At 37.0% G+C, this 1,153,433-nt stretch overlaps 10 protein-coding genes, 2 long non-coding RNA genes, 1 other non-coding gene and 3 pseudogenes across 42 annotated transcripts; 7 read left to right on the top strand and 9 right to left on the bottom strand.

Annotated features, from left to right (window-relative positions):
• Positions 1-155,370: 155,370 nt before the first annotated feature.
• On the bottom strand, positions 155,371-554,766 carry LOC121493154. Of its 8 annotated transcripts, none has more exons than XR_005988392.1 (9): positions 554,523-554,766; positions 321,470-321,547; positions 317,502-317,617; positions 303,777-303,858; positions 183,474-183,542; positions 174,269-174,349; positions 159,296-159,427; positions 159,045-159,174; positions 155,371-156,995 (listed from the first exon to the last, which is right to left on the bottom strand). It is a non-coding gene; the product is annotated as an uncharacterized LOC121493154 (long non-coding RNA). The 8 variants fall into 8 exon arrangements; XR_005988389.1 differs by having other exon boundaries at positions 554,504-554,766; XR_005988386.1 differs by lacking the exon at positions 554,523-554,766 and adding an exon at positions 460,761-461,138.
• On the bottom strand, positions 204,405-204,898 carry LOC121493151 (annotated as a pseudogene).
• LOC121493155 lies at positions 436,129-440,337 on the top strand. Its single transcript, XR_005988394.1, has 3 exons — positions 436,129-436,417; positions 439,470-439,647; positions 439,829-440,337. It is a non-coding gene; the product is annotated as an uncharacterized LOC121493155 (long non-coding RNA).
• LOC121493975 lies at positions 447,453-447,559 on the top strand. The gene has a single exon (XR_005988624.1). It is a non-coding gene; the product is annotated as a U6 spliceosomal RNA (small nuclear RNA).
• On the top strand, positions 461,237-506,513 carry FAM241A (family with sequence similarity 241 member A). The gene is made up of 2 exons (XM_041758844.1): positions 461,237-461,583; positions 501,282-506,513. Exons 1-2 carry the CDS (start codon positions 461,419-461,421, stop codon positions 501,525-501,527), a joined length of 411 nt encoding a protein of 136 aa, XP_041614778.1. The 5' UTR covers positions 461,237-461,418; the 3' UTR covers positions 501,528-506,513.
• LOC121493152 (prefoldin subunit 6-like) lies at positions 537,179-538,365 on the bottom strand. Its single transcript, XM_041758843.1, has one exon. The coding sequence runs from the start codon at positions 537,647-537,649 to the stop codon at positions 537,260-537,262; it is 390 nt and encodes a 129-aa protein (XP_041614777.1). The 5' UTR covers positions 537,650-538,365; the 3' UTR covers positions 537,179-537,259.
• Positions 554,767-554,905: 139 nt separating the features above from the next.
• On the top strand, positions 554,906-597,648 carry AP1AR (adaptor related protein complex 1 associated regulatory protein). Of its 4 annotated transcripts, XM_041758839.1 has the most exons (11): positions 554,907-555,365; positions 580,701-580,749; positions 582,897-582,923; positions 585,955-585,980; positions 588,861-588,957; positions 590,117-590,215; positions 592,317-592,375; positions 593,272-593,345; positions 593,672-593,782; positions 594,258-594,386; positions 595,739-597,648. In XM_041758839.1, the coding sequence occupies exons 1-11, from the start codon at positions 555,283-555,285 to the stop codon at positions 596,002-596,004; spliced, it is 1,020 nt and encodes a 339-aa protein (XP_041614773.1). In that variant the 5' UTR covers positions 554,907-555,282; the 3' UTR covers positions 596,005-597,648. The 4 variants fall into 4 exon arrangements, with proteins under 4 accessions (XP_041614774.1, XP_041614773.1, XP_041614776.1 ...); XM_041758840.1 differs by lacking the exon at positions 590,117-590,215 and having other exon boundaries at positions 554,906-555,365; XM_041758841.1 differs by lacking the exon at positions 593,672-593,782 and having other exon boundaries at positions 554,909-555,365.
• A 2,265-nt stretch (positions 597,649-599,913) lies between these two features.
• On the bottom strand, positions 599,914-610,121 carry TIFA (TRAF interacting protein with forkhead associated domain). 2 transcript variants are annotated; one of them, XM_041759459.1, is made up of 3 exons: positions 610,038-610,121; positions 608,861-609,027; positions 599,914-601,262 (listed from the first exon to the last, which is right to left on the bottom strand). In XM_041759459.1, exon 3 carries the CDS (start codon positions 601,239-601,241, stop codon positions 600,681-600,683), a length of 561 nt encoding a protein of 186 aa, XP_041615393.1. In that variant the 5' UTR covers positions 601,242-601,262; positions 608,861-609,027; positions 610,038-610,121; the 3' UTR covers positions 599,914-600,680. The 2 variants fall into 2 exon arrangements, with proteins under 2 accessions (XP_041615393.1, XP_041615392.1); XM_041759458.1 differs by lacking the exon at positions 610,038-610,121 and adding an exon at positions 609,550-609,805.
• Positions 610,111-739,696, top strand: ALPK1 (alpha kinase 1). Of its 13 annotated transcripts, none has more exons than XM_041759447.1 (16): positions 610,114-610,244; positions 610,991-611,035; positions 619,939-620,081; positions 681,063-681,294; positions 685,943-686,097; positions 713,787-713,985; positions 719,200-719,259; positions 721,102-721,188; positions 722,624-722,700; positions 723,611-723,706; positions 725,504-725,608; positions 726,554-728,660; positions 731,476-731,629; positions 736,108-736,270; positions 737,663-737,849; positions 739,187-739,696. In XM_041759447.1, exons 4-16 carry the CDS (start codon positions 681,174-681,176, stop codon positions 739,384-739,386), a joined length of 3,711 nt encoding a protein of 1,236 aa, XP_041615381.1. In that variant the 5' UTR covers positions 610,114-610,244; positions 610,991-611,035; positions 619,939-620,081; positions 681,063-681,173; the 3' UTR covers positions 739,387-739,696. The 13 variants fall into 13 exon arrangements, with proteins under 13 accessions (XP_041615385.1, XP_041615381.1, XP_041615384.1 ...); XM_041759445.1 differs by having other exon boundaries at positions 610,120-610,244; positions 610,982-611,035; XM_041759446.1 differs by having other exon boundaries at positions 610,142-610,244; positions 610,959-611,035.
• LOC121493526 (NADH dehydrogenase [ubiquinone] 1 alpha subcomplex subunit 1) lies at positions 631,599-631,995 on the bottom strand. Its single transcript, XM_041759461.1, has one exon. It carries the CDS (start codon positions 631,925-631,927, stop codon positions 631,715-631,717), a length of 213 nt encoding a protein of 70 aa, XP_041615395.1. The 5' UTR covers positions 631,928-631,995; the 3' UTR covers positions 631,599-631,714.
• Positions 635,871-636,998, bottom strand: LOC121492701 (annotated as a pseudogene).
• On the bottom strand, positions 670,376-670,722 carry LOC121493525 (dolichol phosphate-mannose biosynthesis regulatory protein-like). Its single transcript, XM_041759460.1, has one exon. The coding sequence runs from the start codon at positions 670,720-670,722 to the stop codon at positions 670,468-670,470; it is 255 nt and encodes an 84-aa protein (XP_041615394.1). The 3' UTR covers positions 670,376-670,467.
• A 43,951-nt stretch (positions 739,697-783,647) lies between the features above and the next one.
• On the bottom strand, positions 783,648-784,466 carry NEUROG2 (neurogenin 2). Its single transcript, XM_041757711.1, has one exon. It carries the CDS (start codon positions 784,464-784,466, stop codon positions 783,648-783,650), a length of 819 nt encoding a protein of 272 aa, XP_041613645.1.
• A 30,898-nt stretch (positions 784,467-815,364) lies between these two features.
• Positions 815,365-892,401, bottom strand: ZGRF1 (zinc finger GRF-type containing 1). Of its 5 annotated transcripts, none has more exons than XM_041759600.1 (30): positions 892,302-892,401; positions 889,580-889,669; positions 888,374-888,454; positions 880,574-880,633; positions 878,856-879,041; positions 876,260-878,525; positions 872,899-872,972; positions 868,716-868,766; positions 865,938-866,018; positions 864,058-864,243; positions 861,380-861,482; positions 861,186-861,283; positions 856,209-856,332; positions 854,819-855,468; positions 853,527-853,665; positions 852,855-853,039; positions 850,607-850,803; positions 846,865-847,004; positions 841,363-841,506; positions 839,197-839,311; positions 837,508-837,770; positions 835,326-835,485; positions 832,335-832,412; positions 831,794-831,941; positions 828,400-828,527; positions 825,309-825,432; positions 817,629-817,805; positions 817,356-817,490; positions 816,392-816,653; positions 815,365-816,022 (listed from the first exon to the last, which is right to left on the bottom strand). In XM_041759600.1, exons 2-30 carry the CDS (start codon positions 889,598-889,600, stop codon positions 815,865-815,867), a joined length of 6,534 nt encoding a protein of 2,177 aa, XP_041615534.1. In that variant the 5' UTR covers positions 889,601-889,669; positions 892,302-892,401; the 3' UTR covers positions 815,365-815,864. The 5 variants fall into 5 exon arrangements, with proteins under 5 accessions (XP_041615534.1, XP_041615537.1, XP_041615533.1 ...); XM_041759603.1 differs by lacking the exon at positions 892,302-892,401 and adding an exon at positions 892,063-892,253 and having other exon boundaries at positions 855,416-855,468; XM_041759599.1 differs by lacking the exon at positions 892,302-892,401 and adding an exon at positions 892,063-892,253.
• LOC121493299 lies at positions 869,147-870,708 on the top strand (annotated as a pseudogene).
• A 125-nt stretch (positions 892,402-892,526) lies between the features above and the next one.
• Positions 892,527-910,397, top strand: LARP7 (La ribonucleoprotein 7, transcriptional regulator). 3 transcript variants are annotated; one of them, XM_041759605.1, is made up of 13 exons: positions 892,527-892,673; positions 897,910-898,110; positions 898,536-898,636; positions 898,708-898,791; positions 898,914-899,078; positions 899,168-899,261; positions 899,337-899,687; positions 899,773-899,917; positions 901,573-901,721; positions 902,269-902,387; positions 904,989-905,148; positions 905,315-905,406; positions 909,803-910,397. In XM_041759605.1, exons 2-13 carry the CDS (start codon positions 897,912-897,914, stop codon positions 909,881-909,883), a joined length of 1,740 nt encoding a protein of 579 aa, XP_041615539.1. In that variant the 5' UTR covers positions 892,527-892,673; positions 897,910-897,911; the 3' UTR covers positions 909,884-910,397. The 3 variants fall into 3 exon arrangements, with proteins under 3 accessions (XP_041615539.1, XP_041615541.1, XP_041615540.1); XM_041759607.1 differs by having other exon boundaries at positions 899,340-899,687; XM_041759606.1 differs by lacking the exon at positions 892,527-892,673 and adding an exon at positions 892,901-893,060.
• Positions 910,398-1,153,433: the final 243,036 nt, after the last annotated feature.

The following is a 1,153,433-nucleotide window of genomic DNA, read 5'->3' on the forward strand; positions in this document are numbered from 1 at the left end:
ATCCTACCTTTGTAATAAGTGTATCTGGTCAAATATTTTAATATAAAATCGCCCCAAAATCCCTTATGTCTAATTGGAGTGGTCTTTCCTATGGTAATGCTTTATTGGACTGTGCATAAAGACATGAGTTTTCTTATTTCTGAGTATAATGTGATTTTAGTCATAATTTTAAATATTTAGTTTGGCATGGGCTTTGTGCTTCCTCAATATGTCATTGTCAATTGCTTTTGGAGACAAACAATTGTTAAAGTCAGAAGATAGGAATTAAACAAGCCCAGTGAGAAACACTTCCAGTCAATTTTAACAATGAGGGGGAATGTTAAAGGTGAGATAGTGATCTAATTTTCCACAAAGCTTTGGGACTAAACTATAAGTGGAAAGAAAAAAATTATTTTCAATTTTCAAAAATATAATTTTCGAGATAAATACATTCCAAATTGAAAGAAGAAAACCCATCCTTTCAAATATATCATAAGCAAAGATCTGTTATAAAATGTCATTAAGGGGCAGCTGGTGGCTCAGTTGGCTAAGCATTGGATTTTGGCTCAGGTCATGATCTCAGGATCCTAGGATTGAGCCCTACATGAGTCAGCTTCTCCCTCTCCCTCTCCCTCTGCCTCCTCCCCCCACCCCCAACTCATGCTATCTCTCTTTCTGTCTCAAATAAATAAATAAAATCTTTAAAACATTATATCACTAAGTATTTGTCTCTACTATACCTAAAATTGTATCACTTGTTTAGATTTTACCTTCTGCACCCCAACCGGTCCTCCAAACCTGGAGTAATCATGTGACAAAGGACTAACTTAATTAAAATGTTGACTCCTCTAATTGTAAGCTTCATCTCCTGTTACATTATGTTCTCATATGGTTTGTTTGGAAATTTCTCCAACTATGGGGTAATAGACTTACAGGCTTATAAAAATGAAACTAAAATATTTTAATGATAATGGTTTTGCAATTTTCCTCAAACTTTGGTTCCAGAACCACCGCACAAATATAGCGCCAGTGGTGCAAGAAATGCCTATACTCAAGATGACAACTTTATGTAACCAGACAACATTACACATGTTATTCCAAATCCCACAAGAGAACTTTTGCAAAAAATCCATTGGCTTTTTCCCACAAGAACCCCACTGTCGGTAGAGTTTGGAGTAGCCCAACAGACCTGACAGATCTGTTTCTTATTATATTGTATAAGATCATTTCTCTTTCCTGCTTCATCACTTATCTATTTAACTATTATACCATAGAGAATGATTACTTATTGTTAACAATTAGAAAATGCACTTGGCCAATTAAGAGAAAGAGGTCCATTATTACTGTGATATTAAATCATGAATATTGTACTTATTGAGATTTATTTCTAAAAAGGAGCTAATGGATTTTGACATTCCAAGAGTTTCATGATTTTGTTTGAAACTCTGGCTTGTATTTAGCTTGAGGTATAAAAGGCCAACACAGTCATTCATCAATACATAAAACTAAGGCAAATCCAAGTAGGAAAGAAAGAATTAGAATAGTTAATTGGAAATTAAAATCTGTGTTATTTCACTAACTTGCTCATTGCTTTGCTACAATAAGTAAGCAATATTCAGCATGGAGCAAGATATATAGCAAGCTAAGAAAGACTTCTTTGGCAATTACCCCAGTATTTAGTCTTAAAGTTATTTTAGAAATAAACAATTATCAACACAATTATCTCAATATGTATCCTTTCTGGGTGTGCGGAAACACACAGCCTCATTTGTTATTTTCATTGTATTAAGTAAGTGGACAAACCAAAAGTTTGCCAAAACCTATTCTCTGGCTTTGTATAAAATAAAAATACAAATGAAAAACCTATAATTAAAACTAACTTGGAATGAAGGCAGATGGAGAGTCAACTTGGTAGTGTCTCTGTCCTCTCTGCCTCTCTTCTTCACCCAGCACACACAAACACACACACACACATTTTTTCACTCATAGAAACCTTTGCTCAGGTATTTTGATGCTTTAACTCATCACAATTAAGGTTCATTATCCATGTGCCATTCTCCCCTCCGAGTTTATAATATGCAAGTACTTTTGAATTTTGTATTTGCCTACCAAGTCATCTTAGGAAAAACTAACATTTTCAGCATTTATTTACAGAAGTATTTAGCTAAGCCTTACTCGATTTGTTTGCTATCTTTTCTTGTAATCCCATGGATAGTGAAGTTGAATGGATCTGCCACTACAGCATTGTGCAATAATATTTATAATATAATTGCACAGATTTTGTGAGGTTTTGGGTCAATGTATTGACATCTTTCTGTTCTCTGGTCTAAAAGGACAGCAGAGGGAGCCCCTGCATGGTTTAAGGAAACCAAAGGCAGGCAAGAGAAGAGATTTTCAGGGTTGAAAGTTACGTATGGTGCCCTCTGCTGGAATCACTGGGAAAAATTCAGGATTTCAAAAAATTTGCAAGCCCTGAATTTCAAACTCGATCTTAGCGTGCATTACTGGTCATCACAAGGAGTGGAGCCGAATTTTCAAAATACTACTAATTTTAGTTTATTTCAATTAAAAAAGTAAATATATGCTTTACATTTTTTCCGTGAGGTTTGAAGTTGACTGATTGATGTGGTTAAGTTTTCCTTTTAATAGCTTATCAATAAGTGCAGTTACTTAAAACCATTTCAATGTCTGCTTGCTTTTCAATTCCTTTGAAGAACCCTTTTAAAAAAGATATCTTTGAATTCAGATTAATTGGTAATAAAATTATTTTAAATCTTATAGTAAATATGTAAGCTTTAATTTTAAAGAAAAAGTTAGTATAATTTCTACTGAGAAACAACAAAGCTCTAGATATTCCACATAGCATTTTGTTAGAGGTAATCACTTAAAAATAAGATGCCTATGAAGTCGACTTTGCAAGCCATTTGTCATTTAACTCATTGCCCATTATATTTAAATACTGTGTGGAAAAACACTACTGCATTTTGATTTAAAAGTGGAGTAAGGGGACGCCTGGGTGGCTCAGCAGTTAAGCATCTGCCTTTGGCTCAGGGTGTGATCCTAGGGTCCCGGGATCCAGTCCCACATCGGGCTCCCTGCATGGAGCCTGCTTCTTCCTCTGTCTGTGTCTCTGCCTCTCTCTGTGTTTCTCTCATGAATAAATAAATAAAATCTTTTAAAAAAATAAAAATAAAAGTGTAGTAAGGTTGGAAAATATTTCCTTCATTAATATTTTGTCATATTGTTGACAAAATATAGAAAATGAATCAGATATTTGATAGCAAAGAGTTTGATGCTTGACTTCTAGTTTGAATGGACTAGTCATTTTGGTATTGTGCATTTTTAGTTTTTATTTATGACATTACTTTCAAATTACACCTAAAAGATTCTTAGAGTAGTGAACTATAATGAAGATATATAAATGTTGTATATGTACACACAGTACTAACTTGCAAAAATTGTACTTTTTATTTGAGAAAAAGGAAGATATTAATGTTTTCCACAGGAAAAAAAAAGTTTATTATTCAGTGTAAGTGAAAATAAGCTACTTTTCCTTCTTGTCTGCTCTGTAACATGAAATTTAACTCGGCCAAACCCAGCGGGAATGATACAACATAAAAGGAAAGTTTCTTGAGAGTTTTCCTTGTATTTGTGTTTACATAGATTATTAAATATATTGTGCATTAATCTAATTTTGAAAATTAGTCCTATATGTCCATGTTGGAAGCTGTAAGTTGGGGAGAGGAAAAAGTAAACTTGGGCTGAAGATGAACAAGTGTTCATTAGTTATTATTATATGTTTGTTATTGACCTTTTCTTACTGTCCAATTTCATGTATATATTTACTTATTTTTGTTTTTGTTTCTCAGGAAGAGAGTATGCATGTGTGTGGGGTAGAGAAGAGGCACAGACAGAGGAGAAGTGAGAATCTTAAGCAGGCTTCACACATAGTGAGGAGCCCTACTCGGTTACCATCTCATGACCCTGAGATAATGACCTGAGCCAAAATCAAGAGTCCAACACTTAACCAACTGAGCCATCCAGGTACCCCTATATTTACTTATATTGAAGTCAGTAAAATTTTATTTTTTTTAAATATTTATTTATTATTTATGATAGACATAGAGAGAGAGAGAGGCAGAGACACAGGAGGAGGGAGAAGCAGGCTCCATGCCAGGAGCCCGACGCGGGACTCGATCCCGGGACTCCAGGATCGCGTCCTGGGCCAAAGGCAGGCGTCAAACCACTGAGCCACCCAGGGATCCCCGAAGTCAGTAAAATTTTAAAGAATAAAGACAACTAAAGGAATCTCCTTAAATTCTTTAAAATTTCCTGTTTCAAACAGCTACATTACTTGATTTAAAAAATGTTAAAATTATATTTTGTCTCTGCTTTAATATTAAAACTAATCTAGATTCTTATTTTATTAAGATAAAAAAAAACTCACATTTTCACCTTGAAACCTATATCTACATTTTTAAAAAAAATTTTATTGGTGTTCAATTTGCCAACATATAGAATAACACCCAGTGCTCATTCCATCAAGTGCCCCTATATCTACATTTTAAAGAAAGCTTCAAAAATTTAAGAAGAGGGCAGCCTGGGTGGCTCAGTGGTTTAGCACCACCTTCAGCCCAGGGTGTGATCCTGGAGACCCAGGATGGAGTCCCATGTCGGGCTCCCTGCATGGAACCTGCTTCTCCCACCCTCCTCTCTCTCATGAATAAATAAATAAAAATATTTTTAAAAATTTAAGAAGAGTAATACTGAAACTCTATATGTTCAAAAAAGTTTAATTTTATGAGTACCTGTACACATTTCTAGAAGTTAGAATAGGAATTAAACTATATGTACTTTTGATTCAGACTAAACACTCATCTGTTCATCAGATGAATGAATTTTCAATAGCTCTTAGGAATTAGACTCTATCCCAGGTCCTGGTGAGGAAGCAATGCACTGTCCTCATCAAACTTACACTTCCATTTCACAATAGATAACAGTGTTGTGCCATCTATCATATTCTTTTCTAAATTGCTAATGGCTACATAAATATTCATAAAGCAAAAACACAGTTAATCTATCCAAAGCAGAACAAGATTTTATGGAAAGTATGGAAATTGTTTATTGTGAATAATTTACTTGCTGAAGGTTTATGGATTTTTAATCTCATTTTTTTCCCTTACTGTCAAAGATTTCTGAAGCTTTCCCTCATTTTCCTTTCTAGCTTCTCAGTCCAGGGCTGATGTATTGATCACATTTTCAAACAAATAACATTCTTGCTCATCTTTAGAGTTATATAAGGTAGGGCTTACTAACTTCAAATACTAAAGGAACAAAGATTGTAACAAATATTGGATGATATAAGTAAATGCTAGAAAGTTCAAACTCAGTCTGAAGGAGTTCAATATTCTTTCAATTTCTATCTCCATCTCCATCTCCATCTCTCTTCCCTAAAATGGTATGTGGAACGAACACAACCTTTTTCACTGAATTAAGCCTATCATGATTTTGACAATGATTTCAGGCTCTTCTGTTCCCCTCTACCTTCTCATCCCTATTTTCCCATAATCTCCTCTAGGCCCTCTATGTGGGGGACATATTTAACATAGTTTCTTGTATACCACTGATTTTTAACTTTTTTTCCTCTCTGATTTTGTATGTAAATTGTCCTCATTTTTGTCATGAACTTGTACCTTTGAGAACTAATTGAAATGCTATTTCTTTTTAAAGCAGCCTCTGATTTGTTTCACAACTAGAAGCATCTGTATGCTTTCTCTAAATGCACATAGTATTTTTTCTAAACTTCTTTCAGGGCTTAGTATATTTATCATATTTTTTTCAGTGTAAATCTTAGGTGCTGTAACAGTAAACTGAGAATCACTGAGTCTCTGGGTATGATGAACATGAATGCTGAATATAACAGAGTTTTTTGAAAACAGATATTTACACAAATAATCATAATTTATAACCTGATTATTTTTATTCAAAGCACTTCTAAGTAAGATTATCCTCTGAGGTCTACTGTGCCCTTAGGAACATATGCTACTCCATGCTTCAGGCTATTTTGGCTTCCAAGATACTGTACAAAGTTTATCAAATGATAAATTGTGATATTTAGACTTAACATTTGAATTAAAATTGAAAAGTACTTTTATTGCACATCACTTTTTTAAGGAATGACAATTTCCAAGATTATGTTTTGTATTGAGGAAATATATCTTAGGAAATTTGAAGAAAAGTGATTCAGCTTTGTTTAAATTATGTGAAAGAGAAATATATATTTTCACATCCAGTAACTCTTTCTCGACTGAAAAATAATAGATAAGAATGAACATATATATCTTGTGAGTGGTAAAATATAAGGAAATGTTGCTAATAAAAGTTTTTCTGTAAATAATTTTTATGTACTAAAACACTGTTGGCCAGGTGTTTATATCATACATACAGAGAAGAAGGATTTTAGAGAGTGTGTGATGATTTATTTTGTCACACTTTTTAAATTAACATTACACAGATTTTGAGGCCCCTCGGTGGCTCAGCGGTTGAGCGTCTGCCTTCGGCTCAGGGCGTGATCCTGGAGTTCTGTGATCAAGTCCTCCATCGGGCTACCTGTGTACATCTGCCTGTGTCTCTGCCTCTCTCTTTCTGTGTCTCTTATGAATAAATAAATAAACTCTTTTTAAAAAATTACACATAGATGCAATTATGAAATTCATTAAAATATGATATTCATAATTTATTTCTAAATTTCCATAATGAAAAATGGAACAGATAAAAATATTCCTTTTGCTTTTTTGTCTTGAATACAGCTAGACCACATTTCCAAGCCTCCTTTTCATGTTTGGAGGCACAACATTACCAAATTTTAACTAATAGAATATGGATGGAAGTAATCTATGCCACTTCCAGGCTTAGCTACTGAAACTTCTCACCAGCAATCTTTCATATTCTGTTTTTTGGAGATGATTCCAAGGCCTCAGGGGACAGTAGAGCCACACTATGGTAAGGGCCTTGATCCCTGAATCACCAGTTGGAGGACAGCCACTCAAAACAACAATGACAACAACAACACACACACAAACAAAAACAAAAACACAACTTTCTGACTGAGAACAGGCATGTTGGGCCATTACAGGATAGAAAAAAATACATTTTATGTGAAGCCACTAAAACTTTAGTATTGTTTGTTATAACAATTGGCCAGCTCTAACATAGATACATATCTCAGCAAGTCATACTATTTTTCTTGTGACCTGCAGACATGGTCCACATAAAAACATCTGGATTAGGCTAACCAAAAGGCAGCAAACCTTGGAACATGTTGAACAAATTTTTTTGGATGAGATCCAGTTCAGGAAGAATAAAAATGTTCATAAGCTAGATTTTTCTCACAAAAACATTATATTTGCTGAATTATGTCGGGGGGAAATTCTTATCTTTAAAACCTACATTACATTTATTAGAAAAGTATCACTGAGAAAACAGATTTAACACTAAAATCTTAGTCCTGGAATTACTTCAGTAATAACTTCATGGAAATAGTTCTCATCTTTCATTCTAATATCTGGTAGCATCTTCAAGTTTGCAAAGAGAATTCACATATACTATCTCATTTTATCATCAAAGAAAAATTTCTTTTTTTTAAGATTTTATTTATTTATTCATGAGAGACAGAGAGAGAGAGAGAGAGGCAGAGATACAGGCAGAGGGAGAAGCAGGCTCCATGCAGGGAGCCTGATGTGGGACTCGATCCTGGGACTCCAGGATCACACCCTGGGCCGAAGGCAGGCACCAAACCACTGAGCCAACCCAGGGATCCCCCAAAGAAAAATTTCAATGTAGAAACTATTGATAGTTCCATTCTGCCATAAGGAAACTGAGAATAACAATGATACCTCCAGATTGAGACAGCCAGTAGCAACAGAGCTGGGTAAGAATTCATCCACTCCAAACAATGCTAAAATTTCTGACCATTTTGTGTCCTAGTGCCAGGCATTATTGCAAAGATACAAAAATGAATAAGAGGTGGTCCCACCTGAACTACCCAGTCCTAAGATTATGCCATCTCTTCTTTATTTGAGTTAGGCAAGGTAAAGCACATTGCATATCTATGTAGAATATGTTCTATTATTTTCCAGGAAGGACCCTGAGGCTTTTCAGAAACTTTGGAAGAGTCGTAGTAACCAGAAGCTCTAGCTCGTGGCAATTCTCAATACCCTTTTCCTCGCACGTCCTTATCTGCTATAAGAGTAAGTTCTAGAGTAAATTATATCCCATCTGTCTCCCAGTAGCCAGCTTTCCAACAGAAACCCCTGTCCTAACTTACTGCCTTGGCAAGCACTAACTCTGAAAGGCTTTACCTCTGTGCTGAAGTGATTACCTGAGAGGCTGTTCCTCTTGTTCTTTCTACCTTGTTTGGGCTGGAAAAGACCTTGGGGAAACTGGATACTACACTGGCTATCAATGGCCTTAGTTCTTTGAGTGCCTTTCAGTGCCTTACAAAAGCATGCTGCAGACCAGCCAGATCCGACTGGGTGAGCCACACTTTACACAGAATATCCCACTTGTTTTATACACGAGAATGGCTTATTATGCAAAGATTCAAATCATTATAATATTGAAGAACTTTGTAAGCTTGAAGTCATGCTTTTACATGCTTGATCTCATGTAGTCCTCACAATAAGCCAATGAGATGGATACTATGAGTAATCCTGAAAATTTAGGCTTACAGAAGTAGGAATACTGACCAAGGTCACACAGCTGATGAGTGAAAGGACAGATGTTGGAAGCCTCTTCCTTTTTTGATGCCAAAGCCCTTGCTTTTAACTGATCTTGACTTTGTTACATATCTCTTCTTCGAAACAATGGCACTCCATCAAAAGAAATCTTAAGATTTAAATTTAGCAGAAAAAATGAGCAGGAGGATATAAAAGAGTTCCTTACATTTAACATAATCCTTGCGTGACACGCAGTCATCTGTCTGCATATCTTCCTGAGAGCAAGTGCTATGAACTTGCATTTATAGTCCACCATAATCTTATGCTGTTCAATACAAACTATTTATATTCTTCTTATTCAGAAAGGAAAAAATACAGAGAGAGACACATCTGTGCCTGCCTGGGTGCTTATGACTGTGCTTTTTAAATTTTATATGAAAAAGTCAGTATATTTTACAATACCTTTCAAACTTCATGGCTCTTACACTATTATAAATTATAGGGCAGGAATTTAGTCTCACTGCTCTACCATTCTTTTTACTCTTAGCTCTTTCTAATAGTTAAGATACCAATTGATTAAGGATTAATACAAAATCCATGAAATTATATAATTATCACAATCATCTTTAATGAAAGATTTATGTTTGATGTGTATATATGATTATACAGAAAGGGAAATCAGATGCGACAACCATGATTAAATAATTTTCCCAAGAACAAATTAATTGTGAGTAAGCAAAGAGAAAACTCAGTCGTTCCAACACTAGACTTTGCCTTGTAAGCCTCACAAATCCTAAACATTACTATGGAAAGGAGTGGGAAAAGAATTTGTGTTATAGAAATGCCCATTAAAGTTAACCATGTTAGAAAATTCTCATTTTTGTGTATTGAATATATTAATTGTAGAAAAATTTCTATCCCTTGAAAAGAGGCTTGCTTTGTGCAAAAAAAGAATCATCTCATGAATGAATCTGATATTAAGCATAGAGAAGAGGCATAGAGGTCACACGTGTCTAACAAAATATAACAGGTATTAGACAAGTTAATGGAAAAAACTTAAACATAGTCACCATAAATTAAGCAACAAAAAAAAAAAAGGAGGCAGTTGTTGAGTTGAAGTATTTATCTTCATCCAATCTAACATTATCCAAAGGAAATTGAAGTGGACTTTTAAGAGCTAACTTGATTGAATTACTTCCTTTGTGCTGTGCACTGTTTTAAATGCTTTGCTTGTATTAATTCATAATTCTAAACCATACTAGAGGTTATTATCCCCCTTTTCCAAATAAGACAACTGAGATGTGAAACAGTTTTTTTAAAAAAAAAATGTCCAAGTTCCACAGCCTATATAAACCAGGATTAAAGTCCAGGTTTGACTCCAGAGTCCTCATTCTTATCATTATGATTTTGTTATGATAATTACTACTCAGAAGTGTCTATTATTGAAGTTTTCTGTCTTAAGAGTTCTGCTAAATTTTAAAACACAGTAATATATTTTAAAAGTTAAAATATGATGTAGCATTCCACATATATTATGCCTCAGAAAAGCATCTATACTGACTCTACTGAGGCTGTAAGTCAAATGACTTTCTAACTGACATCATAAACTCCATCTGGAATCTGAAAAGAAAGCTGCTTTTTGCCTCTTGCATTGTCATTAGTCATATAGATTTTTTGGTTGGGACTTGGCAATAGGACAGGGTGGAAAGGCCAAAGTCTACTTGGGAGAGACATCCCTTTAGGGGAAAGACCTGGATGACTGCATTCTTGTTAACCCTTCCCAAAATTCTTTTTAATTTTGGGTAATATTTCTGCTTTGAGATCTTGTACCCAGGCTAGTGCCAAGGGGAAGGACCACTAATATCTGTGCAAATGACTTCTCCCATACCATGCATATTCTACTTCCTGCGTATATCTTCAGTTTCCATCTTGTTTCTGACTGCTCAGATTTGAATCCTGACTCTCTCGCTTACTGGCTCTGTGAAGCAAAGTAGTCCTTTTCTCTCAGTAACAAACTCCTCAATTATAAGATAAAGGTTAAAGTAATGCATACCTGACAGGGTTATTATAACAGGCAAGTGAGGTAAGGCATGTAAGAGGCTTAGAAGTTTCCAGAATTTAGCAAGTACTCAATAAATATTCAATGTATACTTTTGATTTTTCAAAAGAGCCAAGATTTGAAGTCTAAGAATAAACCCCTGTAAATTAATCCTACATTTTTCAAAGCATTTTTTCAAATGTGTGGAATATGTTCTTGTTCCATTTTCCTAGTGAAGAAACCGAGATTCAGAGCAATAAATCACCAGGATATATCCTTTAGGACTACAAATATTGAGTCCCATAAAATACAAAGGACCAGAATGGACCAATTGGCTTGTTTCTGAAGTACAATTTTTTTTCTTTCTTCGATGAAAGATAAATGCTGTATCACAAGTTGTCCGTGTTTTGAAGGCAATTTGATATTTCTCCTCACTCAGGTAAAAGTATTTTCTGTAGAGATGGTTCCCCCTCTTTAGTGAAAGAGAGGGAAAATGGGTTTGGAGTGACAAAATAAGTCCTAGAATCATGAGTGTCATCTATGTGTAGAAAAAAATATTTATAGAGGCTTATGCTTCACTCTTAAGGTACTAAAAGAGAAAGAACTCCTAGCTACAGTCAGGGAACAGATTAACGCAGTATCTGAATTTGGCTGACCAAAAAGCATAGTTTTCTCAGATCCTTCAATCTATAAATTGTGTTATAGTCTCAAATAATCTGTGGCAATGTAAAGAACATTGCTATGGAGCCTTATAGATAGAGGTTCACATCTTGAATCCACCACCTACTAGTTAGCTATGCATTTGGGACTTGAACTGTAATTTCTTTTTCAACAACCCATACCAGATAGGAAGATTAAATGTGAGCATGTTTCTAAAGCACTTATTACCCAGCTCAGCAGATGGTATCTATTGGAATTTGAGTTGATTTGAGCATTAAACAGCAGATTGAAGCAGGGGCCTTTAAATATCCCAAATATGAGATTCTTTAAGTCTATGAATCTTCAAATCCTGACATACAGCTTTTTTCCTAAACACAAAATGTATGCCTACCTTGTGTAATTCAAAATCCCTCCCCCAAACATGATAAATAGAATCATCCAGCTGTGGTCAGTAAATTATGAAAAATCACTTAGTATTTTCAGCTGAAAAAGGTAAAGAGGTTATCCTGGATTCCTTATTTGCCAAAAAGTATGCTCATCACCTTATTACATCTATTCCCTCTAATGCATTCATGTAAGTGATACAATGAAACCAATTTCATCACAGAAAGTGAAAATCAGCAGTGTAGCAACAAAAAAGCATTCTTTATATAAATACATTTTCTAACATAAGGAAATTAATCTAAGGACTTTTGGCTATCATGGAAAGTGTACGTACATGAGTTAATACAGTCTCCCTGATTAATAAATTTAATGAATCAGAATAAGGAGGAGAGGAACAGGGAGGTAGAGATAGATGTTAGAGTGAGGAGAAAATTTCCTGGGTTTCTTCTTTTTAACCCCTAATAGCCAATAGTTCTTTGTTTCAAAATACTCTATGAAGTATAATAAGATAGAGAAGGCCACAGAGCATTCTACAGTCTATGAGAATGAAACGTAGGCATTTTCTCTTTACCTTGTTTGCTCTAGAGCTTGAAAAATCATTTCAGCACAGAGAGCAAAACGGAAAGATGTGATTTGCTATCCAGGAAAACCATTTACTACATATCAATTTCTTCTTGAATTGTTTTCTGATAATAGCTAATGCTTAATGGACTTGTTACTGACATCGTGGAACATTAAATATAAAAGGGAAAAGATCACTTTCCTGATGACTTCGTTGACAAGATTAGCATTAACTTAATAACCATCTGATGCTCCTCACTTGAGCTTAAAAATATCGTTAATTCTTAATAGAAATAACAATTTTAAACTTGTTTATAAAAGTACCACCAAACAATATTTTGATATAAACTTCCTTATATTATTTGCTTCTCTTATCTTAAAATATTTATTTTGACTTATTATCACATCCATTTTCCAAAACCATTTTATTCATCCCAAGGCTGAGATATAAGTATGCTTTGTCCCTCTCCTTTCATTTCTTACCTTTATTAATCCTTCCTTTTTCTTTCACACTGTTGTTCCTTAAACTAGTCATGAGAGTAACTATGTATCTACTTACAAAACTTTCATCACTCAAGACATGAATTCTGGTTGTGACTCTGTCATAACCCTTTGTGTGGATGGAGGTAGCCCTCAGAAATACATTTTCCTTCTTTGCAAATAATGGCTGCAAGAAATAGTTATGTCTTGGACCCAAAGAAAGATTCTCATGAGATAATTGATCTAAAATTCCTTTTTAAGAATATAAAGGACTTTGTAATTCAAGAGATGTATTTTAAAAATTCCAGCAAAAAAACAATTCACCAATGATATAAGCAAAGATCTTGACTTCCCAGATTTTTTTTTTCTTTACTTCCCTGATTTTCATTTAGATTCCTAACGTTTGAGTCCATTGAGGCTATATTCAAAGCCTACTCTTCTGGAAGATATCATAGGAGTTTTAAAATATGGCTACAAAGAGCAAAAGAAGATTTGAGTCTCTCGAGAAAAGATCTCCAGATTGAATGCTGCAGAGAAAACAATTTATTCACCTTATGAACATGAAAGGATGAAAAGACTGAAGGGTAATAAAACATCCATTGGGGGGGGGGGCTCAAGAGGCTGTCTTATTGGGCTTGGTAGTTGGAAAAATATCTCTAATCACAAAGAAAACTCTAAATAGCATCCAAGGAAAATGTTTAAATAGATTTTTAAAACTCTACTGTTTTGTATTATCTCTCTACTCCTTTGAGAAAAATCTATTCAGAATTATGATGTCATTATTTTTATAGATTCATTCTGCATTACAATAACCCCCAAATCCTAATAATTAATTAAAATATAATTACAACTACTAAAATCCCTATGCCACTCTAAAAACAAGATGGCTTTCATATTTGGAATATTTGAATCTAATTAACTTTAAAACCATACAGTTTCATTTCAGAAAACCTCTCTCAGTGAGTTATGCTGATAAATTAATAGGCAACTATTTGGCCATTAGATGTATATAACTTGTTAGATCATGACATGGAACTAAATCATAAAGATTTAAATGCAAAAGGGGAAAACAAATCCAAGAAGAATAAAGGAAAGTGATCAAAAGAGAAATGGGGAAATAGTTGGTAAAGACCTGAGGAAAGAAAGAAAGCAGAGACTGACCAAGAAATAACCCAAGTGAGTGATTATGTCTGCCCACAGGTATTTGTCATCATAGAATTGAAGTTCTACTGCCATGAGCAATTTTGACCTCCCTGCACATAACTGAACACTCTCCTGCTGAAATTTACGTCACCTGAGAAGACTGAATGGGACATGGTCTGAGAGCCTATGTATACTTTTGTCCATTCCCAGGTCACAAGGTTGACATCCACAGGATAGATGCAAACGCATTACAGACTTTCTCGATAGAAACCAGTATATGGCAGTATACTGATGGGAAATTTTTGACATCCAAAAAACTTTATTGTAAATGAGAATTATTGACTCCCACTAAAGAGCCAGCGTTGGTCAAATTTTGTGACTTTTGGGGGACTTAACACTAAAAACAAAACAAAACAAAAAAGAACTAAGGTGTACACTCTGTGGCTTTGGAGGGCTAATATAGTCCACTAGGCAAAGACCATTGCCCATTTAGGGCAAGAAAAGGTTGAAAGAGTTACATAAATCTGTATATGGCTATGTTTTATTGATATTCAGAACTATAATCAGAACCAACTTAACTCTTGCTAGTCAGTATCAGAAGCTATGGGATAGGAAAGTGATAGGGAGGGCATTAGGGGGTGGGGCGGTAGACACTAAACAGATATACTCCAAAGTATATATTGTCGAACACAAAACTATACAGACATTCTCTCTCCTTGCAAAACTTTTTTTTAATCAAATAACTTTAGGAAACTTCGTGTGTGTGTGTTGGGGAGGAGGGTAATATACATACACACATATATATATAACCTCCTTGGAGATTAAAATTTTACATTAGCATACAGTAAGTACATACACACCAATACACAGAGTAAAGTCTCTGAAAACTCCCCTAAAGCTAGCATTTCCCAAGCATTTCTGTCTGCTGAGTTCACTGGCATATTTGGAAACACTGCCTTTGAAGAATGCAGTTTGATGTGTGGGAGCCATGTAAGACTTTATGTAAACAAAATGCAGGAAAGGGTACAAACTTTCAGCTATAAGATGAATAAAGTCTGAGACCTAATGTAAAACATACTGAGAGTAGTTGATAAGACTGTAATGTATAATTGAAATTTTCTAAGAGAGTAGAACTGAGATGTTCTCACACACATACAGAAGATAAGTATTGAGGTGATGGATGTGTTAATTAGCTAGATGGGGGACCCATCTTTCACAACGTGTATGTATGACAAATCACCACCGTGTGTACTTTAAATGTCTTATAATTTTATTGTCCAGTTATACCTCAGTAGAGCTAGGGGAAAATTGCAGGACAAAATGGAGTACATACATAAAAAATCATCTTAAGGTAATGGAGCTCTTCATAGATTTCAGCCCTAAAAATGTGATCATAATGCCTGAAAAATTGTGCACGCTGAGAATTTTTGCCTTGCTTTCTGTGTCTCCTCACTGAGCTGTCCTCAATCCTAGCTGCACATTAGAATTGCCTAAGGATCTTTCTATACACAGAGTGTGACTTAATTGATTTGCACCGAAACCTGAGCATCAGCATTTACGGAAATTTCTCATGTGACTCCAGTGCTATCAGGTTGAGAGTCACAAATGTAAAAACAACAGCAACAAAATTGTGGAATCCAATTTGAGACCAATGGAAATATTTAGCTTATAACTAGAGGCTTTGATCAGCCCTGCAGGCTGTGGCATGGCCTTGTGTAAGAGATATTTGTAATTGGTGCTGGCCTGGAAATCCTCTCATTCAATGCTAGCTCAGCATCAGCCTGTTTCTCTTCCCTCCGGTTCTGTTTTGCTTTGCCTTAATAAGTTAGCCCTCTCATTTTGCTCTCTCCTTCAGTTTCCTCTGCCATGACACCCTCTCCTACATACAGAAGGGAATTTTAGTGTTGCCCTCCTCTCCTGGCTGTGAGGAATAACTCACAGATGAAAACAGCTTTGGTGGTCATGCAGCTGACAATAATTGGATTTGGTATCACTAAACATCTAAATGCATACAGACCAATAGAAGCAACTTCCTTCTTAGCTACAGTAGGAGGCCAAGGATAGGAGCAGTTACCATATAGAAAATCTCACTGTTGCACCAGAAGCAAGTAGCCCCTCCCTCTCTCACAGCAGCTACTACCTTTTATGGGTAATTTCCTTTCCTCCTAATTGAACATTCAGGTGGTGCACAAGAGCACAGTCTTTATGTACACAGGTTATTTGTTTTAAATATACATATAAAGTTTGTACCAGCAGCCAGTTTTTTTTTTTTAATTATTGCTGTCAAAGGGTAGCTTACAGTTTTCTCCATGCAATAATTCTATTTCATGAAATTGTGGATTCAGGTGTCAACTCCCAACAATAGGAAATGTGAGACTGGTGTTTATCTCTTTCTTTTTTTCTTGGAGGATGGAGCAGGGCCAGGTACGTGCTGGGCAGGGAGTGTGCTCTACTGGTGTAAGACGGAAGCTTTAGAAGATAGTTTTTTTGTTTCACCCAAATACTTCTACAAACATGAAAACTCAAAAATGAAAATTTTTAAAAAGTTAGTATCTTTTAAATATATATGTGAGGGATCCCTGGGTGGCGCAGCGGTTTGGCGCCTGCCTTTGGCCCAGGGCGTGATCCTGGAGACCCGAGATCGAATCCCACGTCGGGCTCCTGGTGCATGGAGCCTGCTTCTCCCTCTGCCTGTGTCTCTGCCTCTCTCTCTCTCTCTCTCTCTCTCTCTTTGACTATCATAAATAAATAAAAGTTAAAAAAAATAAATAAATATATATGTGAGAAGGAGGAACCAGAAGGAAATGAGGAAGGGGAGAGAGTAGGTTGGTGTGATCTGAAACAGGAAAAGAGAGAGCAAGAACAGTGCTTAGCATAAATGCTGAGAGCCCAGTGTCTTTACCCAAAATTCTGTAAGTAACTTCACAAGTGCTCCTTTCTTATTCTTCAAGCCTAGACACTAACAGTTTTGCTCAAATCCTCATGAAGTGATTTATTTAAAAGTGCTTCTTCCCAGAAAATCCACAAAATGGAGTCAAACGGTCTCATCCCTACTCCCACCATCAATTTTTGTTATCTGTACCAGCAAGGGAGTGATGTTTATGCTTTTCTTTTTTTTTTTTCTGTCTCAACTATGTAAAGAAGAAATCTGTTTTTTATCAAACACTCGTTGACTTTTTGGAAAATATAGTATAAAACATCAAAATATATAAACTGAGATAACTTCTTAAAATGAGAAAATCATCTCTATATAGGAAAATTAATCATATCTCCAGACTGAACTGAACCTCTAAATCTAAAAGGTTGAAAGTTTGTACAGGCATACCTTGGAGATATTGAGAGCTCAGTTCCAAACCACTGCAATAAAATGAATATCTCAATAAAATAGGTCAAGTGAATTTTTTGGTTTCCCGTTGTGTGCATATAAAAGTGATGCTTACATTATACTGTAGTCTATTAAGTGTGCAATAGCATTATGTCTGAAAATAACCCAATGTACATACCTTAATTAAAAAATACTTTATTGCTAAAAAATGCTGACCATTACTAAGCTTTCAGTGGCTTTTAATCACTCATACAGATCACCAGAACAAATATAATAATAATGAAAATTTTGAAATATTGTGAGAATTACCAAAATGTGATACCAAGATACAAAGTGAGCACATGCTGTTATAAAGATGGTGCCAATAGATTGCTTAACCCCAGGCTGCTACAAACCTTCAATTTTTAAGACAAAACAAAACAAAACAAAACACAATATCTTCAAAGTACAACATGCAAAGCAAATAAAATGAGGTTCTTACTTCTAGGAAGAAATAACAGAACTAATATATTTCAGAAAAGGCTCTCTGAGTGTGTTAAATTCCTGAGCCAAGAAGAGTTCATGATGCTGCCTACACCTCTTCCACATATTGAGAGGACATTTTTCCTTTCCACAAATTCACACCATGTGCTGCACACCATGTATTTGATCATTCTTCTGTCATTTGGTACTTTGTTTAATTAGCATGCAAAACAACTTCATATATCTAAGGAAATTCTACAGAACATCCTATTATGATAAATCAAATGAGAAGGTTCTGAAACCAAGCCTCCATGGTTCCCAAAGGACTTGGAGAAGAATGCAGCCCTTAATGAGAGACATCCTAGGAAAAGCTGTGGAAGGTAACAGCCTCTTCAGGCAGCACTACCCACCTCAGCAAAACACAGGAATTTGATGTTTTGCTCCTTCAAAGACTTGGACAATTTTAGTAACTATTTTGCTGAACTGATTAGATGTGGCAAGCTAATGAAAGGGAATGATTATTATGCCATTTGGAACAGAAGTGGCCTTCGAAAGAATACCATGGAGAACACATCCAAATAGACACTCAGCCATGATATTTATTCTCACAATATCCTAACCTAGAACCCCGCTGTGTGTCAAATAGACTATCTTCCTATGCTTCCTCAAAATAAATAACACAACATAACATAATATATTCTCTCTTTATTCTCTTCCCTTCCTTCTAACTGGCCTTCACCAGGCTGTAAGGAATTCTGTAACTCAGTAGCATCTCATCCATCACTTTTGCTGCATTTGAAAAGCATGACTGTGAGGGAAAGGGAATAAACCACATTCCATTTCTCCATTTTTCATTGTTCAGAAACTATGATGACAGCATATCAAATGAAACTCCAATGACACAATCTCCAACTTGAATCAAGTCCAGGTGTCCAAGGTATCACCACATCAGCCCCTCACCAGCCTGGTTCCTGTTGATAGTTCATACTCCATCACAAGGGAGGGCAATGGACCTGCTGACAACATAGCATCCCCGGAAATATGGAGGCTAAAGTCATACCTACTGGCCAGATCACATGAGGCTAGGTTATGGAGGCTCCAAAATAGAAACATCAGGAAATATTAATCCATTAAAGACTCTTGAGCAGGAAAGTAACAAGATGGAACTTAATTTTGAGTGAATAACCTGGGAGCCATACGTAAATTATGCCAAAATAGGGATTGGTATGAGACAAAATTTATGGAATTTGTAGTATTGCAAGTATAAATGAAAATCTAGAATGGAAGAAGGAGAAGAGAGGGTGAAATAGGAGAACCTTTAAGAGAAATATACTTTGAGAAATAAGGATCTGACTGGATCTAAATAAGAAAAGACATAAATACTTCTAAACTGACTGCAAGAATAAAGATCTTCAATACTGGGAGAAGTTTTTGGTTGCCAGAAAGAGAAATTTGAAAGACAGATTGCTAGGAAGATGAATTTGCATTTAGACATACTATCAAAAGTAAAGACAAGAGGGGTGCCTGGATGGTTCAGTGGTTGAGCATCTGTCTTTAGCTTGAGTCTTGATCTCGGGGTCCTAGGGTCAAGTCCCGCATCAGACTGCCTGCAGGGAGCCTGCTTCTCCCTCTACCTATGTCTCTTCTTCTCTCTGCGTGTCTCTCATGAATAAATAAATAAAATCTTAGAAAAAAAAAAGTAGGGATCCCTGGGTGGCGCAGCGGTTTAGCGCCTGCCTTTGGCCCAGGGCGCGATCCTGGAGACCCAGGATCGAATCCCACGTCAGGCTCCCTATATGGAGCCTGCTTCTCCCTCTGCCTGTGTATCTGCCTCTCTCTCTCTCTCTGTGACTATCATGAATAAATAAATAAAATTAAAACATAATAATAATTTAAAAAAGTAAAGGCAAGATATACAAGCAAATAAATCCTATGGGTGTCTGGTGATTCTGAAGTGACAATTTGGTGGCAGGGCAGAACTAGAGCTGGGTGCAGAGGAAATAAAAAATAGAGGTGATACATGAAGCCGTGAGTGGGTGAGATGTCCCAAAAGTAAGTGTGGAAGGAGTTTCAAAGGGTAGAGATGACAGAGGAAGAGGAAAGAAAGAATCTGGAAGCAATGAAAGACGAGTGCAGAATTCGGCAGATCTGAAGAGAGACTGGCATGGAGTGTGGGAAGAGCACCAGCATGGTAGTTATAGAGTCCAGACTTGGGTTTGGGGTCTACTATTATGAATTCTTACAAACCTTTTCTGAGTCGAAGTCTTTGTACATAAAATAAAGGATTAAGATAAGATCAGCATTTCTTATGAGTTATTCCACACAAGATTTTAAGTCATAAACAAAGCAAACAAAGTGTCCAATGTTCAAATACACTTGGGGAATGTTTGTTTAAAACACTGTTAAACAGATTTTGTTTATTGCAGGATTTATCATAATTTTTATAATACTGATGTGCATCAGGAATCTTCAAGATAGGAGATACAGTTCAGAATGTTTCCTAAGTTATTTGACAAAAGAACTTGGTGTGTGTGTGTGTGTGTTTGTAGCATCTCAAAGGACAGTGTCCCACAGAACTATGGAAAATCATATTCTGGAAGTTTTCTAATGATTCTCCCAACTTCAGAATGTTATGAATCTATGAGACATATAGTCTGATTCTTGAAAATCGTACCTATTTTAATAATAATAATGACACAGAAATGCCAATGTCATCATTAAATGTTATCTCTAAGTGCAGAAATGTATATTTATTATTTCAAACTCTATTTCTGATCCATATTTATCATTGGCCCTCTGCACTGTCAAAAATGACGCATTAATATAGTTCTCTGAGTAGATTATGTTCCTATAAATGTATAGTTTATTTCTGTCAAATATAAGATTTTTATTATGTGAGGTAAAAGATGTGTTAACTAACCTTATTGCAGTAGTATTTCACAATTCATCATGTCATATACCTTAAACTTACTTAGTGCTATATATCAATTATATCTCAATAAACCCAGGGGAGAAAAAAAAAGATTTTTGTGCTTTTGCATACAGGATAAAGAATCTACTCAAAAGGTTTCCTCTTGGGATGCCTGAATGACTCAGTGGCTGAGTGTCTGCCACTCAGGTGGTGATCCCCAGGTCCTGGCATCAAGTCCCACATCAGGCTCCCAGCAAGGAGCCTTCTTCTCCCTCTGGCTATATCTCTGCCTCTCTCTGTGTGTGTCTCTAATAAATAAATAAATAAATAAAATCTTTTAAACAAAGGTTTCCCCTCAAAACTGAAGGATCCTAAGAATTATAAGTTATATAGTACTTAAAATTAAGAGGGGAAAAAGCATTTATACAGAATTCATGATGTATTTATCTCTGGCTCTAATACTGAGGAAACCAAATCCACTTGCCAGTCCTATTCCTACTGGTTCCTGACTGATGTTCAATGACACTGTTGCTCATGGATGGAGCTGACAGTCTTCTCGATTTTGCCCTGCCCTCTCTGACAGTCTCACTGAACCAACCTTCATTCAGAGACTTATTCACTTGGTAATTTTTTAAAACAAATTTCATGTGCATTGCAAAATGATAGAAAAATGCTAGATCAAACATTAACCATAAAATTATTGATATTTCCTATTTCCACCATTATTCATATTTCTATTATGAACATGCATTTATTTTATAATAAGAAGTATTTTAATTCTTTGTTACATGTCTTTCCAGCACTCAAAAGATTTTAACAAACAGATGAAGTTTTGAAGGTGGGAACAGAAATTTAGAGGCAGTCACTGGGACAGAAATGAAGTGACAATTGATAAGCTGACATCCAGAAAGGTGAGGAAAAAAGGCACGTATTGGGATCTGTTACTACATGGGGATAAATATCCATTCAAAATGATAAACACGGGGGATCAAGAAAAGGTTACTATAGTGCTATAGCCTGTAGATTAGTTAGCATAGAAATGCACAATATATTTTGTAAAAATGCAATCTAGAATGATAAAAATGGTATGGCATGTCAAGGGATAAGCTTGAGTGACTAGGACAATGTGAGTGCATGAAACATCTCTTCCTTTGCTGGGGGTAAAGGGATGTCAATATAGTTTCACATAAATATGTACTAACCCACATTACACATGGTCAGATATTTTCTACTGTTTAGTTTTTACCAAAGTGTTATTGTTAGTTTGCTAACTTTAATTTGCTTATGTGAAAATCAGCAAAGACACATTTTTAATTATCTGACCGCACAAATTCCAAACAGTGAAAATGGTGCCCTTGGCCATCACGGTACAGAAGGTTATGATAGCGAGGTAGGCTATCTGTCTAAGAGGTAGTCCCTTAATGCAATATTTCCCAAACCTTTCCAACAAAGTAGTAGAAAATAGCAGGCACATTTTTCAGGCAATGTGGGGAAATCTTATTTTTCTTAATTTTAAATATAAAATATTTTAATCACTTTGAACTTCAAGTGAAGTTCTTCAAAAGGTTATACTAATTTGTAGCTTTCCTCACTTGGATTAAAAAATCAGAGCCAATTTTAAGTTTAAAATTAGCTCTCTAAGTTTTATTTCAACCAACAACCCATATACTAGTTTTTCCTGATTGGCATAATATATATTTTTCTTTCCACAATAAGCACCTGACAGAAAACATTGTTAATTTCTGAGTTGGTCCTTTTAAAAGATAGCTTTCTTAAGGGCAATGTATTTTTGAAATTAGATAGAACACCATCATGTTAAAGACACCTGGGTGGCTCAGTGGTTAAGCATCTGCCTTTGGCTCAGGGTGTGATCCTGGAGACCCAGGATGGAGTCCCACATCAGGCTCCCTGCATGGGGCCTGCTTCTCCCTCTGCCTGTGTCTCTGCCTCTCTCTCTCTCTCTCTGCGTCTCTCATGAATAAATAAATAAAATCTTAAAAAAAATAAAATAAAGTGTTTCGATACTCAATTATTCCATATTTGGAAATATGAACCAGAAACATTAAACCTCATCCATACTTTCATTCTGCTAGTGGTCAAAGCATCCGTAGGTATCTTTAGATCTCAATATAGTCTTTGCACCATCCACACAAACAGTAGTGTAGAAGTACCCTCACTTCAACACTTCACAAACTAAAGCAAAATTGGAGGCAAATTTTTAAGCAAAATTCAAACTATATTTCTCTCTAGTTTAATTGATCCTGAAAAAATAAAGGGCTCCTATCAGCTTTCCCCCAAACAGTAGAAAGTTTATGACAGAGAGAGTGATAAATTACAATTGTCATTTATAGATTTCCTAGTAGGTGGTCACACCTCTCCTAATTTCTCTAACATAACATGATTGCCATCCTAAATCTGTTTTCTTATGGCAAAATGCCCACTCAGGCCACATTTGTCTTTTTTGGAGAGGAGGCATATGCCAGACAATGAAAGTTTTCATTTATAAACTGTTTACCTCTGAAAGAAAGCCAAGTAAACATGCCTTACAACAAGAGCATATAATCATTAGCAGTGTTTTTGTTAGAAGAGAAAAAAAAAAAAAACCTTGAAAATTGAAGTAAAGAGGATTTACAATTTGAAGTCACACCTGGCATCCTTAGAGTTACAAAGAAGAGATAGCAAAATGTTATTTAAGAAAAGTACACTAAAAGATCCTAAGGCTCATGTAATGCTTAAAATCCAAAAGTAATTACCTCATAACCAAGCCAAGTAACAGAAACACTATATGTGTAGAAGCCTTTAATGTCACATGATCTTCCCAGTTTTCTGAAATTTTTAGATAAGCTTTGTCCTCTATTTTCTTCCTACAAACATTTCAAAGCTGTAATCATCTTTCTTTTGCCCTATCATCCTCCATGAGCTGTGTTTTTAGTGCTTAAGTAACTATTACACTTTGCTATCTAGAGATGGGCTTTTGAGCATGGATGACCTACTCTATTGGTAGATTACGTTCAACATCTCATTTAGAGGAAAATTACACAGCAATCAAGAAATTAACTCAATGGAAACCGTTTTCAATGCATTCTATTTTTCAAAATGGCACATGTAATCCTCGTAAATAGATTACATAAAAAGAAATACTGTTTCTGAAATCTTTTTCTTTGGCTCAGCAAAGAAATGTTTGCACATTCCCATATTATGTTCAACTTTCTTCTAACTTCTGATATTCTGAAATTTAATTTTTGTTATAGCAAGAATAATATTCTATCACTGGGACACCTGGGTGGCTCAGTGGTTGAGCATCTGCCTTCAGCTCAGGGCATGATCCTGGGTTACCGGAAACAAGTCCCACATCAGGCTCCCCATGGGAAGCTTGTTTCCCCTTCTGCGTTTGTCTCTGTCTCTCTCTGTGTCTTTCATGAATAAACAATAAAACATTGGAAAAAAATAGAATATTCTATCACTAAAATCAAAAGTCAAAAGTCATTTTATATTTATTTAACTACACTTAAATAAAGGGACCTGATATCTGTTTTCCCAAAGCAAAGCACACAGAGCATACATTTCTTATAAAGCCATTATGCCTGTTTGTCTTCCAATGAACCAGAATCAAGTCATACAGCTATACGACGTTAAATGACTTCATTGATTCATATCATCTTCACAAGACACATGAGGAAACTTTCCATTGAAGGGGTTGAGTTGTGCTTATATAGGTTATCGGAAGAGTATTTCTTCTCTTTGACCTACCATTCTACTTGCCCAAGTTTTTCTTGATTATTATACCCTCATCCCATTATTCCTTCAAATCCCACCATCAACCACACATTCCAATATTAAAATATCATCTCTCTTGATATGTATTTTCAGTCCTGCAAAATATACAGTCTCAGTTCTCAAATGTTTTCCTATACAATGTAATCAATTGATACATAGAAAGTGGAAGAACTAAGCCAGAAATAGAGATGAAGCTAATGTGATACAGTGGACAAGAGTTTTAATTCAAGTCAGAATACCTAGTTTTGCATTCCAATTTCATTACTTGCTATCTCTGGGGCCTGTATGTGATAATAGTACCTACTTCATGAGATGAATTTGTGAATAAAATGAAATGATCTATAAAAAGTGCTTTACACTGTGCCTGACAGTGCCCAATAATGCTGTAATTAAAATTAAATGCAAAGTTGTCATGTGATAGTAAGGATGGAGCTAATAAAAATTCCAAAATTCTACTAGGTGGCTAATTTTGATTTCTTAAATCCTGAAGCTTTACTGAAAAAGATATATGAGTTGGTTCTCCTATAGGTTTCCTTTACTTCAGTTAACAATAATATAATAATTGAGTACTGTTTGCACAGTGATAGCTGACAGAGAACAAAAAGAGAGGGAGAAAGGGATAAAAAAAGACAAGAACTAACACATATTAAATGTTAAATAAATAGATGTCAGGCCTTATATTCAATAATTTCTTTTTTCCAAATTTTTATTTAAATTTTAGTCAACAAATAGAATAAAAAAAGAGAATAATATTGGTTTCAGGGGCAGAATTTAGTGATTCATCACTTACATACACTACTCAGTGCTCATCATTACAAGCACCCTCCTTAATATACATCAATCACCCATTTAGCCCATCCCCTGCCTACCTCCCCTCCAGGAACACTCAGTATTTTTTTTATTTTTTAAAAGATTTTATTTATTTATTTGAGAAAGAGAGAGAGCACATAAGCAAGGAGGAGGGGCAAAGAGAAAGGGAAAGTAGATTCCTTGCTGAGCAGGAAGCCTAATGCAGGACTTGATCCCAAGAGCCCAGAATCATACCCTGAGCTCAAGGCAGATGCTTAATTGACTGAGCCACCCAGGTGTCCCAACACTCAGTATTTTAAACATTATGTCTTAAAACCAGGTAGAGTGAAAAGCCACCAGACTCGCAAGTGATAAAGCTAAGATTTGAATTCAAGTTCTTCAGACTTCAGCCTGTGTTATTTAATGAGAAAGGCAAACAAATAAGCAAATTTCCATAAGGTAGTTTAGAGTGCATTAAGTAGTATGGGAGATTCAGGAGAGAGTGATGACTTTCAAATTGGCCTAATCCAATTAGGCAAATATCATAATATCTCCTTTTATGATGTATAATAAGAGGGAGGTACTATACACTTCTATACAAAAATAGATGAAAGTTCAAGGCACAAAAATAAAGGAATCAACATCCCTCGTGGAAACAGAATATGAAGTAACAAGAGAAAGTTAAAGATGAACCTTTGGGAAGTTGGCTCTGCATAAGGGAAGAACACAAGAAAAGGAAATGCTAAAGGAGATAAGCATATTAAAACAGAGAAGTCAAGAATAGGGGCAGAGACACAGCAAGAAAGTCACAGTATCCCCTGAGGAGAGTGACTTCAAGAAAACAGAAACATCCATCAGTGCTGAACACTACAGAAATTAAACGGGATAATGACCGAGAAGAGCTCATTGATTAGGCAATTAGAAAATCTCTGCTGTGTTATTAGTCTTTTGGACACAATGGGGTGAAGATCAATGATAGGTGAAGTAGTACAAGCAAAAGCTTCAAACTTTTATGAAAAAGTCGGCAATGAAGAAGAATATTGGATTTGCTTGACCAAAACAGGATTTTTAATTTTTTTAAAGATGATTATAGATTTTTTTTAATTTCTAAGAGGAAAGAAGCAAAAGGAAGAGAAAATATATTTTAAAATATCCTAGATAGGGAGTGACAGACAAAGATTGGGGAAACAATAAAGGCCTTGATCTAGAGCATAGGAAGAAAGAGCCCAGGAAAGAAATATGAACACGCCTTTTCTCTAGGCAGAAAAGAAAGAATAAGCACAGAGGGGTTTTTTTTGAGCAATAGGAGAGAGAAGTTGAGGCATTTTAACAACATGTGTGTGTATGTGTAGTATAAGTTAAATCATTTTGTTTTTATAGCAAGACTGAGATGAGGTAATTTGCTAAAAGTGAGAGGGGAAAATCAAGTTGGGATAGAGGTTTAAAGGAGGGAATAAGGTTTGAAATTTCTCCTTTGAGAGATAGAGAAATGAACTGACTATAGATAAGCAAGAGGATTGCTGATCAAGTGCTAAGGCTCAATTTTATACTCTGGCATTCTAATCAGCAGAGATGAATATTCTTCTCCATCAACACCCTCAAATGTTGGAGGAAGAGGAGGATTCAATTGTCTCAGAGCTGAGTATTGTCTCATGCCTGGGGTGGAATAAAAAAAGGACAAAAGAATTAAGGATGGCTTTTAAGACAGTTCTTAAAATCTTTGAGCCAGGAATCTAAGTTGAATATAAAGGTCAAAGAGACCAGAAAGAAGGAAGGTGGATAACAATGATGATGGTGGTAGTGATGGCAAATACCGTGTAGCTCTGTGTGCTTGGCACTGGTCTACGCATTTTACATATATTAACCTTTTTAATCTATGCAAGGTCATGTCATGCATGCAAAAAATAGGTTTATTTCCTAACCAGCTGTACACCCCACATCACACTCCCATGTTTATTATGTTTTATTTGTAAAGGCATTTGTATATAACACATTATTTCCAGGACACATGGGCAATTTGTTTCCGCTTTTCTAATTCACATTCTAGGATGGCTTCGGTTCGGCACTGGAATATTTAGCTCATTTTCCAAACATCACATTAATGCATGATTTAGGAAGTAAACAAGAGTTGAAAATAAAATCCTCTTGGATATTCTGTTGTTTTAAAATCTGAAAGGTTCAGTAATCCTTTAAATCTGTAATCACTAAAAAGACAGCCATTGTCACTAAATCACATGTAGCTCTACAGAAACCACATAATGCAAAGTTCTCCAAAGAATAATTATCGTTAACTGTGACTATGAAACAATAATAGTATGTTACAAGGCCACTTACACAGGCATGCTATTTTATTTGACATTATTGAAGTCTTTATTCTCTTGCTTAGAGTTGAGGTTATAGCAAATCCAATCACGGTAATAAAGTTACTAGAGGTGAAAAAGTAGCTCTCTAGCATTAGAAAAAAAATGTGAATATTCAGCAAGATGCATAAACAAGGAGATGTGTTTGAATTAAAGCTGGCCTACTAGTCCACATCTATCATGAAAAATTTTAAACCCTGAAATATCTATAACATACAGATATTTTAATGTATGATTTGTTACAACTACAAAACTACATATATAATCTCTATATGTTTGGTTATATCATTAACGTTAGTAAACATAGTACTTTTTTTAAAAAAACTTTTATATCTCATATCACAAAGAAATTTTACTTAGAATGGTATATTGATGAAAATTCATACTATTCTGAATTCTTTTATAATGATCTTTTCTTCTTTCCTTAAACATTATATTTTTTTATTTAAATTCTAGGAGATGTGCCTGCTTTTATTATTATTTTAAGATGCCCCCCCCATTAGTAGCCTTTCTTATTCCATTTCTACTTTTTTAGACTTTTTTAACCTTAATGGCATCTGCAGCATCTTTAGTTTCTTCTATTTTTGTATATGAAGATATTTAGAAGCCTAATCTTTTGATTTTCAATAACTAATTTTTTGGAGAAGATTAAATTCAGACTTTCCCTTGTGATGACATGTAATCTTTAAGGAATAGCATTATAGTTTCCAATGTATTATGCTAATAACTATTAATAGTGCTTTAATTTTTGTAGAATTTCTCTCTCCTCTTTAAAAACTGAGAAACTCGGGACTCCTAATGGGTGGCTCAGTGGTTGACCGTCTGCCTTAGGCTTAGGGCACGATCCAGGGTCCTGGGATCGAGTTCCGCATCAGGCTCCCTGTAAGGAGCCTGCTTCTCCCTCTGCTTATGTCTCTGCCTTTCTCTCTCTCTGTGTCTCTCATGAATAAATAAATAAAAATCTTAAAAAACTGAGAAACTGGAATAAGAATAGGAGATTAAATGACCTTCAGGGTCATAAAGTAGAAGATTGGGTACCAAGATCTCCTAACTTCAGAATCTTGCACATAGAGACAGGGCTCTACCTGGAACCTCCCATCTCCATTCTCTAAATCTTCAGTCTCCTGAAGGTTAACTTTTTAATCTATTTAGGAAGGCATTTGTAAATTTTCAGGAGCTTGAATAGCCAGCCACTGTACCAAAAAAAAAAAAAAAGAAAAAAAGAAAAAGAAAAAGAAAAAGAAAAAGAAAAAAAAAAGTCTTTGTGTAAACATCTCTGAAACAGGCAAATGATAAATAACACAATGGGCATTTCTTTTTATCTTCCCAGCGTTAGCCTTTTGCTAGCTTATAAATTTTTAGAAGAGAGCTATAACACTACTGAATTGATGACAGTAACAGACAAGAATTTAGAGACAGTAAGATTCCTTCAGACAGACATTCCCCAGACAGACTGATAGCACTTAAGAGTTTAAGTGACACCTCTTTTCTAAAATCCCTGGAACAAAAACCAAAAAGAGCCAACGGATCTCATGGCATCAGGTGTGAATTGAAACACAATTCACCCCATGGATTATACCGTATCACCCCATAAGCCACTATGTTAACAAATCATATAGAATATGGTTCCACTTCTTTTCCTCTGAAAAGTAATTAGGCAAAATCACCTCTTTTCATTTACCCTTGGTTGAGAAACAGATGGCTGCCAAGAGGAATTTCCCATTGGATGTTCAACATAAGAAGAGTCTTTATTTTTATGTCAATTAAAATATTTGCTTTTATTTTGAAAGTAACTTGGACAGCTATATATCTATGTAATTAAAATGTTAATAAATCATGTATCATTACAGGAAAAGTCATACAAAATTGCATGTGTCTTTGTATGTTCTTTACACTAAAGTAGTTTTCTGATCTATAATATACTGGTTTTTAAGGAATGGAGATGGGACTGTGCACTATGTTAAAAAGTATCCATGACCAACAACCATGTGGCCTGAGTTTGAATTCCAGATCTGTCATAAACCATGTTTAAAACCTTGCTCAAGTTGCTTTTGCTATTTCAGCCATGTTTTCCTCTTTTTAAGGAAATGACATTGACAATGACAGAGAGAGGTAGGTGGTGTTTTAGGCTCTTTTGAGTCCTATATTGTATGCAGAGAGATAATATATTTCTACATACTCATATATTTGTGTATTAGCTATGGAAGGGTGAATTGCCTCAGCGCTCAACTGGCCTGGTAGATGGCAGGACTTTCTATTAAGGCACCTCTGGCCAGATGGAAGTTTTATGCAAAACTGATGCAGCCTTCTTCCTCATTCAAAAGACTCACGGGATTTCTGGAACCTCTTCAAAACAAGTCTTACCAAACCCATTTTGATGAGTTATGTCTACACCGATCAGAAACAGATGTATTGAATCTTCCTAAGGTTTAAAATTTGAATGAAAATAATACAACAAAACAAATTTTGAATTTTGCCAAAGCTAAAAAATTAAATTATAGATGGCACTGTGGACAAGAAGCCACTGAGCTCTTCCCACTCTAATGCTGGGTTCCTATTAGTTCAAATGGCTCCTTTGCTACCCATTATATGTTATTCCTTTGGATGATTAGGAGGTTGAGCATTCATCAGTTAAGGTCTTTCTTTCTTTCTTTCTTTCTTTCTTTCTTTCGTTCGTTCTTTCTTTCTTTCTCTCTCTCTTTCTCCCTTTCCTTCCTTCCTTCCTTCCTTCCTTCCTTCCTTCCTTCCTTCCTTCCTTCCGAATATTGGCTGTGTTCAAGGAAAATCAGATTCAGATACCTGAGGTCATTCATCTTTGATAGTGATAGATCTCATTCACCCATACTCTTTGACCTTGTCCTTCTTTAGTTAAGAGTGCATATTTACAAGGCTACTGACAAATGTTAGGGAGGCCATATGACCTAAAGGAGTATTGATTATAACTGTTTTCTTTAGGCATGTGGAGCTTATGAGTTTGAGTCTGATTTTCCTTTAAAACTCAGTCCAACAATTGCAAGAGCCACATCTTAAGTGCTCAATAGCCACATGTGTCAGATGACTGCTGTACTGAGCCACGTAGACATGAAACATTTCCATCATCACAGAAAGCTCCATTGGCCAATTCTGGCCCAAAATAATGTCTACCATGTAATAGGTACCCAATGAAATTAAAGGAAAAAAAATGATAAATAAACTAATAAAGACATTTGAGTAGCTAAGATTAATTCAGTAAAGTCTGCTTTCAAAGGACATACATTTCCTTTTTCTGCTTTTAACATGTTCAAGGTTTTTCCTCTGTCCTCGTTCAACTTTTTGGGATATCTTAATACATACACATACACTATGCCAGAAAGATCATTACACTGATCAGTTAATATAATTGAAGTGGTTTCTGATATTAATGATAAAACATCAATACAGCTATAGTCTTTCTTGATTATAATTAATACTGCATTGTACTTGCATACATTTAATTACATGCAACTATTAGCACACAAAGTTTGCATATTTATTTCAGATTCAGATTCACAGAATTCTGAAAACTGAAGATTATCATCTCTGTTTTATAGGTGAGGAAACATGCCAACAGCATCAAGTGACTTCTTAAGGTCATACAGTTATATTCAAATTTAGAGGAAGTGACTGTTTACAGTAGCACAATGAATAACAACGTATCCAGAGCCAAAACCTCATTCTTCTGGTTTAAAGTTCAGAGTCCTTGACAGTAAACTATGTAACTTCTCAGCAGATCAATCAAAATACAATGTATATACTTAATGAAGAATATCTTCATAGTTTCTATATCATATATCAGCAAAAATAAAGACATGAATGATAAAATCTCTAGAAAAAATATAGATGCCTAGATGCTGAATTTGTAGTTTAGTCTAAAATCCAGTCTGAAGTAATGGTCTGTAAATTTGACACTACCCATTAGTCACCTCGCACAATGCTGGAGGGCATATTCAGATTGTGGTCCATCTAGACAGGGGCACATTTCACATTTCTGGTGGATTTCACTCACAACAACTGCAGTGTGCATTGATTTCTGAAGTAGGGCAATATGATAAGACTTCAACTTGAGCAAACTCAACCTTAACATCTGGTATCACATCCTTTGTATATCACATGTAACTAATAAATCTATCGAGTTACGTTGAAGCATTTTGGGAATAGTGGTAAAAATACTCAGGTATATCACATCATTTTAAAAGTGTTTTCTGACACTTTGTTATTTAGCAGACACATAGAGAGGGAGGTTTGGAATTTTACACTTCTACGAGAGAACAAATATAGTGTTGTACTCATTAGCACAGTCTCTGAAGTAAGACTACTTGGGTTTAAATTACAAGCTGTGTAATCTTGAACAAGTTACTCAGCCTCTCTGGGCCTCAGTTTTCTCATCTGTAAAATTGGGATAATATTGCTTATCTTCTAGATTTAAACAAATTTACACACGTTAAATATTAAGAATAGTGCTTAGCACCTAAAAGCGCCTAATAAATGTGTTTTGTTGTTACTGCTGCAGTTGTCATGTTGATAAGACTAATAATGATTTGAAATCACCTACTGTGATCATTAGTTTCCAAAGACAGCCCCCAACAAGAGGTAAGTCTCCCAGTATTTATGTCTTTGTGTAATCTGCTTCCATGCTGGATACTGGGCTAATCTTGTGACTGGCTTTAACCAACAGAATGTGGAAGAAGTGCCACTATTCTAGTTTTGAACCTAAGCCTTAAAAATATCTCATAGCTTCTTCTAACACACTTTTAGGATCCCTGGAACAAGGACCCTCCCTGGACCATGTGAGAAGTCCAGCTAACCGGATAGAGACCACGTAGGGAAACCATGAGGAAAGGCCACAAGGAGCAAGGCCTCAGAGGCTACATGAAAAAGTAAAGAAATCTAGTCATCTTACATTCCATGTGAACCCAACTTCCCAGCCATCCTTCCCAAGACACTAGTCCTGGCCACCATTTGACCCCAGTTACAGGAGTTACCTCAAGTGAGACCATCAGAAGAATCATGCAGCTGAGCCTTAGTCAATCAACAGGAACATTAGAAAGAAACATCAAGAAAGAATTACATGTTGCTATTTTAAGCCATGTGGGATGAGGTAGATTGTTATGTACCAATGATAACCAAATACCTATTATTAGTTATAAAACTACATATTAATTTTCAAAATTATTATAATCATAGATGTTATTTAAGGCTCTCTATCCATTGCCTTCTACTTGTGATAGTAAGTTTGTGTTTATTAACTCTATCACATTTACCTCATAGTCTAATTTTTCCTAACACAGCTTCCTTACTATGTCTAATCTAGTCTACTTGACCTGTTCCTCATAGAGCCTTCTTCCATTTTTACATATTGTATCTATAGCATTTTCACTACCTCTGATATTCCCCTCTTTCTTAGAAGCCAATCTCTTTTCATTTTCTTCTTCCAGAAAGCCTTCCTTAACTCTACTTCTATTGTTCATAGGCTCACAAATACACATTTTACACCACATAAATGCACTGATATGCATTTATAGTATATGGTTTATTTAGGATAAAGTCTCATGTGTGCCTCAATCTGATTTCCTCTTTGAAGAACAGCAGTCTATTTTTTTCTGTCTCTGCTCAGTGTTTAGTTTATTGCACTGCAGCACACATAGACTGTCTCCCCAAGTCAGATGAGTATTGCCAAGCTTAGAAATAGCTGACTCTAATACTAAGGTTAGTTCATTAATTCATAATAAGAATAGTGATTTCCAAGGTAACCTTACAACACTACACAATGATTTCCTCACATTATGGTATTTTTAAGCTATAGGCAATCAACATGGGCATCAAGACTTTGCATTGGTAAGGATGGAATGTTACTTCTATGATTTGAATATGTAAGGACATCTAAGAAAGTCTCATGCATCCATAAGGTTATACCGATTGCCTAGCTGAGCAAGTCCTCAGACCAGGAATACCTTTTTTTTTTTTTTCTGGACTGTGTTGAACACTCTTCAACTGAATTTTCATTCATTCAAAAAATATTTACTAAGCATCAACTGTATGTCAGACATTAGGGATAAAGCAATGATCTAAAGAGACAAAAACCCTCATCCTATTGGAAACGACATTCTAGGAGAAGTTTCTGGCTTATTGCTAAACCCCCTAAACTAAATTCCTAAAAAATAATCATATGTTCATATGTATATACCTACTGTTTTTCTATATTAGAAAATACACATTTTACCTGGAATTTTGAACCTATAATACCATCAAAATAAGCAAATATCTTGTGGAGGTTGAGACCAAGAACTTCAGTTTGCCAGGTGTATAAACAGTTAAGCCATACCTCCTAGTACATGAGTTGTTAAGCAGTAAGCCCTTTTACTCAAATAAAAATCATTACAGTCCTTTAAAAATTTCAGAATTTTTAAACAAATCCAAAGCAAGCACCTAGTACTGTCTATATTCTCTGATACATGTTTTAAACTAATGATTGTTCCTTAAAAATTTGCCGAAATATCTAGAAAGTGAAAGGAGAATTTTATTTGGTATAATCTAATGTGATCCCATTCCTTGTCAGGAATGAGCTTCATCGGCTCCTAACAGGGAACAAATATGCTTTGCATTTTACTAACCTAATAAAGTATCCAAGAAATCATTTATGTGAGAGGATTGAAAAAATACTTAAGGGGGTTTGATAGAATTCCTTCCCTCTCCAATTTCTAACTCTTAAAGTAAAGTAATTTAGCCTTCAGTAATACAGCTTGAATGACCTAAAAATGTATAAACACATTTTCTTTGCTTATCTAGAATTCTCCTCTGTTCATTGGGATCAATGTTTAGATTATTTCCAGAGAGGGGACAGCACCTTGTCAATGCCTGTAAAATGTCAAGGGGTCATCTGAGCTCGAATCCACCATTGGAGCCTGACAGGAATGCATTTACTTTCAACAGGCTACAGTTTTCGCCTGTGAAAAATTAGTATGTCAAAGGATAGCCATTTAAGGAAAGTTAGTGTAAAGTTACTCCACCATTAGGCCTATTGGAGTGAAACTATCAGCACTTGAAGGAAGTCCAGAGCATTAATGGCAAAAAGAAATGATGACCACAAGGCAAGCAGTAAAAACACAACCTATGGAAATAACTGCTAATAATAAAATAGTGCTTATAGAATTCAAAGGTTGACAATTTTGAATTACTAGATGCGATTCCTAAAAATATTCCTTGTAACTTTATGCTTTCCTCTGTAAGTACCTTTGTAATAGATACTTTATAAGCATGGTTTTTAATCACTATGGTTTTTTTTTTTTTTAAGATTTTGTTTATTCATCAATAAGAGACAGAGAGAGAGTGGAAGAGACACAGGTAGAGGGAGAAGCAGGCTCCTTGCAGGGAGCCCAACTTGGGACTCTATCCCCAGTCTCCAGGATCACGCCCTGGGCCGAAGGTGGCGCTAAACCGCTGAGCCACCTGGGCTGTCCCTATCACTATGTTTTTATAGACATTTCACATTTTCTATTTTGTAAAAGTCCAAGACACATTGTAGCTGTTTTTATTTTTGCCTCATTTTGACTCTTTCGATTTATAAATGCAAATGTGACAAATTTCTTTCATGAAAGTTTTTACTGCAAGTCTTAACTTATGAAAAAATCAGAACATTTATGATCAAATTCACCAAACTAGCCAGAGAAAAGATTGTGTGTGGATCAGTAACACAGTAGAAAGAGCATAAAGTCAGACATTTATTAGCTGTTTCTCATTAGTTAGGTACTTAATTTCTGTTTCCTCATTTACTAAAATAAGTATAATACTAGTTCAAAAGGCTGTTATCAGATGGCATGAGGGAGAAATGCCACTAAAGTTGCCAAATCCATAAAAATTGGTTATATGTTCATTAGAGAACTAAGTGAAAGAACAAGTCATACCAGAAAGAGTAAAACTGAAGGAATTCCTAAGCATCCAAAATACTTCCTATTAATCATTACCATCACACAACCCAACCAAGCTTCCTCAGAGAACTAAAAGGGTCATCATTCCTCACTAAATCTTTTTCATTAAGTGCACTAGCTTCAGGGGGCTAAAAAATAGTTCAATTTAGCAACTCAAAAACAAATGCACAGGATTTCCATAAGATAATATGTAAATATGGACTTAAGCCAGGAGCTGCCTAGGCCCTCAGGGCTGGCTCTTACTCTCTCAAATGATATATCCTTTGGACAGACAGTCCTTGCGGAATATGACAGTACAATTTGAGATTGAGCCTTGTGTGGAAGTTCCTGACCATAAGGTTTGTACAGCCAAAGCAGTGTTGACAGAGGAGTTTGTGAACTGTAAAGAAACTGGAAGACAAGGCTCACACACCCCTTCTGGCTTGGTTTGAGAGCTGTTGAGCTGTTCTTTGCTAAATCAAGGCTCTGGGTTAAATGGTTTTCAAAGGACAGAAAGCTGAATGAATTTTATGTTCCTTTCTTTTCTATTATCTTTCTAATATGTCATCTAAATCCCTACCGTTACAGTCCTTTCCTCATCACTTCAGTGGAAAAAGAACAATTTGGAATTGGGTGAATTATTCCTAAGAAAGTCTGACCTATGCAAAATCTCATAAGAGGATTAGCCCAGACTTCTTGCCTGCTATGCTTTTATTTATGCATGGTTCATAAAGGCACACTGCTGATTCCCATTTAACTTGTTATCCACCTTAATCCCATTATTTTTCTGCTACTGTTGCTTCACTCAGAAGGGTTCAGTCTGTGTCCTCAGGACAGTTTTCCCTTCACAGGTGACTTGTTCTTTATTGTCTCTATCAGACATCGTTCAACTAAGTAGTCAAAGGCATTCTGAAATTCAACACTGTTTTCCAGAATCTTACTTTCTAGTTGCAGTCAAAATGCCGGTGATGATCTGCAGAGTTGACAAGCAAATTTACCATTAATGTATTAACTGAATACATATTATAAAATAGTTACAATATAGGACGGATTACAGTGGATAATATAAGAAACCATTAGCATTGTCCTCGTTCAGAGAGATCTGAACTGCTTGATAAGGCCTGACATCCAGAAAAGAACCAGAAATGCAAAGTAGCACTTGGAATTCAGAAGGAGAGAGCAGAGTGAGAAGGAGAGGCCCAGGTGGTAAACAAACAGCCTTGAAGAAAAATTAGGATCTTGTTGAACGTAAAAAGGGGATTCCAATAACAAGGGCAAGGGACACAGTTTTAGCAAGGGTAGAGGATTTCTGGAATCTATTTGGAGCATGAGGGCACCAGCATGCCTGAAGCCAAAACTTCACCCAGCAGCTTAAAGAGAGAAAATCTAGGCAGATGGGCTTATACCAAATTGTGGAGAACATTCCACACCACGTCAGGCTGTCAAGAATATTCAACAGAATAGTATAGGGTATGGTGGTTATAGTCACAATCTGAAAAGCTAAGGCTTTGCTACTACCTGATTCTAAGTCCTTGGGGAAGTTAATTCAATTTATTTCTCCAGGTGTACAATGAGGATCCTAGTAGTTCCCACCCAGAGAGTACATGTGGGTACATAAGATGATCCTTGTAAGGTGACTGCTAATACAGAAGTGGTGCACCCACTGTGGAGGTACCAAGGATGGGGTGAGCAAAACATATTTGATCCTTGTCATCAGGAGTTTAAGGTAAGGAAAGTAAATTTATTAAATTGGATGAAAGGCAATAATTTTTTGTTGTTCATTTTAAACAGACATATCAATGATGAAAACTTAGACATAAATAGTGCAGTAAATTTGTAGTGGAAGATTTATACACAGTGACAACAGCTAAAGATAGATACCAACTGGATTTTTATAGCAAAAACATTAGAGTAACTTTCTAGTTACAAGTTATGAAGGATCAAAACTGTGGATTAAGGGGTGCCTGGATGGCTCAGTTGGCTAAGCGTCTGACTCTTGATTTCTGTTCAGGTCATGATCTTAGGGGCTTGAGATTGAGCCCTGCTTCCAGCTCTGTGCTGAGCATGGAACCTGCTTAAGATGGTCTTTCTCCCTTTCTGTCTGCCTCTCTCCCACCTTTCTTCCTCTCTCTCTCTCTCTCTCTCTCTCTCTAAAAGACAAAGAATAACAACAAAACCCTGTGGATTAAAAGGTATGTCATTCGTTTGCATGTTTGACTGAACTTTAAAGTGATAAAATAGAAACATCATAGTTATAAGGTCACATATTCCTTCTGCAGGATTTACTTCGACTGCACAATCATTTATGTTCACTAAAGAAACAAAAAATCAGTTACTGACCCATGCCTTAGTCCTGAGATTTAACAGTTGATTATAACAACTGAGCAGCAAACTAGCTCTGTTAAGACCAAGGAAAACCCAGGTAACTCAAGGTCATCTCTATGATGAATTATTAAGAAATAAGAATAAATTAATGGAAAGAACACAGAGCTGAGGCCCAGTAGATGCAGTTTGAGTCTTATTGCTGCCATTGTTATCATGCAAAAAAATTATTCTATCTTTTCTGGGTCTCAGTCTCTTCAACATGAAGATATGAAACAAGAATCCTCCTAGCTCCCAAATTCCAGGATTTTATGACATAGCTCACAGTTGGTCATTCCAAACCATCTAGTCTTGTAGAAAATATTATTATGCAATTAGTATAATTTTTAATTAGGGAAGGATTGCACTTAATAACATAGAAGATATACATGTAACAGTAATTTTTTTCTCAATGGAGTATGGAAGTTGGCCATTGCTAAAGCCAATTGTTAAATTTTTAGGAATATTAAAAGCCAGTTGACAGTAGGCTCTTAAATTAGGATTAATCATACTGGGAGCATTTATACCCTAGAAATCTGCAAATGCAAAGTATGTTTTTTTTTTTCCCCTGGAGAGCCAGTTATTAAACATTTATCAGCACATTGAGCTAAGTAAATCAATATCGTTAAACAACAAATGCCTTCTGTTTTTGCAGTTTTTTAACCAGAATTGGCTTCATGCTAAAAATGGTAGGAATTGTTTCGAAAAGTAATTCAAAACAAATTAAGTACATTAAAAACAAAGTGTAGGGAGATGTCATAAATAATGAGAGAAAACTAGTTTTTCATTTCATCTTTTTCCTATTATCTCAAGATAATTTTTATTTGTGTAAATGAAAGCTACTGAGAAGATGTGTACCCTAATTCTATACCGTACTTGGAAAGCAGAATCAAAACTGCTAACTATTAATAGACTGACTTGTCCTCAGCAGGATGTCCCGGGAAGTGGATTAGTTTTGCATTAAACATCATCAGGGATAAACAAGAAAAACTCACCCTAGAAGCACTGCCAGTGGCTTAACATCAACCCACAGAAAGAGCTCAAGGCAAGCGTTACTCCTAATAAATATCCTGATATTGAATCTAAGGGACTCTAAATTTGGTTTGCAAGATTGCCAACACATGTTACAATGCTTCCTGGGGCCCAGCACCACCACAGAATCATTCTAAAGAGAGCCAACAGTAGTGGGTGAGAGAAAAGCTTTAAATCTGGATTTAATTTCTCAGAAATGAAATAAATGTGTCTTTTTAAGTCTTTCCGCGTGCCTATTGACAAAAAAAGAAACACTGCAGATTTACAGGCCGAGAAGACTAACGTTCCAGGAGTCTTGGTTTGAGAAGAGTGAAATGTTCGAAGTCAATTCATTACCAAGTCCTGTCAGAACACTCCAGATGATAATTAGGTTCTGCATTAAAGAGAGCAACCAAGCATCAAAATCTCAGGAAGCTTTTGCCTCTGGATTCTTTTCTTTTTCTCACCACTTTTTATCAAAATGTGTTGTGTACAACAGTAAGAACAACAAAAAAAACTTCCATGGATGACCACTTGGCACCTCATCTGATGTTAGGCACTGCAAACGACCTCAGATTGTGGGTGTGCACCCAGACATGAGTGTAAGTTTTAAAGAAAATTTTAAAAGAAAAATAACTTATGGGCCCAGAATAGAAATCAAGGCATGGATCCTAAAACTTCATTTCTACTAAGAATGTGAACTCCGTATTTTCCAATTGTGTTCAACACAGGACTCAGTTTTAATTTCCATATCTAGGGGTAAGACCCATAAAATGAACTGATCATTCCTTTATGGACCTATCCAAACAACAACTGTTAGAACTATTAATGAGAGCAAAACGTGTTGAAGTCTAGGGTTTGAAAATCACTAGCATTTACTAATGAGTCCTGTAGGCATTCTTAGGAAATAAAAGGATAAAAAGGGTTATTCCTCAATGAACAGGAATAGAAAAGAATGAGTGAAATCTTTAGCTTGGAAATTAGTGTCAGTGTCATATGCTTTGGCTATAAATCTGCCTTCTTCTTCTAATACCTACGTCTGCTGAATCCATAAGTAAATACTTCCTGAGATAAATTGAAGGACAGAAAATAGTCTTAAGAATCAGGAAGGCACCAGGGCAGTTGGTGGTTGAGTGTCTGCCCTCCGCACAAGTCATAAGCACAGCATCCTGGGTTCAAGTCCTGCATCAGGTACCCCCCCAAAGAGCCTGCTTCTCCCTCTGCCTATGTCTTTGCCTCTCTCTATGTTTCTCATGAATAAATAAAATCTTAAAAAAAAAGAACAAGGAAGACACCATACTAAGTTTTCAAAGTGTAATCTTACCCACTTATTGGTGTTGAATTTATCATTATGAATATTATGAAAACAATGCAGTGAGGACTTTTAACAGAAAAATAAGCAAGGTTTCTCTCATGCTGATGTAAAACTGCCATAAAACATGAAATCCTTTCTAATTCTCATGAAAGAGAGATACTGGTTGTGTGTAGTAATTTTCATTCGTGTTAGAGTAGTTATATCTGTCAGTTTGGGCCACCTCCACCCCCCTCCCCCAGAAAATAGAACCATATTGTAAAGTAAAAACGTTCACTTTGAAATTTCCATGCAAATTCAGCAATGAAAAAAAAAACCTGTAAACAATTTATGTCTAATGTGGAGGATTCCTGCTAAGCTACAAAACAAAAAGTAACCACACCAAATACATTATAGACATCACACTAACCAAGCCTGACAGTGCTAGGATCAGGAATCAGACATAATCTTATTATTTGGCTGTAGTTTGGACAGCTTCTAGGCACGACTTTAAAAACGGAATTCAAAAGATTACTTTCTAAAATGGCATTTCCCCATTCAAGCTTCTGTTTCCAATTTGTATTCTCTCTCACACTCCATTCCTCTCGTTTTCCTTCTTCACTCATCGTCCTCTTCCTCCCTTGGTCACCTCCTTGCCTTCCCTGCTGGCATCCTAGCCAGCTACTTGTGAAGACAGGGCAAGGTGCTTCTGAGGGATTTCCTGTGTGCAGATTATGAACGAAATGCAAACTGTCTCCACATTAGGCTAACTATGAAAGGCTAGGTTAGCAAATGATTCTCACGTGTTAAGTCATTGTGTAGGAAAATGTTGCTCTGAGGCCAGATTTTTCTTAAATGAATTTACCAAAGGCCATTATCAAGGAACTAGATCTTTGGAAACATTTACACAAAACATGGTGATAGTGGGAACCATATGCTTTAGTTTCTATTACAACACTTTTGAGAGGTGGGTCTTTTTTTTTTTTTTTTTTTTTTTTGACTCCTGGTATAAAGAGCAAGTTTCCACGCTTTATCATAGGTATATTGCAGTAAACTGTATCAAAGTTTGCCTCTACTAATCTGTAGTTGTTATTAATATCAATGAGAAAAGCTATAAATTCCACCCTGACATGGCTTCAGTGGTGTGAACCCCCAGATCTTTTCTAATCCCAAGATTAGATATTGAAGTGCTGCTTCAATTGTACAATATTATCACATCCTATTGCTTGGCCCTGTTTCAAACTGGAGCATTTATTGACAATACTTTTCAAGCTGTTGCTAAGTTGTAAGCACTCCACCTTATCTATCGCTCCTTTTACAGCCTTAACAAGCAAGACTCTCTCAGAGGAAGTGTCTTGCTAATAATATCACCAGATACAACCAGCTTGTTTTCACTCCCTTTAATACAAAAGGTCCGCGATAGTCATAAACATTTCTTTACCCTCAGTTACTTTTTAGAGTGAAAGAATTGGTCTCTTTGGATTTTGGTGGTGGGAGAGGGAGTTTGGGGGAACCTATGCTAATTTCCAATTCCTGATTCTCTCATTGGATTTCTTATTGATCTGAAAACCATGTGAGTATATGAGGGGAATACTTGCTATTACTTGTGGGGTTTTTTTTCTTGTAAAGGACTACTTGTGTGCATTCCTTCAGCATGAATGGGGAATTAAGCACATTAGATAATCAAGTAGAAACCAGTGTCCTTACAATAGTTGACAATGAAGGCAGCAAAAATACCTAAATATATCTGATGGGAAACATATCTTGTCAACTGAAAACAGGACTTTCCAAACTTTCCGGATCACTGGAGTTTCATAAATATACAATTACATACATACACAACACTGGGTAATATTTAATCCACTTGGCAACTCTATTTGGATGTCTAAATGGAAAGAAAGCATAAAGAATCTCAAATTCAAAAGGAGCAAAAGGGAACTGCAGGTCCTCCCAGCAAATCCACTCTTTTGGCAATATTCCCCAACCTAGTTTCTAGCAACTTCATCCTTCTGATTGTTTAGGGCACAATCTCAGTATCTTCATTGACTTTTTTGAAACTTGGTATCCAACTTGAACAGATCCTGTGGACTTAACACTCAAACCCAGCCACTCTTCACCTCTATGTCTGTGGTCTAAGCTTCCTATGTATGTTCTTACATGAATTTTTGCAGAAGCATCTTAATTAGTCTTTAGCCTTTTGGTCTTTCCCCAAGACTTTTAATTTTTTTCTTACCAGAGCAGGCAGGGTGATTCTTTTTAAAGCACTTTAGGTTACAGCAATCTTATGCTCAAAACTTTCCAGTGGTGTTTCTTCCTACCAAAAAAAAAAAAAAAAAAAAAGAAATCCATTATAATAGTCAACAAGGCTCTATACAAGCTGCCTATCATCTCCTACTTCTCTCCATATTTCCCACTTCTCTCCAGCGACAGCTCACATTGCTGTTTCTACAACACATGGCCAAGCTCCCCTTCACGATACACTTGATATTTCTTGGTATCTGAATGTCTACATGGGCCACCATTTTGCCTCTCTTAGGATTCTTTGCAAATGTTACCTTCTCTGTGATGGCTTCTCTGTCTGCCTACTGAATTTTTTAAGGCCCACATCCCTCTATACATCCTTTCTCCAGTTTCATTTTTGTTCTTAGAATATTTCACAATTAATTATACATCTTATTATTTACTATTGCCCACTTCCCCCCACTAGAATATAAGTTTCATGAGGGTAGGCAATGTAGGTCTGTTTTATTTGCTGTTTTATTCTTAGTGCTTGAAAAGTGCCTGGGAACATAGAGGCATCTGATACATATTGGTGGAATATTTATATGTTTGTATCTATCACATGACACTAAGTGTGTCATCTGTTCGGTTTGTTGGCATGATAATTTTTGCGGGGGAGGAGAGGTTGACTAGAATTATTAATATTCTAGAATATTAATTATTCAATAATAAAATGTGAGAAAAAGTAAAATCTGATTTCATTGATTTGCTTAACCTCTATTAAAATTAGATCATCTCTTAATTTTATTAAAGAAAAACATCAAAGATTATAGAGTTTGATAAACATAAAATGAATTTTTAAAGATGCTATTTATTTACTATGAGAGACACAGAGAGAGATGCAGAAACATAGGCAGAGGAAGGAGCAGGCTCCCTATGGGGAGCCTGATGCAGAACTGAATCCCAGGACCCTAGGATCATGACCTGAGCCAAAGGCAGAGGCTCAACCACGGAGCCAACAAGGTGCCCCTTGTTATACTTATTTCTAAAGCTCAAATACATCCACACTTGGCCAGAAGCTTACCTAATGTAATTCTACTAAATTCTTTTTCATTTTAAAATTAGTTTGAAGTGATTCCTAACAAATATGTCATCTTTATATATTATCAAGAAGACATTATATATTTTAATAATGCATTAAAATTAATGAATTCCTCTGAACATCAAGCATGAATATTAGATTTAACAATTCATAAAATCAACCTGAATTAATTTCTTTAACTTATATTTTCCCCTTCAAACTATCAAGTTACAATAAACATATCCCCATAGTACTGGTGATTTCAAAGATGCCTTTGGAATTGAGCTTTAAGACTGTCTCTTCAACACTTTACAGAGAGCATTACAGTGTTTCCCAATATTTATGTCATTGAAGATTTTTAATTTCATGCTATTTCAATTACTACTTATAAATTAATTAGTTAATTAGTTAGAATGTGAAATCTTCCTGGGTTCACTGAGTATGGATGGGGAAGTAAAGATCAAATGAGCAAGCATATTTAGCCTCAGTCACTCAACATCTCAATCTGTCAACTGGGTGTCAAAAGCCACTATGATGTTTTGACCATTATACTAGGAAAAATTTTTGTCCTTAGTCATAACATTTATTTCGAATCCATTTTGGATCTTTATTTAAACATAATTATAAAGTAACAAGGAGTTTATATTTGTTTAAATTAGATAAGTTAGCTGTGGCAACAATCCCAAATAAAGTAAGACATTTATACTATAAAATACACAGTAAGAACGTGACTTAAATAAGTTATCAGAGTTGAGATCTTAATATCCGTTTAGGCTAGAAAGGACTATTTAATATAGAGAAAATGAACTGAGAACAAAACAACTTCACTGAAGAATTAATAATAAATTAGAAGCAGAATGACCAAAATATGTGTGATTCAAAAGTTAATTGGCATGAATTAAAGGGTTGAGATAACAAACATAAATGCAGGATGGGCAAGATCTTAAAGGTAACTAAAGAGACAATGATATACATGAAATAAAGATAAAGAGGGGCACCTGGATGGCTCAATGGTTAGGTGTCTGTCTTTGGCTCAGGTTGTGATCCCAGGGTTCTGGCATCTAGTCCTGCATCAGGATCCTCGCAGGGAGTCTGCTTCTCCCTCTGCCTACATCTCTGTCTCTCTCTCTGTGTCTCTCAGGAATAAATAAACAAAATCTTAAAAAGAAATAGAGATAAAGGTGAATAAGATGAAGTAGAAAATGCAAAAATGGACCAGAAGATATGTTTGATATTATATACATTAATCTGAAATACAGAAGAAAAAAATGAATCTATAATTGAAGAGGACAAAGAAAAAAAATGAGACAGAATGTCCAGGCCTACTTTTGCCATAGAACTTCAATGATTGGCAGTCCAGGTGGCTCAGCAGCTTAGCGCTGCCTTGGGCCCAGAGTGTGATCCTGGAGACCCTGGATTGAGTCCCACGTCGGGCTCCCTGCATAGAGCCTGCTTCTCCCTCTGCCTGTGTCTCTGCCTCTCTCTCTCTCTGTGTCTCTCATGAATAAATAAATAAAATCTTAAAAAAAAAAAAGAACTTCAATGATTAAGAAAGAATGATTCAAGCTTCTATACAAAGAAGGTAGTCACCTATATGGATGGAAAAATCAAGCCAGTCTTGGACTTCAGCATAGAAATATGCAGTGCCAGAAAACAGTTGCACAGCGTGAACAAATGTGATTCAAAAGCATAGTAGCCAGCCAAGTAGTCATTCAAGTAAAAAGGCAACAGACAAATATTTTTAAATATGAATGAAAAATTCATGAAAAATTTGAGGAAGTATAGCAGCCATAATGCATTATCGATTAAAAAAAAAAAGACTTAAGTGGCAAAACTCAATCATTTCAGAGATTACGTTTTAAGCAGATTATCCCTGAATTTATCTCTGAATTTAAACTTAGAATTTCAAAACAAAGTTTAATTTTAATTCCAGCTCTTCTTATCCTTCTATTGTTGCTGTTAAAATTGCCTTCTATGTCTATCTGTTTTCTGGTACTGAATGTTACTATAGAAAAATCAAATTAAAGGGCTTCATGATTTTCTTCCAGAAGTCTTGCTAATTCTTTCTCTGGATGCTGAGAGACTGTAAGTGTTCTAGGTGAATTGCCTTTTCTGTTTGGAAACTTGCAAAAACAGTTGGGACACCTGGGTGGCTCAGTGGTTGAGCATCTGCCTTTGGCTCAGGGCATGATCCTGGGGTCCCTAGATCAAGTCCCGCAATAGGCTCCTTGCATGGAGCCTGTTTGTGTCTCTGCCTCTCTCTCTGTGTTTCTCATGAACAAATGAAGAAAATCTTAAAAAAAAAAAAAAAGTTAAAATGGCTGCACAGTGTGCTTAGCAGAGAGCCAGCCTGAGTCACCTTTCCAGTTGCCTTGGCTCTCATATCCCATGGAAGGGATTTAGAAATTTCTGTATGCCCCTTGCTGCAGGACCACCCCCATGCAACCTTCCCTAAGAGTGGCTATACCAGAGAAGCTAAGAGTAAGCTGTTACAATACTTGGTGAACCAGCAAGCCCATTACTAATGGATCATTTTGCTATCTCTGCTCCTGTCAGTAGTTTGATCACTTGTATGCCTTCAGTTCTATGCTAAACACCAAGGAAGAACCTTTCTTCTCTAATTAGTGCTCTCCCAGTTCCTGGATAGGAACAACATCAGCCACTATTCCCTGCTTTTCTTCTTACCACTACAAGAACCATCCTTCCTCTAACCATTCATATATCTCATGGGCCATGCTCTGTCCAAAAGCATCAAGATTCTGGTCTTTTCTCAAGACGTTCTGCTACCTCAAGAAATTAACATTTGATACAGCTTAGAGGGAAGCAAATCCCTGTACATACTCTCACTTCCCAGATTCTGACATAGAACAAAACATTTTATACTCTTTCTCAACCCCTAGCTCACCTTCTGCCCCTCTCAGGAGAGGCAGTGACTTTAGCGATGGGGAAAAAGGGTCACAGGTATGAATTCAGCCTAGGTGACAGTTATGAAAGTACAGCATTCAGATTGCATGCATGTCTCTTGCTGTGTAGGTGGCCTCTGCTACTTCGTCTGCCTCTAGATCCACCACCATCTTTGTATGAAGGCCATGCTTGCCACAGACCACTCCTAGCCAATGACTAAGGATCATGAGGGAACCAAAGCAGGCCTGTCCCTGTGATATTCAGGACTCTTGAGCATCTTTGGCTCAAGGACCCATTGGCCTGGTCAGTTTGAGACCCTTCCTACCCAATCATTCTCCCTTTCCTCTCTCCAATCACAGGTATCACACTTGTATCACCCCCTTATGGTGGGCAGTAGGAAGGATGAGGGTGAAACCCTGAAAAACTGGTTATTTATTAAAATAACAGCACCAGCAACAATAACAATAATGAGAACAACAAATCTTACCTAAAAACTATTTTCTACTGAGTCTTACTACTGGAGCATAACATACCTGGCATGGTTAATGTTTTTCCTCTGCCATCCCATTTTATATGTTTGAATATTTTATGAAAGTATAGGCAAAATGCATGAACTTTTGCCTGTGGCTCAAAGTGAAATAAGAATAAATAACATTAAATATAAATGAGGTATAATTTTAAGCACTTTCTATATACTAATTTATTTAAACTTCAGAAAGCTTTGAGATATTAAAATTGCTTTCCCTATTTTACATGTGAAAAAATGAGGCACAGAGAAGTAAAGGAATTTTTTCAAGGCCACACAGCTAGGAAGCAGCAGAGCTGGGATTTAAACCCAGATACTCTGCCTTCCCAGATGATAAATTGTCATTTTGGCCTGTTGTGTCTTCACTTACTTCATGAACTAAAGAAACCTGCCATTTCCTTATTGATGTACAAATTAGGCACAAGCTATTTTCCCTTGCAATTAAGATTTAACAAGTTGTTTCAGATCTACTATTCCTGCCTCATTTCTTATTACTCTAGTTCATGAGTTTTAATTGTAGTCAAAGGAAATTGGATATTCTCTGTTTCTGATACCTAAATCTATTTTAATATCATCTGTGTTCTGCTTTCCCCAACAAGTACCTTTAGCACATGTATATACATTTTATCACACAATAATTATTTATTGAACACCTATCATATTCCCAGTACTTGGTAGACACTAGATATACTATGATAAACAGAATCAAGTTCTTCATCCTCAATGGAGCTTATATTCTACTGTCAAAGACTAGATGGTTATATAAGATGAATATATAACTCAGACAATGCCAAAAATATAAATATAAGGGTAAGAGAGAGTAACTGCATAAGAGACTACTCTGGTCAGATAGTGTCTTGGCTGAAATATGGAGGATGAGAAGAGACTATCTGTGCAAATAACCCAAGCGAGAGCATTCTAGGAGAAAACGGAAGCCATTAAAATGTCTTAAGCAGGAAAATGATTGGTTGAGCTCTGGAAATAAAATGATGTTGGCATGGATGGGGGGTGGCAGTGATAACACGAACTATAGAAACTTGGACAGGGATTGGATGGGTGATGTTGACACAAGGGGTGGGAGGAAACAAAAAATAAAAGTCCCTAACTTTGGGACTTGAGCAACTAGAAAAATTCCAGTACCATTTATCATGATGTGAAAAGCTGAACACATGGGAGAAAACTCCAAGACTTCCATTTTAGACATAAATTAGAAATTCCTAATCAACATCCAGCTGAAAATATAGGTGAGATAAAGAAGTAGGTAAGATATAGAAGTATGTAGATCATAATCTGGTCCACAAAGTGTTTCTGAGTCCTCCCACCATCAAGATGTGATATTTGGATTCTCTGAGCTCTCACTAACTTTGGCTTTTCTTTTGCCACTTATCACATGAAAGCTTCTGAAAAATATTCTGGCATGCATGGGAATTTCTGTTTGATTATGTTTAAAATATGCAGACAACTAAAAATGCCAAAGCCTTTCCTGTCTAAATCTTACAAGTCAACCTCCATCTTTAAGCACCCAGGAGATGTGAGTTGTCCTTAGCCAGTTATTTGTGATATCCGTCTACTAGATAAAGCTCATTGTTGTTCATATTTATATTTCTTGCAGCCCCAATGACAATTATTTGCACAGAAATGTTGTTTAATAATGTCACTGTTGATGTAAATTAATATCTGCCAAAATATTTAAAAATAGTTTTGCTTATTTTTCTTATAGGGTACTTATCTTTAGATAAACATCAATCACAAATGTTATTCAAGGGAAAGAAATGACTGACTAACAAGTTCTGAAGAGATATTGTACTGTGGGAAGAAAAACTTAATACCATCGCTGCTAAAGATTAAACAGAACAAAAATCCCTTTGTGAAATTATTTGATCAATTATAAGCATTTGTAAAGAACATCAAAAGCAAAAAGCAAAAGTTATCAGAGAATTTTGCAAATTCGTAAGTAGGCTTGAATTACTGTATGATAGAATTCACTTGATATTTTAAAACTTTGTATTTTTTAGACATACCTTAGGAAATTTTCCATATATTAAATCCATGTATTTCACCTTAGCTGAATAGTAACATGCATTGAAATATTTTATCATCCCATAAGTAATTATGTAAATAAATGTCATTCTTTTTCTTTCTTTCTCTCTTGTTCCTTTCCATTTCTTTGCTATTTTTTATTTCCTTCCTTCCATTCTCTCCTTATTTATTTATTTATTTATTTATTTTTCTCTTTCCTTTTTAAAGTGAAAAATTTGGGACACCTGGGTGGCTCAGTGGTTGAGTGTCTGCTTTTGACTCAGGTTGTGATCCCAGGGTCCTGGGATCGAGTCCCCTGTGAGGAGCCTGCTTCTCCCTCTACCTATGTTTCTGCCTCTCTCTCTGTATCTCTCATGAGTAAATAAATAAAATCTTTAAAAAAGAAAAAATAAAGTAAAAAATTTTCAGTCATTCTAGAAGTTGAGCTGCCTTTAGGATTAATTATATAATAATTAATATATATTAATTGTGTCAAAATTAAAATTGCTTTTAAAATATCTGCTAAAATGTTTCTCTGTATCTTAAATTATCACCCAAGCTCTAGACTGAGAGATTGGAAAGGTGACAAAAGTAACCTACTTACCCTTTAAAATTATTACTTTTAAAAATTACTAGTGTGGGATCCCTGGGTGGCGCAGCGGTTTGGCGCCTGCCTTTGGCCCAGGGCGCGATCTTGGAGACCCGGGATCGAATCCCACGTCAGGCTCCTGGTGCATGGAGCCTGCTTCTCCCTCTGCCTGTGTCTCTGCCTCTCTCTCTCTGTGTGACTATCATAAATAAAAAAATTAAAAAAATTAAAAATTACTAGTGTTTGACTCCATGTGATGTTATGTTTTAACACATGACTCATAAGAAAGATTTATAGTTTTGACTAAGAGGGCTGCTTAAGCTCAATGCAATACTAAAGTTAATATGCAATAATATAGTTAGTATATCAGTAACTATCAAGCATATTTATGATCAGTACCTGTGGTGTGCCAAACAGCTGCACTTGGTCTCACTGGAATATTTTGAACAGTTGTTATGGAACTATAAGTACTAATAATAATCTTCAACATGAATTGATAAAATAGAAACAGATTTGTGGTTGCTATGACCTCTCCAAAAGAAATGTCTTTTCTTATCTGAACGCATTTCCCCATATCCAGTTTAATCCCTTAAAACAAAAGTCTAACCTGGAGCATCTAACAGTACTATTTTTTCACCCAGCTGTTTGCACTAATATATGTGAGGTGCTCCTTTGGATATAATAATCTTATCTCCCCACTGCATTCTCAGTCCTGTTAAACAAGGTCCAGCTGGATATTTCCTCACACAATTACTTACATTCACTCTTCTTGGAGACATAAGAAGCCAAAGTTGGGTTATTACCTGGTTATTAACAGTAATAGTGATGATACCTTCAATCTATTACTACATAAAGATCACAGTTTGCATAAAATAGTATATTTTATATATACCTATAGTATATTTTATATATACCTGCAAATAGTATACCTGCATCCTCAATCATCCTTGAATTAGACACTACTATATCTATTTCTGAAGTGAGGAAACTAAAGTTCAGTGAGCCAAGCTGCCTCCCTTAAGTCAAACAACCGAGAAGTAGTAAAGCCAAGGCTCCTACCCAGGCTTTTTTTTTTTTTTTCCTACCCAGGCTTTTAATTGCACGTATTTTTACCATGCAATACCCTAACATTCAGTCCAAGCTAAGTTTATATTAATTACCAAGAAAATCAGAAGGTTTATATTAATTATTTTAAAATTAACAGTTTGAGGGATTCACATGGTCTATTTTTTAAGATTTTATTTATTTATTCATGAGAGACACAAAGAGGGAGTCAGAGAGCAGGCTTCTCCCAGGGAACCCAATGTGGGACTTGATCCTCAGACCTGGGATCACGCCCCAAGACATCCAGGCATCCCAGGATTCACGTGATTAATGGTATTTCAAGTACCTTAACATAAGTAGCAATTTTGTTTGAAAGTTTGCAAAAGGATGAATTGAAATAGAATTTTGAAATACTGGAAGTAATTTAAAGAGGTCTCTGAAATGATATTTCTATTGCTTTAAACTCAAAACACTTTTTCCTCTGTACCTCAAAACAAAAACAAAGTATTTCAGGAATTTGCATTTTGAGAAAGGACTCATGTACTTACAGACATCTTCATGTAAGTACAAATATAGCACATATCATGTGATGAAAATTAATCCCATAGACTAGGGCTAAAGTTTCCAAGGCAATAACGTTTTCATTTATGTAAGAGGACTGATACTCTTCCCAAACATATCACACTACTTTCTCAATACAAATAGTGCCCAAGTTATGTTGTATTCACTCTTACTTACTTTTAATAACATCCCTTGAAAGCCTCAGGGGTATGCAAAAACAAATACCTTATTTAGAAAAGGCATACCATAAACAGAACCAGTGATTGCCCCTCAATAAATGCGGAGGATTTTCCTACCTACTCAGTTCCTTATTCCTAAAGTATGTTTCTTCCCTTTATATATTTTGCATTCATTCTTATTGTATCTCAGTGAGCAAATAAAAATGTGATATTGGAACAGCATAAGCCATATAAACTATTTGCAGAGTTAAAGACATATAATATTAAAGATAAGAGGAAGTTAATTCACAAAAATGCCTTCTCGTTTCAATTAGTACTTTCTACTGTGAGCAGTGCTGTAAGCAATAAAGGAAAAAAAAATGTGTGGCTGAATATGCTTCAGTAAAATCTTTAATGATAACTAAACATCAATCCAGTCTGACCAAGCAGACTGACAGTCTTGAGTTTGTAAATAGAAGATAAAACTTAAAAATATGTCCCTTAGTTGGAACCTTATTCAGGAAGAATCAATGCAGCATGAAGATTTAAAAGATAAGATGCAAGAACAATCTCTTTTTCTTGTAAAAGATGAATTCAGCAATTTCAGGAATGTGCTAGACTTAAAAAGTGTTAAAGTGCTGAAGTTACCTGAGCTGAGTCTTGGTTGGCTAAATATGTTATAGAAGTTTGGCTTTTCCTGATGAAGGAAAAATATTTATAAGTAATATTATCATGCATACATGTACATTTTATATAGCCATACATATATGAATATTGAGAAAATAACAGTGCTTGTTTCAAAGTAAGGTGCCAGTAGTTGCTATATATTTCACATAAAGATATTTAGAGTAATATACTCTATCCTAAATATCTGTATCTATATATTCTATCCTGATATTTATATGTGTGTATATGTATATAAATATTATGTGTACATACATATATATATATACATATATTTGGACATACACAGTGAGAATGATGTATTTACCATAACCTTTATGTAACTCAAGTACTTCTGCATTTGACAACTCCTTGTGACACCCATATTTTGTCCGCACTCCTCATCCTCAGGATGAATGTCATTTGGATGTTCTTCTAACTTTCCTTTTCCCTATGCTGATAAGGTTTATCATATTATTATAAGTTTGGTTTTAAACCTTCATCATAGTCATATAATCCATATCTTTGGGAAAAACATTCTTTCACAGAGTGTTTAACCCATTAATTTTAAGAATATATTTTAAGAATATTCACATAGCAATGACTGAATTGGAAAAAAAAAAGTGGCTCACACAGTTAAGATGCCTGTTGAGTTATCTCTTCTGAATTTTCTTGTATCTCAACCCTTTTTGGTTTTACATGGGCATCAGACTAGCCATTGTGAAGTATGATTTCATTTATAGTCATATCACAGAATAAGATTACTTTCGTTGACTGTGAGATTAGAGCCTTCCCCATAAATGTGTATTTTATAGCTACTGTTAGGTGTAAGCAATCATAGCTTAAAACTGGAAGCAAACACACAGAAATCATCCAGTTGATTCAGGCTAGAGGCTCTTAGGTAAGTCACTCTTCATTTGCCCGAGTCAAGATAAGCAGTATTAACATTCTCATTATTCATCAATAAAACAAGAAGGATGAAAAGAATGGGAGAGCACTAAATGTGATAAATGCCAAATAAAATGTTTAAAAAAAGTGAATGTAGAAGTCAGGTAGAGATTAAAATGCAACATATCTTTGGGTCACTCAGTTAAAAGGGTGAGTACATTCATCAGAAAATTGTATAGTGTTTGGCAAACATGTTAATTATAGACCTAAGGGAATCCTGACACAGGTAATATAAACACCTAGTTCTTATCATATATCATCACTAAGTATTATAAACTATCCCCAGGAAAACCATGGATTATTAGTTCCAGCATAAAAAAAATGTGTGAAATTTGGGGTCATGGTACCAGCCTGATATGGAGAATTTTTAACCTAGTGGTACTCTTGTCAAGCACAATTTATAATAAATATTGAGATGAAAAGTTAAAATATATAGTTTCTTGATATGCTGCACTACCTAAGGAAAAAAATACAACTGGTGTCTAATCAACAGGAAACCAGGATATTATATCAAAAAAACATAATATTAGGGCAGCCCCGGTGGCTCAGCGGTTTAGCACTGCCTTCAGCCCAGGGTGTGATCCCAGAGACCCGGGATTGAGTCCCACGTCAGGCCCCCCACATGGAGCCTGCTTCTCCCTCTGCCTGTGTCTTTGCCTCTTTCTCTCTCTCTGTGTCTGTCATGAATAAATAAATAAAATCTTTAAGAAAAAAAAAGAATATGATATTAGTTCTTTTGGGATATATCTAACAAAATATATTGCATCGTTTTAGCTTAAGGAAAACATGAATATAGTGGAGACATATATGGATGTGTAACATGTGACACATTTAACTTCATGAATACTAATATAAAAATAGGATGGCTTCAATACTACAGATTCATCAACAAAAATCTGTACTATAGGCAGGCCATCCACCATTTTTGCTTACCCACTGCAAAATAATCCAACCTCAAGAACTGAGAAGAGAATTGTAGAAAAACAAATAACTATAGGGTTCTTTATTGGCACACTTAATAAGGCAAGAAGAAAAATGTTGCTGAAACTTTAAGTTAAAGTAGCATAACATGGCCATTAACTATCAGAAAGTATTAGTAACCAACAAATCATTCAGATGCATAGCAAACTGTGGGTGTCGTGTAGACAATGATAAAACAAAACAGAACTCTATGCATAAGTAAGACTCATAAAAAATGACCACCCAGTTGAAAATTACAAATTAAATTTGGATTTAAAAATAATCTTAGTCATAAGTGATTTTACATTGCTATCCAACAATGGAGTCAAGCAACTCAACTTTAGATCTAAAATCTGCATCTTTAAAATGGTAACACTGCAGAGTCAGGTTTGCTGCAAAGTGCTTGAAATTTCAGCATCCCTCACTTTTATAAGACCCTTCCAAGATCCTAAAGATTATATGATTTTGCAAAATATTCTAAAGTTAAATATTTTAGCCAAATTTTGTAAGAAATATGTCTCCTTCTATTCCAACTTTCTTTCCATTTCCAACCTTTCATTTTGGGTGACAACAGGGTAGCCAAGGACATTTATGAGATCCAGCTAAGGGGAAATTATTTGGAAAAAAAAAAAACATTTAATTTAGATTTACTGGAGTATAGTTTTGGGGTTTACAGAATTTCTGTGTTTAATTAAGTTATTGCTAACCATAAATGGCCCCCACAAGTCCTCTACCAACATATAATAGAGCCAGAAATGGCAGTATGATATGAACATGTCTTTGAAGGCCTAGCTGGAAATATGTGTGAAGGAAGGAAGAAATGAAGAAATGAAGAAGGAAGGAAGGAAGGAAGGAAGAAAGGAAGGAAGGAAGGAAAGAAGGAAGGAAGGAAAGAGGGAGAAAGAAATGAATAATGAATGACTGGAGCCAGAAACTCCCCTTTGGATAGTTTTTCAATCACCAAACATGTAAAGGTATAAGTGAAGAATTTGCTTTTCATCAACACCTAGCCAATATGTAAGTTCTCTCTTATCAGGAAAGAAATACACTGAATAATGCAGCATATAAATCATAAAGGCACCAAATATTTTATTTATTTATGGGAATTACATTAGAATTTTGTCAGAAATCCCATGTTTGTAGAACACAAACCCAGCAGAATTGCTTCAACTAATATGTTTATGAGTGAAATCACTCACTTTCTCCATGCCAACATATTGGGTCACATCTAAGTGTACCTGATTTATCATAGTCTATCATAGTCTGAAGATTCAAGATGAAAAGGCATAAGAAATGGCTACAACAAGCCAATGTGAAGAAACAAGTGCTCAGTGACAAAATTCCTCACATAGTCATTGATTAAGCAATGCATGGAGCATCACAATGTTTGGTTATATTACATGTGGCTTGAGACTCCTGATTTTGACACACTTGAAGGGTAGTTTTTATAGTCATCCTAAATTTATTAATGAAAACTATGAAAATTCTGATGAAAATTAGTAGAATATGATGAACCAAAATGATAAAATGAGCAAGGGAAGAATAGAACTTACTCTGGCATTGAGAAGTAAATTATAACAAAAATTAGACCACACTAAAAGCAATAATTCATTGAAAGGAAGACACAAATTTTTAAAAAGAATGATTAGATTCAGATTATTTGAAAATCCAATTAGTGAAGTAAATATAAATACATTGGTAAAGACAATTTTTGCTAATTTGACACAAAATTTTGACATAAACAAAATAACACAAAACTCACAATAATCTTTACAACAAGGATATAGTAGAGAAAAAACTTGTTAATGCAGAGAGTATTTAAGATTACTTACTGTATAAGTAACCTTGAAATACCATGAAATCTTATAGTCCATACATGAAAGAAAGTTGATACTTTTCCCAAATTTGAGAATAAGCCTAAAAATTTACTTGACATTGCTAAAGTGATTTGTGAAGCTGAAAGTTTTCAGATCCATCAATAAAATATCCCAGAAATTTCCATCCACTATTCCAGAAGATAGATTGAATTATTGTTCCATGTAAAGAAATTACAAAATCATTGTCATATGAAGAGGCAACCAAAGAGTATGCAGTGTATTTCCTGCAACAAAATTCAGTATAAAAAGTATTATAGAGCTATATCAGGCAGTTAATTATATGGATTTTCAAATGTGATATTTGCTAGCTTTTTAAAATATTTACTTTTTGCTATTTCTTTTCTTATTCTAAATAATTACATATTAATCTAAGTTTGTATTTTTACTATTGTGTTATTTTTCATTAGTAGGGCCCCAAAATTGCATAATTTAATTTTCACACATCATAAAACCTAGGTTCATACCCAGAGTTCCTAGATTTGCTAAGAGATGAGTTTGGTTTTTAATTCAGTAATTTCCAGGAGAGATGATATTAAGCTATTACTTAGGATAATAATAGTACTGCTGGGCAGCCCGGGCGGCTCAACAGTTTAGCGCCGCCAGAGGCCGGGGCGTGATCCTGGGCACCCAGGATCGAGTCCCATGTCAGGCTCCCTGCATGGAGCCTGTTTCTCCCTCTGCCTGTGTCTCTGCCTCTCTCTCTGTTTTACGAATGGATGAATAAAAATCTTTAAAAAAAAAAAAAAGAGTACTGCTGTTATAGATGTGAAAATTAAATGAAATATATATATATTAACATACTATAATATATAAAGCTAAATGGTTCAAATTCTTCATGCTCTAAGTGAGCCTGAAATTTCCCTTAAAAAGATGAGGACTTATTTTAAGAGAATTTATGTATTTTTTCCTACTACTTTACTTACTATAAAATACATGGCCATTTGGGGGGAAATTATAGAATTATAAAAAACAAAATCACTATCATTTATAAACTGGTGATTTAAACATATATAGGAAGTTACATAATACATATATATAATATTAACATATAAAGACACATACACATAAATAACTCTTGAAATACAAGTCAGAAATCAACTTAGGATCTGACCACACAAAATCTCAGTCCTCCACACTTTCAGTACAGCCAGTGCCCTGTCTCATATCTATATCTCAATTTCTCATGAATCACCCACTTCCTATTTCATTATTCCCTAATTCTATTCCTTTATTCTAGTGTCTTCATTAGCTTTCCATCACCAACATATTTTAATTTTTGTCTTGTATGAAATTCTCACCTTAGGTGTATTTCCTAAGATGTGGAAGATCCCATAGCCTCCACTAATATATGATCATTTAGTTTTATGTTTATACCTGTTGTCACATAATCTGTCAGTTGTTTTATAGCTCCTTAAATATGTATATTCATTTTCCAGCTAGACTGTAAACTTATTTCAGATAAAAGGTATATAAAACAATATTAGCTTCAACTACAATAATACTAAAATCTAAATTCACAATGACCATCACAAGAAGTTTGTTACTCACATATATGAAATCTGGGAAGAAGGGGACTTGTATAATGACTCTATTCCATGAAGCCTTCAGGGATCCAACTTCTAAAGCTGCCACATTACCCAATTCCAAGGCGGTACTATTCATAGGGTACAATTCACAATGAGAATTGGTGCCCACTGGAGTTGGCCAACCTTGCAGCCCTCTAGGGTCTCTCCAGTCACTGCTCTAGTACTCTCCAAGGGGGCCTCATGTTTAGGCTCCAAGATGACCTATACCCACACTGTGGGGCAGCAAAATAAGAAAAGAAGACAAAGACGATGTTCATATCTCCAAAAGATGTCCTAGAATCCACCATAGAATATGTTACCTTGCAGGGCATTGGCTAGAGCATATGACCTCGACATGCCCATAAGCATCTGGAAAGGAAGCTGGGAACTTCATTTTGTGTTCTGGAAAGCCCTGAGTCACTATAAGGAAAGAGAAAAGGGAGCAAATGAGGAAATAAAAATAAAGTGAAGATGCCATTATGAGAAAGAAAACAAAGGAAAAGAGATTCCAAAACTGGGAAAGATTTTTCCTATTTTGTTCAGATTGTACATCATTATAAAGGCTTACTGGAAAATAAACTCTTATGTGAGATATATAAGTACATGGTAAACAGAAAATATATATTTATGTATCTCTTCATAAGGAAAAAAAAACCCTATTTAAAGGCATTCCCAATTTTTAAAGTTGCATTAGCAAAGTAGTAGATGATGATTCTGAGGGAAAATGCATGTTATTTTTAAAGTTTCCACTATGTCAATAATATTCTGTTGTGGCCTAAGTACTCAGTACATGCCAGGTACTATTTGTAAACCAAAGACATCTGAATATGTCATGATTAAAAATGTGTTATTTCTACATTATGTAAACCATGCAAATTTCTCTTGCAAAGTGCTGGTGGGAAAAGAGATGGTAAAGAGTGAAAGGATGAAACTATGAATAGTTTTCATTGAAAGAGATTATACCAAAAAGTGCTAGAGTATTTCAGACTTTATATCTTCCAGCTGGTGTGCAAAACCCTCTCTTCAACTTCTTCACTGGAACCAGCATAAATACTACCTTACTGAAGTGACATACCTAAGAGGACATAAAACAAGGTGTGTCCAGAAATGTTTTGAGGTTAACCTTGAACTAGAGTACAAAATGGTCTATCCAAATTTAAATACTGCAGGGGAAAGAAGGAAGAAAAATATGAATAAAATTTTCTTTGATGTTAAGGAATAAAACATTCTATCCTTTCTATTCTGCTGCTCTCTTTGATTATCTAAAAAGAAGCCTATATCTAAAATTAGAGTTAAAAGGGAATTCCAGTGACCCTTTACCAGCAAGTGGCCCAATGTGCACCTGTGAGACCCCCTTTATTGGGGTTGCAGACACAAGGGGGACATGTTCATTGCAGCTTAGAACAGATGGAGTCAGTACAAGCAAAAAGTAATTTCTTATATAAGCTCAATGAATCTAAACCTGTCTGATGTTTTCCAAGGGTAATTTGGAATAGATTCAGATAGTTCCAAACCACAGTATTTGGGCTTTAGCATGATCTTGTCTGGTAATGATTTAAATTTGATAACAAGCCAGAGTTCCAATTTTTTATCCCCTCTTCCCCCAAATTGATGTAGCGAGCTATGAATTTATCATGCACCAAAATCATTTTTATATTGGTGTCCTACCATTCTACAGATAGATCATATTTTCAATAAAAAGAAAAACTAATTTCATGTTCATATTTTCCATTTGTAGAACCCATAACAAATATTTAACTTTCTGATGGTTAACTTTCTACAAGCTTGTTTCAGTTAGTAGAAAGAAATGTGACTCTATCTGTGGCTCACAAAAGCCCCATGCGTGGCACAACACAATTTTGAGAAGATACAGATGGAAAGAGTTTATTCTCAGTGTGAAAAGCTATAATTTATTTTTTGGTAAATAAATAAATTAAAGACGATTCACATTTGGATTTGACCAGAAACAAATGTGAAGGGCCTTCTCTAGTATACAATGGTAGCTTCAGCATCCTTTTATGTAAACATGACCTGAGCCAGCCATAGGCATTGGTATTTGGTGAATAATAAACAATGGAGGGGCCTGATCCCTACTATTAGGCATTGAGAGTCTGCAACAACCTAGTAAATGTACCAGAGCCATGTGCCTGCTCTGGTAAAATAGCTGATATGCCATTCACCTTGATAGAAATAGAGGATGACAGACTTTTTACTGTGAATGTCATCATCTTATGTGAAAAAGGAAAGAAAGGATTGATGAATACAAGTCTTCCCAACTTCATTATCAACAATTCTATTTCTCTAATCCTTTCACCAAATTTTCACATAACATGGCTTCAAATCTCCTCAACATCCTGTCATTTCTGAATAAATGGCAGTCTATGTCTCCCTTAAAGTATAATGCCCCAAACTGAGCATTATGAACTGAGCATAATCTAATCATTGCAGAATTGTTGTTCTAATACCAGTCTTTATTGAGCTTTTACTTTTTTACGAATGCAGATTCTATGGTAACTGTTTGTAAAATACTAATAACAATATAATAATAACAACAGCAAAGTGATAATAACCAACAAAAGAGAGAAAATCACACAAACTCACCAGACCATGAGCTCCAGCTGAGATAGTACTGCTTACCGATTCCAGGACTTCCCCAGCATCTACATTCTGCCTGGCAGATGGTCAGTGCTCAATAAACATTTACTGGTTAAATTCTACTGCAGGATAAAGGATTTGGACCAAATTCATTATCAGAACTATCCAGATAAAATTGTAAGAAAATCAGAATTAGAAGTGATCTGTGGAGAAACAGGCTTTCCAAGACAGTGACATGCTGAAGCCTGAGAAATTATTCAAAACACCTGTATATAGATTCTTACATCTTCTAAAGGGGGCACATGGCTTTGCTAAGGCTGAGCCTGGTGCAGAAAAAATGCTTATAAAATGTTTGTGAGCATTCCTGAAATAAATATACCTAGTTTGTTAGTTTAAGGTGCTCCAAATGGTGAGTATAAAGAGATGAGAACAAAATAACTCCGATCTGGCATTTATAAGTCCCTGTCATTGCTCTAAAGGAAACTCAGGTGAGATTGATTCCATCAATTTCTGCTCCATGTGAACTTAATACTTCCAATAAGAATTTGCATCTTAATCCAATTAAGTCAAAAATTTCATTTACCCTTATATTCTGTGTGCATGTGTGTGTGTGTGTGTGTGTGTGTGTGTGCACATGGTCATGTCAGTTGTCTCTTCCTAAATACCTGACACTCACCAGAATTCGTGTGAGGGTATAGATTTAAAAACCAATTATGTCAACAAGCATCAACACCTCTGTAAATAAATTGAGGAATCAAAATTCAGAAATGAAAGCTATAATATTTTACCTTCAAAAAAGTATTAAATGAGATATAGATAGAAAAATGCTTAAGTGTAAATAATGAAGAATAAAATGTGTTCATCTGAGGCAAAAATAGGAAATCAGAATTTATAGTTGTGCTAACAAAATGTCATAAAACACCAAAAGGTCTTTTGGCATTTATAAAAACAAAATTCTAACAATTATCAGTATAGATGATGAAGATGATAGATAGATGGAGGCATATATGCATTCCAAACTACATAAACTTAAATACACAGGGTTTCAGGATGATGTATACAAATAGAGATAGGTTTTAATAAGTAAGGGTGATAGCCCACAGTGCAGATCTTGTACAAGAAGCCAGAACTTAGAAATCAGAGTGTATCCACAAACACAAGAACCAAAAAGAGCAGTCTCATCCAAGAAAAGAGAACTAGAGTTAGTGAACTTGAAAAAACAAATCTGCACATTGGTCTGGAAATGTAACACAGGTGAAGACCACATACTCTGAGCCATGAGATGAAAAAGATTTCCAAAAATTGTGAAACTCAGATTCACACTTATTTATAAGGTACAGAAACCTGTGTGAAGAAGCAAACAACGGAATTGATCAAGAATCATTTAATTATGTTGAGATATGACAGAAATAATCTGGCAGGGGCAGGGATGGGGTGGTCACGGTGGTGGGAGGGGATTGCCTTCACAACTTGGTCATGCACCTGACTCTCACAGGTCACCAATTTTCACAAAAGAATATACAATTACATTTTTCAAGTTTGTTCTAAAAATTACTTTAATTTTTTATTTTTAATCTTAATTTTAATTCCAGTAGAGTTAACATTTAAAAAAGAATATATAGGGATGCCTGCGTGGCTCAGCAGTTGAGCACCTGCCTTCCACCCAGGGCATGATCCTGGAGTCCCAGTATCGAGTCCCACATCGGGCTCCCTGCATGGAACCTGCTTCTCTCTCTGCTTATGTCTTTCATGAGTAAATAAATAAAATCTTAAAAAAATACATAATTAAAATTTTTAAATAATAAGGAAAAACATACATGAGCAAGTCAATAGATTCAAAACCAAAAATCTCATACTCAAAATAGTAGGGCAATCTGGAAATGACTTTAAAATAAGTATCATTAAAATGTTTAAGTGAATAAACAAAATAATAAAATAAGAAAGAAGATTGAGATGTTCAGTAATTTTAGACATTTTTCAGTTAAATGTATAAGTAGATACAGAATATATATCTAGATACAGATATAATCTAAGCTTCAAAATCATCAATGAGGAGAACAATTTACAAAAAGGGTAGATAAAAAAAGAAAAGAAAACAGCAATGATCAATGAAAGTCCAGGAAAAACATAGTCCAAGATGATAAAATTATAATCAACCACATTAGCAATTACAATCAATGAAAATAAATTAAACTTACTTATTGACATAGAGATTTGAGATTGGATTACCACACTATATTTACCAAACACAAATTTAAAACACAATAACACAGAAATGTTAGCATAAAATGATGGGGGAAAAGAACAGGCAAATATTTATCAAAATAATGCTTTGATAAGGATATTAATAACAGACAAAAAGATGAATAGGGAGAAAATATGACTATTAATTAATAAAAGAAAAAATGGGGGCGCTTGGGTGGTTCAGTGGTTGAGTATCTCCCTTTAGCTTGGGGCGTGATCCCAGAGTCCCAGGATTGAGTCCCACATCAGGCTCCCTGCATGGAGCCTGCTTCTCCCTCTGCCTGTGTCTCTGCCCCTCTCTCTATGTCTCTCATGAATACATAAATAAAATCTTTAAAAAAAAAGAAAAGAAAGAATTGTCTAAGAAGTTATAACAGCCATCAGTATAAATGTATCTAAAAATATAGCCTCAACCTCTTTAAGGCAAAACTCTGACAAAAGAACAAGGAGAAACTGAAAAATCCATAACACATTAAGAAATTTCCACGTACTTCTCTCTGAAATTCATAGACTGAACACACAGAATATTAGTAAGGATGTAGATGTAGATGGAGTCAACAATTTTGATCTAATATAGATATATAGAACCATGCACAAAACAGGGAATACACATTCTTTTAAGCATATATGAGTTATTTCAGAAATTGATCATGTAGTACTAAAAAAATAAGCTTCAATTAATTCTAAATATCAATACTAAAGTTCTATTGATTAAAATAGGATCTTGCTGACCTTTTACAGGCAGCTATTGGGGGTTTTTAGTATGGGAGTGATATGATCTTAAGTTTTCAGAATCCTTGTGGCTGCTGTGTAGAAAAGAAATTGGATTGAAGGTTTAAGACAAAAGCAAAGAAACCAGATTTCTTGATAAATGGAAGGCTAAAGAAACCAGAAACAAAATTAGTGTAACAAAACAGCTCAAAATTGGGAATAAAATATCTAGTTCATATTTACCTCAATATTTATTTTCATCACATAGAAATACGAGGTCAGTATAGACGAAAATAATAGTCCTGCTATACAGTTAATGTATCCGTCAGAATGCGATATACACAGAATTTCTGAACGTTTTTTTTTGGTTTTAAGAAAAACACATTTAAGAGAGTTGGAATAAAGCCAAGAAACTACACCATTGTGGTAGCCCTGATGGGTCAAACTGCCTGATAGTTTCTCTCACTATCTCTGAAATTGATTGCTATTTGATGTTGGGTTCCTTGGGGTCTTGGATATCACAATGGCTTCAAAAGAAAAAAAATGACTCATTGTTTACTTACCAACTTGAGTTAATTTATCAAAAAGAAGATCACTTAACAAGGTAATTTATCATCTTTTACCACATATAATGCTCATATTTCAAGTTCTCCAAAGAAAACACAAAAATCGACCATCTTCTAGATAAAAAATTAAAGAAAGAAGTGACCAAAGGAGAGGCAGTAAGAGAAAAAAATACCCTTTGTTTAATTATTAGGCTTTAATATAAAAGATTGGCACAAAATTTTCTTAGGTTTGGCTACCTAAAGGACCTGTACTATTTCACATTTTTCTAATTTTTAAACTTCTCATCCTCTTTTTTTCCTTTCCTTATAAGAAGCTGAGTGTTGACTGAGCTCAATATTTAGATTCAATTTGCAGCACATTCTTTTTTAAATTGTAAAGCATTTAAGACCATTTCTTACTCATCTTTTTTACGTGCTTGTCTTTGTCCATCAGGGCATATACACAAGCATTCACAAGCTACAATTTTGTCTTTAATTTTCTGACTTTATTTTTTTTTTAAGATTTGATTTATTTATTTGAGAGAAAAAGATAATAAGCAGGGGGAAGGGCAGAGGGAGAAGACTCCCAGCTCAGCAGGAAGCCCGATGCGGGGCTCCATCCCAGGGCCCTGGGATTATGCCCTGAGCCAAAGGCAGAAACTTTGTCTTTGTGGACTAAGCCGCCCAGGGGCCTTAATATTTTGATCTTAAAAGTACTTTTTCCCCCCACTAACTACATAAAGCTTCCCTGTTAAAGAAGCTTTTATCCTTACTCTTTTGATATTTCACAATTTCCTCCTGGAGCCATTAAGAAGGAAAGCATAGAGCAGCCCGGGGTGACTCAGCGGTCTAGCACAGCTTTTGGCTCAGGGCATGATCTGGAGACCTGGGATCGAGTCCCACCTCAGGCTCCCTGCATGGAGCCTGCTTCTCCCTCTGCCTGTGCCTGTGCCTCTCTCTCTCTCTCTCTCTCTGTCTCTCTCTCTCATGAATGAATACATTTTGAAAATCTTTTTTTTTTTTTTTTAGTTTTGTTTGTTTTTTCAGCTTTAAGTTTTTTTTTTTTTAATTAACTTTTATTGGTGTTCAATTTACCAACATACAGAAAAACACCCAGTGCTCATCCCGTCAAGTGTCCACCTCAGTGCCCGTCACCCATTCCCCTCCAACACCCGCCCTCCTCCCCTTCCACCACCCCTAGTTCGTTTCCCCGAGTTAGGAGTCTTTATGTTCTGTCTCCCTTCCTGATATTTCCCAACATTTCTTTTCCCTTCCTTTAAAAAAAAAAAAAAAAGAAGGAGAAGGAAAACAGCTTCATCCACTATGTAGCCATTTAATGTATTTTAGGATTGTGCTGGTCTTTCCCTCAACTGTCTTAGGTTTATGATGGGAAAACACTATCATCAAGCTAAGAATTGTGTATGCTCTTTAAACTATGTTATATTATTAACTGGGAAATAAACCTAGGAAAAATGTGGTGAGGGCACTGCTGAATAACATGATTATAAAAAGAAAAGGATTAAGATTTAAGTTGATAGTTACACAGAGTGAACGAAATGTTTGAATGTTGTTTGGGATTGTTCATTTCAACAAAGTCTGTCATGCTCAATAAGTTCCAAATGATAGTGTGGGAACATGTGAAATTGAAATTAGACTGTTGGCGAAATCTGAGAGGAGATACAGAAAATCAGAACATGCTACTCCCAGCTCCCAGCTATGCCTTAGGCTAGCATTTTCACTATCAGTCACTTAAAAGTTTCTGCTCAGGTTATCTACTCCTAAATTGTGCTATTTCTCAGAAATTACACTAAACTATCCAATAAACTCATTCAGTTATTTTAAGTCAATGTATTTAGAACTTAAGTATTTATAAAAAGCAATCATTCATGAAAAAGCTTCAAAATACCTTAAATATTGAGTCAGTTTCATATAAACTTTTATGAAAAGAGCATATAAAGAAGAGCTTTTAAAAAGGAATAATGATTAAATGTATTTAATTAAATTTCATCATTGACTTATATGTTTATATACCAAGAGGAATACCCAAATTATATTTAAATAAATGTATTTATAGTCATAAATTCAACAATCATTTATTAAGGTTTTACCAAGCACAAAAACACTAAGGATTGTATAGCAATAGCAAGATAAAAAAAATGGCTATCTCTCTGCAAAAAAACTGTACAACAAATAGAGCTGTATAGACAAGTAAATCTTGTTATACGAAGCCTGCTTCTTCATCCAGTCCTTCAAGAAGAAATAAAGGAATTCCTCCTAAGTATCTGACACTCTTCTGGGGATGGTGGATAGAGAGAATAAGACCAACAATAAGAAAACTAATAACTTCACCCGATTATCTCAAAATTGTGCAATCCATAATTTAAAATGGGATTCTTGTAAGAGATTGGACTAAGAAGTAGTGTAGTGTCCTATGATGGAGATCCATGGAACTGCTGAGGATCCATTGCCTCCTTGGACAAGAAAAATTGTTTTGGTTTACATTTCATAGGGACTAGCTACTCAAAGCCTTATTCCCTCTGTGAAATCACATCTGTTGCATTGTTATCATACAGACTATAATGCTTCTCTTACCATACATCATACAATTATTTTACACCAAGGAATATAGCTATAGCTATATTTTATCCTTTCTACTTTCATCTTTTTCTGATCCCTTATAAAATATTGCTATTTAAATGAGTCCAAAATATCAAGATTCCACAGCTTCTGACATATGGAAAAAAAATCCTTTTTCTCTGACCGGTGTGTGTGTGTGTGTGTGTGTGTGTGTGTGATGGTCACAATTAATTCATTTAAAACAAATAACCTTTAAAAAAATGGAATACTGTTTAGCTGGAACATCCCCAGGTAGATTGTTAAACACTACTACCAGTCTATTTGGCAGTAGTTCTGTCCTGCGGCGAATATACCTATAAGGTTCTGACAAAGGCTCTTGCTTCCCAGGACTCATGAAAAGGCAATGAAAATCATGGTTATTATTTCTGCACAAATAACTCACATAAAGTAAATGCCAGCGCAGTTTCTATTATTAAAATAATTCCACATTTCAGGAAAGTTGCATTTATCACAGTTTGAACTCTCTCAGCGCAATAGATGCCCTGTTATTGCAATTCCAGACACAACCCCTTATCCATATGGCATTTCAGTCTTTGCTCAATTATTCTTCCCCACTAGTTAATAAAGTAAACAGAATGGTAATTATTATTCCTATTTTCTCCAGAAGAGTAAACCAAAACTTGGGAAGGATAACAAATAATTGCAGATGAAGAACTCTAAGCTACTTTTTAAAATTCTTAGTTCACTGTTCTTCCCACAATATCATAAAGCCTTTACAATGATAAACTTGAAATCCTGGAAGAATAATTCCTTGCACCTAAATGCAAACTGATGCATTCAGAAAAATTAGACGATTTTTCCATGTAGAGCAAATGGTAGAATGTATAGCCAAAGATTTTTGAACTGTGATGTTAATGCTAAATCCTCTAATTCATACTCCTAAACACTCTGTGTTCATTGTTCATGTAAAAGGAAAATCAGAATGACATTCAAAACTATTTCCTTCACTGATAAGATTTCACAAACCAAATTCTTCATTTTCTAAGATTTTACTATGACGATTAATAGTCTTAAATTAGAGTTTATACTGTTTTTACATTATATCTCATTTGATCTATACAAATACTTTGGGAACTAGAAAATATTACCCTGTCTTATGGGGGAGTAACTTGGCATAGAAAGATGAAGTGAAGGGCCACTAGTCTAGCATTATTTTAACTACATTTGCATAGGATGAGATTTTTCTGGTAGTGTTGAGACCAGGACTTCAATCACATTTCATGTAGATAATTTGATCTACTTTGAAAACAGTAAAGTCAAAATATTGGCAAAATGAAATAACACCAAGAAATTCTGAAAGTAAAATAAACTTCTCTAATTTTTGAAACTCCTTGATTGAGTTATGCTCTCATATCAAATGCTTCAATAATGTCTAATATACATTTCTGTCACTGAGTTACTGGCCTTGAGGAAGGCATTACTTCCTACTCTCCTATGTATTTCTAGGACCAGCTTAAAGTTTGGCAACTATTGGCATTAAGTAAATTCTTGGTAGATGAATGAATAAACTAACTAGATGATGCTTTTATTTTTAAAACTTTTAAATAATGAAAAATCTTTGATCAGAGATATTAATCAACCTGACCAAAATCATCGTAAGACTTAATTTAGCTGCCTAAGGTACACACACTATATATCTTAGTCATTCTTAACCTTCATGTTCTCAAAATAATCTAAATAAAGATGATTTTTACAGAGTTTGTAATGATTTTTAAGTATGCTTTTTATTAGAAGTCGATAAGATATCCCCAAATTCCTGCACTCCAATGAGACCATACTGATTCCTTAAAGAGAAGAAATCAGGATTTCTGTGATTATATAGAAGACAAGTAAATGAAAAATGGCTGATTTTCAGTTGGAGTTGTAGAGGAAAGTTGCATAAAATGTAAACTGTCATATCCCCTTTCAAATGCCATTTAGATGGCCAGTGAGGAGATCTAGACCTACTCATTTTTCCTCTAAGAATAGCTTCATAAGATGAATGCGGAAGAAAAGAAATTCAATACACAACTGAATCTATTTGGCTTTAAATTAAGATACACTATGTGTGAAAAGTCACTTTTAAAGCTTAAAGAACAAATGAACCTGTGCTTTGCCTCTCATGGCTTTCTTCCTAATTTATTACTGACAATGGAGGCAGTGTAAGAACAGTGTGATAGTGACAATTACCAATGACTGAACTAGGCTTTGAACAATTGCTGAAAGTCTAGGGCAAGATTCTCTCAGAATGACAATCACATTAAAATATCTGCACCAACTTTCCCAATCTTCTGCCCAAACTCCTTCAGTCACTGAGAGAATAACTGTAGGGTTCTTTGAAGGACCTAGGAAGAGATGTTCATCAACTTATGGCTGATCTTGCCAAGCAGCAAGTGCTGGAACCAGGACATTTTTAGCACACCAGCAGAGCTCAGTGCACATCCATCAACACATCTGAGTGGGATTGGCAAGTCCAGCATCATCCTTCTTGGACAGCTGCATAGGTTTATGGAATTTGTATGGTGGGGAGTACAATCTTTAGGGAGAACACACACGTGATTTTCCAAAAACCAGGATAATATTAGGCAAATGAGCCCTTTCATTGGTTTTCTAAAGAATAGAAAGACTTTAAGAAAGGATTTAAAGAATAATGATGCTACCATTGACCTGCAGTTGCTGAATGTTTTATGTACTGTTTCTAATGATAACAATTGAATGCAAAATGTATTTTTATACATTTTTAACAGAAAACTATCTTCCAAGTTAAAGGTTGAAAGAAAAAATGTAAATCTCTGTGAGAGGTATGAATTCCATCCATGATTAGGTGAAGAAAGAAGGCAGATTAGAGCAAATGTTTTAAATGATTTAACGTACAAAATCAAATAATCTAAATTATCTAATTCTGGAACCATTTCCTTCAGTATATGTGAGAGTACTATTCAAGAAGATTATAAACATGAGTTAGGTAAAACAACAGTTTTTGAAGTTTGAGACAACAATCCTAATTATGTCAGTTATCTTGAGGTGATGACATGTAAACTTAGAGGTGAGTTAGTAGGACACAGTGGATATCATAAGTGAAATTTTTTAGCTAGCTACTGTGATTTATATCATGTTAAGAGTCTAACATTTCAATTAAACCACAGCCAAAAAACAGAGATACTAGGAAATATCTAGGCACTCATACGTAGCCAATACCCTCTAATAGAATCACCCAGCTATCATCCATCATTGCATTTGTCTAACTGTCTGCTTCTCCCTTCAAATACTAATCTACTTTCTGAGAACCACCCTTTCCCTCAGATGCTGGAAAGTCAGTTAATGTATGGCTATAATTTAGCATTTCCACATGTTCCCAATGTCTCGTGTTTCCTCTTTTGAATAGGAACATAGATAGACTAGCAGACTGGCAGTCACACCCGTTCCATAGTTCTGGAAAGAAATTTAGAACGGTGGTTACCAAATGAAACTCAGTAAGTTTTCTTCAGTGTGCAGTGAAATGAGAAAAAAAGAAAAAAGGAAAAAAAGATAAATAGTGAATTTTAAATAAAATAAAATGGACTCCTTTTTTTTTGTAACTTGTGCTTTTTCATTGAATAAAATGCCCTTTAAATAAACAAAAGATGTTATAAAGGATGAGAGCTACTTAATTTTGTTCCTTATCTTAATAAAATAAAAACATCAAAACTGTACTGCCTGATTCCTCCAGTTTTACCTTATTCTTAGTAATAGTCTCTACAAGCAAAAGATATTCAACTAGTTCAGAGTTTCACATGGAAATAAATGTGTTACTCATTAAAAAATAGTTAATTCGTATCACTATTCTAGTAAATATAGTTTTTTTTTTCTGTCACTAATCTGTATAGCCTTCTAGTAGTGTGAAAGCCGAAACTGTTTTTGTGAAATGGCTTCTGTATATCCATGTGTGTTTTTGCCTGTCTCTAGTTCCTTTTCCCCTCTATGTCCTCTCTCCTATATCTGACTTCTCCAAGAATCTGCCATGGTTTCATAGACTATTATTAAACATCTGTTCAAACTTCTGAATCTGAGCTTTTCTTGCTTAGAACAGCTAAATGTACTGGGGCGCCTGGGTGGCTCAGCCAGTTAAGTGTCCAACTCTTGGTTTTGGCTCAGGTCAGGTCAGGGTCCTGGGATCAAGGCCTCAGGCTCCATACTCAGCAGGAAGTCTGCTCATTTCCCTCTCTCTGCCCATTCCTTTGCTTGTGCTGTCTCTAAAATAAAAATGTAAATTAAAAAAAAAAAAAGAACAGCTAAATGTACTGATGACAAAAGAAGGCATCATTTTAAATCAAATGCACTCTAAATAAAGTTCTAGATTACTTACTAATAATTAGAGCTGGGGTCTGAGTTTGTACTGAGACAATGGACTATTTTGCAGCAAAAGTGAAAGTGAATTACCACCTCCATAAAATCAGGGCTTCCAAGCACTTGGGACCACCATTCACAGTGAGAAATTCATTTCAAATGAGGACTCAAAGAACACATTGACAGAGACAGAACCAAATATCTACAATTGAAGCTAAAGTGAAACAATACTTATCTTTATTTAGAACAATGCACTCTGTTTTTTATTGTACCATTTTTTAAAGCTGACCACATTGCCATATTGATCTCATGATCCACTAATGTGTCATGACTCGCAGTTTGAAAATTGTTGCCATAAAGCATATGTCGTAAGGCTCCTACCAAATTGCACAGCAATATAAAGTTCAAAACAAGTAATTTCCCTTAAATCAATATAAAATTAATAAATTAGCCTTATCAAATGCTTTTCAAGTGTGTGGCCTTTGAATTCCTAGAGGAAAGAAACATATTTTTATCTCATAGGTCTCAGCTTCCCTTTCATCTGCTCTGATTGGCTCTATCTCAACAATCAAATCCTTGATTTTTCTCCAGATAAGTTTGTTCTAAACTATAGAAGAACAGCAGAGGAAAGATAAATAAACTCTGAGGATACTGCTTTTAGCATTATGATGATTCAAATATTGGCTTAAAATTCTGAATTATATGTATAAACTTCTGAACACATGTTCTTAAAAAATCACTAAAGAAATGATGGTTATCTTAGGTTGTCTATTTTAAGTTTATATAATAAATTATCTGCAGTGTTTTCTAATTTATTTCAAATAAATAAAGGGTAGGTGAAATTTTAGGCTGGCATGTATCATGGATGTATGTGTGTGTGTGTGTGTGTGTGTGTGTGTGTATGGGTATGTGTGTGTACAAGGACACTCATACTCTTACTAAGGCAAGGAGACAAGGCTTTCAAGTCTAAAGATAGATGAGTAGTACTTCAAGTTCTGCTTCCAGGGATCCCTGGGTGGCGCAGCGGTTTAGCGCTTGCCTTTGGCTGCCTTTGGCCGCCTTTGGCCCAGGGCAAGATCCTGGAGACCTGGGATCGAATCCCATGTTGGGCTCCTGGTGCATGGGGCCTGCTTCTCCCTCTGCCTGTGTCTCTGCCTCTCTCTCTCTCTGTGACTATCATAAATAAGAAAAAAAAAAAAAAGTTCTACTTCCAATTTCTTCACCATTATGTAATTTTTAGAATTTCTTCTAAAAGTTCCTCTTCTGCAAAATGAAGCCATAATCACACCTGCCTCACAAGCCATTGTCAGGGACAAATTAAATAATGTAAGCAAAATTCAAAGTGCATCTAATACTGTATATTAACTATACTGGAATTAATTTTTTTTAATTAGCTTCTCTTGTCTTCTTTAAATTAATAACCACACAGAAATTCCAATCTGTGGGCTATGTTCCAATTGCTATATCAGACATCAGCAAGCTATGGTTCACAGATCAAATCCAACCTACCACTTATTCATTTATGGCTTGTGAACCAGGAATGGTTTTTATATTTCTAAATGATTGATGGGGGTTAAAAGAAGAAAAATATTTTGTGACAATTAAAATTAAATGAAATTCAAATTTCAGTGTCCATAAATAGTTTAATTTGAACACAGTATAGGTCATTCATTAATGTATTGTCCATAGGCTAATTTCATGCTACAAAAGCAGAGTTTCATAGTTGTAACAGATACCATATGGCCTGCAAAGCCCCAAATAAATATTTATTATTTGATTCTTTATGGTTCACCAAATCTGGACTACAAAGTGAAAAGAAACACAGGGCAAAATGTGAATGATAGTTATTAGCTCTGTAATTAATTCAATATAGTTATTTTAAAATATGGCAAAGATCATTCTTAACCATAGTATTTTATATGAGTATATATCTTTCAACATGAATTACATAACCTATTTCTGAACAGTGACATGGTATTTTGCTTCAAAAACTAGTAAAAAATATAGAGAGACTTTTTATTAACCCAATAGTTTATAGCACACACCCAGGCATTGATATTAAATTGTATTACCATAATTAAATAGATGCCCATTTATAATAAAACCCTAAACATTGTCTTCCACAAGCCTTACATCTATCATCATAAAAGAAAATTCAGCATTCCCCCAAATCAAACTAACTCTATTTAAGGAACATTTTACTAAATTTCCAGAACCAAAAAAACTACTGATTTCAACAGAAGCTAAGCACTAGTATTTGAAAAGGTAAGAGGATTTTATTTATACATTCAACAGTGCCAATGAAATGGAAATGAATAAACTTCATGGAAATGACTTTTTTATTATTTGCTGACAAGTACCTAAGCAAAAAAGTACCTACCTTGGCCAGCTAAGCCAAGGAATTCTAATGGGTCTATGAGTCAAAAAATAATGTTGAACAGAAACAGAATTTACTTCTTCTAAATCTCAACACTTTATAATTTTTATCAAAGAATGAATCATCACTAAATCTTGATTTAATTTTCAAAACTTACAAGAGGAAATGGTCAAGTAAAAGTATAAAGTATTATATAAATTATAACAAGCAATATTCGATCTTCATAGTATAGAACAGTACTTTCTGGAATGGAGGGTAACCCCACCTCTCCCACCCCTGCAATACAATACATTAAAGTGTGAAAAGAAAATATAATAAAAACCCTATTTCCATTTTTGGCTAATTTTTATAATACATATTGTATTACAATATTACTTATATATAGTTTATAAATGAATAGATATACCTATAATGAGACTGTATCATGAGAATGTTCTTCTTACAGGTAACCAAAATTAACTGAGAACTATTGAACTAAATTACTCTCCCAATATCTCTGATGAACATAGATACAAAAATCTTCAACAAAATATTAGCAAACAAAATACATTTTAAAAATCATACATGATCAAGTGGAATCCGTTGCAAGGATGCAAGCCTGCCTCAACATATGCAAATCAGTCAGTATGATATGTCACGTTAACAAAGGGAAGGATAATTATTTGACATTTTCAATAGATTCATAAAAAGCATTTGACAAAATTCAACATCCATTTATAATAATAATAATAATTTTTTAAAAACTCTCCACAGAATGGGAAGGGAAAGAATGTACCTCAACATATGAAAAGCCATATATGAAAAGCCCACAGCTAATACCATATTCAATGGTAAAAAGCTGAAAGCTTTTCTTCAAAGATCAGGAATAAGACAAGGACACTCTTACCACTTTTATTGTACATAATGAAAAGTTGGAGGATACAAAATCAATACACAAAAATTTGCTGTATTTCAATACACTAATAACAAACTATCAGAGAAATTAAGAAAAAAATCCCATTTATAATTGCTTTAAAAAAAAAAAAAGAACTAAGAATGAACTTAACCAAGGAGGTAAAAGACATGTATATAGAAACTGTAAGAGACTAAGGACAAAATGGAATGGAATAGAATAGAAAGTCTCGAAGTAAACCCACAGAAATTTACAGTCAATTAATTTATAATAAAAGAGTCAAGAATATACAATAGGGAAAGAACTGTCTCTTCAATAAAGTGATGGAAAAACTGGACAGCCATATGCAAAAGAGTGAAACTAGACCACTATCTGACAGTATTCACAAAAATTAAAGGATTAAAGAACAGGGATTAAAGGCTTTAACACAAAACCTGAAACCATACAACTCCTAAAAGAAAACATTGGAGGTAAGCAACTTAACGTAGGTCTTGGTGGTGACTTTTTAAATCTGATACCAAAAGTAAAGGCAACTAAAGCACAAATAAAAAAGAGGAACTACATTAAACTAAAAAGCTGCACAGAAAAGGAAGCTATTAATTAAAAAAACATGTTGCATATGAAAAGATCTTCAACATCTTTAATTATCAGGAAAATGTAAGTTAAAACCATAATGAGATGGTTACACCTGTTAGAATGGTTATTTTCAAAAAGACGAAAAATAACAAGTGTTAGCAAGTATGTAAAGAAAAGGGAACATTTGTGCATGGTTAATGGAGATGTAAACTGGTACAGCCACTGTAAAAAACAGTAAAGACACTTCTCAAAAAATTCAAAGTAGAACTTACCACATGATCCATCAATTCCACTTCTGGGTATTTATAAGAAAGAAATGAAAATGCTAACTCAAAAAGTTGTATGTAACCCCATGTTTATGGCAGCATTATTTACAAGAGCCAAAATATGGAAACAGCCTAAATGCCTATCAATGAATGGATAAAGAAACTGTGCTACACTCTCTCTCTCTCTCTCTCTCTCACACACACACACACACACACAGAGGAATATTATTCAGCAACAGAAAAAAATGAAATCTTGCCATTTGCAACAACATGAATGGACCTGGATGGTATTATGCTAAGTGAAATAAATCAGACAGAGAAAGACAAATACTGTATGATCTCTCTGATAAGCAGAATCTGAGGCAGAGGGGGAAAAAAAACCAAGAACATAGATATAGAGAACAGATTGGTGGTGCCACAAGTGGGAGTTGAGAGTGGGGGAAATAGGTGAAGGAGGTCAAAAGGTGTAAAAAAAAAATTAAAGATAAAAAAATAAAATGAATTACTCTGGTTGGGTACTGAAATGCAATTATAATAATTTAAAGATTTTGATTAACAAGCTATGCTAAAATAACTCACAGAAAATTTTGGTTTCTCCCACATTCAACTGTGGTCTCTGAAATATGTTGCCCACTAAAAGAAGCCGGGCTCCTTAAGAAATGGCTGAGTCCAGTCTTGGAGTACAAAGTATACAGGATGAGCTTTGTAAACGAGTGAGAAAGCTGTCAGAACCACTAAGTTTGTGTCCAAAAGACTCGATGCTAAAAGATGCTTCCAGTGACCAAAATTAAGACAATACGAACATCCACAAGGATAATAATTGCAATAGAGTGCCTGTTTAAATTCACAAACATTGATCGGTTTTTGAGGATACTGGGGAACTGACTCATTTTGAAAACTGCTAAATAAATAAAAATTAAATATTTATCCTTTCATTTAAGAAAATACTCAAGGCAGATATAGGAGAAATAAATTGTGCACTTGAAGTTAAAAACAGCATTTTTTTCTAACCAATGGAGTAACTTCTAATCATGTTCTCAGTATAGAAACAATCAATTGAAAGCAATATAACATTATTTTTTCCAAGGAGTTTAGATTTTGATGCCCTGACTGGTTGATTTTGTAAAGATGAATGATTCTGCTACCTAATTTACAACCTCTTGGAATCTGTAGTTCAAATCAATCCTTTAGAGATGGTTAAAGTAAAGAAGTTTTAATAAAATTCTTTCTTTTCAATGTTAATCCTTAAGACCTGAAAAATCCTTTTGAGCTGATAATGTTTCTCTCTCTCTCTCTCTCTCTCTCTCTCTTTTTTTCCCTGCCAGTAGAAATGAAGCCAAATAAAATACTGTATTCCACAGTTCCCTTCAAGGATATAAATGAGGCTGAAAGTGTCCTGGCTTTGCCTTCTAAGCTGGCTAAAATCCCTATAGCCATTTGCTTATCTCAGAGGGACTGGATAGCTCTTCTAAATTATATTTTATATGGTATGCCCCATGTTTTAAGAACCCTTTGGGCAACTGTAAAAAGTCTCATTCTTTAAAGTGGTACATTGAAGATACTTGATCATTTCCCCTTTTCTGTGCTTTTCCACACACTCAACATGTATTTCTCCTGCCACTGTTTGTTTGCCCTTTGAGGTGAGGACAAGACGTCTTAGCCACAGTACAATAGAATCAGGGAAATGAGCTATAAAAGATAACATCATATTGATTAAAAAAAATTCACTCTTCCCTGTTTTTCCGTACTTATCACTCTATACACCACTTAAGAGAGAAATTATCTCAATTACTTAAAACCAGATGTCCTAATTTCATATTTCAATTCTTCTATTTAGCAGTTACAAATTACAATCTCTGGAGCTCAGTTTTCTTGTCTGCTCACAAGGAGGCATCATCATCGTCATCATCACCTTTACCAAACTGCAAAACTGAAAATGAGAAAGTAAATATAAATTTGCTTGTACAATAAATACGTAGTATGAGCTGTCAACAGAATCATCATAAAAGCTCATTTGATGAATAAAAAAGGACTGTCTTTCACGTATTCCACAATATTTATGTTCCATATACTTATGCACCATATGTATTTTACCACAGTGGATTGTCACCAGAACAATGATGTATGAGTTGGAATCCTCAATTTATTAATCAGGAAACTGAGACAGAGAAGCTAAGTAACTTGAAAGGCATAATAAGGAATAAATAGCCCAGGGTTAAATGTGAATCTCAATCTACCTCACGCCACAATCAAACTCTTAACTCTTACTCTATTCTGCATTTCTATACCACCAGAGGAGGGGAAATGCGAGAGAGAGAGAGAGAGAGAGAGAGAGAGAGAGAGAGAGAGAAAGACAGAGAGAGAGAGAGAGAGAGAGCAAAAAGTAAATTAAAAACGGCAATGACATTTTTTAAAATTGTAAGCAACGGACATGCTGAGACAAGGGGTACATCAGTACCTGAAAATAATACATAAATCAGGCTGCTTTCATAAAGTATTGCTTAATTTTTCTAAGCAAATACTTTTTGTATAAATGTAATAAACTGAACTGTATCTATCATATGTGATTCCTTAATAATATCTTTTACTCGATTAAAGTAAAGATACTATTTTCTTGCCTGCTCTGCAGGGATTATTTCAAGTGCCTTAAAATCCCCATATCCCTGAAAGCCTTTTTGATAGAGACACAGTTAATCCTCTTACAGTCAACCTAACCTGAACTTAGAAAAAAACGATTTTTAGAGTTTCTCCAAAAATACCACAGGAAGCTTATAATCCCCCATCATCATCATCAAAGCACAGAGCTGTTGGCAGCAGGTGCATGCAGTGGAAGGGGCAGGCTTGCTTTTCCAGCTCTCTGCTTCCCCCTTCGGCTTTGCTCTTCGATTGCCATTTCTCCTGTCTTCTTCACTTGGACCCTGCCCCCCAAAACAATCCTTGAGCTTTGTGAAGGTCCTTTCATATTTGGACTTTTAGCTCAACTTCTCTATTTCAGCTCCTTGCAAAACAGAAACTGTGAATGGGGCAGAGTCATCTAAATATCACTTCACTGCTAAACACATGATCCATTTCAAGTGTACTCTGACAAAGCAGAGAATTGAGACATCATCCTGTGAGTTAATAATCCTAAGGCCTGTTTGACATACCTGAAACATAAGTTAATGTTTCTTGTGCTAGTTCCTTTTTTTGCTTGTCCAGGACATCAGAGCACTGCCCTGTAACAGGGAACGAGAGGAAAACATTGCTTTCTTTGGAGTGGTAGTTTGATGCCAGAGATATGAACCTAAAGTACTTTATCCAAATCCTCAAAACAGGCCAGCTTGTGCTGGGTGTTGTTATGAAACCCTCCCAGCCTACATTTCTCTGGCATGATAGGCTCATCCCCAGGTGGCTGTTGGGGAGCATTCACCTGAAACTGACTGAGCCCATAGTGTAAATGGATTCGCTTCATCTGAGGATTAGTAAAAACAAGTCCATTTTTCCAGATCCAGCTGAAATCCCATCTATGAAGCCTTCTTTAATCACTAAAATCCACAGCAATCCCAGGGAACTTATTGTCTGTATAATTCATAAAGAACCCAGAAATGTTTTTAGAATTGGTATTTAACACTTTCTCGGTTATAGAGCAGCGTCTTGTTCAGGTTTAGTAAAGAACTGAATAAAGTAAAACACTTTAATATCTATTAGCAGTATCATGAGTCAGTAAAAATTAATGTCTATTAAAATGTGCCTGGTCACCAAGACAAGGTAGTCTTTATCTTAAAAACACAGAAAAGAAGTAGATGCAGTTTAGAATTATTTCTATTTTAAAATTAGAGTTCTTGGCAAATCATAGGTAATTGACATTCTCTGAGGATGACAGAGATGCTGTAGCAAATAATAATAGCAGGGAACATACAGCAGGTGTTTTGCCCTTGCCAGGCGCTGGGCTAAGTGTTTACACTCAGCCCTTCCCAAAACACAACGATGACTACCCTAGTCTAATTTACATATTATGGATGGGAACCTGAGGCACTAATACATTTCTAAAAATTTCAAGTAAGTGGTGGAGTCAGAATTTGGAACCCAGGTAGTTGGACTATAGACCAACTACCTTGAATAACTCCAACTAAAATGAATAACTTTGGCTTCATAGCAATCATATCATGTATCCACTTCACTTGGACAATAGAAATATGGAATTTCATAAGAAATGCAGCAATCTATCCTACTGGCAGATTAGCATATTCCAAAGCAACCCTACATTGAAAACAATGCCTTATAAAGACACATAACAATATGAAGGTAAAATGTGTATTTGAGGGTTTCAGATTAGTAGTAACATGTCATTTTTCCCCAAAGAAATATAATAATGAAGACACAAAAACAGTTTCTAGTGAATTATATTATTACAACTCAAAAATAATGACTGTATTAATGGAAGTTTAGAAAACAAGCCTGAACACCATTGATTACATTCTCTGAGACCTATAAGTTCCAAGGACTGAAAGGGTGAATAGAAGGAGCAGTTATGGGAACCTGGAGACAGAGATGGGTCTGGCAAGGTCTACTGGAAAAAGACAAGCAGTCAGTCCACAGTGACCCAATGGGGAGGAAGTAAAGAGAATAAATAACCTCACTCACTCTCCTCTTGCTATCTGGTCTCTTACTATGACTGCCTTGGTCTAATCCAACCAAAAGTCAGAGGCAAGGGAACCCATTAATACTATCCATTCTGGGTCAGCCAAGTAGGTGAAGAATGGTGAAAGTGCACCTGCAAAGTCAGCAGAAGAAAGGTAGCCAGCAGAAGCATCATCTATGCTCATCTTCCCTTTTTCTAGAGCCTCCTTCTTCTGAGAGTTAAAAATATGTAGTTATGTTTGTGCCATTCTAGAATATCCTCCTCCATATTAAAAATCTAAAGCAAAGCCATTAAACCACATAAGAAAAGCCTTTTGCCTTCAGAAACAATTTTATCTTGCTTCTTTTACCATTATTTTTTCATACTTTTATTTAGTGATTTCTGTCTGTCAGGTATGGTGCTAAGCATCACAGATGACAAGATAAGTAAGTAGTAATACATGGTCTTTGGAGAAAATAGCTAAATAGTGAAATTACTCTGATGACTTGATAAATGACCTCAGTAGTGTTGGAGGCCCAGTGCCAGACTTAATGCATGACTGAAAAATAGTTTTCTCCTTATCTTTGTTAGTTTTGAATCTTATAAACAATGAACACAACCCTTAGTGGTGTTTGTGGTAAGCAATAATGTGTACTTGTATGTAGCCATATTATTAAAACTTGGTGTTTGGGATTCTGAAGCCCTAGCCTGTGATATTCTCACTGCTTTACACTTTTCTTTATCAAGATGATCTTGCAGCAAGGTTTCACTGTCCTTCCCTCCAATTTGTATTTCTAGAGCTCCCAATAGGGTTTCCTGATCTTTGTAAAATTTTTGATTGAATGCAGGATCGGAAATGTAGAATAGTTATATAATAGGACCTTGGTTGTTTTATAATAAAAAAAATGATGATTCGTCTTGGGATTTGAGCTTCTGAGGTGTACTGGCTTAATGCATCTCTGTTTTTCTGGATCAGAAATAAATGTACAAACTTACAAAAGAATGGGTTTAATGAAGTGCAGTAAACAAATCCTCACCCACCTGCCTCAGGGGAGAAGGAATACAGAGAGGCTGAGTCTCTTTAGGTTGTCTGAGATCATCTTAGGCATTATTAAGGGTTTTTAGAAAAGAATCTCCTATTCATGGGACCAGTGATATTTTATAATTCAGCGGTGCCCTATATGTAACGAAGCTAAATCAAGCCAAGGTCAGAGTCGCTGGGTAAAACGACTGGGAGGCACTCAGAAGAAATACAGAAAGGGTTTTTCTCTCCCCCGGATTGAAATGGAAAGAGCAGTTATCTTGAATCAGACAAATCTGTGTTCTAATCCAAGCTCTTCTACTTGGGTAGAAGAGAGCAAATTTGTTAACTTCTTTCAGATTCAGATCCCTTCTTTGTAAAAGAGAGATAGGTTCTAATGAGACTTAAGTGAAATTATGTTTGTGAAGAATGCATTGTGCTTTATGCGAGGCAGCTTCTCTATATTGCTATGATTGCTGTTTATACTATGGTGTCCTAAAGAAAAAAAGAGGCTGCATTTGCTATAAAGGCATCTACAATAAGATCAGTGCAACACAGCCCACTGTGCTGAGAGGGAGCGAAGCAAACGGTACATGTAATTTTCGTACAATTCATAAGAAGTCAGGTCATGACTTATTTTCATTCCTCTCGGGTATAAAATGTAAATGCTCATCAGAATAGAGCCTGAGAAATGATGAATGATCAGTGGCCTACTGAGCTCTGAGGGGTAACCTAGAATCTCATTGCAGCAGCTTCGCATTTACAGATGGAGAAGCGAGGCAAAGGGAAACAGACCCTCCTCCCCACTATTAGTGTTCCAGCCCTATCTCATCCTACAAACATACATGATCACACACTCACTTCACATGGGGCCAGAGTGCTCTCTCCGGAGTAGGCTCCAGACTTTTCAGTTTTATTCCTAGTCAGTAAACAACATATGGGAGGGCACTACTGATACATTTGTTTATTTCTACGGTATACTCATTGAAAATGGAGCCTTCATATATTGTTGGTGAGAATGCAAAATGATTTCACTACTACGGAAAAGAATTGGACCATTCTACAAAAAGTTCAACATAGAGTTACCATGTTATCCCACAATTCTACTCCTAGATATATGCCGCCAAAGAATTAAAAACAGAGCAGTGTTATTCATGATAGCCAAATGGTGGAATCTGCCCAAATATCTATCATGGATGAATGGATAAATAAATTGTAATAATACATGCAGTGGTATATTATTCATCTATAAAAAGGAAGAGGATACCGACACATGCTGCAAACCTCTAAAACATTATATGAAATAAAGGAGCCAGACACAAAGTTCACATATTACATGACTTTATTTATTTGTTTCTTTATATTCATGAGAGATACAGGGAGAGAGAGAGGCAGAGACATAGGCAGAGGGAGAAGCAGGCTCCCTGTGGGGAACCCGATGTGGGGTCCCAGGACTTCGGGATCACCACCTGAGTCAAAGGCAGATGCTCAACCACCGGGCCACCGGGCGTCCCTATGATTTCATTTATATGTAATATCCAGAATAAATAAATTTATAGAGACAGAATGCAGGTTGTCAAGGGCTAGAGGGAGGAAGGAATGATGAGAAACTATTTAATGGGTAAGGAGCTTTACTTTGCAGTGACAGAAATGCTTTGGACTAGATAGAGGTGGTGTTTGCACAATATTGAAAATGTATTTAATGTCACTGTATTGTTCACTTTACAATGGTTAACTTTATGTTATGTGACTGTAATTCAATAAATTATTAAAAATTTTGAGTGTACTCATTTAAACTAAACAAACACAATATGCATGTTTAAATATAAACAAAACAGCAATTAAAATAATAATCTGTAACTGAAAGAAACAGTATTTTATATAATTATCAACATTATTCAAGGTTTTTGCTTTCACTAAAATCTTAATTAAAGACAATATTTTTAAGTAGAAACATCATTAAATGTTTCTTTACAATTAACAGATATTTTATTTTAATGCAAGTCATTGCTAAAAGGGATACCTCACATGGGACGCATGGGTGGCCTTGGGCTCAGGTCGTGATTCTAGGGTCCTGGGATTCAGTTCCACATCAGGCTCCCCATAGGGAGCCTGTTTCTCCCTCTGTCTATGTCTCTAGCTCTCTCTGTGTGTCCCTCGTGAATAAAAAAATAAAATCTTAAAAAAAAGGGGGGGATACCTCACAGAGGTAAATAGATCTAAATGGAGGGCCATGCACCAATGTACATTGTCTGCCTTTGCCAAATTGTGAAGCTATTTCTAGAATTCCTTAATATAATGTCTGGCACAACAAAATATGTAATATTATACATCATATAATAGACAATAATCTATTATTACTGTATCATTAGATCTTGTATGGCATTGTTCTATAATATACATAATGTTATATATAATTATATATCAGTTAAAATAGTATTTAAATGTTGCCAGAAAATTTATGTTGCTCCAGTTATTCTTATAACTATATGAAAAACGTTGCTTTTTAAATATTTTCTAATGCATCATTCAAAACCTATTGAAACTCTTCATTTGGAAGACTTTTAAAGAAGTTTGAAATTTCTACTTCCAAACTTAAGAAATTAAAACATGTCTAATTCTGAAGGTTTTTATAGGTGATAAGCACATTTTTGACAATAAAATTACAAAGGGCTTAAAATTTTCCAAAATCAAATTTTCAAAACATTTTCTCCAAAATCGTAAGTTTATTTTAAACATACTTAATCTCTTAAGCACTGTTTAAACCGTTCATTTCATCTTGTACATTATTTTGATACATGATAGCATCATCTACTTGGTATCACAAAAAATATCAAGAACACTGGAACACTTCTACTTCAATTTTAAAGCGGAATGTGTGTAACTCATCTTTGACAATTCATGAGATAAGCAATGAATTTCCGTGTGGTAAAAAGATTTTCATGGTCATTCCACAATATTAAAGATACTGGCATTTAAAAGTCTTGCTTTTGTCATAACAAAATCCGTGGCACCTTGTAACACTACAGTACCTCACAACAAGCCAAAAGTGAACAAACACGCCGGCATGTTACTGACAAAACACCCGCCCTTCCTTAACACTTCTGGAAGCATATCTGGAGATCAAATGCAGGGGAGCAGGAATGCCAGAAAACATACTATTATCAATTTTCATTCTTTTCCCATTTAGAGAAAACCACATAAGTGGAATTTATAATCTTGCTTGTCCCCACACCAGTGGATCATAGTTCACACTCACAGGGGAGGCACACCCACTTCAGAGACCACCATTCCACTGGGCTACTCAGGTGAGGAAGAGTATGAGCAATTACCTACCACACAGTTGTAAGAGGAAACTGGCTCAACCAAGCAACTGATTTTGATAAAAATAATTATATTCTCAATAAAATGTGTACCCTATAGCTGTTGACCAGAAGACAAAAATACTTGACAAAAATATTGTTTCAATTAAGTGGTTTTGGAAATCGTTATTATGTTAAACAATTTTCCTTTCATTTGTAATAGAAATGTTTCTTATTTTAAAGAATACAGTGATGACAGGTATCATGAAATAAGATTTTCTTTTGCAGGCAAATAGCTTACAAAACCAAATAATAAAAGACAAAACCATTCAGTTTTCCAAGAATCTTTACAGAATATTCTAAAAGTGCATTATTATCATCTGATATTTTGTGATTTCTGAAATTGTATTCAAAGAGAGTAAGATGTTAATAATGAAATAAAACTCATGTGCGGTTACAGATATTGTGTTCTATGAAAAAAAAATCTAACATTTAAAAAAATTCAACCAAAAAAAAAAAAAAAACCCTCAACCTGCAATAGTCTTTTCCCTGCACTGGCTCATGTATGTGTAGGTTGCTCACCAATCATCTAAGAGCTCTTGGGTGGAACAACCAGTGAGGAGAGAACCCAGACCTCTGTGGGACTTTACATCACTAAGAATGTCATAGATCATGCCAATTAGATGCCCAACATCTGGTCAAGAATTTATTACAAGGCGCTGCCCTTTCATAATTCTATCTTTTCCCCTTAATTAACCTATATATTCTGTTATGTGGAATGAGGGTGAGGTCTGAAATTGTATATTCTATTCCTCAAATAAGTACTAACTTCTAAAATATTCCTGCCATCGAATTTTTTAAACATTTAAAACATTTTCTCCAGAGTCTCCACTTGACTCTATACCTACCCTCAAATAAGAATCCTGTCTTATCTTTAAAATCTAGTCTTTCTCCCTTGTTCATTTTTACCTGCAATATCTCCAGTAGATAAAATATTGCCAATAATGTATGCCTATGATGATATGATGATATGATATGATGATGATATATTCAAATTCTATAGATTTCAGTGATGCTAGTTTGTGATATTTCCCAAAAGGAAATAATAATTAAATCTCGTCAAATTGACAATGACCACAGGAAATCTTTTGTCACCAGAAGTATGAAGTTAGTCCTAAGTAGATACAAATATTAACTAAATTATTTAATGATAACTCTTTGCTTACTTTTTCCCCAAGTTTTTCCCTGACTGATGACCCTACATATTAATCTCACTCCCCCCTGCTGTTACTTAAAATAAAGTGCTTTCTCTGGTTAGTAACGTTTTAGTCCTTCACCTAAGAACTAATGGAGTAGTAAATTTATAAATATCTCCTGTATGAGAAAATGAATGGTTTTAATGCAGTGTATGTAGCTTAGGTGATTTAGACACAATCATATCTGACAGTGTTAGTGACATAATAACTGTGAAATCACACAATCCCATGCCCCAAAAGCAAATGGCTCTTCATGTCCTCTGATCCTGATGGTTTCTTAGTCACATATCTTATCATGGAATGTGTGAAGACATAGAAGCAAAAAATAGCATGATCACGTGGAAGCCTAGAATTTCAAGATTCCCCCCTCACCACCTCCCTATATTTGAAAAAGTCGTTCTTCATGTCACTTATCTCTACTTTAGTATTCTCCATAGCACTTATCACCACCTGGCATGGTTGTTATTTATTATTTATATTCATTAATATTTATTTATTCATATAAACTTCAAGAGGGTGGAGACTATTGTTTGCTATTCTACCTCCAATGCCTAAAATAATTCCTGGCATATAGACAATACTCAATTAATAATCATTGTATGAATTTATTAACAGTTTAATACTGGAAATTAATTATTTTTCTTCCCTCTATTTAAAGTCTAGGGAAGTTTTTGATATTAATGACTTTTTTCTTCCTCTAGCAGTATTTCTCTCTATTTCCCTTTCATTTTATTGAAAGTCAACTCACACAAAATATTTGATGAATTGCTACATTTGTACTTCTTTCACATAAGTTGGTTCTATATTATTTGTAACCATAATATAATTTATAATGCTTTTAGAGAGGAGACTAATAACTACCTCGTTTCCTCCTTACAATTTCATACATATGGCACTTATCAATAACACCTTTACTGAGACATATAAAGTACTGCACTTTAGTGTCCAGCTCAATCTCATAAAAATGACTTTCATTCATCCTCTTAGATTTCTAGAGATTTAGCTTAATAGAGATAGTGCTAGGAAATTATATTTTTACTCTTTAAAACTTGTTTCTGATACAAAAATAAACAAATAAATAAAGATTTCATTTTTTAATATGCTTTATCTTTTCCAGATGGTTTGTATAAGAGATAGACCTGGTATTTGAAGAGTCTTAGTATGTATAGAATCATAGACCCTGACTTTTCTACATGATAGTCTCTCCTTCAAGGTAAGAGAATAAACTGGTAAGCAGTTTTGGCTTTGAAATCATATTATCAAATTTTGAATTTTGACTTCTCTGCTTACTATACTGGCAACCTTAGGGAAGTTATTTATTTCTCCAATAGTCAGTTTCCTCGTTTATAAAGTCGCAATATGGTTGTACCCATCACATGAAAATAGTCAAAAGTATATGAAATAATCCCTGTGAAGTACTAAACAAGTATTGACTTGGCCAAAATAATTGCTCAAAACATGTTAGATGTTGTTTGCATCATCTCTCCAAATGTATAGGAGTTTTTTTAACCCCTAATGTATTTTTTGAATGTGGTTCTCAATATATTTTCATCTCTATCTACTACTGAAGTTCTTTGTGTTTTTCTGTTTTTCCCGTATAATCCTCACATAAGAAATGTTCATCCTTATCTTCTCTGAAGTGCCTAGAATTGTGTCTTAAACATGGCAAGAGTTTAATATATTTTAATTGAGTTAAACTAAAACAATACATGCTAAATCATATCTACATTAGAGTCTCTCAAAATGAAAAGTAATTTCACTTGTCTCTTACAAATAAATAAAATTACATTTAAAGCTTTTTAAATGTAGTTTTCATAAAACATGACTGACAAGAGAATTCAACAATTATGCATTGCTCTTATATTTATCGCTTCAAAAGTAGATCTAATGGGTTTATAGTTTTCAAATGCGTTGCATTTGAGCTCCATGGAAGAGTGACATATAATCAGAGATTCTGTGCTCACTCATGGAAATGCAAATTTAATATACAGTATTTCAGAACACAAAAATTTCCCAATGGATTGGAACAGTAGAACTGATACCTTATTGAATCATACAACTTCTTACTATTTTCTATTGTTCAAGTTCTAATTTCTGCATTGGTCTAACAGATAATAACCATTTGTATTTCATAGGAAAAACTGGGACTCAAAGACAATAAAGAATATATTTAGGATTACTCAAAAAAGCAGCAGAAAGTGGTGCCTGGCTGGTTCAGTCAGTTGAGCATCTAACTCTTGGTTTTAGCTCAGGTCACTATCTCGAGATTGTGAGATCAAGCAAGCTCCATGCTCAGGGAGGAGTCTGCGTCAGATTCTCTCTCTTCCTCCCTCCTCTGCCCTCTCCACTCTCTCTCTCAAATAAATAAATAAATAAATAAATAAATAAATAAATAAATAAATAAAATTTTTTTGAAAGGCAGGGAAAATATTGGGTTTTTAGTCCACCACTTTGGAGTATCTCCTGAAAATTTTAATAACTGACCTAGCAGCAAATAATGTAACTAATTGGATTTTTAAATATGTATTTATTATAATATGTGATTATTATAATCCTTTTGATACAGATTTTTTTCTAAAATTTCCTACCCGGTAGAGAAAAGGACATCATAGCTAGTACAAAAATTTTAAGTATCATCATGACTAATAATAATAATGATGTCATAGGCATAGCTGACTGGATAGAAGACATTTTTATAATATTTAAAATATAAATATTTTCCTATTTGCAATTGCAAAGTCAACACATAAGCATAATATATTTATGACTGATTGAAAATACCAACCTCTGCCTGTCACCTGAAAGTCTTATTCTGCTAATAGCAGAGCATCTGATAAACCCCTGCCTGATATTCCCTTGTTTTGATTTGTTGATAATTTCATTTTGGCAAAGCTAAGGAGACAAGAGGGGAGGTATGGTATATTGAACTTAATTTACTAAATCCTACTACCAAAGGTGATATTTACACTATTTCATAAGCAGCATGAAAAGGCACCAACCAATCAGGTCCTAGTGACCCTCCATGCTCCTGCAGTTTCTCTGTGAGCTGGATTGTGGGTGCTCTGGATCTGAAGAGAGCTTTAAGCATCCAGTAAACTGGAGGGACACTTGGGTGTCTCAGGGAAGTGGCATTTATCAACATTATACCCATATTATTATATCTGTGCTGCCTATCAGCTGCATTGATAATTCTCTCCCTCTTATCCCTTGAAGCTCTTGAATCCATCCACTACTCTACAAACTATGAGCATATCTTTGCTTCTGAGCCTCATTGTTACCTAATCTAAACCAGAAGTGTCACCATTTCTATCCCCTCAAAAAGCATTCCAACTCTTTCCTGGGCTCTAGAATCCCTATTTTCTAATCTATCTTGGCTTCTGCTGGCAGATTAAATTTTTTATTGTGATACTCTCCAGGTCAAAATCTTCAATGTTTCTCCAGTAGCAACACAAAATCCTCAGCAAGAGAAAAACCAAGAACCATATGATCCTCTCATTAGGTGCAGAGAAAGCATTTGACAAAATACAGCATCCATTCCTGATCAAAACACTTCAGAGTGTTGGGATAGAGGGAACTTTCCTCGACATCTTAAAAGCCATCTATGAAAAGCCCACAGCAAATATCATTCTCAATGGGGAAGCACTGGGAGCCTTTCCCCTAAGATCAGGAACAAGACAGGGATGTCCACTCTCACCACTGCTATTCAACATAGTACTGGAAGTCCTCGCCTCAGCAATCAGACAACAAAAAGACATTAAAGGCATTCAAATTGGCAAAGAAGAAGTCAAACTCTCCCTCTTCACCGATGACATGATACTCTACATAGAAAACCCAAAAGCCTCCACCCCAAGATTGATAGAACTCATACAGCAATTTGGTAGCATGGCAGGATACAAAATCAATGCCCAGAAATCAATGACATTTCTATACACTAACAATGAGACTGAAGAAAGAGAAATTAAGGAGTCAATCCCATTTACAATTGCACCCAAAAGCATAAGATACCTAGGAATAAACCTAACCAAAGAGGTAAAGGATATATACCCTAAAAACTATGTTTTTTTTTAAGCCTTATGGCTTCCTTGACAATTCTCTACTTGATTATATATGAGTCAACTAAGAAATGAATACCCAAAAAAGGTAATGTACATTTCAGAGTTCATTAGATACAGTTTTTACTGCAAGAGTAACAAACTACTTTATTCTCTATATACTACATATTGACTCAGAATATTGTATTTTAAATGGGATATTAAAAAAACAATGCATGATCTTAAAGAAATAATTTGTCCAAATACCATTTCATTTGAGAAATGGTTGAAGAAAATAGGAATTTTCCACAAGTAGAAGACATGCCTAAGAGAAATTGGGATAGGTTTTGAAGAATTGCCCTATCAAAGAAGAACTATACCTTTTTTTGGACAGTGCCATGACACCAATCTAGAACAATGAAGCCAAAGTCATAACCACTGAAGTCAAATCAAAACTACTTAGAACTAGGTAATAATAAAGCTATTTAGAAAATCAAAGAGCTTCCTCAAATGATGATCACAGTGTAATGAAGAAAAATGTCAAGGATGTCATGATGAAAATGTAGTGGGTCAGATCATGAGATCTTTCAATTTCTCCCAACTTCAGAAATCTCCAGTTCTGAGAAGATATAGATGTGGTTATTTACGATGCAAATATAAGCAGATGAGTTTGCCTTATGTGGATGTTAATGTGCTGTGAGTTTTCATCTCTTGCTCCTTCTCATATTTGCCCCAAATCAATTCCCAAATATCAATTTGATTAGACTACCTCATTGTTGCCCTTGGCAATAATTTGAGGTAAAATCACTTTACTATAATCCTGCACCCACTCCAAGGACCAACAGCATATGACATCCAACTATATTTAAGAAAACAAATGCTAGGGATCCCTGGGTGGCGCAGCGGTTTGGCGCCTGCCTTTGGCCCAGGGCGCGATCCTGGAGACCCGGAATCGAATCCCACATCGGGCTCCCGGTACATGGAGCCTGCTTCTCCCTCTGCCTGTGTCTCTGCCTCTCTCTCTCTGTGACTATCATAAATAAATAAAAAAAATAAAATAAAATAAAAAAGAAAAGAAAACAAATGCTATTAAATCTTGGTTTGTTTCAGTGATTTGGGGACCCCTGGCCTACCTCCTGTAAGTCTTGATGTGGGAATTTGACAGTAATGATTTGTAAATCTTCTGAAGAAAGGTGAAAATCAGAGAAGCAAGAATTCCTAAAGTTCTGATGGTTCACAGATTAGTAGCCTGCCATTAAGAAAGTGTGAGGCATTGGGTGAGTGAGCTGGAGCCATAAACATTATCAGGTAAAAGTGAGGTTTCCTGGGGTTGCAGAAAGAAATGAGCTTGTTACTACTTCTGGTATTAATCATAATAAGTGTTTTATCTAAGCCTGTCATGTTTAGTTTCTCCATGCAATTTACCTCTCAGGCACACTGTTCACAGTATCAGTTGCTCTTATCTTTTAACTTATAGTCTTCAAGTACCTAAATGTATTTCCCCCAAAGTTCCCACAGTTAAAATGACAAAAGTCAACAAAAGTGCTATTTTAGGACAATGTTGCTCTGGCATTATAAAAGACAGTTGCTTATGCCTGGCTACTCCTATCATCTGTTGAAAACTATAACAGGCAGCACTGATTCTTTGCCTAATTGTAGTTTTACTGTGGGATTTGCAAGAGTTTAAACAGGGATCCCAAGTGCTTTAAAAAATTTATTTATTTGTTAAAAATTTTACCAAAGAAATAAAATTGAGATGGGCTTATCCAATATCATCCTCATTTTTTATGAACCAGCACTGGTTAGCTGATACACCAAGTCAACAAGCAGCTTTCAAGAGATCATATTATGAAGCTCAACTAAGGATCATAGAACACTGCGGGGAGCAATCCAACCAACCAAATAATCAGACCAACAAAAAATTCAAACCAACAGCAATGCAAAGACAGACTTTTTGCTAAAAATGTCGGGGGGAAAACCTAGTAGAACTTATAAACCCAGTCCACAGTTCGCACTAAAGAAAGATGTCAACCTCAGAGAAAGATATGACTTGAAGATTAGACAGCTAATAATATTCCACTCTGCGCGACCCTATTTCATTGTAGTCCTCTTATGATCTGCTAATAATCCTTTATAATTAAGCTTCCAGCATAATATTAAAATGTAATCCACATGAACACCAATCGCAATGTATTTCAAAGGCTGAAGTGGTTACGGCTTCCAGCCATGCATGACAATTACTGTGCAGCTTTAATTTCATAATTTTTAAATGGTTTGCCCCAAGATTTAAAAAAAAATTATGATTCATTTCTATCCATAAGTGCAGTGAAATAGCTCTCATTTAAACTCAAGCTGTTAAAAGGATGTCCAAGGCACAGGCCTTATGAATTTGCATTCTTCCCTTTAGAACTAAAACCCCTGTTACAACCCCACAGAAGCAAGGTCATCCTCTGAGGAGTATCTTATGAAATGTTTACAGTAAATGAAGCTGGTAGTACCAGAAACTGCAAATGGATGTCATGGTGCAACACACACATTCCACATTATATGTAATAAGATTTGGTTAAACACTACTGCCCACATTCAACTGCATCTCATAATATTTTCTATTTCTTCTATTTTAGTGCATTCTCTTCTTCTCATCTTAAAAAAATCAGTTTTTGTCCAATAACTACATAATAATTTGAACCAAGTAATAATTATTAGAAGTAACACATCTGAAACATATTTAGTTTAACTGAAGCAGTTTTATATTCCAGTACGGGTGTTTATAGACATAATCTACTTAGTAAATCTACTTCAGAACACAATTATTCTTAGGATGTTGTAAATATTGATCCTAGGGTTAATAAGTTTTCTTCCAAAGAATGATTAAAAATTCTTTTAAATCTAAAAGTTTCAAAAAATCTTTTCTGATTCCAACTCTCATTTAAAAATGAGGGGGTTACTTCACTCAGCTATGTTCTCATTCATTTGGGGAATATAAATAATAGTGAAAGGGAATATAAGGGAAGGGAGAAGAAATGTATGGGAAATATCAGAAAGGGAGACAGAACATAAAGACTCCTAACTCTGGGAAACGAACTAGAGGTGGTGGAAGGGGAGGAGGGCGGGGGGTAGGGGTGAATGGGTGACGGGCACTGAGGGGGGCACTTGACGGGATGAGCACTGGGTGTTATTCTGTATGTTGGTAAATTGAACACCAATAAAAAATAAATTTATTTAAAAAAATAAAATAAAATAAAAATGAGGGGGTTAGAATGATGTTAACAACTTTCAAACTTAAAATGTTGGTTTTGACTCTAATAAAGAAATAAATGTGAAAATTACTGCATGATATTTTAAAAGATTTGGCTGGATTTTTAATTTATAGTTAACAAAATGGTATTAGTGTAGGTTTGTTCTGAGTTGAGTGTTACTGCAGATTAGGAAAATAATATGCTGTCAGATAGGAAAATAATGACTTGCGATCATTATGAGCATATCTAGACTCCTAAGTAATTTGAAAAAAAAATCCTTCTCCTCAAATAGCTATTTGGTGAGATTACTATTAGACATTTGGCTAAGTTTATTTTTATTCATGTTTTTGCATTTTGATTCACTTATGTAATATTATATCATAAACCTTATCCATAATGTTCATAATGATGGTTTTAATAACATTAAAAATTCCATCAATTTTAAAATGATTACTGAGCACCTATCAACATTTCAAAAAATTCATTGAAATAACAATGAAAATATACCAATCCCGAGAAGTATAAGACATGAACTTGAAGCCCCATAGTATTAATACAAGACAATGCAAAGAGAAGGTACCTGTGCATCCTACCTCCTTAGTAGTGGGTGAAGTAAATGAAAATGCTATGTAAAAAGACATTTGACTGAATTTAAACATTTCTCCTGAGGGGAAATATTTTCCTTAATTTGTTTATGTGGTTTTAAACAAAAGCAAGTTCTAATGGAATGATTTACAAGTGTCATTTAAGCCATTTTAAACTACTTTATGTCAACGTTAATGATAATAATGTCCTTTCAAAAATTTCTTGGAAACATTTCATTAGAGCATTCCTATTTTTAGAGAAGTTTTATATAACCCTAAGCATTGCGAAAAATATAAGCCGAGATTTCAAAAGACATATTTTATTTAACACTAGCTATGTGACAGACGCTGCGGCATATGATGATGGAAGTAAAACAGATGAATAAAACATAGGGTCTGACTTCAGAAAGCTTTTAATCTAGTAGTAAGGTTTGGGGAGGGGAGTAGGAGGAGGAACGGAAGGCACACCAGACAGAGTGAATGAAAATACACAAGCCCCGGGACTCTGCTACAAAAGCCATTGAGAGGACAGGCAGGAAATACAAAATTCAGAGCTAGTTAAGTATAAGACCTGAGGGAGTGGTAAGAACTCTAAATAATTAGAGTGCATGCCCCATGCAGAGGCACATGAAGTAAATTATTTCTAAAACATTGTGACGGTAAATCAAAATAGTCTCTGGGTGGAATTCCATGTGCAATTTACAATCTTTGTTTTAAAACTGTAAGACAAACCAAAATGCAGTGTGAATGACATATATTATAGTACATGTACCAGTGAATGAGAGCCTAAAGAGCATTGTGAGTAAATTCAGGTTAGGGATTGGAGATGTCCTTGGAAAGAAGATAAGATTTAACCAAATCTTGACAAATAAGAGAAATTCAACATATGGTGGATGGTGCATGCAGGATGATGCAGTCAATAAGGGCTCGGAATTTGGAGCTACATGGCCCGTGTTCAAATGCTCACTCTGCCACTCACCTGTTTTGTGACCCTGGCAAATTATGTAACCGCCATCAGTCTCATTTTCCTCATATATAACATGGGTACCTAGCTCAGTGCATTGTGTTAAAGATTAAATCAAACACATGTAAATTATTGGTTTACCTATTACATTTGCACATACATATTAGCCATTTTAATTAATCATTTCTCGAATTTAGCAAATCTTCCTGGGAAAATTGATCCCTGATTTCACCATTTCTCATCATTTTGTTGTGGTGGAGCTGTCATAAGCAAGCTCAGTTACTAGAACTAGAGCCAGAATAACCAATGAAAAGGCAAAGGAGACGAAATTGAGCATTGTAAACAACCAAATAGTAAACGTCAAGAAGTTTTGCCTCACATTTTATTAGTCTTGAGAATGGCTCACTATTTTAGAAATTGCAAGCTGAAGCAAGACAAACTTTATCTTGTTCAATGCTGGCATCATTGGTTTAAAATGCACTCAATCAGAATTAAATAGTGCTGACTGGCACAAAACAATTATGCCAAGTACTTACTTACTTCCTGTCATTTGGCTTTATTTTTTTTTAAATATTTTTTTATTTATTTGTTCATGAGAGGCACAGATAAAGGCAGAAACACAGCCAGGGGGAGAAGCAGGCTCCATGCTGGAACCTGATGCGGGACTTGATCCCAGGTCTCCAGGATCACACTCCAAGCCCAAGGCAGTGCTAAACTGCTGAGCCACCCGGGCTGCCCTGTCATTTGGCTTTAATGTTGATTTAACTGTTGTCAGTATATTCCACCTTGCAAACTCAAAAACAAAGAGCACAAATACATTTTCATGGAAAGATCATTTCAGCTTTTCCTCTCTGAAGATTTATATTGAAAAGGCAAAATACTGGGTAAGCAAATGGAAAATCATTAAAGATGAAAATAAAGCATGTTTCTCTCCATGTTTATTTCATGCCTAATTTCCCACAACATCCTCTAGAAGGTTTCATACACTCCTCAGTTAAACATTTTATTTATTTATTTGAGAGAGAGAGAGAGTGAGAGCTCAAGCAGGAAGTGGGGCAGAGAGATAAGCAGACGTCCCACTGCCCAGCGACCCTGATGACTGCCAGGCTGCATCCCAGGATCCTGAGATCATGATCTTGCCTAAGGCAGACACCTAACTGACTGAGCCACCCAGGCGAGGCCTTTCTCAAGGCCTTTCTTAATCTGATCTCTCAGTAATTTCCAATAGCACACTTTGCTCCCAGCTGGCAAGTGCAATTTGTTCTGCCTTGCAAATGTCTTCAGTAACTCCAGGCCACTTCACACTTACCCTCCTGCCACTTACCCTATTTAAACAGATCCTTTCTTTCTCTTAAGGGCCAATTCTGGTCCTGATGTGATTTTAACTGCTGTAATCCAAAATGGACTCTGTAGGGGTAGGGTGGGTAGAGTCTACTTTAAAAAAGAAAAAAATTCAAAACTTAAGAATGGACTCTCTTTCTGTCAAACTTGCATCTAATTATAGCCTATCTCTTTATAACCTATTTGTTTATATCAATCCCATTTATATCAACTATAGTCATTCAAATCTATGATGATTGCAGTTACTTCTAAAATTTGCCTGTCCTATGCTTACTCTTTCTCCCCAAAATAAAAGCTTCATAGTTATTACTTTGCACTTATTTCTAGGTGGTTTCCTATTTGATTTGACACAACTTTTTTATGTAAAATGTGAAATGTTAGCACTTAGATGATCTTTTTATTTTTTCCCTATACGGCCAGCTAACACTATTTATCAAATAGGCCTTCCCTTCACAATTCAACTCTACTGTCTTCTTGAACCCAAGCAATCTATGTCAATGAATCCTAGTGCATCGATTTGCATATTCTCAATACCACTACAGAAATGTTTAAATTATTGATCTGCATTTTGTCATTGCAATTTTTTCTTAATATACATTCATATGATTATTGTAAATTTTATAACTCTTGTTTCATAAAACAAATCATAGGTTTTCATAAAAATTACTTTTAATATACCTATTGATTTGATCAGGAGCATATTTACTTACTCTATTTGGTGTGTAACATAACATTCAGAAACATGTTAATCTTTTCATTTATATTCAACATTATTTTCTAAACTCCCTTATATTGTCTTTACAGTCTGAACAAACTGAATCACTGCATTCTCTGAACACACATGATACATGTCTAACTTTCTAAATCTATCCACTTTCTTCTTCCCACTATAAATGTCTTCAATATATCTCTTATGCTTACAATGCACTTTCCAAAGAATCCATTTCAAATGCCACCCTCTCCATGGATCTTCTAATTACACAGCGAGAAATAATCTTTTGTTTTTCTAAAATCCTTTGGAGGGGGGCGGGGCAATTTTGTTGATAACTTTTGTCACATCAAAAATTTTGATCTGCTGTTACCCAAACGTCAGCTTTCCCCCTTTTCCTTTGGTTTCCAATATGTATGTAACCATTTCTGTTTTCACTTGGTACCAGCTTTTATGCAAGACTCTATACTTTTTAGCGTTTCCCAAAAAGGCCATTTGACAAATTAATTGATGAGAAAGGAAGATGTCTTTACAGGAAATTTTACAACTTGTAAGACAGGTGCTATACATTACAAATCCTCAACCAACAATGTAAAGTCATTTAAAATCCCTACTAACTATATTCTGTCTTCCCCAAATCCCTGTCTCCACTGTTAGCCCCAGGCATTCTTATCTTCTCACACTTAGCCAACCAGAGTGGTCACTCTCAAATTCCCATAGAGTATCAAAAAAAGACAAAGAGAAAAAATAAAATTTGTAGTACCACCTAAATTTAATGCAATAGGATATTAAGTAAAGTTCTTTTGATTGTCCTAGAATTTGCATATGGGACAAAAAGATGAAAATAAAATTAAGCACCCTGTTCTAAAGAGAGGAAGTCCAAACAAAATTTGTCAAAAATGCAACCAGGAGTGCCCGGGTAGCTCAGTTGATTAAGTGTTAGACTCTTGATTTCAGCTCAAGCCATGATTTCAGGGTTGTGAGATTGAGTCCCACCACAGTTTATGTGCTGGATGTGGACCCTGCTTGATTCTCTCTCTCCTTCTCCCTCTGGCTGCCCCCTCTAAAAAAAAAGTGCAACCAATTTCTTTAACTAAAAGATATACCTTTTAAAATCCTAACTTAAAATTAATTTTACCTTAACATGAAGCAAACCTTAACATGAAGCAAACTTACTGTTCTGAGATAAAGTAAGAAAAGTGTTGCAAATAAAATGAGAAATGTCATAAATAATTATTGTGGGAAACTTATTATTTCTTTTTCCTCTTTTAAGATTTTTTAAAGATTTTTATTTATTTATATATTTGACAAAGAGAGAGAGAGAGCACAAGCAGAAAGAGCATCAGGCAGAGAGAAGCAGGCCACCCGCTGAGCACGGATGCAGGGTTAGATCTCAGGACCCTGACATCATGACCCGAGCCAAAAGCAGACCCTTAACTGATTGAGCCATGCAGGCACCCCAGATTTATTTATTTTACAGAGTGTGAGCATGTGCAAGCAGGGGGAGGGGCAGAGGGAGAGAGAGAGAGAGAATCTCAAGCAGATTCCTCACTAAGCACAGAGCCCAACTCTGAGATCATGACTTGAGCCAAAATCAAAAGTTGGATGCTCAACAAACAGGGCCACACAGGGGGCCTCTATTATATCTTTTTAAATATGTGACAAAGTGAATACGTAAATAATATATAAGAACAAAGAAAATTAAGATACTATTATAAGGTTATATTATAACTGTGTACCCTATAGAGCCTAAAATTAATTTCTCTTCAAGTATTCATTGTATATTTCCAAAATATTATAATACACATGCACATATATATATGCATACATATATGTATACACAAATCTATATACTAAGACATAAGAAAATCTCAGTAAATCCCCAATTTCAAAATTTGTATAAGCTCTATTCATATCTGTATCTGACAATACAACAAAAATGGAAAATTAATAACAAATTCTAAGTGAAAAAGTACCCTCTTAGAGTTTCAAAAAGCTTATCTAAATCTTTATTCTACTAAATAATAAATTTTAAAAGCCATAGTAAACAACTCAGGAAATGATAAAATTGAGAACACTGCATTTCAACTCTTGTAAGACATAACCAAAGCATAATGAAGACAAATGTATATAGCTTTTAGGGTAATCATTTTGAAATTAAAATAAATGAAGAAAGAATTTTAACTTAAAACATAATTATTATATAAGCATTAACAGTATCAAAAGAAGCTTCTGTTTTTGTTTTGGTTTGGTTTTTAAGGAAAGAGGGGCAAAGAAAGAGGACAAGAGAGAATCTTTAAGCAAGCTCCCCTCATTAGGGCTCAATCTCACAACCCTGAGATTATGACCTGAACCGAAACTAAGAGATGAACAAAGAAGCTTCTGTTCTAAGCAAGCACCCTGCTACTACAGTCTATTAAACATTTTAGAACAGCTTTTATATTTAACTCTGACTTTCTGAGGTAGATGCCATTGTTTGGGTTTTGCATGTGGGATCCTGAGACTCAGGGAGTTTAAGTAACTTGTGCAAAATCACACAGCTAACAAATGCCAAATTCAGATTCAGAGTAGACTGTGTGGAATCCTAATCAAGAGGAATTAAATATTGAAAACAACAGATTAGTGAATTTTAAACCAAAAAGGTATTAACAATAGACTTACTAAGACATATATCAACATTAAAAGAAATGGACTTTTGGTAAATAAAATAAGGAAAAAGACTATATAAAAACAACTACATAACAGAATAAGAAAGATGCATAACAACAAAGAAATGGGATTTAAAAGATTCTTAGCAATATTCTGTACATTCCAATACTGAAAAATTTGGAAATTTTATATAACTCTAAAATATATGTACACTTCAAAAGTATACTCATAAAATAAAGAACCTGAAGAGGGAACTAAAATGGAAGAAATTGAAAGTATATTGGAGATTATGTCCTCAAACAGTTTCATACCAAAATAACTTTATCGATGTCACTTTAATCTCTTAAGAAAGAGATAATGGCAATGTTACATAATATTTTCTAACACAGGAAAAAAAAGTTTCAAATGCGCTTTTTGATGTTACTCTAATCCTCACACCAAAACCTGACCAAGGGAGCTATCTGCAAATCACTAAAACTCTGACTTACTTAAAGAGATATATACAGAAATATCAAGCAAATAAAAAAATATCCTAGATAAATGGCATGAGAGAGTGTAAGTAAAAAGGATTTTTCAAAGATCTAACAAACAATATTAATAAGAAAATAATTTAAGGAATAATAATATGTCTTCCTTAAAAGGGTTATTTTAAGATAAAAGCAGTATAATCCTTCCTAAATAAAGCATGTCATAAACTTTCAATAATTAATAACAATTTCAAAATATAGAATGCAAATATTGTAAGTCTTTGGAAAATTTTTTATATATAATTGCAGTGGAAGAATTTAATTTACTACTCAATCTTTGCCAGATTAAGTAAATGAAAAGGGAACAAAATATAGACTAGTTGAATAATGTAAGATTAATATATTTGTGTTCAATCTACAACAGAGATTATAGTTTCTTTTCTAAGTATTCATAAAATGTTTATTTAAAAACAATTATGTATTAGGTCACAAAGAAAACCACAGGAAAATCCACAGAAGCAAAATTTTGACAGGCCATAGTCTCTGATCATAATGCAATAAAACTGGGAATCAAAAACATCTAACAATTGAAACATAAATAAAGAAACACTTGACTACATAGTGAAACTATATTTACTATCAATATACATCATATATTTATTTTATATATAAATGAAATGGAAAATATTTACTGTATAAAAAATTATCACAGATAAATAAGAAAAATTCACAACTGAATGTAAAAGTACACAATAGTAAATAGTCAAAAAAGGAATGAAATGACCAATAAACCTGAAAAGTTGTTCACTCTGTTAGTCAAACAAGTAAAAATTAAAATAATAAGATATATCATTTTTGTCTATCAGATAAAAAAATAGTTTAAAAATGAAAGCAATTAGTGTAATGTATGATGGATGCTAATAATTATATGCAAAGGATGTCCAAGCATAAATCAATACATTCTTTTAGATCATATGTCCAATATATATTGAAATTTTAAAAATAAATACAATCTCTTCATTTCATCTCTAAGAATTTATCCTAGGAAATAATAAGTGTGAAACAATGTAAACATACTACACATCTGAATGATAAAAATAGTGAAAACTTGAAAATAATCTCATCTCTCCAAAGAGTGATAGCTAAATATTTATTGGAACATTATACAAAAGAATAACTCTTAGGTAATAAAAGTAATAATGTTAGGATAAATTTTGAAAGCATGTTACATATAAGCACCAGCACAATATTATCTCTTTTTAAAAAGTCAAACTAAAGGTGCCTGGGTGGCTCAGTTGGTTAAGCATCTGCCTTCAGCTCAGGTCATATTCCAGGAGTCCTAAGATTGAGCCCCACATGGGAGTCCCTGCTCAGCAGGGAGTCTGCCCCTCCTTCCCCCTCCATTCCTCCCCCGCCTTCTGCCCCTCCCCTTCTCTTATGTTCTTTCTCTTGTGCTCTCTCTCATATAAATAAGTAAAGTATTTTTCTTTAAAAAATAAAAATAAAAGTCAAACTGAATATGTATCAAACTTTTGGGGGTTGGTGAAGGATATAGAAATCTATTCTTTAAAATTTCCCGTTAAGCATCTGCCTTTGGCCCAGGGCGTGATTCTGGAGTTCCAGGATCCAGTCCCACATGGGGCTCCCTCCATGGAGCCTGCTTCTCCCTCTGCCTATGTCTCTGCCTCTTTCTCTCTCTCTCTCCATGTCTCTCATGAATAAATAAATAAAGTCTTTAAAAATAAATAAATAAATAAATAAATAAATAAATAAATAAATAAATAAATATTCCCTCCCATTAGTTCCATTGGCTCTACTTAATTTAGGTTTTTCTTTCTCCTGTTTTTAATTTGTGATTATTTTTTATACTTTTGAAAATAAACTTAGAATTCATTCAGTAAAAAGATTTATGTGTGGTCACTGAAAAATGTGTGTTCCAAGTATTAGACAAATTTTCATTCTAAAAGCCCCAAACCACAAAAACATTAAGTTTTTTGAAATATTTCATCCTAAATTAAAATCAGCCACATGTTATTCAGACCATTCTAGGGTCATCCTATTATCCCTTGGTCAAAATTCTGGCCAAATTAGTTGTTGCAAATGAATATAGTTCCTCTTTTCTGAAAACAAAACAAAACAAAAACAGAAAACTACTGACTTAAAAATTCAAAGTTCGAATTTTGTTTTCATCCACAGATTTGAATATTTTTTTTTCTTTAGGTAAACTGTACTATCTAATTTACTTTCTGGGCTGTGCTCATTTCAAATTTTACCATACAGACTGAGTTAAAGACTTGTTTAAGTGTGATAAGTCTTCTTGTCTTACTGCCATTCAGACCCAGATTTCAAAGGTCAATGAATTAGGCCAGTATTGTTTAGTTTATGTACCAACTATAAACATACCATAATGGGCATAGCTGATAAGAAACATGATCAATAACCAGATAGCACCTTACAACTGGTACTTTAGAAAGGAAAGATGATCAAAAATGACATAGCATTTTTAGCATTTGTTTACAATGTATTGATCAATCGTATAGCAGTCAATGTATTCTAAACAGCATGACTGCTCAAGCCTTATAGCATATATACCAGACAGAAACCCATGAAGCTGCTGTGTTTCTCAGTGTGTCTACTGATTTTTTTGTATTTCTATTTAATATACATATTAAATATTATAAAAATATATAATAAATATGTAATATATATGTATATATATATATATATATATATATATATATATATAGCTTTAATGACATATCCTGGCACCTTTCTTACTATTCTGAAAATAGTGTGTTCTCCTCTGAGTAAATAAGTCAAATGCAAACAAAAAGTAGGTCAACTTAAGCCCCCAAAAATCTCAGGTCAAAGTAGTATATGAGGGTTTTTAGATCAATTTACTCAGTATCCCAAAGGATCAGAGCTCTTTTCTAAAGCTCTAAAGCTCTGGAAAAAAACCTGATATAGAGATTCTAAATATTCCATCCAGTATGAACCTTAAACTACTCAACATTTCATTAACGAATTACCAACCTATGATTCCTAACCATAGAATTCTTATATTGGAGGTTTATTTTTTATTTATTTGACGGAGAGAGAGAGCAAGCGGGGGAGAGGGGGAAGCAGACACCCCACTAAGCAGGGAGCACAATGTGGGGCTTGATCACAGTACCCCTGGATCATGATCTGAGGTGAAGTCAGATGCTTAACCTACTGAGCCACCCAGACACCTCCTACACTGGAAGTTTAAATGAATTTTGAGTGCATTTGTACTCAGGAATCATTGCTAATCTACATCAAGTTCATTTTCTATGCTAGGCTCCATAGTAAGCACTACACATATTTTATTTCAAATAATCTTAACAGAAAAATTACAGAATAGATACTCCCCATTTAGAGAAGAGAATGAAGCATGGGAGTAGAAGTACCCTCCTGCTGACCTAGCTAGTGGGTGGTGGAGCTGAGTCTCAAACCGTAGCCAGTCCAGCTCTGCAGTTTATGATCTTAACCTCTGTGCGTCGGTCTACCTACTCAGGGATTCTTCTTGCATTTTGCACACAAAATGCTTATGTCTTTAAAATTCCTAATGAGGGCAGCCTAGGTGGCTCAGCGGTTTAGCGCCGCCTTCAGCCCAGGGCCTGATCCTGGAGACCTGGGATCAAGTCCCACATCGGGCTCCCTGCATGGAGCCTGCTTCTCCCTCTGCGTCTGTCTCTGTTCTCTGTTCCTCTCTCTCTCATGAATAAACAAAATCTTTATAAATAAATAAATAAATAAATAAATAAATAAATAAATAAATAAATAAAAATTCCTAATGACCTATATTGTTAAATGTTGTAAATGTGTCACAAAGATTGCATTATTGAGTAACACTATTTTCCAAAAGCTCTGTGATTATTTCAGTGGTATGTCTACATGTAAACTAACTGGCACAGATTTTTCTTTTTTTTTTTTTCTTTTTATTCTCCACATCCCTCCTCTTCTCAACTCAAAAAGTTCACTCCATCCTCTCTTATACCTCTTTTTCTTCCCTTCAAACCTGCATCCCAGATCAACTGGCTTTCCTTTAATCCCACCTTGTTCATCCAACTCCCTTTACCCAAGTCCTTATTTCTGGCCTTTGGCTCCGAGTGACTCAGTTATCATCCATTGATAATCCTCACATTATTACCCTAATGTGTCTTATCACAGAATTTAGAGTCAGTGCTGTAATATAGTCGTTTAAACACATTTTTTAATAGTAATCAATATAATCTTACAGAAGGCTTTGAAGATTTTAACTACAGTGGCCAATTTTTTTTCAATTTCATCTTGTGTTTCTGATTTCAAACTTCATTTCCAAATTTCAGTTGAATAACTGCCTAATATGAAAAAATAAATAAATAAAATAATTGGTCTGCTTTAAAACAAGCTTTGTCTTATAGGATTTGTTTAACAATTAATCTCTGTTCTCACCTTAACTAAGAAAGCCAGCTACTTTTTGATAAATTACTGTGTGACATCCTAGTAAACTTTACCACCAATAAAACAAATAGGAATTTAAAGGTGTAAAATAAAAGTAAGGATATGGACTAAAGAAAAAAGAGAGGCTAAAAACCAAAATGTTTGAAAAGATTAAAATTCCATTTTTAAATAAATACAAGAATTTATTATTGAACAGAAAAAAATAAAAATAAAAGATTTGCTTTTAAAAGACGATTGCTCAAAAAAATAAAAAATAAAAAAATAAAAGACGATTGCTCATTCAAAAAACAAAATGCTTGTTTTCTTTTCTACTGCACAGTTTTAACATGTAATTGTTTATAGAAAAATACTTCCATCATCACAAGGATTAAATAGGAATACAATTTTTAATTTCAAAACTGTTGAGGTCAGAAACCAACCAAGAGTCGTGTGTGTTTATGTGATTATGTGTACAAGTGCACTCAATTCATTGAACCATATCTGGGTGTTTGTTTTGCATAACGAACCTTCCTCATCCGTCATCTGCTCAGTGGGAGGGAATTAGTGGGAAGAGGTCAAACCCTGTCCTTCTTGCTCTTAAAGAAAAGACTGCAATTAACGAAAACTAAAGATTCTCATTAGAATCACAGTGATTCCCACCCACCCCTTTGTGGTAGAGTTCTGCTTCTCTCCCCAGGATCTGGTCTATGCTTTCCTCCTCCCTGTTAACCTGGATATTTTACACTCCCAACACTGAAAGAGCTGAACGAAGTTTTATTACATTCCTCAGAAGGCTAAACTTAGTGAAACTTGAAAGTGTGCCTTGGAATGCCATGTTCATGGAAGTTTGTTTTTTGGTTTTTGTTTTTTGGGGTTTTTGTTTTTGTTTTTGTTTTTTTCTGTTTTCTGCTGTGGATTGTGTTGATACTGCAGGAGCAGATAGACTCGTGTGCCTTGAATTCAAACAAGGAGAAGGTGGTGTGTTGTTCTTTTTGAATAAAGAGTGAGTATTTTTAAAAGGCTTTTTACTTCAATGTGCTCCATTTTTATTCTTGATCAATTCTATGTGAGTCATTTAAATGCCATGCAACATTAATTTATATTTACTCATTTGAAAATTTTGTCTGGTTATTTGCTCATATTGGAATCATTTGAGACCGATCTGTAAACAATATTCAAATTCACTGTCATGCGATAAGAATTAACGTGTGTGCATATACATGTATTGGGGGAGTCAGGGGATAAAGAGAAAGTAAATTAGGGCAAACATTTTAGAAATTAGCAAAACATGAGTCTTTATGATTACTGAATTAGGTGGGTTTTTTTCCTTTTCTTTTTTACCCCTCAATCAGTTTGGATCTTATCCTGACAATTAGGAAGTATTTATAAGCAAGGATGTGGTCTCGGGGAGTGATGTATATATTTTCACAGACTACTCTAGAAGATTAAGACCTTTCTGAATATCTGATATATCTGCTTCAGGGCCCACATTTTGGAGGCACTGCCATGTGATTTCATGTAGGGATGTTCATAACCTGAGTTCTTAAAGCTGTATATGAAACAGATTTTAAAGGATCCAGGACTGATTAAAACGGTTAGCCTGTTCGCATCCTCCCTATTTACTGTGGATTACAGGAAGGGAAGTTGAGGTTAAATCAGCAGGTCTTCCTGCTTCCCCAGAGGTTAACCTGGCAGCCGGTTTGGCACCCACAGGAGAGCTGACAGGTAGCAGGATTTGTCTAAGCAGGCTGCCTGAGAGCCAACAAGGAAAACTGAATGCTCTGGATTAGTTCTGGATTATGTTGTCAGAGTGAAGGCTGATGGACAAACTGCAGAGGAATAAAATGCAATCTGTTTGGGGAAAGAGGCAGCGTGCATAGCTTTCATTTTTCAAGAAATGACAAGAAAAATCATTAATAATTTGTAAATCCATGTCCATTAACTTTTCTCTTTGTTATCCCAAGACAGCCTTTTTAACATGAGTTTGCCACTGTCCTATATCTCTTCTGTCTAGTGACAGATGGCAAGATAGATATGAGATTGGATTCATAAAATAATACCCCCACCTCCAAGAAAGACAGAGCCTTCCTTCTCCTAACACTATTTTGTCTCCTCCCCATATCCTCCTCCTACCAGGCCCCCAGGATGAAAGGAAACCTTGACATTGATAGCCACACGACATGTGTTTGCTTTCTTCCTTCCGTAATAAATTTTTAAGACAATGGTATTACCTAATGAAATTTAAAGCCAAAAGGAAGTAAATAGTCATGATAGTATTATTACATTTATTATGATGATAAATGCAGTATAAGTTTTTTTTTTTCACAAAAGGACTTGAACATCAGTTCCAGAACCATCTGAGAGAGTTAATAGGTGTAAATACTTATACACATCTAATAAAAACAAATTTAAGTCTCAATAAAAGAGGTTTACATTTTTCCAAGATAGGAGTTACCACAATTCTGAAGGAATACTTGTAAAATAGTTGTAGTGATACAATTTTCACTTATGAACAAACCTAACATTCTAAAGTAACTTAGGGTTGGCTTTTTTCTTACAAGTTTCATTATCTACTTCAACACTTCTTACAGCAAAAATTAACCTTATCAGAAAAAAAGCTTTCTGCTTAGACTCATTTGAAACTAAGAAATATTTTTAACTGTTTCCAAAATATCAAAAAACAGGAAGTTCAGCTATTTGGGCTTTTATCTGAATTATCATCATGACTTCATTATCATTTCAAAAATAGAGTTTTGTGGTTCACATGAGCTAACAGTCCGGGACCTAACAGTAACACTGCAGGACTCTCATTGATCTCTCCTCTATGATTTCAAGAACAAATTCTCTCTTTCCCTAAGTAGAAGAGCTTGTTTTCTTCTCTACAGGAAACAGTATAAATTAAATCCCAACTCCTCGGGATAAGCTCAGCTGTGTACTTTTGCATATCTTATTATAGAAAAAGGGAATCCACAGTCCCAAATTAACATTGTGAGCTTGATGAGAATTCCATCTTGAGTTCTGACATCTCACAGTATCTGGCCAATAATAAGTAGTCAATAAATATTTTTTAATTATTTATTTAAATTCGATTTAGTTAACACATACTGTATTATTAGTTAGCAGGGTAGAATATAGTGATTCATCAGTTGCATATAACACCCAGTGCTCATTATATCACCTGCCCTCCTTAATGCCCATCATCCAATTATGCCATCCCCCCGTCCACCTCCCTCCAGCAACCCCCAGTTTGATTTCTATAATCAGGAGTCTGTCTCTCTCTATTTTCATCGTATTTTATTTTTTCCTTCCCTTCCTCTATGTTCATCTGTTGTTTCTTAAATTCCAAGTAGTCAATAAATATTTGATGAATAGGCAAATAAGTCAAAAGCATTTAATGCAAAAATTATTGAATTCACTTTGATCCACAAAAAGTGAAAAGTATCTGTTAGAAATTTTATTTTGCATGGTATTGCTCTAGTGGCTGTTAATGCATGAAGCCTAAAAGAATAATAACTAAAAAACATAGATTCAAACAACTTCACATTATAAAAACTGAAAAAAGCTCTTTGCTGACCTGAAACTATATGATTTTTTTAAATTAGAATCAATTAAGTCAGTCTTTGTGTATAAACACTTGCAAAGTTGTGTTTGAAACTTATCAGTCAGTTCAACCATAGACCTTCATTATGAAATGTATTGTTCAAAAAAGGAATAGCTGAGAAAATTATTCTCACTTTATTTTTTTTTTAATTTTATTTTTTTTTATTATTTTTTTTATATTTTTTTTTATTTTTTTTTTATTCTCACTTTAAAAATGAACATCAAACTACTTGCACATTTAGATACACAACTTTTTTTTTTAATTTTTATTTATTTATGATAGCCACACAAACACACACACACACACACAGAGAGAGAGAGGAGCAGAGACACAGGCAGAGGGAGAAGCAGGCTCCATGCGGGGAGCCCAAACGTGGGACTCGATCCCAGGTCTCCAGGATCGCGCCCTGGGCCAAAGGCAGGCGCCAAACCACTGCGCCACCCAGGGATCCCGATACACAGCTTTTTATTACTAATCAATAACCTCCAAAACCATTTCAATTGCTTGATTTTTAATAAAAAATAATCTTTATTCATTATTCTGTTATAATATGAACAGCTGCATAAATAAATATCAGGGTTTCATTTTTCCCCATAACTTTCCTCAAGATAAGTTTGGTTTTACTGTAAAGTACTGCTTCCTGATTATTTTCATATTGTAGTATACAGAGGAAGTGATAGTATTTCTTTGGGCACTGATTTAACAGAGAAAGGTGCCTTTGGCTGAAAGTCCACTCTGCTTCCTCAGGGCTGACGACATCAATCTTTCTTCACACCTTTAAACATGGGATGATAGGCCTCTGTGCTACAGTACCCTGGGTAGAAAGCTCCACAGTACTGGATTTTTTTTTTTTTTTTAAATCTCAAGACAAGTATGTCATGAATTTATCTATGAAAGTAGAGACTCTAGCCCATCCTGTTTATGAAGAAATATAAACAATAAACAATAATAGAAGTTAAAATATATTTCTTTATTTCAAATAGCAAAATAGTAAGAAAAACAACTCCATGAATAATATAACTGCTTGGAAAACATTTTGAAATATAAAAGAAGCTGATGAAAAACATCATCCTCAAAGGATGTTTATAGAATAAGAGAACTTTATTTAGCTGCCATTCATATTATGTACATAGACGAGTCAGTATAAAAACAAACAAATGGGCTATGATTTGGAGTTATATAAAAACTCCAAATATTTACAATTTTAAACCCGTTAAAAGATTGGCAGTAGAAGGAAAAATTTTACGGGCATTATGTGGGTGGCAATTATTAAGTCATTCCTATGAAACCACCTACAGCATAGATTATGGCCCCACTCTCTAGGCTTTTCTATTTTGTCAAAGGGGAGAAGACCACCAAATATTTCAAGCCAATGAATAGTTGTCCATGATTATAACTTACATGGTATAGCCTTGCATGAATTATAAGCGTACAATGAAAAAAGATAGGAAGGGGATGGGAGGAGGAACTGAAGCCCTACACAAAGCATCTGAACTTCCTAAGGCAGATCACTATTTCCCAGTGGAGTAAAGATACTGCATTACTTCATTACTCTCCTTTTTAAAAATGACAATCATTTCCCTAAAATCCTATAAAATTCATGTTACAGTATTTTTCCTGGACTGAGCAGTTTTACACTTCTTGTAGATGATCTCACTGTTTTGTATCTTTGCAAACCTTGTTGTTTTGTATCCTTGAAAACCTAAATAAGAATATTGAAGCAATATTTAAGTTGTGAATTTTCTAGCATAAAATAAAATCTCACTGAAAGTCAAAATAGTTTAGTATTTATATAATATATGTCTTTTTATGTCCAGTGTCCACCCCAGTAATATAACAATGAAAAACAATTATTCAAAAAAAACAATTATTCATTTTGGAAAATTTAAGTATACAGATGTTACCTTAATAAAAAAAAAAAAGTTTCAGTGTGTGGTTAAAAATAAAATCACATTGCATAGAACTGAAAAATTAAAGGAAAAGTGAAAAACATCTGTTTATAGAGTTTAGATGAGAAAAGGAGAAGAAAAAATGAATAATAACTGTAGGGACTAAGGATTAAAATATTTTATTAGAATGGGAGAGATTTGAGCATTCCTATAGGCTTATGAAGAGGATCCTTCAGAGACGGTGAGTTTGAACATGGGTTGGACCCTCAAAAATGGAGTAATGTCCAGCAAAATGGGGATATAATGGAATCAAAGGAATATATCTTTGAGTTTAGGAAAAAGACTTTACATTTGGTCTAGATAGAAGTAGCTTATAGGTAGAAGACCAAGTTACAATGAAAGTTTGCAACACAGTTGTAAGAAGCACAATTTTCTCAATAAATCAAGAGGTCATTCACTGACAGGAGGACGAGGTCAAACGCATCATATGAGAAATATAGCAAATGTTTAAATCATCAAAGTGAGTGGATAAAATGCTAAAATGGGGCATGTTACAACGACTGGTCAAATTGAGGACCAATGTTTTATCTTGGTTGATATTCAAGTTCACAAGATTAGTCTTTAGTGGATTCAGCTGCCTGGCCATGGGAACAGAGAAAGTGGATTGTGTCAATAAACCAGGATTAGAAGTTTGTAGTTACAAGGTGAATTTAAGGATGTTGATGTGAGAGTAATCTGGGAAGCCAGTCAGAATCCAGCCTGGAGGAAAGAAAGGGAGAAGAAGAGGAACCTAGGGACTGGTTAGAAACCAGACAGATCAAGAAAATGTCACCACTAGTGCAAATAGTAAATACTTTTAAAATTTAGGTAGTATGTGAGATGGCCATTGGACCCCAAGGCTAAGGAAGGCTAATGACAAAATACTGAGGAATGCTGGCATTAAAAGAAGAATACATGCTTTTTGTTCTAATTGGCGGTATTAGAGAAAAAACTTACAAAATAGTTTTAAAAAAATGAAGTCTGATGAATCTATCCAAAATGTTTGCAATAGAGATCTTAAAACAAAGATAGAAGGATCTGAGTGACCTCGAAATCATTTTCTGTCCAATTCTATAAGTAAAACTGTTCAGTCCCCGAATAAACTTTTTTTTTTTTTTTTTTTATTCAATGAGAGAGAGAGAGAGAGGCAGAGACACAGGCAGAGGGAGAAGCAGGCATCATACAGAGAGCCTGACGTGGGACTCGATCCAGAGTCTCCAGAATCATGCCCTGGGCTGCAGGCGGCGCTAAACCGCTGCGCCACCAGGGCTGCCCCCGAATAAACTTTTAAGGGAACATGACTGCACGAAAAAGTTGCCATCAAAACATATTTTTTGATTTATTCTTTGATCAGAAGTATTTTCAGAGCTTCAATAGGAACTTCACCCAAAATACAAAAAATAAAATCACAATACCCAACATCTAAATCTACCCTTACGTTCACCTTTGGAAAAAGCCTCATGATTCTTTCAAGGCAAAAAACTGAAAACTCCAGAAAGCAGGCGTCCCTGGGCATGCTCAAGTGTAGGTGACAGCTCTGTTCATTACTAATAATAAGTGAGCAGGAAGTCAACAGATTTTCCATAAGACATTTCTTTTAGCTTCTCAAACTCTGTATGCTGGCACCCTCCAAAAGTACTATCTTGTATAGTTATGTAACAATTCCAAAGGAAGAAAAATGTTAAGATCTCTTAACAATAATAACACAACCATGAAATTCTGACCATCTCTAATGTGTAAAGACTAAACCTTCAAATCATAGATTCAGTTCAATTTGAGAAATATTTACTGAGAAAACACTCTGCTATAGACACTGAAGAAAGTGTTGAAAGGTGTACAAAGTTAAAAAAAAAAAAAGGAATATATAGTCTAACCACAATAAACTCAGGTGCTAATGGACAACAAAAGGCAATAATAAATATCTCAGGGATTGAATCATAAAACAAGGGGACCTACTTAGAAAGCAAAACATACACATACACTGTGAGGAAATACTATTTTCCCTCTTGTCAATATTGCTAAGAGAGGCTTGGCAAAGCAACACAGAAAGAAGTGCAGGAAGTTGAAGTAATGCAATGCTTATACATGAATTGATAGGTGAATTTTACCACCCCTGAAAAGGCATATAATCAAAGCCATGTTTCTAAAGAATCAAGGAAAGAACTGTATGTGTCAGGTTGAGAAAAAGAGAGAGAGAGAGAGAGAGAGAGAGAGAAGAAACCTTAGTAATGTAGTCTCCATTGGACTTTAGGATAAGCACCATCATCATCAGAAACTATTGCAGCAATACATAGTATAGAGACATGTTAAACAATCTTGATTTTTTTTCCCACCTCTCTTTCTCATCACTATCTCATCTTAACAACTCAAGTATGCGCACACACACCCATGTGCACATGCACACAAACACTCCATCACCTTATCCTGTCTTATCTTTCTTCATAGCACTTGTTAGTATCTGAAACTATTCCTTAGGTTAGGGATCTTATCTGTCCCATTTACTGCTGGACCCTCAGAACCCAAAACATGAGTGACACATTGAATTGAATGGATGAATGAATAAAAACACATAGGCCAGTTCTCCACAGACACCATACACAAATATTTTGAACTTTAATTTCTGCACTGCTGTACTTGATTTTTTGTTGTTCATAACTCTGTTTTCCTTTTGTTCCTACTTCTTCCTGTAAGCAGATTTTAGAACTTACATTTCTAAAAGATAGAGCAGAAGGAAAGGATTGGCAAATGATAATTCAGACCTGGAAATGTAAGTTGACAGTCATATGTAGACACATGACAAGTAGCTCCTTGTACAATTTTTATCATACTTTAAGAATATATATTTAGAGTATTTTTATTATGATGCTTTATATATATAAAAAATATATATTTATATATATAAAACACATATATAAAAACATTAACTTTGCCATTTTATCCATTTTTAAGTGTACAATTCAGTAGTACTGAGTCCATTCACACTGTGAAACTATCACCATTACCCACCTCCAGAAATTTTTCATCATCCCAAATTGAAAGTCTGCACCCATTAAATAACTCCCCATCACCCTCTTCTCGTAGACCTTAGTAATCACTCTTTCTGTCACCGTGAATTTGACTGTTCTAGGCATCTTCATATAAATGGAATTATACAATATGTGTCATTTATGTAGTTTATTTCATTTACAATAATGTTTTCAAGGTTCATTCATGAGTAGCATGGATCAGAATTTCATTTCTTTTTAAGGCTGAATAATGTTCCATTGTTATACATACTTACTGTATTTTGTCTATGTACTGATGGGCATTTGGCTTGATTCCAACCTTTGACTATTGTGAATAATGCTGCTGTGAACATCAATACTCAAGTATATATTTGAGTTCCTGGTTTCATTTCTTTTTGGCTACAACTTAGAAGTAGACTAAGATAATAAACTGGAAAAAGTCTTGTATTTTACTCAAATGAACTGATGAAACACTGAAGGTGTTTGAGCAGAGAGAAACAATCTGGCTTATATTTACCATTATTATCCTCACTACAGTTTGCAGACTTTGTGAATGAAATGAAAAAATATTTAATGGTGAAGTGACTTGTAAATTTTAAAGGAACACATCGTCTACTGGGACATCATAAAGCATCAGGGACATCTAGAAATGCAGAAATAATGCAGAGATTGATGAGATCTTTGTAGATGGTGGTAAATTGAAGAGAATACCCTGTAACCCAGACTGAAGGCTCCTGGAGGTCTGGTAATGAGCAGCTGTTTGAACTATACTTTGACTTAGAGGGAGGAAAAAAATAAAAAAGAAGTGAAACTGACAAATTCTGCTGAAAAAGATCTAATACCTGACCTACCAGTGTAAAAGCTGACATAGAAATGTCATCACTATTATTTGAAAATAACTCAAATTAAAGGTTAAATTCAATTAGAGATTAGAAAAGGCCCCCCTAATCCCATTCCTCAGAAATAACCAAGGTTAATTATGATCCTATTGACCTAAAATTGATAGTTGAAGTCAAGAGAATAAATAAGCTCACCAAAAGAGAAATGAAAATAAACTTAAAACAGAATAAGCAGGGAAATATTAAAAAAAAAAGAGGATCCAGAAAAAGAAAGTAGAAAGAATCATCCAAATATGAGAATTGGGATAATGACGTACCAGAAAACTGAAGAAAAATAGTTTTGAGGAGATGCAAGTCTAGAATCTCAAATTCACAAGCAAGCCTAGGAATTATGGACAGAAAAAGTCAATTTGCATTAGCCCAGTTCTTTGTCTTTATGGTATATAAGCAGTACAAATGTCATGGGACACTTATTCAATAACCTCTGCTAAATTAAATAATATTAATAGTATATAGAAACAAGTTCTGCCAGAAAAATAGACATTTTCTGTTCTTTTCTTTGGCACACACTAACTCCATGCTTTTGTACAAGTACAAATTACAGCTTTGTGTTTGTCTACTCTTTTTTCTACCATACGCACTAATCATTTTGTGGAAACAATTACACACAACTGACAAAGAGATTACAATCTCTTTCACCCATTAATTTTTTTTGACCTGTTGAAAATCAAGAATAGCTAAAAGTCTTTTATCTCTAAAAACATCTGAAGTATAAGCTGCCATAAATGTCACATTCAATGGGTTGAACTTTGACAAAATAGCAATTTCTTCTGTTATTTTTTCTTTTCATTTTGAGCTCCTATATAGGAAATACAATGAGGACATGTTCAACGTGCTACATACTTACAGAGATAAAATGGCAGAGACTCCAAAAAGGTTTTGAGTCATTCCTGAATAAAAACACTACTGAACAAGGGAAGGAAATGAGTAATGTAATGATGCAGAAAGAATAACAGGCAAGAAATTGTTGAAAGAGTGGTCTCTGCAGTCTTCCATTCACAGGAAATCAGAACCCCTGGTAATTAATATTTTTGAAGTATTTTTAGGTGTATTTAGACACATATGTTGAACCAATATAAGCCATTAAAGATTGACTGATATAGATAGACTTAATTGATGATAGGAATTTTCTACTTTTAGGAAAAAGCAGTAACAAATGAGTACTCATTTGGCTCATATATCTTCTTGCTTCTCATATCCCAAATTAACATACAGCTTTCCATGGAAAACTTACCGAATGCATTAGCATATTTATTTCTTCTGAAAATTTACTTCTTCTAGGAAATATTGACAATGGATTTTTTAGCCTGGTCATAACATGAGCCAAAATTCTCTTCTGGAAGTCACTTCTGTGTATAGAGAAGCCAGAAGGTGTTACAGAACTTGGGAAAAATAATAGTGTATGTGTGATCCTCATGAAGATTTTTGATTGCTGAAACCCAGAAGGAACCTCTAATGGTAGAAAGATTAGGAACTGGTTCACATTTTATTTCATAAAGACTTGAATTAAATAAAACCCTACAAAGTCCCTGGTGAACATCATGATTATAATGCCTCCCCATAAGGCTGGCCTAGCCTGAGATGGTCGTTCATATAGTTACATGCATGGAGTTTTTACCAATTTGTAAGTGGAAAAATGGACCTATCTTTAATCCATGCAAATATTTGGTGTACTTATACAGATAAGGAAAATTAGAATCAGAGATAGTTAGAAACTCTGTTAAGGGAAAATATGATCCATTCAAGAATATAAGTCTCATTAGCCAGTTCTTATTTGATTCTACTTGCTAATTACAGGTTACACTAACACCACTTTTCTTTCTCTTACAATTGTTTAAAAAAAACATTTTAAAAAAAAACATTTAAAAAAAAAACATTTTTAATCATCTATATATTTTATCTGTTGTGCAACTTCATCCCTTACTGCCAAAAGTAACTGAGCATTAACTATAGATTGGAATTTTATGTATCATGCAGTAAGCCCAGTGAGAAAAAGGAATCTGGCACTATTATCTTTAGCCACACTGAACCATCAGTAAGAAGTCTTTATTAATTATCAGAAAACTATAACCAAAATCACAAAAAAAAAAGAATCAAACAACAGAGAAATTTTTTTCTGCCTTCAAGTCTTTACATTTAAAAGCAAAATGTCTGACACTTATAAGCAATTATACAATGTTTATAAGTGCCATCTTCGTGCTTAAAATAAAAATGTTTTGAATAATTCCAGACAACTTGTTTTACTAGTAAATTAAAACATTTATTTGACAAGCAGAAGCTGGACACTTCTAGAATGTCTCTTAAATATGTTTTCCCTTCACACAGTTGTGAGCCAGGGAAACAGCTCAGCTGGCTGAGAAAACAGCATCATGGGGCCTTTTGTGCACCAGCCATTGTAGGTCATCTAAACACTGCTCAAGTAGCAACTCAGAAATGCCCCAATTGAAGAGGCCTTGGGAGGTTAATTCTGTCATTACTGCGTTGACATGAGGCATGTTGCAGCCTTCAGCGCAAAATGTTACTCGTAATCTTTTAATCCCAAATTAGGTCAATATTTTATCAAGTTAATCTAGCATGAAGATTAATTGCATTAGTTACACACACATATACGCACGCAGGTTATTTGTTTTAGAGATACTTTTAATCAAAGAGCAAACCTTTGGTTACAATAGGCGATTTTTTAAAATCATCCTTTCTCCAACAGTATTTATCTTTATAAAAGAGACATTTATTCCTTTCATTGATCTTTAGTCAAGACTGATATAAGAGAAAAGATAATGGTCTTATAATTACTAAAACAATGACCACTTAGAAACGCTTTATGAAGAAATGACTTCTGATTGAAATGTTTTTAATAAAGTATCTCATTAGCCTTTTATTTCAATTTAATTTTAGTTGTTTTCTTAAAATGTGTGATTAATCCTGCAAGGAAAGTCAATAATTTTCTGTGTATTTGCATCTTTGCATCTCTAGGCATGTTAAAAAATATTGTAACAGACTATGAACTAGAGTGGTTTTCCATAAAATTATTATCATACATTAGGGGTTTTAGTTATGAAAATTGGGATAAAGCATATGTTTTCTTTTAATCTAAGAAGTAAGTTTAGCAGGTAGGTAGAAAGGTAGAAACACATTGATTTAAGTGGTATAAATCTGCTAAAAGAAGTCAGTAGAGTGGACAAATGCCTTTCTCCCTGAGTTTCTTAGATAAGAACTATCTTGTAGTTTGAAATTCCCAGGCTTCATTCTGGATAGTATTACAGGTCCCCTGGATGGCAGGGGAAGAGTTCACACCCTGTTTCATAAAATATCCAATATCATTATCCAAGGGTCATTCCAATTATAGAAATTTTATAGCCAATGTTTCAGAATATTGCATCTCAAAAATTTTGGCTCTCATCTTCAAATATTGATTTCTTAGCATTCTTTGTTAGTGAAGCATGATAGGTAAAAAGATCCAGGAATATTTTCACATGACTAAACTTTTGAATTAATTAAAAGATTAATGTCAGATTTTTCATGTGAAGAATAGGTCAACAGCAATCTCAGTGTCAGACACTTTCTAAGAAGAGATTGAATTGGAAAGTAAATTCACAATCCTAAATGTCAACCTTATAGTTATGAAGTTCAGACAAGCTATGCTGAATAAACATGCCAAATAATTCTCTGTTTTTCTACTTACAACAATATAATATTCTTTTCATAATAAATATTAAGTAAAATCTACCTTCAACTTGCTCAAAATCAATCAAGTGCATGATAAAATAAAATAAAAATATTTTCAGGAAAGGATACTATTAAAAAAAATCCCAAATGAAACCATAAAAAAAAAAAATTAAGGTCCAACATTCAATCTTTATTTTTTTTTTGTTTAAAGAAAAATTAAGCCCTTTTTTCCTTCCCTCCAATCTCACCCAACAGAAACATTCAATATTAGAAATTTAGTGTATAGCCTTTTCACTTCTTTTTATGTTAATGTAAAAATAATTTCTAAGTATATATACATTCATTTATAGTCTTTTTAAAAGATTTTTTAAATTTTTATTTATTCATGAGAGACACAGAGAGAGGCAGAGACATAGGCAGAGGGAGAAGCAGGCTCCATGTGTGGAGACCCCAGGACCCCAGAACCCCAGGATCATGACCTGAGTCAAAGGCAGACACTTAAACACTGAGCTACCCAGGCATCCCCATTTATAGTCTTCTAGTTTCTAATTTAAAAAATGTACAAATGTAGGGATGCCTGGGTGGTTCAGTCGGTTAAGCGTCTGCCTTCAGTTCAAGTCAGAATATCAGGGTCTTTGATTCAAGCCCCACATCCCACTTCCTGCTCAGCAGGGAGTCTTCTTCTTCCTCTCCCTCTGTCCCTCCGCTCCCCCCTCTTGTATTCGCTCTGTTTGTCTCTTTTTCAAATAAATAAAGTCTTTTTAAAAATGTATAAATGTAAATACAGATGGTCAATTTTGAAAATATATAATTATACACATTATTTTTATCATAATTTCTACACTTCTCAAGTTAAAAACTTTCATGCACTACTATCTTCATCAAGACATTTAGATGAACACATTTTGAACAACTAAATTAGAAAGTGTCCAGCCCTGAGAAAATGCTACTTAATCTCTATTAAATTAATCACTATTTTCCACTAAGAATTTATGTTATGTGTACCTGTCACAGATCAGGTTTGCATGGTATTCAACATAAAATATAAGATAGAGTTTTTAGTAATATAATTTACCAGATGGAAAAAAAAAAACAAAAGAGAAACAACATCATTAATGTGCTATCTAGTGGTTGAGAACATAGATTTAGGAGTTGGGCAGACATGGTTAGGAACAAGAACTCCACCGTCTAACAACAGGTTAACTTCTGGAAAATTTATTATCCTGTCTCTGCCTCAGTTTCCTTATCTATAAAGCAAAAATAATAACAGGACTTGTTCAATGAATAAATGAGATAAGGAAAAGAAAACAATGTAATGCCTAATACTTGATAAGTGTTTGATACATTTTAGCTAATATTATTGTGCCCATTATTTAGATGATCAGGATCAGGGTGAGGGTTTCCAAGGTGTGAACTGCAGTATATAAACTGCAGACATCTGGGAAAGTTTCATCTGATGAGCCATGAGGTCAATCCAACTGGGCACAAGTGAGTAATATTTCAGAGGATTCACTTCTTATTGCCAACAGGTTTTTCCATCACTGTAGAGAGATGGGGCTTAAAATGTGTGGGTCACTCAGATGAGTAGGGGCTGCAGGGGATGGAGGTAGAGACAGGTCAGATTTTGTATAGACTCATTTATAAGACTAGATTTTTGATAACAAGTGTGTGGGATTTTAGAATTGGAGGGAACTGTATGACTCCATTGGTCTTATTTTGCCTTGAAGGAAATAAGAACCAGGAGAAAGACACATCCAAAGGCATCCAGCCAGTAGCAGTCAAGCCAGGACTAGAGTGTAGGCCTCCTGTCTCCCGGCTTATCTGCCTCTACTCTGTTCTGCCTGTCATATCAAGGGACTAATGTGATGACAGCAACGTTTTAGGAAGATTGATTTAGCAGTTGAGTGTAGGCTGAATTAAAGGAGGAAAGCCTGAGAAGAGAGGGGTGAGGAAAAACACTGTAGTGGTACCAATCATGAGGTAATCAGCCTCAGTGAGGGACACGAGAATAAGATGGAAAAGGAAAGAATAAATTCAAAACGATGCCAAAATAATGAGATGGAAAATTGGCCACTCTTCAAAATGGTCCAACCTTATATACCTAAACATCACCTTCTATAACGTCTTAACACAAAGTAAGCAATAGCATCCAGAAGTTAAACAAAGCTTTCTATGACACTACTACTTTTCCATACGTATACATACCCCCAAAACTCATCGTGACCCCTCACATCACACATGTAGACTTGTTCATCTCCACTCCATCCAACATCTCTATCTCTACCTGGCATCTGAATCAATGTGATGCTGAAAAGTGTGTGATAACTGGAGAACTTCTATTTCTACAGAATTTTATTTCAATTTCTCCCCTTCTGAATAGGCATGTCAGTTATATGTCGCATTGGTAAGTAGGAAGATGTCCTAGAGCAAATTATTATTATTATTATTCCCCACAGAAAGAGAAGTGAATTTTAACAACTGAGTCAAAATCATGGAATGAGGTTGCAAAGCCCAGCTCTTGATGCCAGATTAATTAATGTATTAAAAGGAATTTGCAGGAAGTTGACATGATTCATAATCAAGACAGTTTAAGAATCAAATTCTGTGGTAGGCAAGATATTAGGAAAAATGCTCCCCTAAGATCCTGCTCTCCCTGGTATATATACACCTTCTTCTAATTATTGAAACACTAATCTAGGCACTACCATGAGGAGATTTTACAAATATAATTAAGGACCCACATCAACTGATCTTAAAATGGGGAAATTATGTAGATGGGCCTATCCTAATCACATGAGCCTTTTAAAAGCAGAAAGTTTTCTTCATCTGTTTGTAAAAGAGAATATTGGAGATTCACAACATAAGAAGGATCCAATGTACCATTGCTGGCTGAAGATGAAGAGAGAATCTGGTGGGGAATGAGGGCAGCCTCTTGTTGCTGAGAGGGGGCCTTAGTGGACAGACAACAGGGAAATGGGGACCTCAGACCTACAAATGTGAGAAACCGAATTCTTCCAACATTCCGTGAGCCCAGATGAGAACCATAGCCCTGGCCAACATTTGATTTTGGCCTGGTGAGACCCTGAGCAAAGAATGCAACTAGCCCATGCCCAGATATCCAACGTACATAACTGTGAGCCAGTAACTAGGTGTGGTTTTGTGTTTCCTAAGTTATTGATAATGCATTACACAGCAATAGAATTCTAATATGGGTTCCAATCATTTACTTCTAAGCTTTCCAGGGCACTGGCATCACATTAAATAGGTAAATAGCACCAAGAATACCTACTTCCTATTTTGAATGACAAAATTTAAAAAACTACACTTGATAAATTCATTTCACCCAGAAGCATGCAACCCTATTCTTAGTGTTTTGTAGAATTAAACTCATCAAGAGACTAGGGAAAATTGGCAGAATCAAATTTTAGAATCTCAATGATAAATGAGGCAAAGACCTTTGTTAAAGAGAATCTATTGTTAAAGAGAATATTAGAGACAGAAGGCAGAAAAATAAAATGAAGAACATACTGAAAGAAATTCGTAGTTCCTATGTATGAGGAATATCATAGAATGTTCTCCTGAACATGCACACATATAGGTACATAAAGGTATGTACCTTAATTATTTGACCTACTTGCACTTAAAGGGACCCCTCCAAATATAGCTACTCTGGTGTTGAGAGGCTACTGACTATCTGACACTTGGAGAGACTTGCTACTTTGTCTGAATACTGCATATGCTGTTCACATGTGGCCAGTGATTTTGCTGCTAAAATAAGCCCTGACAATTTCCCCATCTCCTACTATCTAACATTTCCTGGGCTGCCTCGGAAGATGCCGAGCAACTGACGGTCAGTGGTGCTCAGGTAGGAAAACAGCCTCCAGTGATATTGTTGAGGGGGATGATACCTCGTGGCGAGCTATCACAAAATGTTCATTGATAAATTAGCACAAGGAAAGGGTTTCTCATAAAGATAGACTAGTTCAAATTAAAGATATATTCCAGGTATTAATCTTATCTAGAAGAACTTTAGAGATTGTATATACTTACAAATACCGGAATTTTGTTATTTTTGTTTTGTTTTGTTTACTTAAGACTGATAGATACCTATCAGACTTGGCTATTGCCAAAAATATCTTACAGATTAAAGCTTAAGTTATTCTCATGACTAATATAGTCTGTAGAAATTTGACATGCTTTTTTGGTGATCCTGTTAGAGAAACAAAATATTATAATAATAGAGTGTTCTTACTACAACTTTTGGCTTATAATAGCAAAAAATATGTTGCTTAAATTATTTTGGGATGAAAATTTGGGGGTTTTTTGTGACCTAGATAGTTTTTGTTTCATTTTGTTCCTTTACCTTCTGTTTATTACATTTGCTTTGATTTTTTTTTCAATAAAACTGAAATACTGCCAAATTGCTAAATGAGTTCTAGCAATCTTGGGGTGGAGTCTTTTGGGTTTTCTATGTAGAGTATCATGTCATCGGCGAAGAGGGAGAGTTTGACTTCTTCTTTGCCAATTTGAATGCCTTTAATGTCTTTTTGTTGTCTGATTGCTGAGGCTAGGACTTCCAGTACTATGTTGAATAGCAGTGGTGAGAGTGGACATCCCTGTCTTGTTCCTGATCTTAGGGAAAAGGCTCCCAGTGCTTCCCCATTGAGAATGATATTTGCTGTGGGCTTTTCGTAGATGGCTTTTAAGATGCTGAGAAATGTTCCCTCTTTCCCTACACTCTGAAGGGTTTTGATCAGGAATGGATGCTGTATTTTGTCAAATGCTTTCTCTGCATCTAATGAGAGGATCATATGGTTCTTGGTTTTTCTCTTGCTGATATGATGAATCACATTGATTGTTTTACTAGTGTTGAACCAGCCTTGTGTCCCGGGGATAAATCCTACTTGGTCATGGTGAATAATTTTCTTAATGTACTATTGGATCCTATTGGCTAGTATCTTGTTGAGAATTTTTGCATCCATGTTCATCAGAGATATTGGTCTATAATTCTCCTTTTTGGTGGGGTCTTTGCCTGGTTTTGTAATTAAGGTGATACTGGCCTCATAGAACGAGTTTGGAAGTACTCCATCTCTTTCTATCTTTCCAAACAGCTTTAGTAGAATAGGTATGGTTTCTTCTTTAAACGTTTGATAGAATTCCCCTGGGAAGCCATCTGGCCCTGGACTCTTGTGTCTTGGGAGGTTTTTGATGACTGCTTCAATTTCCTCCCTGGTTATTGGCTTGTTCAGGTTTTCTATTTCTTCCTGTTCCAGTTTTGGTAGTTTGTGGCTTTCCAGGAATGCGTCCATTTCTTCTAGATTGCCTAATTTATTGGCGTACAGCTGTTCATAATATGTTTTTAAAATCGTTTGTATTTCCTTGGTGTTGGTAGTGATCTCTCCTTTCTCATTCATGATTTTATTAATTTGAGTCTTCTCTCTCTTCTTTTTAATAAGGCTGGCTAATGGTTTATCTATCTGTGTGGAGGTTCCTCAAAGAGTTAAAAATAGACCCAGCAATTGCACTGTTGGGGATTTACCCCAAAGATACAGATGCAATGAAACGCCGGGACACCTGCACCCCGATGTTTCTAGCAGCAATGTCCACAATAGCCAAACTGTGGAAGGAACCTCGGTGTCCATCGAAAGATGAATGGATAAAGAAGGTGTGGTCTATGTATACAATGGAATATTACTCAGCCATTAGAAATGACAAATACCCACCATTTGCTTCAACGTGGATGGAACTGGAGGGTATTATGCTGAGTGAAATGAGTCAATCGGAGCAGGACAAACATTATATGTTCTCATTCATTTGGGGAATATAAATAATAGTGAAAGGGAATAGAAGGGAAGGGAGAAGAAATGGGTAGGAAATATCAGAAAGGGAGACAGAACATAAAGACTCCTAACTCTGGGAAACGAACTAGGGGTGGTGGAAGGGGAGGAGGGCGGGGGTGGAGATGAATGGGTGACAGGCACTGGGGGGGGCACTTGATGGGATGAGCACTGGGTGTTATTCTGTATGTTGGCAAATTGAACACCAATAAAAAATAAATTTTTTATTTAAAAAAAGGCTGAAAAAAAACCTGAAATAACTATTTTATTTTAAATATTTTATTTATTGATGAGAGACACAGAGAGAGAGAGGCAGACACATAGGCAGAGGGAAAAGCAGGCTCCGCCGGGGAGCCTGATGTAGGACGCAAGCCCAGGACCCCGGGATTACGCCCTGAGCCAAAGGCAGATGCTCAACCACTGAGCCACCTAGGTGCCCCTGAAATAACAATTTTAAAAAATGCTTCAACACTGTATTTGAAAGACAAAGACAAGAATAGATAGAATTATGATAGAACTAGTGGTAGCACACCACTAACAATTTTCATGCATCAAACTTCTAAAGCACTACTGTCCACATTGATTGTTTAGTTGGCTCTGTGTTTCTGGGATAATGCATCTTATCTGAGATGTGTATAGAATCACTTCTCTAGGCAGTGCATATATCAAACAAGTGAGTCATTTCTGTGCAGGGCCACAATATACCTGTCAATTTAAATTTACCTATTTCCCCTTAGCAAGTTTTCTGAAGTGCTTAATTTTTTTTAGCAAGTAAATGAGGGTTTTTTTGCAAGTGTTTATGAGCATTAAATTACAGAGTAATCAACTAGGAGAGGCCAGAGCCCCCCAGCATCCATAATTTGATTTAACCATATAGTGTTTAGCTTAGTTTAATTAGTGTATAAACACCCAAGTGAGAGACTCAAGGCTATAATCCTATTTCTTTTTTATTTTTACTGTGGTATACTTATGTGTTTAGTAAAAAATCAATTTTGAATGAATACACAATTCCAATGTATTTTTCCTCTAACATTTTATTTTGAAACATTTCAGGCCTACAGAAAAGTTGCAAGAGTAGTAAATAAGCACACATATACCTTTACCTGGATTTATCAGTTACTAACATTTTGTCACATTTGCATGCTCACTTCCATGGTGCACACATTTGTGTAACTATACACACATTGACATAGATTATACACACACACATACACACAGACTCTGCAACTATACATGAGTGTTTATATGTATAATATATATACATAATACATGTATATGGTATATATACATATATCCACCCATATATACACTTATGTTATATATATACATATATACACTTATGCGTGTGTGTGTGTGTGTGTGTGTGTAGCTGAATCATCTCAGTGAATTAAATATACATTCACAATCTTATTCCTAAGGCTAGGTCTTATCAAGTAGCATGAGAAAAATAACATTTTTTACTTCTACCTTACTACTTAAAAAATTTGTCTTTCTCATGAGAATTTAACAAAATTAATTCAACATATTTATAAATGAAAGGAAATTTTAGGTCATCTTTTCCCCAATTACCACCAAGTTAAATCACATTTTATTATTTCACTTAAACTAACATCAATGATTGGCCTCCTGGCTTCCACTCTTGTTTCCCTTCTACCCACACCCCTGTCTAGAGTCTATTCTCTACTCAGGAGCCAAGGATCCTGTAAAACTGGAATCAGATCATGCTATGATCTCCTTAGAGCCCTCTGTGGTTTCCCATCTTTACTCAGAGTTATGCCTGATCTGAAATAGCCTACAGGAACCTGTATCCACTCCCAACACCACTTTAACCTTATCTCCTGATGTTCCTGAAGGACTAGGAAAGCCCCAGCCTCAGGGTCTCAGCTCCTTCTATTGCCTCTGTCTGGAACATTCTTTCCTCAAAGTCCTCTAGTCCTGTTACTTCTTTTTCTTTTTTTTTTGAAGATTTTATTTATTTATTCATAAGAGAAACAAAGAGAGAGGCAGAGACATAGGCAAAGGGGGAAACAGGATCCATGCAAGGAGCCCAATGTGGGACCCGATCCTGGGACTCCAGGATCATACTCTGAGCCAAAGGCAGACGCTCAATGGCTGAGCCACTTAGGCATCCCTTGTCTTGTTACTTTTTAGATTGTGACTTAAATATTACCTTTGCATGGAGTCTCTTCCTATCCAACCTTTTTAAAACTGTAAAACAAAAACCAAAACACACACTCCCTATCCCCTTCCTTGCTGAAGTTTTAGCTTAAGTACTCACTGACATCTAATATACCCTAGCTTTTATTTATTTATGCAATTTATTTATGCATAAATTTATTTATTTATGTTGGCTTCAAAAGGGCAGGTATGTTTGGGGATCTTTTGCTGCCACAATGGTGTGTGGCGCAAGGAGGCACAGTCATCTCCCTAGATTCTTGCTGTTTTTGTTAATGAATGATATAAACAGATATGGGGCAAACAATAAAATAATGTAATTCAATAGCCTTTTGCATATATCACTTAGTTTCTTTAAGCAGCTCTTAACAATATTAATACTGTAATTTATAAGCATGTTGTGCATTTTCAGCACCTTCTACATATGTTAGCTTATTGACTATTAGTTATCAATTGCTACATAATAAGTTACCTTAAAACTTGGTAGCTAAAAACAAATGTTTATCATCTCAGTCTCTGTAATGAGGAGTGTGAGTGCCGCTTAGCTTGTGCTCTAGTTCTGCATCTCTCCTGAGGTCACAGTCAAGCAAGTTATCAGCTCAGTCTCTCTCCAATTATATCAGACTTGTCAGGGGTGGGCATCTACTTTTGGGTTCATTCGCAGTGTTGTTCACCACATGTGCCAATCTATCAGCTGCCTGAATGTGTCCTTATGACATGATAGCCAGTACTCTAAGAAAGACAGCCAGAAAGGGAGTCTGAGACAGAAGCCGCCACCTATTTTGACCTAATTTCAAAAGGAACACCTCAGTCCAGCCCACTTGCAAGGTAAGGGGATTATCTACAGTGTAAACACCAGAGACGGAGATCCCTGGGGCCATTTTAGAGGCTGCCTAAATTTTTGATCATTGTATAGATACAGAAGTTGAAATCTAGAGATGTCCACTTTTCCCAATTTACACAAAGTAAGGTAGAGTAATTCTGATTCTCTACTAAAATAGCCTTTGAGGATCACTGATAAATTAAACATAATAATCATTTTCAAAAAGTCAAGAAATACATTTTTGCCTTGCTATGTTACAACAGCTTAAATTGCTTTGCATGTGTCACAATATTTAATCTATAAAACAACCCTATAAGGTAGGTACACTTATTACATACATTTTACAGATGTGATAAACAAGGAATAGAGAATTAAAATAATCTTCTCAGGGTCATACGGCCAAAAAGTATCAAGGTTGGTACTCAACCCCAGCATTCTGCATTGAGAGGATGGCTTCACACCTGGTACTTTATATCACATGCCTCTTAGACATAAAAACTAAAGTATTTGTCTTCATCAAAACTCATTTTTTAACTCTTGTCTTTTTGAACTTAAAACAAGAGAGGCATAAAAAAAAAGAGAGGCATAGTGTTATGTAAATTTGTCTGATGAGGAAACTTTTATATGTATATATATAAAACTGACAAAAATACCTCAAATACCTATACATTGCATGTTCTGACCCACAGTGAGAAGACTATCAGACAAGCATGTGTCCATGGTTGGATCTGGTCTAGATAGAATGTCTCATTGCTATCTAGAACAATCACCTGATGTTCTCAGGTGAATATTGTTTCCCTCTTTCAAAGGAATAAGAAAACTACACACAGGAAATGCCATGCAATGCATGGGAACCACTTCTCCTCCTCTCTTTTTTCTTTATAGGTTATAAAAGTTCCCCTTCCAAATGGCAATAAGTCACTTTAGAGAATGCATTTTCTAAAGGATGATTGCTTTCTTGAGTAGTGACGCACTTAAGGCAGGCATGCAGTAATCCTTAGAAATGTCCTGCCTGGAGTGTCTTATTGCTTAATTAGAGCTGGCACCAGGCCATTTCCTCTTCGTCTTGAACCAATGCAAGAGCCTTGGAAGGAGGCACGGGTGTTAGAAGTGTTATTTCGGGGGGATATAAAGTAATGGCACTGTGCCAGTCTGTAAAAAAACAAAGCAAAATACTCCTACCACAGTTAAATGTCAAAATGCCGGGTTTCACTGTAGTCAGAGATCAAATCCATCATGGTGTCCATGGTCAGGGTTTAAATATGATCTCTGTTGTTCTAAAAGACTTTACAATCCTTACTTACAATGAAAATATGACAACAAACATAACTTCCCCAAAAGTGTCTATTGAACAAAGGGAAGAAGCCATTATTATAATTATGTAAATATATTATCTTACCTCCTTGAATAGCTGATGATCTTTTTTGGGTTTTTTGGTGGTACTACATTTTATCAAAGAACAAATGGCTGGTCCATACTAACTGAATGATAAAATTCTGTGGCGTCAGCTGATGCCCCCACCAGCTTCCACATCTACTCAAAAGGCTTCCGAAAAAGTTATACAAGCATCAGCAATACTTGACAACATACAGCTCATGAAGCTGGCCTTGCTGAAAGTCTAAAACACAGTATGTGAAATACAATTGAATGTACATGCTCAACAGCATTATTACATAGGTAGTTTTTATGTATCCAGGTAGCCTGTTAATTCAGTCCTTCCTAGCCAATTTGGCACAACAAACAAAAATATCTTCACTTCCACTGCACTGACCAAAAAACCAGTGTCTTACAAAAGGAAAATTCATCCTCAGATAATATGCTCATGCCCCATTGGTAAGGTTGCTGAATGTTTTCAAACTAAAATGGAAAAAAATAGTTATGATTATGCATATGTTTTAGTCTGTTAAATAGGAAGAGTTATTAGTGTGCAAAACCTTTTAAAAAGGAAGACATGGTGAGTAAAGGGAAAAACAGGTATATGAGAGGAGTCCATTTAGGTATTAACAGAAGAAATCTAAGAGAGACTTGGCATACAGGCTGCAGGTGAGTCTTCTATGGCATCATGCCTTGGAATTTAACTTGGAGCTAATTCAGTGTTCACAATGCTGATATTCAGAAATACTATAAACCTCCAGAGTCATTTCTGGTTTTTTTTAAACAGTGTATAGTTCTCCACCATACTGATCTGGGAAAACAATTGACATCAGTCTTGACAGTATTAAAGTGGCAGGTTACAAAAAGTCTCCTGGTGGAGGAAGTAGAGAGCAGATGATGCCATGGGCTGAGTTACCTCATTACTAATATATGCCCAACAAGGATTGCAGCTAGATTTATGTGCTGAGAAATCAAGTAATCATTGATGTTCCAGGCAAGCGTCTCCAAAGCTTGGATTTTACTGGATCATATCAAATGAGGGAGAAGAAACAGATGTATCTTCCCAACTGGGGGGTGGGGGGGAACTCAGGGTTATAGCTCAGAAAGAAACTATGTGTGATGCATATGCGCCTGATTACACTATGCTGTCCTTCCTTTATATATATATATAGAGAGAGAGAGAGAGAGAATATGCCATTTATTTCAATGTTTATGTATTTCTTGATATTCTATCAGCTTGGGAAAAATGACTCTTCCTATAAATGTCATCATGGAATAGAATTATAACTTGTTTGTTTAGATAACTTTTGTTTATCTCTTTGAGTTATTCCGATAATGACAGAGACTCATTCCAGTCTTTAACCTCTATCCAAACATGTAGTCAGGAAAGATTCCTAGGAAAGTATCTTTTTCTTGTTTAATTAGCACAAAATTCTATTTTCTCTTTTGTTTTTGTTTTGTTTTTTAGATTTGATTTATTTATTCATGAGAGACACAGAGAGAGAGGCAGAGACATAGGTAGAGGGAGAAGCAGGCTCCATGCAGGGAACCTGATATGGGACTCGATCCTGGGACTCAGGCAGACGCTCAGCCACCAAGCCACCCAGGTTCCCCTATTTTTGCCTTTCGGCACCTTTTTTTACAACCTCCTAATTTTGTAGTCATTTCATATTTTGAGGGTATTTAAAAGCCTTGGGACATAGTATTTTTTCACTGTATAAGGCATGTATGTGTATCATGTGAGGATCACTATTATTGCTCCTTATTTTAGGTATAAGTTCAGGGTTTATCACTCACTTGCTCAGTGAAAAATTTTACCTTTAAAAACAGAGCCAGAGGCACTCCATATAAAATTGGAATACTATACCCTGGTCCTGGACACAGAGGCTGTTTCTTCAGGTTTCAAACCAGAGGAGTACTATGTGAATGTTCTTTCCCCCCACTCAGCAACCTTTGCATGGAACTTTTCTCTATATATTCATTTCACAGTCTACAGGTTTGGAGGAAACTGTATGTAGTTTTAGGAATTCTGAGTAAAATTTGTCTTAACTTTTTTTTAAAGATTTTATTTATTTATTCATGAGAGACACAGAGAGAGGCAGAGACATGGGCAGAGGGAGCAGTCTTCTCACAGGGAGCCTGATGCAGGACTCGATCCCAGGACCCTGAGATCACACCCTGAGCTGAACGCAGATGCTCAACCACTGAGCCACCCAGGTGGCCCCAGAGTAAAATTTTAAAATCCCTTTCTATAATACTATAAATCTAATCTGCCTTTACTCCTACTAAACCCATATCCTTTCACCTTTCTTTGCTTCCTTCTCTTTCTTTTCTTCTAATTATCATTAAGTTCTTGTCCTTATAAGTATCTCTAGAGCTTGCATGCCTTTCTAGGACCTTCTGGTTTATGCCCTAGTATCTAGGAACTTACTGATGAGATAAACAGGAGACAGGACATTATTTGCACTCTTTCTTGATTAATGGAGGTTATTGGGCTGCTAACATGCCCTTCACTTATTTAACATCCAAAAAGTCAACCACTATTAAATGACATATTTCAGTAGATGTCAATGAAGTAAGCTGAATTCACACAGCCATAAATTTAAATTGGCAACTCCTGCAGTGGTGCCTTCCACCTTGATTTTTTAAATGGTTTCTAAACAACTCTTTTGCTCAGGCCATATATATCTCAGCGCATGTTCTGTGTTACATTACTACTTTGAGATGAAAATGAGTATGGGATTTTTCTCTAGAGTAGCCATAAATTAATGGGTTTTTTTTTTTAAGTTTACAAAAAATAAAAAAGTCTCAATGTCCTGATTTGTTGTTCACACTCAGTTAAAAAAAATGGTTGCCTATAGGCTTTGTTTTGGTACCAGTACCATATCCTCGCTGTGTTTCTCCAGCCATAATAATAGTTCATGAGATACTTTATCCAAAAGGACATAAATGAAGTGCGTCTAACTCTTTCTGTCTTCCTTCTTTTATATGTGCTACTGGGTTTCTGGATCCCAATTGGAACCACAGAAACAAATGTGTTGAAATACATTCAGTTTTTTTAAAAGGAAAGAAAGAACACCATTTCTATCAGTCTTTATTATTCCTCTATTGACATGAATTTAGAAAATCTTGCTATTTGCAAAATTGTGACTTTAAACATTCAAGAAACTTAAGTGAGTGCTTCCTAATTATACCTAGAGGTCTCAGTTAACGTATAACATTTTGTATACTTCACACTTTGTGACATAATAAGAATTAGCATTAGCAATTATGTAGGTTTTGTCAGTCTGAGACATTGACCCTTAGTAAAAACACAGCAAGAATGACTAGATTACTAAGAATCTCTAGATGGGTATAGTAGGCCATTAAAAGGCCCAGGTTCAGAGCTCTTCTAAGTAGAAAACCATACGCAGAGGCACAGTTCAGATGTCCAAGGAGACAGCCATAAATGGTGGCATATTTCAGCTACTTTTAAATCCTATGCTCTATCCTCACATTTCCTTCAATAATCTGCATGGAAGATTGCAACCCTCAAAAAGTTTGAAGATTTTATTTCTATTTCCATGTATCCAGTGGATATATGTTTTCATAGATTACTTTACCTAGAAAACAGATTTTTTACATTCACGAGCTCTTGAGTTTCATCCAAATTGGTAAAAATCTTAATATATTCTAAGATGGAAGAATTACAGTATCCCATGTGAACGTACTAGGAATGGGAAAAAGGAAAGCCTTCAGGTTTAGTATTTACTCATCTCATTAGGAATGCTTTCCCCAGGGATTCCTGGGTGGCTCAGTGGTTTAGCACCTGCCTTCAGTCCAGGGTGTGATCCTGGAGTCCTGGGATCAAGTCCCACGTCAGGTTCCCTACATGGAGCCTGCTTCTCTCTCTCTCTCTCTCCCTCTCTCCCATCTCTCATGAATAAATAAATAAAATATAAAAAAATAAATAAAAAGGAATGCTTTCCCCTGAATTTGTATGAATTGATTTTCGTGAAATACGAATTTTTTGTTGAGAAGACACAAATAAGATTTGCAAAATAATAACCCCAGCTTTCACTAATAAGCCAGGCAGTCATGCATTTAGTCACCTAGTCTGTTAGTCATAATTTTTATTCCCCAGGTGTCACACCTTCATTTAAAAAAAAAAAAAAAGAAAGAAAGAAAGATGGTCCAAAAAAGAAAGGGGAGATAGTCTGCAAGGCAAATGCTGCCATCTAGAGAGAGAGAGGAAAGAACATTGACAGTGGTAATTTTCCAAATATAATTCAAGCAAAATCAAAAAGCCTCAGATAGAGAATGTGGACATTTTCCAAGAAGAGATCATCCCTTAGAAGAAATCAGCATTTTATAAAAAGGAGCCATTGAGAATCCATTTAACTTGAGATGAGAGGCTATTCAGCTAATAATTGTGTATAACAGAATCTATCAAGAGTTGTTTTTGTCTTTAATTATAAGCATCAACCTTTAAAGATGATTTTCCTAAGCTATTTAAAACAACTGCGTGAGAGCTAATTGTTTAGAGCTAATTGTTTAGAGCTGATTGTCTACAAAGTAAATGAGAATATAGCTTTATCTCTATTTTATCTTGTTTAAACAAATGAAAAAAATCACAAGAAGATTGAATTGTCTGCAGTCTACTGGTCAGTTCACCTTGTTTTCATGATGCGTACAAAGACCTGTTTACTCTGTGAGTAGCTTTAAAGAAACACAAATTGTAAAACTGAAACAGATAAACACAAAGGGATAGCTAAAAAATACCTGAAAAACCAAAAGAAAAGGCAGAGGTTTGCTTGTCTTTATGTGTTATAGGTACAGACATTTAAACAATCCACATTCTAAGAAAGAATAGTGCATACTGAGATGGTAATTCTCAAATCAATTCACTTAGACACACTCTAAAGTTTTTCTAGTAACTCTTACTTGAGTGTACATTATCTAGATTACAAGAAAACAATCAAATTCTCATTTAAGAAATTCCCTAGATCCTATTAAAAACTAAGCAGTAGGAACTAAGATAGGTTCTATAGTTCTTCAATTGCTCAGTATTTGGCTCTATGAGAAGTTTTAACATTTAATATTGGACTGTAGGGATCCCTGGGTGGCGCAGCGGTTTGGCGCCTACCTTTGGCCCAGGGCGCGATCCTGGCCACCCGGGATCGAATCCCACATCGGGCTCCCGGTGCATGGATCCTGCTTCTCCCTCTGCCTGTGTCTCTGCCTCTCTCTCTCTCTCTGTGACTATCATAAATAAATAAATTTAAAAAAAAATATTGGACTGTAAATTTCACAATTTTCTGAGCTATATATTTACCTAATACATATTTTGATAAGTTATCCAATGATATCTATGATACTTATATATTTAAGTACTTACATATACATACATAAGTTATATACAATTTATACATATAATAAGTATATGTATCCTTACATATGCTAGATATATTTAAAGTTATAAAAATGAACAGAGATCTGCCATTTAAATTTGTTTAAATAGAAGGTACATGCTTCTGCTTATCAAATAACAATACTTACAATCAATTGAGCAATGTTATAAGCATTGAATGAATGAATATTCATTCAGCAAATACATATTAAGTACCTATGCTATCCCAGGCACTGTTATAAGTGCTAGAGTTACTATGGAAAGCAAATAAATGGGGATCCCTGGGTGGCGTAGCGGTTTGGCGCCTGCCTTTGGCCCAGGTCACGATCCTGGAGACCCAGGATCAAATCCCACGTCGGGCTCCCGGTGCATGGAGCCTGCTTCTCCCTCTGCCTGTGTCTGTGACTATCATAAATAAATTTAAAAAAAAAAAATTAAAAAAGAAAAAGAAAACAAATAAATGTGCACAGCTCCATGAAAGCCTCATAGTATTCCATAAGCAGGAACGGTTTCCTAGTTTACAGAATCTTGGACAAGATCTTACTGTTTGCAAGTGAAGGAGTGGGTTTGAATTCAGAATTCAGTCTCTGCTTACTTGTGGATCATATTTTTATTGTGTTACTTCCCATATTGTTGCCCCTTCTTGTTCTGATAGAAGTTTTAAGAAGAAAAGTTTTGATTTTCAATAATTTAAGAAGCTATGATGGGTGAATATCAATGTGGCTCTTGCAACATTTGTCATAATTTGGTCAAAACACTTAAATCCTTCACAAGCAACATTTCTAGTCATCAGGGAAATGCAAATAAGAACTACAATGAGAAATTACTTCACACCCACTTGGATAGTTGGTATAAAATGAAACAAAACAATACCAAGAAACAAGTGTTAAGGAGAATGTGGAAAAATTGGAACTCTCATGCATTGCTGGTAGAAATGTAAAATGGTTCAGCTTGTACGGAAAACAGGGATTTCTCAAAAAGTTATGCATAGAAATACTTTATGATCCAGCAATTCAACTCCTAGGTATATACCCAAAAGGAATGAAAGCAAGGACTCAAATAGATACTTTTACACCAAAGTTTGTAGCAGCATTATTCACAATAGCCAAATGTGGAAACAACCCAAGTATCCATCAAAAGATGAATACATAAAGAAAATTCTAGTGTATGTATATAATAGAATATTACTCACCTAGCATGTACATACAACAGAATATTATTCCTCCTTAAAAAGAAATGAAATTTTAATATATGCTACAACATGGATGAATCTTGAAAACATTATGCTAAGTGAAATAAGCTAGGCACAAAGGAAAAAAAAATATTATATGATTCCACTTATATGAGATACTTAAATTAGTAAATACAGAGACAAAAGGTAGAGTATAGGTTACTGGGATCTAAGGAAAAGGAAGAGTTGGGGAAGTTTATTGTTTATACAGCTTCTGTTTGGACTGATGAAAAAGTTCTGGAAGTAGTGGTGATGTTTACATAACAATGTAAAAGCATTCACTGGCACTTATGGGTACACCTAAAAACAGCTAGAAATGAGGGGCGCCGGGATGGCTCAGTAGGTTAAGCACCTGCCTCTGGCTCAGGTCATGAACCCAGGGTCCTGGGATGGAACCCCATGTTGGGCTCCCTGCTGGGTGATAGTGCAGGAGCCTGCTTCTCCCTCTCCCTCTGCTGCTCCCCCTGCTTGTGCTTTCTCTCTCTCAAGTAAATAAATAAAATCTTTTAAAAATAGCTAGAGGTGGGATCCCTGGGTGGCGCAGCGGTTTAGCGCCTGCCTTTGGCCCAGGGCGCGATCCTGGAGACCAGGGATCGCATCCCACATCGGGCTCCCGGTGCATGGAGCCTGCTTCTGTCTCTGCCTCTCTCTCTCTCTCTCTCTGTGATGACTTTCTGTGATGACTATCATAAATAAATAAAAATTTAAAAAATTTTTAAAAAAAATAGCTAGAGGTGATCAATTTTATGTTACATATATTTATCACAATTAAAAAAAGAAATCCTTCACAGGTAGTTATGGAATTCTAGGCATCCCAAAACAATGGGAACCAGACAGGGCAGGCAAACAATGAAAATACAGCATAGTGTCTCAAAACTATTTTTTAAATAAAGAAGCAAATAAATGTTTGTCTACTTCAAAATTTAAATAAGGTATTCCCCTAAATACATAGTTTAAAATAAACCTCTTCTTACTATAATTAATCATTCATAGATGTTGGAAAAAATATATCCACATTGGCAGCAAAGACAAGATCAAACAGAATGCATTTGGTGTGATGATTTATATTAGGATATTATTCTTTCGAGTTATTTATTTGAAGAATGTAACAATAGTTAACTTTCTTAAAAGATCACCATGTGGGAAATGGGGTTTCACTAAAAAGGAAGTAGTCAGGGCTTTTTTTATCTTCTTTATTTTCTCAATCTCACATTGTGATACGGATTCTCTCTTACTCATGTGTGTGTTTGTGCATGCATATTCAAAAACAACAGAACAAATTAATAAGAATTTTTGTATTTTCAATCTCATCTGAGGGAATTAACACTGAGATCCATGTGTACCAAGCAATTTCTTACAAAAATAATTTTATATCAGAGGAAGTTTAATAATTTGAGATGAAATGCATTGGTATTCCCTATAAAAATAATTATGAAAAGGCAAAATATTATGAAGGGTCCATGTCTGAGACTTCAAAAATTGTATATGGTGCTCAATAAAAATCTGTTAAATCAACATCTTTATATCTGGCACTTAATTAGCCAACAAACATGCCTACTGTTAACATCTTCCTGGTTATATATGAACCCAAGGAAGATTGATACTGATTAATTGCTAATATCCTTCTATACAATTCACCACTAAATTTATATTTTCTTTTTAAACATTTTTTTCATTTAATTATTTCTACACATATTAATGCAGGTCCAGAATCTGGAAGCCTAAAATAAATTATGACAAAGTGACATAAACTTAAATTTCAGCTTAACTGGGAAGGATCTCAATTGTTACACATTTTTAAAGTTCACTAGGATCATTATCACATGTTATTATTTTAATATATGTCTAAAGGGCTAAAGAAAATTATGGAAGCAGGTAGATTTTTTTTTGAAACTGTATATAAATATGAAGCATCCACTGCTTATGGGAGCATCAATCCTTACCCTTAGTTTATGCTCAGAATACCTCTAACACAGAGGGGTGAAATGATTAAAAATACAGGTACTAAAGTAGCTTTCCTAGATGCAAATCCTGACTCTGCTCTTTATCAATTTATTAATTGGACAAGCTACTTTCTTTTTCTTGCCTCAGTTTCCTCATCTGTAAAATGGGAATAATAATATACTGACTTCATAATATTATTGTGAAAAGTCAATAAGGGACTCAAAACAGCATTTGGCACAGAAGAAGCAGTTACTATACATTACATATTATTATTAGACCTCTGTTCAAAATTAAGGAAATCGAGGCTAAAAACTAGGTACTTTACTCACCAAAATTGTGGTATGACGTGAGGTCAGATCCTACTTCCCTATTAAATCATGATATTTTGGAGGAAAAAAAGGAAACCAGCTATAGAACATTTCATCATTAGAAAGTTATGATTATTAAAATCACATCAATGGCATTTGGCAGGAAACTTAAAAACTATGACACTCATTGCTTCTATTTAAAATTATAATATCAAAATAAAATAAATAAAATAAAATTATAATATCAAAATTTTGTGGAGGAAAAAGATTAATAAAATTTCAAAGTTAAGCATCCTTTTTCATGCAGACAGCTGAACCACACCAGAACAATTTTTGGCAATTGTTCATATATTATAAAAGTGCTTTTTTTGCAGCATTCCTTGTAATAATTCAGATGTCTTAACCAAAAGTCAGTTTTGAATGGTAACAATCAACAGATGAAGTTCTAATTTGGCCTGTAAAATATTTGTAGGGAAGTATGAGAGTAAAATTGTAGGAGCAGTCACCTCAGTCATAAGGCATTCAGGGTTTGATGGCAGTAAATGTTCAATGCTCTCCCGTGTGTTTTAAGAAGTTTAGCATAAATCAAATACATTTTAAACTTTAAATAGTTATTCTATCTAAAAAATATGTTTCACTTAAATATTACTGATTAAAATGAAAAGTGCTAGGAAACTTTTAGGGTGATAGTTTAAATAAAGGTAAGAAGGACCTACTACCATAGACCAGGGTGGCCAATCTTTTCCAAAACAAAGCAAAGATTTCCTTGCTCAGGGCAATTTCATGAAGTTATTTTCTTATGTGATTGGCCAAAGTCTTGTGTTGCTTGTTTTCGTGCTATGTGAGTTTAATGTTTGTTTCCTATCTGTCATGATTTTGCCCTCCTCCCAAATGATAAACTCTGCATTCTACAAATAGTATCAGCTACAAAAAATTAACCAAGCTGACTTTTATTAGCTTGTTTTCTTCAACTACAAACATGATGAGATGAGATGTACCCGTGACCCCCATGACCATGAAGCCAGGTCATTTGACTGGAGTAACTGCCATCTATGGAAAGATCTGTTATCAAAGCATTGTTTAAAAGCTAAGTGTGGAAATGTCACTCACTATGGTAGAATGGGGAGTTGTTCTGTTGTTTAACATCTAGGCTAATATTTAGTATTTAACTTTTTGTAGAGCTTTATTAAGGTGAATTTTATAATTATCTAAAATTTAAAACTATTTTATGTTTTAATAAGGTTTTATTTACTTTTTTCTTGTACTTTACATGTTTATCAAAGCTCTTTTTAAAGAAAAAGTAATGAACTTCTCTGTATTCAAATAAAAAAAAATTTTGACATCTGGGCTGGAGGTTTGAGAGGAGGGAAGGAAGAAAGCAGATACACTATCCCAACTCCAAAAAAATGTCTAAGCTGAGATAGAAAGTAGCAGCAGGAAATCAGTACCAGGTTTTGATAAAAAATGCTAATATAATGAAGCAAATGTTGGGCCAGATGCTACATATGAATAAGCCTCTCTCCTAAGAAGTGCTGGACACAGTTATCCAAGTGGCCCAATCAGAAAGTTGCCCTTCGTAAAGTTCAACAGTGAAACTCGTAGTAACTGACTTAGTCTGTGGACCTGGCTTAAGAAAATTTTAGATTTGAGAAAACTACCATATTACTATTTCATATCTGTCACAAGTGATGAAATTTCTTCTAATCAATACCTTTCGCTTGGAAAGCCAAGTTTGTCATTCTCCTATTATTACCATTTGCTCATATACAAAAACTCGTGTTATTCTCAAGTCCACAACAAGATTTTATTTTGATCTTCTTTTGACTCAAAAACTTAGTTGTAACATTTGGAAATATGAATAGCATATCTTCCCAGGCATGCAGACACAGACTAAATCAATTCTGGGATCCAGTCATTCAGACTGAAGGAGAAAGTCAAAACCCACCTTACATACCTATTAATCAACTTCTTTTCTGTAGCCATAACTGGCTCCTGAGAATATCTGACAAAAGTACTATAACTTTGGAGGATACCAAAGCTGACCAATATTATGGGAACCCCATCACTGGAATTGAGCATGATAATATCGATTAAAATGCTTCATAGAAAGTTTGCCAGCCTAACTAGAAAGTAACCCAGCAATTTCAACTACATTGTTAAATCATTAGCAAATTCCTTTAGTGAACTTTGTGACATGAACCATAAGAGCAGCCTCTGAAGAATTCCCAGGCATGCAAAACACGTGTATCCTTGTATGCCTTCAACCAAGCTTATTAAGATCTATAATCGTATGTTTTCAAATATACTATATAAACCCCTAGAGGGCCAAGGCTAACGCCAGATGTGGTATTTTATCTATATTCTATCTTTGTCTGCCCCTTTGCTAACATTTCACTGAGTGCAGTACACAGTTCAGCACTCAGTGTCAAATACTAGTTGACTAACAGAGCGCACACATCCTTCTACCCATCATATACAGCATCACAAAATGTGGACACTTCAAATATTAAAAATGTAGATCAACATTCAACAAAAGAGAACAAGGCAGGAGAAAGTAAAATAAATCTTAGGTTCTTTCACTTAATTTTTCTGGTTTTGAATGTGCAAAATCAACTATTTCAAGAAGAATCTACTAGAACACAAACTTTTCTAACCATGGAAAAGGAGGGAAACTTTCAGTTCATAGACATGACCACCAAAGACAACCAATCTCCTTTTTTTCCACCACTTCATCAAACACAACACTTCGAATTACTTAGGAAAGCATTGTGGTAGTTTGTAGCTCTAAAATGTTGCCAGTTAGAAAACATGTTTCATCATCTGACAGGCCTTGACTCTCCCAGCCCTCTTTCATCATTAAAAAAATACTTCTATAGTTGGATGCATTTTTCCAGAGTGCAATGAATAGGTTAGATCAGCAGCTGACTTGATCCACGACACACAGACTGACTGATGGAAACTTCTAACAGCCTTAAGACTTTAAGCCTTGGTACAAGGGTTTACATCAGACCCTTCACAGAAGAGGAAAGCCATTTAATCCTTGAAACCTGCTAAACTTCCTACAAGACAAACCAGAGATTTTTGTGTATTTCATTAATTCCCAAAAAGCAGCAAAATAACACTCTTATATCTCTGTGTGTTCATATTTCTTTTTTTTTCCTGTGTATTTGTGCATTAGAAAAGACAAGTGCTTAAGACTGAGCTCCAGGTGGCAACCCCAATTTCACTCTGTACCATGCGTCTTGCTTCCTATTGAGTGCTACTGGTTGCCTGGGTCCCTAAAAATAATTGCTACCACTTCATTCTGAAATGACATGCAGGTTTTAAAAAAAATGAAGAAAAAAGAGAAAGAGAATGCCAAGGGACACTGTGCTTTTCCTGCTCAAAGCAAATTCAAAGGTTTCATAATTTAAATGGAAAATGACTAGAAGGCACATTTGCCCACGTGCTTTTTATTAAATTATTGAAAGCTTTTTTTATTTCTCTGCATTTTTAAATTCTCAGCTCTAATGTATATTTTCTATGTATTTGTATTGAATGAGAAAAAACTCCCAAAAGATTGCATACCAAGGAGCAGAGCCTCCTGTTCCTTGAAATTGATGTATGTTTATGAGGAAATCCAGCATGTGATTTTCAAAACCTGCAGGTTCACTGTAAGTTAAACCATGTGGCTTCCACTCAAACCATTCCTTCCTTTCAAAATCACTCATAAGAATTCCCAATTGCCCTCTCCCCTTGAATCTTTCTGCACTAATCTACTCCCACCAAGCCCCGCTCTGTGCCAGTGGAGCCACTAGGGGTGGTGGTCCAGCAGCCATCTGGGGGACTCCTTTCATCACTGAAGCACCACTGTAATGTCCTCTCAAACTCTGAGCTGTATTTGTCTTTTACTCTCTATTTCAGATAAGAAGTTTTTAAATAAAAAAGGAAACTTTCATCAGTAAGACATACAGAGAATGTTTTCAGTGTGCATCAAAATGATCTGAAGTGCTTGATAAAGCACTAGCTTCCTTCTAGAAATTTTGGATCAGAACATTGATGGGTATATAGGAATTTGCCTTTTGAAAATGTAGAACTTGGGAAGCCCTGATGGCTCAGCGGTTTAGCGCCGCCTTCAGCCCAGGGCTTGATCCTGGAGATGCAGGATGGAGTCCCACGTCGGGCTCCCTGCGTGGAGCCTGTGACTCTGCCTCTCTCTGTGTGTCACTCATTAATAAATAAAGAAAATCTTTAAAATATATATAGAGAACTTCCTCTGGGGCACTAATAATATGTTTAGTCATGACAAAAGTGAGAAAAATACACTTGAAAAAACAAGATTCTTTTCATAACAAAACAAATATTTTGAAAATGTGTATTGCTGAATGGAAAAATCAGAAACAAGAATAATCAACCTCAAGCAGAAGTTAAAATCTTACCCACTGTACTGTGTGAGGTTAGAAAATCAAAAAAGGGGCGGGAGGGGAGGGGAGAAAATTAAGTAAAAAATGCCGCTTTTGTTTCATCACCTGATTTTTACATTTCGCCACAGAAACTTGTATAAAGTCTGCAAGTCATAGATCATCCTTGAAGATGACCTACGACCTTAATTCTCAGACAAAAGAAGTAAAATGCAATGTAGGTGAACTGAACATTTTAAAATCCTTTGTTGGTTCATTTTCGCATCGCCTCTGCCTCGCTCCCCTGGGACCTGGACGGCCCCCTCCTCTGAGCCGAGAGCATCTAGAAGCCCACTGAGGATTAGCCAGGTCACCCCGCGAGCAGACAGTGTCACTTTGATTAGGAAAGAGAGGCCGGCAGCGGGCAGGCAGGGGAGCGCGAGGCCAGGGCGCCTCTCTCCTGGTGGAGCGCGGTCCCCGGGGCTCCCGCTGTGCGGCCTGGGGGCGGCTCACCCAGCCGGGGCCGCTGCTGCCCCCACGCTGCTGCCCGCGATGCTGCCCCCGATGCTGCCCCCGCGCTGCTGCTGCACCCCGTTACCCCCCGCTGCTGCCCCCACTGCTGCTGCCCCCGCGCTGCTGCACCCCCCGCTATACCCCACGCTGCTGCCCCCCCCCGCTGCTAGCCCCCTGCTGCCCCGCGTGCTGCTGCACCCCGTTACCCCTCTGCTGCCCCTGTGCCCCCTGCGCTGCTGCCCCCCGATGCTGCCCCCGCGCTGCTGCTGCACCCCCCGTTACCCCCCGCTGCTGCCCCCGCGCTGCTGCCCCCCACTGCTGCACCACCCTCAATACCCCACGCTGCTGCCCACCCCCCACTGCTAGCCCCGCTGCTGTTGCCTGCTGCCTGCCTGCCCCCACTGCTGCCCCCCCACGCTGCTCCCCCGCTGCTGCCCCCCCTGCTGGCCCACTCTGCTCCCCCGCTGTGCCTGCGCGCTGCTGCACCACCCGCTATACCCCACGCTGCTGCCCACCCCCCACTGCTAGCCCCGCTGCTGTTGCTGCTGCTGCCGCCCCCACTACTGCCCCCCACTGCTGACCCCCATGCCCCCCCGCTGCTGCCCCCACTGCTGCTGCTGCTGCCGCCCTGCAGCCCAGCCGCCCGGAGCCAGCGCCCCGCAAGCACAAACACTCATGACTTCCGTGGCCTAATTAGCACTTTCTAAGGGAGCTTGCTACCGAGTCCTAAGGCAGCCGCTCCAAAATAATGTTGGAGAAGGGCACACGACCATTAGAGTCAGAGCAGAAATCAGGGTGACTTCTCATTGGCAGAACCAGCCAGGATGTGTTATTTCTTATACCCTAGAATTATTAATTTGTTCATCCAGAGACTGCAGTGTTTTCCTAAGTAGAAAAAGAGAAGTGTTCTTTCTCTTAGCCAAAGACAGTATTTTCCATCTGCACCCATGCCTTCAGTGATTTTTTTTTTTTTTAAGATTTCATTTATTTATCCATGAGAGACATAGAGAGAGGCAGAGACACAGGCAGAGGGAAAAGCAGGCTCCATGCAAGGAGCCCCATGTGGGACTCGATCCTTGGTCTCCAGGATCACGTCCTGGGCCAAAGGTGGCGCTAAACCACTGAGCCACCCGGGCTGCCCCGGGGTGAATGTTGCATGACCGCATCCAAATGGTCTTTCCAAGTCCTTGGAATTCTTGACGGTGCAAGAGATGTGTTTACTCAGGAAACTGGAGAACAAGGGATTTCCCTTCAAGGGCACTGAGATGTGGTGTTTGAAAGGACATGCTGTACCTCTGAGAAATGATCATGTTTATTTCCATTTCTGTAGGTGATACAAAACTCAGAAAAAAAAGAGGTGGAGGGAAAATGCGTGGACAAATTCAAGTTGGGTAGGAAAGGCAAAGACTGAAAAGGTGTAATGAGCAAAACAGATGGCTGTGGGCTAATGTAAGAATGCTCTAGAACCTAGATTCTCCCCTACTCCACAGTGTGGGTCAGGGCTCGGCATCATCAATGTTGCTTGTGAGCCTGCCAGAGCTGCAGGATATCAGACCTACCGCATCAGACTCTGTATTTTAACTAGATCTCCAGATGGTTCGTCTGCATATTAAGGTTTGAGGTGCACTGTTCTAGAAAACCACAAGAGAGCATGACAAGTAGAGATATAAGCCTTGAGCTTCAGAAACACATTCCAGATTTCACTTGTTGACGAAAGAAGGTAAAAGAAGAGGAGTTACTTTAGAAAGAGCAACATACTATTGTGTATCAGAATTTGGAAATATACACACATGTATCTTCATCTTATATCTCTACTTATAGAGAGATATATAACATAGACACAGTGAGAATCCTAATGAGTAGCCACTTGACAGCCATGTAGGATAGATGATTTAAGAAATATTTAAATGTATTATACTTTAGCCTATATTTACTTACTTACTAATTCCTACCAAGATTCTTTGCTTCTGGGTTCCATGAAGCTAAATGGTCTCAGAGTGTCATCCTCAGGTAACAGTTTATCAAAAGGAATCAACGGACCCTAACTCCACCAATGATAAGGTCACAAAACACATGTCAACTCAGTCACCACCTTTGCAAAGGAACTAATGCAGAACTATGATGGCACCATGAAAAGTAAGAGGGAAAGTAGAAAGATGAAAGGGTTGGAGAGAAATTTGTGTGAGAGAGAGGGAGAGAAGACCAAGAAACATCCAGATGTGCCCTGCTATCCGAATTCAAGAACCTGATTAATTCTGTCAGCAGGGAATGTGTGTACTGTCAGAGAACATCGGGTAAGAGAGAGTAGTAGAAGCAACATAACCAGTACCATTTACTGATAGAGAATTGATAGAATGTCAAGAAAAGATTGACCCAGTCAGACTTCTATTAATGAATCATCATGATTAACTATTATAGCAGTGACCATGGTCCACGACTCAAGAGTATAAAGGTGTGAGCTTCTTATCTGTAGTTTCTTTTCCTCTGTGCCATAAATGCTTTTCCCACGAATAAATCCTCTCTTCTTTAGAGGGTGAGCATAGCAGAGCCTTCTGCAGTTGTGGATAGAATTTGCATTGAAAGCCATCTATGGAGGACTGTCATCTATGGTAATTACACCTCTCCTCAGACACCGAATAGAACAGTCTTCCTTCCTCAACCAACCTGCCACACTAATTCCTTCAGCCTGACTTACTCACATGCGAGGCTGGTACTGCCTGTAGACAATAACAGAAGTAAATATCTGTCAGGGAACAGCCATCTCCCTAGATCTGCTCTCACAGTTCCATCAGCTTCCTTTTAACAGTCAATACTGTAGAGCTTCTTGAAGACCCATTTCTTTGGTGATGGTGGACTACAAGAAGCAGTTTAGGAAGCCACTTAAGCTGGGTTATCTGGGCAAGCTACCTAACACCTCTTTGGGCCCCTGTCCCCTCATGTGTAATACAGGGAAAATATCAATTCCTACTTCATAGTGTTATTGTGAGGATTAAATGATAATGTGTACGTGTGTGTATATACACAGCACTTGGCACATAGTAAATGCTATATAAATAGTCATTATTCTCAAATGCCAGCTCTCCAAATATTACTAACACAACATATTGTTTAATATATCACCTCACTAAGGGAAAAACGAAAACTTTGGCAGAAATCTTGACAGTATTGTGAAGAAGGGAAGGAAGCAAGGTCAAAATTTGTTGGGAATTGAAAGCTTGGTATATGGTGAATCTTTTATTTAGGGGGCTTGCTTATAGCCTCTATAAGGTGAAGGTTAGGATACAACTGCCTGTCCCTAACCATGTTATGATGCTTTCTACTGATGATTTGGTAGGCCTTTAGGGAAGTTCCTATAATGAACAGTAAAGCCATCTCCCTGGGCAACAGTCTCCTGAAATAGTGGCCACATTAATATAGAGAGTAAATTGGTTGGCTTTTGCTGTTGTTACTACTTGGGACTTGTTTTTGTGTTGGGGAGGAGGTAAGGTAGGAGGGCATAATAGGGGCGGTAAGTAGTTTCATTCCTCAGTGTATGTGGGTAGACAGATCATGTGGTTGTTATTATTATTTCTTCTTCTTGCTTTTATTATTGTTATGTTTCTCCGAATAAGTGCAAGTTAGCTAAATACCATATTAACTAGAGTAGTAAGATAATCTGTTTTTCCCATAATCACACAGGAACCATCAGGACTTTGAGAAATTAGATAAAACAGAGAGAAGCTCCTGGGAAGTCAGATTTGAGTAAAGCAAAAAAGAGGAGGACTCTACAGGGAGTTGGGAAGGAGTGGAATAAACAGAATGACCAGTGAGATGATATCAGAAACACTTTGCCTGTAGCACTTTTTTTTTTTTTTCTGATGTCAGTCTGCTCCCTTCCAACATTTAATCATTTACATTGGGCTTGATTCTTAGGGGGCAACGAGAATCAACCACTGTATTTGTTTTTCTTTTTAAAGCCATTATAGTATCTGAAAGATCTTTTGAGGAAGGCATTGTACACAATATTATTAGAAATAAGAATGCTATTTATAGATAGATGCATGTAGCTATATTAAAGGGAGGCAACGTGACTAAGAGTAAATGGCTAGGGCTTTGAACTGGGTGGATGTGCCTTCAAATCCTGTTTCTGCCACATACTAGCTGAACCTGGACATGTTATTTAACCTCTCTGAACTTCACTTTTCTTATTTATAAACTAAGACTACAATATCTACTTGCAAGAAATGCAATAAATAAATAATTTTTAGCACATAATTCTCAATAAATTATATTTACGTTAGACAGTGCAGATAGGCTTTGAATTTTATAGGTTGTATCTATAGAACTGGATATGAATAGATCACCATGTAGTAGTGAATTATATACTATATAAGTACAAATTAGTTATTGAAATATATGTCATTTCTGCTTTAGATAAAACAAATCTTATTAGATACATACACCCAAAAATCAGAATTTAGTTTTAATTGACAATCATAACTGATTAAGTATGGTTCCTAAAATTTCACCTCACAAGTAATCCTATTCTTATTTACACTCAAGGCCCTCAGTGTTTATGTGAGTTATTGTCATTAATTTCCACAGACAGTAATATTTGCTTTCGAGCTTTTTCCCATTTTCATAACACTATAAATTCTAAACTATCAAAAAAAATCTGAAGTTCTCCCAAAACATTTTTTTTCCCATCACGATTGAAACTACAGCATTTTTTAAAAGAAAACTTATTTGGGCTTATAATCTATTTATTATAGCAAGCGAATACCAAATCCACATGCTTGATGAAAATAATTGATTGATAAAATAGGTTTCAAAGGATCTAATATAAAATAATTAAAAGGTAAACTGTAATTCTTCCCCAAAGACGTTTATAACAAAAAAAGATGAAATTGGCATTGTAACAAATAACATTTTTTAACATGTATAATACATTTCATTTTAATACTGTGTTGCAACTGAATAGCAATCATGTCTGTTCTCTTCCTTTTCCTTTTCCTGGTGCCAAAAGAGCCCATACATCCAGGTAGCCTTCAGATATAGTGTCAGAGAGCCCCCATTTCTATCACTCCCTGATGATGAATGAGGTTCTTCTTCTAAACAAATAAGCACTCCAGAGGGTTACCCTTGACAGGGTTGTTAATCCAGAGAGCTTGCCTTATCACTGCAGAACTCAAGGGCTGAAGTTTTACAGGATCCCTGCACTGCCTGGCTCTCAGGCAGTTGTCAGGAAGCTGCGCGGCACATGGCCACCCTTTTTAAAGAACAGCCAGGCTCTGTCCTTTTCTTCAATGTTCTATTTCCAGATCTGGTCTTCAGCTAACCTGGGATGTTTTCTCCTAGCAAATTGAAATCATTTATATTATACATACAGCAATCGGTTAATATGCTACATTAACGTAGCTTTCATTTTTATCTCCAGAAAAGCAATTTGCCAACATAAATCCTCTTGCGTGCAAAGCAAATAAAAGACAGGCAGGTGAAATGATTGGTCCTGGTCTCACGAAAGCAGAAGTAGAAACACTACCTTGGATGCCAGTGTATGAAACACAGAAACGATCTTCATCTCTTATCAGCAATGTATAAATTTCTTACCAAAACTCTCTGGCCCTTGACTTTGCTTCCATTGACATCTAGACTAAAGGTCAGTGTTTCTTTTACATTCCAGAAGTTATTAGGAATCAACTTCAATTTATACTCCTGTTAAGAATTGATGAGTTGGCTTTAACTCAATGAGGTTCAACAAATCTCTTAGTAGCATCCCTAAAAATATGTGTCCAGATAATGATTAGGCAGTCAGGAAAAGGACTTCTCTAGCTAACAGACACTCCCTTGATATTTTTAAAAAGATCAACATATAGTTGTTTTTTTTTCTATGAAAGTAAAAAGTTAAAAATCAGTTTTGCCTCTGTAAATGATTAGCAGGCACTTCAGACCTCCTTCTAACCTCCTCCATTCTTCCAATCCCACAATGTAGCACTGCAGGAGATATGTAGAAATAAAGAATGCATATTTTTTATCCCAGTCACAAGCCTTATGTCTTAAAAGGTTTAAGAAAGGCATGTGACATGGCCTGTTTGAAAAGCAGAGCATAATGTGTTTTCAGTTTATAAATTATAAAATATTCAAAAGCACAGACTAACACCAAGGAATTGGTTACTGCTAGATATCTGGAACTGTTTTTTTCTTTCTTTCTCTTATCTCCTTGCTTTTTCTTTTTTCTCCATTAAGAACAAAAGGCAAATAAAATGCAAATGAATGCCTTAGGCCTAAGAAGATAAGAAGGGAAACATCTGTGCTAAAAAGAGAAAGAATATGGGGGGTCTCTTTGAATGCTTATCAAACAAATTATTTAATCATGGGATTTTTTTTTGATTGACCAGTTCCTAAGATATTATTTTCTAATTTGCATGTTGCTTGAATATTAAGTTTTACAACCCCATAGGTAAGCAAAATAAGCATACTATTTTGTATTTTGTTTTCAACTTCCTGTACAAAAAGCCTAAAAATTATAGTTTATGAATATCACTATTGAGCACAGAAAGTTTGCTATTTTATTTCAACTCAGAATTGCTGCCTAGCAGATATTACACAAAATGAGGACTCAACTCTCAACATCCTATTAGATTATGTCATTGCATTTGTTAAGAAGGAAGGACTGGAATATGCTCTATCCCAGTGATAATACTGAGCTTTCTAAATACTCAGAATCTGTGTGGATAGCAATTTAAGCCTTAAATTGGGATCTACAGGCCTTTCTGAAGATTCAATATAAATGAAAGATTAAGTGGGCCATATTAAAATGGCTCAAGAAGATTCCACACTGGGATAGCCCAGTGTTTTCACGTTTCATGTAAATCTATATACATATGTATCAGACCTAATTAAAGAGGCCAAAATCTCAGGAAGGATAAATTCTTGTGTAATGCTCACAGATAGGGTTTTTAGATTCACATAAAACCCTTTCATTCAAATTCCATGACTGGTTTTTAAATTCTCTGTATTTATTATGAACTAGTAAAAGGAAAACATTTCAAGTCTCAACATAACTAAACCTTAGTAAAATATTACAAGCAGAAAGTTAAGTGTAAGCCTCAACCTCTCCCAACTCCTACCCCCTCGATACTTTATTTTGTGGCTATGTCATATTCTTCTTAGGCCATCTTCAATCTTATGGCAAGAAAAAATGTTTCCCTTAAGTTGTAAGACTATAGAAATATGTAGTTATGATAGTTGCATTTATCAAAAAAATCTGTTAAATATCTTTTTGACCTAACTTGAGACTCAATTCAAAACATCACCATGATTTATTTATCATTGTAGTACTTTATATATATTTCATGGAGATTTCAACAAATAGATGAAAATACATTATTTCTAATCTCAAGTATGTAGAAACTATATTATAATACGGTAACTATTAAAAGGAGAAAGTACTTAATTTCTAGGTAGACTTTAATCAATGCCCCCTGTATCAAGATGGATAGTATTGCTGAAAGATAAATGTGAGTGTAACTAAACTAAATATACAATGGAGACTCTTAAAAGAGATTAGGTAAGTGAGAAACAATTCAAAAAAAAAAAAAAAGTAAAAACTGAATTAGAAGATTTATTTTTCCAGCTTCAAATGTCGCGACTTCAGAAGATTATGACAAGAAGTTGACGATTGTTTTAAAAAAAGAAAGTAAAACGAGGAAAAATTTATTTGCAGAAATAGATGATGTTAAAAATTAAAGAGGGAAGATGAAAATTAGATGAACAAGGCCTTCATAAGTAATGGAAAAGGTTTTGCCTGAAACAAACCTGAGTCCCCTTAAAGTTACAGGTTTAGAGCCTTCAAGTTTAGAATGCAGATAAAAGGATATCTCATAAGAAGATTATCTTTGCTTTTAAATATCTTTGTATTGTCTTAGCTCGATTCTGTTGGATAAATTAAATCTTATGAGAAAATCTTGCTTGTTTCTTAGAAGAATTGCTATGTCTCTCTTAAGTGAGTTTATAGTCCCTTATCTTAAAATAAATAAGTGATTGGATAGCTGTATTCCAATCAATGACATTTTCCAGAGGCATTAACTAAAGAGAAAGAGTTGCGTTTGGGATGTTTGAGTAGAGGAGAATCTTTCAGGCCTTTCATAGGATATATTCCTCTCCAATAATCAGGCAGATGTACATCTCAATTGCTCTTTATTCTTACGTATCTATTGACTAGGACATTCTGCTAAGGAACAAACACAATAGCATCCACGAGAGAGCTATCAAGTGTGATGTAACCGCCAATAGAGAGATGTGTCCTTGTTTTCCCCCCCTGTTATCTCACTAGACAAATCTCTCCAGCCTTTAATTGCACCCTTGACTGTGCAATAATTAACAGTTTGGGTTGGGGGAAGGGAAGGGTCTTTAAAAAAAAAAAAAAACCCTATATAATAGATTAGCCATTTTTACCATATACCCCAATTTAGCATCGAATTGATTTGTAAAATAGAAATTGCTTGGCAACTGTCATTTAATGTTCTGCTTGGACACAACCGGAAAGCATTTAAATTGATTGAGTGTTCTTTAAGATGAATATATAAAGTTGATTTAATTGATATCAGAGCTCTCTTCCCATTTATCGTTAGATACAATCTGTGTTGTGCATTGTGTGTTATCTTCTTTTTGAAAAAGATCAACAAAAGGGAAAGAGATTCTCCCTTTGTAGTTCCCCCCAAAATAAACATTAACTCCTGAGTCAGAGACGGGAGGATGAGGCATGGCTCCCCGTCTCCCAGTACAGTTTGTAATGTATGTGAGGTAGATGGAGGTTGCTCTCCAGAAGCTCAGATTAAAGAACCCCCTTGAATAATGAAGTCCAATAAACCTCAGGCAAGATCATTCCCTGGGCTTTCATCAGTTACATTCTCATCTCGTTTTATGGCAGGACCAAGTCAAGTAAATGAATTGAACAAAAAAGTTCTCCAGAATGAAATGAGAAACTGACTTCATGCTACAGTAATGGGACTCATGGTTAGGCCTAACACACATGCGTGATCAGAAAACAGAAACTGGCTCGATATTACCAAGTATTTTGGCAAGAGTAAAGTAAAACCTAATACTATTCTCAATGAACACTTTCTAATGGTGAGATGATAATATTATAGAACATTTATTTCAAATGAAGACTTTAAATGGTGGAGACATTTCCATAAGGAGATGTTATGAAGTTGTGGTCCTTTGTATGGATGAAAACATTAGGCTTGGTCGTTTGTTTTTATATTGTGAAATAAAATTGTAGTTTTTGGGATCCCTGGGTGGCGCAGTGGTTTGGCGCCTGCCTTTGGCCCGGGGCGCGATCCTGGAGACCCGGGATCGAATCCCACGTCAGGCTCCCAGTGCATGGAGCCTGCTTCTTCCTCTGCCTGTGTCTCTGCCTCTCTGTCTCTCTGTGACTATCATAAATAAATTTAAAAAAATTTTTTTTAAAATTAAAAAAAAATAAAATTGTAGTTTTTAAAATAATATGTAGTTTTGATCACTAAACATCCCTAGCTATGTATATACAAATGTATAGGGCATATGTGTGTTCAAGTGTAGAGACTATAACACGGAGTTTCACCTCAGGAACAGAATCTAAGAATTATTTTTTTTAAAATTCTATCATAAACATGAGTTGCAATGTGAAAGTCTTCCAGATATAACATCAGCTTTTCATCAAATATGACTTTGTTTAAATAAAGCCCCTAAGCCTAGAGGAAGTAAAGGTAAGTCAGATGTTGAGTAGGAAAATTGGCTAAGAGATCACTTCTTGCTGACCACTGTGATGACCACTTAAACCATCTTGGTTTCAAGACTGTGTGGACCTATGGTTTCAGAATTGAGAAGTCAAAAATCATGTACTAAAACACAATGGAAATACAGTCCAAAACTTATTAGGCAGGCTAAGAAATTACTCTGTCACTTTTGGGACCCAGTGCAAAATGGAAATGTGGGAAAACACCAGACCATCAAAGGAGAGGCAAGTCCTGTATGGCTCCACAGATGACACCATACATCCATGAAGCCAGCCCTGGGTGTCCTGTGAATTGTAAGGAATGAATAGCTTAATTTGCTTTGAGTAACTTCTCCCTGTTTCATATTATTCTCCATCAAATAGTCTCAAAGCACAAATCTACATGTGCATTGATTGGATATGCATTCAAAGACCTTTTACCTGGCCTCTGTTTGTGTGGCTTCATATCTTTATGACATGGAATGAACAGCTTGGCGCCACGTTGCTGTTATCCATTAACCATTCCTGTTTTCCTAATCATCTTCGACTCCATCTTTCTCTGTCCTATCTGTTATTGTCTTCGGAAAAGAGATGTGAGGTTTCCTTAGCCTGTTCTGGTTTACATGACATGATTTGTGTATCTGCCTACAAGAGTTTCTCAAATGAACCCTGTGCATTATCTTCTTCCTCCAGCCCCTCCTCCTCTGAAGAAAGAAGAAAAAGGTCGTACATCTGTAAAATGACAGCACTTATGAAAAATGAGAGTTTGGCCCACATGGCTCTCATCAGACACAGACTCATCTGCTGTGCCACAGACACTGCTCATTTCCTTCAGAATCAGACTACAGTTAAAAACAGGAAACACCTAATAAATTGCTGGGTCTATCAAATTAACAAAGCATAAAGAAACCTTCTAGGTAATCAATGAGTATTGCTTGCTTAGAGAAATGCAAGTGTCAAACATAAGGAACCTAGACATATAACAATTCTTTCGTCTATAAAACGACTTTCAGATGTCAACTTTAATTTAAATTTAGAAATAGGGAAACCTACTCAGAGAAAGTGTGGAAAAACTAGGCTTTTCGTCTAATTTTTGGTCACAAATAGACCTAAAGTATTTCAAAATCAAGAACTTTTATCATATATTCATTGTGCTAGGATTTTTAGGCACACATATTTTATTTTTAAAAACTCAGAATACATTAAATATACAACAATCATACATGTGACAGAACTCTCAAGGTAATCTCCCTTTGTGTGAAATTAATCAACCCTAATTTTTTAATGGGAAAAATATCAGTATTATTTATTACGGCAATATCTAATTGCTAGAAGCTGCTTGTTTTCATATATTTTAGTCTAGAAGTGAAATCAGTAATAAACCATGAAAGAAGGGGATGCTTTCTTGAGCTGTATTTTGGGTAATAAAAATACAAGTAAATTTAATTTTGAAAAGAAGATATGCTATGAAATTGCAACCTTTCTCAACCCTGCTCCTAAAAAATCCTTTCTTCTTGAGAAAATAGAGAGTAAAAGTCTGAAAAAACTTTGTCCTCATTTCCTTCAAAGCCTTTGAAAGTCTAATCTCTCTAATACTTATGTGCCCTGGGTTTCATTTCCATTCTTAAAACAAGTTTCTAGGAAAATGTCAAGGAAATAAGAACTTTTCAAAATTGATAAGATGAATATCCCTTATGTTCCTAAGTTTGAATATACTCCTTAGGAAAACAACCTTTATTTCCAGAAAGAATTCAACTGCTCTGTCCTAAGAAGTCAGTCAAATGCTTCCACGACCACTCAAAGGCATTGTACTATTCGAGTCTATGCCACGGAGAATATTATTTGTCCTGTGTATGAGTGACCCCTTCAGGTGCTGTACTGAAAAGACTGTTCTATGTGCAGAGTGGAAGAGGTTCCCCAACACAAGTTATGCATGTTAAGAATTTTCAGTAGAGAAACTTATTCAAAAGTTCCCTGAGAATAATTACAATTTTAAATAATCTAAGGAAAATGCTTCTTTCAACAATACATTTTATGTAGTACTCATACAGATTAACCAAGAAGCAAACTTTGAATACTATATATAAGAAACTATGCTAGAAATAACCATAGTAGTCAGAATACAATGTCAGGTCCTAAATCAAATAATCCATGCTCTGATTTTATAAGATACCAGATTTTATCAAATCATGTATCTGGATCTTTTTCAAAAATATATGGCTGCAACAACAAGAGATATAATAACACCTAATTCCTGCCCTTGAAAAGTTTGGAATTGAATTGCAAACTGCATGAAAAAAATAATTAATCTAGAGATGTCCAGGAAGATATGATAATTTCATTGTCTTCATTGTCTCATATAAAATGTCTGAGGCTACCTAAGCAGTAGGCTGGCATGAAAAAGCAAGTATTCAGAACTGCAATAATTCTGAGTCTGTGAAAAGTGAAATAACTTTGGAATTGGGCCCAAGCAGAAATACTAACACTAAACCAAATGCCTAATGGGGTTTCATGACCTGGAGTTCCACTCAAATTGACAATACACAATGTAAGCAAGTAGTATCTTGATGTGAGATAGTAGAAGATAGAATGAACCAATGCCTCAGATACCTCAGTCAGCAAGGCTGGGTGTTAAGTATAGAAATCAAGTTCTCAGAAATAGAGGGTTAGTGAGGGTAGGGCACAAATCAGCCTGATATTCCGGACAAGATTTCATTTTTGGTTGTACTTAAATTATAAACTAGTAATCATGGGATCTACATTTGGATAATAAAAATATGAGTGAATTTAAATTTGGGGAAAAATATGCTATGCAATTGCAATTGATATTTTTCTTATAAATTTTGAAAAGTTTTTATTTCCTTGACATTTTCCTAGAAAGTTGTTTTAAGGATGTGAATGAAACCCGGAAGTTAGTTAGAAAAAAGCCAAGCTAGTACAGTCAGGGCTCATCTGAACATCAGATTCAAAGTTGAGAGCAACAGATAGATTGCTTATCTCTTCCCTGGCAAGATTTATGGATTCTTAATAAGTAGGCAAAACTGACTTGCATTACCTCAGCAACTGTGCTAAATACTGGGCAAACTGGACAAGTAGGAACAGACTCAATAGAAGAGATCTGCTGAGAGCCATTGAGCAAGGGTGAGATTTTGAAAAGGGAGCAGAAGAATGTGGAGTTTTGTAGGGCAGGAGTGATATTTACTACTGTATTTAGGAAATGAAACCTGTTTATTGGGCATTCTACCAAACATTAGCATCAGTTATCAATACTTTATATATGAATGGTACCCCATATAAAATGACATGGAGACAATAAAGCCCCTCAAAGACTTCCTGAATGATTTTTAAATATTATTTTTAAATTAAATTCTATGTCAAAAATATAGTTTTTATGTTAAACAGAGTTAGAGATTGGTTAAGCCTCTTAAATAGATCACAAATCTATGCCATTTAATTCAGTGAATTTTATTGGCTTCGTGTACATGGCTTTGTCCCATTAACAGTTTTAACACTGACTTTGCTGAACATATAAAAATATCCTCACCAAAACTTTTGAAGCTAAGTTATACATCTAATGTGTATTACACAGGTGACAAAAACAAGATTAAAAATTACCTTGACAAGCATAAAAATGAGTCCAATCACAAATATAAAATTGGATAATGCTAGATATAATGTACTTCCTCAATGTTAAAAAAATTCAATATTCTTAGATGAAAAACTCAAAACTGTACAGATTTAATTCTACTATATTTATTTGCAGAGTTAATATAATTTACATTAAAATATACCTAATGGCAAAGGTGATGGAATATGACAGATATACAGATTACTTTTTAAGATTTTATTTATTTATTCATAAGAGACACACAGAGAGGCAGAGATACAGGCAAAGGGAGAAGCAGACTCCTGCAGGGAGCCTGATGCAGGACTCAATCCCAGGACCCCAGGATCAGGACTTGAGACAAAGGCAGACGCTCAACCGCTGAACCACTCAGATGCCCCTGAGATTTTCTGAATGAATACATGATCAGCATTTTTTGAAAAGAATTATACTGGGAAATTTGTTCTCTCAGCTAAAAAAACATACTATAAAGCTACAGTGAACAAGTTGATATAGTCAAGTCTGTCCATATACTCTTGTTTGGGAATAAACTCTTAGAAGTTACAAAAATCTATTATTTGGCTCTGCTCAATAGCTAAACTCTCTTTTTTAAGCAGGGCTTATCAATGAATCATTCTTTGCAATCCAATATTCCCAATAATAGGATAATGTTTTACCTAGATTAGTAAAACTCTGTAAAAAGTCAACTGGATATTGACCTCTTGGAGTCATTCATTCTGCTGCCACAAATAATTCTCTCTGAGCCTTAAGAAAATATTCAAGGTAATGTTTGCAACTGAAACAATTTACTTTGTAATTTCACATGCCCCTCCTTTTTTTTTTTCCCTCCATGACTTTTTCAAGAAAAAATGAAAACCTTTTTCAGTAAAACCCTGACCTAGGACATTCTGAGTCCCTCCCACCTCTGACATGAACTCCAGGAGACAGGAAACAAACTGTAGTTTTAAAAGAGTATTTCCAGAGTAAAACAATGTGTAACACAGCATGTGCCATCAGAGCAAACCCTTCCACAGTCTGCTCTGCCTAGATCTAGAAGATAACAGGAAGCACAGAGAACCTTAAAGACAGAATTCTGAATGTTTGCAAGAGGAGAAACAACTCCACAATCCGTATTCAAGCCTTATGTAAGAAAACAAAACTTCCAATGCAGTCAATGAGGAAACCATATTGCCAATTCCATCTGACAAAGGTTTCCACCCCTTTTTGGTAAGGAAGGACAATCTTACCACCCTATGGGTTTTTGGTATTTTTGAACTAAATAATCACCACATATTGTTACTTAACAGTGTGTATTTTTCACTCCATTGTACGTGTTTGGTTATTCTAATTATTTTTATGAGCAATAATAAATTCCCAAGTAAAAATAACTTTCTAATAAATATCTTGAATGAGGTAGAAGTTACATTATTCAAATAAAGATCACATTTTTTTCCTTAAAAAACTGCTGAACAACAACAACAAAAACTGCTGAATAAGCAAGTATCACCCCCTGTAGGATCCCTCTTAAAAATGATTTATATCAGCATATGTCATGTATTGTACAAATATGCTCTAAAAATGCATTATCTAGTCCTGCCACGGATTCTCAGTAGTCTGAATTAGTTTGTAAATTGGTGCGCAGGGCGTGCCTGGGTGGGTCAGTCAACTCAGCATCCCCACTCATGATCTCTGGGTCCTGGGATCAGGCCCCACATCAAGCTCTGCACTCAGTGTGGAGTCAACTTGTTCCTCTCCCTCTGCTCCTCCTCCTGCTCACTCACTGTCTCCCAAATAATAGATAGATAGATGATAGATAGATAGATGATAGATAGATGATAGATAGATAGATAGATAGATAGATAGATAGATAGATAGATAGATGATAGATAGATGATAGATAGATGATAGATAGATGATAGATAGATAGATAGATAGATAGATAGATAGATAGATAGATAGATAGATAGATAGATAGATGATAGATAAAAATTGGTGCACAGCATTTATTGGGCCAATGTGATAACATCAACACCTATTAAGGTACTGAACTTAATTAACTTTACATTCTTTAGGGACATGAATGTAGGCATATCTGCACATGCACACAGGCAAGCATACACATACACAGAGAGACAGACAAATATGTAGAAGTAACAGGTAAAAGTGGGAAAACTATGCTAATAATTTAGTGTAATCCATTACTACTTTTGGAAAAAGCAAGCCAACACAGGTATTGTCATTGAATAAAGACATCTCATTTTTCATTGTAAGTCTAGGGAAGTATCAGTTTGAAGTAGTAAATCATTTGACTTATAAGACATCCCAAAGAAATATAGATTTATTTCTCTGGGTACACATAGTAGCAATGCTAAAATGTGTTTTTGGGGATTCTTAGGAGTCTAACTTAAATAAACCAAGGATTATGACTTGCTTTGAACAAATGGATTGCTTGCCTCACATGGGTACATCCTAAGTTCTTGATAGCAGGACTCTTTAGTAGGAAGAACTAACTAGCATTATTACACATTAAACATGAAGTCTGTGCAGGCACTGCTCAAGTGCTTTATCCCACATTTACAGTCAATCCTCACAATGATCCTATACAACTAAGGAGAAAATAACTTGCCCAATATTACAAAGATAGCATTAAGAAACCTGGAATTGAATCTCAGGTATGTCTGGCCTTAGAGGTTAAATTCATTAGCTGCTACATGATGTGGGCTCATGAAAATACCAACTCTCTAACCCATAGAATTTTGTAAATTCTTAATTTTTAAATAAACCATGTATCTTAAACAATGAGTAAATTTAGATTTAGCTCTAGTCTCAAGTCAATTGGTACCACAATATTTTTTAGCTATATTTTATTGTCAATGTGGAAGAGAGATTTTTATCACTGAATTGATAATTTCCCCAAACAAAGCAATTATGTTGTCTAAAATCATTTGCGGGAAAAGGTAGGGTGAAAATAACTACATTTATACATATATATCTAAACCTATATGCATACCTATCTCTAAGGACAAAGATAAAAATACTGTAAATATTTTTCTCTGCTACAAATAAAACAAGAAATGGGTATGATGTACTTGGGAGTTATTAAAAAGGAAATTCCAAGCCCACACACCAAATGCAGCAGAGAGAAATGTGAAACTTCTCACCCTAATCTGAACCCTCATCCCATTGGAACACAGAGAATTTTTCCTCAATTAATGGGAAGATTTCCTTCCTCCACACAAGTATCACAATAGTCCAGAGGTCCCACACCATGTCAGTACGTCAAGGATGTTTCCTCTGCTTTTTTCTCTGAACAGGTTGGTGCAGAGATGTCCGTAAACCAAGTTTAGATGGGGCTGCTTTTATGTCATATGTAACACAAGAGAGTCCTTGCCTAAGGACCCAGCTCTAGGGCCCATCTTGTCAGCATGGCCTTCTGAGGACTTTCCACCTCCCATTTAGGGACCAAATGTCTTCCAGGCCCACTCCAGCATCTAAGAACGTCCTTGTTCTCATCTCTTCCTCTTCAAAAAGCTCAAGATTCTAGAAAACAAATCCAAAAACACAGGTTGTTTGTGAATAACTTCCACCTTAGCCCTCTAAACAAACTGTCCAAGGGCACCAGAGTCTGGCTATGGGCTTGAGGCCAGGAAATAATAATAGAGAAAAACTGATTAATATCTTATTAACTTATCTTGATACAAATAATATGCAAAAGTAAAGAAAACAATATTTTTGCCTCTTTTCTCTGTACCATATCCTACTTCTCATTTACTCTTGTTTTATTTATTTATTTATCTATCTATTTATTTATTTATCTATTTATCATCATAGACATAGAGAGAGAGAGGCACAGAGACACAGGCAGAGGGAGAAGCAGGCTCCATGCCAGAACCCGATGTGGGACTCGATCCTGGGACTCCAGGATCTCGCCCTGGGCCAAAGGCAGGTGCTAAACCGCTGAGCCACCCAGGGATCCCCCTCATGTTTACTCTTGTTTTATATATTACTCTTTCTTTTTTCCATTTCTTTCATGCTTTCATCTCCTCTCTTTCCAGGACTCATATACCTCAATGGAAATAGTGATGCTCTCTAGACCACCTCCATGTTGAATATGGCACTAGCTTAGATTAAACTGGCAGGAAAATCTTTAAAAGTATTTGCCCATGACTAATTCTAAGTCTCAAAAGTTAGAGTCTGTGTATGTTCGTGCGTAATGATTTTTATTTTTTATTCTCAACAAAGCTTGGCAATAGATATCTTGATGTTCTGGAGGATATTCTGTTCCAAGTACCCTACTCCCACCCACCAAGTGGTGGCTGCAATTTAAATAATAAAATAACCACTTTAGGGCAGCCCTGGTGGCGCAGCGGTTTAGCCCGCCTGCAGCCCAGGGTGTGATCCTGGAGACCCTGGATCGAGTCCTGCATCGGGCTCTCTGCATGGAGCCTGCTTCTCTCTCTGCCTCTCTCTCTCTGTGTGTCTCTATGATTAATAAATAAAATCTTTAAAAAATAATAAAATAAAATAACCACTTTAACTTGCAAAAGCTAGTTCCCTGGCTTTTTTAAATTTTCTTCAGACACAGGCACTTTACCTTTTTCAGTTTCCAAGCCCCTTAACTGTTTGACTCACTGACGTTTCAGAATGTTACAAAGCGAAGTTGCATTTAACAGATGTTCATTTCAAGGAGCTTCAGAACCTTATAAATTATTGTAAATTAATTGCTCATTTTGGAGTTTGACAAAGCAGCTCTCAGAGCCTTTCCTGATCTGTGCCAGAGCAAAGGAAGAGTGAAAAAAAAAAAAGCACTAGGTTGGAGTCCCAGGAAAAAGAATATCTCCTGTGCTTTTAGTAAGTGGCTATGTCATATAAAACTTATGTTGGCTGTTAAGTGGCCAAGCCAGCTGCATCCCATGTGCCACAAATGATCTGGCCTCTTATTTCTCCTGTTTAGTTATTGTGTCTATAAATTCAATGGGCCACCTGTGCAATGTGCTCATCCAGAAGAGTCCCAGAGGAAGCATTAACATATCAAGGCTCATAAAGCACAAATCCTTAAATGTAAAAACCGACACTTTCATCCTCTTTAGGCTACATCTATATAGATTTCTTTTTAATGAAAAAGAAAAAATGGCTTATTTTTCTGCTTACAGTAAGATGCCTATGAACAGTGTTATATAATTAATGACTATATATATGTTTTAAATTTCTACCATTCTAAAGCTACCTAATTTTATTCTCCTCTAAAACTATATGTCAGACCATGGTTAAAACACTCATCACTACCAGTAACTCACCATTCTATCTAATCAAGAAAATAATCCATGCCAAGCATTTAACAAGCATCAATTAATAGGATCTAAACAAAATATAATGCAAACTTTAAAAGTACCTGGACACATCTTTTTCTCCTTTCAATTATTTTCTATTTTTCATGAAAATTTGGGAAATCTAATAGAGAATCCATTCCTCTAACTTGCCTTTCCACTTTGACAGTGTTAGCCAAACACTTTAAAGTATTTAGCAACATTTTGAACATACCTCTCTTAGTGTTTCACCTGGAGGGTTGTAATTATTTATTCATCTCACCTGTCCCCTTCAGACTGGAAACTTCTAACAGCAATTCTTGATAGTGGTTGGAGAGGAGGTGTGTGGTCATTTAAAGACCTTTTGTTTATATACATCCGCCTTCCCAGCACTTTCTACTCCATCCTAAAGACTAACAAAACACAGGAAGGTAGGGAGTAAAGAAGAGAGAAGAGAGGTCATGTATATTTTGACAAAGTTACCCACTATAGGGAGAAGATATATTGCATTTATATTTGTGTGCATATCAGTACCTGACACATCACAGGAGATTAATAGACTCTGAATGAATGAGTGAAACAAAATAAAACAAAAACTTCCAGTTTGAATAATTCAGCACTCAATCCAATGATTTGAATTGAGTCAAATCATTCAGCAAACTCATTCTGAAAAAAACAAAAGATTTTGATTATTATTTATATTTATATTTGAATGTTATCTTCTAATTAACATTTGTACAATGATGGGGAGAGGAGATAGGGAGGTGATGATGTTTAGGGGAAGAAGAGAGTCAGTATCAATTCATAAGGGTAAGGCTAGGGTAATACAGAAAAGACAAAGAGAAGCTCTATGGTTTAATGACTGTGTTAGGCCTCAGGTTACTGCATTAGAACCAGAACATTTACCTTTGAATGTGTACTGAAAAGCTGAACCAAACCCATCACACATTCCCATTGTTTCCCTACTGATAAAAAGTTGGGGGGATCCCAGGGTGGCTCAGCGGTTTAGCGCCTGCCTTTGGCCCAGGGCGTGATCTTGGAGTCCAGGGATGGAGTCCCATGTCTGGCTCCCTGCATGGAGCCTGCTTCTCCCTCTGCCTGTGTCTCTGCCTCTCTCTTTCTCTCTCTCTCTCTCTCTCTCTCTCTCTCTCTGTCTCTGTCTCTCATGAATAAATAAATAAAATCTTAAAAAAAAAAGTTGGAAATTATCACCAAAACATAATAACTACTTAAGAAGAGGCAATAAAACATATTCTATGACACCTCTTGAATAATCAGGACCAACTCCATTCCTTAGCAGGAAGTGAAAGAGACAGATCAGCTATTTAGTCACTTAAGTTAGTTCAACTTCAGAATAGGTTGAAAAAAAATCAATCTTGCCAGAAAAGAGGTCTGGATTTTACCCTTGTCTCCTGGAAGATGATCTCTAGAAAGAGTATCTTTTTTAAATTGGGAGCTTTGGGACACATAAGAAATTCTAACAATGTGACTTATGATGGAAGTTTGGGGCCACGCAGCATCCGCTCTACCTCATTTGGGGCTGGAGAGTAAAAGTTTCAACCCTGCCTCCCAGTCAGACATTTAGGCAATCAACTCTATCATGGAAGCCTAGGTGAGTTTCTCTGGTTGGCAGTACTCCATGTGTATCATCACACGTCATCACCAGAAAAGTAACACTGTCCATGACTCCCTGAGGAAAGGAAAACTGGAAACTCCTTGTTTGGAACTTTCTTGGATTCTGCTTCATGAATCTCTTCCACTGGCTGATTTTTTTAAAGATCTTTATCCTTTCCCTACAATAAACTGTGACTGTGAGTATAACAGCCCACAGTAAGTATGATGTATCCTTCTAGTGAACTAGCAAAACTGAGGGTGATCTTTGGAACCCCCAAATTCTGTAGTTGGTGTCAGAAATGTGTGGTCTTGGGGTGGTCTCGATGGTTCAGTCAGTTGACTGCCTTGGGAAGTGAAAGTAGCAATAATCTTTAAAATGCTGTCAAGAATTGTGTAAAGCAGAAAAGGGATGTTCAGAGATGGCAATTTTTCCTTATCTTGTCTAATTTTCTGATGAATTTTAATTCTTATGAGGTCTGCCTTTCAGAAGCATTTCATGTATGTGCAACAAATTCTTTTCTCTTATTGTAATTATATGAAATGCTGTTATAATTTTTTTTTTTTTTTTGGTCTGGAGCATGCGCTCTTTTAGTTATCTGTTGTTATAAACCAAACCACCTCAAATACTCATTGTCTCATGAATCTGCAATGGAGGCAGGGCCCAGTGAGGACAGTGCATCTTTAATCCACTTAGCATCAAATGGAGTGGCTTGAAGGCTGGGGGCCAGAAATTATCTAAAGACTCATTTACATGTTTAGTTGTTGTTGTTGGCTGGGAATTCAGTTGGAGCTATGGCCCGAACACCTAGATGTGACTTTTATATGTGGATGTTTGGCTTCCTCTCAACATGGTGTTTAGGTTCCAAGGACAAAAGTCCCAAAGGAGAGAGAGCCAGGAGGAAGCTTTACCAATCTTATGACCTCACTTCAGAAGCCATGCACTCTGAAGTCTATCATTCAGCTGCATTTTGTTTGTGGAGGGTCTCACAAAAGCCCATCTAATTTCAAAACAAGGGGAAATCTAACTTCTTGATGAGGGCTGGCTGGCAAAGTTCTGGAAAAGCACAAGGGACCAACAATAATGCTTGTCCCATTTTTGGACAAAATTATTTACTATAGCAATTCCCTATGAGAAAGGAAAATGAATGACCTGAGTTCATTTTTCCATAAGGAAAATAAAAAAACACTAGCACTATACTTTCATTCTATCTCATAAATAATATGGCATGTGTGCACATTAAGAACTTCAAATTAAAGCTGACAAGCTTTTATGTTCTTCATACTAAGTGTCATACTTTTCTCTATTCTCTTATTAACCCGTTGGTAGTCAACTGATCTGGGTAATTCTCAGGGCCTGAATAAGAATAAAACTCTTATAAGTGTCTCAGTCTTGAAAGAAAACAAGGAATGGCTAGTTCCCTCATGCTAACCTTTTGTGAAATAACATTTCAAGGAATAACTATTTATGTTTAAATGCCTTAGGAAAAAAGATACTCCATGTGATATTTTGCTAAAAATGGTTTTTTTGGGGGGTTATGGAAAGAAGTCTTTAAGAAGTAATCAAAAAAGATTTCTGATAGATACTAGACATCAGACTAAATGGATTACTGGCAATATTTAATTTGCCAATTTCAATATTGCTAACCCATTTTCCTTAGTTGGTTGTGCCAGGAGCAGTAGCCACCAAAACCACAGCCTACTTAAATAGCAGCTTAATTCAACTGATAACACATTCTTTTCCCTGAAGATAATTGTTTAAAATTGTTTTAATAGCTGACTCTGGCTTCAGATCAAGTATTCACTGCTGTCAATAAAATGCAACATTATCTTATATGGCTTTTCCAGTTTTTCTCCATAAGTCAGGCTTTCTAGACTTTCATGAATATATTTTTTAAAGCTCAGTAATTGAAGATTCTACAAATATGGAGTGGGGCTTACAGTCTTGGATACCAATAAATCTCTCCAGTCAAACAGTGATATTTTTTTCCTCTTTGCCAGTTATGTGAGAAACACAAATCAGGATCAAAAATACTAAAGATGAAACAAGTCAGAGTTTCCAACGTTTTTACAATTGTTCCCACAATTCAGGATCCTAAAATATGGGATATAGAAGGAAGGTAGGAACATAGGAAGAAAAAGATAGAAGGAAACATTAAGAAAGAAAGAAATTTTGATTTAGTGTATTGCAATATTTTGTAAAGTTACATTAGAAGCAATTTACTGGGCAGCCCGGGTGGCTCAGCAGTTTAGCGCTGCCTTCAGCCCAGGGTCTGATCCTGGAGACTCAGGATCGAGTCCCACATCGGGCTCCCTGCATGGAGCCTGCTTCTCCCTCTGTCTCTGCCTCTCTCTCTCTCTCTGTGTGTGTCTCTCATGAATAAATAAATAAAATCTTAAAAAAAAGAAGAAACAATTTACTTTGAGTAAATGATCATAATTTTCAAAGTGCAAGTATTTTGAATGTTAGAAATATTAGCTACAAAAAGTCTCTCTACTTCAAGGACAAACATGGATCAAGATAATATAGGTTTTTATTTTTATTTTATTTTATTTTTTTAGGTTTTTAAACTGAGATTATTTTACAATATTTTGAAAAAGTAAAATGTTATCATATATATATATGAAAATACATATATGTACATATGAAATCCCTTATAGATTTATCAATAACATTTTCACATCAGTTAGGGCCCAGAAGCATAGCTCATCATGTCCTTTGTGGTAGGCTCAGTATGGTGGAAAGAAAGTGAGTGAATGGTAGTTCAAGACAGAGGGCCCAATTTGCTATCGTTTTGAAAATTCATGTCACTTCCCTAAAGCCTAAAGTTACACGATTTCTTTTCCTTTAGTGCCCACGGTTCTGGGTCATGCTGCTTTGAAAAATGAAGACGTAGAACAAGATGAAGAGTGGTGGGCAGCAAAGCAAAGTTTATTGAGTGATAGTTAAGCAAAGTTTATTGAGAGTACAAAGTTCCCAAAGTGGCAGGGGACCCAAGAGGTTGCCACTGGAGTTCCCAAGTCTAGCGGGGTTTATGGGCTTCTGGCGGAGCTGTTTTAATCTGATTAACCATCCATAAACCCGTCATCCAATCAGGTTTTTGTCATCTACCTAGCACATGAAAAAGCATGGAGGGCTCCTTCCTGGGTAGTGTAAAATCCTTCTAAAGGGTGGTTTCCTCTTAGGGTGGGGGTTCCTTGTCCCTGCCTGACTTTCTTCCAACTATCCTTCATTACTAGCTTCTTCACCTATCAAGTAAGATGCGATAAAAATTAAATCACATTTTTATTTATTTTAAAGATTTTATTTATTCATGAGAGACACAGAGAGGCAGAAATGTACGCAGAGGGAAAAACAGGATCCCTCGGGAGAGCCCAATGCAGGACTCAATCCCAGGACCCCAGGGTCACTCCCTGAGCCCAAGGCAGATGCTCAACCACTGAGCCACCCACGTGTCCCAAATCACACTTTTATTTTATGAATTAAACAAAAATATGTAGATGGAATTTATTTAAAAATTAAAAAGTACTACATAGATTATATCAGAATCACTATATTTACCATTTTGAATATCACACTGCTAAATATGAGCAAATAAGAAATTGTTCTTTTCCAGATTTATTATGCATTTTTTAAAATTAGATTTGAAGTTACAAATCGGAAGATGGGAGAAAACTACATGTTGAAATGCTAACCAAAACCCAGTTTTGAAGTATTTTATAACTTATCCTTAAAATTTAGTATAATTAGTCCTCTGCTTCCATTCCAAAACAACATTCTTCAGAAACTCATGTATTTCACATTCCAATATTTATATATTATGGAGGCAAAATAGTAAGGGAATAGTGTGTCAGTATCATATAAGTTTTTTTTTTAAAGATTTTATTTGTTTGTTTGAGAGAGAGAGAATGAGAGGAGGGAGAGAGAGAGAAACAGACTGCCTGCTGAGCAGGGAGCCCAGGCTCAATCCCAGGACCAGATGATCATAACCTGAACCAAAGGCAGATGCTTAACCAACTGAACCAACACGCAGGTAGCCCAGTATGATGTAGGTTTTTTTGAACCACTTTTAGATTAACTGATGTTTTACAGAGAGAGGAACTTGATTATCTTTCTCTTTAGTATGTAAGGTTTTCTTTCCTTAAAAAAAAAAAATCAAACAGGAAGAAGAGTTAGGAAAAGTTAGCAATAAATAGGATTTCTCAGGATTGTTTTTGAAGTGGCATCAGCATGGAAAGTAAAGCTTGATCAGTATTTCCAAATAAATGTTGTAGATCATAAATTAAATCAGCTCATTTAACAATCCTTCAGTGTCTTACTGCCCAGTTTGGGTTCATACTTTGAGTAGAGAGACATAAATGTCCCTCATCATCACTGCAATGAGAAAATCATGGATGCGGTAATAAATCACATGGCCAGTGTGGTGGGCATCTCACCAGAGAAATAACATCCTCTGTTCGGAGTCTCCAAATCCATGACATGATTCTCTGGACTTAACGAGAATTACAGCTATGTTAAGATTCACTTTCCTGCCTGCCCATTGAAGAGAAGTAAAACAATCTTGCCCCTTTAAGCCAGTTACTCCTAGAGTCCAGACAGCACTCATCATCATGAAGTTGTTTGGCAAGAGCCTGAGTCTGTTCCCCAACTTCCAGTCACCACAGTTTGAGTCACTTTGACAAGTCCCGGTGGCAACCATAGGATGGAAAGAATGATAAGGCTTGGACCAAAAAGAATATGATTGAAATCTAAATTATGTCACTTGGATTTGAGTGAGTTTGAGCACATCAATCAACTTCCTTAAACTTTAGATTGCTCTATAAAACAAAATTAGTGCCTTAACACCTATACCAAAGTGAAAACACTGTGAAATCTCCAAGTCCATCTGTGTCAAGTTTTAGGGTGCTTCAGCACAAGCTGAGGGACTTGTTGACACACGGATAGCCCCACCCTAATAGGTCCTGACTCGGTAGATCATGTGCGGGGCCTGGGAATTTGCATTTTGATAAGTTCCCAGGCAATGGTCCTGTTCCTGGACCAGGTGCCACACTTGGAGCACAACTGCTCTAAAATATTATACAAATATAAGTGAATAACATTAGTATAGTAGTAGGTGCCAAAGTAGCTGTTAAACAGTCTGTAGGCAAAACAAATCTGAAATAAAATGCAATCCATTGCATAAGGCTGCAGGAAGGCTGAACACAGCATGCCACCACAGTGAGCAGAAACTTCTCAGATCACTGTGAGGATTACCACACAAGCCATGTACGTGTTGTGGTGAGATTTTTTCCAGCCAGATATGCTGTGCTCAACAGTCTGAGAGAGGAGAGTGCCTACGCACCCAATTCTTTTTAAAGTCTCAGAAGGCTGTCTTTCTAGGAGAGATCACTTCCTCCATTTGGAAATTTGACTTTATTCTTGTTTTTGCTTCTTCAAGCCTACTCATCAACTTATTTCTTCAGTCAAGTTTTGACCAAAAACAATCTGGACTCAATATTTAATAGACATATTTGGTAAATAGTGGTAAACTTTACACCAAACAAACGAAAGCGCATCAAGCTTTGGTGGTGGTGGCAAATGATAATCCCATTCCTTCTCATCTGGTTTACTGCTAGTACACATAAAAATACAAAAATTATAGTCTCTAGACTGCTCTTTGGACAAAATTCAAAAATTTAATTTAAAACTTTCAAAGACTCTGTGGAAACATAATTCTCTGTGAAACTAACTTCTTTTAAGGAAAACCAGAAAATATGATGCTTTAAAAAACAGAATTATTAGTTGTAAAATTTATACACACACAATTTTCCAAGGTAATGTTGAAGTTACCACTTTCTTCAAGTGCCCCTCAAAATAATACATGCCATTTTTCTAAATGGATTCTGGACAAAGAAAGTCTGTGAAAGTGATCTACTTGCGACTGTGTCTTACGTCTTTTTAAAGTACCTCAGGGCTCAAGTCTGCATCGAGAAGAATTGCTTTACTCTGCTCAATTTTACCCCAAATTATTACCCTGCAACATGAAAGTGTAAGGCATTTTATTAACAGAACAAAATTACTCTTTTCTCCCATTAAGGCTCAGTACTAGATCCATGTATTTTTACTATAGACTTATAAAAACCAAGGAGTTAAAACTTGCCCTGGTCCAGAACCTGGTATTAGCTCCTGAGTCTGCTTTCTTACTAATTTCTGGCTTACTAGAATAATGCTATCAGAGATTTGTACACAGTCAAGTATAAATCACACAATATTGAGAACTAAACATTCTTTCTGACATCACCAGATAATATGAGGGAAAATGAAAGTGATAGTATATTATTGTGCTGACAGTATGGATGCATATAAGCTTGCTGAAACACATGTTTCTTAAATTATAGGCTAAATTCATTGAGGCTTTTCCCAACAAACTTTCTAATAGCTCTCTTGAATGGTTTCTGGTAAACAGACTTGGAGAAGAGACCTCATTCACCTTTCTTTAATATCTAACTGCAAAATTGATATTGACCAGTGACATAATTAAGGATAATAAATGGACTTGAGAACTAGTGCTTCCATTGGGAAGGGAACAGAGGCCCTATGAATAGCTCTGAATTGCAGAATTGAATTCTCATATCCAAAAGCTACACAATAGTCCCTTCTATACGACATGACTACAGTTTTTGTTAAATGTAGTACTTAATACGTCAAGACTTTACATTGCTAGCTGGTATTATATTGAATTCCAGACCTGAACACATGCCCATGCTTATTGCTCAAATGCAGAACTAATGCACAATTCCAGTGAAAAGTACATGTTGTGGTTCTAACTGTATGCATTCTGGACATTCCACTGAACTTACCCCAAACCCAGGTAAAATAAGCAACTTGTCACTCTGATGAACTCTCAAATAAACTATTTGATAATTTAAAATGACCTAATGTGATGTGATAAGAAAAATGTATCTTATGAAATATGTAACAAGTTTGCTCAAAACAAAGACAAAGGGATCAAAGCAACTGAAATAGATTTAGTGCAGTAAAAAATAGACAGTTCTATGCCCTCAAGGTCCATGGCTAGTGAGAAAAGGCAAGTTCCCTTTTTCCATTCCATTTTCTCAGCTTCTGAAAGAAACATGCTTAAAAATGCTTAACTCTTTTTTTTTTTTTAATTTTTTTTTTAGGAACAGACAGCCTATTAAGAAGCATGTGTATCCTAGTCAAATCATCTATGCACTCTTATTGTGCCCTAAGCTTTGAGTTATTTTTGCATGGGAGGGCACTCATACAGTGATGCCATGTACTATTAGCCTCCACTAACAACAAAATGTAAGATGCTCTGAGCTTTCTCCTCATAGTACAGTATATAAATGGTTTTAAGTCTCATTCCTCCTTCATCAACATTGAAGTCATTCTACATGATATTTGTATTTTTTTCAAATTTTTTAACATGTGGGAGCAATATAAGTCCATAAAGAATAAGCATTCCGAGAATCACAAAACTAAGATCATTGGGATACAAACCTTTTGGCACATTGCAATATATCAGTGTTGAGAACTCTCAAGATCCTGGACAGTTGATCTTGAATTTATCTTCATTTAATTTTTCAACTACCTTATTGCACTGAAAGTTATTTTACTATAAACAAAAGCCCAAAACAAAACTTTTACACCAACATCATTATATGGATACTATACTAAAAATAATATATATTCCACACATGCACACACACACATTCAAATTTAGTTTTCCAATACTCACTATAAGATTCTGTTTACTTTCACTTGTTTTATTGTTTTAATTGCTAATTATTGAGGATATATTAAGGTCAGGCACTAATAGTGGATAAAGATAAATTAGGTATGTTAGGTGACATTGCAAACCTCACACACTATTAAGAGAGATTTGAAGAAAAAATAGAAAATAAACCTCATTCATAAACAGATAATCACAATGTAGTGTGAAAAATGCCAAGTTAGTTTATTTTTTATTTTTTATTTTATTACAGACCCTAAGCAAGAGATAGCTCAATTGAGTTTCCCTAAGTTCTTGGTCTAGGTCTTTTTCTTCTGCATCCAGGAGTTTCCTCATAACTCATTAACTTGTAATATCATCCCTGCCTACCACACCAAGATATACACTCCAAGTGTTAAATATAAAAGTTCATTAAAACTTAACTCAGCTGCTCTGCATACTCCCATTCCTAGCAGCAGTTCCTTATTATTATCAAATGATTTCAAAATGTACCCTGCCACAACACATCCACCTATCAGCAAGCAAAATCAGTACTGCTGCTTCTCCAGGCACATCAAAGCAAACATAAACATTTTAAGTGCACCACAAAGTGAAAATCGCTTTAGGTGTTCAGGATTCAAAAGAACAAATGCAGTGGCACAAGTGCCCAAGAAGTTTCCTTTTAAACACAGATTTAATACGCACTCACTAAGCATCTATGAGACAGGTTCCAGACTGGGTACTAAGGATTCAGAAAGAAATGAGACCTGGTGGATGCCTGACAGGATCAGGTAATCTAGCAACTGATAATTAAAATAAAGAAATTAGGATTAGGATACCTCGGTGGCTCAGTGGTTGAGCATCTGCCTTTGGCTCAGGTCGTGATCCCGGGGTCCTAGGATTGAGTCCCACATCAGGCTCCTCGCAGGGCGCCTGCTTCTCCCTTTGCCTGTGTCTGCCTCTCTCTGTGTCTCTCATGAATAAATAAATAAATTTGTTTAAAAAAAAAAAAAGAAACTAGGATTAAGACATTTGGTATCTGTAACAGAATAGTTACCAGCAAATTTGACTACACAATTGTTTCGAACAATTTGTTCCCTAATTAGCTACCAATTTAAAGTATTGAAGGTATTTTTAACTTCCAAAGATTAGCTATCAACTTAGTTACCAAATTACCAACTCTAAATATTGAAGATATGTTTAAATAGTGGGTGGGGGGTAAAGATGCTCCCTAATTAATTGGGTCAAATTATTCTTTTTTTCAGAAAGTAAATAGTGTATAGAGCATCTTAGAATGTTAACGCATACTGGGGTGCTCGGGTGGTTTACTCAGTGAAGTGTTTGACTTGATTTTGATCTTTAGGTCATGATTTCAGGGTCATGAGATAGAGCCCCAAGTCTGGCTCCACACTGAGCATAGAGCCTACTTAAGATTCTCTCTCTCCCCCTGCCCCTCCCCCTGCTGGCTTGCACATGCTCTCTCTCTCTCTCCCTCTCTCTGTGTCTCTCTCTCTCTCTCTCTCTCTCTCTCTCTCACACACACACACACACAAAGTGTTAACACAGACTGAAAGAAGTGCTTTCCAACACTGTTTGGGGAGAATTCTCTTTGCACTGGCACGTTAGCTCCAATTTCGGCCTATGCACACTTACACACAATCCTCTGTCCGTAAAATACTTTGAATCTATAATTCCACTTACTGAAATAGTCCTTTTTCTGTCTGAACTAGATGCATTTACCATTTATATTACATTCAGGTAGCATTACTGCACTTCAGTAGTAGGTCTCTAGCAATTACCTAGGATAGTTTTTAGACTGATGTTTAATTCATTATGAACTAAGTTCAAAATTCTGCACAGTCTGCTACTTACAGGAGACATCATATCCATGCCCTAACTGCCATTAATTTACATCAAATGTCTTTTAACAGGGGGAGGGGGAAGATTAGTTTAATTTGGGGGCATTTGTGACTTTTTTCTACACTATAGAACTTGCCTAAGGAAGAATCATTTCCCCATTTCTAAAGCCCCATGCTTGGCTTTTGGTTTGGTCATTTGGAAATGTCTCCTAGCCAAGAAATGTGGAGTTCTTTGCTATAGGAATAAGAGAAAAATAACTTTTTTTTTTTTCACCACAAATCCTGACTGTAAACACAGGCATGCCCCTCCATGACCCTGGATGCGCCAGTTACACATATACACGGAGCATGGGAATCCTCTTCTTTGCGGCCCTCACCTGCCACTCCCATCACACTGCAGCCGCAGCTCCAAGCAGGCAGTAAATCTGTCAGTGGGGCCTAGCACCAAATGGCACTGGGTTCCTATCTAGCCTTTTAAGACAAGCCTCCGAACACTTTCTTCCCCTTAGATTGACATAAATGCTTCACTCAGAAAAAGACTGATATCAAAATCTTTACTCAAGTTGCTTTTTCTCTTAAAAAGTTTTATCAATACAAACCGATAAGAACAAATTTCAAAGAATCATCTAAATGTATCCATACTTGAAAAATCAAGGACACTCATTTTGTTTTGATTTGCCCATAAATACTGCCTAGTGCCTGAAGAGCTGAAGATAAACCGAGGGATATGTTGAGAGTGGATCACTTGGCAGTCAGGTTTGAAGACTGTACTTCCAAAGCTCCATCAACTACTTCAAGTGAAAGGGCTGTGTTTACCCACCTCTAACTTCGAACACCACACTTTCAGCTTCTCTGTCTCCCATTAGCTCCAATTCAGTGCAATTATCAATGATGTATTGAAATAGAGGGTCACAAAGTAATCTGAGAAGGGGAAAAAAAAGACCCTGCATTCTAAATATTACAGCCATTTTGGAAAGGATGACTAGCACAGAAATTCTCAAGCCTCATAATCAACTGTATAGCTACTTTCTGCAAAATTAATTAATTTCTGCTATTTTAGATATACACTTCATTTTCAAAATATGTTTAATGGTTTGTTATACATACACACATACACACACACATATATATTTAAAATGACTCCAACACTATATGAGACAAACAAAAGTCTGGAGTTACACCTGGGTTCAAATTCTATTTTGGCCACTTATATATAGGTTTATGAAGATTAAAGGAAATAGCATATATAAGTATCTAGAATGTGATGTGATAAAAAAAAAATATGTATCAGTCTTTACTTCTTCCTCATTTGCCATAAAATATTAGGGGTAAAAAAACATTTAAATCATGTTTACATGATCAACATAAACTTGTTGCTTTTAAATCTCCTAATAACTATGACTTGATTTTTTTTATTATTTTAGTACTGTTCCTTTTAAATTTTTTTCCCCTGTATGGACTAACGTCATTTTATTTCATGAAAGGATAGACTTTTCAACAAATGGTTTTGGGAAAATAGGATAACCACATGCAAAAGAATGAAGTCTGACCTTTACCTTACACCATATTCAAAGATAAACTCAAAAGAGATCAAAGATCTAAATGTAGAACCTCAATCATAAAACCCTCAGAACAAAACAGTGGGAAAAACTTCATGACATTGGATCTGGCAAATATTTCTCAGATATGACACCAAGCATAGGCAACAAAAGAAAACTAATAAATAAACTGGGCTTTACCAAACCTAAAAACTATCAGCATCAAAGGACATTTTCAACAGAGTAAAAAGGCAGAACACTGCATGGAAAAAAATATTTGCAAATCATGTATCTGACAAAGTGTTAATACCCAGATTTATCATTAACTCCTACAACTCAATAACAACAAAAACCAAACAATTCAATTAAAAAACAGGCAAAGTTCTTGAACTGACATTTCTCCAAGAAAGATATAAAAATGACCAAGAGGCATATGAAAAGATGCTCAGCATCACTACACATTAGGAAAATGTGAATCGAAACCACAATGATACCATTTTACTCATTAGGATGGCCATTATCCAAAAAGTAAACAAACAAACAAAAAACAGGTGTTGGCAAGGAAGTAAAGGAATGTACACTGCCAGTGGAAATGTAAAATGGTGCAGCTGCTATAGAAAACAGTATGGTGATTCCTCAAAAATTAAAAGTAGAATAACTACATGATCCAGCAATTCTACTTCTGGGCATATACCCAAAAGAACTGAAAGCAGCTATTTGATATACTTCTTGAGGCAAGGGAAACAAAAGCAAAAATAAATTATTGAAACTACAGATAAATAAAAAGCTTCTGCACAGCAAAAGAAACAATGAACAAAACTAAAAGGCAGCCTACAGAATGGGAGAAGATTTTTGCCAATGATATATCTGATAAAGAGTTACAATCCAAAATCTATAAAGAACTTATACAAGTCAACACCCCAAAACCAAATAATCCAATTAAAAAATGGGCAGAAGACATGAACAGACACGAAGAAGACATACAGATGGCCAACAGACACATGAAAAGACATTTGTCATTAGGGCGGCTGGGTGGCTCAGTCATTTGAGTGTCCAACTCTTGATTTTGGCTCAGGTCATGATCTCAGGGTCATGAGATTGGGCCCAGCATCGAGCCCTGTATTGGGTTCCATGCTCACTAGAGAGTCTGTTTGTCTCTATTTCTCTGTGCTCTTCCCCATCCCCCCCTCTTTCTCTCTCTCAAATAAATAAATAAAATCTTTTTAAAATGAAGGATGTTTATCATGACTTACCATCAGGGAAATGCAAGTCAAAACTACAATGAGGTATCACCTCATACCTGTCAGAATGGCCAAAATCAACAACACAAGAAACAATAAGGGTTAGTGAGGATGTGGAGGAAAAGGAGTCCCATGCACTCTTGATGGGAATGCAAATTAGTACAGCCATTATGGGAGACAGTATGGAGTTTCCTCAAAAAGTTAAAAATAAAACTACCTTACTACTGGGAATTCACTGAAAGAACACAAAAACACTAACTCAAAGGGATACATGCCCCCTATATTTATACCTGCATTATTTACAATAGCTAAGTTATTGGAAGCAGCCCAAGTGTCTATGAATTGATGAATGGATAAAGATGTGGCATATATACAATGGAATATCATTCAGCCATAAAAAAGAATGAAATCTTCCCATTTTAAGTAACATAGATGGAGTTAGAGAGTATAATGCTTAAGTGAAGTAAGTCAGTCAGAGAAAGACAAATACCATATGATTTCACGCCAGTGTGGAATTTAAGAAACCAAACAAACAAGTAAAGGGGGACAAAAGAGAGAAACAAATCAAGAAACAGACTCTTAATTATAAAGAACAAATTGATGGTTACCAGAGGTGTGGAGGATGGAAGAATGGGTGAATTAGGTGATGGGGGATTAAAGAGTACACTTGCTGTGATGAGCACTGGGTATTGTATGGAAGTGTTGAACACTGTATTGTACACCTGAACCCAATAGAACACTGTATGTTAACAAAGTGGAATGAAAGTTTTTAAAAAAGAAAGCAGCTACTTGAACAGGTATTTGTACTACCCATGTTGATAACAGCATTTTTTACAATAGCCAAAAGGTAGAAGCAACCCAAGTGCTAATTGATGGGTGAATGGAGAAACAAAATGTGGTATATACATACGATGGAATATTATGCAAATTTAAAAAGGAAAGAAATTCTGACACATGCCACAAAATGGATAGACCTTGAAGACAACACTTTAAGCCACTCACAAAAGGATATGTCCTATATGATATACCACATTGATGAAGTACCTAGAGCAGTCAAAATTTATACACAGAAATTAGAATCGTGGCTTCCAGGAGTTTGGAGAAGTGAGTAAGGAGTTTAATTTTGGGTAGATGAAAAAAGTTCTGGAGATGGATGGTGTGATGTTTGCACAATGATTTGAATGTACTTAATGCCACTGAATGATACACTGAAAAATGGTTAAAATGGTAACTTTTATGCTATATATATATATATTTTAAGATTTTATTTATTTATTCATGAGAGACAGAGAGAAAGAGAGAGAGAGGCAGAGACACAGAGGGATAAGCAGGCTCCATGCAGGGAGCCTGACGTGGGACTCGATCCCGGATCTCCAGGATCAGGCCCTGGGCTGAAGGCGGCACTAAACCGCTGAGCCACCAGGACTGCCCATGCTATATATGTTTTATCGCAATAAACAAAATCAATTACCAAGGTCTAGCTTATTCTACCCAGAAGACAGTTTTAATCGAAATATGAGATTTTGATAAGAAAATCCATTCACACCTGTAGGATAGCACTCCACTTTTAAAAGCTGGTCCTGGACAGCCTGGGCAACTTCTTCCTTTTAGGACTGATATAAAGATGCTGTAAGACAAAACTAAATAAATTAATTAACTTAAAAATGTTTAAAAAGAAAGATTTCTATAAGGTAATACAAATATATATGTATATGTGCATATACATATATACATACTTACATATGTATGTATATCATTATTAAACATTAGCATAATCTGAATATCACACACTAGGTATCATTATACCCAAACTGCCTTCCCACATGTTCCACAGAAGTATATCCAGAATTATTTCAGCTAAAAACAGTTATCACCCAAATACTATTTCGGCAATGTCATCTACCTGTTAAGAGCAGTTCTCTCTTGCAAGTACTTAAAGACAGACAGGCAGGTAGAGAACTATTGTAAGACAAAGTAAAGGTAAGTCAAGAAACTAGTTCAAATTTGTGTGTCAACATTTCAGAAGAGGCAGCTTCTTGTCTGTTTCCAGACGGCAGACATTTGTTTATTTGTATCATAGAGAGTTTTATTTTTTTCATTTCACATTTTATTATTTTGTCTTAGAAAAGAAATTTATGAATGAAACAAGCTAAACTGAATGAAAAAAGAGTTAATGACTTCCTTGTCTCTTTTTCCACCTCCTACCCTGGGTAATCAATGTTAGCATTTTTCTCCTTGACCATACAAATATATAGAAGCAGATATGTACATACAATTCTTTTTTTTTTTGTACACACAATTCTAAAGAGGATTTATTTTTACAAAAATGGAATTGTATCAAATACATTGCATCACTCATGTAACATAAACATTCATCTAGTTCATAAATATGAATCTAACTCATTTTAAATTATAGAATTATATCCCCTAGGATGATACACCACAACTGATTCAGCTTGAACATTCATGGGTTTGTTTTGCTAGTTTACGTGTTTGTAAATCATTACAAAAAAGTTCTATGGTAAATAGCCTTATATAAATATCTTTCCAAAATAGAGCTTTTATTTCTTATTTTAAGCTAGATTTTCAAAGAGCCAATGAATATATATATTTTTAAATTTGAAATTGACTATTTAATATGCATGGATCTTTCCTCTATTCTACTTGCCTGATCTAGTTGTCTTTTTCTAGGGTGGTAACATATTGTTTTGATTATAGGTTGTGGTAGAGAGAACAATTGCTCATCAGTATCTGTGTTTTCCTCATCTTCCTGGATATACCACTAGAATACATTTCTCATTCTTCTTGCATTTATTTTTTTAAAAAAAATTTATTTATTTATTTGAGAGAAATAGAGAGAAAGCAGGAGCAGGCGGGGGAGGGGCAGAGGAGGAAGCAAACTCCCCACTGAGTAGGGAGCCAGATATGGAGCTCAATCTCAGGACCCTGGGATCATGACCTGAGCTGAAGGCAGACACTTAACCTACTGAATTACCAGGTGCCCCTCATTCTTCTTGCATTTAGGTGAAGCCATATGATTAGTAATTACTCATCAAGCAAGTTTAAAAAAAGTGAGACTTCTCCATCTTTTTGCCAATCACTGGATGGATGAAGACTTTCAGGAGAAAAGGAAAAGCCATAAGACAAAGAATACAGGTTTGCTGGTCTATCAATGTTTTGCCTCTCCGCGCCAAATCTACCCCTCTTTGCCCTGCTTTGTTACACTAAAGTTTAGATCCAATAAACAAACACTTCTCCTTTGCTAGGTGGCACAAGGCTAAGTTTGTCAGCAGAAGGTGTTAGAGGGACCCTTTAAGAGGAATGGGATTCTCATCCTGATTCTGAGGTAGTTTGTCCTATTGATTCTTGCAGGACACTGCAACGGTGTGCCGGACACCTAGTGGCTCTCACTTGCCCACAAGTTTCCCTGGCACACAAGCAGGCAGCTTCTTACTGAGTCTAACATAGTGGGTAGCTTTCTGCTTGCCAGCGCCAGACTGTGGCAGCTCAGCAAACCTGCCCACCTTCCAATGGGCCACAAGCACATGCTCTCTAAAGAGCTCTGACTCTCAGCTTTCAGAGACTGAAGGGGAGGCTCTTCCAAGTCTGTTCCTTGAGTACTCTGCCTCAGCCCTAGAGGTAGAAACTGCTTCTATATTTGCTAGTCCTCTATTCTTTAGAGTTCTCTCTATAACTTAATGGTTCATTCCCCCTAGTTCATAAACCTTCAATTTACCATTTCCCTGTTCAAATTACTGGTAGAGTTTCTGTCTCCTGACTAATACAGCATATTCTTGTCTGACTGTTGGAAAAGAGCCTCCCACCCCACACCACCCATTACAAGGATATGAAATAATTGTGTTTGGCCACTAAATTTCAAGGGTTGCTGTTTATAGCAATTAGACTACCTTGAACAAGCAATTGAATTAAATAATTATTGTAGCGGTTATTATCTGGTAAAGGGAGTACTCTAGGCCCTTTTTCAAACTGGCATAGCTACTCTCAGCCAATAATACTCTGATATGAAATTTGACTTCATTTATCTTATTCTAGTAAATGAAAATTTCACTCCACTGAAATTCCAACTGAAATAATATTTTTATGAAATGTTATGTTTTTATAATATTAACTCTTTCCCCTGGGAAACATATTATGACTCTGCAGTTGTTTCAACTTTATATAAAGTTCTCCAATAATGTAATTTTTTTCCATATAGGAATACCTTGCTTATTAAATTTCTTTTATTGTTACTTCAAATAAGATATCTTTGTTATAATTTTTAAATTGTTCTTTCTAATTCAAAGCATTTCTATAGATTTTTGAATATTGATTTTTTTAATCTAGCTAAATTATAGACTATAAATTTTATCTATACTTATAAGAGACTACTTTGCCTTTGGATCATTACAAGTAATGCTTCTTTGAATAGTCTTGTACATCTCTTTTGGGTTGGTGTACACATTCAACTTAAAGTGAACACATGTCTGAGAAGTGGAATAGAGATTTATTGAGCCAAGATCTAGTCGTTGCAGTTTCATGACCAAGACTTTGGTATACTTTGAAAAAGTTAAATGATTTCTTTTACATTGACAAGTATATATTTCAGAGAAATAGAACTTATCTGGTAAAATCAAATGTTATGGAAACAAGTGGTATGATTATTGCTGAACGGTTCCTAATAATTAGGCAGAAATGTCACTAGAATTAAAAAGGCTATTAACCAGATGTCACAGTGTGATAGGCCCAAATTATAGAAGGTCCTGACAGGGCATTATGTTTGCATTAGACACTAGGTAATGGACACTGAACAGCAGAGTGACCTGGTCTAAATAATACTTAAGGGAAACACTCCGGCAGATGAATGGCATAGAATGAAGTGTGAATTTAAGGTAGCGAGATCCTTACAAGCTGCTTGGAAGTGATCTCTTTTTGGAAACTTCAGAAAATGGGGAGACACAGGGAAAACTTCAGACATTTGTACCAAAATGAATCCAAAAACTTATCTTCCTTTGTAGTAGTTTCATCATATTTAAATGCAGCAAGAATGTAAACATCAAACTTTTCATATATTAATTTTTTAAAAAAGATTTTATTTATTTATTTATTCACAAGAGAGAGAGATAGAGAGAGAGGCAGAGACACAGACAGAGGTAGAAGCAGGCTCCATGCAGGGAGCCTGATGTGGGACTCGATCCCGGGTCCCCAGGATCATGCCCTGGGCGGAAGGTGGCTCTAAAGCACTGACCCACACAGGCTGCCCCAGATATTAAATTTATCTCACAATTTCCAGCCCAAATTTCAAGTTTGGTTCCAATTTTGTGTGAATATCTAAGAAAAAATTGATTGAGTTATAAAAGAAAAAAATGTTTTATAATGATGACAGTTACCAGAAGGCTTAGGAGAAAAAGAGTTTACCCTTCAAAAGCACAGCAGACATGCACAGAATTGTAATGATTTTAGTCATGTAATGATTTTAGTCATGCTAATAAAGTTGCTGGATTTCTACTTTTTGAAGGAGTTTCTCAAATTACTCAGAACCTTGCTTTGGGTATTTTTGCTTTTAGAGGCACAGGAGGTACAAGTGGAGGATAATTAATACCTTCCTGCAGAGACAAGAACAGAATCCTCAAGAGAATCAAATGAAAGCAGGAACAGGGAGCATTCAGTCCAATGTGCACTGGAAAATCTGCCTGTCAATATGATGCCAGTTCATCCATGACATATCCACACCCTCTTTGAAACAGAAACTTTTTTTTAAAAATCACTTTTTGTCACAGCCAGGAAATGGCATATTTGAAACTACTGTCATCAGAGATGGTGGTACCCCATTAGCACAATTTCTCCTACTGCTTTTGTCACTTTCCACATGCAGAGACATCATGCAGAAATGCACACTTACAAGCCTCTGTGTGTGGTATTATAGTAAGGATTTGTGTTTCTATATGTCATTTTTCACCTACACCCAGATAGCCTTAGGGACCCCTGAAACTGTACCAGAATTTCAAGGTGTCAAGTAGTGCCCAAAAAAAAGGTTATCTCACAGGTTTTTGGACATGCTAAATTCAGGGTCCAGAGGTCCTACTTGGAGCTATGTCATTCCTGTCAGGTAGATGAAGAGACAAACATATAACAAGACAGAAGACTCCTTGGAGTTCTTTATGTCAAAAATCACTCAGACATGATGTTTATTTGTAGTAGCATTTTTGCCTGGACTAAGAGAAGATGGATGAACCAAAACCTAGTTGGACTTGTCATTAATGGCCTAAATCAATCATTACAAAAGGCCACTCAATTACCTCAAAAAGAGGACTAAAGCCAAAAGTATTATGAAAAAATAAGAGATGATAACTTTAGTTTGCTGATGCTCATTTTAATGATAAATAATTTGTTAATGCATTCCATTACCGATAGGCAGATTATCGATTTATTTGAATTGGTGTAATGACATTAAATCAATTAACTTTACAGGAAAATTAGAGAAATTTAACTCTATAAAAAGGGCAGCATACAAACATATGTATTATGTTCCATGTGGTAATACAAGAGATCAACAAACAGGAACTTTGCACCAAATTTTCCATAACACTACTTTCAAAGGAGAGGATTAATACATTTGTGAATTATATTTAACACACAGAAACTCAATTAGACCATGAATTTAAGGTAAGGTGGAACTATGAGACATCTTCAAGAGACCACATTTACCGTTCAGAACAGCCTCAACTCAGAATTGCCCTTCATTTATACTAGGAAATAAACAAAAGAAGCTTCATGAATGTACAATTAGTGGTTATCATCTCTGTATCACTTGGTTTCCTGGCCTTTGGGGCCCATTGGTAATTGGTATTAGCCAAAACCACAGCCTAAGCAATGGATAAAACATTGTTGTGTACACACTCTGCTCTCGTGCTAAATAAAACAGTTATTCACAATTATATTGAATGTACGTAAAGAATGCAGGCCAAAGAGAATGATGGATTATTTACCTTTGGGAAAACTCCAATATTCAGAAGATAAATATCACTCTCTCCCCTAGACTATGCCTACTTTCAACAATACAGGTAAGCGAACAACAGATCCTAATTATTTCTATGCTTTTGACTCTAATACGTTACAACCCGAGATATTGAAATAACTTACAAATAAAATTGTAATATATCTATCACTGAATACTAGAGATTGAGAAATGTCTCAATTTACAAAAGCAAACAAACAAACAAAAAACAGAAGTAAATAAGAAACATGAATTGAAACTGGAAAGCTTTGTATTGATCCTAGTTAATTATGTAAAACAGGCCATCAGTTGGTGGTTTCTGAACATTGTAAAGGAAGTGGCCACAAGAAGCCAAGCTAATTCAATAAAAGGAATTCTTCTTAGCATTTGTGATTTTCTAAAATTATACTATTTGTACATTTATTTATTATCTATCTTCCCATTTGAATAAACTTTGTCTGGTTTGTTCACATATTTAACATCTATGCATTCTGAAATATAGTAAGATTTCAATAAGTATTTGCTAAAAGAATCAATTAATTTAAAATATCAGAATAAAAAATATATTAAAACATGCACATATGTGATTCACATATTTATTAGATGAGCTGCATTATGTTAACACAAGTGCAATCTTGCTGAAATCCTAACTAAATATCTCTTTAGTATTTCTATTTTCTCTAAGAATAATAAGTCAACACTTCTCTGATTTGCAAGTTCTCTCAGTTTTCTAGAACACCAATAGAGAACTTTAAACCTCAAAGTGATAAAAAATGATGGTCTAGGTATTGTCTGAATATATCAGCATTTCTCAAGATAATCTTAGAAAAAGCATGTATTTTGTTAATAAGTAAACTTGGGAGCAGATAATTATTTAAACATATATCCTGATCATCTTACTGAGGTCCATATATTAAATTTTGGGACAGTGGGGCTAATTTAGAAATAATAGGGACCTTAGCTTTCTAATGTGGCTAGACCTATAAAATAAAGTATGCTTTGGTGAGAAAATAGCGGGCAAATGTAGGGATTTTTCTGGAAAGAAAACAAATGCAAGTACAAAGACTAATTGAAATTCAATAGATTATTTATACAAGGGTAGAATTAACTAAAAAATAAAATAAAACCTTTAGAAACTTCTTCAGATGCCTTCACAAAAGCAAAATGCTCACCTTAGTGTTTGTCTAGTCACTATATACATCATTATCATTTTTCAATTGGATCCACATTAAATATCGAGTCAAATTCATTTTCTGAAAACTAGTTCCAGATTATGGCAGATGTTTGGGGTTGCATATTTTAAAAATAAACTACAAAATACAATAGTAGCCATCTGTTTCAGAATTTTCTGTTTATTGTTTTCAGGGAGTAACAGGCAAAAATAGAAACAAATGAAAGAAAACAGCTGTCATGGAAAACTTTGAAAGGCCAAAAAATTATGCTCTTAAACTGGTATTGAAATTAACAGATTGGTCAACTTGAATAACCAGATTTGTCCTAAAAGAAATGGTTTTGAATTTTTTATTAAGTTGTTCAGTTGTATTGGCATCACTTTGGCTTAAGCCATTGATAGGTGAAGAACATTATAAACCCTTAACATTTATATAAACTAAATATAGCTTTCCACTGACATATATATAATGTACTGACATATATAATGATTTTATTTAAACTTCCATTTAAAATGGCAGTGGGTTGGCAGCTCCATGAATTGGCTTCTCACAACTTTACATTTGAAATGTGTTCATATTGACAGAAATGATATTGCTGAAATTTTGAAGTTATTTCTACAAACAACAAGACTCATCTGACTGGATGAAGAAAAAAAATATTTTCCTATCCAAAAGAACACAGGAAGAAAATATTTTCTCTTCCACTATATTTCTGTGGATTCAGAACTCAAAGGAATGTACCTTTGTTTCCAGACTCCTGGAATAGAAAACCTGCTCTTTAAGATTCAGGAAATTTTATTACATTCTTCATTCCTTCTTCTTACTATCATCAGATGAACTAAAGGTCTTTGTTGTCTGGCCCAGTTTTCTCTCCATGTTAAATCCTATAATCTTCTGGAAGGATTTTGCTGTTCTAACAAACCCAGCCCTTTCACTTTCCAGGCCTACTGGTTCCATGTAACCTTCTCTTTCACTTCCAAGTCAGATATTCAGATTGGTATCCAGTCCTTGTCACAATTCCTAATTGCTTCATCTTCAAAAATATTCAATCAAATATCTTGTTTTCTTCCCACAACTGCTTCTCGTTCCACCTCACTTGTTCAACCTCTCACTTCAAGCAGTGGTTTGGCTTCATTGGACTACCAATCCTTTAATATATCTATCAGCTCTTCTGATACATAAGTCATCTCCTTTCTTCACTTTCCTATCATCCAAGTGTAGTACTCCTTGCAAATTCCAATCATCATAAACACCTGACTCCAAAACCTAATACCTAGATTCCAGTAGGAAAACCAAATAACACTTCTAGCAAAAAAAGTTTGATGGAAAGAGAAGAAAAAAATGAAAGACAAAGCTATACTCAGCTCTATACTCTGTCCCTCCTAGATGAGCATCTTCAAGATCCATCCTCACACATGATTTTTGTTTGTTTTTGTTCTGATTCCTGCTGATAAATATGAGCCACAGCTCTCAGTAAATGTCTCCTGAAGAGGTAATAGTCCCCTAGAAAGACCATGCTGAGGTCTGGCTCTATTGGTTTAGAAACAAACAAACAAACAAATACAAAAAAAAAAAAAACTAAAAAAAAACTAGTGAAAGATCTTGAGGAGATTAAACATCTTTTTCAAGAAATCTATTTCAGATAAGGTCTTTGCCTCCATGCAGTGGGACACTCCTATCCTTTAACAAGAGGGAGGTGAGTTAGCTTCCCTTCTGGAGGACTCACGGGAATCTGTGGGTTTGTAGTTCTCCAGAGCATCTACTCAAATATCTCCATTCCATGTCTTTGTCCTTACCACAGAGAACTAGTTGGAACTATGAATTCAATCTCTTATAACTCTGCCAGTCTCATAATCAAATTTCAGGCCTAATTTTCAGTACAGGTGGCTCTCTATAAATGCTGCTCTGTAAGCTTTTTAGTCTTCATGATGTGCCTTGGTAGTTAGCTGTCATGAGCCTGTCATTCTTGTCCTATGAAACTACTGTGGCAGTTAACAAATGAAAATCATCTCCACTATTGTTATAAGAAACATTGCCCCCTGCCACAATAGGTTTTAAATGCTAACGTTATCACATAAGCTCATGCCTCCTCTTTTTTCTGTATTCCATCCTTGTTCCCTAATTGCTACAAACAATGTGAAAATTCAGTCACATAGTAAGGTCTAAGGTGAATGTATCAATACATTTTGTATGTAAAAAAATGACCAATCAGAAGATCTAATGGGAAAAATATTGCATTTACAATAACAATAAAGATTTTTTTAATGCTTAGTAAATAAATGACCATTAGGTCCAGCTGCATGCAACACAGAGCTCAAATAAACAGTGGCTTAGATACACAATTGGTTATTGTTTCATGTGAAACGTCCGCTGGTCAGGGATCCAAGACTGGAATAACTGTTTCACAGGCTTCTAAAAGTCCTGGGCTCCTTTCTGGTTTCTGCTCTAGCCATATTGTCTCATTCTCACCACAAGAAACAGAAGAGAGAACACACCTTCTCCCTTAAAGAACACTTTTCAAAACTTATATATACCACTTCCACATATATTACTTTGTCCAAAATTTAGTCAATAGCTAGGCTTACCTGCAATGGAAGCTGAAATGAAGGCTCCATTCTGGGCAGACATGTTCCAGCTGAAATTCAGGGCCTTCACTACAGAGAAAGAAGGGGAGAAGTAATATTAGGGGACACCTTGGAATGTTTAAAAGAAAATTGTAAGATCTGCAAAGAAAGATTTTCCAAATTGCCTGAGAGATACAACAGATCTGAACAAATGAAAAAGCACACCATATTTTTGGGTAAACAACAAGAAAATTTACCTTGATAATCCACAAATAAGTTGTAATTGCCATGAATTTTAATGCCTAAAACAAATACTGTAACAAAATCATATATAAAAAAGACTATTAAATATATGAATAAATCATAGAAACACAGAGTAACAACTTTTGGCAGATCAGATAAATAAAAATAAGGTCATAATTATTTTTAACAGTAGAATAAATAATATCCAGATGTCAGTTAAGGTAAACTTTCTGTCTGAAATAAAATTGGTAAACACCCTCATTACACATCAGGCAAAGGTTCAATGGCCTCCCCAACATTTCTGAGAATTCCTATGTCTTTCCTTCTCAAAAATCCCTCTAGCCTTATTCTTGTCCTCTGAGACTCTTTAGATTCTTCCCTTCTGTTTCATTCTACTTCATCCCCTATGCATTGGCCCAGACGTGGGACACAGACCCTTTTCTTCATTTATCTAACACCAGCTCATAAAGGCCATTTTTGTTTGTAGTCAACCTAAGTGAATGTTTGGGACAGTAAAGTAGGTAGAACTATAGCCCTGATAAGCAACCTACTTATACATACTAGGCAGACTGTTCTTAAATGTCATTAGTGTTTAGCTATACCACCACTGTGAATTTCTCCCATCTTTCTAGTAAATCTAGCTTCTTGCCTTGTTACATATCTCTGCTCCCCCCAGGAAAACTGCCCAAACATTTCCCTGTTGCTCTGTTTTCAGGCCTACTTCATTTTGCCTCATCTCAGAAAAGAATTATTTCTCTCTCTCCCTCTCTCTCTCTCTCAGATAACTCCAACAAATAGCTGGGTAGAACATATCAGAAGAGTTACCACCATAATTTCCATCAGACTCCTAGAGTCATACCTAATAAAGATGCACTGCAGCCAGCTTGTACTGGCTCACAAGAGACAATTATATGGACTTCCTTCCTACTCTCCATTCAGTTACTTCACATAAGTAGGTTAAATAGGTTGAAATCCACATAGTGAAATTATTTACACCTTGTAAATTGGCAAATGATACAAATATCAATATTTTTGTTTTGGTTTGGGGGGAGATTTGAGGGTTTTTCTGTGTGGTTTTTAGTTTAGTTTTGTTTTGCTTATTTAGAGGACAAGTTTATTAGCACCACATAGCATACACTCTAGAAAGCTCTGTGTTTAATCTGCAAAAAAAGATTCAAATTTTTTGACTCCTCCCACAAGAACCAGCTTAACCCTCCAGGGCAGAAATAAAAGCAGGGCAAGGACACTGAGCAACAAGATGATTCTCTTGCTTGGATCCTACACAGACCACAGGAATATGATATTCCACCTTATTCTAGTCCATGATTTTCTCTATGCAACAATACTGAGTAGAACTGTTCAGGCAACATAGGTATGCAGCTGTATAATTGATTAATTTAATTTGTTAAGTACACTAACCTCACTAGATTTCAAACTTGAGGACAAAAATAAGCTATTATATCATATTCTAAAGAGACTCTGGGCATCAATATCTCTCACAAAATCTAATGAAAAGTTAAAGAATCAGCCTTCTACCTTCAGCCAGGCCCCATTCCCACCATACTCCACCCCAACTACCTATATAAAAAGTTAACTGGAAGCAGAGAAGGAAAGGTTGTTGAAGTCATTGGGCTTTAGTGAATGTAGTATTCATAGGAAAATGTACTTCCTCAGCCCTCAAGCCAAGATGGCAGGAGGGCGTTCTTTTAGAGATTGTTGAATAGAACTTTTTTAGCTCCTCCAAAATGAGTCAAGTGGCCTTGCATTGGGGGAATGGTTATCTGCTAAGACTTGATGACTTGTCCCTATGAATAAAAGAGAGATGATGGCAGTAGAGCAGCCTTAACAGCATTTGCTGTTCCAAGGATCTATGAATTTCTTCTAGGTCCTGGCGATACCAGAAAAGGAACTAATCTTGAGATCTTTCTGCCAATACTTCATCCAAGAAGGCAGACTAGATTAGACTAAGGGACTCCATATGGAGAGGCTATGGTATATATCACTGTGGATGGGAACTGAGTAGGAAAAATTAAAAATGTTTGTTCCAGAGAAGATGCAACGTGCCAGAGAAATGAGCCACAGGAAAATCTCACAGGATGGTGCGAAGAACTCATACATGCCCCTCCATGAGAAATTAATACTTTCAATGACTTTCACACAGAAAGGCCACCATCAGCAGCCTGTCAGAAATAGCCAGAGGAGCAGCATAAACCAGTACAAGCCAACAAAAAAAGGATAACATGCTCAGTTAAAAAACTTAACTCTTCAGTCCATTTTCCTCTTGTCTAGAGGTAAGGGGGTACAAGAAATGTCCATGTTAATCTCTCACTTAAAAACCCTTGAATCATTATTTTAAGAAGTAATTTGATGAAGCAAAACTTTAGATCAAGTATGAAGATAATTTTAAACTTAATTAGGTTGAGTTTTTAAATCTGAGAATGTCTAAAGATTATGGACTCTGTCTATAACCCTTTTAGAGAATGAAGTGGAGGATTTGATAAATGTTGAAAGCACTGATTAGAGAAAAATAAAATTTTAGGCTTATACTCCACCCAGTTGAGATCCACCCTTTAATAAACAGTGCTTATTTGGGATTTACACAAAACAAGAACAGACCAAAATCCTCTTCTTTGTCTTTTTTCTCTCCACCCAAAAATCCCCTTCAGTGTTCCCTCACTGTGACAGACTCCCTCTTGGTTTATTCCAGTTTGTGCCATTCTTCTGGCTGCAGATAGTGGCCTCTTTGCATGAAAGGCATTGAAAAGTTGATTTTTCATGGACCTCCCTCATGTGTGAGTTCTCCACTTATCCTGTGGCTATTCTCTGGCATGGGAGATCAAGCCAGCACTTCCAGGTCCTTCCCCTGGCATGTCTTTATATTATGGTAAGTGGTTCGTGTACTTCGTGTACCTAGGTTATCTCATCTGGCACCAGTGGAATTTTTTCCCCTTTAGATAGCAGTCTATTTATTTGTAAAGTATTATTTAAACCTAAATACATATTGGCACAACCTCTCATCATTTTACTTCTCAATAAAGGCAAGGTGTCTAATTTCTCCCTCCACACCCCTAAGAGCTAGCCCCAGGCCTCACCACTATTTATTCACACAGTAATTTAGCTTTCCAAAAGTCCAAAGATTAGATCATATGCTCTGATAAGCAAATGACCTCACAGTTTGTTAAATATAGAAGAACTAATAGAAGCCTTGATAGTTCAATCTTTCCCTTCTCCTCTCCTTACTCCTTATCTCTTTCCCAATAAAATATATACATCATTCTTTCCTCCTCTCAGAAAGTAAAGACTGTTACAATTGTCTTGTTTTATTTTTTTTTAAGATTTTATCTATTTATTCATGAGAGACACAGAGAGAGAGGCAGAGACATAGGCAGAGGGAGAGAAGCAGGTTCCCCATGGGGATCCCAATGAGGAACTCTATCTGAGGACCCTGGGAATCAAGATCTGAGCTGAAGGCAGATACTCAACCACTGAGACACCCAGGTGTCCCAATTGTTTTGTTTTAAAAAAAAATTCCTTCTCCCAGTAATTAGTCATACTGGATTATGTAGAGAAAAGAAGCCAAATTAACCCTATAAACATACCTGGGGTTGAGGAATTGTATCTATATCTATCTATCTATCTATTATCTATCTATCTATCTATCTATCTATCTATCTATCTATCTATAATATTTGACTTTGTATCTCTAGGCCAGGTATGTGCTCTCCCGACCAAGCTCACTGGCATCACTTCCTAATGAATTGCTTTTGGCTGTTCAGCACATTCATATCACTTACCTTATTTCTAAAGGTATTTGATGAAGGATGGTTGGAAGGCAGGTAGGCAGGGACAACCCCCCATCCCAAGAGGAAACCATCCATAAAAGGATTTTATACCAACTTGGAAGGAGCCCTCCACCCTTTCCCATGTGATAGATGACAAAAACCTGATTGGATGACAAGCACAGGGAGGGTTAATCAGATTAAAACAGCCCAGCCAACAAGCCTATAAAAACCCCCAGATTTAGAAACTCCAGGGACTACCCTTTCAGGTCCCCTCCCTCTTCAGTCGCTTTGTAGCAGTACTTTACTGTCACTCAATAGAACTTGCTTTGCTGCCCACCACTCTGTCTGGTCCACTTCTTTCTTTCTTTTCTTTCTTTCTTTCTTTCTTTCTTTCTTTCTTTCTTTCTTTCTTTCTTCTTCTTTCTTTCTTTCCTTTTTCTTCTTTCTTTTTTAAATAGAGGGTTGTAGAAGGGGAGGTGGGTGGGAGGATAGGGTAATTGGGTGATGGTCTATCTCTTCATTCTTTGAAGGGGCGTGACCAAAGAACCATGGTCACTGTCTGAGAAAAAATCCTGTAACATTTGAATGACCTGAAACAAATGGTTAATACATGGATACATGTGTGCCTCTTTCCCACTAACAGTGAATATGCCTTCTTTTCAAGCATCCATAAAACATTTGTAAATATTGTTTTAAGAATGGGCAAACAAATCAGCAATATTATAGACTACCTTAAAACCACTAAAATAAAAAAGATCATAATAGATGGAAAAGAAGCATTGTAAACTAATGTATATAGATTAATTGCCCAAAAGTTTTGGGGAAATTATACTTCTGAGGAACACAGTAAGTTGGATCACAATTTTAAACTATCATCCATTAAAATTAAGTTTTATTTTTTAAAAAGAAAATCAGAAAATGGATGGGATTAATGACTGATCTCAGGATGGAAAAACACTTTCTAAATTTAGAAACAAATTGATCATTAGGGTATGTTGGTTAAATTTATCTACATAAAATATGAAGCTTGCTAAAGAGCAAAAGCCCATAAGATTGTAAGACAATTCAAACTGAGAAAAATGCTTATATCAACAATGACCCATTTATTACTATATTAAAATAATTATATATTAAAAACTCACTCAAACTCATAAAAAGGACACCTAAGCTTTTATTGAAAATGGACAAATAATATGAATATAAAAATTATAAGTGGCATATAAATGAATAATAAAATATGAAATAAATATTCAAGCTACTAAAAGAAATACCAATTAAAACAGAACTATTTTTTATGTTGTCTAAGTTGTCCTGTTTTAAAGAGAATTCTGCTAAGAGTATGGCAAGAAGGATCTCACACACAAAGCTACAAAAAAGGATAAACTGGTATAAACTCTTTGGAAGATAATTCAAAACATGAAAAACGACTACTAAATGTATAGCTGTTTAACCTGAAGGAAATAGTCACAGATGAGAATAAAGACATATTGAAGGAAGTTCATGACAAGTTATACATAAAAGCAAATATTGGAAACAACCTAATTTCCAATAATAGAATAATTAAATAATTTTTAATAATATTGAATAACATGGTAAATGCTTTAAATATAATATTAAATATAAAAGTACATATGTCAACTTATAAAAATTCTAAATAAAAAAACAAAGGAAATGAAATATTAAGTATATTTAGATTATATAATTATCAAGGTTTATTTCCTTCTAAAAAGTATTCAGTATTTCCTGAATTTGGCAATATGTATATATTATAAACATTTTATAAAGTATTAAGCACTGAGTATGTTTTTTCAATAATCATTTGGAAATCACTAATGAAAATACAGCTTTATATCACAGTGGGTTTGGCACACTACAGAGTTCAAATCCAAAAAATCTATTACAAATTTAAGAGTTAAGAAACAGAGGGACAAGGAATTTTCTTGCCCGTAAAAAGCATCCAGTCTAATGAAAAAACAGACAAGAAAGTCAACTATTAGAACAATATGCTAAGACCTGTAACTGAGGCATTCACAGCAGCCAGTCCAAGGTCAGTTGAAAAACAGTGAAGTCAGCCTAGAGGAAGGCTGACCTCCATGAAGAAGGTGACCTTTCATCTGAATCATTCTTCTTCCTCTCTCCTTTCTTCTTACAGTGTACTAAAGATCAAGGAGACAGAGTAAAGACACAGAGCCTTCAAATTTTCTAACAAGGTTACATTATGAGGGGTTCTTAAAAATCAGCTGGAGAAAGGGTTATTATTACTATTTTTTTTACTATCTTAAATCTGAAGATCTAAGACTTCTTCCTAATAGAGGAGGAAATACCCCTTGATGGAAACAGAAACAGGACACCTGGGTGGCTCAGTGTTTAGCATCTGCCTTCAGCCCAGGGCCTGAACCTGGAAACCCAGGATCGAGTCCCGTGTCGGGCTCCCTGCATGGAGCCTGCTTCTCCCTCTGCCTGTGTCTCTGCCTCTCTCTGTGTGTGTCTCTCATGAATAAATAAATAAAATCTTAAAAAAGAAACAGAAACTGGGGATGTTGGGGACTTTGCTGCATCTCAGAAGTGGGACTGGGATCCTGGGAGCAGGGTGTGAGAAATATTCCCCTTCAAGAAAGGACGGGCTGGCTGCTCAACTGCAAACTATGAAGTGTATTACTGACAGCCTCCAGCCATTAACTATATCAGGGTCTGTCCCCACCTTGTAGCTGAGGTCAATCTTATCTGAGGACAGTAGAAGACAGTCTAGCCAATGATTGAACAAGACAGTGATATAGGGGGCACCTGGATAGCTCAGTGGTTGAGCGCCTACCTTTGGTTCAGGGCATGATTCCGGGGTCTTGGGATCCCCACAGGGATTCTGCTTCTCCCTATGACTATATCTCTGCCTCTCTCTGTGTCCCTCATGAATAAATAAATAAAAATCTTAAAAAAAAAAAAAAGATACTGGTATAAGAAGCTGGCTATTTTCATCCAACGTGGGACCCTCTGAGGGGCAATCGTTCTCCAGACTTCTCTGTTGAGCTTCACCAGGTCAGCATCATAGTCTCATGGCTTTGCCATTGACCATTTCTGCCCCCTTCCTCTTTTCCTTCCCCCTTTTGCACTTCTACTCAGTCTCCATATCTGCTCCCCAGAGAATCCAATGGTCACAAGGAAGGTGAGTCAAAAAGGCTCAGGGAAGTGTGGGCAAAGAAGAGAAAAGAAATAGGACCAGAAGGAAAAAGAAATTTGGCCTCCATGAGACTAAATAGACCAATAGAAATATAATTTTATTTCTGGTAATAACCTCTAGGCTGTTGCAGATATGAAAAAGTATACAAGGAGCATAGTGAGATGACAACATGTATACCAATTAGGAGGAATTTGAACGTTAGGAAAATGTTGCCAATGGGTTGGCTTGGATGCATAAAAAAGAAAAAACGTACACTGAGACATGGCAAGAATTAAAACTGGAAAGTTAGGAGCTATCATATGGAGAATGCTGCATTTTATGTCAAATAAGTGAACATCTTTCCTTTCAACTTTCTTAAATACACTCTTCTTGGATTTCCATTATTTTTGTAGTCATTTGAGAAAACAATGGAATTATAACATGAAAATCCATTGTAAAATGTATTGATATTACCATGCTTAGAGTGAATATTGGAAGTAAAATCAAATATCAGATGGGTGCTTGGGTGGCTCAGTCGATAAAGTGTCTGATTCTTGATTTCATGTCAGGTCATGATCTTAATGTCATGGGATTGAGCCCCATGTTGGGCTGGGTTCTCAGCAGGAGTCTGCTGGAGATTCTCTCTCTCCCTCTACCCCTCCTCCCACTTTCATGTGCACTCTCTCTCTCTCTCTCAAATTAAAACAAATAAACAAAAAATCCTGGGTGGATTCAGTCACTTAAGGTTCTGCCTTTGGCTCAAGTCATGATCCCAGGTGTCTGGGATAAAGTTCACATGGGGCTCCTTGCTCAGCAGGGAGCCTGCTTCTCCCTCTCCCCTGTTTGTGCTCTCTTGTGCTCTCTCTCTCAAATAAATAAATAAAATATTTTTCTAAAAAATAAAAGATCAAAGAAGTATAAACCTTGCCAGGACTTCTAAATATCTATTTACCCTTATGGGTACTCGTAATATTTCATAGGCAGACAATTAGACTATTAACTCCAGTGATCACAAAAAGAGGTGGCAATTTGAGCACATATAAAATTTAGCTAAGATATGTTTTGAAAGGTTTTTATCACCAGTGTGCTTTCAGATAACAATAGTTTCTCTGTAATGTGGTCTTTTCCAGATCAAATTTTTCAAATATCTTTACAAAACTATACTTACCACCTATCCAGAGGGCTCTTCTTTTCTGTGACATAGTTTGCCTTTCAAACATATCACAATCACTTAACCATGACTCACAACCACTTTGTATGTACAACTACATCAAATTGATTATGGTTTACAAGGCCTAGGAATTAGGCTAGCTCCTCATGGTATTCATTTCACTGTTATCTATCACACAGTGACAGGATAGTAAGTATATAAATTCATTTTGTTTCAGGTGTTACAAAGAACAGAAGAGCCAACACGGTCCACAAGGTATTCTCCTAAGTGAGTATTTTCCAGTGATATTCCAAGGCCCTCATTGGTTCACACTGCTCAATAAAACATTCCTAATACAAATGTCTGTGTCCATGGTAATGACTCAAATGTACTTAAGCTGAGAGTTGGAAAGCAGGGGTTTTATTTTATCTTATCCTCTGTATTTATAATGCCTAGGGCAACCGTAGCAATTTCTTACTTTTTTCTTAGCTTTGAAAATCAGAAATAACTTCTCTGAAAAAAGAATAACATTCATTGTTCCGATGACTATGCTCATGAAAATGGAACCAGAAAGGAAAAAAAAGAGAAAAGAAAAAAAGAAATGGAACTGAAAAAGAAAAAAAAAATCCAGTAGCTGAGTAAATTATAATTTTTAGTAAAGTTCATTATGATTAAAGGGGCCCAGAGAATCCATCTTCAGTGGCTTTCTCTCATCCAGTCATAGGCCATTGGTTTAGCATGAACCTCATAAAGTGTAGATGGCCATCATTTGTAAATACACTGCACTTTCCTAGAATTAATTTCTCTGATACTAATGAAATTTTGCAGTTGCATGTATTTAGCAACAAATAGGTTTAAAATGTCAGCCTTGATTTATTTCCTACTAAAGTCATTTTTATAGCATGTTTTCTGCCTCTAACAGGATTATCATCAGTTTGATCAATATAAATGACAAAATAAGTAAAAGAAAAGCAACATAGATAAGCTTAAACAAAATTACCAAAGACAACAAAAAATAAGAATGTAAATGCGACTTGAGTTGCCTTCCTTTTCTGTTTTTCCACCCACTCTTCTTCTTTCTCCAAGGATTTCTATGAATTATACTGAACAGATCATTGCATTAATGCCCTGACTCTTGCTCCTTGGGAGCATGAGCATGAATTACAGTTGTACAGATTTCTTAAAGGTTTTATCTGAGAGCTTAGCTAGAGATGCAAAATTTAAAATAACAATAACATATTTTTAGAAAGAAATATAGAATTTAATCACCTTAGTAATTGTTCAATATTTGTTTTTATACTTTTTAATTAACCACATGACAGTTGATTATAAATATGCATGCTACTATTGACCAAAATGCAGAATAAAAATCTATATACAGTCTCCAACTTACAATGGTTTGACTTATAATTTTCTGACTTTGGGATAGTACAAAAGCTATATATACATACAGTAGAAACCATACTTTGAATTTTGAATTTTGATCTTTTCCCAAGCTAGTGATACACATACAATACTTTTAAGTGATGCTGAGCAGAAACAGCAAGCCAGAGCTCCCAATCAGCCATGTTATCATGAGGGTAAACAACTGATATACTTAAAATGATTCTGTGTCCATACAGTCATTCTGCTTTTCACTTTCAGCATAATATTCAATAAATTACATGAGATATTCAACACTTTATTATAAGGTAGTCTTTGTGTTAGATGATATTATCCAACTGTAGGCAAATGTTAAGTATTCTGACCATGTTTAAGGTAGTCTAGGCTCAATTGTAATATTTAGTAGGTTGGTGTTATGATATTTTATGATATCAAGTTATGATATTTTCAGCTTCAATGGGTTTATCAGGACATAACTACATTGTATGTGAGGAAGATCTGTAGTTATATTTGAAGTAGGGAGGTTAACAAGCAAAACTGAAATCCTCTTGATAAACTCATCAAAGCTTAATGAAAATTGTGAAATTAACTAGTTTTGCCTTTGACATTTTTCCTATTTAAGGAAGAATTATCTCCCTTTGATCTATCCTTTACTTCATTTATTTTTTTAATTTTTTATTTATTTATTTTTTAGATTTTATTTATTTGTTCATAAGAGACACAGAGAGAAGCAGAGACACAGGCATAGGGAGAAGCAGGCTCCCTGTGGGAGCTTAATGTGGACTTGATTCCAGGACCTCAGGATCACGACCTGAGCCAAAGGCAGATGCTCAACCACTGAGCCACCCAGGTACCCTTATCCTTTACTCCCTTTAAAACAAAGTATTATGTTTTACTATTAAAATAATATATGTTCTTTAGACAACATTTAACATGGGAAAGTGTTATGTAATTTTATGTAATCTCTTAATTATATTAACTATATTGATACATTTATATGATTCCCTTACCAGAATATAAATTTTAACCAGAAATAGAAATTTTGAGACTCTTGTGTCTTAAACAGTGAACAGCATGTATTAGAGGTACAACATGCTTTCTATGAAAGTAAACAAATAATAATTTAAAAAAAAAAACAAAAACACAAGTTCATCACAATATGAACTTACTTATATTTTTAGATATTTCTGATCAATTTTTAAATTCTATTCTTTCTGGATCATATTTCTAAATTGGAAAATAATTCTAAAAAATTTTGATAAGGAAACCCAACACTCAGAAAGCTCTCAAAAATCAAACAAATAAATCTTAAGTGGTAGAAATGGAGAAATTATAAAAAGGAAGATATTCCAGAAAGCCAGAGAACTTACTGTCATTGCTAAAATTGTGACACTCTACTCCACTTCCTTGTAATACTAACCCTCTACTGTTAAGAAAGGGGGATCTTCACCATAAGAGGAAAGAGATAAAATATGTAATTAAAGAAGGTAAAGAAGGTAAATATGCACTATTAAATGAGAATTGGTAATATTAGTATGAGCTCAAGATGTTTTATATGTGTTTTCTAGCTCTATCCACTGAATGGATGTAGAAACAAAGACATTTCTATAACAATGAGACATTTTATGACCAGATCTTGTATTCTAAACACCATTCTCCACTGAAAGAAAATAGAGAAATTTGGAGAAATACTCATTACAGTAATAAGTTGGGAAAAACACAAAGTTAATCTAAGAAAGCGTGTTGCACTAGAAAGAAATAAAAGTGCTCAAAGACTAGTGAAGTTGTATACTAACATATCTACTGCTACAAAATAAATTACTCTTAATCTTAGGGCCTAAAAACAATAAATATTTATTATCTCACAGTTCTGTGATTCTAAAATAGGAAAACAGCTTAGCTAGGTCTTCTGGCTCAGGGTCTCTCAAAACGCTGCAATGAAGTTGTCAACCAGGCTGCAGTCCTCCCAGGCTCATATGAGAGAAGATATACTTTTAAACTCATTCATGTGTCTATTAACAATTGACAATATGTGTTTTCTCATTGCCTATTATACCGAAAGCTTAAGTTCTTTGCTGGCTGTTGATCAGAAGGCATTCTCAATTTCTAGCCATGTGGGCTTTCTCATAGGGAAGCTGACAACATTGTGTCTGGCTTCTATTAGCATGAGCAAACAAGAAAGTAAGAAATGAATAGCAAGACAGAAGCCATAGGCTTTTCATAACCTAATCTCAGACATGACATACTATCACTTTTGCCCTCTGCTGTCTTTTAGAAGTGAATCACTAGGTATAATCCAAATTCAAGGGGAAAGGTTATATAAGGGAATTAATATTTAGGAAGCACAGATCACTGGGAGACATTCTAGGAGCTACTGATTACACAGATCATATGTGCAAAGGAACAATTTTGAATGAGCTCCAATTAAATTGGCTATTTAGGCCAATTTGATCATCAATAAAAATAACTATGATAATTGATTAAGATACAATTAATTTAAAAAACAGTCTATAGCTGTTAGAAAAAATAAAGGAAAAAAAACTATTTTTCAGATTTTATTTTACTTATTTATTTTAGAGAGAGAAGAAAAAGCAGGGGAGGAGCAGAGGGAGAGAAAATGTGAAGCAGACTACTCACTGAGCATGGAGACTGATGAGGGACTTGATCCCACAGTCTTGAGATCATGACCAGGAAATCATGACCCAAGCCAAAACCGAGAGTCAGACGTTTAACCAATTGAGTCACCCAGGTGTCCCCCCTAGAAAATTTTAAAGTGAGGGAAATGTATTATTTGAACTCAAATTGTCACCATAAATAGGAAATCTAGACTTATTTTTTTTAAACTCACACATTATCTTCAACAATTCTATATTTCATCCAGTTTTTGTAAAAAGTTTACACAAATATTTGATCTAATTAAAATTTTGGTCTATCTCTTTAAAAAAAGGAAAGGAAAGGAAAGGAAAGGAAAGGAAAGGAAAGGAAAGGAAAGGAAAGGAAAGGAAAGGAAAGGAAAGGAAAGGAAAGGAAAGGAAAGGAAAGGAAAGGGAAGGGAAGGGAAGGGAAGGGAAGGGAAGGGAAGGGAAGGGAAGGGAAGGGAAGGGAAGGCAAGGCAAGGCAAGGCAAGTCAAGGCAAGGCAAGGCAAGGCAAGGCAAGGCAAGGAGGGAAGTGGAGAGGAAGAATAGTCTTATTTATAAAATAATGCCAGCTAATAGAGGAAAAATTACAGATTAGAAAATAATCATCTTGTACCCCCTCAATGTAATAAATGATTCAGGTAAGGATCAGTAAACAGAGTTAAAGGCATTGTGTGAAATGTAGTTGTACTACAGTATAGTTACATAGTGACAAAATATCATCTAACATATTAAATATTAATAAAAATATCAAAAACATGTTTTTTTTCTATACTAATTCTGGTAGTCTGCACTTTAGCCAATCACTAATAGTGAGGCAACTTTATTATATGCCTTCTGATAAAATGTAATACAAAGAATGGCTCATCACCTATGAAATATTCTTGCCATAAAGTTTTGACCTTAATCTAGTGAAGCTTTTAGATCATAAATTCAAATTATAGTAAATACAGAAGATAGAGGAACAAATTAAATGATGCCATGAGGAAGCAATCAGACAAATCTAAAATATGACATTTTAGGTAAGAGAAAACTACTCTGAGTTCAAAAGTCACTGTCATGGGGTAAAAATAGAAGACACGAGTCTTGTTTCAGGTAAGACTAAAGAGAGATAAAAACCAAATGGAATGTATGAACTCTGACTAGGTTGTGCATAGGAAAAATATATCGCTTAAGTCTCTGGGGGATGCCATCCATAGAGGTCACAGACACATTGTACTAGGTTATATAGTAGGGTTTATTGAGTGAAAGGGTTAAAGCAGAAACATGGTAGAGTGCATGGAGTCCCCGTAATTCTCACAATTTCACAATTTAGGTTGGGCATAGATAACTTTTAAGTTCCTGGCCAATGTGAAGTAGAGAGAGGGCCTTCTCTACTGATGAAGCTCTACATATTTATAGAGTGTAGTTTGGGCAGAAATGATCCATGCAACACTGGAAGCTCCTGGGTTAAAGAAATGGTCTCAGGAATATGGAGCCTTCAGAGACCAGTGTCTGGTATCTGCCTCACCTTCCATGAAATTAACCTAGATTTAGACTTGCTGTGAAGTTTTCTGCTAGGCTAATGAAAAGAATCTCCAAGAGCATTAGGGGATCTCATTGGGAGATAATTGGAAAATTCTTAAAATAAACTTGATATAAAATAAAATTGTTGAAGTACTATAAAATCTCTTAAGTATGATAACGGTTTTGTAGCTATATATGAGAAAGTTCTTTATTCTTAAAAAGTGCATGCTGGGGCTTCCGGTGTGGGTGACGAGTGGTGGCCGAAGCAGGGGGACATCAGGGACATTCAGGAGGGACCATGGCGGAGAGGGCTTGGAGCAGGCTGATGAGCGCATCGTCAAGATGGAAGTGGACTACAGCGCCACAGTGGATCAGCGAGAAGCTGGCCAAGGTCGTATTTGTTCGTGAGAGACACAAAGAGAGGTGGAGACACAGGCAGAGGGAGAAGTAGGCTCCATGCAGGGAGCCCGACGTGGGACTCAATCCTGCACCCCAGGATCACCCCCTGAGCCAAAGACAGACGCTGAGCCACCCAGGCGTCCCATTTAATGGGGCTTTACAAAAAACAGGGATAGGGAAAGATGATGAAGTTGGTATACCTGAATTTCTTGGCTTCAGTACGCTTGATGGAGGGGAACCATAAATTCATCTACGTAACTACCAGAAGCTAGTGTAAAGAAACATCGTCATGTACATAGGAGTTGGAAAACACCTATCGGGCTGGGCAGGTAACAATAGCTGGCATTTATTGAGTATTTTCTACTGTGCCAGACACTCTTCTAAGTGCTTACATGCATTAGCTCATACGGTCCTCACCTTAGCCCTGTGTGATAGGTATTTTTTCTTCTTATTATTTTACAGACAAGAAAACAGTCTAAGAGAAGTTGAGTCACATGCTCCAAGGTCATACAGCTAGTAAAGTGGTGGAGCCAGGATGCAAACCAAGCAGACTGATTCTGGAGCTGGTGCTCTCAACATGCTGTCCTGCCTAGTGAGCCAAGTGTAGTGAAAACCTGAACTTCTGAGCAACTGTCCAGGGAAAGGGGGCAGTAACTCTTCACCCCCAATTAATCTTTGCCAATTGGGGATGAAGGCCAAGCCTTGTCAACTTCTTGAGGGAGAAGCCAGGAATTTGGATTTTTTTAAATTTTTTTTTAAATTTTATTTATTTATGATAGTCAGAGAGAGAGAGAGAGAGAGGCAAAGACACAGGCAGAGGGAGAAGCAGGCTCCATGCAGGGAGCCTGATGTGGGACTCAATCCCCTGTCTCCAGGATCATGCCCTGGGCCAAAGGCAGGCACTAAACCGCTGTGCCACCCAGGGATCCCTGAATTTGGATTTTTTTATATGAATTGCCTCAACATTTAGAAACTGGACACTAATCTGGTTTAAAGCACTATTTGAACCAACACCACATAGATCAAACATAATATACATACGGGCCAAAGTCAGCCCCTGAACTACCACTTGGGACGTAATAGATTGCTAGTGTCCAAAGGAAGAAACCATTTGCTTTAAAGAAGTACAACTATTCCTAGAACTGAGACCTGGGAGAAAAAAATCTTTCCTTTACTGATTTCTTCTGATAGCCTCCTACCATTAGTCAGTGCTAGACATTGCAGGGACTGTAAAGATCATTATTAGATAAAGCTCTTGTCCTCAGGTAGCTTATAGGCCAGTAAGGAAAAACAAAAATAGCTGCTACAGTTGTAGTAATCACGTGTATGGTATTTATTTAGGACATTGTGGTTATGTTCAAGACAGCTGAAAAGACTTGCAAACTTAAATGCCTTTTTAGGCATCAAATGGGTGGCTAATGGAAATGTTTAAAACAAGGAGAGTTGGGGCTTGTTAAACTAGGTAAAATTAAAGCCATTTTGATTTTTTTTTAAAGCCAGTGTGCAGAGGAACAAAACAAGGTAGAATGTGAATTGCTTTTGTGAAGGAGTCAGGGAGAGGCCTGGGGGATGGCAGAGTATGTTTTTGGTTTTGTTTTTTATTGCAAACCCACAATTTTCAACTTTTGGATTAGACAGTTGTCTTACCATCCTAGTTAATTTTAATTTCTTTTAAAGTTTGATTCCTTGTTTTGCCTTTTATTTATCATTTTATATTTTCTAACCATTCTGCCAAACAAAGAAAATACCTATTTAAAGCATTGTATTTCTACATTGGAATGTATAGAACACTTTAGCATACATTCTTTTGTTGTTTTACTTTGAGCCCATCAATAAAAGTGCAGAAAGTTCAAAAGAAAAAAAAGAAAAGAAAGTGCATGCTGAAGTATCCAGAGGTAAAATGTCATGATATCTGCAATTAATTTTCAATAGTAGGTATGTGGAAAAACAGAGACAAACAGAGACAGAGAAAAAGAAAAGAAAATGTGGCAAAATATTAGCAATTGCAGAACCCAGGTGAAGGATATGTGAGTGTTCATTATGCTGATGTTTAGACTACTCTGAAGTTTTGAAATTTTCAAGATAAAAAGTTGAGGGGAAATGCAGATTATTTTCTTTTTTAAAAGTTTTTATTTAACTATAGTTGGCACATGATGCTACACTAGTTTTAGGTGTACAACCTAGTGATTCAACTTCTCTGTACATTATGCTATGCTCACAAGTGTATTTATCATCTGTCACCATACATTGCTATTATAATATCACTGACTATATTCCCTATTCTGGGCCTTTTATACCCATGACTTACTCATTTCATAACTGGAAGCCTGTGGCTGCCTCTCCCCTTCACCCATTTTTCCTAACTCCCCACCCCCCCTTCCCCATGGCAACCCTCAGTTTGTTCTCTGTATTTATAAGTCTGATTCTGATTTTGTTTATTCACTTATTTTGTTTTTTAAGATTCCACATTTGAGTAAAAACTTATGGTATTTGTCTTTCTCAGTCTGACTTATTTTACTTAGCATAATACCTTCTAGGTCCATCATGCTGTTACAAATGGCAAGAGCTCATCCTTTTTTATGACTATGTAAAGTTTCATTGTGTGTATGTAGGTACCACTTCTTCCTTATCCATTTGTCTATTGATGGACATTTAGGTTGTTTTCATACCTTGGCTATTGTAAATAATGCTGCAATAAACACAGGGGTGCATATATCTATTTGAATTAGTGTTTTTGTTTTTGTTTTCCTTTGGGTAAATACACAGTAGCAGAATTATTGGATCATATGGTAATTCTATTTTTAATTTTTTGAAAAACCTAAATGAGAATTGTCTTAATTCTTAAGTAAATTAGAAGTAAGTTTACAAACAATATAAAAATATGCTTTCTAGTTCTTCTTCTGCAATTTGAAAAATCTGTAATCTAGACTCAGGCTAGACTGTTGGATACAAATAACTGATCTCTGGAAACCAGATTAAATTGTTCAAGACAAGTTTGTACCTAGAACACTGAAATAAGAACATGCCAAATAATATGTTCATGGGAAAATTTTATCTAGGTCATTTTGAATCCTTTCTTGTTATTTTTAATTTAAAATTTATTTATTGTACATAGTTTGCATACTGGCTATTTGACTGCCTAGACTTTGACATACAGCAAAATTTGAAACAAAATCCACTAACATTTAAAAATATTTCTCTTAACGATAATAATGATTATTCCTCTAATAATTGTACTTACTGCTAAGACATCACTTGCTAAACTAAGGCTTTTCGTTAAATAACAAAAGATACTGGTCAAAGAAACAAATTAAGGGAATAAAAGGATAATATTTCACTTCCTGCTACTTTGTGGCTCTCTATAAAATTTCTTCAGTACCTGTGGTTAAAGTAGATGTTATTATCCTACTTAACTTCTCCACAATGACCTTCTCCCAATATCCAATAAACTCTTGCTTCAATTAAATATTTGAGTTACTTACAAAGTAGAAATCACATTTTCCCCTCCATTCTTTTTCTAATACTCATAATCATATCATCTACCTTTAAATGATAAAATAGTACTTAAAGCCAAAATTGGAAGAATAGGCTCATTAGAATCAAATCTAATTATACATTTGAAGCGTGATCACATACTATTAATTAGATACTAGAGTAAGACACCTACATTTATTTCTTCACTGTGGCAATTTTAATAAATCTAAAAGTCTGATTTCTAGGAAAATAGAATTAGTTAAATTGTTTGCTTGCAACAACCAAAAATTGATCTTGACAGACAAAGTTCATACCTCCAGTGCCCACATAGTAATACCAATTAGCAGCTTTGTTCATCTGCAAAACCAAGTTGAGGGTACTCTGACCATGAAACTCATTGGGGTACAGGTCTTTCTGAACAGATACTCTAATGGATTTGCCATCCCTAGAATTCAGTTAGTCTGCACTCAGGCAAAGTGCTGAGTCACAGCCTCACATATTGAGGAGAGTGCTCGGTAGCCTCATCTGACTAGAAGGGCTAGTGACAACTCCTAAAAGCTATGCATACCAGTGATACTCAAGCTGAGAGGCAAATGAGCAGAGCTGATTATCCTCAAACCAAAGCCAGTACTGGGCAAGGAGGCTTCCCATACTATGCATAGGCAGGGGAATTAATTCATAGCCAAAGCTAAGGGTAGCTCCTGGCCCCTTCCAATCAGAGAGCATGTTTGGGAAATTGACAGTAGCCTGAAGAGGTCCTCCAGCTCCTCCACAGAAAAGGGAATTGAGATATTGTCCCATCCCCTGTGGAACATGACTTTTAGCCCCATCTAACTAGAAAGGATAGTGAAAATGCCTGAGAGCTTATGCAGGTCAGCAGTTCTCAAGCCAAAGCTTGAGCAGTTCTTAAGCCAAGCTATACAGGTCAGAGCAGTTCTCTGTCTCTCCATACATAGAGCCAATAATCTGCAAAGCAAACTAGTGGCTTCACATGATCAGAGAATTCAGTGCATAATCAGACCTTATTTGGGTCCCCCATGAACTGCACAGGCCCTGGGCCCTGTCCTACTGCTCTGTCAGGGGAGGGAAGATAATTCATAGCCCATCTATTTCTGATATGGGGTCTGGTCTCAACCATCTACTAAGCCTGACCAAAGAATTCAGGTAATCACAGAGCTCATCTTATAGCCTCACTTGGTAGGTAACAGAGAGAAATTCCAACCAGCAGCCAGTGACACACATTCCATCCCTGGCCTCAGAGCTTGAACAGTTGCCTCAGCCAAAAATAGAGCATAATAGAAGTCCCTATTTGCCCAAGGACATTACCAACAGAAACTCAAAAACTCCAACTGAGCAGACTTATGAAGAACTGTCTCTGCCAAGCAACCTGTAGAGTCTAGGGGGAAAAAAAGACACCACTTATTCAAATGTGCTGATACCTATGTAAGGAATCAAGGAAATTAGGTAAACATGAAGCCACCAAAGGAAACTGACAAAGTTCAATGACTAACCCTAAATAATGAACATTTAATAAACTTTCTGAGAATTCAAAATAATCATCTTAAGAAAGTATAACAAATGATAAGAAAACATGGATACCTGAACAAAATTTTTAAAAATGCATAAACAACTGAAAAGTGTGACAATAGCAACCATCAAAAAAAAAAAAATCTTACAGTTGAAAAATGCAAAACTGAACTGAAGAATTCAAAAGTTTCAAAAGACCATTCAGAAGAAACAATCAGTGACCCAGAGGATAGACTATTGAAAATTAACCAGTATGAGGGGCAAAAAGAAAAAAAAGAATGAAAACATATGAAGAATGCCTATGGGAATTATAAGACAAAATGAAAAGAAACATTTGCATTTGAAAATTCTAAAGAAAAAAAAAAAGAAAGAGAAGGGACAGAAAATATCTTTAAAACAATAATGGCTGAAAACTTCCCCAACCTGAAGAGAGATGAGCACCCAGATCCAGAAAGCACAAATGATCCCAAATAACTTGAACCCAAATAGGGCTACACTGAGACACATTATAATTAAATTGTCAAAAGTCAAAGACAAAAAATTTTAAGAGCAGTAAGATAAAAGAAAGAAGTTACATACAAGGGATCCCCACAGGACTACAGATAGATTTCTCAACAGAAACTTTTCAGGTCAGGAGAGAAAGGAAAGACATATTAAAAACATTGAAAGAAAATAGCTGTCAGCCAAAAATTTTATACCAAAGTAGTCCTTCAGAAACAAAGGAGGAATTAATAAAGACTTTCTCAAACAAACAAAAACTGAGAAAATTCATTATCACTAGACCTGCCTTATAAGAAATGCTAAAGGGGTTCTTTAAGTTGAAGTAAAATACTGCAAATTAACATCATCAAAACAGGGGTGCCTGGGTGGCTCAGTCAGTTAAGCATCTAACTCTTGATTTCAGCTCAGTTCATGATCTCAGGGTTGTGAGATGGAGTCCCACGATGGACTCCAGGCTGGGCATATAGCCTGCTTAAGATTCTCTCTCTTCCTGGGACACCTGGGTGGCTCAGCAGTTGAATGTCTGCCTTTGGCTCAGGGCATGATCCTGGGTCCCCAGGATTGAGTCCCACATCGAACTTCCTACATGGAGCCTGCTTCTCCCTCTGCCTGTGTCTCTCTGCCTCTCTCTGTGTGTCTCTCATGAATAAATAAATAAAATCTTAAAAAAAAAAAAAGATTCTCTCTCTTCCACTCTCTCTGCCCCTCCCCCCAAAGAGTCTCTAAAAAAAAATCATCAAAACACAAAAAAGTAGTAAAAATCTCACTGGTAATGGTAAATATGTTGTCATAGTTAGATTGTGCAATATGGTAATAGGGGTGCATAACTCTTAACTCTAGTTTAAAAGTTTTTTTTTAATGAACATAGCAAAAATAACCATAAATACAATAATTGGTTATTAGATACACAATACATTTTAAAAAATGTAAATTGTAATAGCAGTAACCTGAATTGTGAGAGAGAGAAGTAAAAGTGTAAAATATGATAATTCTATTGAAGTTGTTATCATTTTAAAACAGAGTGTTACAAGTGTTGAAGTTTTGTGGGTTTTTTTTGTTTTTGTTTTTGTTTTTTTGTTTAAAGATCACAATTTATCTTTCTATAATTAGATTAGGAGAAAAAAAAATGAAGAACCCGCTGGAAGCAGGAAGCAAGAGTCTTCTAGTGTCTGGTATTTGATGAGATAGATAGTGACTTACTGTGCATTTCCATGGTTTTTCCATGGCAGAACATACAGCAGAGATTCAGGGATGCACATGACTGAAGCCAGGTTACTCTTACGTTCCATAACTATGTTGTTTTCAGGGCTGTTGTTGCCACAGTAGTTAGCTATGCCCCAGATCAATGGTGTGCTGGTCTAGTCCCAGAGATCTTTATCTCAGTCTTCATTACAAAGAAGGCACTGCCTTGTGCTCTTGGCCAGAATCTCTTGTCCAAGGTTCATGGTTTGGTTGACGACATTCTGCTCAATACAACTTTTATCATCACAGCTTGAGATATGAGACAGGTTTTGGCCCAAGGAAACTGATGGCAAACATTAAAGGGACAAGTAGCCAATCTGCGACATCAAGATGAATCTTTCTGCACTTGATATGATAAGAAAACCTGCAGACCTTGATCTGGTGGTTTTATTATACAGACATTGTAATAGCCTCTAGGGTCCAGGGAATTCATGTAAGTTTCTTCCATGTTGGAAATGAAAGAGCTGAATCCAAGTGCTCAGTGGAGACATACTCTGCCCACTGTCACCTCCTCCCCACATCTGCACCCCAGCAATGTTCACATCTGGGCTAAGATATGTTATATAAGTTTCATGATAACCACACACAAAAAAATCTTATAGTACTTACAAAAAAGACCATTATAAAGAAGTCAAAGCACACTGATACAAAAAGATATCATAACACAGGAAAAAACAGTGTAAGAAGCAAGGAATAATAGAGCTACAAAATAAGCAGAAAACAAGGGGAAAAAGGGAATAGTAAATCTTACCTATCAATAATGACTTTAAATCTAAATAGATCAAATTATGGATTCAAAAGACATAGAATGGCTGAATGAATTTTAAAAAGCACGATCTAACAATATTCTGCCTAAAAGAGACTCACTTTAGCCTTAAAGGCACATAGACTGAAAGTGAAGGAATAGAAAAAAACATTTCAAGCAAAGGGTGATCAATAAAAAAGTAGGAGCAACCCTATGTATGACAGAATAGACTTTAAGCTAAAAATGTATAAACAGAAAAAGAAGTTGATATAGTGGTAAAGGGGTCAATATATCAAGAAGATATAACATTTACAAATGCTTATGTGCCCAACATCAGAGAACCTAAATATATAAAGCAAAAACTAATAGAGCCAAAAGGAGAAATAAACAATGATATAATAATAGTTGGGGACTTTAATACCCCACTCTCAACAATTATCAAGAAATAATCAATAAGTAAACAATAGATTTGAACAATACCTTAGACCAAATAGACCTAACAGACACATATAGAACATTCCACTCAACAACAGTAGAATACATTTTTTTTCAAGCATATGTGAAAAGTTTTCTAGGATAGACCATATGTTAGGCTACTAAGCAAATCTTAGAAAATTGAAGAAGATTGAAATCATGCCAAGTATCTTCTCTGACAATATGGCATGAAACTAAAAATCAATAAGAGGAAGAAAACTAAAATTAACAAACACATGAAAATTAAAAAACATTCTCCTTTACAACCAATGGATCAAAGAAGAAAAAAGTTTCTGGAAACAAATATGGAAACACAACTTGCCAGCATTTGTGGAATACAGTAAAAGCAGTTCAAGGAGGATGTTTATAATAATAAACTAAGAAAACTAAGAAGTAAGAAAGATTCCAAATAAACAATCTCATGTTGCCTTAAGGAACTAGGAAAAGAACAAAGTGAATCCAAACTTTAACAGAAGAAAAGAGATAATAAATATTAGAAAAGGAATAAGTGAAATAGAGAACAGAAAACCAATAGAAATGATTAACCAAATAAAGAATTAGTTCATTGAGAAGATAAAATTGACAAACCCTTAGCTGGACTAACCAAGCAAAACAAAGCAAAACAAAACAAAAACAAAGAAAGACCCAAATCAACAAAATTATAAATAAAGAAAAGACTTTCAACTGATACTATGGAAATTCAAAAGATCAAAATATGCCAATAATCTGGATAGCCTAGAAGAAATGGAAAGATTCTTAGAAACATACAACTTACCATGACTAAATCAGAAAGAAATTGAAAATCTTAATATACCAATTACTAGTAGGGAGGTTGAATCAATAATCAAAAATCTCCTAAGGAAGAAAAACCAGGACCAAATGGTTTCCCTGGTGAATTTTACCACTTAAAGAATAATAAACAAACAAACAAACAAAAAGAATAATAAACATCAAGGCTCCTCAAACTCCTCCAAAATAAGAGAAAGAACACTTCCAAACTCATTTTACAAGAACAGCATTACTCTGACACTGAAACCAGAAAAGGACGCTACTAAAGAAAACAAAAAACCCCAAACAACAACAAAAAACAAACCTGCAGGCCATTCATTATTCCTTATAAATAAAGATGAAAAAATTCTTAATGAACTATGAGCAAGTCAAATTCAGTAGCAGATTAAAAGGATCTCTTACCATGATCAAGTGGGATTTATCCCTGTGATGCAAAGATGGTTCAATATATGCAAATCTATCAATGTGATATTAATAGAATGAAAAAAAAAACATATGATTATCTCAAAAGACTCAGAAAAAAGCATTCAATGAAATTCAACATCCGTTCATGATAAAAACTCCTAAAACATTGGGCTTAGAAGGAACATATCTCAACATAATAAAGGCCATATATGACAAGCTGATAGCTAACAACATAGTGGTGGAAGAATGAAAGTTTTTCTTTTATGATCAGGGACAAAAGTTCCCGCACTCTTACTACTCCCTTTCAACATAGCACTGGAAGTCCTAGCTCAAGCAGTCAGGAAAGTAAAAGAAATAAGAGATATCAGAATTGGAAAGGAAGAAGTAAAATTGCCTGCATTTGAAGACAACATGATTTTATATGTAGAAAACCCTAAAGTCTCAACTTTTAGATCTAATCAATGAATTCAGTAAATTTGCAAGATACAAAACTAACATACAAAAATCACTGGCATTTCTATACACTAACACTGAAATTTCTAAAAGAGAAATAAAGAAACCAATCCCATTTACAACAGCATCAAAAAGGATAAAATACTTGGGAATAAATTTAAGTAAGGAGGTAAAAGATCTCTATGCTGAAAACTCTAAGACACTGATGTGAGCAACTGAAGAAGATGCAAATAAATGAAAAGATGTCCCATGTTCATGAATTGAAAGAATTAATGTTGTTAAAATGTGAATACTTCCAAAAGCTATCTATAGATTCTATTCACATGTAAAAGAATTAAGCAGGGCTCATACATTACACCATTCACAAAAATTAACTTGAAATAGATAAAAGACTTAAATATAAGATCTGAAATAATTAAACTCCTAGAAGAAAAAAGGAACAAAGCTCCCTGGCATGGGTCATGGTAATAATTTTTTGTCTAAAATACCAAAAGCACAAGCAACAAAAAATAACAAATAAACAAATGGGACTGCATCAAAATAAAAAGCTTCTGCACAGCAATAGATATTATTAACAAAGTAAAAAGACAATCTACAAAATCAGAAAAATTATTTGCAAACCATGTATCTAGTAAGGGTTAATATCCAAAAAATACAATGGACTCATAACAACTCAACATCAAAGAAAAAAAAAAAGAGAAAGAAAGAAAGAAAAGAAAAGAAACAATGTAAAATATGGGCAAAGGACTCAAAGAAACATTATCCAAATAAAATACATGTAAGGCCAACAGTTAGGAAAAGATGCTGTACATCACTAGTTGTTAGAGAAATGCAAATTAAAACCACAATGGCTATTAGAATGATCATCATCAAAAAGATGAGAGATAACAAATGCTGATGTGGGTGTGGAGAAGAACGAACTCTAATGCACTACTGGTGAGACTGTAAGTTGGTACAGCCACTATGGATAACAGTATGGAGGATCCTCAAAAAGATTAAAAATTAGAACTGCCATATGATCCAGCAATTTCATTTTGGGAATATATCCAAAGGTATCAAAAACACTAACTTGAAAAGGTATCTGTACTTCCATGTTCATAGAGTATTATTCACAATAGCCAAGATGTGGAAACAACCCACCTAATTGTTTATCAGTGAATGAATGGGTAAAATGTTGTGGTATATATATTCAGTGGGATATTATTCAGCCATAAGAAATGAGGAAATCCTACCATTTGTGACAACATGAAAGGACCTTGAAGATATTATGGAAGTGAAATAAGTCAGACAGAGAAAGACAAGTAACTGTAAGATCTCACTTCTACACAGAATCTAAATAACAAAAACAAAAAACCCAAATTCATATAATCTACCAAAGGCAGGGAGTAGAAGGAGGGAGAATCAGAGGAAGGTGATCAAAAGGCACAAGCTTGCAGTTACAAGATAAATATGTATTGGGCTGTAATACACAACATATTGACTATAGTTAATAACAGTGTGTAATATACAGGAAAGTTGTTCACAGAGTAAATCATCAGAAGGAGATGAGTTATCATCTAAGAATTATCATCATAAGGAGAATTCTTTTCCTTTATTCTTTCTTCTTTCTTTTTTATTGTATCTATATAAGAAAATGGATGTTAGCTGAACCTACTGTGATAATCATTTCACGGTATATGTGAATCAGCCATCATGCTGTATATGTGAAACTGATACAGTGATGTACGTCAATTATTTCTCAAGAAAGCTGGGGCAAAAGGGCAAATTTTTTCTTAAGGGAATAGCTGTTGGTATGACAGAGACCTGTTTTGACTATGATTTGACATTAGCTGCTCAAAGTTGTATATGTTATTTAACATCTGCCCTTGAGTTTCCTAATCTGTAAAATGTATAGCATTTTTATTGGAAAGAGTAAATGAACAAATGTATATAAAATGTTTGGTACAGAGCAAATCTTCAACAAATCTTCATTTTCTACAAGACAAATCCCCCAAAATAATCTGCTAATACTGCATGTTTCTTTACAAAAACAGTATCTTAATTGGTAGTGAACAACCAATCTTCCAATCACATCTATAACTAAATTTTCTCCAAAATTAAGTCTGGCCACAAACATGGGTATGACTCTTCTTTTTAATCATGAAAAACAAAGGGTTTGATTGATATGATCTTTTAGGTCATAGAATTCTAATACTCTTTAATTTTTTTTGGAAGAAGAGTGTCTTTTCAAATATAATGAGCATTAATATATAGTTCACGTAAATCTGGCACAGCATTAATCTGCTTAAAATTTTAGAATTTTTTTATTATTCTTCAAAGAGATAGCTGATTACATTGCTGTTAAGTGGAAGTGGGAGCAAGATTGTGAAACTCAGTAAAATGCATGATGAGAAAATAAAGAGACTACTAACACAGTATAACCAAATGAGGGGTCCTCCTCACAGAAAAGCCTAGCAAACGGGGTGTCAGAGGCACTGGCCCTTCTCTTTGCAACACACTAATTAAGGTTTCGAGTCACTGGGTTTACTATCTTCTTAAATCCTACATCCAGTATTTCTCAATATACGTTTGACCCCATCCCTCCAAAAAAGATTTAAAATAAATCCCAGTTCCTGAGGTGAAATGCCATTCTTCCTTTTAACTTCATTACTTTTTCTCAGTTTTTTGTTGTTGTTGTTGTTGTTGTTGTTGTTTTGTTTTGTTTTGTTTTGCTGTGTTCAAACAGTACACAAAACAGCCACTGGTATAAACTGATAAAGAAGTAGTAGCCCCTATATCTCTACTACTTATCTTTCTATTTCCCATAGTTTGCCAAATCTCTTGATGTTACAATTTAAGATTGTTTGTAGATACTGTTAAAAAATAGATTCAATTTAGAGACCCTTGAGAGATGCAAAACAAAAAGAATGAAATAAAAATATGCTGTTCATCTGATCTTTCTAGACAATCTAGAAGCTATAATACTCAACATGGGCTTATAACCTATATAACAAGACAAGTATAAATGAAGTTTTAACAATCTCACAACTACCAACCTGAGAAGTGCATGCAAAAGGAAGATAGGAAAGCAGTGCTTTGCAAGTCTGCATTTCTCCTTCAAAATACATTCCCTTTTTCATTAGCTTTCACAACCTCTAGAGAAAAGACGGGAGAAAGTCAAATACAATATTTGATTCAAATTAAAACCCATAAATTTGTCAGTTTGAATTGCTGCTTTCTTTCAAAGGCATTTAAAAACAATTTACTTTTCATACTGGCCACAAGGTAAATATGATCTCAACTTCCTTAAAGAAGGACTAGGTTAAGGCTGAGAGAACATGGGTATGTGGCTCCCCCCAGCGGCCACTGGGAATGTCAGCACAGTTCAGAGAGAAGGGGAGAAAGTGATGCTTTGGTCTCCAGCTAAGGCCCATTGTCCAACCTTCTTCACCACCTGGTAACAGCTGGTGTGTATGTAAAAATGAGATGAAACAGATAGAGGTCAAATCCAGGAGGACTTCCCTTGTATAGAAAATCGATTTAAAGTAACAAAAGTACCAAGATAAAATTTCTAAGAACTTCTGAATCTTAAATAATACGGCTAAACTTTAGGGAAAAGAGATGGCCAGGGAGAAGATAGGAGCCAGGCTTTACTCCACATAGCATTTCATTTAATAATACAATAGCTTCAGATTCATAAAAGGGGAAGAAAAACCATAACACCGGGGGACAAGCTAATACCAACATATTCCCAAGCTGACAAGCAATTTGGAATGAAAACTGACACAATAAAAAATTTTAATGTACTGAATATATTCCAGCTGAGAGCCCACAATATCAGCAACTCCCAGAGGTTCCAGGCAGACACTCAGAGATTCACAGCATCAGAACTTCTGGGCCTTGGCTCAGGTTTCAACCATATCCCACATACAGCATTGCCTTGACTCTCTTGAGGGTTCAACCTTCATGGCAGCCTCTAAATTCAAAGCACAGCTTCTGAGAAGGGAAAACGCTTTGGAATGAATATGGGAAGATATATATGCCTTTCAAATTTATAAGCCTCTATAGTCAGCAGCGCCAGTGAGCTCACAAGCACTGTGCACAGCCAATTCACAACCAGGGTGACTGCTCAGGTAAGAACTCGGAGGGGGGCTAGGCTGACCCCTCCTACCAACAAGACTGACTCACCGATTCTGGTAGCTCATCCCACCTCTTAAATGGGTCTCCCCTCTTGACCTTTGTCCCTTTCCTGGTTTCCTTTCTTCTATTTTTTACCTCTACCTTGCCTCTGCTCCCTAACAGAGCTACTTCTCCCACGTAGGTCACTTTCCTCTACCTCCAACTACTGTTCATTTCTACTTTCAGAGCCTGACTTCTCTCTTTTGACTTTTATTTCCCTTAATCTTCATCTAATGAACTTTCCTCAGCCTCCTGTTATTACTAACATGTGAAGCAGTCTGTTAAGGGATAAATTACTGAAGAGGTTCTGCTACAAAGCATTACAGAGTCATAGAGCTTAGAGCCCCAAAGGGTCTCAAAGTATAATGTGCCAGAGCCTTCAGCTTACAGGCTGCTAAGGGGCCTCTTTGAATTTTTCAGATACTGAAATTGAGGCTTAAAGCAAGTGTCTTGCCCACTGATAATTACCTGGAATTTGCAGCTTCGTAAGACATAATATTTCCCATTATAAATACCACCTCTTACACATAACAACATGGAAAAAGTTTTGAGAAAAGGGTTAGGTTTTTTTGTACTCTTTGAGCATTGTCACTTAAATAAAAAGCCACCTGACAACACTTATACTTGAATCCCAGTATTAGAAACAATCTACTTTTTAATTATAACTATTTTGTCTTTTACATTCTTCCTTTTTTTCTTCACTTCAATATGAATAATTAGCCTTTTTTTAAGATAAATGTTTCTTCTCTCGTTATTATGTATGAACACAAATATGTTCTTATTTTAAGGTATATTGTCTTCACCTGCCAGCTGTCATTAAAAATTGCATCTGCAAAAAGTGAGCCTACCTCACGGTTTTTTATGTTTTGTTTTGCCCATGAAGGTTAATTGCAGTTCTGCTACCATAGCTTCCTCACTGCTGTAGAGTTAACCATGGGTTTGCTGTGCTGGGAAAGGTTTATCAAAGGTCTGGAATGCAAAACAATGGCAACAATAAATACCAATTAGACTCAAGAACTCTGCTCCCACCGCCTACACAGGTTGAAGAGGCAGACCCAGCTTTTGACTTCAGTAAAACTGGACTCTCCTAAAGCCACTGAAGAGGCTGGAGACCTGTTTCCAAGACAACTTTTAGATCACAAGTTTTCCTTCCGGATTAATATGATAATGTAGGGTCACAAGTGAGCAGTATCTCCACCCTCCACCTAACAGCTTCTCTTGAGGGCTTGCAATTAAATCTGGCATTAGTTAACCAATTAGGAGCCTAAGTGACTTGCATCTGTCACCTGAAGTTTATTTTGTCACAGGCTAATAACATGAGAAATTGAAATTGGGACTTGATTGTAGGACAAAGAACATCTAAAGCAAAGCAAAAACATATACTTTCCAATTTTGACAGACATACGCATTTCTCATCTGTCTTGTATATTTCCCTTTTTAAAAATTGTTTTCTAAAATAGAATTAAAAATATAGGTAGAGTTATCTAAGAACATAAATATGTAGAGATATATAAACTATTCTATCACATCAGGAAGATGGGATTCCCTCTAAAACCCTCAATTATTTAAATTAAATAAAAAATTGCTAGTAATTTAACAAAATCATTGAAATAGTGACACAAATACTAGCTGCAGTGACCTCTAGTGTTCTAGTGGCTAAATAATAGTTATAAAATCAGCTGTTTGCCCCGTTCATTGTGATTAACAGCTATCAAATCAAATTATAATTTCTGAAAATGAAAGAGTTCTCACCATTAAGTCTTATTTTACTGGTTACCATCTCCATGAAAACAATATAATAATAAAATTAAATAATTTTTAATTAACATCTCACCATCCTAATATCTTTCCCATTGTTTAACTTTCTAAGCATTGTTCACATGAGTACATATCAATATATTTAACATTATATATTTTGTCCCATTTAGAAATGTTATCAATTTTTTGTAATTTTAGAAAATAGTTTCTTGGAAATCAGAAGTTATAAACACAGATATCAAAGGATTTAGCACTGGAAAAGTGTCAAGTGCTGGCATTATACTTAAGTGCCTTCAGTGGCTTGAGTTTAGCTCCATCTCTCAAAACACAAGTCCTATTAGCCAACAAAGGAGATCACTAAACATCAAAATTAGGTAATAGAATTTAGAGAACAAATAAAGCTACAGGATGCCTGGAATTCTGTTGTTCAGACTTGGGGTACCTGCAAAAGTGACAAATCTATCAATCTATTGCAGTTTGTCCTAAGATAAACCTGGTATACAAAACGGGAATTGTTTATGAGATATACAATTACGTTAGTTCTGATAATCTGGTAAAAATCTTGCACTTACAATTTTTCAGAAAATACAAGTTCTATCCACTCAGGTCCTACAAATTGATAAGCAAGTGTTTAAAATACGGAAATAAGCAATTACATTTCTCTTCTAATGAATTCTATCCTCCACAAAGAAACAGTGACTGAAAACAAGCATTTCTATAATGTTCTCATTTGCGTCTTTCATTTAGTCTGATGGTAGTGTGGTCCTCTCATTTCATCTATCTGCTAAAGGAGGAGGCCTACTGATCTCAGAATAAAATGGGCTGAGTTCTTGGAAACTATGGAAAAGCAATACCTCATCTTTTTAAGAAGACACTGAAATTATTAGCTTGTATTTCATGAAACTTTTCATTTTTCATCCTTTCATCCTTTTCATTTCTGCTACTGTTATGAATGGAGACATATAGACCAGAGAAATGGAAGATTAGAAGTAATTAACCTTAAACTATACATAGTATTTACAACTGTGTTCCTCATTTAGCTGTTAAGTCACTGAAGCAAGTTCAATTTTTATTATTTAAGTATATTGGGATTTTTAAAAAGAGGGGAGAAATATGTATGTGGATAGATAAAGGAGCTTTTACAAGGTACATAAACTGAAGATGTGTTCAACACTTTCTAAGAAAGAAAACAGAAATTGAGACATTAAATCACAAAGAAAACTAAAGTCAAAAGTTGAATATTAGCTTTCCTGTTTTCCTCTTTAAGGTTGACAAATAATAATCAGAATGATGCAAGAACTAAGCAAAAAAAAAAAAAAGAGGGTTATATGGGGACAGTATAGTTACCAGTGATTCCCTCAAAAAGCTAACCATAACCTATACAGCCCACAGAAGTAGATTATTGAACTCATGATATCAGAGACTCCAGAAACTGGATCAAAGACATTTTCTATGTTACAAAATATACCCTGAAAATAACAAAGCATTGATGAAAGAAATTAAACACACAAATGGAAACACATCCCATGTTCATGATTTGGAACACTTAATATTGTTAAAGTATCCATACTACTCAAAGCAATCTATAGACTCAATGCAGTCCCTATCAAAATTCCACAATTTATATAGAACCACAAAAGACAACAAATAGTTAAATCAATCCTGAGCAAGAACAAAATTGGAGGCATCACACTTGTGATTTCAAAATATATTATACAGCCACAGTAATCAAAACTGTGCTAGTACTGGCATAAAGAAAGACCAATGGACAGAGCCCAGAAATAAATTCATACATATACTATTGACTGATCTTGGAAAGAGTGCCAAGAATCAGCAATGGGGAAAGAATAGTTGTTTTCAATAGATGGTAAAGGGAAACTGGATATCCATATGCAAAAGAATGAAATTGGACCCTTACGTAACATCAAATACACATACTCATGCACAAAACTCAAAATGGATTAAAAAAATGGATAAAAGAATTCAATATAAGACTCAAACACTTCAATATAAGACTAGCAGAAAACACAAAAGAATAGCTTCATGACATTGGTCTTGGCAATGATTTCATGGATACAACACCAAAAATGCAAAATGGTGCAGCTGCTTTGGAATAAATAAATTTTTAAAAATTAAAAACAAAACTACCTTATGATCTGGCAATTCCAGTTGTGGGTATTTACCCAAATGAACTGAAATCAGGATGTTAAAGAGATATTAGTACTCCCATGTTCATTGTAGCACTATTCACAATAGCCAAGATGTAGAAACAACCTAAATGACTATCAGAAGGTAAATGGATAAAGAAAATGTAGTACATATGTACAATAGACTACTATTCCATCTTTTAAATAAGGAAATTTTGTAATATGCAACAATTTGGATGAACCTTAAGGACACTGTGCTAAGTAAAATAAACCATCTACAGAAAGACATATGATTGATCATATGATTGATCATATGCAATCATATGATTGCATGATTCCACTTACTTTATCGTAAAGTATCTACGATAGTCAAATTCATTGAATCAAAGAATGGAATGGTGGTTGCCAGGGCTGATGGGAGTGAAAATGGAGAGTTACTAATCAATAGGCATAAAGTTTCAGTTAAGCAAAGTAAATACAGATCTGCTACACAGCATTGTACTAACAGTCAACAATATTGTATTAAGTGCTTTAAGATTTGTTAAGAACACTCATAATTATTTACCATAATAAAATCATTTTAAAAAAATGACTCTTGACAACATAAAATATGAAGAATGTGCTAAATCCTCATCTATAAAAATATTAGTCAAATTATATTAATAAAAACACTAAATATTTTACAATAGCATTACTCTTATAATCAGATGTGAATGATATTACTGAAGAATATAAATTATTTGTTCAAGGTGTTTCAGTCACTTTTCTATTTACATAGAAAATAGGAGAATGCACTAGTTTTTATTATGGACATATATCAGGCCTACTGTCCTCCAGTTATATCCTGTTTCTAAACAAATCCTCTCAAAATATCTTTTACTCCTGAAATGTACTCTTTTAAATGAGGCCACTCCACTTCACTGGGATATTTTGATCATTAAACATGACAACAGTCACAAAGTACTTGAATAGTTTCTAACACAAAATAGGAATATAAGGAATGATATTGATTCCACTTTTCCAAGGCAACATGCTTTGACTATAATACTGCCTAGTTTATTGTACATCTTTTGTAAACTCCCCCAAATTCCTACAACTTCTAATTAAGATTTTTCTCTGGGGGGATTTCTCTTTTGCCATTTATTTTTATTTATTTTTAATCAACTTTGTTGAAAAATGACTTATATACAATAAAATGTCCCCATTTTAAGTGTATACTTTGATGAGTTTTGGCAAACATGCACACCCATGTAGCCACCATCACAGTCAAGATATGAACATTAACTGTGGGTTAATTGTGGGTCCCACGGTAACTATGTATTTAACTTTATATGGGTAGTCAAGGTACTTGGGTGGTTCAGACTGTTAAGCATCTGCCTTTGGCTCAGTCATGATCTCCAGGTCCTGGGATGGAGCCCCACATTGGGCTCTCAGCTTAGCAGGGAGTCTGCTTCTCCCACTTCCTCTGCCCCTTCTCCTGCTTGTGCTCTCTCTGTCTCTCTGTCTCTCTGTCTCTCTCTCTCAAATGAATAATAATTTTTAAAAAACTTTAAAAAATTGTCAAACTGATTTCCAAATGATTATATCATGTTATTTACCAGCAATGTAGAGAGTTCTATATGCTTTTCACCCTTGTTAACACTTAGTATTGTCATCTTTTTTTAGCCATTCTAATAGGTATGCAGTGGTATCTCATTGTGGTTTTATTTTTGTATTTTCCTGTTGACTATCCATGTTCAGCATCTTTTCATGTGTTTATCAGTCATTCATATGTCTTCTTTTTTGAAGTATCTGTTAAAATATTTTGTTAACCTTTTAAAACCTTAATTAAGGCTTTTAAGTGATCTTATTTCTTCTGAATATATAGGCCAAGACTCATGAAAGCATCTTTCTTTATAGTAGTTTCAGTGTAAAAAGCTTCTGAGTCAAATGCAACTAAGATTACATATCTGAGGTGACTGATGGAATAATGGGGTAAGGAACAAAAGCACAAATAAAATATTGAGAATTGAATCCAAAGAAAAGCTGTAGGCAGAAAGCAAGAGAAAACACAACATATTTGGTGGTCAGGAGCATCATGAAAGAATCAGACTTTAAAAATTCGATAAGAAATCTCAGAACAAAGACTGAACAGTGAGTATAAGGTAAAGTTATTTTATGTGAAACTGAATGTTTTTGAGGAGTCAAGAATGGAAATTTAAAGAAGTCAAAGAAGATGAACAAATATGAAATTGTCACCTTCATAACCTTCCACTTTGTTGTTTTAGGTCTAGTACTTTTAATGTGCCAAGTTGACATTGACTCTTTGTCCTGAGAAAGCAGCCTCTACCTAATAGAGCAAGAGATGGAGTTCAGTAGATACGGCGTTTTCCTCTGTGATATGTTTGTAATTAACACCTGTAATCCTGCCAAAAACGTTTCATCTTTCTACACCTCAATTTCTCCCAACAATTATATATAGACAACTTGAGTTATAGAAGCTATATCCTTAATCTTTTGTATAAGTAAGAGCAAACAAACAACAAAACAATTTGTGCTAATACCAACGAGCCCCAGAAGTCTTCACAGAAACTTGAATGCAAAAGATTATTCGTAATCATGTTGGATGCATGGCCTAGCCACAAAGACCGTGCAAAACAGTTTCTTTACAAAAATTTAATAATACGTATGAAGCAAAAATCCCATCTGAACATGCCTGCCTTTGGCACTGCCACTCAGGAAAAGAGAGGTGTGATCATAATGTGCTGGCTTCCTGATTCATTTTCTTTCTTCTGCAACTTTGGATCCCATTCCTGTTAGCCTTCCTTAGTTAATAAAAAAAGAAAAGAAAAAGGAGAAGAAAAAGAAAAAAGAAAAGAATCATAATGACTTAGGGAAGGTGGGGGAGATATCCTTAGAGACTATTTGCACATATCTCTCAGCTGCCTTGAAGAAATATATCAACATTCATCTCTGAAGAAAAGATATTCATAGGGTGTCTTTTTCAACAAGTGTGTGTGGAATGCCTACTCTGGACACTGCAGCAGCAAGCAAGGCTTGTCTTGGTTTACTATAACATTATTTTCCTTTCAGCAAAAATATGCTAGTACTATTGGCTGGCAGAAGAGTAAAGAGAGACCAAGAGCTCTACAATGTATCTCTCTGGTAATCTTCACTTACATTGTGTCTGCAGTGAATTTTTGTACCATAGATATTTCATTACAGATTAGAGAAAACAGAAAGACCTAAATTACTATCATTTCTACATGAAGTAGACAACAAAAATATGTATCTTAAAACTTAAGGTTAAAAAAATTCACTTGCGCAACAAGAAATAAATAAAAGTGAATAAGAGGTAATGATGACATTAAACATTTTTAAAAATAAAGGAATTTTTGCTACAGCTGTCTTTAAATCTAATCAACTTCCCCCTATAGAAAAAGGAAAAAGAGCTATCATAGATAATTTAGGAAAGAGGAAATACAAAAAGTTTATATGAAAATGAAGAGGCTCAAGTTCATTATTAATCAGAGAAATACAAATTAAAACCACAGTGAAATTTCAGTCTATACCCTATAGACTAGCAAAAATTATAAAGCAATAGAAAGCCACATGTTGATGAGAATGTGGACACCATTGATGGAAGCTGTCAACCCCCTAAAGAAGAATTCACTGGCAGTATTCAATCGAGTTAAGTATTTACCTGGGTATGTAGCCCATTGAAATTTCAAAAGATCTATAAATGGAAAAAATATGACAATTGTTTACTGTAGTGTTGTTAGTGGTGACAGGAAATGAAGGCTACTTGGATATCCTTCCTTGTGGAAGTATTGAAAAGATACAATATGGGGAACATTACAAAGTACTACACAATAGATAAAAGGAACACACCAGATAGAGTGCTGGTGAAGGTAGGGGGACAGAGAGAGGTGGGGTAGGGAATGTGCAAAGAAGAGTGATAGCAATAGCACAATACCATGTATGTGAAATTTTTAGAAGCTGTACATGTTAACAATATGCATTTAAAAGAATCCATATGTTCAAAAGGATAGATACTAAATATATTAAAATAATTGCTCATAAGGAACAGGTATGTAAAAGGGAAATGAAAATATAAATCAATTAATCAACCAATCAAGAGAGAGAGAAGGGATTGATAGGAACAACACTGGTAGATAACTTAAGACCCAAATAATAATAATAATAATAATCAAAAAAGAGAGAGACAGAGACAGAGACAAAGGGCCCTTATTAGGAAAGTACCAAAATAATTAAGTACTGCCTTGTTTTTGCCTCTGTACTCTTTTCTGTGAAAGTAATAATCTTCTAGAACATAGATAAACTAGAAATCTATTGTAGGGAGGGAAACAAGCTTTCTTTGAGGTATGAACATAGAGAATGGAAGAGTTTGGAACACATTACTCCTAGGACTCTTCTTACCACACTTGCGATGATCAACAGATAAGAATAGAAGACATGGTGATAGCTCAATTCAGAGCCCCTTTTAAAATAGGCCCATATGTGAAAATTTACAAGGACTAGCCTAGAGCACGTAGTAAACACAATACATTTATGTTAATCCTAGTAAAGGATAGCACCAATATCTAAACAACATGCCAATTCTCTGGATCTATCATTAAAATATATTTTGAGAACTTACTATTACCTGTTTCTTTTAAAAAGTAGAAACAATCTTTGGACAACCTCAAGAAAAAATGATACTAATTAAACCTTACCTTAGAGGTAGATGAACTTGGATTTGGGGGGAGGAATTGAAATGTTTTAAAATTTCTGTCCTCTGTAAAGAATAACCTCTCCTTTTATTTAAGAACAGTCTGATGAATTTCAGTTGTCTAACAAAGAAAGTTTGAAAGCAGCATGCCAGCTCCTACATTTTAAGGGGTGTTAACACCTAGTATGAGGGAAATTGGGATTTCATGATTAAGTAGTTTGATAAACTATGGGTTAAACAAAGTTTCATGTTTCATAAACAACAGGACATGTTGAGGCCCATGCTTGCCAATGTGCACTATGAATATTCCAGATGTATAGTGCCCAGCATTTCCCAATCTGGGCTAACTGCGGACACTGCTCATTACAAAGAAATTTGGGAGATTAATGTTCTTCGATATCTACTTCAAGGAATGCTATTGTGGGTCAGATGTGATCATATCTAGTTGATCATTAAAATCACCTAGATTAGATAGATGATAGATAGATAGATAGATAGATAGATAGATAGATAGATAGACAAAAATATTAACTATAGATACTACCCAAATTGACAGGCTCAGAATTTCTGATGGAAATGGGGAAAATGGCATAGGGATCTTAGAAATTTGTGTTTTTTATAAACTCCACGTAGCTTTGTTAATTAACTTAAGTACCATGCACAGATAAAGACTCAGGTACACAGGGTATTCCAAAAGTCTTTGTAAAGTTTAGGCTTTAATAAGCTCAGAAAATATAACACCTCATTAGAAAGAAATGTTCAAGAAGTTATTTAAATTTGTTACATGTTGATATGTTTCTTACTAAAATTTAATGTAACCACTGTGTTGTATTATACACTTTCAAACTTTGTACACACACGCATTACAGGGACTGTATTTGTAATTCTAGCCTTAATATCATTCAAAGAATCAGGTATTAAAACCTACACAACAGTTTTGATGTGACCCCACAGGAGTCTAAGGTAGAAAAATCAGGTTACTGAAGTGGACAGGGAAAAATACTTTCTCTACTGGAACCTATGGTGTGAAGAAAGTCAAAATTAAAAATTTACTTTTTATTAATATTTACTTACACCATTACTTCAACAGCCTGTTATTGTATCTGAATATAGTAATATTAGATGTTTATTATAAATATTGAGAGGAATAAGAGCACCCAGTTGCTTTTTAAATCATCAAGGTAAACTTACCCTCAATATAATTGTGATGCAACATTATACTTTTAACAAAAGCAGTAATCTGTGAACTAATTGGTTATAATTTCTATGTTAACAAGATATTCAATTAAGAAAAATATCTAATCCCCATTCATTGTAGATAAGTGGGAAATTAGAATTTTAATATAAATAAACTTCCAGGAAGAAATATGTATAGAGAGTTATTTGAAGAAAACTCTTTAAATATGGTAATAAAATAATTTTAAATAATTAAACTTTAAAATTATGCTTTTTATAAGTTTGTAGCATTTATATTTCTCATGTTATAAAATTGCATTTTAATTTTAACTTTAACCTTGGGACCCTGTATAAGTCATATATATAAAATTCATATAAATGGCAGTGTGGGTACACAGTTTAAAGTCACTTACTAATAAGTCATGTAGTGAGATATCATTATTCAAACAAATGTTTATTGAGTGCCAGCTCTATGGCTGGTACCATTTGAAACAGAGTTTATTAAGTAAAGAAATAGATAAAGTCTGTGTCTTTTATATTCTACTTAGGGAAGCCAGATAAATAATGAACAGATAAATAGTTAAAACATACTGTATGCTAGATACTGATGAGTGACATGGAGAACACTAAAGAAGGAAAATAGAAAATTTTAAAGGGAGGAGGAGGGAAAAGCTCCTGTCTCATTTAAAGTCATCAAGGAAGGCTTTCTTGTTAAGTGATATTGGAACAGAGGTATGCAGGAAGAGAGGAAGCATATTACATTATTACCAGGGAAGGACAGTTCAAAACAGAGGAAATAGTAAGTGCAAAGGTCCATAGGAAGTGTGCTTGGTAGAAGGAAGGAACTCCAAGGAGCCAGTATTGCTGGAACACAGTAGTAAGGGATGGAGAGAAGTGCTGGAATCCCACAAGAGGGTTTTGATCATAGTGGCATGACCTGATTTACAGTTTAAAGGGAAAGACTACAGCAATAATCTCAGCACAAGATGGCAATCACATGGACTAATATGGTAATAATGGTCATGGTCAGAAGTGGTGGAACAAGATATGTAGCAGACTGGATTTGGGCTATGGGAAAAAAAAGGACTAGAAGATGATTTGGGGACTAAGCAACTGAAGAGACAGAGTTGTCATTTACAGAAACAGGAAAAAACATTACAAGATTAGATGTAGGGGAGTGGAGGTGAGAAATCAAGAGTTCGTTTTTTTAAGAAAAAGAGTTCAGTTTAAATTTGAAATACTTAAGGAACTTTGACATTGATTTGTAGTATACACAGCTGAATATCAAGTTTTCAGTTTAGAGTAGAGGGCACAGATAAAGATATGAGATTCAGCATCATCAGCAAAACTGGAATTGTAAGAGATTACCTAGGAAGTTAGTATATATATATTAAAAAAAAGGAAGACCATCAGAGGCACCCCAATGTCAGGGGTTGAGGAGAGAGCTGAAACCCTTCAAGATGTAGAGAAGGAGTGGCCAATGTGATAGATGGGATCTAAGAGGTGGAGACACTCATATTCTCCATGTATATGGGTTTCTCAATGCCTTCTTCCAATACCTGGCTGAGATATCAAGATTAATTATAAAATAATGATGTGATTCAATATCTCTAAACTCCAAATAGTATATAAAATACAATTATATTGTTCTCTCTATCTGATAGACAAGGAGGTAAATGAAAAATAAACAAGTTAACATGAATGACTTTTAAAAACAAATCCAGATTAGTTCACAAACTCAGTCTTGGTTTCTGTCAGCTTTATCTCCTATACCTTCCGTATCTGAAGAACAATAGTATTTGATGTTTATCATGAGTATTCTGTGGCTCAAGAGAACCCAAGAGGTGTTGTAAATTATCAAAGCAAATTTACATTCACCACAATTGCAACATGCATTATACTTAAAAGTAGCAATCCATGAACTGTATAATTGTAACTTTACATTAATAAGATCTTCATTTAACAAAAACACCCATTCTTCAATCATCATAGGTAAGTCAAAAATGAATATTATCATTTAAATAAACTTACAGACAGTTATATATGCAGAAAGGTATTTGAGTAAAATCATTTAGTAACAAAAATTGTAGAGATGATTTTTTAAAAAGACCTTATTATACCTTTACAATATACATGCATGATCATCCTCTTATGTTATCTTTGACCAGTAATGAATGGAATGTATCAAACAGAGATGCTTAATGATTAAAAAACATTTCAATCTGATATATATGGATTAAGTATCTACCTACAAGGAGTGAGTTGAAGAGCATCAAAATCTGTAAAGGATGCAAGTATCAAGAGATTTGATGGATACTTATAAGCTTATAAGTATACTTATAGACAGGTGGGTTTACTTCCCAGAGGCCTTACTTATAAATGTAAGGTCAGCCTCTCTATCTGAGCTGTTGTAGGATCATTCATTTATTCATTAATAACTATGTTTAGATACTGTTAGATTCTGGTGGCAATAAGATGAGATGGAGTCATGTGAGAATGATTTTCTGCATCTTTGTAAATATTGTTGAGTAGACAACGAAGCCCAAGATATGTGAATTGAAATAATACATGAGAAAGTAGTTGACACAAATCAGGTACTCAAAGCATTTGTATTTTATCTTCACAAACGTCCCAATTTTTTCGCCAAAAAAAGTCCCAATTTTTTCACTATCCTTCACAAATAGCTAGACATGATGATATAAAATCTCATCCAATTTTAGCATGCAGATCTGGTTTCAAAAACACATCATTAAAATTCAGATTAGAAAATATAGTGAAGGGGAAAGTAAAGGGAGGAACCAACAGTTTCAAGAGCGCACTAGTACTTTTAATGCTCAAAACCATCTACCGAGGTTGATATTATTAATATTCTCATTTTAGAACTGAAGAAGATAAAGCCCAAAGAAGTAAAATGATTTCCCTAAAGTCATATGGCTAAAATGGAATGAAGGTGAAGTCTGAGTGTGGGTCTACCTCCAAAGTCTTTTCTTTGCCAACAATATCACCAGACATGGTGATAGAAATTGATACTACAGTATTGCTGAAGTATATGAGGAAGCAATAAAAAAATATGCTGCTGAATTTGTAGGGAAAAGATACTCTTGTGTGATGGTCAATTAAAATAATTATTTTTCTAGCTTTTGTGGTTTTCCTTATTTGTCACCTTTTTAAACCTTAAAATTTGTTAAGACTTTTGCTCATTTTAAATAGACGTTTCCCTTTGTACTGAATTTTGTATTACTTTTGCAAAAGTAGTCCCCTTAGAGTGTATAAACTTCTAGCCCTACCAGACCTAGACCTATCACATCCACAGATTCTTGATAAAGAATAGGTCTACAGTAATGCAGCCCAGGGAATGGCCAGGTATGAAGCAAAGGGAAAGATGCCCTCACTCTCAGAGATTGCAAGCCTGAGAGGAGCTAGGAAAGGAACAATTTCCACAAGCCCAAGAAGAGCAGGGGGAAAAAAGCCATCTTGGGAGGAAACACCTGCTAGAGGAAAACAGGTCAGTGACCAAGTGCAAAACACTATTGCACAGTCTTTTTCTATGGTACAGTGTCTATTTCGTGGTATTCACCATTTTGGCCATGTTCCAGAAACCTTAAGTACCTCATGTTTAGCCAGGAAAATACTTCATTTATATACTTTTCAAGAAACTGCTTTAGACTAACTTGTATATTTTATTTGGGGCTGATCACAGAGACTCTAAGAATATGAAAGAATCTTAGGAATGCTATATACCTGGCTTCATTTGACAAAGAAAAAACTACTTTCTCAAGACCATAGAGATCATTGGAAAGGAAGTTTCAATCAATCAATCAATCAAGTTATCACATATAACCGAGTATCTCTTCTCTCTTTGATAGAATGAAAGAAAATAGGAAGAACTAGTCTCATATGCTTAACATTTATGGTTAAAATATATGTATAGGGCCATTAATAATATACACAAACAGTAGATATATAAGTGTATTTTATGTTGTATATATAGGATGTATAGTGTATAGTCAGATATTTCAGTGCAATGAAATGAAAATGCTATAAAATCATAAGTGAGAAACTTTTATTAAATATTAATACAAGCATATTTTGTCACACATGGGAGAATTCTAGGGTACTGACGTACTCGGTAATTGTTAACATTAGTATTAACAGGAAAGGTGAAAAATACTTTTATTATTGCTTATAAAAAAAGCATGAAAAAAAGTGCATGAAATTCAAAAATGATAGAAATGAGTAATCTACTTGTTCATATTTTCTAGTTTTATAATTTAAAATGTTATACTTATTTTTAAAATAAAACTATTTTGAAGTATATGTCAACTAGATTATATATATCTGAGTCCTCAGAAGTACAAGATATATGAAATATGGATCTTAGCAGTGAGGAAGTCAAAGGCAACAAGATTACTTTGTAAATTGCCTCTGTCCTTAAAACAACCAAAATTAGTTTTGTCTTTAGCTGAACTCATGAGAGCAATGTTCCATCAAGTTAATCCCTCAAAAACCAAACTTCAAAACTCTAAAGAGATTTGTTCTTCCCTAATCTAAATTAAAACACTGAAAGGAACAGATTAAAACACAAAAGAAGTCATGGAAATTTCAAAATTATTCCATTCCCCACCACCTTCTGTCCCTAGCCCCATCCCACTCCACTCCCCGAAAAAAGCTTAAAAACGAGTCCAGAGTACGTTAGCCTTCTAGTAATATCACAGCTGTCTAAAAGCTGGGGGGAACCTCAGAGCAGGATTACGGTTTCTTCCCTTTTTGTTGTTGTTGTGTTTCATGCTGTTCATTTGGGGGTTTTTGAAAACCGACGAAAGAATAGGCAGCTGGATGGACAGACAGACAATTGCTTGAAGCCAGATTATTAGTAGCTTAAGTAGTAATCTTTTAAGTGTATTGCCAAACATACCGCAAAGAGGTCTGAACTAGCTCTTGACTGAAAAAAGCTGAGGAGATGTGGTAACGGCACACCTCAAACTGTTTTTCTGACTGCCTGAGACTTTAAAATGTTACTTTCATCTTGCTAAAAGGTGCATAATGTATAGGAAGGTTTGGAGCTCTCCTTTATTGAATGTGTCCCCATTGTTTTGTTTAACAGTCACTTGAATTACTTGAATTTTTTGGTAATAATGGAAAAATATTACCGCCACAATTCAAGTTGTGTCAACATAAAAAATAGAAAAGTCCCCTGGAATTAGAAAAAAAAATGATTTCAGCTCTATTTTACTTTGCTTTACAAACCATACGACAAACAAACTTGTGACTGTGTAAACTATTCCAATGAAGCATATTAGCCTATGCCACGAAGATTTCAGGGCAAGAAACCTTCAACAAAATAAATTTCAGCTCAAGACTGGACTAATAAAAATATCCATATGAACATCAAAACATTAGCAGAGCAAAACGAAAACCTCTCATTCAGGACATAGCGTAATTATTTGTATTGGTATAAAAATAGAAACAGCAACTGAAAATAGATGACTTAGATGTTTGAAAGCATTAAAAATGCTCATGTATGTTTCCTTTGACAGATAAAGGTGAAATACACAAATTTATTTAAATAATGCATGCTCTTATCTTTATTCCTTTCATTGCATTTTTTTATCTGCATTTAGGGGGCTGAGTGAGAAGAGCATTGCAAAAATGAAACCTGAAAGTATTTAATTAAAATACATTTATTGTAAAAAATTCAAACACAAATGTATGCATTAAAAAATAAGTCCCCCAAAACAAAAAAAAAAACAGTCACACTCTCCCCCTACCCTATTCCCCAAATGTTTAACATATATCCATTTTATTTTCTGTGCTTATGCAATATATATGCAATTAGATAATGCATATGTAATTAAACATATATATATACCCTTTCAAGTATTTTTAAACTAACTCAAAAATTTTTAAGAAAGCCACAATGCCAGAGAGACTAAATATTTTTGGCTCTAAATAAATACATTTTTGTTAGCTCCAATGCAAACTATACAACTATATATACAAATGTACAATCCTACATTCTTCTAGGCAATTTTTGTGGAAATGAGATTAGAATACCTTGCCAAGTAAAAACAATCATAGTAAAAACCATGGAAACCACTAAACCAGAAAATCCTAAAATAAGAGAATCAAGGAAGATAAAGTACATATCTTTAACCATTAAAAACTCAAACAAGCTAATATTGTAAATTTTCAGAAACAATGCCAGAAATACCCCTACTTGTAGGTTGTCATGTAAGCACATTATCAATTCCGGCATACATTTTCCCGATTTCTTTCTTTGATTTATTGTTAAATAAATATCTCTCCTTTGAGATCTTAGCAATACTTAATGTGAAGCAGATTCCTTGAATATTGATGCTTTGTGAACAATAAAGTGTTTTGTCTAATCTTACAAGTCCTAAGCTATTTGTGGTTTTGTCTTTCTTTTTATCCAAAACCTAAGTGTGACACAAATTAACAAGTGTCATATTTTTTGTTATGTATCATCGATGAGGCAACTGCAGAAGCTGGGTTTCCCAGTGTCTTTGAGTGATTTAGATTGGATTTATATTGTATCGGTAGCTAAGTGCTAATTGCTGGAACTTGTCATCACCGTGTGGTTGTATGTGGTTGAATGATTCCCTGAAATCCTACATCTCTTACAGCCAGTAGTGTGTTTGTAAATGGTTAATGACCAGTTTTCTGGGGGGGGGGGGGGGACCCCAGGCCTGATTTATAGCATTTGCCAATTTCCATGGAGTAAATACTCCTACCATGGCCAATTTCAAGATAACTAAAGAGGTCCCTGACTTCAGAGTTAGGAAGAGCTACATACAACCAGCCCTTGAGAGCCTCCTCCAACATACCACACAACTTCATAGCAATCTTGAGAATAAAACTTTGAAATTCAGTGACATCCCAACTGTCATTCCAAATAGCCACCCTCATGATTACCTGGGAAATTAAAGGCATCCCATTCATTACTCTTCCTTACCCTTTTCCCATAACATCTCTCTCTTCTTTAGAAAAGAGTCTAATTCTCTGGTAAGCTTTTGATAATAAACCTCTTCCCTTTAAAAAAAAGATTTTATTTATTCATGAGAGACACAGAGAAAAAGGCAGAGACACAGGCAGAGGGAGAAGCAGGCTCCCCACGGGGAGCCCAATGCAGGACTCAATCCCAGGACCACAGAGATCCCTGAGCCAAGGCAGACCTCAACCACGGAGCCACCCAGGTATCCCTAAACCTCTTCCCTTGAACCCATGAGAGTAAAGACTCAAATCCTCCCTCTCCACTTTGCACATCTTAACAATACCATGAAAAAAAAAAAAAAACCAATACCATGGTCTGAAAAAAATTAAAAGGAAAGGAAAAGCCAACTTCCATAGTTATTCTTTAAGTACAGAGAAGTAACTGCTTTTATTTCCTAGCACCTTAAATAAAGTCAAGAGGAAAGTGAATAACTATAATTCTTCCTTAAGTTACATTTCAACATTCAAGGTTGTGTTGATTTCAGTCTCCTACCAAAACTCTTTTCCCACTTCTTACCTCTAGGGTCACTGGAATGGTTCCACACAGGAAGTGCATACCCAAGTGCCTGGCACAGGAGGGGTTGTACATGTGTTTGCTGAATAACTAAATAAATATTTATCTCTTCTCTCAATTTTGTGATACTATTTTGTACAGTGTCTTAGAAGATATCCATAATATAGTTGCACCTTGCACCCCCATAATGTATCTTCAGTTATTTTACAATATTTGTCATACAAAGGTTTTGATGGAAGGGAATACTATAGAAGCATTTCTGAATATGGCAGTGGAAGAATTAAGTTGCTAAACTGCACGTATGAGAAAATATTATATTCCTAAAATTGTCCAAAATCATTACCACCTGTACTGTTCCAATTACTCCAAAACTCCTCACCCAGATTTACTGAGGATAACCTGCCTATACTACAGGAGGCCAGGTGAGCATCCGAAAAATGGTAACAAATGAAAGCACCTGGCTCAGAATCGTACCTTACAAACACTTTTTTTTTTTAAATAGCTTTCTACCCTACCAATACTTCCCTTTCTTTTTTCCCTTCACTGACACTATAATCACATGTTACCACTGAAATAATCTCTATCAGGAACCTTGCTCCAAGTGGGAAGCTAGGCAACAACCAGCTTCATATTTTCATGTGTTTTGATGAACATAGATCTGTTCTTCCTTGAGCTGATGTGGAAAGTAAGTATTTCTGAGGAGAGGGAAAATTTGTAATTTTGTGTGTTTTATTAAAAATGGACAGAAAAATGAGATGTCTGGGTGGCTCATTCAGTTAAGTGTCTGTCTTCAGCTCAGGTCATGATCCCAAGTCCTGGATGGATCTCAGTATCAGGCTCCCTGCTCAGTGGGGAGTCTACCTCTCCCTCTTCAGTGGCCTCTCCCCAGGTCATTCTCTCTCTTGCTCTCTCTCTCAAATAAATAAATAAACTCTTTTAAAAATGCACAAAAGGATTCAAAATTGTACTCTTTTATCTTGTAAGTAGATTTTAATTATTATTGTCTACCACTTTCTTTGGAAATATTACAATTTCATCTACCAATTAATGGTGTCTGATTAGCAAATCTTACCTTCAGCTCAGAGATTTATATGATAAATACATTCTAAAAAGTACACATTAAGAAATTTTGCTGAATTAATGAATAAATAAGCAAATGAATGAATGGATGTTGTAAGATCAAATCACTATTCTGGAATCTAAATGCATTTGATGTCCAATCTATTTGAAAAATGCTCACTTAGAACACATCTCATTCATCTTGGAAACTGACTGCCTTTGATACAATTTCATTCAACTCTGAATCTTACTAAGGACTAAAAAATATAATGCTGTTTCTCCACTGCCAGACCAAATCTTCATAAACTCTGTGGTTATAGCTGTTATTACAGTAGAACCAAATTTTAACTTCCCGCAAGAGTTTTTCCAAGTAAATTTTAAAAGCCGTGGTTAAATCTGTTATGATTGTGCCTTATTTTAATTCAGTAATTTCCTTCAAAATTAAAAGTTTCAAACATATTAGAGAAGGCAGCAGCTCCTCTGCTGCTACTACTATTGTAAGTTTGCCAAAACCCCAAATACCCTGTCAAGGTCTGTCCAGTCCTATAACTGCAAACAAAAATATTATCCTTAACAATTTACAAGGATAAAGAAAACTACAACCCTCAGATAATAGCTGTATTTCAAAAATCTTCTTTTCTATTGGTTCTAGGAATTCATTTCTCAATTTAAAAAGACAAATACGGCTAAAGTCAATTTACTTTTTTTTAAAGATCTTATTTATTTATTCATGAGAGACACAGAGAGGCAGAAACATAGGCAGAGGGAGAAGCAGGCTCCCCATAGGAAGCTGGATGCAGGACTCAATCCGCAAACCTGGGGATCACGACCTGAGCCAAAAACCAGACACTCAACCACTGAACCACCCAGCTGCCCCAAGTCAATCTACTTTTCAACTTGGTCATATATGAATCTATAACTAGTAGTACCTTCTAAATTCATTCCTTCTTTCTTTCCTTCCTTCCTTCCTTTCTTCACTAGACACTGACCAGATGTCATACCCAGCAATTGAAAATTAATATCTAGAATAGATAAATTCTATTTATTAATTTCAAATAACATTGTGTTGTGTTAAAAAATAATACTAACCACAAAAACCTGGATTCTTCAGTAGCAAACACTTATTCAATATCCACTATTGAGCTTTTTTGGTTTTGTCTTCAATTTTAGATATACTTTAATAGTATCGGTGCTCACAGAAAACTGGTTTGTTCGCAATTCAACCTGTCTGCAAATCCTCAGTGGAGCAATAGTAGAGCTTAAGTCACTTTACTCAACTAGTGTCAGCTATTCCTGATGACAAGAGTCCCAGTAAGGTGGGGCAAGCTTACAGTAAGATTAATAAGAAATTTAATCCTCTACTTCCCCCATATTAATATAATGCAGCAGTTTCTCTTTCCACAGGGTACAATTAATAATCATTTCTCATTCAAGCAGTTGAGACACAACACTACCATTAGGCAGTGTTTCTGCAACAGCTGAGTCATCCCTTTCAATTTGGTGTCAATCAGGCTAATTAGCGGTTAGCAGCTCAGACTGCCCTTCAATCATTTGGAAATAGCTTTCCACACAAGTGTCAGGCACTCGCTGTAAGATTTTCTCACATACTGATGATATATGTCTTAGCTGCTAAGACAGAAGCTACAGGCTAAAAAGACAGTATTTGATTGCACACAATGCTTGTCTGCCCACTGTCACAAAATAGAGCTTTTGTTGGCTACCCACTAGCTCTATGGTTTCTTGTCAGCCACAGCAGTTGGGGCACAATTTATTGTCCAATGATACAAACCGAATCCTGGCATCTTTTCATCTCACCAGCTAGGTGGTCGGGGTGTGCTTCCCCTGGAGGGCATATGTACCTGTTAAAACACTATTTCTTTTGGCTCTGGTTCTAAACCCAGGCAAAGGGGATTAGAAACCTGGCTTTTAATTGTGCTTGCCTTTTTCTTTTGCAAATGGCAATCATTCTGTAGCACCTTTTGTGATATGAAAATGAACACTGGATTAAAGCATATTTTTGATTCCTCACCAACCATTCTAGTCAGTCAGGCACCTTGCTTAAGCCAGTGGGTGTGCTTATCGGGCAGCTCAGCTTTGGCAGCAGGCAAGCATTGAGCAATTTCAAAGCAAACCTGGTTTCCACTCCAAAAGAAGACACTGGGAACAAGTTTACAGAGATAATTCAAAGAATTATTTAGCACTGTTCATTTAGTTATCAAATAAAATCTTGAACGTTTTGACAGATTGATTTTTTTCATGAGATTTTAATAGTCACAATACATAAACAAAGAGCCTACATAAATTGTACAAAAATACAAATTAGGCTGCTCTACAAATTAAATCCCCATTTGAAAAATACTTTTCAAAATTAAGGTTGTGTTACAACTTTTTAAAAATGTTATGTATGCTGACATATCTTCTGGCATGTCTCATAATATTAATTTTTTTAATTTAAGTAACCACATATATATATAATGCATATATAAAACCTATCCTAATAGTTTAGATGTTTAAAAAAGTTATCTTATTCTATTAAATTACTTATGTTACCTACCTTCTGATTCTAAGAAATTGAATTCTAGTAATAAGATTACACATGAATATACTTTTGCATAAGGTAACTCAAAATAGATCTCCAAAAGTCAATATAAAATTAGAGAATATTAGTCATTATAAATATTTAGCTAATATTATAATATATAATAATATAATATTATAATGTTATGTCATTACAAATATTACCTAAATATTTATAATAACATAACAAAATATTTAAGTAATTAAACATGTCAGATTTATGAAAAAGAAAAGCTTCCCTTTCTATACTTTCACTTTATAAATGAATGATACATTTTTACTTACATGCTTTAAGTCTATATAAAATGTAAAATATATTTATATATCATATACTGTCCATTTACATATAGAGTTTTAAAGTATACAATAAATTTATACTACATGAACAAATTTTTTAAAAAAGAACTTAAAGCACTCGGTTATTTAAAAATGTGGCATCAATTATAGCCATAGGGAAATGCAATAAGCAAACCTAACCAATGAAAAGATCCATTTGGCTAAACATTTTGACAAGCAAACCTAACCAATGAAAAGATCCATTTTGGCTCAGCAAATTAAAAAAAAATTTTTGAATCATTATACAATTTTGAAATTTTTTTATGTATTTAGATTAATTTTCATTTTAAATTAATCATCCGAAGGCATAAATATTGCGTGATTTTTTTACATTAGCACCATAAATACTTTAAAATATTGAAATATTAGTGCTCTGTAAGTTGAACTCCTATAAAATAGGCATAGAAAGAATAGATATAGAATTGAATAGGTAGTGCCAGATGGAAGTATCTTTGTAATATATAACAAATTACAGATCAGAAACTTACAAGTTTTCTTTTCATTTGCCTACTAATTGACTACTGGTAAGACTCACTTCTAGATTTTTTTTACCTTAAATATAAAATGATGTTTTGATGACATTTTTCTTAAACAGTAAGAATTATATAAAAACTATAGAGCCTGCAGTATCTGGAACAAATTTTTAAGATATGTTCTATATAGAAAGTAAATTTACTTATAAAACATGAAAATTAAGGAGAAAAACTAATTTCTAGTACTCTGCTATTTACTAACAAATTTTAAAGCTCTAACATTTTCTTTTTCATGGTGTTTTAACAGCAGGCAATGAGTGCTCCCAAACTGAATACTTCACCAACAAAAACAGTCCAAAAGCAGTATAATTGTTGAAATATATAGTTTCTTTTTGATACCTGAAAGATAATAATCTTTTCCACATAACTCTTTTAATTATTTGTTAAGAAAATAAGTTTTATACCAATAATATCACAATGTGCCATCATAGACATTAATGTCAAAAAGGGACAGTCTTAAATGCATATTATCCAAAAAGTTTTCAAAATATAAACCAATGAGAGCAAACAATGAAATAACATCAGATTCTGAGAGAAGAGATAGAATAAAATAGGAAAGTTACAATTTACAAATAAGACCAGGAATTTCAGTCACAGAAAGAGTAATGCTTAAGTAAATATATATGTAAGTAAGAATTTTTGTGAATTAAAAACAAAATCAACCTAGTTCTTTTTTTCAACCATTCATTTATTTCCTCTGTATGAAAAGGTGTAACCTGGACTGTCCAATACAGTAGCCCCCTGGCTATATGTGGCTATTAAGCACTTCAAAATGTAGCTAGCCCAAAATGAGATGTGCTTTAAGTGCAAAGTACACACTGGATTTCAGAGACATTTTATACTGATTACATGCTGCAATGATAATATGTTAGATATATTGTGTTAAATAATTTATAAGTAGGGGATCCTGGGTGGCTCAGTCGGTTAAGTGTCTGACTCCTGATTTTCCCTCAGATCACAATCTCAGGATCATGAGTTTGAACCCCATGTTGGGCCCCACTCTGGGCATGGAGCCTGCTCAATACTCTCTCTCTTTTCCCTTCCCTCCCTCTGCTCCTCCCCTGTGTTCTCTCTCTCTTTCACTAAAAAAAAATATATATATATATATATATATACATTCTAACTACATATATTTATAGTTATATAATTTATATCACCTGTTTCTTTTTACTTTTTTAAATATAGCCACCAGAAAATGCAAAAGTATATTTTGTATTTTTTGTATTATATATCTAATGGGCAGCACTTGTGCAGACTGCATATACATGGCACTACATCATCAGTGACTTCAATCAAAATTTTGATATAATTTCTTTTTTCTGAAGTGCCTATAGATACTTTAAGCAAACTGTTTGCCTATTTTGACCAAAATGACCAGAATTAACCAAAAGAAAAAGAGAAGTGAAATAAACCCAAATGCCGGAAAAAAACATAAAGCTTGGAAAGTTTTATAAAAATATATATGATGCTAAGTGAAATAAGTCAGTCAGAAAGAGGCAAATACCACATTTCACTCATATTATCCTATTTTCTACTGATCAAATCACTCAAGTAGCCAGGTCAATCAGATTTATCCAACCAGGGAATACTTCTCATTCTTGTTACCCTCCCATATATATTGATCATGTATTATTCTAAGCAGTTGCTAGAATATGAAATTCAAAAGTATAAGTGATAATGTATAGGCTTATATATACAAAATATCTCTACAAAACTTAGAATTTTAATTACAAATTAATTATTTTAAGATGTAATACATGCATTCCATCAACAGTAGAATAGCTATTTTATTGGCAAGTATATTTGAGTATAATTACATCAAAATAGATATTTGAAAGCTGAGGATTTTAATCAATCAACCAGCTATCTTGTATCATCGTCAACAAAGTGGCCATATCCAAAGAATAGATTGAAACTGACTTTGATATTAAATAACATGGGAAAAGTAATGGAAACTGGAACTGAAAAATCTCACAGCTACATCAGAAATAAAACAAAGTTATTTTAAAAAGGTTGTACTGCCTGTACTAGGTTTTCATTTTACAGCATGCCTCCTTCTCTCATACTCTGTTTCCAGTAGATTTGTCACTTAGTTCTGTTCACATGGAATTTGATGAAATCCCCAGCAGACCACAAGATTGGTAAACCTGTTCTAACTGCTCTTACAATATCATGGAACAGAGCTTGAATTACCAATCCACCAGAGAATGCTAATGCAATTATGAGTGTTTACTTACACCATGTGTTTCTCACTGAGCCTCCCCCGCTGTGTCAGGATAAACCAAAGGGAGCTAATGTTTTATAGATGGTAAGACTCTGTTTGTTTTCAGTAGGGCTAAGTCTCCCAAAGCACTCAGACACACTAATTAAAGTAAACTGCAGAGGCCCATAATAAAATATATGTGTTTGGAGACTGTGAGATGAACCCTACTGGCTTATTAAAAGTCAAAAGAAAAATATACATTATTTATGACTTCAAAGGGACACATTGTGAGCTCCAGTTTATTTAAAGGATTAACAAAGCAGTGGTTATTGGTGACCATCTGAACAGTTCTTCTTTCACAGTTCATTAGTTCTGTCATATATGTGAGAAGTCATCATTTGGGTTCAAATCAAATATTATTAATCAAATAAATTACAGAGGGTACACCAACATTATTAAATGGAATCTTTGTGAAAATAGCTGCTAATAAATCTGGTACTTACTTTTCAACAGTTGCCTAGTTGCAACAATGTGATTTAGGTTTTCAAAATGTGTTATAAGTACTAAATAATCTATTCTTCATAAATTTGGCCATCCCAGAAATAGGAAGCGGTGGAATAGAATTACAAAACAAGTTGCTTTGCAATTATCTATTTCCACAAAAGTTATTCTATAGTCCCTTAATCTGGAAACCTGAAAAATTCACAAGGAAGTCCATTTTCACATTATCAACACAGATTACAATAGAAGAAAAAGTAATGGCATATGAAAATCAAAGCCTTTTACATTCTACATTTCTTTGGATTATTATTAATTATCTTAAATCAAGCTACCTTACTGAATTAAAGGATATCTTGGCTTAAGTAAGTCTGAGCTAAGGAGGATCAAAACAAATCAGTACTATTGCATTTGTTCCCCAGCATATGAGTAATTGCAAACTTAGCCATTATTATAATTTCTATCAACGAAAATTGTATATTATTTAACTGAATGTTAACATGCATTTGAAGAATCCATTTAAATAAAATCTAACAAGCATTTCAAGGCATAATACTAAAAGAATTTATTTCTCATATTGTTCTAGGTCATCTTGAGATTTACCTAAGAAAAAGAAATAAATTAAAAAGAACTTTAAATAAACTTTAAAAAGAAATAATGTCTCCCTATAAGTGCAAATGAAAACCACAAAGAGATATCATTTTATACCTGTCAGAATGACTAAAATAAAAAAAATAGCAATAAGTATTGGGAGGATATGAAGGAGAGGAACACTTATGCACTGTTGGTGGGAATTCAAAAACTTAAAAATAGAATTATCATATGATTCAGTAATTCCACTGCTGGATATTTATTGAAAGAAAACAAACACACTAATTTGGTAAGATATTTGCATCCCTATTTTTATCACAGCATTATTTCCAATAGCCAAGATATGGAAGCAATCCAAATGCCCATCAATAGATGAATGGATAAGGAAAATGTGGTGTGTGTGTGTGTGTGTGTGTGTGTGCGTGTGTGTGTGTACATAAACACAATGCATGCATACACAATGGAATATTACTCAGCCATAAAAAAGAATGAAATATTGCCATTTGCAACAGCACGGATAGACCTAGAAGATATGATGCTAAGTGAAATTAGAAGCAAATGCCATGTCTCATCTGTATGTGAAATTTAAGAAACAAAACAAATTTAAAAAGAGAAATATAAAACAAAACAAAAACCAGATTCGAATGAAAAGAAAAACTGATGGTTGCCAGAGGGGAGGTGGGTGGAAGGATGGGTAAAATAGGTAAAGAGGATTAAAAGTATTCTTATCTTGATGAGAACTGAGAAATATGGAATTGTTGAATCATTATATTGTACACCTGAAACTAAAATAACACTGTATGTTAATAAAACCTAAATAAAAAAAAGAAAGAAAGAAAGAAAGAAAGAAAGAAAGAAAGAAAGAAAGAAAGTCCCCTGAAATAAGAAACTGATCCTAAGAAATCTCCTCTGAACTACATAGGAGAGAGAGGTCCCCTAGGTTTTCTCACAATGGCAGATATGCTACTGTAGATCTGATATTGCCTCCTGATTAGTTTATTAGGGTCTCCAATCTCATTTTTTCTTTATTCTCCCTTTCTCTCTTCCCTCCCTTCCCATTTCTCTCTCCACCTTGGATTTATTTCCAACTCAAATTTGCCCAAAGTTATGTATCATCACAAGCTTTGGTAAAATATACCATAAAACTTAGGAGTATAAGATGACATTTTGAACATTACAGGTTACATTTCGAGGTAATGAGTAAAAAATTGCTGAAAGTTAAGAACTAGTGAAAGAATATTTATTTTTATAGTTCTTTATAAATTCACTTTAATAACCTTTATAATATGCCCTTCATTAAGCAGAAAAAGACAAAAATCCTAAATGGACTAAATTCAGCTTTACCATAATAGTACTTATTCAAAATTTATTTTATTTCTATAATTTGTGTAGCTTCACCACAACAAGAAGATTTATATATCCTTAATTTGCATATTTCTGAGACTGTTCGCAGCAAAATTTATAATGTTAGTGTTAATATTCTAGAAAATATTAAAAAGAACATGTTATTCACTTGGTCGTGAGATACTTTTCTTTTTTTGTGACATACTTTTCTAAATGCATAGTATAAATGAAAAACAATAAACAAAACGTATTATAATAAGGGCTGCTTCTCCTGTTTTTCTCTTATCTATTTTTTCTTCCCCAATATGAATCCTAAGTCTATTTTCTTTGTAATGCTAAATTTGAAAGCTTCTCTGTGCCTTCATAATTCTGGAACTATGGTGCTTTCATCCTTTTTTTTTTTTTTTTTAAGATGCTCTATAGACCTATCCTATGCCATTTCAGAAACTGTCACATGATAAGTCTGTAAACAAAATTAAACAAAAAGGCTATCCTTAAAAGAACCTACATCTTCTTTAAAATTTATGCTCTTGGGGATCCCTGAGTGGCTCAGCAGTTTAGCGCCTGCCCTTGGCCCGGGGTGTGATCCTGGGGTCTCCGGATGGAGTCCCACGTTGGGCATCCGGCATGGAGCTTGCATCTCTCTCTGCCTCTCTCTCTCTCTGTGTCTATCATGAATAAATAAATAAAATATTTAAAAAATAAAATAAAATTTATGCTCTTTTGAGCCTTGGCAAGCAATGTGAGTGTAATTTGACCATGTATGCGTAAACTCTTATAGGTGCCTTTAGTTTTATTTTTTTGGCCAATACTATACTCTGCTCTTTGGCCCATCTTAACTATCTCTGCTTTACCGAATCAACGTGTGCTATTTCAGCATTGGATTGAAAGTATTTACAAGTACAATAAAGATCTTCGATTTTCAAATTAAATTCTAGTTGAAAATAGAAAGAATAGTTACATTTCTTTAGCACTTACTGTGAGATAGTTTTCTTATTACTGCCATTTTATAGATAAGAACGTTGAGACTTAAAGAGACATGGGTTTTTTGGCATCATATTACTAGTCAGCAGGAAAGCCTTGATTTTTTTAAAAGATTTTATTTATTTATTTGAGAGACAGAGAGTGAGTGAGTGAGAGAAGGAGTGGTAGGAGGGGCAGAATGAGAAGGAGAAATAGACTCCTCACTGAGCAAAGAGCCTGATGTGGGGCTTGATCCCTGGAAGCCCATGACTTGAGCCAAAGGCAGATGCTTAACCAACTCAGCGACTCAGGACACCCTGTAAAGCCAGGATTTTAATACTAGCACAGATCTATTTGAATCTAGAGTTTAGAGTTTAGAGCTTAACCAATCTGATAAATTTCCTCTCTAGTAATGGGAAACCAGTTATCAGTCTAAAGGTGAGATTTTTAGGCCTGTGATTAGTGTGATCAATGGATTATTCTACTCAAAAATATCAAGTTGAAAATATTCATAGTAGCTCAAAGTATTTCCTTGAAGTATTTCTATTCCTCCTAATAACAACAACAGCAACAACAACAATAATAATACATTATCTTAGAAACCAGAGACCGGGCAGCCCTGGTGGCTCAGAGGTTTAGCACCGCCTTCAGCCCAGGGTGTGATCCTGGAGTCCCGGGATCAAGTCCCACATCAGGCTCCCTGCATGGGATGGGGCCTGCTTCTCCCTCTGCCTGTGTCTCTGCCTCTCTCTCTCTTTCTGTGTCTCTCATGAATAAATAAATAAAATCTTAAAAAAAGAAAGAAAGGAAGAGAGAAAGAAAGAGAGAGAGAGAGAGAAAGAAAGAAAGAAAGAAAGAAAGAAAGAAAGAAAGAAAGAAAGAAAGAAAGAAAGAAACCAGAGACCTGACACAATGAGATGAATCTCTGGTCATAGCATCCTTAGAATTTTCATTATTTTCACATTGTGTGGCCCTTAACTCTATCTTCTTAGGAACATTGTTGTTGGAAGTTATGCAAACTTAAGTCCATTAAACAAAATATCCATGTTCAGATCCAAAATTTTGCCATTATTGATACTTGCTTCTACTCACCCCTGCCAACTGCAGCTTTCAGATGGCATAAATTGTGCCTGATACATGCTCAAAGCCTAGTGCACGATAAGATTATGATGTGCATTCAACAGAAGTTTATTGAACTAATTCAGACTATTTTGTAGCATCCATAACTAGTTTCACAGGTCATATTTGTACACAGATGGTATTCAATGAGTATATTTTAGAAAAATGATGACCTCTTTATGAAATGAAAATGGACATCTTACTCAAAAATATAATAATAAAAACAATTCCTTTAAGTTGAAACACTTAAAACAGAGGGCACCCAAAATAAATCTCTTAGACTCCAAATTAAATGCATGATTTTTGTTAATGCACTTAATCCAATATAACTTCCTTTTAACTTTGAAAACAGTGGGGTAGTGGAAAATGTAAAATTATTCTCTGGTCTAGGACAATCTCAGAGACCATTTTTATTTTATAACCCCAAATCTAAAAGTCTAAGCATTTCTTTTAATCTATAAATATTCAGTCATAAATGAATTTATACTGCCACAGAATTATAAAAATGACGTCTTTTTCAAATTTACAATATCAAAATTACAAATTTAGTTTATCTGACACTCAAACAGTGAAAAGGTAAATGAAAGTGAAATAAGACTTTTTCCTGGGGTGCCTGAGTGGATCAGTGGTTGAGCATGTGCCTTTGGCTCAGGTCATATTCCCAGGGTTCTGGTATCAAGTCCCGGATCAATCTCCCCACGGGGAGCCTGCTTCTCTCTCTGCCTATATCTCTGCCTCTCTTTTCCATGTCTCTCATGAATAAATAAATAAATAAATAATTTTAAAAAAAAGACTTTTGGGACGCCTGGGTGGCTCAGCAGTTGAGCATCTGTGTGACTGGGATTGAGTCCCACATCAGGCTCCATGCATGGAGCCTGCTTCTCACTCTGCCTGTGTCTCTGCCTCTCTCTCACTCTCTCTCTCTCTCTGTGTCTCTCATGAATAAATAAATAAAGTCTTTAAAAATAAATAAATAAATAAATAAATAAATAAATAAATAAATAAATTTTAAAAGACCTTTTCTTTCATGTAATTTATTCCACTTTATATAATTATGATTAATATCCATCTTGCCCATGAGACAGTAAGGTTCATTAGGATAGTGGTCATGTCCATTTTTCTCTTATCCCCAGTACTAAAGACAGTGACGTGAACACATGCGCGTTTTTAAAAATGTACTAAATGTTTATTATTGAGTTGCAAATAAACTCTTACAGGATTTCAGAGGGGAAATGATTGCTTCCAGTTGGTGTAATTATAGAAGACTATCTAAAGGAAATAGCTTTCCAGTTGACCTTAGAGAATAAGTTAGAATTTCAGGAGATGGGGTTAAAAACATGTGCTTGAGCGCTGGGGAGAAGGGGCTAGAGTTGGAGAAGAAACCATATCAGGCAGATAGGATAGCATAAGTAAAGATGTGGAGGATAAAATACAAACATATTCAATTATAGCAAACCAACTGGCTGAAATGTGGGGATGGGAAAAGGAATTTTTCAGAGAATAAGAAAAAAGGAAGTTAATATCAAATCAAAATTCAGAAAGCCTTGAAATTGACACTTAACATAGAGAGTTTTTGAACAAGGAATGAAGTAGCATTTTATGAACTTAAATCTGGCAATGCACTATAGAATAGTTACTGCAATAAAATAGTGTTAGCAGGAAAAGCTGGTTAAAAGACAATTGCAAAAATCTAAGTAAGATGTAAATAACATCATGAAAATGTATCTTCTCATGAATTCCTGCAAGATGTTTCCTTTAAATCAGCAAATTGTCTAATTTGGGAACTAACGGGACTTTATAGATCATATTGTCCAATTATTTTATAATTTGGGAAACAGAAGGCCAAAGAGATTCAATGACCTGCCTAAAAATTGCAAAGCCAAGAATGGATACGCATCTCCTCGCTTCCAGTCCAATTGTTCTTTCCATTATAAATGTGTATCTCCCTCAAGGTGACTCTAAATTAAAAGGAATTAACAAAGCAACAAATGCAGAATTAGAACCTTTATTGCTATTTCACTAACTGAATAGTAACCTTATTTAATAGATCTTCCTTGACACACAGACATCCTGCTGAAGCATTGTAATAAATGTAATAAAAGGGGAGATTAGGGCAAACATCAGTGGGAAGACATTAATTAGAGGAGGACCTCACCAATTCTCAGTTGACTAATCCTCAAACCCTGTAATTCTCATAAGAAAACTGGCAATCTTGCTTTACTTCTTATCAAAGAGAGTTTCCAGCCAAAGAGAGTGGCAGGCTCAAGTAATCAGAATCTCATTAATTTTATTAAATATACTATAAAGTCCCATAATAAATAATTAAGCCCTATTAAACAGATATTTGATAGTACGTTTTATCCCTTCTTATTTATAGACATAAATAAAATGACAGTGCTTACAATAAAAATCATAAAACATAATTGTTGTTATTGATGATAATAATACCTTATGTTTGTTTTAGAGATTTTAAAGCTTTTCAAGTATGACTGTTGCATCATAATTGGCATACATGCATTTATTTATCCTAATCTATATAAATAAAGTTTTCATCTGCTAGCTATTACAACATCACTTGAAAATGGTTAGTTAGATCTTCACCAAATTTGGCAGGTATGTTTGTGATGACCTGACTTAGGAAAGTAATAATTATTTAATATGTCCAATGGGGAGGGTCCTGGCAGGGTGCTCTCAAAAGGAGAAGCCATCATTACCCAGAAACTGCCAACAGTATTTGAAGCTACACTAGATAGGCAATGTCAACGGTAATACATAAATGTAGTATCTTACTAGAATACAAGCTAAGGTATTTTTTCTCTGTATTATTGTAAATGTTAAAGGCTTTTAAGATTCTTTTTTCTTCTTGTATCATTCAATTCTGCTCATATGGATAAATATTTCTCACTACTAGTAAAAATGAGTCAATCAGAGAAGGACAAACATTATATGTTCTCATTCATTTGAGGAATATAAATAATAGCAAAAGGGAATAGAAGGGAAGGGAGAAGAAATGGGTAGGAAATATCAGAAAGGGAGACAGAACATAAAGACTCCTAACTCTGGGAAACGAACTAGGGGTGGTGGAAGGGGAGGAGGGCAGGGGGGGGGGGTGAATGGGTGATGGGCACTGAGAGGGGCACTTGACAGGATGAGCACTGGGTATTATTCTGTATGTTGGCAAATTGAACACCAACAAAAAATAAATTTATTATTAAATAAATAAATAAATGAAATTTACTGTACTATAATATTTTTTTGTTTTGACTATTCATAGGTTACAAATGCAACCTAGAATTCATCATTTTCAGCTGAATCACAGTACTTTGCATATATCCATTAAATCATTGACATGGTAGGCAGAATAGTCCCCCAAAGATGTCTATGTCCCAATTCCTGAAACCTGTGCATACGCTAACTTGCATGGCAAGAGGAAATTTGCAAATGTAATTAAAAATATGGACCTTAAAATAGAGAGATCATCATGGGTTTTCCAACTGGACCCAATCTAATCACATGAGCTGTTAAAAGCAGGTAACTTTCTCTGACTGTGTCAAGGAGATGCTGCAGAAGAAATAAGAGAGACTTGAGGTACGAAGTTAAGTAGATTTGAAACATAACAGGTAATCAGCTCCTCATTGTTAAAGGGGGCTTCATGGAAGACAGAAGAAAGAATACAGGCAATCCCTAAGATCAAAGACTAATACCAATTGACAACTAACTAAGGAAACGGGGACCTCAGTTCTACAATCACAAGGAACTAAATTTAGCCAATAGAATAAGCCCGGAGGTAGATTCTTCCCCAGAGCCTCCAGTAAGTTATGCAGCCTAGCCAAAACCTGGACTTCACCTTTCTGAGACCCTAAGCAAAGAGCCCAGTCAAGTCCATGAAGACTTCTAACTTACAGAAATTGAGAAATAATACATTTGTGTTGTTTAAAGCTGCTGAGTATGGGGTGCTTTGTTATAGAATCCATGAAAAAATATACCTATGCATTCTGGTTGATTTAATTAATTAAGAACATGCCATATGTAAAGTACTATGAGAGTAAATGCTTCCTTATCTTGCATGACATACAGGCTGGTTAAAAAGGTAAGATATGTAGATGAAACAAATAGAAAATGATGTGATAATAATAATGTTATAAATAATAAATGCATTCAAGTATTAGAAAAAAGAAGCCTATCTAGATCATTTAATGAAGACTTGAAAAATTGATTTCTTCACATGGGAGAATGTTTCTCAAATTATTGCATAGATCAGGGTAACCTGGAATCTGATGTAAATCTTATTAAAATAGATCTCACTCAGAAGTTCTCACTCTCAGAAGTTCTGATTTAATAAGTCTGGGACAGCACTTGAGAAGTTTCCAGTTAATGGCAAGTTTCGTGATAATGCTGATATAGCTGATGTAAGAACCAAAAATTGAGAACCACTATGTAGAAGAAAAGGAAAACGGTTTAAGCAAATATTTAAGGGTTAAAGGTTTAAGAATTTTTTAGGAATCATAAGTAGTCTAATATGAAAATAGTGCTTTCAGAAGATTAATGAGGCCATAAACATTCAGAAAATATTTGAGTCAAGAGAAGATATAAAGCAGAAAAAAAATTAAGAAAGCCATTGCATAATCTGATCATGAGAAGCCTAAATCAATGAAGAATGAGCAGAAATAGATAAGAAAAAGGATTGAGGATTAGCAAAAGCCTATGAGATAAGAAACTAATAGTTAATAATAAACATAGTAACCTTGCATGTTATCCTAAAAGCAATGACTCTTCAAGCTTTCAAGCATTTTTATTTTATTTTTTTGTTCTGTCAATTTTATTTGTGTTTTTAGAGGAATTTATCCGTTTCATCCAATCATCAAAGTTATTCGTGTAAAAGTGTTTAATGTCTGTAATAATATTGCCTATTTAATCACTGATATATTTTTTTAAGATTTTATTTATTTATTCATGAGAGACACAGAGAGAGAGAGGCAGAGGCACAGGCAGAGGGAGAAGGGAGCCTGATGTGGGACTCGATCCCGGGTCTCTAGGATCAGGCCCTGGGCTGAAAGAGCGCTAAACCGCCAAGCCACCCAAGCTGCCCATTATCACTGATATTGATCATTGTTTTCTCTCTTTTTTTTCATCAGTCTTACAAAGGGATTTTCAATTGCATTCATTTTTTCAAAAAAAAATGTTGACTTTCTTGAAGTTTACTTTCTCTTTTATGTATTTTGGTTTCTCATCTTTATTATTTCCATTTTATATTTCTGTTGAGTTGATTTGTTGTACTTTTTTCTAACTTATTGAGATGGAAGCATTAGAATATTGATTTTCAGCTTTTTCTCTTTTCTATAATATACATTTAATGCTATAAATTTCCATCTAAATTCTGCTTTCGCTGCATTCCATGAAGTTTGATATGCCATATTTTCATCATTTCATTTGGAATTCTTTTTTAAAAGCCTGTTATGATTTCTTCCTTGACCTACAGGCCTTTATAAGTATTTTGTTTAATTTAAAGACAATTGTGGGGTTTTTTGTTATCTTTACCTTATTGATTTTATTTACTTTAGAAAAACATATTCTGAATTATTTCAATCCTTTGAAATGTATTGAGACTTCCTATGGACCAAATTTTATTAAATTTGATAAATAATTCACATCCATTTAACATGAATGTGACTTCTCTCATTTTTGGATACAGTGTTCTATACATACTAATTAGGTCAAATCTGTTAATTGTACTATTATATCTTCTATGTTCCCACTAAGATTTTTATCTTTGTTTACCTCAGCTACTGGAGTAGGTCTATTTAAGTCACCTACTCTGATTAAGGATTTGTGTATTTCCCTTTTTCTTTCAGCTAATTTGTGCTTTATGTTTTCTAATGTCATAAAATTATGTTATGTACATAAATCTAAGATTGTGATATTGTCCTAGTGGGTTTACCAATTATCATTTAAAATGTCCTGTTTGGGGAAGCCTGGGGTGGTTCAGCGGTTAAGCATCTGCCTTCAGCCCAGTGCGTGATCCTGGAGACACGGGATCCAGTCCCACATCGGGCTCCCTGCATGGAGCCTGCTTCTCCCTCTGCCTGTGTCTCTGCCTATCTATCTATCTATCTATCTATCTATCTATCTATCTATCTATCATCTATCTTGTGTCTCTCATGAGTAAATAAATAAAATCTTTAAAGAAAAAAAATAAAATGTCCTGTTTATCTCCAATAATACTTCTTCACTTGAAGTGCAATTTCTCTGGAATTATTTCAGTATACACTATACATCTTTCATCCTTTTACTTTCAATCTTTGTCTTATATTTGAGATATATCTCTTTTAAACATCACATGTTTGTTTCTCCCCATGTCTATTAGCATTTTTCTTGGTAAATTAGGCCAGTAACATTAATGTAAGCACTGATAAAGTAAAGTTTGTATCTTTCTTCTTTTTTTCTATTTGATCTGTTTTACATTTGCTTTTATCATTGCTTGCCTTCTTATGGACAAAACAAACTTCTTTAATACTATTCCATTTTCTAAGTTGTAAACTTGTCATGTATGCATTCTTTTAGCCATTATTGTAGATGTTAAAACGTGCCTCCTTTATTTGATATTCTCATGGAAATTATCAGTACTTCCTTGAAAAATGCTAAACTCTCAGAGCATCTTAAATCTAACATTACTTCTTCCCATCTTTCAAGTTATATTTTAAATTTTTATTTTACAAATGTTCTACAAATACTTTGAACTCGGTAAGACATCGTTTTGTGTAGTTGATATTTATCCACACAATTATCTTTTCCAACTACCTTTCTTCCTACATCTGTTGTCTTGTCTCAGATCATTTCCCTGTTCTTTAAGAACTCTCTTTAGTATTTATTTCGATTCAGGTCTTTTATGACAAATTCTGTTTTTATTTGCTTAAAAATATTTTAAAACCACACTTCATTCTTGAGGCTATTTTCTCTGGGCAAATGTTCTAGACTCACAGTCATTTTCTTTTAAGTTTTTCAATATTGTCTTCCAACTTTCATCATTTCTGCCACAAAGTTAACTGTAAGCCTTAAAGTTCTCTCTTTAAAATTTTTCTCTTTGTCCTTGGTTTGCAGCAGTTTGAGTATGGCATGTGTGTGCTGGTTTTGTTTGATATATATCCTTTTTCGGGTTTGCTGAGATTTTCAAATCTGTGGGTTTGTGTCTTTTATTAGTTTGGGGACATACATAGCCATTATTCCTTCAAATATACTTCTTCCCAATTTTTTGTCTTCTCTGTTACCCCAATTACACATAGATTAGCTTCTTCACTATATGTCACATTTCTTACACTTTATTCTATATTTTTGTATATTTTCTTTTTTATTCTAATTTTAATATTTTCTGTCAACCTATATTATATATAGTTCATTAATCCTATCTTCTGGTATGACCAATCTACTGCTAAACCCATACACTGTATTCTTAATTTCAGAATTATTTTTCAGTTTTATTGTTTCCAATTTGTTTCCTTTTCACAAATTATATTTTTTGAAGTAGACTCCACACTCCTCATGGAGCCCAACAAGGGGTTTGAACTTACAACCCTGAGATCAAGCCCTGAGCTGAGATCAAGAGTCAGACACTTAATTGACTGAGCCACCCAGGCATCCCTCACAAATTATATTTTTATTTTTTTTTTATTTTTTTAATTATATTTTTATTTTTTCATCTTAGTTGCCTACCTTTTCTTTCCTTTTCTTTCCTTTTTTTTTAAGTATTTTTTTCTTTATTTATTTATGATAGTCACACAGAGAGAGAGAGAGGCAGAGACACAGGCAGAGGGAGAAGCAGGCTCCATGCACTGGGAGCCCGACGTGGGATTCGATCCCGGGTCTCCAGGATCGCGCCCTGGGCCAAAGGCAGGCGCCAAACCACTGCGCCACCCAGGGATCCCCCCTTTTCTTTTCTTTACCTGAACATATGTATAGTAAATTCTTCTCTACTAACTTGAATATCTGGATCTACCTATGGTCTCCTTTTAGTATCAACTTATTTTCTTTAAGTTTTTGGTCATATGATATGTCTTTTCACATGCCTAATAATTTTTAAGTTACTTCTGGGAATTACATACTAAAAAATGAAGATGTATGTCATGATGCTATTTTCCATCTTTTAAGGTTCAGTCTTTCCTTAGTCAGGCAAATACAGTGGGAGGCAGAGTAGAAAGCTAATCATCTAATCCAGTCAGGGGCTGAGATAGGTGACTCTGGTCTTCACCATTTGGTGATTTTCAGCAATAGTCAATGCTAGAAGATCTGCTGGCAGTCAGAACTTATTAGGCAGAAGCAGCTACCAAATAAACAAAGAGGATTGTTAGTAAAAAAAATGACCTCATTTTAGACCCCAGTCAAGGATACTGGAGAAATCCTAATTTACTACACGCTACTCCTGGTTTATTAACCAGCCTGTTGCACCAGGAAGATCTATCTTGTGTCATCCTCAGGACCTGACATTATCTTGCACATAACAGATTATCAGTGTTTTTGGAAAGATATCCATGTAGAAGCAAAAAGCATTAGATTGGGAATGGGAAGATAAAATATCTATTCCCATGTTCACCAAATACATCCTTAGGACTCTGGCCAAGTGACATAATTTCTGTTATGTCTCCATTTTCAGTAATATCTACTGTGAGTAGTTGGGCTACAGGAAAGATCAAATGAAAATGAGCATGACAAAGTACTCTCTCCTCTCTCTGTAACTGTAAAATGATTTACAAATATGAGGAGTTTTGGTATTATTAATGCTGATAATGCTCACACCTGCAAATTTATGTTGTGTAATTTGTAATTTAAAAAGTCAAAAATTTGGGATCCCTGGGTGGCGCAGCGGTTTGGCGCCTGCCTTTGGCCCAGGGCACGATCCTGGAGACCCGGGATCGAATCCCACGTCGGGCTCCCGGTGCATGGAGCCTGCTTCTCCCTCTGCCTATGTCTCTGCCTCTCTCTCTCTCTCTGTGACTATCATAAATAAATAAAAATAAAAAAATAAAAATAAAAATAAAAAATAAAAAGTCAAAAATTTGATTAAAGCTGCAGGTGCATTCAAAGATTAAAAACCTTATACATGATCCTTAAGAACCCATAAGGTATGAATGAATAGGACCTATTTGGTCATATTTTCCTTTATGGATTTTACTATGAACTTACCACTTCCCCTATAAATTTACCAATTCTCGCTATTTTCTCAATTTTTGCCTACCTTTTTCTTCTCCTTATCTTCCTACCACATGAATGTAATCAATAACTCAGAAGCTCCCCAAAGCTCACCATTTAGAGATTTTTGTGGAAATTTCATTATATAGGCATGATTGATTAAATCTTGAGCATTGGTGATTGAACTCAATCTCCAGCTCCTCCAGAGGTTGGACAGTTGAGCTGAAAACACTTTCATCACCTGATTGGCCTTCTTGTGACAAGACTCCATCCCAAAGATATCCAGTCCCCCCAATGAGTCATCTCACTAGCAAATGACAGTAAATTCCAAGGGTTTTAGGAGCTATGTGCCAAGAACCTAGGAAAAAGACCACATTATTTATTTTTTTTATTATATCACACTAAGAAATGCAATCACTTCTGATATGTGCACTCTGCAACTATCCCTTATTTAACCATAATTCACTTAGCAGATAAATTGTCCTAAAAAGAAAATCTCAAAACACTATATCACCTTGCCTTTACTAATACTCTAGCTAAAATTTTAGCACCTGTACCCATGGCTAAACTGCATTTATCAGCTACTATCTGAAGCATATTAGTATTGACAGACTTAATGAAATAATCTATAAGATTATTTTTAAAGTGCATTAATTAGAAAACCAGATTAAGGACAATATAATCAACATAGGTACAGATGTGTTTGTTTGCTGATCATTTCTCAATGTTACCAAATATTCAACAACTAAACAGTATGGATATATAATTTTTATCCATCACATTGATAAAAGTTAAATTCAATGTTAGTAAAGCTATGGGGAAATAAATATTCTCATATACTTTAATGTAGGAGGGCAAAATAGTAAAGAATTTTGGGATTCAATTCCACAGTATTCATCAAAATTTAAATATACTTTAATCCACTAATTCCTTCTAGGTATACATTCTAGAGAAATATTTACACATGTGCAAAAAAGGCTCCTACGATAATATTGTTTTATTAATAGCAGTGGTGTAATGTGATAACACCCTAAAGCATCCACCAATAAAATAATTGTTTAAATAAATTCTGGTACCCATTTAGTATATACTTATCAGTTAAAAAGAACAAAACAGATATTTCATTGTCAATATCTAAGATATACAGCCAAATGAAAACTCAGTTTGCAAATATTGTATTATGATCCTAATAAATTTTAACAAGAAAAGTGATATACCCACGTAAATATGTGCAGAAATAGATTTTACAAATGTGTGTGTACATATTATATATATAATATACATTTATAATCATTAAAAACTATTATCTCCTGGAAGAGTATTACTCTGAGAGGCAAATAAGAAAGACTCATTTTTGTGTGGAAGTCTTTCTTGCTAAATTTGTATAATGAAACACTTCATACATTGCTTATGTGAGACATACATATCTCTGACAAAGTAATCCTCAGATCCATTCAGCCTAATTACGTTTAGGCAGTGCCCCCTAAGTCCTATGAACATCACTTTTCAGTGTGGCAGTATGACCTGTCTAGACACTGCTATGTAAATGCATCAACAAATCCTGGGGTACTAACAAATTTAAGGCATCTAATATCCTGCCCATAGCCTCTGAGACCACCCTAACACCCTCAACCTGCACAGCTAAATTGTTTATTTGGATTTGTCACTCACAACCACAGTATCTCTTCTCCTACCGCTTCTCTGTCCATTTTCAACCTATCTATACATTCATTCATCTCTGCTTGTCCTGTGAAGTTAAATTTTCATTTGAATCTTAGCTCTGCCACTATTTGTGTAGCATTAGGCAAGTTACTTAAATTCTATGAAGTCTAGTTTTTTCAACTGTGAAATTATGAAGATAATATCTGCCTTTCAAGATTATTTTAGAGTACTGCATATGAAGCATAGTGCTGGGCTCATATTTACAGCATAATAAATAATATCTGCTATTATTATCTTTGTTTTTCTGATAAGGCAATTTCTTTCCTGGTTCAGGAACCCTGTGATCTGTCATTCCAAAGTTCTTAAGCACTTCATACCTACTTCATGCCTACTCTTAAGGAACTCTTCTGTGGGGAATAATGACAGATATTTTATACAGAGACTTCATTATTCAGTCATAACTGATCAAATTCTGTAGCAGCAGTATCGTTATATACAGTGTGTTCAAGAATCTAAAAGACAGAAAAATATTCCCTTATAATCAAAATAACATTGGGTCATGAGCATGTCTTGTTTTCATTCTGAATACCAGGAGAGAGGCATGCAGAAAAGTAACCAAAAAGGTAAACAAAGTCTTTCTTACAAGATAAAAGAAGAAATGATAGTAGGATTAAAAGTTAATAAGTATTAAGAGCTAAGATGAATCGAATTTTTGCTCAATTCATATGAAGGCATAAAAAATTCTTTTTGAAAGACTATTTATGAAAAACCACATTACATGTAGTATGGGTACTGTGGTCCATGACATTTTTGGTGACATACAGAAATACTTTTGAATTTGATTCCATAGAGCATGTAATTTAAACATTGGCACAATGCTCTAAGTGGGTCCATAAAATCCATGCTGCAGGGCCTAATATCATGCAGGTAAAATCATATCATAATTCAACTCAACTAACCAGGTAATTTTACCCCCAAACCATGCTATTCTACTATAATATTAAAGTTCTACTATGCAGCGAAGTGCTATTTCTCACAGCTTTTTGTTATTTTCATTGTTAATAGATTCAAGAGCACAACCACATATAAATCAGAACATTTTAATGCTTTATTTAAAAATCCATGCTTAAATAATGTTGACTTTGTTACTGCCACTGTAAAAAATTTTTATAACTACATAAGTGGCCACATATTTAACAAGAGAGGCATGGTTCATAAATACTGTAAAGCCTTACCAACAACATGGAACCAAACCTGAATTCTGTGGGCTAAGTATAGGCATCCCCAGTCAAAACAGATACCATCCTTCATAATGCCTGCTCTCTGTGCTGGTGTTCTTTATGCTACTATAAGAGCCCTTATTAGTCAAAGATATCTTCATCTAAAGCTTTCTTTTAGAAACCATATCCTATATAATAAATTAAATATAAATCTCTTTAAACTGCTTTGGATTTTATTCATCTTAAATAAATTTTACATAAAAATCTAAATCAGAAGTAATTTACCCAGGTAAAGACATAGAAGTAAAATAGTCCTTGTCTCATTTTATGCCTTCATATTTCCCCATACCCCTCCTAGGTATAATAACCTATTTCTGAGGTAATACGTATAATTCTGTGACAAATCCACTTCAGCCTTGGTAATGCCCTTCGTTTTGACTTCAAAACATTCACTGGCTCTCATGGATTTGTACTATTTAACACCCAGATAAAGGTAAGCTGCCTTTTTTAATAACGATGGATTACATTTTCTCGTTACATGCTCTTATTCAATTGGATTTTTTCAATTTAAGCATATCTATTCTAGGGGAAAAATGTAATGTCAGTCTGAGAATAATTGTAGTTATTAGAAAAGTAAACATGATGAAACACAAAGTAACATAAACTGAAATTATCTGATTAAATTGCTATGAAAAAGTAGTATTTCCCTGGAAAAATGAAGCATTTATGTGTTCTACATGTTACCTCTCTTTTTTTGTTATAGAATTGTTATAACTTTGCACCTTCTCATAATCAAATACATACAGAGGATGTGGGGATATTTCAAATAAAAATGGAAGTTTAGGGCATATGCAATTAGAGATGTATGTATGGCATTGTATGTTTAGATCCTGATCTGACAGTTCCTAGGCTGACAAACATCTTACTTCTATAGATGCTCTTCCTGAATGCCAATTCCAAATTAAGCCTTAAGATTTTCAATGTACTAGTCCTTATATTCTGATAATATGGCTAAGTTCATTAAACTTATTTGATCGTATAGAGCTCATGTAAATGTAAATAAAAACTACTTTATTACGACCTTTGAATTTGGAACCCTTAAAAATGTGTTCCTATATCAATGATAAATGAATATTTTAAGTTGCTTACTTAATTAATTTTATTAAATCTGGAATAAATCTGTACCAATCGCAATAATAAAATTATCTATGTTTTCAGCATCTATATGACATACGTAATACTAATCATTTTATCTAAGTTTTATATAAACCTCACAAGTATTCTGTACAATAGATATGCTGACCCCTTTTCCAGGGGGACACTAAAGAAACTAAGACTCGCATATGTGAAGGATTTTATCTTAAACTGCTCAACCAGCCAGATGTCTAGGTAGTATTTAAGCTGTGGTCAACCCAATTCTAAAGTATATCATTAGTTTAATACACCACTTAGGGCAGCCCGGGTGGCTCAGCGGTTTGGCGCCGCCTTCAGCCCAGGGCCTGATCCTGGGGACCCGGAATCGAGTTCCACATCGGGTTCCCTGCATGGTGCCTGCTTCTCCCTCTGCTGTCTCTGCCCCCCTCTCTCTCTCTCTCTCTCTCTCTCTCTCTCTCTCTCTCTCTGTGTGTGTGTGTGTGTGTCTCATGAATAAATAAACAAAATCTTTAATAATAATAGACCACTTAGCTTCCCATATTCCTGGTATCCAATTCTGAGACATAAACCCTAGTATTATCCTTGCTTACCACCTAGCACAGTGTCTGACATCTAGTAGGTGCTTAGTAAATGTTCAATAAACGAATGAATGAATGAATACATAATCAAATTTTAGGCTTGGTTAGTCTAGAACATGACTCACAAGTTTGAAATGTACCTATTTTTTGTTTCTTAAAACTAACATGCAAAATCATGAAAGTATTTATCATTGATATAAATTTCATTAAAATCTCATTTACAGCAGCATCTTTCTATTGGAAGAACTGATACATTGCCCACACTTTAAAATACCAGAATATATGCTTTTTCATATTTATTGTAATCTGAGGAATTGGGAATATCAATGTCTTCCACTATTTTCGCTCAAATTCAAATTAGTCATGACTTATTAATGGAACATTGTCTTTTTTGTTGTGTCAAAACTAAATTGAATTAAAACAACATTTTTATCTTCATTCTTTTTTTTTCATTTTTTAAATTTAAATTCAATTTGCCAACATATAGTATAACACCCTGTGCTCATCTCATCAAGTGCCCATTACCCAGCTGCCCCATCTCCCTACTGATCTCCCCTTCTGCAACTCTGTTTGTTTCCCAGAGTTAGGAGTCTCTCATGGTTTGTCTCCCTCTCTAATTTTTTCCACTCAGTTCCCCTCCTTTTCCTTATAATCCCTTTCACTATTTCTCATATCCCACATATGAGTGAAACCATATGATGATTGTCCTTCTCCGATTGACTTATTTCATTCATTCTTTTTTCAGAAATACCAATGTTTAAATCTGATATTTGGGTTTTAAATCATGTTTTTCTGGCCAAAACTCCTTTAAAGAAGAGACTGCAATATTTGTTATTTCCTGTTTGGGGGCAGATCCTACAGCAATGAACCTGAAAGCCCAGCAGGATGCAAGAGTAAGATAAACCAAGTTAAAAAAAGGAGAAGTTCAGGGATAAGGATTTGGGAGTTGGGGGGGGGGGGGGCTGGTAAGAGAGAGAGAGAAACTTGTGTTTGTCTTACTGCCCATGACAGCCATATAGGACATAATCCTGTTTTTGTAGAACTATTTTGTTAAAATAATAAGAATATTGTGTTTGTCTCCTTTAAAACATTTCATAACAGTACACCAAAAGAAAGATATGGAGACCCTCCTGTTTCATTTCCTGTCTTCATAGAATGTTGTGTTACTAAAATATTTTTATTAGAGCAGAACCTGAAGCAATATAAAATGTTTGCTTGAGGATTTATTTTAGTCCCTTTAAGCTGAACTTCTGTAATGAAATCTATTTACAGACATTCCACAGTGCCCTTTGGTTACTAGCTTATGCAAATGAAGTGTGACCCTGGGAATAAACCTCTTGCCCCCACATCATCCTCCCTGGCTTCAAAGGTCTCTAGGCAATCAGTTTTTTAAGTGAAGAGATTTTTTAAGCAGAATTGAAATAGAAAGAGAAGGAACATAACTTGATGTCCAATACTCATACAACCCAATCATTTACTATCTACTATTTTCACATAAATATTTAGACACTAATTTATAAATCCATTTGGAATAAATGTGTTAGTGTGTAATGATTTTTTTTCAGTCTCTTCTTTTACTTTGAATCCTAGAAACTAGAGACCAATATTAATCAATAGTCATTTAGTCTAACTTCATTTCTTACTTGTTACTTGAGCTAAAGGTCACTAGATTAGGACAGAATGGTTTAGTGATAATAAAACCTTCTGTGATGATTATACTTTCACTGAAAATACATTTGTCCTGAGCATCAGAATAATCAAAGTAATCAAGAAGATTTATATGATTCTGTGAGGACAATAACTACATATATGTTTAATATATTACTTGAATATTATTAAAATTAGAATATATTGAATTAGAAGCAATTTTAGGAAGTAAAATAATGGATCTAATTTTTTAGAGAATAGTAATGAAATTAGATAATTGATTGTATCTTCAGATGTATTAATGGTAAAACCTGCCCCAAATTTTTTAATGACAATCATCATAACAAACTATAATTTTAGGGAGTTCCTTCCTACTGGACAATATCATGAAAAAGAAAAGTAATGTTAATTTGAGATAAGTTGTTTAAAGGCATGATGACCAGTGGATTCAAATCAGCCAGCTCTTGGAAGGCTCCAGGAATCTCAAGGTCAAAGTGTTACCTCAAGATATTGTCAGAACTTTGAAATAATCCAAGAGGACTTTGAGATTTGTAGGCTAAAGATCTTTTCTGTAACAAATCAAGAGATAGCAAACCACAAATGGACTAACTATATAATCTGGCCAAATTGCATGGAAAAGACATTTGAAATTCCCTGAATATATATATATATATATATATACTTTATATAAAGTATATATATATATATACTTTCATTACTACTTTTTTACTTATACTTTTTATAAAGTATATATATATACTTTAATTCCTTATTTAAGTCTGTCAAATCTTTATCATTTTAAATGAAATATAGAGCTTCATTAAAATGAAATGTTACCATTTAAACTGGTTTTTTTTATAGTCTGCTTTTTGTAAAAGGTCATCAAATTTATGTCATGGAATATTACTTTAGGTCTTTTATAGTCAGTATTTTGGAAAGGTGACTGTTGTATAGTCAGTATTTTGGAAAGGTGACTACTGACATCTTGCAATATATAAGTTTCTGTAAAACCCTTACTTTCAAAGGATGTCAACACCACAGCCATCTGCCTGGAAGGAATCAGAATGGGATCCAGAATGGGATTAACAGTCCTGAATACCTTGCCCGCAACAAATGACTGAAAGGCAGGGACTAATAAATGACATCCCAAAATAGGTGCCAGAAGTAGATACTAAAACCCAGAAGGTCACAGTGAGTGATGAGTCAAAATAAGTTTTTTGCACCTGTGAATACTATTGATTTTGAAGAAGAAACATACATGGAGACTAGAAAAAGGGAGAATGGTGTAACAAAACTAAGAATCAATAATTCAGAAGAAAGCATAGCAGAGCAAACCAAAATCACGCCTAAACTTCACTAACAATTTGTAATGCTAGAGAAACTAAAAATCCAATAGAAAAACAACAACAACAACAAAATGTGCCACAACCTGTGAAAAGTAGGAAAACCAGTGGAAACATGCAATAATTTTAAAAATTCTTGAAAAAATGTTTAAAAATATATAATTCCAATTTAATATTTGAACAGATCATATTCCCTTCAGAAGCATTTCCCCAAACAGACACTTAACTGTTAAGCTTTTAAACCTCAAGGGCAAAGAAAGATTTGAGAATAATTTCAATTGTGAACATTGGTCGCCAGACTAAGAAGGGGTTGGGAAGATGCTCAAAGATAATGATCTACTCCTACAGGTGCAGCAAGGAAGATAGAGAACAGAATAAGAAATGACAATATCCTTTGGAAAGATGATAGAAATCCCGAATTCCATAAAATAGTCACGGCGTCTAACTTTTTAAGGTTCTGACCACCATCACAAAAAACACATCTTGTTTCTCACATGGTTTCAGAAGTGCCTGCTCTGAACCACACTTAGAAGTCAAGTAGCAAAACAGGATCCCCAGCAGCAAAGCCCTGGAATATGTCACCTTTACCAACTGTATACACCGCTCATCACATTATTCACCAGAAAATAATAATCTGGGCTAGTTTTCCTCAGTGGGTTAAAAATGTCAAAGAACAAAGTCAGAGGAAACACTAAAAATTCACAGAAATGTATCATCAATGCAGATGTCTGGGAAATATAATGTCAGTTAACAGAGGAGGGTATTTGAAAAAAGAGTTTACCTCTTTTGACCAAACTATGACTATGTATAGAGAGGTCATTATGCTGGGATATTTCAGCCGAACTTCTTTAGCAAGTCAAGTGCATTCTGATAATTTAGGTCAGTAGGTGTCACTTCAAAGACTACAAGAAACCGAGTGTTTTCTTCTCTACAAATACATAGATCGAAAATATGGCTGCCCTCTAGATAGCTGAATCCTGGATAATTTGGGTATGTTATAGGATGCAAATATAAAATAAGGAGGCACCTGAGGTCTAAGGAGATTGATATAAAAAATAGCTTGTACCTTTTTTTACTACATTTATGAAATATGCCCCACGCTTTTATAAGTACAGCTATTACTAAGGAGATGGTAGATCATTTTCAAAGGAAGTCCAAGACCATAGTGGTTCTAATCAGAGTCTGATAGGAGTAAAGAGCAATGTCCTGCAAGTCAGAGGAAGTCTAGGCTGTTAACTCAAGTTTCAACAAAAACTGAAGGCTTTCCTGAAAGTAATTATGTTGGACACTATGTGTGATTGACATAGGAAGACCTTTTTCACTCACCCTGGCCCAGTGGTTGTGCTATAGTGACAATGACTGGTATATAAGCATATATACATAAAGACTTACTTTTGCAAAGTGGAGTAGCATCTAGCAGAAAGTATAAAGCATGATATGGCAACTATTTGCCCAAGGGAATCAAAGGCATTAGTGAACTGAAAGAACTTTCAATGTTCCCTATATGCCTAGTACTGAAAGTAAAACTAGCCTCCCTCTTAGCCTTAATGATTTTCAAGGCTTTGGGGGCAGTTAAGAAGAAGGTGTACTAAAAAGTACTAAATCAAGTACTAAAAAGAAAGTACTTGATTGATTAAAATATATCTTGGGTTTGTGGAAAAGGACATATTACTTAAAAAAGAATATCAGTCTCAGGCACCTGGGTGACTCAGTTGGTTAAGGGTCTGACTTTTGATTTCAGCCCAGGTGATGATTTCATGGTTGTGAAATCAAACTTGGCATTGGGCTCCACACTGGGTGTGGATCCTGCCTAAGATCTCTTTCTCCTTCTCCCTCTGCCCCGCCCCCATGGTGCGTGTTCTCTCTCTCTCTCTCTCTCTCTCTCACAAAAAAAATAATAATAATAGTAATGATAACAATAATAATAATAATATCAGGCTCTTACATGGCTTTTATCATATTCATCAGAAAGTTGTATCCTCATTCTCACATCTTTTTGTTTTCAAGGTTGCGTTATATTCTATTATCTGAAGATCTTTACTGAATTGTACTCCTTTTTTATTATCTCACACAGACTCAAATATCTACTTTCTAAAAAGAAGCTACTGGTACAAACTTCCATTAACAGGCATCTTATCTGTATATTACAGTATCTAATTCCAGTTGATAAATTATTTTCATTTGGTTACATTTAATTCCAGTTTCCAACTAATAACATCTTTCAAAATCTTGTTTAACCTTCCCACAGAATAAAATTACTTTTATTTTAGCTTGAAACGAATTTCATTTTCAGGGGATATTGAAGCACAACAAAAATCATATTTGGTTAAGTTATCTCCTTTTTGGAACAAACTTGTCTTAAAAATCAACTTTAGAAGATATATTTATTTTTTATATTAAGACCTTGAGTTGTACTTTGATGTCATTGGAAAAAAAAAAGAATTTTCATGTACTTTTATTTACATCTATTGTCATTTCATTATTAAAATTTTCATCTGTTTTAGCCCCCTTAGGCTAAGGAATGGCTACAGTAACAAATAATCCCAGATAATTTCTATCTTTGAAAAGTAAGTAAGTAAATAAATATATATATATAATCTGCACTAGTTTTCATCTTTTTTAGATTCTACTATTTTTATCTGTTTTTTTTTTATCTTTATTTCTTCCCACTCATTTGACTTTGTCACACTAAAATGTATAACAAGCATGAAGTTTATATATGAGGGGGGAGAGAAAAAGAAAAAATATCTAATTTATAAGTGGTGGGCAGCCCGGGTGGCTCAGCGGTTTAGCGCCGCCTTCAGCCCAGGGTGCGATCCTGGAGACTCAGGATTGAGTCCCACGTTAGGCTCCCTGCATGGAGCCTGCTTCTCCCTCTGCCTGTGTTTCTGCCTCTCTCTCTCTCTCTCTCTGTGTGTCTCATATGAATAATAAATAAAATCTTTAAAAACAATAATAATAATAATAATTTATAAGTGGTATCCAGGAAAGTCTATCTAAAATGTTCCTACAGATCCTGGAGAAAGAAACTCCAAGACTTTATTTGACATAGCACTGTGTGTCTCTATAACATGATTAGAAAATCATCTTATAATCCATCCATCCATGAAAAAGATAATTTTTCAAAGACTATGGATCATGTATAACAAAAATTTATCATGCTTATACAGGTCTAAATATCCATTTTTCTAAAAATAAATATGTGATTATTAGGTATTACAACTAAATATTGCATATATTAGATTTATGCCAAACATACCACTACACACAATTCTTTAACATAAAGTAATTTGAGCAAGAAAAAAAGGAATATAGAAAAGGAAGACAATCACAATTCAAGAAACATAATTTACTTAAAGCAGTCTCCTCAAAAATAAAATAAAGAATAGTAACCATATTATTTTCAGAAAGTCCATAACATTTTAAGTATATTTTATGTATCTTTTATGTATCCAGTTTTTTGCTAATGGTCATCCTCAAGGCAATTATTTTTCATTACTATGTATGTTGATGAACATATACATACAGCATCCATTCTTGATAAAAATTCTCAACAAAGAAGGGTAGAGGGACCACACCTCCACATCATAAAGGCCATATACAAAAAAACTCATGTCTAATATCATCCTCAATGGGGAAAAACTGAGAGAGTTTTTCCTCTAAGATCAGGGACAAAACAGGGATGTCCACTCTTATACTTGTTATTTATTTATCATAGTACTGGAAGTCCCTAAGTAATCAGACAACAAAAGAAAAGGAATCCAAATCAGCAAAAAAAGTCAAACTTTCACTCTTTGCAGATGATGTGATACTTTATGCAGAAAACCTGAAAAACTCCACAAAAAAATTGTTAGAACTGATACGCAAAATCAGCAGAGTTGTAGGAAAAAAATCAATATACAGAAATCTGTTGCATTTCTAGACAGTCATAATGAAGCAGCAGAAAGAGAAATCAAGGAATCAATCCCATTTACACTGCACCACAATCTATAAGATATCTAGGAATAAACCTAACCAAAGAGGTAAAAGATCTGTACTCTGAAAACTATAGAATACTTATGAAAGAAATTGAAGATGATACAAAGAAATGGAAAAACATTCCATGCTCATGGATTCAAGTACAATATTGTTAAAATGTCTTCACTACCCTAAGCAATCTACACATTTAATGCAGTCTCTATCAAAATACCACCAGCATTTTTCACAGAACTAGAACAAACATTCCTAGAATTTGTATGGAAAAACAAATGACCCTGAATAGCAGAAGCAATCTTGAAAAAGAAAACCAAAGGTGAAGGCATCATAATTCTAGACTTCAAGTCATATTACAAAGCTGTAGTCATCAAGACAGTATGATACTGGCACAAATATAGACACATAGATCAATAGAATAGAAAAGAAAATCCAGAAATGAGCCAACAACTTATGGTTAACTAATCATTGACAAGGCAGGAAAGAATATCCAATGGAAAAAAAGTGTTTTCAAGAAATGGTGCTAGGAAAACTGGACAGCAGCATACAGAAGAATGAAACTGGGCCACTTACACCATACACAAAAATAAATTCAAAGTGGATGAAAGATCTAAATGTGAGACAGGAAACCATCAAAATCCTATAGAACAACCTCTTTGAACTTGGCTGAAACAACTTCTTACTAGATGTGTCTCCAGAGGCAAGGGCAACAACAGCAAAAAATGAACTACTGGGACTTCATCAAGATAAAAAGGTTCTGCAGAGCAAAGGAAAGAATCAACAAAACTAAAGACAGCCTATGTGATGGGGGAAGGTACTTGCAAATGACATATATGATAAAGGGTTAGTGTACCCAAAATCTATAAAGAATTTATCAAACTCAACACCCAAAAAAATAATAATCTAGTTAAGAAATGGGCAGAAGACACAGATAGACATTTTTCCAAAGAAGACATCCAGATGTCCAACAGATACATGAAAAGATGCTCAACATCACTCATCACCAGGAAAATACAAATCAAAACCATGATGAGATATCACCCCACACCTGTCAGAATGGCTGAAAATAACAACATAGAAAACAACGGGTGTTGGTGAGGATGTGAAGTAAGGGGAACCCTCTTACACTCTTAGTAGGAATGCAAACTGGTACAGCTAATTTGGAAAACAGTATGTGGTTTCTTCAAAAAGTTAAAAATAGAAGTACCCTATCATCCAGCAATTGTACTACTTAATATTTACCCAAAGTATACAAAATATTTATTTAAAGGGACACATGCACCCCAATGTTTATAGCAGCATTATCAACAATAGCCAATTATAGAAAAAGCCCAAATGTCCATTGACCTATGAATGGATAAAGAAGAGGTGGTGTATATATATATATATATATATATATATATATATATATATATATTATTCAGCCATCAAAAAGAATGGAATCACCATTAGCAACGATGTGGTTGGAGCTAGAGTGTATTATGCTAAGTGAACTAAGTCAGTCAAAGATAAATATCATATTATTTCACTCATAGGCAGAATTTAAGAAACAAAAAATATGAACATAGGGGAAAAGGGATGGAAAAAAAGCAAACCAGAAAACAGACTCTTAACTATAGAGAAAAAACTGAGCTTCACTGGAGAGGAACTGGGCAGGGGATGGCCTAAAGGAGGGATGAGTATTAGGGAGAGCACTTGGGCAGCCCGGGTGGCTCAGGGGTTTAGCGCTGCCTTCAGCCCAGGGTGTGGTCCTGGAGACCTGGTATCAAGTTCCAAGTCAGGCTCCCTGCATGGAATGGAGCCTGCTTCTCTCTTTGCCTGTGTCTGTCTGTCTGTCTGTCTCTCTCTCTCTCTCTCTCTCTCTCTGTGTCTCTCATGAATAAATAAAGTCTTTAAAAAAAAACATAAGGAGAGCACTTGTGTTGAGCACTGGGTGTTATAGGTAAGTGATGAATCATGAAATTCTACTTCTGCAACCAATATTTCACTATATGTTAACTAGAATTTAAATAAAAATTTGAAATAAAAAATTCCACATACATTACAATTAATCTACAAAAATTTACTATTTCTAATAGTGGCGTGTTTTAGGGGCTTAAATAATATTTGAAAGTAATATCTCAAATCCTCCTGCATCTCTCAGTATACTCCAATATATCAATCAATCAATAAAAGAACTTCAAGGGTCAAAGTTTCCCCATATCCAAACCCTAGGATTACTGCAGGATTTAGCACTAGGTTGAGTTAAATGTGAGTTACATAGATTACTTCTGTCTTTAGATATTACCAAATGGGAATCTTTTAATTTTGATAAAAGAGCAACAAGCAAGAATAAAACAATCCCTACCTCCTTCTCAATCAACAGACAAATCAACCACCAGAGGTGAAAGAATGATGTGTGACCTAATAGTGTGTATTCCATGACTTTCCCATCATCATTACCCAACAATTATTGAACATTATCATGTGCCAGGTGCTGATGATATAATGACAAGCAGAGGAGAAGTTCAAGGGAAACTTCGCAAAGAAGTTTAAATTTCAAAGAATGAATTTTAAAGAATGGATGTGATTTTGCCAGATAAGCAATGGAGACTAACAAGAATAGAAAAAGATGGAAAAGAGAGAGAAGGTATTCTAGGCAGAAGGACCATCATAGGCAAAAGCATGGAGGTACAAAACAACATAGTAAATTATTGATGTTCCAATTAGTAGGATGCGTATTGCTAGGGAACAGGTTGTAGATGAGATCATCAAAGGGCATGGGTAGAACCACTTCATGGAGGGCTTCACATATCTTGCTAAGGTTTTTAGATTATCCTCTGGTCAATGGAGCATGAGTGAAGGGTCTTAATGATAAAAGCTACATAATACATATACATTTTGGAAGAAGAATTCTGGCCGGGATATGAAGGATGCACTGGAGAAGATTAAGCTGGAAGAATAATATCAGGAGATATTTTTAAAATCCAGAAGAGAGAGGTTTTTTTGAAAGGTCCCACCAAAAGCAAGAGTAGTGAGTATAAAGAGAGAGTCTAAAATATTACCTAGAGTTAGAACTAACAGGGCTCATGTATTTATCAGATTTGGGTTTGGATGGAAAAGTCAAGCCTGATTAGGAGAGACACAAGCCTAGGAAGATGAAGGCAAAAGCCAATGAATCCAATTTGGGATCTGTTACTCATGAGGAACCCACGGTACATCCAAGCATCTATTAGAAAGAAGATGGCATTTTTAAGGATCTGAAACATCTCTGTTTAAGTTTCTTTTTCCAGGGTCCCTGAGTGGCTCAGTTGGTTAAGTGTCTGACTCTTGGTTTTGGTTCAGGTCATGATCTTGTGGGTTGTAGGATCAAGCCCTATGGCAGGCTTCCCACTCAATGGGGAGTCTGCTTGAAGATTCTCTCCCTCTACCCCTCCCCCAATTTAAGTGCCCTCTCTCTCTCTTTTTCTTCATCTCCCTCAAATAAATAAATAAATCTCTAAAAAAAAGAGTTTCTTTTCCCTTAACAGATACTTTGAAAGGGTAAGATAAATATCTTATAAATATCACCTTGAAGCTGTTTGAATGCCTGCATATAGAATTTATTTGCTTCCTTAGGAAAATTGTACAAACCTCTTATTCTTTGAACTAGATAGGGCTCACATGCCAAGTTATGATTTCTATTCTTTTAAGTGACAAATAACTGTACTTGCCCCTTGATTTGGCAACTGATTCTTTGTTTCACTGATAGCATTTGTCTCCATACTTTTGCTTCCCACCAAGATTAGACTTGCCCATGGCCTATGAAGTAATCTAAACTGTTTTGTATTTTTAAAGACTAGTAGAGGAGACACCAATGATTGGACGTCCTCAAAATTTTACTCAGTGGTTTGAATCATCATAAATATTCTCTGGACCCATCTCAACATTTGACCAATTCTTCCCATTAAGTCATACTAAAACAAAATACATTGTCTCAATAATTACTATATTCAACAACCTAAAATTAAGCATATTACCACAATACTGTGGTACAATTAGAAAGAAATCATCTCCTTTAACAAAGTTGAGGAGATACTGGTAATAGAGACGTAGAAGAAATTTTTAGAAAATATTTTTTGCAATTGCAGGAAAAAGGTCTATCATGCCTCATGAAACAACTAAGCCCTCTTTTATTTCATTTCATTCCAAAAAAAAAAAAGCCCAAAACTAAGCATAGTTCTAAATACTGCCATTAAAATTGTATTTAGATTTTAATTTCTGCTTAGTTAATACTGCATTCATTCTTAAAATACACAAATTGTCACTACTAAAAGTACAACATCTCCCTAGAATGTGATTTTTAACAATGAATAGCTTGTTATAACTAGCTAATGTTGCTTTGCAAACCCAAAACCTTTTAGTAAGTTTATATAAAAACACTGATAAGGTCTTCAAAACATTTGTGATTAAGAACCCGCGATGCAATAATACTGTAGGAGAACTGCCGACAGTAGCTTCTCACTGCCTGCCAAAGTCTATGACTCTGTTTTAAGATTATGAAAGGCCATTCATTTTGTTTTCATGAACTTAAAGATGACTTAACCAAATCCCGTAACAGTAGTTAATGGTTCTTAATTATATGATGTGATTAAAAAAAAAGAAGAAGAAGAAGAAGAAAGCCTTATTCACTGAAAGGCAGTATTATTACTAAAATTGTCTAATTTTATATGATAGTAAAATTAAAAGATGACACAGCAAAGATGGAAAAATACCCCATGAGGTGGTTAAACAGCATCCAAAGTTTTCACTTCCCTATGCCAAGTTTTAATTCAGGGAATCAGTCTTAGTTGCACACAATTTTAGGGAAACATGAAATTAAGTTTTGGAAGCAGAATTCATAGCTAAATAATTTCATCCAAAATCAGTTCTTTAGGGATGCCTGGGTGGCTCAGTTGGTTAAGCATCTGCTTTGGGCTCAAGTCATGATCCTGGGGTCCTGGTATTGAGCCCCAATTGGGCTCCCTGCTCAGCAGGAGGTCTGCTTCTCCCTCTGCCTCTCCCCTCTGCTCATGCTTGCGCTCGCTCTCTCTCTCTCTCTCTCTCTCTCTCTCCCCCTATCAAATAAATAAAATCTTTTTTAAAAATCAGTTCTTCATTTATTTATGAAGAAGTTTGTTTTGCATCATTCCTTGAATTTGCTAGCATTTCCATGATTAAAATTTTGTCTTCAAAGTTGAATGGCAGCATACTCATATCTTGAGTAATCTTCATTGTTATAACTATATATCCAATAATAGTTTCAATAAAAATCAAAGTAATCCTTGGCTTTCAAGGATTGGATAGGATTTAAAACATGAACATGATAAGCATACTTTAGATTGCCTACAACATTTCCTTTGATGTATCTGATGTATTCCTCTATTTTTTTCAAACCTATGTAAAGACACTGGCTATTCAAGAGTTTCTAGTCCTTGTCTGTCTTTTGAATTTATATAATAATAACTACTATTCATTGAATGTCAAGTATGTGCTCACCTAAGTTCTTCATTTGATGCTCTAGAAACCCTATGAGACTGATATTTTACCCTTCATACTAACAAACAATGAAGAGCTTGAAGCTCATAGAAGTTAAACTATATCCTCAAAACACAGTCTAAGAACAGAAACAGGATTCAAATGTAGTTCCAAGTGACTCTGAAATTTGGGCTCTTCTACCACATAATGCTTCTTGTCATATATCCAACTCTCCGTAACTGTTCCACCTTAAACTGCAGCATAGTTTTAATATGACTTAAACATTATTAGTAGTTATATGGCTTAAATATTATATTCATTTACAGGAGTGTCCGAGTTGGACAATAGTTTATATGGTCACCCTACCTTTAGGTCAATATACATCTATAACTAAATGCATATCTTTCCAACCATCTCCCAAAATGTGCCCTTATTGTGATATCCTTTACTCCTGTGGATGTCACCATAACATCCATTCACCTGCAAAAATCTGAACACAGGAATAACTTAACTCTTTCTTTTTCTCTTTTTTCATATCCAATCACCATGCCTTTCCTTTCTTCTACTTACTATCTTTCAAATCTAGGTTTTCTCCAGTTATGCTTCCAATATCTTAGTTCTGACACTCACAATGTCTTTCCTGGACTATTATAAAAGTTCTCAACTGATATTTGTACTTACAGTGTAACCTATCTCTAAACCAATCTCTATATCACAATTAGTATGAGCTTTTAAGAGGACATATCTTATCATACACCCATCCTCTGTTTATCCCCTGAATAAACTCTTGTTTGGTACAACACTTGGCCCAAAACTCTCAAGGAACCTATTGTAGTTATCAAGTTGAGCTTTGAGGTTCCCTCTAATTTTGCCAATTTCTCATCTCGTGTCATCTCCATGTGTAAGAGATGATGGAGTGATGATCTACCTCTTCTCTTTTACAATGTTCTTTTGTCCTTTTTCCCTTTTCCTTTAATGTCTCCCCAATTGAAATTAAACTCTTAAAAAAAAACTTCTTTGATTACTTCCCAACTCTTACTCTGTTTGGGCTAAATGTTTTTCCTTTTAGCTCCATAATATCCAATGCATAACCACATGATCGTATAATGTTCTGGTTACTTGTCTGCCTTGCTGAGTAGACTAAAGGCTCTTTGAGGTGGACCTTTCATCTTTTAATTCCAATATCCATGACTAGATCTGGCACATAATAAGTATACATCAGATTTTTATTGCTGATAATAACAAAATATTTATTTATTGAATAGGATTAAATGAAAGATGATGATGGTGCTAAAGAAAGGCAATCTATAAGGTTTAATGTACCTATGATTTTTATAATACATACTGGGAAATCTGAGAACAAAAGATATCTATATAATGACATTTAAGGTTTTCTTTCTTTTTAAAGCCATGATACGTAGCCTTGGTTTATAATAATATCTATTCAAGGGGTAAGTGGGTAACTCAGCTGGTTAAGCATCTGACTTTGTCTCAAATCATGATCTCAGGGTCCTGGGATCAAGCCTCGCATTGAGTTCCTTACTTAGTGGGGACTCTACTTGTGCCTCTTCTTCCCCTATAGTCCCTTACCCTGTTTGCACTCTCTCTGTCTCACTCTCACATTAAATAAAATCTTTAAAAATAAAAATTAAAAAAATAAAACATTTTAAAAATAATAATCTATTCAAATGATAGTGACATAGAATTTCAGAACATGAAGGAAACATGGAAGCTAGTCTAGTGATTTTCAATACATCATTTAGCATTAGATCAAAATCATACTCAGATCCCCGGTACCTGAACAATTTACAATCTACAGCTATTGCTTGAAAGTTAAAAGGATAGTAACTGCCAGAATATGAAATGTCTTGCTTCTTCTACTTCTGTGCTCCTTTCACTAGACCTCTGGAGGTTATAAGGCTCCAAAGAGCACAACTGTATAAACTTAAACCTAGTTCAAAATCTTTTCTGACAAAAAAGGAAGTTCAAACCTTGAGAAGGTTGTGATATTCCCAAGAGCATCAAGTGATGTGAGGCTAGACATGAATCTCTGGTCCCTAGGCCTATATTCTAAACCTGGTTTCACACTGCTTCTAGAAGAGAGACAGCTCAACTCTGGGAGCACCAGAAAAATATTCCTATCACCTAGGTAAAACAGTAGTACTAGAAAATGTGGACATTAAATAAGTGTTAGTGTGAATTTGTCTTACACATCACATTGCCTGCAATGCTAATATCTGACCAAACACTGTGTATTGCAGGCTGCCAGGTACACTATTTCCTTCTGCCAAGCATTCAGCATAGCTTCTTACAGATTTATTCACCATAAGAGTCAATAAAACATAATTACAATATTAATTTGATGGAATCCCATAAATGTAGGCTCTCTCTGAATCAGTGGCATTTTAGAGGGAAAAAAAATACAGTATGAGCAACAATGGGAGGTATCTCTTTTAAAATTGGCCATAAATTGTATTGGCTTTTGATATGGGTTGAATTGTGTGCCTCCAAAATTCATATGTTGAAGTCCTAACTACTAATATCTCAGAATAAGGCCTTATTTGGAAATAGGGTCACTGCAGATATTAGTTAAGATGAGGTCATACTGGAATAGAGTGAACCTAAACTGATACGACTAGTGTTTTTGTAAAAAGGGGAAACTTGGAGATACACATAAGAAGAATGCTATGTGAACGCTATGTGAAAATTGGAATTATGCTTCCACACACCAAGGAATTGACAGATCCTAGAAAAAAAATCCCAAAAATAATTCTTCCCTAGTGGAAGAGGCAGCATAGCTCTGCTGACACCTCAATCTCAGACTTGCCTCCAGAACTAAGGCAATACATTTCTGTTATTTAAACCACTCAGTTTTGGGCACTTTGTTACAGCAGTTCTTACAAAATAATATAATTCTAGATCTTTAATTGCTCTCAAGGGGAATCTTTCTCAATCATCTAGTTAGTAAGTCACATGCCAAAAATTAGATCTCTTTACTTCAATGTTCCAGTTGCTTTGCTAGAACTTGATCCAGAAGAATAAGTAAAAAAGCATTACAATTTTATAATTTCCATATACAGAGGATGACCTGAATATAGAATACAAAATCACAAAAATACAGACAGTCCAGTGTGTTACAAAAATTAATTATATCTGGAGCCTGGTCATACTGCTCTATTGATTAAGCTTCACATAACTGGACACAAAACTTTATGGCCTTCACATATATTTTTACCCCATTTTATCATGATCTAATTGCCACATTTAAAAACCTTATTTCTACCTACAGACTATAACATTTGAACAAGCTTTAAAATATTCCAGCATAAGATATCTTTATCTCTACTCCCTACTTTATACTATCCCTTGGTCTCTCTTCTTATGTATGATTTTACCTTTGCAAAAATTATGTTAAATATTTTTAAAAGTTTGTTTCAGATCAAGCAGTGATCTAAAAGTAAACACCTGTCTACTTTCTTTCAAAATTAGTAAACACTATTTTATAAACTTCATATATACTCTAGAGAAGATATTTTTTAATCAGACAATGAAATTAAGTCCCTTATAAACAGACATGATATTTAAGTATTCATTTTTCCTTCTCACACAAACATATGAACCAGGAAAGAGGACTATTATATTTCTAAATATCATCTCTTTGTATTTTTTCAAGAGGCATACCTGTTCTCCTTGAAATTTTTATTTCTGTCCTATGTTAGAATTATGTCAGTGTCACTGCCTTCATACCAAGAGAAGATGACCAGCACTGTGGTACAGGTAATGATCTTTCCAACTTTTCAAGAGTTGAGTTTGTCATTGCTTTTCTACAAGACCACCTAAGCAGCACAGGGATTCAGAATCTCCCAATTATTATATAATCAGCTCACAAAGGGAAATGCATAAGTTTAGGCAAATCATTTGATTTAGTTCAGCAAATGTAATTACTGAGAGCATACTATGTGTCATCATTGTGTTTGGCATGGGGTAAACAAATATAGAAGAAAATTCTTGAGGAACTTATAATCTAGAGATACATAAATAAACAGATATTGGCATAAGGTGGTAAGAAAAAAAATAATAATGTGCCCAAGGTTCTGTGAAACCTAGAGATGAGTGTTATGAAACCATTTGGCCCATCTGAGAGTTGTTCACAAATTTCCTGGAAAAGATGATGTACCTGTGCTAACTTTGGATAAGAGCCTGGTCAACAGGGAAGTTGGGATAGTTCTCTCAGGTAATGGAGCAAGATGAAGTACAGTACAGAAGTGCAGTCAAATCTGGTTTCTCTGAAGTAGACACTAAGTCCAAGATATTATTAGGATCAATACTTGTGGAAGAGAACAGGAAGAAGCAGGTTTAGGAAGAGGGGAAAACTAACTGTGATACAGGATGTTCAAGCCTCTGTCAACACCTTGGGGAGCTCTGGAGCCATACTTTATATCCTTCCCTGGCTCTGTCAAAAGATACCAAATGCCCAGAGGGGTGTGACCTTTGGTATGACCTTAGCACTCTGAAGCTAAGGTAGTCAGAAAAAGACTAAGTGCTGGAGGCACCTGGGCAACAGATCCTTCCTAGCAGGAATCTGGGCAGACCATGTTCCTCATTCACCGTAAACGTAAATCTAGCAGATGTCCAGTATTATTAGATAGTAAATTTTCATGTGGAGGATTGGAGGAAATGAAGCTGAAAAAAGTCAATTTTCACAATTTTCAAAGACATGTTCTCACAATAATGTGCTGTCGCTAAAGAAAGCTGATTGTACATCTCTTTCCAACTTTACATTTGGTGACATCACTTTGGTATCTTGAAATCATCCTTGGTGAAAGTATTTGCACCACAGAAATTGACAAAAGTTACAAATCAGAGCTACATTTTTCTGAGAACCTGTTTTCCATAAACACGGGTTTAAATTATAATGAATAAAAGCCCTGGATAAGACAGCATTCTACAACTTGCCCAAAATAAGAGAGGTCATAAACAATAAGTCCCATCTCTTTATACTGAGAGAAGTTAAAACTTCTAAACTTCTAAAACTTTTGCCTTTTCCTTTTCTTCTGCTACTAACCTCATTTATGCCTTGGTAAAATTGCAGTAGTCTCAGAGGATAATTCATTCATTACAAGTATTTTGTTTTCATGCTATTCAAGAGTATGTACTGAAGGTATACTATGTGTTAAAAACTAAGTGTGAGTATTCGATGGTAAGCAAACAATAGTGCCTGTTCTTAGAGTTATAGTTGAGAGACATGTATTAGTTTAAAAACATCATGAAATAAATGTATATGGTGATAACTTTATGAAGACTAGACAATAAAAGATATTTAAATAATATCTTTGACGTCTTACCCTTTTAGATCACTAAATAGTATAAAATAAAACATCAGTGTCAGACACTAAGAATTAAAGTAATGATAGTTTCATCAAAAGCCAATTATAAATATTATTAAGAAATTTTATCTTATATATTCTTATGAAAAACCCAGCTAAATAGAAATTGATTCTTTTTTCCTAAAAATGTCCATACATGTCCCTTGGCAATCACAGTATCTCTTTTTTTTTCGTGTACTGTATCATTACATTCATCTGCTGTACCATTACAAAGATATAGACATAGAGAAATTTGAATATTATTGAAAATCAGAAATTTTTTTCCTCAGGCCACTGTTACTGACATTAGAAATAATATCTCATATTAGAAGCATAAAATTACATTAAAATAAACTCTCAGGTATAGCATTCAGTTTTTCTAAATAATTCTCTTGTTGAATATTAGTAAAATTCTTTGGTTAGAACAAAAGTTTAGCAAAGAAAATGCTGCATTTCACCTTCAAGTTTGTATCCATGTACACATGGATTACATGAAAAAAAATATCTGAATCCTATTTGCTGGCATTATTTTAGGGGAAAGGTAATATTTTGTACTTGGGATTCCTGATCTATACTTAACTATACCTGAAAGAGAAATTTAACATCTGTTCATGATATCACATTTCCTATGCGTAGTCCTATCCATAATGTGCATCCAGTTACAAGCATATATCAAAATCCTGTTTTAGAGGATTTGGAAAGTAACACTTTCTATTTGGGACACTTCAATTATGTGCTTGTGAATTCTGAGCAGATAAAAAAATAATTAATCCATGACAATCTGATTCTACTTCCTATGGTCAAGATTTAGATTGAACAAGATTTTGTCATTTTTAATATCTATTATCTTCACCCCAAAGTCATTACAAAATACATCTCCAGAATCAGATAAAAATTTATAAGTGTTACCACTGTGGATTGCACCAAAGAGTTAAAGCACCCCAACACATTATACATATATTCATACATATGGCCAAAGGGATACCATTCTCATTTTTCATCATCAAGGCATTTATAAGACTCCTATCTTCTTTTGCTTTTGTGACCTCTAGTCAGAAAGGCCAAAGTAAATAAAGGTCAAGATAGATGTCAAATCAAGCAATTACTACACAGGGAACTTGGCGGTGACCTTCAGATTAGAAATGGTGACCTGTCACAGCAACAGGGGAAAACCTTCCTGCAACACCTTCTCCTGTTTTATGAAATACAATATAGATTCACAGCCTAGACTGAAAAAAAATTGATATCCTTCATTTGCGTTTTAATCTTTTCCACCCTTCATATTGGGGTTGTCCTTCCATTTTCTCCTTGGTTATATGCTCTGAATTGTAGACATGTAAGAGGAAAAATTAGTAGGAACCTGGAGTGAGAAGAGACGACATATCTATCATAAAAAATGAGAATGAACCAACACAACATGAAGACATTCTAATATCACATTTATTCATTTAACTTTACTTAAGACTGCATAGAATTTAGACAATTTGTGTAATAGTAGTGATCTCAATCAATGATGCTCATATTCTTTTTCTGCAGTGGGTCTCTTGTAGAAATGAATTTTTGAAACATTCTATGGGAGGTCACTAAAATTTGCAAATTCATTTATATAATTGAATTGATTCATCTAATCTCTAGATTCTCACTTTCCTCTCTACACTTAAGAAACTTTCACTCTTCACTCCAGAGGCTATGCTGAAAAATACTGTCTTTATTACCGTCATGCTAACCCTACAACCTAGTTTACTCCTGAATCACTGCATTCCTTAAATTTCCCATCCTTAAAAAGGTCTATATTAGTCTCTTTTTTTTTTGTCAAAAGAGAAGAAGAAAATATTTACCCATGAATTTTGAGTTGAGGCAGGAAAAAAAGGAAGGGAACTGTAAGTTACAGAAATAGTTTTGATAATGGAATCTTACAGAGTTTTTTGCTTTTCCTTTTACTGCTTGGTTTATCAAAATTCACAAGGAAATATGGCCATTTAAAAAAATCGCAGCCATACTTCCTAACAAATTATTATATTTCGTTGTATTAATGGATTTGGGCTGTTAAATATAATTATTTTCAGTAAAATTCATTAAGTCAAAGAACCTGTTTTGAAAATCTGACTTTGAAACAAGCTGACAGAAATAATATGAAAACTAAACACTAATTTGCAAACAGAGAAACCAGAAAAATGACACAGACATCATCCTCTTATTGGAAAACAAGGAAGAATTACCCAGGAAAGGAGAAAAAAAAAAGAAAAACTGTTGAAAAGGAAAGGCTTACTTTTCAAAGATCCCATTAGCAAATTTTATATGTTGACCCTAAAGGAAGAATGTAAGTATATCACTTTACAGAAATTTTCATTTCAAATTCCACTCAAATCTAAATCTTCAGTGAAAAGAGGAAAGAAGAAAGAAAGAAAGAGAGAAAGAAAGAGAGAAAGAAAGAAGAAAGAAAGAAAGAAAGAAAGAAAGAAAGAAAGAAAGAAAGAAAGAAGAAAGAAAGAAATTAAAAGATTTTCTTATCAGCATACTTAAGAAAACCAAAACAAAAGGAAATCTTTCCATAAAAAGGTGACAGCCAGAGTGTTTTAAATTCTATGTAAAGGACATCTTTTAAGTCTAATTATTTTCTGCCCGTATGCTGTTTTGCTTTGTTGTTCAAGGACTCTAATCAGAGATCCTAGTGGAAAGTTTGGCCGATTAATATTGTTATTACACTGGTTCTTCTAAGTCACCAAAGAAGCTAACTTAGCATATATGCTTTGCATGGTCAGTTTGGAAAGCTTTATAGACCCAAAGCATTCCTTCATAGATTACATTAATTTTGCAATATTATTTCTTCCAAAAGTATCAACACATGGGGAGGGGTAGGTGTCAGCAGGGGCAAGAAGGAACTTCTAGAAATTCCAAATTGTCTCTTTGAAAAAATAATCTTCACCTCTACTGCATATATTTTTATTTACAGAATTCCCAGAGGCACACCTGGGTGGTTCAGTAGATTAAGCATTCAACTCTTGATTTCAGCTCAGATCATGATCTCAAGGCTGAGATTGAGCCCTGCCTCAGTCCTTGCTGGTTGTGGCGCCTGCTTAAGATTCTCTCTCTCCCTCTCCTTCTGCCCTTGCTCCCCTAAAATAATTCCCAGAGCTGAAGGCAAACAAAAACAACTCAGCTCACGCTACTTTGAATTGTACATCTTATTTCTTATTTCATTGTGCTTGCAGTTAAAAAAAAAAACTGTGAATGAATAAGACTGAAGAAGCAACCTGTGAAGGCTTGAGGTGTTTTCTGTTTTCCCAAGAGGTGTGGCCAGATTTGGAAGAAAAAAAAAAAAGTTGTGTACTAAAAAATAATGTCTAGGAATAAGAACCTGGCATTTAAATAGGAGTGGATTCCCTCTAAATTTTACCTCAGTGGCTCCAAGATATGAATCATAGAAAATGGGCACCTCCCTGTGGCTAGCATTCCTTCTACCCACCTTCAATAATGCCAATTAGCCTGGGTGGGGCCAACATGGAGGTAATCTTACATACTGGACCATTTTAGCAATAATTTTCGCCTTTGGACAGAAGTCTATGGGCTTTAGGCAAACTAAAAATAAAACTAAACAGTTTAAGAATATGGAAAAGTTAGAAAAAAATTAAATTTTACTAATTAGTGTTTATTTTTAATGTCTTTATTCCTATGAAAACTTTAAAATAAGCCAATACAGCATAATAATCATCTAGAATTATCACTAAGCACTGAGAATGCCAAAAGTTTGTTAAAATGTTTGCTTTAAACCCCAACCTTTCTAGAAGTGCAGTTCTCACGGTCCTAGACAAAATAATAGTGATAATAATAATAATGAATACAAAATAAATTTAGAAGACTGAATTTCTTCATAATGAGTTATTTTAGTGTTGTATTAAATATATTTGTTAAATAGCACTTATAATAAGTATATTTTTTATGCAGCTATATTCCCAAAGTTCTATAAATGCTATAGAAATCAATGCCTAACCTTTACCAAAATATCCTGACAATGGACTATCATTCAGCCATAAGAAAGAAGAAAATCCTATCATTTGCAACAACATGGATGGACCTTGAAGACATGATCCTAAGAGAAATAAGCTAGACAGAGGGAAAAAAAATACCACATGGTATCACTTACATGCAGAATCTTTAAAAAAAGAAAAAAGAAAAAAAAAGTCAAACTCATAGAAGCTGAGAGTAGAAAAGTGGTTGTCAGGGGCTGGGGGTGGGAGAAATAGGAGCAGGGTGGTAAAAAGGTTCAAACATCCAGCTATGAGATAAATAAGTTTTGAGGATATAATGTATAACATGATGACTGTAGTTGATACTGTATAATTGAAATTTGCTAAGAGTAGAATTTAAATGTCCTCACACACACACAAAATGATAAATACCTGAAGTGATATATATGTTAATTAACTAGATGGTGGAGATCTTTCCACAATACATACATGTATCAAACCATCATGATGTACATTTTAAATATTTTACAATTTTATTTGTCCTCAATAAAACTAAAAAAAAAACCATAATAATCAATAAATAGTAAAAGCAAGAACATGTAATAATCCAGGACAATTTCTGAGGTAAACGCATTTGATCCTCTAACAATCTTATAAAATGGAAAAAAATAGTAATCTTCTCATTGTTAAGATGAAGAAACTGAGATTCAGAATTATTATGCCTATGGTCTTAATTAAGCTAACTATTGGAAGAAGAGGTAAGTTAGATTCTAGGCCTCTTGGATCCCTTATGCCAGTTCATATTCACCCTCTCCATATATAATTTGGCCTCCAAATTTTTATGTAATCTATCTGTTCTTTAGAAATTCAGAGAAAGCATAAGTAAGTTGGTTAAGGCTTCATATTGATGAAGGCTTTGAGCAGAATCTTACAAGTGGACCAGTTAGGGTAGGTGGAGGGAGAGGAGAAATAAATGTATGCCAGGACGGAGAAAACAATAGCTAAGAAAAATGTACTATACTGGGCATTTAATCTGTATTATCTCATTTACTCCTCATAATAATACATAATGAATTAAGTACTTCCAATAAGGAAACTGAGGCTTAGGAAACTAAGGGATTCACCTGGGTTACAGAGATGGGAAAGGACAGAAGCAGGAACTGGATTCCAGCCCTGATCTGCTTGATTCCCAAGGCCAAGCTCTTAACCTTTATTCTCTACTACTTCTGGAACAAAGCATGAAAAGGAGCAGAGCATGAGTGAAAATAGCTTGACTAGAAAAGAGTCATATTGAGAGTGGAAGAAAATAAAGCTGAAAAAACAGATCAAGACAGAGTTATAGAGCCCGAAAATTAAAGAAAAACTGCACTTGATGTAACAAGCAATGGGATTTCTTTATAGAATTTTAAACAGGAAGAATGATAATAAAGGGAAATATTCAAAGAATGTCCTATGGCAGGAGACTGGAAGGAGTAAAAGATGACAGTAAAGGGCAAGTTAAAAAATTAATCTAATGGTTCAAGTATGAAATGATGATGAAGATCTAATCTGGAGTGGTCAGCATGATCATGAATCAGAAAAAAAAGGATATAGAAAACAATTAGAAGGAAGAATCAACATAATTTCATGACTAATTAGATGCAAGGACTGGAGCAGAGAAATGATGAGTCAAAGATGACTGGATGGTTTCAAGCATAGGGGACTGAGGAGATGGCGCCACATGAATAAGACTGAAGGAGGAAATGGTGGTGGGAGAACATGAGTTTGTGTTTAGGCATGTCAGATCTTAATGACTGATGAGTAGGACTTGGACTTGAAGACTCGTTTTCAGATGTTGAAAAAAGTGATTAGAAACAAGGGCACAGCATAGTAATGAAAGTTGTAGTTTCTGAATTGCTGCTGAAAAACATGGAAAGAGAGATAACAGGGCTGAGGATTTAGGTGAAGGAGTTTCCATAATAAGGATGCCTAAGATGAATGAGGAGGCATTCAAGAAATAAGGAAGACCAACCAGTTTCTTCCTTGTAAGGTGTTTGCAATTTACCTAGCTAAGCATCATTAACATGCATGAAGAAACATCAATGGAATTACTTATCTCAACTGGAATATAAGCTCCATGACGGCAGGAACTAGTACCTAAAATAGGACTTGGCATATTTAGAGAATTCTATATTTATTGAATTAATGAATAAATCATTGTACCCCATATGTCAGCAACTAGCACAATGCCTGGCAAATAGCTGGTGCTCAATAAAAGTTGTTGAACTGAATTGAATTAATAATTGTATCTTTACTCTGAAGAGATCTCATCTTAAAGTTGTTAATTACAAGATTCCAAACAAGTTCATTAAGAATTCAAAGAAAAGTGGGGTGCCTGGTTGGCTCAGTCAGTTAAGTGGCCCACTCTGTTTCCACTCAGGTCATGATCTCAGGGTTGTGAGATCGAGCCCAAAGTAGGGCTCCAAGCTCAGATAGGAGTCTGCTTGAGGTTCTTTCCCCCTCCCTTCCCTCACTCACCATTCCTCCCCTCACTCTCATGCACTCTCTCTCTCTAAAATAAACAAATAAATAAAATCTGGAAAAAAAGAATTCAAAGAAAGGATACATTATTGAGGCAAAAACATAAAATAGCATTGAAAATCTAAGTAAAAAAAAAGAAGGATGGGGAAAAAATAATCACTAAGTCACAGAAGCAGAAATGCATTTGAGATATCTGTACATCAGCTAAGAATTTTGATGTTAATGAAGGATATGAATTTAAAAATCAAGAGAAATATCACCACTTAGGTTGTGGTGCTAGAACCAACCACACACCTTCAGGACTGACTATAGGCAATAAGAGAAAAATGAGTTAAAGACCATACCAGGTCTGTGACCTGAGTGACTGTAAGAATGTTGGCAACAGAGAAGCTCAAGTGGAGAAAAAGATGTGTGTTTTAATTCCAATATAATTAACATACAGTGCTATATTAGTTTCAAGTGCACAATATAATTATTCAGCAACTCTACACATTACCATGTGCTCATCATGACAAGTGCACTCCTTATTCCCCATCACCTATTTCATTCATCTCCCCAGCTCACTTCCCCTCTGGTAACCATCAGTTTGTTGTCTATAGTTAAGAGTATGTTTCTCAGTTTATCTCTCTCTCTCTTTTTTCCTTTGCTTATTTGGTTTCTTAAATTCCATAAATGAGTAAAATCATATGGTATTTGTCTTTCTCTGACTGATTTATTTCACCTAGCATTATACTCTTGAGCTCCATCTATGTCATTGTAAATGCCAAAATTTTATTGTTTTTACGGCTGAATAATATTTCATTATATATATTCTACATGAGGAAGATGTGCTTGATTTGAAACATAGATGCTCCAAAATTTCCATTAGAGATAATTCGAATGAAATTCTTTCAAATGAGCTCAAGTGAAAATGAAACTCATAAAAATAAAATACAAAATTTTGTAGACATCAGGAAAATGAAAAATTGTACAGCTTGGTCACATGAAGGCATGCCACCTGAAAAATCAGAAATAAAGTTGACAATCCTTTTCTCAGCCATTACATTGCATGGCCTCACATGATACTGTATCTCTGGTCCATTTTCCAGCTAGTCTCTATAGACAAGCTTCCCCTGTTTTTACAAGGCATTTCTGTCCCTCCAAAACTTTTAGCTGAGACATCACTTTGGCTTTTCATGATGCCAACTCTACATGAACATCTGTACATTGTGTTTTCATTCTGAAAATAATGTAAAAATTTCTCACATTCTTTCACAAGAAAAGTCTTATCACTGCTCTACTTTTTTTTATAAAACCACATGAAGTCAATAATAAATTGTCTAAGCGAATTTATGTTTACTGCCACTTCAAGTATACATACTGATTAATTCTCCCTTTGATTTTATGCTCATTAATTTATTGCCTAAAAAAACTACTTTCTACATCCCATGTAATCTAATACAAAAATCAACAGATATTACTAACTGCCTTATTGACTACAATGGCCTAAATTTATTAGAGGAATGGATAGTCAGTGAAATGCCACCCCAAAGAGACAAGAAATATAAAGAAAGTGACAAACCTGGCTGGTTCACAAACAGGAATTTCTGACACTAAATAAGGACATGTTGAGAAGACAATTTTAATTTATTAAGCTACAAACTGTTTGCACAAATATTTTTTGGAACAAAAAGTACTTCTGTATTATTCTATAATTTGTGGTATGTGATAACATGAGGCCCAAAATTTAAACTAAGAGAAAAAAATCCTCCTCTAAAATATATATTAAAACTAGAGTGCCTGGGTTGCTCAATCAGTTAAGCATCCAACTTTTTTTTTTTTAGCATCCAACTCTTGATTTCAACTCAGATCATGATCTCAGGGTTGTGAGATCGAGCCTCACATTGGGCTCCACACTCAGTACAGAATGTGCTTGTCCCTCTCCCTCTACTCCTCTCCCCCTCCCTCCATGTTCTTTCTCTCTGAAATAAATAAATAAATAAAATATTTAAAATACATATACTATCAAACTATATTTTTTTTTTTATTATTTATTTATGATAGTCATACAGAGAGAGAGGCAGAGACATAGGCAGAGGGAGAAGCAGGCTCCATGCACCGGGAGCCTGACATGGGATTCGATCCCGGGTCTCCAGGATCGCGCCCTGGGCCAAAGGCAGGCGCCAAACCGCTGCGCCACCCAGGGATCCCTATCAAAACTTTATGTAAAGGTAGTAGTCACTACTAATGTTTAGTCCCTCTTCAAATAACCTTTTTTTCATTCTGCAAATACATATTTAATAACTAATACAGGAAAGAAAGCAAAAGACCACATTGATGTTTCCTAAATATGAAGAAAATAACAATTAATTAAAATAAGTTAAGCCCTTTGTCAACCATGGATCAAAATATACATATATAATATATATCCCCAAATAAGACCTGATTGTTGCTTTATAGTATTCCACAAATATAAAAACCCTCAACATTTCATTTGATTCATTGGTTCATTTATTCTATTTACCTCTTGAAAATTTCTAATATAATAGCCCATCTTTAAGGTGCTAAAATTTTTCTTAAGGTAAAACTTTATTTGGTTTAATAAAATCTTTCAAAGTATAGACAATTCTGTTTATGTCTTTTTTTCTAATTGCAACAGTAAGGAACACAGCTATGCGTTCCTATTTTTATATAGATAAGTGTTCAAATATGGGCTATGATATAAGATTTTTTATGTAAGATAGTCATCAAGTTGAAAATAGAGATTACCTCTCCATTTCCCACTAATATTCAGATATTGCTGGTAATTTTAATGCAACTACTCAATGTGAAAATTTCAATTATACTGTGTGAAAATATTTGAATTATGAACCATTCTGTGAAGTAACTCCGTAAGGCAAGTGTTTATTAGTTTGATAGATTCATTGTTTTAAGTAAGCATTTGATCAAGTTATAATATTTATATTACAATCTATTCTATGTCTTCAATTCCATAAATGTAGCTATGAAAAATCTTATTAAATTCTTTCATGTAGTTGCAATACCTGAAAAAGTCTGGTAATAACTCTGACCCTCTCTTTTCTAATCTGTTTGTTGGAGACAGTAAATCACAGCATTTTTCTGTAGGTTAAACTAAACAAGATATTAAAGTGCCTAGTACATAATAGATTTTCAGTAAATGTTTGCCTTTATTATCATAAAGTATTTCAGGGGAAGAATAAAAGCAGCATAATAACACCACTTTTAAATCCAGGCATTGAAATCACATGTATTCTTGGGCTGTCTTCTTACCTTACCACTACCTAGTAGCCTAGGTAAATCCATTGGATTCCAGTCATCTTAATTATGTATTTGACTCTACAGGCAGATACCAAACCAGGAATTTCAGGATTATGCACAAAAGCCATATTGATGACCTTAATTAATTTAAACTCAGAGAATGCAACTTCTGAATGAATTAACTGAGCCAAGATATTAACTCTTACAGGGTGATTACTTGCTTTTGACCTGGGACTGCTAGGAATATGATTTGGTCCTATTCCCAGACAGTCCCCAGCTTGTCTCTCATTTATATGAAGTAATAAATACATTTTTTCTTTCCAGTCCCCTTCTCCCTCCACTCTAATTTTATTCTCTAATATAATGGTAGACGGATCCTACCTCTCTAATTCTGCTAGCTATCCACTCCCTCTCCTTCCATACTTTACAATAAGTGATCCTCAAGCATTTACTATGCAACTTGGTCATCTGTTTCTATATTTCAGTAAACTGAAGATCTGGCTTTGAAGGATCCTTCTCTTAAAATCACCTCCCCTGGATCTTCCCATTGACATGTCCTACAGTCCAAGCCAGGACCTGGATGATATCCAGAATAGTGAGGCTGACCACTATAATTCTAGTATTTATGGTCAGAGAAGTGAAAATAATACAGGTCAGGATAAACCTTAAGAATCCAAAAACAAACAAAACTATCTGTAAGTATAATGCAAATGTTCTTAATAATGAGGCTCAGACAAATTGAAAATGAAAACAATTTTTATCCCCTGTAATTTAACACTAGTTCTAGGCTTCAACTGAAAATGTTTTCTTATTTTATAGCTTGGTAGAATTTTGATGAAATAAAGGGAAATGTTAAATACAATGTCCCCTCAAGAGCTAATTATCCTCAATGGTTTTTTAATAGGCCAGAGTATTAACCTAATTAACTCATCTTTCATGAACATGTTGCAGAAATGGGGCCTGTCCAACCACTCCTGCATATGTTCAGTTGCCTGAACATGCTTGTTTCTGTGGTTGAAACTCAAATTCTTCCTCCCACACAACATAACAAAAACTTTCAAAAGGTTAAGTATCTGCAAAGATCCATATTTATTTGATACGTGTTTTTCCTTTTATAAGACTTATATTTACTTATTTAATAGATTTCTTGTCTATCCTGGCACAGTCAGAAGTTTATATTTATGTAATCAGTTTCTCTAAGTTTGCAGAGTATCTATTACATGTCATTCAAAGCTACTTATTCGCTCAAGTTCTCTGTTTTTTGCCTAAATTCTGTAAATATTTTATGAAAATAAGCAAAATAGACTAAACAAAATCTATATTATATTTTGTGATTGTAGACTTAGTACAACATATATTTTGAGAAAGAGTTAAATTTGGTGAGAGCATAAGTTTATAGTTTCATGCTACATACACAGAAAGAGGCAACATTTTAACATTTATTTAAGTCTCAGTATTAAAAAGATTTGAGTAGATTCATTGATATTGAGCAATGTAATGGCAAAATAACACACACACTATATTATATGTCAGATCATGTTAGAATTCCACATGCATTATCTTTATTTCTCATAACAACCTTATGAAGTCAATCTACTGTTAAAATGCTCATTTGTTATAGATGAGAAACTGAGACTATGAGAGGCTAATGAATTTGCCCAAAGTTCCAAAATTGAGGATGAACCCAGGTGGTCTGATTCTAGATCCATGTTCTTTCCAGTAACGATAGAGAAAGAAAAGGAAACCAGAGTTAAAGTTGGCCCAAGAAATGTGCATTGAAAATTCTGTTTGATACAAAAAGTGAATCATAAGTTTGGCTCTGATTTTCTGGGAACCAAAGAAAGAAAATAACATAATCCGAAACAAAATCCACATTGCCCATAAACTAAAAGGCATATCAACAACTCAAAAAAAGATGGCTTTTCCTCTGGTGGACTTTATGAGAAAGAACAAAAAGTAGTCTAAAAAACAAAAACAAACAAACAGCAAAAAAATATGGCACCTTCTCATTTTCCCTTAAAGGTAAACCCAGGGAATAATACAGAACCTCACTCAAAGAAAGCATATTCATAATGCACCAAAGCAATACTATCCATATATGTATGTCCAATGATGTGGCTTGAATCCAGAATAAAATTTAAAAAACTCAAGGAATGCAGAGACTACATCTTCTGTCGGCAATATTCCCTGTATAACAACGTAATATCTCAGAAGTAATTAAACATTTAATGAGAGTCAGGAAGCAAATATTAATATTATATTCACCAATAAGAAGCTGAGATGTACCTTTTTTATCTTGCTGATTTAGAACTTGTCTATTTACTTAATTCTTCAGTAAACTAGAAGATAGAAATGACACAAAACAATTACAATCTAAGCTTCATCCTCCTCAGCTGTAAAATAGGGATAATAATAATACTCCCTCGTCTTCTTGCTTTGAAGATCAAATAAAGTAACATAAAAAGTTCTTAGTGCTTGCTCATGCTATACATTGATTAAAATGTTGACTATTAATAATATTTTAAAAATATTTATCATCCATATTTAGAAGCTCTGAGATGGGCCTTTCAAAGCTTCATGGAGCATAGCAAATTGAAAGAAGTATTTTGATTTAAGAAATTAAAAGTGGAATATTCATATTGTCCTAGGAATCAATTACTAGTTGAGTCAGAATATAACTGAAGAACTACAGGTTGATTTTGTGATCTCTGCCACTTTTTCAAAATATTATACATTAGCTTAAATTTTTGTGGAAAAAAATGATTGTTTTTTCTTTAGTTGTCTAGACAAAATTAAGCCCTTGGATCTAATAATAAAGTGAAGATATATTTCTATCCAAACAAAGACACCATTGAATCAAAGGGGGTCCTGAAATACTTAACAGGCACTAACCTACAACAGGTATAAACCAGTATATTCCAGCAAATCTAGGATATAGGTTCACCCTACCTACGCTTTATTTTCTATTTCAATAATAGAGAAAAGAATTAATGACTATGCACTATCCTATATGCAATTTTAGAGGCCAACTACGCCAGTATTTTTTGCAAAATCAAAGTTGCATTTCATTCAATGTATGAATCTCCAAAACAAATCAAGTATTACTAATTGTACTCAGATTCAAACATATTTTAACACTTTCTGCAAAAGTTGAGAACCTATAAAAAATTCTGATGGATTATGGTGCTCATTAGTTTGATATCATAATTGGTCATTTAGAAAATAATAATTGGTCACTTAATATTATTCACATCTATAATATCTGAATAATATTAAATTATTATTATAAATTATTAGTTAATATTATTTAAATCATATTAAATTTTGACGTATCTTTTTTTATTTGTAGAATTTATGGACAAATAAATACCCAACAAATTCAGTGACAATGTAAGCACATTTAATAGCTCAAACTTGTTCCATACCTTCTTTTTTTTGTTTCGTTTTGTTTTAGAAAGATATGTTAATGCAAGAAGTAAAAAAAGTGTTTCCAGATTCTTTAAAATTTTTTTTTAATTTTTTTTTTATTTATTTATGATAGTCACAGAGAGAGAGAGAGAGGGGCAGAGACATAGGCAGAGGGAGAAGCAGGCTCCATGCACCGGGAGCCTGATGTGGGATTTGATCCCGGGTCTCCAGGATCACGCCCTGAGCCAAAGGCAAGCGCCAAACCACTGCGCCACCCAGGGATCCCTGTTTCCAGATTCTTTAAATCAAATACTTTCCTTTCACAAAGGATATTTTTTTTGTCTTGACATCCCTCTAGTTTATTCTTTCTAGAGTCTTCAAATTCTCATTATCTCCTAAAAAAAAAAAAAAAAGAAAAAAAAAGACAAATATTTATCTATCTAACTTTTCAGATTAGTTTTTTTCTTTAAAAAATCATTATAAAATGAAAATAAATGAAGGGTTAGAGAAGAGGAAAGTTAAGTACTGGGCATTCTGAAATGTTCCTATGCAGAGTATGAAACTGTAATTAATATTTAAATAGAAGAGTGTGCCTGGTGGCTCAAAAAGTTAAGCCACTGCCTTCAGCTCAGGTCATGATCCCAAGGTCCTGGGATCAGGTCCTGCATAGAGCTCCCTGATCTTTGGAGAGCCTGCTTCTTCCTCTACCCCTCCCCCTGCTTGTGCAGGCTGTCTGTCTCCCTTTCCCTGTCATTCAAATATACAAAATCCGTAAAAAACAAAGACAAATAAATAAATAAATGGAGGAGGATCTTGTATGAGTATCAATAATAAAAATAATAATGGAATAAAAAAAATGTTCCAATTGAATGAAATTTTACTATGTGACAATATAAATTAATTGATAAGGAATTTCTAGAAGAAATTGATATTTCAAAGAGAAAAAAATGTAGCAAAAAAAGAGTTAACATGGAATTCTTCTTGTAAACTATGGATGCCTTTTTCCACTTTACTTCTAATCTTTGAACCAAGTAGCATTGATTCCATGCTCATTTCTTATAGTGTTGTTCTTCTCTGAGAATCTAAGTTCTGTAAGAGCAATAATTGTTTCTATACCATTATGTATCCTCAGGATATTATGCAGAATCTACCATTTAGTAGGTGCTCAATAAACATTTATTGGTTGATGAATTATTTGGGTTCCACACTTCAGCATTTAAAGTCCAAGATTAGAACAACCAATTTAAAAACCATTCTAATAACTTGAATTAATAATAGGTTTACTATGATCCATAAGTGTGAGGTAGTTTCAAAGCCTAATGCAATCTTTGGCTATGTTGGTATAGATAAAGTGCAGATCAGGGACTAGTAATCCTGTTTTATTCTGTACTCATCAGATCATAAATCCTAAAAAATTTTGACAAAATGGACTCAATTAGAAGAGTAAAAGAGGGTACTGAAACCCATAAATTAATCATTCATGCATCATTAAAGAAATTAGGGTAAGACAAGGTGGGACATATTCATCCTTTATTTTTAATCACCTTTATTTTTTTAATCACCTTTAAATACTGACTCAACTCTACGGAAGAGGAATAAGATACAGCAAGGCAAATTTTAACTCAATGTTAGAATAATTGTTTCAATAATTAGAGATGACAAAGAATGGAATTGGTTATCTTCCTTTGAGATGCTATGTTCTCTATCTGGATTGGTAAAGAGTTCTAGAAAGATAGATTCAACTCCATAGTATTTCTAAATTGCTATCATTTTATCACATATCTATATATGTAAAATATAAAATAGCTAAATTCCACTGTTTTATATAGAGCCTGCTTTATATAGAGCCTGCTCTATAAAGAGCCAAATATATATAATATTTGAATATAAAGTGAAATGTTTTTCATTATTCTACTATAATTTCAGAGATATACATCAACTAAAACAAAAAGAATTCTGTGACTGACTTCAGAAAGATGTCTGTACTTCTACAATGTTTATCACATGTACTTAGTTGTTAAAATCTGTTAAGATGGTGAATAAATAATAATTGGCATAAAGTCACTCTTTCTGAAGTACTTCTTAGGGTTTATTTCTATTTCACTGGAGCAATTAAGAATTTGTGATAAGCATACAAAACGATTCTCCACAACTTATGTCATCAGAGAAATGCAAATTAAAACAATGAGATACCACTACACATCTATTTGAATAGTTAAGATCCAGAACACTGACACCACCAAATGCTGGCAAGGATGTGGAGCAACAGGAACTCTCATTCATTACTAAATTACCAATAAAAAACATATATGTATATATTTTTTAGCATACATATTATATACATGCATATATATCCTTTAAAGGTATGTATATTTTAACCTCCATTTCACTTCTCTTTCCCTATTCTTGTTCATTTACCCTAGGAAAATCAATTTCCTATTTTATTTTAGATTTTCTTTGATTTATAAATTATAGGGAATACTCAAACTCCTGTTGAAAAGTGTTGGTGAATTAATGGAAAATTGCCACAAGGAAAAATGTCTTTAGTATAGAATTTAGATTTTTTTAATGCTATCAGTATCTAAAATGCTCAAAATTGCCTCAAGTTGCCAACATCACCACATTCTTCTTATCAAGCTGCCTCTCCTCATACCCTAATATCCAAAATAAAGAACCAAAGAGATGCATGATATCATTGTTTTTCTGTTTTAATTAGTTGTGCTGTTTTTCCTTGCCTGACCACAATCCACTATGAGTTAACTCTGATTTAGATTATTTTTAAAACCCAACCTTGTTTTCCTGTAAAAATGCGTATAGCTCATTTTAGTAACAAGAGTGTTCACTTAAATTCTAATTATAGCCACTGTTCCCTGCAAACCTTTTTTTTCTGCATAACAAACCATAAGTCGATCTTTTTCAGTTTGTGTCTTTGTAGTTTATGCTTTGCTAATGATTTTTTTCTCCTATGTTTCCTTAAATCCTACCAAAATAAAGTAAATTTTGTTTTTAACTTTTTTAAAAAAGAAAATATAGTGTTCAAAGACATCATAGCTTTCTGGTGGTATGTGTATGTTATATATTTATATATATATCATATATAATTTTTTATTCAAAAAAATTAAGTACAAAAATTAATTAAGTATTATACTAGTCAGTCTAATTTTTTAGCACTGGAAATACCCAGAGAGACTCTTAATCTGCTGGGTTAGTGAGAGATCTATGAATAGTTCTTATTCATCAGTCTCAAACAGACCGCAAAACTCAAGACAAAAAAGGTTTGAAAGAGGATGTGGCAAGGTGGTAAAGGAAGTAATTTAACATGTTCATAGGGCTCTTAAATAGTAGATTTTGAGAGGAAGGGAAAAACACCTTTCTAAGTTCCTTAGATAATCTCTTAAACATGCAAATAAGTGACTAAGAAAAATCAATGTAGCAATGGATGGGACATTTTTCCATGGTATTTGGGATCATGTTAAAGCCATTGGGAATTAAACCGAAATCTCAAGGGTCTCATCTACAAAGGTAGGAGTAAACGAAGAAGAGACCAAATGGCTGAAAAGACTACTGAGCTGGGATTTTAATCACTAGTACCATGTAAGATTTTCATTTCTTCCATTATGCCATAAGGGAATTAAATGATTTCTCTGTCTTCTGAATTTCATGGGCTCCAAGTGGATTTTAATGGATTTCAGATGATTTTATTACAGTGTCAAGAAAACAATTCACATTACTTTAAAGCATTAAATCAAATGGACAGTTTTACAGTCTATTTCATTCATAGACTACTATGACGATGCCACTCTTTGTATCCCTCCAAATCTCATCTAGAAATAACTATTCAGGACAATATTATGTTGACAAATTAATACAACAAGAAATTTACCTTTTTAAAACATTAATAATTTTTAATATCATATTCTAAACGTAATATCAAAAGAATGTAAAAGTATACCACCATGAAAGAAAATAACTATTCATTTTAAGTTGCTGAAAGTCAAGTTACAGATAAAAGACTCTCAAACTGATACTATTGCTAATTTCAGGGAAAAAAAGATTCAAGTTTCTAAATTCACAATATAAATGGAAGTGTATAGAAATGGTAGTTGCAAGAATAATGGTCTCATTATTAGTGGGCTTGTTGTTTTGAAGGAGACCATGTGTATTCAGCCAGATGCTATAAAATCCTGATGTATTCATTAATAATTATCACATGCCAAAATATCTATTCACTGAGTTAATCTTTGTGATAATATAAGCCATATTCTTGTTCTTAATCTATTAAGGAGAAAGGGAAGAGAGCAAGGTGATGATAATATAGCATTATAAATGTAATGGAAAAGTTAAGGAGCAATTGAAGGGTGCTTAGTCAAGAGTTGCTAGGGATGGGGAGATACTGGAAGTTCAGCAAAGTTTCTTGAAGAGTTTCTGCTAGGAGAAAGAGAGAGATTACTTACAAAGGTCTACATTTCCTGCTGGTCAACATCCAAACTAAAGCAAATAGATTCAATCTCAGTTTAAAATGATAATGCCAGATTAACACATTATGTGAAAGTACTAATATAACCAAGGCCATCAGACTTTGGTACATCCACAAACTTCTCAAGAAAAGGTAGTGGGGCACCTGGTGGTTCAGTAGTTGAGCATCTGCCTTCAGCTCAGGGCATGATCCCCGGGTCCTAAGATCTAGTCCCCACACCAGGCTCTCCACAGGGAGCCTATTTCTTCCTCTGCCTTTGTTTTTGTCTCTCATGAATAAGTAAAAATTAAAAAAAAAAGAAAAGGTGGTAAGTTGATGTTCCCTGAAGATCTAGCTCATACAAAGCAAACTATTAATATAGTGAAGTTTCTATATAATAAAAGACCAATAATTATTATGATATTTTAAAAGGATATTCAAAACTCTGTATTAGGCTATAAAAATTCCATATTTCAAAAGACCCATTGTATAACTGCAACCATTTTTTTTACATTTTTTTAAAGAAAGAAAAAACAAATTTGTTACTACCATTCATGGGTATTTTTAACATTTTTTCACTAAACTGTAATCAGACATTCATTGTTCTTTTTTTAAAAAAGATTTTATTTATTTATTCATGAGAGACACAGAGAGAGGCAGAGATATAGTCAGAGGGAGAAGCAGGCTCCTCACAGGGATCCTGATGTAGGACTCGATCCCTGAACTGGATCCTTTGCCCTGAGCCAAAGGTAGACGTTCAACCACTGAGCCACCCAGGTGTCCTATACATTCATTGTTCTTTCATTTTTTTTAAGTCATCCCAATATTCTGGCCAAACTTCATCCTTAACATATGTATACATATGTGTGTGTAGTTAAAAACATATAAACAAATACAGTAATGTTTATTAGCTACACCAAAATATGCCACCTGAGATTTGCATACATTTTAATTTTTGTTTTGAGACAGTAAAACTTTAGGATTTCAGTTTACAATTAAATGGAGTAAAGATGATATTTTCCAGTTATTTATGCAGTGCTCTTTATAACTCAATTTTTTAAAAAGTGGGCAAGAAAGTGGACGAGATTCTTACCATTCATCTCTGAAGCTTGATTAAACATCTTAATTAAACCATCACATAACAATGAATTAAGGAATAGATATGACAAAATATGTTTTATTCACATTGGAGACTATCTCACCTGTGGTTTAGAATGACTTCAAACTTTGTGACCTAAAATTTTAGAATGAAATATAATCAGACATGATTATGATTAACTGAGTTATCTCAGACAATGTTCAGTAGGCAGCTTGACTAAAACACAAAGAAATAGAGAAAATACTGAAAACTTTTTCTCACAGACTTCACACTGAATCCTAAGTTAGCAAGATTTTAAAAAGTGAATGTGTCCCTATCCATACTAAAATATTACAGAAAAACAAAGCTCCATTTCTAAAATAATTCTAGGGCTATAAAACATCTATGTATAAATGTGAAAAATGAAGAAATATAAGACATCAAAAAGATTAGCAAGTGTATACTAAGAGCGACAATAAATTCCTTTCAATAAATATGTTAAAGGAGGGGATATAGATATTCATTTAAAAATAAAACTAGATAACAGATTGCTACAGAAAATATTTCCTTTGGATCACAAAACAGCTCTAAAGCATTGCTAACATACATCTGAAAGATATGTGGGGTTTTTTTTCTGCATGTGGCATCTCATATCTGAAAGGAAAATAAATAGGAAAGATAAACATGATAGCCATGGAAAAAGAGGTATTAAGTGCAATTAACGTAAGATGTCCACCATGAACATCATACAATGAACTATGATCACTATGACCAAAAATGAGTCCATGGAAGAGTCACAGGAAAACAAAATAACGACAACTGCTAAGGGTTCTTTTAAGATATAAATTAGGCTACCATCTGCAGTAATATGATCCCCAAATCAAAACTTTTATATAATTTTCCTTAATTCTTTGGAATTTTAAAAACACAGTGTCTAAGCTTATATTTCAAACAAATTATAAAACAGAGTTTAAGGGAAAAGGTAAGTTTTAAAAGGCTGCAAACAAGCACATATATCCAGATGCTGGCTTCATACTCTACTTAAAAACTTTGCAAAGAGCTCCATCTACAGGCCATTCGTGATATGCCATTCTCCGTTAAAAAGATGTCTATTCCCATTTTCCCTAAACAGTTCCTTATGATTTGTTCTGTTTTAGCACAGAAAATGTTACATTGAGTAAATACATTGAATAAAACATAAAATTTTACAATTTTTCCTGTCACATTGTAATATTTCTTGACAGATGAGAGTATTACTCGAATATATCTATGTATGAAGATCCACCAGTGGGAGACCATTAGCTCCAGAGTTATTCCCTAAAGGGGTTAATTCTAAAGGAAGGCTAAAGGAGAAAAGAGTCTTTACACTTTCTTTCTATTTTTTTTTAATTTTATTTATTTATGATAGGCACACAGTGAGAGAGAGAGAAGCAGAGACATAGGCAGAGGGAGAAGCAGGCTCCATGCACCGGGAGCCCGACGTGGGATTCGATCCCGGGTCTCCAGGATCGCGCCCCGGGCCAAAGGCAGGCGCCAAACCGCTGCGCCACCCAGGGATCCCATACACTTTCTTTCTAATTTTCTAATTTTAGAAGCAACTTTATTTTTTTCTCCTTCCAATTTCTCAAATTCCTTAATAATTTAAGTTCTTAAAAATTTTTTACAACCTTGCATTGAAGCAAATTAGAGATACCTTAAGCCAGAAGCTCTTCTTTCTTTCTCCTCTCCCCCCCCCACCCCATTATTAAAGTCAGAGATAGTGAGAATACAAAAGAATCTGGAAGGAATTATGTGGAGCAAACAAATCCAATATATCACTAAATCCTGATTTTTTAATCTCTAAAGGCCTATCTAAGTCATTTGACCTCTTATGTCAAGGAGTGAGACACATCTCCAGATAGACCTGAATTCAAATCTCACGTCTTAAAATTACCATATTTATTCATTAGGCCGAGCAACTCGTGGAATCAGGGTGTAAGAGAAAAGACAGCCCTTCAAAGCATTACCTTTCATACCAAAGAGAGTAACATAGAGTGATTCAGACAACCAATATTAAATATTTACATACTTAAACAAGCATACAAGTCCACCACTGGCCACAAATTTTGACCATTAAAATCTCAAATGAAATTTTATGAACACAATGCAATGGCTTCTGTGAAGATATTTCCATATAAAGATTGCATAAGTAAAACAAGATGAATTTGATTCTTAACAACAGGAATCATACCTGGCATGAAATATTAAATATCCCTCTCATGTAGACAATTATGGGATTGCTGTATTGATGTATGATAAACGTACAAATCTCTTTTTTCAAAAAAAGTAAAGACAGCAGCTGTTCCAGCTCTCAGCTCTTTAGAACAAATCTGACACAAGGTTAAAACAAATTATAGAATCTCAGGTTTGAAAAGACTATTGAAGGTAATTTAATCCAACCACACCCCTTACGAAAGAGCCACCCCTTGTCAAGGGGTTATCCAGGCTATGCTCACTCACTACATCTCAAGTTGTCAATCTTTTTCTTTGAGCAGATACGACCATAGGGAAGTTCATCTTTATTTTGTTTTTAAATATTTTATTTGCTTATTCATGAGAGACACAGAGAGAGAGAGAGAAAGGCAGAGACACAGGCAGAGGGAGAAGCAGGCTCCACACAGGGAACCTGATGCAGGACTCTATCCCGGTCTCCAGTATCACACCCTGGGATGAAGGCGGCACTAAGCCACTGAGCCACCCAAGCTGTCCCAGAAATTCATCTTTATATCTAGACTAAATCCTTCCATTACAGTGTCAGCCAGGAGCTCTGTGATCATTTTTAGGTTTATGCAGAACAAATTCAACTCTTTTCCAGGAAAGAGCCCTGTGATAGTTGAAGAGAGCTCCAACCATTCCCCTGAGCCTTTTCTTTTCCTCTTAAGTAGTTAAGTAGTTTTGTTCACTCTTCCTATATGGAATGGTTTTAAATCTCTTGTCTTCGTGGACTTTTCCCCCAGAAGAAGTATAATTTGATATATTGTTGAAAGTATGATACCCAGGACTGAGTACAATCCTCTAGAAGGATACCTTTACAGAGTTGGTTGGAGTCATCTAACACCTTGTGCATAGTAGGGGATGTATTTTTTTTAATATAAGTTAGTTTAGTGAAATTCATTTTAATCAGTGTTGGGGGAAGTGAAAAGAGTAGGACACCAAAATCTTATTGCTTACTAACTAAATGTGCAAGTTTTCTATTCTTTTCTCCATCACTATTGTGCCCATAAAGAAAACTGCAATCATAAATAGACTCTCTAGAAAACTGAGTGTATTGAGGTATAAATGTTAATCAGAAAGACAAATATATTTTTATGCTGAGCTCTTAATTTCTATGAGAAGTTTTTATAGGGTTTTTATGTAATTTATATAAAATATATAATAAAATTTTCTCATTTCCTTTGTACAAAAAAAGGTAATACTTGCTAAAAAAATGTTTTAAGATTTTATTTATTTATTCATGAAAGACACACACACACAGAGGCAGAGACACAAGCAAAGGGAGAAGCAGGTTATCTCAAGGAGCCCGATGAGGGACTCCATCCCGGATCCTGGGATCATGCCCTGAGCCAAAGAAACACTCAACTGCTGAGCCACCCAGACATCCCCTTGCTAAAGACCTATATGTAAAATGTAATTCCTGAAATGAAAGAAGTTGGTCTACCTTTTCACCATATCAAAACTATAAAACTAAACTGGAAGAAATAACTTAGGATACCTCAGCTTTATTACTGAAAAAGAATAATACAACCAAACTGGTCATTTTTTTTCATTTATCAGTAATAACATAAATTCAACCCAAGTGTAGTCTTATATTCAACTTACAAAGTTAATAAAATCTTATATACAAATATACATATGCATAAACATAGATATGGATTATATAGTTATGGAGAGAGGGAGATATGTAAATATAATACATGTATATACACACATACAATATTTCCTTGTAATATTTTAGAAATAGATTATAATGCAAGCAACTAAAACTCAAAATATGAAAGTGAAAAATTTGGTCCACTTTTATCTTTACTTTTCCTTTTATACTTTATATTCTAGAACCCCAGACTATTTTCCCTTACTGCATTTAGATGAGTTTTGCTAGCATCAAAACCAATCTCTATATTATATTCACATCTATATCTGTATCTAGTCTTTTCAAGTAGATGATAATTATTTGGGTCCTGAGTTAAAAAGCAGAAAGAACCCCATTATACTCTGTTATTTGTGAAATAAACAGATTTCTGAGCCCTCACCTCCAGGAATGCAGGGACTACATGGAGCATACTTCATAAAAAAGGAAAAAGTTAAGGAGTGAAGTGAGCAGCCTAACAGCACACTATCTGTTGAATCAGAGTTCCCTGAATAACTAGTTCTGCAATGTGAATGGGGGCTGTGCTACTAATGATGCTGTTAAGGACTAAAACAGAAAAAACAAATATCATCTTTTATGTATTCCAACAATGCTGTGTAAATATATTTTTTTGAAATGAGTAGAATCAAGTTGCTATGATTTCGGCATTGGTCATCAGAACCACTTAAATCAACAATGAGAATTCTTCCCCAATTTATGGGATCTGCTTGAGCCAAAGCTGTAAGTCTACGACCTACTTGATCATATTCAATACTATAGACATTTCAATAAGCTGAGACCTTTTAAAAATCATAAGACAATAAAAAGAGGGAGAAAATAACGCTTCTCAATGGAAATGATGATACAATTTGTAATTTTAGTTACCTAAGAAAACCTTTCTCAGTGGAGACTTAGGGTCAAATGTGGTTCACTAAATTTAATTTAATCACTCAAATTTTAAACTGGGAGATGAAAATCATTTTTCATAAATTTATGATTAAACAATAAATGATGTGTATACCACTTAGGCTAATAATGTAACCAAGTATAATATTTTCAACTACTTAATTAGGCATTAATGTTTAACTGAGAATATCAATAGTTAACTGGAGAATATTAATTGAATTTAGTCCATACATATCATAGATATTTCTTTATTCCTATTAAGAAGATTCAAATTTCTGATAAAATCTAAAGAAGCAGGAAAAGAAAAATATAAAATAAACCAGAAAAAACACTAGTTTTTTTGTCTACAAAAATGTAACTACATGGGTATGGCTGCATAGTTACATTTTTATAGACAAAAAAAGAGAAATATTAATATTAATATAATTCTAAGTAAGTTGATAAAAACATGAAAAGATTATTGCACTGTCACATACTACATGTTTTTCTTGGTATAAAACTAAGACAGAATTATTGGTTAGCTGAGAAGTAAATATTAAGAGAAAACAATACTATTATTATGTATCATCATAATAATAAAGGTCTTTTTGAGACTTATGTTCTCAGCATTGTACTAGGCGCTTAAAAACATTAGATAAGTTTATCACCACAACAAACGTTATGTGTATTTTATCATGTGCATTTTTCAGATGATAAAACTGCAGCTAAGATGCTGCATTCTGTGCCCAAGGCCAGTCCATCTAACCTAAAACTAATGATGTGAGATCTTCCCTCCCTGCCTTTAAAACATCACATTTAAAAAGCCACACTCTATGCTTTAATAATCATATTGATACATGTGTCCAAAGAATTTGAATTTAATTTTTACAATTCTATATTCTTGTATATAGCAAACATTTAAAACTAGGAATACATCATATTTTTACTTTTATAGAATGTTTTATTGATTTAACATTAACAAAGGAATTTCATAGATACAAAATTTAATCAAATATTTATAGTTTTACTGTATTTTAAAATTATACTGGATCTTTATATTCAGAATCAAATCAGAGTATTAAATTGCATAATAGAAGCCAAATTTTGAGGACATTAAATTGATTGCAAAGTATTGAGCAAAAGATGGAATAAAGGTTTGATTTTTCTTTTTAAAGGCTTGGGAATTTTTTTTTTTAAGATTTCATTTATTTATTCGTGACAGACACAAAGAGAGGGAGAGAGAGAGGCGGAGACACAGGCAGAGGGAAAAGCAGGTGCCATGGAGGGAGCCCGATGTGGGACTCGATCCCAGGTCTCCAGGATCTGGCCCTGGGCTGAAGGCAGTGCTAAACCGCTGAGCCACCCGGGCTGCCCAAGTTTGATTTTTCTAAGTTAAAAAAAAAAAAATCGAAACAATTTCCAAGAAGTAAAAGTATCTTAAATTGTCATTAATCATTGACAAAGAGTATATTTTACATATAAATCTTTAGGAAAAAATATAATGAGAGATAAGGAAGAGGTTCCATAAATCAGTATTCTAATTTTCTTAGTTTTCCAAAGTGAAGTAACATTAGTACATGAATGCAAGTGATTTAAAATGATAAATAATATAAATTAATCTAGAATGTTGCATTATTATTCTCTGTGTCAAATAAAACAGTAATTTTGAGAACAGAGAGGAATTTAATCATATATTTGCTTTCTCATAATTATTGGAAAACATGCAGTTTTGACTTTTAATAATAAACTAACTTTACTATTAAAAGTTAAGTTTTCATTTTCCCTTTGATGAGAACATCCCTTTGATACTTGCTGTGAAATTAAGTTTCTCTCTGAAGGTGCACCCAACAAGGTTATATTTTTTGTTAGCACTCAGAATAGGCCTGCCCTTATAGGAAGCAGTTAGGAAGTCCCCAAGTCCCATGCTTGGAAAGGCTGTTAGTCTGAAATGTCCCTCAACAGGAAAGAATGATTGACCCATTTGCAATTGCCACTAGGTGGAAGTCAAGATATTTCCTCAATGCAAGCCCACGGAATACCGAGGCTGGCCTTGCCAATACTTCACCCAGAGCCCCAGTGTAGAGAGGAAGACCCGTGCCAGACTCACTGCCATGTGCAGGCCCCATGCCCACTCAGATGCCCACAAAGATGCTGACAGCTGTGTGAAGCCTTAACTGCCACCTCTCAGAATTTTGAATGTCAGCCAGGAATGTAAAAGAAGAGAGAGAACATCTTATAACCACAGCCAAGCTTGTGATGGCCTGATCACTCCAAAGCCTCTAAATCATTCTGAAGACTATCCACATAATCAGTTTTACAGATAAGTTTTCTTTTTTTATCTTTTCTGCCAATGTATTCAAACAGCTCAACAGCTCTTGCTGTTACTTCTTGTTCTAATCAGCCTTCCTCATACTTCAGACATCAGTAGCTTGTTCAAGAGCATATAAATTTTATTTCCACCCCGAGTTAAGACACAATGTCCAGGAGCTAGGCGCTGTGGAGGGCCACTTAACTGCATTCAACTGAGAGAAGCCAATCACTATGAATTTCCAGAACACAGACCTAAGACAGCATACCCAGGTGGTATCATGAAAGGGGACAAGACTGACCCCAAGACTGGCAGATTAACCATGATCACCAGAATCTTGACCATGATAGTCAAAGTAGGGTCCGGTCTCCCAGTCCAGAAGAGCAACTCAAGGCACAATAGCTCAAAGTACCCTTCAACTCAGATTTCGTGAAGAAAATGAAGAGAATTATTGAATAATCACTAAACCTACAGTATTGAATGAAGTATAATTATAATTAACCTAATTATAATTTGGGGAGTCAAAACTTACACATGGATTTTTAACTGTGCAATGAGGGTTTGGGGTGCTTGGAGCCTTAATACCCTCATTGTTCAAAGGTCCATTGTGTAAAACTACAACTCATATGCAATAAGGCTCCAATACAAATTTCCAAATATTTCCTCTCTAATAATTGGTGAAATTTCTTATAGACACTGTCCTGTTCTGGTGTACATCAGTCTCCTTCTGTCTTTGCACTGACCATTTATTTGACTTCTTCTGTGTACTTCAGTCCTTTCATGTCATTTGAAAGAACCAAAGTGCTTATATATTAAAGCCATCACCTAAGACTCTGCTAATGAAGTTAGTCAGTGTATATTTCTAGTACAATCACTATCTATCAGTAGAGCCCTATTTGGGTTTACCCTCCATTCGGTGCTGAAAAAAAAAATGCTGCCAATATTCACTCTCTGTTAATGTGGCTCCAAGACCTGGGACCACCCTGTTTGAGGGCTTTGCTGGGTACTCTGCAGCTTGCTTCTTTCATTTAGCACCCAGGATGATTACAATTAGGAACAGACGCTAAAGCCAGGCTCTTTCAATCTTAATCCTGGTTCTGTCACTATCTATGTGGCCTTAAGAGATCTATTGAGCCTTGGGACACCTGGGTGGCTTAGCAGTTGAGCACCTCTCTTTGGCCCAGGGCGCGATCCTGGAGTCCCAGGCTCCCTGCATGGAGCCTACTTCTCCCTCTACCTGTGTCTCTGCCTCTCTGTGTGTCTCTCATGAATAAATAAATAAAATCTTGAAAAAGAGAGAGAGAGAGAGAGATCAAGTGAGCCTTTTTCTGCTTCAAATTCTCCATCTGTACAATGGGGATAATTAGACTCACTCCTACAGTTCTGTGAGTATTAAATTACTTCACTGATATAAGGTACTGGAAACTGAAATTGGCATGTGGTATTTTATAAATGTTACCTAGTTTATTCTGCCCAGCTGACATCTGCCCAATTTAAGAGTAAAGGTCTGAATGCAATACCCAAGTAGTGGTCCTGATTCCTGTAACTAGAAAAGGGGATGTGTCTCACTTAACTAGCTAAGTGTTTTGATCAGTAAGAAGGCATAACAAAATTCCAAATTTATGCACAAGCTCACCTTAGGGAAGAGATGTGAGAAAAGTAAAACCCTCCTTTTTCTTCCGGAACTATGAGATCTAGGTGTTCATATTTAAGAGAAAGCTGCTGACGTTTGGATTAAACCTGGGCTTTCTCCATGTCCCTAAAACTGAACCTATCCTAGTGTAATGGTTAATTTTCTATGTCAACCTAGCTAGGCCACAGCACCAATATATTTGATGAAATATGTCTGTATGGTGCCATGAAAAGTATTTCTTAGATAACCTAAAACATTTCAATCAGTAGATTTTGAGTAAAATGGAATATCCTCTATAATGTGGGTGGACCTTATCCAAACAGTGGAAGGCCTTTAAAAAATCAGCTCTTCTATGGGCATCCAACCTCTTGGCCTACTCTGTCCATTTTGGACTTGTGAGCCTTCACAATCACATCAGTCAATTTCTTAGAATAAATCTCTTGACAGATAATATAGAGATAGAAATAGAGACAATACATCCTATTGATTCTGTTTCTCTGGAGAAACACTGAGCTTCTGAAAGTAGATTCTTAAATGCTAACAACCTATACTAGGTCCAGAGGGATAGTCCTCATGTCTTCTTCAATTTCCCTTGAGTAGATATTAGATGACACATATTTTGTAATTGTTTTTATGAAAGGTCAGGGACTGCCCAGCTGATGGGCCTCCATATAGTGAGAACTTAACCAGCCTGAAGGGTAGTTCGGTGACTTGACAAAAACAACATTGGATTTACAAAAAACAATGCAAAGATATACTTTCATTCTGCCTCTTTTCAAAAAGCATGAGCTCTTAATATACTGCAAATCTATGAAATTTTGGAAGAACTTGCTGTACCCTATTTTTACCTTGTAAAAATACAAATATTCATTCAATTACAAAATACCAAAAAGGTAGCTTCTTAAATTTCAACTGCATAGCACAACACTTTTTAATTCTCCTCCTGTATCAGTAAACAATGCATTTGGTGGCAAGTACCCATGCAATGTGCTACAAATGAATCACAGGTGTGTTGTGACTATTGCTCTTACCAGCTCTTAGATAAGCTGGGGAGAGTCTGGGTGGTCAGAGTTCCTGGGCCAACCACCTCTAGCCAAGAATATCTTTTCCTAAAGTTCCTCAAAGGACTGCTACTATAGAATGAAGATTAAATGTGTGCCTCCTGGTCATCATGGGCAGCAAAAACCAAGAGTGACAAGACCCAGCTCTAGTCACTGTTATACCATGACATGCTAAATATAAGCCAAATATATTATATTACCTGAATATCTGCTTCAATAGCTAGCCCACCACTGCCCACCATGGATGGATACAGAGCCCAAGGAGCTACTGAAGGAGTTCATGATCCAAACACCAATGAAGCAGAGCAAACAGCCTAAGGTTATAGTTATAAAGGGCTGGCTGATAAGCTGAAAGTGAGGCTGGCCCCAATCTTCACTTATGTTGGATACTTCTCTTTGATGTTACTTATATGCTGTCATAGCAGTACACAAGTAAGTTACAGGATAACTCTTTTACCTATGTATTTCTACTGATTATATTATTTAAAATAAATATTTTTATTTAAATAATATTTAATTAATAATTAATAAAATATTTTATTTAAAATAAATTTGATATGAAAAATGATTACATTCTATATCTCCTTAATTATACTTTAACATTACATCTATCACTCATACACAGACTCAGATAATAATTTCAACTGGTATAAATTTTTAAATAGTAAAAATGTGTTTTAAAAGTATTTTCTGTTATTGGGGTACCTAGGTAACTCAGTCAGTTAAGCATCTGACTCTTGATTTTGGCTCAGGTCATGAACATAGGGTCACGAGATTGAGCCCTGCCTCTGGATCCACAGTGGACATGGAGCGCAGAAATTCTCTCTCCCTCTGCCCCTCCCTGCTCACACACACACTCTCTCTCTCAATAAAAAAGTATTCTCTGTTGTTTAACCAAATAATTTCTCATCAGTGATTACTACCAAGAATTTGAAGAGATCATAATTTAAAAATCTTATAAAAGTTTTTCATATTATTTTACCTAGATGTTTATGCAATTAAATACTGAATTTTTAGTAAATTAAATATTGATTTTCTCTCACACTACCCTATATTTTATTATTATCATCATAAATTCCCTGCAGATTATTCCAGTGTACATTGCAAACACTATCATTGTCTATGCATACTGTTATTAGATACAAATGAGAAACACTGGCTTAAATACTCTATTTTGCAGCATTCCTAAAAATAAGTGTATGCCTACTTCATTACTGTATCTTCAATTTCTTGTCTGGTGACTAGCCCAACAAATACATGGTAAAGGAAAGAATAACTGATAAGTATGGAAAAAATCACTTTCTTTCTAAATAAAATTTCATAACTTTAGCTATTTAGTTATGGATAAGAGAAACTTCCAGAATTCCTTAGGGGAAATTCTGTTTTTCTTCAAAGAAACACTTTAAACTTTGAATAATAATCCATACTACTTAGTAAGGAAGAAAGAATTCTAAGTCAGCATTTCCAAAAATAGTAGTATGAGCAATATCAGCTCTGACCCTCCAGATTCCCTCTGATCTTCCCACTATAAAATTCCCCCACAAAATTCTTCCTCTTACCCAGTCTGACTCCTAAAAGTGACTATCATAAAAAAAAACTTAACTTTTTCTTCTTAAAATAAAAAATAATAATAATAATTAGGAATTTTTTTTTAGTTTTGTTTCATTTGTTCTTTAACATGTGAGTCCTTAACAATAGTTTTTCTGTAAGTCAGTGACCAGCTAAAAAGAAAGATTTTCCTACTGTTGTTACAATGTTTTTCATAAAGTCTTCTACTCTTCAATGACATTGCCACAGTCAAATTTGCTAAATTCTCACTTTAAGTCAAATTTGTCCATATGTTTATAAATTACCAGGAGGTAAAATAAAAGGAAACAGAGAAGAGGAATTATGTACAGAGTTCTTATTGCAAGAGTAATTGTAAAGCATTCAGTTAATAAAGTAACACTAGATAAATTTACCAAGCTTCCTGGTATGCCTACCACCTTCACCACAATCAGAGTCAAATGGAAACACCCTTCTTAGATATTTTCCCTTCTAAGAGTACTATCTACCAGAAGTGAAAGCTACAGTGGAGGAAAATTTGATTTTAACCTCAGATAAAAGTTTCTGCAGGAATATAGGAAAAACAGGCAAACACACAAAGGAACGACAGATGTTTGGCTATGAGGCCAAAGTAATTTACCATTTTAATCCCCACCACCACAGGTACCATATTTGAACAATTGGAATATGGTTCATTTAATATGTGACTATCACTTTTCCTAAAGTCTTTTTTTTTAAGATTTTTATTTATTTATTTTTCATGAGAGACACAGAGAAAGAGGCAGAGACATAGGTGGAGGAAGAAGCAGGCTCCCTGAGAGGAACCTGATGTGAGACTCGATCCCAGCAGCCTGATCATGACCTAAGCCCAAGGCATATAGTTAATCCCTGAGCCACCCAGGTATCCCTACTTTTCCTAAAACCTATGGCCCACTATATCTCACAACAATAGAAGCCAAAATGGTATGCCACCTCCAGAAAAATGTAGGTGGGTTTAGCAAACCTGGATTTACTGAGGTCATCAATTATGTAATTTGATTGTAATTTCTTTGGTACCTGTGTGGTTAATCTGTTTTTAACTGAGCTCCACTGTTGTCATATATTTAGTAAACATGGGCATAAGTATAAACATCATGATAGTTTATAGCACAAATATCCTGTAATTTGCAGTTTTAGAAGATCCTGCTGGCAAACCTTAAAACTAAAAGTTTTTAATGTCCAGAAGTATTCTTTTCATTACACTTTTGCTCATGATATCCTTGTTTTCTGAACCTCACAAACCCAGCTATTAGCTTATGTGACATGGCAGCTGAATGGACATACCAAAAAAGCTCTTATTAAACAGAGATTCTTTCTGGTTCCAATTTATTTCTCCACTAAACAAAAGGTAATTTCTCACCTGCCTGAAGAAAAAAAAAACACTTTGATTACTTTGTGAGGAGGAATTCTTGATTATTTGATCAACAAACAGTAGATTACAACTCTCTCTCATGCACAAATCTATCCTCCCATATAAAATGTATATCATAAGCAAAACAAAAATTAACTTGCTTTCGAGGCATTACTAGTGGTGAAATTTTTTTTAAATAATGATTCTAAATAGCTGGATGCCTACTGTTCCCTCCAATTCTATATCTGAGTTTGATGTCCTTAAGAAAAAAATATTATGTCTAACATGTTCCCCCAAATCTTAGATCCCCTAGAAAAAGAAGAAAATGATAGTATATACAAAAGATATTCTTTTATCTGTTGTTCTCAAATAGCTGGGAAATATGACCCAAATCAAGAAAGGTCAGTACTACTTGCATTATTAAGCCTAATAAATTAAATATTGAAGGTAAAGAAAGCCTAAGACTTAAAAGTGTAGACAAACATACTACTCATTTGAATTTCTCATTCCAGAATAATGTGCAGTTACCTGATGACTCCAGCCCAGCAAAATGTTTGTTAGTTTTCAAAATTCCCCAAGTTCCTCTTCCTTTTGCTAAATTTTACTGGCTATCTATTCATGTACCATACAACATGATACAACAAAACTAGAGGCTTTTAGAGCCAGAAGCCTTTTAGAACTGACTGTTGAACGTATGTCACAGGCAAAGCAATGTCTCCAATACTTAATATGCTAGAGGTCTTAAGGGACTTGCTCAAGGTCACACACCTGGTTAGTGAATAAAGCAAAACTAGATTCAGCCTCTGGAGTTCTGGTTCCGTGGCAAGTGTTTCTCAGTAGCATGGAAGACCTGGAGAAAAGAGGTGTTGATCGTCAGTGCTCCACTACTGAGAACAAATGTAGCTTCACTTAATCAGAATTCAGTCCTTCATTGAGCAAAATCTCAAAGTGACATCTACTGGAATACCCAGTCTCTATGGAGAAATTTAATTAAACTTCAGTCCCTTTATTCCAGCACAAATATTGTGAGGGAAAACAACTCAACTCCTCTGACATTTTTGCAAATAGGTTTAGTGGAATCTATTCTGTTTACACTTACTGACATTTGTTTTTCACTCAATTATCCCACATGGTTATTTTTTTTCTTTTCATAATTTATTGCTAGCAACTTAGCCATAAGAATAAATACAAATAATTCCTTTCTTTGGTACAAGCAACAGAGCTTAGATTCATAATAACTGAAGAGAATAAACACTCATTTTTACCCCTCCCCTTTCCTTTTCCTAATAGTTCTGGTTTACTTATTAATCAGACTAGTGACATAATCGGATTCCAACCAGGAAGAATTTAACCTCAAATGCATCAGAGGTTTCTCCTCACATGGCCCTAAAACTTTGGAAAATAATACAGTATATCCAATTACTCATCTGCCAGATAACTAAATATGACAAGGATTTTTTAATCATGTACCCATTTCCAATTTTTGCACACCTTTATTTTGAAACTGTGCAGTCTAAAAATTTCAGAAAGCTTTCATTGCAAAAATTCCTATTCCTTTTTTTAATCCATGAAGTATCATTGACTAGACATGAAACAACTAATTGTTAAAAGGATGAAAAATATGCAGTGTAGAGCAGTACTGCTGAAACTCTACCATGAGCATGAAAGCACCTGGAAATCATCATAAAATGCAGATTCAAATTCAACAGATGTGGAGTGAGGCCTCAGAGTCCACATTCCTAACAACTTCTCAGGCTAGACCTTAGTCTGCACTTTAAATGGAGTGTAGAGAAAAAGGACATTTATTTTGGAGCTGAGGAGAGCGGGATGGAAATCCAACTTCATTGGTTCCTGGCCATGAGAACTTGAGAGAGCCCACCCCTCCCCCAGAGCTTTCCTTTCTTCCTCTATAACACTCACAGCCATACCACTATCATCAGCCTTGACCCACTGCGACAGACCTCATCATGCCCTTTATCCTACTCCATGTCAGGCCACCCCTACACTCCCAGGCTGCCTGTAACGCCCGCAATTGAATCCCTGTGAGCCTCTGTGAACCTATTCTGTCCCCTTTTCCCATTTCTCCCCAAGTTCTGAAATTCTTCCATTCTATCCTCCAAAACTCAGTCAGCCATCAGCAAAATCCCCTATGTCAATCCTCCAACTACCTTCTGAATGCATTTTTTCCCCTTCACGCATTAAGAGAAACCTGGCTCTCCATTGAGGAAACTGCCACTACTGCAGTTGCCTTAATGATGTTTAGTTTCCTCTGGTTCTCACAGTACTAGGTCTAGAAGTAGAGAACATGTCCTTGGTGCTCCTTATTGCTGCTTTCAGACAATTTTCCAATTCTTCCTCATTCCTAAAAACTGCCCATTTAGGATTTCTGTCATCAGATTATATCATCACGGGATCCCTGGGTGGCGCAGCGGTTTGGCGCCTGCCTTTGGCCCAGGGCGCGATCCTGGAGACCCGGGATCGAATCCCACATCAGGCTCCCGGTGCATGGAGCCTGCTTCTCCCTCCCCCTGTGTCTCTGCCTCTCTCTCTCTCTGTGTGACTATCATAAATAAATAAAAAAAAATTATTTAAAAAAAAAAAAAAAGATTATATCATCACCCATGACTCCTCGTTGTTGTCACAACAACCTAGCCATCCCATGGTTATTACCCTAGACTTCGTTTCTATCAATAACTGCATCTTCTCTTTAGTGTCAATTGCATGCATCCTACTCTCTGACATCACATCCTATCATTTCATCCTATTTTGTCTCTATTCTGTACCCCATACTTTCATACCATTGATGTTACTAAGCCATTGATCCTACCATCTTTTCAGTGGTTTTCATCCCTTCAACATCCTTATTTCCCTTCTTTTCCAACTTAAATTTCATTGTCAATGATTATTGACTCCCTTGCCTCTCTACAGTTTTACTGCTCTTGCTTTCCAAAACTATAATCTTATCTAAATCAAATTTCTGCCTGCTCCAAACATTCCTCTATGCTAAACATGGTGGAGAAAAACACAAACCAGGACAACTGGTCTTGCTTTAAATATTTGACTCTCTACCATTCATACCAAATATCTCTAGTCTATACACTTTTTTAATCATGGAGGCTGACATTTTACACTATCTCAAGTTCTCAATACCTCTCCTCACACTGTTATCATCAGCTGATAGACTTGTTTCCTATTTTACTGAGCAAAAAACTGGATGCAATAAAAAAAAAAACAATATCTACATCCTTCAACAACAGATCTCCCACATGCCTATATCAGCAAACATCATTGCTTTCCTGCCTGTTACCATTGTTGAATTGTCCAATGGTCCAATAAAAAAAATCAATCTTTATACTTATGCACTAGGTATTTCCTCTCACTAATTCAGCCCAGCCAAGCCTGCAGATAGCTAGAGCCTTGGCCAATACCTGAATGTAACCTAAGAGACCCTGATCCAGATTCCAAATTTCTGACCCATAGAAACTATGAGTTAAAAAATGCTTATTGTTTTAAGCCACTAGATTATGGGGTGATTTGTTCCACAGCAATAAACATAATAAATGAATTAATGAAATGACAGATCATAAGATCAACATAATATCTACTAGCTAATTAGGAAGGATTTACAAACCAGTCAACTGAAGAGCTAATTTTCACATACCAGGAAGGGGAGTTACAGTATGTAGTTCTTCTAGATAATAGGGGCTTATAAGGGAAGTCAATAAGGAGTGAAGCTTCATATAAAACTGTAGAGTGTGAGTAAAACATCTTCCATTCTTCTGAGCCCTAGTGGGAAAGCAAAAAAAAACTCTCTAGCCAAAAAGAATATTTGACAATTATGAATGCCCACTCTCCAGGCAGAGTTAACATCCATTTTCAGTGCAGTAAGGTGGAAAGAGAGGTCCTAATATCTGGCGGGGGGGGGGGGGGGGGGGGGGGGGGGGGGGGTCAGGAATGCTGAGTCATTTCTTGCCTCTCCTGAAAATGAACAGCATTTACATTTGTTAGTCCTAAAGAATACAATAGCAGCAATTTGGGCAGATTTCTGTCAGTGCTGCCCCTTTCTCATGGGGCCAACCAACTTGCACGATTTTTTTTTTAAGATTTTATTTAATTATTTATTTATTCATGAGAAACAGAGAGGTGGAGATACAGGCAGAGGGAGAAGCAGGCTCCACGCAGGGAGCCCGATGGGGACTCGACCTGGGGTCTCCAGGATCAGGCTCTGGGCCCAAGGCGGTGCTAAACCACTGAGCCACTTGGGCTGCCCAACTTGCACAAATTCTTATTGGAGTGGCATGCAAACCAGAAGCAGACAGCATCACATTGAAAGCAACCAAGTGTTTAGAGGTCAGGTTGCCCACTCATCATTAATGGCCAGATATTCAGGGCCTGGAGCTCCCAGGTTAAAAATGACCCACCATGCCCTTTAAATCACAATTAAAATATCAATGATACTTTCACATTTGTAGCTAATATGGAGTCTAAATTCAAGCTCCTATTTGATGAAGAATTCCTCAGCTAGTCTTATATCTAAGCCCATAGGTTTTAAATTTAGGAAAAAGTTTAATGACCATCAGAGAAAGAAGTCTCATTCCAAAGTAGTTTTTTGTTTGCAGAAATTCCTACCAAAACACTTAAGAGTATCTATCTATTGATAAATTGATTAGTAGATGCATAGATAGACACAAACACATTTAGTTAAATTCATGTAAGTATAAATTTTTTTAATTTAGCAATAAAAGGTATTTTGCAAAACATAAGTAGAAAAGTATCAACTAATTAAAGAATGTTTTCATTTTTAAAAAAACTTTTTCCTCTACCGGCAACTTCAAACCAAGACACAGTTCTCCTAGGTTTTACAAAGCATCCAACACTGAAGGTAATCAAATCTTACACCTATAGTTTAGGTGTTCCAATAGAAAAGTATGAAAATTTTAAACACTTTGTTTACGGAAAAGATGCATTTGAATATCCAGTATTCTAAGTGAAAGATCTTTACTACCATAAAGCAGTTGATGTTTTCATATAATTTGAATGTACCCATTATTAATTATATTTGTGGCCATGATTAATACAGAAGCTATCAAGCCATTTGTACTAACTCATATAAAACGTGCTCTTTGAACTTCATCTTTCCTCTAGCTACACTCACTCCCATGATGATCTCATCGAGTTACTTGGCTTTAAACATCATCTATACACTGATGATTCCCAAATTTATATCTAGAGCCAGACAGCTCCTCTGAACTCCAGACTCATATATCCAGCTGCTTGTTTGACATCTCTATTTAGAGACCTTACATGCATTTTACACTTATCTTGTCCTAAACCAAACTTCTGATCTTTTCTCCCAAACCTTCTCCTCCCACTGTCTTCTCCATCTCAGTAAATAGGAACCCTATCCTCCCAGTTACTTGGGTGAAAATCTGGGAGTTATCCTTGACTCCTCTCTTTCTTTAACGCCTGACATCCAATCTATCAGCAAATCCTGTCAATTCTACCCTCCATATCACTCAGAATATGACTACACTATCTCCACTGCCACTGTATTGATCCAAGGCACCATCATCTCTCACTTAGATTACTCAAGAGCCTCCTTACTAGCCTCCTACCCCTATCCTGCTCCCTATAATCTATTAGATACACAACATTCAGCAATTAACACACAAGTAATTAAGAAAAGCATGTCATCACTTTGTCTGCAACCCTAAAATTGCATCTCATTTCAGGAAACTAAAAGCCAATTCTATAGGGTCCTACATAATCTCCACATCTCACTCTCTACCTCCTCTACCCTGTTACCTCTCTAACTCATATCCTGGTATTTTCCCCATTGTTCACCCTATTTGAGTTGTTCTGGCCTCTTTATTGTTCCTGGAAGACTCAGGGCCTTGGCAGTAGCCCATCCATTGTCTGGGATGCTTTTGATCCAGTTAACACATGGCTCATTCCCTTACTTCCTTCAAATCGTTGCTGTACTATAACCTCCTCAGGGACTCCCCTATTGAAAGTATAATCCCTACCCTCCTCAACAATACTATTCTCCTTTGCTTTATTCATCTCCGTAGCCCTTCTCATCTAACAGTGTAAATATTTTATTTGTTTGTTTTCTGTTTCCCTTCACAAGAATGTAAACTTCCTGAGGGAAAAAGCTTCAGTCCATTTCATTAATACTATATAGCCAGTTCTTAGATTATGCTTAGTAAAAGGTAGGCACTCGATAAATATTCACTGGGGCACCTGAGTGGCTCAGTCCATTAAATGTCTGCCTTTTGCTCAGGTCATGATCTCCAAATCCTGGGATTGAGCTCCTCTTCCAGATCCCTGTTCAGCAGGGAATCTGCCTACCTCTCTCCCTCTGTGCCTCCCCCCTCCCTACCCTTCCTCCACTCCTGCTTCCATGCCCGCACTCCCTCTCTCTCAAATAAATATATAAAATCTTTATTAGAAAATTAAATATATAAATACTCATTGAAAATATGAATATTAATGAACTGGAAAACTACTAGCACAAATATTTTATTATTAATAGTTCAATAGTCACTATCCTAACTAGTACAATGAAAGCCCAATACAGTAGTATTCATTCCTCCTTGCAACAAACATTCTTTATCATAGCATTAAATACCTAAGATCTTTTTCACCTTGACTTTATGAATTTTTGCAGCAAACCTAAGCTCCAAAGTCATGACTTTTTCTGAAAACATTGGTTTCTGAATATATCAATATCTTCTCACATCTGAAAATCTCGTTAGAACTGATGATCATATCACTATTTAAAACCAAAAGGACACAGTATGTGTGAGTTTGAACCCCCTCACTCCTCCACCAAATGAAGCCAGAGAAATATTTTGCAAGAACTGAATGGTTATAGAATAGAGGTCTACAAACTGTGGCCTGGAGACTAAAGCCAGCCAGGATTGCCAGATAAAAACAGAATAGTTAGTAAAATTTGAATTTCAGATAAGCAACAACTTTTTTTTTGTATAAATGTATCCCAAATATATACTAAATGCTAAATCTGGAAACTTTAAATCTGGCCCACCACCTGTTTTTGTAGAGCCTACAAGCAAAGAATGGTTTTTCCATCTTTAAATGGTTGGAGAAAAATTAAAAGAAGAATAATATTTCATGGCAAGTGAAAATTATATGAAATTCAAATTTCATTGTCTATAAATAGTATTTGTTATTGGAACACAGACACTTGTTTTCTTACTCTCTGTGGCCGCTTTCACATTATGTCAGCAAGGTTGATTATTTGCAACAGAGAACATATAGCTGCAAAGCCTAAATATCTAATGTCTGGCCCTTTACAGAGAGTTTACCAACCCCTGTTGTAGAATATTTACTTTTATACTTCTCCTTACCAAAAGCAAACCAAAGTAACTTCTTTCCCTTTAGAACTCTCTCCGCACAGGAGTACTTCTGTTACTTTATCATTATACTAGAAAGAAAAGTATGAAGCAAGCTGAGAAGAGGCAGTGTGATGAAGGTTGTGGGCTGTAGATCCCCACAGAGTTGAATATGAATCCTTTCTTCACCCATCAGAGCCTGAGTGAGTTGCTTACATGGGGGCCATATGAATGCCATCACACAGGGTGGCTATAGGGTTAGGAGATAAGGATTAAAAGCTTAATTTTAAAGGACAAAAAAGGATCAATTTCTAGACTATACCAGAAGGTATGATTGTCAGAAGAACAAAAAACAGAGAGAGAAGAAAAGTGAAAAGACAAAAATTGAGATGAGGAGGACAGACTTCTTAATCACTCACAAAGAGGTAAGCTAAAGTGAAAAATATAGACTTTACATGGATTCAAGCAAAAATATCATGACCAAAATTAGAGAAGTATGGTTAGATTTATTTGGGCTAAGGCAGTAGTAAAACTCTTTTCAAGGTAAGTAAATCTTGGATTGCATCTGCTCAATATACATAAATGATATAAACCCCACCTGCAGAGTCATATGTTTGGAAGGAAAAGCCTTTCATGTTGCTTTTAGTATGAGGGGAAGGAGAAAAGACATAGCGACATTTACATGGCTGTGGAATCCCCCCCCAGGTTCTCAAAAGCACCACCAACATAGAAAATAGCATCCACAATTTCTTCAGCCATTCTCTCCAGGAAATATTTTCTATTTTGGTCCCTGGGTTAAAGTATCAAATCCCTGTTTTTAAGGTCTAGAAATATAGGAAGTATATAGGTCCCTGTTTTTAAGGTCTAGAAAAATATGAAGTACATAAAATAAAGGGACAGCATATAAGATTTATCAAATAATTGTATCTGTGACCCATGACCCGAGGCAGTGGTTCTCAACATGTGAGCCTCACATGTAAGACATTCTCCCAAACACAACTTCTGACACTAGATATAGTGCACTTCACTCCTCCTAAAAGGCGTATCAGCATGGGAGAGAGTGAGAGTGATGTTATCACAGAGATAACCTTGAGGTTGTTCTAAATATATTTTCAAATGTAAATTATTTGCAAGCTTCAGTACTTCAACTGTATTTGGCAACAAATACAATGACAGCCTCACTTCTGACCTAGGTCATAACACTGTAATTGAGTAATACTGTTTTATGCCATTTCCCAAGAATAAAATTATTCTGACATATAGAAGTCCATACTAATATTGATCATGGTAATGCCTGTAATCAATCCCCAAGGTTACTTCGAGAATTTATTTTTGAAATTGATTTTTGTTCACAATATAAGTTGATGTGCTTCACAGCTGATGGGAAATTGATTTTTGTTCACAATATAAGTTGATGTGCTTCACAGCTTCACAGCTTCACAGCTCCACTCAGAGCTGGAGAAGACACTCATTAATTCATTCATTAGTTCATTTGTTCTCAGCATAAAGCTTGCATGTTGAGAACCACTGACCAAATGTGATAGACTACAAATAGAGACATTTAAAATATTTCAATCAACCAATATGTAAGGAGATCCTACTCTTTGCCAGTTACAGTTCTGGGAATGAAGATGAACAGTGAAAGCCCTGGCCCTCCAGGATCTCAAAGTCTAGTGGAGGCAACAGACAAAACAATTTCAATGTAGTATGATTAAATAAAATGGTAAACATAAACACAGTACATTATGAGTTGAGGGAAAATGAACTGAATCAGTAAGGGAATGATTAGAGAAAGCATTGTAAGAGAGATAATACATTGAGCAGCTGCCCACCATCAGTAATACTGGGTTCTGCAAGCCATAGATAGTTGTTAAAAAAGTAGTATGGTGCCTGACATAAGTGAGCTCACAGTCTAAGATGAAGGCCAAATCCATTAACTAATCTCAAAAGCAAATGGAAAGTCAGTGAACTATGTTGGTGCCCTTGTCTCTAACCAGGCCTCTCACCTTCACAAACCTGTATTCTCTTGCTCCTCTGTGGCTGGTACTTTAAGAAATAACTTCTTAGCAAAAAATTCTCTCCCTGATGGGAATGGCCACAAACATAAGTATAGGATATGAGAGGCCACTTCTTTATATGACATCGGTCCCCTAGAAATAGCTGATTGTTCCAGAAGTAGATATCTGACCCAAACTGGACTATTCAATGATCTCTTATTAAAAGTTGAAATTCTAAACTGAGATGCACTAGAACTTGGAGGCCAATCACATTAATGGCAATAGCTATAAAGAACAATGACAAATCCCTGACGCATAGAAGACCCATCCTGCTTTACTCTTTCCACATGTTGCTTATTGGGCTCCTTTCAATTCTGTAAGACTTCTAATTTCCTTCCAACTGCAGAGGTCAACTAGAGTCAATTCTTATGCATATAGATCAAGAAACCTTGACACATGTCCCTTGATACATGTCCACATAGTTTCCCAACTCCTGTACCCAGTCTACCTATATTTCCCTGTGATCAAACAATTTGCTGAGAGATTAGTTGCTCATAAAGTTTAGTATCTTATCTACCCTGCAGAGAGGTAATAGTTTGGGGGGACTTGTGGAGATACAATGTTGGAATCCAGAGAATTTATGGCAGGGGTATTTAAGGACCTACTGAACCATGATAATCCTGTAATGGAGATATTTGGGCATACAGAGAATTATCATTAATGCCCCTCAAATTCCACCAAATATGGTTCCAAATCTTAGTTCTGTCATTCACATAACCAAATATACACAGCTAGTATATGACAAAGCCAAAATTTGAAATCAAATCTGGCTATTTTCAAATTTCATATATTTTTGATACCATACATGTATCTGTTAATGCCTATTTTCATTTTTCCTTTAAATCAGTGCTTCTCACTGGGTGTTGTGCTATATGTTGGCAAACTGAACTTCAATCAATCAATCAATCAATGATTCTCAACTGGGGGCAATTTTCCACACACATGCCCAGAAGACTTTGAACAATGTCTCAAGTCATTTTTGGTTGTAAAACTGTGAGGTGCAACTAGTATCCAGTGGGTAGAAGCTAGAGATGCTGCTAAATATCTTATAATGCACAGAACACACCAACAACGTTAACTATATGTCCCAAAATTCCAAGGGTGCTGAGGTTGAAAAACTCTGCCTTAAATCAAACAAATTTTCTGACGAATGTTTGATTCAAATGTACAAAAAGAATTAAACAAAAATTCCATTCTATGCAAGATATTAGAGTTGTATGCAGTCACTTATTAAAAATTTATTGATGTAAAAACTATTTCTATTTTTAAATAGGAAAGGCATGCTTCATAACAGTTATGTATAATATGATCTCATTTTGTAAAAAAAAAACAGTCTATATAGGCATGAACATGGGTTCATTTACATGTAGGAAGAGAACTGAAAAACTATAATACCTCTAAATCAGTAGTGTCTAGCACTAAAGAGAAGAGAGATTATTAAATGATTTGTTTTTTCTCTTTTTTCCTTGAGATGCATTTCTAAATTAAAAGTTATTAGTTTTCATTTTAAGATATAACTCTACTTCTCAGCCTCATGCCTGACATCAGCTGGTTCAGATTGGTTCATACTACCACATATCTTGCTTCACCCACCTACATACTCAAGAAAAGAAGTACTGTTACATTAAAAGAGGCTCAGAAATGGCACCTTTGTTTATGAGGCTCTGGTGCGTGTGTGAAAACGTCCATTACATTCATTCAAGGCCTCATATTTCCCCAAACTTCTTTGCTTTGTACTTAGGTGAATTAGTCCTAATTCATGCTGTGACACCCCCACATCACTCTTCTTTCTGCTACTGAGTCAGTTCTTGTTAAGATCGACTTATTTCTGAATAAGCCTTAGATGAATGAAACATCTTTTACAGCTCCAACTCCTCCACTTGTAGCACTTAACTGAGGGAATGGAAGAATTTTAGAACCTAAAACTAAAAAAAAAAAAAAAAATCATTAATGGAAACACATTTTTTCCCAAATAGTCCTAAGCACTCTTAAAACTGACCCTCATATTCCTTCTAGATTTGTTTCTTTCATCAAGCACAATAGCCATAATATATGTCTTCTTTCTATTCCTATCAAAGCCACAAGAAAGACGGATTTGATCTTCATTTGGGAAGTTAACTGACTAGGATGGGTCAGTCCAGAACTACTCTCTTTCAGGTGCTAGAGACAAACTCCTTTGCTATAGTTACATGCATTTTTAAAAATATAGACAACTGACTAGGGAAAACTCTCTTTTGGGGGCAAAGGAGCAACTTTTCAGTAACTGAAAAGCATTTTCTATAATTTTCCTTCTTTGTTCTGTGTTTGTTACTACTGCAAAGACATTTTAATAAAACTCAGAATAAAATAGAATGGCACATCAAATTAAATTATATTCCAGGGATCCCTGGGTGGCACAGTGGTTTGCCGCCTGCCTTTGGCCCAGGGCGCGATCCTGGAGACCCAGGATCGAATCCCACGTCGGGCTCCCGGTGCATGGAGCCTGCTTCTCCCTCTGCCTGTGTCTCTGCCTCTCTCTCTCTCTGTGTGTGACTATCATAAATAAATAAAAATTTAAATAAATAAATAAATAAATTATATTCCAAATAGTTCCTTCTCTTTCCCACAATACTCCCTCTGATCATTTGAATGCACTGTACATTCTCAAGACCTTGCCTCTAAACAAGGTCTTTCTTCCAGTTCCTGCACACCTCAGTAGAACATGTGTATGAGTGTGTGTGTAAAAATGTATGTATGAATATGTTTGTGTGTGGGTATGAGTTTGTGTGTGTGTGTGTGTGTGTGTGTGTGTGTGTGTGTTTATTCCGGATGAATGGAATAAGACATTTACTGAACATCTCAAAACTGAGGCTGGAAAATAATAGTAGATACTTTAAAAATATGTGTTGAATGAATGATCAATGAATAAACAAAGTCCATAGCATTTTAAATAAAACTTAAAAGTGATATATTGTCCTTCTCTTGATAAGTTCATACCTTTGTAAGAGAGAGTACTTGCATCACCAACAACTGTTCCTGAAAATTTGCACTATCTTCATCATTTCAATAAACACATTAATTGCTTGAATTGGAATCTTGTTTTTCCATGAAGGTATCAACACATTTGATGTGTTTTTGCTCCTGACAGAATGAATTAAGTTTTTTAAAAAACTCTATCTCACTGAGAAATTAGTCTGCTAATACTTCTTTTTGATTATAAGTAATTAAGTATTCTATATAATCATGGGAAGGTATTACTTTTAGCTGAACTGAAAATAGAATTATAATGAAACAGAGAAAAAAAAGAAACAGAGATGATAGATTTCATTTTTAAATGATAAGAATGACTTATTGTTGAGTTAAACCCAAGTTACTTTTACATGTAGTAAAATGCAAACTGTTTTAGCTCCCATACATGGCAATTTCTATGATTAAGTGTAATTAATTTATCTGGCAATTGTAATTAGTAACCTCTGTCCTACTGTTTCGGGAAATTTCATCCACAAAAGGCATTGGTCAACTATTCATCATAAGTAATAAAAGCTTTCTTTCATGGAAAGATCTTTTAAAACAATTAGCAATTAATGAAAAGTATGCAAGTACCCAGAAATTCCAAATGCTCAATTTCAAATGACATGTTCCTTAGCTATCCCATCAGCAAAAGAAGCAGTTTAAAAAATAAATTAATTAATTAATAATAAATAAAAATAAAATAAAATAAAATAGTAGTTTATTTTTTTTAAAGATTGTATTTATTTATTCATGAGAGACACACACAAAGAGAGAGGCAGAGACACAGGCAGAGGGAGAAGCAGGCTCCATGCAGGGAGCCCGACGTGGGACTCGATCCCGGGTCTCCCGGATCAGGCCCTGGGCTGAAGGCGGCGCTAAACTGCTGAGCCATCCGGGGCTGTCCCAAAAAGTAGTTTAAATCTAAAAACTATTGGTAAGAAAAATTACAAGAAAGAAATTAATTAATCATGTGTAAAATTCAATATAAATGTTAGAAATGTAAATTAAAATAATAACATCACAAAACAAGTAGAGAAAGAATACATTAAGAGCATGTAATAGTTTTATATTGACTATATTCAGTTTTGTCTCTAAACTCAAAGTGAATAGTTTATATATCTCATAATTTATATAATCTCATGCTCATATTTTATGTTTATCAGGAAAAAAGTTGATCTATAGAAAATTTGCCTATATAAACTGCTCCATGTACTAAAATTATATTTTTAATTTGATGAAATAATCATTTCTCAAGTACTGGAAATACTTCCCTATTATCAAAGTAATTTTCACCTCTATTAAAGGACCTTCTTAGGTTTGGATTACAAACATATGTTTGTATTATACCAGAAAATTTAACTGGATAATTTTTTAAAACTGAGTCACTATCTGAAAAGATAGTGATAGCATTGTGATAGATCTACATAGAAAACAATTTCTACTGTTCTCTCTGACTCTTTCTGCAGTATCCTGAGTCAAGACCTCCTGTTGACCAATTCTCACACCAGCTCTATTAGCTCTAAAGGGTTCCCTTCCGGTTCAAATCCATTAGCAATCCCTAAATTTCAACAAAAATAAAAATTAGGTGATGTTATTTGCCAGAAAATTACTCAACAAACCAGACATTTGTTCAATGATGAATTATTTTCTGTGATGGATAATAGTTTGTCTAATATGCTACTCATTAAGATATACCTTGTATCATAAATATTCTTGTATCTTGAATTTTATCTTATTCAGCTCATTTTGTCCATTCATCTTCACAGATCTGAGTTTAAAGCTGTTTCCTGGGATCCCTGGGTGCCGCAGCGGTTTAGCACCTGCCTGCCTTTGGCCCAGGGCGCAATCCTGGAGACCCGGGATCAAATCCCACGTCGGGCTCCCGGTGCATCCCAGGGCTCCCGGTGCTTCTCCCTCTGCCTATGTCTCTGCCTCTCTCTCTCTCTCTCTCTCTGTGTGACTATCATAAATAAATAAAAATAAAAAATAAAAAATAAATAAAGCTGTTTTCCCCCCTATATGGATAAGCATGTCATCTGTAATGAAGACTCTGTAGGGCATTGTCACAGACATTTTTGTCTACCACATACCTCATCTTAGATGTCTGCTCTGTAATAGGTCTTCCTGACACTCCTCTGATGACAGAACATCAACCCACGGAGGAAAATAAGATTATCATTCCGTGGACAAGCATCACTAACGGAAACTGTAGAAACCAAAACATGGAACACCAAGAATAAAAACAGTAAGAATAGTTTCACATGTTGTATATGACATGTAAAATATAGCATTTGTTCTTACTCTTATTAAAATGGAATATTTTCTTTCACTTGATCAATGCTAATGAGCTATAGTTAAGCCACAATCTTTTGTGACATGTGACATGTCTCTCAATAAAAGGAAAAGTATATCATAAGCCTACTTCTTAGCTGTGACATGCTGTCTAGGCTCTGGTATGCCTCAAGTTGGAAAATATGCCTTTCCCTTCACAAAGAGAAATACCACATGCCACAAAGACTGTGAACCCTGTAGGGGTACTAACTCATGGTTTTCTGAAACTGTAAACTACCTGTTTTTAAATTATATGTTATTAATATATTTTTATTCAATTTTCTTTATTTAATTTTTTAAAAGGCATCCTTCTAATAGCAATTTATTTAGTGTTGGGATAATTCCAAATAACTGCTATTTCTTTGACTACTATATTTTATTTTTAAATCTCAGGTAACATGTCCTTGAGGTGAATTGCTACAGCTCTCTAGCTATCTTCAGACTTTAGACTGAATATCTAAAGCAGTGATTCTCAAACTTGTCTTCACATTACAATCATGTACGAGATTCAAAAACATACCAATGCCTATCTTCCACCCCAGAGATTGCAGATTAACTGGTCCCAATGCGACCAGAGCTTAGAAATTTTTAATATATGCTAAGACTATTCTAACATCCAACCAACTTCAGAAATCACTGGTCTTTAGGAATATTGATTAACATACCATCATGTGGATATTAGATAATATTTACTATCATCATTGTCTGAAAAAGTCAGAGAATGATATTCAGACTAATTAACCTTACCAGTAATTGTTACCACATATTAAAATACCAAGCATTTTACCAACATTTTATCTAATCTTCACAACATTCTAGCAAGATAGATATTATTATTCTTACTTCACACATGGGGGAAAGGTCAGAAAGTTTAGGTTGTTTGCCCAATGCCATCAACTAATAAATGGTAGGGCTAGTATTTGAATCCATGTCTGTTTGACACTAAAAGACTTATTCTTTCCATTATGCTGTAATTTTCAGTAGAGGTGATATCACCTCCAAGGAAGTAAAAATCAAAGGAAGTGAAGATCAAACGATTCTTAGATACTATAATGGGTTTTGGCTCTCCAAATTTCAACTTCGCTGATGAAATTTTATTCTTTAATATTTAATTTCTCTTACTGAAAAAAATTTAAATTTAATTTTATTTTTCTACTTAGGATGTTAAGAATGAAAAAAAAAATTGAGAAACACTATACTATACCATACTCTGCCTCCAACTATTTTGGTTAACAATTAGTTAACATGTATATTACTCACATACCACATACATATTATCTATTTATCTACATTATATAGAATACCTGTAGAGAAAATGGCTCTCCCCTCAATTTTATAATTCCCAAGTTGTACTTATAATTGAAAAGAACCACAGTATAAACAAAAATATATATGTTATAGGTCCCCAAGATGCTAATGATAGGAGAGGAAGTAGTAAGTCCAAAGAATATTATCAATCAGTCTTCATGAATGTCTATTATATATTATATACAGCATTATAACAGTAGGTTGTTGGTTCAAAAACTTAAGAATTTCCTGGGTGAAATCTGAAACTGGCCTAGCGCGTGAAAGGTAAGCAGAGACAAAAGAAAAAGTCAGACCACTCCAGATTGGTAGGTGGCAGGTTTAGCAAGGGAACTTATAAGGCTTATCTTGGGTGGCCACAAGATGAGTACATCTCTACACCCACCCACTAGAATCTTAAAAGTTTATATAGAGGCCTTAACTAGATTCAGTCACATAGTCCATCCTGATGGTCTCAACAACACATTACTTTCTCAAGGCTGTTTCCTTGAGGCAGCCTCTGATTCAGGGAAGGCAGGCAGAACACATATTTCAAGTATATGGGAAAGGGTGAGAAGTCCCCAAGAGCCTTGGTCCAACTTGAGGGTCAACTGGTGGTCATGTCCTCTTGATGACCTCCTTCAACATAGGTATATAATAGGGGCACCTGGGGGGCTCAGTTGGCTAAGCTTCTGCCTTCAGCTCAGGTCATGATCCCAGGATCCTGGGATCCAGCCAGCATTGGGTATATAATAGGTATATAATAGAGTAAGCTTTCTCTGATATGACATGGTTATATGTTAAATTATTTCAAAGTTTAAACATCTAGAGTCAAGAATCAAATCATTCAACTTTGTATCTCCTATAGCACTGGGTGTCATATAAACTAGTCAATCAACAAATATGTGTGAAATTAAAAAGAAAATGCGATTTCCATCACCATACCATCACACAATCTGATACACACAATAATAAAACAATTTTAAGCAAATTTTAATTAGTCTTTATTGGTTCAGAAGATTTTTTTACTTTCTTTAGAATAATTAATTTTAAAACATTTATATTCTATAACAGAAGAAAGTGTAGCACAGAAAGATTATCAAACTTTAATATCTTCTCTTAAAAACTATTAATTTGATTTACTAAGCTGTCACCACACCCCTAAGGATAACACATAAAGAGGCATTTGAGGATAGTGGCAAGTACTCAAATACTGAACTCACTTTGGCTGAAGTCAATGATAAAGGCTACCATACAGCCACTTGAAAGGGCGCCTTTGGGAAAATATATCCTAATTTAAGCCAAAGAGTCAATAACATATATATGCTCATATTAAGGAAACATAGAAAGAAATTGAAATTAATCAGAAATATGGTGTCATAATGCTTATTTGCTCAAGGGAAAAAGGGCTTTGAATGATTTCCTCAAAGGAGTTATTGTTTTGAGAACTAACAATCTAATAATCAAGGAGGACTCCCTTGTGAGGAGCATTCTAGAAAAATACTCTGAGGCTCCCAGCTAGTGCAACAAAAAATATTTGAGAATGTTCCTGGGGGGCAATGACACCAAGAGGAGTCATTGTAAGCTATTAGCTGGGAGTTGCTACCCACACCCATGGCCAGTCAACTGTACAGAAGAACAGAATTGAGATAGAAGAGAAAATCCAAGAGGAGCTATCTCTAACCCTTCATGCAGCTAGAGCATCTTTTGTTATTCTTCTCACTGAGAAGAAAATTAAGTCTACCAGAAAACAAAAGAAAACAAACAAAAACTAGTTAAATTTGCATTACAGAACTCAAGCCAGTTATTTAGACTCAGAAGGATAAATTAGAATTCCTATCCCCGGCCTCAAGGGACTCTGCCCCATCAAAGGAGCTATATGAAGTGGTATCCATGATAATAATAATAATAATAACAACAACAACAACAACAATAATAACAATGATAGTATATAACATTTATTGAACATTTGCTGTACGTAAGTCACCATGTTTGGTGTTTATATTCATTTTTTCACTTAAAACTTTCAAAAATCTAGTAAGAATTTTTTCTTCTTATATATAAAGAAAGAAGTCTAGAGAGTTTAGATCTATAAAATGCTAGAAAACAGAATTTGCTTTGAGTTTTCTTGAGTTATAAGCCAGTACTTAAACTTGCAAACAATTCTCTCACAACAACCCTCCTTTTCTAACAGCTATTGGTGTTATAGAGAACTTTTGCTTCTTTTGTTAGGGGCAGAAACCTAACTCAAACAGGTAAAGCATAGATCCTATTGAAATGCAGATTCTGATTCAGAAGGCCTGAGGCAAGGCCTGAGGTCCTACATATCTAGCAAATTCCTAGGTGATGTCAAAGACCACACTTTAAGTAGCAAAGCACTAACCTTTCCATGCATTACCCACATATATTTAATGTGGTAGATGCTCTAAAGCTTAGGACTCACCAACAGGAATGAATGCAATCTTGCAGGCTTGTCTGAGTATGATGCCTTCTCAGGACCAGCTGTGTCCCCGCCGCAACACTGAAATAGCAGAGGTGTTGCACGTCAAGATCGAGACATATTGGCAGAACTCTGTGATAAAAACACTTTACAATTTCATAGCACCTTTCATTCCAAAGTGTTTCAGAAGCTATATACATTCAGCACCACAGAAAGATGATAGAGGCAGCAGTCTCCATGGGGTGAAGGAGGTGTCAAGGGATGGAGTGGGAGTGGAGGAATAAGTAAACCAAGGACAGTGGGACATTTCTCTATTAAAGGCAACACAACACCAAAATATTTCCAATGGGAAAAAAATCTTAAGGTTCATGTTCAAAGAATGATAATGTATAGGTTAATGTTCAGAATCATTTTCATAGGATCATCTTCTCTCAATAAATTGCCTATCATATGGGTATTCTGTGAGCACAGAGAAAAAGAAAAGAAAATCAGAAATGAGCTAAACAAGAGTATTAAAGATATCAGGAAATCTGTAAGGTCTGAATCCAATAACTCCAACTTGTATAGACTATCTCAGAATTCTTAATTAAACAATCAAGTCCTAAAATCTTAGAGGACAGTTTTCCATAATATATTCTCTGGTATGGGAAGTAGCTTTTTGTTTGCAGAGCATTTAGTAAAGAAATGAGTTTTCTAAGTATTACAAAATGCAAACATCTAACTTAACCTTAATGTACCTGGATGACAATGTGGATAGTTTGTATATATTCTGGAAAGGAGGGGAAAAAAAGGTCATTTTATGACAGAAGTTGGAAATGGAACTTTTTAATGACTCCTAGAGTGTTTGCCTTTAAAAGAAATCCATTTTCTAGCGCTGCTGTTTCCTATTTGTTACCAGGGACTCTTGGGGGGCTTCCAGTGTTGGAAAGAGTTCTATTTTCACTTCTGCTGGCTCCTGTGACTACATCCAGATGATAAATGAGGACCCACAAGCTCCCAAAAGAGTTTCAAAGAGTCTGTTCTCCAGGCAGTCTGTGGCTACCTGCCAGAGAAGCACATACCAAATTAAAAGGGCGAGGAGAGAAATTCCTTGGTATTTCATATTTCCTGGGGTTTCCAATGAACTCATTGCATTGGTCTTCTCTGTGAAATATTTTAGTAAATGTGCTTATTTATGAACATTCACAAAAACCTCAAGATAACAAGGAAAAAGAGAACAGGGATTCTTAGACCAGAAATCCATCTTACCACTCTTTTTTATTTGCTATCCTCCTGTCTTTTCTCCTCCCACTTTCACTTGAAACAAGGTGGTGAAAACTTTCCTCACCAGCAGATAACAGTGGTCACTCCATCAGGAGAATGTAATCTTGAATCACTGTTACTGTTTTGTCAGAGAAAAAATCATGCTACTCATATCCCACAAACATATGTTTCCTTTAGGAAAAATCATTAAAATAGCCTGTTACTCTTGTGCCCTCACACTGTAATTCTAGGCCACAGGCAAAGTTCTGCTCAAAAGCCTATTTTTATAAATGATGAAAAGTAATGGATGCTTCTGGTTATCTCTCAGAATTTTGTCAGTTTCACAACTAGAAATGATGCTGCCAGGCTCACTCCAAAGGAAGCTGGTGGTGAAGTGTAGGCTTCAGATAAGGATTTACACTGAGACTCTAACTCCAGAAACTGCACAAAAGATTACAGATATGAAACAGGCAAAAAGAAAGGTACAGTCATAAAATTAGGTATTGCAATCATGCAGATAAATGAGTATGTTCCATTTTGATTTGCTGTGTATTCGACAGTAGTGCAGGAACAAAACTGATTATACACCTTATGAACACCTTCTAAGGCCAGCTTGGAATAACAAGATAAAAAGAAAGGAAAGTTAAATGGCATATTTTAAGCAATGAAGTCTTTGGAATTATATCCTTTTTTGACTTACTGATAGTCCATTTATTTTTCAAAGATTTAAGTTGGCTCAACATTTAATTAATGTCAACTACATAAATATGAATTGAGGGCTTACTTCATCCAGGCACAGTTCTAGGAATTGGGGATTCTTAGCAATCAAGACAAATATGCTTTTGCCTCTCAAAGTTTACTGTCAAACACTTCAGTCTGATTGAGTATGAAGAATATAACTGTCCCAGTATGAGCTACTGCAACTATAACAATACTATTGAGACCTTTATGATCCTTTCATCTCATCTACTACTTTTTAAACACATATTTATTGAGTGGAAATATTTATCTTTAACACAAAATTTGCCATATCAGTCTGTACAATCTGTAAAATCTAACAAGTTTTCTTCTGCTGTCTGAGTCCATACTCATTAAAGACATCTTAACATGGATAATAAACATATTCAGAGCTCAGATGAACAGTTTAGTATAACTGAAATTAACTCCAAAAACACCTACTGACTGTCTCTGAAGTTTAAAGCATATTATATGCCCCCTCCTAAAAGGAACACAAAACCAGTCAAGACATGGTGCCCACTCTTAGGCTATTTCGATGACATTCAGGAAATATTTACATGAAGAACAGGAATAGAAAGTAGAATGAGGTGGACACTATAACATAGATTTAAACCTATGCTCTAGGTATATGTGATATCAAAGGTTATCTTTAGCTAAGACAGCTGGAGATCTCTACAGAAGCTGTAATTGCAAGAATGCCATAAAGAATGAATTAATCTCCTCAGGCACACTGGGTGAGGGCAGAAGAGTACAATGGTTAAAAATTGGCAACACACAGTGATGGTCAGAATTCTGGCACTCTTTGTTACTAGTTATATGACTTGGTCTAGTCTCTCATCTATGAATAAGGATAATGTAAGAGTATATCATAAAGGAATGCCTGAGTGGCTCAGTGGTTGAGACTTCCGGTCGGGGCATGATCCTGAAGTTCCAGGATCGAGTCCCACATCAGGCTCCTTGCATGGAGCCTACTTCTCTCTCTGTCTGCCTATGTCCTGTCTCTCTCTGTCACTCATGAATAAATAAATAAATAAATAAATAATCTTTTTTTAAAAAAAGTATATCATAAGGATGCTATAAATATTAAATACAATGATTCATGTAAAGTGCTTTACACAGTACCTGTTACATTAATGCTCAATAAATATTAGTTTCTATTATTATTATAGAGTAAGAGTAAAGGAAGAGAAGCAGGAAGGTATAGATTATGCTTAAGGAATAGCTGAAGAGGTACATGCAGGGCTGATTGAAAAACAGACCTTGAGAGATAGATAATTGAGGGCCTCAAAATACAAGAAAAGTAACATGGCATTTATTATGTAAGCAATAAAAAAAAACCCAAGAATTGGGCATAAAGGAGTAAGTGACATAACCAAACAATAATTAAATTGCATTTCACTCTTACAAATTTTAATTTATTTCTAAAGCCTTTTTAAGATGAATAGCTGTACAAGATCAGGATTTTGAGTAGTGCTAATAATAACTACTATTCACAGAGCACTTAACATACAAAACATTTTGCTTAGTACTCTGCAAATTTTTTATTTAATCTTTACCCCAAAAAAATCAAAATATAAGAGAAGAAAAACTAAGGCTCAAAGAGGTTTTTAAAAAGCCCAGAGTCACACAACTAAAAGAAAAGTGAATATTATGAAATAATAAGTCCTTCAACAAACTTAATAGCATGGCCCTGGTTTGTTCTATCCTAATACACATCACACATCATTTTATTTGTCTGCTTAATTGTCTGCTACCTCCACTAGACTGAAAGTTCCTTGAATTGAGGATTGTACATCAGTCACTATTATGATTTAGGCAATTAACAACCATGTTGTGAATAAATAAGTAAATGGATAAATGTAATTTTATGACAAGGAAGGCAAGGAAGGTAGCGCCAAGGGCTCGTTGCTAACTTGTAGAAGGCCCTGGACTCTGCGTCTGCGCCGAGACCACCTCCTCCACCTCCTCCTCCTCCAGCAAGGAGATGCACATAGCCCTCTCCACTATACTAGTTTGGCCGGCTCCCAACAGTGTCAGCCACTATTTGAGAGAAGAGGAATGTTTATATTTTTGAGTCCATATATTTAAAATCCAAGATCGAGAAGGAAATTCTATATTCCTGTGATTACCAAATTAGAGTCAGTTAAACATAAAAAGATGAAACCGTCATATTTTTTCCCATTGTTTTACTCATACAGATGTTCTTTTTTTTTTTTTTTTTTATGATAGTCACACAGAGAGAGAGAGAGAGAGAGAGAGAGAGAGGGAGGGAGAAGCAAGCTCCATGCACCAGGAGCCCGATGTGGGACTCGATCCAGGGTCTCCAGGATCGTGCCCTGGACCAAAGGCAGGCGCCAAACCGCTGCACCACCCAGGGATCCCCATACAGATGTTCTTAAGGCTGACATTCCTGGTATCGTATAATGATTGAATGTATCTAAATCGTAATAATTTAAAATTGACAAACGTAATCTTCGTAGATTTACAAAACTGTTATTAAAAGCTTCTTGAAGAATCTAGATTTCTATTATTTATTTCTTTTCAACTAGTAAGGATTTCTATGTAAATGTAATGGAAAATCTTTAATCTTAATAAAGTATCTTCCAATTGCATGTAAAAAAAATGACAGAATTTTCCTTAAATGGCATATTTATAAGCTTCATCTGACTTATTGCAACCCTGCTAGAGCTGTTTCTAGAATATATGTACAGTTTATATTTTCAATTTTTAAACTTCATAATACAGAATAGTTTTAGGAATTTTTCTGGTCTCATTAATGTAGTAGACCCTTTAAAATATAACAAAACAAGACTTTCAGAGTCTTTGTATTTGTATTTGTTAGTGCGTCTTGATTTGTGCCATCAACAAGTTCATGTTTTTTGGTTAAATAATTTACATTATTCTAGACAAGGGAAGTTTCAAATTTCTATTCTTTGAGTAATCTTTTCCATGAAAAGGAAAAAAGTTATTTCTTAAAACTAGACTACATGTAGAGTCTTCTAGAGTCAATTTGACCCATATTCAGCCCAAAGAAGAAAAAATACAAAACAAAAATAGAAACATGAAACACAATAACTCTAAAAATGGGCAATCAATAAAGTTAAAAAGAATACAAACACTTCAAATCATTTAAGTATGGGTTTTGTCTGGCTGACTGATGTTAATTCTCTGGCTCTAAACTAACATGACATAAACAGAAGTTTTACTGTCATTTCTTCAATACATTGAAACTGATACTATCTGTTAAACATTACTATGGATAATCTTAAATGGTTTGCAATTTAAAGGAGGAAAGCCCGTAAGATATTTGATTTTTCCAGAAGATTTGCAACCCAAATAGCTTTTTCTCTTTGGTTCAGCATACAAAATGTGAGGCTTATGATGATTCATAAAGGCTAATGGGTAGCTAGAAAAATCAAGTTCTAGGATTTTTAAATTACCAAGAATAATCCAGACAGAAAATATGCATGTAAATGTATCTGGATTGGGTGATTACCAAAGATTTTAATTTCTATATTAGGATTTCATTATCTTCCATGTTTTCTACAGTTGTAATAAAGAGTCTGATTCCATTAATGATGTTTGACTGTTGACAGCTTTTAAGGTCAATTTCTGCCCCTCAGATAGGCAAGCTTTTAAGAAATCCCAGATGCTGATTTCTTTGGTGCCAGTGGGAAGTTCAAACCACACAATCCCTGGGCCATCCACAGGAACCCACACCCTAAACCCATCCCCTAACTACAGTAAAAGCTAAGCCAGTCTCCCTTCCCTGCTCTTTCAAACTATCTCTGGGTCTCCTTGGGAGCCAACTCTGCACTTCCCAGAAAGTTTATTTGCAAATAACAAACCTTTTCATACCCACTTGGTTCATGTGTGGTATCATCAGTCTCAACAACAGAATCAAATTTTGGGTTAGAGTTCGTTCACTTCTACAAAGTGGGCAACAACTATCAATGTATATTATTTTCATAATTTAAAAGGTACATAAAAAATGAATAAAGTTTAGGGGCCCCTGGCTGGCTCAGTTGGAAGAGCATGTGACTCTTGACTCTTGACCTTGGGGTTCTTATTCGAGCCCCATGTGGGGTGTAGAGATTACTTAAATAAATACAACTTTTAAAAAATGAACAAGGTTTAAGGGTGTTGATAAACTTTATCAGTCTATGCCATGTCTTTCATGCACACACACACACACACACATACACATAAAGCAAAATAAAATATATGACACTTTTCAGTGTATATTTCCCAGATATTTTGCAAAAATATTTTACATCAGATCATGGAAGAAATTAAACTACTACTTTCAAATACTCTGTGGAAACATTATATGGTGTGAATGAATAACTGACAAATGGACAGTGAGGAAACTTTAATAAGTATATTATGAAAATAAAGGTATTTAAAGTAAACTTTTATCAAGTGCTATTGTGAACTAGGCTCAGTTATAAAAGCTTTATATGTATTTATTTCTATAGCACTCACAATAACCATATGCAGTAGATATTTCAGGATTCCATTTTACAGATGGAGAAACTAAAGCCCAAGGAGATAAGTAACTTGCTTAAGATCACAAAGCTAGTAAGTGGAAGAGGTGAGATTTGAAAAATCAGAAAACATGCTTCCACAATTACATACCATAAAATATCTCCTAAACCACCTCTTCCCTAAAATTGAATAAAACTGATTATTACGGGGTGCTTCAAGATGATACTGTAGGAAGATCTTGAACTCACCTTCTCCCACACACTCAACCTACAGTTACATATAGAATAAATTCCCTTTGAAAAACATATGAAAACTAGATGAACACCTTCTTCACAACAAAAAGTAAAATCAAGATGGTTAGGAAAGAAAGAGATGTAGTCTTGCCAAACCCTCCCTCCACCCCACACACAGCATCCCTCAATCAGGAGGGATCTCACAAACTGAAGCTTCTCTCTAAGGAGTGAGGGGTTTTTGCCCCCTAGGCACTCCAACCCAGGACCTACAATGGAGAAATGAGACTCCAAAACATCTTGTTTTGAAACCAATAGGGCTCACATCCAGGAGACCCAAAGGGCAGTAGGGAACTGAGAAACTTCTCCTAAAGGGCTTGTGTACAGACTCACTCACACCAGGGACCAGAGCAAAATCAGCAGTTTGCAAAGCACCTAGACTGTATGTGAAGATGATTCATCTGGTAATCTTATCGCATCTGCCAGAGGGGCAGGGGTCTGTTGGGACACTCTCCAGAATTGGAGACACTGGCAGGCACCATTTTTGTGCTCTCCCTCTACCATGATAATTTTGATGGATGTGCCCAGACCCTGTGCTCTTCCACTGCCTCACTAAAAAAATAGGTGCATCCTAGCCCTGTATTTTCCTAACTCCCTATTAAAGCAGGCAGCCATGCCCCAGCCCTGCACTCTCCAACTGCCTTGTTAAAGTCAGAGAGCATGTGCAGTCCACAGTAAGAGATGCCCCTTTATCACCTGGCTCTGGTGGCCAGGAAGAGACTTGCATACCTGAGTACCATAGGACTATAACAATCAGAAAGACCATTTTTGGCAGACTACCATCCCAGGGCACCATAAAGACAACAAACTGAAACACACCTCCAGACTTTTTGTTAAAAAAAGGCATATTTACTTTTTTGGACCTTCAACCTGAGAGGCAGACTTCAGATTTGCCACATATCCATAGGTTACAAAAGTGCTCTTATGGAATGTAGAGGGAGGGACACCATCTTTGTGCTCCTCCTTGGCCTCATTACAACTCACCAGTGTCTCCCAGAAAGGAGCTTATACATTTGTCTGAAGCTCAAATTTTTGCCACTATCGCCCAGGAGACATCTCTAGATTGGTCTGATCTGGAGACTGGCAGAGTATGATTGTGGTACCAAGGAACTATATGTATTTGTTTATTTTAAAAGCTCCTGCCCAAGGTTCTGGATTCCAATTAGCCTAAAAGTAGGTGCTGACTGAGAGTCCTCTTTTTGGAACACTGACAGATTTTGGAACACCCTCAACAACTGGGAACTGTTAAGAATAAGTCAGACTGCTTAGACAATTTACAAAGATTTGAGAGACAACCAAGAGCCAGGGCAATGTTAAAAGATAAGGTCCACCTCCTACAGAAAGCCAATTCTTAAAGACTGGAAGAGATAGCTGTTTCCTAGTACATAGAAACAAACACAGAACCAAGTGAAATAAGGAAATGGAAGAATATGTTCTAAACAAAGCAACAAGATAAAACTATAAGGGAAGGCCTTAATGAAATAGAGATAAATAATTTATCTGATAAAAAGTTCAATGGTCATAAAGATGTTCATGGAATTTGGGAGAAGAATGGATAAACACAATGAGAACTTCAACAAAGAGATAGAAAATATAAGAAAACACCAAACAGAAGTTATAGATCTGCCTTCAGTTCTTAATACTGAACTGAAAAATACATTAGAGGGGTTCAACGTCAGACTAGATGAAGCAGAAGAAAGAATTGGTGATCTATAAGACAGAGGAAGGCAGCTCACACAAACAGAACAGAAAAAAAAATTTTTTTTAATGTGAAGATACCTTAAGTGACTATAGAACAATATCAAGCAATATAACATTTTCATTATAGGAGTCCCAGAAGGAGAAGAGAGAGAGAAAACAGAAGAAAATTTATTTGAAGACATAATGGCTGACAGCTCCCCTAACCTGAGAAAGGAAAAGACATCCAGATCCAGGAAACCCAGAGAATTCCAAATAAAATGAGGCCCAAAAAATCCACACCAAGACACATTATAATTAAAATATCAAAAGTTGAAGGTAGAGAAAAAAATCTTAAAAGTAGCAAGAGAAAAGCAAGTTGTTACCTACAAAGTAACCTCCACTAGACTGAGCAAATTTTTCATCAGAAAGTTTGCAGGCCAGACAGGAATGAAATGATATATTCAAAGTTTTGAAAGGGAAAAACTTCCAACCAAGAATATTTTACCCAAAAAGGTTATCATTCAGAATTGAAGGATATGGTTTCCCAAACAAATGAAAGCTACAGGAGCTCATCACCACTAATCTAGCCTTAAAAAATGCTAAAGGTACATCTTCAGCTGAAAAGAACATTAATTAATAGCAAGAAAATATATTAAAGTATAAATCTCACTGGTAAAGGTAAATATATAGTAAAGGTAGTGAATTAATCAGTTATGAAGCTAGTGTAAAGGTTGGAAAGCAAAAGTAGTAAAATAGCTATAATTACTATAATCAGTTAAGGGATACACAAAATTTTAGAATGTAAAATGTGAAATCAAAATATAAAACATAGGTAGGGAGACTCAAAGAGTACAGTTTTAGAATGTATTCAAACTTAAGTGTCTAGTAACTTAAAATAGAGTAATTAAGCTATTATATGTAAGTTCAAGATAACCAAGAAAAACTTATAAAAGAAGAAGAAGAAGAAGAAGAAGAAGAAGAAGAAGAAGAAGAAGAAGAAGAAGAAGAAGAAGAAGAAGAAGAAGAAGAAGAAGAAGAAGAAGAAGAAGAAGAAAGAAGAAGAAGAAGAAGAAGAAGAAGAAGGGAGGAGGATGTGGGAGGAGGGGAGAGAGGGGGAAGAGGAGGAGGAGGGAGTAGAGGAAGAGAAGAAGAAATGTATAAATTCCTAGAAACATGCAAAAATCTCCTAAGATTTAATCATGAATAAATAGAAATTCTGAATAGGCCATTTAGTTCTAAGGAGATTAAATCAGTAATCAAAAACCTCCCAAAAAACTAAAGTCCAGGACCAGATGGCTTCACTGGCTAATTCTAGCAAACATTTAAAGAAGATTTAATATTTATTTTTCTCAAACTCTTTCAGCAAATTGAAGAGAGTGTTCTTCCAAATTCATTTTATGAGGCCAGCATTACCCTGATAACAAAATCAGACAAGGACACTACAAAAGAGAAAAATGCAGACCAATATTCTTGGTGAGCTCAAATGAAAAAATCCTCATCAAAATATTTGCAAACTGAATTCAACAATACAGTAAAGGAATCATTTAGTATGATCAAGTGAGATTTATTCCAGGGAAGCAAGGATGGTTCTACATCCATAAATCATCAGTATGATACACCACATTAACAAAATTAAAAAGAAAAACCATATGACCATCTCAATAGATACAGGAAGAGTATTTGACAAAATTCAACATCCATTTATATAAAATCTCTGAACAAAGTGGATATAGATGGAATGTACCTCAATATAATAGAGGCCATATACAACAAGCCCACAGTTAACAACATACTCAGGAGTATGAAGCTGAAAGCTTTTCTTCTAAGATTGGGAACAAGACAAAGATGCTCACTCAACATTTTTATTCAACAGGGTATTGGAAGTCTTAGACAGAGCTATTAGGCAAGAAAAAGAAATAAAAGGCTACAAACTGGGAAAGAAGTAGTAAAATTGTCACTATTTTTGTGGACATGATTTTACTTATAGAAAACCATAAGAGACTCCTAACTATAGGGAACAAACTCAGGGTTGTTGGAGGGGAGTTGGGTAGGGGATGGGGTAATTGGGTGATAGGCATTAATGGGGGCACTTGATGTAATGAGCACTAGGTATTATATGTAACTGATGAATCACTAAATTCTACCCCTGAAACTAATAATCCACTATATGTTAACTAACTTGAATTTAAATAAACTTTTAAAAAAAGAAGATAAAACCTTAAAGACTCTATAAAAAAAAAGTTTAAATAAATTAATTGAGTAAAATTACAGGGTATAAAATCAACATACAAAAATATGTTGCATTTCTATACACTAAGAATGAACTATCAGAAAAAAAAATAAGAACACAATTCCATTTAAAATTGCATCAGGGGAGGAGGGCGGGTGTTGGAGGGGAATGGGTGACGGGCACTGAGGTGGACACTTGACGGGATGAGCACTGGGTGTTTTTCTGTATGTTGGTAAATTGAACACCAATAAAAGTTAATTAAAAAAAAATAAAAAAAAATAAAATTGCATCAAAAAAATAAAATACCTAGGAATAAATTTAACCAAAAAGATGAAAGATCTGTCCACCAAAAACTCTAAAACACTGATAATAGGTATCAAAGAAGACACAATTAAAAAGAAAAGAAGAAGAAGACACAATTAAATGGAAAGATATTCTGTGCTCACAAATTGGAAGAGCTAATGCTATCAAAATATCCATGTTACCCAAAGCAACCTACACATTCGAAGCAATCTCTACCAAAATACCAATGGGATTTTTCACAGAACCAGAACAAATAATTCTAATATTTGTGTGGAACTTCAAAAGACCCCGCATAGTTAAATCAATCTTGAGAAAGAACAATACAAGAGGGCATCATTTTCCCTGATTTCAAACTATACGACAAAGTTAAAGTAATCGAAACATGATTTGGCATAAAAGCAGACACACAGATCAACAGAACAGAATAGCAAAACCAGAAATATACAGTCAATTAATCTGAGACAAAAGGGAAATATTTATAATGAAAAAAAGACAGTCTCTTTAATAAATGTCATTGGAAAAGCTGGATAGCCCCACACAAAAGAAAGAAACTAAACTATTGTCTTACACCATCACAAAAATTAACTCAAAATAGGTTAAAGACTTAGACTTCAGGCAGCCCAAGTGGCTCAGTGGTTTAGCACCGCCTTCGGCCCAGGGTGTGATCCTAGAGACCGTGGATTGAATCCCACATGGGGCTCCCTGCAGGGAGCCAGCTTCTCCCTCTGCCTGTGACTCTGCCTCTCTCTCTTTCTCTCTCTCTGTCTGTCATGAATAAATAAACAAAATCTTAAAAAAAAAAAAAAAAAGACAAGACTTCACCATAAAATCTAAATCATAAAGTTTCTAGAAGAAAATATAGTTGATAATCTCCTAGACATTGGTCTTGGTGATATATTTTGGGATTTAACTCTAAGAGCAAAGGCAACAAAAGTCAAAATAAATAAGTGGGACTGCATAAAATTAAAAGCATCTGCACAGCATGAAGAGGCAACCTGTTTAAAGGGAGAAGATATTTGCAAATCATATATCTAAAAAGGGTTAATATCCAATATATATAAATAACTCATATAACTGAATAGCAAAAAGATAAGATTTTATGTATTTATTTTTAAGATTTTATTTATTCATGAGAGACACACAGAGAGAGGCAGAGACATAGGCAGAGGTAGAAGCAGGCTCTCTGGGGAGACCCTGATGGGAGACTCAATCCCAGGACCCCAGGATCACAACCTGAGCCAAAGGCAGATGCTCAACCACTGAAACAAAAAAGATAAGATTTTAAAAATGGGCAGAGGTATTTTAATTTTTTTAAATGGAAAATAGAGGACTTGGACAGCCATTTTTTCTAAACAAGACATACAGATGGCAAACAGGCACATGAAAAGATCTTTAGCATCATTAATCTTCTGGGAAATACAAATCAAGACCACACTGAGATATTACTTCAGACCTATTGGGATGGCTATCATCAAAAAGACAAGAAACAACAAATGTGGAGGAAAGGGATCCATCATGCACTGTTGGTGGGAATATAAATTGATTTAGCCACTATGGAAGACAATATATAGGATCCTCAAAAAATTAAAAACAGAACAATCATATGCTCTAGCAATTGCACTTCTGGCTATTTATTTGGAGAAAATGAAAACATACATCAAAAAAATATATGCATCTCTATGTTCACTGCAGTACTATTCACAATAGTGAAGATACGGAAACAACCCAAATGGCCATCAATGAATGAATGGATAAAGAAGATGTAATATGTATATATACAATGGAATACAACTCAACCATAAAAAAGAATGAAATCTTGCCATTTGCAACAATATAGATGGACCTAGAGGTTATTACACTAAGTGAAATAAGTCAGACAGCAAAAGGCAAATACCCTATGATATCACTCATATGTGTAATCTAAAAAACAAAGCAAAGCAAACTCATGGATATAGACAATTGGATGGTAGTTACCAGAGGGAGTGGATTTGGGGAGTGGGTAAAATGGGTGAAGGGAGTGGAGAGGTACAGACTTCCAGTTGTGAGATGAATAGGTCATGAGAATGGTGTGCAACACGGTTACTATAATCAACGGTATTATGGTGCATATTTGAAGGTTGCTGGGAGAGTGAATCTTAAAAGCTCTCACCATGGGATACACCTGGCTGGCTCAGTCGGTGGAGCATGTGACACTTGATCTCGGGGTTGTAAGTTCAAGCCACACATTGGGTGTAGAGATTACTTAAAAATAAAATCCTTAAAAAAAATGTTTTTTAAGTTTTCATCATAAAAAAATTTTACAACTTTTTATGGTGACAAATGATAACTAGACTTATTGTACTGATCATTTTGCAGTGTATACAAGTGCTAAATCATTACATTTTCCACCTATAACTAATATATGTCAATTATGCCTCAATAAAAGATTAATAACTCTATTTTTATCATAATTATATTTTACACATGATTTATCTATTCCCTTTATGTGAACATTTAAGTTTTCAGCATTTTTCCAGGGATCAAGCCCTAAACTAAACACAAGCTCCAGAATGGCAGTTATCATGGGTTAAATTTGTAGAGTATCCATTCACATTTTTCCTTTTCCAAATAATGGCCCAAGTTTCCTTCATGCATTCATCTTCTCCCCCATAAAACCCATATGTATAAAGAGGCAATTACCATATTGTGAGCTCCAGAGTAAACCTGATTGGTTTAAATCACCTCTGCCAAGATGAAATCAGAGAGGGAAACAAACCATAAGAGACTCTTAATCATAGGAAACAAACTGAGGGTTGCTAGAGGGGAGGGGATGGGGGGAAGGTAACTGGGTGATAGACATTAAGGGGGACACATTATGTTATGAGCACATTATGTTATAAAACTGATGAATCACTGAACTCTACTTCTGAAACTAATAATACATTATATGTTAATTAATTGAATTTAAACTAAAAAATAAAAGCTTAGGATGACATACATAAAATAATAAAAATAATAATCACTTCTACCACAGTGATTAGGTCAAGAATACAGACATAAACCTATTAGCATGATCACTGACCTAGCCACAGGATTAGTTCAGGAATGGATATGTTATCCAATTTATTTATTTTTAAAAGATTTTATTTATTTATTCATGAGAGACACAGAGAGAGAAAGAGAGGCAGAGACACAGGCAGAGAGAAGCAGGCTCCATGCAAGGAGCCTGATGTGGGACTCAATCCCGAGACTCCAGGACCATGCCTCAGGCCGAAGGCAGACACTAAACCATTGAGCCATCCAGGGATCCCCTGTTATCCAAATTATTTTTTTAAAGATTTTATTTATTTATTCAGGAGAGACACAGAGAGAGAGAGAGAGAGAGAGAGAGAGAGAGAAGCAGAGACACAGGCAGAGAGAGGGAGAAGCAGGCTTCATGCAGGAAGCCTGACAAGGGACTCGATCCAGGGTCTCCAGGATGACCACCTGGACTGAAGGCGGCACTAAACCGCTGAGCCACCCGGACTGCCCTGTTAACCAATTTAGACCAATGAAATGCAAAGAATGATTTACATAGAACTCCTGGGAAATAGTTTTTCTCACTCTTAAAAAAAGGAACAGAAAAAAGTTCTCGCTTCCTCTGAAAATCATGAAGCAGCATTGTGAGCTTAAAATTACTGCAGTCATTTTACCTCCATGAAAGAAGCCAGGCTGAAGATGAAGCCAATACACAGAGGAGTGTGCAGCTGAGCAAACTGGAGAAACAGCCAGAGCTACTGGATTATGCCAGCCTGAAGCTCATCTCCTCTGAATTTTTGAGCATGAGCACTAATGATACTTATGTTTGTTTAAGCTAGTTTAATTTTGTATTCTGTTACTTGCAGCCCTAACTCACATATATAAACTCAGACTCCCTCGAGTAATTTTATACTACTATATCCTTTCAACAAACATCTATACAAAACACCCTCTTGATACCAGTATAACATTCCTTATTCATGTGGAGTGGGACATTAATAACTTTTCTCTAAGATTTGAGGTTGTAGGTCTGTATTTTTCATTTCCAGAAATATTGTTAACTTCTTTACTTCACTATTTCTCATCATTGCTACTCCCAGGCTTTTTTACAGTTTGTTCCTGGCTACTACATCATATCAGAGATCAGTAGAAGGAAGCTAAAAAGAACCTCAAGATTGTTTTCAGTATTTTATTCCTCATACTGCCTGAGTCATCCTTCACATAGGACTCTGATGTAATGACTGAGGGTCACATGGAAAGTCACTGAAATAACATTGGTCAAATTGAACACTTACTGCAGTGAAATCTCACAGGTTAAAAAGTAGGGAGTGGCGGGGGGGGGGGGTGCCTGAGTAGCTCTGGTGGTTAAGCATCCAATTCTTGAATTTGGTTCAGGTCATGATCTCAAGGTCATGAGATCAAGCCTCACATCCAGCTGGCGCTGAGTGTGGAGCCTGCTTAAGATTTTCTCTCTCCACCTCTCTGCCCCTCCCCTGTCCTCTCCTTCCTCCTCTCTTTTTCTCTCTAAAAAACAATTAAAGAAAACAATGGAACAATTGGTAAATAGTTGAGGTCTAGGCACTTCAAGAAATATTATATAGTTATGCAGGGGTTTTTTAAATTCTGATTCTAGAGACTGTGGTAAGACATGAAAGAAAAACTTAGTTATAATACCAAGTGTAGAAAAAAGTTATATATACAATAGTTATTGTTATGTAAGAGTCACAAACCAAAAAGACAAAATAAAACATAATTTTTAAAACCCTGAAGCACATAAAAAGTAAAACAAACACCAAAATTACACTAACAGTAGTTGCCCTAGAGACTATAGAAATTTTTCCTATTTTTTCTTTCATGTTTTTTAACGAACATAGGTGACTCAATAAAGGAAATTTTTAATGTTTTAACATAGGAATGCTAGCATCATTTTCACTGACCTCATTTTTTAATTGGCAGACTTGAGGTGGACAAAGATAAGAAAGTTAAGGAGGAAACATTTAGCATCACAGAGCTTGAAGATCTCAATGTCCACTTTCCCAAAGAAGTTTTCTAGGTCAAAGGAGATATACAGGATCCAAAATAAGACCGCACCCTCCATAAATTTAAATACTGTCCCCCAGGTGTTAAGAAACAAAAGACCACCAGTCAGGTCTTCTGGGTCACTTGGCAATCTCTCAGTGTCCTCCAAGAGTAGTATCATGTAAGAAATAAAATAGCTGACAAAGGGACAAAGAGGAAAGGACAGAGTTGTGAATCAGTCCAACTTAGACTATGCAAAGCGAAGTAGAAAGAGGCAAGGAATTAGATGAACACCGGATGCCTGGGTGGCTCCAAGGTTGGGAGCCTGCCTTCGGCCCAGGGCGTGATCCTGAAGTCCTGAGATCAAGTCCCACATTGGGCTCCCTACATGGAGCCTGCTTCTCCCTCTGCCTGTGTCTCTGCCTCTCTCTGTGTATCTCTCATGAATAAATAAATAAAATCTTGGGAAAAAAAACCCCACCAGGCTATAAATCTGTATGTACCATTATCTTCCAAAAGTGAAGCACAGAATGAAAGGTGGAAAAGAAAGGGAGACAAGATGAAAATAAAGTGGAAGGAGATGGAATTGGGAAGATAGATGACAGAGATATGTATATAAAAGAACAAATGATAAACCAGAATTATGGAGAGAGAGAAAAGAGTTAATAGAAAGGGTAGAAAGAAAGTGAACAGGCAACCAAATGAGAAAGGATATTCCCAGTAGTGTCAGAATTGATGATGGAAACCTTAGTGAGACCCTGGGAAGGGAAGGTGGAGGTGAATGACAAATGTGCAGCATCAAAATAAATCATCTTTTCTAGATGTTCTGCAGGAATAAATTTTCCAGAGATTTAGATTTGGTAAACAGACCAACCTGGATCACAGTGAGGAACTTATAGGGGATTTGAGATGTCAAACACACAGAAGGCAAGGTTTGCCTGTAATGTGGAAAATAACACCATGCATGGCCTTTTAGTATCAGGATCATTTCAAATAACTGCAGTTAAGAGAGATTTCTGTAAAAACCTAAGACAATATATTAGTTTTTCTTTAGCTGTAAGGTATCATTCATATTCAATTTATATACCCTTGTTAGTTTTCCTCACACTTGAAAACCATGTACTGTATCCATATATGTTTTGTATTTTTTAACATATTTACATTTAGTATTTGAAATCAATTCATTATTTATTTATTATTACATGAGAGAATTATCTGACTGAAAGAAAACACATTTGAAAATAATCTATATTTCCTGACTTTTAAAATTAAAATTCTTAAAGCACAAACTGTTAACTAGAAGCAAATTTTGTGCTTGAAGTTGCATTGTCAATTTATTAATCCAGAAAGATAAGCACAGCGATTAAGAGAATGGGCTCAGTGAGAGAGCCCTGTAAACAGGCTACAGTTTATTGGCAGGTTAGGCCTGTTCTTAAGCTCTCTGACCAAGAATCTCTCCATCTATGAGATGACAGTCTCAGTAACTGCCTCGTGTGGCTATTATGAGGATTCAACAAAATAATACATATGAAATACTTAACATAGTACCTGGCACATAATACTTAGTAAATGCTGTCACTAGTTCTAAAAGTCACCATACTTACTGTCAATGTCTTTGCTAATGTTATTGCCAATATTATTGTCAGTGAGAGTGATAATTTTATTAAGACAGAAAAAATCATTTCTTACTTACTTTGCTGTGTACTGTATCTCAGACATGCTGTAGTCTGTGATCTTTCATGTATGATTTCCTCTGCCTAGATCTCAGACGCTACCTCCTCCATGCTCTCTTTACCTAGCTAATTCCCACTCATCTCCCACTCTCAGCTAAAACATGGTCTCCTTCTAGAAGTCAGCCTTCTCTCACTCTGAAGGATAGAGTTGTTACCTAACAATCTGCTCTTCCCCTCTGCTGTTGTGATCCCATTACATGGTAATGCCATGTTTATTTTATTGATCTGTATTCCCTCTTATATCACACAGACACACAGACACACACACACACACACAATTTCAAGTTCCTTGAGAACATGAATCTCTTCTAGGCCTTCATTTCTAACCCAAACATGTACTTAAAGTGTGCCTGGCAGCCTAAGTTCCTAATAACTATTCTTTTAAATAAATAGAGGACACTTAGCAAATGGATGTTAAGTTTTACAAACCCTATGTGCCAGGCTGAATCATAAAATATTTACTAATCAGAAGCATTCCATAATTTCTGAACTATTAAGTTCAATGACTACTTGCAAAGAGTATCCTAAATAATTTGACAATAAATAAATAAAATACCTTGACATATTTATGCAGATCTTTGAAGTAGTAAGCTGAAAAATATGCCCTTCTATTTTTTTTTATTTTTTTAAAAAATTTAAATAATATGCCCTCAAACAATTTTTACAAAATTTGGTCCTTTCCTGAGCCCAGCTATTTTAGTAGATCTTTGAATAGAAGTTACTTTTATTGGAAGAGTCATAGAAAATAACCATCAGAACTGAATGAAAAAAATCATCTAATAAACTTCTGTACCTGCTATGCATTAAGCGCACAGGCAGATCAAAGAAAGATGAAACACAGCCCTTCTTCTCAATAAGTTGACAGCTTAGGTGACATAAATAATAGAGAATTTTTTCCATCCATTGACCTCTCCCCACTGAATTCTTCAATTAATGACACTTATTTGCACTTTATATGCACTTACTTAGTTTTGAATCTAAGAAATGTCTAGTTTGAATCTAGAAATCTAATACGTCATTATTAGACATATATATGACATATTACTTATTTCCTTTGCAACTGATATGTACTGATGTATTTGAGATAAATTAAGGATGCCAGTTTGTATCACAACTTTATGATTAATTTTGTCTTTTGAAAATAAACCAATTTCTCCAAGAGCACATGCTTATAACATCCATCATATAGACAAGATGATTTGTATTTAGCCTCTAAAATTTTACCCCACAGCATCTAATTATTTTTCCTTTTGGCAAAAGCTTCTGGACACCTGTTGAAGTCATTACTGGTCAGTCCTCTGGGGGCAATAGGAGAGCTCAGCTCCCTCACACACTGCATATTTCTCAAGATTCACCAGGAACCTCATAGACTTGCTGCTGCACAACGTGAGCCATTTAACAGGTGGCTGGTCCTGCTTCTACTCCCTACCTTCTCCAAAAATGATATACTAGATTTCTTTTTTTTTCCATTTCATTTCTTTTCCCTTACGCAAATATCCAAAGTAGTGGAAACTTTCTCAGAAGAAGATAGAATTTAACCCAGAAGATTAACTTCATGAACCTACATGGAACAAGACTTTTGCTTGTGAAACAGGAGATGGATGGATTTTTTCCTTTTCTCAAAGCTGAGAAAAATGGGTGAGGAGTATAAAGGTATCAGTTTTTCCATAATATGAAAGGTCGATAGAGAAAAAAAATCATCTCAACAAAATGATGGATACTAAATGGGTTACTGAGCACTGTGACCATTTCCTTTTGAGAGTTAAGAAAATGTTAATTTGTAATTATATATTTTGCCTTTTTCTCACCAGGGCAATGCTTGAAGCTGCACTTAGGCTGTATATGTGTATAAAGAAAGCTTTTGTTTGAATATGCTAAGGGACTAGGATGCTGTAGTTCCCAGCATCTGGTTGTTGAGTATTACCATCATCCTTCCTGCAATGCAGTTCAGCCTCAATTGGTGACAGTCTTATTTCAAATTCTGAGACTATGGTTCTATTGTCCATAATACTAAGATCTCCTACGGTGTCCATCAGGATCGTTGTAGGAAACAGATTCAATCCAAACCATTCACATGAAAGGACTCCAAAGAAGCAAGAATTTACATAAGTTTTAGGCAGGGTTATGGTAATAAGCAAGAACAGTAAGGCACCTGGAGACTTCAGTATTGGGAAGCCATTACCACCAATAGTGCTGAAAAGAGAAGGGGAATAAATAGTGTTGTAAGAAACCAGGGAGCCCTAATAATGAAGAGGAGGGACCACTGTGGCAGGAGCTGTAACCACAGGAGACATTACAGGAGAAAGAAGTAAATATTCTGACCTTTCTCTCCTCTCATTCTTTCATTGATTTCCTATTGGCCAAACCCAACTGGATGTTGCAAATCAGCTACATCTGGGTCTAGGGAACAGCCTGCTGAAAGTATAGCACAGGATAAAGAAGGGCAACAAATAGACTTGGATTGAAACAAATATAAAGAAAAAAATGTATAGGCATATCCAAACAGAACTTAGCAAGTTAGCAAGCTGGTCCAGCAATGTTTATCCCCAGTAGTCTAAATAAGAGAATCATTGAGAGTTCTCCAGATGAAAACTTTACAATTATTTGTATGTAAAAGGATGAAATAAGGGTCCCCAAGAGAACTTCTTTAAAAGATTGAAAAGTCTGCTACGGAAGAACAGACTGCCTAGCAGTAACCTTGCTGAGGTACAGAAGTGGTATCTTTCTTTCCCCACCTTGAAGGAACCAGAAGGGAGAAAAGAGGCAAAAGCCAAAAACCTGAAACAACAGCTTACCAGATCCCCCCAGCCCGCTGCTCACCACTGAATCACTCAGCAACAAAAAGAAAGAAACTTCGATTTAAAAATCCGATAACCATCTAATGATCAGCTAATCATAACAACCACAATATTTGCTTCTCTTGATTAAGTGGTACAAGTGGACCTTGTACACACTTGTACAAACCCAGATACTGTGGTCCTCACTGAATTCAGGAAGCCCATTTTCATCTCCAGCCTAGATACTAGTGCTACAACTACTATAGTACTTCAGGATGCTGGTATACCCTTTAACAATGCATTTCTCAATTTGAGGGTGAAAAGAGTAAATTCTAAACCTGCTTGGATCCCAGGACTGAAATAGATAAGCAACTCAATAACATCTATAATACAAGGAGGAAAAAAATCTCTAAATCTGACAGAGAATTGACTTATATGACCACACTGGAAAATCTTGGCTCTTCACCCAATTATCACTCGAATTCAGTTTCCAAACCCAGAGCCTCTTGAATGAGAGAGATGTGTATGATAGGCAGAAGGAAGGAAAGAGGAAGCCTATGATAGCATCATAGTTAGCACATGGAGACTGGGGTGAAGGCAGGTGGGAGAACTGTGGGTGGCAAGGAAGAAGAGTATGTTACTGGTTTAAAAAACTAAACATTCATCTTTCACAATAGTTAATCTAAAATTGAAAAATCAAGGAATAGGAGAGTAATGATGTTTTTTCAAGATATAGAGGTAAATAGCAGAAAAATTAGCTAGAAGAATTAGAAGGGGTGCCTCTGAAGAGTTGGAATTAGGGAAGAGTAGGATAGGAACTGGCCCAAAATTTTTGCTATTATGAGCTCGAATGTATTATTTAAAATCTTAAATATATTATATACATATTAAAATGTATACTCTGTGTGTGTATATATATGTGTATATATATACACATATATATACATATATATAAAAAACTTTCATACAGATTGAAGTTTATGCTAAAAATAAAGAATCAGCAATAAAGTACATTACACTTTACAAGAGTGAAGAAACCAGTTGAATAATTAGAATTCCACATATGGGTCTAATAGGAGATCATTTAATCCACAAAGAAAAGGAAAGCCCCAAAGGTCACCACCTAGAAATCATGTAAAGCAAAGAACAATGTAACACCAATAAGATAGTTTCCATCTCTGGCTAGAGTGACTTAATTGTGTCTCAAATTGGACACACTCTGTAATATTTAATTTTAACATAATATATGACAGACTTTGGCCCTTCCTTATACATGGAAAGGGTTAAATATCTATTGACTTTAACAATTGTACAGAAAACTGAATGCAAAAATCAGTGAAGTCCCCACATTCTTTTGCAAAATATAACTTGGTGGTAAAGGGCTTCTAATGTGCTTCCAAATGTGGAAGCCAACTGGGAAGAGCCAATGTCAAAATAATCAGAGGCAGAGAAGCAGCTAGTCACAATTAGAGGTGTGAAACAAAGTCAGTCTATCCAATGTCTAATTGGAGGGACTAGAAAAACAACATAAGGGGTCCCTGGGTGGCTCAGTTGGTTAAGCATCTATCTGCCTTCAGCTTGGGTCATAATCCCAGGGTCCTCATTTTGAGCCCTTCATCAGACTCCCTGCTCAATGGAGTGCCTGCTTCTCCCTCTCCCTGTCACTCCCCTTGCTTGTGGTCACTCACTCTCTCTCTTTGTCAAAAAATAAATAAAATATTTTTAAAAAGAAAAGAAATAGAAAAACAACATAAAGATTCCTACTTATCAGAAATGCCCTAAATCCACCCACATATGGTCAATTAATTTATGAAAAAGGAGCCAAAAATATTCAATGGGGAAAGAAGATTCTCTTTAATAAATGGTATTGGAAAAAACAGGCAGCCACAAGTACAAGAATTAAATTGGACCACTCTGTTCTGAGATACACAAAAATTAACTCAAAATGGATTAAAGACTTGAATATAAGCTCTGAAACCATAAAATAAAACTATACAATGGGATCCCTGGGTGGCGCAGCGGTTTGGCGCCTGCCTTTGGCCCAGGGCGCGATCCTGGAGACCCGGGATCGAATCCCACGTCGGGCTCCCGGTGCATGGAGCCTGCTTCTCCCTCTGCCTGTGTCTCTGCCTCTCTCTCTCTCTCTCTGTGACTATCATAAATAAAAAAAATAATAATAAAAATAAAACTATACAAGAAAACATAGATGATAAGGTCCTTGACATCAATCTGTGGCAATATTTTTTTTAAAGTTTGACACCAAAAAAAAAAAAAAAAAAAAAATTTAAAAAAAAAATAAATAAATAAAAATAAAAAAAATTAAAAAAAATAGTGTTTGACACCAAAAGCAAAGGCAACAAAAGCAAAAATAAACAAGTGGGACTATATCAAACTAAAAAGCTTCTGCATAGCAAAGGAAACAGTCAACAAAATGAATGGCCACCTATCAAATGGGAGAAAATATTTGCAAATTATATATCTGATAAAGCATTAATATCCAAGACATATAAAGAACACATACAAATGAATAGCAAAAAAAATCAATTAAAAAATGGGCATAGGATCTGAATAGATATTTTTCTAAAAACATACAAAGGGGCAACAGAAATATGAAAAGATGCTAAACATCACTAATTATCAGAGAAATGTAAATCCAAACTACAGTAAGATATCACCTCACACCTGTTAGAAAGGCTAATATCAAAAAGACAAAAAATAACAAGTGTTGGTGAGGCTGTGGAGAAAAGGGCACTCACACATTGTTGATGAGAATGTAAATTGGTACAGCCACTATGGAAAACAGTATGGAGGTTCCTCAACAAATTAAAAATAGAACTACCATATCATCTAGCAATTTCACTTAAGGGCATTTATCAGTAAAAAACCAAAAACACTCTCTCAAAAAGATAAATACAGCCCCATGTTCACTGCAGCATTATTTACAATAGCCAATATATGGAAGCAACTTAAGTGTCCACTGAAGCATGAATGGATAAAAAAAATATGGTATATGCATATACAATGTAATATTATTCAGTTGTAAAAAAAAAAAAAAAAAGAGTGAGATTTTTGCCATTTGCAACAATATAGACGCACCTAAAGGACATTACGCTAAGTGCAACAGAGAAAGACAAATACTATATGATCTCATTTATATGTAGAATCTAAAACCAAAACAAAATCTGAGCTCATAGATACATAGAACAGATCAATGGTTACTAAAAGTCAAGATGGGGAATAGGTAAAATGGGTGAAGAGATTCAAAAGGTACAAACTCCCAGTTATGAAATAAAGAAGTCATGGGGATGCAATGTACAGCATGTTGACTATAATTAACACTGTATATTTGAAAGTTATTGAGAGTAAATCTTAAAAGTTCTTATCACAAGAAAAAAATATTTTGTAATTATGTATGGTGACAGGGGAGAAATTACATTTCCTTGCTCCAGAGGCAAACAGTTCAGCCAAATAGTGCAGTTGCCAAAGGCAAACTCAACAAGCTCACAATAAGCCTCATTGAGGATGGTATATCATAAGGAATATTCATATCCTGTTTGATGAAATAGGAAAGAACCCATTCATCCTCTGAATTAAACAAACACTTATATTCTAAAATGTCTACATAAAAATATGTCATCAGTGAAAAATGTTTACATGCAGAGATTTTTACCCAAAGAGAATGTACATTAGGCCCAAGCATAGTTCATCTGGTATGTACAAGTGCTGCAGGGAAAACTAGAACACCTGCATGAACATTTGATTACTTAACCAGGCCTTTTGTCTAGTCTGTCAAATCCCTCTGTTAGAAATCTCTCTTTCTGACCCAATAACAAGAGAACCAGTTTTTCAAATGAATGTTCTTTTACTCCAAAGAGCAAGCCAGGACTCGTACTCTCCGTGTGTGTCACCATCTCCTTTCAGGAGACAGTTGGTAATTACTGCAAGGCTTCACTCTGCAGAGGGTTTGCCCCTGCAACTTTCACTGATTTGTTTAACTAGCAGTGAAATGTGATTTACATGCCTTTCTCCCAAGGTGGTCTTCTCTAAAAACCACAGCAAAATGATCATCTGCAAGCTGAGCTCATGGTAAATAAAACCAAGGCTCTTCTTTTCTAAAGTGGAAGGTCTAATCCTGTAGTCTTGATTGCTTTCCTAATTACAGACTCCAATCATTGCCACAGTACCCAGTGGTGGCAAGAACCTGTAACTGGTTATATATCCCATCTTCATCATGAATCTTCTCATTTAACTGCAATACAGAACCAACTTAAACCCACAGGTTTCAGGTACTGAAAACTTCACTTAGGTGAGGGCTTCATTCCCCTTTTCATTCATTCTTCTTTCTCCCCACCACATTTTTATCTTCTTACTATTATGTCATCAGAAAAATATGCTTTTTTCTTCCAATTAAAAAAAAAAAAACTAGTCCAAAAGACTAGTAGCATCTCCTATGAATAAACTACTGAGGAATAACAAAGCAACTCATATTCTAAAATCAAAAGGGACTTTGTTTTCTTGGCTCATTTCTCAAATATAGGATGAGTGGAGACAAGGAAATATACCCCACCACCAACACCAAGTTTGGCTGGATAGAGGACAGATACAAGTTTACTAAGAATGCAAAAGTCTTATAATAAAATAAGAGATCCAGGCAACTCATTTCAGGACTAAAATTCACAGAGACACATAAGTACATCCCAGAAGACCTCATCTGAAGGAAACACTGGCCTCCATCTGCCCACTCTTTTTCACCTGACCATATAAAAAAACCATATTCCCCTGAAGATATGCCTTTGTCCTGGGCACTACTCCAACTCAAATCTGGAAGGAGGAACAGGAAAAAAAATTAACTGAAACTTAGATATAAAGTTTAGTACTTTGCAATTCAGTAGCACCACTTCATAAGTCTAAAGTACTTTTCTAGTATAAGGTTTTATTAAGCTCCTTTTCAGAAAACAAGAAAGCAAATTGAGATAAAGGACTTAAGTCTAAACTCAGCCTACAAAGCAGTAGGAAACAGAGGGAGGAGTCCAGAAGCCCTTACTGTGAACTGGGCCTCTGATGTCTTCAGATGCTGCCAGTCACCCCAGTTCTGAACTCCCAACCTTAAGAAACAAGGCAATACAGCTATTTCTGAAGAGGATTAAAAAGGTGACAAGAAAAATCTCATCAGTGAAGAGGTCACTCTGAGGTCACCATCTACCACCCAACCTTGGAGATTAAGGAAGCAGGGAAGAAGAAACCACATCAGCTCTCCCACGCCCAGCTGAAGGTCTATTGCTTCACTGAATAGCAATATTATGATGCCAACTCAGCTGGTCCGGACAAAAAAGTGTGCGAGGCTGAGTAGTGAGTTTTAATTTCTATAATTACTAACTCCAGTAAGAAATTATCTACCTAACCAGTTTTTTTCCACAAAAAGGGAGTGCAAATAAGGTAAACAGAGTCACATCTTTAGTTTCATTTTCCCCAACTAACTCTACAGTGAGTTTCATACATTTGAGGTGTTTTGTGACCATTAAAAATATGTAAGCAAGGACACTTTATATGTTTAAGGTAGAGAAATTATAAAATTGCTAACATTAATAATTAAGGTATTTCTCTCTTCCTTCCAGTAAGCTTCTTCTCACCCTCCTCCCTGGCAATTTGTAAACCGGGCAGATTATGATGTCTTAATGAAGGCCACACAGAAATAGGAATTCACTAGCATCCACTTTCAGAGAATATATTCACTTATCCCACATCTTTGCCTTGTAGGCAGTAATTCCTTTAGCCAATTTTCTAGAAAAAAAAACTTTCTTTTTGACCACCAATAATTGGTTAACCTGCCCAGTATCAATCAAGACAAAATCAATCAATCAAATTTCATCTGATGGGATGTATCAGAAAGATTAGATCTATCAGACTAGTTTATGTTTAAGGTCTTTATTGTCCAAATCATGGCCCACTTTCATGCAAAAATATATACAGCTTGAACAAGAGACTATAAAGGAGTATATGATTTAATCTCACTCTAAAGATTCTAAAACATTTATATTTTACCACTTTATATTCTTTTTTATCACTTTATATTCTTAAACACTTATATTTCTGGGTATCACTGACATTCTTTTGAGCTGAGCTATTCGTAATATGATTTCTAGTTTACAGATAAGGAAACTGAGGTACCAAAAAAGATGTTAGATCTATCATTGTTCTTCACAGTTAGGAGGCTACGTTGACAGTATTAAGAGAGACAACAGAGCAAGTCAAATACTGAGCTGGATTAAACATTCAAGGTTTCCTAGGTTTATGCTTGATCAAGGAACCACCTTGTCATTCCCACATAATCATGGAGGTCAGTAAACATTTTATAATGTCACCAACTTTAAAGGAGTTCTATCTTTTGACCCTTTATCTTGGACCTTCCTATTTCAGATCAGCTGTCTGCATATTTCCATGTTTTGAGTATACTCAAGAGCAAGATTGTAAAGAACACAAAAATAAATCAGTCCACAAAGATTATCAGCCTGAATGTCACTAGGAGACAAAAGAAGCTGCCACAAGGAACAAGGGAAATTAACATTCTTTCCTATTCACCTGGCAAGAACTGAAATCAAACTGAACTTGTTGGCAAGCTCTGTTAAAAGTTTGTCTAAAATATTCTGGAGCTACTAGTAATGAGGTTTTCAAGGACCTTTTTATCATTTATCATTCTTCCCCACTAACACCATGTTTTGTGAGATTCTCCTTATCAAAGTGCCTTGAATTCTTTCTGAAAAATCATAAAAAATGAATTAATAGTTGAATGAATAGTAGAATATGTGCAGGCTTTATAATTAGAACTTGGCACTGAATACCACCTTTTGCACTGACCATAGGTGACACTGAACAATTTGCTGAGCCTCTCTGAACGCCAGTGTTCTCATCGGTTAAAAAAAATAAGTAATAATGCTTTCTCTTACGATGATTGAAAGAGAATGTACATAAAGCACCTGGCACATAGTAGACATTCAGTAATTTTTGGCTATTAATTTTAAGCTTCTAATCATCCTGAACTACCAGTAAACCATTTCTGTATCAATGTAGCTGCAAAAAAGAGAGAGGTGTTATTTGAATTAGATGGTCTACTTTATCACATGCAAATAAAGCATTCTATCTAGACATTTTGGAAATAGTTTGCAGGGGCCCATTCATGATTTTCAAGATTCAATAGACATAAAGGGATTATAAATAGATCAAATACAATGTTAACATTCGCTACCTCTCTGTGCAAAAAAATAATGCATGTTATCAATGTCTTTGGAAAGAAATAAGAAGTTCAAAATTCCTTAATCTAATTCTCTGAGTCTGTTAAATGATTTAATGTAATATTCAATCTTAAATTCCAATTACTGTAAAGTCTTTTTTAAGAAATTAAAAATTCCTCTATTACAATGTGGGTTCCTAGACTTAGTTAATTGAAGTCACATGATGTTAAATATGCCATTTAAAGGAAGGGAAAAGTAATGTGTGGGAAATATCAGGAAGGGAGACAGAACATAAAGACTCCTAACTCTGGGAAACGAACTAGGGGTGGTGGAAGGGGAGGAGGGCGGGGGGTGGGGGGAAATGGGTGACAGGCACTGAGGGGGACACTGGACGGGATGAGCACTGGGTGTTTTTCTGCATGTTGGTAAATTGAACACCAATAAAAATTAATTTATAAAAAAATAAAAAATAAAAGTTAAAAAAAAAACAAAAACAAAAAATAAAAAAATAAATAAATAAATAAATAAAACCTTTTAGCTGGGCAGCCCAGGTGGCTCAGCAGTTTAGCGCCACCTTCAGCCCAGGGCATGATCCTGGAGACCGGAATCCAGTCCCACGTGAGGCTCCCTGCATGAAGCCTGCTTCTCCTTTTGCCTGTGTCTCTACCTCTCTCTCTCCTCTCTGTGTTTCTCATGAATAAATAGATAAAATCTTTTAAAAAATAAAAATAAAACCTTTTATCTGATTTCTCATATGTTTAATGAAAGAGCTAAAGTAGGTTTCTATTTGAAGTGTTTTCCTTTTACCACATCATGCATATTGTGCTTTAAATATGGACAGTGGTGGATAAGGAATACTAGTGTAGTGAGAGAGGGAAACAGATAAAAAATAATAAGTTATTGTCCTGCAAAATTGAAATATGTAATCCAGGTCACTCATTCAAGTTCTAATATTTTATGGTTCTCAGAAGACAAGGGTAGTATCATATATATCTCTTTTTTTAATATTTTATTTATTTATTCACGAGAGACACAAAGAGAGAGGCAGAGACACAGGCAGAGGGAGAAGCAGGGTCCATGCAGGGAGCCCGATGTGGAACTTGATCCCGGGTCTCCAGGATCATGCCCTGGGCTGAAGGCAGGCACCAAACCGCTGAGCCACCCAGGGATCCCTCATACATATCTTTTGATCTCTTCCCCACCACACGTCAATATAGTACTTTCCGTACAGTAAATATTTAATAATATTTGTCAGTGAAGAAACAAATGAACACATAACTTTGTTTTACATCTAAACATTATAGTCTAATAGCCAAAGAATTATCTAGAATTGTGCTCTTCTTATATACTTTGATTTCAACGCATGAATACACAACAATCACGATTTGTCTCTGGAAACATTTCCAGAGTAATCTCATAAGAATGGAGGACTCTATGGAAAATAGCTGCTATGGTGATTGATCACAAAATGGAAGAATTGCTAAAATTTTCTAAAAAGGGAAGCAAATGACATTTTCTGAGTTTCTATTTCAAATGAAAAGGCAGTGGAACAATCAGCAAAATGCCAAGAAAATTAATTCAATATGCATGGAAGATAGAACACCAAACAATCAGCTTCAGAAATCTATATAGCCATGTGGTAGGGACTCAGTAAGAGACCAAGGACTTCTGTTTTAGTTTTACACTTACTTTGACTGAAGCCACAAACTTTGCAAACCATGTGATGGATACTTTCTGCTGGATATTTTTAATTTGATCAAATTGTTCTCGACAGTTCCTTTTACCACATCATGCATTATGCACATTAAAGATGAGCAGTGTGTAGGGAAAACTATTCAAGTGGGAAAGGGAAACAAAAAAATACATATTATTTTCCTTTAAAATTTAAATAAGCTATCCAGATCATGCTAAGCTGTATGATTTTACATGCAAAAAAAAAAGGAAATGAAGTTGGCAAAAATCACATTAGATTCAGTGTTGAAAGTGTTAGCTTAATTACCTTTTGAATAATTCAATAGATTATCACACCTACAGTGAATTTTATCTTTTAAATTATGTTAAATCAGTAGTCAAATTTTACTTAGGAATTAAGGTACTGCTTTATTGAAGCCTTCATTTAAGTAAGCTGCCATTTCACTGTGGGATTGGAATGAGATTTATTAACATGTTTATACTCCCAGACTTTGTCACTTTTCTCATCTCCTCATTCGACACCTCTAGCAAAGCATTGGCTTGGTCACTCAACTTCATCTTCTTTCCAATCCTCTAAGGAGAGTTCCATCTTGCCAGTCTAATGACCCTGCTCATATTTTACTGGAGATCTTCACAGATACTCTCAGAGTAACTTGAATATCTCCTGGGCACCATTAGTTATAGGCCCTGAATAATATTGATTTCTCACCAGTTGACCCTAGAACAATAGAGACCAGTGAGTCACATAATAATCAGACCAGCTGCTTGCAGTTCTGAATACATCTACTAACTTATCTAATATTCTGTTTTGGATAGGCCAGCATGTGTTGTTAAGTGACCTATCCAAGTTTTGACTCTGACTTTTAAATATTCCCTGCTAAAATAGCTAGGATATCCAGGCAGGCTAGATTTCCAAACCCAAAAGAGGTTATTGAATTTAACCAGTAAATAATAACAATATAAGAAATAATTAATAATACCATTAAGAAAAGTTTCAGTGGTGATGATATTAGGAATTAAAATTTTAAACATAAAAAGGAGAGCAGAGAGTGAATAACTAGAGGATGTGGGTATATTATTCAAACAAATTTGTGAAAAGACATGGGGTAATAGTTGCTAGATGATAGAACATAAAGCATGAGCTTAGATCAGCAAACTATGACCTACTGTCTGCTTTTGTAAATAATGTTTTATTAAAACACTTCCACATCAATTCATATGCATATTATCTATGGACGTTTTTGTACTCCAAGCATAAGTTTAGTACTCACAATAGAAACCATATGACGTATAAAGCCTAAAATATTTATTACCTGGGCCTTTATTTTAAAAAAAAAAAGTTCAGCAAATTCTATTTTAAGCTTTAAAAATTTAATGGCTACATTGTGAGGCAAAAGACTATGATTCAGTTCATATTGTATGTTCACACCTCAAATTATTTCGCACTTTAGGCTATTTGAGTGATCTTAATTTCACCGTTTGGTCGAAGTGATAAATTTAGATAAATCTTTTCTAGATTACTTATATAATTTTTCATATGTAAAGCTTCTTAGATAAAGTATACCCTTGTCTACTCCTGCAAAATATTGAAGAGCAGTATTTCTTTGCATATATGAATTGTAACATTTTTCAAACAAAAACTGGAGTACTGTAAAAGTATTTGAGAAGGATGAAGAAAAATAAGAGGCCTTTAGTAATGTTTTAGATAAGGGAGATATTCTGAACGAAACTAGAAAAGGAGCAGGTATTATCAAAAATCTTCATAGTAAAAAATTTCTGGTAACCCCATGTTAATTGCAGTATTATTTACAATAGTCAACATATGGAAACAACCTAAGTGTCCCTCAATGGATGAATGGGTAAAGAAATTGTGATTTAGATATAGTGGAATATTATTCAACCATAAAGAAGAATGAAATCTTGCTGTTTGTGAAAATATGGATGAACTTTGAGGGAATTATGCTAAGTAAAATAAGTCAGCAGAGAAGACAAATACTGTATAATCTTTCCTAAATGTGGAATATTAAAAAAGGAAAAAAAAAAGCTCATAGGGATGCCAGGGTGGCTCAGCAGTTAAGCGTCTGCCTTCAGCTCAGGGTGTGATCTCGGTGTCTGGGATGGAGTCCCTCATCGAGTTCCCTGCATGGAGCCTGCTTCTCCCTCTGCCTATGTCTCTGCCCCTCTCTCTCTCTCTCTCTCTCTCTTTATCTCTCTCTGTGTGTGTCTCCAATAAATAAATAAATAAAATATTTTTAAAAACCTCACGGATATAAAGAACAGGTTGGTAGTTGCAAGAGGCAGGAATTGGGGGTAGAAGAAATGGAACTACTGTTTTTGTTTTTGTTTTTAATTTAAATAAATTAAATTCTAAAATTTTTAAAAATCTGGTAACCATCTAATGATCAGCTAATCATAACAACCACAATATTTGCTTCTCTTGATTAAGTGGTACAAGTGGGCCTTGTACACACTTGTACAAACCCAGATACTGTGGTCCTCACTGAATTCAGGAAGCCCATTTTCATCCCCAGCCTAGATACTAATGCTACAACTACTATAGTACTTCAGGATGCTGGTATACCCTTTAACAATGCATTTCTCAATTTGAGGGTGAAAAGAGTAAATTCTAAACCTGCTTGGATCCCAGGACTGAAATAGGTAAGCAACTCAATAACATCTATAATACAAGGAGGAAAAAAATCTCTAAATCTGACAGAGAATTGACTTATATGACCACACTGGAAAATCTTGGCTCTTCATCAAATTATCACTCAAATTCAGTTTTCAAACCCAGAGCCTCTTGAATGGGAGAGATGTGTATGATAGGCAGAAGGAAAGAAGGAAGAAGCCTATGATAGCATCACAGCACTGTAAATCTCCCCTCTACCCTCTCCTAAAGGGAATTGGAACCACTTACACATCCCCATCCATCCCAGGACTTGTTTAGTAGCTTAGTGCTACAACAGGACATATTTCAAAACTTGTTTTCAGCCTCCATTGTGAGGAAATACCTCACAAGATATGGGATGTTTCAGGATGTGATATGCATTCTGAACCAGCACCCAATATACAATACTGTTTTCAATTAGAAATAATACGTGGGTTTAGGGAGCAAAAGATAAAAAGAAATGGCAGACTTCATTCTAAATCCCAATGATTCACTATCAAAATTTTTGCCTCTCAGTACTAGAGGTCCCTGAGACATGTCCAGCAGGTGCACGAGGTCAAACTATTTTCATAATTATGCTAAGATATCATTTGACTTTTTTACTGTTAATATTTGCCCTGATGGTGGGTAAACCAAAGCCATAGCACCAACTGTACTAGTAGCCATTGTGTTTTTCACCTCCTTGCACTCACTATATTTTACATATATAGTATATGTATTCCACATCTTCCATCTTCTTTATCCATCTGCCTATACATGGATGCTGAGGTTGCTTCCATTTATTGATATTTTGTTTTCTTCAGATAAATGCCCAGAATGGAATTACTGGATCATATAATATTTCTATTTTTAATTTTTGAGGAATCCTCATACTGTTTTCCACAGTGGCTGCACTCATTTACATTTCCATCCAACATTACATGAGGGTTCCCTTTTCTCCACATCCTCACCAACACTATTTTTTGTCTTTTTGATAGCAGCTAATCTGATAGGCATGAAATTATACTTCTTGCAGTTTTAATTTGCATTTCACTGATGATTAGTGATGTTGAGAATTTTTTCATGTGCTTGTTGGCCATATGTATAACTTCTCTGGAAAATGTCATTTCAAGCCCTCTATCCATTTTTAATTGTTTTTTTATATTAAGTTGTGTAAATTCTTTATATATTTTGAATGGTAACTACTTATTGGATGTATGATTTGCAAACATCTTCTCCCATTCAGTAGGTTGCCTTTTTGTTTTTTTAATGGAAAACAAATGGATTTTAAAGTAAGAGAGTACTAAAAGTTTACTATTTTAGTATCATATTTCACATTGCAACTAAACTGCAAAAAAACAAAATTTGCCAAGTTTTAGTGGATACCAAAAAGGATATTCAAAATTATATGAAAAGACTATTGAAATCCTCTCTTTTTCCCAACTACATATCTGTGTGAACCTGGACTTTTTATATATTTCAACTAAAACGGTTCATGCAATATTAAATCTAGAAATTCAGCCCATTAAGCCAGACATTAAAGAGACTTGCAAAAATAGAAAATGATGCCACTTTTCTCCTCTATAGTTAAGAAGATGCTTAACCATCCGAACTACCCAGGTACCCCTATAGTTATTTTTCATTAAAATATATTCTATGTGTTAACATATATTGAGCTCATTATCATTGTTTTTAAAGAAGTGATAGAATAGGGGAACCCTGGGTGGCTCAGCGGTTTAGCGCCTGCCTTTGGTCCAGTGCGCGATCCTGGAGTCCCGGAATCGAGTCCCACATCAGGCTCCCAGCATGGAGCCTGCTTCTCCCTCTGCTTGTGTCTCTGCCTCTCTCTCTCTCTCTTTCTCTCTCTCTCTCTATCATAAATAAATAAATAATCAGTGGCATTTCTATACACTAACAATGAGACTGAAGAAAGAGAAATTAAGGAGTCAATCCCATTTACAATTGCACCCAAAAGCATAAGATACCTAGGAATACACCTAACCAAAGAGGTAAAGGATCTATACCCTAAAAACTATAGAACACTTCTGAAAGAAATTGAGGAAGACACAAAGAGATGGAAAAATATTCCATGCTCGTGGATTGGCAGAATTAATATTGTGAAAATGTCAATGTTACCCAGGGCAATGTACACGTTTAATGCAATCCCTATCAAAATACCATGGACTTTCTTCAGAGAGTTAGAACAAATTATTTTAAGATTTGTGTGGAATCAGAAAAGACCCCAGGGGAATTTTAAAAAAGAAAACCATAGCTGGGGGCATCACAATGCCAGATTTCAGGTTGTACTACAAAGCTGTGGTCATCAAGACAGTGTGGTGCTGGCACAAAAACAGACACATAGATCAATGGAACAGAATAGAGAACCCAGAAGTGGACCCTGAACTTTATGGCCAACTAATATTCGATAAAGGAGGAAAGACTATCCACTGGAAGAAAGACAGTCTCTTCAATAAATGGTGCTGGGAAAATTGGACATCCACATGCAGAAGAATGAAACTAGACCACTCCCTTTCACCATACACAAAGATAAACTCAAAATGGATGAAAGATCTAAATGTAAGAGAAGATTCCATCAAAATCCTAGAGGAGAACACAGGCAACACCCTTTTTGAACTTGGCCACAGTAACTTCTTGCAAGATACATCCACGAAGGCAAAAGAAACAAAAGCAAAAATGAACTATTGGGACTTCATCAAGATAAGAAGCTTTTGCACAGCAAAGGATACAGTCAACAAAACTAAAAGACAACCTACAGAATGGGAGAAGATATTTGCAAACGACGTTTCAGATAAAGGGCTAGTTTCCAAGATCTATAAAGAACTTATTAAACTCAACACCAAAGAAACAAACAATCCAATCATGAAATGGGCAAAAGACATGAAGAGAAATCTCACAGAGGAAGACATGGACATGGCCAACATGCACATGAGAAAATGCTCTGCATCACTTGCTATCAGGGAAATACAAATCAAAACCACAATGAGGTACCACCTCACACCAATGAGAATGGGGAAAATTAACAAGGCAGGAAACAACAAATGTTGGAGAGGATGCGGAGAAAAGGGAACCCTCTTACACTGTTGGTGGGAATGTGAACTGGTGCAGCCACTCTGGAAAACTGTGTGGAGTTTCCTCAAAGAGTTAAAAATAGACCTGCCCTATGACCCAGCAATTGCACTGTTGGGGATTTACCCCAAAGATTCAGATGCAATGAAACGCTGGGACACCTGCACCCCAATGTTTCTAGCAGCAATGTCCACAATAGCCAAACTGTGGAAGGAGCCTCGGTGTCCATCGAAAGATGAATGGATAAAGAAAATGTGATTTATGTATACAATGGAATATTACTCAGCCATTAGAAACGACAAATACCCACCATTTGCTTCAACGTGGAGGGAACTGGAGGGTATTATGCTGAGTGAAGTAAGTCAATCGGAGAAGGACAAACAGTGTATGTTCTCATTCATTTGGGGAATATAAATAACAGTGAAAGGGAATATAAGGGAAGGGAGAAGAAAAAGACTCCTAACTCGGGGAAACGAACTATGGGTGGTGGAAGGGGAGGAGGGCAGCGGGTGGCGGTGAATGGGTGATGGGCACTTACGTGGGCACTTGATGGGATGAGCACTGGGTTTATTCTGTATGTTGGTAAATTGAACACCAATAAACAATTTATTTTAAAAAAATAAAAAATAAAGGATTTGGACCTAACTTCAAAAATAAATAAATAAATAATAAATAATAAATAATAAATAAATAAATAAATCTTTAAAAAAAAGAAGTGATAAAATAAATATGTCAAAATTATCTTCAATTTAATTTCTAATATAATGAATATCAATCACTATAACCCATGTAAACAAATGCCCTTTGGGAACTTAAATACTTTTTAAAAGTATAAAGGGAATGGAATAACAAGGCAATGGGCATTAAGGAGGGTATGTGATGTAATGAGCACTGGGTGTTATACGCAACAGATGAATAACAAGTCTGCATCTGAAACTAATGGTACATTAGTTGAATTTAAATAAAATAAGCTTAAAAATAAATAAAATTTTCAGCCTCTTTGGAAAAGCACTATTAAATAGAAATAAGCTTGGGTGGGGTCATCCAAATTCAAAGCAACTGCATAATTAATTGGAAAAGTTTATAGACATTTTCTTATGACACCATAAAAGAAAGTAATACAGGAGAAAATAAAATGCAAATATAACTGATATTCCTCTGATTATTTGTGAAATGCATAATGCATTTTATAAAATGCTTACTTGAGAAATAAGACAGGAGAGATAACAATGAAGCATTGTATTAGATGTTGATATTCTCTCAAGAGAAATTACTCCAACTATAACTGACATCTATTTCTGTTTTCCACCATCGGTCAGTCAAATGCACTGAACTCTCATGATCTTCCCACTATTCCATGAAAAACAGTTTTCAAGAAGCTGATATCTATAGATTTACTTTATAAAGTTAATATTGTTAGAAGCTAAAGAAAATAAGTTATAATTATGTGTATTCTAAATTCCTTTGGGAAAAAAAACCTAGGATAATTAAGAAGATTAATATCCCGATTTAAAATATTCATTATTAAAAGGACTACCTTTTAAAGGTTGTAAAAATCTAGAAAGAAAGAAGAAAGAAAGAAAGAAAGAAAGAAAGAAAGAAAGAAAGAAAGAAAGAAAGAAAGAAGAAAGAAAGAAAGAAGAAAGAAAGAAAGAAGAAAGAAAGAAAGAAAGAAAGAAAGAAAGAAAGAAAGAAAGAAGAAAGAAAGAAAGAAAGAAAGAAAGAAAGAAAGAAAGAAAGAATCATTTAGAAAAATTATTGATTCTGCAATTTTTGTGTTTCTAGAAAAAATAAATCATTCTAACCTTGGTTTTTGAGAAAAGTATCATGTATGGAGAAAATTCTCAAATAAACATAATTCAGTTCCTTTTAACTTTCAAAATAACAATCCAACCTACAGAGCTTTGCAGATTTTATGGTGCATTGTAAGAATCCTATTTAGAAAATTAATATAGCAAAATAATTTGTTCCTTCTCAAGAGTTGGTGCTATAATGTCAAACTTCTAATAATCTTTTTCAACATAATGAACAAGAACTCTCTTATTATCTTTATAAAATATAGCCATCCAACTCCCCCCCATAAGTATTTTTTAACGTAGTTAATCCATAAATTTTTCTCTAACAATTTTTTGTTTTGTCTGGATCTGAGTCTGAGTCTTACCGTTAAATCCCTACAATTCAAGATATATTTATTGAGATTCTCAAGTATGCAAAGCTTTGGGTTAAGCACTATTAAATCCCTGAATCCTACTGCAAAATCCTGTTTTGCCTACATCAATGAATCCATTTCACAGGGTAAATAACTAAAATAACCTTTTAACTGGTCCCTATAACTTCAAATTATTCCTCTCTAACTCCACCTGAAAACTACAGCCAGAGAAATTGTAGACTAGAAATTTAATGACTTTATTTTTTAAAAAGCACAAAGCCTCACTTCTCTAAAGAAAGTTCACATATGTTTTTAGCTATGGAGACCTCTGTTTAAAGAAAATATTTGAAAAAGTGCAATACACAAAACAAATGAAGGTAGTTATTTGGGTTAAGGCAGGGAAGAGAGAGCAAAGGATTCTTGGGTTCAATGGATAATGTTTAGACTTCTTGCCTTGCATCAAAGATACTCCTCAAAATAACCGTTGTACTCTTTAGCCACTATCTTCCTCATACTATCTCCATTCCTGAAACTTCTGGATCATCCAGACATAGTCATTTTCTCTCAAATAAACTCTAAATAATGCTACCTGTCCTTTTTTATGCTATTATTTATGCTATTTATCCTACCTTTTTTATGCTATTTATCCTACCTGTAATAACTTTCCTCCCACCACTTTGACCACTTCCATAATTTCTAACCATTATTTGAGGCCTAGTAAAATTCTGTCTGTTTGCATACCTGCCCTACTGCCACAAGAAATAGTGAACATCCTCTCTTATGCTTATCACATGGACTGCCATTCAGCATCATGAGGTAATTATGTTAAGGAAGCTTTTATATATTTTAAGATAGTTTTCCTAAGATTTCTGCATTGATTTATAAATATTCTCCTGGTTAAATAACTTCTAGGCAAACAGTCTAAAAGAATCTGCTTCTAAGCTCACTTACATGGATGTTGTCAGTTTTCAGTTCCTTGCAGGTTGTTGGACTACGAACCCCTATTTCCTACTGGCTTTCAGCCAAAGGCCACCCTGGTTTCCTGCTGTATGACCTTCTTACATAAGCAGCTAACAACATGGCAGCTTGCTTCATCAAAGCTAACAAAGGAGAGAGTGTCTCCTTGCCAGACAGACATTATAATCTTATGTCACATAATCACATACACATAAATCATGTACATACCATTACCTTTGCCATAGTCTACATATCTAGAAGCAAGTCACAGGTCCTGCCCACACTCAAGGGAAGAGCACTATACGAAGGCATAACTACCAGGAAACAAGGGTCATGGGAGCTGCAAGTCTGTCTGCCAATCTGCTAAAATTACTATATCAGTGAAAGGATGCTTAGATTATATGAAGTCAAGAAAACTTTCAAGTTGGTTCCAGACATCTGAAAATCGGCACACACATTAATAAAAGGTGCACACATGTTGCAATACAGTTAAGTAATTTTATCAATAAGTACTGTTAGGACATGGAAGGAAATTTTTTCAGAACATATATCAAATATCTGGTGAAAATTAGAAAGACTAATCTAACTTTGCTCTTCCAGAATACTTGTTAAGGAAAGAACCTAAAGCCTTGGAAATTGTGAATTCCATGAATGCTACTTACCAAATACAACCAGGTTTGGAAAAGACTAATTGATTTAGGACAGAGTGTAGTATATCATCAGTGCCTTACAGAGGCATAATTTTTTCTTCCAGAAAATTTGGCCAAAAGCAGAGGACCATGATTCTCCATAACTTTAGAGAACAGGGTTCAGTGAAAGTCTGGGTCAAACTCAAAGGCTAAAAATCTTCTGAGAGAAGATTTGAGGGGAATTAAGAGGAAAAACAAAGTGGAGAACTGTCCTTAAAGTGTCATCAAGTCAAGCTCCACACATAATTCAAAATTCTCAATCAGGAAATCTGCCAAGTAAATTAAGCAGGAAGACAGAGATGGTTTTAACTAAAATATTATCCAAAAGTGGAACTAGGTATAGAGTCAAGTCCCAATGATTGTTTTCTTTGGCATGTCTCAAGCCCGGGCACTAAAGTCATCTATCCATTCATCCCTAGAAAGACACACATGAAATATATATCTCAGTGAGGCACCTTAATCTAGTAAGCTTTTCTTAACTTCCTTGATAAGAGAAGAGATTTGGAAATTTTCACACTATAACACTTTGGAAAGGCTACATTAAGGTCAACATATTTAGGCAACTATTTTTCTAAAAATGAATTCTAATGGCTTAATTAAATATTTTATATAGTTTCTCTCTACAGATTCCTTGTAGGAATAGGTTTGCGTCAAAGTTTTAGAGCTACCTAATCATTTTCTAGAATTAAATCTATGCAAAGATTATATCGAGAAGACTCAGATATTCTGTGCTTGCTTGCTTGCTTGCTTTGTTGTTGTTGTTGTTGTTGTTGTTGTTGTTGTTGTTGTTACAGATGTATCTCAAGTGCCTAAAGCAATACTTGGAATAGTAGATGCTCAACAAATATTAGTTTAGTGAATGAACAAAAAATTAGAACTTGGAGTGATTTCAAAGTTCATGTAATTCAGTTCATGTTTTACTCAGTTTAATGGTCCCACAGCTTCCAAATTTTGAGTCTCTAATATTTGTAGAGTACTTTAGAGTTGACAAAGTTTATTTTTATATATCCATATTTTATTTTATTCTTTTAAAAAAAGATTTTATTTATTTGAAAGAAAGAAAGAGAGCACAAGCAGGGGGAGTGGCAGACAGAGGGAAAGGGAGAATGCTCTGTGTTCAGTATTAGTACCTTTAACTTAGCAGAAGGAAAAACAGACTCCAAAAAGTGAAGTGACATGCCCAAGATAACACAGAAGTGGAGTCACTATTTTGTCCCATTAATTGCAATTTCATGCACTTGGCATTGCTTGAGGTACCCATATAATAAAAACCACTTATACTGTTTCAGGCCAGCCTGAACCTTCTCTTGAACTATAAAATCACCCCTTTGCAGGTAAGGGCAGGGTGAGCCAAGCACCTTGAGCAACACCAAGGCCACCAATTTCCTGGAAAGGCTGTCAGCACCCAGGCTGCTCTATGCCAAGCCATTCTGTGTTAGGAAGGATGTCTGCCCTCTGTTCTAAAGATTCTGACAAAGACCTCACTATGGTAGTTCATACTATACCCCAGCACCTCATCAGCACGTCAGTATAAAAAAGACTATAGTTGTTTGTCAATACCTTAAATCTAAGGCAAGAATGAAGAGAAAAAAAAGAGCTAAAATATTCTCACAATCACTGCAATCTAGTAGGCATTCAGTGAATATTATGCTAATTAGTTAAATAATTGTCAACTCTGTCAAATACAGGTTTTTCAAAAGCTGCTTTTACTAACACTATTCTTCTTTCCCCCTTAAAAATCTAGGTGGGGTTCTTGGGAATACAGATCAAAAGCAAAAAATAGAGGGGAAAAAAACCCTGTGTTTAATTGTGGCAACAATATGAAACTAAAAATAACTAAAAGTTCATTCAAATGTAATCCAGATGCCAGCTCCCAGGATATCCACCTGTCTTCCAACCTATTAGGTCAGCCTTCCCTTTGAATCTTTTTTCCATTTATGGTAGGACATCCAGAGTTCAGCCCCCTGTTTCTTCAGAAATTCAAGATAATGGGGTAGTTTAGGTAGATTCTTTTTTTTTTAAAGATTTTATTTATTTATTCATGAGAGACACAGAAAGAGGGGCAGAGACATAGGCAGAAGGAAAAGCAGGCTTCCCACAGGAAGTCTGATGTGGGACTCCATCCCGGTACCCAGGGATCACGGCCTGAGCTGAAGGCAGACACTCAACCACTAAGCCACCCAGACGTCCCAGATTAGGTAGATTCTAAATACTTCTGGCTCCCAGTTACTGCTCCACCATAATTCTCTAACTTTTAAAGCACATTGCAACTTTTCCCTATTCTGTTGCTCTTTTGAGACTAATCCTAGGGTACCAACAGAAGTCAAAATTTTATTAAAGGTTTAGGGCAAAAGATTACAATATAGAAACTTAAAACTTTACATGGATGCATCCCTAAATATTATTTGGGGGGGTTCTTTTTGAGCTTTATTTTTAAATGTTATAATTTAGTACATAATCTTCTGACACTTGCTTTGCATCCTATTTCTAAAATTTATCCATACAGTTGCTGCTTCAACAGTAATGATAATGTTCTCATTCTTAGGTGGTAAGTTCACAAGTGTTTGCTTTATTATTATGTTTAAAAATTAAATATCATTATAATTTCATATGTATCAAATATCCTAAAAACATTTTAATTAAATATTAGCCACCTTGATTCTTAAAATTCCAACAGCTGTTAACACCTCCAGGAACTCCTCCATTCTCCATCCAACTTCTCCATCTGTTCCATGGGGCTCAGTAGAAGACCAGGTTACTTGGCTCTAATCTCCCTTCCTTCGTCTTCTCAATTGCTTTCCTCTAATTGCAGCTCTTAATTCATGGACTCCTGTTACTAATTCTTCTAAATGTATTATTCAATATTAACCTGCAATGAACAACTCCAAATTCCAATATCACAGTGGCTTCATTCAAAAGTCTTGCTCATATAAAATCCAAAGCTAAAGTTCCTGGCCAGGAGATGTCCTGGAAATCTCCTCCAAGTGGTCAGGTTTCAGGTTCAGGCTCTTTCCATTGTGTGTTCCACCATATCAAAATCTTTCCCTTCAGGTTGTGTGATTGGGAAGGAAGAGCAAAAAAAGATTGCATGGCAAATTTTATGACCAGGCTTGGAGGTGGCATGCATCATTTCTATTTGCTGTCCATTCAGAGTTCATTGACACAGTACCCCCAGACTCTAAGGGCTGCTGGAAAATATATGTCTTCCTGTGTGTCCAGGAGAAAAACTAAACACTTTGATAAAATCTTTGTATAGTTTCTGATGTTTTGCTTTACCTTGCTCAAGATACTGTGGGAGATGGGGAGGCAGAAGGTAGGAAGTATATATATATATATATATATATATATATATATATATATATCCTTAAGATTGCATATATAAGTAGAATAATATCAGGCTATTTTCTATACAAAACAAAACTCTTTATATGAGTGAATCTCTTACAACCATATTATGGAAATAGGGTGCATAATAATAATAAAAATTTTCCCTAATAAGCCTTGTTTTGGTACCGACATTCCTTAACATAGGAAAAGAGACCAGAATGTCAAAGTCAACTGAGGTACTGAACCTATTTATTTTTTTCAATTTTTGTTTTCAGATTCACTTGCCTTGAAAATCAAGAGAGGACTTTAAGAGTGAAAAAGGTATACTTTAGTACAAAAGCTTGGTTTTGCATATAAAGAGTCACAGCCTGGAGGACTAATATAGAGTTTGTGCCATAACCCTAGAGTATGAGAAATTTAATCATGAAGAAAGAAAAGTGATCTTAACTCAAAAGGAGGTTATATCATCCAGTAGATAGGAAAGGAAGAAATTACGGTAACTTACTAGAGCCTAAATATTGGTAGCTATTTGAGAAAAGATCTATTCTCCATCTTCTTGGGTAAATAACAGTTGGTAAAAGTGACAGGAGTGAAGGAGGCATCTTTGGGTATATGGACAGAAATCTAAGATAAGTGTGAAGAGATCCCAGAACAGAAGGATCATTGCCTGGCTATCAAGAGTGTAATCCAGGAGCTGGGTAAAGAAGTCATCCATCCAATACTGCACTTGAAATAGTGTGGCTGAAGGGGGTGCCTAGATGATAGGCTTGTGAGCTTCCTCCTACAATTCTCAGCACTCCAGAAATGTGTGGATGCAGCAGCCAAGAGTTATCTAGCAACCTTAGCAGAATGCAGACTAGACTGAGTGAGAGTCAAAAGCCCAAAAAAGGCCTGCAGTGGGAATAATAACTGGAGGCCATGATGAGGTGTGAATTTAGTATCAGAGACAGAGGCCAACATCCAAGACCAGGAGAAATGAATGACACCTCCATGGAAGCCAAAATACAGAAGGTCCAGCAGGTCAGCTGGCCAGCTCCTAATGCCAGAAGGAAACACAAGATAACCACCATTACCACCTCCCAAGAGGGCCAGAATGACATAATCATAATTACTAAGTTGTTACCCAAAACAGGCTAAAAGTTTAACTAAAAGTGCTAATTATCTTAAATTGGCAACATTGAGTTGTCCCTCATTATTAAAAAATGGGGACTCGAGTCCCCATTTATAGGAAAACAAAGAATATTGATTCTTTTTTGGTTCATATCTAAGTTGTAACCATTTACAACTTTATCTCTTCTTTAAACTACCTTTTCTTTTTGATGTTGCATTATGTTTTAGGCCCTGTACTAGGTGTTAAGTATACAAAGATTAATAAATCTAAGTTCCTTAACTCCTTTTATAGTCCTAGAGTGGAGTGAGTATATTAGCTAGGCTACGGGACCTGTTGTATCTGAATATTTGTATTTGAATACAAATATTCTTAAACAGGGGCTTAAGCAATAAAGTTTATCTTGCTCACATCATGGTCAAACTGTAAGCAGTTCAGAATAGACATGGTAGCTCCCCAGTATCAGGGACAATGGTCTTTTCTGACTTGTTGCTCCACCAACCTGGGGTGTTGCCCATATCTGTATAGTCAACAGGGACTCATCATACCCAGATTCCAGTAAGTGAGGAAGAAAAAAAGAGTAAGGGAAGGCCTTTACTTTAAAGGTGAAGAACTCAGTTACATAGCCACACATGCTGAAAGGAAGGCTAGGAAATGTTCTCACTTGTGCAGCCATATGCCTAATTAAATCCCAGTACTGCATGTGAACAGACCAGACATCGGGAGACAATTGTAGCATTTTCTTTAGTCTGCTTCTCTAACTTCTCAAATATGCCTGATACGTGATCCAACAAGGGAAAGACACTAACTTCTAAAGATACAATAGAGAAAGTACAGAGGGAGCAAATAGCATGCCTATCAGGGAGGCCTTCAGAGAACTAATGCTTGAACGGAGTCTCATAAGGTAGTAGAAGTTCACTAAAAGGACTGAGCAGAATTAGAGCATTTAGAGTAAAGGAAAATAAGAACATATGCAACATCACAGAAGTATGAACTTTGCAGTTACATTTAGGGAATTGCAAATAATTCTTTGAGGTCAAACCATATGGAAGAATCAATGCAGATGAAATTGGCTAGATATAAAGAAGTCAAATAATAAACAGTCTTCTGTGGCTAAGAAGGATTTTGACCTTTGTTCTGCAGGTAAAAGGGAAATGCTAATGAATTTTAAGTAAGGAAGTGACAAAATCATGTTTATATATTTAAAAGGTTGTGCTTGAGACAATGCTGAGAATAAATGAACCTGAAGAATGGGAATAAGATTTAGGAGGTAGCTCCAATTATACAAAAACAAGATTTTAAGGGTATAACTTATGGCAATACGTACAACAAATAAAACCTTTAGGTGATGGATTCTGTACAACTTGGCAATTAACTGGAAGTAGAAGTGAAGAGGCAGCAAGATTACTGGATGCCTAGGTGGATGCAGCTTAAGATAGAGAATTCAAAACAAGTTTATGATATATTGAGTTTGAAGGTACTATGGATGCTAGGAAACATCTAACTTAAAGTGACAAATATTCAGTTTTTAAAATGAAGATTTGGAACTCAAAGGGGAGGTCTGAACTGAAAATGCATATTTGGGAGTCATCAGAAGTCCGAGAAGCACCATGCCTCAAATAAATAGTCATCATGTGTATTTGGTAGTTGAAGCATTTGTTATCAATCAATGAAAATACATAACGAGAAAAGAAGATATCTGAGAGTGGAAGTTTACTTAGTATGCAGTGTCAACTAGTATTAGAGACACTATAAGGCATTTCTGGAAGTCAGATTTCAAGGTTCTGGTCTACACAGGTAGTTATTGTATTCAAATACATCAAAAGTCAGTGTAATTGGGAGTTGACAGTGAATCAGTAAGGAGAACAGATTCTGTTGTGTTGTATCATGTTAAAGGAGAAACAAAAGTTTAAATAATTGTTATAATAAAGTGTAAATTAGGAGATCTGGATGCAAATTCCATATTCCTTGCTGGGAGACTGACCATGAACACAGAGAAAACAGATCTTCACAGAGAAAGGAGAATCATGTGCATAAAGAAACGATGACAGGAAGTTGAAAGAAAACACTGTATTTCCAACATGTTCCCCATTACTGACTTTCTTTAGAATTCCTTCATTCGTATCTTTGAGTTCCATGAAATACCACTGTAATTTCTAATAGATTTCCCTTTTCCTCTTAGTTCAAAGTAAAACGATTCATTCCTTGCAACGATAAGACCCTAATACACAAGTACAAAATCTTTTCAGGGAGAGAAATTTTATTTTCTCCGACATGGATATGTGGTTTGTCTTAGTCCAAGGCTGCGCTTTTGGATTCTAGGTAAGGGAAAAGGAAATGTGAGGGGGGCACAGGGATAGGAAAAACTAACCCTAGCTGTAGCATAGATGGTTAGTTATCACCTCGTATGCATTACTACTCCTGCCTCAGTAAGAAAACATACATTTTAATTGATAATTGGTTGAAAATACTTTTGCAGCCTCCCTTATAGTGAGGCACAACATGTGACAAAGTCCTAGATGATGAGATAGGAGTGGAAGATGATATGGAACTTTCTAGAAGACTACTGAAAGAAGACTAACTCATTTAGGAAATACCTGTTTGTCCTTTCTTCCTTCCTCCTTCCTGCATTCTGGGTAGCTGCCATGAGGGCAGGAATTCCAGCAGCCATCTTGGACCAAGACATGATTTTGAGAACTAAAGTCATCCACAGGGTGGTGGAATAGGATAGCAGAAAGAGTCCAGGTCTCTAATGACCACAGAGCCATCATAAAAGCCTTGCACACTTTTCTCTGTTTTATTTTTATATGGAAAACAAATAAATGTCTATCCTATTTAAGAAATTTGGGGTTTGCTGTCATGTGCAATTAGACCTAATTATAGCAGATACTTTAAAAAAATCAATATACTTTTCTATAATTTATGCAACTCCAGTTCTTAATATTATTACTGCATTTACTTCAGTAAGTATTTCTTAAACTAAAACATTATTTAAGAACTCTTCTTCCTTAAATTTCTTTGTAGGAGAAATCAAAGTGATGAGGTGGGGGAAATCAGCCAGAAAATTAAGAATCTTATATTTAGATGCTAGTTATATTACTTTATTAAATAATAAAACTTTAGGCACTTTTAAAAGAACTTTAAAATGAGGGATTTGAACTACAAGATCTCTAAGATCCTTTTCAACTACAAAAATTTCCCTTTATGTTTTGCTTTCATCACAGGATTATTGAAAAAATCAAATGTATAATTATTTAGCAAAATACATAGCACTGTGCCAGGCACTTTGCAAATATTAATTTAATCAACAAAAAAAACTTATTAAGTAAGTGCTACCCATTTTACAGGTAAGGAAATGGAGGCATAGAGAGGTTAAATAACTTGCCCAAAGTCACACAGCTTATATTTGGCAGAAACTGAATTCAGACCCAGGAATCCTGACTAGATCTCTGCCTAGAGATACCCTGCCCATCATACCCTGCCTCAAATAAGCAGAGCAGTAAATAAGTTCTACTTAACCAAGAGACTACAGTTACTCAAGTGCAAATGACTCAAAGAATCTAACAGGACTTGTCCATTTTGTTTATAAATGTTTTTTAAGATTTTATTTATTTTCTTGACAGACAGAGAGTACACAGGGAGAGGGAGAAGCAGTCTCCCCACTGGGCAGAGTCTGATGTGGGGAGGGGTGATCCCAGGACTCTGGGATGATGAACTGAGCCACCCAGGTGCCCTTATAAAATGTTTCTAAACATGATTTCTTCTAACACTTTATACTCATTATTGGCAGAAAGCTCTTAGTACAACATTGACTTTAGAAGGGTGCCTGCACCATGTTCTGAACTAGTTAGAATATACTCTTTCCCTGTGAAGCAATTCCCCTGAAGAAATTTTCTCACAAGAGCCTGGGGAGCAAAGGTGCTCATTCTTTGTAATATACCAAATTTTTTATTTTAAATGACTAGATAAATGAATAAATAAACCATTGTCTATCATTTTTTCAATGGTGCACACCATTGATCTTGCCACTGCCATGCAGCAGATGGGCTGCACTCTGGCGTGCCTGATGCTGAACTTCCATCTATCAGTGGCCCCTGCCACTATTCCTCCTCACATCCTTGGCATGTGAATATTGGGTTTCACATAGAAATGCAAAAAATGCCTTTAAGCTCATTTCTACATGAAATACAATATATTTGCCAGATAAGCCGGACCTTCATATTATTCATAAATCAATTATGTTTACCCTTAGCCAAGAAAGTACTAAAATCTTTCCTCATTTTGAAATCCAATCTGATATTCACAGTAATTATGCTGCCTTTCATATGAATCATTGTCTCATACTGTAATTGTTAGTACTATGGCTGATTCATTTTCTGCCTTATAGTATTTGAAATGATCATTTCACTTGTGGTAGGATTTGGAGAGTTATTGAAGTAAATCCTTTTATTCACTAGACTTTCCTTTTTTTATCTCATCTTCAGTCTCTTTGTTCAGATTTTACACCAAAGTTTACTGAAAGCTGTAGCAAGTAGAAGAAGAACAAACCATTAAATCCTACTGAAGCCAGCAAAGCCATACAAATGGATAGTGAAGCCTCTCTCTCCACCACTTTTTCTTGATCTTGCCTTTCCTACCAGAGTCACACCATACCAGTTCTATTTTCCCCTTTCATCTCTCTGAAATAGTGCCATGTCAATATTATGTGCTGAAATGCTTTTAAAATATTGAAGTCTTTATTTCTGATCATTATCCAAATATGCACAAATAAAGCATTATTTTCTAGGTGTCATATACATCAGCATTTTGGAAAAGCCCCATTCAAAGACAGATGTCTGTTGCCCTGGCACCCACAATAACACACTATTCCATGCATATTAAAAAGGTGTCATGGGATCATCTCTGGTTCAGATCCCCTGGAATGTTAGGCTTGGTCTTGGGATTATGCCCTGCTACCCTTTCCACATTAAATGCTCCACTGTCAGGATGAGTGGAAACAGGTGGAACCAGCACAAACAAGAGCATCTGACTCGGATGACCAACTCCCAGGTGGAATGTAAGGAGACAGAAAAGCAAGAGCCTTTGTCATCGCTATAAAAAATGTAATTTTAAAAAGGGGAATTGTGGCTGCAGATATTAGTGAGGATCACTCCAATGAGAAACTCCTTTCCATGGCCACAGTTACAAGTAGGTTCTATTTCATATCCATGATAGAACAAGTTGTTTATATTATACTGCATTTAAGAGCTATCCTTTGCCTAGAAAACTGACTGAAGCTTATCCTCTCTTTGCATTTGAAGTACCGAGCTTTTCATTTTAAAATATTAGGTATGAAATTCCATCTTCATAATGAGAGTAGCCGTTTATTGAATGTGTACAATGTGTAGGACACTGTGCTAAGAACTTTATAGTCACAAGCCCACTTGAAACAAAACAACGTTTTGAGGTAACTATTATCAACCCTTCTTTGTAGATGAGGACATAAAACATCACACAATATTAAAGGGAAGATCTGTTTCAAAACCTAGACTTTGGGGACTCCAAAACCCATGTTTTTAACTAACATCTCACAGTGTATTTGCTTTTGCAATCACACGTGTATTGCCTAAGAGCTACACCCAGTTTTTCCCCATGTTATAGCCAGCATGTCTTGCTGTAGCCAGTTAGTTTTTAGAAACTTCCTTTTTGCTTTCCAGTTTCAATTTTCACAGTGTTGTTTCTTTTTTAATAGAATCAGATTAAGTACAGAATAATGACAACATTATCCAAAAGCTGAATTTGTTTTAAATGGTTGAATTTCAATTATTTTCTTTATCAACACGCACATAAAAATATACAAAATTAGCTGGATTTTTTGACTGAAGATGATCCTGCATTTTGTAAAATGACTGGTTTTGTAAGAGACAGAATGACAACAGAGCAACAGAGCAGCTGGCCTTAAAACGTTAAGTCAGTAGTCAACCCCTCCCCCGCCCTTACCTTCTAATACGGAGCTGCCATGACATCTAGTGGCCAAATATTAGAAGAGATATTCTTAATTCATAAAACCTGTAGGAGTTCTAATTTAGAAACACATTTACAATCTTACATACCTAGTAAAATTTCAAATTAATACAGTACTTCGCAATATTCAATTCACTGTTATATCAATTACTGATCTGTGGAGTTTAATGCAATGTCTTACCTACATTTAAATTTTTAAAATATTTATTATAATTATTATACTAAAGCCATTGTTTAATGAATAATAGGATTTGATTCTTTGTGTTTTCACTTCCACAAAATCAATAATTCTTTAGGTTAAATATCAATGGTTAAATCAAACTGAAAGTTTAAATGAGGGTCTAAGTAAACAAGTAATGCATTTCTATTATCTCAAATAAATTAAATGACAATTCTGTGTCTTTTGCTGAGTTAATTGAAGGGAGATTTTTTTTTTAATTGAAATATATTTAATGCCACTATAGGAAGAAATCGAATACTAGGTATTGTTTTTAAAAGAAAACAACTAGGGGATCCCTGGGTGGCTCAGCGGTTTCGCGTCTGCCTTTGGCCCAGGGCGCAATCCTGGAGTCCCACGTCAGGCTCCTGGCATGGGCCTGCTTATCCCTCCTCCTGTGTCTCTGCCTCTCTCTCTCTCTCTCTCTCTCTCTCTCTCTCTCTATGTCTATCATGAATAAATAAGTCTTAAAAAAAAGTAAAAATAAATAAAAGAAAACAACTAAAAATGAACTTGTGGCCATTTTCATTAGATTTTTACATTTCAAAGTCATATTCTGTAGTAATTAAGTTTTCTGTAGTTGAAGCTAAAATAAAATAATTCATGGAAACCATAAGATGCAAATGATCAGAAATAATTTTTTAAATATTATTTCTAATGTTGTTTCTCATCCTAAGAAATGCCAAAAGCAGAGCCTGAGAGAATATGATGCATTAGTGGTTTATTAAAGATTACAATCCCAGGAGCAGACGTGAGGGACAAGAAGGGCAAGAAGAGACAAACGTGCATAGAAAATTAGAGACAGTCAATACAAAGTTGCAACATGGAGTCAAACACTCCTGGGTACAATAAGGTGCTAAATCTCTGGCACCTTCTGAAAAGATTTATTGAATGTACTGTATTTCCAAAGCATCTGCTGGAAGGATGAAAGAGTAAAGCATTTTTCTGTCAATATACATCCCACATTGGTCAAGATTTGCCTCATAAGTCACAAACTCCCACACCTGCAAGTTGTTCATGTGTGTTCAAGCATCTCAGGATGTGTCAGAGAGGTTCATGTGGGTTGAGGCAAAGCAATACTGATTACAAATACATAAAGCAGATCAAAGTCTATGCAGAACTGTTCCCTGGAACCATGACGAATGAAAGATGAGGCTAAGTGGACCTAGAATGGCACACAAGGGATGTCCAGTGAATATATATATATGTGTGTGTGTGATATCTGTGTTATGTTCATAATAAATAGGTCATTCACATTTATTGGTAGGGATACTTTTATAATTATGGACATTATTAAATATGTTGATTAATCGATGTAATCATCAGCCTGGCCAATGCACAGCAGGAGTCAAATTACAAAGAGATCTTGAATTAGCAGTAAAATCCATTCATCTTCATTGGCAATTATTTTTTTTCCATTGGTAATTATTTTAGCAGTTTTAGTTCAAATAATGTTCATAGCAGGAATTGTTACATGAAAATATTTTAATCTTATAAAAAGCCTATATTTAGGGGCACCTGGATGGCTCTGTTGGTTAAGCATCTGCCTTTTGCTCAGGTCCTCAGAGTGGTGGGATGGAGTTGCACAATGGGCTCCCTGCTCAGCGGGGAGTCTGCTTCTCTCTTTCCCCTGCCCCTCTATCCCCGCCCCTCTGCTTGCGCTCTCTGCTCTCTCTCGTGTTCTCTCTCTCAAATAAATAAATAAAATATATATTTTTTTAAAAGCCCACATTTGAAATCAATTTTCTCAATGTGAAATCCTGTTATGGTGGGAATAACTGACTCCTGGGAAAAAAGTCTGTTAAGTTTTCATAGAAATCCCAAGAGTAGATGTTTTCCAGAAAGAAGAGAAACATAAAATGAGAGTGAGAATAGAAGAAAATTCAAATCCTCAAATAATGAAAAAGATTTCCCAAAAGATAAATTTAAATTTTGCCTGACAAAGGAAGATTGGTATTTTGTGTGTCCTTGCAGTGCTCAAACTGTTCACTTTATCATCCTCAAAAAGTTAAGCTTTTCTTGGATACTTTTCCCCATTACTGCTATCAAATTCAATTCAAGCTAAGTCAGAGACTTAAATATAAAAATATATAAAATCATTAAATTCCATCAAAACAATAGAGATGAATTTTTAAAATAATTTTTAGGATGAGGAAGGCTTCTTCAGCCAGAAATCTAAAAGACAAGTAAATTTTCTTACATTCAGTGGTAAGGCTTATATGGTACAAACAAATGTCAAACAAAAAAACAAAATACTTGTAGCATGTATGACACACAGGTAGTTAATATCTATAATACTAAAAGAGCTCTATCAAATCAATAAATAAAATATGAATTTCATAATACAGTATACTAAATAGCTTGAATATACAATTAAAGAATGGAAAAGTAAAATATTAGATAATATGAAAAATAAACCAATAACTAACATTTATTGAGAGTAAGTTTACCAAGAAATGTTATAAGAGCTTTATGTATATTAATGTATATTAATTCATTTAATCCTCAAAACAATCCTACAAAGGTTAGTACTATTATTATCACCATTTTGCAAATGAATCACCTACGAAATTAAAAAATTAAATAATCAGGGATCCCTGGGTGGCGCAGCGGTTTGGCGCCTGCCTTTGGCCCAGGGCACGATCCTGGAGACCCGGGATCGAATCCCACGTCGGGCTCCCAGTGCATGGAGCCTGCTTCTCCCTCTGCCTATGTCTCTGCATCTCTCTCTCTCTCTCTGTGACTATCATAAATAAATAAAAATTTTAAAAAAAATAATAAAATAAAATAAAATTAAAAATTAAATAATCAGCACAAAGTCAAAAAACAGTTAAATTATTAGGTTGGATTTGAACTCACATAGTCACACTCCAGAGTCTGGGATCCTAACTAATTGCACACCTCCATTATTAATCCAAAATGCAAAAGCAAATAATGCTTCAGTACTTTCCACCTAATCAACAAATAATGATCTTAAAGATTTTCAGCTCTATATGGACACTCATAAATTGGTGATGGGAGTGTCAATTGATGCAATCTTTCTGAGACACTCTAGCAATATACATCTATGTTAAATATCATCTGTATCTCTGATACCCTTCCTCTATTAGAATACCCCAAGAAAATAAAGAATCAAATAGATGTATAAACAAAAATGTTAATAATAGGAGGAAAAAGGAAATGGAAATAAACACAATGTTCATCAGTGGAATAGTAGTTAAATAGCTTAAAGGATAACCATACAATGAACAAATAAACATACAGCCTTAAAAGGGTGATCTATTCACTAACATGGAGAGTTCTGAAGAACACTGAGTACAAATTCTAATAATAAAGCAGTACATAGGTAATGCTTTTCAATATTTTGCTGTCACATATCATGAGAGATTTTAAACAGGCCACAAATAAAAGTGGCTCACTGAGTCAATAATTCACAGTTGGTTAAATAAGGAGAGCATAGTCCCCAGTTTTGAACCATTAGTATATAGTATGAGCATATACATAATGATTTATTTATTTATTTATTTATACATATAATTATATCACTCTGTATGTGCATGTTTGCCAAAAAAAAAATAATGGGTTGTTTGAATTTTCTATATAATTGAATATTCTCTATCAAATCAGAAAATAAACTTATTTTTCATCTGGAAAAAGAATTAATGGTTTTGACATGTTATTCTTAAGCTGAGGAAGACAAACAATCTTTGTTTCCCTATAGATCATCAAAGTTTATAGACACCTTATGACCAGATTCCTCTTCCTTCATCTGCTGGGTTACTTGTGGGCCTTCAAATAAGGGCCAATATATGTAAAATGAATGCTTCCTTTATCAGTGACACCATAAATATTAAGGCTAAATACTGAAAACACAGAAGGAAGAAATGTTGACCTGCTTTGTGACTTTCAAAGAGCCAACCTCCTCCTCCCACAAGAGGTAACTCCTTACATTCCTTAAGGCTTTAGCATATCCTTGTTCCCTGGAGGAGGAGAGTGCACCAAATTTCAAGAACCAAGGACTCCCCTATACATTAAGAAGTCAATAACTCACTTCTACCAGGATTAGATCATTGATTCCAATGTGATCTTCACAGAAATGTTTAATGCCAGCTCCCTCCCTGCTAAACCTCTTAGTATAGTATGCTCTTAGGCCATATCCTCCCAAGAGAAAAGCAGAGTAGATTCAAGTTAAGAAAACTAAATCAACTCATCTTGGTCAGTAGCTCAGCTACATTGCTTCTAAAAATAGTCTATGCTGCAAAATGGGAAACCCTATACCTTGAACCAGCCCCCCGTTTCTAATGAACCTAATAGAAACTGAAAAGCTCTTGATGTAGGATTAGGAATCAAAAATCATGTACCATATAAAAACAGAACACACTACAATAAACCAAATGAAAAACCAGAGCAGAATATTCTCAAAAGCCAATAATTTTTTTTCTGTGAAAATATGCATCACACACACACACACACACACACACAGACACAGGATGTGGGGAGAGACAGAAATTAAAATGGCAAGGGCACCAGGTAGCTCAGTCGATTAAAGGTCAGACTCCTGATTTCAGCTTAGATCATGATCTCAGGGTTGTAAGATGGAGCCCCTGTCAGCTCTACACTGGGTGTGGAGTGGGCCCAGTGTGAAGCCTGTTGAGGATTCTCTCCTCCCTCTACCCTCCTTTTGCCCCTCCTTCTCCCTCTACCTTTGCCTCTTCCCACCCCTCACAGACTCTCTCCCTCTCAAAAAATAAATAAATAAACTTTAAAAATGTAAAATGGCAAATAAATGTGGAAGTAAAACAATCCTTTTCAGTAAACTATACATAATTCATCAGGGTTTGGTAAGTCATTTAGTAATGACCTTTAGTAAAAAGTCATTTATCCTCATTTAGACAAAAGTTATATTGCAATACAATAACTATTTATTAAACAATTTTATTCTACATGTAAAAAATCACTTAGTCTTTAAAACAAATGATCTAGAAATAGATGTTTGGGGGCACCTGGCTGTCTTCAGTGGAGTATGCAACTCTTGATCCTGGGCTGTAAGTTTGAGCCCCACATTGGGTATAAAGATTATTTTTAAAAATTAAATCTGTTTTAGAAAAGCAAAAGAAAGAAATAGATGTATGGCTGAAGAGATCTAATTCTAAATTCAGGTCAGAATTTAGGTTGTAATTTCATGCTGTACACCTATTCTGAGTAACAGGTATTATTATTATTATTTAAAGATTTTATTTATTTATTCATGAGAGACACAGAGAGAGGCAGAGACATAGGACATAGGCAGAGGGAGAAGCAGGTTTCCTGTGGGGAGCCTGATGCGGGACTCGATCCCAGGACCTCGGGATCACGACCTGAGCTAAAGGCAGACACTCAACCACTGAGCCATCCAGGCACCCCTGTAAAGTCAAACAGTAAGTAAATAGAAGGACCGGAAGTAGTGCCTAGCTCTTGACTGTGAAGTCCGATTTTCTTTTTGCTGCTCATGATTCCTCCAGGACATTATAAAGAGAAGTTTATTATTCAGGGTGGCTAAGAAAGAGTTTTTTATTTGTTTAATTTTAAAATATATAAGAACACAATATATAATTTCTTCAAGAGAAAAATAATGGTAGATTGGAAATATTATTCATTACATAGAAAGTTTTGATGCCTTTGAGTGAGTTTAATTACTAAAGTAGTAAAAACAAAACAAACCCCATCACTATGGGTTTATTCATCTACATGAATCCTGAGGATAGTAGAGAAGCTACTCTGCTGAGGTTTCACATTGGGGCATTAGTTGATGGTAGGGTGGGACATGGGGCTATCAGTTTTCCCCAGGCAACAGGTTCCAATTTAACCACAAAATAGAATGTGTGAGTCAAATACAAGTTTTATAACAAGTCTTCCCTTTGAGGGAGAGATGAGTGTGGGGATGTCTATCAAAATCATTGGAACAAGGTTGGGAAAGGAGCCTACTTAGCAAACACAGAAAGAATGATGCTTGGAAAAGAAATGAGGACTACTCTGGCTTGCAGGAGATATATCATTGCAATATTCACAGGTCTCAAGGCTGTATGAAGGTCCTATAAATGGGAAACGTGGTAGGACATCAGAACTAAAGCCAGAGTTAAAAGGTTGGCTGAGGAAGTTGTAGAGGAATAATTACAACAGTTACTGAGAAGAGTTTGTGAGCCATCCCAAGAAGGAAAGAGAAAGACTGGAACAAACAGAGATTCTAACAATCAAGCTGCTGGTACCCAGAGCCAAAGGTTAGAGTGAAGCTTATGCTAATATAACAACCAGGTCTACAATTATAGTATTTCAGGTTGACACATTTCTAATTCACATGGTCCATCAACCATGTTTCTTCCACCTTGCTACCCCACTATCCCTTAGGACATTTTCCCCTTTTGCTTGGATGAAGCTGGGCTGCAGACACATCTGTTTTTCAGCTCATTAGATATGCCTTAAGACCCAAGCCCAGAAATGTCATACCTAACCTCTTATATACCTGTGGTAAGAATTTAAATGCATAGACATGTCTAGCTCTGAGAAAAAAAGGATATAGTATTTAATTTAGCTAGTATTATGTAGTTCTTAGTTTACCTTAGCTACAATTTCATTATTAGAGAAGGAGAGAACAAATTTTGGTGGACAATCAATAATCTCTATCAACTAGTAGTCTTTTATTTTCAATTTTATATTTTTATTCACATGCCCATTGTTGTACCATGCCCCCACCCCAGAAAGCTAGAAGTTTGGAAAAGAGTACTGGAAAAGAGTACACTTAATATATGTACATGACTCCTACAACCTTTATGTGTGTAGTATATAATCCGCAGTGCAAGTTCAGTTTTCCCTCTGTAAAATGCTTTGTTGTATCCATAAACTTCTAGGTTAGAAGAAACTCACTCATAGTAGATTCCTTTGGGTGAAATATGTGAACCAATGCCCAGGACGTCAACAAGTACCCTTCACATAAGAGAATCTATACTTGCACATAAAATACATTGCTACAGTGTATCTTTTTTTTTTTTTTTATGATAGTCACACAGATGGAGAGAGACAGAGAGAGAGGGAGGCAGAAACATAGACAGTGGGAGAAGCAGGCTCCATGCACCGGGAGCCCGACGTGGGACTCGATCCGGGGTCTCCAGGATCGCGCCCTGGGCCAAAGGCAGGCGCTAAACCGCTGCGCCACCCAGGGATCCCTGCTACAGAGTATCTTTATAAGTTTCTCATCTATAGTCATTAGCTTTTACACATCAATGAAAATTTGTGGAAAACATTTATTAAAAGAACAGATTTCACCTATAACAACATTTTTTCTATAAAAAAGAAGATCCAACACAGAGATCAAACTTTGTTTTTGTACATAATTTATTTGAGGAAACTTAATAAAAATCAACACTCCAATGGTTCAACTTTTAAAACAACTATATGCTAAATATAACTGGAACTTTTTCAGCCAGATACTCTGTGTACAAAAACAAAGTATATATAGAACTTTTAAACAGCATCCTTTCAGGGTACTGTGTTACAATTCCAGACCAAGAAATTGGAATTTTAATACTTAAAAGCTTCAAAATGTGGCTGAGTCCATAAAAATTCATATTGGCTTGGCCATTTTCAATGCCTTGACATAATTTTCTTAAAACAACACTAATTACATTTAGTGAAACAATTATAAATTGTTACTTAACATTAAAAAGTGTTTCCTTTTTCAAAAAGTTAATTTGGTGTCACAGAGATGTAATTTTAAAATTACCTCCATTTAACAGAGTCTACTGTACAGTCCTATTGTGTTTTAAATCACATTTTAATGATATTATTCTAATCAACGTGATTAAATAATTTTGAGACTGTATTAGGAATGAAAGAGCTTTGAACAAATAAGGATTCTAATAATTAAGCTGCAGGTCCTCACTGCCAAAGATGGGTTAGAGTGAAGATTTCTCAGTCTATGTTTTCTCAAGAAAAGCAAAAGTATGATAGTAAAAGAATGTTCCTTTCAACCCATGAGCAAAATATAAAGTATGCAAAATGGAAATATCCTTAGAAGAGAAATCAGAGAAATATCTGAATTTAATACTGAGATTCTGTTCCAGTTAGCATTGAATGTAAGGGTCTAAAAAAAATTTTTTTTAGAGTTTTGTATTTCTGAAATTTTGTGTTTCAACACAAAAATATGGACCAGTTTGGTGAATTACATGTACCTCTATTTTTACATGGAAAAATCTTCAGGCCAGCAGCAAAGCGTGCTCAAAACACACTGTGCCATTAAATTCTTGATCTTAAATTTAAAGAGAGAAGAAACAGACAGGAGGACAGTTGTTAAGGAATTCTGGAGGAATCTCTGCAGAGAAAGAAGTTAATAGGTGTAATAAATGACCCAGGGCACCGGGAGGAACAAATTATATAAATAAACTTAAGAAGTTATACAAAAACCTGGACCCAAACAAATGTGAACCTGTAAGCTACAAATGCAAACTCAGGATGGCACAGCCCAAGTGCCGTTTGGCTTGACGCTCTTCTATTCCTTTGTCAGTTATAGGAGTATCCTCTTAAGTTGTCACTTTTACAAATGTAAGCAAAATAATTTTATAAAGAGATATTTTGTTTTATTAAACACTCTCCCTAGTATATAGGGAGAATATGTAATAGTTCTTATTTCTCTCTTAGTTTGAAGGAAAAGTGAATGAATATTGGAGCAGAAGGTTTACATTAAAGTTTTTATTTAAATCATCATTACCATGGGGTCTTAAATCATCTAATGATTCGTTTGCTTTGCAAACCTAAAACAGAACTTTTAAGATAAACTTTAAGTTGCTGCAAATCATAAAATTATTTCCATATAAAGTCTGTTTATTAAATGTGTTAAGCTGTTATATGGTCCCTTTAAATTTATGGAAAGCCAAAGAATTGCCTGGCTGGAATACCTGCAAAAGCAATATACATCATAAAAAAAAAAAAAAAAAGAAAGGGAAAAAAAACCTTTTATACTATAAAAATAGAGAATACACACAGAATATCTGAAATATCCAAGGCTGGGAATTGAATTACTGTCTAACATGAGCCAAGATGATCTCATTTTATGTGGAGCCATCCTCAAGGCAAAGATTACAGCACTGAACTTTATCTATTAGACTTTCATTATTTTGGCGAATTCTAAGAAGAGGCATTTCAGACTTCTTCATCTCCTGATTACAAGGAATTTAATGACTGATTGGGGTTCAACAACACATAGCCTTTTCCTCATTTCTGAATGTAAACAAATTTCTAAAAAAGATAATTTTACAAATTACCATAGCTCCCAGCAAACAATGATAAGGTTAATATTTTAGCCTCTCTGGGATATACCTGTTTCTTGCAGAGATTTTAGCCGTAGACAAAATCATAGCTCTCCTGCAAGGGAACTATCTATGGCCCGTTTAGTTTTTTAACACCTTGCAATTGGCATGTTAAGCCATTACAAAAATTATTAGTGACAAATGCCCTGTTTCTGTCAAACAACAAAGATTCCCTGAAGTAAAGTTGTACTGCCGCATCAACAACCAGACGTTATTTTTTTTCATGGCAACCTCATGAATTAACAACAGCAGAAGCTCTGCAAAGTGTCAGAGCTCCAAAGAAACTATATGGCAGATTTTATAAAGGCTCCTTTCTGAATGAGTAGCTATAATTTCTATTTACTTTTTGGATATTATACAGAAAAACAAGAGAGAGAAAGAGAGAGCTCCATGACTTAACTTCGTTAGTGCATGTCAGAATTAGCAGTTGTGAGAATATTACTTTAGAATATTTTTTATGTCAAGTCTTTAGCCCATAAATCTATGGTCATTAGACATTGATTTTCTTTCCATATTTTCACAACCACAGTTCAAAATGAAATCATTCCTAACCTCCTACTACTCACTAAGCCAAATACCCATGCACAACATGCACAACAGAGAACAAGTAGTATAGTTCTCTAGAATGTTTTCTTATAGATTTGCCACTTTAATTTATTAATTTAATTGCCAGCAATTAAATGCTGCACAACAGAGAACAAGTAGTATAGTTCTCTAGAATGTTTTCTTATAGATTTGCCACTTTAATTTATTAATTTAATTGCCAGCAAAGAATATTACATTTTCTGATTAAGCACTTAAGTCTGTCAAGATAAAGACAACATTACATATGACTGTCTTGAAGTAGTGACTGGTTTCTTCATTGTCAATGAGAAATATAGGGAAAAATACGTGTAACAGGCTTCCATCTAGATATTATAGAGCATGAGGTCTAAGTATTGTTCTGAACAAAACTCATCTTGGAGGCGGTTAGGTTTTTATTATTGCTATCATTTTTTAAAATTTAATGTTATTATCATTTTTTGACAGGTGTGGCATGAACCTGCCAAATATATATTTAAATAAAGTAGTGCAAGAAAAATGAGAGTTATGTAGTTTGTAATTTGCAAACACAAATTCATTTGATATGTATGTAATCTCTTCATCAAGATCTGAAAAGCAGAATACAGTGCAGTTTAAAGTTTAATTAATATTAAATTAATTAATAATATCTAGGACACACTTGACTTGCCATCTCATTTAATTCTCAGAAAGAATCACATAATACAGATGTTATTATCCTCATTTTCCAGTACATTGACTGAAACTTAGATGTTGAATAATTTTCCCAAAGTTATAAAGCTAGTAATTGATGGAATCTGATTTTGAACCCAGGTTTTGAGATGTCAAATTCAATGTTCTTTCAACTACACCATGTAACATCCTTACACAACACTCAATATTCTTTTCAGCTGAAGGACAATACTGAAAAAGTTCACCAGATGACTCAACAGATGACTCTGGGGTACCTGTGTGCATTTCCAACTTAAGACATTCGTTGAGAGATAAGCAAGCAGCCAGGAGAACAGCCGTAAATCCCTAAGTGTCATTCAACAGAAAACACCCCAGAGCCATTCATCTTAACCCTGGCAAAGGTGTACTGACTTTTGGTTTAGCTTCCCTTTTCTGGATTTCATTAAAAGATGGTGCATGCATAAATCAAAAAAATATATATATATATATACACACATATATACACAAGAAGAATGAAAATTGTTTTTAAAAAAACTGATGGGTAAAGGAGAGCAGTTTTTATTTCACAAATGCAATTTCTTTATAAACAAATTATGTCTGACACATTTTATGTAATTAATATAAATTAAATTTTATTTTAATTTTTTGGAGGAACTAAAGGAATATTCAAAGGAATATGTTGATTTAATTTTTTAGTAAATAGTAATTTTGAACATACCTGTCTATAGACAATACGACACAGTGCCTAACAGCAGGGATTTCGGAGTCAGACTTCTTAGGATTTAATTCTGACTCCTCCACTTAGCCATGTAGTCTAAAGCAAGTTACTTAACTTCTCTGCATCTCCGTTTCCTCATTTGTAAAATAAGAGGCTGATCAAAGCAGTGTTGATCTCAAGGGTTATTGGGAGAGTTAAAATGATAGGTATATATATAAAAGTACCTGAAAAAATAAGTACTGGCAAATAGTAAGTACTAAACCTGTTAACTAAATGATTATTATATTGCTTAAAACAATGTACACCTCTGTTACAAATTACTGCTTATTTGGGATCTGAATAAACACTGTGTAAACATGTAAACATAATGCAAAGTTATCAAAACCATATTAATACATTATTGACCATTATACTTTGCCTTTGGCTATAAGCTAAATCTCTATAACCAAAGACATAGTTAGACAAGTTTTCAAACACATGGAAATAAGTATTAAGGAACACATAAGTAAGCCTATGAACTGAAATGAAGAGATAGGTAGATAGGAACTATATCCTTACAGAGATAGAAATATATACACCTTAGGTGTGCACACACACACACAATATGGCAACGATATAGAAATACACCTGAGGGATCCCTGGGTGGCGCAGCGGTTTGGCGCCTGCCTTTGGCCCAGGGCGCGATCCTGGAGACCCGGAATCGAATCCCACATCGGGCTCCCGGTGCATGGAGCCCGCTTCTCCCTCTGCCTGTGTCTCTGCCTCTCTCTCTCTCTCTCTCTGCGACTATCATAAATAAATAAAAATTAAAAAAAAAAAAAAGAAATACACCTGACTACTAAAGGGAAATGATAGTTTGCCTACCTGAGTGTACCAAGAAAATCTTAAGGTCTTAAAAATTGCTCCTTCTCAGATGCCAAGAGTCCAAAGCTCTGCTACTAAAAGATTCATCTTATTGAATAAATTTCCCTCAATTTGTTTTTTTAAAAACAAAGTTGCTCCTAGGAGTAGCTAATCACACAGCAACTAATTCATAGTAAGGTATTAGTGACTGATCAGATTCTTTTTTCTAGGAAAATGGAGGAGCACAGGACAGAAGTTTCCATTCTTGTTTAATACTTCTGCTTGGGAGAAGAAAAAGAAAGGGCAGACACAGGCAGGGACAAATTAGTAGGGGATCCACTAAAAGAGTATAGAACCAGCCCTACCTTTATTTTCTTCAGTTCTTGTCCTCTAAACCAGGACTGACAATATTTTTCTGTAAAGGGTCAGATAGTAAATATTTTAAACTCTGCAGGCCATATAGTCTGTAATAAGTACTCAACTCTGTCACCATAGCACAAAAGCAGCCCTAGATAATAATTGAACAAGTGGGAGTGGTTGGTTTCAATAAAACTTTACTACAAATACAGGCTGAGGGCTAAAACTGGTCCCTAAGATATAATCTGCTGACCTCCACTGTAAACTAGTTGCTATTTGAGATTTTCTGATTAACTCCCCCATCATACTGCCTCATTTAAAATCAAGTTAGTGAGAAAACTTTGAGAAAAGTATTTCTGTAAATATGTATATACATATGTATATACACTCTATACTATATTATATACTATATACTATATATGTATATAGTAATATGTGTAAGCCTTTAATCCAAGTAAAATGCAGGGTAAACCCAAAGCCCTTTTGCACATATCTGTTATTTCAACTCCACAACAGAGAGAGCGCATAACCTCAGGTTATCTCAAGCTGATATTCTGGAATGCGATATTCTGGAATTTGTGAAGGTTGTTCTGACTCACTGTTTTCTTTTCCTGGACCCATCTCACAGAAATCTCACAAAGATTTCTCCATTTTAACCAATAAGGAAACACATTTTGCTAAGGAACCCAAAATCAAGCTGGCAAATGGCAGCATCTGAATTAAAAGCTAGATTGGTCTAACTCCAAAGTCCATGCTAACAAAAGAACTTTGACTTATCCCACCAATGGACAAGTTATCTTCACTAGAGCCCATAAGATAATACTAGTAACATAAGCACCCATCAGGGGTAAAGCAGGATTATTGCAAAAGGGTTTTCACTCTGAAGGTTTTGATAAAGGTATCTGTAATAGTATCAGGACTCTAACAGTTACTATTGAGTATTTTAAGAAAATGTAGAATATATACACTCAGCTTACATTTTTGTTACTCTAAATATTTGGAATAATTCTTTTATTTTGGAAGTACTCAAACGTAAGTCAATCATCATTTCTCAGAGGAAGATATGTTAGTATTTCATTTAAAGCTATATCTTTTAAAAGATGTGTCCTGGAAGGGGGGGAACATCTTTTTTTTATTTAATTTTAAGTAATCTCTGTACTCAACATAGGGCTTGAACTCACAATCCCAAGATCAAAATTTGCATGCTGCATCAACTGAGCCAGCCAGGAGCTCCCAAAAAGATCTATTTAAAATTTTGCTAAACATTGGGGTAAAAGACAATTGGTAAATCCAATTTTAAATGTTTATTGGTCTCTTACTCAAATAACCTTAAACATGTATACAAATTAAATACTTGAAGAGATTTCATAATGTAAATTTTAAAAGAATAATCATGAAAGGTAGATGGGGCTTCAAATTAAAGAAATCCTTCTCACAAGAGGTCCACTTGTAATTATTCACACAGTAAAACATATGATGTCAGTGTACATTTTATTTACAAGAGATTAGCTGGTTATATCCTGAGAATAAATACAACGCACTTTGGATTTTTACTAGGCTGCTGAGATTATATCATGACATTGATTTCTGTATCTGTCATCATATTGTAAACTTAAAATGTATAGCTGACCCAGTATAGACTATTTCAGATCTTTGAGTAAATCTAAAATTTCAAAAGAATCATGACAAAAAATATTGCAATTTATTATTACTGAAAATCCAAAAAAGAATTCCAATTTTATATCATTTTACCTCTGATATTCAGATAGTTTCTAATGACTAAATCAAGTACATTCTGTATAAGACTTTCTAAAACATGGTTGTAGCAATCCAGGAATGACAAAGTAGGTAATTCAGACAAGTACTTAGTAGAAAACCTGAGCAAACTATTTAAAACACACACACACACACACACACACACACACACACACTTTCCAAGGCATCAGACCATGACAGTGAAGAATCACCAGGCCAGGATCTGGGGATAAGCCTGGCATTGGAAATTACTTATTTTGGGGGGGGGAATTCAGAAGGGGCAATTCAGTGGCTAAGACTCTGAAAAGTGCTTCCAACAGTTTTGTAGAACTAGAAGGAAAGGGGATACTAAGCTTTCTTTGAATTAATGCTTGCATGGCATATCTGGATTTAAACTCAAATAGGTTAGTATTTAAATGAAAAATAAACTCAATTTCAATTAAAAGAAAAAGTTTTTCAGATTGAATTTTTTTAACTATGTGTTATAATAGACACACCTAAAGAAGAAGATACAGAAAGTTTAGAGTAAAAGAATAATGTGCCATGCAACTCTAAACAAAAAACACAGCATAACTGTATTAATACAAAACACAGTAGATTTGAAGGTAAAAACCATTACTGGAGATAAAGCAGCATACTTTATAATAATAAATTATGAAACCTATGTCAAATTGTGCTTTCCCGATGCTTTTCAAAATGTAAATATGCTGGGAAAAGAAAATAATTCTACATTTGTATAGACAGTACAGTATAGCCTCATGATATATAAAACCAAAACTGACAGAATTACAAGGAGACCTAGACAAAGGTACAATCATAAATGAAGACTCTAACATAGCTCTTAGTAAATATTAGAATAAATAGACAAAATATCAGTAAGAACTTAGAAAATTAATAAGCTTGATCTCATTAACAGACACAGAACACTTAACTCAGTAAGCGCAAAGTAGGCATCCTTTCTAAGCATATATAATTAGTTTATAAAAATTGACCTTCTTGTGAGCCATGAAGCAAATTTCAAAAAATTTTAACAGGCTGAAATCTACACTGTAGTTTCTAACTAATTAAGGTAAAATACATTTTAAATTTTTTTAGAAAAAAACTCCTTATGTTGTACATTAATCAGTACACCCTAAACTGTTCATAGGTTCACCGCAACCCCAATTAAAATCTAAAAGCAGGATTTTGCTTTATTTGGTTTTATTTGGTTTCATAGCATTTGACAAGCTGATACTAAAGGTTTATAAAAATAACGGAGGCAAAAATTATCCTGATATCAAAATTTGTATAGAACTACACTAATTAAAATGGTATTGGCACAAGGATAGATAAAAAGACTCAAGAACCAGAACAGAGAGCCAAGAAACACTAACTCATTTATGTACAGTTGGTTTATAACAAAGATGGCACTGCAAAGCAACAAGGAAAGAATGATCTTTTCAACAATTTCTGCTGAGACAGTTGGATGCTCATATGGAGAAAAAAATAAAAATTGACCTTGACCTCATACCATATGCAAAAATATGAAAGGCAAATTTTACTAGGTTCTGGAAGGTAATATGAGAGAATATATTTATGACCTTGGGGTAGGGAAATACTTCTAAGATGGAACAGAAAAGTCATGAAAAAAAAAAGTTGATAAATTAGACTACATTAAATCTAGTCTAATTATAAAATATTATGAAAGAAAGGGTTTATAAATTGGAATGCATTAAAGTTCAAAACTTCTGTTTTTCAAAAGACACCATAATGAGAGTGAAAAAGCAAGGCACAAACTGGGGAAGATACTTAAAATACATATGATCAGCAACAGATGCAGATCCACCAAAGATCAATGAAAAAAAGTCAACACAATAGTAATATAAGCAGGAGAGTTAAATAAATACAAAAGAGGATATCTAAATAGCCCATAAACATGAAAGGTGCTCAACTTCATAAGAAATGAGAGAAATGAGAGAAATGGAAATTAAAGCCACCATGAGACACCACATGACCCAACCAGAATGAAAATGTCCAAATATATCAGTATTTGAAAGTATGTGGAATAGTGGAAATTCTAACACTGATGGCAGTAGCATTAGTAGAAGTAACATGGAAGACAATTTAGAACTATCTTTTAAATCTGAAGATACGTAGATCCTGGGACCCACCATTTCCACTCCTGGCTATATAGCCAACAATATATGCATATGTGCTTCAAGAGATGTGTTCAAGAATGTTCGCAGCAACACTGTTCACCATATCAAAAAAATGGAAACAGCACAAATGCCAAATAAAGGGAAATTACAAAGCATAGTATATCATGCAATGGAATTCTATGCAACAATAAAAATAAACAAACTACACCCAGACACTAACATGAGTGATTCTTACAAATAAATCTATCAAGATGATATCAGAAACAAAAGAACTTATGTCAATTTAATTTACATAAAGTTTTTCAAATAGACAAAACTAAACTATAGGGATTATAGACATGTACTTGAATTCATCTATAAAGAAAAGCAAATGATTATAATATTATTCAGAATATTAATTTTAGGAAAGATAGAAGGAGTATGGATGGAGAGGGGAGGAGATGTAGCAGGTGGTTTCTGTGGAGGTGACAATATACTATTTCTTGATCTGAATGGGTTACATGGGTGTTCACTTTGCAATAAGTTTCTAAGCTATATTTTTATTTTGTACACTATTTTATACATGTGTTACATTTCACAACTTAATGGTATTTTTAAAAATTACCTTCTGTATTAGGACTAAAATTAAAATTCAAAATATTCTTTTGATGGCTATTTGGTACTGCAATGATGTGCTTGAAAATGAGTAAAAAATATTGACATTGCACGGAATACGTACCAACAATTAAGCCAAGCAAATAGTAGTGACAATAACAATATAATATTAATAATGGGTAAGACATATAGCACTTAAGCCCAAGCACTTCATGTATATGAACTAATTTAAACTTACAACTCCTATAAAACATACAGAACAGAAATACCAGAATGTATATCCTCTCTTCTAATCTGAATCATAGGGATAGTATTTGTGGAGAAATATATGGCACAAGAAAAACAGCTCAGAATATAATAGCTACCATTCTTCCCAGGGGTGCACTCTTCTGCAAGTCACAGGTCACAACAAACAAAAACACTTGTCAAGGAGTTGATGCCAATAAATCAAGAAGAGATTAGATATTTTAAAGAGATCATATCTGTCCATCAGCTAAGGGTGGGAAGCACTATAAATAAATGAGTTTAGCAAAATATTTTTAACCCAGATTATCTAATTAATACACCCATTTTTGGACATCTCTTGCCTTAGACTCTACCTCAATATTTGCATGTAGTATATATTTCTTTTTTATATTTAAGATCCCAATATAATGCTGAAATAACATTTTCTTAAATCAGCTAATATCCCAAATGAAATTAAACTGATATTGTAAGGTCAAAATAAGAAATAGCCATCAATGTTTCATGGTTGAAATGATGTGCTCCACTAAGAAAGTAACCATTAACTATGTAAACATTGAAGAGTCTTTGAGTTGCTAGGAAGATATTTTGATCTATTTTAAATTCTGATTGAAAGCTTACTGAGAATTGTGTTTTAGTTTGTGACAACTTAAATATCCAGTCCACTATTTGGTAAAATCAGTTCCCTTAGACACACAGAATGGCATAATCAACTAATTCAAAATTGGTTGAATATTTCATTTTCAATTCTACATGTGTGTTTGGTATAAACACACTGCTTGTTTGAACTCCTTGGCTCTCTCAATATATAAAATAACTACAGATGTAGAAAACTATTTCTCCTATAACTTTGATCAAAAAAAAAAAAGATCAGTGTGGGCCTTCTGCATAGTAACATCACTTGAAAGGAATGATAGTAGATATCAACATATAAATGTTTTTCTGCTAACTTTGACTAAAACTTCATTAGAGAACAGTTCTGTTGCATCTGGATTTATTGAAAACTTGAAAATAATATTATTAAACCATGGTGTTGAAAACATACACAAGATAAAATTATTTTACCAAAATCTATCTTCTTAGTGAATTAAATTATTTACATTAAGGAAAACTAATTTCTTATTTTTCTCCTTACAAATAGTAATATAGCCATTTTCACAATAGAAATATTATAATGATATTGTAAAAAAATAATTCTATTAAGTCATTAAATTGTATCTTTCTTCTTTTTAATTGCATCTTTTTCACAAGCAGGATGCTATGAAGTATGATCCAAATTTTTAATAAGTTAACAGACTTAATTTAAATAGGAACATTAGGATACAATCCTGTGTACATTCATCAATTCAGTTCTGAGTTATATTTTCCAAACCCTACTATATGTTTTCAATTAAGCTATTATTTTGAGATCATTCTAGATCATATGCAGTTGTAAGAATAATATAGAGAACTCTCATTTACTGCTTACATCCTGTTTCCCAATGGTAACTTCTTGCAAATCTACAGTAAATATCACAACCAGGATAGTGATATTAACATAGTCAAGATACAGGCCATTTCTCTTACCATAAGGAATCATCATATTTCTTTTTTATAACCACACCCGCTTCTCTGTCATTCCTTCATGCTAAGTCCCTGGCAACTACTAGTCTGTTTATTTCTATAATTTTGTCATTTCAATAATGTATATAAATGTAATCATACTGTATATAGCTTTTGGGAATTGGTGTATCTCACTCAGCATAATTCTCTAAAGACTCAGCCAGCTGTTACATGTAGTTTGTTATTTTTATTGTTGAGTAATATTCCATAGAATGGATATACCACAGTTTATTTAACCATTTACCTGATGAAGGACATCTGGATGTTTGCTAGTTTTTAACTATTACACATAGAGCTGCTATAAGCATTCATGTACATAAGTTTTTGTATTAACATAAGTTTTTAACTCTCTGGAATAAATGCCCAGGTATACAGTCACCAAGTCATATTATAGTTGGATGTTTAGTCTTTTTGGGAACTACCAAGCTCTTCCCCCAAAATGGCTGTACCATTTTACATCCCCACCTACCATGTCTGAATGATCTAGTTTCTGCACATCTCAACTAGAATTTTGTGAACCCCACTATATTTTTTAATGTCAGCATCTTACCAGGACACAAATATTCAGACAATGCATCTATGTAAGGAATTCCATTTCCTTATAAAATTATTTGTTCAAATATAAATAAATAAAAGATGACCAGGTACAAAAAATTAAGAATAAAATTGAAACCAATAAATTAGGTGACCACTACATGTCCAGTATTACTACACACAGTTCTGTAATATAATTTTTATGAGTCAATGATTTATCCTCTGTAAAAAATCATTTGGACAAGCTCATCTTCACCAATCACATTTTAAGTTCACAGTTTTTTATAAATATGCAAAATCTGTGTATACATATGTATACACATTTATCTATCTATATGCCAAAATCCAGTCAGAAGAAATCAACCTATCAGCCTGAATAGATGACTAAAATCAGAGTATCATTACATGCATTCACTTTATTTTATTTTTTCTTTCTTTCTTTTCTTGGAAGGGATATTTATTTTCTCTTCAGATTATTCATCTCAGCCAGTTGTTACCTCTCAAATACATTGTCAACAGAAGTGCTGCTAATCATTTGAAAAGACACAGAAAAAAAAGTTATAATCCATCTAGACTCAACTCACTACCTTAAGAAATCCATGGGATTATATGCCTATTCAGTTATTTAGGGAGTTAAACCCAGGCTTAGATATAATAAAAGCTTGCTAAAATGTCTTTTGTCCTTTTACTGGAATACACAGTCTCACATGCAAAACAGAGAAGCAGGAAGCAACCACAGGAAGAGGAAAGATAGCACTACAAACTGAGAATAACCAGAACTTGTTCTCTTGTGTTTTGAGTTAGCCTCTGCTTTCTATACCTTGAGAAGCATCAAATTAAAAGAATGTGACTGGAGACCACAAAAAAAAGTAACCACATAGATTTACAGGCATGCTCATAAGTCCATGTAGTTGCACAGCTCCAGGCAGAAGGTTTATGTTCATTTAAGAGTGGAAAATTTTCAAGTTCTTCCAGAAGCACCATCTGTTTCTCCTGGCTGGTCTCGGTTTGAATTATTTATTACAATAATCTCAGATTTATCAGGTTAACCTTTGGATTGCCTCCGAAAAATAACCATGGAATATTTAGAATTTTTGAGTAATACAGTAGACAACAAGAATAAAATTCACTATTTTACTGGAAGAACTTTAAGGTCTTTATCATAACAAAAAAGATAGAAATACATGTATCATTTATCACATTTAATAGGTTTGATCCCTACAGATAGATAATTGGTCCACAAGATGGCGCTAAGGTAATTAAAATTTTTACAAAGTTATTGGTGCAATTTCAAATAACTAAAAAAAAGAAAGAAAGAAAGAAAAGAAAAGAAAAAGAAAAGAAAGAAAGAAAATTTCCCACCACAGTTATCACAAAATATCTGCCTTATCAGTCTGTTAATGAGAAATAGAAAAAAAACAGAGTTTCCAAAATCAAAGACAGGACTTTAAAAGCTGACAAACAGCTTTCTATGAATCTTTATGATCTGGTAAGTCTCAGTATCTTAAGAAAAATATAAGTGACTTCTTACAAGCAAAGTTAAAGATAAACTGCATACTATGAAGGGATTAAATATAGAAACATTGGGGGGGACCATTTCCAAAAGGCAGCAAAGCCTAATTCCCTAATGCAGAGTTATGTGAAAAAAAAAATTATATGAATCTGCATGAGAGCTATTTTTAAGAAATGGAGGGAGATAATATAATTTTCACATATTTAACAACTCCACTTACACCTTCTTGGGTTTTATAGATTGGGACAACAAACTTTCAGTTAAAAATAGACACATTTGGAACAATTAGTTAAAAACTTAATTACCATATCAAATTGATTAGTCAATATCCACCTTTTTAAACTAAGTCACAAAGTTTAATGCCTGCAGGCATTAACACAGACAGTCTCATTCAACTACATTTTCTCAAGACCCAATACAGGATGACTTCTACCTGGCTGAGGGCATTAAAGAGCAGTGGAGGTACAGGACTGCAGTTCCTCCTAAATGAAGATATCAACTTTTCTTTTTCTATTTCTTCTGGTTTTGTTGAGGCCATATTTTTTTACTTAAGTCCTTCCCAGACCCATCCCTAATCCTTTTTTTACTATTTGGGACCAGCAGTTATTTCTCATTTTTCTTCATTTGAAAGTGTCACTTTAGTGAATATTAGCCATTTATAAAGGTATGGATAAATTTTTAAGTTCATTAGCACAAAGTTACACATGAAAAAATAAAATAAAGTCCTATTGGTTTTTGAAAGTATAAAAAGCCACCTAGAAGAGAAGTTCAAATCCTATAAGATCAATTTTTCCCTTCTGGGGAACATTTCAGAGTATGAGTCATGTGTAACGTAGCTAAGAATTTTAAATCTTTAAATCTTAATTCTTTGAATCTTTATGGAGGAGCATCCTTAAATGGAAAGCATTCCATACCTAATTCTTAAATGGCCTCAAGTATAGAATCAAATTTACAATGCCATATTGTAATTATATATTACTGAGCAAAATTTTCAGAATTCATTTCTTGATTATCATATTAATGGTCAATGGAAGGAAAAACATATCCCTTTCTGGGTTCATCTTCAGTTTAATGGCTATTCAATAATATTTATAGCCAAATGGAAGAGAAAACAATTTCACGGTAGCCTCTCCATCTTTATTTCTCTGCTCAGTAAACAGTATTGAGTCCCTAGGATATATTAGGCACAGATAAACTCGGACAGGAAACAGGAGCCCAGAGTCCATGTCCCAACATCGAATGCTGAAGAACCCTGCCAGGAGCATTGGTTCAGGAAGATAGAGCTTAAGATGGACAAGCACATGTAAATGCAGTTAAGTATGACTCTGAATCTGAAGCATTAGATTAAAAACTTACCATATCAAATTGATTAGTCAATTTGATGTTCAAGATGAGTAAGATATTCATATATATCCAAGATGAATAAGATATCATCCATGTCCTCAAAGACTTCATAAATTAGTTGGGAAATAGACACTTATACAAATAATTACAATGGCCATTACAATTGTACAGTTAATCACACCACAAGTAGGTCTGAGATGCTGTGCATATAAGACCCTAACTGCAATATCTACTACACTCAAAAGAGAACTATTTAGAAGTATTCGTCAAACTTACCTAAATACAATGAATGATGTCAAAGAAGCATTAGCTCTTTACAATGTCCTTATATTCAAAATGCGATCTTTCTAGCTTAAACAAGAAAGCTAATATACAAAGAACATTGGACAGAGTCCCAGCAAATATGTAAATCCAACTGATATTGTACTCCAGCAACTATAAAATCTCTCTGTATTTCATTTTTAATATCCTCAACCATGTAGAGCTAACACACAATAGAAGTGCTTTCTTCACAATCACACACACAAAAAAAATAAAAAGACAACAGTGAGTGTCAACTTGACACTGACTCTAAATTATAGATGCTCCAAAAAGTTTAAGCAGCAGTAATAGAAGAAAGATGAAAAGAGAGGACTTTTAGCTTCTATCCTCTCTACCCCATTGAAGCTACACTTTTCAAGGTCAACAGTTTTCTGGAGGGACAGCATACTTCTGTTATGTTATTCTTTCTGCATCTCCCTCACCACACCCAGCCAGATGCCAAACCCTGTAGCTACTTCCACAATGTCTCTCACATCTACCCCTTCCTTTCCATTCCTGCTATCTCTATCAGTTAGAGTTTCCTCCCAAAATTACCTGCACACACTAAAGGATTAACTGAAGGGGGTTAAAGGAAGGAATTATTCACAGAGACCTAAGGTATGGTGAAGCATCAGGGACTTAGAAGAGCTGGAAGCGGCATCCCTGGGTGGCGCAGCGGTTTGGCGCCTGCCTTTGGCCCAGGGCGCGATCCTGGAGACCCGGGATCGAATCCCACATCGGGCTCCCGGTGCATGGAGCCTGCTTCTCCCTCTGCCTGTGTCTCTGCCTCTCTCTCTCTCTCTCTCTCTCTCTCTGTGACTATCATAAAAAAATTAATTAATTAATTAATAAAAAAAAAAAGAAGAGCTGGAAGCCACTATCTCCTCAAGACCTGAAAGAGTAAGAGCAGGAGCTTTGTTACCAGATGTCTGTGTACTTCTGAGAGAGGGGCACCTGACAAGAAATGTGGTTGCAAGGGGAAAGAAGGCAGCAATTGCCAACACCATAACCCAGAGGTATAGATGTGCAGTAAGAATATGCCATAAGGAATAAATATTCAGGCTTTTTTTTCTCCTTTTACTTTTCAGTCTCCTGCTCTTATCTCTAGTTGGCCACACTCAATTGGAAGCAAAAGAGGCCAGGTGATGTAGTCCACAGGACTCAGGAGGGCAGAGAATAGACTACCAGAGGCAAACAGAGAGACAGCACACTACACCCAGAAGCCCCAGAATGCCTAATCTAGATTATTGCAATTCCCTGACCATCCTCTATATTCAATCCTCCAGCCCATGTATTGTTTTCTTAGTTGAAGTCACACATCAGAAAGGCATTCTTTGACTTCCTCCCTATCTCTCTGTCTCTACCTCTTCCATTGTTCTTTTAGCACTTCTCTCTCTAAAATTATTATATTTACATATTATGTTTATCTGCTCATCATAGATTTCCTTAAATCTACATGCAATTAAGCTCCCTAAGAGCATTGTCCTAGCCCTGTACAGAGAGGGCATTCAGTTATTGATGGATGAATAAATGCACATGAATGATCAGTGTATGCTGAAAAAAAGTGATCAGTGTATGCTGAAAAAAGTGATAGGTAAAAAAGGAGTCAGTCACAGAAACTGAATCCAAAGATGTAGAAACTAATTCATCATTTTAGTGCCCAGCATCCAAATATACTTCATCTTTGGGTAGAATTCCCAAAATTGGGAATTCTGTATTATTGACAGGATGCAGGGTCTTCACCTTTTATTACAAGAGCAAAAGGGGAAAAATTACCTGTTTCTCCACCCAATGGCAGTGAAGACCTGGGCACATAGTTTATGCCCAGCCATTCAAATGCTTTCACTTTGAACCTTGAAGGAGTAAGAAACAAAAGTATTTCAATCACATGACTTCTCTCAAGGATTCATCAGTAATGCCTATTAAGGTATTTTGTATTAAGGATAAATTTCTTGGGATGATAACCCGGATTTTCCAGATCCTTCTTGTCTATCATTAGGTTAATAAAGTAAAAGTTGAAATCAGAGTTCAATTTTGCCAGGTCTTTCCAACAACAACAACAAAAAATGTTCTGCTCATATATACCTGTCTATTTGACAAATGTTACCTGTGACATCTAATGAGTGAATCAGTCAAAAAAGAATTAGTGAGTTGGGCATATATGCCTTTTTTACTCAATAGAGCCAGGCAACTGATTTTATAATCACAAGATGTATCTTTAAAAGTTTCTAAACATGCAAAAAAAATTTTCTGAACATGCTTTTCGAGTGAGAATTTACTCTTATTCATTGTGAACATGCCTTTTAACATTAAATGCCATTTTTTTCATCTCCTATAAATTAAGCAAGTGACTAAAAAAACAACAGCAAAGTAGTGTACTTCTCTAGCCTGTTCAAGACATTGATTTTGGTATTTTAAGTCTTTAAATCATGAAGCAATAAGCAGTATGTATAAATATTTGAGTGTTTTAATTTAACTGGTTTTTTTTATTTATTTATTCATGAGAGACAGAGAGAAAGAGACACAGGCACAGGCAGAGGGAGAAGCAGGCTTCATGCAGGGAACCCAACATGAGACTCGATCCCAGGTCTCCAGGTTCACACCCTGGGCTCAAGACGGCGATAAACTGCTGAGCCACCAGGGCTGCCCTAATTTAACTGCTTTATTGAAAATTCACCACTAATTATTTAAAGGAGAAGGGGAAAAAAACCTAAAAACAACATTTAAAAAGGTTCTTTAGAGACTAATCATGCCTATGCTAAAACCACAGAATTTCCAGTTCAATTCAATCAGGTGACTATAAAAATATGAATTACTATTGCTGGTCAATCCTTAAGTGTACATCTAATCTGAGACACCATTCTTATAATTATAGCACAATGAAGCTACAGAGGAAAAGAATTCAGGGAAGGTAAGGGTTATATTTAGGTTACATTTAGGGTCATGTTTTGTATCACTAATGATATAAATAAAATAAAATTGTAATTCACCATCCATGGGTCCTGATGTTCTTTTTTTAAGATTTTATTTAAATAAATATTCATGAGAGACACAGAGAGAGAGAGAGAGAGGGGGCAGAGACATAGGCAGAGGGAGAAGCAGGCTCCCTGTAAAGGAGCCTGATGCAGAACTTGATCCCAAGACCCCAGGATCACGACCCGAACCAAAGAAGATGCTCAACCACTGTGCCACCCGGGTGCCTCCAGTTAGTCTTATATTAGTCTTTGATTAAGAACCTGAATCTAGGTCCAACATTAGTAATTAATGAATTCATAATGAATTAATAATTAAGGTGATTTTAGGGATAACAATTTTCATGAAAAAATTCTTCCATTGGTGGAGAGCAATTACAGAATACTAGAAGTTAGATAAATAAATTATAGATAGAAAGAGATAGAAAATGATAGATATTGATATAAACTGAAAGCTTTATGATATGTTACTGAAAATAATACTAATTTTCCTGGACATAATTTCCAGTATATAAACACTGGTGAAAGTTGAGAAATACTTCAATATATAATCTCTGCAATTTATCCCAAGGCAACAGGAAACCACTGAATGGTCCCTGGTGTAAGGAGAGTTTAAGTCATGTCATTACTTATTAAGGTTGTATAAAGCACATGTCAGCAGCAATAATACACCTACAAAAGTAATTACTGGTCTTGGTTTGCAGCACTTTAGGATTTCGCTACTTATCTTGAAGAGTGTCATAAAATTATCAAAACAAAATTATCATCCTTGATTTTTAAAAATATGTCTTAAGACTCTGCAAAAGAAGAGAGGGAATATGAAAAGTAAACAATGAGATACTGCAGCTCCAAAATTGCAGGAAATCAACAATCTTTGCCTATAATAGCTAAACATATTGATGGCTAAAAGTCGGGGAAATTACTCCAAAAAAACCTATGGAGAGATTATTTGTCTGATGCTATAGCTCCATCCAGTGGCAGTTAATGCTAAGCTAGACACTGAGGACTACAGCCAAATAAGAGAGCAAAGGAAGATGCTCACAGTGGAAAGGGGGCTTCTGTAAATAATCAGGTCTCAGTCACACTAGGACTGCCTTGTACCAACATGTACTGTTTCTGAGTATTCAAAGAGTCTCAAAGCTGCAAGATCACTTAGAGAAAAATAAATCATTCAATACACCACAATTATGTCTACAGTGTGTAAAGAATCCAGTGGAAAGTGAAAAATTAGGTTAAATGTCTAAATATTTGACTGCATAAATAAGAACCCTGGGATTGATTTTTCCACTATATATTCTTGAGTAACATGTATTTCTGAGATTAGAATCTAAGCATTTTTCCTTTATTCTTTTCTCTTATTTCCATGATATTTCTTGTGAAAGGTTTCTTTCTTTGGTATGTAAATTCAATGAAAAAGAATCCATCTGTCTGGTTATAGCTGTATTCTAGTCTCAAAACAGTGCCTATATCTCATATTTTCAACACATATTTATTGAGTTAATGAAGAAATGTGATTCTTCTAAAGGTACTTTAGAGATGTGGTTATTTACTTTTTATGTTCACAAAAATCTTTGAGAGCCTGATAAAAGTAATAAACTCTTCCTCCCAAAATATGCATATATGATTATTTATACGATTTCAAGGGTTTCTTGGACTCTGTCATTCATGTTTATGGGCCATAGGGTTAAGAAGTTCTGCTCTAAATAGAACATTAAGATCAACTTCATAATTGGGAAATTGAGATGATCTATTAAATGCATTATTTTTGTCTGCATTGTTTCAACCGCTAATTGTCTCAGATCCTGGTCTGAAAAGAGCCGGACTTACTGATGGTGAGATTAAAAGTAATGGGGAAATTGGGGCACCTGGGTGACATAGTAAGTTAAGCAATTGACTCTTGTTTTCGGCTCAGGTAGTGATCTCAGGGTCTTGAGATGGAGTCCAGCATCCAGCTCTGCACAGAGCTCGAAGTCTGCTAAAGTTTCCCTCTCCTTTGCCCCTCCTGCCTCTCTTTCTCTTTCTCTCTCTCTCTCTCTCTCTCTCTTTCATAAATAAATAAATCTTGTAAAAAATTAATGGGGAACAATAAGTTCTATGTGAAAGTCATACTAAACATCAAAAAACATGCAGAACACAGAAAAAGAGATTAATCTGATAGATTAACAGAGCATTCATTCTATGGTCATCCCCCACTGTTCTTCACTGGGATGTGTCCAAAGGGATGTAAATAATCTACAGCCTGAGAAGAATGAGATTCACCAGGTTCAAGACCCTAAAAAGAAAGCACTCCTAGGATTTTATTCCTATTTGCCAGAAGGGCCAAGTCAGTGCCCAGACACTTCCCCACAAGGCAATGATTCTGCTTCTCAAAATGACTTGACACCAAGACAGTATGACACCAGATCCAGCTCTGGGCCCTGAAATCTTTACTGCACCAGTAGTTGTACAATCTCCCTTTCATGTGCCCTAGGTTTTGCAACCCTTCCATACCTGCACCTTTGTTGTAGAATATAAGAATTGTCCAACTATTCTCTCCTAGAGTGTGTCTATGAGCAGAGCTGGCATTGGTTCTCAACCTTGGGAATTGCCTAGGTGAAATCTGAAACTGGCCTCCAGTATATAAAAGGCAGGGAGAGACTAAAGAAAGACACAGGCCACTCCAGATTGGTGGGTGGCAAGTTGCAGCAAGGGAACTTACATATAAGGTATGTTTTGGGTGGCCATAGGCAGCCCTCTGCATCAGTGTGTCAGAATCGTAAAAGTTTATATTAGAAGCCTTAACAGAGTTCAGTCATAAATATAGCCCAGGTGGCTTCAACAATACGTTACTCTCTCAAGGATGCATTCTTGGAGCTAGTATGGGAATAGTAGACAGAATATACATTCCAAGAACAAGGGAGGGAGTAAGGAGCCTCCGATTGCCTGGGTCCAGCTTATGGGTCAACTGGCAGTCACAGCCTCTTGATGACCTCCCTCAACAGCTACCCATAGCTCATGACGGCCATCTACTTTAATTCCGTTGAACCATTATTTTATTGATTGATAAGGCCTATGTCCCAGACTCTACTAAACATAGTGGAGATGGTGGGGGAGGGGGAATACCCAGCAATTCCACTCCTATAAATGTGTCTGAGAGAATTAAAAACATATGCTTACATAAAAATTTGGTCATAGCGTTATTGTTTATAACAGCCAAAAAGTGGAAATAACTGAAGTGTCCACCAACTGAAGAATGGCCAAACAAAATGTGATTAATAGCTAAACAAATTGTATTTCATTCAATGGAATACTTATTCAGCCATAAAAAGGAATAGTGTTGACACACGCTACAACATAGATGAATCTAAAAACATCATGCTAGATGAAAGAAGCCAAACATAGAAGACCAAGTATTGTTTGATAATGTTTGTATGAAATGTATAGGATATGCAAATCTATAGAGACAGATCATAGATTAGCAGCTACCAGGAAAAGTTTAAAAGATGGATTGGAACTAACTGCTAATAAACAGTATTCGAGGGAGGAAGACGGAGAAATTCTGGAAATTAGATTATGGTGATGCTGCAAGGCAGAGTAAACATGCTAAAGACAACTAAAGTGTACACTTTAAAGTGGTGAATTCTATGTTGTGTGAAATATATTTCAATTTTTAAAATCCTATTTAAAAACTGTTAAGCCAGTCAGTATCTTTGGTGAGGACAACAATTGAAAAGGGGCACACAGGGAGTTTGAGGGAGCTAGCTGTATTTTCTTTCTTGATTTGGGTGGTAGTTACACAGATGTTTGTTTTAAAATAGTTTATTAAGCCATGTCTCTTCTTTTGCATAATTCTGAGTGTATGCTTATTTCACAATAGAATTTTTTAAAAGAAAGAAAGTAGGAGATAGTAAACTAATATCTATATGGTATTATTTCCAAAAAGAAATTTAAGTAACAAAATTAACATGGAATTTTATTTATTTAGAAGTTAGATAAATTAATATATATTTAAAACAGTAAATTTTTACATATGCTATATGAATCAGTATCATTACATATTCATATATTTCAAATAGGCTTCCTAGTAGATGTGCATTGTTGAGGAACCTCCTTTCTGGTCTCAACGCTGACCATTCTGTGCCCTTTGATCACTGAGCCTTGACTCCCAAACCTGCCATCAGTTCTTTGTATTCAACCATCAATAGGCTGTTTCCCCTTTCTGAAGTATTTTTCACCTTGCCCCTTTCTATCCTCTATTCTTTCTTTCATTCCTCTTACTCATCCTTCAATCTAAGTGGAAGTGTCTCCTCCTCAGGAACCAAGCTACATGCTCACATTCTTGTCTCACAGCACTCTATGTTTCTCCTTCATACCACTTAGCAAAATTGAACTTGACTACTTGTGCAAGTGACTACTTAATATTTCTCACATCTACTAGATTGTAAGCACCATGAAAACAACAAGCTTCTATGTCTGAGTTGCTGTTGTATCCCAGCATCTAACCTGGTACATGATACATAATAAATAAAGGAAGGAATGAGTGGAACTTTATATATTTATTCCCTTGCATTTCCTTAAGTTAAAACTTAAGAAATTTTATGATGAATGTAGATGCTAAATATACATACTTAGCCTAGGACAGTGTCAGGCTCCATAAATATTTATTGCTTAATAAATATTGAACAATATTGTTATGAGTCAATACCTGGCCATAAAGTCATAAAACAATTACTGTAAGTTGAGACTATTCTTAATCACTCCTGAAATATTGAATTTCCAAAAATAAGAAGAAAATTTAAATGTAAATTCTCTGTTTTAATATCTGTAGCATTTAATCAAAATTCTGTAGCAATGAAACCAGTATGGCCCATATCACTGGCTTGGAATGTTATGTTTAGTCACATCCTGTATTTTCCACTGAATTGCTCTCTCCGCCACCTGCCTTCATTAAGTGAAGGTCCATTATCTCTCTTTGAGACCTACCCTTCCCACTTTAAGCCTAGAGGCTTACTCATTCTAAATGCCTGGAGAAAACAAGAAAGCCTCCAGCCCAACACAGCTGTTGTTTCTGTCACTGCCAGAAGATGTCACTGTTGAGAACCAGGTCTTCATCTGAGGGATACAAATCTCTAACCTGCAACAAAACCCTTTACAATCCTAGTCCTTGCACAGTTCCACACCTGAATGTAAATTCATACCACTTTAATATCCTACTCATATGCTCAATTTTTTCCCTAAGGTATGACAATTAAGCATCAATGGCTGAGTCCAAGAGGGATTTACAGCCTCAGCTACATACAACGCCACAACCAACCTGTTTGTGACTTGCAAATCAGAGCCACTGGATTGGATTCATCTCTTTGATATGTTTTGCTAATCCACATTCTTTGAAAATTCACATAAAGTTTTTCACACAAAAGAACAAAATTCCAGTGCCTCTGGAATAATATTGCAATACTGAGCTCTTACCTAACACAGGGACAACCTCCTGAGGTAACTTGTAAGGATTTCCTTCAGACTCGTACATGCCAGATGACACGAGGCAAGTACTTCACTACAGTCTTAACCACTCGACATTCATTCTTTGATGTTGGCTGTTACCTGCCACTGAATTTATGATGCCTGCCTGTTCTGGACCTTGATGGCTATCCAAGATCAACAATCCAATTACTCTCTTTTCTCACAAGTTTCCCTATGTGAACCTGTGGGTCATTACCTGCCATCAGATGTCAGTCAATGCCATGTTTGTCCATGAGAGAGGTCTCCAAGGTCTTTCCTCCCACAAAACTCATTAAACCCCCAAAAATCCAGCAACAAGCTCTGCAGACAAGGCCAGTTACATAATTTATAAAGCCCAGTGCAAAAGGAAAATGCGAGACCTCTTGTTCAAAAGGCAGGAAAAAAAGGTGTCAATAAAAATACTACACTATAAAACACTTTCCTTTCTCCTTCTGTCCCTCTCTCAGAGGGTCATGGTGGTTTTTAGTTTTTTATTTGCTCTTTCATGGTATGCTCCCTCAGATATAGGAATACATGTAGGACAAGTGCAGACCTTCATAGGTAACCAAGGACCCCACTGCAATTCTATGTGTCTGGATCATCAATGCTGGGATTCATCTCCCTGTAGTTTCTAGGTCCCTGCCACTGCCAGGGTAAGAAAGTCATCTCCCCTTCCCATGGCCCCACTGTCTTAATCCATGGTGGATGGGCAACCACCCGGGACCATAACATCCATGCCAGGATGCATTTGGCACCTAGACAGAAGGTGGGCAAAAGTCTCTCCCCCATCAGTCCACCTACCAAATATACCATGGAGTTGCCAACCCAAAGAAAGGACGGCCACCACTCTGCCTTACTCCCAGATGCTATGAAGTACATGCTGACCATGAACCTCACATGCCACTTCTAGGGCCAAAGAGGGATATTAGAATTCTTCCCACAGCAACCTCCCAACCTCCTCCTTGCCAACCCAAACTGGTTGCCACTCAAGCAGAGGGCTATAGCAGTCAGAAAATGCAGACAGAGTAGGGGAGGTTGAGTATGGCCAAGGTATAAGGGACTGGAGAGCAGACAGCCAAGAACCCAGGCTGGGGAAGTGATCAGAGGTACAGGAATGAGCTGAGGCTTCAGTCCTCCAACATATGCTCCACTGTGCCATCATACTTCACTTACAAAATACAAATTATAAGAAAAAATAATTAATAATTTCATAATAGCTACAGAGCATCAAGCCCCAAATGTGGGCCCTTCTGAGAAGGAGATGTGTGATTGCACTAGTCCCACCCCGTTGTGAGCCAGACCTGCCAGCAGACCATGGAATCTGAAGAAAGGTATCTTTGTCAAGCCACAAAAACTTTTTTTACACTTTTCCTCTAGGGCCGTGGGTCCCTACTCATTTTGTTTCATAACCTACTAGTGTACCCAGGTGACTCATGTCTCAAGGAAAGTCTGTTTCAAGGAAGGTGATTTTCTCTATGCACCTAGGCATAGAGGTGGCTGGCAGCCTCTTATCAAAAACATAATCAGCAGCAGCAGCAGCAGCAGCAGCAGCATCATCACCATCAATTCTTTATCACCAAGCACTGTAGTTAGGAAAAGCATATGCTCTAATAAATTCAAACTTTTCGAGAAAAGTAATTAAATCATTAGCAAGATAAAATAATAACAATGATGATAAAAACATAAACAACTTCTACATCAGTGGTATCTCAATAAAAGAATTTCACAAGCACACTTGTGTTCATTCAGATCTGATTCCTGCTCTTCACTTTTAATTGAATTTGGTAGAAAAGAGACCTAATATATATGCATACTTTTTCAAGTGTCAGAAAGAAAGAGTAAACATAGTGTGTTTGATCTTTATCCACATTCCCGCACATATCTTTTGGAATATCCTACCATTCTATCCTATCATTTTATCATTATAAGAATGATAAAATTGTCTTGATATTCAGAACAAACCCCTTTCAATCAGACCTAAGTACATATTAATGAAGTGACTTTGGAAAGCACCTAAGGATGGGGACTGATCACAAGGAGAACTAACCACGTGATTAGAGTATTGAAACTTTCAGTCTCTTTCCTGGGAAAGGAAGAAAGGCTGGAAATTGAGTTTAATATCAATGGTCAATGATTTAATCAATCATGCCTATGTAAAGAAGCATCCATAAAAACCCAAAAGGACAAGGTTCAAAGAGCTTCCAGGTTGATGAACCAGACGCTTCCACATGCCACCTTGCTGGGTCCCAAACTCTATGAGGACAGGAGCTCCTTTGTTCAGGACCTCACCCTACTTAACTCTTTACCTGGCTACTAATTTGTATCCTTTGATATCCTATGTAATAAACCAGTAATCTAGCAAATAAACTGGTTTCCTGAGTTCTGTGAGCCACTCTAGCAAGTTAATTGAACCCCAGAAGAGGTCAGGAGAATCTCTGATTTACAGCTGGCAGGTCAGAAGCATAGGTATCAACCTGGGTTTGCAATTGGCATCTGAAGTGGAGGACAGTCTTATAGAACTGAGTCACTAACCTGTGGGATCGGATGCAATCTCTGTATAGAAGTGTCAGAATCAAGTTGAATTGTCAGACATCCAGCTGCTTCATGGTGTGGGAAATCTCATACCCATCCCACCATCACACACTGTAACTGGTGACCAGAATCATTATATAATATGTTTTATTATGAGAAGTTACCAAATCCTATTGGCCAAAGTTTTCTGAGGATCACCAAGAAACAAATATGAAAACAAACTGGTTATAGCTTAATGAGAAGGTTCAGCTTTCCTTCTTAAACAAGATCGGTAAGAAGCAGAAAGAATTTTTTCTTCCTTCACTTCATCTCCTTTCTCTTTCCATCTACATACATTAAATTTCGAGTACCTCTGAACTTCACCACCTTTTCCTTTTTTTTCACATTATTTTAGCATGTTCGATATGAAGCATATCAGACTATGACCTTGATTCATAATTATATTAATTGAGTGATAATTTTTTTAGTGATAATTTATAATTATATTAATTGAATTTGATGCTCTGTTAATGTAATTTCAACATTGAGGTTATCGTGGTTTCATTACAAATACATCACACTATAGTAGTGCTGATCACTGGCTCAGGCTATAGCAATAAAGATACTGGAGAAACAAAAAAGTATATTAGCTTTATAAGGGATAAACACTGTAAAAACATTCAGTTTTATTTTATGGTCTGGTTTATTATTTCAAAATTCCCTTCCATAATGTCAATGGTTTTCATTTTAATATATGAATGCATACAATACACAAACGGTTTTGTGACTGTTCCTATAATAAGAAAACTGAAAAAAAAATAAAAATAAATTTTAAAAAACTGAAATTAAATTAACATAAAAGGGAAAATTTTGCTATCTACTACTTTGGAGGATCACCCTATCATTATTCTTAATCTATTTAGTACATGATTATGTGATTTTCTGCCTCTATGTTACCTCATTATCTTTGGGGGAGAAAAATTCCTTTAAAAATCCTAGCTTCAAAGAGATTTGAAGTGTCTTCAATCCAGGACTTCAGTATACTCTACCAACTCTATCTGCCCTCCTCAATTCCAGCAGCTTCCATACACTTGAGTAAATCTCTCCACAGCCCTACTTTGAAATTTGTCTTCAACTAACTTTCATTTTTTTAAAACAACACAACCAAAAACATCTCCCAATCCCATAGTTCCTGACCCTTTTTCCTACCTAATGGTTTACATTTCACATCTTATTTTTCTCATCTTACCTTCATTCTATTTGTATGCACCTTGTTAAATCCCATTCATCTTTAAATTACAGTGCATGTATAATTTTCTTAGGAGAAATCATTTTTGCTGCCCAAGCTTGATCACTTCCTTTGTCAAACACTTTCAATAAACTATGTTCCCTTCCTTTAGAGGATTATCCCAATTTGTAATTATATATAATTTAGCATGATTCATTTATAAATTTTCCTCCTCACTACTCTTAAAACTTTGGGAGAACAGGCATATGTCTGTTTTGGCAAACATTGTCCTCCAATGTATTACACAGAACCTAGAATGTATTTGGTATTCAATAAATGTTCATAAAAGAATAGATATGCCCACTGATTATTTCTCATAGATCCCTCTTTTAAAAGCACATTGTAGCTCTTTAAACCAGAAAATCTAATACTTGTCTTTCAGGTAAAACAAAATACCTAGTTTTTCCCTCATATTGGCAATGCTAAAAAAAAAGAAAGAGCATGTGTAGAGAGAAAAAAAAAGGCATTGGCTTGGAAAATGGGAAACCAATTCTCTGCCACCGTGGAGACCCTGTTCACTGTGGGAAATAGACGTTTCTTGAAGTTTCTTTCCTCCTCTGAAACACTTAATTTTCAGATTATTGCCCATTAAACCAAGTTATAGGCTATTCCTAAAAGGAAACTTTAGAAGTTTTGTTTTATATATCTACAAATATTTTGAAATCTCTTCCATTTATTGAGTACCTATATGACAAACGTTAATTTGGTCTATTGACTTGTTTCAAAGCAATATACTGTGTAGTAGATCAAACATCTACAGTGATCTTCATTCCTGAATATAACTACTTTAACATGCCACGGAAAAAGTTTTCTTTACCAGAAGGAAGCTTAGCCAGACCAACTTCAACTTCACATCCAAACTAGGACTTTGATACCATTTAAATTCCCTGATGAAAAGATGATGAATGTGATGTAAAAATATGATAATGGAATGTCCATTTTTAGTGAGAAATTTTAATAATATATTAAAATTAATTTTTCATTGATTTTACATGTGCCTTTTTTTCCAGAAAATATGATTTTGGTTCTTTACCACAGAGTTTTAAAGGTTTGTCTTTTTCAATACTCTTCTATTCCTATAATGCATTGTCCACCAAAGTGTCTGCCTTGGATGTCTAAATAAAATAAATTAAATAAAAATAAAATAAAATAAAATAAGAAAAGAAATAAAAGAAAAGAAAAAATAACATTTTTAAAATGTTGTATTATGAATTTACCAATTGAAACTCCCATCAAAGAAAATGAACCCCTCTTCCTCTCTTTATTTATTTACTTTTTCTTTCATGAATACTAAGTAGTAGGCTTGACTGGTCATCCAATAGTTCTACCATAGAATACATTTAAGTTAAATTCCTGAGGTAAGTTTCAGCTGGTATTTCTATTTCTACAGACATCATCATGTGGAAAGATGCTCTAAACTAATAACAATGTAAATCTTAAGGAAAAAATTTAGCTAAACAAATGTAGCTGGACTTCAAATAAAGTGTTCAATTATGTGTTATTGTATTGGAAGTAATGCTATTAAGCCCGAAAGAGTCCTCTTTTTAAGTCCTCCTAAATAAGTCTTCATTGTGTTAAGTTCTCATTATGTTAAGTATTATGTCCAGAGGACTGATACTTACTAAGGCTTCCTAATGATATTTAGCAACAATGCTAACGTAAGAAAGGAGACATATTTCAGCCAAATAATTAGGTTAGAAACATTTAGGGGATTAAAAGAGTTGTAAAGGTTATTAACACAAAGAGCTGCATAGCTAAGGAAAGGAAAATGAATCAGGGACTGTTAATGTTTCTCATAGACAGCATATAAGCCAAAAATGTGGATTGTAATTATGGTGTACGCATAGATGTGCTTTTAAAGACACATTGTGGTGAAGCCAACATCAAAATAAGCTCAAAGCATTGGATCAGACCCTTTCTAGTAATAGCTATACACCACTAATTTACTAACAAAGGTATCACCTCAGTTTGCCTTGAAACTCCTTGCCTATGCCAAATAGGTGTCTTCTTTGAAGAGTAAAACCAGGCAGCATATCCTGATGCTCAAAACTGACATTGTATGGTGATTCCTCAAAAGATTAAACATAAAATTACCAATAGTTCAGTAATTCCACTTCTAATATTGGGTATATAGAAAAGAATTGAAAACAAAAGCTCAAAGAGATATTTGTGCACCAATGTACAGCATTACACAAATGACAGCATTATTTACAATAGCCAAAAGATAGAAAGAACCCAAATATCCATCAACAAATGGAAAAACAAAAATGGGGTATATTCATTCAATGGAATATTATTCAGCCTTAAAAAGGGATAAAATTCTGACACATGCTACAATATGAACTTTAAAGAAATGCTAAATGAAATAAGCTGGTCACAAAAGGACAAAGATTACATGATTCCATATATATGAGTACCTACAGTAGACAAATCCATAGAAGCAGAAAATAGAATGGTAGATATCAGCGACTGGGAATGGGGAGTTGTTTAATGTATATGAAGTTTCAAGTTGGGAATATAAGAAAATTCTGGAGATGGATGGTGGTGATGGTTGCACAACAATATGAGTATACTTAATGTCGCTGAACAGTACACTGAAAAATGATTAAATGGTAAATAGTATGTTATATATATATATTTTGCCAATTTTTTAAATCATAAAATAAATAGATGTTAACCATATATGATTTAGAAAATTCAGATAAGCAAAAAGTGCTGATAATTTTACAAATTTCATAAAATTACTATTAACATTATGGGAGGAACCCTAATATAAATGATTATACTGAATGTGACATGACTATTCACATTTCTTAAGGAAAAAGTAGAACAGTTTAAGCAAAACCAAGTTGAAAGGGATCTTAAAATTCATCTTTTACATATAAAAAACAGAAACAGAGTTCCAGAATACCTAAGAACTTCCAACTTCATAGAATTTAAAATACAAGGTGACTGTTATCTAGTGTTTATTAACACAAAATAGTTTGCATAAATATTTTATTCTACATACAAAAAAAGCTAATTGAGGGGCACCTGGGTAGCTCAGTCAGTTCAGCATCAGACTCTTGATTCCTGCTCAGGTCAATCAGGGACATGAGACAGAGTCCCTCACAGCTCTGCACTCAGCAGAGTCTTCTTGAGATTCTCTTCCTCTGACCCTCCCGCTCTCACACATGCCTGAGTGCACTCTCTCTAAAATAAATAAATATAAAAAAAAGTAAAAACAAGGCTAAGTGAGTCATAAACAAATTAAATCTATCCATGGTAATGTGTTTCACATTTAAAATCTTGCTGAATAGGGATCCCTGGGTGGCGCACCGGTTTAGCACCTGCCTTTGGCCCAGGGCATGATCCTGGAGACACGGGATTGAATCCCACGTTGGGCTCCCGGTGCATGGAGCCTGCTTCTCCCTCTGCCTATGTCTCTGCTCTGTGTGTGTGTGTGTGTGTGTGACTATGATAAATAAATAAAAATTTTAAAAAAATTTGCTGAATAGATATATATAGCACAAGGCTATAGCACTTTAATAATTAGCAGATAGAAAGGCTGTGGGAAAGGATAATTAAGATGACAGCAGAGTTTCTATTAGGTAGATGAGTACCAGAAATGTTGTCTATTTGAGTCCAACGTGATTGTTACTGCTTTGTGTTTTCATCTTTTTTCCCCATACATATTGCTTACTCACTATCACATGGCTTCTCAAAAGCCTAAAAGGTAAGCTTTGGTGTGGAAAGGGAAATTGATTAACACACTGAGCATGTGCCACGGCTCTTACTCAATACTTCATGTGGGCTCACTGCAGTAAGAAGGAAAAATCCACTTAATCTAGAACATAGTCCTGGAAATTCAACATGGCTTGAATTTTAAATAAATATGTATATGAACACTCCATGAGTGCACCATTCAAAGTTGAGGTTTATTAACAGTATATTTCTTTTTTTTTTTAAATCTTTATTTATTTATTTATTTTAATCTAAGATAGTCACACACACACAGAGAGAGAGGCAGAGACATAGGCAGAGGGAGAAGCAGGCTCCATGCACCGGGAGCCCGACGTGGGATTCGATCCCGGGTCTCCAGGATCGCGCCCTGGGCCAAAGGCAGGCGCCAAACCGCTGCGCCACCCAGGGATCCCTAACAGTATATTTCTATTACGCACATGCTCGAAAGAAGAGTTTGTGGGTTTTTTTAAGTACACACACCTGCATTACTTACCTCACAAACTCACCTAACCTGTTTCTTGTTGTGTGGCTAGTCCCATTCACATGTCTTTTTTTTTTTTTTTTAAGATTTTATTTATTTAGAGGCAGAGGGAGAAGGAGGCTCCCTGCAGGGAGCCAGATGTGGCACTTAATCCCAGAACCCTGGGATCACGACCTGAGCCAAAGGCAGATGCTCAAGCACTGAGCCACCCAGGTCCCCCCCCTCCTTTTTAAGAATTTTATTTATTTGAAAGAGAGGGGTTGAGTAGAGGGAGAGGAAGAAGCAGACTCCTCACTGAGCAGGGAGCCTAACATGGGACTTGATCTGGGACCCTAGGATCATGACCTAAGCAGACACTTAACCAACTGAGCTACCCAGGCACACCATTGATATTTCATATTCCAGAGAAAGGCAAGGTAATTTGTTACTTAAAATAAACCCTACTTCTCGGGACACCTGGGTGGCTCAGTGGTTGAGTGTCTGCCTTTGGCATGATTCCGGAATGCCTGGATCGAGTCCCGCATCGGGCTCCCAGTGAGGAGCCTGCTTCTCCCTCTGCTTATGTCCCTGCCTCTCTCTGTGTGTGTCTCTCATGAATAAATAAATAAAATATTTTTAAAAATATATAAACCCTACTTCTCTCAAAAAAAAAAATCATGGTGAAATTTCTTGGTAAGGTCCCAGCATTATTAAGGTATAAGAGAATACCATAGCAACTTATCCAGAAAGAGAATGTGTTCTCTTTCCAGTGATCCCTGACCTCATTTGTAACTGCGTTTCCTCCTCCTGAATGCTTATTATCCCCATAACCCCAAAGGAGAAATGATTCATCTCCTCAAAGATGAACTTTTCAGGATATTTATTATTTGAGATTTGGCTGACTCACACATACAATGGAATTTTTATTGTTCTTCTTTGATTTCTTTTGTTCAGAGGTTCCTGATCATGATCTTTTTCACCTCCCATGACTTGTACATGCTTTTCCTTAAGAAGAAATGCTCTTCCTCAAACACCGCTTTCCTGATGAGCACCCATTAGTCTTTCAGGTCCAAATTAATAAGAAACCCCCTCTGAGAAGCTTTTCAAGCTCCTCATTCCCATCTCTCATTGGACTGGTCACACATACACCCCTATGCTACCAGAGAGTCTTGACACAGACGTCTATTGTCCACTCACTCCACTATATTGCAATGTTCTCACATTCATAGAGGAGAGAAATGTGTGCTCTTCTACTTACTATAATATTGCTCTCCTTTCAGGGAGAGAATTTTTTTTCATCTCTGTATTAACTGCAGCTAAAATTGTGGGTGTCAAGTACTAACAGTTCCTCAATTAGTTTTTCTTCAGTGTTGATTATTTAACTCTAAATTCTAAAAAATAGTCTATTTTTTAAAGATTGTATTTATTCATTCATGAGAGAGAGAAAGAGAGAGAGAGGCTGAGACATAGGCAGAGGGAGAAGCAGGGTCCCCACAAGGAGCCTGACATGGGACTCGATCCCAGACCCCAGGATCACACCCTGAGCCAAAGGCAGATGCTCAACCACCGAGCCACTCAGGTGTCCCCCCAAAAATAAATAAACAAAAAATAAAAAGCAATCTATTACCTCACTTGAGGAGCTGAGACTCATACCTGTTTTTGCCTCCTGACCATACAGCTAGACTTCATTTCTCAACAATATGTAAGTAGAAATGAAATATGTCACTTTAGGGCCTGGTCCCTAAAAATAACTTCCTGTCAGTCTTCTACCACTTATTTCTTCTGTTTGCTAGATTTAGAAGATTCAGTAGAGGAATCCAAGACCCTAGAAAGTGGTAGAGCCACCAGATAGGTCCCTAAGTCACCATGTGATGGATACCAGATATACCCAAGTAAAACTATTGTGAGAGCAAGAAATTATTTTATATGGCTTTAAGCTCCTAAAATATTTGAAGCTTTTATTCAGCAGTTTGCCTCCTTAATACATTTCCAGAATTCTAATTTTCATACCTTTTTTCCTGATTTTTAAAGATTTTATATATGTATAATACACACACACACACACACACACTGTGGAAATTTAGAGATAGAAAAAGAATAAAGAAGAGAAATAATCCTCACCATTCAGAGATAAACACTATTTTGTTTTTGTTTACATCTTTGCAGTCTCCTTTGTAGGGAGTTGGGGGCTGGTGATAGGAGGTGTAGATATAATAGAACAAAGAGATATTACTTGAAAAATGAAAGCAGAGGTTTTCTTAGAGAAGACAACTATTTTTCTCCTTAATGGAGTATTTCACTGTGAAGTAATAAGCTCCGGGACATAGTAGGTAAAGCAGAAAAATGAAAAATTCTATTGCCGTGCACAATAAGTAAAAGAATTTTGAGATTCCCTGGGCAACGTAGCAGCTTAAGAGAGGAGTAAAGGAGCCAGGGGCAGGAGAAGGGAAAAAGGAGGCTGGTGAGAAAGAGAAAGTTTCTATCAAGATAGGAGAAGGCTAGACCCTAGAATGGCAATGCCTTTGAGAGGTTCCAAGCATTAAGAATTCCCGAGACACATTTAAGAAGAAGAATGTCTAATACTCACTCTTACATTGTTGCCACGTGTCATGCTAGCCTATTGTGCAAACCCCCCTTCTATCCTTGAATATAACCTCATTAGACTTCAGAAAGATTAATAAAGTCTTACCTACGTGAATGCATGTATGAGTTGTGTTTTAAGAAAATTAAGGGAAATGGCAAGAAGTGAAACATAATAGAAATTGCAATCTCAGAGGAAGCAGGACATCAGAGGAAGAGAACCATGAAAAACATAGGGCCTTTCCCTCCTAAATAACATGTCATGTACTTTTGCCCAATCTTTAATGTCTCTGAAAATATGCTCTTTAGTGGCTGGATGCCATTCCAGTGTATGACCGCACTATTTACTCAACTTCACCCCATTTGGTGTATTTAGATTGTTTCCAATTCTCCATTGTTAAACATAGTTCCTTAGCAAACTTCCTCTTCATAAAATTTGGGTTCAGATCCATTATTTCCTGGCTTAGCCAAGGCTCCTCTTGTTGTAATGAACAAAAATCCACTAAAATCTGCTTAGGTAAGGAAGTGCGACTTAAGGATCCAGAACTACTGCACAAAACCCACAACCTTTGTAATTAGCTCGGTGAGAAACAGGGGAGCTATAAAATCACCAGCAATTGCATCTCAGTTGCTTCTTTCAAAGGACACTCATGCTCACTTATCTCTGCCTCTACGTGTGCACATGAGAGAGTTTACTATTAATATTCATATTAGATAAACTATAAAAGAGCTTCTAGTTTATTCTTGTAAGAAACTGCTAGATGGGGGGATCCCTGGGTGGCTCAGAGGTTTGGCGCCTGCCTTTGGCCCAGGGCGCGATCCTGGAGTCCCGGGATTGAGTCCTGCATCGGGCTCCTGGCACAGAGCCTGCTTCTCCCTCTGCCTGTGTCTCTGCCTCTCTCTCTCTCTCTGTCTATCATGAATAAATAAATAAAATCTTTAAAAAAAAGAAAAAGAAACTGCTAGATGTCTTATAACTAATGACTAGACTATTTTCCTTACAAATCCTATGTCCCACATTTTTTAGTTTTCTTTTTCTCACATACATTCTTATTCCACGCGTTTGCAATGGGAAACCCAGTTCAGAGCTACATTCAATCCCATTCATTCATTCCTTATCAACTCCAAAAATGTCTAGTTAGTACTTCTACTCCATCTCTCTCACTTGAGTACTCTGTCCTTAGAGAATGCTTACTACATTCTGTCTGCAAAAGGAGGCTTCTTCAGTATAATGGGTTGGGTGGTGACAAGGATCTACGTCTTTTCCAATAATCCCTCACCTTCACCTGCCCTTGTGGCCACATTGGGATCTCATGTCTGGCAAGCCTTTGACTTCATCCTTGTTCATGACTTTGGTTCTTCTGTCCTCATGGAGGTGTTTGTCTTGTTTTTGGATCAGTCATGTTCTTTCATATATCTCCTCACAATCTATCAGTGCTCTTTGACACAGAGAAAGATGTATCATAGCCTGGAAGTCCTCTCTACTTAACTCTTCTCTTCCTTGTACCTACTGACTTTCTCTCCACCTCAAACATTCTGACATGGGGGTCTCCCCCGCTCAAGGGTCTAGAGAAGGAGAGCACGGGCTAGGCAGTACCACAAAATATGTGTCGACACATCCTTAGAATAAATTTCTAGAAGTGGATTTTATGTCTCAAACGTGTGATAGTTACAGCTTTTGATATATATTATAAAATCGTCCTCCAGAAGACTTAAGTTATGCTTCTACTAGCAGTATGAGAGAATAGCCAACACAAAGTATCCTCAGGAGTTGTGATTAATAATTGGCATTTATTCAACATTACCTCTGGTGAGGTCAAAGTCCTGAATTATCTTTCCCTTTCATCATAGTCATACTTCAGGGAAAGCAATGTTGAGATAATAGCCTGGCACTTCCTGGATGCCCATCACAGAGTTCTCTTCCCAGACTGCATCTTTAGACTTACCTTCACATTCTTGCATGAATGCATCTGAGCATATGGCATGTGTAATATTGTGATTTATGATAATTATAAATATAAATATTATATATATATATGAACTTCATCCCTATTTCTGGCACAGAGCCCCTAAAATCCTTGAAATTTCCAGAATGATAAGAGCCATACAGAGGTGTTGATATTAATAACAAATCCCTTCTAACCACACCTGTGTTTATATTAAGTCACCTGAGATGCTTTTGGAAGGTACATAAGGATGAAGGCTGCTTGCCAGTGGAACCAACCATGATTAGAGGATTGGAAGTTTTAGTCCTCCCTGCAGATCGCTGGGGGCAGCAGAGGGAGGAAGAGGGCTGGAAGATGAATCACTTGTCAAAGGCTGATGATATAATCAATCATGTCTGTGTAATAAAGCCTCCATAAAACTCAAAATAATGGGTTCAGAGAGCTTCTGGGTTGGTGAACATGCAGAGATTCTGGCAGAGTTGCACACCAAGACAGCATGGGCTCTCCATACTCCTTTTCACATACTTTTCCCCATGCATCTCTTCTATCCAGCTATTCCTGAGTTATATTATAACAAACTGGCTGCAGTAAGTAAAATGTTTCTTTTAGTTTGATAACCTCTCTATCAAATTAATTGAACCCAAGGAAATTTGGGTAACCTCTGAAATATAACTCGTGAGTCAGAAGCATAGGTGACATCCTGGACTTGCAACTGGCATCTAAAGGGGCAGAGGAGGGGAGGGAGACTTGTGGAATTGAGCCCTTAACCTGTGGGACCTGATACTATTTCCAAGTAAATAGAATCAGAATTGAGTTAATTACTTGATGGTGTTGGAAAAAACATATACCGTAGGATGTCTAGTTATCATTACATAGAATCTATGGACTAAGCATTAGTATTTTAGTACAAATTTTACCAGGATATCTGATACTAAATGCAGGTCATGAGACTTCTTAAAGGCATATAGGCATGTGCTTATACATTTTTATTATTTATTACTTCTAGACTAAGCACTAAGGGCTTGAAAGAAACTTTATTAGGAAAAAAATGTTATTACAATACACAATGTCAAATTCAGGTGAAATGGCTCTCTGTTTACAACCGTCCAAAACAATCATGCTAGGGTTTGAGAAGATTATATTCAGGGTATAAAAGACTCAACAGATTCCACTGTCATTTCCCCTAACCTGACTGGGCCACCTCCTGGATGCACATGGCCAAAGACTCACACATGAGAAAATTAAACTTATAAAAATAACCAATATAAACTGTGCAGTAGAAGTTTGTTGTTTCTGCCCTCAGGCTCAGTTTCCCCTGCTTGTGATATTTGCATCTAGATTTTGTTAAATCTATGAAATTAAGGCAGTGTGGACTCTACATTACTTTTGGGGGTGTCTGTATGACTCAACATGGGCCATTCTGCTATCTTCTGATCATAAAGAATGCTCCAGGGATAGACACTAGTAGAAAGGAATAACTTCTTCTTCACTCTTGATATTTCCTTTGTGTTTTCAGGACATTCAAATACTGTAACCAGCCCTCTTTTTCCCCTTCTCTCACTCCACCCAAGAAGAGATGGAGAGATTTACCTGATTGTTACAGGTGAGAAAAAAAACACAGGGCATGTTCACCTCAACATCATCAGGTATTCTCTGAAGAGCTAGTTCTATGAGAACATAGGGTCTGCTTTGCTCCCACAGTGACAAGTTGAATGAGCCCTTACAGTGGAAAAAAACAGCTGCTGGAAAAACGTGGGCAAATCTACCATTGCCACCACCTGTTAACTACTCTGCAATATTCTCAGGTTCAGTCATCAAACCCATTTTGCTCTTATACTAAAATAATCTTCTAAATTATCTATCAGTAGCAAATACTATCAAATGCAATCCAACAATAATTGGCTTAAAAGTAGATATGAAGAAATTTTTCATCTCCACTTGTATGATGGCTATATATGAACATGTTTTTCACCATATAGTTTGCAAATTCTCAAAGACAGGGACTATGACTGGTTCTTTGTGATTCTCTTGGCACATAGTAGGTACTTAAAAAAATATTAGAGGCTTTAATTGAATTGTCAAATCGGGTTTTTTCTGGTTTTATTATTTTTTTATCGTCTAAAATGTGTGTCTGTTTAATTGACGGGTTTCTATTGTTTGCATTGTTATAAGAGTAAATGGGAAAATGAGTTCAGTAGGGCACTGGTCCAAGAAAGAGAATACAAAGTGTTCCCAGTATTGTTCACAAAAGAACCTTAAGAAGATATTTAATCCTATTTACCTAATAAAGTCCCCCAAGATAAAAAAATGAGAATGTTCTTTTACAAGATACATGGAAACTTGACATTAAAAAGACTGAGGAAAAAAAAAAAAGACTGAGGAGGAATAAGAAGCAGTCCCTGTTCTCAAAAAAAAAAAAAAGCATAAGGAAAAAATGAAGATAGCAATAACTATTACTCAGATCATTTTCTTAAATTTAGGATTCAGACATACTATAAACCCAGGGAGTTTTAAGGTTTTTGGAAGAGATCTACAGTTTAATAAATAATTAAGTTGCTGCTCTCAAGATTATTTTCTTTTACCTCATTTTTTTAAATTGGGAAGCCTAATTAAAAGAAAATCAACTTTAAAAAAAAGTAAGTTCTGGGGGCACCTGGATGGCTCAGTCAGTTTAGTGTCTGACTCTTGATTTCAGCTCAGGTATGATCTCAGTGTCCTGGGATCAAGCCCCATGTCAGGGTCCACACTCAGCATGGAAACTGCTTAAGGATTTTCCGTCCCTCTCCCTCTGCCCCCCCCCCCACTTTCTCTCTCAAATAAATAGATAAATCTTTAAAAATTAAACTAAATTAAGTTCTGGTACCACTACCATTAACTACAACACTGATAACAGAAGCAAACTCCTTAGCCTTGTTGCGATAAAGCTATGAGTGCTCTGACCTTCTGGCAAATGTCTTGTTGATTAATGCAGTTCATGGAGAAATTGCCATTTCAGTAATGTCTTGATTTTCTGCAACTGATAAAGCAATAGTTCCCAAATTCTAAAGGACAGAAGAGATTGATATGCAATATTTGTTTTACTGGTTGCAGACTGTACCCCCACCCCGAGATTTTGATTCGATAGACTTGGTGTGGGAATGTTTCAGTGATCATAAACCGTAGATGACTCTGAGGCAAGAGCTCTATGGGATGTGTTTTGAAAAATCACATAGGTGATTTTTCCATGAATATCTGGATTTGGGTATGAATCTATGTACTATGGGCTCTAATAAAATATAGTGGCACAGATAAGGAACAGACTAATTTTGCTCCATGAACAGGGAAAAAAGGAAGAGGGTAAGAGAAATACCCCCAAAAAAGTAGGTGATATTTGAGATTTAAAAGATGGGAAGAAATTTTACAGCTGGAAAGGGACAAGAAAAGAAACAATGATGAAGAAGGAAAATGTATGCATAAGAATGATAGGTAGATATGGCAAAATATAAGACCACAGGTGTAACTTGGGCTTCTTATATGGAGCCTTGAGTCCTCAGAAGAGAGGTTTACCCTGCGGGTTTGTGGATCCCAAGTACAAAAGCTGCACCAGAAACCTCCTAATGTTTTTATCAAAATGTAGATTCCCAGGACCTCCAGCAGACTCACTGAATCAAATCCCTTGGGGAAAGATCTGGACATCTGGACTTCAAGAAGGGGCCCAGGCACTCTGATTAGCAGCCAGTATGGGAACTACTGGTAAACCAAGGACTTATCCAAACTGAGACTCTAGGTCCCTAAGAGAACACAGCATTTGACTATTAAGTCAGGAAATACCCAGCCAGCAAAGCAAAATATAGTCAAGAAGAAGTTCTGAAGCCAGAAAAAGCCAGTCAGAAAATTTCCATAGAGTAAAGGATAGATTACAAAGATGAGAATTAGATAAATGAGTTGGACTAAAAAAAAAAAAGAAGATGTGGACACAGAAGGCAGTTTCTAGAATATAGACAATGTGAGATGGAGAAGTGTCCCATGAGAGATGAAGCAGAGGTAGACTTCCTGAACTGTACAAGGTATTGTCCAAGGAGATGGTTTAACAGCATCCGTAATCAAGCTATTGATGAAAAGATACATAGTTCAATCATAAATTGAAAAGACAAATTTAAGGGAAAAAATATGGATTGCGATTTGGAGATTATGATTCAATAGAAACCTGACTTTTAATCAACAGAATAGAGAAAACAAGGCACCGAATCATCAAAAGAAAAGAGGGTAGTGTGTGCTGGCACTGTTAGTTCTGTAAATTACATAGGTTTAAGATTCAACTCAGTTTCCCTTCCTCTAAGCATATAAAACTGTTCTTAGAACTACCAGCAGATGGCGCCAGGGTTTTGGTTAAAAAAAAAATAAGGGTAACATCAATGACAGTAAAGTCAGTATCTTGTTTTAAGAAAAGAAAAACTCTGTTAAAGAAAGACTAAAACCAAATCAGGAAACTAGATCAATATCTGAAGTCTATTTCTTGTCCGAGACTTATATAACTCCGATTTTTACACTCTACTAGTTTTAATTTACGACCAGTAAATTGCATAACCTAGCCAGAAATGAAACAGATCATGAAAGCCACCAAACATTAAAAACTCTGAAGAATGTCAAAAACGGTTGCAAATGTTTATTTGCTCTACAGCAGCCAGCTATTTTCAGTGTGTGTTATGACTCATGGGCTTTGGGCACTTTTACTTTCATGGGTCTCTTCCTCCATTATATTTATATCATATATAAAATAAAGACAAATCTATTCTAAACTGGATTAATTTTCTTCAAGAAGGCTCCACACCCAATATGGGGCTTGAACTCCTGAACCTGAGATCAAGAGTAGAATGTTCCACCAACTAATCCAGCCAGGCACCCCTAAACTGGATTAATTATTAAATATTATTATTTTACTCACATTTTCCTCTGAGTTTAAAACATCTTTGTGGATCACTGAAAGTGTCAGGGCTCCTATATACTGTGTCTATTATACCTAATGGATAAGTCCATCCCGGCTACTTTAAGTTATCCTAAGAAATGAGACTTAGAGACTAAAACTTGGGGGAAAGAATAAAAGTGAGAAAGAAAATAGCCCAAGCTGTCCGTTGCAAAAGTAAAATTCCTTTTAAGTTTCATGAATTTTCTTAAAGCTATATTCAAATATGTCAAGAAACGTTTTAAATTACTTCCCAAATATCAGAAAGAGAGACAGAGGGATCCCTGGGTGGCGCAGCGGTTTGGCGCCTGCCTTTGGCCCAGGGCGCGATCCTGGAGACCCGGGATCGAATCCCACATCGGGCTCCCGGTGCATGGAGCCTGCTTCTCCCTCTGCCTGTGTCTCTGCCTCTCTCTCTCTCTCTGTGACTATCATAAATAAAAATTAAAAAAAATAAAAATAAAATAAAATAAAAAAAGAAAGAGAGACAGAACATGAGAGACTCCTAACTCTGGGAAATGAACAAGGGGTGGTAGAAAGGGAGGTGGGCGGGGGGGTAGGGGTGACTGGGTGACAGGCACTGAGGGGGGCATTTGATGGGATGAGCACTGGGTGTTATTCTATATGTTGGCAAACTGAACACCAATAAAAAATAAATAAATAAATAAATAAATAAATAAATAAATAAATAAATAACTTCCCATCAGGGAATAATAGGGAAAACAATTTCTTTTTTTTTTTTTAAAGATTTTTATTTATTCATTCATGAGAGACACAGAGAAAGAGAGAGAGAGAGAGGCAGAGACACAGACGGAGGGAGAAGCAGGCTCCATGCAGGGAGCCCGACGTGGGACTCGATCCTGGGAACTCCAGGATCACGCCCTGGGCCGAAGGCAGGCGCCAAACTGCTGAGCCACCCAGGGATCCCGGGAAAACAATTTCTTAACTGATTCATTAGTCAAAGCATAAGGTGCAACCGCTGTGAATCTAAAACTCTCAGAAATTAACTGCTGAGGGAAGCAGAATTCAGTGTGCACACATGACACTGATCGTGTGCAGTTGCAACAGGAAGTAGAACCAATCTATAACAAATCTAGGTTTCTATTTTGTCGAGAGGAGAAGGATGTAAAAGCAGAAGAGCACTGCTGTTATTTTTCTCAGGATCTAATTGTGAAAAAGGAAGTTTATGACTGCACCATTTGAGAGTCTACAGTTTTCAGTAAGGTCCTCCATTGTATGGTAGTAGCAACTTTAAATATAACTCAAAATCTTAAGTGTCAGAGAGCTGGAGAGAAGGGCCTGGTAACCGAATTCCTTGGAGAAACAAGGAGAGACATTCTCAGACATTCTGAGACAACACAGCAGGGTGACATGATATGGGGTGTCCAGCAGCAGGGACCACAGTCAGGAGTATAGGGCCACTCTCCTACTGGACTGATGTCTTTGAACCTTGCTATGGAAATTGCTTTATTTGAGCCAATCTCCCATGATTTTTTGCTATTTTGCTTCAAGTACAGCTATTTTATGGGGAATGTTTTAGTTTTTGATTTGTCCTTTTACATTTTACACATTAAAATAATAAACCATCAAAAATAATAAATAATGTCCTTTTACATTTTACACATTAAAATAATAAAACCATCAAAAAACTTTCTATATTGGCAAACAAAAACCTCTTTCATTCAAATTAGAATGACATGATTTACTTTTTTTAACTCTAATTTTATTTTAATGTTCACAATTCATAAAGACTATGGGGGGAAAAGCTATTCATCTATATATTTTTTTAAGATTTTATTTATTTATTCCTGAGACACAGAGAGAGAAAGAGGCAGAGACACAGGCAGAGGGAGAAGCAGGCTCCATGCAGGGAGCCCGACATGGGACTCAATCCCAGGTCTCCAGGATCACTCCCTGGGCTGAAGGCAGGTGCTCAACCACTGAGCCACCCAGGGATCCCCCTATTCATCTATATAATTAACTAATTCTCCCTATAACCTTTTTCAAAAAGTTAGAGGTACCAAAAAAAAAAAAAAGAAAAGAAAAGAAAAATCTTAAAAAGTGGAAATAGTAGGTTTTTGGATGTCCTGCTGTAATAAAAACAAGCTAACATCAAATTGAAATTTATTCAAATTTCAAAACAAATAATTACTTATATTCAACTTAAAAACTTTTGGCACAGAAGTACCTGTGTAGGCAAGGACGATTTCCCAGAACCTGCTGCATTAATGATTCAGAAAAAAAAAAAAAAAAAAACTGTTGAACGAGTATAGCCTTTTATTGAGGGGTGATTCTCAGGGGATTTGAGTTCAGTACAAGGTCCCAAAAATGTTGGCGAAAGAGTAGCCCACCGTACCCACAATCTTTCTCAGACAGCTTGTTACCTGCTCTCCCCTGCCACTTTACCCCCGGAGAGGTAGAGAAGGAGGGACTAATAGTCTGTCCACCAGCTCCTGTTCTTTCAGAGGTCAGAGGAACAACACCACAAAATGACTTTAGTGGCAGTCCTCTAGTTCCAACCCACAAGTCTGATCATGAGATCTGGAGAAACTGGGTGGGTGTAGGATTCCTAGGGAGTAAGGTATACATGGAGAATAAACAATATGGATTGTTTATGTATCTCCAAACAATCCTGACCTGTGGCAGCTCCACTCTACTCATGTCAATCTAATGCAGGTCACGTGGCATTTGGCACTCATCTTCCAATCTGTCCATTAAGCTTGTACTACATCCATCGTGGAGAGTGAATTCCCTGATGACCAGCCATTAAGAGAAGAAAATAGGGTTTAGAATCAAATTGCCTAGGTTCAGATCTGGCCTCTGCTACTTATTAGTTGTTATCCATAACATGGAGATGATGATAATAATACGTACATCAGAAATATCTAATACGATAATTCATATAAAAGCTCCTAGTTCATAGCACATGGTACAGAATGAAGAGTTCAAATTTAGGTATTAGTCATATTATTTGTTATTCTGGGAAATGACACTTCAGGACATGTCTGTTAAAGATGGCTGAGGTCCCTTATATCACGTAGAAAAAGCTGGGTCAGGGAAGTGTCCCCCAGTGCCCCAGCCAAAGGCAACTTAAAAGTTAGACTTTTGTTTTTGAATTGCAGAGGTTCAACAGCAGCAAACAAGAAATAAAGGTCACCAGCCGTTTCCTCTGGAATCTTGGCTAGCGATTTGTCATCTGGGAATTGGCTCAACTTGTGGGTATAAATAAGTAAATCTTCCTCCCTGTAACCTTATATAAGTATGTAGGGTTATTATAACTCTCTTCTTTACCTAATCCTGACTTCCCAAAAATGTATAAAATAACTTCCTTTGTAAGCCCATTTGGCACTTTTGAGGTATGATCCTAAATGGCAAAGACGCATATTATTCTGTGAATTCTGAAATTGTTTTTATTACGGATTTAATAATAATGATGTAGACATGCTCTGTATTGAAATAGTACGTAACCCCTTAATGCCAAAATTTGGCCTTTATTTCCTTTCACATGCCACTCTTACTTTACAGTATATTACTATACTATTATTTATAAAGCATAGTTAGTCAATACTTGATTCAAAATCATTGTGAAGAGTTATCTCCCATAATTTCAGTTCTACACATTTTCCACCATACACAATTTGTTTCCAGCAAAATAGGAAAAAAGTCCCTTTCTGCACAAAATCATTGCTCTTTCTTATAGAGAATAGGTCATTTCATCAACATCCTTCAAGGTCTCTCAGAGATGAAGAATCAAGTAGCATAAGAAATGAAGTCTGTACCACAATTAATATCTAGCTTGTATTCATTGAAACTAGTTGGAGAATTTTTTTAAATCCCTTGCCTCAAGTCTGTGCTTCTATCCTTTAATTTGTGCTATATACCACCTAAAGTGAAGTTGTCTAGATATCCATTTTCTAAATTATTCATCCTCTCTCTGTTAATAGACTACTCACAGAAATACTGTGAAAGTTTTAACATAATCAAGCAAACATCTTGATTTCTTCATTGATTCAAAAACATTCATTGAATACCCTCTATCTCAGGCCTTGTGCTAGGTGTTGCTTATATAGTGACAAAACAATTATCACCTCATCCTCATAAGACTCACCATTAAGTGGAGGAAGCATATATGAGACAAATAAACAAAAAATATATAATTACAAATTATAATGAGAAAAAAAAAGAAGAAAGGAAAGCATATGTTATTATAACAAGGAGGTGCTCAACTGATGCTGATGGATTTTAGATCTATCTCTAAAATATAATATGTAATTTCAGACCTACAGCATTCCTCTGTGGTTAGCTATGTGAAGATTTGGGCGGGGGGTGATTGTTCTAAGCAGAGCACATATAAAGTCCCTAGGACAAGAGAGACCTTGTCACATTAAGAAACAGAGAAAGTCCAGCACTGGATGTTATACTATAATGTTGGCAAAATGAATTTAAATTTTTTAAAAATGTTAAAAAAAAAAAAAAGAAACTGAGAAAGTCCAATATGCTGGAACTTTGTGAACAATGGGGAAAATCCTATCCTAAGAACTTAAGCTCATATAACTTCTTTGAATTCAAATTTTTTTCCAGAAAGTCAATTCAAAAAAAAAACATCTTGCTAGGTAATTTATAGTGTGAATTTAAATTTCAAGTTCCTAGCAAAATTATGTAAATAAGCCTGTTTTCCAACTTATCATATTCTACACTCTCCCATACGACTCCCGTAAGCCCTGCCTCTGCTTAACGATGCCTACATCTTTTAAATTATTTATCAAATAGTATAGTACAAATATGAAATATTAGTGCAGTACAAACATGAAATGATTTTTGTTTTTCTCTTTTTAACTATATTCTATAAAATCTCCTATTTTAACATCTTAAGTAGATTCCAGTCACATCCAGTTTTAATGTCTAATAACCTAGTCTAATTCAAATATTAACATTTCCATTTCAGTCCAGTTCTGTGTTTTCTTTCCCTCCTGGCACCTGCCATATTTGGCCTAAGTGATTTGGGAAGGAGAAAGGCAAGTTCTGCTCATCTACTCCTCCTGTCCCATGCCTGGGTTCCTTTTTCCTCAAGGGTGTTGGTGAGAAAGAGGTAGGGACTAAAAGGTAGGCAAGGACTAGACCTAAAGAATCTTCTATGTCAAACTAAAGAATGTGGGCTTTTTTTTTTTTAAGAGGTATAGAAAACATTAAAAGGGAATTACACAAATAGGATTTCATTTCATAATGGTCCATTTGCTATACTTTAAAGGGGAGACAAGGCAAGGATTTGGATTACAGAAAGAACGCTGGCCTCTTGAAATCTCACTGACGGCTCCCTTCACAAGCTTCTTCACACAAACTCCCCTCAAAACACCATGCAACCTCTGTTGGCTTTGAAATATCCCTAAAAATTCTTTCCCTAGACTTGGCAAGCCTGACCATCATTTTTAAAATTTATTAAACCCCGGTATGGAAGAAGTGGCATTTCTGCTTGATCCATCCTGGCTGTAAAGTAGTCAGATATTAAAATGGGGCTCTTTTGTCTTTAAGTTTCACCAGTGGCCCAAAGCCTAAGAATTATGTTTGATTGAGGTGCTAGACCACTAAGCAATACATCCTAAGGACTATGAAATTGATTCTGCCAACATTGTTCAATCTTCATTGTTCAAGAAGACTACAGAGAATGCCTTTGAAAGAGTTGTGGATGCTATTGTTGCACTGACTATTGTCTTGTAACAAATTACATCCAAATCAGTAGCTTAAAGAAGCATTTTATTATGCTCACAGATTCTGTGGATCAGGAATTTGGACAAGGCATAATTCAAATACCTTGTTTGTGCTCATGGTCTAGGGCCTCAGTTGGGAAGACATAATGGCTAGGGGTGACTCAAGGGCTGGGAGCTGGCATCATCTGGAGATGTCTTCTCTCATTTGTCTGGTGGCTGATGCTGTTTGTCAGTTGTGATGTCAACAGGGGTATCAATTGGAACACTTTCACGGGGTCTCTCCTTCTTGCCTGGACTTCCTCTAAGTGTGGCGACCTCGGGGTAATCCTTACCGATTGAAGAAATCAGAAACCTGTTAGACCTGCCAAGCATTTCATTCAGATCAGGAAAGAATAAGTCCAAAAGTAAGTTTGAAAGAAAATGATAGAAAATAATTCACACACTACAGAGTTTAATTTGTTTGATAAATGACTACACAATTTATAATGTCTTTTGAAGCAGATATAAAATAAGAGCTATGGAGTCAACAGAAAACAGGAATTACATAGAAAGCAAAAGCCAGGAGCACCTGGATGGTTCAGTTGATTAAGCGTCTACCTGCCTTTGGCTCAGGTCATGATTCCAGGGTCCTGGGATGGAACCCATATCGGGCTCCCTGCTCAGCAGGGAGTCTGCTTCTCCCTCTCCCTCTGCCACTCCCCCCCACTTATGCTTTCTTTCTCTCATTCTCTCTCTCTCTCTTTCTCTCTGTCAAATAAATAAATAAAACCTTAAAAAAATAAAAAGGAGAGCAAAAGCCATCTGGTGGCTATATTGAGGCAAGCTAAAATCCCTGGACTGCTCAGGGTTAGAATTTTATATTATGAATGAAAAGATTAGATAGTACGATCATTCGGACAAGTCACACACACACACACACACACAAAAAAAAAAAAAAACAGAAGAAAGAAAAACTGGGTTACACTGATACACTGACTCCTCGTTATTTTATTCTTTTCTGTTAAAAATGTATTGGATTCTTTTAAAATTTTTTGGTAATTCCTGGAAGCCCAGGGAGTGTTAAGCAACATGGGATTAACTTAAGAAGCATAAATTATTCTGTTGTAAGAAGACATACATGATCAGTAGCTGAAGTGGCACTAATAAGCCAGAGTAAGCTCTATATGAATCTCTCTTTTCTGCATGCAGTCTGTTTTCTATTTCTTCCCAAAAGCAAGACAAGAAGCTTATATTTTTTTCTTAGGGAAAATTATGTCTTTTATAATATGTCCTATAATTTAAATTTCCTAAAATAGATACATGTTTTGTTTTGTTTTAATGATCAGAAATTCTTCTGTCAGTAGATATATAGGACTTCTAACTCCTCTTCAAAACTCTGGTGAGTATGTGACCCACTTTTAACCAATATAGTAAGGTGGAAGTGACACAGCATGACTTCCAAGGCTACGTCAGAAGAGGCATTACAAGTCCTACTTTGTTTGCTTAAATACTAATTTTGGGACCCCTGAGTGTCACACAGAGAGGATTGCCTTGAGGTCACCACACTTAGAGGAAGTCCAGGCAAGAAGGAGAGACCCCGTGAAAGTGTTCCAATTGATACCCCTGTTGACATCACAACTGACAAATAGCATCAGCCAGCAGACAAATGAGAGAAGACATCTCCAGATGATGCCAGCTCCCAGCCCTTGAGTCACCCCTAGCCATTTTGTCTTCCCAACTGAGGCCCTAGACCATGAGCACAAACAAGGTATTTGAATTATGCCTTGTCCAAATTCCTGATCCACAGAATCTGTGAGCATAATAAAATGCTTCTTTAAGCTACTGATTTGGAAGTAATTTGTTACATGACAATAGTCAGTACAACAATAGATTTTTTGCAAAATATTGACCGATCTGGCTAATTTCTAGAATTTACAAACTCCACCAGTCTCTTTAGCCTATCAGCCCAATTTTCCCTTATACACCTGTTGAGTTGTGTCCCCCAAAACTTCAAATGAAGTCCTAGCTCCAGTACCTCAAAATAGTACCTCAGTATCTTACTTGGTGATAAAGTTTATTACAGAGGTAATCAAGTTAAAATAAGGTTATTAGAATGGGCCCTAATCAAATATGACTGGTATTCTTATAAAAGGGATATTTGGAGACAAGTATATATACAAGGAGAAAGCCATGTGAACATAAAGATGCCCATCTATCAGCCAAGGAGGGAATCCTAGAACAGATTCTTCCCTCACAGCCCTCAGAAGGAACAACTCTGTCAAAGCCTTATTTCTGACTTCTACCCTCCAGCAAATAAAGTTTTTTCTGAAGAATTATAAAGAATAATTTATGCTTTTTAAATTTCTAGCCTCCAATAAATTTCTGTTGTGTAAGCCATCCAGTTTGCAGTGCTTTGTTATGGTATTCCTAGAAAACAAATATAACATCAAAACTAGGGTTAATAGGGAGAATTCCCTAGGTCCAGGATAAGTGCAAGATTTCATAGCATCACATAATCTATTGTTGGAACTGTCCTGATATAGTAGTATCATCTAGAGTAGTCCAGTCATATATGGTCTGCTAGTTGATGTCATTTGTCAGTTGTGATATCAACAGGGGTATCAATTGGAACACATTCAGGAGGCTTCTCCTTATTGCCTGAGCTTCCTCAAAGTATGGTGACCTCAGAGCAACCCTCTGTAGTGACAAGGATATTACTATGCCCCTAAAGCAGCCATTACATCCTTAACCAACTCTGTTAACTATTTGCTGCCAAAATCATCTTGGGATCCTACAGATCGAATTTAATCCACCTTATAGAATAGTCCTTATAGAAAGTCCTTTACATGTTCTCAGACAGCTGCCTATCTCATCTGATATATTCTTTAACAAAAAACACATCCCCAGTCTCTTACAGATATTTCTCATGTGATATGATCCCATGTCTCTTCACCATCATGATTATTCCCTTCTGAATTTATGTCCATTTATGACAGAACAAGAAAGAAATATTTTACAATAAAAACCATCTGGTAATACCATGGACTACCTTAAATGGCAGTGAGTTAACTATCACTGACAGAAGAGCTTTGAAGATTTACTCAGAGATATTGTAGAAAGATAACTAAATCAGAGAAGATATTAGACTGGCTGTCTTCAAGGATATTTTTCAATTTTATGATTTTATAACATATTGTTATAATGTCTGTTGACACCTAAGATTCTGTTATATTCCCTCAGAAACCATAAAATATCCAGAAAAATGAGGAATTCTTTTCTAATCTTGAAAGGGGAGTGGCCTTTATAAACATAGCCCCAAATATCAAAGCCATAAAAGAAAACTGTTAAGTTTAACTTCATAAAATTGTAAAACCCTGAATGGCAGTAAATAAATAAAACAAAAGCAATGGCAACAGAAAATGGGTCCTGGGATCAAGCCCCACCTCAAGCTCCATGCTTCAGGATTCTCTTTCCTTCTCCCTCTGCCCCAGCCCTTGCTCGCATGCTCAGTCACATGACCCTGGGTTCACAACCTAAGCTGAAACCCAGAGTGGGATGCTCAACTGACTCCACCACCCAGGTGCCCCTAGCATTCCTTTTTAAAAATAAGACCCAGTGTTGTCATGAGTTGAGGGAAATAGAGCTTCCAGATAAGTTCCTAGTCCTGCCAACACCTTGTTAGATACTAAGCAGGGGACCCAGTAGAGCCACACCATACAGCAGTGTTGAGCTTGTGAGAATTTCATGGAGTTTTACCACTTATAATATGATTACTTTTAGGTATGCTTTTAGATATCCATAAAATATTTAAACAATAATGTAGCTATAGTTGTAAGCTAATGTTTACAGTCCAGTTAGACATTGTCAGTAAATTTGTTATATACATTTATTTATACATTCAAAAAGGTAGTAGAATTGAGTAATTTAGATTTTTTTAATTAAAATGGTTTAAAGTATTACACAAAAATAGGCACAATACTTTTTCTTAAAATAGTCTTTTTGCATAATGCTTCACATTTGTTTTTGTAGTTTGCTCTCATTTCTTTGAGAAACTTGTAGAGTACTTTTAGAGCACTTGATAAACCATCACCATGGTTTTATAAGGACATCAGAAAACTAGAGATGACTTGAGAAATGAATCGTATATATATCCTTGAAAACCTGCCAACACTTTCGATCTTGGTTCCTATCTTCCCTTTCAGTGTATATGCCCTAATACCTACTAAAAATCTATAACTGCTTTTTATCTTCTTTAGTTATGGCTATTTTGTGGGTATTTAAAAAGATTTTATTTATTTATTTATTCATGAGAAACACAGAGAGGCACAGACACAGGCAGAGGGAGAAGCAGGCTCCCTGAAAGGAGCCTGATATGGGACTCGATCCCAGATTCCAGGATCATGCCCTGAGCCGAAGGCAGACGCTCAACCACTGAGCCACCCAAGTGACCCAAGTTATAGCTATTTTTATACCATGATCTGATTTTAGGCCAGACTTACTCCTAGCATTCCCTAAAGGGTCATCCCTTCAATATCTTCTCCATCTCCATTTCCAAGTCCTGATTCTTCCTGGTCTTCCAGGTCCTTCCCTCTCATAAGAAATATCTAAAAATGTGATTTTCACAAACTAAACACACCTGTAAAATGAGAGCCAGGTAAAGACACAGAACACTACCAGTATGCCTCATGGGGTAGTTTACTCAAAGTCTAGATGAAAATCTATTAAAATCACTTATTTATTCTATCAATATTATAGTGCATCCATAATGCTGGTCCCACTTCCAGATGCTAGTGCTACCCTGGAAATCCATGAAGCAAATTTTTACTTCTGGCTCTGCTATGTTCTTGCCATTTTGATCTTAACTGGATTAATTAATATTTCTAAGCCTCAATTTATTTGTATGTATATGGTATTAAAACATTCCTAAGGTTTTCTAATTACCTAAGGGTAAGCTTTTATTGGGAAAATATGAGTTAAGAGGGGAAAAGACATAGATTTCCAGTAAAGCATAATTAATTAGGCATATTTCTATTCTCTTTCCTAAATCCCACAAAAAATGAATAAAAAAGAAGAATGAAAAAGAGATGTAAGAAAGGAAATTGGAGTATAAGAAAAAACAAAAATAGGCAAGAGCAAATGAGAACTATTTCAACAAATTTATTAAAAAAGAAGATGGAGAAGGGATAACTAATTTAGCAATGTAACCTGTAACCTAACTGCAGAGACATATGCAAGTAAACAGCCAATTTGTTCTCTGGAGGCTCAGGTTTAGGATATTTGAGTTCCCATGGAACATTGTGCAGGGGAAAGTATAGCTCAAGCTAAAACCAAACAAGGGCCTAGTCCAGAGTCTGTGTGTGTGTATACAAAGCAGATAGAATTCTAGGTCCCCATCCCATCTCACTCATAAAGGACTAGAAAATAACTCAAAGAAGCACTGGACTCATGAAACCAAAGAACCATGTGGGGAATAGAATTAATTTAATAGGATTAAGTGAAAATCTGAATACTGAAAGCTGAGACTTTCAGCCACTTTTTTCTACCCTACTTTCAGGATAGCAGCTACACATACACACCCACTCCCTCACATTTACCCCCACTTCCCAATTCATGTTGCATTTAAATATATTCAAAATGTTGCTGACAAGCATATGACAGAGATGTAATATTTGGAAAAATTAACAAAAGGATCTTAGCAACTTTAGTAGATGAAAAGATGAGAGAATTATTATTAACTTCAGGAAAAAGTATTCCATGAGAAAGAGGTGTGGTGTATAACATGGCTTAAGAGTGCATAACATTTGCACAGTCATAATAATGTTAACAGCGAGTATTGATTTAGCTCTAAATTATCATGTACTACATTGGAGGTAAGGGAAGGAGAGTGGTTGGACGTGGGAGTGTGCTAAGTATGATTGGTCTTCAATATACATGCTCACCTTTTCAATATACCTCCTTAATTACAGGGGCCTGGGAAGCTAAAAATGGCCATATTTTCCAAATAGCCTTGAAGCTACAGCTCTGGATACAACTAAGTTCTGTCATAAGATGCACTTGCTTGAGATTTGGAAGGCCACAGTGTGCCAAAGGCCATTTCCTTGTGGCTGTGACTACTGGTAAACAAGGTTGAGCAGATAAGAGTGTTTGCAGGGGACAGACTTCACATTCCACTGTCTATTTAGGACTTTATGGGTGTGCCATGCACTGTACTCTATCTGGTATGCCATTGAATCCAATAGTCCTGGGCTGGCCTTTGCCTCGCATTCAATTATTGCCTGCCCCATCCCCCAACAGTTTGGTAATCACCTAGTTCCCTGCTTGAATGCCTACAAGAGTCACAGTTTCCAGAACTGAACATTGGTACCGGGAGAAAACCTATATCCCAAATGACAAATTGAGAAACAGCAGTATGAGCACATTATTTAGAAATCTAGAATTTCTTACCAGGGAAATCAGCTAACAGCATGGGACTGAGTAGCCTTGGGGATACATAGAAGTGAATATAATTTATATATCATACTGCAGGTATCCTAAAAGCATAAACTGGATTTGGCCTCATTCATCTAAGATTATTGTCATAAAATTAAAGGTAACATTACCATAGGACAGTTTTACAGTTTTAAACATACACATATGCCAATTCTCTTCTCTCAAAGTTTTTCCTATATCGGGTTTGTAGTATTCATATAGCCAAGGGAAGAAATATATTCAAGAATGTCACTATATGTCTCACCAGACATCCCTTCACTGACCTCTGAAAATAGAAGAATTGCTATGTATTAATACAGTGTTTTGATGCTTTCTTTTAAACCTCCGTATACAAAGAGTCTTACACCTCCCTTCCCCCAGATCTCCAGGAATTTTCAGGAAGCTTGTCTCTGATCATTTTTTGGTTCTGTTTCTAACTGAATTACCATTTTGCATTTGCTAATTCTTGCAGCTTGGATGGGTTCACATAAGGAGCTTAGCTCCTTTTCTTGCTTTTCTTCATCCCATTCCTTCAATCATACACACACACACACATACACACACACCACACACACACAACCACTCATTCATATACTTTGACGGGTGCTTTCGAGAGAAGCTGATGGTCAAAGTTTGGGGAAAAAAGAGGAAATTTACTTTGGAGAAAATATAAGCATCTAAAAAAATAAAGTTTTACATTCTTTTTCCTAAAAGACCTGTGATCTTTTCTACATTTGCTTCCTGCCATGCTGTTCAGGCTTCTAGGTCTTCTCTCTCAGGCTCCATCCCTCACAGGAAGAAAAAAGTCATATATTCTTATACGGAAAAATTAAAGTCACGCCAACTTTCTCCTTCAAACTCATCTCAGGGCTTCCCATTAACAGTGTAGGAGTCAGCAGAAACTTTAAAATTACAGCTGTCAGGTCAGCCATGGAACATTTTCAGAACAAAGTCAAAACTTTCCCCAGGGCAGGTTTCTAGGAAGGGAGGTTTTAATTCACATTGCATGAAGAATGATTTTCTGACTATCAGAAAAATAAAATAATGAAATGAATGCCAAAAAGAAATGATAATGCATCATGTTTGAAAATATTATGAAAAGATAAATAATAATCTCTCTTGAATGATTTAAGGAACATTTTGATTATCATTTTGCCACTGTGTAATAAATCTTTATTCATTGCCTCCCTTAGGAGCACGTAGAATAAGATTAGGTAAAGAAATTCAAAGTTATCCTTGAAAATAAATTCCTTACTCTGTGTGTGTGTGTGATGTGTTTTTATTTAATAATGTCTTCATATCATTAAAATTTTTTCTGCTTTGGCAAACATGTCATTGGCAATATTTTCCAATCATCTTTGTAATATTTTGATTTCTATAAGAGCAGTTATTGGATTATTAGCATAACTAAAAAACATTTTCATTCAGGAAACTAGTTTTTAAAATTGCAGAGAGCTATCTTTTTCTTCCAAAAACTATACTTATTTCGTTTTGTGGACCCACTTTCCTCATTAAAGACTGAAGCCAGCAGATGAAAGAAGCTGAAAACTGAAAGGTCAAATCCCCGGAATATGTATTTATTGCTTCCATTTAGTAATAAGAAATATATAAGTGAATTTGTGATTTTTTTTAGGCTTTTTAAATCAACTTAATGGGTTAATTTACATGTCAGAGGATTCATCTGTTGTAAGTATACAATTATTTTTAGCAAATTTATAGGGCTGTGCAGCCACCATCACAATCCAATTTTTAAGCATTTCCATCACCCACAAAAGCTTCCTGATACCCATTCTCAGCCATTCCTATTCCTACTCTCAGTCCCAGGCAACAACGGATTTATTTTTTGTCTCTAGAAGTTTGTCATTTGTTAATATTTCTTATAAATACTATATGTAGTTTTCTGTGTTTGACTTCTTTCACTTAACATAAGTTTAAGGTTCATCCATATTGTAGTATGTATCAATAGCTAAGCGTTTTTGTTCCTAAATATCTCATTGTGTGGATGGATATACCATATTTTGTCTAACCATTCAGCAGTTCATGGACTTCTGGATTGTTACCACTTTTTTGGCTATTATAAAGCTGTATAAACATTCATGTGAAATTTTTGTATGGATACAAGATTCTAATTCTCTAGTTGCTGGGTCATATAGCAATTCTATGTTTAATTTTTTTTTATTACTTCCAAAGCAGCTGCATCATTTTTGTATTCACACCAGCAATGCATAAGAGTTCCAACTTCTACATATCCTGACAAAACTTGTTATTGTTACTGTATCATTATTATTATTATAGCTATTTTGGTAGGTATGTAGTAGTATCTCGTGGTTTTACGTTGCACTTCCCTATTGACAAATAATGTTGAGCATCTCTTCATGAGCTTATTAGCCATTTCTTTTTTTTTTAAGATTTTATTTATTTACTCATGAGAGACATAGAGAGAGAGAGGCAGGCAGAGACATAGGCAGAGAAAGAAGCAGGCTCCATTGCAGGGAGCCCAATGTTGCACCGATCTGGGACCTCAGGATCACGCCCTGGGCCAAAGGCAGACATTAAACCGCTGAGCCCCTCAGGCGTCCCTTATTAGCCATTTCTATATTTTCTTCATGGAATGTTTATTCACATCTTTTTGCCCATTTTTAATTGAGTAATTTGTCTTACAATTATTGGGTTATAAGTGTTCTTTATACAGTCTGGATGCAACTACTTTACCAGATATATTATTTGCAAATATGTTCTTCCAACCTGTGACTTGTCTTTTAATTTTCTTAAGACTTTCAGGGTTTAGGGCAGCCCAAGTGGCTCAGCGGTTTAGCACTGCCTTCGGCCCTGGCCTGATCCTGGAGACCTGGGATCAAGTCCCACATTGAGCTCCCTGCATGGAGCCTGCTTCTCCCTCTGCCTGTGTCTCTGCTTTTCTCTCTCCCTCTCTCTCTCTCTCTCCATGTCTCTCATGAATAAATAAAATCTTAAAAAAAAAAAAGACTTTCAGGTTTTAAAATGGGGGAAAAAAAACATTAACTCAATATTATGTAAGAAAGATACTTAATCTCCTAATAACTTTATTTTTTAAATCCTCAAACACAAACTTTAGACCTTCTGGGTAATAATGCAGAGTGAATTTAACTGGAATTAAAGTCTACCTCCTAAAGGATAAACTATAATGCAAGAAACATCTTTTATAATAATATGCTTTGATGTAAGACCAGTGGTTTACAGCCAACTGGCTTGCATGAGGTGAGGGTGGGAGGTGATATGTGTGGAGATCCTGATTTATAAGCATTTCCAATTTCCATGGTGTAAATACTTCCCCTGTACTATTCTAAGGTACTAATGTTGTAACAAACAGCTCACAAAATACTTGAACATTTAGCTATTGTATCCAGAGAGCCAGAATAAGCTGCCTCTAGTGCACTACTGAATATCTATGATTGGACTGGTAATAAGAAGTCTGGAAGAGAAATTCCTTTTTTTTAAAAAAAGAAAAAAAAAAGCAACTGCTTTGGAGGCATTTATTTGCAGATTACTAAGAAGTGACTGACACTTCACATAAGAATGAAAGGAAGAGGAGTTTTTAGGAATCCAAGTCTACAGATTATAAAAAAATATAAGTAAATTTCACACAGGATAAAAACGAAAATAGAAGTATTTTCTGGAACAGAAAATGGAGAATATTTTCTAACAGTGGTATCACTACTATTAATCAGGCTAATCTACTGGTGTGAACTATGATAGCTGTATGGAACTCATTCCATGTGGTTTGAGTGGCACTGACCTTTCCCATCTCCCTATAGCTGCAAATACACAACCCTTGTCATCCAGAGCTCTCCTTGAACTTTTGCTGGAAGGAGCAAGAAAAAGGTCTACTCTTCTTGCTGCAGTCACAGGGCATGAGGACAATAAAATCCTGGAGTTGTGGTTTCTCAAATGGTAGACCACTCTTCTCCCACTAGTGATGGGATTTGAGAGGATTAAAAAACATCAACTCTCCCATCTCTCTACAGTGCAAAACTGTATTCCCCCTGGCTAGGGTGCTGATATAGAAGTAATCCAATTAAAACCAAATTTAGGACTTTCAATTCTCTCTTTCCCAGGAAGGGACCTAGTGGCCTCTAGCAGTCTGAGAAAAGTCAGCCTAAAGATAAACCTAACACAAAGAGGATGGCAAAGCCTACAGATTCTCAGAAAAGGGCCCAAATTCCTGATAAAGCTATTCTTGAAAATGGTGTGTGAATAAATAAGTCTTTCTCTCTCTCTTTCTGGTCAGTTTAAAATCAATGATATTTTACTTACAACAAAAGCTTTCCTATCTGGTTCAACATCTTTCCACCCTGAGTTGTTCTGTTTTTTTCAACTCTTGGTACCATTGCTAAGGATACCACTGCCAATCCCTTTTTGGAATTTTGTCCTCCTGAGCTTCAACCTTTCACTCCTCTTCTGCTCTTTAAAGTATGCAGCATATCCACAGAAACAAGCATGGAGAGACATAAACAGCACAGAACATTGCTATCGATCCAGAACCATTTCTCCTTTTTTCACCAGCAACCTCTTTTCATGCAGATTTATGTAACCCAATTTTGGACTGTATGCTGACTCTAACCTTGCACACCATCAGTACAGGGCATCTGCTAATTATTCACTAACTCACTTTGGAGAACTCTGATCCCATGGGTAAGAAACATCCTGCTTTGGAGCCCAGCTCAGGCTCCTGAGACTTGTCCAGGCTGAGCCCACAGAACACCCTTGGCAAAGAGGGAATCACCTATTGAAGAAACCTCGCCCCTTGTAAGTAGGGCCAGCCCTAATCCAGAGGCAGCCCATCCAGGCGCCTTCCTGAAATTTTAGCAACTAAAAGCATTCTGTTTACAATAAGAAAACCATTTCCCCCCCCACACCCTGATTGGAATGTCCCTGAATAGGTTCATGTTGACCCTCTGTGAAATCAATAACCTGAATGCTATGCGACTCCCGAGGTTCTTTTGTATTTAAGCGGTTTTTTGTTGTTGTTGTTGTTCCTTTTGCCTTTAAAAGATACCTGTAATTGCTAATCGGGGCTCTCTTCCTCTTCGGAGGCGGAGAGCCCGTTTGCGCAAACGTCCAATAAACCCTCTTGCTAATTGCATCTGCCTGTCTGGGGTCTGAGTCTCTGGGGCGTCCCCCGGGACACGTTGGCACCCGTGAGCCAGGGTCCAACACTATGTGTGTCAGCACCTTCTACCAGTTCCCTTACTGCCTTTTCAACAACTCTTATTTTTTTTTTTTAAAGATTTATTCATTTATGATAGACATAGAGAGAGAGAGAGAGGCAGAGACACAGGAGGAGGGAGAAGCAAGCTCCATGCCAGGAGCCCGATGCGGGACTCGATCCCAGGACTCCAGGATCGCGCCCTGGGCCAAAGGCAGGTGCCAAACCGCTAAGCCATCCAGGGATCCCCCCAACAACTCTATTTCAATTCTTTTCAATAGCTCTACCTGTCATGCCTACTTCCTAAACATTAGCACTTCCCCAGGTTTCGTGCCATATAGTAATCCCAATTTTTAGTCAAATAAAACTAAACCCACAGAAATTGAGTGACCTGTTTGAGTCCAAAGGGACAAAGTCAGACTTGGAATTCAAATTTCTATAGCCCAGGGAAGTGTATTGTTTACTTCTACAGCAGGTGGAACAGCCTTTGTTGAGCAAACTCCATGGAGTACTTTATATTTGATCCCGGGAATGATATTTTAAGCAGAATATTGATATTATATGTCACTCTAAGAAGGAAAGATCCAAAAGCCATTTTCAGGTGAGGATATTAAAGGGACTAAGAATTATCTCTTAGGAAGAAAACTCATAGGAGAGAGCAGACAGCTGTCTTAAACATCTGGGTTATGTAAGGAAAACCAGATTTATTTCATGTTTCTCATGAGAAAGATTAGCAACAATGAGCAAAAGGTACAATCAAGTCAATCTGGGTGACATACATAATAAGAGAAATTTCCAATAAGAATTGTTCCCAAATGTTACCTTGTGATGTGGTGAGCTCCCATCAGTAAAAGATTTTAAGCAGAAAGTAGATGTCAAGAAGTTACAGATATAGGAGACACACACTCCTGATTTGAATGATCAGAAGGCTTCTAAGACTCCAGATCCTTTTTAAATTCTAGAATGTGTCTCAGATGAAATGCAAGGAGTAAAATTTTAATTGGTGCTCCTCAAATTTCAGTGTGCATAACAATCACCTGGAGAGCTAGTTAAACTGCATACTCAGGGCCCCACCCCACAGAGATTCAGATTTAGTCAGTCTGAGGTAGAGTCCAAGAATTTGCTTTTCTAATAAACTCTCAAATGATGCTAATTCCGCTGGTCCAGGGACCACGCTTTGAATAGATCTATAAATCCTAAGTATTTATTAGATATTTGTGAAGAGATGAAAGAAAATGAAAAGGCTTTGGCAAGCGAAAAGGGAAATAAAAAGTAATGTGCACTTGGCATTCATATAGGAAATAAAACAGTGTAATGACTACTTCAAAGGAAAAAATCCTTCCAAAACATAGGCCACATCTACCCGACAGTATAAAAACATTTGGAGAGGAAATTAATTGGTACATATGGTTGTGGGTGTTCATTTCTAACCATACTAAACATTCCATCAAAGCGTTTCTTTTACTCATTCGGTTAAGAAATTCCAATGAAATGATGCCATGTAAAAACTTTCTATTTGGAGTCAGATATCAACTCAGACCCACGGTCTCTTCTGCTTATCTCTAACACCTTCTTTAGCAATTCCATTTGGACCATAAAAAAACTGAGGGTGAGTTTGTCAGAAGTAATAGAGTGCTATTTGGGATAAATAGTATAATTCAACTTCTAAGTGCCTTTACCATTGAAATGGAAATCTGAGGCAATGACTTTAAAAACATAAGCTCTCCAATGGCAAAAGGAAATCCTTATCCATCCTTCAAAGTTCATCAAATTGCACTCCCCTATTAATTCTTTACTGATCCTATCAACAGACTGTGAGCTCCAAATCCTTATCTCATGTTCAGATGTTTTTCTTTAAAAAAAAAAAAAAGTTATTTATTTGACAGAGAGAGAGCACAAGCAGGGGGTGCTATAGGAGAGAAGGAGAAGCAGGCTCCCCGCTGAGCAGGGAGCTTGGCTCAGGGCTGATTTCAGGGTCCCGGGATCTTGACCTGAGCTGAAGGCAGACGCTTAACCAACTGAGCCACCCAGGTGCCTCTCTTAAACACTATATGCTGAGTTGCAAATGTTATGTGTTGCATCAGTATAGGCCCAGTAACACAGTGGGTTAAACAGAGTGTATAACATAAATAATTATTAAATTCTGATACATGACTATTTAGGAACAAGTATAAGGAAGCTAAGTGGTAGCTTAGGGTGGAGGGAGAGTAGCCATGGAAGAACAAAGTTGAAAAGGATTCCTCTCCCTAAGGCTGAGGTTCAGATCTCACTGGAGAAGATACAGTTTAGCCCACTGGATAAAAAAGGAGTTCACTAGTTTGCCCTAGCCAGGGCTAATTGGGGTGATGGGGAACAGGAAGTATTCCTCTGAGGATAGCTGATCAGCAGCCAGAGGTGTGGGTGTGTACAACGGAAGGGGGCCTTGGGAACAGGCAGTCCACAGGGGCTGGAAGAGGGAGTGATGGCTCCTGGAATGAAAATCCTCCAGGCTCCTGACAATCCACATGCAGGCCTGCACAGGGAATTAGAGCACTGATGTGGGCAGGAAGCCTTCAGGACACCAGTCTCTACGTCAAGGAGGGGGGTGCTATGGGAATCTTATTACCAGGCTAGACTGAAGCTGCAAGATCACCTACTGATCACACATTCCAGGCATATGGCTAAAGCAGAGCTCCACCAGATGTCCTCATGCACTCCACCAGCTGGAAATAGCAGGAGACACCCTCCTAAAAGCCTCTACTGAGAAAGCTTGGCATCATGCTTACTGTAAAAAAGAGGTACTTAAAAGAATTCTGTCCATTTCAGCATATACTGAAGAACAAATTTCAAGGTAAGAGGTAATAAGTTGATAATTGACACATTTGTGTAATTCCTAGATTGTTGGTTCTTTTAAGACTAAGAACTATGTTTCATCTTAGTAGTCTCTGTGGTGCCTAATTTTTACAATAAACTATGCCTTAGTAAATATTGAGAATTTCCAGCTGTCTTTTTTTCTTCTCTTTTTTTTGCAGAAAGTGACAAGATGATCCTAAAATTTATATGGAAATGTGAAAGACCCAGAATAGCCAAAACACTCTTGGGGTAAAAAAGAAGTTGAAGGACTTATATTTCCTGATTCCAAAACTTATGTCAAAGCTACAGTGATCAATAAAAATTAATAAAATTACAATAAAATACAATAAAAATACAAACCAATGGAAATTCATTGAGACTCTAAAAATACATCATGAAGTTTGTGGAAAAATTGGTTTTTGACATAGGTACCAAACTATTCAAAGGGAAAGAATATCTTTTCAACACATACTACTGCAACAACTGAATATCCATATGCAAAGATTCAAAAGAATGAATTTGGAGACCTACCTCACATCATATAGAAAAATTCACTTTAAATTGGTCTAAATGTTTAGAACCAAAACAATAAAAGTCTTAGAAGAAAAGATAGGAGTAAATCTTCTGACTTTGGATGAAGCAATAGTTTCTTAGCTATGAAAACAAAAACAGAAGTGTCAAAATAAAAAAAAAAAATACATTGGGGCACCTAGGTGGCTCAGTGGTTGAGCGTCAGCCTTCAGCTCAGGGCATGATTCCAGGGACATCAGATCAAGACCTGAATCAGGCTCCCCATAGGGAGCCTGCTTTTCCCTTTGCCTGTGCCTCTGCCTCTCTCTCTGTGTCTTTCATGAGTAAATAAATAAAATACTTTAAAAAATAAAATTAAAATAAAAAGTACATTGGATTTCATCAAAGTTGAAAACCTATGTGTTTCAAGAACATCAAGAAAGTTAAAGACATTCCACAAAATGGGAAAAAGTATTTGCAAATCATGTATCTGATAAGGGACTTGTATCCAGAATACATGAAGAACTTGTACGAAGCAACAACATAAAACAAATGATCTAATATTAAAACTAGTCATAGACTTAAACATTTTTCCAAAGATACACAAATTGCAAGGAGAACATGAAAAGAGGCTCAATATCATCGTCATTAGGGAAATGCACATCAAACCCACAATGATCTACTCTCTCATACCTACCAGAATGGCAATAATCAAAAAGACACTAATAAGTATTGGGAAATATGTGGAGAAATTGGAACTTTCATATATTGTTGGGACTGTAAAATGGTGAAAAATGATCTCATAGTTTTTCAAATGTTTAACATAGAGTTACCATATGACCATGAATTCCATTTTTAGGCATATAAAAGAAAAATGAAAACATACATCCACATAAAAACTTGTACGTGAATGTTTATGGCAGCATTATTTACAATAGCCAAAAAGTGAAAACAACTCAAATGTCCATTACTTAATGAATGACAACAAAATATGCTATAACTGTAGAGTGAAATGCTTATGCTGTAATTAAAAGGAATAAAGAATTGATACATGCTAAACATGGATGAGTCTTAAATACATTATCCTAAGTGAAAGCAGTCACACACAAAAGACTACATATAATTCTATTTATATTAAATGTTCAGAATAGAAAAATTCAGAGAGAAAAAAAGTAAATTAGTCATTGTCAGGGGCTGGAGGGGAAAGGAGAATGGGGAATGCCTGATAATGGATATGGTGGGGAGAGATTAAAATGCTCTAGAATTAGGTAGTAGTGATAAACACACAACATAGTGCACATGCTAAAAACCATTGGATCACACACTTCAGAGTGAACTTTGATATGTGAATTATCTCAATAAAGCTGATATTTATTTTGAGAGCTAAGATTTCAATATTTACTTCCATTTTCTTCTTTCCTTTCCAAGTACAGTTACAGTCAAAGAACCTGTATTGAAAACATAAAATTTCTCTTTCTTTTCTTGGAACAATGAGGATATATAGAAAACTGGAATGTAACAATCATTGACTTCAAGTTTCAGACATCCTTTTTTTTTTTTTTATTCATGAGAGACACACAGAGAGAGAGAGAGAGAGAGAGGCAGAGACACAGGCAGAGGGAGAAGCAGGCCCCATGCAGGGAGCCTGATGTGGGACTTGATCCCGTGTCTCCAGGATCACGCCCTGGGCTGAAGTCAGTGCTAAACCGCTGAGCCACTTGGGCTGCCCCCAGACATTCTTATTAAGATTTCTAATTACAGTTATGGTTGTCAAGAACTTTGAAAACTCATGAAAACAACTGAGACAGGAGAGACTATGGGGCTAGATAACCAATGGAAGAGAAAACTTAAGCAAGCCACTTCATCTCTTTCGGGGTTTCCAATTGCTCACCTGTGAAAGAGGGAAATTGGGATAGATGACCTCCAGCATCTACATGTCTCCCTGGAAAGTTAGCTTTAGAATCAAATTTTCAAAGGCCTTTAATGTTCATGAATTAAATAAATAGTAATAAGGATTATTTCTAACAAAAAATTTTATTAAATGTGGAATTATATATTACACTTTTCTTTTTCTCCTGTAAACCTGTGTCTTTTTATCACTAGGCTAAAATATATAATTCTAACCCTGTGTGCATGTGTATTATATCACATTTTTTTAAAGTTACTTTTGTTTATTTGTTTATATTTATTTACTTATTCTTGAGAGAGAGAGAGAGGCAGAGACACAGGCAGAGGGAGAAGCAGGCTCCCTGTAGGGAGCCCGACGTGGGACTGGATCCCCGGTCTCCAGGATCACACTCTGGGCCGAAGGCGGCGCTAAACCGCTGAGCTACCTGGGCTGCCCTATTATATCATATTTGAATTTTTATGTATTCTTTGAAGGAATCTTTACCCACTTGACAACTTGGCCTTCTGATTTCTATATATATACTTATGCATACTTTGATTACATAGATTTCATTTTTCTCTGTGTAAAGTTAAAATACAGGCAGCTAAAAAAAGCATGAGCTATTTCCGCCAGCCCTCTCCTGGGACTTTGTTCCCAAGTTAGGCAGTTATTTAAAATTGAGCAATTGTACTGCCTTTTCTTCTAATGGTTATCATTTCAAAAACTCATAGCACTTAAAAGACAACAACAACAAAGAATAAAGCAAGCGTCCCTCAGCTGGTCAGTGTACTCCCTTGAAACACAGCAGATACTCTTCTATCTATCTATGTTTGGATTTAGGTATATATTTAGACTCTTTATCCTAGGGAGCTGAGTGCTTTGCACTCTGAAAGCACGTGTTCTCCTATTAATCATCTTAAGAAACCATTTTTTCCCTTCCCCCTTCAAGAAAAAGTATAAAGGCTAAGAAAAAATAATTTGATCAGACCAGATAGGGAGTATAAACCAGTAAGAAAAAAAAACATGGTAAATCAAGTTCCTTGAGTCTTTATGTCCATCTGCTCTCCATAAAAGATCACTGCCTACTCACAAAGCTCTCCTTGATCATTGCAGTCAAAATTAACCCTGCCTTTCCTCTGTGTACTCACAGTGTTACTTGAGACTCTGTTTAATGCTTATTTTATTCTGCTATGCATTATATTACTTAAATGTCTGTCTCCCCTATCAGAATTGTATTTCCTTGACTAATGTGTCAGAATACCACTAAGTCACATCGAATAGAAACTGTCTCATTTCCCAATTTAAATCTCTCCAAATTCTCCTAAAATGGGAAAGGATATCTACTCTATATTTATATTCCTTGAATAGCTCTTGATCATAGTAAAATGATTTCATGAAGGAGGTTTCAATACAGGTGATTGAATTAAATTCACCCGTGAGGTCATCAGTTAAACCATATGAAATGGCAATTTCCTCAGGTCAAAATTTAGTAAGAATTCTATTACCCTGGCCCAAATGCATATCAGAAACCCACTGTTCGAGTGTCAGCTTTTTGTCTTCCTGTAGATGGGCTCTCCTATCAGGCACCTCACATTCAAGTAAATTTGTCAACATTTTATGTGGGTCAATTTAATAATATTTCACCAGAATATAGAACTATATTCATTATAAAAGCACTATATGACATTAATTTCCTCCTATTTCTTACAGACTTGATATTTAAAAAGTGTAACAAGGTAGGGTACTTGGATGATGTTCAGCATGGAGTCTGCTTGGGATTCTCCCTCTCCCTCTGCCTCTCCTGCTCATTCTCTCTCTATCTCAAATAAATAAATAAATCTTTTAAAAAAAAGTGTAACAGGGCAACAAGGCCAGTTACTTGTGAATGGAATAAAAGGTAAAACAATGCTCCTTAGTCTTCTGGAGCAATATAGTACCTTTGAAAATACGAACATATTTCCCAGAAACACACACACACACACCATTTTGCACATAGTTTCAGCAGGTTAATAGATCTTTTCGTCCCCCCAAAGCCATCAATTAATAACTCCTCTTCAAGAGAACTGCACTCAGAAGATTAAGAAAGTGTTGAGTAATTGCCAGATTCCAGTCATTTCCAAATTTTAGAACCAGAGAAAAAACATAATCTGTTTTGGCATCTACCCGGTCCACAAACTACTAGATGGTTGCTACTCTTTGCCTGTATAAATACAATTAGAGTGGAAGATTGTGTAATGTATTGTACAAACTGAGACATTTTTGAGGGTGAAAAGAGCATTAATAATTACAGTAAGACAAATATTTCTGTTAAGAAAATATTATCATTAAATATTTAATATATCAGACTTCTATTGTCCAGATAACCATCTCATTTTTCACAAAGAACTAATGTCCATCACCATAAAAAAATGACCAAATTTATGGATTTTTTCCTTTCATATTTCAAGTGGATTAAGTCAGTTAAATATATAGGACTTAGTCTCCTTACCAGTAAATCCATAGGTAGAATAGATAGATGTTCTCTTAAGGTTTTTTTTAAAGATTTTCCAGCTCTACCATCCTATTAATCCAATATGGAAGTGCTTTTTATCAGAAATGTTTCTATGTAAAGTTTTCTAATCTTCCTGATTAGAAAAAAAAAAGATTTTTAAAATCACAGTATATTTGTAAAAGGCAAATAAGCTTAATTGATTAAAAGTCACTAATGGTTTACAATCTACCAAAACCTAATTTTGAAACATAAATTGTTAAAATGTATTATTACTGACAACCATATAACTAACATGCATATATACTATATGCCAAGCACTGTGTTAATAAGCACATAATGTATTTTCTTATGTAATTATCACAAAGAGGTACATATCTTAGTCCCACTCTATAGACAAGGAAAACAGAACTTAAATACTTGACTGAGGTTATACTGCTAGTAAACAACAGAATCAAGGTGAAAACTCAGTCTGACTACACAGCTTTGGCTCCTCATTGCTGCTAAATTAAAGCTAATGTATTTACTAAGTAATGTCCCTGGCTTTGAACTTAGCTGTCATTTCACCAGTACCCCTGAGGTTAAAAAAATTACATTTCCTAGGTGTCATAAAAGATCCCTCTTTCACAATCACTTCATTGCTTATTATCATGGTAAATGATAAAAGCCACTCTCTTGGTTTAGATGGGGAGAATATAGTATATTCAACTACTGTTAGTACATATTAAATATATCAAGTCTGTTGAGACCAATCATCGAAGGAGTAATTCATAATGAACTATATTCTTGAATATGAAATAGCTGCAATCGCGAGGGATGTGACTCCATCTGAAAGGATTTTTAAAATGACAACCTAGAAATTATTCTATATTTTTATAAGTAGTACTTAAAATCAAGTCCTATTTAAGTTTTTTTAAATCTTAAAATATAATTTAAATGTGAAATTGTCAATTGCTTTTATTTTTATTTTTTTAATAATAAATTTATTTTTTATTGGTGTTCAATTGTCAATTGCTTTTAGTATTGAGAAATTACATTAGCCCAACATACAGTTCCTACTAATACCATTCTTTTTTTTTTTTTTTTTTAATCCATGTGAGACACAGAGAGAGGCAGAGGGGAAGCAGGCTCCAGCAGGAAGCCTGATGTAGGACTTGATCTGGGAACTCCAGGATCACGCCCTGAGCCCTGAGCCAAAGGCAGGCACTCAACCACCGCTGAGCCACCCAGATTCTCCTTACTAATGCCATTTTAAAGACCCCACCTTATATTACCTAAATACCACCAGAGAGAAAGTCATAGACTATAGTGAATTTTTAAAACTAACAATTTTGAGGGGCACCTAGGTGGCTCAGTGGTTGAGCGTCTGCCTTTAGCTTAGGTTGTGATCCCAGGGTCCTGGGATCAAGACCCGCATCCAGCTCCCTAAAGGAGCCTGCTTCTCCCTCTGCCTATGTCTCTGCTTCCCTGTGTCTTTCATGAATAAATAAATAAAATCTTTAAAAAATTAAAAATAAAACTAACAATTTTGAAACCTAGCATTGTAAGTTAACATGAAAGATTATAATGCAGATTTTCCTGGAGATATATGGATACAACAAGCCAAATTTGGGCATCTCATTAAATAACGAAAGTGAATCACTTCACCAACACTTAAATAAAATTGTTGAGGACTATGCCATTTTATATGCTCAGAACTATACAGTAAGTATATAGTTAACAAACATAAACAACCATAGGGTATCTGCCTGTAATTGCCCTCCTTTCCTTACATGAATCGGCCAATTTAGGTCTGGGACAAGGAATTTTTTTTTTTTTTTCAGAATAGAAGTCTTTGAAGACCCTGGGGATGTCCCACTAACTCATTCTGACATTTTCTCAGCTCCAAAACATTTCTTAGTTGTATAAATGCTTTGTATTCCCTGCGAGATTTTTTTTCCCTGTGAGATTTTAAGCACTCAACAACATGGAAGATCTTTTAAGCAAATGCGTGATGCTAGCAAAATAACAAAAATAATAATATCAGAGGATGTAAATACTAAATTAGTCTAGAGTCTTGGTGATCTAAAAGCTATAAACTTTAGGAAATATCTTAGAAAAGACTTAAGTGTTTTTGTGCCTTTCATCTAGCACTTAAGTTCACGTAAATCTTAACACTAACAAATTATAACTAATTTATTTTCCTCCTACAATTATGCTGAGAGTAGTATAAACTTCCATCGGGAGGTCATATCAAATCGGGATGTATACAAAATTACACAAAACTAAAAGTAAACATTTGTGCAAAATGTATCTAATAAAAAGCCAAAGCTGGAGATAAACTGACTTGTAAATTGTATAAAAAAATACGTCCAAAATCAAAGGCATCTTTAAACACAGTCCAGAAATTGTATTAAATCAAAGGCAAAACTTGAAGGTTGTTATAGCACTACTATCCAAAAACTTAAAACCAGCTGGGTACAGGAAAAATAGAGGGAGGTTTCTTCAAAACCACCCACACAGTGGCTGTCTTCCTCCTACCAGGGCTGCCCATAGAGACCAGCTTCCTGCTCAAGCATGAGGAGCACACAGTGCATATGGAAAACTATGGAGTCAGCCAAATTCCCACCCACTTCAGTTCCTATCCTCAGCAGCTCCCTGACAACCCACAGAAACCAATCAGTTCAATGTGATGGCAAGATGAAAGCCGAGACCCACTTCTCCTGTAAATGGAAATGTTTAGGTACATTGCAGAGACTCAACAAAGCCCCCAGAGTAGATTAATGAAACATCAAGAGTTTTAAAAAGCTAAAGTTGAAAAGGAGCATTTTATTAGAAAAGGAGATTTGAGGCATGAAGGAATGGAGTTTTCTTAATTATAAATGGAGAAAGGAGCAAAAGATATTAAGTATAGTTGATCTTTGAATAACATGGGTTTGTGCTCACTTCGGCAGCACATGTACTAAAATTGGAACAAAACAGAGAAGATTAGCATGGCCCCTGTGCAAGGATGACACATAAATTCATGAATAACATGGACTTAGCTATAGAAGCCCACTTAAACACAGATTATTTATAGTGTGATAAGTGTATTTTTTCTTATAATTTTCTTTTCTCTAGGTGACATTATTGTAAGAACACAGTATATAATACGTGTAACATACAAGATATGTGTTAATTGACTATTCATAGTTAAGCCTCCAGTCAACAGTAGGCTATTAGTTGTTAAGTTTTGGGGGAGTCGAAAGTTACATGCAGATTTTTGGCTCCACAAGGGTTGGCACTCATAACCCCTGCATTGTCTTTGTGTGTCAACTGTGGTCACACAAAGAAAACTACTATGAGGAAAGAAATCCCTTTCAAAGGCACTAGGTTATAAGAAAATAAATTGAGTGATGTAAAAAAAATTAAAAGTTTGTCTCTCCAGAATCATTAGTGATTGAATTAAGGTATGCAGAGTTTTCAGAGAGCTGCAAGTATATCCTTTAACACAGATTTAAAACAAATTTAACCATCTAGGGGCCTGAGTGGCTCAGTTAATTGAGTGCCCAACTCTTAATTTCAGCTCAGGTCATAACCTCAGGGTCATGAGATCATGCCCTGAGTTGGGACCCCAGCATGGAGCCTGCTTAAGATTCTCTCTCCCTCTCCCCGCACCTGTGTGTGTCCACTCTCTAAAAAAAAAATTAACCATCTTGAATGCAAATATTTCTAAAATCTACTGTATATCATTTTGACTTCTTAAATGTGCTTATTCTTAAAAGTTTATGATAAGAAACATTGTGCAATGATTTACAAACTTCAACGTGAGATCAGGTGGTAGGTTGACTGATAAGAATCATTTGGGATGCCTAATAAAAAATATAGAGGGTTGCCTGGGTGGCTCAGTGGTTAAGCATCTGCCTTTGCTCAGGGTGTGATCCTGGAGTCCTGGGATCGAGTCCCACATCAGGCTCTCCTTGAGGAGCCTGCTTCTTCCTCTGCCTGTGTTTCTGCCTCTTTCTCTGTATCTCTCATGAATAAATAAAAATCTTAAATATATATATAGAGAGAGGGGTGAAGATTCTGATTTTCTAGGGCAGGAGTAAAGCACAGAAACCTGTGCTTTTTAAAAACTTTCTCAGGTGATTCTGATTCAGAGCCAGTTTCATCAACCATCTATGATTACAGTTTGTGGCACGGAAGATAGGACTGATGAGCTTCGTGCCTCTGATTGTTCTAGTGTAGCTCTGGGTGCCCGGCTCTGTTGAGGGACAGGCCTATTAGGACCTCACATGGCTAAGGCAGAGCTGGCCCTGGCAGGGAGTGCACAGCTCTGTTCCTGGCTCCCTCTGCCCCTGCATCTGTTCTCCTTGTTGGCCAACTCCCTTCTAGAAGGCCTTGTGGCCTGTTTAACAAGTGGAGCTCGCATACCGTCACTTCTTGGGCTCTATTCTTTCTTCCTCAGCCTTCTTCCCTGTTAGGCTGGGCTTCCTATCTCCAGGAGAAGCCCTGCCTTTTGCTTAGAAAGTGGAGGTGGCCCGGCCTCTGTCCACCAAGCCTGGCATCCAGGCAGGAAACCCATTCACACCAGCAGTCTCAGGGCAGCTCCCCTGCTGTAGATGCAGCCATCACCCGGAGATCCCCTTTTTGTCTTTGCCTCTGATTTTTACACAGTATGGAGTAGCCACAGCGAGCAGAGTTAGAGGATGTGCAGACCCTTTGGGGTCCAATAAAGTGTTCGTGTTCATGTTTAAAAAAAAAAAAAAAAACTTGCTTTTTTTTGCAGTTTTTTTTTTTTTTTACAAAATGATTCAGCTTTTATTAATTAGCATCTTAGAAGAAACAAAAGATAAGAGAGCCAGCAAAGCTCTGAACAAACACAATGAAACAGGTGCAGACAGGCCTCAAGAAGCCATTTGAACAGATGGAGGCAACACCCTCCTCGAGTGGGCCCTGACCCAGGGGTGCTCCATGATCTGGGCCAAGGGTAGCCTTTCCAAAGGCTGGTATCTGAGAAGCTTGGAGACTAAGTCCTGGGCCCCCAAAGGTAATGATGGGGGAAATCGTAGGTCTACCTTGAGGATGCGTCTGTAGGTCTCATTATGGGAAGGGCTCTCAAAGGGTGGATATCCTACCAACAGCTCATAGCAAAGTACTCCAATGCACCACAGGTCAACCTTCTCATTGTATGTTCTCCTCTCAATCATTTCCGGGGGCAAGTAGTCCAGAGTCCCACACATTGTCTTTCTCCTCAGATATGGTGTGTGCACAGACCAGCCAAAGTCTGCACTTGCTTAACTATTAGTATTCAGGTAGCTTTATTTGTAATAGTTGCCCATGTCTCAATACACATTGATTTGGCATCTAATATGTCCTAATATTCAAAATGGGCTTTGGTATATAAAGATAAATAAAACATGGTCTGTCAAAGAGTTCATATTCAAATAGGGGAGCCAAATACATAATTATGGTACAGAGAATCAATCCAATAACAGGATGCCATGAAAAACAATCACTGGACAGTGAAAGACATCTTATTCTAGCCAGAGCTTCCTGGAGGACGGCATCTGAGGTGAATCCTAAAGATTGAGATATTAGCCAAGTGAATTTGGAGTGAGAATGAGAAGGGAGAAGTGGGCAATGTACTAAGTCTCCCCCTAATTATACATATAGTATCAGGAGTTGATAGAAAGCAGGGAAGGAGCCGACAGCAGTTCCAAGTTCATCTTGCAGGAAGCAGAAAGCTGCTGTAACATAAAGTCACAGAGTGTCACTATCAGACTTGCATTTCAGTCAGATGTTCTTGGCTGGATAAGTGGTATATAATTTTAAGAAGGTTAAGAAATGGAAGGAGAAAGAGGATTTAGGTATCTATGGAAGAATTCCATGTATGATATATCAGAGCTCTGATAAAGGCAGTGAAAATTGACATGGAAAAGGGAATGCAAATTTGAGAAAAATGGAGGCAAAAAGACAAGATGATTGATTAGATGGGTATGGCAGGTGGGGAGGATAGAAAAGGATTGGGAAGGAAAACAGATCCAAGGATGACTCCACCCATTTGCAAGACTACGGCAAGTAACTTATTCTAAGTGTCATTAATAAAACGTGGAGCCTAGGCGCGCCTGGTGGCTCAGTTGGTTAGGTGGTCAGCTCTTGATTTCTGCTCAGGTCATGATCTCAGGGTCTGGGGATCAAGCCACACGTTGGGCTCCCCTCTGAGCAGGGAGTCTGCTTGAGATTCTATCTTTTTGTCCCTCTGCCCCTCCCCCTGCTCTCTCTCTCTCTCTCAAATAAATAAATCTTTAAAAAAATAAAATAAAAATATGGAATCTAGATGGCCTTTAAGAGAACTTCTATTCTAAAAGCCTATGAATCACTATAATACAGATTACTGTATGATTAAATGATATCCTCAAAGCTTCTTAAAGTTGACCTTACATTAAGTGACTCCTGGACATTTTAAATTCACATACCTATTTGCTAAGTTCTCTCTTGGTTATTTTATCAGCTGTAATAGTAGCTGCTGACAACATGCCTGCTTCCAACAGTTCTTCTCTCTTCTAAGTTTTCTATTTCATATGTATACTGTAGGTATGGAGTCTAGGTAACTAATCTCCCTCTCTTCTGAACTACATAGCACTTCATTTGTAATTCCCTATGACATTTCTTCATTCCACAGTGCTTTTTCTCTTGGTTGTATAAATGTTTTATGTGCCTTGTAAAGGAAAAAGCAACTAAGAATAAAAATGGGTCTCAAAAAAAAAAAAAAAACGGGTCTCCATATTCTTTGTGCACTTATCCCATAAGTGACCCCATACACAATCACACTGCATACAGAACTTAAATAAATCCATTAAGTATCTTTTTGCACCAAAATTGTTAAAATTGTGAATACATTATAAATAAACAGGCTGAGGACCCAAGCAGCATTTTTTTTCCTCAGTAGAGGTACTATAATGTTCAAAAGATTTAATAGTTTTTCAGAAGGTTTTTGCTTAGTTCCTTATTCCTGTGTTCTGCATAGATAATATTAAGAGTCAGAGATACAAAATAGAAAAACATCATTAGCACAGAAAAAACTGAAGATAAGTACGATTTAAGAAAAGAAGCAACTATCAAAAAAATAAATTAACAGGCAGCCCCTGGTTTTGCACATAATGAATTGCTATAATTCTATGTGAGGGTTAAATATTTACATTTTTGTTACAAAAATCCTTTAGATCCGCACATCTCATTAGTGTAATTTGAAAATACATATCTACCAGTCTGTGTCAACTTTGTACTCTTGTCTTCCCTGATAATTGTACCTCACAGATGAACTGAACAAATTAAAGCTAAATAGTGTGTTGTCGATGCCAAAACTCTGCCATGAGGGACATGCCTGATGATTTTGACCTTTGTCAATTACAATTAACTTTATGAGGCCCATACATACTTATAAATGTCTCAACAGAACTTTTATTTTTCTAGCACAGTGCCTGTTTTATCTATTAAAATGTTATATCAAAATTCAATTGAATAGATAAATTGTCACTTGTTCCAAAAAAGAATGCAGTGGGGCCAAACTAATCTATTGACCCTCTTCCTCTAATGCCTCGAAAGAATCATTCTCCAGCTGCTGAACACCAGAGTACACATTTTATTTATATGTCAATTCATATGTAGAAAGTGCAAGTTGGAAAAAGTCTCAGAAATTGTGAGCTAACAACTGCCTACAATTTGAATATTTAAGAAGGTAAGGAATCACTGAATTTTTATTTTTAATTTTTTTTAGATTTTGCTTACTCATTCATGAGAGACATAGAGAGGCAGAGACATAGGCAGAGGGAGAAGTAGGCTCTTTGTGGGGAGCCTGATGAGCGACTTGATCCCAGGACCAGAGGATCATGACCTGAGCCAAAGGCAGACATTCAACCACTGAGCCACCCAGGTGCCCCAATTTTTCTTCCTTTTTTTAATCAATAATATGTCCAATGTGCTGCAGAAGCAGAAAGGAACTGGTTAGTAGTCACAGAAGGCCTAAAATGTACTTGTCTAGAGTCTCTCAAGTCTACTCCCTACTTAAATTCTGTTCTACATGAACTCCAAAAAAGAATTTAACCATTAGGGGCTTACTGCTCCTGCTCTATAATGATTAAACTTTGGCAAACACCTTTTTTGGTCTTACCTTGGTTAATACAAGATGGCAATTTCCCAAAAATAGTTTTAATAGGAAACAAAGCAGAGCAGGAGGCCTAAAAATGGACAAAGACATGGGATGAGTTTTATAGAGTAGGCCTTTTAACCCAAACCTAATCAAAATTTAGAAATGGCTGAATTAGCTCAAACATTGATTATACACCTACTACATGCCTGGCACTTGGTAAAGCACAAAGGAAAACAGTGGATATTCCCTCTAGAAACATATAGTTCAATTAGAGAGAGGAACACATAGTTCCATAGTAAAGGAGTTACTATAATGAGGCAAATGCTAGAACAGACATATATACATATTGGTTTACTAACAGGCTTAATGGAATATTTCATTTAAATCTACTAATTTTTACTCTCAACTCAGTCTTAATAGTATATATTAGCCAATTGTCAAGGTCACTCCCTATTCCTAAAACACGCCTCCTTTTCTATCTAAATCCAAGATGGCAAATACAAGCACTTGTGTCATCTCTCATATTTCCCTTGCCATGGCAGTCATTCTTTTCCCAAAATGTTCTCACAAGCCATCTTATACAGTATACCAGGCAGTCACTAAGAGTAATTGGCACGAGATGAAACCTATCTTCTTCTTTTATCTGGATTTACTTCCACTAGTACCACATTGGCAGATGCTGTTTGAAACTTTCAGCATGGGGTGTGATTTCTTGCCCAGCCAAAAACACATGTTCTTTAATTTCTGTTTAAGCGCTTCACATTCCCTTTTGGGCCAACCACTAATTTATTTCCTATGTTAGGAAGCTTAAGGTCCAAGCTCATCTGTAGAGCAGAAATAACTATATGCTTTCCATATGCAATGAAAAATCACACACATCTCATATTGTTAGTTCTACTCATATAACATTAATACTAATTAATATGTTTTGAGTATGAACTTGAGTGCCAATAATACCCGTATGATGCAAATACAAAAACTGAGGATTATGGGGCACCTGGGTGGCTCAGTTGGTTGGATGTCTGCCTTTGGCTCAGGTCATGATTTTAGGATCTTGAGATCAAGCTCCATGTCAGGCTCCCTGCTCAGTTGGGAGCCTGCTTCTCCCTCTCCCTCTTCCCCTGTTTGTGCTCTCTCTCCCTTTCTCTGTCTCAAATAGGTAGGTAAATAAAATCTTTTAAAATAAATAAATAAAATTATTAGGAAAAAAAAAGAAAAATGAGGATCAGAGAGAGTCAGGATTAGAATTCAGGCAAAGTCAAGACTCTTGAATTGTTAACTTGTACCCTCCACCACCTCCACTCCTCCACTTCTCCAAATCCTTCTAAATGCTCCCAGGTAAGGGTAGCACCCCTCTCAGAAGTCCTTAGTTTTTTTTTTAAAGTCCTTAGTTTTCTTTACACATTATTTTAAACATACATTGAGAATAATAGACTTTCTCAGGAAAACACACACAGGAAAGCAAATATGACAAAACATTAACATCTGGCCAATGTAGAAGAAAACTCTTGGTATTCATTGTACTTTTCCTGCAACTTTTCTGAAGGCTTAAAATCTTTCAAAATAACAAGTTGGAGACAAAAGAGTTATAGACCTAATTTTTGCTGAAGTAAAGGGTTTTAAATTATAGATGCCTTAGAATATTAATAGGACAATTTACATGTTCATTAAAACATTTTTAAAAATTTAAGGAGGAAAAAAAAAAAATTTAAGGAGGGTACAGAAAATAACTGCATGTAATTTAAATATGAGTGATAAAGGAATATGCATCATAGAAAAACTGTTTATATCCTTTTGCTTTTGAGAATAATTGAGAATAATTGTTTCTGTCCTTTTGTTTCTGAGAATAATTGAGAATAGTTGTTCTCTAATAGGAACAATTTGACCAACTGGAATAAATGCAAAGGACAGCAGCCAAGACACACAGGCTAGATCTAGAGGCAAAGTCATATGGAAATCATAGAATTTTAAAGCAGTTAAGAAGTTTTTAAAATTGTCTACTTCAATCTGCTCATTTTACTGATGATGGAATTCAATACCAGACTTTAAATGAACTGTCTAAATTTCTACAATCTGATAACAGCAAAACTACTCATTTCTTCTATATCTCAGTAGAGCCTGTATCATTCTAATTCCTTTATAAAGTGACAAAGTCATCCCAAGATTGCTTATGAGAAAAGCGGTGTGGGGCACAGTGAACATTATGGTGATAGATTCATTGGCCAACATGACTGAAAAAGGCATACAGAGGTAACTTAACTTTTAGAGGAACTGGCTAAAAATGTTCATCTCTCAGTCATATATTCCACTAGGTCAACTTCATTATTAGACTGTAAGATGGTTCTCCTGTAGTTCCAAGTTCATAGCATCACACACCAATCCTGTAGATAAGATTTTGCTTTTCTTAAAATACGAACAAAAGTCCCAGAATTAAATTTTATTGACCCTGATCAGCCTGACTTGGGTCATGTGCCCATCCTTTAACCAATCCCTATGGGAGGTAAAGAAGATCAAATGCATTTGATTTACTTAGTAAAGGTCATATTCCCTGGTCCTGGACTCAGGAATAAAATCATATTCCCTGAAATCACAGACTGAGAGTAGAAGAGAATTGGATCAATTAAAAAAAAAAAAAAGCTGGCATACTGTTAACACAAGAAGTAGGTACAGATAACAAATGGCAAAATCCAAAAATTGTACAACATCTATCCATAAGTAACAGTTGAAAAAATAAAAGTTAAGAGAAGACAAAAATTGCCTTTTAAAAAAACACCCAAAAAGTATCTTGAGAAAAGAAAGACTAATCTGTTTTCTTATACTTCAGGAAAAAATAAGGACCAATAGGCAGAGGAGAAAAGGATACAGATTCAATTCAGTAGACACGAAGAACTTTCTAACAATTAAAGATATCCAGTAACTGAGCAGGTGGCATCATGAAGTAATGAGTTTCCCATAGTTGGAAGCCTTCAAGCAGAAGGAGGGTGACCATCTGTCAGGGATGTTATAGAAGGGATCCCTATACTGGGTGGGAGGTTGCTCTAAACTGCCTGTTAGATTCCTTCCAACTCTAATTCTAAATTATTGAGAACAGCATGAATAAAAGATCCAAACCCATTCAAAAACTAAATTATTCAACAAAAGGTAATAGAACTTTCAGCTATGAAGTTGAATCAAGCAGACTTTGGGTGTCATCCATCCCACTTTATAAGGAAAATAGAAACAAATCTTTAAAAATGATTATTTTTAAATTACAACATTAAAGTTAATTTTACAAGGGAATTTTACCCTCCCCCCCAAATTTTAGAATTTTCTCTTTCAAATTTGATCAGTAGGTTTACATAATTTCACTTCTACCAGACTTACTCCCTAACTGAACAGAGCTAACTTTTGCATTACTCTTTTTATATTCCCAGCTCCTGGGATATAGGATAGCTGGGTGGCTCTGCTACTACCAAGCTGTACTTTTTCACTTAGCATTATATTAAATATGTTTACTACATGTTTAAACATATGTAGTAAACCGATTTGATACAAAATCTCCACTATTAACATTTTAACACCTTATACATTCAGTTGTGTTGGTGTATCATATTTACTCAGCCATTTACCTGTTGAATAGCATTCAGGCTTCTTTGAACTCTTCACTATAGTTCTACCATGAACATCTTTATACAAACAGCCTTTTCCCCTTTTGAATTATTTCCTAGGTCTGGGGTTAGTGGGCCCAAGGCTATGGATATTTTTATGGTTCTAAACATGTACTACCAAAAAGAATGTTAGCAGTTTGCAGTGCTACTAGCAATAACTGAGTTTAACATTTCCTTAAGGCACTGTCCATATTAGCTTCAACATTTTAAAAATTGCTAATATATATTAATTGGTACTTTATAATTATTTACTTTTTTCCCCTCTACTAACGAGTTGGAATAGAATTCCCATATATTTTTTTTTAAGCTAAACACAACTCTTAATCTGCATTCCTACTGTAGGGAGTGACTCAGCAGTGCACATGTTGTAAAGTCACATCAAAGGAAGAAAATAAAACAGTGTTAAAGTAACCAAATTAGGCCCTAGTCGGAGTCCACTCAAGCTAGGCCCACATGAGCAAGCCAAAACTTAGCTAAACTTCTATGCTCAGCTCTCCGAGGAACCAAATGCCTAGATTAACCAGTCAACACAAGTTACCTAACCCTGCTCCAAACTTCCCTTTGCTCCAATCAGCAAATGCCATGTTTCTGTCCTGCTCCTGCTCACTTTGGTCTATAAAACTTTCTCAAATTGAACAATTCTTTGGAACTCCTTTCTATCTGCTATACTGGATGCTGCTCAATTCATGAATCGCTGAGTAACGCCAATATGATCCTTAAAATCTACTCAGTTGAATTTTGTTCTTTAACAGAGAGTATAAAAATTAATTCCAAGAAGGAGAACTTCTCCTCCGAATCAGAGTGGACTTTCTGGAAAGGCTAGAGAATATTGAGCAAGCATTGGTTCAACATGTCTCTGATATAGCTTCCTGAAACTGAAGGAATGCTAAAGAAAGTGAGAGTTCTCCAATAAGCTCCTTTTCCTTTAAATTCACATATATCAATTCAGAAGCCATACTTTTTCCTGGGATTTTGGTTCAGATTCCAAACATTTCAAAAATAATTCCCCATACTGAAGGCTCTACTATGCAGGAAAGAAGCAGATACAAAAAAATCACATATGAAGCAAATATTAAAGCACACGAAACATAATAAATTAACATCATAGTAATGTGAAAAAATCAAACCGAAAATGAAGTTTTCACAAATAACCACACTTGTTTTTCTAAGGTTATATTACTAAATGAGTACAGATTGCTCCAACTTGTTCATTTTCCTCTGCAAAGACATCCAAATAAGAGTGGAAAAACATTAAAAATAAGATATTAGAAGTGTGAAAGTGAAAGATTAAAAGTTCTTGTTCCCATAGCAATTGCACAAGACAGATTTATACTACATAGGCCACTCCTTGGACAGGCATCAGTTTCTTGCCACTTACTAATTACTGTGAAAACACAAGGTAAATGCACTAATAAAATCACAACTAAACTACACACAATTTGAGACCAATATGTCATAGTTGCCTGGGCAATAGCAAATATATTTGCCACATAAACCAGCAAGAATAGTTTTATACATATAATACCCATATTATGCAGACCAGTGAAAACAGCCTTCCCCTCCCATAAGAAAGTATGTTATCAGGGATGTAACTTGAATAATGTCTTTTTCACAAAATACTATTAGATTTTTTTTTAAAGAAGTGATTCCCTAAATCTCCAAAGTCTTTATGAACAAAAGAATCACAGTTCAAAGAGAAACTCATTCACTAAATTAAAGGTAGACAAAACCAAGAAAAGGAAAAAGTTGGGACATCAATCCTGGACTAGGATCAGAGGATTCTGGCCACCCTTTGGTGGAAGTTCTTGGATTTTGTCAGATAGTAGACTAGAATTTGAAAAAGAATGGAAGTTTTTTAAGAGTAGGAACCTGGGTCTAATGTCTACTAGTGTTCAATAAATATGTGTTAAATGACTGAATACAACTCTTGAAGAAGAAGCCTGAATCTCTGAAAGGCCAGATAATATATTCTAGACTAAAGGACTTCTGTTAAGACCTGACCCTCAAGTTTAACAAAACTAAGCTCTGTATTACTCTTTTTACCTGCCCTGCTATATATATTCTGTGCCTTCTGAGTCCTCATATATATAAGGAACTTCTGTTCACTCTGTACCCAGACTGAAGAGTGCATAGCCGCTTGACTTACCAAGTTGTCAGACATAAGCCCAAAGAGGGGGGACCTCAAAATGTGCCTTAAGCTCCACAGAGTTGGCAGTAAAAGGCTGATGTTCTCTGTGCCACTATATATAATCATAAAGCTTTTAGTAAAAAATTTATAAGGCCACTTTTCATAAGAAACACTACTGACAGCCAAAGCAAAACTTCAAAAATGAAAATGTTGTCATTAGAGTAAAGCAAAGAGGCCCATCAGGGAATGTTTTTGGTTTCCCATGGTGACATTTGTTTCTGATTATATATATAATATTAAATACTTTCCCCTGGGTTTTAAAAGGCTTTTTTTAAAAAAAATTTTTTTATTTATTTATGATAGTCATACAGAGAGAGAGAAACAGGCAGAGACACAGGCAGAGGGAGAAGCAGGCTCCATGCACCGGGAGCCTGATGTGGGATTCGATCCCGGGTCTCCAGGATCGCGCCCTGGGCCAAAGGCAGGCGCCAAACCGCTGTGCCACCCAGGGATCCCCTAAAAGGCTTTTAAGAAAGGAAATAAACCAGATTCATTTTCTTTCTAATTTGTGATATTCAAAGGCATATTTTCTAGTTTCTATAGTCCTGCTTACTAAATACAGGAAATAGGTCTTTAAAATAAGTCTTTAAATTTCTGCCTATTTTAATTCCCTCTCTGGGCCTGAAAACATTTTAATAGAAGATCGCAAATAACTTATTCTCCATACATAGGCATATTTATTTTCCACTGATAAATAGCCTCATATTTTATCTATACAAGTCTATAATTTTCTCAAAGAACAGATGAAAGATATAAAAAGCTCGTTTGTTTGCTTTTAAAACACCCTCCAACTTCCCTTCCACAGAATAGGTAGGGTAGTTAGATGTGTGTTTCCTAACACCACCAAGCAGTTAACTCAGTTCTGACACTGTCTACCCGGAGATAAGGTCACAGATCTCACACCTTAAGAGCTCAGTGCCACAGACTGCCCTCCTTTTGATGCCAATTGCAGGTCCAGGTTGTCACCTGTGCTTCTGACCAATTGGCTCTAAATTGGAGGTTTCCGTGACATGGTCCTTGGTTCAACAGCTCGCAGAACTGAGAGAAACTTTTACTAGTTTATTGTGAAGGATAATATAAAGGATACAGATGAACAGCCAGATGTAGAGGTACACAGTACAAGATGTGTTGGAAGGCGTCCTGAGCTTCTGTGTTCTCTGTGTGAACCACTCTGCTTGCCCATTCACATGTTCCCTTATCAAGAAGCTCCCGGAACCTCTGTCCTTTTGGGCTTCCATGAAGGTTTCATTACATAGACATGATTAATTAAATCATTGACCACCATTGATTGATTCAACTCAGACACCTCTCTACCCTCCTGGAGTTCAGGGGTTGGGACTAAAATTTCTAACCCTCTAATCAACATTTTTATTCTCCAGGCAACTAGCCCCCATCCTTAGTTAACTACGGGCATTCCAAGGCATTCCAAAAGTGTCCTCGTTAGCAAAACAAGAGATGTTTACAGCTCTCCTCAAGTAGGAAATTCCAAGGTTTTAGGAGCTCTGTTCCCAAAATGGAATGAAAACCAAATATATGGTTGACCCTTTTTTTTTTTTTTAAGATTTTATTTATTTATTCATGAGAGACACAGAGAGAGGCAGAGGGAGAAGCAGGCTCCATGCAGGGAGCCTTACATGGGACTCAATCCCAGGTCTCCAGGATCACACTCTAGACTGAAGGTGGCGCTAAACCGCTGAGCCACCAGAGCTGACCCTTGAACAGAGGTTTGAAATGTGCAGGTCAACTTATACTTGGATTTTTTTACAGCACTATTAGCATTTTCTCTTCCCTATGATTTTCTTAGGAGCATATCTTTTTCAAATACAGTATATAATACATGTAACATACAAAATATGCTAATCAACTATATATGTCAGGAGTATGGCTTCCAGTCAACACAAGACTATTAGTAATTAGGTTCTGGAGGAGTCAAAAGTTATACAGGGGTTTTTGATTGTGCAGTTCAGTGTCCCTAATCCCTGCATCCTTCATGGGCCAACTGTATATATTTCTTATAAGTCACAATATCACGGGTAGTGAGGAAAAGATTTATGAGTTAGTATCCCCTTTATCAACCACTGAGAGAGACAGACATATCCTGGCCCATTTGTAGAAATACACACCAAGGCCTTGGGAGCATTTGGTAGTGCATACATGCTCCAAGGCTCTAACAATCAGCACACACCGGAGAAACACTTAACAGAGACAAAGACACACACCTTCGGAGAGACACTACACAGAAGACAAAAGGATCAAAAGAGACAGAGAAGTGTGTATTACTTGCAAAGGATGGACGGCACTCAGGACAGGCCTCCAGCAGCACACTCAGGCACAGCCTCCGTGCCAAGGAAGAACAGGGCCAGCCCGCTGGAGTGTAACTGTGCATCACACACACACACACACACACACACACACACACACACACACGCTCTCCTCTCTCCCTCACACTCACCCTCTCTTACATACACTGTCTCTCACAGACTCCTAACAGTTTCACACATACACAATTTCTTAAAATCTGTTACGTACATACTCACACATTCCGTCTCACACACACAACCTCACACACAGACAATCTCTCTCACACACGTACATACGGTCTCTCGGTGTACACAGTCTCACACACGCGGCCTCACGGACGCGCGCGAACACGCACAGTCGCTCTCAGGGCTCCCCCACACGCCCCCGTTGGCTCCGCCCCCGCCGTGGCCCTGCCCCCGGGTGGGCCCCGCCCCGGGGGCCGGGGCGGGGCGAGCCAGTGACAGGAGAGGCCGGGCCGGGCTGGCACTTCTGGCACGCTGGCCGGCGGGGCGCTCCGGAGGCTCCTGTCTGTGGGCAGCGCGGCCGGTCTCCGGGCGGCCCGCGGCTGGCGGCGCTGCCTCACGTTTCACGCTCGGCTCCTCCGGCGGCCGTCGCGGCCGCGGGAGTTGGCGACGGGATGTGCTCGGCCGGGGACCTGCTCGGTGGCGGCGGCGGCGGCAGCGGCGGGGAGCGCGACGAGGACCGGGACGCGCTGGCGGAGCGGCCGGTGGCGGGGACAGAGCCGGAGCCCGGGGCGAGCCCGCGGCGACGCGGGCAGCGGCCGCTGGAGGAGCGCGAGCAGGTGAGCGGGGAGGGGTGGCGCGGCCCGGCGGGTTTGCCGAGCCCCACCCGGCGGCGGAGGGAAGTAGGCGGGCGGGCGGCGCCTGGGCTCTGCTCCGCGTGGGGCGCTGGTCGCTGCGGCGAGGAGCGGTTGGACGGCGCGCCCCGGGCCGGGCTGCGGGGTCGTGCGTGCGCGGCGGCGAGTGCCCCGGGGTCGCGTGCCTGGCGGGGTCAACACGGCCCTTCCCCTGCTGTCGGGCAGGCGGGCGCAGGCCGGCGCCCCGGGCTCTGTGGAAGTACCCTCCATAACGGTCACTTATCTAAAAGCCTTACATGTAAACACTTTTTTTTTTTTTTTTTTTTGCAACCTCCAGTCCAAACCCCTGTGCTGTGGTTTAGGGGACAGCTGCTCCCTTCCTGCCCTCCATCTTGGCAGTTCCGATCGCACACCTAGCGCCTCTAGAAGGTGTGGGTGTCTGTCTCTAGATGTGCAATCAGTGTCTGAAAGCATGTGTAGGAGCGGGTATTACAATAGATACCTTGCCTGGGACTCTCCAAGAGAGCAGGTTCCTCACATGAACGCAAATGAAATCAAAACTTCATTTTAAAAGTGAAAAAGCAAGAAAATTGCTTTCAGTTAGCACCGAAGGGAAAGAAGTATTCAGAGGACAGCGGTAGGAAAAGGAGAAGTTGGGTAATTTTTGAAACTCTCAGAATCTGTTCTCACTCAATGAAGTATGGTAATAGGCATTACGACATATCAGATGTCCTCAAGATTAGGCAAGAGATTTAATAAAAAGAAATTGGATTATATGTAGGGTAGATTTTCACCAGCAAAAACAGTAATTAAACTCTCAGAAATACCTGAAATAAGCCTACCTTCAGAATCACATTAAGGAGTAGTCACATGATTATTTGCCTTTGCTATGGCCTATACTGTTGGGACAATCGATTAATGTCGTCTCCTTTCATCATTGTCCGTCTGTCATTTTGTCACATTTCACAAACTCCAATAGCATCACTAAATGCATTAGTAGATAAAGTGTAACTTCTGGTATTTCAACATTTTATTTAGAAAACAGAAATACCATTGTGTGGCACATACAAAATATGCCTTAGCATCAGGCTCATTACCATGTGGAGGTGTAATTTGTCATCCTTTTTAAAAAATATTTTATTTATTGTAAGTTTTCATCCTTATGACAATATAAGAGATGGCATGGTGACTGAAGCAAATAATTAGTCACTAGGAGATCTTCCCTATTCCCTTCCTAGTGTACCATCCAACTGGACCATGACTCAGTAGCTAAAGGGCTTAGTTTCCTCTTGCTTTAGTTGTTCAACTGGAAAAGTGAAGAAAACAGCAAGCTACAAGGAACTCCCTTGGTGGTGGTGGTGGTGAGGGGGGTACAGTAGAATTGAGGTTCTCAAAGTAAATTTTCAAATGTTTGTAAGGGAGCATGTAAAATATTGCTTCATTTATACTTCTGTAGATTTCACATCATTAGTATCTCTGGTCTTACCAAAATTATTTGGTACAAAGACAAAGGATGAAAACAAACAGAAATAAATGATATGTATATCCTAGAAAACATATCCCCGCACACCTGCTTCTTTCAGTGCCTGTCATGGAAATTTATTTCCTTTGAAATGTTGAAACTGTTATTTTTTTTTATCAGATAATGTATTTATGTACCCTAAGCCTACATACATAGTAATGGAAAATTACACCTGAGATAAGCACTTACCCCAAATCAGCACCAAAGAAGAACTTCTTATCAAGAAACCAAAAATGAACAAAAAATTGGGACAACACAACCCTTTGGTCTAAGAAGTAAGCTTTTGAGATAAATCATTTGTTGATAATATTATCACCAAGGCTTGTTTTCTTCTTTTCTTTGCAAGTCCTGCAACTGAAATTTAAAAATTTTATGCACTCCCTTGCAATGATGGTAACTACAGATATAAAAATACCTGAGGGAGAAGTGAATGAATTCATTGACTATGAAATATAACCTAAAGAGTTGTTTCATTTAGTTTTTCCTTAGGGGATGGTATGTGTTTGTTTATTTTAAGGGCACACAGATTCCAGATTACAGAATAGAATATTTTTGAAAACTTGGTTTGTAGACTAGTTATTTAGAATTTAGAGTGAATTTTTCCACAGAAACAATGATATAAACAGGAATGAAACTAAAACTAATTAGCTGGAAATGAGGCAGAGGCCATATTCCTGGTGTCCTTTCTGCCTGGCACACTCACTTGATGTTCCACAGTCTCAGCCTTATGGATGTTGAAAGAGAACTGGTGGCATCAGTGGTAGCGGTGGCGATGGTAGCCGCCTCCACAGAGGCTCCCCTACGTCTGGATCCAAGCTGTGGTGGTGTGCTCTTGAACGCAATAGTTCCAGAAGACATCTGACTTTTGCTCCTCCAGCTGTCAGTGATTTTTTTTTTCAGCCCCTAATTTTTTGTATTAAATTCCTTCCTATTTCTGTTTGCTTCATTACCTGATAATTTGATGAAGCATGTTTCTTCCATTAGCTATTCTCCAGGCTAAAGGCTCCTCCACAGGCATCCTTTCCTTCACTGATTTTTCTTTCCATTCCTGTCAGAAAGGTTTATGCCCTTCCCTCATCTTGGGAAGTCTCTTGTATCAGCTTTGACTGTACAAAACCTACCTTTGGCTCATTGATATGATACCAGCTCAGAATGGTCTATATCTTGGTATTTATTTCAAGTAACACAGAAATAGTAATATAGGTATTTTCTTAATAACTAAGATTGTCAGCATCATTTTTTTCCCTTCTACTTGTTCTTTTTTTTTAATATTTTATTTATTTATCATGAGAGACACACACAGAGAGAGAAGTAGAGACACAGGCAGAGGGAGAAGCAGGCTCTATGCAGGGAGCCGGATGTGGGACTCGATCCCAGGACTCCAGGATCATGGCCTGAGCTGAAGGTAGACGCTCAACTGCTGAGCCACCCAGGCGTTCCCCCTTACTACTTGTTCTTAAATGCCACGCCATTTGAGAAAACTAAGGTTCTTTTGTCTCTCTAGGTAGGATGATTGACAAAGGAGGCCTAGTTAAAATCAAATATCTTAAGAAAGGAGGACTTAAAAGAATAGAACAACTCTTTTAGATGAAGGAACTGTGTCAAGTTTGAAGTACATGTCAGGCATCTAAGAGAGATAAGCAAGGGAGAATGGCAAAATGCCCAAGGGAACAAAGGGAGAGAGCATAACTATCCCACATATGTGTTGTTCATTGTGTACATGAGACATGATTCAAGTATGTTCATGCCTGTGAACATTAGGTGGCTTTATATAAAAGAGTCTGAACTACTGCGTAACTGAAAGGCCAAACATCTCTAGTTCTTTTATAATATGCCTACAATGTGAATAGCATCTGCTTAGATGTGGCAGTTCACAACCTGAATAACCTAAGATGGCCCTTCTTACCTCCTAGAGCATAGAGGTCCCATTATCCTCAGATTGACATTAGAATCATTATCTTTAGCTCTAAGGCCTTTCTTTATGATTACTGAAGTAATGTACTTTGGAAAATGTAGAAATAAAGAAAAATCTAAGGAAGAAAACAAAAGCATTTGAAATTCCAATCCAAGCAATATTTTGTTTAAAAATATCAAATATTTAAAAAAATATATCTCATACATTTGGTATTATTAGTCTCTCCCTCTCTCTCATATATTACTATACTTATATGTATATACACATATATTTTTAACCTGTTTTAGTATAATATGAAATTTGCTTTCTTGTTTTGACTACTTAGCATGTTGTGTCATTTTCCTGTATTATGAAAAATTATTTGTAAAAATTATTTTTAAGGCTGCCTAACAGTCCATTTTCCTACTAATATACATCTAAGGTGCTTCAAAATTTCTTTTTAAATAATGCTGTAATGAAAACCTTTGCATGTAAATCTTCAGAGTTCTACCTTGCAATAGATTCCTAGAAATGAAAGAACTAGGTCAATGAGTCAAATTCATTGAAGCCTCTTGGAACATTCTAAAGGATTGCATTCAAGAAAGGTCACACCAATGTACACTTCCAGCATTGGTGTATGAGTGCCATCCATGCCTGTAAGGAATGGTGTAATTTATAGATTATTAATCTTTGCCAATTTAGTAGGTCAAAATTATCTTATGTTGTAAAATATTGCTGGAGAGGTTTACTAAACCTTGCATGTGCATGTATTTATTGATCATTTGCATTTTTTAAAATCATGTTCTTTGACCTTTTTTGACACTATTATAAGATGTTAATTTCTTATTTCACATTGATTATAAATATTTTCCCTGCTTGCTCTTGACTTTATCATTTTGTTTATGATGTTTTTGATTTAGAAATGCTTTAAGTTTTTATTAGCTAAAGGAATTTATTTTGATAACTTTGTCCATGTCTATCAAACATACACACATACACGCATAATATATACACATATCTATCTATATCTTTAGAACGTTCTTTTTAATCCTACCAATATTAAATATAATACCCACCAATATTTTAAATATTAAATATTTAAATATCACTTGGGTGCTTATCCCAAGTTAAATATCCACCAATATTTTCTTGTGTGTGTGTATTCTATGTTTTATTATTTTTTAAAAAACTCTGTATATTTAGTCTCTTTAGAATAACTAAGTATTGTGTGAGGTATGGAGCTAATCTGTTTTTTTTCCCCAATCATTGAATAATCCATTTTTTCCCTAGTTTTACAATCCTTTATAGTAATTACAAATACTAAAATCTATATTAAGCTTTTATGTTTTTGTTGGTTTTGTGAAAGGGATGTTCTTCCCCACAAATCATCCTTTTGCTGCTGGTTTCTAGCTACTGGTTTTTATATATTTAGTTTTTAACTAGTTATCTTTCTGAATTCTTTTGTTAATTCTTATGTTAATAAATACCAGTATCTTTTAGACTTGATTCTTTTGCATCTTCTAGATACATAATCATCCAGTCTATAGGTAAGATTGATTTTGCTTCCTTTCAAGTGGTAATGCTTCATTTTTATTTCTGGCCTTTGTGAAACCTAGAACTTTCAGATCAATGCTAATTCATAGATATGTAGGTGAATAAATGAAGAAAACTTTATAAAGGTACTTGCCAGTGGCACTTGGGTGGCTCAGCCAGTCGAGTGTCTTGACTCTTGGTTTCAGCTCAGGCCTTGATCTTAGAGTCCCCCCTGGCTCCACGCTCAGCCGGGAATCTACTGGAGAAATTCTTTCTCTTTCCCTCTCCCTCTGCTCCTCCCTGTCACGCATATGCTTGTATGCTCTCTCTTTAAATAAATTAATTAAAAATAAATAAAATAAAAGCACTTTCCAGAGTATGTTCCATAGAAATCTCACTTACTAACTATAACTTTGGGCAAGTAAATTAACCTCTCCAGACTTCAGTTTCTTTTCTGTATAAAGGGAATAATAATTGTATCAACCTTATACGATTGTTGGGAGGATTATATAAGTTAATAAGTGCTTACAGCAATCCCTAGCACTTAATAATCATATATATGATTGCTTTGGGGCATAATTTTCAAACAGAATCCACACTAAAAAGAAATCTAAGAAATGTGGTTTTCAAGTTTTCTAGCCTCTACATTTAGGTCACTGTAAAGGGAAGGGGTTCTGTAGTTCTAATGTGCATTAAAATCATCTCTTGTTAAATGCAAATTGTGATTTCCTTGGTTGGAATGAGGCCTAAGATTTTGCATCTCTGTTAAGCACCCAAGTGATACTGATGCTATGTCCACATTCTGCACTTTTGAGTGGCAAGAGAATACAGGAGTCAGTCCGTAGTATTCACCATATTTGCCCTTCAACATAGTAGATATATATATAAGGAAGTCATTTAACTATTCCCTAGAAGGGTACATTTGAGCTCTTGGTGAGGTATAAGAAATCAACAGTTGTTCCTCAAGCCAGTGATTTGTTCTAGATCCTACAACTAACTAGTTCTGGAGAAGACCAGAACCCAGGTCTCCAAATTCTAAAGCTAGTGTGTTTGCATATATGCAGAGAGGACTCCAGCATAATGGGAGAACAATCTCTACAAAGCTCCTGCTCTCCCTTAGACTGCGTAGTTCAAAACTAGATTATCTGGTTATATCTACTTCTTTTCACACTTTTATTTTTTTACATGTGTATTATTTCTCTTATAGAGGAATTTGGTCTTAAGCAATTGTGGGAACTGTTTAAGCAGTCAGTAAGTCTGATATTGGAGCTTGAGGTCCACTGGGCAGGCAGTTAGGAAGGAAAGATGAATGTAGATAATGGAGAGAATCAGGAGCAGCTTGGAACCCATAAGCATGCGCTGAAACTCCATGAGAACTAACTGGAACTTTGATTTTCACTGCTTCCCCTCTTGCCAGTGTGGATGACCTGCAGCAGCCAGGGCCTTTTCTCAAATAGCTAAACACACACATCTGGATGAGGAGTTGGAGAAGCTTGAGGAGAACCCTGGGAAAGGGAAAGCAACTGCGGGCCCAGATGCTGCTGCTTTGTGCTGACCAGGTGAGGCAGCTGATCAGCAACAACACATGAGCTGCAGACTGATGGCTGCCTCCGTTCTACCCTCCAATCTTCCAAGAACCCCATAGCCCACCCTAACTTTGTGTTGTGCAAGAGTCCCTCAGTCATGAAGATTTAAAGACAGGCTCCACTACCATATCTTGCCGAATGGTATGTCCTAGATAGTGTTTCAGTCAATCAGGTGGGTGTGATGCTGGGGAAAAGGAGGTCCCAAGGTCTGGATTAAAGAAACTGGATGATGTTTTCCTAAGATTGCTAGGGACATAAGTCCAAAATCGTCATCGAAAAAAGCCAAGAGCATAACCGTGCCTCTTGTTAAAATGCAGTTTCTGATTCAGTAGATCTGGGGTGAGGCTGAGTTTTTTTGTTTTTTTTTTCACATCTAAGGATTTCTTTATCGTTGATGATCATTACAGTATTTCACATTCAAAACAAAGCTTCTCATAAGGACCTCACAGATCGGTCTACATGTAAAATATGATTTATACAAACAAAACCCACAAAGAAAAAAAAAACTGGCTGGCTGTCCCAGGTTGGTGCAGAGATAGGACAGGGGCTGCAGGCTGCACTCAGGGGCCAGGTCTTCCGAGGAGAAGCGCCAGGAGAGCCCAGGTAGTGACCACACCGCAGACCTGTAACAAGCAGTTGATGTTCGGGGAGTGTCTCCAGTATCGGTACAGGGAGACCTGCAGGGTGGGGTGGCCCCTGTACTCCTTCAGGATGCTCCGAGCATCCTTAAACTTATTGGTCAAGAGCAGGAACTGGCTCCGTGAGAGGCACCGCACATCAAACTTGCAGGCCTCTCCCCCATCTCAATCTGTTTTTCTTACTTTTTTCTGAGAAAGCCTATATATTGATGAGTACACACTTGCACACACACACCCACATGCATCTTGCTGTTAGAGAATTGTTTGCTTTCCTAAATCTGCTTGACCATTCATTCATATACAAAAGCCTAAATATGAACACACACACACACACACACACACACACACACACACACACACACGGGTTTCTTTACTATTAAAGAATTCTGTTTGCTTTTCTAATCTGTTTAACTGTTCCTTCATGAAGACTGTGAGGCCACGACTTGGGGAAGGAGGTGATAGTGCATTGGCCAGCAAAATACCAGTGACCAGGGTTGAGTGGGGACTACATTTACATTTAGAAAACTGAGATGGCAAAGACAATTACAATTTTAGGATGGGTCCCTAGGAAAATGACGAGTCTAGGCATTTGTGCTTCCTTTATACTAAAGTTGGAAAAGTAAAAAAAAAAAAAAAAAAAAAAAGAGGCTGCTCTCTTTCATACTTTTCAAGTTTTCAAGCAATAACTGTAACAAGTATTATGAGCTTAGTGAATTCAGCTTTAACTTAACCTCATCTTGTTCCCAAGGGCGTCCAGTCTTTAGAGTAACTCAGGGAATATTTTTGCATATGGTAGGCATCTTTTATTTGTTTTTATCATTATACAGAGTGGAACCTCTAAATCAGTGGTTCTTAACTGGGGCAATTTTGCTCACAAGAGACACTGGCAATGTCTAGACATATTTTTCATTGTTAAGACTAGGGGGATACCACTGGCATCTAATAGAAAGAGTCCAGGGGTATGGCCAAACATCCTCTACTACACAGAACAGTCCCTTACAACAAAACATTATCTGGCCCAGATGTCAATAGTGCCAAATTTGAGAAACCCATCTCAAGATGTATTAGGTTACAGTGGTTTGAGTTGTTGAAAATAATTACTCTGCTAATAGATATTTCAATGGTTAATAAAAATTATTTATTTATTTTCTGAAATCTACATGCCAAACATGTAGTCCCTCAACTGATCATTTCTCTCCTCTCTTCTTCCAACAACTTCTTTTAAACAACTTTCTATATTTTGCTTTCTCTCTCACATCCTTTTCCATCCCTCCTTCCTACTATTCATCTCCTTTCTCTCTCTTCCCATTGAATGTCTCATTCTCCCACAGTTTTTTATTCTTCCCTAACCATCTCAGCTACTTTCTCTTTTTCTCCATACATCTCCTGTCTCCTACCTTCTCTCCTCTGCAGAAGCTAATCATTATGGAACAATGAAAAGGGTTTTGGAGTATAACAGTTCTAAGTTTAAATTCTGGCTTTACTATTTCACCAGCCTTGTCATTCTAATCACTTAATCCTTCAGAGATCCTATTTCCTCATTGTAATGAGTATATTGCGACCTACTTCTTAAAATTCATATAAGAATTCAGTGACATTTTGTGTACAAAATACCTAGCATAGTAGACCTTCAATGAATATTAGCTCCTTATTATATCCTCACTTTTCCTCTCCTTTTTTCCTCTGGTTCCCTTCTTATCCCTCTCAACTAACCACATCATAAAACTTAGTATATATAATGTTCAGATTTATAGAATAAGTATTACTTATGTATTGAATAAACTATTAAGATTTGCTAATCTAAAAATGAAATAAATTAGCTATTTAATATTTATCTTTAAAAAATTAACTTGCCAACCTAAATTATGATAGTGGGTATCTTCAGTTGATTTTTTTTTCTATTGTGAGTCATTGATTCTTCCTAGGAAAAAGAATATCCACCTTCCTCTGTACAAATTATTCTCAATTTCCTATTCAACAGAAGTGATAAAGCAAAGTTAAAGGAAAAAAATAAAAGTACCATGACATTAGCTTGTCCAAAGAGGCCTAAGTATATGTAAAGAAACTCTTTATCTTTATTCCCACCTTCTTCAAGCCTTAGGACACTATCTTCATTTTTTGCCTTCTTCTCTAGAGTTGCAATCTTATCTTGCTGTAGCAGCCTTCAAAAAACTTTGGAGTCCCTACTAGTCATGTTTTGGTTCGTTAAGTATGCTGTGTGTTTGTGTGACATGAGTGTGTATATGTGTGTGTGTTTAAGGGAAATGATAGGACAAGCAAAGAGTAGTTTCATTTCAGCAGAGAAACTGAATTTCTAGTTAACTTGATGCAAAAGATGTTTTATGTCTTCTGTTTCCCCATACGCAGTGTTTTGTTTTTGTTTTTGTTTTTCCCATTTAACCTCATTGGCAGCTATCTTGGCAAAGGAGGAGGAAATGATTGGCTTTATTTGTTGTTGCTGTTTTCTTTTTTTTTTTTTTTAATTTTTTTTTTTTTTATTTATGATAGTCAGAGAGAGAGAGAGAGAGAGAGGCAGAGGGAGAAGCAGGCTCCATGCACCAGGAGCCCGACGTGGGATTTGATCCCGGGTCTCCAGGATCGCGCCCTGGGCCAAAGGCAGGTGCCAAACCACTGCGCCACCCAGGGATCCCTTGTTGCTATTTTCTTACAGCATCAACTATAGCTTATCAGTGTTCTGATCAAAGAGAAAGCAGAGTGCAAATGTTTTGAACTTTATGGAAAATGTAGGATAAATCATTAATACTTAATATCTAAACACAGTGTTAAGAAAATTAAATTTTGGGAGATCTGGGTGGCTCAGGGAATGAGCGTCTGTCTTTGGCTCAGGGCGTGATCCTGGGATCAGGGATCAAGTCCCGCATCAGGCTCCTTGCGAGGAGCCTGCTTCTCCCTCTGCCTGTGTCTCTGCCTCTCTCTGTGTGTCTCTCATGAATGAATAAATAAAAAAATTTTAAAAATTAAATTTCTATTTGTGGTTTTTACTATTCTCTTTGATATTATGTTTTTAACATCTCTGAGATTTTTAAATTCTTTTTTCAGTTCATCTGAAAAAAATTGATTTTTTAATCTTCTGGATCAAAATTTCACTTGAACTTACACAGACCATCTACAGAGGCAGGGAACTTATATTTGATTTCCCATGACCAGCAAATTTCATCAATCTGATTGAATTCAGAATTCCTTATTCATGGTGCTCAGAAGTAATAACATATAATAGAAATATTATTATTTCTCCCCAAGTTGAGAGTTAAAAAGGAAAGTCAGGGTGCCTGGGTGGCTCAGTCGTTTAAGCATCGGACTCTTGGTCATGATCTCATGGGTTGTGGCATCAGGCCCCTTGTCAGCCTCCGTGCTCAGTGAGGAGTCTGCTTGAGGGAGAGAATCCTCCCTCTGCCCCTCGCCATTGCTCATGCATGTACATGTGCACTCCCTCTCAAATAAATAAATCTTAAAAAGGGGGGGGAATCATTTTTAAGGACACATATTTGACTTTGACTATTTTCAGTAGACAAGCTGTTCCATCTTGTGGTAACATGTAGTGTACCGCCCTGCACATACGAGGTATTTAATGTCACCAGATACTTCATATCTTAAAAAATATGTAGATTTTAGGAAAAGTACAAAATGTAGAAATTTTTAACCTGTAGTTTGAATTAATCATATTCTTCACTTTATGGCCTAATTATAATTAGTTCATGCATAGCCCTTTTCTTCTTATTTAATTATATTTTTTATTATGTAACAATTCTCCTCCTCTATAATAGGTAGCTTTTTTTAAAGTAATCTCTACCCCCAACGAGGGGCTCGAACTCACAATCCTGAGATGAAGAGTAACATGCGCTACTGACTGAGTCAGTAGGCACCCCATAGACAACTTTTTAAATATGTTTAATAGCTTTGGCTGAAATTGTGTGTTATTTTTTTGAATACTTGATGGTTTCATTTGGGTATGTTTGCAATTGTGATTTAACAACTTGGATCCTAACTCTTAACTATAGAGAACAAACTGCTGGCCACCAGAGGGGTGGTGGGTAGGAGATGGGTAAAATAGGTGATGGGGATTAAAGAGTACATTTATCATGATGAGCAGTGAGTAATGTATAGAACTGTCATATCACTATACTGTACACCTGAACTAATATAATACTGTATGTTAACTACACTGGAATTAAAAATTTAAAACTTAGTAAAATAAAATAAAATATTGGATCCTATTGGTTGAAATGGAAATGAATACAAATTTTAGTATTTTTCAGTTTATAGTAATTTAACAGACTAATTCAAGAACTAGTCAATAGTACACTTGAAACTAATGTGTGTGTCAATTATGCTTCAATAATTTTTTAAAAACAACCTACAGTACTGTATATTAAAAAGGGTGACTCAAACTATATTTAAATTATACCTTAATAAACCAAACTAACTTAAAACAAACAAAAAAGAACTAGCTGATATTCTCATTGATTTTCTTCTCAAAAAGTTTTTTTTTCCTTTACTGGTTCCATGTAATTTAGTGGGAGTTAAGTGGAAATTAATAATAAGTGCTATAACTTTAGCATTTAGTTAGAAATGGCAAACAAGGAGCACTTGGGTGGCTCAGTCAGTAGAGCATCTGACTCTTGATTTAAGTTCAGGTCATGATACCAGAGTCGTGAGACTGAGCCCCACATTGTGCTCTGCATTCAGTGGGGAGTCTGCTTCTCTTCTCTCTCTTCCTCTCCCTCTGCCACTTCCCCCCACCTGTTAAATAAATAAATAAACCTTTAAAAAGAAAGAGAAATGGCAAACAAGTATAAACCTAATAATAAACATGTTATAAAGTATAATATATAATGCTGCAGTTAGGTGAAGCTTTAGATAGTAAATATGTTTAACATAGTATTTTTGTACACTTTGTATGAAATGAAAATGCAATTATATTTAATATCCAATGAGCAGGAAAACATGTCCAGCCTCACTCAAAATAAGAGAAATGCAAACTAAAACTATTAGGAATTATTTTTCATCTAATAAATTGTTAAAGATTAAAAAGATAAGTGGTGTGGGTTTAGAGAAATTATATGACCTAAAGAATACACTACAATTAAATATAAACTGGTTCAGTGTTTCTGGAGGGAAATCTGGTGTCAGATATCATGATATATACTATTATTACTCCCACTTTAAAGATGTAAAAACTGTAGCACAGGGGGGTTAAGTAATTAATTAAAAGTGTCACAGCTAGTAAATTGTGCAGTTGAGATTCAAACCCATGCTTAAAGCCTAAGTTCTTAACTATCAAGCCAGTGTTGGGCCATGAAATTTAATGGATTGTGAACAGGATAGTATAGTCAAAAAGTGTTAGAATCTATCATACATGGTATGAGTATCATCTTGTAGAATTTTAGTTTATATGTACTGGTATGTGCTGGGTTAAGGCATAAAACATATTTCTGATATGGATCATAGTCAAGGGATCCCTGGGTGGCGCAGCGTTTTGGCGCCTGCCTTTGGCCCAGGGCTCGATCCTGGAGACCCGGGATCGAATCCCACATTGGGCTCCCGGTGCATGGAGCCTGCTTCTCTCTCTGCCTGTGTCTCTGCCTCTCTCTCTCTCTCTCTCTGCGTGCCTATCATAAATAAAAAAGTAAATGGATCATAGTCAAGATCAAGATCATAGCCAGCTCCATTCTGTCTCAGGGCTTTTGGCTGGCCTCTTTTCCCCAGAACTTCCCTGACAGATCCATCATCAACCTGTTACTTCTCTGAGATCCCAGCTTGGTTTACAGTGCAGAAAGAACCTCCAACCCACTCACCTTTGTCTATTCCACTACTATATCTTCCTCATAGCTCTTGTAACTATTTGAAATTATCTTAAAATTTGTTTGTTAAATTGTTTATTCTCTGCCATCCTCCACTCCCCACTCACAGGCTCACAGAAGAACATGAGAGCAGAGATCACATTATGTGGCAAATGCTTCAATTATTGTGGCATCTCTGAGGTGTAGTACAGAGTATGTAAAAACTTCTATCCAAAACAACACTACTGGTAAAAACCCAATTGATGTTTTGGCTGAAGTAATGTGGCTCCCCAGGGGCAATTATGACAAAAATTAGTTTTGAAAGAGAAAGGACTTTGTGTGTAACAGGAACATACTCCGTTGTCAGAATCAACAGGAAAGAAGCCAGTAGTGTTGTGCATTGAGCTAAGGATCCTGGTAAGATACTTGTAAGAATTTAGGCAAGGATTGTGTTCCTTGATATGCCATATTTTATAATTTTTTTAATGGTGGATTTTTTTAAATTTATTCATGAGAGACACAGAGAGAGGCAGAGACGTAGGCAGAGAGAGAAGCAGGCTCCCTCTGGGGAGCCCAATGCAGGACTTGATCCCAAGACCCAGGGGTCATGCCCTGAGCCAAAGGCAGACACTCAACCACTGAGCCACCCAGGGGTCCGATATGCTATATTTTAAAACTACCACATTATTGAGGAGGTGAAAGGCTAATGAACATAGGATCTTGGAATATTAACTGGTATTAAGTTATGTAAATGGTCTAAATTTGCAGTTTTATTTTTAATTTTTCTTGAGTTCAACATAGAAGATAGTAGAAAAAACCCAGAGACAACATAAAATTTTAAATTCAGATCATTTTAATAAAGGTATTGTTAAAGGATGATTTTCTTCTTTTTTTTTAAGATTTATTTATTTATGATAGACATAGAGAGAGAGAGGCAGAGACACAGGAGGAGGGAGAAGCCGGCTCCATGCCGGGAGCCCGATGTGGGACTGGATCCCAGGACTCCAGGATCGCACCCTGGGCCAAAGGTGGCGCTAAACCGCTGAGCCACCCAGGGATCCCCTAAAAGATGATTTTCAAAAAAGCTTAGTGGTCATTAAATAGAAAATGATCACATGTTAAGGATTTTACTTAACTCATCACTAATGAGGGAACCAAGCAAATGTTACAACTGGTTCACAGGTAAAATTTTTAAAAAAACAAAAACAAAAATGTATATGGGAAAAGATATGTTGAAATAAACTTACAAATGGATTAGAAGCTGGCTTTTTCCCATAGGCAGGAGAGGGAAAACAATTGAACTCCACTGGAACAAAATTTATTTGTGTGTCTATGGATAAGGATTATTTTTCATTGCTATTGGTTATCTGTAATTATAGATATAAAATACCTCAAAAGCTATGAAGGCTAAACAATATTCTAAACAATGCAGAGTTTTCATATTTTTTTTACTTATTCTTAGTTGTACTAATAAAGAAACATCTCTAAAATTTGCTACATGGACAGATTAATTTTGGGATAGTAAGAATACTTGATCTCTCCTCTTACACTGTCTCATGCTGCTAGAAAATATTAATTCTATTCTAATCTTTTCCCATGGTAATACTGTTTATAAACATCCAGTGTGCATATGAAAAAACATGTTTTATATATATATGTGAAAAGCAAGAATTGATTTAAACTTGAAGTTCTTTCTGTTGCGTTATATAGCTAAACTTCACCTGATGCTAACATAACTACTGAAAAATTTTGATGAGAACAAGACTGCTGCTTCATATCTATGTCGAGTTTTTATTTAGCACATAAATCCCAACTGCTTGTTCGTTTCATCATAGCATGTTTTGAATGGTTATTGGCTTCAAAGCCAACTTTGTCAACTCAAGAGTTTCACAGGAGTATAGAACTACGTTAGTTTAAGCTTTTAAATTTACAAAAGGGTAAGAACAAAATGATTTCTTCATAGAGAGTTAACCACTTAATATGACCATCTTTGGTATCAATAAAGTTATGCAGTATAAAACACTGGAGAATAAATATATGAAGAGGAAATTAGATCCCAAACTTCTCCATTATTCAATATGTATGCATATTTAACAGAAATGTAATTAAAAGGATATAACAATTCTGCCACTTCTGAATAATAATATTTTACCTTTGGAGTTTTAAATGATTAACTATTTAGAAATCTGTCTTTCACACTTTATACTTAGCTACTGTTTTAAGACTTCAGTTGCTTTCACAATCTGTCCATATACTGAAGATATTGTCTTTCTCCATTTGTATCATAGTAAACATCAGATGCTTTAATAACTGATTATAGTTATTGTATTATAGGTAGTTTTCTATATTGTTTTTTCCTTATTTTTCTGTTTAGCATATGTTTTCTCCATAGCTTTTTTTTTCATTCATTCAAAAAATTTACTGAGCATCTGCTATTTTCCAGGCACTGTTCTAGGTACCCAGGATACAAAGAAACAAACAGAAACAAGCCCAAATTGCTCTCCTCATTAAACTTGCATTGTCGGGCAGCCCCTGTGGCACAGCGGTTTAGTGCCGCCTGCATCCCGGGGTGTGATCCGGGAGACCCGGGATCAAGTCCCACGTCGGGCTCCCTGCGTGGAGCCTGCTTCTCTCTCTGCCTGTGTCTCTGACTCTCTTTCGCTCTCTCTGAATAAGTAAATAAATAAATCTTTAAAAAAAAAAAACTTGCATTGTAGTAGGGGGAAAGACAATGAATAAATGAGCAAGTAACAGGGTTATAAGTGCTATGGAAAAAAATAAAAGGAGGGAAGGTGGTAGGGAGTGTGGTTATGGGGTAGGGTTGCTGTTTTAAATAAGGTGATCATGGAAGGCCTCACTGAGGTGATATTTGAGCAGAGAACTAAAGGAAGTGAGAATTACTTGGCTGTGCCCCTTCTTTTGCTTTGACTTCTTAGGAGGGTAGAACCAAATTTGAAGTTTGGTTTTAGTAATTGTGGTAAGTTATCTTTCCCCAATCTAGATTCTCAATTATTTCCCACCCATCCTACTTTCCAGTTCTCTGTTTTTTATTATTTTATTTGTTCCTACTGTAAGTAAATTCAAATCCTTTGTGGAAAGAAGAGGAAAAAGTAAATTAATTATGGACTTATAAACTTCGTCTCTTAAAAAATATATTTCTTAAGGAGTATCATATATATAATCACACCTTATAATGAATTTAAGTATTTCCTTTTTTTTTTTTTTATGTCTGCTTCAATTCTTTTACATGAAGGTTTGCATCACAGTTTATTGGAAAGAGCTCAGCTTTATAGTCAGAAGCCTCCTGCCTCAAATCCTGACTAGTTGTCTAATTCTGGGGAAGTCACTTGGCTTCTGAAGTCTAACAACACTCACCTAATGGCGTATTGGGAGGACCAAACACTTGGAATGTGTGTGTTTAATAAGTTTATTGAACAGATGACTAATAAGCAAATAAAAATGGGGGAGGGATTCCATTTAAAAATGGAGGAAAGGGCAGCCCTGGTGGCTCAGCAGTTTAACGCTGCCTTCAGCCCAGGGCCTGATCCTGGAGTCCTGGGATCGAGACCCATGTCAGGCTCCCTGCATGAAGCCTCCTTCTCCCTCTGCCTCTCTCTCTCTGCCTCTCTCTCTGCCTCTCTCTCTCTCTGTGTGTCTCTCATGAATAAATAAATAAAATCTTTTTTTAAAAATGGGGGAAAAATAAAAATTAAACTACAGGGTTTTTTGTTTTATTTTATTTTTTTACTGAAGAGCTTAAAAATATTTTGCTAATACTTTTCTCTTGGCCAGGGTGTGATTTTAAAAGTGAGAGTCTTCAGCATATAAACCATATAACCAGTAATAAAATCATTAGAGTACATGGAATCTTCAACAGGAAAGACTATAGAGCAAGAAGAGAAGATGGCCTACAGATAAGTCTCTGAAGAGTTCTAACATAAACTCAAAGGAAAATGAGCCAACAAAAGTAGACCAAAAAGGACAAAGGAGGTAAAGACATCTAGAATGACTAACAGGCTTCTTGCTTGTACTTCTGGGTTGTTCCATTCTCTGAGATAGGAGACCCTGAAGGAAGACCAATTTTAGGGAAATGATTATGAATCTGGTACAGAGCATGTTGAGTTCGAGATTCCTATAAGAGACATCTACATGGAAATGTTGAATACAGAGTTGAGCATAAAAGTCTAGAAATCTGAAGAGTTGCCTGAGCTGAAGAGTAATGCTCAGAAAAATAAAAGGAAACTATGAATCTTTTATAAAAGTGAAGGTCATTTTAATTAGTAAGGGAGAGTGCAGTGGTATTTTAATATGGTAAGTTGAGTACATATCCTTCCTTAAATATTAAACAGCTTAATGGGAGGGAATATAGATAATTTAATTTGTGTACTCCACAGCACTTACCTTGCTCATGGTAGGCATTCAATTATTATTTATTGAGTTAAACTAATTTGACTAAAGGGGTTATTTTACAAGCCAGGCTGTTCTGTGAGTCAAGGATTGTGAATTATTGGAGTTGGAGTTAAGTAATCAAAGGTTAGAGGTACTCAAGGAGGACGTGACACACACCAAGAACCAGAGTGTGGTTTCCTGAAAGTAAGTAGCTGTCGGTCTGGCAAATCAGTCAGGTCTGTGCAGGTTTGCCACAAGTAGGGCATAACACATCTTGCATAAAATGCAGGTGCAAAACATGCTGAGAGGAGAGGATCATGACTTTAGAATGTAACTACAGACTTTATTATAGTGGCCAGAAAACTTGTAGTCATTTTCACTCTATCACCATTTACCTAAAATTAAAACAGCTATTATATATACTTCATTATAAAATAAGGTAGCTTTATGTAGATACACTGTTTTCAAACTATTTCTTCCAGGAGAAATGTAATAACCCAAATACTTTTCCTTATTTATAACACCAGATTCCTACAGATTCTTTAGTGCCATAAACAATGAAGAGCAAACTTTCCCCCCACTTCATCTAGATGGTTGATTAATAATTTAATAGGCATTTCCTTTTAAAAGAATTGCTCCACGATGGATAAATCAGAACTGCAAAGAAAAATATCATCCAAATCATTGGATTTGACAAAAAGTGCAGTGTAAAAACAAGAAGCTATTATTGTACAACACAATAAACAAGTTCCAAGCATTGTTTTATGAGTGGCATTTTCATAGCTTTTTGAAAAATTGTCATATTCATTCGTACTGTTAACTTTGCTATGAGACTGAGACAAAAATCTCATTATAGACCTTAGTAAGAAATTAATGATAAAGAGATAACTTTAAAGGCAACTTAATTCCAACAAGAATGGTTCATATATTTGCACAGTTCTGTTAGACATAACAATCATGTTTACCTTTAACTCTTCAAATGTAATATGGAGAAGATATTTATTTATTTATTTATTTATTTATTTATTTATTTATTTATTTTTGGAGAAGATATTTAATAACATAAGTAGAATTTTCAAATTTTCATAAAGCTATACTTTTGTGGCCTAGATACAAACTTAACAACTCCTGTCCTAAAATCTGATTTTTTTCCTAATGTTTAAGTTACTCAAATTCCAGTTACTTAACATATAGTGTAGTATTAGTTTTAAAAGTAGTGTTTAGTGATGCATCACTTCTATATAACACCCAGTGCTCATCACAACAATTGCCCTCCTTTATACACATCACTCACCTACTTCCCCTCCAGCAACCCTCAGTTTGTTCTCTGAGGCTAAGAGTGGAGCGCCTAGGTGGCTCAGTCAGTTAAGTTTTTGTTTTGTTTTGTTTTTTTCAGTTAAGCTTTTGACTCTTCATTTCAGCTCATGTCATGATCTGGGATTGTGGGATTGCTTCACATTGGCCTTTGTGCTCAGCACCAAGTTGGCTTGAGATTCTCCCTCTCCCTCTCCCCCCTCCCCACCCCCATGTGCAAGCACTCCGTCTCTCTCTCTCAAATAAATAAGTAAACACAAATAATAAGAAAAAAAGTCTCTTACGGTTTGCCTCCCTCTTTTTTTCTTTCCCCCGTGTTCATGTTTTATTTTTTAAATTCCACATATGAATGAAATTATATGGTATTTGCCCTTCCCTGACTGACTTATTTCACTTAGCGTAATACCCTCTAGCTCCATCCACATTGTAGCAATGGCAAAATTTCATTCTTTTAGAATCTGATTTAAAAGAGGTATTTATGAAGTCATAATGTTGATGATTCTTTTAGTGGATTCCAGCAACCAGAACAACAGCCTTCAGTAATAGATCTTTTAAGAACAGTACTTTTAAGAATCCATCTTCATCTAGATGGTGCTTTAGATTCTGACTAGTGCTTCTAATTTTGTAACATCCTTGCCTTTCTTGGTTTTGTTTTTTAAAGGAAGTATGACTTGCCTAATCTACAAGTGTTATAATTCCAATCAGGATCTCTATTTTGTTTCTTTTGTTTTAGGAATAAGAAGGTGTTCTGTTACAGTATAAAATCCATTTTTGTACTTAGATGTATGAGTGAGAGCAATTGGAATTATGAATATAGATTAACCTGAAAAAGAAATAATGATACCTCTTAGGAAGGAGAAGATAAAAGAGTAGGAAAGGTTTGGAACGATAAATAGGAAGAATTGGATTAACAGCAAGAAGCAGCTGAAAGGACTTGAGAGTATGGAAAGAGTAACAGGAACCCTGAACCAACAGTGTTTTATAACGAGGCATCTGAGCACAATTTTTACCTTAACAGACTAGAAAAAGGAGCAGTTGGAGGCTACTAAAAGGGAGTGGGAGAGAACATGGGACTATGAATTTATAGTTGAAATGGTAAGCAGTTCTAAATTGCAAGGAGAAAATAAAACCCAAAAAGGATTAATCTGTAACTGACCCAGAAGGTTTTGCTTGTTTGTTTTTGTAATTTATAATTACTAATTTCTTATTTGTTTTCATGTATTTGTTTATCTCTATATGATAACTGTGTCTTGTTGGTGTTTCGGGAATGTGAGATTCCTGCCCTTTTGAAAGAAAGTAACAAGATCTTTTTCAAAAAAATGTCTTTCTTTTGAGAGGCTGAGTGGGATACTGGTGGAGTGGATTGAACGAAAAAGAATTCCAGGGTTTGGAAGTGAGGGAAACTCCTCAGTCTAAAAATGCCTCTGAAACAGACTCCCAGCTTGGTCCTATCATTTTTCCTCCTTCACTTTTGTCTCTCCATAGTTCATTTGAAATTATGTTATTTATAAAGGCAGTCTTCCTGTGATAATTGGAGCACATTCTACTATGTTAGTACTATTTTTCATACTACTAAGGCAAGACAATTGCAGGAGGGAATAAAAGGGGATTATTTTCTGTCCAAATAAGATACATTTTTCTTTTTTAACTTAATATAGTTAGAAAAATGAAACCCCAAAAATCTGCCCATTAAGTATTCTATGTGCTTAGTTTTTATGTTAGTTTATGTTGCTTTTCTTTTATTGGAGGTAGGGGGCAGTGGTGGGATTAAGAATTGGAGATTGGGGGGATCCCTGGGTGGCTCAACGGTTTGGCGCCTGCCTTTTCTCCAGGGCGTGATCCTGGAGTCCCGTGATCGAGTCCCGCGTCAGGCTCCTGGCATGGAGCCTGCTTCTCCCTCTGCCTCTGTCTCTGCCTCTCTCTCTCTCTCTCTCTATCATGAATGAATAAATAAAATATTAAAAAAAAGAATTGGAGATTGGTTTGACATTTATTTTTTTTTTAAAGACAGATTTTAAATCATAGTCAAATAGTATTACACTTGAGACCAGGGGTTCTACTGTAGAGTAAAGCAAAGGTAAACACCACAAAACCATTTTTAATAATTTAACGTTAATTTTTGCTGAACATGAGTGAATCCAGACAAGTTTAACTGTTTGAACTGCTGATAAAAATTAATATATTAAAACAAATAGAATGTGAATAATTACAAGATTGATTTTATATTTATAAGAAAGCATATAGTGTAGGGCTTTAGAACATGGACTTTAGAGCGGAATGCCTGAATGTATGTCTTCACTCCACCAGTTACCAGGTGATCTTGACAAAATTACATAATCCCTCTTCCTCAGTTTCCTTTATGTTTTGAAGATCGAAGTAATATTCAGTAAATGTTAAGATTTTTTAAATTAATAAATATGTTGTGAAATTCATTAAAAACTTCACTTAAACATTATTTAGTTGTTTATAAGGGGATCTCTACATAGGGCCAGCCTTTAAGATGAAGAGAAATAAAAAGCAGAAATTAGTTTTTGCAGGTGATTAAATGCTGAAGTAAAGATATTTTTGATAACCACAGAATCAGTTTATAGTACATTAGTGCTATACACAACTGTTCTATTATATAACAAGGCAAAAGCAATTAAATGCACCATATAATTTTCTTTAACATCATTTAAATACTTGAAAGCATTTGTTAATGATTGTTTTTGCTGCTGGTGGTGGTGGTTTTTTGCCAACTCTCCTGATTTAATTTTTTTAACCAAATTGACCTTTTTTGAATTAAAGGTCAAAAGTACTTTGCAACTCTTAAACACATATCTTGCCTTAAAATATACTTATTTTTATATAAATGTTAATCTCCTTACTAAATTTTTAGCTTCTTAGAGTTTCATTTATCTAATACATTAGAGGCACCAGAAAAATGTTTGGTTTGGGAATTTTTTTTAAGATTTATTTATTTAAAAAAAAAGATTTATTTATTTGAGAGAGAGTATGCATATACAAGGGGCGGGGAGGGGCAGAGGGAGAGGCAGAGAATCTCAGGCAGGCTACATGCTGAACTCAGAGTCCAATGTGGAACTCTATCCCACTACCCTGAGATCATGACCTGAGCTGAAACCAAAAGTCAGATGCTCAACTGGCTCAGCCACCCAGGTACACGCCAGAAAAATGGTTTTTTTCATTGAATTGGTTCTATAAATAAAGGTATTTTTACAGCAATATAATTATAAATGTTACATTGAATATGTATGATAACTTAAGGTAGTTTTATTCGTATATATATTTGGTATATTTTCTTCTTTGCTTATTATTTTCTACCAGGGATTTATTGTCGGGAATAGGAAGAGGGCAATGATTTTAATGCTCAGAGCATTTTTTTTTCTTAGAGAGGGAGTGGGAGAGGTAGAAGAAGAGAGAATCTTAAGCAGGGTCCATGCTGGAGCCTGATGTGAGGCTCAGTCTCACAATCCTTAGATCATGACCCTAGCCAAAATCAGTAGTCAGATGCTTAACTGATTGAGTCACCCAGGCATCACAATGCTCAGAGCATTCTTGATTTACTTCTGACATTTCTGCATCTTTTAAAAACATTTCCAAGGATTTATAAATACTAATTAAAAAGTGTTTTAATTATGCTAAAAATTATTTCAAAAAACAGATTTAGGTGTGACATTTAATGTATGATAGCAACTAGAGAAAAACAGGAGTATTCTGAGATTTTAATTTCTGGTTAATTTTCCTTTAAAAATTTAATTAAATCAGCTAAAATACTTGCTAGACTCTGCTAAACAAAGAAGGAACATTGCCTCTTTAATGTTGGGTGTGAGAGGAACTGAGAAAGGAAGAAACCTATTGATTTTTATTTGTTAAACTTTAAATATAAGTAAATAAAGACTTTTTTTTTTAAGTGTTAGTAGAAGAACCATTTGATTCAATGGATCCTCAGAAGTTGAGCTTTTGTACTCAGAATTTGACCATTACAGGACATATGAAAAATAATAAACACTCTTCAAAGGCTTAAGATCCCAGGACTGAATCAAAAAAGACTAGTCGTCAGGTCATGATCTCAGGGATGTGAGAATCGAGCCCTGTGTCAGGCTTCACGCAGGGCATGAAGCCTGCTTAGGATTCTCTCTCTGCCCCCATCTCCTTCACCCACTCATCCTGCTCTCTTGCTCTCTTTCTTAAAAAAAGAGCAACAACAACAAAACCCTGCCATCCACCATTCAGGATCATCCAATTTACTCTTACAGGAATTGTACCTCACTTCATCATCAAAAACAATTAATGTCCAGAAACAACCAAAGCAGGATTTCCAAAACAATGAAGTAAGGAACTCAGTGGGCTTTTCCCCCAGCAAAACAACAATTTAACTGGTGAAAATTATTTAAAAACAGCAATTATTCAGTCTTTGGGAATTATCCTAAGGGCATACAGCATATCAAGAAACACTCATTAGAGAAAATCTACTAAATATCAGAACAGTGAGTTTTTGTGGCATTTGAGCCACCACCCATTATCTCTCCCTCATTATGTCCCCCTCACAGTGCTGTGTTACAGAAGCTCTAACCCTAGCATGTTAGCCAAGAAGCCAAAAAGAAGATGAAGTTTCCTCACTCCCTACCCCCTAGCTGCTTAGAGCTGTAGTTTGACTATGGAGGAGAAACCATTGTTTCTCATCGCCCCCCTTGCCCCCATCAGCAGCACATAGCATGACTGAGAGGACCAACTTTCTCTTTCTTCAGCCAGTCCCTACTCTCTCAGCAGAGCAAGCTGAGAACACTGTGGCCTAATTATCCTGTCCTAACTCACCATAGGGTAGGGGTTCCACACCGAATGAGGCAACCTAAGACCAGAGCTGCTCCCCCATTTTCAGGGTATACTTGTAGAGCAGGGCTATCACTGGAAAGAGAGTCTCTATCCCCATCTCCAGTGCATTGATGGAGAGGTTCTGCCCAGGAGTAAAGACAGACCATCTGAGTAAAGAATGACTTTATTTGTAAGGAGTGTAGAATTTCATGCCTAAGGGTGTATAAAACATTGAGAGGAGCAATGAAGAGCAATTGAGAGGAGCCTGCGTAGCTCCATAATGCATCAAACCAACAGAGCAGTCAAAAGTTTTAAAGAAAGAACCAGGGTAAGAGTCAGTCCAGAAGAACCCTCCTGGCATCAAAATCAACTGTGATGATCAGGAAGGTAATGTGCATGTGCAAAGCTGCGTCTACTGAGGAGCAATCAGAGCAGGATGTGGGGCAGACTTGAAAGCATTCTCCAAGCTGCACACAGACCCAATCTACACAGGGCAGAAGCCTCACAGGAACAAGGGGCTTCAGCACAGCCTGTGATCAGACACTTCTAGAACAATAGTAAGTTACTCAGACCCAGAGATAACTCCTAGGAAGTAAGGCCCCAAAATAATATTACAATCATCCCTGGCATTCTGGAAAACTGTGCACATGTCCAAGGCTGTGCCCTCTCGTAGCAACCAGAATGGGAACCTCCAAGCCACTAGTCCTGTGCTGCATGCAGGGCAAACAACTAAAATCCCTGAACTAGGATAGCAACGTCTAACCCACAGATACAGCCGATAGCCCAGAGTAAAATTGACTGGCAAAAGAGGCTTAGGCACAACCATGAACCAGAGGCTGTGCGAACTCAGGAGCAACCCCTAAATGATGAGGCTAAAAGATAAAAATAGCAGGGCAAAATATGAGTAGGAATATTAGAAGCTGCACACTGCAGGGAAACAGACTTTGCAGAATTAGTTCAGGCAAGTCACTAAGCAAATAGACAATCAAGCAAATAACAACAGCTATTCACCTCTTGGGGGGTGGGCGGAGAAGGGGACCTGAGATCAGCATCTGGTATTGCTAAAATATATTCTCTAAAATGCCCAATTATCAACACAAAATTATGAGACATGGAAAGAAATGACCCAAAAACGGGGGAAAAAAGGAGATAGAAAATGCCATTGATGGGCCCCAGATGATGTACTTAGCAGACAAAGACTTCAAAGCAGTAGTATAATACGTTTAAAGAACTAAGGGAAACCATGCTTAAAGAATGAAAGTATAATGATGGTGTCGCAGCAAATAGTGAATATTAAGAGAAATTTTTTAATTAAATGGAAATTATGGAAATGAAAAATATAATAAACCAAGTAAAAATTATTTGAGCTGGTAGAAGATAAAAATCAGTGAATTTGAAGATAGATCAAGAGAGATTATACATTCTAAAGAACAGAGAGAAAAACAATGGGAAAAAATGAGTAGAGCTTCAGAGACTTGTGGGACATGAATAAGCACACCATGTACAAATAATGGGAATAACAAGGAGAGGAGAGAAAAGGAGAGAAAAAGTATTCTAAGATATAATGGCTGAATTTTTTCCCAAATTTAGTGAAAAGCATTAAGTTACACATCCAAGAAATTCAGTGAAGTCCAAATAGAATAAACACAAAGCAGTCCACTTCAGCAGACATGCCATACTCAACATGTTGAAAGGACAGAGAGAAAAAGACAATCTCGAAAGCAGCATAGGAAAACAACTCATCACATACAAGGGAACCCTTGTAAGAATTAATACTTGACTTCTCATCAGAAATACTGGAAAATAGAAGGCCATAGGGCAACACATGCCAAGTGCTAAAAGTAAAAACCTGTCAATGAACAGTCTTATTTCCAGTGAAATTATCTCTTAGAAATGAAGGTAAAACATATTCTCAGATAAACAAAAACTGAGAATGTTTTGCCAGCAGATCTGGCTTACAAGTATCAAACAAAGTTATGAGGATGAAAGCGTGTAACCCCAGTGAGTACTTTTGAACTCCCCACGCAAAAACAAAGAACATTTGTAAAAGGTAATTATGTAGATAATTCCAAAAGATAGTATAAGTACATACATCTTCTCAACTGATTTAAAAAGCAATTGCATAAAACAATATATATAATTGCATTGTTGAGTCTAAGACGTATTGAAATGTAGTTCACTTGATAATATCAGCACAGGAGAGGCAGTGGTATTGTGAGAGCTTGTATCAGAGTGAGGAAATGATACCAAATCGTAACTCAAATCCACAGGAAGAAATAGAAAGAACCAGAGAGGGAGAGATGTTGAGAAGACAGATTTTATACCAGCCAAAGATCAAAAGATACTTAAAAATCTATAAATGCTTGTTCTTTTATCTTCTTCTGAGGACACTTCCTTGCAATTGCTTATGACTAGGAACTGGTACCTTTTCCCTACTTAGGAAAGTTCACTTACAAAGACAGAGGACAAGATTTAGAATAGAAGACAAGGGTTGTGCACGTGTGTGCGTGCGCACGCATGTGTGTGTGTGTTGTGAGGAGGGAGCATACAAACTAAAATAAGCCCCTTGAACCATTAAAGTACATAATCTTGCCAGGTGCTATGGTTAGTGCAGTAAGGAAAACATTATTCTGGGATTCAATCTTTTAATTAATTGATAAAGTACAATTTATTAGTGTTCCTCACATATTGATTTTCCTTGACATGCAGTAATTGGGATCTTGACTATTATTCAATTACATCTTACCGATCTTCAGTATTCATACATTAGTCTTCATGGAGAGGAAATCTCCTCCATTTAAGAGGCTATCCTTGTCCCAGTCCCCAAATTTCCTGTTTTATCTAAAAATTTAGGTTTTGGCTTTATAAATGCTCAATGCATACTTTGTGGCTAAGCTATAGTGAAACTTCTACATACGGAGTTTTAAAATGGGAATAGTGTTACCTAACCAGTAGAGTGCCATAGTTTTGGAATCAGTCCAGAATTCAATCCCGGTTCTTCCATGTACCATATACATATTATTACAGATCTCTGTTTGAGTAGTCTCAGACACATCTTAACACACCTACCTCATGAGGTTATTTTGGATTTTAAATAGAATAACATAGGAAACAGAGATAGCAGGTGTTTAATACAATGTTTGTTACCTTAAGCCTTAAATGTGAGTGGGGAGGATGCAGAGAACAGAGGGATGTGACCAGAATAGGATTTACTGGGACGCCTGGGTGGCTCAACAGTTACGCGCCTGCCTTTGGTTCCAGTTATGATCCTGGGATCCGGGATTGAATCCCACATTGGGCTCCTTGCGAAGAGACTGCTTCTCCTTCTGCCTATGTCTCTGCCTGTGTGTGTGTGTGTGTGTGTGTGTGTGTGTGTGTGTGTGTCTGTGTCTGTCTGTCTCTCTCATTAATAAATAAATCTTTAAAAAAAACAGAATAGGATTTATTTTATGGGACAGTTAGAAAGTAAGATGAATTAGTAGAATAGTTACAGAGATACTTCATAAGATCTTGTAATCTAGATGGAAGTGCCTAATATATGGCAGACACTGAGAATTAGAAAGTTAATGGGGAAAAACATGATTTTTCTGTTTTGCTACATATAAGCCATTGAGAAAGATAAACATAAATTAGATAATCACACAAACAAAACACAAAATTCATCTGATGTGAGGATAGCTATGTGGTATGATAAGAGCACTTAATAAGGAGATTTTTCTAGCAGAAGTCAGGACAGACTTTCTTGAGATCTGAAGAATAAATAGGAGTTAATAGATGGAAAAAAAGGTAGAACATACTGAGCTGAGGAAATAACTTTAAAAAGCTTTGGTTCAAGAAAAGCAAGTGAGTATGAGAGATGCAAATTAGGACAGGGAGGAGAAAGTAAAAGTGAAGGAGGGAACAAAGTATAAGATGAGGCTGAGTGAGAAAAGCAAGTAGAATCATGTAGGAAAAATTAGGTAGATTAAGGAAATATTTAGGATTTAGATGTTAGAATCAACAGGACCTATTGATAAATTGGATGTAGGAAATGAGGGGAAAAGCTTCTGCAGATCATTCCTAGGATTCTGGCTTGTAGAAATTAAAGATGTATTTCATCCCTGACAATCTGTTCATTGAATGAAGGCCAGTTTTGAAGAGGGAAATGATGGGTCTGGCCTTGAATGTGTTGAATATTGAAGTATATTCAAGATATTCAAGTGTAAATGTCAAGAAGGCAGTTGAATATATGCGTCTAATGTGCAAAAGAAAGGTCTGAGCTGGACATAATATTTACATAATTGATTTATTGGTAGTAAATATAACTAATTTTTAGGGGAAAAATGTGGAGTGAAAATAGATGAGGGCTTAGGACCAGAGATTGAGGGCCAATATTTAATAGCTAGGTTGAGGATGATGAATACACAAAAGAGACTAATAAGGCATAGCCAGATGGATTAAAGTAGAACCAGGAGAATGTAATGTCATAAAATGTAAAAGAAAAGGGAAAAAATGGTCATCACGAATGCAACTTAAGAGTGCAATAAATGAGACCTGAAAAAAATATCTATTTAATTTATTGATATGACAGTTTGTTGGCAACCTTTTCAAGAGCTGTTTTGGTGGTGTAATGGGGACAGAGACAGACTGGACTAGGGTAAGTTGTGAATGGATGGAGCAATTCTCCCTGGATCTCTTGAACTAAGAGCTTTTGTTCAGGACTGTTTTTTCAAGGGCACTTGTTAAATGAACAGACTTGGAAGATAGGGACACTGTCTCCCTCTGGAACAGAGAGCAAATCTGTTTGCTGTCCAGTATAATAAAGATAATGTCTCCCTCTGGGACAAAGGTCAGGTAGGTTTGGCCTGTGGCGCATAATAAAAGATTAGAGTTCTCGAAGTTCAGACTTCCTCGGCTGTGATGCATACCTACTGCCTGCAGCATCTACCTGTGCCACTCTATGTCACCTTGTGGGACTTAGGAGGAAAGGGGAACCAATCTCAACATGAAACTCATGCCGCTTTATGTGGCCTGAGGAATAAAGTCCTTTGCCTCCAACCCAGGCGTCTTATGTTGTCTGCAAGCATCCATGGAACGATAATAGGCTAATTTGTTGGCTTGCATGTAGAATAAAATCAGTCTCTTACAGTTCTTGATACCATGAAAAAATGGAAACTAGCCAAGTGAATTGTTTCAAACGGTTGGGCTACGAAAGAGAAGAAAATATAAGGCTGAACTAATAGAGGATATACCATGGAGGGAGTTTCGTATAGAAGAGTAAGAGCTAAGCATGTATAAGTATTGATGAGGGGCCAGTTAAGGGGAAGAGATCGAATATATTTAAGACAGAGGATAATGGAAGATGGATAATCTAAGGTAGGAGAAGATCCTACAGATAGGTAAGAGGAATTGGACAGAGAAGAAGGAACACTTCCTCATTTCTTTATGTGTAATAGAGAATTCAGGGAAGAGAGACATAAACTGAAGTGGTTGTTACATTTAGTATCACAGTTAAGGAAGCTCTTTCTGACTGTTTCTCTTTTCCCTGGAAAGTAGAAGGTCAGGTAATTTGCTGGAGGAGGGGAATAGAGAAAGAGGAGCAGAGGTTTGAAAGAAAGAAGTTTGAAATAGTCTGTGGAGAGAGCAGAAAAAATAAGCTGAGCAGAGAAATGGAGTAGGAATGCAGGGTCTTTGGAGATCTGTTGGGGGTTAATGGTAAGAAACTAGTGGTACCAATATACCCAATGGTATGACTTTCTCTAGCACCACTCAGGTTCAGGCAGAGAAAATAGTTAAGTTCCCCTAAAATTAAGGTTTTGCCCAATATGACAATGGAATTTAAAATTTTATTGAAATTCTGGGCCATAGAACTCAAGCTGAATGGGGATAGAGAAGAAAGGAATGGACTGGTGGGTTGAGAGGAGTTAGAGATCAGTGGACCACAAGCCCAATGAGGTTGAAAAACATTCAGTGGGATTGTTGAATAAACAAGGTAAAAGGAGGGATTCCTGAGTGGTTTAGCGCCTACCTTTGGCCCAGGTCATGATCCTGGAGTCCCGGGATCAAGTCCCACATCGGGCTCCCTGCATGGAGCCTGCTTCTCCCTCTGCCTGTGTGTCTGCCTCTCTCTCTCTTCTCTCTCTCTCTCTCTCTCTGTCTCTCATGAATAAATAAATAAAATCTTTAAAAAAAAAAAAAAAAACAAGGTGAAAGGAGAAAAGGTTGCAGTGAGAAGATTTAGGAGTTGTTCATTCATTCATTAGTTCATTCATTCATTCAATAAAAATCCCAATTCACAGACTAGTATGTGCCATCTAAAAATTATTGTCCTCTTGCTTGGTATGCATCTTGAGATGTATCCTTAAAATATATAAATTTACCTACCCAGTAACAGTTTCCTTGGTCTACTTTATTGTGGCTGGTTCTCCTTGATAGCTAGAGAAGGCCAACCAAAAGTAGCAAGGAGAAATCAGCATTTTAGTTTTTACCCTATATTTTCTTGTGTTGTCTGAATATGTACAATAACCATTTATCCATGTGTTTCTAATTCAGTTTTTTAAAACAACTTTTAGAAAGTTATATCTAAAAAATTCCACTTGGATAACCCTCATTAATTGATGTTTTTAATATTATTAATACATTTGTTATATTAGTTATTGCTAGTAACAATAAATCCAAACTAGTGAGGAAGTAGTTGAGCACTATAGTGAAGAACAAAAAACACAGGCTTTGAAATTAACAATACTTTCTGTAAAAAATGGAGACTAAATGTCATAATGAATATAAAGTACTTAACATAATCTCCAGCATATAGTAAAATCCAGTTAATAATAGCTATTATTTTTATCATCATTGTCATCATCATCATTATCTGTAGTCAGAACTCTTGGTTCCAAGGGACCAAAATTCAACTCCTGCTACAGTTTGCAAAATAGGAATTTATTGGCTCATATAATTAAAAAGACCAGAGGTAGATGCAGTATCTAGACACAGGTATTGAAACTATATCGACTATATCATTTCTTGGTTTCATTAATAGCAAGCTTTCCCCCTCATGGTAATAATATGCCGTACATCTTACCAGCTAACCAGTAGCAGTGAAAGAAAAATGTCTCTTTTTTAATAGTTGCAGCGAAAGTCTTAGGTAGAGGTGCTTCATTGGCCTGTCTTGTGTTACATGCTAATTCCTTAACTAATCATATGTCCAAGGAAATGGAATATTCCAATTGGCCAGGAATCGAACTGGGGAATGGGAACATCTTCAACCAAAACACAGGGACTGAGAGTGGAGGGGGGGTGGTTTCTCCAAAGTTAAATAAAATTTCTGCTAAGTAGGAAAAGGTGGAATAAATGCCAGACAGGCAAAAACAGCAGATTTCCAATACTGCACATATAGTTCTGTGCAGTAATACAAATGTAATACTGCAAACAGGAGAACAGTTGAAAGTACATTTTAAATTGTCACCCACTTAGCAAAAGCCTGTTTATATAATACAGCCTGTACTTTTCGTAAAGTGAGAAAACAGAGGTCTTCCCATACTAATATGCACAGATTGTGTCATAGGTAAGGATGTTCCACAGAAAACATCCCGCCTCAATTTCTATATAATTAAATGTCATAACACTTGAAGAAAAATGCAATTGAATTTAATTATCATAAGAAAGATGATCACTAAGGTATTAGTTATCTCAAGCAACATGGCACAATAGAAAAAGAAGTGAAAATCACAAATATAAATCTATCAAAAATATAGTAATAATAATATTTACCATATATTGAATGATTAGTATGTGTATTCTAAAAGCTTTTTTTTTTTTTAGATCTTATTTATTCATTCATGAGCGATACAGAGAGAGAGACATAGGCAGAGGGAGAAGCAGACTTCCTGTGGTGAGCCTGATGTGGGACTCGATCCCAGGACTCTGGGATCACGACCTGAGCCAAAGGCAGATGCTCAACCACTGAGTCACCTAGGCATCCCTCTAAAAGCTTTTTATCCATTTGTTTTATTATCACAACTCTGTGACTTAGGTGATCATTATGTTCCTTTTATTTGTGAGGAGACTGAGGGTGAGTGGTTAAGTAATTTGCCTTGTATGTGTGCAGAGCAACATTTGACTCTGTTCTCAGTGCTTCCAAAGCCTGTGTTATCAATAATCGGGCAGAGTGACTTAACCTCTTATTCCTTGCTTCTAAAGTAGGAGATTTTGTTTTAATTACCTTTAAGGATACTTGTCTCTTAAAAATCCTGATTATGTAAGGGCTCACCTTTAATTTCTCATTAATTTTTGTATCTTTTAAGAAGATTTTGAATCAATTATAACACTTTTATTTTTATGTATGTCTTTAACCATGGATGAAAAAATAATAATATCACTATCTTTATAAGAACACTTGAGTGTGCAGGTCATAGCATTATTCTATGATCATGAAGGAAACTGCGCTTTTGACAAATGTTCTTTCATCAGGACCTCACATACAAAGAATAAAATTTGGCAAATACACAAAGTGGTTAATGTTAAAGTAGAGGGAAAAGCACCATCTGAATTTCTGCATCCCTTTACGTATGAAGTGTTCTGTTAGGTTGTTTTTTTAGTTTTTATTGTATGTTGCCTTATTGCAACTCTGCCAAGTATATCTCTGCATTCTTGCTTGGAATCTTTTTTTCCACATTTGAATCTGAAATCTAGTCAATACTGAAAGGACTATGAAAAATCCACTGAAATGTTGCAAATAGCTTTGCCTTGTTTACATTCTTATAAGATTAAAATTTTTTGAGTAATTTTTTGCTTAATAAACTCACTTTCAGGGATCCCTGGGTGGCGCAGTGGTTTGGCGCCTGCCTTTGGCCCAGGGCGCGATCCTGGAGACCCGGGATCAAATCCCACGTCGGGCTCCCGGTGCATGGAGCCTGCTTCTCCCTCTGCCTGTGTCTCTGCCTCTCTCTCTCTCTCTCTATCATAAATAAATAAAAATTTAAAAAAATAAAAATAAAAATAAATAAATAAACTCACTTCCAACATGCTGTAAATTGTGAGAAAAGATGTAAAGCAAAAAACATGCCAATGTTCATTTCACTTTGTTAAATGTATTCATTCTGTAAGAAATGAAAACGTGCTTACATAGTTTTTCTTTTTGCAGAGCTCAGATATGTAAAAATTCTTTGAAAACTAAGCAACATTAGACAGCTACTAGCTATTAATACTATAATAATAACTGGCAGGAGAATAGTATACATATAAATGAATAGTGTGGTCTTTGGAGTAAGAGCTCCTTCATTTACTAAGAATGGGTCAATGGCAGACATTTAATACCTATGAAATTTAGTTTCCTTATCTGCAAATGAGGGAAAATAATAATGCCTCCACAGCCTGTGAAAAGATCAAACAAGATGATGCTTGTAAAGCACAGTGCCTGGCACATAAGAGGCATTCATTGATAATACTACCACTATTACTATTACTCTGAAAACTACAAACATGTGAGAGAGTCAAGTACTCAAGAACAACTCTGTATTACTCTCTACTCTTAAAAAGTACCAATAGTTTAGGAATTGAGCTGAGCATGTAAATTTTTTTTAAAAAATTTTATAGAGAGTATGTGGATGAGTGGTGGGGGAAGGGCAGAGGGAGAGACAATCCAAGCCAGCTCCATACCTCACGTGGATCTGAGGGGTGGGCTTCATCTCACAATCCCGAAATCATGACCTGATCCAAAACCAAGAGCCTCAACCAACTGAGCCACCCAGGCACCCCAAGCATCTAAATTTTAGCTAGCAGCTACCATATTTTGTAATCTAGTATAGAATTTATTTATAAATATTTGGACAAATTCACATCTTACTCATGGAGGAATAAAATATTTGATGTTACATGTAAGTTTTGTGGGCTTTTCTGTGGGTTTTTTTGTTTTGTTTTGTTTTGCTTGCCTAACATACTGTTATTGTAAAATACTTCTATTGTTCATTCAACAAATACTTATTCTGAGCCTACAATAGGCCAAGGACAGTGCAATAGACTGAGTACTCATGTTAAAATTTATGACATGGTTCTTGCCCTTAATGTCAATGCCCTTCTTATCAAGGCTAGTGACAGGAAATAGATATATAAAGAAATAATTTTTATAATAAAATATTGTGGTAGGTAGAATAATGCCTCCCCAGAAGTGTCCATATTTTAATCTTTAGAATTTGTGAGATTTTGAAGATGTGATTAAATTTAAGGATTTTGAGATGGGGAAACTATCCTGGATTATCCCCCTAGGCTAGATCTAATCACATGGGTCCTTAAAAGCAGGTAACTTTTCCCTGCTGTGGTCAGAGAGAAAAGTTAACTACAGAAGAATGGTCAGAAGAGCTGCAACATTGCTGGCTTTGAAGATGGAGGAGGGGGGCCAGGAGCCAAAGCATGTGGACAGCCATTAGGAGCTAGTAAAGATAGGCAAATAGATTGTCTTCTAGGGCCTCTAGAAAGAAATGTTATCCTGCTCACATGACGTCTAATCTACAGAACTATAAAATGATAATATTTTGTTGTTTTAAGCCACTAAATTTATAGTATTTCTTACAGCAGCAATAGAAAACTAATACAAATACAATAAATTGGAGAAATAGAAGAAGAGAAGAATCATTTTCCAAAGTTGTGTCAGAAGAGCTAGGAAAACTTTTCCAGGAAGACTCACAAAAGTTATTGTTCCAACGTGGATCATGTGCTTTTTCCAAAGTCAGCTTCTGGAAAGAAGTTTATTACTCTTAAGACTTGTCATCTCTAGAGCTGTAGGTGGGGTCTGCCTCACCTGAGGAATGTGGGCTGGAAGAGGTTCTAATAAGAAAGAGGAAAGCAGAGGACGCTTGGGTGGCTCAGTGGTTGAGCATCTGCTCAGGGGATAATGTTGGGGTCCCCAGAGTCCCACATTGGGCTCCCTGCATGGAGCCTGCTTCTCCCTCTGCCTGTGTCTCTGCCCCACTCTCTCTGTGCCTCTCATGAATAAATAAATAAAATCTTTAAGGAAAAGGAAGAAAGAGGGAATACATGCTTCATTTTCAAAACTGCTAACTCCATTAAAACCTATACATTGTTTTGAAATTACTATAATAAAAATGCTTTGAAAATAAAGAACATCTTTTGTTTGGCAAGAAGTAAGCAAGGTAGAAAATTTATCAAGGTATTAACTTCAGTGCTTGCAGACACATGATAAATTTTCTCCGTTTTTTCAACAAATATTTATTGAGCTCCTTCTATGTGCTGCTATTCCCAAGACAGGCCCTGCTGTATACTGATATTAGAGGATTAATGGTCAGCAAAAATAGATACTGTCCATATCCTCAGGTAGAGGGATAGAAAGAGTAATCAAATAATCACACACACATTTACACCGATTTAGAACATTGACAGGGCATTATATGGTGCTCTGAGATTGAGTTGAGACTTAAACTGAGACTAAATGAGAAGCAGGCATTAACTGAGCAAGGGAGGGAGGAGAGCGTGCTCGGCAGAGAAAATAGCATGTGCAAATCTGTGGCAGGCAAAAGCATGGCCTGTTCAAGAAGTGTGGCTGAAACAGAAAAAGACAGAGGGAGGCTGACGATGGGGTGAGGCCAGAGATCCAGAGAGAAGGCAGACTAAGCAGGGCCTCATAGATAATGTTAAAAATTTTGGCCTTTATCCTAAAAGCAGGGTGTAGGTGGAGTAATTGGATTAGCAATTTAAGATCACTTCAGCTGCAATGTGTTAAATAGGTAGGGGAGCCAAGGAATATACGCCAGACCGTTAGCAAACTACTGGAATAGTCAAGGTAAGAGATGTTAAAAGATTGTTTGGGGATTGCAGCAGCAGATGGAATAGCAATATACACAATAAGAAAATATTTAGAAGGTAAAATAAAGAAGATATGTTGATGAGCTAGATGTGGAGGGGAGGGGAAGTGGGAGGAGTCATGAATGCCTCAGGTTTCTGATCTTTGAATCTGGTGGTGTCATTTCTTTTTTAATACAATTTTCCTAATTTCAATATGTTGTATTGCAGTAATCCTTTATTTTATTTTATTTATTTATTTGAGAGAGAGAGAGAAAGAGAGAGAACAGAAATAGTGAGAAGAACACAAGCTGGGAGGAGAAGGAGAAGCAATCTCCCCGCTGAGCAGGGAGCCCAATGAGGGGCTCGATCCCAAAACCCTGGGATCATGACCCCAGCCAAAGGCAGACACTAACTGAGATGCCTCAGGCAACCCTGTATTGCAGTAATTCTATTTAACTATCCCAACTTACTAACTTTGCAAACTTAAAAAAGCCCTCAGTAAATGCACTGATTGATCAAACTAATCAATTATAACCATGCAGGTCTTTATCTCAACTACTGTTCCTACAGTGAAGTACTGATGGCAGCTCTTACCAGACCTCAAGAGCCAATTGTTAAATTTTCAAGAACCTTGCAAGTTACTTGTAAGTAGCTTGAAAATGACCACAGCGAGAGGACCAGCTGAGGAAACTGGAAAAAATTACGGAACCAGCAAACAACTTAAATCAGAGATCCATCCACTGCAACTCCCACCCCCTACTTTCCCGCCTCAACACATCCTACTGTTAAACATTTACCAGCACACCAATGTTTGTACCTTTTAGAAGTTATGATACTTGGGGTGGATATGCTGCATATAGAAAATACAGTCATGAGACTAATCTCACTGATTTAAAAATGCTGTCTGTTTTTTTTCCATGTTCTTAAATGTCTTTAGGATTGTTTGAAACCCATCTAATTCATTGCTAGATATTTTGGATATTTCCACAGAATTTCATTTGTGAAGATATGCCACTCTTAGGCGTTATTCTAATGATTTTTACTTTTTCCTCTCCTTTAGATTGCCCAGATTAAGAAGTGCTGTGGTAAAGCGGCAAAACTTTAGTAATTATTGAATCTAGTTATAGGTGTATAGACGATTATCGTACTATTTTTCTTTAATTTTGTGTGCACTTGAAGTTTTTCCTATTACAAAAAGAAGGAGGCTGTAGCAGCCACATCTTGCCCAGACTAGTCTTCCTGGGTCTTCCACTTACAGTCTCAATCCGAGCAGGTATTCTAGGATCTGAGATGATGTGATCCATTGCTGCCTCCCCACCTGGCCTCTAGGAGTTAACCAATTCCTTGTTTTCATTAAGTCTTGCAACACCTACTTCCCTGAAAAACCGACAAGCAATCTGTAGAAAAACTTAAAGCAAATCTTCAGAAAGAACCATATCAGATTAGGGTACTTTCTTTGTACTACAACCACAAAAATACTGAAAAAAAAAATCCTAAGTAACAATAGAAAACCCCAAGTACATTGAGTACATAGATTAAAAGAGATTGGAAGAAGTAAAAAAGAAAACAAACTTTAACAAAAAGTGAAAAAGGAGGCCAGAAATGGTATCAACAATGCAAGACACTGGAGGCATAGAAAGAAATGAGGCACTAGAAGAAATACAAACTAAATCAAATAGTCTTCAGGTTCTGTCTAAAGAGAGAAGGGTTCGATCTCAGCCAAAAACAAGATTTTTTTCTTTTATAATGTAAAATATTATCATGGAACACATAAAATTATGATAAGCTGAAAAACATAAAATTCACCCAATCATAGCACATCAGTGAAGAATAAAATAATTTAGAAATGAAACACAAAAACTAAGGAAAGGGGTTAACAAATACATTATAATTCAAGACAAAATTATCAGTATCAAAAGGAATCATGTAAATCCATTTTATGAATTAGAAAACTGAAGCTCACGAAAGTGAGTTGGTCAGGGTCATTCAGTTTAAGTGACGAAGCCTGGATTTGAACTCCCTGGATTTGACTTCTCTCTACACTTCTCTTTGTTTTTTCCCACTCTTTTTGATAGAAATGCAAGTCTAAAACTAATTTTAAAATTATATTTAAATATAATTCAATAATAATTCTGGCTTAAACTTAAAATATAGACTTAAAAATGATGTCTTATTTTTCTACTACTTCATCAACGATCCCCTGTTCTACATTAATTTGCTGTACTATGGGGAATGATCACCTTAAAGTCCTCCTGAAATCATTTTATCTGCTATTACAAACAAAAATTAGATTTTTTTCACTCTTTCCTTCAATAAATACTTTAAGTTGTATGTATGTAGAGTAGATAATAGGCATTTTTAAAGGAAAAAATATTTTTATATATTGATGACTGAAATGATCAAGCTTTGGTTTCTACTAAAGGAATCTCAGTTTGATTCATATATTTGAAGAATGCCTCAAAACTTGCTCAAATTCATTGGCTCTTTTGGCAGGTGACTTTTGTCTTCTAAGTTTACTTTCTTCTGGCATAGATAGCATACTTAATGATATTTAGGACTTTTTTTATTATGTCAAACCCTATACCTAAAGATTTTTGTTATATGAATAATTCTCCATCTTGTACCTACAGTGAGCTAATAGGTCTTCAGTAAACAATTACTGATTTGATTCATGACTCTAAATACAATTAAGTTTAATAAATTATGATGACAACTATGTCACCTACATGACATAGTTTTTCTTTTGTGGCTGTATTAGGGTCTAGTGAGGAGAAATTATACCAATGATTTCAACAAAGATAATTTATTTTAAAGAGTTGTTAATTAGGCATTGAAGAATGGAAAAGGCAGAAAGAGAACAGTAAGGCAGTGATTTTTCAAATGATAGTCACCAGACCAGCAACATAAACATCCACTGGAAACTTGTTAGAAATGTGAATTCTGACTCCAAGCCCTAGCTTGGTTTATGAATCAGAAACCCTGATGATAGGTCCAACAATCTGTGCTGTGACAAGCCCTCTAGGGGATTATAAAGTATGCTAAAATTTAAAAATCATGTAGGTAACAACAGCTGGAAGCAGCCACCACTCCTAGGCCGGGGCAACAAAGAAAAGAGCTGGAATTACTAAAACTGAGAAGATTGGGGAAAGGCCCTGTGGAGTTGAAACTCAGATTTTCAAGAATCCATCATTTCTCACCCAGTAGTAGTGTCTCTGTGCTCAGAGGGGGGACCCCATAGAACTAAGAACAAGATATCTGAGGAATAGTTGCCCACAAATTGGATCTAGTGTCTCAAGATGGCACATTGATATTGATTTTGCAAGTGTTGGGAAACCCAACTTGAAACCAGTGGCTGCTGGTGGAAGAAATTTCTACTACCAGAGTGAAGAAGAACTGTTGCTAGAACAAAACTGACAGCACCGACAAACCCACCAGAAGTACACAAGAGCAAATCCCTTCTTTTTTCTCCAGCTTTGCAATGTCTCATTGATCCCTCTATTGGCAGAGATGAACAGGAGCCAGAAATATTTGTAGAATTTTAAGGATTGGTTTCAAGCTGAGAGACAATAGCTCAGTAACTGGCATGAAGGCCTTACTTGTAGTAAGATTGAGAGGTAATAGAAATAGTAAACTTTTTTGGAAATAGTAAACATTTTTTGGTGTGTATATTAGGTACATATGGATTTGTTTGGACATTTTCTTAGGAGCAGATCCTAGATTGACTTTGGACTTATTGTACAAAATTATTCCTATTTGAAAACTATGTTTCTCTTGATGAGATTAATAAGCTGCACTTAGGACATTTCTAGAATTTGGACAAGAAACTATGCAAGGGCCTACATTGAGGTCTCCCTAGCTAGGGCTAAGACTGAACAATCACAGCAGTGATGGCTTAAGGATTGCTCAATACTTAGCAACAGGACTCTCTCAAGTCAGCTGAGGCTATATTCCTTAAAATCTCGGTGTCAAGGGAATGGACTAAAAAGCTTACTTACACAAGACGGAGCACTCTGGGTCCCTGGCTTAGAGGTTGGTAGGAAGGCTATTTTGAAATCATGGTAAAGGATAAGGGCAGTATGAACACAATTCCTCTTTTGTAATCTCAGGAAACTAGAAAATGAATGGAAATAAATCAGCTCCTTTCCAAATCTCCAAATCAGTGTTCTGGGAGTTGAGGGTCCAGTGTTGATTCTACAGAGATCAATAAATCAGTGCTTTCCATATTCCTGAAAGGTAGGCACAGACATGGTTGTTCTATAGGTCAATCAAAAGGAACATTCCCAAATATTTACTGAATGATTATCAGCCCAGAGAACTATGAGATAGTCATTATTCTTACAGACCTTCACTTATTTCTCATTTTATGTTTATGTTTGTTTTGTGGTTTTTGTTTTGTTTTGTTTTGTTTTTGTTTTAAAGGATATTGAAGAATCACAAAACCACACTGGCGAGCCTGTTGGAGATGACTACAAAAAGATGGGAACACTTTTTGGTGAATTGAACAAAAGCCTCATCGACATGGGCTTCACAAGGATGTATTTTGGAGAAAGAATTGTGGAACCAGTAATAGTCATTTTCTTTTGGATTATGCTGTGGTTTCTTGGCCTACAAGCTCTTGGATTAGTTGCTGTTCTTTGCCTTGTCATTATTTATGTGCAACAGTAAAATATGGCCGAATAAGCTGCTGTTTGACATCTGGTAGCCATATATGTGATTAGTGAAGTTATATATTTCACTACATGGAAGCCGAGAAGTTTGCCTTGTTTCAAATTGTGTGCTGTTTTGTAATTTGTAAGTGGATGTTGTTTAAAGTTAAACTCAACTCTTGATTATAACAGGGTTGAAAATATATTTTGTAGCTTATTCAAGTCTTTACTACTGTGATCTGTGCCCACTTTTAAACACCCCTCCCTTATTCCCATGCCAAATCTTAACACCACCAAAAAGTGAGCAGGGAAAATAGCGGGATATGGAATTCAAACTGGGCAATATAGGTCTTGAAAGAATTCCAAAAAACATTTTAGAAGAAAAAGGATGAAACAAGGAGCTAAAAAATAAGTTTTAATGGGAGAATTGCCCCTAACCACACCCACCAAATAACCCCTTATTATTTGAGAAATAATTTGGATGTCCATTGTTCCTGCTCAGCCAAACCAATATAAATGGTAATTATGATACACTACCTTAATATTGTGATGAAAATCAGTAAAGCTAGCACATTTTGTGAAGATTGAAAAGGATATATTATCACCGATGAAAAGTATATGTAACTTTTTTATAATGCAATATTTGGGCCTCAAATCACTTCAGTACATCATTTGATATTTTAGACAATTTTGGTGCTAATTACCTTTTGTGAATTTTTTAAGTCTCATAAGCCATGTCTACTGCTGGCTGCACCCCATGGTAATGCTAGATTTTCTTGTATCTAACAAGTTATGTATTTTTTTTCTAGAGAAACATTTTCCATGTATTTTTTTCCAGAAATATACATTTTATAGTTCTTTTATAACAATTATCCTAAGATTTAAAAAAAATCTCTTTCCTATCTTCGCATGGATATTTCCCCCAAAAAAATTGATTTGTATTATGGCTGAAATATTTTACTATGCCATTAAGGAAAAAAAATCAGCTCATTTTCTTTCGTATCTGTATTGGAAAGTACAGTACTACGGTATAAAACCAAATGCTTAATGAAATTTAACAGCCGATGTAATAGTATTCCTCTAAGGCTAAAGCCAAATCATTAATTGACCAGTCATGTTATTAATTTGTCTTAATTCAGCACTTTGGGGTTTTATATTTCTTTGAATACACTTTAAAAATAGAAAATGGCTTAGTGATATTTTGGATTTTGTTAAAGAGCCTAAAATCTGTACACTTGTGTCTCAGAGTCCTTCTATATAGACAAAGGAGGAGTATTAAAGATAATTATCTAGAAATTCAAGTTATAAGAGGGAAATGGGACAATTCGGTATTTTTATCTTTGGTGGCACAGTTACTAAAGTATATGAAGTGTTTAATATTCTGCTTTGAAAAGTTTTTACCCAATCCTGTTTTAAAAATTTATAAGTTCTCAGTGTCTTCCATGCTGAAGCAGAAAACTGATGAAAAATGTTCAACTTAAATTTCTAAAATCAGATAACCCCTGAACAAAAATACCAATTGAAGGGCACTAAAAAGTATTGTGGATTTGTATAAATACAGACCTTTTAAAGTTTGACAAAAGAGAAAGACTTTGTACTATATCATTGTGTTTTTATTGGGTTTGAAATATTTTTATAGAAACCTTTATGAATTTGGCATAAGGGCAAGCTATTTGAAAAGGTGTCTTCATTCATGCACAGTAGAATTGAGAGGTTTTTAATAGAAGTAATGAGATTTTATATATCTGCATTAAATATTAAAAAGTGCACTCTTTTCTAATGCTACCAAGAATTTTAATTTTTCCTTTGGAATATAAAAAAGATACAGTATGCATAATAATAGCTCTAATTCCACCAGTGCTAATATTGAAAAAAAATGTTTAAGTTTGAATAGTAATGATTTAAAGTATACTGTCAATACTATGTATCTGCACACTGCTGTTAATAGGGTATATATTAAATCACATAAAGAAATGAGATATTTTGCTGCTATTCTTTCTAAAATTATTAGAGCAGTATACCATCAAATTGTTTGCTTTGGTAGGGAAAAAAAACAAACTTTGCTTGTTTTATAGAAATAATCTATTTTCTTTTATGAAATATATTAGAATGTAGATTATACTTGTGCCCTGAAATGAAAAGAAACTGGTCATTTCTTTGGTTCATGGTATAAGAAATTAGATGGAAAATGGTTCTCAGTCATTTCAATCTCAGATCCAAGCCAGTTTTAGAAACTGTTACTCCTTATGAATAAGGACATAGAAGTTACAATGCTAAGATTATTAGATTATTAATGTATGCATCATTCATATCACAGTTCTCAATTAAAATGGAAAAGGTTAAAATCTACAAATAAACTGGCTAGAAATGAATAAGTCAATTTTCCTTGAAGTAGAAACTCAGTGCTTTATAGAATTCAGTCCTCTCATATCTTAAGCTGTGATATGCAAGGTATTTTCCCATTCCTGGCCACCAGTCAAATCATACTTGGTCCAGTAGTGTACTGGAGCCAGCTTGCACTTACTTGCAAATAACAATTGCACATTCCCCCTAGTCCTTTCCCCCTAGTCCTCCTTCAGTGGCATCAGTTGGTAGCTTGAAATTGTCTATGAGGGGAGAATTTATGCTACCAAAATTGGCAAACACAATAAATCAGGGCCCTTTTCTCCTAGCAAGCCAGTTGTTAAACATATGTCTGCATGCCACCTATTAGCCACTCTAGAGGTCACATCCGTATTTTGACTTCCACTGATATAAAAGGAAGCATATTGAAGCAAATTCCCATCAATCCATCCAAAACTGTATTTGGATCTTTTCCATGTGGTAATTATGAATTATGGTTGTCTTCTGACCAACACAAACCCATCTCTATAATCACATGTTTTGATCAGAGAAAATCTCTCTGGGCTGTCACTGAGCTGCACATCCATTAAAGGCTATCCAGATGATCAGGAAATAAACAGTTACAGAACTGATGGAAGGTAAATTACAGCATAAAGGTTTGTTGTAAAGTAGAAAGCTCAAAATAGTCAAAGCTAGGTATTGAGCAATCAAGGGCTGTTTATATGGTTTGTAGAGTATATTAACAGTTATTTTATAAATGTTTGCTGATTTCAGGTTATTTTAAATGTTTTTATTGGCAATTCATGGCTTCAGAAGGTCATAAAAGAGAAAACAATAAGACTTTCATACCTGTTAATATTTCCAGTAATAGACTTAGCCAAGGAGAATATAAGGAAAACATAGTCTATTCTCTCATCACCCTACACATTGCCTTGGACAATGTCACCACCCCAATGGCTTCAGCTACCATTGCAATCTGTATCTCCAGTTGAGAATATAAAATCCACACATTCAATGCTTGCCCAACATTTGTAACTGCCTATCCCTTAGTACCTCAGATCTGGTATACATAAAATAAAAAGGAACTCCGCATCCTTCTCCCAAACCTTCTTTTTCTTCCTATTTTTCCAATCTCAGCAAATAACAATTGTCTCCTACACTGCCCACTTATAACCAGTTGACAAGTCCTGTCTATTTTACTTCCTAAAAAACGTCTTTAATCTTTATGCCTCTCCCAGTGATTCCCAGTATCACTAACTTAGTTCATACCACCATCATCTCCCTAGATCGCTATCACAGGATCTTAATTGGTCTCCCCTGCCTTCATTTTTCACTCTATAATCAGAATACTCTTTCTAAATCATGATTCTGATACCTTGGCCTAAATCTTTCCAATGGCTTCCTGTTTCCATTATGATAAAGACCTTACTCCTTAATATATTTTACAAGGCCCCTCTGGTTCTTGCATGCTTCATCTCTCTGTACTACTACTGTCCCTTTCCAACACAGCTTTACTGAATTTTTTTTTCAGTTCCTTGTGAGAGATGTGCTTACTCACTTCCAGAACTCTGTACCTGCTTTAGCTTCTCTCTTTAACCCCACCCCCAAACTGACTAACATATCCACAACTTTAAGACCTTTAGACATAATGTCCCCCAGGAAAATTTCTCTGATTGTTAAGTCCAGTTTGATATTTCGTGTGTTTTCAGAGAACCCAGCACTTCCCCTATCAGCACTTATCATGCTATATTGTAATAGCTCATTTGTCAGTTTCTTCCTTTTTTAAAAAAGATTTATTCATTTATTTGAGAGAGAGGGCACCTGCACACACATGCACAGGAGTGAGGAGGGGCAAATGGAGAGGGAGAAAAGAATCCCAAGCAGGCTTAGCACTGAGCATGAGCCCAAGGCAGGGCTCTATCCTTCCAACCCAAGATCACTACCCTAGCGGAAACCAAGGGTCCACCACCCAACCTACCAAAGCCAACCAGGCACCCCTGGCAGCTTCTTCCTTTAGACAATAGCCTCCACAAGGGCAGGGAACATTTCTATCTGGTTCATAAATTACATTGTCTAACACAATGCCTGGCACATAATACATGCTCAAAATATTTGGCAAATTAATAAATCAACTTCATTTATTCATGTACTTCTTGTGGTGCATTAACAAAAATTTAGCATTGGTTGTATTTTAGAATTCTCACTCCAAAAGTATGCTTATAGTGCATAAAGAAAGTGAATTGATGTATATATTATCATTTATGAGGTTTATTCACTTTTGATGGAAGAATATTGCTATTATTTGCATATGCAGTATTACTACTATACACTTGCATATTTTTAGGAGACTATGTATTTTCAGTGTTGTACTTAGTGGAATCACTATTTCTTCAGAAGGAATATTTTAGAATGCATATGGTCACTGATGCTACCTAAATTTCATATTTTTCCAGTATTTTTCAATATGGACTTTTATCTAAATTTTAATTTAAAAAAAAAACTCAGAAGTTGTGATCAGGAACTCTCAAGTATCTAAGCTTGGGTATTTCAGGCTGCAGAATAAATCCACTCTAAAATGTTTTAGTCGCCCAGATCATATATGTTAAATAACATGTATATAAAGTACTTTGTTATTTTTCCAATAAATAATACTCTTTCACAACCCTGCATCCTGAGTCTCTCTTCTGACTCCCGATATCATGTTCTATGTATCAGCTAATTACTGCCACATCCAGTTCGGAAATTGCTAAAGCAACAACATACCTGAGCGTGAATCATCCCTAATGCTGCAGCAGAAAGCTAAGGCCTGATGTGTGTATGGCTTCCCAGGTGGTAGGAAAACCTAGCTCGAGATCAACCTCTGCATTCAAACTGTATTTCTCCTTTGTTGCCTTGACTCTTGTGTAAGTTAGAATTAGTGAATGAGCTCTGCAGGGACCTGCTAAGATCCAGAACTTAGTCATACACATGCTTATTAAATTTGAGTTATCTTTTCAGCAGCTTAAGTTTGATCATTTAGCCTTCTGCAACTTAATTAGTTGGAAATTTCCTTGATAGCTTTCCAATGTATCACAGAATACAATGAATTTTATCATAAGACCATGGTCCTTTTTTGTTATTGATTTACTCCTTTACTGCTTTATTACAAGAAACTACTTGATGGTATGTTTTTTAATGTGAATTGTTTTTTACAGAAGAATGAAAATTCTATTTACAATATCCTTATTTATACCCTGTTTTAAGACAAACTCTTAGTTATTTTTTGAGGATAGGGGATGGGATATGTAAAAACTTCTATCAATGTTTGAGTATATATGCCATCTACTGAATGCCCTTCTCTGGTCTGCTACAATTGCTTCTGTTGTATAGTTTCTTGGTTTTACATATGTAATACCAAAAATACCTACGATTTCATTATTTAGTGTATTTTCAGCTTTATCAGGCACATAAGTATATATGTAAATGCAATATACAAATAAAGGCTAAGAAGAAACAGTTACAAAAGGAAAATACAGGGCTTAGCTGTTGGTTTGGAAGGATTAACTTCCATTGATTGATCTTGCATAAAACTATAATAATGATTTTTCATATAAGGTGAAGCATTTACTTAAACCTTAGATCAGTGGCTTTCAAAGGCTTTTATTTTGGTTTGCCCTAAGTGAAATCTTACATGAATAGCCAATATTTATAAATGATAAAAGCAGAGCTGCTATAATTGATTTTGCTGTAGGTCCAGTTCCCTGGGAAACAGACTCAGAAGAAATTAACATGCAGGAAGTTTATTAGGGAGTGCTCTGGGATCAGCAACTGTGAAGGAAATAAAAGAAACAGGGTTAAACAAAGGGAGGTACAGTCACAGCAAGGCCTCAGTGACGCTATGGGGTGCCCTCAAACAGAGACAGCCCTTAATCACTGACCTATGTTGGGACAGGAGAGCTCTTCAGCCAAAAGCAGTTCCCAAACAGAGCTAACAGCTGGGGCTTGTCATCTGGCAGCACTCCTAGCAGTTAACAGAGTAAATCCTTTGGCTCTAAAGAGAGGATCTGAGCTGCCCAATACAGCATCCACTATCCATTCTTGTTCTCACCTTGCCCTCCATGATACCTGAGTCACTTTCAAAAAACCCCACTCTTCAGAGTACAATATGAAGATGACTAATTTAAATCATAAACGCATCAATCAAGATGGATTTTTTTTTTAAAAAAAATACAGGTTGAGGCTTTAGTCTGTTGTGTTGCCTGCTTCTACTGTAAGATTCAGGTCTTCAATTACAATAAAGTTTTAGTTGACTAAACATTATGCCCAGGATTCAGCAAAGGCTTGAAGCTACTAGGAACAGGTGAACAAATGATTGACAGAAAAGCCCATTACTTAAAATTAGGAGTAGGAAATCCATTAGATATTGTATATATAAACTGTTAAGATGATCTATAAGCTAATAAGTCCCTCAGATAGGGCCTCACAAGACAACAGGACAAATCCTAATTAGGGTGTGTCTTGGAAGCTGGGTATGTTCAAGCCTAGATATAGGTAAGTTGACTTTGTGCTTTCTGGCCTCTTAACCAAGTTCCAAAGCAATTTTAATTCTCAAATTTTTGGAGCATGTTTAAAATAAGATTTTCAACAGCAGAGCAGAACTCACTTGTAAAGAAGCTGTATCTTACCCAACCCCCAACACACTATTGTGACTGATTTATGACTTGGAGATTTGGCCCTAATCATGACTTTCCTATTTAATTTTAGCACAAAAGTTCTCAGAGACCGGAATTGGTAATTAAGTTGGCACTTAAAAACAGCTTTCTCCAGTCTTGGCACAGAATATTTGGGGGGCCCCTAAGTATAATTTTAGCTGCTATTTTTATTCTGGAATCTTAGGTGGTGGCAAGATCAAGCAAGACAGTGGCTGCAAGCCAGTTACATACTGAAACTATAGCAGTGTTTAGGCATGATTTACCCCTTTGGTTATATGAAAATATTCAAACAATATGCAAACCAACTTCCAGATAAAACTATCTGAATTTAAGACTTGGCTCTGCTATTGACGAATGGAATGGTTTGTATAAGTCATACCTTCATTTCTTTAAAATCCAAGATCCTCATCATAAAATGGGGTAACTTATAATTAAAAAAATAATTGCCTATCTTTCTGTTGTGCTTTACACATAGCAAGCTTTCAATAAATACTGGTCGTTATTATTAAGTATAAAGTCATATTTAAGAGAGGACATTCTTCACTATCCATGGAAGAAAGCTCATACATTGAGAGCCATAAAAGTCCTGATCTATTTTATTGTTGACAAAATATTGATAAATGCAAGGAAATTCTATGCTGTAATCCCAAATCCTCATGATTGAAATCTTTCTGAATTCTCTTATTAGTGTCAACTATTTAGTGATTCATGAATCAAAATGATCATAAAAAGCAGGAATGAAGAACCTAAAGAGTTGATGAACAAATGAAATAAATGTGCTCTGTGCAACCACACCTTCTTTAATGAGATACTATGTTTTCTTTAAACATCTACTTACTACCATCCCATGCATTTTCTGTTGCTCCTTTGCCTTAGTAAAAACTTATGTGCAGAATTACACTCACCAGTGCATGGGTAATTCTGCTGTGGGTTTGAAAAATTCACAAAATGAAATCAATTCCAAGAATATTTTTCTGTCTTACTCCAATTGCATTAGGCCAAGAGTATTATGCTATGTTTATAGAATCACAAACATTAGCTTGCTTTGATTTCAAACAAAAATTTCAGACTAATCTGTTGATCTGTTATGTCATGTTTTCTTTTTTTTATGTCATGTTTTCAATACACACTAGATATGTATTACCAAGATAATTATAATTGTATGTTACTCTCACTTAAAAAATCCTGTACCTACCAATACACATGGATACATTTTGTGTATAGCTACATAGTATAAGCCAGTAAACACTATTAATATGAAGTGTTTACAAGAATATTAATAGTTTATAGTCTTGTCTTTTTAGTCTGTGAAAACATGTTAAAAGCATAGCATGATCTTAGCTAATCTTTGTTTTAGCAAATCTTCAATTACTGGGTTCCTCTTTCTTATTTCCTTTTCTTTCAAACAATTCTCCCTACCTGGAAAGTGGCAGTTTCTCAAATCAGATGTTTACAGACATGAATGTTTTATAAAAAGCTATGGCATATCTTTAGTGCCATCTCCTAATGCATTTCAAAACAGGTTCTCCCACATTTTCCTTAACTGTCAATTTATGCTTTCAGATATTTTTATAAGATGCTCAGATAGAGCTGATGTTGGCCAAATACAGTTCTCCTCAGGCGTTTCTCTCTTTTTCAACTTGTAAGAAACATTTCATAAGAGCTCCATGCCTGGCTACCTGCTCATCAAAATCACCTCCCTCTGTAATGGAAATCTACTGTGCTTTTTTCCTTCTCTCACCATATCATTGACACCCAAGTTAATGGTATGGGCTTTTTTCCCACTAACATGGCTTGGAGAGGCCCTAAACTAACAAAGAAGACATTATTTTTGCAATGCAGAAAGATTCAGACACAAAAAGACCTGAACTTTAATACTTGTCTTAAATTACAAGCACCTTACTGATACCATTTACTAGTGCTAGGTGCTCCTGCTTCATCTCTGCCAAGTCAAGTAAAATAAACTGCTATTAAAACTACCTCTACCAGGTGAGTCGCTTCTCTTCATCAGTTACTGTCAGAAATGTTCATACCAGGAAAAATAATAATGCTGTATCCTCAAAGTATATCTGTATTTGATATTTCATATCTCCATTGGCACCTACTCAAAGAACAAGATTGTTGCACCACCTGCCTGGCTCTTCTATACCCCTAATGTCTACTGCACTTCTAGTTCAATGCAGCACTTTCTTCCCAGCAGAACTATGCTTTTCAAAGCAATCTAATCTTCAGAGGAGGCCCAGAGGATGAACAATGATTTTTTGAGTCGATTTGGCACATACAATCAGAGCAAGACTGAAATAAAACTTGCTGTGAGACACCATCTGTTGCCAACTTTTTCTTTTAAATACAGAACAAGGGATATCAGTATGAACTCTCATGTTCAGTTTAATATAGATACAGATTAAAAATATGGAAATAAGTATAGATACGTGTGCATATTATACATTATATTATAGATAGATGATAGAAAGAAAGATAGATAGATAGATAGATAGATAGATAGATAGATAGATAGAGCATTTGTACTGAAGGAGTTCATGACATGCCACCCCAAAATATGCCACTTTGGTACCTTGATTATTTTGAGCTAAAGGCACTTGAAACACAGCAAATGCAGGGAAATGAATTTTCTGAACTCCCTTTATCTACCTAAAGACAGATTCTCCAAAGGGAACTCAATTGTCAACCTGCCTGGCTGTTTCACCAACCAAGGAACGTTAACTCTTATCATAAGAGAGGAGATTAGAAGTCGACACCACACCCAGATAAACTTTGTCATAACGACCATATCACCTATCTATTCTTTCAAGAGCCCATTATCTCCCCTAAAGATCATGTACTGTCCCCAAATCCCTACATCTCCACTCCCTTTTCTCTGTTAAGATAGTGTATAAATTCTCAACTCTCACTGATTTGGGGGGTATTCACTTTTTTTTCCTGTGATACCTCTGTGCATGTAATAACAATTAATAAATGTATACCTTTTCTCCTGTCAATCTGTCTATTGTCAGTTTATTTCATAGACCCAGCTAATAAAACCTGGGGGTGGGAGGTGGGTAGATAGTCTTTCTCCCTATAATATACACTCCATGTATATCCAAGTTGAGATCACTTAAAAATAACAACGTCCCAGTAGTAACCAGCACACCAGCACCCAGATTTTCATGTCTAATACTATTGTTCCATAAAAGGAACCCAGGATCACTGGAGAAATGGCCAATTCTAGGACCGGGCAGGGAATATACAAGATGAACCTGGGATAACTTGTAGTGCCAGTTTGTAAGGAAGTGCTAAAATCACACAGACACAGAATATAAGAGGCAATTGAAAGGGTTCCCATGACCAAAGCTGGAACAATTTGAGCAAGAAAACACATAAAGTAGTTTTGGATTATAACCCAAAGCATGAAATACATATCCACAAGTTCATCCTGATTAAACAATAATTACATAAATAAATCAATGGGAAAGAATAAACAAATCTCCTGTAGAAGAATAATTCCAAATAATTTATGGAGATAATGCCCCTTCAGAAAAGTGGAGCATTACTTCCCACCCCTTAAATGTGAGCTTTTACTTTCCAAAGAGTACAGTATGGAAAGAGTAGGGGGAGCAACTTTATATTGAAGAAGCCTGGCTCATAATACTTCAGCCATGTCATCAAGCTTAATGCTATCAGTGATAAGTCATGTTGACAGCATATGCCCTTGATAGGATATGATGAGAATGTCACTTTACATTTCTGGTCTTCCTCTCAAGGAACCATAACTCTAGGTTGATCATGAGAAAAACATCTGACAAACTCAAAATATCTGACTGATACTCCTCAAAACTGTCAAGGTCATGAAAAGCAAGTCAAGTCTGAAACACTGTCCTAGACAAGTGGAGACTAATGACACATGATGATCAAATGTAATGTGGTATCCTGGAAAGGACTCTAGAACAGAAAAAAGACACTAGGGAAAACTAAGGAATTTGAATAAAATATAGACTTTAATTAATAATAGTGTATCAATATTGGTTCAATAGTTACACCAAATGTAATGTACTGTGTAAATGTGTAAATATTATGTTAACAATTGGAGAAACTGCATGCTAGATATACAAGATCCCTATGTGTAATCTTTGCAACTTTTCCATAAATCTAAAACTATTCTAAAATTTATTTATTCTAAAGTTTATTTTTTTAAAAAGTAATTTAATAAATTCTACCTGAACTCTTAGTCATGTCAGTGACTACCTATTATCCCCTTTACAATAAATATAATTTATGTTATAAATCATGAGTTTCTAATGACTTCTGCTGTTTTACTTCCTTTTTATATATTATTTTATAGCAGCAATGTAAAATTCACATCAACTCACTCTCCTTTGTAAAACATCGATCTGTAATTTTCCATGTGAGCATCCGATCAACATTTAATAATTTTCCCGGGGGGTGGCAAGAAATAATAGGAATCTACTTGTTGCAATACAAAAGCGATTAGTTCACACTCAAGAGGGTCTTTGTGTTCGACATATCCCCATACTTGTAGAGGTTCCTACTAAGTATGGGGTGTGCCTCTAGAACACCCTGGAAGTGATCAGGCTGTGTCAGTAAGAGTCTATTGGCTTAGAGGACCTGAAGAGCCTCACCACGGTTGAAAATTATCTGCTTTGGTAAACACTGTACAGGAACACCATCTCCTTCCCTCACCAACTCTCAAGGAACAGCCTTAATCTCAGAGACAGTCTACCAATAAGAGAGTTCAGAGGCCCCAAAACATTTTAAAAAGTCTTTTAGGTCAGCTTGCCAGGGTTGATATCAATGTGGCCCTGTGGCTTTAGAGGACCCTGGAGAGGAAGCATGCAGGGAGAAGTCCTGCAACCTGGCAACCCCATTTGTACTCCTGCCTAGCCATGGAACATCCTCAATATGTCTTCATATCAATGAGAGGCCCCCTCCCAGGAGGAAATAACAGGTACTGGTTACTCTCTGGAGTGTAAGGCTTTAAGAAAATTTGATAACTGCTTCTGACAGCAGCACCTGTTTTTTTCTTAGTAAGAGACCTCCGGCTTATGAGAATTTGAAAAGATTTCTGCCTAAATATCTCCAGGATACTCTATATCATACTTTGAAGGTCAGTCACTCTGAATATCCAGTGGTTATTATGAAGACTATCTGTACATTGAACAGATGACATAATAGAGAAAAGAATTGCACTTACTATGTATTCTTAACTCCTGCCCTCTAGGAATCAGGTTGGGTCTTGGCTTTCCTATTTGTAAATTGTCAATTTGATCTAACTCTCAAAGAGGCAAAATATTATCAGACAAGGTTTTAAAAAAATCTTAAGTTGGGTTAAATATTAAATTTAAATTAATTTGGTTATATTTATATATTAAATATATTTTTATTATAAATGTGTACTACATTTAATTTTCTATAAACATATTCCAGGAGTATAGTAAGGTGCTAATAGTGGTGACCTTCAAGTGGTGGACATATTTTTATTTAATATTTTTTGTTTAATTTACCTTCTATATTACCTGTACACTAATAATACAAGGTTATTGTTTTTAATATATGCTATTTTGTGCATTCAAGTGCACTAAATTTCTCTACTTTCTACCTGTTCCCTGCCTGGCAGAAAAGTAGTTTTTAAAAGGATAATCTATTTAATGAAATAGAAAAGCTACAAAAATACATACTAAGAATGTTAATATACTGAGTTTCTATTAATAAATAAAATGCGTTTCAAAGTTTTCCATGAGGTGTTGGACTTCAAGATGGAAATTTCCAAACTATTTTCACTCGCTACTATAAAAATTGCATGAGTGGTCAGGCCTAAACACAGATGGGAAAACCTGGTGATGCCTGGATGACAAAAAGGATAATAAGGGCCAGATGCTGAGCTGTTTTCTTTACACTGCACCTTGTCTATGAGGGCCCAAAGTGCCCCAAAGGTGATGGCATAATTGGTTGTTGAGAAAATGAACTTAATGTCATGGAAAGGTCAGTTGTAACATTGAAAACTATTTGAACCGAGAACTTATTGCCAAATTACTTTGAACCTAATTTTTATACAGTTTTTTCTTCAACTGTTTTCATGCCTGGCATCAGTTTAAATTCTGGAACCCCTGAGAACAGTGTTTGATAAAGTTCTCTACCTCTGCTGCTTATTAAATCCTACCATAACAGAATGCCAGACAGGAAAGGAATAATTCCAAACCAGGGCTGAAAGAAGTTCCTTCTGAAGCCCTCTTGGGTCATCTGCGGAAGCAGTCTGTTTTTACCCTCAAGTCGACAATAATGCCTATTTTAATCTAACTGATCAAATAAATAACAAGCCCCAAATTCTTATTTCTTAAATCTTATTTCCTCTGTGATACTCAAAGCGCCTTGCATACCTGTTCGACCCGGCTTTCCCACATTCTGGATAGCCTGGGAGTTAGGGATAGCAGCTGAAACCAAAAAATTTGGTCCAGCTCACAAGTGATTTGCTTATCTATGGACAATTAATTGTCTATCTACCAAGCCCTACCTCCGCTTTCTTTATTTCCTTTCATGTCAATTTATATAGAACTTATTACTTAAACACTGCAAAAGTAAAAATCAAGTTTAAATACAGATTTTTAAAAGGTTTATTACTTCTTTCAGTATTCTCTCAAAACAATGGTCAAAGTAAAAATTTCTTACCTGTATGTTATCCAGACATTTGATAGAGAAGAGAACTCTTTGGAAGCGGTTTGTGACTTTACTTGGCATATGCTTTCTGCACTGAGATTTTGGTTTTGTTTTGTTTTTCCGCTAAGATTTTGGAGGTGTGCTTTTTCTTTCGAATCACTCAATCCACAAATACTAAACACCTACAATCTGCAAAGCAACACAGACATTGCATGCTCTAAGAAATATAAATTACAAGGCCTAGTACTTACTATTAGAGTTTATAATCTAGCTGAAGAAATCAGAAATAAATGTAAAAGTTTTAATAGCAACAGCAAGAGGTAGAAATAAGTTATAAATCCGATTCTGTGGCTGAATATGATAAAGTTAGACTATCCTTAGATGAGGGAGGACATCAGCAAAATGGTGGCATAAGAATTTCTAGTGCTTTTACAGAGCATATTGTAGAAGTAAACTTTCTTAGGAATACCATTTATAAAAATTCAGAACTTAAAGTGAATTTGAAACATGCACAAAGTGATAATCCCACAAAATAATAGACAAAGAATAGGACCAATAGAAGTGGAATAAGTAAAAAGTAAAAGAAACTATATCGGACCAGAAAAGAAACCATTGTCTTAAATCATCCGATTTATAACTTTCACCAATACCTGAAAGAGGGGGAATTTAAAACACTTATGTGTGTATGTATTATGTATATGTGTGTAATATCTCTGGAAGATTACACCAGAGATTGATAAAAGAGGTTGTTTCTGGGTAGAGAAACTGGGACACAGAGAAGAAAGAGAGACTTAATATTTCACTGTGCACCCTTTTTATTTTGTTTCATGAGTATGCATTAACTAGTTTGGTTTTTTTTTTTTTTTGCATTAACTAGTTTTAAAAAAACAAAGCAAACAATTTTTAAATGAATGCATGTAACATCTAAAAGGATTCATACTAATGTTAATATTGGTTTTTTTTCTCTTTTGTATTTTATATTTTTCAAATTTTCTACAGTAAATATGTTTCTAATTTATAATCACAAAAATATGTATTTTTAAATTTCTCTGAAAACAAAAAATAATGAATAACCAATAAATCAAAATAAATAAAATTAGTAATATCAATATTCCCACTATATATTACTAGTTGTTGAATATAATTTCACCTAAGTCAATAATATAGAAAACTAAATACAGTTCTCATTAAACAGTATTCATTTTCAACTAATCTCTTTTGTTTTCTTCATTAATGCCACATCTAAAGGACCCTTATTATCAGGCATTATTACAGATTCTTGAATTAAATGGTCCCTGCCCCTGGATACTGAGATGTCTGGGAAGTACAAAATTGGATAAGTAGAACCCCAAAGATGCTTTAACATGGTTAATTTCTATATATTATCTACTCAAGGCTGGTCCTAGAGAAGGAGATGCAGCTAACAAAGAGTAGTTTACAAATTAATATTTCATAAATAAAATGTCTTTAAAACATTTGTACCTATACCTACTGATGTCTTGGATTAGTAGGTGACATGAGGAAATTTCAAAACTTTTCATTATGACATTTCTCCAAAGAAAATATACAAATGGACAGGCAATAAGTTCCTAACATGATACTCAACGTCATTAATCATTAGGAAATAAAAATGAAAATCACAAGATACTAGTTCTTCCATGAGAATGACTATAATTAGTAACAGACACTAACACTAGTTGGCAAGGATGCAGAGAAATTGGAACCCTCATGCATTGTCGATGGGAATATAAAATCATGCAGCTGTTTTGGAAAACAGTTTAGTAGTTCCTCAAAAAGTTAAACCTAGAATTCCCATATAACCCAGTAGTTCTACTTCTACATATATACCCAAGAGAAATGAAACACATATCCACAAAAAAAACTTGTACATGTTCATAGCAGGATTATTATAAACAAAAAGCAAAAATAGCACATTTGGCCATCAGCTGATGAATGGCTAAATAAAATGTATATCCATAAAATGGAGTATTATTTACCATAAGAAGGAGTGAAATACTAATAAATGCTACGACATAAGTGAACCTCGAAAACATTACATTTAAATGAAAGAAGCCGGGGTGCCTGGGTGGCTCAGTTAGTTAAGCCTCTGCCTTTGATTCAGGTCATGATTTCAGGGTCCTGAGATCCAGCCCCGCATCAGGCTCCCTGCTCAGCGGCGAGTCTGCTTCTGCCTCTTCCTCTCCTTTTGTGATCTCTCTTGTTCTCACTCTCTCTCTAATAAATAAATACAATCTTAAAAAAAAAATGAAAGAAGCCAAACACTGAAGACCACATGTTATTGCATGATAACATTTATATGAAATGCCCAGAGATAGAAAGTGGATTAGTGTTTGCCAGGAGCTGAGGGGAGGAGGAATTGGAAGTGACCACTATTAGATACAGAGTTTCTTTTAGAGGTGATGAAAATGTTCTGGAATTATAACAACCTAGTGGTGATGGCACTAAAAACTGAATTGTATATTTTCATGCAGTGAGTTTTGTGGTATGTGAGTTATATCTCAATGAATTTTTTAAATTTCATTATGAGCTTGCCTAAATTTATTGACCCAATGGCATAAGAATCATGAGGGCTGATTCTTTAGGAGACCATGATGATATTATTACTTATTAAATAGCATGTTTAACCCAATGTAATACAGACCATATTTAAAATCTCTTCAGGGGTAAACTAATTCTTAAAGTTTACTTTGGAACTTATTACTAAAAGAAAAGTAATATGACACACAAATAACAGCAAATTTGCCTTTTTTCACAAACTTTTACTGTAACAGTATAGTGGTTCTGGCTGTTTTTAGAATTCTTTTTTTTTTTTTTTTTTTTAGAATTCTTATCACCAAGCTTGAACTACCACACAGAGAAAACTGGCAACAATATGGCCTCAAATATCAAATTGGACTTATTACAGCAAGTATGTGACAGCATATAGAAATATGACCCAAGTCTTGACTTCTAATATCCATCAATATATTTCCTTCTATATTATACACAAGGATTGTGCAATCTGTGTTTTTATTAACATAAACTAAACATTATCATACTGATTTAAAATTATAATCCTTTTTCAATATTGAAAGTACACTGTAGTTTATTCAATTTCTATGTATTTTGACTATTTCAACTAAAACATCTAAATTTTCTTGGTTTGTCTCCTGAGTTATTTGTTAATATAACATTGTAAAAGGAAAATAAAATTGCTGAATAACAGTTCTCAACCCCTCATGTCCCTCTCTTCCCCCATACACATCAAGTACTCAAATTTTACTTAGAAGTGTTAAAGTGCTAATTAAAACATTTTTATTTAGCACTTTATTAGGACTATTTTACAAGCCAATAAAGAAGATGTTATTTTATAAGGCTGAATTAACTATTTACTGCTGCATAACAAATTACCCCCAAATTATAGTGCCTTACAACAGAAGCATTTATTATCTCACAGTTTTTCTGAGTTTGGAATTTCATAGCAGCTTAGCTGGATGACTTAGGTTCAGAAACTTCCATAAGATTGTCGGAGCTACATTCATCCAAAGGCTTAACTGAGACTACAAGATCCATTTCTATAATAGCTCACCTACATGGCTTTTGGCAGGAGGCCTCAATTCATCACTGAACATACATAGAGCTTTTTAATGTATCCTCAAAACCTGTCAACTGGCTTCCCCCAGAAATCAGTGACCCAAAAGAGAGAGCAAGAAAGAAGCCATGATAAGTGATCTAGTCCTGAAAGTCACATATCACCATTTCCACCATATTTTATTAATATAAAGTGATTCCAGCCCACACTTAGAGGGGTGAATTAGGCCCTATCTTCATAAGAGAGGAATGGCAAAGAATTTGTGGACATAATTTTAAACCTCCACAAGCCCTTTAAAATCAATTAATTAGCATAATTATAGTTAAAGCATTGAAAATAAACCTTGTATATATATATATATATTAATTTGGCTCCAAATTTTACTTGACTAAGTGAACTTTGGAAGTTCTATAATAGGACTCTAATTCTCTTGTTTGGAAAAATTTCCTCTATTTCATATATCACTATTTTCTGAAAGAAAAAGTCAAGGATTAACAATAAAAGCAATGTGACAGAGACTATTAATTCTCATCAAAATGCCAGGGCTTCTGTAAATTTCATAGCCTTCCTTACAGTTTGTTTGAGGTCATATAATAGGTTCTGAACAATAAAATGTAAGTGGAAGTGATGAATGTCACATTCATGCTGAGACAGATAAGGCTGGGTTGCCTTATTGGAGCCTTCTTTCCTCCCTTGGCAACCATGAATAGCACATGTTCTAGTTGGTGGATCTACAAGAAGGAAGATGTCCCAACTGCTATTGGACTGTGTTGTAAATGAAAAGTAATCATATACTGTGTTAAGCAACTAAAACGTTAGGATTGATTTTTTTTTATCCAGCAGAGCATAGGTGACTCTGACTCATAAGGTGACTAATTCATACTGCTAATGCTTTAGTTAAATATTTAAAAGTATAATTCTCTTATGTCCTAAACAAATGTTTTTATCTTTACTGAAAATTAAGGTGTTCCCTTTCAAGAATAAATGAAAGCAACTGATACCAGAATATTCAAATCCAGTCAATGGAGCTTCATACTGAATCTCAGTTAACTATAGTCTAATTGTAGACATAAAGAAAAATAACCTCAAGAACAAAGAAACTTTGAGAAAGAAATAAGGATGGCAACTCAATCTAAGCAAAACACAGAGATTAAGAGAAACAATGAAAGTTCATGATTTTATGTTGGATTTACTCCAGTATTTCTTAAAGCTGAATCTAAGACTTAAAAATAATTCATGGATGAGTGAAGCAAAAAACAAATAAGCATATTCGTAATCTTTGGAGACTACAGCCTGAGATAAATTATTGTTTTACATGTCACAAAACCTAGGGCTATTTACATATCAAATAATCTAAAATTAAATTCTTAAATCCAATCACTATTGTTTAGAAATCTTGTCACAGGTGTCTTTTGGTGTACCAGAAAATAGATTAAGGGAGGTGAAGAGGATGATGTTGCTCAAAACAACAAATGAGAATTGGGAATTTTAAAAAAACTAGCAACAAAGGAAAAGCAGGAAATATCAGTAAATCAGTGAAATAAAGAGAGAGCCAGATTATTTTAAATTAAGAAAAATAGGTATTGATAATGAATTCAACTTCATTTGAAAAGAAAAAAGGAAAAAAAAGAAAATAGAAAAAGAAAAAAGGACCAGTGATTTGTTATTTTATTTTTTGCCTGCAGGTGGCAGCTTCTGCTAGATATATAATGGGAATGTGTCCGAATAATTTCTACACTATCATGATGTCAGGCTCTCACTTTAAAAAGGTGTGGGGGTAGGAGTAGAGCAAAATTGTATTTCAGTTATTTCTCATTTAATACCAAAGTATATAATTTTTCAAAATACCGTTAATTCTCAAAAAATATAAAACATAAAAACATAAAAAATATAAAACATAAAAACATAAAAAATATAAAACATAAAAACATAAAAAATATAAAACATAAAAAATATAAAACTTCCTGGGGCATATTAGAAACAAAATAACAAATGTATGTACATGTCTTCCAATCTAGCAATTCTCAGTTACTTCTTAAACCTTTGAGGATTGTGTCTTGTTTTATTGTTTTGTAAGTTTTGAATTGTTAGAACCCATTGGTGTACTGTAGCTCAGATAATGAAATGCCAGGATTGGGTGGATGAAACAAGCACTATACTCATTACATTAAAATATGAGGGGCACCTGGGTGGCGCAGTCGGGTTAAACATCTGTCTTTGTCTCAGCTCATGATCCTAGGGTCCTGAGATTGAGCCTCACATCTGGCTCCCTCCTACGCAGGAAGTTGGCTTCTCCCTCTACCTGCTGATCCCCTTGCTTATGCTCACGTGCTCTCTCTCACGCGCGCTGTCAAATAAATTTTAAAAATCTTTTTTAAAAATGATAAATATATGCAAAGACCACTGTTTATTTTGTCAAGGATACGTATATTTCTTAATAGGTATCAGAACAGTGTATTGGAAGAGCATGTATTGCATGTACTAATTCTAGAGTCTGTGGAGGAGAGGGAATGGGATTAGGGACAGAAAATGAAAGGAAAAAAATTAAGTACATTTAGATTTATACCTAAATAGTTTATGGTTTTGTTGCTTTGGTAAATAGTATGTTTTTAATGTCAATTTCCAATCACTTGTTTTTAGTATAATAGAAATATATTTCATTTTTATATATTGATCTTATATCCTAAAATTTTGCTAAATTCACTTATTGGCATTACTATATTTTTTGTAAATTCACTGAGATTTTCTATGTAAGATTATGTCATTAGTGAATAAAGACAAAGAATGCCTATTACCAATCTGCATTGCCATTATTTCTTTTCCTTGCCTTATTTCACTGTCTAGAACTTCCATGTTAATAGAAATGGTGAGAGCTGATATCCTTGCCTAACTCCTGGTTTTAGCAAGAAAATATTCACTCTTTCATCATTCAGTATGATAGTAGTTGTAGGTATTTAATAGACTCCATTTATCAGACTGAGAAAGTTTCCTTGCATTCCTCGTTTGCTAAAAAATCTTATCACACATGGATATTAAATGCTGCCAAATACTCTTCCTGCATCTAGTGAGAAGATCAAATGTATTTTTCTTTTTAGTCTGCTAATATGTGGAATTATGCTGATTAATTATTGAACTGGAACCAACCTTACATTCCTAGGGTAATCCAGTTAGGTTATAATGTGTTATCTTTTGTTTATATTATTAAATTTGATTAGCTAATATTTCGCTGAAGACATTTACATCTATACTTATATTTCTTCTTGACATGTTTGGTTGAAATCACTAGTGGAGCCATCTAAGCCTGGAATTTTCCTTGTGGGGAGTTTTTAACTACTAATTCAACTTCTTTAATAGATCTATTCCTTGATCTACTAAAAATAGATCTATCTAAATTAAATAGATCTATCTACTTGATCTATCCCTTGTTGAACTTTAGTATTTTGCATATTTCAAGGAATATTTCCATTTCTTTGAAATTATCAAATTTATTGGCATAAAGTTTACACATTAGCTTATTTCCTTTTCATGTTTGTGAGATCTGTAGTAATTGTGTTTATTTCACTTCAAATATTGGTAATATGTCTTCTCTTTTATTAGTCTAGCTGGCAGTTAAACAATTTTGTCCATGTTTTCAAGGAAACAGCTTTTTATTTTATTGACTTTCTTTATATTCCTGTTTCCTATCTCACTAATTTCTGTTCTTATCATTATTTCCTTCCTTCTGCTTATTTTGCCCTTCTAGTTTCTTAAGGTAAAATTTGAGGTCATTATTTGTGAATTTTCTTCCTTTGATACAGACATTTAATATGATATATACATTTAATGCTATACATCTCTCTCTTAACTGCTTCAGATGTCCCACAGTTTTGATATGTTTTCACTTTTATTCAACTCAAAATATTCTCTAATTTTCTTTATAATTTCCTCTTTTTTCCAAGGAACCCATTTAGAATTGTGTTCTTTCATTTTCTGATATTGCAGGATTTTCCAGATAACTGGAAACTGATGTCTAGTTTAATTCTTTTGTGGTTGAAGAATATCTTTTTTATGACTGCAGTCATTTTAAATTGGTAGAGATTTCTATATACAGTCTACTTTGGTGAATATTCTATCTGTACTTAAAAATATTTTTGATGTTATTGAATGGAATACTCTATACATAACAATTAGATCAAGTTGATTGTTTAGGTTTTCTAGATACTTAATGATTTTTGGTCTACTTTTTCTATCAATTACTGGGATAGGAATATTGACATTCCAATTATATTTATGGATTTTTCCACTTTCATTTCTATCAGTTTATGGTTCGGTTTTTTAAAATTATGTTATTAGGTGTGTAGATATTTAGGATTACTATATTTTCTGATATGTTGATCTCTATCATTATATAATACTTCTCTTTATCTTGGGTAAAATTTCTTGCTCTAAAGTCTACTTTCTCTCATATGAATACAGCCACTCAAGCTTACTTTTAATTAGCTAATGCAAGGCTAATTTTTGTGAGACATTTTTTCTTTTTGCTGGTATATGTTCTCAAATTTAAATTGCACTTATTCTAGGCAAAATATAATTGGGTCTTGTTTTTATATTCAGTCTAACCAAGTCTGCCATCTGACTGGGGTGGTAGAAACATTTATATTTGATGTAAATACTTATATAATTGAATTTAAATCTACCACCTTGCTATTTGTTTCCTTTTCCCTGGCACTAGACTGTCATTGCTTATTACTTGATGGGCAGCTCATAGTGGGATAGAGAGGGTTCTCATTTCTCCTGTCTATCTTTGGCCTTAGGCAGGCTATGAGTTTTCAGGACCTTGGCTATGGGCTTTTTCAGTATTTCTGCCTCACCCTGGCCCAGGAATCAAACACTTGGTAGTCGGGTTGGAGAGAGTTTTCTATTACTCCTCCAGAACCCCTTTCCTATTTCCTTAGTGCAGGGCTCATGGTAGTGGCGAAGGGCTTCCTGTTCTAAGTTCTGTGACAAATGGCTTTTGCTTCTACCCCTCCTTCAGCAGAACTGTATCTCTGCCTAGGTCCAACACGACCCACTCCCCCACCATCACCCCGACACACACGCACACGCACACACACACACTGAGGCAATAGGAACTGGGTCCTAGGAACAGAATGGTTTCATGGCCCTCCCCTGGAGGTTTACAGTTTTTGTTTTGCATTTGAGAAAAGTCTAGAAGGCAGACAGATTTTCATGTATGTGTGGCTCTACCTGGTCTTTACAAAAAAGACTCGATGTGAGTAGGGAGATCTGAGAGCATGGCAATGGAAAAGCACTGACAAATGAATGAAGACTCTAGAACTCCCAAAGATGCTAGCCTGTCATACAATTGTTTCATCTTTGGCACAGCACAAAAGGAAGAGGTTGCAGCTATAAAAGAAAACAGTTAACATACAGGATTAGTTTCAGGTGTACAATATAGTAATTTAACCATTTCATCCATCACTTTGTGCTCATCACAAGTGTGTTCCCTAATCCCGATCACCTACTTAACCCATCTACCCACCGACCTCCCCTCTGGTAACCATCAGATTGTTCTCTATACTTAAAAGTCTGTTTCTTGCTTTCTATTTTTTCCCACTTGCTCGTTTGTTTCTTAAATTTCACATAGGAGTGAAATCATATGGCATTTGTCTTTCTCTGACTGACTGATTTTGCTTACCATTACACTTTCTAGCTCCATTCATGTCATTGCAAATGGGAAGGTTTCATTCTTTTTATGGCTGAATAATATTCCATTGTGTATAAATATCACATCTTCTCTCCGTTATTCCACCAATGGATGCTGGGCTGCTTCTGTATCTTGGCTATTGTGATTAATGCTGCTTTAAACATAGGGGTGCACGTATCCCTTTGAATTAGTGTTCTTGTATTTTTTGGGTAGACCTAGTAGTGCTGGATTTTAGGGTAGTTCTATTTTTAACTTTTGAGAAACTTCCATACTATTTTCCTCCGTGGCTGCAACAGTTTGCATTCCCACCAAAAGTGCACGAGTGTTCCTTTTTCTCCACATCCTCACCAACACATATTGTTTCTTGTGTTATTGATTTTAGCTATTCTGACAACTGTGAGGGGATTTCTCACTGCAGTTTTGATTTGCATTTCCCTGATAATGAGTGATAATGAGCAACTTTTCATGTGTCTATTAGTCATATGTATGCCTACTTTGGAGAAATGTCTGTTCATGTCTTCTGCCCACTTTTTAATTGGATTATTTATTTTTTGGCTGTTGAGTTTTACAAGTTCCTTATATATTTTGAATACCACCCAATATCAGATATGTCATTTGCAAATATCTTCTCCCATTCTGTATGTTGCCTTTCAGTCCTGCTGATTATTTCCTTTGCTGTGCACAAGCTTTTTAAAAAAAATTTATTCATGAGAGACAGAGACAGACAGACAGAGAGAGAGAGAGAGAGAGGCAGAGACATAGGCAGAGAGAAAAGCAGGCTCCATGCAGGGAGCCCAATGCAGGACTTGATCCTGGCACTCCAGGATCATGACCTGAGCCAAAGGCGGATGCTCAACCACAGAATCACCCAGGCGTCCCTATGCACAAGCTTTTTATTTGGATGTAGTCCCAGTGTTTTATTTTTTGCTTTTATTTCCCCTGCCTCAGAAGACATATCTAGAAAGAAGTTGCTATGGCTGATGTCAGAGAAGTTACTGCCTGTGCTCTCTCCTACCATTTTTATGGTTTCAGGTCTCACATTTAGGTCTTCCATCCATTTGGAATTTACTTTTGTGTATGGTGTAAGAAAGTGGTCCAGTTTCATTCTTTTGCATGTTGCTGTCCAGTTTTCCCAATGCTATTTGCTGATGACATTGTCTTTTTTTTTTTTCACCATTGGATATTCTTTCCTGTTTTGTTGAAGATTAATTGACCATATAGTTATGGGTTTATTTCTAGATTTTCTATTCTGTTTCATTGATCTATGTGTCTACTTTTGGGCCAGTACCATGCTGTTTTGATCACTACAGCTTTGTAATATAACATGAGGTCTGGAATTGTGATGCCTCCAGCTTTGCTTTTCTTTTTCCAGGTTGCTTTGGCTATTTGGGTCTTTTGTGGCTCCACACAAATTTTAGATTTGCTCCAGTTCTGTAAGCTGCTGGTATTTTGATAGCGATTGAGTTAGATGTATAAAATGTTTTGGTTGGGCAGCCCTGGTGGTGCAGCGGTTTGGCACCGCCTGCAGCCTGGGGTGTGATCCTGGGAACCCAGGATCGAGTCCCGCATTGGGCTCCCTGCATAGAGCCTGCTTCTCCCTCTGCTTGTCTCTGCCTCTCTCTGTATGTGTGTCTCTATGAATAAATAAATAAGTAAAATCTTTTAAAAATAAATAAATAAATAAATAAATAAATAAATAAATAAATAAATAGTTTTGGTTAGTTATAGACATTTTAACGATATTTGTTTTTCCAAACCATGAGCATAGAATGTCTTTCCACTTTCTTGGATCTTGTTGAGTTTCTTTTGATCAATGTTTTATAGTTTTCAGAGTACAGGTCTTTCACCTCTTTGATTAGGTTTATTCCTAGATATCTTATTATTTTTGGCACTATTGTAAATAGGATTGTTTTAATTTCTCTTTCTGCTGCTTCATTATTAGTATATAGAAATGCAACAGATCTGTACATTGATTTTGTATCCTAAGACTTCTGAATTCAATTATCAGTTCTAGCAGTTTTTTGGTAGAGTCTATATATAGTGTCATGCCATCTGCAAACAGTGAAAGTTTTACTTCTTTTTTATTCATCTGGAGTCTTTTTATTTCTTTTTGTTCTCTGATTTCTGTGACTATGACTTCCAGGACTGTGTTGAATAAAAGTGGTGAGAGTGGACATCCTTAGCTTCTTCCTGACCTTAGGGGAAAAGCTCTCAGTTTTCCCCATTAAGGATGATGTTAGCTATGGGTAATTTTCATAGATAGCCTTTATTCTATTGAGTTATGTTCCCTCTAACCCTATTTTTTGAGGGTTTTTATCATGCATGAATGTTGTGCTTTGTCAAATGCTTTTTCTGCATCTATTGAAGTGATCATATGGTTTTTATCCTTTCTCTTATTGATGTGATGTAACACGGTTACTGATTTGCAAATGTTGGAACACCGTTGCAGCCTGGGAATAAATCTCACTTGATCATGGTGAATGATTCTTTTTTAATGTACTGTTGAATTAAGTTTGCTAGTATTTTATTGAGAATTTTTGTATCTGTGTTCATCAGGGAAATTCTCCTGTATCACTTTTTTTTAGTGGTGTCATTATCCAGTTTTGGTATTAGAGTAATGATAGCCCCATAGGATGAATTTGGAAGTTTCCCTTCTTTTCCTATTTTTTGAAATAGTTTGAGAAGAATAGGTATAAACTCTTCTTTAAATGTTTGGTAGAATTCACCTGTGAATGTGTCTAATCCGGAAATTTTTATCTTTGGCAGTTTTTTGAATGCTGATTCAATTTCTTTGTTGATTATGGGTCTGTTCAAATTTTCTATTTCCTCCTGTATCAGTTTTGGTAGTTTTTATGTTTCTAAGGATTTATCCATTTCTTCTAGGTAGTCCAATTTGTTGGCTTATAGTTTTTCATAATATTCTCCTATAATTGTATTTCTGTGGTGTTGTTATTTATCCTCTCTCATTTGGGATTTCATTTGTAATCTTTCTGTTTATCAATTTTATTTTTTTCAAAGAACCAGCTCTTGATTTCATTGATCTATTATTTTTAGTTTCCATATCATTTATTTCTGCTCTAATCTTTATTATTTCCTTCCTTGTGCTAGCTTTGGGTTTTGTTTGTTGTTCCTTTTCTAGCTCTTTAAGTTGAGAATTTTCTTGCTTCTTGAGGTAAACCTGTATTGCTATTAACTTCCCTCTCAGAACTGTTTTTGATGCACCCCACAGGTTTTGGACCATAGTGTTTTCATTTTCATTTGTTTCCATGTACTTTTTAAAATTTCTTCTTTGATTTCCTCTTTGATTCATTCATTATTTAGTAGCATAATTTTTAACCTCTAAGTATTTGTGGTCTTCCCAGATTTTTTCTTGTGGTTGATGTCTAGTTTCATAGCATTGTGGTCAGAAAATATGCATGGTATAATTTCAATCTTCTTACATTTGTTAAGGTTTGTTTTGTGGTAATATGTGATCTATTCTGGAGAATATTCTGCGTGCACTTGCAGAGAACACGTATTCTGCTGTTTTAGGATGGAATGTTCTGAATATATCTGTTAAATCCATCTATCTGGGGCACCTGGGTGGCTCAGTGGTTGAGCATCTGCCTTTGGCTCAGGTCCTAATCCCAGGGTCCCAAGATTGAGTCCCACATAAGTCTCTCTGGGGGGAGCATGCTTCTCCATCTCCCTATGTCTCTGCCTTTCTCTATGTCTCTCATGAATAAATAAATAAAATATTTTTTAAAAATCCATCTATTTCCACCTGTCATTAAAGCCATTGTTTCCTTGTTGATGTTGTGTTTAGATATCCTATCCATTGATGCAAGTAGGGTGTTAAAGTCCCCTACTATTGTTGTATTTTGATCAATTAGTCTCTTCATGTTTGTTATTAACTTTTCTGTATATTTCAGTGCTCCCATCTCGGGAGCACAAATATTTATAATTATAATTATTTATAATTGTTTTTTTTTTATTTTTATTTATTTATGATAGTCACAGAGAGATAGAGAGAGGCAGAGACACAGGCAGAGGGAGAAGCAGGCTCCATGCACCGGGAGCCCGACGTGGGACTCGATCCCGGGTCTCCAGGATCGCGCCCTGGGCCAAAGGCAGGCGCCAAACCGCTGTGCCACCCAGGGATCCCCTATAATTATTTATAATTGTTATATCTCCTGGTTGGATTGTTCTATTATTATATAGTGCTCTTCTTTGTCTCTTGTTACAGTTTTTGAGTTAAAGTCCATTTTGTCCAACATAAGTTTTGCTACTCTGGCATTTTTTTTTTAAGATTGATTGATTGATTGATTGATTGATTTATGATAGACATAGAGAGAGAGAGAGGCAGAGACACAGGAGGAGGGAGAAGCAGGCTCCATGCCGGGAGGTGATGTGGGGCTCAATCCCAGGACTCCAGGATTACGCCCTGGGCTAAAGTCAGGCGCTAAACTGCTGAGCCACCTAGGGATCCCCGCTACTCTGGCTTTTTTAAAAATCCATTTGAATGATAGATGTTTATCCATCCTCTCACTTTTAATCTGCAAGTGTCTTTAGGTCTAAAATGGTTCTCTTGAAGGCAGCATAATGATGGGTCTTGTTTTTTATCCATTCTGCCATCCTATGTCTTTTGATTGGAGTATTTAGTCCATTTACATTCAAAGTAATTATTAATAGATATATATTTGCCATTTTATTACTTGTTCTGTGGTTGTTTCTGAAGATTTTCTCTGATCCTTTCTTATCTTTCATGTTTTGCTGATTTTCTTTAGTGATATTTGGATTTCTTTCTCTTTATTCTTTACATATTAGCCGAGTTTTTTTTTTAAGGTTTTATTTATTTATTCATGAGAGACACAGAGAGAGAGGCAGAGACATAGGCAGAGGGAGAAGCAGGCTCACTGTGAGGAGCCTGATGCAGGAAACAATTTCAGGACCCCAAAGGTTGAGTTGAAGGCTGACGCTCAGCCTCTGAGCCACCCAGGCATCCCTTATTAGTGGTTTTGATATATGGTTACCATTAGGCTTGTGTATAACCACTCCATGACCTCTGCATTTAGCAGTCTTCTTATTTGCTGCTGTTGTTAACTTCACTCAGTGTAGAGAAGCGAATTTTCTTGCCAAATGAATCGAGTGTGTTCTTTTCTTCTTTCTATATTTCTTTTTACCAGCTATTGGAAATACTTGTATAGTATTAAATCTTGGAAGGAAGGACTCCAATTATGAAGAAATTTTATGAAAAATTCCAGTCCTTAATAAAAGATTCCACTATTTCTTAAATCACTTTTTAAAATAAATTTTTTATTGGTGTTCAATTTGTCAACATATAGAATAACACCCATTGCTCATCCCGTCAAGTGCCCCCCTCAGTGCCCACCACCCAGTCACCCCCCACCCCTCGCCCTCCTCCCCTTCCACCACACCTAGCTCATTTCCCAGAGTTAGGAGTCTTTCATGTTCTGTCTTCTTTTCTGATATTTCCCAGTTTTTTTTTCTCCTTTCCCCTTTATTCCCTTTCACTATTTTTTATATCCCCCAAATGAATGAGACCATATAATGTTTGCCCTTCTCCGATTGCCTTATTTCACTCAGCATAATACCCTCCAGTTCCATCCACGTCGAAGCAAATGGTGGGTATTTGTCGTTTCTAATGGCTGAGTAATATTCCATTGTATACATAAACCACATCTTCTTTATCCATTCATCTTTTGATGGACACCGAGGTTCCTTCCAGTTTGGCTATTGTGGACATTGCTGCTAGAAACATTGGGATGCAGGTGTCCTGGCGTTTCATTGCATCTGTATCTTTGGGGTAAATCCCCAGCAGTGCGATTGCTGGGTCTTAGAACAGATCTATTTTTAACTCTTTGAGGAACCTCCACACAGTTCTTAAATCACTCTTGATGGCTTCTTTTTCTTCACATAATTCTAATGTTCCTCAACTACCCATTCATTCTTAATATAGTTAATCATGTATAAGTTGCACAGTATGTGCCAGGCACTATGGTAGAAACTTTTATATACGTTACCTTCACAGCACATAGCCTCTCTTTCTATTTCTTGTTGCCTTCATCTTCTGCTCTGTCTTGATTTTCAATTCTATTATCTCTAGGCCTGATCTTTGTCCACATATTGAGGTACACATTTCCAACAGATTACTGGGTTGTTGTTTTTTTTTATATATTGTCCTCACTTGCCCTTCAAACTTGATATGCCTGACATAGGAAGCATACATTTATACTTTTACACATTCATTTATGCCATTCCAGCTGCCATTTTATATCACACTAGAAAATATGTCCTAAAAAATTACCACAGAAAGTACTATAGCATATTTCAATATTGACATAATTCTATATACCTCAAACCCTATACAATTATATTTTTAATTTGATATTCTTTACTATATTATTGATCATGATAAAAGGAAAATAAAAGGCAGCTGAAAAAAATCACAAAATATATTAAGCACCTGCTTTAAGTTAAACATATGAAAATATAATTCCTAAAAAGGATGAATTTCACAAAATTTGTAAGAGAGTAATAAAAATCATTCTCTGAATTTTTTACAGTGTTAGAGTGTTCCCCCAAATTCCATCAGAAAGATTATAACTCTTTCCTTAATTTTATCAAAGAGAATAAATATAAAAATAAACTTCTGGTATTTTTTATTGTTGTCTACAATGGTATAATGGTAAGTAACTGAAGGATAATGATCATTATAGAGTCTAAAATAAGACAAAGAACAATGATTTCCCAATATTTGTCCACTTTATCCATAGCAGAAGGTATTGTGATTGATCAATTGAAGCATCTGGGTCAGACATACCATGTCTTTATAGTAAGAAGTTATTCTACTTTGATAACTACTTTACACAGGCTCATCTATCTACTTTTTCTTTTTAGTGTACCAAGTTGTTTTTCTTATTGGGAGGAAATACACTCAAAAAAACCAACTCCCAGATAATTGAAAAATTGAATTCCTGTGTCTTGAAGCTAAGACCTGGGCCTTTAACCAGAGATGACTGACCCATTTATGACAGAGCTCCTCCTTGTGGCTAAGCAAGAAGAATCTATTTTCTCATTCCTCCACCACATCTTATAATAAGCTTCATTTATGTAAAATTCTGCTTGGTATGACTTAACAAAGTGTTCCAGTTTTTATTATTGACCTACAATTTTGTTCTTCATTCAAATAGCAAATCCATTTGCTTTTGCCTGAAATTCTTGAATGAATTTTTATAAAATTTGTTTTAAGAAAAATTATCAGTGTCTTACCTAAATACTTGAAAAAAATTGTAAAAGGAGAGAAAATTCCATAATTTTGTTATTTTAACACAGCTTTTTCATTTTTTGGTCTTTTGTTCTGGTCATATTGCTTTATAGAGGAGTGACAACAGTTGACAAATCAGTAATGTATGTATACTGTGGCAAGTTTTATTTCTTTCTTCAAAGGGCCAGATGGTAAATATTTTAGGCTTTACAGTGCATATAGTCTCTGGTGCAACTATTTGACTTTGCTTTGGTAGCACAAAAGCAGCCATAGACTTTATGGAAATGAATGAGTATGGCTCTGCTCCCAAAAAAAAATTTTTGAATTTTATGTAACTTTCATGTATCACTAAATATTCCCCTTTTGATTTTTTTCAGCATCTAAAAAGGTAAAATACAGTCTTGGCATATATGCCATACAAAAGTAGGCAGTAGGCTGGATATCCATGGGTCATAGTTGGCCTGTCCTGTTTAAAACCATAGCTCTAGTTTTGATCTATATGCTCAGCTCCTCAGCCATATTTTCAGGTTTTTCCTGTCCATCTTGATATGAATATCCCAAGAGCACCTCAAATCGAAATCATTTAAATCCCAACTCAGAACATAAGCCTCATCTAAACTATCTGCTTCTCTGAGATCTCCTACTTCTTTCCATGGAATATTGGATACAATATTCCATGGAATATTGTATCTCAGTCATCCAGATCTGAAATTTAAAAATCACCCTTGTCAAGTCCTGTCCTGTCTCAAATATATCTTCAGTTTGTAATTCCCACATCCAGCATCTGAGTTCAGCCCTTCATTACTTAGCCTACATTGTGGCTATGGCATTATAATTGGTTTCCATGACTCTAGTTTCCCATCCTCCAATCTATCTAATATACTGCTGTCAGAATAAGCTTCCTAAAGTGCTGCTCTAATTATGTCACTATACTACAATATTTTAAAACCTTGTACAACTCTATTGTTTACCAAATCATATTAAAACTCTTTAACTAGCATTCAGAGCCATCCAAAACATTATCCCAAATATATTTCTAAACTTGCCTCATCCTAAGCCTTTGTTCATTCATTCAACATATATGAATGAACATCTATTAGTGCCAAGGCAGTGTGATGGATACACAAGGAGATAAAATGATAAGAACAAACCAATCAAGACCTGCGGTCTTAGAGATTATAGCCTCCCTGTGGAAAAAGACATCAAATAATCACATAAAAGCTACAAGAATAAAACTGGCATGCAAGAAGAGCATGAAAAAATATTTTCAAAATAGTGAAAGAAAAGAACTTTGAATCTAGGATTTTACATAAAACTAAACTATGTATCTAATTATGTAGCTGAAATAAAGATATATTCAGGCAGACAAGGAATCAGAACAGTCATCACATTCCACCCTCCGTGGAAACATTGGGAGTAAGGTCACTTAAAAGTTTGATATGGCCGGGACACCTGGGTGGCTCAGTGGTTGAGCATCTGCCTTTGGCTCAGGGCGTGTCCCGGGTTCAAGTCCCACATTGGGCTTCCTGCATGGAGCCTGCTTCTCCCTCTGCCTATGTCTCTGTGTCTCTCATGAATAAATATATAAAATCTTTTAAAAAAAAACTTTGATATGGCCTGGTTGTGGTGATACTTTGTGCACATATGTCAAAGCTATATGAAATCATATGCTTTAAATATATGCAGATTATCCTATGTTAATTATACACCAATAAAACTACTAAATATTCAATAGCAAAATTTTATAGGAGTATATAAACCTAAAAATAAAAGAATAAAAGAAACACCTGTGTAGCCAATATCTCAGTTTTTAAAAAAATCACATAAATAAGTACAAAACTATGACTATGACTGGTGCTATGAAGAAAGGCACAGTGAGCCTAGAATAATGTTGTTGGACTTGGAAGCCTTCCCTGTAAAAGTCATGCCTAATCTGAGATTAATCAACTAACAGCCAACAGTTACATAGCTATGCTATATGCCAGGTACTATTTTATGTGTTTCACATGTGTTATTAACCCATTTAACCCTTACAACATTGCTTTAGGCGGTTCTTTTGTTCTATTTTTACAGCTGAAAAAATTAAGGTACATAATAGTTAAGTGTCTTGCCCTGAGATCGCACAGCATTTAGTAGTAAAATTGAGATTATAAACCAAAGTCTGGTTCTAGGGTACACACTCTAGACTTAACTAGAGTTTTAACTATATAATTAGTAAATTAAGAGAGAGGAGAAAAATCACAGGCAGATGAAACAATACACGAAAAGATCCTATGGACTTGGCAAGTGTGAGGCACTTAGAATAGGCCAGTGTGCCTAGGGCTGTGAGGAGAGAGAAACATAAAAATGCCTCTGGAGAGATGTAGAGACCCATCATGCAGAACCCTCTAAACCAGGTTGTAGAATGTTATCCTTATTTGTAGGGTGATGGAATGCCATTTAAGTATCTTAAGTAGGGGATAATAGAAGACATCACTGTTGCCACTACTACTGGATAATGCCAGCACTACTGTAAATGACTTCTCACCATCCTTTAATCTTTGCCTTTAAATCTTGTTCCAGATGTAAAGCCCTGGCAGGAATGTCCTGATGGTGAAGTCTAGGTCATATGCCCATGTTTTTTATTAGAAGACATAAAAAAAGGAGGAGTCAGCCTCTATGGCTTCTAAGCTTACAAATAGTGGGGGGCGGGAACCTTGCTGCCAAAAGAAAAGATGAGGAGGAAGAGCATGTGTTCAGCTGTGGATGTGTTGAGATTGAAACATCCAAAGTAAGATGTCAAGTAGGCAGATGTAGTACAGGTCTGGAGAGTATAATCTCTTCAACAGCCTCCTGTGTGAAGGCTCCTCCAGCTCAGGGACAACTGGGTCACCCATCACCTATACAATGCCTCTTACATAGTTGACAGTTGCTAAGTATTTGTTGAAAGAAATGAATAACCCTGCCTTATTAGTTCTATTCTGAGCTTCCCTATATTTTACATGATATTTCTTCAACCTGAAATAGCCTTCTTTCACTCTCTCTGCCCAATTATAACTATTAAATTTTATCCAACCTATATTGAGGAATGCAGTCTCCTTACCTTAAACCTCTTCATGAAAGTTTAATGATTCCCCATGCAGGTTGTGATTGTCTCTCCTTTGAAACTTCCTAGTGGTTATTTATACATAGAGTACTTAACACATTCTCTCTTTTCATTTTACCCACCATTCTTGAACAAGTATCATTATGTATTGAAATATACCTTGTTTTGCTTTAAAGTACTTATGAATATTAAAAAAACTAATGAGAACTTACAGTTGGAAATAAAATCTACTCAGGATATTGATACTTATATATTTACCATTAAAACCCTGCATAAAGAAGGTGGTTCATCATGAGACATCAAAAATTTCAGAAAACTGCTGAGTATAATGTATCACAAGCACCTTCAGGCAAATAATCCAATGATATTGTGAAAAAATTTTTAAAGGTTTTTTAATTTATTTATTCACGAGAGACACAGAGAGAGAGAGAGAGAGAGAGAGAGAGAGAGAGAGGCAGAGACACAGGCAGAAGGAGAAGGAGGCTCCATGCAGGGAGCCCGACGTGGGACTCGATCCCGGGTCTCCAGGATCAAGCCCTGGGCTGAAGGCAGGCACTAAACCGCTGAGCCACCCGGGCTGCCCGTGAAATTTTATTTGAAGCAACTTTATTATTATTGATAAGAAAATTAGCAACTAGAGCACCTAGGTGAGCCCATACTACAATAACATCAGTCTATTATATTAAAGCTATGATAAAAGTCAGCTTGCATAATAAATGCGATAAAGGAATGATGAAAGTAAGATAAATTGGAAATAGATTTTAATTGAACAATAATAATTCAATATATCTTTTTTCAGTGAGTTCTATGTGCCAGATGTTTGTCTTGGTTTGGGATACAAAAATGACTAAAAAATGGAACGCCTGGGTGTCTCAGCAGTTGAGCATCTGCCTTCAGCTCAGGGGTGATCCTGGGGTCGGAGGATCCAGTCCTGCATCAGGCTCCTCACAGGGAGCCTGCCTCTCCCTCTGCCTATGTTTTTGCCTCTCTCTCTGTGTTTCTCACGAATAGATACATAAAATATTTTTTTTTTAAATGACTAAAACACAATCCTTGTTTTGACCTTGAGGTGTTCACATCCTACTGGATGATTAAATTCAGTAAGTAAAAGGATAAATTGCAACATGGGGGATAATTGCAACGTGTGTAATTATTGTAAAGCTTTATTAATATAGTTTTGTGGGAACCCAGGCCTTGTTATTCACAGCCCTTCTGCTCTTAGATCCAGTCAATCATTTTGTCTATTCATATGGCCCAACACACACAATCACAGTCAAACTAAAAAAAGAAACATCTATATTCCAAATTAGAGAAGCACTAAACTGAAAGTGAAATAAGTCTTGTCACAGGTATTTTTCACAGCATGCATACTGTGAAAATCAGCATTTGAAGCCTAAAACTTTCGTGGTTCAAAATTCAACAAAATGACATGTTCCTCATAGATTTTTCCATTTACTTTAAGAACATTCTAGCTATCAAAGAGGAAATGTAACCTAATAATAATAATAATAATAATAATAATAAAATAGAAATTCTATTTGCAGCTTTATGATTGTGGGAATCCACTTATAAAGATCATTTTTATTAGATTAAGATCTCAACATCTTCACATTAAGCAAAGTGTTAAATGCATTAAACTAGAAAAGTTCCTGATAAATGTGGTAGAGGACATTTCTTCTCTACTCAGCATCCTTTCCTTTGGAGGACCCTCACCCATTTCATATTAATATTTTCAGTTCATGTAAAGCAGGTAGGACTACTGTGACATAAGCAAAACCAATCAAAATATCTCTGAATCATCAGAGATTTCATATGTGGTCACTACGAGAAAGTAGGATATTCTCTTTTTCTGGAAAAAATAATTTGTAAAATGAAGCATATCTGAAGCTAACAATAGGCGTCTTTCCATTATGATATTTTCTTTCTGAGATTAAGGTCAGGCAGAGCTGGGCAATCTGAAAAACAGACAGATACAGAGTCCTAATGATATCATTTCAACCCTTGTATTTAGATGTGTCTTAAAACTCTAGCTCCTCCTACAGATGAAAGAAATTTCCACAGATGTGAGCTAAACCAATACATTTTCTGCTTAAGCTTGTATAAACTGAGTTTCTATAGTCTACAACCAAAAGGTCCTGACCACTTCATGCAAGAAGTACATTAACATTTATTGCTATTATTTAACAATTATTTAGCACCAGCAAAATGCTGTTGAGGTATTTTACAATATAAAACATATGCTTATTGCAATTCCTATCATCTAGGAACTTACCATGTAAGTTAGGTCATGAGAAAGACCTAACTTTTTTTTTTTTTTTTTTGGCTGGTCAGAAAACAGCCAGGGGTTTTCACATTTTATTAGCTACAGCATAGACCCTTGAGCTGCCTCATTCCCTTCCCGCCCCTCCCCCCATGGGGTCAGGCCTTCCCAGAACCCCCTGCCTTGGCTGCCTGGGCCCTCTGGAACTCCTGCTGCAGCTGAGCCAGGGTCTCCCTCTGTTGCTCTGACTGCCGCTCAAGGTCCCGGAGCTGGGATTCGTATCGCTTAATTTCAGCTGTGATATAGTCCAGCCTCTTCCCCACTGTGGCACGAGCCTCTCCCAGCTCCTGTTTGACCAGCACAGGGCCCAGAAGTTTAAAGACCACGTTGGATCCATCTAGCAGGGCCAGCTCCTCCTTCACGATATTATTTTCTATTAGCTGCGCCTCAAGCTTCTGTCTCCCCGACATGGATTTACTCAAGTCCTTCTGTAGCTGCTGATATTTCTCCACTTCTCCCTGTAGCTTCTTCTGGATTAGCTCAGCCATGGCGGGGACGGGGAGTGGGAGCGGGCGCTGGGTCTCTCTGGGAGGTACCTAAACTCCCCTTTCTGGCCCGGCCTGCGGAAAGGACAGCACTCTTGCGAGGCAGCCTCCCAGGGCACCACAGCCTCTCCTCGTCCCAGAGAGCCCTCCACGCAGGCCCCAGGAGGTGGCGGGCGCAGCAAGACCCCATTTTTTTTTTTTTTTTTTAAATGGGTCTCCAATATCTTTATTATTTTGCAAACACACCCATATGCACACAGACACATATATACACACATACATACCCACACACAAGCAAGATGCAAAAGGCCCAAGGGACCCATGATTATGGGTGAAGAGGGAAGGTTTGGGAGAGGGGAAGGTGGGAAATGTTGGGAAATTATTCCTTTGCCAGGAAAGAAACCAAGGTCGATAAAAAGGGAAAGACTGTGATACTACACTGATCTCCCCAAAGTGCTTTTCCTCAGACTTCTCCCTTGCTAGTTTGGAAAGCAGAAATTTGCTGATTAAATCAAGTGTGAAAAGGTAGATTAATGTCTAACAGGAGGATAGTTAAATTACCATATACTCAAAGAACTAGAATATTAACAGCAGTAAAAAAATGAACCACACCTTCACACATTCATATCCCTGAACCTCAAAAACTATGTTGAGTGATAGAGCAATATCAGAATACTATAAAAACATAAACACTTAATAATATACCATTAGAAACATTTATTAATATATAATGCATTTTATATATTAATAATACTTGTTAATATGATATATAAGTATTAATGGTATATAATATATATGTAGTAAAACTATGATGAAAAGTGAGGGAATGATAAGATTAATAGAATAGTTGTCACCTTTGGTAGAAAAGGAGAGAAATGTGACTGGAGAAAGGTATACAGGTGTTCTTAGAGGCATGGTTAATGTTCTATTGATCAATGTGGGGATCTGATACTTAGGTATATTAGTTCTCATTGTCACTGTAACAGAGTACCATAAATTTAGTAGTTTAAAACAACACAAATTTACTACCTTTCAGAGTTCTAATTCAGACATCTAAAATGGGTCTTATGGGCAGCCAGGGTGGCTCAGTGGTTTAGCGCCGCCTTCAGCCCAGGGTGTGATCCTGGAGACCCGGGATGGAGTCCCACGTCGGGCTTCCTGCATGGAGCCTGCTTCTCCCTCTGCCTCTCTCCCTGTGTCTCGAATGAATGAATGAATAAATAAATAAACAAACAAATGGGTCTGATGGGGCAAAAATCAAAATGTTGGCAAAGCTAAGATCTTTCTAGGATCTAGAGGAGAGAACATTTTTTGGCTTTTCTATCATCTAGAGTCTGCTACATTCCTTCATTGCTGCTACATTGCTCCCATCCCTGCTTTCATCATCAGATCTCCTCCGATTCTGGCCTTCCCTTATGATTACATTAGGCTCACACATATTATCCAGGATAATAGCCCCATCTCAAATTATTTAAGTTAATCATACATGCAAAGTCTCTTTTGCCATGTAAGATACGATATTCACATATTCCAGGGATTAGGACATAACAGTTGCATTATTCTTTCCAACATACTGGTTGTATGTTTTATTCTGTATGTCCCATTTACATGTTATATTCATATGTATAATATGTTATATATGATGTATATATTATATACATTACATTATATATGTTATACAGTCATATATATATAAAAGATCCTGTGGTGGGGCAGCCCCAATGGCACAGTGGTTTAGTCGCCGCCTGCAACCCCAGGTTTGATCCTGGAGACCCGGGATTGAGTCCTATATCAGGCTCCCTGCGTGGAGCCTGCTTCTCCCTCTGCCTGTGTCTCTGCCTCTCTCTCTGTGTTGCTTATGAATAAATAAATAAAATCTTAAAAAAAAAAAAGATCCTGTTGTGTACCACCCAGATCTCTGTTCAAACCTAGGGCATTCTTTCCCCTGGCTTCTGGGAGATTTGGGGAGTTGACAGCCCCGTTGAGTTCTCTCTAGGAATTGCCCTTAGCCAAAGAAAGTCACCTCACCCAAGGCCTTGCCCTTTCCCCAGGATAAGCCTGCATCCCATGACTGGTAGATATAGGAGTACAAAGCCTGGTCTCCAGAGATACTCAACTCTTCCCTCTCTTAAATCTTTTCTTTTATTGGTAAAGTCTCTAAGATTTTTTAAAATTAATTTTTAAAAAATTTTAGTGTCAGTGACACACAACATTACATTACTTTCAGGTGTACAACACAGTAATTCAATAAGTTTAAACATTATGCCATGTTCACCATAAGAGAAGCTACCATATGTCCCAGACAATGTTATTATAATATCACAGACTTATGCTGTACCTTTTATTCCTGTAACTTAGTCACTCCATGTCTGGAAACCTGTATCTCCCACACCCCTTCACCCATTTTGTCCATCTCCCAACCCCCCCCTTTACTGCCACCCATTAGTTTGTTCTTTATGTTTACAGGTGTGCTCTTTGTTTTTTGGTGTTTTTTGTTTTTTGGTTTTTTTTTTTTTAGATTCCACATATAAGTGAAATTATATAGTATTTGTCTTTCTCAGTATGACTTACTTCACTTAGCATAATACCCTCTAGGTCCATCCACATGGTCACAAGTGGCATGAGCTCATCCTTTTTTAAGGCTGCTTAATATTCCTGTGTGTGTGTGTGTAACACATATTATATCTTCTTTATCCACTCAAAGCCGTATAATCAAAACAGTATGGTACTGAAATAAAGACACATAAATCAATGGAACAGAAAAATCAGAAATAAACCAAAATTATACTGTCAATTAATCTATGATAAAGGAAGCAATAATATACAGCAGGGCAAAAGTCTCTTCAACAAATGGCGTTGGGAAAACTAGGCAGCTACATGCAAAAATGTGAAACTGAACCACTTTATTATACCATACACAAAAATAAACTCAAAATGGATCAAAGACTTAAGTGTAGGCCTGAAACTATAAAAATCCTAGAAAGGGACACAAACAGTGATTTTTCCAACATCAGCCACAGCAACATTTTTCTACATAGGTCTCCTAAGGCAAGGGAAACAAAAGCAAATATAAACTATTGGGACTATATCAAACTAAAAAGCTTTTCCAAGTAGAGGAAACCATCAATTTAAAAAAAGGCAGCCCTGAATAGGAGAACATACTTGCAAATAATTTATCTGGTAAGGGGTTAACATCCAAAACATGTAAAAAACATATTCAACTCAACATACACACAAAACAAACAACTTAAAAATGCTCAGAGGATCTGAACAGATGCTCCAAAGAAGAAATCCAGATGGCCAACAGACACATGAAAAGATACTCAACATCACTCATCATCAGAAAAGGGCAAAAATAAAACATAATAAGATATCACCTTGCACCTCAAAATAGCTAAAATCAAGAAGACAAAAAATAACAAGTGTTGGTGAGAATGTAGAGAAAAGTGAATTTTGGTGCACTGTTGGTGGGAATGTAAATTGGTGCAACCACAGAAAAAAAGTATCGAGCTTCCTCCAAAAAACTGAAAACAAAAATACCAGATGATCCAGTAATCCCACCACTGGGTATTTACCCAAAGAAAATGAAAACACTAATTTGAAAAGATATATGCACCCCTATGTTTATTGTGCCATTATTTACAATAGCCAAGCTATAGAAGCAACCTAAGAAACACTCTCAAGACTTTCTTTACTCCCCTTAAAGGTACTGACTCCAAGAGCATGTCCCAGTAAACTGCTTAAGCATAAATCTCCCTTCCAAAGTGTATTTCTTGATCTAAGACTACATTATAAAGATTAAATATTTCATAACCATTTAAAACATTGTTAAAAACTACCTGGGGTACTTAGTAAGGAATAAATTCAGAAACAAAAACAAGATGAACTGGTGTAAAAAGAAACTAGATGCACAAAGTCCAATTTAAAATACTGGAGATATCAGGATACCTGGGTGGCTCAGTCAGTTAGTGGCTAACTCTTGATTTTGGCTCAGGTCATGATCTCAGAGTCATGATTTCAAGCCCTGCATTAAGTTCCATGCTCAGTAAGGAGTCTGGTTGTGGTACTCTCCCTTTCCCTCTGCCCCTCCACCATACTCTCTCTCAAATAAATAAATAAATTTTTAAATAAATCTATAAATAAATAAATAAATACCATAGATACCTAGGAGTATTAAATGCTTAGATTGAGGGATTAACGGTGGCCTTGGAAAGAGTTAGATCAATCCAGTATTTCAAAATAATTTTCAACAAGATTTAACAACTGAATTATTTAGGGAAGGTAGGGTTAGCATTTTTAATTTAGACTTCTGAATTCAGTTCTAACTCTACTTCCTAACTTTTTTGGGTTGTGGTTTCCTTGCTATGAAATGAGGTGACTGGCTGCTAATTTTTAGTCTAAATAGTTCTAGAATCTTGTTTTGTTTTTTTAAAAGATTTTATTTATTTATTCATGAGAGACACAGAGAGAGGGGCAGAGACACAGCCAGAGGGAGAAGTAGACTTCTCACAGGGAGCCCAAAATGGGACTATGTGTCTCGATCCCTGAACCTGGGATCATGTCCTGAGCCGAAGCCATATGCTCAACCACTGAGCCACCCAGGTGTCCCAGTACTAGAGTCTTAATCTAGTCATAAGAAATAGAATTTATGCCAATTAGAAGACCTGCAAAAAGAGGGAAGAAGTAAACCAAACAATTTGACTTTGGAATAAATACTGTATCTTTTGGTCTGATAGCCATCATATACTCAATGGTTCCTAAGTCCTGAAAGAAAAAGCATGGAAAAATCCGGTCTTCCATAGAGAGTCAGTGATAGTTTAAAATCTGCATTTAAAAATATTTTCCTCCCTACTGACAAAAATCTGAACAAATTCTGATTTTCATATTTTACCTTGCATAAATTTCAAATATAATTAAAGATTAACTCAAAATTTCTATTACTCCTCTTAGAATATTAAAATTGTTTTGTAGATCCATGAATGAATGTATTTATTATTTTAGAATAGTACTTTTCATGTCTATCATGTCATTACAAAAGTAAGTTAAATATTGTATATAGCTACTATCCACAACAGTGAAAATTTATTTGGCTAAGGAAAATACATTATATGAACTGACAAACATGGGCTGATGTTCCCTGTAATCACTGAGTCACTGGTTTCGAGCCAGCCCTAGAAGCATAGCTCTAACCATCATGAGCTCACAGATTGGAAAGTAGTCCATTGTGGAGTAAAAACTTGTTCATTATCAAGTACAGGCTTTATGACAGTGTGTATCTAGAACTCTGACCCTGGCCTACAGCCCAACACAATTTTAGAATTCACAAAGTACTCTGAATTAAAAATAATAAGTGATTTTGAAATCCTATTTAGTGAAGTTCTAATACTTTATTTTTGCTTTTGTTTCCTTTGCCTCAGGAGACATATCTAGTAAGTAGTTGCTACAATCGATGTCAAAGGGGTTAGTCTGTGTTCTCTAGGATTTTGATGATTTCCTGTCTCACATTTAGGTCTTCTATCAATTTTGAATGTATTTTTCTGTTTGGTGTAAGACAGTGATCCTGTTTCCTTATTTTGCATGCTGCTGTCCAGTTTTCCCAACACCACTTGTTTAAGAGACTGACTTTTTCCCATTGGATAGTCCTTCTTGTTTTGTTGAAGATGAATTGGCCATATAATTGTGGGTTCATTTCTGAGTTTTCTTTTCTCTCCCATTGATCTATGTGTCTGTTTACGTGCCAGTACCATACTGTTTTGATCACTATAGCTTTGTAATAAAACTTGAAGCCTAGAATTGTGATGCCTCCAGGTTTGCTTTTCTTTCTCAAGATTGCTTTGGCTATTTGGGGTCTTTTGTGGTTCCACACAAATTTTAGGATTCTTTATTCCAACTCTGAAAAATGTTGGTGGTACTTTGATAAGGATTGCATGAGATGTGTAGATTGCATTGGGTAATATAGACATTTTAACAATATTTGTTTTTCTAATCCATGAGCATGGGATGTTGGAACTTCATCAAAATAAAAAGCTTCTGCAAAGTGAAGAAAACAACTAACAAAAAACGGCAACCTATGGAATAGGAGGAGATATTTGCAAATGGCGTACCTGATAAAAGGCTAGTATTCAAGATATATAAATAATTTATAAGGCTTACTATCCAAAAAAACAAATATTCCAGTTAAAACATGGGCAGGAGACATGAATAGACATTTTTTCAAAAAAGACATACAAATGGCTTACAGATACATGAAAAGATGCTCAGTATTACCTATCATCAGGGAAATACAATTCAAAACTACAGTGAGATACCACCTCACACCAGTCAGAACAGCTAAAATTAAAACGGGAAAAAAAAGGTGTTGGTGAGGATGCAGAGAAAGGGAAACCCTCTTACACTGTTGGTAGGAATGATAACTGGTGCAGCCACTCTGGAAAACAGTATGGAGGTTCCTCAAAAAGTTAAAAACAGAACCATCCTATGATCTAGCAATTGTACTACTAGGTATTTACCCAAAGGATACAAAAATACCTATTCAAAGGGATACATGCACCCCAATGATGGAAAAAGCCCAAATCCATTCATTGAGGAATGGATAAAGAAGATGTGGTATGTGTGTGTGTATGTATATATAGAGAGAGTATATATAATGAAATATTATTCAGCCATAAAAAGAATGAAATCTTGCCATTTGCAATGATGTGGATGGAGCTAGAGAATATTACACTAAGTGAAATAGGTTAGAGAAAGGCAAATACCATGATTTCACTCATGTGCAACTTAAGAAACAAAGCAAATGAACATAGCGGAGAAAGAGAGAGAGGCCAATCATAAGACAGACTCTAAACTATAGAGAACAAACAGGGTTGATTGAGGGGAGGTAGGAGGGGATGAATTAAATGGATGATGGGGATTAAGGAGTGTACTTGTGATGAGCACTGGGTATTGTACATAAGTGATGAATCACTAAATTCTTTACCTAAAACTAATATTACACTGTTAACTACCTGGAATTTAAATAAAAATTTGGAGGAAAAAAAGAAATCCTATTCAGACCCAAGTCATGATTTTGTCCCGTGTTGGCTTTGTGAACCTGGATGCACCATCTAATTCTTTCAACTTTAGCCTTCTCATCTGGAAATCTAACCTACCTCATTGAGGAAAAATTTTTTTAAAAAGTAACTGAAACTATTTTAGGATTCTCAAGGGCTCTGCAACTGTGCTTTGTTTATGGTGGGGTTAGTATTGATGTGATGGTAAGAGTGATAGTGTTACTACCTTTTCCATAATCATTAGAATCAAGATGTTAGAAAAAAAAAAAAAAAGAAATGACTACAACAGCAGCATTCAAGAGGCTAGATGGGGCATGTTTTCTTGCCATTCAATAAATGACTAGCAAATGCAATTACTAATATTAATATTGGACTTATATACTAAATCCATTCACCTTCTAGGCAGCCATCCTATTTAACCAGTGAATCTTGCTAGCCCTTCTTTCCAGATTTGTAATTCACAAAACATGCCTACCTCATAGAAAACAGTTAACTGAGCTATATGCTCATTCTCATATATACTAAACAAGAAGAGAAACCACAAAAATCATTAAATGGATGTTCTCAAGATAGTGTATCTGATAATTGCAGGAAAATGCTAAACATGAGTTCAATCCTCTTTTCTTGCTAATGGTTCTAATTAAGGCTGGTGGTTCAAAGGCCTAACAGATTATAGAAAAGGAGAGAAGAAACTAATTTAGAATATTAAAAAAAGACACTAGTCTAGCTGTCAGCAAACTGAATTCAAATGCTAGCCTTTCCGTGAAGGAATAGTTATACTTGTATAAGCCACTTTGGCTGGCTGGGCTTCTACAATTACAAATGCATTCATTATTCATTAGCTTATTTATTCAACAAATATTTCCTGATCATATGCTACGCGCTAGTCATTGCATTATTTGGTAGGGATTCAGTAGTGAGCAAATATGGGTATAGTCCTCACCATTGCAAAGTTAACACTAAAACAGGTTTCACTGGATTATTTTGAGAATGAAACATGTTAATATACCAAAAAATATTGTTATAATGAACTACATTAAATCCAAAAAAAAAATCTCACTGTCCACCACTCTTGAATTATTTAATTTTTGAAGCATTTAGAAAAGTATAGAAGATAACATAAACCTACATGTACCTATCCCCTAGTACTGGTTGATCTTACCATATTGCCTCTTTGGGTTTTTCTTTCTTTTTTAAAGCTCTCCTCTCCTCTCCTCTCCCTCTGTTTTTCACCATCTTATTTCCCTTCCTTCTTCCCTAGATAAGGATACTGTCCTAAATGTTGTGCTTATTATTCGTATGTGACTTTTTAAAAAACATGTACTGCATTTATCAGTACCTGTATGGTAGTAGCATGTTTTGGAATTCCACATAAATTGTATTACACTGTAATATCATTCTGTGGCTTGCTTTTTTTCATTAAAGTTTTTATTGATGATTTAAAAAATATTGTAGTTCATTCATTTTCAGTGCTATACAGAAAGAACTGGCAAAATTTTTTTCTGTAAAGAGACAGATACAAAGTATCAGGGTTTATAAGCCATATGGTCTTTGTAGCACCTACTCTACTGTTGTCGCACAAATGTAGATATAGATGACATATAATACACAAGGATGGCTATGTTCTAATAAAACTTCATTTACAAAAATAGGCAACTGTAGGCTTCATTTGCCAATGTGCTGTTGAACAGTGGTTCTCTTCCTTGGTGGCACACTAGTGTTACTGGGAAGCTTTTTAAAAATACTCATGCTGAGTACTGAGACTAGAAGGATTAAATCAAATCTTAGAAGGTGCACCCTGGCACTGGTAGGCTCCCCCTCCTTTTCTCAAGAAATTCCAAGATACTAGTAAAAATATTTTACAATTTGAAATCATCTAAATTAATATAGAAATCAATATGTGGATTCACAGATTTAAAATGTACTTTATCCCCTAAATATATTATAAAATTATATAAAACTGCTTGTTAGTAATATAAGTTGTAATGTGCATCATTCATTAAATCATTCTACTAATTTCCAAATCACTTACTGAATTTCATAAGTTGCTGGTGCAATCTTTTATTTTACATAGGTGTCCCTAGTTAAATGACACTTGTCTCTTAGTCATAACTTGATATTGGAAACTATGTCAAACTGTTTTAATAAATTCCTCACTAAATTGAAAATCAGTAAGTAACTTGTTATCCCAATACCTAGAGAGGTTCTCTTAATAATTTTAAGAGAATTAAAACCAATAACCAACTAAAATATTGTTCAGCAGTGAGAGCAAAGTAAAGGTAAGAAAGCCATACAACTATGGCATTTACTGTTAAGATAACCGGAATGCTTTCATACTGGTTGGTAAATAGCTTTTGCCCCAAGTCCTTTGGATGTCCCATAGGATATTCCCTCCCCTCTCTCTAAAATCCAGCCATTAGAAGGTTAATGCCTGGCATATAAAGGGGCTTCCAGGACCTTGTTCCAGCCCTGTGATTGGTGTCTATCCTGATTAGTTGGGCCCTGCCTCTGCCAAATTCTACATCCGAGGCACTACCATTGGATGTCCAGGGAACCCCCAAAGAACTGGCCTATTCCTTGCCTGAGTCTATCACTTGACCCAAGTGGTGGTGGGAAGTCCTTGTGGGTTACTGAAAATATATGCAGGTGCCTGTCAGCCTAGAGGCCTACAAGTCAGGTTGCTGGGACTGCCATGTGCTAGCTCCCATAATGCAAAGTTCACCAGCTAAAGTGGGCCTCTATTCCATTGTAGCAGCACTTGTACTCTGAGGGGCAAATGCCCAGTACCATTCTGGCTCCCTTCCCAATGCTGTGGCCACCTTCTGCAAGCTGGTACTCCTTTGGAGTCACCTTTGAATGGCCACTTAAGGGAACTGTAATCTCCTTAGGACTTTGACTCTGAGAAGCCATGGAGGAACAGAGAAATCAGTTAATAGCCAGTAACGAATGCCACCTTTGTCCTTGGCCAAATATTACAAGTTCTTCCAGCACAGAAGACATTCTGTGATAAGAGTGAAGCCATGGAAAATGGGCAGACCCATATGGGTAGTTTGGAGCCAAGGGATGCCCTTTTTTAGTACCATACTGATTTTCAGTTTTATTTAATGGGATGATTTTGCTAAAAACCTATTTTATATACCCTCCCTCACAGGCGCACATTTGTTTTTATAATAAAAAATCAGGACTAAATTATATACTGCTTGCTCTGTGCAGGCATCACTGTAAAATATATTAGTGCATTTGGATGGATAATAATCATTATCACTCTCATTTTACAAATGGCAATACTAAAACATAGTAAAAACTTTGGTTGAAGAGGTGGGATTTGAAAGCCTACCTAGATGCAGAGCTAGTTGCAATCATTGCAATGTTATGCTCTTTTTTTTGGATTGTAGGAGGAGGTTCAATCTAATTATGATATTTCAGTAAGAGATAATAGAGATAGCAACTGTGTAAAGATCTTAGTAATATAAGAATTAGGAAAAAATCTAATGGAGGCCAGTATTTCTGTCATCTATGGTTGCATAAAAAATACCCCCAAAATTATTGCCTTAAAACAACTTATTATTTCTCACTATACTGTGAGGCAATAGGATGGTTCTTCTGCTTCATAAAATATCAGCTAAGATGCTGGACAACTAGAGGGGCTAAATGATCTCACTCCCATAGCCGGCAGTTTGTCTTGGCTGCCAGCTGGAAGCTCCGCAGGAGCTGTCAGCTAGAGCATTTCAGTTCTCCTCCACATGGTCTCTTTATGGCAGCTGGATTCTCAATTACTAGATATATATACAAAAGTTAGGATTCCTATGCTTTCTTAATTAATTCACCTTCTTCTCACAATGAAACAACCCTCTGAAGAGGCTCAGAAAGTCTCCCCAAAATATGCCACTTGGGCATGGGGATTATTTTGAATTAAAGGCAATCAAGACCCATTGGCTTCAGGAAAATCTTTACTTCCCTCTTACCTGTATAAAAGAAATAAAAATTTCCCCATTTATGGTGAAATTATGCAATTACAAAGGAAATTTATACCAGAAAGTGGGCCTGTACCAGAAAGAGAACTATTATCAGAGATAACTTTTTACCTAAGAAACTGGTGCATAACAGCACAAGATTGGTTTCCCAGACATCTTTTCTCCCCTTCCTATGAATGGGCTTCCCCTTGATAACCCCAGACCTCTGTACTTTTCCTTAACTCAGGATGTTACAGAAACCTCAGTTGTCTGGATGCCTTTTAAGTTTCATACCTTTTGGGGACTCCCATACATATGTTATTAAGTTTGTTTTTCTGTTAAAATCTGTCTTTTGTCATATTAACTTTTAGACCAGTCACAGAACCTAGAAGGGTAGAATGAAAATTTTTCCTCCTTAAACCTGTTTATCACTAGTAATGTTCTTTATAATGATGTGTAATTTGTCTGATATTAATATCACACCAACTCCATGATTAGTGTTTATATGGTTATATTTTTCTTCATCCCTATTTTTAATCTATGTTTTCACATTAAAAGTACATCACTGTGAACAACATGTGGTGAAGTCTTTTTTTTTTTTTTACGGGGGGGGGGGGGGAATCCCTAGCTTTTAATTGGTGTGCTTAGCCCAATTACATTTAAAGTAATTATTTATAAGGGGGCACTTGAGTGGCTCAGTCAGTTAAGCATCTGACTGACTTGGGTCAGGATCCCAGGGGATCAAGCCGCACTTCAGGCTTTCTACTCGGTGGAGGAGAGCCTACTTCTCCCTCTCCTTCTGCCTGCCACTCCCTCTGCTTGTGCTCTCTCTGTCCAATAAATAAATAAAATCTTTTTTAAAAATAAAAAAAGTACCCATAGAATTGGTTTAAGTCTACCATCTAATTTGCTTTTCATTCGTCCTATCAATACTTCCTTCTTTTTCTCTCTTTTACTGCACTCTTTTGGATTGAGTTCTTTATCATATTTCCTTGCTTTTAATATTCCCCTTTACCTCTTCTATTGGCTGTATAGCTATAACTAGTTGGGGTATGTTTGTGTATGTGTGTAATGTAAATTAAAAGACCATTGCAGAGGGATCCCTGGGTGGCGCAGCGGTTTGGCGCCTGCCTTTGGCCCAGGGCGCGATCCTGGAGACCCGGGATCGAATCCCACATCAGGCTCCCGGTGCATGGAGCCTGCTTCTCCCTCCGCCTGTGTCTCTGCCTCTCTCTCTCTCTCTCTGTGACTATCATAAATAAAAAAAAAAAAAAAAAAAAAAAAAAAAAAAAAAAAAGACCATTGCAGAAATAAAGGCATTTGAGAGCAGAGATTTTTAAAGAGCTAAACCACTCTGCATAACAATGCAAAGGTTTGCATTGTTGGCAGGGTTGGTTCACTTGGACTTTTTCTGGAGAAATATTGGGCTTTTAGGTATTAAGCTATGATGTGCCTGCAAAATGTTACTCATTCTGATGGAAATATGTTTTCCCTTGAACCACTGTTGAGCACTACATTGCTGCAGCTGGGCTTAGCGAACCTAAATTTTCACTTTATAATGTACATAAATATGTACAAAAGAACTAGGTAATGCTGGATCAAGTTAACCTAGGCTGGACTATTGTTCTTTTTTTTTTTTTTTTGGACTACTGTTATTTCAGGTATTATTAAGACTAAATATATAAGACTTTAGGAACCATGATGATACTGGATTATTGTATTATGAAGAGAATGTTCTATTTGTGTTTCCAAGACAAATATTCCTAGTTGGTAGGGAGTGAGGTCTCCCCATAAATCAGTGAATAATCTTACTTTCAATCATCCTAAAAAGAAGCAGATCATGGGACAGACAACCTGAGAGGTGAATATTTTCCTCCCTGTAGCCACACTTTCTTAGACCCTGACTTCAAGCAGTGGTATGGAGCATGCCTGAGTGCATGTCTAAGAGGTAGAATTTTGAAAAAGTTAGCATTTTTAACAGAATGCTAGACACATAACTACAAAGGAAAAAATAACTTGATTAACATCTCCTTCAAAAAAAAAAAAAATCTTCAATCTGAGGATAATAAAAACAATAGCTAATATTTAAATTATATTTAGGGTATTATAAGTAATTATAGTTATGGTATATATAGTACATTATAGAAATTATAGTATAATCATATTATACTAATATAATAGTATATTATACTTGATATTATACCAAGCCCTTGCTTTTAATATTATACTAAGCACTCAGTTAAATGCTTAATCATTTATTTTTAACAACAAACTCATAAGGTAAATTTTATTATCTTATTATCTGTATCTTATTATCTGTAAGTTACAGCCATTGTATCTAGTATCCTGCTCCAATGAATTAAAAGAATGTATTTATGTCCATGTTTGGACCACTGTGGTAATGGAGCACAAAATTCTACCCCTTGAAGGGACCTCCTAATCCTCAGAAAAACATGATTGTAGCAACTGATCTCAAAACAACAAAAAGTGATTAGTAGCCAATACAGGAATTCTGAGCAAAAAAGGATTCATATTTGGAACCATATAATCCAGAAGACAACTAAAGGTATAGATTGCATGCTGACTCCAGAGTATCCATGAGATAAACTCTTCTTCAGCTTCAGAATAAAGCACTAGAGAGAAAGGAACTTTGCAAGGCATGGGGAAGGAAAAGTTCCTGCTATTTGGAAGGTGGGTAGATGAGGTCTCTAGCAAGCTGATAATAAGTGGCCATCACCGTTAATAATCTGTGTCTCTTACTGGTAAATTGAATAATCTGCCGGGCAAACCACCATGAAAATCAATGTTCTAGGTGTGATAATTAACAGAATATACTTGACTATTGTTTTTACTGATTTCATAGCCATGCCCAAATGTAGGATTAGAGACACAATACTGTGCCCTGGCAGAAGCACAACAAGCCTTGTTGTCCAGAGACCTGGAGTTTCTTCATCTCTTGCCTTTAATTCAGTGACTCTGTGCAAATCATTTTAATTGCTCTAGGAGTCTTCTTTCTCATCTATAAAATGAAGTTCACCTGCTTTACAAAACAGCCCTTCCAGTTACAGGGTTTCTCCCTGCTAATTCTGCTTAACTAATAGCAGATCATTCAACTGATTGTTTACAAACTTTTAAAGCTACATTACAATGAAGATAAGATTCTTGATGTCAAATTTGGTGAAAAATTGCATGATAAAGTCCAGTAACCACTTATGCTTCATAACTTAATATATTTCTGGAAAAACATTAAGTAGCTCAACTCATTAGAATCCATCAACATTTAAATCCTCATCACTTTCTAAATGTCTGCATTTACCATCAAATTTAATTAAGCTCACTATCAATTAATCCTTCCTGCTGATAGGCCAGATTTAAAAAATTTTCTGATTATTTTAAAAATTTGAGAAAACACAAAGAAAAAAATTCCCCCAAATCCACATTCTTTTTTTTTTTTTCACATTCTTGATATAACTATTATTGTTATTTACCAAATAGCTCTTATTTTCCCCTAGGAATATATGTACGAAAGAATGTCTATGTATTTAAGAATGTATATGCTTTGTTTTAAACATGATTTGGAACACACATTATATATAATTTTCTATCCTAATTTTTTCATACATTATTCTGCAGCATTTTGCCATGCTATTAGTTTTTTTCAAAATAGATTTCAAATGGTTATATAATATTATAAGACCAAACCAGCAAACTTAACCATCCTTCAATTATTGAACATTAAGTTTGTTTCTGGCTCTTGATATATTTCCAAACGATTTTTCAGAATGAGTTTCACTATCCCCAGTTCAGGAGAATACTATTTCACTGTCTACTTGCAAAAACTGAAAATTTCATTTGTAAATTTTTGTCAACCTGACAAGTAAACAATAACTTTTCTTTGTGTTTGATTTGCATTGTTTTGATTAGTGAGGTCAAGTTTTAAATGTTTTAATCATTTGTACTGATTCTGAGGATCGTTCATATCCTCAACAGAGTTCAGATCTACTTTTTTTTTTTTTTTAAGATTTATTTATTCATGAGAGAGAGAGAGAGAGAGAGAGGCAGGCAGAGACACAGGCAGAGGGAGAAGCAGGCTCCATGCCCGGAGCCCGACGCGGAACTCCATCCCGGGACTCCAGGACCACGCCCTGGGCCAAGGGCAGGCACTAAACCACTGAGCCACCCAAGGATCCCCCCTCAGATCTACTTTTTTTTTTTTTTAATTTTTATTTATTTATGATAGTGAGAGAGAGAGAGAGGGAGAAGGAGGCTCCATGCACCGGGAGCCCGACGTGGGATTCGATCCTGGGTCTCCAGGATCGCGCCCTGGGCCAAAGGCAGGCGCCAAACTGCTGCGCCACCCAGGGATCCCCCAGATCTACTTTTAATAGAGGCTTATACTAATGCCTAAAGCAATAAGTATCCATCAAGTGTCCATAGTTGCATTAATTGTGGTGTCACAAATGCAATTGTGAAAAATAATAGAGAAATCACCACATATATCCTTTACCCAGTTTTCCTCAATGGTAGTATCTTGCAAAACTGTAACGTAATATCACAAATAGAAAACTGACATTGACACAGCCAGGACACAGGTTTTCCATCACCACAGGATCCATTCCCTCCTCCTAACCCCTGGCAACCACATAAGCTGTTCTCTGTTCCTATCTTTTTGTCATTTTTAGAATGTTATATAAATGGAATTATACAATATGCAAGCTTTTGAGACTGGCTTTTCAATTCCATATACTCTGTAGATTCATTTAATTTGCGTGTTCCATTTAATACAGCATGTTCCTTTTTCTTGCTGAGTAGTATTCCACAGCTTTCTGTAGAGCTTTATAGTTGAAGTTTTAAAGATTATTTCACAAATATATTTGCTTGATTTTAGGGGCTGAAAGAGGGATAGAGAAAATGGGTGGGCAATATCAGACAGGAAGATAAACCATGAGAGACTCCTAACTCTGGGAAACGAACAAAGGGCAGTGGAAAGGGAGGCGGGTGGGGGGATGGGGTGACTGGGTGACGGGCACTGAGGGGGGCACTTGATGGGATGAGCACTGGGTGATATGCTATATTTTGGCAAATCGAACTCCAATAAAAAAAATACGAAAAGAAAGAAAAGAAAAGAAAGAAAAGAAAAGAAAAGAAAAGAAAAGAAAAGAAAAGAAAAGAAAAGAAAATATAGTTGCTATTTAGGGAGTCATTTAGTCATTCCACTAACAATCACTGGCTGCAGCCTACTGGGCCAAATATATACTTACGCACTTAATTACAAAAACGACTAAGACCCGAATAAGGTCAAAATGATTTAGGTAGCAGTTCTAAAATCGAAACCCAGGTCGGCCTAGATTTCAGGAAACAAGTAAATGAATAGCTCAAAGAACATTTTTTTTTCATCAATAACAATTTTCTAAAATGTAACACTTTTCCTAGGGTAAATGAATGCAGGCTTAAAAATAGTTTTGTTTTTTTTTTTAAAGGCATTTTTATCCAAAGGACGAGGTTTTTATTAAACCACGCCTTATACCCGATTTCCGCCCCCCTAAATTCGATTGTAAGGCCAAGCACCACGTCTCTCTCCACCTACTAGAGTTCCCGGCCGCAGGCTTGGATCCTCAACGCTGGTGCCCCTGAGAAACCCGGGCCCTCTTACTGCTTCTGGACAACACCCCCCCCCCCCAAAATCATTTGAAGATTTGATTTTAAACAAAACAAAAAGAGGCCAGTAGGTCGCCATTAAAAAGTCTCTCTAAAATACTCAACAGTACGGAGGGAGAAAAGCAAACTAGAGACCAGACGAGAGAAAAATTCTTGGTGGGTTCAAAACTCCAATCAGCCCCCTGACTGCCACTCACGGTGCCGTGTTAACAAGACCTGAGCACACGCCCCACGGAGAAGCGCCCGTCCTCACACCCGACGACTCCTGGCCTTGGGCTCCAGGCAAGCTGCTCACAAGGCTTTGGTACAAAGTTCGAAGGCTGAGCCCTAACCGTCGCGACACAAAACGTTCAGGACCTAGAGGCGGGAAAAGCGAGGAGAAAGAGATTTCTAGTCAGGTCAAGGTCCAACGAAACAAAACACCCCCCCAACTCGGGAATTGAACCCGCCGCAAGGCCGAAGCCGCGGACACTGGAGCTTGTGGAAGTGACGTAAGAACCGGTGGCCGGAGGAGGCGGGGCCGCAGAGGGCGGGCGCCCTATGAGGGCCCGGGAGCGGCCGGGGGTGTGGCAGCGTCGGCCGCGAGGCGCCGGCCCGGGCGCGCGGGAGGGCGGGGCCTGAGCGCGCCGGTCGCGCGGACTGGCTTCCTCCAGCGGCGGGAGGCGGTCACTTGTGCTAGGCTGGGGTCCCGAGGCGGGCAAGGGGCCATGCGGACGGCCGGGGAGTCCCAAGCCCTGAGCCTGACACTCCTCCCTCGAGCGGCGGCGGCTTGGTGGCCGCTGGAGTAGCCGCTGCCTTTGTTCCGAGCGCCCAGCCCTCCCGTCACCCCGGCCCCTCACGCCGCCGCGCTCCGGCTGGCCCGCCCTTGGTCCCCGAAGCCTCATTCGGCTGGTGCCGCGCGGATGCGGCTGCCGGGCCTGAGTGTGGGCTTTGAGCGGGAGGAGGAGCAGCGGCGGCGGCGCCTGGGCGGCATGCGATGGGGAACTGCTGCTGGACGCAGTGCTTCGGGCTCCTCCGCAAGGAAGCGGGGCGGCTGCAACGTGTAGGAGGCGGTGGAGGGTAAGCCCGCTGGGGGAAGGGCCGGGCTCCTGCTGGCTCCTCCCGTTCGGCCCCTCGCGGGGAACCCCGTTCACTGCCTTGGCTGCAACCGCTTGGCGTAGGCCGGGAGCCCCTCTGCGCTCGCGACCTGCCGGGCGTCGAGCAGGTGGTCGGGGGGAGGCCCTGAGCCAGAGGGGCCTCCCAGGGCGAGAGCGGAGAAGGGGGCGGGTGTCGCTCTAGCCGGCTCCAGCAAGGCTCCCTCCGGTCGCGCGGTCACACGGGGTAGGAGCCCTGAAGGGCATCATCTCCGGGAAGCCTGAGGCCCCTTCTCTGAAAGGGCAGTGGGACAGGCAACACAGCGACCCGGACACACCCTGCGTCGGGCTGGGGCTTGATGCCCGAGGTGGCAGCTCCGTATTCGATCCTCCCTTGGCTCTGATAGAGCCGCTGGGAACCTGGCCCCAGAAAGTTAGGTACCACAGAGGGAATTTGAGCAAAAGTCATCTGGATGCTGTAGTACAATAAGGTTCCGGACATTGAGTTAACTCTTTGACGTGGACGAAGACTTGACGAATTGCAGGGTTTCCAGTGGGCAATCGCATTCTTGGTACTGATAACCAGAGAAGCAGTGCGTAGCTTTTCCGTATTCGTTTTTTTGGTTATTTCCAGAGAAATGCTGTGCTGTGATGGCTACCCATAAGCTCTGTAATAATAGAGAAGTAAAATAATAATAATAACTAATAATAATAATAATAATAGAGGAGTAAGTCTTTCTGAACCTTACTTCGCTTGATTAAAACTGGCATATGTAAAACTGACCTGCATAGGTTTTTCTACCCACAGCATCCACAGGATAATAGAATTTCATGATATTCCGGTTTTTTTTTTTGGGGGGGGGGTTGTTTGTTTGTTTGTTTCTTAGGGTACTGAAAAAAATTAGAACAGATTCCTTTGAAGCTGGCTTTGTTGTTGTGAAATCTTTCCCAGAAATTCAGACTTTGAATCAAAAACCGGAAGCAAACCGCTTTATGTAAGGAATAAGACTTTTTTGCACTTCATGGAACAGATTGCCGAGTTTTCAGGATCTGTCTCATTCTAAACGACGTTAATAGGCAATAAGGCGTTCTGAATACACAAACTGAAGCTACACGATTTATAATTTGGATCTTACATGTGATTCACTGATTTTAGTTCATTAATTGCATTCATGGAGTCACCTCTCTGATACAAAGTAGCCAAGGTTATAGACTAAGTATCCCTGAATGGAAAAATAAGGAGTTAAAAATTTTGTGCCTGGTTTAATATTTTGATTTCCCTGACTTAAGAGTTATTATTGTCAAAGGGGAACATGACAGCTGTTTTTATCATGTCAGAGAGAATCGTCTAATTTATTTCTGATTTTTGTGTGCAGGTGTACCTGTGTAGTCAAGCGTGCATAAATTTGTTTGCCTAAGGACTAAATACCACAAAGTCTCTGGCTTTGTTAATATTTTATTTGTAGTTCTGTTGTAGCGTGTTAAATCCCAATTGTAGAAATGGAGTCTTATACTCTAATTGGGTAAGCAAAAATCGTTTGTATTTGATTTTGAACTACAGTGTGGTATCTGGGATTTTGGTTTTGTTCTTTCATTGTGATTTTTACAAACTAATTATGTTTTCCTTAGAGGGTAGTGTTAAAATTGTGGATTTTACTCCCTGAGCAGGTGAGCTTGGAAGCATAGGGAAGGGGCTGAGAGAAATCAGTGGATTAGTGTGTTAATTGTCTGTAGATATGTCAAAAACATAATAGATGGATCTCTGTTCTTTTGTTATGGACAAAATGTAAACAAACAAACCTTGTTGAAACAATGAACATCTGGGGGTGTGGACACTGTCATCTAAAACCGTATTTTGGTGATATTGATACTGTTTGTTTCAGTTCATAAACAGAAGTTTAGGCAGTTCACTTACTTGAATATTCTGAATAACTTACTGTTTTACATTAATTTTCACATTATTTTAAGAGCCTCCAGTAAGCATGCAAGGACAGGTAGATATAGTTAATTTTTATTTACAGAATAAAGTTAAACTTTGCCTCTCATTTTAGTTGCTTTTCTGTTTTCTTAATCACCTGGTAATTCGGATTTTCTTTTAGGTTTAGGTCTAAACAGTTAAGTAATCGTTCGTCTAAGGGCAGAAAATTTAGGGATGATCACAAAGACTTCATCTGATTTATATTTGTCACTGTAATGGCCACAGGTAGAATAATCCTGGGCTTTCTTAGACTGTTTTAAGCCGGACATCACAAGAATGCTTTATGATCTAGAGCCTTAGCCTGATAGATTTCTCAAGGGCATATCAAAAGTCAGATCACTCAGTTTTCACTATCCAGTTTCAAAACCAGAATTACTAATGTTTTAGTTTATAAGATATTAGAGAATTCTGGGTTTTACATTCTAGAATATCTGTCACTAGTCATATTAATATGAGAATAGAGGTATGTCAGGAACCTTGCTATTAATAAAATTATTTGGTGATTAAAGCAAAGAGAGTTAAATATCTTTAAGGAATAAAATTTAGAAGTCCTAATGAGTCATCCTTTTTCACTATAGGGAGTTTTGTTTACCAACACATTTTTAGAGGGCTCCACCTGCTGGTCGGTTCTTAGGTAGTATAGAAATCTTTTGTATAGATATTTTTGGTGTTAGTTTTTTCTCAAACTGAAGACTCATTTATGTTTTGCTGTGTTGTATTTTAATTATCATTTTTATCTTGCCGTATAATTCCACACAGTGGTTCCAGTTAAGATGTGCTATAGTTTTATATAAAAGTATGGTCATGTGTTTTATCCTTGATATATAACATTTGTTGTTGGCTTTTAGGCTCCTGCGGCAACTTGCCTTCAGACAAAGTTTACAGTGATTTTTCATTTTCTTTCCTGCCAGCATTCAGTTACTTCCTATACAGGCTCTGTTATAGGTACTTTACATTATCTCCTTTATTCCTCACCACAATCCTGTGAGGAAGATAAGTACTATTATATACATTACAGATTATATATACATTACAGATTGAAACTGAAGCGTGGAAAGTTTAACTTCCTCAGGATAGCTGAACTGGGATTGAGCTCTGAATTCAGAGCCTTTATCCTTAAACACTAATAGCTCATGGCTTTATCCTTAAACACTAATAGCTCATGGCTTTTTATTTTGTAGGTAATATATGCATACATCTGAAAAACTTGACAATTCTGTGGGATAAAACTATTCTTTTCTTGAAACTATGGACTTGACCTCTGCCACATCATTTTTATTATTTTCCTGTGTCTGTCCTGACCTTACTCCGTTTGCCTATTGAATACAAAATTATTCTCTGTCTCTTCTTTGCTTTAGTTAGTTCCCTTCACACATATACCCACCCCGGAAGAAATCTCATCCATTCCTATGATTTCAACCACCATAACTTCCAAATATGACGTTCTCTGAGTAGATCTCTTTTCAAAGGTTCAATACCATATATTCAGTTGCCTACTGAAGGGATACACTAGGATATATGAAGCCTCCTCAGATTGGCCTATCTCAAATATCTGATATCTGTGTTCCAACAAATATCTGGAATAGATAGTTCTTTCCCTCAAAATTTCTTTTTCCTATGTTCTGTGTATTCTCTCATTCCCTTAACAGTTACATTTATGGTTTTCCAAGCTACAAACTCAACTTCATAGTCCTCTACCTCTTTCTCATCAACTAAGTTAGGCTCTCCTTAATACATATTGAAGCCATCCATTTCCTTTGTTGGTACTTGTGTCTTTCAAGTCAAATCTCCCCTTCTCGACTGTGCTTCCCTCTTGTATCTCTCATACTTCAGGCCCATCTTCCCTTTCTGTTATTGAAGCTAGACTTTCTAAAACCCATACTAGATCATGCCATGCCCTTGATTAACCACATTCTCTGTGTCCTATTTCCTACAGCTAACTTGCTCAGGCTTTTTCCCTTCTATGACAGATGATGAGTTGCATGGCATTCAGATGTGTGACATAATATCCATTTGTATGCTCAGGATTTTATGCAGTTTCCTTGTTTGGGGATAAAGAGTGTAAGCTCACTCTTTGTTCTCCAATTCAGAAAATAATGTCAGAATACAAATCAGTGAGAATAACATTAAAAGGAAAACAATCTATTCTAATTTCAAAAAACTTAAACTCATTCATAAACCTTCATATCTTAACTTTTTTGATAAATGATAACCTTCCATTCATTGAGAGTAATATTAAATTTAAACTCCTGACAAGGGTGCGTGTGTTGCTCAGGCCATATGTGTTTGAGACTTGATTTTGGCTCAGGTCATGTTCTCAGGGTTGTGGGATCAAGCCCCATCAGATTATCTCTCCCTCTCAATTTATCCCTCCTATCCACAGCATGTGTGCTCTCTCACTCTCAATAAATAAACAAACCAACTCCCAACGAGATAACCTAATCTTAGTCTATTATACCAGCCTAATTGTGTTTTCTAATGATGTTTTTCCTAGAATATACCGTTAAAATTGTAGATTTTACTTCTACTCACATGAGCTTGGCAGCATAGGCAGGGAAAATCAGTGAAAGTATTCTCTGCCATTCTTTCACTTGCCACATCCCCAGTATACTATATACTAGGTAGACCATATGCATTCTTGTTTTCCTGAAATACAGTGTTTTCTCATCCTTGCCTTTGTGTGCAATATTTCTTCCTTTCCTGTTGTTGGTGAGCTTTTTACTTATCCTTAAGTATTGCTTTTTCTGTGAAACCTGCTCCAGCCCCCTGAGACAATATAATCTCCCTGAGGAAATAGTATTTTCTATGGGCTTAAATCTGCTTTATGACAGGGATTGGCAAGCTTTTCCTGTAAAGTGACAGATAATATATATTTTAGGCTTTGCAGGCTTTCTTGAAACTATTCAACTTTGCTGTATTAGCACAGAAACATAGACAATATGTAAACAAATACATGTGACTGTGTTACAATAAAACTTCACCTTTCAGAAACAGGCATTGGACCAGATTTGGCCCAATGGACCACAGTTTGCTGATTTTTAGCATCTCCCATGGTATGGGTTGAGAGCTCCTCAAGGTCAGGGACTCTGCTTTATCTTTATCTCTCTCTATTCTCAGTGTCTTGTGTTTGTTGAATGAATAGCCAGAGTATTATTTTTGAACTTTTGAGATATAGAAAACAGTATTCTCTTATCCTTCTTTTTCTTTTAGGCAATTGACTTTGGCAACAACATCATTCATTCACAGAGTTAAAAATATATCCTACCAGTTTTATGTTGATTTAGTTAAAAAAAAAAACGACTGTATACAGTACCAATGAGAATTTAATATTTTATCATTATATGTGTTGCTAAAATGATAATCAATAGTGTCATTATTGAGAGATTTAGTTTGGTTTTCTGCATGTTTGCCAGCTTTGAAAATACATATAAGATATTTCTCTTGAAATTTCAGAAATTAGGAAGGAAAACAGTAGATTTAAATGGATATGAATTTCTGAATATTCTGTATTTTATCTTAAAGACTCCCCCAGAGCTCTGTTCTGAGCCTCACTCTATTCTTCCTTAATGTATTTTTTCTTCTTTAATGTACTTTTTCTGGGTGATGGCATGAAAACACATGGCTTTACCTATTATGTGCATACTAATGAGCCTGGTCAACTCAGTGTTAGCTCTGAAATATCTTATTGCCCACTCAGTATTTCCATTTGGGTATCAAACATAACTTCAAATTCAGTTCCTAAAGCTGAGCTCATCTTTCTTTCCTTCCTAGCCATTTCCTCATTTTTTTCTTTTTTAAAGCCCCAACCATTTCTGCTACTTTGTGTGCTACCTTGTGAGTGGCAAACAATGTATAGTCACCTAAGCCATGAGAATCATGTTAAACTCCTCCCTTTCAATTATGCTATAAATCCAGGTTGCCAAATCCTGTAGATTATACCTTCTGAATGGCCCCTACCTACATCTTTCCAACTTCTACATCATCGTTGCCTTTGTACAGATGTTTCCGTCTTCTAAATTTGTAGTTCTTTCTCTGGCTGATACCTTTTTGAGTTTATGTCTCTCTAATTTGAAAACCTAAAAGAAAGAAACATAAACTTAGACTCTTGCATCTTCTCTAGCTACTACCCCATTTCCTGTCCTTTCCCTTTAACAACCTAAAAAATTCTTGATATCTCCATTTCCTCACTTCTCACTCAATTTGCGAGACAGCTAAAATTCATTCTCCCAGCCACTGCTGCCTTTGTTGTGCTCCACCTGCATAACATCAAAACAGCCATCGCAATCCAGTAGGTATTAGTAATCCTTACTGTACTTGATCTTTTAGCTGCATTTGATGTTGTTGGCTCCTCCCTTAGCTCCTGTAATTTCCCACTCACCATATTTTATATCTGCCTCCCTGGGTAGTGCAATTTAAATTGATCTATCTTCCCTATCTCTTATGAATGTCCATTTTCCTCGCTTCAGTCATTAAATGTTGGAGTCCTTCAGAACTGAACTAGAAACAAAGCAAAACAAAACTGAACTAGATTCTTCTCCTACTGTACTTTTCTTAAAGCATTGGATGCATGTAGTCACTAATCTAGGAGCATCTTTGTGTTCTCCATCATCCCACATTTCTTAGTCAATCCTCATAACCAGATTTTTTTTTATACCTCATAGTTTTTCAGCCTACCCATTTCTCTCACTACTGCCCCCTTGTCCCAAGCTGTCCTCATTTCTTGCCTAGATTTCCAATACTCTGTGTTAAAGTAATACTATTCCTCATTCACCAATTTCTGACACTGCTTTAAGCTCTCATAGCACTTACCACTCCATGAGTTTGTAAAATCTGAATATTTGTTTGTTTGTTGTCTGTTCCCCTTTAATGAAGTATAAATTTTATGAGGTCGGAGACTTATATTTATTTATTTCTATATATCCAGTATAGCAACAGTGGTTGCCTCATATTAGGCACTCAATAAATATTTCTTGACTGAGTGGGTAGATTACCTTTGGATCCATCCATCCACATCTATTTCTGACCTTTATCAGTTGAGCATATATTTAAGTGCAAATCTGTAATACAAACACAGTTTAAAATTCTTCAGTGGCTTCTTGTACTTGTGGGATAAACACTAAAATCTTTAATGTAGGTTTCAAGGCTTTACATTATCTATACTTTGCCTTCCTTTTTTTGGGGTGGGGGGTGGGGACCTCACCTGTGTTATACTCTACCTTGAATCCATTTCTTTCCTTTTTACTTATGTAACTCCTGCTCATCTTATAGATGCCAGGTGAAGGATTATTTCCCACAGAGGGCTTCCTAAACCACCTTCTACTCTCAGGGGATAAGTCATCATACCATCATTGAATCATCTTCCTTTTCTTCTGAGCACTTCTTCAGGTTTTTATTATACCTGACATAGTGTAATTATTTGGTTAATATCTGTTTTCTGCTTTCAACGTAAAGGAAGAAGTCCATGACTTTTTTGTTTTGTTTTGTTTTTTTGTTTTTTTGTTTTTGTTTTTGTTTTTTTTTTTTTGCTGACCATTGAATACTCAGCTCCAAGTTATATGCGTAGTATGTCCTATGTAGGCAATAAATACTTGATCACAGAATGAGTATGCTTCTTAAATGTATCTTACTCTTTTCATTCCCCCTTGCCTTTGGTACCTGCTACTCCCTGAAGCATTCTTTTTTTACTACTTGGCCTGCCTAATTCCCCTTCCAGCTGATTTTTGATGCCCTTCATCTGAACATGTGCCATTCAAAGCACAGTGGTTGTTAATTTACCTCTGCATCCATCCCATTAGATCCTAAGCCTCTTGGATACATGGCTCTATTTTTATTCAGTTTTGTATTTTAACAAAAAGCTATGCCTGTCATTCAGTAATCCAGGGAACTTCAGTCAGAATTAGAAAGTTCAATATCATAGATATATAAGTAGCAACAATTTCTAAAAGAAGGTAGTCAACAATTTCAGATGCTGCACACAGATTACAAAGGATGAATGAGAAAGAAGCAAAAGACCTCTAAAGTCCTTTCTAGTTACTAGTTTCCTCTAAATCAAGCCCCTAATAAACAGCAGTGACCTTCATACCATGCATCCTTTTTGACCATAATACTATGAACCTAGAACTCAACCACAAGGAAAAGTTTGGAAAGACCACAAATACATGAAGGTTAAATAGCATGCTACTACACAATGAATGAGTGAAGCAAACAATCAAAGAATAAATAAAAAATTTCATGGAAACAAATGAAAATGAAAACATGATAGTTCAAAACCTCTGAGATGGAGCAAAAGCAGTTCTAGAAGGAAGTTTATAGCAATGCAGGCCTACCTCAAGAAGCAAGAAAAATCTCAAACAATGTAACCTTGTACCTAAAGGAGCTAGCAAAAGAACAACAAACAAAACCCAAAACCAGCACAAGGAAGGATTAACAAAGATTAAAGCAGAAATAAATGATATATAAACTTCAACAATAGAACAGATTACTGAAACCAGGAGGTGGTTCTTTGAAAAAAAATCAACAAAATCGATAAACTTTTAGCTAGACTTATCAAGAAAAAACAGGATTCAAGCAAAATTGCAAATGAGAGAGGAGAATTAATAGAAATACAACTGTAAGAGAATATTATGAAAAATTATATGCCAACAAATTGGACAACCCAGAAGAAATGGATAAATTTCCAGAAACATATAACCTACCAAAGCTGAAGCAGGAAGAAATAGAGAATTTAAATGGACTGATTATCAGCAAAGAAATCACTCTGTAATAAAACTCCAAACAAACAAAAGTCCAGGACCAGATGGTTTCACAGGGGAATTCTACCAAACATTTAAAGAAGAGGTAATACCTCTTCTCAAACTCGTCCAAAAAAATAGGAAGGAAAACTTCCAAATTTATTCTATGAGGCCAGCATTAACCTGATATCAAAACCAGATAAAGACATGACCAAAGGGGCACCTGGGTGGCTGTGATTGAGCATCTGCCTTTGGCTAACATTATGATTCCCAAGTCCTAGGAGCCTGCTTCTCCCTCTGCCTATGTCTCTGCCTCTCTCTCTCTCTCTCTCTCTCTCTCTCTCTCATGAATAAATAAAATCTTAAAAAGAGAGAGAGAGAACTACAGGCCAGTATCTCTGATGAACACAGCTGCAAAAACCCTCAACACAATATTAGCAAACCAAATTCAACAATTCATTAAAAAAATCATTCACCACAATCAAGTGGCATTTATACGTGCATTGCAAGAGTGGTTCAGTATTCACAAGTCAATCAGTGTGATACATCACCTCAAGAAAAGAAAGTATAAAAACAATATGGTAATTTCAATAGATGCAGAAAAGGCATTTCACAAAGTACAACATCCATTCATGATTTAAAAAAAAAACTTTAACAAAGTAGATTTAGAAGAAACATACCTCAACATAGTAAAGATCATATATGAAAAACCCACACCAAACGACATACCTGTTGGAGGGAGACTGACTTTTCCCCTAAGGTCAGGAAGAAGCTAAGGATATCCACTCTCATCACTTTTATTCAACATAGTCCTGGAAGTCATAGCCACAGAAATCAGACAACAAAAAGAAATAAAAAGACTTCAGATCAGTAAAGAAGTAAAACTTTCACTATTTGCAGATGGCATGGTATTATATATAGACTCTACCAAAAAACTGCTAGAACTAAAAACCGAATCCAATAGAAAGTCTTAGGATACAAAATCAATGTACAGAAATCTGTTGCATTTCTTTTTTTAAAAAAATTTATTTATTTATTCATGAGAGATAGAGAGAGAGAGAGGCAGAGACACAGGCAGAGGGAGAAGCAGGCTCTTTGCAGGAGCCCAATGCAGGACTCAATCACGGGTCCTGGGATCACGACCTGAGCCAAAAGCAGCTGCCCAACCGCTGAGCCACCCAGGCGTCCCTGTTACATTTCTATATACTAATAATGAAGCAGCAGAAAGAGAAATTAAGAAAACAATCCCATTTACAGTTACACCAAAAAGAATAAGATAATCTAGGAATAAACCTAATCAAAGAGATGAAAGACCTGTACTCTGAAAACTATAAAACATTGATCAAAAGAAATTAACGAAAATCCAAGAAAGTGGAAAGACATTCTGTGCTCATGGATTGGAAAAATATTGTTAAAATGTCTATACTACCCAAAGCAATGTACACATCTGATGCAATTGCTATCAAAATACCAACAGCATATTTCACAGAACTGGAGCAAATAATTCTAAAATTTGTATGGAACCACAAAAGACCCAAATAACCAAAGCAACCTGGAAAAAGAAAAGCAAAGCTGGAGGCATAATTCCAGACCTCATGTTATATTACAAAGCTGTAGTAATCAAAACAGCATGGTACTGGCCCAAAAATAGACACATAGATCAATGAAACAGAATAGAAAATCTAGAAATAAACCCATAACTATATGGTCAATTAATCTTCAACAAAACAGGAAAGAATATCCAATGGTAAAAAAGACAATGTCATCAACAAATAGCATTGGGAAAACTGGACCACTTTCTTACACCATACACAAAAGTAAATTCCAAATGGATGGAAGACCTAAATGTGAGACCTGAAACCATAAAAATGGTAGGAGAGAGCACAGGCAGTAACTTCTCTGACATCAGCCATAGCAACTTCTTTCTAGATATGTCTTCTGAGGCAGGGGAAACAAAAGTGAAAAATAAAACACTGGGACTACATCCAAATAAAAAGCTTGTGCACAGGGACGCCTGGGTGATTCTGTGGTTGAGCATCGGCCTTTGGCTCGGGTCATGATCCCGGAGTGCCAGGATCAAGTCCTTCATTGGGCTCCCTGCATGGAGCCTGCTTCTCTCTCTGCCTGTGTGTGTGTGTTTGTCTCTCTCTCTCTCCCTGCATGGAGCCTGCTTCTCTCTCTGCCTGTGTGTGTGTGTTTGTCTCTCTCTCTCCCTGCATGGAGCCTGCTTCTCTCTCTGCCTATGTCTGTCTGTCTGTCTGTCTCTCTCTCTCTGTCTCTCATGAATAAATAAATTAAAAAAAAAAAAAAGCTTGTGCACAGCAAAGGAAATAATCAACAGGTCTTAAAGTCAACCTACAGAATGGGAGAATATATTTGCAAATGACATATCTGATATTGGTGGTATTCAAAATATTAAAGAACTTCTAAAACTCAAGAACTCTAAAACATTCCAATTTCAACATGGTCAGAAGATATGGACATTTCTCCAAAGAAGACATACATATGGCCAAAAGACATATGAAAATATGCTCATCATTACTCATCATCAGGGAAATGCAAATCAAAGCTACAATGAGATATCACCTCACAGCTGTCAGAGTAGCTAAAATCAACAACACAAGAAACAACATGTGTTGGTGGGGATGTAGAGAAAAAGGAATGCTCATCTACTTTTGGTGGGAATGCAAACTGTTGCAGCCACAGAGGAAAATAGTATGGAAGTTTCTCAAAAGTTAAAAATAGAGCTACCCTAAAATCCAGCACTATTAGGTCTACCCAAAAAATACAAGAACACTATCAAAGGGATACGTGCACCCCTATGTTTACAGCAGCATTATTTACAGTAGCCAAAATATGGAAGCAGCCTAAGTGCCCATCTGTAGTTGAATGGATAAAGAAGATGTGGGGTATACAATAGAATATCATTCAGCTGTATTAAAGAATGAGATTTCTCTGGGCAGCCCCAGTGGCCCAGCAGTTTAACACCGCCTTCAGCCCAGGGTGTGATCCTGGAGACCCGGGATCAAGTCCCACGTCAGGCTTCCTGCATGGAGCCTGCTTCTTCCTCTGCCTGTGTCTCTGCCTCTTTCTCTCTGTGTGTCACTCATGAATAAATAAATAAAATCTTTAAAAAATGAAATTTTTCTATTTGCAACATATATGGGGTTAGAGAGTATAATGCTAAGTGAAATAGAGCACTCAGAGAAAGACAAATACCATAACATTTCAGTCATATGTGGAATTTAAGAAACAAAACAAGCAAAGGGAAAAAAAGACAAAGCAAGAAACAGACTTTTTTTTAAAAAAGATTTTATCTTAAAGTCTTTTTTTTAATAAATTAATTTTTTATTGGTGTTCAATTTACCAACATACAGAATAACACCCAGTGCTCATCCCGTCAAATGTCCCCCTCAGTGCCTGTCACCCATTCACCCCCACCCCTCGCCCTCCTCCCCTTCCACCACCCCTAGTTTGTTTCCCAGAGTTAGGAGTCTTTATGTTCTGTCTCCCTTTCTGATATTTCCCACACATTTCTTCTCCCTTCCCTTATATTCCCTTTCACTATTATTTATTTTCCCCAAATGAATGAGAACATACACTGTCCTTCTCTGATTGACTTACTTCACTCAGCATAATACCCTCTAGTTCCATCCACGTTGAAGCAAATGGTGGGTATTTGTTGTTTCTAATGGCTGAGTAATATGCCATTGTATACAGAAACCACATCTTCTTTATCCATTCATCTTTCGATGGACACCGAGGCTCCTTCCACAGTTTGGCTATTGTGGACATTGCTGCTAGAAACATCGGGGTGCAGGTGTCCCGGCGTTTCATTGCATCTGAATCTTTGGGGTAAATCCCCAACAGTGCAATTGCTGGGTCATAGGGCAGGTCTATTTTTAACTCTTTGAGGAACCTCCACACAGTTTTCCAGAGTGGCTGCACCAGTTCACATTCCCACCAACAGTGTAAGAGGGTTCCCTTTTCTCCGCATCCTCTCCAACATTTGTGGTTTCCTGCCTTGTTAATTTTCCCCATTCTCACTGGTGTGAGGTGGTATCTCATTGTGGTTTTGATTTGTATTTCCCTGATGGCAAGTGATGCAGAGCATTTTCTCATGTGCATGTTGGCCATGTCCATGTCTTCCTCTGTGAGATTTCTCTTCATGTCTTTTGCCCATTTCATAATTGGATTGTTTGTTTCTTTGGTGTTGAGTTTAATAAGTTCTTTATAGATTTTGGAAACTAGCCCTTTATCTGATATGTCATTTGCAAATATCTTCTCCCATTCTGTAGGTTGTCTTTTAGTTTTGTTGACTGTATCCTTTGCTGTGCAAAAGCTTCTTATCTTGATGAAGTCCCAATAGTTCATTTTTGCTTTTGTTTCTTTTGCCTTCGTGGATGTATCTTGCAAGAAGTTACTGTGGCCAAGTTCAAAAAGGGTGTTGCCTGTGTTCTCCTCTAGGATTTTGATGGAATCTTGCCTCACATTTAGATCTTTCATCCATTTTGAGTTTATCTTTGTGTATGGTGCAAGAGAGTGGTCCAGTTTCATTCTTCTGCATGTGGATGTCCAATTTTCCCAGCACCATTTATTGAAGAGACTGTCTTTCTTCCAATGGATAGTCTTTCCTCCTTTATCGAATATTAGTTGGCCATAAAGGTCAGGGTCCACTTCTGGGTTCTCTATTCTGTTCCATTGATCTATGTGTCTGTTTTTGTACCAGTACCACACTGTCTTGATGACCACAGCTTTGTAGTACAACCTGAAATCTGGCATTGTGATGCCCCCAGATATGGTTTTCTTTTTTAAAATTCTCCTGGCTATTCGGGGTCTTTTCTGATTCCACACAAATCTTAAAATAATTTGCTCTAACTCTCTGAAGAAAGTCCATAATATTTTGATAGAGATTGCATTAAACGTGTAAATTGCCCTGGGTAACATTGACATTTTCACAATATTAATTCTGCCAATCCATGAGCGTGGAATATTTTTCCATCTCTTTGTGTCTTCCTCAATTTCTTTCAGAAGTGTTCTATAGTTTTTAGGGTATAGATCCTTTACCTCTTTGGTTAGGTTTATTCCTAGGTATCTTATGCTTTTGGGTGCAATTGTAAATGGGATTGACTCCTTAATTTCTCTTTCTTCAGTCTCATTATTAGTGTATAGAAATGCCATTGATTTCTGGGCATTGATTTTGTATCCTGCCACGCTACCAAATTGCTATATGAGTTCTAGCAATCTTGGGGTGTAGTCTTTTGGGTTTTCTATGTAGAGTATCATGTCATCAGCGAAGAGGGAGAGTTTGACTTCTTCTTTGCCAATTTGAATGCCTTTAATGTCTTTTTCTTGTCTGATTGCTGAGGCTAGGACTTCCAATACTATGTTGAATAGCAGTGGTGAGAGTGGACATCCCTGTCTTGTTCCTGATCTTAGGGGAAAGGCTCCCAGTGCCTCCCCATTGAGAATGATATTTGCTGTGGGCTTTTCGTAGATGGCTTTTAAGATGTCGAGGAAAGTTCCCTCTATCCCTACACTCTGAAGAGTTTTGATCAGGAATGGATGCTGTATTTTGTCAAATGTTTTCTCTGCACCTAATGAGAGGATCATATGGTTCTTGGTTTTTCTCTTGCTGATATGATAAATCACATTGATTGTTTTACGAGTGTTGAACCAGCCTTGTGTCCCGGGGATAAATCCTACTTGGTCATGATGAATAATTTTCTTAATGTATTGTTGGATCCTATTGGCTAGTATCTTGTTGAGAATTTTTGCATCCATGTTCATCAGGGATATTGGTCTGTAATTCTTTTTGGTGGGGTCTTTGTCTGGTTTTGGAATTAAGGTGATGCTGGCCTCATAGAACGAATTTGGAAGTACTCCATCTCTTTCTATCTTTCCAAACAGCTTTAGTAGAATAGGTATGATTTCTTCTTTAAACGTTTGATAGAATTCCCCTGGGAAGCCATCTGGCCCTGGACTCTTGTGTCTTGGGAGGTTTTTGATGACTGCTTCAATTTCCTCCCTGGTTATTGGCCTGCTCATGCTTTCTATTTCTTCCTGTTCCAGTTTTGGTAGTTTGTGGCTTTCCAGGAATGCGTCCATTTCTTCTAGATTGCCTAATTTATTGGCATATAGCTGTTCATAATATGTTTTTAAAATCATTTGTATTTCCTTGGTGTTGGTAGTGATCTCTCCTATCTTAAAATCTTTAAAAAAAGATTTTAAGTCCCCGACGTGGGACTCAATCCTGGGTCTCCAGGATCACGCCCTGAGCCAAAGGCAGACAACCGCTGAGCCACCCAGGCGTCCCAAGAAACAGACTTTTAAAGAGAACAAACTGATGGTTACCAGAGTAGAGGTGGGTGGGAGGATGGGTGACATAGGTGATGGGAATTAATAAGGGTGCTTGTCCTGATGAGCACTGGGCAATGTGCTATGTGTTGAATTACTATATTGTACATCTGAAACTACTATAACACTGTATGTTAACTATACTGGAATTTAACATTTATTTAAAAGCGCAACGACCTTTTTTTAACCCATGTTTTCTGTCTTAAACATACTTAGCAGAAAGAGTTGTCTTTCTCTTCCAAGGCATAAAATAAATTTTCTGAACATCTATTCTTCCTAAATTTATCTTAATTAATGAGGGACTTAATAAACAGTAAATATTATTACTTTATTAAAATTACCTATTTTGATTCTATCCCTATTTGGAAAATCTATTGATGGATTATCCCTTGGGATTTGAATTTTTACAAAAAAACCCATTGAAGAATTTGATAATAATTGAAAAATGATGTGTCTGTCACCTTTATTGCAATAGTTTTTGTAGGGCATCTGATTTGTAACCTTTTCCAATCTTGTTGAGAAAAAAAAGTCTTGAGAAGCTTTTAATTTTTAATATGCTTTGGAACAATTTACCATGGTTCTTCATTATTTATTTATATCAAACAGAAGATGTAAGGAAAGACTTTCTTATTTATTTTAACATATATAGGACAGTATGAAAAAAGGAGCAATATCAATGTAGGATTTCTGAAAATTTTTCAGTTATCTTTTACTTAAGTCACTTTGGTGTAAAAGAGTACCTGCTATGCAAATAACATGTAGAAGCATAAAAACCTGCATTTTCAGTCTATTCTTTGAGACTGATTTTATTCTTTTTGAACAGTCATCATGATATCTGCCTTGATAACAGTGATATGCAAGAATCTTCAACATAACACATTTACTTTTAAACTCTTCCAAATTTTTTAAAAAGATTTATTTATTTTAGAGAGACAACGTGCAGTGGGGAGGGGAGAGGGACATGGAGAGAATCTCAAGCAGACTCCCTGCTGAGTGTGGAGCCTGCCACAGAACTTGATCCTACAACCCTGAGATGATGACCTGAGCCAAATCAAGAGTCAGAAGCTTAGCCGACTCAGCCACCCAGGTGCCCCACCCTTCCAATTTTTTTTTTATGTGCCACCACCATTCAGAACATGATAACCTGTCTTTTTTACCTCTTTAATACCCTTTACATGTTTTGAGTTAACTCTCACATTTTCAGCAGTAATAGAATGAATAAACAGAAACTTTATTTTGTTTAGAGACATAAGGGATATAAGGATTATGTATTAAATGAATGTCCATAGATGCCTTTAGGGAGCTCTAGACTGTTATGGAAGAGGAAAAATAACCTACTACTTTCTCCAAATCATTGTTTTTGGAGACACTTTATTTCAGCAGCTCAGTTTTCACAATTAATATACCTGAATATATATGCTCTTAAATAGAATAATGGATTGTTGTCCATATTCTTTCTAACCTCCCCTTTCCCTCCAGGGCATATGGCTGAATTCATGAAAGTTAAATGCACACATGATGTGACTTGAACCATTTTCTTTATAGCTTAGCTTTATTTTTTGTGATACTGGATTCCTAAGGACTCTGCCAGCTTCTCATACCACTTTATTTGTTTATCACTTTATCATATCATTTATTTATCACTTTATCGTATCATATTTCTTTATTCTTTTCACCTCTAGCATTTAAGTCTTATGCCTTGGATTTGCCACATTTATTTTTTCTCTTGTACCTCCATTCTTGGCTCCTGCTTCTTTCATATTATATCCCCATTAGGATTCTGACTCTCCCCATCATGTCATTTTCCAGTCCATCCTCCACCCAGATGATTTTTATTTTGTAAATGTTTTTTTCATCTATCCATTTCTCTCACTGACTCCACTATAGTACATCCTATCATCATTTGTAAACATTATTTATGCATTCACTTTTTATGCATTTATCTCTCCTCATTTGTCTAGGAGTTACATGGTTCCTGGCACTTGCAGGAGCAAATTTTATGTGGGCCTAAATTTACTCCTAATTTGAAAGGAAGAGTGGTATTTTTATTCCCCTATAGTCTGAATACAGTAAACATTGATTAATTTTTTGAGGATATTGATTCTTTCTTGGAGTATTCAGAATTTCCACTTTCATGCATGCAGTTCTGGTTCATTCATTCATTTATGCTCCTGTTTAGTATGTCATTGTATAAATAGGCTATAATTAATTTATCCATTCTCTTATTGATGAACATTTAGATTATTTTAAGGTTTTCTTGCTATTGCAAACTACTTCAGTTAATATTCTTATAAATGACTCTTTGTAGGGACTCCTGGGTGGCTCAGTGGTTGAACATCTGCCTTTGGCTCAAGGCATGATCCTGGGTTCCTGGATCAAGTCCCACATCAGGCTCTCTGCAGGAGAGCCTGCTTCTCCCTCTGCCTATGTCTCTGCCTCTTTGTATCTCTCATGAATAAATAAATAAAATCTTTTTAAAAAGTTTTTTTAAAAATATCCCTTTGTATATGTATATAAGAGATATTTTAGATACCTGTATACATAGGAATGAAATTGCATAGCTGACATGCATCTTCAAATTTATTAGGAAATTTCAAACTTTTCAAAGTACTGTTACCAGTTTATACTTTTACCAGCAGTGGGTTTTCATTGTTCCAGTTCCTAACACTTGGTATTGTCAAATATTTTTCCCTATCAATTTGAAATGCTATCTAAAATTATACTAAAACTTTATTCCTGTATTCCAGCAACAAACAGATAGTGTATATTTTAAAAATCATTTTCCATGCTAGCAATGAAAACCATAAGAAACAAGGAATATATCAATGTTGGACATATAAGACCAAAATATTTAAAAACAAAAACCTGAAATAAATGGAGGAAAGCGCCATGTTTATGGATGGAAGGATAAGAATTGAGTGCAGTTCCAACAGTTGCACTGAACATCACAGGCTGATTCCAATGAATTTTATGAAAACAAGAAACCAAAGATAGTCTCTAAATTTTGAGGAAGGCAACTTGTCTTATCAGATAGGTTCTAATAATCAAAACCCTGTTATATTGGCACAAGGCTAGATGAATAGATAAGTAGAACAGGATATACTCCCCAGACTCTGGGTATCAACCTAAGAGGGAGCTCAGTAATCTTCATTAAAAAAAAAAAAATTATTTATTTATTTGAGAAAGAGAGAAGGCATAAGCAGGGGGCGGGGCAGAGGGAGAGGGCAAAAGCAGCAGACTCCCACTGAAAAGGGAGCCCTGGAACATGACCTGAGCCAAAGACAGATGCTTAACCAACTGAGCCACCCAGGCTTCCGCAGTAATAATTTTTTAACAAAGTGATTGTTACATGCCGAAGTATAAGAATGGCTGATTTACTAAAACAGCTATTAGAACTAAGTACATATATTATTGGAGGTATTTTTACATATTGTGTCCAGTTCAGGGACTCACTTTTTTTCTTCCTTATCTCAACTATCAGAGGTGTACAACAGTCTCCTGTCAGTAATAATAACTTATTAATTGATTTTTGCCCCAGGATGGGGAATGGATGCCTTCCTAGATTTACTGTTGCTATTTTCTCATGTTTTCTCTCATACTTAACAATATTCACTCCTCCGAAAATCTCTGGTCTGTACAAGCTTGAGAATTTTCTCTTGGAGAAAATTATTGTTATTATAAATTAAGTGCATTTGAGATTCAATAGTGTTAGTCAAGAGTAACAAATATGAAAACAGAGAGTATGGTTTTTAGCTGCCTATTTTTATTTTTAAGCAGTTATGTTTGCTTAATGAAAAATCTTAAATTGTTCTGTACTGATATACTTCAAAAAATTTTTTAGTGAAATTTAGGGAGCTTTGTACAACATGACCCACTTATATGCTAACAATAGGTCTACAAAAGTAGGATGGCTATTCTTTATTTTTAGATTCTTAAGGAGTTAATGAAAGTATTAGACCAAATTTTCTTATAATTTTAAATGTCATCAGATTTATTTACCCCTAATATTTAGTGAAGAACTCTATTAATAATAAAACAAATACTTTATGGATAATAGTAAAAGCATATATTGTAAGCAGAGTTACATGTAAAATCAACACACTTTTAGATTCTAAGCTACACACATTGGAACATGCACATCAGTGTTTTCAACTGAAGAACTATGACCAACTGAACTTAGAGGAAGGAGGAATTAAGGAAGATCTAAAAGATATTTATCTATGTTTGATCATGGATATTTGTTGAAAAGAGCTCAGTTATTGGAGTTAGATCATTTTACTTTTTTTTCCAGTTTGTACGAAGTCTTCAAATCCAGTGTCTGTTTGAAATATTCAGACTGAATTCTTTATTCAGACCAGCCATATTTCAAGTGCTCAATAGCCACACATGGTTAGTGGCTATTATATTGAACAGTGCAGATCAAGAAGATTACAGTACCTCATAGTATTACTGTGGAAAGGCAAGTATATACATATACATATAAAAACTCAAGTTCATTAAAAAAAACTCTATTCATACGTATATAATAATACCTGGCCTATTGTAGGTACTCAGTAAATGTAAATCTCTTTGCCTACCATTACAGTAATAAGGTTGTTATATACTTTGGTTTTGTAACATTATATATACTAGGAAGCTTCAAGTCAATAAAACATTTTTTTCAAATTGAAGAAAGCAAGATGTTATTTCTCTAAACCAAGTAATAGTAATCCAGAGTTAGGCCTTTGCAATAGACATTGCTGATTATAATCATTTTGTTTTTTATCTTTCCTTCTAAGATTTAATTTTGATCAAAAGTTTTTGGAAATGTAGTTTAGTTGTTACTGAATTTCTTTTAGACTGATCCAGTTTCTTTTTATCTCATTTTCCTCTTCTTTTTTAATGGTGACACTTATATACAACTAAAACTTCATTCTTGAAGAAAATATTCTCAACTAGGACCTATGTACTCTAATGAAATATTACTGCATAGGACTTGGGAGACCTGAATAAGACCAGTTCTAGCATTTTTCCTATGGCTAGTTTTGTTGTTTCATTAACACATAGTAATTTTGTCTCAACAATCACATTAATGATTTTCCCTTGCCCCAGGCTCTTACTCGCAGCTTCACTGGGTCAAGCAGAGAAAACTAGAAAGCATATTTGGTAATTAAAAATGTGAAATATAACTGTCCAGGAACTGCATAGTACTTGTATCTTCAGTTAAGGACATTCTTTCACTATGAGTAAAGAATAATGGGTTGGAAGTTCTTAGTGACTATAGATTCAGAAAAAGTTAGGCAATTCAAATAACCCATCACCTTGGAGCACTGTCAGTATACCACTAGGGCCAGACAGCTCAGTTCCTTGAACCAGGGACTCTTCTACAGATAGGTTTTGGATTAACTCTGCTAACATTTGCTTTTCTGTTTTCTGTCTTCCATTTCCTCTACTTTAACATATTTTTCTTTTAGATATTAACTATTTCTCTGTACTTTAAGTCTCAAAATCCAGGAGCCATTCTGTTTCTTTAAGGTAATTTAGCTTGTAAAGATAATAGCTACATTAATGAGATATTGCTTTTATAATTTTAATTTTTGTTTCTTATATTTCCATCTTTTTGGGAAATAACTCATTCTTCCTCTCTTTCCCAAGAATAAGCTATATTTCTATTTCTCCATAGCAGTTAGAACTAAAATCCTTAAAAAAACAATAGGCATGTATATATATTTGTGATAACATGAAGCAGACGTATGGGAGAAGAAAAATTGCTGGCATTGCATCTTTGTTAATAGGAAATCTTCCTTTAGACAGGAGAAGAAAAAAAGATAAATTTCCTGGGTTTGAAACCAAAAAGAAAAGAATGGTGTTCCTAAGGATCTGGAATTGAGAAGTATCCCCAGGGTTAATTATAGACAGTATAAGAGGTTTTTGGACTGGTTTTTATCTTAATGTGCTAGACTGAGAATTTGAATAGAGGACTCTCATCCAGACTCTTAACTCTGTGTGTATGTCAAGCTTAAGGCATCTAAAAATACCAGTCCACTTCTTTCCTAGCCTTTTTCCTCTCAGTAAATGGCAATTTCTCATTCTTCTAGTTGTTCGGGATAAAAACTTAGGAGACATCCTTGATTCTTCCTTTTTATGTACGCTCCTACGACTAATTCATTAGCAAATTCTGTCAGTCTTTTCTTCAGAACTGCTTCTTATAACTTCAACTTGATGATCCAAGCTACCATCATTTCTGTGCTGTACTATTGTAAAAGATTTCTAATGGGCCTCTTAAAACTTAGATCTATTCAGGATCTTCCAATGAAGTTCTTATACAGCTAATAGATTCTTAAGGAATGATAGAATTAGAAAATCATAATTTTGTACTCATGAAATAATGGAGCTAAGCAGTGATTAGCAGTGGATGCTGAAATCATTTGATAAAAGGTTGATGGGAAGCTTTATAATGGATAAATTAGGCTGATAATAGCTGAAGCTACAGATCATTCTTAGAATCAGTAAAAGTAAGGCAGACAAAAATAAAATTCCTTATAATTTGGTTCAATAGCAAGTACCACATATGAAGTGTTCTTGCCTTAAAAAACTGCACTCGGGGGCAGCCACGGTGGTGCAGCGGTTTAGCGCCACCTGCAGCCCAGGGCGTGATCCTGGAGACCCGGGATAGAGTCCCACGTCAGGCTCCCTTCATGGAGCCTGCTTCTCCCTCTGCCTGTGACTTTTCCTCTCTCTCTCTCTATGAATAAATAAATAAAATCTTTAAAAAAAAAAAACAAACTGCACTCAATTTAAATTAATTATAGTACATAGGAAACAGAATAGAGGAAGCAAACAATACCAAGAGGAAAAAAGTCAGTCAAATCTAGGAAGTGAGAAATTCTCCAGGACAAATGACACAATTTCTCCAACAAATCAGTGGCATGAGAAAAGGTAATGGTGTAGCAAGGAGGGCTGTTATAGACTAAAAGAGGCCTAAGGGGCCTAACAAGCAAATGCAGTGTGTAGCGTAGACCTTGTTGGAAATCTGACCAAATCATGTATAAAAAAGATAGGGAGATTAAAATATAGACTGGCTGTTAGAGAAAGAAATGATTTTTAATTTTGTTAGGTGATTATGTGGTTAGGTTTTGTTTTTGTTTTTGTTTTGTTTTGTTTTTTTAAAGGTTCTTAACCAATAGAGATGTTAACTGAGGTAAGGGTGAAAAAACATGTCTAGGATTTGCTTTAAGTTACTCTACCAAAACACAAAGGGAGTTGTAGGAATAAGATTGGGAAAAAGGTAACTTTATAAGTAAGATGATGGGTATAAGATGCTTCCTATCTCTACTTTGGTGTATATTTGAAAATTCTCATAATAAAAACTAAAAACAAAAAATGATAAATGCCAAAGACTGAAATATCTTTTGTGAATTCTCAGCTATTAAGAATAAACTCCAAAACCCTTTCCTGGCCTACAAAGGTCCAAGGACCCTGGGTGTTTCTCAGACCTTACTTCTTTCTCCTGAACTCCAGCCATTCAGGTCCCCCACTTACTTAGAATATACCAGGCACGATTTTGCCTTAGAGCTTTTGTGTTTGTCTTTCTTCTGCTTAGAATTCTTTTCCTCCAGTTGTCTCGCTGGTTGGCCTTATCATAGACTTGGAACAAAATTGTTCCAATTTTGCTTTAGCAGAAAGACCCTGACCACCCTATATAAAATAACCTCCCTCTCCTAGTTACTATCTTTGCTTACTCTGAGGTATTTATTTTTTCATAGCATTTCCCCTCACCTGATCATTTATGTACTTGCTTATTGTCATTCATTCCCAGGAATGTTAGCTGCAAGGCGACAGATTCTTTATCTGTTTACTGACAGTTGTATTGTCAGCACTTTAGAGCTGTGCCAGGGAGTTAGGTACTCAATAAATATTTATGAAATAAAAATATAAACATTTGAGGCCACATTTGATAAGTACTTTTTCCCTCTTCTCCTCTGCTCTACTTAAACCTTTCACTTGTATTCTCATCTATATCTAGAAATGAGTAGTAAAGGATTGCCAAAGAGCCTCACTCCTTATTGTAGAACAAAACTGTGAGGTAGAAAATACAAAACATCAGGGCAGTTAATTACAGGAAACACTGAAAATGTTATATTCCAAATGTGTTAGCAGCCAATAATATGGAAAGCAGCCAATAATATGGAAAGATTTTAGTTTTAATTTCTTTCACTTACTGATTAAGTAATGGAGAGTTCTCTGAAATCTGAAATGCTACTTTCAAACAGTTGCCTTTCTAATTACTTTGAAAATGTATATCACATTTCTTGACTTTTCAGAAAAATCCCAAGATAACGCTATTCTAATAAAAAAATTTGCCCCTGAGTTTGCCAAGTTGAGTAGTTGCCTTAATCTATTAATGTAATCTTGGCATTTATGATAGTAGGAGATAATATATGCTCTTTGTCAATAATAAAGTCTCAGTCTATCTTAAGGAAAGCTGAAATGTTTTTTCACTTATTTTGCTTTTCTGTTTACCTTCCATTTTAATTGTTTTGGTTTGTTTTTTTGTTTTGGTTTGGTTTGTTTTTCCTATTAATTTGTTCTTTTGCCATTCTATTACATAGACTCATGTTTATTTATTAGGGAGGACTTTTGTTGTGGGGACGGAAATCCAGATCAAACTATCTTAAGCAAAAGGTAGAATTTCTTAAAAGAATACTAGGTTTCTCAACTACTAACCAAACCATGGGCAGAGTAGGAATGTAGCTGGTCCTTAGGGATGACTCAACACTATCAGAACATTCTTTTGATTGATTTCATTCTTCTCTTTACAGATTTTTAGGTGCTTAACTCCTAGCACCTCCCTAGAGCTCTCAGGAAGATATTGTCTCTCTGCTCAGTTTCTGTATAACTGAATCAATCAAATGAGGTCTGGGGGTGGGCTATGGTCTAGTTTGGTCAGATAATCAGAGAGTCAGAGTCATGCAAGAGCATGAGCATCCTCACTATAATTAAATGTGGATAAAAGGGACAGAAAACAGACATTTACCACAGCCAACACCTTGGACTTCAACTAAAGTTAGGCATGGATCTGTGTATAATTGGAATAGAGCACAGTGCTGTGCCATCTAATAAGTATAATAGGATGTAGAGTATTACTTCCCTTGGTTTGGACAGCGTACCACCTGGCTTTAGGCTCTGCTTCAGCAATGAAGTCACACTGATGGTTTATTTGTTCAGTTACATCACTCAGTAAGTCTGGAAGGAGAAACAGATAAATCAGAGACAGATTCTTCATCCTGGGAAGAGAATGATAGTTACAAGGAGAGAGCATACAGTACTTTAAGCATGAATCATAATGCCAGAACACAGTGCTATTCGAAGGCTTAACTCATTTTTGTTTTTGTCTGAAAAATAGGGAAAATAGAAGAATGGGGACAACTAAATGATTAGAGAATTAAGATTATTTTGTTTGTACTGGATATGTTTCATAAATTAATAGATCTGTGAAATGACAACCCCAGGATTCTTCTCATCTCTTAAGGGATATTTTCTTTTGGATCCTGTCACATAAGGAAACCTCAGTGTGACTTTTGATCTCTGTGGGGGCATGGAAGTCTTCTCTTCCAGTAATTTGAGCAGCTATAGTAGGAACCACATTATAAGTTAGTCTTAAAATCTCCTGGCACTTCTAGTAGTAAAGGAGTTTGGGTACTTCTGCCCTATAACCAACTTTCATACTATAATAGAGGACATAGAGTTAATAGAATATGGACAGGTCTTTGGAGATTCTTATTTGATTACATGTAAATTTCACTAATAAGCACAGAAGAGAATGATTAAAATTTGTATGGACATGGAAGAATAAAAAGCGTCTAGCTTTGTATAAACACAAGACTACCATCTGGAGGTAACCCCTCTTAGCATTTTGGCATATATCTTTTCAGATTTTTATTGTTTTGCATATATTTAAGAAAATTGAAGACATACTCTTACACATTTAACACATCGGTATTTTAACATGATACTTTCCTTGATATAGAAAAAATAATAAGGTAAATTTTTAAAATTGTATTCTGTTCTATGTAGTAAATACAATAAATTAATTTGTTATTACAGGTTTAGTAAATATTAGTATCAGTAGAAAAGTACTGGCTGAACACTTTTAAACTTGTAACTTAGTTTGAAACTCTGGAAAATGTTTTTGTGGAAATGTTTTTATTCTATTATATTGGCTTGCTTTTAGTATTAATCGTGATTTTTAAAGTTTTTCTGTTTATCTTCCCAGATCCAAGTATTTTAGAACATGCTCAAGAGGGGAGCACTTAACTATAGAGGTGAGTAGAGTCATGAATCTGATTGGATGAAAGTACCTTCAGGAAGGCAGGAGGGACATTTTCCTTTTGTTAAATTTAGTATGGATTTTTTCTATTTCAATATTATTGATGCTAGTGAAGAGGGAAAAAATGGAGGTGGTGAGGGGAGCGGTGAACAGGGAGAAGTTTGCAGAAGATTAAGGTCCTGTTCTTCTAATAGAATTGCTATTTCTTCTTAAGAAGTGGTGTTTTTGTTTTTTGTCTTTTTTTTACCCCACCTAATTCAGAGAGGGTATACTCTTCTAGCAGTTACAATGGCTCAGTAGGCATTGATTCTAGAGATAGATGTTTGACCTGCCCCAATAGAGAGGTGTAGCAAGATCAAAGCAGAAGGCTGATTCTAAGCAACTCTACAGTATGAATCACTGAGCTGCTTATTCTTTGTATGTAAAATATAATAGAATCTCCTCAGCCTCTGCTGTGTACCACCTACTTCAACATACAGTTTATAAATATCATCACACATAATTTTTAATACAATTGTGTTGAATGGGTGGCAGTAATTCCATTGTATGGATGAGAATCAGAGGCTTGGACAAGTTGAAGAAGTTGGGCTTTATTACACAGCCTGTAAGTGACAAACCTAATTCCAGTCCCAAACTGCCTGGCTTCAGAGCTTGAACACTGTATTTCACTTCTTTCTATATTAAATAAGGAAACAGTTTTGTTTTTAAATCATAAATAAAAAAAAAAGTTCAAGATAACAATTTTAAATAATTTTAAGTCATCTCTATAAATTTTTGTCTTTCTTTTTTTTATATAATAAATTTATTTTTTATTGGTGTTCAATTTGCCAACATACAGAATAACACTCAGTGCTCATCCCGTCAAGTGCCCCCCTCAGTTCCCGTCACCCATTCACCCCCACCCCCGGCCCTCCTCCCCTTCCACCACCCCTATTTCGTTTCCCAGAGTTAGGAGTCTTTATGTTCTGTCTCCCTTTCTGATATTTCCCACACATTTCTTCTCCCTTCCCTTATATTCCCTTTCACTCTTATTTATATTCCCCAAATGAATGAGAACATATAATGTTTGTCCTTCTCCGATTGACTCATTTCACTCAGCATAATACCCTCCAGTTCCATCCACGTTGAAGCAAATGGTGGGTATTTGTCATTTCTAATGGCTGAGTAATATTCCATTGTATACATAAACCACATCTTTTTTATCCATTCATCTTTCGATGGACACCGAGGCTCCTTCCACAGTTTGACTATTGTAATTTTTGTCTTTCTAAACCTTTTGAATTCATTGTTTTCTTGATCTTTAAGTAATAAGACAATGTTAACAATAAAACTGTTTTCCCTAGTGTATTTAAAATACAAATATTTTTGTTATACAATTTAGTAGTAATGACTTCATCTGGTCATTTGACACAATAGTGTTTATCATATCATCATCAAATTGTTTACATCCCTAAGCTGTAAAAAGTTAAACTGTATTTGGGAGTAGTGACTACCATCTGGCAGATTTTAATAAATAGTTAAATGAATGAGTAGATGAATAAACATTATAAGATAAATTTTTTAAAGATTTTATTTATTTACTTATGAGACACAGAGAAAGAGGCAGAAACAGGCAGAGGGAGAAGCAGGCTCCCTGTGGGGAGCCTGATGTGGGAGTCAATTCCAGGATTCCAGTATCATGCCCTGAGCCGAAGGCAGATGCTTAGCCACAGAGCCAATCAGGCACCCAGATAAATTCTTATTTGGTTATCTTTGAAGTCCCTGTTTCTTGAGTAAATTCTCCTTCTTACGACATTAAATTTGTTCTGAACTCAAATGGAAAATTCTGGTTGTGGATTTAAAACACCCATATAAAATAATTCGGTAAAAGTTTTAGTTTATAAGTTTTAAAGTTTCTGATTTATGAAAAAATTGCTATAATTCTCCTTTTTATTTTTCATAAAAATCATAAATAACAGTATATGCTTATCTTGGCTATCTTATAGGCTTGTTGGATATATCAACTAGTGTATGAAGGGACACATGACTCAAATATCTTAAAAGTATAAAGGTATATTATTTTTTAAGAAAAAAGGGACAATTTTTTGTGAGATGTACCTTAAACAAATATCCTTTCTAACATTTACTTTCTTGTTCTTTCAGTTTGAGAATCTAGTAGAAAGTGATGAAGTAAGTATTTCCATAGTAATACAAAACCTATATTTATTCTCTTGAGGCATCTCATTAATTCTAGCAATTATTTTTTAAATTTTTATTTTATTGTCTTTTATTTCAGAATTTTTACCTTTTGGTTTTTATTTTTACTCTTTAGTCACTTATTATGTCCTCTTACTAATTTATATTAGCATATAATTCAGAATTTTCTCATATATAACATATATAATAATAGATATATGGTATACATAGGTTTATTAGTTTATTCCATGTATTATATATATATAACTATATGTATGTATATCATATTTTATTTATTTTTTTGTATATCATATTTTAAAGCATACTATAGAACTCAAGGAACTTTAAAGAGGGATATTTCTAACCTCTTGCCATTAGGCAGGTTAAATTCCTCAACAATCCAGGATAGATCCATTCTTTAACCATAGTTTTCATAGATTTTTTCAGGGTAGAAGTTATACATGTCCATTCTACAATCACTTTCTGACTGTGGCCATTATCCTTTTAAACAGTTATTCTTTTTATTGATTTTTTTTTGCATTTCATCTCATCTAAAACTTAAATGTAAGATCACTTCCAAGTACAGATATGTGAAAATTTGAAAAAAAAAAAAAAGTATGGTTTAGAATTAGTGAAATGTGGTATATATTTCTTATGCACTGATTGTAGTTAGAACTGAATTTTAGTTTGTGAGCTAAGTTTTTTTTTTTTAATTTAATTTTATTTATTTATTCATGAGAGACACAGAGACAGAGGCAGAGACACAGGCAGAGGGAGAAGCAGGCGCCATGCAGGGAGCCCAACGTGGGACTCAATCCCAGGTCCCCAGGATCACACCCTGGGCTGAAGGCGGCGCCAAACCGCTGAGCCACCGGGCTGCCCGTGAGCTAATTTTCAACTTCACTAGACTAACTATATGAGTGTACAAGTTACTTAACCTTCCTTGGGCCTACTTTTTTTTTTTTTTTTTTCCTTGGGCCTACTTTATACAACCCTAAAATGAGTTCTACTATAAGCTCTGACCTTTTGTCACTTTTTGTTTTCTAAGGAAAGAGGAAAATGTATCAACCTAAATTTAAATTATTATTTAGCCCAACATTTCCCACAGTGTGAACAGAATACTAGTCTCAGAATGAAAAATTAGCACATTAAAGCTAAGAAGAACTATTAAACTGTTGAGAAAATAATTTAAATCTATTCAACTTAGCATTTCTCAAATTAATTGGGTATAAGTCCTTTTTTAAAACGATAATACATGTTTATTATCAAGTAAAATATATTTGAGAAACTAGCTTAGCCTTTTGTGTCCCAGTAAAATTTCTCCCAAATGTTTCTTTTTTTTTTTTTTTTTAAGATTTTATTTGTTTATTTGTGAGAGAGAGAGAGAGAATGAGCAAGGGAAGAGTGAGAAGCAGGCTCCCTGTTGAACCAGGAGCCTGATGTAGGGCTCATTCCCAGGACCCTGGGATCATGATCTGAGCAGAAGGCAGACGCCCAACTGGCTAAGCCACCCATGGCCCCTCTCCTAAATATTTCAATGTAAAGAACCTAATTTCTTCCCCATTTCAAAAGTCACTTTAATTCCATGTATTTTTTAAACAAGTATAAGCAAATACTTAACATAATATTTTTAAAGTTTCTAAACTTTAGAAGTGCTAAATGTAAGAGTTATTTCAACTTTTATTATGTTTCATCTCAGCATCACACTGCATTTTAAAAGAATGTGGTTTCATGTATTTTCCTTAAGATACTTTTTGTTTGGTTGAATTTTTGTTTGCTTTCATTTTTACTAACCAGTCTTTTCCTCTTTCTTCTCATATTTTGTGTTTGGTTTAGTTGAACATCATCTTGTTTTATAGTGCTATTTCATATCATTTAGAGTTTTATTCCTGCTGTTACTTGACCATGTATTTTAACTACCACATATGAATAGCTTACATGTATAAGAAAGATATATAAGTCCAAATCAGTCTTGAAAGTAGTTATGGTTTACTTTGGAGGAAAAAAAAACTGTAGGTAATTTCATAACCATATGAAAAAAAAACAATTGATTCTCATTATTTGTAGTAGTTATGTCCTATAAAGTTGTCATAAATGCTGAATTAGTAAATACCAACTAGAACATTACTCTCAGGGGGAATAGAGAGTTAGATTCCTGTAAGCTTCTAGTCATAACAGTTTCATCAGCCAATCAGTAAAATACCTTAAGTGTCTTCTTGACAACTTATTTTCATATATATTACTGATTCATTAACTTTGAACTCCTGGCCAGCAGCACTATAAGTCGTGCCTGAACAGAAGCCTGTCCAACACCAACATTTTCTCCCTTAGCCTTGCTCCAGGCTTCTTGGTACTAGGAACATTAGATAGCACTTCAACACCACACAGGGGAGTCATTTTAAACAGTGAAAACGCCAAGAAAAAGGACAAACATGCAAAAAAAAACCATGGTACTCAATAGACTGTAAAGACGACAGTGTGAGAACTGAAACGAGAAGGCAGAGCATCACCATCTCCTCCCTCCACAGGGAATATGCATATTGGACAACTTGAAGTTTTTGCTGTTCTGTGAAAGTCTTTTCATGATCTCAAAAGCACAGAGATTATTAGAGATGTTACAAATATGTTTTAACTCATAGGTGATTTTGCAAATATGGAATCTATAAATAATGAGGATCAACTGTGAATGATGAGAGCATAGAAAATATGTTGTCTAGTACCATCCTGACTCTAGGAATTTATTTGGTATAGAGTATATATTTATTTTAAAAAATTAAGAAATGTCCAATAATTAGTTGTTATATAATTAAGTTAGATATTAAATTTTGCTTTTGAGAAATAGTAAAATTTTAAAGTTTTTAAAAACATTTTAATAGTAAAATTTGTTTACTATGATAAATAAAATTTGCTTACTATGATAAAAGCAGATAAGCAGAAAGTATTTTGATTAAATAAAAATTTTATTGACTTGCCTTACATAGAATTCAGCTAGAGAAATTTCTTTAATTGTTTAATTTTTGTACAGGGGGAAAGCCCAGGAAGCAGTCATAGGTAAGGCTTTTTAATTTTTTTTTTTAAACAATGTCTGTGTGAACCAGGAGAAGCTCTCTAAGAATCGAGGCTCTATCATTTGCTTGCTGGAAGCATTGAATAATTTACATCTCAGAACTTTAATTTTCTCTTTCTGTAAGTTTGAAGCAAATAATAACATCTTAAAGTATTGTTTTGACCATTAAAGAATTTAATGTACTTAAGTCCCTAGTGCTCTCCTGTTAAACCTAAGTCACGTATTTTTTAGTTTAAAAAAACCCATTTAATATCAATAAATACATTTCCTTGAATTTTTAAAAGATTATCCCCTTTTCCTTCCTCATAACATTCTAAAACTTGTTTTACTAACTAGGTTAACTAGAACCTTGATACTCTAATTTATTTAAGCTGCCTTTTCAGATTCTTTTAAAATTATATGAACTACTTGAAAAAGAACCATCTGTCTTTAACACGAGAATTCTTAATATCAAGAGAATATTTTCATACACTGTTTTGTATTTTGAATGCATATTCTTTACCTTATTTAGTTTAGCAAACATTTATTAGGCGGTTATGTGGCACTGTGCTAGGCACTAAAATGAAAAAATCAAACATGTTTCTCTACATTAGATGGAAGAATATTCTGGTCTGGGAGGTAGTTTGTATAAATGACTAATGTCAACATAAGATGGAAGAAGAGATTAAATAGCAGTTCTAAAACATGAAAAGAAAACCTAAAGGAGAGACCATTTGCCCAAAATGTGTGAGAAGATGTATGTCCAGGCAGACTGCTTTAAGGAGATAACACTTAGGTTGATCCTGGAAGTGTTGGCTAGTGATAACCAACCTTTCAGACAGAGGAATAGAGCCTTTCTGACAGAGGAAATTGCATGAAAAATATGGGTTGACTGAAAAGAGGCACAAGAGAATTTTGTGGAGGAATGGATATGTTTGGGTCTTGGAGTGTATGCAATTGCCAAAACTTAATGAACTGAGCACTTAAAATTTGTATTTTATTTTATGTAAGTTATACCTCAAAAAAAAAAAATACAAAAACCTTGGCAGAAGTTAGGGGCTAGAGGAACAGAAGTAAGAGATATTACTTATACTGATGGTTAAAACCATGATAATGGTGATATCAAGATTACCTACCTGAGATTGGGAACAGGAGGAAGTGGGATGGTTGGAGCATGGAGAGAGAGAGAGAGCAGCAGTCTGAGGATTGAATAGGCAAATATCATAAGAGGATTCTGAAGACGACCAAGACTCAGTGAGCAAAAAGAAGTAATCATGGAAAGCCAAGGGAGGACATAAAGACAAACTGGCAGATGGATGGAATGGAGGGAATGGCCAACGCTGTTGCATCAAACTAAAGAAGATAAGAACTTAAAAGTATCTACTGTATTTGGCAACGTAGAAGTCACCTTTGCTAGAGTTATTAGAGTTGAAAGCAAAGAAAGACTGCCATGAGGTAATGAGCAAATGGGAGATAAGGTCATAGAAAGTAAGATAAGCACAGAAGAGCAAGGAGCCAGACTACTTGGATTCACATCATAGCTTTGTCACATATTATGTGACTTATTGGACACAATCTGTCTTCACCTCATTTCCCTCATATATATCATCTCTATATCTACCTGATAGTGTTGGTGTGAGGATTAAAATTAGTTAATATGTGTAATGCACACAGAAGAGAACCTGACACAGTAAGTTCTAGATGCACTATCAGTGTACATTTAGTTTCACTAAATGTGAAGGAGAGATGGAGCAGTAGCTAAAGATAAATATAGGTCAAAGGAAGGTTTTTTCTTTCTCCTTTTTTTCTTTCTTTCCTCCTCTCTTCACATGAAAGAGAGGTAAAGACAGATAAGAAAAAGTAGGCTAACATGAAAGAGAAGTGCTAAATGACAGAGCAATGTCCCAGAGAGTTCCCTAGAGTAGGGGAGGGAGGGTGGCATCAGTGGTGAATGAATTAAGAGTGTAAGTGTAGCAGATGACCTTGAACAAGTTGAAGAATGCCACCTCCTCAGAGGATGGAGGGAAGAATAGAGAGAATACTTAAGTAAGAAGAGGAGTGGCAAGAAGTTGAAGGAGTTGGTGGTTGATGCTCCCCATGTCTCAAAGTGGGGTGAAATTGACTTCTAAGAGAAGAGTTTGAATGAGAAGCTTAGCATACTTGAAGATTTGAAATAGCTACCTTAGGATGTGAGAGAGAGTTGAGTATGTCTAAGAAATGGGTTATTGCTAGGGAACAAATAGATGTTAGATTTTCTCTAGCAGCTCTCAGGAGAAAGAGCAAATCATGGAACTGATCCAAGGTCAGAATGTAAGCTGGGTGAAGAAGGTATCATGATAGGAGTACAAAAAGGTGAGTATGCTGGTAAGAAAGTACTTCAAATTTGCCATGGTGTCCATGTTGGCTGTATGTGAAGTGTGGCATGGTAGACTAGGAGAAAAGGGAAAGACCAAGGGCCTGGACTGGCCAGTGATTGAGCAGGATAAATAGAGGGTAATGGCTTTGAGAGTTAAGAGTCCCAGGATGGTAAGAGGGTTATCAGAGCATAGCGTACTGAAGTTTATACTACATGGTGAACATTTTGGGATATGGTCAGATGGCTGAAGCAGAGCCAAAGTAAAGGTAAATGGAGTCCACATTTCCTAAAAGTGGTTGTAGTGCTAAAAAATGCTCTGATAATATATCATTCTATTCAATGTATATGCTAAATTATGGCAAGTGTTAGAATGTATGTCTTTTTACTCTTAACCATTGAAATTATAGCATTTAATACATTTTTGACAATAAAATTTTAGTATTTTTCTGGTTGATGATTTTTTTTTGGACTTGTACTCATCAGAATTTTTTTTTCTTTCTTTCTTTTTTCTCCCTCATTTTTTCTGTAGGCCTCTTACTGAGGAAGAAATTGTTAATCTAAGAGAGAGGCATTATGATTCTATTGCTGAAAAACAGAAAGATCTTGATATGAAAATTCAAAAAGAGGTAAATAGTCTTTTATGTTGCTTATGTTGTTATAAAGCCTCTGTTTATACCATGGAGAAAGTTGTCATTAATATAATGTATATGGACAATCACTGGACCTGCATTTAGATATTATACAGACAAAAATTATTTAAAAGTAAAAAAAAAATCCTAGTCTATTATAGTTTGTTTTATTTTAATTTATCAGAAATCATGCTGCTAAAAATGGAGATAATACATTCTTCTAAAACCTAATTTCTTAATTCACAAGTAGAATCTCTGGCAAGATACATGTATTTTTGTGTTTAAAACCAACTTCTAAAAAGTCTGTTTCACAATAAATATTTTTTGTCTTTTGTCTTTTTGTTTATCTTGGGCTTATTTATTCTTAGTGAACCATAACTATAATCACAAATGTTATATTTATTTTAATGTGTTTATGGGAATGACCTATAATTTAGTTTTGCTATTCACTAAATGGAATTAGTCATATTCTGTTATACATTTAAGAATAGCCTGTTAAGTACCAATTAGTGATTTCAACAGCATTAACTTAAGCTATGCAGTAGATTTAGCCTAATAGATATTAGGCTAAAGAAAATGTTGAAATTTTATTTTTAAATTTAATTTGATGTGCAATAGATTATCACTAAAACAGGTTATATGCCATTATGAGTGGCAAGAGTTTAAATTTGAAAGTGATTTTTTAATAGCTTGATAGTAATAAAATTCAGGATACGTACATCAGTGAGACATCAACTTTGTGAAAGCTTACTTCACTTCGATAGATGGTGATATAATTGGCCTTAGTTTAAAGACCTTGGACTTATAAGAGCCAACACCATTAAACTAGTCAGGGGGATAGGCATTGGAACATTTTTGAGAATGAAGATCACTGCATATTCTAAAGGAAGAAACAATTTTGTATTTCTGCAAATGAAATGCTACTACTTCATCATTAATCTTCTAAAGAGTTCTATAATATGTCTGGTATCATTTGAATTATTTTGTAAAAGGAGAAATTGAAATAAGTCACAAAAATTTCAATTTTATTATGCTTTGTAGAGATCATTTATTTTTTTAATAATTTATTTTTAATTTTACAAACAAACATTTTATTTTTAGAGCAGTTAGACAGGTTCTGGTTTTTGTTAATCCTTATTGTTTTGTTCATGTACAGTTAGCCTTACAAGAAGAGAAGTTAAGACTAGAAGAAGAAGCTTTATACGCTGCACAGCGTGAAGCAGCCAGGGCAGCAAAGCAGCGAAAGCTCTTGGAGGTGAGGGGAAAAGACCCCAACATATATTAAGGCTGCTTTTCTCCTGATTTTCTCTGACAAATCTTAGTTGAGACTTTTCCCCCTCTAGAATCAAGGGCTTCTTGTTTAACAACAAATGCATTTATGTATATATTCTTAGGAATTTTAAAGGCAAATTAGCTTGTCTTTAACAACTAAAAATAACATCAAAGTATATGCTTGATATGGAATGCTGTTTAGCTTTAAATTAGCAGAAGCTAATTTTTGTTTATCCCAAAGATGAAATGTAGCTTTCTAAAATCCAGTATTTGGGGAAAATAAATACACTCTTAGGTGGAAACATTGCAAAACTAGTCTTTAAATATAATTTCTACAGCATTTTTTTAGTTTACTTTTGTGAGTATTTTTTTAAACAATTCCTTGAACTGCTGGAATTTCTTATACTTCTTTGAATCCGGTAAGGTGGGCAAAATGCCTCATTTTTGAATATTGTGTATTTCTCATCTTTATTCTTGTGTCTTTGAGAGACTTGGAATTTGAGTTTTTATTTTATCTCACCATACTATCTGCTAGTATGGTATTACTATAATACCAGATCACAATTAAAAATATGCATTTATAGTATTACTGTTTTAATTAGTTTACGTTTTACTTTAAGCCTCACAACAATCCTAGGAGATAGGTATCATTTTCAGTCCTCATTTTATAGATGAGGAAGCCAAGGGACAGAGATGTTAAGTAACTTGCTTAATAAGATCCTATAGTTAATAAGTGGTAGAGCCAGCATTCAAGTACTGTGGTGCTTAGCCAGTTCTCCTACTCATCGTTCTCTATATTTTGCCTATGTGAACTCTCTGCTGTAATATTCACTGAAGTAGTACAAAGATCATGTCACTTAATAATTACTGTAACTTAGAAAATAAAAATCATGTGTCATATTGCTATGAGTTTATATGTCACCTGTGCCCTTTCTCTCTCTTCTTCTCCCTCTCCCTGCATTTTGATTAATCTATTTCAGCAGATTAATTAGATTACATGGGAGATGGGGTCTTTGTTTTGGGTTTTATTTTATTTTTTTTTTTTTGTTTTTTTTTTTAGTTCTATCTAGTGGAAAAATTTAAAAATTAATTCAACTTCTAAAAAAATAAAAATATTTTTCTGGCTCTTATTTAGATAACTCTTTTTACTATTATAAAGTCTCTACTGCTCACCTTTGAAAGACAAAAGCAGTCCTGGCAGCCTTCTCGGGTTCTCACTCTCTTTGGGAGTTTTGTACTGTCATTCAATAAACTTTACCATCACTCAATAAACTTTGTTTTGCTGCTCTTCCCCACAAAGAGACAAAAGCATTCCATATGCAGCATCTATTTGGGTTCTCTGAGTTTTTCCAGAGTGTTTTTCTGAGTGTTTTCTTCCCTGACTAAATACTAATGCAAGAACACCTAACAGTCTGTACAACATACATTGGCACACAAAGGTATACAGATATATATAAGTTCATTTGATTTTCACAATAGCCCCATGAGCTTGCTAGGGCAGTATTATAGCTTATCTATATTATCTCTATAATTTACAGATGAAGAAACAGAAAGTAAAGGATGTGCCACCAATACACAAATGATAACTGTCAGAGCCCAAACTATCTGACAGGTCTTTTAAATCCTTTTCTTTTATTATTTCTAAGTCAGCTCAGCCAGGTCTTCTGGATCTTTTGTTTTATTGCTATTTATTTGAGCCAAAATAGAGTTTCATATGCTGTTTTAACAAGTTTTTTCTTACCCCTCATCCTTCCAGTTATTAGATGTTCTTAGGTATAATAAGAATGTTGAGTACACCAATATATATCTGTTTTAAAAGTTATTTTTTAATAACACTGCGAATATTCTGACCCGTCAAGGATTATACACTGAAAGATTGAGAGAAATTCCACCCATAGATAAGAGGATATAGAAATGAACAATGATATATTTAAGGAAAAAGACTTCAATAGAATAATTTAAAGTTTGGTGGTTTTTTTAGGAACTAGAAAAAAATACCTTTGGGTGTTGCATGAATGATGAATGATTTTTTTAAAGTATAACTTTACAACAGAGTGATTTTGTATTGCATTATGTTTCCAAAGCAAGAAAGGCAGAGAGTTGTGCAGAGATACCATCCTTCAAACAATGGAGAATATCAGAGGTAAATAGTGAAACATATTACTTCACTTTGTGGTAGAAAATGTTATTTCCAAAGAGAGCACAGTTCAGCTCTGGGTGTTTATATACATACTATGTTTGTGTGTTCCCTAAAAAAAGAGACACTAACTTGTAAGAATGCTGAGACCATTTGCTCTCTTTATATAGGAAAGTGATCATTATTTATTTGAATTGATTTCATTGCATCTTTTAGAGTGGTCATATCTTCTATACAGAAAATGATGCAAAAAAGAAAGAAAGAAAATGATGCAGTAACACATTGAATGCCTTTGGATAAATTGCTTATGCCTTGCCTTGTTTGTGTTTTCCTTAACATGTCTCATTTTCTTATAATAAAGTTTATATGTGACATTTTTAATTTTATTTATTTTTGTAAATGTTTCAACACTGTTTTTTCTTAAGATTTTATTTATTTATTCATGAGACATACAGAGAGAGGCAGAGATATAGGAAGAGGGAGAAGCAGGTTCTATGCAGGGAGCCCGATGTGGGATCCGATCCCGGGACCCCAGGATCACGCCCTGAGCCAAAGGCAGATGTTCAACCGCTGAGCCACCCAGGCATCTCTGTGATCGTTTTTTTAAAGACACATTCCAGAGTCACATTTTACACTCATTCAAAGAAACTTGTTCATGATTCATTATTGTAAATTATGAAGATGGACTTATTACTAAGCTTTGATGTCAAGATTAACCAAAATGTTATCATTTTGAGTTTACTGCTAGCATTAAGAAAATTAAGATCTATTTTCAGTAGGTTACTGTAATTGTAATTATAAACTTGTATGGAATAGACCTTCAAACTAAAATGCCATAAATTAACTTAAGCATGCATTATGTTGTGTCTACTATGAATATATTTCTTTTACTTTAATTACAGTTCAGGACCAGAAGATGACTTTGAATCTTGTTTGAGAAATATAAAGTCACAGTATGAAGTTTTTCGAAGTAGTAGTAAGTTTCTTAAAATATATGCATTTTTTTTTTACTTTATGCCATAGTAAACAGATAATTGGAGATTCTGGTTCTGTTCCTATAGAAGAACTTCCTTGCCCTTTAAATTTGTCTTTTCTAGATAGGTCAGTTAACTCATCCTTAGTTATACAACTTTATCTTAACTTTTTAAAACATTTTTATTTTTTAAGTAGGCTCCACCCAAAGCGTGGAGCACAACACGGGGCCTGAATTCATGACCCCGAGATCACGCCCTAAGCTGAGATCAAGAGTTGAACTCTATGCAACCATGCCACCCAATCACCCCTTTCTTTCTTTTTTAAAAGGGAGTTGGAGCAAAGAAAAACCTCAGGCTATTGCTGTAGATCTGGATGGAGAGTCAGGCACTCATTTTTCCCATTTCTACTCTACGTCTCCCCCTCCCAGAAAAAGAGAAGGTGGGAAGTAGTACAAAAGTGTACTTATTTTACTTATTACAAATTGATTACAAATCAATTTATAAGATTAAAGTATTTTTCTCTAAGTTTCAAAAGTCAGAACTCCTGTGCTTCCAATAATGGAAGCATAGTTGTGGTTTCTCTTGAAAACAGACTATTTTCATTTTTATTTTTTCATTTATTTTTTTGTCCCTTTTTATAATTGACTATTAAAAATATTACCTATAGTTCATTATATTGGAAAAGTTTATAATTCATTTAAATTTGCAATTTATCATGCTGCGTGGCAAAAAAAAAAAAGGGGAAAAAAGCCTTTAAATTGTTCCTAACAGAAACTTACCAGTGTGATGATTTCAATGATTGTTTCTTATGATGTTAAAAGGAATAATAATATTTGTAGAAAGATAATATTATAAAATAAATGGTTGTGGTAAAAGAGTACAAATGACCACATTATATTTGGTGTATGTCCTAGGATTGTCATCAGATGCCACAGTTTTGACACCAAATACAGAAAGTAGTTGTGATTTAATGACCAAAACTAAATCAACAAGTGGAAATGATGACAGCACATCCCTAGATCTAGAGTGGGAAGATGAAGAAGGTATTTTATATTCACAATTTTACCTGAAAATTTTAATCCATGTTAATCTATAGAAATCTACTTGATGTTTTAAATTGAAATGAGTTCAGGCCTTAAAAATATCAGTATCAAAGTTTCTTATTAGTTTCTGTATTAGTGATTATCATTTGTTAGTAAATGGTTTAGAAAGTTGCTTAATTCTTAATGTTTCTTGAGCTTTAGAAAATAAATGTTAATTTTTCACTTTAAAGTTTCTGTAATCCAGCCCAGATTATTCTATTACTCAGTAAGAAGAATTACTGCCCCCTTGTGGTCAAACCTAAAGCCAAAATTTTATTATCTTTTGGTTCATTATGAATTAGCTGTTAGGGGTTTTCTTGTGTAGTTCAAAAGCTATACACGGACATGGATTTGAATTTTAGCTGGTATGTCTTCCTAGCTGTAGTACTTCAGTAGATTTCTTATTCTCTTTAAGCTACAGTTTGTCCAGCATAAAAAGTTAATAATAAACCTACTTTAAAGGATGATTATTCACCGTTGTATACCCAGAGTCTAAAATTGCTGACACATAATAAGTAGTAAATAGTTGAACAAATAAACATCTGAATGTTGTGAGAATGAAATAAAACTTATATAAAACACCAGGTACAAGGTGTGCCACATAGCAAGAACTCAAGAATTGAGTAGCTAAAATGTGAAGAATTGTAGCTAAAATGTGGATTTTTTCACAAGTTTTCATTTTTACTTTAAGAACTAGGTAATCCATGAAAATGAAGAACGAATTACAGAATGTAGGACTTCAGGAAAAATACTAAGCATTAAATAGTTCATAGAATTTTGAGATTGAATGAACTTTGACTAGTCCTCTAGTCAAGCCATTTCTTTTATCAATAAAGAAGCAAAGATACAGGGCCTTGAATAACTTTACCAAAGCTTGCATTAACTTATTTACTTACTTAAGTCTTCTTCTCAGTTAAGCACTGTTTCCAGAATCCTGTACTTAAGTTATTTCATATCTGGATCCCAATCAGCAGACTTTAATAAAATTTATTTATTGTAGCATCTTGTTCAGTTTGATCTTTTAGATCTTTTAATTCCTGATTCTGTCATCTACACTCTATGCTAATTAGATTTGTAGATATTATGACTTTTGAGGTTCTTATTCAGGTTGTTAACACAGTTACTAAACTAGAATAGGTAGAGGACAGAGCCTACTAGAAACCTTCCCTTAACAAGGCCTCCATAGGACTGACTCTTCAAGTAAATTTGCAAATCAAGTCTGATTGTTAAATAAATATTATTAAACTGTAGAGTCTCTTAACGTAGCTTTTAAAATTTTCACTGAGATTCTAATAACTCTTTCCAAATAATAGGAATGAATCGCATGCTTCCAATGAGAGAACGTTCCAAAACAGAGGAAGACATTCTTCGAGCAGCACTTAAGTATAGCAGCAAGAAGACTGGAAGTAATCCTACATCAGCCTCTGATGATTCCAACGGGCTGGAATGGGAGAATGATTTTGTTAGTGCCGAAATGGATGATAATGGCAATTCGGAGTATTCTGGATTTGTAAATCCTGTATTAGAACTGTCTGATTCTGGCATAAAGCAATCTGATACAGATCAACAGAAACGATAGGGTAAAATCATATGACCCTGTTTATTAGTTGTGACCAAATGTTAAAAACCAACTAGAATGTATAAACGATTGTGCTGAGCCTTTTTGTAAGAGGGAGATAAACCATGTTGTAAGTGCTTATTAGAAAGGAATAGAAATGATAGGTTATATCTGAGTTGCTTCAGAATTAAGTGCAATTTCATCATCTGCCTTCTGCTTTTCAAAAACAATTTAATGATTCTGTCATGTCATCAATTAAATTAATTTCGAATCTTTGTAGCATTCCTGTTTACTATTTGTAGATTTTCACTTTTAAAAATAGTTTTATTAATTTTACTTTGAATGCTTTCTTAAGCCTATTTCAGTAGTTGACTGTGAAAATATTAAGGCATTTTATGTTTATTCTCAGCAGACGTGAAGGGAGCATGAAGACCATCTGCCAGATCAGATTTATAGTGGTGTTCCCTTTTCCACCTATTCCAGCATTATCTATTCCTATGACTTATTTAAATTTCATTATCTAATAGTAAGCACAATTGAGTAGATGACCCTAAAGAAATGCTGAAATATCCGTTTTTTTTTTCTATACTTACTGCATATCCTAATACAATAATGATGATTTAGTCTGAACAAAGGATGTATGTGAAAATAAGCTTTCAGAGTTCAGACGCTTGAAGCTAGTAATCAAAAGTAATATTTAAGAAAATATATATATTTAGGTTTTTCACTTCCTTTTACATGCTGCCACTATAAATGAATATTTACTTTAAGTTAATTGATATATTAAATTTCTAGGTGTTTTTTTAAATTCTATATTTCCGATGAATGGTCTTAGAAAGATTTTACACAGAACATTCTCTGTGCATGACTTATTAAGAAAGGAAACCTAAAAATGCAATACGGGTATTTCAAAATAAAATCCTTTCTGGTGTGAAAGGATTCATTGATTTTATTAAGCTTTCCTTTGCCTTGTAATACAAGGTGATTTAATGGGATGGAACTAAGTCTATCAATAAATATAACTGGTATTCATGATGTACAATGAACTCTTCTTTTCCCTAAAGTTTATGTATCACTTTGAAAGGCCAAGGCTATTAAAGCACTCCCTGATTGCTTGTCTTAATTTTGCTGAGGATTGCATATGATCTTAGTAATAAGTAAACTGTTTTCTGATTTTTCCTTGGTGTTTTTTTTTTTCTTTTTTTCTTGCAGCAATGACAGTGCATGTTCTCAAAAATATAGGAAGGTCCAGATATAAATAGTAACTTAAAGTTCCTGCTGTACTTAAAAAAAAAAAAAAAAATCATGTGGCCCTTTCAATATTTGAACTGCTAGGCAATGACATCTATAGTTTCATCTTTTTTTAATCTCATAGAAATAAATATGACACTTTAAATATGTAAATATATTAGGTAATGCTATTATTTATGACTCTCTTAACATGATTTAAGTTGTAGCTTTGTCACTAGAAATATTTTAAAGGTAATCTATATTCACATTGCCTGTGTTATGCTTTTTAAAGTTTGTATACATCAGATGTATATTTTTGGTTTGGCATAAGCTACTATTGTAATTTTTCTTGGCATTTTGTTCATAAAAAATTTTTTGAAGGAATGGTAATTTCTCAAGGATTGTGAATAAACACATTTTTACATTTAAAAATAATAAATTATTTGATTATTACTAGTTTTGCTCTATAAACATGTAATAATTCTGACTGATATAGGAGATATAATTATTTTATTAAATCTGCTATGAAGGGGATCCCTGGGTGGCGCAGCGGTTTGGCGCCTGCCTTTGGCCCAGGGCGCGATCCTGGAGACCCGGGATCGAATCCCACATCGGGCTCCCGGAGCATGGAGCCTGCTTCTTCCTCCGCCTGTGTCTCTGCCTCTCTCTCTCTCTCTCTCTGTGACTATCATAAATAAATAAAAAAAAAAATTAAAAAAAAAAAATCTGCTATGAAGACAAAAGGAGTGAATTAGGAAAGCAGGATAGAACTAAATTTGAAAATGTTTGTGCTTTAACTGCTAAGGAAAGATACTAATTTTCTTGTTTTATATATTTATAAAAAACACTGGATATAACATTTTTTATTCAGCAGATATTAGAGAATCTACTGTGTCTGATAGGGTTTTAGGGACATAGTAGTAAAAAGACATACGATGTACAACCTCTTTTGCCTACAGTCTAATAAGAGAGACAAGACAGCATAATAACAAACAAACATATAAATAAGAAAACCACAGAATACAACTAGGAAATATACAAGATGATAAGAAGCAGGATAGCTGGGGACCAAGTGCCTACTTTGGTAGGTCAAGAGAGTCTTCTCTGAGATAACATTTGAGCTGAGACCTAACTGTTGAGCAGGAACCAACCTTAACTTTAAAAGTTTGGTGAAGCATGTTTATAAAGCTCCTGAGGTATAGAGAATATTTACTATGTTCTGAGAATGAAAAGACCACTGGGACTGAAGCATCGTGAGGTAGAGTAATATGAAATTATTTTGGAAGGGTATTTAGGGGCCAGATCATGTAAGGTTTTGTAGACCATAGTTAAGAGCTAATTTTATTTGATGTGTAAAGCCACTGACTTTTTTTGTAAGCCAGAGTGTACAGTGATAAGATTTGCATTTTTTAAAAATTCCTCTAGCTGCTCTGTAGAGAACGGTTATACAAGAGGACAAGAGTGTATGTATAATACTTACAATGGGACGTGGTGTGACTTGAGTTGATAATGATGATAGGAATGCAGAGCTAATAAACCTCAGAGGTAGAATTAACAAAATTTTCTGATGGGTTAGATATGGAGGCAAAAGAAGGGGTGAAATCTAAGATAACTAGGGGTAATGCATCCAGCATGGTACCCTGGCGACCTTGCTCACTGCATACCTATATAGCTACTCTCAACCATACTCCAACCCAAATCTTGACAAAGCCCTGTAATCCTCCCTGGACCATGGCAAGATAGGCAGTCTTTGAGATGTGACAATGCCATTTATCATCAGCTCCTCTGTCTTGCAAGAAGGCTGCTATGGGGCAATTTCTTATCCAACTCCCTGGTTCTAGAGAAGCAGGGATTTCCACCTCACTCCCATTCACTACAGATATAATCTAATAAAACTGCTTGGCTGGAGTTTAGAGTTGGCTCTTCAATAAGAGAGCTACCTTCCATTTATGTGTCATTTGGCCTCCCTGGTCCAATGTCTTAGGGACATCTCTAGTGACCAGGGATGTGGGACACTGACTCCATGCTGATTTAGCTTTTGCTATCTGTGTAAGTAATAAAACTAAGTCTATTCGAGCTCATTGGTCTCCTTGCTGGTTAAACCTATGGAAATGTGACAGCCAACCTAGCAGCTACAACTATGCTTGACAATAACTTAGTTTCTAACTTAATAAATATAGTGGAAAGAACAGATTTAGGAAGGTAAAGGAAATTAAGAGTTCTGTTTTGGAAGTCAAATTTGAGGTTTATGAGAAATTTGAATGAAAACATCAAGACAGTGATAGGATATATGTCTGTAGTTCAGAAAAGGTAGAGATACAAGTTCAGAAGTCATTAGTAGGTAAATGGTATTTTAAGTCATTATACTAGGTAAGATCACCCTGGGGAAGAATATAGGCAGAGAAGCCCAACTAAGTGTTGATAGTTAGAGGTCAGGGGTAGAGAAACAACCAGAAGAAACAGATTCAGGAGGGATGCAGAAACCAAAGAATGTGCTATTACAGGAACTACTTGTGACCATGTGCCACCATATGGAGTGAGGAACATGGAAAATGAGCCAATATGCATTGAGGGGCAGAGCTGAAGGCATCTTAATCCCCAGCCACAGCCTCTGCCTGGGGTTTCTGGCACTCCTCCCTTAGAGTAAGCAGCCAAAGAATAGTTCTTTCCTTTCTTCAGAAAGAGTTTCAAAGAACATGGTTACAGAATTAAACTTTGACTTTATTATATGTAAGGGCGCTGTTAAAATTTCAAATTCATGGAATTTAAAAAATGTGTGGTACATAAAAATCAATTTAATATTTGGTGAGAAAACTGAAAAAGAATTCTAAACATAGCAATGGTTCATTAAAATGTCCAAAATATTGGTTTTAGATGCTGAATATACATAAGGAGAACTGTATTTTTGGAAATAAACACTATTATTCTACAGAAAGGAAATCATAGCAAAGGTGTTATTGTTCAAATAAAGCTTCCATATTAAAACCACAATGATTCATAGACATTGCTCCAAAACACATTACAGTAGCACTCCAGTACTGCAGGTACCAACAGGCTACACTGCCAGTAACAACCTGCCCATAGCCTTGACCTTGAAAACAAATGGCTGCTTGTGAAATAATATGACCAAACCAAGAGATGGTTCCTTACAAAACAAAACATAGAACTAAAAGCAAGCATAAAAAGAAAATAATATAACCTTGAGAACACTATTCCTTCATCACCAAAGATACTTTTCGTACATTAGTCCTCACAGATATATACTCAAATACACTTAAACATTCTTCATACATCTAGGAATGCAACAGATGACTAAATCAATGACTAATACAATTTAAAGACTTCAAAATGATAATAAGAGATCCCAAATTTGACAACAGATGACAGTAATATACTAATAAACTATGAAGTCTCTATAAAACATTTACAGATTTCTTCATCCTTCATGATTCTCCTCTTAGCTGTGTTCACAATTCATTTTCATCCATTTCTGTAGGAGAAGTGTTTTGGGTGAAGCAGGATGAGTAACTGCCATACTCAGGAATGGGCTTCTGTATTGGCCAGTTGTTTTCTTGTAAGAGTGATCTTGGAGACAAAATAAATTGAGTTTCAAAAAATTCTAATGACTCTCCATCTTCCTTCTCTATCAGGAACTGATACTCACCAAATCTGACCATGCACTTGTAAGGCAGGTCTATTTTATTTAGGTAACACAGCTCCTTGTTGTCCACAAGCAGGCTGGTCTTCTTACTCATATTTTTAATTTCAAAAGAGAGAACTGAACTATCAAACTTTTTAAACAGCTGCAGAGAAAACTGAACTCGGGAAACCTGTTTGTCCTGAAAGGTATAACGACAGACGTTGGAATTTCGGCCAAATTTCACTACTTCACTGGAGGGAAGTTTTTCTCGGTTATAAAACCTTATTGATTGGAATATTCCATTTTGCAGCTGGCCAGGATGGTAAACAGTTATCTGGAGACAAGTTACTGTCTCTTCTGTGTCAGCATCTTCAAAATTGGACATCATGTGTTTCAGAATCTGATCTGCCTGCAATAATCAAAACAGCATGTTAGTTTACTCCCATATTTCAGGCATCAAAGTCTTTAATTTTAATTCTTTGATGAAAATCTTCTGATAGGTGATTTATTTAGACTTTAAGAAGACAATACACAGAATACTTTCAATTAACAATTAACACAAATGTGAAATTTTACACCAACTCCCATGAGATCTGGTGTATTAACTTTTTCTATCTCTATTTCTCACTTCTAGTTTGACAATAAGACCATACATAAAATCTGGACAATAATAAGGAATGCTAGTCAATAACAAAGTGATTTGGCAGGGGTATAAAGAAACGTCAGTTCCTTTCTCATTTAAATAGAGTGACTTGGCCCAGAGAAAACATGACAGTTATATTTTTTAAATCAGGAATAAATATCTTTGGTTTGAATGCCCTCAGAGGATATACACATAAAGAAAACCTACAGTTTATTAACTAGATTATAATTAGATATATTACGAATTTTAAATCCTGATTAAAGAAATTCAAAAATTATAAATAATTGCAACATTTAAATATGCTTTACATCCTCACTTAGATTTCTAGTAGGTAAAGGATTAAATATAATAAATGCTTAGCTAAGATAGAGAAGCAAGCTAAGTGTCCATCAATAGATGAAAGGGTAAAGAAGATGTGGTGTACACACACACACACACACACACAGGAATATTATGCAGCCATAAAAAAGGATGAGATTGCACCATCTGCAACAACTAGGATGAACCTAGAAGGTATTATGCTAAATGAAATAAGTCAGACTGAGAAAGACAAATACCATGTGATGATACTCATATATAGAATCTAAAAACAAATAAATAAACAAATAAAAAGCAGAATATGACCTACAAATACAGAGAATAAATTGATAGTTGCCAGAAGGGAGAGCAGTGGGTTGGGCAAAATGAGTGAAGGGGAGTGGGAGATAAAGGCTTCCAGTTACAAAATGAGTAAGTCACAGGAATAAAAGGCACAGCATAGGGAATACAGTCAATAATACTGTAACAGAAAGGGAGACAGAACATAAAGACTCCTAACTCTAGGAAATGAACTAGGGGTGGGGTGAATGTGTGACGGGCACTGAGGGGGACACTTGACGGGATGAGCACTGGGTGTTTTTCTGTATGTTGGTAAATTGAACACCAATAAAAATTAATTTATTAAAAAAAAAGATTTTATATATTCATTCATGAGAGACACACAGAGAGGCAGAGACACAGGCAGAGGGAGAAAGAAGCAAGCTCCCTGCAGGGAGCCGGGACTTGGGGCTTGATCCCAGGATTGAGGATCACGACCTGAGCCAAGGCAGATGCTCAACCACTGAGCCACCCAGATGCCCTAGTAATTGCTTTAAAAGTTGATTTTATAATTTTAAATTAGATATTACATAAGTTAGTTCTATAGTTTGCACTCCTACTGGAATTATTTACTTTTATCAATTGTTCCTAATGACTGGACAAACTTTCATTAACCACATTCTAACTGCTGTTAAGAGTTAACAGCATCAAAAAAAAAAAAAGAGTTAACAGCATCCCTCTCGAGCTCTTGGCCCTGTGGTGCCTTCCACCTACACTTGCTTACATGTATCTTTAAAAATCAGGGGAGTAGGGATCCCTGGGTGGCGCAGCGGTTTGGCGCCTGCCTTTGGCCCAGGGCGTGATACTGGAGACCCCGGATCGAATCCCACGTCGGGCTCCCGGTGCATGGAGCCTACCTATGTCTCTGCCTCTCTCTCTGTGACTATCATAAATTAAATTTTTAAAAAAAGAGCCATTTACATAAAAAAAAATAAAAATCAGTGGAGTAAAGTAGTATTACAGGATAATTAACAAAATCTTTGAGAGATTATTCTGATACAGAACTGCCATTCAAAACTAATTTATTTCAAAAGAATTAAATGCACACAATTCAAAAATTGATACAGTAAAAAAAGGATTTTTAAAAAGAGTATCTTCTGAGGATGCCTGAGTGGCTCAGTTGGTTGGACTGCTGCCTTCAACTCAGGTCATGATCTCTGGCTCCTGGGCTGGGCTTCCTTCCCTGCTCACTGGAGAGACTGATTCTCTCTCTCTCTCTCTCTCTCTCTCTCTCTCCCTTGGCCCCTCCCCAATGCTCATTCTCTCTCAAATAAATAAAATCTTAAAAAAAATAAAAAGACTGCCTTCCCTCCACCCCAATCCTTCTAGAGTCAACCACTGTAAAAGTTGCTTTTATTCTTAAACAAATTTTCTTTATACAAGCATAACTATGGGTGTGCTCATAGACGCAAACACCTGTTTCTACACATAGAGAAAAATTTTTCTTACACAAATAGGAATATACTATATTTAGTTCTAGACCTTGCATTCTTAAATTAATAATACAAATAGGTGATTTGTTACCATATCCACACATACAGACATGCCTTATATTTAAACAGCTACACAGCAGTTGAGCATCTACCTTCAGCTCAGGATGTGATCCTGGAGTCCTGAGATCGAGTCCTGCATCAGGCTCCCTGCAAGGAGCCTGCTTCTCCCTCTGCCTGTGTCTCTGCCTCTGTGTCTCTCTCATGAATAAATAAATAAAATCTTAAAAAAATAAATAGCTACACAGAATTCCTTTAATCTAGCATGGTGATAAATTACACCAATAGAGTGAGCTGAGTATTCCCTGCATTACTTAAAAACTGTTTAGGGTCTGGAAATCAATAATCTTAAGTGAAGCTGATTTGTGGTTTTGTCTGCCATCTATATTAGATGTTAGTATCAGAACTATTATGCCAGTTTAAAAAAAACAGAATGCTTTCCTTTTCTTTCTATGCTTGCTATTTACTTTTAGTATATGATCTTTTCTCCTGTTTTGCAAAATTATGGTGCTATTTTTTCTTTTTAAAAATTCTTTAGTGAAATTCAATTTAGTTAACTTATACTGTATTATTTATTAGTTTTAGAGATAGAATTTAGTGATTCATCATTTGCATATAACACCCAGTGCTCATTTACATCAAGTGTCCTCCTTAATGTTCATCACCCAATTATTCCTTCCCCTACCTACCTCCGCTCTAGTAATTGTCAGTTTGTTTCCTAGAGTTCAGCATTTCTCTCTTTTTATTTTAAAGATTTTAATTATTTATTTTTACAGAGAGAAAGTGTGTGCACAAGCGGGGGATAGGTAGAAAAAGAGACACTACAGGGCTCCCTGGGGGTTCCCTCCCACAACCCTGGGATCATGACCTTAACCGAGTGAGCCACCCAGGTGCTGGAGTTCAGCATCTCTAATGCTTTGCCTATTTTCATCTTATTTTATTTTTCCTTCCCTTCCCCTATGTTCATCTGTTCTGTTTCTTAAATTCCACACGAGTGAATGCTAAAAATCAAACTCAATTTATTCAATTTTTCAACAAATGTTATAGCTAAGCAAAATTCCTTTTTTACTGATTGGGAAATATATCTTTAATTTTAAATTTACTTTTGTCATATACTCTTTTTTGGACATTATTACTTCATATCACATTACCCAAGCAGATAAGACATGCCCAACTAGAAGCAGAAAATATGAGAGGAACCCTCAAAATCGCCAACAATGGTAAAAATTACTATGAAACCAAGGCAGAAAGAAAAATCACACAATAGGTAGAATTGTGATTTGAAGATACTTTTTTAAAAAGAATTTATTTACTTATTTATTTATTTATTTATTTATGAGCACAAGCAGGGGGGAGTGGCAGGCAGAGGGAGAGGGAAAAGCATGCTCCCCACTGAGAAGGGATCCCAATGTAGGTCTTGATCCCAGGACCCTGGGATCATGACCTGAGCAGAAGGCAGACGCTTAACTGACTGAGCCACGCAGACACCCCTGAAAATAGTCTAATTATAATAATGAAGTCTCATTATTCAAGAAGCTGACAACATTAAAGAGAATACTTATAACAAATCATCAGATGATACAATTAATGGCTGACAAGAAAAGAATGAGCTGTTAACAAGTAAAGAACCTAAAAAGGAAAGGCAAGAATCTGTCAGTGATCTCAGGTTTATCTAGGAAACACTGTCATCAGTCTAGTTCATTCTTGGACTTTGGATAATGACAGTTCCAAAAGGACAACTGGATTAAAAACCATGGTGTAGAGCAGCCCAGGTGGCTCAGTGGTTTAGCGCCGCCTTCAGCCCAGGGTGTGATCCTGGAGACCCAGGATTGAGTCCTGTGTTGGGCTCTCTGCATGGAGCCTGCTTCTCGCTCTGCCTGTGTCTCTGCCTCTTCTCTCTCTCTGTGTGTGTGTCTCTCTCATGAATAAATAAATTAAAATCTTTAAAAAATATATAAAAATAAAAACCATGGTGTATTCTGGACACAGTTTTTTGGTAACACCCAAATTTTGTTTTCTATACTTCATATAACCAATTAGCTTAGAATTCATTCTTTTTGAACAAATCTACCACCAAGAAAAGTTTCTCTCATACAAGTTCTTATGCTGAGTTCTCAGGGTAGATATATTACTCACGTAAGGAAAAAAAAAAACTGGCATTCTGGTTTATCAAATCAGTGACTACAAATATCTTGGTGTGAATCAACTCTCAGGGTTTGATAAACTTTTGGGATCACAACTGTGGCCCTCCAAAATACTGAGGTAGATGGTAAAACTGTCAAATATTTGCTGCCCTTCCCTACCAGGCCTACACCTACTGGTTCTACTCCTTTAGAGAGATAATACTTCCCACCCCATTGACAACCATGTCAATGAAACATGAATAGAAGTGACACAGAAGCTTATTTCCAAGCAGAAGCTTTGAAAGCCACTGTGAGGTTCCACCAATCTTCTCTGCCTCTACCACATCGGCAGTCCCCCAAAGCAGCTCAGTCTCCATTCCAGAGGGAAGAGCCAAAGACAGAACCAAAAAGAACATGTAATATGAGCAAGAAATCAAATCTGCTCTTTTTAAGTCACTAGTTCCTGAAACCTAACGTAGTCTGGGCTGACATGCGTTCACCTAGCCAATGAAGGTATGAAATGATTGATAATCCTGACAGTTAACGGGGTTACTACTTACTGTATGCCCTTCACATGCCAGGTACACATATTGTCTCATCTTCAAAATAACCCTATGAATCACCACTTCACAGATGAGGGAGCTAAGTTTTAGAGGGTTAACCTGGGCTACTTAGCCAGGTTACAAACCCAGGTTCAAAGTCAAGATTCAAATAGAACAGAAAAACACCCTCTCTTACCCACAACAAATAAGGCTCCCTGTTACCAGTTATTCCACAAGCTCTAGCAGTTAATCTGTAGAGAGGAAGGCCATGCAAGCTTACTAAAACCAGCAAGACACCAACCTAGAATCTAGTGTTCGGGAGGGAAATATGTTGTTACTGCTGCCTCATAAGAGAAAGAGGCTCTGCAGCAGCATGTTACTATATTAGTTATCACTCAGTCTTTACCTATGGATGTTAGCATGGACCCAGTACTCACTAGTAATTGTTTGCAGGTTGTTTGGGGAGCTCCAAAATTGAATAAATCATGGTCACGGTCTCTAAACACAAGGAACTGAGAATTTGTTAATTTCCAGAGCTGCAAGTTCCCTTTACAAAGTGGCCTGAATCTCTGCCATTTCTGAGTGGTCAATAGAAAGACAGGAAAGACTGAAACGAACGACAAAAAAAACCTAAAATAGGGGATGCCTGGGTGGCTTAGCGGTTGAGCCCGTCTCCCTTTGGCTCAAGTCGCAATCCTGGAGTACTGGGATGGAGTCCCACATCAGGCTCCCTGAATGGAGCCTGCTTCTCCTCTCCCTATGTCTCTGCACCTCTCTTTCTCTCTCTCTCTCTCATGAGTAAATAAAATCTTAAAAAAAAAAAAAAACTTAAAACTAAGATTGGTAGATCTTTTTTATAGATGTTTTTAAAAAAGAAATCACTAGTGTACAAATGCTAAAAGGCAGCTTTTTGAAATCTGTTTGACATAAATTATCAAAGACAGAAGAACAATGAGGTTAAATACCAGTAACAGTGGTTACCTTGGGAGAGGGAAACGGGTCAGGGGTAGAAAGAAGACTGTTCATTGTATACCCTGTATCTGTGAAATTGTATACCATGTGTACTTAATATCTAACCAAACATAAAACAAATATTTTCTTTACAAAATTACAAACCATGTGATTCTTATGGAATTACATGGAGGTGGAGATTAGCTAAGTATTGAAATGGGAAACTGTGATATCTGACATCAAAAAGTTGTAAAACAGGGTTCACCTGGCTGGCTCAGTTAGTAGAGCATGCAACTCCTGATCTCAGAGTCCTGAGGTCTAGCTCCACGTTGGGTATAGAGTTTACTTAAAGAAAAAGTTGTAGGGATCCCTGGGTGGCACAGCGGTTTGGCGCTTGCCTTTGGCCCAGGGCGCGATCCTGGAGACGGGGGATTGAATCCCACGTCGGGCTCCTGGTGCATGGAGCCTGCTTCTCCCTCTGCCTGTGTCTCTGCCTCTCTCTCTCTCTCTCTCTCTTTCTGTGACTATCATAAATAAATAAGAAAGAAAGAAAGAAAGAAAGAAAGAAAGAAAGAAAGAAAGAAAGAAAGAAAGAAAGAAAGAAAGAAAGAAAGAGTTGTAAAACGTTGCGATGATATCTGATACACAGTAGCATCTACATTCAGAAATGAACTACAACAAATAGATAAATATATAGAAATAAAAATGAGCCCCGCTATCAAGAACTTTATCACAGAAAGCATAATACAGAAGGTGAGTGCTCCATCCTTGAGTGTCAGAAGAAGAGTAAACCTCTCCTTTGCTGGTTCCTCCTCTCCAAGGAAATAAAGGATATATATGTATAGAGGTGTTATGTGCAAAAACATGCTCTCTATGCCTGCTCACACTCCCACACCCCCCATGCTTACTACTCTCCCTCCACCTCTCTATCTCTTACACACACACACACACACACACACACACACACACCACCCACCCCTCCCAAAGTTGGGCAAAGCCAATAAAGAGATGTGATACCCTAACATTGCAAAAAACTGTTTGAACCTCAACTGTCATGAACAAAAAGATATTTTTGCTCAAAGGAGGAACCAGGTGTCCAAGCAGTTTAACAGAAAGTCTGGTGCCCCTGGGTGGTCATGCATGCCAAGAGGACTCTCATGCTTTAAGTTTGTTTTTTAAGATAAGATCTACTGCAATATTGGAGTGTGTTCTGAGCAATGTGTTAAGGAAGGTATTCTAAAAGTTTTACTTTCATCCCTCCTCAGCTCCCACTATCAATAATCTCAAGAGAAAGTATGACTTTTGTCTTGTTGCAAGTAGCCTTTTTTCAAAGGCTCTCCCCGCCACCAACACTCAACACTGAGCTCATAGGAGAGAAGAGAAACTCTGAAGCACAGCAAAAGACAGGGCACTCCTCCTGACCAACCTCCCTCCTGACCACCTTCCTCCTGACCAACTCCCCCACACTGGGGTCATCACCCCAGTGTGGATTCGAAGACATCTGTGAACTCTACTACTGTTCAGCAGAATCAACTCTTAAATAATAGGTTTTTGGGGAAAAAAAAAAAAAAAAAGGTCGTGAAAACCAAAAAGAGCAAGATAAAAACCATGAGAGAGCTCACTTTTCCCCAAAGACAGTGTCTTCTTTGTCCCGCTCTGTCTGAGGAGCCTGTACGCAATCAGATTTGCAGAGTCCAGCTTCTTCGGTGGCTGGGGACATCCGCTATGAGGTACAGCGTGGGTTCTGGCTTCCGGAGGATTTGGGAAATTCCTCATTTCAATCTGAAAGCTGGGAAGTCCCAGAAAACAGCCGATTACCCTATTTTTCTAGGGAACAGCTAAGGTTAGGAGGCCAGGGCCGGAAGACCCCGCAGCAGAGAGCTCCAGGGAGCCCGCGGCCCCGTAGCCAAGTCCCTGCAGGTGGGAAGGGGCCTGGGGGACGCCCGGGGTTCACGCCCATTGCTGTGAGCTACACTTGATAAACGGAATTCTTCTTTGTTTTCTGATTGGGGGGGGGGGGGTGGAAACACCTTGCAAAGCACAGAAAAGCACAAAGAAAACACACCCCATCTTCTGGTATTTCCTTTCAGTATTCCCCCCATCGCATTTATAAATATTCCTAAATTTTATAAAGCTGGGGCCGTGCTGTAATTGCTCAAGCGCCCCCGCGCGCTGGGCCGGCGGGAGCAGGGGGTGTGACTTTCTATAGCGCACCCCGAAAGGCCCCTACACAAAGAAAGCTTCCCCCTCGGGGCGAAACAGACCAGACACCGTCCGCACTTCACCCCCAGACCGCAGCCCGCCCGGATACCTCGCGGCCGGGGAGTCGGCGAACTGGCTTCCCCAGCCCGGCTTCGCTTTTCCAGGCCCCGCGCGAGACTACAGGGGGCCTGCGCCGAGGCTGGAGTCCGCCGACCGTCGGGGCCCCCCGCGCGCCCCCCGCCGCAGCTCCAGGGGGCGCCAGACCGCGCTGGGAGCCCAGGGGAGGGGGCGGGGCCGAGGCGGGGGCGCGGAGGCGGCCGGGGGCGCGGAGGCGGCCGCGTCCGCACCGCTCCTCCAGCTCCCGGCGAAGCGCTCCCGCTAGACGCCCCGAAGCCTTTATAAAGGCCGGAGCGTGGCGCGGCGGTTCTCAGGCCCCGCCCCCCCCCGCCCCCCGCGCGCCCCCCTCCGCGCCCCCTCCCCTCTCCGCCGGGCGTGCGAGGCTGCTGACGCGGGGTGCGCGAGAAGCCCCGCCCCCTGACGGTCTTTCTGAGGTTCCAGGCCAGGTTTGAAGCGCAGTGAAACTGGCGAGTACCTTACCTCCCCAAACAGGTGGCCCCTCAGAAGGATGTGGCTAGTGAGCTAGAGCTTGGAAAGGGAGCGGAATCGCTTCAACGCCCTGTCCCCGCCCTGTGCCGCCCTACCTCGAGTGTTGGCCCGGGACGGGGCGGGGGAGGGCGGAGAGTTGAACTGACTTCCTAAACAGGCGAGGTGCACGGCCTGTAGGAGTTCATTTAGTCCCTACGGGTGAGTGACCTGCAGCCCTCAGGGTGGCTAAGTGTCCCGTTGAGCCAGGGCAGAGACCGGGTTTGGGGTGCCGCAGAGCTCCTAGTCAGCACTCACCCTACACCAGAGCAGCCCAGGGCTTCCCCCGCCGCCCCACCCACCTGGAGGGATCTCTCACTCAGCATCCAGAGTCTGGGGTTCCGCACGCATAGGCTGGTGCAAGGTGCATTGAGAAACACTTAACCCGCCCAGGAGTCCTTTATGGCCTCCAGTGGAAAAAGTAATAGTATTTTTCTGCCTCAGGGAGAAGGTTCGGAATAAACTACAGGTGGAGGAACTTAAAGACAATCAGTGTCTAGAGCGGGGTACGAGTAAGACTCTATATCGAGAGTGAAAGACTGAGGAGAGAGGACAAAGCTAGCAGTGACCAAGGTTAAACTGGCCCACTTACCTCAGAGCTTCGGAATCTACCCACCAATTCTGGAAACTACTCATCTGTCTGGATTTTGACCCTGATTTGCAGGAGAGTTGCTCCTTTGCAGGTCAGTTTCACTGGCCGTAAACCGACATTGATACTTGCTACTTCCCCATCTGATAGATTCTTTGAGGGGGTTAAATTTTGACCTCTCAGAGTTGGTTAGGTATAATTAGGAACCATAAACCTGAGGAAGGAAGAGTATGACTACAGAGGAAGCAGATTCCTGTAAGGCTGCAATTTTGTTTGTTAATCATCAGCATTTATTATTTCTTCTCTGGAGTGGAGATAGCTGGAGTATCTTCTTTCAGCTGAAGAACATTAGAGCATGTAGAAGGTAAGATACACAACTTAACTATACCAGTAAACCTAAACAATAAAATAACATTATCAGAATTGTAGTTTCTGATCTCCAGCCTTTGATATTAAGATTTGAAAATGCTTTATAAGTGGCAAAGGACTAGTATAGTAGATGCTATTAATAGCACGAATAAAGAAAATGCAACAATTGCCAAAATTTATGATGCTGAATATTATTCCATGTTGCTGTTCCCTTATATTATTCCTAGGCTACCGATTTAGGAAGAGATTAAAAGGAACCTTCAGGGAAATGGATATCTCATAAGTCAGGCTAGAATTGTTTATCAAGTCAAAATAGAAGAAAATAATAGGCAGATATGTTGTTGATTCTGAAAAGAGTGATTTACTGTTTGAACTATCCGTGATGAATCATTTAATGTAAAAATAACATAAAATGCCCACAATCTAGTATATTTTTACAAGGAAAGAATCTTAAAATTAGTTTTAGATACTTTCAGTAGCCCATTTTTAGCAGATATACCTGAAAGCCTATTGCATTTCACTAAGATCAAAAAATAATTTGTGGTAATACAGTCACACCTTAGAGAAGGAAAAAAAGAAGCATTGCTTGTTTTTGTTGCTTGCTGGTAATTGGGTTATATGAAACCCACCTTCTATTCAATACACTCTAACCCGCCTGGATGCGCTCTAACTCTCCACTGCCCAGCTCAGATGCTCAGATTTGGGGTAACTCAGCTCAAGAGTGCCTCACTCCACTGCTGAAGCTCTCTACCAACCTATGAAAATACTTCGAATTACTTGAAACAACTCACTTAACTTTTTCCATTATTCTCCAAAGGAGGGAGACAAGTGGATACCCAAAGTGTTGAGATTGAGACAAAGGAAAGCTAGTGTGGACTTCTCTTCCTTCTCCCTATTCCTGGAGTCAAGTGACTATGATTAAAACAAACAACTTAGATTTATGCGGAAAGATCTGCGAGATGCACTACTAAAGAAAAAAATCAAAGTGCTGAACAAAGATGCTGCCATTTGTGAGGGAAAAAAAAACAACCTGTCTATAAATGAATGAACTATCTGCAAAGAAAGCTAAAAACAGAATGATTAGGGATCCCTGGGTGGCGCAGCGGTTTAGCGCCTGCCTTTGGCCCAGGGCGCGATCCTGGAGACCCGGGATCGAATCCCACGTCGGGCTTCCGGTGTATGGAGCCTGCTTCTCCCTCTGCCTATGTCTCTGCCTCTCTCTCTCTCTCCCTCCGTGACTATCATAAATAAATTAAAAAAATAAAAAATAAAAATAAATAAAAACAGAATGATTAATCTGAGAAAAATAATTTGGAGGGAGAAGGCAGCCAATCCATGTGGGGAGGTATTTTTCACTGTGTGCTTTTTCATACTATTTTGTCTCATTTGCATGCATTATGGTTACACACACACACAAAAAACCCAGCTTTTAAAAGAAGAGCCAAGTAAGAGAAGCCTCCCAAGAGATAGGTTTCAATGTTCTAATGCCTCAGTATTTCTCAAAAGGTGGAAGGCTGCAGTAGAACTCAGGTTCCCAAGAGTGTGGTCAGAAGGTAAGGTTGAAATTAGAGCCTGTGCTCTCTGAATGGAGCCTGTTTCTCCCTCTGCCTCTCTCCCTCTGTGTCTCTCATGAATAAATAAATAAATAATCTTTAAAAGAAAAAAAAAAAAGAAAGAAATTAGAGCCTGTGAAGGCAGGGCACCGGATGGTGGAGGAGGAAGAGTCAGCCTGTTCGGGGCCATCTGTTCTGCGCCTCCCTGGAGGCAGTTGTGGGAAAGTTCCGGTGGTAAGCAGGGTTCTAAGATAGCCCCTAAAATACCAACCCACTGGTAAAAGCAATTTATATAACCTCCTCCCCTTGAGTGTGGGCAGACCCTGTGAATATGATGGGATATCACTCCTATGAGTGGGTTTCTAATCATTTGTTTTTGAGAGATAATTCAAAGGGAAATTATCTAGCTGGGCTGGCCCTAATCACGTGAATCCTCAAAAGGGACTGAGCCCTTCAGAGAGGGAGAGACACACGCCCAGACTGACCAGGAACTGCCTATGGAAACCACATGGCAAGGAACAACAACTAAAATTCTGCCAACAATCTGAATGAGGCTTGAAGGAAACCCCAACCCTCTGATTAGAACTCTAGCATGCCCTACTATAATGGGCCCAGACTTCTGACCGACAGAAACATAGAAATAATAAACGGGTGCTGGGTGTTTTTGTTTTTGTGTATCATAGAGCCTTTATTATTTTTTCCTCTAAATTTTTAAATATTATATAACATCCATGTTTGAGTTACCATTTACAGATATTTAAAATACATCTTCATGGGGCACCTGGGTGGCTCAGTTGGTTGAGCACCCATTTTTTATTTTGGCTCAGGCCTCGGTCTCAAGGTCATGAGATTGAGCAGTGGGTCAGGCTCAGCGCTAAACAGGGAATTTGCTTGTCCCTCTCCTTCCCCCTGCTGGTGCACACGTGTGCTGTCTCAAAAAATAAATAGAATCTTTTTAAAAAATAAATAAAATGCATCTTCATTTAGAAATATTTTACATTTTGTCTATAGAACAGATAATTGAATGAGTGCTGCTTTAAGCTGCTAAATTTGTGGTTATTTTTTATGCAACAACAGAACACTAGTATAGTTTTTTTTTTTTGTTAGAAGAGCTCAGTGGTGGGATCCCTGGGTGGCTCAGCGGTTTAGCGCCTGCCTTTGGCCCAGGGTGTGATCCTGGAGACCCGGGATCGAGTCCCACATTGGGCTCCCTGCATAGAGCCTGCTCCTCCCTCTGCCTGTGTCTCTGCCTCTCTCTCTCTCTCTCTCTCTCTCTCTCTCTCTCTCTCTCTGTCTCTCATGAATAAATAAATAAATAATCTTTAAAAAAAAAAAGATATCAGTGGATTATAAGAGTTCCCAGTAGATCCTGGTACTAATACCCCATTATGAGATCTTGTGGCTTTGTAAACAGGAAAAGGGCCAGTTTGGGAGGGTTACATTATTTCTGTCAGATATCCTCTAAACCAAGTAACTTAATCTTTCTTGTTCAGTCTAAATTTTGTCATATAGTACTCCTTACTGGTGTAATTTTTAGTAAAAAAGTAAAAATCCAAAAACCTCCCCCCTCCTTTAGTATTACTGAAGTCCTTACTAATACTTACTAATACTTAATAATACTTAATATTTACAATGCATTTGTTAGTGCTTCTTGATTAATTTTTAAGATTTAAGGAATCGCTAGCATCCTAACAAATAACATTTTATACTACTAAGGAGGGATCAGAAGCTATACATTATTTAATTTATAATTCAGTGATTTTATTTTCTCATAAAAAAAATGTTGCCTTGGAGAAATGCCATACTTGGAATAAGTTCTCCATCTATCCTCTATTTCTAGTTTTCTTTTGATGTTTACCATAATTGCGGTTCCAACTAAGTACAGAATTCTGGGAAGAAAGTTCCAGAATGACATTCTGGCCATGTCCCCATAGAAATGTCTCTATTACTTGCTCTTTGTGGCCTTTAAGTTTATTATATAATTAATTATATAATATAATTAAAGGGTAAAGTTAGTTTTGAGATCATCTTGCTTCAACCCTGAAATAACTTCAGAAGTGTAACCCCCTCTGAAAGTAGGCTCCATGTGCATATTTTATTTAACCTAGGCTTAGATGGAAAGGTTCTCTTTCTACTCTACTTATTTCTTACTTTTTTGTATTTAAAAATATTCCACCTGCCTTCTGCCACCACTTCACTGATTTTGTTCCTGTTAAAGCTATCTTTGACTTACTATACTAGCCAAGCCAGTGGACACTTTTCTGTCGTCACCTTTTTTCACTTCTCTGTTCCATTTAGTGCTGTTGACCACTCCCATTTTGAAATGGAGCCCTAACATGAGTTTGTCTGTTGATAATAGATCAAAAACAATGCCATGTTCATTGCTTCTTACTGACATTTCTCTTTCCTTGGCCCTCAGAGGACTGTCTCTCCATTCTGACTTAATTCAAATAAGGAGGTTCCTTGGACTTTGTTTAAAAGAAGAATCTTCTCCGTAGTAATACAACTCCCAGAATACATCTCACCAAAGCCATCCCTAAAGGGGTGTGTCCTATGGTGCAAAACTGCTGAAAGTCCCAGAGTTGAATTACACAATCGGATTCTGAGACAATGACAGACTATTTTCTTTCAAATTTCTACTTCCTGAAACCGAGGCTGTTTATGAGAAACAGTGTATTTCAGGGAGATTGTGCTAAAATTAACCGTTTTCAGAGTTAGATTTGCTGGCAGTATAAGTGCTTACTTATCCTTTTCTTCGAGACAAAGGTGAGTATCAGCCTTTAAATGACAAACCACAGATGTGGGTACAAAAGATGGTATAATGTATAGACAGTATTTTTTTGAACTGTGACCTTGTTTCTAATTCCTGATCTTGTTTACATTTAAATAACTTTAAAGCTCTAAGAATACTTGCACTTCTAAAAATGCCACAGAAAGGGGTTGAGGGTTGGGAAGAGGAAGGACCAGTAAATGTAGATTTCTAGGGAAAGGAGAAAAAGACCTGTTTTTTTTAAGAAGATGTGGGGATTTTTAAAGAAAGCTTTAATAAGAAAGTCCTATGTCAAGGAGCTTGCTACTGGACACCTGATTTTGTCACTGAATCAAGATGTTTGATTAAACCATTAAGAGAGGTAGGCTCACTTATGTGAAAAAGTAACCTGGGACTTTTGCCTCAAGTACATATGTAATCATAAGACAAGCCTTCACTTGTATGATGACCTCACTGATTTTTCCAGGAAACAGATAAGAGTGGAGAATTACTCTTTTCATATGGGAAGAACTGACAGGAATTCTGGGCATGATGAAGCATTATGTACACAGAAGGGATCTAGAAAAATTAAATTCTTTCACGCTTTATGCAAAAGAGTCCCTTCATTAACACATTTTTTTATTTGAAATCAGGGCTCTAAATCACTTTGGAAAGCCACAAATTATGACCTTTAAGATAGTTTGGGACTTTCAGGTGGGTGAGAGTGCAGAGGCAGTAGTGTCAGGAAGGAGGGAATTTATGTCACAACATAATGGCCCCTCTAGAATATTTATTTCTATCTCCCTCTGTCTTTTCTTTCTACTTAGTGCAGCTACTGTTCTTATGAGAAGCAATATCTGCTTTTGGTTAGCTGATACCTCATTGTTAAAAACATTTTAAATTCCTTAACACATAATCACTGTTGCTGTTCGAGTCTCTGCTGTTGTCTCTATGTGATGCTTCAGCATAGTCTCCACCCTCTTTAGTTTTTCCTCTTTCCTTCTTGGCCTCAAACACAATTGAATTATATAGAGCATTAGTAATTGTACCATAGAAGCTGTGCACCTCTTTCTAGACGGGGTGTCATCATATTACATGTCTGTATGGTGAGCACGATTTTGGGTCGGGGTGGATATAGATCAACTTACCACCTGAGAGACACACCAACCAGACCTCAACAAATGCCAAGTCAAGCCGTTATATCCACTGATCAAAATAATTTACTTCTCTCTTTCCACCTCCTCCTTCCAAACTCTGTCAACCTGCAGCGTCAAGAGAAACAAAATATTTAAAATTATTCTAGCAATAATTTACTCGCCATCTCAAATATCTTTTGAATCCAAGATGAATAAATTCCCCAAGTTCTCTCCCAACAAGACACCAGAATTTTATAGTACCCTTCACTAGCATGAAGGATGGCTAGTCATGTTAGGGTGGCTGGTGTTGGGAGCAACAAAGAATTTTACAAAGAGTGGGGCAATAAGCAAGGGAGAGTTTATTCACTCTCCAAGGGAGGATAAGGGCCAGACATCAAGAGAGATGTTAGCCTGAGTTTCTTTTAGGCTGGACCTTTTAAGGTTGTTTTTTTTTTTTTTTTAAAGATTTTATTTATTGATTCATGAGAGACACAGAGAGGCATAGACACAGGCAGAGGGAGAAGCAGGCTCCATGCAGATGTGGGACTCGATCCCAGGTCTCCAGGATCTTGCCCTGGACCGAAGGTGGCGCTAAACCGAGCCACCTGGGCTGCCCCTTTTAAGGGGTTTTGAAGGATTGTGAGAGGGTTGAAAATGTGCCTCTGAGGAGGAAGGCGGAGAGTTGAGGAAAGGGGCCAACTGTTGGCCAGGTAGAGCAGGAGGTGACAGGTTTCTTGAGGAGCTCTGTCCAGGGCTTGTCCAGAATGTGTGTTGTGGTCAAGCTAGAGAAGAATATGTTTTGTAGATGGGGTCTATTTTCTGAGAAAAAAAGAGTACCATGACCTAGAAAACAAAGAGTTATGGCCAGGTATAAACACCTGTGAGTTTTGTCTATACAATTGGCTGGGGAGGGGGCTTTGATTAGATTCCTTTCAAGTAAGGAGCCAATAATTGCTTTAAACTTTAAATATATGTGTATTTTAAAGCCATATGTAAATCGTGATGGATGTTATAAAATCTCACATAGAATAATACTGTGTAATGAACACACTTGACATATTAAGCATAATAATCTCCACTTAAGTCCTATATGATCTAAGTTTGGGTTTAGAACCTGGAATTTTCTTTAAGAATAAATGTATTTACTTCAAAATATTTCTGAAACTCCATGGTTCCTTCCATGCCAAAATAATTTCACTAACCCCTTTACCCCAAAGACAATACACATACTGCTTTTTCATCTCTTTCAGAAAATGTTTTCCTGAAATGTTAAGTACCCGTGTTTTGAAGAATTTTAATAGGGATGTACATTCAAACTTTTGTTGTAAACTCATTCCATATTTTTGTTATTGTATCTATTGCTTCTCTATATGGGGGAGTCTTTGTTTCTTGTTGACAGTGACATTGATTTTTGTAGGATGTTGAGATTTCCTGTGTTCATAGAATTCTGTCAGATAGACAAATTTAAAAGTAAGAGTATTAAAAAAATAATAAAAAAATAAAAGTAAGAGTATTATCTGGTGCTATTACCCTTCTATGTCTAAAGAACAAAGCTGATTATAGCTTTAATATCAGTTATATATTAATACAGTTTTTTCAAAGTATAATGTACAAACTATTGATTTTAGGTGGCACATGTCCAAACTTTGAAAATTTGAATTACATCCTTAATTTAATGTGAATTAAAAATATAATTAATCAGGGGAGACTGGATGGCTTAGTTGGTTAAGCAAACTCTTGATTTCAGCTCAGGTCATGATCTCAGGGTCCTGGGATCAAGCCCCATGTCAAGCTCCAAGCTCAGGGTGGAGTCTGCTTGAGATATTCTCTCTCTCTCTCTCTCTCTCTCTCTCTCTCTCTCTCTTCCTCTGCGGCCCCACCACTCCTGGCCGCTTATACATATGCTTGCTTTCTAAATAGGTAAATAAATAAGTAAAATCTTTCTAAAAACCATATAATTAGCTCATAACATTTATGATTTCATGGATATTATTGCTCAGGAGGATGTTAGGTAAAAAGAAAGTGAGGTGTTTACTACTGATTTTAAGAAAATGAGTAAATTGTGCTTGCTTCGGCAGCACGTACACTAAAAAAAAAAATGAGTAAATAAATACTCTCATAGATAATATGCAGATATAGTAAAAGTTGTGAAGGTGGCATGTAAATAGCTGAAGTTTTGGAAATATCGAACTGATGTATTTGATAAGTGGATATTTTCTGAACCAGTGCAGAAATTTGAACCTCACTGGTCCTTAGTTATACAGCTCAATTAATAATATGATCTGGGGCAGCCCAGGTGGCCCAGCAGTTTAGCGCTGCCTTCGGCCCAGGGTGTGATCCTGGAGACCCAGGATCGAGTCCCATGTTGGGCTCCCTGCATGGAGCCTGCTTCTCCCTCTGCCTTGGTCTGTTCCTCTCTCTCTCTCTCTCTCTCTCTCTCTCTCTCTGTCTCCCATGAATAAATAAATAAAATCTTTAAAAATAATAATATGATCTGTTAAAATTCTTAATTATAGCTGTACAAAATAGTTGGTAAAAAATGCTTCATCATTTTAGCATATCTGCAGTCCTCATGAATTGTCAAAAAATTGAAGGGAGTTAGAAAGTAGCCAACCTGGTTGAGCAAGCCACTGAGATGCATTGGCAGATGCTCAACCATTGAGCCACCCAGGTGCCCCTGTTATTTAACATAGTATTTTGGCTTGCATTGTGATCCCAGGGTCCTGGGATCGAGTCCCGCATCAGGCTTCCCACAGGGAGCCTGCTTCTCCTTCTGCCTATGTCTCTACCTCTCTCTGTGTGTCTCTCATGGATAAATGAATAAAATATTTAAAAAAAAAAAAAAGAATCATGGAGAGAATGGAGGCACCTGGGTGGCTCAGTCAGTTGGGTGACCAACCTGATTTTGGCTCAGGTCATGATCTCAGGGTCACAGGATCTGCCCATTATGGTCTCTGCACTCAGTGTGGAACCTGCTTGGGATTCTCTGCCTCTGCCCCTTCCCTGGCTTGCTCTCTCTCTCTAAAAGAAACAAATAAATCTTAAAAAAAAAAAAAAAAGAAGAAGAATCATAAAGATGATGAATCATCCCAGAGTAAGCACTATATAGTTCTACTCAACCTGCTTCACCCAGACACTGATATCTTTGAAAGGTGGGGAGGGGTGGTATGAGGAAAGGGTGAAGAAGAGAACGGGACCATAAACATCATCTAGATCAAGGGTCATTAATGTATCATGAAGTGTGTCAATGGCCGTTTAAAAATGACCATACTGGCAATTTCTTTTGAGGAATCCATTCTTGGAAGGATACAATTCTTATTATGGAGAAAATTCACAAAGGTGTTTATCATAAAGGTATTTATGATAAGAATTGCAAGCATTCTAACAAAAGGGAAAGGTTAAGCAAATTATAGTATAGTACTCCCTCCCTTATCCGTGGTTTTGCTTTCTGTGGTTTCAGTTATCTGCCATCAACCATCACCAGAAGCAGATGATCTTCCTTCTGACACTTCGTCATATGCCTGCATCATTCACCTCTCTTACTCTCCTCACATAGGCTTTTTACTGGCTCACATCACCACAAGAAGAAAAACAGTGAGTATGGTACGGGCATATCTCATTTTATTGTCATCACTTTATTGCACTTTACAGATACTGATGTTTTTGCTCTCTGAAGGTTTAAGGCACTCTGAGTCAAGCAAGTCTGTTGGCACAATTTTTCCAATAGCATTTGCTCACTTTGTGTCTCTGTGTCACATTTTGGTAATTCTCTCAATGTTTCAAACTTTGTCATTATCATTGTGTTTGCTATGGTGATCTGTGATGAGTGATTACAACTTACTGAAAGCTCAGATGATGATTAGAATTTTCCAGTAATAAAGTATTTTTTTCAGCAAGGTATGTACATTTTTTTAGGCATAATGCTATTGCACACTTAATAGACTATAGTGTAAAAATAACTTTTATATGCACTGGGAAACCAAAAAGTTTATTTGACTCGCTTTATTGCAATATTTGCTTTAATATGGTAGTGTAAAACTGAACCCAAGATATCTTCAAGTTATACCTGTACAGTAAGATATTTTGAGAGAGACCGCATTCACGTTTTATTAACAGTATGTTGTTGTAACTGTTTTATTTTATTATTGTTGTTGTTAATCTCTTCCTGTGCTTAATTTATAAATTAAACTTTATGTATGTATGTATGTATAGGAAAAAATATGGTATATGTAGGTTTCAATATGGCTTCAGGCATCCATGGTCTTGAATGTATCCCCTAAGGATGGGGGGGGGGGGAACTACTGTATATCTGTAAGACAAGATGAATAATAATACCAGTATAGAAAATGCTAAGTGAGGGGCATCTGGATGACTCAGTCAATTAAGCATCTGCCTTCAGCTCAGGTCATGATCTGAGGGTGCTGGGATCAAGCCCTGCATTAGGCTCCCTGCTCTGGAGACCTACTTCTCCCTCTTCTCCCTGCTTGTACTCTCTCTTGCTATCTTTGTTTGTGTCTCTCAAATAAATAAATAAAATAATTTTTTAAATTCTGAGTCAAAAACAGATTCAGGGTCAATGAACTATTATACTTACAATTATGTAATACATATAAAATATAGATATAGATAGATATAAATTCACAAATATTCTAAAAGTGGTTATTGTCTTACAGTGATTAATTTTTCATTTTCTTTTTTCTATGTCTGTATATATATTTTTACCCTAACTTTTTATAACATACTTATATATTACTTTTTTGACAAAACTAATAGAATGTGTTAAATAAAACTATACTGCTATATAGTAACTACAACTGTGCAGTCTTTGGAAGATAAATCTTGCCTTTATTTACTTGGCATACAAATAACTAGCTATTTGAAAAAGAGGATTGAGTTTCAGTGCTAGAGTGAATGAACATAGGAGAGTCAGAAAACATAGAAACACCAATTGAAATACTATCAGTTGATTTTTCTTGCATAAATTGCTTCTGTCTAAGCCATAGTTTTTACTGCAGTCAACGTATACTTCTATTTTGAAGAAAGGAAGAAAGAAGGGAAAGAGGAATGGGAACTTTACTTGATATGTATGCTAATAGTTTCCTAATTTGTTTCTCATTCTCTTGAATTCCTATAACCTGGATTCATACATTTATACATATACGTGTTGTATTTACATTCATTTTTGCCGTATCTTTGCACATATTATTGTACCTCAAAGTATATCATGTCATTGGCTTGGCCAGAAAATAGGGCTTAGAATCTAAACCCTAGCGCATCTAGTTGCTATGGTACATTCTCCACTAGTGCATTATAAGCACTAGAAAATATGCAAAGTCTTCAATAAAAGTCTTGTCTGTTCATAGTTTTTTTTCTTTTCTATAAAAAAAATTCTTAGAGGGAATCCCTGGGTGGCTCAGCGGTTTAGCGCTGCCTTCAGCCCAGGGCATGATCCTGGAGATCCGGGATTGAGACCCGCATGGGCCTCCCTGCACAGAGCCTGCTTCTCCCTCTGCCTGTGTCTCTGCCTCTCTCTCTCTCTCTCTCTCTCTCTCTCTCTCTCTCTCTCTTTCTCTCTCTCTCTCTCTCTCTGTGTGTCTTTCATGAATAAATAAATAAAATCTTTAAGAAAAATACTTAGAGCCTCATCATATGTCCTTTTATTTGACCATTTCTTTGAAATAACTTAATCTCTGGTTGAAGCTTGGCTGCTATCAGTCATCATTTTCCAAGATAACTATATTCCTACCCAGGAATTTGCTTCCCTAAATCATGTGCCAAGTTAGTGTGAGGGATAATAAAATGTGAGTGAATAGCACCTCTTCTGAGATATTAATCAGGTCTGATTCACATCTCCAAAAGTTGCAGATTATTTAATAAGAAACATCTGAAGCCTTTTGGGCCCAGATTCCCTGCCACCCCACCTCCCCTATTCCCCAGTGGGCAAGAGAGACTGGGAGGACACCAGGAATTAGGTGGAGCTTCTTTTTTTTTAAGGTTTTATTTATTTATTAATGACAGAGTGAAAGAGAGACAGAGGGAGAAGCAGGTTCCACGCAAGGAGCCCGATGTGGGACTTCCTTCAGCTCAGGGTGTGGTCCCCACTCCGGGATCACACCCTGAGCCAAAGGCAAACGCTCAAGCTCAACCACTGAGCCACCCAGGCGTCCCTAGGTGGAGCTTCTAAAGGCCCAGCTTGTCAGCAGCTGAGAAGCAGACAGAAACACCCCTCCCCAATTAATTCCGGGCTGCAGGCTCCAGTCTTTTAAGGTAGATGTAGCAAAGTACTTCATCTTTGTAGCTCTCCTTAGGTATTTGAGACATATTCTTTAAATATATTTTCACTCAATAAAATGACCTCTCATTACTTAATTCAAATCCAGAGGTCACTTTTTAGACTTCATCTTTCTCTCTTTTTACAATTTTGACACTGTTGACTTCTGCAAATTTTCTTTTTTGGTTTCCATATCCCCTTGCATTTCTGACTTTTCTCCTACTTCTCTGGCTACAGTTCCCTTTTATATTTTCTTTCTCTGCCCACTTCATTTACTACATTCTGCTCTCTGCATATTCACATTGGATGAGTGCCCGTTGCTGCACTTATGCCAGGTTGCACTAAGGGCCCTGTGTTTCTTCTTCCAGAGTTCTGGACTCTTACATCCAAGTGTAAACATCTATTACTAAATCTCTCTATTCTGCATCCCACAGGCATCTCACATATAACATTTTCAACAGTAGACCCATTTACCACCTCCATCAGTATTTTTTTACATTGATATCTGGCACTAAAAGCCATGTACTTGCTCAAGCTCAACACGTGGTGCTCTCTACACCCCTTATTTCTTTACCAACAATGTCTAATCAATTTTAAAGTTACATTGATTTCATAAATATCTTTGAGAACTACCCATATCTATTAATTCTTGGTTTAGGCCCTCAACATCTCAAGGCATATCCTGATCTCCTCAGCCTCTAGCCTTTGTCCTGTTGGATTAGACATTTCCTAGGACCCAGAGCATTCTTCTACCCCAGAACATTTTGCAGTAACCATTTGGAAAAGTAAGATATGTCTTCTATCTGAATTCCCATTTCCTAGCCCAGTGCACGACACATTGTAGATAACTAATATGAATTTGCTAAATAAAAATTTTTTGGATTCCTACTTTTCTGCCCTATTTCTTTTGTTTAAATGAGACTTAGCACTACCTAAAGCTCCCTAGCTCACAAAGGACATAATTTTTCCCCAGAATAAATAAAAAAAATAAATCCATCAACTCAACACTTGAAGAATTGCTTCCACTTCTCCACACATGTATAATGATATCTACTCCACTAGAGACAGTAGGAGGTTGAGACATTTAAGAGGCTCTGGGCCTTGGCAAATGCCTCTTCTAATTTGATATTGTTTTTTTAAAAAAAATCCAGAATTTTTGCTCCATTTAGATATATATATAAGGATTCCCAAAAGGAATACTATATATTCTGTATTAACAGGCTCACATTTTAAAGCAGCTTGTCCATAGCATGGCCTAGTTTTTGCTTTTGTGCTATTATGTTATTTTTTTTAAGTTTTTACTGTCTAGTCAAAAAAGAAAAAAAGATCTATTCTAGGCTACTTTTATCAAGTATAAGTGCTATCCTATAATACAGGATGCTTTTGCTCTGATAAATTGATTACCCCTGTTAGAGTCAGTTTTGTCCTTTCTTTTTTTTTGCTACAAGACTTATATACATGTTTTAATTTAATAGTCATTACAGTGAGTCAGGTACTATTATCAGCAGTATTTGCTCAATAAATAGTAATAATTATTTCCATTTCTTTGCTACGTTGTCATTAGCATGGCTTCATTATTTTACCTCATTTCTATATACTTCCTCCATCTCTAATTCTAGCTGTTTACTACAACTATGCCATTTGTCCAGTAATAGCTCTTTTGAGTGAGATGACATACTTGCCAGACAAGATTTTCCTTATCTGTGTCTACAGTAGCTGCAGATGTGTCTGCTCTTCAATGTACCTTCCTGATGTAAATGAATAGCTTCAGAGGAGGTTCTGGCCCTACTCCAGTCTCTTCCATCCTGCTACATTTACATCATGCTTGTCCTAGACACAGTATGAGAAACCTTTTCCTAGGATAAGTTTTGATAAACATTAATACTCACTGATGAGGGATGGCTACTAGGATTATTAGTCACTTGTATTAGATGGAATGTAAAGGGGGCAGCAGAGTGGTGAGAATGTCTAGTTCCAAAGCAAGGCTGAAAGAAAAATGGAAGATGATACATGCAGAAAGCATGCTTAAGTTAACCATAAGACATGAGTGAAAGGAAGTGTCACTAAAATATGTTCAATGTCACAGTGTTTTGTTAAATCACTCTGACTACACTTAAGCACCTCAATTAAGAGGCAAAAATCAGAGTGCTCAATTGTTGTCAAAGAATAATTAGTTAAGTTTTGAAAACTTACACTTTTAAAAAGTTTATTATAAATATGAAGATATATGTGTATATATAATAAAACATATATAAACATATCTATGCAGAGAAACAATGATATCAAAATTTTATAGTGCTTATTTCTTTTTATTTAATTTTATTTAAATTCAATTTTTCAACTATATGTTGGCAAACCCAGTGCTCATCTCATCAAGTGCCCTCCTTAGTGCTACTCATGCAGTTACCCTATACCCCCCACTCTCCTCCCCTTCTGCAACCCTTTGTTTCCCAGAGTGAGGAGTCTCTTATGGTTTGTCTTCCTCTTTAATTCTTCCCCACTCAGTTCCCCCCCTTCCCTTATGAACGCTTTCACTATTTCTTATATTCCACATGTGAGTAAAACCGTATGATAATTGTCTTTCTCCTGTTGACTTACTTCACCCAGCATAATGCCCTCCAGTTCCATCCACATCAGTGTAAATGGTAGGTATGCATCCTTTCTGATGGCTGAGTAGTATTCCATTGTATATGTATGTATGTGTATATATATATATTTTTTTTTTGGTAGGGGGTGCTTATGAGAGATACACACACAGAGAGGCAGACATAGGCAGAGGGAGAAGCAGGCTCCCTGCAGTGAGCCTGATGCTGGACTCGATCCCAGGACTCTGGGATCATGACCTGAGCCAAAAGCAGATGCTCAACCACAAAGCCACCCAGGCGTCCCTGTATCACATATTTTATATCCGTTCATCTGTCAAAGGACATCGTGGCTCCTTCCACAGTTTGGCTATTGTGGACATTGTTGCTATGAACACTGGGGTGCAGGCATCCCATTGTTTCACTGCATCTGTATATTTGGTGTAAATATGCAATAGTGCATTCCTGGGTCATAGGTTAGCTCTATTTTTAACTATTTGAGGAACCTCCTCACTGTTTTCCAGAGTGGCTGTATAGTGCTTATTTCTTAGTGGGACTATGGGTAATTCTTATTTTCTTTTTTACTGTATTTTTTCTCCAAATTTTTAAATAATACCATTTTGCACTCATTATAATGAAATGTTTCAAAATCTAGATCTTTAAAAATACATCGGAGACCACTATGGTACAATCTTCAGGATTTTCATGACCCAAATACTTGATGGAGCCTATTGGAAGACCTCCAGTAGACTGGTAATACCTCTCACTTGTGAGCCAGAAGCCACTGTGTATGAAAAAGCAAGTTACAGTGAAAGAAAAGAAAAGCGCTACTTATTATGCAACATAGATTTCAGAAGTCCTACAGTATCTCAACACACTCATTCCCCAAATCACAGTTGTCAAGGAAAAGCTTTTTAGACCACAGCTGCACATGCACAGAGTGTGAAAGGCTGAGTGAACATGAGGGAGCCAGGGAGTTGCCCCTTGCCAAGTTTTCTCCAAAAGATGTATTCCTTCAGGGAAAAAAAGAGAAGGGTAGGAAACAAACCGTAAAAGACTCTTAACGATAGAGAACACACTGAGGGTTGCAGAAAGGAGCTGGGTGGGGGATGGGCTGGATGGGGAGATGGATATTAAGGAGGGCTCTTGTTATGGTGAGCACTGGGTGTTGTATATAAGTGATGAATCACTGAATTCTACTCCTGAAACCGATATTGCACTGTATGTTAACTAACTAGAATTCAAATAAAAATTTGGGGAAAAAAAAAGATGTGTCCCTTTAGATTCTGTGTCCCTATCTGTTCCCATTCAGCATCTTATGAATGCACAGCTCATCTAAGAGCTGGCCTTTCATTTCACTTTCCTGAAAAGGTAGAGTCATTAGCTGAGACTGATTTGGCGTTCAAAGTGAACATGTTGAGAATGTGATGTTTACTGGATATCCAAGCACAGGTATCCAATAAACAGTTGAAAATATGCATCTGAAAATTTCAAGAGTTTTTGACAGTTTAAGTTTGGACTGGAGATACAAAGTTGGTGATTGTCAGCCAATACATGATATTTACAACTATGAACTGAATGAGATTACCAAGGAGTAGATTTAGATAGGAAAGAGAACAGGGTCAGAGACTGAGCCTTTGCACATTTCAACATTAAGGAGTCTAGGAGAAGAGGATGAACCAGCCAAAATAGCAGAGAAGGAGAGATCAGTGAGGTAGAGGAATAAACATCAAGAGAGTGTGGTATCCCTTTTTTAAAGAAAGATTTTATTTATTCATTTGACAGAGCACAAGCAGGCAGAGCAGCAGGCAGAGGGAAAGGGAGAAGCAGGCTCCCTGCTGAGCAAGGAGCCTGATGATGGGCTCATCCCAGGACTCCGGGATCATGACTGGAGCCAAATGCAGATGCATAACTGACTCAGGCACCCAGGTACCCCTGAGAGTGTAGTGTCCTGATGGACAATAGAGGAGGAAGGGTCTGTGTCACATGCTGTTGGTAGGTTACCAAGGAAGAGGAGTGAGAATTGACCATTGGGTGTTGCAATTGAAGTTTACCGGTGACTTTGACAAGGGCAGTTTCAGTGGAGTAATGGAGCAGAAGTCTGATTGAAGTACATTTAAGAGAAAATGGGAAGAGACAGGTTGAAAGCTCAAGTAGGAGCAATTCTCTCAAGGAACTATGCTGCAAAGGGCAATAGCTATGGATGGAAGCGAAGTCAAGAGACTTCTAAGACGGGAGAAATAATGGCATGTCTGTAAACATCAGAATGAACCAAAGGAGAGCAAAAACTCAGAAGAGAAAATTCAGCAATGAGATTGAATAGGAAGAAAGGTGGAATTATTGTTTGAATGGAGTGACTGGTTCTGGATAAGAGAATGGATGACTCATCCCTGAAAGCAAATAGAAGGTCAGAATATGGGGTGCAGCTGTTGTTAGATTGGTAGAGGTGAGTGGGAGTCTGTGGAAGTCCTCTTCTGATTGCTGAGAATGAGAGTAGAGGACAAAGGGAGAGAAAGTATGAAATAGGCCACTAAGAGTGGAAGGTAGATGGACCTGAAAATCACAGTATGATTGCCGGGCACTATTATTGGCATCACTGAGTTTTAGAGTCAGAAATTTAAAATGAGATCAGGGGGCATGGTTATTTTTTTCTCCAGCATTGTTCAGCTGTGTAAAAGTTGTATTTAACTGGAGTTATGATTTTGACATGCACATATTAAAAACAAGGGAATCAAAGGTGTATGCATGTGGTGATTATCATGATTGACCACGGAAATTAAACTGGGTAAAAGGAGGAGAGAGGACCTCAAGTTGGTGTGGACCCATAGAAAGGGTAGGATCAATGGATTATATAGGTCCAATGGGATTTTAGGATTGTTGGATTTGGGAGAATAAAAGAAGACAAGATGGATGGTATTGGACAGAAAGTTGGATACATGAATTTGAGAGTATGAAAGAGTTGTTATTTTTGCTAACAATAAAGTCTAGGCAGATGACCTTGAAAGTGAATGCCTGAGGTTAGGTGAAGGACAAGATCTTCAGAAGGAAGGATTTCAAGAAACCAAGAGTCCCTAATCACTAAATAATTGTTGAAATATCCAAAAATAGAGGTGTTTAGAGAGAGTAACAGTGATGCGGAATCTAAAATGTCCTAGGAGCTGGTAGTTGGCATTAACAGTGAGAGGCAGAGGGTGATGACATAAGATTCAAAGATTAGGGAGAGGTATGCAGATTAAACAAGGAAGGTAAAAGCAAAGTCCAAAACTGGCAATGGTCATGAGGCTGCTCACTTAGAACCAGTCGTTCAGGGGCTTACGAGCATAAGCTGCACCTTGAGAGATTTTTCAAGGTAGTTGAAAATGTAAAGCACTTTATGATATGTAATATATTGCTATTTCTAGCATATGAAAAAATAGTAATTATTATTGCAAACTCATTTAGCAAAATATTTATAAAAAAAATAACCAGGAGGATTTTCTTTTTCTGGTAATCCTCAAAAAGTAATAAATAGATTTCTTTTCAAGTTACTGAGTAGAAGTTCAGAACTTCAAGATAAAATATTCAGAAAGGTTTTTCAGCAAAATCTCTTTATTTCATAATCTCTTCATTACAAAATTGTCAGTACCACCCCTGATTATTTAGACCTCTGATAGTGAGGTTTCTAAAATGTCAAAGGAGAGATTTGAAACCCTACCTCTATTTAAGGGAATGAGGGGAGAGATTTGTTCCATTATGCACTTTGGACGGGATTTGGTCTTCCTTGATTGACATTTTTCCTCTATGTGTTTCTAAAGTGGTGAACAGGAATGACCAATTATAACTTCTCCACTCTCATTTGGTACTCAGGAAGGTGAGTTCCTCTGTTTCTTACCTGGATATTTCAAGTAACAATCATGCAACAATGCCGATGACATAATGCAAGAAATAAAGAGTAGAGATTATTCCTTATGCTGTCCATTCTTTTATTATAATAAAATCCTCTGTGTTTAATATTTTTTAAACTAGAAAGTTCTAAATTAGGAATGGATCAAAATTATGAACACCAGTTTTGGATGTTTCCACATGAAACTTTTGAATTAATTATTTTTCCTAAATTATATAGCTACACACAGTCATTGTAGAAATTATTAAAAGAAGGGGGAAATAATTGAAAAGTATTACTGAGAGCCGGACTCTTAATATTTTGACAATTTTTTCTGATTATTTTATGTTTAAAAAATTGTGGTAAAATACACATAAAATTTGCCACCATAATCATTTAAAGTGTACAGTATAGTGGTACTAATTTACATTCAGTGGTTATGTTACCATCACTCCTATCTATCCACAGAATTCTGTTCATCTTGCAAGATTGAAACTCTGTCCTATCAAATGATAACTTATCATTCTCCATCTTCCCTCATCCCTTGCAACCACTATTCTACTTTCTATCTCTATGAATTTAACTACTAGAGGTACCTCATGTAAGTAGAATCATGCAATATTGTCTTTTTGAGACTGGCTTATTTCACTTTGTATAATGTCCTCAAATTTATCCATGTTATAGCATTTGTCAAAATTTCCTTTTTGAATAATACTTAATTTAATATAAATAATATTCCCAAATGCTATAACATGGCAATAATATTCCTAAATAATATTCCATTTTGTTTATTCATCTGTTGAAGGAAGCATAAGTTACTTCTACCTTTTGGCCACTGTAAGTGAGTGTTGTTATGAACATGGTATACAAATGTCCCTGCAAATCCCTGCTTACAGTTATGTTGAATATGTTCTCAGAAGTGGAATTCCTAGATTATATGATAGTTCTATTTTTAATTTTTTGAGGAAACACCGTAATGTCTTCCATAGCAGAAATACCATTTTATATTCCCACCAACAGTGTGCTAAGATTCCGATTTCTCCACATCCTGGCCAATACTTTTTTATTTTCTGTCCCCCCCCCCCCACCACACACACAGGAGCCATCCTAATAGATATGAAGTGGTTTCTCATTGTGATTTTTATTTGCATTCCCTAATTATTAGTGATGTTGAGCATCTTTTCATGTACTTATTGACCATTTGCATATCTTCTTTGGAGAAATGTCTATTCAAGTCCTTTGCTATTTTTTAAATTAGGTTGTTTGTATTCTTATTGTTGAGTGGTAGGAATTCTTTATATATTCTGTTTATTAACTCCTTGTCAGCTATATGTTTGACAAATATTTTTCCCTTTCCATGGGTTTCCTTTTCACTCTGTTTATTTTTTTTTTTTTTTTTTTTAAGCTTTTTTTTTTTTTTTTTTTTTTTTTTTTTTTTAAATTTATGATAGTCACACACACACAGAGAGAGAGAGTGAGAGAGAGGCAGAGACATAGGCAGAGGGAGAAGCAGGCTCCATGCACTGGGAGCCCGATGTGGGATTCGATCCCAGGTCTCCAGGATCGTGCCCTGGGCCAAAGGCAGGCGCTAAACCGCTGCGCCACCCAGGGATCCCCCTTTTCACTCTGTTTAATATGAACTTTGATGCACAGAGGTTTTTAAATTTCTTGTACTCCAACATATTTGGGGTTTTGTTTGTTATCTGTACTTTTGATATCACACCCAAGAAATCACTGCAAAATTCAGTATCATAAAGATTTTCTTCTGTTTTCTTCTAAGACTTTTATAGTTTAAGGCTTGATGTTTTTGAGTTAGTTTTTGTTTCTGGTGTAAGGTAAGGGTCCAACTTTATTCTTTTGCATGTGGATATCCAGTTTTTCCAATACCATTTATTGAAAAGATTGTTCTTTCCCCCACTGAATGGTCTTGACATCCTTGTTAGAAATCATATGACCATATATGTGAAGGTTTATTTCTGAGTTCTCTGTGCTATTTCATTGGTCTGGATGTCTGTCTTTATGCCAGTGCCTCACTGTTTTGTTTTAAGATTTTATTTACTTATTCATGAGAGACACAGAGAGAGAGAGAGGCAGAGACGTAGGCAGAGGGAGAAGCAGGCTCCCTGTGGGGAGCCGGATCCATGTGAGACTTCATCCTGGGACTCCAGGATCATAACCTGAGCCAAAGGTAGATGTTCAACCGCTGAGCCACCTAGGTGTCCCCACACTGTTTCGATAACTGTAGCTTTGTAGAAAGTTTTAGAATTAGGAAATGTGAAATCTCCAACTTTGTTCTTCTCTTTCAAGATTGCTTTGGCTATTTGGGCTTTCTGAGATTTTACATGAATTTTAGGATGGATTTTTTTTTCTATTTCTGGAAAAAAATGGCATTGATCTTCATTGACTTTTTTTTTTTACTTTTTGTTTTTATTATGTACTACATTAATACATTGCATAACCTTCTAGAAGGGGTAGATGAACCATAACTGAGGTATTTTCCATCAATCAGGAAAATGCTTCCTTAATCGATATTCTCCAAACCCTTTGACACATAGTAACGATTAACTCCAGAGACTCGCCTATCTCTTTGCATCAAACTCCACTGATATGGATAATAGGCAACCCTTTTTTCCTTGCCCCCGTTAGTGAACCTGTGGATGTGCGCCGTGGCTATGCCGGGGATGACCAAGCACACGGCCATGACACCGATCCCGGGCAGAATCTCGAACCACATCGCACCGCGGTTGGCAGGGCCAAACCCTTAATTCCCCACCCCCGGCAAAGGTGACCGCGCCTCGGCTCCTTCCCAGTAGGCTCCCGACTTTTTTTTTTAAAACATAGCTGTTACACTGAGTGAACAATGATATGTTCTGCTTTTCTTCCTTAATATTATACTTATCTTATTAAAAATAAACATTACTTCTTGGGGTACCTGGGTGACTTAGTTAAGTGACCAACTCTTGATTTCAGCTCAGATCATGATCTCAAGGTTGTGAAATCGATCCCCACACCTGGCCCTGCACTGGGCATGGAGTCTGCTTAAGATTTTATCTCTCCTTCTCCCTCTGCCCCCCCTTTATAAAAAAATAATAAATATAAAATAAACATTACTTCTTTTAATTTAAATTTTTCATAAACATACTTTACAATAACGACATAAAGGAAAATGTACAAATGGAAGTGTAATTGAAAGATTAGAAAAGTTTCTACCTCAAATTATGTGATTTGGGTATACTTTAGATACTATAAACATAAAAATGAGAAAAATTTGATACAAGACTGTAATCCTTATGTTATTTTTTACCAACTACAATTCTGATTCTGGAATTCATTTATTTACTTAGCACATTACTGAGTATTTTTGAAGCCCTGGAAACCTAGATATAAATTAGGTATGATGTTCATCCTCAGGGAAAGGGAACAAATACTAAAATTTAGCAAAAGTCTAGTATGTGTCATGAGTTTTCACTTTCTGTTTTAATGTTTGCATTAATCTTATGAGGAAGTGGTGTTAACTCCATTTAGAGATGGGGAATATAAGGTTCATTTCAGAAAGGCTGAAGTCAGCTGTCAGACGTGACACAGAGAGTGAATGGCAGGGCTGAGATACAGCTCAGGGTTAACCGCTTCTAAAACTTATGCCTTTTCACTCTCACTAGTTGCCTTTTAGCACTTACGAACAAGAGACGATACAGATAGCTAGGTGTAATGTGAACAAAAACTATTATAGTTATGAATTCTGCTAGAAAAGAGTCAACAAAGGATTTAGAGAAATAGCATTATAATTTAAGACTTGCAAACTGAGAGTTTCATTAGATATAATGAAGAGAGCAACATTCACTCATTCATCCATTCACAAATCTGCATTGAGCTTCTACTGTATGTTTGGTCACACAGCTAGCTCCAGCGGTGCAGTGAAGATTTGAAAAAGAATGAGTGTGACACTGACCACCACCCTCAGGAATCAGTCTCTTGGAAGACAGTTAAGTAACTGATGTACAACAGAGCCTGGTGCCAAGCTCTGCCAGAGTCAAAAACAGACTGCTGGGGGACACTCTTCCGGGGTACTTAGCGCAAGTGCACAGTGGCAGAGGCCATGCTGAGCACAGCAGCCTGGATTCTCCATACCAAGTTCAGACGTTTGGACTTCATCCGACAGGCAGCAGACATTTTTAAGTAGGGAAGTGACAAGGTTAATTCTGCTTTTAAGAAGCTATCTGGCAGTATGTGAAATACAGAGTGTGGGAACATGGGAAGAGATAGGTGGTAGGAAAACTGGTCTGGAAGCTAACAGTCCCAAGTAGAGATGGAGGGAACCCAGTACAGGCAAAAACAGCAGTGACAGAGAGTAGAGACTATGTTTACAAGAAGATAGCAGAATTCATTGACTGTAAGATGTATAATGAGAATAAGTTAGGAGTCAAGAGAACAGCATAAACAAAAGCTTCAGGTTATATATATATATATATACATATATATATATATATATATATATATATATATATATATATATATATATTCAGAACCACTACATTGCTTATAAGTGAAGGACTCATTTAGCATTTTATTAATAAGTGATGAATGTTATTTGAACTATCAGTATTCCTTTTATTTATTTAGCCATTCTAAAATCCTCTAATAGTTTATTGGATTTTTTTTTCTCCCAAGCAATGGCCTGCAATGCTATTTACACTATTGATTCTGTTAGCAAACTCTTTCTACATATATAGTATAAGTGAAATTTTTATCATTGTTGTGTTGAAACATCATAGATTTTGAAACAATGGATTAGTGAATTTTTTTTCTAGAATGAAATTCAAAAGATTGACTTTTTTCTGAAAATGGGGTTCAGGAAAATAATAAGCAAAACTATTTTAATGTTTCACAAAAGTTTTCCACTTTCTTAGGTTATTAATAAGTCTTGAAATTGACTTGGTTCTTTTTTGTCCTGTAGAGCCGCATTCATTTTCTTTTTTTTTTTTTTAATTTTTTTAAAAATTTATTTATGATAGTCACAGAGAGAGAGAGGCACAGAGACACAGGCAGAGGGAGAAGCCCACTCCACGCACCGAGAGCCCAACGTGCGATTTGATCCCGGGTCTCCAGGATCGTGCCCTGGGCCAAAGGCAGGCGCGAAACCGCTGCACCACCCAGGGATCCCTTCATTTTCTTTATTAAGCAAAGTTATACATCTGATTAAGTGGAATCTCTCATGCCTGTATTGTTATGTGTGACCAGAAGAGGGTGGCAGTGAGGCACTAGAAAGAACCAGCAGGCAGTTAAGACCATCCTGTAAATGACATAAACATTTGTTGGGGCTGACATCTTAATTAACTGACTCATTTTCTGAGCCAGAGACTATGATGTAAACATTGTCACAATTTCAGAAACATCAGATAATGTTCTCATAATGCAATAGGGTAATAAATGTGTGGGAATTCCTGTTAAGAGTGATGACCATTGGGGCAGCCTGGGTGGCTCAGTGGTTTAGCACCGCCTTCAGCCCATGGTGTGATCCTGAACTCCTGGGATCGAGTCACACGTTGGGCTCCCTGCATGGAGCCTGCTTCTCCCCCTGCCTGTGTCTCTGCCTCTCTCTCTCTCTCTCTCTCTCTCTCTCTCTCTCTCTCTGTGTGTGTCTCTCATGAATAAATAAATAAAATCTTTAGGGAAAAAAAAAAGAGTGATGACCATGAACACTGAGAAATATTCTGAAAATTTTACATCAGTCTGAAGGGAAAAGATTAGAAAATAGATTAAAAGTTAGAATTTTTTCTTGTTTAAGAGTGTAGGCAGAGAATTTAATAGTTTACAAAGACAATAGGAGGAATCTTATTTTCTTTGAACATTGCAGATATCCCTGAAATAAAAAGAAATATTTCCAATTTGTCAAATATATAGTAAGCAAAGCATAGGATTAAGCAACTAAGAGAGGTTGCCTAGATTCAGTAAATATCTCCTTTTATAAATAACGAAAACAAATGCTTTTTGAGTACCTCATATGTGCTAGGAATTATTCCAGGTACTAAATATTCCAGACTGTGGAAGGGAACAAAACAGACACATGCCCTGCCCTATTGGAGTATTTATTATAGTGGGGAAGATCAACATTAAACAAAACCACAAATTAAAGCATAGTTACAACTGAGAAAAAAATGGAAAGCAGTCTACCACAGGGCCCCAAGTAAACTTATTTAGGTTCATTTTCAAAACTGGAAATTAAATAAAATTGAAGATAGGACTTAAGAACAACTCAAAGTTCTTGATACCTATTTATATTATGTATTTCCTTTAACAATAAATAAAATGAGTAAGGGGAAATTTACATATTAATGAAAATAACATTGCAAAAGAGTATTTGGGTAGTTGATATACAGCAATAAAACACAGTCAGTTGAAGTGTCGTAAAATGCCCCAGGGTTTCTCTGACTGCCTGAACTTGATTAAACACCGTGTCAGTCATCAGGCTGGCCCCAGCTGCAACCGAGGATCTGTCCTTACTTGGTCCACTCTAAATCCCAGGTCCCAAACCTAGAGAACACTTGTGTAAATATAATCTGCTACCTCCTCTTTTTCATTCATCTTTTTTTTTTTTTTTTTTTGGCTGAGTACAGTATACTTTATTGATGGTACATGACAAGGTAGGGCTCCCCAAGCACCTCCCCTTCCTGGGGTCTAGGATGTAAATTGGAGGTCAGGAGATTCTCAGTGTGCTGGGGGATTAAGTTGGGGCAGGGACTCCCCAGCAACTGAGGGCCTCTCTCTTCCTCTTGTTCTTGCTGGGGCTGGTGGTCCAGGAGGCTCTTACTCCTTGGAGGCCATGTGGACCTTGAGGTCCACCACCCGGTTGCTGTAGCCGAATTCATTGTCATACCAGGAAATGAACTTGACAAAGTGGTCATTGAGGGCAATGCCAGCCCCAACGCTGAAGGTGGAAGAGTGGGTGTCACTGTTGAAGTCATGGAAGACAACCTGGTCCTCAGTGTAGCCCAGAACACCCTTGAGGGGGCCCTCCGATGCCTGCTTCACTACCTTCTTGATGTCGTCATATTTGGCAGCTTTCTCCAGCCGGCAGGTCAGATCCACAACTGACACATTGGGGGTGGGGACACGGAAGGCCATGCAGTGAGCTTCCCGTTCAGTTCAGGGATGACCTTGCCCACAGCCTTGGCAGCGCCAGTGGAAGCAGGGATGATGTTCTGGGCAGCCCCTCGGCCGTCACGCCACAGCTTCCCAGAGGGGCCGTCCACGGTCTTCTGGGTGGCAGGGATGGCATGGACGGTGGTCATGAGGCCCTCCACGATGCTGAAGTGGTCATGGATGACTTTGGCTAGAGGAGCCAAGCAGTTGGTGGTGCAGAAGGCATTGCTAACAATCTTGAGGGAGTTGTCATACTTCTCGTGGTTCACACCCATCACAAACATGGGGGCATCAGCAGAAGGAGCAGAGATGATGACCCTCTTGGCCCCGCCCTTCAAGTGAGCCCCAGCCTTCTCCATGGTGGTGAAGACCCCATTGGACTCCACAACATACTCAGCACCAGCATCACCCCATTTGATGTTGGCGGGATCTCACTCCTGGAAGATGGAGATGGACTTCCCGTTGATGACAAGTTTCCCGTTCTCAGCCTTGACTGTGCCGTGGAATTTGCCGTGGGTAGAATCATACTGGAACATGTACACCATGTAGTTGAGATCAATGAAGGGGTCATTGATGGCGACAATATCCACTTTGCCAGAGTTAAAAGCAGCCCTGGTGACCAGGCGCCCAATATGGCCAAATCTGTTAACTCTGACCTTCACCATCGTGTCTCGGGGATGTGGCTGGCATTGCACCAGAAGATGCACTGTCTGTCGAACAGGGAGGAGCAGAGAGCCTTTTCATTCATTATCATTGGCATCTCTGACATTCCAGTTTGCTCAGACTAGGAGCCCACTTCTAGGCCCTCCAGCCTCTCTCCCAGCCTGGACCCCTTGGCTCAAAAGGTTATCTCTAATTTGTTTGTTTGTTTGCTTGGTTTTTGTTTTTATTGAAGTTTGACTTGCCAACATATAGTTTAACACCCAGTGCTCATCCCATCAAGTGCCCTCCTCAGTGCCTATCGCCCAGTTACTCCTTCCCCTCACCCACCTCCCCTTCTGCAACCCTTTGTTCATTTCCCAGAGTTAGGAGTTTCTCATGGTTTGTCTGGTTATCTCTACTTTTAAAGGCACTTTTGACATGAATTATGTTCCTTCCTTCTACCATATACACTTTCCAGATGTGGATTGACTGAGACAGCCCCTGGCTGACTCTGATAGCATCCATTGCTGATGAACCACAGCTGGACCATCACTGATTCTTTTATTCATCCTTAACTGACTGTCTTTCCAATTCTCTACAGCGCCTGTTTCAATCCAGGATCCCCCTTTTCAAGCTGAACTCACTCCTGCCACCTTACCTCCCAGATCTTGATCTGTTTGACTTGGGATACTGGGTTATCCATGATGAACTCTCAAGTTTTCTCTTTCCCTTCTGCCTCAGAGAGACAATATTCTACCTTGTACCTAGGTCTGTTCCTTCTGACTTCTTAAACCAACTCCTTTTAAACTTCTTTTGTTATTTTTTTTTCATTCATATTCCCTCTCTTTCACCTTTTTTCTTTTCTTTTCTTTTTTTTTTTTTGCCTTCTGACACCTCCTTGGCCTACACACATGTTCACATCCAATGATTCTTAAGAAATGTTCATTTCTCCGGGATCCCTGGGTGGTGCAGTGGTTTGGCGCCTGCCTTTGGCCCAGGGTGTGATCCTGGAGACCCGGGATCGAATCCCACGTCGGGCTCCCGGTGCGTGGAGCCTGCTTCTCCCTCTGGCTGTGTCTCTGCTTATCTTTCTCTCTCTCTCTGTGTGTGTGACTATCATAAATAAAGAAAAAAATATTTAAAAAAAAAAAGAAATGTTCATTTCTCCTGAGACTGTATTCCGTCTTTCTCCTTCCCTTAACACAGTGCTTCTCAAAGTAGTCTATATTTATCCCTTTCACTTGTGTAGCACTTGCCCATCCATTTTTTCCGGTCTGCCTTATTCTGAAATATCTATCCAGGTGATCAACAAAAACTTTCCAAACACCTGATCTAATCTCCTCTTCCTAGTGGTTACTCTGGGGCTTCCTGTAGAAATTGTTGCCTAGTGTCATGTCTCCACCATTCTCACATTTCTAGCTATTTCTTTGGAGGCCATTATTTTGCTATTTGGTTCCCAACAGGAGGCATTCTCTAGAAGTCCATGTCTTCTTCATATCCTACCTTTGCTTCCTTTGATCTAATGCTTCTATTATTCCTTTGCTTCCTTTGATCTAGTGGCTTCTATTATTACCCCCATGTGAATTATCCCCAAATTCTTCTCCAGTCTTAATCTCTCTCTCTCCTGAGTTTGACTCACATTTCCCACCTCTTACAGAGAGCTTCATTTCTCTACAAGATTTATGGGTACTTAGAACTGGGGGAAAAAAAAAACAGAACTGAGCTGGACTCAGCATCTCTCAATGGTGCTCCATGCACCCCGGACCACCTGCTAACTCTAATCATGATCTGCAATGTCCTGTTGTGCCTTTGCTCTTGCTGTGTTCTCATCCCAGCCCATCTTCTGGAATGCATCTCTTTGTACCACTTTTCTTGTTCCCCAGACCTTGCCTCTCTCATTTTCTCCATTTGTTGGAGTCCTACCTATTCTTCAGTGTTTAGCTCATATTTGGCCTTCTTAACAAACAAGAACTTAACTAAATCTCACCTTCCCCATTCTTCATCCATTCTTTGCTTGGAATTCAAACATACCTGATCCCCCTCAATCTTGTATTTGAGATACACATTTATGTTTGTCATCTGTATTAAACCCTGAGGACTAAAAGTCCTGGGACTGTGTTTTATTCATCTTTATCTCCTGCAGGACCTGACACATAGGAGAAACCCTAGAAATTTTGGTTAATTTGCATTGTTGGAAGAAAAGTGTCACAGACCTTAATTTTTAAGAATTATAAAGAGTGTGAAATTTATAATGTGCAGGCTTCAAATTTGAGAGACTATAGGAAGTAAGAAAACAAATTTACATCAAATATGGTTAACATTTTTCCTTTGTTCTATTTTAGGTAAGGCAGATTTTTAGAGGATTGCATAAAATTTTGCTTTGTAAGGGCCTTTTTTAGGGGTGATGAAATTCTTGGGAATGAAGATCAAGTTTCAGGGTCTGGGAATTTATTTTACTCTCTTTAAAGTTAATATATAGCCTGCTATTGTTCCATGGGTGCTGGCAAAAAACATGGGACGCTTGGACCAAAGATAGAGGACTTTATTTTTGAAAGCACAGCAAGCATCATGAGCATCATGTAGACATCAGTTTCTCATGTTCTCCAAGTCACAAAGGAGTGATACAGAGCAGTCCAGGTAGATGTGGGTGGGTTTGTGCTGAAGCCAAGGAACATTGATCTTGAGGAAGCCACTGCTTTTATAGCAAACCTGCTTTTGTCCCAGAGTGAGACATTACTTCATTCCTCAAGGTTGCTACAAATACAAACCTGATTAATAGCCCAGGAGAAGGGAAATCAGGTTGGTATTCTTGACACATTCAGCAAGAACTTGCAGAGATGCCCACAGTCCTTGGTGGATTGCCTTTCCCAAAATCATTCTGTGAGAGTAAGACTTTTGGTTAGTTATCCTGGTGCATCGGAGGGACTCAATAAATATCTGTTGAATCAAATTAATTAATTAGTGAGAAAAAGGGGAACCATTGAGGAATTTAAAAAGTCAAATAGAGTGAATCCCTGAGAGAAGAGTTCTAGATTTCAGATCTGATTAGGAGGAAAAATCAGAAGGGTAATGAGAGCTAAGACTTTGTAGACCACCTGGCTTAATAATAAATAAGATTTCTAAAAATTTCACCTCGTGGGAAGTGAGAAGGACTCATATACAAAGCAATCAGATTAAATCCAAAAAACCTAAGACAATGCCATTAGCTTGCTAAATTAGTATTACACTAACTACAGTTCTTTACATCTTCAGAGTTTTGCCATACAATAAGTTTCGTTGAAAGTTTAGACACTGTGCTCATTTGGGATCTATTAGCACACATTTCTTAAAATAGTGAATTGAACTACAAAGTAGATTATGCTAATGAGTTTGATCAGAATTAAATACTTGCCTTAAAAGTTGCAAACAAATGAAATATCTTAACCTCTCAAGATTCCTTTTAAAATTGAAGTATAATTAAGTATTAAATTAGTTTCAGTTGTACAACATATTCAATAATTCCATGCATTACTTTGTGCTCCCCACAATAGGTGTATCCACCATCTGTCACCATATAAAGTTATTACAATATTATTAACTAAATTCTCTATACTGTACTTTTCATCTCTATGACTCATTTATTTAATAACTGGAAGTTTGTACCTCTTGATTCCATTCATCTATTTTGCCTATCCCCCCACCCACCTCCCCTCTAGCAACCACCAGTTTTTTTCTCTGTATTTAGGAATTTATTTTTTTGTTTATTTGTCTTTTTTGGGGATCCCTGGGTGGCGCAGCGGTTTGGCGCCTGCCTTTGGCCCAGGGCGTGATCCTGGAGACCCAGGATCGAATCCCACATCAGGCTCCCGGCACATGGAGCCTGCTTCTCCCTCTGCCTGTGTCTCTGCCTCTCTCTCTTTCTCTCTGTATGACTATCATAAATAAATAAAATAAAAAAAATTATATATTTGTCTTTTTTGTAGATTGCACATATAAGTGAAATCATTAGGTGTCTTTTCTGACTTTTTCACTTAGCATAATACCTTCTAAGTCCATCTATATTGCTGCAAATGGCAAGATCTCATTCTTTTTTATGGCTGAGTAATATTCTCTCATATATACCACAATTTCTTTATTCATCTATCAATGGACACTTGGGTTGCTTCCATATCTTGGCTATTATAAATATTGCTGCCAATAGAAATAGGGGTGCATATATCTTTATGCATAGTGTTTTCGTCTTCTTTGGTTAAATACCCAGTAGTGAATTATTAGATCACATGGTATTTCTATTTTTAATTTTTTGAAAAACCTGCATACTGTTTTCCATGGTAATTACATCAATTTACATTTCCAACAGCAGTGCCTGAAGGTTCCCTTTTCTACACATCCTCATCAACGCTTGTTATTTTTTGTCTTTCTGACACTAGCCATTCTTTTTTTATGATTTTATTTATTTATTCATGAGAGACACAAAGAGAGAGGCAGAAGAATGTGAAAGAATGTGAAATTTATAATGTGGGGAGGAAGAGGGAGAAGCAGGCTCCCCAGGGAGCCTGATGCGGGACTCGATCCCAGGTCCCCAGTATCATGACCCTCAACTACTAAGCCACCCAGGTGCTTATCACTTAGCCATTCTGAGTGATATCATATCACTTAGCCATTCTGAGTGATATGAAGTGGTATTTCATTGTGGTTTGATTTGCATTTTCCTGGTGATTAGTGATGTTGAGCATCTTTTCATGTGTCTGTTAGCCATCTGTATGTCTTCTTTGGAAAAATATCTATTTAGGATCTGTTCCCATTTTTTAATTGAATTTTTGTTTTTTTTTTTTTTTTGGTGCTTAGTTGTATAAGTTCTTTATATATTTTGGATATTAACCCCTTACCAGATATATCATTTGCAAATATATTCTCCCATTCAGTAGGTTGCCTTAGAAAACCATCAATAACAAAAAGGCAACCTAGTGGATCAAGATTCTTTTGAAGAAAGAATTAACCTAAAGTATCTTGTCAGGGGACCCCTGGGTGGCTCAGCGGTTGAGCGCCTGCCTTCTGCCCAGGGTGTGATCCTGGAGTCCCAGGACTGAGTCCCACATTGGGCTCCCTGCATGGAGCCTGCTTCTCCCTCTGCCTGTGTCTCTGCTTCTCTCTCTTTCTCTCTCTCTATCTCTATCTATCTCTATCTCTCTATCTCTCATGAATAAATAAATAAAATCTTTTAAAAAAATAATAAAGTATCTTGTCAGAGTGTAGAAATGTGATATTTGAGGCATGCAGGTTGGAAGTCCAGATTTGTAAGGGAAGTTTATAATTGATTATTATAACTCTTGTTTCTCAAGCCCAAGTGACTAAAAAACTTTCAGCTACAGTCACAAAATTTTGTTACTGTTTATCTCAACTTTTAGCATCTCTTCTTTCCTTTCTTTTCTAGATGTTTTCCAGTCCTTACAAACTACTGTTGCAGTACTCTGTTCTCCATCTGCTATTCTCAAAATTGGAGATTGATTGCCTCCAGGGTTCACAAATGTTTCTGGCAAACTCAGATTCTTTGAACTTTTAAGCAGCTACTACAGGAAGGCTTTGTGTCTAAGATCTATAGTCTCTCTACTCTCCCAAGGAAGGTCACCCAGGTTCCCCTGAGGCAGCGGAGTTAGGAGACTTTTTGAGTAACCCATGCCTCACTCAGAGATTTACACTCAGACTCAAAACTGGTGTCCCTAGATGGGCCATACATCTGGGAACACTTCTCTACTCCACGGTGAGTTCTCAGCTTTCCTGAGACACTTTCCTTTTCTTTCCTCAAGTTTATAGAAACTTTCATCATCCATTTGTCTTTAAAAATCTTTATAATAGGGCAGCCCCGGTGGTACAGTGGTTTAGCGCCCCCTGCAGCCTGGGACGTGGTCCTGGAGACCCAGGATTGAGTCCCACATCAGGCTCCCTGCATGGAGCCTGCTTCTCCCTCTGCCTGTGTCTCTGTCTCTGTCTCTCTCCCTCTCCGTGTATGTCTCACATTAATAAATAAATAAAATCTAAAAATTTTTTTTTCTTAACAATAGAGATTGTCATCATTTCCTTCACCAATTACATCCTCTTTACCAACATTCCTTTTTCACACCATTTGCTCTATTCTCCTCTAATTGCTGAGATTGTCCCATGAAAAACCTCTTCCCTGAACTATCAGAGTCATTGTTGCTATACCTGAGTGGACCAGTGGACAGTTGATGCCAGAGGTAACAAGCCATGTGTTTGTGCTAAGATTTTGTCTTTGAACTAAGGATGCTGAGACTGAGTTAGTTTCTGTTGAGGGTTTGAATCAGGAGGTCATATAAAACCATGGCAAGTGGATCAAATAAGAATGGTCTATAGAGAAGAATAAAGCTCGTCTCTTTTGTTTGCCTCTATACTCTTACAACCTGGCATGGTACCTGATATATAGTAGGCTCTCCATAAGTCTTGGTGGAATGAATAAAACAGACTCTGCAGGGAGAAAAAGAGAAAGAGAGTTAGAGAGAGAGAGAAGGAGATTACTTTTGCTTCTAACAGCTTTCCATTCCTGACTGTAATCCCTCATGAGAACTATCTGCATTTCCTGTTCTTATGTCCATAAGAGATCCCTGTATCTATCCAATAAATCCTCCTTTAAACTAAAGCTAGTTTGGGTGTGTTATGTTCCTTACAGCTAAATTAAACCTAAATATAAGGTTCCTAATCATTAGACTTTAAAACCTACCCGTCCCCAGGGAGTTATGGTTCCTCATGCAAACCAGAAATCGTTGAGTTCCAGAAGTAGGCATACCTCCACTTTGCCTAATTGAACCTCACATTTTTGGGACAAGGAAAAGAGTAGAAATGCAAATTGACCTGAAAATAAAGGAATTACCTCCAAAAATAAAGCTTGATGGTCTTCTTTAAAAAACAACCTCTCAGGGCACCTGGCTGGCTCAGCTGGAGGACCATGTGACTCTTGATCTTAAAGTCTTGGGTTTGAACCCCATGTTGGGTGTAGAGATTACAAAAATAAATAAATAAACGTTTTTAAAGCAGCCTCTGAAGAAGAGCTCTAGAAACTTCAACCTGAAGATCTTTTTGCAGAAAGGGCCAGGCCCTAGGCATTGTTGATTGAATGTGACTTTATTAAAGATCAGGCATAATCTGGAGACACTTGCCAACCTAAGCTCCAGGTGGTGGAGGAGCAGGTCACAGTTTCACCTCGACTTCTGGAATGCTGTTGGACTAAACTTGGTGACGCAGGAGACTTCTTTGTAGTTTCTAGTTGTAGTCTTCATTATTATACAGCACATGGAGAAGAAAGGTTATTCTTTTCTGTTCACTAAAGTAGCAGGAAGACAATGCCTGTTTGAGAAGGCAGTATAACCTCTAAAAGGGGAAGGAGGTAGTTGAAAAAAGCCATAGGCAATCATTCTAGAGTTGAAAAACAGAAAATAAAATACTCGGAGGCAGTATGGTGGGTTTGCCAAGAACATAGAAAGTGAGACAGGTCTCCAAAACCACTTATCCAACTTACTAACTTATCTCTATGCCCTGGATTAAGCTGCCTAAACTCTTATAACTTCAGATTTCTCATGTAGAAGATGAAAATAATAATTAGTAAATTAGCTATAAATATTAAATTAGATAATGTCTGTAAGCTTCTTGGCCAGGGTACCAAGCTAAGTGCTCAGTAAATAGTAGGGATGATTAGGATTGTTAGTACTTAGTAATCCAAGCATTAGTGAAGAGTGTGTCATTTTATGTTGACCAAAGGGAGACTGATATTTTTTTAAGTTAAAGAAATATGTCACTAAAACATATAAATAATAGCTCTTCTTTATTTTTTTAACATAAATCTCTACATGATAGAATATGTAAAAAAGACCAGTAAAGGGGATCCCTGGGTGGCTCAGCGGTTTAGCACCTGCCTTCAGCCAGAGCGTGATCCTGGAGACCTGGGATCGAGTCCCACGTTGGACTCCCTGCATGGAGCCTGCTTCTCCCCCTGCCTGTTTCTCTGCCTCTCTCTCTCTCTCTCTCTCTCTCTCTCTCTCTCTCTCAGATTAAATAAAATCTTTAAAAAAAAAAAAAGACCAGTAAATATCTAACAAGATGATAGTTGTACAGTAAACAGCCTTTGATTGTGGTATCAACCAACAGTTAGAAGTATAAACTTCCTTTTAAAAAAGGAGAAGAAGAAGGTCCCTAAATAGGAGGCACATCTGAATTCTCACAGGCAATCTTCTGACCTTAAAAGTAGTTGCAAACTGTATGACCTGTAGATGGCGAACTTGGATAGGGTGAATACCTAAGCAATGCCTACCTAGAGAAGAAAGCAATGGTTTTTGTTTTGTTAAAGGAAGGACTAAGTAAAATTGACTCGTTAATAAAGGCTATACGCTACAAGAAGACAAGAGAATTCTTTGCTGACACACTCTTGTTCCTTCCTCTAAAGGGACCATCCATCTGCCTGTCGAAGTGAGTCTACCACTAGTCATATATGCTGTCAAAGGACAAGACTTTACATTAGTTTCTTGGTTCAGCATTCATGCTGGCTATTAGTCACTGATACAAGAGAACTGGTTGCTAGTCCTGATACAAAAGAACAGAGTATCAAGTAGGGAACATAACTATATTTCTTATAAGTCTTTTGAAGAAAACAGAAATGTTACCCTCTCAGAATAACCATATGTAACACTTTAATTATCTGAGCCCCTGTACATGTCCAAAGTATCCATATCTTTTCAACTATATAAATAATTATATCCTCCCTTGCCCGCTTATTGACACTCTTGAGTATTTGTTCTATACACTTCCCAAGGCAATCCTTTAGGGACCAATTACCGCCCTTTATTGACATCATCTCCCTGGCTGATGGAGATTTCTAGAGTACCACAAAGGGCATTCAGGATTCCTAAGGGAGCTTTGTGTTACTTTACATATAACCTATGTGCCTGCTTAAGAAACATTTTCTTCCTTAAAATTCTACTTTGGGGTATTAGTTTTACCATATTTACTAGTTTGACCAGATCATAACTATATATAATATATGAATTAGTAGGAAAATTCATGTGACTTTCGAAAACTGTCTACTCATGCAGTGGCTTGAGATGTTTTGTTCATTCTTCCAGTTGTGAAAAAGCCTAGTAACTCACCCAACATGATAGACTGATGACCTTTTGCTGCATTATAAAAGGGTCACTGTTCCCAAAGCGCCTCTCAGTTTGTGGGACAGGTGAAGGGACATCTGTAGACTTCTATAATGCCTCTGTCCTGTCATTTATCACAAGGAGTAATTATTGCCTACACATTGGCCTCCCCACAACTATGTACTTCTGGAGTCCAGAAACTGTACCATATTCATCTGTTTATCCTCAAGCACATGGTGTCTGGCACATAGTAAATACTTATGAAAATGTTGAATGGATTAAAAAATAAGTATATGCACTTTGGAAGAATAAGAGAAGGCAGATGGAAGAGAGAGCAGAACAATTTAGGAAAAAAAGAGGAAGATAAGCTAACCATCCATGAGGAATTGTATCTATGTTAGACAAATATTATTCCAAAAAGTATAGAAAAAAAGAAAACAGCAGTAGATTGTGTTCAGCCCAGTACATTTGTGTCCAGCTTACAGCATTGCCCTTACCCAATCCCATCTATTTCACATCTTCATTCATTTCAAAATGAAGAAAGGCCTTAACTTTCAGGATGAGACAGTTCTGGTTTTCTAGTAACTTCTAAAAGTTTCTAAAGAGTTGCAATTACTCTAATATATGGTAGATAGAGAAGTTATCAGAAACTTCAGAAATTGTAAGATCTTATCTAAGAGTAGATTTGGATTTAAAGATCCCACTGGTGAAAAGCCATATCCTAGAAGGTAAGAGTGAGCAACAAACAGAAAGAGGCTCTGAAAGACAGTCCAAATAAGAGGAGCCCCACATTACCCCAAAATGTTATCTATGGAGTTTGCCATAGGGCCTCTGACATGAAATAATAGGGATGGCAGAGGGCATAAGGACCATACACAGGGATGGAGAGTGTAGGACAGTCATGTCTGCACATAGTAAGCACTCAGTAATGCTGACTGAATGAGCAGGCCATTGTGTGCCTGAGCTTCTGCTAAGGGAAGTCATGAATTGCTTTGCTAACAGCAGGGTTTATTTATTTCCTTATGTATTTACTTAGCTACATCTAAGAAGGAACTGAAGTGATGTGCACTATTAAAATGTACATAAATCGGAGTAGGAAAAGTTAAAGCAGAAAGTACTTAGAAGAAAGGAAAAAAAGCAACGTCCTGGAAACCTGAGTCAAGAGGATCATTACAGTAGAGCTTATTGGAAGCTCAGAGCTTCCTGAAACCAGTTCAAAAGAGAAACATGCTAGATTGTACATTCTCATCAGCCAGTAAAGGGAAATTTGTAAATTCACCTGGAAATGGAGACTTATTCTTGGAACTTAATTCTAGAAAGAATTTATTGCATGGACACTTAAATGAGAGGAAGAAGACATTTAATGCATTTTGCAAAAGCTACATACATGTTATTCATATACCAAACAATAAAGGTAACCAACAACAACACACCCTATATAAAATAATAGGTGACAAGGACAGAGAGGAGAAGGGGTTAATATATGAAAATACACACTACCACTCAAGAGAGAAAATATAAATATTGACTACAGTCCCCATGTATGCAACTAATTATGAGAAACATTTATGACTTATTTACTGCCTGCACTGTCAGTAAAGAGGCAGGTAGTATGGGAGGTTCTTTTTCTACTTGTTCCCTACAGTTTCTGGACCCATGTAATCTGTCCTTGGGTGAAACAACACCATATATTGGTTATTGATTTGGAGCTACACCGTTTCCTCTGGACCAGTAAGTACCCTCACCTCATAAGATGTCCTCCAGCTGGCTCTGTAACTGAGTCTTCAGTAGACTATTGCTTTGCTCTAAAGGCCAGCTGCTCCTGGGTTATGGTAAGACTAGTGAATCCTGTGGGAGATGGCCTATAGCATCTTCACCACAAGCAATGTTATATGGATTACTGTTGGTGAATTAAGCCTTTCATAAGTACACAGAAGATATTGCTAATAGAAGCATAGCAGGAAAGTCAAATTTATATCCAAAATCTCTAGTGAGAAAAATGGCTACCACATCCACAATGAAAGGGGTTCAATATAATCAGTCAATAGGAAGCTGGTCATGCCACCTGCATTGTTCACATTTGGAACTGTACGCAGGGCTCAGCATGAGTCTCTGCTGCTGGCAATTTAAGCATTCAATAGTGGTAGTAGCCAGATCTGCCTTGGGAGGGGAAGTTCATGAGGTTGAACCCATGAATAACTTCTCTCTGTCACCATGGCCACTCTGTTTCTGAACCCACTGAGTAATACTAGTGATGCCCGGAAAGAGGACAGATGACAATTGCAATCCAGGTCTTCTTGCCCATCTGATTCTGGAGTCTTCTCTGCCCATTGGTGAGCTTTCAGACGCAAGCATTCCTACACCATCAACGCATTTTGAGAGGTCCATGAGTGTACCTCTATGCTAAACCTTCTTGTAATCCAATATTGTTCCTTTCAGCTTCCTCCTCATCAAACCAAACCTTTAGGTTCTATGTATGAATCTTCACTATAAGAATCTTCCCTTCTAGGTAAAGTGTGGAGTTTGATCTACTTCTCAAAGTTCTGCTTATTGTGAAGATTTATCTCCCTACTTGTCCTTTGTAGCCAACAATGAGAAGAGCTCTAATGCTATATCAATTTATTTATGGCTGGTGCCGGTATATTGTATTCATAATCATTACTAACTCAATCTTGAATCTTTTTTTCTCTGCCTACAGGGAAATTCCATAAGGATACATTAATGAGTGAGGGAGAGGTGGTATTGCAGCAGGATTAGGTGCCATAAGAGTTGAAGCAATTCTCTCAGGAAACTTTCTTGTGCATTTAAAACTTGCTCAGGCTGCTCTTGTATATGCCACTGCAAGTTGAGGATGGAGAGCTGCAGTGCACAAATTTGAGAACAGGTCAATCAAATACCATTTAATTTGGAAGGCAACTCAGGTCTCATAACCAGTTCATTTCCCGTGGCCAGATATTTAGTCTCTACCAGAACCCAACAGTAAACATCAGGAGATGTTTCTCAAGGAAAATAGTTATTTGTCAGAGAAGTATGGCTTTGCTCTCAATTATGGGGCTGCACTATGGTTCTCTTATTGGGGAGTTTCATAGGCTCAATGAACTATTACAGACACTTTGTACACATTAGACTTCTGAGTCATGAGATCTAAGTAGCAAGAGTGGCTTATTCTTTGAACTGGCTAAAGAATATTCTTTTGCTTTGGGTTTCCCTTAAATTAAGAGCCTTATGGTTTATTTGATAAGTAGGAAGAAACAACACCATTGTAACAACATTATTTTGCCTCTGTAATACTTAAAGCCCACCAAATGTGTGTGGCTCTGCCACTTTCTTCATGGAGCTGGGTACAAGGTGTAGCAAATTGTCTTTCACTTTGGAGAGGATACCTCTAAATATTCCAGATGTCTAGACTCCCAGAAACATCAGTGAATTAGTAGATCTCTCATGGAATTGGTCTCTTATCCTCAAATATGTTTCTTATCAAGGCATCTTATGTATTTGTTATTTCCTGACCAAATTGTGATAGCCAAACCCACCTAGTGGAACTAGCACAAGGAACCCAGAACCTCTGGTAAAAGTACCCATGTTAATAATTTTGACCCAGGGATGCCTGGGTGGCTCAGTGGTTGAGCGTCTGCCATTGGCTCAGGACATGATCCTAGGGTCCGGGGCTTGAGTCCCACATGGGGCTTCCTGGATGGACCCTGCTTATCTCTCTGTGTGTCTCTCATGAATAAATAAAAAAAAATCTTTAAAAATTTAATTTTGACCCAAAGGAGCTATGTTGCTTTTTTCCTCCTTAGTCTAGCATTTTAGAATTCATTTTCACACATATTCCCTGGCTTCTGCTATAGAGAAAAGTCTTACAAGTCTTTTGATATACAAGCTGTCTCCTCTAGGTATAACCTGGTCAGACTCTCCTTGTATTTAGATACCTCCACCCTGCAGTTCCAAGAAATAAGACACTGAAGCTCCTTAATTCTTTTCTTTCTTCTTTTCTGTTTCTTTTATATTCCCTTCATTCCTCCCCCCCTCCCTCCCTCCTTCCCTCCCTCTCTCCCTTCCTTCCTTCCTTCTCTCCTTCTTCCTTTTCCTGGGTAAGCAGCATATATTGGCTTTATTTTTATTTTTTTAACTTGATATACAGTAAAAATGACCTTTTATTTGGCCTTTATTTTATAATTTTAACACATATATAGATCTGTGTAATAACCAACATCACAATTAGGATATGGAACAGATTTCCCTCTAAGCACTGCTTTAGCAGCATATCATAGTCCCAAAGGGAAATAGTGTTCCTAGTCCAGACTGCCAACAATTGAAACTTTGTCAAGACCATTGTTAAAACTGGCATGTATTTAAACAGTGATTCAAATAGTGTAAACTTTGGGAATATTAAGTTTTAGAAAGTGATCAGCATGGTTCTGGATATATAGGAATTTTAGTATATTAGCAGGGGATATATATCTCAGAGTGGAAAGTCAGGATAAGGATGAATATTTCATATTATTTTAAACCAGGTAACTCAGAGACTTTACTAAGTTAACCCAAATCCTTGTGCTTATAGGGTCCCTTTGGATCTGATTACGCTACTAGAAGCTGGATAAGAAAAAATCTTGGGATAATTTGTTTTATAAATCTTTATTTCTTATATACTGTTTCTGCTAGAACCAGGGAGGCAGACTGGATGATGAAAATCTGTGCATTTGCTTTTGTCAGTCCTGTCACATTCCACAGGGAGGCAAGGGAGTCTTCATGGTAGTTATAGTAAGAATTAGAAGAAAACAGCCATTTGTTTTGGGGGGTTTATTATTGTCATTCTAATCATTGAGATATAGTCTTATCTGAAAGGAAAAAATAATCCAGATGGTTAAGTTTCTTTTCATTCTTCAAAAGATGGGCATTAATATTTTTGAGGTGTATGGGATGGTTGGGATACTGGTCTCCTGGAATATTGGATGCTTTTAGCTGGAGTAGAAGCTGGTGGCATCTTGGGTAGAAAGGAGTGAACTCGTTGGGATTCTATTTGAGGCAGGACAGAAACTAATATCAGTATGAAGGTGAGTCTCAGAATCTCAGCTTTGGGAGAACTGCATTATAGATATATTAAAGCCACATAAACAAGAAGCAAAAATCTAGCTTCTTATATTTTTCAATGACTTAATATAATCTCAATATTAATATGCCATTTCATCTGGATATGGGAAAGGTTGACCTAATTAAGTCCAAGCAGATTCTAATAACAAACAGTTTTTTCCAATAATTCCAGGTTTTCTTGGATTTCTGAGGATGATAGGTACAAGGCTTTCACAGAAGGTCAGTTCAACATCTTTGATTCATTGCATGAGTTCTTGGGATCTTTATCCAGCCTGAATGGATGGAGAAAATGTTTATTGTTTATAGTCCTTCGCTATGAATTTTTCATGAATTTTTCATGGCTTTGCATTTTGGAAAAAATAGATAAAAACAAACAAACAATAAACCCAGGCCCTTGACTTGAGTCTCTCTTTCAAAACTATTAAGGCTTCTTTTGTTTACTGCTGTATCCCTAGGGCCTAGAATAGGGTCTGGCACATAGTAGATGCTCAGTAAATATTTGTTGAATATCTAGATGAAAGTGAGTAGATGAATGAATAAAAAGTCTAGACTTTTAGGGCACCTGGGTGGCTTAGTCAGTTAAGTTCTGGATTCTTGGTTTCAGCTCAGGTCTCATGGGTCTTGAGATCAAGTCCCCTCCTGGGGCTCTGCACTCAGAGAGGAATCTGCTTGAAGAGTCTCTCCCTCTGCCCCTCCCTCACTTGAGTGCTCTCTCTCTCTCTCTCTCTCTCTCTCAAATAAATAAATAAATAAATTTTTTTTTTAAGTCTAGGCTTTCACTAAGTTTTAGGCATCGTTTCCCCAGCAGAAAAATAATCAAATGAACAACCATATACACTGGGGATAGAAAAGGAATTAGTAGATTCACTAATAGAGCAGGTAATATGAGATTCAGTTAAATGTCTTTCAGTATTGAATCAGAGACAGGATTCAGACAGAAACTATATTTGGAGGTATAAATTCTAATGTAAAAAAAAAAAGCTTTAACTGTAAGCAAGTTACTTAATTATCTCCTTGAGTGAGTCTCCTTTGCCTATTCTCTACATAAGGATGACCAAAAATAAATGAATGAAATTTAGCTAAATTTATAACATCTTTACTGAGATATAATTTATAAACCATAAAATATATTTAGGTAAGTGTACCATTAAATTTTTAAGATAAATTTACCAAGTTGTGCAAATATCAGAATCCAGTTTTAGAACATTTTAGTCACCCAAATACAATCCCTTATGCTCATTTACGTTTAACCATTGTTCCCATTCCCAACCTTCATTCCCACTATATTAATTCTACTTTCTATCTCTCTTGATTTGCCTTTTCTTAAAATTTCTAATAAATGAAATCACAAAATACTTGGTCTTTTGTGTCTTGGCTTCTTTCATTTAGCATGGTTTTGAATTTCATCCATGTGGTAGCAAGTTCCTTTTCACTGCCAAATATTTCATTTAATGGATTTTGTTTATCCATTCATCAGCTGATTCCGTTGTTTCTACTTTAGGGCCATTATAAGTAATGCTGCTATGAACATTTGTGGGCAAGTCTTTAGGAAGACTTATGTTTTCATTTCTTTTGAGTAAATTTGATAAATATATGTTTAATTTTTAAAGAAACCATCAAATTATTTTTCCACAGTGGCTATACATTTTATATTTCCACGAGCATAGTATGCAGGCTCCTGTTTCTCCATATCCTTGCCAACTTCTGTTATTTTCTGCCTTTTTTTGACAATAGGTAATATAATTTTATGAAGAAAAAGCAATCACCTGTGTTTATTTATGCCAGCTTTATTGCTAGTGATATAATGAGAGCTATGATTGGGATTGGGCGGCCCCGGTGGCGCAGCGGTTTAGCGCCACCTACAGCCTAGGGTATGATCCTGGAGACCCAGGATCAAGTCCCACATCAGGCTCCTTGCATGGAGCCTGCTTCTCCCTCTGCCTGTGTCTCTGCCTCTCTCTCTCTCTCTCTCTCTCTCTCTGTGTGTGTGTGTGTGTGTGTTTCTCATGAATAAATAAATAAGTCTTTAAAAAAAAGATATGATTGGGATCATTTAAAATATTTGGAATGGGTGTTATAAAACTTGAAGAGTAACTCTCTGCCATCCTGTTAATTTTCTTAAAGCTCTGTCTTTTTCTAGTCCCTCTTCTATTAGAAACTCTTTGGGACCCCTCTTGGTAGTCTGCTGGGGTTGTCTCATACAGGGGTTTATGAGAACAATTATTACATTTTCAGGAATTTTATGGGCAACTTGTTAAACATAACCCCAAAATTAAATATATAAACTTAAAATCAGTAAGCTATTTAAAGACAAAGACAAAACTTATTTCTTAATTATTTTATGGCATTTTACTATAATCTATGTTTTGAAGTTTCCTATGTCTATTATACTTGCATAGTAGACACACTACATAGTGGTGTGCTACTGGACATCTCTTCCCAAAGCTATTTTCAGTGATCCCACTTCATTAGCTTGAAGTCACCTATGGAAGGAATATTTACACCACAGAAATTGGCATGTGCTACAAACCAGGGCTTTTTTTTTTTCCCTCCCAGAAAAGTGGCTGTTAAATATGTACTAAGTCTAAATTTATCCTGTTGGTATTTTTTATTAAATTTATTAAAGGTGTAGATGATTTTGGAGAGAATTACATCATTAAAATATTGAGGCAATTATTTGGTTGGTTGTTCTTCTACTCACTTCAGTAAAAGTTTCTTTCCACTTATAGCTTGAATCCACTTCTTAGTAATTTTATACTTGGCAATTTATATTTTGGAGATAGAAGTAGGCAACAACTGTGTCTACTATTGTTATGTATTTTTCTCATTGTCTTGGTCAGGTATTAATTATAGTATTATCTCAGCCTTATAAAATGAATGGGAATGTCTTTCATATTTTTCTATCCTCTGTAATAATATAAATTTTCTAGGAATTACATATTTCTAAAAGATTTGGTCAAAATTAACTATGACATCATCTGAAACTGGCACCTTTCTTGGAAATAATAGATAAATTTTTTTACTCATTATTAATCTTAAATAGATTTTAGATTTTTTTCTTCAATTTTAATGGTATATTATCCTAGAAAATAATACATTATAGACAAATGTTCACATTTTTAGAAGGATTTGTACATGATAGCTCTCTCTCTCTCTCTCTGTCTCTCTCTCCCTGTCTCTCTCTCCCTGTCTCTCTCTTTGAAGATTTTATTTTTAAGTAATCTCTGCACCCAACATGGAACTGGAACTCACAAGCTTGAGATCAAGAGCTGCATGCTCCACCAAATGAGCCAGCCAGGCACCCCATGATAGTCTCTTATACTTCTAAAATCTTTTTTTTTAAGATTTTATTTATTTATTCATGAGAGACACAGAGAGAGAGAGAGAGAGAGAGGCAGAGACACAGGCAGAGGAGAAGCAGGCTCCCCACAAGGAGCCCAATATGGGACTTGATCCTGGATCCTGGGACCACACCTGAAAGGAAGGCAGATGCTCAACCGGTGAGCCACCCAGGCATCCCATACTTCTAAAATCTTAATCATAATGGTGTTTATACCGCTTTTCCCATTCTGAAATGATTCTTTCTTCTTTTTTCCTATTAGGTTTTCCTGAAAGCCAATTAATTGGCCTTTTCAATTAGCTACCATTTTGATTTATGTGCTATTTCATAAATCGTTATTTTTAAAATTTTTATGTTTATTCTTTCTACTTCCCTATGACTTAGTTCGTTAGTCCCTTTCCACTTCCTTAATATGAAAGCATAGTTTATACCTCTTCATTTTTATTATAAAAAGTTATCAAGCCATGGATTTTTTTTTTCTGGGTATAGTTTCGTTTGCATTCTTTAAGTTTGGAAATATACTGGAAAAAGACAATAAGGTGAGTTGAAAATGCTATTGAAATGTGCAAGCAGGCCAATTATAAAATCTAATTTTTTGTTAATAATTTAGAGCTTTTATGCATTATGGCCAAATAATTTTTTTCTTTTGGGGGTTTGTGATGTTTTCTAAGACTACTGTATTATTAATTTTTTAAATGCTCAATGGTAGCACACATTTAAATATATATTTTGGATAAAAGCTGAAGGGTTTGCATTTTTAAGTCATTCTGATTAATAAACTATTTTATGTCATTTTAATTCTTAAGTATAATTATACTGAATGGAGATTTTTTTTTTGAAGATACTTTTTGAGTAAAATATCATTAACTTTAAATATACCTCTACTTATTTTCCTACCTTGTTTGAATTAGAAGTATGGAAAGAAGGTGATAATAAACAGTCAATCAGGAAGATATGTGAGAACATAACAATCACACAAAAGAGATGCTTTAATAAGTTTTAAAGTGGCACAGACACAGAAAAGGCACACTATCTAGGAAGGGTATTTTCTAATACCTAGGTGATTAACGTAAAATCTTTCAGAGTATGTTTAACCTTAGAAATGACCAGGATATAAAAATAAGCAGAGAATTATACTAATTATAAATGAGACTTCAGTTCGATTTTAATTGACACCGGGATTAAAGGGCATACAGCATGACAACTCATAGCAAAGTTTTTTCCTACCATCTGAAAGTGCCCAAGTGGCTCACAGCAAGAGAAATAATTGGTCACCTGTCTCAAAGCCTAGTCATCTCAGAAGAGCAGGCAAATAATGCCTGCCACATAGTAGATGTGTGACAAATATAGGCCTACTTAACTCTAAACCCTGAATTCTTTCCATTTGCCATAAAGCCTTTCTACCATATGCTTATAAAGAATATGGCCAAATTAAATATGGAACACTATTGTGAAATATATTTTAACTTGCACACATGTTCAAAATTATTTGAAATTACCTGTAATGAGAACACAGATGTGTCTAGAGCTACTAAACTAAGAGTAAATAATGTAGGCCAAATAATGAAGGGCCTGAGTTAGATGATTTGTACAAGATTATCTAAGTGAAGGACACCCGTGGAATTGTTTACAGAACCTGGTTCTGAGTTTCCTGGGAGTAAAGGCAAAAAGGGACAATGTGATGGGGTTTAAATCCTCATAATCTAATAAAAAGAAATGCATCCATTTGGTATGAAAATCAGAATGTCTCCTGCTTTAATCATACGAGAATTTATTATTTGGGACTTTAAGTAAAGAAAACACTAAGCAGTATAATAAACATCTCGTAAAATTTTCAATGTTTGTTATATTTTACTGAAATTGGATACTGGGGCAGCCTGGGTGGCTCAGCGGTTTGATGCCTGCCTTCAGCCCAGGGCGTGATCCTGGAGTCCCAGGATCCGGTCCAGGGTTGGGCTCCCTGCATGGAGCCTGCTTCTCCTTCTGCCTCTCTCTCTCTCTCTCTCTCTCTCTCTCTCTCTGTGTGTGTGTGTGTGTGTGTCTCATGAATAAATAAATAGAATCTTAAAAAAAAAAAGAAAGAAAGAAAAGAAACTGGATACTGGATTATCTACTTGCTCTTTAGTTGGGAACCATCATCTGAATCATCTTCGTCTATAGGAGCTACCTACAAATTACTACATCTAAATGTTATCCTATAACATCTAAATGTTATTCTGTAAAAATAACGTAAAGGAAAAAAGACCTGTGACATCACTGAGACTCCTTCTCCTGATTATCCAGTATCAGATTCCCTAGACAGAAGATGTGGTTAGCATTTGATCCTAATCAAAGGACCCCAAATACTTGGATATAGTTCATTTTAATCTTAGTTGAAAAGATTGTGGATAGACACTTAGGAAAAAAGTGAAATCAGCATAATATCTCCTCTTCAAGTGCAGTCCAGCTTTCAGAGTGGTAATGTGGATTTCAGCCTCCTCATAATTGTCCTTGATGAAAATAGAAGGATTTCACAGCACAGAAAGCAGTGGTTTATGAGGCTGGGTACAAGACAGACGTACAAGAGAACTCTGTTCATCGTCTTCAAAGTGATGCAGCGATGGCACGGCCGCTGCTGTGGCCACATGTAATATAGCCTGTAGCTCTTTAAAGAGGATTAGCTTTAGCGGCTGGGAGCATTCAATGCTGGATTTCATGTAGAGTAGAATATGCTAATGAAATGTAAATGTCCAAGGCAAACATTGCGTAATATCAAAAACCCTCAAAACTGAGCTTTGTCTCTTGCACAGTGAGAAAACAAACTTTATCATCATCAGAAGTAGAAACGGAACGACCTTCCACTTTTCTGCTTTATGTATCTGCTTCTATAAAAAGTGTATTTAAATATATATACATATATTTATATTTAAATTAAATTTTAATGTCAATGGAAAAACCAAAGTTCAGTCATTGAAAAACATCTTGATAGATCTATGCCCAGAGATGGATGTGTAATAGTTTATATTTGTAGAAAAGGATATATACATAATATATATATGCAATAAAAAATGTAATATTTTAACACTATTTTTAAATGCTATTTTAGGTTTACAAAGGGCTTTGCAGAGCAGGTCCCCACTCCATTTCACCTTAAAATTTTTTCTGCATAATGCCCTGTTGCTCAATGTTGAACTATTTTGTGTCTTTATCATAATTTTCCATTCAGTGTTTTTACTACCTTATAGGAAGCCAGTATGAGACTTAGTCTCTCAAAGCTGCATATGCACTCAATTAATATTAAAGTTATTTTCACATATTTAGAATTTCAGAACATATCTGACATTGAGAAGGTGAATTCACTATAAGATGTGTGATTTGCAATCCATGTAACTTGGAAGTGTGAAGCAACCTGAAATCCATACACAGGGTTCCCAAAGACTGAAAGTCCCCTAAACAATTTCATTCGAATTGCTGGGAAATAAAGATCCTAAGAAACACATGGAACCAGGTGCTATGTGCCCTTTTGTTAGTTATTAGCATTTCACTACACTCAACTGAGTAGCTTAGGTTCTCTTAGTTTTGTTGGTCAGTGGTGTGTGTGTGTGTGTGTGTGTGTGTGTGTGTGTGTTATACTTCAGTTTTGAAGGTTTGTCTCTGCAGACCCAGAGGAGGAATGGTGATACATATTCATGAAAGAGTGCTCTTTCCAGGCCCTGCTACCACTGACAAAGCCTTAGCTGTTTCACACAGCAAGCTGACTGGGATTGTGTGGGGGGGCTGCATGGCCAGATGAGTGCAAACAGCAAGCCCACTCCTCTGCTTGTTAGGCCTTGCCTTCCTGACAATTTCCCCAATTGTCACTTGTGACAAGGCTGTCATTAGGTGATGGCTTCTTTTGGCCATTTTCAGATAAAGATAATTTCCTTAACTTCCATTTTATTTGACAACAAGCAGTTTGGGAGAGAAAGGAAGTGCTTCAGTAGTTTATGGATTAGGGTTTTGTCACTTCAAAGGCATCTTTGATCTAAAAATATGTGCTGTACCAAATTCATTATGTCTTTCCTTAAAGAGCCTTTAAATTTATTGATCTTCTCCTCAATTATTCTCCTTTTACGTCCAGTAATGATGTGTGAGATGGTAGTGTTGGGAAAAGCCTAAGGAGGAGTGTGGGGAAAATGCAGCCAACTGGTCACTTCTAAGGCCATTACAAGAACGAAACAACAGGTGCTTTTGTTTAGTGTCGATTCTCTTCTGAATCCCTATGCAGACAAAGGCCCTTCTGCTGTTTATCACCCAACACAAAGATATCAATACCAATAGGATAAGACAAAATTATATTTGGTATTAGAACCTAATAAAGATAAAAACTTCACAATTTGTATAAAAATTGTGCCTGTAATTGTTTTCATTCTCATCACTGACTACATGAATTTCAAAAGCCTGGGTACGAGTGATAGAGACAGAGTGGGTGACTTCTTTATGGACCAATCATTTGGCTTCCCTTAGAAGCAATCTTACATTGTGCTGAGGCTCAGGTTGCTAAAATTCTTAAAACGGAATCGTTAGTCATAGAGAGCAGAAAATAAGAAGGTAGGAATTCATATGTGAAAATTTAGTTTAAAAACCTAGCAAGATGAGCATTTACAGCTTCCATAGTAGCTTTTCTTGTTTAGAACGTCTACTGTCTCTTTGCCCTCCTTTTGTTGTTGCTATTGTTGTTGTTCAAAACAATTGCTATGTGGAATTATTGTGTTTTAAACAACACCTGGGACAAAGAAGTAAAGAGTTTACATCTGAACTATCATGATTAACCATTGTCTTCTAACACTTCACATATAATAACTTCAATTTAGGACAGAACAAGGTACTTACTCCGTTTCTGCAACTAGAAAAAGGGAATTAAAACAAACAGCTTAATTTCTTTTTTTGTCTAAATGTATTATATTATTAGCCTCTTGGCAGAGTATTTTATAATTTAGAGATATCCAGATGCTTTTGATAGTTAGAAAGTTCATTTTAGCAAAGCATGATTTTAAAATCTTACATATTAGGGATGCCTGGGTGGCTCAGTGGTTGAGCATCTGCCTTCAACTCAGGGTGTGATCCCGGGATCCGGGATCAAGTCCCACATCGAGTTCCTTGCAGGGAGCCTGCTTCTCTCTCTGCCTGTGTCTTTCATGAATAAATAAATAAAATCTTTTCAAATAAATAAATAAAATCTTACATATTAAAAGAAATATGTAATTTAAAAGCATGACCTTAGGATCCTAAAAGCAATAAAAATTGTTTGAAAAGTCCATTTTCTGAATTTCCAAAGACTAGTAGAACATTTTTCATTTTGAAAAATTAGTTTATATGTTTGGGACTCTACCCTTAGGCCATAATACTCCTCTCTATAAAGTCAGGATAAAAAATAGCCCTCAATGCAAATGTCAGAAACATTTTTCATGTGTTAGGTTATTTTATCCTTATTGAGACAGATACTATTGTTAATTCGATTTCACAGAAAGAAACTGAGGCACAGAGAGGTTAAGTACCTTACCCATTTTCTCATATCTAATAAATGGTAGACCCAGACTAGGGTACCTTGGTTACAAAGCCTTTGTTCTTAATGCTAGGGCCTAGAGGACATAGGATCTGGACTATCTCCCGATCCTGAACAAGTAAGTGTTCTCTTCTCCTTCCCATCCTTCAGCTACCCAATCCTGGTCCCATGCTCCACACAATCCAAGAAAATGGGAAGAGAAAGAAGGAAAGAAGAACATGAGGAGAGTCGATCCAGGTTTCCTTCCACCTGCATGTCAAACACAGGGGGGCTGACATGCCAAAAATCTGATAAATTCAGACAGTGGGGTTCATGGTTCATCATGCTCTTTTCAAGGAACCCTCCACCAATTCATTACAGACCTCTGATGTAATTTCTCTTGACTTCATTTTAACCAGGAAATCTTAATTTTGACTTCCTTGTGAAATCAGGAAGGAGGAGGAAAGGAGTACTTTTTGAGCAAGAATGATTTGGGGAAAGATCTGTGTTTTGTCTTAGAGTTCACCTGCTTTGTGACACATGAATACACCACACATAAACTGGCAGGCAGCAACACCATCAGCCTGCCTCAGAAGAGACAAAAGTAAACACTCATTTCAAAGAGATTGCACTGAAATATGATATCAGCTGCAAGAGAGGGCCATCTCCTCTGGTCAAATGAGAAAAATCATATTATCCTCACTGTGGTATACAAATAGCTTGTAAGCCACATTCTCCATTTGAATGATAACAATAAAGTGCTAACCTCACTGCTGCAGGCCAGGGCCAGCCTGATCCCATCTCCAAACACAAACACTTCTGCCTCGGTTTTGGCTGGGGGCTGTGCAGTGGCCTCCCAACCCCCACCTTTTCTCCCCCCCGCCCCCCTGTTAATTGGCTGAGACCACCAGAATTTGGAGGACACAGATGTCACTGATAGTTTTCCTAGGGAGCACATTCATGCCCATCTGTTGCAGCCTAGAAGGCTGTTCATATATCCACAAGGCCTTCATTTAATTCTTGTCAGAAAGTAATGTAAATCCAGTTTACCTCAGAGGTCGCAGCCGAGATTTATGCCAATGAGCCCCCTGCAATTTACACACACTGTAGTTGTATAGGATGAAAAGAAAGCCTTTCATGTTGGTGCATATTAACAAGAAAGCCTGCCTTCCGAGAGGGGCTTTTTGATTGAGGTTTCTCCTGATTTTAATACAGCCGATGCCAGTTGGTATACCCAGCTTTAGAAAAAGGGAAAAAAAATCTAATCTTTAAACTAAAGTTTCTTCTTTTATAAGATGTAAAAGAGAGAGAAATCCTAGCAAGTGGCACTGCTATGTCTTTAATTATCTGTTAGGAGACAAAACTCCCCTGAACGTGCAGAAGATAGAGTGTGATAGGAAAGCATGTTCTGGCCCAGAGTCTAGGGAGAATTCAGTTGTACGCAATTGTCTTTCTGACATGAAAATAGTAGGAGTGACCAGTTGAATTAGTCTCTGACTTTTCAGTTGTCTCTTTGTAGTATGTTTAGAGGAAATTATGGAATTTGATTAAGTTACTTTGGACCAGGCTGGTAGAAATTGATTCATCAGAAAAGTATATATCACATATGTGATATATACATATATATTTATAGAATTCTTTTATTTGGGAATCTAAGAGTACTTAAAAGGACTTCCATTAATCCTATTTTTCTATATATTTTGAAATACTCAGGACTGTGCCAATTAAGCTGGAAGGCAAAATGTTTTAAAAACACCCATCCTGTCAAAATCTTCTGGAAAGTCTGAATATGCTTTTTATGAAGTATGAGACCTTGGGCAAGTTACTTAGCCTCCAAAACCTCAACTTTCTCAATTCTAAAGTGGAAATAATAAAGCCTATCCTTTAAGATTTTGTGTCTGAGGTATCTCCCATAGTACCTAAAATACAGAAAGGATTCAACCAATGATAATTTCCCTCTCCACCCTGCCTTTTGGCAGTGTCTATGAGAGCGAACTATATATTAAAAGTATTGGTTAACTTAGTTTAAAAACTCCAAGCATTCAAATCATCAGATTACTTTTCCACATTAAAAAAAAAAAATTAAAGAGAGGTGAAGTTGGAGATTTTCTTTCTACAGTTTGGAATTTTTGTTTTGAGTTGTTTAAATTTTTAATTCTGTAGAAAGTAGAATAACAGAAGTGTGTGACATAGTTTTGTTAAAATCAGGCTTGGCTTCTCTACTCATCCAGGAGTAGCCTGTGATTTCCCAAGACAGTGTTAATAGGGGGCGTGCTTCTCTTGTTTTTGTAGACAGTGCTCATTTACCCGTGCTAATGGCTTTGAAGTATTGGGTATGATTATTTTTGCACACGTTTAACTTTTTGTTTATATTTTACTTCAGATAATATTCAAATTGGGTTGTGATTTCTAAGCACACACTACTAACTGGGAAGTGCAGCAGAAAAGCCTAAATTATATGATGAGGATGTAGGTGGAATGGGCTGAGATTAAAAACACATGTTGTTGATAACTCATTAAGCAAACACTTGAAATATACGTAATCATAGTCTGGACTTAATTACAGAATCAGATGAAGCAGTGGCTTCACTTTACAGAGTAGGGTTCATATCAGGAAGGCTAAGCCCAGTTTTGTTGGCTATCTAAACCCGGGACTAGGCAGATATAAAATAATTTCAGAATGGCCTTTTTCTGTTTCTCAGAGTTTATTAAGACCATTTCTTTTTGCTTACAGTCCTTGAAACAATATTTAAACTTTTTTTATTAGAAATTACAAGCGTATTAAAGTGGAGGGGGTGGTATAAGAAATCATATATTTTATTCAGCTTCAACATGTAACAATCTGTAGCCAATCTTGTCTAATTTGTACCGTCACTTTCTCCCCACCTCTATACCCCAAATTATTTTGAACCAAATCTCAAACTACTTGCAATTTCATCTGTAAATATTTAATATTTAATAATATTTAATTTTAAATATTGGATATTTTCCCTAAAATATATGAACCCCTTTCTTTTCTTTTTTAAAACAAACTCCTTTTTTTAACATAACCACAGTACTGTTATCTCACCTTAAAAATTAACACTAATTCCTTAATATCATTTATTGTGACTTAATATAATCAGTGAGAAAATGGAGGGCCCCCCCTTTTTGAGGAAATGGATTATTTGGCTTTCATGTTACAAATTTGCTCCCATGACACAAGAGTTTTCATGGATACTCTTTTGTAACAACTTTTATTGTTGATTTATGTGGTTGCAATGTTTTGTGATATATGGTAGTATCTTCCTAGAATGAAAAGTTGTCATTTTATTGGAAAATAAAAATTGCATCATTATTCTAGTCCTACTCCACCTTCATTGATTCATTTGGATAAGTGTTTTCCTAACTTAGTCTCAAATGAAATTATACATGGAAAGCCACTATGTAAAACGGATGGAAATGAAATTGCTCTGGGGCCATGCTGCCCACTACTCGTTTGGCCCAGTCTTTCCCCATGTGGGGTCTTGCAGGTTTTGGTAAGTAAAATGCCTTTTTATAAATGTATACCATTTTCCCATTTTGCTTTTAGAGCAAGACAAATTACTGTATGAAACAGTGTAAAGAATAAGAGAGGTTTGCATACACAGTTGAAATGACCAAAAATGACAGTACAGTATGTAATTTTTAAGCTTACTACCACTAAAAAGAATGTTTCACTTAAAGTAATTAAAATGTTTATTGTAATGGGAAAAATCCACTGTGCTCATAAATAATGGCCCCACTTCTTAGTTGACTATACTGGGGCCTCCTGGGAGGAGATGTATTTGCTCCCTGTCAGGATTAATCTATAAATGCAATCACCACTTAGACCTCATCAGTTCTTTCCTTCCCCTTCATTGGTCCCTCTGGAATTATATTGTAGCTTGAATAAGGTCAAAATTAGGATACTTTTTCCCCAGGAAAAACACAGCCGTTGTTATTCCAGCACTTTAAAATTTGAGAATCAACCCGCAAGATGTTTCTTTAAACAGCCTAGCATACACATTTCTGTCATAGAATCAATATTCTACCAAAGTAATGCATTCTGTTTTTCAGTGTATTTATTGGTTCCTTCCCCACAAAAGCCAGGGATTCAGAATGGTCTCACATAAAACCACAGTGGATTGGATGTTTAAAAGCTTGTATTAACACCTATGAACTTGGACAAACCACTGAACTTCTGACTTTATCCTCAAATGGGGGCCATATTACTAGCTATCTTCCTCATTGTAATCTTGTAAAAGCAAGATAATTCTATTTCCTTTTGTCAAGATTTAATATGAATGCCTTTGCTTCTATAATAGTGGAAAGGATAGAATGAATTCTCCAACTTGTCTAAATGTAAGTAAACTCATCCTGATGAGTCAGAATATTGCTTTGGAATTTTTTATAAGCTAAATCATAAACTTATTTTACTTCCCCGATAAGGCTGTCTTTGAGGGGTGTCTATTCTGTTTCAACACTCAGAAGTATCAAGTACAATATATAATGAATGGGTACTCAACATATATGCTTAACTATCATTCAGGAGTTTGCAAAGGCAGTACCTATTATTTTATAATTTAAACCTGTAAGTTAGCTATTAAAGCCAAACATTAAGGAAACACATCATTAATTTTTGCCAGTAAAAGATTGTATAAAGGGATGCCTGGGTGGCTGAGCGGTTGAGTGTCTACCTTTGGCTCAGGGTGTGATCCTGGGATCTAGGATCGAGTCCCAAATCGGGCTCCTTGCAGGGAGCCTGTTTCTACCCCTGCCTGTATCTCTGCCTCTCTCTGTGTGTCTCTCATGAATAAATAAATAAAATCTTAAAAAAAAAAAAGATTGTATAAAAACTAATGTGTTTCTCTTGCTTACTTTGATTTATTTATTTTTAATTTTTTTCTGTTAGTTCTACAGTGGCAAATATTCCTTCATTAGCTAAAAGCAAAGAATAGAATTAACACTAAATCTCAGATCTTCATCCTCCTCATTAAAGAAAAAAGAAAATGTGAGTTCTTCTGCTTGAGGAACTACCAAAGAAAGTGAGTGGAGTAGTTCAAAAACAATCAAGTTATCCCCCAAATCAGGTGATTGATGCCCTGAGCACATTCACTCTGTGACTGAGCAACATTTTACCCAGTAACAGAACTCTTATAGAAAAAGTGGAGAATCCTGACATTCTAAAACTATACTCATTTTCCAAACCAGCCTGATGAAAGGAGGGCCTCAAAGCTCTCTGCAGGTTAAAGGGAGAGCAGAATTAAGTCTGGTTTTCTAATAGAATCTTTCTGGCTCCTAAAGTGACCCATGTTAATTAAGGACTCTGTAATTTGTATATACCGTAGGATGCATAGGAGCTGTCAAGAGGTAAGTAAAAAATAAATAAATAAATGTGCCGCCTTTTCTCTATAGACACCTTTTTCCCCCTTACAAATCACACAGGAATAGTAAAATCCTACTGTGAACTGTCCTACAGATCTTCTTGCCTCTGGGCTCTATTGGTTATCACTGTGTTGAAGTAGTTCAGTGTGTGGATGTTTGCCTCACTGAATGTTACTTTTGCCTCTGTGCCCTCAAAGTATGTGGATATCCCGGTGGTTCTGCCTCAACAGACTCTTGCCACTCGAGAAAATGCAGTATTTGTTCCCAGGCCAGTAGGAGGCTCCCTGCCAAGACCCATCCGTTGCTGGTGACATGCACACGCTGTGTGAATCACAGGGCCACATGGTGGACTTTTATTATGTCAGCCCAGGAGTGTGGTCTGCCAATCCCCAATCCAGAAGCCCACCCCCAGGCGCCTTTGACATTTTAAGTAAAAAATAAATAAAGAGCTTTGTGTGTATCTCAGGGTGAAGAAGATGATGTGGGCCTGGGGGTGTTTCAGTCTGATCTGTAATCCCATGGACGCTCTTTCCCTTAGCCACTTCAGGGCTCACTTTCCTGCCACCTCAGACAGAGGGAAGAATGGCTGAGTGCTGGACACAAACAGCTGATTAAACCAAGTTGGCTGGGTTTTAAGGGCTTTTTTTTTTTTTTTTAAGCAGATAAAACTCACATCTTCCTGAAAATATCTAACTGGCCGTAATATTTCAATTCTCTAACAGATTTTTATTCATTAATTGAATGTGGATCTAGGGAATTACTTAAGGAATAATACAATTATTATAGGACTTTACACTGGGAAAAATATTGAGACTCCAAAAACTGTGTAGCCAAGCAATTTTCTGTCTTAAGAACATAAATGCTAATTTAGTCAACAAGCAGATCAAACCCAAATAAGATAATGAAAAATTAGGTTAACTTTAAAAAGTTAAATTTCATTTCCTGAAAATTTTATTGATAACAATAACTGATAACTATGGAGCATATATTACATGCTAGGCCATATCCCTTGTGTTTTACATATATATTTACATTTTTATATTTATACAATATTACAATATAATTCAATTGATCCTTATAAAACTCTGTGAGATTGGTCCTATTACTACCCTTTTTTAACAGATGAGAAAGCTGAGACATGACTTGTGTAAGCCTGCTCAGCTAACAAGCAACAGAACTGAAATTTAAACCCAAGAACCCTAATTGCAAAATGCATGTGCCTTCCTTGGCTACCTGCTGATGGCTCAGAGAGCAAAAGTACAATTCTTCATTTTATAATTTTTTTTGATTTTTATTTATTTATGATAGTCACAGAGAGAGAGAGAGAGAGAGAGAGGCAGAGACACAGGCAGAGGGAGAAGCAGGCTCCATGCACCGGGAGCCCGACGTGGGATTCAATCCCGGGTCTCCAGGATCGCGCCCTGGGCCAAAGGCAGGCGCCAAACCACTGTGCCACCCAGGGATCCCCCAATTCTTCATTTTAAAATCATCATTTTGCTGCTTCTGTCATTTCAGAGCTTACACATGCCTTTTCTCCGAGATAGACTGTTTCTTTTGTAAGCTACCTCTGACTCAAAATCTATGTTGACTTTGCAAAATATCTTTCCTGGCTATGAGAATTATGAATAGAAATTTGAAAATGTTTTGTTGCACAAGTAACCATAATCCCCACATTTGCTGGCTTCATCAAAAGTATGTAATGCTTCATAGCCTTGGGAATTTTATATCATAGTATACTACATGCCATTTCCATATACATACCACACCATCATCTGGACTTTCCTCCTACTCCACCCCTGGAAACATCCAGTAGGTTTGCCTTTCCGACTGTTAAACAGAGCATTTCAGTTGCCTCAACCACCAAAGCAGAGGCTATAATAACAGTTGAGTCTGCACCATTTCTCCTTTTAAAGATTTCTCTTCCAGTGAATTTATTCTTGCTGTGTTTTTCTCTAGAACTCTGATATCTATTTAATGAGAAGGTAAGCGTGTTTTGAGGACAAGTCAGAACCCCTGAATTCTTAATCTTGATCTTTGCTTGGGACTTTGGGCAAGTTACTCAACCTCCTCCTGACTCAGATTCTCAGAGTTTGGGTGGACAACATCTGCCTCCTAGAGTATACTCCTCAGTTTGAAGGCCCATCAAAATTTGTAAGGTAATTTTTTCCTGCTTTATGAAGGCCCCCTAGTGTCATAGCAGCTCTGGATTTGAGGACATATGGTGTTAGTATATGTGGCAACTCTTCTCTCATTTAAGGTGCAAAAATACAAAGAAAGCTCTTACTGAAAATACCCTTTGGAAGTATAGGATTCTTGAACAGAACCAGATGGCAGGTTTGGCTCACCTTGACCTGAGATGTTGCTCTTCTAGCGATGGGGGCCAGGCTCATGATTCTTCAGATGTCACCATAGCTGATGGAGTGGGTAACCGTAGCTGGAGAGTGTGAGCAACAGCCCCTGTGATGATGACCTTTTTTTCCCCTCCTCTTTCTTCCTGAGGCCAGCAAGTAACCCATTCGTGACCCGGAACATTCTGATTGCACTTTTCTGTGCAGTCACATTTGATAAACACCTTGAGCAGCCGGGAACTGGAGAGGGTGGGGCACACAGGCAGGAGGGACAGACAACTTGAAGAGAAGTTCTCCCACTCTGACAAGGTGTGGTGCTTAGGCTGGAATTTTTGAGATAAATAGAGCCATTGGAAAGAACTTCTCTTTCACTTATAGAAATCCCTACCTTTTTTTTTTTTTTTTTAAATCACAGCACACTTCTTAATTTTCTTTGTAAGTGGAAGGAAAAGGTGAATTGAATTTCTTGGCAATCTAGTGTTTGTTAAACTATCTCATCTTTATTTCATCTTTATTTCAGTAGGCCCTGCTAACTCATGGATCCTTAATACAAGATGAGGATCTCCTCCTCAAGGTCTCTTGTCACATCACTCTCCAGCTAGGTTTCTTTTCCTCATTTCTTTTCCCAGCTATTCCAAGTCCTAGTCCCATGAGAAGTCCTAAGAGAAGTGCTCCTCCATGCTCTGAAAGGCTCCTTTACTATCTCTCAGTGGAATCACTGAGTCCAACCCTAAGGACAGGAACTGATATTTATTACCTATACAATATTCCTAGACTGGAATTTCTATTTCCCTCTTTTTAATTTTTTCATTAAATATCAATATCAAAAAATTATAAAGTAGGTGTAATATACCCAGAACATGATGGATGCTCATATATTAATCTAAGTAAAAAACATACCACTTTCTTTGAGTCTCATAGATTAATCTAAGCAAAAAACATACCACTTTCTTTGAAGTCTTCTGTGTTCATACATTTCCCTCACATCTTCTTCACTCTTTCCTCAGTAAATCCACTGTTTTGAATTTTTAGTTTATCATTCACGTCCTTTTCTTTGTAACTTTACCATATAAGTCTGTATCCTATAATGTTATATTGTTTAGCTAAAAGTGTTTTAAATTTTATGCATGTATCATCTGTGACTTGCTTTTTTTATATTCCTAAGATTCATCCATATTGCTATATGTAACTGTAATTCTTTCATTTATTTGCTTATTCTATTCCAGTGTATGAATACACTTCAGTTTTTTAATCTATTCTGTTGAGGGACATATGGATTGATTCCTTTTGCTTATTTGCTATTACAAACTGTGTCACTGTAAACATGCTTATATTCCCTAGACACAGGTCCAAGATATTCTCTAAACTAGAGTATATGTCTAAGAGTAGACACCGGATGGAGCACCTGGGTGCCTAAGTCAGTTAAGCATCTGCCTTTGGCTCAGGTCATGATCCCAAGTCTGAGATAGAGCCCTGTATCAGGCAATAAGGAGTCTGCTTCTCCCTCTCCTTCTGCCCCTCCCTTCCTTCTGCTCATGCATTTTCTCTCTCTCAAATAAGTAGATAAAATCTTCTTTGTTTTTTAAAAAGAGTGGACACTGGGTTACAGTGTACCCACTATGCGCATTTTTCATTTTACTGAATAATGTCAAACTATAGTTTCCAACAGTGGTGAATGGAAGTAACATAGACTGTTCTTGACATCTGTTAGCCAACATAAATTTTTTCCCAATTAAGAAGTTGTGGGGATCCCTGGGTGGCGCAGTGGTTTGGCGCTTGCCTTTGGCCCAGGGCGCGATCCTGGAGACCCGGGATCGAATCCCACATCAGGCTCCCGGTGCATGGAGCCTGCTTCTCCCTCTGCCTATGTCTCTGCCTCTCTCTCTCTCTCTCTGTGACTATCATAAATAAATAAAAATTAAAAAAAAAAAAGTTGTGAATAGTTATGGTTTGAATTTGTATTTCCTGATTACTAATGAGGTTGGACACATTTCATGTGTTCATTGGCCATTAATGTTTTCTCTTGTGTGAAGTGTCTGTTCAAGTCTTTTGCTTATTCTTTTTTTTTTTTTTTAACACATCATCAACATTTATTGTTCAGTTCTCCCCCAACTGGCCAGTGCTGGGCCCAGGGGGCTGGGCCTCTATGAGAAGCAGTTGGTCTGGGGGCCCACTATGGCCCCCCTAATGTGCCCTGAGGCCTGGTGGTAACCCCTGGGCCTGTCAGTCCTCCCCTTAGGCTTTCCAGGTCCTGAAGTCCTGGTGGGGTCTGAGGCTATGTCAGACCCAAGAAAGCTGCCTCAGAGGAGGAGCAGGCCACGTGGGGGAAGGTTGCATGGTGCCTCAGAACCTACCAAGTCCAACATCAGCAGGTGACAGGAGGGAAACTGAAACAAAATAGAACTCAGAGGAAAAGGTGACAGGGAGTCTGAAGGTGAGAGGGAGACAACCAGCATCTTTCAGGCCCTGAACCAGAAAGGGGTAGGAGGGAGGCTTCCCAGTAATCCTCCTTCCTGGCTTCTGGAAAGTTGAACAGGAAGGAGCAGGCCTATGTGGTAGGTCCTGAACAGCTCCATCCCCGGGATGTCCAAAGGGAGCCCTGGCTTGAGGGAGCCATGGTGCCTGGATGGGTCCTGAGCACCCCCACACTTGGAATGGTGGCAGAGGGGTGCCACCAGCCTCAGCCCCACTGGGCCTTCACTGAGCTTTTTTGGTCCCCTTCTGGTTCTTCAGCATCACGTAGGTGATGAACACTCCCACAAACAGGAGCAGCAGGAGGCCGGCAGCCAGTGGGATGGCGACAGCATAGGCTCTGGGCAGGAAGTACTTGTGGATGACACGCTGACTGTCGATGGAAGACAAGAGAATCACCCAGGCGATGTAGTATATGAAGATGATTAGGCTAATGGCAACGAGGCCGAGTCCCACCACCTGGTCTGTCCCCGTGGCCATCTCCCCCACGATCTCACACCCCAGCTGGAAGCCTGCTTATTCTTTTTCTACTATGTGATTGGTCCTTTTCTCATTGACTTATAGGAATTCTTTATATATTCTAAAGAGAAATTATTTGTCAGTTACATACATTACAGATACTTTCTCCCAGTTTAGGACTTGTCTTTTCACTTTCTTTATGGTGTCATTTTACTAATCAGAAGTTTATCCCTCCAATTAAATATCAATCTTTGGTCATTTGCTTTTTTTTTTTTTTTTTTACAAATGTTTGAGAAATTCTTCCCTAACTAAGGGATCAAAAGGATGTTCTCCCTTAGATATTCCCCTTTAGAAGTTAGATATTTTTGTCTTTTACATATAAGTCTTTAACTAGCATTGATTTAAAAAAATAACCAATTAGCAGGGTACCTGGGTGGCTCAGTCAGTTAAACATCTGCCTTCAGCTCATGTCATGATCCCAGGGTCCTGGGATGGAGGCATTGGGATCCCTGCTCAGTGGGGAGCCTGCTTCTCCCTCTCCCTCTGCCTGCCGCTCTCCATGCTTGTGCTTTCTCTCTCTCTGTCAAATAAATAAATAAAATCTAAAAAAATAAATAAATTAGCTCAATATCATATGCTGAGGTAGTGTAATAAACTGAATTTCCATATATACATATGTCTCTTGCTGGACTCTATTTTATTTAGAAGGTCAATTTGCCTAGCCTAGTGCCAATAACTTTTGCATCATTTAATATGATTTTATGTTGATTATTGACAAAAATTATGACATTCCCCCTCCTTCTTTGTTATTTTTCATTAAAAGTATTTTGAATATTCTTGAATGTTATCCTCCCACATAAGTTTTAGGATCATTTTTTCAGGTTGACCACAAATATACATAAAGCTGTAGTGATTTTGATTGGAATTGCATAAAGATAGATAAATTTGGGAAAAATTGATATTTTAACAATACTGAGTTTTCCAGGACCCTACCACAGAATATCTCCTAATGTATTTAGATTTTCATTAATGTCTTTCAATGAAGTAGGTTTTATAGTTTCTCTCTGGAAGTCTTACATATTTATTATTAGAATTATTCTTAGGTTACCTCATATATTTATATATATATGTATATATATACACACATATATATATACACATATATATTTTTATTATACCTTACATATTTTTGCCATGGTAAAAGACATATTTTTATTAAATTACATTTTCTAGCCACTTGTTGCTGATTTAAAGGATATTTTGCAGAAGATTGGATTTATTGGCCTATTGAATGTTTGGTAAGATTTTGCTGGTAAAACTGTATATTCCTGGTGTTTTCCTTGTAGGAAGATTTTTCAACTACTAGTTACATTTCTGTAAGATTATAGGAGCATACAAGGTGCCTGGGTAGCTCAGTTGTTTAAGTATCTGTCTTTGGCACAGGTCATGATCCTAGAGTCCCTGGATCAAGCTCCCCGATGGAGCCCCATGATGGAGCACCAGCAAGGGCTCTCTGCTCAGCAGGGAATCTGCTTCTTCCTCTCCTTCTGCCCCTCCCCCTGCTCGTGTTCTCTTTCTGGCTTGCTCACTCTCTCTCAAATAAATATATAAAAACTTAAAAAAAAAAAAGATTATAGGACCATAAAGTTTGTCTGTTTCTTCTTGGTTTCTTTTAAGTAAGTTATGCTTTTATAGAAATTGCCCATTTTATAGTTTTCAAATTTGTTGGTAAAAAAATGTTTCTAATATTCCCTTATTTGCTTTTTAAAAATCTCTGTAGCATCTGTAATGCCCTCTCCTAAAATGATTTGTTCTCTCTTGATCAAGTTTACCAACAATTTGTCAATTTCAGTGGTCCTTTGAAAGAACTTTATTTTGTGAAACTTCCTTTTGAATATTTGTTTTTTATTACATTAATCTCTGTTCTTATTTGTATTTCCTTTTACTTTTTTCATTTATTTTTTCTATTTATTTCCTTTTGGTTATTTCAGCTCAACTCATTAATTTTCGAACATTCTTTATTTCTAAGTATTTTGCTTATAAATATCCTTTCATAAAGGGACACCTGAGTGGCTCAGTGGTTGAACATCTGCCTTTGGCTCAGGGCATGATCCTGGGGTCCTGGGATCGAGTCCTGCATCAGACTTCCCGTGGGGACCCTGCATCTCATTCTGCCTATGTCTCTGCCTCTCTCTGTGTGTCTCTCATGAATAGAGAAATAAAAATATTTTTTAAAAATAGTAATAAAAAATTTTCCTTCTATGTTCCACTTTGAATTCTACATTTTATCTCTATGATTATATATTTGCATATTTTTCTTTATGGTTCTTTCACTTTTTGTTTCATATATATTTAAAGCTATGCTTCTAGATGCTACAAGTTTAAAACTACTATAACTTCCTGGTGAACTGAACCATGTATCATTAAGTGGCTTTTTAATCTTCATTAACATTTTTTTTGCCTTAATGTCTATTTTGTCTGATATTAATATACGTATACTTTCTTTTAGTTAGTATTTTTTAAAACAGCTTTTTCTATATTATTACCTTTGAGCTTTCTTTATTCTTATGCTTTAAGTAAATCCATGTAACTATTTTTAAAAATCAAATCTATCTTTATCTTTTTACTGTAGCATTTAGTTCATTTATATTTATTGGAAGTACTGATATATTCAAATTTATTTCTACCATCATATTTTGTATTTTAAATTTATTCTGGTGTGTCTGAGTGGCTCAGTCATTAAGCAAATGACTCTTGGTTTCAGCTCAAGTCATGATCTTGGAGTTGTGAGATCAAGCCCTGCGTCAGGCTCTATGCTCAGGATGGCATCTGCTTCAGATTCTCTCTCCCTCCCACTCTCTTTCTCTCTCACAAATAAGTAAATTAATAAAATCTTTAAAAAAAATTTATCCTGACTCTTCATTAGTTTTTTCCCCTTTCTTTTCTTGTCTTCTTCTTAAAGATTGATTTTATTTATTTATTTATTTATTTATTTATTTATTTATTTATTTATGAGAGAGAGAGAGAGAGAGAGAGAGAGAGAAATTGAGAGTGTATGAGCAGGGCTCTTTGCTCAGTGGGGAGGGACAAGCAGACTCTGCACTGAGCATGGAGCCCAATGTGGGACCTGATCCCAAGATCCTAAGATCATGACCTGAGCTGAAATCAAAAGTGAGTCACTCAACCAACTGAGCCATCCAGGTGCCTCTCTTGCCTCTTTTGGATTGTTTTGTTTCTTTTCAAAAAGTTTTTACCTTCTACTAGTTTAAAAGTTATAGTTTTTTATTTAAGTTTTTTAAGGATCACCTTAGAAAGTTTTATCAGTCTAAAGTTAATATCTCCCTTCATCCTACCAAATCCAAGATCTTAAAACACTTTAACATCACTCTCTTCCTGATATATATGCTGTTTTTATGTGTATTTTTTCTATTTTTCATCTCATAATATGTTGTTATTGTTGTAGCTTTATACAGTCAATATTTATATTTAGCCAACAAGTCACCTTTTATTGCATAGTATTTTTTCTTGAATCTCAGGCCCTTCATCTGTGATCACTTTCCTTTTACCTAAAGTAGATACTTTAGAGATTTGTTTAGTAACAACCTGTTGATGTTTATTTTTAAATATTTTTATTTTTCAAGGTTTTTCCCCCAGCATATGAAGATATCCTTTCATTGTCTTCTAGTTTCCATTGTTGCTTTCAGTAGGTAGCTATAAATTCATTGTTGCTTCTTTGAAGTTACTTTGTCTTTTCTCTCTGGCTACTTTTAAGATGTTCTGTATGCCTTTGGTGTTCCCTAGTTTTGCTAAGATATTTCTAAGTATAGATTTTTATTTATTTCTTTAACCTGCTTGAAGATTATAGATATTTTAATTACTTTCTCCTGTTCTAAAAGTTCTTAGTCATTATCTCTCCAAACATTTCTCTTGCTTCCTCCCCTTCTTTCCATCTAGGATTCTCATGAGACACATGTTAGAGTTTTTCCATGAATGCTCTCTGTTTCTTAACTTCTCTTTTGAATTTTCCATCTCTCGGTCTTCTTTTGTTGCATTTTAGATGAGATGTTTTGATTTATCAAGGAGTTTAAAAATCCTAACTTCAACCAGAACTAGTATTTTACCAAACCTAATTCATGGAATTTTAAATTTTAAATTATTATTTTTTCATTTATAGAAATTCTATTTGATTCTTTTTCAACCTTCCTATGCCTTTTTATACTTTCTTACTCATAACTCATACATTCAACGTAATCTTTCAGATCTTTAAACATGTATATTTTATAGTCTATATATGATAATTCCACTACCTAAATTCTTTGAAGTTCTGATCTATCTGTTGTTTCTTCTTTCACCCATTATTTCCTCTTACCTTATGCATTTTGTGAGCATTGATCAAGAACTCATATTTCTTGGTATTTTAAAGATGGAAATTCTTTCAAGCTTATTTTGAAGCCGGATTCCTTTTGAGAAGATTATGTTTCATTCCACCAATTGCCTGGAAAACTACAAACCTAGAACCTTTCTTTTTTTTCCATGGACTTCACATATGTAAAATCACCTCTTATTTGCTGTAGCTATTTTAAATAGAAAACACAGGGTTAGAATATTATTTATCTCTGGAGATCTTGAGAAACATTGTATAAAAGCTAAAGAATAAATGAAAAAGACGTCTAGGTATTTGACATGTTTTCAATAAACATAGTTAATTTAAGAATTTACATGAAATCTGCATGATCTAAGGTGGGGATGTCATTATGTTATAAATTGGAGTTTACAAGGTGTGTCCTCCTGAAGCTTTAGGATCATTTTTAAATAACATATTTTAAAGTAATTATCAGGTAGAGGTTTTGTGGATCTCATGACTTCAAATTCTCAAGGGGAAAACATTTCACTTTCCTCTAAGAAGGAGTATGTTTTGCCACAGGCAAATTTCTTGGGAGGTGGCAGGAGAGGATAGGGACTTATTTTTAGCTCACCCTTACACTGAAGATTCAACCTTTTAGGACATGAGTTTTATGCAAGGGAGAGTTTCCTCTTATATGTCCCACCTTGGGGAGGCCTTTGGTTTTATTTCCTCTCTTTCCACACTCCAAGATAGTGAAAACCAAAGTTTTGTCTTACAGTGTTTGCAAATACACTCAAGGCAAAGTCTAGTTTCTGTGTTCGTTAACTTTCTGGGTTCCACTTGTACTTGGTTGGTGTTTTCTGAGTAGTCTCTCCTTTCTTACCATGTTATTGATACATTTTAGAGGTGTTAAAGTGTTTTTCCAGCATTTTTACTTGTTTTCAGTGGGAATATTGGTCAGGATGTTTAGACTTCCATACTGCTAGAAATAGAAGTCTACTCTTTCAGGTTTTGGTGACTTAGAGTTGCCCTCTCTTCTCCCTTTCTATTCAATTTTAAAATGCTAACAATGGCCATTACCCAGAAATATCTATCCAAGGCACACAGTTGTCTTACACTCCAATCAGACTTCTCTTTCTCCTTTTGTTTCCCTACTTGCACCAACCAGTAGCAGAGTCAGTATGGTCAGAGTTTGTATGTAGGGTTACTCAGGGGAGGGTGAAAGGTTGGAAAAAAGCTGGATTGTCATTGCTAGTGACTGATTGGAGAAATGCATTTTGTTGTTCTATGTTGGAGACCAGAATACATTTTCTCATAGAAGCAATATGATAGGTGATTTTGAATGTAGATCAAAAAGTATGTTTAGTGTAATTATTTATGTACATATGAATTAAATGAGCTCTGTGGGTTTGCTTATGAATTATGAAATTGTGAAATTATGAAATTATGAATTATGAAACTGGTCATTAATTGAATTCCAACAAAGATATTTTAGACTGAGCTTTTGGACTATAATCATGTTAAATATGCCTTGTGTGGTTCATTTCAAAGTATTTATGTCTTATTCTTGTAATTTATAAACTCCTTGACAGTATAGACCATCTTTCCTACTTCTTTATCTTCCCCACATCTTCTAGTTTAAGAATTATGAGTAGATGGCCAGTGGATTATTTCAGAATGTCAGCCGGTAGACCTTTAGAATTCTTTTATTTTCCCTAATTTATCCCCCATCTGGGTACTAATTGTCCAAGGAAAAAAAACCTCACGAATTCCAAAAGAAATGGGGCTTTGAATAAAACTTTTAATGATTGCTGATTTGTCAATTGTAACTCAGCCACTCAGTTAAATTCTAGGTCACCAATAGAAATGAAGTACACAAGTATCAAAATCAAACATGGAATGTATGAACACGTGATCATTTGGGTATGGGAATGCCTGTGTGCCTTAGATTCTAAACTTTGTTGGGTATCTAGTGTTATTCTAAAGGTATCTACTTGTATGTCCTATTGCTTTTGCTGACCTCTTTCTGTTTAATTTTTAGAAAAAAATATATAGGGGGATGTCAAAATAGAAAAACTAATCCATACATTACAAAAATATAGGGAAACTAACGTTCTTCAATTTAGAAATAAGTACAGCTCGCAGAATTCCACAGTTCAGGGAGCAAAAATTGTTACGTTTTGAAATTGAAAATGATTCTTTTATAAAGGAAGCTGACCACAATTTCCAGCAGGACTGTTGCCTGAAGGAAAATTTCCTAGGCTTCAGCCTCTGTTATGCTTAACAATGAACCATACAAGTCTGGACAGATGGTTGGATTCCAAAGTGTTTCTCATGTTACAGTATTTTTTTCCTATTGTCTTTCCTGAATTCTGCAGGGAAAAGAGAAAATGCTATAACTTTCAAAAAGTATAAAGAATATCCTCAGTACATTTTGGGAAGTCACAAGTACTAAATATTAATTATCTCAGAAATCTCTTTTTGTTTTTTTAGAAATACTTTCTTGGTTAAAATCCAATTGCTAAAAAAAATAAATAAAAATAAAATAAAATAAAATCCAATTGCTTATTCTGGACAGTATGACCTATCTTCCTTACTATCTTTATTGCTAGAAATACAAAATGTAAGATGTATTTATATCTTTTCCTAGAAGATCTCTTCTATGTTCCTTGTCTCAAAGTATGGTAAAATTATCCATTCCACTTTGAGCTATGGTAAAGTAAAAAAAAAACCCTCAGGATTCCTTTCAAGGACATTCATATCCATCCAACAGCAATACTGCATTTATTCTTTAAACAGCCCTCAAATTTGTCCAATTTTCTGTATCTCTATTACTCTGGTCTGGTGATCTGATATTTCTCACCTGGATTGTTGCAATAAATGCCCAACTGATCTACCTGCAATCACCTTTTTCCTCTCTTCCCCTAATATACGCTACAATCCAAACAGAATGAATGTTTCCAGATGCAAATCTGCTCATGTTCCTCCTGCTACCAGTAGTGTCCTATGACACTTAGGGTAAACACAAAATTCCTTACCTGGCACACAGGTGCCAGCTAAACAACCTGAACAACCCCTACTTAACTGTCCAAACTCACCCCATATCAACTTTCTCCTTTTATCTCTAGGTCAACTAATTTGGCCTTCTTTCATTTCCTCTATATTTCTTTCTACATCAGAGCTGTTCTTCACCATTTTAACTTCATTAAGCCCTGTTCTTCTTACAGAGTTTAATTCCAACATCACATCCTTAGGGAATCCCCCATTCACCTTCTCTTGTTTTACCCAAATTATTAGGTCAAGTCCTGTTGTTTTCCCTCACAGAACCACATAGCTTATCTCTCTTTCACAGCACTTAGACAAAAGGAGGAGATTTATGATCCTGTGCATTAAGCATCCGGGTTTCAAGTGAGGGAACAAAAGCGGAGTTATATTTATTTAGTAATCCACCTCTAAGATTCAAGCCAACATTTCTAAACCACAGAAAAAAGTGTACATAAAAATATTATACTTAAGTGTTCTCAAAAGAGCCAGGAATTATTCAGTAAATAAGTATCAGATGTTCTTCAGCAATAGATAGGCTGCTGAGTATGTAATTTAAGACCTAGAAATATATTAGCAATTATTCCCACTTAACCCCCATAAAATACAGAGAAGAAAAATGAGTCTCAAAGTGAATCTCAAAGGTATCACAAATACTTAAAGATGAGAATGAAATAGAATTAGTCACAAATATCTATTGAACACTATTATGTGTAACAGTTTTCCTATAACCAAGTCTGCTTTTTATTACTACATGCTATTTCTGTTTAAACATTTACAGAAACAGAGCAATTAAGATTTATTTTAATTTTTCAGTATAACAAAAGACAGCTTTCTACCTTAAAAGGATAATATGGCACCAATAAAACATTACTATATGCCTTTTAGACAAAGGGATGATGTAAAAGTATATTACAGTACAGTATTATTTCTTTGTGCATGAACTCTTCATATTTTCTTATTATACCCCTCTTTCTACACGAAGTCCTAAAAAGGATCCTAGAAAAAAAAAAGAACCTCCTTCTTGGTTTTATTTGAAGAAAAGGGAATGCGTCCTATTCACCCATAGCTAATATCAAGCAAGGTTTGTTAACTTTCCGAATCACCAACTGCATTTCTCAATCACCATACTAACCTCCCATTCTAGCCACATCTCCCTTTTTCAAGAATGGTGGGAATGGAATGCCATAGCTACATAGCCTCTTACGCACACTAGTCCACTAATTAGCTCTCTGACCAGCCCTTACTTCTTGATTCCTTTCGTAGAAAGACAAGCTAATGGTCAGCTCTTACTACACAACATTGACTTAAAAACACTTGAGCTAAAAGGGACATTGAAAACCAGTTAGTCCAACAACCCAAACCATACAGGAGTAATTTCTCATTCGTCTTACACAGAAGAGAAATTTAATTTATAGTTATGCTTAAATATTTCTAGTAACTAATTCCTCACGATCTCAACTTTTTTTGGGGGGGGTTTATGATCTCAACTTTTGTGAATATTCTTTCAAGTCATAAGAATTTTGTATTCAAATACTCTACTTATATTCTTCACCAACAATACACAATTATTTTAATGAAACAAGCCTGTAACATCCTAAAATTCTGTTTTGGCAGTTTATCTGTATAAAGAATGTGTGTGTGTGTGTGTGTGTGTGTGTGTGTGTGTGTGTGTTTAAATCCAAAGCATATAGAGTATACCAGTCACGTTAGAATGAAAAATGAAAAGTGTAGATTATACAATTAGTTCATCCTTCATTTTGTGTTCCTGTTAAGTCTTAGAAAAAAAAAAGTTAGAAAAAAATGTTATCTTGCTTTTTGAAATTCAAAACTAGCTTCTTAAAGTGAGGCCTTTTTATCCAACACTTACACAATAATTCACAGCTTTAAGATTTTCAATGATTACTTCATTGCATGTATTAAGTTAGAAGACAAAGGGACTGGAGCCATCCATTTATCTGTTACTCTCTTCCCTTTCAGACTCTCTTGCTTTGGTAATAAAATTCTATGTGCCCTCTAAGGGTGTCTAAACCAGACAGCAGCTCCACATTCTATTCTGACAAACTCAGAAAGAGTTTCTTTGTTTCATTTGTTCATTATAAACAAAACAAAAGGAAGTTTGTTTTGTTTACAATGTACATTCTTTAATAAAGGGAAGGCAGACAAAAAGATTTGTTAATCTAGTGACTTTCTGGTATTTATTTGCCAGGCATTTTTGTACTGTCAGTAATTTATTTTGTTCTTTAAATTACCTTGACTGCCATAGATTATTACAGCATATTCACATTTACATATGAAATCTCTCAACTGTACATATGTTAAATAGCAATATAAGTAGATTCACCCATCCATATAATAAACTCATCCATATGATAGATCTAGGAAATTGAGTTATCTAAGATACCATTTCTCTATTTTATTTGGCAACCTGCCTGGCTGTGAAGAGCTTAAATTTGGCATCTGTCATTGCCTATCTTGGTCCAAATTATATGATGCTAAGTACCATGAAGAATACTTCACAGGGGAACTCAGTAGTGGGTTATGAGAATGGTAAACTTCATATCACCATGGGCCTGTATCTGAATATTAGAACTGTTAGCCAGATGCTTCCTGTAGACTTACAGACAGACAGAAAGTGTGGTGCCACTGGGATCCAGAGACACTGATGTAAAGTATGCAGGAGATACATAAATCATAGGGTATATTCATTTCATTTGGCTTCGTGGGATTCCACTGACATCACTGCGGGTAACCAAGGTCTGCACGAGGAGCCTCTCCCTTCTGCTCTCTGACGCCTTCGAGGTGCTGCCCATCTAGACCAGGCCCTGCAGTAATTTCACACACTCCCCTAATAAAGTCTTCAGGGGCTGTCATGTATTTTCATGTGTTTGCCCTATTATCCCTCCCTGCTTGAGTCTTACAGATAATTGATGATGCTTCAGTTAATCATCTTTCTCCCGCCTTTGTTCACCAGGTACCTCCGCCTTGAAGGGACTCTTTTATTGAGAATCGATGTCTTCTTCTGAGTAATTGATCACCATAGACCCGGGGACACTTGACTCATCATTGAGGAAGAGTAATTATCATGAATAATCAAAAAGCTATAGCTACACTACTGCAAGAGTGCAAGCAAGTGCTGGACCAACTCTTGTTGGAGGCGTCAGATGTGTCGCAGGAGGACAAGGGCGAGGACCAGCAGTACAGAGGTGAGGTCCTGATGGGGGGCACTGGGGGAAGGGGGAAGCCAGCAGGTTTGCTCTCAACTCCCCTGCCTGAACGACATGTTTTCATCTCTGCCCTATTTTTCTTCTCTTGGCAGATGACCACCGAGAGATGAGTGGATTTCTAGGGCATGAATGGGACATGGGCTGCAGGCGGACGGGCAGGGGAGGAAGCCCACTTTGTTGCAGTGAATTGCTGTCAGTTCTAATTTTAGGCTTCAGTAAACATGAGGCTACAAGAAAACAGTTTAGTTCAAGAAGAACAAAGCGTGCAAGTGGGCTGGTGCACGTAAATTTCAATTATTAAAAAATTGAAGCAACTTCTGAATGGTGGCGCATACTTTTTTTTCAAACTAGGCTTTTGTGCCTCATCAGTTTTCATAGACTTCTATGGTTTCCATAAATATGTCATCTCATTGGTTCAATTGACACATTTCTCATGCTGCATTCACATGCCGTTTGTAAAATAAATCCTCTCCTACTGATAAATACTGATTGCATCATTATTGGGGTATAAGAATTTGGCCTTTTGCTCATTTCATAGTTTATGCCATTCATAGTTTTAGATAGGTCATTGTTTGGGAAGTTTTGATCACAAAGTCTAGAGAGTTAAAGTATTTCTTATTTCTTCCATAGCCAGTTTTGGAGAGAAAATCTTTTTTCCTTAGATTTCTTTTTAGCATTTGAATAAATTTTCCTCTATTTCTATAAGTGTGTCCCTTTTATGGGCTTTTAATATTTTTCTTTGTATTTTTAGTGATTTTCTATTTGTTGCAGAAATAAGATTACTACACAAAATACATACTTCCCATTTCTTTTGTTGTTGAGGATTATGTGATGGGAAAACATTCTGGAGGAGCCTTTGCCTTACATTCTTGTATATAGGCACACACATTTTTTACAGTCACTTTTAGGTACCTATAGATGTCTTAAATTTTTTGTAATCTGTCATTTATGCTTCTTTCAAGATTAAGTGCCCTATGTTCCATTGTTTCTCAATACCTTAGTTTATGCATTTTCCTTATTTACTGGCCAGAAACACAACAGTGTGATTTTGCTTGCTAGTTATTTGTACCCATCAGCCTGAGCACACACTGGCAGGTGTTAGCCCCTTGTCAGGGAACAGCAGGTACCTCCAGAACATGCTTCACTGCTGCTTGTTCTAGTTCTCCCCAGGGGCAGTATGTTGTGTTCTATCTACTGAAGTTTTTCTCTTGTCTTTTTGTTACATGGCATCCTTTGTCTCTTCAGCCCAAATTCCTTTAAGTTCTGTGTTCTCCCTAGTGAAAACTCAGAGCCCCCAATTGGGTAGCATTTTCTTCTTTTTCTTCCCAAGTGCCACAGAATAATCAGTTTAGAAATAATCAGAAATAATCAGTTAAAGGAGAAATAATCAGTTTAGTTCCAGGTATGGCAAATTAGGGCCACAAAATCACTCAATTAGCAATGGCCCTTCAGGTAAGCTTCTTGGAGTGATTAGAGTAGCAGAAGAGGGTACTGCTCTTTCAGGGGCTGACTGCTGGGCTTGGCTGAATCTGATAAGCCAGTGGGAGAGGAAATCTATGCTGAGCCATTGACAATCTCAGCATTAATTGATCCCCATGGGGGCAAGCTGCATGATCCACTCCAAGCACCATCAGTACAACTGAATGTGGTCTGAGCATTCAGTACTTCCCTTAGCAGGTGGTTTCTGATTAATACAGGTGGGCAGACTGTGGGCAGACTGTGCTGCCACCAAAGTTGTCATTCGCATGTACTCCAAGAGAAAGGCATTATTACAAGGTCACCTATGGTGACAGGACAAGTCAGAGGACTTGAACATGATTACTGTGATTTTATTCTTCCCTCTCCTCCTCTCAACCCTATACTCTTCCCTCAGAAATTGTCCCTGTCAACATGGGAGACTACCCCTAGCAACTTCCTCAAAAATAGAGAAGGGACTAAACTCTAAATGTAGACACATTTTTAAAATGTATTTCAAAGGCACCATTTACTTCAATACGCCACAGTGGACTATCCAGGGTCTGGCATGATCTTCAGGGAAAGGTGTGGTATGAGGAAGGCAAAAATGAGTTGTATGGAATAGATTTTTCTCTGTCATCATGAAAAAAAAAAAGAAAATATTTATATAGTGCCAGTGTATGGTGAAATTCTTTGAATCCAAAAATCAGATTCCAGTTGTCATTTGACTACCCTTTTGACTCTTGAGCTTGATCCTTATGGACAGAATATCCAAACAATTTATCAGTCAAATGGGACACTTGAGAGTGAGAAGGAGCACTATTACTAAGTGCACTGGGACCCCACTGGAATGACCTAAGTGAATAGGACTAGTGATCCTAATCCTTACTATTTAGAAATATCATTTAAGAGACTTTTTCTAGGGGCACCAAGGTGGCTCAGTTAGTTAAATGGCCAACTCTTGGGTCATGGGTTCACTGTCGTCGGTTTCAGCCCTGCATTGGCCTCTCTACTCAGTGTGGAATCTTCTTCAGATTCTTTCTCCCTCCCCCTCTGCCCCTTTCTCTCTCTCTCTCTCTCTCTCTCTCTCTCTCTCTCTCTCTCTCTCCTCTCTCTCATAAATAAATAAAATATTTAATTTTTTTTCTCTACATATATATTGGAACACTTTTGGCCATCAGAGGGCCAGGCTTTCTAAAGATTATGACCACATAGGCTCCTAATATGGCTCTGCTTTCTTTGAAGGAGTGCTATCACATAGCTGGTGCTCAGTAGTTTTGGATTGCTGAATCAGAGAGCAATGGTTTCAGTGTGATATTTGTAAATCATCCTCAGAAGTCCATACAGATTACTCATTGGTGTGGCCCATTTGATATCTCCTCAATACCAAGCAATGTTTTCCCATCAGCAATATTCCTTACATTTGCCCAGTTGGTGGCAAGGACACAGATGGGCATCATAGACTAAGGCAGAGTTAGGTTTTCTTCCTTCTCTTCTTTTTGTTTTTCACTCTATCATATCTCTTTTTTCCTATTTAGCATGTCTCATGTAGATATAAGACTAATCCTTCTTTTAACCATCATGGTGTGATTTACAGCAATGATAAGACATGATGCCTGTCTTCAGGGAGCTCAAAGTCCAATGAGAGGACAGTGTGATTACAGAGCAATGGAATGAACACTGAAAAGCCATGCATTTTGGAGTCTGGGAGCACTCAGGAGAGACATTTTAATTCCACAGAGGGTAATCATGGCAGGCTGATAAGAAGTAGCCATGTTTGCCCTGAAGCCAGTGGGCCTGAGCTTGATCATGAAAGAACTGGGAGAGAGCAATGAAAAAATGAAGACAAGATATACAAAACCATTAAAGAATTTTATACAGGGCAATGGCCTGGTCTATCTTGTGTTTTAGCAAAATGAGGACCAACAGTGTGGAAGTTGGAGTGGATGGAGCAAGACAGGAAGTGGTGATTCAGACAAGAGTTACTGATAATGAAAAGGAGGAAATGGATTTTAGGATCTATAGAACCCAATAACCAGTTAGATTGAGGGAGGAAGAAAGCAAAAAGCCTTGACTGACTTCTAGATTTCGGCTTGGGTGACTCAGTGAATGGTGGTAGCATTCATCAAAATAAAGAATAGAGAAACAGATTTAGAAAAAAGATGGTGAGTTCAACTTTGGATACTTTTAAGTATGAAATGTCTGCAAGACAAGCACCTAAGGATTTATAATTGGCAGTCATATAATCAGGTCCATAACGCCATATCCAAAACACTGGGAGTTTACATGTGCTTGGGAATTCAGAATTCTTTCAAATGTTAGGAAGATAGTCTGGTGCAGGGGCCATCTGTTACATTCACACTCCAGCAGAAGTTGGGGCAGCATCTACAGTCAAACATTAAAATCTTTGCAGCAAAACTTTTGGCTAATCTCACTAAGTAAGTTAAACAAGACCATAAAGAGCCTTTAGTCAATTCAAGTCTGGTTTGGATGCTAAACTTAAGAAAAAACATTCTCGTTTCCAGAGCTTTTTGCGTTTTCCAAGTTTGGAAAGGAGATTGTAGACCTCTATAATTAGGTTTGGCACCCAGGAAGAGATCAAATGTATCTACTAATGTAAAACAGGGACATTTCACAATACATTGATACCATTTCAAATTGCATTTGGGTTTTTTGTATTAATTGTCTATATTCAAATGTAGTCCATAGTGAAAGTATGAGATGAAGTGAGGTGAGGTCTTGGAGAAGTAAAAAGAGTTTGTACAAATTGACTCTGCATTACCCAGCTGCCACAAGTCCCAGGTGTCATTCCATCACAGGCCCATTCTCATTTTACAAGGAAAATAATATTTCCTTCATTCCTTTCTCTGATTCTTCATGCAGAGATAGTCACTGAAGTGTTTTACTTCCTGCTAAAAACCTTTCTTAATGCCTGACTACCCCAATTTACCTGAAGGGCAAAGTAGACCAGGGCCACCCCTGACAGATAGCTTTGCGCTATTATTCTTTGAGTCAGAACCACCAGCTTTAGACTAACCAGCAAGAGGTAGGAAATTTTTTTTTTTTTTTTTTTTTTTTTTTTTTTGCCACTGAGGTGCTTCATCATAACATTGGTAACTCAACAGCCTTTTCTTTGACTGCCATTTCCTTACCTGAACTCTGACCTTTTCAGCTTCACTCCCCAGCGAGCTAAGGACCCTGATCCAGGAGGCAAAGGAAATGAAGTGGCCCTTCGTGCCTGAAAAGTGGCAGTACAAACAAGCCGTGGGCCCAGAGGACAAAACAAACCTGCAGGATGTGATTGGCGCCGGGTTGCAGCAGTTACTGGTAGGAAAAGCCACACCACCTGTTCCTCTGACACCCCAAAGTGAGGCATTTAGTCTCTAAGTGGTCTAATAGATTAAATTTCTTTGAAGCATAAGACAGCCCCTACCCTTATGGTCAGCTCTGCCAGATTGACTAATGTGGGGGAAATACCTTTTAGAAACATTGCTTGCCTTCTGTTGGAAAGCCAAATCAAGTAAAAGTGAAGAAGGGTGGTCAGTGGGTCTATCAAGAAACCTGTCATCCAGAAATGTGTATTATATCCTTGGTAGGCTGGAAGCGGTAGTTTTGATCCTGCCATATGTCATAACATTTTTATTTTGAAATGCTTTTTTTTTTAAGTTGACTAGCTTAAAAAAATAAATTCACCATTATTTCATCAATATGACTTGCTGTCTGCCCCCTGCCCAAACCCAGGATCCTCCTCACTCCCTTATCTCCTCACGACACAGGCTATTCAGGAAGCATGGAATCAGAGTCACTGACCTGCTTATTCCTCAGCTCTTTTACTGGAAATTAATCAAACTGATATCTCTACCTTGGATAGAAGAAGGCCTCAGGAATAGCACATGAACTCAGACTTGAGCTCAGATTTCAGCCTTAGGTTCTGGGGATGCTACAGGGAGTGCCACTATTCTTTTTGGTAGCATTGTTTGTTACCTACAGTCTCTCTGACAATTGCCAAGGAAGAGAGTCTATTAGCTTTTATATATATTTTTTCTCATATAAAAATATTAATTATCTGGAGATCAGGCATTACAAGCACTGATAATATCCTAAAATCTTTGTTTCAGTTTATATGGGAATGTGTTTTTGGATCATCTCAAAATGAATGTATAGACTTTGTCTTTGCCTATCAAAACAGAAATCTGAGAAAGATTCCCTGATCTACATACATAAAATGGCATTTTTGGAGGCTTAATAAAAATAGTAAAACCCTACTTTTCCCACACCCTTCCCCCCAAAAATAAACAAATAGACTGGGGCTAAGTAGACTGGGAACTGCAGGCAAAAGAGAATGAATATCTGGAAAGAAGGCAGTGATGAGCCAGGGATTTTAAATTTGCAGTCTTGGTATAGGTGGAAAAGCAGAATGGACTAATAACTATAATTTGTATGTCACTGTAGATTTTACAAAGTGCTTGCACATGAATCACCTCATTTAATTCTCAAAACGGCCCTCCGGTGATTATTACCATCATCATCCCCATTTTGCAGATGAGGAAATTAAGGTGCAGGAAAATTAACGTGTCCAGGGGAACAGACCAGTGAGTGGTGGCACTACTCCTTCCTCCATCTCACTGCCAATTCTCTGTCAGGTGGAATCCTTGAGACTTGTTTACTCTAAAGCAAGATGTAAGGCTGTCCAGTAGAATTTGCTGCAATCGTGAAAATGTTCCATATCTCTGCTGCCCAATACATTAGACCCTGGCCACCTATGGCTCTCCAGCACTTGAAAAGTGGCAAGTATGACTGAAGAACTGAATTTTTTTAGTATTACTTAATTTTTAAAATCATTTTCTATATAAATAGCCACTTGTGACTAGGGCTACTATTTTATTGAACGGGGACCTCTTCAGCAGTGATGCTTAAAATAAGACCTCACATCAGGAGCACTTGATTACCTGGAAATGTGTGGGATATTCAGATTCTTACCCTCCGCCCCCAGTCTTACCAAATCAAGAACTCTGGGGCTGGGAGTCTAACAATGAGCATTAGACAAGCCCTCTGGATGATTCTTGTGCATGCCTGAGTTTGAGAACCAGCCTTCTAAATAAAAGAATAGAATGAAGAGCGAAGGGGAAAATCAGAGAGCCTGACCAGGGATATGAGGGGAGAAGGGGCAAGGTAAGGTGTAAAGGAGACTCCAATGTGAAGGTTGCAGGAGACCAACAATAAAAGCAAACTCTCCTTCCCATCAATTCCAGGAACTTGTTTAGACTGAGACCAGCTCCTGAAAAGCCAATAGTTGCTTTACTTGCTTGGAGAGCCTTGGGTGATTTGGCCATTGGTGGCATAGAACTCTCAAGGCTTCCAAAGAAGGTGAGAACAGGATCGCTTCAGAGAAGGAGGGAACCCTGCTTTTGACCTCTGGGGCTTAGAAAGTTCCTCTGAAATTCAAACATAGGCTGAGTGGGGGAGACAGAGCACACCACCATAACCAGTCCATCCCACAACCATTAGATCCCCCTCAGTGCATGAAGCTGATAGTGACTTTTGCAGAAAAACTTTTGAAAATTTGGTCTTGGTGCATTTGGGGGTTAATGTGAGTTGGGAGACAAGCTGCTTAGTTAGACTGTTTTAAGGATCCATTTATTATTTCTTCTACCTTCCCTCTGTATACTGCACGGATGTCATGGTTGGGGGAAATGGAGACATAGGGAATTTAAGATGTTTGTGTCCAGCTCACAAGATTACTAGTGGCAGCTCTAAGAATCAGTCCATTAGGCTTCTTTGGCCCCTGATGTATTTAACCTGGGAGCTTTTTGAACTCTCAGCATCATTTTCTTTAGCTTCCCCAGCAAGCTATAAATTAAGTAACCACACCTCCTAAAGACTCTTAGGATGCTTTCCTATTGTGTCAGCCCCCAAGTGCACAATTACCAAACCACTCTGTTTTGTAAATAAGAGAACTATAGCACTCTGTGAACTCGTGCGACTTTTGATATCTTAGCTTGTCAAAAGTATCTCAAGTGAATTCCGTGATTTGTTTTTATACCATTCTCCATTGATTTCAATATTATACTTTACTGAAGCTGGATGGCCATGATTTAATAATCAATTAATTACGAGACTCTGTTCTGAAATAAAAAATTAGTCAAAGGCTGCTGACCTTGTCTTTTCAGCCAAGTTATCTCTTCTTACGGTTTTTTCACAAATCTAAACTTGCCCTGGTTTTCTTTGCCTTGAAATGAATCCTTCCCATAAAAAGTTTCCCCTCTACTTTTAAAATTCGCATTACACTTAGAGTGTAAACACTGCTAAGTTTAATTTATTAAACTTAATTCCGTGAATAACAGATCAAAGTTAAGCATAGACTTATGCTGAGTGCCTGAGTTTTGGTGAAATTAAGAGTCATTTATAATGTTATTCTCCTTAGACTGAACATAATCAAGAAAATTATATATGTTGTACGCTTCTCTTTCTGTTCTCCACAGCCTCCCTCATTTCCTACCTCCCTATATGCACCCCCCTCCTTTCCTACCCCCAATCTTTTTTCCTTTGGTGTGTGGCCACAGACAGAAATTTATGGCAGGGGCCAACCTCCTTTACATTCCACACAAAGCTTGCTGACTTGAGAGAGTTTGTTCGCTCTCTCCCAGAAAAAACACCTGCAGTACGCTCCCCAAGAAACCTGGAGAGATGGGAGATGAATGTGGCTGTAATAGCTGGGCAGTGTTTTTGGTATTATGCCCTCTCCCCAGGTAGATGGGTCTTTTCTGAGATGATACCAATTATTTATTGCTGAAACATCTGTTGATAACTGCAGCTGCCCTGTGAAACAAAGCATATCATGGGGTCACGGGCTATAGGGACCTAAAATCCTACCTCATGCTAGTTTGAGACTATTCAGTAACACTCTCAAGCCCATGGGTTACCATCATCTTTAATGTCTCATCATGCCATAGAAAATACTTTGTAAACACTGCACTGCCCTGCCCTACAGGCTTTGAAGTATTATTTCATCTTCATCGGTAATTTATATTCCAGTGCCATTGTGCTGTGGGAAAAAGAGGGGGAACCTTTTTTGTTTTCCATTTAATTGTATATTGCCTGACACTTTGACCTGTATTATTAGTATTAGTCAGAAAAAGGATTTTCTCCCTCTCTTATTTAAAAATAAAATTTCAAGGGAAAGTAAGCGCTCCTTCAGCTCTTTTCACTCAAAACAATGTTTACACTCTAAGACGGGAAGATGAAAAGCACAAGTGATTTTTTTCGAGTGTCGGAGAAGGGCATTTCAGTTTTTGAAAGAGAACAGTAAGGCCCTTATAAATATCATTCAGCAAAACCTTTGATGGATTTTTTCAAAAAGTATTGAAGGCATTTACCATTGGCTTCTGTTTAGCTTGCTCTTAGGCAGGCACAGTAGAGTTCTTAGTAGTAAATCTATCCTTGCTTCTGAGATGCCAAGGAATGATGGCACCAGCCTCAGTGTAGATGCCAACTTTTGTAATTTTTCAGTAATTTTTACACTTCTAAAAAAGATGATTTCTGCACAATTCTTTAATTGAATTGAATATGAAAATAAAACTTCTAAAGAGGAGATAAAGAACATGCTTGGATTTGCATATCTGTGGCAGTTGAGAGCAAGCTGGATTGCCAGGCTAAGAAAAAGTGTTGGGTAGGCCCTGGTTTTGAGCGTTCCCTGCAGCTTTGGGGGCCCTGATCTTGGTGAGGAACTGGCCTCTCCTCAGCCCTGTTTCTAAAGGAATGGAATCTAAATTTCGTGTGGTGCCTCTGCAGAGATACACAGTAATTTTTAGAGGTTGACTAAAGTAAGGTCCAAGGAGGTAAGACAGTCTCAGAAGAAAGATATTTTTTCCATTTTCTTTTCAATTGTACAACCATAAAAATAGGTAATCTTATAAACTTTTATTTCACAAGTATTTTTAGAAATATCTGTGCTACCTTGCAGTAATTTGAAGAGTGACCCCCTCCCCGCCAAAATGATTAGTTGTTTTCCTGTCCTTTTTTTTTTTTTTTAAGATTTTATTTATTCATGAGAGACACAGAGAGAGGCAGAGACATAGGCATAGGGGGAAGCAGGCTTCATGCAGGGGCCCGATGTGGGACTTGATCCTGGGACTCCAGGATCACGCCCTGAGCCAAAGGCAGACACTCAACCACTGAGACACCCAGGCGTCCCTTGTTTTCCTATCCTATCTTGGGTGAAAAACCTTTGTGGATGAATACAGTTTGATATCTTTATTTTCCAGAATATTTTTCTAATATATCTCTTCAGTTAATCTTGGTGCCTTTAACTTATTGCTATTTTTATTTTTAAACTATTTAAAATACTAAGGAGTCAAAAATTAAAACATAAATAAACATGAGTAAATATAAGAGTTGATCATTACAATATTGCGGGGAACTGGTTTAAAAATGTCTAGTGTAATTAACCTAGGAACAGAGAGGGGCAAGATTGTTTAGCAAAAATAAGCATAAATTTATTAGATAATGAAAAATCAAGTTGAAGAAAGATACATGGTGTGAGGATTAGGAAAGGTGAGATGCTATCCCTGGGAGCAATAAAATTCCCTTCCACGAATAAGCTCTGGGTTAATAAAGTTCTTAAAACTCATTTAAAAAATGTTTTCAGGTAGCAGTTTTCATATTAATAATAGAAGATTCAAAAGCAGTAATAGGTGATTTTTGGATTTTGATTTTTTACCAAGTGATTTTTTCAAGTGAAATGTTCATCTTTATGTGCTTTGGGGTTTTAGTAGCTGAGATCTTTTTCATCAGGATGTAAAAAGCAAGATGAATGCAAGCTTCATATTCATTCATTTATTCACAGAAACTTTATTGGGTATTAACATGTGCCAGACATTTGATATATAGAACATGGAGAGAAACACAAAAGAAAAAGAAGATGTAGTTCATGTCCTGGAAAAACTACCAGAATGAAAAGATGGGGCAACCAACCTTTTGTCAAAAGACCCACTTGTTGAAATGGTTCCTCCCATTTATTGACCACCTAATATGTGGCAGGTGCTCAATACATATTCTTCTAATTCTTACAGTCTTGGCCACATGACCTGTCTTAGCCAATGAAGGGTGATTTGAAGTGACATAAGCAGAAGCTTTATAAGCCATTGTGTAGTTCAGCCATTGGAAGTTTTCCTTTGCCACATGAACAAGATAGTGACTACTCCTTCAGCCTGGATCCTGAAAAGGGCAAGATACATGGAGCAGAGTCTCAGAGTTAGAGCCAAACTGCAGCCAATGCCAAATATGAACATCAACCAAAATAACTTTGTTGTTAAAGGCATTGAAATTTTTGGATTATCACAGTCTTACCAAGTGATATAGGTTAATTTATCCCCACCAAAATACATTGAAGTCTTAACCCTTAGTGTCTCAGTATATGACTTTATTTGAAAATAGGGTAATTGCAGATGTAATTAGTTATGGTAAGCCTTTATTCCAATCTGGCTGGTGTCCTTATAAGAAGATGGCCATGTGAAGAAGACACAGAGACAGAGAAAGAATGCCATGTGATGACAGGAGCAGAGAGTGGGTTGGACAGCTATAGGCCAAGGAATGCCAAGGATTTCTGGCAACACCAGAAGCTGAGAGAAAAGCATGCAACCTTAGAGAGAGGATGGTCCTGCTCCCAACCTGATTTTGGACTTCAAGCCTCCAGAACTTGGAAGTAATAGATCTCTATTGCTTTAAGCCACCCAATTGGTGATACTTTGTTATGGCTGTGGCAGGAAACTAATACACTAAGGGAAAGCTGGATGATGTACATGTGGAAGATAAGGCAAGAAAGCTCTCAAACAACTTCAAGATTCTTAGTATGTGGCCCTATGCCTCTATAGAGAAGAAGGCAAAATACACCACAGTCCACAATCAAGAACAAAATTTGTTCAAAAGAACATTTCAACAAAAATAGTGTCTAAAGCAAACAAACACAAAAAGGTAGGGTATAGTATTCACTATATTATTTCATCCTTACACATGAGTGAAGAAAATAGTTTGGAAAAAAACATACTATTCTTTCTACTTCATTCAGTTTTGGGCTGCAGTACAGTCAACCACCCATTAACCATCTCCATTCATATGTCCCAGATATCTCAAGTCTACTAGGGCCCAAACTGGCTCATCATCTTCCAACTTTTTTTCATATCCTCAACCACATTTTGTTCTCCTTCAGTGATCACAATATCAATGATACCATGAACCTCCCAGTTACCCAAATCAAGACCTAGGAATCATCTTTAGTTCTATCTTCCCCTTCAATCCTCATATCTTTTTGATTATCAAGCCCCACTGTTACCTCTTAAATGTCTGTCAAATACATCTTCCCATCTGCAAGCCTACTGCAAATATCACATCTCCTTCCTAGGTTATATCCAACCCCTCTTCCTACCTCTAGTCATGTCCTCTGTAAATAACCATGGTAAGGTTATGCTGCAGAAAAAACAATGCCAAAGTTGTAAGGACTTAAAGCAATAAAGGTTTGTTTCTTCATCTTTCTGTATGTCTGTCCGAGGGGAGGGGGCAGAGAAGAGACCTCTGCTTCATGTCACTCTCCCTCAGGGACCCAGCTTGATGGAATACCTACCACTTAAAATATTGCAGGTTGCCAGGGCAGGAGGAAGGGTAAATGATAAATTGCACTATGGCTTTTGAATACGTACATACAGAAATGACCATAGGTCACTTTAAGGTGGTTTTGGTGGTGACCATGGGTCAAATTAAGCCATGCAGTCACACCTCACTTCGAGAAGTCAGGGAAACACAATTCTACCAAGTGCTCAGGAGGAGACACAGAAAGAGATTGGCAGATAGCACCCATTATCACCATGGCTTGACAGCTTTACTCCACACTGCAACCAAAATCATCTTTCTAAAATAGCAGTCTGACCCTTTTTCTTGCTTAAATCACTGGGAGGAATTTCAATTAACTTAAAAAATTTTTTTAGCATAATCTTACAAAAGTAGTTAATACTAATCCTGAACAACAAAATCTAAATAACTGTGGATGAAACGTTTTCATTAAAGTCATAGGATTACTAGTTACTTTTATTCTTTATATATTTTTCTATTCTTCCCATTAAACATCTCTTACCATTACAAAAAAGGAAGGGGAGAGAGAGAGAGAAGCGTATCTTTATCAGTCACCTTTAAATCTAGGTAGGGCCCAATGTTCAGAAAAACCTAAGGAAGGATACTAAGACTATGCTGCACTACTTCTCTCAGAGCAAAAACAAATACTCAATTGCTTGTATCGTAACAATGAACAAGCTAACGTCATTAATTAAGTGATTTGGACAAGGCATCTTTCATTGATAAAGTAAGGAATATTCTTATTTCTGAATCTTCTATTCCCATTTGATGGCCTGCTGTAAGGTATCATTCTGCTCCTGCTTTGTCTCTGGAGATCATTTTAAATGCACACAGCTGTGTACCCACACATACACATATGGAATATATATGTGTATATATCTATATAATTGGTATTCACCAATACAAGTTATTTCTTTATCAAATGATAGAATATCAAAGCTGGAAGGAAATTTAGAGATCATCGATTTTGAGCCCATTATTTGATAGAAGGGGAACTGAAACCCAGAGAGAAAGAAGCGGCTCACCATAAATCACAGAGCCAGTCCGTAGGAGCAACAGGAGGAAAAGAGGTTGCCAAAAACATGGCAACCAGGTTTCCTGATCCTGACCCTGATGTTTCCTCTCTGAGTCTGCACAGTCCCATCCTTCACACAGGCCAGTTGTAGGACTGGGCCAGCCTTTCCCTGCTACCTTGCTATGCTTCCTGCTTCCCTGTAATCTGCCCTCGGCATTCCCTCTGTTAACATGATTGGACTTTTTTACTCAGAGCAGAATCAGTTAAGACAAATTTTAATTTCCAGTTATCAACATTTAAAACTTTAGTTTCTTCTACTGAAGAAAGAAGAACTTCTAGTTCTTCTCTTGAAAAGCAGCCAGACAAAATGTTCAGGTTCATCAAAAGTTTCATTTAATAAGTGAAAATTAGGTGCCCTTGGAAGACAAATATTAGCCCCAAGGCCTATGAAGTTTCAGACTTTAAGATAGAGTATGATTAAAATCACCAAGGACTTAAGCCCTGCTCTAAAACTGTGCCAAAAACTGCCCCTTTTAATACGGTACTTTCAAGTTTCAATGGAAGATAAATTAAAACGATGACTTGTTTTTAAAATTCTACCAACGAAACTTTGGTTGCCACAGAATCAGGCATGCGAGTTATCCCTTTGATGAGGGCTAACCCTGTGGCATGAGTTTCATGTCTCCCCATAATGAGACCCAAAGGCTGAGCCAAGCCTTGGAGGAGTTGATCCGACTAAGATGAATGGGCAGAGCAGCCCAGTTCAAAATGCGGGAAATGAACAGGTTGCAAAACTGGGCAGACATAAAAAAGCAATGACTCTCAGAAAATGGTAAGTCCTAGGGGTGTGTTTGTTCATTCCTGTCAGAAAGTAAGAATAACATCACCTAAATCTTATATGTGAAATAAATAAGGAGCTTAAACAATAATATTATCTCTGAAAATACATCTCCATATGCTGACGCTGTTTGTATTAAACGATATGAAAATATTGTCTTTGTATGTCAACAAATGTCAAATAGTGGCAATTTAATATGATTCAATCTGATGTGTTTTTCACAACATACACTCTTGAGGAAAACCCTGGAAAGTAAATTTGATTATGCCCATTTTGCAAATGAAATGATTGGCTCAGGGAGCTTGAGAGATTCTCCTAAGCCACACTACAATGTGGCTAGGCTGAGATATAACCCAGACCTCTCCCTTGTGCCACCTCCCTTTGCCTGCCATCATCCTGTTATCATGTGGAATCACCTACCAGGCTTATTAAACCAGCTTGCCTCACTCTCAAGGGCAGACATCCAAAATTTTTAAGCTCAACAAATTTCACAGGTATTTGGAATTAGCCCTTTTTTTTTTTAAGGATGTATTTGTATAGCACAAAAAAGAGACTTGCATTATCCCACTGATAAATTTATTCTGAATCAGTTGCCTTTAATCTTTTTTTTATTGCTCATCCCATCAGTAAAAACTTATTAGCAGGCACCCTGATATACATTTAATTTTTCATATAACAAACATGTTAAATGCATGTACTATGCATTCTTATGTTATATATTTCTATAGAATGAAAATTTAAAAACAACACAAAGATTAAATGACTATTTTAGAATATTTTTAATTGCATTATTGGGGGCACCTGGGTGGCTCAGTAGATTAAGGGTCTGCCTTTGGTTCAGGTTATGATCCCAGGTTGGGGATCTCTGCTCACCATGGATCTGCTTTCCCTCTCCCTGCTTGTGTATGAGCTCTCTATTTGTCTATATGTCTCTCTCTCTCTTTCCTTCTCAAATAAATAAATAAATAAATAAAATCTTTTTAAAAATAAATAAATTGTAGGGGATCCCTGGGTGGCGCAGCGTTTTGGTGCCTGCCTTTGGCCCAGGGTGCGATCCTGGAGACCTGGGATCGAGTCCCACGTCGGGCTCCCGGTGCATGGAGCCTGCTTCTCCCTCTGCCTGTGTCTCTGCCTCTCTCTCTCTCTCTATGTCTATCATAAATAAATAAATAAATCTTTAAAAAAAAAACATTAAAAAAATAAATAAATAAATTGCATTATTGGCATGAGAATCTTTTTGTTCATGTTAAAATTATAATTGAGTATGTTTAATTAGTTTTTGAAATCTTAGCACTGTACTTTGAAGATGTGGCTAGGACAGGTTTTTTTCAATACTAAGTTTTAATGGCAGTCATAGTTGAAAAAAATTATGCTTCCAAGCTTGGTAGATCCAAATAAAAAGAGGTCAGTTAATTCGTGCCACTCATATTTCAATTCATCCATCAATCCTGAAGAATCATTTGTTGAAATTCAGCTACTAAATTTCCACCTTCCTTAGTGTCAGTTGTGTCTTTTTGCAGGTTAATTGGGAGATATCTTTTTTTTTTTTTTAACAAAGAATGTAAAACTCTTTGTGTGGAAGATTTTTAAACAGGTTAAAAGTTTCCCATTTGTGTGAGTTATTTTTATGTGGTACTTTATTTTGGTATGAAGATCACAATGATGAAAAACATTTCCAGCCCTTATTATCTGAAAAATATTTTTTCAAAATACTGCTTGGATAGAACACTATTGTCAGCCACCTATCACAGGAAAAGGGGGAAATTTTGGAGAACTTATCTTTTTATAAAAGAAAATGTCTAAACTCTTCAAATTTGACAATTCTTTAAAGAACTTTGCCTTCAGATGTCTGTAGTCTTTCCCTCTCCCCTTATGAATTATTCCAAAGTGTCTATGACTTGTGATAATGTAATCTGCCAATCTACTTAAGTAGGTATGTATAAACTGCAATACAAGCAACTAAAAACTGAGTTCAGTACTCTCATTGTTGGCCCCTCCAAGATGAGGAATTCCCCAAGGACCATCTGTGACAAATGGCCATCTGACATCCAGGCAAAGTAAGGAGCTGGTGTCCATCCATTTTTTTAAATGTCAGTAAAGTTTAATTTCCTTCTTACTGGTAAATTTCACTGGAATTTTTTGTAAATTTTCTTTCTATTTTGAGATCTGAAAGACTGATTCCATAGACCTCCTCCCAATCCACTCTCAAAATTATGAGTTATTATTTTTTAAGCAGCTACTAGTGAGCATTTTACATACATTTTCTTTAATTTTCTCAGTAATCTACATAGTATTATTATCCTTATTTATATATAAGAAAGTTGAAATTAAAAAGTCAAAAAATTACCCCAAATCAGGTAGTGCCTCAGTAGACTCAAAGCACCCACTTTTGCACTTGCTTGCAGTATCAACTGTAGCAACTGAGGTGACTAGTTTCCTCATGAGAATACCCTCAACAAGTTGGCTTCTTTTCTAGATATATGCATAATCTGTCCCATTTTGAAAGTATTACCAACTCATTCTGTAACTAGTTATATTTACTCAACATTAAAGACTGGAAGAAAAATATGCTTCTTTATGGTTACTGAAAATTTATCGTACTAGGCATGAATTATTCCCACTGACACTATATATGAAATTGAAATCTCTGGGCTTTCTTGAGTCAGTGTCAGGTGGAACCATAAAAGGGCTTGCTTCGAAGTCAGATTCATAACCTTCTCTCTCAGCAGGTTTCTCATTTTATTATTTTGAGCACAAGAGTGTGACAGCTTCCCTTCATATACTTGAAATGTGCATTACTTATACCCGTTTATGACTTTAGTGGCTTATGCCAGAGATTCCAAATACTGTTCAATGAGCTGACTGAATCAAGATGATCTAGGATATGTGTGTGAGTTGGGTGAGAGGATAGGGGAAAGGACAGCTTCTTTAAGATATTCCCTGGAGATTGTGATTTTAGATCTCTATTGAGATCTAAGAATCTGTATTAATAAACCATCACTAGTGACTCTAATGCACAACCCAATGGAAATCTCACTATTGTACTCCCTTTTTAAAGTATCTTATTTGTCATTAGTAGTACATTTATAATTGAATCATATTTAAAATACATTATAGAAGCTCTGATTCAAGAATATTATAGCGAATCATGAAGACTACTTTGTGACATGAATAATCATTCCTTAAGTTGACATTTTCTAGTATAGGAATCTGAGATTTTTTTCTTAATAAGGGTTTTATTAAAATAAGGCTAACCCTTACTGATTGATTGAACATTTATTTCTGCCCTGTTTATGTGAATATGATTCCCTTGGACTATAAGATTCTAATGTGACAAATCAGTCCATTTGTTTCTCTAAGTATGCATAGCTGTTAAAATTGCAACAGGCACAAGTAAGCTTTTAATCCTTTCAGTGATAACTAATACTTTAAGAACCAGTAAAAAGCCCTATGGACGATGAGGTCCAAACAGTTTTCTTTGTACTTATACTGCCACTATTCTAGTATATATTTTTTAACAATGACAATGACAATCTTGGTAAAATTAAGACAGTATAGGTAGGGGCTAAGGAAGCTGACTTGGTAGCTATACTGCTTGGGTTTGAATCCAGGTGCTGCCCCCTTATTAGCTTGTCATCATGGGCAACCCATGTAAACGGCATCAATAATAATAATAACAGGGATCCCTGGGTGGCGCAGCGGTTTGGCGCCTGCCTTTGGCCCAGGGCGCGATCCTGGAGACCCGGGATCAAATCCCACATCAGGCTCCCGGTGCATGGAGCCTGCTTCTCCCTCCGCCTGTGTCTCTGCCTCTCTCTCTCTCTGTGACTATCATAAATAAATAAAAAATTAAAAAAAAAAATAATAACAACAACAACAACAGTACCTACATAGACTAGAGTATTGAGTGAGTGGATAACATGGAGTGCTTAGAATGACTGGCATTCAATAAATGGTAGCTATGATAATGGAATAAGCTAATTGACAATAGGACATGGCCTAGGAATAGATGAGATTTTTATACTTATGAGGCAAGACAGAAGCTCAAGGGAAACAAAAGCAAACATAAACTATTGGCAGTACATCAAAATAAAAAAACTTTGCACAGCAAAGTAAACTGTCAACAACATAAAAAGGCAACCTACTGAATGAGAAAAGATATTTGCAAATGATATATATGATAAGGGGTTAATATCCAAAATATACAAAGAACTTCTACAACTCAACACCAGAAAAGCAAACAATCTGATTAAAAATGGGCAGAGGACCTGAATAGATATTTTTTCCAAAGAAAATATACTGATGTCAACAGACACATGAAGAGATTCTCAACATCACTAATCATCAGGGAAATGCAACTCAAACCCACAATAAGATACTGTCTTATACCTGTCAGAATGACAAAATCAAAAGGACAAAAAATAAAAACTGTTAACAAGGATGTGGAGAAAAAGGAACCATCATACACTGTTGGTGGGAATGTAAATTGGTACGATTACAGTATATAAGTTTCTCAAAAAGTTAAAAATAGAAATGTCATATGATGCAGTAGTTCCACTACTGGATGTTTATCCAGAGAAACAAAAATACTGATTCAAAAAGATATATGCAACCTTATGTTTACTGCAGCATTATTTACAATAGCCAAGATATGGAAGCAACCTAAATGTCCATCAATAGACTAATGGATAAAGAAGATCCGGGGTGTGTCTGTGTTCTGTGTATTTATATGTAATGGAATATTATGCGACCATAAAAAAGATCATACTATTTACAACAACATAGATGGACCTAGAGGGCATTATGCTAAGTAAAAAAAGTCAAACTGAGAAAGACAAATAGCATATGATTTCACTTATATGTAGAATCATTTTAAAAACGAATAAACAAGTAAAAAGCAGAATCAGACCTGTATATACAGAGAGAAAACTGATGGTTTCCAGAAAAGGGGAGTGAGGGGACAGGAAAAATGGGTTAAGAGGAGTGGGAGATACAAGCTTCCAGTTACAGAATGAATAAGTCATAAGAATAAAAGTCATAACATTAAAAAAGAAAGCAAATATAAGATATTTTGTGAATTTTCAAATATTTTGATATTCCAATGTTACCTTTACTATTCATTTATATTTTTAAAACATACTATTTAGTTGTTAACAGACTGAATTATTATTCCTAAAAATCCTCTCAGGGCACCTGGGTGGCTCTGTCAGTTAAGCACCTGTCTTTGACTCACATCATGATCCCAGTGTCCTGGGATTCAACCCCACGTCGGGCTCCCTCCTCAATGGAGAGCCTGCTTCTCGCTCTTCCTCTGCCCCTATTCCCATTGTTGTGCTAAATTACTCTCTCTCTCTCTCTCTCTCTCACACACACACACACACACATGCTCTCTCAAGTAAATAAATAAAATCTTAAAAAAACAAAAACAAAAACAAAAAAAAAACCTCTCTGGAAAGACACATAAGAAATTGACAAGGTCAATCACCTTCTTGGAGGGGAGGTAGGAGCCTGGGCCCAGGGTGGCACACTTTTCAGTGTATTCCTAAGTACATTTTGAACTATATGACTATACTATCTACACAAAAAATGAATGAAATGTAAATTTTTTAAAAAGACTGAAGGTAAAATCAAATAATTAAGCCTCTAGCCAAATTTTGCTATCAAGACATCAAAAATGACTGAAATATTTTCAGACTTATCTATTAATGTACATAAGCAACCTGTTAATGCAAAAAATTTAACATTCCAAATAGTATGTTAATGAGTCTGACAGGAACTTCTTCATAAATTCCTCCCTCACTACCAGCAGACACACACCACCACTATTTAAAGAAAAGAGACAGAGAGAGAGAAAAGTTCTCACTATTGTAGCCATGAGAGAACCCCAGACTTCAGAACTGATTGTCAAGCTGGACTCTTTCTCTGCAACCATTGATAACAGCCATTGAGATTTAAAAAAACAAAAACAAAAACAAAAAACTGTAAGTGGTGGTAACCCAGTACTTTGGATTCCTCCCTGAAATGCCTTAAGAGCAAAGCCTAAGACTTCTTAGCTATAACCCTTCTCACAGAATCTGTTGGTTGTTAAGAGGAGTAATACTGGGGCCTGGGTGGCTCAGTCCGTTAAGTGTCTGCCTTTAGCTCAGTCATAATCTCAGGGTGTTGAGATCAAGCCCTGCATCAGCCTCCCTGCTCAGTGGGGAGCCTTCTCCCTCCCCCTCTGCTGCTCACCGTGCGCGCGCTTGCACTCTCATGCTCTCCCTGTCTCTGTCAAATAAATAAAATCTCTTAAAAAAAAAAAAGAGGAGTAATATCCACATGAAGTAGACTTAGTTCCCACGAAACAAAAGAACACCTTGTAACATTAGTTACAAGAGTCTTCCAACTCACTGTTAGATAAGAAGGACTTTTGCCTTTGACCTTAGTACTCTTTGGGAAGGGAGGGCATCTTCCCAGGAGCCAAGGTGGCTAGGACATGGGAGAAGAATATATGTTGTTCATCAAATAATCCTTCCTCTAGGGACCCATTTTTGGACTTGCGTTCAATGTGTTGACTGAGATTGTAATGCTAAACTTATGGTCTAAATATTAAATTTTTGTTTTTAACCCTGACATTCATATGTTTTATATTTTCTAAAAGCCACCCAATCCATTTTTCTGGGAATCTGCATCTTCAGAATGTTTACGATCAGATAACACCATGTCTGTCTTTGTTATTACTGTATACCCAAAGCCTATAAGATGCATCTAGGAGATGCTCAGTAAATATTTTGTTTGGTGAATGAATGCATTCTCAGTAAACCATATGCCAACAATTATTTGCTACATTGTAAGGCTTCATGTTCAAAGTTTTCCTCTATTAATAGAGTGTATATTGCAATGATGAGATCCCCCACATTTTTGAGATTAAGCTCGTGGACCCCAAATCAGTTAAGTTGTGTCCACAGTCAAGTGTTACATCAACTAATATAGACTTTTGATTTTGCTTTTCGTTTTACGTTTATTTCCATTGAAAAAGCCCTCTAAGAAAATAGTTTTGCTATAAGCTTAGAGACATTTTAATATTTAAAAAAGAAAGAATAACGATTACAATTTCTCAGGCTTCACTAATATTTCTTTGTCACCACATATAACCATGACATTAGCATCAATAATATTGTAGACATATGTACATAGTTTAAAGGCATAGCCGACAGGATTTGCTAATGGATGGGATGAGAGAAGAGTCATAAACTTGGAGTCAAAACCCTAAAGTTTTGTCCTAAGCAAATGAATGGATGGGTTGTATTTACTGAGCTGGAAGACACAGAGGGAGAAGCAAGTACAGAAGAGAAAATAAAGATCTGTTTTAAATATGCTGAGTTTGAGATACCTAATTGACAAGTTGGCAATTGTCTAGGCAATTTCATATACAAGGCTGCATTTCAGGGAAGAGACTTAGGATGATATTCAAATTTGGAGTTCACCAACAGAAATTATATTTGAGGCTATGGGACAGTGTAAGTGAATGTAGCTAGAGAAGAGAAGCAGTTTCAGGACTGAATCTTAGAGCATTCAACATTCAGAGGCTGGAAAAGAAGGAAATTCCAACAAAGTAGAATGAAGAAGAGAAGCCAGTGAAGTAGAAAGAAAACCAGGAGAGTGTGAAATGCCAGAAATCACATCAATAAAAAGGAGGGATTAATTGGCTCAACCAAATACTTCTAGGAGTTACAATGAGGATTAATAAATGGTCATTAATAAATGGTCATTGAAAGTTGTTGGCAACCTTGAAAAGGATGGGTTCAGTGGAATGTTGAGAATGAAAGATAGAGATTTAAGAAAGAATGGGAAATGAGGATGTAAAGACAGTGAATTTAGACAACTCTTGAGATTGGCTGTAAAAGTAGGCAGAGACAATGGGATAGGAGCTGGGGAGAGGTTATCATGGACCAAGTATTTACATCCCCTTACCCCCCCAAATTCCTATGTTGCAGTCCTAACCCTCAAGGAAAAGGTATTAGAAGGTGAGGGCTATCGGAAGTGACTAAGCTGTGAAGACAGAGTTCTTATAAATGGGATCCATGCCTTTATGAAAGACGACCCAGGGAGACCCAGAGAGAAGATAAACTCCGAAGTGGGCTCTTACCAGACACTAAATCTGCCAGTGCCTTGCTCTTTGACTTCCCAGCCTCCAGAACTGTGAGAAATAAATTTGTGTCGTTTATAACAGAGTTTATACCACCCAGTTTATGGCATCTTATGTTATAGAGTGTGAATAGACAAAGACAAAGATGTATGGGTGGGGGAAAACTTTAAAGATGGAAGATAACTAGATTTGGATGCTGAATGAGAATGACCCAGCAGATATGAGGAAATTAATGATGCAGAAAAAGAAAGAGGGTGTTTACAGGCAGTGTCCTAGAGCAAAGAGGAAGGGATAGAAATGAGTATATAAGGGGGAGGCTGGCCTTAAACCTGCCAATGGGAGGGTAGATGGGAACATGGGCTCCACAGCAAAAGGGTTGATAAATCTGGGTAAGATAATGCCGAAAGTCACTTCTCATTGAGGGCTTTCTCAGTGAAATAAGAAGCCGGGTTGTCCATGGGGAGTGTGGCAGCTTGAGAAGAGAGCAGAAATTATGAGCATAGCTAGACTGTCAGGTGCCGAGGACCAACATAAGGCTATGGTCATAGATTTAAAGTGTCATGGTTAAAATAAAAAATAAATAAATAAATAAATAAATAAATAAATAAATAAATAAAGTGTCATGGTTGTGTGTTTTTCTCCAGCCACATTCAATTGCTTGAGTAGAAGCTCGGGTTGGGCAGAGAAGTAGGTATAATTTGGGGATTGTAAGTGGCAATAAATAACATTCATCTCCACCTCCTGTGTTCAAAACCAACTGAAAGATAGATGCAAAAGAGCAACCTTCATTATTCTAAAATGGATAGGAGAATGTAGCTTTAGGTATTCAGACAAGTGGGTTGGTAAATTCTCTACCCCAGACTTATCTTATGGCTAGCAGGCTCCTTCTCTTGTTAGAACAGGGAGGTAATTTTGAAAAGATGGGAATGGAGGGTCTGAGGCAGGTGTGCCACTCTCATTAGATAATTCATTCCATCTTTAGCAAGAAGGAGGAAATGAGGGATGGGGAAAGGCTGACAGGCTAGTTCGGGGGTTTGCAGCTGTACCTGCACTTTGGAATCACCTTGGGGATATTAAAAGAAATCGATGGGTAGGTACACTTCCAGAGAGTCTGATTTAACTGCTCTGGTGTGCCATCTGGACATCTGAACTTTTTATTTTATTTATTTATTTATTTATTAAATTTTACTTATTTATTCATGAGAGACACAAAGAGAGACAGAGGCATAGGCAGAGGGAGAAGCAGGCTCCCCACAGGAAGCCCAATGTGGAGCTCCATCCCAAGACCCTGGGTTCACGACCTGAGCTGAAGGCAGAAGCTCAACCACTGAGCCACTCAGGTGCCCCTCATCTGAACTTTTTTAAGTCCCCCGAGGTGATTTTAATATGAGGCCGGCATTTTCCCCTAACAATAAATATGATTGGAGTCCTGACAAACGACAGAAGCAGAAAGTGACAAAGGAATCAAGAATACTTTTTTTTAAAAAGTCACTATATTAATGCACCGTGGGAATTTTAAGAGTCAAGTGAGAACATGAGGGGATTGGTAGCACAGCAAGAGATAGGGTCAGTGAATTATGTCATTGTCCCTAAAGAGTTGCAGAATTGTTGGAGTTGAGTTATTGAGAAAGGCAGCTAGAATACAAGATAAAGATCAGAGAATCAAGTAGTCAAGTTGAGGTTCAGACTGTGCCACCGATGAAATGGCAAGTTCTAGGGTATGAATGACCATGGTAGTCGTACATACCGTAGTCTTAGGGACCAAGGCTGGGTGTAGAACAAAATCATTGGAGATTCAGAGACTGTAGCAAGAAAGACCAGTGTGCTGAGTGAATCATGGTTGTGGATTTTGAAATGACCAATGATGACTGGCGTCATGGTGGCCATAGCAACCTGGAAGAGACTAAGGCATGGAGGTCCCCGGCTCCCAGGGGCCATGAGATTCACTGTGATCCTGGGTAGGTTGTTCTCTGTTTTGAAACTTTCTTTTTCTTTTAAAAGACAGTCAATTACATCTACGGTAGATTTGACAGAGAGAGAATGAAAAGAGATGATTGAAATGTTATCTTTAGGTATATGGAGAAATATATAACTATTTTCCAAAAGGACTTGAATCTGCATGTCCCACAGGTAAAACAAAGGAAGGTTGATTAAATGTTAACGGGCCTTGGGCATAAACCTTAGGAAAGGTCAGGATTTTTTTTCCCTTCCTCCTTCCTCACGTTTCAGTGGGTGGACAAATACGGAGCACGACATGCTTGGTCTTCCACTGACCTTGCATAATCCAGTTCGATGGCTTCTACTCTTACTCTTCTTCCATTGTTGATGTATAACTATGCAGGCATCATCACTTTTTATTTGTTTATTCTGCTAATTCCTCACCTCAGGACATCTTCCCTGCACTTTCCCCTGCCTTTTTCCAATCTCCCAATTTGCTATGCAGCAATAATTTCCCTTTACACTATTCCTGCCAATTGCAATGCCAGATGGCTTCAGTTCTGAGTCCTCTCACCCAGCCCCCCTAGAGAACAGCTGCCATTGTCATTGCTGTGAACACATCCCAGCTTTGAACCCATAGCTGGGATCCAAACTTGATGCTTGGCGTTGGGAGGGGCTAGCACTAATGCAAGGAACCATGAAAACGGCACACACTTTTCCTTGCTGCTGTTCAGCCAAAGCCCTTAGAAAAGGCTCTTTAGCATTTTTTCAATCATCTGTGTATTGAAATCTCATTGTGGAGTTTAATTCCTTTACCACCTGACTCAGCTTTCTAGCCATGAAGTTCCCTTTGTGCCATAAACTCAATTAGAACCCTGTCTTTCCATTCTGAAAACAGATGTGAAAAAACAACTGCTGAGTTGTTGCACACACATGCACAAGTACATTTGTAAGCCTGTCTCTAGAAATCCAGCACACTCTCTTATCTATATCTACATATTTGTATCCGAACATGATCAGTCAGCAAGAGAAACAATCTGGTGGCTTTGTGGACATGGACAATCTGACATCCCTTCCATCAGGCTGAAAGAAGACAAAGGGATAGAATTTCTGGTTTTTTTTTTTCTTGAGTTATCCTACATCGATTCCAACACTAAAATTCTGTTACTGTGAGAGTGTCTAAAAAAGATCATATTTTTGAGTCCTCTGTGATGGCAGGTCAGTCATAGGCCTACAAACCCAAACAAAAGAATCCTGAATCAAATTCCATGTAGACCAATATGCATTTCAAAGGCACTGCCCATGTAGGCAGTGGGTGAGGGTTTTTGTGTTGTTTTCTTTTTCTTTCTTTTTTGGGAAGTGGGGGTGGGGGAGGGACTCTCTTTCATGTTAATCTAATTGTGCATAACCCAGGCACATTTGACCATGTAGGGAAACCTTCTCTTTTAGTGTCCTCCCCTGCCACACTCTCTGGCCTCCTTTCATTCCCCTCCCTCTGAAGTCACAGTGCTCCCCCGGCGTACATTTGGGGGAGATTCCCAGGATGGTGATGTATTCTGCATTGCTGCCGAGGAATTTACTATCCCCTTACTTGGCAGCAAATGAAAGTGGGTATTAATTTCTCAGAGTGCTGGTAGAAACGCGAGAGAGGGGCTACAAGAATGATACCCACCTAAATCTGTATGTAGTGCACAGCATGCTGCTGTTTCAAAAGAGGGAGAGTAAACACAATGGCAAGAAAGAAAAGATTCTCCTGAGTTGACTTCTCTGCATTTTGCATCGTTAGGTTTTGGAGAGAGATGCGAGAGGTTCGGCCCTGAACGGAGTTAAATTATGCAGCTGTGGGGATGCCAGGTCCTCCAGAATAGGATGCTTCGTTTAGATTTTTCACAATGCTATTGAAGTGCTTATTTTCCTCCTGAAGAGACACAAACAGATGCAAACTTCTGTAAACACTTTAGAAATGAATTCAGTGAGTTTGGCCTCTCAGCAGTGCTCAATAGCTGACAGAAAAATGTCTAATTAGTGCAAGTGGAAATAATAGGGCCACTTGGATTCCTTCCATCCTCCTCCAAGTCTACTTTTCCAAGGAACTCAAAGGGCCTTTGTCTGGCAGGTCACCCTCTCTCAGGCTTTTGTGCTCCAATCTATTAAGAGTAGAAGGGGGAAAAATAGATTAGGCAATGTTCTCTGCTCAAATATATGGCGTGTTCATGCGGGATGCAGAATAGGGTGTTTGCAGCATCAGTTTACAGGTGCTTGGGGAGGGATTCCTCCATTGGCCACAGGCAAAAGCAACTCACACGTGCTGAGAAGGCCCCCTTTCAGGAACCAGCTTTCCCTCACCAACTCCATAAAGCCTGCTCATTTTCCTTTCTCTTTCTCAGTTTCTAGTAACATCGCTCCTCAGAGTTGGTGAAGAGAAGAAAGAGATTAAAAGAAATTAGAGGCTTAGCCATTTTCTGAAATAAGCCTTATAGATGCTATATACATGATCTATTATTTCCTTTTTGCTCTATTGAAAATTCCACTGACACTGATTTCCAGAGCCTGTCTCTTCTTGTTATTTCATCATGCAGGAGAGTAGGAATGCATAAACTGACTTTTTTTCCTTATTTTTTTCCCACAGTGTTTCCTGTCATTTATTACCCCACCATGTGCCAGGCTCTGTGCTGAGCACTTGACTCACTTTTCCTCTAATCCTGAAATAGCACTGCAAATAAATATTATCCACATTTCACAGGTGAAGCCAATGAGACTCAGAGAATTTAAATAACTTGCCATGGCGAATAAATGGCAGCTAGGAGACAAACTCAGATATCTGTGGTTTCATTTCAGGCATTGTATATTTTTTAATCTCTAGAAGTTTGATTTGGATCATTTTTACATCCTCCCCCCCTCCCATGTTTTTAATTCCATTTAATTTTTACTCTACCTTCTGGAACTGATTAAATAAATACAGGTATAAAATAACCATCATTTTGAGATCAGTTTCTATTATTTTTCTCTGCAATATGTGCTTTTTTTCACGCCTGGTAATTTTTTACTTGATGCCAGACATTGTAGATTTCACCACATAGGGTGATGGGCATTTTATGAGCCTATAAATATTCTTGAGCTTTGTTTTGGGACTCAATAAAGTTAGGAAATTGATCTTTTTCAAACTTGCTTCTAAACTTTTGGAGTGGGCCAAGAGCCATCTTATTCTGATTTGTTCTCACTATTGAAGTGATGCACTTCTGAATACTCTATCCAATGCCATGTGAACAACAAGATTTTCCTTTTCAGTTGGTGGGAGACACAAGGCCTACATGAAGCCTGGGGACTGTTTCCTCTAGTCCTTTCAGGTAGTTCTTTCTCCAGCTTTGGGTAGTGTCTTTCCATACATGAGCCCTCTTCATATTTCTGGACTTCTTGCTTTATGCAGCTCTCTCTGTGAACTCCCAGGCTCCTAGAAGCTCCAGTGTCTCAAGTCAGGAAGATCACCTCATGAAAGTTTCCACTGGACTCGTAAAGTGTCTTTACAACTTAGTATGAAGAATGTCCACTGGAATAATTTCCAGATAATCACCAAATCATCATTTGCTCTCAGGGTACCAACTTTTACTAGAGAATTTCAAAACACTGAAATTAAAGGCCATCTCCTATAAAGTTTTCTTTTCTTTCTTTTACTTTAAAGACACAATGAAAACATTCTTTTAAATTGGTACCTTTTTTTGTCCCTTTTAGAATTTGCTCCTCACAATAAATGATATGGTTTTCTTAGAAACTGTTTGGATGCAGTGAGTGACAAGTTTAGCCCTTCCTCCAAAGACTGGCTTCCTCTGCCCAGATTAGGGACTGAGCAAAATCATCTCGATTAAACCATAGGGAGAAAACAGAAGAAAAACTGACCCTTGAGTCATTTGTGTTCCTCAAGTGTTGGCCAAGAATATGGAGAAATTGGAACTCCTTTCATTATTCGTGGGATTGTAAAATGGTGCAACCTCTAAGGAAGACAGTCTGGAGCTTCCTCAAAAAATTAAAAATAGAATTATACCACGATTCATATATTCCACTCCTGGATATCTAGCCACTAAGAAGCAGGATTTAGAAGAGATATTTTCATGTGCATGTTCTTGGCAGCACTATTCACAATAGCCAACAGTTTGAAGCAACCCAAATGTCCATTAACAGACGAATGGATAAACAAAGTTTGGTATATACATACAATAGAATAATTCAGCCTTACAAAGGAAGGAAATTCTGTCACATGCTATAGATGGTTGAACCTTGAGAACATTATGCTAAATGATATGTCAGTCACAAAAAGACAAATACCATATGATTCCACTTATTTGAAGACCTAGAGTATTCAAAGTCATAGACATAGATGGGCAGCCCCGGTGGCACAGCGGTTTAGCGCCGCCTGTAGCCCAGGGTGTGATCCTGGAGACCCTGGATCGAGTCCCATGTCCGGTTCTCTGTATGATGCCTGCTTCCTGCTTCTTCCTCTGCCTGTGTCTCTGCCTCTCTCTCTCTCTCTGTCCCTGTGAATAAATAAATAAAATCTTTTAAAAAAATAAAAATAAATTAAAAAAACAAAGTCATAGACCTAGAAAGTAAAATGGTGACTACCAGCGGCTGGAATATAATGGGGAAAGGGAGTTATTGTTTGATCAGTATAGACTTCCATATTCACAAGATAGAAAAGTTCTAGAGATCTATTCCACAACAATATGCTTAACACTGCTGAACTGTACACTTAAAAATGGTAAAGATGGTAAATTTTATGTGATGTGTTATTTACCACAATAAGATAATTTTTTAAAGAAAGATATAGACTTGGATTCCTGCCTGACCCTTTGGACTTTGTAAATTTGGAAAGTTATTTAACCTCTCAACTTGTTTCCTTACCTTACTTAGATTTTATAGTTACTATAAATTTAAGTAGGATAATGTATGTGAATGTTTTTCATAAACCAGATGGTGCTACAATGATGGAAAGCATTTTTATCAGAGAGGTAAAGATTGAGAATCACCTCTAGAAAATAGCTTGTCACTAAGCATTGCATCCCAAGTAGGTATACAGTTATCCTAAAACTGAAGTGGGGCAGCTGTGAGAAGGGAGAGCAGAACTGACCATCAGGCATACACCAAAGTGCAACCTCCAAGAGAGGGAATTCACTATGGCTTGCTGAATCATGAGCAGCGTGATAGCAATAGCATTGCTCTTTCCAAGAAGTTTCAGGAAACCTAGCAGTGGAAGAGGCTGCCAGCCAGTTCTGCAGATAACAGCTGAGACTGCAAACTAAAGAACTGTGTCATGGGTACCTAGCATAGGAAAGACTCTTGACTAGAGACCAGCCTTAGTGAACAGAGCTGGGGCATACATAAAACCATAAATTTCCCTTTCCATTTGAATGTAGAGTTTATGAATGTCAGTTGGCTGACTTGTTCATGTTTTAAAATTTGACAATTCTCAATAGAAGCTTTGAACATTTCAGTTTTAGATTTTTCTGGGGGGGGGTTGGAAGAAACAGGTTTACTCGAGCAAATTCACAAAATGAGGTGTACATTTTTACAAAAACATAATGGAAAAATAAAGGAGGCCTGTAACTCTAAGAATAGCAGTCATGAAAAAGTACATTTGGATTCAGAGCTGTCATTTGTCCATCTTCAGTCAGCTGTTGCCCATAAATGTAACTTAGCTACATTCTGTTTTCTGCTTCTTTCTAACCTGACTACCATTTTTTCTATGTTTCTTAGTTCAGATTTGAAAGTTCATTTTTTCAAGCCAGGCCACAGTCATGGGGCCAGGGATCAGATGAGTATCTTAGGTTAGCTTTGACTGGTGGGCAGGGAGAGGGTGATTGGAAATGGGGTCAAGGTCGAGTAGCAAAATGCATGCCAATTTCAAAGGCAGGAACTGTGAGCAGAGCAGTTTTCCTTAGAAAGGATTATGGTATATTAGGCAATGATTAACGTTGGAACCTTTAAAGGATCCAGGAATCTTTCCTGCCTGGATTCTGAGCAGACAGAGAAATAAAACAAGAGTTAGGCAAACGAGAGGTTAAACATTACCTTTATTTCTGATAAAGGCTAAACTGAGAGATGTAGCTTCATATTAAAACACAGGAGGTCTGCTAGCTAAACCCCAGAATTATGTAGACAATCCTCATTCAGTCACAGAGATTACTAGGGCAAGCAGCACACCACATATAGGGTGGCTTTCTAGGTAAGACTCATGATACATAATAGCAGAGTATCCTGCTTCCCTTAGACAGCTGTTCCCAAGGGGAAAAAGAGAAGAGCTAAGTCTGGCATGCCCAGTTTCTTCTTCCCAAATTTCCCAATCATATTAGTCAGTCATTCCACCTTCCCTGGGGCAGAGTGGGTAAAGGACTAGAGAGGCCAGGAGTGCTTCAATAAGTAAGCTCCCTTCACAAGGAAGGTAACACCAAGGGGAAGGGAGATATCCTACCCCTACCCCCTATAATTGGCCTCTCTATCACAATGAGAACAGTGATCAGTTTGAACAAAAGAATAAATACAAGTGCAAATTATCACTTTCTAGACTTAATAAACACAGTGATAGTTTAAAAGACTTAATGAGTTAAGAATGCATCAGTATGAAAATAGGGAGGTTATTGTGCTGGTTGTTGGTAGGCATTACCTGATTGATGAATACCTATAAATATAAATGTTATGTTCTATATGCAGTGCTATAGATCAGCACACCAAAACGTAAGTCAAATCACGTGAATAAGCACCATTGATAGAACTCTAGAATGGACCAGATATAAAAGTTTAGGCCTGTTTTACTTAGAGATACATAATACACAAGTATCAAATTAAAACTCTAAAAGAACAGTTCTAGGCAGAAATTGAAAAGCAGAGGTTACTCCCTCGCAATTTGAATGCATCTTCTCTTAGTTTCAGTTTGTTAAAGTAAGTTATGCTCAGACCAGCAAATGTAACAACACTGATTACATATTTGGTATTTATTTACTGGTATCACTGCGAGTATCAGATAATTGATATCCAACTCCTGTTTTCCTAAAATAAAGTCGGTACAACATGGGACTTGAACATGTGAGACTGGGACCTAAACATCCTGTGTTCAAATTTCCCCAGCTAGTCACAGGTCATGTGACCTTGGGCATGTTACTTAACCTCTATGAGTCTCAGGGTTCCCATCTGTAAAATGGGGGTATTGATTGAATCTACCCATTGGGATTGTTGGAAAGAGTAAGTGAATTAGTACACGGAAAGCACTTAGCACTGTGCCCCACATCTCGTTTTACCCAGTATTAGTACTTAGGACTATGTGGTGAGGAAAGCAGTGCTTTGTGTAATAACATTGCACTAGGAAAATGAACAGTGCTTTCTTGGACTTCCTATGTGAGCTAACATGCTCAGAAAACACTGCTTGATTTAGTTTAGCAAATGAAGAAAGTACTACTGAGTGGGAAACTCATTGATGCTGTTGGCTACATGACTTTGCAGGTCTTTAGTATAACACCTTGGAGACCAAAAGATGATGTGTTTCCATAGAAGTTTGCCTCATTTATCTCTACTTCTCACTCTTTGTTACCCCTTCAGTTCATGCCCGTTTCCTTCTTTTTCTTGTTTCGTTCATTTAACTAAATATAAGATAAACTAAATTTAAAACGTTACCTAATATCCTACATTTCTTCTTAGTTAAAATGTAGGCAATACGTGAAGCCTATAAATGTTATGAACTGATGTGGAAGCTCTTCTAAATTGTTACGATGACTGAAAGAACCAACCAGCATAACAATAGATCTGGTGTAATCTCATGTAATAAGAGAGAAAAAGAGGGAGAGGAGACAGGGGAAAGAGTAAGGCAAGACAAGGAATCAATGTCTAAATATACCTAAAAGAGTATAAATTTCTAGAAGGATCGCTCTGAAACCATCATGAGCTTGGATGAGAATGAGATTGGGGGAGGAGGAGGAAACATCAGGCAGAGTAGGGAAACTAAGGGGCGCTTCTCATTTTTACCTTGTGTGGTCCGAATTTTCTAGTAACGGGAAATATGCATTTATCACTTGCATAATTCTAGAAATGTGGTGGGGAAAATGAAATGAAAGAAAGGTTCTCTCTCACAAGTGAATTGGATTTTTCCTCATCCATTTTTTTCTTTCGGTTCAGCCGCCCACACATATATTTTTCTTGCCCTAGGTCTAGGTTTTGTTGCTCTTGTTTGGATTAAAAAATAAGATAAAAACCGGGCAGCCCGGGTGGCTCGGCGGTTTAGCGCCACCTTCGGCCCAGGGCGCGACCCTGGAGACCCGGGATCGAGTCCCACGTCAGGCTCCCCGCATGGAGCCTGCTTCTCCCTCTGCCTGTCTCTCTCTCTCTCTCTCTCTCATGAATAAATACATAAAATCTTAAGAAAAAAAAAAAAGATAAAACCCGCCTAGAAGGCTAAGCTCGGCGCCTTCCCTGCTCCCCGGCTGCTGCTCCAGGCGTCCCTGAAAGCCTCCATCCTCGCCGGCGACTGCGCGACGGCGGCGGCCATTGTGTTCCTGAGCGACCGCTTCCTGTACGGGCTCGACGTCTCGGGCGCGCTCCTGCGGGTCGCCCAGGCGCTGCACCGGCTGCAGCCCGCAACGCCCCTGGCCCCGCAGCTGGTCATTCGCCAAGCGCGGATCTCCGTAAACTCAGGTAGGCGCCCTCCCGCCGGCCCTCGCCGCCGGGCGCCGTCGGGCCCGCGGCTCGCCTTCCCTCCGCCCGCCCTCGGGGCTGCCTGACTTCCGCGCGAGGCCGGCGGGCGCCCGAGGCCTGCGGGGCCATCTTTTCAGGCGGCGGGCTCTCCCCGCCCCCGGCCCTCAGAGGTGCCCTTGCACCCGCCTCCTGCCAGCACAAAGGCCCTGGCATAAAGGGTTTCAGAGCCAAAAGCGGTAGAGAAAATTGTGAAAGGGTGTGGAAAATACTAATTGGAGCTTTTGTCTTCTAACAAATCTGTCCTGCTGCTTTCAAACAGGGGTATCTGAATTGCTATACTTCTGACCAAGAGCCTTTAAAAAGCAGATTAAAATTCTACTATTTTCTCTTAGTTCTCCTGTCTCCTTTCTGTAGGGCCACTTGACTATGCTCACAATAGAGCTGACAAATCCACTGAAGTAATTTGAGGGTTTTTTTCCATCACTGGGAACACCGGTACAGTACCTGATTAGGCCTTAAAGTATCTTTTTTTTTTTTTTCCTTCTGTCACTTTGAATGAAATGAAAAATGAGGCTGACATTCTAACTTAGGATGTAATGTGGAGGGGCGTTGGAGGGAGAAAAAGGCCTGCTAATGTATTACAGTGAAGTGTCCTTCTATAGAATTTTTGAATTCTTTAAATTACTGATAACCTCGAGGTTTAGAAATGTGTAGCCTGCTATTCTCATTTCTAAGAGTGAAAGAATAAAGGACAAAAGTAGAAGGCAGATTTGCCTTTCCCAGGAACAGGACTGGCTCATTCTTTAAATGGATTTTAGCTATTGTTATTGTTTTAGTAAGTCTGGCCCTTCAAAGGGTTAAAATATCTTTACTTCATTTCCTTTGAAAAGGAACTGTACAGACATACTAAATGGGACAATTGTTAGATGCAGAGAGCCGCAGAGATAAAAAAAAAAAAAAAAGACATGAGAGAAATGGGCTTGTGAAAGTTAACTTTTCAAAAGCCCAACTTCATTCACTTTCAAGTTCTTGCAGCTGTGCATAAATTGTGTCCGTGTTTATTGCTTTTCTAGAGTAACTGCAGGGACGGAGTTGAACTTAGGAACACTTCTCACTTCCAATATCCCTAATTTGGGACATTTTACAATGTTTGGGGTTTCTATTGTCTGGGGTATGAGTGAAACCGAACTTGTGTTCCTTCGGATGGCATCAGATGGCAATGATGTGTGTGCATGGCATTCTGTGGGGAGAACAGAATGATGAGGGCTGGGTGTGCCCAGGCAGAGTTCTAACTTTGGTTTCTCCTCAGGTAGAACTTGGAACAGGGATGCCTGGGTGGCTCAGTGGTTGGGCATTTGCCTTCAGCCCAGGGTGTGATCCTGGAGACCCAGGATCGAGTCCCACATCGGGCTCCCTGCATAGAGCCTGCTTCTCCCTCTGCTTCTGCCTGTGTCTCTCTCTCTCTGTGTGTCTCTCATGAATAAATAAATAAAATCTTTAAAATCCCTATCAAAATACCATGGACTTTCTTCAGAGAGTTGGAACAAATTATCTTAAGATTTGTGTGGAATTGGAAAAGACCCCAAATAGCCAGGGGAATATTAAAAAAGAAAACCATAGCTGGGGGCATCACAATGCCAGATTTCAGGTTGTACTTCAAAGCTGTGGTCAAGACAGTGCAGTACTGGCACAAAACAGACACATAGATCAATGGAACAGAATAGAGAATCCAGAAGTGGACCCTCAACCTTAGGGTCAACTAATATTCAACAAAGGAGGAAAGACTATCCACTGGAAAAAGGACAGTCTCTTCAATAAATGGTGCTGGGAAAATTGGACATCCACATGCAGAAGAATGAAACTGGACCATTCTCTTGCACCATACACAAAGATAAACTCAAAATGGATGAAAGATCTAAATGTGAGACAAGATTCCATCAAAATCCTAGAGGAGAACACAGGCAACACCCTTTTTGAACTTGGCCACAGCAACTTCTTGCAAGATACATCCACAAAGGCAAGAGAAACAAAAGCAAAAATGAACTATTGGGACTTCATCAAGATAAGAAGCTTTTGCACAGCAAAAGAAACAGTCAACAAAACTAAAAGACAACCTACAGAATGGGAGAAGATATTTGCAAATTACGTATCAGATAAAGGACTAGTATCCAAGATCTATAAAGAACTTATTAAACTCAATAATAAAGAAACAAACAATCCAATCATGAAATGGGCAAAAGACATGAAGAGAAATCTCACGGAGGAAGACATAGACATGGCCAACAAGCACATAAGAAAATGCTCCGCATCATTTGCCATCAGGGAAATACAAATCAAAACCACAATGAGATACCACCTCATACCAGTGAGAATGGGGAAAATTAACAAGGCAGGAAACAACAAATGTTGGAGAGGATGTGGAGAAAGGGGAACCCTCTTGCACTGTTGGTGGGAATGTGAACCACATGTGCAGCTACTCTGGAAAACTGTGTGGAGGTTCCTCAAAGAGTTAAAATAGATCTGCCCTACGACCCAGCAATTGCACTGTTGGGGATTGACCCCAAAGATACAGATGCAGTGAAACGCCGGGACACCTGCACCCTGATGTTTATAGCAGCAATGTCCACAATAGCCAAACTGTGGAAGGAGCCTCGGTGTCCATTGAATGATGAATGGATAAAGAAGATGTGGTCTATGTATACAATGGAATATTACTCAGCCATTAGAAACGACAAATACTCACCATTTGCTTTGAGGTGGATGGAACTGGAGGGTATTACTCTGAGAAAGTTTAATATGAAGAGATGTTAACTATATCAGGAGGTTAATGAGGGATTACTAGTAAGTAGTAAAAAGAACTATAAGGAATACAAGATAAGCAGTTATAAGGAATAGCCACTATCCCTTGTACTGAGATAGAGCATGCAAGAAAAAGTTCACAACCCTACAGCCAGGCACATCAGGAGTATGATCCAGACCTTGTTGGAAAAGGCACAGCCATAACTTACTGGATGGCAGAGAAGTCAAGGAGGTTCCATGCCAGCAAAACTCACTGGAAATCCACCTTTTTGGGTGCTGGGGGACTCTGTCGACAAAAAGATGCCTTGGAACTCACCACAAAGCTGCCTTTATGGAATGGCAGGAGGAAACATTCATGGGGAAGTCCCTCACTGGCAGCACTGTACTGTGAATCACCTGAGAGGATGCTGTGGGAAGCTGCTGGCCGGGGGTGCTGCTGACCTCTGCACACTGAGGAGCCAAGTGCTGGAGAAGCCACCTATGTTGTAGGAGGAAGGCACAGGAGAAGCCAGGAATGCTGCAGGAGGCAGGCATTTGAGAAGCTATATGCACTGCAGGTGCCTGGCAGGAATTCCACACTAAATCAGAAAGAGAAGCAGCCTCCCCTTGCAGTGTCTCTCCACACCCTCCGATGACAAAGCTGGTAAAGGAGAATTATTTACAAGATCTATTCCCATTATTGCAAAGCAGGCAATGAAGGGTGAATTTGGAACTCAACAGCAATAATCTGATAGCTGCATAAGAAGAAACTTTTTTTTAAGATTGTATTTATTTATATTTAACAGAGAGAAAGAGAGAGAAAACACAAGCAAGGGGAGCTGCAGAGGAAAAGGAAGAAGCAGACTCCCCATTGAGCAGGGAGCCTGACATAGAGCTCCATCCCAGGACCCTGGGATCATGACCTGAGCCAAAGGCAGATGCTTAACCCGACTGAGCCACCCAGGAGCCCCAAGAGGGAACTTCCTAACCTGATAAAAGGAAGCAACTGAAAACCTTGGCAAAACTACTGATAAAAAATTAGAAATATTCCCCTTAAAATCAAGTAAAGAATAAAATGTTACTTATGATCACTTCTATGTAATACTGACCTGAAGTCCTCCCAATGCAATGAAAAAAGAAAAAGAAATAAGAGATATAAAGATTAGAAATGAGTAAACACAACTATCAGGATCTATAGACAGTATGATTGCTCACATAGAAAACTTCAAGAAATACACTGATTATTAGAATTAAGGCATTCAGCAAGTTTGGTGATTACAAATCAATATATGTTTAAAATAGCCATCCTGGGGCAGCCCCAGTGGCTCAGCGGTTTAGCGCCACCTTCAGCCTAGGGCATGATCCTGGAGACCTGGGATCAAGTCCCACGTCGGGCTCCCTGCATGGAGCCTGCTTCTCCCTCTGCCTGTGTCTCTGCCTCTCTCTCTCTGTGTCTCTCATGAATAAATAAATAAAATTTATTTTTAAAAAATAAAATAAAATAGCCATCCTTAGCAGCAAAACCTAATTAGAAGGGTACCTGATGGCTTAGTTGGTTAAGCGTCCAACTCTTGATTTTGGCTCTGATTATGATCTCAGGGTCCTGGAATCAAGCCCCACATAGGACTCCCCACTCAGTGGGGAGTCCACTAGAGATTTTCTCTCTCTCTCTCTCTCTCTCTGCCTCTATACTTTCCTCTGTTCGTGTGCTCTAAAATAAATAAATACATACATACATACATACATACATACATACATACATACCTAAGTAGAAAATATAACTTTTAAGAAGAAAGATACCTTTGGTAAAATTCATTTACACAGGTATTTCATGCTGTCTTTTCTAAACACATTCTTTCCTTCTTTCCTTCCTTCCTTCCACTTTCAAAGTTTCATTCATTGAAAGAAGACATAACGTTTTACAAGGGTTTGCCTTTACTTCTTAAGCCTTATTCTATATGAATGCATGTATATGTGTGTGTATATGTGTATAGATCTAATTGCCATTTCAGATATAGTACAACTTTCCACCTTATCAATTCCTGGAAATGTCATCTTTTCTGTTCACTTTTGTGCATAATGTAGTTATTGATTTTAAATTTTATTTTTTTAAGATGTGTTTATTTTAGAGAGAGAGTACATGAGAGCACACATGCGTGGGGGGGCAGAAGGAGAGGAAGAGAGAGAATCTCAAGCAGACTCCCTGCTGAGTGTGCAGCCAAAGGTGGAGCTTGATCTCACCACTGGAAATCAAGAGTCCATCACTTAGCCAGCCAAGCCACCCAGGCACTTCTGATTTTAAATTTTAAAATAGAACGTTTCCAAGACAAGTTATGTTCCCTATTATAATGTGTTAATCTTAAAACATAAACTACTAGTAATATTAAAGGCACCTGTTCAGAACTAATTGTGTGATGTTTGGTTGCTTCTTTTCAGGGAAACTTTTAAAAGCAGAATATATCCTGAGCAGTCTAATAAGCAATAATGGAGCAACAGGTAAAGTGCTTTCCTAACTTCACAACGACCTTCACATGTGGCTTTGGTCAAGAAACTTAATTCTCTGTTACTCCGTTTTCTCCAATTAAAAATGAAAACAAAACAACCAAAGTCCTAATATTTCCCTGTTTTATTGTAGAGTGTGTTGTCTAATGAACAATATGCTGTTAAAGCATGTAACTCTATGGGCCTCAGAAGAGACTTTAGAGGAACTATAAATGGAAATAAAGCCTATAAATTGAGAAAAATACATATATGGGTTTATGTATTTAAATGGCTTGGAAAATAAATTTGATTTTACTCTATATGTATTTTAATAAGAGCTTATTTTGAAGTGGATTTCTTTCAATATTTAATCATACACAAAAGGAAGCGCATCCTACTATTTGAGTAAGATATCATTTATACCTCCAGATATCTTGTCTGAATTTCTGGGCATTAAAGTCAACAAGTTTCCCAGTAAGTTGAAGACAACTTCCAGTAGACTTTTAATCCCAATGTGTTTGGATACAAGGCCCCAAGTTTCTTGACACTTGTAGCCACTTCCAGTGGGGAGGCAGTTTGAAATACAGACTTTAACTACATACCCCTCATTTGTGGCCATCACTAACCTAGGATGTGCACACTTCCCATCTTCTACACCACACAACACACACACACACACACACACACACACACACGCAGGGATTAAAAGCTGGGGAGAAAATAGAGAAGGTGATGTGACACAAAATCAGGAGGGGTGTAATAATGAATTTGACTCTATTTTTGGTGTTTGACCACCGACAATTTTCAGTCCCACAACTGGGCAGGCAGGCATGGGGGGGGGCTGTTTTTTGGGTTGTTTTATTTTTTTTTTAAGATTTTATTTATTCATTCATGAGAGACACACAGAGAGAGGCAGAGACACAGGCAGAGGGAGAAGCAGGCTCCATGCAGGGAACCCAATGTGGGACTTGATCCCAGGACTCCAGGATCATGCCCTGAGCCTAAGGCAGGCGCTCAACCTGCTGAGCCACCCAGGTGTCCCTTTTGGGTTGTTTTATTTATTTATTTTTAAAGATTTTATTTATTTATTTATTCATGAGAAACACAGAGAGGAGAGAGAGAGAGAGAGAGAGAGAGAGGCAGAGACACAGGCAGAGAGAGAAGCAGACTCCATGCAGGGAGCCTGACGTGGGACTTGATCCCTGGTCTCCGGGATCATGCCCTGGTCTGAAGGTGGCACTAGAGCGCTGAGACCTTGGGGCTGCCCTTTTGGGTTGTTTTAAACATACTTATCAGTAAACTGAGCATAGCTTGTGGGAGACCGTACCCCAGCCCCACACCCTAATCACAATTAAAACCAAAGCCACTCACCATTCTTCATTCAAGTCAAATGGACCAGCTTGGGTGTCTGCCTGCCAGAAAGGCTCATTATATGAGTACTTAGTCTTTTCATACCTTCTTGACGTGTGTGTGCATCAAGTCCCAACCTCCCAACCAATTTGGGGTGGATTGGAAAGAATCGCTGGTCTCCTCAGGAACCAGAGGGAAGAGGATCCCAGGCCTCTTAGTGCAGATGCCATAAAGCAAGAGATAGCTCTGATGATAAGGAACACAAATGAAGTCAGTGTGACAGAACACAGTCCATTGGGAGACCAGACAGGAGTTCATTTCTGTGAAGCCTTGGAGGTTACAGCAAGGAGTTTGGACCTTTCCCTATATGTAGAGAAAAGATGGTCTCTGGAATCTGTATTACTTGTGTTCATGAAGACTTGTGAGAAAGCGGTGTCATTTCACCAGGCTATTTCCTTGATAATTCAAAGCTAAAACTGCTTTACTTTTATCCCTCTTTTGTTGTAGGTACCTGGCTGTACAGAAATGAAAGCGACAAGGTCCTGGTACAGTCAGTCTGCATACAGATCAGAGGGCAAATTCTGCAAAAGTTAGGTACGGTCATCAAACATTTGCTCCTCTCAGGGCTCATTTACAAAGTCCGGCCGTGAGAGTTTACTGTGGAATTTTTGTATCTGGTTAAAATTACTAATCCCCACATCGTTTAGTTTCCTCATCAAAAAGAAAATGACATTTAAGATCCCAGAAGTGTTATAAACACTAATAAAATATTTTCTGGGCAGCCCGGGTGGCTCAGCGGTTTAGCGCTGCCTTCGGGCGTTGGGCAAATTGGGTGGAGCCTGTTTCTCCCTGTGCCTGTGTCTCTGCCTCTCTCTCTCTGTGTCTCTCATAAATAAATAAATAAGACCTAAAAAATAATAATAATAAAATAAAATATTTTCTGTTGAGTTTTGTTACAGAAACACACAGCTGTGTGATATTAACCCTAGGGTTCTCAAGATTATTTCTGGCGTCTGGCTTTCAGTTCTACAGGACCCCATGTGTTAGAGTGACACCTTATTGTAAACCACCCTGACACCATACCCATTCATTCCCCAGAGGGCATTCCTGACTTTGTCAAACAAAAGTTGTAGAATGCTAATTGGGCTTTAAAATGCATGGCCCCGCCCCCGCTGGTTATAGCCGGGCAAAGCTGAGTGTGGTGCCAACAGTCCACAAGAGGGCTTCTAGCACTGCCCCCACAGACAGGGCAACTGAACTTGGGGGGGGGGGGGCGGTGATGGTGAGTGAGCCGCACTAGGGGAGGGGGTCCTGAGGAGGGAGGGACACAGGGCTGAGGCTCTGCTGTAGGCTGGAGAGCGGAGGGAGATGCGCTGGGAGGGAGGAGGGAGCTTCTGGGGCCCCTGTGGGCTTCCTAGCCTATCCCCGCCTAAACACAGAAGACTTTCAAAAACATCAAAAAGGAAGAATAAAAAGGAGCTGCAGGTGCTCAAATAAATAAATAAGTATGCAAACACATCTGAAAAAAAAATTTTTAAAGATCTTATTTATTTTTTCATGAGAGACACACAGAGAGAGAGGCAGAGACACAGGCAAAGGGAGAAACAGGCTCCATGCGACGTGGTGGGACTCGAGCCCAGGTCTCCAGGATCACGCCCTGGGCTGAAGGCGGTGCCAAACCACTGAGCCACCCAGGCTGCGCACATCTGAAAATTTTTAACACAGAAAATTAGTATTCTTGTTAATTATGGGGCTAATTATTTTTTATTTATATATATTGTATATGGTATATAATAATTCTTTCTGTTTCTCTGTGAAAGGGAAGAATTATCTGTATTGAACCAACTGGAAAAATAGGTTGCTGTTTTTCCAGCAGATTGCTATCGATTGATTGCCGTCAGTGTAATTCAGCCTTAAATTTTCCTAACAGGAAACAATGAATCTTCTTTCCGTATTAGTTTTCAAAGATATTTTCTAACACAATAGACAGATACTAGCAGTTTGTCCCATCTCCCCTTTTTCTTTTCAGGGATGTGGTATGAAGCAGCAGAGCTAATATGGACCTCCATCATAGGATATTTGACACTTCCTCAGCCAGATAGAAAGGTGATATATCTAGTGGGTTTTTTTTTTCCTCCTTTCTTACATTTGTCTTTGGATGATTATCTCCTTAAAGCACAATTCACTGTATCATTTATTAATTTTATTGGTTCTATTTTTCTTTTTATTGGTTCTATTTTTATTGATTCTTCATGGGCATAGGACCAGAAACATTTGGTAACTTCCTCTTGTATCTTGCCTTGTCCCCACTCACAGCTAGACTCCTGGCATGTATTTAGTGTTTCTGCATTCATTTCTATCTATTTCTATATTTATTTCTATGATCCATTCATCTATTTATTTTATTATGGATTTAGTCTTTACCTGATTCCATAGCAAAGTTGAAATAGCCAAGTTCCTTATTTATAAAATCATTTTTCCTGAGTTGAGTGGACAGGCTTCAATTAATTGTTTATGTGGCATCTTTATCCAAGAAGTTGAGAAGCAACATTTGTTTTCCTACTTGATGTTTTCATTCTCTGTACCTCTGTAGGAATATTCTCCTTGTTAACTGGAACACTGGGTCATCTTGTTTCCCTGAGCTATATAGCAGTGCGACTGCCTATAATCCTTTTATGACCCAAACAGAATGGGACAAAAGGCCTCTTGCTTGAACCAATTCTTTAGGCCTAGCAGTATGGAGAAGTTAGTGTTGACAGTCCAGTAAAGCCCAACTAAGAAATAGTTGTGTTTACATTGATTGGGTCTGTGTCCTCAGGATGTGATGATTTTGCAAACCCTGTGGCATCCAGTTTAGAAGTATTTTCGGTCAGAATAACAATAACAATAAGACTAAGGAGAATCAGCAGCAGCAGTAGGTAATCTGGAGAACTAATTGTTGACTTTAGGGCTTGAGATGAGAGCAGTAATTGACCATTAATTCCTAATCTGTGTTTTGTTTGTATTTTTCTTACAGGGTATTTCCACGTCACTAGGTATACTGGCAGACATCTTTGTTTCCATGAGCAAAAAAGATTATGAAAAGTTTAAAAACAATCCACAGATTAACTTGGTAATTATCAAGTGTCAAAATCATGGTGCAGAGTGGCATCACCTACAAAACTGCCAATGTTTTTGGTGACTGGTGTATCAATCTCATTCCTTCTCCAGGAGTCAGGGAGCACGGTGTCTCCCCTCTTCAAGTCACATGAACAATCCTGGGGACAATTCTATTGGTGTCCTACCTAGCACCTAGCACAGTACCAGACATATGAGGGTCTACTAAAAAATGACTAATACTAAAAAAATGACTTGTGAATGAATGAATATCATTGAGGTGATAAATGCTTTGAATCCCACTTACTTCCTTTCAAATCATCACAAAATTCAGTTTCCACACTTGGGGCACCTCAGTGATAAGGTAAAGGGGTAACAATTTTAAAGATTTCATTTTTTAAAGTAAGCTCTACATCCAACATGGGGCTTGAAATTACAACTCTGAGATCAAGAGTTGCATGCTCTACTGACTGAGCCAGGCAGGTGCCCCAAAGGGATAACAGTTTTAAAACTTTAATTACCCTCTGCTCAAATCAGACCATGAGTTACTTGTCTAGGTTCTTATCCTTAGTAATAATGATTACTAGTATTTATCTATTCTTTTACAATTTAATATATAGGAGCACATAAAACCCTATGAGGTAGGTAGAGCAAAATGTATCATTCTCATTTTAGAGAAAAACTGACGTCCTGAGAAACTAAGTGAGTTCTATAGTTTGCACCCTGTAAGAAAGAATACTAGGAGCAGAACCCAGGTCTCTGACCAGTCTAGAGCTTTAGCATAGACATTGACCTGTTCTCCTGCACTGAACTGGTATTGAGATTTTTAATATTATCATGAAGATTGCCATCTTTATTAAATACTAAAGTGACATAGTAATCATATTTAATAGTAATTAGTGTAGCATAAGAATACATGCAGCTTGCTGCTAGCAATCTGAGTCTTAGCAAAATGTTGCTTTTGCTGTCAGACCAACACACAAGAAAAGGGTTATATCCCTTGTTCAGTGAAGTTGTCTTTGATGATTGCTTAAAATTATAAACTGCCAGGCTGCCTGGCTGAGCATGTGACTCTTGTCCTCAGGGTTGTGAGTTCAAGCCCCACATTGGGTTTAGAGCTTACTTTAAAAAAAAAAAAAAGATTAAATTAAATTTTTAAAAATTGTAAACTGCCTCCCTATCCTGAACCTCTTTGTGGCCCCTTCCTGCTTTTTCTCTAGAACAGTTATCACCATGTCAGATACCATGCATTTTACTCATTTTGTGTATTGACTGATCTCTTCCCCTCAACAGGAAGTAAGTTTATTGTAGGCTCACTGCTATCTCCTTCATGTCTAGAACAGTGCCTGGCACATGGAGGTACACACATTTCTAGGATGAATGAATGAATCTTAATTGCCGTGAAATCATACATTAAAAGGTTCTTTGCTAAGAACAGTGTAGAAATCATCAGCTCATCTGGCTGCAAAATATGCAGAGTTCCTGTGAACAAAGAGTTGCATGATCCTCCAGAGAAACTTGTGTAAACTATTTTGTATAGGCAGGCATTTGTGAATTTTTGCACACACTAGGCCCTCTCTGAGGAGGGAGGGGGGATGGGTTGTGTATGGGTGCTGGGGGAAAGGACACTCACTCAACAATCTAGGGGTTTGGGGCCACTTAACTCTTTCTTGGCACTGTTCTGAAATGGTTGTGATGAGGGGCAGAGTGTTTTTCAGAATACTGAAAGAAAAGCAAAGGAATTTCATAGCCTGACTTTTGCTAATGGACAAATAATTGTCAATACAACACTTGGCTTCCTATTTTTTCACAGGGTTTTTTGAAGGAGTTTGACCACCATTTGCTCTCAGCTGCAGAAGCCTGCAAACTGGCAGCTGCCTTCAGTCCCTACACACCTCTGTTTGTGCTCACAGCTGTGGTAAGGAGGGTGCAGCCCCTTGCTGAACTGCTCCCCAGTGAGAGGAGTAACCAGTGAGAGGGAAGGTCTAACCTAAAGTGGGCTTTGTGCACATCATTAGATCATTGTGATCAGGCCTTAAGTGTAGAAAAGTTTTATCAGAGTAGTGACATCCTGTTGGAAGCTAAATTAATTCAGCCTAGGGGTATGATATTGTCTGCCTTATACCAATGGCCAAGCACATCAGAATTGCCCAAAGAGTCCTTTAGAAATGCACATTCCTAGTCCACCCTAGATCCACTAAATGCAAATCTCTGGATCCACTAAATCCAAAATCTCTCGTTTTGAAATACTGCCCAGGTGCAGAGGGGTTTGGAAGCTGCTACTCTGTTGTTTTGAGTACTATTAAATAAATGATGTTTTTGTATGTAGCAGCCTCCTTTTCACAGAGAAAATTACTATGTCCAATTCCCATATATAGACTCTCTTTGTTGAAACTAACAACAGCAGTAACAGCAACAACAAATTTATCATCTTTGATCAAAAAGTATCAGGCCTGGGGCCACCCAGCTGGTTCAGTTAGAGGAGCATGCAGCTCTTGATCTCAGCGTCATGAGCTCGAGCCCCACATTGGGTGTAGACATTACTAAAAAGAATAAAAAAAAAAAAAAAAGAATAAATAAAAAAATCTTTAAAAGTATGAGGCAAACAGCAAGATTGTAGTTAAAACTAATTTCTTCCCCCTCATGCCAACCAATCACATGTATCCCAGGCCCTGCTCCTGATTCACCAAAAAGATATTAGGTCCTTGACTCAATACTTGATTGTATATATTTTTTAGAATATCTGGCAAGTGTTTATTTTCCTAAAATATTTCTAATTGCTGCCCCCCAGGAATGAAGTTTTTCCTGATTCACTTCCAGTTTCTAATTCAATTTCTGATTTTGTATTTGCTATTTTGCTCAGAATATCCGTGGCACATGCTTGTTGTCATACAGCAGTTCTAATGACTGTCCTCCAGAAATGAAAAATTCATATCTGCATGAGGCCAAAGAAGCGTTTGAAATTGGCCTCCTCACCAAGAGATATGATGAGCCAGTTACTGGAAAACAAGAGCTTCATAGTCTTCTCAAAGCTGCTTTCGGCCTTACCACAGTGCACCAAAGACTCTATGGGGAAACAGAGATGGTCCATGTAGCAAGTCAGCTCTGTAATAAAGCTATGGGAAAGCTGTACAGTTTCAGTACTTCCTCTGGAAGTCAGGAGAGAGAAGTTCTCTCTCAGGAGATCTTGTCAATTATTGCCCATGTAAAAGATCATTTACAAATTCAAAGCTTCTCAAATTTAGATGACAAGTCTTATGTTCCAGAGAATTTCAAGCATGGGTTGGATAAACCCATCTTGCATGGGCAAGTGGATTTCCAAAAAATCCTTGAAGCCTATTCACAGCACCATACTTCAGTGTGTCAAGTATTTGAAAGCTCTTGTGGAAACAACAATAAACAGAAAGATACAAAAACGGAAGTCTGTATCACTACTCTAAAAACCAAGACAAGAAACATAGATACTGTATGTACTACTGAAGACAAACCACATTTTCAAAAAAGCATGGTAATATCTTCCTCCCAAATGGTTAAGAATAATCAGGAGAAACTCAGGAGGAAAGGAAGGAAAAACTGGACTCATTCTGATACATTTCGAGTCTCCTTGGATCAAGATGTAGAGACTGAGATTGAGCCACCAGACTACAGCCATGGTGAAGGAGATGTTTTGAACAAGTCTCTGAGTGGCAGTCATTGCTCTAGTTCTTGGAGCAAGTTATCAAGGGTTAGTTCTTCTACAAGCTGGGAAGAAGTAAATTATATTGATGACAGGCCAACCAGAAAGGAGCCTTGCAAAGAAGAACATTTTGTGGATACTCAGTGTTCCACTGCCTTGTCTGAAGAGGTAGAGCTCAATGAGGAAAACAGAGCTTCACATCCACTGTCTTCAAAGCTTTATGGTCTCTCTCTCCAAGTGTCCAAGGATGACAGTTTAGAGTCTTCTCAAAATCAGCTACAAAAACATGTGCCCTTGACAACCTTTTGTCCTCATAATACAACAGGCATGTTCTTGGCCTCTGGTGCAGAGCTGCTAGGAGCTCCAGAAGGTGTACAGAAAGTCAGAAACACGGGATCCAGAAATACTTCTCATTCCAGACGCTTGTTTGATTCTGCTTCTTTGTCCTCTTCTGATTCTGTTTGGCCCAAGAACATAGCCACATATCCTTTGGTCCAAGAAGAAACCTTTGAACTAATTGAATCTCCAGAAATCAACTGTGATGCCAGAGACAGGCATGGAGAAGAAATCAAGAGAGGCACGGACCTTACATTTAAAGATATTTCCTCCTGGGTTGACCCGGAAGGAGAAACAGTGGAAAAAGAAGAGGCTATGCCCTTAGACTCTCACATAGTCATGGGGGATTCTCTGGACAAAAGTTCTATGATGGCATGTAGCTCTTTCACTTTTCCTTGGCCTGTTCAAAATCCTGACTCAGGAAAGAGTAGTGGCTCAGTGAAAGAGCAGGACATCGACCCTGATGCCTCCACAGTAGATGAGGAGGGCCAACTGCTCGACAGCACAGACATTCACCCCACAAGTGGATGTGGCTCTTCTAGCCTATGTGCTCTGAGGCAGCCGCATGGTCAGGGGGCTGAGACACCCAACCCGTCTGTAAGTAGTAATGTTGCCTTCCTTGATCTTAGCAAGGACTGCACTACCACGGAGGAAGGAAACAAGCCAGGAAGCATTCTAAACTGCAGCCAGAACTCCAGCTCATCTTCAGCGTGGTGGTTGAAATCACCCGCATTTTCTAGCGGTTCTTCTGAGGGGGAAAACCCATGGTCCTTTCTGAATTCCAGTGGAAGTTCTTTTGTTTCATTGCCAGGAATGACAAGGCAAGAGATCCTAGAGGCTCGAACCCTGTACCCTGATGACTTTGAAAAACTCTTGGCAGGGGTGAGACATGATTGGCTGTTAAAGAGACTGGAGAATACTGGAGTTTTTAAGCCTAATCAACTCCACCAAGCACACAGTGAGTACAACCTTTTCAGTAGGTACAGCCTCAGGAAGCCTCTATGTACATTTGGGGTCCTCTGAAGAACTTGATATGTAGATCACTTAAAATTCATGAAAGACACAGACCCCTGTTGCTTTGTGAATATACAGAAAATATGTACTTCAGGGATTTCCCTCACTCTTGGTGTGGTGGACTGTAATGGTCACAAAGACTAGAGGCTTACTCAGGCCACCTCATATATTGGGGGCTTGCCATATCCATATATTGGGGGGTGTGTGCCATATCTACTCAGCATCTGTCTTTTCCATGGATTCTCATTACCAATCAGCTTATTTCTGTTTTTCCCCATTCAGATTCTAGAGGGCAGTTTGACCTAGTTAAACATCACTCTTCTGCTAGGCAGAGATTTTCACACCTGTCCACAAGGTTTCTTTCCAGCCAGTGGATTGAGCAGGTGCCCCCTACTATTGCAATCAGCAACTACTTCTTGCTTATGGAACAACTCAAGGTCACTTACCATAGCAGGGAGCCTGGTTTGGGGCCACCCAGTAGTCAATGTGTCTGTTACAGTTTAGAAGTAGTGGAGAGTCTGGGAAGAAGACAAAAGAAGATTCTTCTCTTAGCCCAGAGGATCACATCATAGCACCCTCCAAGATACTGAAGAATTATTTGAAAAGAAAGAAACAACTCTTTGGGTTGCTAAGCACTAGATACTAAAGCAGTAGTTCTCTGGGTATCTGGGTGGCTCCGTCAGTTAAGTATCCAACTCTTGATTTCAGCTCAGGTCATGATCTCAGGGTCCTAGGATCCAGCACCCTGTGGAGCATAGCATCAGGCTCTATGCTCAGTGGGAAGTCTGCTGGAAGATTCTCTCTCATTCTCTCCTTCTGTCCCTCCCTCCACTCATGCATGTGCTCTCTCTCTCTCAATCTCTCTCAAGTAAATAAATCTATAAATAAATAATTAAATAAAATAAAGTTGTGATTCTCAATCTTGGGACCATATAAGAATCCCCTGGGGGGAGGGAGCTTTTTAAATTTCCAGTACCTCACCCCTGAGATTCCAATCTAATGGGTGTCTGAGGTTTGGATTCAGGCATCAGTATTTTTTAGTAGCTCTTCAGTGAGTTTTTAGAAAGACAATGTCAGTAACTTTGCTTCAAAGTATTCCAGTGTTTGGCCTGCTGCCTTGAGAAGACTAAAATACAGATCAGGTTGTTAAAAAAGAAGCAAAATGTTCTTCTATAATAGGTTTTCCCTATTCACTATTCCCTTTTTAGGGATTTTGTAGGTTCAGAATCACATTTCTTAGAGTTAGGTAACTGCTTTATTGTTATGCCTATGTGCCAGTTTATGGGTAAAAAGCCACATGTACATGATCTCAAACCCATTATGGGAACATTACCATCCCTAGTGTTCAGATAAGAAAAACAGAGAAAACCCAAAGAAACAAAACAGGTTATACATCCTCCTTCTTTCTTCCCTCAGCTCATTATCCTTCCTATGAATGTGTGCAAGCAGCTTACCTTGTTTCCACCCTCAGCTTCTCTGATTGAGAGGCCCAAATGTGGTCACTCTTCTCAGCCGCCAGTCTTCTCCCTCCCCAGCCCCAGACCTGAGAGTTTATCTTACTTTGCATACTTTCTCTCCTGAGTCTCCTATAACTTCACTCATTATCACAACCTTTTTCACTTCATTTTAACTTGGATCCCAAAATGTTGCACTTCTTCCTCAGAATTCATGTCTTTCCTCTCAAATAAATGCTTTCTTGCTAGCACTGTTCTGCCTTTCCTTAAGGTAGAGACACTTTTTGTTTTTCCTTCTTTTTTTTTTTTTAAGATTTTATGTATTTCTTCATGACACACACACACACACACACACACACAGAGGCAGAGACACAGGCAGAGGGAGAAGCAGGCCCCACGCAGAGAGCCCGATGTGGGACTCGATCCTGGGACCCCAGAATCATGCTTGGGCCAAAGGCAGACGCTAAACCGCTTTGCCACCCAAGGATTTCCCCCTTTGCTTTTCCTTCTTATCTTTTCCTTTTTTGGTTGAGTAGCATCTTTGTACAGTTAGCTGTGTTTTGTCAAGTAATTCCTGGACTTTCCCAACTTAAAACAAGTAAGAGAAAATTAAGGTGCACTCTTCTGGGTAACCATGATTTCTGGAGTTGCCAGGAATCTCTGAGATATATTTCATTTATTTCAATCTATATCGTCTGGCACAGGTAGTAGGCTGCATTATCTGGCGCCCCCAGATAATTAGAAGGTGCAAGCATATATCACTCTTCCAAGGTGGTCTCTGGGGTTTTGCTATTTAAAAAGCCCATTGTTGGGGCCCCTGGGTGGCTCAGTCGGTTAAGCATCTGCCTTCGGTTCAGGTATGATCCTGGGGTCCTGGGATTGAGCCTTGCATTGGGATCCTTGCTCAGCAAGGAGCCTCCTCCCTCTCCTCCCTGCTCATGCTCTCTCCATTATCTCTCTCTCTTTCTCTCAAAGAAGTAAATAAATGACCTTTACAAAATAAAAATAAAATAAATAAAAAGCCATTTGTTTTCCACCATTTTCATATAGAAACTCTGGTCTTACCCTAATCTCTCGCCATCATAAGCAAGGGATTTTGCGAATCTTTGTTATATTTACTTTTTTATTGTACTACACTAGCTTTGTAGTAGTAGTCAGAGAGGAGGCTGAAATATGAGAAAATGACTAAAGAAGCTGAAGATTTCAGACAAGCTGGATTCAAATTTGTGTCACATTGATTTTATTCATGAATTGTAACATCTCTTTGAAAATAACATCCATTTTTATTTTATCTTTTTTTCCCAGATGCTCTTTTATTAAAATACTCTAAAAAATCAGAATTATGGACAGCCCAAGAAACTATTGTATATTTGGGGGACTACCTGAATGTGAAGAAGAAAGGCAGACAAAGAAATGCTTTTTGGGTTCATCATCTTCATCAAGAAGAAACTCTGGGGAGGTATTTCTTTAAAACATCTATACCACTAATGTAAAAGGGGCTACTTATGCCTTTTTGCTAATTAATCAATTATGAGATTTTGAAAGGGCTGGAAAAGTTGTCCACATTGTATATTTTCAGATTCCTACTTCCTCCTCCTCCTCATTAATTAATAGCAAGTTACCACACACTGACCAACATTATTCAGCCATTTTACATAGACGTACATGATGTCAAACCTCTCAGGGAGACATTGTTACTCTCATTGTAAAGATAAGAAAAATGGAGTTTCTGACCATATGGCAGAACAGAGAGCCTCAAACACTCCCACTAAAAATGCTGGCAAGAAGTCTAGTTCAACTATGGAAACCATTTATACGTAAATAAATGAGCCTGCAAAAAAGGTAGGAAAATCCTTTGAGGCTAGGGATGAAGACTATCCAGGGATATGGGTGCATAAGCCCTTATGACATCACTATAGAAGTTTTGAGTGGGGTGGGATGAGATGGCATTGACATCTGTAATATGAAGTTACACATGTAAGGGAGTGAGTTTAGAGACCATCCAGATAAAGCAGGGATGCAGGAATGGCTACATACTGAAGGAAAAAGCTATCTTAAAACAAACAAACAAACAAACAAACAGGGATTCCTGGGTGGCTCAGCGGTTTAGCACTGCTTTCAGCCCAGGGCGTAATCCTGGAGTCCTGGGATGGAGTCCCATATGTTTCTGCCTCTCTCTGTCTCTCATGAATATATAAAGAAAATCTTAAAAAAAAAAAAAAAAAAAGAAAGCAAGCAAAAAAAAAAAAGAAAGCAAGCACAACACCTCTGGGTGCCTGGGTGGCTCAGTTGATTAAGTGTCTGACTCTTGATTTCGGCTCAGGTCATGCTCTCAGAGTTGTGAGATCAAGCCCTGCATCAGTCTCCCCATTCAAGAGGGAGTCTGCTTGAGATTTTTCTCTCCCTCTGCCCCTCCACCTGCCTGCACTCTCTCTCACTATCAAATAAATAAATAAATCTTTTTAAAAATTCTAAAAACACCCCACTGAGGTAAACACTCGAAAATTTTTTTGTTTGGCCTTAGTTCTTGATGACAACTTCAAGCAAAAGCTCACATGAAAAGGTTAGTCACCTCAGGTGGTCCCCATTGTGTTTGAGGCCTAATTTTACATCATCTGTGTATTTAAAAAGATCTGTAAAGCCAGAATTTTAAGGTGGACCCTGTTATTTATCCAAATCTAAATTATGTAAGAAATAAATAGGAAGAGAGGGAATGAGAGACAGTAAGAAATTGGGTGATTTTTAAATAGTGGAAGTTTATTTCTTGAAAAGGTTGTTGATGATGATAATAATGATAGAAACATGTAAATATAGTTACCAAGTATTTAAGTGCCAAGCCTTATTTTATTTATTTTTATTTTTATTTTTTAAAATATTTTATTTATTTATTCATGAGAGACACACTGAGAGAGAGAGAGGCACAGAGACACCGGCATAGAGAGAAGCAGGCTCCATGCAGGGAGCCTGATGTGGGACTCGATCCCGGGTCTCCAGGATCATGCCCTGGGCCAAAGGCAGCGCTAAACTATGCTGAGCCGCCCGGGCTGCCCATAATTTATATACTAGTTTAATTAATCATCACAAAACACTATGAGATAAATATTATTATCCCCACTGTACAGAAGAGGGAACTGAGGCACAAAAATGTTAAGTTACTTGCCCCATATCACACATACAGGTGATGAAGCCATGTGTTATGGATTGAATGATTTTTCTAAGATTTTATTTATTAGAGAGAGAGAACACGAGCAGAGGTAGAGGCAGAGAGAGAAGCAGGCTCCCCACTGAGCAGGGAGCCCAATGTGGGGCTCAATCCTAGGACTCTGAGATCATGACTTAAGCTGAAGGCAGACATCTAACCAACTGAGCCACCCAGGGACCCGAAATGATTTTTTAACAGTTCTGTACTGTAGTCTCAAATTCATATGTTGAAGTCCTACCCCCTAGTACTCAGAGTGTGATCTTATTGAAATAGAGTCATTGCAGATATCATTAGTTAAGATGAGGTCATGCTTGAGTTAGGTGGGCCCCTCATCCACTATGACTGGTGTTCTTATAAAAGGAGATTTGGAGATAGACATGCACAAGGAGAATGCATGTAACATTGTAGTTGTGTTGCCACAAGGCAGGAACCAACAAAAGCCAGGAGAGAGGATTGGAAAACATCCTTCCCTAATGGCTTCAGATGGAACATGACCCTGCTGACATTTTGACCTTGAATTTCTATGCTCCAGAACTGTGAGGGAATCAGTTTCTTTTGTTTAATCACTCAATTTATGGCACTTGGTTATAGCAGCCCTAAGAAACTAATACAGCAGGATACATCATAGGAGGAGCTGAGTTGGAAAATTAAAGAGAGCATAAGAAATGTGGAAGATGGATTGAGAGGGTCCAACGTATGTCTGATCAGAAAGAAATAACAGAGCAAATAGAGAAGAATTACTATTTGAATAGATAATATGTGATAATTTCCCAAAATTGTCAAAACACATTAATCTTCGAGTACAGGAATCATAGTGAATCCTAAATAGGATAGAGAAGGAAGGAAGAAACTAGGAAGGAAGGAGGAAAGAAAAGAAAAGAGGGCAGGCGATCGAAAATCCACTTCTAGCTACATAGTAATAAAACTTCAGAACACCAAGGATAAAGAAATAATCTTAAAAACTGTCAAAGAAAAAAGAGTTTACAAGTAACAAATCCTTACTAAAGAAAATGATCCCCACAAAATGGCATAAGATGCCAGAAAGAATGAGCCTCTGTTCCCAGATTAATGATCCTGTACCTAGCCCTGGAGGTCCTCTGATAGAATATTTGGGAAGTGCTCCAGTACCAGGGTTTGCTCAGAGTTCTGAACTGATTCAAAGCTATTGCAGGCCCAGGGTCTGCCCGTAGTAGAAATGCTTGCAGCACAGGACCCCCGTTGTGACAACTGCTCCTCTACTGGCTGCTTTCGGATGCCATAGAGGTTCCTCCTCTGTCAGATTTCCTTTTTTTATTTTTTTTAAAGATTTTATTTTTATTTATTTATTGTTTGTTTGTTGGTTTGTTTGTTTATTTTCTAGAGAGATAGCTCAAGCAGGGAGAGGGGTAGAGAGGGGGAGAGAGAGAGAGAGAGAGAATCTCAGACAGACTCTGCCCTGAGTGCAGAGCCCATCACTGGCCTCAATCTCATGACCCTGAGATCAAGACCTGAGCCAAAACCAAGAGCTGGACATTCTGGAGAGAGTTTTCTCTAGTTGAAGTCTATAACTAACAATTCTCTTTGATTTTTGGAGGTCGGTCTAGACACATGCAAATTCCTTGTAAATTGACACTAGTTTACAGCAAAATATAAACTATGGTAAGGTGGGACAGTTACTGTTTTGCTCCTTTCAGCACCTAATCATTGACTGCCTCATATCTTGTTTCCAGCTATGCATAAGTCCTTGAAATATACAAATATTTCACACTTCCTTTAAAACACTCAGGACTGGCACAGTGCTACACACATACTAGGTGATGATGGAAACAAGTATTTGTAACGATGAAGTAATCACATAAGGAAAGGATAAAGGAAGGCTTCAGATTGATTAATTGACCTGTGTATGGCCACATTGCAGGTAGTAAAAGACCTGGTTGCAGAGTCTGCACTTTCCAGGGTCCATCTTGGCTCTCTTGGCTTACCAAGGAAGTCTGGCAAACTGCTACAGTACGTGGACCCTCTCTCTATAATCAGTATCATCCTTAGTCAGTGTATCAGACAGTACTCTTCAGAAAAAAGAACCAAGAAGATGTATATACATATAGACAGAGAGGTATTGTCAGGAATTGGTTTGCATGGATAGAGGCCAGAAAATCTCAAGATCTACAGCTGGCAAGCTGGAGACCCAGGAGAGCTATTGGTATAGTTTCAGGACAAAGGCCAGCAGGCTCAAGATGCAGGAAGAACTGATGTTTCAGTTCAAGTCCAAAAGTAGGAAAAGACCAGTGTCCCAGCTCAAAGGCAGTTTAGCAAGAGGAATTCTCTCTAACTTGGGAGAAGGTCAGTCTTTTTGTTCTACTTTTGTCCTTCAACTGATTGGATTAAGCCCACTCAAATTAGGGAGGGCGACCTGCTTTACTCAGTCTATTGATTGAAATGTGAAATTCATCCAAAAACAACCTCACAAAAACATGCAGAATAATGGTTGATCAAATATTTGGGCACGCTGTAGTCAAGATGGCACATACAATTAACCATCACAGTCAGCCAACATGAATTATGTTCTGTTGTTCAGGGCCTTACGAAATTATTTGAGTCATGAGATAAGTCAAGATAACGAATATTGACTGTCTAAGGTAGAGAAAGAGTAACATCTTTCAAGCATTTTTGCATATCTCCTCTGGTCTCCACTCTCATTACTCTGTGATAAGATCACTTTTGCATTTCTTTTGTGTGTTTTTTTTCTCTGGTCATAGATATGTTGGAAAAGAATATAAGGAGCAGAAGGGACTCTGGCACCACTTCACTGATGTGGAACGGCAAATGACCGCCCAGCACTATGTGACAGAATTTAACAAGAGACTTTATGAACAAAATATTCCAACACAGATATTCTATATCCCATCCACAGTATTGCTGGTAAGATTGAAGAGAGCTAGGGTTTGGTTAAGTGGGCCTCTAAGTATATATTAGGTTAGATTTTTGGTAAAATCCAATAAACTTGGGATGCCTGGGTGGCTCAACCATTGAGCCAACCTGCCTATGGCTCAGGGCGTGATGGGTCCTGGAATTGAGTCCCGCATCAAACTCCCCGCAGGGAGCCTGCTTCTCCTGCTGCCTATGTTCTGCCTCTCTTTCTGTGTCTCTCATGCATAAATAAATAAAATCTTTTTTAAAAATCCAATAAACTCAGTTACCAAAATCCTTCACCTACTTCATCTGCTTCATCTACTTCGAGAAATATGTAAGAACCATGACCTTCTACACCCTGAATACATCATTTGGATCTTCCAAGTCACTCTTTTAATTCTGGTATCTGGTCCCACATGGTCAAGTTAGCGATTTTAGCATCCTTTCTCTGTGTACTGTCTGTACTTTCAAAGAGAGAAGAAGGACCCTAAAGATTTTATGAAGTGCAAATTATCCCAACATGATGCATGAATTCCCTGTTTTACATCTGTTAGTCCCTATCCCTGGCAACCAAGTAATTACTAAGTAATTACTTTAGCTTAAACAATTTTATGTAGAAAAAATAATTATTCCCTTTTCCCTTTCAATTAATTCCAGTTGTTAGGAAGTTCTTAGATTTAGCCCAAATCTCTCTTCCTCTGATTTCTACCTATGAATTACAGCTCCGCCTTCTGGGGTCATTGAGACCAATCTGTTTTTAACTATATAAAAGCAACCATCCATCTCCACAGACTTTTCTCTTTTTTGGATTAAGAATACCCTGCCTCCCAAATAGATTGGATCCTTAGTTCATTCACACATAAAAGATACATATTACTTTACTTTGGACAAAGACATTTTTTAGACTCATATTTTATTACTTCCAATAATAGCTATCATTCACTTTCTTTGTGTCAAGCACTATACCAGGCATTTAGCACATTAACTCTAACCTTTGAAACAACTCTGCAAAATAGATCATACACACAAATGCTTGAGATGATATTCCAGCCCAGCATTCCAATGCATGATCTATCTACATGTCCTGACGAGCTAGCTCCCTAGGGTAGGTCACTTCATGGCCTCATTTTTAAGTGAGCATTTTAATAAAAGAATAATAATAATTTTAGGTTCTATTATACGCCACATAAAGTGTTAAGCACTTTACATGGATTTTTCTAATTTAATTCTTTTAACAATGGTATAAAGTAGCTGTTATTTTAATACCTGCTTTACAAATGAGCAAACCAAAATCTCCAGAAGTAGTCGAGCTCCCAAGTGGCAAAGTGAGGTCTACCCAACCCCAAAGCCAGAGGCTTTTGTAGCCATAATGGTACATTGTCTTCCGTTTCTATTTTTCAGATTTTGGAAGGCAAGACAATAAAGGGATGTATCAGTGTGGAACCTTACATACTGGGGGAATTTGTAAAATTATCGAATAACACAAAAGTGGTTAAAACAGAATACAAAGCCACAGAATATGGCTTGGCTTATGGCCATTTTTCCTACGAGTTTTCTAATCATAGAGATGTTGTAGTCGATTTACAAGGTATGTGAAATTAAGATTTATTTTTTTATGTTAATGCTATTCATATTAAATGTGAGGTCTTATAACTAGCTCTTTCCAGTCATTATATAATAGACTGTTCAATGCCTAGATTACTATTTGTAATTAAATTAATTGATTTTATTGTATGTAGCAAATGATGTCTGGAAAAAAAAGCTTCTGCAAGTGTCTACAGGGTCACATAATCAGTAAGAAAACCTGGCTCATATTCTACTGAGCTTAATTCTAGAGCAAATCATGGGGGACCCTTGGTGGCTCAGTGGTTTAACGTCTGTCTTCGGCCCAAGGCGTGATCAGGAGTCCTGGGATCAAGTCCCACATCAGGCTTCCTCCATGGAACCTGCTTCTCCCTCTGCCTGTGTGTGTGTCCCTCTGTCTCTTATGAATAAATAAATAAAATCTTTAAAAATAAATTCTAGTGCAAATCCACAGTGACTTTTTAAAATTTCACCTGTGTGTTTGAGTAATGTAGGTTTTTTAATATTGCATGTTTTGATATGTGAAAATCTTTCCACCCTTTCTTTTCTTCAATGGTTTACCTTTATTACAACTATGATATTCATTATAGAATAGAAAATTGTGTGTACTTAAATCTGACTTTTAAAATTTTTTTGCATTTATATTTTAATTTTATTTCAGTTCATCTAGTGTTTTATTTCTCAGAATTATTAGCCGATACTCTTCACTTCATTTAAATGATAAATGAGGTTTATTATCATTATTTTTAGTAATGATACTATGACCATCCCCCAAGATCTTCTCTATCCCCTTCCATAGCATTTATCATCACCCTCTGTTGTATTATATAGTTTGCTTACCTATATTGCTTATTAATCTGTCCCACTTTACTAGAATGTTAGCTCAGTAAGTATAGTGATTTTTTACTCACTTGTTCATTGTTAAATCCTCAGTACTCAAAACAGTGTCTTGTAGTATGTATGCTCAGTAAATATTTGTTAAACAGATGAACTAATGAGTTAGGCACTAAAGCAACTTATGAATCATGAAAGAAATATTTGATATATTGTGACTTTAGTAATTAAACCAAGTGCATTTTATTGCTGTCTAATTCCTTGAAAATTGGTGGTCTAGGTATGTCATATTTGACAAAATTAATTACCTAATATTCAGTTTCCCTTCTTAAACCAAAAATTGGAATACGCAAGACAAATCCCTTAACAGAAACTTATCAAACATTAACCTCAATATGACTGAGTTATTAAAGTACCTCTTTAAGTATATACATTTTCATTTTTCTGAACTACTTCACTGACATTTATAGAGGATTTAATTCTCAGACATGTTTATTTCTCTTTTAGGCTGGGTGACTGGTAATGGAAAAGGGGTCATCTATCTGACAGATCCCCAGATTCACTCTGTCGATCAGAATGATGTCTCTACCAATTTTGGAAAGAAAGGAATTTTTTACTTTTTTAAGCACCAGCACGTGGAATGTAATGAAATATGCCATCGTCTTTCTCTGACAAGACCTTCAGTTGAGAAACCAAATAAATCATAGATGATGTGGCATGGTAATGGGATGAGCTTGGCACTCCTCACCAGTGTCAAGTCTTCCTCTCCTTGCAGGCACACACGGTATGGCATAGCCTGGTCTCCTTGGGCATAGTCAGGGCCTTGGACTACTTCTGGCTAATAATTTGTGAGATGAATGTGTATCAACTTCAGGCCCATTTAATTGCCAGTGCATGGACTCCTGGATAGCTCAGCGGTTGAGCATCTGCCTTTGGCTCAGGGCATGATCCTGGAGTTCCGGGATCGAGTCCCACATCAGGCTTCCTGCATGGAGCCTGCTTCTCCCTCTGCCTATGTCTCTGCCTCTCTCTCTGTGTGTGTGTCACTCATGAATAAATAAATAAAATCTCTAAAGAAAAAAATAATTGTGAGTGCAAGATGCTGTGGAGTTGCTTTCATCCTGCCACAATTGCCAAGAATATATGAGGATATAGCTGCTTATCAGTGTAAGTCCTGCAGTGAGGGCAACATGGTAGAGGCCTCCACTGACCCATCATGGACACAAAACAGATAAGAAATAAACTCTTATGGCTTAAGCCATTGAGATGTGGAGGTTTTCTTCACTATCAGCACTGATACTATGACTATTTTCTTACTCATTCAGGAGTTCTCTGTATGTATAAAAGAATTCAGGATATTGTGATAAGAATTTCAGTTTTCTTCTGTTTGTCTTCTGACATGTGACTTCATATGAAACTTTTTTTCCATGCAGTATTTATTTTATACAGTTGAATTCATTAGTCTTTTATTTTATGGCTTCTAGGTTATATGTTGTATGTAAATCCTCCCTGCCATGGGTTTTCTTTATTCTTAATCCTACCATATTTTCTTCTAGCACATTTGCATTTAGAAAAGGTACAAGGAAAGAATGGTATGCTCTCAGCCAGTGACTCAGCAAGGCCAGAAAACTAGGCTAAGAATATTCTGAACAGGCGACCATCCACACAGTCTTCCCGGTGGCCTGATCACAGCCTTCTTAATGCTGTGCTGTCGTCTGAGACTTTTCCTGCCCAGTCCTCCTTTGCCCTCTCCTTTCACAGGTACCACACCTGCATACCCCTGTTCCCACCACGTAGCCTTTAGAATCATTTCTCCCAATAAATATCTTATTTGTCTAATATCTTTTTGGTATCTGCTTCTGGAACAACCCAAACCAACACAAGTTTATTAAAGAAATGGAAAAAACCTTCATCCTGATAACAAATTAAAAAGGGAAAATCATACCATCTCAAAAGATGCAAGAAAGGTCATTTAATAAAATGAAAATCAATTCTTGGTGAAAAGCTCTTTGCAAACCAAGCATAAAGGAAAGCTTTCTAAATCTGATCATGGGACTTTTTTAGTTCTTTTAAAGCAATGATATAATTAACAGTGGAACATTTAACTTTTTACATTTGAGAAAAGGAACAAAACACATTTGCTCACTATCCAAACTCTAGTCAACATTTGTGAAAAAATTAAAAGTATGTATATTGGTGTCTGACCCTGGTTTCTGGCACAGAGCTCCTAAAAGCCTTGTAATTCCCTAAGTGATAGGAGCACTAGGAGCATTTCTTGTTCTAATATTTGGTCTCTGACTCCAGTCCTGACAGAGAGCTCCTAAACCCCTTGAAATTCCCTGAGTAATAAAAGTATCTTTTGTTTTCACAAGGCAACTCTTGATGAGCTCCTAGATAACTTCTGGATAAGGACTGGTCACCAGAAAGACCAAGCGATGATTAGAAACTTAAAACTTCCAACTTCAACCCCCATTCTCCTAGAAGTGGAGAGGGACTAGCAATTGAGTTAATAATTAACCATGCTTACATGCTGAAGCCCCCATAAAAAATCCCTGAAGTACCAGTTTGGGAGAGCTGCCAGGGTGCTGACCTACCTGGAGGTCCTGGGAAGGCGATGCTGCTGCAGAGGGAAGGGAAGCCCTATGGCATTACCAACCCCTACATCCTGCCCGACACATCTCTTCCACCTGAGGTTCGTCTATATCTTTCCTCATATCCTCTTATAATAATCCAGTGAATAACTATTTCCCTGAGTTCTGCGAGTCAGTCTAGCATAGTATCAAACCTAAGGAGGGGATCATTAGAATCCCAATTGGGAGCCATTCAGTAAGAAATACAGGAAACACCCAGGACCTACAATTAGTGCCTGAAGTGGGGGAGTCTTGTGAGACTGAGCCCTTAGCCTCTGGGATCTGATACTAATTCCAGGTAGAGAGTCTTAGACACAAATTAAATTAGAGAACATCCAGCTGGTATCAGAGAATTAATTGGTGTGGGAAGAAAACCCCACACATCTGGTTTCAGAAGTATTGTGAATGTGGTGTTATTGTATGTGAGCAAAGGAGAAATACAAAGGGGTTCCCCCCCGCTAAAACATATTAGAGGTATTCCAGCTAATAAACACAGAAAAAATGATAGAATTATGAAATTACCAAACATCCCTTAATGAAATAATGGACCTGGGCAAAAATCATTGATAACTGCTAATACTATTAGGAGAATAGTTGATGAGGCACTTTACAATGGAAGAATCAGGCTGATGCTACTCACACCTCAGTCAATTGTATCACCAAAAGTGGGATAATAAATCAACGATAAAATAACACTTTGGGCATAGTTCGGGATTTTTAGTGTTTACTGAGTGTTAGATAAAATTAGTGAAGTGGTATCTTAACACTAAAGCCAAAAAAAAAAAAAAAGTGAAAGTAGAAGTAAGAAAAACTTGATTCTTTCTTGATAATGTTGAACCAGGGATACGGGTACATGGAGATACATTATATTAGTCTTTCTCCTTTTGTATTTATTTTTAAATGTCCACAATTTTTTCAAATTAGAAGGTCAGAGAAAGGAAGAAATACCAAGGATAATCCAAAGAATGGATAGAAAATAGAGATGATGAATACTATGATGTGTATCAAATAAGCTAATCAGAAAAGAATATAAGAAGTGTCAACGATGTAAAGTCCAACAAAAAATCAAGAAGAAATAGAGTATGTACTGGGTGAGGTCTTGAGGATAATGAAGAGAGATGGCTGACAGCAAAAACAAGCCCTTGATTGACAGAGTGCCCTTTTGGATATTGTAGAATAGAGATCAGCAAACTATGGCCCCTGAGACAAATTCCATCACCACCATTCCAGGTTCTATTGCAACAGGGCCACACTCACTCAGTTACATATTATCTGTGGCTGATTTTGTGTTACAGTGGCAGAGTTGAGCAGTTGTGTCAGATACTGTGTCCTTCAAAGTCAAAAATATTCACTACCTGGGCCTTTACAGGAAAGGTTTGTTAACTCTTGTTGTAGAAGATGAAATCAGGAATGAAGGTCAGGATGTCTAAATTTGCAAAGAAATATGGGTGTCTCTAGCAACAGAAAAGAAAAGGAGGTAACAACAATGGATGAAGAAATTGGAAATTGGAGGCGATAAAGAAGGTTGATGAAAAGCATGTGTCAGAGCACCCTTTTCTTTGTAAAGTTGAAAGCCCAGCTACCTGTTGAATGAAATGAGGCTAGCAACGTCAAGGCTTTGAGAGGAGGGAAGGTTATGAAACAATACATATCTCTGTATCATGAAGAGCAGAAATAGCATCACTGAGGGGAATTTACAGAACATTACCTTTTAAAAATCTCTTTCAATTGTTATCTATTTACATCAACACCAATATACCCAATGACTGGCTTTAGAAATTAAATGTAATATTAATGTTGAAGCCTCCAATGACCTTTCCCTAATCTTCATCTCCTCCTCTATCCTAGAGGCAATTACTAACCAGAAAGTGTTGGTTATCATTCCCTTTAATATTGTTATACATTAATTTTATTTAATGTTGTTATACATTTGTATTTTGTGTAAAAGCAACAATAAATATCCAGTGTTAGAATTTTTTTTTTTTTAGAATTTTTTTAAAAAATACTTTTAAGGTTTGTATAAATACAAAAAAGACCAGAAGCATTTAAAATGAGTCAGATTGGCTTTATAGAAAATGAAAATTACAGTAATTGGTATTTATAATTTGATAGAAATGTTAAACCACAAACTAGACATCATTCAGGAAAGAATTCCTGCAATGCAAGTTAAATGTGAAGAAATTAACCAAAATGCAGCAGAAAAATAGAGGGATGGAAAATAAAAAGAAAGAACATGAGACTTGGAGGAAAGAAGAAGGTCTACCATCATCTAGTGGGAGTTTTAGAAGGAGAAAAAGACCATGAGGGAGAAGGAATCCTCTTATGAAGAAAACGAATCAAGAAGGGCATGATCAGTTGTGTCAAATGCTGCTTAGATAAGAGTACTGTGAATACTAGTGTTTACTAGTGTTTACTAGTAACCTTGGTGTGAGCAGATATAGTTGGGTATTGGGGGTGAAAGCCCCAATAGAAAGATGCATTTATTTTTTATTGCTGCATAACTACCACACACTTAGCAGCTTAAAACAACACATATTTATTATCTCACAGTTTCCATGGGTCAGAAGTCTGGGCACAGCTTAGCAAGTCATCTGCTCAGTGTCTCCCAAGGCTGCAATCAAGGGGTTGGCCAGGCTATGTTTTTATTGGGAGGCTTGATAAGGGAAGAATGCACTTCCAAGTTTACCGGGTTGTTCCAAAACTCATCAGGAGATGAGTAGTGGGACTGACAACCCCACTTCTTTGCAAGCTTTTGGCTGAGGTCAATCTCAGCTCCTTGGGGCCAACATAGCTTGTGACCATGTGACTCTGCCACAGGCTCTCATCAGCTGAACTTCTTCAAGACCAGTGGAGGAGCATCCCCTCCTTCCCAGGACGCAGAGTGAGTTTTATCCACATAACTTAATCAAGAAGCAACTCACAACTTCTACCCACCATCAAGGGGAGGGAATTATACAAGGGTGTGATTCATTGGGGGTTCCCGTAGGGTGCATCCACACAAAAGAGTTCAAAAGAGGACGCCTGGGTGGTTCAGTGGTTGAGCGGCTGCCTTTGCTTTGGCTCAGGTCGTGATCCTGGGGTCCTGGGATCAAGTCCCGCATCGGGCTCCTTGCTTCTCCCTCTGCCTATGTCTCTGCCTCTCTGTGTGTGTCTCTCTTGAATAAATAAATAAAATCTTAAAAAAAAAAAGAGTTTAAAGGAGAAGAGAGAAAAAGAAATGGAGCAAGAGGATATGGAATACTGTGTGAGTTTTTCTTCAATAGAGAACAAAGAAATGGGGTGCTGGGTAGTGGGTGAAGTGGAATCAAGAGAGATAGAGGATATTTTTTATATAGATAGAAGTCACAGCATGCCAATGGGAAAGTTACAGAAAATGAAGAAATGATGATACAGGGGAAAGAGAAGGGAGAATTGTGGGTGCAAAGCCCTTGAGGAGGCAAGAGGGATGGAATCCAGTACACAAGTGGAAGGGATAGTATTAGATTAAAGCATGCATCGTTTATCCGTGGTAACAGGTGGCATGGCATGGTACTAGAGTGCAACATCTGTGGGCATGAATAGGTATAGTAGGTAGTACTGTGTGGGAATTCTGTACTGCATCCCTTGGTCTAGCTCTTTCTGAATACAGTTCTTTCTCTGTCCCCATGACCAGAACCTTAATTGAGGCCTGCATGATCTCTGACTCCAGTGTTGCCCTACATCCTCCTCTGAGACACCAGTGATCTCTCTCAAATACAAATCTTACTATATCATTTACTTGCTTTAACTCCTCCCAGGAAACACAAATAAGGGGTTAAAAAAATAGAGAAAGGATATGAACAGAAAATTCGCTATTTTCACTCATCAAATTGTGAATATGTTAAAAGGTAATACTCAATTCTGGAAAGGTTGGAAGAAATCCTGTTTTAACTGATGATAGGAATGTGTTTTATAGTAGGCTTAATGGAAAGTCTACTATATGCCTTGACAATATATGGTGTCTACTCTTGGACCTAGTAATTCTTCTATGAATATCTAATGAAGAAATAATCAGAAATATGAATAAATACAAGTGCATCTATCATAAGCTGACTCATGATAGCTAAAAATAATGAAATGATTTAAAAATTCGAGAGTAGGGGAGTAGTATTACATATTATAAAGCATCTGCAAATGTTAATCATCCATTGAAATTGAATGTTTTCAAAAATATTTAATTTATATACAAATTTTAGAGTAAAAAAGCAATTTATAATTATATATGAATTTTAAAGTTAAAAAAAGCATTTACAGTATTGATATCTGTATGTAGGTATCTATATGTATGTATATGTAAGTAGAAAACATAATGTATAATATATGGAAATGGTTATTATATTTTTTCCCTAGCTAGTGAATTTATGGTAGTGGACATTATTTTCTTCTTTGTCATTTATATTTTCTAAATGTTTTAGAATAAGCATGCACCACTTATCAAATATGTATTTATTTGCACATGATGTAATGAGCATGGATAGTATTTAAGACTGATGAGGTACACCTGGGTAGCTCAGTGGTTGAGTATCTGCCTTCAGATCAGATCATGATCCTGTGGTCCTGGGACTGGGTCCCACACTGGGCTTCCCACAGGTAGCCTGCTTCTCCCTCTGCCTGTGTCCTTGCCTCTCCCTCTGTGTCTCTCATGAATAAATAAATAAAACCTTTTTTATTTATTTTAAAAAATAAATTTTATTTTTTAATTTATTTATTAAAAAAACTGATGAATCAGTGACCCCTACCTCTGAAACCAGTAATACATTATATGTTAACTAATTTAATTTAAATTTAAAAAAAAAATTAATATAAATAAATATATAAAATACTTTTTTAAAAGATGTATTTAAATTTTTTTTTTTTTTTTTATGATAGTCACAGAGAGAGAGAGAGAGAGGCAGAGACACAGGCGGAGGGAGAAGCAGGCTCCATGCACCGGGAGCCTGATGTGGGATTCGATCCCGGGTCTCCAGGATCGCGCCCTGGGCCAAAGGCAGGCGCCAAACCACTGCGCCACCCAGGGATCCCTAAAAGATGTATTTAATGTGAAATTTAAATGGTTCTCTTTTTTTAATAAAAGTCTACATTATCAGATGACTGTATAGGGCCCATCATTCTCCTTAGCCCACCATGCCTCCTAGTCTTGTAATCTACTCTCTAGAAACACCAAACTGCTAATGGTTTCAGTATGAGGTCACCTGTCTCCTCCCACCCCACTATAAGCTGCTTTGTCGCTTGATGACTATTTTCGTGCTTTTCTTACATCTGCAGGGACAGTCACTCCCTATGTCTTCTCATCTTTGAAGATTCACCTCAACCAACACTTCCTGAAAAAATCCTCCTTGATATCCTTTATCCCCATTCTCTTTTTCTCCACAACCTAAGTAAAGGACTCCTCCTTTGATGTCTCAAAATAATTGTGCAACTATCACTGTACAGTTATCATGGAAGCTAATACACACTTGTGTCATATTATCTACACTATAATTGAATTTTAATTATCTATTATATTATTTCTCTATTGCTGCTTGGAAAATTCACCCAAAACTTAGAAGCTTTGAATAACAAAGGATTATTATATACAGAGGATTATAAAAGTCTGTTAGCTTGAAATTTCTACAGATTAGAAATTGGAGAGTGGCTTTGCCAAATAATGCTAACTCGGAGTCTCCTTAAGTTTCCATCACAATATCCGCTGGGGCCGCAGTCATCTGAAGGCTTGACTGGGACTGACGCATCTGCCTCCAAGCTCTCTCACATGACTGGTAGCGGAAGGTGTCTTCCTTGTTGGCTGTTGGCCAGAGGCCTCGGTGCCTCACCACATGGGCCTGTCCCTAGCACAACATGGCAGCTGGCTTCAGAGTGAAAAATCTGAGGGAAAGAGAGAAACAGAAGTCACAGTGTCTTTTATGATGTAACCTCAGAAGTGACACACCATCATTTCTATATACTGTTGGCTGCACAGATCAGCTGTGATATGATGTGGGAGGAGACCCAAAGGGCATGAATATCAGGGATCTTTGGCTGGCTTGGAGATCATTCTATCTCACCAGCCTAAATGGAGCCCTCTGTACCCGCAGCACTTGTTTATATTACTGTCTGCTTAACAATTGGGGCTTAGCTCATTTTTGTTTAAATAATTGAATGAATAAGTAGATGTTAAGTCTATACATTTTAAATGCTCAGTAACTGCTTATTAGCTAACTACCTCTTGCTACATAAGGCAAGAGGCAATAAGGTTTTATGTCTTAATTACAGAAGAATGTCTGAGCTCTCCAGACTTCAGGAAACCATTCTAGGACGAGGTAGGATATGGGTAGATATAGTGGATGGACAGAAGGATGGAAAGTTGGAAGGAAAGGATTTCTTCAGTTCTACTTCTAATTTATGAAGAAAGTTGTTTTGCTTCCTTATGTTTAAAATTTTCTAATTTCCTCCCCCGCTCTTATTCTTTTTTTAAGATGTTATTTACTTATTCATGAGAGACACACACAGAGAGAGGCAGAGACACAGGCAGAGGGAGAAGCAGGCCCCATGCAGGGAGCCTGACGTGGGTTGATCCCGGGTCTCCGGGATCAGGCCCTGGGCTGAAGGCAGCACCAAACCACTGAGCCACCTGGGCTGCCCCCCACTCCTATTCTTTAATGCTTGTTTCTTACAGCAAAGTGGCCGCTGGGATATTTTCAAGTAACCTTTAGAAAAACTCCATCGTCTTGTCTCTAAATTGAATAAATAATTAATTTTTAGTTTAAACTTTTGTGTGTAGTGTCAAATGGCAATATGTTAAAAGCTAAGTTTCAAGAGTTGGATTCAACTTAAAGAGACTTAATTAATTTTTGTCCCTTCAGACATCAGAAATGGCAGGCTTTTGTTACTGTCTTTTTGCACTGTTATTGTTTTGGAGATGATGTTTGGTCCGTGTAGTTTGGTTATACAGATGTCCTCTGCCCTCACAGTTCAGTAGAAACTAGGTGTAAAGTGTAAGAAGCAAGAGTGAGAGAAAAAAAATAAATCTCTTTATTATGGTGCATAAACCTTCAGTGAGAGGGAGCTTTGCAGCTGCACAAGGAGAAAAATGCATTCAAAACTATAATGCCAGTGTGAATAATCCTTTCTCGAATGCTGCTTGCAGACTGCTCCAGCTTTGTCAGGTGAACTTGAACCGGGCCATCAGATTTGCCCCCATTCCCATTGCACACTCTGTCTATCACCCCGGGGCATTCACCATCTTGACTGTTGTTTAAAGAGAACAAGCAATCCATCATTGAACCAGGGAGTCACTTTCTCATAGAAAAGTAAAATCAGCATGTGACACTACTCAGCCCTAGTGTTTTGCAGATTAAAATGATACATGGCGACTCACGTGTTACTAGGAAGATTAAGTCGGTTATCTTGTTCCGCTGCTCAGACAAAAGAATTCCCCTCGAGCAGTAAGTGGGAGCTTTCCACAAGCCGAAAAAGTTGGACCCCCACTATACGGTGGTAAAACAGAATTTAACAAGAAGACGGAAAGAGAACGTTATTTACATCTCCACACCTTCCCTGTGGAAGATGGTACAAAGCAAAGTCCGTCCCAAAAGGGGGAGCTGTTAAATCTTTGTGGAAGCCTTTACAGTTTGAGATGCCAATTGTATGACCAGAGACACACACACACAATTTATTGTCTGACTGCCTCTTCAATTGATTTAAATATAGTGAAATAAATGAGCAGCCGCTGGCCCTGGGGCAGTTTGCTTCATAAGAGTAGGTTGCAAATCCTGCAGCTACAGTATCAAGTTATTAACACCGTTATTCCATTGTGTGATCTACACAGTAATAAAATTTTAAATGAATCTCATACAGAAATGAGCTCACAATGGACAGCCTTTAATTTGCCAAGCCCAGGCAAATATTTATCAAATAACAGAAAATAGTATTTTCTTTTCATAATTGAATCTGTAACTGTTATATTTGCTTTTACAAAGTAATTTTCCAAAGGAGAAAGACAAAAATAAGTATCCAAGTGTTTGATTTTGGAATAAGTGCATTAATTGAAATTAATGTAGGAAAAATACATTTCTTTTTAATTAAATATTTTTGAAAACTTAAAATAATTTTAAGGCTTATTATGTGTTTTGCCACTTAGATCTTAACCCTGTAAATGATGCAGGTTAAAGAGAAAGAGTATTGTGTTTTCTTTCAGGTTCTGAAGAATTTTAGGAAACAACTGTTGTTGCCAAATGCTTTCTTAAAATACAGACCATTTTTCTAGTTGAAAGGGTTTAGAATCAAAGAATGCCCTCTTCTGCTACTTCTAAGTAAATTTTCAAACATTGCTCATCTATAACCATCTATATGTTATAGAAGTGTTCTGTAAGGGTGAATGCCAGCACCGGAATATGTAGGCTTTCACTGCCAAGGACAGACACCAGATTCAACCTTCTTTTCCTACACAAATCACCAGAAAGGAGAAGGACTGTTTAAACACTTTTGTTAGACATTTGACATGGTCTTTTCCAAATAACAGAAGGACCCACAGCGACTGGCTTTGAGGGGCCGTGTTCCCAATGTGCTTTCAATAGGGAACATTCTCTCTGGGCTGAGCACCTGGATCATGTGCAACGTTCCCTTGGGCTGGACAGCAGTCACTGAGCCACCTGCATCAGAGAGGATGGTAGATGAGGGACGGGAGCCTCTGGCCAGCTGTAGCTTTCCCCAGCCTGCAGGGCATATTGGAGCAGGAGCCAGGCCAGGCCAGAGCAGCACATGGGCATCCATCTGAGTGGCTGTCCTCTTTGCCCCACCATAGACGAGTTAGCAAGAACCTTCAATGGGTATAAATAAAGGTTAAGAGCATTGGAGCCCGGGAGCCTTTGAAACATGCCTGTGCAAAGACTCGAAGGCATACATTATTCTGACAAAGGCAGTTTAAAATATCAGAGTCCTAGGACTTTCAGACAAGCACCAAGGAATATGACCTGAGACAGAGCTGGATACTAGAGCAAGCTTTACAATTCAGCATGGCCTCAACAACCTACTGCAAAACAGACCTAAGCTCATCCCCTTTCCCCCATTCCCTCTTGCCCCTCCACCTTAGCAGCACAGCCTCAGCACTGTCTGAGCCGAGCAAGGACAGACACTCAACAAACAAAGATTACTCCTAAGTATCTGGAGACAGTGTGATCACATACTTGACATCTCTAAAACTCTGCAAAGTTAAATACTAGGGGTTTTTTTTTGTTTTTGTTTTTGTTTTTTTTTTACACTCAAGTCTTGGTTACCAGAAAGAAGACTATTGCTGCTTTATATTCGTCTATAGGCCGATAACAGTTTTGTTGTTGCTGTTCAGTGGCTACACAGCAACTGATGACTGGGAGGTAGACAGCCTCAGAATGCCCTGAATGTCAGGAGAATGCCAGACTTTGTCATCTGTAACCTAAAAATTAAGCTCAAATGCAGATCAAGATGAATTAAGTGCTTGGTCATTTGATGTATATCAACTATTTCACTGCCTTGATGGTTTTGAAACTGTGCCCCAAATGCCATGCTCAGAACATCTACCAACCAGAATGTATCTCAAATGATTTTTAAAAATAAACTGAAAAAGATAAGGAAAGGAAAGTTATGTTTTATAAATTTTGAAGGTCAAGTTATCAAGAAAATATTGTTTTCAGGAAGCATTTTATAGTTTGGTATAGCTGATTCATTGGTATAGTAATTGCTAAAAGACAGAAGGGACCATACTAAGAGGTTTGCATATTTACTGTAGTGTTTTCCATTGGAAGGATTAATTATCTATTCCACTCTGCTGAAAGTGGCTTCCCTTCTGCCCCTGCAAAATAACCTTACAGTGATTTTCTCTTTCAAACTCTAACAAAGTCATGTTTCTTATGGGAGAGGTAAGCCTCAGAGAGGCACCTAAATCTAAATTCAAACATGTGATCTTTAAGGAAATACACTCACCTTTTTTTATTGTTGTTTTGGAGAAAGCTGTTTAAAAATCCAGACTATGAATGGCTGCCTCTCAATTGGAAAGGTCACTTTGAGTGCACTGTCCACAACATTAACTAGAAATGACCCTTGTCATCACTCTCAGCATGTGGGACAGAAGAAACAAATGAAAAGACACACCCAAAAGATGGTTTCTAGAATAGGCCACTTGGATAATAGATGAGATGCTATACTCATGAGTTGCATGGGCCTCCTGAGGCATTGTTCCCACTGCGCATTGTAGTGTGCTGGGTGGCTTCAAGATTACAAGGCCACAGGGGACCACAGGGTCTCAACTGGGCCGCCATCCCAAAGCGATGGAAATGCCATCTAACTTTCAAATTTCTCAAGCTGAGAACACTCCTTTAGTTACATGCTTCAAGTTGTCCTGACAACGTTTGGCAAAACACATATTAAATTCTATGTGCATTTTTTCAGGCAATAAATCAAGAGAAATGTTTTCGTCAAATGATGTCCACACTGTTTTCTCCCCCTGCTATGTGACTGTTGTTAGGAAGGACTTCACTAAGCAGACTGTGCTCTGTTCTTGCCACAGTAAACAAAGAGTTAAGTTACAGAGCCAGCTGGTTGCTTGCCCTGGAGGTTAGAGAGGAAAGAGCAGCCTGCCTGTGCTTTTCTTCCCATATCACCAAAGTAAGCCTTACACACTCCCAACCCCATCTCCTGCCTCCTCCCGTCTGCCCCTTTCTACCTCCCTAAGACCAAAACAATTCAAATTAAAAAGCAAGGACTTCTGACACTGAAGTTATTCATGAGGCTACACCCATCATCTGGTCTTTCCTTTTCTGGGCAATACTTAAACATCAGTTCATGCTCAGTCCCTTCAGGTTCCACCAGCAGTCACTCTCATCAGGCCTCCTGGAAGGAGGGTGAAGGTGGTGAAATCACGTGAATGCGCCCTAGCAGAAGAGTGGCACCTAGCCTTAGAGTTCCAGGATGTCAAATAGGTATAAAAAGACACACCTAGTGGGTGCCTGGGTGGCTCAGTTGGTTAAGCGTCTGCCTTCGGCTCAAGTTTTGATCCCAGGTGTCCTGGGCTCGAGCCCCACATAGGGCTCCTTGCTCAGTGGAGAGTGCTTCATCTTCTGCCCCTCCCCCTACCCACTGACATTCTCTTTCTCTCAAAAAAAAAAAAAAAAAAAAAAACACCACACACACCTAGGGACGCTGTTGTGAGGACTAGAGATAATGCACGAGAAGGACTTAGCACAGTAACCAGCACATTTTGGTGTTCAGTAAAGGAAAGAGTTTTATTATCATTATATCCACGCTCTTTCCGCAGCGCTGTCCTGCAGAATCCATTTTTCCCAGTCCCACTCACGCTGACTTTGGCGGCCAAGCCCATTTACCTGTGTGTAACTTCAGAATCACCCCAGACACAAAAACAGTCCTGGTCCTAGGGATAAGTCATTTCTGATGGGGGTGGGAAGTGGAAAATGCAAATTACAGCACCAATAACAATAGAATTAGAGTCTATTCATGTATTTACTGATGCTCAGTCATCATGATCACGTCATCTTGGAATATAATTTAAACCATATCAAATTGCTGTTTTTAAGTCAGATTATTTGTCAATAATCTAATATTGGCAAATTCATATGATTTCAACCTAAATAATACCTGGATATGATCCTCTCATTTTCTCTCTCTCCAACCTCATTCCCAGATAATCCTTCGTCCTCCAGCCTCTCCTGACTGTGGTTCCCTAAATGTGACAAGCCATCCCAGGGCTCCTCCCTGTGCCTGCAGTATCTTCTCCTACCTCCCCCCTTGAAAATTCTTGTCAATCAAGACACTGCGCTTGTCACTTTTTCAGGGAGCCCTTCTCTGGCCGTTCTCCTCACACTCAAGCACACACACACACACACACAGAGGCTCCATTACACCATCACAAACCTTTATGGTGGGACCTCAGTTGCACTGTAAATTCTTGTTTATGAATATGCCTCCCCCATCAGATTATGAGCACATGAAAGCAGAGATGATGAGCTCATTTTATCAGCCTCAAGGCCTAGCCCAGCACTCGCTTGTTAATCAGGCCTTGTTGAATGAAAGAAGGAAATCATTAAAAATCTTCAAGATTAATGAAGAGTGTAGTTTTATGATTGGCCCATTGTGGGATAACTCTTAGTATAATACAGTGTTTAACATCATGCCATGCAGATAGCACGTGTTCCATAAATGTTTGTGAACTGAATGAATGAATGATGGCAGGTGAAAAATCTCTTAATTAGATCCAGAGGGTCCTCTTTATTTGTACAATCCAAATAAGAAAGGCGTTCTCAGACACTGAAAAAGCTATGCCGACATCTTTGTCTTACAAAAGACTCATCTGAATGATAATGAGCATGGAAAATGGATTAGCTCTTGGGTGGACAGGGGTTTTTTTTTGTTTGTTTGTTTATTTGTTATTTGTTTTGGAGGGTCTTTTTGGTCTGTGTGCAAAAGTAAAAATGCTTGAGTGCTTCATCATTTAAGGAGATTCAGTTCCCTCTTATTTTCCATGATTTTGATTTTAATACTTATTTAATTAAGAAAATTAAATTATCTGTGAGAAGCAAATTAAAACTGGCAAAAACTAATGGTTCACTGTATTGTATTAATGTTGATTTTTATTATATTTTATATATCTGCTAATTAGATAACTCTGGAGAATTGATTATCATCTCTTCTTGGACCCTAGTGATAAGGCATAATTATCCCTAGGTGTACTTTACTGCTGTGTGATCAAGAAGTGTTGGTAATCTAATTTTTTAAGATGATCAGCTGGGAAATCTGACTGGCTCAGTCAGAAAAGCATGTGACTCTTGATCTCAGGGTCATGAGTTCAAGCCCGATGTTGGAAATAGAGATTACTTAAAAAAAAGATGATCAATATATATTGTTAACTCACAATATATATATTATATGTTATGCTCTAGATAAAACATAGGATTATTTTAGAAATACAGAATGTCTAATTTATTGATCCTGGCTCAGAAACCATCTGTTTAAGTCTGTCTTAAGTGCATTAAGTACATATTTTTCAAATCACATGAATTAAAGATTTTACTTCCGTTTTACCCTGAGCAGATAAGCATTATTGAGATTAAGGGCACATTGCAAAACTATAACAGGCACTTAAACTTGCTGTACCAAAATGCTACGATTGTTTCCCGGATTTTTCCTGATTAATTTCAGGATCATTCTTCATCACCCCCACCCAAGGGTTAAAAGTAGACTAATAGCATCAAGCTCAAAGATTTTAAGATTAGAAAAAGCACATGTGAAGTTACAACAATTGTGTCTGGTGCAGAGTATTCTGTAAATGGCTATTGTTGCTGCTGTTTTATACCACTATTATTATTTATCCACCACATTTTCATTCTCTAAACCAAAGCAGAGCCACACTTAAGTATCTCAGTTTTGCTTTCCTCTTGACCTAAGGCTATTCCTATATGATTGCCAGTTGCTCTAATTCTTCTTTACTGATAGAATCTGCTTTCTGTATAGTTACCTCCCCATCATCCCACTGTTGTTTCATGGCATCTCCTCCATATTTTCTTTGATCCAATCTCTGCTAAAAGTCCATTCAACATCATGAATCTTACATCCTGATTATGAAAACATGTCTTTCCAAAAGCCTCTTATTCTGGTAACAAAGGATCACAAAATCATTTATGATCAGGGCTGCAGCATTGCCCAGCCTCAGAGGGTTCCATTCACCTGAAATCAACATGTATTAGTTTTCTATTGCTATTGACAAATTGCTACAAATGTAGCATCTTAATACAACACAATTTGTTATCTCCCAATTCTATAGGTCAGAAATCCAGAATGGTGTAGCTAGGATCTCTGTCCAGTAACTCACAAGGCTAAAATCAATGTGTCAGCTAGCTATGTTCTCATGTGGAGCCTAAGTCCCTCTTCCAGTCTCATTCCTGTTACTGGCAGGATTCAGCTCCTTGCAGCTATAGAACTGAGGTCCCCATTTCCTTGTTGGCTGTTAGCTAGGGATTGCTCCAGGCCACGTGTGGCTGCTCTCCAGTCCTTGCGCAGAGCTCCCTCCACCTTCAAAGCCAATGGTACAGTGAAATTCTTCTCATGCTTCAAATCTCTCCGACTTCTGCTACCAGCTGGCGAAAACTTTCTGCTTAGAAAGGAGTCACCTGATTGAGTCAAGTTCACTATAATAATCTTCAGATCTTAAGGTCAGATTTTACATCTGCAAAATCTCTTTAGAGCAGTACCTAGATAAGTGTTTGAATAACCAAGGTATGAGAATCTTGGGAGGCCGTTTCTAAAACCCTGCCTACCACACAATGTGAGTTTAGTTCTTCTGATTTTGAGATGCTGAGTTTCATGCATGTTTTAAGGTTTTTAATTGGAAGGAACAGACACTCTTTGAAGATAATTAAGTTGAGTCCGTATGAGATGATGAGGGAAGTAGTTGCATGTGAAAATCCAAGACCTGGAGCAGACAAAGGATCCAAGGATCCACAGCAGGTGTTGAGTAGATTTTTGCTCTGGTGATTTTTCCCATAACATAACTTAGCCACTTCCCCTGATTGGCTCCCATCTGTCCTTCAAGTTTAAATGTCTAGAGTTTGCTTCTATTTAGGATGTAGAATACCAGAAGAAAGACATGGTTCCCACCTTAGCAGCCAAGAAAAGCTAGAAAATCTACAAATTGTTCTTGAGCCCATATAAGAGCTGAGGTTACAAGGCCATTAAATGAATTAAATCCCAAATAATTGCAAGCCCCTCCAAGGTAAGATAAAAAACACAAACTCTCTAACCTTTGGCAACACGTAAAAAGAAAGAGATGGCCACGATATAAGTCACTAAGAAAAAATTAACTAAAAATTTAATGAAGTCTTTAAAAAAATGATTTTATTTATTTATTCATAAAAGAGGCGAGGTGGCGGGCAGAGACCTAGGCAGAGGGAGAAGCATGCTCCATGTGGGAAACCGCAATGTAGGACTTGATCCAGGATCCTAGGATCATGCTCAACCACTGAGGCATCCAGGCGTCCCAACTTAATGAAGTCTTAAAGGACAAGTATGGACTAAAGTATGAGTTTGGAATAGCTGGGAGTCAAAGACACAAGGGGACTTTGCCGTAATTCACAAGTTCTTTTCCTCTGGAGTCTCATGAGAAAAACTAGGGACAGAGTAGGCATGTAGGAGGTGATCAGTGGTACAGGCATATAGAAAATTTGGGGCTGTCACTGTGGCGAAAGTGTGAAAGCCTCCCCAGCCACATGGGTCATTCTCTCATAAAAAGCAAAAAAGCCTGAACCTGCTGAAGGAAGGGGGCACACCTATTGCTTCTGGGAGCTGAATAAAAGCAAAAGCCCTATGCCCCTTAGCAAAAGCAGGAAAACTCTAGGACTCAGGATCCTGCACTGGTGTAAGGATAGGTATACTATTTCTGGGAATAAATAAGAAACTCTTTTCTATCCATGATTACAAATCAGAATTCAGCAGGCAAATACTGATAAAGCCCTGTCCTTGAGAATCAGGCCAAGGGTCTGCTGAAGACTGAAGCTATTCCAGAAAAATAATCCCGTTTCCCACCATGAGCCTACCAGACAGTAATAAGAAATGGTAGCTAATAGCTGAAGGAAGATAAAGCACATGTAAGAGAAACGGGCATACAGGAAGTATAGAAAGCTGAAGATAGAGCAGGAGCAATAAGGAAAAAACAAAAAACAAAAAACCAACAACCGTCCACTGGCCCAGGCCCACCCAACTCCAGGCACGAAGAACAGTAGCCACCACTGCAGGAATTTAAAACTTACACTGCAGGGCACCTGGGCAGCTCAGCCAGTTAAGCGACTGTCTTTGGCTGAGGTCATGATTTCAAGGTCCTGGGATGCAGCCCCGATGTCAGGCTCCCTGCTCAGCAAGGGTGTCTGCTCCTCCATCCTGTTCATGCTTTCTCTCTCTCAAATAAATTAATTAATTAAATCTTTAAAAAACAATAAAAATAAAGCAAGCTTACACTGCAATGAAGAAAATGAGAGTAACAACAAAACCCAAACCCAGATGAGCTTCTGGCTAAACTAACTCAACCTCTGACATGAGAGCCTGATAAAAGAAACATGCCCATTTTCAGATTTAAATATTCTTTAGGGCAGCCTGGGTGGCTCAGTGGTTTGAGCACCTGCCTTCCACCCAGGGCGTGATCCTGGAGTCCCAGGATCGAGTCCCACATCAGACTCCCTGCATGGAGCCTGCTTCTCCCTCTGCCTGTGTCTCTGCTTCTCTCTCTCTCTCTCTTTCTCTCTCTCTGTATCTATCATGAATAAATTTTTTAAAATCTTGAAATATGTATATATTCTTTAACTCAGCTTGTACTACTCTTCTACAAATGATGTCAAGACTGCTGAAATGATAAAAAGTTTTTAAAAAGCGGGATTCCTGGGTGGCACAGCGGTTTAGCGCCTGCCTTTGGCCCAGGGCGCGATCCTGGAGACCCAGGATCGAATCCCACGTCGGGCTCCCGGTGCATGGAGCCTGCTTCTCCCTCTGCCTATGTCTCTGCCTCTCTCCCTCTCCCTCTTTCTCTCTGTCTCTCTGTGTGACTATCATAAGTAAATAAATAGAAATTTAAAAAACAATTTTAAAAAGCATAAAAAAAATTTTTAACAAATAAAGCAATCAACAGAACTAGTTATCAGAGATGACCCAGATGTTGGAAGTATCAGAGATTTTTAAATCACTATGATTGATATTTAAAAGAATTAATAACAAAGGCTGATAGCATGTATGAGAACAGATAGGGAATTTCTGCAGAGACATAGAAACTTTTTTTTCAAGTCGAATGGAAATTTTACATAAAGAAAAAAAATACATTATCAGAGATGAAGAATTCCCTAGATGGGCTAATCAGCAGAGTGAGCACAACTGAAAAAAAAAAAAAGAACCAGTAAATTTGAAGATAGATCTGTATATATTATACAAACTTAAATGAAAAGAGTTAAATAGAAAAAAAAAGAGCTGTGTAGCAGTATCAAAAGAACAAATATATATGTAATTGGATTTCCAGAAAAAGAAGTAGTAGAGAATAAAGCAGATGAAATATTGAAGAGGCAATTTCTGAGAAATTTCCAAAATTAAAATCCAAAAACCCAGAGAATTCCCCAAAATAGAAATACCAAAAGAAGCCATACCTAGACACTTTACAATCAAACTCCTGAAACCAACGATAAAGATAAAATCTTGAAAGCGACCAGCGGTGTGAGTAGGGTAGGATGGAGGGGATACAACATACAGAAGAACAGAGATAAGAATTATAGAAGATTTCTTGTCAGAAACTATACAAGTCAGAAGCCAATGGAGAAATATATTTGAAGTAGTGATGGGAAAAACAGTTAAATAGAATTCTATATCCAATGAAAATCTGTCTTAAAAATGAAGACAGAGGGGCAGCCTGGGTAGCTCAGCAGTTTAGTGCCACCTTTGGCCCAGGGCCTGATCCTGGAGACCCGGGATCGAGTCCCACATCAGGCTCCCTGCATGGAACCTGCTTCTCCCTCTGCCTGTGTCTCTGCCTCTGTGTGTGTGTGTGTGTCTCTCATGAATAAATAAATAAAATTGTTAAAAAAAAGACAAATATTTTAAAATAAACAATAGCTGAAGGCTTTCATCACAAGAAAAACTGTGCTACAGGAAATGTTAAAGGAGTTTCCTCATGCAGAAGTATGATACCAGACAGAAAGCTGAATCTACAAAAACCAGAGTGGCAGAAATGTTTACACTCAACTAAGTAATTAAGGAGAAATAAATAAATATAAATGTATATGTAAAGGATGATTTTCTTATTTGTAATCACTTAAGATAATTGTGTAGAGCAAAAATTATAGCAATGTATTTTAATAGCACAAAGGGTAGGTAAGAGTAAATATAAAAAATAATTATTGTAAGTTTCTTATATTATACATGAAGTGAAATGATATTATTTGAAGATAGACTTGATACGTTCATGGTAGATATTGTAAGCTCTAGAGTAAACATTATGAAAAAGTCCAAATGGGAGTATAGTTACTAGTCCATAGCAAAGATGAAATGGAATCATAAAAAATAATCAAAAACAAGACAGAAAAAGAGGAAAAAGGAGAACAAATAGAAAACAACTAAAAAGATGGTAGATTTAAACCCAATCATACCAGTAATAGTGAAAACATGGATGTGGGGGGAATTTACCACCAAACACTAATCAAAAGAAAGCTGTAGTAGCTATAGTAATAACAAAGTAGACTTAAAAGAAAAGAAACAGTATTAGAGATAAAGAAGGATTTTGATTGGAATAGCATTGAGTCTATAGATCAAATTGGAAATCTAATAAAGTGTCTGACTCCATTTTTTTTTATTTTTTTAAAGATTATTTATTTTAAAGACAGAGAGCAGGGGAAGGGGCAAAGTGTGAAGAAGAGAGAGAGAGAAAGAGAAAATCTCCAGCAGACTCCCCACTGAGCGCCAAGCCTGATACACAAGGCTTTATCCCATGACCCTGAGATCATGACCTGAGCCAAAAATCAAGAATTGGCCACTTAACTGACTGAGCCACCCAGGTAGTGCCCTTCCATTTTTGATGTTTGATTGTTAACAGCTTTGAAGCCCCACCACTCTTTCTTACTTTTCTGCCCCCCATCTGGACAAGGTGACCAGAAAGCCCAGGTGCTTTTTCCTTTGGCACCAGCAGGAAGCAAATTCCAACTTATAGAAAGGGTTCTCAACCAGCACCACCCTCTAAACACCATAAAAAAAAAACCTAAGCTCATTCTTTCAAGCCATTTTAGATGTGTTTGGAAGCCCAGAAAGTTTTATTACATGAGAGATGCATGTGCGGCACCATCAGTCTCAACATCCAAATTTTGCATCTCCAGGCTGATCACAATAGGGAAAAACTGACTATTGTGGCAACAAAGCAACTTCTGATCCATGAGTACCATACATCTCTCCATATATTTAAGTCTTCTTTAATGTTCCCATAAATATTTTCTAGTTTACATCATGCCTATCTTTCCCATATTTTGCTATATTTATCTTTGAGTAGTTGTATTTTTATGCTATTGCACAAAGTATTATTTTATTTATTGTTTTCTATTTCAATTTCCAATTGTTCTTCAATAGGTCATAGAAGTATAACTGAAGTGCCATCAGCAAGATGGCAGAGTAAATGTTCTCCACCTTTATCTCTCCATGGTACGTCAATTTTGGCAGTAACTCACAGACAAGAGTCCATTTATGGGAGTCCAGGAGTCCAGCAGAAAGGAGGCATACCATTATAGCAGAAGAATCCAAGAACAGTTTTATTGAAGAGGGTAAAAGGAACAGTATCACATTGCCTCACTCTACCCCCAAGGTAGGATGGGTCAGAGTCAGAGCCACATGACACCTCTGCAGGCATGATTTCTCCCATAGGGGAAACTGAGAACATGTGACTCAGAGCCCAGCTTCCCTAGCCATGCTGGATGCTACCCAAGAGACCTACTTCTTTCTCACCTTGCCCAGATTACAGAGGTGATCTGCAAGTCTAAGGGGTTGGAAGAAGTTAAGAGTATAGCAGCCAGGGCTCTGAACTCATCAGAGGTCCTACTGCTTCATGGTTCTTCTACTAACCAATTCACAAACTCTGTTAGGAAGCCCACTCACAAAAGACTGTGGAGGCCTCAAATGTGCACAACTGCCCCATATCCATCCCGAAGGTTCCCCATGCATAGCCCTACACTCCTCTCTCCCTGCAGGGCCAGATACCATAGGCAGTGAGGAGACTTTGCAAGTGACTGCAAGCAAACTCAGAAAGCCAGATTAACTCTATGAGATTAAAGAAGACTCCCAAGCATTTCAGGGCACCGCCCACAGCACCCAGCCTGGTTTTGCAGGATTGAGAGAAGGCATTCAATTTTAGTTATTTCCCCTAAGAGCAAAAAGTGTAGAGTAGCCACCCCCACAGAGGAGGTCTGAAACAGCTCCAGAATCCCTAGCTGGACTAACATGTGAAGGTATCACTCTCCAAAAACCAGTCAGTAAAGCCTGGAGGAGATAATCACTTCTTCAAAAGTGAAAACAGCAATGTAAGACTTCAAGGAACATGAAAATCTAGGGAAACACAACACACCAAAGGAACACAATAATCTTCCAGCAACTGACCCCAAAGAAATGGAGATCTATCAATTGCCTGACAAAGAATTCAAAATGATTGTTTTAGGAAGCTCAATGAGGGCAATTCAATGAGTACATAGTTCAGCTATGAACTCAGTAAAAAATATATATAAAAATAAAACGAGAATTTCAACAGAGATATAAACTATCTGAAAGAGAAATTAAGAAAGGAATCTCATTTACAATAACATCAAAAAATAGGGACGCCTGGGTGGCTCAGTGGTTTAGCGCCTGTCTTTGACCCAGGGTCTTATCCTGAAGTCCCGGGATAGAGTCCTGGGATCAAGTCCCACATTCGGCTCCCTGTATGGAGCCTGCTTCTCCCTCTGCCTATGTCTCTACCTCTGTGTGTGTGTGTGTCTCTCATGAATAAATAAATAAAATCTTTAAAAAAAACACACAAAAAATAAAATTCTTAGGAATAAATCTAAGGAGGGAAAAAAATCTGTACTTTGAAAGCCATAAAACACTGATGAAGAAATTGAAGCCTCAAGTAAATGGGAAGATATCCTGTGTTCTTGGATTGGAAGAATTAGTATTGTTAAAATGTCTATACTATCCAAAATAATCCATAGATTCAATGCAATCCCTGTGAGAATTCCAATGGCATTTTTCATAGAATTAAAAAAAAAAAGCCGGGGATCCCTGGGTGGCTCAGTGGTTTAGCGCCTGCCTTCGGCCCAGAGCATGATCCTGGGGCCCTGGGATCGAGTCTCACATCAGACTCCCTTCATGGAGCCTGCTTCTCCCTCTGCCTGTCTCTGCCTCTCTCTCTCTCTCTCTCTCTCTCTCTCTCTCTCTCTTTGTGTCTCTCATGAATAAATAAATAAAATCTTTTTAAAAAAAATAATTTAAAAAAAATCCTAAAATTTTTCTGGAACCACAAAAACCCCAAATACCCAAAGCAATCTTGAAAAGAAGAACAAAGTTGCAGGCATCGCATTTCCGGATTTCAAGCAATATTACATAACCATAGTAATCAAGGATACGGTATCATTTTATGATTTTATGTCAGTACCATACAAACAAACACACAGACCATAGAACAGAATAGAGAGTCCAGAAATAAAATACAGGCAACTAATCTTCAGCAGTGGTACAAAGCATGCACAATGGAGGAAGGATAGTCTATTCAATAAGTGGTTTTGGAAAAACTGAACATCCACATGCAAAAGAATGAAACTGGACCCCTATCTTATTCTACTCCCCAAAATTAACTTGAAATAGATTTAAAAAGCCTTATGTATAGATCTGAAAGTATAAAACTCCTAGAAAAAATATATGGGAAAAGTTCCTTGAAATTGGTCTTGGCAGTTTTTGTTTTTGTTTTTGTTTTTTTAATAAGAGCAACGAAAGCAAAAATAAACAAGTGGGCTACATCAAACTAAAAAGGAAAGGAAAAAAATCAACAAAATTAAAAAACAACCTAGTGAGTGGGAGAAAATATTTGCAAACCATATATCCAATGAAGGGATAATATCCAAAATATATAAGGGACTCCTACAACTCAATAGCAAAAAACAAGTAAGTAAAGAAGAATACTATTTTAAAATGAGCAGAAGAACTGACTAGACATTTTTCCAAAGAGGATATACAAATGGGCAACAGGTATATGAAAAGATGCTCAACATTACTAACCATCAGAGAATTGCAAACCAACCAAAATATCATTTCACACCAGTTAGGATGCCTAGGACCAAAAAGATAAGAACTACCAAGTGTTGGTGGGGACGTGAAGAAAAGGAAACCCTTGTACACTGTTGGTAGGATTGTAAATTGGTATAGCCATTAGAGAAAAAGTATGGAAGTTCCTCAAAAAAAATTAAAATAGGATTGCTATATTATTGAGCAATCCACTTCTGTGTATATATCCAAAGGAAATGAAACCAGTAACTTGAAGAGATATCAGCATTCCCATGTCCATTGCAGCATTATTCACAATAGTTAGGATATGGAATTAACCTAAATGTACATCTACTGATGATGTGAGACAGAAAATACAATATTACTCAAGGAAATCCTGCCATTTGGGACAACATAAGTGAAACTGGAGGGCATCACACTAAGTAAAATAAACCGGACAAAGACAAATGTTAGATGATGATCACTTATATGTGGAATCTTAAAAAAAAAGTTAATTTAGTAAAAACAGAGTGTAGAATGGTGGATCCCAGGAGCTAAAGGTAGGATAAGTGGGGAAATGTTGATAAAAGAGTACAAGTTATAAGATGAGTAAGTTCTGAGGGTCGAAGTATGGCATAGTGACTCTAGTTAATACGGTATGCATATTTGAAATTGGCTAAGAGTAAATCTTAAGTGTTCTCACCACAAAAAGAGAAAAAGAGGGGCACCTGGTTGGCTCAGTCTGTGGAGCACACAACTCTTGATCTTGGGACTGTGAGCTCAAGCCCCACGTTGAGTGTACAGATTATATATATATAATATACATGTATATATTTATATATATATGTTTTAAAAGAAGTATACTTGACTTCTGCAGTATGTGTTTATATCCTCTGATCCTTTTCAATTATCTTAGTTCTAGTAGCTTTTTTATAAGTAATCATGTCACCACTGAAAACTGGTATTTTACTTCTTCCCTTCTAATCTTTATGCCTTGAATTTCTATTTCTGGCCATTATCACTGATTAGGAAATCCAGTATAATACTGAATATAAGTGGTGAGAGTAAACATCCCTGCTTTGTTCCCAGTCTTAAAAGGAAAACATACAGCCTTTTATTGCTAACTATAATAATGGTAGGTTTTTTTGTTGGGGTCTGTCATTGGGTTACCAACATAATTTCTTTCTATTCCTAGTTTCCTGGGAGCATTTCTGATGAATTAATGTTGAATGTTGTCAAATGCTTTTTCTGCATCTATTAATAATTATGTGTATTTTCTTTTTTAGTTTTTTTAATATGGTGAATTACACTGGTAAATACTCAAATGCTGAGCCAACTTTGCACTCCTGGGATAAGCCCTATTTGATCCTGATGTATTTTATATATATATATTGTTAGATTTAACCTACTAAAATTTTGTTAAGCTGTCTTGTGTCAATATCCATCAAGAATATTTATTTATTAACTAAACAAAATAAATATTTAATAAAATGAACTATAAAACTAATTAATAAAATAAGTTTCTTTTATGATAATATCTTTGTCTGATTTTATTATCAGGGCAATCCTTGCCTCATAGAATGAGCTGAGAAGTATTCCAATCTCTTTTATCTTCTGGATATGTTTGTGTAGATTTGGTGTTATTTCCTCCTTAAATGTTTGGAAGATCTTGTGAGTAAAAACCAACTGTGCCTGGACTTTTGTTTTATTTTTTGTTTTACCTTTTGTGGGAAATTTGTAAGATAACACATTCAATTTCTCTAACAGATATAGACCTGACACAAAGAGAAAAGAAGCCATGTTCTGGTATGATTCATCTGGTACAAAGTACCTCTTTAAGGAAATAGAGATTGTCTTTCTGGTTCTATCTTAAAGATTTAAAAGAGTGAGAATCTGTTGTTTAGTAGATACTGACTTTCTGTTTGAGTTGATGAACAAATTCTAGAAATGGATAATGCTGATGGTTGCACAATATTGTAACTGTATTCAATGCTGCTAATTGTACTTCAAAGTGGTAAAAATGGTAGATTTTATGTTATGTATATTTTACCAAAATAAAAAAGTAATATGTGTTCAATGTCAAAAATTAGAAAATACCAAATAAACAAAAGTTATAAATTTTTAAACATTCATAACCCTAACAGATTACTGTTAATATTTCAAGTTTGAATGTGGGACACCTGGATGGCTCAGTGGTTGAGCATTTGCCTTTGCCTGTGATCCCAGGGTCCCAGGATCAAGTCCCACCTCAGGCTTCCTGCAGGGAGCTTGCTTCTCCCTCTGCCTATGTCTCTGCCTCTCTCTGTGTGTCTGTCATGAATAAACAGTCTAAAAAATAAATACATACACATACCTAAAGTTTGAATATCTTCATCTATAAAGCAGAAATAATAGTGCCTACATCATTACAAGGGTTATTGTGAGGCTCTTACACAATAATCCATGTAAAAGACTTAGCAATGGCCTTCACATATAGTAAACCCATGATGAAATTTAGCTGTTACTATGCCTATTATGTGATAATTTTACACACATTATTATAATCTGCTCCTTTTAATCTAATGATATATTGGGAAGATGTTTCAATGTGAATAAAAAGACACATAATGTCTTATTCCTGTGCCTTCCCTCAGTGTAAGAAAATTAATTCTGGTGCATAGTTTAGCTACAAGGCTATTATTTACTACAGCAATGTGTAAACCAGAGAAATACTTTGAATATCCTATGATAGGAAATATAGCTACACTCTAGGGGTTGAACCAAGAGTTCAAAAAGGCTAAAGAACGTACTCAGAATTACACAGAGAGCTCAAACCCAAACCAAACTCTTTCATTACAAATGATGTGCTTTTCTCTCAATATACTCCTTTTGATTATCAAACTATTAACCATTAGTATAGTATAGGCAAGAAGGTCTTTTGTTAGACGTTGAATTTTTTGAGAGACTTTTTTTCAGCTTGCAGGAATTCTCATTCTCTCTTCTATCTGTTGTGGCAGCAAAAGGCCACTGTTAGAACCTTCTTCCAACACATGCACCTGCTTTATTCTCAGGTCAGCAACTGATCGGGACACCCGGGTGGCTCAGTGGTTGAGCGTCTGCCTTTGGCTCAGGGAGTGATCCTGGAGTTCTGGGATTAAGTCTCACATCGAGCTTCCTGCATGGAGCCTGCTTCTCCTTCTGCCTGTGTCTCTGCCTCTCTGTGTCTCTCATGAATAAATAAATAAAATCTTTAAAAAATTTTTTTTTAAAAATTAGCAACTGATCAGGAGCCTTATGCACACCAGATGTTTTGAATATGTGGTCACCTTATCCTGGGAGACCTTTTGTCAAATTGCCCTTCGTAGTTCTAAAGTCCCCTTAATACTCAAAATATATTTAATGACTTTATCCCCTTTTCATAAAAAAATAAAATAACAGGGGTGCCTGGGTGGTTCAGTCTATTAAGCAAGTGACTCTTGTTTTGGCTCAGGTCATGATCTCAGGGTCATGCTATAGAGCACTGAGTGGGGCTCTGTGCTCAGCAGGGAGTCTACTGAGATTCTCCTTTTCCTTCTGCCCACACCCTACCCCTGCTCATACACAATCCCCCCTCCTCTCAAATAAATATTTTTTAAAAAGTGAAATAAGGGTGCCTGGGTGGCTCAGTAAGTTAAGCGTCTGCCTTCAACTCAGGTAACCATCTCGGGGTCCTGGGATCAAGGCCCCTGGTGGCTCCCTGCTCAGCAAGAGGTCTGCTTCTCCCTCTGCCCTCCCTCCCTGCTCCTGTGCTCTCTCTTTCTCAAATAAATAAATAAAATCTTTTTAAAAAATGAAATAGCACATCGTAAATTATTTTCAGGTAAGTCCCACCATTATCACTGTGTATCTTCCTTAGAAAGAAAAAAGCTTTGCAACACAGCAACACATGGAATGGAATGTTTGTCAAGTTCCTTTGGGTAATTTTTTTCTCCAAAAATTATACCAGCTTACTATTTAATGTTTATTGAAAAACCAAGAGTCACTTTGACTAAAATGAAGAAATGAAGTTAGGATTGGATGATTCCATTGCCAATCTTATTTGCCTGAGCAGAAGCATCAAGATGACTTGAAGGTGACTTTGAAGAAGATGCCAGGTTAAGGGAAAACTCTACTGGAAAGTCTAGATTTGCTTAAATAGACGTGAAAAAAAAGAAATTTCCCAAGGAAGGGGCTGAAACTGATTGGATTAATCTGAATGTTCAGAAGCGGAAAATAAAAGGGCAGTAAGATTACCCCATGACAGGTCACCAGGTCTCTTGGTGTCCTGAAATCGCTGCCCCCTTTTTATCTGTTGTTGAAGCAAAGTAAGGCATGATTTTAAAAAAGGGATAAGGGGCACCTGGGTGGCTCAGTTGGTTGTCTCCCTTTGGCTCAGGTCATGATCTCGGGGTCCTGGGATGAAGTCCCACATCCGGATCCTTGCTCAGTGGGGAGCCTGCTTCTCCAACTACCTCTGCCTGCTGCTCCCCCTTGCTTGTTCTCTCTCTCTCTCTCTCTCTCTCTGTGTGTGTGTGTGTGTGTCAAATAAATAAAATCTTAAAAATATAATAAAAATAAAATAAAGGAGTCATTCCCCAATTTGGCAAGTGCCAAATATACACCCTGACAGAAATTTAGGAGACTCATCTTGACCGTATTTCATGTGTTTATTGGCTATTTTTAATTACCTAGGTGATATAAACTTCAATATTTTATACCCTATTGTATATAGTACAAAAAAAAGGGCCCTTCACACTCCACCAATCTATCCCATTCCCCAATGGGAATTCCCCTACTATTATTATTTGGTGTATATTCTTTCATATGCTTTTCTATGCTCATAAGAACAAATGGGTATAGATAAAAAATACGTTGATATTTTTATTTAGGTTGGATGATTTTTAATGCCTGCATTAAGCTTTGCACTGGCAAAATCCTGCATTACAATGGCAAAATCCACAAAGTTAATTCAGCAGCAGCTTGAGAAAGAACTCGACACTTGAGTCACCTGTTCTGCTGTCCCTGCACACTGGACAGTTCCAGTACTGCCTGCCTCCCCCATGCCTCACCTCCACCCCACTCAGCTGGGAAGGAAAGGCAAAGGATATGAGTTCTCACAGGTGCCCCTCAAAGCGGAGTACCTGGAATGTGGTGCCAAGGGGGGAAGAGCACTGGCTTCGCTGACATCCAGGCCCTGGAGACGTGGCAAGCTAAAATCTCCTAAGGAACAAATCCAAAGCGCAGGACATGAATGTGTGTGTGTGTGTGTGTGTGTGTGTGTGTGTGGCTGACAGTTTGGCAAAGGGTGTGGTAGCCTGGAGCTGATAAGGAAGGGGTGCAGAATGTAATTAATTAGAAACATTTTCTTGTCCTGAAAACACATTACTGTTGAAAGTAACTTGGAATATTTTTTTTTTTTTTTTTTTTTTTTTTTTTAACTTGGAATATTTTTAAGTTTAGTTCTCCCTCATTGCTTTTTAGTCACTTACTCAACGTGTGTGTCTTCCCTTTGCTAAGGTGTTTGTCACATTCCTTTAGCGTATGCTTGATGTAGGGTCAAGGTCTTTGTGACCATAACAAGTAGATCCACATGGAGAGGATATTATCATGAGAGTATTGTTATCGTCTGAAAAGTTTATCCTCCGCTTATGTGTTTTGGTCCCTTTGCCTGAAAACAAACTTGTCTGTGTATGGAGCCAGTTGGTTTCCAGTTTCCCTTGACATTCATGGGCAGCACATCATCTAGTCCTTTGTGAGTTCTCTGATATGTGGTTATAGTTACAATGTGATCTTTGGACATGTGAAGACAGGTAGAAAATAACAAGGCTATGTTGACAGTGGATCTGTTCATCAGCTTGGTGACTTGTCACACTCCAGGCTCATAGCACTTAGGTTTCAAAAACATGTCTTGAACCCTGGAACTCATTCCCAAATGACAGAATTGTAAATGCTAAATCCCCAAATGCCGAGGGTCTAGTGTGTTCTAGTGGTTTCTTAACTGGGGAGTAGTATATGGAGATTTGGAAACTCTTCTATTTTTCTAGATGGCTGAGGGCTCCTGGGCTATGTTCATGTGCTGTTTGACCAGCCCCTATTTTGTACTCTTAACTAGAATGCTATGGAACACGTCTGAATAAAAAAAGTTCTCTATCAAAAAGAAAAGGTTGAGGGGCACCTGGGTTGCTCAGTAGTTGAGTGTCTGCCTTCGGCTCAGGGCATGATCCTGGAGTTCCAGGATCGAGTCCCACATCGGGTTCCCTGCATGGAGCCTGCTTCTCCCTCTGCCTATGTCTCTGCCTCTTTGTGTCTCTCATGAATAAATAAATAAAATCTTTTTTAAAAATTAAAAAATCAAAAAAATTTAAAAATTAAAAAATGTAAAAAGTTGGATAATTCCATATATAATATTCTACAACTTGATGTTTTAATCTACTAAAATATTGTTGACAATTTGCCTCTTGCCTGTTTTGCCCAAGGCAGACTTTTCCAGGAATAATGTAAATGGGAAGCGTGACTATAGCTAATTCAACCCTCTGGCAAAGAGGCCTCCCAAATTATATACACGTAGTTTAACCAAGGTCATCTGGAAATAATCCTTCATATTTGTTTTTATTGTCTTATTCCACAGTTCCTGAATGCTCATCCCAGACTGGTGCCAAATTGGTTGCATCAGAATCATTTTAGTTCTTTAAAAAAACATAGATTCTGGGCTCTAGCTTCAAAAAGTATCATCCATAAGTCCTGGGAAAGGGCTGAGAATCTATAAATTATAACACCAGTGATTCTGGTGATCAGCCAATTTTGCAGACAATGAAACCATCGGTGTTCCTGGAGACCACATTGCTGATATAAGTAATGGAAGATGAGCTTGTGATCATCCCAGCAAGTCAGTTCACTTAGCAATACTCCATTATTTTTTGATGGTGTATAGTGTTCCAGCACATGAATGCACCATGCCTCATTTAACTTATTCCCTTCTAATAAACATTTAAATTGACTCCAAGCTTTTTATTTTATAAGCAACACTATAATATACATCCATGTGTGTGTGTAAAGACAGAGAGATAATGAGAGAGTTTCTGTAGGATAACTTCCTAAAAATGGAATTTCTGGTTCTAGGAGTACATGCTTTCTGATTCTTGAAACAATCCCTTCAAAACCACATTACATAGACTCCTATCTTTTTTCATGATATATTATCAAAGGATGAAGTATTTTATTTCATCTCTCAAAAAATTATATTAATTACAGTTATTAACTATAAATAACTCTACTCTATAAATAACTCACTCTAAAGTCAATGGTAGTGGGACACCTGGATGGTTAAGCATGGGACTCTTGATCTCTGCTCAGGTCTCTATCTCAGGGTCATGAACTCAAGGCCCATGCTGGGCATGGAGAATACTTTAAAAAAAGAAATTAAGTCAATGGTAGTTATGATTATTCTACATTTTTACTAATATGGATTTTCCTTGATATTTCAATAGAACTCATGTTATTTCTGAAATAACTAAAATTCTAAAGCCTGTAAAATTTTTATACTTAAAATATCATGTATATTTGGTACTCAACTATTTCAAGAAAATAATAGCGACCATTTATTAGGACTTACTGTGTGCCAAACACATGAATGATATGTATTAGCTCATTTTACTCTGTTAGAAAAAGGGAACTAAGGGACACCTGGGTGACGCAGGTGGTTAAGTGTCAGATTCTTGATTTTGGCTCAGGTCATGACCTCAGGGTCCTGGGACTGAACCCCATGTTGAGCCATGTTGACCCATGTTTAGTGGGGCGCCTACTTGAGGATTCTTTCTCTCCTTCTTCCCCCCCTACTCACTCTCTCTCTTTTTAAGATTCTATTTATTTATTCATGAGAGACAGAGACACAGGCAGAGGGAGAAGCAGGTTCCATGCAGGGAGCCTGATGTGGGACTCAATCTCAGTACTCCGGGATCATGCCCTGAGCTGAAGGCAGATGCTCAATCACTGAGCCACCCAGGCATCCTACTCTTATCTCTCTCTCAAATAAATAAATAAATCTTTTAAAAGACATAGGGAACTAAGGTCAAATTAAGGTGCTTAAGACCACACAGATAATATATATTAGAAGTGGGGTTGGTGGTTCAATGGTTTGGTGCCTGCTGTTGGCCCAGGGCATGCGTGCTCCTGGGGTCCCAGGATCGAGACTTTTGTCGGGCTTCCTACATAGATCCTGCTTGTGCCTCTGCCCCCCCCTCTCTCTCTCTCTGTCTCTCCTGAGTGAATAAATAAAATTTTTAAACAAAAAAAGAAGTGGGATTGGAAATCAAGCAGATTGATTCCCAAACCAAGCATATAATACTCAGAGTATTCGAATTTAACTTTATTCTATTGTGATAGCAACATGAATGGAGGCTCAGTTATATTACAATGCATGTAGAAAGGCAATACAATTTCCTTATAACCTATTCAAATAATCGTGTTTATGTAGAATATATTATGAACAGGGTGCCTGGGTGCCTCAGTCCGTTGAGAGCCCAAGACTTGGTTTCAGGTGATGATCTCAGGATGGTGAGTTTTAGCCCAAGTTGGGCTCCAGGCTCAGCAGGGAGTCTACCTGAAGATTTTCTCCCTCTGCCCCTCCCCAACCCCCTACGTGTATCTCTTTCTCTAAAATAAATAAATAAATCTTTAAAAAAGGAATATATTCTGAACCCCTAACTCATACCTCATCCACTACTTCACAGTATTCATGCAAATATGCTTTTCTCAGCTCTGGAAGATTCTAGGTGCAGCTGGAAAAGATGAATTGCTGTATAAAGAAGAAAAATGATTGTTTAGACAGACCCATTTATGACCACATCTATGACAGAAGTTGGGGGAAAGGTTAACACTTGAGAAAAACTACTTTCTTCTTGAAGAAAAAAGGGGATATTGGATGTCTTAATTGAGTATGCATATAAATAGGAATTTCAAACTGACTGTTCTTTGTCTATAAAAAATTACTTAGTCTACATTAACACAACAAATATTTATTGAACTCCTACTGTGTGGGAGAAAGTGTTATAGGTGATGGAGATAGCACTGGACAAAGCACAAACTCATGCACATGCACACACATGCGTGCGCGCACACACACACACACACACACACACACACACACACCTGTCCTCCTGGAGCTTGCATTCTAATGAGGATGACAATGTAAGCAAAATACAAAATATGTTACTTTTGGTTACAAGTGTAAGAAAAGTAATGATGGTTGGACATTTCCAAAGTAACTGTACCTCATAACTGGAACAAAAGTTTAAAAAAATCATATATGTATTTAATACATTGTCTCTTACTGAATCAGTACCTTAAAAAAGCCGCAAGTTTATAAAAGAAAAAGGTCACTTATTGATTTGGATCTCTTAAAGTCTCCGCATCATGAAGGAAAATAAAACCTTCTGACTAAAAGATCAATACTTTTATTACAAAAAAAATACTTTTATTACTTTTCATGAAATTCAGTGACAGAATAGTATACTTCATCATCCAGCCTTCAGGAAAAAAAGGATTATTCTAAGTTGATACTAGGGGAACCCTAGTTCATAGGAGTGAAGAAAAAATTCCCAACTGCAGTGCTTGGAGCTGTTTAGTTCAGATTTCTCTACCTCTCCCCTGTTCTACAACTCTCTTTTCTGAGGCCCCCCCTCTCCCACACTTCAGCAAACCAGACCATCATGTTAATAAGAGTTGATTTGTAAATAGCGTCTCCCTCACCCCATCTCTACCCCCCCTTTGGCCAGGCTCCTACTTTCTGCTCAATGGCACAGATGCGGCTTTGAGCTGACTGGGACCAGGCAGCTATTAGCAGCAAATCCAGTGAGGGAAATTAATGAAGGGGACAACTAATAAAAGACAGCTCAGGACAGCCAGACTAACTTGCTCGGAGCAGTAATTAACTTTTTTTTCTTTTTTTCTTTCTTTCTTTCTTTTTTTTTTCTTTTTTTTTTTTTTTTTTTTTTTTTTAGCTCATGAAGGTAAATATGCCATCAGCACTGGTCCAACTCTTCTTTATTAAAATGGCGAGAGCGGAGCTTTTCATGGGACCTGAGACTTAATCTGTTCCCCCCCCCCCAAGAAGAACAATTTTAAATTACTTGTGTGATGTGTTTATAGATCCATGATGTCCAAATCAAGAGACGCCTTTAAAGTTGAGAAATAAAGGAGACAGATGAAGGAATATGAGTCTGAATAAAAGAAATAGTCGTCCTCTGCCTGGAAGCAGCTTACAAGACAGAACTCTTTTTCAAAGGTTTGCTTTTCTTCCTCACCTAAAATGATTGGCTTCTGTTCAGTGCAAGTGCTAAATGGAAAATAAGATGGGATTTAAGGTGCATGGCAAGTCTTATATGTCAGTGTTAAATACCAGCCTAGCTTGAGGGACTTCCCGGTTGTCTTCTTCAAGCCTTCAGTTTCCATTTTTAAAGACACATTTATTAAAGGTGACTTAAAATTTGGTTCCTCCACCTATTTTTGGAAGTCAATGTCTCTTTCAAAAGTAAATCTTTCTAAAACTATATCAAGATAAAACTGTTAGGGGGGCACCTGGGTAGCTCAGTGGTTGAGCGTCCGGCTAGGGTCATGATCCCGAGTTCTAGGATCAAGTCCCGCATCAGGCTCCACACAGGGAGCCTGCTTCTCCCTCTGCCTATGTCTCTGCCTCTCTGTGTGTCTCTCATGAATAAATAAATAAAATCTTAAAAAAAAAAAAGAAAAGAAAATCTATTATATTTTATAAGACCTTTGATCATCAGAACTAGAAAAGATTTTGGACATACTTAGTCCCACTGTACACAAATCAGGCTAAGGAACTTCCTCATGGTCACTCAGCTAACTCAGTAACAAAAAGAACTCTCACCAGGAATTCATCCTCTTGACTTAATCAACTGCTCTGGCTTCTCCAAAATGAAAAAGCCTCATCATATACCCTAAATTAATAAGGTATGTAGTACTGCACTTAAACATGTAGTTTAACCACGTGTCCTCCTTAGGCTTGGGTAAAAAACAGGATCAAATGATATTATCACAGTGAGTCTCATCCACAATGTCCCAGGAATCAATCTACTATTCAAGTGAACCTCCAGAACCTATCAAACCACCTCAGTCACATTCTGGACAGAATAAGGCAAAAACAATTACCTTCAGCACTCTCTTGAGGTTAGGTGGCTTCATTCAAGAGGGACAGATACCCAGATAATGGTGCCCTCCTGCAAAATTGCCCTCAATCAGCCATCTCTATACAAAGGAGAGTACAGCTCCCTATCATGAATTATTTCCCACAACATAGCAGAAAGCGCAGGTGTGGCAAGTGATAGAACTTTATACAATGTTCACTTTTACATCAGCAATATGGAGAAATAAAATTAGATTTTATTAAAATGAGATAGAGAAAAGTGGAGTCAGGGACAACAAGTGCTTTAAAAATGAAAACAGCTTTTGTTATATAAGGTATGTAAAGGAGTCAAATTCATAGACACAAAAAATAGTGGTTGCCAGGGTAGGAAAAATGAGAAGTTGTTATTTGATGGGTATGGAGTTTCAGTTTTGCAAAACGAAAAGTTCTGGAGACTACTTGTACACCAATGTGAATATACTGAAAGCCATTACACTGTACACTTACAAAATGGTTAAGATGATTTTAAAAATCACTTTCAGGCTGGCTATAGATTCCAAGAAATGAAACTTCTTTGCATGGCCAAAGAAAAAAATTAAAATGGCTTTTATAAGAGAATCTTCAAAGTTTTTCAGAGATGAGCCACCAAGTTTCAGATAATTATAAAGCGTGCTTTTTTTTGCTACAAATACATAAACATACACCTGTATCAATCAGAATAGGCTGTTATAATGCAGTAACGGTTTTATTTATTTATTTATTTATTTATTTATTTATATTTATTTATTTATTTATTTATTTATTTGATAGAGAGGGCACCAGCATGTGGCATGGGGCTGGAGGCAGTGGGCACAGAGGGAGAGAGATTCTCAAGCAGGTTCCCTGCCCAGCATGGAATCCAAGATGTGTCTCCATCTGAGAGCTGGGAGAGCCCTGAGTTGAAATCAAGAGTTGGACACCCCCCCCCACAAAAAAAAGAGTTGGACACCCAATTGAGCCACCCAGGTGCCCACCTAGTGGCTTTTAACTCACAAGTTTTTCTTTTTTAAGGTTTTATTTATTTATTCATAAGAGGCACAGAGAGAGAGAGAGAGAGAGAGGCAGAAGGAGAAGCAGGCTCCATGCAGGGAGCCTGATGTGGGACTTGATCCCGGATCTCCAGGATCACGCCCTGGGCTGAAGGCAGGCGCCAAACCGCTGAGCCACCCAGGCTCATACTCGCAAGTTTTCTTTCCCTCATTCAACATCCATTGTGAGTTTAGGTGACTGATGAGAACCACTGCTCTTTATATGGTCACTCAAAAGCTCAACCAGCTTTAATATTTTGTCCTCACCATCTCAAAAGAAGGCAAAGATGGAGGTGGGAGATGGGGTTTCACCCAATTGGAAAGGGCCTGAGCATGTCCAGTAGAGTTGGAATCTCAGATACTTGGTGGAGACTAGGCAGGTCCTCCATAATACCCAGCAGCAGCGTTTTGTCAGCTGGAATGAAATGAAGTAACAAGCTTTAAATAAGAGTTGCAGGGCAGCCCAGGTGGCTCAGCGGTTTAGCGCCGCCTGCAGCCCAGGACGTGATCCTGGAGACCCGAGATCGAGTCCCACGTCAGGCTTCCCTGCATGGAGCCTGCTTCTCCCTCTGCCTGTGTCTCTGCCTCCCTATCTCTCTCTCTGTGTCTCTTGTGGATAAATAAATAAAATCTTTAAAAATAAATAAATAAGAGTTGCAGAGTCGTGTAAAGATAGTACCAATGAAATTATGTTTCCTGGAACATGCAGGAATATTGGCTAGTGTATTTGGGAGGCACTGTCAGGACAAGAAATAGGGGGATCCCTGGGTGGCTCAGCGGTTTAGCTCCTGCCTTCAGCCCAGGGCGCGATCCTGGAGACCCGGGATCGAGTCCCACGTCAGGCTCCCGGCATGGAGCCTGCTTCTCCCTACTCCTGGCCTCTCTCTCTCTCTCTCTGTGACTATCATAAATAAATTTTAAAAAAATTAAAAAAAAAAAACAAAAGAAAAAAAAAGGACAAGAAAATAGTTCTACTCAATGACACAAGCTGAAGGGCAACGGCTGTGAATATTACACGTTCTGTGAGAGCAGTGAGGATACTCTGGTATCATTCATAGTTGCCTTGTTAAATGTTGCTTTAAGACTCCTAGTCCCTTCAAACATACCATCAAAATTTCTAAAATTAAAAAAAATCTAAAATTCAAAACTATCACGAATACCAAAAAGTTGAGAAGCCTAATGTTTATGAAAACTTTCCTTCTAGCCCCTCACCAAAGATCTTATGATATCACTTACTTTGCTTGGGTAGAAAAAGGGAACCATTGAATTTTGGTCTCTTTTAGGTGGAAAAATACATAAGTAGCACTTACCTGGAGAGCAATAACCAGTAGCTGCCACCACAGAGATTTGCTCCAGCCTGCTTTGTAATGTCTTATCATCATTATCATCTTATACATGTTGTTATGGAAGACATGAGTGTTCAAGAGATTCAGAGCAATGTGAAGGTGGGAAGGTACCACTGGCGGGTGCATTCATCGGGTCAGCTTTTTCTGCTGTAGTTCGGTACCCTTTTGATTTGAAAAAACTCTAGGAAGTCTAGAAATCTCTCCCCTGTTATAGGAGAGCAGAGTAGTCTAAGATTCTAGAACAGTTTTACTCAAGTGGAACTGAAGTCCTTTTTAAATTATTTGATCACAAAAAATAAAACTCATTTTTCACTGCACTCTTTCTGAACTTCCCAGACTGAAGATGTTGTCAGATGAACTCTTTGGGTCTCCTGAAAAGGATAGGAGCTTCTTTTGCAAATGCCAAGCAGAACTAGGAGGGGCTTTCCTGCACACATACCCACTGTCACGTGGATGTGGTGAAACATTTTCTTCCAATTAAGAGAAACTGGATTTGAACTCAGGACTTCAAGATCCTTTACTGCTCCCCCAAGAAAATCATGTTTTCTATTCCACATTTCTGCCATGGCAATTTGAGAGTTAAGGAAAATAAGTTTAGATGGGTTTGACTTTAAAACCTTTTTGATCATGTTCTAGGCATTGTGATATGAAAGATGCATTCATGCATTAATACCATACTTATCTAAAGTTATGGTTAGACTTTCCTCCACATAGTTTTAAAGGTATGTTCAAGGTTTTAACCCCATTTGATTTCTTTTCCAAAATTATCTGGAAAATAAGGCAAGACAAAAATTAATCATATCCTTACATTTGATTGGTTTTCTTGTATTTGTTTGCATATGGTATTTCAGTAGATAAAAGAGGTTGAAAAACACGAAATAAAATTAGAGTTATACCCAGAATCCTTCATTTTTAATTATTCAATGCATACGAAGATTTATGAATTACAGAAAGAAAACAAGGGCAAGCCTGTGGGGTTACTCTTTTGTTACACTGGCACTAGTTTGGCTTCTTTCTGCTATTCTTATACCAAGGAGGCAATAAACCCCCTTGAGAGTCATAGAGCTGCCCGTGGAGCCCTGACAGTGCTGAGAAGCTTTTATGCCAAAATACAATGCACAAAAGGATCATAAACACGTTTGAAAAGGAAGATGACCTCTTTGTCACAAGGAATTAAGCTTTATTGCAAGCTGCTGCCATGGAAACCAGCCCTGCGTTCTCTCTGCTTATTTTGAAGGTTCCAGTTTCCATTTTACATGGACTTCAGCACTTTTACTTAATTGTTTCTAGATCAAATAAAATAGGTGAAAGGTTTTGGTTCTTTGCTCCATTGTTTAACATCTCTAGGTATGCCTCCAGGCACTGGAGTGAAGACAAAGGAGAGAAGGTGAGGATGGAATCATTAAAAAGAAAGGAGAGATGAAGAAAAACTACAGTGGCTACCGGGTAACATGAATCTCAAGCACTGTCCCAACGTCCAACCAAAATGCTTCTTTGGGGAGGAATCTTAAATCCCGAAGTCCTTTTATTTCCTAATATGATTTTGGTCTTGTGAGAAACTGGACACGAAAACCTAATGCTTCCACAGTTACAGTCTTGAAAAGTAATGGGAAAAAATAAGTGAAAAGAGAATTGATAATGAGCTAACCACCGTTGAAGTTCTGCGATGCAAAAGCTGGGCAAACACCTGAAGAGTGGCCGAGAGTCCGCTGGGAGAGAGGCGGGGGCCGGAGAGCGCGAGGAAAGCCCAGCGGACCCCCCTTCTCCGCCTGCACCCCCTCCCCGCGGGATTCCGGCGCTCAGATCCCGGGGGCCTGAACGTCCCTCCCGCAGGTGGGACCTACCCCGGCTGCAGCGCAGAGCTGGCGCCTGTCCGCGCGCTCCGGGGCCCCCCGGCCTTGCACGGGGTGTTCCTTCCTACCCAATAATCCAAGTTGACTTTCCCTCGTTGCGCTTCGAGGGGCTGGAGAAGCAGCCGGGGGCGAGCGAAGGCGGACTGGAGCGCTCCCATCTTCCTCCCCCTCCTCCAACCCTGGCACTTAGAGGGGGGGAAAAAGTCATCTGTTGTAGTGCGCGCACCATCAGGATCCTTTCCCACTCCATCCTCCCGACTCACGCCACCTCGCAGGAAAATAATAGCTTCGGCCACACTGGCTTTCCAGTTCTGCTTTCCGGATGACTGCATTTCTTTGCTCCTCTCTCCCGTCGGAGACCATCTGAAACTGCCCCCAAGTTGCGTTCCCAGGATCCCCCCACCCCCCGGATTCGACTCGGGGACTAAAGAGCAAACTCACTTCGGCGTCCCTCGGTAAGAGGAGCTCATCCAGGCTGGATAAACCCAACTGGGAAAAGAGAACCGGGGCGGCGTGGGGGAGGGGTGCGGAGAGACCCGCTCCTGCCGTTCTCGCTCCTCCCCGCCGGGCGGACCTGGCCGGTGCCCACTGCGCGCCACGTGGGGCGGCCCCCGGGAAGGCGCATCCCCCCCACACACACCCCCAAAGGCTTTGGGGGAAAAACTGCCAAGAGTAATGAACCCTAAAGGACAGAGAGAAGTAGAGGGGGGTGCAAAACTTCGTTTTTCACACACCCCCCATTTTTGGACATTCCTTAAGTGTAATCATTAAAATGGATCCTCAAAAAAAAGGGGAGCTTAACGCTGCCGTTTCTGACAATCTGCCCCACACACTGTTAGCGAAGTGAAAGATCTGGATCGAGCTTTGTTACTTCGCTACCAATAGCAGACTTGGGGAGACCAAGCCTCCGATTTCTGGCCACATCAAAGCAGTGATTATGCAAATACCCCCCCCTTTTTTTTAAAGAATAAAATGGAAGGGGAATTATTTATCACACAATGAACCCCCTGCCAGGGATGGAAACAATAGATCAGACCAGATAGCCCTTCTAGCCCCAGGCTGGGGGAGCCAGGAGGGGGGTGCTGGAGCCCTCACGTTTTATTGGTCTAACCTAATTTCACTAATTCTCTTTTCACACATTTTCTTTTGCGGATTCGGAGGCCGGGACTTTTCACGCTCCCGGGAGCGCCCTGCATCGGTTCGATTCAAGGGCTGCCTGCTTTATTTAATTAATACATTCAAAGCTCGCCCGGGAGCCCTAGAGCCGAGGGGACAGCGGGGGTGGGGACACCGGGGGCGGGGGCTGGGAGCCGGGCTCAAGGAGGAGGCGCTTTTAACGCCTTCCAGGTGTCGGTGCCCAGAAGTCACAACCTGCCCAAGGCTGTGCAATGCAGGGGGTGCGGAGGGCGAGGCGGGTGGGGGCGCGCAGGCCTGGGCTGCCGCAGCCCGGAGCCCCTGCACCCGGACTGGCGGGCGGGCGCGGCTACAGCGGGCCTGGGGCCCACATGTCCTTCTGCGTAATCGGGCTCAGGGAAGGATGCACTGGACCCTCGCTCTCTCCCGGACGAGACCGCCCGGGGCCTTCGGGTGCATGGGCCTCAGCCCGGCCTGCAGGGCTCCCCGGCGAGGGCGCCCACCCGCCCCCTGCTCAGCCCTGCTCTCGCCTCCCGCCTCGGCTGAGCCCGGCCCGGGGCCGGCGTGGGCCGAGCCCCGGCAGCCCGTCTCTGCCGCTTGTTTCCTCCTTGCTTGGCCCTCAGCTGGATTCATTAAACATCTGGTGAAGGAAAAATAAGTCAGTTAACAAGGCCTGGGGAGTTCAGAGCAAATAAATACCAGCGGTCCTGGAAGCCTGATGGCGAAGCGGAGCTTCCAACGAGGACAGGACCAACCTTCGCACCTCTCAGCCCCTAAGTCAACACGCGCAGCGCAGCCGCTGGCGCTGGAAAGATCTAGCAACCCCGGCCGCGTGGGACTGAGGCTGCAAGAGCATCGTGGCCCCGTCCGAGACGTTTGCCATCAGAGAGCTGCAGGAGAAAGACTGAAGAATGGCTGCTGGCCGCCCACCTGCCTGCTCCACGCAGACAGACCCAGCTCATCAGGTTGCGGTCATAACAACGTGGGGAGGAAATGAATGAAAGAGAAGAGCGACTATGTTCCCTCCTGCAGACGCTGTGGCCTCGTGGCTGGTTCTCCTGCTCACCCCGGAGGGGCCAGGACACCCGCTGCGGAGGTGGCTGCGCGACTTCCAGCGCCCGGGGAGGCAGAGGGAACCTCATCCTCAACCGCGGAGAGAGATTGGACGCTATAAATAACCATTGCACCAATGTAGTGTAAAATAAGGTCTGCTGTAGGTGAGGAAGGGAAAGCCTGAGTATAGGTTACAAATGGTAGGCGGGATTCCTGCCATTTATGACGTGCTGCTGCTGTGTGTGCGGAGCTCCACGCTCCAGCTCCACGCGTCTCTCTGGTCCTGTGTAGGGGTGGCTGCTCCATTCCGCTAAGTAGCGGTTTCAGTTTTTCCGTTCAAGGCTGCGATTGTTAGACCATCTCCCCGTCCGTGCCTCTCCAACTAAACACTAAGGGTCACCTGGTTACGGGATCGCCTCACCAGTTGAGGAGGTTTCCCATAGTCTTGGGAGACTAGCTGCCCCTGAGGGTTTGTCTCCAGTGCTGTGCCTTGAAATGTGTCTTTGGCAAACTTCCAAAAGAAGCACCCTGTATCATCATACGCATCATCACTAGAACAGTTATTTGGCATTAAAACTGTGATGTTTTAAGACTCGCCTACTAAGATTGTTTTACTTGCTGGCTTAGCTTTTTAAACCCTAGAAACATAAAAGTGAATATAAAAGATATAGCACTTTCTCCTCATATCAGTTCATCAAGAGTGGCTAAGGAACAACACAGGCTTTACATTGGAAGGGTTTTCCAACAGGTCTCTTTTATGGTCAGCTATGAAAACAAAACAAAGCAAACCCCTGGCTGGGTTCTTCCTTTGATTAAAAAAAAAATGCTATTAAGATATTAAACACTTAATATTTTCCATACAGATAGAGAGGAGGAGTTTCAGATAGATATCTCAGGAGAAATTACTGTTACTTAATGCAGAGGAGTGGAAGAAATGAAATTCACAGTGGGTGGGGGAGGGGAGCATGAACAACCAACTTTTCTTTGCTTAGGTGACTTTTTTTTTTTTTTTTTTTTTTTTTTTAGTTTGTGTTGTCCAGTGGACACCCTGGGCCAAGGAAAGGGGTTAAACCTAGAATGTGGTCAACTTTCACTTGGTCATCTTTAATCTATAGTGCTATTCATTTCTGCTTTGGAGGCTGAAGTGCAAGTTATAGAATTATGTGTTTGGGAGATTAGGAAACCATTTTTGCTTTCTCTTTGAGGCAGTTTTGACTATGTAATTATTTTAACAATAATGCAAAGCTTAGCTATTTCCCTCAGATACAATTTTATCCCAGTTCATTCTGGATAGTTTTTTCTCCAGTTTACTTTTCAAACCAAAAAGTTTGTCGAAATGGCTAATACAAAACCAGCTTCCAGTAATGAATTACAAATACATCACAGATGTTAGAGCTGGAAGGGACTCTTGGAAATCACCGTCCAAACCCTACAATTTACAGGTGATAACTGAAACTCAGAGTATAAGATCAATACATTCTTTTTTTTTTTAGATCTATACATTCTAACAAGAAACTTCAACTTCACTATTTTTTTTTACATCAAGATTTCTGAACTGTGGAATTTATTATGATTTATCTTTTAACCCTCTCTCCCCTTTTCCTGATCTCGTTCGCTCAGAAATTGATTTCTTAAAAACCAAGTTTTGTTTTTTGTACGCAGCTATACTCTGATGTCAGTGTCAGTGTCTCAAATACGATTCTGCTTCTTGTGATTTCTTAGATTTTACATGTCAGTGAAGTTCTACACACAAAACCCACAAAAGTGGACAAAGGTTAGAATACAACACACAAAAATTATGAAAATTATATATTTATTTATAGTTTAATCACAAGAACAATTTTTTGTTCCAGATGTAAATACATACTAGAATAAACTCTGTAAAATATACAAAAAAATACATACTTTTCCCATGAAAAATTTCTTTATAATAAATAGAAGGGAACACGTGTGTGGCTGATCCTGATAATGCTCCGTGTCTGCTTAGGTTTTCAGTCTGTTGATTTATTTTTAATCTCTTGAAAGAATGGGGGAGTTCCTTCTCCCCTAAAAGGTCGAGATAAATAATGCATGAAGCAATCCTCCCTCCTGATTTTTCCCTTTTCCTCCACATTTTTCCTTTTGATAGAGAGTTCAGCCTAAATTTCCACGCTTGCATTCAATCATTACAAAGCCTACAAATTATACAATGACTTCTAACCTGGCCCTCTAACAAAACAACTTTTTTCCCCTTATAAATCATAAGAGACAGATGGCAAAATGGAGAAGAAAAAGGAAAGAGAAGGACGGAACAATGGGCATTGTGACGAATCTGGGAAACAGAACAAAGTGCACATCAGAGAGGGAAAGTTTGGTTTGACAGGTGAAATTCCCACAGCCCGCAGACAGCAATGGGAATAAAGCAGATGCCAGCCATTGCAAATCTGTGGATAATATTATTACCGGTAAAATCATTCAGATGCTAAGATACATTTCTTTCTACTCGACATTAACATCTCTATGTAGAAGCAAAGGTGAAGAGATCAGAGGAACCAGTTGCATTCCCCCAGGGAGATTCACACGAACCGCTCCGAGTCCCTCGGGCCTTACAGAGAGGGGGAGGAGCGTCAGTCCGCTCTGCAAACTCCTTAGCCGTGCCACCTTCAGCGCTTCCCAGCATCTTTTTTTGTTTGTTTGTTTGTTTGTTTTTTGCCTTAAGAAACGCCCCCACAATTGTACCATCCTCTTAGACAACAAGCTCCATCACACCGTCAATAAATTAGAGACCGTCCTAAAGAAGGAAACCCTTAGTCAAGGAATGCAGCAAACAACCCAGGATTCAGAACGGCTAAAACTGCCTGCCCGGTGAAGTGAGATGGTCTCCAGGGCATAGACAGAAGAGGGGACAGGAGAAGGGTGGCAGGAGGGCCAGATCGGGGACGGCAACGGGGACCCGCTAGGCCTGGCGCCGGCGGCGGGGATGGCAGTTCTAGATACAGTCCCTGACCATGGGGAGGTGAGGTGCGTAGCGGTGCTTGTCGGGAGGCGGGGGCTGCCAATAGTCCATGTCGGAACCGGCCGGGCTGGCGGGAGATAAAGTGCAGCTGTAGGGGGAGGTGGAGTTGGAGGACGCCGAGGAGGACGGCGCCGGGCTGTTGCTGCAGCTCCAGGTGGAGGCCGGCGACGGGCTGTCTCCGCTGCTGCTCAGGGTGGCGCTAGCGCCTCCCGGGCTCAGCAGCACCGTCTCGGGGAAGAGCGCCCCCGGCAGGCCTCCGCCACCACCCCCGCAGTGGTCCGCCAGGCGCAGGGTCTCGGTGAGCGCCCAGATATAGTTGTGGGCGAAGCGCAGGGTCTCGATCTTGGTGAGCTTGGCGTCCTCGGGGAACGTGGGGAGCACCTCGCGCAGCGCGTCCAGCGCCGCATTGAGGTTGTGCATGCGGTTGCGCTCGCGGTTGTTGGCCTTCAGTCTGCGGGTCTTCTTGATGCGCTGCACCGTCTCGGCCGTCTTGGCGCCGCGGGAGACAGCCCGCGCCCTGGAGGGGCGCCGCTTGCACTCGTGCACCAGCCCCAGCAGCCGCGCCGGCCGGCAGCCCTCGGCCCCCGGCGACGAGCCGCCCAGCGGCCCCGGCCCGGCCTCCGCCGCACGCGGCCGGCGCGCCCCGCCCGACGCGCCCAGCTCCTCCTCTTCCTCCTCGTCGGCGCTGGACGACAGCGGGGTGAGGGCCGCGGAGGCGGGGGAGGCCGAGCCCAGCAGCACCAGCACGTCCTCTTCCTCCTTCAACTCCAAGGTCTCGGATTTGACAAACATCCTACCGAGGAGAGCGGGGAGAGAGAAAGAACGGAAGGGACGTGAACACGGAGGCGGGGGCACAGCCTCGGCGCCCGCGGAAGCACTCGGGCGCGCGCCCGCGAGGAGGGCTCGGGAGGGCTCGGGAGGGCTCGGGAGGGCGCCGAGGCCGAGGAGTGCTCGCCCGGGGCCCCGCGCCCGGCGGGCCGGCTTCACGGCTGCGGCCCCGGGCCGGAGACCCGCTCGAGCCCAGGGTGTTCGGGCGAGGTGGAGCAGGGCGCCGGCGACAGCCCGCCGAGCTGGGAGCCGCGCGGCGGATACTCACGTCGCTCGCCCTTCGGCGTGTGCCGCGCCTCTCCGCGCCGCGGGCGGAGCGCAGCGCTGCGTCCTTCTGCCCTGAGGCCGGCGGGGCTGGCGCGGCTCCGCGGGGGACCAGACCCGCGGACCAGGTTGCCAAGAGCCCCGGCGGCCGCGGCGATCCGCCCGGGTCTCGTGTGTTGTGGTGGTGGTGCGTGTCTGTCTGTCAGTCAGTCCTCGGCCGTGCGGCTCCCGGCACGCGCCTCCCGGGCACTCCAGTTAAAGCGAAGCTGCTTGTGGTTCAGTGGCTGCGTGTCTGGCACACGACTCTCCTTAAAACCCCTTATATACCACCAGGAAAACAATCAGATCTGCCCTCGGGGCCCCCACCTTCCCCCACCCCGGCCGCCGCCTCCTCTCCCCCCCGTGCCGACCCCCCCCCCCCGCTTTTCCCTCCCCCGGTTTATTCTTTTCATTGCATTATCATCATTCATTTCTTTCTCTTTCTTCACCCACTTCCCCCTCCCGCCCTCCCCGGGCCTGCCATCCATCCTCCTCCTCCCACCGCCCCCGCCTCTTTTCCCCCCTTTATCTAATCAGCATAAAATGGTTCTAAAGCTCCTGTCGGAGCTCGGGGCTGCGGCCGCGGCGCCTGAAGCCGCGGTGGCGGCTTCAGCTCAAGCTGCGGCTGTTGTCGCCGCCGCTGCCCATTGTGATTGGTGGCTCGCGCTCGGCTGGAGCGTGCCGCTAATTTATTAATGAATGGAGGTCGCGAGGCGCAGCTGGCCAATCAGGGCGCCCCGGACTCCGGGAGGCCTGCGAGCCACGCGCACCGGAGCCCGCTCCCTTTCAGCCGCTCATTAGGGGCCGGGGCGCCGGGGGCCGTGGGGGAGACCGAGGCTACCGCCCCCGCCCCCGCCCCCGTCGCGGCGGCCGCAGCCCAGCCCCCGGCCCCGGCGCGCGCGCTCGCGCCCTCCCCGGCGCCGCCCGGCCTCTCCGCTGCGGACCGGGGGATCCGGGGAATTAGTTAATGGGGGTCAGAACGCCGGGGCGGGCTGGGGGGGCGCGAAGCCACCCTCTGGTGCTGCCGGGCGTCCCCTGGCAGAGCCTCGTAGGAGCTGTCTCAAACAGTGAATGATTTTAAAGCGCATTCGTCTGGGTGAGGGCGGAACGGGGCACCCGGTGGGCAAGCGGCTTAGGTTCCCGAGAGGCTGGCGGGCGGCGGGGGCGGCAGGGCTCGTTGGCGGGTGCACCGCGGCGCCTCCGGGACGGATCGGGTGGGGCAGCGCTGACGCGCTGGGAGGACGTGAGCAGAAGGCCCCCGGGGTAGAGCCAGAGGAGCTCTCCTCATTTAGCCTGTGACAGACGGAGCCTCCGGAGCACACACGGGTTTCGCCCCGTTCTGTTCGGTTTCTGGGTTCGCCCCACTGTACCGCAGGGCCAGACCGCAAGGTGGCTTCCGGCGGCGCGGGCAGCGAGCGGAGTGGGAGGGGCGGCCGACCTGCGCCCAGCGCGCGCCCGGGCTGCGCTGACACTTCCGTGACCCCTGCTCCGCGCTGGGGGGCGTTGTAGGGACAAGGGCCCGTCCTCCCGGGACTCCTGGCTTTTCAACGCGAAATTAGGGCTGAGGCTTACTGGACTTTGAGGAGGAAACTTGTCCTGAATTGCTCGCCAGCGCCCCCCCCCCTTGTCCCCTCCTCCCCACGCTCAAGCCCACCCTCCTGTCGACGCGGCTGTCGGAGAGACCGAAGCAGAGGCCCCCGAAGTGTGTGCTGGGCTGTGCAAGAATAGCGCCGATGCATCTGGACTCCGGTACTTGGGACAGGACGCCCTTGAGACCCCCCCCCCCCCGTGCAAATTAAGTCTAAGCAAGGCGCATTTGGAATGTTGGGAGTTGAAAAGTGTCAAGAGGAAAAGATAATTGTCTGCAGGTCTGTCTCACTCAGTTTGTAGGAATTGGAAATTTCGGAGAAGGGCATGATGAAAATGGTTGTTAGTGTTTGGGCATGTTTTTCATTTGTTTAGTATTTTCTGCAGGGAGTAATGAGCAGGGTTGGAAGGCATAAAGTAAAGAAAATGAAAACTAGAATCCCACAAAGGAGACTTTCACCCGCTTCGGCTCTCCAGGCTCCAGACCTCCTTCGGTCTTGAAATGATTGTAAAACTGCTACGATTTTCATTTTGCTTGCTGATATTTGTGTTTTGCCTATTCTCCCTTTTGAAAAACAAGTTCCCTACATTTAGAAGCTTTGTTTCCCCAGGTGGCCTCCTACATCTTTTCAGGGCTTCATTTTGAGGAGTGCAAAAATTTATAAAGAAGGGAGAGACACTTTCAGTCTCCAAAATACAGCATCTGTCTCTCTCACACTTCTTTGGGTCTCTGGTTCTCTATCATGAACCTGCAGAATCAGAACCTCATAAAAGAGTTGCATCAAGCGGAAGACGTGTCCGTAGTAAAAGTTACCAGAAGCGCTTACCGCGGTTGCATGTACACCTTAGCATTATTTTCCAGGTGATGATCACTGATAGCAAACAAACAAGCAAATATTCTTCACAGTCTCCCTACAGGAAAGCCTTCAAAGTCTTGGCTAGCAAGGTTCAGATCGAAAGAACACAGGAACATTGAGTAGATGTAGGATTTGGGGGTTAATTTGAATGCAGCAGGAGATGAGAAAGCTGAGTTCTGAGGAAATGATCAAAAACTGCTAAAAACCAATCCTGGGAGGATGGGAGGAACCTGTGATGTCAGTCTGTAGGTAGCTACATCTCGTGCTGGAGTTGCCTGCAAAGAAAGACAAGCTAATAGGCTAACAAAGCAAAGAAAGTTTTATTTTAGTATCAGTAGAAAGGTACCTCTTTGGGCAGGTTGTTTTAAATTTTTAGTTTGGCTAGAAGTGATGGTTTGATCTGATGATAAAATATATTGGGGGGGAGGGGAACAGAATCAGAAACCAGTTAAGAAGAGGCTTAAAGGAAAGCCTGACCAGTTCTGTATGACTCTAAACAGAGGCAGAGATCAAGCTGGCTCTAATGCTTGTGCTAGTGAAACACACAATGGATTTCTTTAGTTGATTGTTAACAGCATTTGGGTGTCTGACTCCCCAGTTTTTATGTTCCTCCAGGATTTTATGTTTTTATGATGCACGGAAAGGGTACATGCTTTCTCTTGTCAAAATCCAAACTTTTTATACTGTCTGTAAGAAGTTAATAATGCATATTGAGGTGTGCCCTCTACAGATATTTAGTAAAAGTATAATATTATTAGGGTAAATTGCACACTTTTGATTCCAGAAGTTTCTTTCAAAAGGAAAAATTATGACAAGAAAGTTAAAGTTCTGTATATTTTCAAACATTGACATCAATCAACCTCTAATCCATGTAAATATAAAGGTATCATGGACTTTACAGAATTTTGTCTTTGAAATAAGGGCTTCTTTGGGTGTATGCGGTAGTGTATGCTAGATTACTGTGTCAAGTACAAGAGTTTTAACAAATCACCCCTAGATCATCTTAGAATTCTAAGAATTTTGGTTGTATGTTTATATTGTAGCTTTCAAGAGAAGCGTCACTCAGTAATAGAACACTTCTGGAACTATTTCCCACCTATGAAGAATATTATTTTAAAAAAGAAAAGAAACCACCTCAAGAACCGTTTAACAACGCTAGTGAAATTCAGAAGCCAACTATTCACACCCAGTCGCAGGATTCTATTTGTTCAGCATTTTGCCCAGTTTTGCTGAAAGAAAGAAATTTCGATTTCTTTACTCTGCTTTGCGAAGACGTGACCAGCCCCAAATATCCTTAGCTGGACTCTTCTAGCACTCTTTTAACTTAAATAAATTCAAGAGGCACTTGTGTGGTCTAAAAGATTGTCCAGATGAAACGAGGCTGAAATGTTATGCGAAGGGGGAGGGGAGCGCGTGAATAGCATCAGGGAGGATGGTGACCGAGGGCCGCTCCTGTCCACTGCGTGAACTGTCCTAAAGGGTCAAACTGTTCATCTTCAGCCCCTCTTTCAGTGTGCAATCCTACTTTAAGAGAACAAAAGCTCAAAGCAGGCAGTTATCAAGAAATGGGAGCACAATGATTTAAACTCATCCCTAAGCCTTCGAAAGAAAGGGGGTCGAATGCGTGCAGCCAGAGAAGAGTGAAGTAAGGGGAGGGTGGAGATCTTTAGAAAGTCTTTGTTGCTTCTAAGAAGCTTGAACTTTGAGGCGACCCAAAAGCCCTAAAGTTTAGGGTAGGTGTTGCTGTGGGGCCATAGGCTACATCCCATCCACACTTCGACCTCACAAGTGGCCTAAAGAGGACAAACGGTCTCCTCCCCAAACTCCCGCTGCGGCAGGTGAATGGGGGGGGGGGAGGGTGCTTTTCCCAGGGTGCGCGGCAGGGAAAGTTCGCCTGCGCCGCGAGCCTATCCCCCCAATTCCCAGGAAACCACCCTGCTTGCAAGAAGAGGGTGCGTCTACGCTCTGCTAAAAGGACAGAGTGACGTGCCTGCCGGGGGGGGGGGGGTTGCACCCCAAGTCCTGATCCTCCGAGTGAGCTCTCAGGCGGAAAAAAAAAAAAAGCGAGGACACGTTAGCCAATCGCTAGCACCGGGAGTGCTGGGGGGGGGGGGGGGGCGGACGACAAACGCAGCCTGCAGAGGAGCCGGGGCAGCCGGGCTGGGAGGGATTAGCTTGCCCCCCGGGGACTCCTCGCCCCGCCAGGGTTCCTTGTGTGTGATGACAAGTGCTGGGAGCCAGTGTGAGCTCGGATCTTTCGGTGGTCCCCTTCCGGGGAGCCAAGGAAACCCAGAGGAAATAGCCGTGTAAACTCACGCCCCAGCTTCGTCTCGAACCCCTGCACAGAAATCTCAGTCTCCCCTGCTCGCCCCCCCCCCGCCCCCCGCATCCTGTCTGTCCGGGGAGGCGCGAGCTTCACCGCACCAGCCCTTGCCCGACGAGCCGCGAGGCAGGGAAGGCCATCCCCCGGCCCCGGAGCCCCCTTCCCGACACCCTTGCCCCAAGCCCGCGCGAAGGGCTTCGGTGTCTCAAACCAAATACTCAGGAAACCGACCTGGACGCCCAAGGCCGGCTTGCTGGCGGCGAGATCTGCCCAGCAAGTGCTGGGAGGCCCCGAGCCTACCAGCTCCCCTCCCGCTCTGGAGAGGCAGCGCCTTGCAGGCTCCTCTTGGCCCCCGACGCGACCCAAGTGCCTCTCTTCTTTCCCAGGAAGGAAAGAAATCGCTGTTGGAAGACTTTGCCAATCCCCGCCAGCTTTCTGATTGTTTTCCTCAGGTAAGGGGAAAAAGAACAGCCGGCTCGTGAATGGGGGCCCCCGGGGGCCCAGTAGTGAAAGGAGGCTCCCCCACCCCAGCCCCTCTGTGCCTGCAAAAAGGGACATTGGCTATCCAGGGGAAAGTGCAAGAAAGAGAGCACTAATCGCTGAACCAGGAGACAAACACGATTACCAGCTCCGAGCCTTGAGTCAGAAAGTCTCATAGACTTTAAGATGTTAATCCCCAGCATAATCCTTCCTTTGGCGTGTAGGAATAGTGCAGCCACAAGAGTTGTTTTGTTATTTATATTGGCGTTTAATAAAACTCAGCCAGTGGTGAATGGGCTGCCCACTCTCCAATGGTAATTAATTCCCTATTTCAGTGACCCAATTGTCCTGGGACAGAGCGTTGGGCCCGTCCCGGTGCCCCGGTCCCCCTTTGTGCGGATACACGGCCCTCGTGCTTCAACAGCTATGGAAACTCATTCTTTTGATGTCATTCAAGGAGTTTTCCTTGGGCATCTTCTAAACTTCAAGGACCCTTTTCTTTCTCCGTTTCATGAAAAGCAGTGCGAGCTTGACCACCTCTGTAGAATTTAATGATTTGGTGAAAGGGCCCTTTGGGGTTTGTATAAGGAGTTAGACGGAGAGAAAGGAAATTTGGCAGCCTGCTCCCCAGCCCGGACAGTACCGAACCTGGAAAACACAAAACTTATTCAGAGCAATGGATAAAGATCTGAAAGCTGATTTTTTCCCCCTCTCCTTCCCCTTCCCCCCCCCCCAGGCTAAAGAAAAAACAACACCCCCCTCCCCAAACACCGAATTCTCTTCTGGGGGAAAAAAAAATGCATTCTTTATTGTTGCTGATAAAGATTAAAAGGGTGAGATTGCGGTATAGAAATTCGAATCTTCAGGAGAGAAGTTTCTTTGACCGTTATCTTTGGAGAATAGGCCATCAGCTTAGCACTTTGACCCATTCACTCCGTCATCCCTCCTTCCTACGTTCAGAATGGACTTAATGAGCGCCCAGTGTGTGCCAAGCACTGCCTCGACCTCCGGGCACCGTGCAACGCACAACACAGACACGACTCCTACACCATCAAGCTTGCATTCAAATTAGCGGGTAAAAGATAATAATAAAAAAAAAATCACCTAAGTCGTAAGCGTCATAGGGTCGGTAGCCGCGTCTGCTGGGAGAGAGCGCCCGAGGCCCAAAGTCTATTCTAGAACCCCCAACATCCGGGCTCCAGCCTGGTAGCCGGGGTTACCGATGCTTTCATCGCCCCCCAACATTTCTGGGGCGCCTCCTGTGTGCCAGGCGCCGTGCGAGACGCACGGCGAGCGGAGGCGACAGCTGCGGCGGGCTCGGCGGTCGGGGCCGTCCGGGCGGGAACGCGGCCGCTGACACCGCGCTCGGCCCCGCGCGCCGCCGCCCGGGGTCTCCGGGCCGGGAGGGGGCGGCCGCGGCGCGCCGGGCCCGCGCTCCCTGCACAAGTAGCTCTTCTATGTCTTTATACGCACTTCCAAAAAAACTTCGCAAGTCACAGAAACAATACAGAATTCAACTAAGAAAATACAGAGTGAACCATATGGCCTGGGTGGCTCGAGTCGGCTGCATTTTCCTCCAGACAAAGAAGGGATTGAGGGTTGAAGGAAAGGAGAAAAAAACCCAACTTTCCGGCTGATGAAGCTGTTGTCTGGAGGCAATGATCCCAAATCTGAAGGCTTTATTCCGGCTCCGACGGAGACGTGATATGTCATATGATTAGCATCTTTCATATTTACAAGAGTGGTATGGGCTGCCAGTCTTGAGAGAAAGGCCAGAGAAAGAAGGGGGCATATGCTGAAATGGATTTTGCATTTGAAAGAGAGAAAGGAGATCGGATAAATACACTTAAACGAGGATTTCGTTTTACTCCTGTTGAGTTCTAATGGATTGTTGATTGAGATTTTAGGGGCCTGGAACCGAGGTGTCAGCAGTAATTTAAAGAAGGCATTCAGTCCCCCAGCGCCTCTTTTCTCCACTTCCCCCTCCCGCCCCTCCCACCGTCTCTCATTTACGCCTTCAAGCAGTACCGGGACGGGGAAGGCTTTTAAAACAAAACACAAAACAAGATCTCACGCGAGGGCGATGTCCGAGGGAGCCCGAACGCTGATGGGCTTGGAGGAGGCGCCCCCTACCGCCGGGCGCGCCCCGGGGTCACGCTCCCCTCCACTCGCTCCTAGAGCTTACGGGCCGCGCAGCTGCTCCGGGGAGCGGGGTGCGCGGCGAGGCCCTGGCGCCCCCTGGCGGGATCCCGCGGCACTACGGCCGGGCCCGGGGCCGCCGGCCGCCAACGAGCCTGCGCTGGCCTTCCTCGCGGGGAGAGGGCGCGCTCCAGGGCCTCGCCCCGACTCGGGGTACGAACGCGTGGCGCCGGCTGCCTCTAGCCCTCAGACGCCAAAGCGTCCGCGGGGTGGGCCTCGCAGCCGAAGTAAACGTACAAGACGCCACCCCCAGCAGGCCTCATAGCAGCCAAGTTGGGGAACAAGAGGGCCTAGGCCCCGAAACTTTTGTTTTGAGGATTTCTCTATCCAACAGCTAGAAGTGAGGCCAAGACGCGATCCGCTAAGGAAGAGCTTCGGTTCCAGACTGTGAAAAGGCCTTCACGTGCACTGCCCGGGCGCACATTATGTCTGTATATTATAGAACGTGTCGAGGTGGATGGGAGAATAGACTTTGGTTCTAGACTTGACTTTGGACCTCTGAAAAACAAAACGTAGTCTCGCTCTCTCTCCCATACCCGGAGCTACTTTTCAGATTCCTTCTCAGATTGCTGGTTGTCCCCCTGGTATATGTTTTTCTCTTCCAAATTGATAGACGATACACATTTTCACTCACCTTAGGGGAAGGGCCTATGAGGCACATAGCCTCATACTGTATATTGAGATGCCCAAATTCCTATTCCTGCTCCCCATTTTTATTTCGTTCCCACCAAGATTTACTTGTCCTTAACTCTGTCAGGCAAACTGTGCATGCCCAAGTGTCAAAGATGGCAAGGACTTAGGCTTTTAGCACTTCACCTGTGAATCTTTTAAGCTTGCCCATATTTACCAATAGTAGAGTCTGACTAATAATAAATTATATATATTACTGTCACAATAATGAAATGTCATACAGAATTTATATTTTTGGCAGATATTTAATCTTTAAAATCATGCTGTAATGCTTAGTGTGACTCCTATTTGTAAACAATAAGTATATCTGGATAATTACAGGGGAATATAAACACACCCTGAAGAGAAAAATATTTATAGCGCTTTTTTTTTTAACCATTGGGTAGCATAATTTCTATTTTCTTCTTTGTGTTTTCCAGGTAAATTTGAGAACACTTAGAATTTAAAAGCCACTGGCCTTCTGGAGACCACCTTTGTCTTTTGTAGTTTTTGTCAAAGATTGGAAATAAGTTTCAGATTACAGATGTCTGAGATGAGGTGAGTGATTCCATAGAAGTCCTCCACAGTTAAAATTAAGGACAAGTAGCTGGACCATTTGGTTTGATACGGGCTTCTGTGACTTGAAAAAAAAAACAACATCTAAAACTTGTTCTTGAACTACAATGTAAACATTATATAGAAGAGAAACATTTAGTGCTAATTTCAATATTTTTGTAAATCACAACTCTTGGGGTTAGACAGAGAAAGGAAATCTCCTTGATGCTGTAATTTTCTGTATTCTGGGTAAATCACATCTAATTTTCCCAAAGAGATGAGATCTCTTCCTAGATAAGGTTTTGATGGATATCTAAAGAAAAATATTTTACCCATGTCTCAAAGTAAGATATCCCTTTTATATTGAGACAGAGAGAGAGAGAGAGGCAGAGACACCGGCAGAGGGAGAAGCAGGCATCATACAGAGAGCCTGAGGTGGGACTTGATCCAGCGTCTCCAGGGTCTCCAGGATCAAGCCCTGGGCTGCAGGCGGCGCCAAACCACTGCGCCACCAGGGCTGCCCAGATCTTGATTGTTTTTAAAATAGAAGCACTAAATGCTGTATTTTCAAACATAGAATGGGAGAGGAGAAAACTTTTTAACCACTACCGAGAACAGGTCAAGAAGAAATATATTTAAGAAAGATTAGACACAAAGAAATTTCTGTTAACAAGTGTTATTTAAAAGGGCGGATATTGGAGCAGCCGCGGTGGCACAGCGGTTTGGGGCCGCCTGCAGCCCAGGGCGCGATCCTGGAGACCCTGGATGGAGTCCCACGTCGGGCTCTGCATGGTGCCTGCTTCTCCCTCTGCCTGTGTCTCTGCCTCTCTCTCTCTGTGTCTCTATGAATAAAAAATAAAATAAAAACAATCTAGATCCAGAAATTGTTCAATTCTGAATGTTGCTTCCCATTGCTTTTAGGGTTGTGGATTTCTCTGTTGACAGAACCCATCTTTACCCTGAAGGAGGCTACTGTGGGTTTCTTTCTTTCTTTTCTTTCTTTCTTTTTTTTTTTTTTTTTTTTGTGGGTTTCTATTTAACTTTGCATTTTTATGGCACCAACCACTACGCTGGAACTATGTTGTGTTATTGTCCAGGAGTAGGACTGAGAATAAGAGAAAGGAAAGGATTTGCAAGAGGTTAATGGCATTCCTCTCAGCAAGTTCTCTTTTTCTCCAAGGTTTTTTATTTTTAAGGCTTTGAGAGTTCATTTTTTCTTGAAGGAAGAAAAAGAATAATCTCACAATTCAATATTGAGCAGGAAAATCAAGAGATACTTTCTGAAGTTTTTTTTAAAAAAGAGTTTATTTATTCATGAGACAGAGAGAGAGAGAAAGGGAGAGGCAGAGACATAGGCAGAGGGAGAAGCAGGCTCCTCACAGGGAGCCTGATGTGGGTCTCAATCCCTGGACTCGAGATCACACCCTGAGCTAAAGGCAGACACTCAACCACTGAGCTACCCAGGTATCCCTAAAGTTGTTTAATGATAAACGGGTGCTGAGAAATTTCTGAAAAAGAAAATATAGCTTGTTTTTAAGGTTCCCAGCATCATAGACTCTAATATACCCCTAAAAATTAGAGGAAATTATGGTTTATTATTTGTATGAATCTGACGACCTCTATCCTTATACTTCAAATTACTTGAGTTACACTGGATTTGAGGTCAACACTTTCTCAGAAAATGAGTCATTGGAAGGCTTAAAAGAATATGTTTTAGGGTTAACTGCATTGTTCCTTAGATAAATTGCTGGCTGCTTCCAAAGAATCACATAATGCTTGGTTTCTTCTCTGAATGAATATTTTTTTGGCCCCAGGTCTCATGAAATAGGTATCAACAGTGCTTATCTTCCCCCATAGTGACGCTTAGAAACAATTCTTTTGTTCAAGATAAACTAATTAAGGAGCAGTATCTTTTTTTTTTTTTTAAAGATTTTATTTATTTTTTCATGAGAGACACGGAGAGAGGCAGAGACATAGGCAGAGGAAGAAGCAAGCTCCCTGCAGGGAGCTTGATGTGGGACTCGATCCCAGGACCCCAGGATCACAACTTGAGCCAAAGGCAGATGCGCAACCACTCAGCCATCCAGGCACCCCAGGAGCAGTGTCTCATTAAAATAAAAGCTTTTTCCTTCCCTCTTATACCAAAAGCTCAAAGTGCTTTTTCTTCATCTCATAAAATAGCGATGAAATCAAATAAGACATACAGACTTTTTTGAGCCTGGGAGGCTCAGTCAGTTAAACCTTCTACTCTGGACTTCAGCTCAGGTCATGATCTCAGGGTTGTATGATCAAATCCCATGTCAGACTTCACGCTGGGTATGGAGCCTGCTTTAGAATCTCTCTCTGCCCCTCCCTCTGCCCTTCACACCCCCCCCAAATTAAAATAAAATAACAAAAAATATTAAATAAAATATATGAATAGAGTCTAACAAGAAGTCAGTAATACATGTCTTGGTTCCAAGCATTTGGCCAAGAAAGAATACTTAGTGATTTCAATCACAATTTGGCAATTGGAAATGTATGGAGAAATCTAACTAGAAAGCACAGAGTAAATTTAGTCATTGTAGAGAATCAGGTCAAAATTTAGGTTAACATAGTAATCACAGAGGTGAAGACCATCACTTTTTCCTCCTCTTTCTTTTCATCAATCAAAATTGATTATGTAGTACATAGTTCATAGCTGTGCCAAGGCTGTGTCAGATCAAAATCAGTGATCTTAACAAAATTGTCTTCTAAAGTAATGAATTTCTTTTGCCATTTTTTTCTCCATTTAGTCTTTCCCAAATTTTTAGGTTGCAGTGAACAGTCAAAAGACATAGTGTTAAAAAGAGAGAGAGAGAGTGTTTTCTGACTGATACCTGATGGAAACTTAGAAAATAGAAAATATTTCTTGTAGAGGGGAGGCAGACTTACAATGAGTCAGACACTGTACCAGATAGCAACTTGCAATATATTATTATTTCATTTAGCCCTCACACGAATCCTAAGGATGACATTATTGTTGTGACCATTTTCACAAATGAGGAAACTATGGCTGAAGGGTGCATTTTAATTAAAGGTCAGGATCCCAGTCACAGGCTAGATCTATCACACTGTGTACCCATACTTGAGGATTCCAAGCCTATGCCCTTGAGAAATGAACAGAAGAGATATTTGAAACAATAATTCCCCCCCCCCAAATTAATATTAGACACCAAACCATAGATCCAGAAACCTCAGAGAATACCAAGCAGGATAAATGCTCCCCCAACACACATACACACACAAAAAAGAAACCCACCTAGGCCTATCATTTTCAAATTACAGAAAATTAAAGATAAAGAAAAATCCTAAAAGAAGCTAGGGTTGGGGGGACACTTTACCTGTGGAGGAACAAAGATAAGATTACAGCTGACTACTCCTCAGAAACTATGTAAGCAAGAAGAGACTGGAGTGAAATATTCAAAGTATTGAAATAATTGAGGTGCCTGACTGACTGGCTCAGTTGGCTGAGCTCCCAACTCTTATTTCAGGTCATGTCATGATCTCAGGGATGTGAGATTGAGTTCAGCATCAGGCTCCATGATGGATGTGTAGCCTGCTTAAAATTCTTTGTCTCCCTCTGCCCTGTCCACCTGCTCATGCTCTTTCTCTAAAGAAAAAAAAAGTGTTGACACATAAAAAAAAAAACAACCCCACACACCTAATATTCTGTACCCTGAAAAGTTATCCTTCAAGAGTGAAGGCAAAATATGGACTTTCTCATAAAAACAAAAACTGGAGGGGTTTTTTGCTAGTAAACTTACCTTAGTGGAAATGTTAAAAGAAATTCTTTAGAGAGAAGGAAAATAATGTAGTTCAGAAACTCAGATCTACATAAAGGAGATGAGCATCAACTAAGGAATAAATGAAGATAAATTGAAAACCTTTATTGTTCTTATTTTTGATTGATCTAACAGACAATTGTTCAAACTAATAATAGAACAATGTATTGTTATGTATACTTATATGTGTGTGTGTGTGTGTGTGTGTATGTATGCCTATTTCTTCTCATTTATAGGTGAAATGAATAAAAGCTAAGACACAAGGCATGAAAAAAAGGAATTAGGATTATATTGTTATTATAAGATATTTGTATTACCTGAGAGGTGGTATATTGTTATTTGAAAATGGATTTGGATTGAGGCAGCCCAGGTGGCTCAGCGGTTTAGTGCAGCCTTCAGCCCAGAGCCTGATCCTGGAGACCCAGGATCGAGTCCCACGTCAGGCTCCCTGCATGGAGCCTGCTTCTCCCTCTGCCTGTGTCTCTGCCTCTCTCTCTCTCTCTCTCTGTATGTCTCTCATGAATAAATAAATAAAACCTTTTTAAAAAATGGATTTGGATTAGTTATAAATATGTATTGCAAACTCTAGGGCAATCACTAAAAATAGTAAAACAAAACTAAGAAACAACAACAAAAAATAAATATAGTTGATATAATAAGAAGAAGGAGAAATGGAGTCATATAAAATGTTCAATTAAAACCAAGAAAGATATAAAAAGACAAGAAGACAAAAGCAGGAATAAAGATCAATGGCAACAACAATACTGAATATGGTAGATATTAATCCAACTATATCAACAATCACATTTTGAGTGCCAATGGTCTAAATGCACCAATTAAAAAACAGAATTTGTCAGAGTGGATCAGAAAACATAACGAAACTATATGTTGTCTGCTGGAAAACCACTTTGAGTATAGACAAACATAGTTTAAAAGTAAGTGGAGGGAGAAAAATACACCACACTAACACTAATCCAAAAAAAGCAGGAGAAGCTATATTAATTTCAGACAAAACAGACTTCAAAGCAATGAAAGTTGTCGGGCATACGGAAGAGCATTATATAATGATAAAGGGGTCAAGTCTCCAAAAGATGTAACAGTCCTTAATGTGTATGCACCTAACACAGAGCATCAACTTAAGGGAGGCAAAAACTGATAGAACTGAATGGAGAAATAGATGAATCTACTATTATAATTAGAGACTTCAATATACTCCCAACTCAGGAATGGGCAGATTCAGCAGGCAGAAAATCAGTGAGGACATAGTTGAATTCAACAGCACCATCAATAAACTGGATATAATGGACATCTCTAGACTACTTCACCCAACAATAGCAGAATATACATTTGTCAAGCTAAAACAGATTCAGGGCCATAGAGCATCATAACACATTTAAAAGTATAGAAATCATACAATATTTGTTCTCAGACCACAATGGAATTAAACTAGAAATTATAATAGATAACTGAGACTAATATATTTTTTAAAGATTTTATTTATTTGAGAGAGAGTGCACTTGTGCAGAGAGAGGGGCAGAGGGAGAAGGAGAGAGAAAGAATCTCAAGTGGATTCTGGCTAAGCAAGAAGCCTGACTTAGGGCTCAGTCTCACAACTCTGAGATCATGACCCCAGCCAAAATCAAGAGTGGGATGCTCCACTGACTAAGCTACCCAGGCGCCCCTAAACAACACACTTCTAAATAACACATGGGTCAAAGAAGAAATCTCAAGAGAAATATTTTAAACTAAATGAAAATGAAAACACAACTTATTAAAATATGTGGAATGCAGCAAAAACAGCGCTTTAGGGAAGTGTATAGCACTGAGTGCACATATTCAACAAAAAAAAAGATCTAAAACCAATAATCTAAGTTTCCACGCTAGGAAACTAGAAAAAGAATTAAACCCAAAGTAAGCAGGAAAAATATAAGAGGAATTAAAACAGAAATCAATGAAATTCAAGAGGAAATAAGTAAATAAATTAAACCAAAAGGTGGTTCTTTGAAAATATCATTAAAGTGGATAAGCTTCTAGGCAGACTAAGAAAAGAAGGAAGAGGACACAAATTACTATCATAGCAGAAATAAAAGGGAAAACATCACAGATCCCATGGAAATGGACCAACTCCTTGAAAGATAGAATCTGCCAAAACTCATAGAAGAAAAGCAATCGGAAAAGGCCTATCTTTATTAAAGAAATTTAATCAGTAATGGATAGCCTTCCAAAACAGACAGCACCAGACCCAGACATTCACCAGACTGGTGAATTCTACCAAATACTTAAGGAAGAAATTATCAATTATAACAATTCCCTGCACTCTCTTTCAGAGGATATAAGCAGAAGGAATTCTTCCTAACTCATTTTTTTTTGATGCCAGCATTACCCTAATACCCAAATCAGTCAGATATAACAAGGAATGAAAACTACAATCTCTCTCATGAACATAGATGCAAAGAATCCTCAACAAAGTTTGAGCAAATCAAATCCAAAAAAGCACAAAAAGAATTATATACAACAATAACATGGAATTTATCCCAGATATGCAAAGTCTGATTCAATATTCAGCAATCAATTAATGTAGCAGTGCCTGGGTGGCTCAGTCAGTTAAGCGTCAATTCTTGATTTTGGATCAGGTCATGATCTCAGGGTCTACAGATTGAGCCCCTTGATGAGTGCCATGCTCAGGGCGGAGTCTGCGTGAGATTCTCTCTCCTTCTCCCTTCTGCCCCTGCCCTACTCATATACTTTCTCTCTCTCTCTTTCTTTCTTTCTTTCTCTCTCTCTCAAATAAATAATATCACTTAAATAAATCGATTAATATAATCCACCACATCAAGAACTGAGAGGAAAAGTCAGATGATTATCTTAATAGATGCAGAAAAGGCACTTGGCAAAATCCAATACCCATTCATGATAAAAACTCTCAGTAAATGAGGAATAAGAAAGGAACTTTCTCAACTTGATACAGGCTATCTACAAAAAAACCTACAGCTAATAGCATGTGTAATGGTGAGGAACACCAAGCTTTCCCAGTAAGATAAGGTACAAGGCAGGATATCCCCTCTCACCACTCCTTTTCAGCATCATACTGGAAGTCCTTAGTAATGCAATAAGGCAGGACTAGGAAATAAAAGGGACAGAGGTTAGGAAAGATGTAAAACTGTCTTTGTTCCTAAATGATATGATTGATCTATGCAGAAAATCCAAAAGATTCCCTAAAACTAATATACAATTACAGCAAAGTTGCCAGTTACAAGGTTAATAAACAATTGTTTTCCTATGTAGCGACGATGAACAAGTGGAATCTGGAACACAATACTATTTACATTTGCACTTGATTGAATGAAATACTTAGGTATAAATCTATCAAAATAAACAATATATGAGGAAAATACAAAGCTCTGAAGAACAAAATCAAAGAACTAAATAAATAGGTATTCCATCTTCATTCTTAGGAAGACTCAAGATGTCAGGTCCTCCCACCTTGACCTACCAATACAATGTAATCCCAGTCAAAATCCCACAAATTATTTTACAGATACTAACAAACTGATTCCAAAGCTTGTGTGCAAGTTATAAGACCCAGAATAGCCAACATATTAATGAAGGAGAAGAACAAAATTGAAAGACTGATGCTACCAACTTCAAGACTTACTATAAAGCTTTAGTAATCAAGACAGTGATACTGAAAAAAGACTATACAAATAGATCAATGGAACAGAATAGAGAGTCTAGAAATAGATCCCTATAAATATAGTCTATGGATCTTTGACAAAGGAGCAAAAGCAATATAATGGAGCAAAGGATAGTCTCTTCAACAAATGATGCTGGAACAACTAGACATGCATATGCAAAAAAAAAAAAAAATCAAGACACAGACCTTACATTCTACACAAAAAAATAAGCAAAGTGGATCACAGACCTAAATGTGAAATGCAAAACTACAAAACTTCAAGGAAATAACATAGGAGGAAACCCGGAGAACCTTAGGTATGGCAATGCCTTTTTTGATACAATGTCAAGGGTATGATTCATAAAATAAATAAATGAGGGACGCCTGGGTGGCTCAGCGGTTGAGTGTCTGCCTTCAGTGCAGGGCGTGATCCTGGAGACACAGGATCGAGTTCCACATCCGGCTCCCTGCATGGAGTCTGCTTCTCCCTCTGCCTGTGTCTGCCTCTCTCTGTGTCTCTCATGAATAAATAAATAATCTTTAGAAAAAAAAAGAAATGATAAGTTGTGCTCCATTAAAATTAAAAACTTCTGCACACACACACACACACACACACACACACAAAAAAAAAGATCGAAAGAATGAGAAGACAAGCCACAGGCTGGGAGAAAACATTTGCAAAAAACACATCTGATAAAGAACTATTGTCTCAAAATGTACAAAGATCTTAACATCTCACTAAAGAAAATATACAGATGGCAAATAAGCATATGAAAAGATGCTCCACACCATGCCACCAGGGAAATGTGAATTAAAACAACAATAAGATATCACTACCCATTTATAAGATGGCCCAAATCCAAAGCACCAACAACACCAAATGCTGGTGGGACTATGGAGCAACAGGAACTTTTATTCATTGCTGATGGGAATGCAAACTGGAACAGCCACTTTGGAAGACAGTTGGGTAGTTTCTTACAAAACTAAATATAGGGGAGCCTGGGTGGCTCAGTCAGTTAAGTGTCTGCCTTGGGCTCAGATCAAGCTCTCAGGATCTTGGCATTGAGCCCTGCCTCAGGGTCCCTGCTCAGTGGGAAGTCTGCTTCTTCTTCTTCCTCTGCCTCTCCGCCTCCCCCTGCTCTTTCTCTCTCTCTCTCTCTCTCTCTCTCAAATAAATAAATAAAATCTTAAAAACAAAACAAAACAAAAAAAGCTAAACTAGGGCAGCCTGGGTGGCTCAGTGGTTTAGCGAAGCCTTCAGCCCAGGGTGTGATCCTGAAGACCCGGGATCAAGTCCCACATCGAGCTCCCTGCATGGAGCCTGCTTTTCCCTCTGCCTGTGTCTCTGCCTCTCTCTCTCATGAATAAATAAAAATAAAATCTTAAAAAAAAAACTGAACTAAATATACTCTTCTCATATGATCCAGCAGTCACATTTCTCGGTATTTACCCAAAGGAGAGAATGTCCAAACAAAAAACTCAACATGGATATTTATAGAGACTTTATTCATAATTTTCAAAATTTGGAAGGAACCAAGATGTTCTTCAGTAGGTGAATAGATAAATGACTTGTGGTCCATCCAGACAATGGAATATTATTCAATACTAAAAAGAAATGAGCTATCAAGCCATGAAAAGACATGGAGGAACCTTAAATGCATATTACTAAGTTAAAGAATCCAATATGAAAAGTATATAATTATATGGCTCTAACCCTATGACATTTTGGAAAAGACAAAACTATAAAAAGATCAGTGGTTTCCAGGGGTGAGGAGATGAATAGACAGAGCACAGAGGATTTTCAGGACAGTGAAAATATTCCGTATGATAATAATGGATATATGTCATTATTTGTTCAAATCCATAGAATGTACAATACCAAGAAGAAACCCTATGGTAAACTATAAACTTTGGTGATTATGGTACGTCCATGTAGGTTCATCTTGGTAAAAAAATGGATCATTGTGGTGAGTGATGTTGAAAAAGGGGAAGGTTAGGCATGTGTGGGTCAGGAGTATCTGTGTTTTTCCTTCTCAATTTTGTTGTAAGCCTAACTGCTCTAAAGTTTCTTAAAACAACAAAAGAGGGCACCTGACTGGCTCAGTCAGAAGAGCATGCGACTTTTGACCTTGGGGTGGTGGGTTTGAACCTCATGTTGGGGGTAGATATAAATAAACAAAATTTAAAATTAAAATAATAAAACCACAAAAGATAAATTCTAAAGAATCTCCTTGAGTGTAGGGGCGGGAGAGTCAAAGATATTAGACAACATTAAGAATAAAATGCTTAGATCAGTCCAGAAGTTCATCATCTAACCAAGTTTCAGAGAAAATAGAGATGGTGAAATTACCTCAGACGTGAAGGACTGGTGAACAGATTTAAAACAACTACTGTATGTTCATAGAATATTACTCAGAATTAAGAGGGATGAAATGCTGATACACCTAATAACATGGATACACCTCAAAAACACATTGAGTAAAAAGACTTGAAAGAGTAGACACTGGGGCACCTGGGTGGCTCAGTGCTTAAGCATCTGCCTTCGGCTCAGGTCATGATCCCAGGTTCCTGGGATGGAGCCTTGCATTGGGTGCCCTGGTCAGCGGGCCATCCACGTGTCCTTCTGCCCTTCTCCTCCACTTGTGCTCTCTTTCTTTCAAATAAATAAATAAAATATTTTTTAAAAAATAGATACTGTATGAGTCCATTTATATGAAGTTTTAAGGCAGGTAAAACTAATCTATAGTGACAGAGTAGATTAGTGGTAACCTTGGGTGGAGGGGGATTGAATTCATGGGATTTTTGTATGTTAGGATAATCATTCTGGTGGAAGAGTGACTGGAGACAATGAGCTGAAGAGCTTATTAGGGACATGATCTTCTGGGCACATGAGATCTGTGAGATCAGTTATCATAAATGTGTTGTGGCACCCATCTGCACATTAGCATAATTTTCTCCAGAGCACCCAGTAGCTCAGGTGTGAGAAATGGAAAAGGAATGTTTGGACTAATCAATCCATAGTTAAAGTTTTATCAGCTAGAAAAAAAACTGTAGTGGAGTCAATGTACTTGTGGAGTCAAGGCAGTTGAGCATGATTAGACACAATGCTGTCTAGCCAGACAGGAAAAGATCAAAGGAGGCCTATATATTGGCAGAACAGTAAGGAGTCAGGAGATGAGAGATCATGATGATGAAGCCAGGAGTTACATGTTGGGGAAGTGAGGGAAAGGCTGTGGTCAGTGGCATATTGGAGTAATTTATGGTGATGACAAATCGCAAGTGATTTTTTAAAAAAGTATAGACAACATGGAATGAACTCTGATAATATTGTTCAGTGAAAAAGGCAAGGTACATACAAGAAAGTGTGTATAGTAGACTACCATGTAAAAGGGCAACACCACTGATGTTTATTTACTTGTATGTTAGTAAAATATTTCTGGAAAGAAATATAAGAATCTTATAATATTGGTTGACTGAAAAAAACTGGGTAGCTAGGGGACACTAGACTTTTCACTCTACTCCCTTTTGTTCCTCTTGAATATCAAATCATGTGCATGTTATTACCTATTCAAAAATATATTTAAAAAGTAAACAAAAAAAGAAAAAGAAAACATGGCATAATGAATAAAAACAATACAAAATGAGATATTTATTCTTCAAGTATATATATTAGGCATACATATTAACAAATACTACAAAGTAAGATAAATAAGCTCGGTTTGTTTAAAAATATAGGAGAAAATGTTTAAAAAGAAGAAAGAAAAACACAACACCTGGACATTCCAGATTTTATATTATTCAATGGTTAAACACTGAGCACCTATTGTTCATGCTGATCTCAAATTAGAAATGCAAAATATGGTTCTGAAGAGTGCCATTGGCACTAAAGTTTCAGTTCTGAAGAGCCATTGGCACTAAATTCCTTTGAAATATGTTCTTTATTTTGTTCTTAGTCCCTTATATTCAGTCAGCTTGCTTATACAGTATGCCTGGCACATTAAAGCAAGTCTCATATAATAATAGATTCAGCAATTACCCTGAAATGCTGTTCGTTACACTTTGTCTGATACCCTGAGATTCTGTACTCATGTGATGTCTTCTTGCAGGCCTGAAAGGTCATCATTATCCACTCAAAACACTAGATAGGGCCTGTGATACCTAAATAGAGTCACAGAACAGTTGGAGATGTCATCTGGTTATACACACATGCACACAAACACACACACACCGCATCTTTTCTGAAAGACCTGGTATCTTTTCATGCCTCAGAATTTGCCAACCATGTGTCTTCTCTACTAGTTACCTCCCTCCATGCACAACAAGCCGTCTTTTCTTTTCTTTTTTTTTTTTTTTTAAGATTTTATTCATTTATTCATGAGATACACAGAGAGAGAGAGGCAGAGACACAGGCAGAGGGAGAAGCAGGCTCCATGCAGGGAGCCGGATGTGGGACTCGATCCTCAGTCTCAAGGATCACGCCCTGGGCTGAAGGCGGCGCTAAACCGCTGGGCCACCCAGGCTGCCCAAAGCCGTCTTTTCCTTCTCAGTGCCTTACCTAGTCTTCAAAGATCTGGCCTCTACCTCACACCTCAAAGCCTGACACTGACTCTAGGGTAAAGGAACCTGAGAATGTAAGAAATCCTGTGTTTGAGCTCCCAACATCATTATGGCTCTGGTAGTTCTTGGTTTATTTAGAACTATACATTCCAAAAGAAGGGTCAAAAAAGCTTGATTTTCTTATCTCAAGAATTCCGCCAAATTTCTCTATCAGGAAGAGCTTTAGCTTGTTCCACGTAGGGGCAAGGTACATAACTAATTCACCTATACTCCATGCCTGGGCTGACAAATAAAACAAGCCACACATACGCGTTCCAGAATATCTAACCAGTCTGCTCTCCATTGAATACAGGGCCAGCCACAGAGTAGATGCTTAATGAATGCATGGACTTCAACTGAACCAAAGAATCCTTTCTATTTCCCAAAGCCACAAATCCATCATAATTCAGCCAATAAAGTATATGTACTAAAAGTTTTTGTTTTAAAAGAGGTGCCCTAAGATTCTCACTTAGGAAGTCTTTGCTCTACGGGATTTTTAACCTGAAAGTTGACTGCTTCCTGATTTTTCCACACACACACACACACACACACACACACACACACACCCTCATTTACTCTAGTGTCAGGACCAGATTTGCCTGATTAGAAAGGACTAACAGAAAAGTTAAAAATATCAATTTAACTAGTATTTCAGGATGAAAAGAACTCAGAGGCTTTCAGAGATATTTGGATTGTATTTTTCCTTTACTTTATAATCAAGTCATGCTAATATAAACCAAAAACATAACTTGAGCTAAATGCACATTTCACTCATGACTAATTACAAAGCAGGCATTTCAAATCCGCATTGAGCTAATGTTTTTAGAACAATTATTTAATTTTCAAGGTCCAATATCTGTCGAGCAAATCACCAATTTCCATTTCATTCTTATTTAATATAAAAAAATCAAATTAGTATAAAGCTATTTCACAGCTGTCTTTAAATTAAACCATAGCAAGAGCATGCAGCATTTGGGATTTGCATGGTATTGACAAATCAAACATTCTTTTTGTTCAAATATTAAAGGACACTACAAAAAGTTACATTTTACTGTTAAGTTTAAAGCTGGGCTTCATAATCTCAGATTTTAACTTGTGATTTTTCACAAGTGACTCAAATACTGAAATGTATATTTCTATAAGAACGGGTTGGCAGCAGAGCATTATATGAAACATATACATTCTTTTTAAATCAACTTTTGCAAATAAGATTTTTTAGAATCACTAGCTTAGTTATTAAAATTTTTTGTTGATAATCAGTTTTTCTTGCATTAAGTAGCAAACTGAATCCTCTAGTAGCAATGTAGACCTTCAAAGATCTTCAAAGAGAAATCAACAATCTCATTTCTTCACAGTTTGGATAAATGCTTAAAAGTGCAATTGTTGTCACAATCAGTAACATATTTGGGACAAGGCTTGGAGAATTATGTAACATTTTACTTGTATACTGGCTCTATTTTTCTCCCAAATATAATAGTTTATAGAAGTAGATTGGTCTTTTTTATTGTAAAATAATTCAAGTAAGCAATTTTCTTCATCTTTAAAATAACTATTTAATGACCTGGGTCACTGACATATTTTTTATTTTGTTATTTATTTTTTTTAAAGATTTTATTTATTTATTCATGAGAGACACACAGAGAGAGAGGTAGAGACACAGGCAGAGGGAGAAGCAGGCCCCACGCAGGGAGCCCAATGTAGGACTCTGAAGGGTCTCCAGGACCACAGCCAGAGCTGAAGGCAGCGCTAAACCGCTGAGTCACCCCAGCTGCCTGACATATTTTTTTAATTGGTAAAGACAAACACTTCATGAGGTAAAGGAGGGAAACTGAGTGGGGAAAAAATTAGAGAGGAAGACAAACCATGAGACTCCTGACTCTGGGAAACAAACAAAGGGTTGCAGAAGGGGAGGCAGGTAGGGGGATATAACTGGGTGATGGGCATTAAGGAGGGCATGTGATGAGCACTGAGTGTTATGCTGTATGCTGGCAAATTGAATTTAAGTATAGTTTTTTTTTTATAAGACATACAGTTCATGGTTATTAATTATAATCAAGCTCTTGCCATTTTTCCATATAGAATGAATAAATGTTCCTTTGTTAATGTCTAAAAATCATACAACAAACAGATTAACTTAATATATATACATGTTAGCAATGATTATCTGTGGGTAGTGGATCCCTACGTGCTTTTGGTTTTCTATTGTATACTCTTTTATGTTTTCCAAACTTTCTGCAAAGAGAATGTATTCTTTCCATAATAAAAAAAATTTAGGAGTGACATTAACAAGATGGTGACACAGGCTCTTCCTGATTTTGCTCCCCCTCACAAAAAGAACAACTGTTCAAGAACAAGACATTACTGAGAGAATCTTAGAACACAAAGGTGAGACTAAAAGCATCCCCTGCCACACAGAGACTAAGACAGACTGCATTAGAAGAGAAAGAAATGGCTATGTGTTGACCACATTGCCCGTCCCCCAGGCCAGCATACCAGCACATGGAGAGGTCTGCCCTGAGCCTCTGGATCTTCCAGTCTCTCTAAAAGAGACCCAGGAGGGACAACTAGTCATCCCTAGCACTGTGGGTCACTTTAAGGGAGCCCTACGCTGGTCTCACACCATGGGTACTATAGGGGAATCTGCAGGACCCAGCCACTGGGAATCTGAAAGAAACAAAGGCGAGAGGGTCTTATGATAATTAGCACAGGCAGACTGAGTTCACACCTGCAGTGGCCAACTAGTAATCTCAACCAGGGGGTTTGCTTATCTGTAGAACCAAGACCAGGCCACACTCTGGCCGGGGAATTCAGCAGTACAGACCTGCCTAATTTGGTTCCTCAAATGAGTTCTGCCACCCCTAAAGCTGGGCTAACCCCAAGCCCAGATCAAGGAGCTAACCACAGCTCCACCTGCTGTGGAGTGTCTTATCCATCTGATCAGAAGCACCGGCAACAGCTCCTGGAATCTGTGCAGTCCAGCAGCAATAATGCGGAGAAGTGGGCCAGCAGAGCTGATTGCCCCCAGAACAAAGCCAGTACTTGGAGTGGAGTGTTCCTATGCTACACACAAGCAGAGGAGTTAATTTCCAAACTTTCTGCAAAGAGAATGTATTCTTTCCATAAGGAGCCCATCCCCTTCCGACTCAGACAAAGGAGCTTCAACATAGCCCCATCCCTGGAACAGTGTGTTATGACCCCACTGACCAGCAGGGATGTGACAACCCCTGGAAACTGTGTGGCCCAGCAGCATTCAAACCACGCGGTATGCTGGAGAGCCAATAGTTTGACAAGCAAAGCCAGTGGCCCTGTTCAGTTGGGAAACTCGGGATACTGGTTGGCTTGAGTTAAGACAACAAAGAGCTTTAGCAGCTTTAAAGCTCCTTCTCCCACTGCATCTGAAAATCTAATTCTTAGCCCTGTTCACGGCTAAATACAGCCTTCAGCTGACCAGACAACCTAACTCCATTAACAGGACTGCTTACTCTGGCACTAGAGCAGAGCACAGCCCAGGCTTCCGCCATCTGCAGAGAAAAATCAGTGGCTTCACCTGACCAGGGAATTCAGTGAACACTCTGGCCCGATTTGGGTTCCTAAACAATGAGCAGTATAGGCCCTGGATCCTGTCCTGCTGCCCTGCCAGGGCAGGGAAGCTCACTCATAGCCCCACCCAGCAATGAATGTACACCTAGCCTCAACCATGTAATACGCCTTACCTAAAGATCAGGCAACTTCAGAGACCATCCTACAGCCTCACTTGGGTCAGCAGTTCTAACCAACCGTTCTCCACCCGGGGCACGATCCCTTTTTTTGTCCGCAGGGGGGATCATGGCAACCGGGTTCGAGTCCCGCAGCCGCCCCTCCAGCTTGCGCCTTGTTTGCCGTCACCATGGAAACCTTCTCCCCTGCCCCCGCCCGCCTCATGGCCTGGGTGGGGCTTCGGGTGGGGCGGGGCCAGCAGCGCCGAGTTTCCCCTCAGCCTCCGCGAAGAATTCTCCTCGGGCTTCATTGATCAGGGTTAGCGGGTCCCCTTGATGCTGCTGGAAGCACCGCAAACAGGAACTGAGTCCCCGCGCTGCAGCTCGCTGGCAGTTCCAATGAGTGCATGGTCACCTTCACTGGCCGCCAGTTTTGTCACCATTATTGATCCCGCTCCTTTCCTTGAACGAGTCAGGGATTCCTCTGCCTGTCACGGGGCTTGTAAATAGCATCACGAATGGCGACCGACCACCCATCAGTCGGTCAGTTTCCTACTGCTGGAAAATCCTCAGCACCAAATCCTCAGCACTCACCCAAAAGTAAACAATAGCATGCCCCACCTGCCCAAGGACAATATCAAGAAATCCAAACTGAGCTGACTGGTGAAGAACTGTCTCTGCCAAAGCAAATATGTAAAGACTGGAAGAGGAGCCTGATTTCTCAAATGTATAGATACCAACATAGGGAATCAAGGATTTTGAAAAAAAAAAAAAAAACAACTTGAAAAATCAAGTAAATATGACACCATCAAAGAAAGTTAATAAAGCTACAATAATTGACCCTAAAGAAACAGAAATCTATAAATTTCAAAGAATTCAGAATAATTCTCTTAAAGTTTAGTGAACTACAAGAAAACATAGACAACTAAACAGAATTAGGAAAACAATGCATTAAAGAAAAAACAACCCAAGAAGTTTGACAAGAAAATAGCAACCATCAAACAGGAAACCAGACTCCCCCCCCCTGCCATTTTTAAGACTTTTAAACTAGGATTGTAATTGTTGGTGAGATTTACACTGTTTTTATAGTATTAATTAGCATTCTTTTAGTTATGTTCAAAGAACTTCCTCTAGCATTTCTTTTTCTTTTTAGATTTATTTATTTATTAATGATAGACATAGAGAGGCAGAGACACAGGAGGAGGAGAAGCAGGCTCCATGCCAGGAGCCCGACGCGGACTCGATCCCTGGTCTCCAGGATCGCACTCTGGGCCAAAGGCAGGCGCCAAACCGCTGAGCCACCCAGGGATCCCCCCTTTAGCATTTCTTATAAGGCAGATCTGGTGCTAATAAAGCCCCTAGGGCTTTTGTTTGTTCGGGAACTCTAATCTTTCTTTTTTTTTTCTTTTTTTAAAGATTTTATTTATTTATTCATGAGAGAGAGAGCGAGGCAGAGACACAGGCAGAGGGAAAAGTAGGCTCCATGCGGGAGCCCGACGAGGGACTCGATCCCGGGTCTCCAGGATCATGCCCTGGGCTGAAGGCGGCACTCAACTGCTGAGCTACCGGGTCTGCCCTCTTTTCTTTTCTTTTAATACTTATCTATCGGAGAGAGAAAGAAAGCAAGGGAGGGAGAGGGGCAGAGAGAGAGGGGGAGAGAATACGAAGCAGATTCCATGCTGAGCATGGAGCCCAATGTGGAGCTCCACCATGGCCTGAGCCAAAATCAAGGGTTGGATTCTTAGCCAACTGTTTCTGAAGAACTTCACTAGGTATAAAATTATTGGTTGTCAGTTCTTTTCTTTTGATATTTTGAATATGCCATCTCATTCTCTCTTGGCCTGAAAAGTTTCTGTTGAGAAATTTGTCAATAGTCTAATGGAAGTTCCCTGGTATGTAACTTCTTTTTTTTCTCTTGCTGCATTTAAAATTGTCTTTGACTTTTGACAACTTAATTACAATATGTCTCAGTGTAGCCATTCGGGTTCAACCTTCTTGGGGTCCTTTGGGTCTCATGGATCTGAATGTCCATTTCTCTCCCACAGGGTCTCTGATTGCTTTAACTATATAGTTTCTGTCCTTTTCTCTTTCTCTTCTCCTACTGGAATTCCCATAATGTGAATATTGTTTCTTTTCATCGTGTGTCATAATTCCCATAGGGTTTCTGCACTTTTTTTCATTCTTCTTCGTTTTTGCTCCTCTGACTGGATAATTTTCAATATCTGTTTCAATGTCCTCTATGTCACAAATTCTTCCTTCTGCATGGCTAAGTCTACTTTTGAAACTATTGAATTCTTCAGTTTAGTTATATTTTTTAACTATAGACTGCTGCTTTGTTTTTTTGTTTCAGATGGTGCCTACTTCCTTGTTGAACTTGTTTTATTTATGCATTGTTTTCCAAATTTACATGTGCACTAAAAGGATCAGTCACCATAATCAAGTGAGATTTATTCCTGGAATGCAAGGATAGTTCAACATATAAAAATCAGTGTGATACACTGCAAAAATAGAATGAAAGGAAAGGATTTTATAATTTTAACAGATGCAGAAAAACCATATGACAAAATTCAGTATCCATTCACAACAAATTCTTAACAAATTAGGCATATAGGAACAGAGCTCAACATAATAAAGGCTTTATATGACAAACCCACAGCTAATATCATACTCTATAATGAAAGGCTGAAAGCTTTTCCTCTAAGATCAGGAACAAGACAAGGGTACCTCCTCTCACCACTCCTATTGAAGTGGTACTGAAGTTAAGCTAGGAGAATAAGGCAATAAAATTTTTTTAAAAAATTAAAAAAGGAAAAGGTATTGGAGTTGGGAACAAAGAAGGAAAAATGTCTCTGTTGCATATGACATGACATATATAGAAATCCTAAAGACTGAACAAAAACCTGTTTGATCTAATCAATAAATTCAGGAAAGCTGCAGAATACAAAATTAACACACAAAAATCAGTGGTGTTTCTATAACTAAATTTTCTGAAAAAGAAATAAAGATTGATCTCAACTATAATTGCATTAAAATCAATGAAATACTTAGGAATAAATTTAAGGAGGTAAATGATCTTTACTCTGAAAAGTACAGGACATTGATGAAAGTAATCAAAGAACAAATATATGGAAAGGCTTCTCTTGTTCATAGGTTGGAAGAATTAATATTGTCAAAATGTCAAAACTTACCTAAAGCCATCTATAGATTTAATATAATCTCTATCAAGATTCTAATGGCTTTTTTTAAAAAATCAAAGTAGATAAAACACTCCTACAATTTATATGGAACCATACAAAATTAGGAAGTGTGATGCCTCCTGCTTTTTTCTTTCTCCACAAAAGACCCCAAATAGCCAGAATTCCTGAGAAAGAACCAAGCTGGAGGCATTACACTTCCTAATTTCAAGCTATCCTATTAAAGCTGTGGTCATCAAAACAGCATGGTACTGGCACAAAAACAGACAAGTAGACTAATGGAACAGAATCAAGAGCTCAAAAATAAACCCAAGCTATACAGTCAATAGTTGACAAGGGAGCAAAGAATACCAATAGAGAAGAGACAATCATTTCAATAAATGGTGCTGGAATAACTGGATAGTCACATATAATGAAAGAAAACTGGACCCATATATTACAATACCCACAAAAATTAATTCAAAATGGATTAAAGATTTAAATGTAAGACCTGAAACCATAAAATCCTAGAAGAAAATATAGGAATAAATTTCCTTCCTTGACATGGACTTTGGTAATGATTTTTTGTTGCATAAGCAACAAAATAAAAAACAAGTGGGACTACATCAAACTAAAAGTCTTCTGCACAGCAAAAGGAACCCTCAACAAAGTGAAAAGAACATCTACAGAATGGGAAAAAATATTTGCAAGTCATATCTGATAAAGAGTTAATATCCAAAATGTATAAACAACCTATACAACTCAGTAGCCACAAAACAAATAACCCAGTTTTAAAAATGGGCAAAAGACCTAAAAAATATTTCTTCAAAGACTTATGAAAGGCCAAAGGTACATGAAAAGATGCTCAACATCACTAGTCATTAAGGAAATACAAATTAAGACCACATTGAGATGTCTCCTCAGGTCTGTTCGAATGGCCAGGATTAAAAAGACAACATATGCCAGTGTGAATGTGGAGAAAAGAGAACCTTTGTGCACTGTTGCTTGTAGGATTATAAATTGATACAGCCACTATGGAAAACAGTATGGAGTTTCCTCAAAAATTTAAAAAATAGAAGTACCATATGATCCAGCAACTATGCTTCTGGAAATATATACAAAGGAAATGGAAACTCTAACTCAGAAAGGTATCTGCACCCCTATCTTCATAGCAGTGTTATTTATAATAGCTTAGACATGGAAACAACCTAAGTGTCCACTGATGGATGAATGGATAAGGAAGTTATGATATAGGGGCATCTGACTGGCTCAATCAGTGGAGGGTGTGAGTTTAAGCCCCACATTGGATATGGAGCTTACTTTAAAAAAAAATAGGAGTTGTAATCTATCTATCTATATGAGTATTATTCAGCCATAAAAAATTAGAAAACCCTACCATTTGTGACAGCATGCATAATGCTAAGTAAAAAAAGTCAGACAAAGACAAATACTGTATGAGCTCACTTACATGTGGCATATTTTAAAAATTTTTTGGTAAGATTTTTTTTTAAAAATTGAAAGAGAGCAAGATATGAGCAGGGGGAGGGACAGAGGGAGAAGGAGAAACAGACTCCCTGCTGAGCAAGGAGCCCATTGTAGGCTTTGATCCCAGGACCCTGGGGTTATGACCCGAGCTAAAGACAGACACTTTAAGCCACTGAGTCACCCAGGCACCCCTATACATGGAATATTAAAAACCAAAAAACCAAACTCCTAGAAAAAAACATTGGACTTGTGATTACTAGAAGTGGAGTGTAGAGGGAGGAGGAATTAGAGGAAGGTGGTCAAAAGGTACAGAGTTCCAGTCATAAATAAGTACTAGGATGTAATACACAACACAATGACTACTGCTAACACTGCTGTATGATAGACAAGAAAGTTGATGAGCTAATATATCCCAACAGTTCTCATTACAAGGAAAATATTTTCCTTTTTTCCTTTCTTTTTATTGTATCTATATGAGGAGATTGATGTTAGCTGAATCCACTGTGGTAATCATTTCACAATATATGTGAATCAAACCAACATATTGTGTGTCTTAAACTTATGCAGTGATGTATGTCAATTATTTCTCAAAACTGGGGGAAAAAAGAGTAGTCTAAATAAGTGAATTATTATTTTTACAGTAGAATATTAAACAGGAATGAGAATATTAAAAGCAATCAATATTCAAAACATGTGAATCAATCTTATGAGAATATTTAATAAATCAGATGTAAAAGCATAATGTGATTCCATTTATAAAAAGTCTGCACGTGATAACACACATTACAAATATGTTTTTAGAAATTATGATATCCTGAGAATAACAGTATAGTATCACTGAGGTGACATGAAGAGGCTTCCTTGATGTTGATTATGTTCCATGAAGAGAGTGCTTGTTATAAAGATATATTCACTTTGTGAAAATTCACTTAGCTATATACTTGTAATTTATGTACTTTTCTATATATGTGTATTAAAAAATACTTCAAAAAAATCTATTATATAGTCCATATGCCAATAACTCCTGTGTGAATAAATGCACAGGAAAAAGACTAGAAGGACATGACCCAGAGGTAGTCTTTCACTCATTCATTTGTTCATTCATCCAGCAGATACTTAATGAGCATTTGCTATACCAGGTATTTGCTGGGTATTGGCTATGGCCAGGTACTGGGCACGGGCACTGCTATCTCCAGGAGTGAATTTCTAGTGTTTTTCTTTTTATACTTCTAAAAAGTTTTATTGTGAATGTGTTCATTTATAAAGTAACAGGACATTATATATATATATATATATATAAAATATATAAATGTCTATTTATACATAATATATTTTATATTTACTATATATATAAATATATATTTAATATATTTGTTACAATATATTAAATAAATATAATATATATTTAAGATTTTATCTACTTACTCATGAGAGACACAGAGAAGCAGAGGGAGAAGCAGGCTTCCTGCAAGGAGCCTGATGTGGGACTTGATCCCAGATCCTGGGATTATGCCCTGAGCCAAAGGCAAGATGCTCAACTGCTGAGCCACCCAGGCATCCCTATATATATTTATTTTTAAAAGATTCTAATAGAGCTATATACTTTAGAAAGTAGTATATTAATACAACTCTGTAGCCATGTTCTAATAGATGAATTTTTAGATATTTATTTTTGAAGTAACACTGGTATTCTCCAGGAAGGCTTTTCCATGCCCTTTGTAAAATTTATTCCTTTAGCAAACAGAAACCATAATTTTTAGAAAAAAATGTATTTTTATTAGTAGGATTTTATATTACCTTCAACATCTGCCTATCTATAAAGTAAGTGCATTTTTTTGAAGAGCAAATTTTTTATATGTGGCTATTTAATTATATTTAAATATTATAAAGTTTTTTAATAACAACGTTTTAGGCTAATAAAAAATATAGAGTATAAAATGAATTTGAATTTATATAAATACAAATTATCTATACCATATCTTTTGTGAATGTGATTTATCTTTAGATTTATCTTTTTCACTTTTTTTCTGCTTTTCTTCTGCTCGTTTTTCAAAATACTCTTTAATAAGATGGTTCAGCTGTGGTTCACACTGGCTTGCATGTTGTAATCCATCTCCCCTTCCTTAAAAAGATATAAAACATAAGACAATATTTCATAGTGGTCCCCTACTATTTCAGTCATTTCCCACAGTGGCAAATACAGGGCTGCTCCCACCTGAACCACTTCAAGTGCTAACTCAAGGTCAGTTGTTTTGTTTTGTTTTTTAAAGATTAATTTATTTGAGAAAGAACATGGGTGGGGGTGAGGGGCAGAGGGAGAGGAACAAGCGGACTTCCCACTGGGCAGAGAGCTCAATATGAGGCTCAATCCCAGGATCCTGAGATCATGACCTGAACTGAAGTCATATGCATAACTGACTCAGCCACCCAGGTGCCCATCAAAAGTCAGTTTTAATTCAAAATGCTTGTATTAAACATATTTTTATTTTACCTTCACAGTGTTGGATTACACGTCCCCAGAGTCGATTTTTCCGCAAACAGGCTAAATTTCCCACGATCAATAAATGCCTCCTTCCTCTGGTCAGTGCAACATTCATTCTTTTTTCTGAATCAATAAATCCTACTTGTCTTGTCCTTACACAGGACAGAATAATGATCTCCTTTTCAGCTCCCTGAAAAGCATCTACTGTGGATACCTGCACAGCTTTAATATCAGGATTGTCAAAGTCCATGGCACTGAGTAAATGACAAAGCTATGGAGGAAAGAAGGAAGAGATCATACAGGGGAGGGAACATGAAGAACTTCAGCCCTGAACCTATTCACAGCAACCATTTTTATTTAACTGGTAATGGGAAATTTTCATTTTCTTTTTTTATGATTCGCACAGATTTGGTAGAAAGTTTCTAAAGTGATACACAAATAACTAGGGGAAAATATAAATTAGGAAACAAAATCAAATTGATGATTTATCTATTGCTGGGGAATTTATCTGGATATGCTAATTCAGAGCTGACAAACTAATAAGATGAAAAATATTTTTTTAAAAAGCAAAAAGTAGCTAGGAGTAATTGGCTTATGTGTACATTAATATCTGGTATCTATCTTTGATTAGTAAAATGAAATCATAATGAAAGAACATTTTGGAAAACAAAAATTGAATCCCATCTGTCCCAAAACACAAAGCACACACTGTATCTTCTTCCCTCTAATTTGTTTATTTGCATTTTCGCCCCAACAGCTGTAAACTGAATTTAATTAAACCTTGTTAGGTTTACATTTAATTATACAGAAAAAAAGCCAGAACAGACAAAAATCAGAATTTTAAAAAATATGTTAACTATACTCCCAAAAGTTTTTAAGCACCAAACCAAACCACTACAAATGCAATATCAAAAATTATTTAACATAAAATTATAGTATTTAATATATAAGTACCATACTATGTAATACAAACCTTGTACATCTGGGATTTGTATAATGTTATCACCCCAATCATAGAGCCCGCTATCCCACTCGCAATCAGTGATTGAATCAGCTTGAGTGTAAAAGCAGCTTCTGCCACATTATGAAAGCTGTTATCTCTTTCAATCTGGAATAAGAAACAGATCCTAAATTGTATTTCCCAGAAAGGCTATGGAAAGACCACAAAAACCATATAAACAGCAATAGTAAAATTAAAGCAGGAAACTCAACCATGTTGACTCTCATTAACATTAATGTCATTTACCTGTTCCAGTCCTTTAATGTTATAGAAACATAGTGTTGGGAGCCATTCCAATAAAGGGCCCCTCTCTGTTTCGGAAATGCCATCCACAAGGTTTCCTTCATAAAACAGATCATTAGAGATAGCACTGATTGCAGGGTGACAACGGTACTGGGTTCTCAACAGAACTGGCTTATGGCCCTAAGAAATTTAAATGCAGAAAAATAAAAAATTGAAGCATTTTTTTCTGCAGGGAAAAAAAAAATAACATTTTAAAATTTAAAAGTATCACCACATTGCACTCGTAGAGAATGAATTACAACCATGATGAAATAGACTATAAATTTTTTAATTACTTAAAATAGTTTTATGGTAAACTATTATTATACCACAAAATTATAAAATATAAAACATGTCAAATCTTCAATTTATTATCTAATAAGTTTGGCACCTAACATAACCTAGGTTTCATAACCTATGCAGAGTTGGACTGACACTAATTGAAAAGGAATCTTAAAAAAAAAAAAAAAAAAAGAAAGTGTTGTTGATAACTCATTTCTTAATTTTGCTCCATGGGCACAAGCCATCTCTCATTTTGAATCTTCAAAGAAGTTTCCAATTTTGTTAGTGCACCATAAAATCCATATTCCATCTATTTTAGGATTCTTCTAGAGCATGCTCTTTCTTTGAAAAATCTTCCATAGCCCTGTTTGAACATTTCGAATAACAGCAAGGTACTCTAATAATAATAACACATAGTAAAAGGCAGGATTAATGATCACATAGATGAGGTATTTTTTATAGGAGAAAAACAGTAAAAAAAAATCTTTTTAATATAACAGCATGCATAGTATGCTAGCATTTGTTAAAAGAGGGAAAATAAAAAAGAGGGAAATATTTTATGTATTTGCTTACATTGGCATAAATTATCACTAGAAGGATACAAGAAAAAGGTGACAGTTGCTTTGGAGGAGAGAAACTGAGTTGTTGGGGGATAGCAGTGAAAGTCTTCACTCTACTTTTTGGGTTCTCTTCATAAATTCTGAATCACGTGACTATGTTAACCTATTCAAAAACGTTCTGGGATGGCTGGGTGGCTCAGTGGCTGAGCATCTGTCTTGGGCTCAGGGCATGATCCTGGGATCCAAGATCAAGTCCCGCATCAGGCTCCCTATAGAGAGAGCCTGCTTCTCCCTTTGCCTGTATCTCTGCCTCTCTCTCTGTGTGTCTCTCATGAATAAATAAATAAATCTTTTAAAAAGAAGTTTTAAGAATCTAAATAATTTTTTAAATTAAGGTTTTTTAAAAGCCACTGGAAAGATCTGGCTCAAAAGAATCTTAACACTGACATGGAAGGGGTAGAAAGCTGTGCAATTCAGTTACAATTAAAATCTCAAGACAATTGAAAGCTTGAGTCTTCACAAAATTGAGTACCACTCAACTCAAAACTCAAATCAACTTGAAACTCAGTGTAAGGGGAAACTTCTGAAGAAGGTAGAATAAAACTGCCTTGCAGAATCCATTCTCTAATATCTAAAGGAACGAAGATAACAAAGTACTAAAAACAACAAAGAAAAAAATTAGTAGCCAAGCAACAGATAAAGGTTTATAGCCAACCCAATGCCATAAACTTTAAAAAGTACTTGTCATCAAGAAAGAAAATTTTAAGTGGAAGGGAGGAATGCAGTACAGATCTTCCTTGACTTATGATGGGATAACAACCTGAAAAACCCATAAACTGAAATTATCAAAAGTCGAAATGTATTTAATACATTTACCCCATGGAACACCATAGCTTAGCCTAGCCCACCTTAAACACGCTCAGGATACTTACATTAGCATACAATTGGGCTAAATCATCTAACACAATGCCTAATTTATAATAAAGTGTTGGAATATTTCAAGCGACTTACTTAATACTGTACTGAAAGTGAAAAACAGAATGGTTATATGGGTGCAGAATGGTTATAAGAGTATGAGTTGTTTATTCTAATGATCATGTGACTGACTGGGAGCTGTAGCCCAGCATCATGAGAGAGGATCCTACCACATATTGTTAGCCTGGGAAAAGATCAAAATTCAAAATTCAAAGTAAACATCAAACTGAGAGGACACCTGAAATCCAGGAATATTCCTCATCTGGGAAAGGGACAATATCTCCAACCGTGTGGAGTTAATCCTGGTACAGGATATACAACAAAACCTTAGAAATGAGAGAGTGCATGTAAGCTAAAAAAGACAGCACATATTCTTAATTTAGTTCTGTTCCAATCCCATCCCTACAATACTCCACTACCACCATATTTTCAGGATACTAAGAAAATAGAGAATATAGAATACAAATCTGAGGGAGCTACCCAAGCATGAACATCAAGAAATCAAATAGTAATGGCAACTATACAAACATACTATAGCTTCTCTCCCCAAATTAATGAAATAAAGGAAGACAATGAAAACGATATGTATATAATCCAGCCTAGACAAACTATAACCAAGAAGCAAGAAAATTTTCAAGTATTCAAGCTTTAGAATATAATCAGAATATAACTGAATGAAATAAAATCTCAGAGGTCAGATGATGAAAAAGATAAGAAGATTAAAAAGGAAATTTTAATCCTAAAGAAACAAAGTAATTTTCTAAATAGTATTATTAAAAAATGAACAAACTAAGAGCAGCAAAGAACAAATAGGATTTCTTCATAAAACTCACTATAACCAAATTAAAAACTCAATGCAACTTCAAACTCAATGTAAGGGGAACAGACATAGTAGAACGGCTTCACAGATAATAAAGATGAAACCAAAGTAACATAAATGGAAGACAAATAAAGACACCCAATATAAGAATAACTTGGAGACTTCTTTGTTTTAGAATGAATGTGTCCCCCACTTCAGTTCCTATGTTGCAGCCCTAAACCTCAAAGTGATGGTATTTGGAGGTGAGACCTTTGGAAGGTAATTAAGTTTAGATGAGATCATGAGGATGGGGTCCTCATGAAAGATTAGTCTCATTATAAGAAAAGGAAGAGGCCAGAGTTTTCTCTCCACCATGTGACGATACAGCCAAGAGAGTTCTTATCAGGAAGCAAATCTGAAGGTACCTTGACATTGGCCTTCCCAGCCTCCAGAACTGTGAGAAATGTCTGTTGGTTAAGCCACCCAGTATATGGCATTTTGTTATAGCATGCTGCACAGACTAAGCTACTGATAGAGAATTCAACAGGTGGAACGAAAACCTTTCATGAAACAAAGAAAGAAAAGAATCTCCATTTTGAGAGAACTTACATGATAGAATGATTAGTTACAGAAAGCTCCACACTGAGATATACAGTAGTGAATTTTACCAACTTCAAGGTTATAAAAAGTTCTTGCATCCAGGTAGAAAAAATTGTAACAAGGGGAAAATAATCAGGCTGGTCCTAAAATTCACAGTAATAGCAACAATTCAACAAGTCAAAGGACCATTTACATTTAAAGGCAATAGACATTTTGAAACAAAAAGAACTCAGGAAAGTAGGCATCTATGAGCCATTATTAAAAACAAACAAAAAACTGATGAAGTCCAAGGCACCCAGGTGAAAAGATGTAGTGAATTTTTTAAAAATAGAACTGATTCTAAATAATTGTACAAATTATGATTGTAAAACGAAAAGACTAATGATTTAACTAAAACATAGAAACATGGAAGGGATAAGAAAGGAAGGGAAAGCACAAGAACGCTAATATCTCTACCTTTTAGAGCAAAGAAATCAATCTGTCTAAAATCTCTTGTGAGAGGATCTTTTAGGAAAAAATATCTCTTATGGGTAACGAAATATTTATTTGACATTTAATCATTTCTAGTTTCATTTCAGCTTTTCTACCTCTGCTAAGAAAGTACAGATTACTGAAAGTTGAAACAGGGACGCCTGGATGGCTCAGTAGTTGAGCATCTGCCTTTGGCTCAGGGCGTGATCCTGGAGTCCCAGGATGGAGTCCCACATTGGGCTTCCTGCATGGAGCCTGCTTCTCCCTCTGCCTATGTCTCTGCCTCTCTCTGTGTGTCTCTCATGAATAAATAAATAAAATCTTTAAAAAAAACAAAACAAAACAAAACAAAAAACTTCCCAAACTGAATTGCAAAGAGTAAAAAAAAAAAAAAAAAGAAAGAAAGTTGAAACAGCAAAATAACCCCTTAAGTGCAACTTAAACTATCAACAATGAAAAATAAATAAATAAATAATTAATAATAAATAAACTAGCAACAATGATAACAATGATTTCTTTTGGCAACAGATATTCTATAATCCTTTTGGTTCTAATATTTTAATCTTCTGCTTATCAAAATAGCTTGATTTAGATTATTGCATCAAAACAATAGTAATATTACATAGCTAAGAAAATTGAGGTATATACATACAATGAAGTATTATTCAGCCATAAAACTTAATCATATAGACCAATGGAATAGAATAGAGGGCCCAGAAATAAACTCACACATAGTCAACTGATTTTTGACAAGCATGCCAAAACCATTCAATGGGTAAGGATAGTTTTTCAACAAATGGTGCTGGGAAAAACAGCACCATTTCTACATGGAAAATAAAAAAGTTGGACTGTACCTTATACCATATACAAAAACTAACTCAAAATGGATCAAAGAATTAACTGTAAGAGCCAAAACTATAAAACTCCTAAAAGAAAACATTGGGGGAAATCTGTATGACACTGGACTGGGCAACAATTTCATCTCTATGACACCAAAATCACAAGCAACACAAGAAAAAAAAAATAGATATATTGGACTTCATCAAAATTACAAACTTTTGTGTGTCTAATGATACTGTCAAGGGGTGCCTGGGTGGCTCACTTGGTTAAGTGTCCAACCCTTGATTTTGGCTCAGGTCATGATCTCAGTGTGGTGACTATACCCCATGTAAGGCTCTGTACTGGCCTAGAGCATACCTAAGAGTCTGTCTCTCTGGACACCTGGGTGGCTCAGGGAGTGATCCTGGAGTCCCAGGATCGAGTCCTTCATCAGGCTTCCTACATGGAGCCTGCTTTTCCCTCTGCCTGTGTCTTTGCCTCCCTCTCTGTGTGCCTCTCATGAATAAATAAGTAAAATCTTAAAAAAAAAAAAAAAAAAAGAGTCTCTCTCTCCCTCTGCCAACCCCCCTAACTTGCTCATGTGTTCTCTCTCTCTCTCAAAAAAAAAAAAAAGAAAAAAAAAAGATATTGTCAAAAGAACAAAAAACTACCTAAGAATGGAAGAAAATATTTGCAAACAATGTATCTGATAAGGATTTAATATCCAGGATATATAAAGAATACATAAAACTCAACATCGAAAAAACAAACATCCCAATTCAAAACTGGGTAAAACACTTGAATAAGCATTTTTCCGAAGATAGGTGCATGAAAAAATGCTGTGTCATTAGGGAAACCACAATGAGATACCTACTTTCACACCCAATGAGAATTATTATTTAAAAAACCCAAGAAACATAAAACAAAAAAACAAACACTGGTGAAGATGTGGAGAAATTGGAACATTTTGTCGGGAAATTGCTGTTGGGAACGTAAATCGTGCAGCTGATATGGAAAACAGTTTGGTGGTTAAACATAAAATTAAGGATTTGGAGAAAGGAGAACACTCGTGCACTGTTAGTGGGAATGCAAACTAGTGCAGCCACCCTGAAAAATCATATGGAGGTTCCTCAAAAAGTTAAAAAATAGAAATACCCTATGATCCAGGGTATTTGCACTTGTGAATATTTACCCCCAAAATACAAAAACATTAATTCAAAGGCATACATGCACCCCAATGTTACCAAATTATGGAAACAGCCCAAGTATCCACTGACTAATGAACGGATCAAGAAGTGGTATATATAATACAGCAGAATATTACTCAGCCATAAAAAAAAATGAAATCTTGCCATTTGCAATGACATGAATAGAGCTAGAGAATATAATGGTAAGTAAAATAAGTCAGTCCGAAGAGACAAATAACATATGATTTCACTCCTATGTGAAATTTAAGAAACAAAACAAATGAGCAAAGGGAAAATAGAGAGAGAGGCAAACCAAGAAACACTCTCAACTACAGAGAACAAACTGATGGCTACTAGAGGGGAGGTGTGTAGGGGGATGGGTTAAACAGGTGATAGAGATTAAGGAGGGCACTTGTGAGAAGCACCCAGTGTTATATGGAAGAAATGAATTACTAAATTGTACACCTGAATTTTAACCAAGTGAATTTGAATAAAAACTTAAAAACTAAACTGAGAATGGAAAAAAAAAAACCAAACTGAGAATGGATTAAAAAAAAAACCATTAAATTATTATATGATCTAGTTGTAGCACAAACAGGTATTTGTATACCAGTGTTTATAGCACCATTATTCACAATACCTGAAAGATAGAAACAACCTAAACATCCATCCATAGATGACTGGATAAATAAAATGTGGTATTATACACAATGGAGTATTATTTGGCCTTAACAAGGAATGAAATTCTGACACATACTACAACATGGATGAACCTTGAATGTACTTATGCCAAGTAAATAAGCCAAACACAAAAGGACAAATATTGTAGGATTCTATTTATATTAAATACCTATAGCAGGCAAATGCATAGAGGCAGAAAGTAAAATAGAGGTTATCAGTTCAAGAAACAAGGGCATTAAACAATGGATACAAAGTTTCTGTTGGAATAATGGAAAATGTTCTAGAAACGAATAGGGTGATGATTGCACTACATTGTGAATGTACTTTTAAAAAAATGTAATATATTACTGACATATGCTACATTATGGATAAACCTCAGAAACACTGTACTAAGTGACAGAAGCCAGGCACAAAAGGTCACATATTGTATAGATTCCAAGTTGTATGATATGAAAGTTGTGAGACTATATGATATAAAATCTCCTGAATAGATAAATCTATACAGACTGAAAACAGACTGGTGGTTCCAGGGGCTAGAGGAAGGAGTGAATGAAGAGTAACTGCTAAATGGGTATGGGGTTTTATTTTAGGGTAATAAAATGTTTTGAAACTAGAGAGAGATCATTGTTACATAGTACTGTGAATGTACTAAATGCCACTGACTTATTCACTTTAGAGTAGTTAATTTTATGTTATGTGAATGTGACTTCAATTTAAAAATATATTAATAATTAATTTAAAAGATTCTTTTAAATATGTAGCAGCACTCTACAACAGCTCTACAATAGGGGACATGGATAATAGAGACATTATAGAATTTTTTAAAATTTTAGAGCAAAAGCAATGTATTTATTACCCACTGCTAAAGTACATAGGGAAAAGATTCATTTTATTAAAAGGGCACTTAACTTAAAGAGTTCTACTAATCTTTAAGAGGGGTACTTTCTGGGGCAGCCCTGGTAGCTTAGCAGTTTAGTGCTGCCGTCAGCCCGGGGTGTGATCCTAGAGACCCAGGATCGAGTCCCATATCAGGCTCCCTGCATGGAGCCTGCTTCTCCCTCTGCCTGTGTCTCTGCCTCTCTCTGTGTGTCTCTCATGAATAAATAAATAAAATCTTTAAAAAAAAAAAAAAAAAAGAGGAGTACTTTCTAAACAATTCCAGTTAAAATTATTTTAGGGCATAGAGTAGTTCTAATATTTTAATTTTCTATCAATCTATACAGTGTATAATCAATAAATGATGATTATGTATTGAATTAAGCAGTAGTACCATTAAGCAAAGCCGATCAAAAAGAGTTTGTTCCAATCCATTTTCATGGGCTGCATCAGAACCCTGAATAGTAGGAGAAAGCTGTTTAGGATCTCCAACAAGAATCAGCTTTTCACACTCAAACCTAAAAACAGAATTCCAAGAGTTAATCTAAGCAACAACAACAAAAAGCATGCATCAACATCATTTGTTGCACTATTTTCTTTTTTTAAAGATTTATTTATTTGGGGTGCCTGGATGGCTCAGTCAGTTAAGCGTCTGCCTTCAGCTCGGATCATGATCCCAGGATCCTGAGATGGAGCCCGGAGTTGGGCTCCCTGCTCAGCGGAGTCTGCTTATTCCTCTGCCTCTCTCTCTCTCCTTGCTTGTGCTCTTTCTCACTCTTTCTCTGTCAAATAAATAAAATCTTTTTAAAAAATAAAGATTTAAATTATTTATTGAGAGAGAGAGAGAGAGAGAGAGAGAGAGAGAGAGAAAGCAGGGGTGGGGTGGTGGGACAGAGGGAGAGGGTGAGAGAAACATAAGCAGACTCTTTACTGAGCCCAGAGCCCAACCAGGCTTGATGGGGCTGAGATCACAACTCTGAGCCTAAACCAAGAGTCAGAGGCTTAACCAACTCTGCCACCAGGTGCCCCTTGTTGCACTATTTTCTAACCTATATTTCAAAGAACTTGCATACCACAAAGAGTTCTGGGAAATGGGGTGCCTGGCTGGCTCAGTCAGCAGAGCATGCCAATTCTTAATTTCAGGGTTATGAATTTGAGCCCCACACTGGGTGTAAAGCTTACTTGAAAATTAAAAATCTTAAAAAAAAAAAAAAGAGTTCTGGACACTAACAAGGCTTAATAATGTTAACAAATGTATTAAAGGGATTTGAAGTTATTCAGTAAAAAGTCCTTTACAACTGTTTTTCCACATAAAACTTGCTAAATGTCCCCCTGCCTCTGCATGGAATTAGCATTTTGCAGAACACATTTTGAGAAACAATAACTCTTAAATTCTATAAACTCAGAGGTTTTCTTAGAAGTTATTTGGCTTAAGCTCTTGTCTTAGAGATGAAGTAAATTAGTCTCCTGGGGTTAAATGTCTTTCTAAATAGAGGTAGGATATTGTGGGAAAATGTTTGTAGAAAAACCTATATCCAAATCTCAGCTTTATTATATTCTATGGACAACACAAGTTATTCTACTTTTCCAAGCTTCAGTATTCTTATTGGTAACCTGGATGTGTTAATACCTTGCAAAACTGTTTTAGGGACTTAGTGAAATATATAATGTGTTTAGTATACAGTAGGTGCTCCACAAGTAATACTCCACTATCCTCCGTGCAAAGCCTTACTGTTCCTCTATTCCTGGCTCCTGAGAAGGGTGACCAACTCATCCTGGTTTGCCCAGGGCTGTCCCAGTTTACACTAAAATTCCCATGATGCTGGACCTCCCAAGTCCCAGGCAAATCATGAGAGTTGGTACCCTGTACCCTCATTAATTGGGGACAGAGCAAGGACTAAAACTCAGGCCTACTGAGTCCTGATCTAGCACTCTTTCTGCCACCTTTAGGATCCCTCAATTAGAGATGCTTTACAAGCATAATGTTTCAATTAGCTGATACAGCTTAGATGTCATAGTCTTCTAAATTTTAGTAGATACATTTTCAACTTATTTTTCTTTATATATTTTACATCTTTTCATAATATAAATATTATTTTCAGAACCTAAACACTGGAATTTTATCAAAGTAAGCAACTGAAGAATCCTCTTCAGTTGGCTTATATTCTCAAAGTAGGACTAAAGTAGAACCTTTAATCAAGTAGAGAAATCTGCAAGGTCCTAGTAGAATCCTAGAGCACTAGACATATCAAGGCTTTAAAAATTAGGTGAACTGGGGCACCTGGGTGGCTCAGTCAGTTAAGCTTCCAACTCTTGATTTCAGCTCAGGTTACGATATCAGGGTCCTGGGATAGAGCCCTGCATTGGGCTCCATCCTCAATGGGAGTATGCATGAGGATTCTCTCTTTCTCTCCCTCCCCTCCCCCAACTCATGTTTTCTGTCTCTCTCAATTAAATAAATAAATCTTTTTTAGAAATCATGTGATCTATCATCAGGGAAATACAAATCAAAACTACAACAAGATGCTACTTTATAGCTGTTAGAATGGCTTAAATCAACAACATAAGAAACAATGGGTATTGGTGAGGATGTGGAAAAAAAGGAGCTCATGCACTGTTGATGGGAGTGCAAACTAGTACAGCCATTGCGGAAAACAGTATGAAGGTTCCTCAAAAAATTAAAGGTAGATCTACCAATTACACTACTGGTATTTACCCAAAGAATACAAAAACAATAATTCAAACGGACAATGCACCCTTATGTTTATAGCAGCATTATTTATAATAGCCAAGATATGGAAGCTGCCCAAGTGTCCATCGACTGATGAACGGGTAAATAAATGGTGTATGTGTGTGTGTGTGTGTGTGCAATGAAATATCATTCAGCCATAAAAAAGAATGATATCTTGCGATTTGCAATGATATACATGGAGTGAGAGGGTATAATGCTAAGCAATCAGTCAGAGAAAGACAATTATATGATTTCAGTTGTATGTGGAATTTAAGAAATAAAATAAACAAGTAAAGGGAAAAAACAAGAGAGACAGAGACAAATCAAGAAACAGACTTTTAATTATAGAGAACTGATTGTTACCAGAGGGGAGGTTGGTGGGGGGGGAGGGTTAAATAAGTGATGGGGATTAAAGAAGGCACTTGTTATAAACACTGGGGAATGAATGGAAATGTTGAATCACTATACTGTACGCTTGAAACTAATGTAACAATGTATGTTAATTCATTGAAATTAAAATTAAAACTTAAAAAAAAAGAATTATGGGATCCAAGTATCTCAACTGTGATCTAACAAAATTTTGACACATTAACCACCCCCCCTAAATTTTCCTCTGCATTCTTTTAAAAAAATCAGCTTAGTACCTAAATTGCTAAGAATTTTCATAAAAGTTTGGTAAGAGTTTGAAGCACAAATTTATTTGAAATAATTATGACAGCTAAGTGTTTTCTAGAAAAGAAATTTTTTAAGTTACCTTGCAATAGGAAGGAGAGAGGCCGGTTCAGTTATTTGACTACACTCATCCAGCACAACTACAGGAAATTTAAGATCATTCATACATGGGAATGGGCAAGCTGCACAGGTAACTCCAACTACTCGTACCTTTATTACAACAAGAATATTATTAATTAACAACTTTCTTAGAAAATAAGATAATGTATTTATCAAAGAACTTTTAAGGCTAAAATAAGAAATGAGCTGTCCTATTTACTTATCGGCAATCAAAAATCACAGGTCACTTTATCTCCACATTTTCATTATTTCCACATAGGAAATGGGTATCACAGAACATAGGCTACTTAAGCCACAACCCCCTTAATAAGAACAAATAGAAGGCACGTTTTGATATTACAAGGAAGGTATTACAATACCAAAGATTTTTTTAAATATTAAGGATGACATACATATTTTATCCTTCTAGAGGAAGCTGAATAAATACAACATGCATTAGTATCAACACAGGCCAAAGTTCTCCACAAGGAGCTCCGAACATGCTCATGAACTATACTCTGCTTAACCTTCAGCACACTAGGATTTTTGACTTATCTAAGAAAATAAAGGTGGCTAACTATTTCTAAACTACAGTAAATTAGGGGATCCCTGGGTGGCGCAGCGGTTTGGCGCCTGCCTTTGGCCCAGGGTGCGATCCTGGAGACCCCGGATCGAATCCCACATCAGGCTCCCGGTGCATGGAGCCTGCTTCTTCCTCCGCCTGTGTCTCTGCCTCTCTTTCTCTCTCTCTGTGACTATCATAAATAAATAAAAATTTAAAAAAAAAATAAATAAATAAACTACAGTAAATTAAAGTGTACTTGTGGCCTATAAGTATGAATTTAGTTAATTCTCAAATATTAAAACAGAATACCATTATTCTCAAGACAAAAAGCCTGATAAAAAAGCTAATATTTAACCTCTTGAACTAAATATAAACAAGAGGAAAATCACTGAACTTTCTAATTAGATGTAGTCATTTGCCCTAATAGTCTAATAGCTACACACACACACACACACACACACACACACACACACGCATACATAATTTTCTCTCCTAACAATCTGAAATATAGTTCCACTTCCTGGTAGCAAGGGCAGTCCACACAAACTGATCATATTTTTTGTCAGTAAATGTGATTGACACAAATATGCTTTATGAATTAATACTGCCTCCACATATCCTGTGAAATAATAAATATTATACCATACTTTAATAATAAATAACATTCGTAAAAAAAAAAATAACATTCGTCATATACAATAGCCCTCTGTCAGGTTTTCTTTTTGTTAAAAACAAACAAAAAAAATCCCAAAGCCTCATTTATATAGAAATTCCACAGTTTTAAAATATTCAGTTCTTTTAAAATGATCCAGCAGAAGACACCATCGTAGCAATGTGTACACTGCTCATAGTGCCACTCTCAAACATCATTCATTATTTAATTGCCAGGAACTGTATCTGATAAAGACAACCTAAGAATGAGACCCTGAAAGTTGTGAACCAGGAAGCAATTTTTTTTAGTTAAATTTCTAATACAAAAGCCTAAAGAACTAAGTTTTCTTTAAAATGTTATGATTTTTTTCTTTTGTCATTATATTACTAAGATTCTAACCACTGAAGAGATTTTATTATTGATCTAGGAAATAGTAATTAACTATGAGGCATTTTTAAAATTTAATTTTATTGTAAAGACATATCACTTTAGAAAAGTGTTAGCTCTGAATGCCTAATTGGACCTTAGAAATTTGTTAGACAAAACCTTTTTTTTTTCTTTTTTTTTTTGATTTTTATTTATTTATGATAGTCACAGAGAGAGAGAGAGAGGCAGAGACACAGGCAGAAGGAGAAGCAGGCTCCATGCACTAGGAGCCCGACGTGGGATTCGATCCCGGGTCTCCAGGATCGCGCCCTGGGCCAAAGGCAGGTGCTAAACCGCTGCGCCACCCAGGGATCCCCGACAAAACCTTTTTTAATACGTTCCCTTTAAAAGAGTTTCATGGGCAGCCCGGGTGGCTCAGCGGTTTAGCACCGCCTTCAGCCCAAGGCCTGATCCTGGAGACTAGGGATCGAGTCCCACCTCAGGCTCCCTGCATGGAACCTGCTTCTCCCTCTGCCTGTGTCTCTGCCTCTCGCCTTTCTCTCTCTCTCTCTCTCTCTCTGTGTCTCTCTCATGATTAAATAAATAAAGTCTTTTTAAAAAAATAAAAGAGTTTCATGTGGGGCTCCTGGGTGGCTCAGCTGAACACCTGACTATTGGTTTCAGCTCAGGTTATGATCTCATGGGTCATGATCTCATAGGTTGTGAGATGGAGCCCTGCATCCAGCTCAGAGCTCTGCAGGGAGCCTGCTTGAAGATTCCCTCCCTCCATCCCTACCCTCATGCGCACATGTGTTCATGAGCATGAACTCTCTCTCTCTCTTTAAAATAAATAAATAAATCTTTAAAAATAAATAAAAATGTATTTTGTGATCCATCCTGCCTTTTTGCACTTCTGCCATGTATCAAGAGAAAGCCATCATGCCATAGGCAACTGTTGTTCTCAGAATAAGAGACCTGAACTATAGCCTCCAGTGGGGCCATGTCAAGTGACCTCTAGAGTCATAAGTTTGTTGTCTTATTGAGATTTTGTTAAGCAGCATTATTTCTGAAATAGCCAAGCAATATGGGGACCCAAGTATGTTGATTTTTCCAAATCTTTTGCATAAAGTAACTAATGTCCACATGGTCCAAGAAGTCAATAATCTTCTTTTCCTCCCTTCCTCTTTCTTTTCCTTATGCTCTCCTTTCATTGGAGGAAGCTACTCATTAACCTCTTTTTCATCAGCTACCATCTGAAGGGAGCTGCCCTGAATCAGAAGCTGATAAAAGGGATGATGCTACTTGTTATAGCTTGGGATCCTGTGTGTTCAGTCTTGGGCCATACTTAGAAGCAAGTATCTCAGCCTCCTAGATTCTCAGATATAGACAGACCCTGGAAGGCTTGGCTTGCTAGGAAAGCATTAAAGACAAATTTCACTTGGGTATTTTGCCCAGGGTCAGACCTTCTTTTCCCTCCCCATTTCACCTAAAAAAAAAAAAACCAGGTTTCTTTTAACTTGCCAGGAAATCTATTCCTACCTCTTCTCTTTCCTCTTTAAGTGTTTAAAAAGATACAAATATGGAAAAGGAGAAAGGTAATTCAGACCTGGTGAGTTAGATCTGTTGACAAATTTGAAGAATGTTCTTTGATAAGATAAAACATGCACTGGATAGACATACACCTTATTTTAATCTAAGCTATCACAGTCATTTGTTTTATTTAAAGGAAATATTTTCCATCAGCAGGAATAAAGGAATTCTGAATAGCATATATAAATTAAGAAACAAACCTACCTGCTTCAGCAGGGTTTTATTGGTCCCCAGTTTATGCTGCTCAATACTTTTTCTGACATAGACCCTTTCCAGAGGAGTCAAGTCTTCTTTCATTAGTGCATGTAGTTCTTTTAGTTGTTCATTTTCATTTTCTGAGCCAGCATGCAAACTAAAAAAATAATTACATAAAAGAATACCCCTCTTGATCCCATTTTCACAACATTGTAAAAAAGTAAAATAAAGATTTTCTCAGTTAACTGAAAAAAAAAAAAGATAAAACCTTCTCCACTCTTCTTCAAAGACTAAGTTTAAGTGACACCTGAGTGGCTCAGTGGTTGAATGTCTGCCTTTAGCTCAGGGAGTGATCCTGGAATCTGGGATCGAGTCCCACACTGGGCTCCCTGCGAGGAGCCTGCTTCTCTCTCTGCCTACGTCTCTGACTCTGTCTCCATGTCTCTCATGAATAAATAAATAAAATCTTTTTAAAAATACTAAATTTAAAATTATATAAAATTATTATACTTCTTTGAGCACTGTGACTTTTGGAATTCAGTGTTCTTACCTATAAGGTAAAATTGGCTTGGCAATCTTCCTGACACTCCCAACTCTGACGAACTTTTCAAAACCAAGACTGAGAAGCCTTTAAAGAAAACAAGGTAAAATAGATTCTGATCATTTCAAAGAATATAAAGCAAAGTTTCAACTAACATTTATGTTAGTAAAATTAATTTTGTATAACGGTATATTTTATAGTTATAGAATTCAATCTGATATGCTTAAACTCAGTAGATGCAATGTAAGTAAAAAACCTCTTTATATATAATGTATTTTATAGGGAATTTTTAATTGTATTGAAGGTTCATTAAATGTTTAAGATATCAATGTTAGCATTTATGACAAATAAAATTGTCTCTAATGATATAATAATATGGAAAACAATAGCTATCATACACTTAGCATCAGGATTTATTAGGAATGCATACCTCATCTTTACATACATTATCTCATTTAATACTCATTAAAGCTCTGCATGGTAGTATTTTATCTTAGAGATGAGGACTCCAAAAGTGAAGTATTTTGCTGAGGACAAAACTAATAAGTAGGGTCAGCCATGATTCAACCTAGGCAAGTCTGTCTACCTCCAAAGGCTCCCATATGATCATTTTTCTACATACATCACCCTCAATTAGGACTTTGTGAAGAAGCAACTTTCACCTACCTTCTCTCTCCTGTATCTTACAGCTCTGGCTCTATGCTAGGAACAGAATAGGGAGCTCAATGAACATCCAGTCCTCTACAACACCTTCTGTCACCTCAAATGGGAAATTAAAGACTAGAAAACTAAATAAACTATCCACACATAGTTTTCCAAAATTATTTTAAAGTAGTTTACTTAAGGTCAATACATGGATAGATTTTAACTTCTGCATATTTCATAGTCCTCATCTTGGAGAACACTCAGCTACTTTTTTAGTCTGAAAACATAGATTACATTTTTTTCAATGCAATTTTATGTTAATTCTATGGTAATAGAGGATGCAATATCCTTATCATACCACTAAAATAGGGTAAAAAGCATGTCTGGGGGAACCTGGGTGGTTCAGTTAGGTGTCTTCTTGATTTTGGTTCAGGTCATGATCTCAGGGTCTTGAGATCCAGCCCCACCTCAGGCTCTGCACTTAGTGTGAAGTTTGCTTGTCCCTCTCCCTCTGTTCCTCCCTCACCCTCTCGTGCGCTCTAATATAAATAAAATCTTAAAGAAAAAAAAAAGTACATTTCATTTCTTCTCAAGAAACTCTTTGTTCCATTCTGTCCATTACAGTCAGAATATATTGTCCAAATACACAGCTAAGTGTTATTTTAATGTGAAGAAATGCGTGAGTCTAGCCTATATGCAGACTAAATATGGATTATAGATCCATATTTCTCAGGTCCTTATCAGAAACTTAAACACTGAAGAATCTTTCCCAAATGTTTAAGTATTCAATACTTACCTTCCTTCTTTGTTCTAACTTTATGATTTCTCTTTTCTAACAGGATACAGTTAAAATTTCATCTCAAGCTAAGCAATCTAAAGCTTTTTCCTGTTTAGCCCCCAAGTAACTCCTCATTGTCTTAAATTAATAAATATCTTCAGCTTCTGTTTTAGATTACTTAGAAGAGTGTACACTGGCAGATCCTTTCTGAAGGATGATTTTGCAAAATATATTTTATTTTAGAGGAAGGGTGTGGGAGAGGGAGAAGAACAAGCTGACTGCATTGAAGGTAGAGCCTAAAGCAGGGCTTGATCTCATGACCCTGAGATCCTGACCTGTGCAGAAACTAAGAGTCAGGGCAGCCCTGGTGGCGCAGCGGTTTAGCACCACCTGCAGCCCAGGGCATGATCTGGAGACCCCGGATCAGGTCCCATGTCGGGCTCTCTGCATGGAGCCTGCTTCTCCCTCTGCCTGTGTCTCTGCCTCTCTCTCTCTCTCTCTGCATCTCTCTGAATAAATAAATAAAACCTTTAAAAAAAAAAAAGAAACTAAGAGTCAGACACTTAACTGCTTAACTGACTGAGCCACACAGGTGCCCCTTTCTTTGTATTTTAATAAAATTTTACACAATCACAAAAATTTTACACCTGCAGGACAGACTGTAATTGCCTTCCTTAGATCCTTCTTATTGAAAGAAAAAACTTAATCTGACTAAACTGACCAGCTATTTTACTGTTATATGTTCCTACAGACAGGTATATAAGAGAATAACCCATAATTTGGCTCTGTATTTTTAGCCTACTTCCAAGGTTCTTGAGTCAAAGGATTTTTATTCATGGCACAGGAAGCAGTATAAGCATCCACAAATATGCATCCCAATTCCCTTGGTCCCCAAGTCCAATGGAAAGACCAGAGAGTCCAGATAGAGATCCCTGCACATGCAAGATGTTGAGCCGTAGAAAAGGAATACCGAACTTGGAGAGCCAGTACTTTTATAAATCAGTAAGCAAGCTGTTCTTTGTCCTGGACCTTGTCAATCAAGGTGCTTGCTGCAAACACTGAGAAATGTCCTGGCTAATAGTGGTCTGGGCCTTGGATCCTACTGAAACCCTACTGGGATGCTCAGTATCCCAAAGCAGATTGAGTCCCTCAACAATATACTTTTAGCCCTATGTGTTCTTCACTGAACTTAATTTTTAAGTGAGCATCCTATCCTTGGGCCAAAATTGTCAGGTTTGGTATTTGATTTTATCCTATTACAACTTAATGAGTTAGTTTACTACGATTTCATGGATGCTGGCTCTTAATTCAGAAACAAAGGTCTTGCATTTTTGAGACACCCACAAAAATGTGCATGGACACTCAGGGACCAAGATGGATTGCCTCTCTCACAAATAACTTAAAATATTAGCTACTCAGGGGCACTGGTTGGCTCAGTCAGAGGAGCATGTGACTCTTGATCTGGGGGTCCTGAGTTCAAGCTCCATGTGGCAGGTAGAGATTATTAAATAAAAATTTTTAAAAATTAAAATAAAATAATAAAATATTAACTACTTAAACACACTAGCCATACCTACCCAAGAAGTACTCTGTCCACAGCTACATTAGTGGAAGAAGAAATGAGAAGTTTCCAAGGTCTTACATTTCCAACTGTGAGAACTTCACTCTTTTCAAATAGCTGTACAAAAAACAAAATCACCACTGCCAACAAATAACTCTTTCCTGCTCCAAAAACACCTAATTATTTTGAAGGAAGGGGGGAAAAATAAAGGCAATATAAATTTATGAAAGCACAAGAAACATTTCATCCATCTGCCTTCCTCTCTCCATTTAAATAAATTTATTCAAAAACATTCACTGAGTGACCACTACATGCTTAGCACAGGAGATAAGTAGATAGATAACCAACGACCTCCAAATTTAATGAGATCCTAGTCTACTTAGGAAAATAGACAAAGTAAAGGAACAATGATAAAATAATATGTAAGTAACACCGTTATGATATCAAAAAAAAAGAATGTTTCTTTCTGCTTTGATGGAGATGGGAATGTTTCCTAAAAATAAGTAGTAGCAGAATTAAGTCTTCCAGCATAACATATCCAGACTGCTTAAAGAAAGGATCATTCTAGACAAAGGCATGATAAAGCATGTAGAAGTTAACTATTTCTATACAGCATATAGCAAATAGGCAAGAGACAAGGCTGACAAGATAAGCAAGAGGATAAATCATAAGAGTTCTCCACGGTACGGCTAAAAAGTTTAACTTTTGTCTTGCAGGCCAGGGAAAGTCACTGAAGGATTTTAAACAATAGAATTTACTTAGACTGTATTTTATAAAAACTACTTGAGTGAAAACATTAGGAAAGGTAATACTAAAGGTAGGTCACCTAGGAAGAAATATGAGATAACCATAATAATAATATATGCTAACTTTCCTGAGTGCCTCCTACGTGCCAGGCACCATTCTAAGCCTTTACCAGCTAGTTAACTCATTTAATCCCCCCAGTCCTAAGACATAGATATTATCAATTCCATGTTTTAAAGCAGGAAATTAAAGAGGTAAGTAATCTGTCCAAGATCATACAGCTAGTAAATGAAAGAGGCAGGATATAAATCCAGGATTCTAGCTGTAGAGCCCACCCTCTCCTCAGTAGGTTATATGAAGGTATGATGAAGGCTTGGATTGAGGGGATGCTATTGATCTGGAGAGGAGAAATCTGGTATGAAAGAAAAGTAGAAACTAAAAGGAAAATATCTCAGTGACTGACCTGATGAAAAAAGATAAACAGAGAGTAGGAGGAGGATTAAGGTCATTCATCTAGGAAAAAAGAATAATCAAAGATGACTCCCAGATATCTAACTTGGTCAACAGGGTATATGTGATGTAAATCCTCAAAGCAGCACAAAACAGCTCTGGAGTGGAGGTCTGTGAGAGGACATGAGTTGAGAAGGTGAGAGAATCCACACAGAATTATCAGCTCCAAGAGGGGAAAGTAAAGCTCCTTTACTGGAACAGAACCAAAAGATGTTAAAAATAGGTTCAAACTTAGGTAAATTGGAGGAGGACAGGATATTTTATTTACTTATTTATTTTAGATTTTATTTATTCATGATAGACATGAGAGAGAGAGAGAGAGAGAGAGAGAGAGAGAGGCAGAGACACAGGCAGGGGTAGGAGCAGGCTCCATGCCGGAATCCCGACGCGGGACTCAATCCCGGGACTCCAGGATCATGCCCTAGGCCAAAGGCAGGTGCTGAACCGCTGAGCCACCCAGGGATCCCCTGGAGGGCAGGATATTGAGAGGAGTTTCTGTTATAAACTCCATTTCCTATTTTAGAGCAAGATGAATTTCAGAGAGAGTGGGGCAGGGGCCAGGAGAGGTTATGAGAATGAAGGTTTGGAAAAGCTGCTGTGGGAGGATGAAAGAGTGAGCGGACTAGAAAGTAATAAAACGCTTTGCTGCTTAGAGGTGAAGTTTACTCTGATAATGCAACACATAGATATCTAAATCCCAGATACAATGTGAATAATGAGTGTATAATGTTACTCATTCATCAGGCATGTGCAGCCTATTCTCCCCTTGAGAATCGTCAGTTCGGCTCTCATCTAACAGTTAATTAAAGCATGTTCAGATTCAAAATAATCTATGTAGAGTTATTCTGGAATACTGTCTGACTAGGAAAATTACAAGCAAAGTAAATTACAAAAGCTTATATAACAATATAGTTGCTAAAACTATTATTTTTCTTACTTCTTACCATGTATGATTGTGATAGGGAGGGTATGGGTTTGTACTTCCTTCACTTCTTCAGCATTTTCATGTGATGCCATCATTTGAGCTATCTGAATTAAAGCTGTAGCTTGATCCTTATTTAAGTTGTATGCCTGAATTAATTCACTAGCTAACTGTAGTGTGGCTTCTAGGCTGAGAAGTTCAAATTTTGTGTTGATATTTGAGAAGGCTGGTGGGATAAATTTTCTCTTATTGACTCTCTTGTTGCTAACTATAGTTGATGAAGACCTAGTAAAAAGGCAGCAAAAAAAAAAAAAAAAAAAAAGGAAGAAAGAAAGAAAGAAAGAAAGAAAAGAAAAACGGTTTTTGAAGTAGGTAAGTAAACTTATTCATAATTTAACTTTCATTTCACACACATCACAGAGAACACTTTTTTAAAGGCACAAATGGATATATGCTCCAATTTGAAGGATGGGGAAAGAGAACTAACATTTGTTGACTACCAACCATGTGCAGGCACTATGCTAGCATTTTATGTATTATTTGATGTAATTTTAAAAACAACACTAGGAAATAACCACCCCAAATAGAGATACAGAAATAAATTTTTCCCTAAAAGCACACAGATAATAAGTGGTGTACTGACTTTAAAGCCCATGTTCTACTATAAAACCTGACTCAGGTCATTAATATAGCCTTTATTTCAGGTAATACTGCAATAAACAAAGTGGTTTTATTTCTATAAAGAATGAATTCATTTCAAAGATTAAGTAACAAAGATAATAATGGAATCACAAGGATTTTTATTTTTACCTGGAACTTCATTATGATGAGAAAAATGAAACACCACAAGATAGATCATAAAATTTCAAATTAGAAACTAGAGTTTTTCTACCATTTTAGTGAATTTAATACAATATCATTTGCAGGGAGATCCCTCGGTGGCGCAGTGGTTTGGCGCCTGCCTTTGGCTCAGGGCGCGATCCTGGAGACCCGGGATCGAATCCCACATCGGGCTCCTGGTGCATGGAGCCTGCTTCTCCCTCTGCCTATGTCTCTGCCTCTCTCTCTCTCTCTTTGACTATCATAAATAAATAAAAATTAAAAAAAAAAAAAAAAAAACAGTATCATTTGCAGGGATGCCTGGGTGGCTCAGTGGTTGAGCGTCTGCCTTCGGCTCAGGGCAAGATCCTGGAGTCCCAGGATAGAGTCTCACATCGGCCTCCCTGCATGGAGCCTGCTTCTCCCTCTGCCTATGTCTCTGCTTCTCTCTCTGAGTCTCTCATGAATAAATAAATAAAAAATCTTAAAAGAAAAAAAAAGAATATCATTTGCAATATTTTAAAAAGCGGTATGGTACTTGAAAAATCAAAAGTAAAGTTACAGGTTATGTCAAGAATAAAGTTACCATCAATATACATACTGAATTCAACCTATAAAAGGATTCTTTTAGATATTAAATAATATGTGGCATAAAAATACAAATGAATAAAAAAATCAATACTCAAAAGATCCTGAAAATATTATTCCTTGACAAATAGAAAAAAATTTGCAGTAACATCCTTTTATTTTTAACTACTGACAAACATTAATCTCATGGTCAATAATAATAATAATATTGGCAAAATTATGTAATGTACTTCAATTACATTTTCATATTTACATTTAGTCACATATTGGAATACCAATGACCCAAAGGTAAATAATGACTTACATTGTTAACAAGTACTGTGTTAGAGGTAGAGTAGCTGGATTAAAGTAGTCCTGAATGTTTTTCAAAGTCGTCAGCTCAGTGCTAGCATTACAAACCAACAATGCATGTACCATTACTGTAGAGAGAACGCAGAAAATGAACATTTAATGAGAAAAAAATGTATTAAAAAAAACTATTAAAAATGTTCAGTTGGCTAGCATAGTTGGTTAAGCATCTGACTCTTGATTTCAGCTCAGATTGTTATGGGATCGAGCCCCTGTCAGGCGCTATGATGAGCATGGAGCTAGCTTAGGATTCTCTCTTCCTCTACCTCAACCCCTCCACTCCAAAAATGTTCATGTAACTCAGAGCTCAGCTACTGAATTAATCACATGACATAAAATAAACCCTTAAGTACATGTGGAGGTCCTTTTATCCATTAAACTACTATAATACCTAGTTATTCATACTTTTTATATGGGTATCCATAAACTGCACAACTTAAATCAAATTTGGACTTCTATACAACTAATGAGCAAGAACAACTGTTCTGAGTTAGTATATGGGGACACTGCTTGACAGTTCCAACTAATTACCATACCATCTTGTGTTGTACAGTAGTCTTTGTGTAATTTTTGAACATTTTCTTTGATTTCTTCAGTTATTTTATAAGGAATATGCGGGAAGTGTAAAGTTAGAATGCTGACATGGCGAAACAACTGCAACAAATGTGAAAATATGAATTCAAAAGTGACAAATTAACTAACAAATGTTTAAGTAATTAGACTTGACTGGACTCAAGCTAGTTGACTAATTTTTTCAGTTCTTGAAAAAAATCAAAAGCTAAAAATGTATATGAAATACTTGAAATGAATCATTAAATGTTGTGTCTCCAATTCGCTATAGACCAAATTCAACCATCAGGAATTATTCCAGAGATCAGGATGTATATAGAAAGCTATAGATTCTTAGAACTGGATAGAGATTCAACCTACTAAAAGCTCCTTTATTAAAAAATAATAATAAGGCTGGTAGCCTACTATCTTACTAAAAATTTCTGAAAATAAAAATCATATCCTCCTGTTCCACTGCTGGCAAAATCCCTGCAAAATCTATAAGACTTTCTCTGTGTGAAAATAAATGATGTGTTTACTAAATGGACTTTATTAGATTAACAAACCAAAAGAAGTTAAAAACCAAGAGAATCAGAACTTGATGTAAGATATTATTTGAGAAAATTCTTATTTATACTTTTGATGTTTATATTTTTAAAAATCAGGTATATAAAAATCAACTTTAGGGACCATCTGAGTGGCACAATAGGTTAAGTGCCGACTCTTAGTTTTAGCTCAGGTCTGTGGTCTATGAGATTGAGCCCCATATCCAGCTCTATGCTCAGCGGGGAGTCGGCTTGAGAATCTCTCTCCCTTTTCCTATACCTCTCCCCTGCCTCTCTCTCTATCTCTCAAATAATAAGTGGATGGATCTTTAAAAAAGAATCAACTTTAACAAACTATTTAAGTGTGGGTTCAAGATTTTATTATATTGTTAGCCCTCTGAGACTTGAACTGCAGAAATATTTATATCTTCAACTTTTATCTTTTTTATTTTTTTTAAAGATTTTATTTATTTATTCATGAGAGACACAGAGCAGGAGGCAGAGACACAGGCAGAGGGAGAAGCAGGCTCCATGCAGGGAGCCCAACGTGGTACTCGATCCCGGGACTCTAGGATCACGCCCTGAGCCAAAGGCAGACGCTCAACCACTGAGCCACCCAGGTGTCCCATCTTCAACTTTTATATATATTTTCAGGAACTCATTGTATACAACAGTAGGAAGAAGTAGAGATGGATTTTTTTTTTTTTTTTTTTTTTTGAGAGAGAGAGTGCATGAGCCAGGGAGGAGGGCAGGGGGAGAAACAAAGGGAGAAGGAGAGAGAGAATCTTAAGCAGGCAGGCTTCAGGCCCAGCATGGAGCCTTGCTGGATCTCACAATACTGAGATCATGGCCTGAGTCAAGATCAAAAGTCAGACACTTAACCGAATGAGCCACGCAGGTGCCTGGAGGTGGTTGTCTTTTTATTGGTTTTCATCAAATAATCCCACACAAAGTTAGCATTCTTGCTCACAATGTATCTTATATCTAACATTCTTCAATATATTTAATATGGGCATGGTAATACTTACTGTTAGTGGGCCAGTTAGAGGGGAAATAACCTTTCAAAGGTAGTAGCTCCACCTCATTGATAGATGATGGTCCAAAGAAAGCACTACACGCAATAAAAGTATCCAATTCAAAGTCCAATGTTTTTGAAACCACCCAAAGGTCATCTGAAAAGACAAACATTTTTTAAAGAACTCAGAACTATGCTCAATTCAAAACTACTTTGGATTTCTTACATGCTCAGTCCTATATTTTCTCAAAACACAAAATTATTTATCATCTACCAGATTCCACCCAAACTAAGACATGAATACATAACATTTTATTTCCATGTTTTAATGCAATTACTTTCATGTTTTTAAAGTCATTTGACAATTATACTAAAAACAATGTAAATAAAGCAACACAACATCTAACTTTCTGTGGCTAAATAAATTTGGAAAGTGCTGTGTTAAGCAAATAACCTTAATCTAAGATTTTTCAGAACCTTAAACATGCTGATATGCATTGGACTTTCAAACATGGGAATGTAGTCCAGTAAATCATCTTTTCTGATGCAGCTAAGATTCGTGATTTGTCAATTAATTTTCAAAGTTGGTTTAGGTCAGGGATTTTAATAAATAAACTCCTAATCCTTTACAGATGATTGAAAGAAATTCTGGGAATGGAGGAGAAAGGGTTTTCCCAGCAGATTCCCAGGATAACCCCAAACTCACCAACCAAGGGAACAAGGAGGAATTGTGGGTGTAAAAAGGTCAGCTGGGACATTAATTAATGGATGATGGAATAATCCAATCATTCTTGGAGCAGTTGACTCTAGGATTTGTCTTGAAGGTAAGTTAGGCTTTGGCTAAAACAAAGACTACCAGGAGGACTTTGAGCTAGAGAAATGGGGCGGCAACACACATAACTACTGCCACTAGGGATAGGTAAATTGATCAGAATCTATTAGCAGGCAAGTCATGTATCTGTGGGAATATTGTTTTGTTTTGTTTTTTAATAAAACACAATAACCCAGGGGCACTTGGCTGGCCCAGTAGAGCATATGACTCTTTCTTATTTTTATTTATTTATTTTTTTAAGATTTTACTTATTCATGAGAGACAGAGGGAGAGAGAGGCAGAGACACAGGCAGAGGGAGAAGCAGGCTCCCTGGAGGAGCCCAACGTGGGACTCGATCCTGGATCCAGGGATCACGCCCTGAGTCAAAGGCAGATGTTCAACCGCTGAGCCACTCAGGCATCCCGAAGCATATGACTCTTTGATCTCAGGGTTGTAAGATCACCCATGCTGGGTGCTGAGATGACTCAAAAAGATCTGGGACTGAACTCAACTCTCTGACTTCATTGGAACTGACCAGACTGGGGTCAGCCTTCACCTACATGCATTGCCAGAAAGAACAGCTGATATCACCAGGGGGAAATTAGTTTACGGGCCAAAATAATGAGACATTTAAGGAGAACAAAGGCTCCAAAGAAAAACATACTGGATTACAGAGTCCTACAGAAAAGAAAATGCCAGAACAGATGGGCAAATAATTTAAATTTAGCCTGGAAAGAGATTTTCTTACTAGGGGTAAGAGATGATAGCAGCAATGCAAAATAAGAACAAGAAAATAATGAAAAGAAATGAACAAAAATACCAGATTGAAAAAATATAGTAGTTGAAATAAAGTTATAATTGATGGGATAAATAGCAGAATGGATACTTTTGAAGAATAAGTAAGCAATTTAGAAGACCATATTGAGGCTATTTTGAAGAAGAAGAAGGACAAAAACCCAGACAATATAAAAGAAATGCTAAGAGAGTCAGAGATGCTAATATTGGAATAATAAAAGTCCTAGAGAGGGGAAAAATAAAGCGAGTATTATTTGAAGAAATAATGGCAATCAATTTCCCAGAATTAAAAAAAAGAGAAACCATAAAAGACTTCAGTCATTTTTTTAAAAAACCACTTTATGGAGGTACAACTGACATACAAAAATCTATACGTATTTATTGCATGTACTGGATGAGTTTGGAGAGAGAGGACTTTAGATTTAAAAGGCCTATAATGTGCCCAAGAGGAGAAAAAACTTTTTAAAACCCATATTTAGACACATTATAGGGAAATATAAAAGAGAGAAAATTAAAATTCTAAAGCTGCCAGCCAGAAAGAGCAAATAACAATATAAAGGAGTAAGGATCATAATGCCATCAGATTTTTCAACAGTAAGAGCATTACCAAGCATATTAATATGTGGTTAAAACATATAAATTGCTGCTTCTGTAGATCAAAGGTATTAAATGAAAAGAGCTTAAAATCCATACTAACCTAAAATTTATGAGTTTAGATTAGTGCTATTCAAAGTAGTCTGTTTTACATAGTTTTGTTATTGGTCTGCAACATGAAGTTTGTGCTAGAATGCAATTAACAAATCAACAACATGTTTCCTTCATTCAGATAGTCTTACTACAAACAAAACAAAGAGAAACACAACTAAACTAGTCTGTTTATTAACATAATGGATTTATACTCTGGGGCAGCTCCTCACCTCTCTTTGGGAACCAGTAACAATTTGTGGACTAGAATACCAAAGCCAGTGTGCTGATAATAATACTTTGAGTAGCACTATTCTATTTTTTTAAATTTTTAAAAATTTAAATTCAATTTGCCAACATATAGTATAACATCCAGTAGCACTATTCTAGACAATATCAACAAGATGTAGGGGAGGGAAAAGTGAAAGAAAACGTAAAGATAAGAACACCTGGGTGATTCAGTGGTTGAGCATCTGCCTTTGGGTCAACCCTGGGCATGTTAGAATCCCAGGATGGGATGGAGTCCCACATTGGGCTCCCTGCAGGGAGCCTGCGTCTCCCTTGACCTTTCTCTGCCTTTCTCTGGGTCTCTAATGAATAAACAAATAAAATCTTAAAAAAAAAAAAAACAAGAAAGAAAAAGTAAAGATGAAGAATCAAGCTCTTTTTTAAAAAAAAAAAAAGAGGAAGAAACAAGTGAAGACAGTGCTTTAAAGTTCTTACTGAACTGTAAGATTTTTTTTTTAAGATTTTATTTATTTATTCATGAGAGACACAGAGAGAGAGAGAGAGACACAGGCAGAGGGAGAAGCAGGTTCCATTCAGGGAGCCCAATGTAGGGCTTGATCCTGGGACTCCGGGATTAAGGCAGACATTCAACCACTGAGCCACCCAGGCATCCCTGAACTGTATGATTTTAAGCATCGATTTTTTTTTTAAAACAAGAAAGGATTAAAAAGAGCAGATAAAGTGGGATAAACATATAACTTAAGATTGTGGAAATACACCCAAACATATCAATTATTATAATTAATTTAACCATTGGACTTATTCCATTTACAAGTCAAATTTTAAAAATTCAGACATATGCTAATGATAAGGGACACAACTATAATGTAGGAACATACAAAGATGGAACAAAAAGATGAGAAGATGTATTGAACAAATATTTTGCAAAATAAAGCTCACATAGCTACATTAATAACTCGATTTCAAGAAAAAAGTATTATTAAAAATGAAGAGATCTTTACATAATAAAAGTTTCAATTTACTAAGAAGATAATAGCAATTTAAAATATAAATTTAAAATGCACCTAATAAAATAACCTCAGGGGCACCTGAGTGGCTCAGCGGATGAGCATCTGCCTTCAGCTCAGGGCATGATCCTGGGGTCCTGGGATCGAGTCCCGCATCGGTCTCCCTGCAGGGAGCCTGCTGCTCCCTCTGTCTGTATCTCTGCCTGTGTGGCTCTCATGAATAAATAAATAAAATTTTAAAAATAAATAAATAAAATAACCTCAATGTATACGATCCAAAAATAATAAGGGTGCCTGCATGGTTCAGTGGGTTAAGCGTTTGCTTTCAGCTCAAGTCATGATCCCAGGGTCCTGGAATGGAGCCCTGCATCAGGCTCCCTGCTTAGCAGGGAGTTTGCCTCCCCTTTCCATATGCCTCTCTCCCAACTCATGCTCTCCCTCCATCTCTCTCTCTCTCTCTTTCTTAAATAAATAAACAAATAAAATCTTTTAAAAAATAAAAGTGCCAAATCTGCACTCTTTAAAAAAAAAAAAAGAAAAAAACCCCTCCAAATGGACTGAATATTTCCTTATGTACTATGTCATTAAGAAAACCTTAATAAACTTTGAAGAATTTAAAAAAAAAAAAGGTCAAATTCATTTACATAAACCTATAAACAAAGAAAAGAAAGATGCTGATGAACACAGGGATGCAAATGATAATTACTTTAGGTTAGGAGAGACAGCCAGATGAGTTAGTGCGGTTACTTTATATTAAATCTAGGTAGTGGGATCCCTGGGTGGCGCAGCGGTTTAGTGCCTGCCTTTGGCCCAGGGCGCGGTCCTGGAGACCCAGGATCGAATCCCACGTCAGGCTCCCGGTGCATGGAGCCTGCTTCTCCCTCTGCCTATGTCTCTGCCTCTCTCTCTCTCTCTTTCTCTCTGTGACTATCATAAATAAATTTTTAAAATAATTAAAAAAAAATATAAAAATAAACCTAGGTAGTTATAAAGGTACTGGATTTTGCTTTGGTTCGTAGATTCAGATTTAAAATAATTAAATAATTAAAGCAATTAAAGCAAGCAATATGAGGACCAATGATAAGAACCAAAGACAATGATGAGTCCCATTTAGTGCATCTAAGCTCCTTAGAAAAAATTATTTTAAGGATTTTACTTCCAAATATACAAATCTTATGGTCCAGTGTTGTCTAATTGTGCAGACAGTAACAGAAGTACCAATAAAAATCACTACATTTTCAGTTTATTTTTCATATTAAGTTACATACAACTGAATTAGCATAGTAATTTATGTTTTTTTAAACAAAATTAAATAGATTTGGGAGCCTTTAGTAAAGTCTTTAAAAAACTAAAATTTTAAAACATGCTTTTTGGAAATGATCCAATTTATTATACAATAATTCACAATATATGCTACTATTAAGCAGTACTTTATAAAACCTCTATTTTTTTTTTTATTTTTTTTTTTTTAATTTTTATTTATTTATGATAGTCACAGAGAGAGAAAGAGAGGCAGAGACACAGGCAGAGGAGAGAAGCAGGACTCCATGCACGGTAGCCCGACGTGGGATTCGATCCGGTCTCCAGGATCGCGCCCTGGGCCAAAGGCAGGCGCCAAACCGCTGCGCCACCCAGGGATCCTATAAAAAACCTCTTTAAAGAATTTACAGAGCTGTTAAAAAAACATGAGATACGGGATCCCTGGGTGGCGCAGCGGTTTGGCGCCTGCCTTTGGCCCAGGGCGCGATCCTGGAGACCCGGGATCGAATCCCACGTCGGGCTCCCGGTGCATGGAGCCTGCTTCTCCCTCTGCCTGTGTCTCTGCCTCTCTCTCTCTCTCTCTGTGACTATCATAAATAAATAAAAATAAAAAAAAAATTATAAAAAAAAAAAAAAAAAAAAAAAAAAAAAAACTGAGATACAAGGCTAGACTCAAGTCAACTCAAGTCGCCAACATGATCAACTTACTCTTGCTGTAAGTTGAAGAACTTTCCTTCCGACTCAGCTTAAGATAAAGTTTGCTTTTAGGTTCACTATAAAATTCAGGATTTACAGTATTAAACTTCTTCAGTTTGCCATACTGTTTTCTTTGAAAATCAAATCCTTTCCTGAAAAATGAGTAAAAAATAAAAATGAATTTAAATATTAAGGTACAAATTTTTTGCTGAGATGTAACTGTCATACAATACTATATAGTAGTTTCAGGTGTACAATAAAATGGTTCAATATATACATATATTATAAAATGATCACCACAGTAAGTCTAGTTAATATCCATCACCACACAGAATTACAAACCGCCATCCTTGTGATGAGTACTTTTTTGTTTTAAAGATTTATTTATGTATTTGAGTAGGGGGAGGGATAGACAGAGAGGGAGAGAGGAGCTCAAGCAGACTCCCCGCCAAATGTGGGCCTCAATCCCATGATCCTGAGATCAGGACATGATCCAAAATCAAGAGCTGAATGCTTAACCAACTGAGCCACCCAGGGGCCCAAGATGAGCACTTTTAAGATTTACTCTTTTAGCAACTTTTATATGTATTATATAGTATTATTAACTACCGTTACCATACTGTATATTACAATCCCAGGACTTTGAAAGTGGAAGTTTGAAGGTACAAATCTTTTTTTTTTTTTTTTTTTTAAGATTTTATTTATTTATTCATGAGAGACACAGGCAGAGGGAGAAGCAGGCTCCATGCAGGAAGCCTGATGTGGGACTCAATCCCAGGACTTCAGGATCACACCCTAGGCCGAAGGCAGGTGCCAAACTACTGAGCTACCAAGGGATCCCCAAATCTTTTTTTTAATTTTTAAAACATAATATTGAAAGAACCATGGTGAGTGTATGTTCATATACTTTATACATGTAAACAAATTTAAAAAAATACTGTGCCAAAGATAATGGTAACCATCACAGAATTATCATTAGTTTTAAGAGACTGAGATAGGAAAAGTACCTAAAAAGTATATAATAGAGTACCTCAGTTTCAAAGACTCTAAAATAAATTATCGCCATTAGTTCCATATTTTATAGATTATTATGATTAAATGAAATTATACATGTAAAGTGCTTAGAAGAGTGTAGCGTGTATAAACTCCCCATAGATATTACTAAAATGCAAATGTTTATTATAGCTACATTTTGGATAATTCCACCTTTATAAAACATGCTACCTAAATGTAGCATTCTATTACCCTATAAAATTACCTAGTTCAGGCTTGTGAATGACCACTATTATCCTACACTGATAAAAATTATTCTTGTGGTTTGTTCAACAGGGTTTCCCTTAGGATTGTGATCATACATAAAGTATTAGAAAAATTCCATGTCTGAGAGTCATCTTGATATTGCTGACACTGCTTGATGTTTAGAGGGGAACAAAATAGCTTTAGAAAATTATTCTCAGGATGCTTGGGTGGCTCAGTGGTTGAGCATCTGCCTTTGGCTCAGGTCGGGACCCTGGGGAGCCTGCTTCTCCCTCTGCCTATGTCTCTGCCTCTCTCAGTGTCTCTCATGAATAAGTAAATAAAATCTTTAAAAAAAATTATTCCTATCTTATAGTTAGAAAAATTGAGGTTTTAGGTACTTTTATATATTTTTCCTATCTCAATCTCTTTTTTAAAACTGATGATGGGATATCTGGGTGGCTCAGTGGTTGAGTGTTTGCCTTTGGCTCAGGGCGTGATCCTGGCTACCGAGATTGAGTTCCCCATCAGGCTTTCCTCAAGGAGTCTGCTTCTCTCTCTGCCTATGTCTCTGCCTCTCTCTCTCTCTGTGTCTTTCAGGAATAAATAAAATCTTAAAAAATATATAGATATATATAAATAAATAAAATAAATAAACTGATGACAACTGGGGTACTTGGTGGCTCAGTTAAGCATCTGACTCTTGATTTTAGCTCAGGTCCTGATCTCAGGGTCATGGGGTCTAGCCCCACATTTGGTTCCACACTCAGCAGGGAGTATGCTTAAGATTCTGTCTTCTGCTTTTCTGCCCCTGGACACCGCCGAGTAAGCATCGTTAAAGTCTCCCCTCCCACCGCTGTCATGTCTAAGTCAGAGTCTCCCAAAGAGCCCTAGCAGCTGTGGAAGCTCTTCATCGGAGGTTTGAGCTTCGAAACAACCGATGAGAGTCTGAGGAGCCATTTTGAGCAATGGGGGACGCTTACGGACTGTGTGGTAATGAGAGACCCCAACACCAAGCGCTCCAGAGGCTTTGGGTTCGTCACGTATGCCTCCGTGGAGGAGGTGGATGCGGCCATGAACTCTCGGCCGCACAAGGTGGATGGAAGAGTCGTGGAACCAAAGAGGGCTGTCTCCCGAGAAGATTCTCAAAGACCCGGTGCCCACTTAACTGTGAAAAAGATTTTTGTTGGTGGCATTAAAGAAGACACTGAAGAACATCATCTAAGAGATTATTTTGAACAGTATGGGAAAATTGAAGTGATTGAGATCATGACTGACCGAGGCAATGGCAAAAAGAGAGGTTTTGCTTTTGTGACCTTTGACGACCACGACTCTGTAGACAAGACTGTCATTCAAAAATACCATACTGTGAATGGCCACAACTGTGAAGTAAGGAAAGCCCTATCAAAGCAAGAGATGGCTAGTGCTTCGTCCAGCCAAGAGGCCGAAGTGGTTCTGGAAACTTTGGTGGTGCTCGTGGAGGTGGTTTTGGTGGGAATGACAATTTTGGTCATGGAGGGAACTTCAGTGGTCGAGGTGGCTTCGGTGGCAGTCGAAGTGGTGGTGGATACGGTGGCAGTGGGGATGGCTATAACGGATTTGGTAATGATGGAAGCAACTTTGGAGGTGGCGGAAGCTATAATGATTTTGGGAATTACAACAATCAATCCTTAAATTTTGGACCCATGAAAGGAGGAAATTTTGGAGGCAGAAGCTCTGGCCCCTATGGTGGTGGAGGCCAATACTTTGCCAAACCACGAAACCAAGGTGGCTATGGCGGTTCCAGCAGCAGCAGCAGCTATGGCAGTGGCAGAAGGTTTTAATTACTGCCAGGAAACAAAGCTTAGCAGGAGAGGAGAGCCAGAGAAGTGACAGGGAAGCTACAGGTTACAACAGATTTGTGAACTCAGCCAAGCACAGTGGTGGCAGGGCCTAACTGCTACAAAGAAGACATGTTTTAAATTTTTTTTTTTTTTATATATTTATGATAGTCACACAGAGAGAGAGAGAGGCAGAGACACAGGCAGAGGGAGAAGCAGGCTCCATGCACCAGGAGCCCGACGTGGGATTCGATCCCGGGTCTCCAGGATAGCGCCCTGGGCCAAAGGCAGGCGCCAAACCGCTGCGCCACCCAGGGATCCCTAGAAGACATGTTTTAGACAATACTCATGTGTATGGGCAAAAAACTCGAGGACTGTATTTGTGACTAATTGTATAACAGGTTATTTTAGTTTCTGTACTGTGGAAAATGTAAAGCATGCCAACAAAGGGTTTTAACGTAGATTTTTTTTGCACCCATGCTGTTGATTGCTAAATGTAATAGTCTGATCATGACGCTGAATAAATGTGTCTTTTAAAAAACAAACAAAAAAAGATTCTTTCTTCCTCTCCCTCTGCCTCACCCTACACTCACTCTCTCCCTCCTAAATAAATAAACCTTTAAACAAAACCTGATGACAATCATATGAGGTTATTTTCTGACATAACTACACTCATTATTTGGTACCAAGAAACATACCTCACCAAAAGCTGACATTCCTCAAAGAGGGGTATCTTTTGACTTCTTAAGTATAAGCCAATACTCTTTATATCACTTAAAACTATGCTAGGTAGAGACTCTTCTTGTGTCAAATATCCCGGGGTCATTTCTTCAAGCCACTTGAAAAATTTACATCGGTCAGCTTTGGGTCCATCACAGGTATAAAAAAGACGACCCTAAAAGGAAAAACATATACAATTTCGTAAGAAAAATTTTGTATTTTATTGTTTTTTTATTATGTCTGTCAAGACTTACATAAAAAGTTGTTAGGCATTAATGTATTCCAATAAATTATTCATTATACAAGTTAATCTTTCTATTAACTTTAAACAACACATTAAAGTTTAAAACCATTAACACATTAAAGTTTAAAACCATTAAACCATTTACTTTCTCTTTATCAAAAAATTATTTTGAGAATACAAGTTTATTTGAAAAACAAAATTTGTTGTTTCTAATTTAAAACATTCACTATAGAAAACCAGAAAGCTACCCAGAAACAACAACAAGAAATATCTTGTGCATTTCTTTTCGGCTTGTCACTCACATGTGTGTGCATATGCACATGAGGATACATACACTTCTACTGTTTTTTCTTTTTAAGATTTTATTTTTATTTATTCATGAGAGACACAGGGAGAGAGAGGCAGAGACATAGGCAGAGGGAGAAGCAGGCTCCATGCAGGGAGCTTGATGTGGGACTCGATCCTGGGACTCCAGGATCATGCACTGGGCTGAAGGCAAACGCTTAACCACTGAGCCACTCAGGCATCCCTGTTTTTTGGTTTTTGTTTTTTGTTTTAAATGAAACTCAGGTTATGATGTGTTTTCTACTCCGTAACCTAACCTTTATATACAACATACTGTACACTGACAACAATGTCATCAAATTATCTTCACTTGATCTTAGTCAAAAGGCCGAGAAGTGATCATCATCAAATTATCTTAAAAAGGTAAAAAGACTTTTGATGGTTCTGTATTTCATTCTATGGTTATATTATTTATAAATTCTTGCTTTAGACAACTAAATTTACATCTAAATTCACATACACCAGTATCCCTGGGTGGCTCAGCAGTTTAGTGTCTGCCTTCAGCCCAGGGCGTGATCTTGGAGTCCCAGGATCAGGTCCCTCATCGGGCTCCCTCCATGGAGCCTTCTTCTCCCTCTGCCTGTGTCTCTGCCTATCTCTCTCTCTCTCTCTCTCTGTGTCTCTCCTGAATAAATAAAAACTCTCTTAAAAAAATTAAAATAAATTCACATATACAATACATAAACATTTTACTAACTTGACTTCTTCATAATAATACATTGTCAGCAATGTAAATTAAATCACTACACTCTTATATTCCTCAGGCCTTATCTGTTATTCATACTGGGTATCACATAGCAGACTACTTCAACTTTCACTTCTTTCAGGCTCCCTCTGCATTCTCTAAAACTTCAGGTTGGGACATATTCCCTTCTCAGTGCTCTAACTATAACTTGGGCATATCCCTCCTACTACATCAATTACAGTACTATATAAAATTACCGGGATCCCTGGGTGGCGCAGCGGTTTAGCGCCTGTCTTTGGCCCAGGGCCACGATCCTGGAGACCCAGGATCGAATCCCACATCGGGCTCCCGGTGCATGGAGCCTGCTTCTCCCTCTGCCTGTGTCTCTGCCTCTCTCTCTCTCTCTCTCTCTCTCTGTGTGACTATCATAAATAAATAAAAAATTTAAAAAAATAAAATAAAATAAATAAAATAAAATAAAATTACCTTTTATGTCTTTTTCTCCATCCACCACTATGCAATGAGTTCCTAAGCAATTTGAAGGATGATCTTAACTCACACTTATGTATCCTAGAACACAGATTTCCTGGGAGTTTACTGTATGTTAGTCACAACACCCCAGGTAGAAGACTCCTAATCAAGACTTGCTCTTGGGATCCCTGGGTGGCGCAGCGGTTTGGCGCCTGCCTTTGGCCCAGGGCGCGATCCTGGAGACCCGGGATCGAATCCCACGTCAGGCTCCCAGTGCATGGAGCCTGCTTCTCCCTCTGCCTGTGTCTCTGCCTCTCTCTATCTCTCTGTGACTATCATAAATGAATAAAAACTAAAAAAAAAATATTAAAAAAAAAAAAAAAAGACTTGCTCTTTAACTAAGCTTGTCATAAAGTAATAGGTACCTAAACTTTTTGCAAGTATTGGTGGGGCAAAGAGAGCAAGGAAGAGAGAACAATACCTTATTTGGACCTTCCTTTTTAACCATGACAAGTTTTGCAGGTTGATGATGATGGCAGGATGGTACATTACTTTCTACATTTTTTAGTTTCTCTTCCTTTAATGATGTGTAAAATGATATGTCAACTTTTGAAAGAGCTTTGTGCAACCTCTGTGCCAACCCAAACAACAATATATTTAAGTGTTCTACGAAAAAAGAAAAAAAAATAAGTACAGATGAAAATTAAATACAAAATAATTGTGTTTGTATCATGTGTCCTATTTGTTAGCTAAATTTGAAAATTGCCTTTTAAGAGAGTAATCCATAACCTAAAGCTAGTATCTATTTTTTAAAGGCAAAAAGATCAAAATTAATTATGCATCATGCTTAAAATTTCTTAACAAAACCATTTGTAACACTTTTAGTTTTAAAAACATGAAAACTTATAACTTGAAAAAGATAATACTGTCATTTTCCACTTACAAAATTCAATTTGATCTGAAATTAGAATACAAGTTACAGTTGAAAACTGGAGAAACATATAGAAAATAACAAATCTCAAGTAGAGAATTTAATATGAAAATTCACAATATAAAAAAAAAAGAAAATTCACAATATAAGATATGCTTTCTCAAGGTTATACTACTTATATTAAGCAGCAATCAATCATAATAAAATAGATAACAATCATACCTATGAGACAAGATGTAAAAATCTGCTTATAATGAGCAGGAGACTGAAAAACAGCTGGTATATGAATTTGCCTTTGGGGAAGATAAGCAGACTTTATTTTCTGCCCACTTGGGAAGCAAAGCTCAGAGGCATTTATCTCCTGAAATGGAGTAATTCAAGTTATTATAACAACTCCAGAAAAATACTGTTTTCTGTTTTTTTATTTTTTGAGTTTCTTTTTTAAAGATTTTATATATTTATTAGACAGAGAGAGAGCACAAGAAGGGTGAGCAGTAGGCAGAGGGAGAGGAAGAAGCAGACTTCCCACTGGGCAGGAAGCCCACCACAGGGCTCAATCCCAGGACCCTGGGATCATGACCTGATCCAAAGGCAGATGCTTAACCAACTGACACATCTAGGCACACCCAGAAAAGTACTGTTTACTAATGAGTAAATTATTTTCTATAGATATGTTTAACACATTTGTCTTTTAATTTTCAGAATTCTTAAAAATCATTTGCTAACTTTATATGAATCATTGAGAGGCACCTGGGTAACTCAGGTGGTTAAGTGTCTGCCTTTCAGCTCAGGTCATGGTCTCAGGTCCTGGGATTGAGCCCCACATTAGGCTCCCTGCTCATTGGGGAGTCTGCTTCTCCCTCTCCCTCTGCTGCTCCTCCTGCTTGTGCTCTCTTGATCACTCTCTCTCTCTCTCTCTCTCCCAAATAAAAAAAATTTTTCAAAAAAAAAATAAAAGAGACATTGAATATAACAAGAATGGCTATGGTTGGCACTTTAAATCATATAAACAAGATTAAATGTTTTTAATCTGTCCCTTAATAAATTTTTAGTTTTTGCTAGGAAAATCTCAGCTGATAAGAACAACATTATATATTTCAATTTCTGGTTACAATTACAGCTGCACAACCAACGCATAATAAGATGTAACTTTACCTTAACAATGATCTGATTGGCAAAACTGAGCTGATAGTGAAAAATGAGAACAATCACAGTTAATAGTAGTAGTAAAGTGGAAACAATTGGAGCTATAACTTATTAAGTACTTACTATGTGCCAGATACTGCACCAGATACTTTCAAATACATAATTTCATTTAATGGTCACAACTACCAGGAAAGATTTTAAGTCAAAGAAGATATGACTGTCCCTAGAGTTTTGGAAAACTCAAAAAAGGGGAAAAAAAGCCATCAGCTCCAAGAGTAAAATCATTGCTCCTGTATGATTTTGGTAATTCTTTTGTTGAAATAACTACTGGGAAAAATGTACCAAAATACACTGGTACATTTCCTCACCTGTAAATCTCCTGTTACACTGTAGATGTAGCAGGCAGCAGACTCTCTTAACGTGTTTTGAATTTTTTCAGTCTGGGAAGTCAGCTTTAAATTCAATGAGAGTGCTTTCTTTCTGAAAACCAAATCCTGACAGCTAAAATCCTGCTGCTGTTGATAGAGCATGCCTTTTATCATTTGCAAATATATAGAGTCTAAAGAGCTTTCATTCACAGCACCACTCTGTCTTTCACATATATCACTTAAATGTGTCCCAGAAATAACTTTACCAGAGAAACCATCTGTTACTTTCTTATCAACTCTGTCTGGAGTAGTCAAGTTGCACTGGGGTATGTTCTGATATTTCAGCCACTTGCTTTGAGTAGATATATTATTGAGAAGCAAAACGTCCCGTGGAGTCACTTCTCTAGATTCTTTACAGAAGGAAGTTTCACATTGGTCCTCAAGCCCCAAGCTAAATGAAAGAACTCCTGATTCTTCACATAAGTTGAATATGGGGGAGGAACCAGAAAATTCTTGCCTGTCACAGTTGATCACGTATGAACAAGAATCTGAATCAGCAGGTGGCAAAGTAGTTAGTGGAACTCGGGTTCTACTTACTAATGGAAGCCTTTGAAAGTTCTTATTCTCCAAAGAACTGGATTTTTTGATAACTGAAAAAAGAAAAAAGAGCTGATTAAATTAAAAATGTATTACAGTCATCACCTAGACTCTAAAAACCAGTAGCTATGTATATGAAAAAGTACCAACTTGCCTTAAAAAAAAATCAGATTTTATTTCCTTTTTCAAAATAATCAGGGGAAGATCCATAGGTGAAATTTTAAGAAAGGAGAAAGGAAAAGAAAAGTTAGTGGAAAGAATCCTACAGAATGTATTGTACTTATTAAAAAGCAGGAAATTACTCATAGGGAAGAGTCAAAATGTTTCAAAACACAGAGACCTGAGAATGCAACTGTGGAAACAGGAGTTGAAGATCCCCCTGATACTGCCACAATCCCAGAGCAAAAACAGGGGAAACATTAGACCACAGTCAACCAATGGTGTAAATGAGACATTCACAATGAACCACTCCCCTGGGAGGGAAGACGGCAATAGAAGGGCCTGGCTCTGGAGTTAGAGCTGTGAAAAGAACTGTAATGACAGAAGACACTTTCAGAGGTCCATGATGAGATGTTGACAAAAGAAAGAAGGAATCTGCGACTTAGAAGGGAATGTATTTGGAAGTAAGAGCCATCTGAAATAGAAAAAGGGTGTGGGAAGGCTTGAGGGGTATGACATTAAATCTGATTCTAAGATATTTTTAGTTTAGTAACAATTTCTCATTTAAAAAACTTAATTTTACACAGATATTACAGCACTATGACAGTAGCTAAGTTGAAGAAGTAAAGGTCACCAGGTAAAGTTCTTTCTTTCAGGGACTCCTCAGAGAATTCTAGCACAAAGTCTTCATCTCTTGAGTTCAAAGAAAAAGTAGAATCAGGGTTTAATGTAGAGATCTTCTGTTCTGGTGATGTTACCTATTCAGAAAGAAAAAACAAAACTATTGACCAAAATGTTATTACTTTTTTTTCCTATTGTTTGAATTAATTCTAGTAATCTACATTATAAAAATAATGCTTTCAAGCACATTATGTAAAGCTATACTAGGGCAAAGATTCTTCCCAAAGAGGCAGGATAAAATAAACTCACTAAAATCAATAAAAATAATAAAAAGTAAAATACAGAACATAAAAACTATTGGATTTATTTGAAATGGGTCAAATTCTGATTTAGATAGATCTGGGTTAAGGGGATTCAGTTCTGAGGATGAATTTCCAGTCTATGGGGCTTAAGACTAACTTAGACCTCATGTTTGGAGCTGTGAAGGTAAAACTTCCTGCAGACTCAAGAAATGAACAGCTTTTTCTTATGTCCACAGCTCTAGGGTTTATCTATAGTTGACTTAAATTGCAAAACATTGCTCCCAAATGTAGTGAACTTTTTTGATATATTTTAGACCTGAATAATCATGTTACTCATTGTGCTATTCTTATAAAAGTATTTAATTTTTTCGCTGCTTGCAGAAATTAATCAGCTTAATATGATGATCACATTTAATATATTTGCATAACAATAGAATGAAAATAATGAAAGTTTGGAAGAATGCATACCAAACTGTTAAGAATGGTTGGTTTCTAATGAAGATGGAATTAGGAGGAAAGAGTTCTTGTAACCTTACATACTTCTGAATGATTTAAACTTGTTAAAATGTATCTGGGTTTTTTTGTTTTGTTTTGTTTTTTAGTAAATTACAATAAGTATAAAATTTATATACAGGGGTGCCTGGGTGGCTTGGTGGGTTAAGTGCCTTTGGCTCAGGTCATAATCCAGGATCAGGCCCTGCTCAGTGGGGAGCCTGCCCCTCTGCCACTCCCCCTGCTTGTTCTCTCTTTCTCTCTGTCAAATAAATAAATAAAATCTTTTAAAAGATTTATATATAAGTTTTAAAACACTTTCTTGATTAGCTACTTGGTTCTAGGTGCTGTGCTAGGAAATAAGGATGTGAAGATGAATACTCATGATTCCCACACTCAAGGAATTCAGTCTAGTAGAAGAAACAGACAAACCAATGAGAAATTACATTGAATCACCACCATAGTAATAGTCTTATTGTATTAACAAACTCCTACTATGTACCAGGAACTAACCTAAGCACCTTATATTTTTAACTTATTTGATCCTTACCACAACCATATGAGTACCAACCAATTGGTACTCCCATTTTCCTTATTTTACCACTGAGAAAATTGAGAAGAGTAGGTAAGCAATTAAACTTGTTTAAATTCGCCCAGCTTATTAGCAGCAGAGTTGGCATTCAAAACCGAGGCAGTCTCGATTGTATTGCACTTTTTTTTTTTTTAAGATTTTATTTATTTATTCATGAGAGACACACAGATAAAGAGAGAAAGAGAGAGAGAGAGAGGCAGAGACACAGGCAGAGGAAAAGCAGGCTCCATGCAAGGAGCCCGATGTGGGACTTGATTCCAGGTCTCCAGGATCAGGCCCTGGGCTGAAGGCGGCGCTAAACCGCTGAGCCACCCGGGCTGCCCTGTATTGCACTTTCAACAAAAGTAGCCAGTACTTACTACCACACCTTGCTCATGCGGTGCATGCTCTACAAACTAGCCAGAGTTCTTTTTAAACATAAGTTCAATCATTTCACTCCTTTCATTAAAACTCTAATGGTTCCCAAACTCTCTCAAAGTATGAGAAGGCTGTCGGAGGCAGCTGCCTTATAACATCAGGCCCCTCACTTCCTCTTTGATCTCACTTCTTACTACTCTCTCTCTCTCTCTCTCTCTCATTCATTCATTCATTCATTTCAGAGAGCTATCCCCTTTCTGTTATACAAATTGGCCAGCATTCCTCTGCCTCAAAATCTTTATACTTGCCATCCCTTGTGCCTGGAATGCTCTTCCTCCAGATATCTGTGTGACATGTACATGCTTTCCCTCCTTTTCTCTCTTCTTCCAGATCTTTACTCCAGTGTCATTTGATTAGAAGCCCTATTGTACCTATAAAATAGAACTTTGTCCCCTTTATACAGCTTTACTGTTCTCCATAGCACTTAAAACCCTCTGAGGTACTACATACTTGCTTATTATCTGTTTCCTTTCAGCAGAATGCAAGTTCTAGGAGAGCAGATCTTTGCCTGTTTTATTCACAGGCCTACCTCTAGCATGTACAACAGGGTAACACATAGAGTAGTTGCTCAAAAAAAAATACTTGAGGAATGAGTGACTGATATGCTAATCTTTTTAAGTTTTCCATATTTACAGTCACTATTTTTCACCTCTCATTTACTGTTTAATCCACTCTAAACAGGTTTCTACCCTCACTATTTCATTGGAACTGCTCTTGCCAAAGTCACCAATGACCTCCAAGTTGCCAAATGAACACGTTTCTTTCATTTTACAACAATTGACATAACTAACCCTCTTCACCTCCCAATTACTGAGAATGGAATATAACACATTCTCACTTCTGTACACACTCTTGAAATGAACCCCTCCATTCTCAGTGCTTTAAACTTGGCTGTGTGCAAGTGACCACCCAAACTTCTCTGATCCAGACCCATGTACCCGACTTCTAACTTTACATCTCTACTTGCCTGGCTCACAGGCATTCCTTATCTGTGTCTGTATATTCACCAAATGTGCTCCTCCCTGCTGTGGACTGAACTGTGCTCCCCCCGCCCCCCAAATTCATATGTTGAAGTCCTAACCCCCAATATAACTTTATTTGGAGATAGGGCCTCTAAGAGGTAACAAAGTATAAATGATAAATGAGATCATCATAAGAGTGGGGCCCTAATCCAACAGAATTAGTGTCCTTATAAAAAGAGAGCTTACATTCACTTACTCTCTTTCTCTCCATGTGTACACACCAAGGAAAAGCCTTGTCAGGACACAATGAGAAGTTAGTCAACATGAAGAGAGTCCTCATCAGAAACCAAATTAACCAAAGCCTTGATCTTGGACTTCTAGCGTCCAGAACTATGACAAAATAAATTTCTGTTGTTTAAGAGACTCATCCCATGATATTTTGTTATGGCAATCCCAGCAGACTAATACACTCCTCCATCTTATTCCACCCAGCGAAAACCACCTGAGTCCACACAACTGTTAAGTCAGACAGCCAAGAATCTTTCTTCTCCCTTTTCCTTAACCACTCTCTACATTCAATCCAGAAACATCCATGTTTCTAACTCCTTTCACTGCCACAATCCCCACCTTCAAGTCTTTATCATTCAAGACTCCTCTTAACTGGTTTCCACCAGCAGTGCCCACCAAATCCATCTTCCACAGAGCCAGCAAACCTTTTAAAAGTGTATACTAAGTCAGATGATTTTCTGCTGAAAACCCTTCATGGATTTCCCAGTGGAACACAGAATATTATCAAAATTCTTAACCTCACCTGCAAGACCTGCTCACTTTTTCAATCTCTAATTACCACTTCTTTTCACTCACTATAATCCCACTATTTTGGCTTTCTTCCACTTTCTCAAGCCTCTCAACTTTTTCCAGTCTCGTGGTATTTACACTTGCCATTTCATTGCAAGGTATGTTCTTCCCCTCATTGCTGCCACAGCTGGAGAAGCCTTCCTAATTATGCATAAAGTAGATTTCCCTATAATTTTAGAGTACTTTGACAGCTTTCTTAAAAAGCAATTATCTCCATTAATTTGTTTGCTTGTTCTCTCTCTCTCTCTCTCTCTCTTTTTTTTTTTTTTTGTTTGCTTGTTCTCTTGATTAACATGTCTCCCACTCAACCTCTTTTTCCTTGGCCTGTAAAGACAGAGATCACGGCACCTGGATGGCTCGGTCTGTTGATCATTCAACTCTTAATTTCAGCTCAGGTCATGATCTCAGGGTCATGAGTTCGAGTCCCACATCTGTCTTTGTACTCAGCAAGGCTTGAGATTCTCTCCCTCCGCTCTGTTCCTTCCCCTACTTGCTTGCTCTAAATAAATAGATAGTAAAATCTCTAAAAAAAAAGACTGGATCATACCTGTTTTGTCCATCACTCTATACTCAAGTCTTATGGTTCTGATCTATACAGGGCATTCAGTATTGTTGAACTGCTATTTATTCACGAATTTTATATTTCACAGGAAAATTTCATAGTCTATTTCACACATGTTCCACACATTTCCAGTTAAGTCTATCTAGGCATTGTGTTACTATTGTTGGGACCCGTTTTCTATTATGTTTTCTAACTGGTTTAGGAAGGCATTTAATATTCCAAGTTTACCTTGTCTTTAGCTCCCTTACAAAATTCTTCTTAAACTTCTCGTTTTTTCCTGATTCTTTTAATGCTATTTCTTCCTCTCTAATTGTGTATGTTTCTCATAGCATGTCATATTAGAAAATTCAAAACATCTTTGAATAATAAAATAGCAGCCGTCCACATTTTGTTATTTATTCTAATAGAAATTATGCTGTTTAATCACTAAAATAATATTGGTTGGTTATTGATAAACTTTCTTGATCATGTTAAAAAAATCATCTGAAGATTTTTATCTTTTTAGTTTTTGCTGGATTCATTTCTTCTAAGATTACCAAGATTTGTTTTTAAAGATTGATTTATTTGAGGGAGAGAAAGAGGAAGCATGCACGAGCAGGGGGAGGGGCAGAGGGAGAGAAGAGAGAGAACCTTTAGCAGACTCCCTGCTAATGAGGAGCCTGATGCGGGGTGCAATCCCAGGACCCTGAGATCATGACCTGAGCCAAAATCAAGAGTTGGCTGCTTAACTGACTGAGCCACCCAGGCATCCCAAGATTACCAAGATTTTTTACTCTCAACTATTAAAACTCTCTTTACATCATACCTTATTTGCTTCCCATGAAGTCTTCTCTGCGGATTTAAAACTAGAATCCAAATAATGATAGAAATGTTCTGAATTTTTAGAAGAGAAATCCAAAATCACTGTGAAGAAAAAAAAAAAAAGCACAGATTTTTACACAACAGTTTGTACAATGTCAAGTAACCTTTTAAGTTATATTTTACTTAGAAATTACTTACAGTCATTTTCAATTGAGTCCTTATTTGACTCAGCTCTCACTTGAAAATTGTCTTCAATATTAAAGCTAACATCTTCTTGTGGAAAGTTTCCTTCATCTGGGAACTAGAAAAACAGAGATCCATTTCTCAGTTTATTAAGTAAAAAGAAAAAGTGTATGTGTACATATCTGTATCTTTATCCACCTCCTATAAATACACACACACACACACACACACACACAGTTCATGATTATAACTTGAGACACAGAAGAACAGAAGCAATATGTTATGAAGCCAACTCTATTCAGGGAAAGCAGAGTACATTATATTTCATCAATTCTTATAATTCACATTTTTTATATCTTAACATCACTGAAACAACGGATGCACCCTAACACTGATGACATTTTTTACATCTCTGTAACACAGGCCATAGTCATAACATAGCTGGTACTGCTATGCAAGTGAAACAAACTATATGCAAGTTAGTCATTCTGTTCATATAATCACTTGTTTAAATTAGCAGAAGATATTTACAAAGTATACAAATAACAATGAGTATATATTCACTATATAAAGAATTCCAAAAATTTTAAAAAGATAAACACATCAAGGAAAAACTGGGGAAGAGGGGCACTGAGTGGCTCAGTTGATTAAGCGTGTGACTCTTGGGATCCCTGGGTGGCGCAGCGGTTTGGCGCCTGCCTTTGGCCCAGGGCACGATCCTGGAGACCCGGGATCGAATCCCACATCGGGCTCCCGGTGCATGGAGCCTGCTTCTCCCTCTGCCTGTTTCTCTGCCTCTCTCTCTCTCTCTCTCTCTCTGTGACTATCATAAATAAATAAAAAATTTAAAAAAAAATAAAAAGCGTGTGACTCTTTTTCTTTTTTTAAGATTTTATTTATTTATTCATGAGAGACACAGAGAGAGAGAGAAAGAGAGAGAAAAAGAGAGAGGCAGAGACACAGGCAGAGGGAGAAGCAGGCTCCATGCAGGGAGCCCGACATGGGACTCGATCACGGGGCTCCAGGATCACGCCCCAGGCTGAAGGCAGCACTAAACCACTAAGCCACTGGGGCTGCCTAAGTGTGTGACTCTTGATTTTGGCTCAGGTCATGATCTTAGCAGCCTAAAATCAAGACCTGCATTGGGTTCCTCCACGCTCAGCAGGAGTCTGCTTCTCTCCTTCTCCCTAGCCCTCCCCCCATGCTCACTCTCTTGATCTCTCTAAAATAAATAAATAAATCTTAAAAAAAAAAAACTGAAGGAGAAATAAACATTTCATCAAAGAAAATACAAAAAAGGCCAATAAGCATACAAAAAGGTCCCAATCTCATTTAGTTTGTGGCAAACTAAAGCCACAAGGAAATACACTATATATCTACCAGAATAACTAAAATTCAAATCAAAAACTGTCAGCACCAAGTGTTAATGAAGATATAGTGATGGGGACTCTTACATACTTCTGATAGAAATATAAACTATAATAACCAGTTTTGGGAAGCAGTTTGGCATTATATACTAAAAGAAAGATATGCACATCTGGTGACTCAACAATCCCACCCCAATGTAGTATAACTGACAGAAAAATGTCATGTGTGTACATATTTATGACAGCACATGAAAATCTGTATCAGCATTATCAGTAATAGGCCCCAAATGCAAACTGAAGAATGGATAAACTGTGGAGTGCATTCATACAATGGAATAGTATACCAGCAATGAGTATGAATAAACTACAACCACAAGCAACAACATGGATGAATTTCAAAAGTGCTATGTTGAACAAAAAGAACCAGACATAACAAATACATTGTTATATTACTCTATTCACATCAAGTTTTAAGAGCTAAACTAAGGGGTGCCTGGTGGCTCAGTTGGTTGTCTACTTTCAGCTCAGGTCATGATCCCAAAGTCCTGGTATCAAACCCTGCACTGGGCTCCTGCTCAGGAGGGAGTCTGCTTCTCCCTTGCCCACTGCTCATGTGCCTGCTTGTGCTCTCTCTCTGCCTCTCTCCCACTTGCTCACTCTCAAATAAAATCTTAAAAGAAAAGCAAAACTAACATGGTCAAGATAATAGTTATCTTCAGAGGGAACAGAAAAGCGTAGCAGTTCAAAGGGTGCCAGGTGACTTCTGGAATGCTGGTAATGTTCTATTTCTTTCTTTTTTTTTTTATGTTCTATTTCTTAAGAGTGGAGGTTATATGGGTGTGTTCATTTTGTGGTAATTATTGAATTGTGCACTTATTTTGTACATGTATTATGTGTTAATAAAAAAGAAAAAAAATCAGGACGCCTGGGTGGCTCAGCAGTTTAGTGAATGCCTTCAGCCCAGGACATGATCCTGGAGTCCCCAGATCGAGTCCCACGTCAGGCTCCCTGCATGGAGCCTGCTTCTCCCTCTCTGCCTCTGTCTCTGCCTCTCTCTCTCTCTCTCTGTGTGTGTCTCTCATGAATAAATAAATAAAATCTTAAAAAAAAAAAGAAAAAAAATTTAATCTCTTTAACAGACAGTTTTGAATATATGCATATCATTCTCTTAATGATCTCTATTTGGTAGCAAAGAGAGATGCTTCGTTCATACTTAAAGAAGTGGGGGAAGGGATAACTTACATTTGTTCAAATATTTAAATATAATCTCTTCATAAAATTTAGTATCGACATAAAGAAAATGACAACTATAAAAGATATTTTTACCTGTAGGAAATCAATCTGCATACAAGCACTGGTCAATTTTGGTGTCAATAAACAAGTGTCTGTTGTGCAGTTTTCATACTCAATACTATCTGGAAACTGACCGCATTCTAGCTGTGAGCTGTGTCCTCTTATCATTACAGCACTAGTAGCGGATCCTTTCACTTGGTGCCCTTGAAACTCAACAGGCTACAAGTAAATTATTAAAAATTAGTATTATAATAAATACATATTAATATATAGTCACTATACATGAAATAAATCACAATTCAGCTTTCTATTAAGTATTACTTACTGTAAATAATCTAAGTGACTAATACTGAAAACCAGAAAAACTCCTATTATCCTAACACATGTGAATTATAAAACATAGTTCAGTTATTGCTTTAATTGAATTCAAGTTCAACATTAATAAATATGAACTTTTTTATTATGAGCATAAGAAGTATAGTTATAATGGACTAATTAAACCAGGAAGATATAGTTGTTCTTTTCTCTATGCTTGCTCTGTATGTTATACAACTTTCCATTACAGACTTGTCACACACATTATACTACAATGAAGTTTCTTCTCATCTATATCATAACTATACTGTAAGATCCTTAAGAGACTTTTTTGTTTCATCAGGGTATCATGTGCCTTTAACACCATGCATAGCATATAAGAAGCAGTCAATAAACATGATAATAGGAAGTAAGGGAAGAAATAGAGGAAGCATTTTCCTTTGTTCAGGCATTTTTTAAACTATCAGGCTTCACAGAAGAGGGATGATGGGCTCTCTGCTTCCCAGAATATCTGATCCTATTGCTCTGAGAACAAAGGCCTAAGAATATGATGCCAATACAGGCACGTACCTTAGAGCAGTACTATTATCCCCTTTGAGACCTGATCAGCTTTCAGGCTTCAAATGGCTTTCTCTGCTGCCCCCTTGAGGGTTCTAAAATTTTTGTTCCTCACAGGGTGACAAACTCTACCCAGAAAGTGGAAATTAAGATTGCTAATAGAGCCAAAGGAATGTACATAAAGGACAAATTTATTTCTAACTAATAAATTAACAAAATTACAATAATAAATAATCTGAATATTCTCTTATTTAAAAATGACGATTCTGTAGCACCTGGGTTAAGCCTCTGGCTTCGGTTCAGGTCATGATCCCAGGACCCTGGGATCGAGCCCTGCATGAGGCTCCCTGCTCAGCAAAGAGTCTGCTTCTCCCTCTCCCTCTGCTGTTCTGTCTGTAGGCGTTCTCTCTCTCTAATAAATAAATCTTTTTAAACAACAATAATAATAATAATGAAGATTCTAAATCACATATTTGAAAGGAAAATCAAATCTAAAATGTCCCTTATACAAGACTTTGGTTGAAAATATTCTAAATTTTAAAAGCATACACATTTCAATTTACAAAGTCTCAACTGTTAGACTCTGTATATTTCTGATTTGTTTTATGCGGAATACACATTCTCCACAAGCAGATGCCTTGTTTTCCATGCTTCTCTGTAGATCTCTTCTAGAAGTCTGTTGGGTTTTAAATAGAATCAGTATTTATGAAACCCAACTATTTACAGCTATTTTCTCTATAAATTTTTTATTTGGAGTAGGTGGCACTATTAGAGCTTAGGTTATATGTACTTCTACAGAAATAGAAGTAATAGAGTAGACTATAATATGTTCTAGACTGTAACGATCTTCATTTTGTTCTTTGGTTCATTAGCAAAGAGAAAGGGCTCAAGATCAAACAAGGAGTAGCAGTCATCAGTTAGTTTTTCTTGTTCCTACAACCAGATTAATTGATTATGCTCATTAACCTTCTGCCTATGAAAAGTGATAGTGGTATGAAAAGACAGTTGATTAGAAAATCAAAGTTGTTCACAAATTTTACCTTAGGGTCACAGGTTTTTCTCTCTGATTGTTTAGGCATAACATCTAGAAAAGCAGTCTCTTTATCTCCAAAGGAAAAGAACTAGAATAAAATATCAATAGGTGTGTTAGCTAGAATAGTTTTATAGGCAGAACATCAGTTTGATGGGAAAATATTCCCAAAACTTAAAGTTTGCCATTTGAAAATATACTTGCCATTTCAATCTTGCTTCTGTATATATACATACATATATACATACACACATGCATACAGCTACCTCTGGTAAAGGAGTTCTCCAGCAGATAAGGTACTATGCTAATTAATTTTAAAACTCAGCAATAAAAAATTCTAATTCTAAAATTTTTTAAAAATTTATTTTTAGAGAGAGGGAGGAAACAACATGCACACACCATAGGGAGGGGCAGAGGGAAAGGGAGAGAAAGAATCTTTTTTTGAGATTTTATTGAGAGTACATGTGCACATGTACACAAATGTGCACATGAGTGAGAGGGAGGAGCAGAAGACGAGGGACAAGCAGACTCCCTGTTGAGCAAGGAGATCAACATGGGACTCCATCCCAGGACCCCAAGATAATGACCTGAGCCAAAAGCAGGCGTATAACTGACTAAGCTATACCAGGCACCCCTAATTCTAAAATTTTAGAATGTGAGTTAAAATTGAGTATTTTAACACTAGAAAAAATTGTTGCATATCCAATAATTACCCATCTAACCTAATACTTAATGCAGATTATTTCATTCAAAAATTAGTAAGAAACCAAAGAAGAAAAAATTTTAAACAGTGTTGTTTATTTAAAGAATGAATCAGGGGGATCCCCTGGGTGGCGCAGCGGTTTGGCGCCTGCCTTTGGCCCAGGGCGCGATCCTGGAGACCCGGGATCAAATTCCACATCGGGCTCCCAGTGCATGGAACCTGCTTCTCCCTCCGCCTGTGTTTCTGCCTCTCTCTCTCTCTCTCTCTGTGACTATCATAAATGAAAAAATAAAAAAAAAAAAGAATGAATCAGACAACCTCGCTGGCTCAGTCAGTAGAGCATATGACTTTTTTTTTTTAAGATTTATTTCTTTTAGGGATGCCTGATTGGCTCACTGGTTGAGCATCTGCCTTCGGGTCAGGGCATGATCCCAGAGTTCCAGAATGGAGTCCTACATCAGGCTACATTAAAAATAATAAAAGAAAAAAAAGAAAAGAAAAGAAAAGAATAATTTTCTAGCAACTATAAAAACAAGATATAGACAACAGCAACTAGTAATTTTTAGTTCCCCAAGTAACTATATAAAACAACCATAATTTCTACTATGAATTAGTCAAACGGAATTTAACTGAGAAACTTTTATGTTTAAAAAATACAGAGAAAAAAATTCCCTAAATAGACAGAAGAGGTAATGTAGTGTATTTCTTCAAATAATGGTTACTTTCCACTAATAACATAATACATTAGGGATGCTTGGGTGGCTCAGCAGTTGAGCGTCTGCCTTCAGCTCAGGATGTGATCCTGGGATCTGGGATCGGGTTCCATACCAGGCTCCCTGCGAGGAGCATGCTTCTCCCTCTGCCTATGTCTCTGCCTCTCTCTCTGTGTCTTTCATGAATAAATAAATAAATCTTTAAAAAAGAAAAATACATTAGCACATCTGCCAACCAAGTAGTTCTTGAAAACATTCAACTCATATTTTAGAATTAGTATTTTCTAATACGATGAGTTTATTTTTTTTAATACAATGAGTTTAAAAATCAATTAGCACAGCATTTTTTCTTCTGCTTTACTATGTATAATTATAGAAATAAAACTAGCAGAAATAAAATAGCAGTGCCATTAAATATATCCTCAAAGAGCACCCTAACTTTAAATTTTCAGTTTTTTCTATACTAATGTACATGAAGAGATTTTTAGAAAGTTGTAGTATGAAAGGTATTACAAAAATGCAAATATGCTCCTATATTAATGCTAAAGATTTAAATAAAAATTTTTTTTTGCAAAAGATCGTAAAACATTTTTCTGTACTGTGAGATTACAACAGCTTTTTAAAAATATATGATATTTGGGGCAGCCTGGGTGGCTCAGCAGTTTAGCATCGCCTTCAACCCAGGGCCTGATCCTGGAGACCTGGGATCGAGTCCCACGTCGGGCTCCCTGCATGGAGCCTGCTTCTCCCTCTGCTTGTGTCTCTGTCTCTCTCCCTCTATCTCTGTGTCTCTCAGGAATAAATAAATAAAATCTTTAAAAAAAAAAATATATATATATATATATATATAATACACACATGATATTTGTTTTAAATGGCAACTCCTTCTGGAAAGTGATAGTATTTATTTGCAGTTTTACTTTGTGATAATTGTCCTTGAAAGACTTTAAGCCCTATTTTTTCAAGTGAAAAAAAGAATTAAGAATGTGATCATTTGTAATAAGGCAGTTGCTAATTATGATTTTATATATTTGATCTTATTATATAAGGATGAAAAATAATTGAGCCACAACTATATGAATATTGTTTTGTTCTCTTGTAGGCAACAGAGTTGCAAGTACAGCTATAAAATTCCAGGATTAAGTAATGCTTGCAAGTTTACAAGCTTATTGGTGACAAAAGATTTGTTATTTAACCAAATCCTATTAACCATTTATATAAGACAGCAGGCCCATTTAAATAGTATGAAGGGGTAACTAATTACAAATGAGATTGAAAGCTGACAATATAAAACATAAACATAAAATTATATGCCACATCTATACATACAACTATAATTTCTGGCTACTTTATATTTTAAAAATTAACTTACCTGCAAAGACTGAAGTGGTTCATTTGGTTCAACTTCATTTTCTTTTATAATCTTAGGAACAGAATATTAATATAAGAATAACTAAAAGGTACTAGTAAGTTACAAAATAAAATATAAATTCTATTGGACATAAATAAAAGAACACTATCACTAATAATCAAATGAGTAAAAACAAAATGTTAATTTAACACTATTCTGACAGCAAGAATTGAAAATACTTTTAAAAGATTGATTTATTTGAGAGACAGCACAAGAATGAGGGAAAGGGGAGAGGAAAAGAGAATCTCAAACAGACCTCACAGTGAGCACTGAGCCTGATGCTGATCTTGGTCTCAAGATCCCGAGATCACAACCTGAGCCAAAATCAAGAGTTGGATGCCAAACCAACCAAACCACCCAGGTGCCCCAGAATTGAAAATATCTTAGTACTGATGAATGTGAAGTAAAATAAATATTCATATTGTAAGATTTTTAGCTTTGACAATATAAATCAAGAAAATTGTTCTTAGCCTTTCAAGTCATCAGTTCCACTTGTGGGACTCAAATCTAAGGAAAAAACTTAAAATGTGAACAATAATTTATGTGCAAAAACATTTACTAAACTTCTATTTATCCTAGAAAAATGCTGGAAATAACTTAAATGTTCAAAATAGGGCACTGCTTATCCAAAGCATAGGATATCCATAAGATGGGATGGTAAGTAACCTTTAAAAGATATATTTAATTGCTGGTCTGTGGTGAGCTGCCCACTTGGTCTCTGTTCTGCAGGATAGGGTTTGTTACAGTTGTCAAGAATAAGGCTTACTTTAAGAGGTACCAAGTGAAATTCAGAAGATGATGAGAGGGCAAAGCTGTTTACTATACTTGGAAACACTTGATAACTCAGGAAAAAATAGGTACAACACATCTTAATACAGGATGTGTATTAAGATCTCTGTTGTGTAACCAACAGAGATATGATTTGACAGATTACTTATGCCCATATAGGAGATATGATAGTTTGTTTAACTTACATCATGAGCTCCCAGTGTATGGAGTGAAGGTTGCCCTGACAAATCACGCTGCAGCATATTGTACCTGCAGGCTACTGGCCCACAGGTTCTCAATAGGTTTGACATTGCTGAGTTCTATGAAGGCCAAGTGGAGGTGACTGGAAAACTGATGGTCAACTGGTATGTTCAACTGCTATTTGGATGCAGGGCTTGCCAGAACTACTCTTGGAAATAAAGCTTTTTGGGTCCTCCAGGGAGCTGTGAATGGAGGCTTATCTGTCCCTCACAGTACCAAATGATTCGCTAGTTATGATTTATTTTTTTTTAAAGATTTTATTTATTTATTCATAGAAACAGAGAGAGAGAGGCAGAGACACAGGCAGAGGGAGAAGCAGGCATCATACAGAGAGCCTGATGTGGGACTCGATCCAGGGTCTCCAGGATCATGCGCTGCGCTGCAGGCGGTACCAAACCGCTGTGCCACTGGGGCTGCGCCGCTAGTTATGATTTAGAAAACGAGGAATTCAATGCAGAAGTGCATCAAAAGCACATCATGAGTCAGAATGTTGCAGATTATATGTGCTACTAATGGGAGAATATGAACATGCTTATAAGAAACAACTCTTTCAATACATAAAGAGCATAACTCCAGACAAAATGGAGATGTATAAGAAAGCTCATGCTGCTATATGAGAGAATCTAGGCTATGAGAAGCAGCCTAGGGACCCCTGGGTGGCTCAGAGGTTGAGCATCTGCCTTCAGCTCAGGGTGTGATCCCAGGTCCAGGGATCAAGTCCTGCATTGGGCTCCCTGTGGGCAGCCTGCTTCTCCCTCTATATCTCTGCTTGTCTGTGTCTCTCATGAATAAATAAATAAACAAATCTTAAAAAGAAAAGAAGCAGCAGCCTAAGAAAGAAGTTAGAAAGAGGTGGAGCCATTACAAAATGCCCCTTGCTCAAGAAGAAAGACTGGGTAGCTAAAAGGAAGGCAAGCTTCCTTAGAGCTCAGCAGCAGACTGCTAAGAGCTAATAACCCAAAACACAATTTTCTATGAAGATTTTTCAGACAAAGACAATAATAAACTTACAAACCAAGCAGCTAAAAAATTAACTAAACAAATAAATAAATAAATAGAAGATAGGGGGATCCCTGGGTTGCTCAGTGGCTTAGCGCCTGCCTTCAGCACAGGGCATGATCCTGGAGTTCCGGGATCAAGTCCCATGTCAGGTTCCCTGCATGGAGCCTGCGTCTCCCTCTGCCTGTGTCTCTGCCTCTGTGTCTCTCATGAATAATAAATAAATAAAATCTTTAAAAATAAATAAATAGATAAATAAATGATACTTAAGAAGTCTTTTAATAATGTGAGAAACATTATATATATAGTTTTAATACTTTATTTTATTTATTTGAGTGTGTGAAAAGATTTTATTTATTTGAGAGAGAGAGTGTGTGTGAGAACAAGTAGGGGGAGTGGCTGGCAGAGGGAAAGGGAGAGGGAGAAGCAGGCTCTCCGCAGAGAAGGGAACCTGATGTGGGGCTCGATCCCAGGACCTCAAGATCATGACCTGAGCCCAAGGCAGACGCTTAACTGACTGAGCCACCCAGGCAACCCAAGAAAAACATAATATAGTAAGAGGAAAAGATACAAAACTATCTGTACACATCAATCTAACCATATTTTTAAAAATAGGCCAAAAAATGCTGGAAACAGTAATAGTTATCAGTGGTAAGGTTTTATTTTTCTTCACTTTTTTCTGTATTTAAAAAAGAAAACACCCCTCAGGATTATTTAAAAAAAAAAAAAAAACAGTAACATGGAAAACAGAGTAAGATAAAAAATAAGGGTAAATGAAACATTTCACTTTCTTTTCTTTCAAACATGTCTTCTAGAAAGAGCAGTGCCATATAATGAATATCCCTCCAAATATGATAATAGCATCCCCAAGAAGAAAAACTAATTTAAATGATTTATTCTAGAATTTCAGTGTATTCTAATCAGTGCTACAATTTTAATAGTATTACCATGGTTCCTAAACTGCTCAACAAGGTACTTTGGGGTGCCAGAGTAAACTCATCAGGGTCTCCACAAAATGTTTTAAATTTAAGGGAAGAGGTACCTGGGTGGCTCAGCTGGTTGAGCATTTGACTCTTGGTTTTGGCTCAAGTTGTGATCTCATGGTTGTGAGACTGAGGCCTATGCTGGACTCCACACTCTCCCTTTGCTCCTCCCTCCACTTGTGTAGTTTCTCTCTCTCTCAAATAAATAAAATCTTTAAAAATTATAAAAATAAAAAAATAAAAAATAATTTAAGGGAAATAAAGTGTCACTTGACATCTATTGATCATTGAATGAACTAACTCAAGCTAGTTCAGTTTCAACATCAGATCTTATGTCATTTCAATGGCATATCTTTTGAAAGCTGTTTTCAGAAATTGCTATGATAAAAATCAATTACCATGTGAAAATCAATGTGAACAAGAAAACTAATCTATTCTAAAGCTAGGGAAGCTGTGCAATACCCAACAAGTGCATACATTCCATTAGTTATTGCATGTATTTAAAAATAAAATGCTTACACGGGGCTCTGCACTGGGGGTAGAGCATACTTATAAAAAAAAAAAAAAAAAAGGCAGGGTCAGGGATTGTGCCTGGGTGGCTCAGTTGGTTAAATGCCGACTCTTGATCTCAGCTCAGGTCTTAACCTCAGTGTTTTGAGTTCAAGCCCCATAGTAGGTTCTGCCCTGGGCAAGGAGACCATTTAAAAAGTAAAGTAAAGTAAAAAATAAAGTAAAAAGTAAAGTAAAATAAAATAAAATAAAATGCTTACAGTAATCCATATACATATATCAAATCATTATGTTGTACATCTTTTTTTTTTTTTTTTTTTTTTTGTACATCTTAAACTGGTACAATGTTGTATGTCAACTTTATCAATAAAATTGGAAAAAATAAAAAGCTTACAAAATTATGAAGACATAATACTTAGTAAGTTGTTCAACTACTATCTAATAAATGGAATTGCTAGGCTTTTTTTTTTCTTTTTCCCCCAAAGGATGTAATGAAAACAATTACTGAGATACAGTGGGGAGGTCATGAAACAAAATATCTCAGGACTCACTATATTACTGTAATCTCATTACATGAACAGAACATTCTATATCAAAATAAAACAATATAGGAAAAAATGTACCTGTTGAGAATCCTGGTTCAGAGGAGGCAACTTTGGTAAAGCTCGCAAAACTTCTGCAGTCGATCGTTTCCTAGCTAGAATAAATAAAATATGATTTTATTCCTCAGACGTATAGTTTTTAAAAATTTTTAAAAACATCTCTAGGGGCACCTGGCTAGCTCAGTCAGTGAAGCATTTTTGACTTTTTTTTTTTTTTAAAGATTTTTATTTATTTATTCATGAGAGAGAGAGAGAGAGGCAGAGACACAGGCAGAGGGAGGAGCAGGCTCCATGCAAGGAGCCCGACATGGGACTTGATCCAGGGACTCCAGGATCACGCCCTGGGCCAAAGGCAGGTGCTAAACCGCTGAGCCACCCAGGCTGCCCGCATTTTTTACTCTTGATCTCAGGGTTATAGTTTTGAATCCCATGTTGGGTATAGCACTTACCTAAAAATAATAACATCTTTTCAAAAATCCTCTTTTATAAAGCAAGGAATACAACTTAAGCTTGAAGATAGGGTAGCTTTGATAATTGTTGAATCTGGATATTTTAGGATTATTGGCTATTTCAGGATTCACTCACTATTCTGTATATCTGTGTAGTGTATGTGTAGTCAAACATTTCATGATAAAAATTCAATAAAAAATACTTTTTTGGTTACTTTCTAAGTCAATAGTAGAAATGTTTCCTTTTCTTTTTTTCAAACTAATTGAAAAATAAATACCAAGCCAACAGCTAATAACTTATACTAAAATATGCTAAAAATGAAGTATTAACTGTTAGAATAAAGTTAAGACTATTAAGCTGCTAAGACACTGCTGCTATATGCAAATACAGACAAGAAAAAAGCACTTAATGCTATTTTTAAATCTATCTTAAACCCATTTGACTCTGGTTTGAGGAAAAAAAAATCAACTATCTTCTAAGTACATTGTACCAGGCACTGGGAAAATAGTAGTCTCTTTAACGAAAGGCCACAAAAAATTTAAACAACCAGATAAATTCAGATTATGATACAAAAGAGCTTCATAACAAAGGTTGATATGATAGAGAATAATGTTAGATAGGATGATTAGAAAGATCTCTCATGAAAAGCAACATTTAAGTTGAGATCTGAATACAAGAAAAAGCTACCAGCTATGCCAGGAATAAAGGTTTTCAGACAAAAGTCAGAACAGGCAGACTCTCCTGCCAAAAGAATTGACAAGTCTGCAGAATGGAAAAGAGGACAGGGTGGCTACGCCATACTACCTGCTTGAGTTATCTGTTTAAAAATAGGATTTTTTTTAAGAGTTTATTCATGAGAAACACGAGGGGGGGAGGGGGGAGAGGGAGAGGGAGAGAGGGAGAGAGGGGGGGAGAGAGAGAGAGAGAGAGAGAGAGAGAGAGAGAGAGAGAGAGAGGCAGAGACACAGGCAGAGGGAGAAGCAGGCTCCATGCAGGGAGCCTGACATAGGACTCAATCCTGGGTCTCCAGGATCAGGCCCTGGGCTGAAGGCAGCGCTCAACTGCTGAGCCACTGGGGCTGCCCTGGATTTTTTTTTTTTCTTAAAGAAAAAGGTACATGTTCAATCATATCAATTTCTTTAAGAAAACTATAGTCTTCTTCAAGAAGACTATAATTTTAAAGTGGTTATTATTTGTAAAAATGAAACTCAGAAGAGCCTGGCTGGCTCAGCGGGGGAGTATGGAACACGTGATCTCAAGGTAATGAGTTCAAGCCTCATGTTGGGTGTAGAGATTAAATAAAAAAACTTTATTGTAAAAAAAAAAATCATAGCTCAATCTAGTTAAAAATTCATTTTTAGTCAACTGTTATTTCTGGTTTCATTATTTTCCCAATACATATCATAGATAAAGGGGTTAGCATCTCTAATAAAGAACTCTTAAAAATCAATGAGAATAAAAAAGACCAACAGCCATTAAAAATCTGGAAAAAAGGGTAGGACAGTTTATGAAAAATATATACAACTGATGCTTAAACATATGAAAAGATGTTAAATTTCACTTGTAGTAAGAGAAATACAAATTTAAATACACTGAAATGCCATTTCTCATCTATCATATTAGCAAAAATACCAAAGCTTGGTAACACACTCTTGGCAAGACTAGAGAAAAAAACACTCTCCCAAATTACTGGTAGGGGTAAGAAATGGAGGGAATTTTGAAGTATCCAATAAAGGCACATATTTACCAAGCGACACTACTGCTAGACATTTGCCCTGAAGATACACTTCAAACAATGTGCAAACACACACACACGGTTACTTAGTATCACATTACTTGTAATAGCAAAGTATTGGAGACAGGTTGCATAAATGATGGTTTATCCACAGTCGAATATTACACACATGTAAACAATAAAATGAAGAAATGTCCTCTGAATTGATAGGAAGCAATCTCCAAGATACAGTAAGTGAAAAGAAGGTGCTAAAGAATATATACAGTATACTATCTTTTGTTGAAAAGTTAGGGAATAAGAATGTAAGTATGGAGGTTATTTATTTTTGCAAAAAGAAACACAGAGATGACATATTGGCTATATATAACAGGTAGGTAAAAACAGGATGAAAGGCATAAGGAAGAGATCTGAGTTGATGGTTTTATACAGCTTCGATTTCTGAACTAGATTAATATTTTACATACATCATCAAGGATGGGCAAAAAAAGTCCTCATACTGAATATAAACAGTGAACTTTAACTACATTTACATCAAATGATAACATAATCACACTAAAGAAAATAACCTAAGTAACTTTTTTAAAAGATTTATTTATTTGAGAGAAAGCATGCACATGAGCAGGGGAGGGACAGAGAGAGGAGAGAATCTCAAGTAGATTCCCCACCCGGCACAGAGCTGATGTGGGGCTCAGTCCTAGGACCCTGAGATCATGATCTGAACTAAAACCAAGAGTTGGATGCTCAATCAACAAAGCCACCCAGATGCCCCCACCCAAGCAACTTCTGAACATGATATTCTAACTATATAGTCTCAGTAGGATACATGGCAAAACCAAACAAAAAAATCAAAGGATTTGTGAACTTTACAAACTTGCTAGTAGTGATAATACTGTAATAATTTGGAAGCCATTTGATGTGTATTATAGCCTGGGTGGCTCAGTTGGTTAAACAACTGATGCTTGGTTTCAGCACGTCATGATCTCAGGATTATGAGATCGAGGCCTTGTCAAGCTCTGCACTAGGTGTGGAGCCTGTTTAAGATTCTTTCTCTCCTTCTCCCTCTGCCCCTCCGCCTGCTCTCTTGTTCTCTTTAAAAAAAAAAAAAATCTGTAATTCTTTAATGTAGCTTCCAAAGCAAATACTTTTCATCCTCTGAGATATATAAAGAACAATCCAAAACAAACATGTCAATCTAACCTTCAGGATTACTATCTGGATTATATGTCTGTAGAGTTCCTTGTTGTTTAAAGGTAGTATTTTTCTTTTTCAATATTTCCAAGCCTTCTAAAGCTGTACTATGTTCAGACAATGACTTTAAAAGGGAAATGTTATTTATTAATCCAGAGAGTTCTGAAGGATTCCTAGGACTATTCCAATGTTGTTTGCTTTCTCCAGCAGGTTCTACTTCAATATGGTCATGGTCTAAACTTCTAATCCTTCCCAAATCTTTGGATTCAGGAATACATGCTTCTGTTTCTTTGGAAATAGGATGCTCTTCTTCCAGAGGGTACAACAAAGAATTGGAAACTTCAGTATTTGATTTACCAAGAGCAACAGGTTCTTCAGAGTGATTCTGATTAACATTTAATTGTTGGATACTGATGTCACTGCTAGAAGTTGACAGTAAAACCTGTTCATCATTTTTGTCTAATTTATTTCCCATTATAAAAGGCTGAAGGCCAGACTGTTTCGAGAATAGGCTGTTTTCAGGAATCTGATTAGTGGCTATGTTTAACTGAGGAATATGTAAATTTGAGCTTATACCTTTAGACTTACTCAGTAGTGAAGTAATATCATAGTTAATTCTGACTTTTTGTATAGATTTATTAGCATCTTCATTGTTATCTACATATACATCATCAGTCCACTCTAAAGATGAATCAAAACTGCTTAATGTGTCATTATACTCTTCTATTTCTTTTCTGTTTCCAGTTTTCCAAGGTCCTGTGTCAAAACCTATACACGCTTTATCACAAAACTGTGACAGCAGAGTCTCTTTAGGAAATGTCTCTGTAGGCTTATCCTCCATAGATGTTAAATGAGACAAAAGTTCACTGTTAACTTTCTTACAGCTTATATTTTCACATCTCTTTTGAACAGTTGAACTGCTATCATTAACCAGAGTTTCCTTTACCCAACCGTCTGAATCCTGGGAAATTTTGTTATTTTCTTGTGATTCCTCCTCAGAGTCACTGGTTTCAAAATTGTTCAGATTAAAAGTCACTTCCACAAGTGGCTGTGTTACATTACTCATTGGTTCAGGAATACTATTAAGATTTTCGTTATCAGTATTACTTTTAGAAAGCATATTGGTAAAGTCATCAGAGATCCTAGAATTGTTACTTATAGAAGACTCGATTTGTAGATGTTCAGATTCTGGCAGGGACGACATGGGTTGGTCATACTTTTCTGGGGTTCCACATATATTTATCTTCTGAGCATTTTCTCTAATGAGATTTGATCCTTTTAGACACATCTGGTCATCCTGACTAACAGGTATTTTATTACTTTTTTGAATGTCAGATTCTGATAATAGGCCATCATTCTCTACACTGCTACAGGTAAATGGTAAGCTATTGCTTTTACAGAATGAAGAAATTTCCAATTTTACTTCCTGATTGCAAGATTGATCATTATCACCTACTGGCTTGTCTTCATTATAGTTTTTACCCTTTTCAGCACATGTTTCAAAAAATTGTATCCTTTTTTGTACCAGGTCTTTCAAATTTAAATTTACATTATCTCCCTGAGTTTTGGGTTTCCTTTCTATATTATTTCCATCTTCAGTAGAAGAATGTACAGGTGAACTCTGTGAGGATAAATACATGGCCCATCTGCTTTTATATCTCATAGTATTTTCCAATTGATGCTGGTAGTGTAAATTGTCTGTGCTCTTCACCTCACCACACTTGTCTTGTTCAATTATGCACTTTGGTTTAGAAGGAATGTTTACACTTTCTTGTAGTTGTATCTGAGGGAAATGTTCTGTAATCCCAGAATCTAGTTCTTTACCCATACTAGTTGATTTGGACTTCAGAAGAGCTAATATCTGTGCTTTGCTTCTGATGTTTTGTGAAACTCCTAAACAGTGAGATGTCAAACCATCTTTTTTTATGGCCTCATTGGATAGTAAAGAATCTGAATGCTTATTTACAGAATAGACAGGTGAGCAAAAATAATTTTCTTCACATAGCATTTCTGGGTTATTCTTAAAGGATGGAGTAGAGACAACAGAAGAATAATATAAGCCATTTTTCTCTCTGTTCTTGTAAGTGACACTGTTCTCAGGGTCTGTCGGCATATTATTTGTATCTTTCTTGCCAGCAGTAGAAAACAAAGGAGGTGTGTTGTAGAAGGGAGAAAGAAAAATAGGGCCAGGTTTCTTAGCCTCAAGCGATGCAGCTGATTCATCACTTTCTGAAATAACCATTTTCCTTGGTACTTGACGTGGTCCTTGAAAACCCTAAAAATATTAAAACAGTTATTAGCTCTTCCATTATCTAGAAAGAAACTATGAAGTGAATTGGCTTAAAAAAAAAAAAAAAAAAAGAAAAGAAAGAAAGAAAAGGGAGTGTGTTTTGCAAGGTAAAGTAATAAAGATATAAAATTTGTAAAATTAAAATGTAAACACTCATTTCTAATAAGATTTTTCTAATTGGGGTTTACTTCCTGTCTACCTAAACATGCATTATGAAGTACTATTTTAATGATAGAGTACAATAATTTCAAATTCAGTACTTCTTGAAAAAATATAAATATACATTGATTTCTTATTTTCAACAGAGAAACTTACAGTAAACTTCCTTTTTAAACCAGCAGGCTGACATCCAAGGGACCGCCCAGAGGATATAAATTTCCTTGGATTTAACTCTGATGTTTCTTTAATGACATCTGGTTTAATAGCAATGCTTCCAGCAACTTTAACCTCCTCAACTGTGATTAAGTATCGATCACCTTCTAAGTCATCTCCAGGCTTCACCTAAATTTTAAATAAATTTTAAAGAATTAATTTTTGAAAATAAATTTAAAATCATATACATCTAATTATTTGATTATTTGTTCCAGTAGGTCATTAGCACTAGCAAAACACAATATTCAATAAATAATTGTTACAATGTATGAATCAATAACTAAATCTTCATTTATTTTCATGTACCAATTAACTATCAATAAGCACAAAAAAAGGATAATAATATAGCAAAAAAATTTTCACTAATTTGCTTATTCAATATTATGTATGTGAGACCCTTTGTTGTATGCAGGAGGTACAAAGAAAAGACAAATATGCTCTCTCTCAAGGAGCTCACCAAGCAAGACAAATATGCGCTCTCTCAAGGAGCGCACTAAGAATCCATACAACTAAATGTAATTTTTAAAATTAGAGCTGTCAAATACCAATGATACATTTTTATAAATTAATGTCAATTACATGCTCATAATTACCACAAATTAAATATTATTATAAATTACAGTTGCTTAAATCATATTCCAAAAAAGCATTTTCATTACTTTAATAACAAAATTTTCTTTTTGAAAAATCAAAACAAACTAACAAAACCCCCAAAATATAGTACTCGCCATTGTCTCTGACTGAAGCATAAAAATGATTATCAGGGCATCTGGGTGGCCCAGTCAGTTAAGCGGCTGCCTTTGGCTCAGGTCATGATCCCAGAGTCCTGGGATCCATCCCCAGGCCAGGCTTCCTGCTCAGTGGGGAGCCTGCTTCTCTCTCTCTCTCTCTCTCTCTGCCTCTCCCCCCTGCTTGTGCACACATACTCGCTTGCTCTCTAATAAATAAAATTTTAAAAAAATAAGATTATCAACCTAGTGGTGATATACAAAATCTGTGTATTATCACAGATAATGTGCTTAGTCTTTTCTAATGAAATGATTTAAAATGAATAACAACAGTAGTTATATCCAATTAAGCATCTACTGAGCTAGTACTTTTCATAGACCCTCTTGATAAATACAAAAACACCACAACCACTCTTAATGCCACAAAAAATTTTAAAAGATTTAACATCATGGCCAAAATCAACATAACGATAATAAGAATATGCATTTTAACACTTTTAGAATCACCAAACTAGGGTGCCTGGGTGTCTCAGTCGGTTAAGGGTCTTCTGTCAGCTCAGGTCATGATACCAGGGTGCTGGGATCAAGTCCCATATCAGGTTCCCTGTTCTGTCCTGTTCGGTGGGGAAGCCTGCTTCTCCCTCTTCCTTTGCCCCTCCCCCTGCTTGCACTCTCTCTCAAGCGCTCTCTCTCTCTCTCTCTCTGAAATCAATAAATTTTAAAAATCTTTAAAAAAGACTTACTAAATTGCACTTTATATAAATTATTTCAAGTTTTTAGACCAACACAATAAAGTCTGTCTTATTGTCTGTTTTACTGTATCAAATTTAGATACCATACCATGACTTTAACAATATTCATAAAGGAGGTAAAGAGATTTTTTAACTTAAATATAGAGATTTAAGTAACTTAAAAATAGAAACATTAAAATACCTCAAGGCACTTAAGAAATATATTCTCCAAACATTCTCCTTTGTCATCATATAAAACTGCCTATATTAAAACAAAATAAATGTTAAAAAGAAACAATATAATTCTGCTTTTCTTAAACATCTTCAATAGCAAATCAAAACTGTTTATATAAGTAAATCGTATCATGAGAGAAATACCCACTTTGTTCTGGATTAGAAAGTGCATCTACTTCAAATGTTTCCTAAGCAACTATTCAGTCTGTGCAAAAAAGCAAAAGCATATGCATAAGAAATTCACGAACTTAATCTCTACCAGGAGGATCCTGGAATGGAACTGGGAAAAAAACAGAATTGGAATGCATTAGAGGGCAAAACAGGAAGAAAGATAAGTAAACAAATTACAGTAATGGTGTGGCATGGAGGATTGGGGAGATGATCAGTGCTTGAAGTAAGTCATCAGCATTGGGATAGGAGACTTGTTTATGAGGTATAAGGAATAAAACTTTAAAAAGGAAAGCTACTAACTGGGAAAAATACTTACAAATCACATATCTGAAAAAGGTTTCAGTAAATATATAAAGAATTCTCTACAAGTTGAATGGAAGGAAAAAAAAGAAGCTATGGTAATTATAATTTTCTGGGTTTCTCCTTGTGTCTTTAGCCATTTTTTTTTCCTTAAAAGGTTAAAAATAGCAATTCCACTCCACTCAGTATAGAGAAATGAAAACCTGTCTCCACAAAAAACTGCACACAAATTCATAGCAACATTACTCATAACAGCCAAAAAGTGGAAACTCAAATGTGTATCAATTGAAGAATGGATAAATATGATATATCCACGCAATAGGCTATTACTGAGCAATAAAAGGAATAAAGTATTGAAGCATGCTTCAACATGAATGAACCTTGAAAGCATGCTATATGAAAGAAGTCATTCAATGAAAGGCCACAATTATATAATCCCATTCATGTCCAGAACAGGCAAATCTATTGAGACAGTAAGTAGACTAGTGATTGCTTAGGGCTGGGAGGTGGGTACTAAGTAGTGACTATTAGTGGGTATTAGAGTTCTTTTTGGGGTTACAAATGTTCTAAAATTAAACTGTAATGATGGTTGCAAAATTCTGTAAATATACTAAGAAACAATGAACTGAATACTTTAAATAGGTTAATTGAAGAGCATGTGAATTATATCTCAATACAGCTGTTTGAAAGATTGGTGTTTACAAAGGCTCTATCTTTTCTCTGCTATTCTTTACATTCTATACTCTATCCTTTCTTTTTTTTTTTAAGTAAGCTCCACACCCAGTATGGAGGAGTCCAACACAGGGATGGAACTCGCCACCCTGGATCAAGACCTGAGCTAGGATCAAGAGTCAGACACTTAACCAACTGAGCCACCCAGGCACCTGTCTATACCCCGTTCTTGAGTAATAACATCCACACAAAGCAGATCATGTCATGCTTCTGCTCAAATCCTTCCAGTATCTCCACAGCTCCCAAAGAACAAGAACAAAAGTTCAATGACCAATAAGGCCTAAATAATCCCCTTGATCTCCATTCTTATCCTTGCTCACTCTACTCCTAGTTGTTTGACTAAACGACTAGGAAAACATATTCATTTAGTTTACTGGCCTGTCTCCTCCCTGCTTTTTCCATGAAGTCAGAGATTCATGTGTTTTGTTCCCTCTGCATCTCATAGAACAGTGTGTAACTCGTGCTTACAAAATATCTGTTAAAGAAATAAATGAATGAATCACCTCCAGAAGCTTCAGATATCATCTAAAAGCCATATACTCCCCATCTGTATTAGTAGTCCAGAACTTTGCTGAGTTCCAGGTCTCTAGAGCCAATTGCTTAAATGTGTCCTATGACACTACAAATTCATTATGTTCAAGGGATGCCTGGGTAGCTCGGTGGTTGAGTATCTGCCTTCGGCTCAGGGTGTGATCCTGGAGTTCTGGGATCGAGTCCCAGATCAGGCTCCCTGCATGGAGCCTGCTTCTCCCTCTGCCTATATATCTACCCTCTCTCTGTGTCTCTCATGAATAAATAAATAAATAAAATCTTTAAAAAAAAATCATTACATTTAAAATGGAACTAAAAGTCAATTTTGGGGGTGTCTGGGTGGCTCATTCAGTTAGGCATCTGACTCTTGATTTCGGCTCAGGTCATGCTCTCAGGGTCATGGGATCTGGTCCCACATTGGGCTCCACACTCAGTGCAAGGTCTGCCTAAGATTTTCTCTCCCTCTGCCCCTCCCCCTGCTTCTGCAAGCACATGCATGCGCATGTGCTCTCTCTCTCTCGCTATATATATATATAAATCTTTTTTAAAAACCACCATTTTTCCCCTAACTTGCTTTTTCTTTTCAAAATATCTTATTCAGTACCATAATCACCATACAAAAGCCTGAAAATCATGGATTCTTCACACCTTCCATATCCAAGAACTTAAGATTCTATAATATTTTCATAATTTCTCTCTAATCATCCTTTCTCTCCATTGTCATTGCTAATGACTACTTGGTCAGATCCCCATCATTTTTGTGTTATTCTTTAGCTTACAGTCTTCTTAAATTCAGTCTTTCATCCTACACAGTTTAATAGTTATGTTAGACATTGCTGCCAGAGTGATCTTTCTAAAACAGAAACATGATTATGTTACTCTCTGGTCATAATTCTTTACTGGCTCCTAAAGCTTATACAAACTCTCTCATGATATGACTCCTGACTACCCCTTTAAGCCATACATTCTACTATTTCCCAATACGAGCCCTTCATTCCAGGTATATTTAATGGCTTCTAGTTCCCCAAATGTTTACGTTTCATGCCTCCATGTTGTTATAACTATGACACCAACTTTAGCTCCTTTCCCTCCAACCCATCAATTCTGTTTACAAAACAAAAAACAAATACTCAAAAAATACTCTTTATCTGGAAAGACTCCTCTGAACCAGACTTTGATATCGCTTCTATAGAACCCTAAGCATATCTCTATACATATTATAATCCTTATGTTCTTAGATAAAAGCTCCTTGAAGACAAAAACTATAATATTACCATTTATTGCATTCTTACAATGTGCCACTTTGTTAAGAGGTTTATACATTTTCTCATTTAATCCTCAAGACAACTTAAAGAGACCATAGGCCTTGAGAAGCTAAATAACTTGTCAAGATTATACATCTAATAAGTGAAGAGCCAGGATTCAAACTCAGGTCCATTTGACATTAACTGGTCTTCTACATTGCCTTTGTATGTCTTATTTAAATTGTCCCATTGCCTACCAGCAAAATATGTTTATTAAATGTTGACTCAAATAATGAAGATGATCAACCCTGACAGCAAAGACTTGGACAGGTAAAGGTAATACTAGCAAGAGAATAAGCACTGGCTTGGATTTGAGAAGAAGGGTGTTATTTAGTATACAGTGAGATTACTAACTTTCCTGGATCACAGAAAATCCCTGCGACTAACTTGAATTTATCTTGTTTTCATAAGACTTATCAATGCAAAGGATAAAATGGACATTCAATAGATACATGCTATAGTTGAAGATAAAGTTGGATTACAACACTAGTGTGACCCAATATTATAATTTTGTACCAGAGGACAGAAAGGATATGCAGAATTTAATCGGAGATTTTTAATATTACAAAATCTGTGAGACTTTGAAGAGTTGGCCCAACCAAATAGGAAAAACGTTTTTTAGAAAATTACATAGAGGGCAGCCAGGTGGCTCAGCGGTTTAGCGCCGCCTTCAGCCCTGGGCCTGATCCTGATCCTGAAGATCCAGGATTAAGCCCCACCTCAGGCTCCCTGCATGGAACCTGCTTCTCCCTCTGTCTGTGTCTCTGCCTCTCTCTCTCTGTCTCTCATGAATAAATAAATAAAATCTTTAAAAAGAAAAAAAAGAGAGAAAGAAAATTACATAGAATATCATCAACAGTGAATGGATTCATTAGTTTAGGACAAATCAAATGATGAAAAAATATGAATGAGGACTCCAATTTAGTTGGGACAGTAACATTTTTATTTAAAGTTTGTTTACTTATTTTTATTTAAAGTTTGTTTACTTATTTTTTTTTTTTGTTCACTTATTTTTAAAGTAATCATTGTGGGGCTCAAACTCATGACCCTGAAATCAAAAGTCACACATTCTTTGGACTGAGCCAGCCAGGCGGCCCCTATGGGAAAGTGCCTTTTAACTCCTGAAACATTTGAAATGGACAGTGATAAGGCAGTAATTCAAACCAAATATAGCAATGTTTTGAATTAAGATCATGAATAGGTTTTAGCAATTATGCACCCAATGATTTTAAAGCATTCTGTGTTATTTTAATTTTCAAAAAATATTATTTATTTTAAAGTAGGGGCACCTGGGTGCCTTCGTCGGTTTAAGTGTCCAACTCTTGATTTTGGCTCAGATTATGATCTCAGCGTCATCAGATCAAGCCCCACATCAGACTCTGTGCTGGGTGTGGAGCCTCCCCTTCCCCCTCCACCCCTATCCGCCATCCCTGCTCCCTCTTTCTCAAAAAAAACTTACTTATAATGTTTCAATTTACATTTTACATGCATCTAACAGATTAGACAAATTACACATTTATGACTCTAAATGTGTACTTAGAAATTAATTTTGGGTGTTACTTTTTAATTGAAAAATGGTAAGTTAATTTTACTATTTATAAACAGGATTAGAAAACTTATAGTATTTTAAGAATAATTATGTTTATGTTTAATTTCTTAGATACACTAGAAGGATTTAATTGGGAGGCTGTTGTTTGTTAGGACAACTATGGTGCTAAAGAAACTCAGGGACAGCTGGCTGGCTTAGTCAATACAGTATGTGAGGCCTGATCTTGGAGTTAGAGTTTAAGCCCACCTTGGATGTAGAGAGATCACTTTTAAAAAGAGTTGGGGGCGGTGTGGGGCTCCTGGCTAACTTGATAGGAGCATCTGACTCTTGATCTCAGGTTTGTGGGTTCAAGCCTCATGTTGGGTGTGATTACTTAAAAATACTTTAAAAAAAATAAAGAAAAATTTAAAAAATCAAATAAATTTATAAATTTAAAATATTTAAAATTTTTATGTTTGTTAACAGATTATTAAAAGTATCTAACTAGAGCAACTGGGTGGCTCAATTGTTTGAACACCTGACTCTTCATTTCAGCTTGGGTCATAATCTCAGGGTCATGAGATTGGGCCAGGCATCAGGCTCTGCACTGGGCATGGAACCTGTTTGGAATTCTCTCTCCTTCTCCCTCTGCCCACTCACACTTAAGAGCTCTCTGTCTCTCAAAATAAAAAATAATAATAAGATAAAATCATTTTTAAAAAAGTATCTAGTGGGGCGCCTAGGTGGCTCAGTCAGTCAAGCATCTCTCTTCAGCTCATGTCATGATCCTAGTGTCCTGGGATCTACCCTAGTAGGGCTCCCTGCTGAGTGGGAAGCCTGCTTTTCCCTCTCCCTCTGCCCTTCCTCAGCTCTGCTCACTCTCTTACTCTGCACTCTATCTCAAATAAATAAAATCTTAAAAAAAAAAAAAGTATCTAGCTTGTACAACTAAGTTGACTGAACACTAAACCCATTGAAAGTTAAAGTTAATAGGATTTGTAAATTGAACTCCAAGGCTGAAAGCAAAACTAGTTTTTCACTTAATTTTAATTAATTAAATGTTAATTTACAAATAAGTAGGCTCTCTACATTGAAAAGCTTCTCTTATAACTTCACAATGATAGATAAGTGGAGTAAGAACAGAATATAAAGTAAGTCAGAGAAAGACAATTATCACATGAAGAGAGGATCGTAGGGGAAGAGAGGGGAAAATAAGACAAAATCAGAAAGGAGACAAACCCTAAAAGGTTTTTTTTTTTTTTTAGGATTTTATTTATTTGAAAGACAGAGAGAGAGAGCACAAGCAGGAGGAGCAGCAGAGAAAGACCGAGAAGCAGACTCCCTACTGAGCAGGGAGCCCAACACAGAGCTTGATCCCAAGACTCCAAGATCATGACCTGAGCCAAAGGCAAACATTTAACTGACTGAGTCACCTAGATGTCCCAAGACTCTTAACTATAGGAAACAAACTGAGGATTGTTGGAGAGGAGGTTGGTGGAGGGATGGAGTAATGGGTGATGGGCATTAAGGAGGGCATATGATGTAATAAGCACTGGGAGTTGTTTTTTTTTTTTTTTAATTTTTTATTTATTTATGATAGTCACAGAGAGAGAGAGAGAGGCAGAGACACAGGCGGAGGGAGAAACAGGCTCCATGCACCGGGAGCCTGATGTGGGATTCGATCCTGGGTCTCCAGGATCGCGCCCTGGGCCAAAGGCAGGCGCCAAACCGCTGCGCCACCCAGGGATCCCAAGCACTGGGAGTTATATGTAACTAATGAATCACTGAACTCTACCTCTGAAACTAATAATACACTATATGATAATTGAATTTAAATAAAGTTAAATTAAAAAAAAAGAATATGGGAGATCTTTAACTGAAGATCAGGACTAAAGAGCAGTTCAATAAAATCTTTTAAAAATAAAAATAAAAGTTGCTAAGAATAAATCTTAAAAGTCCTCAACACAAAAAAGAAAAGAAAAAAATCTTGTTAACGATGTATGCTGACAAATGGTAACTACACTTATTGCGATCATTTTGTGACATATACAAATATCAAATCATTATGCTGTATACCTGAAACTAATATAATGTTTTTTTAAAAAGATTTTTATTTATTTATTCATGAGAAACACAGAGAGAGACAGAGAAAGAGAGAGAGACAGAGACAGAGACACAGGCAGAGGGTGAAGCAGGTTCTATGCAGGGAGCCCGATGTGGGACTCGATCCTGGGACTTCAGGATCACACCCTGGGCCAAAGGCAGGCGCTAAACCACTGAGCCACCTAGGAATCTCTAATAGAATGTTAAATGTCAATTATACCTCAATAAAAATATACAGAGCAGATTGCTTTCCCTAATTCGGTGGGCCTCATCCAATCAGCAGAAGGACTGAAGAGAACAGAAGCACTGAGTAAGAGAAAATTCCTGCCTGTCTCTGAGCTATGACAGGCGTGCTCTCCTGCCTTTTGACCCAAACTGAAACACTGGCTCTTCCTGAGTCTCCAACTCAGAACTATTGCGAAGAATAGAGGAGCCAAGAATGTTGCATAAGGTTATGAGTACTGGTAAGAAAAAATTACAATTCAGTACATGGAGACACTTGGAATGAGAAAAGAAACCCATAAAGGAGATAACCATATCTAACAGAGTAAAAGACAACCTAGGTAAATAATTCTCTCAAGACTGATAGGATCATATCATAATCAAAGTAAATGATTCAGAGAAAATGTGAAAATAGAAGAATTCTAAGGCAGCCCGGGTGGCTCAGCCCAGGGTGTGATCCTGGAGACATTGGCAAGTTTCCTAAAATGGTGTGTCAACTCTATATGTATCATTTCACTGAGAGCATTACGGTGTTAGAAATATATTTTAATATAGTTTTTTTTGTATCATTAAATTCTTATTGCCTGCAAAGAAAAAATGTGCCAAAATTACTATAAAGTTTTATAGAAAATCTAATTCAAATTTTAAAAATCAAAAAACAAATTAAATAATGTTTACTGAACTTTTAAAATGCACAAATTAATCAGTGTAATGTGGCAACTTCTGTTTTCATATTGTATCAGCTTACGGACATATCCAACATTTTATCCTCTACAGGGTCTTCTTAATATTCGATCAAAGGCAAGAATCTAGCTTTCTTTTTTTTTTTATTTTTTTTTAAGAATCTAGCTTCTGTAGTCAACTGCTTTGCACTTACTTTGTTTCCTAAGTGAGTGATCTTCAGAATTCCATCTTGCCACACTTTTGACTTCTTCATCTTTTGATGAGTATACAGTACCTTATTTTCAAAAGTACAAAAGAAATGGTTTCTATTTATATGTATTAAATATTATACATCCTTATACCCTTCCCCACATATAAAAAATATTTAGATATATTTTATTGAAATAAAAGATACCATAACAATAACAACAAAACATCAGGGCCCCTGGCTGGCTCAGTCGGTAGAGCATACAACTCTTGACTCAGGTTTGTGCATTCAAGCTCCATGTTGGGCATAGAGCTTACATTAAATAAATAAATAACAAAACATCAATTTCAAAAAACAAAACTTGGTAGTAAAAGAAAAAACAGGGTAGAAAGGACACATAAAATTTAAGGAGAAAACTGAAAACTAAACAAAAAAAATAATTTGGGGCTTCTCAGTCATCAGTGGGAGGGCAAAAATTTGTTGGGTTACACATAGTCATAATCTATACTCAAAATGTAGTCCAGAGACTCCTAGAGATTCCCAAGACTTTTTTCAGGGGTCTTAAGGTCAAAACCATTTTCTTGATGCTATTTGTCTTTTTACTCTCATTTCTTTGGGAGTGCATAGTCATCTCCCAGGGTTATGTAGGTGCAATGTTGCAAGATTCAATTTCAGACTGAATGCAGGGATGGATATAAGAATTTAGCTGTCTTCTATTAAATCAAATGTTATGGAGATTTGCAAAAAAATGTATAGCAATGCTACTCTTTTCAGTGTGTTTTTTTCTGTTGTTGTTTTGGAAAATATAGCTATTTCCATTTAAAAAGTATTTATGTTCAATATAACAGGCTATTTTTAATGAATTAACAAATATTTTTTATATTTGTTATAATTTCTCATATGAAAGACATCAATAGATATAAGCCCCATAATCAAAATTCTCTGGGGTAGTTAATTTTTTTAATATGGGGATCCCTGGGTGGCTCAGCGGTTTAGCGCCACCTTCAGCCCAGGGCGTGATCCTGGAGACCCGGGATTGAGTCCCACGTCAGGCTCCCTGTATGGAGCCTGCTTCTCCCTCTGCCTGTGTCTCTGCCTTTCTCTTTCTATCTCATGAATAAATAAATAAAATCTTTAAAAAAAATTTTTTTAAATAGAGGATTAAAAAATAAATAAAGGAAAAAGGAAATAGTGAAAACTTGTACAACTCACAATAAATTCCTGGCTTTCCATTATTTCTTCTAAAATTATAAATCAGTCTGGTCCAGAAAATAGTCGGGGTTATTCAATTATTTATATGATCTAAAATGAAAATAGACAAGAAATATTCAACTCTGATGAAAATAATATCAAATTCAACTGTTCCCCATAAACTCTTGACATGAGAAAGGAATAAGAATTCTAAGACTATGTGACTACCAAGGGAAACCCAGGTGTAATCAAATTATCTGATACTAAGCACACAATAAAAAAGTGACCCCATCCTGTGGAAAATGAATTTGCCAAGTAAAGAGAAAACTAAGTAAAATATATGAAATAATTAGCATTGTGTTTTCCAAGTGCCCTAACATGCATCAGAGAATGATCCCTCTTCCCCCAACAATTAAATTCCTTATGGAAAGAGCTTCAACTTTCCATTTTCTGAAATACTATGGCCACCACAAGACAGCCCCCCTTGTGTTTTGAATTTTTCCTTTTATGTCTTTAAGTCAAAACATCACAGTATCTAAGGACCTAATACACAAATTTCCTGTGCGAAGAACACTCTTTTCAGTATCATTGCAACAAGTACTGTATTTATCCTACGCTACTGGATAAAACTGTTATTGTGGGCAAATTTGGAAATCTAAATCTACTGTTGGTGAACTGAAGAAGTAAACAGAGATGCCAAAGAAAAAAATTTTTTCTAAAAAAGTGGTTCCAAAGATAGGATTCCTGGACCAATAGGATCGGGACCACCTGGTAACTAGTTAGAAATTCAAGTTCTTGGGTCCTACACCTGACCTTTTAAATCAGAAAGTCTGAGGTTGGACCCATACTTTGTTTTAATATGCCCTGAAGGTGTTAGTGATACATGCTCAAGTTTGAGAACACAGGGCTAAAAGACCTAGGAGAGATTCAATAAAACTATAATTTACAATTCTGGATTCAATTCCCTTCATAAATATAAGATATACCACATACATATTATGTATAAATTACATATATTTATTACTTGCCAGACACCTAGGTTGAGGTACTAAAATGAACAAATACAATTCCTAATCAAGGCATTTTCAGTAAAGCATGCTGATAAACAGTATTTACAATAAAACATGACAGAAATAAGCATAGGAGGAGCACCCAAATGGGTCTATGGCATCAAATAAGGCTTCCCCCTAAGAATGTAATGTCTAAGCTGTAAACTGAAATAATCATAACCAAAAGAAGATGCCAGGAATGTATTTCCAAAAAGAAATCAATGTATAAGGTCCTGTGAAAGACACACCAAGGCATGACCAAGGAATTCAGTTCAATTAAGGGGTCAAGTTAAGACAATGAATAGTGAGAAAGAAGATTGAAAAAATGAGCAATAGGAGTCAGAGGGCCTTCTATGCTATGCCAAGTTGTTTGAACTTTCTATAAAGGGAGTGCAAATGGTAGGGTTTTAAGAATAAGATTACATTAACTTGGGTTTTACAAAGATCGGTCTGGTTGCTGAGATAGGAGGGATAAGGGAGGGTAGTCCTGGTTTATTGCTGCCTGCAGCCTGGGGTGTGATCCTGGAGACCCAGGATCCAGTCCCACGTTGGGCTCCCTGCATGGAGCCTGCTTCTCCCTCTGCCTGCCTCTCGGCCTCTGTGTGCTCTCATGAATAAATAAATGAAGTCTTTAAGAGGCCTAAGTCCTACGTTCAAAGGAGTAAAAAACAAAAAACAAAGGAATTAAAATACCGTTTACCGTTAAATGGTTGAAATGGTATCAGCTAACAACATGACTTTTAAGTGAAAATTTAAAAAAAAAAAAAAATTCTGGGGACGCCTGAGTGGTTCAGTCCTTGAGTAGACGTCTGCCTCCCGCTCAGGGCGTGATCCCGGATCGAGTCCCACGTCGGGCTCCCTGCATGGAGCCTGCTTCTCCCTCTGCCCGTGTCTCTGCCTCTCTCTCTCTCTGTGTCTCTCATGAATAAATAAATAAAATCTTTAAAAAAAAATTTTTTTTCTAAAAATCTTCATCTATCTACGTCAAATGTTGACCCACCTCCAACGGGTAAAAGTTCAACGTGCAAAGTTTTAAAAGCGGTAGGGAAACCTCAGATGTTTGCAATAATTATATAACCACAGATGTGCACATTACCTCCCCAAAGATATTACCCATACGTCCTTATGCTACTTTATACATTCATATATAAAATTCTGTGTTCTCCATAAAATATGAACCATTCTTATTTATTTTTAAGTACGAGGAGATGTTTTTGGTCTTTTTGTTTTGGAACAAGCAAGATCTTTAGAATCCCTAAATAGTTCAGATTTAAAAGTTGCAGAGTCTCAAACCCAGTATCCTGTTAAGTCACTCAGTCCAAACGACCAAGAGAAGCCCACATTTCATTGCCAAGATAGTAATTACCATGATTCTGTGTAACCGAATGGCAATGAGACTTGACCCTCTGTCAGGCCTAAATAAACACCAAGAGCAAAACTCTCTCTGGTCCTTACGCTTATGCCGGAAGTGCAACGCAGAGGCTGGAAAGGCTGTGAACAGGAGGCATCGATTTTACAGAGATTCGGAGCAAGCCGCGGCTGTCACTCCCCACACCTGGTTCAAACAGCACCAGCAACGGTTCGCTTCCGGCGCAATAGATCCTTTCAACACTTTGCCCTAAATTGCGACGCCGCCTCTCGTTCAAATCCCCTTTCCTATCCACCTTCACTCCCAGAGAAGCAAATGACTTCACCTGTCCGTAAAACACTTTCGAATTTCTCCCGCGAAAGGCTGTGACGTCATCAACCCGGGACCGCACGGGATCAGGACCCACTGCTGAGCCCGCCCACAAGTACCGACGTTTGCAAACCGCCAATCAAAACTTCTCGTGGTCTGTGAGCCTCCTCGGCCAGCCTGGTCATCCGACGCCCCGCCCCTTGCGCCAGCTCACGCCCGTGACGCAAGCGACGGACGCACCGTCTCCGTACTCGCACTCGCCTTTTCGGAGGCGTACCAGAGAACGGTGTCGCCCACCCTATGACGCGGAAACCAGCTCCTTAAGGATCTGGAGACGGAAAGGTTGAAGGACGAAATCACCGGCCCAGTATTTTGGGAACTGGACAGAGTAAGTTCGAAGTAAACTGTAGGTCGTGTCGCTCAGGTTGAGTGAGGTTTCAAGTCTTCTAAGTCCTTTGTCACGCGCTCCATTCTATCATGTGTCGGCCCTTTCACTTCGTCCCCTCCCACAAACCCATCGGTTTGGTTTGCGCGTCCTGTTTCTCTGCGCACGCGCAAAGGTCCTTCAGCGGCCCTTGTAGTTCCAGTTTTCGGAGATGGGGGGCGCATATCGTCCGGCTTTAGGAGATTGGGGGCCCGCCCGGTGTTTGGCAGCGTACTTGGGAAAGGACTGGTGTCGGCGGGGGGCCGTAGCCGAAGGTGAAATTGCCGGGCCTCGTAGATCTGAGCGTTGGCGGCCAAACGATAGCGGGTGTGAGCGCTTAAGTTTTTAAAGTTAAGTCATTTTCTCTTTTTCGGGATTCTAGTTTTTGTCATCAAAGAATCGAAAAATCCAGTTACGGAAGGGAGCTGACAAATTATAAACGTCAGTGTAGTGTACTGAGTGCGTTAATAAATGTGCTTGAGGGAAAATAGATGAGGAGGCAGTAAATTAGGGGAGACGTGGTGGTGGAAAGCTAGAGAGAGTAAGATGCCATTTAACGTGGGCCTTGAAAATTGAATAGGAGTTTATAAGGCAAGTAAAGACAAGACTAATTCAAAGAACAGGCACGGTGTTCTGGTACCGTTGAATGGTCAGCCATGGTAGAACAATGACTTAACGTTTTTGACACCGTTTCCTCTAGAAATGGTAAAGGCTATAGATGAGCATCCTAGGAAGATGCATGCACGTCAAGACATTTTACGTATGATTTTGTTGGGAAATTGTGGAACACCTTGAAATGGCCAGGAAAAAAGATACTGGATGTCTTCTCTAGCTGGCTCTTCCAGGTTCTCTCTTCCATTATCATTGAGCTATTTTACATTTGTGTTAGTGGTAGGAAACTATTATAATGGAACTTAGTCTTGTAGTTTATCAGTTTTGCAGTTATGGCCCTAACCAGTTTTGCATCTATTAACAAAATCATTTCAGTGTTCCTGATTGCTTAGATCTTTTAATTCTCCTTTGAACTAGTTTTTTAATAGAATATTTTAAGTAGACCCCATGCCCAATATGGGCCTTGAACTCTCAACCCTGGGATTGAGTCGCATGTTCTACTGACAGCCAGCCAAGTGCCCCCTCCAGAACTAGTTCTTTTTTGTTTGTTTGTTTTTTTAAGATTTTATTTATTCATGAGAGACACAGTGAGAGAAGAAGAGACAGAGGGAGCAGGCTCCTTGCCGGGAGCCGAATTCGGGACTCCACCCCCAGACCCTGGATCACACCCTGAGCCAAAGGCAGAAGGCAGATGCTCAGCCGTTGAGCCACCTAGGTGTCCCCTGAACTAGTTTTTAACACTTAACTAATTCCTTGATTAATTTCACTAAAATAAAATATTTGATACGTATTCATTTTATGTTAATTTATATTTAAATTCCTTTGTTTAAAATTTCTCTTTTGGGGCACCTGGGTGGCTCAGCGGTTGAGCGTTTGCCTCTGGCTCAGGTGGTAACACCGGGTTCCTCATATTGAGTCCCGTGTCGGTCTCCCCACAGGGAGCCTGCTTCTTCCTCTGCCTCTCTCTGTGTTTCTCATGAATAAATACATAAAATCTAAAATAATAATAATAATAAAATTTATCTTTCATCAATTTCACAGAATTCATAAGAATGTTTGAAACTCACCCAAAATTCCATAGACTTTAGGTTAAGAATATCTGGGTCAGAATACAGAATGTATCATGACAGGCTGTAAGAGGTCTACTAAAAGGTGGGCAATGTAAGGGAGTCAGACTTACCAGAGCTTGTTCACTTAACTGAGCATGTTTACCCAGCTGATTTTGGCCAATTCACTTAATTTTTAAGCCACTGTAAAAAGAATTTGAAAGGAACCACCGAATTGTGATTGTGAGGATTTAAAACAATATGTGTAAAGTAACTGGACTTGTTACACAGTACCTTTATTGTTTGTGTAAAAGCCTCTGTTTAGAAGCCAATTTGATGTCACTGATTCATCAACATTTTTTTTTTTTTCAATTATTTATGATAGTCACAGAGAGAGAGAGAGAGGCAGAGATACAGGCAGAGGGAGAAGCAGGCTCCATGCACCGGGGGGCCCGATGTGGGATTCGATCCCGGGTCTCCAGGATCGCGCCCCCGGCCAAAGGCAGGCGCCAAACCACTGCGCCACCCAGGGATCCCCATCAACAATTTTTTAAACTTACATATTCTAAGAAAGTACTAAGGAATTTTTAATGTTGAAAAGTTTTAACATTAAAATTATAAAATTAGATCTGTGTTTTAGACAAGTTACACAGCTTATGAGGAGGATGAATGACTTCTAGAACGGTTTATAAATTGTTCCCATATTGTAGTGATACTCTTTGTGGAAAATATTGGAGGGAAATAAAAACCATTCCAGAAGTTAAATCGGTAGGACTTGGTGACAGATTGGTAAATGATAAAATAATAATAATGTTACATTTTGTCAAGTACGTGAGAAGGTAGACTTAGAGGATCAAGACTCACGAAAGTACTGCTGTGTGACTTCTTGATTTTCATAGCCATTGCATTGGGAAGTGAAATTATACCATATCTTGTTACTTCTTGTATCTTTCTCTTATATATGAAAATATATTTGATTATCTACAGGATATGTTTCTTAAGATCACAAATTACAGACAAATGTTAGGCACACTAGGCAAGAGTTTTAGAACTTAGTTTTTCAAGTCACAAAAGTAAACCTTAGAAAAGAGAATGAAGGAAGGTCTCTGAGATGAGAATGATGGAGAAAATCTGGTTTCGGGAAAAATTTGGACTTTGCATTTCTACAGTTCTGTCCACTATTTCCTTAGATAGTGGTTCTGACAAAAGGAATTGGAGAGCTGATAGACTGTCCTTTACAATTTGGAGTTTTTGCAAAAGAGAAGGTTAGCATTGAATCCTGCTGTATTGATCATTTATAGCTTCTATTTGTATTTTATTTATAATCCTACCCTTTTTTAAGCCTGCCTCTTTCAAAAGAACTTGAAATGCTTAACACTTTGTAATAGGAGATCCTTTTAAATATACTATTTAAGAAATGGATTGTGATTAAGCTTAAGTCTCTGCCTTTGATTAAAGAAAAAGTCTCTGCCTTTGTAGTTTTTGCATTCTAGTGGGGTAGACAGACAATAAAATTGTAATTCCAGGTAACAACAAGAGGATACAAGGAAATAAAGTGGTAGGGTGCCTTTGGCGCAGTTGGTTGAGGGGCTGCCTTTGGGTTGGGTTGTGGTCTCAGGGTCCTGGGATGGCCCCTGCCCCTATTAGTGGGACTCCCTGCTTCCCCCTTGCTTGTGCTGTCTCTCACATTCTCTATCTCTAAATAAATAAAATCTTTTTTTTTTAAAGGATACAAAATTGTGGCAGATGGAATGGATAGGGTTAGGATTAGCAGAACAGAAATGTTTTTAGATTGAGTGAAAGGCCTCTTTGAAAAAGTGACATTTATAGAGACCTGAATGAACAGTGAAGTAATCCCTCCAGATGTGGTGAGGATGGTGAAGAGAACAGCTAGAGCAAAGGCCTTGGGGTGGGAATGGCCTTAGCATGTTTAAGGAATGGTATGTCATAGTTAGAGTGAGCCTGTTGGAAAGAATTGTTAGAAATGTAGTTAGATATCCCCAGGCCAGATCAAATAGTGCCAGGCAGGCCACAGTAAGGGCTTTGGATTTCGAGTATTGATAAACCTTTGGAGGATTTTGTCCCAGAGATTGGCATACTCTGATTTACATATTTAAATAATTATTTTGGTTACTATCTGGAGAATTGATGGTAATTGATGAAAATGGAAGATAATGATTGATTGGAGAATTGATAATGGAAGAAAAATAGAAGCAAACACAAGTTACAGTGTTCTTGGAGGAGAGTAGGCAAGACATGATAGTGTGGACCAGGTGGTTGTGAAAATAGAAAGTATTCTTATTTAGGATATATTTTATAAAGTTAGAGCTAACATAAATGCGCCTAGATTTGTTGTGGCATATTAGGAAAAGAATTTTAGAATTTTACTCTCAGCAGTGTTGTGATCAGTGTCTTCTGAGTTGGGAATACATGGCAAAAAAAATAGGTGTGAGTTGGATTTTTGTTATTCTACATAAGAGAAACTCTTAAATAAGTGGAGATGTCAAATGAGCAATCGAGTGATGGGGGGGAGCAAATGGGAGAAGTCAGCTCTAGAAAATACAGTTTTGTGAAACATCAGCATGGAGCTAAAGAGCTTAAAGCCAGAGACCCTCAGAAAGGATATGTGTGGAGATAAGATGGAAACCCAGGGCTGAATAGCATGTAAAGATAGAGCTAACTAGGATGGTCCAGTAAAGGAGATTAAGAAAACTCTCCTAGAAGCCAAATGAAAAGGTTTTCAAGGAAGTTTAACTGCAGATGCCCCTGAGGGGTTCCAGTAGTCCATGGAGATCACGGTTTTCAATTCACTAGAATGGTGGAAAGAGAAGCCTGACAGAATGGGTTGAAGGGAGAATTTGGGTGAAAAATGGGATTACTCAGCACTAAATGACACTTGATTGGTTTTAACACTGGGATGGGAAAGGTCCCTTGGAAAAGAAAAACCCGCTTCTATAGCTTACCAGTTAAGTTCCACTTCTAGTGAACAGAAAAACAGTTAAGGGGCACCTGGCTGGCTCAGCCAGTGGAGCATGGGAGTCTTGACCTGAGGGTTGTAAATTCAAGCCACATTTTAGATAAATTGCTGAAAAATAAGTTCTTTAAAAAAAAGTTTTTTAAATAATCAAGAATAAATTATTTACTTGGAGTTTGAGATGGAGAATGTCTGAATCCCTTAATCTTACACTTTGACAGGTTGAATTAAAAGTGTAAAAAAAAAAATAGAAGTGTAGTTTGGTGTAATATAGACACATACTATATAGGAAGATAATCTGGCCCTGCAGTAAAAGTGCTTCAAAAAGTAAAGCTAGGATTCAGAGGTAAAACAAGGAAAATGAAAAGTAAACAATTAAGAGACTGAAGATAAAAATTTAAAAACCACGGGTCAAATGAAAATTTCCTTAACTAATTGCTAGGTGTTACCCCAAAGTTTGTCCTCTGCCAGCTGACAGTCTCTTAAGCTTTCGGACAATTAAAGGTTAATAATTATCTGAAAGTCTTCCTATACTTAGGACCTAAATTTACCTTTTTTCAATGAACAGGAATGGAAACTGAAGGTGGAAATCAAGAAAAGGCAATGGAAGAATGCACTGAAAAGAAAAAAGAAGTAGAAAAAAAGAAACGGTCACGAGTTAAACAAGTGCTTGCAGATATTGCTAAGCAAGTGGACTTCTGGTTTGGAGATGCAAATCTACACAAAGATAGATTTCTTCGAGAGCAAATAGAAAAGTCCAGAGACGGATGTAGGTGTATTTTACTGTACAACAAATGGAACAATGTAGTATATATATTATGGTACACCACATATTATATACAGGAGCATCTTTTATTTTTCCACATAAAACCCTCATAAAGGACACGAATTTCCTTAAAGGACTTAGTAGGATACAATAAATTCAGACCAAGATTTCAGTTACTTTGAAAGTAACTGGCAACTCAGGTAGACTCTTGACCTCAGGGTCAAATTGAGCATTACCTAGGGCCTAGAAGTCCAGGGTTTTTCTTATGTGCTTACAGGCTTAATTCCTATGGGTTTTATGCATAAAAGGCATTTTATTTACTCCAAATCCAGAACTTAGTTTAGGAGTGTGATTAATATTTTATCCAGAAATCCTGGCTTGTTGTTTTATTATATTCTGTAATGTATTAACTTTTGTATTTCTATTAGATGTTGATATATCACTTCTCGTGTCTTTCAACAAAATGAAAAAATTGACCACAGATGGAAAATTAATAGCCAGAGCACTAAAAAGCTCATCTGTTGTAGAGGTAAGAATTGTTACACAATTTATTTTATCACATAATTATTAGTTTATTAACCTCATGTACCCATTTAAAAGCTGGACTTGGAAGGCACCAGAATCCGGAGGAAAAAGCCCCTGGGGGAACGACCAAAGGATGAGGATGAGCGGACAGTGTATGTGGTAAGCCATTTTAAAAAAAAGCTCAGAGATAGTGATCGCAGACAAAATGACAAACACTTTCATATTACTAGTAAAAATTTATTAACCTTGAGGACTTTACTATTGCTTCTAATTTATTCTAGGAATTACTTCCCAAAAATGTTAATCACAGCTGGATTGAAAGAGTATTTGGGAAATGTGGCAATGTTGTTTATATAAGCATACCACATTATAAATCTACTGGAGATCCAAAGGGATTTGCCTTTGTGGAATTTGAAACAAAAGAACAAGCAGCAAAAGCTATTGAGGTAGGTCCAGAACCTAAAAGGAAAAGCAAAAAAATTAGCGAGTACTTTTAGTGACAATTTTACTGGTTTTTAATTTATTGATTTTTCAGTTTCTCAACAACCCACCAGAAGAAGCACCAAGAAAACCTGGTGTATTTCCTAAGACAGTAAAAAATAAGCCCATTCCTGTCCTTAGAGTATCAGGTAATTTAATTCAATGTTAATACTTAAGCATATGTAGTTGAAGGAAAATGAAAACTAACGATAGCATCGTTACAGAAGAAAAGAAAAAGAAGAAGAAGAAGAAAGGCCGAATGAAGAAGGAAGACAGTATCCAGACCAAAGAGTTAAATACGGACACAGATAAGGAGAGTGTTGCTAAAATGAAAAGATCGAGGACCACGTCTGAGGGATCAGAGGTAGAAATAACTGAACCCCAAAAGCCGCCCTCAAAGAAAAAGAAAAAACGGGAAAGACAAGAAGTATCCAGCCTACCTATAGTTAGAACAGGAAAGAGAAAGAGAAGTATTTCTGAAGAAGCAGAATCCCCAACTCCCAGGTCAAAAGTAAAGAAAGTGACTCAGAAAGACATTAAAAAAGAAGATTTAGAAGTTTCCAAAGAAAACAAAGGTATCAACAACATTTATCTTGAGCTTATATAATCAAAGTTTTCTTAAACTTACGTCTTTCCTGTCTTTCCTTTCTGGCATTTAAGATTTAGAAGTCTCTACTGAAGAGGAAAAGGATACTGGAGATGTAAAAGATGGATCCCTTTTAAAAGCAAAAAGGAAGCATAAGAAAAAACACAAAGAGAGGCACAAGATGGGAGAAGAAGTTATACCATTAAGAGTCCTTTCAAAGTAAGTAGACTATACAGTTCTGGTGTAGATTGACACCCTCCATCACCATTGCTAAAGTGCAATTCCAATTTGTATTGAACAGAGTTGCATATTAGCAACAGTCATGGCATGTAGCCAAGATCTGCATAAATTATGGGTTTAGGATGACTGAGGATTAAAAAGAAACCACCACACTAAAACATGGAAGCACTTATTTTTATCATGTCACAGCAAGTGCCTCCATGTTAAAGTAGAGGGCGTTCCTTATAGACTCAAAAAAATACAGCGTAAATATACCAGACAGGTAGTTCGGTGAGGCAGTCTTAAATATTTATAAACTTCTAAAATGTAAAAGTAAGACTTACCATCACTAAAACATGGAAGCACTTACTTTTTTAGTTTCAAAGCAAGTACATCCACGTTTAAGTGGTGGGGAGCCCAGTCTTGGAAAAACGTAAATTGTGAAGATTCTTTAGCCTGTAAAGTAAGCTTAGAAATTAAGTCGTGTCCACTTGGAGACACCTCCACTGAAACATGGAAGCACTTACTTTTGTTTTACACAGCAGGTACCCCCATGTTAAAGCAAAGGGGAATCCCTCGGGGCTCTAAAATTAACAAACTTGCCATATTGCATTCGGAGGAATAATTTGGGTTCACTTCTACTAAAACATGGAAGCACTTACTATTTTGAAAGTCAAAGAAAGTACTTCCATGTTAAAGTTAAAGGGAGTCCAATCCAATCCACTTGAGGGGTGGAAAGCAAGTTAAAAGAAAAAAATTCCATACCTTTGGGAAGAAAGATTTTCTTAATTTTCCGGAATAGTACTCGCCCAGCGTTTTGTCTTCCCCTTGAAGGTTAAAAGGCAAGGACTTCGGGCACTTGTATTTATACTATTCTTAACTGCTGAATTCCTTTTGCCTTTTTATCTCTGAGAATCATTACAAGAGGTTTTTGTTATTCTAATGTATCAGCTCTCAGGGAATGTACGATCCTGGGTGGGTCTGGATACTTTTTTTTTTTTTTTTGAAGTATACAGATGTCAATAATAACAGCTAAGACCATTACCACAAGATATCCTCCTCTTTAAAAAAAAAAAAAAAATCCCCTATCTGCTTGTTTGATGGCATAGATTAGAGTAACAATGAGTGCTCCTGTGGAGCCTGGAGAGGCATTGTGTTTCTATCTAGAGGACCTCTAGCTGTTTGAAGAAACATCTACATGTTAAATGTATGTAAATAAATAAATTGCTTCCATGGGGTGTTTTTTTCTTCTTAGAAATTCCTTTTGATTCGGGTAAATAATAAAGGATGTTATCTCCCAAATTGGAAGCAGTTTAACTAATAATCTTTAAATTATAATCTGCAATTATTCTCCCAGAGATGACTAATTGTTACTAGTTAATTAATTCAAAATTTTTATTTTCATAAATAAAAATATTTGAAACATACTCAAGAATTGAATCGCAAAATTTTAAACATTTAATCTAAATGTTAGGTCAGGGGTAACTTCCCTTTTCATATTTCCTGGATCGCTTAGAACTCTGAAGTAATTTGAATGTGTGTGTTTAAAGAAGGAAAAGTTAGGAGTGGTTACAAGATACTGAATGTATGTATTTAGATATTTACTTTTGCTCATCTGTGTTCACTATTTCAAAAGTGCATTCTTTTCATTGCAGGAGCGAATGGATGGATTTGAAAAAAGAGTATTTAGCACTGCAAAAGGCCAGCATGGCTTCCTTAAAAAAAACAATATCCCAAATGAAATCAGAGTCAAAAATGGAAACAAATGGAGTACCTACTACATCTGAAATAAAAACTGAAAAAAGTAAGCAGCACTATGATAGTTTTTGTAGCATTACATAATTAAATTTTCATTCTTCATCAGATTTAGTAATGAGTGCCTAGTTTATGAATTAAGCAAGTTTTGTAGTAACAAAAACTGTAATTTCTCATCCGTAACTTATCCTAATATATTAAGATATTATTTTGAATTCTTATAAATTGAAAGTATAATTTTTTCACATTTTAATCATGTTTATAGAATCTTTTTACTTATTTTGTGTCTATTAAGTCAAGTACTTTTTGATTAAGGGAAAGGGTCGGGGTTTTTTTTTTAAGGTTTTACAAATGTTTTTCTAACAACACTTTGCAATTAGAGTGGTAGAAATTACGGTATTTCATTTCATGGTAATCTGCAATAAGCAGGACAGGCAACATAACTTACTAAAGTATTTTACAGTTAATTTAAAATTAAGTTTGAATTAATTATTTAAATCAGCTTAAGTCTTCATTGTTATTCTAAAATGGGCCTACTATGTTAACTTATTAAGTGTAAGAGGCTTATTTCTGGCCTTTCCTTTTCAAATCAACAGCAAACAGTGAAGAGTGTTGTCCCCAGGAAAAGGTTAATGCAGCCGGACCACAGTTTGTGAGTGGCGTGATTGTGAAGATCATTAGCACTGAGCCTCTACCTGGCAGGAAACAAGTCAGGGTAATGCTTTTGTGTGTCAAGGGTAGTTGTTACTCTTTCCTCTTTAAAATTTCCCTGTATGAAAATGTTTTGCATTATAGAAAGCAAAGCAAATCAAATTAGAATTTATTCCTCTGTGGAAAAATACTTGTATGATTTAATTCCACAATAATTATTGTGTTTCATTTGAAGCAAAATATGAAGTCTAAAATTGTACACTGGATCAGACTTGAGTACAGTTTAAACATCCTTTTATAGAACTGTACTTTTTTCTTATTTTTCAAGGTGCCCTTAATGGTTGTTGTTGTGTAGTTGAATGACGAAGGCATACTGTGGTCATTATAACTTAAAAGAATAAAAGTGGTAAAGTATTGTTATTATATGCCTTATTTAGACTTTATCTGTTTTCAGAGAAAATGGGTTTTAGAAAATACTTTGTCAAAACTTTAATCAGCATTAGAGTTCTCTGAAATTACTTTGAACTTTTAATCATCTACTGTTGTAGATTTTTGAAGCAAGCTAGAGAGTTTGTTATGTGTTTTTATTAGAGCTCTTAGCTTTCAGTACATTCCTAAACGATTTTGTGACTTAAAGTCAGAACTAGAACTATTTTGATATAAAAGGGATCAATTGCATTTTTTTATCTTAATATAAACTTTTTGTTTGTTAATCCTTTTGGAAATTGAAATTTTTTTCCTGGGAGAAATGCAAGATTTTTTTGGAGAAAAGAGCTTTTGTTAAATTTTATTTTAAATGTTTTTGTTATTTTCAGTTTGTGCTGGATAGTTCTAAAAATGAGAAACTGTTAAAGTCTTTTGTGAAAAGCCACAAAAGTTTTGTATCGGTGTGCAAATAGTTTTACACAGTTTACAAACATCTACTTTACAATCATTTTTTATTTACACATTTTATTTTCTCTAACAGCCTTTTGTACCGACACAATAATATTTCTTTCTCAGTGGCATATTCCTTTGTAAAACGTCATATGGTATGGCAAATATATTTAAAATTGTTATACTGACATTCATCATATGTTTTGGTTTTGCATAGACTCCTATCATTCATGTTTTTTAACTTGCATAAATCTTGTAAACTCTCATTATCTGAAACCCTGCTTCTATTTTATAAAATCTTGTAGCTATCACTAACACGGAAATTTAGATACTTAAATGTTGATAAGGCATTTAGTTAGTGCTGCCTGACTTGCCCCTGTGATTACCAGGCTAGTTTGTAATTTTAAGAAGGCTTTTAATTCAGGAGATTTGCCTAACATTATAATGTATATATATCATAAATATCTTTTGATTGTAGTAATTGAATCTATTATAAAACTTAATACTACCATTTAACATTCAGATTTCATCAGCTTGCTATCAATTAATGGTTTGCTTTATGTCTAAATTTAGTACTTATGTAGAGAAATGGGAAGAATTAAGTATATTTTGAGATAGGCAGTATGCTAAGAGTAGGGATGAGTTAAAATTTAGTCCTTGGCTTCACAGATTTTTACTGCTTAATCATTATTAAAATCTAATAAGCTTTCCTTATTTTATGATGAAATAACATTTTCACATATTGCTCAGTTTTTTCTGTATTTCAGACTTTAAAAAACCCAACTGCTAAAAGTAACCTAAATTCCTTGTGGCTTGAAATTTGGGTCAAAAGGAAAGGAAGCCAGTTGAGTAAAATACCTTTTCTTAGGTTGGGAATCTCGAGTAATTTCTTTAGCTTTCTGAATGGAAGTTGATGAATGAAGAATTATGTTAACATTCCTGCATAATTGCATTGTTTACACCTCAGAACTTGCTGGGGAAAAAATGATTAGGAATGCAGGAATCTTGTTAATTTGCCCTCACAGCAGGCATTATAGGTTAAACTTTTCCTTGCTGGGTGACCACAACTTGTTCAGAGGAGATTGTTTAAGCCTGTCATCAGAACATGTGAGCTATAGTGAGATATTCCCGTAGATCTACTCGAGAACCTAGGATTTTTGTAGAATCCCAGGAAACTTTTTTTCCATTCGTGAGTTTGAAAAAGCTGAATGTCTTTTACATACATTTTAAGTCATAAGTGATTTTGTACAAGTGAATGAAAACACTGTGCCCACCAATCCATTGTGAGTGGATAATTTTTAATTTTATTCACTATTGTAAGTAACTACACCGCCTTGGTACCTTCTTGATTTGGGGGTTGGGAGAAATTTTTGTACTTTATGTTCTACAAATCTATTGTCCTTGTGCAGTGTTCCCATTCTAATTAATATTTTAGGATTGTGCTTAATTAAAAGAGTTACGAATAGAGTTCAAGTTTGTTCAAGTCAATTTTTCAGTGTATTTGTGTAGTTTTAGGAGTGCCTAGCTGGCTCTGTCCCTGGAGTGTATGACTCTTGATCTCAGGGTTTTGAGTTTGAGCCCAGGTCTGGTGTAGAGATTACTTAAAGATAAATCTTTAAAAGAATATATTTGTGTATATTTTAGAAGAAATGTTTAATGTAGGAAAGTTACTCGTTTCAAACTGTATGTGGCTTATTTGTATACTACATTTTGACAAAACCATGTGAATAATTTAGAATTCTCATGAAACATTATTATTTATTTCAATTTTTTCTAAATTCTAACGCAGGATACTTTGGCAGCAATCTCAGAAGTTGTTTATGTTGATTTGCTAGAAGGAGACACAGAGTGCCATGCTAGATTTAAAACTCCTGAAGATGCTCAAGCAGTAATAAATGCATGTACAGAAATTAAAAAGAAATACTGCTGGAAACTGGAGATCCTTTCTGGTAAAAATTCACAAAATAATCTTTTTTAATTCTTGTTTAGGGGTGATTCTGTTAGATTTTCTGTATTAAGTGCCATCAGACAACTATCGTTTTATTATTGAAATGCAATTAATGCCTTGAATATGTTTCTTCATATGTATCAGTGATCTTCGTTTTTGTTTTTAAGGTGACCATGAACAGAGATATTGGCAGAAGATTTTGGTAGATAGGCAAGCCAAACTTAATCAGCCTCGTGAAAAGAAAAGAGGCACTGAGAAGGTAATTCATTTTTTGGTTTTTGTTGTCGTCATTATTGTTCTATAGCCTAAATTCAACATTTGGATAAATATTTTCTGAAAGTTAATAATATGCAGACACAACAAAGACTTACATGGTAGATTTGTAGATTGCGACAGAACATTTGTTTTTCTGGATTTTAAAATACATGAAATCTATGAAATTAGAATTATTTTCCCCGTAAGGGTACACAATTTAGAGTTTTCTTGTTTTCCATTCTTTTATTGTAACTAGTTGTGGCAATTTAATCAGTATTGATTTCTAGCTGCTATGTTTTGTGGTTTGGTAGTAAATGATTATTTAAAGATTGTCTTATTGGTAAAACCCAATGTATTAAAGAGTGTAGTTTTTAAAGATATGAGCCTCCCCAGATAAGATTGGGAGGCTTTATGCATAATAGTTGCTACAGCAAAGATAAGCTTTATTCCTTTTTCTCTAGAATACTCAACAGGTGAAACAAACAAGCGTAAATTAAGCAACTTAAAGCAAGATTCTCAGTAATTTTGTTTTAAATAACAATAATTTATCATGCTTACTGTTGCTTATGAGCTGTCACGTTTGTTCTATTAAAACAAATTACATGTAAAGATGAGTGCATGCTTAGGACTAATTAGGGCACATAAAAACTAATAAAATTTTAAAATGTGTATGTTATAAAATATAAATCTGAAAACTTATATGTTCTTCTAGAATTGGTTAGCACTTAAAATCATACATACTTCCTGTATCCTATTTTTATTGCTTCGGGGTTCTATTTGTACAGTTCTCTTTTTTTTGTTTTTATTAAATAAAAATCAAGTGTTTTTTCATCAACCTTGCATTGCTTAGGATTCACTGGAATTTGAGATTGAGGGAAGGTTTCCTACTGATCTTTATTAATTCTGTTTGCATGAGTACAGACTTAATTTGCTGAGATGTAGGAAGGCTACCTTCCTCCCTAAAGACTTTTTCAAGTCTATGAGGTGTTCATTTTAAAGCCTGCCTGAGATTATTTAAATGTTAAAAAATTGTTGATCCAGAACTCACAACTAAAATGAAATCGTTTTGGTAAATAATAGTTATCCTTCTGATTGATGTGAAGTTTCATGTAGGTTATGTTTTTAAAAGTAGGAATTAAGCATTTTCTTTCCAGAAAAGGCTGACCTCAGTAAACTAAATTTAAGGCAAGGAAGTAAGCACTGAAGAGGGAGTTTTATAAATTCATTTGGAACACAGTGCATAGCTCTATTATTGAGTTGGAACGTTTTTTTCCTGATCTCATTTATCTGTTGCACCACCAAGCATTTTCTTAGCATGATTTTTTTTTTTTTTTTAAGATTTTATTTATTTATTCATTGGGGGGAGGCAGGGGCAGAGACCAAGGCAGAGGGAGAAACAGGCTCCATGCAGGGAGCCTGACTTGGGACTTTATCCTGGGTCTCCAGGATCAGGCCCTGGGCTGAAGGTGGCGCTAAACCACTGAGCCACCCGGGCTGCCCTCTTAGCATGATTTGTAAACAATAGAGGATCCTAGCTGAACCTAGGAACTGTGAGAGTTGGCTCCTGTCACAAAATGAACATAAGGTGCCACACAAAGTGGGTATTATACAGGCTTTTCAGAGAAGACAGTAATTAGTATGTCAGTCTACTTTTTTGATAATCATTAAATTAATATTTTCTGAGTGCTTCTTTGTGTTGACCACTGTTCTAGGAACTGGACATAGAGCCATGAGTAACAAAATTCCCTGTTTTCATGAAGCTTATAGATGAACAGTTTAGGTCAGGTGATGACAAGTACTATGTAGAAAAATCAGATTTAAGGATATCATGAGATAGCTTTAAGTCAGGTGAGGTTGTCTGGGAAGTACTCTGTGAAAGTGACATTAGGAAAGTCAGCAAACCAGCAGGAGAGTTTAAAATGCACAGCTTTCAAGGCAGAGGCAACAGAAAGTACAGAAGCCTTGACAGGAAAGAGGCTGTTACAGTTAGAATACTGGGAGTAAGTACCTTAGTAACAGAAGTTAAATGTTACTAGCAACCAAAAGTATAACATTGGCACTTTTTTCATATGACCCCTCAACCTTTCCATGGTAGTATTGTATTACTTGGCCAGTAATTGAATAAAGAAAAGTATTTAAAGTATTGATAATAAATCTTGATTTTTGATTTTCACCTTATGAGGCAGGAGACTGGGGATTTTCCTAAGCCTCAGTTTATATGGAATTAAAAGAGGAATAGGTGAAGGAAAATGTTATTTTCTATTTTTGGTATTTTTACATATAAAAATCAAGTGTGAGGGGGCAATCCCTGGGTGGCTCAGCAGTTTGGCACCTGCCTTAAGCCCAGGGCGTGATCCAGGAGTCCTAGGATCCAGTCCCACATTGGGCTCCCCACAGGGAGCCTGCTTCTCCCTCTGCCTGTATTTCTGTCTCTCTCTGTGTGTGTGTGTATGTGTCTCTCATGAATAAATAAATAAAATCTTTAAGACCTCCCGCAAAAGATTGGTAAGATGAGGGAAATCTCTATCAGAAAGGGTCTCCTTGCTAAACCAAGCCTTTGTAGTCTTCCCTATCACTTTGAGCACTTGGTAAGAGTAGATAACAGCTACTGGAGACAGTTTGTCTTTTCTCATTTGTCATTAGCTTTTAAAACATATTTGAAATGTTTTTTATCACCATGGTCTTTTCTCTACAAATTACTGGTATTTGGATATTCAGCAAGACAGAATTCACAAGATTTGTGAACAGTTATAAATATTTATATTTTTGACTTACCTCACTGATGAAGCTTTTTAGTTTAATCTTAAAGTGACTTCCTAGGAAAACAACAAATACAGGGTACCCCTGTTTTCATTTCCAAAGTAACCAAACCTTTACTTCCATAGATGCAAGCCTTAATTCTGGCTTTGCTGAAGTCCGAAGACCTTTGAAATGACGCTGGTCAAAGTGGTCCTCAATGTGGCCATCCATTACTGTTTTCTGTCATAAACAGATCATTTGGTAACCTGGGCAACTTTTGAACTTTAAATACTTGTATTTTTAACTCTTCCAGCCAGTCTATTGACTGACTCACTCTCTAGCTTTTGAGTAAACTTTTAATGTTTTACTAAACATTTTAAGAAACTAAAAAATAAATCAAGTGACTTCCTGCCAAAGCCACAGTCACCAGACACCTCAAAGAAACTCTGGTGAATACTTTAAAGAGAATAAGATTTTTATTTCTTCCAAGGATATATAATTAAAAATTTTACATCAAGAAATCTTTTCAGCAGCCCCAGTGGCTCAGTGGTTTAGCGCCGCCTTCAGCCTAGGGTGTGATTCGGGAGACCCAGGATCGAATCCCGTGTCAGGCTTCCTGCATGGAGCCTGCTTCTCTCTCTCTCTCTCTCTGTCGCATGAATAAATAAAATCTTAAAAAAAAAAAAAAAAAAAAGAAAACTTTTGGAATATTTTGACATCGAAATATTGATGTCTGCTTTCTACATTTCATTTGCCACCTTTAAAAATATTAAAGGGGAACGTGACTGGCTCAATCAGTGTAGTGTGTTATGTGACTCTTGATCTCGGAGTTGTGAGTTTCAAGCCCCATGTTCGATGAATAGATTAATTAAAAACAAAGTCTTTAAAAATTTTTTTAAAGTTAAAGTCTTTATGTAAGGGTATAATAAATAATAATAAGTACTCTTAAAAGCAAATCCTTAATTGGAATATTCTAATTTTCAAATTTGTAAGCAAACGTTTGTTTAGCACTCAGCCCAAAATAAAATGTCTCATTCAAATAATGAATTCTCATTTATTATGTATTTACAAAGGACTGAATATCCTTTAAGAAACATCTTGGTAATTAATACTGAATCCCACGGGGATATGAGACAACTAACAAATATGGGTCCCAAACCCTCCTAAGAGGTTAAAAATTGCCAACATGGATTGGCTATCTTTAATTGAAAAAATCTTAGTGATGTGGTACTATAGTGGGAGTATTTTAGTAATTCTAAAGATTTAATACCTATTATATTTAATAAACCATAATCCTAAATAGTTCTCCCTCTAATTGATTTGGACTAAGCTTAATTTATCTCATTTGTCTATCTTTCCCTCTATATATTTTTTTTAAGATTTTATTTATTTATTAGAGACCATACAAGCAAGGGGAGCAGGAGAAGGAAAAGCAGGGTTCCCAGTGGTCAGGGAGCCCAGTGGAGGGCTCCATCCCAGGGCCCTGGGATCATGACCTGAGCCAAAGGCAGATAGATATTTAAATGACTGAGCCACCCAGGCACCCCCACCTTTCAAAAAAAATTGTATTCAAACTGATAGTTTTGAAATTTTTTTACTCTTAATTATCTTTTTGTTTTAGGTGTCCAATATATTCTAATTTCTAATTTCTTTCTCCATAGTTAATCACCAAAGCTGAAAAGATAAGACTTGCGAAGACTCAACAAGCAAGTAAACATATTAGATTTTCTGAATATGATTGAAAAACAATTTTGCTTCACCTCTTAAGATTTCACTGGTTACTTGAACTTTTCTTAGGAAATACATTTTATTTTATAGTAATAAATAATGTTTTTCTGAAACCTATGTTAATAAGAAGAAATACTTTTGTTCCTTGTAAGACTTTCTTGAGACAAGTACATGTATACCACAGCTTTTCATTAAACATTCTATTTGCTGAAATTATCTTACACAAATCAACCCCAAAGTGATTTAGTAAATGTTTTCAACATTATCATTAATTTTGTTGTTTTTATATTACAAAAACAATATTTGCAAAAATAATACTATATAGTAGAAAAAAATGTTTGACATTGGATTCACTGTACTTATTTTGTAATTTGCTCTTGCTTTTCAAATGTCTAGGATATCTTTTCATGTTGATTTATACAGAGACATATGTGTGATATTTCATTCTGTTTCTTGCACTTTGCTTACCTGAGCTTCCACTAAATGGGCCATATGAACTGTTCCTAATTAAAATGTTAAACTTTAAAAGTATTGAGTTTATTTCTCATAAATGAAATTAAACATTTTATTTTGTCTAACTAAAATAACATAAACCAGATGCTGTGAACATGGGGAAGAAAAAATCTAAAAATCAGCCATAAGCAAAACTGTATATATTTTTTTTTTATTCAGAAAAATTTCAGACCTGGAGTATTTAAGGTCTTCTCAGAACTGAACCCACAGGGCCTATTCATTACTGGCATCTTAATCCCTTATCAGAATATCAAAAATGTACTCTGGACAGCCATGGGGTTTATTCCCTTAGGCTATAAACTATATGCAGTTCCATCAGCTTTGTCCAAAATTGGGTGCACTTTGGATTTGGTGCCCTTTCTATGCCTTAGGAAAGACTTCTAGTCAGGAAACTACTCTCAGGAGCCAGGGATTTGAGGAGATTGGCTATCTCACTGTTGGGGTGACAACTGCCACATTGCTCATAGTAGTAAGAAAGAGCAGACAACTACAAGTTCAACAGAAGCATGGTTATATAAACTACAGTACATCACTACCATGAGATGCAACAACAATCACTAGAAGGTAAGTTTCATGGAAATAGGGATACAGTATTGTTCACTATTTTTTTTTTTTTTAAGATTTTAATTATTTGATAGAGCACAAGGAATGGGGAGCAGCAGATGCAGAGGGAGAAGCAGACTCCCTGCTGAACAGGGAGCCCAACTGGGCTCAATCACAGGACTCCAGAACCAAGATGTGAGCCAAAGGAGGCACTTAACCAACTGAGCTACCCAGGTGCCTCTTGAATAACAATATCAAAATGCTTATAGCTCTCCAAAAGATGTAGCTCATGCCCCGAAAACAAAAAGCTATTTTATGTCTTGAGTCCATTTGATATGTTTGGTTAACTTCTGATTGGGTAGATCTGATTTTGGCTCAGGTCATAATTTCAGGGTCATGTGATCGAGCACCTGCATCAGTATCAAGAGTCTGCTTGAGTTTCTCCCTCTTGCACTCATGGTCTCTTTCTCAAATAAATAAATCTTTTTTTAAAAAAAATTGTCAAAAAAAAAAAAATTGTCAGGGGTACCTTGCTGTCTCAATTGGTTGAACATGTGACTCTAGATCTGAGGGTTGTGAGTTTTAAGCTCCATGTTGGGCATACAGCTCTAAAAAAATTATCATGATTTAAGGGTTTTTCCCCCCCCTATGCTTGAAGAACTTTTCTTGGAATTACTTAAAAAAGGAACCATTCAAACATATACCTGCCTAGTCTGTATTTTATTTTATTTTATTTTATTTTTTTAATTTTTTTTTATTTATTTATGATAGTCACAGAGAGATAGAGAGAGAGGCAGAGACACAGGCAGAGGGAGAAGCAGGCTCCATGCACCGGGAGCCCGACGTGGGATTCAATCCCGGGTCTCCAGGATCGCGCCCTGGGCCAAAGGCAGGCGCCAAACCGCTGCGCCACCCAGGGATCCCATGTATCTTAAATAAAGTGATTTATACAAAAATTGGATGGATGTATTAAAATTAATCTTGATATCCTATGGCTTAACTAGTAAATTCATTATTCAGCTGATTAGATTTTGAACCCAATGGATATGGTCAAATAATAATGTATGTCCTAAAATAATAATGTGTATCTTACAGTACTTAAGTATTATAAAATCCATTATTTCTGTTGCAATATAAATAGCCCATAAATTAAGGTGTGCAGGAAATACACCTTTATTTTCTTAAAATTCAAGTTAATCTCTATTTCAAGCCTCATATCCCACAAAATTCTTAATCAATTTAGGGTTTTCTCCCTTTTTCTTAAAGTTGAATCAGCATTCTGGATGCTTATGCAATACCAAGTGGGAGGAGCACCCATTTGTCTCAGTCATATTATCTGAGAAGGCCACCATCCCAGTTTGTTCCAAGTCATTCGTTTACTCCAGGTTTATAGGTATCCCTGTTCCTCCCACATACTTAGCCCAGTAGGTCTCATCCTACTTCTCAGGCATGCACAAGACTCAAAAATAAGCAGAGAGCTTTTGTACTGTGCTATACTTGCCCAGTTCATGAAATAAACAGTGATTGTTGATTGACTTCACCATTGGAGTAAGGATAGGCCATATGCGACTCAGCAGCATATTTATACAATAAGTATGCTAGAGAAGAAAAACAGAAAAAAGAATAAAGCTTAAGAGCAAGTGAGAAATTGTATTATTTACTCGTTTTTTTAAGTAGGCTGTGCACCCAATAGGAGTTTAAACTCCTGACCCTGAGATCAAGAGTCACATGCTTTACTAACTGAGACAGTCAGGCGCCTTTGCCCTGCTTATTTACTATTCTTTGGTTGCAAGAAATAGAAACTAACTGCACTAGATTAAGCAAAGGAAAAGATTAAATATGTGGGAGACTTGTGAAATCTGAGGAAGTAGATGAATAATAAAGCTCATGAAGTACAGGAGACCAGGCAGCTGTGGATTTCCTGACAGGAGTTTTTAGAGAGGCTACTTCAAATTACTGTAAGTTGACTCAGCAACTGTGCTCTTTAGGCTCATGGACTCTAAGTTTAAAATTCCAGTTCCCTGATTAGGAGACAGTGATGATCAAGCTTGAATCAGGTGCATTCTTACGTTAACCAATTAGAAGTAGATACTCATACATCAAAACTACAGGTTTGATAATTCATTCTTAACGAAGGCAAAGGTTGTTAGCTGACCTTTGTTACCACCAAACCTACTAATTCTTTTACATCAGTAGAATTGAAAAGACAGCATATGTAAAGATACTAAAGTAGGAACTTGCCTAGTGTGTTTGGGACAGTGAAAAAATCTTACCAGCTGAAGAAAGTTGGTAAAAAGAAAATGGGACAAGATAAAGAATGAGAAAGATTGCTAAGGATCGGTCTATAGAAATTTTTTGAATGTCATATTCAGGGATTTGCCGTGTAGCAACTATAGATTTTAAACAAGGGAAAGAAAGAAAAAAATAAGGGAAAGATAAAGTATAGGTCTCAAAAAACCAGCATCAATATGTCGACTACTGGAAGGGAAAAAGGAAGAAACAGGTATCAGTGAATCAAGGTTAAAGCTACTAAAATACTTCAGTCTTGAAGAAATGGGAGTTCAGTGAAAATAACATTTTGTGAATGCAGGCCTGGGTCACCAGAAGAACTGACAATCCTTGGTGACTGATCAAAGTGTTGGTGGAGGAGTGCCTTGGTACTTCAGTCTGTTGAGCATCTGCCTTCAGCTTCCTGGGATCAAGCCCAACATCTGGCTCCCTGCTCAGCGGGTGTGCGCATGCTTGCTCTCTCTCTTGCTTGTGTGCACCCTCTCTCCCTCTCCCTCTCTCTCTCTCTCTCTCTCTCTCTCTCTCTCTCTCTCAGATATCTTTAAAAAATGGTAGGAATGAAAGAGCCAAAGCTATCTAGGAGATTTTAGGCTAGGTGACCGAACACATCAGTTGATTTAAAAAAAAAAGAATGAGAGTTGATTTTCAGGAGGTGGGCTGGTGGAGTAAAGATATTGTAAGCTTTTTAATATGTGTTAATTTGGGGGTGGAGTTCTACATGAAAAAGTCCAACAAATTGTTTGACAATTATAGAAACTATAATCAGATAATAGCAGAGGCCAAATAGAAGGACATGGGTTTCCCCCAAATAACTGCTATTGAAGCTGTGATGAAAGAGCAATCGTCTGGGAGTATAGGTTTATGTGGGGTTTTTTTGTTTTTTAAAGATTTTATTTACTCATGAGAGACGCAGAGAGAGAGGCAGAGACAGGCAGAGGGAGAAGCAGGCTCCATGCAGGGAGCCCGATGTGGGACTCTATCCCGGGACTCCAGGATCACACCCTGGACTGAAGGCAGGCACTAAACCGCTGAGCCACACAGGCTGCCCAGGTTTATATATTAACCATCTAGTCATCTATATATGCAAAAGCACAGCTAAAATTCGATAAAAGTAACCTAAGCATTTTGTGTTGCATAAAGCACCTTAAGTAGTACAACATGTAATAGAGAACTGGGGGTGCCTGGGTGGCTTGGTCGGTTAAGTTTCTGACTCTGGCTCAGGTCATGATCTCAGGGTCCTGGGATTGAGCACTGTGTCCGGCCCCTGGGCACAGTGGGAATTCTGCTTATCCTTCTCCCTTTACCTCTATCCCTCTCCTCGAGCTTTTTTAAAAATAATCTTTAAAAAGGGGGGGGGGGCAGCCCTGGTGGCGCAGTGGTTTGGTGCCACCTGCAGCCTGGGGTGTGATCCTGGAGACCTGGGATTGAGTCCCACATCGGGCTCCCTGCATGGAGCCTGCTTCTCCCTCTCCCTTTGCCTGTGTCTCTGCCTCTATTTCTGTGTCTATGAATAAATAAATAAGATCTTAAAAAAAAAAAAAAAAAGATGGAGTGGTGAATGGTTCTAAAATAAAAAACAAAAAAAAACTGCTTTGAAGTTTGTAAAGCGCAATGAAATTTTACAAAAGGAACACCTGGATAAACCCCCAAGTGGAGAAACAAGCACCCTGAGCCTCTCTTCCAGTCACCCTCCCTCCACAAATGGAGAAGGCTTAACAGCATAGGTTACTTTCAACTGATTTTGTACTTTATATAAATAGAATCAAATGTTTAAATGTTCTTTTGTGTCATTGGTTTGCTCTTTCCAAGAAAACTTCTAAATCCTCAAAAAGAAACCAGTTCTTTACATCAGCATACATTTATACAGTTGTGAATGCTCTGCAAAGGTTAAGATTGAAGTGGAGGAGTGATGTTAAAAGTCACTAATAATAAATAGATGATGAGCCCGTCTGAGTACATATATTAATGTGTCTAATTTTAAAAAGCATGTATCAAATGTGTGCTGTTACATTCATTAAACACATTTTAGGGGTGCCTGGGTGGCTCAGTTGGTTAAGCACCTGCCTTTAGGCTCTGGTCATGATCCCAGCTTCCTGGGATGGAGCCCTGAGACAGGCTCTGTGCACAGTGAAGAATCTGCTTCTCCCTCTGCCCCTCCCCCTACTTACTCTCTGTCAAATTTTAAAATTTTTTAAAAAAATTTTTTAAATACACAAATCAATAACTGATCACTTTGGTGAAGAACTGAAATAAATATACTATTTTAGGTCTTTGTGTCCTGCTTGTGTTTTGTTTTTGTTTGTTTGTTTTTAAGATTTTATTTGGGAGAGTACCTTTGAGCAGTGGGGAGTTGGAGAGCAGAGGGAGAGGGACAATCAGAGTGCTGAGCATGGAGCCCCAACTTGGGGGCCCCATCCTGGGACCCTGAGATCATGACCAAAATCAAGAGTCAGATGGTTAAAACAGTCGAACCAACCAGGTGCCCTATTTGCACATTTTAATAAACATGAATTTTATTCATCTTTTTAAATATAAGTAGGAAGTAAAGAATCTTTCAAATATAATCCTCACATTTATTTGAGAATCCTTGTTGACACCTGTGCAATAAGACATTGGCCCGTGAACTTTAATTACATTGTTATTTTCAACAGACCATTTTTGGCCTGAAAATTCTTGGAGTAACTGGTGACCCACTTAAAATTGTTGAACTGTTAAAATTGTTGGTTTAACTTTGAATCAGGCCATTTTCAAAGTCATGATTTTTCAAGTTCCCTAAAATAAAATCAGACTGATAATTAGTATGCATATCTATTACTCAGGAAATCCAAACAGTTTTAAAAGAAAGTAATAGAAAAAACAAAAAGAAAAGAATGTTTGGGAGCTTTAGCTGCTATTACTAAGGAAACCAACTATTTGCCCTGTCACTAGATATAAAAAGGAAAAAAAATAAAAGCCAGGAAGTCTAATAAAGAGTAAGGAAGAAAGACTAAATAAAGGAATGAATATATATTTTTAAATTACTACAAGCACTAAAAATAACGGGGTGCCTGGATGGCTCAGTTGGTTAAGTGTCTGACTTCAGGTCAGGTCATGGAGTCTTTGGAGTCCTGGGATTAAGCCCCATGTAGGCTCCATGCTCTATGGGGAGTCTACTTCTCCCTCTCCCCTCCCCAGTCATGCTTTTTCTCTCTCTCTCAATTTTTTAAAAAAATAAATTACTACTTTTTTTAGCTTCCATGCCCAAGGTGGAGCTTTAGCTCATGACCCTGAGGTTGAGTTACTAGCTGTACTGATGGAGCCAGCCAGGCACCCTAATAACTTTAAATTTTTGTATTATTTATTTATTAAAAAATGTATCTTTCTTAAGATTTTACTTAAATTAAAATTTAATTTCTACATCCTATATGGGGCTTAAACTCATGACCTTGTGACCTATAGTCAGATGCTTCACGGAATGAGCCAACAAGGCTTCCCATTGAGTTGTGAACTAAAGTCCCAGGTTGAGCATAGAGCCTACTGTAAAAAAAAAAAATTGGGGGGAGCACCTGAATGGCTCAGTTGGGCATCCAACTCTTGGTCTCCATTCAGCTCTTGATCTCAGAGTTATGGGATTGAACCCCACATTGGGCCTACTTAAATAAAAATTTTTTTCTTAAAATTCTTTTATCTTTGAGTTACATAAATAACACAAATTCACTAAGAAAAAGAACTAGAAAATACATGAGAACAAAAAAGAAACGGAAGTCACCAAAATTGTATATGTATTATTACACTTTCTTAACTTCCCATGTTTACTAAATAGTATACAGTAAAAATTTTTCTGTCAATATATACTATGTTCTCTGAGTCAGGTTTCTTGTTGTTTTCTTAAGATTTTATTTTTAAATAACCTCTACACCCAGCATGGGGCTCAGACTTACAACCCCAAGATCAAGAGTCCCATGCTCTTCCAACTGAGCTAGCTAGGTGCCCCTCCAAGGCAGATTTTTAAACTACAAGTTATAGATGGTAATGTTATGTACCATCTAGCATATGCTTGGCATATGGTAGTCATTGGTCAGTTGTGCATCTTTCAACAATAGCATCATTATTTTTAATAGCTACTTGGTACACCATTATGTACCTACTATAGCTTGTAAGATTTATTTTATTTTTAAATCTCTACAGGGCAGCCTGGGTGGCTCAGTGGTTTAGCACCGCCTTCAGCCTGGGGTGTCGTCCTTGGGACCCGCAGTTGAGTCCCACGTCAGGCTCCCTGTGTGGAGCCTGTTTCTTCCTCTCCCTGTGTCTCTGCCTCTCTCTCTCTCTCTCTCTCTCTTTCTCATGAATAAATTAAATATTTTTAAAAAAATTTTTTTTAAATCTCTATACCCAACATGGGACTCAAACGACCTTGAGATCAAGAGTCACTCTGCTGACTTGAGCCAGGCAGGCGCCCCCTGCTATAACTTATTAATCAACTCATAATTACTTGACATTTGGTATGTGTGCATTTTGGATAAATTCCTAGAAGTGTTGGGGCACCTGGGTGGCACAGTCAGTTGAGTAACCAACTCTTGATTTTGGCCTAGGTCATGATCTCAGGGCCCTGGGCTTGGACCTGCATCATGCTCTGCACTCAGCATGGAGTCGGCTTGAAATTATCTCTCCTCCCTCTGCCCTCCCACTTGTGCTCTCATTCTCTCTCTCTCTCTAAAATCTTTTCTTAAAAATTTCTAGTGTTCATGACAGGCAAGTGGTGGAGTACAAAGGAAGTGGTCCATGAATTCCTAAGTAAGAAGCTGCTAAATATTTCTCCTTTTTAAAATATTTATTGGGACGCCTGGGTAGCTCAGCAGTCAGGTGCCTGCCTTCGGTTCAGGTCGTGATCCCGGGATCTGGGATCGAGTTCCGTGTAGGGCTCCCTGCAAGGAGCCTGCTTCTCCCTCTGCCTATGTCTCTGCCTCTCTCTTTCAGTCTGTGTCTCTCATGAAGAAATAAATAAAATCTTTAAAAAATAAATAAAGCAGGCAGCCCAGGTGGCTCAGCGATTTAGCGTTGCCTTCAGCCCAGGGCGTGATCCTGGGGTCCCGGGATCTAGTCCCACATCGGGCTCCCTGCATGGAGCCTGCTTCTCCCTCTACTTGTGTCTCTGCTTCTCTCTCTCTCTCTCTCTCTCTCTCTCATGAATAAATAAAAATCATTTTTTAAAATAAATAAAGGCTTCACTAAATGTAAAACTTGGAACTATAAAACTCCTAGAAAAAGACATAAAGAAAACACTCCTTGATTATTGTCTTCGCAATGATTTTTGGGATTGGACACCAAAAGCTTAGTCGTCAAAGGCAAAAAGAAACAAGTGGAACAAAGTCAAATTAATAAACTTTCATACAGCAAAGGAAACAACCAACAAAATGAAAAGCAACATATGTAATGAGAAAATACTTGTAAATCACATATCTAAGGAAATCATATAATTTAGTAGCCAAATATGTATATACATATATCTGATTAAAAGAATGGGCAGAGGACCCAAATGGACATTTTTTTCAAAGACATACAAATGGTGGTACTGTATGCAGGTACCTAAAAAGATATTAAATATCAGTAATTACCAGGGAAATTAAAATCACAACCACAGTAAAATCACCTCACACATGTTATCATGGCTGCTATCTATAGAACAACAGATACCAAGTGTTGGTAAGGGTATGAAAAAACAGGAACCCTTGTACCTGTTGGTGGGAATGTAAATTGGTACATCCATTATGGAAAATGGTATAGAGATTCCTCAAAAACTTAAAAATAGTACTACCATGTGATCTAGCAATCCTGCTACTAGGTATATATACAAAAAAAAAAAAAAAAAAATGACATCAGTATCCTGAAGAGATGTTTGGGCTCCCAAGTTCCTTGCAACATTATTCACATTAACCAAGAAATGGAAACAATGTAAGTGTCTGTTGACAGATGAATGCATAAAGAAAATAATGATATATGGAGGCAGTGGATTATTATTAAGCCATAAAAAATGAAATCCTGCGATTTGTTACAATGTTGATGATCCTGAAGGACATTAGTGACTAAGTAAAATAAGTCAGACACAGAAACACTATGATTTCACTTACATGTGGAATTAAAAAAGGTCAAAATCATAGAATTATAACTTAGAATGATGGTTGCAAGGGGTTGAGGATGGTGGAAATGAGGTGATGTTAGTCAAAGGGTATAAACTTTCAGATATAACAGAGTAAGTTCTGGGGATCTAAAGTACACATGGTGACTACAGTTAATAATAGTGTATCGTAGGAACTCCTGAGTGGCGCAGTCAGTTAAACATTTTACTCTTCTTGGTTTCAGCTCAGGTTATGATCTCAGGATCATGAGGTTGAGCCACCGATGGCACTCTGCTCAGTGCAGATTCTGCTTGAGATTCACTCTCCCTCTCCCTCTGCACCTCTACCGCACTCGTGTGAGTGCTCTCTCTCTCTCTCTAAAATAAATAAAATCTTTTTTTAAAAAATAATACTGTAATTGTGTACTTGAAATGTGTACTATGAAAGTAAAGCTTTCTCACCACAAAAAAGGAAGAAAAATTAAAAATTGGTAACTATGTGAGATGATGGATGTGTTAGATTGGTTGTGATCATCATTTCACAATGTATACATAAATCATTATGTTGTCTACGCTTAAGAAAGATAAAAGTTGGTCAAGCACCTGCCTTTGGCTCAGGTCATGATCCCAGGGTCCTCCAATCTAGCCCCGCATCTGGCTACCTGCTCAGTGGAGAGTCTGCTTCTTCTCCATCTGCCTCTCCCCCAGCTTATGCTATCTCTCGCTCTCTCTCGCACTCAAATAAATAAATTCTTAAAAAAAAAAAAAAAAGAAAAGAAAAAGAAAAAGGATAAGGGTACCTGGGTGGCTCTGTTGGATAAGCCTCTGCCTTCCGCTCAGGTCATAATCCTGGGGTCCTGGAATGGAGCCCTTCATCAGGCTCCTTGCTTAGTGGGGAGTTTGCTTCTCCCACTACCTCTACCTGCCATTCTGCCTACTTGCATTCTCTTTCTCTCTGTGAAAAAAAATAAATATATAAATATATTAAATAAGTAGAGACAAAAGTATAGACTAAGCTTATTTTAATTATTAAATAATAAGCTATTTTTATTAAAATTCATTTACAAAAAAAATAAAATTCATTTACATATCCTATTAACTTCAAATTATTCCTATTTAGTGACATTTTCTTGCACTCTGCTAGTCCATCTTGAAGCACTACCGAGCAGTTTATGTCACAATAGTGTAATTCTTTTCAGTTATTCTTTAAATCATATTTTAACTAATGGAGACATCTTTATCCATTGGTTTAATTTGTGAGGCCAGCATCTATGAAATCACATAGAAGGGAGATTCCTGGGTGGCTCAGCGGTTTAGCACCACCTTCGGCCCGCGGCATGATTTTGGAGACCCCGGATCGAGTCCCACATCGGGCTCCCTGCATGGAACCTGCTTCTCCCTCTGCCTGTGTCTCTCTCTATGTCTCTCATAGCAAGCAAGGACTGCACTGGTTTGATGAGGCTTAAACAGTGTAGCCTTTACAGCTCCATGTAGGTGGAGGGGCTTCAGAAATGTGTTTCATGGGCGCCTGGGTGGCTCAGTGGTTGAGTGGTTGAGCGTCTGCCTTCCGCTCAGGGCGTGATTCTGGAGTCCTAGGATCGAGTCTCACGTTGGGCTCCCTGCAGGGAACCTGCTTCTCCCTCTGCCTGTGTCTCTGCCTCTCTCTGGGTCTCTCATAAATGAATGAATGAATGAATGAATGAATGAATGAATGAATAAATAAATAAATAAATAAATAATAAAATCTTAAGAAAAAAAAGATGTATTTCAGAAATACAGTGTTGAGGGTCACCTGCGTGGCTCGGTTGGTTAAGGGTCTGCCTTTGGCTCATGTCATGATCCCAGGGTCCTGGGATCGAGCCCTATGTTGTGCTTCCTGCTCAGTGGGGAGTCGGCTTCTCCTTCTCCGTCTCCCATTCCTCCCTGCTCATGCTCTCTCTCTGTTTCTTACATAAATAAATAAATAAATAAATAAATAAATAAATAAATAAATAAATAAATAAAATATTTTTAAAAATACAGTGTTGAGATTGGTTCAAGAAAACTTGAACTACTTTTGTATGATAGAACTCGGTGTATCAGTCAAAGGCTATTCTTTCCAGGACAAATTTTCAACAGACTATTTTACACAGTGATGCTGGAGGAAACAGGACAGAGCACTGTGAAAGCACATTAGGGATACAACAGGCGAAAGGACTAGTAGTGCAAAATGTTATTATATATCTTGTTCACAATAATTCTTGCTTTAAATGGCTTATATTGCCAACAATATAACTCATGGATTTTACTTCTATATCAATAGTCATTTTGGAAGTCAGCCTTTTTTAAAATTGTTTTTTATCACGTCACTGCCTCATTTGTGAATCTATCAAGATTCCTTGTTTACTGGTTACCGTATCTCTTAGCTTAGCATTCTGGGCTTGCTGTCAGCTCCCCAACCTCATCTTTTGTCATTCCCTAACATGACCTTCTTTTTGAGCCAAGTCAATTGGCAGATAGCACCCAGCACATGACTTGCTAGTTCCTCTCTGTGGCCCTTGGAAAGGCCATCCTTTAAACCTGGAATGCTTTCCCCCTCTCTGCCAATCTGTATCCATCACTTCCTCTCAGTGCTGGTCCAAAACTTAACTTTCTCTGGGGAGCCTTCCCATTCTGATCATTTTTTTCCTGCATATTCCCCAGTCACTTAAGCTCTGAGGTGCTTCTTATTATGGTCCTTGTTAAGTTCCTTAAATTACTTCATGTAACTGTTGTCTCTAGGGAGCTGGGACTGATTCTTTGTTTCTTTGTTATTTGAGCTGAATTTAGCACTAGGTAGCTAACTGCTCTCCTCTGTAGGAGATTCAGTGCTATTGCCACTACTTGTCATAAATGTCAGAGTTGGGGCAGCCCGTGTTGCTCAGCAGTTTAGTGCTACCTTCAGTTTAGAGCTACCTTCTAGTCCCACATGGGGCTTCCTGCATGGAGCCTGCTTCTCTCTCTACCTGTGTCTCTGCCTCTCTGTCTCTGTCTCTCATGAATAAATAAATAAAATCTTTAAAAAAATAAATGTCAGAGTTAATTGTTTAACATTTGTAAACCACTGAAAAGGAAACAAAGATTGTAAAGCATAAAAATAGTAAGCATATGGATTCAACTGATACATGGAAGTGGCACATAAATCAAGTGAAAAAAAAGCCTCAAATAATTAATAGATAAAGCTAAATCACAAATATACAAAATATAAAACAAAAATAAAAATTGAATCACAAAATAGGATGTATATACTGATTTCAAATCAGTAAAATATTATGTACATTTATTTCATACAATGTAAATAGCATTAGAGATTAATTTTTGTTCTGTAAGTTTGAGTATAATAAAAGCCAAAACGTAAGAAAGAGTGATGGAAGTTGAGTAGTTCTGCTTCTTCAATTTATGTGACTATGCTCTCCCATCCCTCCTTTCCTGTCTTCCACAAGTCACAAGAACTGATGAAGAACCTATTCTGTGCAAGGCATCGGCAGTTATGATCTATCTACCAGCAGGTTGATTGGCACTTATTAAATGTTGGAGAATTACTGCACTAGGGTTGAGATCTTGTAGTACTCAAACTTTAAGGTGGCATCAGCATCATGTGGGGGGTTTGTTAAACTCTCTACCTGCAAAGTTTCTGATGGCATAGGTCTGACAATTTGCATCTTAAACCTGTTCCTAGGTAATGCTGATGCTGCTTGTCCAGGAACCACACTTATTTAAAAATACATATATTTTTTATTGATTATTCATGAGAGATACAGAGAGAGAGAGGCAGACACATGCAGAGGGAGAAGCAGTCTCTCTGCGGGGAGCCTGATGCGGGACTCAATCCCCAGACCCTGGATAAGGCCCTGAGCCAAAGGCAGATGCTCAACCGCTGAGCCACCCAGTCGTCCCAAGATGACTCTGCTTTAGTTGGCATCCAAAGCTGATGTTTAATCCCAAAATTGTGAGACTGTGTGCAGGCCTGAAGAAGTGTTTGGGTTTTACCACACCTCTGGCCCCAAACTGCCTATCATTGAACTGTTGCCTCTTCTGATCATACACTTAACTTTGGAATGGCTTGAAAAGGTAGGAGGGGACTTAAGACCTCCCTTATGTTGTTCTGCTCTCAAAAGGTTATTGAAAATTGATTCCAGGAAGACACAGAAACTGTAGCAGAGGCCAAGGTACTGGTTTGAGGCTGCTCACGCTCTCAGAAGTGAGAATGCTGTCACCACATGATAAATGTTCTGCAGCAGCTGGGAAGGCACACGGAGCTTCCAATGTGATACAGTGTATTTTTGCCTGGAGTCACGTAGTCCTTGCCTTTAAATATCCAGGTTGCACTTTGAAAGGATGAGCCAAATACCAGATAATTTTTAAATTTCTGATTATTATATGCAAAATAGAGAATTGTTAACCTTAGTTTCTTAAACTTTCCTACCTGAAAGTTGAAACCAGGAACTCCGTAATGTGTGCCTCGTTGACAGGCTTTTATTTTGGCAGACTTATTTTGGCAGGCTCTATTTTTTACAGTACAATGTAGCTATATTTAGTCATTCCTTTCTAGGCCCTTGAAGTAATTTTTTTCCCTTTTTTTGGATCTTATAACATAAATGAGAAATGGCCACAAAAGGATTTTAATACAGCAGTGAAATTTTTTAAATGAGGGTTGGGTTTTCCTCAATTGTCAGAAATTTTATCTATCTATCTATCTATCTATCTATCTATCTATCTATCTATCTATTTGACAGAGAGAGAGCACAGTCAGGGGAAGCTACAGAGGGAGCTGGAGAAGCAGGCTCCCCACTGAGAAGGAAGCTTGACCTGAGGACTCCATGAGCCTCATGGAGACTTGATTCCAGGACCCCAGGATCATGGCCTGAGCTGAAGGCAGATGCTTAACTGACCAAGCCACCCAGGCTCCCCCTCAATTGCAGGATTAATGCAGTCTTATTTCTGGCCCACTACAGAGAGTTAGCCTTCTGCACAATGATCAAATAAACAGATTTATCTTCAGACTCTAAGACTGCCCCATTCTCAGGGATCCTGGCTGACTCAGCCAGTGGAACATGTGACTCTTGATCTTGGGGTTGTGGGTTTTAGCTCTACATTGGGTGTACATTTTAAGTAGAGAATACTTAAAAATAAAATCTTAGGGGAAAAAAAGGGCTGCCCATTCTGTGTCCTTCACATCCTTGGGTGATGTCCATCTGATTCTCATGCTGCCTTTCGTGATTGTACTTTCATTAAAATATTTTCTGGGGCACCTGGGTGGATCAGTCAGTTAAGCATCTGCCTTCAGCTTGGCTCATGATCTCAAGGTCCTGGGATTGAGTCCCAGGTTGGGCTTCCCACTAAAAAGGGAGCTGGCTTCGATCTCTCTCCCTCTCTGCCGCTCCCCACTGCTCATTCTCTCTCTCTAATAAATAAATAAAATCTAAAAAAAAAAAAAAAAATTCTTAGGACCCTGGGTGGCTCAGTGGTTAAGTGTCTGCCTTCTGCTCAGGTCATGACCCCAGGGTCCTGGGATCGAGTCTTGCATTGGTCTCCCTGCTCAGGGGGGAGTCTGCTTCTCCCTCTGCCCTCCCCCATGCACATGCACATGGTCTCACTCTCTCTCACTTTCTCTTGTTCTCTCTCTCTCTTAAAAAAATAATCTTTAAAATATTTCCTAGATCTTCCATTACAAATGGCAATGTATAGGATTCATTTTTTCATTCAGCAAATATTTATTGTATAGCTATTATGGGATAAGCATCAGCAATAAAATAATATATCTTCCCTGGTTGAGCTTATATTCTAGGGGTGGGAAATAGCAAGAAATATTATATATAGTATTATATATATATACACATATGCACACACAAGCACATGCTATGTAGGATTATGATACACACTATAAAGAAAAATAAAGCCAGGAAAGGAGATAGGGAGTTCGACTGGGTGCCGTGTATACAGATATTGCAATTTTATGAAAGGCACTCAGGGTTGGTCTCACTGAGAAGATGACAGTTTTGCAGAGACCTAAAAGATTGTGAGACAGGAGAAAGCAAGCTTTCAAGCTCAGGGAGAGCAAATACAAAAACCCTGAGGTGGGAGTGTACCTCAGATATTAAGTTATGACAAGAAGACCAGCCTGGATGGTGTGGAATGAATGAGGGGGAGAGTAACAGGAGATGAGACCAAGCATGATGCTGCGGGTCGGATGACATGGAGCCTTGGGGATCACTGCAAAAAAAATTATTTTGATTCTGAGGGAGATGAGAAACACTGGAGGGTTTTGAGCAGAATAATGTGGTCTAGAGGCTCCTCAGTGGCTCAGTCAGTTAAGTGCCTTCAGCTCAGGTCATGATCCCAGCTCCTGGGATCACACTGTAGCTCCCCTAGCTTGTGCACTCTCTCTCTCTGTGTCAAATAAATAAATAAAATCTTTTTTTAAAATATTTTATTTATTTATTCATGAGAGACACAGATAGAAAGAGAGAAAGAGACAGAGACACAGGCAGAGGGAGAAGCAGGCTCCATGCAGGGAGCCTGATGTGGGACTCGATCCCAGAACTCCAGGATCATGCCCTGGGCCAAAGGCAGATGCTCAACAACTGAGCCACCCAGGTGTCCCTAAACAAAATCTTTGTAAAAAGAAGAAGAAGAATGTGATCTAAAACATCTTAGGGATGCCTGGGTGGCTCAGTGATTGGGCACCTGCCTTTGGCTCAGGTTGTGATCCCGGGATCCCAGATAGAATCCTGCATGGGGCTCTCTGCGAGGAGCCTGCTTCTCCCTCTGCCTATGTCTCTGCCTGTCTCTCTGTGTCTCTCATGAATAAATAAATTAAAATCTTTAAAAATAAATAAATAAATCTTTAAAAAATAAATTTTTTTTAAAAAGTACTGTCCCTTTTAGGACTACAAAATTGTAGAGATAAAGTAATGACAATATATAATATGTATATTACAGTGATATTAGAAATAACCAACATATATTGAACAACTAATATGCACAGGCACTATGATAAGCATTTAATAAGGAGATTCTGAAATAGAATTTCAGAGATAGGGACGCCTGGGTGGCTCAGTGGTTGAGCATCTGCCTTTGGCTCAGGGAATGATCCCAGGTCAGGGGATTGAGCCCCACATCAGGCTGCCCACAGGGAGCCTGCTTCTCCCTCTGCCTATGTCTCTGCCTCTCTCTGGGTCTCTCATGAATAAATTGAATTAAATTAAATTAAATCAAATTAAATTAAAAATTTCAGAAAGATATTTTTAGGCAGGGGGTGTCTTTATGAAATACCTCATTTTCTCTCTTTCTCGGTCTACAGACACCATTAGCCATACAGTGCTCTGAATTTTGCTGGTAGTGTGAGAATGAAACTATTCTTTCAGCGAGAAGAGGTAAAATAGGAAATAAAAAGTTTCAGATTACATTGTTCCAGAAATATTCTTACTGTAAATCCATCATTAAGGGAAACCCATTATTGCTAACTCATCATTAAAAAAAAAATGCTGAGGGGTAGCTGGGTGGCTCAGTCGGTTAAGTGTCTCCTTTCAGCTCAGGTCATGATCCTGGGGTCCTTGGATCAAGCCCTGTGTGGGGCTCCCTGCTCGGCAAAGAGCCTGCTTTTCCCTCGCCCCAGCTTGTACTTTCATTCTCCCTCTAATTAATAAATAAAATATTTTTAAAGATTGCTGACCAACTCTTAGATCTTCATATTCATTCATATTCATCTATATGGCTCTTTCCTTTTGAATCCTAAATTCTTTCTAGGACCTGGCAGAGAAATTATGTCTTTTTTCTTTCTAAATTCTCTGCTTGAATCAGATTTATATCCAGAGTCTCTGAAGCTGATGGCTAATGCAAAGTCCTATGTAACTTTGCAGTCAATTCAGTAGTGCAGACCCTATGGCAACATGCTAGAAAACTCCTGCATGTCCTACTGGCCACACTTTCAAATTCCCAATCCCTTTCTTTTCTTTGACATGCACCCAAGTAGACTCCTTAGTGTGGGATAAGTACATGGCAATGTTGAGCACCATTTTGCAGCATTGAAAGACCAAGGAGCTTTCTCTCTCCCTTACAAAATTTCTCAGATGCCTCTACTAGCAAAGACTTGAACTCAAGTTTACATGAACTCATCTATTTCCCTCGGTTGCAGCACATACATGAGACACCATTCTGGCTGTAATAAGAAAAAGAAACTATCTGCCTGGCGCCATATATTCGTCTTTTTGAATAAATTATTTTATTTAAGACTTAGATTTTTAGGGATCCCTGGGTGGCTCAGTGGTTTAGCACCTGCCTTCTGTGCAGGGCATGTTCCCAGGATCTGGGATGGAGTCCCCACGTCGGGCTCCCTGCATGGAGCCTGCTTCTCCCTCTGCCTGTGTCTCTGACTCTCTCTCTCTCTCTCTCCCTCTGTGTCTCTCATGAATAAATAAGTAAAATATTTTTTAAAAAGACTTAGATTTTTGGTTAGATATTATTAGCTCCGTTTTGTCTATGGAAATTGAAGCTTGGAAAATCCTCAATGCAGTTCTTACAACTAATAAGTGGCAAAGTCAGAAGAAAGATTTCAAATTTATCCGACAGTAAAGTTCATGTTTTATCAGCACAGATGGGGGTAGCCTGGGTGGCTCAGCAGTTTAGTGCCGCCTTCAGCCCAGGGCCTGATTCTGGCAACCCGGGATCGAGTCCCACTCAGGCTCCCTGCATGGAGCCTGCTTCTCCCTCTTGCCTCTCTCTCTCTCTCTGTCTCTCCTGAATAAAAAAATAAAGTCTTTAAAAAAACAAAAAAGAAAGAAAAAAATGGTACTGAGAAAATAGAACATCTATTTTACAAAGTAGAATCGATATATATTAAGCATACAATCCACATATATATGTTCATTATTCTGTGGAACATTAAACATAATTAAACTATTTAAATTGTGTATTTCAGTGGCAATACAGTTCTATCTTTTATTGAGGCACCAATGTTATCAAAACACAAGGAAGTGCCCTAAGGCAATGCCAATCACTAGAAGCCCTAAGAAATCATTTAGGACCAGCTGGAATGTCATGGGCATGTGCATTGTAGGGTTAGCACAGGAGAGCGAGAGTTTAGTCTTATCATGTCTTAACGTGTGTCTCCTCAAGGGCAGGCACTTGGGTGTTCGGCAGGAGGCCCAGTGCAAGATGAGAAGCAGCAGCAGCTGAGGATCCAGGGCCTCTCAACCTGTTCTTCAACCTTGACTCATTATTTCCATTTTATTTTACATCCAGCATCAACCTTCTCTCACTTTGTGTTTCCTGTTTCCTGATCTGAATAGATAAAGCTTCCTAAATCCCTTTGAGAAAAACATCACAAGAATATGAAATTTCATTCCAAGGATGCAGCTTTTATTTTTTTTCTAAGATGAAAAATTAGGTTTTTCTTCACTGTTAATGACAACACAGATAAGTGCAGATGAAGTGCAAGGCTCAAATACACATACATATACATTAAAAAAAAAAAAAAAAGATATAGGGGAGCCTGGCTGGCTCAGCAGGTTAAGAGTTTGCCTTCGGCTCAAGTCATGATCCCAGGGTGCTGGGATTGAGCCCCACGTCAGGCTTCCTGCTCAGCGGAGAGCCTGCTTTTCCCTCTCCCTCTACTGCTCCCCCTGGCTTGTGCTCTCACTCTGTGTGCTTGCTCTCTCTCAAATAAATAAAATCCTTTAAAAAAAAAAAAAACATTTTTTTAAAGATGTAGAATGGTATATTCCAGGAGTTAGTCTTGTTGCTTGGATTACAGTGTTTGTATTTTTTTCCTTGTCTGTTTCATAATATTCTTTAAGTGACAATTCATATATATATACATGAAAACTTACAAAAATATTAAAAGTATAAAACTAACAAATAAATTGGAAAGCCTATGTAAGGACAAATGTAGCACCAAAATAGAATTAAGGAAACTCAAAATAATGAGTGAATAGTTAAGGAAAATCTGGCATGGAGACTTCTGTAAGTATACCTCCACTCTTTGGAAGTCTGTTGGGTGGACATGGGGTGCTAAGGGAGGACAAAAACAACACTTGACTTGATAGATTAATCTAATTAAACTCTGATGGATGACTATTTAAAAATAGTAAAATACAAATCATATTGATACCCATAATAAATTCCGCAGAACATTATTTTCATTTAAAGTATTCTTGTGAAAACTAGTATAGGAAAATGTCAAATGAATAAATCACGATGTAAAATCATACTTATAGTAATAAAAATAAGTTTTTTTTAAAAAACAATAAAAGTAATCTAAGTATTAAAAAAGTAACTGAAAGGAAATCTACGAATTCTCTATGACAGTGACTGGGTGGTGGGATAATGAATAAGCTGTTTTTCCTACTTCTTTCTTTCTTTCTAATTTTTTATTTATTTATTCATAGAGACACAACTAGAGAGAGAGAGGCAGAGACACAGGCAGAGGGAGAAGCAGGCTCCATGCAGAGAGCCCGACATGGGACTCGACCCTGGGTCTCCAGGATTACGCCCTGGGCTTCAGGCAGCGCTAAACCGTTGCGCCACCGGGGCTGCCCTCTTTCTAAATTTTTAAAAATAAGTATATTGCTTTTGATATGAAATAACAGTAAAGCCATAGTAATAAAAGTTTTTAAATAACTATCTTTTCATATACATTTATAAAAAAAGATATAGGGGAGCCTGACTGGCTCAGCATGTTAAGCATTTGCCTTCGGCTCAAGTCATGATCCCAGGGTGCTGGGATTGAGCCCCAATTAAATAATTTGAGAAAGACTGTTCTTGTGGAATTTTTTCTTTTAAAAATTTTATTTTATTTTATTTATGATAGTCACAGAGAGAGAGAGAGGCAGAGACACAGGCAGAGGGAGGAGAAGCAGGCTCCATGCACCGGGAGCCCGACGTGGGATTCGATCCTGGGTCTCCAGGATCGCGCCCTGGGGCGAAGGCAGGCGCCAAACCGCTGCGCCACCCAGGGATCCCGAATTTTTTCTTTTTTTAAATTTAAATTCAATTTGCAGGGATGACTGGGTGGCTCAGCGGTTGAGCGTTTGCCTTTGGCTCAGGGTGTGATCCCGGAATCCCAGAATCGAGTCCCGCATCGGACTTCCTGCATGGAGCATGCTTATGTCTCTGTCTCTCTCTCTCTCTCTGTGTCTCTCATGAATAAATAAATAAAATATTTTTTTTTAATTAAGAAAAAATAAATTCAATTTGCCAACATATAGTACATTATTAGTTTTAGGCATACTGTTCAACAATTTACCAGTTGCATATAACACCCAGTGCTCAAGTTCAGTTGCATTTTTGTCTTAGTCATACAGATATTGAATAGAGACATAATTAAAATAAATTTCAAGGTATTAGAAAAAAACATTCATTTTTTTGTTAGTAATCTCTACCCTCAACATGGGGCTAGAACTCAATGACCCCTGAGATCAAGAGTCACATGCTTTACTGACTGAGCCAGCCAGATGCCCTTTAGATCATAATTTTAATTTGGAGAGTTGGATCAAAATATTGAACGTTTGAGAGCACCTGGCTGACTTAGCAGAACATGCAACTCTTAATCTTGGGGCTCTAAGTTTGAGTCCCACATAGGGTGTAGAGATTACTTAAAAATAAAATCTTAAATAAATTAATTAATTAAATTATGATCCAATACTTCAAACCAAAAAAAAGGAGTACTACTTAAATGCTATTATTTACTTATTTATGTATTCTTCAGGGCTATTTATTTTATTTATTTATTCATGAGACACACACACACACACACACAGAGGCAGAGACACAGGCAGAGGCAGAGGCAGAAGCAGGCTCCATGCAGGGACCCTGATGTGGGACTCGATCCCGGGACTCCAGGATCACACCCTGGGCCCAAGGCAGGCGCTAAACTGCTGAGCCATCCAGGGATCCCCTTCAGTGCTATTTATAATAAGGAATAATTGGAAGAGGATGTAAGGGGAATAGTTATTGGAATTGGGATGTAGATGCTTTGTATTAGACAAGCATTATACATGCTACTTCTCCCTCACGATACATCTTTAGTAAATATTAGTTTTATCATCAAGAAAAAAAGTATTGAAAAATATGCTTCTAAAATCTATTAGACAGAAAGGCTTTCTTTCGTCGCCTTTCCAGCATTCAGCACATTTATTGGCTTTCTGTCAGCTTGCAGAAATATGAGATAAATAAATCTTTAAAAGAATCAACAAATGAATAAATGAAATAAGATGAAGCCCTGTGTATTTAGGCCACTTTAACTGCTAACTTGTTTCCACATTTCACATCCAGATCATTCTCAGCTTTTGTTAGCCTTCCCTTTATACACAACCCAAAGCTGACCTTTTTTGTAACCAACACTGATACCATTCTAGTATAAACTACCAAACTTGTAAAACTGGGCAAATGCAGTAACTTCTTAGCTGGCCTGCCTACCTTCATTCTTGCTGTCTACAAACAAGCAGTAAGAGTGTAACTCAGAATGCATAACTCCTGTGCTCTGAGCCTCCAATGATTTTCAATGACAATCTAAATGATCAAAAGTGGCTAGTCAGGCCCTTTGCAAGCACCTGGCCCTGCCCTACTTCCCTCTAACCTCCTCTGCTGCCTCTCTTCAGTCCGTTCTGGCTACATTAGCTTTTTGCTCCTGCCCTAGGTCCTTTGCACCTGCTTCGCTCTCTGCCTGAAATGCTCTTTCCCAAAATAACTACAAGCCTTGCTCTATCACTTCATTTAGGTCCCTGCACAAATGTCAGCATGTCAGAGGGGACTTCCCAGATCTTTCTATTAAAAGTAGCACTATTCCCATCTACTTCTCTCCTGTCATTTTTCTGTGACTTTGTCCTTTTTTTCTTCACAGCCCCTTTAACTATCTGAAATTGTATATATTTATTTGCCACACCTGTCTCCCCTTCCATCTCCCTAGATATAAGCTCCATTAAAACAAGGGATGTTCTTGAGTTTTTCCCTGCTATATACAAAATTAATTTTTTGAAAACTACAACACAATTACTAATGGTCAAAAGATTAATGATAAGTTCTTCCCTCTGAATTATCTCAAAGATTTGTAATAAGCATACCTTAAGTTCGTTACTTCTTTAATTTTAGTTTTTAAAGCTGAAAAGTTCCAAAATGTCTTAGTGCTATAAGATAATGTGGTAAGCAGAGCTGTACAATGAGAGTTACTAGACATCTGGTATATAAGATACTATAATGTACCTATGTACCAAATTAAGAATATTTTGATTCATTGAATTTTTAAAAATATTTTGAGTGGTTACTGGCTGGCTCAGTCAGAGTATGTGACTCTTGATCTCAGGGTCATGTCATGAATTCAAGCCCAAAATTGGGTCTAGAGCTTACTTTAAAAAGAGAGAGAGAGAGAGAGAGAGAGAGAGAGAGAGAGAGATAAACATTAATCTATGTTGAAAATTATATATAAATTATGACAGAAGAAATATGGTAGTAGCCATTGCTTGATATTTTTCTGAGGTTGTGTCTCTATAAATATGACTCCTTGGGGACCTAAAATTTTATTTCAATCTCCTTGCTGCAGTCTTAATTACCTAGAAACACTGGTTCCACAGAGCATGCTCCATATATTTGTTTCAGACAATTTAAGTGGACTGAATATTATAAGCCTTGTTCATATATGAATTACTGTAATAATGAAAAGATTATTCAACTCTTCACTGACTTTGTGATCTTGGCCAATGGATGTAACTTTTCCAAACTTCAGTATTCTTGTCTGTAAAATGGGACTAATAATAGCAGGTAACTAGTAGGCTCGTGGTAGAAATTATTTTTTTTTTCGTGGTAGAAATTAAATCAGATAGTATCTACCAAAAGTAGAACTATTCTATGACTTAGCAATTGTACTACCTAGGTATTTATCCAAAAGATACAAAAATATAGATTCGAAGTGGTACATGCACCCCGATGTTTATAGCAGCATTATCAACCATAGCCAAACTATGGAAAGAAACCAAGTGTCCATTGATGAATGAATAAAGAAGATGTCGTATACACACACACACACACAAACACACAGGCATATTACTCATCCATAAAAAAGAATGAAATCTTGCCATTTACAAAGACATGGAATAGAGCTAGAGAGTATAATGCTAAATGAAATAAGTCATTCAGAGAAAGACAAATACCATATGATTTCATTCATATGTGGAATTTAAGAAACAAAGCAGATGAACATATTAAAAGAGGGGGAAAGAGAAAGAGAAATATTGGGAAACAAACCATAAGAGACTCTTAACGATAGAGAACAAACTAAGGGTTGATAGAGGGAGGTAAGTTGGGGAATGGGCTAAATTGGTGATGGGTATTAAAGAGGGCACCTGTAGGGACACTTGGGTGGCTCAGCGTTTAAGCATCTGCCTTCACCCCAGGGCGTGATTCTGGAGACCCAGGATCAAGCCCTGCATCGGACTCCCTGCATGGAGCCTGCTTCTCCCTCTGCCTCTACCTGTGTCTCTGCCTCTCTCTCTGTGTCTCTCATGAATAAATAAAGTCTTAAAAAAAAAAAAAGGAGGGCACTTGTTAAGATAAGCATTGAATGTTATATATGAGTCACTAAATTCTCCTGAAACCAATAATACACTATATGTTAACTAACTAGACTTTAAATAAAAATTTGAAAAGAAAAATAATCAAATAATGTCTATAAACTACTTAGCATAATACCTGAAACACAGTATGTGTCCAGCAAATACTAGCTTTCGTTATTATCACAAAGACATATATGTATATATGAAGTGAGGAAAACAATCTCTAGGGTATTCTCCCAAGCAAAGGCACCCATGAAAATATGAAAGAACAAATTCAACCCCATTAGTTATCAAAAAAGTAAATTAAAACAATATGCAGTATTTCACAGGGCACCTGGATGGTTCAGTTGGTTAAGCATCTACCTTCGGCTCAAGTCATGATCCCAGGGTCCTGGGATTGAGCCCTGCAACAAGCTCTGTTTGTTAAGGAGTCGGCTTCTCCCTCTCACCCTACCACTCATGCTTGCTTGTTCTCTGTCTGAAATAAATAAATAAAATCTTTAAAAAATATATGTCATATTTCACCTATCAAATTGGCAATATTTTAAAAATGAATGCACACTATTTATTTTTTTTAAAGAAGATTTATTTTTTTATGATAGTCACAGAGAGATAGAGAGAGAGGCAGAGACACAGGCAGAGGGAGAAGCAGGCTCCATGCAGGGAGCCGACGCGGGACTCGATCCCGGGTCTCCAGGATCGCGCCCTGGGCCAAAGGCAGGCGCCAAACCACTGCGCCACCCAGGGATTCCTGGACACTGTTTATATGGCAAAAAGGTCACTATATACTTACCGCTCATGGGAGTCCAACCTTGTAAAATCTTCCAAATTTGTATTATATATTTTAAGCTTCAAAATGGGAGCACCTGGGTGGCTTATTTGGTTAAGCATCTGCCTTCTGCTCAGGTCATATTCTCAGGATCCTAGGATTAAGCCCCGCTTTAGGCTCTCTGCTCAGCAGTCTGCTTCTCCCTCTTTGTGCTCTCTCTCTCTCTCTCAAATAAATAAATAAAATCTTTTTTAAAAAAGCCTTTCAAAATGTATATGTAAAATCTTAAAAAACAAAAACTACAAACTCCTAGTTAAAAAGTAAGTCATGGGGATGTAATGTACAGCATAGCAAATATAGTTCATAATACTGTATTAGTATATTTGAAAGTTTCTAAGAGTAAATCATAAAAAGTTTTCACTACAAGAAAAAGAATTTGTAACTATGTGTGGTGACTGGACCTATTGTGGTGATCATTTTCAATATATATAAGTATTGAATCATTATGTTGTACACCTGAAATTAATACAATGTTATTTGTCAGTTACAGCTCAAAAAAATAAAATAAAATAAAAGGATAACATTATAAAAAACCAAAAACTTGTCTCATGAGATTTAATGAGTTAACGGATATAAAGTGCTTAGCACAAACTCAGAGTTAAAACAAAACAAAAACACACCTTCTTCAGAAAACGGCCTGGTAGCCCTTAGAGGAAGATCTACAAAGTTGGTTGACAATCAAATAAAGGAGGGGAGATCTCATGACAGTAGGCTGAGCAAGCCTGTAACCTGTAACGTAATCAGCTTAGTGGAGGTTACAAGATTGTTTGAAAGAGGCACTGATAGCATAAATTTAAAAGGGATTACAAGATTTACCTGATAAAACATTGATGATTTACCATTTTGGTGAGGCTTTAGTTTTCTTTCTGTAATTACTGATATATATAGGCCTATCTTATTTTGGAGGAGTTCATTTCTGCAAGAGAAAATGCCCAATAAGCAGTTGCTCTCAAACTATTATCTTTAAATTTTTTTTCATTTTTTTGTGGTGAGTCCACCTAACATGATGGCTACTCTCTTAAAACATTTTTAAGTGTACAATACATTATTGTTGGGGCAGTCCGGGTTGCTCAGCGGTTTGGCACCGCCTTGGGCCCAAGGTGTTGATCCTGGAGACCCAGGATCCAGTCCCACATCGGGCTCCCTGGATGGAGCCTGCTTCTCCCTCTGCCTGTGTCTCTGCCTCTCTCTCTCTCTTTCTCTCAATCTCTCTCTGTGTGTCTCTCATGAATGAATAAATAAAATCTTAAAATAAAAATACATTATTGTTGACTATTTAAATTATCTTAGTCTATTCATAACACAGTGTTTTTGTCTTCATTTTTCAGGTTAGGGAATTTATAAACAAAATAAAGAGGGATCCCTGGGTGGCTCAGTGGTTTAGCACCTGCTTTTGGTCCAGGGCGCGATCCTGGAGTTCCCAGATCAAGTCCCTCCTCGGGCTCCCAGCATGGAGCCTGTTTCTCCCTCTGCCTGTGTCTCTGCTTCTCTCTCTCTCTCTCTGTCTATCATAAATAAATAAATAAATAAATAAAATCTTTAAAAGGGATGAAACAAAGGGAGAATAGCTGGTTACCCAAAGGGACCAAGGATTTAGGCCTGGATCATCTTTTCTTAAGCTCATGCTCTTTTCATTTCACCATATACTGAGGAATATCATAGACAGTGCCAGATATTTAAATCAAATCAATTTTACAATTTGTCTTTTCACAATACCATATCTTTTATTTATTTATATTTTCTTTTTTTTTTTTTTTAAATAGACTCCACATCCAATATGGGGCTTGAACTCACAACCCTCTTGTATGCTCTACCCATGCAGCCTGTCAGGCATGCCCACAATACTATATCTTACTACTATTTTTTAAACAGGTATATGTTCACACACTAATTTCTGTTTTGGTGGATTTTAGTTTTTAAAATGGTACTAAAATTTGATACATTAAGACCACTGCTATCCAGAACCAAAAAAATCTTGAAGTAAGGAAAGTGTTCTGAGTAGACATAAAAATAGTTGTCATAAAGTCCAGTACTCTAGAGTTCATGACTATTTTTTTTTTTTTTAAAGATTTCATTGGGACACCTGGGTGACTCAGTGGTTAGGCACCTGCCTTCGGCTCAGGTCATGATCCTGGGATCGGCGATTGAGTCCCACATCCGGCTCCCTGCAAGGAGCCTGCTTCTCCCTCTGCCTATGTCTCTGCCTCTCTCTCTCTCTCTCTCTTTCTGTGTCTCTCATAAATAAATAAATAAATAAATAAATAAATAAATAAATAAATAAAATTAATACAGCCTAGAACATTTTTCTTTTCTTTTCTTTTCTTTTTCTTAGAACATTTTCTACATAAAATGATTAATACGAAACGACTTTTGGTGCTTATAAAGAGCACTGTCAGCTATTCTTTAAAATCTCTGTTCATCCATCCATCCTTCCATCCATCCACTAGACACCATTCAAATTGAATCCACTATGCAGGGAATTTACATTCAAGCAGGGAGGAGAGACACATAAATCATCAGGGCATAGTGACCCTATTGTGTAATTCCTGGCATGTAGTAGGCACACAAGTATCTGTTAAACGAATCTAAGAGTAACATGGGTAAAATAAGAACATAAAGCAGGATTTTATTTTTTTTTAATTTTATTTATTTATTCATGAGATACAGAGAGAGAGGCAGAGACACAGGCAGAGGGAGAAGCAGGCTCCATGCACCGGGAGCCCGACGTGGGACTCGAGCCCAACATGGGATTCGATCCTGGGTCTCCAGGATCACGCCCCGGGCCAAAGGCAGGAGCTAAACCGCTGAGCCACCCAGGGATCCCTAAAACAGGATTTAAAATTAGATTAATGTGGGTGGGGATATCAAAATCCAGAAGAAGGACCTTGAGGAAGCATTGTTTTATAGAAATAGGGAAAGAGCCTTTGAGTCCTAGGGAGCAGGGTGTTTGAAGGCAAGATGGAGGAAAGGAGCGATGTATATTCGGGGTGCTGTGTGCAGTGTGCACCTTATGAAAATGGTAGCCAGTGTTGCAATAGCCACGGGCAGGGACCAGACCATGAGGAGCTTTGTGCAGTTAAACTAATGGGCTTGAAAAAAAAAAATAAAATAAAATAAAAAAAAAACTAATGGGCTTGGATTTTATCCTGAATCCTATGCAGTGCCTTTGAAGCAGTGGAGGCAGAAGTGCCACCTGATTAGACTTCTGTTTCAGAAAGATCATTGTAGGATAAATCACAGGAACTCACAGGATCAGAGCGGGACAGAGCAGTCAAGAATCCCTGCAGTAAAATGGAAAAAAAGAGGCAAGAGCCTAAAATCGAGGCTACTGTGAAGAAAGAGAAAGGGACTGTCACAAAAGAAGTTGGTATGAGAGAATTTAATAACTGACGTGGGGAAGATTGGTAGAAGAGAAGAAGGAGATTAGGATAATCCCTGAATTTCTGGGTTTCACTGTGGTTTGTACTGAGAGAAGCAGCTGAAGTTGGTTTGGGTCCTGCTGTGTGGGGTGCTTGCTGGGTCTGAATAGTTGACCTATATAAAGGATGTTTTATCCTCATCCTGGTCTTTCAGTATTATTTTTCTCCCTATCCCCTTTTGTACTTAAAAAAAAAAAAAAAAGGAGGCATGGAAGTGAAGAAATTATTTCAAGGACACCAACTGAAACTATGCTTGCATGTCAAATTGAAAAAAAAATAGAGATACTTATCTTAAAAGCTAAGTAACATATAAAGCACTTTTAACATAAACAGGAAAATAATTGTTTAGTTTGCAGATCTAGACATTGCTTTGGCACTGAAGTAAATTAGTCTTTATTTCTTTCCTGTCTCTCTGATCTATTTTTAGCCAGTTACATTTATGTGCCATCTGCAAAACTATGAAATTTGCTATTCAAATTTTCCTAGTTGCCTGTGAATATTCTGCTCCAATTTACAGATTCTTAGATCACGTTTTAATTGATAAAAAAAAACATAAAGTGTCAAATCCACATTCTCTCATATATAAAATTATATCTGACTTGATTTCCTCTGTTTTTATTTTCTTAATCACCTCAACAAGAACCAATATCTATTAGGAAAGAAAAATCTATCACATGGCAAAAATTCTTATATATTTTATAATATTGTTTTTGATCTACTTTCTTCTTTTAGAAAAGTCTTTTTTAAAGCACTTAAACAAAAGGGTGCGGGGCGCCTGGGTGGCTCAGTTGGTTAGGCACCTGCCTTGGGCTTGGGTCATGGACCTGGAGTCCTGGGATCCAGCTTTGCATTAGGTTCTCTGCTCAGCGAGGAGTGCTTCTCCCTCTCCCTCTGCCTCTCTCTACTCCCTGCTTGTGCTCTCTGCTCTCTCTCAAATAAACGAGAGAGAGAACAAAAAAGGGGGGGAGGGCAGGGAAAAGGAAAGAAACTTAAGCAGACTCCTGCCCATCCATCATGGAACCTCATGCAGGGCTGGGCACGGGGCTCAATCTCACAAACTTGAGATCAGGACCTGAGCCAAAACCAAGAGTTTGATGCTTAACTGACTATGCAGCCTAGGTGCCCCTACAAAACTGCTTTTTGAAAGAGTACTATTTCACATTTTCTTTTTTTTTTAAGTTCCTATCAAGTTTATTTACAAACAAACCAATGAGTACTGGCTGCCAGCACATGGGAAACAGCCGAGAGTGGTGTCCCACAGCTGGCCGGCACCATAAACATTATAATTACAGCATGCACATCCGGTTCTGGCTTCTCCAGGGCACTGAGCTCACTTCTCATGGACTTTTCTCCTTGTGTGTCATAACTGCTTTGGGCTTATTTGCATTTAGAATTGGACTGGCAGGGTTTGAAATAAGGGGTTTTCATTTTATTTTTTAAAAAATATACATATTTTTTGGGCAGCCCAGGTGGCTCACCGGTTTAGCACCTGCCTTCGGCCCAGGGTGTGATCCTGGAGATCGGGGATCGAGTCCCATGTCAGGCTCCCTGCATGGAGCCTGCTTCTCCCTCTACCTGTGTCTCTGCCTCTCTTTCTCGCTGTGTGTCTCTCATGAATAAATAAATAAATAAAATATTTTAAAAAATACATATTTTTAATTGAAGTTTGATTTAACAACATATAGTATAACACCCAGTGCTCATCCTGTCAAGTGCCCCCCTCAGTGCCTGTCACTCAGTTACCCCATCCCCCCACCTGCCTCCCTTTCCACTGCCCTTGTTCATTTTCCAGAGTTAGGAGTCTCTCATGTTTTGTCACCCACTATTTCACATTTTCAGAAACACTTTCTATAGCTGTTTCAGCAATTGTGAGGTGAAATGTGTCCTCAATTTGCAGTTTTCCTCAGGTATCTTTTACTTCACAGTTTTCCTTTTTTTTTTTTACTTCACGGTTTTCTAATTGCTCCGAATGGTCACTATTATCTGTTTAGTGGGGTGAGGAGTAATAGTATCTTAATTTGGTCACTATTATCTGTTTAGTGGGGTGAGGAGTAATAGTATCTTAATACACTGTGATACTTCCTGTCTTTCAACAGAAGTTGTTTCAAACCTAGAGCAAGTCCGTAAAAGAGTACTTCACCTGTTTGACCTCCTCAGCTGATTTTCACATGGGCTCTTCATGTACCAGGCATATTGCCCTGGATGAACTAGAAATATTCCAGTGGAGAAGAAGGTCAGAAGCCTTCTGGAGATTTCTTTCAATCTAAGATTACTGTTTTTGTCCCTTAAGGTCAAAGTGTATCATGTCGACCAAATGATAAAACATACAGTCACAGGGACCTCTGGCTAGTTCAGTGATTGAGTATCTCCTTTGGCTCATGCCAGGATCCCAGGGTCCTGGGATCAAGTCCTACATTAGGCTCCTCATGGGGAGCCTGCTTCTGCCTCTGCCTATGTCTCTGCCTCGCTGTGTGTGTTTCTCATGAATAAATAAATAAAACCTTAAAAAAAAAAAAGCATGCAGTCACAGTGGGCCTATGTTAATTTTATAACACGGTCTTTGACTTTTAGAGTCGCTTTTATTTGATTTATTAAAATGTGTTGTGATAGAAGATGCTGTGGTGTCTGATAATACCACATTGTTTATGGTATTAAGACTTACTACTACACTGCAATCAAAAGAAATGAACTATTGATGCATGCAACAACCTGATTGAATCTCCAGAGAATTTCTCTAAGCAATAAATGTATCTCAACAGCTTGATCTCAGCTACAGAAACGAGATGATGAAGATGTTATCATCTGGAAAGTGTTGCAGTAAGATACACATGTTGTACTACTGCTCTGGTCAAAGACCTACCACCTTCAGAAGTTGACTTTTGGCAAATGTGGCTATCCCGCCAGGAGGAGGAGGAAGTATAATTGGAGTACCAAGACTAAAAGACAAAATAGCACTGGGACAGGTTGAATAAGGCACCTAAAAATTGTATTCTGCAGATTCAGGCCTGGATTTTGTGAAGGAACAAAACCTAAACCAAGAGGGCAGCTGTTGGAACATCCAGTTCATCTTAAGCATTTCAATGACAAAGATTCACACAGTAAATGTTCTAGTTAAAAAAAAAAAAAAAAGCCAGGGATGCCTGGGTGGCTCAGTGGTTGCACATTTACCTTTGGCTCGGGGCGTGATCCCAGGGTCCAGGATATAGTCCCACATCGGGCTCCCGGCATGGAGCCTGCTTCTCCCTCTGTGTCTCTGCCGCTTTCTGTGTGTCTTTCATGAATAAATAAATAAAATCTTTTAAAAATAAAAGTAAAAATTAAAAGAAAAATCAATCCTGGGGCACCTGAGTGGTTCAGTAGGTTAAGCATCTGACTCTTGCTCTCAGCTCTGGTCTTCATCTCAGGGTGTGAGTTTAAGCCCCATGTTGGGCTTCATGCTGGGTGTGGAGCCTACTAAATAAATTAAAAAAAAATTTTTTTAAGTCAATCTCAAAAGACAACACTTTGTATGATTCCATTTATATAATATATATATTTTTAAAGATTTTATTTATTTGAGAGAGAGTGCGAGTGAGAGAGAGAGAGCACAAGCAGGGGGAGCGAGAGTAGCAGGCTCCCCATTGAGCAGGGAGCACCATGTGGTGCTCAATCCCAGGACCCTGAGATCAGGACCTGAGCCTAAGGCAGATGCTTAACCCTCTGAGCCACCCAAGCACCCCTATAGAACATTTTTTAAATGACAACATTGTAGATATAGAGGATGGATTGGTAGTTGCAAGGGTTAAGGAGGGACTGTTTATAAAATGGGTTAGCATGAAGGATCCTTATGTGTGGGAATAGTTTAATATCTTGCCTGCATAGGTAGCTATCTGAATTAATAGGTGATAAAATTGTACAGAATTTGGGACCCCTGGGTGGCTCAGAGGTTGAGCCTCTGCCTTTGGCTCGGGTCGGGATGCAGCGGTCCCAGGATTCAGCCCCCAATAGGGCTCCCCACAGGGAGCCTGCTTCTCTCTCTGCCTCTCTCTCTCTCTCTCTCTCTCTCTCTCTCTCAATCTCTCTCTCTCTGTCTGTCTCTCATGAATAAATAAAATCTTTAAAAAAATGTTTTTAATTGTATAGAACTTACTATAAACATATGCATGCCCACATACACGTACACACAAATGGGTACAAACCAACACTGAGGAAATCTGAATAAGATTGGCAGATTGCATCAAGGCACCATACTGGTTGTGATGTGCTATCTATAGCTTTGCTAAGTGTCACTGTGGAGGTGACTGGGCAAACTGGACAAGGGGTTTTGCTGTATTATTTATGATTGCATGTGATTATCTCAAAAAGTTTAATTTAATGAAAAGTAATGGCAAGAATTCATGGTTTCATTATATCAATATAGGCTCATCTCATCATGTTTTATTTTAATTATTATATATCTGTTACATAAGTTGTTTGTGGGTATCAAGTGTATTAAAATTTTAAAAACTAAGTAGATTTATATATACTGATATACAAACGTGTTATATTGCAAAGAGGAAAAAAAAGCACTTTGTGGGGGGAAAAAAGGGGAAGAAAAAAAAACCACCATGTAAAGTAGCATAGCATATTTCCTGAAATGTACTTAATAGATCTTTGCAGACATGTATGCTAAGAGTCCAGGAAGGAAAAATAAGATCAATTTATGGTAGTTGACTTCGGGGTGGGGGGGCATGGGACTAAAGTAATGGGAAGTAAAGGACTCTTATTTTTCACTTTATATACTTTGCAGGTGGTTTGTATGTTGTATGTTGTTTACTACAAACACGCATTGCCTCTATAACTAATATTTTACAAAAAAAAAAGATTCTTGCTTAATAATTATTTAGAATCTTAATAAAATTTTGTAAAATACTGAGATATGCTTATAAATATAAAGGTCCCGGGATGCCTGGGTGGCTCAGTGGTTGAGCATCTGTTTGCCTTTGGCTCAAGTCATGGTCCCAGAGTCCTGGGATCAAATCCTGTATTGGGCTTCTCGCAGGGAGCCTCTTGCTTCCTCTGTGTCTCTCATGAATAAAAATGAAATCTTTTCTAGACTGTGAGCTCCTCGCGGGCAGGGACCGTCTGTGTTCACTCTTTGTATTTCCCATGGCACCTAGCACAGGGCCTTGCACTTAATAGGTGCTCAATAAACGTCTGCTCAACTGAAAAAAAAAATGAAATCTTAAGAAAGATAAATAAATAAATAAGTATAAGGGTCCAAAACATCTGGAATAACTTCAAGTAATAAGGTATATTGCTATTTAATATATGAATGTAATGCAATATAATGAATAATATATATACAGTATAAGTTGTCAACTGAAGACCAATGTGTTCTTTCTTCAAAACTTGCCTCTCTATACTATTATTTTGAAGAAACTGAGAATGACTGGAAAATGAGAAAATAATCCTTTCTTTTTAGAGTTCTTGTGTAAAAAAATACCCATTTCTAGGGATTTTTCCATTTCTGGTGACTTTTTTCAAAATATCAGTATCAATCATTTATTTCATGCCTATTCTGTGTAGAATGTGTGCTGAGTTCTGGAAATAAAGGCGAGTATATGACATAACCCCTGACTTAAAGATGTTAATGACATAGCAACTGGGAAATAGACTACATACATAAAATACAGGTAACTATAAGTATTATACTATAGGTATTATATACACATAGAATTACATGATTGCTACAGACAATAAGTGCTAATAAATAAGCAAAGGATGAAGCCACTACAAAATCCAGGGTAATCCAGTAATACTCTAGCTAGAAGGCAGAAATAAATGTGGAGTTTTTGTTTTGTTTTGTTTTGTTTTGTTTTGTTTGTTTTTTAGGCAGGCTCCATGCCCAATGCAGGGCTTTAACTCAAGACCCTGAGATCAAGAGTTGCATGCTCTACTACTGACTGAGCAAGCCCTGTGCCTCTGTAGGGGTTAAGAATTAGACCAATTCAGCTGAAAAAATGTTTATGTAGAGAAAAGATAGGAAATAAAATTGGAAAGAAACAAAGGAGTCCTAATGTGAAGTCTTCAATGTCAGCTTCCTAACATTCAGCCTATATTGAATATGAAATAGAATTTGGATCAAGGTCTATGTAGGCTGGTATATCTGAATTTCAATCTATTGATTTGTTTTGTGTAGGTGAAGCTCCTGTTCTTTTACTTGATTACTTTTAAGATTGCTCTGGACCGGGCAGCCCTGGTGGCGCAGCGGTTTGGTGCTGTCTGCAGCCTGGGGTGTGATCCTGGAGACCCAGGATGGAGTCCCACGTCGGGCTCCCTGCATGGAGCCTGCTTCTTCCTCTCCCTGTGTCTCTGCCTCTCTCTCTCTCTCTGTCTATGAATAAATAAATAAAATCTTAAAAAAAAAAGATTGCTCTGGACCTTATACATATTGATTTAATGTGTTTATTTGGGAATAGGCCCAATTTTCTTTAGAGATTTGTTACCCTTCTCAGTTTTGTCAGGAAGCTGTAGAAAGATTTAAAAATTTTTTTCTTTTTCTTTTTTTTTCTGAGAGAGAGAGCAAGTGCACCTGCTCAGCACGGAGCCTTACGAGGGTCTCAATCTTACCACTCTGAGATCATGACCTGAGCTGAAATCAATAGTTGGGACACTTAACCAAAGGAGCCACCTAGGCACCCCCACAAGCTTTTTTTTTTTTTTTTTAATTCCAGCTAGTTAACATACAGTGTAATATTAGTTCCATATGTAGGATTTATTTATTCATGTTTAAAAGATTTTATTTATTTATTCATGAGAGACACAGATAGAGGCAGAGACACAGGTAGAGGAGAAGCAGGCTCCATGCAGGAAGCCCAACGCGGGACTCCATCCCAGGACTCCAAGATCACGCCCTGGACCCAAGGCAGTCGCCAAACTGCTGAGCCACCCAGGGATCCCCTTATATGTAGGATTTAGTGATTCATCACTTACATACAACACCCAGTGCTCATCACAAGTGCTCTCCTTAATGCCCATCACCCATTTAACCCATCCCCCTCCCCTCCCCTTCAGCAACTCTGCTTGTTTTCTTTTTTTTTCTTTCTTTTCTTTTTTTTCTTTTCTTTTCTTTCTTTCTTTCTTTCTTTTTTGAGTAAAGTTGACACACATAGCCATTTTTTAATCTTAGAGTTTAGTGTGGAGAGTAAGGTTTAAGGTCTTTAGACTATCAATCCTGCCTAAAATACCAATTATGAAAAAATAAAATAAAATAAAATACCAATTATGCCATATTAAAACTATCCTCTCATATGAATAAGATGAGTCCTTAGCCTTTTATCCCAGTTACACATAGAATTAGAGAAGAAAACACCTATAAACGAATTAAAACACTGTGGCCAGGTGATATGCTGAGGACATTGATACTTGACATTTGTAAGCTCTGGCTACTTATCCACATGGTACCATCACATAAATTTGATCCTCTGGAATTGAGCCTTTGATAAACATCAGAAGGGTTCGAGTAGTGGCACATTAGTGGAGACCCATAACTTCCAAGGAAGTTGATTCAGCATTTTAGGTGATGTAATCTGGTTACAAATTGAAGCATGCATTTCATGTCCTTTGTGGTCTTCAGTTTATTTTAGCAAATAGGGAAAAGCAGGTAGAGGGAAATAAAGCCTCAGAGTTAAAAGAAAAGAAAATGCTTTTAGTCAGAATCAGAAAAAAACCTGTGGATTTCCTCCCCTCTCCCCCAAAATACCTGCAAATTTTAATAAAGCTCCAATGTATTATAATTCAGCAGTAAGTGTCCAACCGGGCTCTGAAAATAGGGGTAGTAAGGATGCCACTTGGGTCATAGATCTAAACTCTGGATGTCATTTTCCTTATTTGTAATATAAGGGTAACACTGTCCTACTACTCCACGTAATAGTTGTGAAGAGAAAATATATGACACATGTAAAAGCCTACAAATACATGAGTAATTCTAGGGGTTCCTGAGTGGCTCCATGGTTGAACATCTGCCTTCAGTTCTGGTTGTGATCCCGGGGTCCTGAGATTGAGTCACATATCAGGCTCCCCAAAGGGAGCCTCTTCTCTCTCTCTCTCTTCCTATGTCTCTGCCTCTCTCTGTGTGTCTCTCATGAATACATGAAAAAAAATTTTTTTAAAAGAGTAATTCTAGGGGGATCCCTGGGTGGCTCAGTGGTTTAGCGCCTGCCTTCAGCCCAGGGTGTAATCCTGGAGTCCCAGGATCAAGTCCCACGTCGGGCTCCCTGCGTGGAGCCTGCTTCTGTCTCTGCCATTCTCTCTCTCTCTCTCTCTCTGTCTGTCTCTGTCTCTCATGAATAAATAAAATCTTTTTAAAAAAAAAAGAGTAATTCTAAATATGAGAATGTCAGATTAAGGAAGAAAATAGTACCTAATATTTGCAGTCATTGAGTTTCCAGACACAATAAATGATTTATATGCCATCCAAACCCCCAACTCCCACCACATACACACAGTTTATGAGGTTTAAAGGGGTGATTTATCTAATGTTACAGATTATAAGTTACAGAATCCATACTTATTTTTTTAAATTAATTTTTATTGGTGTTCAATTTACCAACATACAGAAAAACACCCAGTGCTCATCCCGTCAAGTGTCCACCTCAGTGCCCGTCACCCATTCCCCTCCAACACCCGCCCTCCTCCCCTTCCACCACCCCTAGTTCGTTTCCCCGAGTTAGGAGTCTTTATGTTCTGTCTCCCTTCCTGATATTTCCCAACATTTCTTTTCCCTTCCTTTATATTCCCTTTCACTATTATTTATATTCCCCAAATGAATGAGAACATACACTGTTTGTCCTTCTCCGATTGACTTATTTCACTCAGCATAATACCCTCCAGTTCCATCCACGTTGAAGCAAATGGTGGGTATTTGTCGTTTCTAATGGCTGAGTAATATTCCATTGTATACATAAACCACATCTTCTTTATCCATTCATCTTTCGATGGACACCGAGGCTCCTTCCACAGTTTGGCTATTGTGGCCATTGCTGATAGAAACATCAGGGTGCAGGTGTCCCGACGTTTCATTGCATCTGAATCTTTGGGGTAAATCCCCAACAGTGCAATTGCTGGGTCGTAGGGCAGGTCTATTTTTAACTCTTTGAGGAACCTCCACACAGTTCCTTTAGTACCTTTAGTTTTTTTTTTTTTTTTTTTTTTTTTTTTTTTTTTAGTACCTTTAGTTTTTGGACCTATACAAATATCTATATATTCTCCCAATGATGGTAAGAGTCTCTGTTCTGGAATAGAGATCAGTAGATATTTAGACATTTGAGAAGTTGTAGGCCTTATGTTTTCTGAAGCTTGATTGAAGTAGTAATTAATGCAGATTTTAAATATATTTATAATGTATATAATACTATTTGGGTAGTTTTATGTATCTAAGAAAATATAAGACTTTACAAATTTATGCTTAAATTTCTATATCTCCAGAAAAGGAGATAAGTCTTTGAGGAGACAAAGCCTACACCTTTGAGAAATGTTGACGACTGTTTTCTGAGAATTATAAGGTTTTTGTTTCTTTGTTGTTTGTTTGTTTTAGGAATGCCCGGGTGGCTCAGTGGTTAAGTGTCTGCCTTTGGCCCAGGGTGTGATCCTGGAGTCCTGGGATCGAGTCCCACATCGGGCTTCTTGCAGAGAGCCTGCTTCTCCCGCTGCCTCTCTCTCTCTCTGTGTCTCTCATGAATAAATAATTTTTAAAAAATCTTAGAAATAAAATTTTTCTTAAAGATTTATTTACTTAGGGGCACCTGGGTGGTTCAGTCAGTTAACTGTCTGCCTTCGACTCAGGTCATGATCCTAATCAGGCTCCCTGCTCATCCGGAAATGTGCTACTCCTTCTCCCTCCGCTCCTCCTAACCTGCCCTTGCACCTGCCCCCATTCATGCTCTCTCTCACTCTGCTCTCTCTCTCTCTCTCAGATATTTACTTGAGACAGAGCAAACATGGGGGGAAGGCAGAGAGAGGGGGAGAGAGAAACTCTCAAGCAGACTCCCAACCGAGCGCAGAGCCCAATGAGCAGCTAGATCCCACAACCCCGAGATCATAACCTGAACTTAAATCAACAGTTGGATGCTTAACCTACTGCCACCAAGGCACCCCTGAGAATTGTAAGTTAAGAACTATGTAGTTATGTTTCTTTGCTTCATGTTTGATAAAATGCTCTCCCAATTATTTATACAAATACACAAACCTACCTATACATACACATATTCTCTCTCTGTCTCTCTTTCTCACACACATGCACACACAGCTTGATGGAAACTCAAAGCAAACAGCTAGCTGTAGTTATAAATTATGATTCAATATTGTTTCAAGTTGTGCTTCTTGAAATCACAACCTTTATAGAGCACTTACTAAATGTGAAAACTATGCTAGACACTGAAAACTCAGAAAAAAAAAATACAGCCTAGTCTTGACTTTTGAGATCCCATAATCTGGTTGGGGAGATAATTGTGCAGACAGAAACATTACAGATGGGCAAATATTAAAATAGAACCAGCTAAAATTGCTCTGGGGGCACTGAGAACAAAACTCTATCTAAGGGAGTAAGGAAAGACTTTCTCTTGATCTAGGTCTTGCAAGATGCACAGATGTTAGGTGAAGAATAAAGGTGAGGAGATTCTGGACAGATGGAGCCCAGCATGTGGAGGGCCATAGGCACAGTCAACTCTGGCTTCCAAGGACAAGAAAGTGGCAGGAACAAAGAGTGAGTCAGGAGCAGAAGGAAACAAGCTCAAAAGGCCAGTTGTAGAAAAGATCACGAAGGGCATTAAAGAAAAACAACTAATATCTTGAAGAGATTTTATTGTGATAACTACTATACCTGAAACATTTGCCTAAAGTATTATTTGTATGGCTGAATGGCATTCCATTATACATTCCCACACGTGGAAGTTCCATAATGTATATACTCCATTCCCTCATTTAGAATATTTAGGTGATTTCCAGGTCGTTGTTATTATTTATTTTATGTTTTCACTATTATAAAGACTGCTGCAATAAAAAAGATCTTTGCTCATGTTTATGATTTTCAAACTCAAAAATTATATATATATTGTTATGGCTTCTAAAAAAGATTTTATTTACTTATTTATTTGAGAGAGAAAGAGAGAGCACTGGCAGAGGAGCAGAGGGAGAGACACAGGCAGACTCTGCACTAAGAACAGAATCTGACGTGGGGCTTAATCCCAAGACCCTGAGACCATGACCTGAACTTAACTGAAATCAAGAGTTGAACACTTAATGGACTGAGCCGCCCAGGCTCCCATATGGCTTTTTTTTGTACAGACTGACAAGATACCCTTCAGAACATTCATACCAATTTACATTTCTATCAGTAATGCCTGAGTATTTTTTCTGAAGCTCTGGAAGGATTTTCATTGCTTAAAATTCTCTTCTCTGCCAATTTATAAGTGAAAATAGTATTTGTCATTTGAATTTGCATTTCTTTTCTTTCTAATCAGACTAAACATTTTTTCCATCTGCTCATTGGAAATTACTATTCTTTTGTGAGTTCTCCTAAAAGTCCTCCTCCCCTTTGATAAGGTACTGGTCTTGTCTATATATCAAGGTTATTAATTCCCTCTGTCCACAAAAATTGTGTAAATATTTTTCCTTGGATCACTTAGCTTTTAATTATTTTCTGTTCACATGCAAATATATACTCAAGTATCTTCATAACCTATAACAAAATGAGTTTTAATATAATGAAGTTTTACAATTTTATATAGAAAAATATATCACTTCTACTTTAAAAATGTTTTTTTCTAGCTATCATTTTTAGGAACATCTTCCTGAATACATGAAACGTATATTAATATTAAGAAGAGCTTTTACTTCCAAGCAAAGGGTTGTAGATTTTATCCTGAAGGCAATGGAAAGCCATCAGGGCTTTTGAAATGGGAGGTTTTTTTTTTGTTTTTTTTTTAAGGAAGATACTCTGAATTATGCAGGATGTTCCAGAATAGAAAAAGCTCTGAAGGGCCATTATTAAGAAACGATAACAATACACTAAGTGTAGCTGAACTAACCTGGACTAAAGCCATGAACATGGAGAAAAGGAAGCAGGACTTTACCATATTAGAATTCACAGGGTTTGGTGAAGATTACAGAATGTGAGACATGTAGAGATGTGGAGAATGACACTAAAGTTCCTAGTTTGAGTGACTCAGTTAACAGTGAGGATCTTTAAAAAAAATTATTTATTTATTTGATAGAGTGAGAGACAGAACAAGAGGTGAGAGGATCAGAAGGAGAAGATTGCTCGCTAAGCAGAGAGCCTAATGCAGAGCTCCATTATACATTCCCATATGTGGAAGTTCCATATGGGAACTCCAATCGCGGGGCTGGATCCCACGACTCCGGGATCATGACCTGAGCCCAAGTCAGATGCTTAACCAACTGAGCCACCCATGTGCCCTGACAGTCAGACTCTTTATGTAGATTAGGAATGAAGAGGTTGGAGCTGGTTCTGACTACTTAAAAAGTATATGGATGGATAGATGGGATGGGTAAGGGAAAAGGCATGTGTTGTATTTTGAATGCTTTATATTTTAAGGGCTGAATGATGTCTTTTCTTAACGCATTGAAGCTAGGTAACACTTACCTGAGGCACTCTTCTTTTTTCTTTCTTTTTTAAAAAGATTCATTTATTTATTTGAGAGAGCAAGCATGAGCTAGCAGGAGGGGCAGAGGGAAAAGGAGAGAGAATCCCAAGCAGACCCAACACTGAGTACAGAACCTGTCCTAGGGCTTGATCTCAAAACCCTGAAATCACGACCTGAGTCAAAACCAAGAGTGAGACACTTAATGGACCACACCACCCAACTTACCCTTTCCCTGAAACACTATTAACTGTTGCAGCAAGTGACAAATGACACCAAGATTTATGAAAGTGAAAAATGGAGTAGTATCCTACTTATAAGATTATATTATCTATCTATCCATATCTATTGTCTACTTAAACCTTTAATGTTATTTATTGATATGTTCATTTTTTTGTTAATTTAAAATAGGTACTTAAAAAAAGAATAAAAAAAGAATAAAAAATAAAATAGATTCTTCAAATCACTAGATATCGAAAACCCTGCTTTGGATTATGATGTGCTCAGTCATGACATAGGACAGCAGGGAGTCTTAGCAGCATTACATAACACTTACTTGCCTTGCTAAATTTTCCTTTATTCTCTGAAATATAGGGTTTCCTTTTTAGTTACTTTTATTCTCAGCCTCCTATTTTCTAGGTAGATATCATTACATAAGTTAATAGTAATAACTATCTTATTGAGTGCATTCATTGTGTGTTTATAATGTTTCTGTATATCTATTTAATAATCACAATGACCCTGTAATTTAAGTACTATTATTTCCATTTCACATATAAGAAAACTTGGAATAGAAATGTTAACTTAGGGACACCCAGGTGGTTCAGTAGTTGAGCATCTGCCTTTGGCTCAGGTCTTGATCCTGGGGTCTCAGGGTCAAGTGTTGCATCAGGCTCCCCATGGGGAGCCTGCTTCTCCCTCTGCCTGTGTCTCTGCCTCTCTCTCTCTCTCTCTCTCTCTCTCTCTGTGACTATCATAAATAAATAAAAATTTTTTTAAAAAGTTGTTTAAAAAAATAAATAAAAAAATAAAAAGTAGTGAGTGGCACCTGGGTGGCTCATTTTGTTAAGCAACTGCCTTCAGCTCAGGTCATAATCTTGGGGTCCTGGGATCGAGTCCCGCATCAGGTTCCCTGTTCAAAGCTTCTACCTTTCTCTCTACCCTTCCCCCCTTCCTCTCTTGTACTCACTTGTTTTTTTTCTCTCTCTAATAAATAAATAAAATCGTAGAAAAAATAGTGAACAAGGGCACCTGGGTGGCTCGATCTATTGGGCATCTGCTTTTGGCTTGGGTCATGATCCTGGCGTTCCAGGATCAAGCCCCATATCAGGCTCCCTGCTCAGGGGGGAACCTGCTTCTCCCTCTCCCTCTGCCTGCTGCTCCTTGTTCTTGTGCTCTCTCTATTAAATAAATGGGTGAAGGGGATCCCTGGGTGGCTTGGCGGTTTAGTGCCTGCCTTCTGCCCAGGGCATGATCCTGGAGTCCCAGGATCGAGTCCCACATCAGGCTCCCTGCATGGAGTCTGCTTCTCCCTCTGCCTGTGTCTCTGCCTCTCTCTCTGTGTCTCTCATGAATAAATAAACATAATCTTAAAAAAAATAATGGTGATGTCTGGGTGGCTCAGCAGTTGAGCACCTGCCTTCGGCCCAGGCCATGATCCTGGAGCCCCTGGATTGAGTCCGGCATCAGGCTCCCTGCATGGAGCCTGCTTCTCTCTCTGCCTCTCTCTCTGTCTATCATGAATAAATAAATAAGATCTTAAAAAAAAAAAAAGCAATATAGTGAATAAGGCCACATTCCTATATTCGTGGAACTTACCTTCCAGTGATAGATAAGCATCAATAAACAAGTAAATATATAAACTGTATTAGGGATACGTGTACAGGAAGGATATATTGAGGAGGAGAGGAAGAAAGATGAAAGTGTTATTATTTTATAGGACATATTAGTTTTCTAGGGATGCTGTATGCTGTAACAAAGTACCACAAACTGGGTGGCTTAAACAATGGAAATCTATCCTTTCCCAGTTCTGGGGGCTAGAAGTCTGAGGTCAGTGTTAGCAGAGGAGGTTCTTCTGAGGGCTATGAGGGAAAATCTATTTCATGCCACTTTCCAAGCTTCTGGTAGTTTGCTGGCACACTTTGGCATTTCTTGATCTGTAGATGCATCATTCTAATCTCTGCCTTTATGTTCACATGGCATTCTCCCTGTGTGTGTATCTGCATCCAAGCTTACCCCTTTTATGAGGACACCAGCCATATTGGATTGGGGATCCCCCCACTATGACCCTATCTTAACAAATTATATCCGTAACCACTCCATTTCCCAATAAGGTTACAATCTGAGGTACCAGGGACTCGGACTCATTAGATAAATTTTGGGAGACACTATTCACCAAGAAGACCTCCCCCTCATGGATAAACTGATATTGGCTCAGAGGTCTAAAGGGAGTGCAGGAATGATGTCTGCAGATATCTTCCGAGAGGAGTGGTTGAGGTACAAAAGGACTGAAACCGACTATGCCAGGAATGCTCAGGAAGTAGTAAAAAGGTAGTGGGCAGGAAGGGAGGTTGGATTACACAGACTTCATTTTATATCAAAAGGTCTTTGCTTTTTCTCTGAGTGAGATGAATAGACATAGGAGGTCTTTGAGAATGGGCTATCTGCTCTGTTGCAAGCCAACTGTGAGGTGCAAGAGTGGAAGAATTCAGACTGATTAGAGACTTTTGCTATCAGGCAAGTGAAAGATGATGGGGATTTGAACTAGTAAGACTGTGGTAGAAATAACCAAGTTGGATTCTGTATGGATGTAGAACCAACAGGATTTACTGTTAGATCAAAAGTGGGTCATGAGAGCAAGCAAGGACTTAATTAAGACTATCTCTAAGGTTTTTGCCCTGAGCATCTGAACGGTGGGTAAAGCTATAGCAGAGCAGTTGATTTGGCAGGGGAAGAGAACAAGGAGCTCAGTTTGCCCATGGTAAGTTTGAAACTCCTAGATACCTCAGTAGAGGAGGAGGCTGTTGGCAATAGGAGTTTGAACTTAAAGGGGAAATTGAGGATAGAGATAAACATTTGGAAATATGAATCAGAATACAGATTCTAGGGGCACCTGGGTGGCTCAGTGGTTGAGCATCTGCCTTCGGCTCAGGGTGTGATCTCAGGTTCCTGGGATCGAATCCTGCTTCAGAAGCTTGCTTCTCCCTCTGCCTACGTCTTTGTGTCTCTCAGGAATAAGTAAATAAATTCTAAAATATATATATATTGTTTTGAGATCAAGCCAAATGAAGCTTGAGAAATGATTTGGTAACCTGAACATCATTGGAACCTTGTCAGTATAAAGTTTGGTGGGATAAATGGAGGAATACTTGGATAGATTGAGACAGATTGAGTTCAGTGGAGAATATAAGGAGAAGGATAGGAGATATTGAAACTTTGTAGAAGATCTTGCTGATACAGGTGTAGAGAACTGCAACACTAGCTGGGGAACGCCCGCAAGGAAGGGTATCTGTGGTAACATTTTCTTTTTTAAAGATTTTATTGATTTATTTTAGAGAGAGCTAGAGAGCACGGCTGGGGGAGAGGGGAGCAGAGGGAGAGGGACAAGCCGACTGCACTGAGCGCTCATCCCTATCACTGCTTAAGGCCAGCACCCTGAGATCATGACCTGAGTGGAAATCAAGAGTCTGGATCCTCAACCAACTGAGCCACCCAGGCACTCCCTAATGTTTGTTTTTTTTAAGGTAGGAGTATGTTTATATCTAGATCCATAAGAAAGAGGAAATTGCTGCATGAGACAGGGAACAATTATTCTCTTGAGGGTCACCTTATCTGTAAAAAGCCATAATTTCCACCTCAATGGAAATAATTGCTCATAATTGCTCACTTCAATGGGGCAGCTGAGCCAATAATTGGAAAAAAACGATCAGGTCTTGGAAAGTGGTTTGCGCTTAGTCAATGATAGCTCCAGCTGTATCCCTGAGAAACAATAATGGAAACAAAGCTGGGCCCTGTGTGGGATTCATTCCTCCTGCCACAAGTTTGTGCACATACTGAGATCTGCAAAACTTGGGCCTGTCTTTTAAGCTCTTCACAAGGGGGACGCCTGGGTGGCTCAGCCCTTGAGTGATCCCAGGTCCTGGGATCGAGTCCCACATCGGGGCTCCCTGCATGGAGCCTGCTCCTCCCTCTGCCTGTGTCTCTGCCTCTTTCTCTCTCTCTGTGTGTGTCTCTCATGAATAAATAAATAAAATGTTTTTTTTTTTAAAGTTATTCACAGGGCTATAGAGGATGTGGTCTTCACTTTAGTGAGGATGGGGCCCTCACTACCCATCTGGTAGCTGGACGAGGTTTTCTCACAGTGAATGAAGATGCGAGGGGAGAAGCCCGAATAGGAAATGACACACTGCCTAAGGCACTCCATCAGCCCACATTTGACATTGAAGTGCCTGTCACACCGCGTTCAATCCATAAATTAGGGGAATCCCCGGGTGGCCCAGCGGTTTAGCACCTGCCTTCAGCCCAGGGCGTGACCCTGCACACCCAGGATCGAGTCTCACGTCGGGCTCCCTGCATGGAGCCCGCTTCTCCCTCTGTCTGTGTCTCTCATAAATAAATAAATAAATAAAATCTTAAAAAAACCCACATATTAATTCCTGCTTATAGGTGGAGATAAGGTTGGCAGAACAAAGAATGCGTGCGGTGCAGGCTGGCTGTGCGCGCGTGCCCACCCCGCCGGGAGGGGAGAAGGGGCGCGAGTGGAGGGAGCCGGGCGGGCGCGGGGGCGGGCGCGGGCGCGGGCGCCGGCGGAGGAGGGCTGGCCGTGCCCTCCAGGCCGGGGCCTCCCGGGGGAGGCCGGCCCGCGCAGGAGCCTCCCTGTCCCCACCCACCTCCCGAGCTCCGGCAGTCAGTGGTGCATATAGACATATTTCTGGGAGCTGTCCATGAGCTCATCGCTCTCCCGGCGCTCGCGGCCGCGGCGAGGGAAGCCGCCTCCTTTCTCCCCGCGCCGCTAGAATAAGCCCCGCTGCCCGCGCACCGAGCTCCGGGAGCGGCCGCCGTCCGCCCAGCCTCGCGGCCAGGGTCGCGCCGCCCCCCGCCCGCCATGGCCCGGAGTGCCCCCGCCGGGAGGTAGGTGGGCGCGGGAAGGCGCGAGGGCTGCGGCCAGGACTCGGCCGGCGAGCTCGGGGGGCGGCGGCGCGCGGCCCCCTGCGGCGGAGCAGCCCGTCGGCGCGGCGCTGCGGAGCCTCCCGGGCCCCGCGGGGCGGCGGGCGCGGCGGGCGCGGCGCTCAGGACCCGGGCGTGACCGGAGCAGGAGCCCCGAGCGCCGGGAAGATGGCTTCTCCCACCTCCCCGGCCCCGGAAGGCGGGGCCTGCACCCCGCCGAACCCGCCGCGGATTCGCCAGGTGGGTGCACGGAGTGCGGGAGGGGCGCCCCCATTGTCCTCGCCTCCCCCGGGACGGGACCTCGCCCGGGCGCCGAGGCCGACCGAGGGGCGGGGCTGACATGGGCGCACTTGGCCGCAGCCCCGGCGCAGGACCGGTCTCCGAATCTCTTTTTCTTAGTTCCACTTCATGCACACACACGCACACACACGCACACACACACACACACACCCCTGCAAACTCATCCTCTCCCCCACCGCGCACAGAGGCACACACCCAGATGTCACATGATCTGCTGCGGAGCTACACGCTGGAAGGACTCCACCGTGCCTTCAGGGTGGAAATGCACCCCAGGTCCAGATCCGCGGGGACCCAGGCACTGCTGCAGGCATCCACGCCCCAGCCTTGGGAGGGAGGGAACCGTGTCTGGATGTTACTCTCCAGCTCTTCACTTTCAAACAGAGCTACACCAGACAACTGCAACCCTGTATCAGACGTGCAGCGCTAGAAAACATGTGTTCCTGCTCTCTCGTGTGCAAAGACAGTTTTTTTCCCCAACACTGCAAGGGGGGGGGGGGAATGCACATTGCTTTGACTGTTAGAGTGAGTCCTGTTTTCTGTTTGTATGGTAATATTAAAACAAGGGAGTACTCCATCTGGTTGTGATCTGTGATTTGGTATCTAAGACTTTTTTTTTTTTTTTTTTTGGTTTCCTGCTGTCATTGCCTGAACTACAGCGTTACCACTTTAGGTTATCGTGGTAGAAATGCAAGTGTCCGCTTGCCCTGGTCAGAGTAGAGCATGGGCGTGAAAATATGATCCACTGATTCCAAGTAGGCAACCTCTTTACCAAAGAGAATTGGATTCCTGTTTAGAAATAGGGTGAAAGTGGTTGGTCGAAACTGGGTGGGAAGAGAATATCCAACAGAATGGTCTTTCTTCAGGGTGATGTAGAAATTTCCAATACCAGGGGCTGCAGAATTTCTGAAAATCAGACGGTGAAACTGGTTGACACTTAGCAAGGTCTTTGCCACATTTGAATTTTATTATGTATAGGTAATGTTATTTTAGGGGCAACCTTTGCTTATGTACATTTTTAATGCCATAACTAAAAATTAATGTATACTTTTTTATGGCACTTTGTGTTCCAAACAAATTGTTAGGGCTTTAAATTCTTAGGGGTTACAGGACTCTAATTTTATGACAATGCATTTTTAATTGCACTTGAGCTATTTTTTTTTACCCTGAATTGTAGTGGCAGTCATCATTAAATTTGTCTTTTGTGATATTTATGCATCTAAAAACGAAGGGGAAATTATTGGTACTTGCAACGTAAGAGAGAGCACATCCTATGCAAAAAATCATTTTTGTATCTATTTGGCCAAATATGCATGTATGTATATTTACATAAGCATTAAGGACAAACATATTAATTATATAGGATATATGTACTCATAAATTCCCTATGAAATCTGATTCTATATTTAGAATACTCCTGTTGACCTAAGACATAGTATGTATGAAAAGAATTACTAGAAAAAATTTGCAAGAAAGGTCATTGTTATTTTGCAGAGTAGATACTCTACTTAGAGGACTCACAGTTAGAAGCTGTATAAATGACATAATGCTGCAACATTCAAGTAATGGACTGGTGTCCTCTGTTTAGGTTTTCATTTATTTGACCTTATGGAAGCACTCTTTTAGTGATTGGTGCATTAATTTGCATAGGATGTAGAAATAGGTTGCTGAAATTATTGGTCATTCCATTCTACCTGATTCATCCAGGCAAGTGGAAAAAAAAAAAATACTGACAGCCTCTGACTGCAGTATCACCATTTGCCTGCAAGTGATTTTGAACAAATTAGAAATAAAAGACAAAAGGGATAACAGTGTTTTCCTGCAAGTGGTGAAATATGTTAGGCCCCAGTCCCAGTATATTTTAACTGTGTCACTGTTTCTCAGACATCTTTCTCCTTGTTTTTTAATAATTCAACTCAATTCTGGATTGAATCAGAATGAATTAAAATCTAATTTTTCTTCCTTCTTAAACCATGATTAAGAGAAAAAGTATAGTTGAGAAAGCATAGAAGTCCAAAGGGGTGAATTTTAATTATATAATGAACATTTAGAAATAAAAATACTTTAAAAAAGGGCTTTTGGTGAGTATAAATATAATTGTTAAAGTGTATTTGTTAGTGTCTTTAATAAATTGTTAGTGTATTTAACTTCTAATCTCCATGCAAATATGCTATGTGAAGATTAATTTATTCAACAAACATCTATTCAGCATAAAGTAATATTTCATGCCCTAAAGATAAAGGAAGGAAGAGGACAAAAAAAAAATCTTACCATTAGGAGGTGTACCTACGTATTTTTAATAAAGACTAACAAAATGTTTGAAATTTTAACTGCTTATAGGGTCCTTTCCACATTATTTTAAAAAGTGTTTATTTCTTAGATTTTGTTTTGATCATTCTCCTAATAATGAGCCTAAATAAAACCTAAGTTTGCATATATCTAAAAAGTCACTGTACAGCTGAATGCATGTTTGCATTTACTTGATATATTCTGTTCTCTCAATTATTTAATATAAGAATTACATATCAGATACTATATATATTATTTTACAACTTGATCTTCTGGACAAAGTTTTTTTTTTTTTTAAGTTTTTGGGAAATACTGATGCAGCATAAAATAGCTAAAGTAGTCCAGTGCCCTTATGTAGTATGGTTAAAACCTAGATTCCAAAAATGAGAAGGTCAGGGGAAAATGACCTTCAGCTTCATTCTGTCATGTTTGGGGAGAGATAATTGATCAATATACTCTGTCTTAGGCTCCTAAGATACTTGATATGTCATTTTTTTCCTCTTTTAAGAAAAAGGTTATCTTTATTTTATATGCAACGCAACTGAGGTACAGAAATTTCACCTACTTTTTAAACATCTAAGTCAAATTAGTTACCAATAGAAAGACAAATTTCTAGATTTCATCTTGTGTTTATTCTTTATTCATTTTCTCACTTTGCGAAAGAAAATATTAAGAAATTAAAGTTTTGAAACTAAGTTTTTAAATAGTTTGTATTATGTATATTAAGAGACCCACATGATTCCTATGGTCATTGCCAGACAATTTAAATCAATTAATTAAAAAAAAATAAAAATAAATAAATCAATTAATTAAATGAGTATTTATTGAGATCCTGAGGTTAAGATACTTTGCTAGCATCTTTCTGGGCTTTAACCATTTTTCTGATGAACTCTGATGGGAGTTTCCAAAGCAATGATTGCTTTGAGAATTGGTAAGCTCTAAGACATCCTTTATAAATTGGTGCCAGTAACATTTAGTGTCTTTCTTGTTTCATGATCAATCCTTCTCCAAGATTTGTAGTGTTGGTGTCATTGCCACTTATGGCAGCAAACTAGTGTTCCTTCATTGTTTACCGTAGAAACTTAGAGAACTTGTGCATGGTAATAGTGAAATATTTATGAGTTAGGTGTGATGCTAAGCTACGTACAATTTTCCCAACAATCCCCTGAAGGAGGTATTGCTAGTCTCCTTTTCCATATGAAAAGTGTGAGTTTACAGAAATTGAACTACATGCCCAAGGTCATAGCTAGGAAGTTGCAACTCAGGGATTTAAAATGTGGTCTTAACCATGCCTTGTTTCACAATCATTATTATTGTCTTCCCCTTCTAATTTTCAGACATTGTGACTACTGTGGGAGTGTATCTTAGCACTCCTGCTACTTTGAGCTATCTGAAACCATTCTTATGAAATTCTCCTTCAGGTTACCTTGAAAATAACTGTAGGACAGTTGAAGTAATTTTCATTACTCTTACTCTTCAAATGAGAATAACTTGAATTCCATGTTCACTTCTGTATTCTCTAAGAGAGCATTTCGTTAGCGTCATGGTTGGTGAGAGAAGAGACTAAAGCCCTCATTTAGCTTTTGCGTACCCCTGAGAACTCCTCAATTATTCTTGCTGTTTCTATGATGTCCTGAGAAAAAATAATTCTAAGAATCAGTTGGGTTAATGGACAGTCTTCTTGAGCAGGCATAAAGAAACAAACAAATAAATAGGCTTATATTTTCAAGTTTTTCAGTGCTTCTAATATTAATTCTATTCTTTGTTTATGGTTGTCAAGACAACTTATATTTTGAATTTTCATGTTATGCAAAGTATTTGAGTTACAAAAGGATAGTTCCTTTAGACAGGGAAGGGATGGGAGAACAAGGCAAGAAAATAATATTGCGATACATTGATATAATTGGTGTAGAGTTTTTAATTTTTAAAAATTTACATACAGTAAAATTCACTTTTTATACAGATTTATGGTGCAGTATTTGCGTGCAGTATTTGCAGTTTTGGCAAATACTTAAGTGGTGGATCCGCCACCACAGCCTAGGTTCAGAAAAATTATCTCCCTGAAACAGTCCCTTGCGCTAATTCCACTGTAGTCAAACAGATCTTCCCTTCTCCAACACCTGCTAGTCACTGCCTGTTCTTTGTCTGTGTATTTTTGCCTTTGCCAGAATGCCAGAATGCATTCTATAGGGAATGATCTAAATAATAACTTTTTGAAAGTGACTTTTCTCTTTCAGCATAATGCTCTAAATATCCATCTAACGTCCTGCGTGCATTAATATTTTGTTCCTTTTTATTATGGAGTAGTATTTCCTTGTACCACTTTTTAGCCATCGATATGAAGGACATTTGGGTTATTTCCAGATTACAGCAATTATGAATAAAGTTGCTATTAAATATTTGTGTGCAGGTTTTATGTGAACATAAAGTTTGAATTTCTCTCATATCTATTTCTCTCAGAAATAGGATTACTCGGTCATATGTTAGGTATATATTTAACTTTATATAAACTGCCAAACTCTTATCCAAAATGGTTGTACTATTTTGCAATCCTCTCAACGATGAGAGTTCCTAATGCTCCACGTCCTTGTTGATATTTGGTGTTATCATTTTTTGTTTTAGTCATTCTAATAGGTGTGTAGAGGTATCGCATTGTAATACTAATTTCTCTTTTTTGTATTTCTCTAATGACTGATGTTGTTGAACACTTTTCATATACTTAGTTGCAATCCTTAGATTTTTTTGGTCGAAGTATCGAAATACTTTGGCCATCTTTTAAATCGGGTTGTTGTTTTCTTATTGTTTAGAGTTATTTACATGTTCTGGGTTTAAGTTCTTTGTTAGATATATGATTTGAAAACATTTTTTCTTAGTTTCTTGTCTTTTTTTTTTTAAGATTTTATTTATTTATTCATGAGAGACACAGAGAGAAGAGAGGCAGAGAGACAGGCAGAGGGAGAAGCAGGCTTCATGCAGGGAGCCCCACACGGGACTCGATCCCGGGTCTCCAGGATCACACCCTGGGCCGAAGGTGGTGCTGAACCGCTGAGCCACCCAGGGATCCGCATTACACTGTCTGTCTCAAGCAAAGATTTTTAATTTTGATGAAGTCCAATTAGCAATTGTTCCTTTTATGGGCTACACTTTTATCATATTTAATAGTTCTTTCCCTAATCTAAAGTCACAAAGATTTTCTCCCATATTTTCTTTTAAAAGTTTTATAGTTTTAACGTTTTATATTTCTTTCACCCATATTGAGATAATTTTTGTAACTTATAGCTCAAGATCCTCCCCCCGTTTTTTGCCTATCAATATCCAGTTATTCCAGCACTTTTTGTTGATAAGACTATGCTTTATCTATTAAATTGCTTTTGCATCTTCATAAAAAAATCAATTGACATATCGGCATGAGTCCATTTCAGGATTTTGTCTTCTGGATTTAGATTTTTCTTTTTAATTAGAGAGAGAGAGAGTGCACACATGACTAGAGGGGAGAAGCAGAGGGAGGTGAAGAAGCAGACTCCCTGCTGAGCAGGGAGCCTTATGTGGCTCTTGATCTCAGGATCTCAGGACCTTGAGATCAAGACCTGAGCTGAAGGCAGGCACTTAACTGAGTGAACCCCCAGGTGCCCCATTAGATATTTTGAGTTTTTCAGATTTTAGAAAAAGGTATGTATCATGTAATTTTCTTAAAAAAGATTTTATTCATTTATTTGAGAGAGAATGAGAAAGAGAGCACAAACAATGGGAGGAGCAGAGGGAGAGGGGCCAATTCTGGGCTTGATCCCAGGACTCTGGGATCATGACCTGAGCTGAAGGTAGCTGCTTAATCAACTGAGCCACTCAGGCACCCCTATGTCATGTAATTTTTAGGAAACCTTAATTATATACGATATTTTTGTCTTAATTTTTAAACTATTTTTTAAAAAACATTTTATTTATTTATTCATGAGAGACACAGAAGGAAAGAGGCAGAGACTTAGGCAGAGGGAGAAGCAGGCTCCATGCAGGGAGCCAGACGTGGACTCTATCCAGGAACTCTAGGATCACGCCCTGAGCCGAAGGCAGTCGCTCAACCGCTGAGCCACCGAGGCGTCCCTGACTTTATTTTTTAAATATGTTTTTTACATAATTTTCAATCTGAACATTATATGAAAGTATAAGGCAAGCCCTCATGTCTGGGAGGGAAGCTATTTATGGAAGTGAAATATGTATACAATAAAACTATATCAAGGTAACAAATGGAAAATGACAAGATAATGCATCATGTTGTGAACCTACTTGATAAATACAGAGATTTTCCAGAGGCTTTAGAAAAAAATTCTAGATTAATTATATTCAATATGGACAATGAAATGAAACATAAATGGGACTTTAAATTTTACTCACTATAAGTTTTAAAGAACATTGGCATTTCATGTTTTTTAAAGAGTTATTTTTTAAAAAGTTATTTTATGGGTAGATTATGATATATTAAGGAGCCAGTTGGGGGGTGCCTGGCTGGCTCAATCAGTAAGCATAAGACTCTTGATCTCAGAGTCTTGAATTCAGGCCCCACATGGAGTATAGAACTTTTTTTTTTAAAGGAGCTAATCATCTATTCCTAGTGACACATACAGCCTTGAGTTTAGTATTCTATAAATGTAGCTTTTAAAAAACAAAGAGGGCAGCCCGGGTGGCTCAGTGGTTTAGTGCCGCCTTCAGCTCAGGGCGTGATCCTGGAGACCCTGGATGAGTTCTGCCTCAGGCTCCCTGCATGGAGCCTGCTTCTCTCTCTGCTTTTCTCTCTCTCTCTCTCTCTCTGTGTGTGTGTGTGTGTGTGTGTCTCTTGTGAATAAATAAATAAATTTTTAAAATAAATAAATAAATACATACATACATAATTTAAAAGGATTTATTTATTTATTTTCGAGAGAGAGAGAGAAAGAGAGATGGGGAGTGAAGAGTGGGGCAGTGGTTGAGGGAGAGAGAATCTCAAGGAGACTCCACACTGAGCATGGAGTCCTGACACTGGGCTCCCATCCTAGGACCCTGAGCCATGACCTGAGCCAAAATCAAGAGTCAGACACTCAACCAATTAAGCCACCCAGGCAACCCTGTAAACTTAGCTTTTATTGCAAGGATATATAAATAAAGTTTCAGGTATCTATTGCTACATAACAAATCACCCCAAACATAGTAGTTTCAAACAATAGTAATCATGTATTTTGCTCATTAACCTGTAAAATGAGCAGGGCCTTGATGAGGACATTGGGAATCAGTTGGGATTACTGGAAGGCTTGAGGTGACTTTATGACTGAAGGCAGGAATCATCTAAGCTTTGCTTACTGATAAATCTGGTGGCCAATGCTATCTGGGCCGTTGGTTGGAACAGCTGTATGAATCCTCTCCATATAGATACTTCTCTTCCTCACAGCATGATAACTGTGTTCTAAGAGTAAGTCCCACGAAATCACAGCAAAAGTAAATGGCATCTTTATGACCGAGCCTTGGAAATCACATAGGGCCACTTTCGCCATATTCTCTTGGTTGAGGCAATCACAGAGTTTCACTCACATTCAAGGGGAGAGGACATAGATCCTATTACTCTATGAGAGGGATGAATATCAATATTACAATGTAAGAATAGCATGTGGGATATTGGCCACGTTTTGAAACATGATCTACCAGAGGGAGTGAAAACGAAGTTAACACAAAGTAAGCTGGTATGTTCATATTATTTTTGTCATTGGATTAGGAGGTAACATACATGTGACAACAATTAGTTAAATAAACATTTCAGAGAGAATATTTTCCAATTTAAATCTTTATCAATCACTATATGAAAACACCAAATATACTCTGCTTGAGTTTCAGTTGCTCAGTAGTCCTGGATTTGGGTTTTACCATTGGAGTTTGGAGGAAGTTACACAGTAATATCCTTAGACACAAGCAGAAGCCCTGGCCTGTGGAGGCTCCCACTCTGGGCCTCCTCTGACGATATCCTTTCCTACTAGGTGAGGAGTGTGTGGAGCCAAAGAACTTGCTTGCGTTGAATAAGCACTTTGTCTTTGAAACTATGCTCTAGGTAGTCAGGAATTAGAATTTTCTGTTCCAATGACCTTAAGTCTGCTTTCTGGGTGGGAACCAGTCTTTCCTTCCGGTCTCTTCTCTAAAGAATGGTTTGAGGGGCGCCTGGGTGGCTCAGTGGGTTCAGTGTCTGCCTTCAGCTCAGGTAACAATCCTGGGGTCCTGGGATCAAGCCCCACGTCTGGCTCCCTGCTCAGCAGAGGAGTCTGCTTCTCCTTCTGCCTCTGCCCCCTGCTTCTGCTTGTTCTTTCTCTCTTTCATAAATTAAAAAAAAAAAAAAAAAAAAAGAGCAGACTGAGAGGTCAATGTGTATACCTCTGGCCCAAGTATTGTGTGTGGAGGATATAGATAAAGTTTGACAGTAAAGGCTGGGTATGTACATGTTCTGTGCAAAGTCTGGTTTAGGCACTTACTGGCCATGCCATGTAACCTTAGGCAAACTACTTAACCTATTTGTGTCTTGTTTCTTCACTTATGGAGTGAGGATCATAGCGGTATCCATTGCATAAAATTAGTTTAAGAATTAAGTAGTATAATGAATACAATGCATTTTGCTTAATGCTTAGCACTTAGTAAATACTAAATAATTTTAGGTATTATTATCTTTTAAAAATATTTTATTTATTTATTCATGAGAGACAGAGAGAGAGAGGGGCAGAGACACAGGCAGAGGGAGAAGCAGGCTCCATACAGGGAGCCCGATGTGGGACTCCATCCTGGGTCTCTAGGATCACACCCTGGGCTGAAGGTGCCGCTAAACTGCTGAGCTACCCAGGCTGCCCAATTTTAGGTATTATTATACATGAAATACTTAATAAATATTAGCCCCTTTCCTTCCCCCAGGACAGTGTCAGAAGCAGACATAAAGGTCTTCTTGCTGAGAAGTAGACCTAAAAGTCAGAAGTCAGGCTTATATAGCTGCCCTGTCACTATTTGCATAAATAAATTATTATGAGTAAATAAATTATTTAATTTTGCTAAGCCTTAGTTTTGTAATCTATAAAATGCAAATAATTATCATTCTATCCTATAGGCCCGTTATTAGACTCTAATGACTCTAAGTAAACCTTATTCCAAACCAAAACTCTGTAATCCTCTACCCCTGAACCAACCACTTCTTGTGTATTCCCTCTAGAAATATTCTGTGTTTATAGAAAAATGTATCTGGGTACATACCTCTCTCTCCTTTTGTTTACATAAAAATACGATCCTACTATGCACACTGCTTTGTACTCTGCTTCTTTCTTAAAAATTTATTTTGGTCATCACTCCATTTTGATACATACACTTCCTTTTTTATTCAAGTACATACTTTATTGAATGAATGTATCATAACTCATTTCAATCTTTCTCTATGATTGGACATTTAGGTTGTTTCCAGCATTATGCAACAGTGAACATCTTGCACATTTTGTTTAAGGATAATGTGTTTTTGAATACATGTATTGGTAGATAAATTCCCAGAAGTAAAATTGTTGCATAAAAGGCTAGTTTTTAACCTCCTCTCACTTCTGAGTACTATATTTCAACATGGTAGAAACCCCGAGTAACAAACTGAATTACATCAATTTTGGTTTTAAGTATACAATTGCCAACCAAGTTTTGTATCTTGCAAATCCTTTTTTGTTTCTTCCACTTTTAATTATTACATGCTTACATGTCAATGTATCAGGGAAAGAGCTATCATAATATTGTGATGAGTCATTATAGATTATACATACTTTTGCTGAAAAGTTGATTTAAGTCCATTCTTTTCTTAGATCACTTTATTTATTTTTAAGGAATTTATTTTATTTATTTATTTATTTATTTATTTATTTATTTATTTATTTATTTTAAGGAATCTCTATATTCAGGTTTGAATTTACAGTCCTGAGATCAAGAGTCAGATGCTCTACTGATTGAGCCAGCCAGGTGCCCCTTTAGATCACTTCAGATTATTAAGCTCTGGAGTGTTTACTTTTTTTTTTTTTTTTGGAGCGTTTACTTTTTTAAAGATTTTATTATTTTATTTATTTGAGAGAGAAAGAGTGAGAGAGCATAAGCACGAGTAGGGGGAGGGGCAGAAGGAGGCGAGAATCTCAAGCAGAGTCTGTGCTGAGCTAAGAACCTAATGCAGGGGTTGATCTCACAACCCTGAGATCATGACCTGAGCCAAAATCAAGAGTCCCATCCTTAACCGAATGAGCCACCCAAGTGCCCCAAACTCCACAGTGTTATTAGCAAGTACCATTTCTGGTACTTGTGATTATTTTTCGGATTCCTTCTTTCAGTATAATTCTTTGCAGTCATTTAATGACTAATATCTGTAACAGCTTGGAAAGTAAATAATCTGTATTTTAGATTTCAGATAAGGTAAATGGATCCACATAGAGTATAATGTGCTCAGGATTACCTAGCAAATGAATGACAGTCTGAACAAAGCCCTGATTAGTAACTATTTGCTTTTAACCAATGGAACTTTGTTGCCTTTCTTTTTTTTTTTTTTTCTTTATTGCCTTTCAAACAAGAGAGCTATCGACAGTCACATTTTCAATTTTAACTATTGCCTGATAGACGATACACCGACAATGTAACTCTCCTTTACATTTTCATTGGACATTTGAAAAGGTTGCTCTTATTTTTTTTAAGATTTTATTCATTCATTCATTCATTCATTCATTCATGAGAGCCACACAGAGAGAGGCAGAGACAGGCTGAAGGAAAAGCAGGCCCCCTGCAGGGAGCCCAACATGGGACCCGACCCAGGACCCCAGCATCATGACCTGAGCTGAAGGCAGACACTCAACCACTGAGCCACCCAGGTGCCCCATCTTAAAATGAAAAACCAAATTTAAAATTGTAGGTGTCACCTGGAATATATCCTTATATGGTCATTATAGAGATAATTTCCTCAGGTTTTTCAAAAGATAAGCCATGATTATAGAAGTTATAGTTCATTTGGAAAATTTTCTTAAAAAGGACTTTAGATTTATCACTACTCTCAAGAATGTTACTATCCAATTATAGAAGATGAAAATCAAGCAGTGTATAGAGCTTACTATATAGTATAGATAGAATATGGTAAATACAATAATAGAGTACAGAGGTGACTGGTTTAGGAGTCTGATTCTTTTTTTTTTTAATTTTTATTTATTTATGATAGTCAAAGAGAGAGAGAGAGAGGCAGAGACACAGGCAGAGGGAGAAGCAGGCTCCATGCACCGGGAGCCCGATGTGGGATTCAATCCCGGGTCTCCAGGATCGCGCCCTGGGCCAAAGGCAGGCGCCAAACCGCTGCGCCACCCAGGGATCCCATAGGAGTCTGATTCTTGATTTCGGCTAAGGTTGTAGTCTTAGGGTTGTGGAATCCACTCCCACGTTGGGCTCTTGCCCAGCGGGGAGTCTGCTTGGGGTTCTCTCTTACCATCTCCCTTTGCCCATCCCCTTCCTGCAGTCTCTCTCTCTCTCAAGTAAGTGAATAAATCTTTTAAAAAAATAATAATACAATAAGAGGACAGATAAAAGACTGTTGGAAGAAATCATAATAAGTTTAGTGAAGTAGTTCAAGTTTCAGATGTATATTGAATTGGTTTGATTTTGACAGGTAGAGATTGGATAAAAAGCATTTGAGATTTAGAATGAGTGCATCCTCATATGTGGAATTTAAGAAACAAAAGAGAGGATCATAGGGGATGAGAGGAAAAAATAAAGCAAGACAAAATCAGAGAGGGAGACAAACCATAAGAAACCCTTAATCATAGGAAACTGAGGGTTGCTAGAGGAGATGAGTGAGGGGGGATGGGTAACTGGGTGATAGGCATGAAGGAGGGCACGTGATGTAATGAGCCCTGGGTGTTACAAAAGACCGATGAATCACTGACCTCTACCTCTGAAACCAATAATACATTATATTAATTAATTGAATTTAAATAAAATTTTAAAAATAGAATGAGTGCATGAAGAGACACACAGAAATTGGAAAAAATCGAAGAATAGTCAGAATGGTTAGTAATCAAAACTGGCTACAGAGTAGGAGACAAGGAGTGATTAATGAAAGATAAAATTGGAAAGATAATTGGTATATCATGGAGAGTCTTTAATTCACTAGTGTTTGGTCTTTATTCTATAGAAAGTGAATCCCTACTAGGGCTTGACTCTATCATAATTGTCATCATCATCATCACTTAATCCTGGATAAGATATATTTTCAGTCTTAACTAAAATGTGAATAAAATAACAGTAAGAAACATTGCTATTTTCATAACTTCTGTAATATAAAATCCAAGAAAAACAATATGTTTACATTCTACATAACTAACTTCATGCCATGCTTCCTTAGAATCTCCCTGTCTTCCTATCAGTTTGCCTTCCTTTGGTCCCAACTAAGTAGAAATTCTGGAGCTGTCATTGCATGTAAGGATTTTAGTTGAAAGAATAATTTATTTCAAAGGCTGAACAATAATAGATTTAATATCATAGCTCTAACTAAGATCATTTTGTGCAAATGTAACTTGTAGAACACTCAGAAGAAAAAGAATGTTGTAATAGAGTTGATTATCTGGTTTGGCTTATTTGAGCACCAAGATCTTGACTAATATCCAGGTATGAGACTAGATATCTTTTTATAACAATGCTTGGAAGAGATGTGTTTTGTTTGTTTGTTTTTAAGAAAGCTCTACATCCAACATGTGGCTTGAATCATGACCCCCAGATGGAGAGTCCTATGTTCTATCAACTGAGCCAGCCAGGCACCCCCAGGTTCTTTAATGTAGGACTTATGAAGATAATAAATAATTCATAGGGACTAATGGAACTCACAATATAGAATGAAAATTACATGCATTTAGGGTTGGCTGGGTGGCTCAGCGGTTGAGTACCTGCCTTTGGCTCAGGGCGTGATCCTGGAGTCCCAGGATTGAGTCCCACATCGGGCTTCCTGCATGGAGCCTGCTTCTCCCTCTGCCTATGAGTCTACCTCTCTCTCTGTGTGTGTGCTTCATGAATAAATAAACAAAATCTTTTTAAAAAAGTGCTCATACAGTTTATTTAGACACCTAAAAATAATTAAACACACATTCGTAAATATAAGAAGCTATGTTGTACAAGAATTCTAGAGCTGTTAACTAAATTAGAATTCGAATTGGGTAAGGGAACTTGTATGCCAACTTAGAAAATCCTCTCTATTTTCTTTTTTTAAAGATTATTTATTTATTTATTTATTTATTTATTTATTTATTTATTCATGAGAGACACAGAGAGAGGGAGAGAGAGACAGAGACACAGGCAGAGGGAGAAGGAGGCTACATGCAGGGAGCCTGATGTGGGACTCAATCCTGGGATTCCATCCTGGGACTCCAGGACTATGCCCTGGGCCAAAGGCAGGTGCTAAACCGCTGAGCCACCCAGAGATCCCCCCTCCTATTTTCGATAAAAGCTTAGGTTGTTGTATTACTGACTTAATTCTTTCATTCAGAGTAAAAAGTGTGATATCTATAAATGCCTCTTTTATAGTCACCTTATTCAAATATAAAAGAAGACTAGAAACATACCTCTACCTCTAAACATAGTATTTTTACATATTCTTGCTTTCTTCCTATTTCAGAGGGAGAGTTATCCTGACCTTGATCACACTCCTTTTGCCTATTCTAGGGTGTTATTTTGTTCAGGAATTGTTTCCTCCCCACCCCCCCAACTTTTTATCTTCATTGTTATAGAGACTGGAGCAGGATTGAGCCTGATGGTGAAATTAAAGAAACCAAACTGCTGAGAAGAGAAAGATGCTTTGGTCGAAAATTTATCAAACTGACAGATCTAATGTTACTAGACTTCTCAGCAGTTTAGATTCTGTTGTTTTTTCCTTCCTTCCTGAAACTCTTCCAGGTAGGATTGTAGAACACCATTCATATATTCCACAATTATATTGAACTCCCTCTGAAATATGATGCTCATACTTAACTGAGCCTGAGTGTGAGCCAAGTTCTTTACATGTATTCTCTCATTTCACTCTCCCATCTATTCTAGGAGATAGGTACAATAATTATCCCAATTTAATGAAGCAGGCTTAGTAGTTTACTTAAGATCATACAACCAAGTTAATGGCAGAGTAAGGGATTTATACCCACATTTAAGGTATCACATCTTTAAATAGAGCATATAATACCACCTCTTCATGCCAGGTGCCATGTTAAGGCCTGGAAATGCAGAGGTGAAAACACTGACTACTCATGGAATTTACAGTATAATGGTAAGTAAACAAATAGATTGTGATGATTTGGATGATGGAGGTATGATCCTAGGCATTGGGGATGGGGGGGCTTTATTTACTTGGGGAATTCAGCAAAGGCCTCAAAGAGAAGCTGGGGCTTGAGGGAAGTGTACAGGTTTTCGACATGATTAAGACAGGGAGGGAATTCCAGGCAGAGGACATGCAGGCACAATGGCATAGAAGTAGGAAGAATATTGCATTTTACAGAGTAATTAGCAGTTCTGAATGGCTAGAACAGAGTGTTTGTAGGTGGTCACAGGAGATGAGACTGGTGATTCAGTAAGAGCCAGGTCATAAAAAGCCTTATTTATGATCATGACTCGTTCATGATTTTTCTCCCAGTGCTTTCCCAAGCAGTTCTTTATTATTCTCCATCATTTCTTCTTCCTTCACTTGTTATTTTATTTTTTTTAAAGATTTTATTTATTTATTCATGAGAGACACAGAGACAGAGAGAGAGAGGCAGAGACACAGGCAGAGGGAGAAGCAGGCCCCATGCAGGGAGCCCTACGTGGGACTCGATCCAGGTCTCCAGGATCACGCCCCAGGCTGAAGGCGGTGCTAAACCGCTGAGCCACTGGGGCTGCCCACTTGTTATTTTATTATTAGTGTCTCTCAGGCTTCTGTTTTCTATTTTTTATTTTCTTCTCTTATATATTTAAACTTCTTATCAGACAAATTATTCACTCTCATAGTCTACATTCCCACCCATATGCAGAGCTTTCTTCATCACTATCTTAGTGGCAACCCCTCTTTTGACTTAATATTTTCATCTTCTGAAAACCTTCTCATCTTTATCCTGAAGGCCCTTCAAACATAACATGTCTAAAAGGATCTCACTATTTGCTCCTCACTCCACAAAGAGTTTCATACATGTAGACTGGATAAAAGGAAAAAAAATAGACTTTGGTTTTATAATGTATGTTTATTATGGTATTTCAAACCACTTTACTATGTAATGGATAACTCAAATATTTGTTGTCTAGAGATTGTATTGGCAAATGAGAAACCCATAATGTACTTAAAAAGAACTTAACTTTGTGAATGTTAAAGAAGGATAAAGGACATATGACTCCATGATTGCGAAGTTTTACTTACTGTTGTTTTTCTGAAAAGTACTACGGATTTATTTTAGTATTTAGGAAAATCCCCCCCCCCGCAACCTCTGCCAGTATCTGTGGGCTCTTTTTATCCTTTCCTTGCTGCATAGAAAATAAAATCCCTGAATCCTCAAGTTCGAAAACCCATGCTCCCAGGCCACTCTAAAGGTTGGATACATGAAAAGGAAGATACTGAGGAAAAGATAGGGCAGGAGATTGAGAGTTCTTCTGTGCTTCTTAGAAGTGAGTTTGCCATTGTGATGGATATTGGAGACTACTTTATCATCCTGGAGCTGACCAGGGGTTTGGCTGCCCCAAGGAAGACAGTGTTCCTCTACACCTGGAAAAAAGGTTGTGAGTCTCCAAATTGGAATATAGGAGAAATGGAAAATAGGGGAAGTGATTCTAAAAGATATTAGGGGCATCTTACTGGTTCAGTTCATAGGGCATGCAATTCTTAATCTCAGGGTTGTGAATTTGAGCCCCAAACTGGGCATAGAGATTTTTTTTTTTAAAGATTTTATTTATTTATTCATGAGACACACACACACACACACACACACGCACACACACACATACACACACACACAGAGGCAGAGACACAGACAGAGGGAGAAACAGGCTCCATGCAGGGAGCCCGACGTGGGACTCAATCCCGTGTCTCCAGGATCACACCCTGGGCTGAAGGTGGCACTAAACCGCTGAGCCACCTGGGCTGCCCCAGATTTTTTTTTTTAAACTATCAAAAGCAAGTCATTGTTTGAGTAGGTGAATCATCTGGGATCACACTAATCTACACTCATGGCATCTAGAATGATTTCTGAAAGTGAATTTCTCCTAGAAGAGAATTGAAAGCATCAGAGAGGGAATTTGCATATCTTACATGCATTATTATTGGATTTCATTTGTTATCCTTAAATTTAATGGAAAAAACATAATCTCATAAAGCATTTTTTAAAATTAACTTTTATTAAATATTTTGTTTAGGGGATCCCTGGGTGGCGCAGCGGTTTGGCGCCTGCCTTTGGCCCAGGGTGCGATCCTGGAGACCTGGGATCGAATCCCACGTCGGGCTCCCGGTGCATGGAGCCTGTTTCTCCCTCTGCCTGTGTCTCTGCCTCTCTCTCTATCTCTCTGTGACTATCATAAGTAAATAAAAATTAAAAAAAATATTTTGTTTAGATAAAGATTTTGGAGCACCTGGCTGACTCATTTGATGAAGCATCTGACTCTTCATCTTGAGGTTGTAAGTTTGAGTCCCACACTGTATGTAGGCATTACTTAAAAATAAAATCTTTAAAAAGAGATTTGCTTCCCTAACTTTTATGTCCACAGATCCCTGACCCTGCAGGTATATTATTTGAGTCATTTCTTTCTATTTTTTTAATTTTTAAGATTTTATTTATTTATTTGAGAGAGAGAGAGAGAGAGAGAGAGGGAGACCACAAGCAGGGGGAGCAGCAGAGAGGGAAGGAGAAGCAGGCTCCCTGCTGAGCAAAGAGCACAATGTGGGGATTGATACCAGGACCCCCAGGATTGTGATCTGAGCTGAAGGCACACACTCAACAGACTGAGCCATCCAGGCGCCCTCTTTTTTAAAAAAAATTATTAATTTATTTGACAGCGTGAGAGAGAGCACAAGCAGGGGGAGCAGCAGAGAGAAGGAGAAACGGGGTCCCCACTGAGCAGGGAACCCCAATGTGGAACTAGATCCCAGGACTCTGGGATCATGACCTGAGCTGAAGGCAGATACTTAACCGACTGAGCCACCTAGGCACCCCTATTTGAGTGATTTCTAATCAGCTACCACCATTCCGCATACCCTAAATTGCTTGAAGGCCAGCAGGAACAGCTCCAGCAAACAACATAGTTGCAGTTTCTCTTATGTTTGGTCCTCCACTTTTTAAAAATTTATGCTTACTTCAGTCTCCAAAGCTTTAAAGTTTGGAACACCGAACAGTCAGTCTCTCTCTCCTCTCCATCCTTCTCCCTCTCTCTCTCTGCAAATGATGAAGTTGTGGTCTGGAATCCTAGCTGTTTAATGGGAGAGTCTACCTAAAACACACACACACATACACATGCACCATTTAAAATGTTTCGTCTAGGGGCAGCCCCGTGGCGCAGCGGTTTAGCGCCGCCTGCAGCCTGGGGTGTGGTCCTAGAGACCCGGGATCGAGTCCCACATCGGGCTCCCTGCATGGAGCCTGCTTCTCCCTCTGCCTGTGTCTCTGCCTCTCTCTCTCTGTGTCTCTATGAATAAAAAAGTAAAATCTTAAAAAAAAAAGTTTCGTCTAATCTTACCTTAAGCCATAAAGAATCTACTGTTTATCCAACAAGGAGGAGGCCAGAAGTTATTAGTTCCAGGATTATTAGTTCAGTGGCTCAATAATGTTATCAGTGATTAAAGCCTCTCTGGTCTGTTTTGTAATCCTCAGGTGTAAGCTGTGTCATCCTTCTTGGTCACAAGATGGCTACTACAGTTCTAGACATCATGTCTTTTTCTTTCTTTTTTTTTTTTTTTTTAAGGATTTATTTATTTATTTATGATAGACAGAGAGAGAGAGAGAGAGAGGCAGAGACACAGGAGGAGGGAGAAGCAGGCCCATGCCGGGAGCCTGACGTGGGACTCGATCCTGGGACTCCAGGATCGCACCCTGGACTAAAGGCAGATGTTAAACCGCTGAGCCACCCAGGGATCCCTCTTTTTCTTTTTTTTAAGATTTTATTTATTTGGGATCCCTGGGTAGCGCACCGGTTTGGCGCCTGCCTTTGGCCCAGGGCACGATCCTGGAGACCTGGGAACGAATCCCACATCAGGCTCCCGGTGCATGGAGCCTGCTTCTGCCTCTGCCTGTGTCTCTGCCTCTCTCTCTCTCTCTCTCTCTCTCTGTGACTATCATAAATAAATAAAAATAAAAATAAAAATATTTTATTTATTTATGAGAGAGAGAGAGAGAGAGACGCAGAGACACAGGCAGAGAGAGAAGCAGGCTCCATGCAGGGAGCCTGATGTGGAACTCTTATAATCCACTGAGATCTTTTTTTTTTTTTTTTTAAGATTTTATTTATTTATCCATGGGAGACACAGAGAGAGAGAGGCAGAGACACAGGCAGAGGGAGAAGCAGGCTCCAAGCAGGGAGCCCGACGTGGGACTCGATCCCAGGTCTCCAGTATCACGCCCTGGGCTGAAGGCGGCGCTAAACCACTGAGCCACCCGGGCTGCCCCCGCGCTCCTTTTTTAAGTACTCACTACACCCAACATGGAGCTTGAACTCACAACCCCAGGATCACATGGTTTACTGACTGAACCAGCCAGGAGCCCCCTCCCCCTAAGCATGACATCTTGATATAATGTTGACCAAAGCAGAAAATAAGATTAGGGGCTGAGGAGGAGATGGTGACACTCTTCTTTTTTTTTTTTTTAAGATTTATTTGTTTGTTTATTTATTTATTTATTTATGATAGACATAGAGAGAGAGGCAGAGACACAGGCAGAGGGAGAAGCAGGCTCCATGCAGGGAGCCCCATGCGGGACTCGATCCCGGGATCCAGGATTGCACCCTGGGCCAAAGGCAGGCGCTAAACCGCTGAGCCACCCAGGGATCCCTCCTTTTTTTTCTTTATCAGGGAAAAGAAATCTTTCCTAGAAGCCATCCCACAAAAACCTTTCATTTCATTGATAGAACTGGATAATGTGTTCACCCCTAGAAAAATATCTAGGAATGAATAACGAGATGTCATGTGTTGTTGGGTTGGAGTACATTATCATTCAACCAAAATGGCTGGGGAAGATTAGAGAAAGGTGTTAGGTAGCAAATCAACAATATCTGCTACATTTAAATAGCTAAAACTTTTTTAAAAAAGGATTTTATTTATTTATTCATGAAAGACACACACACAGAGACGCAGAGACACAGGCAGAGGGAGAAGCAGGCTCCATGCAGGGAGCCGGATGTGGGACTCCATCCCGAGACCCCAGGATCATGCTCTGAGCCAAAGGCAGATGCTCAACCTCTGAGCCACCCAGTGTCCCTAAATAGCTAAAACTTGATTGAATTTTAGATCTTATGAATCTGCAACTAATTTACTAGATATTTACTACTTTGGCTTAAATACTGAATCTTATGTTCAATTTATCATGCTCAGTGGAAAGAAAGTAGTTTTTAAATTCTTTTTTCTGTCTAGCTATCTTTAAAAGAGCTTGATATAAACTTTGTGGTTAATGTTTCCATGGTGAACAAAAGCATCATCATCTAAGAGCATTTCTTTAGAACTAACAGCAAAGGACATAGTTTAGATGATGATCACAGGAATAAACAAAAATGGTCCTTGACAATTGTTGGGAATGTGTTTTGAAAGAATTTGTTCCTCAGTTGATGTGATATATGCATTACATTACTGAAATTACATCTGGATTTAAATTTTAAAATAGCATCAATAGAGATAAGAGCCTCAATTTTACACTATATTCTGAGCAAATCTGTTGCGATGGTCTATAAAATAATTTTTACAATAACTATTCTCTTATCTTTCAACTTGAAAATTATGCTAAGCTAGGGGTACCTGGTTGCCTCAGTTAGTAGAGCATGCGGCGCTTGATCTCAAGATCAAGCCTCACATTGGTCATAGAGTTTACTTAAAAAAAAGAGAAAGAAAAAAAGAAAATTATGCTTCTAGGATAAAAGAAATCTTTAAGGTGTGGTACACTTAATTCATTCTGCAAATATTTTTTATATATATATTTAAAGATTTAATTCATTTATTTGAGAGAGTGTGCACGAGAGAGAGAGAGAGAGAGAGAGAGAGAGAGCACACGGGGGGAGGGGGCAGAGGGAGAAGCCGACTTGCCGAGGAGCAGGGAGCTGGATGTGGGTCCCACCTGAAGACCCTGAGATCATGACCTGAGCCTAAGGCAGATGTTAGCTGAGTGAGCTACCCAGGCGCCCCTACAAATATTTTTTGATGCCTATTATGCTTATATAACACTGCCAGGCAATGTTATAGAATTTGGGAAGCAACAGTGACAAAAATGAAGTCTTGGCCTTGTGGAGTTTATATTGTAGTGGGTAGGACAGATAGAAAAGAAAGATATAAAAATAAATATATGCCACCTCACATCTATTGGAATGGCTATTATCAAAAGGCAGCAAATAAGTGGTGAAGATGTGGAGAAATTGGAACCCTTGTGCACTGCTGATGGGAACGTAAAATGGATATAGTTGCTGTAGTAAACAGTAGGGCAGTTCCTCAAAAAATTAAAAACAGAACTACCCTATGATCCAGTAATTCCATTTCTAGGTATAAAACCAAATGAGTTGAAAGCAGAACTTGAATAGATGTTTGTACATGCATTTTCATAGAAGCATTCTAGCCAGAAGGTGAAAGCAACCAAAGTGTCCATCAGTGGACTAGTGGATAAACAAAATGTGGTATATACATATAATGAGATATTATTTAGCCTTAAATAGGAAGGAAATTATGACATGTGCTACAAAATGTATGAACCTTGAACATTATATTAAATGAAATAAGCCAGTCACGAAAGGACAGACACTGTATGATTGCACTTATATGAGGAACCTATAGTAATCAAATCATGGAGACAGAAAGTAGAAGGGTGTTTTCAGGGGCTGTGGGGAGGGTAGAGTGGGAAGCTGTTTAATGGGTATGAAGTTTCAGTTCAGGAAGATGAAGGGTTCTGGAGATTGGTTGCATGACAATGTGAATGTACTTTATACTATTGAACTGTACTTAAAAATAGTTAAGACAGGGCAGCCCGGCTGGCTCAGTGGTTTAGCGCTGCCTTCAGCCCAGGGTGTGATCCCGGAGACCTGGGATCGAGTCCCACGTCGGGCTCCCAGCATGGAGCCCGTTTCTCCCTCTGCATGTGTCTCTGCCTCTCTCTTTCTCTCTCTCAGATGAATAAATAAATAAAATCTTAAAAAAAAAAAGTTAAGACAGTAAATTGTATGTTATGTATATTTTACCATGATTAAAAAAAATAAGAAGGGAAGGGGGGGGAGGAAGGAAGGAAAGAAGGAAGGGAAGAAGGAAATATCTTTATGGTTTATAGAAAAGAAAAAACAAAGACAGTTGAAAGATGTGGGAGCACAGAAGGTAAAGGGGGTGTGGATTACTACTTTATATTTGGTGGTCAGAGAAGACCTCCCTGGTGAGTCATGCAGAGTTTTGAAGCTTACGAAGGAGGGATCACACATCTAGAGGAATAGCATTTTAGTCAGATGTTAAGCAAAGGAGAATGGGCAGAGGTAGGAGCAGTTTGATACATTCCAGGAATAGGGAACTTGCCATTGTAGCTTAAGTGGACTAGGTGAGGTAGAATGAGGCCTCAGAAGTAGGATAGGCAGATCGTGTTTCAGGTTATGACACTGAGCATGTACAAATGCATCTTGGTATGACTAAAATATAGGTATTATATTTCTCTATACTTGTAGGCATAATGTCATTTGTTTGAAAGCAGATGATTATATTGACCTAAATCATATATGTTTTTGCTCTCTATACTCCTACAGTTAACAGAGAAATGTTAATATTGCTGTACACAGTCCCTAAACTGTATTTAGTGTGATTCTCCTCCACTCCCCTTACCACCTCCCACTCTATCCCATCTTGACAGTCTTTTAAAGAAATATTTTTCCAAAATTTTCATATTACACAGTATTGTGTTTATATCTTCAAAGTCAGAAACTAAGCTTATTTTAAGAATTCTGTTATTGCAAGGGCAAATTTAAAAGTACAGAAATCAAAGTACAAGACCTCTTTATCTTATTTTATTATTATTATTTTTAGAGATTTTATGTTTTTTTTAAAGATTGTATTTATTTATTCATGGGAGACACACACACAGAGAGAGGCAGAGACACAGGCAGAGGGAGAAGCAGGCTCCATGCAGGGAGCCCAACGTGGGACTCGATCCCGGGTCTCTAGGATCACACCCTGGGCTGCAGGCTAAACCGCTGAGCCACCCAGGGATCCCTAAAGATTTTATTTGTAAGTAACCTCTACAGCCAACCTGGGCTTGAAGTCGGCAATCCCAAAATCAAGAGTTGCATGCTCCTCCAACTGAACCAGCCAGACAGCCCTAAGCCTTCTTGATTTTAGAATCATTGAGTAATTTACTGAAAATATATAATAAGATGAATTTTCTTAGTGTTTATAAGTATCCAGCAATGGTTTACTAGCAACTTTAAGCATAAAATTAAATATTATATACATGGTTCAGCATATAATAACTGTAGTGTGCAGTATAGTTATTGTTAAAATGCTGTTATATGAATTATTTAACTCAAATTTATACATGAAACTGAAAAACAAAACAAAATTTGTTCTAATTATGGCACATATGTGATTATACCATAAGACAGCCTCAAAAGATGAGGTTCAAGTATATGTTTTTTTTTCAAAGGCTCTATTTATTTATTCATGAGAGACACACACACACACACACAGAGAGAGAGAGAGAGAGAGAGAGAGAGAGAGGCAGAGACCCAGGCAGAGGGAGAAGCAGACTCCATGCAGGAAGCCTGATGCGGGACTCGATCCTGGGACTCCAGGATCACACCCTGGGCCAAAGGCTCAACCGCTGAGCCACCCAGGCTGCCCAAGTATATGTTATTTAGTAGATATAAGCTCGTTGGAAAGTTATGAAGCCTCTCTGAAACTCCGTTTCTTCAGTTGAAAATAATATCCACCCAATATGGTTGCTGTAAGGACTAATTGAAATATATTGAGAGAATATGGGATATGCTCAATTAATTGTTATGAAATTATAAATGACATGTCATTAATAATGTCATCCAAGTAGGAATTATCCATGCATTTTCAGTGGCTCTCCTCCATCTAGAAGGAGATTAAAGGTGGAAATCTGATTAGAAGGGGCAGAAACATTGGAGGAATCTGGCTTGAAGCTACATTTGTAGAGCAAACATATTGTTTTAGGTTGTATGTTCTTTTGGGGCCTCTAGGGAAGAAGAGTCCCCCTAGGCACCACTGTGAATTTAGTTATTCTGAACATTACTGTGTATATAAACACTTCAAAATCAGAGGAAATGGTGTCATTTATATTATGTATAGTATAGTAACTAATATCTACATATTTTATGTATAATAGGATTAAAACTGCAAAAGTAGTTAATTGGTAGAATAGGCTTACCAAGTGCCTGTTTTATAAATGTTTTACATGTAGTGTTGTGCCATCTACCAGTTCAATAGAGCCTCTTGTTAAAATATCAAAAATTTTGTGAGCTGATTGACCTCACATTGGTAGCTTGACCTTGTATCAGTAGGAAATTGGCAATTGCTACAAAGCAATCTTACCCCCTAGACCAATTTTAAACATTTGCCATCACACCATTGTGTGTACCAACTCCTCTTACTCTCACAATGACTCCATAAAATGGATACCATTATCATTCTCATTGTAATTTACAGATGAAGAAATCAAGGCCAGGGAAGTTGAGGTCACTTGTCCATGGTCACATGGATAGTAAGTAGCACAGGGATCCCTGGGTGGCTCAGTGGTTTAGCGCCTGCCTTCGGCCCAGGGTATGATCCTGGAGTCCTGGGATTGAGACCCACATCGGGCTCCCTGCATGGGGTCTGCTTCTCCCTCTGCTTGTGTCTCTGCCTCTGCCTCTCTCTCTCTCTGTTTCTCTCATGAATAAATAAATAAAATCTTTTAAAAAAATAAGTAGCACAGAAGAGATTTTTATTGTATTAGTCAGGCTCTGAAGTTCATGGTCTTAAACTCTACATTGTTACTATTGATTGCTCTTAAAGCAATGTTCTCTCCTTGCAGTGTTTTCTACAAAACAGAATGCAGCCTCACAATTGAAGGTTGGAATGTACTCTTAGAAGTCGTCTACATGGTTCTCCACCAACACCAAACTGTATGGGCTACTCTGGTTTGGAAAGAGCCTAGATCTCCCTCTAACTAGTACTCATTATTTCTCCTGAAATTCAGATTCCTCATCTAAAAGTAAGGAATTTGGATTTGATTATATCTAAAATGTCTTCCAGATATAAAATTCTCACTTAAATAAAGCCTATCCACTTCTGTCTCTTGACACTGGTTCCAATGGAGATTCAGTATCTATTCCACAAGTAGCCTAGAACTCTACCAGTGAGCAAGCATTTGAGTTTATTGGCAATTTTTCTCTAGTTGTTTTACATATGTATTTTTAACAAATTAGGTAAGTTTTAGACTAATAACTTATCATGATTTTGAAAATTAGATTTTAAGGGCAGCCCCAGTGGCTCAGCGGTTTAGCGCCACCTTCGGCCCAGGGTATGATCCTGGAGACCTGGGATCGAGTCCCACGTCAGGTTCCCTGCATGGAGCCTGCTTCTCCCTCTGCCTATGTCTCTGCCTCTCTCTCTCTCTCAATCTCTCTCTCTTTCTGTGTCTGTCATGAATAAATAAAAATTAATAATTAAATAATTAATATTTATATATTAAAAAAAGAAAATTAGATTTTAAGCTTAGTGAAGACATGAACTCTGTTTTGTTCACTGGCATAGAACATCTAGCTCAAATTAGACATTTGTGGAAGAAATACTTGAAATTTTCTTCAGTTCATTGCAGCAATTTAACTTCTATTGAGATCATCAAGAGTTAATATTATGGGTATAGGTTGAATATTGGGGGTGGAAAGAAATTAGAAAATTGGAAACAGAGACCAGATATATAACGCAATATGATATATGTGTGTGTTTGTGTAACATGCATATATAGGCATAGAATATCTGTGGAAGGACCTGGAAGAAACTGATAATATTGCTTTCCTTTAGGAGTAAAGAGTGTGAGTTCAGTTGTAAGCCTACCTATATACTTTCCTTAAAAGAAAATGCCAATGGGATGCCTGGCTGGCTCAGTGCATAGAGCATGACTATTGATCTTAGTTTGTGAGTTCAAGCCTCATGGGGCATAGAAATTTTTTAAAAATAGGGGGTGTCTGTTTGGCACAGTCAGTTAAACATCCAACTCCTGGTTTCGGCTCAAGTCATAATCTCAGGGTTGTGAGCTCCAGCCCCACGTTGGGCTCCAAGCTCAGTGTGGAGTCTGCTTGAGACTCTCTCTCCCTATTACCCTCCTTTCCTACTGCCTCAGATAGATAAAGCTTTTAAAGAGAGAGAGAGAGAGAGAGAAGATGCTATATCTTCTACTCTTTTGGGGAGGAAACTAACTCTCCAAACTGGCTCACTGATGGGACTTTTCAAGTTATATAAAACATTATCCTTAATGTAGTAAGTGATGGAATCATTCCTGCTATTCCCTCTTTCTAGTTAGGTTCAGGGCCAAAATGCACCTCAGGGATGGCTTAGTGACTTTCCATATTATGTGATCAAACTCATTAATTGTCAGGAGTTACTTACTGAGAACGTATGTGGGGAAGAACTCTTAGGGGTATGCAAAATCAATGAAAGACAAGCCACTTGCCCCCAAACAGCTGTAATTTCCACTTTGTTTGGTGATACAGAGATGTAGAGAGTAATCTGAGAACTCTGAGGGAATCTAACCAAGAGAACATGTCCCTTCACTTTATCAAATATGATCCCCATCATTTTTCTTTCAGGATCTCAAGGACTACTTCTTCATTTTCCATTGTCATTTATTATAATAGCAATTTGTTTCATTAAATGTTTTTCCATCAGAAAAGATATTCATGCTTATTTTTAAAACATGGGGGGCAGCCTGGGTGGCTGAGTGGGGCAGCCTGGGTGGCTCTGTGGCTTAGCACCTGCCCTCAGCCAGGGTGTTATCCTAGAGACCTGGGATCGAGTCCCATGTTGAGCTTCCTGCATGGAGACTGCTTCTCCCTCTGCCTGTATCTCTGCCTCTCTCTCTCTCTCTCTCTCTCATGAATAAAAAAAAAAAAAAAAAAAACCAACATGGGAATAAAAAGTAATACAGAGAAGGTCTTCTATTGTTTCACTGCCCCAAAATACCCACCATTGCTGTAAGACACTTCTTTTCATTTTCACTTTTTTATAGTACTTTGTTGGTATGTGTAGGAAGTAATCTGGGCATTTTGCCCGGTTTGGTTTAATTTTTGGTTTAATTTTTGTTTATTTGTGAAGTGTCTTAGATTGCATTACACTTATTAAATCATTACTGTTATTAGCTGTTCCTAATGATACATCATAATGTATTCTTATCAATTTAGAATTGAAGCAATAGAAGTTCATTCCTTAGGGCAATCTCATATATTCTCTCAATTATGAAGAAATGACACACAGTGGAAATATAACTCTAACTACAATGAATTAAAAATTCCCTAGGCTGTGGTTCTTTAAGTATTTCTTCCCTGTATATAATGTTTAGTGTGAAATCAGGGTAGTTCTTTTCCTATCCCCCAACACATCATGGCTTTTCTACCTTCCAGATTTTCTCATCTCTTCAATCTTCCCAAATTCTACCTGTCAAGATTCAATCATCTTCAAGGACTGCCACCAATTTTACTTCCTACAAAGAGGCTTTCCTGTCACATTGACGTTCACACTGAATGGATATCACATTTCTTCAAACCCCTACACTACTTACTTTCTGTACCATTCATGTGGTATTTATATTCTATTTCCTTACTTTTTTATTGTGGTAAACAACTCATAACATAAAACTGACTGTCTTAACCATTGCAAATATACGATGCAGAAGTGTTAAATATATTCATATTGTGGTGCAGCTGGTCTCCAGAACTTTTTCAACTTGCAGAACTGAAACTGTGCCCATTAAACAGCAACTACCCATTTCCGTTTACCTCAGCCTCTAGTATCCACCATTTTATGTATGTTTCTATGAATTTGGCTACTCTTGATACCTTATATCAGGGATATCATATAGTATTTGTCTTTTTGTGACTGAGATTTTGTATATTTGATTTTCCTTGGTTGTATTTATTTATTTATTTATTTATTTATTTATTTATTTATGGGACACACACACACAGAGGCAGAGACACGGGCAGAGGAAGAAGCAGGCTCCACGCAGGGAGCCTGACATGGGACTCGATCCCGAGTCTCCAGGATCACACCCCGGGCTGAAGGCAGCGCTAAACCTCTTGAGCCACCCGGGCTGCCCTGGTTGTAATTATTTATACATATATATATATATATATATAATTTATATATATATATATCATTTATATATATATATCTTTTCCTTTCTTTTTTTTTTAATTTTTATTTATGATAGTCACACACACACAGAGAGAGAGAGAGAGGCAGAGACACAGGCAGAGGGAGAAGCAGGCTCCATGCACCGGGAGCCCGACGTGGGATTCGATCCCGGGTCTCCAGGATCGCGCCCTGGGCCAAAGGCAGGCGCCAAACCGCTGCGCCACCCAGGGATCCCTATCTTTTCCTTTCAATCATATTTTAAGCTACTGGAAAGATATTGTCATGTACATTTTCTGATTCTTCATATTAATCAGTACAGAATAGTTTTCATTAATATGTTCAATAATTTTCATTACAGAACTGTATACTTGCAATGGTTAAGACAGTTTTTTTTTTTAAGATTTTATTTATTTATTCATGAGAGACACGGAGAGAGAGAGGGGCAGAGACACAGGCAGAGGGAGAAGCAGGCTCCATGCAGGGAGCCTGAGGTGACTCGATCCTGGGATTCCAGAATCACACCCTGGGCCAAAGGCAGCGCTAAACTGCTGGGCCACCAGGGCTGCCCCAAGACAGTCCCAGTTTTATGCTGTGAGTTGTTTACCACATTAGAAAAGAAGGGAAATAGAATATAAATACCACATGAATGCTACAGATAGTAAGTAGTGCAGGGGTTGAAGAAATTGAGTCCAGAGAACTTGGTATACAGAAGAATATGGCAGATCTTCGTCAATTCCCCTCTGTGATGGCATATTTCAGGCATCTACCAGGTGGGGAAGAAATCTTTGGTCACATAGACTGTTCCTTGCAATTACATCATTTCCAAAGGTGCTGAATATTGGTAGGGTTAACTTTTTTCCTGCAAATCCTTTGTAGAGATAAAATGGGTCATGAATCATCCTGCTCCTAGGCGCTGGTGAAGGACTAACTTGCAGTGATACTGCCCATTGTCTCAGTAGCCCTAGGGGAGCATTGCTGAAACTAGAGAGAGAAAAGCAGTTAGAAGATGTTGACAGCAAATCTTTCTTTAAGGAGTACAATTAACATGCTTATGACTATTGGGTAGTAGTGGTGGTGACAGCTCTTTCCAGAGTGTCCCTTGGTGTTTTTAAGATCTAGGCTCTGAAGATTCTCTGTCTAGATTCAAATCCTGGCTCTGAATTTTGCTCACTGTGTGACCTCAGACTGGCTAAAATCATTTCCCTAATCCTCAGTTTCCACGTTGGTAAATTAGGGATAATCTGTGTGGCATAGAGCTGTTGTGAGAATTAAATGATATCCGGTACCTAGGAAATATTTCAGAAACATTAGTTATTTTTCATGGCTAAGAGAAAAGTGCTAACAGGACCTAATGCTTGCTTGCTTCCTTGATTGATTTAAAGATTTTATTTATTTATTCATAGAGACACACACGGAGAGAGAGGCAGAGACACAGACAGAGGGAGAAGCAGGCTCCACACAGGGAGCCCGACGTGGGACTCGATCCTGGGCCTCCAGGATCACACCCCGGGCTGCAGACGGTGCTAAACTGCTGTGCCACCAGGGCTGCCCCTGATTTATTTATTTTTTTTAAGATTTCATTTATTTATTCATGAGGCACACAGAGAGAGAGAGGAGAGACATAGGCAGAAGGAGAAGCATCTATCCTGTGCCACTGCATGTAGTAGGCACCAGGAATACCACTTGTATAACTGAACAAAATGTACAAGAGCCTTGTCTTGAGAAAGCCTACATCAGGCAATTCAAGTGATTCCATTAACTCATAATTTTATGGGGGCTCTGAGAATGGTAAGAACTATACTGGCCAGCATTTTAGGAGGCACCTTAACTTAGTCTGTGGGCTCAGGAAAATTCTGATTTGCAATGTAAAAATAATACATTCTGTAGGAGTTTGATGAAAGTAGAGAAGCAAAGGTAAAGTAAGCAAGGAAGAGTCTGTTTTGTCTGCTGTTAAATTATGTGAAACACTTAAAATAGTAAGGTGTAGGGGAGGATGCATTCCAGATGAAAGAACCCAGGGCTGAGCCTGGAAGCAAGCCTGTGTGAATGAGTAGTTCCTTTCTGTAGCAGGAGTGCTGGGTTTTACTACTTTACTGCTCTCTAATTTGGGGCCATGGCACGTGCTTACAAAATAGCAAGCAGAGAGGAGTGCATTTGATACTCATGAGTCTAGGGATTGACCCTTCAACCTTGAGGTTATCAACAAAATACCTAAGTGATTCCAGCGAGGGAGAGGCAAATGTGCAAGGGAGGCAAGCTTCTAAAAGCTGCCTCTGGTGATACCTGGGTGGCTCAGAGGTTGAGCTTCTGCCTTTGGCTCAGGGCATGATCCTGGGGTTTGGGATCGAGTCCTGTAAGGGGCTCCTTGTGGGAAGCCTGCTTCTACCTGTGCCTATGTCTCTGTCTCGCTCTTTCTCTTATGAGTAAATAAATCCTAAAACAAAAATAAAAATAAAAAATAAAAGCTACCTCTGTTCTCCCCAGACCGTTTTGCCAAGTTACCAAATTCTTGATGTTACCCTAGGAGATCTGGGTGCAATTTCTCCCCACCTCTCCTCCAATCACTTGTTCTGACAAATCTGTGTTGTTGCCTTCTCCTTTATTAACAGAGGAAAATATTAGAGGACCATTGGTTTAATTCAAGTGTGCTAAGAAGTTTCCAGAAAAATATTTCTTAATAAAAATATCATTGTTGGGGATCCCTGGGTGGCTCAGTGGTTTAGCGCCTGCCTTCAGCACAGGGTGTGATCCTGGAGTATGGGGATCAAGTCCCACATCGGGTTCCCTGCATGGGCCCTGCTTCTCTCTCTGCCTGTGTGTGTGTGTGTGTGTGTGTGTGTGTCTGTTTCTCATGAATAAATAAATAAATAAATAAAGTCTTTAAAAAATATCATTGTCATTGTTGAATATTATCATTGTCCAATTTTCTTTTAATTTTTTTTTAATTTTTTATTTATGATAGTCACACACACAGAGAGAGAGAGAGAGGCAGAGACACAGGCAGAGGGAGAAGCAGGCTCCATGCACCGGGAGCCCGACGTGGGATTCGATCCCGGGTCTCCAGGATCGCGCCCTGGGCCAAAGGCAGGCGCCAAACCGCTGCGCCACCCAGGGATCCCTATCTTTTCCTTTCAATCATATTTTAAGCTACTGGAAAGATATTGTCATGTACATTTTCTGATTCTTCATATTAATCAGTACAGAATAGTTTTCATTAATATGTTCAATAATTTTCATTACAGAACTGTATACTTGCAATGGTTAAGACAGTTTTTTTTTTTAAGATTTTATTTATTTATTCATGAGAGACACGGAGAGAGAGAGGGGCAGAGACACAGGCAGAGGGAGAAGCAGGCTCCATGCAGGGAGCCTGAGGTGACTCGATCCTGGGATTCCAGAATCACACCCTGGGCCAAAGGCAGCGCTAAACTGCTGGGCCACCAGGGCTGCCCCAAGACAGTCCCAGTTTTATGCTGTGAGTTGTTTACCACATTAGAAAAGAAGGGAAATAGAATATAAATACCACATGAATGCTACAGATAGTAAGTAGTGCAGGGGTTGAAGAAATTGAGTCCAGAGAACTTGGTATACAGAAGAATATGGCAGATCTTCGTCAATTCCCCTCTGTGATGGCATATTTCAGGCATCTACCAGGTGGGGAAGAAATCTTTGGTCACATAGACTGTTCCTTGCAATTACATCATTTCCAAAGGTGCTGAATATTGGTAGGGTTAACTTTTTTCCTGCAAATCCTTTGTAGAGATAAAATGGGTCATGAATCATCCTGCTCCTAGGCGCTGGTGAAGGACTAACTTGCAGTGATACTGCCCATTGTCTCAGTAGCCCTAGGGGAGCATTGCTGAAACTAGAGAGAGAAAAGCAGTTAGAAGATGTTGACAGCAAATCTTTCTTTAAGGAGTACAATTAACATGCTTATGACTATTGGGTAGTAGTGGTGGTGACAGCTCTTTCCAGAGTGTCCCTTGGTGTTTTTAAGATCTAGGCTCTGAAGATTCTCTGTCTAGATTCAAATCCTGGCTCTGAATTTTGCTCACTGTGTGACCTCAGACTGGCTAAAATCATTTCCCTAATCCTCAATTTCCACGTTGGTAAATTAGGGATAATCTGTGTGGCATAGAGCTGTTGTGAGAATTAAATGATATCCGGTACCTAGGAAATATTTCAGAAACATTAGTTATTTTTCATGGCTAAGAGAAAAGTGCTAACAGGACCTAATGCTTGCTTGCTTCCTTGATTGATTTAAAGATTTTATTTATTTATTCATAGAGACACACACGGAGAGAGAGGCAGAGACACAGACAGAGGGAGAAGCAGGCTCCACACAGGGAGCCCGACGTGGGACTCGATCCTGGGCCTCCAGGATCACACCCCGGGCTGCAGACGGTGCTAAACTGCTGTGCCACCAGGGCTGCCCCTGATTTATTTATTTTTTTTAAGATTTCATTTATTTATTCATGAGGCACACAGAGAGAGAGAGGAGAGACATAGGCAGAAGGAGAAGCATCTATCCTGTGCCACTGCATGTAGTAGGCACCAGGAATACCACTTGTATAACTGAACAAAATGTACAAGAGCCTTGTCTTGAGAAAGCCTACATCAGGCAATTCAAGTGATTCCATTAACTCATAATTTTATGGGGGCTCTGAGAATGGTAAGAACTATACTGGCCAGCATTTTAGGAGGCACCTTAACTTAGTCTGTGGGCTCAGGAAAATTCTGATTTGCAATGTAAAAATAATACATTCTGTAGGAGTTTGATGAAAGTAGAGAAGCAAAGGTAAAGTAAGCAAGGAAGAGTCTGTTTTGTCTGCTGTTAAATTATGTGAAACACTTAAAATAGTAAGGTGTAGGGGAGGATGCATTCCAGATGAAAGAACCCAGGGCTGAGCCTGGAAGCAAGCCTGTGTGAATGAGTAGTTCCTTTCTGTAGCAGGAGTGCTGGGTTTTACTACTTTACTGCTCTCTAATTTGGGGCCATGGCACGTGCTTACAAAATAGCAAGCAGAGAGGAGTGCATTTGATACTCATGAGTCTAGGGATTGACCCTTCAACCTTGAGGTTATCAACAAAATACCTAAGTGATTCCAGCGAGGGAGAGGCAAATGTGCAAGGGAGGCAAGCTTCTAAAAGCTGCCTCTGGTGATACCTGGGTGGCTCAGAGGTTGAGCTTCTGCCTTTGGCTCAGGGCATGATCCTGGGGTTTGGGATCGAGTCCTGTAAGGGGCTCCTTGTGGGAAGCCTGCTTCTACCTGTGCCTATGTCTCTGTCTCGCTCTTTCTCTTATGAGTAAATAAATCCTAAAACAAAAATAAAAATAAAAAATAAAAGCTACCTCTGTTCTCCCCAGACCGTTTTGCCAAGTTACCAAATTCTTGATGTTACCCTAGGAGATCTGGGTGCAATTTCTCCCCACCTCTCCTCCAATCACTTGTTCTGACAAATCTGTGTTGTTGCCTTCTCCTTTATTAACAGAGGAAAATATTAGAGGACCATTGGTTTAATTCAAGTGTGCTAAGAAGTTTCCAGAAAAATATTTCTTAATAAAAATATCATTGTTGGGGATCCCTGGGTGGCTCAGTGGTTTAGCGCCTGCCTTCAGCACAGGGTGTGATCCTGGAGTATGGGGATCAAGTCCCACATCGGGTTCCCTGCATGGGCCCTGCTTCTCTCTCTGCCTGTGTGTGTGTGTGTGTGTGTGTGTGTGTCTGTTTCTCATGAATAAATAAATAAATAAATAAAGTCTTTAAAAAATATCATTGTCATTGTTGAATATTATCATTGTCCAATTTTCTTTTAAAAAAAATTTTTTTTTAAATTTTATTTATTTATGATAGGCACACAGTGAGAGAGAGAGAAGCAGAGACATAGGCAGAGGGAGAAGCAGGCTCCATGCACCGGGAGCCCGACGTGGGATTCGATCCCGGGTCTCCAGGATCGCGCCCCGGGCCAAAGGCAGGTGCCAAACCGCTGCGCCACCCAGGGATCCCCATTGTCCAATTTTCTATTTAAAATAGGAATTTTTGTCAATTAGAATAAAACAAGGACGCATTTAGTTAATTTAGGCCTACTCACCTGTATGATAAGGAAGCTGGATTAGATCTGTTAGTTTAGGTTTAAAACTGTTTCAGCTTTAGGAATGAAAAACATGTAGTTTGAGTTTTATTTTCCAAATATATTTGTTTCATTTATAGACATTTTTTAAAAGCATACACACCAAAATATGTTAAGTACAAAATTTAATAACTGAAAACCACAAATTTGAGTTAAATTAAAATCTCCATTTACTTCAAGCCTGCACCCCATTGTTAAATTTGATCGAAGAAAAATACACAATGATGGTGCCTGGTTGTCCTTTAGATTAATAATCCTGAACCTCAAGGGTCTCAATGCTGTCCAGAAATGTTATTGCACTCACTTCCCTCATCCTAGGCACTCAGATTTCAGGGAGTATCACTCTTGCCCCTGGTTGGGGTGGCAGAGTTGTTAAAATGAGATGAAAGGATACTGCACCTCCAGTTTCTGATTAGGCCTTGAGAATTTGTAATTGCTAACAAGTTCCCATGTCATACTGGTGCTGCTGGTCCAGGTAGCACATGCCAAGCACACAATAAGCTCAGTTATTTTCTTAGAGGAGTCTTATGCAGTGTCTTTACAAAAAAAAAAAAAAAAAAAAAAGATTTGAATAAAAAAAAATGCATTTAAAAAAAAAAAAAAATAAATAAAATAAATAAAAAGATTTGAATAAAAAAAATGCATTTAAAAAAATAATAAAAAATTAAAAATAAAATAAAATAAATGCATTTAATTATTTTAGAGAGAGCAGGGAGAGGGGCAGACAGGGCAGAGGGAGAGAATCTCGAGCAGACTCCTTGCTGAAAGTGGAGCCCACAGCGGTTTGGTGCCTGCCTTTGGCCCAGGGCGTGATCCTGGAGACCACGGATCTAGTCCCACATCAGGCTCCCTGCATGGAGCCTGCTTCTCTCTCTGCCTGTGTCTCTGCCTTTCTGTCTTTCATGAATGAGTAAATAAATAAAATCTTAAAAAAAAAAAAAAAAGAAAGTGGAGCCCATTGTGGGGCTTGATCTCACGACCCTGAGCTCAGGACCTGAGCCAAAAATCAAGAGTTGGAGGTTCAGGGATGCCTGGGTGGCTCAGCAGTTGAACACCTGCCCTCTGCCCAGGATGTGATTCTGGGGTCCCGGGATTAAGTCCCACATTAGGCTCCCTGCATGGAGCCTGCTTCTCTCTCTGCTTATGTCTCTGCCTCTCTCTCTGTGTCTCTCATGAATAAATAAATAAAATCTTTTTAAAAAAGTCGGAGGTTCAACCATCTGAGCACCCAGGCACCCCTATTTGAATTTATATAACACATTTATCCTAATAAAATACAGCCAATATCACTTATATATTGGGTTGCTATGCATTTATCTATTTAAGTTCTTTTTAAAAAAATATTTTATTGCCCTGAGCCAAAGGCAGATGTTCAACCGCTGAGACACCCAGGAGTCCCAGTTTATGACCTTTAATATCTCTTGCAGCTGAATTACTTTTGGACTTAATGTAATGTGGAATAAGGAGATAGGAATTGAAATGAGACAGAATAATCCTCAAAAAGGAAAGAAGGGGTGTAATTTCCATGGAAAAATGAAGTAGAGAAAAACTGCAACGGTTATTTTTGCTGGACAAAAGGTCACTGTCATGATGAAGAACTTCTATAAGGAGTTGCTTATTAGTAATCAGTCACCACATTAAAAGATACTATGGAGGTGAGTGACATCATCTGAATTATCTTTAAAATATATCAATTGCTACTGTATGGTGCTTCAGTGGAATGAGGACAAGAGTGTTAGCAAGACTAGTTAAGATAGTACAGTAATCCTGGAAGAGATAATGGTGATTTGGATTAGTGCCATCAATGGAGATAGAGAAAAGTGGGTGGTATTGAATACTTAGGAGACAGAGTTCACAATCTTTTTGACGAATATGGTGGGTGAGGGAAAGAAAGGGAACAAGAAGATGCAAGGTTTGTCATTAATAATAGTTTGAATCATTTTATTTTCCTCTTAATTCTTTCTGTTTTTCCCCAGTTGTCATCTTGGATCAATAATGAGAAAGAAGTAACAAATGTCATTTACACTATTAAAAATAGTGAATAAGGGTGCCTGGGTGTCTCAGTCGGTTAAGCATCCGACTCTTTGTTTCAGTCAGGTCATGATCTCAGGACTGTGAGATTGAGCCCCACTTTGCCCCTTGTGGGGCACCCAGGTGCCCCGATAAAATAAAATATTTTTTAAAAATAGTGAATAAAGTTGTAAGCCATTTAAAAGAAAGATGGAGGTATGCCTGGGTGGCTCAGTGGCTGGGCATCTGCCTTCGGCTCGGGGTATGATCCTGGAGTCCTGGGATCGAGTCCCAAGTCAGGCTCCCTGCATGGAGCCTGCTTCTCCCTCTGCCTGTGGCTCTCTCTGCCTCTCTCTCTCTCTCTCTTTCTCTCTGTGTCTCTCATGAATAAATAAATAAAATCTTAAGAAAAAAGAAAGATATGTTAGAGTAACTTCTGAAATATCTGAATGCTGTATAAATTCATAAATGCTATACTAATGAAAGAAACTTTCTAATTTACCTTTTATGACAGTGTTTTATTTTTTATTTTTAAAATATATATATTCTTACTTTTTTTAAGATTAAATGTAAACTCTTTTGTTTACAGTAAACAAATTTGACATATTTATTGAACGATAGATACTTTAGGTGGACAATCTTCAGTCTCTTCAGTATTAGCATGTATTACTATATTTTCTTCAGAAGGATGTGGGAACTTCAAAATACTCCAAACTGATTGGATCATTGTTAATCCTAGGGAATTCATTCTAGCTCTAAGAAAGCCCAAGCAAATGTCAGGTTAATTTTTTAATTTGTGGTTTATCTATTTACTTATTTCCATGAAGAAATAACAGTTTGCCCTGAATTAGAAACATGGTCTACTTTAGATGTAAGTGTGTAATTAATGCTCATGCAGTGCCAGAAATCACCAGTATGCCTTTTTTTTTTTTCAGTTTATCTGAAAGGTATAATTAGAATTTTAGGGCTGAGAGAAGAGCCATACAAGACATTTTTATACTTAAATAATTGATTAAGGGGCCCCTGGGTGGCTTAGTTAGTTAAGCAGCTGCCTTCAGCTCAGGTCTTGATCCCAGGGTCCTGGGATGGAGCCTCCTTTCCCATCAGCATCCAGCTCTTTCCTCAGTGGAAAGCCTGCTTCTCCCTCTCCTGTCTGCCACTCTGCCTGGTTGTGCTCTCTCTGTCAAATAAATAAATAAAACCTTAAAAAAAATAATCCATTAAAATGAAATCTTCACCACTGTGGTTTCTTCCTCCCTGATAGGATGATCTAGTATTGTCTCTGCTCCACCTCTGCTCCTTTGCTTTCCTTACTCTCTTGTTTCTTATTAGCTTGTCTCTAGTCTCATGCTGTTTTAGCTTATCCTTTACCACCAGAGAGATCTTTACAAAGCTTCAAATTTTATAAAGATTTATTTCCTTGCCTCAAAAATTCAATGATTCCTTATTGCCTTTAATATGAAGTCCAAATTCTTAATAAGGCTTCTAAGATCCTCCAGGATCTGGCTTGTCCCTCTTGGGCAGGGCCCCAGGTCTCTGAAAGAGCCAGGCTTTTTGCTTCTCATCCAAATGCCTTTGTTTTGATCCAGAGCCTTCCTCATCCCTGTCAACCAGGGATCCTACTTCTCTTTCTAGAATCATCTCAAGAGTCATCCCTCTATGGGAACCTTTTCTGAGTCTCCCAGGATGAATCCATCAGTCCTCTGTGCTCTGCCTCCACCTTTACAGGCTTTCATTGCTGCCTCCTACAGCAGCTTGATGCACTTCTTTTTTGTAACAGCTGTCACCTCCTTGAGGGCATGGACTATGTCTTATTTATCTTATCCCCAGTGTCTAGCACAGCGCACAGTGCAGAGAAGGCACAAGATACATGTTAAATGCATTGTTAACTGAATGGTAATGTTTTCTAGGGTAAAAAACCTTTTCAAGGGCAGCTCTGGTGGCTTAGCGGTTTGGCGCCTCCTTCAGCCCAGGGCATGATCCTGGAAACCCGGGATCAAGTCCCATATCAGGCTCCCTGCATGGAGCCTGCTTCTTCCTCTGCTTGTGTCTGCCTCTCTCTCTGTGTCTCTCATGAATAAATGAATAAAATCTTATAAAAAAAAACTTTTCAAGAAATAAAAATCTTGGTTACGGGCTGATTTTTCTAGCTTGGCTATTTTATTTTCCAAATTCTCATCATCAGTCATCAACTGGTTCCTTTAAAAAAAAAACATTTTATTCATTTATTCATAGAGACACACACAGAGAGAGAGATGCAGAGACACAGGCAGAGGGAGTAGCAGACTCCACGCAGGGAGCCCAATATAGGACTCTGTCCCGGGTCTCCGGGATCACACCCCGGACTGAAGGCGGCGCTAAACCCGCTGAGCCACCAGGTCTGCCCCAACTGGTTCCTTTAAATGTGGTTAGCTGGCAGTTTTTCTAGTGCAGGTTCTGAAGAGGGGGGAGGAAAAGAGGAAAAGCAGAAACAAATGACTGTTATCAAAAGGGCAAAGGCATTATTCTCTGAAGGCATATTATCTCATATGACAACTACTCTCTCCTTAGCAACAATCATTTATCATGTGCTTCTGTATCCAGAGATTCAGCTTTGCCTTTCTCACCCAGGCATAAACACCCAGGAGAAAGAGATTAGCTCAACTTCCTTTTCTAACTGCTCCCAAGAGGAGCCAATAGACTTCCCCTTTTCCAATAGCACTTTCCAATAAGGTATCTTCTCTCAAAGACTGGCACTCCTACATTTGGCCCTATCCAGAGAGCTTCCTTTTCCTTACATGGTCATCCTGACTGCCCTGTCCATGCTCTCTCTTAGGACTGGAACTGGGAAGTGTGGGTGGCAGAGCAGTTAAACGGTAACCCACCACAGCCAGCTCTTAGCAGTGCTGGGGTTCACAGAGTTGTCTAGTGCAAAACATTCATAGTCAGATTTTGTTCTAGATATAATTTTATAAATTTGTTCTTTTGTTCTTTATTCCCTTTTGATTTTATTCTTCCTATAAAATGGCTGGTTTGTGAATCTTTATAATTGGCTTTGGACTCAAAACACTTCATAAAGCATTTTCTTACTAATTGGTATAAATAGTTATGATATAACAGTATTTCAGGTACTAGATGATAAATACCTGGCCCCTTTACTTAGAACAGAGAAAAAGCACTTAGTCAAATAAAAGTGTGATAAATACCAAACAAAGCTGAGAAAGGTCTTCTTTCTACTTTATGTTAACACTACATCCTGAGGGACGCTTGGGTGGCTCAGCAGTTGAGGGCCTGCCTTCGGCCCAGGGCGTGATCCTGGAGACCCAGGGATCAAGTCCCAGGTGGGGCTCCCCACAGGGAGCCTGCTTCTCCCTCTGCCTGTGTCTTTGCCTCTCTCTGTATGTGTCTCTCATGAATAAATAAATAAAATTTTAAAAACCCACAAAAACACTGTGTCCTGATTAAACTTTTCACTCAAGAGTGTATGTGTGTGTGTGTGTGTGTGTGTGTGTAAGGGAGTGTGTGGAGTTGGATGAACAGAGACCCTAGATAAGGCTGGTTCAGGTTGGTTGGGGCCAGAATGTTAAAGGCCTTGTTTGTCTTGATAAGGAAGAGTTTGTGCATTATCCTTTGAACAATGGTTACCCATAATAGATTTGCAAGTAAAGGAGTAACAGGTTCAGATATATCTTCATTCTTAGAACAAAGTAAAAGTAAAATTGAAAAAAAGTTCCCCAGAATGAAATGTCAGATGATCCAAAATTCAATGACAACAATCCAGAACAGATTTTGGGGATTGCAATTTCAGTCCTCATTCCACATCTCTTTTTGAGATCTATTCGGGCTACCATATAGGGTCAAAACTCAAATATTGACCCCGATCCTTTGCATGAAGAATATGGAACTTTAATCTTCCTTAGGCTGTAAAAGCAAATATTTTCCCGTATCAATTCACTACCTTGCTTGGTCAATAATGTTGTTATTAGGGAATTGGCTTCTTCCCTACTCTTACCAATTTAATGGTACTTCTAAAATCTTTCCTTTTCTTTTGAGACAGAAATTGTCTGAAAGTGCAGGCAGTTCTCTTTGGCTGATACCCGACAAGTCTACGATTGTAGAATTTTATATGGTTCACTTTGTTAATTTACTAAATTATGTACATATTTTAATTTTACATAATTAATTTTATTTAAGAATGTGTCATTTTGGGCAGCCTTCATGGCGCAGCGGTTTAGCGCCGCCTGCAGCCCAGGTGTGATCCTGGAGACCCGGGATCAAGTCCCACATCAGGCTTCCTGCATGGAGCCTGCTTCTCCCTCTGCCTCTCTCTCTCTCTCTGAATAAATAAATAAATAAATATTTTTAAAAAAATTTTAAAAAAAGGATGTCATTTTCTGTTTACAGCATAATATATACTTGTAAAACATCAGACACTATAGAAATATATTAAAGGGAAATGAAAGTCTTTCATAGTTCTCTAAAGAGAACTTCCTTAGTATATAGTCTTCCAGCTTTTTCATATGTCTGTTGCTTAAACCAACACTTGTAGATGTATATTTTTATTTCTCATTGAACGTTGTTTTTGTTGTTTTTTTAAAAAGATTTTATTTATTTATTCATGGGAGACACAGAGAGAGAGGCAGAGACATAGGCAGAGGGAGAAGCAGGCTCCATGCAGGGAGCCTGATGTGGGACTCAACCCCAGGATCCCAGGATAGCCACCTGAGCCAAAGGCAGATGCTCAACCACTAAGCCATCCAGGTACCCCTCTCATTGAACATTTTTGGATAAAATAGCACAAATTGAATGGCTACAGAGTATTACATTTAATAGATAATTCTACTCTCTGAGACATTTGGATTGTTTCCAAGTTGTTCATGTTATCTATAAAATTTCTTTATGATGAGATACTAAATGTAGAATTTTGAGATCAGACTATGTGTAGCTCACATACTACATTTAGTATAGTATATTTTGCTAAATTGTCCTCTGTAGTTATGACACAAATTTACATTTCTGCTTAAAAAATATGAGAGTGCCTGTTTCAGCAAATGCTTGTCAACGTTAAATATTTTATTTTTTATCTTTGCCAGTCTGGTAGCCAAAATAAATTTCATTAGATTAACATGTATTTCTAAATTTGTCATCAGATTAAATCTGGTCGTATCACACATCAACACATATTACAACATCAACTGTAAATCATACATAAAAACTCTAATAAACTTTCTCTCTTTTTTTTTTTTTTTGCAATATAGTATTAATCTTGTCCTTTTATCCACCCCTTCTCATTTCATCCTATTAAGGTAATCTACTGAATTTTCAATTACGAGTGGCCTAGATATTTTGGAAGTTCTTAGATGAGATCACACATATTTGAGATGACAAGTTAGTATGTATAACTAGCTTCTGTTGATCATCATGTACAAGAATAAAGAAAATTGAAAAACTATATTAATCATAGATTCGTTTTCAAAATATAGCTAAAGAGCAAATTGTGTTTAACTTTAGTTAAAACTGCCTTTTTAGCTTTTACGTATGATGTAAATAAAGGAGAATCTAAATAAAATGTTTGATTTGTAAAGTAGCAGAGTTAACTAGGGAACCAGAAAATGCCTTTGATAGCTACCTCTCCTGACATGAGTAATTTTCTGAAGAAAGACATCATTATTTCTCTTATATTGGAAAGATACAGATGATGTGTTCCTTAGATTAAGCATATGCTTTACTGTTAAGTAATATTAGTATCACATGAAGATTTATAAAATAGGAACAAATATTTGACACATATTAATCCAAAGAAATGTATTCATTTTTATAATTTAAAATAGATTTAAATAATGTATTATGTACATTTTAATCATGCACAACAGAGAAGGCCTGGTAAAAGATTATTAAAGTTATTCTATTATTTGATGACAAAAGACATGATATTATTTTTCTGCAAATACTTAAAATATATTCAAATATCCAATTTTAAGCAGTAAGTAGGTTTATAACCGTATTCACACTTCTATAAAATCCCTAAAGAGAATTTCAACATGTGTTACATTATTTTGGGAATTGAGTACAATTAATAGTATCAGACATTACCTTTACAATCCCTTAAAAGAAGACAGGAACAGTAACCAGATCTTTTAAGGTTAAGGAATTTCTAAGAGCGTTAGTTATAATAAAGGGTATCAGCATCCTGAGGTGATACATTCTTCACCCAAACTGTGGGGATTTTCAAAGTGAGAAATTCTTTTGTATCTTTGAAAGCAGGAAAATCAAAGGAATTTCTTTTAATCTGGCTTACATCCAGGTCAGTGAGTGGCACTAATAAGGAACAAACACATTAGCACCAAAAGGACATGATAATTAGAAACGAAATCTTAATCCGTAGACCACAGGCTGGGATCTCTAAAGCCTTGCCACCAGACTTTAAATGTAAAAATCACATTCAAATGTGCAAAATGGTAATACACAAGAATATTTGCATGTGAAAATGAGTGGCTTATGCGCAAATTGATTAGGTGAATACCTTTTGTTGGGGAGTTGGGAGACGGTTGCTTTCTCCTAGGAACTCCTGGGGGTGGGGAAAGGAGCTTCATTTTACATGAAAAGACTGAATTTAAGAGTAAATTTATTTCTCAAATTAGAAGGTAAATATTAAGTGTTGACAGTTGAGCAAAGTGATTTTGTTCTGTAGTGATACATCTTAGGATGGTTCTCTAATTTTGGCTTTAATTATTGGAATCTAGCTTCCCTCTTCATACTGACAATGAAAGGAAGGTGGGAGAATTATGAAGGGTTATAAAGCAGAGTAACAACAAACCTTAAATAATAGACAGTAATCTTCCAGTATTTTAGGATTGGAAAAGAGAAATACTAATTGTGAAATAAAATTGCTAATGATTTTAAATACTGATAACTGCTGATGTTATCAGTATAATCCTAGCTCAATGGGTTAACTTCTATTTTAGAGCATTCATAATGCTATTATCATAGATATATTTATGAATTTTTTTCATTGATGAAAAAATTTGGCTAATATCCTACAATATAAGTCCTCCATTAGCCATCGAAAGGTAGTAAAAGCTGTTTTCATAAATACGTTTTTTTTGGTAAGGCATACTCCAAGTGATTTCAGTATCTTCAGTATATCAGGAAAATATGATGATTAATATTGTATGATGTATAACACTAAAAGCTCTTCTGGAAGACTGTCTTGTTCTTGAATTTCCATACCACTTGACAAGGCATGCCCCAAGCCAAAACTAACTTTTAATCTGGAGCTGAATACCACCAGATTTGCCTCTTTACACATGTTTACTGTGTAAGAGTTGTAAAATGGCAAATTAAAATGATCACTGTGGGTTTTATAGAGTAAATGTGATAGCACAAGTCAGAAATAAGTTTCAAGGTCCCCAGGTGGTGGTAAATTTAACTCAGACTTGCTAGACCTGAACCTGCTGTGGAAATGTAGAGAACACCTTCATAATTAACCTGAACAGCTTAGTTCCTCTAGGAATGTGTGTGTGACCAGGTGTCCTTAATCCCTGTAGAGGGTCAGTTCATAGTGATAAATTCTTCCTTTTTCAAATCTGCTTTTCTTCTTGTTTGCTTTTTCTTTAACCTATAAGAGTATGTTAATTTCATGCACAGACAACAAATTCTTGTTTGACCTTCCTGTTTTTTCTCTGATTCCTGCTGGTGTTCTGCCTGAAGTTTCTCACTACATGATTTTGTCCTGGATATGCTCTGAAAGTGTGTGAATACAAGATACTCATTTGCGAACATGTTTTATAGTCTCCCGAAGCAAGGCAATTGAAAACCACTTGGTTGGAGGATATCTTGAAACATACCTTGGAATTGGAATCAAGAATTATTACACAATCAACTTAGTAAATAGCAGTTAAAAGTAAGGTTGGTTCTCTAAAATAAAGCTATAGGGCTAACTCATGATTCTCGAGCACCTTTAATTGATTCGTTATGAATACTGCACATTTCTGCAGTTATCACCATATGTAATGTCTCCACTGATGTTAATGGTAACATATATATGAGGATATTATGTTTCTGTTGGGAAAATGTCATGGGTTGACTGTGCTTAGCTTTATTTTCTTTTCTCTTTTTTTATTATTTTTAAAAAATTTATGTATTTATTCATGAGAGACAGAGAGAGAGAGTGAGAGAAAGAGGGAGACAGAGGCAGAGACACAGGCAGAGGGAGAAGCAGGCTCCATTCAGGGAGTCCGACATGTGACTTGATCCTGGGTCTCCAGGATCACGCCCTGGGCTGAAGGCAGATGCTTAACTGTTGTGCCACCCAGGTATCCTTGTGCTTAGCTTTATTTTTATTTTTATTTTTTAAAAAGATTTCATTTATCTATTCATGAGAAACCCAGAGAGAGAGAGAGGCAGAGACACAGGCAGAGGGAAAAGCAGGCTCCCTGCAGGGAGCCCAATGCAGACCAGATCCCAGGACCCCGGGATCACGCTCAACCTCTGAACCACCTAGGCATCCCTGTGCTTAGCTTTAAAAATAGATCCATAGATACTAATGGCAAGCACTTTTAATGGATCAAAATAAACTTTGGAATTTGGGAAAAAAATGTTACACTCAGAAAATGTATTGAAAAGCATGAGCTGTTTACTCTAAAATTTCCCAAAGTCAGCTGTCCCCACCCCAGCAGAACTTGTGAGCTAGATTGTCTGAATAGAATCACCAGATTGAAAACAATCACAACAGTATTTTCTGGGATTGTCCTGGATTTGTAGGATCGTTCCTGGATGGTGCTGGATAATAAGGAAGCAAATCGTTGTATCAACATTTACCATAGAATATAAAAGGTGTTCATTTTCGGGTTATTCACCTCTAGCACCTTCTAACACATTAATTTCCTCCTTCTACAGTTTTTTACTAAGTATCTCAAGGAAGATGCCCCATGCACAACTTTTTTTGATTACCCTAATGATATGAATGAGAAAAATCCAAACAGATCAGGACTATATGCACACTTGTTTGTTTCCATGCAGTGGACCATAGATATTATTAAGATTTATTTTATTTGTAAGAACTCTTGCTTTCTGTTAAAGGAAGCAGATATTGAAGGAGTAAATCTCAGGTTAACTGAAGAGTAATTAACTGGGGGAGTCAGTGGTTATAGAAAGCCTCTAGAATCCCCTGCCCTGTTCCACATATTAAGGAAAGACAGAGAAATAGAAGCCCTTCAGAAGTTCACTCAGTAGGAAAAGTCTACCTACTTTTTTAAAGAAAAATCACCCTTATGGGATGCCTGGGTGGCTCATTGGTTGAGTGTCTGCCTTTGGCTCAGGGCAAGTCCCACATCAGGCTCCCTGCATGGAGCTTGCTTCTCTCTTTGCCTATGTCTCTGCCTCTCTCTCTCTCTCTCTGTGTGTCTCTCATGAATAAATGGGTAAAATCTTTATTGAAAAAAAAAAAGAAAAGAAAAATCACCCTGGAAAGATTTATGTATTTACATCTGGATGAGTTACAGCTGCAGATAGGAATCTCAGCACACATCCTTTTAACCAATTTTATTGTTTACTATCATATTTCTACACACATGCAAACACACTAGTATATACAGTGTATATATTGTATATATTTGTGGATTTGGAGATTTCTCCAAAGCTCTTTCTACCACCTGCCTGCACAGGTTTTCAAATTTCAGCAGATAAATCAAGACTGTCATTCTGAACATAAGAGAAGAACCTGATGTATCAATGAGAAGCCCTAAGAAGGAAAATCCCTAGAACTGGAAAAAAAGCATAGGCGGGGATGAGCACCCAGGTGGCTCAGTCAGTTAAGCTTGGGCTCTTGGTTTAGGCTCAGGTTGTGATCTTGGGGTCCTGGGATCAAGCCCCTATTGGGCTCTGTGCTTATGGAGTCTGCTTCTCTCCCTGTGCTCTCTCTCTTTCTCTCAAGTGGATAAATAAATCTTTAAAAAAAGGGGGTGGTGGTGCTGGAATGTAGGCCTGTGGAAAGTGAGAGACCAGACTAGTTGAAAGGCTACTGAGAACAGCACTGGTATGAAATAATAAAGGCAATGGGTGGTGAGAAAGATAGTCCCAGCCAGGGAAGTGTTGCTTAGGAGAGAGCTGCTGAGAAACACTGTATGTATCATCTATGACCAGACTGAGAATGATGCAAGAAGTGCCTATTGCCTCAAATTTAATGACCCAGAGAAAAAGTGCCTCCCTTGCTTCATCTTTGTCCCATCCGTATCCCAGGTGTAAGTGGGGTGTTCATCACGGGTAACCTACCACTGTCTCTCAGGGAGGGTTTGGTGGGGTTGAAACAGTTGGTAGGGCAGCCCGGGTGGCTCAGCGGTTTAGCGCCGCCTTCAGCCCAGGGTGTGGTCCTGGAGACCTGGGATCCAGCCCTGCGTTGGGCTCCCTGCATGGAGCCTGCTTATCCCTCTGCCTGTGTCTCTGTCTCTCTCTCTGTCTCTCATGAATAAATAAAATCTTAAAAAAAAAAAAAAAAAAAAGGAAAGAAACAGATGGTAAGGAGCGGAGAGTAATGTTAATTTAATGAGGACCAGAAACACAGAGTGAGGTTCCTAACCAAGTGTTCAGTATAGAACTCGGTAGAGGACTGTGAATGAATAAAGGGTTGATTTTCTTTTTCCCTTTTAATTTCTTTCTTTCTTTTTTTTTTTTTTTTAGATTTTATTTATTCATTCATGAGAGACACACAGAGAGAGACAGAGACAGAGACAGAGACACAGGCAGAGGGAGAAGCAGGCTCCATGCAGGGAGCCCAACGCGGGGCTGGATCCCAGGTCTCCAGGATCAGGCCCTGGGCTGAAGGCGGCGCTAAACCGCTGAGCCATGCAGACTGCCCTCCCTTTTAATTTCTGTCTCCTAAAAATGTAGTCATTCCGGGGAGTGGGCATCAGGTTGTGGCATGTATAAGAAGTCTTGGCTTCAGTGGTCATTTACCACTGAAGTCCTAGAAATGGAGGCAAATACACCAGAGCACACCCCAAACTATAGTCCCTCTATTCTTTTGTACTGAGAGCAAAAGTAACTCACAAAAATTTCACAGTATTCCTTAAGCAGGCTTCCCACCTCTGGTGCAACATCCCTTCTTGAAATTTCACCACATCCCCCCAGAAGAAAATATCCCCAAATTTGCCCCACTACTTAAATCCTTAACAATTCTCTTGGGATTCTTTATGCAGATGAACCTCACTTCCTCCTTTAGAGATAAAATCTCTGCCATCTGCTGTAAACTCCCTCCACACCTTCCCATATCTCTGGGTGCATTCCTGTCCCTACATTTTTGCCAAAGCTGCTTTCTTCAGTTTTCCCCTCCCCTACTTCTAATTCCATCCCTCCCCCACTGCTACTTAATCCTTCTCATCCTTTGGGACCTAATCTAATCCGTGGCTTCTCTGCAAAGTTTTCCCTGACATTTCCTGCCCACAATGATATCTTTCTTCTTTGAACTTCAATGAAGTCTGTCATAAAAAGTCTTAGAATCATCAAACTGGCAACTCCTTAAGTCGCCTTCCAGTCTAACATCATCAGTTTACATATTTGCCTAGTCTTTTAGCTAGTTAATGGCTGAGCCAGGACTAGCCTTCTGTTTTCTGATTCCAGGGCTTTGTTAGCTGAGTCACCATATTTTTAAAATTAAAAGCCAAGTGTTTCTTCCCTTTCACAGGTTGCCTGATACTAGTCTATGGCATTCTAAATGCTGGCAGGTTTTCTCCATATTTGCAAGCATTGTCACATTTTATATTGCTACATTTCCTTGGTGGGAGGGATTGGGGTTGTTTTTGGGGAACCACAAGGCAGTATGATAGAGCAGGAACAGTTTGAAGTTGGAGAAGAGAGTAGGGTTGAGAGGACGGCATTGGCTGGCCATAGACACCTGATACTTTTATTTTCTTTCTTTTTTTTTTTAGATTGATTGATTGATTGATTGATTGATTGATTGATTCAGAGAGAACGAGAGAGTGGCAGAGACACAGGCAGAAGGAGAAGCAGGCTCCATGCAGGAAACCCAACTTGGGACTTGATCCCAGGTCTCCAGGATCACACCCCCAGCTGCAGGCAGCGCTAAACTGCTGCGCCACTGGGGCTGCCCAGATACTTTTATTTTTGTTCTATTTCTGTACATTGAAAAATCTTATTATTGCATGGACATTGATAAAACTGCTTTCCAGGTATTCACAGATTATTTCTTCCATGAGACTGTGAGCAGCTTGAAGACTGGGCCTTGAAGGCATCCGAGTCCTCTGCCTGGTGTAGTAATACATTCCCAGTTAACATTTGTTCACCTGCACTGAAGCCACAATCCCTCTTTGGGTCTGTTTCTTTTTGCTATAAAACAATGTGTTTACTCCTGATGATTTCTAAAATCCTTTCCAGTTCTAAATTTTTATGGCCAATCTGAAGCTTCTTATAAATCAAAATCAGAGGCAGCTGACTACTTATGGTCCGGATTAGGTCCTCGTCATATTTTTGTTGTGTGTGTGTGTGTGCACATCTGTGTTCACCTGCATTCTGCATTTATATTACAAACTTTTAATTAGTTTGCAGTGATTAAAAGACTTCATATTAACGTGTGAATTTCTACCTTCTCTCAAAAACAAAAAACAAAAAAATATGGCACATTGAGCTTGCTTTCCTTCAGGTAGGCAATGGCTGCTGGAATCACTGTCATGTGGCTGCCACATGGAGACTCCTTAAAGTTCACCAGTTCCCAGGTCTCTGATGCTGTGTTGGCCTTTCATGTGATTTCCTAACCACTTTATGTTCTTTGTCTGTAGTCTCTGCCATATGGCTGCCCAAGAAAACTTGGCAGTGGTAGGAGAGTGAAGGGTTGTGTAATGAAAAATCCAGAGTAGAGATTTAGGGAATGAAATATTGAATTGAATGACAAATTTTTTTTTAAACAATTTTATTTATTTGAGAGAGAGAATGAGAGAGAGAGAGTGAGAGAGAGAGAGAGAGAGAGCAGAAACGATGGGGTAGGGCAGAGGGGGAGGGAGAAGCAGACTTCTCACTGAGCATGAAGCCAGATGCAGCTAGATTCCAGGGCCCTGGGATCATGACCAGAGTCAAAGGCAGACGCTTAACTGACTGAGCCACCCAGGTGCCCCAAATGACAAATTCTAGTATGATGACAGTGGTTACCTTGCAAATAGAAATAGAAGAGTTAAAAAAAAAAAAAAGAAAAGAAATAGAAGAGTAGAAAGGAAAAGGAAATCTTTTACTTCTTACCTTAAACTCTTGTGTTTTGACATCCACAATGGAAAAAATCCAAGATGAAAATTTGAAGGCACATTGACAACTTAAAAAGTAGCTAATATTTACTTTGTCAAGATTTTATGTCTTATGTATGACCAAGGTACATGCCTTGTGGCATGAACAACTCTTTTTCATTACCCTATAAGCCCGCAGAATGCTACTGGTATGGAATAAATGTTTATTGAATTGAAATAAGAGAAATATTTATCTTAAGGTTATTGTTTTTATATAATTGAAATATGCATGTATTTCAGTATTTCTCAACGTTGATTCCTAGAATCTTTTGGTCTAGTCTTTGCCTGAATGAGGTTTATGAATGTGATTTGCATCCATTGGAATGATGGTTCCACTATACCTGACCATGTATTTGCTAGCATCTAGTCCCACTATGCACTGGAGGATGTTCATTCAGGGGGTCCTAGGGCAGGTTATTGGGTTCTAGTTCATTAGCATGTCATATGACTTTGTTAGTGAACTTTAGACTGTGAACCTGGTTTCTACAGTTTAAAAAGGAGAGACTAGGGTCACCTGGGTGGCTCAATTGGTTGAGTGTCTGCCTTTGGCTCAGGGTGTGATTCTGGAGTACAGGGATCGAGTCCTGCATCCGGCTCCCCAAGGAAAGCCTGCTTCTCCCTCTGCCTGGGTCTCTGCCTCTCTCATGAATGAATAAAAACAAAACAAAACAAAAAAAACCTTAAAAAATAAAATTAAAAAAATGAAAAGGAGACACTAGGTTTTCTAAGCTCAGCTGATAAGTGCTTCATAAATATTTGTTGAGTAGATGACTGTGGTCCTTCCAATATTATCTTATCAACATTTTTATTCAGGTCTCCTCTGCTACTGAGCATAGTGGAGGAAATCAAAGCCTTAACTTTAAAAATAAATATAATTCCATTTCAAGAAGTTTAAGTAATCTAAAGATGCAAGGTCTGTTCAGGTCTATCCATACTCCCTAACAACTTCTGGATGCCAGAGAGATTCAACTGTACCACTTAAGATTCTTTCAGGAGAGTCATCTAGTTTATTCTGTAGATCTGCCTTTTCTATTTTTTTTTTTTTGAGATATCCAAAGTTACTCAAATGAGTAGTTGTTCTTTAACAAAAATAATGTTTTTAACATTTTTAAATGGTTGAAAAATGGAATAATAATATTGGATGACATGGATGAATTCAATGAAATGCACATGTCAATGTCCATAAATAAAGGTTTTTGACACCACAGACATTCTTATTCATTTATGTAGTGTCCATGGTCACTTTTGCAGTGCATTGTGGCAGGTGAGTAGTTCAGATGGCATAGTTCAGAGAGACGATATGGCTGGCAAAACCTAAAATACTTTCTATTTGATCTTTAATAGAAAACATTTGCTGACTCCTGTTTAGTGTCATTTCTTTTGTAATTGTCAGAGTCAGTGGTTTTATTCCATGATTCTGGTATTCTGGAACTCTAAGATTCTATCAAATGTTATTCAACTTCCCATTCAGACCTGAACCTCAAACATAGGCCAGTGGAAGTACCTGGCTGGCTCAGTCTGTGGAGCATGCAACTCTTGATCTCAGGGGTTATGAATTGGAGCTGAATGTTGGGTGTAGAGATTATTTAAAAATAAAATCTTGGGCAGCCTGGGTGTCTCAGCGGTTTAGTGCCATATTCAGCCCAGGGCGTGATCCTGGAGACCCGGGATTGAGTCCCACATTGGGCTCCCTGCATGGAGCCTGCTTCTCCCTCTGCCAGTGTCTCTGCCTCTCTCTCTCTCTCTCTCCTCTCTGTGTATTCTCATGAATAAATAAATAAACTCTTAAAAAATAATAATAATAAAAATAAAATCTTAAAATAAATAAAATAAAATCTTAAAAATTTTTTTTGGTTGACTTCACGCAGGGAAATCCACTGGGGCTATTTCTCTTCTTCATATTTTTAGTCCCTCAGCTTCACCCCTAGTTCAACAGGTTTTGGTAGGATGTGGGAGGCAACTGAACATTTTTAGGCTGTTGTGTTTAGGTATCAGACAATCTGAGTTCAAATTTTGGTACCTTTAAACATTTTTGGAATAAATGTCTTTTAATTTTGAGGTAAGGTCTACTGTTGTTCTTGTAGTAAATTTTGTTGGAAGAATACCAAATACAGTACTAGCTTTTATAAAATCAGACTGTTGAGGGTAAAAAAAAAAAAAACTCACCCACAGTTTATAGAAAATAGAGACTCCAAAAGTTCTCTATAGTTATAACTTTATCAACATCTGTATTCTATAGTTCAGTTGATGCCATTAAGTGAGAAGGTATTAAATGTGAAAGGAGGGGATCCCTGGTTGGCTCAGCAGCTTGGTGCCTGCCTTTGGCCCAGGGCGTGATCCTGGAGACCAGGGATCAAGTCCCATGTTGGGGTCCCTGCATGGAGCCTGCTTCTCCCTCTGCCTGTGTCTCTGCCTCTCTCTCTCTCTCTCTCACTCTCTGTCGCTCATGAATAAATAAATAAAATATTAAAAAGAAAAAAATGTGAAAGGACCCTTCTAGCCCTTAACTGCTGACAGACTGGGGAGGAGGAAGGGCAGTGAACTAAGAGTAGCAGTGTGATGTAGGGGTAAGGGGTTACCGTATTAAGGCAACAAAATTAAGATGTTGCAATTCAAAATGACATGTTTTCATAACATGTAAAATGGCAATTACTCAGAGGCAGTTAATGAGCATTCTTTTAATCTCTTTATTTAATTTACAACTTTGTCTAACTTTACCAATGCTCTTATATAGATAAACTGTTCTATTATTATTTTCCAACCATTATGTTTATAAATATTCTACATTATCTGTCTATGTAACAATATCTTTTTTTTTTTTTTTTTTTTACTGGAAATGATTGTTAAAATGAGTCACTATGTTTCTGGATAGTTTTAAACAAAGAGAAGAAAATATCATCTACTCCTTAATGACTGAGTAGAAAATATATTTAGGAGAGAAAGACGCCTCAGTCCTTCTAACAAAGGGCTTTCCTTGCTGAGAGCTCAAAGGCCCTTGAAAGAGTCAGGAATGCAGGACTGGCTTCTGGCTAGGGAGCCTTCACCAAACTAAAATGGGATCTAGTGACAGGCCAGTGCAAAAGGGCCTAGAAGAGAAAGCAAATGTAGGTGATTTTATTTATTTATTTTCTTTAAAACACTCCTTCTCCATATTACAAAAACAGTGTCCAAGTATTTGCTTTAAACAGAGTGATCATTTCTTGTAGGATTCTAGAGAAACTGATATTATTTGTTGTCTCTGGAAAGAGGAGCTTATGTTGGGGGTGGGGGAGTATACTTTTGTAAATTTTGTCTGAAAATATTTGAATGTATAAGTAAAATAACAAGTGATATCTTGTAATTGCAGAAAAATAAAAAAATTAGTAAAAGAAGAAAGTAAAAATATCCTAATTTTATAACCCCCAAATTATCATTGCTAGTGTTTAGTGTTTTTGAATTTTTGTTTTTGTCTTTAAAGGAGATGGAACTTTACTGAATACACTGCAAGAGAGCAGCGCAGTGGGCAGGACAGCAAAGGACAGATGTGCTGCTTCTGCTTGCTTTCTGTCTCTCTCAAATAAATAAATAAATAAATAAATAAATAAATAAAATCTTTAAAAAAAGAATATTTTAGATCTGGAAGGAATCTTAAAGATGGAATTCAAATCACATATTTATTTATTTTAAAGATCTTATTTATTTATTTGAGGGGGAGAGAGGGGAAAGGAATGGGGATCAGGAGTGGCAAAGGGAGAGGAAGCCGACTCCTCACTGAGTAGGAAGCCCAACGCAGGGCACCATCCCAGGACCCTGAGATTATGACCTGAGCTGAAGTCAGATGCTTAAAGGACTGAGCCACCCAGGTGCCCCCAAATCCTTAATTTTAGAAATGAGTTAATTGTATTGTGAAAGGTAAGGCTGGTGGATGAGAGAATTGGCCTCAGTCTTAGGTGAGGGATCCCACATTGTGTCACCATCTAATTCTTCTGAAAATCTTAAATTTCAATGTGTGGAAAGACCCCAAATAAGAAGAAAGCATAGAAGTGACTTGACTTCCCTTAACACTGAAGAAATTTAATTTTGTTTTATGTGGAAGTTGTTTTAAAGTAAAGGCCAACGCCTGGGTGGCTGTCTTCAGTGTCTGTCTTGGGCTCTGGTCATGATCTCAGGGTTCTGGAATGGAACCCCATGTCATGCTTTCTGTTCAACAGGGAGACTGCTTCTCCCCTCCTTCTGCCTGCTGCTCCATCTGCTTGTATGTGTGCTTTCTCTCTCTGTTCAATCAATCTGGCCTAAAGCAAAGGCCAAGATTATTAATGGCAGTAGAAATGAAGAACAAACCAGCAAAAATAAAATTCCTTTGTTGAATTGATTAAAACTTTTTAAGGTAGCAGGAGACTCAATAATAAATAGTAGTGATTAATTACATGGTTGTTTTAATAGCTGTGTACTTCGTATTGCTTTTCCAACTCTAATTCCAACAATTAAAATTTCTTACTATGAAAGTTTAAAGCCGGGATGCCTGGGTGGCTCAGTAGTTGAGCATCTGCCTTTGGCCTGGGGTGTGATCCTGGAGTCCAGGAATCAAGTCCCACGTTGGGCTCCCTGTGGGGAGCCTGCTTCTCCCTCTGCCTATGTCTCTGCTTCTCTCTGTATGTCTCTCATGAATAAATAAATAAAATCCTAAAAAAAAAAAAAGTTTAAAGCCTTTATAGAAGTAGAGAATAATTTAATAATCCTTTCAATAGCCATCACTGATTCAACAGTAATCAACATTTGACACTTCCTTCATCCATCCCTATTTTTATCTTTCTTCCTGTCCTTTATTTTTGTTGTTGAGTGTGTTAAAGCCAATCCCTGACTTCTCCTCATTTCACCTTTTTGCATTTGTGATTATGTCCTTCTGTAATCCCCATGTTATAATTTAATTGCTGACAATTTAGGTTGGCACTTTTCCTGAGCTCTGTTACACTAGCAGTGACATGTCTTAGCAGTAACTAACAGAATTTTTTTTTAAAAGATTTTATTTATTTATTCATGGCAGACACACACACACAGAGGCAGAAACACAAGCAGAGGGAGAAGCAGGTTCCATGCAGGGAGCCCGGTGTGGGACTTGATCCCCGGTCTTCAGGATCACATTCCTGGCTGAAGCCAGTGTTAAACCCCTGGGCCACCCAGGCTGCTCCAACTAACAGGATTAATGAGAGTCTACATTGGTGGACAATGTACTGTACTGCGTGCCAGGCACAGGTCCAGGCATCTTATATGTATTATTTTTTTGATCAATCCTTTGAGGTGTGAGCTACTATCATTTCTGGTTTTATAGATGAGGAATTGAAGATACACAGGTTATGGTAGATTACTTTTGGGCAGTTAATCACTTATTTAATGAGTTCAGTTAAGAATTTTTATAAAATAAGGGCATGAATATGAATATTTTATATTTTTCTCAGTCATGAATATTTTATATTTTTCTACATTTTACCTCCTAGATTTTAGGCCAAATCTTATTTTTGTGTCTGTGGTCATACTGTCCTACCACAGGAGTAAAGTCTGTGGATTGAAAAGTGGTATATGTGAAGAAAAAAGAAACATAAGAGGTTTCTTAATTTCGAGTTGTTAATTGTTTTCCTTAATCTTCTAAAGTTTCCTGGCTAGGTCTGAAACGTAGACTGGCAAAGATTAGCATGAGAAAGCACACAAATGTAATTTAATGTAAGTTTTATTTATTTATTTTTAAAAATATTTTATTTATTTACTCATAGAGACAGAGAGAGAGAGGCAGAGACACAGGCAGAGGGAGAAGCAGGCCCCATGCAGAGAGCCTGATGTGGGACTCATCCAGGGTCTCCAGGATCCACACCCTGGGCTGCAGTCGGCGCTAAACCGCTGCGCCACCGGGGCTACCCCTAATATAAGTTTTATATAACATGGGGGCTCTTTTTTTTTAATAAATTAATTTTTATTGGTGTTCAATTTACCAACATACAGAATAACACCCAGTGCTCATAACATGGGGGCTCTTATAAGAAAAGATGTGAATAAGTGGTTAAACCTGAGTTTTGTTATGGTAGGTTTGATGAAGAGTGAAGTTGTGGAATGATATGATAGGACAAAGGATATGAAGTAGTTATAGTAAACTGGAGAAATTTAACAGGGCCTGTTCATTCAGATTTATTTTTGTGTCCCTTTCTGTTTAGAGATAGGGATGCTTCTTTCTATAGGGAGGGCATATTTCACATGAGGGACTTAAGACTTGCTTCAGGGAAGGTTAAAGTCCTTCCTGCATCTGCTGTTTTTCAGATTCCTCCAGTTTAAAGTGTTCAAAATGCAAAGGTGCTATATTTTGTGGTAGCATGTCCTGATTATGAACCCTGTAAAATCCTTTTAAAGATATATAGTTTGGGTACCTGGTTGGTTCAATTGGTAGAGCATGTGACTCTTGATCTCAAGGTTGTCAGTTCTAACCTCACACTGGGTGTAGAAATTACTGGGGAAAAAAAAAGATGCATTGTTTTAGGTGTTTGATAATGAATTACATACAAGTTTTACTAATAAGTTGGAAAAAAAAAAGTTTTTTTTTCCTGTCTATAGTCTATCTGGAATTGAAATACAAGCCTAAATGTATTTTGTTGTCTGATCAATTTTAAATTTTATTTCTTCCTAATTAGTTTTTCTATTGATAATTCTTAGAAAACCACACCATAGTTCAGATCTATTATCAGAATAGTCTTTAAAAGATAGCAAATTTTTCTAATTACTAAATTTAAATAGCTGTTTTCTTTACCTTTCTAGGAATTGTTATCAGACAATAAGAATAGAGTTGGGAGTTGCATAAAAATAAGAGGATTCCCTGGGGTCTGTCCCTTGGTGGTAAATTCCATCTCAATACTGTAGATAATGGGGAGATGAGTCAATTAGCATGTGCAAGGAAAGCCCACTTTCTCTCTCATCTTCAACTTCTCTTGTTTTGATTAGGTTCTGCAGTATCAGTGCAGCATTTTTCCGTCTTTCAATCCTGAATTGAATTTGATTAATAATGATTATTATGGCTCCATATATTGTAGAGGACTTTATGCTTTAAAAATGCTTCTGCATCCATGATGTACTAAATGTTGTCTCTTTTCCCTTCATTTTTCTCCCATTCTATTTACTGCCTAGTTCTTAATGATCTCTTGTCTATAATGTCTTTTAAATTCAACCCTTCCATTCCAGTAGCTGATACCATAAAAATCACAGCATGGTGGGGCTTGAAGTATCCTTAAAGACGATTGAATAGGAATTCCTCATCTTTTATTTTTAATTTATTTTTAATTTATTTTTATTTTTGGAATTCCTCATCTTTTAAATGAGGGTATTGAGATATAATTGTTAAATAACTTTGGTAAGATTGTAGGTACTCCCCAAGTCCCCTGGCCACTTGCCTTCCAGGCCCACAAATTAAGGTTGGACTGCTTAGTTTCCCCCACCCACCCCCACCCTACCCCAATTCTAGTTCTTTACTGTGAAGCTTGGAGGGAAATCTATTTCAAATTCTACTTTTGTAAAGCTGGGCTTTCTCTTCTAGACTTAATGAGACTTCTTATTTACTCATAAATTAAATCAAAGTTGCTTTAGGTTGGTTTATTTATTTATTTTAAAGATTTTATTTATTTATTCATGAGAGACACACACAGAGAGAGGCAGAGACATAAGCAGAGGAAGAAGCAAGCTCCATGCCGGAAGCCCGACATGGGACTTGATCCTGGGACTCTGGGATCATGCTCTGAGCCAAAGGCAGACACTGAACTGCTGAGCCACCCAGGGTTCCCTTTAGATTTGTTTAATATGCGTTCTTTTAAAACAATACTTTTTTTACCTGAACACATATGCATTTTCTTTATAGTAAATTCATTACATTTGAATGTATATTGCTTTTATTAATGTCTTGAGGTTTTGGATACATATGTTTTATTTATCCAGTAGGCTTAACATATCTCCTGTTAGACATAGTACCACTTATTTCTTTTGTATGCTTTTCCACATGCCTAAGACTGTGTTCTTAGTTGGTAATAAAAATGAGACTGTCTTCCAAGGTGAAAGTAAAGACAGTGCTTGGAAGTATTTTTTTCAATAATGAATTCATAGTGTTTACTAATCTTCCTTTGTTATTTATTTCATTACTATACCCCTATTTTTGCACATAATTGTATTTTTCTTCCTCTCATTTCCCCACTCTATTACTAATAGTAAGAGAGCAAAGTATCTTTTTCCTCTACCCTGTTTAGTTTTCAACCGGACAATCAGCAACAAAAAATAAAGAGAAACAAGAGAAAAGCATACAAGTGTATTTAATGTAAGTTTAATGTGACATAATGGCCTTCATGACAAAGTGAAGACCCAGTGAAATGGTTAAATCTGAGTGTTTTCATGCTAGGTTTGAGAAAGAGTGGGAAATCGTGGAAAGATATGATGGAACAGAGGATAGGAAGTAAGTGTAGTAAGCTAGGTAAACTTAGCAAGGCCTGTTCATTCAGATTTCTCTCTGTCCTTTCCTCTGAAGGAGTGGGAATGCTCCTTTCCTCTGGGACTTGTGACCTTTATCAGGGGGAGGTCAGAAAGCCCTTCGGGCAGGTGCATTTTCTCAATTTTAATATGCCAATTTGTCACATTTAATATTCAATATTTAAAATATTCAATATCCAATCTGCCATGTTTTGGGGTAGCATGTCCTGAGCCCTGTGATATAAACTCTTGGAGGGAAAAACTGAGCCTCTCGCATGGCACACAGTAAATTGTTAAGAAATATTTCCTTCCAGGGGCAGCCCCGGTGGCTCAGCGGTTTAGCGCCACCTTAGGTCCGGGCCGTGATCCTGGAGACACAGGCAGAGACACAGGCAGAGGGAGAAGCAGGCTCCATGCAGGGAGCCCGACGTGGGACTCGTGATATCACAAGTCTCCAGGATCACACCCTGGGCTGAAGGCGGTGCTAAACCACTGAGCCGCCCCCGCCCTCCCCTTTTAAAGATTTTATTTATTTATTCATGAGAGACGCGCGCGCGCGCGCGCGCACACACACACACACACACAGAGAGAGAGAGAGAGAGAGAGAGGCAGAGACACAGGCAGAGGGAGAAGAAATCATAACTTTTTCTACAGGTGATGTCCTAGAGAAAGCTGGACCAATATTTGACCTAGGCCTAGAATTACTGGGCTAAGGGACAGGACATTCCAAGTAAAAGAAATTATTCTGGGATGCCTGGGTGGCTTAGTTGGTTAAGCATCCTACTCTTGTTTTTTGGTTCAGGTCATGATCTCAGTGTCCTGAGATCAAGCCCCAAATCGGGCTTGGCACTCATCACAGAAGTCTGCTGTCCCTATCCCTCTGCTCCCTTTCCTCCAAATTTCTCTCATAAATAAATACAATCTTAAAAAAAAAAAAAAGGAAATTATCTTACCAAAGTAGGGAGATTTCCAGCATTTTATTTTTTAAAGATTTTATATATTTATTCATGAGAGATACAGAGGCAGATACACAGGCAGAGGGAGAAACAGGCTCCATGCAGGAAGCCTGATGTGGGAGTCGATTCCCCGTCTCCAGGATCATGCCCTGGGCTGAAGAGGGCACTAAACCGCTGAGCCATCGGGGCTGCCTAATTTCCAAAATTTTAGATGTGATTTTATCCAAGTTGTCCTAGTTGATTAGTGCATTGAAAGATTGAAAACACAGATCTCTAAGGGTTAGTGTTTCCTTAAAATGTGTTAAGTAAAAATGTTTTTCTTAACTTTTGATTAAATCAACGGAACATGAAAGGATGCAAAGATACATGCTAGTTAAGGGGAAATTACTAAGCTCAACTCTGCACTCTTAATAAAGTGAGGTAATCAATTTGGTTAGGCAGAGTAACATACAATTTGAAATTGAACCAGGAGGGACACCTGGGTGGCTCAGCCATTGAGTGTCTGCCTTTGGCCCAGGGCGTGATCCAGGAGTCCCTGGATCAGGTCTCACATTGGGCTCCCTGCATGGGGCCTGCTTCTCCCTCTGCCTGTGTCTCTGCCTCTCTCTCTCTCCCTCTCTCTCTCTCTCCGTGTCTCTCATGAGTAAATAAATAAAATTTTAAAAAATAAAAAAGAAATTGCAACAAGGATTGATTATATTATTCTGTTGAATCCTTTTTAAGAGGTTCAAATACTTAGCAGCAATGTTGAAAAATAAGTTTGAAAATATCTAATGGAAAAAGAATACAATTAAGCACAAGTTAGGTTTCCTAAATATTTCAAGAGTGTAACCTGTATTTTTTTTTGTTTGTTTTTAATACTTCATAATGGAATTGTGAAGCAAATTTGAAAACCTGTGTGTTTTGTGCTTGTGCTTGTGCTTCTTGGCTTTTAGTGCCCTCCAGTGGCAGGAATGAATGGTTAAATCCTTAATTAAGTGTTTTGGAAATGCTCAATACTACCTGATATAGTTAATTTATGCATATTCAACATTTCATTAGGAGAAAATTAAGCTTGCAACTAATGGGAAGGAAGTACTAATTTGGATTAGTATAAAGTAATAATTCCTAGAAATATTGTTGGAACACATGATGAATATTCAATGCATTTAAGGAAAAAAAGAATCTGTGGGTTACAGTTCTCGAAACATATTAAGATACATAGTTTGGAGCTGAATGCCATGGAAATTTTCTCTAGTAAGATAAGTGTATCAAGTCAAGAGAATGTGGAGACCATAATAAGTGGAGTGTAATTTACATAAGTGGAGTGAAATTTTTACAATTTCACCTATAGATTCATGATAATTAGGAAATACTGCCTCTGGGAGGGGTAGTCTGCTGCATTTTAAAAAGATAAGTAACTGTTGGAATTTACCCTGGTCCCAGAAATCAAATTGTAGAATCCCAGAGTACCAGATACCTGGTCAGGTTTCTTTTGGAAAACTCAAGGCAGAATCATTCAGTTAAAAACTTTAAAAGACCTTGGTTCTAGTTCAAGATCAATCTTTGATCACCTTTCACTAGTCAGAGGGAGGTGCCCACAATATTTTAAATGCCCTTATTTCCATTGTGTTTGTGGTGGGCTCAAGATCCAGAATTTCAGGACACCTGGGTGGCTTAGTGGTTGAGCATCTGCATTTGGCTCAGGTCATGAGTCTTGGGGTCTTGGGATCCTGTTCCATCTCGGGCTCCCTACATGGAGCTTGCTTCTTCCTCTGCCTGTGTCTCTGCCTCTCTCTCTCTCTGTGTCTGTCATGAATAAATAAATAAAATCTTTAAAAAAGAAAGATCCAGAATTTCAATGCTGAGTTTGGGCACTTGCCCCAGATCTAACTGGCTGTTGCCATTATCCTTACTGGGCTTCAGTTTCTCATCTGTAATGTGCCAATAGTAAGAGTTTACTATTTATTACTTTATGTGTCTTGAATGACATGTGTTTATAGAACCCTTGCTAACTTTTTTTTTTTTTAAGATTTTATTTATGTATTCATGAGAGACACAGAGAGAGGCAGAGACACAGGCAGAGGGAGAAGCAGGCCCCATGCAGGGAGCCGGATGTGGGACTCTATCCCAGGACTCCAGGATCACACCCTGGGCCAAAGGCAGGCACTAAACTGCTGAGCCACCCAGGGATCCCGGTTCTTTCTATACTTTGACTAGATCTACCATCTGGCAAACAGGAAATTTTCCCTCAAAGAAGTCATTCCTGGGATGCCTGGGTGGCTCAGCAGTTCAGTGTCTGCCTTTGGCCCAGGGCATGATCCTGGGATCCTGGGATTAAGTCCCACATCGGGCTCCCTGCGTGGAGCCTGCTTCTCCTTCTGCTTATGTCTCTGCCTCTCTCTCTGTGTCTCTTATGAATAAATAAATAAAATCTTAAAAAAAAAAGAATGCCAGAAGAACCTTGCTTGTGTTGAATTATTAAAATAATTTGTCTCTTTAACTGAAAGCAGTGACAACTGCCAGCATTTCTGAGACAGAAATTTCCTCTTACCATACTTTGTCTTTTTTTTTTTTCTAATGGAAGGTTGAGTGCTTCCTATTTCTGTATTTTATTAGAGTCTTTTATTTAATCCACACAACTTTATGTTGGAGGTATTACTATGAGCCTCATATTACAGATAAGGAATTGGATGGAATAGAGAAGTGAAATAATATGTTCAAAGTCAATTCCTAGTATTTAGCAGTGTAAAGATTTGAACTTAAGAAGTGTGACTGCAGAGTCCTTGCTGTTAACTGCAGTATAAAGCTGGTATTTGTTTTAGGTCCCTGGTATCAGGACCTGAGCTGAAGGCAGACATACTCTTAACCTACTGAACCGCCCAGGGATCCCAGTGTTTTCATTTTTTTAAACCTTCCTTTCGTCTTGGCATTGTTAAGTCTTTACTCTTTCTTGAAATTCTTTTGTTTTCTGTAACGCATGAATCTCTTAATTGCACTGCATTCCTTTGTTCCTTTTTTAAGGCATTTATTCAGGCATTCATTTAGTGTGTGTATGAGAGACAGAGATAGAGATAGAGACAGAGAGACAGAAAGCAAGAAGGTTGAAGCAAGAAGAGAGGCCTATATACCATTCTTTGGAGGTTAAAAAATGAATTCTATGGTATTTTATGTTTTATTTCTTAACCCAAGTGCTTATTATAAGGATATATTTACTTTGTGAAAATTCACCCGTCCTACATTACTTGTGCACTTTCTTTTAATCTTCAGTAAAACATTTTTTTAAAAAAGACTTTATTTATTTATTCATGAGAGACACAGAGAGAGAGGCAGAGACACAGGCAGAGGGAGAAGCAGGCTCCATGCAGGCAGCACAACGTGGGACTCGATCCCTGGTCTACAGGATCATGCCCTGGGCTGAAGGCAGGTGCTAAATCGCTGAGCCACCCAGGGATCCCATCAAGCATTTTTTTCTGCGTTGGTCCTTATATCATTTGCTTTTTTGTAACATTTTTTTCTATTTAATTGAAACCCTTATTTGTCTTTAACCTTGTAATACTTGATACTGCTCTGTTCTGCTTTCTGGAACAAGTTTACCTCTTCTACTTTTTTTTTTTTTCTCATTGGGACTTCTGACATTTTTTATATACATGATATGCCTTGATGGCTCCAAAATCCTTAGTTCTATGATGTCATGGTCTGGATCTTTCCCCAGATTCAGTGGTTCTCAATCAGAAGTAGTACTGCCCTCTAGGGGAACTTGTGGAATGTGTGACACTTTCTGCTGTCACAGTGACTGGGGAGGATATTGGGCAAAGGGGAGGGTTGCAAAGTTCTTCTTTACTTGGAATGATCTTGAGCAATTAAGAATTATCATGCCTAAAATAATAATAGAGCCTGTGTTGAAGAATGCTTGATCCTACTTAATTTCCTCTTGGGTTGGAGACATCTGGGTGGCTCAGCGGTTGAGCGCCTGCCTTCGGCCCAGGGCATGATCCTGGAGTCCCAGGATCAAGTCCCACATTGGGCTCCCTGCATGGAGCCTGCTTCTTCTTCTTCTTCTTTTTTTTTTTTTTTCCAAAAGATTTTATTTATTTATTCATGAGAGACACAGAAAGAGAGAGGAAGAGACACAGGCAGAGGGAGAAGCAGGCTCCATGCAGGGAGCCTGACGTGGGACTCGATCCTGGGACCCCGGATCACAACCTGAGCTGAAGGCAGACGCTCAACTGCTGAGCCACCCAGGCGTCCCTGGAGCCTGTTTCTCCCTCTGCCTGTGTCTCTGCCTCTCTCTGTGTCTCTCATGAATAAATAAATAAAATCTTAAAAAATAAATTTCCCCTTGGGTTAATTGACAAGATGTGATACACTAGCACACAGTGGGTAAAATATTTGTTGAATGAATGCATGGACTTTGAAATTTGACTTTTTAAAGCAGACATTTCTGTATGTATGTATATGTATTTAATCTCTATACTCACATCCCCAAGTTCAAGAAGATTCTCGTGCTGTTCTAAAACGGCTAGGGATCCCAATAAACTCTCTCTCTCTCTTTTTTAAAGATTTTATTTATTGACAGAGAGTGACAAGCAGGGGGAGCAGCAGAAGGAGAGGGAGAAGCAGGCTCCCTGCTGAGCAGGAAGCCCAATGTGGATGCAGGGCTGGATCCCTGGACCCTGGGATCATTACCTGAGCCAAAGGCAGACTTTACCTAACTGAACCATCCAGGTGCCCCATCTTTTTTTTTTTTTTTTTTTTAAGAAATCTCTACATTCAATGTGGGGCTTGAACTCATGACCCTGAGATCAAGTGTTGCATGCTCTACCAACTTTATCAGGTAGGCACCCCAGATAATGGAAGTTTTGAAAGTTTTTAAGAAGAGATTCAACAGGGCAAGACAGATGCTTTATCTGAAAAATAACCCATGCTATTATTTGTGGGAACTAGGGTCAATAATTTTTTGGAACTCCCAAAAGAGGATTTTTGTTGATATACAACATGGTCTTCCTACCAGCTGCTTCCCCCCTTGTGGGTTTTGTCCAATAAGAGTGTGGGGGATAGGTTTGTCTGGGGACCAGTGAGCAGTGAAAAGACTGATAAATGATTCTCTGCAGTATAGACAGCAAAGGTAGGATCTCAAAACCCCAAGATCAAGAGTCGCATGCTCTACTCACTAAGCCAGGCAGGCGCCCTACCAAGTATAGGTTTATAATCACAGGCTAACAAGGACTAAAGCCTTGGTGGTGGATCAGATTGCCTGGCTGCAGTAGTTTTCCATACTTTTGGCTTGCATCTGAGCCACCGGGAGGCCTTGCTGAAATTAATTGCAGAATCTCATCCTTGGAGTTTCTGATTCAGGCTGGGTAGGGCCCAAGAGTCTGCAGTTCCAACACATTTCCAGGTGATGCTGATGCTGCTGGTCTGGGGACCACACTTTGAGAAGTACCAGCCTACAGAAATAGGTAGTGAAAGAAGAGAGCTGCTGGTGGGACTTCCTGGAGTGCCTAGGTTAAGAAGGAAGTGAAGGAAGAAGAGCTAGTGAGAGATACCTATAGCCATATCTTACAGTTCCCTTGCATGGTCATAAAAATAATTGCACATTAAATCTGTACATTATGCATATCTATTTGCATACTAAATATGCACACATCAGGTGTACAGTTAGATAAGAAGTATCAGAAGAGAACTGGGAAAAGAGAATGCTGTGAATCCTGGAAGTTTGGTCTTTGGAGGAATCCCTCTCACTCTGTTTAATCTCTGAGTGGTTTTCGTTTGGGAGTCATCCACGACATACAGGTCTCTGTGGCTACTCCTCTCATTAACTGATGATGAGCTTACCCATAGAAAAAAAATGTCAAGGGGCAGGCCGGGTGGCTCAGAGGTTTAGCGCCACCTTCTGCCCAGGGCCTGATTCTGGAGACCCGGGATCCTGTCCCACGTTGGGCGCCCTGCTTGGAGCCTGCTTCTCCCTCTGCCTGTGTCTCTGCCTCTCTCTCTCTGTCTCTCATGAAGAAATAAATAAAATCTTTTAAAAAAATATCAAGCCAAATTTATAATTTGAGATTTTCCGTGAATTGCTTCTAAAAAATTGAAATTGATTTTTTTTATTACAAGGAAAAGGAAAATAACATCAATAACAAAAATAAGTGATTGTTGGCATAATATAGGCTTGTTAATTTTGTTGTTTCAGGGCAGCCCCGGTGGCTCAGCAGTTTGGTGCCGCCTTCAGCCCAGGGCGTAATCCTGGAGACCTGGGATCGAGTCCCATGTCTGGCTCCCTGTGTGGAGCCTGTTTCTCCCTCTGCCTGTGTCTCTGCCTCTCTCTCTGTGTGTCTCTCATGAATAAATAAATAAAATTTATAAAAAAAATTTTGTTGTTTCAATATACAGTTTTGATTTGAGGAGGAAGCTGCATACAGCTGACCAGAAATATGCATATAGAAGACTCAGATGAGCACAATCACATTGTCGTAGATGCTCATCAAAGTAAAAATTTAAAAAGCTCTGTTAATAAAAATATTGGAAAGTAGTGAAATTAGTTTTAAAAGAATGTATCCATGATTTCTTGTTTGAGAAATAACCACCACGAAGATTTAGGTATATTTCTTCCCAGTCTTATATATATTGTAGGGGAGGAGAAATTATTTTTCCTATTATACTCTAGGTTTGCTTGCTGGGGCTCTGCATAATGGACTGAAAAAAGACTAACAAGAGAAAAAATGCATACACATTTAAGTTGTTTTCTTTTGTTTTTAAAGATTTTATTCATTCATTCATTCATTCATTCATTCATTCATTCGTTCATGAGAGACACACAGAGAGAGAGGCAGAGACACAGGCAGAGGGAGAAGCAGGCTCCTGGCCAGGAGCCTGATGCAGAACTTGATCCCAGGACTCGGGGATCACCACCTGAGCCAAAGGCAGATGCTCAGCCACTGAGATACCCAGGTGCCTCTACACATTTATGTTTTATGTGACATGGGAATCTTCACAAGGAAATGAAGCCCCGAAGAAGCCATTAAATCTGTTTTTATACTAGATTTGATGTAGAATGTACAGTCATGGAAAAACAGGATAGAACAAAATTTTATGAATGAAGGGTAGTAAACTGGGGAAAACTTAGCAAGGCCTGTTCATTCAGATTCCTCTTGGCATTCCTTTGTTTTCAGAGATAAAGGATGTTTCTTTCCTCCAGATAAAGGGAGGGCACCTTTCACATGAGAATCTCATGACCTGTGTTAGGGGAGTCCAAGGAGGTCAGAGAATCTTTTCTGCACTTGCTGGTTCCCAAACGTCTTCAGCTTAAAATATTCAGTATACCAAGTTACCATATTTTGGGATAGCATGTTCAGAAGTCTATCAATATTTGGAAAATTAAAATAAAATAATTTTTAAAAAATTTATTCATGACAGACACAGAGAGAGAGCCAGAGACATAGGCAGAGGGAGAAGCAGGCTCCCCGGGGGGATCCTGATGCAGGACTCCATCCCAGGACTCTGGGATCACGACCTGAACCAAAGGCAGACAGACAATCACCCACCTGAGCCACCCATGTGCCCCTAAAATCAAATAATTGATTCAACTTTGTATCACATTCTTTTCCATTCAGTGTTATAATGTGGACATTTGTCCATGTCATTAAGTGCCTTTTGGAAACCTCATTTTTATTGGCAGCGCTAGGTTCTAGTTTATGGTTGTATCATCATTTATTTAACTATTGCCTCAAGTTGTTTCCTTTTAAAAAATCATTCTAGGGTGCCTGGGTGTCTCAACTGGTTAAGTGTCTGCCTTCAGCTCAGGTCATGATCTCAGCATCCTGGGATGCCTTGGGCTCCCTGCTCAGTGGGGAGTCTGCTCCTCCTTCCTCTGTTATGCCCCCCTACTCATGCTTACTCTCTTTCTCTCAAATAAATAAATAAAATCTTAAAAAATCATTCTAATCAAAACACAGTGAGGTAAATATTAATATTCTTTTTTATATGATAGAGAATTTCTTTTTTTAAATTTTTAAAATTTATTTATGATAGTCACACAGAGAGAGAGAGAGAGAGGCAGAGACATAGGCAGAGGGAGAGGCAGGCTCCATGCACTGGGAGCTCAACATGGGACTCGATCCCGGGTCTCCAGGATCAAGCCCTGGGCCAAAGGCAGGTGCCAAACCGCTGCGCCACCCAGGGATCCCCTGATAGAGAATTTCTACTAAAATGTCATGAACAGAAATTTGGTTTTTGGCAACATTCTCTGCTTTTTAGATATTTAAGTGATATTTTAGTTAGGTGGATGCATCTAGTGCTCAAATATGCTCAACAGTTTTACTTTTCTCAATTTCTTTTGTTAGACACGAGTCAACTGTTTGGGACAATTTTTTTTTGCTAACTCTATGTGTGTAACTTATAACAATACTCAATAGTAGACATGTATTGACTCTGTTATCAAGAAATATTAGGTATTGGGGGATTCCTGGTGGCTCAGCAGTTTGGTGCCTGCATTTGGCCCAGGGCATTATCCTGGAGTCCCGGTATCAAGTCCCACATCAGACTCCCTGCATGGAGCCTGCCTGCTTCTCCCTCTGCCTGTGTCTCTGCCTCTCTCTCTCTCCCTCTCTCTCTCTCTCTGTGTCTCTTATGAATAAATAAATAAATTATTAAAAAAATATTAAGTATTATGGGAAATTACGAGATAAACAAGATGGGACCTCTGCTCTCAGAGAGATGACCTGTAGTGTAGTAAGGCGAAAATATGATTAGACTATAAGTGATAATCAAATTTATTGTAAATTTTATTTTTAAGTTATCTCTGCACCCAATATGGGGCTTGAACTCACAGCCTGAGGTTTGATCTCAACCCTGAGATCAAGAGTCACATGCTCCTCCAACCGGCCAGCCAGGCTCTCCCCAATTTTTTCTTTAAATGATAATCAAATTTAGTTTATTGGTCAACTACTTTCTGATCTAAGGTTTTATTTATTTTATTTTATTTATTAATTTTTAAAATATTTTATTTATTCATGAGAGATACATAGAGGCAGAGACACAGGCAGAGGGAGCCTGATATGGGACTCAACCCCAGGACCCCAGGATCATGACCTGAGCTCAAGGCAGATACTCAACCACTGAGCCACCCAGGTACCCCTTTCTTTTTTTCTTTAAGATTTTATTTTTAAGTAATCTTTACATCCAACACGGGGCTCGAACTCACAGTCCCGAGATTAAGAGTTGCACACACCACTGACTGAACCAGCCAGGCACCCTCCTAAAAGAGTCTTATTCTAGAACTACTTTTGTGGACATTTAACTCTCTTTGCCTTCTGTCATCTTTGATCTGGCTAATCACTGCCAGGCCAATATTCCCAATCCGCAGCTCTCATCAGAACAAAGTGAGAACAAAATCTTTGCTGATTTGGGGCCACAGCTAATTCTGGGATTGTCAAGACAGTTGTTCTCCATCTTGGTCACAATCAAGACCAAGATCCTGCTGTTAACAGTGAGACTGTGAAGAGCAAGTTATGGTGGCTGTCAGCAGCCCTTTTCTTTGGTTGCTGGAATTGTTTTTCTTCTTCTTCTTCTTTTTTTTTTTTGAATTGTTTTTCTTTTAAAGATTTTATTTATTGAGAAAAAGCATGAGAGAGAGAAAGAGAGAACACAAGCAGGGGGAGAGGCAGAGGGAGACGGAGATGCAGACTCCCTGCTGAGCTGGGCCCAAGACCCTGGGACCATGACCTGAACCAAAGGCAGATGCTTAACTGACTGAGCCACCCAGGCATTCCTGGTTGTTGGAATCCAGTAGTTCATCAGATGAGGTTTGGAGAAAAGCACACCTGGATACAGTGTAACATTCCGGGTAATTTTTTTTTTATTTTTATTTTTTATTTTTAAATGACTTTATTGCACTGGATTTCCATGAATCAGAGACAACTTTTAACCATTAGGTGTCCTGACTTCCCATTTGTGAAGAGTGGCATGACTCTGATCAAGAAGTATGGTCCTTTTTCATAGGTATTTTCAATTTTATTCTTAAGTAGAAGCCCAATTAGAAGTTATTTATTTGTTGAATTGGTTGTTTATTGATTAGCAATGGTGCAGATCTCATGCTAATTGGGAGTTCAGAGCCAAACACAAGATCTGGCATGACTGCAAACACTTTATAAATATTTTTAATCAAGTGAATGAATTTCAGAGGTGTTATCTAGCAAATATAGTTTAATAATATATTAACTTCATTTCTGACTACAGATTGAGGTGGATGCACACTCTTTGTGCCATATGCAATTGTTATATCCCAGGCATCAATGAGGCCCATATTAAGGTCTTGAAAAATTTCCTTAAGGGCAAGATACTGGATGTAACCATGAAAGTCACATATTAGCCCATATTACCTATCTTTGTGTCTTTAGGGAAGTGTCCCATGTAGTCTTGGTCAGCTTTTATAAATCAGGATAACAACTATTTAGCTCTCTCTGGAAGTTATGGTAAAAAAGATACCAGCTGTTGTATGAAAGTGCTTTCAAAAAGGATAACTTGTTTCACAGATGTATGTAAGTTAAATTTTGGCAGTACCCTGCTACTGCAAAGGCTGGCTAAACACAAATCCTGAGATATTATAATTTACAGTCAACTGTAACTTCAGCAGACATCTGAGGAGGAATCAATGAGACCCTAGTGTGTTAAGGGCTGGGGAGACAGGGATAAATAGAACACAGAGCTCCTCTTCTGAAGGGGCTCATCATGTCCATCTCCTCTGAAGAAGGTCCTTATGCCTTGCTTGCTCCCTTGTCAGAGCTGTGTCATGGAACCGAATGTTTGAGGATGGATCCCAGCCTGCAACAGGATTGCTAGTTAGAGTGTTCCTGTTTGTGCTTGGGGGTGGGGGAGGTGGGGATGGGATGTGGGAATGGCTGAGCATCAGACAACTGCCCAGCACACCATTGCCTACAACTGATCTGTCGGTTTGCTAATCTTTTGTATGGCGGAAAATGAATGTAAAATGACTTCCGACTTCTCAGCATTACCATTTATAGGCAGCTCTAGTACTTGCCACTGATTTCTAACTTGCTGAGCAAGCTTAAATTGCCTATTCTTTGCATAAAATTGGACCTCTAGGGAAATCTAGTTTGTACCAAAGTGGTTAAGATTGGAAGCCTGCTCCTGTGGGAGCTTTCTGGATCATCAGGGTATGTGATCTGCAGCCCCCATTTTTCAATGCTGTCTTCTTGGACTGTGCAACCACTTTTGGGTGAGGTCCTGGTGTGCTCTCTAGAGCTGTGCACATCTTATAATATCAGTGTACAATATGTATGTAATTTTTTGATAATGCTGCTTTTTTCTTTAAAAACCAGTCACCTTTTTCTTATTGACAATGCAGTATAATAGTACATAGATTTCTTATTCTCTTCTCATTGACTCACATAATTATCTCAATTAAGTGTATGAGAGATATTTTTAGATTTTACCACAAGATTTAGCATTATTCTCAAAGTCCTGGAGGGTGGAGCGTTCTTTCTACATGACTCTTTTACATAAACATTTGTACGTTTTAATTTCAGACCTTTTCACAATTATTTTATCAGACAGTCTTGTCTTGCCTTCACCTGAAAAGAATCCTAAAGTAGGGTGATGGAGGAAAATAAACAATTTATGATAGAACTTGACTTCCTTCTTTTTCAGAATGAGGGGTTTGTTGCAGTGCATCTTTCAAGGTTTTCTTCTCCCAGGGCACTATGCCAGGAGAAGGCGCTGTGCTCCCTAGCCCCTCACTGGGACCCAGTCATTAGCCGGCAGTGAAAACTGTAGTTGGAAAGCCCATTAGTCCCAGAGAGATTAAGCTGACAGGAAATGAACTTGCTTCTACATCTCCAGTCAAGGACAGTGCCAGTAACGGCTGCAAAACTACAATATCCTGGACTAAAGATTTTCAAATGCTATTGCTGGAGCACCATTAAGACACTTTCACTTCAGTTTCGACCCAGGGCTGGAAACCTGAGTAATAGAACCACAGTTGTTAAGACAGACGCAGTTGGGATTATGAAAGAAATAAGTGAATTCTAAAGGGAATCGATATATTGAGTTAGCTGTAGAATAGACCTCTTAGTGTTGTTACACTCGAATGACTGTAAGTTGAATCTGTTTTAAATTTTCAATGGCATTTCCTTTTTAAAGATGCTAATTGATGGTTATGCCTGAAAAGACTGCACTGGCAAATTTTACTTTAAGTAAATCTAATATGTGCATATAGTAAAGAGGTGAACACTAAGAAGAGTAAAAAATGAAAAGTAATACTTGCCTTATTGAATTTCTGACTTCCATTCCCACTGCCAGTGGTAATAGTGTTTGAAATATTCTTTAAAAAAATAATGAAAAAGGGATGCCTGGGTGGGTCAGTGGTCAGGTTCCCCTCAGGGAGCCTGCTTCTCCCTCTGCCTATGTCTCCGCCTTTCTCTCTGTGTCTCTCATGAATAAATAAATAAAATCTTTAAAGAAAATGAAAAAAAAAAACCCCAGGTTATCTAAAAAGCAGAAACAGGCCCATATTCCTCACCATTTTAATGTTAATTTAAAAGTTAATGGGGTGACTGGCTCAGTTGGTAGAGCATGAAATTCTTGATCTTGTGATCTTGGGGTTGTGAGGTCAAGCCTCCTGTTGGATATAGAGCTTACTTTTTTTTTTTTTTTGAGTTTTTTTTGTGGCTGCCGGGGTGGCTCAGTGGTTGAGTGTCTGCCTTCAGCTCAGGGCAGGATCCTGGGGTTCTGGGATGAAGTACCCTGCATTGGGCTTCCCACAAGGAGCCTGCTTCTCCCTTTGCATATGTCTCTGCTTCTCTCTGAGTGTCTCTCATGAATAAATAAACAAAATCTTTAAAAAAACAAAACAAAACAAAATATATTTTTTTTGTTTATTCATTTGAGAAAGAGGGAGAGAGCACCAGCAAGAGCACAAACAGAGGGGAGAGTCAGAGGGATAACAAGAAGCAGGTTCCCTGCTGAGTAGGGAGCCTGACTCAGAGCTCAATTCTAGGACACTGGGATCAAGACCTGAGCCAAAAGCAGCCACTTAATCCACTGAGCCACCCAGGCTACTAAAAAAAAAAAAAAAAAAAAAAAAGGTAAAAAATTACTGTGGAAGAGACCATCAACCACATGTAGAATATGGAACCTTGTTTGGATCTTGATTGGAAGAAATTATTAAAATTATAAAAAAAACAAAAAACCTGATGACATCTTCTATTTCTTCTCCCAGGTGCTGGCTGGTTATGTAGGTATGTTCATGTGGCAAAAAAATTCAGCAAGCTATATACTATAAACACTGCCACACAAATTTACCTATAAGTATTTGTGAAACAAGCAAGGGAATTTTTATTTATTTTTATTTATTTATTTATTTTTAAGTAACCTCTAGGCCCATTGTGGGGCTTGAACTCAGCAGCCCAAGATTAAGAGTTGCATGCTCTACTGACTGAGCCAGGCACTCCATCAGGGAAATTTTAGTAGTGACTAGATATTTGATAATATTAAGGAAATGTTAATTCTTCAAGTCTGATAATAGTATTTTTTGGTTATGGTTTTAAAAGTCTTTATGCAGGGGCCCCTGGGTGTCTCAGTCAGTTAAGCATCTGCCTTTGGCTCAGGTCATAATCTCAGGGTCCTGGGATAGGGCCCCACAGTGCAGAGTCTACTTCTTCTTCTGCCTCTGTACCCCCTGACCCCCCACTCGTGCTCTCTCTCTCTCTCAAATTAATAAATAAAATATTTTTATTTATTTTTCTAAAAAAGATTTTATTTATTCATGAGAGACACAGAGAGAGAGAGGCAGAGGGAGAAGTAGGCTCTATGCAGGGAACCCGATGTGGGACTGATCCTGGAACTCCAGGATCATGCTCTGTGCCAAAGGCAGGTGCTAAACTGCTGAGCCACGCAGGGATCATCAATAAAATCTTTTTAAAAAGCCCTTATATTAGGGATATACAATGAGATACTTACGGATAAAATCTAGGATTCCTTTCAAAACAATCTAATGTATGTTTTTGGGAAGGTAATAGGGTAGAAGTGAAATGTGACTGGCCATGATTTTCTAATCATTAAAGCAAAATGATTGGTACATCTGTGCTTATTTTGCCAGTCTCCCTGCTTTTGTTTATATTTATAGTTTCCTATAATAAGTAGTAAAAAATATTTCCACGAAATATTCCAGGCATACCAAAAGGTCTAAAATACAGGCATTAAGGAGAGCACATGATGAGCTGAGCACTAGGTTATATATTATATGTGGGCAAATTGAATTTAAATAAACTTTTAAAAAGCTATAAAATATAATAGCAGCTAAATTAAATAATGCTTATCCATATGTCAGGCATTAAGTGCTTTACATATATTAACTTATTTGATCCTCACTCTGCCCCTGTGAGATATGTATTATTATTATTATCCCCGTTTCACAGATGAAAAAATTAGGTTATAACTTGTCTAGGGTCACAGAGCTAAGCAGTAGTGGAGCCACATGAGTTCCTGTGAATATTTGCCTCTCAGCTTAAGTGATCAAACTTTTTAACTTAGCCAAAGACCACTTACATATAGGTTGAATTATGTGATGTGTTTGTAGGTCAAAAATGGTGGAACATTGGCAATGTCATGTAGGTTGACCCAATACCTCTTCCTAATTACATCCTACCCTGAGTTCCCAGATAGTAACTACCATCATTCCCACGCATTTACTTGTATTTTTACTTCACGTGTAAGCGTCCCTAACAGTACATAGAATTGTTTCTCATGTTTTAAAATTTTATATAAGTGGCATCATACTATTAGTATTTTAACAGATTGCTTTTGGCTTTCACCTTATGTTTATGAGATACATTTATGTTGATACGTTAATGAATATATTGTGGTATACTCATACTATGGCATATTTTACAATGGTAAAGATACAATAAAAACTAAACGTTTTATTTTCGCTTTCACTTACTTTTTTTTTTATTTTTAAGATTTTATTTATTTATTTATTCATGAGAGACACACAGAGAGGCAGAGCACAGGCAGAGAGAGAAGCAGGCTCCATTCAGGAGCCTGATGCAGGACTCAATCCCAGAACTCCCAGATCGTGTCCTGAGCCGGAGGCAGGTGGGCAATTGCTGAGCCACCCAGGTGTCGCTCACTTACTAGTCTTTGAAACGTTTTCTGTAGCAGAAATATAGATCTACCTCATTTCTGCTAACTAACTGCATAGTATTCATTCACTGTGTGGGTAAACTAATTTAACCAGTTTCCTGCTGATGAATATTTAGGTTGTTTCCAATCTTTTGTTAAGACAAGCAATGATCCTACAAATATATATGAAATACTTGTATGTGTATGTTAAAATGATAAACTCCTGGGGCGCATACCTGGCTGTCAGTGGGGTGTCAGACATTGATCTCAGGGTTGTGAGTTCAAGCCGCATGTTGGGTATAGAGATTACTTAAAAATAAAATCTTTTATTTTTACTTTGATTTTTTAAAAAGATTTTTATTTATTTATTCATGAGAGACACACACAGGGAGAAGCAGAGACAGAGGCAGAGGGAGAAGCAGGCTCCATGCAGGGAACCTGATGTGGGACTCGATCCTGGGACTCCAGGATCACGCCCTGAGCCAAAGGCAGATGCTCAACCACTGAGCCATCCAGGCATCCCAAAATAAAATCATTTAAAAAAGAATATCAACAGCGACAGTTTAAAAACTTTAAAATTAGTAGATAAAAATGCCACACTAATCTTCTTTAGCTTCTAGAACATATTTGATTGGATTTTATTTAGTCCTTCCTGACAGTATTCCAGATGGTTCTCACCGATTCTTGTGACAGACTTCATGTCATCTGTTCTTACCAAAAAGTATAACTCCCCTCAACAGCAAGTAAAAATGTGAATAGAGGGCAGCCCCGGTGGCTCAGCGGTTTAGCGCCCCCTTCAGCCCAGGGTGTGATCCTGGAGTCCGGGGATCGAGTCGCTCGTCGGGCTCCCTGCATGGAGCCTGCTCCTCCCTCTGCCTGTGGCTCTGCCTCTCTCTCTGTGTCTCTCATGAATAAATACATAAAATCGTTAAAAAGTTATATTATCTTAAATTACCTCAACATAGCTTTGGGAAGACAGCTACTTGCTCTAGAGAGAAATCCATCTTCAAAGGTCTGTGAGCTGTGGATGCAAATAATGGAAAAGTTTGTGCATCTGTATGCAAATAGTGGGACTATTTATCCTTTTTTGCTGCCCACTCTCCCATGCTCTTTTGCTACCTCTCTTTGATCCCTAATATCTTTTTTTGCCTCAGTGTGGTTTATGGTTAATCTTTCTGGTGACCCTCAAGGGTGAGGCTCTTGTCAGTAGTGACTCTTACCTAAAACCTGAAAAAGTGAAGGGAAGTCTGAGGTTCAGTGATGAATCCTGGGCATCCCAAGATGAATATTCTCTGCCTAGCTGCAGTGGCCCTTGAGATGTTGGTGCACACGTTTGTATAAAGAGGTAATAGGTACTGCAATGACTTTGAAAAATAGTTACCATTGTGTGTAAGCTTTTCTCTTATTCCAACCTTAGCAATCCTCAGCAGTCAACGTTCCTGCATTGTAGATAGATTCTTAATTGAGACCATCATGGAAAACAGGATGTTTGCTTTCTTTATCTGCATACTAAGCTTGTTTTGTAAAGGTTTCAGTGTTTATCTCAGCCTTCGCTTCAGAGAGAGCTAAGGAAGACATTTTAATTAAAGGATGACAGTTTAAAAAATTTTAAACATACTAATTAGACACAAGAAAAAACATTTTAGAATCTTTAACTTTCTTGCTGCTTATGCTTTGCTTTAGAAATCCATATCAGAGGAGACTCCATTATCATGCATTATCAGCCAGAACCCTAAAGCCTTAATATTCCAGTTCAACTGCAAGAAGAAGAATCAATTTTTGAGATATCCTGTAAAATTATAAAGACCAAAATATTTTAACTTGCCAAAGCTATCCCTTACTATGTGGAAAAAAACATGGCAATATGAGGTGTGGGTGTAGATGTACATTTTTTTTTTTAGAACAGTTTTGGGTTCACAACAAAATTGAGAGGAAGTTATAGAGACTTCCTATATACCTCCTGCCCCCACACATGCAGAGCCTCCCCCATTATCTACATCATTCACCAAAATGGTATATTTGTTACTGAGCATAAACCTACACTGACATATTGTAATTATCCAAAGTCCACGGTTTACCATAGGGTTCACTCTTGATGTAGTACGTTCTAATTCTATGGGTTTGAACACATGTATAATTACATCCATCCATCATTATAATGTTGTACAGAGTATTTTCACTACCCTAAACATCTTGTGTGTCTTGCCTACTTATCCTTCCCTACAACCTCATCTCTAGCTGTACTGATTATTAATTATCAATTACTATTATTATTTAGAGAGAGAGAAAGGGGATGGGGAGAAAGGGGGGGAGAGAGAGAATCTTAAGCAGATTCCACGCTCAGCATGGAGCCCAATGTGGGGCTGAACCTCACGACTCTGAGATCATGACCTGAGCTAAAATAAAGAATCAGACACTTAACCGACTAAGCCACCCAGGTGCTCCATCACTGATTATTTTTTACTGTCTGTATTTTTGCCTTTTCCAGAATGTCACATAGTTGGAATTATACTGTACGCAGCCTTTTCCGATTGACTTCTTTCACTTAGCAGTTCATATAAGATTCCTCTATGTCTCTTCATGGCTTGGTAACTCATTTCTTTTTAGTGTTGAATAATATACCATTGTCTGGATGCACCACAGTTTATTTATCTATTCACCTACTGAAGGACATCTTGATTATTGCTAAGTTTTGGCAATTACGAATTAAGCTGCTATAAATATTAGAGTACAGGTTTTTTGTGTGGATATGTTTTCAACTTTTTGGGGTAAATGTAAAGGAGCACAATTGCCAGATTATATAGTAAGAGTGTGTTTAATTCCTAAGAAACTGCAAAACTGTCTTCCAAAGTGGCTATACCAGTTTGCTTTCTAAAAGCAATTAATAACAGTTCCTATTGCTTCACATGTTTGTCAGCATTTGGTGATGTCAATGTTCTAGATTTTGGCCATTCTAATAGGCACGTAGTGGTATCTCATTGTTTTAATTTGCATTCCCTTGGTGACATAAGTAGCGGAACATCTTTTCATACGTTTATTTACCATCTGTGTCTTCTTTGGTGAAATATCTGTTAAAGTCTTTGGCCCATTTTATAATCTGGTTGTTTATATTCTTATTATTAAGTTTTAAGAGTTCTTTGTGTATTTTGGATAATTGTCCTCCATCAGATATGTCTTTTTAAAAAAGATTTTATTTATTTATTCATGAAAAACAGAGAGAGAGAGAGAGAGGCAGAGACATAGGCAGAGGGAGAAGCAGGCTCCCCATGGGGAGTCCGATGTGGAACTCAATCCCAGGACCCCGGGATCACGACCTGAGACAAAGGCAGATGCTCAACCACTGAGCCACCAGGCGTTCCTCAGATATGTCTTTTGCAAATATATTTTCCCAATCTGTGCCTTCTCTTCTATTTCTCTTAACATAATCTATTGCAGAGCAGAAATTCTAAATTTTAATGAAGTACAGCTTATTAATTAGTTGTTTCATGGATTGTGCCTTTAGTGTTGTATATAAAAAGGCATTGCTATATCCAAGATAACGTAGGTTTTCTCTTGTGTTATCTTTTAGGAGTTTTATAGTTTTTGCATTTTACATTTAGATACGGTTTATTTTGAGTTAGTTTTTCTGAAGAGTGTAAGCTTTATATAGATTCATTCTTTTCTATGCAAGGATTTCAGTTGTTTTACCACTGTTTGTGAAAGAGACTATCTTTGGGGTGCCTGGGTGGCTCGATTGAGTATCTGACTCTTGATTTGAGGTCATGATCTTGAGATTGAGCCCCATGGGATCTGTGCTCTTGTCAGAATGAGATTCTCTCTCTGCACCCCCAGCCCCTGCACTCTCTCTTTCTCTTTCTCTCTCTCTCAAAAAATAAGGGACTTTCTTTGTTCCATTGTATTGCCTTTGCCCCTTTGTAAAAGATCAGATGATTGTATTTATGTGGGTCTATTTCTGTACTCTCTATTCTGCTCCATTGATCTATTTGTCTACTCTTTTGTTACTACTACACTTTAAAATTTTTATTTATTTATTTATTGAAGAGAGTGAGCATGAGTGGGGAGGTGGGAGTAGAGAGAGGGGGACAATCAGACTCTGTGCTGAGTGTGGAGCCAAATTGGGGCCCAATCCCATGACCCTGAGATCATGACCTGGGATCCGATCCTGAAATCAGGAGTTAGATGCTTAACCAACTGAGCCACCCAGGCTCCCCCCACACTTTCCTGATTACTGCATTTCTAGTACATCCTGAAGCAGTTTTCCAGCTTTGTTCTTCTCCTTCAATATTGTGTTGGCAATGCTGGGCTTTTTGCCTCTTGATATAAACATTAAAATCAGCTTGTCAATATCTATAAAAAGACTTTCTGGGATTTTCAGTAGGATGGCATTGAGTCTATATGTCAAGTTGGGAAGAATTGACATCTTGACAAAATTTAGTCTTCCTATCTGTAGACATGGAATATTTCCTTGTTGATTTACTTATTCTTTGGGTTCACTAATCAGAGTTTTGTTTATACACATCTTGTATATATTTTGTTAGATTTATATCTAAGTAGTTAATTTTGGTGGGTGGTAATGTGAATGGAATTTTTTATTTAATTTAATTTTTTAAAGATTTTATTTATTTACTCATGAGAGATACACAGAGAGAGGCAGAAGGAGAAGTGGGCACCCTGCGAGGAGCCTGATGTGGGACTTGATCCCAAGACCCCGGGATCATGCTGTGAACCAAAGGCACATGTTCAACCACTGAGCCACCCAGGTGCCCCTAGAATTGTGTTTTTAAATTTAAATTCTATTTGTTTGTTGTTGGTATATAGAAATGTAATTGACTTTTGCATGTTAATCTTGTATCCTGCCACCTTGCTATAATCACTTATTAGTTGTGGGACTTTTATTTGTCTAATTTTTTCAATCTTCTAATGGATAATTATGTCTTCTGTGACCAAAGACAGTTTTATGTCTTCCTTCCCTGTTTCCTTTTCTCGCTGTATTGTCTTAATGAAGACTGCCAGTACAATGTTGAAAATGGTGGTGAGAGGGGACATCCTTTCATTGGACTGATCTTCGTAGGAGATGTATATCTTTTGTGTGTGTGAAAAAAAGGGAAGATTTAAAGCATCTCCTTATTATGTCAGCTCACTGCTAGACTTTTTAGTGCTTTTGGTAATCTGTGACAAAATATGTATAAAATCAAGGATTTATGTCATTTAAGTCATATATCTGTTAAAAATTAATTTCAGTCTAGACTCTTAGGTTCTTTTTTAAAAATATTTTGCCAAATTCAAGTAAGAAATTGGCAAAATTAGAGCAAGATTAGATAAAAAAGGAAAAAATATAGCTAGTGTTCAGTTTTTCACATGTGAAGATCGTAATCTACTTTTTCCAAACATAACTTCTACTTCTCTGGATAAATCCTTCATTCAGGGTAAATTTGTGTATTGATTGCTTCCCAAATATATTACATTAATTTGAAGATGTAATATGAAGATAAAGGGTTTTATTGTGAATAGCCAGGGCTTAGGGATGCCTGGGTGGCTCAGGTGATTAAGTGTCTGCCTTTGGCTCAGGTCAATCCCAGAGTCCCAGGATTGAGCCCTGTGTTGGGCTTCCTGCTCAACGGAGAGCCTGCTTCTCCCTCTGCCCCTCCCTCCACTTGTGCTGTCTCTCTCAAATAAATAAATAAAATATTAAAAACAAAACAAAACAAAAGAAACCCAGGACTTAGACTTTATCTTTTGGTATTTTCCTGGGTGAGTGCTCTCTTCTTTTTTTCCTCCTGTTCAATCCTCTCTAAATTCTCCAGTATAAATTTTGGAGGGATGTAGTCTGATTGGGCCAATTTCCATTGCCTTAATAGGAAGAGTCCTCATGGGTCAGGACTGGAGTTGTCACCCTTGGGTCAAGCACACTCTGGTCCAATCATGTGAGAATAGAGTAACATTACTGTCACAGGTAGGCAGTTTTAGTTGGAAGGATTAAATTTTCTGTGTGACTCTGGGGACTGTTATGTCCAGGACATGATTAAGCTATTTCCACCTCTCTGCTTTTGCTAACACCTATTCTTTTATACATAGGGTATTCTTTATGAATTTACACATATTTTAATTCTTTTTTTTTTAAGATTTTATTTATTTATTCATGAGACACACAGAGAGAGATAGAGGCACAGACACAAGCAAAGGGAGAAGCAGGCTCCAAGCAGGGAAGCCCAACGTGGGACTCGATCCCGGGTCCCCAGGATCACACCCTGGGCTGTAGGCAGCGCTAAACCACTGAGCCACCCGGGCTGGCCACATATTTTAATTCTATCTAAAATATTAAGTAAATCCTACCTCAATATTGTAGTCTGTTAACATATTTCAATCTATGATCTTTTATTAGATTATTACTGAGCAGATATCATATGCTAATATTTGTTAATTATTAAAATTATACATTGAATCATTTTTAGTAGAGTAAAAACTTTCTGTGGGCAGGGGCCAAACTCTGGTGTGTCTTTATTTTCCCTAACATGTTTTGGGCATGGATTCTATGTACTAGATTATGGTTTGGTGCCTTTTGCCAATTCAAAAAATATAACATCCATTTCTTTTTTTTTTTAAATTAAGATTTTATTTATTTATTCATGACAGACACACACACACACACACACACACACAGAAGCAGAGACACACGCAGAGGGAGAAGCAGGCTCCATGCAGGGAGCCCAACGTGGGCCTCAATCCTGGGTCTCCAGGACCATACCCCAGGCCAAAGGTGGCGCCAAACCGCTGGGCCACTGGGGCTGCCCTCACATCCATTTCTAATGAAAAAGTAATATAAATACCTACTTGGAGTAAAGTAGTACTTTAACTAAAAAGTCATTGTATAGAAGGGTGCTCTGTTACGGTTATTTTGATCCTTGAATAGCACAAGTTAGAATGGCAGGGTCCACTATATTTTTATATAGTACAGTACTGTAAATGCATTTTCTCTTCTTTAAGATTTTTTATTTTTCTAAAAGATTTTATTTATTATTTATTCATCATAGACAGAGAGAGAGACACACACACAGAGACAGAGAGAGAGAGAGAGAGAGAGAGGCAGAGACACAGAGGCAGAGGGAGAAGCAGGCTCCATGCAGGGAGCCTGACATGGGACTCGATTCCGGGTCTCCAGGATAACGCCCTGGGCCAAAGGCAGGCGCTAAACCGCTAAACCACTGAGCCACCCAGGGATCTCCAGATATTTAAAATAACATTGTTTCTCTTCTCTAGTTTACTTTATTATAAGGATACAATATATAACACATAGAACAAACAAAATATGTTTTAGCTGTTTATATTACATAATCATCAGTAAGGCTTCCAGTCAATAGTTTCCAGGCTATTAGTACTGAAGATTTTGGGTAGTCAAAAGTTATATGTGGGGGGTGTGGGTGCCCCTAACCATGTGGTGTTTAGGAGTCAACTGTACTGTGGTAAGATGGCCGGTTCAGAAAGCGATTAGAACAGACTTGAAGAAAACCTCCAATTTCAAATGAGTCAAAGCCTGGGGCTCACAGCTCATTAGAAAATCCTCAAATGTTAGAAGACTGTGAAATATATAAGAAGAAGATAGGTGGGACAAAGGCATCCAGAATAAGAACATCAAAAGTGGAGAATTAGCTAAGGTGATACTTGATGACTAAATCGTTGGGGATCCTTGAAGGAAAAGCACTGATATATCATCTAAGTCAGTAGGTAAGATGACTATCAGGGAAATGGTTATGATTTAAGAGCAAGGAAGTGGGAAGCGCCTAGAAATGAAAGACTTCTACAGACTCTAGGAATGTAAACATAAAAATCATTATTATACTTATTAAATTTAGAGTTGAATTTATACTGGTCTTGGGCATGGGGAGAGAAGTAATGTGTAATAACAAGGACAATAATGATCACTGAATGGTTAACTCTAGTGATTTACCTCAGGTCTATGTAATTTATATCCACTAGTTCTCTTATACTCAAGTGGATCTGTGCTTTTGACCTCTGTGTTATGGACCATAGCAGTTGGTATTTAAAGTAATTCTTTATGGCAGCTTAGATAAAAATAAGGACTGGAAGAGGACATGAACCAAAAGGTGCAGGAATTGAAGGCAAAAATCTCTCTTTGATCCTTGGAAGCAACACCAGAGAGTTTCGAGATCGTGACAGCAAAGGATTCATTAAGGAATTTCCTAAACACCAAAGAATTAGGCTTATTTGCTCTACTAATGTAGTAGAGATAGCTTATGTAAATGTGTATTGGACTACTTAGTCACTCTGGAAAAAAGAACGAATAAGAGAAAACTCATTTAGACATTTTGAGTATAAGAAAGATGATAAAATAGAAATGAACTTTTATTTGTAAGAAGGAAGAATGAATTCTTTGTCCATAGTAACCTTGAGGTAAATAGGACTAATCTGTCCTTGATGATGAACTCATTTATCTTTGTGAAATATCAGATCTTCAACCGATTGATCTTTTTTTTTTTTTTTTTTTTAGATTTTATTTATTTGAGAGAGAGAGCAAGCAAGAACAAGCAGGGGAGCAGCACAGGGAGAGGAAGAAGCAGGCTCCCCATTGAGCAGGGAGCCTGACCCTAGGACGCTGGGATCCTGACCAGAGCTGAAGGCAGATACTTAAACCCACTGAGCCACCTAGGCACCCCTCCAACCAGTTGATCTTGAAGTCTATCTTGTTGATATATGAGCCAGCTCACTGGATTTACAGCAGCATGGGGTGGGGGGTTTTAGAAGATTTTTATTTCTAGATAGATGACCTTGTTGACTGTTCCCTTCCTCTTGAGGGTTTTTAAGAGTGTGCAAACATAAAGAGTGGCTTTTCCTCAGGAAAGTGCTACATATTAGGACTAATTTTAGCAAAATAGTTTCCCTGTATTATTCATATTTATAGAGTATTTGAAATGTCTTTCTAGCTGCCACATTTTTAAAAAAGATTTTATTCATTTATTCATGAGAGACACAGAGAGAGAGGTAGAGATACAGGCAAAAGGAAAAGCAGGCTCCATGTAGGGAGCCCCATGTGGGACTCGATCCTGGGTCTCCAGGGTCACGCTCTGGGCTGAAGGTGGCGCTAAACTGCTGAGCCACCCTGGCTGCCCTAGTTGCCACATTTTAAAGAGAGTCTTGATAAGCTGGAACATTTCTAAGAAAGACCCTAAAAGACAGGGAAGAATTCTTAAAATAGAGTCTTTGTTTTTTTTAATCGAAAATTTTTTTTAATTGAAAGGCAGAATTAAATTTATTCCATGTAGCTCCAGAAGGTAGAAGTTGGATTATTGGGTAGAACCTTCAGAAAGCAGCTTTATTCTTAAAATAAGAACTTTCTAACACTTAACGTTGTTTGAGAGTGGAATTGGCCACCTCCTGAAGCAGGCTGTAGTTGTCAACTTGGACAGTCAGAACAACCTACCATGGGCTAGGTGGGTTAGACAAGAGAAACTTACTTTTTTCACAGTTCTGGAGATCAAGATCAAGGTTCCTGCTACCTTAGTTTCTAGTGAAAACTCTTTTCCTGGCTGCCTGTTTGCTGTGTCCTCAGATGCATGTGCACATGTCTTTCCTCAGTGCATCTAAGCAGAGAGAGAGAACACAGGAGTGAGTGGAAGTGCCCAGTGTCCCTTAGGAGGACACCAATCCTATTGGATCAGGGCCCCATCCTCGTGAATTTATTTACCCTCAATCACTTTCTTAGCAATCAGTCTTCAAACATAGCTATACTGGGGTTAAGGCTTTGGCATATGAATTTTGGGGAGACACAAGTTAAACAGGACAACCCTACTTTTGGACTATTTAAATAGAAGCTAGTTAGCCATCTGTTAGGACTGTCATAGAGGAGAATCCTCAAACTATGAGTGACTTGATCTGACAATCACAGTTTTCTTGACTCTAAAGGATAGGGTAAAGCTGTAGGTTATTGGAGATAGGCATATATAAGGGTGCACATTTGAGAAAAAAATGATTTGATCTTATTATGGGAGCTTCTTAGGAACCAAAATCATTAGGTATTAGAAAATCAAAGTAGAAATAAAGAAAGCCTCTTAACATCTAGAGCTGCTTGTTTAGGCATGGAAATTGAAAAATGTTAGAATCTACCAACACAGAATTTCCAAATACCTTGATCTTCATTAATAATAAAAATTAATTATAAAATTAATAATAAAAATAAAGGAGATACATACATACATATTTGTCATGTAGCTGGTTCTTTAAAGGACAAATTCATAATGACATTATAGACATGTTGTGTCATTAATAGATGCTGATAACTACTTTTATTTATTTTTATTTTTTATTTTTTTGATAACTACTTTTAGAGAACTTAAACCACATTTCATTTTTCAACACATCCTGGCACATATTTCCTTTTTCAGTAGGCAGTGAAGTAAACTTTGCATCTAGTAGGATAGCAGAATTGGACCTAATAACAACTAAGCATTTGCATTATTTGAAGGCAGTCTTATAAACAGGTCGAATTGTGATGGAATTTGAATCCATTCAGCATTAAAAAATGAGTGAGTCTACATTGTTCAGTGTTGCTGATGACTATAAAATGGTTACTAGGAGGGGATGGTTATCATTTTAGGTGTTTGGTATTTACTATGATTCTCCCAAAAATTAATACTTAGGCGAATTATAGCAAAAAAAATTGGTTTGCTGCAAAACATGTAAGAATCGTACAGATGCTACACATTATATGATTTTAATTGTAAGGGCCCAGGGCAGGCTGCCCCAAGATAGGCCACTTTGGCATGAAGATTATTTTGAGTTAAAAATAATCAAAACCCAGTAGGTGCAGGAAAAGCTCTCTGCCTCCCCCTCAACTGCCTAAATTTACACTGGAAAGGAGAGCCTGTAACAGGAAGAGAGCTAAGAACAGACTCCCTTTTACCTCAGAACCTTATCTGCATAATAGGGCAACATAGTTTTTCCAAATGTCTCCTTTCACCTTCTTGCTAATAAGCTTTCCTTACATTTTTATCCTCAGGCCAATTCCTCTCTCCTTAGCGCTATAGGCCTCACATTGCCTCATGGTCTTTGGAATTTCATTTCTTTGTGGATTCCCCATAAGTAAGCTATTAAATTTGATTTTCTCCTGTTAATCTGCTTCCTTGAGGCATTTGATTCTAAGTCCATTTTAGAAAGACCATAGGGCAGAGGAAAGTCTTCCTCCCAAAGCCATCTTCACTGCTTAGTTGATTTGCTGCTACTTTGGGAACATGGAGCAATGAATAGCCAACAGAAGTATAGAAATAGAATAGTTCTGCCCTGATATAAAGGAGGTTGTGAATTCTATTTGCATGTCATGCTATTTTTTTGTTTTTCTTTCATTATAAATTTGATACATGCTTATTATAGAATGCTTTGAAAAAAAGGCATTATTTTTAAACTAACCATCTGTTACCTCAAAACTAGATTTTTTTTGGACACTATGAATTCATCATTCCTTTTGATCCAAAATTTTTAAATAAAATGAAAACAATGTGGTTTACTTTGAGAAGAACCTCAATTCTTACTATTAAAAACCTAAAAATATTTTAAAATGTAAGAAAATCTTTGAATTAATTTTATGTCTTTTGATGCAATTTATTAACTTGTTTTGTCCAAGAAATAAAATAAATCACAAATGAGCCAAAAGTTAAGATGTTAAGGTGGTTCATACCAAAATTCTTTTTTTTTTAATTTCCTTTTTTTAAAATTTTATTTTATTTACTTATGATAGTCATACAGAGAGAGAGAGAGGCAGAGACATAGGCAGAGGGAGAAGCAGGCTCCATGCACCAGGAGCCCGATGTGGGATTTGATCCCGGGTCTCGAGGATCGCGCCCTGGGCCAAAGGCAGGCTCCAAACCGCTGCGCCACCCAGGGATCCTCATACCAAAATTCTTGATAAGAAGTGTCGCCTGGGTGGCTCAGTGGTTGAGCATTTCCCTTTGGCTCAGGGCCTAATCCCACATCCGGGAATGGAGTCCCATGTCGGGCTCCCTGCAGAGAGCCTGCTTCTCCCTCTGTCTATGTCTGTGTGTGTGTGTGTGTGTGTGTGCGCGCGTCTCTCATGAATAAATAAATAAAGATAAAAAATAAAAAAAATTGTTGATATGAAAGGCTGGAATAATATTTATGTTTTGTTCAAATAATTTAATTATTTATGGGCATAGTAGTATCAGATAATAACTTAGAAAAGTGGTTATAAGGCAAGAAGCTTTTAATCATTATTATTTACCCTGAAAATCCCTTGTTAGTGTGGAGTCTCCTGATCAGATGGGGGCCACCAAATGTGGGAGATCCGATCAAGCGGAGGTAAGATCAAGTGGAGGTAGGCAGTGTGGTTGGTGAAAGAATTCACCCATGACAGAACAAGGGAGATAGAAGTTTATTGACTATACTGCAAGGAAGGGCAGAGCAGCAGAGCAGAGACTATCTGCTAGGAGGCAGTGGTGGGAGACAGTAGTTAAAGGGGGAAGATGAGGAGGTATTGAAGCTGTATAGAGTTTTCCCTTTTTGGTACCTGGGTTACGTGTAAGTAACTCATTGGTCATCTAGGTGATGGGGGAACAGAACAAAGCAGGAGCCCGGAGTAGCACATTGACAAGTCCTTGGAAGGGGCAAAGGGACATTCTTCTATAGATTGAACTGCCTCTATATTAATACTTTGCTAAGAGCAAAAGGCAATCTTAGCTTGACCCCCAGGATCCTGTAAGCCTACTTTTTTTCTTTTTTTTAAGATTTTATTTATTCATGAGAGACACACAGAGAGAGAAGCAGAGACACAGGCAGAGGGAGAAGCAGGCTCCATGCAGGGAGCCGGATGTGGGACTCTATTCTGGGTCTCCAGGATCAAGACCTGGGGTGAAGGCGGCGCTAAACCGTTGAGCCACCCAGGGTTCCTTAAGCCTACTTTAACATACAAAAATTCCTTTAGAAATTTCCTTTTATCTCTTAACCCCCGAGATACATGTTGGCAATCATCCCCCAAGCACATGGCCCACTGATATACATCTGAAGGGTCTCATGACACGGGTTTTATTAGATGGTAATAAGTGACCTTAAACCTTGCTTCCAAAATTTCTTTTTTTTCTTTTTTTTTTAAGATTTTATTTATTTATTCATGAGAGACACAGAGAAAGGCAGAGACTGCTTCCAAAATTTCTTAGCGAGTACGCTGTCCTCAAACCCCTCCCAACTCCCCGATATATAATCAGCCACCCCTCACAGGCCTGGGGCAGCAGATCTCCCTGCCCATGGGTCCTATCCCCCTGCTTTAAACCACCATTTTGCACCAAAGAAGTCTCAAGAATCCTTTCTTGGTCATCGGCTCTGGTCCTCACCCCACCAAACCTCATCCAAATTCCAAAACTTCATCATAGGGATTATGGATATTTTGAGGTGGGTCAGCTAATGGGCATGTTTATGTCCAGCCAGGGGGTTGGGGGTCATTATCCGCCTTTCTACCTTACTCAGGTTTCCATTGTTCAAGTTGATTGCCTAAAAATGGCCTCTACAGTTGTGAATTTTATCTTATTATGCCATTACTTGTTAAAAATTAATTAGGAACTAGGGCAGCCCCAGTGGCTCAGCCGTTTAATGTTGCCTTCAGCCCAGGGCGTGATCTTGGAGACCCGGGATGGAGTCCCGCATCAGGCTGCTGGAGCCTGCTTCTCCTTCTGCCTGTATCTCTGCCTCTCTCTCTCTCTCTCTGTCTGTCTCCCTCTGTATGTCTCTCATGAATAAATAAATAAAATCTTTAAAAAATTATTTAAAAAATCAGGAACTATTTTATATTTTGGTTTATCATATTGATGAATAATTAAATCATAGATACTCAAAGACTGAAATATCCTTGGAGATGATTTTTTTTTCAATTTCATCATTCATAGATGAGAAAACTAAAGCTCAGATAGAAATAAAATAAATTCCTCCATTTGGGTTACTAGCAGCAACCCCTCTGCCTCCCATCATCACATTTCTTCAGTGGGGGTTTTAACAGAATAACTAATTGTTGATTTCCCACCCCAATCCAGTGTGTTCGAAGATATATTTAACAATGTAAAAGAGCTCTGAAGTACTTTATGACAAAAGTGAATTTTATTTTAAGACAAGCTACAGAAGGTCACGATCCGCTGGAAAGTATTCATGCAGTTAATGGTTTATCTGTACAGATTCCTAACTTGGATGTCTTATAAAATCAGCTACTGTGAATTAAGATTTTATTTATAAGAATTTATGTATTTAATACAGTATTTTGATAGACAAATCTGTTGCCTAGAAGAGGAGTCAAATCATTTGTTGGAAGACACTTAATTGGTTAAATGATTAATAAAAGCCAAATATGTAGTTATCTTATTTATTTCTTTGTCTATTCTTAGCCACTTAAGTAAAACCAACCTCATAACAAATACTCCTGGAAATCAATTTAAGTGTAATCAAGTCTGCAGAGTCTAGTGTGCTTGTAAGGGAGTAAAATATCAAGCCTGAATTTAAACTTAGTGATTTTCAGGCATCAAGTTTAATTTCTCTTAATAGAAGTTGGTGGCTCTGTTTTTTTTAAAAAAATCAATTTTTATACTTTTGAACCAAAGGAGGCGCTAAATGCAGAGGTATGAAGCACTTTCTTCTGTCATCCTAATTATTCTGGCTGGGAATCAATCTTAAGTGCTTTTTGTCAAAGAACAAATTTGCTGCTAGGAGCCTTATTTATCTGCCAACATGAGAATTTAGGTGTAGATTTTTAAAATTTCATAGTAACATAGCTCTTTTCAAGGAGGAGCCATTGTCAGAAATTGGCTCTACAGGCAACTGTGAGACAGAATAATAAAATGAGCCTGGGCTATTGAGTCTAAAAATAATTAGATTTAAATCCTAGTCCTAGAACTTGAAACAATATAACTTTGAGAAATACTAATTGTTTTGAGCCTTAATTTAGCTATCTATGAAATGAAGATAACAATGTTTGTTATGAGAATCAAATGAAATAATGAATGTCAAGCACCAATGGCAGTGTCTGGTACATGTTGCATAAGTCTTAATTACCTTCCTGTCTTCCTACAAATTCAATTCTACTTCCTCTGGATTCCTTTGCAGAGTAAGCTGCAAAATAATTGAAGTGGGAATAGAGCACTGGGCTACTATGGAAGCCATCTTATTGGTAGACATTACCTTCCAATAAATGTAGGAGAGGGATCAAGATTACCATTCTCCATTGTGCCCCATTCTTAACCCCAACTCTAATTGCAAATGGCACATACCCAATTAAATCCAATTTCCAGAAGCTTCATCTTTGAATATTATTCAGTGATTTGACATAATGATAACCAGTTCTGTATTCCAGGACAAGATAATCCAGGGTTGGCCCCATTTGCTTATAGAGTCCCAGTGCTCAGGTAAAGTGGGTTACTATTTTTCTCTATGAAAGATGAATAAGAGGTACAATTGCTAAAGTAAAGTAGATGTCAAGATCCAGGGACAGGATCAGAAAGGATGACTAGATTAAATTTTTTAAAAATTATAAATATGTATGTATGTATCATAAGCTTGATCATTGTAGCCATTTTTAAGTGTACAGTTCAGTGACATTAAACCTATTCACATAGTTGTGCAACCATCCCCACTATCAATTTTAACACTTTTTTTGCTGTGTCTAAACTGAAATTCTGGGCAGCTTGGGTGGCTCAGTGGTTTAGTGCCACCATCAGCTCTGGGCGTGATCCTGGAGACCCGGGATCAAGTCCCACATTGGGTTCCCTGCATGGAGCCTGCTTCTCCCTCTGCCTGTGTCTCTGCCTCTCTCTCTCTGTGTCTCTCATAATAAATAAATAAAATCTTAAAAAAAGTAAACTGAAATTCTGTACTCATTAAATAATAACTATCAGCCCCAGATGTTGGCAACTATTCTAGGTACGTCATACAAGTGAAATCATACAGTATTTGTACTTTTGTGATTGGCTGTTTTGCTTATAATGTCTTAGAGGTTCATCCATATTATGGCATGTGTCTGAATTTCCTTTTTTTTTTTTAAGATTTTATTTATTTATTCATGACAGACACAGAGAGAGAGAGGCAGAGACATAGGCAGAGGGAGAAGCAGGCTCCATGCAGGGAGCCAGATGTGGGACTTGATCTGGGAACTCCAGGATCCCACCCTGAGCCAAAGGCAGACGCTTAACCCCAGAGCCACCAGGAGTCCCCTTATCTTATCTTATCTTATCTTATCTTATCTTATCTTATCTTATCTATCTTATATCTTATCTTCTCCTCCTTCTTCTCCTCCTTCTCTTTGATGTGACACTGGATCCCAGAACCTGGGATCACAACCTGAGCCAAATACTCCTTTTCAGATAATGTTATCCTGGGGCAGCCCCGGTGGCTTAGTGCCACCTTCAGCCTGGGGTGTGATCCTGGAGACCCAGGATCGAGTCCCACGTTGGGCTACCTGCATGGAGCCTGCTTCTCCCTCTGCCTGTGTATCTGCCTCTCTCTCTCTCTCTGTGTGTGTCTCTCATGAATAAATAAGTAAAATCTTAAAAAAAAAGATAATGTTATCCTAATTGGGTGTAAGTGGTAGATTACTCTTAAAAACATGAATTGTGATATATAACACATAACCCGTCTCATTTCCTAGCCTAGGATCTATGCACATAATAGGTGTTTATTGAATGAATGAGCAAGAATTCACATATCATATATGAAATGAAATATCTATAGAAAACAATCCAGGAAATATTATGATACAATATATTCATCTATCCATCTATTCAGGCAATAATAGGAATATGTGCCATGTTAATTATTAGGATTTCAAATTTCAATAAAAAGTGAAGCCAAGACAAATGCAGTTCCTTATCTCAAAGAGCTCACAGTCTGTTATCTCTCTAGAGAGGAAGGCTGAGTCACCAAGATATGGCAGTTCAATGAGAGTATCCTTTAAAAAAAATCTAACCCTTTTGGCATTAAAATCTATATTTTTAAAGTCTCATCATGATTACCAATGATACTATATCCTAGTTTTGTTGACGTGTTTTCTTTTGCAAGTTAGTAAATAATACATATAATACACACATTTGCATGTAGATACATATATCTGCATATCTATATCTGTGGTTTACTTCATGAGCTTTAGGCTTTCTGGAATTCTGGGATTGAAATACGCCCAAATGGCTACAAGACTTCCATTGTTTGTAGTGAAGTAACTTTTCATCTAGAATGGTACTAGTTATTTGCCATCTTTGGGGGAATTGAGAAATAATCACTCAAATCATTTTCTGTATACTGTGTTCAGATGAAGAACCCCTGTTGAGAAAGTCTGCCTCAGTGACTTTCCACTTCTCTGTGAAATAATAAAATTGATATGAACCTGCAAAGCTGAAGACTATTCAGCAGTTCATGGTAATGATAGAAACATGTAGGACACCAAAGACATCAGTTAGATTACTGCTTTTGCTTTCTCTATAAATTCAGAAGGCTAGGAAGACATATATTTGCAACTGAATCATAGTCTGACTTTCTTTCTGTAGAGAAGAATGGGCTTCTTCTTTGGGTGGGATATATCTTAAAGTTCAATCAAGAAAATGCTGTAAATGATCATGCTGTCATTTGGTTTATGATACTCAAGCTATCCATTGAACTGCCTCCCTTAATATAAATGACCGTACCTTGCTATTGAGGCTCTGCATTACTTTTTCTACCTATTTAATTACATTCATTTAATAATTATTTATTGAGATCCTACTATATACTCAGTACTATGGTAGGTCCTAATAATACAAAGGTGAACTGATCCTGTAGCCTAGTGGTAGTGAAAGACAAATGAATAGACAATTATAATTGCTAATATGAATAAATAACAGAGCAATCACAGGATGCAGAGGTATCACAGAAAAGAGACCCCAGCATAGACAAAGAGGATTAGGGGAGACTTCCTGGAGGAATTGAAACTAAATTAAGACCTACCATTGAATTGGAATTAACGGAGGAAGGAAAAGTCCTTCCTATGAAGAATCAGCACAAAGTCCCAGCATGGGTAAGCATTGCATTCTTAAGAAAATGAAAAAAGGGTAAGAATGGCTTGAGACCACATTATGAGGGTGTGAGGTGAAGCCAGAGAGATAAACAGGAGCTCACTAATCTAGGATATTATGAATCCTCTTCAGAATTCCATTCTGAAAACATGGAGACTCAGTATAGAGCTTGAAGAAAGGGTGCCTCACGATGAAATTTATGTTCTGAAAAGATAGCTCCAGCTGCAGTGTGGAGAATGGGAAAGGGTAGGGCAAGATGGAAGTCTGGGAGACCATGAGCTTTTTGTCCTAATCCAGGAATACAGAGAAATTTATAAATGTGAGCACTCTTTTCCAGGATTTGGCAACTTTTTTGGATATATGATATGGAGGAAAAGAATGATTTCCTGGTTTCTGGCTTGGCCACTGGGTTAGATGGAAAACAGAAGGAGTAACAGTTTCCTATGGAAGATCATAAATTCAATTTTAGATAATTTATATTTGAGGTGCCTGTGAGACAACCAAGAATGCTGTTGTGGTGGAAGTTTTAGGGAGAAATTAGGGGGAAATTATTGTTGATGTTTAACTTTTGCTCTTATTGCCGGTCCTCTTTTAGGATGTCACTATGCAATTAAAAATTTAGTAACTAGAGGTATTTCCTGTGGAATTGGATCCAAAAAGTATAACAGGAAGGAGTACATAACTTGCTGCTTCTTGGGAGCATCATGGGCTGAGGTAGCATTATTTTGATTATCATTTTCTGCCAACAGCTAAATGATTGCTCCCCCCTATTTATATAAATATATAATTGCATATATATTTAGATATACATAGATAATATGATCTTGATATATCTGTTGATGTGCTTATTTTGGGGAAGTAGGATTAGTTGGAGGAGAGGGGAGTTGTTAATTTATATAATCTTAACATGCTAGAATTATTTTTGCACAAAGCACTTTATGAAAAAAATAATTAAATTGGGGCACCCAAGTGGCTCAGTCAGTTAAGTGGCTGCCTTGGGCTCAGGTTATGATCTCTCAAATAAGTAAACAAAATATAAAAAAAAAAATTAAATAAAAATTATTGAGTAAATAATTGGGTAAAAATTTTGAGTAGACTGTGTTGATAAGAAAATAACTGAGGGAGTGGGAAAATTTCGAAGAGCAATATAGAAGACATAGGAAGGAAAAAAATGACTGGAGTTGAGATAGGAGGTTTGATGATACTCCACAAATTATATGGACAACTCTTCCTGCCTTCTTGCCTCTGTAAGAGGTATCTTAGGAACCATGTATAAAGAATTTTTGTCATTCAGTTGCTACTTCTTATTTATTCTCCTGTAACAAGACTCCAATATTACACTTTTTAAAAAATATTTTATTTATTTATTCATGAGAGACACACACACACAGAGGCAGAGACGAGGCAGAAGGAGAAGCAGGCTCCATACAGGGAGCCTGATGTGGGACTCGATCCCAGGACTCCAGGATCACGCCCTCGGCTGAAAGCAGATACTCAACCACTGAGCCACCCAGGTGTCCCAATATTACACTTTTTTTTTTAAAATTATTTTTATTTTTATTTATTTATATTTTTATTATTTTATTATTTTATTATTATTATTAATTTATTTATTTTTAAATATATATTTTTTATTTTATTTTTTTAATTTTTAAATTTTTTATTATTTTTTATTTTACCAATATTACACTTTTTAACAAGACTGATGCTCAACTCTTGCTCACTGGTAGGCTGTGGTGGTTATTTATAGCTGATATCTGTTCCGGTTGGTCTGTTTGCTGATTGTTGTTACTACTACTGCTTTACTAATTTATATTCTCTGACAGCATTGATTTAGGAAGCCTTTCTTATTTTTCTTTATTTAAAATAAATTTTTATTTATTTATTTTTTAAAGTAAGCTGTAAGCCCTGTGTGGGTCTTGAACTCATGGCTCTGAGATCAAGAGTCCCATGCTCTACCAACTGAGCCAGTCAGGTGTCCCTTATTTAGGAAGCCTTCCTTGACATCTGCCTTTTCTTTCACTTTTCAGTTTGAATTATCAGCTCCTTCTCTGCTTCTCCAGCATTCCCTGGTAGATGGCACCTGTCGTAGGCTGAATTATGGTCCCCAAAGGCATCAGGTCCTAATTCCCAAAATCCTTAAATGTTACTTTATTTGGAAAAAAGGCCTTTGCAAATATGATTAAGTTAAAGATTTGGAGATGGAACAATTATTTTGGGGCCCTAAATCCCATCACAGATGTCCTTATAAGAGACAGGCTGAGGGAGATTTGACACAAAGAAGAGAAGGCAATGCAAAGGTGGAGCAGACAGAGATTTGATTTGAAGGTGTTTGCCTTGAACATTGGAGGGATGTGGCCATAAGCCAAGGAATGCCAACAGCCACCACCAGAAGCTAAAAGAGACAAGGGACTGGTTTTCCCCTAGAGCCTTGATTTCAGCCTAGTGAAACTGATTTCAGGCTTTTCAACTCCAGAAATATGAGACAATGAATATTCCAAGTATTGCATGGAATGTACTTGCACATATTATTTATCGTTTATCTAAAATTCAAACTTAATTAGGTGGGTCTTCTATATTTTATTTGGTAACCCTTAGAGATCATGTCTTAATCATCTCAGTTTTGTTTAGCAGTATTTAGTAAAATGGATTTTGGTGTAAATGACATGATAATTTTGCAAATAGTTAAAAAGTATTTTTATTATTGAGATTTCCAAATATATTCAAAAGCAGAGAGAGAACAGTGTAGCAAATTCTCATGTATCCATTACCTAGGTTCAACAATCATCAATACATGACTGATCTTACAATTTTTCTTTCTTTTTTTTTAAGATTTATTATTTATTCATGAGAGACACAGAGAGTGAGACAGAGACACAGGCAGAGGGAGAAGCAGGCTCCTCGCAGGAGGAGATGGGGGACTCAATCCCAGGACCCTGGGATCATGCAAAAGCAGATGCTCAACCGCTGAGTCACCCAGGCGTGGCTGATCTTACAGTTTTAATTTATTTATTGATTCATTTTTGATCTGACATTTTTTAAAAAAATACTTTGTTCAAAAGCAGCAGCTCTGGTGGTATTGTTTTGTGTGTATATATTTCAATGAGTGTGTATGTGCTTATGCCAGGAGGGGTGGGTGGCAATAGCATGAATTTTAAGATGCTACATTCTTTCAAAAGAATCCTGGAACTGGAGAGTGGGAACCATTGTATATGAATAGCAGGAGAATCAAACAAGATTTCAATGATTGAGGGAACCTAGTAGAGAATGCCAGGTGAGATAGAGCACATGACCAATATTTTCCAAATATAAATTGAAACATGGACACAGATTAATGCCCAGTAGAATCGTTCTGCTGAAAACAAAGCATTTCATGAATGCTCAGCTAACTTTGCTGACAACTTCACCTCTCAGAATAGTGAGAAAGCAATCAGGAGAGTGGATATCCAGAACTTGATTCTGAATGCCAAGGAAAAACAGGTTGTTGACATGGAAGTGACTGGCACTGAGGGAAGGGTGTGATGTTATATGACCATATTGTCCCTGGATGTGATGTAGCAAGGGAAAAGAAGGCTGGACTTAGACCACGGTTTGGAAGAAAAGTAGGCTTCAAAATTTCAGAGGAGAGATATAATTGCATCATGTGGATGTTGAATGATGCACAGTTGCCAGAGAAACAAGAAGCTCTTTAAAAAATGAAATTTAGGGATCCCTGGGTGGCGCAGCGGTTTGGCGCCTGCCTTTGGCCCAGGGCGCGATCCTGGAGACCCGGGATCGAATCCCACGTCGGGCTCCCGGTGCATGGAGCCTGCTTCTCCCTCTGCCTGTGTCTCTGCCTCTCTCTCTATCTCTCTGTGACTATCATAAATAAATAAAAATTAAAAAAAAAATAAAAATAAAAATAAAAAATGAAATTTAGGGATCCCTGGGTGGCTCAGTGGTTAAGCGCCTGCCTTTGGCCCAGGGTGTGATTCTGGAGTCCCAGGATCGAGCCACCTCAGGCTCCCTGCATGGAGCCTGCTTCTCCCTCTGCCTGTGTCTCTGCCTCTCTCTGTGTGTCTCTCATGAATAAATAAAAAATCTTAAAAAAAAAATGAAATTTAGGGGTGCTTGCCTGGTTTTTTTTTTCATCAATGAGCATGTGACTCTTGATCTCAGGGTTGTAAGTTTGAGCCCCATGTTGGTGTAGAGATTACCTAAAGATGAAAATAAAAATAAAAAAAATCTTTATGGGGACGCCTGGGTGGCTCAGTGGTTTAGTGCCGCCTTCAGCCGAGGGTGTGACCCTGGAGACCCTGGATTGAGTCCCATATCGGGCTCCCTGCATGGAGCCTGCTTCTCCCCCTGCCTGTGTCTCTGCCTCTCTCTGTGTGTCTCTCATGAATAAATACATAAACCTTAAAAAAAAACAAACCCTTTTATTTATTTTTAATAATCCAGGTTTTTTTTTTAAGATTTTTTTTTTTAAGATTTTATTTATTTATCCACGAGGGACAGAGAGAGAGAGAGGCAGAGACACAGGCAGAGGGAGAACCAGGCTCCATGCAGGGAGCCCGACGTGGGACTTTATCCCGGGTCTCCAGGATCAGGCCCTGGGCTGAAGGCAGCGCTAAACCGCTGAACTACCTGGGCTGCCCAAAGAAAGAACCTTTAAAAAATAAAATGATACAGTTAAGTTTCATATATTAAAATTTTTTTAAAAGATTTTATTTGTTTATTTGAGAGGGAAAGAGAGCACAAGGTCGGGGAGGGGCAGAAACTGAGGGAGAAGCAGACTCCTCCTGAGCAGAGAGCCCTACCCTACCTGAAGCTCAATTCCCAGGATCCTGGGATCAGAAACTGAGCCGAAAGCAGACACTTAACCAACGGAGCCACCCAGGTGCCCCAAGTTTCATGTATTTTTTAAAAAAGTTTTATTTATTTAAATAATCTCCACACCCAACGGGAGGCTCGAACTTATGATTACGCGTCCCATGCTCTTCCCATTGAACCAGCCAGATGCCTCAAGTTTCATACATTTTTAAATGGAGGGAGGAAGTCAGAAAATACCTGTACCAACTGCTGTTGGTTGCCTACCTTCATATCAGATAACCTGAACCAATGAAGTGAGCCAGGCCAACAAGTCAGTCAACAGATCCTTTTTACCCCCAGCTTTAGTAATATGTAATTGACAGATAAAATTGTATATATTTAAAGTGTACAATGTGATGATTTGCTACATGAAAACCTACCACAAGCAGGTTAATACATTTATTGCCTTACATACTTAGGTTTGTGTGTGTGTGTGTGTGTGTGTGTGTGTGTGTCTCATAAGAATGCTTGAGATCTACTCTCTCAGCAAATTGCAAGTACATAATACAGTATTATTAAGTATAGTCATCATACTGTACATTAGATCCTCGGAACTTACTTATCTTAAAACTAAAGGTTTATAACTTTTGGCTAGCAACTCACCATTTTCCTCACTCCCTAACCCTGGTAACCACCATTCTATTCTCTGTTTCTAGGAGTTTGACTTTGTTTGGATTCCATATATAAGTGATCATGAAGTATTTGTCTTTCTCTTTCTGGCTTATTTCACTTAGCATTATGTCCTAGTTTTGTCTATACTGGCACAATTGGCAGGATTTCCTTATTTCTCATGGTTGAATAATATTGAGTTGTGTATTTATTCATTCATTTATAGACAGACACTTAGATTGTTTCCATATCTTGGCTGTAGTGAGTAATGCTACAGTGAACACGGGAGTGCATGTATCTCTTTGAGACACTGATTTCATTTCCTTAAGATAAATACCCAAAAGTGGGATTGCAGGATCATATGGTTGTTCTACTTCTAATTTTTTGAGGACCTCCGTACTGTTTTCTATAATGGGTGTACCAATTTACACCCATCAACGGTGTACAAGAGTTCTCTGTTCTCCAAATCCTTGCTTATACTTGCTATCTCTTGTTTGTTTGTTTTTGATAAAAGCAATTCTAAAAGGTGATATCACAATGAGGTGGTATCTCATTGTGGTTTTGATTTGCATTTTCCTGATGATTAGTGATGTTGAGCACCATTTCATATACCTTCTGGCCTTATATCTTCTTTGGAAAAAATCTATTTAGAACTTTACCAATTGCTTTACCAATTTTTAAAAAGATTTTATTTATTTATTTTAAGAGAGAGAGAGAGCCTGAGCAGGGGGGAGGAGCAGAGGAAGAGGGACAAGCAGATTCAGTGCTGAGCACAGGGCCCAACTTGGGGCTGGATCCCATGACCCTGAGACCATGACTTGAGCTGAAATCAAGAGTCAGGCACCTAACTGACTGAACTACCCACCCATGCATCCGTTCTTTACTAATTTTGTAATTGGATTCTTTTTTTTTTTTTTTTGGCTATTGAGTTGTAAAAGCTATATGCTACTGAGTTGTTTATATATTTTGGATGTTAACCTCTTATTTGATATATGATTTTGAAATATTTTCTCCCATTCAGTAGGTTGCTTTTTCATTTTATTGATGGTTTCCTTTGCTGTGCAGAAGCTTTTTAGTTTGATGTAGTCCCACTTGTTGATTTTTACTTTTGTTGCCTGTGCTCTTGGTGTTATATCCAAAAAAATAATTGCCAAGACCAACGTCAGGGAACTTAACTGTCTATGTTTTCTTCTAAGAATTTTCAGGTTTCAGTTTTACATTCAAGACTTTAATCCATTTTGGTTAATTTTTGTGTATAATGTAAGATGAGGTTCAGTTCCATATTTTTGCATGTGGCTTTCCAGGTTTCCTAACACCATTTATTGAAGAGACTCTTCTTTTCCCATTGAATATCCTTAGCTCCTTTGTCATAAATTAATTGACTATATATGTATGGATTTATTTCTGGGTTCTCTATTCTGTTCCATTGATCTATATGTGTGTTTTTATTTTTTAATTATTTTTTATTTAAAATATTTACTTATTTACTTGAGAGAGAGAGAGAGAGAGCACAGAGGGAGAGGGAGAAGCAGACAAAGCAGACTCCTCACTGAGTAGGGAGCCCCATGTGGGGCTTGAACCCAGGACCCTGGGATCATGACCTGACTCAAAGGCAGATGCTTAACTGGGCCACCCAGGTGCCCCAAGAACTGTCTTTTTAATTGCAATAGTCTCATGGAACTCAGAAATGAAAGCCCCCCCCCCCTCCCCACATCCCTGGTCAGCCAGGCAATCAGGAGGTACCTCTCTGTAGCAGCAGTAAAATCCAGGCACCGGTTGTAAAAACTGGGGTAGCAGACACATATAACAGCTCCATTGCAAGGAGCTGGTGCTTTGCAGCACAGCAGAAGGGGAGTGCAAAGATAGTGTCTGCCCTCTGAGGTCCCAGGAGAGGTTTTTGGTCAACCCTTAGATGTGTGTTTAATTAAAAGCCTGTCTCTCAGTCTGCAGCTCTGATGAAAAGCTAATAGGCCTCTTTCACAGAAATATTGAGCACCTGGGTTTGTTGTCTCTTGCTGAGCCCTGGGGGTGGTAGCTGTTTAGGGGCTCTTTCTCCATTATTACAGTCCTATGGGACCTGCAAGTATAACCTCTGCTGGTCACTAGGGCCAGTGATGTAGAGGTGTCCCCTAAAAATGACATCAATAATCATGACACCAAACAAAAGCATAAGCTCTGTTCTGGAAGATACTAGTGAAGTGGAGTGAGGTAGAGGGAGAGAGCAAAAGTTGTCTTCTTTAGCCTCTCTAGCGGAGGCTCCTTTGAATATGCTGAATGAGAAGTCTGACCCTCAAGCCAAAACTCCTGGATGAGAAATAGGCCTCTTTCACAGAAATGCAAGGGGTGTGTTTCAGGCTGCCATCCGTGTGGTGCTGTGAGAGTGGGAGTCTGCCAAGAAGAGTCTCTCAGATTGTGACAGCCCCAGGGGACGCAAGAACAAAGTCCTTCTGGCCTCTAGAGCCAGGTCATCAAGGGGCATGCCCTGAGTGGCAGCTGCAAAAATGAGGAGCACCATAAATGTGTAGAAACTACCCTCTGGGAGATACTGGTGCTCTGCAGTACAGCAGAGGGAGTGTGTGAAGATGATACTCACTGGCTGGATTGAAGCAGAGGGGAAATTGAAAAGATGGCATCAATAAAAGGAAAAAAAAAGAAAGAAAAAGTAAAAAAGGAAAAGGGGAAATAAAAAGAAAAAAAAAAGGAAAGTGGAGCAGGGGGCAGGGAAGGCCCTTTCTGGCTTTAGTAAGCTAAAGGGTGAATGTCCAAGATGGTGCCTGCTGGCTAGAGCATAAAGATGGTACCTGTAGGAAAGGGATTTAAAAAAAAAGGATGCTACCTTCTGGTTTTAAAAGTGCATTGTAAGAGCAGGAAGATGGTGCCCCCCCCCACCAGCCTCCTACACCAGAAAATATCTCAGCTGGCCTTTGTCCCTCAGACCAATGCTTTAAAATAGGAAATGAATCTCTTTCACATAAAGCTTGGGCATTTTTCAAAGGACTGTTTCTTGGCCCTGGAGGGAATGAGTCTGTGTACAGGCCCTTTAAGAGCTGTTCCCCAGTTTGACATAGCCCCAGGATCTCGTGGGCACAAGCTGCCCTGGTCTTCAAAGTCAGATGCTCTGGGGGTTCATCTCTCAGATGCTGGTCTTAGAGGTTGGCATGTCTGATGTAGGGTAAAACCCCTCGCTCTTTAGGGAGGAGTTCCTGTTTTGAGTTATTCCTTTTTTTTTTTTTTAAGGTTTTATTTATTTATTCATGAGAGACACACACACACAGAGATAGAGATAGATAGAGAGAGAGAGAGAGAGAGGGGCAGAGACACAGGCAGAGGGAGAAATAGGCTCGATGCAGAGAGCCCAATGTGGGACTCGATCCCGGGCCTCCAGGATCAGGCCCTGGGCTGAAGGCGGTGCTAAACCGCTGAGCCACTGGGCTGCCCCTGTTTTGAGTTATTCCTGACTCCTGGGTTGTTTCACCAGAGGTTACTTGTTTCCAGTTTATAGGGTTTTTTTTTTTTCTTTTTTCCAGAGGAAATTGTTCTATATATAGCTATAGCTTTGGCGAGTCTGCAGGAGGAGGATGAGGTCGTTATCTTCCTATCTTTCCATCTTGAACCAGAGCTCCATTATATTTTCTTGTTGAAAAGACTGGGTCAATTTTCTGGTAGAATTCTAACTTCTGGATGTATACGATCACTTTCATTGAAATTTTAGTTTACTCTCCACTGTATTTCCTATAAACTGGACATTTCCAATTAAAGTTGTGACTAAAATGAGGTGTCAGGTAAAACATTCTTGTCAAGAATATTTCAGGGCAGCCCAGGGGGCTCAGCAGTTTAGCGCCGCCTTTGGCCCAGGGCCTGATCCTGGAGACCCAGGATTGAGTCCCAGGTCAGGCTCTGGGAGCCTGCATGGAGCCTGCTTCTCCCTCTGCCTGTGTGTCTGCCTCTCTCTCTCTCTCTCTCTCTCTCTCTCTCTCCCCATGTCTCTCATGAATAATAATAATAAAAAAGAATATTTCATGAGTGATTCTGTAAACATTGTATTGTATCATATCAGGAGTTGTGTACAACTCATTGTCTTTATGGTGTTATCCTTCATCATTGGATTCATGATTAATGTGAAAACTGCCACATTGCTCCATTGGGAAGTTATGAGTTTTCCTCTTGAGATAAGTAAATAATCTGTGTGTCGACAACTTTGTCAGCCTTATGCTCAACGCTTTTTGTTTTTTAAAATAATCTCTACACCCAATGTAGGGCTTGAACTCGCGACCTCAAGATTAAGAGTCACACGTTCTACCAACTGAGCCAGCCAGGTGCCCCTGTCCTCAATGCTTTTAGCACTCATTGCTGATTCTTGACTGAACTGATTATTCCATTATGGATTGCAAAATGGTGATTTTTCCAATTCTGTCAATCCTTTTGCATTTACTAATTAGGATTCTTATGTCAAGAAGAGCTTCCCCTCATCAACTGGAGCCGATTATTAACTCTGAAATAGAGTTCCATATGGTAAAGAAATAATACATAAACCCTTTTCTCTTTACCAACTTTTGCATAAGGACTTGGTATAACTGTCATCTCAACTCTTGGTGAATGTGTTTTTTTTTCTTTTTGTTTGAAAGTATTATTAGGATTTTTATATATTTAAGTGCATTAATCAGTGATGGTATCTTTATGATGCTGTTACAGATTGTATTTACCTAAGAAGTTACACTAATATATTTGGTCCCACACGTTCTTCTTATAATGTGATGTTGACACTTCTCCATTATTTCTGCCCAGCACTCTTGGTATATGTGATTTCAGTGAAATGCATTCACCCTGAAGCCACCACATTTGGTAAGAGAAAGCATATGGAAAGAGAACATGGAATTATAGAGAGATGACTAAGGAGTCCTAATTCTTCCATCCCTTACCTGTTCCAGGTCAGGCAACAAACTCTGTGAATGAATGAGTGAGCCTTCAGAAGATTTCAGCCTCTAGCTTTTGAGCTGCTCAATTGATGCTGAGTACAGTGGACCCCAGCTGACCCACTGAACTCTGCCCATACTGAAAATTTACGAGAATAATAAGTGTTGTTTTTAAATTTTTTTTGTTTATTGAATTTTTTTTTAAGTTTTATTTATTCAAGTAATCTCTACACCCAACATGAGGCTCGAACTCACGACCCTGAGATCAAGAGTCACATGGTTTTCTGACTGAGCCAGCCAGGTGCCCTGTTTATTGAGTTTTTAAAATAAGTGTTTTGAGTCAGTTTGATGTCATTTTTTGTATAGCCGCAGTACCTAGATAAAGTTGGCCTGTAGGAGCCTCCCCAGATTGATTCCCATGTCCTTTGACATGATGCCTATGCTCTTCAATAGTTTCCTTACTTTCTGGCATAAAATGATATCTTAAGCTTACCTTATAAATTTTCTACCTTTGGATCTGAAATCAGCTTTTTTCCCAGAGTCCCAGTTCTTTTTAGTGGGAAATGGTATTTAGGGTTCAAAATGTGGGCATTGGGGATCCCTGGGTGGCGCAGCGGTTTGGCGCCTGCCTTTGGCCCAGGGCGCGATCCTGGAGACCCGGGATCGAGTCCCACGTCAGGCTCCCGGTGCATGGAGCCTGCTTCTCCCTCTGCCTGTATCTCTGCCTCTCTCTCTCTCTCTCTGTGTGACTATCATAAATAAATAAAAAAAAAAATTAAAAACAAAAAAACAAAAAAAACAAAATGTGGGCATTAAGAAAGATTTCAAAGGAACAAATTTCAATAGAAAAATTACAAACTTGATGATAAGACAACATTTCAACATGTTTTCCTGAATGCAGAATTGAAAGACAAACTATAAAGGTCAACATAATGGGTAAGAAAAGTAACAGAATTCTAACAAAAATAAAAAACAACATGAACAAGGGTGCCTGGCTGGCTCAGTCAGTAAATCATGCAACTCGATCTCAGGGTTATGAGTTTAAGCCCCAGGTGCAGGGCAGCCCCGGTGGCGCACCGGTTTAGCGCAGCCTGCAGCCTGGGGTGTGATCCTGGAGACCTGGAATCGAGTCCCATGTCGGGCTCCCTGCATGGAGCCTGCCCCCCTCTGCCTGTGTCTCTGCCTCTCTCTCTCTCTGAAATGAATAAATAAATAATCTTTAAAAAAATAAAAGTGATTAAAAAAAATCCCCAGGTGTAGAGGTTAAACAAACAAACAAACATGAACAGACAATTCTCAAAAGCTGGAATGCCTATGGATAATGAGTATTGAATCATATTCAATTTTTTCATACTAAAAAATAGAATATTATTTTTCCTTTATCAAATTAGTAGATATTTTTTAAAAAAGAATAAGTTTCAACATTGACAAGAATGCAGTAAAAAATGTAATCTTGTACACATTGGTGGAAATGCCACTTGATTTTTGGCTTCCTGCTAAGTCATTGGGCAATATGAATTATGCTGCAATATTTAAAAATTGCAACTATTTGTACTAGTCAGGTTAGAGCCTAAGATACTGGGACAAAGAGGTACCAAATGAAGTGTCTTAGAATTTAAAAAAAAGTTTTTCTGTCTCATACAACAGATTAAAAATGAGTAGTCTAGGTTGGAGGGGCAGCTCTGCTTTCTGTGGTCATTTAGGGTTCTGGTTCTTTCCACTCTCTTCTTTTCCCATTTTCTAAGTGTTAAAGCTGTGTGGTTGAAGCTAGGTCACAGGCAAGTCTGGGTTTCAGCTTGCATAAAGGGGGAAAAAAGAAGTCTAGGACTAGCAATCTTTTCTTAAGCTAGAAATGTAGAAATCTGCTAACACGGCCACACATAGCTGGAAGGGAGGCTGAGAGCTGCAGTTCTTAGACAGGAACTGTTTATCTGGCTTAAACACTGTTACTTAGGAAGAAAACCATATCCTTTGACTCAATAATTCCATTTCTGAAAACTATTTTATTTTAGTTTTAAAGATTTTACTTATTTATTCATGAGACACAGAGAGAGAGGCAGAGACACAGGCAGAGGGAGAAGCAGGCTCCATGCAGGAGCCCGATGTGGGACTCGATCCTGGGTCTCCAGGATCAGGCCCTGGGCTGAAGGTGGCGCTAAACCACTGAGCCACTTGGGCTGGCCCTGATTACTATTCTAATGAAATAAGTTAATTGTAGAAAATGTGTTAATTAAAAAAAAAAAAAAACAAAAAAACTAAAAAAATAAAATAAATAAAAAAAAAGAAAATGTGTTAATTACCTAACAATAATTCAGCCAAGGAGAATAATGTTCAGTATTACATACTAGAGAGGAAAATCACTTAGGAAACATCTGCATATATTATTGAAGCATTTTAGAGGCCATGGTGAGGAATTAAAGTGGAAACCAGTGGAGGGTTTTCAGTAGAAGAGTGATTAAATTTAGGGGCACCCGGGTGGCTCAGTGGTTGAGTGTCTGCCTTTGGCTCAGGTCATGATCCTGGAATCCTGGGATTGAATCCTGCATCAGGCTCCCTGCATGGAGCCTGCTTCTCTCTCTGCCTGTGTCTCTGCCTCTCTTTGTGTCTCTCATGAATAAATAAAATCCTTAAAGAAACAGAAGAGTGATTCAATTTAAGAATATCCTGCTTGTGGGGCGACTGAGTGGCTCAGTCAGTTAAGTGTCTGCCTTTAGCTTGGGTCATGATCCCAGAGTCCTGGGATCAGGTCTTGCACCCGGTTCCCTGCTTTGCGGGAGCTTGCTTCTTCTCCCCCTCCCTCTGCTTGCTGCTCCCACTGCTTGTACTCTTACTCTGTCAAATAAATGAATAAAATATTTTATTTTTTATTAAAAAATTATTTTTAATTATTTGTTTATTCATGAGACACAGAGAGAGAGACAGAGAGAGAGAGAGAGAGGCAGAGACACAGGCAAAGCGATAAGCAGGCTCCATGCAGGGAGCCCCATGCTGGACTTGATCCCAGGACTCTGGTATCATGCCCTGAGCCGAAGGCAGATGCTCAACAGCTGAGCCACCCAGGCATCCTAATATATATATATATATAAACACTATATTCTACTTGCTGTTTAGAGGACAGGGTGGAAGCAGTTGCCATAGTCCAGGAGATGAATGATGATAGTAGTTCAAACTACTATCATATCCCACCAATATTTTATGTCTTAAACATATATATATGTAGGGTTTTAGCAGTAGTAGTAGTATAGTCAATTGAATATTAAACTTTTATTAGCTGTATAGATTTTGGAAGGAGCATTTTGTCTGTGAGGCCAAATTTCCCACTTTACTTAGCCCATATAATAAGAGATAATGGCAAAAGATCACTAAGTGGGGTGTTGGTACAGACATATACCTGGAGTGTTATTTTAAAATGTTCAAAGTTAATTATATTTGTAAAGTTTAAGAAAAAATGCCAAGAAACTCAAAAAGATATTTCTCAAGTAAAAAAAGTATCATTTTACTTTTCTTGTACCTTAGTTTATTAATACGCTCTTTCCCATGGAATAATCACAAAATATGAAAACCTTAGTTTTCATTATTATTATTATTTTCAAAGATTTTATTTATTTACTCATGAGAGACACTGAGAGAGAGGCAGAAACACAGGCAGAGGGAGAAGCAGGCTCCATGCTGGGAGCCAGATGTGGGCCTCCATCCCGGTCCTGAGCCAAAGGCAGACATTCAACTGCTAAGCCACCCAGCGTCCCTTTATTATTTTGTCTTAATTACTTACATTTAAAGTAGATTGTAGGGGCATCTGGGTGGCTCAGTGGTTGAACATCTGCCTTTGGCTCAGGGCCTGATCCTGGAGACCTGGGATCGAGTTCCACATCGGGCTCCTGCATGGAGTCTGCTTCTCCCTCTGCCTGTGTCTCTGCCCCTCTCTCAGTGTCTCTCAGGAGTAAATAAATAAAATCTTTAAAAAAAATGGATTGGATGATTTTTTATGTATTTACTGGAACCATAACATCAATATTTAAGTAGTATCTATATATCCTCTTTGTTATGGAAATAATTTAATCTAATAATGATCTGTTCAACTATGATTATTAATCTAATAACCTATTTGTCATTTTTTATATAATTTTTAAGTCATCTGTTTGTTTTGTGTCAAGCTTGTGATATTTTCTCCTGAAAAGATGACCAGCAGGACGCCTGGGTCGCTCAGTGGTTTGGCGCCTGCTTTTGGCCTGGGGCAGGGTCCTGGAGTCCCAGGATCGAGTCCTGCATTGGGCTCCCCGCATGGAGCCTGCTTCTCCCTCTGCATATGTTTCTGCCTCTCTCTCTCTCTCTCTCTCTCTCTCTCTCTCTTGGTCTTCCATGAATAAGTAAATAAAATTAAAAAAAAAAAAGAAAAGATGACCAGGTTGATTGTAACTATGGAATTCAATATGAGATTCCAGGAGGCAACTAATGTCTATTTGATTTCTATAGGGAATGAACCATATAAAGAATAATACTGAGTCAATTCATTTATTCTCAGTACTTGTTGAACACCTATTGTGTTTAACATGTATTTACATTATGTCACTGTAAATAATACCAAGGTGCATGACATTCAATGGATTTATAAGCTGATTAGAGAGATCCTGTTTCTACATAAATATGTGAAATATAATCGATAAACTAAATTCACAGGAAGTAATACAATTAAAGTAGACTAAGTGAATTCTCCTCTTAGCCACGGAAGAATTATACTTCTGATCACTGCAGTGTAATTTAGCTATGATTTTGCTTCATAAAAGCTTATTAATTTTGGTTATTCTTACCTTAAATGTTACATTTATTGCCATTTATCATCATAAAACCAAGATGAAACATGGCTCTGTTACTAGGCTTCAGATTTAGTATTAGACACAAAACATGTTATAAGGAGCTTTGATAAAGCTATTACTTCTTTGACTTATTACAGAAATAGAATTAGAAGCCCTGTGTCAGGGATGCCTGGGTCGCTCAGCGATTGAGCATCTGCCTTTGGCTCGGGTCATGACCCCAGGGTCCTGGGATCGAGTCCTGCATCGGGCTCCCCACGGGGAGCCTGGTTCTCCCTCTGCCTATGTCTCTGCCTCTCTCTGTGTGTCTCTCATGAATAAATAAATATCTTAAAAAAAAGCCCTGTGTCAAAAAAAGAAATATTATTTAAAACCATGCACATTGTTCGAATACCCTGCCTGTAAATCTCTTATCCCTGCTTTGTGCTAGGTACCTAGTAGGTGACCAGTAAATGGGTATTGAATGAATGAATGCAAGCATGAATAGATGATTCTTAGGTTCTTCCTGCTTATCTGTCTGTCTGGGTCTATAGGTCTATTTCTGTTGGACTGAGTGCGAGTTGCCTCACAGTGGAATTATTACACATGGCACTGGATCTAGTGGTTACCTCCCTGAGAAATTCTATGAGCTAAAACCACTGGTAACTAGCTTAAATAAAATTCACAGAAAACCCACCAATATTTTATGTCTTAAACATATATATATATATGTATATATGTATAGTCTGCAGAAAAGTAGGGGGAAGTAGTAGTGATTTGCAGATGAAATTACTTCCATGGTTATTGGCCTCTTGACTGTAGCTCATTTTTCACCTTCCCCGAGCTAGGCATGAAACTCCAGTTACTTCCCTCTATCTGATAAATTCTGGCTGCAAACAAATCCAAGTGTTTTTCTTGCTTATTTTTTCCTTCTGTTAGCAACAGAAGGAATCAGGCAAAAAAATATTTTGTGAGAAAACTACAATTCCTTACTCTGTAGCACCTGCTTAAATGTAAGCCAAAGGCACCCAAATGATGCAACCCATTAGTGTAGAAGAGGCCGGTGGATGGGCTGTCACGTCTGGCTGATGTGATGTCAGAGCAGATCATGTGGTGCTCTGTGGGCCGCTGGGACTGGCCCGCGGAAAGCACATGGATTACAGTCTGAGGCTGTAATGGGAAAGTCGGCTCCGGGGCTGCTGTATCATAGACACCAGCCTGCAGGGAAGCTGGGGGCTCTCCGATTTGCCCTGCTCTGGGGCCCCTCCTGCTGTGTGACTCACAGGCACATTGCAGAGAGAAGCTGCTGCTCCCAGTAAGTACTTAAAGAAGATTTTTATTCAGAGCATTCTGGAAGCAGGGAGGAAGTGTTGGTGTTGATGGGGGTTACTGGAAACCCTTTGTAGAGCACTCTCCCAGGGTCTGGGCTGGGCAGCGTGGCTTTCCATGCCATCCTGGAGTTGATAGGCAGCGGTGATGTGCAAACGTCCCCCAGCCCTGATTTCGGTTTGTTCTCCATGCGATGTGTTTTTCTGAATTGCATTTTCTATTTTTGTAATTGTAGGATAGATTCGTTAGATCTGGTTAAAAGTGAATTGATTTCAGATTCTCAGTCCCTTGAGTGGTCTTGGCGTTCTCTGTATGGTAAGCAGGGAGAGGGGAAAAAGGGTGGTGTCTCCCTTAGTCAGAATCACTGTTTATGTTAAGATATCGGCTGTGTCTGTGCTGGAGAAATATTTAGTGGTTGCCACCTCTTTTTTGCTTTGGGTAAGTAGGTGATGAGAAAGAAAGCGGGGTGAACCAGCAGTGAGGAGCAGTTGGATTTGAGGATTTACTGGTAAACCGAAATGCTGTTAATATATTGCTTTTTAATGGTCAGTTTTATATTAGGTGTCAACTGACAGAACAGGTGCCAGTTGTGGAAGAATGATGGAGTTCTCTCTCCCTTTTCCCAACAAGCAAATTGTTTTTCTTGCTTTAGAAGCTCCGTTAAAGAGTGGTGAGAAGTGCAAGCAGTGAGGATTTCTAGGCACTGTTTTTTGTTGTTCTGCTGGTAACAAGCATTGCATTCCCACACTCATGCATCAGGAGAGAGCCTCACCTCTGTGATGTTTAGGTGTGGTCTTTTTGGAGAGCAAGGGAATACATTCAGTAACATCTTATTGTTCCTTCAGGGCCTATAACACTAAATTTGTTTTAAGAGAGACTGAAAGTAAGTGCAGTTGGAAGGGGCTTTAAAGGGAAAATTAGGAGAAGAGATTGTTTATTTGCCTTGGCACTTCTCTGTGAACACTTGACAGAGTTTTAGGTCGAGGTGTAGGATGTCTTGAAAGACATAAGCAGATAATTAAATAATTAGGCTATGTCTTTAAGCACTGGGAAATATTTATTCTTTTTTTGCTTTGTTTTTAGGAATCACCCTAGTCTTTTCTTTGAGTCTCTGCACAAACTGTAGGCTTTGCAAAGCCTGATTCTAGATACATTTAGGCATTGAAGAAACTTTTGGGTGGGAAAAATGGAGGGATGAGAGCAAACAAAGTATGCTTAGATGAGATCTATTCTTTTTTATAGGCTTTTGCAATAGATGACTTAAGTCACAGAACATCAGACAACAGACAAGAGCTTGCCCCACCCATAGTGTTGTGAACATGGATTATTCACTTGCCATTTTATTCCAATGAACTGCATAAGCACGAAGTGCAGAGAAGGTTCTATCTAATTCATTGTTTGAGTCCTATGAAACAGAGTACAAGCCAAATAAAATGAAGCCATAGAAAAATGAAGGTTCCCTCTTTCCTGCCCCACCCCATCTTGTTCTCCCTCCATATTGTTGAGTGAAGCTAGATTTATCCTGGAAGCTAGATTTATCCTTATTACTGTTTGTAATTTTGTTAGCCATTTCAGAAGAGCTGACAAAGGGCACAGGATATGCAGCTGGTACTTGCTGGAGGAGAGTAGGTGAGCACAGTGTGAGAAATGTTTTCAGAGATACTATTACTGACCCAGCCCAGACCACACCCCCTTTTTTGGCTACATGCCAAACACAGTATCTCTCTGTAGGGAAGCCTGATGAACTGATGCCCATGCTTTGGCACATTGATTCTTTGATTATAAAACCAAGGAGTCCTCATCTCTGCAGGCACACACCACCTGCTTCTCAGGGTAGGCATGCCATTTTAGGGGAGTTTTAGAATTTCTTTTCTTCAAAAATGAATACACTAGTATGAAAAGACATGGAAGAAAATTACTCATTTCCCCATCTCACTCACAAAAGCTCTGTTTGGTGTCTTTGTTTTCTTCATGTCTTAATCGTCGTTTTCAGCAGCCCATGATTAATGCATAGGGGCCATCTACACCCCAGATTTCTACTTTTCAGAGAAGGCTGATGCAGTCAGAGACTTAGAACTGAAACAGACCTTAAGGACTGACAGTCCATCCTCTTATTATTATTTTTTAAATTTTTATTTATTTATTTGACAGAGAGAGCACAAGCATGGGGAAACAGCAGGCAGAGGGAGAAGTAGAGGGAGAAGCAGTCTCTCTGCCGAGCAGGAACCCTGATGCAGGTCTTGATCCCAGGACCCCGGGAGCATGACCTGAGCTGAAGGCAGACACAACCTACTGAGCCACCCAGGTGCCCCAGTCCATCCTCTTTTACAGAGGGGGGAGACTGGCCTGAGTTATACGTGTCATGAATGACAGAATCAGGACCAGGAGCTGCTCTCCTGGCTCTCAGTGCACCTTTCACAATCACATAACTTAAGGAGAAGGCATTTTCTTACAAAGTTAGGTGTTTTTTTTTTTTTTTTTTCCAATTTTAGGTTATTTTTTCATTTTATTTAGCTGTGGTACTACTGGACTAGTAAAATCAGTACAATTTCACATTTTTTTCCTAAGAATATTTTATTTTATTTTTTAAAAAGATTTATTTATTCATGATAAACAGAGAGAGAGACAGAGAGAGAGAGAGAGAGAGAGAAAGAGAGAGGCAGAGACACAGGCAGAGAAGAAGCAGGCCCCATACTGGGAGCCCGGTGCAGGACTCGATCCCGGGACTCCAGGATCACGCCCTGAGCCAAAGGCAGGAGCTAAACCTCTGAGCCACCCAGGGATCCCCTCCTAAGAATATTTTAGACTAAGTTGGAAAATCCTTAAAAAGAAAATTAAATTTTTTCTTAGGGGAGTAGTATGTTCTTTGTGGGTCATGTTATGAGATCTCAAATACATGATTATTAGTTTTCCAATCCTGCCTTGCTGAGAATGTGGACTACTCTAATTAGTAAAGTAATCATTATTCAAATAAGGCAAACAGATATCACAATAACACTGAGAAGCTTCTTCCCATTTGGGTAGTTTTTTTTCTGTTTTTTTTTTTTTTTCAAAGATTTTATATTTAAGTTCTCTCTACATCAACATGGTGCTTGAACTCACAACCCTGAGATCAAGTGTCACGTGCTCCACTGACTGAGCTAGCCAGGCACCTCTGGGTAGTTTTCTGAGTCATATTAATGTTGTTTCTTTATGCAGGCCCTATTCACGGTGACTATTTAAAACCATTTAAGAGATGTTTCAGCTTAATTTACTCTCTTTAAATTACTGCTAGACCTGAAAGAGATTTTCAAAAAATAGTTGTTGATTGAATGATAGAATATACAGAACATTATAGTGCCTGCTTATGAGTATATTAAGATTTAAAAGGTAACACAATGTTATGCTCTTCCATAATTATATTAGAATACCCATCTGTTAATTACTCAGTCTCGTTTTAGTCAGAGTGAGATTCATATTTGTTTGAAATCAAGATAAATATGAATACATGTCACATGTAATTCATCTATACAAATGCTGTTTGTAAAAGCAATAAACACATCATTAGATTGGGTGTTGTTTAATTACATTTTTTAGAAATCTTGACTACAATACAGAGGACCTCTGATTCTATCCTTAATGTGTAATAATCAGTTTCTCCTGATCTAGTGAGAGCATCTTTTCATTCTAGACATTAAACTATAGTGATATATTGGAAGAAATTAGTTCTGGTGGCTTTGAGTGGTTTCAGCAAGAATAATTGGGACACTGTTCCAAAGAGCCTGCACTCTCTAGCTCAGAAACAAATGGCTGCATGTGTGACATTTCTAAATGGTGACATCTTCAAGGAACCCTCCGGCTGATTTCTTATTTTAAGTTTCAGGTTATATTGGGAAAAAAGAAAACAGAAAAGAGAAGTTGGGTGTTAATATTTCTAATATGAAGAGACAAAGACTTCAAATAAAGATATCACTTACTTTAAACAGATCTAAGAGGAAATGCAAAAATAATGGTCAAGGAAACCTCAATACAGTGAATAGCTGCTGTCCTTGTTGTAAATTCCACTTTTTAAGGTCTTGGATGCCTTTAACTGGTTCCATTTAGGGAGAAAGCACAAGCGAATATCTCTTGCTGTAAACAAAGCAACAGATTTAAGTTAATGCTAATGTGTTCACAGCCAGAGCCAAAAGCTTTTCAGGGTTATTATAACACACTGGGCTCTTAGCCCATCCATCTAAATGTCTAAAGTAGACTAAAGTTATGGATCAGCCCATTGTATACACCATCCCACATGAGAGCCAGATGCTACTGTTTACTGTGCTAGTAACTTTGCCAGCTTCAATGTGAAATCTGAGATTACTGTTTGGGGTCAATGGAAGTTATAGATTGATTTCTTTGATCATGAATTTAAGCTCCTACACTCCAGTCTGTTTTGATTAATTCTGATTTTTTAGAACAATCTCTTAAACTTAATTTACACCCAACTGTCTAAACTGTTTAGATGGAGGGCTTCCTCATGAAAACTGTGTTTATTTATTATCTTTTGGGTCTTTGGGTTTGATGTAGGTCTTCAGGATATTTTTTCCCTTTATCTTGAGCATGGAAAAGAAGTCATGAAGTTCTGTTGCACAACACCATACTTGAAAATATCAATCATCACAACACAACTTTTGAGAAGATTTGGTAGAAAAATATATATGTGGAAAATGATTTAGGAAAAGATTATCCACTGTCCTCTGTCAAAAAGAACATTCCATCATTTAAGACCTAGTATTGGGTTTTATTGACATTGTTAGATCTTTGTTCCTTAGTTTTAATCTTAATTTGATTTGTGCCTTTTGTATGAGATTAAGCTGGTTTTTGAGGAAGTATCAAAAGTAATAATAATAACAACAATAGCAACTGGCATATGCTGAGCACTTCCCATATGCTAGACCCTTCATAACCTTCCATTTATTTATGGACATTTCACAGATGGTAAGGTGAACTTGCACTAAAGCTCATGACTTGTCAGCTCAGATTCCAACCAGGTCTTCCTAAGTCTAAAGCTCTATCTATAACTTATGCTATTGTTTCAAGTATAGATTTCCATAGAGTTGTGCACACAAACATAAAGGTTGTGACAAAGACCTTTTTATCTATAACACACAGATTTGGGGAGGGGTTATATTCTCTCCTTATAGCTAAGGAGAGAATGCCTTTATTTTTGATAAGATTTCATTGTGTCAATAAATTGTGGTGTGATATGGTTAAAAGAAATGGCAAATGCTTAGGAGTAATAATTGCCTGCTATATCTGCTATAAGTACCTAGAAGACAGTCCCCACAGCAAGTTCCCAATGAAAATATCATAATTCAACAAAAATTTGTAGTATAGGACCTTATTCTTAAAAGCACAGTTCTTTTAACTATCCAATACATGGTAGCTTTGTAGTCAGTTTAACTTGCAGTGAAATAATTAGGGATTTCCTAAAAGTAATCAGTGTAACTTAATGCCCTAATAAAAATATTTCACAGAACACTTTGATTAGAAGTCTGAAAAAGCACAGTATCATATTTATTATGTTTTCCTCCTTTTGCACATCAGTTCATTTTCCCTAACTTGAGTAGTTAATTATCCACTTACCTTAGACTTCTATTTGTTTTAAGATTTTATTTATTTATTTGAGAGAAAGAGCATGCATGAGCAGGGGGTGGGGCAGAGGGTGTAGCAGACTCCCCAAGGGGCAGGGAGCCCCATTCAGGACTCAATCCAAGGACCCCAGGATCATGACTTGAGTCAAAAACAGACATGCCCAACTGACTGAGCCACCCAGGCTCCCACCTTAGACTTCTTTAATGCTCCTTGAGAGAAGGGCTGTTTTATCACCTTTGTCTTCCTAGAAATGAGCACAGGGATTGGTGTAGGATGTTCTTTATTCTCAAAATTGCCATCTGCCATGAGGCCCACCTCTTTAAAGGTGTAAGTTTAGTGGTTGAAGCTCAAAGTAGGATTTCTTTGACATTTGAAGAGAACACATTGTGGAAAAACAGAACAAAAAACAGAAAACAAAATGTAAATAATCCAAACTGACTTGCTTGTGTCTTGTTTTTTAGCAAAGCAGTTTCACAGATCCTTTCATGCTAATCAGACTATCCATTGTTGTGGTTTTTGTTTGTGACACTTAAAAGTATACCCTTGAATGTAGTATTCAAGTGCTAATGAAAAAAATAGGTTCTAAAAGTTTCACATGATTAGATCTTTTCTCATCTTGGTGTTGGAATATCAATGTCTTAATTCATAATTTTTCCTTATATCTTAATATTATTGGGGTTCAAAAATTTTTATTTATTTTTAAAAATTTAAAAAATATTTTATTTATTTGAGAGAGAGAGAGAGAGAGAAAGAGAGTGCACAGTGGGAAAGGGGGAAGGAGAAGCAGATTCCACTCTGAGCAGGGCTCCATCCCATGATCCTGGAGACCATGACCTGAATCAAAGGCAGATGCTTAACCCACTGAACCACCCTGGAACCCCTATCATTGGGTTTTATAATAATGGAAACATTATACCATCCCTAATGAAGAATAAAGGTGTGTTGAGAGTAGATTTTGCATCATTTTACAGTCATACGATTATTTTGTTTTACTCAGAAAGGACTATTGTTCCTTCACATTGTACATTTTATGCTTATGAAAATTTTGTTGATATCATATATAAAAAATATTCTTTCTCGTTGTAAAGTTACTTGTAGAATAATACTGCAGAATTTTAAACACCTCATTCTGGTATTGTATGGTATTCACTTTCAGAATAAATGGAATTCTGTAAGAACATTTGGCTCAGATGTTACTAAAAATAATTGTTGCTCTAAAATCTCACAGGGAATAACATTCCATGGTTTTCTACTTGTTATGCATTTTTGCTTTGTTTCCATTTGAGATTGAAAAGAGGAAATCTTAAAAAAAAAGAAAAGAGGAAATTTAGAAGAAATATTTTAAAAGGAAAAAAAAAGGAAATGTATGGGTGCCTTTTTTTTTTTAAAGATTTTATTTATTTATTCATGAGAGACACACAGAGAGAGGCAGAGACACAGGCAGAGGGAGAAGCAGGCTTCCTAAGGAAAGCCTGGTGTGGGACTCAATCCTCAGACCTGGGATCACACCCTGAGCTAAAGGAAGACACTCAACTGCTGAGCCACTCAGGCGTCCCATATGGGTGCTTTATAAGCTCCCAGTATGCTGCCTCAGTTAAATCTACATTGTTGCTGTAAACAGACAACTATATACTTGTTTTTAGGCACTAACATATTTAAATTCTTTAAAATTTACTTTAGAAAAAGCAAATCTTCCTAAAGATAGCTAGCATAGTATATGTTAGTTAATCTATACTTAGCTAGACCAAGTAGGTTGGAAGGACAGAAAATGATCTGTAGTACTTACATTGTGAGGTAAATCTCATTTGGACATGGAACAGTTTTTTGTTTTTTTCTTTTAAAGATTTTATTTATTTATTCATGAGAGACACACAGAGAGAGGCAGAGACATAGGCAGAGGGAGGAGCAGGCTCCTTGAGGGGAGTCTGATGTGGGACTTGATTCCAGGATCCCAGGATCACTACTGAGCCAAAGGCATATGTTCAACCCGTGAGCCACCCAGGTACCCCTCTCTGGAGTATTTTATTTTTAAAAAATATTTTAAAATTGTATTTATTTATTCATAAGAGACACACAGAGAGAGGCAGAGACACAGGCAGAGGGAGAGGCAGGCTCCATGCAGGGAGCCTGATGTGAGACTCGATCGTGGAACTCCAGGATCACGCCTTGGGCCGAAGGCAGGCACTTAACCGCTAAGCCACCCAGGTGTCTGTGGAGTATTTTGATATAAATCCTAGATATCATGTAATTTTACCTATAAATACTTTAGTGTGTATTTCTAAGACATAAAGACTTATCAATAAATCACAATACCATTTTCACATCTCTGAAAATTAAAAGTAATTCTTTCTTTTAAAAAAGGTTTATTTATTTTAGAGGAAAAAAAGAGAGAGAGAGCACAAGTGGGGACGAGGAGAAAGGGAGAGGGAGAAAGAGAGAGAGAGACTCCCAATCAGACTCCCTGCTGAGTGTAGAGCCCACCATGGGGCTCCATCCCAGGACCTTGAGATCATGACCTGAGCTGAAAACAAAAGTTGGCCCCTTAACTGACTGAGCCACCCAGGCACCCCAACAATAATTCTTAGTATAATCCAAAATCCAGCCTATTTTCCAGTTTACTTGATTTTCTCAAAAGTATCTTTTTATAGTTGTTTTGTTTGAATAACGAGTCACATTGGGTTCACATATGATATTGATCACATATGATTTTAAACTTTAATCCCTCTTTTCCTTAAAAAAGTCATTCATTTATTTAAAAAAACTAGATTTTTGGGATCCCTGGGTGGCACAGCAGTTTAGTGCCTGCTTTTGGCCAGGGGCGCGATCCTGGAGACCTGGGATCGAGTCCCACGTCGGGCTTCTGGTGCATGGAGCCTGCTTCTCCCTCTGCCTGTGTCTCTGCCTCTCTCTCTCTCTCTATCTTAAAAAAAAAAAAATAAAAAAACTAGATTTTAAAAAAGATTTTATATTTTTATTCATGAGAGACACACAGAGAGAGGGCAGAGACACAGGCAGAGGGAGAAGCAGGGTCCATGCAAGGAGCCTGATGTGGGACTCGATCTGGGGACTCTGGGATCATGACCTGAGCCAAAGGCAGACCCTCAACCACTGTGCCACCCAGGCACCCCTAAAAATCTAGATTTTTATCCTGTAGAAGACCCCACTTTCTGTGTTTGACTGTCTCCTCCAGGTACTATTCCGCTTGTTCCTCTATTCCTTGTATTTGAGGCTTGATGAAATTCATGATGAATATTTTTGGCAAGAATTCTTTCTAAGTGCTTCTTGTTTAAGTGGTTCTTGTTTTCTTGCTGTATCACTTTGGAAGGCTCATACATCTCATGTTTCATTTTGAGTGATCCTAAGATTGAGCAGAGGGCTTGGGTGGTATCAGTCTGATTTGCCTGTATAAAGTTTCCCATTAATGTTTCACCTAATGTTTTTGGCATCCAGTGATTCTTTTTGCTTTAGTCCTTTATTCCATTAAGGGTTGCAAAATGACTTTCTAATTCATTCATTTTGCATTTATTACCTGGGATTGTTTTTTTAAAGTTTTTAAAATTTATTTTATTTTTTATTAAATATTTTATTTATTCATTCATGAGAGACACAGAGAGAGAGAGGCAGAGACACAGGCAGAGAGAGAAGCAGGCTCCACGCAGAAAGCCCAATGTGGGACTCGATCCCGGGACTCCAGGATCATGCCCTGGGCCAAAGGCAGGCACCACACCGCTGAGCCACCCAGGAATCCCCACCTGGGATTGTTCAACGAAGACACTTCCCTCATCAAATTTTGATTAGTCTAAATAGAGTTGGTTCATTCTTCTTAAAGACCATATAGCATTTTATTGTACCCTAATTTGGTCTCCTATGGATGGATATTTAGAATTTTTAAAAAATTAAGCTCTACTGCCAATGTGGGGCTCAAACTTATGACCCCAAGATCAAGAGTCACATGCTCTACTGACTGAGCCAACCAGGCAGCCCTTAGAATGTTTCTTTTGCTATTTCTTTAAATATTTTTTTTCTAACTGCTTTACCTTGTATACTTATGTATTTATAGTGAGTAGTAAAACTATGGAATTTTAAGAGAGTTATATTTTAATTGAAAAATTCTTGCATTTTTACTTTCTGTATGTTAGCTTAGTATAAATGCGAGAGAGTCAGACAGACCTGTATTTTAACCCTGGATCACTTATTAATCATAGGACCTTGGACAAGTTACTTATTCTTTCTAAGTCTCTTATATTGGGAATAACAATAATATCTGACTCCGAGATTGTTTTAAGAATTAAATAAAATAGGGCAGCCTAGGTGGCTCAGTGGTTTAGCGCCGCCTTCAGCCCAGGGCCTGATCCTGGAGACCCGGGATTGAGTCCCGCGTCAGGCTCCCTGCGTGGAGCCTGCTTCTCCCTCTGCCTGTGTCTCTGCCTCTCTCTCTCTTTCTCTCTCTCTCTCTGTGTCTCTCATGAATGAATGAATGAATGAATGAATAAATAAGTAAATAAATAAATAAATCTAAAAAAATCCTTGGTATAGTGCCTATCATACAGTGTTGAATAAGATGAAAATTTTTGTTAATATTTGAGGATTAATTGAAATAACACGTGCAAAGTCCATTGTACAGGACCTTATAAATAGATGCTAAATAAGTAAGGCACTCTTCTCCCTTTCTTCACTTTTTCCCAGTAATGAAGATTATTCTTTCTCCCAATCATTTTCAGGAATAAAAAAGAAAGAAAGAAAGAAAGAAAGAAAGAAAGAAAGAAAGAAAGAAAGAAAGAAAGACAGCTGCCCTGAGCTTTTTGCTGAGAGAAATCATTCTGTAATTCTCCTATTAGTCTTTCTGGAGACCCTCCAGGTATTGTTTGGGTCACAGCTTCTTATCCCAGGAAACCTTCTTGCATATTGAGGATGCTAATTTTCAGACTGTCTCAGTCCAGAAAGGACCAGATAGAATGCAAACCACACTGCATTTTAACCTTGAGCTGTGGAAATAGTGTTCTTCCTCTCTGCCTTGCCCTCTCTGCCTCATCCATAGTTTCCAGTTCAGTTTTAGGATTAAAAAGTTAGCCTGATGTAACTCTGTGTCTGTTTTATTCCCTGTCCTCTGTCTAAATTCAGTGTGGGAATTAAAACTAAAAAGTATTGGGGGGCCTGGCTGGTTTAGTCAGTGGATCGTGTGACTCTTGATCTTGGGGTTTTGAGTTCAAGCCCCACACTGGATGTGGAGATTACTTAAAAAAAAAAAACAACTAAATAGAATCATGACAAATTAATCTTTCCATCAAATCATGGCATTTGCCTGAAAATTGATTAATTTTTTCTTTTTTTAAAATATTTTATTTATTTATTCATGAGAGACACAGAGAATGAGAGAGAGAGGCAGAGACACAGGCAGAGGGAGAAGCAGGCTCCATGCAGTGAGCGCAATGAGGGACTTGATCCTGTGATCCCAGAATCATGTCCTGAGCCCAAGGCAGAAGCTCAACTGCTGAGCCACCCAGGTGTCCCTTTTTTTTCTAGCAACACATGAGAATTACTACTTCATCTGCTCTCTTGGTATTTCTCTTTTCCATATATTCCTTATATTTGAAACATCTTAAGGCCTTAGCTTTATTGCTCTACTTTCCTCTATCAAATCATGGTCACTCTTTCCTCTTTCCCCTGTGGACTTTTCTAACATCCCCTCTTCTTACTTTCTGCCTACATCCTATAACCTTTCAATTCTTTTTTTTTTTTTTTAAATTCATGAGAGACACACACACACAGAGAAAGGCAGACACATGGGCAGAGGGAGAGGCAGGCTCCCTGAGGGGAGCCCAATGTGGGACTCCATCTTGGGACCCCGGATTCATGCCCTTAGTCAAAGGCAGACGCTCAATTGCTGAGCTACCCAGGCGTCCTTAACTTTTCGATGTTTAGTAGTACCATATGTCTGTGAAGTGAGGAAATATTTTGCACCACTCCTTATCTGTGATTGGATAAAGCTTTCTTGCCATTATCTTATTTCTTTTTCCCGTGTTCCTATGTAATCCTCACAAGCTCTGTACTTTTGTTCACTGATCCCAAGGTTTTAGGTATACAGAATGCAAAATGGTTAAGTGATTTGAAAAGTTGTGTTGAAGATAATAACATAGAGCCAGCAATGCAGACTTGAAAGAACACTTGGCTCTCTGATGTTCAGGATCAGGCTGTTTTTCAATGAAATCTGCTGAAGGGGCACATACATATTTTATTTTATTTATTTATTTATTTTTTTCACATACATATTTTAGTAACAGCCTGGTCATTCTAATGATAATCATCTATTTTGATAGAAGGATATCATGAACATGGGCTGAGTCTTTAAAGAGTGATGATACTACATATTTTGACAAATTTGAATGACTTCTTCAGTATTAAAAGGTGGTTTGGTTAAAATAAATGCTATTTGGGGGGATGCCTGGGTGGCTCAGTCAATTAAATATCTGACTCTTGATTTTAACTCAGGTCATGATCTTGAGGGTCATGAGATCAAGCCCCATGGAGCCTGCTTAAGATTTTCTCCCTCTCCCTCTGTCTCCTCCCTTCCACTCTCTCTCTAAAATAAATGAATAAATCTTAAGAAGCAGATAAATGCTGTTTGGTGTATTAATTAAGATTTGGAGCATCACAAATTCTCATAGAATGGCACTACTCCTTAAGTAATAAGTTGCAGTATAAAGCAGAGGGAGGGGATCCCTGGGTGGCGCAGCAGTTTGGTGCCTGCCTTTGGCCCAGGATGCCATCCTGGAGACCCGGGATCGAATCCCACGTTGGGCTCCTGGTGCATGGAGCCTGCTTCTCCCTCTGCCTGTGTCTCTGCCTCTCTCTCTCTCTCTATCTCTCTCTCTGTGATGCCTATCATAAATAAGAAAAAATAAAAATAAATAAAATAAAGCAGGGGGAAAAGATCAAGCACCGGGAGGCTGCTTATTTCTCCAATTATCTTAGGATTAACTCATGATGAGATCAGATTTCAATAACCAACTTTCATATGATCCATGTCTGCTCTTCATCTTGGGTATAGAGATTATTAGTGTTTTGATTAAAGGGTGGCTTAAAAATTATATGTAATAGTTGAAATTTTCTCTTGCTCATTCTCAGTGCCTGGGACTGCTTCAGGGGGAAAACCTCTTAAAAATGCCTGTTTCTGATATTTCTTTGCTAGTTTTGCACTCCGCTGTATGTTGGGCAATGGATTGTTGTTCCCAATCTATGAATGAAAGTATTTCTCCTCTTACTCTCACATTTTCATTCAACAGTAATTTCTTAAGCAACTATTATGTTCTCGGCCTGGTGCCTCATGCTGCAGGTACAAAGAGGAGTAAGACATGGCCCCAGTGTAACGGCTGCCTCTAGAGCAAGCATCTCTGACTGGCACAAACTGTGTTCACTCTGGGGCCATCCTATGGTCTCTCTTGGCCCCCTACATCAACTTTGAATAAGAATCTTGGAATAGGCTTAGGAATCTGCATTTTTGTCAAATGATTCTTAGGCATTGTGGCACAGAGCATGATAGGAGTCAGGTGGTACATGGGAAGAGTAGCAGTGAGCATACGATATATTGCTTCTTTTAGAGAGAGCTTTCTACTCAGCATTAACATTTCTGGGAGGCTCTTCAGGAGGGAAATACCTTCCTGGCTCCAAGAAGCTTCCACTGGAGGAGGCAGGCTGAAGGGCTAGAGGAAAGGAATGTGTGAATTCTGTCTTGAAAGTCATGGTCCTGGATTGAGGGCCAATGTTCTGGGTTGAGAGGATAAGAGCCAAGGATTTGGATCCCTAGAAGATTCGTAATTTTGCTCCTGCAGTGTCTAAGAGGGAGGACATAGCCAACAGTTAATATTGTGAGGATTCATTTAAGAGAGATAAATGCAGAGATGAAACTATAAGAGCTAAAAAAAAAAAAAAGAAACTATAAGAGCTAACACATATACAATGTCTTGCTATGCATAGCTTCAGTTTCAAGCACTTTATATGTTCATTCATTCAATCCTAACAACAATTTTATGAGATTAATGCCAGTCCTATCATCTTTGTTTTATAAATGAAGAAACAGAGAGGTTATGTAATACTCAAAGTCCACTAGCAGAGCCAGGATTTCAACACAGATAGGTGTGGAGCAGAATATAAACTCATTACCACTGCCTTCCGCTGCCTCTCAGAAGCATTATCACTGGAAATGGTAAAAGCAGAAGCACACATCTTTCATACTCTTCTACTTGAGTGTTGACTTCTTTCAGCTTGTCACCCAATAATACCCATCCTTCCTCATGGGCCACGCAAAGAACATTTGTGGAAACCCTGACAATTGCCCTCTTAAATGCCGTGATGCCTGGTTTCTTCTGTTATAGAGAAGAGATTACATGCGTCTTTTTATTGTTACCTTATAATCTAGATGCATGTGAAAATCCTCTTTACAGTAGATCTGGTCCTTCATTGCCTGGAGTGAAGACTGGTTGCACTATTTTTAGAGACAAACCCGCAACATCTTAGCCTTTAAGCAAGTGTGTGATGTTAAAAAGAAAGAAAGAAAGAAAGAAAGAAAGAAAGAAAGAAAGAAAGAAAGAAAGAAAGAAAATTTGCAGTGCCTATTTAGAAGGATGAAGAACTTTTCAGTCTTTTACGTTTGATTTTAAGATAGAATTGGGTATCTAAAGGCTTTTGTGTGTGTAGTCAGTAATGTGGTAATTATTAACAAATTACAGAGAAAGACATTTTAATTGCACTTGAACTTCTGACATGAAGAGTTGTTTAACTTGAATTATTTTTCAGGAGGTATATTACTTTGCATCTTGTACCAGATGATGGAGACCCAGTTTAGACACTGATCTAAAGATGCCCTGAATCAGAAGCAAGTCAGTGAGCTATGAGATGGCTCTTTTTTTTCCTTCTTTTCCCCTGCAGTATGAAGAGCAAGAGGGCTGCCATTGGAAATTTTGCTTCAGCCTGGCAACTTAACCTTTTTCTCTTTGTTGCAAAAGTTATACCTACAAAACATTATCTTATTGACCAAATCATTCTCAGATATAGGTTTGTTACATAAACACTTATTCTTTTACTCAACCAATACCCTCGCCTATCTGTGCTAGCTCTGGTTAGATTTACTGTAGGTCATGGTTATTTTTGGCTATGAAAAGATGCATCAACCTCTCATAACTCAGGAATCACTATAGACTCTACTGAATATACAAATCCCAATGATTTTCATTAGTTTCAATGTAATTATTATTATTATTTTTTTCAATGTAATTATTTTTGATTAAAAATAGTATGTGCTTCTTGGGTACTTGGGTGGCTCAGTCAGTTAAGTGTCTGCCTTTGCTTAGGTCATGATCCCAGGGTCTTGGGATTGAGTCCTGAGTTGGCTCAGGGAGTCTGCTTTTTCCTTTGCCCCTCCTTCCACTCATTCTCTCTCTTAGATAAAAATAAATCTTAAAAAAATAGTATGTGCTTTTTTTTAAGGTTTTATTTATTTATGCATGAGAGACACAGAAAGAGAGGCGGAGACACAGGCAGAGGGAGGAGAAGCAGACTCTATTCAAGGAGCCCGATGTGGTGGTACTTAATCCCAGGAATCTGGATCATGCCCTGAGCCAAAGGCAGATGCTCAACTGCTGAGCCACCCAGGTGTCCTTAGTATGTGCTTCTTTAAAAAAAATCGATAGAAGACATGTTTTAAGTAAAAGGTGAACAGCCCTCACCTCAAATTATTTTCAATGTCAGCAGACATCTGGTGCTTCTTTAAAATAACATTCCTGGGGATCCCTGGGTGGCTCAGTGGTTTAGTGCCTGCCTTCGGCCCAGGGCATGATCCTGGAGTCCTGGGATCGAGTCCCACGTCAGGCTTCCTGCATGGAGCCTGCTTGTCTCTCTGCCTCTCTCTCTGTCTCACATGAATGAATAGATAAAATCTTTAAACACACACACACACACACATACACACATTCCCACTGAAGAAAGCAATAGCTTCAACTTGTGATGACTAGAGTTAATGATTCCTGAGTAATTTCTTTATTTTTAACTACTCAGAGATTATGTTAGTTTATTATTGCTCCTGTAACAAATTTCCACAAATTTGGCGGCCAACACAAAAATATTACTTAGTATTCTGGAGATCAGAGGTCCCCAAAGTGTGTTTTACTGGGCTGAAACCAAGGTGTTGGCAGGATTGTGGTTCCTCTGAAGTCTCTAGGGGAGGATTTGTTTCTTTGCTTTTTTGAAATTCTAGAGGCTACCTGTATTTCTTGGCTCCTGATGCCATCCTCTGTATCCAAAGAACATCACTCCAGCCTCTGGTTCTGTCACCACATAGACTTCTTCCTTGTTGACCCTCTTGTCTCTTTATAAGAATCCTACCTGGATGATCTTTCCATTTCAAAGTCCTTAGTTTAATCACATGAGGAAAGTCCCTTTTGCCATATGTGGTAACATTTACAGGTTTTTAGGATTAAGATGTGGACATCTTTGGGAAGAGGGCATTATTAAGTCTACTGTAGAGATGTATGACTCTGCTAAGGGATTAATATTAAATTAGCATTTCTCCTTCAACTCTTCTTTCTGTTTTCATCCAACTACCAGGAGCTCCATTGTGATCTTGGATTTGATTTATCTGAGAATACCTGACAGTGATGTGAAGAGGGTCCTAGATCAACATTCTCCAAACTGAAGCTCATATTATGGTGCATAAAATGTTAAGAGATACTCTATGTTAAAAAATGTTCTGCATCAAATAAGATTTAAGAACATTGCATGGTCCATCCCACCAACTTTTATCTTTAATATACATTAGCTTGTGAGAAATGTACTGAGAATTCTTGCTATTGTCTGTGATTCCAAATGTGTTTTATAATGAAATCTTTTATTTCCCTTTGTTTCTTTTCTTTCTTTTTTAAAAGAATGGCTATTGATGATCTTCTCAAGAAAACCAATGTAAGGGTAGGAGTCATCACTATATCCAGTGTAATGGTAGGAGCCATCACTATATTCTTTGTGGTGCCTGCCTCAGTGCTTTCCCCCCCAGTGTTTGTCAATGGATGACTCACTGAATGAATGGATGAATTAACTTAGGATGGAAATATCAGGTGTGGACTACAATCACCCATCAGTTGATATACCCATTTAAATCCTTCCCTAATTTGTGGAAACTCACAAGGATATATATAAAGTAAGGAAAAAGCTAAATTAACAATAGGTAAGATAACTAAGACAAAGGAAGGATAAGGGTTAGAAACTAAAATGGTTTTAGGAGTGAACCTAGTTCTGAAAAACATATGCCATAAAATTTAATGCATTTGTAAGGGGAGGACATTAACTTGTACTCAGCTTACTAAGAGCCTATGAAGAAAGCAGTTGGTTTTTTGATTTTCAATATCTAGATAATTTTAATGTCAGTTGCTCACATGAAACAGCTATTCCTACAATGAGGATCAGAGAGAAATTAATCCCATTGGATATCAGAAGGAGTTTACTGTTTAATATGAAGAATGATATATTCAATTCATCTTTATACTAAACACAGCAATGCATTTCAGAATTTCTTATATTACCCTTGGCTTATACTGATAGCATCCCTACCATCATGGCATAACCAAATAAGGAATTCAGCTGTAGAAAAGGATAAGCAGTGGTTCAAGAAATCCTGTTACGCTAACAAAATTGCAAAATAGCTATCAAACTTTTTTTTTTCAAAATTTCTAATTAGCAATTAATGTGGGTATAAAATTTCACTAGTAGGGAAAAGAAACTAGTATGGGAACATGCAACATCTATTGCCTAATTGTTAGGATCAATAAATTATAATTGATCTTTATAATCAGGGATCCCTGGGTGGCGCAGTGGTTTGGCGCCTGCCTTTGGCCCAGGGCGCGATCCTGGAGTCCCGGGATCGAATCCCACATCAGGCTCCCGGTGCATGGAGCCTGCTTCTCCCTCTGCCTGTGTCTCTGCCTCTCTCTCTCTCTCTGTGACTATCATAAATAAATAAAAAAATTAAAAAAAAATGAATGATCTTTATAATCAATTATCTGAAGATGGGGCTCAAATATTGGTGACCGTCATTTACTTAAGGTGTTTTTTTTCCCTTTGTATAAACTACTACAGAATGCAACAAATAGGACTAGTTGTTGAACAACAGAGAAAAGTCAGTTAACATAGAATATATTTCTTCCTTAGGTTGCAATTTAAGTTCCTTTCAATAGAAGGAAACTGACTCTAGTGAGAATTCACAGATACCAATTATCCCAGAAAACGATGACTTAAAAGGAAGGTGTGAGAATAGAAACCAATTAAAGAAGGGCAGGCACCTGGAGCCCTCTCTAGGGAAAGGGAAAGTTAGATGGAAGTGCTCTAACTGCAGGGATGTGATAGATGGAAATAGCACGTCTCCTGGGAAATTAACTGACACTCACTCCCCTTCTTATGTGCCTGTGTGGATTGCATACTGCCAACATGTCACAGAGGCACCACCAGTGTCACTTTGGAGGTATCTGTCAACATCCATCAATTTACTGAAAAGAGTTTATAAGAATGTGGGATTCCCAAAAGTTATTTTTAAATCTTGGGAATTTTCTTGGAATGTGGAGGTTCTAAGGTTAGGATAAAAACTTGCCCTCATCTCCTTGACCTGACTTCCAGTGTTGGGGCTGACAAGGGTGCCCAGCCAGATCTAGGATGGCAAATGAAGCTTCTTATTTGGTTTCTAACTCCTTTGAGTCACCATGACTTTACATTGACTCACATTTAAGGGTTTTGTTAAGTCTATGTAAGAAATTGTAATCCTGACTTGCAAAATGCTTTTTTTCCCCCATCTCTCTTATTCCCTTTATTTTTGTATTTTTAAAAAAGATTTAATTTATTTATTTAAGAGAGAGAGAGATAGCAAGAGAGAGAATAAGGGGGGACAAGAGGGAGAAGCAGGCTCCCCACAAACAGGGAGCCTGACATGGGGCTTCATCCCAGGACCTTGGGATCATGACTTGAGCTGAAGGCAGATGCTTAACTGAACCACCCAGGTGCCCCTCTTCCTATTAACTCTCTTTCTTTCTTTTTTTTTTTTTTTTAAGATTTTATTTGACAGAGAGAGAGCATAAGCAGGGAGAGTGGCAGGCAGAGGGAGACGGAGAAGCAGGCTTCCCTGGAACAGGGAACCAGATGTGGGGCTCCATCCCAGGACCCTGGGATCATGATCTGAGCTGAAGGCAGATGCTTAACCAACTGAGCGACCCAGGCATCCCTTCCTATTTACTCTTAATAGGCCATCTACCTCTACAACTTCACTGACTTTGTTGTGGCAAAAGTTACCAAATCTATTAGCTTCTTTTTAATCCCCCTTCTAGTTTTCCCCTGCCCTATTTACATTTCTGAACCAGGCTTTTTGTCTGAAGCATTCTCCTCTCTCTTAATCTCCTCCTACATCTGTGGCTGTTTCTTTTTAATCTGTTGAATGGAACTTAACTCACTTTTTAGAGATTGTTATTTGTAATTGTGCTCCTCTAAGTTTTTTCTCCCTTCTTTTCCTGACTGATCTCATTCATCCTGAGGTTTCAACTATGTGCAGATGACTCCTGCATTAGTTAGAGTAAGGATGTGCTACTGTAACAACAAGGCAGATAGGTGATTCTGCTCCATGAGTCGCTCAATTTTCTTCTCTCTTGTTGCCCTACCATCCTCTAAGGTGTTGTCATTATCTGCACCATCCAAAATAGTTCAGTAGCACCATGTCTGTGTTTCAACATCCAGGAATCGAAGGTAACAATTTCCTTATAAGGAAGTGAAAAGAAGTTGTACATGACATGTCTGCTTCAATTACATTGTGAGGATGCAGTCACCCGACCACATGTAGCTTCAAGGGAAGCTGGGAAATGAATGGCTATGTATTCTGTAAAAACTACCTGGTTTTTTTTTTTTTTTAGGTTTATTTATTTATTTTAGAGAGAGAGAGAGGGAGAGAGCGAGGGGCAGGAGGAGGCAAAGGCAGAGGGAGAGAGAAACTCATAGAGGACTCCACGCTGTTTGCAGAGCCTGATGTGGGGCTCTATCTCATGACCCTGACATTAGGACCTGAGCTGAAATCAAGAGTCATGATGCTTAACTAACTGCACCACCCAGGCACCTCAGTAAAAACTGTTTTGATAAGCATGAGGAAGAATAAAAGGAGGGATATGGGGGCAAAAGTAAGGGTTTCTGCTAAAATACCTTCAGACCCACTCTTTGATTTTCCAGGTTCATGTATCTGTCTACTCTGTGAGGTCTTCTGCCTTTTTTAGTGGTTCATTAGATTTAAAAAAAAATAGCTTTAGGGTGCCTGGCTGGCTCAGTTGATAGAGCATATGACTCTTGATTTCGAGGTTATGAGTTTAAGCCCCGCATTGGATGTAGAGTTTATTTTTAAAAAGTAAAAATAAAAATATCAGCTTTATTGAGGCATAACTGTTGTATAAAATTGTTAAAATATTTAAAATGAACATCATGGTGATTTGATATACATATATGTTGTGAAAGGATTTCCCTTTTTTAAAGATTTTATTTATTTATTCATGAGAGACACAGACAGAAAGAGGCAGAGACATAGGTAGAGAGAGAAGTAGGCTCCATGCAGGGAGCCTGATGCGGGCCTCGATCCCTGGACCCAGGATCACGCCCTGAGCTAAAGGCAGATGCTCAATTGCTGAGCCACCCAGGTGTCCCAGAATTTCCCTTCTTCAGTTAGTTAAGACATGTGATGTCTTCTATGAGTCCTGCAGATACATGAAAGATGTCAAGACAAATCTGAACTAATTTTAGGATTGTATTTATTTGAGAGAGAGAGAGAATGAGCAAGGGGAACAGCAGAGGGAGAGGGAGAAGCAGACTCCCTGCTGAGCAGGGAGCCCAATGTGGGACTTGAACCCAGGACCCTGGGATCATGACCTGAGCTGAAGGCAGATGCTTAATCAACTGAGCCACCCAGGCATCCCTGAACTAATTGTTTTCTCTAAGCCTACATCTTCTACCAATTTCCCCATCTCAGTTAATGGTCATTATTCAGCGGTTTGAACTAGAAATTTCAGTCATTCTTGATTCCTCTGAATGTCTTGTTTCTCACAATAAATTTGTTACCAAGTTCTGTGTATTTTAATTATTGAATGCATCCTTATACCACTTTCTGTGTCTATTTAGGCCTTAGAAGGTCTATCTTATGTGTGCGCGTATATACACATGCACTCACACGTGCATGTATACACACACATATATATATTTCTTTTTTTTTTTCTTTCTTTTTTTTTAAAGTAATCTCTGTGTCTAGTGTAGGGCTAGAACTCACCACACTGAGATCAAGAGTCACATGTTCTACTGACTGAGCCTGCAAGCACCCTAGTCTTGTATATATTTTTGATAGTAATATTGTATAATTTTTGAAGGCTCCTGACTGGCCTCTAGCCCAAGAGTTGTCTCCTCAGATGACCATCCCTCCCACACAGCTACTGTATTTATCTTTCTAAATCACATTTGTGATGATTTTGTTTTCATTCTTTTTTTTTAAGATTTATTCATTTATTTAATTTAATTTTATTTATTTTTTAAAAAAGATTTTATCCATCCATTCATGAGAGACACAGAAGGAGAGGCAGAGACACAGGCAGAGGGATAGCAGACTCTGCAGGGAGCCCGATGTGGAACTCGATACTAGGACCCTGGTATCATGACCTGAGCCAAAGGCAGATGCTCAACCACTGAGCCACCCAGATGTCCCTTATTTTAGAGGCAGAAGGCATGTGGGTACCTGTTTGCATGCATGTGAGCTGGGGGAAGGGCAGAGGGAGAGGGAGAGAAGCAGACTTCCTGCTAAGTGCAGAGCCCAACATGGGGCGGGATTGCACAACCCTGAGATCATGACCTGAGCCAAAATCAAGAGTTAGATGCTTAATTGACTGAGCCAACCAGGTGCCCCCATTTTCATTCTTTTTTTTTTTTTTTATTATTTATGATAGTCACAGAGAGAGAGAGAGAGGCAGAGACACAGGCAGAGAGAGAAGCAGGCTCCATGCACCGGGAGCCTGACGTGGGATTCGATCCCGGGTCTCCAGGATCGCGCCCTGGGCCAAAGGCAGGCGCCAAACCGCTGCGCCACCCAGGGATCCCCCCATTTTCATTCTTAGGTCTGTAATGACTCTCCACTTGCTACTATGGGTCTTCTTCAAATGTGATTTTTATTTTTTAATTTATTTTATTTTTTTTAATTTTAATTTTTTTTTAAAGATTTTATTTATTCATGAAATGACAGAGAAAGAGAGACAGAAGCAGTCTCCATGCTGGGAGCCTGATATGGGACTCGATCCCGAAACTCCAAGATCACACCCTGAGCCAAAGGCAGGAGCTAAACCGCTGAGCCACCCAGGGGTCCCTAAATGTGATTTTTATTTATTTTTATTTTTATTTTTTATTTTATTTTATTTTTTTAAAGATTTCATTCATTTATTCATGAGAGACACAGAGAGGGAGAGAGAGGGGCAGAGACCCAGGCAGAGGGAGAAGCAGGCTCCATGCAGGGAGCCCGACGCAGGACTCGATCACAGGACTCCAGGATCATGTCCTGGACTGAATGCAGGCACTAAACTGCTGAGCCACCCAGGCATCCCCTAAATGTGATTTTTAGAAATAGAACTGTTTTTCTTTTTCTAGAAAAAAATATACTACAATAAATTACCCAATATTAAAAAATTGGAGAACTTCTTGGATGGACATTGTCCTCACTGTATAGTTTAAAATTGCTGGCCTACAGAATTTTAATTCAGATTACTTGCTAATGACTAGAAGGCCCTTCACAACCCAGTACCAGCTGACTTTCCCAAATGTATTTTTAATCAGTATTCCCATCATCTTCTCTGCTCTAGTCGCATGGCATTAATTACTCCTCTCGCTGTGGCAGACATTCATGGGGCTGTGTGTTCACTCTTGTTCCTTCAGTCATAAGTAGTGTCTCCCTATTTTTCACTGGGCACATTACTCACCTGAAAGAGCGTGAGTTTTAAAATTAGACTTGTATTAAGAGCCCAGTTGAGGGGTGCCTGGGTGGCTCAAGGGTTGAGCATCTGCCTTGGGCTCAGTCATGATACTGCCTTCAGCTCAGGTCATGATCTCCCTCTGCCTATGTCTCTGCCTTTCTCTGTGTCTCTCATAAATAAATAAAATCTTTAAAAAAAGAATAAGAGCTCAGTTGAGTCCTAGTCCTCTCATTGAAGAAATGGATTTAATAAGAGAATCTGCATAAAATACACAGGCCATGAGAGGAGCCTCAAGATGTCAAGGCAGCATTGCAGGAAGGACTAGTTTTCTTCAATTTGTGTTTTCATATTATTTGATAAAGCTTCTATTAGAGAACTTTAATTATTATATTTTTGTATGTATGTGGTTGTCATACCTGCTGGACTTTCAACTCGTTGAAGGTTGAAGTCCTGACTCATTCAGCTTCGATCTTTAGTGCCTGGAAAAAAATTGATGTGAAGTAACTGTTAAACTGAATTGCACTGAATTGAATCGAAATGGATTTACAGTAGAAAAATAAAGGTCATGCTCTGACTCATCCTCCCTATAAGGAATGGAGCAAGATTTTGATGGATGTGCATATGCTGTTTTGTAATATATAAAGGAGCAGTCTTCTGATTCTGAACATGAAATAGCAACTGCTGGACTATGAAACAATCTGCAAAATTGCATTTATCCTGGAGTGTTTTGTTTTGGCATCAATAGGGTAGAATGTTGTTTCATAGTCCATGTTTATTGAACCATGTAAGGGATTTACATGAGCATCTGTATGGAGGCCAAAGTTAAAGTGGGGCACAGTCCCAAAAAAGTGACATGTAAAACAAATTGATGCATTCAAGCATTCAGAGTTGACAACATAATCTGCTATTTTTATAGAGGACATTTTGGCACTAGTGGCAGAGTGGGTATATAGGTGACAAATCAAGCCCAATACCACCTCCCCGCCCCAAACAAATAAACAAATTTTTCTTCTTTTTTTCTCTATTTCTTTTTTAAAAATGTAGTTTAAAAAAACCATATGACATTAAATTGATCATTATGACCATTTTTATAAGTACAGTTTAGTAGTGTTAAGTGTGTTCATATTATTGTGCAACAGATCTCTAGAGCTTTTTCATCTTGTAACACTAAAATTCTATACCCTCTAAACACTAATTTTTCCCTTGCATCTTCCTCCTGCCCTTCCTTGGCAACCACCTTTAACGTTCTATTTCTAATTTTGACTACTTTAGATACTTCATATGAGTGGAACCATACTGTATTTGTCCTTTCATGACTGGCTTATTTTGCTTAGCATAATGTCTGGGGGGGTTCATCCATTTTGTAGCGTGTTACAGGATTTCCTTCCTTTTTATTTATTTAGTTTTTTAAAATTTTATTTATTTATTCATGAGAGACACAGAGAGAGACAGAGAGGCAGAGACAGAAGCAGAGGGAGAAACAGGCTCCATGCAGGGAACCCAACATGGGACTCGATCCTGGGTCTCCAGGATCATGCCCTGGGCTGACGGTGGCGCTAAACTGCGGAGCCACCGAGGCTGCCCTCCTTCCTTTTTAAAGTTACATAATATTCCATTGTTTGTATATATCAAACATTTTCTGAGGGACTGCCATACTTTCAGTAATGGCTGTACCACTTTACATTCCCACCAAAAGTGCACAAGTGTTCCTAAGTCTCATTCTCAACAACACTTGTTATTTTCTGTTCTTTTGATATTTGTCATCTTGCTAAGTGTGAAGTGATATTTCATGTGGTTTTGATTTGCATTTCTCTATTGATTAGTGATGTTGAGCATTTTTTATGTGCTTATTGGCCATTTTTATGTCTTTTTTTTTTTTTTTTGCGAAATGTCTATTCAAGTCCTTTGCTCATTTTGTAGTTGAATTATTTGGTTTTCTTGTTGATGCTGTTGTTGAATTATAGAAGTTTCTTATATATTCTAAATAATAACCTTTTATTAGATATTTGATTTACAAATATTTTCTTGTATTCTAGAGGTTGCTTTTTCACTCTGTTCATTGTTTTTTTGGTGGGCAGAAGTTTTAAGTTTGGTGTAGTGCTATTTATCTTTTTTTTTTTATTTTTATTTTTTTTATTTTGTTGCCTGTGCTTTTTGGTGTCATATCCGGCCTTTCTGTTTCTGTTAATGACCGGTCTTTACGTTATACACCTTTGAAATCTTGAAGTTATTTCTCTCTCAGATCCTATAATTAAAATTTGCTAAGATCTCTCAGGTCTATATAGTTGTCATCTTTATTCATTCTCTCTCCTCACTCTCATCTCACTATACACACTTGGTTTATCACCGAACTCTGAATTTCTCTCTTTTGCTTGTTTGATATCCATTATCTTTCCAAACTAGTAAATATGCTGTCTCTAGTTTATGCTTCTTAAATAAGAGTCTAAGTCATTCGGAATTCTTAAGCTTTTTTTTATTGTTCCCTAGAAATGTCTAAATTTTTCTAGAATTGGGCTCTAACCTACCTTTCTTACCTTATCTTTTGTTCCTTTTTCTCGTTACCCACACATACTTTATAATTTAGTCAAACAGGGTTAATTGTTTTTTTTCTCATAGTGTCACATAATTTCCTGATACTGATTGTACTATTCTTTTTTGCTTGGAATATATTGGAATGCTTTAATGACTCTTCTTTGGTCATTCATTTGCCTGCCATCTTCTGCTCTTATTTCTTTAAACTCACTCCTAGAGAATTCAGCTTCAACTAAGACCTATATGTTGTTATTTCTCAAATCAGCATCTCTGTGTATGATCTCTTTGCCTGAAGGATATAAGTGAAGTTTTAGGAGACCAAAGAAAAGCTTTAATCATCCACAGCCAAGATCTGAGCCAGTTAAGGGATAGACTAAGATAAAACCAAAATAAAATTTTTATCGCTAATAGAGCTGCAACTGGAAAATGTGGCTTTTGGTTGTGAAAATTGCCTTCCTAATACTGGACCTAGTCCACTTTAATCCACTTTGAAACTGAAACAGGTTGGGTAGAGTAGAGTGCCCTGTCTATTGACAGTTGTCACCCCAAAATAAAGAGCAATACTATACATGTTCAGCTTTTGCTCCTGACTTCCCCAATCACCCTCATAAGGAGTGAGTGAGGAGGTGGAGTGGGGCCAAGGGGCTACACTACTGGGTATTTGCCTACATGGAGGAAACATTGGGAATGGAAAGAATATTTCTCTTCTGTCCTCTTCCCTAGATATATCTTTATCCAGATATCCCACTATCACTTCACATCCATGTTCATCACATTCACCTTCAAGACACCCCTCATCCCCAACTGCTCTTACTACATACACTAAAACATTGAGTCAGCTTTGACTTGACTTTCCTCATATGCTATGAAGTTGAATATTATAATATCATTGTTTTCTTTAAAATGCTTCTTTTATTTGTTTGTTCTCCAATTTTGCTACCACTAGCTTGTGACAAACCTTTAGCATTCTTTTTTTAAAAAATATTTTATTTATTTATTCATGGGACACAGAGAGAGAGAGAGAGAGAGAGAGAGGTAGAGACACAGGCAGAGGGAGAAGCAGGCTCCACGCAGGGAGACTGGCGTGGGACTCGATCCCGGGTCTCCAGGATCAGGCCCTGGACTGAAGGTGGCGCTAAACCGCTGAACCACCAGGGATGCCCAACCTTTAGCATTCTTGAATAGATAATGCCCAATATGTTAGTCCTCTTTGCTTCTGGTTTGCTTCTTAAAGACTGTTCATGAATTTGTGGCATTTTGGATTAGATGCAAACTGGCATTTAAGTGTCTCTCCACTGATCTAATACATGACATTCTTTTCTTTTTTTTTAATATATATATTTTTAAGATTGATTTATTTGTTCATGAGAGACACAGAGAGACAGGCAGAGACATAGACATAGACATAGAGGGAGAAACAGGCTCCATGCAGGAAGCCTGATGTAGGACTCAATCCCGAGATTCCAGGATCACGTCCTGAGCCAAAGGCAGACGCTCAACCACTGAGACACCTAAGCATCCCTAGAAGAACTCCTATTAAAAATTAGCTAATCAATTGCATATTCCATCTTAATAAGTATTTTGGAATTTGGGGAAATCTAGGAGAAATTGGGAATGTTTCTTAATTAGCAGGGTTTTACTATTTTGGAGAAGATGCCATTTCTAGTAATGGCCACAAGATGGTGTAGAAACAAATACCTGAGCATGCATAAATGTCATTCATTCATTCATTCATTCAGTAAACAAGCATTTAATAATCACCAACTACATTTTTGGAATAATGTCAGGCACAAGAGATACTGAAATGATTTATATACAGTTCCCGTGCTCAAGGAACCTAGAATCTAATAGAGGAAAATGTATCTATAAGAAAAGAAGGACAATAGTGTTACAGGAGCGAAAGCTATAAATGGCAAAGAATGGAGACCAAAGAAATAAATCGGTACTTCTATTGGGAGGAGATTTGGAAAGGCTCCAGAGAGGAAATGATTCTTAAACAGAATCTTATAAGCCTGGAAGAGAGTTACTAGGATGATATAAATTGATATAGATTGATGATATAGATTGCAAAACTGGAGGAAGTGGTGTCTGGAAATAGAAGGAGATACATGAGTGAAGGATCAAAAATATAAGAACCAATCTGGCATATTTAATGAATATTAAGCTGTTTATTATGATTAAGACACACAGTAGGAGATGGTAGTTAATGCAGGCTGGATAACCAAATGGCCTGACATGCCTTCTTTGGTGAGGTTGTGTTTTAGGGAGGTCACTATTACATAGTTTACATAGTTTACGTGGATGGTGGTGAGGAGATAGGGACATAAATTGGAAGACTCTAGTGGCCTATAGGGAAGAGATGATAAGGACCAATACTGAGGGAAAGAGAGGTTAAATCTACATGATTCGCGATGGAATGGCTGCACGGAAGAGGTAGTATTCTAGGACGGCATCAAGGAGTTCTGGCTTAAGAGAATGTGGGAGGAGTGGGGTAGGATGAAAGGTGAGGTGCCATGATTTGATTTTGGTTATTTCCATTCCTGTATTATTTGTGTTTCTGATTGGTTATTAGAGATTTAGGTTGAGCACATATTGCCAAACCACAAAAAAGATTTTAATCTGTTTCTAAATATTAAGCTCCTAAGGATACAAGTATTAACTGTTATTCCCTTGCTTAATCCTGCAAATATGTTACTTATGACATGCATGCTCTCTGGGTATGGACCATGAACGTGGGTTCTACACTGGCTATATGACATTGGCAAGTTCATTATTCTTTCTTCAATTTCTTCATTTCAGAGTGGAAAACTTATTCACTAGGGAGCTAATGTATAAAACTTTTCTTTTCCCCGTGAGTTATAAATCGAGAATGACAAGGACTCAGGCAAATGGACAGAAAGTACTTACTAACTTTAGTACTGAAGAAAGCTCTGTGAGAGGAGTTGGCTTAGATGTGTGGAAACAGTAAGCTTCCTAATATTTGCTTTCTCTCATAGAGACCTTGGAATAGAATTGGAATAAATTGCTTTATTAGCAGGAGTGCTTTCTGCTGTATTTGGTGAAAATTAAAAACAAGTGCCTGGACCTGGGGCATCCTCCAGAGAGACGCCCCCAGCCTGTGCAAATTCCTGGTGGGGTTGCCCTGCCTCCTAAGATACCTCAGCAGCAGCACCACTGTCCCAGAGCTCTGTATCCTTCTGCCTTCAGTAACCATCAGCTTGCTCAGACTGAGACACTACCAACATTTCTACTTTATTGTCATTGTGGATTTTCAGTGTCTGCTGGGACAACTTTCAGCTATGTTAAGTTGCCAGTCTGGACAGTTTAAGCCATACCGTTTTATATACAGTTTTCTGATGACAGGTTGCATAGTTTCTGAGAGGTACATCTATTCCTTCTGCTTCTATCCCCTTCAGCCCTTTGTTTTTAGAGCACAGTTTTTGAGAATACAGAGACTTTTTTTTTCCAGAATGTATATATCAAGCTATATCAAGACAACTAATACTATGTGTCAGGCATTACCCTAAATGAATCATACATACTAACTTCAAAACAATGACAAACAAGGTAGTATGCTTATAGGTGAGAAAATTAGAGGCACAAGAGTTAGGTGACTTATGCAAGATCCCACATCTGGAGAGAGAGACAGAGCCAGGGTTCAGATTCAGGCAGTCTGGCTCCAGAGTCCATGACTTTCACCACTGTTGCTTACCTCTTCAATGAAACAGCAAGTGGTGAATAACAATGGGCACATTGATCACCTCTACCTCCTTTTCCGATCTTTGCTTTCTCTGGTTCTCGTCCCATTTTTCCAGTACCCTCCATGATTATGTTTCATCATTTTGAATAAACAGGAGTTATCTGTGAACTGCTGCAGGCAGTCTGGGCTCTTCTGGAGCTGTCAGCTGCAGGCGTATCACCCCAGCAACATGGGCCAGCTGAAATGCCTCTGATCTTACCTGGGTGTTCCAGCAGGGCTCTTCTCTCACTTTTTGACTGCATGGCCAGTAGGGCCTCTTCCGGACTGCTGCACTTTACCTCTGCACTGTCCACCCTTAAAGGTAAAGCAGATTTTCCCATTGTCCTGTTACCTGAGAGATGAGAGGGTGGTGATGGTGGTGATGGTGGTGATGGTGGTGGTGGTGGGGGTGGTGGGGGTGGTGGTGGTGGTGGTGTGTTTGTGCATGGAGCAGTTATAAATGCTATACCTTCATTCTTTCCTTTATAAGCTTCAGTGTTAAGACACATCCTTCTGTTCCTGCTTTTCCTTCCTGAAAATGATGACGTCCTCACCATAAAGTTCAGCAATTTTCACCAAGTAGTTCACAATGTGAGATTTAAAAGAGTTCTGTGGCAATTGCCTTTGGGAAAATTCTGGATTAAACAAAGTTACACAGGCTCTTTTTTTTTTTTTCAGATTTTTCAGAACCATTAAATGGTAATTAATTTAGAATTTTTAAAAAGTTTTTATTTAAATTCTGGTTAGTTAACATACAGTGCAACATTAGTTTCAGGTGTAGAATTTAGTGATTTATCACTTACAACACCCAGTGCTCATCACAGTAAGTGCCCTCCTTAATCCCCATCATCCATTTAACCAACTGTTCTGCTCCAACCCCTGCCCCAACCCCCCACTCTCACCCCTGCCCCAACCCATCCCCTTTCTCCTGGCTCCCACCTCTGGTAACCAACAATTTATTCTCTATAGTTAGTGATTTAGAATTTTTTTGTATGCAAATGAACGTATCTTTAAACAGGGAAGATTGAGTATGCATTCTTTCCCAAGTTTTTTGATCAAGGAACGATTTTTTGGAGAGCATCTCATTGGCTAGTGTTCATAGAACATGGCCTTGGGAAACGTAGATATGGATAAAGAAGTACACAGCCAAAGAGATCCCTATAAAAGTGTCCTGAAATTGTCTTATCATCTACCTACATTTTAATGACTGTATCTCCTTTGACCTATTTTGCTAGTTTTCAGACTTCAGAGTGTTCAGAATTCTGTTCAAAAACGTCCTCGATGGGGATGCAATAGCTTGATGTGATGGGGTAGTGTTACCTAACATACTTGATCTCTGGAATTGGACTACTTATCTTTGGTTCTTAGGTCCCTGTTGCCATTTGGATGGCCTTTGGAAGGATATGAGAGATCTCATGTAATTGCTTTTCTGGTACTTAATTTGAGTTTCATGAACAGTGTGAGTGAAACTTAGACATGGGTACCTGACTAAAATGTGAGTTCATGCAGAATCAGAGTACCTCTCTATTCAGCTTGCTCATTTCTATCCATCTTCCAAACAAAAATGGATCATTAATATTTTGGGACTTCCCATTTTTGAAGTGTCATTTAGATGCTTGATTTTCTTTTGACTATCCCTATCTAGCATTCTGGATGAAATTACACTCTTGCATAACTTAACTTGGATTTGGTAAGCTAAATAGTCCCAAGTATACTTTTAATAAAATCTATTTTATTCAAATAAACTGTTCCCAATGTTTTATAGCTCTCTATGGATAAGTTATACTTCTTGCCAATGTTTTTCTGTGCTCTGACCGCCTCTTAAGAATTTTTAGGGAAGTGTATTGTTAGAGAAAAAATTATTCTGACACTTGCTAAACCGGCAAGGAAGGCTATTCAGGACTATTGTAAAAGGTGTCAAAACTATTGTAATAGGAGAGAGAGAGATGGAGCTGCACTCCAAACACAGCAAAGACACCTGGAGATTTACAGCCAAGGAACAGAGTAAGGGGCTCAGTGGGTGAGAAATTACTAAGAGGAGACATAAAGGTAGGGAGATTCTTTCCAAACTGATTTTACAGGATTCTTGCTGAAGACAAGCCCGGGTGACCAGATATAAAGGGTAAGAGATGAGGAATTTGATCAGATAACTGAGAATGGGGGATTCTTTATAAACTGTCTAAGCAGGATTCTTGCTAAAATTTGGCTACCCAAGCCCATCAAGGATGGGGATCAAGTTGGAGACTTAGCTAAGGAAAGGGCCCAGAGGAACCTGACCCAAGTCTGTTTAAGGAGAGAAAATACAAAAATATCCAAAAGAATATGCAATATGCAAAAAGAAAAAAAAGGTTTTAAAAAAAAGTTAAAAGAAAGGACTTGTGGTTGAAATTAGTTTTTAGCATTTGTAAGATAGTCTACCTTCTGAGTTCATCACCATATATTACTGAAAATACGATCTCTTCTACAACGGCCTTAGCACCAAGGGCAGATGCTCATGATGTGGTGTAGGCATGCTAAAGAAACATTAGGAAATACTCATCTAGTATCCTCTTGTGTATTATGTTTTAGTTTACAAGAATATATTTGCCCAGATTTTGGCACCATGGATATTCCAAATCTTTTCCACATTGTACAAGGTTCTAAATGGGTTTTTCAAAAAAGAAATAATATGTTACTCTGCTGCAATGATTTACTTAATCACCTCTTACTGATGGGAAAGAAAATAACAAAATACTACCACTCTGAGTTGGCTGGGTTTGAAGTGTCATTAAATATACAAGTAGAGGGATATGGATAATGAAAGAGCCAATGTGCCTCAAACTTTAATATGTATACAAATCACTTGGGATCTAATTAACATGCAGATTCTGATTCAATAGATCTAGGGTACAACCTCAGATTTTGCATTTTTATCAGGCTTCCAGATGATGCTGATTCCTCGCTTAGATGAATAGCAAAGATCTAACAAAAGGAAGAGCACTAAATGCTCTTTTGAGCTTTATTTACTTTCCTCTCTGTAAATTTAGAAGAGGTTGTTTCTACTTTCAAAACACATGTATACACTTGTAGGGGAGGGAGATAAAAATATGTCCTCTATTGTCTTATTTTTTTTTTAATTAAAAAAATTTAAAGATTTTTATTTATTTGAAAGAGAGAGAGAGAGAGCACAAGTGAGGAGGGAAGGGTAGAAGGAGAGGGAGAAGTGGACTCCCTGCTGAGCACAGAGCTTAAGTTGGAGTTGGATCCCAGGACCTTGGGATCATGATCTGAGCTGAAGGCAGATGCTTTACCTTTACCCACTGAGCCACCCAGGTGCCCCTCTCTTATGTTTTCTTACTAGCATGTGTAAATTGGACTGACAGAAGATTGTTGGCAGACAAGGTATTTTATTTGTTGTTAATATTTTAATTTCTTTGTGCACAGAAGCCTTCCTAAATGAAATGAAAATTCAGAGAAGCTATTTGGCCCCAGAGCCTTTATACCGTTTTAACAAAGGGTGATAAATTGCAGAGCAGTAATTGATTAAGAGAAAAGGTGTTTTGGCTCCTGAGGGCAGTAAATTGTGGGAGGGTAAATATATGGGGAAAACTGAAGGAAGATAGGATTATTTTAGTAAGTTCTGCTTGTGCAGACCCATTTCAGTGTCATCTTTCTGTCTCTGCTGATAATTACTGTTTTCTTCCCCCTGATAGACAAGGGAAGGGGCAACACCTTCACGAAGGGATTTTTGTGTTCCCTTTTTAAGTGGATAGGGGTGAAGCAAAGACCTTTTCTACATTTGCTGCTTTTTAATTGCCTTCAGTTCAAAACAGTCCTTATGCCAAAGTGGCATATTTTGGGTGGCATATTTTGATCCCCATCATATTCTTGTCAGATGGTGAAGAAAATCAGAATTGTAAATTATTTACAGGCAGTGAAGATGACTGTTATTTCATGGAAAGATAGTGCATTATTTATAGATAGTACTGCTTCCTCAGCTCTAGGATCCTTTGTTAAGATCTGTATTTTTATGGGTACAGGCTCCTAATGAGTGACAGTATTATTATTCATAAAAATAACATCCATAACAAAAATAACAAAACTGTCATATATTGATCACAGACTACGTGCTAGACATTTTTCTAAGAGCTCTATATAATATTGATAAGTCCTTACAATGACCTTGCAAAATAGTTATTTTTTGTTTGTTTATGTTATGTTTTGATTGATGGATGCAGAAACCATAGTTGAGAGAATTAAGGTAACTTGCAAGTGATAGAAGTTTGAACTCAAATCTACTTGGCTTCAAAATTGTGTCTAATCTCTAAGAGCAAATATGATAGTAGTAATAGGAATAATATCAAAGTCCCTTATTCTCCCAGGTCGATTCTATTCCTTATAATCCATCTTAGTTTATGTACGGACTGAAACAAAGGGAAAAGTAGGAAAGAAGACCAGCTTGCAAAATGATTCTGTCTTGGACTATGGTTGTAAAATCTTTGAATATTTACTCTTATTTTTCTCCCTTTAAAATGTCTCTTTTTGGGGCACCTGTGTAGTTCAGTCAGTTAACTGTCTGCCTACAGTTTAGGTCATGATCTGAGGGTCCTGGGATCAAGCCCCACCTCCAGCTCCCTGCTTATTGGGGAGACTGCTTTTCCTTCTCCTTTTGCCCCTCTCCCTGGTTGTGCTCTCTCTTGTTCTTTCTCTCAAATAAATAAATAAACCTAAAATAAATAAAATAAAATAAAATAAAATAAAATAAAATAAAATAAAATATCTCTTTTCTTAACCTTCTCTCCACATTGTAGGTGATCTTCTTTTCCCCCTTTGAATTGAGTGATACATACAGTCTAGAGGTATTTGGCCAGTCAACAATTATCAGGTTCTTTTGGAAAATATTCTCAGTAGCTTCTTATGGTTAATATCATGGGGGCTGTGGATTCTTTCCATAAAATTTTTATGTTAAAATGAAAGCAAGTCTCAATCAAATTCTGTTGTACCCATAAATACCTATATGAGTAAGAAGATTAGAAGGGTTATAGAACTTGTTACTGGAGTGCCCCAATTTCTGTCCTCAGGTACTTGTACTCTGTTTCAGAACTTCCTATGAAAACTTCACTCTAAGGAAAACACAAGAAATTCTCATGACAGGACCAGCTAAGCTTGTGGGAAATGAGGTGGCAAAGCTCTCCTAGACATGGAAAGAACTGGGGGCCCAAGCAAGTCTCCATTCATTTTTCAAGGAAAAATTATTTCAAACCTCATTTGTATTAATTGACAAACCTTTTGGGTTAGTTAGGTTGTAGGTAGGATAAATTGAAGTGTTTAAGAAACCTCCTCTGACGTATTGATTCACAATTACATACTGCAAACGCTAACCAATCACTCTAAAGGATAGATTAAAAATTAACACATACAAGTGTTTTCAGTGAATTACCACACTGGCAGCATCATACTCAGCATAGTTTTTGTTTTGTTTTGTTTTGTTTTGTTTTTCCTCCACAGAAGTGGGTTCTTGTAAAAAGCAGCAGCAAAACATTTGATGGGTAGATAAGCTGACAAGGCCTGAGAACAAAATCAAAAGGAAGGGGTCTGGAGGATCCTATTTATTGAAAATTGCATGTGATTCACAGCTTCAGAGGTGGTGCCTCTAGGCACTCCACGATCCCATGGTATTCATCCGGTCAGCAGTCAGTGGGATTGATCCATGTACAGCTACCAATATTACCCTAATCTATTGTTCTTTTCTTTCCTAGTTTATCATTTTTTTTTAATTTTTATTTTTTATTTATGATAGGCACACAGTGAGAGAGAGAGGCAGAGACATAGGCAGAGGGAGAAGCAGGCTCCATGCACCAGGAACCCGACGTGGGATTCGATCCCGGGTCCCCAGGATCGCGCCCTGGGCCAAAGGCAGGTGCCAAACCGCTGTGCCACCCAGGGATCCCTAGTTTATCATTTTTTAAACTAACCTGGGCATTATAGAAGTGAATACAACAGTGACAACTTTTATGGTAATTTATTCTAGAAAGGGACATAGTATGGATCATTTCCTGTCAATTTCCAGTTTGGTTAGGAAAAACAAACACAAATAGAGGTAGGCCATAGTGGGATCCAATGGCACATCTCTTTTTAGAGTGTAATCACTCAACAGTTTCAGGTTCTTTCTAGTGCCTGTAGGAGCCTCTATGAGTGGTGGAGGTGATTGGGAGCTGCCTTCTGTCCAATCCATAACCTCAGTACCAGGTAATCTGATACATGTGTCAGGCCAGATTGTGTCCCATGAACATACATTTGATAGTGAATAAGCATGAAAGCAGTCATACAACCTGGAAGGCCACTTCTGGTCTCCACTGTCTTTTCTTCATTCCTGCAATCAGCAGCATATGGAAGGTTCATCTGAGGCAAATGTAATGATGTTCTGGCAGTAGGTTTCCTAACCTTGTGGTTGGATCAGGTGCCAGATTCCTTAGCTATGTGACAGACACAGGAACAAATGAAGTTCTAATTATAAAAGCTACCAAAAAGTTGTTATGCCAATAGGCTAGACAGGTGCTCATTTACTGTGGAGGCCAGAACTGTCCGTTCAGTGTTTTCCAGCCAGCCTCTGCTATGTGGGCAGCACTCACTTACCTGTAGTAGGTAGTATCTAAGACTCTTTTGTTAATTAATAACCTCTTTTGCACAGCTTGAGATGGAGATGTTCAGTGTTTGCCCAAGCAGCCTTGGGAATCTAGTTTCCTCTTGGGGTTTGTCCATTGCCAACAACCACACCAGGAAAACGTGACTTAACTGTCCTCAGGGTGTGGATTAAAATCAGGGTACAATGCATTGCTTATCTTGATGCTTTTTGAAGTGAGTGACAGACACATAATGCCTGACCAAGGGCTAAACAGTTCCTGGGCAAAGCAAAAGAGAGAACTCAGTGTTTTTCTTAGTTGTACTCTCTCAAAGGATTGTAGTTTTACATAAGATAATTATGATCATCTGTTTCAATATTTACATTAAAATACCATGACTTTTAAACTCATGGTACTCTTCTTTTGGGCTTTTTGGATTTGGGAAAGGATAGAAAGAGGTAGGCCCAGTTAGATGTCTGTCTTTCTGAATTATCCAGCCTCAGCAGGATCCTCCTTGTGTCCAGGAAGTCTCCAGCCCTCAAGGGAGGAGAACTATCTTGGCTTAGGCTTGTACCCTTCTATTGCCTCTTATTTGCTGCCAGCTTATATGGCTGGAAGCCAGAGAATTTTGTTCCACTGCCTAAAGTCTCTTTAATAAAGTCTCTGCAGAGGAGCAAGTACGTGTGCAAAAGGCATGGGGGCAGCTGCATTGCTACTTCTCTGTGACCACCCTGCCTGGACCACAACCCCTTTCTGGGGCTCTCTCTCACCTGGCTGATTTCAAGTTAGATTGTTAAGCGGGCTAGCATAAAGGGATTTGTTTTCCTGAACTGATGACCTTTATTACATGAAAAAAATAATAAGAGAAGATGAAATTTTAGTTGCTTACTGTGTCCTAGTTTCCATGATGTTTGTTTGCTACCTAACAGATGTGAATACACTGGCTGATTGCTGCTCTGCCAATAATAGAGCAACCATTCTCTGCAAAATAAGGGGGCGTTGTTCCATCCGTAGGGTGGTACATACCAGCAAATCTGATCCATCCTATGGGGGCAAATTGCTCTAGTGAAAGGAGAATTCATGTCCATGTTTTATTTTTACAGTGTTCTATCACTCAGACAATAAAATATCTATTTGCTTACGTGCCATTTACTGAACTTCCCTTCCCAGCCACCTTCTAGTTCACATGGTTTGTTGGAGCCAGATTTATCATTTAATGCGACCCAAGTTTTTTAGCAGAGGGTTTTCTCTCTTTTTTTTTTTTTTTGTTAAAATAGTGTTTTTTTTTAAAGTTTATTTATTTAAGTAGTCTCTGTACTCAACATGGGACTCGAACTCACCACCCCGAGATCAAGAGTCACATGCTCTTCTGACTGAACTATCCAGGTCCTCCTGTTTTTTTTTTTTTTTGTTTGTTTGTTTCGTTTTGTTTTGTTTGTTTGTTTTGTATTTTTTGTGCTTTTTTGGGAGGTGTTGTTATGTTCCTTGTTTGTTTTTAAGTTTTTATTTGAACACTAGAAAATAATTGAAAAGATCTGGGTTCTGGATCCACCCTGCTACTAACTGAAAAAGATATTTGAAACCTCTGGGCCTTAGACTAAGTATCTGGAAAAGTGAAGTAATCGGAGAAAATGATTTCTGATATCTTTAGGTCTAAAATTCGATCACCAAACATTTTACAAAACAAGGCAATACTTAATGAATTAGGGGCTTGCTTCATTATGTGAGTTTCATAAATACTGTAGAATATATAAGAAGTAGAATATATAGAAGTAGAATATATAAGAATATATAAGAAGTTAACATTTTAAAGTGGAAAGATTTTACAATGACTGTTTTTTGGATATAAGTCTTACTTTCTAAGATTGGGTGACTGGGCCTATTGTGGTTTGGGGTCCCTAGCCCTAGGGGCTGCCAAAGGGTACAAAAGAATTGCTTCACTGTTAATTCTGCTGGACTTTTCTAACGGTAAACAAACTTCCTTTGACATGCACAAGTTTCCAAAGCTGTGCTTAGAGAAGGTAGTTGAAGCTAAAAGAAGCAAAGCCTTTCGATTTAATTCAGTGGGTGAACATGAAAGCCACGCATAAATCTTAGAAGAGCTGTGCTTTCCTGGGAGGCAGAGCATTCCCCCTACACTCTGATGTGGGGGATATGCTGGAGGGGCCCAGGGGGTCCCTGTGAGGGTGCAAACCAATTAAGTAGAAATCTTGAGCTGAAATAGCTTTTTATCATCTGGGTGAGAAGCCATGGATTTCAAGAAAAGGACTATTGTTTGCCAAAGACCTAATTAGCTGGGCTACACTCAAGCTCTTGGATTTATATTTTATTAGGGAAAGGAGAGGTTGATATTGTATATAGTATACTCATTAGGTTGGAATTCCTTAAAATTTGGAACTTAAATCTATTTCTTAGGAATACAGGATTCTTGCAATGGCCGTGTGTATTCTCCTAACTAGGTTTTATATCAAGACCCAAACTAAATATGTGATTACTCTGATTGACTGAGGATTGTCTTAAATATCTTCTTTACTGCCGGCTTGGTAGGCAGCACACATGTTTTAGCCGATTCAAGAATATAAACTCCAGAGTAAATAATAGATGGGTTTCCTTTTTTTTTAAATTAAAAATTTTTATTTATTTATGATAGTCACACACACACACACACACACACACACACACACACAGAGGCAGAGAGAGAAGCAGGCTCCATGCACCGGGAGCCCAACGTGGGACTCCATCCCGGGTCTCCAGGATCGCACCCTGGGCCAAAGGCAGGCACTAAACCGCTGCGCCACCCAGGGATCCCAATAGATGGGTTTCCAATTCAGCCATACAAAATCTCAGCTGTCCACTCAATAGCTATTTGCTTTGAGGGTAGTTGCTTGGATTACTTGAGTTTATGTCTAAAATGGGGTATGTACAGGGTTATTGGCAGGATTAAATAAAATTTAATGACACTATTAGTGCCCCAGGCAACCTGATAGGGCTTCTCATTCTTACTTGGTATAATGTTTAGAATGCGGCTCTTTCAGGGTGGCAATATTTTATTGTATACATGAACTGAGATAATTCTTCTTTGTTAAAAATAAACAGGCAAACAAAACAATGGTAAGAGAAAAAGAGGAACGAATGGGAGCAGGACTCACAGCTAGGTGGAGAACCAAGAAACTAAGAAAATGTTTCCTTATCCTTTACGAGCAGCAAGAGTTTGGCACTGAGTTCAAATGTTGACTCTGGTTGAAATCTAGAGTGTGCCACTTATTAATGGAGTGGGGCAAGTTATTTAATTTCTTTGCCTTAATATCCTCATCTAAAAATGGTGAAGATAACAGTACAGTGAAGATATAGGGAAATAAAAGATATAAAGAAAATATCTGGCACATACTCAGCAGCCAGTAAAAGCCACCATCATTATCTCTGCCACTGGCATTAAACTGCTGAGAACCCAACTTGCAAAAATAGGGAGAAAGAGCTTTAATACAGTAGTGTTTGACAGATTTAAGGAATAATGCTTTCCCTTAAAGTACTTTAACTTCATTATTTTTTAGCATCCAATTATTATTTTTTGATTTCATAAAGAGATAGAGATGGTTTGTCCAATGAAAACAGTGCTAAGCAACATTTTTAAACATGCTAATCTTCCATGTGAAAGCTGGGCTTCATTATTTCTGGAGTGTTCCTGGCCAGGGCAGATCAGAGTTTTAACTTTTGGAATGCTCAACAAGGGCAGCTGTATTCCAGAGTCCCAGTTGTTTTTATGGGATTTTTTTTTTTTAAAAGCACAGAAACAAAACTAGTGGGAAAAATGTTTATGGACTCTGGATTAAGTCTAAATCCCTTGCAAAGGATTATTTATCATCAAATTAGGTGACAATAAAATTACTCAATCAGATATGCAAATGTCTTATTATTTATAACTATAGTTAGATTAGTCTTTTTGTAATACTTTATATATTTGATTTAGGAAGCATTTTTAAGGCATGAGATACTTGTTTTTCCTATGGATGAAAAATTAAATGAGAACCATTTACTCTAGAGGACTCAGGGAATTCGAGGGTTTGAATTTTCCTGTAAACACAGCTTTTACATGTAAAATTCACACATATCTTTGGTGATAAAGTAAAGTTTTGGAATTTATCAAATACTTTGCCATTTCATAATTTATTCTAATCTATAGTTGCTCTTTTTTTCTCAAACAAAAGGTTTAGAAGTTATCTTTTTTTTTTCTCAAAACATGTTATATTTCACTTTCAAAAAATGATTTTGAGATACTAATTTCTATTTGGTCAGTATGATGATAACCAGGGAATCTTTCAATAGAAAGATGATCTTTAAAATGATCTTTCTTTAAAAAGATCTAAATGATCTTTCAATAGAGAAAAAGGCTAGGAGGAACTTTGGCAATATGTGGGTCATGGAAATGTTGGTGGTTTAAAGTTTTTTATCTTTCAAATATTTTTTATTTAAAACATTTTAATGATCATGTTTCACTCCTAAATTAAAAAGCCATAATTTCTTACTTTATGTAAGATGTAACAAATTCAATAGCCTGAAATTTCAGCATTATCTTAAAAATTACAAAATCTTTTTTTTTTATCTCATTAGAGAAAATACCTGACTTTAAAGTATCTTTATATTATTTTGATGTGGTATTGGCTATAATGGCCAACTCCATTTTATGTAGTATGAGGAAAATAATGAAGCATTTACAAAAAAAGAAGATCAAAAACTAAATGATAGGGGTGCCTGGGTGGCTCAGTTGGTTAAGTGTGTGCCTTTGGGTCAGGTCATGATTTCGAGGCCCTGGGATCGAGCCCGTCATCGGGCTCCCTGCTCAGTGGGAGCCTGCTTCTCCCTCTCCCTCTGCCTCCTGGGTCCTGCTCTCTCTTTCTCACTCTCTATCTCAAATAAATAAATAAAATCTTTAAAAAACCTAAATGGTAAAACTGTTACTGAAAGAATTAATAAAAAAAATAAAAGATGATACAGTCCAGGATCCCTAAGAGCCTTACATGTATGTGGGAATACATGCAAGCAGAAAAACTCTTTCAATGTAGAGGTCATGGGAAGTAGCAGCAAGGAATAGATAAGATGTTATGGAGAAGAGCCAAAAATTATTTGTAGTGAGAAAAAAACAGATGTGAAATAAGAGAGGACTAAAATAAGGGTCCTGGTTAATTCATGACTACATTTCATTCATATAGCATTCAACAAAGATTTTGTTCCAGGTAGGATCAAGATATCCTCTACTCAGACATATCACCGATTTTCAGTGTCATATCTTATCACTATGACATTATGACATTTGGGAAGGACTAGTAAAATTGTCATTAAATATTTTAAATTCTGCTTAATTGAATTATAATTGACTTATAAAATAGTAAGGTATTTGCAGTGCACACCTTGGTGATTTAATATACATACACGTTGTAAAGGGAGGACCCCATCTAGTTAATAAACATATTGATAAGGATTTAAAAAATTTTTTTATGAAGGGCACTGCCAACATCTGCATTTATGACTTTTCCTTTTGTGTTCCTCCACTACTGATAAATTCCAATTTGAAATAGCACATTCTTACTTTTGATGTGTTTGTATGGTTAATGAGGTCTCAAAGTATTAATGATCTTAAAGACTGTCACTCATTTACTCAACAAATATTTGTTGAGATCCTGTTAGGTAACAGGCACTGATCTTGGCAGGGGGTAGTGACCAAAACAGACAAAACTCTCTGATCCCATGGGGCTTTCTGAACCTCTCTTTATTTTAACTTCAGTTACTCTGCCTCTTTAAGATGACTTTCAACTATGGGCTGATTTTATAGGTTAATAGTTTGGGGCAATTAAATTTCTCTTTTGTGACTGTTGCCATTATAGACTGCTTATAAATAATAATAAAAAAAACAGGCAGTATTTCTCTTAAGGTTTTGGAAAAGGGAAAAAGACAGAAGTTCAATAGATAATTACAGTGTTGGCATATGCACCTCCAAGATTTTCTTTCTTTCTTTCTTCCTTCTTTCGTTCTTTCTTTCTTTTCTTTCTTTCTTTCTTCCTTTCTTCCTTTCTTCCTTTCTCTTTCTTTTTCTTTCTTTCTTTCTTTCTTTCTTTCTTCCTTTCTTCCTTTCTTCCTTTCTCTTTCTTTTTCTTTCTTTCTTTCTTTCTTTCTTTCTTTCTTTCTTTCTTTCTGATTTATTTATTTATTTATTTATTTAGCAGAGTGAGACACACACACACACACACACACAGAGAGAGACAGAGAGAGAGAGAGAGAAAGAGAGCTAGCACAAGCAGGAGAAGTAGCAGGCAGAGGGAGAGGAGAAGCAGGAGGAGGGAGGAGGGAGGTGGATGGAGCAGGCAGAGGGAGAGGAGAAGCAGGAGGAGGGAGGAGGGAGGTGGATGGAGCCCAATGCAGGGCTCTATCCCAGGACCCTCGGATCACCATCGGAGCTGAAGGCAGACACTTAACTGACTGACCTGCCCAGATGCCCCTCTTTTTTTTTTTTTTTATGTTTACTTAGCCAAAAGTGATTCATTAACTCATACTATGTTTAGAAATCATATAAAAGCACCAAGTGCTGTGTTTGTGGCACTTTGATTTGAGTGGCTGTTAAGAGTAGAAACAAGGGATTCATTAGCTTTAGAAATGACATTGGTGAAGACCTGTGCTTTGTAATTACTATAACCCACCCAATGCTATGGGCATTCTGTTGCTATCAAAGTAATGTGGAGAACTCTCACTCGCATTGTACGTCATTAATTTCCAAAAGCAATATAGCCAGTCATGAAACTTAGCGTGAAGAGATTTTAAAATTGCAGTAAATAAAATAACCTTCCCCCACCCAAAAAAATAACCTTCCCATCTTTCATTTTCTTCCAACTCTTTGAAAGCTCTTACTGTAGTTACAATGAATTTTATACCAAATTCACAACTACAAAAGGTCTCAATGAGGATGTTTGTGTGTGGTTTTTAGTTCAGATTTTCTGAGTGTATAAAAAGCATTACTCTGCCACTTAAAAAGGATATATATATATATTTGCTGCCGGTTTCACCTATGAAAAATAGATGAATGAACTACTTACAAAATGGTTAAGGCAAAACAAAATGTAGTGTGGGGTTGTAGAGGTGGGGAACACAATGAATTGCATGAAGTTTTGTGTCACTAGAATTTATAGACCATGAGCTGATAGAAAATACTATATCTAATTGTATACTATAACCTTAAAAAATGGAAATATTGTCATTTATCTAAGATTTATTTCCTGACATATATGCTTAAAATGCTGAAGATGGATGAGTTTTACAAATTATCTTGCAACTTTATAAAGATCTATTATTGGTATGGATAGTCTAGCAGGTTCTTATGTATTAATTCCAAAAAAAATCATTGCTCTAGCTTGTTTTTATTTATTTATTTGAGAGAGAGGCATACCTGTATGGTGAGGGGGGTAGGAGCAGAGGGAGAAGGAGACAGCGAATCTGAAGCAGGCTCCACGCTCAGCACAGAGCTGGATGTGGGGCTTCATCTCACGACCCTGAGATCATGACAAGAGTCTGAGGCTTAACTACTGAGCCATCTAGGCCTCTGCATTGCTTGAAGTTTTAAAGAAATTAGGTGCCCTATTATTTTCCATACCAATACATGTTTAAATTGTCTAATAATGTTTTGTAGGGAAAATTAATTATACACATGGACACACAAACATACATGTTTGGCCTTTAACTCTTTGGTGGATCATCTTGCTACATTTATGAAGCATTCTATTTTAACAAGAGAGCGGTGTAGTTTTTCTAAGGACCGGGCAAAACCGGTTTTTAGTTTGGGTGCAGTATATGGTATAGCAAGGAAACATACTTTTTGGAGAATTAAATATTCTTAACTATCAGTTAATAGGCATGCACTTTGTGACTGTAGTTTATGTTCTTCCCACTGCCTGTAAACCTAGACAGGAAAATCTTTAAAGCAGCATAATACAATGGCTGCTTCTTATCCAGCTGGTAGGTAAGAACATCAAAATCTGGGTTGTAATAGACCCCGTTAAGGTTTTAGTCCACATACCTGAGGGAACCATTTATATGAGGTTATATAATGACAATAAAAAGATCAAGTGACAGGGGTGGCCTGGGTAGCTCAGTTGGATAGTTGGCCAACTCTTGATTATGGCTCAGGTCATAATCTCGGGGTCCTGGGATTGAGCCCCGTTCAGGCTTCATGCTGAGGCTTGGTGCTCATCAGGGAGTTTGCTTCTCTTTCCCCCTCTGACACCTTTGTTTATTTGGAGTTGCACCAATTATTTGGCTCCTAAAACCGACAAATTTCTTCTGTCTTTTAAAAGTTGAAAATGCCGTGTGTTTATGCAAGGAGGCATGAGTTAACAGTTAGTTCTTGCATACTTTTTTCGGTAGATAAAAAGTTTTGAACTTTTATTATTAGATTCACAATCTAATGTTTTTGTTAAGCTATCTGCAGTAAATTGGTCCTAGAATTTGGGGTTGAGTGATAAGAGTAGTAGTGGCAATAGGTAAAGAGTTATTAGGGTATTTTCTCATGTGAAAGATGGTTTAATGTTTTTTTATTTATTTATTTTTATTATTATTATTATTTTGGTTTAATGGTTTTAATATGATGTGTATATTCACTGTGTTGTGTTGTAATTAATATATACAGGTAATATAGGGTGGTAATAATAATTTTAATGCCTATTAGGATAATAGTAAGGTTAGATCATGAGAATGAGGTTATTACTACACATAATTCTCTGATTATATTAATTGTAGGGGCCCCACTTTGTGCTCTTAGTCTCTCAATTAAATAAATAAATAAAGTCTTTTTTTTTTTTTTAAAAAAAAAGACTTTATTTATTTATTCCTGAGAGAGAGAGAGACAGAGGCAGAGGGAGAAGCAGGCTCCCCACAGGGAGCCCGATGCCGATGCCGATGCCGGACTCCATTCCAGGATCACGCCCTGGGCCAAAGGCCAAAGGCCAATGTTCAACCATTGAGCCATCCAGGTGTCTCTTAAATAAATAAATCTTAAAAAAAAAAAATTAAAAGATTGAGTGACTAAACCTAAACTACAGAATATGAAGTTGAGTATTCTTCGGGTACTTTAAACATAGGTATATTTACATGACATACTAAAATTAATGTACTTTTTTTTATTCTTAAATGACTTAGCTGTTGCAGAAAAATGATAAAACTTTAACAAATAAACAAACCAGAGATAATAAAGTTCACTTATCATCTAGGCACCCAGAAATTAAGTTAATTTAAAAAATTATTTATTTATTTATTCATGAGAGACACAGAGAGGTAGAGACATAGACAGAGGGAGAAGCAGGCTCCCTGCGGGAAGCCCATTGTGGGACTCGATCCCAGGACCCAGGGATCACAACCTGAGCCAACCCGGGTTCAACCACTGAGCCACCCAGGCACCCCAATTAAGTTAATTTTTGATGTTAATACTGGTGTAAGCTTTATGTATTTTTTCCTTATGTTTATTATTATTTTTTAAAGAGATGGTAACATTACGGTGTGTTCCTAGAGTTAAACTCTAAACATTTCTTATTTATTTATTTATTTATTTTTTAAAGATTTTATTTATTTATTCATGGGAGACACACAGAGAGAGAGGCAGAGACACAGGCAGAGGGAGAAGCAGGCTCCATGCAGGGAGCCCGATGTGGGACTCCATCACGGGACTCCAGGATCACGCCCTGGGCTGAAGGCAGCTCTAAACTGCTGAGCCACCTGAGCTGCACCCCCCCTTTTTTTTAAAAGATAAACATTTCTTAAAAGTTAATTATGACTAAAAGAAAACCCTATGTCGTGTTCTTTCCCCCTTTTTCCTCACAACTCCATATTGTAGCTTAACAAAAATATGTTGGTTGATAGTTGGAAGTGTGGATTGAGAAACTGAGGGGCCAGAGGCAGGCAAACTAGTTTGTTTTTAGGATTTTAGGCAAGAGACACTTAGATGAATGAAGGCGATTCTGAGAAATTATGTTTAAGCTCTCTAATCACTTTTATTTTCTGCTTTTATCATTAAAACAAATGTGAAATAGTCCCTGGATATTTGGGATTTTTTTCTTCTGTAGAACATTCAATGTCTTTCCAATATTTTAAAGTGGTTTCTTGCATGAGCATAATAAGCCCTTTGCTAGTGCTATTTTTCAAATAAGTTTGTAGTTTGAATAAATAGAAAGCCAATATATAAACTGAGCAAAAAGCAACTTAAAGGGACTCACTACTGTGATAATCACAGTATCTCTTCTTTAAAATAGGGAATCCTGCTTGGAATTTCTGTGTGCTTCTAATTATGTTAATTTAAGTCAATGCAATTTTACATATATTGTGGGGGCATTTTGAGAGATCATGCAGCATTATCAATAGGATTCCGACAGAAAGCAGCTGGCACACTCAAAATAGGATAAATTAAGGCGGTTTTATTTATGTTAAAACTATTTACAGAGGTAACTGAAGAGGAGGAGGAAGCCAGGGGAATGGAAGGTATTTTAAAAGCAAGGGAAAAAATGTGGGGGACGGAGGGCACAGGTGTGGGTTTTAATTTTGAAATGAGATGTACCACTTCCTCTAACCCTGCAGGAAAGGACTAAACAAACAGATGTGGAAATGGATATATGGGAGCCAAAAGGTGATGGGAAAGTGCATGTTGTGTGTCTGGGCCGAGACTGGAGTTCTTGCCTTGAATTCTTACTGATTGTACAAGGCCTGTTGTACAAGGCCTGTTGGCTGGTAAGGGGAAGAAGATATCTTCATCTTCTGGCTAAACAGAGTAATTTTCTCATTGCAGAGAAATATTACCCAGACATATTTGCCTCCCCATGAACCTATACATCAGATACCACATAATGCATTATCTCAAATGACTCTTGTCCCCTTGTACCCACTAGCAGAGATAATCTGTCACACTGGATATAGGAAAAGTGTAGTGTAGTTGTACTGACAGCTATAAATAACACAGATCCATTTACTCAATCCATTATTTTAAAATAGTTTTATTGATTTATGTGCATTATATTTAATATGTAGAACTTGACAAGTTTTGACCTATGAAAACAACTGTGACACCATTAGCACAGACAAGGTGGTGAATATATCAATCACCCCGGGAGATTATGCCTTTGTATAATCTCCCTCTCCCAGCCTTCCCTTATCCCTAGGTTTGTGGTCACTATGGATGGATGTGCATTTGCATTATATAAATGGAATTATACAATATCTACATTTTTCATTGACTTTTTTTACTCAACATATTTATTTTGAGATTTCTCTATGTAAAATATTACAATATTAATTGGGCTCTCAGCTTCATGTTCAACCCTTTCACCTCCTTTTGGTGAATGTTCTTTCCAGTTCTCTCTGGTGTTAATCTTTTTCTTATCAAGTTCTCTAGCCAGCAGTTTTCTCCACCTTTCTCTGAATGGATGACTTTGTTTTTTTCTTCATTGAGATAAATAAGACCTTTGGACCAGAGGTCTGTTCTTTTTTTCCATTTTCACTTTAATTCCTCTAGTCTCAGAGATTAGGTGTCCACGTTCACTCTATTCTCATTCCCTTCTTTCTCATTGCTATTTTACTCTGTCACCCATCTCCTCTTCTGTACCTTCATCCTCTTTCTACCATTGCCTTATTTCCCTAAGCCTGTAAGTCTTTCTTTCTTTTTATTTTTTATTTATTTATTTTCTTTCTTTCTTTTTATTTTAAGGTTTTATTTATTTAGTTGTGTGTGAGAGAGAGATGGAAAGAGAGCACAAGTGGGGGGAGTGGCAGAGGGAGAGGGAGAAGAACCAGACTCCCTACTGAGCTGGGGCTCAATCCCAGGACCCTGGGAGCATGACCCGAGCCAAAGGCAGATGCTTAACCAACTGAGCCACCCAGGTTCCCCCCTGGAAGTCTTTCTCATCCTAAAATAAAAACTAACAACAACTAAGAATAACCACAATAATAGAAGAACTCTTTGCTGTCTACATATCAGTCTTATTGCTTACTGCTTTCTCTCTCTTTCCTTGCTTAGTTAAGCTTTTTAAAAGTATGGTCTATACAGGACTGACTACAGAGTTTGCAGAACTCAGTGCCAACTGAAAATGCATGGCCACTTATTCAAAATTATTAAGAATTTCTAGATGGCAATGGCAGAGTATTAAACCAGGCATGGGCCCTGGGGCCCTATATGATTGCATAGGTTGTACAGCATGAAGCCGGCTCTGGATCTACCTACTTCTTCTTCTTTTTTTAAAGATTTTATTTATTTATTTGTCAGGCAGGGGGGTGCAGCAAAGGGAGGGGAGAGGGAGAAACAGGTTCCCCACTGAGCAGAGAGCCTGACATAGGGCCAGATTCCAGGACCCCAGGATCATGAACCCATCTGTGCTCCCATATGCTTCATTTTTCCTTACTGAATTCCCATTCACCTCTCAAACCACAGCAAGCTCTTTTCCTTCTTTTTTTTTTTTTAAGATTTTATTTATTTATTCATGATAGTCACACACACAGAGAGAGAGAGAGAGAGAGGCAGAGACAGAGGCAGAGGGAGAAGCAGGCTCCATGCACCGGGAGCCCGACGTGGGATTCGATCCCGGGTCTCCAGGATCGCGCCCCGGGCCAAAGGCAGGCGCCAAACCGCTGCGACACCCAGGGATCCCTCTTTTTCCTCTTTCTTAATGCCACATGAGATCACCACCTAGCTAAAATCAGTATATATCTTTTGGTTCTTATTTTGAACTTTTTGCCTTATTTATTTATTTTTAAAAGATTTTATTTATTATTCATGAGAGACACACAGAGAGAGGCAGATACACAGGCAGAGGGAGAAGCAGGCTCCATGCAGGGGGTCTGATGTGGGACTTGATCTCAGGACTCCAGCCAGGATCACACCCTGGGCCGAAGGCAGACGCTCAGCCATGAGCTACCCAGGATCCTGAACTTTTTGCTTTAACCTAATCTTCCTATATATTCCCATCTTCCTTCCATTCATTATGGTTGCTGGAAAATTATTCATTGAATGAATGAATGACCATTCTTGGATTCCTGCTCATTGGATTCTTAGGTCCTCTTTTCTCACTTACTCCATACCTTTATTCTAGTTAATCCCTCCAGGTTTATTTGTAAACTGGTGACCTCAAACTATGTCTAGGTCTTTCCCTAACTTTAAACACACACACACACACACACACACACACACACACACACACACTCACACACACACACACACACACCTCTGAGATATTTTCACCTGGCTGATCAGTTGATGTTTCAAATTCAATGTGTCTAAAACCAAACTTATTACCATTTCTTACTCCAAACTTACTGCTTCTCTGTAGTTCTTATTTTTAATGGCACGTCTCAGCACAAAATACTAGGGAGGAGTCACTGATGAATATATTTTCTCTTTTCTTTTTTTTTCTTTTTGAGGGAGGGTTTATATTTTCTAACCAGTGTAAGGGGTTTAGGAAAGATATTAAGTCTGAAATAAGATTTGAAAGGTGAGTAAATGTGAAAAGATAAAAGTGAGACAGAAGTTGCATAAGAGATAAAATGTTATTGTATTTTTTTTTTTAGAAAAAAAGATGGATGTGACTGTGGTAGTCAAGAGCTAGTCTTGGTGTAGTCAAGATGGTCTCCAATGATACCCCCTCCTGATATTTAAGCCCTGTATAGTTATTTCCGATACTGAATGGGGCTGACTTGTAGAGCATACACTACTTGGTGAAATAATGAATTTTGACTTCTGAGGCTGGGTTATGAAAGATATTGTGGCTTCTATCCTGTTCTCTTGGATCACTAGTTTTAGAGGAAGCACTTTCCATGGTGTGGGGCACTCAACAGCTCTGTGGAGAGGTCCATCTTTTGATGAACTGGGGCCTCCAGACAAGAGCCGTGTATGTCCCTTCTTAAATACAAATCCTCTACCCCAGGCAAACCTTCAGATGCTTGTAGTCCTGGCCTTATGTGTTGATGAAGTTTTGGGGTAATTTGTTACTTAGCAAAATTAACTAATAAAGGGGGCTTTTCCTTGTATACATTTTTGTAGGTGTTACCCTTTTAAACTGTGGAAGTGTATTATCTATATAAACAAACACAACAACAGAACTACAAAGGAAGCTCTGAAAATAAATACCCTGCCTAAATCCTCCAATGGTTTCCCTTTACATTTAGAATTCTTTGTATTTACCTACCCAGTCTATGTGACCTGGCTCCTGCTGCCCTCTTCAGCTTTTCCAGCCAAGAGACACTTAGGGCTGGTTCCCCTGAACTTCTATCAATGTTCTGATATTTCTGAATTCTAGGATCACTAAAGATCAGGTCCTTGAACTGAAACTCTAGCTGTATACCCTAAAGAACTTTTTAACAAAAATGATATCCCCTACATGTTTCTAGTACAGCGGGACACACACACACACACACACACACACACACACACACACACCTTTATAGAGGTATAATTAAAATATAATAAACAGTACATATTTACAGAGTATACTTTGATAAATTTAAAATAAAATTTGACACATCCACTTATGTCACTACAGTCAAGGTAGTGAACATTATGCTTAAAAGTTACCTTCAGTCTGCTTTGTAGTCTTTCCCTCCCTCCCACCTCATCCCCTCTTCCTCAAATTACTTATCTGGACAGACTATAGAACATTTCCATCATTACTGAAAATTCTATTGGAAAATGCTGGTGTAAGTCTTGTAAAGGATACCCTATTTTGTTTTGTTGTAGTTAATAAACTGGTTGTTTACAAAGCCCATGAGTGTTGGAAGCTAGTAGTACAGGAAAACAATTCTATCTATTGACAGCTGTTGATGAGATAATTCTTGGGTTTTAGAGATCTGTCTGCCAGATCAGCTGAGGTATATCAAGTTTACACCATTGTGCAGTGTGAAATGCCAACAGCAAAACATCATATTCCTCTAGGAAACTAGCTTCTGACTATAATTAGAAAAGTTAGCTTTATTAGGTTGAAAGAGAAGTCTGTAGTCTTTGATTGAGGTAGGGGAAAAACAGAACTTGTTCCTTCCATTTAATTATCAGATACAAATTTGACCAGAGAATCCTGTATCTCTATCTTCTGATCCTGTTTCCTTTTCTTTTTTTGTTTGCTTACTTATACCAGGGTTTGGTATCTTTCCTATAATTCCTTCCAAGAGGTTGATGGAATTAGGAAGGGTCTTACTTCATTTCTTACTTCTTCACTTCATTTGGAGTCCTATACTGAGGGGAAAATGGAATAATACAGTTTTTTTCCTAAAAAATAGCTCCAATTGTTTGTTTCTTATTACAAAAGCTTATTGTTAAAATTAGATGTACAAATAAGTTAAAAGAAGAAAGTAAAAATCATGATGATGCTTAGTCACACAGAAATAACTACCTAATGTTTTAGTATGAACAGAATTTTCATTCACCTTTATAAAAATTAAAACTACTACATAAATACATTTTAAGTCTTATGTTACTAAATCAGGAGTGTATTAGGTTATCAAATATGTTCTGTAGCTCAATTTTAAACAACTGATGAGAGTGTATATACTGTTGTTTAGTGAATATTTGAATGCATCAGCTACTGTGAAAAAACTTTTTTTTTTTTTTTTACTTTTTTGACTTTTTCCTTTTAAGCCTTTGACCCTTGAATTGTTTTTATAGTCCCATATATAGGGAAAAATACACAGAGGTAATTTCTAGCAATATTAGAGTCAAGATTACCAGTTTACAAAAGAAGAAAAAATTAAATCATTTTTTAGTTGCTGAAGTATTCATTAGTAGTTTAAAATGTGTTTTTCATCTCAAATTCTGAATGATGTTTACTAATTTTCAATGGTTGGAAACCTGATCTGAGAAATGGAATGTGGCAGCTGTTCAGTGGTTCAGAACAATAAGAATGTTGGTTTAGAATCAGAATCAAAGGATGGCATATCTAATTAAAACTTTATGTAGAAAAATTTATGTAGACAAAATGAAATTTTCCAAATTAGAATTAAACAAGAATATGGGGTCTAATGCATCAATAAATAAAAGATTAAGAAACAAAACAGAACAAAAAACCTAGGTTCTGTTGATTTCATTCCTTAATATAGGCAGATATATTTAATAAAGTTAGGAACCCTGAAATATTTTTACGTAAATTCCATGAAAGTCAGTATCTCTTATGAAGGATCCAAACTGGGGTTCCTTGGTGACTCAGATGGTTAAGCATCTGCCTTCAGCTTAGGTCATGATCCCAGGGTCCTGGGATTGAGCCCCATATTAGGCTCCTAGCTCAGTGGGGGTCTGCTTCTCCCTTTCCCTCTGCCTCTTCCCCTGCTTGTACTTCCTTTCTCTCTCAAATGAATAAATAATCTTTAAAAACAAAAACAAATGATCCAAATCCATATTAGCCTGTAACAAATTACAGTGGAAGTGCTTGGAACTGCTAACCAGGCTGGATCAACCTATATTTTCTTTCCCCTGCGGAACACATTGAGTGGAGCCATGATGTGCTGAATGTTGTAGCTAGTGAGCTCTTTCTGGTTTGCCTGGGAGTTGGGTGCCTACTCATGGTCACTTATGTTTCTTCTCACTTGTATCTGTTATTATACTTGTGCAATTTAATTATTACATTAGCAGATGAAACGTTTGAAAAAAGTTATCTCTTTGAAAAATGGAATGCTTTGTCAAGACTTGATGAATAAAGGTGGGTTAGGAAACTGAAAGAGATTAGGGAGAAATTCATCAAAAATCTTGAAAGGTCTGTATTCAGATTGCTTCTTATTTGGCTTGATACTTTCCTTCCACTTAAAGAAGCTGAAATTTGGAATAGGAGACTTCAAGGAAGAGAACTATATATTGCAGACAAGCAATCACACAGAGGGCTTTGACTCTACTCAATAAAATGGTAAATAAATGTATCTTTAATGAAATTAAAATGTTTAAGTTATTTTATTTTATTTTTAAAGATTTTATTTATTTATCATGAGAGACACAGAGAGAAGGCAGAGACACAGGTAGAGGGAGAAGCAGGCTCCTCACAGGGAGCCTGATGTGGGACTCAATCCGGGGACTCTGGGACCACGCCCTGCACCAAAAGCAGTTGCTCAACCACTGAGCCACCCAGACATCCCAAAATGTTTAAGTTATTTATATATCTTTTTAATGGTTCTCAATTCTAAGTTTTAAAATTTATAATGAACACATAGAACTGATTGCTCTAGATAAAAAAATAGGAAAGTGATTGTTTTCCAATAGAGATTTAAAAAATAAAGGCAATGAAGTTTCAACCAAATGTAGTCTGATTTCATAAATTCCCCTGAGTATGAAAATATTACTTAGACCTATTAACATGTTTGGCAGTTATAGAAACACTTTTCCCATGTTTTTTTCTTTTTTATTGTTGTTAATATTTAATCCATCCTTCAAGATTTTATTCAAATGGTAGGAATTTTCAAAGAGGCTTCTCTGAATTCCTCCAATTTGAAATAATTTATTTCTCTTTTGACTTCTCACTGATTGATGTCTTTTCCAGGGTATTATTATATTATATTATTATACTATAGTATTTACCTATAGTACTTACCTATAGTATTATACTATAGTATTTACCTATAGTACATATAAATACTATAGTATTTATATATTTACCTTCATATACACTTTTTTCCCCCTGGTTGAGGTCAGGTTTTTTGTTTTTGTTTTGAATGTTTTAAAATTTTTATTTATTTATTTTAAAGATTATATTTATTTATTTGAGCGAGAAAAAGAACATGAGCAGGGGGCAGAGGCACAGGGAGAGGGAGAAGCAGATGCCTCACTGAGTGGGAAGGCCAATACAGGGCTCAATCCTAGGACTCTGAGATCATGACCTGAGCCGAAAGCAAATGCTTAACTGATCTGAACCACCAGGCACTGCTGTTTTTGTTTTTTTAAATCTCTTTAGTCACTAATGGGTTTTCTCCCCAAAATCATATAGTAAGCACTCAGTAATTACTTTTGAATACATGAGTAAAAGATGTATGTTCTACATACTGTTGTTTAAAAAATATTCACTTTCTGAAATTTTGTATTCTGTATTTACTCGTGTACATGTATACATGAATGGAAAATCCTAAATGTTATGGATCATGAGTTTTTACACAAGTTTCCACAAATTAGCAGGATAAAGTGATTTATCTTTTCTCCATATAAATGGAAAAAGTAATTGCTTATTGTTTTTATCCCAGAATATTGAATATAAATCTAAGTTTATCTTCTCCACTAGAAGTTTGTTTTGTATCTTCTATATTTTCAACAATTTCTGGCACAAAGTAAATGCCAAACATTTACAAAATGCCATAGTTACTGCTAAAAAGTAACAAATATATATTAAATGTCTAACGTTGATTAATATTTGGCCACATTTTGACAAGTATGACAGACATTTTATCATTTTATGATAATCTATTTTAAAGCACTTGAGGGTCACACAAAAAGCTTTCAGGGGTACCTGGGTGGCTCAGTCAGTAAAGCCTCCGTGACTCTTGATTTCATCTCAGGTCATGATCTCAGGGTTGTGGGATTGAACCCTGTGTTGGGCTCCACATGCAGTCAGGAGTCTGCTTGAGATTCTTCCCTTTGCCCCTCCCCCCCATGTGTGTATATGCACATACTTCCTCATTCTCTCTCAAATAAATAAACACCACTTAAAAAATATTTTATGTATTTCTTCATGAAAGGCAGAGAGAGAGAGGCAGAGACATAGGCAGAGAGAGAAGCAGGCTCCCCACAGGGAGCCCAATGTGGGCCTCGATACTGGGACTCCAGGATCACACCCTGGAGCGAAGGCAGATGCTCAACTGCTGAGCCACCCAGGCATCCCAATAAATACAACTTTGAAAAAAAAGCTTCAGAGTTTTAAAATATTTTTTCTCAGAACTTTTCTTGTAATATAAAGCCTATCAACTAAAATCTACATTTTAACAAAGTTTAAGATAAGTAGTCTTTTCCCTTTTTTGTTACTTTCTTTCAAGATGGTTTTATCTGTACATTTTAAAACAAGATTTATTTATTTATTTATTTGAAAGAGAGTGAGGGGAGGGGCAGAGAGAGAATCTTCAAGCAGACTCTCCAATGAGCTGGAGCCAGAGGCAGGGCTCTATTCTGTGACCCATGAGATCATCACCTGAGCTGAAATGAGAGTCAGATACTTAATCTACTGAGTCCCCCATGTGTCCCTTAGCTGTACATTTTATTGTTATGTATACATTTCATACTGATAGTACTTTTATGTTCCCTTTGGTAACACCTCATAAATTAAAAAATATAAGCTGGTGGGGAATTGTCTAGTTATATAGAGGGGGAAAGTGGTTAATAGAATGTTTAATGTCATCATATTTTAAAGCTGAAATGTACCTGAGAGATCATCTAATCACTAGAGGTGATGAAAAATGAGTACCAGAAAGTTATAGAGAATGGATCACAGAGTTAGAATAGGTTAATATTTTTTTTATTTACACTTAATTAACATTTAATAATGTTAATAATAATATTATTTTGTATATTAATAATCTTTTCAAACAAAAATATATATGATTTTTTGCATTCTGAAAATACATAGAGGTTTGCATTTTAAAATATAACTAAGATACATACCCAGTACCAAAGCATATTTTTTGGGGAAAGTTTTAGTAATGTAAGCCCTAAATTATTTTAATTTTGATATCTTCTTTTGACTCTACGGAAAGGGAGCCCCATTTGTTTTCTAACCTTTCAACCTCCCACCCCCCAAAAAAGAAACAAACCAGCAGTGCTCAAAGAGATAAATCCAGCCTTTGTTCTACCAGATTCTTTCACTCTGGCACTGGCACTACTACTGGCTTGGTTTGATTATTACTAATCCACTGCCTACAACATGACAAATGTTTTTGGTCTAAGTTGAATGGTAAAGTCTTTTCAAATGGGAAAAGCAGTTGTCAGCTGTCATTGTTGTGGTACCAACATGTATCATGTCAGGACAGCCAAACAAAGAGGAGGATGATTCAGAGTGCTGACCCGGGTACACTGAGCCTTATGAACTCTGGTGGTTTCCTGGAAGGCCTGTTAATTGTAGTGGAAAAAAGAAATCCGGGCATAAACTCCATATTATATTGGGTCCCTTTGACTAATGTAAATGTATCAACTAGCTAACATCAAGTAGTGTTATTAAACTGTGAATTGCAATTTCTAATTCCCCTAGAAATGGCATTTCTCTTTTGAAATCTCTCCTTGAAATTTCCATTTATGAAGGTTTCTTTAAAATAATTTTTTTCCAGTCTATTAAGCTTGTTTTATGGAAGCTATTTCACTTACAGTTCTTGAATTCTATGAGTGCTGTTTCTCTTGAAATACTCATTCAAAAAGATAAACTTGAAATCTACTTGAACATTGTGCCTACTGTTGGTTGTTTCTTCTACGGGAGATTTTGCCCTCTTTTCTCTTTGGGGTGAAGAGGCATGATGTTTTTTCTATAATAGAATACTACAGACTGTGATACACATTTAGGGATGTATGCTCTACACAGTCTATCTTAATCTTTCTAGGTACAGTGGAGCCCACAGTTCTGCAGAGCTATACTGAGTAGATTAGAATAAACTTACCTCAGTTTTATGTTAGATGTCCTACTTTAGATTTTTTGGAGCTATCATCTATTTTTAGATCTTTATGTTTTCCCTTCTTTTCTTGTGGGTTCTTGATTGTTTTCCTTTCTTTTTCTTTTTAAATGACCAATTTCTACTTTACAAAATTAATGTGAGAAATGAAAGTACACCGTGATATTTTATTTACTAATAAAGCATATCATGATTCAATAGGTTTTTGTTTTAATTTGTCCTTGGAAAGAACTGAGTTTATGGTCTTTATTTCACATCCCAGCTGTTAGGGAGTTACTAAATCCATAGGGAGTTGCATGAGTTATTTAATTGGCATGAATTATTTGAGTTTAAAGAAGCACAGTCACCCCACAATGTAATGTTAGCCAGTGTTGGATGAATTCACATTCTTCAAGGATTCAGGGTTGCAAAGGTTTGTGGAACTGTAATGTTTTTTTAGTTGAGTGCCGTTTTAAATTTATTTCTTCTTTAATAGTTTGTTAAGTGAAAACACATCATTCTTTAGCATCTTGCCTCATTCCTACCTAAAAAAGCCATACTATGAAGAAAGACTACTTAAAAGATGAAATAAACAATTAAATAGGCTTAGGAAATGTTAAACTAATAATATCTAGTAGTTTGCAGTATATTCAGACCCCCTCCATTCTTTCTCACCTTTTTTTCTTCCTTTAAACACAGTAAAAGGAGATATACACACAGTGTTCCTTGCCAAATAGTTCTGTTCTTTCACAGTGGGAGAAAAGCAAAGAGCTTCCTCCTATCTTGCTGCTCTGGGATTTCCTTTCCTCGTCCTTCAAAATGACTCTTAAAATTTGGCTCTTTAGTCTTTGAAGTCGTAGATCCTAGAATAAAAATAAGTATCCAAAGCATGGTGTGGTTTTGCTACTTCTACATACATGGTAAGACCACCCTCAATGACTGAATACTTGGGCCATAAAATATTACATGGCCTTCGAGGAATGCATTATGAAATAATTCCCAATGCTATCACTCTAAAGAATAAAGATTGTAGCAAGAATTAATGCTATAAATTTCTATTGGTCCTGTAATGTTAGGCACCTCTCCAAAGGCTGTTTAATACCTCTAAGAACTCATTTTCATTTTCAGAGGAAAAAAGCATGTATAGTATCTGAGAATCTGTGTTCCAGAGAATAACTGAAAAAAAAAAAAAAAAGAATAACTGAACAGCTATTTTTTTTGAAATCTTATATGTACTGGGTGCAAAGTTACTGCTCTAGGTACTTTTCCTATGTTATCCTATTTGCCTTTCATCATAGCTCTGGCAGTTAGGGTTTTTAATTGCATTTTATAGATAAGATTAATGGAGACTCAGAGAGGTTATGTGACTTGCCTGATGACACCCAACTTAATCGGTTAGCAGAACTTGGTCTTGAATCAATTTCCTTTGACTGCTAGTTTTTTGTTTTTCTTTCCTTTTCATATTCTTTTTGTGTCCCAGTGAATATGTTATAAAATTAGTTTATCTGGCTCAATAAAATCTACTAAATTGATAATCTTGTTTTATTGTTTTCTATCCCAGCTATTCCAGTTGACAGTCACTCTTTTATTGGAAATAGGGTGAAAATATAATTTATTCTTCAAAGAAGCACAGTGTAGGCGTGAAAATCTAATTACTAATATCTAGTAATTATTCTGGAAAAACAGACTTATAGCAGAATTATCCCTGGCAAATTAGGATGCACACGTGCCCTAGTTATAAAACAAAAACAAAAACAGACATAAAACTTGACAAAGTCTAGCTTACTAGAAATAGCAGCTCTTGTGATAGAGCTAAGTTCAAACCGTGATTCCAGTTTACCAACCAAATGATTTTTGCCAGTGCCTTACCACTGTGCTCAATTCTCTCAGATGTAATACAGGAATAATATTATTAGTATCTGTTTTATAGGTTCATGTATTTTTTTAAAGATTTTATTTATTTATTCATGAGAGACACACACACACAGAGAGAGAGAGAGGCAGAGACACAGGCAGAGGGAGAAGAAGGATCCATGCGGGGAGCCTGATGGTGAACTCGATCCCGGGTCTCCAGGATCACGCCCTGGGCTGAAGGCAGATGCTCAACCACTGAGCCACCTAGGCATCCCAGGTTCATGCATTTTAAATGATGTAATACATGTATATCATTGAAACAGAGTAAACACCTGATATTATTTATTGTTATAAATCGCTTGTTAGCCTTTTAGCTAAGATCAAGTATATATATTGTTATATGCAGAGAGAGAAAAGGACTTCTGTAAATATACTTCCTTTAAGTGCTATCCAAAGACTTTTCAAACATAAATACAACTTCATTGTTTCCTAGAATTCAAACATTAATTTTCCGGGGACACCTTGGAGTTTCAGTTCGTTCAGTGTCTGCCTTCAGCTCAGGGTCTTGGGATCAAGACATTGGGCTCCTTGCTCAGGGGAGAACCTGCTTCTTCCTCTGCCTGCTGCTCCCTCTGCTTGTGCTCTGTCTCTCTGACAAGTAAATAAATAAATAATCTTTAAAAAAACATTAGTTTTTCAGAAATACTACAGAATAAGTTCTCAGCAAGTATTTATTAAAAAAATGAATATGCACTAGTATCCATTTGTGCTACAAAGATAACTTGTATTTCAAAGAGGCAGAAAAGAAGAGAGATGGGTTAGGTAAGTTTTGATGATGGCAGGGGGAGGATGGGAGTTTGCATGGGAGAAATATTGCATGGAATTCCCAGGAAGACATCTCAGATGGGATGTGGGATGGATGTGAGATGTGCCAGACAGCTCTGGGCCAGTGAAACTTTTCTAGATTCCAGGTGGAAGGAAGAAGTAGAAATGGAAGAGGCCCTCAGATAAATGTTATTTGCACAAAGATTTTATTGGCATCGTGTGCTGGGAGAAGAGAAATAGCTTTGGTATGGCAGGAAAATTTGGTCCTTGAAATAAGAATATCTTTATTAATCTTGGGCAAGTCCCTTGGGCAAGCAGCCTCAGCTGCTTCATATTGGGGAGCTAGAGATAATCATATTTACTTTATGGAGCTGTCATAAGGATCAGAACAAAGTATGCGTGTGCATGCGTGTGTGTGTGTATGTGTGTGTGTGTTGTGTATGCATGTATATAATGTTTGTTATTGGTGAAAACAAATGAGGGCTTTTATAATTTGTCAGGCTCATGACAATACCTGATGTGTAGCATTTTGAAGTCGGGTATTTGTTTGCTCTTTGTGAATGTAAAGTGCTTTACAAAGATAGGGACTTGCTGTGAATGTTGGCATTGTCCTCATTAAAAGCCCAGGCCTTTGGGTGTGCTGCTTTCAGGAAATCATGGTGTTCTATGTTCAAGTGGTCAGAGCATCGAGGATTTATTCAAGGTTGTGACTGATGAGTATGCTAAGAGTGTATTGAGGTTAAACTTTAAAGCATAATTGCTCTTTTTATTCTTCTTCTCTTAAACGCTTCTGAATCCTGAGGTCATAGGATATGAGGCTTTAGTGCTTTTGAGCTTAATCACAATTTTTGAAAAAAACAATTGGCTCCACATACTTAATACTGCCATGACAATGGCCTTTCAAGTGGGGAGGAGGTAAATCTCCGTGCATTTTGACATGCTTTTTAAGTATCTTTCCCATAACTTGTTACAAGTTATTCATTAAAACCGATAATATATTCCTAAAACGCTCATTTCCACTACATTTTGGTTAAATGTCTAAGTTTTCTTTAACTTAGAATTTTAAAAATATGTCCCTACGAGATCATTCTGATAGTCTAATCTTGTGGATATGCTTAGGAATTTGAGCTTCAATTTTCTCAGGTATAAAATGGAGATAACACTTTACGTGGTTGTTGACTGAGTTAATATTGATAACCTTTATAAGGTGCTTATAAAAGGACATTATACCCACCAGTATGAGATGTTATTATTATTGTAAATATAAGTAATAATGCATCTTTAAGTCTTAACTTGCTATAAAGAACCTCCGGAAATACTATCATAATAATTGCCATTTGTCACTCTGCATTTTGCATATGTTCTCTATTTTATAATGGTCTTGCAAGATTCTTCTCTTTGTAGAAATGGAGAAAATCTCCATGGAGATTGAATTATTTATTCAACATCTCACAGATTGGAAATGGCAAAATCAAGATGCAAATACAAGCCTGTCTGACCCCAAAGCTGATGCGTTTTCTACCACATTATGTTGATTCCTACTATCTAGGCTCTGTGATGTTCCAATCAAGATTTTTAGTTGACTATTATAAGCATACTCTTTTTTTTTTAAAGATTTAATTTATTTATTCATGAGAGACACACAGAGAGGCAGAGATACAGGCAGAGGGAGAAGTAGGCTCCCTCTGGGGAGCCTGATGTGGGACTCGATCCCAGGACCCAGGATCACCACCTGAGCCAAAGACAGACGCTCAACCATCGAGCCACCCAGGTCCCGCGTACTCTTTTAAAAACCTAATTATTTCATTTCTTGAGCAATGACTATGTGCCAGGTAAGTCATAGACCCTAGTAATACAGAAGTGAATACAATACTGGCTCTATCTTTGAGAAATTCAATCTAGCAAGGAAAGAGGACTCCATGCATTTATATAGATAGATGGTACCTGCTCGACTTTTGTGTTTTTTAAGGAAATTGAAACTATTGACTCACATAAAGCCTTTTTGACTATTTGCCCTGAGTGCACTATAGAATGTTCCATAATTGCCTAAGAGATATAGAAAACACAGTAAAATCAAACATTCAGAGATCCATGTCATTCTTCATTGGAAGCATAATATTCTCTTGGATTAAGTCACTTGCCCCAGTTTTTCCACTATCCCTTAGCTACTCCAGTATAACTACGGGAATGAAAACAAGAGGGAAGTTTTTTATACTTATGTTTTAGCTATGGTTTCTTTGAGTCAATGAATCAGGCTTTAGAACAACAGAACTCTTAGATATGCTGAGATCTGAATGCCAGGTTTGATATATGTTTTTTTTTTTTTTTCCCTGGGTCTTCATGACTAACAAATGATAAAATTTCAAGTAATTCACTAAATGCCTGGCAGGGTTAATGAACAAATTATACCACCCGTGACATCAGGATGCTGGTGCATTAGACACATTTTTTTTGTAATAGCTTAATAAGGCCACTCCCAAAGGAGTTGCTTAGAAATGAAGAATGTGCTGGTAAATGACTGAATGGTAATTTAGTTATCTTGAATACTCTTAAACATATTTTCCTAATGGAGATTTTTATTGTGATAAGCATTGAGCCACTTGGTATCATTGCTATCATATTCCATTTGTCTGGGCAAAGATACAGATGGTACTAAAAACAGGCATATTAGCCTAATGTCATAGTGGATGACATCAATACAGTAGTACTTAGGGAGGCACTGATACACTGATCATAAAGACTTCGAATCCTCTCTTTCACAGACTTGAGTAGGCAAGCCTATTTTCAATTTAAAGGAAAAAATAATCATTCAAAGCAGAATTTGCAAAAGGAATTTTCATTCATTCATTTATTTTTTTAAAATTTACCTATTTATTTATTTGACAAATTGAGAGAGAGAGAAAGAGAGAGAGAGAAGGAGAGAGAGAGAGCGCGCACAAGCAGGGGAAGGAGCAAAGGGAAGAACAGACTCCTCATTAAGCAGGAAGCCCCATATGGGCTCCATCCCAGGATCCTAGGATTATAATCTAAACTGAAGGCAGAGGCTCAACCAAATGAGCCACCCAGGAACCCCAACAATTTTAATTTATTAATGAAGATTGGGATTACTTTCTCCACCTATTTTATGATCTTTTAGGTGAAGAATGTCATCAATTTCTCTCCATAGTGATGGAAAGTTATCATTGTCTATTCTTTGGGAAATTAAATAGATTTTTAAACTGCTCCACTGAAATCACAGGTTAACTGTTATGCTTAGATAGCACCAGAGCTTGCAGATGCTGGCATTTTTGTATTTTCCAGAAAAGTGAAACAATCATCATAGGAGCCCAAAGGAACACTTTTAGTTTATAAACAACTGCATCACATACTTTAGTTGCTTTGAAATTATGCCTGTTGTGCCTAAATGTATCCCCAAACTAGAGAGTAATGCAAGACTCCTATGCTTAAAAAAATGCCAACAACAACAGCATCCTAAGTATTTATGAATTCCAAAATCAAATATGAACAAAAGTAGCTTAAAAATAGTTTTCTTTGTTGGCACTAATTTCAGAAACAAGCTAGAAAACTCTTCAACTCTGAGAGTAAGTATCAAAGTGAAAGCATTCAAACCGTGTGTGTTTCAATGTTGGCACATTGTGTCCTCTGCATCGCCCCTAATTGGGTTGTGTCTGTGAGTCCAACTCTCATTTCGTCTCAGCAGGCTGCACAATGGAAGCATTTGTTCTCATTCTCTTGTCACCCTACTGCTTCAGCTCCAGGCCAGGCTGCTATGTCCAAACTCCAACAGAGCACAAGGATCTCACGTTAGAATGCTTTGAAGGGTCAGCAGGATTGCTGGATTTGGGAGTATGTCCATTGGTTATTTGGAGAGCTCAACTGATTGCATTGTATAGCTACAGGGGAAGGAGCTACAATGTACTTGCAAAAACTTTTTTTTTTTTTAACCCCCTGTGTGATACAGATTATGGTCTGAAAAAGTTGCTTAGAGCCAAGGTGTTTATTCACCAGGAACATATTCTCACGTGCAAATATGAATTTCTCCTACATGCAATCTGTACATGCCAAGTCCTTTGGTTTGTCTAAGCAAGTAACAATTCTGAGAGGTAAAATATGTGCATTGGAAACAAAATATAAATCACTTCACCTGAAGAAAATAGAGAGGGGTAGAAAAAAAGGATTGAGGAACATAGGATACAACTTCTCAGTTTACTGAGCCTTTTCCTTCCTTGCAGAAAGGGTGAATGAATGTGTGGGTGCTGGTAATCCTTTCCTCCAGGTAGAGAAAGACAGCCTTTTTCTCATTTAGTTAATTTCAGAAGCTATAATGGATGTTAAAGAGCTTTTGGTTGGGGACACCTGGGTGCCTCCCCGGTTGAGTGTCTGCCTTCCACCTAGGGTGTGATCCTGGAGTCCCAGGATCAAGTCCCACATCAGGCTCCCTGTAGGGAGCCTGCTTCTCCCTCTCCCTGTGTCTCTGCCTCTCTCTCTCTGTGTCTCTCATAAATAAATAAATAAATAAATAAATAAATAAATAAATAAATAAAATCTTTTTTAAAAAAAGCTTTTGATCAAGTTTGTTATTGGTGGTAGGGGGCTGGTTGGGAAAAAAAAAAACCCATAAATGCTGGGCTCATACGGCTGGCTTTGTGGGTTGTCATTTCTGCTGTCACCAACCTGAGACCTTATTGGGTTCTCTCTGTCTTCAACCTTGGAAGCATGGTCACTTACCTAAGAGAAGCTCCTTCCACTCAGTCATCACTGGCTTCATAGTAAAGGTCTTTTGTAGAGGAGAACAAACCACTTACCTCCAAGTGTAAGGATGCTCTCAGCTTACTAACTATGTGCAGATATGCCAATTAAAGTGCAGGGGAAAGGGCGCCTGGGTGATTCAGTTGGTTAAGTGTCTGCCTTTGGCCCAGGTCATGATCACAGGATCCTGGGACTGAGCCCTGCATGGGGGTCACTGCTTGGTGGGGAGTCTGCTTTTCCCTCTCCCTCTGCCACTCTCCCTGCTCATTCTCTCTCTCTCAAATAAATAAACACAATCTTAAAAGAAGTAAAGTGCAGGGGAGATTATTCCTCAATTGTGAAATCCTTATTTCTGTCTCCCTTTTCCTGTACACCCTCCTACTGATCCTCTTCCAGCTGATCTGACAAGTCCTGTTCCTCCTATAGCCAGGCCCTCTCCCTGGGCTTCCTGATAACTGGTCATTGAGGAACTAGTGAGTTCTTCAGAGATCTGGTTATTCAGGTTTTTACTCAGGTAGAATGAAAAGCATATCTGCCTCAAGAAACCTTGTATGGCTGTAGTTTCTGGTCCTCCATGACAGATGTTTCTCCCTCTCATGGATTTCCCATGAGCCTTGTGTTCATTGACCTGGTCTACCAGTTCTCTCTCTTTCTCTTTGTTCAATGCTTCTGACTTTTGTTTTTATCTTTGCTTTTTTTTCATTGGACGCTTTTCCATAATAGGAATTCAAATGGAAAAGATCACTTGTCTCAAGCAAAATTTATTTGCATACATGATCATAAAGAAATTGGCTGATTGTTTAAACTCTTAGGATCAGTTTATTTTTCACATTTCAAAAAAGTATTAAGGGGATTGCTTATCAGAAATTAGTTGACCATTGAAATTTCCTCATCTGTGCAAATGAAGGGATTAGAGCAGATGATCGCTTAAGGGTCTCTCTAGTCCTAAAAATTTCCATGCACTGGTGATGATCTCTCTTCTTGTGGGAGAGGACAGATGGATGCTCAGCTCTCCATACTGCACATCTTTTTGATCAATGAGTTGAACATCCGTTTGGGACCTCTAACACCAACGCACTGCAATTCCTATTGCTCAGTGTTTCAGCTAGCGCAGAATGCCTCTCCAGAAGGTGTCAGGCCTCCTGTCTCTGGAAGAGCTTTTTATTCTCATTATTTCCAAGAATAATATAAGAGCTAATTCCTTCTATATTTACTTTTTGAGATTGACTAATCTATTTTGGAGTAATGGAGAAAATATGAATATTCCTCTTAAGCATCTCAAAAGGACAGAGATTTTAAATCTAAACCTCATTATTAACTTATAAACCATAACATATAAATAAAAAAGGTAAGACTATATTTTGACTTATTTCATCAAGGGAGAAGCCAAGCTTTTTAAAAAAAAAATCATAGACTTTATATTTAGAGCAGGTTTATATCTATAGAAAAGTTGAGCAGGAGTGCCTGGATGGCTAGTTGGTCAGTAGAGCGTGTGACTGTTGATCCTGGGATTGTGAGTTCAAGCCCCATGTTGGGTATAGAGATTATATAAAAAAATAAACTGAGCAGACACTAGAGAATTCCCATATTCCCCCTCTCACCCCCCCCATTTCATCTATCATTAGCGTCTTACAAAAGTATAGTACATTTCTTACAGTTAATAATAAATTATTATTAATTATAGTCATAGGTTATATTATTATTGGGATCTCCTTAGCTTTTATCCTACTGCACCTTTTCTGTTCCAGGATCCCATTTAGGACACCACGTTATGTATATTCATGTCTTCTTAGTCTCCTCTTGCCTGTGGCAGCTTCTTTAGGCTTTCCTTGTTCTGATGACCTTGAGAGTTTTGGGAGTACTGATTTGGTATATTGTAGGATACACCTGCATTGGAATTTGCCTGATGTTTTTCTCAGGATTTGATAGGATTAGATGTTTTTTAGAGAAAGATTAGAGAATAAAGTGCCATTTTCATCACAACATGTCAAGGGTAATGCTATCAACGTAACATCACTGTTGACATGAACCTTAGTCATCTGGCTAAAATAGTGTTTGTCAGATTTCTCCACTGAGGCCAACTATTTTTAAACTAGTGTTGACTATTTTTTGAAATAAAAGTTCTAGATTTGGGAATTAATTTGGAAATTATCATGAGGAAATGGCCTTTATTATAATGAAAACAAATGAAATACTACATTTGTTTTCCTTCTCTTGTCTAAACAACACAGAGTTAGATATCTAAGCTCATGACTTACTCAGACCATTCTCCAAGGATGATAATTTTTTTCTGTATAATTGACACATCAAGAGATGAAAAGAGAGGAAACAGAAGATGATTTTTTTTTTCCCTCTGGGAAGTGTTCAGCTCCATGAATGAATTGCTGCCCTGTTGATCATGACTGTGGGCTAATAAATTCCTCATTGGAGAGACATTTAAAAAAGTGATCATCCAGGGGTACTTTCAGCACTTTAGAACACCTTGCTCAGGGAAGGAAAAGGCATTTCCCTACCCTTGTCTGAATCTTTCTAGGCTTGGTCTACTCAAGTTAAATTTAATCATGTCTCTTGTGTCTCCTTTGTAACTTGTCCATATCTGTACATCATGTGTGAAGACTTTGGATTGCTGTCACTAACTTTCTGTCTTGCCTCCCCTATCTGATTATGAGATCTCTGAGGTCAGGGACAGTGTCCCATTCACCTTTGACTGTCAGCACACTGTAGGCTCAATAACCATGAGCTGAATAAATGAATGAGCATAACCATATTTGGAGGTTACCTGGTGGACATCTCCATGCATAGAGTAAAATTTTGGTGTTTGTTTCTATTTTATGGCCTACATTCCATAAGACTCTTAAAAAAATCTTTTATGGGAGTTTTCCAACACAGACCAAAGTAAGGAGAATAGCGTAATAAATTCTCATGTATCCAATCAGCTTCAAAAATCTTCATCATCTTGTTGATTTTGTTTCATCTGTGTCCCACCCCACTTTTTGTTTGTTTGTTCATTTATTTGTTTGATTTTGCTAGAGTATTTGAAGGCAAACACCAGACATCATGCCATTTATTTGTAAATATCTCATTATGTCTCTAACTAGTAAGCTTTTTTCTTTTATCATGCCATTATCACACTTCTTTAACATAATTTAATGCCAAATATGTAATGTCTATAATTCCTCAAGCCTGTCTTTTTTTTTTTTTTTTGTAGTTGATTTGTTCAAATCAGGACCTAAACAAGGCCTGTAAATTGCATTTGATTATGATGAGGCACTGTTTAATATGCACATAGAGGGGAGTGTGGTTTATGTCAAAGATGGGTAAGTGATGGTCTGCATAAAAAATGTATTTCCACTTTGTTTTTTCTCTGTTCTACATAAACATTTAATAACTTTAGGCCTAGAATTAGACATTTGCATGATTGAGCATTTTGACTCATTCATACATTTATTCATTTAGTAAGTATTTATTGATGTCAACTCAATGTTAGGCATGTTCTAGGTGCAGAGAGTCAACAATTAAAACAACAACATGGAGCTTATGTTCAAGTGGTTGGAGCCTCTGCAGGTGTTAGCTTTAGATTTGACCTGGGGTGAGGGTTGGGGAAAGTTCACCAATAAATCCAGAAGGTTTAATTGATGCAAATTTAACATGTAGGAGCTAAGATCTAATTCTTAATATTTGAAGGTGTTTTGCAATTATCAGATCCTTATTAGAACATTATTATTTCCATCATAGTTATCTCTTTTTAACCCCTATACAAGTCAGCCTGCCCACTTACTAGATGAAGTTCCATAAAACTCCATATTGATCTTGTCATTCCCTTACTAAAACACCAAAGCATGACTTGTCATAGTCTGTCAATAAAGGTCAAACTGCATAGCTTGATACTTAATACCTACAAAATCTAAACCTAACTTACACTTTCCTTTTTCTTCTTCTTCTTCTTCTTTTTTTTTTTTTTTTAGATTTTATTTATTTATTCATGAAAGACACAGAGAGAGAAGCAGAGACATAGGCAGAGGGAGAAACAGTGTCCCCATAGGGAGCCCCATGTGGGATTCGATCCCAGGACTCCTGGGATCACGCCCTGAGCCAAAGGCAGATGCTCAACCACTGAACTACCCAGGCGTCCCCCCTAACTTACACTTTCAATTTTATCTTTTTGTTAAGTCTACTATAACTAGACTGAAGTCTTGAACTTGCCTTGAGTGATCTTGCTCTGTATCTTTACTTAGGCCAATATTAACTTAGTACATTTTCCTTTGGGTCTTTGTCTTTGCTTCCTTCTCTTTTCTTTTTTTTTTTTTTTTTAAATTTTTTTTTTTTAATTTTTATTTATTTATGATAGTCACAGAGAGAGAGAGAGAGAGGCAGAGACACAGGCAGAGGGAGAAGCAGGCTCCATGCACCGGGAGCACGATGTGGGATTCGATCCCGGGTCTCCAGGATCGCGCCCTGGGCCAAAGGCAGGCGCTAAACCGCTGCGCCACCCAGGGATCCCCCTTCTCTTTTCTTCCAATTTTCTTTTCTATTCTTTCGTTTTAACTCAGCGTAGTTTTCATCACCTCTGTAAAATTACATACCACTGGGGCGCCTGGGTGGCTCAGTGATTGAACATCTGCCTTTGGCTCAGGGCGTGATCCCAGAGTCCCAGAATCGAGTCCCATGTTGGGCTCCTTGCATGGAGCCTGCCTCTCCTGTCTCTGCCTCTCTCTGTGTTTCTCATGAATAAATGAATAAAATCTAAAAAAAAAAAAAAAAAAAAAAAAAAGATTACATACCACCAAGCCATTTAATGCCACCAATATGACACTTAGTTTACATTGCCTTGGTTTATAAAACCACTAGTGGCTAAGACCTAGGTTTTATAAATCAGGAAGCCCTGGATTTGACTCAGTCCAGCCACTTATTAGCAATATGGTCTTGGGCAAGTCCCTTTACTTCATAGAGTTTCACTTTCCTTGTCTATGGAATGTAAATATAGGATGATTTTCATGGGGTTATTTAAAATAATAATTGAGATTATGTAAATTAGTCAATCCAATTTTTGATACTTTGGAAATACTAGAAGTGATAGGTTATTATTAATTATATTTAATTAATTATATAATAATTAATTTAATTATATTTTTGTCTAGTTATGTCATCTCCAACTAGATGAGAAGGCATTTAAATAATGCCTTGTGGGGATCCCAGGCTTAGCAGTTTAGTGCCTGCCTTCCGCCCAGGGCGTGATCCTGGAGTCCCAGGATCGAGTCCCACATCGGGCTCCCTGCATGGAGCCTGCTTCTCCCTTTGCCTATGTCTCTGCCTCTCTCTCTCTCTCTCCCTGTGTCTCTCATGAATAAATAAATAAAATCTTTAAAATAAATAGAGCCTTGTACACTGTTGATACTATATGTTGTTTTGTGAGGTGTTGTTTTTCAGATTTCAGACCTACCACTTTTAGCTCCTGGGGTTCCTGCACAGTCACCTAAATATTCATCCAGTTGTTCAGCTATGGTTTTTAGTAGTCATTTGAGACTGGACAACTATAAGGTAGGAATGGAAACATACATTCCAGAAGATGCCTAGATCATGTGGGAAAGCAACTGTACTTACTATTCTATTTAAGTAGTTGTTAAAATTAGTGGAAAATGTGATTGAAATTAGTGGGTATTTTCATATGGGTGTTTTATTAAGTTTAGGGAAAAAAAAGAGATGTTTGTGAATCTGATGCTAAGAGTATCTGTCTAGTTAATATTTTATTTGTTCCAAATGGTTTTCAGTGTTTTTTCCTTGCCAACCTCAAAGCAAAATCCTTTGCCTTGAAAGAAGACAATTAAGAGGCATGATATATTTCACTAAGGAAAGCTATTCATAGTCGGAGCCAGGAGAATCCAATTGAATTGTGGATCCGAGGGGGGCCAAGAAAGAGCATTTTAAACCTAGCTAAACACAAGACATTGCATCATTAAAGGGGGAGGGTTACAGGCTCACAGTGAAGAAGAGAGGACTTAAATTGCTCTCGATTCTCTTGGAGAAGAATTAAACCTGTATGCAAAGGCTTAAGAACTCGTTCTCAGTTTCAAAAGGAAATAATGTGTGTCCTGTCAGTGGAGCTCAAACTATTCAAAGGCTCAACCGGACAGCCCAACAGGAGCTGGAAGCAAGGACCTCATGCGGTAGCTCAGTGTCTTTGGCAGTCTCTTGAAATTGGGACTAAAATTAAAAGTAGTTGAGTGCAACCAGTTCTAAATGTCAGATGGAACACTTTGCTCAGCAGGCAGTGCGCAATACTGATTTTCCTGTTATGTTCTGCATTGTTGTGTGAGATGTTGAATCAGGTCCTTGTTAGTGAATTTGCTAATATAAGAGCTGAAAAGCAATTTGGTCCACAATTAATATTCTGTGATGTTATTGCCTATTTGCCTTGGACTTTAATTGGGCAAGGTTTTTGTGAACTTTTTTTTTTTCTTTTGACACCTGGAGGCAATGTTCTTCTTTCAATCTGATTGGTCTTTTCTATGGATGTCTCTTATGAATTCTTAAAAGTTGTACTTTCTAAATTGGTACTAAGACACAGAAAGGGTGATTCACACATACAAAGTGAAATATGGGAAGACTTTTTCAAAAGAGTATTATGCTAAATATCTGATCTCTCTGGTTACATATACAATTTTAAGGGAATTTTAAATTATTCTGATTTAAATTTCTGAATACTTGTTTACAATTTTGGTAGCTCCTAGTAAGGTTGTGTGAATGTGAGCAGTGCATCCCTTGAAACTCTAACCTTTCTTTTCTTTTCTTTTTTTTTTTTTTTAAGATTTTATCTATTTATTAGAGAGAGAGAGAGAGAGAGAGAGCACCACATGTGCTGGCAAACAAGGGGGAGGGTTAGAGGGAGAAGGAGAGAATCTCAACAGACTCCATGCTGAGTCTGGAGCCTGAAGGGGGCCTGGATCTCGACCCTGAGATCATGACCTGAGCTGAAATCAAGAGTCAGATGCTTAACCCACTTGAGCCACTCAGGTGCTCCCTAACTCTAACTTTTTAATCTAGACATAGGGTATATCAAATAAGATAGGCCAGGGAAGGAGAAAGGGTGGACTTTGAACACTGTATGTGCCAGGGTCCTGTTATTAAGTATTCAAGGAGCCTCCTGGGAAGATGAAGAGCAACATGCCTGGCTCTGTAATGGCTCTAGAATAGGCCGTGAGAGAATGCAAATAGTACAAAGGATCCAGGAAATTGCTTCACATAGGGCAATTCTCCTCAAACTTTTCACTTACATCAGAATCACCTGGAAGGCTTGCTAAAACACAAATTATTTCCCCATTCTCAGAATTTCTAAATCAGAAGGTCTGAGGTGGGGCTTAAACATTCACATCTCTAACAAGTTCTTAAGTGATGCTGATATCTGCTGGTCTGAGGCCCACTGAAATAAGGCAGTGGTTCTTGTCATATTTCTTAAACTTTAATATACAGAAGGATCACCTTTGAGAATTTGAGAAATCTGTAAAGTCTTTAAAAATTAAACTGGTGAGGGGCACCTGGGTGACTTAGTTGGTAGAGCATGAGGCTCTTGATCCTGGGTTATAAGTTGGGTGTAGAGATTACTTAAAATCTTTTTTTTTTTTAAGATTGTATTTATTTGACAGAGAGAGAGAGCACGTGAGCGAGCGAGAGTGAGTGTACAAGCAGGGGGAGGGGCAGAGGAAGAGAAAGAAGCAGGTTCCCCACTGAGCAGGGAGCCCAATGCAGGACTCAATCCCTGAATCCTGGGGTCGCGACCTGAACCAAAGGCAGACGCTCAACCACTGAGACACCCAGGCGCCTCCATTACAGTATTTTAATGGCTTACTGATGTCATAGGCTAAATCACATCTCATGAAAATATGATATTGTGATAAAATATAAGCATTTAACAGAACTTAATATAACATGATTTTGGTATGAAAAAGCTGTCAAATCTCCTGATATATAGGTAAAAAGTAAGTAAACAAGTCTCTTAAAGGAGGCCAAAGGATATAGTGAAAAGAAGATTTGGAGATGGATAGATACTGGCTGTAACATGAAGCCTGGGCAAGTTACTTAATGTTTATGATTAGTTTTCTCATCTGGGGACTTAGTAATTTCTGTCTTACATGTCGTAAAGAATAAGTAGGTAATATATATAGAGAGAGGGCTAATGCAGCTTCTGACATATTGCAGATTTTAGTAAATGGTAGTTAAAGAAGAAATGATGGGACACAGGCATCTCTCATCTCATAGTTTTTTTTGTTTTTGTTTTTGTTTTTTTCATGCAGTTTAACTGTAATATGGGAGATGCTTATCCATCTTAACATAACTTGGTCTGCAGTTTCAGCAAATGCTTTTGTATGGATTTTAGACTGACTATGAAAATAAATATCATCCCTTAAATTTCTTTCATATAATTACTATTATATGAAATTATGAATGCGACCTTTGGAAATACAAATTAAGAAATTTTAAAACTAATTTTGGAAATTACGTAATGAAAAGAAGGCCCTTTCTTTGATTGAATATATGGTGCATGCATATTTGCTGTAAGGCTAAGAAAATATTTTTAATATTCTTTTCTTTTTTTTTTTTTTAAGATTTTATTCATTTATTCATGATAGTCACACAGAGAGGGATTTGATCCCAGGTCTCCAGGATCGCGCCCTGGGCCAAAGGCAGGCGCTAAACTGCTGTGCCACCCAGGGATCCCAGGAAATATTTTTAAAAAGATGAAGTGAGGGGCAGCCCGGGTGGCTCAGCGGTTTAGCGCCACCTTCAGCCCAGGGTGTGACCTTGGAGACCCTGGATCGAGTCCCATGTCAGGCTCCCTGCTTGTAGCCTGCTTCTCCCTCTGCCTGTGTCTCTGTCTCTGTCTCTCTCTCTCTCTCAGTGTGTCTCTCATGAATAAATAAATAAAATCTTAAAAAAATAAAAAGATGAGGTGAGATTGTATATAGTAGCATGACCAAGGTCCATAAAGACAAAAAAAAAAAAAAGGAAATTCCAAAACAGTATTATATAATTTTTCAGGTAATAACAACATGTATGTACGTAAAGCAATTTTGGAAGTAATGTGATTCTTCTTAAGCTTGATTATTTTAAGAGTATCTTTCTCTTTACATGCCTATATGTAAATAAATAAAATCTTAAATAAAAGAACTAAACCTTTACAAAAAATAGTAAAGAGAAGTGAGATAGTTTAGGGAACAAAAAGGGGTGGTAAGAGGCCACAGGACAGCCATCATCACTGTTAGGCTAAACCTGAAGGACTGAGGTTGAGGAAACTGTGTTACTAGTGTGCAGAAAAGGGGCCATCTGATGGAAGCCATAGTGCTAGAAGGATACAGCCGTTGCCAGAATGTGAAAGCAAGGAGAGAATAAGAAGGAAATGTATATCGGTGTCTCTCCTGTCCCACTTTGAGATCTCTTGCTGGTGCATCCCAGTGGCCAAACCAAAATAGGAGCCAGTGGTTAATAAAGCTTGTATGACACAGTCTGTAGAGGTCAACTTCACAGGACAAGAGCAAGCAAGGCAGAGAGAAAAGACATAAACAGACTGAAGTTCAATGGTGCCTAGAAAATAACCAGCACAAGCAGTTGTTATTTTATTTTTTTTTGTAATAAAAGTCTTAAATGAATTATGTTGAAATAAAGCATAGAGACAGGGGAAATGAGATCAAATTTTGCATGTATGTAGAGAGGAATATCAAGAAATTTGGTATGGTTGTAGGATGAGTGAAAGGAAGTAGTGATAATGATGGAAGAGATATTTTGAATCATATGGATTAGATGATTTTTAATGACAGTTTCAAGATTACAGACATTATTCACTGGATTTTAAAGTAAATTTGTAAAGACTCTTTTCCAATTATTACAAATTAAAAGGAGATCTTTAGAATATTATGAAAAGCTGGATCTTAGTGGGGAAAAAGAATGAAAACAGAAGACAGGATGTTACAAATGGAGAGAACACTGACTTAGCATAAGGGAGACAATGGCTAGAATCCAGATCAGCATTGATCATTTGTAAACTTGTTCAGTATAGACTCTGAACCCATTCCTCATAGACTCAGTGTGCATAATATTTCATATGGCTATTGTGAGACTAAATGAATACATGTATGCAAAATGCTTAGAATGAAGTCAAGACATAGCCTTTTCTCAAATACCACCTTTGGAGTGCCAAATTTATGCTAGGAGCATCTCTAATCCTCCAAGTAACCTCATTTCATTACACGAGTGGAGGCTCAGAGTTTATGCAATTTTCACAGGACTGTAGTTAGCAAGTGGTAGAGTTAGGCCTTGAAGCCAGGCCAATAAGATTCCAAAGCCAGGCTCTTACTGTTAAACTGCAGTTCACATCCTTTGACCTTTTCTCCCATAAAGCACAAACACACTTAAAATAACTTTCTGAGAAAAGCCAAAGAATAAAATTGTGTAGTAAATTCTCTCTGAAAATCTGTTCAAGGAAGCTGTTTAGGTTGATTTTATACAAGCTAAGGTATAAAATACTTAAAATACTTGAATATTATGTGTGACCAAAGCCTCCTTTTGAAACGTGGCTCAGGAAGTCATCTTAATCATCCTCACTGCCATGGACTCCAGATTGTTCTGCATATCATAGTTTATCTGCCTCATTATATTAACTTGTATCATAGGGATACTTGGGAAAAATTGGTGCATTTTCCAATAGCTTTTAAAAATTGTTATGTAATCAGAGAAATGTCAAAAACTTTAAAGAGTTTATAAACTCTAAAGAGAATAAATACAAAATAAGAGTAAGGATTAATAAGATTTGTGTGTATCAGAGAGAAAATGCAACAAGAAAGAAGATCCTGTTGACAATGGTAAGAAAAAGAATTAAATACTTCATAATGAGCTTAGAAAAGGGTGTGAATCGACTATACAAAGAAAACTGGAATGCTTTTTTGGGAGATGAAAAGAAAGATGTGAATAAGAGTTGGATGAGATGATAAACAATTGTTGGAGCTGTCAATTCATGTCATCTATTTATAGACCAAATGCACTTCTATTAAGTCTGGTGGACTTTAAGGAATTAAACTCAACAAATTGATACCAAGCTTTAATTGGAAAACACATAGGCATGAATCTACAAATTTGTTCTGGGGACACCTAGGTGGCTCAATGGTTGAGCTCCTCCCTTCCGCCCAGGGCATGACCCTGGAGACCCAGGATTGAGTCCCACGTTGGGCTCCCTACATGGAACCTGCTTCTCTCACTGCCTGTGTTTCTGCCTCTCTCTCTCTCTCTCTGTGTGTGTGTGTCTTTCATAAATAAACAAACAAACAAACAAACAAATAAATAAATCTTAAAAATAAAGTTTGTTCTGGAGAAAAAAGAAAAAAGAGCAACAAAGAAGAATATATCCTACCAGATATAGGAACACACATAAATCAGTAAAAATTAGGAGTAAAGATGAATGGAGCTGAAAAGAGATAAAAGAGGGATACACGCACACATACCCACGAACACACACAATACACACTCATAGTTAAATTATTTTTTATAGAAATTTGGCAATTGGGATGCCTGGGTGGCTCAGTGGTTTGAGCGTCTGCCTTTGGCTCAGGGCGTGATCCCGGTCCTGACCCTGACTCTGACCCTGACGAGTCCCACATCGGGCTCCCTGCGGAGAGCCTTCTCACTCTGTCTGTCCTCTGCCTCTCTCTCCCTCTCTCTCTCTCTGTCTTTCATGAATAAATATATAAAATCTTAAAAAAATTATTTTGGCAATAATTTGAATGTCATTAAAAAGGTAATGGGTGGGTAAATTTGCAGACATTAAAATGACATGCATGGGAGCAGGGCACCTGGGTGAGTGTCAGCTCAGGGTGTTATCCCAGGATACTGGGATTGAGTCCTGCATCAGGCTTCCCAGAGGGAGACTGCTTCTCCCTCTGCCTATGTCTCTGCCTCTCTCTCTGGGTCTGTCATGAATAAATAAATAAATAAGTAAATAAATAAATAAATAACATCTTAAAAAACATAACATGCATGAACACTAGGCAGTGACATGGAAAAATAATTATAAATAATAATAAGTTAAAAAATTACAAAATTCTGTATTTATAGTGTGTTGGATATGCTAGCTTTGAAGGATACATACTTATATTCATGCTAAGATTATATTCATCTATTTAACTGAGTACATATTCATATTCATAGATGTACAGGAAAAAGAACATGAGTAAATAAGAACAATGCTGAATTTAGAGAGTAGAATTAGAATGATTTTTGTTGTTCCTAAAGTTCTTTTACTCTTTTTGTAATATGCTCACAATAAAAGTTTTAGTATAGGTTATGTAAACTTTATATAGAATATGACCAATGGGGTGCCTGGGTGGCTCAGTTTAAGCAACTGACTTTGGCTCAGGTCATCATCTCAGGATCCTCAGATCCCCACCCCACTTATAGTCCCCCACTCAGCCAAGAGTCTGCTTGTCCCTTTCTCTCTGCCCCTCCTTCCACTCATGCTCTCTCTGTCTCTCTCTCCAATAAATAAATAAAATAAAATAGAATATGACCAAAGTGTTGTTTGGCATACTAAATTTGAGCCAATAGAGACAGGTTTCAATTATGAATGCAAGAGTTTTTTTTTGTTCACAATTATCTTGACCATGTCAAATCTACTAATGTTGCTTAAAGTTCCTTATGGTTAGATGTACATTTTCATAATTTCTCAAATCTGTTCCTCTTATATATGCTATTTTCTATCTTTTCATCTATTTTGTTTTGTCTACTTTTCTGAGCTCTTGAAATAGTTACATATTTTTGTTTTGCTCTTTTGCATTTATAATAAAGTGAGTTTTCTTATAAAGTAATTAATTAATGTCTACTACAAACCTAATTAATTAGAAATGGAAAAATTTTTCTTAATGACAAATTAAAATGATTTCAAACTTATGTTTCCTTTCTTTGTTCTTTTAGGTAAGTAACTCAACAGGGACATGAAGAACTGATATTTCAAATGACAGCCATGTTGCAAAAGGTACTTTTGGTATTTTAATATTACTGTAAAAGGAATCCTATAAAAGACACAGAGCTTGTAACTGAATACAATTTTGGCAAAAATATTTTTTAATGTAAACAGATTTAAAGATGTTATGGCTTTAACAATATTTTAATTATGAGAAATGTAATATATGACTTTTTTCTGTAGTCTAGGAGATTATTGTCAGTATTATTTGAGAGTGGAAAGATAAATAAATTGATCATTATGTCCACATATTCACTGGTAGAAAGAGGGAGGTGGGGGCAAAGTTTGATGCCATAGAAACAATGAACATATTGGGATGTCTGCATCATAGTCATCTATTATCTCTAAGGGCTTATTGTTTCTTCTCTGTGATCAAAACATTATCTCCAGAATTGCTCATAAAATTGATTGCTTTAAGCTCATCAGTAAAGCAATTTGATTCTGGATAATTTAAATAGATTAGATCATAGTGGAGAATTCTCCAGATCTATTTCTGCAAATAAATAAATAAATAAATAAATAAATAAATAAATAAATAAATAAAATGGAAAGAGGGAAGAAGGAAATACTATACTTAGGGAAATAATAGAATATAAAAATTCTTAGTCTTGGTTATCTATCACATGCATAGTTTGTGGAAATCTGATTTTTTAAGTCATAAATCTGGTATAGAAGAATCTCTTTTCTAGACAAAAACATTTAAAATGCTGTAGAAATCATCATGTCTTGTTACAGGGGAAACAATTGCATTATGAACTGTTAGATGAGCTGTGTGATGTCATTAACATTGGCAGTCATGCAAAAGATCTGTGATATTTAGATGCAATGAAGCGTGTATTGTCCCTTCATACTAAATTAACAATTCATTTCAATGAACAGAAGATATATGAGAATATCAAGAGAGGAGAAATCAACTCAACTTATTTTAAGATCAGAATTTTAAAAAGATTTCTTATTTTGCTTAGAAATGTTCTGAAGGGTCTTACAGATCTCAGACAGGTGCCACTGAAGAGGTTTAATTTGAAGAGAAGTTTGAAAAAAAGTTGGGGAAATAATTTTATACCAAAAAGTTTATACTCTTTTAATGGTGATCATTTAATTGGCCTAAATTTTCTCTACTTTGTGGCTGTTTTTTTGAGTGTCAAATGAGAATCAGGGAATTTTATTAATACTGATAAGGGGAGAGCACTGATCAGCTTGGGCTATTTTTAGGAAGGGCAGATATTACCTTGTCTTATGATATTAATATGTTATGATTAATTTAATATATTATATTATATAATTTAATTTGCTTCACTTGAATTATCAGTGAGACCTCCATGTATAAATGCTAAGTCAGCAGTTGGAGAGATGAGTCTCAGAAACTCGGAAGAGAGATCTGTGATAGATTTTGAGAGTCATTTTCTCATGGTTGGTAACTAAGACTCGGAACCAATGAGGCCACTTTTGTAGAGATTATAGTTTGATAAAGACTGAGGACTAATTCCAATACTTGAAAGAAAGGTGAGACTAATCTGTTCACAGGAGAGTCAAATGTTGCTGACAGATCAAGAAAGATGAAGACTTCAATAAACCCATTAGATTTTTCCACGTAAATGCTCTTAGTGACTTGGCAAGGGAAGTTGTGGTGGATTGGTAGGGGCAGAGACCAGATTGGAGGTGGGTTGAGGAATAAATAGGAGTCAAGGAGATGGAGTTAGCAAAAATAATAGTTCTTTAAAAATTTTGTCTGTGAATAAAAGTGGAGAGAATCCAGTAGCTGGAGAGGGATGTTGGGACGAGAGAGTCTTGACATGTTTAAATGTTAATGGGGACAAGGTAGAAGAAGGGGAGGGACTTAAATATGGGTTTCTTGAGAATGAAGGAAGGGATGATGTAGGCAGGGCAGGAAAAAGGATTAGACATAACTGATGGAAAAAAAAAGACATAACTGATGGGAAGATACCTGCCTCAACATAACTAAGGCAATGACAGTAGTGTGTGTATAGATACAGACGGGCTCACCAACTCATTAAAGGAAGGTTAGGGGGTATCAACAATTATCTCTATTTTCTCCATGAAGAAGGTATGGCTAGAGTAGTTAGTAAGGATTTGGGGAAAGGAGAAAAATTTGAAATAGTGTTTATAAAGAATAGAAAGGGAGAGGGAAAGTTGCATTAGGGTCTGTGTTATTAGAGTAGGCTGGTATCAATGACTTGGAATTGTAGTGTCATCAGATTCTCTGAATTTTGCCAGTGGTCTTAAGCTTCCAGTTTGTAAGCTTTTCAACTTTCAGTCAACCATTGTAGATTATGACAAGTGTTAGGTAGTAGGACTTATTTCAACCTAGTAAATAATGACTTTCTTCTGTTGAATTAAGATGGAACAATGTTTAAGGACATTCATTTAAGTGTGGTCTTTTTCCTTAATTTTCATGAATATATATTATACATATTTATAAATGTACTAACTGTATGAATATTACTTTCAGTGATATTATGAATTACTGTATGAAAGTATGAATTACTGTATTACTGTATGAAAGTATGAATATTACTTTTAAAAAATCAGAGGTATTCTGCTTCAGGGAAAGGAATAAGAAAGACAGTGACTATTCTTTTTTCAGGTCCTCATTTTTAGTGTGTGTCTCCTAATGATAGTATTTGCATGGCAAAATTTCAGAACAGTATTTGACTTTGATGAAAAGATTACTTTTTTTTTTTTTAATTCCAAAGCTTGTGTCCTGTTTGCCATGACAGAAGAGAGCCTACTGTCCCTACTCAGGCTCATTAGCTTGGCATATCCTTCCTGTTTTGGCGAATATCTTATGGACAATTCAATTAGGCTGTGGAAGTGTTAAACAGGCCCAGAAGATGAAGAACTTCAGTTTGTTGACTTTGAATTATAAGAATGTTAATTTTAACATTTCACTAGAAACTCTAAATTCCGTTTTCCATTTTGATTTTTAAGAGTGTTTACTTGAGGGCACAGCTCTTTATTAGACTGAAGACATCTTCTAGTTAAGGAACTTTCACATTTTTTTTAGCTGCAAAACCACTTTGAAAATTAAAATTTGGTGTGAACAAAGATTAAAAGAGAACTGCTCTGGTTCCAGTAGGCATGGAAGACCTGGGACCCACCTACTCTCGCCACCTCCTTTCCCCTCTCCTCATCTCACTTTCAGATAGGTCTTCTGAGACATCACCAGTGAACCTCCATGGAACATTGAAAATTAAAATTCTAGATGATCACAGCTATAGTGAGTTACATCAAAATATAAGATTTTAATATAAGTTTGAAGATAACTTTTTGTCTCTTTAATAAAATAAGCAGGTTACTGTCTACTTTGACCCAAATTGTATAATTATCTTATTTTGGTAATTTTAGTGATAATAGATACTGATTTTGGCTAAAAAAGCTCCATAAAAACCATTGCTAAATCTGTTACAAATCTGGGGTTGAAAAAATCAGGCACTGCATTTAATTAAATCTACTGGTTGGGGTGATCAAAGTTTGTAAATGGGAAGCCCTTGACTAAGCTCATGAATAGAACTGTTCTTTATTGTCCTAAAATGGTAAACATGTGATTATGGTAGAGAGGATTTAGCTGCTTTGATCTTGAGCCACCATGAGAGTGTAAGTTACCAAGATGGTACTCTTCTAGGGTATGACTTTGCCTAGGGCTGATGGTATTTACAGACATGGAATAGAATGTTTTCCAGAAAATAATAGTATCTTGTCTAGTTGGAAAACTAGAACATGGATAAGATAGATACAGGGAATGGTCAAACAAAGGCTAAATTGGAGTATGTAGAACTTGCTAACAGAGTTATAAAGACAGACTAATAAAACTAACAGGGAACAGTACTAAACATATGATGCATGACACATACAATATTGAATAACTTATTTGTGTTATTTTTAATAGTTGTTACTTTTAATAGTCTTAATAGATGTGTTATTGCAATGCAATGAAATTGGTATTATGACTTGGTTTTCTATTTGATGAAAGGGAGACTCATGGAAGTTAAGTAACTTGTCCAATTTGCACAGTAAATTACCAGCAAATGTGATGGAACCAAAATTTAGCTGGATCATTTAATTTTAGGACCGAAGTGGCCTAGTGAAGTCAGACCCAACAGCCAGCTGGGATTTCTGAAGTTTTGAAGGGAAAGTTCAAAACTGTTAGAGATAGCAAGGAGAAGTTTAGTCCTCCATGCCAGAGAGTACTATCCAAGAAGTTAAATACTTCCAGTGATTCACTGAGAAAGAAGTGGCTCTGAGAGTACAATGAAGATTTGTATCCTTAAAACCTACTACCTTATTAATTGCCTCCACACAGCCCTCCCTCTAAATACCTGTGGTGATTAGAGGACCATCTCTGTAGGACTCAGGCTATGTGGGGCCTATGCCAACAAGAGCTTTTAATATAGAGATCAATGGGATGAGCTCTGGCTGGTTGAAAACAACCTGTGGTGTCCCTGACTTTGGAAGTCCCACCTGTTATCCTTTCATTCCAAGATTCATTTCTTGAGGAATGAGAAGGAGCTCAGTTCTGGATTATGTCCCTGACATCTTCTATTCAGATGTATATTCTTGAATCATAAATTAGAATCTATATCTACTGGTACGTGAAATCTTGTTCTAGTTATAGAGAAGCAAGTAACAAAAGGAAATGAGAATAATTAAAAGCGTTAAATATGACATCATATGAGCCAAATACAATATTTACAGTCTTGAGTTTTTACATTTTTAAAGACTTGTTTAAATATGTAGCACTTAAAAATGAGAATAATAAAAAACTTTAAAAAAGGATGCCTGGCTGGCTCAGTAAGAAGAGCATGCAACTCAGGATCTCAGGGTCATGAGCTCAAGCCCCAGGTTGGATGTAGGGATTACTTACATTAAAACAAACAGACAAACAAACAAATAAAAAAAAAGTAAAATCAAACTTAAATATGTAGGGCTACTGGGAGAAAATAGCAGAGACTAATCTTTTCAGGTATTAGGGAATAGAATATCCTGCATTGACATGATTATTGATAATATATGATTTTTGTTTGCCTGTGATGTCAACATTTTTATACTTTGAGTGGTGCCAATTTATCTTTTCATGTAAATCGTATGTAATATTTGAAACATTTCCTATGGTGATGGAATATTGGTCCTTTGTTCTGATCAATGATTATAACACAATTTGTTTACATTTAGATAACTCCAAACTCTCAAGCTCTGTATTTTCTGGGGTATTTTTTCACGAAGAACATATATAATTGAGAGAATGATAGAATTACATTTGCTCATCTTAATTCATTTTAGTCTTACCAACCAATCAAATCAAAATGGGAGCTTTCTAGTCTCTCCTTCTCAGCTCAGTTTAATAGATCATTACATTACTGTAATTGTATTTGACTTCCAGTTCTTGTGACCAGAGAAAAGAATCTTTTTTGGTTTCATCCTGTTTCCTCTTTTGTTGTGTTTTGGTTTTGGTTGAAGCTGTTTATAGGTGGCATAAAAATCCCTTTTTCATCCTCATTGTGAAAAAAGGAGAAAATGAAGACTCAGAAAACCAAAGTACTACTAATGTTTCTACATACTACTAAGGTACTAAGAAAAGAACTTAATTTGGGGGATAAAGTGTTCACTCTGTGACAAATTTTCTGTACCACAACTGGAACCATTCCTTCTCTCTGTGGTCAGTCTATGTACAACAGAGACCATGCAGAAAAGATTGGTATCTGACAAAGTGAACAAAGCTCTAATAACCTAATTGATTACTTACTTTTTTCAAAGCAGAATTTGCCTGCTGCTCCCATAATTCCTCCATTTAATTTGTATAAATTAATTATAATTCCAGTAATGCTAGTAACTCCTTATTACAGTTACTATATTGGTCACATAATTAACCAGAGGCACAACAGTAAAATTTATGTTAATTTTTGTTGTCAACCATGTCTTAGTGTTTAAAATTTTTCAACAAATAAGGATAGAGTAAGCATGTTCTTCTTGGTAAAGTCAGAGGGACTTCTTTTTTTCCACAAACTTATATGACTCACATCAATCTCCAGTGTCTGAGGCCACATGCTTACAGGCAGAGCATAAGAGGAAAGCAGGACCTTACCCCGATCAGTGAACTAAAGCTGAGAAAACTGATCTCGCAGAAAAGAGCATGCCCTTCTCAGCATGCATCTGGCCCTTTTCATTTTGCTTTCATCAGCTGGGGCTGTTCAGTGGTGCAAAGAAAACATTGTAAAATGCTTACAGCTTTTATAAGTGCTTCTGAACTCTTCAAATAATGGTAAGAGTTGCAAATCTTATAGGAAGAGCCTATCACAGAAAAGCTTTATTCAGCTCCACAGGGAATGGTGAACTCCAGTTACTGAGAGCTGCTCTAAAGTAAAATACTTATAATAAGGAGGTACTGAAGTATTCATTGTTGTAAAGCTTAACGGGAACAAATGTGTGTTTCATTGCATGTCTAAACTTAATATCTCTAAAGAGTGTCTGTGACCGCCAGCAGAGGGAAAAGAGTGAAATTTTGCAGATGGATAAAAAGGAACTTTCAATAACCAAGCTTAGTTTTTTGGCAAAAATCCAATGCACTGGGAATTCTCCAGCAAAATGGGTTGAACTTGGCAGATCTGCAAATATGCATATTTCTACTCAGAACAATCAAGCAAACATGGAGACTTCCAGAGGAACTAATTATCTTTTGTCTTTTTTACCTTAGAAAGAGGGTAATATTTGGAAGACAATCAATTGCTAAGAGATTTTAGAAGCAACATTTTAAAAATGTTGAAAGAAAAACCCATATTTAGCCTTTTTCAAAAGTGTTTTTAATACCCGTTTGTGCTCCCAAAATAATTTATCATAATTGACAGAAGCCTGAGCCATATGCTTTATAATTTGAAGACTTTTATATTGTTATTTGCCTTTTAAGTAAAAAGGAAATTCTATTTCAATATCTTTTATTTTTCTTGCTACTTACTGCTATCGTTCCATCATTATGAGACGAATCAATGCAGTCAATTTTCTAAGTATGTATCCGTATGAGACAAACCCTGTTTACTGACTCAGATTATTTACATTACAGAAAAACAAGCTACAGAGGAGTATAGATAGCTTATCTCCAAAGAGTATTTTCTGGAAAATATTGGCATATATGAAAATATACTGTATATATCAATATTAATATATAGTATATGTTTTATATTTGATTATATACATGTAAATGAATTGGGTGATGACATGGTCTTTCAGTACAAAGTATTACAGCAATTACAAGCAATTTGACCATGTGTTCTAAATTCAAATAGAGATATTTTAAATATTTATTAAAAAAACTAAATCACAGAAAATAGTAGAGAGAACCGATTTAATTAAAACATAAATTCCCGATTTTCACATTTTGTAAATTTTTCAGTTACAGTTGGGGTATTATAAGATATTTGGGCTTAAAATAGACAAATTAAAAACAACATTTACTTTAAGAGTGGGCTGGTAGAGAGCTTTTTAACTGGAATGAATACATTTATGTTTTCTGAGGTGGAATGATGGTCAAGGTAAGCAAAAGAAAAAGGACAAAAGAAAAGAGGTAGAATGCTATGCATGAATCTATTTCTGTCGTAAATATCTGTGCATAGCTATAGAAAATATCTGAAGGACACTAACAGATAATTATGGCTATCTTTGGTAAATAGAACTCTGGGAGTGGACATAGGGAGACTTTCACTTTTATAAATGTGTTTTATATGTTTGGATCTCTTTTTCTCAATGAGTTTGTATTCATGCACACAGACACACTCATGTTTTTATTTAAGGGAATATGTATATATGTTTAAAGGGACTAGCATAGTGGAAAGACTACTAGTCCTGACTTTGCAATTGACTAACTGTATGACCATCAAAAAGTAAATTGAGGGACGCCTGGGTGGCTCGGTGGTTTAGCGCCTGCCTTTGGCCCAGGGCGTGATCCTGGAGACCTGGGTTCGAGTCCCACATCGGGCTCCCTGCCTGGAGCCTGCTTCTCCCTCTGCCTGTGTCTCTGCCTCCCCGCCCCCCTCTGTGTCTCTCATGAATAAATGAATAAAATCTTAAATAAAAAGTAAATTGATCTGCTTATTTTATATGATTATCATGAGAATTATTTGAAAGTACAAATAAGAAAGGGAAGATTAGCTCTTTGTTGTTGTTAAATATGAACTCTAAAAGCTAGAAAATGTAGCAGGTCTATTGAGACAGTTAGGCTACCAACTCATAGATCTGGTTGACTTTGCAAAAAGTGTAGAATTAAGGTAGTATCTTTGTGAGAGTAGCACTGCCATAATGTTGTTTCTATTTGTAAATGTTACCCTGAAAGGACTGAAATTAAGGAGTCACAAAAACATCCATGTGATAAAAAGATTGTATGTGGTGGTTACAAAATACATCATTAGCCATTGTTAGTGAGTGGAAAAAAGTAGCAATTGGTCCCCTCTCCCACCGACACCCCCAATGTATGTAGAGTTCTGATTTGGGTCCATTAGTTTCACCTACTGTAAATCTATGTTAAAATTCCATATGGTCTATAACATGGATAATTTAAAAATATTTTTATAGCATAGACATGCATAAACTCTTACACTACTGTTCTAAGCTTCCTAGATTATGTGTATATGTATATATCTATACCTATATCTATGTATCTGTATATCCCTTTAGCTGACCAGTATTCACATTTTATTATTATATTTTCTGCTTAGTGAAATCTGTAAGAAATAAAACTATTTAGTAAACTTATAGACCATCAACTATTTGAAAGATTTAATGCATAAACAAAACTTGATCAGCAAGAGACAAAAAGGAAGAATGGTAATGACAAAGTAGTAGCAAACATAAAGTATTACAGAAGCCCTATATTACAATTTTAAAAGTTTTATGTTCATATGTTTGATGGAAACAGGGAGTATATATATCAGGTATGTAGGCAAAGTAAGGAACCAGGGGGTAGGGATTCTCATTTTAAACTAACCGTATGATAGTTTGTTGTAATTAATCATCTACAGATTAAGATTACATAGAATTACATGGGCTAAAATGCTGATGACTTCTTAGATATATTAAATTTTATATGGTTCTATTACCTTTGCTCAGTGGATGTTTTTGTAGTTGACTGGAAATGTTCTCTTTGGCTAAGCCTGAGTGTATTTGGGGCCAGGTCAATGGAGTGATTAACTGATCCTATCAACAATATGCTTTTTTTATATTTGCCTTCAAAATTTAGACACAAATGTTTGGTATTTTGTAAGCAAGTCAGAAATGAACAACATCTTTCCAACAGTAGATCTATTTTAGTTAGTGCGTTTTTACCAAATGTTCCATACTTGGGGGCTGGGTCTTAGCATCCCCAGAGAAAAGCCATTGGTTTTATCATGTATCCTATAAATCTTGGGTGGAAATTCAATATTTTTTATTGTGGTAAAAAAACCACAACATTATCAATATGATTTTTAAAAAGTATAAATTATGATTTTCTTTTTTCTGTCCCTCTAATTTCCTCCATGAAAAGCTATTTATCTTTTCAGTGGGAATTCCCAAAGGACAGAATGTATATTCTTAGAAAAGTAACATGGGAAATATTACACAGTTCACAGAACTGGATAGTGGATGGTCCATACTATGGTTTCTAGAAGTCTAAATTTGTAAGCAGTTTTTTATTAGGATCAGTTTTTGAATAATACATTTTGAAAAATATTTGTTCTTGAATTTTCCCCAGTTAGATTATGAATTCTACATGAGGTCAATACCTTGAATTATCTAATAGTTTTAAAAATCTCTTCATATCCTCTATTATCTTCATCTGTATTGACCTCATATGTAAATTTGAGGTTAGATTATGAATTCTACATGAGGTCAATACCTTGAATTATCTAATAGTTTTAAAAATCTCTTAATATCCTCTATTATCTTCATCTGTATTGACCTCATATGTAAATTTGTTAGACATGTATGATAAACTTATACAGATGTACCTATTTTTGTTCAGTAACTTGAAAGGTCTATTTGGAAACCATAGAGAAATTGGAATGGAGTTTGACAAGAGATCCAAACTTATAAAAACAGGACAGTTTGCTATGAAATTTAGTTATTTTTTTTAAATATAAATGCATCTTCAAGATATTTTTTCTACATTTATGTTTTATTGTATTAGAGTACTTTTCACAGATGTTTATCCTGTGTTCTTTTCTTTTTTTAAAGATCTATTTACTTATTTGAGAGAGAGAATGTGTGTGTGCATGTGCATGTGCAAGAGCTGGGGAGAGGGGCAGAGAGGGAGAGAGAGAGAACCTAAAGCAGACTCAGAGCACGGTGCCTGAGCAGTGTGGGTTTGATCTGATCCCAGGATCCTGAGATCATGACCTGAGCCAAAATCAAGAGTGGACTGCTCAACTGACTGAGCAACCCAAGAGCCCGTATTTCAGTGGAAATGTTTTATTGTAGTAATAGCTGATATCTTTGGTGCTTACTGCTAAGGACCTCAGGTGCATCATACTTTGAGGTAGATTTTATTATTTCCATTCTGTAGAAATGGAAATTGATGTAGGTATGGTTATATAAATTGTTTGGGTCATATTAATTGTGGCATGACTAGGCTTCAACCCTACACCTGTCTGGTTTCAAAACTCATGATTTTACTCACGAAATCAAGCTGTATCTGAATACACAGATATCTGTAAACACAATAATGGAATGTGTATTTGTTTTAACTTTATTGCATCCAGTTATTTATAGAGTTAGCATAGGGTAAAATTACATATGGTTGCATAAAGCATCTAATGTGAACTAAAATCTGATCTTTCCTTCCCACACCTGCTTACCTTTTCTTCTGTGAGCTGAGGGAGAAAAGATCACAGCATATATGTATTAAGACTTGGGAAAGAATGGTGCCTGCTGTTTCCTAAAATGTAGAGATGGAAGGGGCTTTGGAGAGTTAATCCAACTCCTGAATTTTTAAAATTCAAATTCCTGTCTCATGTTCGAAATGATAGCTGAAGTAAGAACATCATGTTTCCTTCATTGGAGGAAAAGAATTTGTTGGGGAGGCATGATCACGTGAATTTGAAGATGAATCCTACGTTTGGAAAGCTCAATATAGCAGTCTCATAATAATGGTAATGATTGGTGTTTCTGGGGCTGCATCCCAATGACTGCTGCTTTCTTCTGAATAGTTACTGGAAAATATATCTAGACTAAAGTTTGTGGCTAAATTTAGGGTCCATATTTTCTGATTTTCCAAAGATAATGAGTTTATGATTTCTACTGAATTACAGAGTTACAGAAATTAGATTTTGATTTCTTCTCTAGGGATTATTGCTTTTTCCATTTCCTTGTGTGCTTTCTAGAGAAAGCTCCTCTGGAGCAGTGACCTTATCTGCTTTTGTAGCCTCAAGATCCTCAGTGTCTCAAAACTCATGATGAGAGTTCAGTAAACATATTGGGATATATAAGTAAGTGATAAATATCAAACTTGGTCTAATGAAATCCTTACTGAGAACATAAGACCTTCTAGGGCAATAGGCTCCAAAGACTTTTGTTAAAAAGGTAAGTTAGGGGCGCTTGGATGGTGCAGTTGGTTAAGCATGCAATTCTTGGTTTCAGCTCAAGTCACAATCTCAGAGTTGTGAGATTGAGTCCTGAGTTGGGCTCCGTGCCCAGTGGAGTCTGCTTGAAAAGTTCTCCCTCTCTCCTTCTGCCCCCCCCCAGCATGTTCTCTCTTTTAGAATAAATATGTAAATCTTTTTAAAAAATAAAGGATACGTTAAAATTCTCAAAGAAAATATTGGACGGAGTATATCTTGAGTAATATTTTGGGGTTTTAACTTGTAACAAGATCATATGAATTATTTTTCAGTTTGTGTTGGTTTCAGTCTTGTGTTTGCTTTCATTATTTAGGCTTTGCAATTTTGTTTGTAGGCATGTGACTTTGCTTAGTGTAATTATTAAGTATACTTAGTAAAATGGTTGCCTCTTATCTTACTAATTTAAAAACGCAAATTTTTTCTTTCCTCCTACTTTTTAATGTTTTTAATTGAATTTAAATGTTGCATTGAGAATGGCTGATACATGTTTCATTAAGACCAAAAAGTTTTTCTTGTTGTCTAGTAAATATATTTGTTTTAGAGCTGAAACAATACTTTTAGCTTGTGGATTCTAAATGTCGTATTTTCTGAGTTAATAAACCAGTTGAATGAATCTATTGCATTTTTTGTGTTCTGATGTGGTTTTGCAGAAAAAATGGGCTAACATTAAACCTAATATTTTATGAATATAAGTAATAAAAATTTGCCTTCAATTTGGTTATTGAAGGTTAATGCACTAAATGTACTATTGCATCTTTACCATTGAGCAGGTCTGTGAGCCTCAGTAATGGAGAATTA

The sequence above is a fragment of the Vulpes lagopus genome, chromosome 6, assembly GCF_018345385.1.
Source record: "Vulpes lagopus strain Blue_001 chromosome 6, ASM1834538v1, whole genome shotgun sequence".
Taxonomy (NCBI): Eukaryota; Metazoa; Chordata; class Mammalia; order Carnivora; family Canidae; genus Vulpes; species Vulpes lagopus.

Excerpts from the sequence above, each read along its gene's own strand:
- AP1AR (XM_041758839.1), top strand. The coding sequence starts at position 555,283 with ATGGGGAACTGCTGCTGGACGCAGTGCTTCGGGCTCCTCCGCAAGGAA. Across the intron at positions 590,216-592,316 it reads AGCAGCGAAAGCTCTTGGAG|CAAGAAAGGCAGAGAGTTGT; the intron begins GTGAGGGGAAAA and ends ATGTTTCCAAAG. Across the intron at positions 592,376-593,271 it reads AACAATGGAGAATATCAGAG|TTCAGGACCAGAAGATGACT; the intron begins GTAAATAGTGAA and ends CTTTAATTACAG.
- LOC121493526 (XM_041759461.1), bottom strand. The coding sequence starts at position 631,927 with ATGTGGTTCGAGATTCTGCCCGGGATCGGTGTCATGGCCGTGTGCTTG.
- TIFA (XM_041759459.1), bottom strand. The coding sequence starts at position 601,241 with ATGATGTCCAATTTTGAAGATGCTGACACAGAAGAGACAGTAACTTGT.
- NEUROG2 (XM_041757711.1), bottom strand. The coding sequence starts at position 784,466 with ATGTTTGTCAAATCCGAGACCTTGGAGTTGAAGGAGGAAGAGGACGTG.
- LOC121493152 (XM_041758843.1), bottom strand. The coding sequence starts at position 537,649 with ATGGCTGAGCTAATCCAGAAGAAGCTACAGGGAGAAGTGGAGAAATAT.
- LOC121493525 (XM_041759460.1), bottom strand. The coding sequence starts at position 670,722 with ATGGCCACGGGGACAGACCAGGTGGTGGGACTCGGCCTCGTTGCCATT.
- FAM241A (XM_041758844.1), top strand. The coding sequence starts at position 461,419 with ATGTGCTCGGCCGGGGACCTGCTCGGTGGCGGCGGCGGCGGCAGCGGC. Across the intron at positions 461,584-501,281 it reads CGCTGGAGGAGCGCGAGCAG|GATATTGAAGAATCACAAAA; the intron begins GTGAGCGGGGAG and ends TTTGTTTTAAAG.
- ZGRF1 (XM_041759600.1), bottom strand. The coding sequence starts at position 889,600 with ATGGAAAGCCAGGAATTTATT. Across the intron at positions 855,469-856,208 it reads GAAAGAAAGAACTTTACCTG|TTATCAAAAAATCCAGTTCT; the intron begins GTGACCTTTACT and ends TTCTTTTTTCAG. Across the intron at positions 817,491-817,628 it reads ACATTAAAGGACTGGAACAG|ATTGAAAGAGATAACAGCTT; the intron begins GTAAATGACATT and ends TTCTTATTCCAG.
- ALPK1 (XM_041759451.1), top strand. The coding sequence starts at position 681,174 with ATGAATAATCAAAAAGCTATAGCTACACTACTGCAAGAGTGCAAGCAA. Across the intron at positions 719,260-721,101 it reads AAGCAATAATGGAGCAACAG|GTACCTGGCTGTACAGAAAT; the intron begins GTAAAGTGCTTT and ends CTTTTGTTGTAG. Across the intron at positions 721,189-722,623 it reads GCAAATTCTGCAAAAGTTAG|GGATGTGGTATGAAGCAGCA; the intron begins GTACGGTCATCA and ends TTTTCTTTTCAG.
- LARP7 (XM_041759605.1), top strand. The coding sequence starts at position 897,912 with ATGGAAACTGAAGGTGGAAATCAAGAAAAGGCAATGGAAGAATGCACT. Across the intron at positions 905,149-905,314 it reads GAAACTGGAGATCCTTTCTG|GTGACCATGAACAGAGATAT; the intron begins GTAAAAATTCAC and ends TTTGTTTTTAAG. Across the intron at positions 905,407-909,802 it reads AGAAAAGAGGCACTGAGAAG|TTAATCACCAAAGCTGAAAA; the intron begins GTAATTCATTTT and ends CTTTCTCCATAG.